This window comes from Schistocerca nitens, chromosome 3 (assembly GCF_023898315.1).
Source record: "Schistocerca nitens isolate TAMUIC-IGC-003100 chromosome 3, iqSchNite1.1, whole genome shotgun sequence".
Classification (NCBI taxonomy): Eukaryota; Metazoa; Arthropoda; class Insecta; order Orthoptera; family Acrididae; genus Schistocerca; species Schistocerca nitens.
This window is the reverse complement of record NC_064616.1, coordinates 988,176,565-989,329,997: the sequence shown is the minus strand read 5'-3', so window position 1 is coordinate 989,329,997 and position 1,153,433 is coordinate 988,176,565.

The window sequence follows — 1,153,433 nt, the reverse complement described above, 5'->3', positions numbered from 1 at the left end:
CTAACACATATTATTAAATATGTAAACAACTCAAATAAACACATATCAAAGGAATAAAACAAAAGTAGGCCACTAGCCTAATGTGCTTTCTAAAACACAGTAAATATTTGACCAATTTCATGAAAAGTATATATCGGATATAAATAAATAAGTATATTTATAAGCATGCTGCGACGGTTTTGTCGTGTTACTGCGGTGTACTTATAGCCTGACGTGATCAGTAGAAATTGGCAACTTTGACCTCCAATAACTCATGTACTATTCAAGTGACATGCCTGTAATTCATACCAATTTAGGTTTACACTAATAGCTTTCTAAAGACACGTCGATCGACAAAATGGAATAAACCGTTTAGAAATTGGAAATTCGTTGCTGGGTGTTACTTCTATAATTTACAGTCAGATACTAAACTTTAGACTAATAAAGATATTGAAAGTCTGATTACACCATCAGGATCGTCGTGCAAATAATGGTAATGTACAAGTTTCTTTTTAACGTATCACGATTCCTCTGGCTATTATTAATTTCTATATGAAGAGTGAATTGTCTGCCATTATGGTTTCACAAAGTCTGCCATCTTTGGCACTCCCAGCATACAAATCTCCTTCACCGACACAAAGCTCATTCCTTGACACGGCGTCAACATGAAATTCTCAGCCACACGGTCGGCCTGGATCACGCGCTGGGGCTGCCCTCTTGCTCCGGCTATCGTTAGAATATTTTCAGGGCGCCACAACTCGCCCGTCACCTCACAAATGCTTCTTTGATGGGGCGATCAAATGTTAGTCCGAGGTATTTTAGTGTGTAGTAAGCTCGATAGCCTGCTACCCCGTGCGACACCCCTTAGCTATCGATGAAAAAGCACCATGTCATCAGGCTACCATTTTCCGAGATTGATTTGATATATGTTCTGGACAATAATTTGGCCATTCTGATCGCCCGATGTGAATCCTATCGAACATTTAAGTGTCATCATCGAGAGGTCAGTTCGTGCACTAACTCGTGCTCCGGCAAACAATTCGCAGTCGTGGACCGCTCTAAAGGCAGCACGGCTCAATATTTCAGCAGAGGACTTCTAGCGACTTGTTGCCACAGCGAGTTGCTGCACTAAGCCTAACAAAAAGAAAACGGACACGATATTAGGAGGCATCCCATGACTTTTGTCACCTCAGTGTATATGGTATGCTAGTGCGTTCTTAACATATGTGTTTCTCATTATCAAAGTACTGTGAAAAGTTGTAGCAAACAAATTATAACTTTCTCATTATCAATGTACTGTAAAAAATTGTAGGAAACAAATTCTAACTTGGAAATAAAGAATTTCTGGGCCCATCTTCAATGTTTTGTCATACCTCTCTGTTACACACCGTATACAAATACTTTGAAATTGCTCTTGCAACATACACTCACGGGAAAAAGTTGCGACACCAAGAAGGAGTGGAGCGACAGAAACAAAAGATGATGTCTGCTCCAATTTTGCGCTAGTCACGTATGAATGGCTCTGGTAGGAGGCACATCACGTTTGCTTTAAATACAAGCTGTAACGCTCGTGAGCGTTACTTACCTTAGCGATTGGAATTGGTGAGTTGATATTAGCCAAGAATGCCTTTAAGGCGATGGAGACGCCATTGTCAGCACCTCATTGAGTTTGAACGAGGTCGTTAAATATGGCTACGAGAAGCCTAATAATTCTTCTCCTGGTAGGAATTTCGAGGTGCGTCCGAGCCAGACGACCTGTAGCGACCCAAACTATCCCCTTTAGCGAGTTCTGTGGTGTGAAGCGGCAGCTCGTTCGAGGGTGTGGTGGAGCTCTTGTTGTGTTTTCCATTGAATCTGGTTCTGCCTCGGTGCCAGTGATGGCCGCGTGTTCGTTGGAAGGAGGACCAACTGCGGGCCTGCAACCAACCTGTCTGCGTCCTCGACGCACTGGACCTTGTAACATCATAGCTCTAATGCTCTACTGATTGATTTTGCTTTTGTTTTGGTTTAATGGTATAACATTGAGTATCTGTGAAGGTTGTTGGGTTGAATCGATATCGTGAGAGAGTTATTCTTTCCTGTGTAAAATACTTTGATGTCATGGTTTGATTCTATGCAGTGTAGTGTATCTGTCATTTAAATTCTTTGTCTTACTTGGAGGGAGACAAAACTTACTGTATATATTTGGAATTTGTTTAAATAATTTTCTGTAGAACTACCAATATGTGCAAACGTTCTGTTTTACTTAAAATGTTTGTTTGCTGTTATGTAAACTGCTGACCTTCACTTAGGATTCTTAGTTAGGTGGTATGTAAGGGGTAGTGTGATTCCCCTCGGGAACGGAACTTGGTAGCTCGCTCAAACTGTGGTTGGCTAGGTAGAAAAGGTAGAACCAAGAGTCAGTCGAGGACGAGCTACCAAACTGTGCACTGCCATGTAAAAGTTGTATATTGTGCTGGTCCCGAGAGAGGCTTTTTCTGCCACTTTCCAATGCCTCGGATGGATGCATAAATAGCTGGAACGATTCTGGAATCGCCACCAAGAAGGGCCAGAGTCCAGCAATTCTGCCTGCAGATCCACCTACCAACATACAGTTGCCACCACACTGCGCAATCACTGTAAAGGACTACTATAATAATGTACAGTGAAGGATCAGCTTATTGAGTGTTTTAGTGTGCACAATTATAACGTAACTTATAACTGAATTTATGTACCTACCTTGATTTTTTCCCTATCACAACACCTCTCAGGTTCCTCTCCACTTGAACTATGATTACCGAGTGTCTTATTTTGTGGAAAAAATGAAAGCCTCAAAGTGAGACAGTTAATTACATAATGTTGCTTGATCTTTGATGAGAAGGGAATATTCAGGTTTACTATGGATTTAGTGAAATTGTGGGAAGCAGTAAATGTAGTTTTGTGAAGTTTCAAAGTCACCTATTTAATCATTTACTTGAAAGTAGAAGACTGTGGTAATAAAGATAATATGCAATTTCTTTTAAAAATTAAAATTCTTAAAACTGAGGCTTATAGAGTTTTGCTTAGTTAATGATCATAGTGCTGCCTGTTGTAAATTTTAAAAGGTGAGTCAGTTTCTTGTAAATTGGTCAACATTGTGTCTCACTTCAGCAAAAGTCGTGAATTGCAGTTGTGGAAAGTTATATTTGCTTGCTAAGCACTAGTTTCTTTCGGGGATTGAAAGTACATATTAATAGTGTAATAATATCCACAGGTTATCCTTTACCATTATTTATGAAAACAATAATTTCTTTATTGAAAAGACAGTGGTAAGTAACCTGTTAGTGAATTCCAATTAACTTTCGTTTTAAATAGCAAAGTATTTAACTGAGATGGACTTAACCTGTTACCAGCTCATAATTTTGCAGTGAACAACATTTATAATTCTATGTTAATTAGGAAAGTATTTGAAAAATAATACTCAACCTATATCCAATTTATGATTCTGCAGTGAATATTAATGTTGTTGTTGCTGTCTTCAGTCCTGAGACTGATTTGATGCAGCTCTCCATGCTACTCAATCCTGTGCAAGCTTCTTCATCTCCCAGTACTTTCTACAACCTACATCCTTCTGAATCTGCTAAGTGTATTCATCTCTTGGTCTCCCTCTACGATTTTTAACCTCCATGCTGCCCTCCAATGATAAATTTGTGATCCCTTGATGCCTCAGAACATGTCCCACCCTTCTTCTTGTCAAGTTGTGCCACAAACTCCTCTTCTCCCCAATTCTATTCAATATCTCCTCATTAGTTATGTGATCTACCCATCTAACCTTCAACATTCTTCTGTAGCACCACATTTCGAAAGCTTCTATTCTCTTCTTGTCCAAACTATTTATCATCCATGTTTCACTTCCATACATGGCTACACTCCATACAAATACTTTCAGAAATGACTTCCTGACACTCGATGTTAACAAATTTCTCTTCTTCAGGAACGCTTTCCTTGCCATAGCCAGTCTAAATTTTATATCCTCTCTACTTCGACCATTATCAGTTATTTGGCTCCCCAAATAGGAAAACTCCTTTACTACTTTAAGTGTCTCATTTCCTAATCTAATTTCCGCTGCATCACCCAACTTAATTCGACTACATTCCATTAACCTCGTTTTGCTTTCGTTGATGTTCATCTTATATCCTTCTTTCAAGACACTGTCCATTCCGTTCAACTGCTCTTCCAAGGCCTTTGCTGTCTCTGACAGAATTACAATGTCATCGGCGAACCTCAACGTTTTTATTTCTTCTCCATGGACTAATACCTACTCCGAATTTTTCTTTTGTTTCCTTTACTGCTTGCTTACTATACAGATTGAATAACATCGGGGACAGGCTACAACCCTGTCTCACTCCCTTCCCAACCGCTGCTTCCCTTTCATGCCCCTCGACTCTTATAACTGCCATCTGGTTTCTGTAAAAATTGTAAATAGCCTTTCGCTCCCTGTATTTTACCTCTGCCACCTTTAGAATTTGAAAGAGAGTATTCCAGTCAACATTGTCAAAAGCTTTCTCTGAGTTTACGAATGCTAGAAATGTAGGTTTGCCTTTCCTTAATCTATTTTCTAAGATAAGTCGTAGGGTCAGTATTGCCTCACGTGTTCCAACATTTCTGCGGAATCCAAACTGATCTTCCCCGATGTCGGCTTCTACCAGTTTTTCCATTCGTCTGTAAAGAATTCGCGTCAGTATTTTGCAACTGTAACTTATTAAACTGATAGTTCGGTAATTTTCACATATGTCAACACCGGCTTTCTGTGGGATTGGAATTTATTATATTCTTCTTGAAGTCTGAGGGAATTTCGCCTGTCTCATACATCTTGCTCACCAGATGGTAGAGTTTTGGCTCACACATGGCTCTGAGCACTATGCGACTTAACTTCTGAGGTCATCAGTCGCCTAGTTCTTAGAAGTAATTAAACCTAACTAACCTAGGGACATCACAAACATCCATGCCCGAGGCAGGATTCGAACCTGAAACCGTAGCGGTCGCTCGGCTCCAGAGTGCAGCGCCTAGAACCGCGCGCCACACCGGCCGGCGGTAGAGTTTCGTCAGGACTGGCTCTCCCAAGGCCATCAGTAGTTCCAATGGAATGTTGTCTACTCCCGGGGCCTTGTTTCGACTCAAGTCTTTCAGTGCTGTGTCAAACTCTTCACACAGTATCGTATCTCCCATTTCATCTTCATCTACCATATTAATAGTAATACCATATTAATACCATATTAATAGTAATGTTATAAAGACCATTTAGTTTGAATAAGCCCTGAAAGTAATAGTGTGTTTCGTGATCTGTTATATTTACGCAAATAATTTGTTCTGCTCTGTTAGCTTCCAATCTTAACTGTGAACATATGCAGGTGTCAGAGTTCATTGTACTCGTGTGTGGTAAAAAATTAGGTTGTTTTTGTCCTTTAAAGTTACTAATAACTGTTTTCTTAAACTAGAATGTTAATCATTCTCTTGCCTAATTAAGTTGGCGACCGTTTCCTTTATTCTTCAAACAGTGTAGCTAGGTAAAATATTATTTGTTACTGTTTGAATATTTAAGTAATTCTGACATTCTCTTCCGATAAGCCACTTTCGTCAGGTACAACGCGGTCAATATAACAAAATTCCTCTCAGAGGGTAACACCGCTCTGTTGAGTTATGCCATAATTGCTTTAACAAGATAGTTTTATTTCACAACCTGCCTCCAGATTTGGGGTTATGGTACAGCAGTAGCAGACGGTAGTGTTATAATCTATACGTGGAGTTATTGTCTGAGGTGCGATTTCTTATGACAGCAGGAGCACTCTCGTGGTTATCCCGCACATTATGATGTCAAATTGTACGTCTCTGCTGTGCTGCCATTTGTGAACAACCATCCAGGGGGTGTTTCGCATCAGGATAACGCTCCGACACATACCGATGTAGCCCAGCATGCTCTACAGAGTCTCGACATGTTACCTTAGCCTGCTAGATCACCATATCTGTCTCCAGCCGAGCGTATGTGGTGCATCATCGGACGGCATCTCCACTGTCATCCGCAAATAGCATTAATCTTCCGTGTATTGATCGACCAAGTCTAACAGGCATGGAACTACATCCCACACCCTGACATCCGGCACCTGTAGAACAGAATGCGTGTACATTTGCGTGCTTGCGTACAACACTCTGGTGGCTATACCGCTCACTAATGTACCAGCATTTCACATTTGCAATGGCTTATCTCGCGGTTACATTAGTCTATGGTCTTGCAATGTTAAGCACTTAAATGTGTTACCTAGACGAACATGTTACTTCTTGATTTTGCGATTTTTCCCGTCAGCGTATTTATTGAAATATTGATGCAGCCATTCAGCAATATAATCTCTAAGATATTAATTATAGTTTCCTCCTCAGTTGGAATCACCTGTGTCTAAAAGTCCCATTTTTTTGGATCCAGGCCGTAGTAAGAGCTCTTGCTCACTGTCTCTATCCGACGGGAGGATTGTGTGTCACTGTGAAACGTCAGATGTTGTAATCGGTACTCTTACAAAAGTTAATACACTATGTGATCAAAAGTGTCCATACACCTGTATGTAATGCGGAATTGTCTACTAGTTGTCACGATTCACTAGAGCCGGACCCACCAGTATAAAATCGGCTGGGGAGTATGGTGTTGTCAGGAGAGAAGGAGCAACAGTAGAATGGTTCTGTCAGGAGCGCTCAGTAACTTCGAACATGAACCAGTCATTGAATTTCACCTGAGTAGCAAATGCAGCAGGGACATTTCAGTCCTTACAAAGCTGTCTAAGTCGAGTGTTGGTGATGTGATTCTGAAGTGGAGACGCGAAGAAAAAACCACAGATAAATCTACACCAGGCAGACCACACTTACAGATGGACAGGAACAGTCGAGCATTGTGGAGAATGGTTGAAAAAATTCCATGACGTCAGTGGAAATAAACATTTGTGAGGTATATAGTCCAGCTAGCATGTCGACTGTGCTCAGCGAGTCATAAAGAATGGGGTAAAACGGTCGAGCAGCTCTTCAATGGCACACATTTCTATAGTCAATGCCAAGGGACGCTTCAGATGATGTAACGAGCGATGCCACTGGACCGTGGAGGCTTGGAAACGATCGATTTGTATGAATGAATCATGCTAGATCTGTGACAATCTCATGAATGTGTTTGGGTTTGGCGAATGCTTGGAAAACATCAACTGCAGCGCCATCAGTGAAGTATGGAGATAGTGGTGTTACAGTATGGGTGTGTCTTTCTTGATTATTGCGTGCTCCCCTTACTGCACTTAAGATAACACTTAATGCTAAACACGTTTTACAGAATTGCGTACTGCATCCAATAGAGGAACAGTTCGGACATGATGATTGCTTATATCAGAATGACAATGCATCCTGTGATAAAGCAGCATTTGTGAGGCAATGTTCTGTGGACAATAACATTTCTGAAATGGGTTGAACTGCCCAGAGTCCCGACCTGAACCCAGTGCAATCCATTGCAGATACGTTAGGTCGTCGACTTAGCTCAAGGCCCCAGCGTCCAACGTCACTATCCTCTCTGGTTTCGGCTTTTTCGGAAGAATGGGCTGCCATTCCAACACAGGCATTCAGTCATCCTACTGTAAGTGTCTTCAGCAGAGTTAAGACCGTCAGAAGACCGAAGGGTGGACACACCCCACATTAATATCCAGTATTACGATTACAGAGATCAACATAGACATAATTTCCGCCCTTTTTATTGCACATGAAAACCAGACATTACGTGTTGTACCACCATACAGCGAGACCGTCAGAGGTGGCGGTCCAGATTGCTGTATACACCGGTACCTCTAATACCCAGTAGCACGTCCTCTTGCATTGATGTACGCCTGTATTCATCGCGGCATACTATCCACAAGTTCATCAAGGCACTGTTGGTCCAGATTGTCCCACTCCCAAACGGTGATTCGGTGTAGATCCCTCAGAGTGGTTGGTAAGTCACGTCGTCCATAAACTCTAGTCGAGCGATGTCGTTATTATGAAGGAAGTCATTCACAAGATGTGCACAGTGAGGGTGCGAATTGTCGTCCATGAAGACGAATGCCTCGTTAGTGTGCTGCCGATATGGTTGCACCATCGGTCGGACGATGGCATTCACGTATCGTACAACCATTACGGCACCTTCTATGACCACCAGCGGCGTGCGTCGGCCCCACATAATGCTACCCCAAAAAAGCAGGGAACCTCCACCTTGCTGCACTCGCTGGACTTTGTGTCTAAGGCGTTCAGCCTGACCGGATTGCCTCCAAACACGTCTCCGACGATTGTCTGGTTGAAGGCCTATACAACACTCATCGATGAAGAGAACGTGGCGCCAATCCTGAGTGGTCTGTTCGGCGTGTTGTTGGCCCCATCTGTACCACGCTGCATGTTGCCGTGGTTGCAAAGAAGGACCTCGCCATGGTCGTCGGGAGTGAAGTTGCGCAACGTGCATCCTATTGCCCACAAGTTCGAGTCGTAACACGACGTCCTGTGGCTGCACGAAACGCATTATTTAACATGGTGGCGTTGCTCTCAGAGCCATAATCCGTAGGTAGCGGTCATCCACTGCCGTAGTAACCCTTGGACGCCCTGAGCGAGATATGTGATCGACAGTTCTTGCCTCTCTGTGTCTCCTTCACGTCCGAACATGATCGTTTTGTTTCACTCCGAGGCCCCTGGACACTTGACTTGTTGAGAGCCCTTCCTGGCACAAAGTAACAAGGCGGACGCAATCGAATAGCGATATTGACCGTCTATGCATGTTTGAACTACAGACAACACGAGCCGTGTACCTTCTTCCTGGTGGAATGACTGGAACTGATCGGCTGTCGGACCCCCTCAGTCTAATAGGCGCTGCTCAAGCGTGGTTGTTTACGTCTTTGGGTGGGTTTGTGACATCTCTGAACAGTTAAAGGGACTGTGTCTGTGATACAATATCCAAGTCAGAGTCTATCTTCAGAAGCTCTGGGGATCGGGGTGATGCAAAACCTTTTTTTGATGTGTGTACTAAATATAGCCGTAATGAAACGCTCCGCCCTTCTTTACGTTTTCTCCACCTGTTCCACAAATCCTACTTCATAAGGGTTCTCCACCGACGAACAACAGTCAGAAATAGCTTGAACGAGTTTTTTTTCAGCACCATCTTTTGTGGATAATATTACCTTATAAATTTCCAACTGATCTTAGCCTTGCAACTACACTGCGCACGACTAGTTTCATGTGCTTTTCCCACTGCGGTAGCTGCAGGTGGCTACTCTCATATTCGACCGTCTTTAGCGTCTGTTCTGTCATTAAACAGTAGTGGATGGAGCTTTCCGCCCCTTATACACAATACTTGACGTTTACAGTGCCTGCACCAGCGTTGTTAATCTGTAAATCTCCCGGCATTATCAAGCAAGAGTTTTCTAGCGCTGCAACTCTGCTTCGTACAACATCTTCAACAGCGAACTGTTTCACTGAGTTTTCTATATTATCTACCAGATACTTTATATGCACATATGAATATGAAATACGGGAATAACGTTCAGGAGGAGATTTATAACTAGAAAATGAACGAAAAGATTGGTATCAACGTCTTTCCAGAAATGGACTGTGAGTACGCAACAATACAATTAGTACTTGTAAATTGTATTACATTACATGATAATAATTCATTATTCAACTTACACAGTCATTATCTCTGGACTATACAAAATTCTCAGATAATGGCTGAATCGTCGCCTAAGCAACAACTCAGCGGCTATGTTTGGCTGGGAGTTATTGGTGTCTACCTACTTGCGCGATTTGTGTCAACACCTTAATGGGCACACATAGGTGGAACTTGGAACTCCTACATAACACTCCGCCTCTTTTGCTGGAAAATGTCCGTTTAATAACAAGATGCTGATGCATGATCGTGCATCGTCCTACTTCCGTATCATTATTCGCAACTCCTCAGCATGAAGTTCCTCAGGAGATGGATAGGATTTAGAGGCTTTTGTACCTGCCAACTCGATCACCAGACTTAAGCCCCCTTGGTCTGTACTTCCGCCAGCATATGAAAAGTGTTGTATAAGTTGAAGCATTTGTTGATGTGCATACTCTTGAACAGCGTGTCCTTGTAACATATGAAGCTATTCTGCTCATCCCTGGAAAATTGGAAGGAGTGAGGCAGTACATTATTGCATTGAATCCTACGGCGACTACTTCAAACATCTTTTGTAAAATGAAAGAAATTATTACTTTTTAGGGTGTAATTAATGTACCAGTAGTAACTGCATTATTGCTGACTCACCCTCCGTCTCCGGACACACGTTGATATGGACTGTTATTTCACCTCTCGTATCACTAATCATTTCCTGAAGTGCAGCCAGTAATGGTCGTATAACACTTCCCGGTGTTCACAGTACCGGAAATGATGAAAGCATACAGGAGTGAATTATTACGACAATATCAGAGCATGCCTATCCTAGAAACCGTGCACTGTCGTTGAGACTGAACGTGAGAACTTAAAAATAAACATAGTTTGTAACATTTCGAAACAACATGTGTTTGATGCATTTTTCCACTTCGAGAACTCAGTCGTGGGATAGATATTCCTGGACATGTTGGTACCTTGTCAAGACTAAAACCCAAGGTGAAGGAGTTGCACAAATACATGTAGTTTTTCAGTCAGACGGATGTCACCGTAAAAATGGCCAGGAGTATATTGTCTACACATGCTAATTTGCTGATCGCGGGTCGGTAAAAGTCTGCACAAAGTCAGCCAGCATCCTTTCAGATGATGATGTTCAGATATGTGTGAAATCTTATGGGACTTAACTGCTAAGATCATCAGTCCCGAAGCTTACACACTACTAAACCTAAATTATCCTAAAGACAAACACACACACACCCATGCCCGAGGGAAGACTCGAACCTCTGCCGGGACCAGCCGCACAGTCAAGGACTGCAGTGCCTCAGACCGCTCGGCTAATCCCTCGCGGCCCAGCATCCTTTCAATATAACTTATTAAGTCTATAACTTTGCTGCAGCCGTTTTGCAACAGACGGCAGTAGCAGAAAGTGGGGTTCAGGTGGTTGGTCATAAGTGTAATACAATAAGGTTAGGCATCTGTTAACATAATGCCACAAAAATATCAGTCGATTTGTTCGATTTGTGATTGCATCATAAGGTTATTCTCGATTAAGTACGTCAACTTACGTACCCATTTCTCGCCATTTGGGGGAAGTTTTAATTTTCTGCTTCAACATGAGGAAATCTGCGGCTGTGGTTCTTAAAATGCTGGATAAGACCAATGGTGATGCAAATATTAGTAGAAGAACGTGCAGAGAATGTTTCCAACGCCTTGAAAACGATGATTTTGATGTCGAAGACCAGCATGGCGGGGTAAGACAGAACGTTTTCGTAGCTACTGAAACAGACGAAGACAGTCACAGGACATCAATATCGAAAGCAATTGATGCGTTCGAGCCCAGTACTGAAACAGAAACGGCCACAATACAGTTATAGACTCGTAAAGGTAATTTTGCAGCAGGTCAGTGCTCGACCCCATGTCGCAAAACCCGTCAAAATAAGCATGGAAACGTTGGAATGAGAAATCTTATCGCTCCCGCGGTATTCTCCATACGTTGCCCTCTCTGACTGCCACCTTTTTCGATCAGTGGCATACAGTCTGGCTGATCATCACTTTCGATCATATGAACGAGTGAAAAATTGAATCGATTCATGGATCCCCACAAAAGACGCCCAGTTCTCCTGCCACGGGATTCGTATGCCGTCCGACATATGGGAGAATGTAGTGGCCAGCGATGGGCAATGCTATGAATCATAATTTTTTTGTACGTTTTTCACAATAAAGCCCCGAACTTCGAGAAAAGAACGGCGGAAGCAAAGTTATAGACCTCGTACTTCTTATTGTGGAATTTCGTCGACGGTAAGGTTTGTATTTATCCAGGTACGCTGGGAACTAAGATGACACATTTCAACATCCATAGAGGAAACTACACCAAACGTGTTGGAACGTGATTGCTGGGGCTCAGTCTGTGACTGGAACGGGAGGAAACCATTATAACAGGACAGTCCATACACTATCAACAAAGTTCAAGAATATGATCAGGGTGTTCGCTCACAGTCTTGATAGCAGAAGCGTTAGGTACCTGATAGGCCGTTTTTGAGTAATTTGTTGGATTTGTCAACTCAGTACGTGTGAGACAGTATTCATTTGAAACACTTTTCAAAAATGTTCAAATGTGTGTGAAATCTTATGGGACTTAACCGCTAAGGTCATCAGTTTCTAAGCTTACACACTACTTAACCTAAATTATCCTAAGGACAAACACACACACCAGTGCCCGAGGGAGGACTCGAACCTCCATCGGTACCAGCCGCACAGTCCATGACTGCAGCGCCCCAGACCGCTCGGCTAATCCCGCACGGCGAACACTTTTCGTAATCATACATTTCTGTATTTGTGATATACTATACGGCTGCTGCTTATAACACACGTTGGAAAAAACGATGTCTGTCTCGTTGATTCTGACTTGAGGTCATACGTGGTTCCTTCCGACGACCAGCAGAACAAGAAAGACATTCAAGTCTTGCTCGTCGTGTTTCCTTGAGGTCAAAATTCGTAGCATTGCTCCTGTAAATGAATTTAGACCTCTGGTTTTGAGCTGAATTTTGCTGTCCTGTGAAAGCCTAGATTGTGGCTTCCAGAACGTGCGCCACGGGGTTCAGAGTTTCAAGAAACACGTAAAGGGGTTAGAGTAGCATTTCTAGCTACAGCTAACAGTGTAGCGTGTTGTATGTGGATTGCATGTTAGGGTCTTCAAGTAAAATTGATTCCTTGTCCGTTCGGCAAAATTTTTGCTCTGAAATTGCCGCAGCTAGTTCAGAATATCAAGATAAACTGTAAAATAGTGATACAATTTGTAGTCTATTTAAAATCTGTGGGTCGAAGCAATGCTCAGCACCGAGGGTTTCCAGAACCAGAAATTTTTAGCAGTGAGGTCTTTGGGAATAACGTTGTTTACAGAAATAACCGATAATAAAGTAAAGTAGAAATTTGTCAGGCTCTGTGTAACAAAGCAGTTTCCCTCTCATTCTATTGCTCAAGAATGTGGACACCAGTTACCTTTCATCTGCCATTTCTGAACATAATGTCATTTTCAATACTGTCCTATGTACGCAGTGCTGGTTCAAACAACGATTACTGAAGGGGTATTACTGTGACACCCGTTACAAAATGTTGTTTTAATTCATATTGGAAACAAAATCTTGCATAAATTGTGGAGGGATGCAAAGTTTTGCCCGATCTGAAATTGCATGCTAAAAAAAGTCATTACTTTAAACAACAACCAAAATGGTATTTCACGTTAACAGGCTGCGACGTCAGGCACGCGCTGAGTAGCCTTTGCTTCTTTTCCGAATTTTTGTTGATAGTTCCGACCTTAGTGCATCTTCCTAATTGGGACTACGTAAATATTATGGTTCTACGAGGTTCAGAGAAGGTGGAAGAGCTTTCACATTCATTCCTACCGAAATTTAACAAAGTCATCAGAAATCTGAATACTGGAGTTTCAGTTAATACAACTGTAGTAACAGTGATCTTAAAATTAAACAGTAAATTGAAACAACTGCGTTTATTAGTTCATCAACACAAAAGCGTAAGGTGACTCTCACGTAGCGTCAATGATCACTGGCCAATGTACTAAAGCTCCATTAGCTGCTATATTTCCGCTTCACATGAAATTGAGTCCGAACTTTGTCTGAAATATTTTAAAGTTCAGAGATGCCTACAAAAAATGAAAGTCTTCAAGATGTCGCGTACCTCTAAATCGGACGAATGTGAAAAATAATTCACAGTCTGGTGAAAGCCGAAAATATTTCAAGTCTAGCAACAGTCGAAATATCTCTAAGTCCCACTGACAGAAGCTCTCCACTGTCGAAAATATTGCGAACGCCCACCCATAACTTAACAAACCAACACATTTTTTCTATCAAGGGAAACTCCCTATCGCACCTCTCCCAGATTTATTGATAACAGGGCCCAGTGGACAGCCCGTCAAAAACTGAACACAGATCAAGCATGAAAATAGGAAGAAGGTGTAGTGAACTGTGAAAAAAAAAAATAAAGCAAAATTGAAACCCCCATGCGGGTCTGGGGTTAGAATAGGCCCGAGGTATTCCTGCCTGTCGTAAGAGGCGACTAAAACGAGTCTCACACGTTTCGGCCTTTATGTGATAGCCCCCTGTAGGGTTTGACCTCCATTTTTGAAAATTTTCCCGAAGAGCGAGCCAATTGGGGAAAAGCACCTTACATGGTGCATAGTGGCCATCATGCACTGAGACCTCTCGTATCCTTCGTTGACGTGGATATACACTTCCGCTCATTCTAAAACTGTTGGGCGAGATCGCCCCTCTGGGTGCGATTTCCTCCATCCTCTTTGCAGTAACGCTTTCTGCGTTGTCTACGATAATGGACGTCCTAGCTAGTTTCAGCCTGATATTCAGCGTAGTAGCCAGTCCGTTGTGGTGGGACCGCCATGTACCTTGTTGGATGTAGCTTCCTGACAACACAGGGATCGCTCTGCTGAGGCCTGCGCCGATAACTTCCCACATATGCCAAGGAGTAGATGCCCGTCACTCTGGGGTATCGAGACTGTCCTGCCAGGTGGCCTTTGCTGCAGCTGGGTGGCGCCCGTGGAGAGGGCCCCTGATCGGAGTGGGTGGCATCAGGGCGAATGACACGCCATGAAGTGTAGTACATCATCTCTTGCTGGTGGTCAAACACCGGCAGTCCCTAAACGATCAAGGTCTAACATCAATGCTAAGAAATACGACCCCAAATCGTTCCACCTCCCCCCCCCCATCTCCCCCCCTTGGCCACACCATGGGAGGAACACCATGCTAAGGATGGCAGTGAAGCTTATTCACCCTGGTACCTCGTATGTACGAGAGTTGATGGGGAATCTTTCTTGTCAATGAAACCTCATTCTTTTGTGGAGGATTTGGAGGACAAGTTTTGGGAGGTAGAGGGCTTGTCCAAATGCTGTCAGGGTCCATCTAGAGCAAAACATCATCCTCTGCTCAATCACAGGCACTACTCACCTGTGACAAACTGGGGGATGTTTCTGTTTCCATCACATCCCATAAGAGCTTAAATATGGTCCAGGGTATCGTATTTCACAGGAACCTTCTTTTGCAGTCTGACGATGAGCTGCGCGCCAACTTAGAGCAGCGAGGTGTCTATTCCGTCCTGCGCATCCACCGGGGTACGAGGGATAATCAGGTTGCCACCAGTGACTTCAACGTGTTCTTAGAGGGTGACACGCTACCCGAGAAGGTCAAGGTGATGGTCAACTGCTGTGATGTAAAGCCGTATATACCTCCTCCAATGCGATGCTTTAAGTACTGTCGGGATTGTGCCCCACCTCCCATCTGAGTCAACTGTGGAGAGCATCATTCCCCTTGCCCGCCAGACTGAAGGATTCCCCAGCAAGAAAGAAAAATATTGAAATACAAGACCCTGGAGCGACTGACCTACAATGAGGTTAAGAAAAAAATATGACAGGATACATCCTCTGTATATGACGTCAACCTACGCCACTACTACGACAACGGTTTTACAGTCTTATGTTCCACTGCATATAGTTGGCTCTCAGAGCTGTCAGACTCCACCTGCCCCCTTGATGGTGGTGGAGCACTTCCTTCCCTGTTGCTTCTGCACAACCTACTTCAGGAGCAACACTCCTCCAACCATTAGGCACGTCAGTCCCCACTTCTCAGCTGGAGAAGCGTAAGTCTTCTTCAGCTCCTCTCGCCAGAAATGGATCCCTTCAGTCTCTCCTTTCCCAGGTTCCTGCCAGTGGCAAAGTTGACACTTGCCAGTGGCTGAAGCAACCACAAGTAGCTGGTCATAGGGCTTCGTGGTCCTCCTTAGTCCCTGAGACTGAATCAGTGATGCCCTCCCACCTGGGCAAACCGAAGTAGCAGTGAGAGAAACCTAAAAAGAAAAAGACCCCCAAGAACCAAGGCACTGTGGGGGAACCCTCACCACGACTATCTACAAGCTCTGTGTCTGAGGATGAAATGGAGATTCTGGTGTCAACTGAGGACCTATATGTCGCTGGGCCCTTGGACATAATGGACGCCGATCGCACAGGTACTCATCTGGTGGCAGCAGGTGACCCTGAGGCGTAGAGCACCTGATTGAGTGTTTTGTGTCTTCCCAGTTTCACGATCACGTAATCCTCCAGTGGAATTGCGGTGGTTTTTCCCACCACCTGGCTGAGCTACGGCAACTGTTAAGCTTTACACCTGCTTTCTGCATTGCCCTCCAGGAAACCTGGTTCCCAGCAATTGAGACCCCTGCTCTCTGAAGCTAGTAGGGATATTACAGTAACCGTAGCAACTAAAATTGTGTGTCAGGTGGAGTTGGTGTCTATGTCGTCAACTCAGTATGTAGTGAACCTGTACCCTTCAAACCCCTCTTGAAGCTGTGGCTATCAGGATAAGGACGAAGCAGGAAGTAATGGTCAGCAATTAATATCTTCCTCCAGTTGGTGCAGTAGCCCTGAACATATTGGCTGCACTGATTGATCAATTCCCTAAACCTTTCCGACTTTTGTGATATTTTAACGTGCATAACGCCTTTTGGGTTGATGCCATGCTTACTGGCCGAGGTAGTGAGGTTGAAAATTTGCTGTCTCAACTCGACCTCTGCCTCTTAAATACAGGTGCCCCCACACCTTTCAGTCCGTCACATGGCACATATTGGGACAGTGATCTCTTGGTTTGCAGCCCTGGTCTTCTCCTATCTATCCACTGGAGAGCACACAACGACCTGTGTGGTAGTGACCACTTCCCCATCTTCCTGTAACTCCCCCTACGTCATGCCCACATACGCCTACCCAGATGGGCTTCAAACAAGGCAGACTGGAAAGCCTTCACCTCTGCTGTCACCGTTGAATATGGTGCCATCGATGTTGTCGTTGAGAAGGTCACTACACCGATCGTATCTGCGGCGCTAAACGCTATCCCTAGTTCTTCAGGGTGTCTCCAGCGGAAGATAGTCCCTTGGAGGTCGCCGGAAGTTGCTGAGGCAACTAAAGATCATCGGCGAGCTCTACACCCTTCCCTGGAGCACCTAATAGCCTTTAAGCGGCTCCGTGCCTACATTCGTCAGTTCATAAATCAATGGAAACTGGAGTGTTGGGAGAGGTACGTGTCGACCATTGGGTACCATACGTAACCTTCCCAAGTCTGGACAGAGATCAGACGTCTTTTTGGTACCAGACCCCAACAGATGTCCCTGGCATTAACATCAATGGCGTGTTATCTACCGACGCAAACACGATTGCCGTGTACTTTGCTGAACACTATGCTCGAGCCTCTGCATCGGAGAACTACCCCCTAGTCTTTCACACCCTCAAACGGCGAATGGAAAGGAAAGTCCTCTGGTTCACTACGCGCCCCAGTGAACCCTATAACGCCCCATTTACCGAGTGGGAGCTCCTCAGCGCCCTTTAACATTGCCCAGACAAAGCTCCTGGGCTGAATCGGATCCACAGTCAGATGATTAAACATCTCTCGCCTGACTACAAGCGACATCTCCTCGTCATGTTCAACTTGGTATGGTGAGATGGCGTTTTTCCATCGTAATGGTGGGAGAGAACCATCATTCCAGTGCTCAACCCGGTAAAAAATCGCGTTATGTGGATAGATACTGGCCCATCAACCTCGACAACTTTCTTTATAAGCTGCTGGAATATATTGTGTGTCGGAGATTGGGTGGGTCCTGGAGTCACGTGGCCTACTGGCTCCATGTCAGGGGGGCTTCTGCCAAGGTCGCTATACCACTGATAATCTTGTGTCCCTCGAGTCTGCCATTCTAACAGCCTTTTCCAGACGCCAACATCTGGTTGCCATCTTTTTTGACTGACGTAAAGCATAAGACATGAGCTGGCGACATCATATCCTTGCCACATTGTATGAGTGAGGTCCCTGTGGTGAACTCCCGATTTTTATACAAATCTTATTGTCACTATACACTTTTCGGTGCCTCCCATAGTTCGCCCATATTCAGGTATTCAGGAGAATGGCATTCCGCAGGGTTCCGTATTGAGTGTCTCTCTGTTCTTAGTGGCTATTAACGGTCTAGCAGCAGCTGGGGGCGGTGGTCTCACCATCTCTGTATGTGGATGACTTCTGCGTTTCGTACTGCTCCTCAAGTACTGGTGTTGCAAAATGACGCCTACAGGGAACGGTTCACAATGCGCAGTCATGGGCTCTAGACCACGGCTTCCAGTTTTCACTCATGAAGTCGTGGGTCATACACTTCTGTCGGCATCGTACCGTTCATCCAGAACCAGAACTTTACCTTAATGACGATTCACCCACTTTATCGGAGACATATCGATTCTTAGAACTGGTTGTAGATGCCAGATTGACTTGGCTATCTCACCTTCGTCAGCTTCAGCGGAAGTGACCCCCGCTGCCTGATCAACACCAGCTGTGGTGCAGATCACTCTACGCTGCTGCAGCTCTACAGAGCCCCTGTTCAATCCCGCCTTGACTATGGGAGTATGACTTACTGTTCGACCGCGCCCTCAGCATTGCGTTTACTCGACCCAGTGCACCACTGTGATGTCTGGTGGAGGCTGGAGTCCCTCCATTGAAGGTTAGGCGTGCACAACTGCTCGCCAGTTACATTTTACACGTTCGTAGTTCGCCTCCACATCCGAAATATCGTCTCCTTTTCCCAACCACGTCGGTTCATCTTCCGCATCGGCGGCCCAGGTCAGGGCTTACGGTTGCGGGTCAAGTCTAGTCCCTTCTGTCTGAACTGGAGTCCTTCCCGTTACCACCTCTCCTCGAGGTCGATTCACGTACACCTCCATGGTGTACACCTAGGCTGCAAATTCTTCTGGACGTTTTGCGTGGCCCTAAGGACTCCGTTAACCGATTCTCGACATGTACCGGGGCCATGAAGTGGTTTACACCGACGGATCGATATCTGATGGTCACGTAGGTTTTGCGTATGTTCATGGAGGACATATTGAACAGCACTCCTTGAAAGATGGCTGCAGTGCTTCCACAGCAGAGCTGGCGGCCATACCTCGTGCTCTTGAGCACATCCGCTCATGCCCTGGCGAGTCATTTCTCTTGTGTACTGACACCTTGAGCAGCGTCCAAGATATCGAACATCCTTTCGTAGCGTCCATCCAGGAGTTCACCTATGCGCTGGAACGTTCCCGTCGTTCAGTGGTGTTTGTTTGGACTCCAGGACAAGTTGGAATCCCATGCAACGAACTTGCCGATAGGCTGGCCAAACAGGCTATACGAAAATCGCTTCTGGAGATGGGCATATCCGAAAATGAACTCGTTCTGCCTTACGCCGCAGCGTTTTTCGGCTTTATGAGACGGAATGGCATGACAGTATGCACAACAAACTTCGTGTCATTAAGGATACTACGAATGTGTGTAAGTCTTCCATGTGGTCCTCTCGCAGGGAATGAGTTGTCCACTGCTGGCTCCGCATTGGCCATACGTGGCTAACACATGGCTCCCTCCTCCGTCGAGAAGACCCACCTCGGTGTCGCCGTGGCTCACCAATGACGGTCGTCCATCTCTTGCTGGACTGTCTACTCTTAGCCTCTCTGCGGCGGACGTTTAACTTTCCCACCACCCTACCTTCGGTGTTGGGCTACAGTGCCTCAACAGCAGCTTGAGTTTTACTTTTTATTCCTGAGCGTGGGTTTTATCATTTGATCTAAGATTTAGCGCATGTCCTTTGTCCCTCTGTGTCCTCTACCCTAGTGATTTTAGGGTGGAGGTTTCAGTGTGTTGCAGAGTGGCTGGCTTCTCCTTTTTATTCTCATAGTCAGCCAACCATCGTAATCTGCTCTCTTGTTTTGATCTCTTCTACATGTTTCTTGGGTCTCTCTGTGATTTTCTTTTCCGATTTTGCCCATTTTAGTGTTTGCTGCCCTCCTGTCTCCTTGCTGTTTTCTCATTTCTTCCAGCTGTGTTTTGCATGTCTCGATTATTTTACTCCCACCCCTGTGGAATTATTTTAATTGTAACGAGGGACCGATGACCTAGCAGTTTAGTTCCCCCTCCCCCCCTTTTTTAAACCAACCAACCAAAATTGAAACAGTGAACGGTCCAAGAACAACAAGTGCAATATAGAGCAGCCTGAAACAGCAACGACGTTGTGGTTAAGTGATCACGGTGTTGAACTGCTAAGCGGGTGAACCGTTTTCAAACCTTCCTTATACCAAGTACTTTCTGTTTCTTTTCGTTGTTTGCTGTACTCAAATTTGAGTCTTTGTCGTGGTCTAACGTCCGTTTACAACACCGAGATGTAAAATATGGATCTATAATGACAGTTGATTCTGTAAAACTACTTTACTAGCAGCTGAAAGGAAGCGGCTTTCGAATGGGAACCGCCAACGTTTGGTGACAAGCCAACCGAATCCTCCACCGGAAACACGTCTGGTGTGTCATACACGGAATTAGTGATAGCACGTATGTCATTCGAGAGGAATCACTTATCGACGCTCCTAGTTCGTACGCCACCTTGCTCGGATTAAGGGTTCGTATGAATGTCAGTATGATCACTCCCAAGGAAATGATGAAAACATAATAGTTCGTCACATAAGCTGCAACAAATGAACGCAACAGTTTCACGACCACACAGTTTCTCTTTGCTCTTTTTTAAAACATATGTTTTTAACGTTTTTGAAGTTGAGTTCCCTTTGGGAAGTTTTGACTCTTCAGTTCCTTTGTTGTAACATAGTTCACACCCATTTATTTGTTTCTTTTTTTTTCATTTCTGTGGGACGTCTATGAGGCATCTCGCCTGCTCTCACTATTCGTCACATGTACTTGTGATGATAACGTATTCTTATCACGTGACCCGTGGGAAAAGTGGACAGGGGTCGCAACCCGATGCCTGAGCACCATGTCCCGTTCCAACCCTCCAGGAACCAAGGAAAGCGTAGGGAATGTGCTGTAAGGTACAATGAACATCAATGGTTCATTTATTTATTTTTTAAATTTACTTTAATACCACCGAGAATAGCAGGAAACCGGCGTCGTGAGGGGGAGGGTGCAGCAAGACCAGGAAACGTATGGGTTTCGGTTCTAACTGTGGTGGAAGCGGGGATCATCTCTGCGTGAAAGAAACACCCCAGCTCTGGGTAGGAATAAGGAAGACACTGCAGAGGATATTGGAGAAAATGCCTGTATTTTTGATTGCGGACAACTAACAGTGGCGTTAATTAAGAAACTGCCAAAAAACAAGGATAGTTTTCTCGCCATCAGCAAACAGGTAGTGAGCCACGTGTCGAAAAATCCACTTCACAGAGCTAGCCTTCGTTTTCGAGAAGTATCCCACGTCAGGAAAGAGGAGCAGTTGAGCAGGTCGTACAGGTAATTAGGGAGAACGTCTGTCGCACCAATAACCAGACACCTCTTGCCGATCTACACACCAGGCGATGGTCGTCTGGGTCCAGAACATCATAAGCGACAAACAACGTGGTGTCTGCGAGGTGTATCTCGTGAAGGCGTGACTGGCATGCTTGCTTCCCATTGACAGTGAGGTACCATGCAGACTGGACGTGAGTGTCAAGATGAGGAGCCCACACCAATCGCCTAATGGCACGCCAGTAGACGTGGGGATACTTCCCCTCAACCGCAATCTGTGACTTGTGCTGATGAAGAAAGCCATCGATCGCCTTCGTGGATGTCAAGTGCATTGGCATTATCGCAATACACACGTAGCTCAGGTCGAGGGAAAAGTCGCGGAAGTAAAAGAAGATCGGCCGGACGTCCGAAAGCGGGATAGTTGCATAGGGTGAGTGTAGTGCAAAGACCTCCAACAACAGGCTTGTAAGGCACGTAGGACCACGGCTCCACAACGCCATGTGAGCCAATGAAAAGGGGTATCACTCTCATGCACATTGATTCAGACCTAAGCCGCCCCTGCACCGCGGCAGGGTGAGGGTCTCCTTCCTTATCTTGAACAGCTAGCTGTGGCAAACAAATGAATCCAAACCACGACGGCGTTGCTGTTGTGGGTTGCTCTATACTGCAGTTCTTGCTCTTGGAACGTTCACTGTTTCTATTTTGCTTTTATTTTCATAGTTCAGTACACATGTTCCCTGTTTTCGTGCTTGATCTGAGTTCAGTTTTTCGCGGGCTATCTACTGGGCCATCTCACCACTAAATCTGACGGGGTTGTGAGGGCGAGTTACCTCTGTAAGCACAGACGCGACTGATTCACCGCTTATCTCGCGACACTCACTAGCGTGATTGCCCGCAGCCATTCACAGAGAAAGACTGCGCTTCTCTGCCCTTTTATAGTCTAAATTAATTTCTTAGTGTCGTTCTGATTATGTGATGCTTCGCCATATAAATTTCTTTCAGATCACTTGTATCTTATCCATATCAATTCCCGAGTCTTTCCATAATGCATATCGTGATGTGTTTATAAATTTACTATGATACTCGTATTTTTAGTACAGTGCGTACAGTACTGAATTTATCTAGTGCAGTTTAAAGGTTCAAACAAAATCAGGTCACCCGATATTAAAGTTATTATTGTATCCCGTGTTTCGCAAGCGAAATTAGCAGCATTTACATGGCAGTCGCGTTTTCTGATGCCTGTTAATAGCAATTTTCTCGAATCAGATTGACCCCTATCAACTTGTATGTATCTCTTCTTTTCTTTGCGGCATCGGTTTTCTGGAAAACGCTAATAATTCAAAGATAAATTTATGCTTCTCTAACTGCTATAACTCCTAAAATATTTGTGAGGTTGGGCGGAGGCTTATCTGCTTCGTCTCGTCTAGGCCTGTAATTTGATAGACTTGACTTTTTCGTAGCTGTCGTGCTTCATGTACTTTCTACTGCAAATCTGAAATATCCTTTAGGTGGCCGAAAGCTTTCGTCATGGACACTAATAACCGCGCACCACACCCCGTGCTTCCAGCGAAACTCTGCCACTTTCAGCCTCGACAAATACGTCTGTCAGCAAAACGACCTGGACACCTGCGTGACGAATACTGTCGTCAGAAAGCCGAGCAGTGAGCAACCTACTCGCTTCTGATTTCTGACGCCTGGACTCTGCTGAGGAATACGTCTCAGCTAGGCGACCACGCCCCTTAGCAGTCATAGCCCGCGAGAGCTTTTGCATACATGATATTGCTAGGTCCCAAAAAGACGTACCGTAACATAGTCTGTCTGACCTCTAGATATCTTTCTCCTCTTCGTGGATCTTAAAATTATGATTACAGTAGGTACTAAGACACACATACATTTAGCCGGCCGGAGTGACCGAGCGGTTCTAGGCACTACAGTCTGGAACCGCGCGACCGCTACGGTTGCAGGTTCGAATCCTGCCTCCGGCATGGTTGTGTGTGATGTCCTTAGGTTAGTTAGGTTTAGGTAGTTCTAAGGTCTAGGGGACTGATGACCAAAGAAGTTAAGTGCCATAGTGCGCAGAGCCATTTGAACCACACATGCATTTATCCTTCACTCCATCCAGCTCTGTACACTGAATTAACACCAAAAGTATCCTCTGCGAGTCAATTTACAGAGAGTCGTAGCTATTATTTAATTACCTTTATATTCTTATTTTGTGTCCCGCCTGGCGTTTCAGTTTCAACCTAAATTTCCAACCTCTACATCTACATCTACATTTTTTTAGGATAGGTAGGACAGAACCAATTCAAGTTCTGAGAGAAGTAAAGATTGAAAAAAACCTTCAGTTTGAGAAAGAAATCAAACAGTATAATCCTGGCACATTGCATCTGCGAACACAGCTGTTGGTTAAAAATTTACAGCAATCAGCAGAAATTTTATTTGCACCAGATTTAATCTCTGTAAATATGAAATACCGACTATCTTAGGTGAATCAAAATATTCGAGGGCTTAGAAGTAAAATTAATGAACTACTTATGTGCATTGATGATTTAGAGTCATCGAACCCAGTTGATACAATCGGCCTCTCTGAACATCATGTGACCACTGATATACATATGTTCAACCTTACAGAATTTAAGTTAGTCTCTTACTTATGTAGACAAAATATGGAGAAAGGAGGAGTTGCAACATTTGTTAAAAAAATTTAAAAGTTAAGGATATTGACATTAATAAATTTTACTTAGAGCAGCACTTAGAAGCTTGTGCAACAGAGAAAGAATTTCATAATAGGTCCTTTATAATGGTAGCCATATACAGAGCACCTTCAGGAAATTTCAACCTGTTTATAAACGGTCTTAAAGATTTATTATCTCATCTAAAATTTTAAAAAAATAACTAGTGGTTGCTGCTGATTTTAATATAGATGTCCTGAAAAACAATGTCAGTGAATAGTTACTGAAATCAGTGACATTGTCATTTAATTTAATTTCTACTGTAAATTTCCCAACTGGGGTATACAAATGTTCTAAGACTGCCATTGATAATAGCTTTATAGACAATTCGAGGCAACTAATCCACATTACGAAACCAATAGTAAATGGGCTATCTGGCCATGACATGCAACACCTAACATTAAATTTTGAAAATTGTCAGGGTAAAACATCTGTCAGAACTGAGTATAGAAGCTCAGTAAAACACTCAAAAACTGAGAAATTTAGGAGATTGCTCAAAGAAATTAATTGAATGGATGTTTACAACATCCAAGACACAAATGGAAAATACAAAACATTCATTAATAAAGTTAGCACCTTATTTCAAAATTGTTTTCCCCTGAAGGTAACTTAAAATTAAGCAGAAGTTTAATAAGAATCCATGGATCATACAAGGAATAAAGATATCATGCGAGATAAAAAGGAAACTCTATCTGATATGCAGGGACACCTTTGATACTAGCATTGTAGCTCATTACAAAAATCAGTGCAAAATACCGAAGAAGGTTCTCCAGAAATCTGAACACCTGCATTATGAGAAGAAGATAAACACATCCAGCAATAAAATAAAACAGTATGGGACATAGTTAAGTTAGAAACAGGTAGGACAAGAAATGAGGAGGAACAAATAGCTCTAAAAATAAATGAAACCCTGGTAACAAATGTATGTTGTGTTGCAAACCATTTAAACAAGTATTTGGTCTGTGTTAATAATAGCATGGGTTTGTCACGTTCAGTAAATAATGCAATGGAATAACTGAGACCGGTGCACACAAGTAATCTCAGTAAAATGGAATTGACACTTACTTCACCCAAAGAAATAGAAACCATCATAAAGTCCTTGAAATCAAAGCATTCTAATAGTTATGATAACACATCAACAAAGTTAATAAAAGAGTGTTCATGTCAGCTTAGTCATATCTTAAGTTATTTGTGTAATTAATCACTTATCACAGGAACATTCCCAGACTGTCTTAAATATGCTGAAGTTATACTTCTCCACAAGAAAGGGGACAAAGAAATGCCATCAAATTACCGACCGATCTAACTTTTGACACCTTTTCAAAAGCATCTACTTAAGCACCTTAGTGAAAATAAAATACTGTCAAAATCACAGTTTTGGTTCCTTAAGGGCTCTGATATTTAGAAGGCTATTTACACTCACAGTAAAAATGTCCTTAATTCATTAGACAACAAATTAGAAGCAACTGGCATATTCTGTGACCTGTCAAAGGCTTTTGACTGTGTAAATCACAGCGATCTGTCAAGTAAATTAAAATATTATGGCATCACTGGTAGTGCTGCAAAGTGGTTTCTGTCATATCTTACTAATAGAAAACAAAGTGTGTCATTATGTAACACTTCAACAGTAGGCAATTAGACATCATCTGACAGGGAAGAAATTACATGTGGTGTTCCCCATGGTTACATACCAGATCCACTACTTTTTCTTGAGTATATTAATGACATGTCATCTGTTACATTACCAGATGCCAAGTTTGTCATATTTGCAGGTAGTACAAACGCTGCAATAAACGGTAAATCAAATATAAATTTTGGAAGGGCAGCTAATCATATTTTTTCTGACATTAGTAAGTGGTTCATAGCTAATTCACTGTCATTAAACTTTGAAAAGACCTACTATATGCAGTTCAGAACTTCCAAGAGATTTCCCTCTAGTGTGGGTGTAAAGTATGATGACATGGAAATAGGAGAAGCTGAGAGTGTTAAATTCTTAGAATTACAAATTGATAATAAATTCAGTTATGAGGGACATACTAACTAACAGCTAAAGCGCCTAAATAATTCTGTGTTTGCAATGCGAATGATGTCAGACATAGGAGATATAAATATTAAAAAACTGGCATATTTTGCTTATTTTCACTGCATTATGTCATATGGTTTCATATTTTGGGGTAGCTCATCAAACCGAGAAAAATTTTAGGAGTACAGAAGCGTGTAATAAGAGTAATTTTGTTTAAATCCAAGAACATCATGTCGAAACCTATTCAAAGAATTGAGCATACTAACCACAGCTTCTCAGTATATTTTTCCTTAATGCAGTTTATTGTAAATAATACAACTCTTTTTCCAACTAACTGCTTAGTGCACAGTATCAATCCTAGGATTAAAAACAATATACATAAAGATTTAAAATCACTAACTCCTGGCCAGAAAGGGGTCCAGTATTCAGCAACGTCTATTTTCAGTAAGTTACCTGCAACCTCTAAGAGTTTAATTTCAGACAAGGCATAATTTAAACATAATTTAAAAGAATTTTCGGTGGCCAACTCCTATTCCATCCATGAATTTCTCAACAAGTGCACTAGACCATTTTAATGTAAAATTATTATACTTTAATTTTTGACAATACTTGGTTGTAACAGCCAAGTAACTAGTTACTGTGTGAATGATGGATGTATGGAAAGCAGATGTAAGTATTAAACCTGTAAATATAAGAAGTTTAATTTTATTGATTGGCGACTCTATAGTGTCCTGTGCACTACGACCAGATAATGGGTATACTTGGAAGGATAGACAGCATTGGTCGTATATTTTTGTTTCTTATCGCAAAATCGATAAACCGTAATCTTATTGACACCAGTGCTTACTAATTTAAGTTATATATTACAGCACTGAAGATGGTCACTAAGTGACCGAAAATCGATTTTGCGATAATAAACAAAAATATACGACCAATGCTGTCTATCCTTCCAAGTTTAATTTCAATTCATGTACATAATATTACTGTTTATTGACTGAGGATCATTAAAGTTAATGAAACTGAAGTTTTTCTAATTACATTTTTGTAATCTGTTTATCTGACATGTTCTACACCTAGGAAGATCCCCTCTTCTGTGGGTCTATGGAATGAATAATTAACCCAATCTAATCTCATAGATACACTGCAAGCCACTGTACGGCGCATGGTGGGGGGTTCCTGTACCACTACTATAATTTCCTTTCCTGTTGCACTCTGAAATAGATCGACTGTCTATAGGGCGTCGTATTAGCTGTGATTTTTCGTACCTTATTTTCTAGGTCCGTAGGCGTTCCTCGAAAAGAACGTCGCCTCCTCTTTAGGGATTCCAGACGCATCTCCGTGACATACATACATACATCACTCCTTGTTTCATAGCTCATGAATACGACATTTCGTAATGATGTGGAACGTGTCACTTTAACATAAGTTTTCTTTATACAAAATGTAAGAGGTCCATGATTAAGGAATTTGTTGCTAGCGCACTCGAGCAGATGTAATTTCGATGGATTGCTCACGCGCTACCTGCGATATGTAAGCTATAAGAGAATCTGAGACCAAAGAGCGGTGTTCACTGCAGTAGGAACTGTGTGGCAGTAGGAGTAAGTAGTTGCTAGCGGGCAGTCGTGTGTATCGTGTTGGCTGGGCCGGTTGTGGTGGAGTGATGGCGGAGCCTGAGCGTTGTAGTATAAGGTAAAAGCAGCCTCGCGCATATGTAGTATTGTTACATATAGTCCCATGTAAATGTTTCTAAAAAACTCTCTTAATAATAATCTTTCTTATAAAAAGTAACTTTTGACAATCACTCATCTCAATTTTAAGAATTTACTAATTTCCCCAATCCATGGTCATCCCGATTACTGCTAAGAAAAATCAGTTGTTCTTTTTATACATGACAAATCTATCAGCCAGCATTGCACTGGGCTGTGCCACAAAAATTTATTGTAAGAGAAGATATATATGCGTTATCCGGCGACTTCATTGAGGTAAGAATTTTCAATTTATTCAGAATGATCTTTCAGGGCCATGACGCAGCACTGCTGACGTCCAAAATTTGCCAGTTTAAATTCACAGTCAGTTATTGAAAGGTTATAAGTGAGTCACATTTTTATTATTCCTAGGTTACGGAATAATAAACTATTGGAAGGTTACGCTGAATGTGAATGAAATAAATAAAATATATTGTTTTTACTGTTGAGAGGTTACGGAATTTATTTTGTGGGGAGGTTACACTTGGCGAACCTGCCAGGATTGTATTTTCTTTGTGAATTTCTGAGAAGTAGTCATATATCTGCTCTTATTTACTTAATGTTAAATGGAGTTTGCATCTGGTGCAATGCATTTACTAACTTGTCACTCTTTCTTTCACAGATCATCGGAAATTTATTGCTCTTTGTTGTAATTGTATATGTTCCATTTTTGCTTTCTCTTTGTTTGAGTTTGTGCTTAGCTTTGATTTGTGAAAATGCCACGAAAAACTGCTAACAGCACATCGCGATGTGCAATGAGTGAGAAAGCTGACTCGAATAATTTGACTGATAATACTAGCGACACTCAGTGTCATAATGAAAATCCTCTAATTACAGATAATCAGTGCGTACCGACCACTAGTAATGATTTTAATCCTAATGATGAGCAAACAAATTCAATTGCGTCCACTGTAAATTTAACGACAATTGATGATGCTGCACGTTCCGTTATAATGAACGCTGCCCATTTTGAAACACCTGATTTGCAAAATTTACACAGTGAACAGACAAATGTTTCTAATGAAGGTGAACAATATATACAAAACACGTCAGATTTATTTGATTCCGATGTAGTGACCAACAGAGCACATCCGATTAGCAAACCTTTTTGTGAATCAGACAATGACCAAATGGTTATACAAAACGTGACACATGCAGATACACCATCACACAGCACAGAGAATACAGCAGCTAATTTTGGCTTGGATCGAGTTATGGTATTATTGCTATAACTTAATGAAAATCTCAAACAACAAATTAATGAAAATAATGAAAATCTGAAACAACAACTTAATGAAAATCTCAAACAACTACTCAATGAATCGAACAAACAACATAATGAAAATCTCAAACAGTCGAATGATAAAGAAGACAACAATTTCAAACAACTTAGTGAACAGATTACAGCCGTTGCCGTGCAATGTCATGATACTAAAGAACAATTACGTGAGGAAATTGTGCTAGGAACAGTAGTGAAGAAATTAGATCTGTGGCACAAGAATTACGTAATACACATGCAGCCACAACTAAATTACTTAGAGATGAAATTAGTGCAGTCGCTAAACAATGTTCTGAAAACGCAACACAGTTACGCGAAGAGTTTAAATTAATGTCATCAGAACTTTCACGCACACAGGATGCGAAAATAGACACGAAATTTGACCAACAGAACAGCCAAATTGACGAACGTTTTAATCACCACCTACAAAACAGTGAAACGCGTTACCGTAAATTTATACAGGAACAGAATAAAGTAAAGAAACAAGTCATGGAAACAATTACGGCACAGAGACAGGAAGACAAGAGTAAGTTATTTACGAAAGCAAAAACATACGTAGACACCAACATTGCGACAGTATCAGACGAAATTAATACTATCAAACAGTTGAACACTGAATTGCATGATGAAATCTCCACTCTTAAAACAAAAGCAGACACTCACACAGTAGACTTTCAGACAATGACCAACAGACTTGAACAGTTGGAATTAATACAGGATACCGATGCTATTAAAGCAGACGTTAATAAATTAAACAAAACCACATGTAAAATCCAAAAACAAATTAATGCTTGTGACACTAAAAATGATGATCAGGTTAAAGCATTGACTGAAAAATTTGATGAATTGGCCAATCGTATTGAGGTTATCGAAAACAACAATGACACTAAATCCGACGATACGTATTTCGTTCAATCAAACACCCAAATTCCAAAATTTATAGCAGACAATCAGTGAGATGAGTTCATCCAATAATATATTGCGTAGAAAAGTGTCGTCTTTACAGCAAGAAGTGACAGAGATGAAAAATGTTTCAGCCTCTAACGCGGCACAGCATACGCCACATTCCGAATATATCTCACACTCGCACAGCCAGTATAATTTAGGTAATTTACAGAGTGTACGTGACTTAGATTCCGAACAGTCACAGACAAACAGATTATCATACAATCCTGAACCTGTTCAGACATACAGAGACGATAATTTTGATTATAAGCATTTTCTATCCGTGAGAAAATTGAAGTTATTTAAGAATGACAGAACACAGATTCATCCCTTGGATTGGATACAACAGTTTAGTTTTGCTTTTCCACCAATTTGGCCCGTAACACACAAACTTGAATTTATTTGCAGTTTTTTGGAAGGCGAATCGGCAAGTCGTATGAGACCGATCGCGAGACAATTCTACTCGGTAGAAGAATTTCAGAATGCTTTTCTGTCAGCGTATTGGTCGAAAACGACACAGCGCGGAATCAAGGATCAATTAATTAGCTTACCGAATTATGAGAAATTTTCCCACTGTCACGCAATTTTTTGAACACATGGCACAACAAAACCAATACTTAAGTGAGCCATACATTGAATCAGCACTTATCCAGTTATGTATTTCTAAATTACTACGATCGTTAAGAGTATCACTTTTAACAGGACAACAAAAAGAAAATATTTCGGCATTTAGAGATCTGCTACAGCTTTTGGAAGTTCAGCAGTCAGACTATTCTTTCATAAACAAAAATTTTTCACATCATAACCAACGCCAACAAGCATACAGCAATTACGACCAGCCACACTATATTAATAGCAAAGATGATAGACGCTCCAGGAATGACAACCACCAAAACTTAAATAACAGACAAAATTTTAATTATCAGCATCGTCAAAATTATCAGCAACAGGAAACACATTTTGGTAACAATAGAGGTTTTTCCCTTCAACAACAACAAAACCAGCCGGTTAGCATGCCTAACCAACAATGTAGTCTGCAAGGTCAACCAAGCTTTAATGTTTCGCCGCCTACACGTATAGCGTCGGCTCCACCAAATAGTAACGCACAGCAACAAGGAAATCACTACGTACAGAAAACACACCATTTCAACTCATATCGCAATGCGCCGTATAGCAACGATTATTATGACAGACGTAAAAGTAAAGAGCACAGTTTTCAGCGTACGTTTAATAACAGTCGGTCTTACCAGAAGCATAATCATCCGCAACAACAAATTATCATGAACGAACCAGACAGTCGATATCATCCCGAACCTAATACGTCAGGAAGAAATAACAGAACAGTACAAACAGTTGAAATGCCACAGCATCCTCCCGCAAATAACAGTACGTCAGAAAGAATTTCACTAGATACAGTACAGGTTGCATCTTCCAGCAACGCAAGCAATACTTTTGACACAGAGATTCTCTTTCACGAAAATGTTAATACTTTTGACGACATCCGAGACACTCTTTTTCAGAAAAAACCAGTTATTCAAAAAACCATTTCCCACCCTGTCATTGGAGTAAAGATTGTATCATCTAAATTTTCAGCAGTAATCGATTCTGGATCACCTGTCAGTCATAAATGAAGAAACCTTCAATGAATGTAACAAAGAGAATATTTATCCTACGTTACCATTAGGCAGAACTAAAGTAAAAGGAGCAGTATCTAGTAAAGGAGTAGATGTAAAGTTACAGACACACTTATCATTTTGTATTGCAGGTCATACGTTTCACTCAAATTTTTGGATTGTTCCCTTATTGACAACAGACGTTATTTTAAGTACGAATTTTCTGGTACAACACGACGCAGTTATTGACTTTCGAAATTCCTATTTAATGTTAAAGGATGAAAATTTACAACTGGCATTAGAATTTCAGCACTCTTTATCTGCAGAAGAACAAATAATTAATCGGACCGAGGTCATTTCTGCATCACGTAACATAAACTGTCATTCCACATTGTTCACAGATACGTATGTTCACAACTACAATACACCAGACGAAGCCGACTATGACGTTATGCAAATGATTTCTGATAAAGTTAAACAGAGCAGTGCAAATACAGACGACGAACGTACAGAGCTACGCAAAATTCTTTTACAGCAAGCTCCAGTTTTTGACAACTTCCCTGGTACTATGTCCGGTTTTATGTATGAATTTCACGTTAAACAGCACGACACGTTTAAATCCAAACATTATCCCATTCCATATATTCACAGAGAACAAGTTAAGAAAGAATTGCAAGCTATGCTTGACCAAGGAATTATTGAACCGGCAGTTAGTCCGTACATAAACCGGCTCCATATTGTTAAGAAAAAGGATGGCTCACTTCGGCTCGTACTTGAATCGCGTCACTTCAATGACATTATTATTAATGAAACAGATCGCCCTCAAACACTAGAAGAACTTCTACAGAAATTTCATGCTACTGCTGTTTATTCCACATTAGATTTGAAATAGGGATTTTGGCAAATTCAGCTCCATCCGAACTGCAGAAAGTACACAGCATTTCTCTGTTTTGGTGACTGTTATCAATTTCGTAAATTACCGTTCGGTTTAACAATTTCTTCAGCAGCGTTTATTCGCGGTTTGAATACCATACTTCCGACAGAATTAAAAGGCAGAATCACAACGTATGTAGACGACATTCTTATTGCAGAAGCTAACTGGTCTGAACACAATCTGATTCTTGAACAACTGTTGCAAACTTTTCGTGGACAAGGATTCACAGTTAATCTTAAGAAGTCGCACTTTGGCAAAACTTACATAAAATTTCTTGGACATGTAATTTCAGCAGAAGGTATTGCGCCTGACCCGGAAAAACTTCAAGCTTTACGTGACATTACTGTTCCAACGACGAAGAAAGAACTACGCAGCTTTTTGGGATTAATTAACTTTTTCCGTAAATTTATTCATTACTCTGCTTTAGACACCCCTAGATTATGCCAATTGACGGGTAAAAACGCTATTTAGTCCTGGGATAGCCAAGCATAGTCTGAATTTGTCAATCTGAAACGAGCTTTGTTGAACGCACCACTTTTGTCACACCCACCGACAGTTGTAACACAGCTTTAGGCGTACACATTTTTCAGGAAATTGAAGAAAACGGTACTACAGTAATTAAAAACATCGCCTTTGCAAGTCGCATTCTGTCACCTGCTGAACGCGATTATTCTGTCACAGAACTTGAAATATTATGTGTTGTATGGGCATTTACGAGATTTAGGCATTTTCTTTATGGAAGACATAGGACCGTTTACACAGATCTTAGAGCTATACAGTTTCTACTTTCCGCAAAATTTACACACGACAGGTTAAGCAGATGGAAATTTTATTTACAGGAATTTAATTTTACAATTGTTCACATTCCCGGTACACAAAATATTGTAGCAGACGCACTATCCCGTTCTTTCAGCAACAATCAGCAAGACATCGCAACCAACTTCTGCCAAGCAAATTATAGCGTCATGTATATTCAACAAGTCGCATTTGAAAATTTCATTTCATCGTCATTACGAGACATAGCACAAGAGCAGAGCAAAGACAACGTGTGGAAAGAAATTAAACGCCTTTGGCAAGATAAGAATAATGTTACCATTAGAAACCATTATACTGTACGCAATAACATTCTGTTTCGCCGCTCTCGCCCTGACAGCAACAACTGGTTATTATGTATTCCTGACGAGCTTGTTAACAAATTAATTTGGTATACTCATTTAAGTTACGCACATTATGGATCCAGAAAATGTTTTCTTATACTGAGACAGAACTGTTATTTTGCGAACATGGAGAAACGTATTCGACGAGTTTTAGCGTCATGTAAAATCTGGCAGAAAGCTAAATCAGACACGACTTCACATATTCCTCCGTTACATCCCACTGCACCCATTAAATTGAGACACATGGCCGCTGTAGACAGTTTTGGTCCGATTCCCAGATCTAATAGAGGTTTTTGTTACATTTTTGTCGCTGTTGAACTCACTTCGAAATTTGTTACCTTCACTCCGTTACGCAATGCTACTGCTAAATCTGTTTCGAATGCATTTGAAAATATTTTCTATTTCATGTAGGGCATGTACTGAAATTAATTTCCGACAATGGACCACAATTTCGATCTGCGATATGGACCCGTATGTTACGAGCTAGAAACATTTGTCCGATCTATATAGCCAAGTATCACGCTTCTTCGAACCCTTGGGAACGACTGATCAGAGAAATTGGTAAGCTATGTGGAATATACTGCCATAAAAAACATACTGATTGGGACACACACATACCCTCATTCCAGGATGTAATTATCTCCATACCAAATGAATCTACTATGCTATCTCCGACTGTTATATTGAAAAATGTTGAACCACCTAACAAAATTAAAGAATTAGTATCTTTTCCTACATCTCGTCGACATTGCGCTCAACAACATCAAACGTGCCGCAGAGCGCCGGAGACGACAGCAGAAACAGGTTTGTACACGCCGTGACTTTCACATTGGACAGAAGATATTAGTACGCACGCATTATTTATCCAACAGAGGAAAGAGTAGATGCAGTAAATTTGAGCTTCTATACACAGGTCCATATAGAATACGAAGCATTCCTCACCCTAATGTAGTGCACGTCTCCAATATTAAACCCTTTATTGAACGAACATACTTTATGATTTATCACACTGTAATGCCATTTCCAGATATTTATATGACCACTTACTGATGATGTTTATATTTTTTCTTGGCAAGTGCCCGGCAAGGTAAGGTTAGCAGGTCGGCTTTTCTTGTCGTTAGACATCAGACCGTGCACATTTTCGATTTTTGTGTATATATGATTGTGTTTCTATCGAAAGTAGAATTTTTGTCTGTATGCACTATGAAATGTTTAAGATGTAACAATCACCAGTTGACATTGACATTTTGCCTTATGATATCTCAACATCTTGACTATTCTACATTTTTTGCTACTACATTGTGATACTGTGCACTATGCACTTAAAAACTACTGATGGTCTTGGGAGAGCCAGTCATGACAAAACTCTACCATCTGGTGAGCAAGATGTATGAGACAGGTGAAATACCCACAGACTTCAAGAAGAATATAATAATTCCAATCCCAAAGAAAGCAGGTGTTGACAGATGTGAAAATTACCGAACTATCAGTTTAATAAGTTACAGTTGCAAAATACTGACGCGAATTCTTTACAGACGAATGGAAAAACTGGTAGAAGCCGACATCGGGGAAGATCAGTTTGGATTCCGCAGAAATGTTGGAACACGTGAGGCAATACTGACCCTACGACTTATCTTAGAAAATAGATTAAGGAAAGGCAAACCTACATTTCTAGCATTCGTAAACTCAGAGAAAGCTTTTGACAATGTTGACTGGAATACTCTCTTTCAAATTCTGAAGGTGGCAGGGGTAAAATACAAGGAGCGAAAGGCTATTTACAATTTGTACAGAAACCAGATGGCAGTTATAAAGAGTCGAGGGGCATGAAAGGGATGCAGTGGTTGGGAAAGGAGTGAGACAGGGTTGTAGCCTCTCCCCGATGTTATTCAATCTGTATATTGAGCAAGCAGTAAAGGAAACAAAAGAAAAATTCGGAGTAGGTATTAAAATTCATGGAGAAGAAGTAAAAACTTTGAGGTTCGCCGATGACATTGTAATTCTGTCAGAGACAGCAAAGGACTTGGAAGAGCATTTGAACGGAATGGACAGTGTCTTGAAAGGAGGATATAAGATGAACATCAACAAAAGCAAAACGAGGATAATGGAATGTAGTCAAATTAAATCGGGTGATGCTGAGGGGATTAGATTAGGAAATGAGACACTTAAAGTAGTAAAGGAGTTTTGCTATTTAGGGAGTAAATAACTGATGATGGTCGAAGTAGAGAGGATATAAAATGTAGACTGGCAATGGCAAGGAAATCGTTTCTGAAGAAGAGAAATTTGTTAACATCGAGTATAGATTTAAGTGTCAGGAAGTCGTTTCTGAAAGTATTTGTATGGAGTGTAGCCATGTATGGAAGTGAAACATGGACGATAAACAGTTTGGACAAGAAGAGAATAGAAGCTTTCGAAATGTGGTGCTACAGAAGAATGCTGAAGATAAGGTGGTTAGATCACGTAACTAATGAGGAGGTATTGAATAGGATTGGGGAGAAGAGAAGTTTGTGGCACAACTTGACTAGAAGAAGGGATCGGTTGGTAGGATTTCATATGAAATTGTTTGAGCAACAGAACGAAGAGAACCTAGTAAAGAATAATTTGAATTAGAAGACCAACCAGCAATTATAACAGTATAAACACCTAATCTAGTACAACATAAAAAAACAAAAATCCATAAGAAAAAGAACATATATAAGTTAAGTAAGGGAAAATCACTCAAACAGCCAAGGAAATTATTAAATTAAAAACAGGAGAAAAATAATAAAGTAAATAATTAGATATAATAGGAATTGGTTGCTCCTTACAAATTAACTTAATAGCATCACTAAATGGTTGAGGAATTCCAGCAAACCCTACTTTATTTGGACCTTTTCGAATTTGAATATAACCTAAAACCTTACGCTCTAATAAAGTTAAAAAAGCAACACTAATTAAAACACAAATAACTAATAAAAGAAAATTCAAAATAAACATAAATAAACCATAAAGTATCAATACTATTTGTAGAAAAAATCTACATAAATGAATTCTAAATTCAACACATTAATCTGTCAAAATAGTAATCTAATTAATATTAATCAATAAAATAAAAAATATTTCAACCATATGGTCCTTTCGTACTAATATGAATTAATAATCTTAGGATAGAAACCGACCTGGCACACGCCGGTCTGAACTCAGATCATGTAAGAATTTAAAGGTCGAACAGACCTAATTACTGGGCTACTGCACCCAAAATTTTTCTTAATCCAACATCGAGGTCGCAATCTGCTTTGTCGATATGAGCTCTCAAAAACAATTACGCTGTTATCCCTAAGGTAACTTAATCTTATGATCATAAATTATGGATCAAAACAACAAACATAAATAAATGATATAATAATGAAGAGTTTATTTATTCTTCATGTCACCCCAACAAAACATCATCATTAAATATAGAAAGACAAACAAAAAACTATATAAAAGTAAAATGTTAAGCTCTATAGGGTCTTCTCGTCCTAAAGAAAAATTTAAGCCTTTTGACTCAAAAGTTAAATTCAAAAATTTATTAAGAGACAGTTGATTTCTCGTCAAGCCATTCATTCCAGCCACTAATTAAGAGACTAATGATTATGCTACCTTTGCATGGTCAAAATACCGCGGCTCTTTAAAAATCCGCTCAGTGAGCAGGCCAGACCTCAAAGTATTTTCAAGAGGACATGTTTTTGATAAACAGGCGGAAATCAATTTTGCCTAGTTCCTTATAATAAATTCACAAGGTAAAAATTATATACAAATAAACATACTAATTCTATTATTATTACAAAAATTTTAAAATTAAATAAATAATCTTAATAAAAAACCTAAAATAACTATAAAATCAAAATAAAAAATAATGAACTAAAACGTAATCTTAAAGATAGCTGGTTTAAAGCTTACTATTATATTTTATAAAACAAATTATAGGTTATTAACTTCAAAGCTTATCCCTTAAAGAATAAATAAGTCAATATTTATACTTAAAAAATTAAATAAAAACAATTAACTTTAAAAAATTAAATTTTTTCTTAAGAAACTAGATATCTTGGGAAACGATTAACATCTCATTTCTATAAATAATTTAATAATAATTATGATACATTAACTATAAATTATTTATAAATCTACCCAAATCGAGAAAAGTAAAGTAAATACTAAAATTTTGATAAACCCCCACCTTGAACGATGGAGATGTTATTATGGTCCTACTGTTTGGTGTATTACCAAAATGATAAAATTGAATATTAATACAACATTTCAGTGTCTTGGCTACACTGATAAATACTTCAGGGAAGAGAACTTCAGATTGTCTCACTTGGTGTTGTGCTTCTGTAGAAAGATATGGACTTTAAGTGCAGCTGTGTGCAACCTACTGTGTTACAACCATGATGCAATCCTTCCCATTCCTTTCCTAGTTCTTATAAAATGGTAAATACTTACACAGTGCGTTTAAATTCTTGCCAAATGTGCATGTGCACTTCATTTCATTTGTTAATAAGGTCAGTTGTCCTAAATATGCTAAAGACTTTTACAGTGCGTGTGCACTTTATTTCATTTCTTAATGTTTTCAGTTCATGTAAAAAAATGCTAAAGACTTATACAGTGCGTGTGCACTTTATGTCATTTGTTAATATGTTTTGTACTCATTGCGCATACAGTATTTCATTTCTTAATATGTTCTGTACCCATTGCGTATACATTTTGTCATTTCTTGATATGTTCTGTACTCAGCGCGTATGCACTCTATTTCATATCTTAATATGTTCTGCGCTTGTCAATAATGTATATACTCTACGACTGTAGCCTTAGTAACTAAATAGATTATAGAAAAATTTGTTGCTCATGGCAAGTCCAATTGACTCACCATCGCTGCCAAATTTTTGCCCCCCCCCCCCCCCAGTGGAGGGTTATGTAAGAGGTCCATGATTAAGGAATTTGTTGCTAGCGCACTCGATCAGATGTAATTTCGATGGATTGCTCACGCGCTACCTGCGATATGTAAGCTATAAGAGAATCTGAGACCAAAGAGCAGTGTTGACTGCAGTAGAAACTGTGTAGCAGAAGGAGTAAGTAGTTGCTAGCGAGCAGTCGTGTGTATCGTGTTGGCTGAGCCGGTCGTGGTGGAGCGATGGCGGAGCGTGAGCGTTGTAGTATAAGGTAAAAGCAGCCTCGCGCATATGTAGTATTGTTACATCAAGTCCCATGTAAATGTTTCAAAAAAAATCTCTTAACAATAATCTTTCTTATAAAAAGTAACTTTTGACAATCACTCATCTCAATTTAAAGAATTTACTAATTTCCCCAATCCATGGTCATCCCGATTATTGCTAAGAAAAATCAGTTGTTCTTTTTATACATGAAAAATCTATCGGCCAGCATTGCACTGGGCTGTGCCACAAAAATTTATTGTAAGAGCAGATATATATGCGTTATCCGGCGACTTTATTGAGGTAAGAATTTTCAATTTATTTAGAATGATCTTTCAGGGCCATGACGCAGCACTGTTGACGTCCAAAATTTGCCAGTTTAAATTCACAGTCAATTATTGAAAGGTTATAAGTGAGTCACATTTTTATTATTCCTAGGTTACGGAATAATAAACTATTGGAAGGCTACGCTGAATGTGAATGAAATAAATAAAATATATTGTTTTTACTGTTGGGAGGTTACGGAATTTATTTTGTGGGGGTTACAAAAATAATTAATTAATTAATTTTCATTTTTATTTTTTTTTACAGTTAATACTTCATGTCTAAGAATTGATCTATTGGGTAGAAGGAGTTGTCAGTTAGAAATTCTTTTAATTCGCTTTTAAATGTTGGTTGCCTATCTGTCAGACTTTTACATGTTGTTCGAAGCTACTGGTAACAAATCTAGCAGGCCTCCTCTGAAGTGTTTCCATGTCCTCCTCTAATAAAATCTTAATACGGATTCCAAACAATAGAGCAGTAAATAATAGATGGTACCAGCGTCAAATCTGCTGTCTCCTCTACAGATTAACCTAACCTAATGTAGTCACAACAGATACAAAGTATTTGCTGCCTATAGTTAATTTTATAGCACGAATCTACGTCCTCTCACCTGATCACATACCAATGCAATGAAGTTACCAGTAACGTGTCAATAGGCAGCAGCCATATAAAGACACATAATCATCAAAACAATGAATGAAAATCCAATGTAATTAGTTGTGAAGCACGAGTTCAAAACACAGTTCTCGTTAAGCAACACGTTTTAATTTATGTAACTCCACTCCCGTGTCACTCCTAAAGCACCCGCGAATATGTAGAACTTAATACACCGTAAGGCAGTTTCTGTAGCATAATGCACTGGTACTTTCACTGCTTACCTGTGTGATTTTTATTTGGATTCTTTTTTTCTGAGAATTTCAGCTCCAAGACTTATAACTCGATGGTGTTATGCATTAATTAACCAAGTGCCATTTTGTAGTTTTTTACTTGTTTGCACCAGGTCGTATGTGGAGGTGTAAACTTTCCATAAAAAATTGACACCAATATTGGTCGATTTTTCGACAGGAAATTAATTTGAATCAAGCGCCAAACTTTCTACCTCAGCTCTATAACTACCATGTTGGCAACCAGAAAGTGATTAGCAAAAACGTGATGCCTCTAATTAGAGATAACTGTGCCCACTCTGATGAAGAATATCTGTTATTGATTATTGAACTTCATTACTCTGAGGATTTAGGATAATATCTGGGATTCATAGAAAATGCGGTTTGCTATAACAATTTTCACTATATTTTGAAAACGATAGACCGTAAAATTCCAGACAAATGATTACCCATATAAGCTATTGTACTATGAGAGCTGTTCAGAGTCTATTGTGTGGATCCTATTATCCCTAGACAACGAAACTGTTCAATAATCGTTATCAATGTAAATGTTCAAAGTGAATGCTCGCCAAAATTTTATGTTAATACTCATCAAATGGTAGAAAGTCTGTCCTGCGGCAACACGTGAAAATACGACATATGCAAACTGAGATTAAATCACTGAAGTCGTTCCGCTATTAACTTTTTATCCCAATATGAACTCATTGTTACGTGCATACCGAGTTACATAATACGGCATCCAAGGCTGTTCCGAGCAACTGCACAAACTCGACGCGGCTTCCGACACGGAGTGCACTCTGATACGAATCTAGAAGAGAACTGGGGCCTTACTCTATCTAGCTCACACGCTCTTATCTATATAGCCGCAGTGCGGAGCGCCGAAGGAGCAGCCGACAACATTTGCCTTACTGACTAGCCGCTGGGCAAGCAAAACACCACTTCAATTTACTAAATAATTAATTGTTTCATTCGATGAAGGCCAATGAAACTCTCGATTTAATTGTGCAATCAGCACATAGGTAAGTATCTACAATAAAATTGTAATGTGGCTAGGTTAAATACTATTGGCGAGAGAATTATTTTAGTTGTACTGCTTGCAATAGATGAGTTCTGAACTCGCCCTTTGGAGAAACGCTACAGCTGTAGTTTTATATCTACCTTTTTGAAACTTCTCACATCTTTGTTATTATAGCGTATCTCCATTCTACCTAAATCTAAACATTCTAGCTTTATTTAACCACTTACTTAGTCTATCTTGCCTGCAAACTTTTAGGACACAAAAACAGAAAATCATGAATTTCAACCAAAATACTACTTTGTGTGATCCAACATGCTGTTTCCATTAAATTAAAAGGAAAAAGGCATCCGAATATAAATTTTGAAGTTTCTAGCTCCTTCCCGTTGCGCCGATTATTTTTACGTAAAACGTTCAAATTTCGAAAACTGTTGAAGTCACTAAACTGAAACTTTAAAAAAAATGTGTGTGGAATGTTATGGGACTTAACTGCTAAGGTCATCAGTCCCTAAGCTTACACACTACTTAACCTAAATTATCCTAAGGACAAACACACACAGCCCTGCCGGAGGGAGGACTCGAAACTCCGCCCGGACCAGCAGCACAGTCCATGACTTCAGCGCCTGAGACCGCTCGGCTAATCCCACGCGGCTAAACTGAAACGTAACACATTATAATTTTAGCATCATTCCTGACATGCTATCAACTTTTCAGATTATTTACTTTATTTTTAAGGTATTGCGCAACATTCGTGACGTCATAGCTAGTTAAAGTGGACTAGGCTGGCACACAATGGAAAGCATATGAATTTTATATGGCGTGAGTAGGCTGCTGCCGTACCTCACGCTCTATTTAATTTTTTTTAATGTAAATGAAAAACAAATTACAAAAAGGGAAGCAAGAGTACTGCTTACCTCCCTACGAAAATGAAAAGATTGAATTTTAAATATTTAGAAATATTAAAATAAAACTTATAATCTACTTCAATTATTTAGATTAAAATTGCAAAACTGATAAGAACATCTATAAAATATGTAAATTGCAAGTCTGCAAAGTTCATGGCACTAATACCTTGCATATTAAATTATTCATAAAACAAGTATTTAACAGACGTCATGATATGGCCTAGAGAATCACTCAAATGTTAAGTAGTTTCGAAAATCAATGCAACTATTTGGCATACATATTGCCTCAAATACATAAACACTTAAACATTTAAAATTATGAAAATGTCTGTCTCAATGCAATTTTGTCATATGATGACATGTTGGAGACCGTGGCTGTTTTTGAAGACAAATGTTGATGGTCTTAGGACAGCAACCAGCCACAAATTTACTTTGAGTTCCTTTATTCAAAGGAAATCGTTACCGGTTTCGAATCGTTGTGATTCATCATCAGACGGTTTACACGCTTTCTTTCTGACATTTGGTGTGTTTTTATAGATTAATTGTCGTGAAACGTCGGTTTCGAGTGATTGTTTTCATAACGTTCATCCAATCGATGTAAATGCATTCCCACTGCATCCTCGTTATTGCACACGTAATAGTTCTCACTGTACACTTTAGATTTGTCGCTGAGATCATTCCAACCACGCACCGCATGTTTTGATACATACAAAGAGCTTACAAACATAAAAACACACCAAATGTAAGAAAGAAAGCGTGTAAACCGTCTGATGATGAATCGCAACTATTCGAAACCGGTAACGGTTTCCTTTGAGTAAAGGAACTCAAAGTAAATTTGTGGCTGGTTGCTGTCCTAACACCATCAACATTTGTCTGTCTCAAGTTTCACTTCATTAGGTCAAACTCTTAAACCTATTAAATTGCCTCTAGATATTTTTACATACATAAGTACAAAGAAATTAACATGATTATTCTCGTGTACATACATAAATAATGAAATGTTGGCAGTCTTTTTCTATACCTGAAAGATAATTTCACAAAACATAACATTTCCATTTTTACATACGTTGTTGTAGTCGCTTTGGCTGGCGTTCTAGATTTTGATTCACAAGAGTAGAGGAAGTTGCTATGGTGTGCGTCCTTCACGTCCATTCTATACTACCATTGGGAAAGGGAGGGGTCACTGTGAGTTGTGTCCAAGCCACTCCACACTTTCAAGCAGCTACCAGGCTGCCATTATCTGGTTTGTCCTGTAGAAGAAACAAAAAGAGTGCCTCAGACTCCACTCACTTAATAACTAAGGGAGGGTACAATGAAATGGGGATATATATATTTCATCTCTCAACTCGTTACTGAAACAAAGTTAACAGAAGGGTTGTATATTTCATTCTCATGGTTACTTTACCGTAATTAAAGGTAAACAAATGGCTCAATACACCGTTAAACACGTACTAAAGAAAAGTTTACGCCCAAGGCATACAATCATGAAACTTTTAAATCTCAAATTATTATTTGTGGGCCGGAACACTGAACCATCTGTATTTATTTACAGGATGACTAATCGTCAACTATCACATTCATAGCAACGTTATGAGTATACTTAATTATTACTTGTCATTCTTAGCTTATCTGTACATCTGAGTAACTTGTGGTAATAGGAGTACAGTTCTTGAGTGTTCCAAACATACTATGGTTAAGCTATTATTAAATTAATTTATTGGTCCATCGCTGCTGTGTCAGTTCCACAATTCATTGAAGTTGAATTATGCTGAGCTATTAATAATACCACGTCTGTAGCTATGTTATACAATTACGTTGCTAGTGTATGTACTTATGTAATACTCACTCTATTAATAATATAAAGTACAGGATGTCACATAGATTTCATTTCTATGGTGTATTTCAGCTGATCAGTTTGCTCACGTGGCAATCCATTTCCACTCGATCGGACGCTGAAACCACCAGTAGTCTCTCTCGACTACCACTAAAGTGCATTAAGTAATCATGGATATGCGTTATGCTAAATTTCTTAAACCTATAGGACACCATGAGCTGCTTTGTCTCATCTAGCATTAGGGTACCTACGGTCGCATTCACGCCTCCGACTCATAACCTTAATACGTGTAGGCGTGTCCTAGCACACACTACACCAAAATAATGGCCAGCTCCTACCTCATAAATACTTCAAGGTCGTGTCCTTCACGTCTCAACATCAAACACTGTTCAATTTCATTATTATTGCCATTCCTTGCTATACAAGGTTAGTTCATCATTACAACTTATCTTCACATATTCCATAACACTAAGCAATCTCTTCTACTATTTACTAGTTAGCTCTAATGCAGACAATAGGTCTCATTGTCACTTCAGCTTCTGCTTGCAAAGGAATTTGCATATCTTTTTAATATTACTGTGGAACCATTTCCAATATAACAACACTTTGTACTTATAGTATTACCAAGGTTCTTCCTAAAACGTTTATATACATACTTCTTACTCAGATACATTTACGTCTTCATTACTTCATACCTCTCTATTATTTACTTGTCACTGTTAGGTTTGTCACATCCAGTAGCTTCTTCACTAATCGGCGGATAAGAAGAAATCGAAATCTTTGGTAGATAGGAAGGATGAAAAAAGAGTGAGACCTCAAATGAGGAAAGAAGATCTCACACAGCTGGGACTGCACAGCAGCCACATTGCGTAGAGGTTACAGAACAACCTCCTCTCCACAGAATTCATTCACTACCTATGAACTTCTTTAGGTCGATCACGTTTCTGAGACCTAATACTTTTTTACTTTTCGGGTACTCAAGCCTATACACATTTGCATGTGGTTTTCCTTTAATCCTGAAAGGTCCTTGGTATAAAAACATGAATTTCCTTGTTTCTGCTTCTGCTGTGTTCAACCTACCTTTAGAAAGATCAACATCTTCGTCCCAATACCTTCTATTTTCCAGAACTCGTATAGGCAGCTCCCAAGTCTCATCATTAGTTAATATGTGTTTGCCAATAAATGGTACCGTAATTACTCCGGTTATTGGCAAGACCATTTTTAACTTTCTTCGTTATCGATATAAATGTTCAAAGTGACTGCTCGCCAAAATTTGATGTTAATACTCATGAAACGGCACGCTAGTAATGGTAGAAAAATGAAAATACGACATAAGCAAACTGAGATTAAATCACTGGAGTCCGCTGTTAACTCTTTACCCCAATGCGAAGTCATTGTTACGTGCATACCGAGTTACATAATACGGAATCCAAGGCTGTTCCTAGCAACTGCAGAAACATGACGGGCTTCCGACAAGGAGTGCTCGCTCATGAAAATTTAGAAGAGAACTGGGGCCTTAATCTAGCTCACACGCTCTTATTTATATAGCCGCGGTGCGGACCGCCGAAGGAGCAGCCGACAACATTTGCGTCACTGAGTAGCCACTCGGCTAGCAAAACACCACTTCAATTTAGTAAGTAATTAATTGTTTCATTCGATTAAGGACAATGAAGCTCTCGATTTAATTGTGCAATCATCACACAGGTAAGTATCTATAATAAAATTCTAATGTGGCTAGGTTAAATACTTTTGGCGAGAGAATTATTTCAGTTTTACTGCATGCAGTAGATGAGCTCTGAACTCGCCCTTTGGAGAGACGCTACAGCTATAGTTTTATAGCTACCTTTTTGAAACTTCTCACCTCTTTGTTATGATAGAATATCTTCATTCTACCTACATCTAAACATCCTAGGTTTATTTAATCACTTACTTAATCTATGTGCTTCCGAACAGAAAATCGTGAATTTCAACCAAAATATTACTTTGTGAGATCCAGGATGCTGTTTCCATTAAATTACAATGAAAACGAAATCCGAATATAAATTTTGAAGTTCTAGCTTCTTCCTGTTGTGTCGATGATTTTTACGTGAAAAGCCCAAATTTCGAAAACTGTTGGAGTTACTAAACTGAAACGTAACACAATATCATTTTGGCATCATTACTGACATGCTATCAACTTTTCAGATTATTTACTTTATTTTTAAGGTATTGCTCAACATTTGTGACGTCATAGGTACAGTGGACTAGGGTGGCACACAATGGAAAGCATATGAATTTTATATGGCGTGAGTAGGCTGCTGCCCTACAACCTCTGAGTCCAGTAGTCTGATTTAAGCCCCATAACTATTTTACAGTCATATTACTAAGAAAATGATCTTCGAAATTTGGGTGCTGTGGGCCCAACTAAAACTCCTGAAGACTGGGAATAAATGCTAGATTGTGAAATGTTGAATTATGAAGAAATGGGAGAGTCTTCAAATGGGAGACCACGGAAAGGGCGAACAAAAAATATCCCTCACAAACCTGCCACAGAAGGACGACAAAGTGCGTTAGAAATGAGACATACATGACTCAAAGAGGCTATGTAAAAGAAAAGAAAAACTTTAGAGAATGTCTCTGCCCTTGTAAATATTTTTCTAAGTTAGGAGGGGATTGTATTGTATTGTATGTTAACCAGGAGCCTAGAAACGATGGAGAGGCTCCATCCCCACAGCAGCTGCTGTGGTCCAGAACCCCAGGACGACTACCGCAGTCCTCTTCACCCCTACGCCACCCCACTCCAAACTACTCTTTCAGGGTTATTGTGCAGTTCGGCCCCCGGTGGACCCCTCCAGGGAACGTCTCGCACCAGACGAGTGCAGCCCCTCTGTTTGTGTGGTAGAGTAATGGTGGTGTATGCGTACTTGGAGAACTTGTTTGCACAGCAAACGCCGACATAGCGTGAGGCGGAATAAGGGGAAGCAGTCTGCATTCGCTGAGGCAGATGAAAACCATCCACAGAGTGGCCGGTTCACCGGACCTCGACACAAGTCTGCCGGGCGGATTCGTGCCGGGGACCAAGCGCTCCTTCCCAATCCGGAAAGCCGTGCGTTAGACCGCATGGCTAACTGGGCGGGCTAGGAGGGGATACATAAAGTGGTTCGATGGGTTTGCAAAATTCTACGATACTGAATCACATGATGCTCAAACAGCCCTTATTTTCAGTACGGTATCGGAAAATCAATTAAGGGGAAGAGGGTGATGAATTCACAGGAAAGGACGAAATAAGGGTGTACAGAATATGAAGGATATCTGTTTTTTACAGTTCCTTTCTCAAGACGGAAGGGTACATTTGGCTCTAAAGAAAATTAAATCACCAAGGGATATTAGAGACCTTCGAGGAGTAGGCGGAGAAAAGAAAAGGCTTCTTGAAGAAAAATGCAGAGAAGTAACAGATCACATTGGAAAATTTCCTAAATACAAATATCACTATGGAAGAGGCGAAACAAATCAAGAATTCCTCATCCAAAAATTACCCTTAACTTCATGTACAGTTTGTAAAAACTAGAATTCACAAAGAAACATGCTGAAAAAGAGATACATGTAATGTTTGTGATACACTTGAGGGTCTGATAAAAACTGTGACGATTCAGTAGCAGAACACCATAAGATTAACAAAAACACTCATCTTAATGTAGCTAAGGCTGCCCAGGATCTGAAATATTCCGATAGGTTAAGAGCAAAGAAGATGAGGATGTAGAAGTTCTTTGTTTTGATATTGAAAAAGTATTGCCTCTTCCAAGAATTCCTACGAACATTGTGTTCTATAAGCAACAATTGTGGCTCTATAACCTAGCATTAACAAAATGCACTCTGTTAGATGATGAGGATGGACGTGGTGTACAGGAGGTAAATTCCGTTTCTTAAAACATTTAATGGAACAGGTACTGACAACCAAAGAAGTAATTTTGACGTCTGATTCATGCGGTGGACAGAATATAAACATCAAGAGGGTTCTAATGCTAAAAAAGTTTCATGCCCTCTTAACACCTCTATGGCCAAATGGGAAGCCTATTTCTGAAGCCAAGTTAAAAGACATTCAATCTCTAACGCACCTCATTCCAAATGACGACAAAGATGTTTATCGCAAACTGTTCAGCCATTCTGATTTCGAGGATAACATTATTGGCTTCGAGTGCTCGCGATTCGATTTTATTGTTGACAGTGAAATATCAAAATAAGAAATTTCTGTTGTTTACTTATGCAAGTGTAAAGCTTCAATTTCTAAAATCTTTGTAATATGTGATAGGTTTTATTGTAATTTCATTTCTGAAAAACTTATAGTGGAAACTTCTTAAGAAATAGCTTGCTTTTATTGAAATGAAATGCTTTTGTAATGCTGTATTAGGTAAAAAGTACTGATATATTGAAGTAAGGGTTATAAATACTTATAATCAATATTTACTATTAAAACAGTATTGATCACGATTTATTTATCAAGGTGACCGTTTTCGACCACTACTGTGGTCATCTTCAGACCTACAAGTTGTATACAAAGCTCTAATTAGAGGGGTACAAACATTAAAGAAAATACATAAAGTTATAAAGCTATAAAACGTTGAATTACCATTGAGTAGGAACCTCTTTCCACTGGAGAATCACTACTGGAGAAACCAGTGCACGTCTTACTATATATAATGGAGGCTCCACCCACTTCTGACTGCTTGATGTCATTACTAACCAATGAGTTATAAGTCGAATTACAATTTAAAATTTCTTAGTTAAAAGAACATTGTCAAGAATTAAAAATAAATACACACTAAACTTAGCTTATTAAACAGCTATTGTCAATTAAGAAGCCCTAAAAATATTTAAATATGTAGGAAAATGAACTTAGGTTTGGCAGTACATGGGTTGCCGTCTCAAGGCCTGTCAGTGAACCATTTGGAACCACTGGTTGCCATGGTGAAGTTGGACGCCGTTGCAAAGATGAGGCAGCAGGCTTTTTTCACTGAAGTTGTTGTAAAGTCGATAGTCGAACTAGTGGTTGCCATGGTGAGGACAAACGCCAGTGCAAAGATGTGGCAGCAGGCTTCTTTCCAACGAAGTTGTTGCGAAGTGGAATGGCGAAGACTGTCGCGTCAGACGATGTATTATTGAGCAGCAACATGTCTTTATTGAAACGATTTTTAAAGAGTAAGCTACAATAATCTGTAGCTGACATGTATACTACATGCTGCACAAATACGATACGAAGTATTGTCCATATATATGAAATATTACCTATGAAGTTGATATGTAGATTACATGTGCCAATTTTTTAAAGGCATTGCTATTCTTATAAACAAATAAAAATGAAAGAATTTAAAATTATTAAATTATGAGCCATAGAGTCAAAAATAAAAGGATGTGAATTAGCAATATGCAGTCTAAAAGCATATAAGCAAAAATTCTAAAACAGATAGTCAATCCCTGCACTATAATGCACACCCAACAACCGAGTGCCGCGAGGCCCCCACCTGCCCGCATTGTAGGCAAGCGCACTTCCTCCGGCAGTGCCCTAACCTTCAATCCCTTCCCTCCTGCAATACCTGCAATCTCCCCCATCCCACCTACTCCCAAAAGTGCAAAGCCCGGCCCCCTCCGACCACTCCTGAACTCACCGTCCCTGTCCGTCCCCACCCCTCCCGGCAATTCCCTTCGCCCACCCCCTACCGCTGAGGACATCGTCAGATTCCTTACCATCGTCCTTCAGTATGTTCATCCTTTTCAGCGCCCCCACACTCTCCAACAGATCTCCCTCGCCGCCCGTTACATTTTCCAACTCAAAATGTACGCCACCTACTCCAACAACCAGGCCCATTTCACCTTCTCCCATCTTGACACCCTTGTCTAAATCACTGACATGGCGCGACAGCACCATATCCTTTTCAACAATATCCGCTCCCTTCCCGCCAACAAGAGCCTCTTCCTACACACCCTTGCCACCCACCGCGTGGATGCCTTCGTCCTCAGTGAAACCTTCCTCCAACCCCACCACACCGTCCACACTTCGCCCTATCTCCTCCACCGCTCCGATCATCCCCTCCCGATTGCGTGTGGCGGAGTTGCCATTGGTCACCACCGCCAGATCCCCGTTCGGCTCCAACCTCTCCTTCCCTACCCCACCAAACACCTGATCCTTAGTCTCTTCTTCCCCAGTCTTACCGTTACTTGCTTCACCATTTATGTCCGCCCTAACGCCCCTATTCCCTTCGACTTCCTCTCCCTCATTGACCGTACCTTCTCCTCCTACGTGATCGCCGCCGACCTCAACATCCATAGTCGTTCCGCCGCCCAGTTACGGCCGTGGCATAGGTTCCTCTCCTCCCTTCAAGGCGACCTCCTCCCCATTCCCCAGCACACCCGTCCCGAATCCAACTCCACTCCTGATGTTATCCTTTCCTCCCCCAACCTCCTCGGTCGCATAACGGTGGATGTCCTGGAGCCTATTGGTAGCGACCATCTCCCTGTCCTCCTCACCATTTCAAAAAAATGGTTCAAATGGCTCTGAGCACTATGGGACTCAACTGCTGAGGTCATTAGTCCCCTAGAACTTAGAACTAGTTAAACCTAACTAACCTAAGGACATCACAAACATCCATGCCCGAGGCAGGATTCGAACCTGCGACCGTAGCGGTCTTGCGGTTCCAGACTGCAGCGCCTTTAACCGCACGGCCACTTCGGCCGGCTCTCACCATTTCAGACGGTCGTCGCCCCCACCCCGACCCTCGTCATGACCCTTCTCCTAAGTACGTCCATGACTATTCCCGTGCTAACTGGAATGCCTACCGGGATACCCTCTCCAGCCAGGTCGACAGCCACCCCCTCACCTACCGCCACCCTGACGATGAACCCATGCCGCCTCCTTTCTCCAGCAGACCTTGTCTGGGGCCGTGGAGGCCCACGTCCCTACTGTCGCCATCCACCCCTTTGTCCTACCTTACCTCCACAGGCCGTCCCCCTCCTCCGTGAATCCCGCCGTCTCTACCGTGCCTTCCTCGCACGCGTGACCCGGACACACTACGACGCCACCGGCAACTCCAGCGACACATTCGTAATTTGCTCGCGGCTAAGAAACGCCGGGACTGGTGGCAGACATGCACCCGTTTAAATGGCACCTTACCTATCAACTCGTCCAAGTTCTGGTCAGCCTTCCGTCGCCTTACTGGAACTAAACCATCCCCCTACTATCCTCTTCTCCATGATGATCACCCCTTCCCTGACACCCTTAGTAAGGCCAATCACTTTGCCTCCTACCTCTCTGATGTGTTTTCCATCCCCGATGATCCCCAGTTCGATTACTCCCTCTTCCCGGATGTCCGTGATCGAACTGACACCTCTTTCCCTCCCCTCGCTCCTGGTTTCCAGTACTTGGACAACATTGCACACACGGAACTCAATGCCCCTATCACTACACAGGATCTCATTGCTACACTCCGCACGAAACGCAACACCGCTCGTGGTCACAATCGTGTCATCTATCGTCACCTTCGTGAAGCTCCTGTCGCTTTCCTCTCCACTCTGGCCAGGCTCTACAATGTAGTCCTGTCCACCGGTTACTACCCCGACCTGTGGAAAACCTCCCGTATCCTGATGTTCCTTAAACCTCGCAAACCGCCGTCCGCTGTGTCCTCCTACCGTCCCATCAGCCTTACCTCGGTCTTCAGCAAGGTCCTGGAATCTATCCTCACCTGACGCATCCACCAGCATCTCTGCCAGCACCGCCTCCTTCCCGTTACCCAGTGTGGCTTTCGGCCATCCTTCTCTACCGACGACCTTCTCCTTCACCTCACTCATCTCCTTTCCAAACAGCTCAATTCCCGTCGCTCCGCAATCTTCCTCTCCCTGGACCTCGAACGTGCTTATGACCGCATATGGCATTCCGGTCTCCTCTTCAAGCTCCAAACCTTCGCCCTTCCCATTAACTACGTCCGTCTGATCGGTTCCTTTCTCTCCCACCGTCCTTCCTACGTCACCATCCATAAGACGGATTCCTACACCTTTTTCCCCTCTGCTGGCGTGCCCCAAGGCTCCGTCCTCTCCCCCCTTCTGTACCTTTTGTACACGGCGGACATGCCGCCGCCGTCACCCCCCCCATCCACCTCCTCCAGTTTGCCGATGACACCGCCTTCCTTGCCCTTGCCCCCACCCTGCAGCGCTCCCAACACCTTCTCCGCCAAAACCCAGGCGATCATTGTAGGCAAAACCACCCCTTCCTTCCGCCTCCTTGATTTCTATCTCACCTTCTATGGCCGTCCTATCGCCCTCACTCCCACCCTTAAGTACCTTGGCGTCACCCTCGACCGTCGCCTCTCCTGGACTCCCCATCTCCAGACAATCCAAGCCAAGGCACGCTCCCAACTCCTTTCTCCTCAAGCTCCTTTCTGGCCGTACATGGGGTCTGGACCCCTCCACCATCCTCCACACCTACACTCCTGGAAATGGAAAAAAGAACACATTGACACCGGTGTGTAAGACCCACCATACTTGCTCCGGACACTGCGAGAGGGCTGTACAAGCAATGATCACACGCACGGCACAGCGGACACACCAGGAACCGCGGTGTTGGCCGTCGAATGGCGCTAGCTGCGCAGCATTTGTGCACCGCCGCCGTCAGTGTCAGCCAGTTTGCCGTGGCATACGGAGCTCCATCGCAGTCTTTAACACTGGTAGCATGCCGCGACAGCGTGGACGTGAACTGTATGTGCAGTTGACGGACTTTGAAAGAGGGCGTATAGTGGGCATGCGGGAGGCCGGGTGGACGTACCGCCGAATTGCTCAACACGTGGGGCGTGAGGTCTCCACAGTACATCGATGTTGTCGCCAGTGGTCGGCGGAAGGTGCACGTGCCCGTCGACCTGGGACCGGACCGCAGCGACGCACGGATGCACGCCAAGACCGTAGGATCATACGCAGTGCCGTAGGGGACCGCACTGCCACTTCCCAGCAAATTAGGGACACTGTTGCTCCTGGGGTATCGGCGAGGACCATTCGCAACCGTCAAGCTGGGCTACGGTCCCGCACACCGTTAGGCCGTCTTCCGCTCACGCCCCAACATCGTGCAGCCCGCCTCCAGTGGTGTCGCGACAGGCGTGAATGGAGGGACGAATGGAGACGTGTCGTCTTCAGCGATGAGAGTCGCTTCTGCCTTGGTGCCAATGATGGTCGTATGCGTGTTTGGCGCCGTGCAGGTGAGCGCCACAATCAGGACTGCATACGACCGAGGCACACAGGGCCAACACCCGGCATCATGGTGTGGGGAGCGATCTCCTACACTGGCCGTACACCACTGGTGATCGTCGAGGGGACACTGAATAGTGCACGGTACATCCAAACCGTCATCGAACCCATCGTTCTACCATTCCTAGACCGGCAAGGGAACTTGCTGTTCCAACAGGACAATGCATGTCCGCATGTATCCCGTGCCACCCAACGTGCTCTAGAAGGTGTAAGTCAACTACCCTGGCCAGCAAGATCTCCGGATCTGTCCCCCATTGAGCATGTTTGGGACTGGATGAAGCGTCGTCTCACGCGGTCTGCACGTCCAGCACGAACGCTGGTCCATCTGAGGCGCCAGGTGGAAATGGCATGGCAAGCCGTTCCACAGGACTACATCCAGCATCTCTACGATCGTCTCCATGGGAGAATAGCAGCCTGCATTGCTGCGAAAGGTGGATATACACTGTACTAGTGCCGACATTGTGCATGCTCTGTTGCCTGTGTCTATGTGCCTGTGGTTCTGTCAGTGTGATCATGTGATGTATCTGACCCCAGGAATGTGTCAATAAAGTTTCCCCTTCCTGGGACAATGAATTCACGGTTTTCTTATTTCAATTTCCAGGAGTGTATAAATCCCTCATCCGCCCTATCCTTTGTTACGCCCATCTGGCCTGGATCTCCGCCCCCCCCTACCTTTTATAAATCCCTACAAATCCTTGAACGCCGTGCTCTCCACCTCGCCTATCGCATCCGTCTCCCCTCCCCCACGCGGATCCTGTACGATCTCATTCCGTTCCCCCACCTCCTCCTTTTCCTTGAAAGGATACGGATCCGGTACACCTCCCGCAAACTCGATCCTCCTCATCCACTTGTCTCACCCGTCCTCTCCCACCCCCACCCGCTCCCGCGCCTGTATTCCCACGTCCCATCCGGTCACCATCTCTCCACCCTCCTTACTCTCTCCCAACGTGGCTTCCGCCAGCTCCCCCTCCCTGATGATGTCCTCCTCCCCTGCATCTACCCCTCCTACCAACTTTGATCCTCCCTCCCTCTTCCTGTGTCTGTTCATTTGGGCACCCTCCGTCCCTCCTCCCCTTCTACCCACTCCTCCCCCGGGCCCCCCCTCCCCTGTCCCTCTGCCCGCATCTCGTGGTCGTGCGGTAGCGTTCTCGCTTCCCACGCCCGGGTTCCCGGGTTCGATTCCCGGCGGGGTCAGGGATTTTCTCTGCCTCGTGATGGCTGGGTGTTGTGTGCTGTCCTTAGGTTAGTTAGGTTTAAGTAGTTCTAAGTTCTAGGGGACTTATGACCACAGCAGTTGAGTCCCATAGTGCTCAGAGCCATTTGAACCATTTCAGCCCTGTCCCTCTACTCCTCCTCCCATCTCCTCAGCCATTGGCATCTTTGTTCTCCCCTCTCCACCCTCTCCACTCCCCCTCACCCTTCTTCCCCTCTTGGCAGGTCTCTGGACTCGCACACGCTACGTGGACTTTCGCGCGCCGGAGATCATCGCCATCAGTGTCTCGTGTGTGTGACGTCGTTTGTGTTTTTAGTGTCCGCCGTCACGCTTCTACGCTCACTTGTGCCGTCGGATTCATCAGTGTTCTGTGCGCCGTATCAACGTGTTTTCAGTGTCGTTATCGTCGAGTGTGAACGGCTCCGTGTTTTTTGTGTATCTGTGACCACTATTTTTTGCCCGTCACTATTTTAATTTTCGTTCTTCATTTTTGTAATGTTATTGTCAATACTATGGCTGAAGAGCGGCGTAGCATGCCGCTGCCAGCCTACCTGTTTGTTCAGGTGTTAAAATAACAATGAAGAAACAAAAAAAGCACTAGTTTCTCCAGTAGTGATTCTCCTACGGAAAAAGGTTCCTACTCAATGGTAATTCAACGTTTTATAGCTTTATAACTTTATGTATTTTCTTTAATGTATGTAGCTCTCCAATTAGAGCTTTGTATACAACTTGTAGGTCTGAAGATGACCACAGTAGTGGTCGAAACCGGTCACCTTGATAAATAAATCGTGATCAAGACTGTTTTCAATAGTAAATATTTGTAAGACATTGATCACTGCTGTTCCCGTAATGCATTCAAAAGTAACTTATAATGAATGTTATTTGCTATGTTGATATGGCCATAAAACACATTTACATCTTCAAATTCATTAAAATATATTATTTATTGCCATTATTTTTTATTTCTAGAAAATTTTTGTAGTTGGATTAGAAAGTATATATCATTTTCTTAATATATAAGGAGCAGTATTGTTCAAGTTATGTGCAAAGTTACAGGTATTACTTCAATAAATAAGCAAATAAAAGGCATGAACATTTAATACTAATACTACTATCTTCATGCATCAGCCAAATATCATTAAATATAGATTGAACTAATACAATCGTATCGTACTTCGTGAAATAAATAACAGTACATTCGTCTCAGATTTGCATCACTTGAATTAGAGACATGTTTTTGCTTGGAGTGAGTTAACGCAAAATGCAGAAATGAAAATCATCTGTAAAGGCATCACATGGCCAAGCGCCATTTCCATATAAACTCAGTCTCCCTAGATTTTATGTGATTTTAAGATACGAACGTGTAAATTTAATTCAGTTTCAGTATGTTAGTGATTAAACAACTAGACTTGGTATTGACGATGAATTTATGTTAAAACGTTCACATTTCGCTAATATCTCGAAATGAAGTTTTGCGCTTGGTCAGTTGATGCATAACACCGTCCAACTGAAGCAGGGACCAGTAATACTCACCCTTAGAAATTCCAGCAGTAAATCCGTTATATAATCGATTGCCAGTCCCATTAGGGCAACTAATTATTTTATGCTCCACGCAACAATTTATAATATTTCTGATTTAGTGAAGACCAAGATACTGATAACAAGCAGTAGCAAACCATATATGTATGTTAGTATCAGATATATTCCCTCACTTAGTACAAATTTTATGTGTTCTACAAATGATTTAATTAATTCAGAGTTTCTGAACAAATCGTTCGTGAAGTAGTAATACGCAGGATCATTCCTATTATTAAAGTATTCACGATACTACTACTGCAGTTTGTTACCCTAGTGGTTTAATCGTAACTACACGAGAACTAAAAATGCTTATTTTCAATTTCCATGTTAGAATTACGTAGGTCAAAGCATTACAATGACGCTGACACTTTAGTCATGATATCACAGTTATACTCCACAAAACCCGGATTTGTTAAACAGATCAATCAGAGTATTAGGAAAAGAAGTATTAAACTGCAGATTTAGTTCTCAGTGGTTAGACACAGAATGTAGTAGTAAATAAATGGATTGTTATTTTTAAATATGAAAAGCAGAAAGAAAGATAGCTGACATCGCTTTCGAAATCTAAATGGAGCGATGCATAATTTTGTCTCCTAAGCGTTTGAAAATGGTGTACAACTTCCAGTCATCAGATTTCAGCGTCCTTATAGTTCGTCCAAAGCAAACGACCCACCAGCTCAACAGGACTATTCAGTGTTTTCGAAGTGGTAGCACTCCCTCAGTACTAAATTTAGCCTTTCATTACAAAACAATGAAACAAACTTCATTCTGACCTGCTTGCCTAGATACCCCTCCATTCGAGACAATTTGATATTCGTAGGCGAGTTTTCACTGCTTCGTGCGACTGGAATTGTTTAAAGCTAACTGACGCCGATGGTGGCTCAACTGAGTCCACCGGTTCTCCACCCTCGCTCGCCCACACTCGACACGCCAAAAGTGTTTGCACTGTCTCGAGGTGCAATACCAATCCATAATATTATACATCTGTTTCTGCTTCAGAAAGTATCAGCTTGTACAGAATTTCAGTAACTACGTAGCTGAGAGGCAAATTCGTAACAGCTTTCAAAATATTTCTTTTATAGTACAGAAACAATACATTCAAATGGATTTGTAACAAATAACAACACGCATAATCTGTAAACATAGTCAAATTAAAAAAGTTTACAAATGAGATTGTGAGCGGAAACAGACAGAGCCATAATACACTGTGCTCACACTTTACAAGGTATGGTGGCGGAAAAGGGTGACTGAGTAACAATTTTTTTTTAAATTGGCAGTTAACCACTAAACTATATGGCCTACTAAGACAGTTATTAATTATGTGGTCCCTGAATCGTTCCCAGCCACTACTTTCGTTTCGCATAAAAATAATCAGCAGCGGCCGCTGAAGTCTACCGTTTTAAGGAGTGACAATCATTTTGCCAGTGACATTGTGAAATGAGATCAAGCAGCACCTCCTACTTTCGGGATCGGAAACTGCTCCACAAGGAGGAACGGCCAGCATCGATCAGTGGCATTAAAATAGAAATAACCACGTTAAAGACACAAAATATTTACATGGTAGGTGCATTCTTCTAAATTAATCTCGTGATGACCATTTGTCTGCAAAAAAGTCCATGAAAATAACGAGCGTGATGGACTTACAGCGGAAGGACGGCTGTTCAAATGCACGTCCTGACATTCAGATTTAGGTTTCTTGTGGTTTCGCTAAGTTGCTTAAGGCAAATGTGGGAATAAAAAACACGGACTAGGAAAATTTGCTTCTCGTCTCTTCCACTAATCCGAACTCGTACTGTCTCTAACGACACCATTGTCGATGGGACATCGAACTATAATATTTCTACCTTCGTATCATTTGATCAGGATTGACCATAAGGACGACGAAAAGAATTTATTAAAATTTAGTAGACTGATAAATTATGAACTAAAGAAGTACTTGAAAGAAGAGATGAGGGAAGAACTATATGGAAGAGACGAGAAGATGAGACAGGTTATTGTGGCGTTCAGGAACGGTTAAGTAGGTGCTCGAAGGAGCAGTGGACGAAACGTTAATAATAGCAGAGAAGGACAAAATATGCAAAACCTTACACAGGGTGAAGCGTACTGCACCGACAAAAATTTCGGAAATTGATTATTCACATTTTCTGAATACTTTGATATAAGCGACTTGTGGTTTCCTGTGGCTCGTCACAGAGTAGCTGATTTTCGTTTGACTTCTTATCCCCATTATATTCATATTTGTATTTTCATTGAAAATATCTGCACAACTTCCACATCTACATCTACATTTATACTCCGCAAGCCACCCAACGGTGTGTGTCGGAGGGCACTTTACGTGCCACTGTCATTACCTCCCTTTCCTGATCCAGTCGCGTGTGGTTCGCCGGAAGAACGACTGCCAGAAAGCCTCCGTACGCTCTCGAATCTCTCTAATTTTACTTTCTTGATTCCCTCGGGAGGTATAAGTAGGGGGAAGCAGTATATTCGATACCTCATCCAGAAACCCACCCTCTCGAAACCTGGACAGCAAGCTGCACCGCGATGCAGAGCGCCTCTCTTGCAGAGTCTGCCACTTGCGTTTGCTAAACATCTCCGTAACGCTATCACGCTTACCAAATAACCCTGTGACGAAATGTGCCGCTCTTCTTTGGATCTTCTCTATCTCCTCCGTCAACCCGACCTGGTACGGATCCCACACTGACGAGCAATACTCAAGTATAGGTCGAACGAGTGTTTTGTAAGCCACCTCCTTTGTTGATGGACTACTACAGTGCACATGTTGACAATATGCGATGTGCGCCTTGTTTGAAAACAAATATATTTCATTCACGCACGGTACTTGCTGTTGACAACAAAAATACTCGATTTACTCTTTTCCCTTGACCTTTCATTTAATACTGCTGGGCTCCGTCTCGAGTTTATTTCTCCGCAGTGTTCGTTGCACGTTAACAGTGATAAATCGCAGTACGGATTATTGATGAAGATTTAGCAGATGCGAACCTCGTGTATACATTGCCTGAGGGCTGTTTCGTTACTCTGTGTTTCCCTTTGAACATTTTGGTAATTATATATTACAGGCTTTTAGGCTGTAGCGGAGGTATTTTCCCAGAAACAAAAATAATTTGGCCAATTAACCGAATAAATCATAACTTCATTATAACTCTGTAACGATCCACCGGAGACCACGGGTCGCTCACAGAAACACGTCCTGGAAATGTATCTGAACACCCTCTGGAAATTTCTCGCTGGAGTTCAGGTGCACACTGTTGAGAATATTGGTTGTAGAAACTACGTAGAGAGGAAAACATTAAGACAAAATTTGAAATCCTGAAGGACAGCATAAAAAAATTTCGACATAAGACTTTAAAAATTACATAGGAAAACGACGATTCTTTATCTTGACAGATATGAATTTCGTACTGCGCTCTTTAATCTAAAGAAGATTATTTTGAATACAAAACATTTGTTTGTTAGTTAGATGTTCCACAGATCACATGGACGACTGTTTTATCTAAATGATGTGAAACGAGTCACAATGTGTACACTATGAATGTTAATAGTGGAGTACACATTACTTTTTGGTCCTACTCATCCAAATACACTTCAAACAATTTGTTTACACGCTACAAACTTTTAAATAGGGATTCCTCTATGGAATAGGAGGAGTTCTCAAAGAGAAAAGATTTTAGATTCGATTTCAAATTTGGTTCGCTACCTGTAACACATTATTGGGCAAATGATCAAACATTTTTGTTGCCGCATCTTGAGCTACTTTCTGAGTCACTGACAGAAGGTTATTTCCTCTCTCGTGTTGTAGTTTCTTCTGAAATTATGACGGATTATTTCTGACAAATTTCATTAGCGAATATATGTATCGTGACAGTACAGTTAAAATTCATAGCTCCTGGGAGAGGTCTCTACATGACGTCCGTGGATTAATACCACATATTATTATTATTATTGATCGCTTTCGTTCAATAAATACTTCCTTTCTACAGGGTGAGCTACTCCAGGAAATTACTGTACAAGACGTTATTGAATGGAAACGTGCAAAATGTGTCAGAAGGTTTACCCGTTTGTTTTCAAGACGAGCAGTTATATAAAGAACTTAAGTGGCTGAACTTAACTCTTTGAGAATCTCAGTCATATATTTCTTTCACTTCAAGTTTTCTTCAATATGTACAACAAAAATTTTTGATAAAATACCCTATTTACTGACTCCTGCTATTGTGCTAATCAGTTGTTGGTATGACTCCGAATTGTTGTATTTAACTGAATACAACATTTTTTCTTTGAAAATCAGATAAGAGTCCATTTCCTGAAGACTGCTTAACAATTTTTTGGCAGTCGTAGTTCACCATCCCTTCTGCTGTTTCTCTCTAATGGGATTTATTATAACGCTACTATCGTCTACGAAAAGTATCAATTTTGCTTGTTGAAAGTTAAATGGAAGGTCATTCACAAATGTAAGGAGTAGTAGTGGACAAAAAATTGAGTCCTGAGGGATCCCCTTTACGATTAGTTCCCAATCAGTAAAATCTTCTACTCTTCCGACATTGTTTCAGTTATGCAGCACAACTTTCTCCATTCTGTTTGTTAAGTATGATTCAAACCAGCTGTGAGTTAAGTCTTCATTTCCTTAAAGCTTCAGTTTTTCTTCTCGACTTCGCCATCAGGAAGTGCCTGTGTGCTAATCCTGCCAGATGTGAGTCCAAGCTTAGAGGTGCTGGCAGCTACAGCTTGAAATACACTTAGCCTCCAGCAGCGTTCTGAAAGCCCGGAGAGCGCCATTGTGGCCGCCTCGCATTTCTTGGCCGCAGTAACTCGGAGCCCTGCAGTGACAGCGAGCCGCCGCCCCTCGTGTGGACGCGTGTGTGACCGGCGTGGCCGATGACGCAGCAGCTGCAAACACGCGTCTACTCCATAAGTCACAGCTGACACCGAGAAAGTGTAAAGTGTTTCACGTCTGATGCTTTTGATTTATACGTACGTTCTGAACAATAATTTACTACCCTTTTGAATGAAACATATTGTCCGTACAAAATTGTTTTACTTAAATGTGTTTCGCTACTGTCCCCCTCAGTATGCCCCAATCGTTAGCAAACTTAGAGTCGCTTGAATGTATGTTTCAGTCCAGTTAAAATACATAATTAACGATCTATTTGCAGTTTAAGTAACATTTTGAATATCTCAAGCTGTCTGAGGACTAGTTTAGCAGTTATCATCGTCATCCAACATGATGTTATGTTTTGTTTTGAGGGAGAAACACAACTTCATGTTTTAATATTTTCTGGATAACTTCATATTGTATACTTTATAATGAACAGGTGTTTTATCACTAATAGCCTCTCTGATGTTCTTTGCTTTTGACATCTAATTAATATATCAATCCCGCGTCCGGCCATCCTGATTTAGGTTTTCCGTGATTTCCCTCAATCGCTCCAGGCAAATGCCGGGATGGTTCCTCTGAAAGGGCACGGCCGACTTCCTTCCCTAATCCGATGAGACCGATGACCTCGCTGTTTGGTCTCTTCCCCCAAAAACCAACAACCAATTAATATATACTTGCTGAAAATCACTTATTGCCCTTTACTAACGGACTTACTTTCCGGAAAAAAAAATGGTTTAAATATATGGTACCATATTTTTCTCATTCTGCCACAAAACTGACCAAATTAAAATCTATTTGTTCGTATGTTTTTGTGAGGTTATTTAACATATTTATCGATCTATACAACTTTATAATATGGGCATCGAAACCCGTTTTTCATTTACATTTCATTTATTCAACATGCTTGTAACACCATAGCTCTAATGCTATACTCATCTATTTTTATTTTTTTTTTCATTTAATATTACATCGTTAAGAACCTGTAAATGTTTTTGATTGAATAGATAACACGAAATTGTATACTCTTTTCTTTGTTAAAACTTTGATGTCGTAGTTTGTTTCAACGCAAAGTAGTGTATCTGTACTGTAAATACTTTGTCCCATTTGGAGGGAACAAAACTTACTGTATATAATTGTAATTTTGTGTGAATAATTTTTTGTAGAAGTGTCAATATGTGAAAATGCTCTGTTTTATGTAATGTGTTTGTTTGCTGTTATGTAAACTGCTGACCTTCACTTAGGGCTCTTAGTTATTCTGTAAGTAAAAGGTGTAGTGGTTCCCCTCGGGAACGGAACTGTGTAGCGCGCGCAAATTGTGGTTGGCCTAGGTGGAAAAGGTGGAACAAGAGTCAGTCGGGGACGAACCAGCAGTCAGAGATGAGCTACGAGTCCGTGCACTGCCGTGTAAAAGTTGCATAGTGCTGGTTTCGAGAGAGGCTTTTCTGTTATTTTCCAATGCCTCGGATGGATGGATAAATAGCTGGGCTATTCTGGAGTTTGTATCTATCATCGCCACCAAGAAATGACAGATTCCAGCAATTCTGCCTGCAATTCCACCTACCAACATGCAGTTGCCACCACATTGCGCAATCATTGCAACGTAACACGGTAATGATGTACAGTGAAGGATCAGCTTAATGGATGTGTTATTGTGCTGAAATATAAGGTAATTTATATCTGAATTTATGTACCAACCTTGATTTTCTCCTCATCATAACACCTCTCAGGTTCCTCTCCGTTTGAGCTGAAGTGATATCCGAGTGTCCTTACTAAAAGAAGTTAAAGCCTAGAGTTTTGCTAATTAATGCCTATTGGACAGAGTAAAGTTAAAATTAATGTGGCAAGAGAGTGAGTTAAAGTTAATGATGCTTGCTGAAATAATTTTCCTAGTAAAACTGCTTATTAATGTGTTGTTGCCAACTTCAAATTAAAATCTCTCAAAACTGAGGCTTATAGAGTTTTGCTTAGCAAATGATCACATAACTGCCTGTTGTAAATTGATCGTAGAAAGTGAGTCAGTATCTTACAGTAATATTAATTTTATGTCTCATGGTAGTAAAAGTGGAAAATTGCATAGTAGGAAATTATATACTCATGATTACTAAGTGTTTGTCTCTCTTGTGTGCATATTAACAGTATAAAGACCACTCAGTTTGTGTAAGCCCTGAAAGTGATAGTGTTTTTCTGTACGTGTTATAATTTTGCAAATAGTTTTTTGTGCTGCTCCAGTTGTTAGCTTCAACCTTAAAACATATGTGTGTCAGAGTTCATTGCACTCGCGTGTGGCCAAGTCCAGGTTGTGTTTGTCCGTTATAGTTATTTATACCTATTTTCTTAAACGAGAATGTTAATCATTCTCTTGCCTAGTTAGGCTGGCGACCGGTTTCGTTATCCGTTAAACAGTGCAGATAGGCAATATTTTGTTTGTCACTGTTTAAATATTTACGTAATTCTTTCATTTCCGATAAGCCACCTCCGTTAGGGACAACACGGTCAACATAACAAAATTCCTCTCAGAGGGTAACACTGCTCTGTTGCTTTGTGCCATAGTTACTTTTACGAAAGAGTTTTATGTCACAACCTGTTCTAGCGTTGTTGTTATGGTACAGTAGTAGCAGACAGGAGTGATATACGTGGCTTTTCCGTGACAGGACTAATGGTTCTGTTGTGGCATCGTATGTACTAAACCAAACTTGGTATTTCATTGAATAAGCTACGTAAATACGCTGTTGTAGTGTTATATGCTCCATTACAGTAACTGTAATACTATATGTTTAGATACCAAGATACATACAGAAGAAGTCTAACTATAAGAAGTTACAGTAGTAAGGATGATAAGTGTTTACAACAGAAAACTTCAGTATGATCGATATAAGGCTTTCAGGTAGAACATCATTTTTTAACTTCTAGTAACATAAATATTTATATGCTGGGAAACGTCATTAAACTGTAAAAATTTGTGAAGTACGTTCTTGTGTAGCTTCACTAAAACTGATTTAGCGACGGGCCAGCTGCCTTCCTTTCCTGTAATACTATTCCTTAGGGGTTCTCTCTATGTGTTGAGTTCGTGACACCCCCGTAACATGTGGTCTACTGTTTGATCACCCTCTCCGTGCGTACATGCAGCACTTGGGGATAGCCTGAACCGATGGTAGTGAGCCATTGATTTCCCATGCCCTGTTAACATTGTTGAAAGATTTGATGGCTGTGGTAGCTATATGGAAAGATAGTGTTGAATAGTCGGGATAAAATCTTTTGTGATCGGTCCTTCTGTTGCTTCAGCCCATTCTCTTTCCCATTATTCTTTCGTAATCCACCTTAACTGCCTTCTGATCACAGACGAAGGGATTCTGTTGCAACTTTCTGTTGTGATTTCTCGAGCTGCTTGTTTGGCAAGCTTGTCTCCCAGTTAATTCCCAGGAATTCCTATATGTGCCTCGCAGAGACCGTAACAACAACGACTCTGTACTATTGTACATGTAAGTAATTCTTTTCCTCTGATTTTACTATAAACTTGTGTAATTGATGTTCTGATTTCATTTCTTTTTGTTTCATGCCGTTATGTTAAGGAAACTGTAAGTAAGTTTCAATGTGAATATTAATGTTTACGTCAAATGCCAAGTAATGTAATAATAGAATTGAAATTCAACGAATTTTTTAACTGTTGTAAGATGTTTAAAATTGTAACTGTGCGTCTGGTCCAGATGTAGGCAATGTGTTAGGATATGTAGAATGCAAAACCTCGGGTGAATACCCAGTCTGTCAGGGAGCAGTAAAAGGTGGATGGCAGGCGAGCGTGGCAAAATGCGCGCGGGCACTGCACGGCACAACGGGCTCAGTAGGAGTTTGTCACTGGTTTGAGCAACACCTTCTGGGGCAACGAGGCTCTCCTGGAAGACATAGCTTCACTGAGCCTCGGGTATGCCGTTCCAACGCCCACGCAGCATGGCAAAATTCCATAGGCGCTAAATGGAAAAGTATTGCGACGGTAAGTAGAATTAAAGTGCCGATACGTCAGGAGCCATAGCTGTGGTTGTATGTGTGCTCTGTGCCTCGCCATCTTGCCGCCCACCAACCGCCGCATCGATACTAGCAGGTTGAAACTTTTAGTACTGTATTCGTATGGGTCAGAGAGTGAACTGTGTTTGTTTGGTGCAATAATAACCTAAATTTTACCACAACTTTTCCATCATTTAATTATCCTCACAGCTAACCTAGACAGAGTCCTTCCCAAACGTTGTGCAATCCGAGAGTCCCGAAACGACAATTAAAAATTGTGTTAACAATAATTATTTGCAGAACTAGCTATATTAGAATAGTGTTTAAAGAAATGTTCTGTTAATGAACCGGTAAATGAATAGCGAAGGTCTAACGAAGTCGAAAGATAACTTTAGTATTGATATAGCAATGAAGTTTATTATTTCGAGACAGATTTAAAGGCATATAAATGAGCAGTAAATAAGATGAAAATAGTAGTAAGTTATATACTGGAAATCTTGAATGAATAATAAATTCAGTAATCTTTTTTTTTTTTTAAATACAGCGATCATAACAGTTTCAGGGTCCCCCTTAATTCATTTGAATTCTGAAGTGTTCTAAATTGGTTTGACCAGCAAAAGTTAAAATCAATATAAAAGTCAAAATTTATCAGTGTTTTATCTTTATCAAAATTGACATTTTGTGTGTGGCATGAAAGTACAGTTTCTAGGGTAACCTATGCCCGATTTTAATCAGATTCATAGACAGTATAAAATTTTGTAGTAAACATTATAGTGTAGTGTTAAGTATTGATGATTATCCATATTAGTACAGAACGTGAAACTATCAGTTCAATAGATATTCTGGTTCTAAAATTCTACTGTATTATGCAATGTTACAACTTGTTGTTTTGCATGAATATATACCAACTTGTACAGGGAAGAAACTAGGTTAATGCCTTATTAGGCTGGCGACTGTATTATTGTCACATTGGTAGCATCTTCTGGTTTGCTTTTGATCCATCCTGAGGTGTGATTGCATTTCGAACCTACTTGACGGATCATTGTTATTACAGAGTGGGTGTAAGTCTGATTTTCCACCATTCAGGTACATGCGGTCGATATCTATGCGAAACTCCTTTCTCATAAGGTGAATCCCACTCACTTACCATAGCATAGGCTTTAAAGAGTACTGTGTCAGGGATTACAAGACAACTGTCATCTTACTGGTAAGTTCCACAGTGCAGCTCATAACGCATGGAACTTGAAGTACCAGTTACCTAGACACATACCCGTCTTTATCCATAATTTGAGCGGGTATGACGCTCATTTTCTCGTTGAGCTGGCACTCAGTTAATACTAGGCAGAAATCAAATCTGCATATGGAATGCACTTCCTTGACTCTTGTGCAGAAAGGAGTGCACTATTCTGCTGCATCCATTTTCAATAAGCTACCACAAGAACTAAAAAATCTTAGCAGTAGCCCAAACACTCTTAAGTCTAAACTGAAGAGTTTCCTCGTGGCTAACTCCTACTATTCTGTCGAGGAGCTCGTGGAAGAGCTGAAAAATTAAACAAATTCTAGTGTTAAATTGTTGATTTTCTTTATTTAAACTTGCGAATTGTCGCCTGAATGCGTTTCTTGTATTTCATTTTATCTGTTTCTTCTATCGTGTTATAATTTCATGTATTGACTCGTTCCATGACCATGGAAACTTCTCCTTAATTTGGTCCCACGGAACAATAAATAAATAAATAAAATAAAAAAACTAATCTACGAACATGGGCATAATTGGAGCGCTATTGAAACTTCCACGACTGAATCGTCTCAACAAGCACGGGCTGCACCAGCAGAACAGTAATCTTTTGTGTCTACCGATCGCGTGATTTCACCAGAAAAAGCTGTCATCATCGACAATGTTCCCAATACCGTAACAGATGACTACGTATGTAAGTGACACTATATCTGGCATCAATATTAGGCATGGCTCCCACATATCTGAAGGCAACATTTGTATCTTTACAGAAACTATTGAAAATACAGATCGATTAGTGCAAGAGGGTAATTTGTGTGTTAAAGAGATAATGACGACAGTAAGGCATTTTAACAGTGGCAGTAAAAGAGTTGTCATTTCTAACGTATTTCCATATATCACTAATGCCGTAATAGTGAACAAAATGTCTAAATGGGGTCGTATTCTAGGACACGTCAGAGATATCCTAACCGGCTCAAGGCTTCAGAGATGCTTTCATATCAAATCATATCGTCGCACTGCTCCATACATATTCGAGGATTTAAGCAATGTACCACCCACGATACAAATCCCCCATCAAGAAAGTTATTTTAATGTGTGTGTCTTACCATACATGACGTTGTATGTCATCATTGCAAAGGTGTTGGTCATATCAAGAAAGATTGCTCGCAGTTAATGACTACTTCAAATGATGAAAGCGAATTTCCTGCTCTCGTACGCAATGCTGGTACATAGAAGTCTGTACTGTCGGTACAAGGAGCAGCTTCCATACAACCTGGAAAAGAGCAACATACATCTGACTCTTCTCCTACAGTGTTACAAGTATTATCATCTGTAGAAGAAGTAGTTCCTAAAATTCCTCTTCCTCCCACTCCATCTGGAAAGAAACAACATGCATCTGACTCCGGTGCTGCTATTCTTGAAATATCAACCACACGTGCTAAAAGACGTCGATCTGATTTCGATTTTAATAAGGATATCCGTCGGAAGTTTAATCGTCACTAACATCAACGTTTCTTCCAGTGAACACCACATTAAAAATCTGTCAAATGAAACTGTCAATGTCCTTCCTATGGAAACTAACGACTTATATGAATTTAACGAGACTGAAGAATCTAATACTAAAGCTCACATAGTGTGAGGCGCAGCAGTTACTACAGGCACACTATCTGCATCTGGTGCTACACAACAAAACGAAGACATGATAGTTACGGAATCCGAATGTAGTTCGTCGGTATCATGTTCCTCAAGGAGAGACGAGTCACTGGCGTAAGATCTCCATTAAGATTGCCAATGCCTTCAAAAGAATTCAAAGACTTTTTCAAAGCGACAAGAAATCAGACAATAATTCTTTCGATTGCAAAAAGATACAATAAAGTTGTCTGCCTTGTATTTGGTTTTGCCATTAGTGGTAATCAGCGTTCTCTTTGCGTTGTGTATACCATTTATCTCGGACGTATCGTCGCTACTATATTGTTCTTGTTCGAACACAGCTCAGGAGACAAACTCGTATCTCATTTAGCGGCCGTTTCTTTTATAATCACACTTAACAATCGCAGTAGGTGGCGACGTTCTTCGATTCATTTGATTTTTGTACGTTTTTTACCAATTAATTGTAGCAAAGTTACAAAATCTTTATTGTATCTTTTTGCAATCGAAAGAATTATTTTCTGATTTCTTGTCGCTTTGAAAAAGTCTTTGCATGTTGTTTCTTTCCAGATGGAGTGGGAGGAAGAGGAATTTTAGGAACTACTTCTTCTACAGATGATAATACTTGTAACACTGTAGGATAAGAGTCAGATGTATGTTGCTCTTTTCCAGGTTGTATGGAAGCTGCTCCTTGTACCGACAGTACAGACTTCTATGTACCAGCATTGCGTACGAGAGCAGGAAATTCGCTTTCATCATTTGAAGTAGTCATGAACTGCGAGCAATCTTTCTTGATATGATCAACACCTTTGCAATGATGACATACAACGTCATGTATGGTAAGACACACACATTAAAATAACTTTCTTGATGGGGGATTTGTATCGTGGGTGGTACATTGCTTAAATCCTCGAATATGTATGGAGCAGTGCGACGATATGATTTGATATGAAAGCATCTCTGAAGCCTTGAGCCGGTTAGAATATCTCTGACGTGTCCTAGAATACGACCCCATTTAGACATTTTGTTCACTATTACGGCATTAGTGATATATGGAAATACGTTAGAAATGACAACTCTTTTACTGCCACTGTTAAAATGCCTTACTGTCGTCATTATCTCTTTAACACACAAATTACCCTCTTGCACTAATCGATCTGTATTTTCAATAGTTTCTGTAAAGATACAAATGTTGCCTTCAGATATGTGGGAGCCATGCCTAATATTGATGCCAGATATAGTGTCACTTACATACGTAGTCATCTGTTACGGTATTGGGAACATTGTCGATGATGACAGCTTTTTCTGGTGAAATCACGCGATCGGTAGACACAAAAGATTACTGTTCTGCTGGTGCAGCCCGTGCTTGTTGAGACGATTCAGTCGTGGAAGTTTCAATAGCGCTCCAATTATGCCCATGTTCGTAGATTAGTTTTTTTATTTTATTTATTTATTTATTGTTCCGTGGGACCAAATTAAGGAGAAGTTTCCATGGTCATGGAACGAGTCAATACATGAAATTATAACACGATAGAAGAAACAGATAAAATGAAATACAAGAAACGCATTCAGGCGACAATTCGCAAGTTTAAATAAAGAAAATCAACAATTTAACACTAGAATTTGTTTAATTTTTCAGCTCTTCCACGAGCTCCTCGACAGAATAGTAGGAGTTAGCCACGAGGAAACTCTTCAGTTTAGACTTAAGAGTGTTTGGGCTACTGCTAAGATTTTTTAGTTCTTGTGGTAGCTTATTGAAAATGGATGCAGCAGAATAGTGCACTCCTTTCTGCACAAGAGTCAAGGAAGTGCATTCCATATGCAGATTTGATTTCTGCCTAGTATTAACTGAGTGCCAGCTCAACGAGAAAATGAGCGTCATACCCGCTCAAATTATGGATAAAGACGGGTATGTGTCTAGGTAACTGGTACTTCAAGTTCCATGCGTTATGAGCTGCACTGTGGAACTTACCAGTAAGATGACAGTTGTCTTGTAATCCCTGACACAGTACTCTTTAAAGCCTATGCTATGGTAAGTGAGTGGGATTCACCTTATGAGAAAGGAGTTTCGCATAGATATCGACCGCATGTACCTGAATGGTGGAAAATCAGACTTACACCCACTCTGTAATAACAATGATCCGTCAAGTAGGTTCGAAATGCAATCACACCTCAGGATGGATCAAAAGCAAACCAGAAGATGCTACCAATGTGACAATAATACAGTCGCCAGCCTAATAAGGCATTAACCTAGTTTCTTCCCTGTACAAGTTGGTATATATTCATGCAAAACAACAAGTTGTAACATTGCATAATACAGTAGAATTTTAGAACCAGAATATCTATTGAACTGATAGTTTCACGTTCTGTACTAATATGGATAATCATCAATACTTAACACTACACTATAATGTTTACTACAAAATTTTATACTGTCTATTAATCTGATTAAAATCGGGCGTAGGTTACCCTAGAAACTGTACTTTCATGCCACACACAAAATGTCAATTTTGATAAAGATAAAACACTGATAAATTTTGACTTTTATATTGATTTTAACTTTTGCTGGTCAAACCAATTTAGAACACTTCAGAATTCAAATGAATTAAGGGGGACCCTGAAACTGTTATGATCGCTGTATTTAAAAAAAAAAAAAGATTACTGAATTTATTATTCATTCAAGATTTCCAGTATATAACTTACTACTATTTTCATCTTATTTACTGCTCATTTAAATGCCTTTAAATCTGTCTCGAAATAATAAACTTCATTGTTATATCAATACTAAAGTTATCTTTCGACTTCGTTAGACCTTCGCTATTCATTTACCGGTTCATTAACAGAACATTTCTTTAAACACTATTCTAATATAGCTAGTTCTGCAAATAATTATTGTTAACACAATTTTTAATTGTCGTTTCGGGACTCTCGGATTGCACAACGTTTGGGAAGGACTCTGTCTAGGTTAGCTGTGAGGATAATTAAATGATGGAAAAGTTGTGGTAAAATTTAGGTTATTATTGCACCAAACAAACACAGTTCACTCTCTGACCCATACGAATACAGTACTAAAAGTTTCAACCTGCTAGTATCGATGCGGCGGTTGGTGGGCGGCAAGATGGCGAGGCACAGAGCACACATACAACCACAGCTATGGCTCCTGACGTATCGGCACTTTAATTCTACTTACCGTCGCAATACTTTTCCATTTAGCGCCTATGGAATTTTGCCATGCTGCGTGGGCGTTGGAACGGCATACCCGAGGCTCAGTGAAGCTATGTCTTCCAGGAGAGCCTCGTTGCCCCAGAAGGTGTTGCTCAAACCAGTGACAAACTCCTACTGAGCCCGTTGTGCCGTGCAGTGCCCGCGCGCATTTTGCCACGCTCGCCTGCCATCCACCTTTTACTGCTCCCTGACAGACTGGGTATTCACCCGAGGTTTTGCATTCTACATATCCTAACACATTACCTACATCTGGACCAGACGCACAGTTACAATTTTAAACATCTTACAACAGTTAAAAAATTCGTAGAATTTCAATTCTATTATTACATTACTTGGCATTTGACGTAAACATTAATATTCACATTGAAACTTACTTACAGTTTTCTTAACATAACGGCATGAAACAAAAAGAAATGAAATCAGAACATCAATTACACAAGTTTATAGTAAAATCAGAGGAAAAGAATTACTTACATGTACATACAATAGTACAGAATCGTTGTTGTTACAGTCTCTACGAGGAGTTTCCGCTTTTGTATCTAAGGCCAGCTCACAAGTATGAGAATTAACCGCCTTTTCATACATTTCATCATCTTCCTTTGATTTGGTCATGGGAATGATGGTGCTGTAGAGCATGTCAACTTCCCATGAAAGTATTTGAAGCTCAGTGAGAAGCCAAACCGCTGGATGGTTCCCGACAAAAGACTGATAGCGGTTAAGTTTATAATCGTATCCACATACAACTTGGATCGCAGCCGCATATGGTACGTGTTTTCGTATGAAATTTGTGTGTGAGGCTAGGGGGTTCCCTTCACAACAAGTAATAGGCGTACACAACAAAAGGACATCGCTGCTGGTGGTGAGCATTTTGAAATTTAATCAAATTATTTTCCTCAGTGGGCATAATCACACGTACCGGTACGTTGTAAGCTCAATCTAATAGATGTGTCGCTAATAACTCTTCAGAAGAAAAATAGTTAAAACACCTTACACAAATATGCTTTTCTTCTCCAGGCCATAAACGTGAACCGATATTCAGGTATTCTGAGCCTCAAACTTATGTATGTCCTGGATCTTTACAGGGAACTCTATTCCATCAAAGTTATACTGTCTCTTAATATCTTTGGCTTTGTAACTGCCGGGACGCTCGGCGATGATCTCTATAATGATACTTTCTCTCGCAAGCCAGGACTGAGCATGCAAAAGAAGCAATATCATATTTATTTTCAACATTAACACATGCTTCTTTGTTCTTAATATCCTCAGGGAGTTTAATATAACTGGACCTCCCATTCATTGTAGCATAGACTTGTATATGGATATAGATGTGTGGTATACTGCTGCGTGCTTTAGCGGACCCACGTAGTTCCATTTCGGAAAATGGGGCCATAATAGCGCTCAAGGTGGATTCTCGGTACCGCTCAGCAATCGATGTGCTCCGAGAAATAACGCCATTATCACCCCACATATAGTGCAGAGTCGTTGTCTCCGCCTCACATTGATCTTTAGGTGGGTGACTCAGTTCGCAGCATAACGCTGTGCTGCATTTAATGGCGGTAAATCCCGGATCTTGTAGGCCTTTGAGGAGCTCGGCCTGCGAGACAGTAACGCACGCTTGTAAAAACCCGACAGGGTCGAGATACCTTCCGCCCGGATTCTCAATTCCGGTGAATGAGATTCGCCCCTCAAAAGCCCTAGCTACTGCTGAGTATTGTAAGGGTGTCATCACGCCGTTATTCTGATCCAAATCATTATCGATAGAATGGGGTAGAGAACTACCGCTAGCCACATGATAATTACTATTACTACTACTACTACTACTACTATGGGTCCACCCGGTGGATGAAGGGGCAGGCGATGGTGTGTCGTCATCATTTGCAGGGAGGGGTATACGCGAAGGAACGCGTACCTTGCGCGGACGACGGCGAAGAGCTTGTCCGGGGGAGGAGGCGGTTACTGCCTACTTGACGGGCCGAGCTGCGGCGACGGCCCCGGGGTGCGTTGCTGCCGCACCTGCCCGTGGCGTGCGGGGCCGTTGTTGTTGTTCTCAACGCAGCCAACCCGTTGAGTTCCCCACGGACGCCTGGCGGGCTGCGGCGGTGCTGGGGGCGGAGCTTGCACGCCTTCAGCCGCTTCTCGCGCAGCCCTGGTCGGGGCTATACGAGGCGCCGTTAGTCTTTGCGGCTGTGCGCCCCGGATTCCCGCCCCCGCAACCGTCGCTCTAGGTACACGGACTACACCGTGTGATATAACTGTAAAAAAAAATACGAAAAAAATTAGTTTAATGATTTAGATTTAAAAGAGCGATAAATAATAATAACAGTAAATGGTTTACAGTAATGTTTTAATGTTCAAAACGATCCACCTTCTCCGCTGTGCCGGCCGCGGTGGTCTAGCGGTTCTAGGCGCTCAGTCCGGAACCGCGCGACTGCTACGGTCGCAGGTTCGAATCCTGCCTCGGGCATGGATGTGTGTGATGTCCTTAGGTTAGTTAGCTTTAAGTAGTTCTAAGTTCTAGGGGACTGATGACCACAGATGTTAAATCCCATAGTGCTCAGAGCCATTTGAACCATTTTCTCCGCTCTGGCTCCATGGTTTGAGCAGCTCATTGCCGCATTCAACAAGGCCCCCAAACCAGTAAGGCAGGTCGAGCTCCTCTTCCTCGTCGACTAAAAACTGGGTGCCCCCTGGAGCGGACGTCGTTTGACCGCCGTCGCGTTGTACGCTTGGGTCGGTACACCCCTCCCTGTGGGCTCGCATTCAAGCAGCCTGCCAGGGGCGGTGTTGCCCAACGAGTGCTTTGTCTCGTTAACTCAAACTTGAATTTACGCGCGCGACGATCTGATTGGCTAACTTCAATGCTAAATAACTCGGAAACGGTGCAACGTATCAAGTTGCTTTTTTAACATTAATATCTCAGTACAACCTGCCATGCGACATCCCTACAAGCGTTTCAGACATTTTCTGACCACACAGATGAAACTATTTGGATGTAAGAACTACGTTTTCATTAGAAATGTACTTACACTCGAGCTGCGCTTGCGCCCACTCCATCTCGAGCTGCTGGTCTAGAGCAGCCAACAATTGAGGGATGAAATCTTGACAGATGGGAAAGAGTGAATATAATATCGAGTATGGAAACGAAAATGCGCAGGACTTAAATGATACAGAAATCAGCGGACGAGGACATATAGGCAAAAAAAGAAAGAAATGAAACATTTATAGAGAGCACTAGAAAACAAATATAATACGTAAGACAAAATCTGTTAAATGACAAATCAATCTGCGTAGAAAGCTCTACAAAACAGATATAAGACAGAGACACACAAACATAGAATCTGTTAAATAACACGGCATTCGGTATAGAATGCGGTCCAAAACAGGTAAAACGCGTACCACAAACATAGAATCTGTTAAATGACACTGCATTCTGTATAGAATGCGGCCCATAACAGGTACAACACAGAACGTAGAGACACACTGACATAGAATCTGTTAAATGACTCAGCAATCTTTATTGAGAGCGGTCAATCACGGATATAACACACAACACAGAACACACAATCCGTTAAAATAGCCAGCAATCTTTATAGAGAGCGATCAAAAACGGATATAACGCATAACACAGAACACACAATCAGTTAAAATACCCAGCAATCTTTATAGAGAGCGGTCAAAAAAGGGATATAACGCATAACACAGAACACACACAATCCGTTAAAATACCCATCAATCTGTATAGAGAGCGGTGAAAAACGGATATAATATATAACACAGAACACACACAATCCGTTAAAATACCCAGCAATCCTTATAGAGAGCGGTCAAAAATGAATGTAAAACGTAGAATCTGTTAAACGACACTGCATTCTGTATAGATTGCGGTCCAAAACAGATATAACACACAGACATTGAACATATAGACGCACAAACATAGAATCCGTTAAAATACCGAGCAATCTTTAGAGTGAGCGGTCAAAAATAGATGTAGCACTCATACACAGAGTTAAAGGGTACAGATATTGGAACACTGTAAATGTACTTATCAGGTAATGGAACTTCCTCTAAGCGGGATCGTTTGCTGTTGCTGCTGCCACTGGCGCTACCTGATCGCTTCATAATGAATGAATGCAAAATCACGTCCGCACGCGTATCGAACAAAGTATAGGAGCAGTGCGAGGGCTAGTTGGGTTGTGGTCTGGTTTACATAGGTTCTATGACGTAGAGTCAAGTGACTAGTGCAGTAGCGAATGGGAGAGCAGCATTCTAGGAGTGGGGGGTGGTACGTCGTGTAGGACCACAGCACCCCTAGTGGGGAAATATGAAACTTGTCAGTTGTTCACTGAATATCAAAGTGGTACATTAAAACAGAAGTGGAATTAAGTACTTGGGTAATTCATAGGTTAGATGCAGGATGTGAGTGTTAGAGTATTTACGAAATACTATGTCCAGGGCGTGTATGGAAGGAGCGCTTGGCCGCTCGCGGGCCTGTGACATCAGGGGATGACTCAAGATCGTCAGCTTACTCTCGCGTCACGGTGGCGACCTCTGATGGCACGGATATGAACAAAGTCAGTTGGAATATGAACTTCCCGCCATTTCCTGGTGTGGGGGGGGGGGGTGGTTAGGTTAGTGGAGGTGGCCCAATTGACCTTCTTCCCGCCAAAATTCAAACTTCCCTCCAAAATCCGCCATCCTCGATGACGTCACAGTGGCGCTGTCTGGTGGCGACAATATCAACTAAGTCAGTTGCAGTCCAGACTCAGTGGCGAACAAACATGCATGAAACTGGTTAAACAGTAAAGCAAGTCCATTTTCCTAGGTGTGATGCATTATCCTGTTGGATTTTCAACTTCCCGCTATTTCCTGGGGGTGGGGTGTTAGGTTAGTGGAGGTAGCATAATTGACCTTCTTCCTGCCAAAATTCAAACTTCTCGCCAAAATCCGCCATCTTGAATGACGTCACAGCCGCCATCTTCGATGACGTCATCGCTGCCATCTTGGATGACGTCATCGCCGCCCCAACACTATCGGTCTCATCGGATTGGGGAAGAATGGGGAAGGAAGTCGGCCATGCCCTGTCAAAGAAAACGTCCCGGCATTTCATCAAGAGATTCAGGGAAATCACGGAAAACCTAAATCAAGATGGTAGGACGTGGAATGGAACCGTCGTCCTCCCAAATGCGAATCCAGTGTGCTAACCACTGTGCCACCTCGCCTCGGTAAATGGCCAAGAAAAGTGGTGTTTTCTTGTAGTTGTTAGTGCTCACTGACAAGCAACACTGCGTGAAATAACCGTAGAAACCCATGTGGGATGTATGACGAACGTATCCGTTAGGACAGTGTGGTGAAGTCTGGCGTGACTGATCTGCAGCAGAAGACAACGTACGCGGGTGCCGTTGCTAACAGCACGACCGCGCTGCAGCGCCTCTCCTGGGCTCGTCACCATACCGGTTGGACCCTTGATGACTGGTACACCGTGACCTGGTCAGATGAGTCCCGATCTCGGGTGCTAAGAGCCGAGCGCAGACCCCACGAAGCCAGGGGCTTAAGTTGTCAACAATGCACAGTGCAAGCTGGTGATGGCCCTTCTGGTCCTACGGAACCGATTATTGACTGAAAATGGTTATGTTCGGTTACTTAGAGATCATTTGCAGCCATTTATATACTTCGTATTCCCAAACAACCATGGACTTCTTATGAATGACGATGTTCCCTGTCACCGGGCCACAACTGTTCCTGACTGGTTTGAAGAACATTTTGAACACGTCGTGCGAATGATTTGGCCACCCAAATCGCCCGCCATGAGTCCCATCAAATATTTATGGAACACATTCGAGAATTCAGGTCATGAACAAAATCCTGCACCCGCAACACTTTGGCAATTATGAACAGCTATAAAGGCCCAACATCTCGAGCGAGGAGAGGGTGGCACTCAGGCAGCTACGGGAGGATGACGGCATTGTAGTTCTGCCAGCTGATAAGTGTAACTCCACGATTATCTTAAACAAGTTGGAGTATGATAGGAAGTGGTAGCCAACCTTTTCATGGAAAGGTACGAAGAGGAGGCACTTGCATCAGCCACTTACCAACCCAAGTGCTTTCTTAGGTATGTCGATGACACTTTTGTCATTTGGCCCCGTGGCAGGGAGAAGCTAGATGACTTTTTGGAACTTCTAAATTCACGCCACTTAAGTATAAAATTTACTATGGAGCTAGAGAAGAATGGACTGCTCCCATTCTTGGATGTCCTGGTCAAGAGGAAGGCAGATGGCACTCTGGGGCACAGTGTGTATCGTAAGCCCACCCACACTGGCTTATACCTTCAAGACAGTAGCTGCCACCACCCGGCACAGAAGAATAAAGTCTCGAAAACATTAGTTCACAGGGATCGGGCTTTGTCGGATACGAAAAGTCTGGCCACAGAGATAGAACGTCTATAGCAGAAATGGATACTCCTCCACAGACATCCTAAGGGCACTTCGTGCTACCAGATAATGACAGGGTACAGAAAAAGGAGCCAGAGGAGGCGAAGAAGGTGGCATACCTGGCATATGCTGGACCTATTTCTACAAAGATCAGCAGAATTCTTTCAAAATATGATATAAAGAGTATCTACTGTCCACCCTCCAAAATTGGGACAATGCTAGGGAGTGTGAAGGACTACCTGGGGCTACGTAAACCAGGCATTTACAACATCCCGAGCCAGTGTGGAAAGTCATACATTGGCCAGACAACCAGGACGGTGGACGTCAGGTGCAGAGAACACTAGAGGCACACCAGACTCGGACAGGCAACCAAATCTGCCGTAGTGTCAGTGTCAGTGTCGTCGCAGCTGCCGCGTGCTTCACGTCTGCTGTGCAGCGAGCTACCGTAATTTAAGTATTAAGTGTATTTTTCTTACTTGTCACTTCTTCTTCCGTGTGTTTTTGCTTTTAGGAAGCTTTAATTGTCGAGTGCTAGTAATAGTGTTCCATAGATTTCGTGTTTGTTTTGAATACAGTCAGAGAGAGTCCGTTTAGTCAACCATAGTACCAGTAGTGCTAGTGTTTGCTTTCAATACAGTCCAGAGACAGGTAGTGATATTTTCATTGTTTTCTACAAGAAGTGGCTAGCAACTACAGTTTAGTCAACTATCAGCCGCCTTTAGTGAATTAGCAGTCTAGTTAAAAGTTGATTAACTCTCTACAGTAAATTGATTTCGTAGGATGGATAGGATGTGTGACTGCTGTGTACGGACGCAGGAGGAGCTGGCCACTGTTCGCGAACAGCTGAACGTGTTGATGGCCGCAGTCAGCCGTTTTCAGGCTGCTGCCTCGGAGTGTAACGGCAGTGGGGAGTCTGGTGCGTCGCATTGTACACCCCAGGTGTTACATGCTTCACCCACTGTCCGTGCTGTCGAGACATCTTCGCGGGTACCGAGCGCGGTTGGGCCACCCTCTCCCCAAGGGGAGTGGCGAGTTCAGCGGCGTTCGCGGCGCACGAGGCGGAGGGTCAATGTGGAGGCTGGCTGTGTGCCATCGCCCGCTCTGCCTGTGAGTGGACATGTAGCCGCTCCTTCAGCAATGTCCGAGCAGGCACACGGAGGGAGGGGTTTACTGGTTATTGGGAGCTCCAACGTTAGGCGGGTGATGGAGCCCCTTAGGGAAATAGCGGAAAGGTCGGGGAAGAAGACCTGTGTTCACTCTGTCTGCTTGCCGGGGGGTCTTATCAGAGATGTGGAGGAGGCCCTACCGGCGGCGATAGAGAGCACTGGGTGCACCCGACTGCAAATTGTTGCTCATGTCGACACCAATGACTCCTGCCGTCTGGGTTCAGAGGTCATCCTCAGTTCGTACAGGCGGCTAGAGGAATTGGTGAAGGCGGAAAGCCTCGCTCGCGGGGTGGAATCAGAGCTAACTATTTGTAGTATCGTTCCCAGAACCGATCGCGGTCCTCTGGTTTGGAGCCGAGTGGAAGGCTTAAACCAGAGGCTCAGACGATTCTGCGCAGATCTGGGTGCAAATTTCTCGACCTCAGTTATAGGGTGGAGAAATGTAGGGTCCCCCTGAATAGGTCAGGCATGCACTACACGCCGGAAGCGGCTACAAGGGTAACGGAGTACGTGTGGAGTGCACATGTGGGTTTTTTAGGTTAGAGAATTCCCTCCCTAGGCGCGACAAGACGCCTCCTGAGACGCGGCAAGGTAGGAGTAGGCAAAATGCAACAGGGAATAACAATATTAATGTGCTAATAGCAAACTGCAGGAGCGTCTATAGAAAGGTCCCAGAACTGCTCTCATTAATAAACGGTCACAACGCCCATATCGTACTAGGGACAGAAAGTTGGCTGAAACCAGACGTAAACAGTAATGAAATCCTAAACTCAGATTGGAACGTATACCGCAGAGACAGGCTGGACAGTGAAGGGGGAGGCGTGTTTATAGCGATAAGAAGTGCAATAGTTTCGAAGGAAATTGACGGAGATCCGAAATGTGAAATAATTTGGGTGAAGGTCACGGTTAAAGCAGGCTCCTACATGGTAATTGGATGTCTCTATAGGCCCCCTGGCTCAGCAGCTGTTTTGGCTGAGCACCTGAAGGATAATTTGGAAAATATTTCGAGTAGATTTCCCAACCATGTTATAGTTCTGGGTGGAGATTTTAATTTGCCGGGTATAGACTGGGAGACTCAAACGTTCATAACGGGTGGCAGGGACAAAGAATCCAGTGAAATTTTTTTAAGTGCTTCATCTGAAAACTACCTTGAGCAGTTAAACAGAGAACCGACTCGTGGCGATAACATATTAGATCTTCTGGTGACAAACAGACCCGAACTATTTGAAACAGTTAACGCAGAACAGGGACTCAGCGATCATAAAGCGGTTACTGCATCGATTATTTCAGCCGTAAACAGAAATATTAAAAAGGGTAGGAAGATTTTTCTGTTTAGCAAAAGTGACAAAAAGCAGATTACAGAGTACGTGACGGCTCAACACAAAAATTTTGTCTAAAGTACAGATAGTGTTGAGGATCAGTGGACAAAGTTCAAAACCATCGTACAATATGCGTTAGATGAGTATGGACCAAGCAAGATCTTAAGAGATGGAAAAGAGCCAGCGTGGTACAACAACCGAGTTAGGAAACTGCTGCGGAAGCAAACGGAACTTCACAGCAAACATAAACATAGCCAAAGCCTTGCAGACAAACAAAAATTACGCGAAGCGAAATGTAGTGTGAGGAGGGCTATGCGAGAGCCGTTCAGTGAATTCGAAAGTGAAGTTCTATGTACTGACTTGGCAGAAAACCCTAAGAAATTTTGGTCTTATGTCAAAGTGGTAGGTGGATCAAAACAAAATGCCCAAGCACTCTGTGACCAAAATGGCACTGAAACAGAGGATGACAGACTAAAGGTCGAAATACTAAATGTCTTTTTACAAAGCTGTTTCACAGAGGAGGGCTGCACTGAAAGTTCCTTCGCTAGATTGTCTCACAGATGACAAAATGGTAGATATCGAAATAGACGACAGAGGGATAGAGAAACAATTAAAATCGCTCAAAAGAGGAAAGGCCGCTGGATCTGATGGGATACCAGTTCGATTTTACAAAGAGTACGCTAAGGAACTTGCCCCCCTTCTTGCAGCGGTGTACCATAGGTCTCTAGAAGAGCGTTAGCGTTCCAAAGGATTGGAAAAGGGCACGGGTCATCCCCGTTTTCAAGAAGGGACGTCGAACAGATGTGCAGAACTATAGACCTATATCTCTAACGTCGATCAGTCGTAGAATTTTGGAACACGTATTACGTTCGAGTATAATGACTTTTCTGGAGAATAGAAATCTACTCTGTAGGAATCAGCATGTGTCTCGAAAAAAGACAGTCGTGTGAAACCCAGCTCACGCTATTCGTCCACGAGACTCAGAGGGCCATAGACACGGGTTGACAGGTAGATGTCGTGTTTCTTGACTTCCGCAAGGCGTTCGATACAGTTCCCCACAGTCGTTTAATGAACAAAGTAAGAGAAAATGGACTATCACACAATTGTGTGATAGGATTGAAGAGTTCCATGATAACAGAACGCAGCATGTCATTCTCAATGGAGAGAAGTCTTTTGAAGTAAGAGTGATTTCAGGTGTGCCGCAGGGGAGTGTCATAGGACCGTTGCTATTCACAGTGTACATAAATGACCTTGTGGATGACATCGGAAGTTCACTGAGGCTTTTTGCAGATGATGCTGTAGTGTATCAAGAGGTTGTAACAATGGAAAATTGTACTGAAATGCAGGAGGATCTGCAGCGAATTGACTCATGGTGCAGGGAATGGCAATTGAATCTCAATGTAGACAAGTGTAATGTGCTGCGAATACATAGAAAAATAGTTCCCTTATCATTTAGTACAAAATAGCAGGTCAGCAACTGGAAGCAGTTAATTCCATAAATTATCTGGGAGTACGCATTAGGAGTGATTTAAAATGGAATGATCATATAAAGTTGATCGTCGGTAAAGCAGATGCCAGACTGAGATTCATTGGAAGAATCCTAAGGAAATGCAATCCGAAAACAAAGGAAGTAGGTTACAGTACGCTTGTTCGCCCACTGCTTGAATACTGCTCAGCAGTGTGGGATCCCTACCAGATAGGTTTGATAGAAGAGATAGAGAAGATCCATCAGAGAGCAGCGCGCTTCGTTACAGCATCATTTAGTAATCGCGAAAGCGTTACAGAGATGATAAACTCCAGTGGAAGACTGCAGGAGAGACGCTCAGTAGCTCGGTACGGGCTTTTGTCAAAGTTTCGAGAACATACCTTCACCGAAGAGTCGAGCAGTATATTGCTCCCTCCTACGTATATCTCGTGAAGAGACCATGAGGATAAAATCAGAGAGATTAGAGCCCACACAGAAACATACCCACAATCCTCCTTTCCACGAACAATACGAGACTGGAATAGAAGGGAAAACCGATAGAGTTACTCAGGGTACCCTCCGCCACAGACCGGCAGGTGGCTTGCGGAGTATGGATATAGATAGATATAGATGTAGATAGCGGAGCACTGTCTGGAGCTCGGTCACTGAATGGCCATCTACAACACCAAAATTGTGACACAGGCGCCAAGATTGTGGGACAGTGTCATAAAGGAGGCCGTCGAGATCAAAGTCACAGAAAACCTAATAAACCGAGACAGCGGTTACCAGCTCAGCTCGGCATGGAGTCCGGCTCTGGAGATTAACACGGCCCAACGAAATGAACCAAGAAACTCCTCAAGAAGTAGTAACACCACAGGAGCAGCGCCAGGCGGGCGCGGATCACGAGCGCAACTCCCGACGCGAGACGGGCTTCTGACAGCCGCCATGAGCAGCGCCATACGGGCGCGGACGGCCGTGGGAGCACCAGGGAAGAGCCAGCACATCACGAACAGCGCCATACGGGCGCGGACGACCGTGGGAGCACCAGGGAAGAGCCAGCACGTCACGAGCAGCGCCAGACGGGCGCGGACGACCGTCAGAGCACCAGGGAAGAGCCAGTACGTCACGAGCAGCGCCAGACGGGCGCGGACGACCGTGGGAGCACCAGGGAAGAGCCAGCACATCATGAGCAGCGCCTTACGGGCGCGGACGACCGTGGGAGCACCAGGGAAGAGCCAGCACATCACGAGCAGCGCCATACGGGCGCGGACGACCGTGGGAGCACCAGGGAAGAGCCAGCACGTCACGACCAGCGCCAGACGGGCGCGGACGACCGTCAGAGCACCAGGGAAGAGCCAGCGCGTCACGAGCAGCGCCAGACGGGCGCGGACGACCGTCAGAGCACCAGGGAAGAGCCAGCGCGTGACGAGCAGCGCCAGACGGGCGCGGACGACCGTCAGAGCACCAGGGAAGAGCCAGCGCGTCACGAGCAGCGCCAGACGGGCGCGGACCGCGAGCGGAGACCAAGTCGGGCGCGGACGTCTGAGGGAGCATCCGGGAAGAGACAGCACCTTACAAGCAGCGCCAGGCGGGCGCGTACGGCAAAAAGAGCACCCAGCGCCCTCTGGCCATAAATACTGGACAAGATCCTCCAATATCGCAGTCTCAGGTAGCACCTGAAGAAGGCAACGAAGTATGTGGCCGAAATATTGTGCCAGAGCGACACAAACATCCGGTAGTACACCCGATTATTCCACACGTCAATACTTGTTTTCTTTGTGGATAGTTGCCTGACAAAATTATGCCATAAGATATTATTATTGTAAATATGCAGAATATGTCAAGAGTTTCCTTTGTTTGTTTGTAAAATTAAGAAAAATACGAAGAGCAGAGGTGACTGAACCTAATTACTTGTGAAGCTGGTAATAAGCTTCTTCCAATGCACGCTTTCATCAGCACATTCACCCAAAATTTGGGAGCAGTCCAAATTATTTTCTTACTCCTGCTCATGTGCTACACTGGCTGTATAGAACTGAGTGTACTGTGTTTCCTCAGTATTAAGGGAGGGTATATATTCCGAAAATCACTTATTAACTCTTTGAAAAACATCATTAACGTTCCCCTCTTTTGCTTTATCTCTAGTGGGATTTATAGTGCAACTAGTATCATCTGCAGAAAGTACACGTTCTGCTTGTAGAATGTTACGTGGAAAGTCGTTCACATATATATGGAATATGAGTGGACCAAAATTGAGCTCTATGGGGCACCCTTTATAATTGGTGCCCAGTCACTAAAATTTTCCACCTTTCAAACTTTGCATTATTCACCACAATGTTTAGCATTCTATTTGTTAGTTATGATTGAAACCGGCTGTGTGTAAAGCTATCAGTTCCATGAAACTTCAGTTTTTCTGGGAGTGTAACATCATATATACAGTCAAACGCCTTGGATAGATCACATAAACTTACTGAAGACATTTTATTATTGAAGGCTTATACAAGGGCGACTGAAAAGTAACGCCTCCGAATTTATAGCGGTGTTAACATTCTACACCTTTATTCTTCGTGTCATCATATTTATTTCTCAACATAATCAGGCGACGAACATATTACTTCTTACGAAATACCAGGTTCTTGATAATGTCACTGTAGAATATTGGACTTCGTTGACGGAGCTACCACCTCACCTTTGCTTGCACCACTCCATTACTATGAAAGTGAAGGCGTAGGAGTTCTGCAAGTTTTGGAAACACATCAAAATCAGATTTGACCAAGTCGGGACTGTATGGAGGATGATCAATGACAGCGAAGCCAGCGGATTATTGCAGATGTCGTAGCGCTCGTGTGTGTTGTGGCGTTGTCATGCCAATGGAGGTGCTGCTCCATGTGTGAACGAACTCTTCGAATTCGAAACTCGATTACAGCACGCTCTTTCTCATGGACCCACGCAGTTATGTCACATACCGTCATGCTGCATGCTACAATTCGGAGTCCTCTAGCGGCAGAGAGCTGCAAATGTGTAGACATTGAGAATAAGGACTTAGAATATTAATAACGTGTGTTTTATTTATAATTCTTTACATTATGATAATTAGAAACACGTTTGTAAGCATCTCAAAAATGGATGGAAGCAAACGAAAGAATTGCCCTTATATTCTACGTAAATGGTTTAGGGGCAACGTCGAAATATTCAACATAAATTTAACGAGCAACCCAATAGATACGCGGAGCTCTCCTTTATTAAGTGAAATGTGCAATTTTGAATTCTGTTCTCATTTCCACATACATGCTTTTCAGAGCATAGCGGTAGCGTCACGTACACAAGGTATTAAAGGACAGTGCGTTGACAGAAGTGGCTTTCTTCTCAGGTGACAAGGTTTCCGCCGTGATTATGGCTGCCCGAAGCGAATTAACAGACAATGAACGCGGAATAGTACATGGAGCTAGACGCGTAGGACATTCTATTTCGGAAATCGTTAGGGAATTCAATATTCCGAAGTCTACAGTGTCAAGAGTGTGCCGGGAATACTAACAATCAGGAATTAGCAACGTAGTGGATAACGGCGTTCACTTAACGACCGAGAACAGTGGCGCTTGGGTGTAGTTGTTACAAGCAACACTGCGTGAAATAACAGTAGAAATCGATATTAGACGTATCCGTTAGGACAGTGACGCGGAATTTGGCGTGAATGGGCTGTGGCAGCAGACGACCGACGTGAATGCCTTTGCTAACAGCACGAAATTCTCTACAGCGCCTCTCCTGGGCTCGTGAGCCTACCGGACTGTAAGGAAAATTATTATTTAAGGCCAATAGTGAACGAAATCAACTAGCCCACATAAAGTTTGGCAAAATTTCTAGCCTGTAAAATAAGACCTGTAGTTGGTAAAAGGGACTCGTATCCGAAGAAATCGGCACTTCGTAGAACATATAAATGAAGAAACAGTTTTACCCACGGTAATCATAGTCTACTTCGATGTAAAGTCATTATTCAGAAACGTGCAGGCAGATGAAACTTCGTATAGTACAAGAGTATGTCGCGCCAGATATATGCGACCTCGTTAAGCTTTGCTTGTCCTCAACATACTTCGAATGTCAAGGAAAATACTACGAGCAGACAGACGGCGTAGCAGTGGGGACTCCATTATCCCTGTTAGCACGAGATATAGTCATGGATACCTTTGAAGCAACGGCATCCTTTTCCACTCGTTTACTACCACGATACCGGTACAAACACTTGTACGATACTTTCTCTATATGGGCTCATGGCGAAACGGAGCCACACAGGTTTCACGATTAGTTAAATAAAATGCAAAGGAAGATACAGTTCACGCTCAAGTACACAAGAATAGCGCAGTTCCATTCCTGGTCGTTGATGTACTGTACATAGGACAACGAAAGGTACACCAGGACAAAGACTATAAGGGGCGTGTAAAAAGAAACGAGACAGCGTCTGGAATGCGCAAACCGGTGACAGGAGGGTAATATAGTGACGTGTGTAACGAGGTGTGGTTGCGATCAAAGAGTGGAATTCCACACCCCGTCGTTAGAGGGAGCGCGTGCACGTCACTTTACTACACAGAGCTAGCAGCAGCATGCATCAATCGCCCAACGCTGCCAGTCGCATTGCCAACAGTGACCTGGAAGCTTCAACAGAAGAGCAAAGAGGTGTTGCTCATTTTCTGACAGCGGGAGGAGTAGGAGGAACGGACATTCATCGACGAATGTCACAAGTGTACGGCAAACACTGCATGTTCCTTGCAAGGGTCAAGGCGTGGCACAAGCACTTCAGGGAAGCACGGGTGTCGTTAGCCGACGATGCACGGTCTGGAGCAGCACACTGCATTACCGATGACATCGTCCAGCTGGTGGATGCACTCATTACCCAGGACCGCGGAGTGACAGTGAAAGCCATAGCCGCCACGGTCGGATTGAGCGTCGGAAGTGTTCACACCATCAAGAAGGAACGACTGCACATGCCCAAACTGTGTGCCCAATGGGTCCCCACAGTCATCAACCTCACCAGGAAGCATGTCGAACGGTCCACTGTCTTGCTCATCTGCAGCGCTATGGTCGAGAAGGGAATGTGTTCCTGGCACAGGTGGTGCCTGGAGATGAGTCATGGTGTCATCACTTCGAACCAGAATGAAAACGACAGAGTCTGCAATGGAAGCATTCAGGGTCACCACCACCAAAAACGCCAAGGCCTACCACATAGGTGCAGGAAAGGTTATGCTGACGTTCTTCTTTGACCAAGTTGGTCACTTCCTGCAGCAGGGGACAACAGTGAATGCCCAGGATTACTCGCAAACCTTGACCACTCTTCGCCAAGCGATCAAATGAAAACAACCAGGCAATCTCACCTGTGGGGTCATTCTGTTCCACGACAGTGCAAAGCCTCATACATCTACATCAATACTCCGCAAGCCACCTGACGGTGTGTGGCGGATGTTACCTTGAGTACCTCTATCGGTTCTCCCTTCTATTCTACTCTCGTATTGTTTGTGGATAGAAAGATTGTCGGTATGCCTCTGTGTAGGCTCTACTCTCTCTGATTTTATCCTCATGGTCTCTTCGCGAGATATACGGCCAACACAGTCGCGGCACTACTGCAAAAATTCAAATGGGAGGTTCTCGGCCACCCTTCATACAGTCTGGGCCTCTCTCCCTGTGATTACACCATTTTGGGTCTCCTTAAAAAGGCTCTGAGGGGCAAACGGTTCACCTCGTGCGACGATGTCCAGTTTTAAGTGCGGAACTGGTTAATATCGTAGCCTTGGGAATTTTATGAGAACCATTCACCACCTCGCTTCACAGTGGGACAAGTGTCTCAACAGCTGAGGTCAGTACTTCTAACATACAGGTACTGGTTTCTGTAATTATGCCTCGTTTATTTTTGAACGCCCTTTACATATCGGAAGCGTACATACACCAATCCAATCCAATCCAACCACCGCTGGGGCGCAGAACAGCTCAGTCCTGCCTCCTTTCGCCATCCTTGCACAGCGCCCAATCAGTGCTCAATACACAATGCAGGAGCTCAAAAGGCTGCATACAACGTTCGTTCATGGCCAGTGATTTTAAGAATAAATCGATTCAGACAGTCATAGCAATAGACAAAAGGAAGCTAGGTGGGCAAGAAATGGACTGACCGGATCGGTAAACTCCTTTGGCAGGTCGGTGTTCAGCCTTTTTACCACGACAGCCACCAGATCCAGGATGTGCTGGACTCCAAGGAGGAGAAGATAGATGATTTACGCACTGCAGGTGTGTACAAAGTGAAATGCCGACAGCAACGCGCATACGAGCGCTACGATCATCTGGGCAGCACAGCATGCTTGCCATTGCCGAACAGACTGCGGCAAGGAAGTCAAATTTAATGAACACTGTCTACTAGCCAGTCAGCAGGCTCACAATGGCTCTAAGCACTATGACTTAACATCTGAGGTCATCAGTCCCGTAGACTTAGAACTACTTAAACCTAACTAACCTAAGGACATCACACACATCCATACCCTAGGCAGGATTCGAACCTGCGACCGTAGCAGCAGCGCAGTTCCAGACTAAAGCGCCTAAAACCGCTCGGCCACAGCGGTCGTCCAGTCAGCAGGGTTTTGACGAAATGCAAGATCACGGAAGCCAAGGAAATAATAAAACAGCCTAACAGCACGAACGGAGAGGGCCTCATGCTGGCTGGCAGCTCTCAGAGTACAACAGGCCGCACCAGTAACACCAGACGGCCGCGTGGAGTGCCCGGGTGGTTTGCGGCGCCATACCATGGATTGCCAGGTTCGAGGCATGGGTGTGTGTGTTGTTCTTAGCGTAAGTTAGTTTGAGTAGTGGGTAAGATTAGGGACTGATGACCACAGCAGTTTGGTCCCTTAGGGATTCACATACGTTTAACACTAGACGCGAGGGTTAGGTGCGAGTAACTGCCGCCGTGTGGTCTGCGTCCCGCATGAGGAAAATTTCATACCAGACCTCATTCGCCGATACGCATTAGTCATAACAAACAATGCAAAAAGCAGTAGACAACAACAGATCTCCATTCCCTCCATTATACCATCCTGTGTTAATAAAGTTCCCAGTCATTTAGCCTCAAGCTACCCGCAATAACAACGGCCTTTTTAATATTGTGAGGTAACGTAATGTTCAGCGAGCAGTAGTGACAAAATGTAAGTGACTTCGCACAGCCAAAGCAAACCAGCAGACTCAGAAGAACGTTAGTGTAACACTGGCCGAGCTGTTGGTTTGTCTTGCATAGGTTTTCTTTTCATTTTGACGCGGTACTATAAACTGAAAAGTATTAAGTCATTTGTATGACATTTTCTTCTCTAATAACGTGCTGTTTTATTAGCACCATGTATGTTTATTTCTAGCCTCCTGAAATAATGTAACGTATCAAGAAACCTCAACACCAAAAATTCAGATACCCCTACATCATTCATTGCGGAAGGGGATCGGTTAGATAATTGCCTCTTAATAACATAAAATGTGTGCATTAAACGTTTATTATTATTTATTATTATTGTTGTTACAGCGAATAGGCCATCTGAGGACCACGTTCCAATTTCAGTTATTCATTCTTTGTTTTATCTTTTCTTCCAGTATGCTTCCATCTGTACACTATGTTTCTTCTCTCCGTCTTCAGACAATTTTGAAATAGTCTTTATAGCTACCCTGGCTTGGAATCCTTCCATTTTCATTACTTTTTCCTCAAAGGCTTCTCTGTTGTTTACATCTTCCGTTTTTATGTTGTTTCTTTCAAAATCCTATTTTACTTCGTTGACCCAGCTTTGACTCGTCTTTCCTTCTTACATTTGAGATACTTTCCATATTTTGATGTATTTCAGCATTACTTCGTAGTTTCCAACCTTCTGCTGTGTTTTGTGCTGCTTCATATTTTCCTTATACTTCGCCTTTCTAGTATTCCTAATTTATCTGTATTGTATTCCAATGCCAGGCATTCGCTTGCTTCTAGGAATTCTGGCTTCACTACTGTGTTGTTATGCCTAATTTTTGCATTTTTGGATAGGCAGTTTTTATTATAGAGGTCTCTGGCGAAAGCATATGCTCTTCCCATTTCATGCAACCTTTCTACTATTGCATATTTTTCCAAAGCATTTCTTGGATTATAGCTTCTAGCTACTTACATTTTTTTGCCCTCTGTATTTGGACAATATCTGTTCACAGGAACTTTGGAGCGTCCTTAATGTTCGTTAAAAAGTTTGTTTTTTGGAGACATTTTTGTGCCAGCTATGCTGGCTATTTCTTCCAGGAGATTTATTTGTGATATTTTCATTTTGAAAGACTGTGAAATTTCTCCCATTTACTTTACAGACTGTGTCTGTAAGTGTTCCACGGTTTAGGTTTGCCAGTTTAGATTTTACGCCAAGTTATCGAATTATTTTATCTGTAGTTCCTCTGTCAACAGAATCAAATCCACAAACATAACTATAGCGTCCCTTGAATTAACCAATCTGTGGCGAATTACTAACTTGAGTTTAAATATTTGTCTTGAGTATGACCTTCCATTTCTAAAACCACCTTGATATTCACGTAAAGGACTGTCAAGTGTTTCTATTCTGCGTATTAAAATCTTGGAAAATACTTTATGCGCTAGTGGCAGTAAAGAGTTTCCTCTGTAATTGTTTACATCCTGTTTATTACCTTTTCTATGGAGTGGATGTATCAAGCCAAATAACAATTCCTCTGGATTTTTTTCTGATTTCTTTAAAGAGTACATTCACCTAATTTGCTGTATTTGGCAAGAACCACTTGAAAAGTTCCGGCGTTATAGAATTTCCTCCACCAGCTTTGTGGTTTCTGAAGGTTTTAATCAATTCTTCAATTTCTTCTACAGTTGGTGGTAAATCCTCTTCGAGATTTTCATTAATATCTGTGAATTCCAATTTATGACCTGGTTCAGAACAATTGAATAGCTGATGAGAGTATGTTCCTAGTATTTCACAAATTTCAGTATTGCGTAAACCAATTCTGCAGTTTCCATGTTTGAAACGTACATTGGAAGTTTGGTACCCTTCAATTTGTTCTTACATTTTTGATAAAAGTCACGGGTATTACTTTGTCAAAGTTTTTTTTTCTATTTCCAAAAGTTTCTCCTTTTGAAAGGCTAGTTTGGTATTTCTGATTAACCTGGCTGTATCATTTCTTTGCTGTTTAAATCGATCACAATCTTCCATTTTCTTTGAGCATATCCATTTTTCCCAATTTTTTAGCCCTCTCTGCTATGGCTTCGTTGCATATTTCATTCCACCATATTTTCCTTTTATTTTTTATTGACCCAAATGTTTTCTGTGTTATTAATTTCTGAGGATATTTCTTGCCAGTTGCTATGTTTAGTCACTTTAATTTCATCTTGATGGTTTTTAACTGATTCATTTGTTATAGTAAGTCTGTCTGTATTATATTTTATTAATTTTTGTGAATTTCATCGTTCTTTATTAGGTAGGAGCTTGACTTTAATTTTAGAGAGGTAATGATCAGAAACAAATTCACCATTCCACACTACTTTCACATTCGTAATTTCCGTTTATTATTATTATTATTATTATTATTATTCGTAGTAGTAGCAGTAGTAGTAGTAGTAGTAGCAGTAGTATCATATCGGGAAATCCGCACCAGCCAGCGTAATTGGCGCCTTTGCTCAGACGCTGTACCAGCAGTGGTTACTGCGCTCTGTATATTTGCAGCAACACGCCCACAAGGCTCTCCTGTGCGGGCAGTCTAGCTACACAGAATTAATTAATTAAGGCCACGAGCAGTCTGCGCTCATGGAAGACGCGCCCGTGGGTTGCGGTCGACACCTCCACTGTTCCCCACTAAATACTTTTACCCTTCTGTTACGACGGCGCCTTTTACCGTTCCGTTTAATCACTTCCGTTGATAAGTTATTTCTTACAGATGAAGTAAACCTAATTGTGCAGTTTTTAACCAAAAACTGTACGGTTTTTCTTCAACTTTGCTTAAAGTAAATAGAACGAATATCATAAATAAGAAAGACGTAATGATGTCACATTTCTCAATTATCATAAAAGTCAGGGCTGTATATTAGTGAACACCACAGGCAGACACTTCAATGACTTAAAAACAACATCATTTAATAACAGAATGAACCTCTCACGGACGTCACAGATTTTATATTCATGGTCCATGTACATAGCACGGGTCGTCATTTAACGTATGGGGTTTTTTTTTTGTTTTTTTTAACGTAGGAGGGGTTTATCGTCATTTGAATTGGAGTTTCCTACTTCTTCTACTAAAACAGTAAGCACGGTTACTCAAATATCTGAATACAGTTGACTGCCTTCTGTTTCATTCGGAAGTTTGTGGTACAGTAGCACAAAAGTCATATTTATTAGTGCTTAAGAAGGTGTAAAATTCAGAGTAAAAGAAGATTTTTTTTTAAAGAACTGCTTATACCTTTCTCTGGAATGGGAACAGAACATCTAAATTTGTAACTGTGGATTTAATATGAAACTATTTGCAGGACATGAACGAATTTTGTTTGAGAGTATGGAACTCATAAAAAGATTTGGAATGGTCATTGATCATGACTGAATTGAAACTAGTAGAAATCTACATTTACAATTACGCTTTCTGAATGCCTGGGAGTTTTGTGGAAGAAGGCACTATATTTTGTACCATATATTAAGGTTTCTTCCCTTTTCATTTCTTGATGGAGTGCGGGTAGAAAAAGTGTACAGATGTGAACTGTTACTTGGTTAATTTTATCCACACGATATCTCCGAGACAAGCACATAGGGGCGTGAAGAATATTCGTCATTTGTGCCCTGGAGGACGGTTTTTAACGTTTTCCAATCGCACGTTAGCGATACATGCGAAATTCTTCTTCGTGAGTCCGCCAGTTAAGATTGTTTAACGTGTCTCTTACACTCTATCGACAGTCAAATAAGCCTGCAACTGTTCGCATCAAATTTCTTTGTACAATCTGTAAGTTTCCTGTTAATCTGGTCTGATAATGTGTCCCATGCATTTGAGCAGTAGACGAGTGTTGACTACGTAAATGTATACAAATTGTTTTGCAGATAAACAGCAGTTCCTCAGTATCCTACGAATGAATCTCATCTTGCCACTTGGTTTACCTACAATGTAAGTCATCGTTTCATTTCATTTCTCGAAATATTGTTTTTCCGAAATATTTGTCTAACACGGCTGACCAGATGGTATTCACTAATTTTGTACACAGCGATAAACAGACTTTCATAGAATTAATGAGTGTGAACCTGCGTAGGTTATTGTAATGTTGGTTTTGATATGCGAATAAAATCAAACACGTTAGGAGCAACGAAATACAATATTTTGTCTGAAACAAGAAAGTAAAGTAGAGACCCCGATCAGTTGTATTAACAATCGATTTTACTATCACTGAAACTGAAGTAAATATAGGGCTCCACATCCAGACACCTACAATTGTCAGGAATGATCTGAGTAGGATGCGGTGAGGAGAATCTGTTTACGCTTCAAAGCGTCAAAAAAACATTATTTACAAAAAAACATTTATTAATCAGAAGTACGAGAATGTCTTCCGCAGGCGCTGATAGTTCCGTTTGGCCAGCGGAAACGGACCCTGTCAGCAGAAGCGAGAGCGTATCACTGGCAATTCTGATACATCGTGGAAGGCTCGTGTGGCTGCCGTGACGTCAGGGCTTGGACGGCCCCACCAGGAGCCGGCAGGCACGACCATCACTGGACTGTGGTGGACAGCAGCCTCTGCGGCCGGTCTTCGAAAAGCTCTCGTTGAGAACGTCCATCCAGGAGGCCTCTAACACAGCTCGTAGTACTCGTTGTATAGAGTCAGACCCAAAGTCTCCACTTAGGAGATGGAAGCCGGCAGCATCTGTGACGGCTACAAGGACAGGGTGAACAGCACCAATGACTTCCCGTCACGATGGCGGATGGTGTACAGCTTCCTGGACCTGCTGGTCAAGCTTCCAGTAAGCGACCAGACCGATGGCAGTCTCTGCACCCCATCAGTGATGAATCGAAACCTGACACTGCATCTTACAGTGGCAGAGTCTCTCAAGCGAGACTTCTGCCCCATAGATGATTGTAGGCGATTAGGCACCCAAGGGGCGTCTGACACAGCCGCCCCTGTACCACGGGATTGCGGAAACTGAGAATGAGATTAAGAAAGGCGTAGTATTAGCACTGAGATGACAAAAGTCATTTGACAGCACCTAAAATCGTGTCGGATCTCCTTTTGCCCTTCGTAGTGCAGCAGCTCGCCATGTCATGGACTCAACAAGTCGTCAGAAGTCTCTTGCAGGAATACTGACCTACGCTTTCTCTGTCGCCGTCCATAAATGAGAAAGAGTTACTCGTGCAGGATTTTGTGCTTGATCTGAACTCCCGAATATGCCACATAAATGTTCGATGGGATTTCATGTGCGCGATCTGGGAGTCCAAATCATTCTTTCGAATTGTCCAGAATGTTCTTCAAACCAGTCGCGAACAACTGTGGCCTGGTGACATGATGCATTGTCATCTATAAAAGTTCCATCGTTGTTTGGCAACATGCAGTCCACGAATGGCTGCAAATCGTCTCCAGGTAGCCGATTATAGCCATTTACAGTCAATGATCGGTTCAGTTTGACGAGAGGAAACGGTCCACTCCATGTAAACACAGCCACACCATCATGCAGCCACCACCAGCTTGCACAGTGCCTTGTTGACAACTTGGATCTGCGCCACAATAGAACCCTACCATCAGCTCTTACCAACTGAAATCGGGACTGATCTGACATGCCCACGGTTTTTCAGTCGTCTGGGGTCCAACCGATATGGTGACGAGGCCAGATGAGGAGCTGCGGGCGATGTCGTGCTGTTAGCAAAGCTATCGCGTCGGTCGTCTGCTGCCATAGCCAGTTCACCGCACTGTCCTAACCGATACGTGCATCGTACGTTCCACATTGATTTATGCGTTTATTTCGAGCAGTATTGATTGTCAGTTAACTGACAACTCCATGCAAACATCGCCGCTCTCAGTCGTTAAGCGAAGGCCGCCGGCCACTGCGGTGAAATATAATGCTTGAAAGTTGGTATTCTCGGCACACTCTTAACATTGTGGATCTTGGAATACTAAATTCCCTAATGATTTCCGAAATGGAATGTCCCATGTGTGTTCAAAGTCTGTTAATTCCTGTCGTCTCGCCATAATCAGTCGAAAATCGAATCATCTGAACACAAATGACAGCTCTGTCTCCTTTTCTGCCCTGCGAAAGAGATACCGCCATCTTTGTATGTGCATATCGCTATCCCACGACTTTTGGCGGATCAGTGAACAGTGGCGCGTTACGTGTGCTCTATTGTGGTGGGGGTAGCACAGACGTTGTGTCTACACGATTTTCTGTGAAGTCGCCTATCTTAATGGCTTGGACTTCCGTAACTTCGTCTTTCAGACGCTCTTTTCAGTGCTGAACAGTTACTGCTGCCTTACGAATGGGTTTTCTTGTACCATTCTGTTGTAACCAAATGATGACGACGCCGGCCTGTTGCCATGATGGCATTATGCTTCAGTTACGGGCAGGGACGCTCGGCCTGTCCCTTGTGTCGGAATCGCTTCCACGTTCGCCTCGGCCTGCTCAGCATTTCCTCCTAGCTGGCTGACTGCCACTCACTGACACAGGCGGCTTCATTTCTGATGTCACGAGTGAACAATTTTAACAAAATTTTAATATTTGCCTGGTATAGGTTTCTGTGATGCAACGTAAGTAATAAATAAGTCATTTAGTATCATAAAAATTTCCTTCCTCTTCTTTACAAAAAGTATCAAATAGAACAAAAATTGTAGTGGGACACCTGTCAAGTGCCATTCTGGCTTTTCATAATATACACGTATATTATACCTCAGTTCTGATCTGAAGACATCATATAGTTCCTGTTATTATGGCTATAGCACTGACCCACATTTATCCCAACTTCAGGGCGTGACCTACGCCAAATGAAGAACCAGCACTCCTTGACTTTCTATGGTTCAGCTAGAGCTGTAGTTGTGTGCCGATGTAGGCACCTAATAATGAGAGTACGTGACGCTCCAACATAATGTCGCCGCTGAGCGCTTCAGTCTCATTGCCTGACGCACCCTCTGCACTTGCACTCACTGTAGGATTCTACTCCTTATTTTGCACCCTCAACACCCCGGGGAAACTGCGGCGGCCATTTGCGAGTATTCAGTTAGCTGACAAATTTAGTTCGCTAGATTGTTCATTATGCAAAACTTTTTGGAGCCTCTTGCAATCGCCTATATATGGAATGTATACAGAATATTCTGGGTAGACGTGATAAATAACCCACAGTGAAAGACAACGTGTTCAGAACTTTCTCAGTCTCCGCATTCGCAGACGCCTTTCTCCCTGAGATTGAGTCATTCGATATGAGGGGGGGGGAGGGGGGGGAGGGGGCGGAGAGGGCTGCAAAGCTGGCCCAGTCGAGTATCTGCACATGGGCGCAAGTGGTCAAGTGTGGGCAAACAACTAACCTGTGGGCAGTCCGCTCGTCGCCTACGCGACCCTAATCGTAAATGGCCGCGCACAAACAGGCACGGGGAACAGCCTTCTCTAGATCTTCCGAACCTGTGAAACAGTTACAGAACCGCATAAAAGCGAAAATAGTATTATAATATAGGCAACCAGCCTTGGCGTGTACATTCTACGTATATTACAAAGCCACAAACGCAGCGACTGCGATATGCACATAACACGTATTTCTTCCTGTTTTTTTATTCTACCTTTCTCCTATTATCTCTTTAGTAAGACGTCTTAAACTTGATACTTGGTTTATATAACCTAAATTAAGTAGTAATCAGCTGCACATATCATTAATAGAACTCTTATCCTCTATAAATATTTGTAAAAATTGTGTTTCAGTGGCACAATTGTAAATGATTTCATTATTGTTAGTTGTGTCATTAAGGGAACGTATGATCCGTCATAGTGTCTAGACGGTGGACCATTATATTACTTGCAGTAAATAACAATAATAATAATAGACCCGATGTGAACAACCATACAGGAATTTCTCTCTTGCCAATTGCACACAAAATCTTATCAAAAGCTAAGACGAAACAACAACTCGACTCTCAAATTGTTGAATATCAGTGTGGTTTTAAAAAGAATAGGTGATGTTCTGAGCAGACTTCCCACTTAAAATCAGCAATAATGTATCCGCAAAGAAGTCTAAAAATTTTGTAATGGTTTTTGTTGACTTCAGGGAAGCCTGTGCCTGAGTTAATAGAAAATCACTGTTTGAAGTACTCAACGACCTGGGCTTAGATAGCACACTAAATGGATAAAAGATATGGGATAGTAATATGCACATGTGCAGTACATATGTCGGTAGTATCGCGTACACACAACGTATAAAAGGGCAGTGCATTGGTAGAGCCGGCCGAAGTGGCCGTGCGGTTAAAGGCGCTGCAGTCTGGAACCGCAAGACCGCTACGGTCGCAGGTTCGAATCCTGCCTCGGGCATGGATGTTTGTGATGTCCTTAGGTTAGTTAGGTTTAACTAGTTCTAAGTTCTAGGGGACTAATGACCGCAGCAGTTGAGTCCCATAGTGCTCAGAGCCATTTGAACCATTTTTTTGCATTGGTAGAGATGTCATTTATACACAGGTGATTTACGTGAAAAGGTGTCCGACGTGATTACGGCCGTACGACGGGAAATAACAGACTTTGAAACAGGAATGGTAGTTGGGGCTAGACGCATGGGAAATTCATTTTCGGAAATCGTTAGGTAATTCATTATTCCGAGATGCACAGTGTCAAGAGTGTGCTGAGAACACCAGATTTCAGGCATTACCTCTAACCACGAAGAACGCAAAGGCCGACGGCCCTCACTTAACGACCTAGAGCAGTGGCGTCTGAGTGAAACTGTCAGTGCTAACAGAAAAGCAGTACTGAGTGAAAAAAAAAATGTCAGACGTACGACGAAGTATCCGTTAGGACAGTGCGGTGAAATTTGGTGTAAATGGGCTATTGCAGCAGACGACGGACGTGAGAGCCCACGACATCGCCTGCAACGCCTCTCGTGCGCCCGTGACCATATCTGTTGGACCCTAGACGAATGGAAAACCGTGGCCTAGATTTCAGTTGGTAAGGGCTGATGGGATGATTTGAGTGCGGTGCAGATCCCACGAAGCCGTGCACCAAAATTGCCAACAAGGCATTGTATAAACTGGTGGTGGCACCAAAGCGGTGTGGGCTGTGTTTACGTGGGATGGACTGCGTACTCTGGTTATGTTCGGCTACTTGGAGACCATATGCAGCCATTCGTGGACTTCATGCTCTCATACAACGACGCTCCATGACACCAGGCCACAAATGTTCGCGATTGGTTTGAATAACGTTCTCGACATTTCGAGCGAATAATTTGTCCGCACAGATAGCCTGACTTGAATCCCATCGAACATTTATGGGACATAATAGAGACTTCAGTTCGTGCATATTGAACCGTGCCATGAACTAGCAACACTTCGCAGTTACGGGTTTCTATGGAGGCAGCATTGTTCAATATTTTTACAGGGGAGTTCCAACTACTTATTGAGTTCACACTGCGTCGAAGTGCTGCACTACGGCCGGTAAAAGGAGGTCCGACACGATATTAGAAGGAATCCCAAGACTCTGGTCACCTCGATGTAAAACAACAGCTCTGATCAAACAAAGACAAATTCTAAAATGTAATATACTGGTGAAATTTGTAGACGTTTCGAGATCACCGATACTTTTTAATTGTGTTCCAGAAAAAGTCATAAGGGAATGGAGAATGTCATTAGGACAATGCCAAATCAATGGAGGAGTTAGATTAGATTACAAAAGGAACAAACTGCAACAATGCAAAGTGTTTGAGGATGACCTACCTATTTCTTCAGATTCAATGGAAATAGCCAACAGACAAACAGAATTGCTGAAATAACAAACTGCAAAAGCGAACTTACAAATCTCGTTTCAAAATTTATGACTACCATTAAGTCATCCCCAAACACAATGGAAAATAACCATAGGAAAATTGAGAGAACTAACAAGTTCAGTTATCTAGGAGAAGTAATTAAAGAAGTTAAGAGGATGAAGTCATTAAAACAAGAGTTAAGAATATGAAAACAGGATGCCATGTCACCAAGGTCGTATGTAATAACATATCAATATCCAACCATGCTAAACTTACACATTGTTCTACAGTAGGTTGCCCAGTACCATGCTGTGCAGCAGAATTTTTAACGCTGAACCAAAAGGCAGCGATGGCAGCACTGGAAATTACAGGAAGAAAAATACTACGTAAGATTCTGGGACCTTTTAAAGGGGAAACACAATAAAACAGACGTTATAATTGTGAACCTTACACACATTTAAAAAAAGATTACAGACATGATTATAAAGGGAGAATGATCTTCAACGGCCACATTCGTAACTGGAATGCGAACAGACTGATAATAAGATTATTCACTTACTTTGCCAAATTAAAAGTGCAAAGAAGTTGGAAGGGACACGGATGAATTCCTAATTATTTTGTAAGATTTTGGAGAATGACTCCCACTGACAAAGAAATTACAGGAATCCAAAGGTTTCCACTGAAAACCCAAGAAGAGTATTGGAGCCACTTGGACAGAAAAAGAAGAGAAAACATTAAGAAATAGTGACAGGAACGTGGAAGAAAAGGAAGGAGAAATAGTTCAAACAACCATACTCCATAGTGGATTATACGTTAAATAACGATAAGAATAATTATATTCGCAAATACAGTGATAACGTTTGAGATGTAAGCAGTTAAAAAAGGAGGAACTCCGTCGTGGAAAATATAGAAAATGAATATTATGTATTGAGGAGAAGAACGAGCGAAGCACGACATACAACAATTTTTGGTGGCTTATGTTATTGTTAAAGAATAACAAAGAGAACAAACCAACATTTTGCCTCGAGCTAAGTGACTGCCACTAATATTTAATTCGATTTAAAATGTTTTGATTACTTGCATTAACTAACCGTATACATTGTTTTAACTGGTGATTTAGTCAATCTGCAATTGTTTCACTTTGTTTCTCAAAAAAAAAAAAAAAAAAAAAAAATGGTTCAAATGGCTCTGAGGTCATCAGTTCCCTAGAACTGAAAACTACTTAAACCTAACTAACCTAAGGATATCACACACATCCATACCCGAGGCAGGATTCGAACCTGCGACCGTAGCGGTCGCGCGGTTCTAGACTGCAGTGCGTAGAGCCGCTCGGCCACACCGATGTTTTCAGTTCAGATTCCTTCAGTCGACCCTTGTCTTCTCAGTTCGAAACAAAATCTTATTTGAAGAAGCAAAGGTATTTCTGGAGTTTCTCAGTACCATAACTCCTGCGTATGTTAGCAGATTTTCGCACACCGAAACCGTTTTCACAGCCACCACTTTTAAGAAATCTTGGCCAATCCTTTACCACGTGCGCTTTTCTCCGCCTCCTGTTTACAGGAATAGTTCAGACGTGTCGGGTGCCTAGTTTGACAGTGCAGGGTTGTACCAGGGTACCGCGGCAACAGTCGGTGGAATGCAGTGCCTGAGCGCCGGAGCAGAAATATTGGCAGAGGCGCAGCGAACCCTGCCCAGCCGGACACCGGAGAAGACCCCGAGCTACACTGCGTGGGGTGAACTTCGGGCGCGACAGCTGATGAGACCACAGCCATGTAACTGACACCTTCTGTTATGAAAACAGTGGAAGACTACCTCCAGATGTTGGAGCTGTCGCACGGAAGAAAAGCCGCCAGCGCTACCTCCCGCGACCTGGCACCAATTTCCTTAGCAGCTGCGCGGGCCGGAAACAAGGTTAGAGCCAGCTTCCTGTCACCGCTTCGCTGTTCCCGCCCACGACGCACGCTCCATCACTCGTTATCGCAACAAGCATCCGGTATTTCCAAAGTTTAAATGCGTGTATAACTAATGGGAACACAACTGAAGTAAAGTTAGCGCAAAACCAAACAAAAAAAATATTCTTAAATCGCGACTCACATTAAAGGAAAAAACTTCAGTACGTTTGAAGAGCAGAAACGGAAAACGTTCTATTTGCTTTTCTTTTTTCTTCGAAACCATGTTTTCAATACTACTGTATTATCGGTACTCTGTTGAATGTCCTTAGAAGTGTCCCAAGGGTCAAATCGTGGGTAGAGTGGGTCAATCGTTCAATATTAGAAGGTGTACGGTCTCTTTGCCAAGCAATGCTTCCTTCCGGAGTTGCAAATGTCATTTCAGTGCATAGACTGACTTCTTTGATTATGCTGCTGAGACATTATAATCGATTCGGACGTGTAAGATGTCCAGATGCAGTACTATCAATGTGTCTCATACTGACCCATCTCAGACAGCTATTACAAATTCTCTGAGTCAGAAGAGCAGAAAAATTTCAATGTATTCAAAAGAGGAAATACCATGGAAGATGTATACCATCCCGTTCTTCATCTGCAAATACCAGCCATGTTTACCAGTTGTGAAACGGAAAATACCGTTGACGATGTTGCTGTTTCTTCCACAACAGCGTAAGGGGTTTTAGAATAAACTTAGCAGTATCTGATCGCGAGAATGGAGATTTGTAAGAAACAGTAGTCCACACTGAGAAGTATTTTTCATGAATTTAATTTTGTTACTCTCCCGTAAAAAAGCAAAATAAATTAGAAAATTTCTGTGTTGACTACAATTCTACTACTTGAAATATTTCTACTGAATTTCTGTACTTGCATTGTCACAAATACATTGTAATACAAAACCAGGAAAAGAAAGAAAAAAATGTGACGCACCACGAAGGAATTGTCCGAATGGGACGAAAGTCCCTAGATTTAATACACACGAACAGACAACCAAATCATTAAAACGTCACAAAAATTCGATGATATATTCAAGAGAAAGAGTTTCACAAATTGAGCAAGTCGATAACGCATTGGAACACCTCTGTCCCTTATGCAAGCAGTAATTCGGCTTGGCATTGATTGACAGAGTTACTGCATGTCCTTCTTAGGGATATCGTGCCAAATTTTATCCAGATAGAGCGTTATATCGCCAAAATTCCAAGCTGGTCACCGTGGCTCAGTTCGAAGCGGGACTCATCACGGAAGGCAGTTGTACTCCAGTCAATGAGACTCCAGGCCGAAGACGTGTCTGGAGACGCTCCGGGAAACTGTGGGGTACAAAGCTTACTGCCCGACAACCAAGACTCGATGGTCTGAGGTGTCCTTTCTATTCATAGCACGATCCCTTTAGTTGTTATCCGCAGCACCCTTACACAACATCGGTACGTCGCCGATATTCTACTCCCCGTTTTGTTGCCCTTCATGGCAAGCCATTCTGGGCTGACGTTTCACCAAGGTAATACTTACCGGCAGTCGGAGAGAGTTTCTGCTGTTGGTCTTGGTGCTTCCTAAGCCCTCTCTTAGCCAGCAAGGTCGCTGGATCTCTACCCAGTTGAGAAGGTTTCGAGCATTATGGGCAGACTCTCTAACCATCTCGGAATTCTGACAATCTAACGCACCAGTTGGACATAATTTGGCACGATCTGCCTCAGGAGGACACCCAACAACAATATAAATCGATGCCGCATAATATTGTTGTATCAGAATACCTTCTAACTTTTTTGGATGCAAATAAGTTCAAAAGGGTACCGGTTTTTTTTATTCATATCAAAAATGTTAGAGCCGGCCGAAGTGGCCATGCGGTTCTAGGCGCTGCAGTCTGGAACCGCGAGACCGCTACGGTCGCAGGTTCGAATCCTGCCTCGGGCATGGATGTGTTTGATGTCCTTAGGTTAGTTAGGTTTAACTAGTTCTAAGTTCTAGGGGACTAATGACCTCAGAAGTTGAGTCCCATAGTGCTCATAGCCAGCCAGCCAAAAATGTTAGATTTAACACTTAGAATGATTTCAACCTCCCCTCTTCATTTGTAGAATTAGAATATCGTATGACGTTCTTACCTTGGAAGTCTCATTCGCTTTGACATTCAGCTGCCCAAATCGAGGCTGTTTTCTTAATTCATAGTGATTCAGCGAGTTCTTCTTGTGAACAAAGGAAAAGAAACCCATAGTCTCCGATTACACGATTGCTCATTTATATTTGCATTGCCTCCGTTTATTTAAATATTTCAGTGTAATGCTAAATCCTATAGTAGAGAAGGCCAACGGAAGACTTACACTTGTTGGAAGGATCTTGGAATGTGAAGATCATCTGTAAAATGAATTACATACAAGACGGGTTTGTGGCCGATTCTACTGCGTTGCTCCAACATTTGGTGTCCTTATCAAGCAGGCAAGGCAAGAGATGTCGAACGAATTCAGACCCGGCACTAGGATTGTAACATGTCGGAATAGCCCATAGGAAAGTGTAACAGAAATGTTCTAGGAAATTATACGGTTGGGTAGCCTTGATGTGGTTTTTAGACGGTTTCTCACGTCCCAATAGGTGTATACCGGGCTGATTCCCATGTTTCACTTCAGGTACACGCTATCCAAACATTTAGAACACTTTTTCACACTTGAACACAATATTTAGTCTATATGCTGGCGGATTGGGTACACAGCATCTAGGTGGATGATAAATAGGAGTCTCATGATCTTCACTTTTTGGTCTTCTTAAACACTCTATCGGCAGCAGCAACAATTCTGCTACCACCATCGTGTCGATCGCGAAGTGGTCATGAAAGTGAGATTAGGACACTTACAGAGGTCGACATACTGTTATTATTCCCGCGCTTAATCTACGAACTGGATAGAAGAGGGAATAGCTATTATTTGCACTAAGTAATGTCCGCTATATACACCGTACAGTAGGTTGCGGAGTATTTTTGTAGCTGTACACGTCTGCAACAGCAGCTCATGTTCAAGAATGTGATGTTTCTTTTCTGTTTTTCTTGTCAGAAGCATCAGTACAAACAGTAAAAATAAATTGCAGAGTACGTAAAACAAGTCATCTTGTCCGGATATGAGTACATGGAATATTGGACCATGGATGAAAAAACCGACTAGCTCAAGAGGATTTGGAGCTGCTTGAAACAGATCTTCCTCGAAGCAGAACGTGTGGCTGTTGCTGTGTTCATGAAGCTGTTCCTGGACCACAGTCCCTAGAAGATGGGTATATAATCGACAAAGGGATTCTGGTAGTGAACGCCGAGGGTAGCTTATGAGTCAGACTCATTACTTTCCAGCCTACAGTTAAACCAATAGTGACTGTAAACTCATGGAAGCAAGGACAGGAGTTAAGAGTTTAACATATCGCTGACACTGAGGTAATAAGAGATATAACATGTACTCAGTTGTAGGTGGGAATGGAACGGAAGCAGGTTTGACCTAGGCGGAAAGCCATCTGAGCTCTCATGACATTTATTTATTTTGTCTAAATTAGGACATTCAGCCCTTGTATTTGTGTACAATAAAAATCCCATGTTACAGTTATTTCTAATTGCTGCATGCTAACACTGCAAAAAAAGAGAACTACAAAATAAACAGAAAACTAATCAAAAAGCTGCTACTAGAAAAATACTATCGACTCCTTAATCTCTGACTGCAAGTTTTGTTGTTTGCGCTTCTATGATTACTAACGCTATTTTTTTCTAGGACGTCTTTATTGGCACCCAATCTCCGAAATAGCTTGCTCCAGTGAGGTGGGCAATCTTGAACACGGTTTCCTTTGGTGATCGCCGACTTCAGTTACCTTCCCTCAACATACGGTATGTTCACTGTTGGTTCCTCCGTGGCCCTCCTGGGCACTTCCGTTGCAGTGTCATAGAAGTTGCACCACGTCGACTCGTTCCTCAGTGCTGCTTTGGGATCCAGAGTCTTATAAGCCTGCCGACCACAATCCGCTGCACCTTCGAACATCGTACAGTCCCACAGCCTGTGCTCTCACAGTGTCTCGGGCTCATCTACACTGAAACGCCAAAGAAACCATAACAGGCGTGCGTATTCAAATACAGAGATATGTAAACAGGCAGAATACGGCGCTGTGGCCCGTAGCGCCTTCGTAAGACGAGAAGTGTTCGGGGCAGTTGTTAGATAGGTTACTGCTGCTACAATGGCAGGTTATCAAGATTTAAGTGTGTTTGAAAGTGGTGTTACAGTCGGGGCACGAGCAGTAGGACAGAGTGTCTCCGATGTAGCGAAGAAGTGGAGATTTTCCCGTACGACTATTTCACTAGTGTACCGTGAATATCGGGAATACGATAAAACATCAAATCTCCTACATCGCTCCGACCGGAAGACGGTCCTGCTCTTCGGGACCAACGACGAATCATTCGACGTCACAGGGGTGCAGCCCCTCTGTAAATTGCTGCAGATTTCAGTGCTGGGCTATCAACAAGTGTCAGCGTGCGAACCTTTAGACGAAACATCATCGATATGGGATTTCGGAGCCGAAGGACCTCTGGTGTACCCTTGATGGCTGCATGACACAAAGCTTTACGCCCCGCCGGGGGCCGTCAAGATGACAGGAAACATGTTGCCTGGTCGGATGAGTCTCGATTCAAATTGTATCAAAATGGTTCAAATGGCTCTGAGCACTATGGGACTAAACATCTATGGTCATCAGTCCCCTAGAATTACTTAAACCTAACTAACCTAAGGACATCACACAACACCCAGCCATCACGAGGCAGAGAAAATCCCTGACCCCGCTGGGAATCGAACCCGGGAACCCGAGCGTGGGAAGCGAGAACGCTACCGCACGACCACGAGATGCGGGCTCAAATTGTATCGAGCGGATGGACGTGTACAACCCCTTGAATCCATTTACCCTGCATTTCAGCAGAGAACTGTTCAGAGTGGTGGAGGCTCTGTAATGGTGTGGGGCGTGTGCAGTTGGAGTGATATAAGACCCCTGATAGGTGTAGATACGACTCTGACAGGTGAGACGTACTTAAGTATCCTGTCTGATGACCTACACCCGTTCATGTCCTTTGTGTATTGGGCAATTCCAGCATGACAATCCGACACTTCTCGCGTCCAGAGTGGATCCAGGAATACTCTTCTGAGTTTAAACACTTCCGCTGGAAGCTAATCTCCACAGAAATGAACATTATGGAGCATATCTGGGATGCCGTGCAACGTGCTGTTCAGAAGAGATCTTCACCCACTCGTACTCTTACGGATCTGTGGACAGCCCTGCAGCATTCATAATGACAGTTCCCTCCAGCACTACTTCAGACATTAGCCGAGTCCATGCCAGGTCGCGATGCGACACTTCTGCGTGCCCGCAGGGGCCCTACACGATATTAGACAGGTGTACCAGTTGCTTTGGTCCTTCAGTGTATAAATCATTTGTCTTTTGATTTTCTTAACCAGTACAGGACTCGATTAATCATGATTTCCAAGTTCAAAGGGCATTTTTCCAACATTATCAGAAAATCATCCTCGGGGTCACACAGTTACCACCTGCTAATTTCAGCAGCACACCCTCCTGCATTCTTCTGGATACTAAAGGTACCTACCGTAGGTTTCATCTATGGGTCCATATGGCCACAGCATCAAACTCCACAACCATCTAGGTTTTGTGGTGTGCTCAGTTTGTTTTTAATGGAGTTAGGAATAATCTATTTTTGATATTTACGGATTTATGTTTCACCTTTTTACCCACTTCATTCATTTTTTTTCTTTGTGTAGAGCGGGTAGTGATCTAATCCAGCTTGTAGAGGGACAAACAGAATCCGAACTGGCAAGGAACCACATCTACATCTACATCCATACTCCACAAGCCACCTGACGGTGTGTGGCGGAGGGTACCTTGAGTACCTCTATCGGTTCTCCCTTCTATTACATGGCCGGCCGCGGTGGTCTCGCGGTTCTAGGCGCGCAGTCCGGAACCGTGGGACTGCTACGGTCGCAGGTTCGAATCCTGCCTCGGGCATGGATGTGTGTGATGTCCTTAGGTTAGTTAGGTTTAAGTAGTTCCAAGTTCTAGGGGACTGATAACCACAGCAGTTGAGTCCCATAGTACTCAGAGCCATTTGAACCAGTTTTTGAACCTTCTATTACAGTCTCGTATTGTTCGTGGAAAGACAGATTGTCGGTATGCTTCTGTGTGCGCTCTAATCTCTCTGATTTTATCCTCATGGTCTCTTCGCGAGATATACGTAGGAGGGAGCAATATACTGCTTGACTCTTCGGTGAAGGTATGTTCTCGATACTTCAACAAAAGCCCGTACCGAGCTACTTAGTGTCTCTCCTGCAGAGTCTTCCACTGGAGTTTATCTATCACATCCGTAACGCTTTCGCGATTACTAAATGATCCTGTAACGAAGCGCGCTGCTCTCCGTTGGATTTTCTCTATCTCTTCTATCAACCATATCTGGTACGGATCCCACACTGCTGAGCAGTATTCAAGCAGCGAGCGAACAAGCGTACTGTAACCTACTTCCTTTGTTTTCGGATTGCATTTCCTTAGGATTCTTTCAATGAATTTCAGTCTGGCATCTGCTTTACCGACGATCAACTTTATATGATCATTCCATTTTAAATCACTCCTAATGCGTACTCCCGGATAATTTATGGAACTAACTGCTTCCAGTTGCTGACCTGCTATATTGTAGCTAAATGATAAGGGAACTATCTTTCTATGAATTCGCAGCACATTACACTTGTCTACATTGAGATTCAATTGCCATTCCCTGCACCATGCGTCAATTTGCTGCAGATCATCCTGCATTTCAGTACAATTTTCCATTGTTACAAACTCTCGATATACCACAGCATCATCCGCAAAAAGCCTCAGTGAACTTCCGATGTCATCCACAAGGTCATTTATGTATATTGTGAATAGAAACGGTCCTACGACACTCCCCTGTGGCACACCTGAAATCACTCTTACTTCGGAAGACTTATCTTCATTGAGAATGACATGCTGCGTTCTGTTATCTAGGAACTCTTCAATCCTATCACACAATTGGTCTGATAATCCATTTGCTCTTACTTTGTTCATTAAACGACTGTGGGGAACTGTATCGAACGCCTTGCGGAAGTCAAGAAACACGGCATCTACCTGTGAACCCGTGTCTATGGCCCTCTGAGTCTCGAGGACGAATAGCGTGAGCTGGGTTTCACACGACCGTCTTTTTCGAAACCCATGCTGATTCGTACAGAGTAGATTTCTAGTCTCCAGAAAAGTCATTATACTCGAACATAATACGTGTTCCAAAATTCTAAAACTGATCGACGTTAGAGATATAGGTCTATAGTTCTGCACATCTGTTCGACGTCCCTTCTTGAAAACGGGGATGACCTGTGACCTTTTCCAATCCTTTGGAACACTAACGCCCTTCTAGAGACCTACGGTACACCGCTGCAAGAAGGGGGGCAAGTTCCTTCGCGTACTCTTTGTAAAATCGAACTGGTATCCCATCAGATCCAGCGGCCTTTCCTCTTTTGAGCGATTTTAATTGTTTCTCTATCCCTCTGTCGTCTATTTCGATATCTACCATTTTGTCATCTGTGAGACAATCTATAGAAGGAACTACAGTGCAGTCTTCCTCTGTGAAACAGCTTTGGAAAAAGACATTTAGTATTTCGGCCTTTAGTCTGTCATCCTCTGTTTCAGTACCATTTTGGTCACAGAGTGCCTGGACATTTTGTTTTGATCCACCTACCGCTTTGACATAAGACCAAAATTTCTTAGGATTTTCTGCCAAGTCAGTACATAGAACTTCACTTTCGAATTCATTGAACGCCTCTCGCATAGCCCTCCTCACACTACATTTCGCTTCGCGTAAATCTTGTTTGTCTGCAAGGCTTTGGCTATGTTTATGTTTGCTGTAAAGTTCCCTTTGCTTCCGCAGCAGTTTCCTAACTCGGTTGTTGTACCACGCTGGCTCTTTTTCATCTCTTAAGATCTTGCTTGGTCCATACTCATCTAACGCATATTGTACGATGGTTATGAACTTTGTCCACTGATCCTCAACACTATCTGTACTTTAGACAAAACTTTTGTGTTGAGCCGTCACGTACTCTGTAATCTGCTTTTTGTCACTTTTGCTAAACAGAAAAATCTTCCTACCTTTTTTAAAATTTCTGTTTACGGCTGAAATCATCGATGAAGTAACCACTTTATGATCGCTGAGTCCCTGTTCTGCGTTAACTGTTTCAAATAGTTCGGGTCTGTTTGTCACCAGAAAGTCTAATATGTTATCGCCACGAGTCGGTTCTCTGTTTAGCTGCTCATGCTAGTTTTCAGATAAAGCACTTAAAAAAAATTCACTGGATTCTTTGTCCCTGCCACCCGTTATGAACGTTTGAGTCTCCCAGTCTGTATCCGGCAAATTAAAATCTCCACCCAGATCTATAACATGGTTGGGAAATCTACTCGAAATATTTTCCAAATTATCCTTCAGGTGCTCAGCCAAAACAGCTGCTGAGCCAGTGGGCCTATAGAGACATCCAATTACCATGTAGGAGCCTGCTTTAACCGTGACCTTCACCCAAATTATTTCACATTTCGGATCTCCGTCAATTTCCTTTGATGCTATTGCACTTCATATCGCTATAAACACGCCTCCCCCTTCACTGCCCAGCCTGTCTCTGCGGTATACGTTCCAATCTGAGTTTAGGATTTCATTACTGTTTACGTCTGGTTTCAGCCAACTTTCTGTCCCTAGTACTATATGGGCGTTGTGACCGTTTATTAATGAGAGCAGTTCTGGGACCTTTCTATAGACGCTCCTGCAGTTTACTATTAGCACATTAATATTGTTATTCCCTGTTGCATTTTGCCTACTCCTACCTTGCCGCGTCTCAGGAGGCGTCCTGTCGGGCCTAGGGAGGGAATTCTCTAACCTATAAAACCCCCATGTGCACTCCACACGTACTACGCTACCTTTGTGGCCGCTTCCGGCGTGTAGTGCACGCCTGACCTATTCAGGGGGACCCCACTTTTCTCCACCCGATAGCGGAGGTTGAGAAATTTGCACCCCAGATCTCCGCAGAATCGTCTGAGCCTCTGGTTTAAGCCTTCTACTCGGCTTCAAACCAGAGGACCGCGATCGGTTCTGGGAACGATACTACAAATAGTTAGCTCTGATTCCACCCCGCGAGCGGGGCTTTCCACCTTCACCAATTCCTCTAGCCGCCTGTACGAACTGAGGATGACCTCTGAACCCAGACGGCAGGAGTCATTGGTGCCGACATGAGCAACAATTTGCAGTCGGGTGCACCCAGTGCTCTCTATCGCCGCCGGCAGGGCCTCCTCCACATCTCTGACGAGACCCCCCGGCAAGCAGACAGAGCTAACACTCGCCTTCTTCCCCGACCTTTCCACTATTTCCCTAAGGGGCTCCATCACCCGTCTAACGTTGGAGCTCCCAATAACTAATAAACCCCTCCCCCCGTGTGCCTGCTCGGACCTAGCTGAAGGAGCGGCCACATGTCCACTCACAGGCAGAGCGGGCGATGCCACACGGCCAGCTTCCACATTGACTCTCCGCCTCGTGCGCCGCGAACGCCGCTGAACCCGCCACTCCCCTTGGGGAGAGGGTGGCCCAACCGCGCTCGGTACCCGCGAAGATGTCTCGACAGCACGGACAGTGGGTGAAGCATGTAACACCTGGGGTGTACCATGCGACGCACCAGACTCCCCACTGCCGCTACACTCCGCGGCAGCAGCCTGAAGACGGCTGACTGCGGCCATCAACACGTTCAGCTGTTCGCGAACAGTGGCCAGCTCCTCCTGCGTCCGTACACAGCAGTCACACATCCTATCCATCCTAAGAAATCAATTTACTGTAGAGAGTTAATCAACTTTTACCTAGACTTGTAATTCACTAAAGGCGGCTGATAGTTGACTAAACTGTAGTTGCTAGCCACTTCTTGTAGAAAACAATGAAAATATCACTACCTGTCTCTATGGCTGACTAAAGGGACTCTCTCTTACTGTATTAGCTGGCCGTGTTGGCTGAGCGGTTCCAGGCGCTACAGTCTGGAACTGCGCGACCCCTACGGTCGCAGGTTCGAATCCTGCCTCGGGCATGGATGTGTGTGAAGTCCTTAGGTTAGTTAGGTTTAAGTAGTTCTAAGTTCTATGGGACTGATGACCTTAGAAGTTGAGTCCAATAGTGCTCAGAGCCATTTGAACCATCAACACGAAATCTATGGAACACTATTACTACCACTCGACAATTAAAGCTTCCTAAAAGCAAAAACACACGGAAGAAGAAGTGACAAGTAAGAAAAATACAGTTAATACTTAAATTAACGTAGCTCGCTGTACAGCAGACGTGACACAGACGGCAGTTCCGGTATTTGCCTTACAACTAAGGGAAACGTGCTGAGATCGTTGGTCAGAAGCGGAAAATGGGAATTATGGAACAGTTGCTGTAGTTTTTGTCTTCAATCCAGAGACTGGTTGATGCAGCTCTCCATGCTACTCTGTCCTGTGCAAGCTTCTTCATCTCCCAGTACCTACTGCAACCTACATCCTAATGAATCTTCTTATTTTATTTATCTTTTGGTCTCCCTCTACGGTTTTTACTGTCTACGCTGCCCTCCAGTACTAAATTGGTGATCCCTTGATGCCTCAGAACATGTCCTAGCAACCGATCCCTTTTTCTAGTCAAATTGTGCCACAAATTTCTCTTCTCCCCAATTCTATTCGATACTTCCTCATTAGTTATGTGATCTACCCATCTAATCTTCAGCATTCTTCTGTAGCAGCACATTTCGAAAGCTTCTATTCTCTTCTTGTCCAAACTATTTATCGTCCATGTTTCACTTCCATACATGGCTACAGTCCATACAAATACGATTTCCTTGCCATTGCCAGTCTACATTTTATATCCTCTCTACTTCGACCATCATCAGTTATTTTACTCCCTAAATAGCAAAACTCCTTTACTACTGTAAGTGTCTCATTTCCTAATCTAATCCCCTCAGCATCACCCGATTTAATTTGACTACATTCCATTATCCTCGTTTTGCTTTTGTTGATGTTCATCTTATATCCTCTTTTCAAGACACTGTCCATTCCGTTCAACTGCTCTTCCAAGTCCTTTGCTGTCTCTGACAGAATTACAATGTCATCGGCGAACCTCAAAGTTTTTACTTCTTCTCCATGAATTTTAATACCTACTCCGAATTTTTCTTTTGTTTCCTTTACTGCTTGCTCAATATACAGATTGAATAACATCGGGGAGAGGCTACAACCCTGTCTCACTCCTTTCCCAACCACTGCTTCCCTTTCATACCCCTCGACTCTTATAACTGTCATCTGGTTTCTGTACAAATTGTAAATAGCTTTTCGCTCCCTGTATTTTACCCCTGCCACCTTCAGAATTTGAAAGAGAGTATTCGAGTTAACGTTGTCAAACGCTTTCTCTAAGTCTACAAATGCTAGAAACGTAGGTTTGCCTTTTCTTAATCTTTCTTCTAAGATAAGTCGTAAGGTTAGTATTGCCTCACGTGTTCCAACATTTCTACGGAATCCAAACTAATCTTCCCCGAGGTCCGCTTCTACCAGTTTTTCCATTCGTCTGTAAAGAATTATTATTAGTACTTTGCAGCTGTTACTTATTAAACTGATAGTTCGGTAATTTCCACATCTGTCAACACCTGCTTTCTTTGGGATTGGAATTACTATATTCTTCTTGAAGTCTGAGGGTATTTCGCCTGTCTCATACATCTTGCTTACCAGATGTTAGAGGTTTATCAGCGCTGGCTCTCCCAAGGCTGTCGGTTGTTCTAAGGTCTTTCAGTGGTCTGACAAATTCTTCAGGCGGTATCATATATCCCATTTCATCTTCATCTACATCCATTTTCATAATATTGTCCTCAAGTGCATCGCTCTTGTACAGACCCTCCATATACTCCTTCCACCTTTTTTTCTTTCCCTTCTTTGCTTAGAACTGGATTTCCATGTGAGCTCCTGTTATTCATACAAGTGGTTCTCTTTTCCCCAAAGGTATATTTAATTTTCCTGTACGCAGTATCTATATTACCCCTTGTGAGATATGCATCTACGTCCTGACATTTGTCCTCTTGCCATCCCTGCTTAGCCATTTTGCACTTCCTGTCTATCTCATTTTTGGGACGTTTGTACTCCTTTTTGCTTGCTTCATTTACTGCATGTTTATTTTTTTTCCTTTCATCAATTAAATTCAATATGTCTTCTGTTACCCAATGATTTTCACTAGCCCTCATCTTTTTACATACTTGATCCTCTGCTGCCTTCACTATTTCATCACTCAAAGCTACCCATTCTTCTTCTACTGTATTTCTTTCCCCCATTCCTGTTAATCGTCCCCTAATGCTCTCCCTGAAACTCTCTACAACCTCTGGTTTTGTCAGTTTATCCAGGTCCCATCTCCTTAAATTCCCACGTTTTTGCAGTTTCTTCAGTTTTAATCTACAGTTCATAACCAATAGATCGTGGTCAGTGTCGACATCTGCCCCGGAAATGTCTTACAATTCAAAACCAGCTTCTTAAATCTCTGTCTTACCATTGTATAATCTATCTGAAACCTTTCAGTACCTCCAGGCCTCTTCCATGTATACAACCTACTTTCATGATTCTTGAACCAAGTGTTAGCTATGATTAAGTTATGCTCTGTAAAAAATTCTACCAGGGCTTCCTCTTTCATTTCTTAACCCCATTCCATATTAACCTACTACGTTTCCTTCTCTTCCTTTTCCTACTATCGAATTCCATTCACCCGTGACTACTAAATTTTCGTCTCCCTTCATTATCTGAATAATTTCTTACAGTATATTCCAAATAAAAGTTCGAAAGCCTAGGATGTGAAAGTGCATTTGTTATGCATACAGGGTGTTACAAAAAGGTACGTCCAAACTTTCAGGAAACATTCTTCAAACACAAATAAAGAAAATAATTTATGTGGACATGTGTCCGGAAACGCTTAATTTCCATGTTAGAGCTCATTTTAGTTTCGTCAGTATGTGCTGTACTTCCTCGATTCAGCGCCAGTTGGCCCAATTGAAGGAAGGTAATGTTGACTTCGGTGCTTGTGTTGACATGCTACTCATTGCTCTACAGTACTAGCATCACATCAGTACGTAGCATCAACAGGTTAGTGTTCATCACGAACGTGGTTTTGCAGTCAGTGCAATGTTTACGAATGCGGAGTTGGCAGATGCCCATTTGATGTATGGATTAGCACGGGACAATAGCCGTGGCGCGGTACCTTTGTATCGAGACAGATTTCCAGAACGAAGGTGTCCCGACAGGAAGACGTTCGAAGCAATTGATCGGCGTCTTAGGGAGCACGGAACATTCCAGCCTATGACTCGCGACTGGGGAAGACCTAGAACGACGAGGACACCTGCAATGGACGAGGCAATTCTTCGTGCAGTTGACGATAACCCTAATGTTAGCGTCAGAGAAGTTGCTGCTGTACAAGGTAACGTTGACCACGTCACTGTATGGAGAGTGCTACGGGAGAACCAGTTGTTTCCGTACCATGTACAGCGTGGGCAGGCACTATCAGCAGCTGATTGCCCTCCACGGCTACACTTCTGCGAATGGTTCATCCAACAATGTGTCAATCCTCATTTCAGTGCAAATGTTTTCTTTACGGATGAGGCTTCATTCCAACGTGATCAAATTGTAAATTTTCACAATCAACATGTGTGGGCTGACGAGAATCCGCACGCAATTGTGCAATCACGTCATCAACACAGATTTTCTGTGAACGTTTCGGCAGGCATTGTTGGTGATGTCTTGATTGGGCCCCATGTTCTTCCACCTACGCTCAATGGAGCACGTTATCATGATTTCATACGGGATACTCTACCTGTGCTGCTAGAACATGTGCCTTTACAAGTACGACACAACATGTGGTTCACGCACGATGGAGCTCCTGCACATTTCAGTCGAAGCGTTCGTACACTTCTCAACAACAGATTCGGTGACCGATGGATTGGTAGAGGCGGCCCAATTCCATGGCCTCCACGCTCTCCTGACCTCAACGCTCTTGACTTTAATTTATGGGGGCATTTGAAAGCTCTGGTCTACGCAGCCCCGGTACCAAATTTAGAGACCCTTCGTGCTCGTATTGTGGACGGCTGTGATACAAGACGCCATTCTTCAGGGCTGCATCAGCGCATCAGGGATTCCATGCGACGGAGGGTGGATGCATGTATCCCCGCTAACGGAGGATATTTTGAACATTTCCTGTAACAAAGTGTTTGAAGTCACGCTGGTACGTTCTGTTGCTGTGTGTTTCCATTGCATGATTAATGTGATTTGAAGAGAAGTAATAATATGAGTTCTAACATGGAAAGTAAGCGTTTCCGGACACATGTCCACATAACATTTTCTTTCTTTGTGTGTGAGGAATGTTTCCTGAAAGTTTGGCAGTACCTTTTTGTAACACCCTGTATATCGAGTAAAGTCGGTGGCTTGTTCTACACTTTTGGTATACATACATCGTTACCGATCGTAGGTGCTCGTTGTGATGGGTTTCTACCTTTTCTGCCTGCATTGTGTACCTAATGTACGAAACACCGGCATTCATCTAAAAACTCACCTATATATCGTCACTACGATTCTTCTAATCGGTACATTCATTTTAATTGGTTTAGAGAATTATTAAATGTTGACTACCTGAAACGGACTTTCAAACGTCGTTACTTCTACATCTAAACTTATATATAAGCTCCGAAAGCCACATTATGGTGCATGGGGAACGATACCTCGTATCACCACTAGTCACTTCCTTTCCTGTTCGACTCGCAAATAGAGCGAGGTAAAAACGACTGCCTATGCACCACCGTACGAACACTAATTTCTCTTATTTTCGTATCCTTGTGGTACTTCCTGAAATGTGCCTTGGCAGCAGTAAAATAGCGCTGAAGTGAGCTTCGAATGCCGGTTCACTGAATTTTCTCAATAGTGTTCCGCGAAAAGAGCGTCGCCATGAGTTCACGAAGCATCTCCGTATTACATGTAAGTTGATCGAACCCACCGGTAACAAATGTAGCAGCCCAATTTGAATTTAATAACGCTTTGCAACGTTACGCCCATATATTTAAACGTTGTAACTGTACCAAGTAGTACTCTATTAACGCTACCTTCAACGTTAAGGGATTGATTTTCGTACTAATCTGCATTAACTCACGTTGTTCTAAATTAGGGCAAGATGCTATTCATCATACCAACTAGAAATTTTGTCTAAATAATTTTACAGGCTTATTCTAAATGATGGACCCATTTTCAAAATTTCGTATTTATTCAACTACAAATTCAAAATGAACATGCTTTATTCGATAGAAAAGAGGAAGTTTCAAAGTTTTTTTCATAATGATTGATATGCATTTAATAAATTTAATTATTATTTGATAATTAGAAATGTGATAAATGTTATAAATGTTAAATGTGGCGAACGTTGGCTGCATGGAAAACATCGAGGCGGTAGCCAAACTCGTCCCACACACGAGATAGCGTCTCTGCTGTTACTGGGTGCACGGCAGTAGTGATCCGGTTCCGCAGATCGTTCAGAGTGGTTGGTAGAGGCGGGACGTAAACAGCTTCCTTCACATAACCCCATAAGGAATAGTCGCAGGATGTGAGATCAGGAGATCTCGGTGGCCAGAAGTGCAGAGCCAGGTCCTCAAATCCCCTGCGACGGATCCAGCGCTGACGCAGGGAGTCATTCAAAAAGCCTTGTACATCACGGTGTCAATGGGCCGGAGTTCCATCCTGTCGTAAAATGAAGTCCTGGAAATCTCCCATAACATGACGGAACAACTATTGTTCCAACATGTCCAGGTACGTGATTCCCATTACAGTTCAAATGGTTCAAATGGCTTTGAGCACTATAGGACTTAACTGCTAAGGTCATCAATCCCCTAGAACAGAACTACTTAAACCTAACTAACCTAAGGACATCACGCACATCCATTCCCGAAGCAGGATTCGAACCTGCGACCGTAGCGGTCACGGGGTTCCAGACTGTAGCCCCTAGAACCGCTCAGCCACCCCGGCCGGCTCGTTACAGTTCTTCCTGCAAAGGAAAATGTTCCATAAACCTTTGTACTGGATACACTTTGATCTTCGGTGAGTATCTTTCGTGTTGAAATGGTGATTGTGGATTTTCCAAACCCCATATGCGAAAATTGTCTGTTGACTTTTCCACTAAGGTGAAACTCGCTTCATCGCTAAAAATTACACGCTGTAGAAATGCGTCATGCTCCATCTTTGCTAGCACATAACCACAAAATACGAACGCTTCTCTTTGTCATTTGGGTTGAGAGCCTGCACAAGTTGTAATCGGTAGGGCTCGTACAGCAAACGCCGTCTCAGAACTTTCCATACAGTTGATTGGAGTATTCTGACTCTATTGGTGGACTCACCGGTACTGCTCACAAAACTTCCCTGAATCCGTCGAACATCAGCCTCTGACACACGCGATCTGCCTGTACTTTTCCCAGTCTGTTTAAATTGCTTAAACCAAAGACTAATGCTTTACGAGTTGATGGTTGAATACCGAATTTCGTACGAAATGCCCGCTGCACTGCAATTTGCGACTTCCTTTTCGAGAACTCAGGAACGCAGGAAACCTTGTGCTTCACAGTCGCCTTCTCATTCATAACTGACAATGAAACGGAATGACGGCCCTATTGCCGCGCGAACTCTTACCGGCCACTTCTGAAACCATCACTTCCCGCCCGCCGCCGCCCGCCAGAAACTTTGAAACTTCCTTTTTTCATGGGTATAAAGCTTGTTCATTTTGGGTTTGTACTTAAATACATAAGAATTTTAGAAAACGAGTCCATCATTTAGAATAACCCTGTATATCGTCTTACAGTCACTCAACGACAACTTCCCGTACCCCACACAGAATTTGATACCACGTCCTACGAGGATTATAGCAGTGATCGACAGAGCGTGACACATATTAACACGTTGATCCTGGAGCTGATTTTACTGTGCTTTCCGTGGAAGCGGCAGTCCCACGTGCCGGCGACCGCTTCACGTAGGTTAAGTTAGCGCATACGAGGACGGGAAATTGTGCGTCTGACGGAGTGCCTACCAACCCATCCGATGGCCGCGCAGTATTTGACACCTAGCACACAGGCGTTACCCTGGGAAAATTCGCTTGGCAGTTCCCGCCGGGGTGAGGAAGCAAACAAAATGTAAGTACACCACCTGACGAGTGTGGAGTTGGTGTACAAAATGCCGTGGGGGCTAAGAGGACAACCTCCAACGGACCACCAACTAAAGAAAACCCACGTTATACATGGAGAATACAGTGATTTATCGAATGCATTATTTGTACCACGCGTAATGCAACTGCTATCATACGACAGTGGTAATTCGTGTTATCGTTCAATAAGTGATCACAGTACGTGTTTCGATCCTACGGGTACCAGGCGTACATTGTGCATTTTACGAGTGCCCATGGTGCCAGGTTAAATGATAAAAATATGCATAAGTGTATAAAAGTCGAAGATTTATACAGGCTTTTTGTCACAGATTAAATATTTCAACATATCAGTGGACAAACAAATATTTGTCCTATACAAATGACGACGCTTTTGAAAATTTTGAATCAATGGTTGCCAAGAACGAGGATGAAATAAAGACGTTGCTTGGATCAGTTTTGTGGATGGGACTGGTGAAACCTTCCGAACACACATTTATATTGGTTCAAAATGGTTCAAATGGCTCTGAGCACTATGGGACTCAACTGCCGTGGTTATCAGTCCCCTAGAACTTAGAACTACTTAAACCTAACTAACCTAAGGACATCACACACATCCATGCCCGAGGCAGGATTCGAACCTGCGACCGTAGCAGTCCCACGGTTCCGGACTGCGCGCCTAGAACCGCGAGACCACCGCGGCCGGCATTTATATTGGTCACAGGATCCATTCCTTATTCAAACTTTTCCCCAAAAGTAGTGAGCGGAGACCGTTTCGAAATTCTGTTGACAATGCTGCATTTCGCACACAATACGACAATCGATGCGTTAGTTTGTCTCTCAAAAATTCAGTTCATCATCGATAAACTGAACAAAAATTCTAAAAAAAATATTATAGTTCTGCCGAAATGCTACCTACTGACGAATATCTAATACCATTCCTAGGACGAATTATACTCAGGCAACATTTGTAACAAAAGAGACACAAGTCTGGCATTACAATGTTTAAATTAATTATGCTGTGGTAATAGATACTGCCACAGTTTTCGAATTTACACCGGAAAGTACTAGATAAAGAAAGTACCACACATTTGGTTGATACACTACGACTAAATCGCGAGGGCATTCCCAAAGAAATTGCAATGATCAACGCCGAGCTGACGGCAAAAGAAAATCGACAAGGACTTACGATCCAGAACTGGAAAGACGAAAGAGACGGTTCGGTTCTTTCCATCAAACATTCGACTGAAATGGAAAATTGGACTATTAGAAGAGCAGTTTATCGAAAACCAAAACTGTTACTGAATATAATAAGGGAGAAACAGCTATTGACATTTCTGATCAGATGACTGCATGTAGCAGTTCACTGAGAAAGATAGTGAACTGTTATTTAAAGTTAAAATTCAACCTTTTTTTTTGTACGCCGCTATTGTAAATGAGTTACATGCATTCTAAGATGGGACGGGATGAAAAACATTAATCACAATATTTTGGAAACAGTTGGCATGTGTTCTCACGCGGCAATCACGTGAAGGAAGTCCAGCCAGTGTCGGTACACAAGAAGAATCAAAAACCAGTTCGAAAGAAAGCTAGGAAAGGCGCTTACGGTGGGTAGATATTGTTCTGAATGCTACAGGACAAACACAGAAACAGTCACTTGTAGCGCTGCTAGAACATTAACTCAACAGGTTATTTCGTTTTGTAATACGTGCAAGTCTGAACCTCATCATAGTAATGAATATTTTCATACACTTCAGTAAAACTAACGAATTTGTTTTTTTAACATTTATACTGCTGTCGTCATGTGCTTTTGTCCTCCAAACGAAAAGCATACTCAGGTCCAGTGGACGGATGGATGGACGCCGCCACAGCGAACAGTTCTCTGGCAGTGCCACGGGACTGACGGTGCGCTTAACGTGTTAATCGTCAAAGCGAACCTTAGCCTTTGCTGTAGCGGGAACTAACTTGGTTGCGTGACTAGGTGCAGCCAGGTTAAGGATAACTTTGTAGTGAAAGCACGGACAATGATAGCGGAAAATGCCTTTACGGCAAGCCGCGACGGCACCATGTTACATGGCTGTAATTGATACACTGTTCTTTGTAAACATTTTGGTCACTTCCGTTGATTCATCAGAAATCAGGCAACCTCATCCACGACCTGGTCATGGGCACGACCAAACACTATATCTCATTTCTGCCATTCTGTCACGTCTCCAACTCTGGTGCTCTGATTTCATACAACCGGTTGCCACATACACAGAACTTAACAGCCAAAACCTAAGTCACCTATGGAGGATCACATGATGTCCTGGCACCAGTTCCAAATCATGAACAGCGCTCCAAAGCCGCCACTGTGTTTTTGTAGGGGCATGTAATACTTTAACCGCTTAACAACCTGAGTGAAAGAGGAGAGAGCTGTAGTTATGAAATTGGATTCGTTTTGAGGAAACTTTTGAGTAAAGTTTATGGCTTTAAGCACTATGGGGCTTAACATCTGAGGTCATCAGTCCCCTAGACTTAGAATTACTTAAACCTAACTAACCTAAGGACATCACACACATTCATGCTCGAGGCAGGATTCAAACCTGCAAACGTAGCAGCAGCGCGGTTCTGGACTGAAGCGCCTAGAACCGCTCGGCCACAACGGCCGGCCCTAAAGTTTATGTCCAAATCTTCTGATGTACATGCCACGAAATTACCGTAATTACAAGATCCCTTGGCCTGCCTTTGCCGAAGCGGAATTACACCTACGCCTGTAATAAATGGTACACTAAACAAGAAATAGCCAAGGAAAGCGTGTTTATCAAACAGATGAGAAGCAGAAGCTTGTATCAGTGCTTGTTACTTCACTCTCAATAATAATGCAATTGAGTTTTGGAGCATAAGGTTGGATTGGGTTGTTTTGGGGGGAGGAGACCAAACAGCGAGGTCATCGGTCTCATCGTACTAGGGAAGGAAGTCGGCCGTGCCCTTTCAGAGGAACCATCGAGGCATTTGCCTGTAGCGATTTAGGGAAATCACGGAAAACCTAAATCAGAATGGCCGGACGCAGGATTGAACTGTCGTCCTCCCGAATGCGAGTCCAGTGTGCCAACCACTGCGCCACCTTGCACGTTGGAGCATAAGGATTTTTGATTTGTTGCCTGATAGTTACGTAACATCGTCTACATCACAAAACTTTTTATGCGAAAATGGTGATGATGGGAGTCCCGGGCTGTAACAACATATTTGGTCCTGCACAGAAGGGTGGTATTCGGCTCATTGTTATGTAGCCTAGAGTGCACATTCACAATCGAGGTCGTGCGTACAGATGCAGGATGCTAAAGTTATTGACCATTATGTGTCCTTTCACACAACAGGCGCAGAACGTCGTCTTCGGCTCGCTGGAAAAGCGGTGTAGCTAGCTGGTCAAACGAATTGCAACTACTCGCCTCCCGCAGAGTCAAATGGGAGTCATTAGACTGGAGGTACTGAGACGTTTCTCGCCAGTCGTGTGCGACACAGTTCTGCACAAAAGGCTCAGTTTCGGTGATATACACCGATCAACCAGAACATTATGACCACCTACCTAACAGTCGGTTTGTTCACCTTTGGCACGGATAACAACGGCGACGCGTCGCGACATGGAAGCAAAGGGACCTTTGTAGGTCGCTGGAGAGGGTTAGCACCACATCTGCGAACACGAGTCACCTAATTCCCGTAAACACCGGGAAGGCTGCGATGAGATCTGAGGCTCCGTTCCGGTCACTTCACAGCTGTGTTCGATCGGGTTCAGGTGTGGCAAACTGGGGATCCAGCACATCATTTGGAACTCAGCACTGTGCTCCTCGAATCACTCTACCACACTCCTGTCCTTGTGACATAACACATTAACTTGTTGAAAAATGCCACTGCCGTCGGAAAGCATGATAGTCATGAAGATGTGTACGTGGTCTGAAAGCAGTGTACGATACTCCTTGGCCGTCATGGTGCTTTGTACGAGCTCCACTGGAGCCATGGATGTCCATGTGAACGTTCCTCGGAGCCTAACGGATCCGCTGTCGATTTGTCCCCCTCCCGCAATACAGGCGCCAAGGAGGTGTTCCCCAGGAAGATGACGGATTCGCGCCCTCCCATCGGCATGAAGAAGAACGTATTGGGATTCATCAGACTATGCCACGTTCTGACACTGTGCCAACTTCTAGTACCGATGGTCACGTGCCCATTTCCGTCGTGGGTGTGGAGGCCCATCGTTAGGAGTGTTCGTTGCACTTCTGCCTACAACCCGTTGTACGTTATAGCATAGGTTTTCTGTACGTGTCTGACGATGGAGAGAACAGTGAATATATTCGATGTTGACAATTTCATTGTGGAAGTGCTAAGAAGTATACTGTGCACTGTGGGACTATGAGGACAAAGCAGAAAAAGGCTGAAGCTTGAAATGATAAATATGGATTACATAATAGGAATTTTGTTTCCTTGCAACCACAGGGGAAGGAAATAGGAGGTAAGCAACTGAAATATTTGTTTTATAATCTTTTGCCAAATATTTACCTCACAATGTACAAACGTGTATAACTGGTGACTTCTACTAGATATCTTTCCGTGCAAAGTAACAACAACAGTTTAAAAAATTCCTACCTTGATCTGTGAAATTTTTCAGACATAATTTAGAGCATACTGCAGTTCTCATTCTCCAGCAATTTTGACGAACTTGCCTCCTAAATCATTTGTAATAGTTTTCGCTGTATTTGATCTGCTGTTTGTAACCGAGGCAGATTCCGTATTATTAAAACCATTACATTACAACCTGTCTCCAAATTGCATTCCATCTCGAGAGCGAACAATTGTTAAGCACAACGCAACATTTTACGAAATCCTTCCAAATTCGAGGGAGACATTGAAAGTTTAGAAAGAAATATTCCACATTGGCTGTCGAATATTCTTCTATAAAAAATGTCAGGACCGGTTTCGCGCCATTTGAAGACGCATTCTAAGACGATAAAGATTCTTTTTAATAGGCCATCACCGAAAGGTGGCCTTAGAGCCACTCCCCATCCTTCAAGTCATGTTGTAAGTACTCCCCTGCCTGCTGGCTCTCAATCACGTTTCTGCTTCTGGCGCAGTTGTGCTGCCCCTTTCGTTTTAAATAAAGAGTACCGCTATTAGGGTGCTATTTGTGACGCGGATGATGAGGAGTGGCTCTAAGGCAGCTGCATATCGGCGGAGACCTATTAAAAAATCTTTATCATATGGGGATGCGTCTTCTTGGGGTGCGAAACCGGTCGTGACTTAATAAAGAACTATTATACAGCCAATGTGGAGAACTTCTTTCAAAATGTGGTGATTTGGCTGTGGTTGACCGCACTTTAAAATAACATGCTCAAGACGTTGATAGATCAGTGAAAAATTCACCAGTTATTGGGCAGTGAGGCAAAGCTGTACTGGCAAAAACACAAACCTCATTTGCAGACAAACTGAATGTCTAATCTGCAACAGACACAAGTGCCGTAAGTAGGTTTGAGGTCCTCTGCAATGGACGTCGGCTAGGTACATCAAATATTTTTTCTAGAATGTTTCTCCTGAAGGAAGAATTCTTAAGAAAGGACATAACGATTTATTTCTATACTCTTCATTTCTTCATAACGAGATCAAATGCGAAACGTTTTGAAACATAGCTCTACAACAACAGGCCGACATTCGTCGGTTCAGCTACCATGCGCGGGGCGTGGGCTGTGATCGGCTACAGGAAACGGCTCTCTGCATCCAAATGCACCGCCTCTCGAGTGAAAAGGACCTAAAGCTGCAATCACAGGGACCCGCCATTGTTCACTAGATCCCATCGTCATTAAGTCGATCGAAAAGTTCGGCTGACTGCTTCGCCGCAGTGGGTCCGATTTCGTAGTCAATTGCCTGCAGAATATATGTCGAACAAGTCCTATATTCAGGATTTGGTTTGTTAAAAGACTACGAAACCATTCAAACCACATCAAAAATTCTCAACACATGGCGAATGTAAAAAGCTCTTCCCTCACTTATTCAAAGACTTGGAAAAAATTTACAAATAAAAGAGAATGACAGGAGCAATATTCACTGCATATTTTAAATTCACGCTGTGTTAACGCTTCATCATCAGATTCATTTACTCATGAACGCAAACAGAAATCACTGTTTTTTGAAATTCAAAACCCCTCATTTTCCTACAATGTCTAAGACTTATGCAGGGTAGACAGAGAGAGTCTGAAAAGCTTGAAAGAGTGTCGCTGGTTAGGCTGCGCTGGGAAATAATTGTTAACAAAAAAATTCGATACGTTGCTCCGTTTCCGAGTTAATTAGCACTAAAATTAGCCAGTGTGGCCGTCGCTTACGCAAATTGAAGAGACTCACCAGAGACGGGATCGTCAAACATCTCCTTCGTTTGTTTTCCTAAAACCGAACAAGAGAACAATACAAACATTGGACATGGGACAGCAGTAAGGATCGAAGCCGAACCAAAGGCTGAGCAGTCTCGTGCGCTGTCATCTACGCTATGAGAACAACTGACAGTAATTTAATCTGGCGAGTCGCTTGTATTTACACATGCAACGGTGTGATTGCCTAACGCCAATGTATATTAACTCGGGCACGGAACAAAACCCACCCTGCAACACATTTACAAGATTTTCAAACTGTTCCTGAACACACTGTACATCGCCAGTTTCTCAAAGCAGCATTGGCCGGTCAGATGTGCGTGTTTGACTAATGGCGATATGTCACAAGGAGATTAATAAGTAATGCCAAGAGTATGCGTCAGACAACGGGATTCAATTCTCATTCGGTCACAGGATTATTGTACTGTCACCTGTCCCTCCTTTCATCTCTGTAAATACTATTTTATCTGTCTTGACATGAACTTATAATTTTGGTTACTGGTTTTGATCGCAAGTGACATACCATGTGTATACAGGGTGAATCACCTAAAACTGCACTGAAAATATGCTGCTGATATTCGGTTCTCACAGAATGGATTGGTACTCAACGGCTCTTACAGTTAGTCAATCAAAAAATTGTAACAATACTTAGAAAATATACTTTATGTACAAATGCACGCTTTTCTTCATGGAACAATGCCTATTTTCTTCATGGAACAATGCCTATTGATATTAACAGACTAAAAGTATGGTGAATTATAATATCAGTGGTGTTTGTTGCTGGATTCTAGTGCGAGTAGTTTACGAGGTATTGTATTTTGAACGTTCCGGCACCGACACTTGTACAGTACCTGTGGCAGCATACACTAAAGAACAACACGTGTGCATACACTACTTGTGTGGCTTCTGACTAGTAATGAGGCCATTGAATATGACAGATTGTGTTCTAAATGACCACCAGCAGCGGCAATACACGCTCTCAGTCTGGTGTGGAACAATTGCTACACAAAATTCTTCTGGTGGAACATACATTAAAAGGACCCTGGTCCCACGGTGAGGAAGAACTGTCACCCTTTTTGCAGCATCTAAATTAAATTCTATCCACGAGAATATCACATTTATGATGGGTGTGGGGAAGGGAGGCTTTCTGCCATTTCTGTACGTCTTGGTCAGATGGAAAGTCAGTGGATCAATTGGAGCATTCCATTTACAGTAAGCACACACATAAAAACTATATTTTCAGGCGTCTAGTTGCCTACCCATCACACACTATGAGCGTCCTTCGAACTTTCGTGCACCGGCCATATCTTGTGACTGATGGAGACAGCCTTGCAAAAGAGCTGCAACACCTACAGTCAATGGTCAAAGAAAATGGATATTATCCACATCAGATCACCACAGCTTTAAGGAAGAAGATAAAGAGAAGGAGCAGTTCAAGTACAGGGCATTCCTCCTGTACCTTAGCAATATTTTGCCGAAATTAGGCAGAATCTTAAGAAAAAAACAAGTCAAAGTAATCACCCACCCACCTACAGAAACTTGTGTTCTTCTCGGTTCGGCAAAGGACTATCTCGGACTACAGAACGCTGAAATCTACAGAATACCTTTCCAATGTGTCAAAGCGTACATTGGTCAGATAATGCACACGTTACGTGAAAGATGCGTTGAACATGATCGCCACACTCGTCCTTCGCAGACCTGTAAGTCAGCCATAGCCGAGCACTTATCTCCACAGGACATTACACTGCACGGACACCTTGGTCTCGACGAGATCCTTCTGGGATTCAATTGTTGAGGAATCGGTGGAAATACGGTTTGCGCTAGATCTTATCGATCGTGATGGTGGCTTTCAACTGGATAAGGCATGGGTCCTGGTGATTTCTTTAATTTCTTCAGGAAGAAGGCATTGTATGACCAAAGACACATCTAGCGACACTTTATTTAATTATTTTTGAGATATGAATTTTAGCTCTGTGTGTGCACATTCCGACAGAGAGCGGGCATGTAGTATCGCAGTACGCCTGCGCATGCGCGCCATAGATGGAGCAGTATTCGAAGAGGGCACGTAACTCGACAGAGGTCGCTCATGCAACGGCTGCCTGTGAGCATACGTCGTCGCGCCAATTTTTGGCAGAAAGGTAGCAATGTGAACTAACAATGTCACGTGTAAAACACTCAGCTGAAGATGACTCAGTACTTATCATCCGAAATATCGTGGTAAGAAGACGATGTCATCCGGCTGCACTCTCGAAATTTAATGGAATACTCCTTACGTTGGGAAAATTTCAAGTATCAGTCCCTTAACTATTTCCCATTTACAATTGCTGTCTAAAATTAATAAAAAGTCCTCCTTCTGGAAGACACAAAGGCCATCATCCACCTAATAAAAATTCTCCCTTCCCCAAACATATTTCACTCCTAATCTTGCCGGACGGTGTGGCCGTGCGGTTCTAGGCGCTTCAGTCTGGAACCGCGAGACCGCTTCGGTCGCAGGTTCGAATCCTGTCTCGGGCATGGATGTGTGTGATGTCCTTAGGTTAGTTAGGTTTAATTAGTTCTAAGTTCTAGGAGACTGATGACCTCAGAAGTTAAGTGGCATAGTGCTCAGAGCCATTTGAACCATTTTTGAACCACTCCTAATCTTAATGGGTAAAATCCTGAAACGCTTAATCCTCCCCTCCATACAGAATTTTCTCTGTAACAAGAACATTACCATTCCTAATCACTGTGGTTTTCAGGCCACACATGATATCATATCCCTGGCCATCCAGTTGATCAGCAAATCTGCAAGGCTAGGTTGATGGGAAAAGCATGAGAGCGGTCCTCTCGGATATGGGGTAGGCCTTATTTACAAGCTTTACTAAAATGGGCCACCATTCCACATAATTAAGATCCTGACTTAGTTAATAGGTAATAACAAATTTTATGTTAATGTCGATAGAAGTAATGTAATATACTGATGATGCTATCCTGTGCCCAATTTGCACCAGTGAGGAAAACCAAGATGATAGTTCAGTCTATGGTAGACAACACAACCTTAACTGACTCGTCATGGACTTGCAGAATTACTCAATAGCGCTGTTTTGGAAAATTAAAATTAGTAAATTATGTTCACTATCAGGAGGAAACCTCGCGAAAGTTTGTTCTATCGATGGGTCGTACCTCCATTCATGTCAATCGCTTAAATGTTTGGAATTTTATTTTAATCTTCCTTGGAAATGTCACACAACAAGCGCAGATAACAGAGATTCCGTAATGGATTTTCACTCTGCAGCGGAATATTCGCTGATATGAAACTTAATGGCAGATTAAAATTGTGTGTCGTAACGTGCGTATTTCGCAGGAGAATTAACGTCAAGTTTGGTAGGTAGGAGACGAGGAACTGGCGGAAGTAAAGCTGTGAGGACGGTCGTGGGTCGAACTCGGGTGGCTCAGGTTGTAAAGCAGTTGCCGCGTAAGGCAAAGGTCCGACTTGGAGCAAATTTAATATCGGCGCATACTCTGCTGCAAGGTGAAAAGTCTTTATGGAAACAATCCCCCAGGCCGTGGCTGGCGAGGAGCCCACACGCCACTCTGAGTTATACACTTTTTTATATTTACGATACATGAAGTTGAAACTCGAATATCAGGTGCCTGAGACAATTTGATGAAACTCTACAAAATTCTCGATAAAATCAACTTTGAAGTTTTCCGACAGTATATAATAGTTGAATGTAAGGTCGCACTATTTGGACAAGTGGTGTACCTCTGTAGGAGACTGCTCGCATGCCACGGGGCAGCCTCATTTTGATTCTCAGTGGATTACAGTTTTTAAACGGAGTGGCATGTTCTACGATCATTTTTGTGAAGCGTGAAATTCATAAAATGGAAAATTTTATTTTATTTTTTTAAAATTAACCAATCATGATAAAAACCTTTTATAAAAGATCAGTAATAAAGAATTTATATTTGCAATGAAAACCGGATTTTTGTGTGCTGTATGAAAATATAAATAAGGAGACGTGCATTTTTCATAAAAACGACAGTTACATATGTGTTAATTAACATATATTTTATGAATTTTATATTTCAGTGACATAAGTATTCGAACTGAACGAAAAAAAAATGCTTGAAATGGCTCTGAGCACTATGGGACTTAACATCTTAGGTCATCAGTCCCCTAGAACTTAGAACTACTGAAACCTAACTAACCTATGGACATCACACACATCCATGCCCGAGGCAGTATTCGAACCTGCGACCGTAGCAGTCCCGCGGTTCCGGACTGAAGCGCCTAGAACCGCACGGCCACCGCTCCAGGCTGAACGAAAAATAAAACGAAAAGAATAATTACCGGAAGACGACTAAGTCCAGCGATCACGTCTGGAGGGCTCCCAATTTTTTCGCCGTCTTCTGTTGGCACCCACCTACATAGGGCGAAATGATCATCACAATAATATAAGAGAAATCAGGGCTCGCACGGAAAAATTTTAGTGCTCGTTTTCCCCGCGTGCCGTTCGAGAGTGGAACGGTAGAGAGACAGCATGAAGGTGGTTCATCGAACCCTCTGCCAGGCACTTTATTGTGAATAGCAGAGCAATCACGTAGATGTAGATATAGATGTCTTTATGTATTTTTCGCTTCCTTGAAATGCTTTTAGAACCACCTTTGTTTAAAAATTCCAAGCTTCCAGCACTTGATCTTCGGCTGCTCACATAGCAAGCAGACCCTATACTATAAAGCCACACTACCTGTCGAAAAACTAACTTTACTTTAGCGTGTTAGAAATGCCCGGAAAACTTCAAAGTCGACTTTCTCGAGTATTTTTGAGAGTTGCATGGAACTGCTATGGGACACTGATGTTTGAGTTCCGAAATCCACGTACCACAAATAGCAAAAATTACAAAAATCGGGTTACCCTGTAGTTTCATTGTAAGCCATGTCCCCGCAGTATATCTTCTTCCAGGAATGCTAGTCCTGCAGGTCTAACAGGATAACTTCAGTACAGTTTGGAAGGTAGGAGATGAGATGCTGCCAGAAGTAAAGCTGTGAGAACGGTTAGTGAGCCGGCCGGGGTGACCGAGCTGTTCTCGGCGCTACAGTCTGGAACCGCGCGACTGCTACGGTCGCAGGTTCGGATTCTGCCTCGGGCATGGATGTGTGTGATGTCCTTAGGTTAGTTAGGTTGAAATAGTTCTAAGTTCTAGGGGACTGATGACCTCAGAAGTTATGTGCCACAGTGCTCAGAGCCATTTGAACCATTTGAACGTGTAGTGAGTCGTGCTCGGGTAGTTCATTGGGTGGAGCAGCTGACCGCGAAAGGTAAATATTCGGGGTTCGATTCCTGGTCCGACACACAGCTCTAATCTGCCAGGAAGTTTAATAGAGTTTCCATTACATTATTCCAATTGTAAGCACTGCTCGAGGGCAATGGCTAGACCGCCAGACGCAAATTTGTAAATATGAAAGGTTTTCGCTCTTCCTTCTGTAATATATTACTGCGATGTCTTTGGCATCACTGAAAAGTTTCGTTCATATAAAACTAGCTGAGTACCTGGCGCTCCCCGGACATGCATTTACTTAAGTCCTCTACTAGTACATCTCCCCCTCTTTCTATCTGTCTGCGCCTCCTCCCTCCCTGTCCATCTCCTTCTCCCTCCTCTGCCCACCAATCATCTATGTCTGTCTCCTCCTCCGTTTTCACTCAGTTGCTCTCCTCATCTTGCCTTCTCTGTTTGTGTCATTCTCCTTCCTTTTCGCTCCATGTTATCACCCCCAACCTAATAGTATGCTGCTGCTTCTTACCCCTACGCAATTTCTTTCCGGGTAACCAATGATTGGAGCACCAAGTATGGTTGAAATTGATCTAGTGGTTTAGGATAAGATGTGGAACATAGATCTACTTTTATAATACTTATGGATTCATAAGCTGCAGAATAAACTTCTAATAATCGTAACAGACGCTACCTGGGTCATTTTCAACACACTCATACATCAGGTTACAAATATGCCGTGAATCACTTCCATCATTCAGACACGAACACAGCTATTCTGTAACACGTTAGAAAATTAAGACCCCATTTCATTGCTAGGTTCCTGACCGTTTTTAAGTAAACTGCAGACAAACCCAGAACACGATCGCTCTCCGTTTCAGACGATATATATCCTGACAGAAGCGATGAATATACTAGAAATAAATGATTACAAAAGTGAGTCATGTTTACAAAGAACTTGTCCGTACGTGCCTACTTATCAGTACGACGCTGCAACCAATCTGGCCTGGAAGCATGGGCTGAATCGGTTGGGGAAGATGTCGCAAGGCCGTTGGATCCTCTTCTGAGGCAACGTGACCCACAACTGTTGTAACTAATCCTTCATTGTCTAGATACTGGTACAGGCACGGAGTTGACGTCCGAGTTTGTTCCACGCGTGTTTCAAGAGTTGTGTCAGCGGCTTTCAAATTTTTTGCCACTAACACAGTACTTAAGAAACAGACCTCAAGTTCAGTGGGATTTTCGATTGTAACGCTATATTTGAAAGGCGAACGAGGAGCAGACTAGTTTTCTCGCTATCGCAGCTGTAAGCGCACTGACGTACTGGTGAGTTAATGTAGTGGCTGCTCGAGTCCATCCAACACCTTACTTCCCATGATACATGAAAACGATCAATAACACCCTCTTCCATCTCCCTGATATTACTTTACTGTCACTGCACCTGGTTTCGTGTTTTGTGTTCTGTCTGTCAAGAAATTTTCAACCCCTTCTCAAACATGCTTATACACTCCTGGAAATGGAAAAAAGAACACATTGACACCGGTGTGTCAGACCCACCATACTTGCTCCGGACACTGCGAGAGGGCTGTACAAGCAATGATCACACGCACGGCACAGCGGACACACCAGGAACCGCGGTGTTGGCCGTCGAATGGCGCTAGCTGCGCAGCATTTGTGCACCGCCGCCGTCAGTGTCAGCCAGTTTGCCGTGGCATACGGAGCTCCATCGCAGTCTTTAACACTGGTAGCATGCCGCGACAGCGTGGACGTGAACCGTATGTGCAGTTGACGGACTTTGAGCGAGGGCGTATAGTGGGCATGCGGGAGGCCGGGTGGACGTACCGCCGAATTGCTCAACACGTGGGGCGTGAGGTCTCCACAGTACATCGATGTTGTCGCCAGTGGTCGGCGGAAGGTGCACGTGCCCGTCGACCTGGGACCGGACCGCAGCGACGCACGGATGCACGCCAAGACCGTAGGATCCTACGCAGTGCCGTAGGGGACCGCACCGCCACTTCCCAGCAAATTAGGGACACTGTTGCTCCTGGGGTATCGGCGAGGACCATTCGCAACCGTCTCCATGAAGCTGGGCTACGGTCCAGCACACCGTTAAGCCGTCTTCCGCTCACGCCCCAACATCGTGCAGCCCGCCTCCAGTGGTGTCGCGACAGGCGTGAATGGAGGGACGAATGGAGACGTGTCGTCTTCAGCGATGAGAGTCGCTTCTGCCTTGGTGCCAATGATGGTCGTATGCGTGTTTGGCGCCGTGCAGGTGAGCGCCACAATCAGGACTGCATACGACCGAGGCACACAGGGCCAACACCCGGCATCATGGTGTGGGGAGCGATCTCCTACACTGGCCGTACACCACTGGTGATCGTCGAGGGGACACTGAATAGTGCACGGTACATCCAAACCGTCATCGAACCCATCGTTCTACCATTCCTAGACCGGCAAGGGAACTTGCTGTTCCAACAGGACAATGCACGTCCGCATGTATCCCGTGCCACCCAACGTGCTCTAGAAGGTGTAAGTCAACTACCCTGGCCAGCAAGATCTCCGGATCTTTCCCCCATTGAGCATGTTTGGGACTGGATGAAGCGTCGTCTCACGCGGTCTGCACGTCCGGCACGAACGCTGGTCCAACTGAGGCGCCAGGTGGAAATGGCATGGCAAGCCGTTCCACAGGACTACATCCAGCATCTCTACGATCGTCTCCATGGGAGAATAGCAGCCTGCATTGCTGCGAAAGGTGGATATACACTGTACTAGTGCCGACATTGTGCATGCTCTGTTGCCTGTGTCTATGTGCCTGTGGTTCTGTCAGTGTGATCATGTGATGTATCTGACCCAAGGAATGTGTCAATAAAGTTTCCCCTTCCTGGGACAATGAATTCACGGTGTTCTTATTTCAATTTCCAGGAGTGTATATTCCAAACATAAGAATTTTCTATGGTGGAAATGGGCATAGTAATAAATCAGAAGCTTTTAGAGACACCAGTTCCCTCTAACTACATCTACCCACGTCAAATGATTCGTAAGGTGTCAAGAGAGGGAACTGGCTTATGCATGATCTATGTCTTCGGAAATCATACTGATTTCCCCAGAGAAAGCAACTTTTGCAGGTCCGTCATTATGTTTGTATTTAGATGATGTTCTGTACTCTGCTACAAATTAATGTGATTGATGTAGAACTGTAATTCTGTGGACCAGTTTCTCCGTGTTTCTTTCAGGTGAATATGGCTTTGTTTGAAACGCTGGGAACAGTTCTCTGCTTGAGATATCATCCCTGAACCACTGAGTTTGGAAACTATGTATACACCTAAAAATAGTTTAAGGTACTATTATTGACTGCTATTTCTATCATCGTTGCAGTTCCACGATTTTCCTTTTTGAATGCTTTCGTTTTGCAGCTGCGATTTCGGTCTACGAGTATATCTCACCAACAAATGTCTAAATAGCCTTCACATGCGATTAAAATATCGTCAGGTTTTGAAGACGTCGTCCGATAATACAGTATATTGTTAGGGTGAATACTGGTAGCCAAAGGTGTTTCTGTCACTTCTGCCTCCCTGCGGAATTATGCGTTCTTTTGTACTTACTGAGCAGTAGGCGCCGTCTCTTGAATCTTCACGATGTTTGTGTGCCCACGGCAGACTGTGCTGCCTTTAAGTATTGTCCTCGGTATACATGTTTCTAGAGTTTTATCGATACTCGTTTAACGTTGAATCACGGTCTTACGATGCCCATTTAAAGTGGTCATAGCTGCTGGTTGAAAAATTTAATCTCTTTCTTATAATTTACCGCAGATACAGCCTATTTGATTTATTTTTGTACTCTTGATACTGTTTTTTCCACATACGCATCTTCTGGGTCTGCTGCCAACAAACTTAATTCACAGGTAGGTGTCACATCGATCCTTGATATGTAATTTTGAGGTAAAACTTCAGTAACAGTTTCCAAGAGTGTTGTTCAGTTTGAGGTTGCGCCACGGTGGAAAGCGGATCCAATCACATTCGTACAAGCAGATTTAGGTCTTCTGTGGTTTCCATAAATCACTTAAGACAAGTACGGCCATTTTCATTACCCATTCCTCTCCAAACCGACCTTGTGTTTCGTCTCTGATAACCTCGTCGTCGAAGGGGTGTTAAATCCTAATCTTTCCTGTCTCATTACCGGGTTGTTTTGCTCTTCCGCTACTTCTAGATCAGTAATTTTCCAACTGTATCGCTTGGTGGTTAAAAATCTCTTGCAGCTATTGTAGACTGATTTGGAACCTAGATAATAGCCCATTAAACATTTATTCGAATTTAGCAGTTGTTTCTGTCTTGTGCGACCTCAGTGGAAATCCGAAGAAATTTATCCAAGAGGCAGAAAAATTCATAAGTTGGTAATTTTATTATAACTGAGTGCGTGTGTAGGATAACATGTTCTGGCTCAATAATAAATCTGACAAGAAGTGCAAAAGTTTCATTACTTCAAACAACTGATATTTTTCCATTTAGTATTTTAAGCCAGACAGCTGAGATTGATTAACGGTAAGCGCATTTCAGTAGAATATTCAAAGTACATCTTTTTAAAACACCAATATGAATATGGATGCCATATTTTGATTCCAACTATCTGAAATAACATCTTCGGGGCATCCAACGAATTACTAAACATAGATCTACAGAACATTCAAAAAATTACAAAAATTCCCATATTGTAAGAGGAAACGGAAAATTATAAGCTCCAAAATAAAAAGGCAGAATGATTTAGCAAATCGTATTGTGCATAAACAAAAACAGCCAACAAAAATGGCAGATAATACTCTTTGTAGTGGAGAAACAGGCAACAAACTTCATAAACGACTTATTGAACTTTGATGGCATTTACAACACATTATTTGCATACTGACTTTACATCTCATCACGTCAGTTGATTTATTCCACTAGTTTCATGCTTTTCATTTTTTGATGTTGAACTAAATGTGTTTTGAAATCTGCATGTTTGTGTTGCTTGGATCAAGTGTAGCCTAGGTCCAGTATACGAGCAGAAGAATGTGGGAAATCTCTCAAAATCACCTTCAAAGTGGCCATATGAATATTGACCTTCAACAACTGAACCAAATCAATCCTCGTTTGAAATTTGGCACATTATTCAGCAGCCCTGCCAAGTGGACTGCAGAATTCACCAGCCTGCGTGTACCGCCGGGTTGCACGCAATGGAGTTTGAGACGGTGTTAATTTTTGGTAAAAAGAGAGAGGTTCTGTACTCTGCTGGTGAGTAGAGTAGCAAACAATCATTGCTACAAATTTACGAAAATTCTGTAAATATTGGAAAGTCCGTATCCAGATTCCAAGAGGCGGCAAGTGCTCGCTCTTGTGGACGCCCGTGGCGACACCAAATTAATTGGATACCGTAGAATCAAATTTCATCCTGCGCAAGCATGGCTGTAGTGAGGCATGATAATCAATACATAGAGAGGACCCCGAAAACGAATGTGTGAGTATTTTTCTCGTGTCACCTGTACCTACGCCGCCGTAACACGAGCCGCATATTCCCTGGGGTGCACTGACGTCAATTCATACGCCGACAGCTGCGCCAGAGCGAGGCTGGTCGATGGGTGGAAAGCGTCGATGTCAGAGCAGTTGTAAACTTGACAGACAGACAACTGTTCCCTCCGAGGGACTTCATTTCGTAGCCGATCCCACTGCACTCGCTCTTGCTCACGCTGCGTGCAACCACCTCACGAAGCGGTACCAAAGGATTCTCATCAATCACAATCTATGATTCAAACACTGTGAAAAAATTGTTTGATAAAAAGAAAAATTCAGATTAATACATCCTCCGATTAAAAGTCAAAGATAAGTCTGCATTGTTTTACCAGTTGCTTACACTGTCCCTCCTTACTTAGTTTTACCGTTGTGCAGTCTGCAGGTATTCTCCACATGCTAATGTAGTTGATGAGACAGAACGCATAGTCACAGGCTGCCTTACACAATCTCCAGTCAATAAGAACTTCCCACTCGTGGGGATAGCATCTCCGGATATAAGAAGACAAGTAGCATCACATATTGTAAGCAGGAGCAGGAAACTGGTCCAAGGTATGCACTGTTAGGGGCTCACGTATATCGATCACGATTCAAATCCATTGAAAGGTTCCTCATTACAACAGTAACAATTACAATTTTAGCAGAAGCACACCAAACTGAGCTGGGGAGGGCCAAGTCCCCTGGAGGATTAAGGACAGCAAAAGAGAAGCTACGATCAAACGGGACTTGGAAGGTGCTTAAGATATTGAGAACAGGGGTGACAATGTGGACCATTGATTTGGGGGATAAGTCGGATATTAGTAATGATGAACTTTGTGAGTGTGAGGCAAGGCATGACTCTCAATACTTGTTGGTTTCCAGTAATTTGTGCGAAACCGGTGACACGAAAGACTTGCTTCCGTCGAATGGCGGTGCCGTTATGACTGCTGAACATTAAACTCACGAAGTGTGGAATATCCCTCAATCATTAATATTAGAATAAAGGTTTTGGATTACGAGAGCTATTTGGAAAGTAAGGAACGATAGGTCACGAAATGGAAACCACAGTGAAAATGAAACCTGTTTTATTTGCGACGGTTAGCTACACCTTCCAGCTACTTCCCTACACAGTCACCGCTCAGACTTGGACATCTGTCGTAGCGTTGTACCAACTTCTCAATTCCCTCGTTATAGAAGACAGCTGTCAGTGCTTTTTAGCAATTTCCCACTCTGGACTGCAGCTCGTTGTCTGTGTCAAAACATTGTCTTCGTAGCCAGCGGTTCATCTGAGCAGGGGTAGCCATTTACGTGCTGTATTGTGGGTGATCAAACACTTCCCATCGAAAACGCTGCAGGAGCATCTTCGTTGCCCCTGCAGAGTGCGGCTGAGAATCGTCGTGTAGAAGGAACCACATGACAGTTATGTTATGTGGATTACATAATTTTAGGCCAAATCCTTCACCAGGCCCTCATACTTGGTGGGAGACGCTAATTTCTAGCCATCTTTACTTTCTCACTATGAGCTCAGAACTGAAAAGAGAAACATGATACGATCGACGGGCGTACTAGACACAGTGGCCAACGCATCTGTGCAAAACTTCACCAGATTTTCACTGTATTTTCCATTTCGTGACCGATCGTTCCTTACTTTCCGAATAACCCTCGTATATTGTGGTTTAGTGATTTTTTGGACTAGGATAAGTAAATAAATTTATTTTTACGATTTGTGGTGGAAAAACTGACTTATTTTTCCTTTACGAGTATGAGCATGAGTTTATGTAAATACTACTTAGCTATTTAGACCAAGAAAGTACGTCATACGTACTGGATCAGCATTATGTATCAAATATTAGCGTTTGGTTGTGAAGAGAACTAAAAACAGTACTGAGGCCAAATTACTGGAAAGAGCCACTCTTAATCTCAGCAAAATCATTCACGTTGCATCCATTCATGACCTACTCTGCTTTTCCTTACTTCACAGAAAATCAAGTAGCTATTAATTATTTACATTTCGCACAGATTGCTTTAAAATACCCTGCGTAACATCAAGGGGTATTAATAAAATTTTCTCGGGCTTCCAGACGCGTCAAATCATTCTTACGACTTGACAATGACTGAGGAGAGCTCTCGGTCGAAAGCTCGTGGGATTTTAACCACCTGACGCGGCTGGAAGCCCGAGAAAATTTTATTAATTCATATCGCTGCGAAACCATGCGTTCATATGTAACGGGGTATCATTTGAAGCTTACTGTAGAAGCAGCAACTCTCAGCACCTAAAGACATGAAGCCGCCTAACACCAGTAAGGCAACCAAATGAGAGTACCGCAGATTAAAGCATGAAATAAGCCAGTAGGAACAGCGCTAAACTCTTATCTTAAACTGCGTTATAAACGAAGATCATCAACTGACATAAGGATGGGGTGGGCCTGTCGCATTGTAGATAATCTCTCATCGCAGTACTGGACAACAACCATATCATCTCCTGGCCTTGGAGAGTACCATCGCTAACCGAACGCTACAACGAAACGGCGTTCAAGACTGTACTGCGGCAGACGATAAAATACTGCTGCAGTGTTTGAGTCCATATAAAAACGACACGACGAGAGTCGACGAAGGAACTCAGTAAAGGCGTAATATGTTAGCGTAGTCAATACCAAAGGGCAGTGGCGACGCTGAGGGAACTTAAATAATGATCATTAGACGAAGACCGACTCGGAGTTCAAGGTAGACCGTGCAAATTCCTGCTACCGTCATTGCACAATCTCCGTAAGGGTCACGAGAGAGGACCAATGAGAAACCAATCTAAGGTATGGGAAAGTCATCGTTTCTCGCATTTCACATGCGAATTAACCGGGCCGGGATGGATCTAATACTACTACGAAATGATGTCCCCCTTAACTGTAAAGTTGCTTGCGGAGTGTATATGCAGGCACATGGTGTATATATAAGTAAGAGGGAGCCTCATAATGTGGAAAAAGCTCTTCTGGGGGGGGGGGGGGGGGTTATAAAATGTATGCGCTGATGTAATTGTGGTAAAGATAATGATTACACGTAATGGCATATGATGATGATTGGTTTGTGGGGTGCTCAACTGCGCGGTTATCAACGCCCATACAAATTCCCAACCTTTGCTCAGCCCAATCTCGCCACTTTCAAAAATGATGATGAAATGAGGAGGACAACATAAACACCCAGTCATCTCGAGGCTGGTGAAAATCCCTGATTCCGCGCTCGGGAAGCGAGAACGCGACCGCGAGACCACGAGCTGCAGACATAATGACATAGGACACAACAGAGAGTTTGCATGGGCATGTCGCAAGTGTATGGCACGGTGAGAAAATACTGACATACAGGCAGGGTTCGAACAACTGTATAGACATATGGAAACACCGCGACAAATGCATGCTTGAACACGAATATAGATATTAGCCGAGCTTACACGTTGCGGCGTTGTATTTGACCTCGAACGGCTACTGTGAAGTGTCCTCAATATGTTGCAAGTGCCAGAACAGTGTCTTGTGTAGTCGTAAGCGCATTACGTCGGAGCTAAGCGAACTCTAAATTGGGGAAATAATTAGTGCTCGTGTGGTGGGTGCTTCCATAACCAAATTTGCAAAAATTTTTGATATTTAAGAGACACCCTAAAAAGATTTTTACCGCACACAGGGAATGCGGGTAATAATCATCCGCTAAGTCACACGCGAACAAAGTGTATATTGAGCCGTCGTGACAGCCGCTCATTGAAGCGGATTGTGACGAAAAATAATAGAACGACAGCTGCAAAAGTCACTGTAGAATAGAAAGTCACGCTCGCAGACACTATTGGCACCTTAACAGCACGAAATGAGCTCAATGATCAGGGAATTACAGGGTGATCTGAAATTCTAAAGCCACGTATCAGTTACGGAAATACTCGCCCGGATAGTCGTAAGGGCTAAAGCGCCGCTTCCGCGAGGTAGAGTTGTTCGAGCGCCGGATCGAATCCGCCTGCCGGGTTAACGACAACGGTTGGCGACCCGGATGTGCATTTGAGACGATTTAACACCTCCCAATGGGTGAATACCTGGTTGACACACAAGTTCCGCCTCAGTTAGATTCACAAATACTTAAATACGTTTGGCTGCTTTCACGTGAATAACGTTACACATAGACAGTTTGGATATATGTATGCCGTCCTGGATGGAGGGGGTGGGGTGGGGGGCGGGTAACAGGGTGTCAACCGGAAGGGCATCGAGCCACCCCTTAAATCACCCTTGCCAAATCCCCCAACATCCATGCCGACACTGCGGGTCAACAACCGTGCGGGACAAGCGGGACAAGGACACATGGAAAAGAAAGACTCATCGGTGATGCAAATGCCCTTAACAGGAAAACGTGGTACCGAAGCCAAAAATGCTGACCTTCGAGGCAATGGAAGAGTCTTTTCGTCGGATGTGTCTTGTTTGAAACTGTTTCCTTCTCGCCGATATTTCGTCCCAAGAGTGAAACATAGTGGGTGTTCAGGCAGCCATATTGGGGGATTCTGTTGTCCCCATGGTTACTCTGTAAAGGTCACATTACTGCCATTTTGGCTGGTCAGGTCCATTCCATGGTACAGTGTATGTTCCCGGTAGTGACGACAGAGCCCCTGTTTACACATCTCGCATCGTCCACGACAATGTATTGTCGCTTCTGCCCTGGCCACCACAATCACCAGATCCCAATGTTATTGAACCTTTATGGTCTACTTGATCACTTTCCAGCTACATCATCGTCACGTCAACTTGCCAATATTTTCCAAAAAGAATGGAACGAGTTCCCTTGAAAACCACACTGGGACTGTATTTTTCTATTCCGAGACGATTGGCAGTTCTTTGAACGAAAACGGTTTTTCTGCACCGTATTAGGCATGGTAATGGGTTGTGCCTTTGGTTTTTCCATATTTTTGTCCATCCCCTGTATGTGTGTTATGTTCCACAAAATTAAAATCGCTCAAAGACATGTAATTAAAACAATTGCACATTACTGTTCGAATAATAAAAGTTTTGGTATTATTTCATTTATATATTTCGATATTTTGTCTCACTTTATCTAGGAGAGTGCTGATATTTAGAAGGTACAACTTTGAAGCAAACGAGAGGCGAAATTATGTACAGGTAAATGGGGAAACAAATTATACAAAAATACTCTAAGTTTCCCATAATGAAAAATGAGGAAGGGAAATAAAACTTACGTTAAGTAAAATAATTCTGTAGGAATAAGTATTTACTCCGATAAGCTATCTTATTTTTATTAAGATCCACACGAAGGAAGACCACATACTTAAAACATACAGAGGGTCATTAATGTACGAGAAAATCTATTTCAGCGAGCACGTGCCCTCCGCCACAAATCAAACGGAATATTCCTGAGTTCAGATAGTGAAGTGTTAAACGCTATTACAGGATGCTGTAAACTGCGAGAAATGTAATACTCCTATTCGTCCTCAACGACATCCCAAAAAGCAGACTTGTAGATAGTCACCATGTGAAATCAATGCACAATTTCACTGCAACACACAGTATCGCTTTTTAATCAATAAAATCACAGGAAATATTGTATTCTGTCAAGCGTGATGACGTATGAAGTTTATTTTTCCGGTATGTGCCACACAAGTATGACCACACAAACTATTTCACATTTTGTTTTTAAGTTTCAGTCATCAGCTTGAGCCTATCATGAAAAAAGCACGTCGACAGAAAAACATTAACTTATGAGGAAACCATTCTTTCGTGTAAGAGTATTGCCATATATCTCGAAATCAATACTTAAAAATATGACGTAAAAGACACCAGTAATAAGTCTATATTTTTCTAATAATTATTGTAGGTCTATATACTGCGGATGAAACGAAAGAGTATCTAAAGTGCAAATCAAATGTTCGTACAAGCTCCATTTTCTTGGAATATGCAAAAGGACATGGATGTAGTGTCGCCAACAACGCCGTCACCAAGACCTCGTCAATCAGACGTGCTTACGCCGGGAAAAGTGAGATGGAAGGTGCATCACAGATTTAATTATAAGTTCATTGTTTGCATGGAGGGTGGAAATGAATAATTCTTCATACAAATGACTACTGCCTGGGACTGCTAAATAGAAGATGTAAATTGAAATAAAGGCACCTTCTACAGTGACTAAACCTCTGTTAGCCCTACATTTAATTTCCATCTGAACTAACATCTCTGTTCACAGTGATTTACCATAGAATCCCTCCAGCAGAAAATTGCTCGCTGGAGGACAGTGTGCGTCACAGCTGTTAGTCAGAGAAAGCCAGAGAAGGGAAGCGGTTCCAAACACTGTAATTTCACGGTCCGCATCTCTCATGCATAACACCTGTAGAGCAGAAGAATGAATTCTACCGGGTATAAAGACCTTCGATGAGCAGAATACATCTCTCTTTCATAATTTTTGCCAGGGATTCCGGGAACAGCAATCGTTTATCACCACCTCTTTAAGCACGATATTTTGTAAAAGATTTGTGTGACCCATACTTCACTATTGCTCAGATATTTAAGATGCATATCAGATCTGACAAACTGGAGCCATCTAGCACTCACAAAGAACTTGGCTGCTTAGGGAGTTTAAAAGGGAAAAGGGACGTTGATAAAACTTAACTGGCCAATACTACAACAACATCTCTCGAGAACCGCCTTCCAAAACTTGAAGAACCCCATTTCTTCACAACAACTGTGAATATTCTTCTGCTCCCTAAGTATTAATACCGAGCGAGGTGACACATTGGTTAGTACACTCGACTCTCATTCGGGAGGATGACGGTTCATATCCGCGTCCGTACATTCCGACTTAAGTTTTCTGTGATTTCCTTAAGTCGTTCCAGGAAACTGCGAAGATGATTCCTTTGAAAAGGGCACGGCCGATTTCCCTCCCTAGCCTTTCGTAATCCTACCTCGTGCTTCGTGTATAATGACCTCACAATCTACGTGGCGCTAAACTCTAATCTTCACTTTTCACTAACGAGGAGAATAAAGTAAGTGACAAATGATTTCCCAGAAACATCACTCAGCGGGAGTTAAAATAAGATAACACGTGTCTCGACTTATCCATAGATATTCTACCGTTTACGAGAAAACGACTGCAAAAGTTTCCGATGTAACATGGATTCCTTTTAGAGTGCGCCGGTCTCAGATGAAGTGTTGGCGCAGAGGGTAGCGTCGCGGACTGTCGCCGTGTTCGAAAATCGATTATTATTTTTATTAATTTTATATTATTTTTAGTTTCTCATTTATGTAGCCATGTCTGTAGAACGTTACTACATGAATGTTTGTATCAAGTTATGGGATACAAAGCACTCCGTCTTCAGGACACAAGTGGCCCATCGGGACCATCCGACCGCCGTGTCATCCTCAGATGAGGACGCCGATAGGAGGCGCGTGTGGTCAGCACACCGCTCTCCCGGTCGTTATGATGGTTTTCTTTGACCGGAGCCGCTACTGTTCGGTCGAGTAGCTCCTCAATTGGCATCACGAGGCTGAGAGCACCCAGAAAAATGGCAAGAGCACATGGCGGCCCGGATGGTCACCCATCCAAGCGCCGGCCACGCCCGACAGCGCTTAACTTCGGTGATCTGACGGGAACCGGTGTATCCACTGCGGCCAGGGCGTTGCCTTATGGGATACAAGTGAGTTATATAAACTGTAAAATTACAACTGGGGTTCACAGTGCCATACATTTATTATGTAGTGTATGTGCATGTATGGTATTTTCGGGGTCACTATCTTTTCACATTGGCATATTCTTATATTTCATTCTGATCTCAAATCTTATATTTTATTCTTATGTTTATTCTTCAGGAATATTTGGTGTATTCATATGGTTGATACCGGTCGTAGAAACATTCGAAACATAGATATTCCGAACATCAGGAGTCTCACGAGAAGACAGACTTGCCAGAGTGACATTTCTTCTTGCGAATTTCACTCGTTCGGCCATGGTGGCCGAGCGGTTCTAGGCGCTACAGTCTGGAGTCGCGCGACCGCTACGGTCGCAGTTTCGAATCCTGCCTCGGGCATGGATGTGTGGGATGTCCTTAGTTTAGTTATGTTTAAGTAGTTCTAAGTTCTAGGGGACTGATGACCTCACAAGTTAAGTCCCATAGTGCTCAGAACGAATTTCACTCGGGAAAGAAACGCTATCAATACTTCATGCGCTGGCGGTAATTTCGCGGGAAACCACGCATTATGGGTCACTTTTCCGAACACTGGCGCTTGCAACTGAATATGAGTCAAGGTACACCAAGGAACTTCACCTAAAACAATTTCAAATAATTGTCTTGTTTATTTATTGCTTTTTATAAATCATTCACCAGACATATAATTAGTAGAGGAATAAGGTCAACGTTATTTTAGTATAAATTGGAAAAACATTAGTGTAATAATTTTGTCCGGATATGGGTAGAAAAAAGAAAAACAAACAAAAATAAATCATCGGGTTTCGAACACGGGGAGCAAAATTGTGAAGACGCGATGCCTGTCACTATGCCACCGCTTAGGATGAAATGTTTACTCGCCAACAGGCACATAAAGAACATCGAAACCTTTGACCGTCGTTTCTCAGAAACGGTCGAATATCTATATATAATCCGAGACAGTTGTCCTCTTATAATTACCGCTCATCTAGTGGGTGAAATTTCCGGGAAGTCGCGTTATAGCAGTTGTGTTCTCCTCATATTTATCCCGCAGAGATCGTCCAGTTGTTAAAACTCTGACCTAATATCCAGGAGGATGGAGTTACCTGTGTTCGGGCGCTCTGATTTAGGTTTTAGGTGTTTTTTAAAGTACTGTCTGGAAAATTCTGGGATGAGCAACGCCTCAGCCGACCACATGCCCTGTTCTCGCAAAAGGTATATACTGTATGTATGTATAATGGAGCTATACATTTTCATTGTACTATGATAAGTCCTGTATCACTGTGAAGTAATCCCTTTTTAAAAAAATATGTAAGTAAGAAATGAGGAGTCCCACCGCTTCTGTTCAGGGACGAAGAGTAGGAAAAACGACACCTCGTACGTCCCGGTGCGAGCTGTTATTTGTCTAAATATATCCGAACAATGTGTATAGGATGTATGGGTACGGGGCTGATCAATATTCGTAGTTAATCCCTTGAGAGACCGTTTTTGACGTTCTGAGCAGGTTCTCGCAAGAGGCGTAAGGTCTTTCTCCGAGAGTTTGCCAGTTAAGATGTGTCACCGTCTATATGACACACCCTCGCCACCGAGCGAGGAGACGCAACGGTTAATTCAATGGAATCGCATTCGGGGGACGCAGTTCAAATCCTCGTCCGGCTACGTAGATTTATATTTTCCGTGCTTCCCCTAAACCGCTTAAGGCAAGGCGAAGGTTCCTTCAGGACGATTCGTCAGGTTTCCTTTACGTGTCCTTGGTAATTCAATGTTGTTCAAAAATGGTTCAAATGGCTCTGAGCACTATGCGACTTAACTTCTGAGGTCATCAGTCGCCTAGAACTTAGAACTAATTAAACCTAACTAACCTAAGGACATCACACACATCCATGCCCGAGGCAGGATTCGAACCTGCGACCGTAGCGGTCGCTCGGTTCCAGACTGCAGCGCCTGGAACCGCACGGCCACTCCGACCGGGTTTCAATGTTGTGCTTCGTCTCCAATGACATCATCGTCGACGGGACGTAAAACCCTAATCTTGTCTGTTTCCCTACACTCTCTCGTCAGCCAAACAAGCCTTTGATCAATCGCAGCGCTTGTCGTATAAGCGCGATATTTTGTGTCAGTGCGAGAGAATGTGGGTCCAAAACATTATTCCAGTATGAGCCGCACAAGCACTCCGTATTGAAACTCTTCTGCAGAAAATCTGCGTTTTCCCAATACCCTACCAACGAATAATTGACTGTCTTTTGGCTTACCTCCAGTTGAGCTATGTGATAGTTGTACTTCATATTTTCACTCCTAAATAATGGAATCGTATGATTTACGTAGTTATGACTCGTTATCGCAGTAGTCAAACGATACCCTGCTTTTAAGGGCAGTGCCTGCACAACATAGTAGTTTTCTACATTAAGAGCTAGTTTCTCGTCTATGCACCAGGCTGGCATTTGGTCGAGATCCAATTGATGTTACTTAAATTATTACTGGATAGATTTTACTCATAGATTTTATTTATGTATTTGCTATTTTCCTATAGCCTGTTATCTAGATACAAGAACAGACAATGTTTTGGACATGAATTGGTATGTACATAATATTTTAACATAATTTCTTCAAAATATGTTGGTACAAAGTATGTTAGTATAACTAAGCGTTATGGTATTCATGGGGAGGGGGGAGCGAGGGAATATATATCAAATATCTACACTGAAAGAAATGAAATCGAAAGAAAGTGAAAAACTTCTAAATACTAGCGTACTTTATAAGTTCATCCGTTCATTCGGAATCCAGAAGGCAGATGCATACTGCTGTACTGTACTGTGTTACTGGTTCACAAATTTTGTAATTTATAATCGTAGCCAACACTACAGAGCACAGTAGTATATTACACTACGTTACTGTACTTGGTATCAGGATCATGGCAGATTTCTCATTTGTCTTGGTAGTTAGCCTCCAGCGGGCTGACGCACAACTCGAAATTCACGGAGGCTGCGCTGCTGTGAGGCCCAAGGTGTATGGCTATTTGTTACAGGTAGATGTTCTGCCGTGGGTTGTCATCGCCTCTCCTTGCTTGTCTCTCAGCCATATAGGCTTGCAGTTCATAATCTGATATTCTAGCTGTCCGCGGGTTCAGCTTATGGCACAGTTTCTCTTTCTGTATAATGGCTTAATTGTTGTATTACCAAACACGTTCCCGCCCTGGTCCTTGTATCATTTGCGAAAAGCCTGAGATAGGCTAGTATTCTACAGTAGGCGCATTTTATTTCTAGAAACATATTTACACATTACTGCCGATGTAGCGCAGCGGTAAGACGATAGACTCGTATTCGAGATTACGGCAGTTCGAATCCCATCTCGCCACTAAGATTTAAGTTTTCAGTGATATCCCTAAATCATCTGAATGCCGGAACGATTCAGCGACACAGCGGATTTCCTACCTATGCACCAGACTCCCGAGTTCGTCCTCCACTCCTAACGATATCGTCGTCGTCAGGACATTGAACCCTAACATCTATTTAGTTTGAAGTAAACAGTAATGGCTCTACGATTAAAAATGGAATATTATAATTATTACTAACACAAATGCTAACACAACCACTGTCAACGTCCCTACTACCATGTCGACGTCCACTACTACTGCTCTGATGGTCAGTGAAATTAGTGTTCCGTGCAACAGACGTCGAATTCTATATCCATAGGATAAGCATTTCAGCGAAATGACACGAAGTAGGTACAAGTAACGCCATATAGACAGGCCAGTCACATTAAAGTGACCACCGACTTTGTTCGACGTGCCGCGGCGGGGTAGCCGCGCGGTCTCGGGCGCGTTGCCACGGTCCGTGCGGCTGCCCCCGTCGGAGGTTCGAGTCCTCCCTCGGGCATTGGTGTGTGTTGTACATAGGTAGATTAATTAGTGTGTAGGCTTAGGGACCCATGACCTCGGCAGTTTGGTCCCATAAGACCTTTCCACAAATTTCCAAATTTTGTTCGATGTCAACGTGCCATAACAACTCACAGAAATCAGGCGGCAGTGCTAGCAGTGGAGTGTGTGAAACGTGTGTCGTAGGGACACGAAAATAGTGCCGTCGTTATTGTAATATGGAAACGGAGCGTTTCATCTGACGTCCAAAATGGTATCATCGTTCGCTTTTGGGCCAAGGATGGAACCATTTATTTATTTATTTATTTATTTATTATTTATTGCCAAATTATAGACCTGTTACCTGATGTTTAAAACAGGTCGTACAACTTACAATTTTCGTTTTTCACCTTTTTACAGTTTTCTTTTCTTTTGTTTTATTACACATTTACAAAGAACGATAATTTTCAAAATAACACTAATTTTAGGCTGAAATATAAATAAAATTTTGTTGTTTTTTAAGAAAAATATAAAAAGAAAATAGGATAGAGGACAGATTTGTTAGTACCATCACCGAATGTGACTGACGGTGAATACCTCGGAATGGTTTCTTCGAGCCGTTGACCGCCAGTCACTCCCACACACACACACACACACACACACACACACACACAAGTGGTTATTAGTAGAGAAATAACCTGCTTATCCTATTTATTACTAATCCTATGTATTAACTACTTTTGGTGCCCATCCATGTACAGCATTTGGTGTTTCCTTGGCCAAATCGCCAGCACTTTTGCTTATTTACTGTCACATCTCAGCTTCCTCCTCCTGTTCCTCCTCATTGTCACTATTTTTGCTGTCACTGTGGGTATCGCTGTCCATCCTCTGGAAATTGTTGTTACGCTGCACATAGGTATGTCTGTAATTTCGTGTCCGCATGTATTCTTCATATGTTGTTTTTTAAATACTGTTTGTCAGTGCGTTCAATTGTGCCCATTGTTCTTCGTCTCTTATTGTTGTGTATATATCTATGTCTGTATCTGTGTAGTCTAAGTGTAGTGTATGTCTATTGTTCGCGTACTGCCCGCAGAAAAAGACCTTCTTCCCCGCATGTGCATATAGGTGTCTGCCTCAGACTCACGCGGTTTAAGTGCGTGGGATAAGGTCCGTGTCCGGTTAATAAATGTACCATACCGCGACTGAGATCGATATGTCTCATTCTCAACCGCTCCCTTATGTCAGGGAGGAAGTCGTGCAGTCTACATCCCTTATCACTTACATCCCACTCACCTTGCCATGTATCCAAACGCCAACTTCTAAGGTGGCGTATCGTCTCTATGAGCACACCGGTTATTGTGTGTACCTTATCTAGTCTCCCCACCTTTAACCAGTACCTTGCAGCTCTGTATTTGATCGTGATATCAATGGGGCATATTCCGAGCACCACACACAGTGCATCCGCTGAGGTGGTACCGAAGGCTCCAGATAGCCTAAGTAGGACACTTCTCTGCCATTATCTGACCGATTCTTTGTTGGTGACCACGGTCAGTCTATATGCCCACGTGGTAGCTGCGAAGCTGAATACTGATTCGAAGAGCGCACTGTGGTATGTACGTATGACTGGTAGAGGTAGTCTGTACTGTTTTGAATTTAGTCTCACCAGTTAGTGTAGTATTTTTTCTACTTTGTCTGTTGTTAGCTTTATGTGTTCGTGGAAATTCAATTTTTCATCTATGTGTACCCCAAGATAGCGCGTAATGTGTGCTTGTTTGATGTTTGTGTCCCCAATTTTAACCGAAGGATTCCTTTGGAGTGATTCATTCAGTAAAGTGTATGTTGTTTTGTTCGGCTATCCTGAGTTTGTTGTTGTGACACCACTGAGTAATTGTTTGTAGTATTCCACTGGCTTTCTCTTCTAACTGGGCTCTGTTGCTTGCAGTGACTACATCTAATAGGTCATCTGCGTAGGCGACAATTCCGTCTGACCTGTCATCCACATCCAGAAGTTGTAGGAGGGGTTCGATTGTTATGTCCCAGAAGATGGGGCCGCAGATCGACCCTTGAGGACAGCCTTTGGTAATTCTTTTAATTACTTTCAGGCTGTCCATCTGCCATTCGACTACTCGGTCTTTACAGCAGTCTAGAAAACTGTTGTACAGTGACTGCGGTACCTCCAGATGTCTTAGCCTCTGAAACAGTGTGGGCCACCAGAGATTATCAAATGCTCCAGCAATGTCAATCATTATAGGCACGGCGTATTTCTGTTTTGTGGTGTTAACTATGTGCAGGGCCTGGTTGATGGCATCATCTATTGATCTGCCAGTTATGAAGCCGAACTGGTGTTGACTCATACCCCCGGGAGCTCTGTGTGTTTGCAGGCGCTTACACAGTATCTTCTCCTGAACCTCTGCTAGGGCGTTTATTAGGCATATTGGCCTGTAAGTCTTTGGATCTGAAGGATCCCTGTTCGCTGATTTCTTAATAATGAGTGCTTTGGAGGTTTTCCATACTAGGTACCCTGCCCAGCCGTAAGGCATCGTTCAGTAACGTTGTTAGGAACGGGGTGATCTGCGGTGCTAGTTTTTTCAGTGTTTCCGAGTGGATACCATCTGGTCCAGGTGCTTTCTTGTTTCTGAGCTCTGAGATTGCTAGCGCAACCTCTTCTTGCGCAAAAGGAAAGGTGACAGTTGCAGTGTTGTATGGTGTGTGTAGGTTTTCTCTTAGTGTTGCATGATATTGTGTGTCTGTATCGATAACGTCGTCAGGGAGCAGTTTATGCAGCAGAAACTCCCCTCGTCATCGTGCCGTCATCCTGCCGTAGCGTTTCCAGAACTAGTGGGGTTTTTATCTTCTTTGTCAGTATTTTGTTTGGTTCCCCCCATATATTTTGCTCTGTTTGTGTTGTTACAAATAGCTCACATTGTTGTCCGCGCGTGTTGTATAGGGTCTGTCTATGTAAGTCTTGTGCATGTCTATATGCTTCAAGTATTATTCGTCTGTCCCTATCTGCTATCGCCGTTTGGTATAACTTTCGTTTGCGTTTGCGTCTTGCGTCTTGTTTGAGTGTCGTGAGTTCGTTGGTCCATGGTACTGGTGAGCATTTTGTGTTCTTTGCGGTCGGTATTGAAGTGTTTTGTGCATGTTGTATTACCTGTGTTCACTTGTGTGCTCTATAATCGACACTTCCATTGATGTTTTCTAGATCGTGTCGTTGGATAATTTCCGTTAATTTGTTCCAGTCTGCTTTGTGCAACAGCAAGTGTCTGGTGTGATTTGGTCATTATGTGAGTGTATATGTTATGACATTATGATCACTACTGGTTAAGTTGTCGTGGACAGTCCAGTTTGTTACGTATGCCATTGCTGCATTATTTGCTAGCGTGAAGTCGATATTACTGCTCTTACCATCGAACCCTGCATATGGTGGTATAGGTCCTTCCGCATTCATTACATGTAATTGTGTTTCTTGTATTAGATCGGTGATGATGCGTCCTCTGTCATCTGTTCTGTCTGAGTTCCAGAGGGTCGATCTGGAATTAATGTCAGCACTTATCACTAATTTTTTGCGTCTGGCATACATTACTAGGTCTCTGATGTAGTCTGCGTGTGGCTGTATTTGATGGCTGTGTTGGGCGCACATGGATGCAATAACCCATGTGACGTTCCCGTTAGTTATCTCTATGGTAACCGAGTGTTGATTGCATAAATGTGTTACCTTAACTATGTTATAAGTTCTATTTAGAATTACTATTGCAGCCTTAAAGTCATTGCTGCCTGTTATTGTGGTAGCATGTTTTGGTAGACATATCAGTTGCCCATTGCTATTATAAGGTTCTTGTAAGCACATGATGTCTGCCTGCAAGTCATGTGCTATTTTAGGGATTTCCGCGCTGACTGTCGTACTGTTTTTTGTATTATGTTGTAAGATATTCATTTTTTGTCTATGTGTTCTGGGTGTTTTACGTGTACAAAGCATTTACTGCCAGTCTGTGAGTAATCGAAATATGTTCGTCCGTGTGCTCTTACATGATCTGTATATATTTTGTCCAAGTCGAATGATTCTGACCTGCGCAGCAGACCTGGAGCATGAGGTCGAGCAGCGGCTCTACTTACGTAGGAATATTTTCTGTCCTTAGGACGATTCTGTCTGTTTGCTCAGTTACTGGAAAACAGAGAGAATCTCCCTTTGGATGGCATAATCTAAGTAGCATCCGCTGCACTGTCTGCAGTATCCCTTTTTTCTCTAGCCTACGTAAAAATAAGTTAAATTCTAGATTATCATAATTAGGTGTAGCTGGCTTGCTGTGGTGCTGGTTTCTGTTGCGGTCTCTGAGGTGTTACAGGACGGATTGTGGCTTGGTGTTGGCCGCTGATTGGGAGACATTTTAAGACCTCTTTGGGATGTCACACGGTTACTTTTCGTTTTGTCACACGCTTCTTCAATGCTTTTTGCCTTCACACGTTTTTCACTGCTGTTGGTGGTGCTTGCTGGCGTGGCGTCGGCGATGGTGGTGATTTGTGTGGGACTTGAAACGTCCTCTTAGAAAAATTATACAGGACTGTGCTTATCCTGACACACAATATTTTTAGCGCAACGCAATCTGACTTTCAATAATCCCTACAAAAGAATGGCCCAGTCTAATATTAACCTATACGTTTCACAAATCACTTACCTCACAAAAATCTTGGTTACTCGAGCTACTGCAATAAAGCTAGCGCCACCACTGCCAGCAAAATAAAAGATTCAAACTACTGAAGGCACTAACTACTGATAGGCATAGTTAGCAAATGACAGATTTTAATAGAGAACAAACAATGTATTTACCTTAATAGTCATAATATACTATATAGCAGTACATGACAAATTTCAAAACTCCGCCATTTCTCTCCCCACATCCACCACTGCTGGCGGCTCACCTCCAACTGCGCAACGCTACGCGCTGTTCACAGCCAGCTGCTTAACACTACAATGGCGAGTATTACAACAATGCAAAGCAGCCACAGACTGCACACAGCACAGCCAGTGATTTTCATACAGAGGTGGCTTTGCCAATAAAAAAAACCTAAACAGCCTACTTACATAGCCCCATGCTCCCCACAAAAAAATTTTACAAATTGTTTTGGACAGTGGCCAATAATGATTTGATAAAATTTTTTATAATTACAATAACAAAGATATCAATTGCACAAACTTATAGATACAATGGTGGTCAAAAGCTAAACTTTCTCACAGTCCATAAAGACAGTCCTAATCGTTCATCTCAGTAAAATAGCAGTGTTTTTCTCAAAGTCTGAGCAGTAAAAGAAAATGCACACGGAAGTAGTGGATTTCCATGCAGTCTTGAAGAAGTAGCGTTGTCCTTCCAACGGAAAGACAGTGCTGACTCTCGACATGCAGACAGGTCATGGGCCACAACAGAGCAAACCCACAGCGGAGTCAGTCGAAGTTTTGAAGAGTGTTGTTGGGTAGGTCATCACAGAGCAGACCCACTGTAGTCCTGGTAGAGAGTATGGTATTGGTGTGCCACCAGAGGTGCAGACCCACTGTATTCCTGGTAGAGATTGTGGTATTGGTGGGCCACCAGAGGTGCAGACCCACTGCAGTCCTTGTAGAAATAATGGTATTGATGGGTCATCAAAGATGCAGACCCACTGTAGTCCTTGTAGAGATGGCCAGCAGCCATCTGTTGTGACTATGCAGGTGCACAATCACCATTGAAGAGTCTTGCAGATAATATAGCAAGTCCATAACCACCACTTGTGCACTCACAAAGTTTTTGGAATTGTCCTTAGAACCAGCAATGCTGTTATCCAGTCCCTTGCTGAATTATTAACACACGTGCAAACGCTATCAGTCCCTACTTCTCACATATTGTCCATATACTGTGACCAACAGAAACGTGTGCAGTGAAATGTAACTTACAAGTTACTTAATTTGATGAACTGGTGTCAATTACAATTTTATAACATAAGAATACAATTACAAAGGTACAAAATACACCAGTAAAACATAATAATACAGATAACATTTGTAGTAATACAGGCTTTACAAAAGAATCGAAATAACATATACATCAGTGTTACAGGAATTATGAGATAAGTAAATACATAAAAGATCAGAATAACTTTTGAAACATCAACTTTACACATAAGCATTAAAACAAAACAGAATAAATAATGTCTAAGCATATTTACAAGGTAAATAACATATTATTAATGCCAATTATATTTGAGGATAACAGTATTCCTCATCATAGTGAATGTAGCTTAGTATTAGAAGAAGAAAAAATTCTATGAAACTACACAGAGACAGGAAGAAAACAAATACACAAGGGTACACAAACACATAGTGGGATAACACAAAAGGAAAGGACAGGGTTTGTTTTACTGCAGTATTTTGCAAACAAAACTGTCTTTACTTCTTGGAGATCTCCCTTCAGTCATAATTATTCCCAAAAAGTCCTATCTATACCTGCTGTCTGTATTCTATTCATATTTCTTTCAAAATAATGATTTATTAGTGGACAATACTCAATTTTGCCAAATCTGTTTCTTATAGCTTCTCAATGCATTTCTTCCAATTCATCATAGTTAGTTTCTTATATAGTCTACCCCCTCTTAAGCTAACTTAAATCTACTGAGCTCAGATATATATACCAAGGGACGAGGCAATGCAGCAGCACATAAAACAATTAGTACAAACATCAATGACCAAAAAAAAAAATACAAATTGGCAAAGTAAGCAACAATATTACAACTAATATAAGGCAAGGAACAGCAAACGAGAAAAATAAATCAGTAGTAAACTGGCTTAGCAGAGTAACACAAAGTCAAATTCAGTAACACTATGCCTGGCAAACAGCAGCTTATATCTAAACATGACAAAGCTCAAGCAGAAAAAAATATTACACTAAAGATGGCCATGTCTAATACCTATGTCACATCTTAACACTAGAGTGATGCATCACGAGAACTTACACTAGCAGATAAGTTACCAAATCGTAAAGAAATTATTTATGCAATTCCTGTGAAGGGAAATGTCTATTTATGTGCCCTCATTTTCTTGGAAGTAGATCATAAATTTCTTATTGACTGGATCTGTAGGCATAAAATAACTATATTAGTACATATTATTAAATTTTATTTTAACCAATGCTGCAGTGCAGCTAGAAACTAGATATTAAAGAAAATGAGCAAATATGTACAAAGGACGGCATGAAACATCATTCATTAGCCATATGGCATTTCATAAGGCAGTAAAAATTCTCTCAATTCTCGAGAAAGACGCTTATCATAATCAGGTGTGCAGATGTAAGTATCTTTCCAAGTAATGAGCGTGTCGTATTTGCGGTGCTTTCTACAAAGGAATGTCAATAGCGAGGATAATGGCCTCCCTTTTTTTTTCTTTTCTACCTGTGCCTCTGAAAAGGCACGCCCTAATGGCTTTTTCTCCAGGCGTCTGACACAGCTGTGTGCCCACGATGCATTACGTGCAGGTGGTCACTTAACTTTCTTACGGAAATATTTACGACAGCAGTTTCCGTTACAGTGGCAGTCTCATATAAAAAATTTCAGAGGTCGAGAATTTGTGTTGCAAATGTGTAGATACAAAATCTTATGAATATAACAGTGTCCAAAAAATTTTCGCTGGCATTGTGATACATTCACGCATTTACACACGTTTCATAACTCTTAAAGTACAATTCTTGGTTTCCAACATCCTTTTTCACAAGTCAGAGTCCCTAACCACTACTCATTATTCCTTACCATATTATACATATACATATTCGTCGAATCTTCTTCAATACTTCATCATAAGAAATACATAGCATAATCAAATTCCTCATATACGGTAGCATCATGTTATTGATCATAAACATATCTCAACAGCATAATACACATCGTCGTCGTAATAATATCATAACATCTCAGTCAATTCTCAATATCGTCGTAGCTTCCTCCAATAATTTCAAAACCTAAAAAAAATCTCTGCTCATCTCAATAGTGTCATCTACCTCAAACATACTTTAAAAATTATGATCCCATACCAAATACATCATTCAAAGCTCTCATAGTATCACAATGGTTCTGAAAAAATATGAACAGTTCACAAAGTACAAACAACATACAATTTTGTAAGTGTGAAGTTATCCAACGGTGTAATTACGTAAACGTCTGTCACTGATGTAGTAAAATAAATGTTTGTCTCTCTCAGGTAAATAATCAAATAGCTGTGTAATTCTGTGTGAGAGAAATATGGTACCGATGTGTAAAGTTGTATAAGCAAATACCATATTAGCTAGGGCTCCTTGTGCTTGCCAAACACATGGTACACAATGTAGGCGTGTACCCCCCTGAGGATTAATGTAATTATACCCTCAGGTGTTACAGATTACAGAAATTGAATGAAATGTATTACGGTAAACCCTTGTATCATTGCACTTCAAATATCTTAAAAAATAAATGTTTTAAGTGCGAAATTAATCACTCAAATGCGTGTCCTGTAGCACTAAATGTGCGTCTTGCTGTAAGATAATTCTGTGGAAGTGTCGTAATTATCGTCCTCTGTAAGCTAAGTTCTGCAGAAGTCAATGTACTTACCTCATCATAAACAAAGGTGAAATGCTTTGCGTATAGATATCTTAGTTATTACGCTTATTGGCATGATGAAGAAAGTACTGTACAGTAACGTATTGTTGTGCCACGAAAAAGGCTGTCTCATTGCTGCTATACCACAAAAGTTACTACTAAAACATGTTTTACTTTCCAGAATAAAACAGAAAACTGTGCAGATATAAAACAGAAACACTGCAAAAGCAACATTGTAAATAGTCACTCATTAGTAGCCTCGTGATAAAATCGTGTAGCTGTCACAGAAACCAAGTACTAAGTCATCTTTAATCTCACACAAGCTACTTCAAATAAGTAATGTGTTTTCAAGTAAACCAAAATGTTGCATTAAAATCTCATTAGCAGTATATGTTCTAAGTATGTAAGCCTGATAGTCGTTACGTAATCGTGCAACTAACAAGCAAGAATGTGCAAATAACAACATTGTGTCGTCTGTTCACTATAACAATGCATTCATAATTTCTGTTGAAATAAGTTCTCTTGGTTCTTGATTGGATATTTAACTTCAATCACTGTTGCATGTTAACAGTTTCTAAGTCTAATAATGCATACTAGAAATGTGAAGTGAAGAGTTTTATGGCAAAGACAAAGTTAAAAAGCAGATTATCTTTCGATAAACGGTTTTACATGTGAAATGTGGTGTAAACCTTTACTCTTCCTAGTACGCAGAGTTTCAAGTTTAACGCAATTATCATGTGGTATACGTCGGTAAAGAATACTGGAATTTTTCTCAAGGTTAGCGTGTATGCTATTTTTCCCTGAGCCAGCCGGCGCATGTGGATGCCTGCGGTGCGAGTCATTGTCTGTTTCTTTGTTGGCGTGCGTCGTTATTGGGATTTGGAGACCTAACTTCTACAAATTCACCTTGTCGAGAGGACCCTGCTCTGTTTGAATCCCGCCAGTTCTGATGCAATTCAGGTCTGTCGTTACGATCATATCGTCTGTCGTCATGTCGGTAGATTCCATAGTTTCTTTCTTGTCGGTCACATGGTGGAGAATTTCTCCCTGAATCGTACCTGCGCGCTGGACCGTTGCGTCTAAAGTTATTCTGTCTCCCTTGATAATAATTGTTTTGGTTCCCATATTGTCTGTTTCTAAGGAAATCTCTGTCATATTCATTACTACGGAAATGCGATCTTTCTCTGTAACTATTGTTACTCTGCCAGTGGTTGTCATATGGGTGGTGTCTGTTTTGTTCACGATTTGCGTTGTGAGAATAGCCTTGTCGTGTCCAGTTATTATTTCTTTCATCGCGGAATTGTGACAGATGTGACCTGTAATTGTTGTACTCCTGTTTTCGCGTTCCGCGAATGTCAGTGTCGATTTCCAGGTCTTGTAACAGTCCCTGAAAAGCTTCAATGTCGTCTTTGCAACGTCCTGCTAAAATAATATGTCGTAAATGTTCAGGCAATTTGATTAAGCAAATTCGGATGAGTTCTGAGGGGCTGTATGGGTTTGAAAGATACTGATTCTTATGCAACATGTCTTCAAAATATTTGACAAGACTGGAAAATTCAGATTGTTCAAAGTGTTTCATCATCATGATGATATGTTTTACTCGGTCTTGTGTAGCTTGAGACCAATATGCTGAGAGGAAGGCGTGGTAAAATTCTCCTTCACTGTGACAATCGTGAATGACCGATCGCATTCTTACAGCTGGTTCATTCTCTAAATATCCACACATAAATTCTAATCTATATTCTAACGACCAGTTGGGAGGAAAACAATGAGAGAATTGATGGAGCCATGCTTGTGGATGAATGTCGTTCCCATAATTCTTAAATGTTTTGAATTTACGTGTAGTAATGAACAGCTTATAGTCAAAGTCATCATGTCGGCGAGTCGCATATCGGTCATTGTTACGTCGTTTCGTCGGTTCCATTTCAAAATTCGGTGCACCTTGCCAATTTCTTTCATAATTTCCAAAATGCGCTGTGTTATTATTTTGTGGCTGTTCCGTATTTCTATGTCCCTCTTCCCGTATTGGGGCGCGAGTGTCCTCTGAAATACGTAATTCTTGTATTACCTGTGTCAGCTGATCTTGTACTTCGCGGATTTCTCTTTGGTGTTGCGTATTAATTTGATTCTGATTTTGTTTGAATTTCCCAATTTGTTCGCACTACCGGTTTTGTGTCATTCAGATTATCATCTACCTTCGTAGATAAATTATTTAGCTGATCCGAAAGTTCAACTACTTTCTCTGATAATGAACTAATTTCCTCCATGTGTCTTTCTGAACCCATTTTCAGAGTATCTACTGTGTCCTTTAAGTTTTCCTGGGTTTTTGCAAGTTGCGTAACCGAATCGGTAGATGCAACTGAGTCAATTTTAGCTTGCAGGGTCTCATGATTTTCATGAACAATAGTTTGCAGTTCTTTTATGGCTGCTTCGTGATTCTGTAATGCATTTTCATGACGCGAAAAAATAGGTTGGAAATGCTCACAAATTTGTGTTTTTACGTCATTACAGACTTTTTGACATTTCGATTCTATTTTATGTAACTCAGTAGTTAAATCTTCACGTGTTTGTTCAAGCGTGGTGTGAAGATTTTGTTCCATTGTGTCTAACTTTTTAAGATTTTGTTCCACTGTGTCTAACTTTTTAAGATTTTGTTCCACTGTGTCTAACTTTTTTAAGATTTTGTTCCACTGTGTCTAACTTTTTAAGATTTTGTTCCACTGTGTCTAACTGTTGCTGTGTTTGTCTCTGGTGTTGTTCCATTGTGTCTAACTTTTGAAGCCTTTGTCCCATTTGTCTCTGATTTTGTTCCATTTGTTGCATTAATTGCAATAATAATGTATTAGTGTCTGGAATCTGTTTCTCTATGCTTTTTGGCGGTGCATTTTCACCGGCAACATTCACATTTTGACAAGCAGAAAATGTGTCTTGACTCATTTGAGAAAACGGTGAGGACCCAAAACCTGAATCTACAGTATTTGCGAGATTGTTTCCTGTCATTTCGGATTCCTGAGGCGAGCTGTTGCCGATCGATCGATCGATAATGCTTCCCTGTTCACTAATTGTTTCACTGTGTACACCATTATTTGGAACCCGCTCCATTTCACTATGCGCAATTACCAAATTACTACTTTGCACATTAGTTAATTCATTACTCTGCGGCGCTAAACACTGCTTTCGTCTTCACTGTCATTTCTCAGTTTACTTTGGAGCCTAGTATTACGTTTTTCACACGCCATAATTGTCACAATATTTCACACGATAAGACAGAAAAGCACAATTTGAAGAGCAAAATAAAATAACATAGCAATGGAAATAATGTCTACTTAATTGCAAGCGCAGCTGCGAAATACTTGGTGCAAATCTACATGCATGCCACAACTGTTTTACTGTACAACAATTAAAAACTACAACTACAATGGAAATTCTCTCTATAATTACGCGCTAGCAATAAACAAAAGCTACACTAATTACACAAACTACAAGAAAAAAATCTGAAGATTCCAGTGAGGTATCCTCGGCTAAGGGTCGGCATATGAAACGTCCTCTTAGAAAAATTATACAGGACTGTGCTTATCCTGACACACAATATTTTTAGCGCAACGCAATCTGACTTTCAATAATCCCTACAAAAGAATGGCCCTGTCTAATATTAACCTATACGTTTCACAAATCACTTACCTCACAAAAATCTTCGTTACTCGAGCTACTGCAATAAAGCTAGCGCCACTACTGCCAGCTAAATAAAAGATTCAAACTACTGAAGGCACTAACTACTGATAGGCATAGTTAGCAAATGACAGATTTTAATAGAGAACAAACAATGTATTACCTTAATAGTCATAATATATATAGCAGTACATGACAAATTTCAAAACTCCGCCATTTCTCTCCCCACATCCACCACTGCTGGCGGCTCACCTCCAACTGCGCAACGCTACGCGCTGTTCACAGCCAGCTGCCTAACACTACAATGGCGAGTATTACAACAATGCAAAGCAGCCACAGACTGCACACAGCACAGCCAGTGATTTTCATACAGAGGTGGCGTTACCAATAAAAAAAACCTAAACAGCCTACTTACAGACTGACTGTATGCGTTATGGTGTCTGTTAATGTTTGGAGTGGAGGTTGTTGCTAGACGCACGTTGACATCGTTGCAAATGTCACATGTCTCTCCCTCAGATTTGTCCTCATCTAATTGGTGTACTTTTATAAGTCTGGGTCCTGTAGTTTTGAGTTTTGTATTGATCTGTGGCCTGACTGTTTCGATGTATTTTGATTCAGGGACTGCGTGCCTGTCTGTTGCTTGTTCCTTTTCCGCGGGGTGAAGAGTGCCTCCCGATACAAATTTGACTGGTTTGATGTACTCTTCACATTTACTTGTGTCGTAGGGTTTTCCATGTGATGATGAGGTTAGGTTAGGTTAGTGTTGTTTAACGTCCCGTCGACAACGAGGTCATTAGAGACGGAGCGCAAGCTCGGGTTAGGGAAGGATAGGGAAGGAAATCGGCCGTGCCCTTTCAAAGGAACCATCCCGGCATTTGCCTGAAATGATTTAGGGAAATCACGGAAAACCTAAATCAGGATGGCTGGAGACGGGATTGAACCGTCGTCCTCCCGAATGCGAGTCCAGTGTGCTAACCAGTGCGCCACCTCGCTCGGTCATGTGATGATGATTCTGGTTTGTGTTCATCCTGTGTATGTGTGGTGTGATGTACATCAGCTGGGAGAAATTGTGAAGGAGTATATCGGTTTTGTTTGTACATTTTCTTGCGCACAATATATGTAAGCTCATCTTCCAACTCATCTGTCCTCTGCGTTAATGTTATTTGGAAGTTTATCCAGTGGTGTAATTGTCTTTTAATTTGCTTTGCCACCTCGTAGTTGATGGAGCCACATATTGTCATGTCATCTATACATTCTACCGTATTAATGCAGCTATCCTGTAACATCGTTGGGTGTCAAACTGCCTATTGGCTTCTGTCTCGGGTTCTTCGACCGACGTTCATCTAATGATTTTTCTGACGTTTCGCCAGCACGAGTGGCTGGCATTGTCAAAGCTTCACCCTCCATTGCCGGTGGTGAACTGGAGGCTAGCTCGCAGCCGCAGACTATATGTACCTGGCGCGCCAACGTCCGAGGGCTTCTCCGCGGTCATTTCCGGTGCGGTTCTCCTCTTGCTACCTGCGACGGTCGTTCGCTGCAGTACGGGAAGCCAGGATCCGTTTACCTTAAGGCTTTCCTCTTTCTTGTTGAAACTGTTCGCGTGTTTTTGGGTTTCTACAGCTTCTCTGAACAAGCGCGTGTGATAGTGCTTCTCTACAGCCAGAACTTCCGTGTCGGCGAATTTTATTACGTGGTCGGTCTCATTCAGTGCGTGCTCTGTCACGGCCGATTTCTCCACCTGCCCCAACCTGCAATGTCGCTTATGCTCTTTGATCCTGGTGTTAATTGATCGTCCAGTCATTCCGACATAAACTTTTCCGTATGTGCATGGTATACGGTATATTCCCGACATTGCAAGTGGGTCTCTTTCCTCCTTCGCCGATCTAAGACACTCTTTGATCTTCCTTGTCGGTTTGAAAATCGTCTTTACGCCGTGTTTGCGCAATATACGGCCGATTCTGTCCGTCACTCTGGGAATGTATGGCAGAAAGGCCATACCCGACATTTCTTTTTCTGGTTCCTTACTTCGTCGAGTGTTTGGCTCTGTTACACTTCTAATGTAATTTGTGGAGTACCCATTGCTTCTCAGAACAGTTTCCAGGTGTTGCATTTCTCGTTTGAGGTGTTAAGCCTCACATATTCGTCCTGCTCTCGTTACGAGCGTACTGATCATGCCTCTTTTCTGGCTCGGGTGGTGGTTTGACAGTTTGTGCAGGTATCGGTCCGTGTGTGTCGGTTTTCGATACACGCTGTGTCCCAGGTTTTCGCCGTCCCTTGTGACCAGCACATCTAGAAATGACAGTTTCTTGTCCTTTTCTACTTCCATGGTAAATGTTATGTTGGCATGGAGGCTGTTCAAGTGTCTCAGGAATTCACCGAGCTGTTCTTCACCATGGCTCCACACCACGAAAGTATCATCGACGTGCCTGTACCACACCTGGGGCAGGTGGAGAAATCGGCCGTGGCAGAGCACGCACTGAATGAGACCGACCACGTAATAAAATTCGCCGACACGGAAGTTCTGGCTGTAGAGAAGCACTATCACACGCGCTTGTTCAGAGAAGCTGTGGAAATCCAAAAACACGCGAACAGTTTCAACAAGAAAGAGGAAAGCCTTAAGGTAAACGGATCCTGGCTTCCCGTACTGCAGCGAACGACCGTCGCAGGTAGCAAGAGGAGAACCGCACCGGAAATGACCGCGGAGAAGCCCTCGGACGTTGGCGCGCCAGGTACATATAGTCTGCGGCCGCGAGCTCGCCTCCAGTTCACCACCGGCAATGGAGGGTGAAGCTTTGACAATGCCAGCCACTCGTGCTGGCGAAACGTCAGAAAAATCATTAGATGAACGTCGGCCGATGAACCCGAGACAGAAGCCAATAGGCAGTTTGTCAGCAAGTGGCCACGAAAGCCTTGACAGTTTTGTATCGTTGAGTGTGTTTGGGGCGGGATGGCTTCATTATCGACGTAATTCTCCGGCAGAAGATTCATTTGTCTTCTCCAGGAAATTTCTCTTTGGGAGCTTCTCTGTAATGTTGACGGTGCTTTGTATTTATGTGTTTTGGGTGATTGGCTTTGGGCTTTGGTGTTTCTTGTGTGTGTGTTGTTTTTAGCTGCCATAGTCTATACTGTCCCGGAGCCGGTCATGCAACAGTTTATAGGTCTGACAATCACCTCCTTTTGTTTTATTGCCGACGCGCCCTCTGTATTGGCAGGGGATACAGACGCAAACCGCGGACCTGCACTCATTGCGCTTGTGTCCTCGGTTGCCGCATTTGGCACACGTGACGTCGGCTTTTCTGCAGGTTTTAGTCGTATGTCCTATGTCGCAACACTTAAAACACTGGTCTACTACTGTATAGTCTTTCACAGAAAGTGATTCGAAGTCTATGTTGACCCTCTGTCTTCTTGTAAGGACTCTGTGCAGCTGTGGGCTGACCTCCAGTATGTGGTGACTGAAACCCCTTCCCTTAGGCCCTGTTTTGAATCTTCTTTTAACCTCTCTATCGAAGCCTTCTTTCGTGGTGTCAGCGCTTAGATTCTGCTCGTAAAGGCTTTCTTCGTCGGTAAGTGTATCTGGCACGTGACATACTGCCACGAGTGGCTTGCATTTTCGCGGTCCTTCACAGATAATGGTGTGCAGGTCTTTAGTCTTTTCTATTATTTTTCGACAATCCTCCTGTGTTTCCGTTTCTACTATGACTGCAGTCTGGGTGGTTCTGATTGATTTTATATGTATATTCTCTTTCCTGGGAATTATATTCTTGGTGATTGTCTGTCGAACAGCTTTGGGGTCTTGATTTGCTGTCGATTTGATATATAGGGTTGTGGCCTGTTTTGTTATAGCCTGTTGTATTCTTCGAGCCTGTTTGGTTTTGGGCTCTGCAGTTAAGGCGGCAGCATATGTCAGTGTCTGCAAGTCTTGGTTAGCTACGCTCAGTTCCCTATTTTCGTCCTCTGATTCCTCAGTCTTCTCTTGCAAAGTATGTATTTGTAAGTCTTTGACTGGATTCGAGGCTCTCTGTAGTTCTAGTCTTAGTCGCCTATTTTCATCGTTTAGGCAAGACAGTTTAGCTTCGAGGCTAGTTATTTCGAAAGCCAAGGGAAACACTTTGTCTCTAATGACAGTTAACAGAGAAGATGAAACACGCTTAGCTTTTAACTCTGCTCCTATTTCGCTCAATATTTTGCCTATGGCTGCTATCTTTTGACTGGGGGACATAGGCACAGGTTCTTCCTCCGTGTGTTCCATAGCGGGTGTGACGTCGGTGGCTCGAGCAAGTATCTTACCCCACGCTTTCCTTCTTCTTCCGTCGGCCTCTGGTGTGGTGGTGTCGCTGCTTCGTCGGCTGGAATCCAGGGAGGACGTCGACGGCGGGGCGCGGGGCAGCCGGTGGCCGCTGCCAACGCGTCGGATTCCGTTGCGGCTGGTGAGGAGTCGGAGTGGTGACACGCGAGAACCGACGAGGCTGACGGGCGAAACAGACACGCGCTCGGCCAGCGGGAGGGCGACGGCCTCTCCGCTGACGCGTTGCACACGTCGAACGCACTAGAAGTACTTTTATCACTCTCTCTGTTTTATTTACAGTATTCAGTGAGTAAACGAGAACGGACTATGTAAGATAACACTCCCGGTACACGATAATTAAAAATCAGTATCCAGACTCAAATTTTTACCGAGAAAATCTGCATCTGAATGCGGAACCACATCACACTGCTACCGACTCGGCGGGCATCTCGAATACTGGAACCATTTCCGAAACGGAAAGTTCGTAAAATTTCGCGTGCAGCAGTGGTTAAAGTATACTGTGCATGACAAAATGGCCCGGAGCGAGGTAACTGTGGTGCACCACGGACCGGAGGGGACGATGGCTACGGAGATGTGTACAGGCGAATACACGTGCAACTGACAGCACAGATGAACCTTAGGGCTACCGACAGTGTCTCCTCGAGGACCAGTCCGAGAAAGTTGGTTGGTGCGGGCCTTCTCAGCAGGCGCCTGGTTCGTGCTGCCACGATTACTGGTATTCATCGGTGAGGAAGGCTGGAATTTGCACGCCATTACCGCAACTGGACGTCTACTGAATGGCGGCAGGTGGTCTTTTCAAATGAGTCGCATTTTATGCTACGTCGGGCAGATGCTGTTGGCGTGTGCGGCGTGAAAGTCTGGAAACAAACGACCTGCAAAAATCTTCGGAAAGGTCCGAGCTGGAGGAGGGAGCGTGAAGGTCTGGAAAATGTTTTCATTGGATGTCCTGAGGGATCTCATCATTCTTGAGGGCATAATGGATCAACTCGGGTACGTATCTATGCTTGGGGACCGTGTCCATCCCCACGTGTGTGGTTCCATGAGCACTAGGATGAGTTAAACGTACTCCCCTGACCACCAAATTTCACGGATATAAACCCAATAGAGCATCTGTGCTGCCATCTCTATCGGGCTGCTCGCGCCGTGGATTCTCAGCCGAGAAACATAGCGATCGTGGCCACGGCACTGGAGGCGGCAGCCCTGTCAGAGCCTCACTGGCACTCTTTCACCACTTCCGCGCTTCAATTCAGGCTTCTAACAGATGGTCACATTATTGTGGCTGGATCTTTCGTGTACGTGCACCGTGTAAGCAAAAATTACCCAGCGAGTTTCTCATTCAGAAAGATCATACGCATGTTGTTTGTTTCTTAGAAGAATGTATTATACTTCATGTAATAAGGAGAAGCGTCTACAAGCATGTGACCGAATTTGACGGCGAAAAATTGTGGACTTCGAGACTGCGGTTTATTGTTACATGACATTACTGCTCGCGTTGGTCTGGATCACACGACTGTCATACGAACATGGAATCGAGGGATTCAGGAGGACCGTCCTCAAAGCCATGCAGGATCTCAATAGCGCACCGTAAACATCGTCTGTTAGGACAATTACGTTGTTCACACAGCCGTCCAAGATCGCATAGTCACGTCACATACCTTGAATCGAGGAATGGACTTGTTGTCAGCAAACCAAATATCCACACGGATAATGCGACGAGTGTGACCGCGGCGCTCGGGTTGCAGCTTCCCTCGACGCGGCAGCAGAGGGAGGCACTCTGACAGTTGTGGGCCCAACAACACAGGATGCAGGGGGTAGCACCACGTAGCTTTTTTAGACGAGTCTCCAGTCTTTGCGGAGAACGACAGGAGAATGAAAGTTGCCTGATTCCATTCGTCAGTATCACACAGGCCCAACACTTGGTGTGATGGTGTGGGATTCGTATACAACATGCTGATCTCTGGTTCGCATAGCCGGTAATTTCTACAGCAGCCGTTACACAGATGACGTGTTCAAGCAAAAATAGTTTCCTTTGTACACTTCTGGCCGGCCGAAGTGGCCGTGCGGTTCTAGGCGCTACAGTCTGGAGCCGAGCGACCGCTACGATCGCAGGTTCGAATCCTGCCTCGGGCATGGGTGTGTGTGATGTCCTTAGGTTAGTTAGGTTTAATTAGTTCTAAGTTCTAGGCGACTGATGACCTCAGAAGTTAAGTCGCATAGTGGTCAGAGCCATTTTGTGCACTTCTGTGCAGCTAGCAATCTCTCCATATCTTTTTTCCTATGATTATGGTTGCAAGTAATTTGCCCCTTGTCCTGGAGTGAGTTATCGTATCCGTTTGGACCGCCGCCCCATGACGATTCAGGTTTCTCTGATTCCTTGTATACGCAGCGGCTCTGCATTTGCAGTGATGTGCGGGGAGTTGTTCGATTCAAATGATGTTCATGATTTTGGATACTGTGGCAGCCATGTTTTATAGGATTTGACAGATAGACTAGCGACTACATTATCTCTTGGACATCTGGTGTTTCATTCTAAATCAGTTGCTGCCCAAGAGTAAGTACGTTCGTATAAGGAACGTGTTTCCAGACAGTGTCCTCTATAGTAGCCTCTTCACCACAGGACCATTCGTTTGTTCCTTCCTTCTGATTTAGTGCAAATTTGTAGCGTACAGGACTAGGCACGTCAGAGGTTCAGCCCTCATGAGATGTTCTTGTTCTTACACAGAATCTTTGTTTTTGCTTGGGTTAAAGTTATAAGTTCGTGTTCCATTTTCGGTTTCGTACCAGCGTTTCCGCTACAAAATGAGGGTACAGTTTATTATTTGTTTCTAATTTGTGGCCTGGACTACCACGAGATATGGATAAACTACTTAGGTTAAAGAGCCATGCCTCCTCTTCCGGAAAAACGCACAGAGTAACTTCCATATACAGCAGATGGACCATCAACAGCTCCACGACTCCTCACATACAGAACTACTAGAGACAGGTTTGGAGTTGGGCTCACGACATTGGTGCACTTTCTAGTGATTAGTAACTTCCCTCCATTACGTCTCACTGCCCCTTCTCTCGCCAAATGCTGGTGATGAAAGTTTCTTCCACACCATAATTTCACCCAGCTACTTCCGGATCAGGTGCCACCCTACGATCCCCTTTTATCGACCTCGGTTATGGTGGTATCATGCAGGGAACGTTAACTCTGACGGTGACGACAGACTCCGGCCATAGGTTACACCTCTCGAGAGCTCCAATACCGTGAAAAGACGATCGTCTGCGGGCCCTCATTTTTCGCACGTTATCGTTATGATCCTTCCGTACGTTTAAGGGAAACGAAGTTTGCTCAGAGCCCTCAATGAAATGTCAAGCTGCTTAGGAGATGTTGTCCGCATTTCAGAGAAAGTGGTGGCTTACCTAGTTTCCTAGGTAAGCCTTCTCGGCTTCCTACGACAAAATCTCCTCGTAAATATTGGAATGTCGTCGCTGCATCGCACGGACTCTCACCTGCATGTCTACTCTGCAAATCGCATCTCGACCCGCTCAGAGATCGAGTACGAGAACTATGACTGTTTATACGACGGTGTGTGAGGTGCTATTTGATAGTTTTTACATGTTGATCTCTATGGGAGTGATACGCGGGGTTGAGGGAGAGGGCTATTTCTGCGTCGTTACACCCTCACTACGTGATCTGTGTTGATAAGAACTTTATTTAATGAGTAATTAATATATCCACGTCACTCAGTTCCTAATGAAATGGAATAGACGATGAGTATAAAAATGCCGTGCAAACTTGGCTCTAAATAAAGTATTGTACAAAGTTGAAACAGAGTCCTGTGACATTTATTTCGTAAAGTGTATTAACTTTTAGTAAACTTTAGTTTCTTAACGGAACTTAGATTGTATTGTCATGCAGTAACGTGTAGTAAACGGTTTGATAAGCTATGAAATGGTAAAGTGCGAGATGTTTCATCTTCACTCATGTAACATGCTCATATTACAGATAGGCAATACGCTTTTTTACACTATGTGTGTTGATTTCCTATTGTGAAGGATCTAGAGCGGTGGTGGTTCACGCTGTTCTACATGTGCACCGTGAAAATATTCAAGTGTCGGTCAGTTTATGCGTCAGTAACTCACACTCAGAGGAGGCATGAAAGTCAGATGACTTACGTTCCCAATTCTTTATAAAGTACGTGTCAAGCAGTTCCGATAGTGGGACAATCAACATGGAACAGAACATGAGGATACCTGCATCCAGTTTCATTCATATTTGAGAAGTTTTGTGGTCAACAACAAGTTTATTAAGCACAAATCTGTTCAAGAAATTATTTTTGAATAACAGATATCAGTATTCATAATCGTTGTATTGGTTCCTGATAACCTGTGCAGTACACTGGGAGCGAGGTACCCGGCAGTTATTCGGCCGATTCGTTCCAGCGTGCTTCCATTCTCATACCATAACCATCTTCCTCACACACGGTCCATAAGAGTAGGGGTGATTTGATCACCCTTGTAATTATTTTACGAAGTGTTCGACAGACACTTAATATCAGTTGTTCATTGCCATACCGCTTCCACTGTTTCAATTTAGGATCAGTTTATTTCTTTCTTGTACACATTTTAAATTTCTCTATGGGCTAGGAAGCGCCTGGAATGTTTTTCCTCCCCTAACGAATTCCGGTTTGCTTTCCACCCGTTAGAAACCTCGTGTATGGATAAACTGTGCTAACTTGCAGTCGGATTGGAAGCATTTCCAGTGAGTGATATGGATACACAGTATCTTTTTTTCCACATTTTCCCAGTTTTCTAATCGACCCTGTTATACATCAGTATTTGTCTAACAATTATTGTCTTATTTACCAATATTGTTCAAGGCCAGTTTCTGATGAAACCAGCACAATATTCTTTTGTCGCAAAAGTATAAGATAATGTGAATTCTTAGAATGACATTGGTTGTGAGGTTCTTGTCTTACATGACTGAACGATTCAGCCTATAATTAGTATAGACTCTTTAATTGACACTGTTAATCTCCAGCAACACTGATTTCCTATAGTCATTGTAGGAGCACTAAGAGTCTTAATACATTTTATCTGTCAATGTTGATACTAGTCATCCATTGGCTACATATCGTGAAACGGAGCAAATATAAACAGTTTTCAACTATGAAACAAAAAACTGAAAATTTTAGTAATTATGAAAATAAAAATCATGTTGAAATGAAACTATATGATTCCAGAGATCTCTTCAAATCTCAGACATCTATGATATGTATAAGAGTCATAGTTCCCATTCACGCCCAGGTTCGAAGTCGGGGCTTGGTGCCAATTTTAGTTTGTCGCTTCAATCTGCATGTATACAGCATGGCTGTTTCAGGCTTATTGAGGTCTCTGGAATCATAGAGTTTTATTTGCTTAAAGCACTTATGCCAAGATTTCAGGCGGGATTCCCCGTTTTCTTCGACGGTGAAATGCTATTCCTATACTGCTGGAGAGCTTCTGCACTGCAGTTCGAGTTTAGGGGAAATATCAAGTGGGCTGAGGCGTGAACGGGAGTTTGGTCTGAGGAGGGAGGAGAGCTAGATCACTCCGTGCAGTAGTGGAAAGCCATTGCGTGCAGGATGGGGTAGCGTTAGCTCATCTCCCTTGTAAACAGGGGACCTAAGTTCGAATCAAGGCCTTGATACCAGTTCTCATTCCTCGCCTCACTCTGAATGTATAAATCATAAAAATTTATCAGATTACAGGTCTTGTGCCTAACTTCAAGTTTAGAATTAAATTACGAATCTAGCTCATGCTCCCATAGCATAAAAAAATAAAAACTTGATGTTTCCACTCACCAAGCAGAGAGGGGTGAATAGGAACAATAGCGTTAATCTTATTTTTTCTTTTTATTGGTATCTGGGGAGAATAGGAACATTTCAAAATCTGTTTTTGTTCTACGAAAATAAGAAACAAAATTTACGTGGTTCGAAAAAGTTTTATTAAGTGCAAAAAGTAAAAATATAGCAAGAATTATAGTTTTCCCTCCTGTCTTTGAAATAACGATTGTTATATTTGTAATTCCGTTGTTGTAAAGTTAAACTGAGGTACTAAGTCACCGACATCGTCTTTAAAAATGATATCTTTGAATCTACAAATCGTGCTCCCCAAAATGTAACGAAGAGGTTCCTAGCATCACCTTGAATAAAAAATGACTCATCTCTTAAAACAAAAGTGCTTAATTGGCCTCGCCTTTTTTTTCAAAAAATCAACGTAGCTTTTGCCTTGTAAGTAACAATTGTTTATAATCATAGAATCTAAATAAATGTCTAATTTCTGCATGTACTTGAATTACGCTATTACTCTTGGTTGAGTACAGTGCCAGATGATTCCTCATTTTCGTCAGATTATTGGTCTTCTTCCGAATAAACACTGACGATTACTGTTTCTACTAACCTCATAACTTCAGAAAACACAACCCTACATTCTCAATTACACGAATCACAGGCCACACTGCAGTATAGTTTCAAAATGACCTATTGGTTTATGAAGAGGGACTGCAGAATTATTCTCATATACTTAAATCAAATCAGTATAGGTTAGATTGGTACTTACAAATGAAGTCTGAAGTAAGCAAATTCAGCACCACTCCCGATGTTTAAAAGTAGAGTGAACAAAACATCAACTGATAGTGTCGATGACTTCAAAAATTCGTAATTCCCCGGTTCACTACGATGTAGACAAACAAATCTTTGAATGAGATTCCCATTTGTCTTTGGAAGCGATAACATAGAACCTTTCTTGGAGTTTCGCTCCTATTCATCCCATTGTTTCTATTCACACAACTTTACGGCACAGATGGCAGCGCCTAACTTCGAAGCACGGTATTTTTGTCACAAGACAGTACATAATTTTATGGCACGTTATGGTAGAAATGATACCAGCTGGACAACGCTTTAAAAAAATTACCGTGCATATTAGAAGATAGTCACACAAGCTTGTTTAGTTCACTTCTATAAAGTATGTAGAGGTAGATTTGCACTGATTTTACCTAAAAATAATGTTTCCCGGATAGATTCAATTGCTTACGAGCAACGTCATATTTGTTTTAATAAATAAAAATGAGGCTATATAAATACTTCATTACACGCTCATACACAGACTAAAATTATTTTTTCCTCAAATTTTGAAGCAACGACAAGTACAGGCTTAATGGTGTGATTCCTCTTCGTTGTTCTCGGATTCTGTGCGGAGTAATGGTGTATGAAAGATTTATTTGATTCGGAAGAATACTGTGTTTACTTTGCTCTTTCCGGAACAAGCCGAATTCTTTTTTGCGGTTTCCGACAAAGTTGTTTGTATAGGTTTCATGTCTAGAGAGCAATTTTTAGTTTTCTTTTACGCTCGTGACAGGGGTTGTTTGATCAGCTTGATGCCTTCGCCTTTTAGCAGACTGGAGCTTCACCCTTGTGTTGTCTCACTCTCAGGAAGTTGTAACACGAAAAAAACTCTGCGGGATGAGATGGCAACTACCCCCTCCGCCCATCACAAGTTACATCATTCGCGCAAGGTTAGTATAACCTTTCATCACTAACCTCCGCTTGTCCGTTCGGTTAAGAACTATCCCATACCAAAATGTATCCAAATATTGTATGAAAACACTTAGTCTGCGGCAGTATGAAATCTGGCGTTGCAAACTTTAGACTTCGCAGCACCAAGGCACGCGGTGAAAGTGGCAGGAGGTACTTTATGACCACCTTTTGAAAATATTGTAATCTAGTCAAGATTCATATTTTATAATTGTGAAAAAAAAATATTCTTTTTAATGAAGTATATTGCGAAATTCTATGAATGTTTAAATTTTTCAGTTAAACTTGATCCAAACATTTAAAGGCTTTTAGTAGGTGTGGCTTTTCACAATACATTTCATATTCTATATACCTACACCAAGACAAGCCATTGTTTAACGTTGTTACCAGAAGTCCCGAAGAGTACTTCACGGATTTACTTCAACTTTTTACACGACACTTTAATAAACTTTTGGACAGACATAGGCTATATAAATTTTAAACAACACCGTACAGGTTAGCTACTAACACTGACTGCGAGAAAGTGTAAACTTCGCTATTCTGTGCTCTGAACAGGGCCACTGAGAGCCAGCACTGTGCCCTGGGCACGATGTGCGATTTGGCCCCATCTCCAATAGAGAAATCCTATTTTATTGTTATTTTTGAAAAGATTTAAAGTGATTTAAACATAACATAACTAGGGAGGCACTGAAACTATACAAAAATACACATTAGGATGAAATACGGAATAAATATGATTTCTTATTAAACGGTAAAGATGTGTTTACAAACGCAACTCATACTAAGCTACTATACATTGTACGACATAATGCTGGCGGAATTCGATCCAACAAATAGTTTTTTTGGTGTAGTTAACTGCATCAGAGCATGCAGTAGTATACACGCGTGTATCGTCGAGACACCAGTAAAAGTTCTGTTTCATGTATGACAGAGCCTGTAAACATTCCAGCAAATTATACAGTGTCACATATCATTGTATTATATCTAGAAAGCAGACGCCCCCTAAAAAAATATCGCCAAGCGTTCCGACGCAGAGGAGAAAGTTTCTAATTTTCTGATGACGCAGAGGTCGTTAACATAAATATTTCTTATCCGTAGTTCAATGTCTGCAAATGCTTCTATCTCTATATAAAAGCCGTTGTTCATCAATCAGTGTTTAGATGGTTTTGTTTTGGAAACAATAAACTACTGAAGTTAGTTTGTCATTAAAAGTCACAGAATATATTCTGTGCAATTTGTTTATTTAATTATGGCTCTTAAAATTCACAAAATTGTTTTTCTACGACAGTGTGGAAAGATAGACTTCGCAGTTACACAACTGGAGCTGAAAATTAAATTTCCTTCCGACAATATGTATTTTTTTCGGATCACATATCCTGCAATCACGTTTCCGATTTCCACACACATTTTCTCTCAGAATTAAAACAGACTTTGGGAGCTATAAATTTGAACGACATTTTTAACATATTAGCAGCTTTCATCATATTTAATTATATCAATTCTGTACAAAGAAAACAGCTCATAGCACACTTGCATGAGGTGCCATCGTGAAGCTCGTACTCTAAGTTTCACACTCGTCTCACAATGAAGTCCTTCCAGCAGTTTTATTTCAATGAACAGTTTCCTTGGTCCCAGTATAAGTTCAAAACATTGCCTTACCAAGAAAAATTTTTGATTTCACGCCCTGTATTATTTCCGAAAACTAGGACTAGTTATTAGGATACACTTTGCACAATGTTATATTACAATCTAAAGCATTTGGAATGTAGTAAAGCAAAACAATGATCACAGACGAGCTCTGAGCATGCGCATAAGCCCGCTGGCAACTGCTTAAACAAACCCCGTCTCGTTCACTTTTGCCCACTGCAGTTTTGGAAGAACTAACATACCATTCGGGTAAATCATAAATGAATGTACAAAGGTTAAATACACTGAGAAAAACCACCAGCACTATTACGCTTTCAGGGAATAGGAAACGGAAAAAATAGCAATAGTGATTTGGAAAGTAGCTATGACGACAGTTCTCAGAAACCCAAGACGACCACAGCTAGGAACTGGATGATGCTCGACATACACCTACACTGTGAGATAGGAAAACTGATATTACTGATGAAATTACATATTCGACTTCAAATGCTACTCAATACTGGATTTTTAAAAATGCATGTACGCTCCATTTAATTTTGTTTTTTATATTTGTTTAATTTAATTTCACTTAACGTTAAAACCTAGAGCTAATTATTATCCTGATTTGTACTCTGACGATTGTCTGATGTCGGTAACGCTGCCGTATGGAGTGTTCGCCACTCACGTGCCCTGACGTGTCCACACCTTTCAGCAAACAAACAACAGCGCGCCCGTATGTAGACGACAGTAAGTCGTGCAACAAGTGATGTTTACTTGTAAGACTCTCAGTGGCGCTTTACGAGCCTTTTGGCCAGCAAAGGCTTGAATCACATTGTCGAAGTCTAGTTGTCTTGCCAAATTACATACAATTGCCAACGTCCCCAAATGTGTGAGACGTTGTTGATGCATAGCTGATACAGACAGTTCTTAACACAAACCAGAATGCTGAATGATCTCTCTAGATCAGCTACAGTCACTGCGAAAGTGCAAAAGAAGCGTAAAACTATACACACATTCTGAAACAAGATTGAAATTTTGCAATTATGTATCTTATTCAAGAAGTCTAATGGTTCCAAAGTAATGTTCTCCGAAGTTTGGAGAGTGAATTGCTTTAAGATTTGTAATTTCTTCTTGTAAATCTGTTGTGGCATTATTATGGTATTCGTTTAGAAGTAACTTGAATGTTTTAGTAACCTAATGATCAGTCATCATTGAGTATCTCCATGGAGACCCAAATGCGTCATCTAAAATCTTCATTGGCTCATAATGGGTTGTCAAGTTAGACACTAAATTGGCAATAATTACATAAAAATATTATCTTGAATACACCTTCTGAATTCACACGTCTGATTTCGTTCCTGTTTTCATCACTAAATGACTCCTTTTCTTAGTCTGCGCATCTGGAAATTAAAGATCGATATTCATTACAATGGCAACAACATTGGATTCAAAGGGAATGGTGTCCCAATTTCTTACCTGAGCAACAATGATAGATGGAGTGTAGCATCTTTGGTTAACAAATGGTGTACATTCAGAGCTCCCGTAAAGATAAGTGATTAATTGAATAATTACAATTAATTAAGGCAATATTACTTCATAAATAAGTAAATTAATACTGGTTGTAAGCTATCAATAGAAGGTTTCACATTTTTTGTGTATTTTCCGGAAAAAGAAAACATTTCATAGGGGTCAATTTTGGACTAGGATTTATTTACAACATCGTATACTGTAAGTTACGTGACTATTCCGGTGAAGTACAGTTCGTGTTGTTAGTGTATTCTTACACGCTATCCACTTGATTCTTCAGTAAGTAGCTGAAGTTAAAGGTTTCGAAATAGGTGAAAAGTTTATATAGTGTAGGCTGTGTTCTTTGTTTACCTGTGGTTTCGTCACGTAAACAGTATAGGTTCAAATGGTTCTAATGGCTCTGAGCAGTATGGGACTTAACTTCTGAGGTCATCAGTCCCCCAGAACGTAGAACTACTTAAACCTAAATAACCTAAGGACATCACACACATCCATGCCCGAGGCAGGATTCGAACCTGCGACCGTAGCGGTCGCGCGGCTCCAGACTGTAGCGCCTAAAACCGCTCGGCCACTTCGGCCGGCTAGTATAGATTCAATCATTTTTGTTTTTACGGAAGTTTTGAATTACTATCAGAAATTTAAGCCTGAACTTTCAAAGAAATGTAATATATTAATTGAGTAGTGCAAGAAGAAATTCTTGTTTAACTTAGACTAAAGCTAAAATTAATCTGCTGTGAGTGAGAAATGTATGACTTGCCATAGGATTGTTAGTTCCACGGAGTTGTGTGAGGGTTGTTGGAGTTTCTTTCATGTGTGTGACTGTGGCGGCGTGGGAATTGGGGAAATGAACAAGGCTCATTAGTTGTGTGTGATTTGCTGTAGAGATAGCAAGATAGTGGAACAGGAGGAGGAGATTGCTGCCCTTCAGGCAGAACTAGATCAAGCAAAACAAGACTTGGAAAGGTTAAGGGGGAGATCGGAAAAGAGAGGTGGGAGGTTGTAACCTCCCCCTCACTTATCGAGCTTAATGACAGTGAAAAAATAAACCGCGTGTACCTAATGGAAATTTGGGAAAAGCAATCGTCACCGAAGTTAATCTGTCGGTAAAGAGGGAGGAAAGGGTTACATCTAAATGAAAGGGAAAATGCAAATGAAACTGGTGGAAATCAATTTTGAAGAGGGGTAAAGTTAATAAAGAAAGTAAATGTGCGGCCGTTACGTTAACAATTGACACGAGTAGTGTGAAAACTGAAAGTTTGTCAGAAGTAATAAATTTCGCTACACTCTGACTTAATTTAGCAAAAGAATTAATAAAACCGGAAAATCGAAAGTTAATTTAGTGACTGAAGTTAATAGTGAGCTTTCTTTCTGAAGCACATCGAAATTCAGTAAAATACGGTTAGTCTTGGACTACCTCAAGAATCATTTCAAAAGCAACTTGACTCTACGCAATTTAGAAATAAGAGATTTAACTTTGTACTTGAATTAAATGATTCTGAACAATTAACAATAGTAAAATTTTGTACGTACCAAGCTGAGCTGCAGTCACCGGTAAGCTAAAATACGGTAACAAAACTCGCACTCTTAATTTGTGCTTGTGTAATCTAAATATTGTAGCCAGCTATGAATACTTTAACTGAACTTTGAAATTAAAGCAGTGAAATCGAATTATAATGCTTTAATGCTGGCGTCTGAATTTCAACGACACTCGGGTTCATTTCGGAAAAGGAAGGGACCCTGCTTGGCAATGCAATTGGGACAATGAGCAACAAAGGTTCATGCTACGTTGCTGTAATTTTGTGATTTGAACAGTTTGAAAAGCTGAGGTCTGCCATACAGTTCTGAAACTTTACGTGCTTTTAGTCTTCCTTGTTGGTTGATTGAAGGTTTGAAGTCGTCGATCGAGGAGGTGGCGACAGTCACTCATTGTCGGCCGTCGCTGTTGCAGAAGCTGGATGCTGTCGCGCCTTCTTCTCGACACGGTCACCAGGCGAAACGGGCTCTTGATGTGTGCCAGCTAATGCTTCCCGTCCGCGACACCGTGCTGGAAACTATTATAGCCAGTCGAGCGCAATTACATGCTGGCCAACCCCGAACGCGCGGCAACTCGCGGGAGCGTCACAGAACACACCTGCTCCACTGCACTACTCCAGCCAGACCCTCTCTCAGCCCGCGCTCCACGCGGCAGAGTTAACACTCCCAAAGATCGTACACACTTTCGTTCTTCACACGACCTATCGATGTATTCGTTCGATAGCATAGTTTTCCCTAGGCAAGACCCAGCGTAAAATACAAATAATATTTACAAAACAAACCAATTATACATCGACATATATATATATATATATATATATATATATATATATATATATATATATATATATATATATATATGTACAAATATTAAAACAATTACAATATATAAAGACACAGAAATGTTATATCTTCAGGTAACAAAATAAGGAAAAAATTATGGTACAATAGATGGAAATAGGAGGATATGCATTTCCGGCGTTACAAGGTGACAAAAGACTATAGAAGAAATGGGAATAGGACTTCCTCAGACAGTGTTGTTGTGAATATGGAAATCTGGTTTGATCTGTTGTCGCCGTTGGAAACTGATGAGCCACAAGGAAATGTAGCAGTAGACAGGACACAACAAACAAGTCAGAAAAAGTTGTGAAGAAGATTAAAGTTTTGTTGTTAGGTAGTTCACATGGCAGAGATGTTGGCCAACTGTTCCAGGATGAACTTGCGTCAGGTTACCAGGTCAGAAGTTTTTTTTTTTTAAACCTAATGCAAGTCCGGATCAGGTGATAGAGGATCTAGGTTCACTTGGCAAAGACTTAACAAAGACACCATGGTAATAGTGGGTGGAGGAGGCAACAGCCCAGATAGGAACCCTAATTACTCAACTGAGAGTTACCTGCTAAAGATAGCTTCAGCAACAAGGTATACTGATGTTGAGCTTGTATCTGTCCCGAGGCACCATGACTGGCCGCATTTAGACTCTTCTGTTAGGAAAGTTAATTTAAAGGTGGAACAGTGGCTTGGATCAAGAATGGGGTCTCATATCGATATGGTTCCGATTGACTCTATCAGTAGGTGCGACTAATAGGCATGACCTTCTCCTTGACAGGAAAGGGAAGGGAAAACTGTCTGGGCTAGTAGATAACTTAGGGGGTGGGGTCTCTATCATAAATGATGAAGTACCGTCGGTTACAAATGACAGAACAGCAATTTTTTTACGGTAGGGAGGGCAGAAACAAAAGATATTCAGAGAGGCTTAAAATGACATTCATGGTGATAAAACAGGAGACCAGAAAGCAAATTTTAATGTACACGATTCATGCAGGCAGCCTCTGATTGAAACTAGATATACTCAAAAATAGACAGAAAAATTAGGTTCATCTAGTTGGAATTCACCCAGTGCACAAAATCCGTTATCCTTGTTGCATGAGAATATCTTAGGACTAAGGGGTAGACTTAATGGGTTGTTTATTTGTGTTGAAGAATTAGTGTTGAGCAAACCACTTGATATAATGTGGCTCTCTGAACACCACGTGACCACTGGTATAAATACACTCCTGGAAATGGAAAAAAGAACACATTGACACCGGTGTGTCAGAACCACCATACGTGCTCCGGACACTGCGAGAGGGCTGTACAAGCAATGATCACACGCACAGCACAGCGGACACACCAGGAACCGCGGTGTTGGCCGTCGAATGGCGCTAGCTGCGCAGCATTTGTGCACCGCCGCCGTCAGTGTCAGCCAGTTTGCCGTGGCATACGGAGCTCCATCGCAGTCTTTAACACTGGTAGCATGCCGCGACAGCGTGGACGTGAACCGTATGTGCAGTTGACGGACTTTGAGCGAGGGCGTATAGTGGGCATGCGGGAGGCCGGGTGGACGTACCGCCGAATTGCTCAACACGTGGGGCGTGAGGTCTCCACAGTACATCGATGTTGTCGCCAGTGGTCGGCGGAAGGTGCACGTGCCCGTCGACCTGGGACCGGACCGCAGCGACGCACGGATGCACGCCAAGACCGTAGGATCCTACGCAGTGCCGTAGGGGACCGCACCGCCACTTCCCAGCAAATTAGGGACACTGTTGCTCCTGGGGTATCGGCGAGGACCATTCGCAACCGTCTCCATGAAGCTGGGCTACGGTCCCGCACACCGTTAGGCCGTCTTCCGCTCACGCCCCAACATCGTGCAGCCCGCCTCCAGTGGTGTCGCGACAGGCGTGAATGGAGGGACGAATGGAGACGTGTCGTCTTCAGCGATGAGAGTCGCTTCTGCCTTGGTGCCAATGATGGTCGTATGCGTGTTTGGCGCCGTGCAGGTGAGCGCCACAATCAGGACTGCATACGACCGAGGCACACAGGGCCAACACCCGGCATCATGGTGTGGGGAGCGATCTCCTACACTGGCCGTACACCACTGGTGATCGTCGAGGGGACACTGAATAGTGCACGGTACATCCAAACCGTCATCGAACCCATCGTTCTACCATTCCTAGACCGGCAAGGGAACTTGCTGTTCCAACAGGACAATGCACGTCCGCATGTATCCCGTGCCACCCAACGTGCTCTAGAAGGTGTAAGTCAACTACCCTGGCCAGCAAGATCTCCGGATCTGTCCCCCATTGAGCATGTTTGGGACTGGATGAAGCGTCGTCTCACGCGGTCTGCACGTCCAGCACGAACGCCGGTCCAACTGAGGCGCCAGGTGGAAATGGCATGGCAAGCCGTTCCACAGGACTACATCCAGCATCTCTACGATCGTCTCCATGGGAGAATAGCAGCCTGCATTGCTGCGAAAGGTGGATATACACTGTACTAGTGCCGACATTGTGCATGCTCTGTTGCCTGTGTCTATGTGCCTGTGGTTCTGTCAGTGTGATCATGTGATGTATCTGACCCCAGGAATGTGTCAATAAAGTTTCCCCTTCCTGGGACAATGAATTCACGGTGTTCTTATTTCAATTTCCAGGAGTGTATGTTAAATGCTACAGGATTCAAGTTAGCTTCTTACTTCTGTAGAGAAAATATGGAGAAAGGAGGAGTTGTCTCATTTGTCAGAAACTTTTTTGACTTTAAAAATACTGATATTAATAAATTTCGCTCCGAGCAGCACTTAGTACCTTGTATAAGAGAAGTAGCATTTCATGATAAGCCCTTTATAATAAGTATAAAGGAAAACACCTTCAGGAATCTTTAATCTCTTTATATAAAATCTGGAAGCTCTGTTGTCCTATCTCACAGTAAAAAGCAAGGAAATAGCGGTCATTTTAATGTGGATTTTTTGAAAAGCTCTGTCAGTGGACAATTATTGCAATCAGTAACACTGTCATTCATTTTAGTTCCTACTGTGAACTTTGCAACTAGGATAGGTAAGTGCTCTGAGACTGTTACTAAAATAAATGTAAATGTCGTGTGACTAGGGGCTCCCATCGGGTAGACTGTCCGCCTAGTGCAGGTCTTTTGATTTGACGCCATTGCTTCATAATGGGTTGTTAAGACAACACTAGATTTTCAATAATTACATAAAAAGATTACGTTCAATACACCTACTGAATTCACACCTGTGATTTCGTTCCTGGTTTCATCACGAAATGATTCCTTTTCTTAACCTGCGCATCTAAAAATTGTTGTTGTTGTTGTGGTCTTCAGTCCTGAGACTGGTTTGATGCAGCTCTCCATGCTACTCTATCCTGTGCAAGCTTCTTCATCTCCCAGTACCTACTGCAACCTACATCCTTCTGAATCTGCTTAGTGTATTCATCTCTTGGTCTCCCTCTACGATTTTTACCCTCCACGCTGCCCTCCAATGCTAAATTTGTGATGCCTTGATGCCTCAAAACATGTCCTACCAACCGATCCCTTCTTCTAGTCAAGTTGTGCCACAAACTTCTCTTCTCCCCAATCCTATTCAATACCTCCTCATTAGTTACGTGATCTACCCACCTTATCTTCATCATTCTTCTGTAGCACCACATTTCGAAAGCTTCTATTCTCTTCTTGTCCAAACTAGTTATCGTCCATGTCTCACTTCCATACATGGCTACACTCCATACAAATACTTTCAGAAACGACTTCCTGACACCTAAATCTATACTCGATGTTAACAAATTTCTCTTCTTCAGAAACGCTTTCCTTGCCATTGCCAGTCTACATTTTATATCCTCTCTACTTCGACCATCATCGGTTATTTTACTCCCTAAATAGCAAAACTCCTTTACTACTTTAAGTGTCTCATTTCCTAATCTAATTCCCTCAGCATCACCCGACTTAATTCGACCACATTCCATTATCCTTGTTTTGCTTTTGTTGATGTTCATCTTATATCCTCCTTTCAAGACACTGTCCATTCCGTTCAACTGCTCTTCCAAGTCCTTTGCTGTCTCTGACAGAATTACAATGTCATCGGCGAACCTCAAAGTTTTTACTTCTTCTCCATGAATTTTAATACCTACTCCGAATTTTTCTTTTGTTTCCTTTACTGCTTGCTCAATATACAGATTGAATAACATCGGGGAGAGGCTACAACCCAGTCTCACTCCTTTCCCAACCACTGCTTCCCTTTCATGCCCCTCGACTCTTATAACTGCCATCTGGTTTCTGTACAAATTGTAAATAGCCTTTCGCTCCCTGTATTTTACCCCTGCCACCTTCAGAATTTGACAGAGAGTATTCCAGTCGACATTGTCAAAAGCTTTCTCTAAGTCTACAAATGCTAGAAACGTAGGTTTGCCTTTTCTTAATCTTTCTTCCAAGATAAGTCGTAAGGTCAGTATTGCCTCACGTGTTCCAACATTTCTACGGAATCCAAACTGATCTTCCCCGAGGTCGGCTTCTACCAGTTTTTCCATTCGTCTGTAAATAATTTGCGTTAGTATTTTGCAGCTGTGACTTATTAAACTGATAGTTCGGTAATTTTCACATCTGTCAACACCTGCTTTCTTTGGGATTGGAATTATTATATTCTTCTTGAAGTCTGAGGGTATTTCGCCTGTCTCATACATCTTGCTCACCAGATGGTAGAGTTTTGTCATGACTGGCTCTCCCAAGGCCATCAGTAGTTCTAATGGAATGTTGTCTACTCCCGGGGCCTTGTTTCGACTCAGGTCTTTCAGTGCTCTGTCAAACTCTTCACGCAGTATCTTATCTCCCATTTCGTCTTCATCTACATCCTCTTCCATTTCCATAATATTGTCCTCAAGTACATCGCCCTTGTATAAACCCTCTATATACTCCTTCCACCTTTCTGCCTTCCCTTCTTTGCTTAGAACTGGGTTGCCATCTGAGCTCTTGATATTCATACAAGTGGTTCTCTTCTCTCCAAATGTCTCTTTAATTTTCCTGTAGGCAGTATCTATCTTACCCCTAGTGAGACAAGCCTCTACATCCTTACATTTGTCCTCTAGCCATCCCTGCTTAGCCATTTTGCACTTCCTGTCGATTTCATTTTTGAGACGTTTGTATTCCTTTTTGCCTGCTTCATTTACTGCATTTTTATATTTTCTCTTTTCATCAATTAAATTCAATATTTCTTCTGTTACCCAAGGATTTCTATTAGCCCTCGTCTTTTTACCTACTTGATCGTCTGCTGCCTTCACCACTTCATCCCTCAGAGCTACCCATTCTTCTTCTACTGTATTTCTTTCCCCCATTCCTGTCAATTGTTCCCTTATGCACTCCCTGAAACTCTCTACAACCTCTGGTTCTTTCAGTTTATCCAGGTCCCATCTCCTTAAATTCCCACCTTTTTGCAGTTTCTTCAGTTTCAATCTGCAGTTCATAACCAATAGATTGTGGTCAGAATCCACATCTGCCCCAGGAAATGTCTTACAATTTAAAACCTGGTTCCTAAATCTCTGTCTTACCATTATATAATCTATCTGAAACCTGTCAGTATCTCCAGGCTTCTTCCATGTAAACAGCCTCCTTTCATGATTCTTGAACCAAGTGTTAGCTATGATTAAGCTATGCTCTGTGCAAAATTCTACAAGGCGGCTTCCTCTTTCATTCCTTCCCCCCAATCCATATTCACCTACTATGTTTCCTTCTCTCCCTTTTCCTACTGATGAATTCCAGTCACCCATGACTATTAAATTTTCGTCTCCCTTCACTACCTCAATAATTTCTTTTATCTCGTCATACATTTCATCTATTTCTTCATCATCTGCAGAGCTAGTTGGCATATAAACTTGTACTACTGTAGTAGGTATGGGCTTTGTGTCTATCTTGGCCACAATAATGCGTTCACTATGCTGTTTGTAGTAGCTAACCCGCACTCCTATTTTTTTATTCATTATTAAACCTACTCCTGCATTACCCCTATTTGATTTTGTATTTATAACCCTGTAATCACCTGACCAAAAGTCTTGTTCCTCCTGCCACCGAACTTCACTAATTCCCACTATATCTAACTTTAACCTATCCATTTCCCTTTTCAAATTTTCTAACCTACCTGCCCGATTAAGTGATCTGACATTCCACGCTCCGATCCACAGAACGCCAGTTTTCTTTCTCCTGATAACGACGTCCTCTTGAGTAGTCCCCGCCCGGAGATCCGAATGGGGGACTATTTTACCTCCGGAATATTTTACCCAAGAGGACGCCATCATCATTTAATCATACAGTAGAGCTGCATGTCCTCGGGAAAAATTACGGCTGTAGTTTCCCCTTGCTTTCAGCCGTTCGCAGTACCAGCACAGCAAGGCCGCTTTAGTTAATGTTACAAGGCCAGATCAGTCAATCATCCAGACTGTTGCCCCTGCAACTACTGAAAAGGCTGCTGCCCCTCTTCAGGAACCACATGTTTGTCTGGCCTCTCAACAGATACCCCTCCGTTGTGGTTGCACCTACGGTACGGCCATCTGTATCGCTGAGGCACGCAAGCCTCCCCACCAACGGCAAGGTCCATGGTTCATGGGGGGATACTGGCAACAACATTGGCTTCAGAGAGAATGGTGTCCCAGTTTTCACGAAGATATTTTAAGTCATTTAAAAAGCTCTCATTGTTTCTTACCTGAGCAACAATGATAGACAGAGTGTAGCATCTTTGGTTAACAAGTGGTGTACATTCAGAGCTTTCGTAAAGATAAGTGTTTAACTGAGTAATTACAATTAATTAAGGCCATATTACATCATAAATAAGTTCATTAATACCTATTATAAGCTATCAATTGAATTCTTCTCATTTTTTGTGTATTTTCCGGAAAATGAAGACATTACATAGGGGCCAATTTTGGACTAGGATTTGTTTGCAATATCAGGGACTAGGTTTTTTGTTGTCCTAATAATCATCATTTCATCCCCAACGGCTCTGAGAGTGCTATTGATAATATCTTTGTAGAAAAATCTAGGAAATAATATCGTCACGTAGAAGAAAGTATAAGGAGATGACTGACGAACACTAGCTTCACGTAACGAAGGTTTATTCAGCACTTGCACTTGTACTCGAACCGAATATAGAAATTAAAATTCTGCAGTGCAGGTAAGCTTTGAACTCATGACGTTCCATACAGCAGTTTAGTACCATCACCACTACACCACGGTCCTACTCTGCTTCTTTTGCCACATTGCTCCATTCTTAAGTTAACAGCGTCTCGATGTTACGTCCTAGTCTGGGAACGAGTCATCGTTCCTTCATACTCCGAATCCCGATGACTGATTCTCGCCCTGGTGGTGATCTTCTTATAACTTGGTTTGTCGCTACGCTCTTCGTCAACTTTCCGCTTATTGACTGTAGCTGGAGCCTCAAATTTACGCCGGCGTTTCAGGATCCTTATAGGGCTTCATTCGAAAGACGTGGACCGGATCCCTGCTATTTCGGCCTCTTGTGTCGGGGTCGAAATCTTCTACATCTACATCCATACCCCGCAAGCCAACTGACGGGTTCTCCCTTCTATTCCAGTCTCGTATTGTTCGTGGAAAGAAGGATTGTCGGTATGCCTCTGTGTGGGCTGTAATTTCTCTGATTTTATCCTAATGGTCTCTCCGCGAGATATAAGTAGGAGGGAGCAATATACTGCTTGACTCCTCGGTGAAGGTATGTTCTCGAAACTTCAACAAAAGCCCTCACCGAGCTACTGAGCGTCTCTCCTGCAGAGTCTTCCACTGGAGCTTATCTATCATCTCCGTAACGCTTTCGCGATTACTAAATGATCCTGTAACGAAGCGCGCTGCTCTCCGTTGGATATTCTCTGTCTCTTCAATCAACCCTATCTGGTACGGATCCCACACTGCTGAGCAGTATTCAAGCAGTGGGCGAACAAGCGTACTGTAACCTACATCCTTTGTTTTCGGGTTGCATCTTCAACTTCATAAGGAACACCAGAGAACTGTCTTACAACCTTATAAAGTCCAAAATAGCGTCTGAGGGGCTTCTCAGAGACACCAACCTTCCGAACAGGAGTGAAAATCCAGACAAGGTCACCAGGCTGGTAGACAAAAGGGTGGTGGCTCGCGTCATACCTTCGGCGATCGTTTCCTTGAGCCTACAGCGTGCGCAGTCGAGCTAACTGAAGCGCTTCCTCAGCTCTGGTTAACATCTGACCGATGTAGTCGTCTCCACGTCATCAGGATAAACCGGAAACATAGCGGCTATCTGATTTGGTGAATGCTGCCGGTCTTGCTTACGAGATGAAGGCGGAGCTCACCATCTGCAGCATCGGTGACAGAACCGACTGCGGACCTTTGGTGCAGAGCCGGGTGGAGGGTCTGAATCAGAGGCTCAGATGGTTTTGCGACCGTGTTGGCTGCAGATTCCTTGACTTGCGCCATAGGGTGGTGGGGTTTCGGGTTCCGCTGAATAGGTCAGGAGTTCACTACACTCAGCTGGCGGCTACACGGGTAGCGGACGCTGTGTGCCGTGGACTGGGCGGTTTTTTAGGTTAGATGGCCTCGGTAAAGTACGGGGTGGGCTGTAATCTCAAAGGGTGCATGGCAAATACAGGACGTGCTTGGATCAAGGAACAGTCGGAATTGTAGTTGTAAATTGTTGTAGTTGTGCTGGGAAAGTCCCTGAGCTTCAAGCGCTAATAGAAAGCACAGAAGCTGAAATCGTTATAGGTACAGAAAGCTGGCTAAAGCCTGAAATAAGTTCTGCAGAAATTTTTACGAACTTTCAGACGGTGTTCAGGAAAGATAGATTAGGCAGAATTGGTGGTGGAGTGTTTGTGTCTGTCAGTAGTGGTTTATCTTGTAGTGAAGTCGAAGTAGATACTCCGTGCGAATTGGTATGGGTGGAGGTTATACTTAACAGCCGAACTAAGTTAATAATTGGCTACTTCTACCGACCCCTAGACTCCGATGATATAGTTGCGGAATAGTTCAGAGAAAATTTGAGTGTCGTAACAAATAAATACCCCACTCATACCGCTATAGTTGGTGGGGACTTCAACCTTCCCTCGATATGTTGGCAAAAATACGTGTTCAAAACCGTGGTAGGCAGAAAACATCTTCCGAGATTGTCCTAAATGGTTTCTCCGAAAATTATTTCGAGCAGTTAGTCCACGAACCCACGCGAATTGTAAATGGTTGCGAAAACACGCTTGACCTCTTAGCCACAAACAATCCAGAGCTGATAGGGAGCATCATGACTGATACAGGGATTAGTGATCACAAGGTCGTTGTAGCTAGGCTCAATACCGTTTCTTCCAAATCCAGCAGAAACAAACGCAAAATAATTTTATTTAAAAAAGCGGATAAAGTGTCACTAGAAGCCTTCCTAAGAGACAATCTCCATTCCTTCAGAACTGACTATGCAAATGTAGACGTGATGTGGCTCAAATTCAAAGATATAGTAGCAACAGCAATTGAGAGATTCATACCTCATAAATTGGTAAGAGATGGAACTGATCCTCCGTGGTACACAAAACAGGTCCGAACTCTGTTGCAGAGGCAACGGAAGAAGCATGCGAAGTTCAGAAGAACGCGAAATCCCGAAGATTGGCTAAAATTTACAGACGCGCGAAATTTGGCACGGACTTCAATGCGAGATGCCTTTAATAGGTTCCACAACGAAACATTGTCTCGAAATTTGGTAGAAAATCCGAAGAAATTCTGGTCGTATGTAAAGTACACAAGCGGCAAGACGCAGTCAATACCTTCGCTGCGCAGTGCCGATGGTACTGTTACCGACGACTGTGCCGCTAAAGCGGAGTTATTGAACGTAGTTTTCCGAAATTCCTTCACCAGAGAAGATGAATGGAATATTCCAGAATTTGAAACACGAACAGCTGCTAGCATGAGTTTCTTAGAAGTAGATACCTTAGGGGTTGCGAAGCAACTCAAATCGCTTGATACGGGCAAGTCTTTGGGTCCAGATTGTATACCGATTAGGTTCCTTTCAGATTACGCTGATACAATAGCTCCCTACTTAGCACTCATATACAACCGCTCGCTCACCGATAGATCTGTACCTACAGATTGGAAAATTGCGCAGGTCGCACCAGTGTTTAAGAAGGGTATTAGGAGTAATCCATCTAACTACAGACCTATATCATTGACGTCGGTTTGCAGTAGGGTTTTGGAGCATATACTGTATTGAAACATTATGAATCACCTCGAAGGAAACGATCTATTGATAGGTAATCAGCATGGTTTTAGAAAACATCGTTCTTGTGCAACGCAGCTAGCTCTTTATTCGCACGAAGTAATGGCCGCTATCGACAGGGGATCTCAAGCTGATTCCGTATTTCTAGATTTCCGGAAAGCTTTTGACACCGTTCCTCACAAGCGACTTCTAATCAAGCTGTGGGCCTATGGGGTATCGTCTCAGTTGTGCGACTGGATTCGTGATTTCCTGTCAGGAAGGTCGCAGTTCGTAGTGATAGACGGCAAATCATAGAGTAAAACTGAAGTGATATCAGGTGTTCCCCAGGGAAGCGTCCTGGGACCTCTGCCGTTCCTGATCTATATAAATGATCTGGGTGACAATCTGAGCAGTTCTCTTAGGTTGTTCGCAGATGATGCTGTAATTTACCGTCTAGTAAGGTCATCCGAAGGCCAGTATCAGTTGCAAAGCGATTTAGAAAATATTGCTGTATGGTGTGGCAGGTGGCAGTTGACGCTAAATAAGAAAAGTGTGAGGTGATCCACATGAGTTCTAAAAGAAATCCGCTGGAATTCGATTACTCGATAAATAGTACAATTCTCAAGGCTGTCAATTCAACTAAGTACCTGGGTGTTAAAATTACGAACAACTTCAGTTGGAAAGAACACATAGATAATATTGTGGGGAAGGCGAGCCAAAGGTTGCGTTTCATTGGCAGGACACTTAGAAAATGCAACAAGTCCACTAAAGAGACAGCTTACACTACACGTGTTCGTCCTCTGTTAGAATATTGCTGCGCGGTGTGGGATCCTTACCAGGTGGGATTGACGTAGGACATCGAAAGCGTGCAAAAAATGGCAGCTCGTTTTGTATTATCACGTAGTAGGGGAGAGAGTGTGGCAGATATGATACGCAAATTGGGATGGAAGTCATTACAGCAAAGACGTTTTTCGTCGCGGCGAGATCTATTTACGATATTTCAGTCACCAACTTTCTCTTCCGAATGCGAAAATATTTTGTTGAGCCCAACCTACATAGGTAGGAATGATCATCAAAATAAAATAAGAGAAATCAGGGCTCGAACAAAAAGCTTTAGGTGTTCGTTTTTCCCGCGCGCTGTTCGGGAGTGGAATGGTAGAGAGATAGTATGATTGTGGTTCGACGAACCCTCTGCCAAGCACTTAAATGTGAATTGCAGAGTAGTCATGTAGATGTAGATGTAGATGTCCGTCGTCGTAGTCGCCTGACGCCCATGCACCAGGAAAAATGGCGTAAATCCTGTGGTGTTTTGTTTGGCGGTGTTGTAGGCAAATGTCACTAAATGTAGCACCTCATCCCAGTTGCTCTGCTCAACACTGACGAACATTGACAGCATGTCGGAAAAGGTTTTATTACGGCGTTCAGTAAGCCCGTTAGTTTGCGGATGGTAGGCGGTCGTCACGTGATCAGTAATGTTGCACCGACGGTTTATCTCTGTCAAAAGATTCGATTGAAAAACTTTCCCTCGATCCGTAATTAACGACCTAGGGGCACAGTGTTTTAATACAATGTCTTCCACGATGAATATGGCTGCCTAATACGCTTCGGCTGTTTTCACGGTTTTTGCAATGGCATAGCGTGTCAGATAATCAGTGCAAACAATAATCCATCTATTGCCACTAGCAGACGTTGGAAATCGTCCGAGGAGGTCAATCCCAGCACACTGGAAAGGCGTTTCGGCTGGTGGAATTGGTATGAGTCGTCCAGGGGGTTTCTGAGAAACTGCCTTTCTTCTCTGTCACTCTCGGCAGTGCGACACATAATGACGGACACTCCTAAATAAACTTGGCCAGAAAAATCTCTTGCGGATTCTATTGCATGTCTTCATAAATCCTAAATGTCCGGCCTCAGATGTGTCATAGAATTGCTTCAGAATATCTAAGCGCATGTGTTGAGGAATCACTGGTAGCCACCTCTTTGCAACTGGATCAAAGTTTTTCCTGCAAGGTAATCAATTAACTACCTTAAACTGTCCTTTCACATCCTCTGACCGATCTAAGGCAAGCATAATTTGAGATATCTTGGCGTCCTTCTTCTTCTCAGCACAGAGATCCTGCTGTGCAGCGAGACAGTCACTATCTTCATCATAGTCTCGATGGTCTTGCACAAGGTTTCTTGAGAGACAGTCGGCATCTTGGTGTTTTACTTCCACTTTTGTTCAAAAATGTTCAAATCTTATGGGACTTAACTGGTAAGGTCATCATCAACTAAGTTTGCACACTAGTTAACCTAAATTATCCTAAGGACAAACACACACACCCATGCCCGAGGGAGGACTCGAACCTCCGCCGGAACCAGCCGTCCACTTTTGTATTCTACGGTAATGTCATACTAGTGAAGACGTAGTGCCCACCTGGCGATTCCTCCCATTTGATCCTTAAGACCTGTCAAACAACAAAGTAGATGATGGTCTGTAACAACTGTGAATGGCCTTCCGTAGATACTGTCTAAATTTACCCATGGCCCAGATCACAGCAAGACATTCTCTTTCTGTAGCTGAGCAGTTTCTCTCGGCAGTGTCCTACAAGAACAGGCTATAACCTTCTTTTTCCATCCGAAATTTGCACCAGAACACCACCGTTCCAATATCCACTGGCATCTGTGTGTAGTTCTGTAGGTGCTCTCTCATCACACGGACCAAGTACAGGGTCAGTCGTCAGAACCTTTCGCAGCCCATTGAAAGAATCTTGTTGAGTACCACAACAGACAAATTTAACATCGGCTTTTAACAACTCTTAGAGTGGCCTGGCTTTGATACAAAAGTCTTTGATAAAATGACGGTAATAAGAACATAATCCGAGGAAACTTCTCACATATCTAATACCATTAGGAATAGGAAATTCCGTTATAGATCTCACCTTTCCTGGGTCTGGCCGCACACCTTCGTTTGCCATAAGGTGTCCAAGTATTTTGATTTCTTTTGCTCCAAAGAGACACTTTCTTGGATTACGTTTCAGACCGCCTTGTTGGAGACACTTAACAAGGGCCCAGTATTTTTATATGCCCATCAAATGTCTCCGAGAACACTATAATGTCATCTAAATAACAAAGACACATAGTTCACTTCAGGTGCGTTAGAAGATTATTCATCATTCGTTCAAAAGTTGCCGGTGCATTACACAAACCAAACGGCATTACCATTAATCTCATACAGGCCCTCAGGGGAGATGAATGCAGTTTTCTCACAGTCAGCCACATCTACTTCGATTGGCCAGTATCCCGAGTACATATCCATGGTTGAGAAAAACTTAGCCCCTTTCAGACAATCTTGTGTATCGTCAGTTCGTGGAAGAGGGTAAGCGTCCGTTTTAGTTATCTTACTAAGCCTCCTGTAATCAACACAAAAGCGCCAACTGCCATCCTTCTTCCTGACGAGGACCACTGATCACGACCATGGGCTTTGCGAAGGAAGAATGATGTCATTCTTCTTCATTTCCTCTACCTCGTCGCGAATTACTCGACGTTCCGTTGCTGGCACACGGTATGCTCTCTGGCTTATTGGTTGATGGTCTCCAGTGCTAATCCGGTGCTTTACCGTCGACTTGTCTGATTTGCTCTTCACCTGTGGATTGAAGCATTCAGAGGACTCTTGAAGAATGGCAAGTAGCTCCTCCTGTTGTTCCTTAGTGAGATCTGGTGATAGTCGAGCTAGAGGATCTTGTCTCGTAGTGGTAGCGCCAATTTCGCCCACAGACTAGGCATCGGAGGTTTCTATGACGCTCAGCTCTTCTGCAGGTAACGGTCAGCGTTTGCTACGCACATGAGTCTTGGAATGATCTGCGGTTCTCGGCGACAGTTAACTATCCACAATTCACCGAATCCGTTCTTAAACGAGACGACAGAGGCTGGGATGACCAAGTTATTCTTCAGTGGTATGCTTCTCTTAGATTCCAGTACAAGATCCATGGGTTGATGCATGGCGTGACACGTGACAGTTACTTTCTATTGCTCACTGAAGGAATGATCACTTCATCCAGCACACATAGTCTCTCACACACTCATCCTCCTATCCACAGATTCTCATCTCGTCTAGCATTATCTTCGAGCGACCACAATTTGTAACTGCCTGACAAGCTTTCAAAAAGTCCCATCCGAGAATGACGACATGGCTACTCTCTTGTAAGACGATGGATTCTATGGGCTGTGTATGGCCACTAACGCCCACACGAATGGTACATCTTCCTGTAGGTTTTACATATTTCCCATTAGCTACCTTCAGCAGAGATGTGTTTCTGTCGACGAATACGGTTTTATGCAACTGGCGACGATACTGCTCCGAAATGACTAAATATGATGGTCCAGAGTCCACAAGATTTCGGGTTGGTCAGCCATCAATGAGGATAACGACGTAGTTTCCTATTGTTTTTGTAGTGATTGACGGGAGAGGAGTTTTTTCTTCGGCGGCCTCACCTCCAAGGATGGTCGCAACCTTTAGTTTACCAGATTGCGGCGGCTAGGTGATCGGCTGGAGCTTCTAAACGGCGATGGAGACATTGATCGGCGTGTTGGGGAGCGTCCTCTCCAGCGGCTAGCTTGCGGCGATGGTGACCTACGTCGTCCTGCACCCACATCTTCTTGTTCATCTTCGTCGTCCCGGAGTTGACGTTGGCTAAGATCGGTCTCTTGTCTTCTGGCGCTGGCGTCATCAAATGTCCGCCGCCTTTCTCGACAGTAGCGCACCACAAGTCCCGGACGTCTGCAGTGGAAACGTACTGGTTGGTTATCCTGGGTCCCCCGGACGTCAGTCTTCCTTGGTGCCCAAACAGGTTCCTCATGTGGGATTGTAGAAACGTAACTCCGTCTGGGTCTCGACTTTTTCACCATTTTAAAGGGAAATGAAGAACGAGAGATAGGGTTCAGTCTCTGTTCCACTTCCTCCCTTATGACCTCTTGAAGCGTCTCGTATTTGTGGTATACACCACTTCCAACAAACGCCGAACGCCGCCGCCAAATACATCGCTGGCCGCACTTCTCTGGGCGGCCCGCTGCTTCCATCGCTGGCCGCCTTTACACGCACGCGTCCTTACGTGGCCGAGAAATACATCGCTGGCCGCACTTCTCCGGGCGGCTCGCGGCTACCATCGCTGGCCGCCTTCGCGCGCGCGCGTTTGTCAGCACACAGCAATTGGCTACGCCAGGAAACATTGCGATTGGTTTTCCCTGGAAAACAGCGACCCCAGCCGACGGCTCCATTAACTAGCAAGCCTTATATAAACCCGGCCGCCGCCGCAAACGACAGTCCTCATCGGGAAGTGCAGTACGCCGTGTTCCAGCTGCTTGTGGATGACTCGCCGCACCACTCGAGGTTACCTGGCTGCTCGGCGGAAAATCTTGAGACTTCACTTGGAGAGACTGAACTTCACTGGACTTGGGAATAATTACGGGACGTGCACCCCACCATGCACATTCGGACATTGGTATAACCAAACTTTAATTCTGCATTACTTCTGAGTGTGAGCCTGGGTAGACGCTTGGCTAACATAATTGTTAAAAAGTTATTTGTGATTTAGTAAACCAGACTGAAGAGGTTATTGTGTTATTCCTGGTTATAACAGTATTTTTTGCTGGCCGTGCAATCCAAGTGCCTTCTGAACTTCCTCTCTCACTATCTGACGAAGAACACTTGTGAAATCAGTTGCTTTATCCATCAGAGACATCGATACGACGTTTGGAAACCGTTCAAATTTTTTGCTTGTAATTAATTTTTGATGAATGGTCTCGATATACTGGCACCATTTTATGAAGTCGTCTGCTGTCGAAACCTCTTTCAGGAGTAGAGCTTGATACATGTCTTCACCAACACTCTTCATGAGATGTGCAACCTTATCTTCCTCCTTCATTCTAGGTTCCACTGTTTTACACAGCTCTAAGACGTCTTGAATGTAGGATGCTGTAGTTTCTCCTGGACGCTGTGCCCTGCTCTTTAATTTATCTTCAGCCTTGCACTTCTGTCATTGTGTGTCGCCAAAATACTTGTGCAGTTCCGCCTGGAATACTTCCCAGCTTGCGAACTTCTCCTCGTTGTTCTCATACCATTGCTTGGCAGTGCCCTCCAAGTAGAAAAATACGTTAGCCAAACACACGGTGTCATCCCATTTGTTAAATTTGGCAATACGCTCATATACCTTCATCCACTTGTTTGGACCTTGGCCATCGTCACCAGAGAACCCGGAAGGAGGTCTCATGTGGTGGCACACATTCGCTGTCATTGTAACGTCCTCTTCTTGTGTCTTAGATAGCTTGCGACCTGTTGAACATGGCACGAACGCGGTTTTATCGCCACGTAAACGGCAGCTCTGTCGTGGCCTGGTGGGAGCCACTGTGTCGTCGATAATGGGCGCTATCACAAAGTCCAATACCCAGCGTCTCCGCCAGAATAATGTCACGTAGAAGAAAGTGTAAGGAGGGGAATGACGAACACTACCTTCACTTAAAGAAAGGTTTATTCGGCACTTGCACATACAAGAGCGCGGAGCGAACTGCCTTCGGCCGGCACACATACAGTATATATACAGCTACAGGACCATCCAGTACAATGATTCTTCACATTTGTGGATACCTATAGATTTTACTCGAACCGAATATAGAAATTAAAACTGTACAGTCCAGGTGAGTTTTGTACTCACGACCCTCCATGGAACAGTTCAGTATCATCACCACTACACTACGGTACTACTCAGATTCTGCTGCGACAGTATCATATCACAAAATCAGTAATTATTGTGCTATATTATCGTGACATGCAGCATCTTGTGTTGTATGTTGAAACTTGTCAGGATAAAAATCTATTAAATCTGAGTATGTTAGGGTAATAAATCAGTCAAGAATTGAGAATTTCAGGAGATTGCTCAAAAACATGAGCTGGATAGATGTTTACAATATTTCTGACTCAAATGGAAAATATGAAGCATTCATTGATAAGGTTGTTTTCGATTTTGAAAATTGTTTTCCTCTAAAAGTAACTCAAATCAAACAGAAGTCAAAAAATGAAATATGGATTGCACAAGGGATAAAGATATCATTTAGGACTAAAAGAAGACTGTATCTACTATCGAGGAACAGCTCTGATGTTAGCATTGTAATGTATTATAATGAATACTGCAAAACACTGAAGAGAGTAATATAGAAATCGAAGCCGCTTTATTATAATACAAAGACAATTACATCAGGCAACAAAATGAAAACTGCGTGGGATATAGTGAAGACAGAGACGGATGGGGCCAATAAAGGCAGATGAAGAGAGAGAGCTCTAAAAATAAATGAGACATTAGTAACAAATGCAGGTAGTGTTCAAACCTTTCAAAGAAGTTCTTTATTTCTGTTAGTGATGGCTTGGGGTTATCAGGATTGGAAAACAGTGCAATGGAGTTTCTGAGACAAGTCTTTAAAAATAACTTCTTTGAAATGGAAAGGACACTCAAGTCTCCCGAGAAAGTAGCATCTATCATAAAATTCTTAAAATCTAGCTTTTGTAGTGGTTATTATAACATATCAACGAAGTTAATCACAGAGAGTTCATGCAAGTTGAGTTCTTTCTTAAGTTATTTGTGTAATCAGTCTCTTCTCAGCAGAACATTTCCAGACTGGCTAAAACATGCTGAAGTTAAGACTCTTTACAAGAAGGGGAATAAAGAGATACCATCAAACTATCGACCAGTTTCACTTTTGCCGACTTTTTCAAAAATATTTGAAAAAGCTGTGTTCAACCGTCTCCTTAAGCATCTGACTGCCAATAATATATTGTCTGAGTCACAGTTTGGGGTTTCTTAAGGGTTCTGATATAGAGAAACCCATTTACACTTAAAGTGTGGATGTACATAGTTCATTAGATAATAAATTAGAGGATACTGGCATTATTTGTGACCTGTCAAAAGCCTTTGACTGTGTGAACCACAGTATTCTCTTAAGTAAATTAGAATATTATGCTTTCAACAGCAATCCTGCACATGGTTTGTATCGTATTTAACTAACAGGACAAAGGGTACCGTTGAAAAATAACTGTTCAATAAGCAGTCAGTCTTCATCTGATTGAGAATTAATTAATGTGGTGTTCCTGAAGGTTCCGTCTTCGGCCCGTTGCTTTTTCTTGTGTTTATTAATGACCTCTCGTCTGTTACATTGCCATATGCTAAGTTTGTTTTGTTTGCAGATGATACAAACATTACAATAAGTAGCAACTGAAGTCAAAATTTAGAAATAGCTGCTAATCAAATTTCCACTGACGTTGATAAATGGTTTAAAGCTAATTCACTGTCATTAAACTTCGAAAGACCCACTGTATGCAGTTCAGAACCTCTAAGAGATACCCCTCCAGCATGTGTATAACATAGAAGGACAGGCAGATCTAAGAGGTTGACAGCATTTAAATTCAGGGATTACAACTCGGTAATAAATTCAGTTGGGAACAGCATACCACAGAATTTCTTAAGCTCCTAAAAAGCCTATTTGCAGTGAGAATGATGTCAGATGGAGGACATATAAATATAAAAAAAACTTGCATACTTTGGTTACTTAATTCTATTATGACATACGGGATCATATTCTGGGATAATTCCACAACCCGAGCAAAATTTTTAGGGTGTAAAAGCATGTAATAAGAATCATTTGTGATGTAAATTCAAGAACCTGTTCAACGAACTTTGTGTCCGCAGCTCGTGGTCGAGCGGTGGCGTTCTCGCTTCCCGCACCCGGGTTCCCGGGTTCGATTCCCGGCGGGGTCAGGGATTTTCTCTGCCTCGTGATGACTGGGTGTTGTGTGATGTCCTTAGGTTAGTTAGGTTTAAGTAGTTCTAAGTTCTAGGGGACTGATGACCATAGATGTTAAGTCCCATAGTGCTCAGAGCCATTTGAACGAACTTTGTATTCTAACTATTGCTTACCAGCACATTTATTCCTTAACGGAATTTGTTGCAAGTAGCGTATCTCTATTCCAACCAATAGCTCAATACATTGTACAGTACTAGAAATAAGAACAATCTACATAAAGACCTAAAATCACTTACCTTGGTCAAAAGAGGAGTCCAATATGCAGGAACACACATTTTCAATGAGTTTCCAGCAACCATTAAAAACTTGGTGCCTGATAAAGTATGGATTAAACAGAATTTGGAAGACTTTTTGATAGGCAACTACTTCTACTCTATATATGAATATTTCAACAGGGACCGTTCGACCAGCTTAAGTAAAAATGTCTGTTAGCTTTCAGTTTTGCAACACTTGGTCACAAGAGTCAAGATAAGGTATTTTGTGTATGATAAATTTATTAAAGGGCATATCAGTGTTTCATTCATTAATTGTGTAGACATCAGCAGTTCCCGTTTACTGTAAGGTATTCACCCATTTGGACAATCTTCTGAAAATGATAAGGTTGGTAAGTATTATATTCAAATGTTCTATGCTTTTTATGTTATGCTTTCTGACATGTTCCACATCCACGAGAATAATCTCATTTTTGGGTCTATGGAACTAAAATTCAATCTAATCTAGTATTTCGAACTTGGAGTAATTTGCTTCTGTAATCACTTGGTACTGACAAGTTTAGCCAGACTGAAGCCATGATTAAACACTTGAAAGGCCTCACATAATTCAGAACGCCCCATCCACAGAATGTGTTTTAGATGACAAATTTAACATACTGAGAGTTTCAAATGCAATGGCAATTTTGTCCATGTGAGCTGCAACCCGAGCACTTCAGTGGGGTGTCGGTCATAGAATGTAAAGAATTTCCGACACACTGTCTCAGAATTTACCATCATTGGGGATTGCAACTGTACAGTTTTCGAATGGCTCCCGAAAAAATATCAGCCCCGTGACTCTCGGCTACTACGTATTGCACACAATTTAGAGCTACGACAAGGGCACGTAGAAAATTTTGCAAGACGGTTTCACTAAAGAAAATGTGTCGGAGTTCGTTTACAGGCCACACTCATACTACTTCCCGTGTCGTAACCTTGTCCGCGGCACTCACTGATGGGAATAGAATGTTTCACAAGTTTTGATCGAATTAAATGTGCAGTAGTAACTCCTGTTTTCTGATTACAATCTGCGAATTTCAAAAACCGTTCATTTATTTCACATTACAATTTTCTTATTGAAGTAACTGTAACGCAGGATGAATTGGGTTTCCAACTTGATTTTAATCAGGAGCTGCATCAACAATAACTGAATAATACTACGAATTTTCTATCTGTTACAAGATGACACTCCCGACAAGATGAGCACAACCAGAAATAAATTCATTCCGAATACCACTAGACAGATAATGTACTTGTAAACGCTTTCAAGCTTCATGTCTGTCTCCGACTTTGCTAGTGTGTTTTGCAAGAACTAGATCGTAGTGATTCAAGAGCTCTAATATTACGAAGAAATTTTCATTACTTGGTTTTCCAGTTTTCTGAAATGAATCTGAAGACCAAGCTTCTTTCGTCAAGAAATAGTGCAATGTCAAGGAATCGTCTTAGTGCTTCTTTCCAAACGTAGGCTTCATTTTCAATCCGTTTCACGATTCTTTGGAATATAGTATCTCAGAGTTTTAACTCAATCCCAGAGCTTCGCCAGTTCAGGAAAAATTCTTTATGAAAGATGCTAGACTGATGTTCTGGGGGTCTTATCATATAATTTTTCCCACCGTAATTAATATGAGTATCCATATTCTGAAGAGAAGTAAGAAGGTACTGTCTGACCCTAGATAGAAAGAAGAAAGCAAGGAAAACAAAATAATGCTTGTTGAGTTCCACTCCAGACCATCCAGTCTTGGGGCACACATTCACTGTTCGGAAGTTTACAGTGGAGCAGAGATGTAATAAATGCACGGAAATTAACATTTGCTGGGAAATGTTTTGGATGGTTAAGTGAGCCACATTTTCCTACCTCTTCCATTCCCTTATTTATAGAATTTGAAGTGCTTAAAGTTTCAACTATAAAACCTTTGAGAACATTTAAAGCTAGAGCCCCAGTTTTGGTGTTCTAAAAGAGTTTAAAAATATACTTAAAACACGAGAAACCTCAATCGTAAGAAAATGTGTTATAAGATGAAAATAATTATCTCATATTAAAAGGTTTGAAAATTTCATAAGAAATTAATACCTTAAGCATAAACTAAAAATGGAAACCATAAGGGCCTTCTACAGTATAAATAACGTTTTAAATTCGGCTTAGTCTGAGTTGAATTGCAATGTCATACTCAAGTTGTTGAATGTGAAAAATCGTCGGTTATTAGCCAACAAAATTTTATACGTCGTATAGCTTTATTCACCTTGCGCTGACGAGATCAGAGTGCACTTGAAGTGGAGAAGGTCTACTGCCTCTTAAAACCTACTCATTCCTAGCCATGGGTAGTTTTTACCTCACAGGATTGGATCTGACACAGAATATTGTTCCCTTGTATATATGTCCAGCAATGGATGCTGTATTTTCTGAAAACTTTTTTTCAGTTCAACTGCAATAACTGTCGCATTTTCACCACAGCCGTCAGTCAGTATTATCTAACACTGTGTGGCACTGCAGTAACCACTACGCTGTGGCTTTAATTTCATTTCATATTCACTGCTACAACCAAGTGTAACAAGTCGGCATGAACGTCACTGTAACGCGCGTTCGCGAAACCTTGTCACTTCCGTCCGTCGTTTCCATCACAGCAAGATATCGAAAAGTAGCACGAGCTGGAAATGTTGCCAGCACAGCTTGAGATCTCCCCCGCAACATTCCACTCCCGTCGGCGGAAATGCTGCTTACTCGTTTGTTCCATACACAAATTTATTAATATCAGTATTTTTAAAGTCAAAAAAGTTTCTGACAAATGAGACAACTCCTCCATATTTTCTCTACAGAAGTAAGAAGCTAACTTGAATCCTGTAGCATTTAACATACACTCCCGGAAATTGAAATAAGAACACCGTGAATTCATTGTCCCAGGAAGGGGAAACTTTATTGACACATTCCTGGGGTCAGATACATCACATGATCACACTGACAGAACCACAGGCACATAGACACAGGCAACAGAGCATGCACAATGTCGGCACTAGTACAGTGTATATCCACCTTTCGCAGCAATGCAGGCTGCTATTCTCCCATGGAGACGATCGTAGAGATGCTGGATGTAGTCCTGTGGAACGGCTTGCCATGCCATTTCCACCTGGCGCCTCAGTTGGACCAGCGTTCGTGCTGGACGTGCAGACCGCGTGAGACGACGCTTCATCCAGTCCCAAACATGCTCAATGGGGGACAGATCCGGAGATCTTGCTGGCCAGGGTAGTTGACGTACACCTTCTAGAGCACGTTGGGTGGCACGGGATACATGCGGACGTGCATTGTCCTGTTGGAACAGCAAGTTCCCTTGCCGGTCTAGGAATGGTAGAACGATGGGTTCGATGACGGTTTGGATGTACCGTGCACTATTCAGTGTCCCCTCGACGATCACCAGTGGTGTAAGGCCAGTGTAGGAGATCGCTCCCCACACCATGATGCCGGGTGTTGGCCCTGTGTGCCTCGGTCGTATACAGTCCTGATTGTGGCGCTCACCCGCACGGCGCCAAACACGCATACGACCATCATTGGCACCAAGGCAGAAGCGACTCTCATCGCTGAAGACGACACGTCTCCATTCGTCCCTCCATTCACGCCTGTCGCGACACCACTGGAGGCGGGCTGCACGATGTTGGGGCGTGAGCGGAAGACGGCCTAACGGTGTGCGGGACCGTAGCCCAGCTTCATGGAGACGGTTGCGAATGGTCCTCGCCGATACCCCAGAAGCAACAGTGTCCCTAATTTGCTGGGAAATGGCGGTGCGGTCCCCTACGGCACTGCGTAGGATCCTACGGTCTTGGCGTGCATCCGTGCGTCGCTGCGGTCCGGTCCCAGGTCGACGGGCACGTGCACCTTCCGCCGACCACTGGCGACAACATCGATGTACTGTGGAGACCTCACGCCCCACGTGTTGAGCAATTCGGCGGTACGTCCACCCGGCCTCCCGCATGCCCACTATACGCCCTCGCTCAAAGTCCGTCAACTGCACATACGGTTCACGTCCACGCTGTCGCGGCATGCTACCAGTGTTAAAGACTGCGATGGAGCTCCGTATGCCACGGCAAACTGGCTGACACTGACGGCGGCGGTGCACAAATGCTGCGCAGCTAGCGCCATTCGACGGCCAACACCGCGGTTCCTGGTGTGTCCGCTGTGCCGTGCGTGTGATCATTGCTTGTACAGCCCTCTCGCAGTGTCCGGAGCAAGTATGGTGGGTCTGACACACCGGTGTCAATGTGTTCTTTTTTCCATTTCCAGGAGTGTATAAACAATTACAATGTACTGGGCATTATTACAGTTTATTTGTAGTATAGCTATCGTAAAATAGAAAATGGAAGGAAGGATAGAGTTTTCGTGCAGAATTCGCCCGTACCACGCTCGGATTACTGTTATGAAGTATTACCGCTGCGCCAACCGCTGCCTGGAAACGACCCTAATGTCCCAAACTGCGTCTCTTGCTTTTCCTGCGCTCAGGTCACCGCGTGCCAGTGTGCGTCTGGCCCAAGACTTCGATTCTTTGCTGAGCAAAGAATTCTGAGAAGGCTGCAGAGTGAACGTCGGGCCGTCACCCGAAAAGGTAAATCTCGGCAAACTCTACATTACAACGACTTGGACCAATGCACTGTTAATTGTCTTAGCTCACGTGGTGTATTTCCAAAACACAAGAATCTGGAAGAGGTGTCGGCAGAGATGATCCACGAAGAGCATTGGTAAGCTGCAACTAGGCGTACATTTGGACATTATGACGATCTCGGCCAGTTCCGACATGTTTTTATGTCTAAATAGTACTGTGAAGCGCCACAGTTTCAGTAATGTGCATCTGCATATTAATGAAACTGGTTTCATTGTGGTCGACAGCGTTTATCAGTGGCGAATGTACTCCCTGGTTATAGACTTGGTATACTGAATGTCATTAATGTAAAGAAACAGTGCCAGTTCCATGCACTTTTTTTCGCAATAACAAAATCATACTTGCAGAGCAAGCCCGCATAACTAAATGATTTCCAGTCTAAAATAATTACGGAAATCATCTACAGACGGCGAGAGCCGACACACGTCTAGTTCGTACGAGAGATCAGCAACAACTCTAAATTCTGCCTGAAGCAATAATGTGTAAAGATACCAGTTTCTAAGTGATCATATATGAGTCAGAAGCCGTTTTGGCTGGCAAATTTAGCTGCTAACCAATTTAACAGAAATAAATAGAGGTGACTGGCATCAAAAGCTGGATGGTTGCCTATAATTATTTTAATTCTCTGCGATTCCAAGAAGTCCAAATGGTGACATTAAAAAAGGAAAATAACACATTTTTCTTTAAAATGTGAAACTGAAAAACAAGCTTACATACCGTCTTTGGCGATTGTAATAAAAGTCTTATTTAGGCCAAACTTATTTCGGTTAACAAGTATCTAAAAGCAGCTTCAGTGGTCAGATTTTTTGCTTCCAACCTCATTCCTGACGTTCTTCCACAGACAGGTGCTCTATTTTTAGAATATTGCCCTGTACTGACACTGGACAATTTTACGTTTTCATGTTGTGTGGCTGCACTTACGGCGCGTGTAGTTTGTTTGATACTTTCAGTGCCAGTGAACTGTAAAAAAGCACCTATGTAGAGAGGAAAATTAGGAATGAAGTAGGAAGCAAAAAATCTGACCACTGAAGATGCGCTGAAGTACAGAGAAACGCGTATGGTCTAAACAAGACTTTTATTACAGTCACAAAAGAAGATATAAAACCTGAATGACATTAAAAAACACGAAAAAAGAATATGCTCATGCCCGACGTTCAGGGCAATTAATGATTTAATACGGCAACATTAATTAATCAATCATTAATAAATTTATATCTTTGTACCTCCATTCGATCTCAAGTACCGACGTAATCTGACAGATCGCGTTGCGCGCAGTGACACAAGCTCTTTAATATGTGACGACATGTCAGGTGTATCGGGTCAGTGACATTAAGCAGTCCCGTACAAAACCTAAACTTACATTATAAAACAAGTCTGCAGGAGTCAGTCAATTGTCAGCTTTGTACATGCAGTCAATATCGTAAATGTGAAATATGCAGATTACTGGAACAGTATCACATTACATGAATGTCTCTATCGGGTAGGACCACGCAGGAAAAACCTTGAGTATGGCAGGTTATTTTGACGTGCATACCGCACACGAGCGTGCCACCCGTTAGCTGCCGGCCAGCTGGACACGTTATCGTGCAAGCTCTTTCCACGGGCAGTTCCCCAGTGGTCTGCATACACTAAAACTACACTTACAGCACGGATATATGGTGGTATGATCATCCGTGGATGTCATCCACAGCACTAAGAAGCAATAGGAGTCCTGCGAATAGTGGCTGACTGTGCAGCAAAGTGAAACCGATACGCGGAATAACCGGCATATGATGACAAGACTTCTTGCTACCTTTATTTTTTCTATATAAATACTCTTCACTAAAAAAATTTTGTGCGTATTGTTTCAGCGTAACTGACGCTGTAACTGGAAACTCTCTAAGTGTGTGCCATCCTTCGCAGTTACTTTCGAAACGGACTACTTCTTGGTGGTCAAACAAGAGAATAGAAACAGCTAGAAGCCTCGACACGGAATCTGCGTTTGCTACGTTTGCGTTTGATGCGTCACAGGCTTGGGCTCTGTGAACACAGCCATTCGTGGCCAGCGCTCCGGCAAACCACACCCAGGAGTAACCTATAGAGCTGCTGTATGACTGAATCGTCCAAATGGCTATATACCGCCGTATGCAGGAAATAGTAGAACATGTATTCGCGACACAGTGGGTCTGTGACGAAATATACCGCTCAGATTTTTAACCAGTATTTATGGAATTCCAACATTGCGTTGGGAAAAGGATCAGCTACTGCTACACCCTACTATTTCCTTATTTTTCTGTCTCACAAGGGAACATTGCCAACAGTCGATAAACGATCTTCATGAAACTTGACTGGTGTGCAGAGAGGGGAAAATGCTGCAATATGTATTTCTTTATTTGTGCCTAATTTCAGTTTTAAGGGATAAAACAAACCCCAATACGTCATCTGGTATTTTAAGTTTGGAGGGAATATCTTCCATATGAAGATATTTAATTTTTTTCCATATAAAAGTTGTTACGTAATTAATGTCCTTGAAAACTGTATAATTAATTTTTGTACGTAATACTTCCAAATTTTGCAATGTACCTCTCCACCATTAATTAATTTTGAAAAATGAAACGCCGGCCGAAGTGGCCGTGCGGTTAAAGGCGCTGCAGTCTGGAACCGCAAGATCGCTACGGTCGCAGGTTCGAATCCTGCCTCGGGCATGGATGTTTGTGATGTCCTTAGGTTAGTTAGGTTTAACTAGTTCTAAGTTCTAGGGGACTAATGACCTCAGCAGTTGAGTCCCATAGTGCTCAGAGCCATTTGAACCGTTTTTCTTGAAAAATGAAACATTTGTTACAACGTGAATTAAAGAAGCTTCAAGGCCACATACATCCATTGGTAATAAAGCTGGGTCCTAAAATATCATATTTGGAAAATTAGCTGTACACATTGTGCTGTTGGAGTATTTTCAACATGCCTCCTTAAACTATCTAAACAATCACTACTATTCTAATAATTATATTTGTTTTATGTTTTAAATTATATTACACTTTATAGTTAGGGTTCATTTTTGGTATTTTTTAGTTTATCGTTTAACACAAGAGTATTTAGTTAATTGAAAATAGTAAGTAATTGATTATTTTGACAGGAAATAATTACAATAACGATAATCTGTAAAGAAATACTTAAAACAACGTTTTTTAAACCATGCGTATCAAATGAATGAAAATTCTTGACGTAATATACAAGACGGGAAATACAGTATAAAACAAATTGGCACGGGTGATCCTCTAAGTATCTTGATTTGTATCAGACATAATTCAGTAGATTGATAAACCATGCCAAAGACAACTGATTATGTACTAGTGACTGCAGCCTGATTATATTGTGTCTCAAGTGGAGATCGACATCACAATCATTCAACAGATCTCTAGATCTGTTCTTCCAATGTCCCACAACTGTACCTATGCCATCGTGCGTTTTCGGATCACGAGATGAACAAGTTCTTTGTTTTCAACTACGATGCTGCAAACAAGTCTTTCACACTGAATACCCCTAGAATCAAACAATAATACAGTTATTTCTCTCTAACCGCAATGGCATTTCTGGATGCTAAAAGAATTCTCGAATTCTCGGTTTGCTTTTAAAACTATGAAAAAGCGTGAAAAAAACCATTTTGTGCGTCTTACCTGAAGACAAGAAACATTTGTTGATCCCAAAGGGCTTGTACAGATACAGCTATGGAACATACACTGCTTGCCATGACGGAAGAACGTTGAGCGAAAATTGTAACATTTAGCTCTGTTGAATGATTATTATGTCAGACTCCACTTGATACACAGTATAATCAAATTCGAGTAATTAGTAGATAGTCAGTTCTCTTCGCCAAGGCTTATAAATGTATTGCAATATACATCACACAAATCAGGATAATCAGAGGATCACTCGTGACAATGTGAAATCCTGCAGAGTTGGTTTAACAGTGTCTTCTTTGACGTATATATTGTGTGAAGAAATGTCGTTCATTCTACATACATGGTGTACAAAAATGTTATGTCCCGACTATTTCTTTATGGATTATCATTATTGTAATTATTTTCTACCATAACAGTGAGTTGTTTTTTATTTCCACTTAACAAAATACATGTATATGAAACGGTAAACTGAAACACAAAAATCAATTACAGTAAAATGTAAAAAAATTAAAACATAGAACAAATATAAGAATAACAAATAATTAAAACAGTAATGAACGTTTTGATATTTTAATTACGTATGGTGAAAATACTCAGACAGCACATTGTGTACAGCTTATCTTCCAAAAATGATATTTCTGTATCCAAATTTATTATAAAGGGATGCATGTGGTTTAAAAGCTTCTTTAATTTTTGGTGTAACAAACGTTTTCATTTTTCAAAATTAATTAATTGTGGTGAGGTGTTTTGCAACGTTTCAAATTATTACAAAAGTTGATAGACAGTTTTCAAGAGCATTAATTACATGTCAACTTTTATATGAAAAATATTTTTTATATGTCACCGTTCAAAGATCTGCCCTCTAAATTAAAAATACCAAAATTTTTTCGGGGTGTGTTTAACTCTTAAAAGTGATATTGGACACAACATATATTGGACTATTTTCCGCCCTCTACACACTCCCCAAGATTCATGAAGATCGTTTATTGACTCTTGGGAATGTTCCTTTGTCAGTTGCATTATCAGTTTGGGTTCATAGTGACCACTGCAGAACGTTCCCAATAATCATCGAACCATTACGTGAGTGGTTCTGAAATGATTAATGAAATAACATTTCTATACTTCGAGCTATTCACAACTGTACTACTTTGAATATTCTGTGCCTTAATTTCTAGTACTTAGTAGACATTTTCTTTAAGTACACATAATTTTCTGAATTGAGCTGTTGTGAACAGTTCAAAATGAACAAGCATTATTTCCTTAATTATATCAGAACCACTCAGGTAACGGTTCTATGGTTAATGAACACACTCTAAACTAGTCGTCGGTAATCCAAATCGATTACTCTGAAATTCACAATTAAGTGCCTGTAAGAGGATTCACAGAACCACCCTCATACTGTCTCTGTACTTTTCCACTCTCGAACAGCGCCTGGGAATAACGCACACTTAAATCTTTCAGTGCAAGCTCTGATTTCTCTTATTCCCATCTATGTAGGTTGGCGCCAACAAAATATTTTCACACTCTGAGGAGAAAGTTGGGGACCGAAATTTCATGAAAAGATCCTGCCGCAGCGTAAAACGCCTTTCTTTTAATGACTGCCATCCCATTTCACGTATCATTTCCGTGGGACTATCCCCTGTTTTGCCATAGTACAAAACGAGTTGCTCTTCGTTGAACTTTTTCGATGTCCTCCATCGACCATATCTGATGCGGATCCAACACCACATAGCTGTACTCCAGAAGAGTGCGGAGTGGCTAGTTTAGGCAGTCTCTTTAATAGAGCAGTTGCATTTCCTAAGTGTTCTGCATATAAATCGCCGTCTGTTGTTGGCTTCACCCAAAATATTATTTATGTGACCGTTCCAACTTAAGTTAACCGTAATTGTAATGGTTAAGTAGTTAGCTGAATTTAGAGCTTTTAGATTTGTGAAATTTTTCGTGTAGCCAGAATTTAGCTACTTTCTTTTAGTACTCATGTGGATGACTTCACACTTTTCGGTATTTAGAGTAAATTGCCACTTTTCGCAACGTAAAGATGTATTGTCTAAGTCGTTTTCAAATTTGTTTTCATCATGTGATGACTTCATAACACGGTAACTGACAGCATCATTTGCAGCCATTTAAGAGGGTTACTCAGGCTCTCTCCTAAATCGTTTATGCAGATCGGGAACAGCAGAGGGCCTGTAACACTTCTTTGGGTAACACCAAATAATACTATTGTTTCACTCGATGAGTTTCCAGCGATTAATATGAACTCTGATCTTTCTGACAGGAAATCAGTCATCCAGTCCCAGAGCTGAGACGATACTCCACAGGCATACAGGCACACAATTTGATCAGAAGCCGGCTGTGATGAACGGTGTCAAAAGCCTTCTGAAAGCTAAAGTTATGGAATCAATTTGACAGTCCCTTTCAATAGCCCTCATTACTTCGTGAGAACAAAGATATAGTTGTGTTTCACAACAACGATACTTTCTGAATCCATGGTGGCAGTTTGTCCATAAACAGTTTTCTGCGAGATAACTTATGATGTTCGACCTCAGTATACGTTCCAAAATCCTACTGCAAATAGACATTAGCGATATTTGTCTTTAATTCAGCACATTACTCCTGTTTCCTTTCTTGGGTATTTTTGTGACTTGTCAATCTGACAGGTATATAATCTGGACCAGAGGCCTCGCCTTTATTAAGTCATTCAAGCTGCTTTGCTACACCAAGGATATCTACTTGTAAGTTACTCATGTTCGTAGATGTTCTTGATTCGAATTGTGCAATATTTATTTCGTCTTATTTGGGAAGAAATTTCCGAAAACCGTGCTAAGTAACTCTGCTTTATTGGCACTGTCATCAGTTACATCACCACTGCTATTGTGCAATGAAGCTATTGACTGTGCCTTTCCGTTCGACCAGAATCTCTTTGGATTTTCTATGAAATTTCGAGACTGAGTTCTGTTGTGGAAACCAATAAAAGCATCTCGCGTAGAAGTTAGCACTAAATTTCTAGCTTCTGTAAAATTTTCCCAATTTTTGGGGTTTTGCGTTCTTCTAAATATGGCATGCTGTTTTCGTTGCTTTTCTAACAGTGATCTGTCCTGTTTTCTGTAACATGGGGGATCAGTAACATCTCTTATTAATTTACTTGGTACATGTCTCTCAATTACCATTGATACTATTTTTTTAAATTCAAACTATATCTTGTTTACACTTACAAAATCAGATTGATAATGAAACTGAAACGGTCGCGCGGGATTAGCCGAGCGGTCTTAGGTGCTGCAGTCATGGACTGTGCGGCTGGTCCCGGCGGAGGTTAGAGTCCTCCCTCGGGCATGGGTGTGTGTGTGTTTCTCCTTAGGATAATTTAGGTTAAGTAGTGTGTACGCTTAGGGACTGATGAGCTTAGCAGCTAAGTCCCATAAGATTTCACACATATTTGAATATTTTTGAAACTGAAACAGAAGAGTAAAGAAATAGTACATTAATCAGGACTAATTTTCAACCCCTCATTCTTCTGCCAATGTAATAAATTTCTCCTCATTCAGTAAGATCATTAGATTATGAAACATGATAAGCACAATTAGACATCATATTTATGAAACAAAACATTAAATGGGGGGATTCAGTACTGCATATGATGTTCATAAATTTGTGTGTGTTTTGACAGAACAGTGTATGAGATGTATGGTACAAAATTTTATGGTACAGTAAACACATGGACTTGTGCTGGATGAACGCTGTTCAACTAGAATGTGGATGGGAGATGGTAACTTTCATACTGAAATACAAGCCAGGCAAGTCTGCTTCGCAACGGACTAACCCAAATTCCAGGCGCTGTAATGACTTTTTTCCAACATATAATATCAGAAAAGTGGTGAAGCTACATAGTTCAACGCATAAATTATTTTAATTTTTCTTGTTATTTTCGTGTCATATAATGTGCTTTATATACTACCATACTATTATGTGTTGAAATAATACTCGTTACAACACCAGGAACTCTGGTTACATGACACACAAATGATATGAAAAATTGAAGCAATATTTCACTGAACACCTCTGTTATTTTGACAATTGCACATGACTGAATCCCCAGGTGTAGTAAGTTTCAGGTCTACCTAGAAATGGATTACAAAAGTACGTTAAAATATTTTTCCAGAATATTCTAGAAAGTAATGAACTCAAGAGCAATCCCACATTTAAGTAGAAAAAAATTAGTTAGTACATTGCAGTTTGGATTCAAGGAGGATTGCTCGACCGGGAGTACTATTTATTCATTCACTCTGAAAATGTTACAAGCTGCAAATAATAAAATGTCACTAGTTGGTATATTTTATGATCTTTCCAAGGCACTTGATTGTGTAGATCATATTAATCTCTTAGAAAAAATTAAATTTTATGGAAGTGATGGTTTTACACATAACTGCTTTGAATAATACTTACAAGACAGAATGCAAAAGTTGTCCTGAATAATTCTAACAACGACTTTATTCATAGCTGTTATTTTCTCAGTAACTGTAGTACATATTTCTGAATAAAATTCAGCTTTTAATGGCACAGTTATTTTTATTTTATTTTACTTGTTTCAATAGTTCTATAATCTTTAGAAGCCTACAAAATTTGGATAATATTAATCTAGAAGAATAAATATATGTGAAGTATGAGAAGCGTATTACAAAAGTTAATGTTGATTTAACAGATGCCAATATCTTCTTCGCAGAAGCATAATGCCATGACATGTCCAAAAATGTACATATTGGATGTGATAATTATGAACACTGGCTGACAGATTGATGATTCACAATACATGAAGCACATTTATGTACATATTCAGTTTTGCTAGCAGCAAGGAGCATGTATGAAAACACATAAAAAGTATAACTGAAATATATAAAGGAAGTTTCATACAAAACATTTCAAAAACATGGCACATAGTTCCATGTAAGTTATTGCTGACATTCCTGTCTATAAATAATGGACCACTTTTCATTAATTTATAAAAGATGTTATACAGTCAAAATAGTGTGCATTTTTCAATGCAAGCCGTTCATTCATCAACTCCTTTTAATAAGGGATGTTGATGCATTTCAAACTCTTCTAAAATGTTCACATTGTAACCCTTGTCAAGTATATGCAAAATATCCTTGTTAAACAATGTGTTTATAATTATCACATACAATACATATATTTTTGGACATGTCATGCTATTTTTCTTCTGTGAGGAAGATATTAACATCTACTTAACTGTTATTAAATAATTTTTGTAATTCACTTCTGAAACTTCACATAAATTCATTGCCAAAGTGTACATGATTTACAATATCCCAAGTTTTTAAGGCTTCTGAAAATGATAAATTAATTAGTTAACACCAGTAAAGTGAAATAAAAATAATTGTGCATCTAATGACTGAACTTTATTCTGAAATCCAAACAATGTTCGAATGAAAGAATATTTTAGTGACTGGGGAGTTCCAGAAGGTTCAATATTTAGTCCTCTCCTATTCCTTACACATGTGAATGAACTTAGAATAGACTGTTAATCATGCTTCCAATAGAATTAGTATGTGTTTTTCTGACAATGGGCTCTCTCTCAATTTTGAGAAAACAAGCTATATTCATTAATGTACAACAAATATTCATACCAGTAATTGATGAAGCACATGAACAGGGTAGATTGCTCAAGATTTTTGCATGTAGATACCTGTTAAAGGAGTTAGGTATTTTAACAACCCATGACAGTACATATGTTTGCTAATGAAATTTGTGATAAACTACCCATCATAGTTTTAGCAGAAGTGATATCTATGCCTACAAATATATGGGGAAAAGGATATTTATTAGTCTTACTGAAACTGTCAGCTGCTCAGAAAATAGTACAGTATGCTACAACACAAATTTCTGACCACTTGTCCTATACCATAAAGTGCCTAACAAATAGTAAACACAGTCTTACATTCTATCTACAATCATTTCTTCTGGACATCTGGCATTCCATAGAAACTTTTTTATCAAATAATTGGTGGTTTATAAAAAGACTTGTTTCTTAGTGTAGTTGCCTGAGCAGGGCTGGAAAATGTTACATTCATTAGTGGTAAAACTAATCATGTATACATTTCCTGTAAACTGATTGTTCCACATCATTTCGATAAAAGAATCTTTTGCATGAACTATGGAACATGTAACTAACTTGTCATAATCGTTGTCAGTGAACTACGCTACTACACTCACAGTGCAGATTCTAGAGTGTTTCGAACACTTTGACAAAAGCTTTGACTGGAATGTTATTCAGAATTAGCATTGCCTTCACATTCCATTTAATCGAATCAGCAGCCCCAAAATTCTCACCTTGGTGGCTGACTTGAGTTTTGGAAAGAGTCTGAAAGCTTGAAGCCTTTTGTAGCAAAATCAGGGGAATATGGGTCAGGATGGTCAGTAGGACTGTTATCCGTTTTTGTAACAGAATGACACAAAACTGCTCTATATTGGATCACATATGATGACAAAAGATAAATATGCATTATCGAAGACCTCATATAATCGAAATGTGTATATTGTTGCTCGATGCCATAAAAAAGTACTGTTAATACTGGGAATTTTCATAAGGGTAGTTCCATATTTGTTTGATTAATAGCATTTCTTGTTACTTGTGTAACAATTTAGTCCCAGAACATTTTTATTCAGCTGTGTAGTATACTTAATACAGAATATAAACCTTACTTATTGCAACCAAATTGATGGGCATGTGACAAGGCTGGGAGCCCAGGCTGACATACCAGATATGCTACTCTAGTGATGTCTGCCTGAAGCCTTCCTTTTCATCCATATACCTCTTTCCCACTACCCTCCATTCTCGGGAAATTAGGCAAGAGTATAGCCAGGGTGCACCTACTAATGTAAAGTTGTTTGGCCAGACCTCTTTTATACTTCATATGGTGATTGTATGTACTGAAAAGCATAGCCTAATGTATTGGCAGTTTTGCTATGTAATAACAATATGGCCTTGAATAATGCCAATAATAGGTTACCTTGTATGATCATTAGGAAATCACTACCGTGTAAATATGAATAAATTTCGAAACTATGCATGAAATTGTGAAAGGTTCTTTCCCAGCCTGCAAAACTGAACTGTTAGGAATTAAGTAATTCAGAGACATAAGCTATCGAGTGCTTAGACCTGTCCTGACTTAGGTGTGTTAAGACTGCTCGTATTCCATAATGACATTTATCTGGTGGTTTGACTACTGGTTGGCCCATCGAATATGAGACCAAATGAAGCTTAACAAAGTAACTGTTTTAAGGTGCTAAATCTTTTACCAAATTCTGGTATACAATAAAATTTAGGCCCTTCCATGTATAAGTAATTTAGGGAACGATGCATTTAGTCCAAATTGGACAGATTAATTAATGTCCCCTACAAATACAAAATTTCTTTTGCGCTACTAAATTAATTGAAATTTTAAGTAGGAAGGGGAGGAATTTTAGCAGCAGTTAGAAGGTCACACACCATATGCAGTTTTTGCCACATAATATGCAAAAAACTGGTCATTTCTCAAACTGGGGAACAATCAAGAATGGGGTGCTGCAAGGTTCGGTCTTGGGTCCGCTGCTGTTCTTAATATATACTAATGACTTGCCATTCTATATTCACGAAGATGCAAAGCTGGTACTTTTTGCCAATGATACAAGTACAGCTATCACACCCAACAGACAAGAATTAACTGGTGAAATTGTAAACAATGTTTTTCAGAAAATCATTAAGTGGTTCTCTGCAAATGGGCTCTCATTAAACATTGGCAAAACACAGTATATACATTTCCACACAGTAAATGGAATGACACCATTAATAAATATAGACTTCTATCAAGGTAGAATATTCAAAATCTCTAGGTGTATGCATTGATGAAGGATTGAACTGGAAAAAAAACACACTGAGGATCTGCTGAAACGTTTGAGTTCAGCTACTTATGCCATTAGGGTCATTGCAAATTTTGACGATTTACACCTCAGTAAATTAGCTTACCACGCCTATTTTCATTCTCCGCTTTAGTATGGCATCATATTCTGGGCTAATTCATAATTGAGTAAAAGAGCGTTCATTGCACAAAAGCGTGTAATCAGAATAATTGCTGGAGCTCATCCAATATCGTCCTGCAGACACTTATTTAAAGAGCTAGGGATCTTCACTGTAGCCTCACGATACATATATTCACTTATGAATTTTGTTATTAACAATCCGAACGAATTCAAAAGTAATAGCAGTGTACATGGCAACAACACTAGGAAAAAGGATGCTCTTCACTACTCAATGTTAAATCTAACTTTGGCTCAGAAGGGGGTAAATTATGCTGCCACAAAAGTCTTTGGTCGCTTACCTAATAGCATCAAAAGTCTGACAGATAGCCATATAGCGTTTAAAAGGAAATTAAAGGAAGCTCTTAATGGCAAATCCTTCTACATGAATTTTTAGAAATAGTAAGTGGGTAATTTACCCAACCCCCACAAAAAATAAAAAATTAAAAATTAAAAATATGAAGCGTCATGTAATATTTTGTGTAATGTAATATCTTGTACAGACACCTTTCGTTAACCTGACACCTTCCACATCATTATGAAGTGTCGTATTCATGATCTATGGAACAGGTACTAATCTAATCTAATCTGCTAATAAGTATTCCACTGGCCATTGAATGAACTGAACAGTGCTTGTTATATTTATGTCCTGAAGGTCAAATAGTGGAACTCCATATTTGTTAATTCCTTTTTATTAGTTCCCATAACAAGGATAGTATGGAAAAGGAATAAAAACTTTGAAGTTTGCCGATGACATTGTAATTCTGTCAGAGACAGCAAAGAACCGGTAAGAGCAGTTGAACGGAATGGACAGTGTCTTGAAAGGAGGATATAAAATGAACATCAACATCTAGGATAATGGAATATAGTCGAATTAAATCAGATGATACTGAGGGTATTACATTAGGAAATGAGACACATGAAGTAGTAGATGAATTTTGCTATTTGGGGATCCAAATAACTGATGATGGTCGAAGTAGAGAGGATATAAAATGTAGACTGGCTATGGCAAGGAAAGCGTTCCTGAAGAAGAGAACTCTGTAAACTTCAAGTATAGATTTAAGTGTCAGAAAGTCTTTTCTGAAAGCATTTTATGGATTGTGGCCCTGCATGGAAGAGGAACATGGATGATAAATAGTTTAGACAAGAAGAGAATAGAAGCCTTCGAAATGTGGTGCTACAGAAGAATGCTGAATATTAGATGGTTAGATCGCGTAACTAGTGAGGAGGTACTGAATAGAATTAGGGAGAAGAGTAAATTGTGGCACAACTTGACTATAAGAAGGGATCGGTGGTAGGACACGTTCTGAGGCATCAAGGGATCAACCAATTTAGTACTGCAGGGAAGCGTGGAAATTAAATATCGTAGAGGGAGGCCAGGAGATGAATACGCTAATCAGATTCGTAAGTAAGTAGGTTGGAGTAGTTATTCAGAGATGAATAGGCTTGCACATGATAGAGTAGCATGGAGAGCTGCATCAACCCAGTCTCTGGGCTGAAGATCACATCAACAACAACAAAAAGGATAGCCTAGATATAACTACAGCATAATGGAAAATTACAGATTTGGTATTTCAGGTACCAGTGGAATATTGGTTGTCCACTTGAGACGCTGAAAGCCAACATCTGATAGTGGTACAATCCGAGTGATAAGCAGTAGGAAAACAGTATGATGTAGAATCCAAAACAAGCTGAAGACAAGCACCTGACGAATCAGTTACAGTGTAAGTTTCACCTCTGTTTAATTAGAGATCAAAGCGTCTGTACACATAATCAGATTTGTCACAGCAACTTTTCGCATAAACAAAGGGAATTATTAGACATTTCAGTTACGATTTTGAAGAGCTTGGCGCAGTGAAGTTCTGTTCTGGTTCAAATATGTGTGATTTTCGAAGGGACCAAACCGCTGTGGTCATCGGTCACTAGACTTACACACTATTTGAACTAATTTAAATTAACTTATGCAAAGAACCACACACACACACACACACACACACACACACACACACACATGCCCGACGGAGGACTTAAACCTCTGGCGGGAGGGACCGCGCAATCCGTGACATGGCGCCTCACACCTCGCGGCCATTCCTCGAGGTTCTGCTCTAGTGAACACTCGTATTCCTTCATAGGGATTTAGGTTAGAGGGACAGTGTGTGAGCGAACAAAATGACCTTTCCACACCCTAATTCCTGAGTGAAGATATCCAAAAAGAAAAAAAAAACTATGAACAACTCGTCTACTGTTTGGAATAATGTTGCTGTACAGGCCGAATGTAGCATTTAATGGAATGAAATGTTCACCTCAGTACTAAGCAGTGGAGATATGAGCGCACCAGTTCTTCGAATGTCTGATTTATGCAATTTAAAAACACAACAGGTTCCGTGAAGACGTGATTCTATTATCAAAATCTTAAAACCTTATGCCATTAGACAGTCAGAAATGTATAAGCAACGAAAAATTGTATTTTTGATTCTGCCTAATGGCACAGAATTTAAGAATTTCATAACGGAATCATTTCTTCGCGAAAAATGTGTTTCAAATTAATCGTACTTTGGACAGCTGGTACATCATAATGCTGGTACTGATTTGTGACACAAATGCACTGTTTCACAACATAGTAAGCTAAACAGTAGGTTTTTAAATGTTTCCGTGGCTTTTTTACTTAAAAAATATGAGTAGTGTAGATTTTATGATATTAGAAGTCATAATTTTCAATATGAACTACATGATAACTCTACTGATTTAGTGGGATGCACAGGTGGCAGTAGAGGTGTTCGCACGGAACTTGATAAATACTCTTATTTACTCACACACTGAAATTCCGTGTGGAATACTTCAGTCATCTAAAACTCGCAAAACAACCACAATGGCGTTATAAGAGTCGAAAGATACGAATTTCAGGTAATAGTGTGGAATGAGTGATGCAGAGTTTTAACTTGTCCCCCATTTAATTCAGTCTGTACATCGACCAAGCGCTTAACCAGACTGTGGAGAAATTTGAGAAAGGAAGTAACATCCAGGAAGGGTTCGCTGATAACACTGTAATTCTATTAGAAGCATCTAGAAGATTAGTTGAACGGAATGGATAGTCTTGAAAAGATGTTATAACAACGACATTAATGAAAGTGAAGCAGAGGTGAACGGAGCGCTGTCACAATGAGTCAGACAATTCTGAGGGAATTGGATTGAAAGATGGGACACTAAAATTAGCAGTAAAGTATTTAAGTTAAAAGCTAATTGACAATGAACTTGATGAATACGATATTAAATGCAGACTGGCAGTAACAAGAGAAGCAAACGAGAACTATGTTACCACTGAATGTAAATTTAAACGTTAGAAAGTCTTCTTTATGCGTATTTGTCGCGAGTGTGACCTTCGATGCCATTTAAAAGTGGAATTACTGGCACGAAGGTAGTAAAAGCTTTTAAAAATTTGTCTAGTGGAAAGTAACGGAAGAATATATGTGTAGATAGGATAATCAAACAAGAGAAACTGAAGCGAACTGTAAGAAAGTATGCTTATGGCAAAAATCGACTAAAAGGATGAACAAGAGAATGTGGCACAGCCTGAGGCACCTAGGTATAGTTAATTTTGAAATGGAAGTGTGGAACTGGGAGTAACAATTGTAAACACAAACCGAGGTTTGCATATAGCAAGCAGATTCAAATGAATGTAGGTTGCAGCAGCTATGCAGAGATAAAGAGACCTACACAGAACAGAATGACTGGAGAGCTGTATCACACTAGTCTTCAGACTAAACACTACAGTAACAGCTGTACATTGCTCGAATTAATGAAACAACTTTTACGATGTAAGGGTACCGTACTGTGTTCCATATAAATAATTTTACGTAACAAAGTAACGAAATTAGTAATGAAGCAATTGACAGTCGCCATAAGAATTAAGTTATTTTTTGAATGTGTGGCAGAGTTGGTGATATAATCAACAAATACGTTATTCCCAGTAATTGATGACGCTGATGTACGGTTACGTATTTGGAGCTGAATTATTCTCATTTAAACTTTTAGGTTAATCAACACCTTAATGAGCTGTCAGGTTCCATGTTCCACTGAGCCTTGATTCCTAGAATTACGTACACAACTAAAACGATCCTATTTTAAAAAGTGAAAAGAATTGGCTTTACTGTCTTTTGAGCGATGGAGCCCGAGATGTCTAGTAAAACAGCCGGAACATCCTGGTAGAAGTTAAAAAGAAACACTCTGTGGCTGACTAGTCAGAGGAACAAAAAACTGATTCCGAAAAATGCTGTCATCCTGAATGTTTTTGCTTTCCACCGCGTGCGTATCTCAGGCGGCAGCGTGCGCCTCTAACATTGAAAACTGATGGTGCTGACCGTGCCTCAGTCTTCTCCGTGTTTTACTGTGCGTGCCACGTTGAATTTACGGGATGTGCTTGCCTGTGGTATTGTGTTGCCCGTGTGACTTCGAAATTTGGTGCAGTTTTTTATACCTCGTGACATATCAGATACGGAAGTTTTGGTGACAGATTGCGCTTCTTTAACTGATGCGCAAAAGTTTACACCATTTCTAATTAAAGAGGCCACATACGACTGTGGACAATGCGACCTTACTATTCCACCTCATTGGGACTTTATAAATAAATATATGGCACTGTCATGGATGTCTACGGGGCTCGGAGAGGAGGGCTGCACTCACTTGCCCACCGAAATCTAGCAAAACCATCAGTTGGTGGAACACCGATGATTTCTGAACTAAACTATAGTGACAGGGATCTTTAAATGATACAGCTAATTAAAACCACTGCATTATAGGTTCCTCAGCGTAGTAACACAAGGCTAATGAAATATTCAACCATCAAAACGTTGTCCGAAATATTTTAAGGTTCACATATGCCTGAAAAAAAACGAAGTCTACACTATTTGGCTGGAATACGAGGGTTGCCCAGAAAGTAATGTAACGCATTTTTTTTTCGACAATTCATCACTGAACATAATGAGAATTACATACACGAAAGAACGGTGTTTTATTTACAAAATATTTTCCACGTAATCTCCATTCTGTTCTATGACCTTCCTCCAACGCTAAACAAGGACGATTATGGCCTATCGGTACCCATCCTCGTCATGGTGGCGGAGCCCGTGCTTCACTTTGTGAATTATCTCCTCATCGTCATCAAAATGTCTTCCAGCCTTGGATGGTCTCCCCGACTGCTGCAAATCGTGGGCTCACCGAATCGTCTTCTGATGACCTCACCCTGCGTGCCAGCGACTAACTATACTTCTGTCGACAGCAGATGCTCCATAGACTTTAAGAAAGCTTTTGTGAATATTCTGCCCTGTTTCTTTCTCTGCAGTGAGAAACTGAATGACAGTACATTGCTTCTAACGTACATCACGTACAGATGCCACTTTGAAACTGTCCTGCAGCTACGCAATCTGTTGGAAGTGACGGAAACTTGGTTCGCTCGCTCAGAAGACTTCAGATAGTATACACATAATGTTCTGCATTCGTAGCATTGTTTTCAGTTGAGAAAAAACTGCGGTGCATTACTTTCTGGGCAACCCTCGTACTTCTAAGTCCCACAACATAGCCAACTAGCAGAATTTTTCTATATCCAACAAGATATAGTTTCAAGAAACTCGTTGGCATGACAGTGCGCAACTGTACCCAGCAACACACTGCCCATATATGTGGTTCTTTCCCCTATTTACAGCTGAAGTGACTGTTTCTCAGTGCCTTTCAGTTTACATGTTGCTTCGGCTTTTAAAATTCTTTCAGTTTGCATTTAGGTTATACATATAAACTTACGCACTTTTCCATTGTCCCTCTCGTGATGTGTTTGTGGGGCGGCGGGTGGAAAATTTTAATTTCTCTAGTACAGTTGCCGTTCTCTACACAGGCTCCCTAACTACAATTTTGGCATTCAGAAAGTGATTAGCAAAAACATGATGCCTGTAATTAAAGTTCACGGTGCCTACTCTAATGGAGAAATAAAGTTATTGATCATTGAAGTTCATTACGCTGAGGATACAGGATGATGTCTGGGATTCATAGAAAATGCAGTTTACTATAACAATTTTCACCATAGTCTGAAAACAAGAAAACGTAAAATTTCAAATAAATATTTAACCAACCCATGCTACTATCAGATATTGTACTATCAGAGCTGTTCAGAGTCTACTGCGCGGATCCTAATATCCCTAGATAACGAAACTGTTCAATAATCGTTATCAATGCAAATGTTCAAAGTGAATGCTCGCCAAAATTTGATGTTAATACTCATCAAACGCCACGCTAGTAATGATAGAAGGTCTGTCCTGCAGCGACATGTGAAAATACGACATACGGACGCTCAGAATAAATCACTGAAGTCATTCCGCAATTAACACTTTACCTAAATGCGAACTCATTGTTACGTGCATACCGAGTTACATAATACGGCATCCGAGGCTGTTCCTTGCAACTGCACAGACGCGACGCGGCTTCCGACAAGGAGTGCGCGCTGATACGAATCTAGAAGAGAACTGGGGTCTGACTCCAGCTCTCAGCGCTCTTATTTATATAGCCGCGGTGCGGACCACCGAAGGCGCAGCCGACAAAATTTGCCTTCCTGACTAGGCGCTGGGGATAGTAGAGCAACACTTCAAGCTACTAAATAATTACTTGCTTCATTGACTGAAGGCCAATGAAGCTCTCAGTTTAATTGTGCTATCTGCACACAGATAAGTAGCTGTAATAAAATTCTGATGTGGCCAAGCTAAATACTTTTGGCGACAGAATTTTTTAGTTGCACTGCACGCAATAGATGAGCTCTGAACTTGCCTTTTGGGGAGATGCTACAGCTATAGCTTTACAACTACTTTTTGGAAACTTCTCACATCTTTGTTATTATAGCGTATCTCCATTCTACCTAAATCTAAACATCCTAGCTTTATATAATCACTTACTTAATCTATCTTGCTTCCATACTCTTAGGACACAAAAACAGAAAATCATGAATTTCAACCAAAATACTACTTTGTGAGATCCAGCATGCTGTTTCCATTAAATTACAATGAAAAGGGAATCCGAATATAAATTTTGAAGTTTCTAGCTTCTTCCTATTGCGCCGATGATTTTTACATAAAATGTCCAAATTTCGAAAACTGTTAAAGTTACTAAACTGAAACTTAACACATTATCATTTTAGCATCACTCCTAACATGCTATTAACTTTTCAGATTATTTACTTCACTTTTAAGGTATTACACAACATTCATGACGTCATTGCTAGTTACAGCAGACTAGGCTGCCACACAATCGAAAGCAAATTAATTCTACGAGTATATGGCGTGAGTAGGCTGCTTCCCTACATGTTCATAAAACTTCTATAATCAATATTTTTAGTGTAACAGGTACAGTTTTGAAATAATGTTCTGTTGTGTAAAAGTACACACAAGGGCTTGTAAATTAAATATAACAAGTAGGAAGAATATTATCACATACTGTGGAAGGGAAAATCACCTGCATGTACGTGGCCGGTGTTATTGGAAATGAGTAGTTTTCTGATGCGATTTAATACCAGTGTTGTCAAACAGGACGGAATACACCGTAAGTTGCTGCATTGGTTTTATAATATCTAATTAATGTCAACAATATTTTTGCTAAAATTATATTCAATGAATGGGAAAACTTTAATAACTTAAAAATAAATATTAATTTGTAATATTTAGTATGAAGTCATGATTCCAAGTTGTATTAGGCTTCTTTTGAGCCCTAAGTCCATAACTACTAGATAACAAAAGTCTTTAATTTTCTTAAATTACAATAATACGTATTATCTTTTTGGTTCTGTAACTTCTAAACTAATAGTGCTACAAGAGCTAACGTAGGTATATCTTACTTCAGTTTGGTGTACTTAGCTTCTTCTTATTGTGCTTATGCATTTCGTATTTTGACTGTAGTTTCGAAATCTTCACTTGGCAACATCATGCTCTCACAGCAGACACAAGGGTCTCTGCACTGCACCGCGTGTTTCCGGTCCAACTCGGCCAGCTGCTCCCCTTAAATCTCGACAAACACGCCTGTCAGTAAAACGACTTGAACAGGCAGGTGGCGAGCACTGTCGTCAGTGGGCCATGCAGTGAGGTTTATCTTCGCTTCTGATACGTAGGTCCTGCTCAGAGCGCCGGAAGGTCACGTCCCCTCAGCTGCCAGAACTCGTGAATGCACTCCAGTACGGGATACTGTTCAGTGGCGCCACAACGTCAGGGATTCCCCGCCAATATAAGCACTTTGAAATGGTATTTTAGGCACTGTAGATGCAGTTACCACCTGTCAAAGCAATCCACATACGTAAATGATGGTTGGCGATACATGATGACTTTAAATAATTGTTTTTATTTACTGACTCACACAGCTTATATTCGTTAACTATTGGCGCTGTGAGAGGAAGTGAGACCACGACTACATACGCGGTAGGGATGAGCGAAGGAAAATGCGCTAAATCGATACCAAACACCCGCATTCCAAAATAAGCAAAATCAGTAAAGTCTCTCCGCCACAAACAGATCTAGTTCAATGAACTTCAGTGAAAACCCGTTCGAGTTCTCTTTGAATTCCACACCCGCGAATTGTTTTAAATAATTCTATCCCCCGTGATAAATAAGAAAATTATAATATTCCGTTGTTGGTAACGCTAAAATTCAAACCTCATAACGGTTTCACAGGCTGAAATGAACAGCCTTCCTCGTACCTGCGGAATTCTTATAAGTACCTGCACTACTGTAAAATGAAAAAGTAAAAAGTCTGAAAACAGTTATGAGCCCGCTATTTTACAAGTTCCACGGCCTTTGTGCTGCCCTGAATACTAAGTCTGAAAACAATCAGGCAGATACACTCTTCTAAACCATTACATGTTCCGCGCTGGTTAGCATACACATTTTTATTGTTTTACATGCTCGCCTGCTTGGTTTTATGTAGGTTGGACCCGCTCCTGTGTTGCAGGACACAGCCTGTGAATAACTAAATTTTAATGTAAAATGGCTTACAGCTATAGTTATTGGGGTTTATTGCTCAAACGTACCACATAACGTGCAGTCATTAAAATCGAGCTTGAATCTTAACTTTACGACTAATATAGCTGTTTAAATTAATTTTACTTTGTCATACGAATGATACTACGGAATCTTTCTAATTCCAATACGTAACGCGCATAAATCCCTTCTAAGGGGGGAAGAACCTACATGACATCAATGGCATAGGATGCGGAAGGTAAGGGGAAAGCACTGCATTAAAGATCCTTGTGGTACCCTTAGTTCCACTGACGGAACCCTTTATGGAATAGCTGTTACTGTGAAGAAATCTTCCAGGGTAATATACCCATCATCGGGGTGGGCACTATCCAGGAAAAACAGTGTGCTGAGAGATGAAACAAGAAGAAGACTGAAACTTCTGGACTTTACCTATTGGATATGTCCTGGAAATGACTATACTACGAGCTCTTTTCGTGTGCGCAAACGTAATCTGACCGTTATGCCGAAAAATACTTACAGGGAATATTAATTGCTATAGTGCCGCTTTAATAACGCAGACACGAGAAAATAAATTAAACGACCACTCGAAAGTATAGGAGCGTGGAGAGGAGGGAATGGGGGGACGGAGAGAACATACAGAAGTTATCCCATTTATGTGCAGGATAAATTTCTTCAAGCACTGCGCAGTACGTGGTATGAACAGCCACGTGACACCCAATATTATTCATATAACGCCTACGTTAAAATAAAGGAATTATTGCACCACATTTCGATAGACGTAGTCCATCTCCAATATTATTCTCAAAAATGAACTTGGGAGATTAAAAGAAAATTAAATTGTGCTTTACTCACATTTAGCTGGTTTCAATCCGACTGACCCGCTAAAGGGACACTGAACAACCAGATGCGTATCTGAAATCCTGTTCTGCCCAAAGACCTTCCGTGTCACAGAGCAAAGATATGCCTGGGTCTTTGGTGTCAGGAATTACAATGAACACTTTCCTCAACGCTGGAAAGGTGATCCAAACACTGTACAAAAACAAAAATAGCGGCAAGTACGCCGACATGGACAACTTTTATTTTCTTCTTTATGAGTTATCTCTTTACCTACTCTTAAAATAAAAAAGTAAATAAAATACTTTCATCCATTTTTTTGCACATAACAGTATGTGCTCATGTCTACACTTATTTGGAACGGAGACATCATTCATGTAGAAGGCAAACAGTAAAACAGTAAAATACTTTCATCCAATTTTTTGCACATAACAGTATGTGCTCATGACTACCTTTATTTTGAACGGAGACATCATTCATGTAGAAGGCAAACAGTAAAAGTAATTAAGGCAGACGAATAGGAACGTGAAAAATAATATTTACATTTATGCCTAGGAAATTTTCGTTTATTCATTTGGATCAATTTGTTTATGTATACATTAATTTACGGTCAATTTATAAATTCCTTACAGCAAAGACTGCAACACCTTTATTTGGTCCACGGGCTGCTGTGAACATATTACTTGTCTCCTTTCAAGCTTGGTGCAAACAAGAGCATAGCGATACGTAGTTTTAGCATTATTGTGGATATGCACATACTTAGTTAGCATTTACGGATTTTTATTCTGTTTTTGTACGCATTGTTACAGAATTTTATCTTGATATTACGTATGTGTGGGTTTTCTGACAGTTATTCTGAACTCATTTCGTGATGATGAGTAAAAACGATGTAACGTACCATATGAGGTTGCCTTATTGACTATATTTTAAAAAGGCAAATAATAATTCCCAGAAAATAAATAATCCTCTTGATACCTTTCCCTGTCAACATTCCAGTCAGATGACGTCGATGTGATTTGTTTCATTATGCACGGTCTCATTTGCAGGGTGTTCAAGAAATCGGCTCCCAACAACAAGCTAACGCTCTACTTGAGCAGTCGCGATCTGATCATCACCGACAGTACCATAGAAAAGCTTTATGGAGTACTCGTCGTCGATCCCGACTACGTCCAGCAGCGGAAGGTATGTACACCCTATAGAGATTTATTACACTCATAATGCATGTTGCTCAGCCGGCCGGTGTGGCCGTGCGGTTCTAGGCGCTCCAGTCTGGAACCGCGTGACCGCTACAGTCTCAGGTTCGAATCCTGCCTCTGGCATGGATGTGTGTGATGTCCTTAGGTTAGTTAGGTTTAAGTAGTTATGAGTTCTAGGGGACTGATGACCACAGATGTTAAGTCCCATAGTGCTCAGAGCCATTTGAACCATTTTGCATGTTGCTCGCCGGTCTGAGGAGCAAAGAATGAATCTCTAGAAATTCAGTATTATTTTCCATATCAAATTCATAATGATTCTTTTCTTTTCTTTCTTTTCCTTGCATAGAAGTAAACTTGCTGTCACTCCAAAACTGCAGAAATCAATGTACTTACCTCTTCATAAACAAAAGTGAAATGCTTTGCATACAGATATCGTAGTTACTACGCTTATTGCCGTGATGAAGAAAGTACTCTAGTGTAACGTATTGTTGTGCTACGGAAGAGGCTGTCTCATTGTAGCTATACCACAAAAGTTACTACTAAAACATGTTTTAGTTTCCAGAAGAATTCATAAAAACTGTGTAGATATGAAACAGATAGAGCGCAAAAGCAATAATATAAATTTTGTCAGTCATTAGTAGCATTGCGATATAATAGTGTAGCTGTCAAATGAACTAACCATTGTGTCATATGGTATCTTTCAGAAAGTACTTTAAATCGAGAAGGTATTTTCAAGTAAACTAAAATGTTGCATTAAAATCTCATTAGCAGTACCGGTATATGTTCTAAGCATGTAAGCCTTATAGTCGTTATGTAATCGTGCAACTAACAAGCAAGAATGTAGACACACAATAACACTGTGTCCTCTGTTCACTATGACAAAGCATTCGTAAATACTGTCTAAATGTGTTCCCTAGGTTCTAGACTGGATAGTTAACTTCAAAACATTGTTGCATGTTAACAGTTTCTAAGTGTGACAAAGCGTACTAGTAACGTGAAGTGAAAAATTTTATAGCAAAGACTAAGTTAAAAAGTAGATTATCTCTCAATAAACGGTTTTACATGTGAAATGTGGTACAGTCCTTTACTCTTCCAAGTATGCAGAGTTTCATCTTCAACGCAATTATCATGTGGTATACGTCGGTAAGGAATGCTAAAATTTTTCTCAAGGTCTGCGTCTATGTTATTTTTCTCTGATGCAGCCGGCGCACATGGCTGCCTGCGGTGCGAGTTATTGTCGGTCTCTTTGTTGTTGCTGGGACTTGGAGATCTAACTTCTACAAATTCACCTTGTCGAGAGGCCCCTGCCCTGTTTGAACCACACCAATTTTGGTTAAATTCTGGTCTGTTGTTAACATTATATCGTCTGTCGTCGTGTCGGTAGTTTCTGTAATTTTTTTCTTGTGGATCACGTGGTGGAGAATTTCTCCATGAGTCATAACTGCGCGGTGGACTGTTGCGTCTTAAGTTATTCTGTCTTCCTTGATAATAATTATCTTGGTTCCCATATTGTCTGTTTCTCTGATTGTCTCTGTCATATTCATTACTATGGAAATGCGATCTTTCTCTGTAACCGTGCCCAGTTATTATTTCTTTCATTGCGGAATTGTGACGGATGTGACCTGTAATTGTTGTGTTCCTGTTTTCGCGTCCCGCGATTGTCAGTGTCAATTCCCAATTATTGTAACAGTCCCTGAAAAGCTTCAATGTCGTCTTTACAACGTCCTGCCAAAATAATATGTCGTAGATGTTCAGGCAATTTGATTAAGAAAATGCGGATCAGTTCTGAGGGGCTGTATGGGTTTGACAGGTACTGATTCTTGTGCAACATGTCTTCAAAATATTTCACAAGACTGGAAAATTCAGACTGTTCGAAATGTTTCATCATTATGATGCTATGTTTTACTCGGTCTCATGTAGCTTGAGACCAATATGCTGAGAGGAAGGCATGATATAATTCTCCTTCACTGTGATAATCGTGAATGACTGATCGCGTTCTTACAGCTGGTTCATTCTCTAAATAGCCACACACAAATTTTAATCTGTGCTCTAATGACCAGTTGGGAGGAAAACAATGAGAGAATTGATGAAGCCACGCTTGTGGATGAATGTCGTTGCCAGAATTCTTAAATGTTTTGAATTTACGTGTAGTAATGAACACCTTATAGTCAAAATCATCGTGTCGGCGAGTCGCATATCGGTCATTGTTACGTCGTGTCGGCGGTTCCATCTGAGACTTCGGTGCACCTTGCCAATTTCTTTCATAATTTCCGAAATGCCATGTGTTATTATTTTGTGGCTTTTCCGTATTTCTAAGTCCCTCTTTCCTTGTTGGAGCGCGAGTGTCCTCTGAAATACGTAATTCTTGTATTACTTGTGCCAACTGATCTTGTACTTCCCGGATTTCTCTTTTGTGTTGCGTATTAATTTTATTCTGATTTTATTTGAATTTCCTAATTTGTTCGTACTCTTCTGTGTCATTAAAGACTGCCGGTCTTGTGTCAATCAGATTATCATCTACCTTCGTAGATAAATTATTTAGCTGATCCGAAAGTTCGACTACTTTCTCTGATAATGAACTAATTTCCTCCATGTGACTTTCTGAACCAATTTTCAGAGTATCTACTGTGTCCTTTAAGTTTTCCCGGGTTTTTGCAAGTTGCGTAACCGAATCGGTAGATGCAACTGAGTCAATTTTAGCTTGCAGGGTCTCATGATTTTCATGAACAATAGTTTGCAGTTCTTTTATGGCTGCTTCGTGATTCTGTAATGCATTTTCATGCCGCGAAAAAATAGGTTGAAAATGCTCACAAATTTTTGTTTTTACGTCATTACAGACTTTTTGACATTCCGATTCGATGTTATGTAACTCAGTAGTTAAATCTTCACGTGTATGTTGAAGTGTTTCTTTAATTTGTTTCTGATTTTGTTCCATTTGTTGCTGTGACTGTTTTTGATTTTGTTCCATTGCGTCTAACTGTTCCTGTGTTTTTCTCTGGTGTTGTTCCATTGTTTCTAACTTTTGAAGCTTTTGTCCCATTTGTTTCTGATTTTGTTCAAGTGTTTTGTCAAACTTTTTTAGCCTTTGTCCCATTTGTTGCATTAACTGTAATAACAATGCGCTTGTGTCTGAAACATGTTCCTCAGTGCTATTCGGCAGTGCATTTCAACCGGCAATATTCGCATTTTGAAAAGCAGAAAATGTGTCTTGACTTATTTGAGAAAACCGTGAGGACGCAAAACCTGAATCTACGGTATTTGCAAGATTGTGTCCTGTCATTTCGGATTTCTCAGGCGAGCTGTTGCCGACCGATCAATCGATAATCCTTCCCTGTTCACTTGTTGTTTCACTGTTTACACCATTATTTGCCGCCCGCTCCATTTCCCTACGCACAATTACCAAATTACTACTTTGTATGTTTGTTAATTCATTACACGGTGGTGCTGATAAGCTACGCTCGTCATCACTATCATTTCTCAGTTTACTTTGGAGCATAGTGTTACGTTTTTCACATGCCATAATTATCACGTATTTCACATGATAACAAGAAAAGCACAATTTAAAGAGCAAAAATAAGAAAACACATTAACGTAGCACTCAAAATAATACCTAGTTAATTGCAAGCGCAGCTGTGAAATACTTGGTCCAAATCTACATGCATGCCACAACTGTTTTACTATACAACAATGAAAAACTACAACTACAAAGGAAATCCTCTCTACAATTACACACTAGCAATAAACAATAGCTACACTAATTACACACTCGACAAGAAAAAAATCAGAAGATTCCAGTCAGTGCCATACGAAACGTCCCTTAGAAAAATTTATATTTTACTGTGCTGATGAACCCCTTACGTTATTTGATTTTCAAACAGCTGAGCAGAACTGAACGTACTCAGACATTTCTCTCTTTACTTATCCTGATCAACACTAAACTGACACACAATATTTTTAGCGAAACGCAATCTGACTTTCAATAATCCCTACATAAGAATGGCCCTGACTAACATTAACCTATACCTTTCATGAATCACTTACCTCACAAAAATCTTCGTTACTCAATCTACTGCAATACAGCGAGGGCCAATACTGGCAGCTAAATAAAAGATTCTAACTACTGACGGCACTAACTACTGATAGGCATAGTTAGCAAATGAAAGATTTTGATAGAGAACAAACAATGTATTTATCTTAACACTTTAAGGTCGGGGACCAGTACGACATTCTAGCACACGAGACTTTTATTTTTTGTCGTTTTTAAAAAAATCGTAATTCAGGAACGGTTAGTGATAAATCATTACAGTTTTTTTTCATTTTTACCACTGTAACTTAATCTTTACAATGAAGTAACACATTATAGTTACCAAATTCACTTAAATTTACACTGTTATCACAAGCTGATAGCTGAGCCCGCATCTCGTGGTCGTACGGTAGCGTTCTCGCTTCCCACGCCCGGGTTCCCGGGTTCGATTCCCGGCGGGGTCAGGGATTTTCTTTGCCTCGTGATGGCTGGGTGTTGTGTGCTGTCCTTAGGTTAGTTAGGTTTAAGTAGTTCTAAGTTCTAGGGGACTTATGACCACAGCAGTTGAGTCCCATAGTGCTCAGAGCCATTTTCTGATAGCTGAAACAAGGAAAATACAAAATTCTTATAGTAGGATTTGTTGTTGGTAGAAAGAATATGGCACTGGATTGTGTTTCATAAAAACAAAATGAGAGGTATTTATTTTAAAAAGTTACAATGCACAACTACATTACATTACATTTTGTATGAATCATTTCTATACGTAATTGGCTTTCGTATGAAATAGTTCAAAGCATTCTGGCATCCACAGCGCAACATCACACATTGCACAATAATAAGTTGTATCTTTCCTTTTCCACTTTCCAGTTTCTTTCTTAGCCCTGTCACCACACACTTTGCACGATCTGCATGGCCTCGCTTGGTTGTCAGTTGGAGGAATTTTTCTTCGAAAATGATGCCCAGTTAGTGTGTCGCCTACAGTCGAAGGGTTCACTCCCACTTGTTCCTCCCCTGCCATCATGGCCAGTTTTTCTCCAATCACAGACATGAATCTATGCAGAGAACATGCTTGTCTGTGTGACATTCTATACATTATGTAACTATTTACTGTTCCCTGAATGAAAAGATGGAAGAAACGCTTCTTCCACCATTTCATACTTTTCTTTTTGAAGGGATAGTAAGCAACAAGTTGATCACTTCGATCAACACCTGTCTTGTTTATATTATAACCAAGGACTGCATCAGGCTTGAATTTTTTTATATGGCCCCCTTTAGCCCTGACAGTTACGTCAGATACTGTTGCCCTATGTTTTTAAGACAACACTGCTACATCCCTGGTGTCCTTCCACTCTTGACGATTAATGTAATTCTACTAATCAAGGCGTCTGTCTCCATTGCTTCCCAGGGTGGATGGAGTCCGCCCCCGGTAGCTGAGTGTTCAGCGCGACAGACTGCCCTTCCTAAGGGCCCGGGTTCGAGTTCATCCCCATCGACGCGCAAGTCGCCGAAGTGGCGTCAAATCGAAAGACTTGCACCAGGCGAGCGGTCTACCCGACGGGAGGCCCTCGTCACACGACATTTTTATTTTTTAACGTGAATGGAAATCGTAAAAATTTTCTGTGGCGCAACATTTAATAATATTCAAAATCGATGAGAGGTAGCAGGCGCTTTCGATACAGAACGGGGGAGTGCATCGTCGCTGCTGTCGCCACGGCCAGCAAATGGATCCCGGAGCTTTGCCGCATACGGCGTCCAGAGGAGGACAGTCTCCAAGAAATCTGCCGCAAAATGGTTACTGGATAAAATTTTATCGGCGTGTCAGAAAGTGATATAGATTGAATCTGCGCTACCATTACATTTACGTCTTCAGCTTTCAGACAGAAGAGGCTATAAAAAATTTTTGCGCCACCTTGTCTCGATCCTCATACATTGTGGACAGAAATAATGCACGCTACCGCTTTTTTTTCTTTTTTTGTTCGGTATACTTCGTTGCATTTGGTCTGGGCGGACGTCACAAGACATCCGTTCAAGTTGATCGGTGATTTCTTGACTCCGTTTTTCTGTTACAGAGAACACGCTGGCCTCTGACCGAACACGCTGAGCTGCCGTGCCAGCGGCTTTAGAGAATTAGCGAATTCGTCAGTTTATGTGTCCCATTTCGCAATCGGCGCGGACTTATCCTCGGCAGTGGCCCGCCGCCGGTCGAGTTTTATGTCAAAGATTGTACATCAAAAGGTTACAACCCGCTTCACGTTTCATTTCTGTTTTAGTCTTAGTCTATAATATGGTTGTAGTCATTCTGATGACCTCTAGCACTGATAACTGCTGTCTTTCTTTCTTGCGTTATCTCGCTTGTGTCAAGAGTTGTGCCCACGTAATGTATAACTTCTGATGGTTTGGCATATACAGTCCTTTCTGGCGATTGACCAATATGCGATACTGCACTGAACCGTTTGCTGCTTTGGCCATTCTTATTTTCACATTTAATGTGTTGTTAGACGATGGTATAATATTACAAGTGCGCCCTTTTACTTCCGGCATAGTTTCGTGAAACAGTTGCCAGTGCCCATAGGATTGACATTTCCAACATTGCATGTTTCCCTTCAACGTAAGAACCTGGATATGTTATTCTGTATAGTTGATTTTTCCTGTCCTTACTCAGATTAGGGTTCTGCATAATCGTTCCCTGTTCGACGCTGCTGCCTGTGGATTTGTCTGAGTTACGTTTGATTAATTTTCGCGTAGAATGTCTTGCATTTCCTGTCATACAACGTCGTCACTTAAGGCTATTCGTTTATTGTCTCCAAATTTTCCATGCAGCCTGCTGAAAGTTTCCTACCACCATTCAGATCCGAGTAGCTATGGTCTAACAAAGGAATGCTACAGTCCAACATGTCGAAACGTGCCAAGAATTTTTCCATAAAGGAAGAATGTATTGAAAAAACGCTCTCTCAAAATTTTAGCTGCTAAGACACGTCGCGAGTATATATATATATATATATATATATATATATATATATATATATATATATATATAGTTTACGGCAGGGGTGTACATGTCTCCATATATACTGAAAATAGCCACCAGCCTGCTGGAGACATGTACGCCCCTGCCGCAAACTGTAACATACTGCACATGTGAAACACGAAGAGCTTATATCCTTGACTGGTGGCACAACTATAGAAACCAATCTTGATGATCGTAATTTATGAAATGAATATCAGTTTCCGTTGATAGTTTATCTGACTCAGTTTTTTCATTGTTACTATAAGCTAACATCTGCTATTCATTTAATATCAATAGTCATTACCATTTGCTTTTGTGGTATTAGTAAGTTTTTACCACAGAGATAAAACTGAATTAAAATTGATTGTACTTATTTCATTTACGCCTGGTTATATAATCTATCTTTATGCAGATTCCAGAGTTTCACATTAATGTTGAATCCAGCTAACGTTCTCAGTCTTGCAAAGTGTGGTGTCACCGCCAGACACTACACTTGCTAGGTGGTAGCCTTTAAATCGGCCGCGGTCCGTTAGTATACGTCGGACCCGCGTGTCGCCACTATCAGTGATTGCAGACCGAGCGCCGCCACACGGCAGGTTTAGAGAGACTTCCTAGTACTCGCCCCAGTTGTACAGCCGACTTTGCTAGCGATAGTTCACTGACAAATTACGCTCTCATTTTCCGAGACGACAGTTAGCATAGCCTTCAGCTACGTCATTTACTACGACCTAGCAAGGCGCCATTGGCAGTTACTATTGATGCTGTAAAACATGTACCGTCAAGAGCGATGTCCACCAATTATGGATTAAAGTTAAGTATTCCAGAAGATACGTACGTTTTTTGCTAGTCTCAATTCCTTGTCCTGTTCCAGACCTCACGCCAGCCTGCGTGAGTTTAAACGCGTGCCTTTCGGCTTCCTTCTAGTGGGTTGGCTGTCTTTCCAATCCACAACACAAAGAACATAGTATGCAGTCGAAATCACTTACTTCTTCTGAACACTTACATAGGTGCTACGTGCTATTTAACTTCACGTCGTTAGGAGCTGTGGAAATATTAGAAGAAATAGGAAGTAATAATGAAGATTGCGTGAGTTGTGATTCAAAGGACGGTAGTTGCGCAAATAAGAATCTTGCACAAGAGTACCTTCCTGTCTCAAAGAAAACATGTATTGTAATAGCTTTCAGGAACAAGGAAGCGGATGTGAATTTCTGTTTAAACGAAAGAGTGAGTAAACGTTGAAGGTTCGGAAGAGAGCTAAGCTGGTTTCATTTCGTAAAATCTCAAAGGTAAAATCTGTGACACTCAACCAATCGATGGGCTTGTGGTCTGATTGCAGCGTTTCCGTTTGCCATGGCACTGGGAGGGCGAGCCCATCGCCCTGGCGGCCTTTCCACTCGCAGAAAAGATCCTCAGCACTCAATTTCACAACAGGCTGGGTGAACCTGGGAGCGCTCTAGAGAGAATGGAACGCAGAGAAACTCCCGCTTCTGGCCAGCATTGAACCTGGGAGCAATACGGCTGGAGACTAACGCTCTACCTACTACACTACCACGGAAGGTTTATTAAAACCCCATTGCCATGGTTTCAACGTTTATAAAAACGTATTCCTCAGAAGGAAATACAGACAACTAGATTACATGTTTTAGCAGACCAACTGTAACACCCCACCCGTTGATTGTCCGATTTTTCGTGTGTTCGCCACTGACAAACAACTTACAGAAAAATAGGGAGTGGAACTGTACGCAAAAATGGATAACGCTAGATTTAAATGTGGGCCCTGTCACCCCTAATTGTTACTGATATGGATAAGGTAAATGTAAGTGGATATAAGCTCTCTGCACATGTAATGAGAGAAAATATGGAGAAAGGAGGAGTTGCCATATATGTCAAAAGTTATCATTGTGCAAAAAGTATAGAAACAAAAAAGTTTTGTGTAGAGAAACATATAGAAGCATGTGCCTGTGAGCTTAAATTAAATAAAGGCACATTTATAATTGTAACTGTATATAGGTCCCCATCAGGAAATTTTCATCTATTTCTGAAAAATTTGGACTCCTTGTTGTGCTATCTGTCAGACAGGGGGAAGCAAATTATTATTTGTGGGGACTTCAATGTAGATTCTCTGAAAGAGGGTAATAGGAAAAATGACCTTGAAGTATTACTCGGTTCTTTCAATTTGACACCTGTTATTGATTTTCCTACTCGGGTGGTAAAGGATAGCAGCTCACTGATAGATAACTTCTTTATAGACCAAGATAAGTTTAACCAGATAAATGCTCAGCCTGTTGAGAATGGTCTTTCTGATCATGATGCACAGCTAGTTACGATATATGACATAGCTCCATTCAGCAATACTAAACAGTCCTCCAAAGTAGTACGTCCAGTCAACGATTTAACAATTGCAAATTTCAGGGAAAGCCTACAGCAGTTAGACTGGGATGAGGTGTACCGTGAACCTGATGCCAATTTAAAATATAATTTATTTCATGACATTTTTGTAAATGCATTTGAAAACTGCTTCCCCAAGAAAATAGTTAAATATACTCGTAAGAAACCTTGTAACAAACCATGGCTTACTAAGGGTATAAAAATATCTTGTAACCGGAAAAGGGAAATGTATCTGACGGCAAGAAAGAGTAGTGACCCAGAAACTATCAAAAATTATAAAAACTACTGTGTTATATTAAGAAAAGTTATTAAAAAATCCAGGAGTATGTGTATCATGTCTGAAATCAGCAACTCTGATAATAAAATTAAAACAATTTGGAATATTATTAAAAGAGAAACAGGTCAACCAAGAGCAGAGGAAGGCAGTATTACCATCAAATTGAATGAAAACTTTACGAACAAAAAGTCAGAAGTTGAAAATATTTTTAATAATCATTTTCTAAATGTTGTGGATATAGTAGGATCCAGGTGTTCATTAGAAGATGCTAGGCTGTTAATGGAAGAGGCCATACCTATGCAATTTGATACAATTGAAATCTCACCCACTTCTCCCTCTGAAATTAGGAAAATAATAAACTTGCTTAAAAGCAAAAACTCACATGGAATTGATGGCATTTCCAGCAAAATACTAAAAGCTTGTTCTCAACAGATAAGTAAGATTCTCAGCCACCTGTGTAATAGCTCTCTGGAACAGGGCATTTTCCCTGATAGACTGAAATATGCTATTGTTATACCTTTGCATAAAAAGGGGGATAGATCTGATGTCAACAATTACCGTCCAATCTCCCTTCTAACAGCGTTATCCAAAATTTTTGAGAAAGTAATGTATTCAAGAGTAGCTTCACATATCTGTAAAAATGAAGTACTAACAAAATGTCAGTTTGGTTTCCAGAAAGGTTTTTCAACAGAAAATGCCATATATGCTTTCACCAGTCAAATTTTGAATGATCTGAATAACCGAACACCACCCATTGGGATTTTTTGTGATCTCTCAAAGGCTTTTGATTGTGTAAGTCATGAAATTCTGCTAGACAAGCTCAAGTATTGTGGCATGAGTGGGACAGTGCACAAATGGTTTAATTCGTACCTAACTGGAAGAGTGCAGAAAGTTGAAATAAGTAGTTCTCGTAACATGCAAAGATCAGCACATTCCTCAATCTGGGGAACTATCAAGAATGGGGTTCCACAAGGGTCAGTCTTGGGTCCTCTGTTGTTCTTATTATATATTAATGACTTGCCATTCTATATTCATGAAGAGGCAAAGTTAGTTCTCTTTGCTGATGATACAAGTATAGTAATCACACCTGACAAACAAGAATTAACTGATGAAATTGTCAATACTGTCTTTCAGAAAATTACTAAGTAGTTCCTTGTAAACAGACTCTCACTGAATTTTGATAAGACACAGTACATACAGTTCCGTACAGTGAATGGTATGACGCCATTAATAAATATAGACCTTAATCAGAAGCATATAGCTAAGGTAGAATATTGCAAATTTTTAGGTGTGTCCATTGATGAGAGATTAAATTGGAAGAAACACGTTGATGACCTGCTGAAACGTTTGAGTTCAGCTACTTATGCAATAAGGGTCATTGCAAATTTTGGTGATAAACATCTTAGTAAATTAGCTTACTACGCCTATTTTCACTCATTGCTTTCATATGGCATCATATTTTGGGGTAATTCATCACTGAGGAATAAAGTATTTATTGCACAAAAGCGTGTAATCAGAATAATAGCTGGAGTCCACCCAAGATCATCCTGCAGACATTTATTTAAGGATCTAGGGATATTCACAGTAGCTTCTCAGTATATATACTCTCTTATGAAATTTGTTATTAACAACCAAACCCAATTCAAAAGTAATAGCAGTGTGCATAACTACAATACTAGGAGAAAGGATGATCTTCACTATTCAAGATTAAATCTAACTTTGGCACAGAAAGGGGTGAATTATACTGGCACTAAAGTCTTTGGTCACTTACCAAATAGTATCAAAAGTCTGACAGATAACCAACAAGTATTTAAGAAGAAATTAAAAGAATTTCTGAATGACAACTCCTTCTACTCCATAGAGGAATTTTTTAGATATAAATTAAGAAAAAAAACAAAAAAATATTTAAAAAAATAAAATTAAATTAAAAAAATAAAAATAAAAAATAAAGAAAAACAAAAAAACACAATAAAATAAAGTTGTTATATTAACTTAAGTATGTTGTTAAATTAACCTAATTATGTCATGTATTGGAAAATTCGACTCGTTCCACATCATTACGAAATATCGTATTCATGATCCATGGAACTAGTATTAATCTAATCTAATCTAATCTGTGGTGGTAGTGTTGATGATAAATCACACCTATTTTTACTTCCAAACATGAACGATCACGAACACTTAGGGTGTTAAATGACATCAAACATACACAAAAATAAAATAAAGCAAAAGGGTGAATTCAGGATCAACTACTGAAAGCAGAGGCTCTACTGAATCACAATAATTTTATTATAATCTTCAGATCAATGCTGAACAAAACACAATGAACAATTTACAAATTATCCTCCTAACTGACATTGGCAGTAACTGTGTTAAAATCGGTCCAAAACGCGATCTCTTACAACATACACTCCTGGAAATTGAAATAAGAACACCGTGAATTCATTGTCCCAGGAAGGGGAAACTTTATTGGCACATTCCTGGGGTCAGATACATCACATGATCACACTGACAGAACCACAGGCACATAGACACAGGCAACAGAGCATGCACAATGTCGGCACTAGTACAGTGTATATCCACCTTTCGCAGCAATGCAGGCTGCTATTCTCCCATGGAGACGATCGTAGAGATGCTGGATGTAGTCCTGTGGAACGGCTTGCCATGCCATTTCCACCTGGCCTGGCGCCTCAGTTGGACCAGCGTTCGTGCCGGACGTGCAGACCGCGTGAGACGACGCTTCATCCAGTCCCAAACATGCTCAATGGGGGACAGATCCGGAGATCTTGCTGGCCAGGGTAGTTGACTTACACCTTCTAGAGCACGTTGGGTGGCACGGGATACATGCGGACGTGCATTGTCCTGTTGGAACAGCAAGTTCCCTTGCCGGTCTAGGAATGGTAGAACGATGGGTTCGATGACGGTTTGGATGTACCGTGCACTATTCAGTGTCCCCTCGACGATCACCAGTGGTGTACGGCCAGTGTAGGAGATCGCTCCCCACACCATGATGCCGGGTGTTGGCCCTGTGTGCCTCGGTCGTATGCAGTCCTGATTGTGGCGCTCACCTGCACGGCGCCAAACACGCATACGACCATCATTGGCACCAAGGCAGAAGCGACTCTCATCGCTGAAGACGACACGTCTCCATTCGTCCCTCCATTCACGCCTGTCGCGACACCACTGGAGGCGGGCTGCACGATGTTGGGGCGTGAGCGGAAGACGGCCTAACGGTGTGCGGTACCGTAGCCAAGCTTCATGGAGATGGTTGCGAATGGTCCTCGCCGATACCCCAGGAGCAACAGTGTCCCTAATTTGCTGGGAAGTGGCGGTGCGGTCCCCTACGGCACTGCGTAGGATCCTACGGTCTTGGCGTGCATCCGTGCGTCGCTGCGGTCCGGTCCCAGGTCGACGGGCACGTGCACCTTCCGCCGACCACTGGCGACAACATCGATGTACTGTGGAGACCTCACGCCCCACGTGTTGAGCAATTCGGCGGTACGTCCACCCGGCCTCCCGCATGCCCACTATACGCCCTCGCTCAAAGTCCGTCAACTGCACATACGGTTCACGTCCACGCTGTCGCGGCATGCTACCAGTGTTAAAGACTGCGATGGAGCTCCGTATGCCACGGCAAACTGGCTGACACTGACGGCGGCGGTGCACAAATGCTGCGCAGCTAGCGCCATTTGACGGCCAACACCGCGGTTCCTGGTGTGTCCGCTGTGCCGTGCGTGTGATCATTGCTTGTACAGCCCTCTCGCAGTGTCCGGAGCAAGTATGGTGGGTCTGACACACCGGTGTCAATGTGTTCTTTTTTCCATTTCCAGGAGTGTATATACGAAGAACCACTACACTCCAAAGTACTCTGAAACCTCTGTGGAAACAGCAATTGCAATTGATCCAACTATTTAACGTTATTCCTAACAGAAGCCGAAGCGGGAGCGATCAGCAATGAGCTGGCCTGGCTAACGTCCTCTCAGAACGAACGACCAAGAGGGGAGACGACTTGGCTAACGTCCTCTCAGTACGAGGGCCCAGAACGGAAGACCTCGACCGAGAGTCCAGCAAGATCGCTCTTCACCTTTGTTTTCTCACCTCAACGTTTACCGAGCGAATCACATCACTAGAAGCTCTCAAAATACCCAGTTTGCCAGTGCCGACCAATGTATGACCTGGGAATAGAACTCTTTTCCACAATTCTTTTATTTTTACAAATTTTCACAAGCAAACTCCGCCCTTGCCAGCTGGGAAGAACCACAGCTGTGAGCAATAGCACGTTTACTGAAAGTTTTCTGCCAAGAGACCACTCGAGATTTTCCCGGCAAGATTCCCCGTCGTAGCGAACACAGATTCTTGCATTGAAAGTCTGTTATTCGGAACTCCTGGCCTGCCCCACTTGAGTTACTCGAAGCCATAAAATTAGTGGGACATAGGCGATCGCACGCACAGGAGAGCCCGTCCACTTATCCACTGCTCTGTTTTGGTAAACACTTGAACACCTGCAGCCGCACGTCCTTCAGAGGTTGGCGACGGCTGTGGCCTCTCTTAAACCATCATCATCACCATCATCATCATTTAAGACTGATTATGCCTTTGAGCGTTCAGTCTGGAGCATAGCCCCCTTATAAAATTCCTCCATGATCCCCTATTCAGTGCTAACATTGGTGCCTCTTTTGATGTTAAACCTATTACTTCAAAATCATTCTTAACCGAATCCAGGTACCTTCTCCTTGGTCTGGCCCGACTCCTCCTACCCTCTACTGCTGAACCCATGAGTCTCTTGGGTAACCTTGCTTCTCCCATGCGTGTAACATGACCACACCATCTAAGCCTGTTCGTCCTGACTGCTACATCTATAGAGTTCATTCCCAGTTTTTCTTTGATTTCCTCATTGTGGACACCCTCCTGCCATTGTTCCCATCTGCTTTCGCTCCCATACAACAAAGTTGGTCGAAAGATTGAACGGTGCACAGATAACTTAGTCTTGGTACTGACTTCCTTCTTGCAGAAGAGAGTAGATCGTAGCTGAGGCTCACTGCATTAGCTTTGCTACACCTCGCTTCCAGTTCTTTCACTATGTTGCCATCCTGTGAGAATATGCAACCTAAGTACTTGTAACCGTCCAGCTGCTCTAACTTTGTTCCTCCTATTTGGCATTCAATCCGTTTATATTTCTTTCCCACTGACATTACTTTCGTTTTGGAGATGCTAATCTTCATACCATAGTCCTCACATTTCTGATCTAGCTCTGAAATATTACTTTGCAAACTTTCAATCGAATCTGCCATCACAACTAAGTCATCCGCATATGCAGGACTGCTTATTTTGTGTTCACATATCTTGATCTCACCCAGCCAGTCTATTGTTTTCAACATATGATCCATAAATAATATGAACAACAGTGGAGACAGGTTGCAGCCTTGTCTTACCCCTGAAACTACTCTGAACCATGAACTCAATTTACCGTCAACTCTAACTGCTGCCTGACTATCCATGTAAAGACCTTTAATTGCTTGCAAAAGTTTGCCTCCCATTCCATAATCTCGTAGAACAGACAATAACTTCCTCCTAGGAACCCGGTCATATGCCTTTTCTAGATCTATAATGCATAGATACAATTCCCTGTTCCACTCATAACACTTCTCCATTATTTGCCGTAAGCTAAAGATCTGGTCCTGACAACCTCTAAGAGGCCTAAACCCACACTGATTTTCATCCAATTGGTCCTCAACTAATACTCGCACTTTCCTTTCAACAATACCTGAGAAGATTTTACCCACAACGCTGATTAAAGAGATACCTCTGTAGTTGTTACAATCTTTTCTGTTTCCATGTTTAAAGATTGGTGTGATTAGTGCTTTTGTCCAGTCTGATGGAACCTGTCCCGACTCCCAGGCCATTTCAGTTATCCTGTGTAGCCATTTAAGACTTGACATTCCACTGTATTTGATGAGTTCCGACTTAATTTCATCCACCCCAGCCGCTTTATTGCACTGCAGTCTATTGACCATTTTCTCCACTTCCTCAAATGTGATCCTATTTCCATCATCATTCCTATCCCATTCCACCTCGAAATCTGAAACATTGCTGATCGTATTTTCACCTACATTTAGCAACTCTTCAAAAGATTCCCTCCATCTGCCCAAGGCATCCACAGGATTCACCAGCAGTTTTCCTGACCTGTCCAAAATACTTGTCATTTCCTTCTTACCTCCCTTTCGAAGACTGCTAATTACACTCCAGAATGGTTTTCCAGCAGCTTGACCCATAATCTCCAACCTGTTTCCAAAGTCTTCCCATGATTTCTTCTTGGATGCTGCAATTATCTGTTTGGCTTTGTTTCTTTCTTCAACATAACTTCCTCTGTCTACCTGAGTTCTAGTATGTAGCCGTTTTTGATACGCCTTCTTTTTCCTTTTACAGGCTGCCTTGACTGTGTCATTCCACCAGGCTGTTTGCTTCATCCTACTTGCTGGCAACAATCAGAGCCTCTCTAAACGGATTACAGAAATCCCCCAGTTCACCATTCATACCGTTAGCCTGTGGCCTTCGGTGGCTAGGCGGGGACGTAGCCGAGCTCTGTCTCGCGTACTGCCTTTCCGCAAAATCTTGTAATTACAAAATCGCGGAATTCTCATGTGCCGATGCGTTTCCACATAGATTTCCTACACCGTAATTTAGAGTATTACTCCAACAAAACCTAAAGTGTCACGTTAAATGGACTCATGTAAAGTGCAAGGCCGTTCTCACGTTACACAACCTTGAAATATAGCCGAATGGCGTCAGTCAAATATAAAATTTCAGCTCCGTAACAAATTAAAACATTCACAACATGGTTGTTGACATACGATATTTCGCCACCAATGTACAGCTAGTGCCCTCACATTGCATATTGGCGAGGAAATACCATATGACAACGACCATGTTGTGCCTGTTTTAATTTAAGATGGACGTGAAATTTTATATTTGACTGACGCCTTTCGGCTGTATTTTAACGTACCTCTGCCACAATATGTAATCCAGTTGTCCATATTTCCTTCTGAAGAGGACGTTTTTATTAACTTTGCAGCCATGGTAAAGGGGTTTTAATAAACCTTATAATTGGCAACTGCTTGGCTGTTTACTATTTGTACAAGAAGATTTCATTCTACGGTTGCTGCTCCAGCCATGTACAAAATATTGAAACTCGGAGACTTGTGAAAGAAAAATTATTCGAGAGACCTAGAAGTTCTCGGGAGAGACAATCCGACATTACTGATGGAGATCTAGAAGACTGGACCCTCCAAAACGCAGTTCTAATGAACATGCTGATTCAAGTCTTTTTCGACCTGCTTAGTCAGATTCAAGAAACTGTCCAAATAGGAAGTGGCACAATTATGAAATTTACTTCAAGTATACGTGTAGGGGAGATAGCTTCCATAGGCAGTACTATAGGGTAATTCGTAGTTGACAGGCAGACGAAGACTGCTGATATCCCCGAAACTAATGTGTGCAATACTGATGAGTCAGGTTTCGCGTGAACACAGCAGTTTATCACTTCGAGGCTAGGCAGCTATTGAATCAGTGACGAGGTCAGCTATGACGCAATTCGTACACAATGATGCCATTGATGGGAATGAGCGAATTACCGTTTCCTTAACTTTATGCACTCCTCGATACAAAAAGTGAAGTACCTAGAAGGCGGAGGGACGAAATAAAATTTGATGGGTTGAGAGGGTATGTGATGTTATTTCAGTGATTACAAAATCGGCTCACATTTAGAACTTGCCAGTATGAGCCATTTTTCAGTATGATGCACCTCCTCCGACCTGTATGCGAAAAGTCTCTACTTTGGGTGGAGCATTATATCGTGGCAGTAGTCGTCACATGGAAGATGGTTGTATATGTAAGGGGCAGTCAAATGAAAACGAGACAGATGGAAACAAGTTAGAGAACTGTTTATTATTTCAAAAGTAATCGCCGTAACTGTTAACGCATTATCTCACTGCGAAAGAAGATGGTCAAGACTGTACCTTCATTCAAAAATGTTTACGGTTGCCTGCGGAATCACGATCGTACCCAGATCTGCGTATCTTTGTGTGAAACGAACGTCTTTCTTCTGGGATGCAAAAATTTGGAAATCCTATGGGAAGGGATCGCGACTGTATAAAGGATGTGTGATTGTTTCCCAGCGAAACTTCTGCAGTGTACTTCAAAAAACCTTGGCAGTATGTGGACGCACCCAAAATCGTGGTTCTGTAGAGAACCACAAACATTTTTCCATGAAGACATTGACCTTTTTGTCTCACAGTGGGATAAGTGTATTAACAGTTATGACGATTACTTTTGAAATAATTAACAGATTTATTTTTTCCCATCTGTCTCGTTTTCATTTGACTGCGCCTTATATTTTGCTTTAGGCTATAAATGTTAATAGTAGCCTGAGGTCAGACGCTGACCAAAGAGGTTTGATTTTTTGCAAATATTGTTGACGAGGTGTGCTCACGGATACGTCATATTCGTTGATTAGCATGCTCGTTTCATAGACTGACTGACGACTCGACGAATGTATCGCAAAGAATAAATCAGATTAGGATTTGGCACAACGGATGATGCGAGTTTAAAAGAGCCTATCACGGAAAGTAACGTATCATAAGTCGCACTGGATTTCATCGTACTGGCCATTTCTAATTTTATTCTTTTCTTCCTTCAAGTACATCTTGCCACTGTATGCACATTGATATCCTGGGGTTAATTAAAGTGAGTGGAACGGGTAACGGTACGGATTATAGTAAAATCATTTATGTAACGATTAAGATTCTTCACGAATGGTGACATTTTATTTATACTAACGCAGAGGATTGCCATAAACAGTTTTTTGGAATGCATTCAGTACACAATATGCATAATGCAGACAGAAGCACTTGGCCATAGTTAATCATCGAACAGGGCAAGATATTACGGTAATGAAATTGTTTGGATAGACGGTTCATTCGTAGTGGATGCATCTTCGTGTTCACTATTGAAGAGTAAAACTATGCAACTTACGCACACACTCATACAATTAAAATAGTGCGGAACGGTTTATCGTAGCCTCTACTGTTAACGAGGCAAGCAGACAATGAACGCAGTGAGCGGTAGTAACGCCACATCAAAGACACACGCTCGACAACATTTAAAACAAAAAAATGTGAAAATGCCTACCGGTCAATAAATCGGAATACATGTCGGTGTTTATTCGGCACAGGTTTTTAAGTACACAATGTACAAGATACCAGAGTTTAGTGTTAAACCTCACATAAAATCTTCCACTCGCTGTTCGATTTAATGCTGTCCATGATTTTAACGGAAGATGACGTTGACTGCCACACGCCTAGTGATGCGTGTTTCGCTGGCTGGCCACACGGCACTAGGAACGGAGCGCTGCAGCAGCCGCCGGCGGGCGCACGGCGTCCAGCGTGCGGTTCTGCTGTGGCCGCCAGCGGCCACACCACAATCATCGAATTGAGTAAATGAATCGTGTCGTAACGGAACGATTGCTCAATTTAGAACCGAGCAGTGGCCATGCGACTAGTCTCTTTCTCAAAATCTAATAAAATAAATAAAATGATTTCCTCGATTCATTTCCCTAACAAAAAAGAACCTTTCTGTAACCAAACTACTGCATTAAAATACTTATTTCCCCTACCGAACTAGACAGTGCAGCAGAGCGTATCGGTCCACTTACAAGATGCAGCCAAAATGAGGAGCATGCCGCTCTCCGAAAAACGGCTCCACTATCAAACTGGTGGGGGGCCAAAGAGCTCCAGCTAGGCCTGACCAACTGCAGCGCGACGAAGTTCTGTTGTAAAGTATATCTTTGTCTCATCTCTCAAACTTCGTCCTTTGCTAAACGTGCTTACAAAGTTAGGTTGGCGAGGGATCTACACTATCAGTGACATCTGCTTGCCAGCGTAAACATCCACACTGAAAATACGAACATTTCAACGCTCTCATTATCACTTAAAGAAAACACGGGGACAGGAAAAAAGGTATATCACTAAATAAAAGAACACGCCCACCCATCCCTCCTCCACAGGTTACTGATCTGCTGAATAGATCAATGTACAACGAGAAAACTGCATTACAAGTGCGAAAAGATGTATCTAAATGCAAAAATAAGGAATCTTCTCTGATCGACCCGTTTCTGATGCACGCACTGATTCAGTGTGGAATGGTGCTATAAAGCCGTTAAATCCTCTTCTGAGGCAAGCGGGTCCGCAACTGACGTAAATGGTCGTTGATATCCTGGATACTGGCAATGGGACAGAGTTTACGTCACAGCTGGTCCCACACATGTTCTACGGTTAACAGAACTACGAATGTTGCTGACCCCTATCTCAACGTCACGCAGACAGCGGACAGAGAGACGTACCATTGCTGGTGGTTACTGTCCTGCTGGAAAATGGCACCATGATATTGTCGCATAAGATGTAACATACGAAAACGCAAGATATCCTTGACGTACCATTGTGCCGTCAGAGATCCCTCAATCACTTCTAGCCGGGACCTAAACTCATATCCAATGACACCTGGGGTGACATAACTGTTCCTCTCCAAAACACTAGAAGAACGAGACTTCTCCACAAGACGACGATGGTAACTAGGGGTAGCACAAAACCACGATTCAGCGCTGAGAGCAGTCCATTACCATCCATCAGCAGCTGGTGCTTCTCGGTCACAGCACCACTCCAAACGCACCTCTTTCGTTGTGGTAGATGGAGACGTGAGAAGGCAACTGAACCCAACCGTGAGAACATTGAAACAAATACTCAGTGTCACAGTATGAACAAATCAACGCCCTCAAACAACAAAAGACACATATTATAGAGAAAGGAACCCTGAAAAATTATCCTTCCATTAAGAGTGGGAAACAGACACATTGAAAGCACAACAGTAATAAAATATATGGACATACGCATTGACGAAATACATAACTTCAACAAACACATAAGACTGACAATAGATGAAACATAGAAAATACCACATAATCTTCGGCGAAAAAAAATCAGCCAATTACAGAGCACCAACCACATTGAGACAGACGTGCACTCTTCTAGTGAGTACTGAGCTTTGTTGCAAGTTTATGAGCACACCGTCTAATACTCGCCACAGGCAAAAGAGCTGTCAGGCGAGGGCAGAGAAAAGTGCTGTTACGGGTATCTGGAGCGTTAAGTACCACATCAGTGGAAGCACTGTATGTGATACTAAGAACATAGCCTGTCAACATGACTATCAGAATCGCGCACCATCATACTCACTGAAAAGGGGAGACCTAACCTCATAAAAAACATCAGTGGAGTACCAACACAAAACAAGCGCCAACGCAAACTCTGGCGAGTAGGGACCTGGTAAAGGGATTGGGAGGTTTCGGCCGTTCTACCTGTCACAGAGAATTGGAACTTTTATAGTTTAAAAACCCACCAATTGTGTGTGTACGAAGTAGCGTTGTCCTCTAACAATATCATCTGGGTGCTCCACTTTTTTTTCAGGCACTGTATCTGTCTTCAAAATCCGCCACGATAGGAGCTCGCATTAGCACGCCGCTTCCGTGATTCGGGGTGTGCGCTGGCCCCAGTACGTATCCACCCGGCGAATTAACGACGACGGCCGGAATGCCAGCAAGTCTGGGTGTGGTTTTTAGGTTGTGTGGGCCTAGGCTTGACCTGTCTCGGCTTTGCTCGGTTGTTCTCGGAGTTAGCTGGTACAGCGCGATATTTTATTTAGTACTGCAGTGTGGCATTTTTCTTCCTCCAACCCCACCACACCGTCGACACTTCGGCCTACCTTCTCCACCGCTCCGATAATCCCCTCCCGATTGCGCGTGGCGGAGTTGCCATTGGCCAGTACCGCCAGATCCCGGTTCGGCTCCAACCTCTCCTTCCCGACCCCACCGAACACCTGATCCTTAGTCTCTTCTTCCCCGGCCTTACTGTCACCTGCGCCACCATCTATGTCCGCCCTAACGCCCCTATTCCTTTCGACTTCCTCTCCCACATTGATCGTACCTTCTCCTCCTACGTGATCGCCGCCGACCTCAACATCCATAGTCGCTCCGCCACCCAGTTACGATGGTGGCATCGGTTCCTCTCCACCCTCCAAGGCGACCTCGTCCCCATTCCCCAGCACACCCGCCCCGAATCCACTCCCGATGTCATCCTCTCCTCCGCCAACCTCCTTGGCCGCATAGCGGTGGATGTCCTGGACCCCATTGGTAGCGACCATCTCCCTGTCCTCACCATTTCAGACGGTCGTCGCCCCCGCCCCGACCCTCGTAATGACCCTCCCCCGAAGTACGTCCATGATTATTCCCATGCCAACTGGAATGCCTACCGGGATACCCTCTCCACACAGGTCGAAGACCACCCCATCACCTACCACCACCCTGACGATGTTACCCATGCCGCCTCCTTTCTCCACCAGACCTTGTCTGAGGCCGTGGAGGCACCTTGTCCCTTCTGTCGCCATCCACCCCCACCGTCCTACCTTACCCCCACAGGCCGTCCTCCTCCTCCGTGAATCCCGCCGTCTCTACCGTGCCTTCCTCCACACGCATGGCCCAGACACACTACGACGCCACCGGAAACTCCAGCGACACATCCGAAACTTGCTCGCGGCATAGAAACGCTGGGACTGGTGACAGACGTGCACCCGTTTAAATGCTACCCTACCTATCAACTCGTCCAAGTTCTGGTCAGTCTTCCGTCGCCTTACCGGAACTAAACCCTCCCCCTACTATCCTCTTCTCCATGATGATCACTCCTTCCCTGACACCCTTAGTAAGGCCAATCACTTTGCTTCCTACCTTTCCGATGACTTTTCCATCCCCGACGATCACCAGTTCGATTACTCCCTCTTCCCGGATGTCCGCAATCGAACTGACACCTCTGTCCCTCCCCTCGCACCTGATTTCCAGTACTTGGACAAAATTGCACACATGGAACTCAATACCCCCATCACTACACAGGATCTCATTGCTACACTCCGCACAAATCGCAACACTGCTCCTGGTCACGATCGTGTCACCTACCGCCACCTTCGTGAAGCTCCTGTCTCTTTCCTCTCCACCCTGGCCAGGCTCTACAGTGTAGTCCTGTCCACCGGCTACTACCCCGACCTGTGGAAAACCTCCCATATCCTGATGTTCCTGAAACCCGGTAAAATGCCGTCCGCCATCTCCTCCTACCGTCCCATCAGCCTTACCTCGGTCTTCAGCAAGGTTCTGGAATCCATCCTCGCCTGACGCATCCACCAGCATCTCCGCCAGCACCGCCTCCTTCCCATTACCCAGTGTGACTTTCGACCGTCCTGCTCTTCCGATGACCTTCTCCTCTACCTCACTCGTCTCCTTTCCAAACAGCTAAATTCCCGTCGCTCTGCAATCTTCCTCTCCCTGGACCTCGAACGTGCCTACGACTGCGTATGGCATTCCGGTCTCCTCTTCAAGCTCCAAACCTTCGCCCTTCCCATTAACTACGTCCGTCTGATCGGCTCCTTTCTCCCCCACCGTCCTTCCTACGTCAGCATCCATAACACGGCTTCCTACACCTTTTTTCCCTCCGCTGGTGTGCCCCAAGGCTCTGTCCTCTCCCCCCCTTCTGTACCTTTTGTATACATCGGACATGCCGCCGCCGTCACCCCCCGTCCACCTTCTCCAGTTTGCCGATGACACCATCTTCCTTGCCCTCGCCCCCACCCTGCAGCGTTCCCAACACCTTCTCCAATCCCATCTTGACCGGTTCACCACTTGGTGCAACCAGTGATTGCTCAAGGTCAATCCCTCCAAAACCCAGGCCATCATTGTAGGCCTTGCCTCCGCCTCCTTGATTTCTATCTCACCATCTATGGCGTCCTATCGCCCTCACTCCCACCCTTAAGTACCTTGGCGTCACCCTCGACCGTCGCCTCTCCTGGACCCCCCCCCCCTCTCCGGATAATCCAAGCCGAGGCATGCTCCCGACTCCGTCTCCTCAAGCTCCTTTCCGGCCATACGTGAGGTCTGGACCCCTCCACCATCCTCCACACCTATAAATCCCTCATCCGCCCTATCCTCTGCTACGCCCATCCTGCCTGGATCTCCGCCCCCCCCCCTACCTTTTACAAATCCATTCAGATCCTTGAACGCCATGCTCTCCACCTCGCCTATCGAATCCGTCTCCCCTCCCCCATGCGGATCCTGTACGACCTCATTCCGTTCCCCGACCTCCTCCTTTTCCTTGAACGGATATGGATCCTGTGCACCTCCCAAAAACTCGATCCTCCTCACCCAATTGTCTCCCCCATCCCCTCCCACCCCTTCCCGCTGCCGCGCCTGCACTCCCACATCCCAACCGGTCTCCATCTCTTCACCCTCCTTACCCTCTCCCAATGTGGCTTCCGCCAGCTCCCCCTCCCAGATGATGCCCTCCTCCCCTCCATATACCCCTCCTACCAACTTTGATCCCCCTCCCTCTTCCTGTGTTTGTTCCTTGGACACCCTCCCTCCCTCCTCCATTTCTCCCCACTCCTCCCCTGGGCTTCCCCACCCTTGTCCCTCTACTCCTCCTCCCATCTCCTCAGCCATTGGCATCTTTGTTCTCCCCTCCCCACACCCCCTCACCCTTCTTCCCCTCTTGGCAGGTCCCCGGACTCGCACACGCTACATGGACTTTCGCGCGCCGGATATCATCGTCATCAGTGTCTCGTGTGTGCTGTCGTGTTTAGTGTTCAGTGTTCACCGTCGCACTCCATCGTTCACCTGTGCCATCGCCATCTTCAGTGTTTGTGCGTCTTGTCAACAGTTTGCAGTGTTGATTGTCGTCGAGTGTGAACGGCTCCGTGTTTGTCTTTATGTGTCTACTGTTTTATTGCCCACCGTTCTGTAACTTATGTGTATTCTTTCTGGTTTTTTTTCATTGTGTATTCTATGGCTGAAGAGCAGCGTAGAATGCTGCTGACAGCCTGCCTGTTGTACAGGTTTTAAAATAACAATAAAGAAAAAAAAGTGGCATTTTTCGGTAGGCACAACTTCCTCCAGTTCGGCAGAATCGTGGTGTCATCTCTGTTCACCCTTTGCTATATGTTCGTGGTATAAAAGAAGTTCACAGGCCCAGTGCTTGTTTGCGCAAAAAATGGCAATCTGACGATATATCGTCAGAAGCCTTTAAAACTGAATGGAAAGGACAGAAGAGAGAAATGAGAATTCTCAATATCCATTATGCCTTCACTTGCTTGGCAGATACTGCAGACTTGCTGTGAAATGACATTACAGTATCATACAGAGAGAACATTAAGATTTAGTTGACTGTGAAACAGCAAAAAATTACAATGATCGACAGACGGGATACATTGTTCTGTACGTCGAGATACACCTTGTGCTAAATTTGCAGAGGTCCAGCACGTGAATAAATTGGTGGTATGAGTGGTAAAATTTCTTAAGTCACACGCAACAGTTTTTGATGGATTGAATGACGAGTATGGATACTTTATTTAATACTGAAAAGTACGTTGGTGAAGTCGAGGGGCATTCCTGGAAAGATTTTCCTATTTAAAATCCACCATTGTTGAATTTTTGAAGGAAAAAGAGCGCAGGAACGAAAATTAGAACATCCGAAATAGATTGCAGACCTTTCATTTTATGTGGACTTGAGTCCACACTGCCCACAGTAAGACATTACAAGCTGGTGTACAACTTGTTTCTGATTTGCGTGGGGTGCGTTTAAACAGAAAATAGCGTTCTGGAAGGGACACATTCTGACAAACACAGTCCAGTTTCCTAAGCCCACAGGCATTAAAGGAAAGAGAAATTGCAAGAATATTTTTCTAAACGCTTTGAGAACATTGGCAATCTCACATGCGTTTTCTAGCACCTTTTCGAGAGCATTTGCCGTTTCAATTGAAAGCACCCCCGTGCACGTGCAGATGTAACCAACTGATCTGCAACGTACTTCCTGTTCTAAAGACGAATATTTTTATGTTAAAAGTATCCAGGTGGAGTTTCCACGTCTCCATAATGAGGTTGCAAAAATACTACAATATTTTGATCAAGAAATGTGAGTGAAAGGTCTTTTTTTGATTATGAAACTAAATAAGTTACGATTAAGTAGCAACCTAAGTGAGAAATCTGTGAAATTGTTTCCGTCTGTCCGTAGCTAATAGTTTGTACCATATAAAAATTGTATTGCCTCTTCAACGTGTCAAAATAATTAGATAATACAGAAAATTTGTTTCGTTGGAGATCTATGTCGTATAGAAAAGTGAAATAAACGCAGGTAGTGTGTGTGACCGATGACCAAGTGGTTTGGTCCCTTTTCCACCTTTTAAACGAAGCAAGCAGGTTGTACGCTGTGTGTGACAGGATTGCCATTTAAATGCAGTGCATTCGCCGTTTCCCACACCCCGCTCTCCTCACTGTCTATGTCAGACAGCGTGCTGTGCCTCTGGGGGAAATGTGCAGCCAGGCTGAACACTATGGAACTAGTGCCAGGGCATGGCCTACGAGCTAGTTTCTTGGTCGTCCCTGATCCACAGGAGCGTCAGCGCAAGTTAGGATCAAAACTAAACAAATGGACTGTTTAATTAGAAAAATTCTGTAACTGATGCATCAGAATCTGAAAAACTCGAAAGAATAATTTTCAACATTTCATTCGAAATATTTTCCAATCAGTTACATAAAATTTTTCATTGCCGCTTTGGAATCCTGGCCTGAACATAACACCACCTTCGTCTTTGGGGACGACTATCAAAAGACAGTTGATTTAATGTGAAATCCACCCACAACAACTTATGGGAGTCAGCCTCTCGGTAACGAATTTTTTCTACAGAGGAAAGCATTTTTCAAGAAATTGTTGGACAATATAATTTCATATATCTCTTTCTAATTTAAAGTTTATCAGCTAAACAGTAATCTTAAATTTCAGTTACCTGTGCCTTATAGTTTGTCTGTTCACACTTTATGAATTTGATCAAGTATGCTTGGTACACAGAACAATATGCGAAACAATGGCCAGGACCATTTCTTACTTCATTTCAGATCTGCTTAAATAAAACTAGTAATTACTGCGAAATGCCATAATCCATAATATTTCGACTTTTTCGGTATGTCTGGTGTGTGTAGTGTAGAGAAAAGGTATGTTTTCTTAATTCAGTAAACACCTTCAATTTTTTTTACTACTATAGTGAATTAATAAGGAACTGTTTATTGTTAGTAAAAGTACAATAATCAAAATTTGTGTTATAACTGTGCTTCATGAATAGTTATAAAATGATGTATGTGTAAGAAACATTTCAGTTCAACAAATGAAAGTCGCATTTGATGGAAATCCAGTGTAATATGACATCGGACACTGCCATTATTTTTGCAATCTGATAGTCACCTCTGTAAAAATGATACTTCCAACAGTTTAGTTATCAATATGGAATTTAATGAAAAGTTACTCAAAAATTTAAAGATATATAAACATGTTTGGCATGGTCTAGGTGTTTAAAATTCGCACATATGCACTCAGGATTTTTGAGGCAGAGTCTCTTCTAATGGCTGCTTCTGGCCATTCACGATCTGGGCTACAAGGGCTGAACAAACCACTGTTACAACTCGTTCTTTGTGTGGCAAAAATGAATAGCTTACATATAGGGTGATTCAGCTGTTCCTGTCTGTGGATTTTATGCAACCTGCCGTGCCTTCAAGAACCACACACGAAGTTTTCGCAGTCTCTCACTCACTGATTACAAACAATTAGTCCTACAGAAAAAGATGTACAGGACATTTCCGCAGGAAATTTAATGTAGCCAATTTTTCTATGGGGTACGTTTCCCCTGGAGGCCACGGCTTTCCAGTTAATCAAGAAAAACACGTTTCAAGGTCACTCTTGTACTTCGTTTTTTAATAGCTGGCAAATTGCGGTCCCCAGTAAAAATATATTTCAGGACAAAATTTAACTAAATTTCCTACAAAAACGGTCGTATTCATTTTTTCTGTAGGACCAATAGTTCGAATGTAGCAAGCGGGAGAACATGAAAATCTTGCACGTGGCATTTGAAGGCGTTGCAAGTTACATATAACCAATAGGTAGCCGCAGCCGAATCAGCCTGTAAATAGGATATTCCTTATATAACAAGAAGAAAACTGTCTTCTAAACATGTGCTCCAAGAGCGCTTACCTTAAGAGCTATGAACACGTCTTCATCTTCGATGCTGTGAAACAAAACTCCCTTACTCCAAGCTCTTTGCTTTCCGTATTTTGGGAAGAAGTAGCCGGCCGCTGTGGTCGTGCGGTTATAGGCGCTTCAGCGCGGAACCACGCGGCTGCTACGGTCGCAGTTTCGAATCCTGCCTCGGGCATGAATGTGTGTGATGTCCTTAGGTTAGTTAGGTCTAGGGGACTGATGAGCTCAAATTTTAGGTCCCATAGTGCTTAGAGCCATTTTAGGAGGAAGTAGGATGGACTAAACCAAGGAAAAAATGTCCATTAATCATGGGCCCTAAACTGTATTCCTCAAGAGCTATGAGCACTTGTTGAGCTTCACTTCTGTGAAACTCAACTCTTGTATTGAACAAGTAGGTATAGTTTTAAGGTATGCCTTTTAGCCTCCATTTTTACTGGACCTTTTTTATTCTTGCTGTATGAGGAATCCATTCCTGAAGTTTTGCCGTCGAGTTTTAAAATGCTCTCTGTAGCGAATATTCGCAGTGCGTCTTATCAGATCTGACAGTGCGTTCCTATCGGTACATTATTCCTGTGATAAAAAAATTCTGTATAGCTTTCGACATGTCGGAATGGACCGTTCCCTTGTAAGTTCATGTCTAAGCTCACTTGCGGATCTGATAACTTGTTGTTGAAAGTACTTAACAGCTTGTACCACCGCTACGGATACTGTTGATAACGTGAGCGTGTCGTTGGCGGAGGCCTGCAGGCCTGGTGGATTGCCGCCTCTGTACGTATTTGACAGCAGGCTGAGTGGACCAGGCTCGTCCTGGTGCGAGGAAAAGTGTGAGCACTCTGGATTTCTGAGCTACGCTCTCAAATGATGGCTTCTTCTGCTGATTCACCGATTCGCGCGGTAGGCAAGAAGGGCTGTACGAACAGCTGTTATAACCGGTTCTTCGTGTGGCGTCCGCATCGAACCGGGAACATTCGCGGCCAGAGTCAAAAGATCAAGTTACGAGACTACCACGGCTTCACTTTATTTAGTGCACTGTTCAAAACTATTTCTTAGTTATGTGTTGTCAAATTTTTGTGTTGGAGCGTTTTACGTTCCATTTCACTGACAGTAATGTTCATGTACTCTTCAGAAATTGCTTCTGTTTACATAAGTCACTCTATTGTTTTACTTACTGGCAGTATTAGCTGTTGAACTGATCAAGTTTATAAGCATCTTAAAGCTAACTACTGCTCGTCATGGACTTTATTTCTAGTACAGTGCAATGCAAGTGTATACGAAAGCTAAAATGCAGATGTCCATTCCATATACTGATTATAATGGTGTTATGACAATGCCCTCTCAGCGATTGTATCTGGAGAGATTTCCACAGCAAAGATGTCCCAACTGGAGGATATCTGAACCAGCTGATTGTATACGTACTTGACGCCCTCCGTAGTGACAGCACATTAGAAGTAACGTTGCCCAAATGTTACGTGAGACCCTACTGTATCCTGCCGGCCGGTGTGGCCAAGCGGTTAAAGGCGCTACAGTCTGGAACCGCGTGACCGCTACGGTCGCAGGTTCGAATCCTGCCTCGGGCATGGATGTGTGTGATGTCCTTAGGTTAGTTAGGTTTAAGTAGTTCTAAGTTCTAGGGGACTGATGACCTTAGAAGTTAAGTCCCATAGTGCTCAGAGCCATTTGAACCTACTGTATCCACAACATTCACAACGTGTTCAGGCACAGTCAGTAGATGATCTTCCTGTGTGGGTATTGCGACGGAGCGGTAAATAAAGAAGTGCGGTTGAAGCAGAGTTCACATGGATGTGCATTTACAAATGTTGCTAAAAAAATGTTATTGCAAATTTTGGCTCTCACGTAAATCTCAGAGGATGATTTCCACGCTTGGTGCGTTAGTACACTGTTCCACACCCGCGCATTTGTTTTAGTTTTTGAATTAATTATTCACTCAGACATCAGTACAGTTTATGCTAGGAAACAAAAATCAGGCGATTATCATAGCAAAATCAGTTTTTCACCATTCAGTTCAATTACTATTTATTGGCGTTTTCCTTTCCTTTCACACAGTGAAATTAGCACTGGTGAGACGGTTTACAGTTTTACTTTTATAACAATTTGACTCCGAGCCCCCAATAGCAGTAATGTAGACTGCTATAAACGAAAATTACGCAATCAATTCGAACAGAACCACAAGTCCCACTGTCCTCTTTGTTCTAACAGTTTTGGCGCTAAATCACAGTTCGCCACATGTTCACTTACAACGATGTGTACCTCGTAAATTGTACTCAAACAAATAATCGTAGCACTTGCAGTTCACCAAATATATGCTTGCACACTGGCACTATTAAACAATACTCTTTGTCGAAATAAATCGGCTCGAAAAATAGTGCTCAAATGACCACATGGGCCACCCTCAAGTGGGGCTTGCTCACCACCCACCCTCCAAAACGACTGACCAACGACTCACCCCTGGCCAAGATGGCCGCTCGTTTGTATAGGTTCAGATGTCCACCCCCTGGTTATGCAAGTATCAATCTCACCAGTTAAGGTTACAAATTTTGATACATACATCCCTGGACAGAAATAAGTACACCATAGGAACCGCACTAAAAAGTACATCTTTTTTACTATGTTACATTAATTTCTAGGATTATTTTATCGCCCGTAAATCAAGTTTTAGTTTCTGCAAAATTTCTCCACTTACCGCAAATTTGTTTGTTTAAATCCATGCTGCGAAGTTTTAACATAGAACGGCATATAGCACCGTTTTTAGACGTAATCTATAGCGATCTACACATTGCACTGCTCAAAATCTTCATATCTATAATAATTAATTAATTATGGGCGATAAATGTTAATAATAATTTGCAAACAATCAAAACTATTGCAAGTTAAGTGTATAGTATAGCTTAACTAGGTTAAAAATACGTGTGATGCCACCAAAAATATTATATAGTGCCGTTCTTTACGCCATGAATTTTCTATTGGATTTTATAAACAATTTTCCCTCAAACTTTGTTTATTGCTCTTTACGGGCTTAATTATTTATGAATCTTAACATATGACTTCGGCACTCGATCCACTATGACGAAACATTTTTAATGAGTGCTAGCTCATCCCTGTAAGTTGTTATTTACTATTTTTATTAATCTTTCAGTATTCGTGATATTAACCGATTTTGAGGTTACTATAACTTTTGCGTCTCGTGACTTGAAATAAAGATCGATCCTTCAGAAGGTGCATATTGCTGACCACAATCCACTGCCGCATCGCTCTTCACCGTAAGCCACATAGTTTCCGCGTACCAAACAATGGCCCAAGCTGCGGCCCACGTGGCAGCGGAGACCATCCCACCGACTGTTGCAAATCTCGCGCGGGCGCGCCACGCGCTTCCGCGATTCGCGCACTATCTAGCGCGCTCGCTCTCCACAAAGCAATCCTTGCATACTAGAAATGTTCATCTAGTAACGGGGGTTTGTACCGTCACACTATACACCTGCAAATGGTTTATTTGAGAATGGGTTAATCCTTATTTCAGTGTAGCTATACTGGTCACTAATGAGACGACGCTTTAACAATATCAAAGTGCTAATTTCGTCAACTAAATCCTCACCCAACTGTTAGAACATGTCGCTAATAAACAATGTACGTGCTTGCAGTTTTGGTGACTGTTTGTACTCGTAGGGTGTAATGTTCTTCCACACAGGTGAAAAAGAGCTGTCCTTTGTTAGGGAATAATCTTTATTACCTGCTCGAAGATGTGCCTTTATCAGTGTGATGAAACACATTCTCCACGCTCGATTGAGCTTTTCTTTAATTCAGTGTTAATATCAGTTAGTGTTTAACACATTCTATGACTGATGGATGCGAAGAGGAACAGCAATTTCCTCGGTCTAGATCCTTCACTCCTACATTCACAAAGCCTTTATTTGAGGGGTTTCTTGGAAGCTTCTACGTATTTAACTTCGGCACAAGGGACACTACGAAACCCTATGCACTACTCCAGCAATGCATCAACAGATACATAATTTGTTGCGATGATGCCTGTATCGCTGCTAACGGAATGTATTTTGAACATTTCATCTCAGAAAGAGTATCTTCATAATTATGAGGGGCATTCAAGAAGTAATGCAACACTTTTTTTTCTCAATGCAGGTTTGCGCGATCTTGTTGCGATGACGACAGACTCCTCGCCTAACGACTCACCGTGCTTTTCTTCACTGCCACTCTGCAACGCCTGTGAATATCTGTGGTGCTCTGGTTTTCCGCCAAATGAAACACAGGACTGCTCTCTGCTTGAGACCCACTTCGTTATAGACGCCATTTTGAATGCTACGTATAGTGCTGCCACATATCGTAACTTCATGGAACTATAGGGGCCGAAGCGAAAATTTTCCTCCATGTCCAACAACAATATCCGTATTATTTCAAACAATACTGGCCGAGAAAAAAATTGTTGAGGTACTTGTTCAACGCCCATCGTAATTGTATGACGAGTTGTAGAAAATGAGCTCCAACATACAAATAAAACGTTTCAGTACCCATGTCCATCTGACATTTTTTCCTCTGTGTGTGAACCGTCCCTGTTTGTTCATTCTTCATCATATCGGTAGAATTAAAAACTTGCACAGATATTTGATGTAGTGTTGCAGAAAACTGAAACGTCCTCAATGTGTAGGTGTACGGGCAAGTAATCCTGACCTTCCGCTACGGACGAGAGGATGAAGAAGTGATGGGCCTCAAGTTCTGCAACGAAGCCATTATGTGCCTGGCGCAGCTGTACCCTCCAAGTATCTCCACTCCCGAGATCACGACTCCTCTTCAGGTAAGAAGTCCGTCGTGCAGCGCATTACTATATACATGTAGTGAATACAGTTATTAATTATTTAAGATCTGCAGAAGTGAAAATAGACACAGAAATCTTTATTTGCAAGAACTGCATGTATACCACAGATTCTTCCAGAGCTTCTGGTTCACTGCCATGAGCACTATCAATTTTGTTTGGTTTGTTAAACAATATGAATTATGGGTGATCTAATTCGGACGATGTTCCTTACAGATGTAACAAAGAAAAGTTTGTAGAATCTCGGTCTGAAGACGATAGGAAGTAGAGAGTATTTTAACAGGGAGGTAAGAAATTCGAAATTTTGTATAATTTTTCTGACTCAAAGCCGATTCTGATATTACTTTTTAGAGATTTACATGAAGCTATTAAATAACAGACTAGTTCAATTAGACATTCGTACGAACACTGCTCCAGTTGTTCTTAAATGGCTGTTTTCAGTGATGAAAATATGTTTATCGTGTATTTAGGTTTGAAGAATAGAACTGTGCGGATACCGTTTAGTAGAGTTTTTGTACTGAGTAAGGCAGCTGTCTTTCCTGTTAACATACTGTACATTAAATAAATACGGTCATTCAGTACCTCACAACAAAACTTCCATGTGGCTGCAGGGGATATGTGTTCATCTTCAGTGATGCGCATCAAACATAAATTTTAAAAAAATAATGAAGAAACAGAGTTGCTTTCAAGAAGTTACGTACCGAACCTCGATTGGATGAAAACAACGGGTCATGTAAAACAAAACATAATCTTCAGTGATGTCAACTTTCTACTTAAGTGGAAAAGTGAATACTGTGCAATTTGCGATAGTGAAAATCAGTGGCAGACTTAAAAACACTTCATGCCAGTCCGCAACTTCATACTTTTTGTTTTTAGTAAGCGCCAATTCTACAGTCTTTTCTTTTATTGAGGGGCCGAAGATTTCATAGGGGAGAATGTACTCTTTATTCGGAATGGGGCACGTTGGACATCGGCAGAAATGAGATTGTGTCTCGATCCGACTAACACCTGAAATCAATGTAGTATCACACAGACTAACACCAGTACTCAGAAGTTATAGTTCAAAAGTACTATGGGCAGTGGAAACACTGTACGGCGGAAATCGTAGCCGGAGTTCAAAACTTCTACAGTGTTGGGTGTAGATTAACCGCAGTATGGAAATTTTTCAGATTATGTTTGGAAGACTTGGCAGAGGTAGTACTACTAGAAATATTACAATCAGATTGTCCTGTTAATATTCTAGATATACTCAAAGAAGTCAGAAAAGTATCTCTTCAAATGGAATATGAGTTCATTATCTACAGATAAATGTCACAGAAAGTGAATGGGTGAGCTGCAGTCTATACAGATGAATGCTCGACATTCAAATTTTCCTTGGACATTTTATGAGACCATATTCCACAGAGGTTTAGGTTTCTTTTTTATTTCTTTTTATTCTTTTTTCTATGAGTTACTCATGGCTAGACATTTTTGTGTTTAAAGATACTTTCACAGTTGTCTACACTATGCAACATGAAAAATATATCTCAATTACGAACATGTACCATTAATTTCCCACAGCTATAAATTAACAGCTGTCACTTCCAAACGTAAGTGAGATAAAAAATGGTTCAAATGTCTCTAAGCACTATGGGACCTAACATCTGAGGTCATCAGTCCCCTAGACTTAGCACTACTTAAGGCTAACTTACCTAAGGACATCACACACATCCATTTCCGACGCAGGATTCGATCCTGGGTGGTGACTTAGAAACCCAGTGTCAGCAACATGTTGTGAGATGGTTCGAACTTCTGTAATCTGTAGACCCAATAAATGTTCATGACGTGAGTACTCTTCCTCGTTTCCATTTTGATTTTTGCTGAAGGTAATAAGAACAATATCGATAATTACGCATTCAAGAAGACATTGCAGTTGACATAATAATCTCTAGGCACTTTGATAAAATTATTTAATTTGTTCCAGTTTACGGAAAAGATTTTGTTGTAATCATACGAGTCGCACGATAGAACAACACAGTTAATAATGATAATATCGAATTAGGTTGGTCGCAGATACGAGACACTGCACTTTATACACACTATCATGGTATCAATGGCGGCTAAAACACGCAGTTCGCAACATAAACGTAGGAAGGGGCTGTAAACGAGGCGTGGAGATTAGACGTTTTTGGGGTTGAAAAGTTGAGTGTACTTGTTCAGTTCCACCTATTATGTGAGAATTATTTTAGATATTTCATAGAAGTTCGTATTATTTTAAATCTTAATTGATTTTTAACAGCACTCCTTTCATTCCTATTCACTGATGTACTTCATTGGCAGATACTGAAGAACGAAAGCACTGGGTTATCTACATCGGCAGCTGATTTTATCTCCAGATCAATAACAGAAAACCTAACCAGAAAATACGTAACGGGATGCCAGTAATGGATACATAAATCTGAAATAATTTCTCTCTATTTATCATTGTGGGTAAAGTTTAGATCGCATACAGTTTACATCGCAGTTTACATCGAATGTGTAATACATGTTCTGTCACTGCTATTAAGCAGCCTTGAATGGGAGGCCTCGTCCAGCCTAGGTCGCTGGGGCACTGCATTAGCTGAAAACTTAAGTCCATAGTTAATGTTACAAGGCTCTGATGCCTTTCTAAGTTCTTGAGACTGAAGATGGATCCGAAGACTTCTCCGATTTATGATATTCAGAAACTAACTGCTGCGATCTTTATTGTGAGAATAGATTCCACTGTCTTTGACAATGAAGCACTAAAGGTTGTTCACTTTCACTCTGCTATATCCTATGCTATCATATTTTGGGCCAACTATGTACATTCATAAAGAATATCATTAGTCCAGAAAAGAGCTGTCAGAACGACCTGTGATGATAACTCGCGGAATTAGTGCAAATCTTCGTATAATTTTCTTGGAATTCTAACTCTGTTATCCCTAAACATCCGAGTTTCTGCCGCAGGAAATTTGTTCTTAATAATACAGACTCATTAAAAGTAATTGCCACATTGGCCAAGTAAACACTAATATAGAAACTATTTGCAGCTCTATAACACTACAGTAAAAATTGTTGAAAGTGGTGTACACCACACCGCAGTTTTTCATTTTTAAAGGGCTTTCAGCAGAGATGAAGAAATTCATTGAAAAACCCCATATAGTTAAGCATAAGAGGAAAGACTTCCTTGGAGCTTACTCCTTTTATTAAGTGCAGTAGTTTCTCGGAGCGTATTAGAACATCGAGTCGCAATGTATTTATGGTTAAAAATACTACCGTAATTTTATTTAAATTTTATTCTTTTCTTTACTGGTTTCTGCTTTTCCTTATCAGCTTTCTGTTTATTCTGTAGTGAGACGTTCTATGAGAAAGATTTTACTCACATGGTCCCACGGAAAATGATGTAAAAGTAAATAAATACAGCAACAAAGAATTAGAGAATTATTGAGCAGGCCTTCCTCATAAACTCTGATAGAATTCAAAGGGACCATCAGTGACTCATATTTACATTTTACTCGACTTTTAGGAACCTAGCAATACAAGAAAAAGTTACAGAGTAATGAACAGACTGATCAGTACAATTTCTTCTTGGGAGATCTGAGCGAAAGAGACGAATGAAATCATAGACACATACACTTGCTCCGACTCGTGTCTTTGATTCGGAAATTAATAGATACAATTAGATTTTTAAGAATACGCAGATTTCTAGCGTACTGTGCTGTAGTTTATTCATTTATTTTGTTACATACCTACTGTCATCAGTCTACTTCCAATTTTCGCGGCAGTCACAAGTCCGTACATGTCTGAATGTCAAAACCACGTAATCACTTTCCTTCCTTTTAACTTTTAGACAAGCTTAATCAGAAGTGGTTCCTTTTTTTTCTTTTTTTACATAATGATTTGCCGCAAGCTAATTATGATAAGTGCGTTATTCTGTCTGAATTCTAATGAAAATTCTGTTGCTTACGAAGATCATATTCCTTACGAGACTCACCTTCTTTATGATAATTTGTGACAATGCTAATTTTGTCATCCCTTTATCGAAATTTTCTGGAAATGGCGGAGCTGACACTAAATTGTCTCCCCTTTACACATTCTGAAGAATGAAAACATTCAGTGAGGAATATACAGGGTTGTACCGTGGTGATGTTAAAGACTGTCAGGGACGATGGAGAATGGTAAATGTATCAGTCTGAGGTAAGGGATCCTAGAACGGAACGACCAAGTCGAAAGTTATAAACGAAAATCTAGTCAAGATCCGCCTTAGCTTACCGCAGCGCTCAAACTAAGGAGTCCAGCATCGGAACCCTGATCGGGACGCACAGAAATCCCGCTGACTACTCCCCAGTACCCTCAGACAATTCCTTTGTTGATGGACTAGTAACGACGCACGTAACGTGATGTCAGAGACACCGAAAATCCTTAGTCTACGGTAGAGTAATAATGCATTCCACTTACCCGCGCAAGTTGCTCAAACTGCTACAATCGCAACAGTTGTTCAAAATAGCGTCTCCAAGTGTCAGTGCAGGCATGGAATCGTCGCACAAAGCTCTGTAGTATTCGGTCTAATATCCCCGGTGTCGTTTGAACAGTGTCGCAGACAGTGAGAATTCTCACCAGGTGATCTCCTTCATTCTCGGTCGGAGTCTCGTACTCAAGACATTTCAAATGGTCCCCCAAGAAGAAATCAAATGGTGTGAGATCAGGTGAACGTGTTGGACACGAAACAGGACCTCCTCTGCCGACCAACTTTTCAGAGAATGTCTGTTCCAGGTGTTTGAATCCTCAGTCCGAAGTGAGTTGGGGTTCCATCGCCGACGAATATGGTATATGTTCCAGGATCATGAGCTGTATGTCTCTGATTAACACTTCGTACACTTGTGCATATAACCGTCGTCTCTGTCGTTTCCGGACCAGGATCCATTACCTCAAATTGATACATTTACTCTTTTCCATCATCCATGAAAGTCTGTAACATCATCACGGAATCATCCTGTATAGCTGAATACCTCTTATACCACTTTCGGTCAGCTTAAGGTCTTCGTAAATCCGTTGTTGAGTCTTATCTAATGATTATCAACGGTTCTGTGTAACTTCCTCTGCGTGGTAGTCACAGAGATTCCCATGGATTTTTGCGTGGAAAGTTACGCAACCGAATCGATGAACAGGCGCTGTGGGACTTGATGTGATTTGTCTCTCTAGAGGAGCTCGCGGCGATGCTATACTAAATCTGGCACTATGCCTGCGTTCGCTGCTCCTAGAAAGGTGTGTGCGAGATCTGAATAAACAAGTCTTCAGAGGACGCCGCGAAAATGTTTTTAGGGTCAACTACAATCGCTAACGAGGCAAAAGACAAAGAGAAATATAATTGCGGTTGCATTAGACACACAGCTATAACACAGACACCAAATGAAGTATAAAACATTTCTGAACGAGTGGCTTCCAACACTGCAAGCAGTTTAGGATTAGAGAACTGGCACATACAGCATCGCCATACAGAACGTCCTCTATAAACTACAGTAGCATCGTGTGTTGCCATGTGGCAGATTTAGAATTATGACATATTCTTATTGTGATCGATTCGAGCGTGCAGCGACGGCCAGTGGACTGTCAGGTTTCTTGCCAAAGTCTCTACCCTTACTCTGTACATAAAAGAAAGTAAGGTGATGCTGTCACAACATTGTGCAAAGCACAGTAGAGATATAAAATACTAGCTGAGTACCCGGCGTAGTCCGGGTATGTGTTTATTCCAACTCTATTAGAATATCTCCTCCCTCCCTCCCTCTCTGTCCATCTGCACTGCCCTCCTTTCTGTCCATCTCTTATCTCTGCCCACCTCCTTCACCCCCATACTGTATCTCCTCCTGTCTCTGTCCATCTGCTGCTCACCTTCTCTCCTTACCTTTCATTCTCCATCTTCTCCACCCCATCTCTCTGCCCATCTCGTACTCTCCCTTTCTCTGTCCATTTCCTACTCCCCTCACTCTCGGCCTGTCCCCTCATCCCTTTCTTTGTTTATTTACTCCACCTCATATCTCTGTCCATCTCCTCCTCCACACTCTCTCTGTCCATCCCCTCCTCTTTCCTTTCTCTGTCCATTTCCTCCACCCTCTCGTTCTATCCGTCTCCTCCTCATCCCTTTCTATGTCTACTACCTCCACCCCGTCATTGTGTTCATCTCCTCTTCCTTCATACCTATATCCATGACCTCCTTCCCCTTTTCTGTCTGCCTCTCTCTTCTTTCCCCTTCTCTCGCCACGTTATCACGCCCACCCCAATAGGAGGTTTCTGGTTACATCTCTCACAGTATTTCATCGCAAACAGTTATAAACTTGTGAAACAATTTTGTTGAAATCGACCCAGGGGCTTAGGAGGAGCTTTTTATCCGCAGATTTGCCAGAATACGCACGTGTCACATACCTATTTGACCTATTTAAAGTGCTTCACACATATTTGTTCACGTAGTTCGTCTGTTTCTGTAACTAATTACGTCCTGCAGTTTCATTTTCGAGCAGCTCAATTCCTATGACGTCATAACTCCTGAATTGTGTGTTGTAAAATGATAAAACTTTGCTGGTACGTTGAGAGATATATGTGAAAAAAGTCTAAAAATGTGCCTTGAATACAATTAGTAGTAAATAATTAATAAATTAAAACGTCGTGTCTGATGCGGAAGTATTTCTACATGAACATAGAAAATGTAGTAAGCGATAAACTGTTTTCCTTTCATCATTTTTTGGGGTTTCTCAACGTGAAAAAGTTTGGATATTGGTTGAAATTATGTTTGAAGTTTGTTTCAAGTCACTAAGTGCTCTCATTCTCCAATATTGGATGAATATGGTGTGGCTATTTGTGCGTCGAGAGGTACACTACTTTTTCACCCCCACCCTCACCCATCTGATAGGCGATTCTTACTATGACAGGCGTTGTTTCCAGGTAGTGAATTACACTACTGGCCATTAAAATTGCTACACCAAGAAGAAATGCAGATAATAAATGAGTATTCATTGGACAAATATATTATACTAGAACTGATATGTGATCACATTTTCACGCAATTTGGGTACATAGATCCTGAGAAATCAGTACCCAGAACAACCACCTCTGGCGGTAATAACGGCCTTGATACGCCTGGGCATTGAGTCAAACAGAGCTTGGGTGGCGTGTACATGTACAGCTGCCCATGCAGCTTCAACACGATACCACATTTCATCAAGAGTAGTGACTGGCGTATTGTGACGAGTCATTTACTCGGCCACCATTGAGCAGACGTTTTCAATTGGTGAGAGATCTGGAGAATGTGCTGGCCAGAGCAGCAGTGGAATATTTTCTGTATCCAGAAAGGCCCTTACAGGACCTGCAACATGCGATCGTGCATTATCCTGCTGAAATGTAGGGTTTCGCAGGGATCGAATGAAGGGTAGAGCCACGGGTCGTAACTCATCTGAAATGTAACGTCCACGGTTCAAAGTGCCGTCAATGCGAACAAGAGGTGACCGAGACGTGTAACCAATGGCACCCCATACCATCATGCCGGGTGATACGCCAGTACGGCGATGACGAATACACGCTTCCAATGTGCGTTCACCGCGATGTCGCCAAACACAAATGCGACCATCATGATGCTGTCAACAGAACTTGGATTCATCTGAAAAAATGACGTTTTGCCATTCGTGCACCCAGGTGCGTCGCTGACTACACCGTCGCATGCGCTTCTGTCTGTGATGCAGCGTCAAGGGTAACCGCAACCATGGTCTCCGAGCTGATAGTTCATGCTGCTGCAAACGCCGTCGAATTGTTCGTGCAGATGGTTGCTGTTGACTCAGGGATCGAGACGTGGCTGCACAATCCGTTACAGCCATGCGGATAAGATGCCTGTCATCTCGACTGCTAGTGATACGAGGCCGTTTGGATCCAGCACGGCGTTGCGTATTACCCTCCTGACCCCACCGATTCCATATTCTGCTATCAGTCATTGTATCTCGACCAAAGCGAGCAGCAATGTCGCGATACGATAAACCGCAATCGCGATACGCTACAATCCGACCTTTATCAAAGTCGGAAACGTGATGGTACGCATTTCTCCTTACACGAGGCATCACAACAACATTTCACGAGGCAACGCCGGTCAACTGCTGTTTGTGTATGAGAAATCGGTTGGAAACTTTCCTCATCTCAGCACGTTGTAGGTGTCGCCACCGGTGCCAACCTTGTGTGAATGCTCTGAAAAGCTAATCATTTGCATATCACAGCATCTTTTTCCTGTCGGTTAAATTTCGCGTCTGTAGCACGGCATAGTCGTGGTGTAGCAATTTTAATGGTCAGTAGTGAATGTTTCCTATACTGTCTGGTCATCATTAAAATTTCGTTACTTGAGGCAGTATAGACGGAAAATTATTTACCATTCGGGTACACAACTTGATAGGAATGATGTTTAAACTGTTCACTTTAGGATTTGCATTGTTAATCGTGTTAGTGTCATGACTTGCTGCTGGGCTCCAGTACTAGTACGTTGACGTAGGGCTGAAATACAAGCATCACTGTACATCACAGACACTGTCAGTCACATGTGTCTTGACAAGGTGAGAAGGGCTTTACTCGTAAAGCTGTTGTATGAAAACTCTTTCCACACCGGTCATGAAGAACATGATCCAGAAGTTCGGATTAACTAGCGATTTGGGAAGTGCTTCTGGGAAACGCCGACAGCAAGTTGCACCACATATTGTTGAAGAAGTTACTTTTGCCTGCCATTGATCCGGATTCCATTGCAGCTGTCTCCTTGTACACCTTTTTTCGCTTATAAGGGTACTGAGGGATTGGTACTGTAATGAACGGTCAAATGGTTCAAATGGCTCTGAGCACTATGGGACATAACATCTATGGTCATCAGTTCCCTAGAACTTAGAACTACTTAAACCTAACTAACCTAAGGACATCACACAACACCCAGTCATCACGAGGCAGAGAAAATCGCTGACCCCGCCGGGAATCGAACCCGGGAACCCGGGCGTGGGAAGCGAGTGTAATGAACGCTAAGAGACCAAATGGATTGTGCTGAGATGTTTGCGTACTGTCTGGATCGACACAGCGCTCTAAGTTGGCTCCAAACAGGCAGCGGTCAGGTGTTGCATCTGCTCGGGATACCTACAAGCCCTATTTATACGTAAAGGCCTCAACTAGTATCGTGGACCGCAGGACGCCATTACGAGACTGATTTTCAGTGTCTCGTGTCTCACTAAAGTGGCGAAATGTTCGTGCTTACAAAATCTCTCGCCATGGAGTGACACCGCACGTGGTCAAAGCATGAAGTGACTCTTCGATTCGTGTTGAGAGAATGAACAGTGTACGGAAGGCACAATGTCCTGTTCATGAATATAGTCACAGCATGCTTTACTGGTAGCAGTATGTAGCTGTTTCATGCGGTCCACGGAGTACTAAAAAAAGAGATTCCCGTAAAGAGTAAAACACCAGAAGAAAATAAGGCTAGTCATGAAACACTTTTTTTCTGAATAATTTATTTTGGAGTTAACTTGAAAGTAGTGCGCTTCTTATTCTCGAGGGCTGACGCCATGTTCCCATACATCGCACCGTCCGCAGTGACGGCCGATGCTATGTCGGGCCTGTGTGCTACACACCGCTACGCGCTGCTATTGTTAAGCCTCGGTACGATGCAGCGTTGCTGACTTGCCTCCTGCGGCCCAGCGTCGTCATTATCTAGCTAGCTGTCGGGGACTCTAAAGGCTCCTTCATCATGAGATATCCAGGAATATTGCCATCATTCCGCTGATGAGGTGTGTCAAATTGTAATTAGCGCTAGTGATGCTGAAATTCAGTACAAATCGCTAAAACTCTGTACGCCCGACGCCAGATGGAGTTCCAGTCAATATCTGGTCGTAATCTGATAACGAATTAGCTCCACTGTTGACCATTACTTTTGCAGATCATTTAAGCAGAGGTACGTTCCACGTGATTTGATAAAAACACGTATTACACCCACTTTCAGAGAGGGAAGCAGCACTGATCCACAGAACTACTGCCTTTTATTTAACCTTTTAAATCCACTTGTAGTAAAATAGGATGTGTTCTATATCCGAAGATAATGATGTACTTCGAAGAAAAAAAAAAAAAAAACACCATTCTTTGCGTAGATCAGTACGTGTAACGAAAGCATCGCGTATGCGAAACTCATGTTGCGACTTGCGTATGTTATAGATGTCTTCAGTATCATGGGCGGAGACAGAGGAAACCAAAATAGTTCGGATGTTTCTGTACTTGCAAAAAGCTTTTGATTCAACAACAAAACTTTGTCTCGAAACTTGGCAGAAAATCCAAAGAGATTCCGGTCGTATGTAAAGTAGACTAGCGGCAAGACACAATGCCTTCTCTGAGCGATAGTAACGGAAGTACTATCGATGACAGTGCTGCTAAAGCAGAGATATTAAACACAGCCTTCCGAAATTCCTTCAAAAAAGGAGACAAAGTAAATATTACTGAATTCGAACTAAGGATAGCTACTAACATGAGTAACGTAGAAATAGATATCCTCGGAGTAGTGAAGCAACTTAAATCACTTAATAAAAACAAGTCTTTTGGTCCAGACTGCATACCAATCAAATCCTTTTCAGAGTATGCAATAGTTCCGTACTTAACAATCATGTACAGCCAATCAGTGAACGAAAGATCCGTAGCCAAACACTGGAAATTTGCACAGGCCACACCAATATCCTAGAAAGGCAACCAACGTAATCCACTAAATTACTAGCCCATACAATTAACGTCAATATGCAGCAGGATTTTTGGAACATATGTAGTGTTCGAATATTATGCATTACCTCGAAGAGAACGGCCCATTGACCCACAGTCGACACGGATTTAGAAAACATCGTTCTTGTGGAAGACAACTAGCTCTTTACTCACAATAAGTGTTGGATGCTATCGACAACGGACTTCAGATTGATTCCGTATTTCTAGGCCAGCAGAAGGCATTTGACACAGTACCTCACAAGCTGTCTGTAATAAAATTGTGTGCGTATGGAATATCATCTCTGTTATGTGACTGGATTTGTGATTTCCTGTCAGAGAGGTCACACTTCGTAGTAACTGACGAAAAGTCAGCGAGTAAAACAGAAGTGATTTCTGACGTTTCCAGAGGTAGTGTTGTAGGACATCTGCTGTTCCTTATCTACTTAAATGATTTAGGAGACAATCTGAGCAGCCGTCTTAGGGTGTTTTCAGATGACTCTGTCGTTTATCGGCTAGTCAACTCGTTAGAAAATCAAAAATATCTTAAAATAATTTAGAAAAGATATCTACATAACGCGAAAATTGGGAATTGACCTTCAATTATGAAAAGAGGAGGGGGGGGGGGCGTCATCCAACTGAGTGCTAAAACGAATCCGTTAAATTTCGGTTATACGATGCGTCAGTCAAATATAAAAGCCGTAAATTCAACTAAATACATAGGAATTACAACATAAATTGGAAATAACACATAGAAAATGTTGTGGGGAAGGCGAACAAAAGACTGTGTTATATTTGCAGGACACGACTGCCTACACTCCACTTGTCTGTCATCTTTTGGAGTACTGCTGCGCGGTGTAGGATCCTCACCAGACAGGATTAATTGAGCACTTCGCGAAAGTTCAAAGAAGGGCAGTACGCTTTGTAGTTTGGAGAAGTAGGGCAGAGAGTATCACGCACATGACACAGGATTTGGGATAGGCGTTTCTCATTGCGACGGGATCTTCTCACGAAATTTCGATCACCAACATTTTTCTCCGTATGAGAAAATATTTTCTTGACGCCGACCTAAATAGTGAGAAACGATAACCATATTAAAATAAGGGCAATAAGAGCTCGCGTGGAAAGATATAGGTGTTCGTTATTTCTGCGCCCTGTTCGATCGTGAAATAATAGAGAATTATTGCGGAGGTGGTTGGATGAACCCTCTAGCAAGAACTTAACTGTGATTTGCAGCGTATTCATGTAAATGTAGATGTAGACCACACAAACGCATTCTGGGGACATAGTTATTATGGGATGTATTAGTACGTAGCACTCTTATTAAATTCTAAGAGTGAGCACACAGGTGGCGCCGTGGTATGGTACCTTGTCAGTGTCTCGTCCCAGCTAGAGACAGTTGAATGTATGTACTGTAAGCAAAAATAAGGTTCTTATTGTGATGGAGATTTGATTGTGCGCGACGGAACAAGTATGGCAGATGTTACAACAGACAAACATCAAGTTCTGCCAAAAAAGCCAAAAAATGGGCTAGCCGTTACCGATAGGTTTCAGATGATACAGCAAGTTTACGGTGACGACGCATTGAATCGCAGTGTTGTGTTTCGATCGCACAAAAGTTTCTTTTGCACGAAAGACAAGTTTGGAGAAGACTGTGCGTTCTGGTTGGCCACAAATAGTTCGAATTGGACTGAATATTGAAGAGGATGCAATGTTAGTGCGCTCCAACAGCTCCCGAATGGTAGACGATCTCGCAGCAGCGGTAGGAGTCAGTCATGGTAAGTGCTAAAAAAAAAATCCTGACTGGTGACTTGAACATGCCCCCCCCCCCCCCCTTACGCAGCACCGTATGTCACGTATCCTGACGCAAGACCAGCGTGATGATCGCATGACGACTTGTGGGGACCTGGTCAGTGGTGCTGAACATGATCCGACGTTTCTGAACTGGATCATAAGTGGAGACGAAACATGATGTTTCCCGCATCATCCGCAGCTGAAGCTACAATGTGCCACCTGGTAAACGCTAGTATCGCCATTAGAGAAAAGTCGCGACGAGACAGATCAAAAGTCAACGTGATGTTTGAACTGTTTTATGATTCAGGTGATATTGTTTTCGAGGAATACATTCCAGGTGGTGGTAGGTAAACAAAACCCGCTGAAAGGAGGTTCTTGGCCGTTTACACGATTCAGTTCGTCGAAAGTGTCCTGATCTTTGGCGTGGAAGGAATTGGCTGTTTCTTCACGACAATGCCACTGTGTATTGTCTTTGTCATTGTCCATGAGGAACTTAACAGGATAGCAGGTCACCGTTTTGAAACAACCTCCGTACTCACGTGATCTAGTATCATGCCATTTTTTTCTCTTGCCCCACATGAAAGCACTCCTACGTCGGCATAGATTTCATTCGGCCAAAAAGGTTATGACTGTAGCAAGAGAAGCCGTAGGGGGCCATGTATCAGCGGTGCTTCCTGCAGTCATACGAACGTTGACAGACGTCCAGGCTACTATTTCGAGGGAGCATATGGATCAGTTTAAGAGTACACTGTGGCCATATGGCCTTCACGCCAGAATACAACAACAAAATAAAGTGTACGCCGTGTTACGCGGCATCTTGTGAGACATTCCACGTTCTTGTGGGTGCCTGCTGCCAAGGCAACAATCTAGAAACTTAATGACTGTACTAATGTAGCCAGATTTGTAAGAGGAACGTTGAGTAAGTAATGGAACACTTTTTTTCTTTGCAAATTTCGGTTAAAAAATGAGTAATTTGTTGTGGGACATCGTAGAATATACGCGCTTTAGCCCTTATAATTAATAATCAGCGGCGCTATACGAGCCTTCAAAATTGCGTCTTTAACGGAGGTGCGCTCTAAACAGAGAGCTGACATTGAGTTTCTTTTGGCGGAAAACCAGAGAATCTCACATATTCATAGGCGCTTGCAGAATGGAGACTTGACAGTGAGCAAAAGTACTGAGAGTCGTTGGGCGAGGCGTCTGTCATCATCGCAAACCCGTTCGATCTCCCGTGTGCCGACTGTACGCACACTTCTGTAACTCCTGCAAGGTTGGAACGTGCGGACACTCTCATTCCAGGTAATCGGCCGATCACTGCCACACATAGACCGTCTGTGCGTAATTTCTTGCGTGTTACGAGGCTAATCGTGACAATTTTTTGTCGAACATCGTCACAGGCGATGAAACATGGGTCATCACTTCTAAACGGAAACAAATCGGCAATCCATAGAACTGCGCCACACCACCTCTCCACCCAAGAAAAAGTTCAAAGAAGCAACTTCGGCAGGTAAAGTCATGGCGACCGTCTTCCGCGACTCTGAAGGGGTTATTCGGTTTGATGTCCTCCCTCATGGTTCAACGATCAATTCTGAAGTATATTGTGTACCCTCAGGAAATTGGAGAAACGACTTCAGCGTGTTCGTCGCCACTAAAATGCATACCAACTTCTCCTTTTCAATGCCAATGCAGCTATTCTCAGATGCCTGCACCCGAGAGAAGCTCACGAAACTTTATTGGACTGTTCTTTGTCATCCATCCTACAGCACGGATCTCGCACCTTCCGACTTCCGTCTGTTTGGCTCAAAGAAGGCTGGACTCCACGGGAAGCAGTATGTGGATAACGGGGAGGTTCCGACGTCGACCAGTAGAGGTACAATACGGACCTTCCCAATACGGTAGTGTAAGACCGTCGCTCTGGACTTAGATTATGTTGAAAAAAAAAGGGTTTCCACCAAAAAGAGTGGGGAAAAATATGGTGTATTGGAGTCCTAAATAAAACTATTGTGTCTTTAGAAAAAATGTCTTGCGTTACTTATCGAACGCCTCTCGTAACGCAATAGAACTTTTTTGACAGAATGCAGCACATTATCTTGGATGTAGAGTCATCTAAAGACTTTGATGTAATATCTGGTGTGCCCCAATGGAATGTAACAAGATCGTAGCTATTTGTGTTATACTTCACTGACTAATCAAAGACTATTAGCTGCAATCGTAGCTTTTTCACAGATGATGCAGATATCAATGAAATTCGATCTGATTATAATTACAGCAATAATTATTTTTCGACAAAATATCAGCGTGGTGCAAATACTGGCAAGTAATGCGTAGTTGTGAAAAAACGAAACGTGAAAATGTGGTGTTCTTTGACTACAGGATTAATGAGTAGTTCCGAGTCATGTCATACAAATATTTGGGAGTAACAATGTCTAGATACATGGATTGGAACGACCATATAGGATCAATTGTTTGCAAGGGAAGTAGTATGCGTCCATTCATTGGTAGCATGTGAGAAACTGAATTTTTTTTACATAGAGACTGCATACAGAACAGTACTACGTTCATACTTACATATTGCCGAATGTTGTGGGTTCATATCAAGTTTGACTGACAGGAGAAAAAGTGCTTATGAGAGGAGAGTGGAACGAATAGACGTAGGATTGTTGGACTGGAGACAAACAGAGTAACAGAAATGTTTACATATTTCCCGAGGAACAGGAATGTTAGTCTGCAGCGGCAGGACATGTGATGCTGCGATACAAGAAACGTACCCGAGACCTGGCGGATTTCTGCGCCTCTGTCAGATTTGTGTGGTCTCCCATCAGATGATTTCGCTCATACTTTCCAACCCGATGGCGGATAATACCTCCAGCAATAAAGTGAGGTCTCTCTTCAGAGAAGGAATAGATTTTTGCACATTCTGCATGGCTTTCAGACCTTCACTCTCCAGTCTTCTGCTCTTTCTAACTCCAGAATTGCTTACTATTGTGCATCTACACCTCTGCTCGGGAAGCCACCTTAAACTGTTTGGAGGAGATTACGTATCATCCTCTCCCATCTTTCCTGCTCCTATCGTGCGTAGTGCGTAGGTAGGACGACTGTTGCCAACTTAAAGCATCTCCCTTTTTCCCATGTGTTGTTGTCGCTAGGCGTATGTCGGTAAGAGTTAAATGTTGCTTGAACGTCCTCCGAACTTATACTTCGGGATTTTTGCAGCGAATCACAGCTCCATAACGAAAAATGCCACTTTTTTTCCCTTCCCTCACTATAAGTTGATGAGTATGCGTGTAACACGCTCGCGCTTACTTAACGAACCCGTGACAAAAATATATGGTATTTTTTCGATATCCACTGTCACCTCCATTGATCACACCTGGGCAGTATCCCACACTGACAAAAAATACTTAACAGCCCGTTCAGCGAGTGTTTTTTAAGCCATTTCTTTTGTGGGTAAGTTATATAAGGGGAAGTCACATGAAAGTGAAACGGATGCTAAAGGAAGTTTGTAAATTATCAAAATATCCACGGGTGTGCTGCCGGTCTATAGTGTCCAACGGGCACAATATTTCGGCGATCATACATGTCGCCATCATCAGGTGAACTGACGGACTGAGCTCCTGTGAACGTGCCGGCACGGAGATCCGTACGCTAAGGCTGCTCAGAGGGAACTGGGTTCGGTCGCGGCGGCGGCCGATTTAAATACCCTCCGCCCGCGGCGCGCTCCCTCCGCCGTCCGCGCCCCGCGCCACGGTCGCGCGGTGGAACAGATTGCGACGGCGTCTGAGATGACGTCGGTGTGATGGCTCCGTCCGCCGTGGTCGTCACAACTATACGATTGCTCGATTTACTCTTGATTAACCCAATCGCTGGTTCCCAAGCCTTGCTAAGATTATAGCCACAGTCACGGTTTATGAGGTCGTCATTGGTGCGAATTTCGATGGCCTCTCTAACAACGCTGTCCCAGTATCTCGACGTCTGTACCAGAATCCTCGTGCGGTTATACTCCATGGCGTGATTTTCCGACAAACAATGTTCAGCGACCGCCGACTTGCTCGGATACATCAGTCGAGTGTGCCTCTGGTGTTCACGGCATCGATCCTCGACGGAACGCATCGTCTGACCAATATACGACTTGCCACATTGACACGGAATCTGGTACACGCCGGCCTTCCTCAAACCGAGGTCATCTTTGGCGCTCCCCAACAGTGCACGAGTTTTATTTGGAGGACAAAACATAGTTCCGACCCGGTGTTTCTTCAGAATGCGGGCGATTTTCCCCGAGAGTGTGCCTGTGTATGGAATAAATGCAGTGCCTACCTGCTCCCTCGTGATTTCATCCATCTCAAAAGGTTGTGCTGCAGTGGTTGAGCGGAGAGCACATTGAATCTGCCACTCTGAGTACCCATTTTTTCGAAATACAGTTCTCAGATGTTCCAATTCCTGGGGTAGACTCTCTGCGTCAGAGATAGCGCGCGCCCTATGTACTAGAGTTTTAAGTGCCCCATTCCTCTGTGAAGGGTGGTGGCAGCTGTCTGCGTGCAAATACAGATCAGTGTGCGTGCCGTCAGCCCTTCTCTTGACCAGGACGTCAAGGAAAGGTAATTTACCCTCCGTTTCAGTCTCCATAGTGAATTTGATGTTGGGGTGTATGGAGTTTAGATGTGTAAGGAAGTCAAGGAGTTTATCCATACCATGTGGCCAGATGACGAAAGTGTCGTCCACGTAACGGAAAAAGCAAGTAGGTTTCCATACGGATGACGACAGGGCTTCCTCCTCGAAGTTCTCCATGTACAAATTCGCTACCACCGGTGAGAGTGGGCTACCCATGGCGACTCCCTCCGTTTGTTCGTAGTATTCTCCATTAAAAAGAAAATACGTGGAAGTCAAGACATGCCTAAAAAGTTCAGTGGTCTTCTCGTCAAACTTCTGACTAATCAATTCTAGTGCCTCTCGCAGGGGTACCCTCGTAAACAAGGAAACGACGTCAAAACTCACCATGATATCTGACTCATCCAACCTGAAGCTATCAAGGCGTTTAACAAAATCCACGGAATTACGGATGTGATGAGGGCATTTACCCACATAAGAACTTAGTATTCCCGTCAAGTATTTGGCCAACAAATATGTAGGTGCCCTGATGTTGCTGACAATGGGGCGTAATGGTACCCCCTCTTTGTGAACCTTCGGGAGTCCATATAGTCTAGGCGGTACCGGCCCTTGGGGTAACAATTTCTTAGCGTCACCCTCCGGTAAATCTGCGTATTTATCAAATACGCCGGGAGAAACTCAAGAATCACATCATACACCTTTACGGGGAGGAGATGTATTGCAGCATGAAGAAATTTGGAAAGTTGCGCCACCGTAGATGTCGTTTGCTAAGTACTCTTGCCTTTCTAAAGAGATGTCGTTCCGAGAATGTTGTTCCAAATTTTGCTAAGGTTATGCATCACATCGATTCCGCAGCAGCTAAGAGAATCAAGAAACGAGCCAGCCTCGCATTGGTACGTGAGAGAGTGCAATTCACCCGCCGGAGCCTTGAGTTTATCTCACAGGAATTACTCAAACTACATTTGCAACTGGCTAGTAAGTTCACTTCTTGTTCCTGGGATTGGATTGATGGTGTCACCTGGGTGTCAGCTGATTCCGCCCATAAGAAGGCTACGGGACGTCAAACAGCTAAGTTCTCACGTCTCCTTGACAAACCATCTCTGCAGGTTCCGTGCAAGACTGTCATCAATTTGAGTGGCATGGTGTTGAGTGATGATGCGGTCTCGGTTTTGCAGAAAGGTCTCAACTTCGCTCCCACCCCCAAGTTCACTCCGGTCGCAGAAATTGTTAGTGCCGTTGAACAGGTTGCAGCTCGACTTCCGCCAGAATCAGCCGAGGAAATACGTCGTGAAACTTGTCGTGCGTTGACGAAATCCAAGCCGATGAAGTCAAATATCAGCAGTAAAGAGAGGGCGGCCATTCGTGATCTGAGGGAGCGCTCTGAAATTGTTGTCTTACCGGATGACAAAGGCAATGCTACAGTTGTTGTCTCCCATAAGGACTACACTGATAAGATGCAGAGCCTGCTAAATGACGATTCCTACCGGAAGATCAGCGTTGACCCTACAAAGAAGGTGGAGAACAAGACGAGGGCGCTTCTCAAGGACGCAGATTTACCGGATGGTGACGCTAAGAAATTGTTACCCCAAGGGCCGGTACCGCCTAGACTATATGGACTCCCGAAGGTTCACAAAGAGGGTGTACCATTACGCCCCATTGTCAGCAACATCAGGGCACCTACATATTTGTTGGCCAAATACTTGACGGGAATATTAAGTCCTTATGTGGGTAAATGCCCTCATCACATCCGTAATTCCGTGGATTTTGTTAAACGCCTTGATAGCTTCAGGTTGGATGAGTCAGATATCATGGTGAGTTTTGACGTCGTTTCCTTGTTTACGAGGGTACCCCTGCGAGAGGCACTAGAATTGATTAGTCAGAAGTTTGACGAGAAGACCACTGAACTTTTTAGGCATGTCTTGACTTCCACGTATTTTCTTTTTAATGGAGAATACTACGAACAAACGGAGGGAGTCGCCATGGGTAGCCCACTCTCACCGGTGGTAGCGAATTTGTACATGGAGAACTTCGAGGAGGAAGCCCTGTCGTCATCCGTATGGAAACCTACTTGCTTTTTCCGTTACGTGGACGACACTTTCGTCATCTGGCCACATGGTATGGATAAACTCCTTGACTTCCTTACACATCTAAACTCCATACACCCCAACATCAAATTCACTATGGAGACTGAAACGGAGGGTAAATTACCTTTCCTTGACGTCCTGGTCAAGAGAAGGGCTGACGGCACCCTAGGTCATGGGGTGTATCGGAAGACAACGCACACTGATCTGTATTTGCACGCAGACAGCTGCCACCACCCTTCACAGAGGAATGGGGTACTTAAAACTCTAGTACATAGGGCGCGCGCTATCTCTGACGCAGAGAGTCTACCCCAGGAATTGGAACATCTGAGAACTGTATTTCGAAAAAATGGGTACTCAGAGTGGCAGATTCAATGTGCTCTCCGCTCAACCACTGCAGCACAACCTGTTGAGATGGATGAAATCACGAGGGAGCAGGTAGGCACTGCATTTATTCCATACACAGGCACACTCTCGGGGAAAATCGCCCGCATTCTGAAGAAACACCGGGTCGGAACTGTGTTTTGTGCTCCAAATAAAACTCGTGCACTGTTGGGGAGCGCCAAAGATGACCTCGGTTTGAGGAAGGCCGGCGTGTACCAGATTCCGTGTCAATGTGGCAAGTCGTATATTGGTCAGACGATGCGTACCATCGAGGATCGATGCCGTGAACACCAGAGGCACACTCGACTGATGTATCCGAGCAAGTCGGCGGTCGCTGAACATTGTTTGTCGGAAAATCACGCCATGGAGTATAACCGCACGAGGATTCTGGTACAGACGTCGAGATACTGGGACAGCGTTGTTAGAGAGGCCATCGAAATTCGCACCAATGACGACCTCATAAACCGTGACTGTGGCTATAATCTTAGCAAGGCTTGGGAACCAGCGATTGGGTTAATCAAGAGTAAATCGAGCAATCGTATAGTTGTGACGACCACGGCGGACGGAGCCATCACACCGACGTCATCTCAGACGCCGTCGCAATCTGTTCCACCGCGCGACCGTGGCGCGGGGCGCGGACGGCGGAGGGAGCGCGCCGCGGACGGAGGGTATTTAAATCGGCCGCCGCCGCGACCGAACCCAGTTCCCTCTGAGCAGCCTTAGCGTACGGATCTCCGTGCCGGCACGTTCACAGGAGCTCAGTCCGTCAGTTCACCTGATGATGGCGACATGTATGATCGCCGAAATATTGTGCCCGTTGGACACTATAGACCGGCAGCACACCCTTGGATATTTTGATTATGAAATACGCCGGGAGAAACTCGAGAATCACAAGTTTGTAAATTGGTAACTATTTCAAAACCAAACGCCATAACTGTTAATACATTTATCTCACTGCGAATCAAGACGGTCAGTGCCTTCACCGAAAAATGTGTGCGTTAGCCTACGGACCCATGATTGCATCTCTTCATAAGAAGCAAATCGGCAGCCACGAATGTTTTTCTTTAGGGCGCCAATAATATCGAATTCAAATGGGAAGAGATTGGGATTTTATTAAGGATGTGTAAAGGCCTTCCAGCGAAACGTCTGCAACGTACTCGAAAGAACCTCTCGACATGTGGACGGGCATTTTGTTGACAAGGTTTGGGTGCAATCCTGGTACAATCCTGCATGCCTTCCCATGAAGGCAGTGCCCACCTTATCGTACAGTAGAATAAATGTATTAACAGTTAGGGTGATTACTTTTGAAATAATAAACAGCTCACTTACTTACTTTCCTTTTATCACGTTTCCATTTGATTGCCCCTTATACTTCTTTAGGAGTAATACAATGAATCTCAGCTTGTTGCATTCCATTCCTATAAATATTTTTGTGCATTCATACTACTTTAGGTGTCTCCAGACGTACACACAACGGCCCGACGCCGCTGTGGTGGGCTTCTTAATTCGTCTTCCAACGCATAAGTAAATCTGAGAAACTTCTGGAACATTCCGGAGGCTGCTGCTGCTCGTATATTATTCATAATGGCTCTGAGCACTATGGGACGTAACATCTGAGGTCATCAGTCCTCTAGAACTTGGAACTACTTAAACCTAACTAACCTAAGGACATCACACACATCCATGCCCGAGTCAGTATTCGAACCTACCACCGTAGCGGTCCAGCGGTTTCAGACGGGAGCGCCTAGAACCGCTCGACCACATCGGCAGGCTTTCTGGTATATGAGACAGACACCATAACCAGCCCAGCAGTCACAAGTTTTAACTTCCGAGAGTAACGACGCTGACAGTTGTCGAAATTACGAGAGTTTTATGAAGAACATGCTTGCCAGTTTTACCACAGCGAAGTCTCACGAGGCACAAATAACATCAAAGATAGATGCGACCATTACAGACTAAAATGACCCACTGATTTAAGAGTAGGATTAAACTTGCAAGATAACAAAAATTTCGTATGTTTCAACGGCCTAGCGCAAGTTCTTCAATTGGCCGCTCTTTCCGCGACTTACGTGCCTATAACCTACCCCCAAATCCTACTGGTGAAAGGGACCTACAGTTTAACGTGGAATCCGATCCACGTCTCGTGCCTAGCAACTCCTCACATCGTTGAGATTTGGAGGCTGCGTTAAAGGCAGACTGAAAAATGTCCGTCATTCGACCGGCATCCGATCCCGCTTCCCCTGACTTTCCAGTGACGCGCCTTACCATTAGATCCCAGCCGCAATATTTAGCTCGAGTTACTTGTATGTAGAGTTCTGTTAATTAAAAGTAAGGTATACTGTTGTTCATATTTCTGGTATTTCAAACTAATGACGGTTTCTTTCAGTCATCTTTCCCTATTTTGTGCTAATATTTTCGTTTTCGGAAGGGAGGAAGGGAGATTAATAAGATAGGTTTAACGGCCCGGCGAGATCGAGATCAATGGAGACGGAACACGAGCTCGGAATTTTCCAAGGATAGGAAAGAAAACTGGCCGTGCCCTTTCAAAGGAACCATCCATGCATTTCCTTGGAACGATTAAGGGAAATCACGCAGAACCTGAATCTGGATGACCGGACGTGATTTGAGCCGGCGTCCTCCCGCTTACAATTCCATTGTGCTAACCACTGCGCAACCTTACTCTGTTTTTCGTTTTAGTGCTTCTTAATTTCGTAGTTTTTATGTCCAACTATCTTCTAAAATTTTTAATACCACCACATTTCAAATGCACACGGTTTCCTCTTTTCCAGATTTCTGATGATCCATGAGTCACTTCTGATATCTTCATTGCTTTGTCCATTCTGTGTAATCTTACTCTTAAGAGAATACTTTTATCTGCGCTAAAGTTCTTTCCTAATTTTAAATTCAGACAAGTCGGTATTCTCTTTTCCTCCATTCTTCATAATCTTCGTCTTTAATTTATTTATCCTTAAGCCTTATACTGTTCGAAGCATGGTTTCCACTTCTTTCAACAGGTCTTATAAGTCTTCCTTAGATCCAGCCACAAAAGCTATGTCGTATGCAACCATAGTATTATACCTGCTCTCCTTGCACTACCACTCTTTCAGAATTCTTTCACTTCTCTCATTGTTTCTCTTACGTAGAAGCTGACCTACAGTAGCGGGAAGCTGCAACCTTGCCTTACACCCTCCTCAAAATTAAATAGTATGTCTTGCCTTTCTCCTTTTATGACTTCCACTAGGATTTTTGAGACGATGTAGATTATTGTCCTACCCACACTTCATCCCCAATCTGCCAAATTACCTACTCACACTAGACAGTAAAAAAGTGAAGGTCGCATGATTATAAAATCGTGTAAAATATGCCGTTAAAACTCTTGAGATATGAAGTAATAAACGCAAATGACGAAGTTACTTTCGAGCTGTTTTCTACTATGGCCAACGAGAAACCTTCGTGTCTTGTTACGGGAGAACGCTAGAAGAGACGCGAGTGCAGAATTTGAAATTCCTCGAGGAACTCGAGTCTGGTGGAGCCCATCGCCTTTCGCTGCTGGAGTGCCTCAGTTTGCTGCAAGACGAGGCACTGCTGAGCAGAGCAGAGCATGAAACAGTGCGGTGCATGCAGCTTCCCATTTGCATCATCGATCGAGGAAGGCGAAACACAGCTTAGGCGGCTGCCGTGTGGGGAGCAGGTCGGTCGCTCCGTGCCACTACCCCAGTCGGGCGCGCACACGAGCCGATGCCGTCAAAACTTCTCCCTCGGCGGCAGCGCTACCCTCAACGAAACACGATCATCGCAGCTCGTATTCCACCCTTTCCCCGCTAAGTAGCTATACTGTGGAACGTCACGGTGTTCGCTTTACGTATAGAGCCAGTATCCAATATGAGTGCGTCACACTCTATTGAACTTGCGGTTGAAAGACTGTCGTATCTCCCGCATCCCAACGGATCGGCTTTTGTGAATACCACGGTGTAAAGCAGGACACGTCCTGCACCTAACAGTCACACTTGATGACGTTCTGGTCAACGAATCCACACGAAATAAAAAAATGGATGTACGTATATACTCTGACAGGTAAAAAAGTCGCAACACCAAGAGGGAGATGTGCGACATAAACGAAAGTTGGTGGCCGTGCATCTTCATCTGAAAGATGGTGTCTGTTCAGATTCTGCGCCAGTAACCTAAAAATAGCGCTAGTAGTGCCACTATGAGAATGAGTATGAGGATTGCTTCAAATACACGTGAGATTGGACGTGATCAGTTGATGTTAGCTAAGAGTGCGTTTAAGGCGACCAAGACACTATTATCAGAATCTCATTGATTTGGAACGAGGTCATGTAACAGAGCCACAAGAAGCTAGGCATTCCTTCTGCGAAACTGCAGAGATTTGTCAGGAACGTAGCAACTGTACGCGGTTGCCGGCAGTGGTGGTTACGAGAATGTTGGCACTACTGAGAGGGAAGAACATCGTACTGCATCTGCAGCAGCAATCTGAGCAGTAGAAAGCAACGAACTGTTACAAATCGGTTACTTCAAGTGCAGCTTCGAGCAAGACGCCTTGTAGCGTGCATCCCACTTACGCAAGACCACCGCCATTTGAGACTTCAGTGGTGTCGAGCGAGAGCTCATTGGAGGGAAGGCTGGAGGTATGTTGAGTTTTCTGATAAAAGTTGGTTCTGCAGTGGTGCCAGTGATGGCCTTGTCTTGGCCTGTTGAGGGCATGCAACCGACCTGTCTGCGTGCTGGACGCACTGGACCAACTCCTGGAGCTACGGTGTGGGGAGTAATTTCGTATGACAGCAGCAGCAGTCTGGTGCTCATTCCGCGTATCCTGACTGCAAATTTGTACGTCACTCTGTTGATTCGACCTGTTTTGCTGCTATTCATGAACAGCATTTCAGGGGATATTTTCCTACAGGATAACGCTCGTCCATATACCGCTGTTGTAACCCAACACGCTGTACAGTGTGTCGACATGTTGCCTTGCCCTGCTCGATCACCAGATCTATCTCCAATCGAACATATATCGGATATCATCGGACGACAACTTTAACGTCATCCACAAACAGCATTAACCATCCCTGTATTGACCGACCAAGTGCAGCAGGGATGGAACTCAATCCCACAAATTGGTATGAGGCACCTGTGCAACACAATTTATGCGCGTTTGCAATCATGCATTCAACATTCTGGCGGTAACACCGGTTATTAATGTACCAGCATTTTACATTTTCAGTGGCTTATCTTGCGTTTACAGTAACCTGTGATCTTGCACTGTTAATCGCTTAAATACGTTACCCGGACGTAGCCTTCATTATATCTTTTTTGTGAGAGCACTTAGTGTCTTACAACAAACTTTACACATAATGTGAAAGAATTTTTCTTACTACTACTACTACTACTGCTACTAACAACCCCCACAAAATATTTAAAGAAAATAAGTTTATCGCTTACTAAATTTTCGTTGTTCCTTCAGTAAAACTGCCGCATGACACTTTAATTTATTACTTCTTGACTGTCTCAACGACACAGTTTGCAGACGGTATTAAAATTTACCACTTATTGTACGTGCAAAAGTATATGCTTGTATGATATATAATTCTGGAGATATGGCGTAATAAACATCGAGCAGCGTGGAAACGAAACTGCACGAAAAGCAGGAAAAGTTCAGTAGAGATACAAGTGATTTATGTGTGAAATATGTTAAATATATGCGAAGTATTTATGACATATGCGTATGCAGGCAAAGCTGTGGATAAAGAACTCCTGAAAAACCTGTGGATGGATTTCAATGAAATTTAGTATACATGTTACCTACTATCTGGGTAGAAATACTGTGGTGGTAAGAACCAGCAATCCTGAATTGTGGGTGTGGTTGATGACGTGGGTATAAAATACTGGAGGAAGAGACGGATAGACAGAGAGGAGTAATGACGACATGGACACAGGTAAGAGAGAGGAAGAGGTGAGCAGGATGAGAGGGAGGGGGAAATGGACAGAGAAGGTGAATTGGAAGATATGGACAGAGTGATCGGGTGGAGGGAAGAAAGTGGACAAAATAGACACATTATTGAGGGAGAGAAAGAGAGAGAGAGAGAGAGAGAGAGAGGCAGAGACAGAGAGAAATGGAAGGATAATGTGGGCAGAGAGAAGGGAAGGAGGAGATGAGAGATAGACAGACGGATTGAGGGCAGGAAGAGATAAAGGGAGTGAGGAGAAGACAGAGAAGAAGGAGGAGATGGAGTCAGAACACAGAGGAAGAGATCGACAGAGAAGGAAAATTTGGAAATTTGTGGCAAGTTCTGTGGGACCAAACTCCTGAGGTCATCGGTCCCTAGGTTTACACACTACGTAATCTAACTTAAACTAACTACGCTAAGGACAACACACACACGAAATGCCCAAGGGAGGACTCGAACCTCTGACGGGGGCAGCCGCGCGAACCGTGGCAAGGCGCCACAGACCGGTCGTCTACTCAGCGTGTCTGACAGGGAAGTGTGAGGTAACGGCGAGTTGTGGCGCCCTGAAGTTCGGCGTTGGCGTGGCCGAGAGGAGGCCTGTGGGCGGGCCGCCAACCACGTGGTGCCGAACGTTAGTTGAGCACGAGGGGGAGCCCCAGCCGTGTGGCTGGGAATGCCTTGGAGACGCTGTGTCGACGAAGGAGAGTGCCAAAGATGGCGAACTTTCTGAAACCTTAGTGGCACACATTTCACAGTTCGTATAAAAATTAATAGCATCCAGATGAATCATACCTCAAAAAGAAACACATACATTACCATTATTTGCAAGACGATTCTGATGGTGTAATCAGATTTTCAATATCTTTATTAGTTTAAAGTTTAGTATCTAACTGTAAATTATACAAGTTACACCCAGCAACGAATTACCAAAATCTAAACTGTTCGTTCGATTGCGCCGATCGACGTGTCTTTAGAAAACTATTAGTGTAAACAAATTGGTATAAATTACAGGTATGTAACTTGAATAGTACATGAGTTATTGGAAGTCAAAGTGGCCAATTACTGTCGATCACGTCAGGACATAGGTACTCCACAGTTACACGAAAAAACGGTAGCAGCATGCTTATAAATATATTTATTCATCTATGTCTTTGTTAATCCGATATATACTATTTATGAAGAAATTGGTCAAATATTTACTGTGTTTTAGAAAACACAGAGACAGTAGGTTACTGACCTACTTTTGCTTGCTCTTCCTTTGATATATGTTTATTTAATTTGTTTATTTATTTAATAATGTATGTTATAGTGTGTTTATGGTCCAGCCATAGGAATATTTATTTAATTTCAAGTTATTTAACCGTAAATCCAGTTTTTCGGATGTGTTTCATTATGTTTGTGAATGTGCTTTGGCTTGAAGATATAGTGGGAGCGCTCTAGCCAATCACCTCTTGAATGGGGGACTGGATGGAAGTGGGAGAAGAGTACGGGACAGCACATGGAGAGTGCGGAACAGTACGGCGCTAGGGGCGCACGGTCGCCAGAGAGACTTGGAGTGAGGAGCAGTTTGTGCGTGGTCACAGGAGATAGAAATACTTGTGAACTTAGCAGGTTTCTATAGTGAAGAAGTGAATATATCGCGAGCTATGTTGTTCGTAACTAATTACGTGCAGTAGGAATCTGTTTTTCCCCTGTTATTTAACTAAAAAGCACTCCGTCTTCAGACCACGAGTGGCCTACCGGGACCATCCGACCGCCGTATCATCCTCAGTGGAGGATGCGGATAGGAGGGGCGCGGGGTCAGCACAGCGCTCTCCCGGTCGTTATGATGGTATTCCTGAACGAAGCCGCTATATTCGGTCGAGTAGCTCCTCAATTGGCATCACGAGGCTGAGTGCACCCCGAAAAATGGCAACAGCGCATGGCAGCCTGGATGGTCACCCATCCAAGTGCCGACCACACCCGACAGCGCTTAACTTCGGTGATCTCACGGGAACCGGTGTATCCATTGTGGGAAGACCTTAGCCCGTTATTTAACTTATATTTTATTTAATTGCTGGACCATCGACACCAATAAGTCTTTTCCAGTATTATACCACATTCTCAAAAGTACTTCTACTATCTTAGTCATCATTTAAAGTCGTTAAGATAGTACCTGCAGAATTTATTTATTGCAATCTTTTATTTAAAATTTCTACGTTACATTCGCGATTGCCGAGTGATAGGAACCTTCGACCATTCGATTGCTGTGTATATTCATAATTGTATACTGTAGACTTTGGCTTGTAATGCAGCAACTACGTATCCCAGCCACTAGACAACGAAACCAGCCAAAAATTTTAGTATTTCAACTTTAGGCACTGAGGGCACGTAGTTGAGGGCCACCGTCACGTCCTTTCATCATTTTATTTGAAAGCCCGCGGAAGAAAGGGAGCAGATCGACAGAGGAGGCTGGAGCATATGAACAGAGAGAGGAGCAGCTGGAGATAAACATATAGGAAGGCCGAGAAGATGTACAGAGAGAGAGAGAGAGAGAGGGAAGGAGGAGAAAGACTAATGGAACTGGGAGAAATATATACCAGGGCAATGACAGTTCTCATCTAGTATTAATTTATATACCCTGTTAACCATTAAAATTGCAACACTAAGAGGGATAGCAAATTACGAAATTTTACCTATTGTGAGGATACATTTTAGTGGGGTCAGTGCATGACTACATTTGTAAGTGATTCGGGAGTATACGTGGTGCAAAATGTAGTACACAGACCTGCTATCTCTCGCAGCAGCAATGGCTCTACCCTGTCAGAATACTAAGTCGAAATGAGCTTGGATGAAAGGTACTTCTGTGTCACTCCGTACTACTTCAGTTGTATGCTAAAGCTCATCAGTGGTAGTGGCTGGCGAGTGGTGGCGTGCCAGTCTGTCGGCAACCCGGGATCAAATGTTTTCAGTAGTGACAGATCTGGAGAATGTGCTCCACAAGGCAACAGTCCAATATTCTGTACCAAAGCAGCTTAGACCATCACGGGCAACATGCAGTTCTACATCTACATGGATACTCTGCAAATCACATTTAAGTGCCTGGCAGAGGGTTCATGGAACCACCTTCACAATTCTCTATTATTCCAATCTCGTATAGCGTGCGGAAAGAATGAACACCTATATCTTTCCGTACGAGCTCTGATTTCCCCTATTTTATGGTGGTGTTCGTTCCGCCCTATGTAGGTCGCTGTCAACAAAATATTTTCGCATTCGGAGGTGAAAGTTAGTGATTGCAATTTCGTGAGAAGATTCCGTCGCAACGAAAAACGCCTTTCTTTTAATGATTTCCAGCCCAAATCCTGTATCATTTCTGTGACACTCTCTCCCATATTTTGCGATAATACAAAACGTGCTGCCTTTCTTTGAACTTTTTCGATGTACTCCGTCAGTCCTACCTGGTAAGGATCCCACACGGCGCAGCAGTATTCTAAAAGAGGACCGACAAGCGTAGTGTAGGCAGTCTCCTTAGTAGGTCTATTATATTTTCTAAGTGTCCTGCCAATTAAACGCAGCCTTTGGTTCGCCTTCCCCACAACATTTTCTATGTGTTCTTTCCAATTGAAGTTGTTCATACTTGTAATACCTAGGTATTTAGTTGAATTACGTTATCTTATTGAAAGTTAATGTCACAGCCTCCTCAAAGATAGCGCACAACCATCAGAATGTGTTGCTCTTCGGGAGAAAACTTGGTTATCCTATCAGAAATTTCTTGCAAATATATTAACAGCAACGAAATTAAATGGCCTTGAAATCAACAAAACACTGCAATACACGAGCCCGCGCTAAAAAGTAACGCCTCCTAACTTTTTATGTGAAAACTCTTAAAATCTTTGAATAAAACAAGCGTTATTAACATTCCTCACCTTTATTCTTCATGTCTACAAATTTGTTTCTAAAAATATTCATCCTGTCGTCGAACACATTTCTCGCAACTGGAGACCAATTTGTTAATACAGTCACTGTAGAATGTCTTTGTTGACGAGGTCAGAGCCTCACCTCTCCTTGCATCGCTTCATCACTATCAAAGTGAAGTTGTATGAGGTGTTCTTCAAGTTTTGGAAACAGATGAAAATCGCATGCAGCCAATTCGGTCCTTAATGGAGGATGAAAGATGAGAGTGAATCCAAGGCATCAGATTGTTGTGGATGTCGCAGCACTGGCATTGTCATGTTGAAGGGGAGAGTAATCCGTGTGTGGACCAACTCTTCCAATACGAAATTAGATTAGAGCGCGCTTATTCTGACATACTGACATAGTTACGTTACACACCGCCTTGTTACACGCTATAATTCGGAGCACTCCCGCGGCAGAGGGCTGCAAATATGAATACGTGAAGAATAAAGATGTAGAATGTTAATAACGTTTGTTTGATTTATTTATTTCCACAAAAAATTCCGAGACGTTACTTTCCATCACACCCTCGCACTGGGTAATCGTCAGCGAAAAGATAGAGATGCGTGGCGCAGCCGTAAGACGTCGGACTTCGCATGCCAGTTCAACTCTCTGTGCAGACATTCAGATTTAGGTTCCGTACCGTTCCTTACGCTGGTTAAGGCGAAAGCCGAGATGATTGTGCTCCGCTTCTAATGACCTCGTTGTCGACTGGAGGTTAAACACTTTTCTTCCAACCTTTTTTCGTTGCCGTACGCATTTCAAGCTTAGTTTTTAAAATTCTATTTTTACCGAAAGTACTGCGGGCTACCAATTCTTTCTGTTTATTTCCGTCTCTGCGTAAGCAATGATTGTCACCAACAATCGTAAACACTCAGGCTGTAAGATCCGGGCAATCGCAGAGGGTGGGATTATTGGTAGTTGGGAGCTCCAACGTTGGGCGCGTTATGGGGCCCCTTAGGGACTTGGCTGACAAGAAGGGTAAGAAATCCAATGTGCACTTCGTGTGCATACCGGGTGGACTTATTCCAGAGGTGGAAAGGGTCCTCCCGGATGCCATGAAGAGCACAGGGTGCAGCCAACTGCAGGTGGTTGTTCACGTCGGTACAAATGATGTGTGTCACTTTGGATCAGACGAGATTCTCTATGGTTTCGAGCGACTAACAGAAGTGGTAAAGGCTGCCAGTCTTGCTTGAAAGATGAAAGCAGAGCTGACCATTTGCAGCATAGTCGACAGGACCGTTTGCGGACCTCTGGTACAGAGCCGAGTGGAGGTCTGAATCAGAGGCTCAGATTCCTCGACTTGCGCCAAAGGGTGGTTGGGTTTCGGGTTCTGCTGAATAGGTCAGGTGTCCACTATACGCAGGAGGCGGCTACACGGGTAGCAGGGCTTATGTGGCGTGGACTGGGCGGTTTTTTAGGTTAGAGAGTCTCGGGAAAATACAAGAAGGGCTTCAGTCACAAAGGGTGCAGGATGGACACAGGAAAAATTTAGATACAGGAACCATTGGTATAACAGTTGTACATTGTCGTAGCTGTTGGGAAAGTACCAGAGCTCCAAGCACTAATAGAAAGCACTGATGCTCAAATCGTTATAGGCACTGAACGCTGGCTAAAGCCGGATATAAGCTCAGCCGAAATTTTTGTGAAGAACCTAATGGCGTTCCGAAAGGATAGGCTAAACGCGGTTGGCGGAGGCGTGTTTGTTGCTGTCAGATTTAGTTCAACTTGTCGTGAAGTTGAAGTATATACTTCCTGTGAGTTAGTATGGGCAGAGGTCATTGTTGGCAAGCGGAATAAAATAATAGTTCGATCCTTTTACCGACCTCCCAAATCAGATGATACAGTTGCTGAAAGGTTCAAAGAAAACTTGAGTTTGATTTCAAACACTTACCCGAATCATACGATGATAGTTGGTGGTGACTTTAATTTACCCTAGATATGTTGGCGAAAATACCTGTTTAATTCCGGAGGTACGCATAAAGTATCATCCGAAATTGCGCTCTACGCATTCTCTGAAAATTATCTCGAGCAATTAGTTCATTAGCCCACGCGAATAGTAAACGGTTGCGAAAACACACTTGACCTCTTAGCAACAAATAATCCTGAGTTAATAACGAGCATCAAAATCGATTCAGGGATTAGTGAACACAGGGCTGTCGTAGCAAGATTGAATATTTTAATCCCCAAATCCTCGAAAAATAAGAGAAAAATATACCTATTCAAAAAAGCAGATAAAAATTCACTTGACGCCTTCCTAAGAGACAATCTCCAAATTAATAATATAAGTGTTGATCAGATTTGGCTTAAATTCAAAGAAATAGTATCGGCAGCAATTGAGAGATTTATACCAAATAAATTAACAAACAACGGAGCTGATCCTCCTTGGTACACAAAACGGGTTCGAACACTGTTGCAGAAACAAAGAAACAAACGTGCCAAATTTAAACAGACGCAAAATCCCCAAGGTGGGCGATCTTCTAGAGAAGCTCGGAATTTAGCGCAGACTTCAATGCGAGATGCTTATGACAGTTTCCACAACGAAACTTTGTCTCGAAACCTGGGAGAAAATCCAAAGCGATTCTAGTCGTATGTGACGTATGTTAGCGGCAAGAAAAAATCAATGCCTTCTCTGGACGACAGCAATGGGGATACCATCGAAGACAGCGCCGCCAAAGCAGTTACTAAACACAGCCTTCCGAAATGCCTTCACAAAAGAAAACGAAGTAAATATTCCAGAATTCGAATCGAGAACAGCTGCCAACACGAGTAACGTAGAAGTAAATATGCTCGGAGCAGTGAAGCAACTTAAATCACTTAATAAAAGCAAGTCTTATGGTCCAGACTGTATACCAATTAGGTTCCTTTCGGAGTATGCTGATGCATTAGCTCCATACGTAACAATCATATACAACCGTTCGCTCGGCGAAAGATCCGTTCCCAAAGACTGGAAAGTTGCACAGGTCACACCAATATTCAAGAAAGGTTGCAGGAGTGGTCCACTAAATTACAGGCCCATATCGTTAACGTCGATATGCAGCAGGTAAAATTCCAAGGGGAGGCCATCAGGACCCGGAGACTTGTTGACAGCTCCTTTTCTAATGGCGTCGATCACATCTGTAATTTCTTCCATCAAGGGCGCTCCATTGCCGGGGTGACGGTGCCGTAAATCGTCTGAGAGACGTCCTCCAGTGCTGTCGGATCAGGGGTCTGAGCGGAATAGAGTTGGGAATAATGATTGTAGAACGCTGTGTCTATGTCTTGTTGCGTGGTGAGGCGATGACCGTCCTCCGTGTCGATGAAGCGTATCAGCGCTCGTTCGCGTCGTTTACGTTCACGAAGGACGTGGAACATTGACGGGCGTTCGCTAGGTATCCGATCCTGCGTCCTCGAGCGGAAGACTACCCCCTCCAGGTGGCGTCGCATATGAGCGAGGATCTGAGCCTTAGCACGGTGGACCGCAGTTTGTCGTTCCGGAGACGGCGCCATAGCATCGCATTCGCGCAGGACCCGGAAGTAAAAGTCGAGTGTATGTCTTCGCCAAGTAGCGTGGTCACGACCGTAGATTATCAACGTTCGCCTCAGTGCCGGTTTGGCGCAGTCCAACCACCAGCGGATCGTTGTGGGATATGCACGGAGGCGATTTTCACACGAATGCCACGTATCCTCAACGGCTTGGCGGCAATCCGGGTACGATAGGTGAGCGATGTTTAATTTCCACGGGCTGCGGCTTCTCCACACTTGTTGCCGCCGCAGGGTGACGGCACAAATGTAAGCTGAGTGGTCCGAGAATGCTGCAGGCCACAGTTCCGCATCCTATGTCCCAGCGGCGAGAGAGCGTGAGACATAAATCAGATCGATACGACTGGAAGAGTGACTTGTGAAGTGCGTGAATCCCAGTCGGTGGCCGTGAAGATGTTCCTAAGTGTCCACCATCTGCAGGTCTCGAACTAGCGTCTCGAGTTCCGGGCACGGATTATGTCGTGGGAGTTGGTCTCTGGGCGCCAGTACGCAATTGTAGTCACCTCCAAACACCAGATGGTCGTGGCGGCCTTGGAAGAGCGGGGCGACGTCTTCCGCAAAGAATCGTGAACGTTCGCGACGTTTGTCCGTCCCGGAAGGTGCGTAGATATTGGTAAGGCGGACACCCAGTACTGTGAGTGCCATTCCTCTTGCCCCAGGCAGAAACAGGATATCGTCCGCCACTATCCCTTCCCGAAGAAGTACAAAGTACAGCGACACCGCTGCCTGTTGGGGAAGCTTGAGAGACGCAAGCATCGTAACCGTACATGCCTGGGAAGTCGTCGACGTACACTTCATGGAGAAGGGCTATGTCGATGGAAGCAGAGTTCGACATATCCTGAAGCAAGGATAACTTAGCGCGCGTCCGTATAGTGTTGATGTTTATAGTTGCAACGCGATAAGTTTGAGGTCTATCCACAGCATCCGTGTTGGCCATCAATACCCTTGTAAGGCTGTCTCGTCACTGTAACTGAAGGCGGGAAAGGATCAACACTGGTGGGGTAAATTTCCCCCCGTGTCGTCCGACACGATGGGCAAGGAGTGTTCCTCACAGTCGTCCGCCCAGTCGCCATGAAATACCATCGGCTGTTGGTGGCTGTTAGTGGCTGCTGCGGCACTCGGCGCTGACTCCATCGGCTCTGCTGGCTGGGAATCGGCAGCGGCTGTCTGCTTGTGATCCTGCTGTTCTGTGGGGTCGGAGGGGCTGAAGCCGTCACCACGGCGATCTGTGGAGTTTGAAGTTACAGCGGCCTCTGTACCGCCGGTACCGTCGTCGGAATTTCCACAGTCCATGTCAGACGATCGCTGCAAACACTCTTCCGATGGAGCACGCCGCCGTCTCTTGTGTTTTCGCGGGGAACGCTGTTTACGGGCGTGTGTTTCAGTATGTGAATGTGGGTGGATTTCTTCAGCTGCTCCGGTGTCTGGAAGAAAAGCCGCTGTCGGCACAACCCGTGGGTCAATGTCCATCCTGGCATCCACGCCTTCTTGCAAGGTCGGTCGGTGATTATCTTCAGGTGGGGGCGCCGTTGTAGAGGCCGGATCCTGTACTGCAGAAGCCATTTTGGTCTCGCCATCGGGGGCGGCTATCGGACTAATGTCGTCAGCATCGGAAAAGGTTGCTGCCCGTGTAACTTCGGCGTAATTGAGAGGAAGGGTCGTCACCGTAGAAGGAGTCATAGATTCACCTGTCGGGATTTGAGGAAGCCGTCGCCGGAGACAATCCGACCGGACGTGCCCTACTTGGCCACAACCAGAGCAAGTGCGTGGCTGACCGTCATACATAATGATCGCCCTACATCCGCCGATGACAAGATATGACGGAACATGTTTGGTCAGTTCAATTTTAATCTGTCGTACCCTGTTAAGAACGGGGTACGTTGTAAAGGTGGTCCATTTTTCGGCAATATGGCTGATCATTCTGCCGTAGGGCCGGACAGCCGCGGTGATTACATCCGGTGGTACTTCGAAAGGGAGTTCGAAGACGCGTATCGTACGGAGGCCAAGCCCCGCGTGATCGATAGAGACCGCCCCAATATGGCCATCAGAATGTTTGAATTTAAGATCATTCGCATGTGCGCTCACGATTCTGTTGCACACCTCGTCACTTACTAGCTTGACGTAGACAACACTGCTCGTGATAGAGAGATGGATACCAATTATGTCTCGCGGGTCAATTTTAACGTCGTCACGTAGAAAACGTTCCACTTCAAAAGCTCGCGGTCGTGCATGATCGGGTTGAAATCTGATCTTGATGGTGGTTTGTCTGTATGAATGTGCCATGTGGCGTCGGTAGTGATGGACTCTAAACTAGCGACAACGCAGTAGTAAACGACTACGGTCACTCGCGACCGCGCGGACGGGACGTAAACAAGACGTCCTCGCCGCAGCCCTGCGGAAAGCAGACAGACCATCGGAGCTACCGAAAGCACGACTCATGCCCGGTGCTCACAGCTTTACTTCTGCCAGTATCTCGTCTCCTACCTTCCAAACCTTACAGAAGCTCTCCTGCGAACCTTGCAGAACTAGGGGATGTTTCCAGAATGGCAGAAGTAAAGCTGTGAGTACCGGACGTGAGTCGTGCTTCGGTAGCTCAGATGGTAGAGCACTTGCCCGCGAAAAGCAAAGGTCCCGAGTTCGAGTCTCGGTCGGGCACACAGTTTTAAACTGCCAGGAAGTTTCACAAGTATCTCTTTATTCACATGAAGTGCTGAGTGCTATTCACAAGGGGTTTAAGATCAATTCCGTATTTCTGGATTTCCAGAAGGCTTTTGACACTGTACCACACAAGCGACTCGTAGTGAGATTGCGTGCTTATGGAATATCGTCTCAGTTATGTGACTGGATCTGTGATTTCCTGTCAGAGAGGTCGCAGTTCGTTGTAATTGACGGAAAGTCATCGAGTAAAACAGAAGTGATTTCTGGCGTTCCCAAAGGTAGTGTTATGGGCCCTTTGCTGTTCCTTATCTATGTAAACGATTTCGGAGACAATCTGAGCAGCCGTCTTCGGTTGTTTTTCAAATGACGCTGTCGTTTACCGACTAATAAAGTCATCAGAAGATCAAAACAAACAGCAAAACGATTTAGAAGAAATATCGGAATGGTGGAAAAAGGAACGCGTTAAACTTCGGTTACACGAAAAACCAGTCTAATCTAAAAGCCGTAAATTCAACTAAATACCTAGGTAGTATAATTACGAACAATTTAAATTGGAAGGAACACACAGAAAATGTTGTGGGGACGGCTAACCAACGACTGCGTTTTATTAGCAGGACACTTAGAAAATGTAACAGACCTACTAAAGAGACTGCCTGCACTACGCTTGTCCGTCCACTTTTAGAATACTGTTGTGCCGTGTGGGATCCTTACCAGGTAGGACTGACTGAGTACGTCGAAAAAGTTCAAAGAAAGGCAGCACGTTTTGTATTATCGCGAAATGTGGGAGAGAGTGTCACAAAAATGAAACAGGATTTGGGATGGAAATCGTTAAAAGAAAGGCGTTTTTCGTTGAAGGCATCTCTCACGAAATTCCAATCACCAACTTTCTCATCCGAATGCGAAAATATTTTGTTGGCACCGACTTACATAGGGAGGAACGATTACCAAGATAAAATACGGGAAATCAGAGCTCGTACAGAAAGATATAGGGGTCCATTCTTCCCGCGCGCTATACGAGATTGGAATAATAGAGAATTGTGAAGGTGGTTCGAAGAACCCTCTGCCAGGCACTTAAATGTGATTTGCAGAGTATCCATGTAGATGTATATGTAGACACAGATATAACGGTTACGTGACTTCATTATTAATTTGTATTATTTTCTCTTCGATATGTTGGATACACATTTATTTATCATAATTTTAACTGATTTTTCAGGTCTGCTTTCAAAAGTGTTCTCTTACACTCATACATTTCTTTGTGGAAGTTTAGCTACACTAAACACAAACAGTACAACGTCATCTGCAAATTGAGTGTGTTTCAAAATGTTCTGTTAACACTTACTATCTCTTCACTTTCTCAGCTAAAGTAAAACTTCCTTTACTGACCGATTAACGTACTCGGTAGTGAAGCCACTTTATAAAAAGGGACACAGGGATAGTGTTGACAATTATAGACCTATTTCTATGCCATCGGTGTTTGCTAAAGTTATCGAGAAGGTTGTATATACAAGGTTACTGGAGCATTTAAATTCACATAATTTGCTGTCAAATGTACAGTTTGGTTTTAGAAATGGTTTAACATCTGAAAATGCTATATTCTCTTTTCTTTGTGAGGTTTTGCACGGATTAAATAAAAGGTAGCGAACGCTAGGTGTTTTCTTTGATTTAACGAAGGCTTTTGACTGTGTTGATTCTGTTTGCTGACGACACCAGTTTGGTAGTGAAGGATCTTGTGTGTAATATTGAAACAGTATCAAATAATGTAGTTCATGAAATAAGTTCGTGGCTTGTGGAAAATAATTTGATGTTAAATCACACAAAGACTCAGTTTTTAGTATCTAACTCACAATTCAACAACAACCCATATTTTGATCAGACAGAATGGGCATATTATAAGCGAGACGGAACAGTTCAAGTTCCTAGGCGTTCTATTCTGTCAAGGAGCTCCTGGAAGAGCTGAAAAATTAAGCAAATTCCATTGTTATATTGTTGATTTTCTTTATTTAAACTTACGAATTGTCGTCTGAATATGTTTCTCATATTTCATTTTATCTGTTTCTACTATCGTGTTATAATATCATGTATTGACTCGTTCCACGACCATGGAGACTTCTCCTTAATTTGATCCCACGGAACAATAAATAAATAAAATAAATAAACGAAATTTAGAGAGGTGAAGAACCTACTTACACCTACGTTTTTCGGTTCTGTTGTTATCATCCCACTGTGATCGTAATACTGGGTGATTTAAAGTTATTTTTGCTATCCAGGTGGTAGGTATGTGCATGGTCATGAAATGTGTATTTAAGTGAATGTAAATGAAAAGTGCAATAATTTGTAGTTTACGTAGTGGTCTTAACTTGCTCGCCATCTTGTGTAACGCATAGAAACTATGTTACGCTAAATCTGAATATTTAGTTGCTTTTTTGGCAGACAATATACATCCCATTTGAGTGGTAACATAATTTTGAAAATATAGTGGAGACATAGTTTACGGCCATCCATAAAATTGTACGAGTACATGACCTGTTTGTTCACCTATATCTAGCCTGGTATCCTACATCATTATTTTTTACTTGCATGCTTTAGTCGATACTGAAATAATTTTTTCCGATTAACGGCGGAAGTGGACACGCTTTGCGTCTTGACTCTAACACTATGAGTTCAAATAGTGGGTCATTTTAGCTTAAGAAAAAGATAGTACTCCTCCAAAAATAAGATCCGTAACCGAGATTATTTTCGATCTGGAACACAAAAAGCATCCAGTAAAGGAGCACAACTTTAATGGCGGGAATATTCAGTAGAACTAAAGGTACATTTCTTATGTACCTCCATATACCTATGTACTCCAAAAGCCCCCTTACGTCGTGTTCGGGAGGTCGTATGATAGCACTCTTTGTCTCTCCCTTTCACGAATAGTGCGTGGGAAGGACGACGGTTGGTAAGCCTTCGCATGAGCTCCTAAAGTCTCTCATTTTCGAGGAGGTTTTCTCTATCACTCCCGCCTTTACTAAAAAAACCAGCGATGAAACTACTCCATACACGTTTGAATGAGTGTTTCGAGTGCTTCTTATGAAATGGATGAGCTACAGCCATGTCCTTCGGATTCTATTCTTCGAATGAATCTCAGTCGGACGTCTTTCTTTTCTACAAATAGTTATATGTGGCCCTTCGATTTTAGATCACTAAGTATGATTACCTCTAGATATTTTACTCTTATGATTGTGTACAACGCCTTATCGGAGACTGTGTGGGAGATATTTCCATCTGTTTTCGCTCAATACGTTAAACTTACGACTTAAATTAATGTATATTCTGAAGTGTCACAAGAAAATTGTAGTATACCATTTCCAGGGTTGCCATGGACGTGTGGGCACGTTCCGAAAGCTAGAAAGCCAATAAATTTCTAAAAAAGGCTTCTGACGCTATCCCCCATATCGTTCACATGTATCATGAACATTAACGGCACAATAACGTTCCCACAGAGTACCGCCGAAAGACAAGAACGCATTAGTCTTAAAACTGTATACTGTAGTACTTAAGGCGTTAACCCTTTATGAATGCATGAAATATAGGTGATTTTCATAATTTTTCAAGTAAAATAAAAATTAATGCTAAATATGATAATATAGTTTTATTCCTTGAGATTTTAAATTTTGGGTTACATTTTTTGTAATTAAGCTAAACTTACCTTGAGTCAGCAGCCCCGTGACCTTACAGCCATCCTTCCAGATCCTAAAGGAGGTCCTCCTCCTCTTTGTTCGTAGCCACGGTGGTTCTGGGGTCCTCTGTGGCAGCTTCTGCTCTGCTCGCTCGATACACTTTTCATTTGCATTTGTGCAGAAGTTGTAACAGGCTGGTCCGATCTCAAATTAGAGCACATTCGTAATTTCCATAACGCCTGTTAGGCCGTCATTTAAATTACAGGATGCCGCACTGGCTGCAAGGTCGGTTACTTTCTTACCGCTGTGAATGGTTTTTGGAGACATTTTTTCACAAGTTGCCGTGTAACTTGACAACGGAATTTTTGGAGAACGTGGGGTGTGCACTACAATAGACATCCGAGTGAACATTTTAAGCAAAAATATTGATTTTCTGAAATATTCAAAGAGGACTGCCCTCTTAAGCAACCTCGCATTTATGCAACGGACATTGAAACGGTTGCAGAATTGTTAACACAACGTCACAGCTATTTGATCATTTATGTATGAAGTGGATCACCTCATCTTGCCACTGAGCCCTGATTTTGCTGTGCTCGTGTGCAATACAAATGACTTTGCTGCTATTATCAGACAACTCACTTCGTCTTAATCGTTTCTTGCGTGCGGAAACGTACAACAGTGAGGAGAAATTAAATATGCCATATGTATTTGGAGAATGTCAAAGAAATGTTGTCACAACAGCTCCAGGGTATAGGGATATCTGTTCTGAGTGCCGGTGTCGGACGTGCCAGACATCTTCACGCATTAGCAGGACCCTAGCACAAGGCGCAGATGGAACTTTAAACAGAGGTGTAGTATATACATAGCTGACACAGAGCGCACGACGAATCTGTACCGGGTAGGACTCTCATCACTACGCATTATAGTACAATACATATCTTTGATGAATGTAGGAAAACCCAGAAGAGTGTCATTCCCAACTTCCATCGATATAAATTCCACCCCTTCCGTCTGTCATCACATGCGGCGTCCGATGATTGTGATTTCTAACGTCGCATAGGGTTTTGTCGGCTTGCTCTGCAACGCCTGGGCGGCGATACCACATTCTTGAAGCTTGTGCTTTTTAAAGGTGAAGCAGCTTTTATCGACTACGGTAACGTAAATTGAAGCGATATGCACTATTGGGAAGCAGAGAATACCCGCTGGCCTCACCAGGTGCAGTAGCAGCGGCTGTGAAGCGTAAATGTATTCTACTGAACCGTAGGAAATTTCATTACGGGACCTGACTTTATCCCAGTCATGTTACGTAGGACGGTCGTTTCAAAAGTTCTGCACACTGTAAGACAGAAATGAAGAAAATAATTCATTTCATAAAGTATCTTTATAGTCCTTTATTATAGTTTCCATTCTTGCATATGACAACTTCCAAATGTTTTGGCAGCTTCCGTATTCCGGATAAGGCTCCTGCACTGTTGAGCCGTCTCATTATTCATTACATCTCACTGGAAGCTTCAGCAGCTATATCAAAACGTTTTTCGCGGAGTTATTCCTTCAATTTGGAAAACGAATCAAAAACTGGAGGGCTCATATCAGGACTGTATGATCGGTGGGGTAGTATTGTCCATCCACATTTTTTGAGCGTCTCTCTCAATGGTGAGGCAATATGCGGTCTTTAATTATCGTGCAAAATGATGACACCAGCTGTAAGCTTATCAGGCCTTCTTTGACAAACATTTTGCAGAAACAGCTTGTAGTACACGCCTGTTGCAGATGTCCCCCGGGCATTCTATTCGCAGTTATGACTCCATCCACGTCAAACATAAAGGTAATCATCAGCTTCACCTTTAATTACTCGTAGCGGAATTTTTTTTTTTTGGACGTGGAGAATCTGAACTTTTCCATTGGACGACTGAGACTTCAGTTATGGTTCGAAATCTCGTATGCATATTTCATCAAGAGCAACAGTCTTTTTCAGAAACTTTTCTCTTTCTGTTTGATAATGTTGAAGCAATTCTTCTGCGATTCTTTTACGACCTGTTTTCCTCTTGACTCAGATCATGCGAAACCCATCTGACAGCAAGTTTCTCGTCTTTAACGTTTCAGTTATGATTCTGTAAACAGAAGTGACAGACATTCTGGTCTCATATGCAGTTTCTTCAGATGTTTTTCGTCGATCCTCTCTCAAAATGTCATTAACAATAACATGAGAGGTTTAGTTTGCGGCAGTTGATGGTTTTCTAATTCTCTGGTTGTCTTCTGTGCCTACCCGACCTTTACGGGAACGAACAGACCACCGTGATATTGTGCTCCAATTCATTACATTCTTCTCACAAACCTCTCTCCGAGGGTTGTAAATTTCCGTTGGGTGCTTTCCAAGCAGGGATTCTCGATTTTGATTTAGGAAAGCTGGCGCCTACGTGTAATCCGACCTGCCTCGGTTTCAGCTTCCGTTTTAAAACTGAATTACTCACGACATAGCCACGCGAATCAGCAGACACGTGTACTCGCACGACCGCCACGCCTAACGTCTCGCTCACAACTGACGCGAATTTCAGCATGACCACGTCACCGTAACAGTCGCGCATACGCAGCGTGTAGGACATTTGAAATAACCCTCGTAGAAACAGGTGCGCTAACTTTCCATCAAACTTCCTACCCGCTGTTCCTGAAGCGTTACCACTGGACAAGCGACAGTGTACGTGCTTCCAACATGATGGCTGTCCTTGATCTCTCTTGCCATGTAGCAATGAATTTCTCAAATGGAAAATTCTGACTGCTTCTTGGGACGGAAGGCGGCATTAAAACGGTCTGTCAGTTTCCTGGTTTGCCTTCCCTCGACTTCTTTCTGAGAGGAGCACACAACGATACAGTGAGCCATGAAGCCCTAACCAACCACGCCACACGATAATATGCCACGTACAGCTCCAACGCCTAGTGCTATACCATCTACTGACATCATCTAGTCTCTTCATCCACCACTCGAATGGCGATTGCAGACGTGTATTGTAACCGACAGGAAATAGTTCGAATACATGCTAAAATGAAGTATTAAATTATGGTTCCTGAAGATGAATATTCATTTTTTCGGCGGTGAATAGTCAACAAAACATTGTGAGTAAACTGTTTGGTTCGTTGACTTTTGTCCTTACAAGTAGATAGAATTTCGAGTGGTACCTGTAACCACGTTGCCCGAAAAAATGTGTTTCACGGAACCTCTCCAAATCCTTTATAGAGTATCCAAGTCAAGTGAGGTTTACAATCTCTTCGCTAACGCGGGATCGAATACGGGTGTTTATTTTCTCCGCAAACATGACGCTTTTGTTTTCTTGTGCAGCAAGGATAGACGGCTTATCTATTTCAGAGTTGACAAGTAAGTAGCCAAAAACCGGGGTGGACCCTGAAATATAAAACTGTAAAACTAAATGTCGTAAGAAAGCCATTTCCATGAAAAGTGCTTGTTTGAAAACGAAGACAGACTTCCATTTGATATAGTTTCGTTAAGATCAAATGTTTCAAATGGCTATGAGCACTATGGGACTTAGCATCTGACTGACGTCATCAGTCCCCTAGAACTTAGAACTACTTAAACCTAACTAACCTAAGGACATCACAAACATCCATGCCCGCGGCAGGATTCGAACCTGCGACCGTAGCGGTCGCGCGGTTCCAGACTCAAGAACCGCTAGGCCACAACGACCGGCTTTCGTTAAGCCCTTTATAATTTGTCAGAATTAAGCATACAGGTAGATTTAAGATAAATATGGTTGACCCTACAACTATGTCTAATGTGGTAGGGCACAGAAATAATAGTTCTTTCTTATTAAACGCGGCCTATCGTCTTCTTGCACGTAATAATGAATGCTTGCCCAACAGCCCCACTTCTGAACCTACATCTAAATCGTAACCCTGAAGGAATGTAACGGCATGTGGCGGAGGGTATTACTGGTGATCCTCCCTACCCTGTTCCACTGGAGAATGGCGCGTGGGAAGAATGAAAGCCGCTGTATTAGCTCTAATTTCTCCAATTTTCTCGTAATGGTCGTTTCGCGGGATGTATGTGGGAGGAAGTAATGTGTTGTCCGACTTTTCCCTGAAAGTACTCTCTCGAAATTTCAATAGTACACCTCTCCGTGATGCAGAACGCCTCTCTTGTAACGTTTGCCACTGATTTTTATTGAGCATTTGTGTAACAATCTCGCGTCTACTAAAGGATCCCGTGATGAAACGGGCCGCTCTTCCTTGGATCTTCTCTATCTCTTCTATTAGTCCGACGTGCTAAAATTCCCAGACTGATGAACCATACTCAAGAATCGATCGAACACGCGCCTTGTAAGCCACTTCCTTCGTGTATGAGTTACATTCTTCCTATGAATCTCAGCCTGGTATCTGCTTTTCCTACTGTTCGTTTTATGTGGTCCTTCGGTATAGTGACTGCTGGATATTTTACCGTAGATGCTGTTTTCAGCAGCTTTTCATCAGTAGTGTAGTCGTACAGTAGTGGATTTCTTTTCCTATGTATGCGCAATATGTTACATTTATTTTCGTTCAGGATCAACTGAAAAAGTCTGTACCTTTCATCAATCACAATTTGGTCATTTTGCTGATCGATACTGGCTTCTGGCGTTGCTGCTTTCTTATAGACAGTCGCTGTAGCTACGAACAGTCTTACGGGTCTTCCGACCCTTTTTGATATGTCACTTATATGCATTGTAAACAGTACCGCCCCTAACACACTTTCTTCGTGTACTCCTGATATTACCTTTACAAAAAAATGGTTCAAATGACTCTGAGCACAATGGGACTTAACTTCTGAGGTCATCAGTCCTCTAGAACTTAGAACTACTTAAACCTAACTAACCTAAGGATATCACACACATCAATGCCCGAGGCAGGATTCGAACCTGCGACCGTAGCGGTAGCGCGGTGCCAGACTGTAGCGCCTAGAACCGCCCGGCCACTACTGCCGGCTATTACCTTTACATCTGTCGATTTTCTTCCTTTAAGAGCGCCTTACTGCCATTTGTCTGAAAGACAAAGGAACACAGCATCAACCTGGGGGCCGTTGTCTACGGCTTGGCGTTGTTTACATCACAGGAGCGGATCTGGCCTATTTGATTATCAGTTTCAACACATTTCTCGGAAATGTTTGAGAATTATTTTACTGCCAACATTAAAATGCATTACATCACTGTTCTCTTATTTTAAAGAATTTATGTACTATGTTAAAAAATGCACTATGCCTTTATGGAAACAGCATACTTGCGTTAATATCCCGGCTGATAAAACTCTTAATAGCATACGACAAAATTTCTTGCCTCTCAGCGTTTAATCGTTTGCTGTAAACCGCATTTCGCTAAGATGTCTTTTGCGACTCACTTTATTTATACAGTCACCTCAGAGCCACAAATTGTGTAAAGGTTATACAGCACGTAAATCTTATTTGCTCTTGCTCTGTGGAACTTCCAGGTCTTCGCAGTCATCCCCTGCAATAATAAATAATACAAATGAAGTTCATATATAGAACAACTACTTGTATTAGTTACGGCGCAGTCTGGTAATGCACGCCGTATCACTTGCTATTGACCCCAAGACTGACATTTGAATATTGAAAATAAACTATTTTAGCAGTCAATAGCGAATATGATTCCTTCTAAAAAAATAACAAAGAGTGGATTAGATAACTGACCCTGCGCTTGAAGGCACAATTCTGGTATTTGTCGGAAGTGACTTACGGAAACTGCATACAGCGTAAATCAAAATAGCCAGATAGGAATTCCAACTCAGCTTCTTCCGGTAGAGTAGGCAGTGTGTTAATTATTCTCACAATAAATGAATGTAATAACGAATCTTTAGTTTGTAGATATTTTTAAGAAAACGTAAAACGTTTAGGGTGATTTAAAAACATTCATCTGATGTCACAAGACTATATCTTCTGCATTAATGAAAACAGAACATAGAGGTAAATTTAAACAACGTATAGGGCTATAAAATATTTATTTTCGGAAGAATCATCCGATCTTGCAGCCGTATATCTATTACATGCATGTACTACAACATTTGGCAATTGTTACAGTTATGTTTAAGATCAAATTTATATTTACCTTTCACAAATGATACAAGTGTGTTCCACCGAACACACGGAAACATATTGATTATTGCCAAGCTCGTCCCATAAGTTTGAGAGCTTGTATGGATCACAGCAATACGGCGTGACAGTCCACCGAAGTTGTAGGGGAGGCAAATTGATGTAACCATAAGTGATCACATACCGTGTTATCAGGCGATCTTGTAGGACAGTGGTGGAATGTGAGATCAGTACGACCCGTACAGTTGGAGAAACATTGCCGTACTCTCGACGAAAATCACGCTACAGTTGTAAATGAGTTGCATCTGTTCAAACTGAGGACACAAAACGCCTTTTGCTACTGTGTTATCACCATCTCTACTTGAACATTGGTACTGAATGACCGAACTAGCGGCACTAGGCAGAACAGTACCGAAAATCACATGATCCAACAACTTAAAAGTGCCTCACATACCAAATTTTTAATTTCAATGCGTAAGTGAAAACCCAATACGAGTTTCTGTCTTCATTTATGTACGACCTCATGAAATCGGCTGAATATTATTGAAACATGCTTTGTTGATGAAGCATTGTAAAATGGCCTCTTCGGTATACTTCTGAACGGGTACTGAGATAAACAAATAATAATGAGATATCTGTGACTAGATCAATACCTGCACCCATTTAGTTACGCAGTTCAGTTACAGACTGCTGAGTAGTTAAATTTGCAGCCCACAAGTAAAATAAATTTTGGCGTAATACAGGTGACAGTAACCAACAATTTTAAGCTTTAGTACAATTACGCAACGTTTACTGGCAATTATCCGAGCCTCAGTGAATTTAGCATTTTAACATTTTGCTTTTCCGCCATTCCACGTAACTTATTTTTTCTATGAAGTCCATTATCTAACTGTGGTTGCCTTTGCTGAGTGTACCGGTGGGCTAAAAATAGTGAACAGACACGCACAGCCATCGTAGGTATGTGCGTGAACGATACTGCTTGAGACGTGTTACAAGTTGTAACAAAGTTTGATGGTATAGTTACTCTTAATTCTTTTGCTTTGTGTGTACACTAGGTAATCAAAAGTATGCGGACGCCTGTTAGTGGACATTAATATGATGGGTGTCCACCCTTCGCCTTTATAACGGCCTCAAGCTCGTTGTTACGTCTAGTGGTCAGTTCCGCATTACATCGGGTGTGCGGATCAGACAGTGCGTTTATGATCGTCTCCCTACTGTCACCGAGCGAGGTGCAGCAGTGGTTAGCACGCTAGACTCGCATTCGGGAGTACGGCGCTTCAACTCCGCGTCCGGCCATCCAGATTCAGCTTTTCCGTGATTTCCCTAAATCGCTCCAAGCAAGTGTCTGGATGCTTCCTTCGTAAGGGCACGATCGATTTCCTTCCCCTTCCTCAAACAGTGGAGCTTGTGCTCCGTCTCTAATGACCGTGATGTGGACGGAACGTTAAACCGTAATCTTCCTTCCTTTCTTTACTGCCATTTTGAGATCTAAAGATTGCTAATCGAAAACTGTCATCAGAACTACATCTAGCAACATATTTATCAAGTATCTGTATACAATATAACATGGGGACCATGCCGATAAACTCAAATTAATTATAAGTGAGAAGCCAAAATTGTGTAACTTCTGTTAACCGGTTTATGGCTTACAAGATACCATCAGACTTGAACATTTAAAGTCTGATGATGGTCTGGTAAACCGAAAACCGGTTAACAAGATAAGTAATACGGTAGAACGTAAGCAGTGTAGTCCTTTTTAATTTAGAATTATGAAGCTGTTCTACCAAGAAGTGACGGAAGAATCTGTAAACACGAACTTAGTATGTTGAAGATCCCGTAAAGCGTCTTTTCTACGAATCTTGGCGTCGGTTTCATCCTCTGATTTGGAGGTGGAAGATACATCTCAACATGACAGGTTGAACCCGCAGAGCATAAACATTAGTAAACCATGATTGTAACCGCTGTAAGTAATAGTAGTACATGCATGCTTGAACGCGGAACGCGCCACAGCTGCTCTACGCTGGGTCAGACGGCTGCTAAATGATTTATTAACCGCCGCATCCTGTGTTATGTATGAGACACTGTACTTCCATTTCCTACGGGCCGCATTAGGGTGTAGCGCCGGGCGATTCAGATACGTCTGCAGAAAACGACTTGATATTCTCGCGGAAGGCCAAAGAAGTACATTGTCATTTGGTAGAAGAAACATGCATACAGTGTTATAATATACAATATGTAATGGACTCGTCGCTTTAATGAGTTTTTGTCATGTATGATAATAGTGAATAGCCTGTTACAAATTTACTAATGCACGCGACTAATGGACCAATCAGAAACGGTCGCCAAGTCGAAACGAGAAGTTAATTACGAAATAATAAGCGGAATTACTCAAAACTCAAGGAGCGAAGATGGAAGACGCAATAGTTTGGCTCTTTGCATCACTAATAAACTTCACAAAAAACTTATATTTTTTCAAAGTTTCACAGGATACATGCCAATAAAACTTTCAAGCGGTTCCCTTGTATCTTTAACAGGAACGCTGGGCCAGTGAGAACTTCTCTGAAATGGAACCACAAAAGAAATGTATTAGGTGGTTTAGTCTTGTTCGTGTGACTCAGTTTGTATGAGAGTCGTCTAAGAAAGGCCGAGATTAGAGTTAGAATTCCACCTAGGCACTTACTTTTTATCTACCAGTTATGAAGATACACTGAAAAACCGAGTTATGTTTCTTGTGTACGGAACCTCCTTCCGCGCTTGCTATGTGTTTGTTTCATCTTTTTATTTACGATAGTTAAAAATAATTTTCAGTCAGCTGACTGTGTTAGTAAGCGGTTGAGGCCAACATAATGTAGTATCAACCATTGATTCTGTATTCACAGTATTCTTTTATGTCCTAGACGACATACTGGTACGTCACTCGCAGATGTAAGGCTACTGTACGTCCGAAAAACTGAAATCCATGCCAGTGAAAACAGAAGCGTCAGTTCGTAGTTGGTTGTCCCAGTCTGACATTATGGTATGTCGAAAGGAATAAACGTCTCTCTGAAATATCAGTATTATTAATCCAGTTACATAGAGTTTTGTTTGCGATCATCTAAGAATTCCCAAGAAATCGGCGTTCCCGTAACTATCACAATTTTATTATAAGTACGTAGCTGATGATTCGGACGCTTCACTACGCAAGTAACTCGTCTAGTCACACAATATTCAGAAAGCATTATAAAGTAAAAGGCCCCGACGCGAACGGTAGCAAGTTCCTCAAGTATTATGCATCCTCATCAGTTTCGGATGAAGTGTCTCGAATTACTCAAAAACTGAGAAAGATTTGAATTGAAAGGGAGTTTTCATTCACCAGCAAAGGCTATGATCTCTTGAAGGATGATCGAGATCATTTGAGAAGTTATGAGCTATAGACTACTTTGTCGGTGTCGCAGTGTATATCACCCATACCCCTCCCATAATACGTTGCATATGGTATCAGCGTTATACGCAGTTTCTGCCAGTAAACATTGCAGTTCCCTTAATGATTCTTGAATTATATCAACTCAGAAACCTTTATCCTTACATCAAAGTTTTTAAATTAAGATATAAAGAATCGTAAATGGCAGATACACGGTAGAGAGCTGACAAATCATTGTCGCCTTAGTATCAACACACTTGGCCTACTCAGAATCATAGCCCATGAGCAGACGAGCAAATTGCATATACAGTACTCACACAGAACGACGCATAGGGCAGTACTAGCCTCCTACTGAGGGTGTATAGAAGAAATGTCTTATGATCTTATGGGAGATAGTACTGACCAAAACTAGAAAATAATCCCACAAACATATATCCGGAAACAAACATTTTTGGGATGTAGGCCATTTTACTTTTCTCGTGAAGGGTTAGTGCTCAGTGTAACAACTTTCTTCCTGCTGATGTTGACTGTTCATCTCTTCTTGGTTGGCCGGCTGGAGTGGTCGAGCGGTTCTAGGCGCTACAGTCCGGAACCGCGCGACCGCTACGGTCGCAGGTTCGAATCCTGCCTCGGGCATGGATGTGTGTGATGTCCTTAGGTTAGTTAGGTTTAAGTAGTTCTAAGTTCTAGGGGACTAATGACCACAGCAGTTAAGTCCCATAGTGCTCAGAGCCATTTGAATTTCAATCTTCTTGGTTGTGTTTCTCCCCTCACTTAGTCCTCTTACTGAGCAGCTGCTGTTGTCAGACGTACTTCAGTCCCCTACATCAGACATTACGTACATAGCGTTCTGAAATTGTGCTGGCATGAGAACAACATATTTTATAACGTGAAATGTGAGCAACGTAAACACTGAAATGGAGTCCTATGACTCCACGCATGGCTTTTTATTCGACTATTAGTGTAAGTACTCCCCTTTAACATCGAAAATTTAAAAAAAAAATCATTTTTTATCATAGTTATCAACATATTGCTTTAAAGTCACAAAAGAATATTTCCTCATTATTAGCAAAAAAAGGAAGAGTTCGTTAATGTCTAAATACAACTACATAGAAAATGTTTACTAAGAGGTTTTAAAGTCACTACTCTTTTAGATAAAAACAATTTTATAATTAACCAGTAAAAGTCGTGATTTCATCTTCTCTGTAGCCCTGTGATCAGATTTTAAGATTACTGACTACAATAACTCTTATCATACATTTAAAAATTGGTTTATCATTCTTTATTAAGAAGGTCAGCAATGCATTTACCCTAAGCTTTCGCAATATCTCTGAAGAACTTGTTGTCTATGTTGCTGGAGCTTGGAAGAATCGAAAATTGAAAAATAAAATACTATCTCGAACGTCATAATTATTGCAATGACAAATGTCCAACTTTCTTAGTTATAAGCGCTACAAATTAGTACGGAAGCTGCCGCGTATCACATCTGAATGACAGTAGGGGCAACTGTGCCAAGATAACAGAGGTATGTGAGGTTGAACACTTCCATAATAGTATCCTTCTTTTATCTTTGATTTTCCCTACTGAGACCTACGTTACATTTTTACCTGATGTAAGAGGTGGTAAATGGTAGCTCCATATGAAGGCAAGCTCGAGATATAACACCTTTCTTGGACAAACGCTCTGCTGTTTCGCCCTGTGGTGCACAGACCCACTGCAGTGGACAGCTGTTAATGGTCGTTTCTTTGTTGTTTTAAATAAGTTCCGAGGCTGCAAATCCACGCAAGAAACAGCACGAGCAGGGAGTGTCCACTGGAGTGGACTAAGCGCATTTGCAAAAAATGGTAAAAATGGCTCTGAGCACTATGGGACTTACCTTCTGAGGTCATCAGTTCCCTAGAACTTAGAACTACTTAAACCTAACTAACCTAAGGACATCACACACACCCATGCCCGGGGTAGGATGAGAACCTGCGACCGTAGTGGTCGCGCGGTTCCAGACTGTAGCGCCTAGAACCGCTCGGCCACTCCGGCCGGCGAAGCGCATTTGCAGCATCAGGGCAGTTTGTAAACGTCGAAGAAGCGATATTAACGGTTTTACACTGCAGTGGACATGTGCACCACAAGGAGATTTACAGGCCATGTTATAGTTCTGGGTGCAGATCTTAATTTGCCGGATACAGACTGCGAGACTCAAACGTTTATAACGGGTGGCCGGGACAAAGAATCCAGTGAAATATTTTTAAGTGCATTATCTGAAAACTACCTTGAGCCGTTAAACAGAGAACCGACTCGTGGCGATAATATATTAGACCTTCTGGTGACAAACAGACCCGAACTATTTGAAACAGTTAACGCAGAACAGGGAATCAGCGATCATAAAGCGGTTACTGCATCAATGATTTCAGCAGTAAATAGAGATATTAAAAAAGGTAAGAAGATTTTTCTGTTTAGCGAAAGTGACAAAAAGCAGATTACAGAGTACTTGACGGCTCAACACAAAAGCTTTGTCTCAAGTACAGATAGTGTTGAGGATCAGTGGACAAAGTTCAAAACCATCGTACAATATACGTTAGATAAGTATGTAAGAGATGATAAAGAGCCACCGTGTTACAAGAACCGAGTTATAAAACTGCTGCGGAAGCAGAGAGAACTGCACAGCAAACATAAACATAGCCAAAGCCTTGCAGACAAACAAAAATTACGCGACGAAATGCAGTGTGAGGAGGGCTATGTGAGAGGCGTTCCGTGAATTTGAAAGTAAAGTTCTATGTACTGACTTGGCAGAAAATCCTAAGAAATTTTGGTCTTATGACAAAGCGGTAGGTGGATCAAAACAAAAGTCCAGACACTCTGTGACCAAAATGGTACTGAAACAGAGGATGACAGACTAAAGGCCGAAATACTAAATGTCTTTTTCCAAAGCTGTTTCACAGAGGAAGAGTGCACTGTAGTTCCTTCTCTAGATTGTCGCACAGATGACAAAATGGTAGATATCGAAATAGACGACAGAGGGACAGAGAAACAATTAAAATCGCTCAAAAGAGGAAAGACCGCTAGACCTGATGGGATACCAGTTCGATTTTACACAGTGTACCGTAGGTCTCTAGAAGAGCGTAGGGTTCCAAAGGATTGGAAAAGGGCACAGGTCATCCCCGTTTCCAAGAAGGGACGTCGAACAGATGTGCAGAACTATGTTCGAGTATAATGACTTTTCTGGAGACTAGAACTCTACTCTGTAGGAATCAGCATGGATTTCGAAAAAGACGATCGTATGAAACCCAGCTGGCGCTATTCGTCCACGAGACTCAGAGGGCCATAGACAGGGGTTTCCAGATAGATGCCGTGTTTCTTGACTTCCGCAAGGCGTTCGATACAGTTCCCCACAGTCGTTTAATGAACAAAGTAAGAGCACATGGACTATCAGACGAATTGTGTGATTGTACTGAAGAGTTCCTAGATAACAGAACGTAGCATGTCATTCTCAATGGAGAGAAGTCTTCCGAAGTAAGAGTGATTTCAGGTGTGCCGCAGGGGAGTGTCGTAGGACCTTTGCTTTTCACAGTGTACATAAATGACCTTGTTGATGACATCGGAAGTTCACTGAGGCTTTTTACGGATGGTGCTGTGGTATATTGAGAGGTTATAACAATGGAAAATTGTACTGAAATGCAGGAGGATCTACAACGAATTGACGCGGAGTGGATTTATATTTTTTGGTTGCATTTGTCATGTAGGGACCAACCAAGGTACCTGTCGTTTTACCCTGCTAAAATTCGTGCTACTGTTAAATAGCTTTTATACAAAAATGCATGCAGGATTGAAATGTGCGGAGTTAATCTTTGAAATAATTTTCTCCACTCGCTTTGGTTTCCATTTTCAATAAATAATATTTATTTAATTACGGTTAGTGGTTGAATAATCACAACGATAAAACTGATGGCTCTTGAATCTGCTGACCAAAGCAGCGAACGACGTTAAATATCAAGTAGTTCCAGTAAACTACCAAAAGTTTCCCTAGTCCACGTGTGTCAAACTAACATAAATTATCATGAGTACGAACACTCGATACTGCTATCTGTGGATGAACGGCAACAGACAGATGCACTTTTTATAGATTTCCGGATGGAGTTTCACACGGTGCCACATTGCAGGCTGTTAATGAAGATACAAGCATATGGTATAAGTTTATAGATATGTGAGTGGTCTTCATCGACGGCGGGTGTTCGTCAAAGACAAGGGTATCGTCAGGAGTACACGAGGGAAGTGTGATAGGACCGCTATTGTTCTCCATATACATAAACGAGTAGGCGAACAGAGTGGGTAGCAGTCTGCAGTTGTTTGCAGGTGAAGTTGTGGTGAACGGTAAGGCGTCGAACCTGAGTGACTGTAGGAAGATACAGAATTTCTAGTTGGTGTGATGAAAGGCAGCTAGCCCTCAGTGTAGGAAAATGTAAGTTAAAGAGGATGAGTAGGAATAACAAATCTGTAATTGTTCAGATACAGTATTACTAGTGTCCTACTTGATACAGTCAATTCGTTTAAATATCTGGGCGTAACGTTGCAAAGCGATATGAAATGGAACGAGCATATGAATATCGTGGTAGGGATGGCGAACAATCGGCCCTCGGTTTATTGTGAGAATTTTAGGAATGACTGGTTCACTTGTAAAGGAGATCGCATATAGGACGCTGGTGCGACCAATTCTTGAGTACTACTCGAGTGTTTGGGACCCGTCCCAGGTCGGACTGAAGAAAGAGATCGAAGCAATTGAGAGGCGGGCTGCTAGATTTGTTACCGGTCGGTTCGAACAACACGTAAGTGTTACGGAGATGTTTTGGCAACTCAAATGGGAATCCCTGGAGGGAAGGTGACCTTCTTTTCGAGAAAAACTACTGAGAAAATTTAGAAAGCCGGAGTTTGAAGCTGACTGCCGAACGGTTCTACTGCCGCCAACACACACTGCGCCAGCGACCACGAAGATAAGATACGAAAAATTATTGCTCAGAGGGAGGCTTATAGACAGTCGTTTCACCGTCGTTCTATTTTCGAGTATAACAGGAAAGGAAATGACCAGTATTGGTGTAGGGTACCTTCCGCCACGCACCGTACGGTGCCTTGCGGTGTAGATGTAGATGTACACTTGGTAACCCACGGAAGTTCCACTGCGGATAACTTCTTTGAAGTTATTGGAAGTTTTCCCCTCAGACACGCGTGAATTTTATGTCCCCGGCTTCGAACTTAGGAGACCTTAAACGCTTTAAATTCGAGACATAGAAGATTCATCGATACGTCTGCTCTCTGTTTGGTGATTCAAGAGGCAAGGTATCCTCCGTATTCCCAGTCTGTGAGTAACACAATTTATTGTTTCGTATGTACTTATAAGTTTATGTTATTTTTGTGACAATGAAAAACTGGATCCAAGCATGTTACATGAGCTTCGTTAACATTTAGTTTAATACTGTGTTGATATCGTAATGGTACGTTGCAAACTAACTGCCGTAATATTCTTTGTAATCTAATACATTATGTCTCTATTCAGTAGTGTGTGCCGTTATAAAGTGCTTGAGGGCGAGTGGTACGGTCCACGAGGTCCTCCGACGGTAAATGGAAATGAATGTACGGCATCGCTGGCCGGGAGGCCCCGTGGCCGAAGTTCGGCCGCGAAGTGCAAGTCTTATTTCATTCGACGCCACATTGGGCGACTTGCGCGCCGCTGATGAGAATGAGTTGATGATGAGGACAGCACAACACCCAGTCCCCGAGCGGAGAAAATCTCCAACCTAGTCGGGAATCGAACCCGGGCCCCCTTGCATGAGAGACGAGCGCGTTACCACCCAGCTAAGCAGGCGTACCTTTTGACGGTGGTCTTTTGTTTGTGATTTTCGTGAGTGGTCGACTGTGCGACCAACCAGCCAAGTGAGTGTAAGGACTCAACATTTCATTGGATCTGGAATAACTTTGTGAGTGTGTGTTTCACACTAATATCTCAAGGGACTTCGATTATTTTTCTTTGTTTTTCGGCGAGTGATTCTGCATGACTTTACGATCTCTAACATTGTCTACGGGGTCTGAGGCAGCTGTGAACTGCAGTTACTTTCTGCAGTTAATACTTTTATCCTTGTGTCAGAGGCTTTTATATTTTTTGCAATGCTTGTTGTTGTTGTTGAGTAGGAATCTGTTGCGGCTGGGGGTTAGGGAACTGAGGTCCCTGGTGGAGTCGCAGTGGGAACAGAGAAGAAGGGGATCGGGTCCCCATGACGAACTGATATATTCAGACTGCCATCAGTGTCCAACATTCGGGGAGATGAGGAGGTTCGCAAACTGCCTACATTCAAAGACTTAATCGTGTTTGCAAAATTTCCGCCGGCCGGGGTGGCCGAGCGGTTCTAGGCGCTACAGTCTGGAACCGCGCGACCGCTACCCTCGCAGGTTCGAGTCCTGCCTCGGGCATGGGTGTGTGTGATATCCTTAGGTTAGTTAGGTTTAAGTAGTTCTGGTGACCTCAGAAGTTAAGTCCCATAGTGCTCAGAGCCATTTGAACCTTTTTTTTTTTTTGCAAAATTTCCTGTCATTTTAACTGCATATAAATGTTCATATTTTTTTCTCTGCTTCAAAATACTGATTGCGGACAGAAGTTTTGTCCTCGGGTGTTGTTCTTTCCTTTTTTTGTAAATGGAGCCATTCCAAGACCGAGGAGCCTGTTGCTGTCCACAGTTGATACATACTGGCCGTTAGTTGTACTGAATGTTCTAGTTCAGCAGCGATCCGCAGTCTCCACAGATGAGGTCACACATGTAGAAGAGATACGCTAGCTTTACGTCGCAGCAGGAAACCATTACTTTCAACTCTCCAGGTAATGTATCTCCTTTGACGGTCGAGATAAAAGCATTACTACCTATCTTTCGGCCTATGACATAAACTCCTCACTCTTACAGGTTTTCGTTCAGTTCTTCATCTCTCTACAGTTACAACCTGTACCATGTTGAGGGTCTTGTGAGGAGTCGTGATGATGGAAACGTCACCAAGCTTCCCAGTGTAGACGAATACGTGTGACTAAACAATGGTCGCCGTTTTAATAAAGATGGAATATCTTCTCATTTTATTAACTAAGCTTACTTCTCTGAATTTTGTCTCACTAAGTTCAACAGAAAACAAGAGTGTTGTGCTAAAGAAGAATTCAATTATTTACGGAGGCTAGTATTCCTTTCCATTTCTACTGAATTTGCTTTCCTCCTGGTGTTGGGTAGGGTACAGAAAGTGTTGGGGTTATCTCTTTATACACTGAAACGATCTGTCCTCCCCAGTGGGACTGCTATGGCCTTGTGGCCACGAGTTTAAGAAATTTTGATCCTCTTCATTTTAGATCTTCCGCCGTTATGCGACCCTCTCCGACTGAGTGGCATTTCCATGGGCGTCATACATCGTAGCAATTGTTACGTGGTGTGGTAACAGTTACCCAAGGTTTCCTGACTGAGCTGCTCCTCATGCGAGGGGAGTTCGCCCTCTGGTACCAACACTACGGCTGCTCTCCGCCCCTCCTCAACGAAACGGACAGTCTACCGCGTTAGATTTTGGGCGCCTGATCCTATCCATCCACACAAGAGGTGTTCAAGATGGGACTGAATAGTGCGCGGCGCCCTTCCCCACACATCCCGCACTAGTATTGTAAATGACACAGAAGTGTCAAACTGCAGAAGAAAGCAGATTTAAATGAAAGACTATGTTGTGGTAGGGTTGGTACACCACACAATACACACGATACATACATTGACGGAAAAAATCACAGCACCAAAAAATAATTAATGAAGAATTGCGATATTTCGGGAATACATTTGTCTAGGTAATATACAGACATCAAAAAAAGTTTTACATCACCTCGGCTCCGAAAGTTCCGGAACCTGTACAGAAAATTGGGACAGAGATCAACATAAACATCATTTCCGCCCTTCTTATTGCTCATGAAAACCGCACATTTCATGTTGTACCACCATACAGCGAGACTGCTGTACACACCAGTACCTCTAATACCCAGTAGCGCGTCCTCTTGCATTGACCCATGCCTGTATCCGTCAAGGCATACTATCCACAAGTTCATCAAGGCACTCTTGGTCCAGATTGTCCCACTCCTCATCGGCGATTCGGCGTAGATCCCTCAGAGTGGTTGGTGGGTCAAGTCGTCCATAAACGGCCCTTTTCAATCGATCGCAGGCTTTTATGATAGGGTTCATGTGTGGAGAACATGCTGGCTACTCTAGTCGAGTGATGTCGTTATCCTGAAGGAAGTCATTCACAAGATGTGCACGATGGGGGCGTGAATTGTCGTCCATGAAGACGAAAGCCTCGCCAATATACTGCCGAAGTTGTTGCACTATCGGTCGGAGGATGATATTCACATATCGTATGGCCGTTACGGCGTCTTCCGTGACCATCAGCGGCGTACGTCGGCCCCACATAACGCCACCCCAAAACAGTAGGGGACCCCCACATTACTGCACTCGCTGGACAGTGTGTCTAAAGCGTTGCTTTATTTAGAACGTGAAAGTGGTCAAGCTTTGATTATTTAAATATGTTAAAATGTAAAGTAATGTAGAATAAGATGAAGCCAGTCAGATGGAAGACTTTAGGAAAGGGAACTGCACTAGTCAGCTGAGCGAAGATGTTCGGCACGCGGGAAAACGCGGCCGGAGACGGGCAGAGAGGGACAGTTGTGGTCGAGACACCAAAGGGGACAGTTCGGATGGAGACGCAAAAGCGGACAGTTCGGCTGGAGACACCAAAGGATACAGCTCGGATTGAGGCTGCTACGAAGTTAAACGACTTAGAAATATCCATTACATAATAAACGTTAAATTCTTTTACATGAAACCAATCCAATTTCCTTCTTAACTTTGAATGTCACGGCCAGTAGCCTTGCACCAGTGTGCTTTCTGATAAACAAATAAAGAACAAAAGTAAGTATTATGCACTAAACTTTACAACAAATATTCTATTACCTAATGATTCAGTAAGGTGTTATTCTGTCATTGTTCAATGTGTTTTGTGTGGAGGAAATGATAATCCGATGCTTAACTGAAAATACTGATAATTTAAATTTAGTATACCTTTTAAACAAATAGAGTCACAGAGTTGATATTTACAACGTTTGTCATTTTAATGATGCTCTTCCTGAAATATCGTTCGTTAATGTCGACCAAAGCATTCAGATTTTTGCATTCAGGTCTTTGTTACAAGACTTGTTTTTTTCACTTTAATAGTAAATCCTAAAATATTATAGATAAGATCAATATTCAAGTTTCATTGGAATCACGATGAAAATTTATGAAGGATAGTAGATTAAATTAACTGAGGCTTAATGCTCTGCATTACTACAGAATTAAATAGTTTCCATAAATGTTTCCCTTTATAGCCGATCTTAGGTCCGCCATATTTAACACTGCTACGTCTCCTCAGCCACAAAGGGCTTCTACTGGATTCCTACAATGAACGTCCTTGTCTGTCTCACTTAAACACTACAGCGCTTTGGCCTCATTCAGCACAATAGACGGATTCCCCATCTCGTGGCGAAGATGTTCGTTTGACATTTCCTTTCGGCCATATACTTAAATGGGAGCGAATTGCTCGTTCACTCACAACTCCTGAACTGTGTATTGGAGCAACTGTGGACTTGAGAATCTGAATGAGATTTTTCTGCAAGTTAATGTTCGTGGAAAAGACAACTTTTAATCCACAAGTTTTAATCAGAAGACGACGAATTTTATACTAAATAAGCCCTAAAAATGTGACCGAGGAGACATTTTTGTACTCGTTATTGTTAGGAATAGTACTGCTGCCTAAAGTGGTTACTTCATCGTCAGTTTTAACTTCGAAGATCTTGTCAACTAACTTAGGATCGTAGCTGTTATTAAGTGCAATAATTTCAATTATGTTCATGACTTCATTAAGCTTGTCAGGTGACAAAGGTACAGAGACTGCTCGATGAATGTCTCAACGGAACAATGCTTTCTTATGAGAATGAGGATGCACTGAACTAGCGGGCTCAGTTTGATCTGTATTAGAGGCTTTTCGAAAAGTACTGAAAGAAAGTCTGTCGTTGTCAGTAGCGATACTGACACCTAAGTAATTAAGCTGACGGTCGTTATTTTCTAACTCACAAGTGAAGCTGATTTTTCAGGAAGACTATTGAAAAATTCAAACACATGCTGAATTCTTTCCGGGACCACTGTATATGATCAAAATGTCATCTACGTACCGAGCATAAAATACCAAGATCAGCAGCTGAAAAATTATTAAAGAATTTCTCTTCCAGCGAATTAATGAAAATATCGGCCAAGATGCCTGCCAGTGGATTACTCATTGCCAGGCCGATGGAATGATTTGCTATTGAAAACAAAATAGCTGCATTTTACTGTTATTCTTAACAAGCATGTTAGGTATGCGATTTCCTAATTAGAAATATGTTTATAAAAGTAAGTAAGTTTTTTCAACGATGTCAATGATTTTTTGAACAGGTAACCAAGATGGCCCCTGGTATTTTCTTCGTCCGCTAAAAGAACTTATTTAAGAGGAAATAGTGTCAAATTTAAATTTTCTTTGTTTTGTGTACTTGCTGTAGAGTCCGTTCTTATCACACAACTGAATATTAGCGTCCCAGCTGAGCTTGTTCTTGAAAAAACTTCGTGATATCTGAAGTCCGATAATCGCGATATAATACGAAAGTTAGCGTGACATAAGCACAAAATATTCTATTCAAGTTTTCTTGATAGTGCAAAATCCGTTTAAAAGACAAAGCTACTGGTTTCATCAGTGTCTATTGTCGCAATTAAAGTTTAATTAAACGTTTCTAAATCGTGTTTAACTAACACATTTCGTATTGTTTACTATTTAGATAGACGCAATCTAGGCCTAAATATTCCGATTTATAAACGTTTATAAACCTGGCCAAACACCCTTGATAACGTAAATTCTCTAAAAGCAAAGTAATTACTAATTCATTTTTCTGTAATTGTATCTCTAAATCAGTACAAAAACAACCGCACATAAGACGTTGGTGTCGTTTTTTGTTTACACACAGCCAATTTCGCGTCCATGACAAATTAAAAACATCCTTTAAACTTAATTACTCTTTCGAAAGTGACCATGAGTGAGAAATGTGGAAGCTGTTATAGGAAAGTGAGTAGAGGGATTTGTTGCCAATCTTGTAGGAAATACTTTCATTGGGGGGGGGGGGGAGGGGTGCAGTGGGGAGAATGTTGCGAGAACAGAAGAGGTTCTCTCCTGGAACTGCAGAGTATGCAGTAGCAACATTTTGATTGCGGAACAGAAAAGGAAAATCTGTGCCCTTCAGGCACAGTTAGAGGAAGCAAGGACAGAACTGATAAGGATCAAGGGAGATAGGGGGGGGGGGGGAGGGAGGGTGGTTGGGAACTGGCAGCAGGTAGGATAGGAAGAAAGACAACGCGATCTGACAGTTTTATCGTCAACACCAAAAACAGGTATCTATCACTACCAGAGTTAAATGGAGAAGAGCCTCAGGTAGAACGAGGAGCAGGAAATGTGCAGCACACTTCAACCGAGGCCAAGAAGCCTAGGAATGTACAAAGTGTTAGGAAGAAGAAAGTGCTGCTACTAGGTGGTAGCCATGGGTGAGCTGTAGGCCTGCAGTTACAGGAAAGTTTTGGGGCAGCGCACCAGGTCACCAGTATCTTCAAGCCAAATGCATGGCTAAGTCATGTGATGGAGGACTTAGGGTCTTTATATAAGGACTTTACAAAAGAGGACCATGTAGTGTTAGTGGGTGGTTTGGGAAATAGTTTGGACAGGGATGCGGCATATGACATAGGTGGTGACCTGGACAAGACAGCTTCTCTGACTCATGGCACCAACGTACACTTTGTTGAGCTGTTCCGGCGTCATGATCGACCACACCCTGATGGAGCTGTGAGGCGAATCAATGTGTGGTTAGGGATGGCTCTGAGGACAGCCTACTTTGCTTATGTTTCTCTGGTGCCAATGTCCAAATGTATGTGAAATCTTATGGGACCTAACTGCTAAGGTCACCAGTCCCTAAGCTTACACACTACTTAACCTAAATTATCCTAAGGATGCAGAGGGAATTAGATTAGGAAATGAGACACTTAAAGTAGTAAAGGAGTTTTGCTATTTGGGGAGCAAAATAACTGATGATGTTCGAAGTACAGAGGATATCAAATGTAGACTGGCAATGGCAAGGAAAGCGTTTCTGAAGAAGAGAAATTTGTTAACATCGAGTATAGATTTAAGTGTCAGGAAGTCGTTACTGAAAGTATTTGTATGGAAGTGAAACATGGACGATAACTAGTTTGGACAAGAAGGGAATAGAAGCTTTCGAAATGTGGTGCTACAGAAGAATGCTGAAGATTAGATGGGTAGATCATATAACCAATGAGGAGGTATTGAGTAGGATTGGGGAGAAGAGAAGTTTGTGGCACAACTTGACTAGAAGAAGGGATCGGTTGGTAGGACATGTTTTGAGGCATCAAGGGATCACCAATTTAGTATTGGAGGGCAGCGTGGAGGGTAAAAATCGTAGAGGGAGACCAAGAGATGAAAACACTAAACAGATTCAGAAGGATGTAGGTTGCAGTAGGTACTGGGAGATGAAGAAGCTTGCACAGGATAGAGTAGCATGGAGAGCTGCATCAACCCAATCTCAGGACTGAAGACCACAAGAATAACAACAATCCTTCATCAAAACATGCAGTGAATAAAAAATAAAATACAACTATTAGAAGTTGAGCTCCAGTCTTTGAACTGCATAATAGTTTGTGTTATTGAGCACTGGTGTAGAGACACAGAAATCCCACATGTAGTGTTATCACTGTATGAAAGGCAAATTATTACTGCAGAAATGTTTCAAGGGGTGGAGGATCATGCATTTATATCAGAAATGGGACACTTTTCAAATCAAGACATGACCTCAGCACATTAAGTGAAGACAAACACTTTGAAATATCAGCTCTTGCATTAACAGGGCTTGATATCACCAGGATATTAATCATTTTGTATGTTTACAGATCTCCCAGTGGTAGTGTAGACTCTTTTCTTCAATAAATTAACAGAAGTTCTAGATAATGTCTCAAGTACAAAGATCAACACAATTCAGTGTGGGAACATTAACATCAACACTAATATCATAAATGAATCCAGCAGCACCTTCATAAATATGCTTCAAAGTTTTGACATGTTCCTATTGGTCAATAGTGCAACTAGGGTTACTACAATAACTGCATCAGTAATTGACCATGTGACTACAAATATGGACAGGTATAACACTTTTCTCGTTATACCTCACTTTTCTTTAACAACCTAACTCAAGTCCTGCCACAGGAAAAGCCATGTATAGCACTCACCTGTCGTGACACAAACTAGTGTTACCCTCTGGGAGGGTTTTAAGTTTTGACCGTGTGTGTATCTAATGGATGAGGGTATCGGACAGTAATTTTGAATATATTGTATTTTAACAGAAAACTAAACAGGCTTTAACTTTGATGATTCATTATAGTAGAAAAGTTCATAAGAAAGAAACAATAAACGGTCGCCAGCCCAATTAGGCATATGTATTTGAAATATTATCTTTAAGAGAATTCAATATGAGTTGTTGAAGTGAGTTTCATTAAGATTCCCGTTGAATAGCACACTGAATACACAGGAGTACAGCTAAATCTTAGTTGTGGGTATCAGTAGTTACCATTAATGCACAAACTAGTAATCATAGAAAGCAAAATTATACAGAACTCATAATATATATGACGGTAGAACTCATAATAATCACACTTACAATCAAGATCATTACTTGACTCAGTATTGAGATGTTGCTGTAGGAAACACCGAACTCAAGTTGGAGGGGCTTCTGACGTAACTGAAATGAAATGTCGTGTGGCTAGGGCCTCCCGTCGGGTAGACCGTTCGCCTGGTGCAGGTATTTCGCGTTGACGCCACTTCGGCGACCTGCGCGTCGATGGGGATGAAATGATGATGATTAGGACAACACAACACCCAGTCGCTGAGTGGAGAAAATCTCCGACCCAGCCGGGAATCTAACCCGATCCCTTAGGATTGACAGTCTGTCATGCTGACCACTCAGCTACCGGGGTCGGACTCTGACGTAACTGACATATGTATACCACAAATAAATTTTAAATAATACCACAGTTACACTATTTATTCTCCCATTTATAGAATTTTATCAGATTTCTTTAGTAGCAATAATATTCGAATTATCTTTCTAATATGATAAAATTATGATGGAGCCCCATAAACTGATACTCAGTAGCAAAATTCAGTTCTACTAAATTTAATTCTTAGTCTCACTAGGAATAGTTTATATTTTTAATTTTTAAAGAAAATTATTGAACATTGAGCTCGATTAACTTCAAAAAACTCGTTTATGGTAGTAATCAAGGCTAAATTATGTTTCAACTAAGTTTAACTTACGTGCCTTTTTCATCACCTGTGAAGCAGGTATTTTATACAGTAACATTTACGGAATCTGGCAATGAATTTTTGCACATTTAATACACAAGGGTACATCACTAGTTCGTTTGAAACTGTATACTCAGTTTTCTGAACACTTACGAGGGGATCCTGCATAAGTTCATGATTAGGATAAAGGTTATGGTTCTAAACAAAGGTTTATAGCATTTGGATTATTGTTGAAAAGACTCACGCAAATTAACTGGCACATGCTCTAATACTTATCTGTATGCCTGAAGTTGGTGGAGCAGTGGCGAAGTAGTGGTGGCAAGTGATGTGGCGGCTAACTGTACTCGCGGCTATTGATGTTACAATTTCTTCTTGGCGACTGATTTTTAACGTGTTAGAGCCATTCCTTACTGCCGAGAGTACCATGCAACAGCCAAATCTACATCCGAGGCTAAATTCCTTGCAAACGGCTTTCAATTGCCTCCCTTGGCACACTCCGTGTTTACCCTGCAATGGCTAAGCACTGACTGCGTACTGTTCACACCAAGGAGCCGCCCAGTTCGACCACGAAAAACACGTTTTACAACGCGCCAAGCCACTTCCATTGCATAGGGACTTCCCTACATCTTTTACGTTATACAATACAAGTGTCCTAAGCATGAACCAGCTTCCAATATACAATGTTTTCTTTATAAACATACATATATTACAAAATTCCATTGTTTTTAACATTATTTAGTTTTTTTTCCATACATACATTACAAACTTCAAATTTCGTGTCACAAATCTATGACCTTAAGTAACAAAGAACAAACGCTTCATAATCACAGATACACCAGGCGGCAGACTACAGTCCATGAGAAATAGAATCTGAATATGAGGACACTTTAGAACAAGAAAGCGAGAAACCACTGAGCATGAACGATTTGTTAAAAATGTTGTTTGCACAAATCGCAGCACACAGTATCAATATTAACAACCAAATTAAAATACAAGTTGCAACACAGAGTAGCAATATTAACAACCAGATTAAAACACTTGAGAGAGCACTAGGTTATCAAATTGAAATGCAAGCTGTTAAAATCAGCAAACAGATCGAAGAAGTAGATTCAGAAGTAGGTGTTGTGAGTAGTGCAATCAAGGACTTACAAATTGAGATAAATACTGTCAGTGACAATGTTGCCACTGTGCAATGCCAGATTAATGATATCAACGATATGTTTGCTACAGAAATAATGAAAATTCGAGATACTGTAGAACCTTTGGTGATAACAAAAGCTGATGAGAAAGATTTCAGCCTCAAAACCGAATTAATAAAAAAATGTAACACTGAAATTTCTCAATTGAGACAAACGGTAAATGATTCAGAAAAAGAACTGAGTAAGCAGGTAACAACTAGCGAAAAAAAGTGTGAACAGAACGTTTCACAGGTTTAATGTAAAGTGAGCGATTTTGAACGTAAAATAAGAGGAAAACCGAATTATGCCACTGATAGAATAATTTGTATCAAACTGCTGGAGGTCGAAGAACGATTCGATCGAGCAAAAAGACATAAAGGATAGCACCCCTTAGATTTTCTGAAAAATTGTGAAAGGAATTTTCCTGACTATGTAATGGATCTGAAAAAGATCAATGTAGTCATTAGCGTCTTAGCTGGCGATGCAAAAAGATGGGGACTAAATCTGAATACAGAACAAATGTCATTTGACGAATTGAAACAAAAATTTGTTGAGGAATACTGGCCAGAACAAAAACAGGACTACCTATGGCGAGAATTTATCGTGGCAAAGTTGTATGACAACCGAGGCAAAATCGCAATGAAAGAGTTTTGCAACATGTGTTACTGAAAATTAACACATTTGAGAAACAGACCAACGGAATCCGAAATAGTGTTGGAACAATGGAAAAAGCTCCCAGAGGATTCAAAACATTATGTAGTAAGCTTCTCGTCGTTTTTGGAAAGAGTAGAAGACGAAGATCACTGAAGTGGGAATGGTGATTATCATCAAAACAGTAACAACCGGACGAGCGAAAGTCACGAGCATAATGAACAAACTTAGGATGAACGTAAACGTGTAACTTTAGTGCAAAGACGTAGAGGCAGAGGTCGGGGTAACATGTCATTTCGCGGTAGGGGGTTTGAACCGAGAAACTTTCAAAACCGAAATATTACAGGAAACTAAGGACCGCTTGTTTTACGGGCCAGTTTTGTGCGGACAAGTATTACGGGCCCAAACTAAAGAAACCGTACTGGATAAAACGAAGTGAATGTAAGACTCTAGCTAATGACAACTTCAGGCATACAGATATGTATTAGAGGATGTACCAGTTAATTTGTGTGTTTTCAATAATACTCCAAGTGCTATAAACCTGTGTTTAGAACCATTACTTTTATCCTATGCAGGATCACCTCCTACGTGTTCAGAAAATCGAATATCCTGTTTCAAACGAACTAGTGATGTACCCTTGTGTATTAAATGTGCAAAAATTCAGTGCCAGACTGTCTAAAATACCTTCTCCACAGGTGATGAAAAAGGCACATAAATTAAACTTATTTTAATCCTAATTTAGCTCTGATTACTACCATTGAGCTCAGAGTTGAATAATTTGCTTGAAAAATTAAAAACGTAGACTATTCCAAGTGAGACTAAGAATTAAATGTAGTAGAATTGAATTTTGCTATTGGAATAATAGAGTTTGATTAGTGAGACAGTATAAGTTTACGGGTCCCCACCATAATTTTCTCATATTAGAAAGATAAATGGAATATTATTGCTACTAAGGGAATATGATACATTTCTATAAATAGGAGTATAAACAGTGTAATTGTGTTAGTATTTAATTTTTATTTATGGTGTCTACATATCAGTTACGTCAGTAGCCCCTCCATGTCGAACTTGAGTTCGGTGTTTCCTACAGTAGCATCTCAATACTGAGTCAAGTAATGATCGCGATTGTAACTGTGATTATTATGAGTTCGGTAAAATTTTGCTTTCTATGAGTACTGGTTTGTGCATTAATGATAACTACTACTACCCACAACTTAGACTTCCCTGTATTTGAGTCTCCCCATTGTGCTATTCAACGGGAGTCTTAATGAAAGACACTTCAACAACAAATATTCAGTTTTCTTAAAGATAATATTTCCAATTCATGTGCCTAATTGGGCTGTTTATTGTCTCATTAGTATGAACTTTTCTACTTTTATGAAACCTCAATGTTAAAGCCTGCTTAGTTTTCTGTTAAAATACAATATATTCAAATTTACTGTCCGATACCCTCATCCATTAGACACAAACACGGTCAAAACTCAAACCCCTCCCAAAGGATAACACTAGTTTGTGTCACGACAGGTGAGTATTATGATGCTAGTCTATAATCCATGACATTTAACTTCTCTACCCCTGTGGTTACGTAGTGTTCAAAGAGGCACAGAACCTCTCAATCCATAATTTTCCACGTCTTCTAGGCGCACAATAAGCTCAAATGTTCTGATGATACAAAATAATTGTATTTTTCAGGACACTACTGTATGTAATGGTCCTGTTCCGCTGTAATATCTTTCAGTACTATTTGTCTGTAACTTAACTCTAACGTAAAACATGTGTCCCTTTGACTGCAGTGAGACAGGGATTTTGTCTTGTGTGAGTGTGGCCCCCTTAACACACTGCAAGATGCTCGGCTAATTTTTTCTTTCCCCCTTCTGTTCACGTGCAGTCCAAGATTGCCGTATTAGTGTATTTCCATCTCTCAATCGCAGCAAGAGGTACGGCAGAGATTTGGGTCTTTGCTTCAGTCAAAAGTAATTCGCTCAGATCTTTGTTCACATGGGTAACAGCCATGTTAACCCAGGGTTGGTCATGTTGCTGCAAAACCTCCACAAACCTCAAATAAGTGCTGTTGCATCACCTATTTACCCCAGGTCACCTTTAATGTTCTATTCTAACAAGCGAAACTCTCCATCGCAGCCTCTCAGAAATGTAAAGACCGTCATGAACGAAACACAAATTAAGCATGAAAACAGGAGAAAGATAAACTGAACTGTGAACAGAGAAGCAAAATAGAAACAGTGAAGTTCCAAGCTCGAGATGAGCAACAGCGAGCGAAATAGAAGAGCCACGACGTCGTGGTTATGTGGTCACGGTGTTGGACTGGAAAGCCGGAGATCCGTGTTCAAATTTCTTTCGTACTTTCCCCCTTTTTTTTCTTTTCCTTTAGGTCATTGACGTGTCTGTCCGCTGTACTCAAATCTGTGTATGTGCGTGTGTCGTGGTGTAACGTGGCTCCCGAATGTCAACCGAAAACGTTTGATGACATGGTGACAAGTCAACTGAATCCTCCAATGGAAATCACTTCTACTGTGTCACATACAACATTAGTGACAGTGTGTGTGTCATATGATAGGAATCTCTTATCGACGCTCCTAACCTGTACGCCTGGTGAGTGAGTGATATGTGCCTGCTTGCCTGATTTAGGTGTTAAAATGAATGTGAATGTGATCACTCCCAAAGAAATAATGAAAACATAACAGTCTCTCATATCCGAATGAACGCAACAGATTCATAATGACTCAGTTTTCCCTGTGCTCTGTCAAAACAATTGTTTTTATGGTTTTTGAAGTTTTCCACATATATATCAGCAAATGTAGCATATGTCCAACCAAATCTGAACGTGTCCTGGAATTTCGAATTTTGATTATGTTAGAGAGTTTGAACTTTGATGGTAGAAACATCATCACGTTAACAGTAATGCTCTGTCTATCTGTACGGTTCTGCAAAATCGTCGAGTCTTTTCACAAAACATTTCACTCCTCTAAAGCCAAATCCATCCAACAGTTGCACAACAGGTGTGCATCCTGGAGGAATGGTAATCATGTCTACTCACACACCAAAACATTACAATGCCTGATCCTTCTGTCCTGTGTAGCTCACAATAAGTAAAGCAAACTCTTTGATCGAGTATGGAGGAATCACACGTTCATTAAAATCTTTCGCTAGTCTTTTCTCCGCTTTGCCTGACGCACTACAATTCAAAATGACGCTGGGGGTTTGGCCAAGTACTCTGTTGCTGAACTTGCGGTCCAAAGACAGCATTTTTCTTGAAAACATAGGTAAAACATTGGTAGAAGAAATCCTGCTTTGTTAAGAGCATACTGTATGGTGCAACTGTGGGAAGTGGCGTGCAGTTGGTCCACACTACACTTAGTTTTGTCTTCTTCGACTAACGATAATTTGCGGTTCCATTTCATTTCATAGTTAAAACCTAACTGATCGGTGTTGATGATATATGTATGCGTCTTCATACTGTTGGAATTTGACGTTAGTAGCTTTAACAAACGTCTAAGAACAGTCTTCAAGTTCTTCCAGTTTATTGGCATAGTTTTTCCTTACATATTTTGTAATCTTTGGGCTCGTAATTTTCTATTTCCTTTGTTGTTGTTGTGGTCTTCAATACAGAGATTGGTAGGATGCAGTTCTCCATGCTACTCTATCCTGTGCAAGCTTCTTCATCTCCCAGTACCTACTGCAACCTACATCGTTCTGAATCTGTTTAGTGTATTCATCTCTTGGTCTCCCTCTATGATTTTTACCCTTCACGTTGACATCCGATACTAAATTGGTGATCCCTTGATCTATTTCCTTTAGAATGTGAATAGCCAATAAAGTGAAGCCTTAAAGTCAGCCGGCCGAAGTGGCCGTGCGGTTAAAGGCGCTGCAGTCTGGAACCGCAAGACCGCTACGGTCGCAGGTTCGAATCCTGCCTCGGGCATGGATGTTTGTGATGTCCTTAGGTTAGTTAGGTTTAACTAGTTCTAAGTTCTAGGGGACTAATGACCTCAGAAGTTGAGTCCCATAGTGCTCAGAGCCATTTGAACCTTAAAGTCAGACTGTTTCGTTTAGCATAATGCAACCCCCTAAATTTGTAAGTCTGTATCGTGCACTGCACTTGATTCATTTCTGGTTTGAATAAATTGTTGGCATACATGGTCTACTAATTAGCTGGACATTTGTCTTCGGGTTCCAACTCGTTCCACGACTTCTTTACAGTATTAAATTGTGTTTTTTCTCTCCATCCCTTTAAGCTTCCTTAATTTATTTGTAACACCAGTCCACAATCCATGCTTGCGTCTTTTAATTGCTTTGGACAACACCCTACATCGCAGCATTTCCTTCATGTAACCCAACGACATGCCGTCAGAATGACTTCGCAGCATCTCGTCTTCGTTATCTTTGTACGGATCATAAACATCGTCATCATCTGGTACATACAGCCCTGCAGCAATCAGCAATGTATCTCATCATCGTTCTTACAGTTTATCAACAAATGTAGGAAATAATCATTGTAATATTGCACAATCATCCGATCTCTTAAGGAACTTGTAGATTCCTTAAAGATCATGGGTCTTGCTATGCACGTCGTGGGTTCATATTTCCAACTGGATATCACTCGTTTTGGACGTGGGGTACAAACAACACACTGCCAGCCATGCAGCTTCGTCAACAGGAGTCCTGTTGTGTTCGCAGAAGAGCCAACGGTACATGATTCACAATATTATCAGTTCAGAATACATTCTTGAAGAATATGGCGCCTTGCTAGTTCGTAGCAAATGACGTAACTGAAGGCTATGCTACACCGTCGTCTCTGCAAATGAGAGCGTATGATGTCAGTGTACCATCGCTAGTAAAGTCGGCTGTACAACTGGGGCGAGTGCTAGGGAGTCTCCCTAGACTAGGCCTGCCGTGTGGCGGCGCTCGGTCTGCAATCACTGATAGTGGCGACACACGGGTCCGACGTATACTAACGGACCGCGGCCGATTTAAAGGTTTCAACCTAGCAAGTGTGGTGTCTGGCGGTGACACCACATTCCTCCCCCGCAAATCGGCGGACAGTTGTGGTATAAGGCCTCCGCCCGCCGTGGGGAGGACCCCATGTTGACGTATGCGACGAGGTGGGGAGCCTAACAACAGGCGAGGCTGTGCCACCCGCACCCTGCCATTCGGACCGCGGGGAGCTAGGGAACGCCTGAAAACCTGCTCCGGGGTGCACGCAAACATGCGGTGTATGCGCCCGTAGAGAGGCAGGAGGGGCCGAAGGGTCGACCTCCATCGGGCCGGGGCACCCGACGGGCGAAGACGACAAATGGTCCGGAGCAGGAAAGAGTTCCATGTCGGAGGACAACTGGTCCCGGGGAGCGATCGGCGGCGCGTGACTCAGAGAGGCGCCCGGCGGCTGCTGCGACGTGTCCACAGCGCGCGTCGCCGGCGGGAGAACAGGCGGCGGCGGCGGCGCGTCGCCATGGGGCAAAGTGCAAGGCAGCGTCGGGAAAACCTGGGACTGAGGCGAGCCAGTAGATGGGTCCCCGGGACGACGACCCGACGGCACCGTCGCTGAAAGCAGACGGGGAGCGGCAGATCCCGTGCAACGACAGAGGCGCAGCTGAATGAGATGCCGACACACCTCACCAGAGGCCCCCAAAACCAGATACATAGCGCGTCCGAGGCAGCGAAGAATGCGCCCTTTGAGCCAACGCCGTGAACCTCGATTGTGGCGGCAGTAGACATCGTCGCCTGGGGCAAAAGCAGGTGTCTGCCGCTGCACAGGGACCTGATGCGGCGGATGTAGCAAAGACAGCAAGGTTCGATGATGGCGACCGTGGAGCAACTCAGCCGGCGAGCGACCATCTCGGGGCTGAGAGCGGTACGAGGACAAAAAGGGCAATAGCGCGTCCTCCCGAGAATGCGACTCTTTCAATTTCAACATCTGTGACTTGAAAGTCCTGGCCAATCGTTCAGCGGCACCGTTTGACTGTGGCGAAAACGGCGCGGACTTCAGATGTTGAATACCATTGGCCTTGCAGAATGACTGAAATTCTGCGGACATGAATTGTGGACCATTGTCGGAAACAATTGTCTGTGGAAGACCTTCAATGCAAAAGATAGGAGATAATGCTTGGATGGTGGCAGATGATGTCGTGGAAGAAATCCGGACAACAAAAGGAAAATTACTGAATGAATCTATCACAACCAACCATCGAGCATTCCAGAATGGGCCAGCAAAGTCGATGTGTGAGCGTTGCCAAGGGAAAGTGGCTTTTGGCCATGCAAAGAATTTCCGCGGTGGTGCTGATTGTTGTTCGGCACACACCATGCAAGACGAGCACATAGTCGTAATCGCGGCATCGATTCCGAACCAAGTACAGTGCTGACGAGCAAGTTGTTTCGTTCTCACTATACCCCAATGTCCTTGGTAGACAAGCTTTAAGACAGAGGACTGTAACGAACGTGGGACCACGACCCTGGACTGATCATTATCAGAACGCAAAAGCAAAACACCACGTCGAACAAAAAGTCTCTGCTTGTGATTAAAAAATCGGTGAACCAACGAGTCCCCGATCCGTGACTTGACAAGGGCCATTGCGTAGCAACAAAACGCAGAACGGTAGCAAGGACTGGGTCGGCAGTTGTGGCTGTAGCTCCACGACGAAAATCAATCGGAAACGATTCGACCACGTCATCGGTTTCCGAATCAATGAACATGCAATGAAGTTCGGAGGAATCGAATGCCCTATCCTCAGCAACAGGCAAACGGGACAACGCATCGGCGTTTCCGTGCTTAGCAGTGGACCGATACAATATATCGTAGCGGTACTGCGAGTGGAAAATAGACCAGCGAATGAATTTCTGCGCTGTACGTGGAGGTACAGGCTTGTTCGGATGAAGAAGCTATGTCAAAGGTTTGTGGTCTGTGATTATGGTAAAGTGACGACCATACAAAAAGTCATGAAACTTTGTAACACCAAATAGGAGAGCCAATGCTTCATTCTCGATCTGTGAATAATGTCTTTGCGCAGACGAGAGCAATTTGGACGCAAAGGCAATAGGGCGATCGTGCGAGCCATCTTTGTGCGCAAGCACAGCACCGATCCCGAAATCCGATGCAGCCACCATCAACAAAAGGGGCTTCCGGGGATCGAATGGCGTAAGGCAAGTATTGGAAAGCAACGCCGATTTCAACCGGCGAAAGGCGCGTTCGCATTCCGTCGTCCAGACGAAAGGAACACCTTCACGGCGTAAGCGATGAAGCGGAGCTGAATTCGAAGAGGCATGCGGCACATATCTGTGATAATAGTTGATTTGTCCCAGCACACTCTGTAGCTGCTTCAAATTATGCTGCGAATGCAAGTCTTGTATGGCACGGAGGTGGGACTGGGATGTATGCCTTGCGCATTGAGTACATGGCCCAGGTATGGCAAGTCACGAGCAAAAAACCCCCCTTTCCTTCTTCCGTAAGCGAAGAACATTTTGTCGCAAGACCTGAAATAATGTTCTGAGATTGGCTAAATGTTCTTCTTCCGTCTTTCCGGAGATCACAATATCGTCCAGATAGTTTGCTGCAGTAGAGACCGACGCACAAACAGTTTGTAGATATTGCTGAAACAACGCAGGGGCGAATGCACACCCGAATGGCAGTCGTTTGAATTGATACAAACCAAGATGCGTGTTAACCACCAAAACGCGCTGGGATTCTTCGTCCACCGGTATTTGCAAGTACGCATCTGATAAGGCCAACTTCGAAAAATATTTACCCGGGCAAGATCCTCCGTGCGGGGTAAAGATAAAGTTGCAATCACACATCTGGTGGCTGTGGCGAAGCCATTACACAATTAAATCAGGGCAGGATCAACGATATATGGCAGTATAGATAAGAACACCGTTTTTACACTCGTCGCCAATGTTGTGTTGGCAGAAGAGTCAACACCGTATTGCTAGTGGAGGCCGAAATGCACGCGTTTTAGCTCACGCAGGCTGGCGTGAGGAGGGAAGAACTATACTGACGTGAGGTCTGGAACATAACAAGGAATGAGAATTCAGAAAGCGGACGTAATTAGTTTGATACTTAACTTTGATCCATTAATGATGAACGTCGCTCTTGACGGTACATGATTCACAATATTGTCTCAAGAAGGCTGCTTACAAGGAAAGACTATGTTCCTGTTAGAAAATCATGCATCCATATTAAGCAAAAACGATTATAACCATATCATTGAGTGCTCTAAATTCGTAATAATAATAAAAATAATAATAATAATCAATATAATATCGTACCTAAGTCTTTATTAGTCACGTGCTCCCTTATACGCGGAAAGTGTTCAGAGTCCGAAAGTGGCAGGTGTGGACTGTTGAGGGAATGGGCAAACGACTCCCAGTGGAATTCATCACGCGAGGTACCTGGGTGGGAGTAAATGGGCCTTGGCGTCGATCACAGCACTTGCCAGAGCATTTCGCTGATCATGCAGCGCCGCTGGTGAGTCTTCCAGTGCGGCAGTGATTGAGCATCGCCCTAATTAATCTTCCTGTTGGACATCATCTCGATCGTTCTTGAACTCTGAACACCTCTTCTCGAGACTAGCTGTATTAGTTAGTGACCTCGCCATACTGGGTAATAATCCTGTGGAGAATATAGTGGAAATGATGAAAATATGATTCTATTTTAGCTTCAGCTGATTCCATCAAAGCGTACGGCCTTTCCATGCGTTTGGTCAGATGCGGTTTGATGTTACGCATGACCAGAAGACTACGTGTCTGTGTCGTATTGCAAAGGTAAGCCTCACCGCAGGCATAATTGTACAACCCTCCTTCGAATATTAGCACTTCACTCATCTCCTGTGTCTATCTAAGTTTTCACAGGTTACGCTATACTTCGCTTGTTGTTTTTGTTGTCTTCAGTTCGAAGGCTGGTTTCATGCAGCCCTCCATGTTACAGTATGCTGTAAGAGCTTCTTTATCTTCGAATAACCACTGCAAACTGCATATTTTTGAATATGTTTCCAATATTTACCTTTTCGTAGCCTCTAAAATGTTTACCTCCAACATTTCACATCATTACTTAATTGGTGATCCCTTGACGTCTCAGAACGTGTCCCAGTCTCTGACTCTATCTTTTAGAGAAGTTGTGCCACGACGTTATTTTCTCCCCAATTCTGTCCAAACCTCATCAATTACATAATCCGCCCATCAAATGTTCAACGTTCTTCTGCAGTACCGCATTTCAGAAACTTCTATTCTCTCCTTGTCTGAAGTGTTTGTCGTCCACGTTTCACTTCCTTACAAGGCTAAACGTCATACAAATACCTTGGGAAAAGACTTCCCAACGCAAAAATATATATTCGACCTTGCCCAATTTTTCTTTTTCAGAAACTCTTCCTCACCAAGGCCAGTCTACATGTCGTACCCTCTCTTCTTCGGCTATCATCAGTTACCATACTGCCAAACACCAAAATTTATCTAACGCTTACAGTGTTTGGTTTCCAAACGTTAATTGCATCAGCGTCACCTGATTTAATTCGTCTACGTTCTATTAATCTTGTTCGGCTTCTGTTGATGTTCATCTTATAACCATATGTTGCTAAGATTGTTTCGACTACGCTACAGATGTTTCGTTGGTAAGCCCTTACACATCCTTCATACAGCCCCTATCTCTCCCTGCCGGCCGCTGTGGCCGAGCGGTTCTAGGCGCTTCGGTCTAGAACCGGGCGACCGCTACGGTCGCAGGTTCGAATCCTGCCTCGGGCATGGATGTGTGTCATGTCCTTAGGTTAGTTAGGTTTAAGTAGTTCTAAGTTCTAGGGGACTGATGACCTCAGATGTTAAGTCCCATAGTGCTTAGAGCCATTTGAACACATAACGAAATAGTGCGTGACACAGCAGACATAACTCCATTACGAGCAAAACTAGGAAAATTAATGGCGAACTTTGGCATAAACATTCGTACACACAAAGACCGTACACTACACTCAGCAATAGTAGTCAGATACATGGCAAAGACGAAATTCAGATATAATTACCCAATACGGATCATAGGACAAAACACAGCAACTGGCCACGCATAACTAATAGGTGGTCATGTACATAAAGATAAAATGCTAAGGATGCCAAATGTGACTCCCACACCTCCACACACACTGCCTTTAACCTTTGAAGACGACAATTCAGAATATTTAAAATGTATTCACAGTTGCGTATATGGACAACCATCAGCTATATAATCGAATGACGACAGTGAAAATTTATGCCAGACACGGCCTCGCACCCGGATTTCCGGCTTATCACAATCTGTCGCCTTACCGTTAAGCTATCTGAGCATGCTTCAAGGCCATGCCCGTACTTCCGTATGTCATTAACCATGTGTCTACTATCTGCACTCCACTCTCGTATAGGGGAGACGTTTTAATTGAAAGTCGCTTGTCCGGTGTGGAGGGATAAATACGATATTTCAGTGCCTCTGTTGTTAAAAAGTATGATGCAATGTACTGTGCAATGGATCTGGCAGGGAATCGTGCTCGGACAGCCTAATGGTAAGAAGACCGCTAGCGATAAGTGGGAAATCCGGGTTCGAGTCCCGGCCCGGCACAAATTTTCGTTGTCGTCATTTCATTCTACAGCTGATTGTAATCCATATTCGCAATAGCGAATTCACTTGATGAGTTTTCATTGTCGTCATTCCATTATACAGCTGATGATTGTCCAAGTATTCAAATACGAACATATTCCATATATTTCGTAACGGTTGTAGCCACTGCAGTGCCTGTTCCTTCGGGCATGCATACATTGAAGTTTTGAACAACACAGGCAATACAATACCGTACAATCCAGAACAGTTCAGGAAAACCACCATAATATCCTTACGAAAATATATATATAGGAAGAGATGTAAATACAGAAGAATAAACCACCAAAATGAATACCAGATAAATAAATACGTAAAAGTAATAGAAATATAAATTACAGGGAAACGTCACCAACTTCGCCTTATATTTTAAAGTGAAGAAAGTACACTTGCAAGACTTCGGCCCCAGAAATGGATCCCACGCGAAACTCTGGACCGTGTTTCTGATAGTACTCAGTTATGACCTTATGAAAGTATAGCTTTTAAATTTCGGGTGTACCGTTTGTTACCCCCTCTGCCTCACTGCAGACGACTAATAAGGCCCTAGAGCCAAGTGCATTACATCAGACTTGTAGTCCTCTTTTTTGTGGTGTTGATGGCGACGCAAGAGGAGAGACGGCAGGGTAGAAACATCTACCCAGCCTGTTACGAAATCTTGTTAGAGAATCATGCCAAACACGTTGATGAATGGCGCACCTCTTAAAAACATACTTCACTTTAACACTGTCAGCAGTCAAATTTAAAGAACATAACGCTCAACAGTGGTGTTAATAGTGAAATAGCGCTCGGCTACTTCTTTGATTATACACTGATTCGTTTCATTCATTTACACTGCATTTCTAAATTCCAAGGTAAAAATTTTGAAAGCAAAGAGACCTCTGGCACAAGCTACAGATTAGAACCCGTACACTTTTACGTAGAGCGTGTTATCAATGTTACAGCAATTTTTCACAAACCTCTTACTCACTCCGCTGTACAGAACTTGGCGCTCTTGCCAGCCGGTGTGGCCCAGCGGTTCTAGGCGCTTCAGTCTGGAACCGGGCGACCGCTACGGTCGCAGATTCGAATCCTGCCTCGGGCATAGATGTGTGTGATGTCCTTACGTTAGTTAGGTTTGAGTAGTTTTAAGTTCTAGGGGACTGAGGACCTCAGAGGTTAAGTCCCATAGTGCTCAGAGCCATTTGAACTTCGCGCTCGAGCATTGAGCGGCTGCAGTTGGAGGGAGCGAGTGACAAACAAACGGTGCGCACGAAATCTGAAAGCTGTGTATTTAAAAGGTATAGTTACGTACTGAATTATGGCTCAACTTCTCGCGCGCGATTGATTTCTGGTGGTGATATCTTACAAGTGTGCTTTTTTTCTCCTTGAAATATGAAGTCAGATTGGTGATGTTTCCTTGTGAGATTAAATCAAACAAAAATACAACAAATATGCAACATCACTAAGCTAAACACAAAAAAATAAAATAAAAAATAAACTAAAGGAATATGCATACTAAATGTCAGACGAATTGATATGAGTTAAAGGTATTGAAAATTTTGTAAAAACTATTATGATAAAAATAGAAAAAATTTTAATTAAATTTAGTTGGAAGTAAGCTAGATATAAGTCAGGATAAGAAAGAATGTCTAAATAAATAAAACCATCAACAACTGGCACTGAAGATTGAAAATGAAAAAAGAAAAAAAAATGGCTCTGAGCACTATGGGACTCAACTGCTAAGGTCATTAGTCCCCTAGAACTTAGAACTAGTTAAACCTAACTAACCTAAGGACATCACAAACATCCATGCCCGAGGCAGGATTCGAACCTGCGACCGTAGCGGTCTTGCGGTTCCAGACTGCAGCGCCTTTAACCGCACGGCCACTTCGGCCGGCGAAAAAAGAAACAGTCAGTCATCATGACCGCTTAAATCTGCCAACAAGTCAGCTTTCCCACATATTGCACAATTTGAACTTCATCAACCGGCTGAATACCTGGGAACAACAAACCACCCGTTAAAGACAAATTAAGTTGGCTCTTAACTGTTGGTGAGAACTTAATTCACCACTCGGTATGATGAGACTAGTCTTGCGTATTGCTATAGAAAGATAACGAATGAACAGCTACCACGCAATATCTTCTCATGATCTATGCAAAATTTCGTTACTGTTCCATCTGCATGTCTGCCCACGGTGCCGACTAATAATTTGTGTACTTTCCTCTATAAGTATCTCAGTGAAAAAAGCTCCTAAAAGTGATAGCACTTCTAGCGTCTTTATGCCGCTCTAGACATAATTTCAGAAACCATATGAACTGTTCAAAATGTAGGGGTTACTATCTACAATGAGTGCAGAATCTTTACATTTCAAGTGCGTTATACTATTCGGCTTAAAAATTCAAAAATTCCTCTGCCAAGTCCGGCCTAAACTACGTTAAATGTTAAATTATTTTTCTCGTTCAGCATTGTCTTCGCACTTCACATCATATCAGCAACCAGTTTTACTTCAAACCCACGACCTACCAGTCTGAAAACTATTGCTGCAAACATTCCAGAACTAGATGTAAATTCATTCTATATTCAGTCACAGTTCTTACTCACACTGTATTCCACTGTCCCTGTTCCGCTGAGGGTTTTTGATTCGTGAGTACGTTAAATACAATACACCACGAGGAATTTTTGTTACACGCGGAAAAACAAACGATTGGTCACCTTTTTTACAGAAACCGAAAGAAGTAAGTGTCAATCCATAGTTCTATCAATAGTTGACTTTCTATATACGATTTTCTATACAGAATACTATTCCGGGATATATTGCTCTATTTTACAGAGCACTAGGTGGCACACCTTTTATGCTCGACTCCAGTCAGAAACTTCGCCTACCCAAGGTATTCAAATTTCTACGAAGTGACTTCAAAAAGTAAATTACACACTATTGTGCTAGGCTAAAAACGTTTCATTGAATGTTGCGCTGCACTCCAAAGTGACACACATAAATGACCTTATTTTTCACAAAGTCTCTGTACACAACTGTCGGCACCATCTACACTCCTACAAGGTGGACAACAGAGTTCCAGTGTACAAAGAAACACAGCAGAGGAAAGAAAATGTAGTACTAACCTGACTATGCCAGATGTTGAGAGCGACCACCATTCATCTCTTGGCACTTTTGAGCCCTCATCAGGAAGCTGCTGAAGGCGGATAGAAGTTGAACTTGTAGAACTGCTGCAGTCTCATCCGAAATTTTTGGCTCCAGTTCTTGTAGACTATGAGGGTTGTTGCGATACATCTTAGACTAGAGAACTGCCCACACAAAGTGACCCCACACGCACTGACAGACCAGGTGGCCTGAGAGGTCAGCTAGGGCAGCGACCACACTGACCCCTGCTAACAACTCTGTCAAGCGTGAAGACTGTGTAAATGTGCCTGTGAACACTATGGGACTTAACATCTGAGGTCATCAGTTCCCTAGAACTCAGAACTGCTTAAACCTAACTAACCTAAGGACATCACAAACTCCATGCCCGAGGCAGGATTCGAACCTGCGACCGTACCGGTCGCGCGTTTCCAGACTGAAGCGCCTAGAACCGCTCGGCCACACTGGCCGGCTGTGTAAATGTGCTCCAAGCTTCGGCCGGCTGTATGGGCAGTTGATCCATCCTGTTGGAAGTAAATGTAGGTCTTTTCCTCCTACGTTAAAGCTTCCACAAATGGCTTCAAAATGTTAGCAATGTAACGCGCCGAAGTCAGCGTCTTATGAAAGAAGACGGGGCCAATAACGCGGCGTGCAGACGCTGCACAACAAACCCCAACCTCCTGATCATGCAATGCTATTTCGTGGAATTTATTCGGATTCTTCGCTGTCCAGAACCTCTGATTATGTGAGCTGACATAACCATTCAGGTGAAACCAGGCTTCATCAGACATAAAGAACAGAACCATGTATAAGCTATTCACTGTTATCTCAGTGAACAGCCACTCACAAAACTGGAGGCGCTCAGAAGCATTTGCTGATTTTAATGCACGAACAACAGACACTCGGCAGGGGTGCATGTGCAGGTCCAGGTGGAGAATTCTTCCGTATGATCGACGCGATATGCTGGTCTCTTGATACAGCTGTCAGGCTGACTTGGCAGGAATCTGAAGCATTTTGTGGTGAACTGCAGCCACATTTTCTGATGAGCGGGCAGGTTTCGAAATGTTTTTTGACTTGTTCAAAACACATGCTGCCTGACTCCATTTTCGGACTAAGTTTCGCGTGGCACTGTTTGCTTGCACTTTGACAGCATTAAACGTCTCCGCAAACAACTTACCACACCGCTTCCACGACTTTGTTGTCACGTAACTTTCCACTACGGATACCCGCTGCTCCACTGAGAGTACCATCGTCCCATTTGCACTACTCCACTCACACTGACACAGTTCGCAATACTCGCTGAACCGGTGTGGATCACTTGGCGGGCGTACACGTAACGTGCGCGTCACAGAGTGTAGTTATGTGCGTACATTCACGTCCAATGGTTTCCAGTCGTCCGGGCCACTTTTGTTTGCCCCACCGTGTATCTATAGTTCAGTTCCTCGACGATGTAAATCCGCTGCTTGGGTCTGGAGCCATTCAAGAACGCTGTGTGTACCACCTCGTGGCTCATGGTTGGAAAATGTCTTCTCTTCCCCCCAACACCCCTCTCCCACCCCCGATGTTCCTTCAGGCTACGGAAAACATGTAAATCGCTTAGGCAGTTCTATGAGTGATGTAGGTGAAGCCATGCAGTCTCTTTTACTATTCTCACGTAGGTTCTGTTCTATTACAAAAGTTTTTAAAGAATGAACCTGAAGACCTCCAAGAAAATTTCAGAGTTTGTTCAGGAATATTTCCTGATTGTTTTGGCATCAGGGACCTGTAGTCTACGATGGCTCATTACAGGATAACTGCATTACATCCCAGTATGTCTTTGTATCTGCACAATATTGCAAATGTAAACGGAATGCGCTGTGTATTTTGTTTGGAAACAAAGTTTTTCCATTCACTCACGGTATTGCCATTGGACAACACTGATGTACCGTTTGCTCTCGGCTCTCGAGCTTACATTCAGTACTGTTCGGTACTGTCTAGGGTTTGTTCTCCCAGTTGTTTTAGCTGCCCGTCAACAGTGATACACGCAATAAGGACGGCCGATATCGAGCCCGCGTATGAGTTCACCAAATGCAATGGAAGAGCGACACAAAGACCCTATGTTGAGCCGTTCCCGTAGCGACGGTGACAGTACATTCACATCTGCGACTCCCAGTGCTCGGTTTTAACGAAAAGTTATTCTAAACCGTACAGGAACCGGACTTCAACGCTAAGTGTCGAAGGAGATAAAAAAGAGGCAGTAGTTGAGACCGCGAATGTAGCCTACACTTCGTGTTATTCAGTCTGCACATTGAGTAAGCAGTAAAGTGAGCTGTGGAGAACTTTGGAAAGGCACTTAATGTTCAGGAATAAGGAATAAAACCTGTAACGTTTACTAATGACATAATTTTGGGCATAGACAGAGAAGGACTCGGAATATCAGTTGAACAGCACAGATAGTGTTTAGAAAACAGTTAAAAGATGAACATAAAGAACAGTAAAACTAGGCTCATAAATTTTAGTCTAATTTAAGCACGTGATGCTGAGGGAATCTGGTTACGGTATGACACTTAAAGGTAGTAGATAAGGTTTGCTATTTGGGAAATGAAATAACTAACAATGGCGGAACTAGAGATGATACAAAATATAGACTTTAGCAATAACGCTGTCCAAGAAGAGAGATTGTTTAATGTACAACAAAAATTTCAGTCTCAGGAAGTTCTTTCTGAAAGTATTTGAAGTGAAGCTTTACATGATAGTGATATGTGGACTATAAACAGCACAGACAAGAAGAAAACAAAGCTTTAAAAATAGTGTGTTGCAAACGAATGCTGAGGGTTAAACTGGTAGATGGAGTAACCGATGAAGAGGTGTCGAACCGAATGGTTTCGACAGAACACTTCTAAGAGGCATCAGGGAATAGTGAATTTCCCTATTTTCCTCACAAGTGGAACTAAAGTAAACTCCACCCGAACAGGCTATCAAGGCCCAACGGAACCGATCTGCCACCTTGTCATCCTCAACCCACAGGCGTCACTGGATGCGTATATGGAGGGGCATTTCGTCAGCACACCGCTCTCCCGACCGTATGTCAGTTTACGAGATCGGAGCCGCTACTTCTCAATCAAGTAGCTCCTCAATTTTGCCTCACAAGGGCTGAGTGCATCCCGCTTGCCAACAGAAATGGAGCAAAAGTAGAATGACTGTCTATCTACCTGCGTAGGAGCCCTAATCTCATTTATCTTGTCTTCGCAGTCGTTACGTGGTAGAATCGTTCTGCACTATGCTGCAAATAGCGGTTTTCTAATCTTTCTCATTAGTGTTTCGTGAGAAGACCGCCGCGTTCTCTCCAGGGATTCGCATTTGGGTCCAGCGAGCATATCCGTAATCATCGCGTGTTGACCTAGCAGCAGGCCTCTGAAATGCTTCGATGTCGTTTTTAAATCCGACCTGGTGGGGGTCCCAAACACTCGAGCCGTAATCAAGAACGAGTGGCACTAGTGTTCTATACGCAGTCTCCTTTGCAGATGGGTTGCACTTTCCTAGAATTCTCCCAGTAAACCGAATTTGACCATTCACCATACGTACAACAGTCCTTTCTGGTTCGTTCCATTTCATACCGCTTTGCAACATTACTCATAGGTATTTAACAGACGTGATTGTATCAAGCAAGACGTTTACATGTACGTGTACATCAGTACTCCACCAGCCATCTCATGGTATTTGACGGAGAGTATTTGTGGTACTACTGCCTTGTCATTCCTTTCCTGCTCCGTTCGTGAATGACGCGAGGGAACGAACAATGATTGTCGATGAACCTCTGTCTTAGCTGTAATATTGTATTTCAGTATTACAGTATTGGTTTTCCTACTTATCTGCAATATCTTATGTTTTTCTACACGTAAATCAAGCTTCATTCATTAGAGAAAGTAGAAACCTTGTGCAGATAATTCTGTATCTTCTACATTCAGTAAGTGACTACACCAGAGATCCAGAGGTGTCCCATCACATTTCCTGAAGCACTCTTGACGGTAAAGTAGTCAGTGATTTACTTGTTGTTGTTGTGGTCTTCAGTCCTGAGACTGTTTTGATGCAGCTCTCCATGCTACCCTACCCTGTGCAAGCTTCTTCATCTCCCAGTATCTACTGCACCCTACATCCTTCTGAATCTGCTTAGTGTATTCATCTCTTGGTCTCCCTCTACGATTTTTACCCTCCACGCTGCCCTCCAATACTAAATTGGTTATCCCTCGATGTCTCACAACATGTTCTACCAACCGATCCCTTCTTCTAGTCAAGTTGTGTCACAAGCTCCTCTTCTCCCCAATTCTATTCAATACCTCCTCATTAGTTATGTGATCTACCCATCTAATCTTCATCAATTTCTTCGTCATCTGCAGAGCTAGTTGGCATATAAACTTGTACTACTGTGGTAGGCATGGTCTTCGTGTCTATCTTGACCACAGTAATGCGTTCACTATGCTGTTTGTAGTAGCTTACCAGCGCTCCTATTTTTTATTCATTATTATTTTTTATTCATTACTCCTACATTACCCCTATTTGATTTTGTATTTATAACCATGTATTCACCTGACGAGAAGTCGTGTTCCTCCTGCCACCGAACTTCACTAATTCCCACTATATCTAACTTTAATCTATCCATTCCCCTTTTTAAATTCTCTAACCTACCTGGCCGATTAAGGGATCTGACGTTCCACGCTCCGATCCGTAGAACGCCAGTATTCTTTCTCCTGATAACGACGTCCTCTTGAGTAGTCCCCGCCCGGAGATCCGAATGGGGGACTATTTTACCTCCGGAATATTTTACCCAAGAGGACGCCATCATCATTTAAACATACAGTAAAGCTGCATGCCGTCGGGAAAAATTACGGCCGTAGTTTCCCCTTGCTTTCAGCCGTTCGCAGTACCAGAACAGCAAGGCTATTTTGGTTACTGTTACAAGGCCAAATCAGTCAATCATCCAGACTGTTGCCCCTGCAACTACTGAAAAGGCTGCTGCTCCTCTTCAGAAACCACACGTTTGTCTGGCCTGTCAGATACCCCTCCGTTGTGGTTGCACCTACGGTACGGCCATCTGTATCGTTGAGGCACGCAAGCCTCCCCACCAGCGGCAAGGTCCATGGTTCATGGAGGGGTGATTTACTAATAGCCTGAATAAGGTTTCTAGGGTGTGACTGAAGTAAACGAGTCAAATGTATGTAGGCTGTAGCAGTTTTGCAAATATGAAAAGATTTCCACAAACTGATAAGTACTTCCGGTAAAATGCAATTTTCCCAAACACTCTGCGCGTTGTTCCCTGAATCTCGCGATCCGTCCGCTTGCTATAGCGTCTTCTTACAGCTACATGTCATGTTTACGGTGGCCATATGAGAGCACTGAACAGCATAAAACTTTTCATAAAAGTTTTGAGCACCTGGAAACGGAGATGCTGAAACGTGGTGGCTGATATGAGACAATATTATTATCCCAACGTTACTCTGGTTAAAGTACGCATAATTACTGACAATCCATTACAGCTGATAGAGAGCACCAATAGACAACAAATGCCTACTGCCTACGCAGTGAATTAGATAATAATTAAAACTGATCACAATGTTTGACAGAAAACAAATTTCGCAATTAATCATTAATCGTTTAGTGTGAATAATCAACAGATATTTAATGTAAATGTCGTGTGATTCGGGCCTCCCGTTGGGTAGACCGTCCGCCGGGTGCAAGTCTTTCAATTTGACGTCACTTCGGCGACTTGCGCCTCGGTGGGGATGAAATGATGATGATTAGGACAACACAACACCCAGTCCCTGAGCGAAGAAAATCTCCGACGCAGCCGGCAGTCGAACCCGGGATCTTACGATTGACATTCTGTCGGCCTGACCACTCAGCTACCGAGGCGGACAGATATTTAACAGTTCAGAGTAACGTGAAAATTATTAAAAGAATACAAAGTTTTTTGAAATTAGCTCAGGTGCTCGTAATGCTGGCTATCGAGTGAAGTCACATTGGAATAATCACTTTACCTACTGATGTCTGCCTCTGCTGCTCTCACAATAGGGTTTGACTATGCGGCAGTTTATTTGTCTTCAGCCGTTGTGGTTTGAACTTACACCTAGCGTTTAGAGCAATTCGTCCTTCATAAAGTACAGTGTGGGAGCGCGCTGTTCACAAGATAATACAGGTATATGCAGGTCCCCCGGGTCTTTTAATGTAGCGGAATCCCATTTCAAGTACTCTGTGCCGGATTGACAGGCGTCTGATCATAAGCAGCCAGCAAACAGACAACTATCGACTCGTGTAATGTATTATTACGGACAATAGGTTTCTAGGGATGGCAGTGGAGGTAGAATACAAGCTGCTCAGACGAGCGTGTGGCAACAGTCTGCAAAATAAACAACACTGCAGCCATACAATAACTGAGGGTTTAGAAATGAATGGATAGACCATGTTACAAGAACTAAAGCAAATAGAAAACCCAAAAAAAGAATGATCAATCGATAAAATCGGAAAACATAACTACCTGCACCTACAAAGTGGTGGAGAGACCTGAAAAGCAATTAACAACGTGCAATTACAGGCATGTAACAAGAGAACGCAACATGCGAGAGCCTAACGCCTGAGATGGGCAGAAAACAATATTATTCAATATGAAATTGTTCTACCAAATAGTGATGGATGAAGCCATTAACACAAAAAAAAATCATGATTCATCCGTATTGCCTGCCTAGACAGCTTAAATCGTTAGGAAATAGATGCGAACGCTTAGCATTGTAACGCGCCAGAAGACACAGGGTCGCAAGAAGCACTTGTTGGATTTGGAAACTAACTAGAGCTCTTAATTTCCACTGTTGACAACTGTAATTCTAGGTGTATAATCAGTATACTAGGATTTACAATTAAGAGGTAGGAGCCGCTGCCTGCCACACTGCTAGCAACGCACTGCCAGAAGTCCACACACTGCATACAACTGACTTGCTGAACTGTCAGCGGAATTAATCCCCTAACATTTCTGTAGTCAGAACAAAGTCCTGCACTGCAGACAATTTATTAACGAGACGACGAATTCATATACCCGAATTTTATGTTCCACATGTTCTTACCTGAGTTCGAAACAATATGATTAATTTCAGGAAACCGTGTTAATGAAGAAGGAAACGTTCTATTACATGGGCTATTTGGGACATGTATGATGATGGCTCTTTTACATTAGTTCCATTTACTCATTAATGCAACAAAGATATCATTGAAATTTCAAATTTTAAGCCTTTTATGCAGTTTAGACTAAATTCCGTGCGAATTAATGAACGTTTTAAAGCTTAACGAATGTAAAGCAGCAAGTGAATAATATTTTCAATAGTGCACTAGTAAGTCAAGTGCCTGAGCTTGAGTAACGGTGATATTTCAAATAAGCAATGATATGTACGAGTGCTACTCATTTATTAAGGTCCGACAGGTAGCGAAATGGAAATCACATTGAAAACCCGATAAAGCTTTGCACAGATGTATTAATCAGTGTTTTTAGTATACCCTTCTATCCCGTAACGTCTCCCTTTTCATTTCTGAGCTAACGATGAGCACGCAGAGATATCTCTCACCAAGTATAAAAGAGATATCACATGATTTCACGGCACCACATAATGTAACTGGCATTCATTTCCTTCTTCATGATAATTCTCGGCCGCACACAGCAGGATCAATGAAGACGCTCCTGCAGCGTTTTAGATGGGATGTGTTTGATCACCCACCATAAAACTCGGGCTTGGCTCCCTCTGAGTTTCATCTCTGCTCACATGCGCCGCTGACTACGAAGACAACATTTTGGCACAGAGAACGATGTGCAGATCAGCCTGGCGGAAGGTGCAGGCGGCTGCCTTTTATGACAAGGATATTGAAAAGTTGGTGCAACGGTACGACAAATGTCAAACTCGCAGCGGTTACTATGTACAGGAGTAGCTGAAAAGTGTAGTTAAACATCGCAAATAAAACACTTTTGATTTTCGCTGTGATTCCCATTTTGCGGTCGATCGGACTTTAATAAACGAACGTATTTATTCACGCAACCATTATAGTGATGCCCTGTCACATGTATAACCATTTTTCTCAAGTAAACACTGTCATTTATTTAGGCTAAGGAACTTTGTGATAAGTAAACAAAAAGGAAAAGAAAAGTTTCCTTTTTCTCATATGCAAACTAAAGAATTTCTGAAGGAAACTAAATCCAGAATTACGGGTAGCGTATTCCTGTTTGCCAAATAAATGTTTTACAGCAACGTGTTTCTAGCAATCCATCTGCTGCCGCAAGGGAACTTCGACCGAATCGGTTGAAGAAAACAGAGATTTAAATCTCTTGCCACCGCCCAATATCACAAACGTCGGTTACACTCGTTCTTACGACATTACTGTATAGGTTTGAAAGGATAGGCCACCTTCGCTCGATGTCTGTCGTTTGGCAAACCGTCCGACCACATGGTTGATCATAATGCGGCAACGGCCTTGCCGCAATGGTAACACCGGTTCCCGTCAGCACACCGAAGTTAAGCGCTGTTGGCCTTGGCTTGCGCTTGGATGGGTGACCGTCCTGGTGTGCCGATGGCTGTTAGCAAGCGGGGTGCACTCAGCCCTTGTGAGGCCAATCAAGCAGCTACTTCATTAAGAAGTACCGGCTCCGGTCACGAAAACTGACAACGGCCGGGAAATCGGTGTGCTGATCACGTGCCCGCATCCAGTGACGCCTGTCGGTTGAGGATGACATGTCGGTGGGTCGGTAACGTTGGACTTTGCAAGGCTTGTTCGGGCGGAGTTAAGATTTGATGACAATCCCCTTGGTAACATTACTGACATGAAAAGCAGATATCCACTTCCTTTTACAGCTACTAGATCATCTACAAAGCAAACACACAATGAAGTACAATGTGATCGTAAATTCCTTTATGGAATTTGTTACATTTATCAATAAACTTTTAAACTTATAGCTCGGTTTATAAAATCAGCGTAACAGGAATGTGTTTGGCACCGTGATATGTTCAAACACGAACTGAGGGCGTTACCCCTGATCGTGAGTCGGTCTTCGAACGCAAGTCGGTAAGGTTGGGAACAGCCGTGACGTTTATGGATGCAGTGACTTACAGCTCATCAGCATGCAAATTACTGGTCGTTGCACCGCCTCCTATACATAGTGATCCCCGCGGTTTAACGACTGGTCTGCCACTGTGGTTACGTTTGCCGATGTGAACAACGTTCTGGTCCTAAGTTCTTCAGTCTCTCCATGTATTACAACGTGTAGTAAACTTTTATCTTTGTCTGTGAGGTTGCAGAGGCAAACTTTATTCAGATTTCACTCTCTAATAAGATATAGGTCTCCTATCATAGTGCAGATGTTTGTTTGGTCAGGTCAGTGCGAGAGAAGCCAACGCGTTTCTCAGTTTTGAATAAAAATAAAAACCTTTGAAGGCATATTGCCTAGAAGACTTTAACACACACACACACACACACACACACACACACACGTATATGTGTATATCTTTTAAGCTGGAATCCCCTTCTCCTGTCTTCCGTCTTCTATAAAGGCTTAGCCCTGCAGTCCGTTCCTTCAGGCGTCTCTTGGTCGAAACCTGGTACCTTTTCTTCTCGTCTGCCATATCTGGTGTCGATATGAAACGAACAAGGTACATTACTATGTCGTAAGTTACACGCTATTCCTCCAGTTTGTTACGGCGGAAGTGAAGCGCCGACACGAAGCTGTTATAGAACCCGCTAATCTACGGTAGAGAAAAGATGGCTGTGAGAAGACGTCAACCAATCGCACGCTGACAGACGACAACGCGACAGCAGCGGACCCTATGTGAAGAGGACATAAGAGATCCAACCGATTGGTGACACGCGAGTTGAATAGCAGCTTCCAGATTAACGAGTTCTATAGCAGCATCGACACTAGTCGTTTCGCTTGTATACGCTATGTAGCACAGACAGGATTCTCTATACTGAAGAAGATTGCTTATTTGCATGTCGCCATTTGCTTGCAACACTTCTCTGTAATTGACAGAGTTGAGTACTGTAATCTTTTGTTTTTGTAATAAAACCCATTAATACGATTTGCTTGAAACTTCCTGGCAGATTAAAACTGTGAGTTTCGAACTCGGGACCTTTGCCTTCCGCGGCAAGTGCTCTACCATCAGAGCTACCCAAGAACAACTCCTACCTTCCAAACTTCACAGAAACTCTTCTGCGAACCTGGCAGAATTGAAGCTGCGAGGACGGATCGTGAGTAGCGCTTGGGTAGCTCAGATGGTAGAGCACTTGCCCGCGAAAGGCAAAGGTCCCGAATTCGAGTCTCGGTCCGCCACACAGTTTTAATCTGCCAGGAAGTTTCATATCAGCGGACACTCCGCTGAGAATGAAAATCTCATTCTGGATTCACGATTTGTTTGAATGTTTTTTTATAGCGAACCGAGCACGCAGGATTCCTAGGTACCACATATTTGACGACAGAGCATGGAGAAATTATACAGTTCATGTTGCTTGGCGACTTGTTGGCATTTTGGCGCTGCACCTTGGTGCCCAGGTTGCGGATACGTCGGTCTTGTGACGTTCTACAATTCTCGTAGAAATCACCTTAATCTCTACAAGGGTTAAGGTATTCTGGCTACCTAATTTAGTTCCACCCTCGGAGTAACTCGAGGAACGAGTACTGAGAGTTTGAGAACTCGATTTTGCATCCTTTGTAGGTGAACGATTTGTGTATCGACGGCGATTTTCCATACAACAGGTGAGTACTCCAAAACTCGGCGTAGCCACGCCTTCTGCAAAACGACTCCAAGATCCTGTGGAATACGAGGGCATGTCTGTCTGCCTCGATACGACGAATGCTGGGCTCTCCCCTGCAGAGAAGGCCTATCTCAAGCCAGAGTGATTTCTAACATTTGTTCCACACGTGTTACCGGCCAGGTTACAAATCTCTGTCTCAGAAGATAGACACACAAACCGGTAACAAATATGGTAACTCACCAGAGTAAGCACCGAGCGAGGTGGCGCAGTGGTTAGCACACTGGACTCGCATTCAGGAGGACGACGGTTCAATCCCGCGTCCGACCATCCTGATTTAGGTTTTCCGTGATTTCCCTAAATCGCTTCAGGCAAATGCCGGGATGGTTCCTTTGACAGGGCACGGCCGATTTCCTTCCCTAATGCGATGAGACCGATGAACTCACTGTTTGGTCTCTTCCCCCCAAATCAACCCAAGAGTAAGCTGCCACGATCCAAAGGCACATGACGCACACGACTTCCCTCACTCTGGTTAACTGAAGACTATGACGACAGCTAAGGAATCTGGCCACGTAGCTGAAATAAAATATATTTGCCGAATGATGACCCCGTATGACGGGATAAATATCATAAAAGAGAAAGGATTACGAGAGACCTACAGTAAAACAAGACGCAAATCTTTTGCAGCACTTAACTTATGTTGGAAAAGTCCTCTTAGGAGAATAAAATTTAAACTTTCTTTTGTTCATGTGCGTAGCTTCTAAAGACTCTGACAGACGTCAGAGCCGTAGAGAACCACCAAAACGGCGTTTACGCAAGACACTAGTTACAAGCAGCATGCTGTACTTGAATTGTTCATGGGAAGAAGAATCAGTAGTGAACTACCATAAACGTTTGTGTGCAGTGTATGGCTATGATGCAGTTGATATGAGTAGCCTTGGTCGATGGGTAAAGAGAGAGACACCGTCAGGAATTGCAGAAACTAAGCATCATACACTGAGGTGAGGAATGTCATGGAATATCTCCTAATGTCGTGTTGGACCTCCTTTTGCCCGGTGTTATGCAGAACCTCGACGTGGCATGGACTCAAATAGTTGCTGGAAGCCCCCTGCAGACATATTGACCCACGGTGCCCCTACAGCCGTCCATAATTGTGAAAGCGTTACCGGTCCAGGATTTTGTGCACGGACAAACCTCTCGATTGTGTCCTATAAATGTACGGTAGGATTGACGCCGGTCGATCTGGGTTCCCAAAGACTTCACTCTAACTGTCCAGAATGTTCTTCAAACCAATCGCGAACAATTGTGACCCAGTGACATGGTGTATTGTCGTTCATAAAAATTCCGTCGTTGTTTGGGAACATGACGTCCATGAATTGCAGAAAATGGTCTCCAAGTAACCGACGAAAATGATTTCCAGTTAACAGTGAGTTGAGTTGGAGCAGAGGACAGCCCACACCATTATGTAGCCACCACTAGCTTGCAGAATGCCTTGTTGACAACTTGCGTCCATGGCTTCGTGAGGTCTGTGCCATACTCCAACCCTCTTACCAGCATAAATCGGGACTCATCTGACTAGAAGACGATTTACCAGTCGTGCAGGATCCAACCAATATGGTCACGAGCCCAGGAGAGGCGCTGCACACGATCTAACGGTCTTAGCAAAGAGACTTGCGTCGGTCGTCTGCTGCCATAGTCCATTAACGCCAAATTTCGCCGCAGTGTCCGAACGGATACGTTCGTCGTACGTCACACATTGATTTCTGCACTTTATTCACCAGTGTTGCTCGTCTGTTAGCGCTGACAACTCTACACAAACGCCGTTGCTCTCGGTCGTTAAGTGAAGGCCGTCGGCCACTGCGTTAACGGTGGTGAGACATTTGGTGTTCTCGGCGCACTATTCACACAGTGGATCTCAGAATATTGAATTCCCTAATAATTTCCAAAATGGAATGTCTCATGCGTCTGGCTCCAACTAGCAATCCGCGTTCAAAGTCTGTGAATTCCAGTCGTGCGGACATAATGACGTCGAAAACATTTTCACAATTCACCTACGTACAAATGACAGCTCTGTGTACGTGTGCATTTCGCTGTCTCATAACTTTTGTCAAGTGACTATAGCTGGCTGCTTTCGGAAAGTCCTCTCAGAGCCACCGATCACTCTTGTGGCTGCAGGCCAGCGCATCACAGCTCCACGGTTGGCTCTATAGCTGTCCGCTAGGACAGGACAGTTGTTTATACCAAAGTAGCAACGTCAGAAGATAGTAGGAATGTGCAGAACGACCTGCAGAGAATTTATGAATGGTGCAGACTTTGGCAGTTGACCCTGATCGCAAGTAAATGTAACATATTGCACATACATAGGAAAAGAAATCCACTACTGTGCAGCTACACTAATGATGACAAACAGCTGGAGACAGTGTCTGCCGTAAAATATCTAGGCGTAACTATCCAGAGCGACTTTAAGTGGAATGACCATATAAAACAGACAGTGGGAAAGCAAACAGAAGACTCAGATTCCTCGAAAGAATCTTAAGGAAATGTAACTCATTTACGAAAGAAGTGGCTTTAAGGCTATTATTCGCCCGATTCTTGAGTATTTTTCATCTGTCTGGGTTCCCTATCAGGTAGGGCTGATAGAGGAGATAGAGATGATCCAACGAAGAGCGGTGCGTTTCGCCACGGGATCGTTTAGCTGGCGAGAGAGCGTTACGGAGATGCTGAACAGACTCTATTGGCAGACGTTACAAGAGAGACGATGAGCATCACGGAGAGATTTACTATTGAAATTTCGGGACAGCACCTTTCAGGAGGAGTCAAACAACATATTGACCACGAGGAGAAAATTCGAAAAATTAGAGCGAATACAGTGGTTTACCGACAATCATTCTTCCCACGCAGCATTCGCGAGTGGAACAGGGCTGGAGGGATCACATAGTGGTACCGAAAGTACCCTTCGCCACACACCATTAGGTGGCTTGCTGAGTATGATGTAGATGTAGATGTGCATGTGCGATGATTGAGGCACATGGATATTCAAAGGTGTGCTCAACATGGGTTCCACGAACGCTCACAGCAGACCACAAAATTCAAAGAAAGGCAATTTCATGGTAACTGTTGGAACATTTCGAGGCCAGATCGTTACAGGTGACGAAACCTGGGTGCGTGACTTTGGGACTGAAACAAAAAGGCCGTCACTGCCGCCGCACCACCCGCAGTTACCGAAAAAGAAGAAATCCCCGGGAGCTCCCTCTGCCGCCAAACTCATGATGACAGCCCTTTGCGATTGCGATGGTGTGATTCTCGGTAACACACAAGTCTCGAAACAGGAGAACGACGCCAATTTGGTTTGTACATCATTAACTCTTCCAGCCAACAGCCCAGATCTGGTAGCCTCGGAATTCCATCTGTTTCGCTCACTTAACGATTTGTATGTGGGACACACCTTGGAGATGATGAGGATGTAGTTCATGCAGTGAAAACATCGCTACGAGCACAGGACAAGAGCTTTGACCAACAGGCTCGTATTGGACTGCATAAGATCTGTGCCAATAATTTTTCAAACTACCTTGACCAAACTGCTGCACTGGAGCTATTACACTACCGTAAAACGTTCCATCATAGTTGTTTGGGAGTGGATGCCGAACAGTTAATCGTCCGTACAGCAGCATTTAACTTAATATTGGTGCCGAGTGCATTGCTTGTAAAGAAAGAACAATGGAAACAGTTGTGTGTGAAACCGTGGACAGCGAGAAGTTCAAAGTGTTCACCAGAATTAGGTCCATGAGCTATAGAACGAGGATATGAACCACGAAAATCACTCTAGAATGAGCGAATAAACATTTCAGTTTATCCTTATGAAAGTAGCCCCTCATATTTGAAAACGAGATACTCGTTTAAGAAATGTCACACCATAATTTCATTCACCGTAATCGATATTTTTGGACGGCCCGCAGCTAAGTCGTTCATGATTTAAATGATGAGCCACTGCACTAGTTATATACCGTTTCACATATTTACATAGATATTTTATGTGATGTCCATATGTGTGTTGTTTTGCCTCTCATGCCCTGCAGGTGTCTTTTTATGGCTTGCTGCAGTCGGACAGATTTATTTTGTCCGATTAACCGAAATATCACGTAAGATACCTCTGTACAGATTTTCTTTTTATAATGAGAATAGATTCTTGAAAGGCGTTGTGTTACACTTGAAAAAACATGTAACTGTAACCTAATTTCCCTTTTTGAATAACGGAAGCCATTTCTGCTGTAGATCGATTCATCGTTATGTTAAGATTTTTAACAAGAGACGAAGGCTATTCCTGTTTTCCATATAGAACTCGAATCCGACATTTTACTATTTCAGGTATTGTTCCAGAAACATATCAACCGAAATACAAGGAGGAATTCGTGAAGGTTAAGTTAGGTTACTCAGAGTACAAATAAATTCATTTATTTTACTTGTGGAGCCTAAGACGTCATTGGCATACATGACTTTCCACACCTCTATAGACTCCTTGGTCCTCAATTCCTTCCTTACGTCGTTCACAGTGCAGCCACTTTGAGCGCAGCTAACTGCTCCAGCCATTTCTTTGCAACATTCTAACCGTCTATTGTGGTTTTTGTTGTCAGTGTGCTTTGCGCTATGAAGAATTTCGCATTTATTCATACTTTGCACCGATCGCTGTGGTGGCAGCCACGCACCAAATATACTTCAACGTCGTTTTAAAGGTTAAATTTACTAAAGTGAATGAAGCGACAAGTAAAAATGGCGAACTTTGATCAAAGAAGGACCCAAACTTTACCTTTTGTCAACGATCTTTGATAATAGATGTCTTTTATAAAAGCTTCGTTAGTACACTGTCAAAGACTTGGCCAAGGGCTTTGATAAAGGATCTTTAACAACTATGTCTATACTGTGCCTCGTGGAACATTGGACATTCTCCAACACTTCAGCCATCCTCTGTAGTCGAGCGGTTCTAGGCGCTCCAGTCCGGAACCACGAGGCTGCTACGATCGCAGGTTCGAACCGTGCCTCGGGCATGGATGTGTGTGATGTCCTTAGGTAAGTTACATTTAAGTAGTTCTAAGTCTAGGGGACGTATTGAATAGGATTTGGGACAAGAGAAGTTTGTTGCACAACTTGACCAGAAGAAGGGATCGGTTGGTAGGACATGTTCTGAGGCAACAAGGGATCACCAATTTAGTATTGGAGGGCAGCGTGGAGGGTAAAAATCGTAGAGGGAGACCAAGAGAATGAATACACTAAGCAGATTCAGAAGGATGTAGGTTGCAGTAGGTACTGGGAGATGAAGAAGCTTGCACAGGATAGAGTAGCATGGAGAGCTGCATCAAACCAGTCTCAGGACTGAAGACCACAACAACAAAAACATGTCTAGGGGACTTATGACCTCAGATGTTAAGTCCCATAGTGCTTGGAGCCATTTGAACCATTTGAACCAACACTTCATACCGATTTCACCATACAAATAAAAATCAAATTAATTTGACGTTGGCTACAAACTGCTGCCGATGATAAAAGCCACCCTAATTGGCAGGAAAAGCAAACAGAATTTATTGTGAATAAATCCGTCTAAGTTGCTTAACAAATTTCTTTGTTACGGCCTTTCGGCTATTGTCACTAAATGAACAAAGAGCAACAGCTTCTTACAGAACATCAACTGCAAAAGATAAAAATTCTGGTGTTACATATTTTTATTAAGTTAACACACGAAAATGATTATAAATTGCAAAATAAGATAGAGTGTCAGTAGTACAATACTGTGTCGAATCGGGGCGGTATCTAACAACTTGTCTATACAGAGACGTAAGTTCCAGACTACAGGTGGCAGTAGTGTTAGGGACGTTGACTTGAAATTTTATTTTATTTCTCTTCATGCTCATAAAAGGACAGACAGTCTTTAAATTAGAAACACTGAAGTGTGAACGTCGCCTGTCTTTTTATAAGTAAGAAGGCAAAGGAAATAAATTAGGCCTACGTGGTGCTCTTGGCGTCAGGTGGTTGGGGACTTTGTCCAGGCTGGAGCAGATGAGATTATTTTCTCATGGTTGGGGCCTATTAGGCTTTCCAGCACTTGTTTGAAGTAAACTCGCGAAATGTCCTGGCAAGAAACAGAACTTTCCAGGGACCTGCAGTTAGTGGTGGGAGCAAATAATCGATGCAAATGTCTGCATTCTGTTCCTGAGGATGACTGGCTGAGAGGTCTGAACTTTAAAACGATGTAGTGAAGATGCTTGGGTATGACGTAATCGCTGAGTCAAACGGCAGCTCTCCCGTGTGTAGGAGGTGGAAGTTACTTTTTCCAAGACAGAAAAAGCTGAAATCACCAAACACACCTGGTGTCGAACATAAACAGGTAGCACGAGGAGAGCCCCTTACTACCACAATTAGTTGCTGTTATGCTGTGGCTTGCTTGCATGCATCAACCATTTGGCCTCGTCACAGGCTAGACAATAGGTATAGACAACAGATACAAATATATGGCAACAATAATTAGGAATAATTTTCAATAATTTGTTGATATAAACTCTACATTACTTAATTTTAATACGAAGATGATGCGTGGCGATGTAGTTAAATATTCACCTGTACTGATCAATCTTTGAACACTGGTATAGTTCTGAAACCACTGAACGACAATTAATATTGCTTACAGAATACCCAGTTGGGATCTTCTGAGTGACGACTGTAGATTAATCCTGACGCTTTCTTGAGGCACGTTGTTGATCCTATCGAACCAACTGACTGGGTGGAGACGTACGTTTGCTTATATCCATTTCTGACTGATGAGTGTACACCTAAGAACTATTTGGGTGACGCAAGGCGGAAGCATTACTAGTCCGTTTTGTTTGCGCCCTCTTTGGCGACTGACCGTAACTGTATTGCGCTTACGTGGAGGCAGACCTTGCCGTATGGCACCCTTTCTATGTGTGACTGGTCTCGTATCTCTCAAAGGAAAGGCAGAAAGCCTACAATAATTCGAAAGTGCGTTCCCGTAATCGAGTGTGCAGCTCTGCTCAGTCATTTTCCAGCTTCATAAGCGACTGTTGAAGTTCAATGAGTGTGCACGGGCTCGCTACGAAAGAGCCTCTATCAACGTCTGGAGCCATCAGCTAACTGTAGGTGATGTTTAACAAGACAGATAGACTTGGCAATGTCAATTTGAAGCCAATAAATTACATTTGTTTCTATGGGACCTTAATGCGTAGTGTTTTTGGTTACTTTTTAACTACAGATTTTATAGCGTTTTTACTTTCGGCTGTGTAGCAATTAAAAGCTTGCCGGGAACCGACTGGATATAATATGTTAACTGATTTTACATCGAAAAGACAAAAGCCATGGGACAGCGAAATGCACATATACAGATGGCGGTAGCGTCGCGTGTACAAGATATAAAAGGACAGTGCATTGGCGGGGCTGTCATTTGTACTCAGGTGAATGCTATGACAAGGTTTCCGACGTGATTATGGCAGCCTGACGGGAGTTCGAACGAGGAATGGTAATTGGAGCTAGACGCTTGGAACACATTTCATAAATCGTTACGGAATTTCAGTATTCAAATGGTTCAAATGGCTCTGAGCACTATGGGACTTAACATCTGAGGTCATCAGTCCCCTAGAACTTAGAACTACTTAAACCTAACTAACCTAAGGACAACACACACATCCATGTCCGAGGCAGGATTCGAACCTGGGACCGTAGAGGTCGCACGGTTCCAGACTGAAGCGCCTAGAACCGCTCGGCCACACAGGCCGGCAATTTCAGTATTGCGAGATTCACTGTGCCAAGAGTATACCTAGAGTATCACCTTTCTGGCATTACCTCTCACCACGGACAACGCAGTAGCCGACGGCACTCACTTAACGACCGAGAGCAGTGGTGTTATCAGTGTCAACAGACAAGAAACAAGTAAATTAACGTCAGAAACCAATGTGGGACTTAGCACGAACGTATCGGTGAGGACAGTGCAGTGAATTAGGCGTTAATGCAGATGACTGACGAGAGCGCTTTTGCTAAAAGCTCGACATCGCCTGCAGCGCCTCTCCTGGGCCCGTCACCATATCGATTTTACCCTAGACGGCTGTAAAACCGTGGCCTGGTCAGCTGAGTCCCGATCTCAGCTGATGGCAGGGTTCCAGAGTGGTACAGACCCAACGAAGCCACGGACCCGAGTTCTCAAGCGCTGTGCGTGGCTCCATGATGGTGTGAGTTGAAATGGATGGGTCTTGCGGTCTAAATGAACCGATCATTCACTATAAACTGTTATGTTTGGCTATTTTCGGCCATTAATGGACCTCATCTCCCCAAACAACGATGGAATTTTAATGAATGACAATACGCCATGTCACCGGGCCACAATTGTTCGCGATTGGTTTGAAGAACGTTCTTGGCAGTTCAAGCGAATGATTTGGCCACCAATCGAACATTTATAGTACGTAATCGAGAAGTTAATTCGTGCACAAAATCCTGCGCCGGTAATACTTTCGCGATTATGGACGGCTATAGAGGCAGCATGGCTCAGTATATCTGCAGGGGACTTACAACGAATTGTTGAATCCACGTCACACCTTGCAAAAGAGGGTCAGGAGGTATCTCAGGACTTTTGTCACCTAATTTTGTAAGGACAACAGTGTAGATAACATCTGTGTCCATCAGTAAACGTTTCCCACTTAATTTTCTGAGCTGAACTTGAGTAATTTTCTCGCGCGATAAAAGAGAGCTTGAATTCATGCTGAGACCGTGTGCGGGACTAAGCTCGACTTCATTACCTTTCTGGGAACGATACGATGGAGCGTATCAGGTTGAATTCGGTGAAACTGAAAAGTTCGTTGCGAGAAACTTTCTAGCGCAAGCCGATCACTTTTGGTCAGTACGTTCAGGTGAAAATCGACTAGTTGTGGTGATCGCGCCGTGTAATTTAGCCACCAGCCATGTCACTAATGGGTCAGTGACGTTAATGATCATTTGATTGTGCCGAGTCCAGAGTTCTGAATCAAAAGTAAGCTGTGAACTCTGAGCATACTTCCAAACATAACATGATGGAGTTATCTGTTGATATCACAAGTCTCGCCATAGTCACCAAGTAATAATAATAAATTCTGTGTCGTCTTAGTCTTTATTATAGTGCTTTCTTCGTATTCATGACAGATTTCGAAGGATTCATGAGGATTTCATATTTTTCCTATGATTGTTCTCCCACATCGGAGACAAAATATTTGAAAGCAAGAAGAATGTTGAGATTTTACAACAGCTAGACAAAGATAAGTCTGCACTATGCGTAAATAAGAACGAAGTTAGATAAAAGCTTTTATTGAAAACTGTTTTAACAATGAAAACTTCTTGTCTGTTAAAGGACAAAAATAGTATCTTATAGCCTTTGGCTCTTAGAAAGAAAATAAAACAGAACCGAAGTGTAAAGGTGCCATGTACTGCCCCCTACATATAGTTTAAAGTGTTTTTATGAATTTAGTTTGTGGAGCCATTTGACGATGTTATGTAATGTTTGAACGACACTTTTACTATTTCAGTTTTGAGCGGTGTGGATTATTTACCATGCATCTTTGTCTACAACATTCCCTATGAATTTGGCTTCGTTATTAGAGATCTCTAGTATCATTGTTACATCCTTTATGATATTACTACTTCATGACGTTCTCCAGGACATTCACAGGAGGCAACACTCAGAACTCAGGCTGTATTGGCGCCAACGTCTAAACAAAAACGACTACTCGTGTCAAGGGATATCACATTTAGTTACTATGATGAATTGACGGTACTACTCTGTCATTCACATTCACCTCGCACCAAATAATGCTTTTGTAAAACACAGTATCAGCTTCTTGTAGGATTGTGTAAAACTCACAGAATTCCATACAACCATCTGGACCATCTTTATTTAGGCTGTGAAGTAATGTACACCTACATAGTTTCAATTTTATCTTTCTTCTGAATCGTTCCCAGGCTTGGTATTGCTATTCGACACTCCTTGGACGTCTTTCTTCGAGATTTGGTTGGTGACTGCACAAAACATTGTACGATAACATTAAGCTTTTCTTCCGTAGTAACAGATATCGGACTATATGAACGCGGAAGCTCCACTACCGACACAGTCTTTCAGTCTTAAATTTAATTTGTGAAAACGTTATCTCGATGCTGACTGCATGTCTGGAAAGCATTCCATAAATAGACCATAAACATCACTGTAATTATGACTACGTTTCCATCATATTTACATAACACCCTGTTCTGTCATTAACTTTCTATTCAATGTGTCTCAGATAACAACCAACAACATAACCTCAAACTGCTGTTTTCAACTGACATCCGGCTACTACACACTATTCAAGTTCAGAACTGACTACCGCTACACTAGGCAGAAGAACGTCTAAGTACTGCTAGTGACAACTGACTTATAGCCCATCCTGTATAGTGGCATATATTTATTAAAGTAGCAACCTCGATGTCTTTCTAATGCAAAACGTCACTTTTGAGCGAGAATTACGTCACACTCAGCCAACTGTATAGTATAATCAAAGTAAAAAGCAAGGTAACGCCAGCCAGCTGTTAACGTTACCAATTTAAGCCATGCATATTTTTCTTCTTCTATAGGACAATTAAGTTACAATAGTAGTGATACACATACGTTTCATAGTCGAAATATTTTGTATATAATTGTGTAAGTCTGTTTGACACGTTAGTTCATTTTCGAAAGACTTGTGGAATAACACTGTTTGTAGGAGGCAACCCGGTAATATCTATACCGGGAGGTATTGTGACATTGTTGTGGATTGCAAAAAATATGTTTCCTTGCTTTAATATAACACTTCCATATCTGTTTTTGGTGTCTATATAGAAATTGTCATTTAGTTTACAGCCAAATAATTAGAACTGAAAGCAAACACACACACACACACACACACACACATACAAGCTCTTTTGTAAGCTATTACATAATGTATAATTTACACCACGTGGAAGTGGTTGTCACAGAGTACAGTGGAGCATATTTTAAAAATACTGTTCACCAGCACATAATGCATTTATATAGTCCGTCACGAGGTTAACCACACACAATTTATTCCATAATTATAAGTCTTAGCTTAAAATCATGCTCTCTAGCCAAGAAAGATGTAAAAGTTTCTACTAACTGCATATCACGGCACCTTACAAAATTGATAATATGGTTGCCAACAACTTCAGTCATTCCTCGGCTTGTGATTTGACGAATAAACTTGTTATATATCTTTACCCTAAAATTCAGTATAATATTACTAAACAATATTGACACGATGGTGTAGGCAACAAATTATAACTGTTACGTAACAGAGTCTGATATTCCCCTTTATAAACAAACCACTGCAGCATCAGGTCAATACTAGGTTAGTGGAATGTACAAGTTCCCTCTGGAATGCTATTTTAACATCGCAAATCACCTTGTCTAAAAGATTTTTTTACTTCGTTAAGGGTCATCTGAAGCTGTTAAAACGGCAGCATCACTGGGGCAGAATCTAAGATGCCTACATCAGTTGTCTCATACGTCTTTTATACATAAGGGGAAAGAAGTAAGTAAACTACTCATTATTTCAAAAGTAATCGCCATAACTATTAATACATTCATCCAACTGTGGAACAGAACGGTCAGTGCCATAATAGAAATTTTTTTGTGGTTGCTAAAGATTTCCAGATTTTTAAACTTGAAGAAAGACATTCGTGGCTGTCGATTTGTTTCGAAAGAAGTGGTGAACGCCTGGATACAATTAAAATTCCGTTGGCCACCTCAAACATTTTTGAATGAAGACATTGACAGTCTTGTCACACAGTGGGATAAATGTATTATAAGCTAAATTTTGAAATAATAAATAGTTTACTTATTTTTTCATGGGTTTTGTTTCCATTTCACTGTCTCTTACACAAAATAGAGCGCACTGAAGACTCACGGAACACTCAAAATACAGTAGCACACAACCGCCACAGCATTACATACTGAATACTTTAACAAATGACCAACTGTGCACAATAAATCATACAGCACTAGACAGATTCCACAGGGCAGACGAGTGCAATGATCGACGAGAGAGTAAGACGCACTTCATACGTTGAAGCTCCAAACAAACTGGTATGGGCATGCGTATTCAAATGCAGAGATATGTAAACAGGCAGAATACGGCGCTGCGGTCCGCAACGCCTATATACGACAACAAGTGTCTGGCGCAGTTGGTAGATCGTTTACTGCTGCTACAGTGGCAGGTTATCAAGATTTAAGTGAGTTTGAAAGTGGTGTTATAGTCGGTGCACGAGCAGTGGGACACAGCATCACCGAGGCAGCGATGAGGTGGGGACTTTTGCAGACGACCATTTTACGAGTGTACCATGAATATCAAGAATAAGGTAAAACATCGAATCTCCGACATCGCTGCGGCCTGAAGAAGATATTGCAAGAACGGGACCAATGAAGACCGAAGAGAATCGTTCAACGTAACAGACGTGGAACCCTTCAACAAATTACTGGAGATTTCAATGCTGGGCCATCAACAAGTGTGACTAACCATTCAATGAAACATCATCGATATGGGCTTTCGGAGCCGAAGGAGCATTCGTGTACCCTTGATGACTGCACGACACAAAGCTTTACGCCTGGCCTGGGTCCGTCAACACCGACATTGGATTGCTGATGACTGGAAACATGTTACCTGGTTGGACGAGTCACGTTTCAAATTGTATCGAGCGTATGGACGTGTACAACCTCGTGAATCCATGGACCCTGCATGTCACAAGGGGACTGTTAAAGTTGGTGGAGGCTCTGTATTGGTGAGAGGCGTGTGCACTTGGATAGATATGGATCCCCTGACACGTCTAGATACGACTCTGCCAAGTGACACGTACGTAAGCACCCTGTCTAATCACTTGCACCCATTCGCATCTATTTTGCATTCTGACGGATCTGGGCAGTTCTAGCAGGCCAATGCGACACCACACACGTCCAGAATTGCTACAGAGTGGCTCCAGGAACACTCTTCTGAGTTTAAACACTTCCGCAGACCACCAAACTTCCCAGACATGAACATTATTGAGCATATCTTGGATGCCTTGCAACTTTATGTTCACAAGAGATCTCCAGCCCCTCGTGCTCTTACGGATTTATGGACAGCCGTGCAGGATGTATGGTGTTAGTTCTCTCCAGCACTATTTCAGACATTAGTCGAGTCTATGCCACGTCGTGTTGCTGCACGTGTGCGTGCTCGCCGGGGCCCTACTCTCGTCCAGTTTCTTTGCCTCTTTAGCGTATTAGGCATTTACTGATCGCCAAACAGCTACTAGGTAAACAGACATAAACCATGTATGAAGAGTGACCGATTATTTTATCCAGTTGCCACTATAAATCTCTAAACAGATGGGTATACTAGTTGAAGAAAGTTATAGGTTATTGTAGAAGTGTCACTGTAGACCTGTACTTAGATGTATATATTAGATGTAGATACTGAAAACTCTAAACGTAGTTCACTTAACGTTGTACGTATTACAAACACAATGACATAGGTATTTCATTTGACTCCCTCCACATATCGGTACATTAAAAACAGCAGTGTGTCTGTAAAGTTCTCTTGGGAAACCGTTTCATTAGATGACTTCCCATTAGTTACTACGAACTCCGACCCTTTTGACAGGAAATCGCAAATATAAAACGACACTCAATAGTTAACCTCTGTCAAGCTGTGTCAAATACCCTCTGGAATTATAGAAATATGGCGTCAAATTGAGATCACCAGTCGATATTACTGTTCACTCCGTGTGAATAAAGAGGCAGTTGTGTTTCACCAGAATGATATTTTCTGTATTGATGCTGTTTATGAGTCTATGGGTCTAAAATCCTATAAATCTATACTAATGATATTCAGGGGATGTGTCCTGTGTTACGTACTGATGTGACATATACAGCTTTCCAGGCTTTAGGTATGGGTCTTTCGTCAAGAGAAGCAAACAGTTGCATATGATTGTTAAAAACTAAGTTGTTTCACCATAGTACCCTGAAAGGAACGTAACTGGTACACAATATTTACCACAAGACTTTTCGTTATTGAGTGGTTTTAGCAGCTTAGTTATGCCGATGGTCTCTACTTCTAAGTTTCTGATGTCGTTAACTGTTCTTGATTCGATTTAAGAAGTATTTAGAGTATCGTCTTTGGTAGAAGAATTTCGGAAACCGTGTTTACTATCTCTTCTTCAATCCTGCTGTCATTGGTAACTACATCATTGCTGTCGCACATGTCTTGCCGCTGGTATACTTTACAACCATCCAGATCTGTTTGGATTTACTGTCATATTTGGAGACAGGGTTTCGCTGTGGAAACTATTAAAATCATCTCGTGTTGAAGTCTGCACTAAGTTTCAAACATAATTATGTAAACCGTCACCAATCTTGAAGATTTTGCGGTATTTTTTATCTGACATGCTTTTCCGTCGCTTCTGCGACACTCTCATGACCAAGTTCGTGTACCGTTGGGGATCAAGTTCCTCAATGAGATCGTCTCACATTCTTTTTATTTCTATTTTCAGTTTTTCAGCATTACTATTTATTTTATTAGATAATTAGATTATTTGTCTTTCATTCATTTCTGTCTGGTCAGACAATTCGGTTTCAGTATTATCCATTTGATGCAATATTTCGCCTAATTTCAGACTTGAAGATTCCATTCTGCTTTATAAGAATAATACCCTACTTGCACAAGAATGATACTGTTGTAATTACTACCCTCCTTAAAAATTCATCGTCACAAGGCTGTCTGTTCAACACTCCGGTAGCGTTACTATTAACCTCTGGGCGGCAGCTGTGGCCGAGCGGTGCGAGGCGCCTCAGTCTGAAACTGCGCGACCGCTACGGTCGCAGGTTCGAATCCTACCTCGGGCGTGGATGTGTGTGATGTCCTTAGGTTAGTTAGGTTTAAGTAGTTCTAAGTTCTAGTGGACTGATGATCTCAGATGTTAAGTCCCATAGTGCTCAGAGCCATTTAAACCATTAACCTCTGTTTTCCTAAATCAATCTTTCACTTCCGCAGCACTGAAGTCTTAGTCACTGAATCTGACTAACCAGATTTGTTATATTAACTACCAAGTGGCCGTTGCTATTGGTGTATTGTGTCTTTATACTTCTTTGCCAGTGCTGCTACTTCGTGCCAACCGTTCTGACCGTCCTTCTAATGCGAAGCCGAGGTACCGCCAGCGTCGTCTGTGGCTGTGGAGCCGGTGAACTGCTAGCGCCGAGTGCAGTTGTGGTGTGACGCTGCTGGACTGCAAGCTGTGACTGCGTGTCCAAGGAACGCAGTTTGAACGAGGCCCTCCTGCTCTTCGCCCAACTCGTACTGTAGCACCCCCTGGACACAGTAGGCCGGCCGTTGTGGCCGAGCGGTTCTAGGCGCTTCAGTCTGGGACCACGCTGCTGCTACGGTCGTAGGTTCGAATCATGCCTCGGTCATGGATGTGTGTGATGTACTTAGGTTAGTTAAGTGTGAGTAGTTCTAAGTCTAGGGGACTGATGACCTCAGATGTTAAGCCCCATAGTGCTTAGAGCCACTTGATTTTGAAAATTGCGACTTAAACGATCGTCTGCGAAAACACGAATTACTATTGGAAAAAAAATTATGGAGTAAAGCAGGAGGGGGGAGGAAAGTGTCAGCATTGTATTCACTTGATTCGTTTGTAGGTCGACACCCCATGAGGAATGCCCATGCGAATTCCTTTTCCCTTCATTTGAGAGGAAAATTAAACAATATATGGCATATTTTTGGAAAAACCTGTATTCTGTAGCAGTTATTGCAGTTCTGTTGTTTAATTTCTCTAATTTACACCCGAAAACAAATCAAAAAATTTCTTGTCGCATCAAAATCTAAATGTACTGCAAGTATAAGCTAAAATCATTTTGTTGTTAAAAAATTATGTTCTTGTGAATATAAAGTGCACCCTTAAGTTGTCACTTTTAAATTAATTAATCCCTTGCATCTACATCTAGATCACTACATGGCTGCACAACCTAAATAATTCAGTAAAACATTATAGTTAATTTATTACAACACAATAAAGGAATGTTATTTAAGAGATCCTCAATAGGTGACTGCCAGAGTACAAATCTAAGGGTCTGTGCGTAACTCCTCAGTCTGTCTTAGGTTTTGTCCAGCACTTACCACTTACTTCACCTCTCAAACTACACTTTGGTTTGTAGTCTACTTTGAACTGTATTTTGCAGTAGAACTTAATAAATAGGATAGTTCAAAGTCAAGTGCGTACCACCTTCAATAGGGCCATACCTAACCAAGCACTGTAACTGTCAAACCTACTTTGTGACTGAAGACAGCTTATATTTAGTTTGGAAAATTTGTGGTAAGGTCTTATGGTACCAAACTGCTGAGGTCATCGGTCGCTAAGTTTACACACTATTTAATTTAACATAAACTAAATTACGCCCACACACCCATGCCCGAGGGAGGACTGGAACCGCCGATGGGGGGAGCCACACGGACCGTGACAAGACGCCTGAGACCGGCCGACTACCCAGCGCGGCTATATTTAGTTACTTTAGATTTACACACACATCCCTGATGATGTAAGGCACATTGTATGATTACATCTAATCCATAATTAAAACAATAAGTGTCACAGTAATGATAATGCAACAAAGAGGCAGATGACTACTTTCTGTCTGAATAGCGACCCTAAAAAACATTCTTTGATCCTAAACGACACATAAAATGTGTATCTTTCGCAGTGGTTAATAATTTACTACTACACGTGCTTGGAAACTAAATAATAATAGTTTTCATTAAATCAAAAGTTTTATAAAACTGACGTCTCCTAGTTCTCAGAATCTTGCAGACACACTGATGAACAGGTTACACGAGTTCTTTTCTCATTACATTCAGTTCCTAGAATGTCCAAATAAAATCTTATGTGCGTGGATAAACAAAAGTTGTGCCCATTCTGGTTGATATCAAAACGACTTGTGAAGCTCACAAGCCAATCGGAAACTTCCCTGTCAGCCTCACAGATTACTTACGGTTTACAATTCTTGTAGTATGTTCCTTACTTCAGGTACATAGGATAACAGAAAAGCAATGCAAATGTATATAGCTAGCATTAGCCACAGATTTTTTTTATTTTTATTTGGTGCGACTATTCAATTGATAGCAAGTATCAAAATTATTAGAAACGATGTCAGAACATTCGGCAGTAAATGTAGCAATTTGGGGAAATATTTTATCCAGACAGTTAAGCAACCTCGTGTTTAATGATATTTTGTTTTCCCTCAAGATTTTACCTTTGCACTTGTAAAAGGAAGAAGAGTGACAAATCTATTTTGTTGAGAGATTATCCATGGTGCCAGCATGAAACAATATGAGAGATCCAGGGAGAGTTGGAAAACAAGAATGACGACTTGGACCTAGAATGTCCCTACTATACGTGAAATCTTTTAATCAGTGTGCGACCTATATCGATCTATTATCAAGAGCTGTTTGTCGATTATTTAAATTGTGACGCCGTGATGCCCGGTCGGTTCGACGTAAGGAAGCTATATTTCATGAAACTGCATAAATGTTCTTGATTATTACCACCATGTCAGTCACCGTCAGTGTGCTCTTTAAGTAATTTCATTTACTCGTCTGCCTGTATCTTTAAATGCCCGCCCCTCAATCACTAGTCGAATTCTTGTCCAGTTGGAGCTTACACTCCATCTCTAATAATCTCGATGCAAACAGAAGGGCAAAGACTAATTTTGCTGATGCAGTGTTTTCCACATATGTCTCTATTTTGCCATAGTACCCTATGTGTTGATGATAATTCGTAACTTGATTCCTACGATTGTTGGCACGAAGTTTTCATGTTACCTTTTCTTAAAAAATTAAAACATTTCAAAGTGAATATGGAAATGTTTCAGGAAAACTAAAATTCCTAAATCTGGATACATGGAATACATGGACTGAGTTTTGAACTCTCGTTTTGTCATATTAATTCACTATTGTACGCTTCTGAATTCACACCAGAATGCATGTTTTTCCTGCTTGAGTTTTTGGCGCGTTATTGTTCTCATTCTACTGATTTTTGAGGTTTCGATTTCCATTGGCCACACTAGCCCTGACAGTTTCACAGACTAGTCCTTCAGTTTGCCAAGTAGTGGCTGGCGACAACAGGCGTCAATGTTACCGTGCCAGTAACCGAAAGAGAAGCCAGAAGCGCTAACTGATGCAGGTAGATAAACTGCAAAAACGCTGGTGCTCTCCCCTGTTGATCTCACAATATAAATTTATATCACTGGAACTGGAACATCTGGCCATTGGAATGGCGCCCCTGAAGGCAGCTGCCAACTTAAAAGAGAAGCCTATGTTAGTCACGTCGATGGTTTTGGTGACATAGTTGTTTCAGCCTGCCCTGAGCGCGTGAATGCTAGTTTCCTCTCGTGTGAATCGATATCCGAGCAGTCTTTTAGTCTTGGGAACACCGAAGAAATGCACAAGTGTGGGATCACAGTCCCTCCAAGCGATATTACAACTGCCAGTCCCTCCCCTACCTAGCCCCGTCCGGGTGGGAATTGTTTATATTATTTCCGCCATAAAAGGGAAAGGTATCCTCACTCGCCGAGATACCCGAAGGAGGCAAGCACACTTCGTATCATTTCGTGACGCACTCAGATATGCTTGAAATGGAAGAGACCGCATTTCCTCACCTCATGGTTTATTCATTTGCTTAATTTCTTTTTAATAAAACGACGTTTCCGGCGATAGGATAATTGCGCCGAATCTGTGACTGTAGCCAAGACTAACGGCAGTTTCAGCGTCACCTCCTTTCACGTCTCATCTCTCCTCAGTCAGGCGCTATTCAACTCCGCAGGAGTTGAAATTTGTGCAGCCCTCTACACCGCCTACACACATCTTGTGTAGCTATTTTTAATGAGTGATAGTAAAGTTAGCTTTCCCAAATCTTCGCTATGAGATGAGTCCAATATAGGTGTCCCTACTATAGAGCGCATTGTCACCTCAACTTTCAGTGCAGACGGATGTTGAGTGCTTGAAACTCCTGAAGGGGGCATACCCACTTTATGTTCAGAACAGCCATTTTACGATTACAGTTCCTCACAAATCTATTTCATGTTAGAAACTTCACACAGCACACTGACACTGCGCTATGCCGTTGATCCTGATAGAAATGGTTTCTCTCTGGTACTAGCTGAGCACCTCGTGTTGTCCGGCTATGTAGTTGTTGCAGTCTCCTATCAGTCCACCCCTGCCTTTGTATATCTCCTCCTCCCATACCCTCCTCCCTCCTCTCTCTGTCCACCTCCTGCTCTCCCCTTCCTCTGTCCTCCTCCTCCTCTCACCTTACCCCCCCTCCTTACCTCCCCCCCCTCCTCTGTTCATCTCCGCCTGCCACATCTGTGTTCATCATCTCCTTCGCAGTCTCTGTCTCTTCATCTCCTCCTCCCCCCACTCTTCTCTGCCCATTATTCCCAGCCAAACAGAACATAAGTGCTTCTTACCTCAACAGTATTTCTTTCCAGATAGTAAGTAACAAGATAGTAAGTAAATTTGGTTTAAATCGATCCAGTAATTTAGGAGGATATGTGGATCATACGTACATACATATATACACATATTTATATAATATGTCTGAATTTGTTGCAAGTGAGCACGTTTTACTAAATGCAGCGTCAGTACTGTCTCCCAGAGCAATTTCTTAATTGGCCACCGACTCTGGTTTAAAAAAATTGTCCGAGTCCAGATAGTTTTACATTTGGTCGTTACTCAGACTCGACCTAAAGGAGAATGTAAAGGGCGACATAAATTTTCTTCTTGTAAAAGTAGTTGTCAGGCTAAGATTCATTTCAGGAAGCCTAAGGAAATGCAACACGTACAAGAAAGACGTGTCCTACAAAATAATCGTTAGATTGGTTCTTGAGTACCGTTCGTCTGTCTGGAAAACCTACGTCGTAGGCTCTGTTATATTTGTGAGAGCGTACGTTTCAATTAGAGTTAGATAGTTCATTTTCTCGTCCGTACAATACGTTCCGCCAAATGACCACGACGGGTGTTTCATACGGAGGCCTACCTACAGTCGTTCTTCACACTCTCCGTTCGAAACAGGAAGCTGCAATAGGAACAATGACAGTTATGTTACAACTACATTGTGCACAAATCGTAACGTGGCTTGAGGATTACAGATGTAGATGTACAAAGCCTTTTCCTAGTGATATGTGCTTACACTGGCTCAAAAGAAAAGTTAAGTACCTGGAAGACTTGTCCGAAAGTCCGTGCAACCACATCCACACCATAGGCTGGTATGTAGATCACCAGAGTTGTACTTCTATGTAACAGGTAGAACGGCTGCAAAACTTTACTAGTGTCTAAATTCACAAGACTGCCAAGCAGTTCATACTTACATGCCTGGCAGAGGGTTGTTTGAACCACCTTTGGAATATTTCTCTACGTTTCCACTCTGTAAAAGGGCGTGGATAAAATGAACACTTAAATCTTTCCGTACTAGCTTTGATTTCTATTACTTTATTACGATGATAATTTCTCCCTGTGTAGGTTGGCGATTGTAAAATATTTTCTCATTCATAAGAGGAGATTGGTGATTGAAATATCGTGGAAAGAGCTCGCCGCAACGAAAAATGCCCTTGTTTTAAGTATTGACACATCATCTAAGCCGGCTGTGGTGGCCGAGCGGTTCTAGGCGCTTCAGTCCGGAACCACGCGACTGCTGCTGTCGCAGGTTCGAATCCTGCCTCGGGCATGGATGTTTGTGATGTCCTTATGTTAGTTAGATTTAAGTAGTTCTAAGTTCTAGGGGACTGATGACCTCCGATGTTAAGTCACATAGTGCTCAGAGCTATTTGAACATCATCTCGCTCATCGTATCCGTGACACTCTGTCCCCTATTAAGCGATAACGCAAAACGAGTGCTCTTCTTTGGACTTTTTCGATGTTCTCCGTCAATCCTATCTGGTAGAAATCCCATACCTCATACCAGTATTCTAGCAGAGGACGGACAGGGATATGGTCGGCAGTCTCTTTAGAAGACTTGTTGCATCTTCTAAGTATTCTGTCAATAAGCCGCGCGGTTCTTGGTTTGCCTTCCCCGTAATATTATCTATGTGATAATTCCAATTTAAGTGGTTTGTAATTGTAATTCCCAGGTATTTAGTCGAATTGACGGTTTTTAGATTTATTGCATTTCTCGTCTAAGCAAAATTTAACGGATTTATTTTAGTTCAAAAATGGTTCAAATGGCTCTGAGCACTATGGGACTTAACATCTATGGTCATCAGTCCCCTAGAACTACTTAAACCTAACTAACCTAAGGACATCACACAACACCCAGCCATCACGAGGCAGAGAAAATCCCTGGCCCCGCCGGGAATCGAACCCGGGAACCCGGGCGTGGGAAGCGAGAACGCTACCGCACGACCACGAGATGCGGGCGGATTTGTTTTAGTACTCCTGTGGATAACTTCATACTTCCCATTATTTAGAGTACATTTCCACTTCTCGCACCATACAGATATCGTGTCTAAGAAATTTTGGAACTGGTTTACTAGACGGTAAACGACAGCATCATCTGTAAACAATCTAAGAGGGCTGCTCGGGTGGTCTTTTAAATCGTTTTTATAGATTGGGAAAAGCATAGGACTCATGAAACACTTCCCTGGGGAATGCCGGATATCATGTCTGGCTTACTCGATGATTTTCCATCTGTGACATTTCTGCCAGGAAACCCCGAATCCACTTGTGCAACTGTAGCGATACTCCATAGGCCCGCAATTTGATTAGAATTCTCTTGTGTGGAACGGTGTCAAAATACATCTGGAAATCTAGAAATAGGAAATCAATTTGAAATTCCCTGTCCACAGCACCCATTACATTATGCGAATAAAGTGCTGGTTGTGTTTCACAAGTTTGATGTTTTCTGAATCCGTGCATATTGTGTATCAGTAGATGTTTTTATTTGAGGTAATTCTCAATGTTCGAACACTATATATTTTCCAGAGTCCTGCTGTAAATCAGTGTCCGCGATGTGGGTCTGTAATTCATTGGATTACTCCTATTCCCTTTCTTGAGTACTGGTGTGACCTGTGCAGCTTTGCAGTCATTTGGTACGGAACTCTCTTCGAGAGCTGTATATGAGTGCTAAGTATGGAGCAATTCCATCAGCTTACTCTGAAAAGAACATAAATGGTATACGCTCTGGACCTAAAGACTTGCTTTTGTTACGTTATTTGAACTGCTTCGCTGCACCGAGGAGATCTACTTCTAAGTTACTCATGTTGTCTCCAGTTCTTGATTCGAATTCTGGAACATTTACTTCGTCTTCTTTTGTGAAGGAATTTCGGAAAACTGTGTATAATAACTCTGCTTTAGTGGCAATGTCGTCGGTAATCGCAGTGAAGGTTTTGACTCTGACTTGCCGCTGGCGTACTTTGCATACGCTTCAGTTTTTCTGTCAGATTTCGGGACAAAGTTTAGTCGTGGAAACTATGAAAAGCATCTCGCTTTATAGTCCACGGTAAGTTTTGAGCTTCAGTAAAACATCGCCACCGGCCAGGTTGGCCGAGCGGTTCTAGGCGCTATATCCTGGAACCACGCGACCGCTACGGTCGCAGGTTCGAATCCTACCTCGGGCATGGATGTGTGTGATGTCCTTAGGTTAGTTAGGTATAAGTAGTTCTAAGTTCTAGGGGACTGATAACCTCAGAAGTTATGTCCCATAGTGCTCAGAACCATTTGGACCATTTGAAAACATCGCCAATCTTGGAGATTCTGTGCTCTTCTAAATTTGGCATGCTGTTTTCATTGCTTCTGCAACAGGGTTCTCACCTATTTTGTGTATCACGTGGGATTAGTACCATCTTTTATAAACTTATTCGGAATTAATTGCCGCAGATACTATTTCTCTGAATTTAAACCATGCCTGGTCTGCACTTAGTTACTTGCGTCTCTTGGGAAGTAGTCAAGCGAATTTTTATCTGCTTTTTAAGCAGATATATGTCCACTTCTGGTGAGTTTGGATGTTGTGGTCAGTCTCGCTACCACGACCTTATGGTCACTAATCCCATTATCCGCTATGATGCTCCCTATTTGCTCGTATTGTTTGTTGCCTAGGGGTCAAGAATGTCTCCGCAACGGTTTACACTTTGAGTGGTCTCCTGAAGTAATTCCTCAACATAATTTTCGGAGAAAGCATTTACTACAATTTCTGGCCATGTTTCATACCGACCACCATCTCTGAACATGTATTTTCGCCAACATATAACGGGTAAATTAAAGTCTCCACCAATTACGATTCTATGACAGGGGTACGTATTTGATGATACCCAAATTTTCTTTGAACTGTGCGTCAACTGAATCATTTGAGTCGTAGTGTCGATAAAAGGGACCAATTATTAATTCATTCTTGTGCTCAAGTAAAACCTCAACCCATACTAAGAACTACGTACATCGCTTTCACTAGACTTGGCAACAAACACGCCGCCCCTTTCTAAAAATCTAACCTGAACTTATCTCCGGTTTTAAACAATTTTCGGTACCTATAACGATTTGAGTTTGTGTTTTCTATTAGCGTTTGAAGGTCAGGTTCTTTCCCAACATATGTGCGACAATTTACCACTACAATACTTATTGTTCCTGTGTCTACCCTCTTCCTGTGTTTGTGACTGAAGATCATTCTGTAATTTCCCGAGACACTATAACCTTAAAAACCGCTCAGTCCACCCCACACAGCCCTACCACCCATGTTACCACCTCATGTGTATAGTGGGCCCCTTATGTATTAAGCGGAACCCCACTATCCTCTACTGCTAGTAAAGAAATCAGCAACCTATACTGTCGCAGAGTTGTCTGAGTCTTCGATTCGGGTCCTACCTTACCTCTGTACCAGAAGTTCATTATCGGTCCTGTCTTCGATGCTATAGATGGTAAGCTCTGCCTCCAGCAGGCAAGCAAGACTGCCACTATTTACCATTTCATCTAAACGCACGAAACCAGAGAGAATCTCTCTCAGTCCACATCGAAACACGTTGTTAGTATCGACCTGCAGTTGGTTGAAAATTGTTCTCTTCATGTCATCCGGAAACAATAATTCGACATGTGGAATGACTCCTCCCGGTATGGACACAGAACACACACTGATTTCTTCCCCTCCTTGGCAGCTATATCCCCAAAGGGCCCTATTAAAAGCCTAATGATGAAGCTTCCATCTACCAGTAATTCCACCCTTTTAAATGCCCAGATCTTGCGAGCCATGAGGCCTCATCTGGAACAGAACAAGCGTGTGCATCTGGCTGAGGATCTTTGTCAGCCGCAGATAAACCACTTGTCAGCCGAAACGGGGGGGCCTTTCGATCGGTCTGCCACACCTTGAAATGACCTGCCACTGGACTGCAGGTGAGGTCGTCCTCAATACGAGCAGTAAGCAGGACAGAGGCACGCGCTGGACGTAGCACGACTGGCTCCCCACAGCGGAATGGGAGCTGCTGCCCAACTAATATCTCGACAACGATGGCTGTTCAAACGAAGAATAATGCCTGTTACGAGGCAAACGGCGGAGATATACACTACACACTTATTAAAACGTGGAATGTGGCTACTAAATGCAGAAAAACGCAAGAAATTTACGAATTTAGAATAAATGCACTCAGCAAATAAAAATAAGTCGCTTCTAGTTTTTAGAAGCTGGTGTTAATCGTGTTTAGTGTTGTCATAGACCTTGTAGTGTATATAAGGGGCGTGAATAGCGTCAGATGTTTACTGATCACTGTGAAGAGCAGAGAGATGAATCTCGGTTCCGCAATACTCCAGATGATCACCATTGGCGCGTAGGACGGCGAGTTGTGGAGAGATCCTGTTCTTCCAACGTTTCGGAGAGGCACTGTGGGGTCACTGCTGGCATAATCACATGGGAAGCCGTTGGGTGTGACTTCAGGTCACGGTTGGTAATCATTAAGGTAACTCTGTCAGCACAACGGTACGTCACAGACATTCTGTGTCTTCATGATTCGCCTCTCACGTGACACGATCGTGGTGTCATTTTTCAGCAGAACTATGCTTATCCACAAACGGCACGTGTCTCTGTGAACTGACTGAGTGATGTTGAACTACTCCTGTGGCCAGCAAGATCCCCAGATCTGCCCCTGCTAGAACGTACGTGGGAACAACTCGGCCGGGAGCTCTGTCAAAGTGCCAGTATCCCGGATATAAGGGACCAGCTGCAGCAGATGTGTCCAGCCTGTCTCAAGTGAGGATACAATGGCATTTTGTCCCGCTTCCTAAACCAGTCAGTACACGTATCCAGATCACAGAGGATGCAACGTCGTACTGATGAGTGTGCTTATACTTCTATATTCTTCGTAAACGTGTCTAGATTTTGTGATCACTGAAATAACATCACGTACCGTTTCAATCCGTGAAGTTTCATTTAGTTACCTCGTCCCCGTCTGGGTGCTTCTATTGTTTTGTCAGGCTGTGTAACATACAGGGCACATCAACAAGATTCATTCGATTTCACAAGCCTCTCTCTCCTACACGAATGAAGATAGAAAATTGACGTAAATTTTAACGTACACATCGAAACTAGATGTTTACATTGCCGCATTTGAAAGTTGCCGGTCATTGTAATTTCCGGTAGGGATCTTGGCTCTGAGCACTATGGGACTTAACATCTATGGTCATCAGTCCCCTAGAACTTAGAACTACTTAAACCTAACTAACCTAAGGACATCACACAACACCCAGCCATCACGAGGCAGAGAAAATCCCTGACCCCGCCGGGAATCGAACCCGGGAACCCGGGCGTGGGAAGCGAGAGCGCTACCGCACGACCACGAGATGCGGGCGGTAGGGATCTTCCTTACTCAGTTACAGGAATAACATACTTCGATATATTCCAGATCTGGCACTTCCGCAACTGCGAGAACCTGCCGAAAGTTTCATTTGTGAATGCGATAGCGCACCAACACACTGGAGTCAGCATATAAGAGCATTTCTTAACAACAAAGTGCCGCAACGATGGATCGGCCGTACGGGTCTTTTAGTACACCATTGGCCGCCATTGTCACCTGATCTCACTCCATGTGATATTCTTTGTGTCAGTTGATGAAACATTCCTTATATGCGTCTCCCCTTGCAACAGTTTTGCGTAAACTGCGACGCTGCATACCAACTGCAGTGAATACAGTAAATCCAGGTACGGCCGTAAAACTGTGGGAAGAAACTATTTCTCCATTGGATGTTTCTCATACATCCGGTGGAGGGCACTTTGACTCTTAGTAAGAGATAAATGTAAACGTCGATGCTAAGCGTAACTATTAAAAGTACACCAATGTTGAATGTGTGTACATGCAAAAGGCATAACCTTGTAAAATCCGATGGTTCTCTTGAAAATAAAAACTAGATACTCCTATGTATAAGTTAAAATCGATTCCCATGTTTCTATCTTCATTCATGTAGAAGACAATCTCTTGAATTCAGCTCAATCAGTCTGAAATTCGCTGTATATTAACCTCAGCAGTACGCATGAGAGTGAAAGAAATCAGATCAACAAAATAACCTCTTTTACCTCACGAGTGGTGCAGACGAATGGAGCAACGTCAGGCTCTGCTGTCCGCGTGTAGCAGTTATCAAGTTTTTTCTCAGACATAAACTTTAACACATAAAAAGAAGATGATAACCATCAAGAGATATTTTCTTTTCTTTAGAAGAGGTTTAGAAGTTATATTAAGCTAGCGCAGAAAAGAGGTTATCTTGCGTTCACAGACACTTAACCGTTAGGCACGCAGGTTAGCTTCCAGGGATGGGAAGCAGTCCATTCTACCTCAGAATGCCCTTATCACCGCGTAGCGCAGCCACTAAGCGCCCCTAGCGTATTATCATAATCAACTTTTGCAGGCGGCAGAAGTGAAACTTTCTCTTTGATACTTCAGGACATTCACATTTTTACGACGGATAGAATGAAGACATTCCCAAATTTACATGAAGCCTTTATGTTTCTAAAAGACACAAATATTTTTGTCAGAAATAGACTCTTTTAATTTACTAAGATGTAGCTATAAAGTGTTAACAATATAAACCCTAGCATTAGTTCATTTAATTTCCATTTTTTTCGTTGAGCTCAGCAATTGTGTTAATGAAAGCGTTCTACTGATACATTCGAAAACATTACGCCAGTTTCTAGTGTGCATTCGCAGAGAAATTCTCTGGAACTAAACCGCGGTCTTGACAGCTAATATGAGACTCATTAACATAGCTTGTAAAAACCAACTAAACAGAGGTAACTGCAGAAGTATTTCCGCGAAACACTTAAAGTACTGGACACTCACTGTTTTGCTCAGGTATTTTTCTGCAAAGTTATCACTTCTTAATATTAAATAAAATGTTTGTAACGGTTTCTTTTCTTTTTAATTAGAGATTTTTTATTTTCAGTTAACGATAAGAAGTATCACACACCCAACAGTTCACGTCGATAGGCATTATACTGGGATTTTGAAACGTGAATATCTGTACACAACTGACGAGGAGTAAATTTTGCTCGAAGTGGATTCGATAAAACCAAATGTATGTACGATGGAGACGAAAATAATGAATTTGCATCTGATCAGAAATGCTGAACCTGCGATGTAATGAGCATGTAATTTACATATCGAGCTGGGAGCATTGGATATATTAGTAAATATGGTAGTTCCCAAAGGGAATCACATTAATGTAGAAACTGTAGTGAGCGGTACTGACATAGCCCTATATAAAACGAAAATATGCACATAGGCATAATACAGCCACTAGTCCAAACACCAAGAGAGTTCGAGAGCTGCCTAGGCCATAGAATACACAAATGAGCACAAAACCAGATAAAAATGACAAAAACAGTACATTTTCTCACGTTCGTGTAAACCTGCTTAACGGTTCGTCAACTAATGTGGCAGATGAACACTATGGAGATAACTTCAAAGTAATTTCAGATCACCCAGAGTTTCTAGAATTCGATACAGAATTCAAGCTTATTTTGTGAACCGCCGTACGTACTGATATGCGATATCCTTCCAGCTGCTAATATAACAGTAATAACAGAAATTAAATTCGCAATAAATAAAAATAAAATCTTTTTCGCAGCCGCAAACGAAAACGACTATACTGATAAAGGAAATAAATTTCCTGTGTGAGGGCCCCAACAATGTGAATATTTTGGGAATATAACCGTCTTGATCGCCAAATATATGTTTTAATTTAGAAGGTCGCTTCGGTTACGGTAATCACCAGGTCAAACCTTAAACAAATCTTATGGGACTTAACTGCTAAGGTCATCAGTCCCTAAGCTTACACACTACTTAACATAATTATCCTAAGGACAAACACACACACCCATGCCCGAGGGAGGACTCGAACCTCCACCGGGAAATGTTTTAAGAGTTTTAAGTTTTTATCTGATGGCAGTAGCCAAACAATGAAAGACATATAAACAAAGACATATATTGAGCGGTCTTGTCAAAAAAAAAAAATGTTCAAATGTGTGTGAAATCTTATGGGACTTAACTGCTAAGGTCATCAGTCCCTAAGCTTACACACTACTTAACATAATTATCCTAAGGACAAACACACACACCCATGCCCGAGGGAGGACTCGAACCTCCGCCGGGACCAGCCGCACAGTCCATGACTGCAGCGCCGTACACCGCTCGGCTAATCCCGCGCGGCGTTTCTTGTCAAAAAGAAAATAACCATACTAGATAAGAATTTGTGCTGGTAACATTTCACGTCAATGAAACTAATTCTATGACCACTATCTTTTCGGAAGTGGACTTTTGAGAACTATGTCTGCAGTACACTTATGAGGTTTGTAATTTAAAACAACAACCGCCACAAGAATGCTTTCAAAAATTAAATCAAACAATTACCGATATCGGATTTATTTAAAATTCATCTTCAAATGGCTCCTACAGCTTGTTGTCTTTGCTGCTGGGGCCTCGTTTTGTGTTCCGAAAATAGTCAAGTATTATACACTGGTGGCAAAGCGTATTACGTTCTAACAGCTTTCTAAATTATTGATAGGGAAATTTTTCGATATACGTACATCAAGCGCCTTAATTGCGTTTTCACTCATTTGAATAACAACATTCATTAGTCCCGTAAATCGATGCTGAAAATCATAATGTCAATTATAGTTGGTGCGTGCAGTACGAATCCGGCTGACTGGCCTGCATTTGTAATTTTATTTCATTTTGGCATTGTGCGTGCATTGCCTCTAAAAGAATATTTTATACAATGGAGACTAGGTTTCAAATTCCTTTTCAAATATCAATGAACATTTCAGGTTTGTGAGCTGATTTGCTGAGTGTGTTTGACTGTGAGGGGTAAAAGTTTAATAAATCACTGCTCTAGCACCCCATTCATTGGCTTCTTATTAATGATCACTGTGTAGGCCAGCTGCCCATTAAATTTGAAATTTTCTCTACTTGACCGTTTTTCCCATTTATATCTATATTTCGTTGTCGCAGTAAGAGGAACTGAGGCCTGAAAATCATAAAGTTGATTGAAAGCTTCCGTAATCTATGCCGAGGCTATGTATCTCCAAGGAAAAGCGTTCAATTAAGTCACTACAGACCAGTATCGTCGAGTTACCTGTTTTCAGGTGGACGAACGCAGGATGAATAACACTGAACACATTTGTTTTTACTAAGTTTTATAGTGTTAGAAATTTGAAAACGTAAAGAAATTTGGTTAATTTAAAAGTCCACGAGTATATTTCAAATTATTATTATTATTATTATGCAAATTAAGATATAGGGGGGGGGGGGATGGAGTGGTAACATCAACACGTCATGAATTTATGCGACAACAACGGTGACACGTAAAAATGTAAAAATGTGCGCTGGACCGGGACTCGAAGCCATCGATTTCCGGCTTATTACACAGTTGCGTTAGCCACAGCGCCATCCTGTCACAGCGTTTATCGTAAACGGGCGGACTATCTCGGTATCCTCCCCGACCGAGTCACATCTCTTCCAGCGCCACCTATCCAAATTTTCTTCCTCGTCCTCCGTGTTCGCTAGTTTCAGATCCCCGCAGGAGGTCGGACGTAAATGTGTATCCGCACTGAAGGTCGTGGATTCATAGCCCATCGAGGCGAATCCGTTATATGAATGCGTGGTGTTTGTTCTTTAGTACTTGATGGGAATGTCAGTCGGCTAGGGAGTTAATCGAGGTAGTCCACGCATGTGCGATAATCACTGTGTCCGGAGGGCGCAGTGGTTAACGCAACTGCTTCCAAAGGCGGAGACCTTGGGTTCGAGTCTCGGTCCGCCACACATTTTCACTTGTCACGGCTTATACCGCATAACTTTCCGATGCAGCTAATATCACCAGTTCCTTCCCTTTTCTTTTCTTTCTTTTCTCTCCCATCCATCTTTAGTTTACATATTATGAGTCAAAGTTGCGGATTCCGCGTTGAGTTTGTACTTTTGGTGATGTCCGCTTTGGAAAGTACCCGTTGCCTTCAAAACTCTCTTTAAGCTCTCTTTAAGCTCGTCCCATAGACTGTTCTTGTCGTGAGTGACGTATGAGTGCTGTGAACCAAAGCTGTGAAACCACACATCTTCTGGGAAGAATGGTATGATCCTTCCTTTTCAATATCCATTGTAAACTGGATTGTCCGTGGTTGGAACGCAGATGGTTTTCTAAATTCTTCGAATTTGCCTTCACCATGGGGCCACGTTACAAACGGGTCATCAACATATCTCCAAAATACTGTGGGCGTTAATCTAGCAGATGCCTTCCATTTTGGATGTTTTGATTCCGGGCAAAGCTGATGATACTCTGGGACATGTAGTATATCGGGAACGGACGCGTACAGGTTTATATTTAAGTGCATACAGCTGCCACCAGACAGGCCCTTCTGTGGCCTGTAAGAGCGCTTCCTCCGAGGCAGAGGTCGGGATCAGGTACGAGGAACAGCTCCGCGGATAGGGCATTTCATTAGGAACGTACACCCTGCACTCTGTTTATACCACATCTAAAGAAAAGGACCGTGACAAACCGATCAGCAAAGAAGACAGATCAAGAGTTGACCAAAGAGCACGAGACAGGGCCGAGCTCGACGCAGAGAGCACATTATGAGTGGACAACGCACAAGAATCGGCCTCAGAATCTGATTCGGACTTGAACCGGCAGCCAGAACCCGGAAAAGGAGACGACTTTCCACTCTTCCGCCGCAAACAGGCCGGAAGGAAAAGAAAGAACTCTCAAGAACTTACCGATGCCACCGAGAGACAATTGCCAACCCTGACCTGGAACCAGTTCACCCACTCCACTCGGACAGTGAATAAATGGATGTCACACCAGCACGCTGAACTGAAGAACCACATCTTGCCACGGCACCAAACGCTTTGCAGGACCTTAAAACACCACCGGCCAAAATACCACCTATTACTGTGCAATATGCGGGAAAATACCGATTCTTGAACGCTGAGCTGAAGAAACAAGTGCCCGCCCCGCCTAAAACCATATACAGTTATATTTATGTGACCACCGCCTATGTCCGACGTCAAAGTGCAATAAACAGACGGCAGGTTGCAGCATTAACAGTGGAGGCTATAGAAAGCGTGCCGGTGGGACACAAAACAGTGCAGTCGTTGTCATGGGAAAATGGAACAATTCATCTGACGTCCAAAAGGGCATAAATATTGGCGTTCCGGCCAGGGCTGGAAGCAATTACGAAACAGTTTGCATGCCACCGTGGTTAAAGTACACAGTACAAAACTGGGGCCGGACGCAACTGTGGTGCACCACAGGCCAAACATGAGAGCGGAGAACGACGACTGCGAAGATCTGTATGGCCGAATAGATATGCAACTTTTGAGCAATGGGACCGCCCAATCAACCAAGGGCTTAGCAATATCTTCTTCTCAAGCACCGTTCAGCAAACGTCGCTGCTTATGGGTCTCCGCAGCAGGTGCCTTGCTCGTGCAGCCCTGCTGACTGCTGTTCATCTGCGATTAAATGAAATGTCGTATGGCTAGGGCGTCCCGTCGGGTAGAGGAGTCGCCTGGTGCTAGTCTTTTTAGTTGACGCTACGAGGCGACTTGAGTGTTAATGAGGATGATATAATGATGGACACAAAACAACAGCCGGTCACACGCAGTGAGGAATCGAACCCAGGCCCCTCGAGCGACATTCTGTCACGCCGACCACTTGGCTGAAGCTGAGGAGATGGACTTCAACTGCGATGAAGACTGAAATCTGGAAGCCAGTATCGCAATTGGACGTCCACTGAGTGGCAACAGGTGACTTTTTGAGATGAGTCACGTTGTGTGCTCCATCGGACAGCTGGCCGTTGGCGCACACGGCATCAAACGTTTGAAAACAAACGCCCTACATGCGATATGATCTGGGGAATGTTTTAGTGGCATTTCCTGTGTAATTTCGTCATTTTGTAAGGCACAATCGATCGACACAAGTATGTACCTACAGTAGGATAATATAACATGCCACATAGCTTACAGTGTACGTGCACGGTTCGAAGAGCACCAGGATGAGTTTCCTGTACTCCATTGACCACCAAACTCCCCGGGTTTAACCCAATACAATGTCTGTGGGGCCACATAGATCGGCTGTTTGCTCCATGAATCCTCAACCGGGAAACTTAGCGCAGCTGGCCACAGCATTGCGATCGGTAAGCATCCACGTCCCGCTCGATGCCTTCCACAATCTAAATGACTCTTTTCCTGCACGTCTCGCAGCTTTCCACGCTACGAAAGGTGTTATTCAGGGTACTGACGTCACATTACTGTGACGGGACCGTGTGTAAGGGTAAAACTATAAGATACCATTTTGAAACACTGTCTGATCAACGAATAGGACTTCGCTTCTTCTGCACACACCAACTACCTACGGAGAAGACGTTTTAAGTCGTAGTCACATTCTTACCAGCTGGGGAACTGGAAAATGAACTCCACGCCATTGGATTTCAAACAGCATCAGTGCATCAATTCAAATCATGTGACGAAAAAAACGCCAAACTAATTCCGCAGCAACTTTATTGTGTCACGCTGCCGGCTGAGCTAACCATTGTTAAGGCGAACATCCCACCACATGGAAAGGATGCCCCATTTTCCAACAAGTACTACGGATATACTCGACGCAAGGACAGTCAACAGAACTCGTAATTCAACAACCAGGCACTACCGCTGCTCAACCACAGATCAACAACGCCAGGGAATTCCCCACAATGCTGACGAGGACGACATTCACTGCACGCCCAAGAGCTGCAACGCGCATCCAACGACCGACTGGCGTCCCAACATCTACTCAGTCCACCTTCGACTTCTAAGACTTCAAGGAGATAATCTCATGTATCACGGGATTCCGACAGAAGAACTTCCTCGCCATCATTCAAGAAACGTTTCAACACCTCAGAGCTGCGCCAGACATTATTTCCAAGCTGCTAACCTTCTTCAACGGCGCCATGAAATATTTTGCCCTCGCAAGTGGCCCATAGGCTATCATGGAGAGATACCCTCACATTTTTCATCCACAACGCCAGTGGAGTGCTACATAGGAAGAAGGAACAGGAGGGCTTTGTCAGGAGATTCAAGGGCGGTATGTTTTCCGACAGAAACGCGCATCCAGCTTATCCAGCAATTCAAATTGAAGAACATGACTGGATATCGGACGGACAGTGCTAATGGTTGTGGGAGTGACACAGCTATCTGTCGCCAACGTTCGATCAAACATACACCTATAGTTCTACGTCAGGCAATTATTCAAAATGGAAGTTACAATCGCATTATTTATTTTACCGCCAACCGGTTTCAACCCGCGATGGGGTCATCTTCAGGGCAATTTACACCATTTGGTCGTCACCCTGCCTGTGCATGGTTGGTAACTATTCTACATCAAGAACTGTCACTGGAGGAGACAGCGGTGACAGTATCTGCTAATCACGACAAAATCACACTGGTTGTCGCCTACCGTATCTTAATCCCTAGCGAACACTCGAAGATAAGGACCTACTTACCGTTTTAGCTCTCCATGACAAGATCGTATTATGCGGAGATCCAAGCGTGAAGCATTTCGTGTGGAACTCCCACAGAAACAAACCGAGAGACAACAGACTACATGCACTGCAGGAACGCCTGGATGCCATAACATTCGGTCCAGACGACACTCCAAGTATTATCTCTAATTCCCACCAGCGGCCCGACGACGTAGATATTATTATGCTCAGATATCTTCGATTCGACCACCAGCTGACGACAATAAACGATTTGACTCTGACCACCAAACAGTGACATACAAGCTAATAAAAGCATTGGATCATGTACGACCAACAACAAGAACGACGAACAACTACAATGTTTTTCTCCGCAACAATGTCTGCCCTACTTCAGATGTATCTATCGGACGTATTAGAGACCACTGCCACGCTCGTTGGGAAGATAAAGTGGGACTTTCGTTGAGGATCCACAACCACCGAAATTCACGCTTCACGATGAATTCTCTCGCCTTTACTCCATGACTTGAAGGCTCTTCAAAAAGAATTCACAGACGGTGGCGACGTTTCCAAAATCTGGAGAGCCGACGAGAACTGAAATGCCTCTCAAAAGCTCTACACTATCGCACATTGTGACACAGATTAGATGTCTGGGAGGACAAAATGCCTACGCCGACACTTTAGTCTAGGGCTGACTAGAAATTAGTACGAGCGCTCCGCAGCCCACGACCAACCAACCTACCCATTAAGCCGTAACAGGTGGCATCTGCGACCACCTAGGACAGCCAAAGCTGATCGACTCTACTTACGTGGCACAAAACGCACTAGACATCTTGAAGTATGGCGAAGAAACTAACAGAGTTACCGAAAAGACAGACATAATTCGACAAGCTGCACGAAGGGATGACGTTCTTCTAACAACACTAGCGGAAGTCAGGGCTATTATTCACAACCTCGGATCGCAATCGGCCCCAGGACCTGATGGGATGACGAACGAACAACTCAAACAGTTACCGAGGTAACCATTGGACACCATCAGGAAGCTCTTTAATAGTAGTCTCCAAATAAGCTACTTCCCGGCAGCTTGGAAAATAGCTCACCTTGTACCGACTCCCAAGCCAGGAAATAACTCGAGCCTTTCGACAAACCATTTGCCCATCAGTATATTACCTGCTCTGTCAAAGATCCTCGAAAGGATAATCTTAAAACTACTTCGGTAAATCATCGCCATGCGGGACGTAATTAGAGCAGACCAGTTCACCTATGAACCAATGCTATCGGCGTTATTTCAACTGATGCACTATACGAGATTGTAGCGTACAATATGAATCGCTCAAACTGCACTGCGGCTGCCTTCTTGGACGTTGGAAAAACCTACTACTCTGCGGGAACGAAAAACTGATCTATAGACTTCACCCTCTAGGATCAATACCGGAATACAGTTTGAAGATGAGTGACAGTTTCCTGCAAGGGCGACGTATATAAATGGTTCAAATGGCTCTGAGCACTATGGGACTTAACTTCTGAGGTCATCAGTCTCCCAGAACTTTGAACTACTTAAACGTAACTAACCTAAGGACATTACACACATCCATGCCCGAGGCAGGATTCGAACCAGCGACCGTAGCGGTCGCGCGGTTCCAGACCGTAACGCCTAGAACCTCTCGGCCACCCCGGCCGGCGGCGACGTATCTACGTCACGATAAGTGGACAATGCTCCAGCACGCTGCAAATGCAAAAAGGCTTACCACAGGAGTCCAACCTCTCTGCAACGATTTTTATGAAATACGTGAATGACATGTCACTGCTTCCGCAGGATGTCCTCGGGCAATTCGTGAACGACACAGCGTTATTCAAAAGCATCGACGCATCAATGCGGCAATACGGCGCCAACAGCGGCAGCTGAACATCACCGAACAATGGGCAATGACACATCGCTTAACTTTTAACACAGAGAAGGCGAGGGCAATTCCCTTTGCCAAACGATCACGTGATAGTCATGAATGGCTGGATATAAACAACGTTCTAGTCCGTTGGACCAAACATACCCGGTACTTGGGAGTCAAATGATAAAAAATTACTCTTCAAGGAGCATATCAACGCAAATAACGCTAAAGTGCTGCAACTGATACACTACTTGTACCCTCTCCTCCTCAGCTCTCACACGTGTGTTCGCACAAAACTTAAGCTAACCGAGCAACGGTCCTACCCGACATGTTATATGGCTGCTGCTCCTGGTGCAGAACAAGCAAACAAACATTGAACAACTACAGTCGCTGCCTTCGGCTCATTCTCAAAGTCCGCAGTGGATCCAGACGAGGGACCCTCATCGAGAACTTGACATTGACCCCATCCAGGACACCATTATGAACACAACGCGAACATTCTTTGACACCGTCGAAGACTTCCGCCCGAGCGTCCCACATCTGGACGAGGTCAGCTGTGTTGCCCCACAACGTTGGCACAGCGTCCGGGTGCCACGGACGCTCCTCAGCAAACTGCAAAGAAGTCTGCAAACCGCTACCACAGAAGGGCTCATGCTTCCACAGGCCACAGTCCTTCTTACGAGTAAATAAAGAGGGCAATACCCATTTACTTTTTCATCCACACATACACACAGACATACACACACACACACACACACACACACACACACACAGACACACACAAGAGCTAGAAGGAGCGTCAGCCTTTCGGCTCACTCTGAAGTCGAAATCTTAGAAGAAGAAGCGGAATTTATACGGCTGCACAACCGTAATTTAATGGAGCACTCATTGTGCAGCGAAAACATGAAGATGAAATATTTATTGTTTATTTTAGTGGACAAAACCAATAACAGCTACTATGCAAGGCAATTCACTCGTTACGCTAAAATGAAATGAAATCTGAAATGCAAGCCAGTCAGCCGGATCGTTGTTACACGCACGAACTGTATTTGATATTATGATTTTCCGCGTCGATTTACAGTACTAATGAATGTAGTTATTCAAATGACTGGAAACGCAAATAACGCGCTTGATGTATGCGCTCCGAGAATAGCTTTCCGTATAAATAATTTAGAAAGCATTAAGAATGTAATTTGCTTTGCCTTCAATACATAGTGCATGACTATTTTCGAAACTCAGCAACGTGCATAATGGTATGGCGTCAAGTGGATTTATATGTTTTGTTCACATACACTTACAATTACATTTCAGTACTGAAATTTCCTCGAAGTTCAAATCTGTCTACCAAATCGGAACTCGAATCCCAACCTCGTTTTCCGCAGACAGTCAGACTGAGGTATCTACATACAGCTCACTACCTGTTCTCACGACTTCAGTTCTACCATTTCAGTGTTTGTATTTGCTTCACTAATACGCAACACTGTTAATCTGCTGTAAAGAAAGTTATATTTACGAACTGCTAAAGGTTACATCTACATCTACATCTATATGGTTACTCTGCAATTCACACTTAAGTACTTGGCAGAGAGTTCATTGAACCATTTTCATACTACTTCTCTACCATTCCACTCTCGAATGGCGCGTGGGAAAAGGGAACAACTAAATCTTTCCGTTCGAGCTCTGATTTATCTTATTTTATTATGATGACCATTTCTCCCTCCGTAGGTGTATGTCAACAAAATATTTTCGCATTCTGAAGAGAAATCTGGTAATTGAAATTTCGTATATAGATCTCGTCGCAAAGAAAGCTACCTTTGTTTCAGTGACTGCCACGCCAACTCGCGTTATCATATCAGTGACACTCTCACCCCTATTTGGCGATCACACGATACGAGCTGCCCTTCTTTGCACTTTTTCAGTGTCCTCCGTCAATCCTATCTGGTAAGGATCCCACTCCGCGCAGGAATATTCCAGTAGAGGACGGACAAGTGTAATGTAGGCTGTCTCTTTAGTGGGTTTGTCGCATCTTCTAAGTGTTCTGCCAACAAAGCGCAGTCTTTGTTTCGCCTTCCCCACAATATTATCAGTGTGATCTTTCTATTTTAAGTTGCTCGTAAATGTAATTCCTAGGTATTTAGTACAATTGACAGCCCTTAGATTTGTGTGATTTATCGTATACCCAAAATTTATCGGATTTCATTTACTACCCATGTGGATGACGTCGCACTTTTCTTTGTTTAGTGCCAATTGCCAACATACTGAAATTCTCTCTAGATCATTTTGTAATTGCAATTGACCGTCTGCTGATTTTACTAGACGGTAAATTACAGCGTCATCTGCAAACAATCAAACAATCTAAGGGGGCTGCCCAGATTATCGCCTAGATCATTAATATAAATCAGGAACAGCAGAGGGCCTATGATACTACCTCGCTGAACGCCAGATATCACTTCTGTTCTATTCGATGATTTACCGTCTATCACTACGAACCGTGACCTCTCTGAGAGGAAATTACGAATCCAGTCACACAACTGAGACGATACTCCAAATGCACGCAATTTGATTAATAGTCGCTTGTGAGAAACGGTATCAAAAGCCTTCTGGACATCTAGGAATATGGAATCCATCTGAGATCCCTTGTCGACAGCACTCATAACTTCATGGGAATAAAGAGCTATCTCTGTTGCACAAGAACGATATTTTCTGAATCTGTGTTGGTTATGTATCAATAAGTCATTTTCTTCGAGGTGATTCATAATGTTCGTGTACAGTATATGCTCCAAAATCCTACTGCAAATTGAGGTCAGTGATACAGCTCTATTATTCAATGGGCTACTCCTATTTCCTTTCTTGAATATTGGTGTGACCTGTGCTACTTTCTAGTCTTTAGGAACAGACCTTTCGTCAAGTGAGCGGTTGTATATGATTGCTAAGAAAGACGGTATTGTGTCTGCATACTCTGAAAGGAGCCTGACTGGTATACCATCTGGACCGAAAGACTTGCCTTTCTTAGGTGATTTCAGTGGTTTCTCAACACCTAAGATATCTACTTTTGTGTCACTCATGCTAACAGCTGTTCTGGTTTAGAATTCTGGAATATTTACTTCATATTTTTTCGTGAAGGAATTACGGAAAACCGTTTTTAGTAACTCCGCTTTAGTGGCACCATCATCGGTAACGTTTCCATTGCTATCGCGCAGTGACGGATTAACTGTTTTTGCCGCTGGTGTACTTTACATACGACCAGAATCTCTTTGGGTTTTACACCATATTTTGAGACAATGATTCCTTGTGGAAACTATTAAAAGCATCTCGCATTGACGTCCGCACTAAATTTCGAGCTTCCGTGAAAATTAGCCGGTCTTGGGGATTTTGCGTTCTGAATTTGGCATGCTTTTTTCGTTGCTCCTGCAACAGTGTTCTGACGTGTTTTGTGTACCATAGGGGATCAGTCCCGTCTCTTAAACTTATGCAATATGAATCTATCTATTGCTGTCGATACTGTATCTTTGAATTTGAGCTATATCTGGTCTGTACATACATAATTAGCTTGGAAGGAATGGAGACTCTCTCTTAGGAAGGCATCAAGCGGATTTTTATCTGCTATTTTAAATAGATATATTTTGCGTATATTTTTAGTGGTATTGGTTGATATGGTTTTGAGCCTCGCTAGAATGCCCTGGTGTTCACTAATCTCTGTATCCGTCATGATGCTCTCTATTAGATCAGGATTATTTGTGGCTAAGAGGTCAAGTGTGTTTTCGCAACCATGTACAGTTCGTGTGGGCTCATAAACTAATTGTTCAAAGTAATACTCAGATAAAACATTAATACAATTTCGGAAGATGTTTTCTGTCTACCACCGGCTTTGAACATGTATTTTCGCTAACAAATCGAGGGTAGATTGAAGTCTCCACCAATTATAATTGAATGAGTGGGGTACTTATTTGTAATGAGATTCAAGTTTTCTTTGAACTGTTTAGCTATTATATCATCTGAGTCGGGGGTCGGTAGAAGGAGCCTATTATTATTTTGGTACGGCTGTTGAGTATAACCTCTACCGTTAGTAATTCGCAAGAACTATCTATTTCAACTTCGCCACCAGATAAACTACTACCAACAGACACAAACACACTACCACCTACTTTATTTAATCTATTATCCTTTCTAAACACGGTTTGCACCTCTGTAAAAATTTCGGCAGAATTTATCTCCGGCTTTAGCCAGTTTTCTGATCCTATAACGATTTCAGCTTTAGTGATTTCTATCAGCGCTTGCAGCTCTGGTACTTTTCCAAAACTGCTATGACAATTTACAGCTACAATACCGACTGTCGCTTGGTCGATTCTCGTCGTTTCTTAGTCCTGTACCCTTTGAGACTGGAACCCTTTTTGATATTTCCCGAGACTGTCTAACCTAAAAGACCACCCAGTCCACGCCACGCTACCCGTGTAACCGCCTCCTGTGTGTAGTGGACACCTGACCTATTTAGCGGAACCCGAAAACCCACCACCTTATGGCACAAGTCGAGGAATCTGCAGCCTACACGGTCGCAGAACCGTCTGAGCCTCTGATTCACACCCTCCACTCGGCTCTGTACCAAAGGTCCGCAATCGGTCCCGTCGACGATGCTGCAGATGGTGAGCTCTCCTTCATCTCGCTAGCAAAACTGGCAGTCTTCACTATCTCAGATAGCCACCGGAAACCAGAGAGAATCTCTTCCGATCCATAGCGGCACACGTCATTAGTGCCGACATGAGCCACCACCTGCAGTTGGCTGCACCCTGTACCCTCCATGGCATCGGAAGGACCCTTTCCACATCTGGGATGACTCCCCGCGGTATGCACACGGAGTGCACATTGGCTTTCTTCTCGTCCTTATCTGTCATAGCCCTAAGGGGCTCCAACACCCGCCTAACATTGGATCTCCCAATGACAAGCAATCCCACCCTCTACTCTTGTCCGGACCTCTCAGGAAGACCGGCCACTATTGCAACAGGCGAGGCCGCTCTTGCTGGCTCAGAAGCACTTTCAGCAGTGGGCAGTACCTCAAAGCTGTTACGGAGGCGTAAGGGTACAGCCTCGCGGCCAGCACCAACTTTCGCCTTCTGCCCAGGGATTCGCGACCACGCCAAGGTTCGAGAATCACCGTCAGACAAATGTCGACCAGCAGATCCGTTCGAATCCGAGGGCGCAGTGGCATCAGAGATACGAGGCGATGCTGCAGGTTCCAGAGGCGCCGAAGCGCTCGCCTCGGGGTGTCCCAGTGTCACCGCGGCCCAGTGCAACAGCCTGGAGCCTGTCGACCAAGGCCAACACAGCTTCCAGCTGTTTACGAACGGTGGCCAATTCCCCCTGAATCCGTACACAACAGGCGCAGTCCCTATCCATCATTAACAACATTTTTTTCCTCTCTTTTATTTCACAAGCAGTTCGAAACAAACAGATGACTGACGACCAGGCGTATTTACACTAAACGGGTACTAAAACGCGATGCTGCAACTCTCAAACACTATAATATGCCCGAAATTGGTGTATTTAACTATGCAAGTAACCAAAAACACGCAAATAAATAAAGAGTTAAACTATAAGACAAATAAGTGTATCGTACTGGTTTCTGTTAGTAAGGTTACTGGGCTATTAGAAAACCACTTTAACATGATGAAAATAGGCCTAATTTATACACAGCGGAAGAATTTAACATCATATACGGGCACATGATAACAAAAACCAGAAATATTTTCCAGTACTTGTCTTGTGGTGATACAAAACTGACGTTACTTCGTGCAGGCCAACACAATTATCAAGAACAAGTATGCGCTCGATGAACAGCTCGACAAGTTCAGAGTTCCGAGGACATGTCGTAGCTTAAACAGATTTTCCAGTTGTAGCGTTTCCTTTTATTCCGACCGGTAAATCATTTGACCGTTTGATTGTCTATCCTATGGATTCTAAAATAAGGTATCGTTCCTGAAGAAAATAGGAACATATTGGCGAGCACACAAAACTCATGTTAAAAATGACAGTTATCCCTCTCTAGACTTTATAAAGCTTCGTAAAATAATTGTTTAAGTTAGTTATTAGTGCAGATCAATACGAAACTGATAATAATTTCAAATAATCACAAAAACAGTTTATAAAAGAATTAAATAATTTAGTAATGTGGTCACTAGTCCATATGGATAGACTTTACCACTTCAACCAACTGGTTATTATAAGAGTAAATAGCGTAATCTGAAGATGCACATGTATTACTATGAAAGCAGTACGCACACATGAGAATGAAATCTCGTCAAAACACATTGTTACATATCTTCACAGATTTACCCTCCCTAACATGACTAAAACTGATTTAAATACACTTATTATACCAATACTTATGTAAAAAAATACACAAAAGATGAGACAACGTCGGACTATAATATGTCAAACAACGCAGACAATCACCACAAAACATAATAATAATCAAATTATTTTTCTTCGGTGTGTCAGAAGGAATTAACTAATAGTTCAACTTCGTTGAAACAGTCTTTAAACATTATAATAGTTCTTAGACAGAATGTATGATGTTACTTCCGAACGAAATATTTCAATGAAATGTGCTGTACAAAATTTACCAAAAATGCAATTAATATATGGATGACGCATCAGTTTTTTTCAATACAGCATTTCAATAATTATCGGAATACAACGTTATTCAGTAAAAAATGCGCTACGAAAATACACGGTTACCACAAACTACATTAAATAAATTTACCTGTATCAAAAGAAAAGTGTATGAGTGGGATTGCAATACAGTTCTACTGTCTGTGTCGTTCTCTTCACTCAGACACGGCTGACAACGATGCGGATGATTTTTACGGTGGTTAAGGATATTTGGAGACGACAATGCTCCACTACAGCCTCCTGCTTTCTTAACATTCTCTAGCTTGGCGCAGATAGGTACGATAGCTTGTTATAAGTTTTCTGATAGCGTCATATGGCTGATTGCAGCTCGTGGAGTGTGTAAATAGCGAATATACAGGAATACGCCAAATTACGGTATTAGACTCTGAGAAGCTCATCTGCAGAAACCAGCAACGTTTTAGGAAACAACGGTCATGCGAGACACAGCTGGCCATCTTTGTGCATGCCGGCTCCCAGGTTGACGCCATATTTCTCGAATTTCTAAACCCGTTCGACTCAGTTCCGCACTGTCGCTTGCTCCAAAAAGTGCGCCCTTACGGTCTATCCAATGACATATGCGGTTGCATAGAAAGTTTTCTAACAGACAGGGAGCAGTATGTCGTCCCGAACGGGGTGACTTCAACAGAGACAAGCGTAACTTCAGGTGTGCCCCGGGCAGCGTAATAGGTCCGCTGGTTTTTACGATTTACATAAACGATCTGGTTGGTGGTATTGACAGCGGCATTAGACTATTTGCCGATGATGCTGTAGTCTACAGGAAAGTAGAATCACAAGAAAGTTGTGAACAAATCAAAGATGATTTGCAGAAAATAAATGCCTGGTGTAATGACTGGCAGTTACCTCTCAATATTAGTAAGTGTAACCCACTACGTATAAAAAGACGAAAATCCCCATTAATGTACGAGTACAAAATAAATGCCCAGTCTTTGAAAGCGGTAACATCCGTTAAGTATCTGGGTGTGACTATTCGAAACGATCTCAAATCGAATGATCAGATTTCACAGGTAACGGGTAAGGCTAACTCCAGATTGCGCTTTATTGGTAGAATCCTGAAGCGATGCAGTCCTTCAACAAAGGAAATAGCTTACAATACGATAGATCGTCCAGTCTTACAGTATTGTTCGTCTGTATGAGACCGTTACAAGTTGGGTCTAATTCAAGGTCCAAGGGAGAGTGGCAAGATTCGTGACGGGTACATTTAGCCATCCCGAGAGCGCTACAAATCTTGTAGAAAGTTTGATGTGGGACAGAGTTGCAGATAGACGGCGCGCTAAACGGAAGGGGCTGCTCACTAAATTCCGAAATCCGATCTTCACCGAGGATGTAGAGCATATATTATTACCACCAACTTTCAAATCGCGCAATGATCACCATTCAAAGATAAGGGAAATTAGAGCTTTTACTGAGGCGTTCAGACAGTCGTTTTTCCCTCCCGCGATCCGCGAGTGGAACTAAGGGGGGGGGGGGGGGGGGGAAATATGACTTTGGAGCGAATTGTACCCTCCGCCACACGCCGCTTAGTGGATAGCGGAGTATATATGTAGATGTAGGTAGATGTAGGCCATTGCTTCATTATCAGCCTACATCAGAGAGGCGCACGACCAGTCCGCACACTCGCCTTTTATTAATCTTGCCAAACAGTTTGGAAGAACTCCTACTTCTGACACGTTACTCTTGCACTTCCAAGGGATACAAATTATAAATAGAAATTTGTGTATCGTTCTGAAAATGCTGAAACTTAGCAAATATAATATTTAAAACATACCATAGAAAAGTGTCCCTTAAGAATAGAGCTTTTGAAATGTCCGCCATTTCTCTTCTCTTAGGATGGCAGCACTGAATGACGAATGATTTTCATCTGTTCTCTTTGTGCTTAGTAATGGAGAGCTTTACGACGAAACATCGTGTAGTCATAGTGCAAACTTATTACAGATGTGATGAATGCAGTGCAATCCGCCTCCGTCTCTGTGGTCAGCATGACTGGCTCTTAGGTGGATGACCCGAGTTCGATTCCTGATATTGACACCTCTCTTTATACCAACTGAGGGTCTACTTGAGTGAGAAGTTGCGCCTCCAAGGTCAAGAAATCCGACGACGGCCGGAAGACCGGTGTGGTGGCCCAACGGCCTTCCATATCGCATCCAATGACGCCATTACCACAGGATGATACGACAGTCGGTCGGTCCCGATTCTCCCATCATGGTCAACTTAATACACTGAATAAGTCGTCTTGTTGAGGGGACTGATTGTTTAATTTGAGACAACCGGTTCGGTTGTGGGCATGAAACTGTCGTGTCATCCTTTCACAACAATTGTCCATTCACATAGCCAGCATACAACCAATTCTGAAAATAGATGTAAGAAGATATGTACCTTTGTGCCTATGAAACCCAACTGACACCACTAACTTTAAACAATGACGAAACGCGCCGAGAATTTACCCACTGAATGACTATCAAACCAAGAGAAGACAGAAGTTTCATTGAAAAGTATACTGAGGTGGCAAAAGTAATGAGATAGCGATATGCACATATACAGATGGCAGTAGAATCGCGACATACTGTGTAAAAGGCCGGTGCTGTCATTTGTAGTTAGGTGATCCATGTGAAAAGCTTTCCGAAGGGAGTTAACCGACTTTGAAAGCGCAGCGGTAGTTGCAGCTAGACGTATGGGACATACCACTTCGAAAATCGTTAGGGAATTTAGTATTCCCAGTTCCTCAGTGTCAATAGTAGACCGAGAATACCAAATTTAAGGCATTACCTCTCACCATGGACAACGAAGTGGCCGACGGCCTTCACTTAACGACTGAGAGCAGCGGCATTTGCGTAGTGTTGTCAGTGCTAACAGACAAGTAACACTCCACGAAGCAACTGCAGAAATCAATGTGGGAAATACGTATCCCTTAGGAGAGAAGGGCTATGGCAGCAGACGACCTACGCGAGTGCTTTTGCTGAAAGCACGACATCGCGTAGAGCGCCTCTCGTGGACTGGTGACGATATCGGTTGGGCCCTAGACGACTGGAAAAGGATGGCATCTTCAGATTAGCCCCAATTTCATTTGGTAAGAGCTGATAGTAACTTTGGAGTGTGGGGAAAACCCGATGAGGCCATGGTCCCAGGTTGTCAACAGCGCACTGTGCAAGCCGGTGGTGGCTCCATAATGGTGTGAGCTGTGTTTTCATGGGGACTGGGACCTCTGGTCGAAATGAACCAATCATGACTGGAAATGGTTGTTTTTGGAAACATGGAGACCATTCGCTGCCATTCGTGGACTTAATGTTCCCAAACAGAGACGAAATTATAATGAATGACACTACACCATGTCACTGGGCCGCAATTGTTCGCATTTTCTTTGAAGAACATTCCTGCCAGTTCGAGCGAATGATTTGGTTGGACACTGAACATTTATGGGACACAATATGTCAGTTTGTGTACAAAATCCGGCACCGGTAACACTTCCGCATTTATGAACGGGTATAGAGGCAACATGGCTCTATATTCTGCAGAGGACTTCTCAACGACATGGTGATACAATGCAACGTTGAGAAGCTGCACCATGCAAGGCAAAATGGGGTCCGACACGATATAAGGAGGTATCCCATGAGTTTAGTTGCCTCGCTGTAATTTTCACTGATGAGACGCACTTTCTGTTTACTCGCTTCGTGAACAAGAAACATTGCAGGATATGGGGAACAGATAACCTTCTAGTCATCACAAGCACGATGAGTGACCGTGGTGTGGCATTTGGGCTGAGGGGATACTTGGGCCATACATCTTCGAAGATGGCACCGGAGCCACATTAACAGGGGACGGCGAACGCTACCGCAATATGTTACCAATTTTTATGCTCTGAATTGGATAGTGTGAATGCTGAAAAGGTTTGGTTGCAATAAGATGGTGCAGCAAGATGGCGTGGATTGTAACAATGGACTTGTAGCGATATAGGTTTCCTGGCCAGGTAGTATCCGGCAACGGTGACATGAATGGGCTACCACAGGTCTTATGATTTCGTACCATATTGTTTCTTTCTGTGGGAGTATTTGAAATCTCGTGTGTACGCTGACAACACATGATCACGTCCAGAGCTCAAGACCGAAACTCAGAGTGTAACTTAAAACTAGACATTAAAGTGTGCCGGAAGCGTCTGGGAAATTCCACCGAATGAACGAAAGTGCGCCAGCAGACTGACAGCATTTGAGTAATATATTTCATACATAATCACAGGTAACATACACTGCGGTATACGTAAGTTACTTAATTTCATCAGTAATTTTTTTATTATTATGCACTCAAAAGCTGCATTCTCTATGGGTCACTGCGGGAAATACGGAAACCAATGTGCAAGTTATGGAGAAAAGAGAATAAATACATATACACTTCAAGCGATAAGATGAATCAGTTAACTGAAAGAGTAACAAATTAATTGCTTTTCACCAGAGCGATTATGTTACCCTGTTGCATGCCTCCCACATCACACACGTACATCTGTTCTCTTGGTAACAGCACCTTCCTTAAGTTGTAAGATGACAGTTATCACGAAATTCCTACTTGTGGCAGCAGTACTGAGCGACGTGGTTCAGTAGTTAGCACAGTGGACTCGAATTTTCGGTATGATGGTGGTTTAAGTCCCCGTCCGATCATTTATTCTTTGGTCTCTGGTGGTTTCACTAAATCGTTTAAGGCAACCGCCAGGATGGTTCGTTTGAAAAGACTTCAGTACTCCTTCCCTCATCTTGTGCTCCACCCCTAATTAACTAGTCGTCGACGGGAAGTCAAAGAATAATCTTGCTTCCTTTTGACGGTAGGTACACCTACAAACGTATCTTGACAAGTTAATCATTTTTCAAAGATAATCATTCAGATGATGAATAGTGGGAAAGATCAATCGCTTTACTCTCGAATATCAGATTAATACGGAATCTCCCTCCTCCAACAGTCTCATTAGGTAGGCGCCTGTAGACTGATCGTATTGGAGTTTGCCTGATAAGATTCATTGGCGTGTAGGCGTCAGGCTGGGGCCGATTGCTGGTCGGAAACTTCTGCCGCCTATCTGAGAAAGGTAATTCCGTCTAACGCAGCGGCGAATCACCTGTCAATATTTTAATGCGACTGGGTTGGATGGGTTACAGTGGACTTGCATTAAAGAGAAGCCGATTTCAAATCCCCTTCTATATTTTGATTTTCTGTCGTTGTACTAAGTCGTTCAGGATAGACTCTACGATGTGGAAACGAAATTTCTCGCGATGACATTGTTGTATATAGCATTTTCGGTTTTGATGCTGCGTGAAATAAGCATAAAAACTCTAGACACGGACGAAAACGCCCATCATCTTTATGAAGAACAACTAATCGTCAAATTTGGCTCGCGACCTCGTGATGTTAAAGGTCTGCGACAGTAGTAACGTCCGACGGAATATGAACAATTCATCTGTAACCGCTCAAAGTGAAGATCCCACATCTATGCATAGTCGCTTTCTGGTTAGGGCTGTTCTTGCATATTCTGATCTCTACGCTATCTCTAATAACTAAGTCTCACTAGTTTGATGCATAGTAGGAGATTTTAGTAGTATGTTCTCTCGTGAGGCTGAGCTCAGCAGCAGCTGGTTCTTCTAAATCGCGATGGTCAACGAGCTACAGTGTTCCGCACTAAGTCAGAAAACCTTACTCTTTGAATGAGCGGTGGAGTTGCTTCCACACTATGAAGAGGCATAGTAAATTCCAGATTCCGCACTTACTCGGTGCCTCATCTCTTTCATCTTAACTCTTGTTTAGCAGTAATAAAGTCTTTTTTAGGATTATTATTTTCTTATCATAGGGGCAACTGCAAATGATTTTGACAAGGTATCTATCTGTATGCCGCGAAAAGAGACAGTAGACTGAACAATGAAAAAGTGTGGTCATACATATGAATACCAAACGGAATCCGTTAGATTTCGATTACACAATAAATCACATCAATCTAAAGCCTGCCAATTCAACTAAATACCCAGGCATTACCATCACTAACAAATTGAACTGGAACGATCCCAGAGAAAATGTTACAGGGAAAACGATCCGAGGATTCCATTTCATTGGTAGAACACTTAGAACATAGAACAAATCTACTAAAGTCTGCCCTCTTCTGAAACGTTGCTACGCGGTTTGGGATCCTTAAAATACAGAATTGACAGGGAACATCCTAAAAGTTCAAAGAAGGGTAGCTCGTTTTGTATTATAGCGAAACAGGGTAGAGAGTGTCACGGATATGTTACGCAAGATGGTGTGGCAATTACTAAAACAAAGGTGTTTTTCGTTGCGGTGACATCTTTTCACGAAATTTCAATGACCAACTTTCTCCTCCGAATGGGACAATATTTGGTTGAGGTCTGCTTACACAAGGAGAAATGATCATCGTAATTAAACAAGGGAAATCAGAGGCCGCACGGAAATACTGAGGAGTTCGCTTTTGCCGGGCGCTAGTCAAGAGTGGAATGGTAGAGAAATAGTATGCATGTGCTTCGATAAACCCTCTGCTAAGCCTTTAAATGGGTATTGCGAGTAGTCATGTAGATGTAGAAGTATTTTTGAAATTAGCATAAGTAGAAGTGTTTTTAGAAAACAGTGTTTTATAGTAATTTTATTGCTTGTGGTTGAGCAGTGAAACCAGGGATTGTGCATTTTTTCTGGTGCTCTGAAAGACACTTATTATTATTTTTCATGCAGAATCCAATACCACATCTCTTGTACGATATGGCTATGTCACTGTGCTACTCACTTCATTTTCTCTTTGCAGGTATATCTACAGCTTAATTCGCCGTTTAATTCGTCGGACGTATGATTGGCTGGCTCTTGTTGTTGACGAACACATTGATGCTCCCAAAGGTTCCTTCGATGATAGCCTCGTTCAGACTTTTTCTATCTGCCTTGATATTATGCTGGTACTGACTTCCGACAAATCAAGAAAATGTCAAATTATGCAGTGCCACCATTTCACTTTCATTGTCACAGTGGGAAGTTGCTGACTTCCGACCACTTGGTAATTCATGCAGTAGGTGATATATCACGCCACTGGTGCGGTCAGCAGCACGCAGATCCGATGATTCGATTGCTGAGAAAAGGAGACGACTCAATCCTCACACATCAGTGGTTACAGACTGCAACAGCACATGAGTATCTTGTTTAGTAAATGGTTCAAATGGTTCAAATGGTTCTGAGCACTATGGGACTTAACATCTGTGGTCATCAGTCCCATAGAACTTAGAACTACTTAAATCTAACTAACCTAAGGACATCACACACATCCATGGCCGAGGCAGGATTCGAACCTGCGACCGTAGCAGTCGCGCGGTTCCGGACTGCGCGCCTAGAACCGCTAGACCACCGCGGCCGGCAGTAAATGGTTCAAATGGTTCTAAGCACTACGGGACTTAACATCTGAGGTCATCAGTCCTCCAGACTTGGAACTACTTAAACCTAACTAACCTAAGGACATCACACACATGCATGCCCGAGGCAGGATTCGAACCTGCGACCGTGGCAGCAGCGCGGTTCCGGACTGAAGCCCCTAGAACCGCTCGGCTACACCGGCCGGCTCTTGTTTAGTAGGAATCATACTCACGGTAATAACTGGCGGCACACACAACAGAACTTTGAAAAAAAAAATCAACGCTTTCTATCAACAGGAACTGATCTTTTCCTAACTTATAGACAGCGGAGAACAAGAAGAATGTACTACGGCGGTAATCCAGAAGACTGGAGAAGCAGGAAATGTGTGTTATCCAAATCCAAGAAATGTAAGTGGCAGTAGGATGTCAGTAGTTGCCGGTGAACGTCATCGTTCTCTTATCACACGACTAATAAACTATGTAGTCGACCTAAGTAGGATTGTTTCGCACTGTACCCAAAGAACTTATCGGGAAATTTGCCGAGTTGATTAAATAAGTCGACTGGTGAATGTGCCACTTCAACTCGCACCCTGTACCAAGTCATCCAATTCCCACACCTTATTCTCTTCTTGGAGCACCTTCCGACACAGTATCCCAGCATACCTGAAGCGCCCCAACAAATCCACATGCCACCTCTTCCATCCTCTCCCGCTGCAGTGTCAACAAACTCTCTCCTCGCACTCCCCAGTCGTGCACACCGGCACAGGCCCTTCTCTCCAGCCAGAGCTTATAATGGTCCTTCCATCTTTTCCTTAGTGCTCAGTAAGAAGATCATTTGGTTTCCGTTACTTTGTAGGAGTTACAGCCGATACCTTTTATAATTTGATCTCTGTGCTTCAGCTGTGGCCTTTCACTAGGTCATTTTACATTGAAATAACAGTCTATAATTGTTTTTAGATGCCTTTCCTGCCTCTACAGAAGACTAATTATTTGAACTATTCTTCAAACAATAGAATTCCACGTACTCCTCTTTTCCCCTATTTTATTAAGGAGTTAGTGAGTAGTGATATTACTCCATTTGATTTTTGGAATGTGACTGTAGCACCACATATCAAAAGAAATTAGTCTTTTTATTTCCCCCGTCTCCAGTGTACAGATCTCGGGACCATACCAATGTACCCGCTATGGGATGGCGTAAGATGAAAGCAAGAATGTGTTCAGGTAGCAACGAACGAGAGAGCTTTATTTCTACAAGAAGAAAAAAAGAGTTCTTGACCTTTCTCAGTGAACTAACGTAAAGAATCAACCTGATCTACAAGGAGAATGTCACTGACACGTTACAATTGTGGAAGGTGCAAGCTTAGCATTAAGTAATAGAGAGACACTATCGCAGGTACGGTCGTGGTCGGCTACACTGGCGTTGTCTTTGTATAGCGCTCAAGTTGAATACTCGTTGTCGTGTCGTAGTTGAGGCCGGATTTTCATTCCAATTCCCAGTAGCATTCGCACTAGCGGAAAGCTGCGGGCGGCGGTCCTACAGAGGCCGCCTGGCGTACGAATACCAGGAAGCTGGACTGAGCCACGCATCTCGCGGAGACAGGCTAGTGCCTGCTGTGTCCAGCGATCGTGCCGCCCTCATTAATGCAGCGCATTTCGCGGTGAAGTTGATCTGCAACTGCTGCGCGTGTCTAACAGGGCGCCAGCGCGCAAGTCTATATCGTGTGGCTGCAAGCAAGAGCCATACGCTGCACCTATAATGCCCCAAAAATTTACTCTCAGGAGCCCTTGCCTGTTTTATATGCTATTACTTTTGGGGTTTAACAAACTCTTGTTTATTGAAGGCACTAATTAATTGCTCAGCTCTGCTTCTTAGTTCTTCTTCGTTTCCTCTATCTCCAGGGACCTCGCTTCTTAAATAAGTACATGAGTAAACTTGCTTTCATGTACATATAATTGGTATTCGGCTTGTCGTCGTTTGTCAGAAACCATTAGCCTATCTTTCTTCTAGGCTCGTTTATGTTATATTCTTTTCCCATAACTTACCCATTTTACTGAACGTGGCTTTCCGATCCTCTTCAATTTCATCTAAACCAGCTGCGTCATCAGCATATTTTAGGATATTTATTCTTCTGCTGTGTATTACTGAACTGTTCTGAGTTTTTAAAATGCTTCATCTATGTACTGATTAAAATAACTGGTGATAATGCACAAGTCTGTTGGGCTCCTATCCAAATATGTCCCTCTTCATCTGTTGATCCTCTGCACGTTACTCGAATCTAAATGATGGCTCACCAGCACGAACAGTTCGACCAGATGAAGTCCCGATGGTAATAGACTTGAGCATACCTTCCCCTGCACTGTCTACCGAAACAACATGGGAAGTTTTACCGGATACTTCTGTTTCGGATCACCTGCCAATTCAAATCGTAATAAATGCACAACGTACAGAGACTTTAAGACGTGCAGTCAACCGGAAATGGAACACATAGAAAGCTAATTGGAACCTATACGAAACACTACTGGAAGAACAATCATCGAAACCATGGATCCCAAACGAGACTATGGGGTCTTGATATCTCTCATCAGTGGAGCAGAACTCTCCATGCCTCAAAAAGGACAAAAGCAGACTCTTCATAGGCATCACCGAATTGGTGAGATTCAGAATGTGACAGTCCTCAAGGAAGAAAGGAAGCACTAAGGACTTACAAAATTCTGTCTTCTGACACAAACTTTATGGCTCTAAAGAAAGCACAAGCTGCGGCGAGCAAAATTTTCAAGTACAAAAAAAGAAAACTGCGGCGAAATTTCTGCTTGATGTCTCCAAGGAAACAGAATAAACCAGGATCTGAAATGTAATAAAGAACATAAAAAAACAGCCGGACAGTGGACATGCACACACCTCCACCCCCGACGAATGTTTAGAATCGTTGTTGTGCATGACAGCCACACCTGACATAATGGACAAGCAAGACGAGGTGGAATATTGTTGCAGAAGAAGCTGAGTAACACAGTCACCGTGGTGTAGTGGTTATGACACTTGACTATTGCATGGAGGGTCGAAAGTTCAAAAGTCAGCTGTACTGTAAAATCATAATTTCTCTATTCGGTTCGAGTACACTCTAGAAGTATCCATAAATGTCAATAATAATTGTACTGGAATGTCTGCACCTGTGTATATACCGCATGTGTTCTGGCTGGAGGCAGTTCGCTCCGCGCTCTTGTATGTGCAAGAGCTGAATAAACCTTCTTTAAGTGAAGTTAGTGTTCGTCATTCATCCGATTACACCTTCTTCTACGTGACAGTATTCTGGTGGGGACGCTGGTTACTGGAACTTGTGATAGCGCACATTATCGACGACAGAGCTGCCGTTTACGTGGTGAGAAAACCGCGTTCGAGCCATATTCAACAGATAGAAATCTATCGGAGACAGAAGAAAATGACGTTACAATGACAGCAACTGTGTGCCACTACATGAGACATCCCTCTGGGTTCTTTGGTGACGATGGCCAAGATCCAAACCAGTGGCTGAAGGTATATGAGCATATAGCCAAATTCAGCAAATGGGATGACACCGTGTATTTGGTTAACGTATTTTTCTACTCGGATGGCACTGCCAAGCAATGGTATGAGAACAACGAGGAGAAGTTCATGAGCTGGGAAGTATTCCAGGCGGAACTGCGCAAGTATTTCGGCGCCACACAACGACAGAAGTGTAAGGTTGAAGAAAATTAAAGTGCAGGGCACAGCGCCCAGGAGAAACTACGGCATCCTACATTCAAGACGTCTTGCAGCTGTGTAAAATAGTGGATCCTAGAATGAAGGAGAAAGATAAGGTTGCACATCTTATGAAGGATATTGCAGAGGAAGTGTATGATGCCCTACTCCTAGAACAGGTTTCGACAGCAGACGGCATCATAAAATGGTGCCAATATATAGAGACAATGCACCAAAAAAGAATTACACGCAAGAGGTTTTAACGGCTTCCAAGTGTCGTATCGATGTCTGTGATGGAGAAAGGAACTGATTTCACAAGTGTTCTTCGTCAGATAGTGAGAGAGGAAGTTCACAAGGCAGTTGGATTGCACGGCGAGCAAAAAAACGAGACGTTTCAAGAGATCATAAGGGAGGAAGTAGGAAGTGGAACAGACGTTGAACCCAATCTCTAGTCCCTCATTTCCCTTTAGAACGGTGAAAAAGTCGAGACCCGGGCGAAGTTACGTTCCTACAATGCCACATGAGGAATCTGTTTCGGCACCAAGGAAGACTGACGTCTGGAGGACCCAGGATAACCAACCAGTATGTTTCCACTGATGACGACCCGGACATGTGGTGTGCTATTGTCGGCGCATATTTGATGAGGTCCGCGTCGGAAGAAAGCAGACCGATCTTAGCCGACGCGAACTCCGGGACGACGAAGATGAACAAGAAGATGTGGGTGCAGGACGACGCAGGTAACCATCGCCGCAAGCCAGCCGCTGGAGAGGACGCTCCCCAACAGGCCGATCAAGGTCTCCATCGCTGTTTTGAAGCTCCAGCCTATCACCTAGCCGCCGCAACCTGGAAAACTGAAGGGTGCGACCCTCCTTGTAGGTGAGGGCGCCGAAGAGAAAAATCCTCCTCCGTAGATCACTACAAAAATGATAGGAAACTACGTCGACATCCTCATGGATGGCCAACCAACCCAAGCTCTTGTGGACTCAGGAGCATCATGTTCAGTCATTTCGGAGAAGCACCGTCGCCAGTTTGCTGAAAACCGTATTCGTCGACAGCAAAACATCTCTGCTGAAGGTGGCTAATGGGAAATATGTAAAACCTACACGAAGATGTGTCATTCGTGTGGGTATAAGTGGCCATACACAGCCCTTAGAATTAATCGTCTTACAAGAATGTAGTCACGATGTCATTCTCGGATGGGACTTTTTGAAAGCTTCTCAGGCAATTATGGATTGTGCTAGTAGGTGTATTATGCTAGTAGAGTTGAGATACTGTGGACAGCAAGATGCGCATCCAAATTTGTGGAGAATATGTGTGCTTTATGTCAAAGCGGTAGGTGGATCAAAACAAAATGTCCAGACACTCTGTGACCAAGATGGTACTGAAACAGAGGATGACAGACTAAAGGCCGAAATACTAAATGTCTTTTTCCAAAGCTGTTTCACAAAGGAAGACTGCACTGTAGTTCCTTCTCTAGATTGTCGCACAGATGACAAAATGGTAGATATCGAAATACACGACAGAGGGATACACAAACAATTAAAATCGCTCAAAAGAGGAAAGGCCGCTGGACCAGATGGTATACCAGTTCGATTTTACACAGAGTAAGCGAAGAACTTGCCCCCCTTCTTGCAGCGGTGTACCGCAGGTCACTAGAAGAGCGTAGCGTTCCAAAGGATTGGAAAAGGGCACAGGTCATCCCCGTTTTCAAGAAGGGACGTCGAACAGATGTGCAGAACTATAGACCTATATCTCTAACGTCGATCAGTTTTAGAATTTTGGAACACGTATTATGTTAGAGTATAATGACTTTTGTGGAGACTAGAAATCTACTCTGTAGGAATCAGCATGGGTTTCGAAAAAGACGGTCGTGTGAAACCCAGCTCGCGCTATTCGTCCACGAGCCTCAGAGGGCCATAGACACGGGTTCCCAGGTAGATGCCGTGTTTCTTGACTTCCGCAAGGCGTTCGATACAGTTCCCCACAGTCGTTTAATGAACAAAGTAAGAGCATATGGACTATCAGACCAGTTGTGTGATTGGATTGAAGAGTTCCTAGATAACAGAACGCAGCATGTCATTCTCAATGGAGAGAAGTCTTCCGAAGTAAGAGTGATTTCAGGTGTGCCGCAGGGGAGTGTCGTAGGGCCGTTGCTATTCAAAATATACATAAATGACCTTGTTAATGACATCGGAAGTTCACTGAGGCTTTTTGCGGATGATGCTGTGGTATATCGGGAGGTTGTAACAATGGAAAATTGTACTGAAATGTAGGAGGATCTGCAACGAATAGACGCATGGTGCAGGGAATGGCAATTGAATCTCAATGTAGACAAGTGTAATGTGCTGCGAATACATAGAAAGGTGGATCCCTTGTCATTTAGCTACAAAATAGCAGGTGAGCAACTGGAAGCAGTTAATTCCATAAATTATCTGGGAGTACGAATTGGGAATGATTTAAAATGGAATGATCATATAAAGTTAATCGTTGGTAAAGCAGATGCCATACTGAGATTCATTGGAAGAATCCTAAGGAAATGCAATCCGAAAACAAAGGAAGTAGGTTACAGTACGCTTGTTCGCACACTGCTTGAATACTGCTCAGCAGTGTGGGATCCGAACCAGATAGGGTTGATAGAAGAGGTAGAGAAGATCCAACGGAGAGCAGCGCGCTTCGTTACAGGATCATTTAGTAATCGCGAAAGCGTTACGGAGATGATAGATAAACTCCAGTGGAGGACTCTGCAGGAGAGACGCTCAGTAGCTCGGTACGGGCTTTTGTTGAAGTTTCGAGAACATACCTTCACCGAGGAGTCATGCAGTATATTGCTCCCTCCTAGGTATATCTCGCGATGAGACCATGAGGATAAAATCAGAGTGATTAGAGCCCACACAGAAGCATACCGACAATCCTTCTGACTGGAATAGAAGGGAGAAGCGATAAAGGTACTCAAGGTAACCTCCGACACACCGTCAGGTGGCTTGCGGAGTGAGGATGTTGATGTAGATGTAGATATGCATAAAGTATGAAGAAGAGAAGATAGAAGAGGTTGACAGTCTTAAGTTCCTGGGGTTAAAACTTGATAATAAATTCAGTTGGGAGGAGCACACCACAGAACTGCAGAAACGCCTTAACAAATCTGTATTTGCAATTGGAGTGTTAGCAGACATAGGTGACATAAAAATGAAAAATCTTGCATAATTTGACTACTGTCATTCCATAATGCCATATGGTATAATATTTTGGGGTAACTCTTCAAGTCAAACAAAAGTTTTCAGAGTCCAAAAGCGTGTAATACGTATTATTCGTGGAGTAAATTCACGGACGTCCTGTAGATACCTCTTCAAAGAACTGGGTATACTAACTACTGTCTCTCAGTATATTTACTCCTTAATGAAATTTGTCCTAAATAATATATCTCTTTTTCCAGCAAACAGCTCAGTTCATACATACAATACCAGGAACCAAAATGGTCTGCACAAGGACGTAAAAGCATTAACTTTAGTTCAAAAAGGGGTCCACTACTCAGGAACACTGATCTTCAATAATTTGCCAGCAAATATAAAAAATTTAGTTACAAATGAAGATCAGTTTAAAAGGAGCCTGAAAGACTTACTAGTGGCCAACTCCTACTCCATTGACGAATTTTTTAATAGAAACAAAAGATGCATTGTATATATTCATACTATTAGTATTGTTATTTCGGCTTAAAAAAGAAATTGATATGTTCCACATCCACGAGGATCTCCTCAGCACGGATCTATGGAACAAATAACTAATGTGATCTAATCTAATCTAGCGCAGTGGTTTAAGGATGGCACTACAACCGTACAACAGTCAACACTTGACAATCGCCGAAGACGTTGTGGAAAGCTCTAGACCATTTGATCAGTATGTTTATCCGTGAAACTGCGTACTCTTACACCCTACACTTTATACCATTATTAAGGATTAACCAATTTCATCCCCCTGGAAATTTTCAGCTACATCACTCCAAATATTACATTGCTCTCAGATATTACGTTTATTGTGATCACCACAGCGGAATGGGGACAAACATCTGATGACGGTCCTAAAAATAGTGTAGGAACCGTATTAAGTACTGGCACATTTATCACAGATGTTCTTATGTAAAACGAACATTGTGCAGTCCACATTCACGTTTTGTCACCATACAAGCATTCATAACACATTAAATAGGTCATAGCAGCTCTTGAATCGAAAACAAATATGGTGTTGTCGACATCTTAAAATCAATAATTATACACCTGGCAATCTCAAAACGTGCAATCTCTCACTTCAATGACATTTTCTGCACTAGGAAGTTTCCACATCGTGCTTTTATGTGGCACAAATGTGGCTCAAATTAAAGTCCGGATGTACCGACTTTGGTTTCCTAAATTATTGCAGCGGTTTTCATGACAACTTTGTAAGTAATATCTTTGCCGTTTTCCATTCGCGGTCTCACCCAGTACAGGATAATGCCCCTCTCTGAAGACCAAAACGTCGATAGGGTCTTTTTCTTAAGCCTACCTTCCTTTTTACTGCTGGAGGGTATTTTCTCTATATTAAAGGGGTACATTTTGTAGTGCTATAGCCGTGTAGTTAATATACTTCTAACCAAGATATTATGAACCACTTCCCACGCCGAGGTTGGATGCCGCCTGACATTGCGGGCACGTGACACGCTATAAACACTATGTAAAGCGCAACAGAGACTGATGGGGATCACCTTAGTGAAGATATGGGCTGTAAATGGGGAAATCCACTGAGATAAGCGACTTCGTCAATGACAGGTTATTGTTATGCATAGCATGTGAACCATTATCTCGGAAATGGCGAAGCTGGTCGGATGTTCAAGTGCTATTGTCCTGAGTATCTACAGAAAGAGGTAGAAGGAAAGTGAAACTACCAGTAGCGCTAAATTGTTGGACGTCCACGACTCTTCACAGAACGTAATGTTCGGAGACTTGTCTGCTCTGTAAAGTAGGACAGGTGGCGAAGTGTGACATTAATGCTAAAAGAGCACAGTGGCGGTGTTTCGGGGCAGACCGTTCGTCATACATTGTTGAACACGCAGCTCCACAGGAGGTCACGTCCACGTGTTCACAAGCTGATCCAGCGACATCGTCAGCTACAATTGCAGTGGGCACGGGGCCACCAGGATTCGACCGTAGACCAATGAAAACGTGTCGGCTCTCCAGAAACGCCGTCATCGAGGTGAATGGCGGCTCCAAATGTGCAGCGCGTCTTGGACGCAAGCTTGTGGAGACACTATTATGCTGTGGGTAAGATTCCCCTACGCTTGCACGGGGACTGTGGTAGTGACACACTGACACCTGCGAACCACCTGCATCCCTTCATGCTTGATGTCTTCCTCGACGGCGATGTCATCGTAATTGTCCGTCCCGGAGCCACAACTGTCCTACACTTGTTTGAGCAGCATTATAGTGAAAACACGTTGATGCCTCGGCGACCAAATTCGCCTGACGTAAATCCTACGGAACCCGTCTGGGTCGCTACTTGGCACCATTACCGCGTACGTAAATCAGCGGCCGTCATTTACGCGACTTACATACCTGTGCGAAGACATCTACCTCCATAAACCTACCAACAAATTGTCGAATACGTGTTATACAGAATCAGTGATGTATTTCGCTTTAAAGACGGACAAACAACGTATTGAGCAGGTGGTCACAACGTTTGGGCTCATCAGGGTACTATATCAATCTGTCCGTATCATATAATTGTTTGGCATCGAATGGCTCTGAGCACTATGGGACTTAACATCTGAGTTCATCAGTCCCCTAGAACTTACAACTACTTAAACCTAACTAACCTAAGGACATCACACACATCTATGCCCGAGGCAAGATGCGAACCTGCGACCGTAGTGGTCGCGCGGTTTCAGACTGAAGCGCATAGAACCGCTCGCCCACACCGGCCGGCATATAATAGTTTATTGAGGATTTTAAACACCTAGTAGCCCTGTAAAATGACCCATCAAATACTATGCAGGGGAATGATAGCCACACAACAAGACGGAATTGTGGACACCTAGAGGGGAATAGTGAACACCCAAAGGGAAATTGTGCGCACATAGGGGAAATGGTGGACACTTAGGGGCGGGGGATGAGGTGGTTGACACCGGATAAAAGGATCATCATTGGGAAATAGTGACCAAGCCGGAAACGAATTCGATGTGCACGCAGTGTTTCTGCTGTGGGTTCTCATCCGAAACGTGTAGATGGCAGTGTGTAGTTGCCTGCAAGTTGTGCCTCACATCAGCAGTAATGACATCTGTCACTTGTGTTCTGAGGCCTTCCTCACTTCATACGGGTGGTCGCAAGATGTGGTGAAGACTGCTGGCCCCACGTGTGTGGTGCAAGCAGAGCTCAGTTATTCGCAGCATCGGTCTCAGGAGTGATTGCGGTCCTTTGGTGTGGATCCGAATCGAGGGTCTCCACCAAAGGACCCATCGATTATGTGACTCCACTGAATGAATATTTCTGACCCTGCGTTATGGCTTGGAGAATTTTAGGACTCCCCTTGATAGGTCATGAGTGCACTACACTAAGGAAGAGGGTACTCGGGTAGCAGAGTACTTGGGAGTTTTACAGGGTAGGCGGTAGTTCGAGGTCCTCTGATGAACACCTACTTATCAGTACCCAGAGGGCGAAATCAGACCTCATCCACAGTAAAGACACTTCGATTTTCGAAATTCTAACAGTAAAGTGTCTAATTATTCATAACAAAGTAAATGAACTTACTAACCGCCAGGAAATTTGTTACACATAAATTATTCTCAGAATCGAGTAGAAAGCTCTGAAACATTTATGTAGGCATGGAACGTTTATCGAAAATACACATTAGAAATCATAGAGGAGGGAGTGTTCATATCAGTCGACAAAAATGTTTTGTCTATCGAGGTCGAAATTGAGTCCGACCGTAAACTTATCTGGACGCATGTAAGACGTCTAGGTGAACTCGAGTTAATTATCGGATGTTTTACCGCCACCAAATTCAGCAGTCGCAGTTTAAGAATCGTTGAAAGAGAGTTTACGCTCAGTAGCGCGGAAATACCAAGCTCTTGCAATATTAGTTCTAGGTGTCTTTAACCAACGGAGTATAGACTAGGCCTTGAAGCTTCAGACATGCTTGATCTTATCGACCGTGTTTGTTAGCGACACGGAGTAGTGGTAATGGTAATATTATAGCGACGATGGTTACTAAAGTTAATAAATACATTCAGAAGGCTAGGAGAGTGCTTTTGCTTGAAAATGCAGTTACGCAGGGGTTATTAGCATACAACTTAGAAAGTAAATGAACATCTTTTAGTTCCAGTTTGATGGACGTACAGCATTTACGAACAAAGTTTGAAAGGACTTTAAATAGCTCTCTGGAGAAGTGTGAGAGATACCCCGTGTTTTAATAACATAATTGTGAAATTACTGAGGAAGCGGGACCTGTAGCATGCTCAATTAAAAAAAAAAAAAAAAAGCCGCAGACGGCGACAGACTGAAGTGCGTAAGATGGTCGAAGCATACCACTACTACCACCGTAATACCTTAGCAAAACATCTTGCCGAAAATATTGTGTTCCTACGTAAAATCGCCAAGCGGACTGAAGGCCTCTATCCATTCACTCGTCCTGTCGGGTGCGGGAATAGAAGAAAGCAAAAGCAAAGAGAATCTTTAAATATCGGAGTTTAAGAAATCACTCACGCTGGATGATCATAAAAACGCACCGTCGTCTGACCGTCCTACTGGTAATAGGCATGCCTGGCATAGAGAAGCAGCTGACACAGTTGAAAACAAACAAGTCGTCAGTTACGGATGGAATACCAATTCGGCTTGATAGAGAGTAACTACAGCAATCTCCCCTTACTTAGCTTGCAATTATCACTGACCTCTCACCCGTCGCCAAGTCCAAAAGAGACTGGAAAAAAGCGCGGGTGTCTCCTATGTACGTATAAGAAGGATAAAAGAACGAACCTGGACAATTACAGACCAACAACCTTAATAACGGTTTATTGCTGAGTTCTCGAACATATTGTAGGAGCGCGCCAGATGCCGCCTCCTACATTGGTGAAGGATAGTGGAGCAGAGGCGCAGAGGTGTATCTTGTGGTGCACAAAAGACGCTAATGACATATCATTCGCTTAGCACTAATTTATTTCCGGGAGTTTTAAAACCACTTTTTCTTCTTCCCAGTGCGTGGTGTGCCCGCGTTGCACAGAGCCGCAGTGTAGCGCGCCAGTGCCCCGAGAGATATCTAGTGGCGCAGCGTTTGGCGTAGTCTGAGGTCAGTGCCCCGGCCCTGTCGCACGAGGGTGCACTGGCCGGCGCAGAACGGCGCCGCTGTGTAGCTGCGTTTAGGCTCATTCCGCGATATCTGACGGAACACAAAACAGCAACACCGACGACAGCCCGAGAGGCCGTCCCAACATACAGCTCCTAAGGCAGAGAGGGTTAGGGACGCCTGGTTCAGTACCTTTAAAACAATACAGAGCAGGCACAACATTATTCTGTCAACGGGACTCTCGTAAATAACTACACCTAGGGGCGATGCAAGCACGCCTTTCAGGCTGCAAATTTTGCTATACGTTAGGCCAGCCCGGAACACTGACAGGCTCAGCAAAGGGAGACACATTCAGTCACCAATACATCATCGTGTCATCGACTGCTATGAAATCGTCGCCTTCCTTCCACTCATTCTCAGAGTCTGCAGCACTGGTATCTGGCTCTGCCAGTTGCAGGAGGACCTAGTGAATACGACGAATTGTTACCAGCCGACGTCAGCTCGGAGTCTACTGCTATAAGTCCACAGCCATGTAGTTGCAGAGGGAACTTCAACTCTCCGATCTGCGATCCTGCCGGTCACAACTGTAACTGCACTAAGTTGAGGGCCACGCCGATCTTTCGGGAATGAAGAACAAATCTGCCTTTCTGCAAGCTGTTCAACTTGGAAGCAAGGCGCCTGTGCCACCACTCCTGGGCACTACTGTAGTGTGGTGGTGGCATTAGCTTGCTGAAATGTAAAACCAGGGTGCCTTGCCACGAAGGGCAACAAAACGGGTAGTGTAACATAGTCGATATACCGCTGTGTGTAAGGGTGCCGCGGGTGACAACCGAAGGCGTCCTGCAACGAAGAAAAAGGCACCCTAGACCAGCACTTGGTCCCTATGGCGGGCAGCAGCGAGGTTGGTATCCCACCGCCGTCTCAGGCCGCTAAAGACCCGCCTTCGGCCTGGAATCCCACTGACTGACGTAGAATTGATGAATGCCGCTTCGAAGTGAGCCCCGAGGACTTATGAAGAAGTGTCTGGAGATACCCCAGACAGCGGTGAGATACCAACTAGACTTACGCCTGCCATACATCCCGACAACCTGAAGAGATGATCGGTGGTGCCACTTCATTTCGTAGCAGGAAACATTTGCTTGTCATCCACGGCACGCAAGCAACTCAGCCGTACGCCGACGATATTCTACTCCCCGTATTATTGCCTTTCGTGGCAAGCACATTTTTTTGGCACATTTCGGTAGCGGGGTTGAGGTGTTTTGGGGACAGGAGACCAGACAGTGAGGTCATCGGTCTCATCATATTTGGGAAGGATGGGGAAGGAAGTCGGCCGCGCCCTTTGAAAGGAACCACCCCGGCATTTGCCTGGAGCGATTTAGGGAAATCACGGAAAACCCAAATCAGGATGTCCGGACGCGGGACATGGCAAGCCATCCTGGGCTTACATTTCAGCAAGATAATGCCGCCCGTACATGGCGAGAGTTTCTACTGTTTGTCTTCGTGCTTGCCAATTCGTACTTTTGACCAGCAAGGTCGCCGTATCTCTCTCCAATTGAGAACGCTTGGACCATTATGGGCAGCACATTCCATCCAGCTCTGGATTTTGACGACCTAAAGCGCCAGTTTGACACAATTTGGCACGGTATCCCCCGGGAGGACATTCATTAACTCTGTCAACCAGTGCAAATCACAATACTTGGCTGCATAAGGGCCGGAGGAGGACCAACGGATGATTCGCTTGCTCAGTTGGTGAAGCTCTTCCTCTTCAGTAAAACATCCCACTTTTCTGAAGTTGCAATCATTTGTTTGTCTGTACATGTTGATTTTCGTTCCATTCGAATAATTCCTTCGTTATGCGTCTTTTTTGCTTCAGAGAGTATTTTATTGATTTGATTGATTGACTGATTTTATTGATCAATCGATATTATTGATTGCCAAGGTAAAGCGTTATTTATCCCTGTCTTCGAACGTAGACAACTCAAAGTCCAAAGGTCAAATATGTCCTTGTGTCCCCATTATTCCTACTTACACCACCTGACAAAAAAGGTGAAGCACCCAGAAGACATGGCCAGATGTCAATGTAACTTGACGCACGTACTCAACATCAGCGAGTAAGTAAATGATACAGGTTACCATTCGCTGTGATACATAGAGCGGTCGCCACAGTCCATTAGTGTTGTTCAAGTTTAGTGTTGATATCAATCCTGGTAGGGTATGTAAGGGGCGCGAACAGCGACAGATGCGTAGTAGTCACTCTGGAGCACTCACGGGTGGCACACTTATCGTCACCGGACAGACTTTGCTAGGATCCTAATCGTGGATCTCTATTTGGCTGGCTAGTCGAGTCGTGCAATATCCACATTTGTGGGGCATTCGGATGTGACAGTGGCCCAATATTGCACTGTATGGAAACGTGAGGACAAGCTTTCTGGTCATAAAGTTTCCGGTCGACTAATTCTGATCACCAGAAGGGAAGATGGCCGTATTGTGCTGAAGCCCATCGTAGCCCCTTCACAGCTGCGCACCTAATTCATGAGCACTTGTCAGAGACTTGCTGCAGGTGGGCTGGTGTATTACTGTTCCAAGTGTAGGCTGCTGTTAACATCACAATACAAACACATGCGTTTGGAGTGGTGCCATGCCTGGGATGCCTGGACTGCTGATGAATGGCGGCACAGTGTGTACAGTGATGAATAACGGTTCTGCACTAACATGGATGATCATCGTCGGTGAGAAGAGCGGCGAACTGGGTAGAGGTCTCATTCTTTCAATGTTTTGTAGATGCACACTGTTGTTACTCCTGACATCATGGTGGGGAGCCATCAGGTATGACTTAAGGTTATGGCTGATATGACCTACCATTGTGTCATCATAGTTTGCCGGCCGTGCTGGCCGAGCGGTTCTAGGCGCTCCAGTCTGGAAACGCGCGACCGCTACGGTCGCAGGTTTGAATCCTGCCTCGGGCATGGATGTGTGTGATGTCCTTAGGTTAGTTAGGTTTAAGTAGTTCTGAGTTCTAGGGGACTGATGACCTCAGATGTTAAGTCCCATAGTGCTCAGTGCCATTTGTCATCATAGTTTTCTCAAGCAAACTCTGATGGCACACATTCTGCGTGTTCATGTATTACCTCTCCTGGTACTATTTTGCAACATTACAGTGCTTGTGCACACATAGCATTGATCCCTGTGAACGGTTTGCATTATGTTTATGTACTCCCAAGGCCAGTAAGATCCCCAGTTCTGTCCCTGAAAGAACTATGTTTGCGACCAAGTCAGACGTGAACTTCGTCCCAGTCCCAGTATCTGTAATAGACAAGTTGTAAAGACAAGTTGCAAAATGACACACTTTCCAGTCGAATCAGTGCATACATTCTAACCAGATTTGGTGCAACATGTTACTGATAAGTGGGCTCATACTACCAAGTTCTATGTAAATTTGACTCGATTTTGTAATTATTGTTATGACATAACATACCCTCTCACCCCGAGAAGTTTCATTTCGTTGCTTCCTCCTCTTGTGGATACTTCTTTTGTTAGATAATGTGTTTAAAGACTTGCGTTTTTGACTGTGACTTTGCCCATGTATGCATGTTGCACATAAATTGCACACACCTTCTCCTCCCCAGTCTCTGTGTTATTTTCTCCTCCTGTTTCTTTCTTTCCACCTCCTCCTTCCTTCACTCAGTTCACATGCTCCTCGCCTTGCCTGTTTCCATCTCTTCTTCTCCATCTCTCTGTCCATTTTCCCCCTCTCTGCCCATGTGCTCTTCCCTCGTCTCCTCCTCCCGCTCTGTTTGCCTGTCTCCTCGTAATCCTCTCTCTGTGTGTCTCCTCTTTTCTTTTCCTCCTTTTGGAACTGCCTCTCCACCTTCGGCCTGTCTCCAGCACCTCCCCTTTCTCTCTGTCCATCTTTTCTTCCCCCTCTCTTTGTTCACACCTTCTCTCTCCACCCTCTCTTTCTCCCCCTTTTGCTGTCCATCTCCTTCTCCCAAGTCTCCCCTCTCTCTGATCACGTGTACCCATTCGTATGTGTACTCCCTGGAATGTGTTCCGATACTAAATGCGCAAAATGCCAGACATGCATGGTAGCGTGCATATCAGGAGCTACCAACTATTTTTCAACGTTCCCCCCAACCCTATGGGAACTACGTGGTACTTACCCCACAGTATTTCTTTCCATACGGTTCTTAGTATGTGTACCAAATTTGGTTGTAATCGATTCATGTGTAAAACAAACATACATCAATCGGTATATACATAGATTTTGATAGTATAGTATCCAATTCCTCGGATACTACTAAATAATATGGCTTTTTTGGATGGAAACATTATGTATGAGTAAAGCATAAGTAAAATAAATCAGAATTAATTTTCTGACGTGCCTATCTAAGATTGGATCTCACTAGTTTTGGAATAATTCAGGACAACTGTCGCTGACTCTTTTGACACTAGTTTTGAAGCAGTTCATTTCGTTCAGGTAGCTGCATTTCAACATCCAGTTCCTGTAGGGATCACTCACCTCTACACAAAGTTTCTTTTAATTTACGATGTGTCTTGTGCATATCACTTTAGAGGTGATTAAGAGATGATGAATGCCTTCTGTATTTTGTGCAAACTTCTCCAAAAAATGTTACAGGAGATCACTAATTTGCTTCCGATAAATGCTACGTATCTGTTCCTTTTGTTCAGCACAGCTGGTAGCCAGCAGATAATAATGGAATAGACATCGCATGTACACTTTTTGGTGAGACTTACATTAAGAATATCTACTAGCAACGTTAGAAAATACGTCGTATTACATGGAAGTTCCATTGTACAGCGAGCACAGCGCCAAGCAGTACCTCTAATGGACGGTCTCTTAAGGACGTCTACGACGCCATTATGTGAGCTATTTCTGCTTGTTCGCAGACAGCGTGTAAACACTCTGCTGCTAGACGATGATGAATATCGTGTCATTCACAGTGAGCGGATGGTATCAGGCACATGCTGTCATCTTGCCTGCAAGGGAACAGTGTATCAGCATAATTCTTGACTGCCACCGTGAAAGACTTAGTTCTCATGTAACGCTTGACTCCTAATTGCAGTCAGGTGGTCTCGAATCGTTACGTGGGCATATCTATTTAGGTTCTTCACGAACCTCCTAACTCAATATGTGGAAAATTCTCCTTGTATGTTCACTAAACGAGCAACTGTGCGTTGGATCGAGGATCTTCTTCAGAGGGTAGTTCTCCCCCTGGTCTCGATGGAGTTCGAACTCCTTGAAGTTTAAAGGTAACAAAATATACCTTCTCTTATGGAGTTATCGCCTGTTTTTCCGCTTTTCAGATTTTTCTCCTTCTGCCAGTCTGTCAGCAGTGAGATGTGGCGGGTTACATAATGTACCTACAGAATTTGGCCCTTTTCTATCAATGTCGCTGATAGTACACAGGAAGAAAGCTTGTCGATAGCCGTCCACAGGAGCTCAGATTTCTCTAATATTGGCGTTGCGATCAATGTGGAAGATATGCAAGACATTTTCAATAAATAATGTCCAAAGTTTTTCACTGTTATTAATACTGGGGAAACGTCATTTAGGTGCTTTAAATTTAATCTTCCTCCCCTCACTTGTGTCAAGCTTCGAACAATTACGACAGACGACAGAGCCGTAGTGAACCATCTAAGTGACATCTGCGCAAGACTTCGATACAACCAACATGCTGTAACTGAGTTCTTTGTTGTGGAAATAGAAACCGTGGTGAACATACATAAGCGTTTGTGTGTAGTGTATGGTAATGATACTGTTGGTAGGAATACCGTTGGGCTATCGTTAAGGCGTCCGAAAGTGGAGAAACAGAGTTCCATGATCTGCCACATTCGGTAGACCCGTCACAACCACTTCTTCCGCTAACGTGAATCGCAAGAATGCCATTATTCTTATACAACGGCGCATCACCACTCGACGGTTGGCTATACAGCTATCGGTGAGCACTGGAAGAGCGTGTGCAATGATTTAAATTTTTAAATATTCCAATCTTTGCTCAAGATGAGTTCCACGAATGGTAAACAGACCACAATATTCATAGAAAATTCTTTTCATCGCAACTGTTGGTGCAGTTTGGGACCAGTTGAGAAGCATGCCTGTCACGGACCATTACTGATGACGAAAGGTGGTTGCATCACTTGTATCGAAAACAAAAAAGCAGTCACTGTAAAAGTAACACATGCAGTCATTAAGAAAGAAGGCAGCTCCATCTGCTGGCAGAGTCAAGACGACAGACTTTTAAGATAGTGATAGTGTGACTCTCGTGAATATGTTTCCAAAAGATCAACCATTAATTCAGAGCCATCTGTAAAAAATGTGAGCAAATTCAGGAACCCATACCGACGTGTTTACTATGACAATAGTCCAAAAGAAATCTTGATCCAATACGACGATGTTTGTTCACATACAAATCTCAGAACTGAGAAACACATTAACAAATTAGGTCGAACATAATTATCTCTTCCCCTTATCGCCCATACATGCTGATCTTAGACTTCCATAGGTTTGTGTCACTAAAGGATTCTCCACGTGGTACACGCTTTGAAGATGATAACAGCGTAATTTATGCCGTGAAATCGTAGCTACGAGTATGCGACTAGAGCTTGTAGCAACGACAAAATTCTTGCTCTTTCGCAACATTGGCACAAGATCACAAAATGGCTCTCAGCAAAAATGGTTCAAATGGCTCTGAGCACTATGGGACTTAACTTCTGAGGTCATCAGTCCCCTAGAACTCAGAACTACTTAAACCTAACTCACCTAAGGACATCACACACATCCATGCCCGAGGTAGGATTCGAACCTGCGACCGTAGCGGTCGCGCGGTTCCAGACTGTAGCGCCTAGAGCCGCTCGGCCACCCCTGCCGACCACAAGATCACAGATCGCTATGGAGACCACTCACAAAAATAGCACATGTAAAAGAAAAGTTGACTGACATTTTCACAAATTCCTTACTCTATCGAAAAAATATGTTCCGAGAAACGTTTTGGCGACCTTCTTATATTGCATTAAGTGGCAGGTGGCAGGTGGTATCTTGGAATTTTGTGTGTAACGTTCTCTGCAATGCAAAACGTCTCTATTGTAATGTCTCAGACTGCAGCTTATTCAGAATCTCTGTGATCCTCTCACGCTGGCTAAACAAATCCGTGACGAATCGTTCAGGCCTTCTTGGAATGTTTTCTAAGTCATCCGGCAGAGGGCCGGCGCAAGGCACGTGCTAAACGTGGGGCGGCACTCTCCGAGGGGCGGCAAATCTGCCACACCCCACTTTTTTTTTTAAACTCAACATTCATGCCCAAGAGGGGATTCGAAACCAAACCTCGGAGGGAGCGGCTTCGGGAACTGTGGCATGGCGCCTCGACTACCTGCCGGCCGCCCCTGTTGAACAAGGGGAGGGAGGAGGACTAATTTGTTCCTCGCCACTGTGGCAGCACCGTCGTGTTTACGCCGGAGGAACAGTGAGGGGGAAGCAGTCTGGCGTACACGCCAGTGTTATGAGTAGGGTGCTGCCGGCCTGTTACGCGCCGTGCGTTTACTCACAACTAATTTTGCAGAAGACGAAATCTAATTTGGAAATGCGAATAAATGTTCGATATGTTCGAATGTTCGATACTGCGGTTACACGTTAAGCCTGAAGCAATTTTGCTAAGCCCTTCAATGGCAGTTTCCGAGAGTTTTATTCTTCCCGCATTATGGAAAAAAATGGTTGAACATTAGTACAGTCAAACATGTCCAACACCTACAATGGCTAGAAGCATTCCGAATACGCTACGAGTAATTACAAGGGATAAAGACATTGCTAATAAGCCTGGCATAAGTTGGGTTTGACGTATTTTTGAAAATTTTTTCTATCCGTTTCTGAGTGATAGTCGGACGTTTTGGTTTTTGAGCCATGAAACACCTGTCTCCGCCTGCATGAACAACAATTAAACTCTGGCCGGCACTTTTGTTTGACAATACTACTCGCACACTATCACTTTGCCAACATTTATTTACTGTATAATGCGTGTGAATCCATGTTTCATCTTAGTAAACTACTTGTCGCTTTGATTCTGATGAAAACCTGAGAATGTATGGTCTTTTTAGCAACAATGCCCTCTCGTCCCCACAAGACAAAATGTCAATTTTGACACCTTCTAAAACGAAAATCCATAGACAGAACATTGCTTCTAGGAGCTTCTTTGCTAACTTTGAAGCTCATTTGTGTTTGACAAAAGTTGTGCAGTTTTCGCAAAGTTCGTATTTCTTTCTATTGTTCGTAATACCATAGAAATTGCTGCCTGATAATACATTTATCCATATCATCGGTCACATAGTTATTGTCAGCTTCTTGCTCCTTCTTCGTGGGCGCTAGTTTAACCGTAGCCTCGCTATAGCTCGTCACGTGACCTAGTTCCTTTCACAGCCGCGTCACCATTTCTTCGTCTTTCCAGGCAATAGATATTGTTGCGTTCTCTACAACGAAAACTACAGAATTCGTTTTGGTAGTTGGGCGAGGGAGTCAAGATTGGTCAGAAGCACTTTCATTGCGTTTCGTAAGAATGGAAGAATTGGTGCGTCCGAATTTCTTGCAACTTGGGATGTAATAGTCTTTTCATATAACGTACAATTAGTATTGCGCATGCACGTTATTCATAAGCTAGAATTTTTATCCTTCCAGATTGCAGAATAGGAAAATTTATTTTTCTTATGATCTGTTACTTAAAAAATTGGCAAGTCAGCAAATAAGCACGCGTCGTCCCAATAGCTAGAATGAAAATAAAGCGAAGAAAAGTGAAGTGATACGGCGATGACTAATTTGTTACCCCTTGTTCCATAATCAGACACGTAAGAAGTGACACATGGAAATTACGAAAGATGTCGAGTGTCAGTTCCTTGAAATGAACAACCGCAGTGCAGTGAGTTAATATATTTCGACTAGCATTTGTACCCGTCGATCCCCGGGGTGTATTTATTGCATTATTATGTTACTCCATCTCCTCATTCTTCCTCTCTCCATTGTCTTCCGCCCCAGTCTTCGACCGTTTCGCCTGCGTCTGTAGTGAAATTCCGCCTGAAATTCAATTTTACGAGGCTCAATTCTTATCACTTCATCTCCTGAACAGTGTATCCTACAGTAATATAATTTTCCGTTTACGTGCAGTGGCATATCAGGAAATTGTCTGCGAAGTGTGTTGCAAATAAAGTTAGTACACTGACATCAACAGTTAGTTTCACGTAATCGTTCTTTACATGCTGGATCGAAACATGTCCGACGGTAGAAAAAGACTGTCTGGCAGATGACGATAAGAAGCAAAAGGATGCACTACAACGATATTTCAAGCCAGAGAGAGAACGACCTAGCAGCGGCGAGGGTGGAAAAAGAGATCCTGAAAGTACAGAAACAAGTTGAGCTACTGCAGCTACATCTTCGTCTTCAGGACATGACCAGAAAGTTGACGAACACAATACTGCGACCACCACATACAGTAGCAATGCTGACGGTGGGCCATCCACGACATGTTCAACAGACCTCGTCTGGACTCAAGACCTGCTTGTGACGAAAGCTCCGAGACTGAAACATCAGGAAGAACTGAAATTAGGCGACCCTATTATGAAAATACTGGAGGAACATCAGCCGAGGTACTCACCACCGGAGAAGGGATTGAAGGGGAGCCTAAACTGGAAGACACAATTGACTCAGATCCCGGAAGATGGCCGTAAATTATTACCGACTGCATTCAAACGACTTTGGTCATGCGAGGTCCCCACGAGCGCATTAAGGAAGCTGAAGAATGTCCTAAAAACGCGGAGAACCGGCGTTTCAGCCCTGTGCACAACAGCTATTCTTTGAAGAATTTAGAAGGAGCAGATGGACATTGGTTGGTGTACTCAAAGAGCAAGGAGGCTGTGCTCTACTTTTGTTGCAAACTTTTTTCGCCATCTACAGTAAAAATTGCAAAGCAAGGTATAAGAGACTGGCGGCACCTTGCTTCGTATCTCGAAAGTCACGGGAAGTCTACCAAGCATTTGAATTCACATAAAAAGTGGATCGTGTTTTCCGAGGGACTGAAAAAGTCATGAACTGTCGACGCCCATCATCAAAGGCTTCTAAATACTAAAAGCGAACATTGCAAAAATGTTCTTGGGCGCTTAATAGCAATAATTCATTTCCTGAGTCGGCAATGTCTGCCTTTGAGAGAAGTACAAATACACTCTCTCAGCCTGACAACCGAAACTTCTTGAAACTCGTCGAATTATTCGGAAAGTTCGACAGTGTGCTGATGGAGCACATGAACAGAATAAAGCACGGTGAGAACAAGGGTCATCATTATCTTGGAAAAGAAACACAGAATGAAATAATTCATGTTATTGGATCATCTATAACCAACAACATTCTATTAATTATGAAATCTGCAAAGTATTACAGTATAATTCTGGACTGCACACCAGATATTTCAAAAGTTGAGTAGATGAAGGTCGTGGTACGCTTCGTCCAGAAGAGAAGACTCGACGGGGTATACGATGTCCGAATTCGGGAGCATTTCCTGGGATTTCTTCCAGTGCCCGATTCTTCAAGCTCCACTTTGACGCAGGTCATATTCAAGTTCTTGGAAGATAAAAAAATCCTATTGTGTAATATGAGAGGGCAAGGATACGACAATGGAGCAAACATGAAAGGAAAGAAGTCTGGTCTCCAGAAAAGAATTTCAGATATGAACAAGAGAGCATTTTACGTACCATGTAGCAGTCACTCATTGAATCTTGTTGTAAACTATGCCGCTATGTCTTCTATTTTTTATTTATTTATTTATTGTTCCGTGGGACCAAATTAAGGAGAAGTCTCCATGGTCATGGAACGAGTCAATACATGAAATTATAACACGATATTAGAAACAGATAAAATGAAATATAAAAAAACATATTCAGGTGACAAGTCGTAAGTTTAAATGAAGAAAATCAACAATGTAACACTGGAATTTGCTTACTTTCTTAGCTCTTCCAGGAGCTCCTCGACAGAATAGAAGGTGTGAGATTTTTGAGTTCTTGTGGTAGCTTATTGAAAATGGATGCAACAGAATACTGCACTCCTTTCTGCACAAGAGTCAAGGAAGTGCATTCTACATGCAGATTTGATTTCTGCCTAGTATTAACTGAGTGAAAGCTGCTAACTCTTGGGAATAGGCTAATATTACTAACAACAAACGACATTATGATACGAACGCCTAGGAACTTGAACTGTTCCGTCTCGCTTATAATATGCCTATTCTGTCTGATCAAAATATCGGTTCTTGTTGAATTGTGAGTTAGAAACTGTAAAAACTGAGTCTTACTGTGATTTAGCATCAAATTATTTTACACAAGCCACGAACTTATTTCATGAACTACATTATTTGTTACTGTTTCAATATTACACACAAGATCCTTCACTATCAAGCTGGTGTCATCAGCAAACAGAAATATTTTTGAATCACCTGTAACACTAGAAGGCATATCATTTATATAAATAAGAAACAGCAGTGGCCCCAGCACCGACCCTTGGGGTACGCCCCACGTAACAGTGCCCCATTGGGACTGAAAATCACTACCACTCTCAATATTGCGGAGAATTACCCTCTGCTTCCTGTTCTTAAAGTAAGAGGCGAGCCAATTGTAAGCTACTCCCCTTACTCCATAATGGTCCAACTTCCGCAGTAATATTTTGTGGTCAACACAGTCAAAAGCCTTCGTTAAATCAAAGAAAACACCTAGCGTTCGCAACCTTTTATTTAATCCGTCAAAAACCTCACAGAGGAAAGAGAATATAGCATTTTCAGTTGTTAAACCATTTCTAAAACCAAACTGAACATTTGACAGCAAATTATGTGAATTTAAATGCTCCAGTAACCTTGTATATACAACCTTCTCGATAACTTTAGCAAACACCGATGGCATAGAAATAGGTCTAAAATTGTCAACACTATCAATGTCTCCCTTTTTATAAAGTGGCTTCACTACCGAGTACTTTAATCGGTCAGGAAACCGACCACTCCTAAAGGAAAAGTTATAGATATGGCTGAGAACTGGGCTAACATACATAGAACAATACTTCAGTATTCTGTTAGATACCCCGTCATATCCACGAGAGTTCTTGGTCTTTAGTGATTTAATTATTAAATCAATCTCCCTCTTGTCAGTATCATGGAGGAGCATTTCAGGTAACAAAAGGTTCAAATGGCTCTGAGCCCTATGGGTCTCAACATCTTAGGTCATAAGTCCCCTAGAACTTAGAACTACTTAAACCTAACTAACCTAAGGACATCACACACACCCATGCCCGAGGCAGGATTTGAACCTGCGACCGTAGCGGTCCCGCGGTTCCGGACTGCAGCGCCAGAACCGCACGGCCACCGCGGCCGGCTTCAGGTAACAGTCTCGGAACACTTTTTTCTAAGAGCGCTATATGATTCCCTGTTGGGACTAGGTTTCTATTTAGTTCACCTGCTATATTCAGAAAGTGATTATTAAATACTGTACATATATGCGACTTATCAGTAACAGGGACATTCCCAGTACGCACTGATTCTATATCCTCGACCTGTCTCTGCAGACCAGCAACTTCCTTTACTACTGACCATATGGTTTTAATTTTATCCTGAGACTTAGCTATTCTATCTGCATACCACATACTTTTTGCCTTCCTAATAACATTTTTAAGCACCTTACAATACTGTTTGCAATGGGCTGCTGCATTTAGATTTTGACTGTTTCTAACGTTTTGATATAATTGCCACTTTGTTCTACAAGATATTCTTATCCCTCTAGTCAGCCACCCAGGCTGCCTGTTTGTGCTAGTACCCTGTTTTAAACGTTCTAACGGAAAGCAACTTTCAAAGAGCATGAGAAAGTCTTGAGAAAAGCATTATATTTGTCGTCTACTGTATCAGCGCTATAAACATCTTGCCACTCTTGTTCATTTATAAGGTTTACAAAGGTCTCTACAGCAACTGGATCAGCTTTCCTGAAGAGCTGATGACTATATTTAACACGTGTTGCAGCACAAAAATCTTTTAAAGTTAAAATTTGTGCATCATGATCTGAAAGGCCATTCACCTTTTTGCTAACAGAATGCCCTTCTAGTAATGAGGAATGAACAAAAATGTTGTCTATGGTTGTTCTACTGTTCCCTTGCACTCTCGTTGGAAAGAATACGGTTTGCATAAGATTATATGAATTAAGGAGGTCTACCAGCATCGTCTTCCTTGCACAATCACTTATACAATTAATATTGAAGTCACCACATATAACTAACTTTTTGTATTTCCTATAAAGTGAACCAAGAACCTCCTCTAGCTTTAACAAATCGGAGTCTGGGGATCTATAAATAACAACAGTTAGAAGTTTAGCTCCGTTAAATTTAACCACACCTGCACAACATTCAAACACCTTTTCAGTGCAGTACTTTGAAACATCAATTGACTCAAATGGGATGCCGTTTTTCACATACATGGCTACTCCCCCACACCGCAAAGAGCTCCTAGAAAAGCTGCCAGCCAACCTGTATCCTGGTAAAGGAAGCCTCTGAATTATCTCCTTATTTAAGAAGTGTTCAGATATACCAATAATTTCAGAGTCAACATCTATAAGCAGTTCACTAACTTTATCTCTAATACCTTGTATATTTTGATGAAATATACTAATTCCCTCATTACTCGGATACCTAAGCTTTGTCAAAAGTGATTCCCTTGTTAGAGAGACTTCCCTTAAGCAGGAATACCTAACAGCTGACTTCAATCTAAAAAAGGTGCAGCTCTAACACCCACTACAGCAGGAATTTTCCCATGAGTGATCCCACCTATGCTGTCACCTATAAGCTTTGCCAACCTCCCCTTCCCATACCTGTTGAGGTGCAGGCCATGTCTAGTGAAACCCGTCCTGCTGATAGACTCCACCGACACCACTGAAATGTGACTCATGCCTTCTGTCATCAGCGCACCCATAAGTCTCATGTTATTACGCCTGACGGCTGTATTAAGATGAGTTCGATCGTGACGCTGAAACAGTTCCACGAAATGCACATTCGTGTTGCCAGTCTGAGTGGCTATCTTTTCCAGGTCACCATCTATGTTATACTCCCCATCCCTATCAATACTATTACCAGCCCCACCCACAATCACTACCTGATCCTCTTTAGTAAAAACCCTACATAACACCCCTATGTTAACAGTCACCTGAGCCAACCCTGCATTAGGCTTCACAATGCTGGTGACCTGGTACTCACTCCCCGGCACTTCCTGCAACTGCTGGCCTACACCTATGCCATGAGAACTACCTAACAGCAGAACCTTCTTCTTCCTCTTCGACTTTGCAACTGTTCTAGGCACAGTAACTACTGAGGTCTGCTGCATACTTCCTACATCTACAGCTACTAGAGATTCCTCTCCACTAGACTCTGACAGTTGGTCATATGTATTGTAAACACCAATAGTAAAACTATCTGAAAATCTTCTTCTCCTAGCAGATCTCTTGCCAACAGCCAGCTCCCATTCCCCAACCCCCTTCTCCTTCCTCATCCTATCTAGCTCCTCCTCTGCGTTTTTCAACTGCACCTGAAGGGCACAGATCTTACGCTCCTGCTCCTCTATCAACTTACTCTTGCTACATAACCTGCAGTTCCAGGAGAGGATCTCACCAGAATGCCCACTGGCTTCCCCACTGCATTCCCCCCAGTGAAAATACTTCGAACAAGTCTCACACCGCAATCCACTACTCACGAATCTACGGCAAAGCCCACACTTCTCACTCATGGTAAAATTTTACTTTTGCTAAGTTCCGCTACTACAATAAGAAGATGTTAAAAACCTGACTACAATAATCACAAACTTACTCTACAAGGGAAGTAACTACTATTATTAACAGTATTAATAAACAACAAATGTGAATATAACAAAAGACTAATACAGAAAGAGAATCAAACGTCTAATGACACAGTAACGAAGCTGAAAACAGTTCCCAAAAGGTTCTTCTGAAATTATTTCACCAGAAAACACCAATAACACCGGTTGAAGACTACTAAAGTTCCTAAATAAACCACTATACACAAACAATTAATTAGTACTTAGTTTTTGATGCGCCGCTACAGCTGCAACTGGTCAGCACGGAATGTAAACACAGGCAAGAGGTTAAGTTGCTCGATACGAAACACTCACAAATATCAGGTCACAACACAAGAAAGGCAGAGGTGAATGAAGAAACCACTAATACGTCACTTATATAGTAAATATTATCACAAAAACCGTTAAAATATGTATCTGAAACCTAAAAATATATGAAACCTTAGAGAGCGATCTCACACGCAGTCACTCGCTTATCAATATGCCTTCTAAATATGCTTCTAAATATGCCTTTTCCATGTTTTCGGCAGTGAAAAGGTTTTATGACTTCCTCTCGTCCTCCGTTCTATGTTGGGATGTCTTGAAGAAGTATCTGTCTAACCTTTCGCTGAGGCCACTGAGCGATACTGGGTGGGAAAGTCGCATCGATGCACTTACTTCCCTGAGGTTTCAAATTGGAGGCGTTTATGATGCACTGGTTCAGCTATCAGAAGAATTAGATGGCATGACCGCTCACGAAAGCATATTTTGAGATCTGCAGAACAGAAGAAAAGTTTGTGTCTTTCTTGATGGATTCCAAAGAATTGGCTACAGAATTAGAGCTAGAAGATCTAACTTTACCACGAATAAGTGTTTCCCGGCGAAGAGGTAAGAAGCCAATACACTTTACCTAGGAAGGAAGGGATGAGACAATAGATGACCCAACAAAAAGTTACAAGATTGAATTCTACTATTGTCTTTTAGATATAGTAACCACATCTTTGATTGAGAGATTCAATCAACTGAAATCTCATTGTGATTATTTTGATTTTCTCTACGACATCGGAGAGCTGAAGACTGCACCTCCTGACAGTCTGGACACAAAGTGTAGAAACCTCGCAGCGATTTTGCAAGATCATGAGTCAAGCGACATTGGTGCACTGGAGTTGAGGGAAGAACTAAATGTGCTTTCAACATTGTTGAAACCTGGAATAGGTCCAAAAGAGACTCTGAAGTTTATAGGACGATATAATTTTTGCCCTAATGTTAACATTGCTCTGGGAATTCTCCTAACACTCCCAGTGACAGTCGCGAGTGGAAAGAGGAGTTTCTAAATACTGAAATTGATAAAGACATACCTCCGATCAACGATGAGCCAAACTCATTTGAATGATCTTGCAACAATATCGATTGAACACGAGCTTGCAGAGGACTTAAATTACACAGATCGTGTGAAAGAGTTTGCACAAGCAAAAGCCAGGAAGGTTCGATTTGTCTAGTATTTTTTTAAATTTTTATATTATGATCAGTGTCTTGGTTATTTACTGTGTTGTTCCTTATTTTGTTCAACATTAAATAGTTGTAGTAAATATTATTGCTCAAACCAAATCATCGTTAAATTGTAAATATATTTTGTTTTCCGTTGAATACATTATCTGTTTACAACCACTGAAAATGTTTATTTACGTAAACTGTAAGTTCATGCCGCGCGGGATTAGCCGAACGGTCTTAGGCGCTGCAGTCATGGACTGTGCGCTTGGTCCCGGCGGAGGTTCGAGTCCTCCCTCGGCCATGGGTGTATGTGTTTGTCCTTGGATAATTTAGGTTACGTAATGTGTAAGGTTAGGGACTGATGACCTTAGCAGGTAAGTCCCATAAGATCTCACACACATTTGAATATTCTTGTAAATTCACAAGGCTTATTTAAATTAGCTAGATTTCTTCAATCTGGTTTGACTCCATTTTTGAGCTGGTGCCCAGCGTCTGTTTTGTACAAATCTGTAGAGAATGTCACCAATCAGTCGCAATTTTTGTTTTTATTTTCCAGATCTACATAGATTTCGGGCACAGTGTGGCTATTCTCAATGCTTTGAGTTATGTTTGCATCTATACCGTCATGCTGAACGTAACTGCCAACATGACGGTTTAGATGTAAGCACATATTAAAAGCTTTGAGACTGGCCACTCAGTGGCCGAAACCTAGGTAGACCTGAAAAGTAAAAACAAAAATTGCGATTGATTTCTGACATTTCCTACGGATTTGTTTAAATAAAATTCCACAAACGTTTTGGAAAAAAAACGAGGAGGGGGGGGGGGGGCGGCAATCTAGCAGCTCGCACGGGGCGGCACTAGGGCTTGCGCCGGCCCTGATCCGGCAATATAACTTGGTAAGACGGGCGGTACTCAAAAATTGTTTGAAGTCGAGTTTTGTAAGTGATTCCTCACAGTTATGAATATTTCAATTCTTACATTATCGTTGACGATGAAAATAAAACTGGGCTCCATCCATAATGAGGTTCATATTGGCGGAACATTAAAACCGGAAAAGCAAAACAAGATTTCTAATGTGTGCCATGTGTACGATCGTGAATAGAACAAGCGATTTATCGACTTTGAATGGAGAAGAACTCTTAACAGTACTCCGAGAAACTGTTGCGCTGTTACGTCACAACAGGAAGACGGATCCGTTGACTTGGAAGGCAGGAAGCACAGCTGTGAGTCTTGCAAGAACCGGCGTTAACAGGTGAAGATTTAATGGGGCAATTAAATTTCAATGTAACACAGCCCTATTCAGGTGAAAAATATGGTGACAGGCAATTAATAGCACTCATTAAACTGTAAACTTGGGGATCATTTACAATTCTGGTCTCAGAAGGGAAGAAGTGACTCGGCTGGGGTGGTACGTGTAATTGCGTAATATTTCTTTGTAGCTTCGTATCTTGTCGGGAGCTAAATTGTAAAGGATGTAAACGCACAGTTTAGGAGCTCCTTGCATGTTTAATGTCCTCCATTAACTGCTCGAAGCGTCATTTCTCACTTCAGCTATATAGCAGCTGCCTTTGAGACATTGTACAATGAACTCCTTTATTTAGTGTAACATAAAAAATAAGAATTAATTAGGACTGTGATAAAATAATTTCTTATTTTCCAACTGTATGTCTTCTGGGACAGAAATGCTTCTGGAAGTTAAAAACTTCGTAGCGAAGCGGACTGTCCTCAGATCTATGCTATCGCAGACACCTAATCCGAGGTCGCCACAATGATACAAAGTTTCAGCTTGCCACTTCCCTTTTCTGACATATAAAAACAGCATTCGTATATAAGTGTAACGTTACGCCATTGAGAAATGGATACACATCTTGGAAAACATTTTAACATATTTTCTGTTCCGAGTGAATCCATCAAATATATTACGAACGATAGACAGTTATGAAGACAGTTATAATTGCAAGATATAACAAGTCTCTCCACTTCCTACCTGTAAACATGGATATAAAAATGAAAATTTTCTGGAAGAGATAAAAGAGTAATGAAGGAATGTAACTATAATGTTACTGTTTGTGACACAGATGTCCCAACAACAAGCAAGAGGAAGAGGTTGTGAGTTAACGACCATTTCGCTCTCATTTAAGAATATGGCCGAAAGAGTCAGCCTTCAGAAACTGTGAAACGAATCCTGTCGTCCAGAACCGGATGCCACAAAGGACGCATATTCACCACGAGATGGGGAAACTCACAACCGTCTATTGTCCATAGAGGCCTAAGCGCTGTAGTGTGCGAGTGAGACAGACGAGAATCAACGTCATAGGGAAACCCATTAGGCTTTTGTGGCCAAGGAGACGTAGCAGTGTGAAATACGGTGGACCTAAGATCGGCCATAAAGGGCAACATTTACGGAAACTATTTAATTCTGTAGTAATTCAGGGAATTAAGCCACAGTTATTTTAATCCCACATCCTTCATAAAATTTCATGGTGATCCCAACAAAACTTGAATATTGGTCATGTCTATAATAGTTTAGGATTTACTGTTAAAGTGAAATTAACAAATTTTGTAACAAAAACATGAATGCTAAATTCTGAACACTTTGGTCGATCTTAACGATCGACATTTCATATAGAAGCGCATCATTAAAATGTCAACGTTGTAAATATCAACTCTGTAAGATTATTTGTTTAATAGATATGGTGCATTTAAATTATCAAATGGCTCTGAGCAGTATGGGACTAAACAGCTGAGATCATCAGTCCCCTAGAGCTTGGAACTACTTAAACCTAAGTAACCTTAGGACATCACACACATCCATGCCCGAGGCAGGATTCGAACCTGCGACCGTAGCGGTCGCGCGGTTCCAGACTGTAGCGCCTATAACCGCTCGGCCACCTTGGCCGGCTATTGGATATTATTGTTACTTCATTTAGAACGTGAAAGTGGTCAAGCTTTGATTATTTAAATACGTTAAAATGTAAAGTAAATTAGAGTAAGCTGTAGGCAATGGGATGGACGGCTTCAGGAAAGGGAACTGCACTAGTAAGTTGAGCGAAAACGTTCAGCCCGCGGGAAACACGGTCGGAGACGGACAGAGGGCAGTTCACCAAAGACACCAAAGGGTACAGTTCGGATGCAGACGCAAAAGCGGACAGTCGGTCTTTAGGCAGTTAGGAAGTGAAACGACTTAGAAAATTTCGCGTTGTGCGGTGTTGCGGGAGTTAGTCTCCGAGCGGTGAGCAGCCGCGCACCTGGTGTGAACTCCAACTTTTCGCATAGTTAACGAGGTGGAGTAGTGGACTTAATTCGTGATGAGATCGTGAATGATCGAACTCTGTCAAACGGATATGCGCTCGAGTGTAACAGTAACTCTAAATACGACCACTTTCGCTATTAGTTTTCTTTCTGAATAAACATTATTCTAACCAAATCGGAACTATGTGGCCTGTATCATTTATGGGTCGTTAATTTAGTTCCCGATATTATTACGGTTATTATATGTTACATTAACTGTGTATTTCGCAAACTTGCTATCAGCTAGACAATTTAAGCAAAGGGCGACAAGTGTCTAATTTAGGGCGTGTAATGCAGCACGTGCGGTTCAACCCCTAGACGAGTTTCAGCTCAGACATTTCGACGAAGATAAACCGCATATGAGCCCAAACATCTATGGGATGTTAGCTCGCAAGGTGCAGTTACACAGTTACAGAAAAGACCTGTGCCCAGATAGCGGATAGAGGTAACGTCATAGCACTTTGTCTCACATAATCAAGACACTTACAGTGGTAATGGCGGATGTAAAGGCCAGTAATAACTTCTGGTGCATCTGTAAGAGGGGCCCAAAGCTGCTTGGAGAAATGGACATAAAGAAGGAGAAGCTCGCTGGACAGTGAAATTCTAGAAGGGCACCAAGCATCATTAAATGCCGGGAAGTGACAAGGTGTTTTCAGCCTGCAGGTTCGGTGATATTTGCACATCGAAGGCGTCAGTAGAAAGTACGACGGTTTATGAGACTTCCACAGAAGTGCCTTTAGAGTGGAACGTTCTCGGCGATTGTATGTTTCTTTTAAAATGGAAAAGAGGACGCAACAGCAAAAAAAGAAAATAAAATAAAATTGCTTATAAGTTGGCCAGTCAAATATATGGACACGCCAAGAACAAATATTGCGGAACACTGTAAGAGATACACGTAGAGTAGGATCCTTGTGATGCTAGGACTGGACTTAAGATACATCGGTCAGTACCTCCGTTCTGACAGTCAGAATGGAAGTAAGGAGAGCCTGTCGGCAGCTGCAGATTGACACGCAGTGCCTGTTACCCACTACTACTGCCGTCCGTGGCAAGGTTGTTCACGTTGTTAGTCCACGGCATATCATCGATGTTAATGAAATGCACTACGACATCTTGGAAACCGACTTTCAGATTTTCATTATGAGAGTGCAACTACTATTGTTTTCTTTTTGTTATTAGTGTGTGACAGAAAGAAATATGAAGTGTTTCAGAATAAGTTTTGTAACAGATAACTGCAGTCAATCTATCTGTGGTCCAAAACAACTACAGTTTACAAAAGCAACTCACTGAAGTGCATTCTTATTACATTTCTGCAGCTGGCGCACCTAATCCTTTTATTCGTGTGCAGATTTTACAGTTAATAATGTAATTAATGCTTGAGACATGGTAATCATTCAGTGACATCAGTAGTGGACATTAATTCAGTGCAAAGGTCACGTATCAATCGTAGATGACTGTCAAGCGTATCTGAGAAGGCTACTATTGATGGACGTAATAGTGTACCACACCAATTGGTACTATTCAACTTCCAATACACTTCTATAATTTGTAATGACAACGTTTCTTAATGCTCACTTTGCAAATTAATTTAATGTTGTCGAAGTATTACATTATCCAGCCTCAGATGCACTTATCTCAAAATCTATCATTTTGGCGTTAGTGTGATGACTGGGTGGAAGCCCATCCGTTGTAAAACAGTTTTCGAAGACCGAATTCAGTATTTCATTACTGTCTGTCAACTTTCGTTTCGATGTCAGTGAAGTCATTGAGCATCTGAATAGATGATTTCCAGCCGTTTGAGAGGTGGCAGTGGTATGTCATCTCACTGTACACTATCATTTCAGAGTTACACGAAGTTTGATGATTACTGTAATGATTAAGACAAGGAAATAGGTGGAAACCTGCATGGATCGATGTGAATTTCTGTTAAAGTGAGACTGGTGAAAACTGTATCGCGATACCAGCTTAGAATCAGGAGTATTTGAATTCTGATTGTGCCTAACAATAAGAACTGTCGGTAGTCAGCCGGCGTATGAGAAGACATCGTCGCGCAGTAGGGAAAACGCGAGCACAAAAAACGGGAGTCATTATGGCAGGAGTTCCGAATGGAGCACCGGGATATTTTAGGGGATGGTGTAATAATACCAGCAGGAGCAGGGATGGACTCGCTTTCAGCTATTACTAGATGGAACAATCCAAGACAGTGCATCACAGGATCAAAAAGTACTCCATCATATAATTACATATTGTCACAATTACGGCATAAAGGAAATTTTTTAACTTAGTTTTCTGAGATTATCTCTACTTGTACAGTCGAGTTAGGGCGTTACACTATCAGAAGAATTGATTTTCATAAAGTCATTGTCTGATTTCTCTGCAGCCAAGAAAAGTTAGAGGTTGGGTGACGAGACGTTTTTTCAGAAAGAACGCGCTGGGTGTTGGAAGAGGTCATACTATGGCAGCTTCACATCAATGGCATAATAAGCTATGATTTTGCTCATGTTAAGATGACAACGTCTGACCAAACTGAGTCGTGTAGGCTTTGATTTCTTGTGATGTTGGTAAAGTGTCAGTTTTAGACGTTGGTATGTACTGGGCGAAGCTTCAGCCATGCAAGATGCGATCACTCCAGGAAATGTAGGCAAGTGGGACGATTTGGAGTGTATAATTGTTTACTGCCTCAGCGTTGCTGATGACCTCTTTGTCGCCATGGTGGGTTTAGATCATTTTGTGTCTAGCAGAATATCGTATTATTTATCTCCAGCAGACGCAAAAGTATCCTGCCATTGTGATCTTACGTCCCATGTGGACTAGAGCATAAATCATTTGCCGCACAGTGTAGCAGTGCTGTGGCACCTTAGAATTGTAAATTAATAAGCGAGTAAGAGTTTCGTTCGTGGCAGTAGTGCAGCGTTGATCGGAAGTAGCTGCAGTCACGTGAGCTTCACGAATTCTGATAAAGGAATTCGTAAATGGGCATTTTCCTTTATTGTTTGCTTTTCATTTGCTTGTGTGGAAACCTCACCCACAGTGTTGTCGTGTTAGAGTAGTTCGTCATCGGGATTCATATGTCGGAGCGCTGCGTACTACAGCTAAGCTCAAGTGACGTCAACAAGCCGAGTATGTGTGGGTGGACATCGGGGACGCAGAACCAACAGGAAGGTTTGTGCTGCAACTCAATCCAGCAACCTTGTTAGCCTCCTACTTACTCGTACAGACAGTTGGTTCCATAGTATGTTGTTGGTTAGGATTTGCCATTTATTTTCTCTCGATATAATGCTAGGCGTTTCATTGTTCTGATTAGCACAAAAAGGGGCTATACCCAATTAATTCATAAAATGAGAGGATTTAACATATTGCACGCATACTGATTTTACATCACACCAAAACTACTTAGGGTTTTTAATGAGACTACTTGGCAAAGTTATATTTTCAAGTTGACCGAATGCAGCTCTGACTGTTCGGCTTAAGCTGGTTTTCTCTTCGTCCAGCTTTTGGTTGTCACCCAGGATTTTACTTACTGTAGCTCACTAGGTACCACTCCATATTGCCAAACATAATTGTACTGAGAAGGAAACACAAATGCACTATCGGATTTACCTGAATTGATTTTGGCTCATCAGCTGTAGTCTGAAGAGCGATGGCACACCACCGTAAAACAGATGTTATTTAAAAAATTATAGTTTTAAGGGTTGTTCATTAAATCGTAACTGTGCTTAAGTGGCAAGCTATTTATCTCAGCAACTGTAGCAGGCAGCCAAATTCATAAGAGGCAGACTCGAAGTGTCCCTCCAAATTCACGAGTAAACAGTTAATCCACATTGTGTATCAACAGCCTTCTTTGAAAAAAATCCAGTGCTCCTCTATGGTGTATCTCGTAGAGAAACTGTAAGTCGCGAGTGAACTGGAGTCGCGAGATAATGAGTGTCCCAGTACTTGCACACTTCCCACCCAGAAATGAAGTCACGCAAACTAAAGTCCTCAGCTCTCCACACTCCTATCAGCACGGCTGCCGCTCCCCTATTCCCTCCCACTGACCTGCATTACATTCTAATTTAATAAAACTTTTGTACCATACGGCCAACATTAATAAAAAAAAGTTTCGCAATAAATTGTGCTCAAATACGGATCGGAACTACATTAAACACTATATACGCTGATCAGCCAGAGGATTGCGACGACCGACCTACTATCGATATAAACCCGCCCAGGCGATAGCGACGTCACGTGGCAAGAACTGGCTGCTAGTTAGACACCCTCACTGTACATGTAGGGGAGAAATGACCGCCAGTCAGACACGCGCACAATACATATAGTATCAGTGAGCGTGCTGTCCGTGTGTAAAACGGTGAAGGCGCGCGGTCTATCTGAGTTTGACCGAGAGGAGATTGTGATAGCCTGGAGACTCGGAAGCTGCACGAGTTGTAGGGTGTTCGAGAAGTGCTGTGGTGAGTGTCTTCAACAGGTGGCGAAACCAAAGTGATATCACATCTAGATGTCGTGGGGTTTGGTGGCCACCCCTCATTACAGATGTCAGGCGTCGTAGGCTGGGCAGACTGGTAAAACCGGACAGGTGGCTCACTGTGGCGGAACAAACATTAGACTTTAATGGTGAGCAGAGTACAAGTTTGTCCGCAACACAGTGCATCGAACACTCCTAACGCAGCCCACGACCTATGCACGTGTCAACGTTAACACCACGACTTCGACAACTATGGCTGAAATGGGTACGTGACCGTCGGCACTGGACGTTGGCGCAGTGGTAGAGCGTTGCACGGTCCGATGACTCCCGATACCTTCATCGTGCCGATGGGAGGGCGCGAACCCGTCGTCTTCCAGGGGAACAGCTCCTTGACACCTTTACTCCGGGACCGAGAGCAGCTGGCAGCGGCTCCATTATGCTCTGGGGAATGTTCACGTGGGCAGCTATGGCTTCAGTGCAGGTCGTGCAAGAGACCGTGAGGGCCAAGCAGTATCGTACCCTGGTTGCAGAACACGTACATCCCTTCATGACAATCATGTTTCCCGTCGGTAGTAACACTTTTCAACAAGACAATGCGGCATGTGACAAGGTCAGGAGTGTGGTGGAGTGGTTCGAGGAACATATTGGCGATCTCCAATTGATGTGTTGTCCCCCCCCTTCCAACTCGCAGATCTGAACCCGATAGAACACATCTGGTACGTGACTGAACATGGCATCAGGCCTCATCGTCCCCTCCCCGGAATTTACGATAATTAGGTGACCTACATGAGCAGATGTGGTGCCAACTGTCTCCAGCGACCTACCAAGGCCGCACTGCTTCCATACCACGAAGCGTCGCCACTGTTATCGGTGAAAAAGGTGGACATACCGGCTACTACGTGGGTTTCGTAATGTTCTCGCTGATCAGTGTATTTGAAGTTAATACCCCCTAATACAATATTACGTTAACATGAATATCCTGCAGGTAACCTAAGAAACAAATAATCTGCGTATTTTTAATAGTAAGTAAGGCTGTGGTAATTTAGATACAATGTGCTCTAGTTTTGTGTGATGGGCGTTTGCCTCAACTGTTTGTAAGTATACGAGAGCATGCTGGAAAGCAATGCCCCCGACTTTCTATGTGAAAACTTGTGAGGATTTTTAAATAAGACAAACGTTATTAACATTCTGCAGTTTTACTCTTCATGTCTACATATTTACAGTCCCCTGTCGCTAGAGGGCTCCAAATTGTAGCGTGTAACTCGGCGGTGTGTAACCTAACTACGACGGTGTGTGGCAAACAGCGTGCTGTAATCGAGTTTCGAATTAGAAGAGTACAGCCACATGTGGAGTAATCTCTCCTTCTGCATAATGCCAGACCACACACGAGCGCAGCGATATCTGCAACAATCCGACGCCTTGGGCTCACTGTCATCGATCATCCTTGACATTGTTCCGACATTGCCACATCCGATTGTCTTAAAGTTAAGGAACACGTTCGAGGACTTCACATTTATAGAGCTGAAGCAGTACAAGTAGAGGTGAGCTTCTAGCTCCGTCAGCAAAGTCAAACGGTCTACAATGAGGGTATAAACAAACTGGTCTTTCCTTTGGAAAAATGTGTTCGTTTGCAGGGAGACTATTTTGAGAAATAAATATGTAAACATGAAGAATAACCGAGTAGAATGTTAAAAACGTCTGTTTTATTTAAAAAGCTTTAAAAGTTTTCACATAAAAAATTCCTAGGTCATTACTTCTCATCAGGCCCTCGTAATTTGGTAGAATTTCCTCCTCAGTTGCTCGTGGTGAAAGTTCTATCTGTACACCGAGTCGGTCGAGCACTACTTCTAAAGTAACTGCCAGAAAACTTTTCTAAGCCAGGCTGGGAGCACACGGCATGAATTTCGTTCACTTAACTGCTCTGTATTCAGCGTTCCTCGCTGGAATTCTGTAACACATTGAAACCTTCGCTCAGGAGTTTCCCGATGACCATTTTCGTGGCTTGGAACGTCTGCTCAAGATACACAGAACCTTCTTCTCCATCCTGTAGTTACAGGCCTGCTAAAATAAAAACGTACGTATTCATACTGTAATCTTGCAAGATATCTTACCTTCCGTAATTACTTCCTAACTCAGCTGTCAGACCGTCTCTTCAAACGCTGCTTCCCTGAGGCACATTGAACAGTGCTTCTGGATTTTAGCTATATGTGCTCCTTGTGCTCCATATCTTCGTCCTCATAAATGAATTTTTTATTGTCACACTCAGCAGTTTATATCCTGTCACTCTATTTAGATAAATATACACTGAAGAGCCAAAGAAACCGGTATGGGCATGCGTATTGGAATACAGAGATATTTAAACAGGCAGGTGTTTAAATCTTCTTTACAGTGTGAAGTTTAATTTTATGTTTTAAATAATTACTTTCACAACTGTTTCTCTGCTAGGCGTCTATGTGGCAACAGCCACACACAAACTGAGAAATTTTCTGCTAGCTAGCCGTTTCAAATTTGTCGTTATTCGTGTGAAATATAAAGTTGAAGACGGATATTTTTTGTGTTCCTAGGCTGGTATCGCTCGAATTCATGGGATTCTTTAGTTTTTTTCTTTCTGTATATTTGTGTTTGTATACGTGATTTTTCACAGTAATGCCGGCCGTTGTGGCCGAGCGGTTCTAGGCGCTTCAGTTTGGAACCACGAGACCGCTACGGTCGCAGGTTCGAATCCTGCCTCGGGCTTGGATGTGTGTGATGTCCTTAGGTTAGCTAGATTTAAGTAGTTCTAAGTTCTAGGGGACCGATGACCTCAGATGTTAAGTCCCATAGTGCTCAGAGCCGTTTAGAGCCATTTGAACCATTTTTCTCACAATAATAATATTAAAGTGTTACTATTAGTAGTGTGAGAAAGTGATTAGTTTTGATAATAGAAGTAGAATAATACTTACAAAATGCCTAGGCACAGAAATAAAATATTCAAACGCCGTGTTGATCGGAGAAAAAAGTTTAAAACTAATGAAGAAACGAGATAATTAGCCGTTATGTCACCTGTGCCCTATATCGTCAGTGAGCCTACTGCTACAACCGAAGAAAGTTCTTCCCTAAAGAAACTGAACATCGTAAAGAATAAATATAACACTATAAATAAGGGCAGTGAATAATCTGAAATAATTGATATTTGTGTTTTATCCAGAGTTTTGAAGAACCAGGTATTGTGCAAACAATGTAAGAGCAAAGACATGAAATTAGAAAAAAACAAACGTATAGGAATAGCTGCAGAGCTACAGTTAATTTGTAACTGTAGTGTTAGTTTTTTCCACATGTCACATTGCAAATGACAATATCAACCAATTGTCCACTTTCTTAGATTACCCTTCCGTATATCCAATTAAACAAATCTTTGTTATGACACTACTGATAATGTTTTTGCCTCTCTTCATCAGAACAGACTGACATGTAACTGTATTGTTAAATAAATCCGGAAACAGCAATGCAAAATACCAGATCAATACTTATTGTTCAGTAAGTAGAAAAACTGTTTAAAACGCAACCAATTTTTGTCGTAATATTTGCTGCTCCAGTCGTCGTCTTGGTAACATCTAGGGTAAATTTCAGATCCTGAATTTTGAATGTTAGTGAAGATGCGAGATAATGGTTTTTCAGTCACCGTGGTTTATTTCCACTCCACACATGACAATCAACCAACTTCATGTTCCAGCATTATGTACCTTACTAAAAGTGTATGACGAACATTTAATTCACAGTACCCAGACAAAACATACTTAACAGCTTAAACCATACACTGGTCTGTCTCATGTCAACATAAAGACTTGCTTAGTCCAGTTCCAAATCAACACTGCCTATTTATTGGGTGAATGTTATCCATAATGGATGCAGCTGAATTCTGTGACTGTTCCTTTATAGGGCGTGGAGTAATAAGCACCACTTGTCACAACAGAAAGTGATTTTATGTAATGCACGACCATTTTCGGTCTTGTGCTCCTCTTCAAGAGATTCTACATTCGGTTACATGTTTGAATGCTCGTTGTTGGAGATCAATGCAGCTGGGGTATCCATCTCTCTTCCACATTACGTTCATCACATTTTTTACAAAAATATCTCGACGTTTTGCACATTAACTACACATTATACATCATGTTAAGTATTGATATTTCAATGTTATGGCTTTGGTACAGTAGATGTTAGTAACTTCAGAAGTACATATACTCACAACATTTAACGTGCTTCAGCAGGAAAGTGCTGTTGATGCCACGCATTGGTGGCTCGCTGAGCGACCGTCTGCAAGAAGTATGAGGTGTAACGTTACTGGTCGCTCGGAACTTCGCAGAAAAATGGCACCAGACTCTGCACTTGCCGAAACAGTCAAGCATTATTTAAATCCCGCATGAAGTAAAGGTAACTGGTGGGCCATCTTGAGGATCTGAGAAAGGACAAATGTGTACTAGTAACTGCTCTGTATGACTTGTGGTTCAGGATTTACAACTGCAGGAAGGAGTTAAATAATAGAGGGTCTTAAAATTAGCCTTATTCCCGAATGCATCAAGCAGTCTTTATAAAAAGAGTTTCATTCGATGGTGCAGGAGTACCGCTATCTTCTTATGTGCTGCGACACAATCGATAAATGTGATCTCACATGAGACCAACATATGCGACACTTCGGAAAAATGTTTATGTTGCTCAAATTGCTTTCCAGTTTGTTGAAACCATACAATAATTGTTCTGTAAACATTTAGCACTTGGGCCCCGATGTGCCCATGCACGAATTATCAATAGAATTGCTATAGTCTAGGGGCCAATCAAATGCACTTGTGATATTAACCTTAAAAATTTATCACGAAGTTAACATAAATGAGGGCAGAAATTTTCGGTGAAAAATAAAATTCACATCTCAGTGTTTTTTAAGATTTAACAAAAATTAGTGTATTCAATTCACTGTGACACTTATCACAAGTTAATAATTATTTATCATTGAATTAATGAATGTCTCAGCAAGAACTAAAAGTTCTGGAGAAATCAAGGAAAATGAAAGAACGTTAATTTTCCACCGATTTAAAATTCCACAACTGCGAACTAGCTAAATTCTAAGCTCAGATCACTCGTAAATAATATTGGAAAAAAGGTGTAGAGTTCAGACTAGTTTGCTTAACACAAAATATTCAAAGTGCACAAATTGAAAACATTTCAGAGTATTAGCTAGCAACACAATGGAATATTACAGTTAGAACACCTTCGACACAGTCGATATGCGACGTACATTCGCCCATACCTACTGCCTCTCATAGATCTCAAAGCCGACTGCTCCACAGATCTGAACAAAATACCAAAAGCTGAAAGAAAGTACCCCATTGGAAGTGAGTCAAGTGCAAATACTTCCGACTTCCGCAACATACTTAAGAACTATAAATTTAATCTTATACATCATGCTTCAGTTTGTATGTAAATTCCCTCAACTTTCTCTTACCGTTCTTGCGGTGTGCTAACCACACGGCCCTCCTATCCGCATCCTCACTGAGGATGACACGGCGGTCGGATGGTTCTGATGGGTCACTTGTGGCCTGAAGGCGGAGTGCTTTTTTTTCTCTTACCGTTCTTGGGTATTCTCTAAGTTGAATAGTTTGTTAAAAAAATAACGATTTTATTAAACACTACTTATATAGTATGGTTGCTAATAAATATTAACAGTTAAAACTAAGTATATTTATAATCCCTGTCTATGTTCCCACAGTAATGCTGCCGCTCCTTCCAATGTTTCATTTACTGTTTAGGTATAAATTCATGTTTTTTCCTCGCGGAATGCACATTCTGGCGTGTAATATAAAATTTGCAATGCTTATAAAAAGTAAACTCTGATATTTTGATAGTTCTCAATGAGACCTATTTGTAGTCACTTTATGAAATTCGCTTAAGGCTGTGTCGAGACTTTATTTTTCAAATTCCATTTTATACACAATATATTTAATATTAAATAACTTAAGAACTACTACTCCGATTGAGGGCGCTTTTTTTACCCACGCTCTCGCCAGATTTTTATCTTTATACTATTTTACTGGCTCCTCTGTAACTATTCGGACTCAGCTTTTGTTGAATTTGGTGTTATTTAATATGTATGTTGGTCACACAGTTCAGCCGCGGCAGTTACCCTCTCCACGTTTCTTGTCAACGCCCAGACGCCTAGGTTTTACTGACCACGCGGCCAGAGCATGCGTTTACCTCCTATCCGTTCTGCAGAGCTGGTCTGTCAATCACTCAGGCTCAACGGGTGCTGCCATCTATTGATGACACCGTGAGATTTACGCTGCCCTTCTGGCCACATATTTTGACCATGTTTGACGAGGACGTTCTATGTTGAAAATAAAGAGACCCCTTTTTCTAGACACTCCCTAGTTTTTTTGAAAAAACTGAGGTAAAAGCTGATGACAGAAAGTCGTATTTTTGGGGTTTAAAGTTGATAATGTTCGAGTTTCTAACGTGTTTGCGTTTTCATGATAGAGCTTGTGTACCCATCATTCTACGTGTTTAGCACAGAGACGTCGGCAGTAGCTCGGTCAAGGCATTACCGTAACAAATTTCTGGTCCGTGTTCGATTTTTGGTCGCGGCTATATTTCATTCGACATTTTTTTCGGTGTATCTGATAACATCCTGATAATGGGAATACGTTTCTTCCCTTTTTTTGAAATACAGCATAGGGAGGTGTGATTAATAATCAAATAAGTGTATGCAATGTATTGATAGTTATTATCATCGTGATCCATAACGCACAAGATTATGACGTCTGTACGTTATGGTGATGATGCCCAACTGATCTGCACGTGAAAATGAGACCAACGAAATGTACCTATTTTCGTCAACCGTATGATGTTTGCTTTTTCCGACTGGTAAAGAATTTCTTCGCATGACTTCAAAATCAATCACAACAGAACAGAGAATTACAGTATAGGGCGGATGCCATCAGAATTCAGCTATGACCCATAACCAGTTTTCCACACTTGTCTTTCATGATATGTTTTTCTGGGGTTGGTACGTATCCAAATTAATATCTGACAGATCTGTTTTAGCAACGTGAATCAGATCTTTCTTCCACGGACAGTGAACCGGAAAGCATATCAATGCAGCGGGAAGAATCGAATGATAAAAAAGCCACGATCTACAATCGAACACCACCCACCACTTTGGTAGCCTAATGCCTTGACTGAACGACCGCCGATTTCCCTCTGCAAGACACACCGAATGAAGGGTACTTAAGCTACTGTATGAAAATACAACAACATTTCTAATTCGAGCGTTTTCTTCATTGGATCACATGCTATATTAATTAAAAATGTTTGTTTTTAGACAGTCGTGCCCTGAGGAAGGCCGTTGCAATTCGGCCGAAACGTCGGTTTTAGTTTATTATTATTGTTAGTTTTTAGCAATGACGCGGCATAATACCCAGAAGAATTTTAATCACTATGACACCGGCCGCGGAAGCCTCCGTTCTTATATCATATGTTTAATCTCCGTCAATCAAAGGTTGACTGCTACGATGGGTGTTGGGTGGGTTGTCCTGGCACGCCGTCCACGCGCAGGGCTGCTGAGCGGTGGAGGCAGACTCCTCCTGTGTTGGTAGTGATGGATAAATGGCGAGGTCGCTGACGTTAGGCGTGCTGGAGGGACGGTCAGTTGTGGTGGTCGGGCACGTGCTGCTTCTCCTTGTGCTGTGCACAGGCGTAGAGATGCCGAGAAAGTTGAACACGCCCTCCAGGTGGCAGGGTCTTCATCTTTGCAGTTGACGCACATTGCTTTGTGGGCCAGAGGTTTCTGACAGACCTGCGTGGTTGCAGGTACATCTGATGCACAGCGGGGACAAGGAACAATAACTTACCATGTGGAAGTAGCGTTGGAAATGCTTGCATTTAGGTGGGCCGTCTTTCGAGCGGTAACTTTAGATTTGGACTTTCGTATCCAACAGATATCCTACATCGTAGATCGACTCCCTGGCTGCTCCAAGCGGTAGAGTGACACAATACACCGATTGAGGAAGGAGCTTGTTCGTCTTTTCGTCTCTGGTCTTGAAGTGATGGACTGTGGCCTGCGGAAATCCCATGGCTTCTTTCTCCACTTCTTTGTCCGTCAGCTCTGCTGGAAGGTACTTCACTGCCACTTTCAGCATCCTGTTTGTTGGAAGTTTGTGGCTGAAAAACGAGATTTTCGCTGCTTGGAAAAAGCGCAATTTCAGTCGCTAGTCTTCTAGTGTTATTTCATTGCGCCTTGGTTATAGATCACTTTGACTGGCCCTTTGACGTGTTTCTTGAGTTCAGCATTGACAGCTAGCTAGCGTCCTGTGTATTGTATTGTTATGGCAGATCCTTCGCCGGTGACGTCTTGGCCGTCTGCGTTTGTATTGGTGCGATGTCGGAACTTGTTCTTACTCATCCGATTGTGGTGTCACATCCATTTGTTCGCTCTCAGGTCGTAGAGGGGCGAATTTATTAGCAAACAGTACGGGAATCTGTCTCTTTGTTGCTTCGACCACCTCCTTTGGGCTCTTACGCTTCCTCCTTGCACAATTCGGCCCACTAATTGGAAACCATCTATGGTACCTTTATTGGTTGGTCACTCTCCCCTTTGTTGTGAGCCACTAGAGTCCGATGCATAGCCCTGTGGATGTTTGCCATCTGTGTCGCTCTCTTTATGGTCTGATGCTAACACTGGGCGTCAGGCGACGCAAGCTGATCCCTCTGACGTGTATCCTCGTCGGTTATGGGTCTTCCTAGATCGTTTCTCGGCGTTGCGATGTTGGTACGAGGCGGAGAGAGTAACTTGACAAACTAATGATACTTCCTGCGCCATTGATCTGGATCATGATCTTGACGCGCGTGGGCTTACCTCCCGGTCCCATCGTCGCCCTCTTCCGCGGCGATGCCTGAATATGCCAAGTCCGAAGCCTGGATCCACCTCGGCGATCAGAAGCAAATCGACGGCCATGGGTGTCTTCTTTCGTGGCTCCAAGAATACGGAAATTACATGGGGGATCGTGACTGTATGGATATGTAAGGGTTTCCGAGCGAAACTTCTACAGCGTAGTCGAAACCACCTCTGCAATGTGAGCCGACCCGCATTGAAGCATACAACTTCGCACATTGTGAACAGTTTTCAGCTCAAGTGCGCACACAAAGTGGACGGTGAATTGTCGAGTAGTACTTCGACAGCAATCAGCCATAGTTAGAGAATAATCTTTCTTTTAAATGCAATATCTATTATAATTAAACATACCTGAGCGATATACATGTCGAAAATCCTGTTGTTCTTTCCTGTCTTCACTTTATCAGCAACTATGAACACTATGAGTTGGCTGTCAGAGGCTTTTTATTTGCCAGCTTGGAATAAATTTCATAAGGTGTCGGGGGAAAAACGCGCCTTTGGTTTATGAGAATGCAGGATTTCTTGGCGAATCTCGATGATGAAGTTTTCTCGGGTTATCAGTCGAGTCAAGGAGTCGTTCTGCGGCTACGTATCGCAAGTTTACTACTCGTCACCTTCACCTGAAGATGACGCGTAGGAAACTTGTCAAAACGTTGCCGCATAGTGACCTCTTGATTCGGCTTATAACCGGAGAAAACTTCATCAACGTCTTTGTTTAAAGTGGTTACACGTAGAGGGTTACGTATTACGCTTAAGGATTTAGCGTATTACATAAATTGTACTTTTTTTTATAATTAAACATGACTCGCGTTACCCACGGTTAAGATTGTTATCTGACCTTTTTCTTAAACGCTATTCCAGGTGAATGCCACTTAGTTTAATGAGAGCGTAATGTATATCTTCCGCAGTAGTACCTTTGCACCAAACTTTGTTCGAGGAAGGTCTGAAGGAAGAATTGCGGAACGAGCCACGAAACTGTTTAAGGACTAACGGATATTGTAACAGGCGTTTCGTAGTCGAAGAGGACTTAGACCCCGCTGAGTGGCTTGTTTGCCGGTCTCGGTTTAGTCAGAGGCAACTTTGCGCTATTTGAATCTCAAAGAAGACTCAGTAAATAGCACTTGAAAAAAGGAGCTGTCAAGTTGTGAAGGATTGCAGGAAGCCTAACACATCCCTCGTATGTGGTCAAATGCCACTGGCTTTACTGCCCGGTACTTGATGTGCTTCCAGGTATTTTACATTTTTATTTTAGTTTGAATGCGTTTTCTAGCGGTCCGAGATCACAGCTCACTGCATATTACCAAATCTCTTATTAAGCAGTTGCTCCAGAACAATGAAATGTAATAGCTAACGAAAACTATGCATTCGATAAAAAATCGATTTACACAGGGCCGAAAACAGTTTGTTGTTTACAGAATTTTAATCGTAGGTGTAGTTTACACAGCTCTGACCAGAATAATGGTAAAATCTCTTTCAGTAATGCGCGATTGATAAAATTCAACAAAAAAAGAAAATGAGTAAACTTAAACCACTTCTGTACCCTGGCCAGCAAGAACTAGTCAGAAGTGACAGTAACTGGTCCATTACCCATTTTCTTGTAAAGAAAAAAAAAGCCAAAATCTCGCACTTACAGTCAGCTTTACAGTAATTGTAGAATATCTAAGCTATCACTAAAAATTGAAGATAAAATCGAATGTACGAGTCAAATTACAGTGTGTATCATCACATGCAAGCACTGTGGAAAACTGTACGTTCGTCAGTCATGCAGAGTTGTCGCAATTTCTAGGCAAGCTCGAATCTGGCGAAGATAGATACCTTGAACATTTCCGGAAAATGTTTTATTAGAAAAAAATCTAAATCTAGTACACATTGACGTTTTACGTAGTGTTAAGGAAAGCAAAAAGACGACTTTACTAGACATATCAATAAACATATGATACAGAACTCTTTGCTTAATTTGAGATGAATGAACACACTACCTTTTATCGCGTCTGTTAAATGAAACTTCTGGTATGCGCATGACAGAACCAGATTATAATACTACAATCAGCTCTATCCCTTGATTCAAAATACAATAATTTCTTTTGATTCTTTTCAAAACTGTAATACTCTCGTTTGTAACAACTGTGTATTACCTATATCTCAGTGACGCGTCAGTTTGTCTCTTATCGCTACGTTTAGTTGTCCCCTGAGGACGGCCGAAGAAGCCTAAAACCAGTTTTTGAGTAAACAAATAATAGTTCTAGAACAACACGAAAGTTTATGCTTCTTGTTATAATTATGGTGTTCTGTCTAAAAGGACAATTTAGTTAATGTTAACTTACTTCTTCACACAACGCAGTGAAAAATAATCTCGTCTCCAAATGCGACCTTAATATTCCTCAAATATTCTGAAGAGTGGCAGGGTTTGAAGATATGCTTAATTATTTTAATTAAGAAATGATTTTTAATCTATATTGGCGCTAATATCTAATTGTACTGCTTCCGAAAAACTGACAAAAGAATCAATAGTACCATTAACTATTGTGAATTTTATCGTCAGTGAAATTTCGTGAATGTCGCACAGAAACGGTACAAAAAGTGTTTCATTAAATTGTTTGTATGTAGTCACCAGTGAACTGAACAAAACAATCACCCGCAAACTGATAACGAAAACTGACGCTACCACTGGATGCGAACTTGGTTACCAGTATGGCTACTGCCACAGACATTAGTAAATATCTCTTTTGTGTGCAATGTCATTTGCTGTTTATACAGAACAGCGTCAGAGATATTAATCCACTAACGCGCTCCCATTTCCACTCATTTTTGTTTACCGTTTATTATGGCCGTAATTTTCCTGTTATTTTAACGTCGTATGTTCGTTTTACAACTTTCATTTGTTTCCGTTGCGTTTAATAAATCACTGATTATATTAGCCACGAAATGCTTTCCTGTTTAAGTGTATTACACATTAGTATAGCTGTCACTCTGATTTCTTATCAATTCAGTTTAATTTCTGCTACATCTTATATAGACATCGCTTAGTGCGCGAACTGAGTTGAGTTCTTTAATTAACCTTTCATGGCATTAATGTTGCATTTGCATTAACTTGTTACCAGTTTAATGCGTGCTGAATTGTGCACACCAGCATTCTTTCACGATGTCGTCGCTTTAATGACGTATTTTATATTTTACAATCCAGTTACCGTGTACTCACATCACGTGAATCTTACATTCAGGGCGGGCGCCGTTCATGCGTGGCACGGCCTCGCACCTAGCACTTCTTATCTGATACGACGTGATGTAGAATTGATACAAAAGATGTGGGTTGACACAGCTTAAATTAATATTTTAGATGTATGAATGTAAAATTTATGGTGGACCATTCAGAGGCGAGGGTATACTCTGCGTGCCGCGTGTAATGTTGCGAACGAGCCGTATTAATTAGACGCTACTTTTTTGCATTTTTTAATTATATATACGGAGAAACAATTATTGAGTGCTAAACAGAAAAGACGGAGATTTTAGCAAGGGCCACAACCTGATTTATTAAATGCATTTCAAGGTGGAGAAGCGAACAAGTTCTTCCATATTCATTACCAGAAATTGAGTGATGATACACTGTATTTATGGCCTCCTAACCTACAGAGCAACATCGGAGGCAAGAGTTTCCCGTTATTGTTGATAAATGCGAATGCTGACTATGAATAACACAAACATGTTCTCGTATAAGCTCGATGAAGTACTGAAGTGATGTTTGATATGTCTTTCATTTTCTCTTTTTAAATTTATTCTTTGTTTTTAGGAAATTTCGTTTCTAGCGTTGTATGATAATCTGTATTATTTGTTTATTTTTACTAGAACATCCCTCTGCTTGCCGTTACAGACCAACAATTTTAGAATAAAACTTGAATTAAACATTGCCAATTTCGGTTTTGCTATAAATAGTGTTTATTTTTGTGTAACAGTCAGGATAGCTACATAGAACAAAAATGTTCTGTAGGTTTAGTGGCCATTTATACAGTGTATCCTCATTCAGTTTCTAGATGGCCCACTGCTTCCACTTTCTAGGGGAATATAGTAAGACACTGATGGCATACGTAAACAAAGTTATCGATATTAGGTAAAGCCCGATAGGTATGGAACACACTTAATGTACAGGTAACGTGGGTACGATCTTAGCTGACCAAGGTTACTAGGAAAACTACCGTAGTCTACACTTATAACTGATAGGCTACCGAAGTTTTACAACTATATTCCTAACTAACACTTAAACTCGTGCGACTCACTGGCCACGCAAACCTTAGCAACAACCTTACCCAAGCAGGTATGAACATCAAAAGACCTTGACCGGGTTCCACTCGTCTATTTAAAATCTGTCATATGAGCAACCACTAAAGGAAAGTGAACGTCTTGGAACTAGATCACCATTCTAATGGGTACATGTTTCACAATCTATACTTATTTCAGACATACACCATATAAACATTTAGATAATTACCGGAGCGGTATTAGACTGTTGTTGTTGTTGGTGGTGGTGTTATTGTTGTTCTCTTCAGTCCTAAGTCTGGTTTGATGCACCTCCCCATGCTACTCTGCCCTGTGCAAGCCTCTTCATCTCCGAAAAGCTACTGCAACCTACACCCTTGTGAATCTGCTCACTGAATTTATCTTTAGGTCTCCCTCTGCAACTTTTATCTCCAACATTTTCCACCAGATATTAAACTGGTGATCCCTTGATGTCTCAGAAAGAGTCCTACCCACAAATCCTTTCATTTAGTTAATTTGTGCCACAAATTTGTTCTCCCTCTCTTCTGTTTAGCACCTCACCATCAGTTACATAATCTACCTATATAAGTTTCCACACTCTTCTGTTGCATCACATTTCAAATGTTTCTATTCTCTTCTTGTCTGAACTGCCTATCGTCCACGTTTCACTTCCACATAAGATTACACTGTACGTAATGCTGTTTTCAGAGATGAGTGACTTTCACCAGCTATTCGGTGGTGTCTAAAATCCGTTGCTAAAGAAACTTATGAAACTTTAGGTAGGCTGCAGAACCTTACAGAGAGTACTAAGATCTTTAGCAGAAAACGACCAATCGAATTTTCTAAATTTTTCTCTGGAGACTGACTGGCCGAGAATCCTTAGTGTTAAAAAGACTCCTGGAGCGGTTTTGGAGCTCGCGGGAACGAGTAGCCAGCCAGCAGCCTGGCAGCCCAGGCCTCGCAAAGCACATCAGGAGTTGTGGGTCGGAGCTGCCGTTTTAAAAGTTTTGCAGTCAGAAGTGAGTCATCAGTGTTTCTCTTCTGCTACGGGAAAACTGAAAAAGTTGCCAAGTGCGTTTCCTGTGCTTGGGTGTGAGGGGCGCAGCTGTTTTCCGGATTTGTTGAGAACCGATGCAATTCAATGAGCGAATACTTGCCAGGTGGACAGTCTCGTATCAGCACTGGAGACAGCAGATAGCTGGAGGTAGTGTTTTATAACAGTGAAGCGGACTAGGCGAGGTCTTACTGAAGGCGATAAATTCTATTTGTTCAAGTGGAATCTTGTGGCGTTTTTGTATCCTTCTCCTTTTTAACTTTCGTCTGTTACCCCATTTTGTTTATGGAGGTCGTGCTAAAAACCAATTTCTGTGCACGCATTTTTTGATGGATAATGGGATAGCAGCTGTTTTAATTTATGTACAGCAACAATAACACCATGGCCTGTGTGTATTAGTTTAGTTTAATTGCAACCTTTTTTTTATTACAATACAACATCTTCACGCCCCTCTGCAACACAGAGTTATCACGATTTCTATAGACATCATCATCATATCTGTAATGAAAGGAGCTGAAACCACTAGCGTCCGAGGAACTTAACCGTCTGCTTGGAACATATCAACAGTCGATCTGTTGCAACCAGACGCACCGTAAACTACACGTTTCGATGACTCCGGTGATTTCTGCTCAGTTTATTACAGATATGGTGATGATACCTGTAATAAGAGTGATCGCTGCATCTCGCAGAAGGGCCTGAAGGTGGTAGATTGTAACACGGGAACCAGCTGCAATTAAATAAAACTAATCCACACACCTGATGGTGAGCTACACATATGTCACAACCTGCTTGAAAATGTAGTGACTATTCGCGGTGCTTGTTTTCCAGTCTAGTGGTCGGATCTGAGAGTCTTTTGAAAGCAGTTCGATTCCAACAGGGAATTGGATAGTTGTACAGGATAGTAAGAATTTTAACCCTGCCTCACGGGTCATAGCGAGGGTGACAACCACTGTTTATACTGATTGTATATTTGCAGTAGTGCAGAGATTAAACTGGTTTCACCAATAAAAGTCTGCGGAGAAGAACTTCCCGTACTTTGTCTCGCACACTGCTTATTGCAAAGTGTGTGAGAGTTGTGGCTGCACGGTGAGTAAGTCTTCGTGCCGATGACGGACGAGAAGGAATGTTTCAAAATGTGTGCATTTTCGCTGGTAATACTAGGCTGTGGGAGAACATTTCAGAGGTGGAATCAAAACCATTTAATAAAAATCTTATTAATGACTAGGCCATTTTGCAACAAAAATCGAATGAGTTGACAGCATCTCTGAACAACACGTGTGTCATAGTGAATGAATGAATGAATGATTAAGAAAAGGGTCACACTGCACAATAGGAAATCGAGCTGTTCGTGTATACGGATCCGCGCATATTGAGTGAAGACCATGACATAAAAATCTGAACAAAATAAAGGGTTATTTCTGATACCATTTAATCCCCTGTCGAGAGTAGAATAGAAAAAAAACTGTTACGCGAAAGATATTGGCAGTACTTTCTCACTTGTAAATAGCTGTGTTCAGTTTGCGTTTTGAACTTGTATAACTAGTATGACATTTATAAATTTTATTTTTAATAGAAGACTGAAAATGGTACTCTTATAACTGGACGAAGTCATCTAGGGATGCAGTGAAGTTCATGTTCTTGCCTTTAGAAGGAAAATCTGCAACGAAATCAGCATGACTTACAAACTATGATCAGAAATATTCAGCAGTGAAATTTGTAACAGTTTAACATTCGTTGTCCACGGAAACGAGTAAGAAGTTTAAGCATTCTGCAGGGCCCATGTTCAGCATCAGGGAAAGGTCTCATAGTTACTGTGGCTGTCTGAAAACCACATAGAATCCAATTTTACTTCTTGAAAACAAAAATAACTCAAAATTATGTCTCAGATTATCTTTACATTGGTACGCACTTAACGCGGCTCTGTTATTCTTAGCCCCTTTCCAATAAAATAACGTTTTTCTGTTCCTTTTTCACATCTAAAATTTCAGTCGTAAAATCATATTACAAGAGTTTTTACTTCCTTTTACCGAATGTATCCATGAATTTCCACTTTTACACCAGATCACATTGGCAACATTCAGTAAGTACGACATAAACTTGATAATCAAAATTGATTATTCCAGGATCCTGCTGAGATTTTTTAGGAGAGGTAGTCTTCTTTACCTTAAATGAGCTTGACGAGTGCTAAGTACATGAAATGACCCACGTACCAGTTTGCTACAACATTTGCGCTACTAAAAGTGACTCTGTTAAAATCTCGGAGGAGATCTTTCAATTATGTCTTAACAATGAAAGAAAGGACCGACCAGGATGAATTCCAATGTGCAGTCCCAATGTTCGAGCCATGTTTATGGTATTACCTCTAACTAATCATCATGATCTGTCGATATAATGACGGGGAAAGGCTATGGATGGGCTGCTCACCAAGTTGTACTACACACAGACTGATAAATATCCAGTGAATAGACTTTTGAATGTGTCCGCTAGTCGATGCTTTAAAGTCTTCGCATAAGCAAATGGTATCATTCTGTTGTACGAGGGCAGTTCAATAAGTAATGCAACACATTTTTTTTCTCGGCCAATTTTGGTTGAAAAAACCGGAAATTTCTTGTGGAATATTTTCAAACATTCCCGCTTCGTCTCGTATTGTTTCATTGACTTCCGACAGGTGGCAGCGCTGTACGGAGCTGTTAAAATGGCGTCTGTAACGGATGTGCGTTGCAAACAACGGGCAGTGATCGAGTTTCTTTTGGCGGAAAACCAGGGCATTTCAGATATTCATAGGCGCTTGCAGAATGTCTACGGTGATCTGGCAGTGGAAAAAGGCACGGTGAGTCGTTGGGCAAAGCGTGTGTCATCATCGCCGCAAGGTCAAGCAAGACTGTCTGATCTCCCGCGTGCGGGCCGGCCGTGCACAGTTGTGACTCCTGCAATGGCGGAGCGTGCGAACACACTCGTTCGAGATGATCGACGGATCACCATCAAACAACTCAGTGCTCAACTTGACATCTCTGTTGGTAGTGCTGTCACAATTGTTCACCAGTTGGGATACTCAAAGGTTTGTTCCCGCTGGGTCCCTCGTTGTCTAACCGAACACCATAAAGAGCAAAGGAGAGCCATTGTGCGGAATTGCTTGCTCATCGTGTGGCTGAGGGTGACAATTTCTTGTCAAAGATTGTTACAGGCGATGAAACATGGGTTCATCACTTCGAACCTGAAACAAAACGGCAATCAATGGAGTGGCGCCACACCCACTCCCCTACCAAGGAAAAGTTTAAAGCCATACCCTCAGCCGGTAAAGTCATGGTTACAGTCTTTTGGGACGCTGAAGGGGTTATTCTGTTCGATGTCCTTCCCCATGGTCAAACGATCAACTCTGAAGTGTATTGTGCTACTCTTCAGAAATTGAAGAAACGACTTCAGCGTGTTCGTAGGCACAAAAAACTGAACGAACTTCTCCTTCTTCATGACAACGCAAGACCTCACACAAGTCTTCGCACCCGAGAGGAGCTCACAAAACTTCAGTGGACTGTTCTTCCTCATGCACCCTACAGCCCCGATCTCGCACCGTCGGATTTCCATATGTTTGGCCCAATGAAGGACGCAATCCGTGGGAGGCACTACGCGGATGATGAAGAAGTTATTGATGCAGTACGACGTTGGCTCCGACATCGACCAGTGGAATGGTACCGTGCAGGCATACAGGCCCTCATTTCAAGGTGGCGTAAGGCCGTAGCATTGAATGGAGATTACGTTGAAAAATAGTGTTGTGTAGCTAAAAGATTGGGGAATAACCTGGTGTATTTCAATGCTGAATAAAACAACCCCTGTTTCAGAAAAAAAAAATGTGTTGCATTACTTATTGAACTGCCCTCGTATGATTACAACCAAAGTCCTGTAGATAAGTCGAAAAGAATTTGTAAAATGAACCTGGGTTTAATAATGGTACAATAACTCTCCTTATTCTTCTCCTCCTCTTACCTCTTCTTTTGTTTTCGCTGACCTATGTCCCATACATGAAGTTGGCACGGTAACGAGAATTTAGCAATGTTAGTGGTATCTCACTGGACCCGAAACACTGAATTTCATGTGTTGGCGTCTAGTGTTGTCTCATATGACAGTGTAAATGAGACGGGACGTGGGGAACAGCCCTATACTCAACTAGTCGGATGTGGAAAACCGCCTAAAAACAGCACCCAGGCTGACAAATACACCAGCCCTACTAGTTAATCTGCCGATTGGATTCGGTCCTCAACCGTCCAGTCTTCCTGAACCTCGGAAGTGGTGTGTTGACACTCGGGGTTACCTGAGCAGAACCCGCCCTGTAGCCGCGCGTATTAATATGACCGATTCCTATATCGCATCGACCCGACGATCGTTGTTCCGACCAGCCTAGGTGTGATTTACATGCAGTCCCACGTCCTGCTTGGAGAATACCGGGCTGTTTCCCATGTTCCACCACGGATACACGCTACGCAAACATTTCGAACACTTTCTCACACTTACACACAGAATTTACTCTGCGTACATACCGACTGAGTACGCCGATCCTGTTCTAGGGGATGAATAGGCGACCGATGACCTTACCTGTTTGGTTTCCTTAAAAACTTATTCAGCATCATCATCTGAACAGAACAATGGAACAACATGTCTCATTCTGTTGATATTATAAAACTGCGACGTTTCGACGAGTGACATAGTCATCATCTTCTGTCAATCGTCGAAACGTCACGGTTTTATAATACTGCCACCCGGTCGGGAACCTGAGAGCTTTTCATTCACTGTAAACGCCAGAAAGTCTACATTTACATATATGCCTCATGCATGTGATAATTAGTTGCACGAGACCGGTACATTTTGCTTGGAGTCGCAAGCATTCGATTTCTCGACAGAAGGTAGTGGATGAGGAGGGCTCGGTAGTCATGAATGGTGGGCAGAAGGAAGCGAGCACCTCGTGGGTAGCAGCCAGTTTTCGGGAAATGGTCCTGTTCCTCGAAACGCTTGTTGTGTGTACAGTTTATGGAACTAATTCGCCTGGCACAGACATTGTGCCACCAGTCACCACAGCTTCTCCCTAATAGTACTTGAGAGTGAAATTTTTCTTGCTGACTACTTATCTAAGAAGGGCTGCCTACTGACGCTTCCCTGCCGTAAGAAAATTAATAGCTTCCCTCCAAAAGTACTGACTGTCCAATATAAAGTACGCCCCCGCCACCAGACGTGGTGTGGATAATGCCGACCAATGGAAAGACACTGTTCAAAATCTATACCAACCTTATGAATTGTAATTATGCTTTCTGGAAGGTTTGAGTGGGAAATTTCTGCTCATTTCTCGTTTTTAAAGAGGAAAGGAACGATATTCGTCCATTAGACTGGCAGCAACAAGATTAACTTAGGAACTGTGAGAGTTCAGGAGAGAACTTAGATTGCGGAGGATTTCACTCATTTCTGTGAGAATTCTAGATGCTTAGTCATATATCTTACGTGTTTGTCTCATTTACCTTGCTTTTCCTATCGGCTCTAATGTGGGACTCTTACTGATTTTTCTTTCCAATTAAACGCAAGTTCCACAGAGTTTATAGTTATTTACAAAATTGTTGAGGCTTTCGTGGCCACTTGTTGACAAACTGCCTATTGGCTTCTGTCTCGGGTTCTTCGGCCGACGTTCATCTAATGATTTTTCTGACGTTTCGCCAGCACGAGTGGCTGGCATTGTCAAAGCTTCACCCTCCATTGCCGGTGGTGAACTGGAGCCGAGCTCGCGGGCGCAGACTATATGTACCTGGCGCGCCAACGTCCGAGGGCTTCTCCGCGGTCATTTCCGGTGCGGTTCTCCTCTTGCTACCTGCGACGGTCGTTCGCTGCAGTACGGGAAGCCAGGATCCGTTGACCTTAAGGCTTTCCTCTTTCTTGTTCAAACTGTTCGCGTGTTTTTGTATTTCTACAGCTTCTCTGAACAAGCGCGTGTGATAGTGGTTCTCTACAGCCAGAACTTCCGTGTCGGCGAATTTTATTACGTGGTCGGTCTCATTCAGTGCGTGTTCTGCCACGGCCGATTTCTCCACCTGCCCCAACCTGCAATGTCGCTTATGCTCCTTGATCCTGGTGTTAATGGATCGGGATGACTGGACGATCCATTAACACCAGGATCAAGGAGCATAAGCGACATTGCAGGTTGGGGCAGGTGGAGAAATCGGCCGTGGCAGAACACGCACTGAATGAGACCGACCACGTAATAAAATTCGCCGACACGGAAGTTCTGGCTGTAGAGAAGCACTATCACACGCGCTTGTTCAGAGAAGCTGTAGAAATACAAAAACACGCGAACAGTTTGAACAAGAAAGAGGAAAGCCTTAAGGTCAACGGATCCTGGCTTCCCGTACTGCAGCGAACGACCGTCGCAGGTAGCAAGAGGAGAACCGCACCGGAAATGACCGCGGAGAAGCCCTCGGACGTTGGCGCGCCAGGTACATATAGTCTGCGCCCGCGAGCTCGGCTCCAGTTCACCACCGGCAATGGAGGGTGAAGCTTTGACAATGCCAGCCACTCGTGCTGGCGAAACGTCAGAAAAATCATTAGATGAACGTCGGCCGAAGAACCCGAGACAGAAGCCAATAGGCAGTTTATAGTTATTTATTTTAGTTTGCTATAATTTTCAGAACCTTAGTCCATATTATTCTCTGTTAACTGTTCACTTGATAAGATTAAACAAAAGTTTTGTATTCTTGATCTGACTTACATTTAAAGATTCCTAATGTCTATCGGGCGGCGGGAAGGTGTGAATAAAATTGGAGGTAATTGGAGATTGTTGTAAATATTGGGAATATTATTGTTCGCCGTCTTTTACGAGAGCCTGGCAACTATTTTTGTGGTCAGCCAGAAAGCAATGGAGAACATACCGACCATAGTTTCCAGTGTGCACTTCCACATTCTTGTCCAGCACACTGAAAGAAATATTTCTATTGTCTATTTGCTTAGCGGGGATCAGGACTGTGATTATAAATGAAGATTTAGCGTTCTAATTGATACATATATTTCGTAAAGTTTCACACGCACAACAGGTAATAATCATTATGTTCATACTGACATAAATCTCTCTATCCTAAACAGCACTATGAGCAGTTCAGAGGCGACCTCTACGGTAAGTTCTTACTAAATTGTCTTTCGCCCAGACTACTGATAACCAAAATAAATTCTCGCCCCCAAAATGGAAAAAAATTGTCACCACTTGCCACGCGGATTTGTAAATATCACGGGCGGCACACGAACAGTTACTTTTGTGAAATCTGAGCGATCCAGAACGGTGTACAGTCATCGCTAGTTTACTGTCTATTATTACTGAAAATAAGCGTTTCGTCACAGCCTGTCACTGACGTCATCCGAGGCAGCGCCCAGTCCGGCGTTTTTACTGACGCGGATCTTACAGCGGCTGAGTGCGAAGTGAAGCCTAGTCTTGCTTCACGGGCTGTATTTATATTGTATGTGGCGCAGCGGACGGCCAAGTGAACACCGCCCTATGCAAACGGCAGCGGTATCTAAACGGCCGCTTTCTAGTACACACTATATTTACTAACAAAGTTATCAATTAATTTAGAATCTTCATAATTTTTTCGTGCATGTAGTTAAGTTGGTTTAACTCACAGAAAAAGTTTTAGCTCGCTTGCATTAAAAATTTGCCTTCTTGAATTTTTAGAACGGAACTGACAGTATATCATTACCTCTGAACTACAACTTTAAGAGACATTGTATTGGTTTTTATTAACATCATTGTTCTAAAACTTCTTACAGCTCTATTATTTAATAAGTTTTGTCATGTGCTGCAACCAAAACTTTATAGCATTAATATAACAGATACTTAATCTACACTCCTGGAAATGGAAAAAAGAACACATTGACACCGGTGTGTCAGACCCACCATACTTGCTCCGGACACTGCGAGAGGGCTGTACAAGCAATGATCACACGCACGGAACAGCGGACACACCAGGAACCGCGGTGTTGGCCGTCGAATGGCGCTAGCTGCGCAGCATTTGTGCACCGCCGCCGTCAGTGTGAGCCAGTTTGCCGTGGCATACGGAGCTCCATCGCAGTCTTTAACACTGGTAGCATGCCGCGACAGCGTGGACGTGAACCATATGTGCAGTTGACGGACTTTGAGCTAGGGCGTATAGTGGGCATGCGGGAGGCCGGGTGGACGTACCGCCGAATTGCTCAACACGTGGGGCGTGAGGTCTCCACAGTACATCGATGTTGTCGCCAGTGGTCGGCGGAAGGTGCACGTGCCCGTCGACCTGGGACCGGACCGCAGCGACGCACGGATGCACGCCAAGACCGTAGGATCCTACGCAGTGCCGTAGGGGACCGCACCGCCACTTCCCAGCAAATTAGGGACACTGTTGCTCCTGGGGTATCGGCGAGGACCATTCGCAACCGTCTCCATGAAGCTGGGCTACGGTCCCGCACACCGTTAGGCCGTCTTCCGCTCACGCCCCAACATCGTGCAGCCCGCCTCCAGTGGTGTCGCGACAGGCGTGAATGGAGGGACGAATGGAGACGTGTCGTCTTCAGCGATGAGAGTCGCTTCTGCCTTGGTGCCAATGATGGTCGTATGCGTGTTTGGCGCCGTGCAGGTGAGCGCCACAATCAGGACTGCATACGACCGAGGCACACAGGGCCAACACCCGGCATCATGGTGTGGGGAGCGATCTCCTACACTGGCCGTACACCACTGGTGATCGTCGAGGGGACACTGAATAGTGCACGGTACATCCAAACCGTCATCGAACCTATCGTTCTACCATTCCTAGACCGGCAAGGGAACTTGCTGTTCCAACAGGACAATGCACGTCCGCATGTTTCCCGTGCCACCCAACGTGCTCTAGAAGGTGTAAGTCAACTACCCTGGCCAGCAAGATCTCCGGATCTGTCCCCCATTGAGCATGTTTGGGACTGGATGAAGCGTCGTCTCACGCGGTCTGCATGTCCAGCACGAACGCTGGTCCAACTGAGGCGCCAGGTGGAAATGGCATGGCAAGCCGTTCCACAGGACTACATCCAGCATCTCTACGATCGTCTCCATGGAAGAATAGCAGCCTGCATTGCTGCGAAAGGTGGATATACACTGTACTAGTGCCGACATTGTGCATGCTCTGTTGCCTGTGTCTATGTGCCTGTGGTTCTGTCAGTGTGATCATGTGATGTATCTGACCCCAGGAATGTGTCAATAAAGTTTCCCCTTCCTGGGACAATGAATTCACGGTGTTCTTATTTCAATTTCCAGGAGTGTACTACAAACAAGTTCCAAATTTAGTTTTCATTAAATTACTCGAAAACTATTAATCTTAATGGGATCACGTAGTTATTATTTTTTGGTTGAACTGAAGCATCATACAAATTTTCATATTTATAAGTCTAGTATTTAGCGCCTTCAATTTTTCTTAAAAACGTGGATTCTGACCAAAATTTTTGTTTAATCACATTGAGACATGTTACAGTTAATGTTGACATACATCTGCACATTATGACCAATTTTCGGATTTCTATCTTTATTATTTAGCGCCACTTACTTATTTCTTAATTCGATGTATTTAGGTGAAGTATTGACCTAATCAATCTGAGACTTGACATTTAAAACATTATTACATAAAAGTATATGTTGAGAAAGTTTGAAAAATCAACTTTAACATTTAATTTTATTCTTCATTATGGTGCAGTAGTTATGCGCTACGCACAGACGCGTTATGGTGACGTGGCGCCACCAGCAGTGAACTGGGTAAGTCCGAGCACAGTCGGTCGCGTCTGTATCTCACAAACGATACAGCGCTTGTTTCGCTACTTGCCCTACAACTTCCCTACGGTTAGGCGACACTTAAATAATTTATATAACCAGCTGCATTTCTATGATCCTCGCCTCATTGTGACGAATTTCCGTTGTGTGCAGTGACCAAGCACTATTTTTATAGATATAAGAGGTACAGAGGTAGAAACAAGTGGCAAACGCTCACATGTGTTTGTACTTCTTTAAAACACGATGCACGTGATAATCAACATAATTAATAAAAGAACAGGTTAAAGACGACCATAAAATAGCCCTTTTTTGCAACTGAACACTCACTGTTTGTAGTGTCAGTGATCGTCGTACTGACTTTCTTATTTATCACTGTAAATCATCGCTTCACAGTTTCGCAATATTACCAGTTTCTACTTACTTCAGTTATCATTAGACCTGTACCATTAAAGACAGTAAAGAGAAAATACACACACACACATCAAAAAAAGTTTTGCATCACCTCGGTTCCAAGAACTGGGGAACCTGTACAGAAAACTGCAGTAGAGATAAACATCATTTCCGCCCTTATTATTGCTCATGAAAACCACACATTGCATGTTGTACCACCACACGGCGAGACCTTCAGAGGTGGTGGTCCAGATGTCTGGTGAACATGGTGGCCACTCTAGTCGAGAGATATCGTTATCCTGAAGGAAGTCATTCACAAGATGTGCACGATGAGGGTGCGAATTGTCGTCCATGAAGACGAATGCCTCGTCAATATGCCGCCGATATGGTTGCACTATCGATCGGAGGATGGCATTCACGTGTCGTACAGTCGTTACGGCGCCTTTCACGACCACCAGCGGCGTACGTCGGCCCCACATAATGCCATCCCAAAACAGCAGGGAACCTCCTCCTTGCTGCACTCGCTAGACAATGTGTCTAAGGCGTTCAGCCTGACCGGGTTGCCTCCAAAGACGTCTCCAACGATTGTTTGGTTGAAGTCATATCCGACATTCATCGGTGAAGAGAACGTGATGCCAAACTGAGCGGTCCATCCGGCATGTTGCTGGGCCCATCTGTACCGCGCTGCATGGTATCGTGGTTGCAAAGATGGATCTCGCCATGGGCGTCGGGAGTGAAGTTGCGCATCATGCTGCCTTTTGCGCATAGTTTGAGTCGTAGCACGACGTCCTGTGGCTGCACGAAAAGCATTATTCAACATAGTGGCGTTGCTGTCAGGGTACCTCCGAGCCATAATCCGTAGGTAGCGGACATCCACTGCAGTAGTAGCCCTTGGACGGCCTGAGCGAGATATGTGATCGACAGTTCCTGCCTCTCTGTATCTCCTTCATGTCCGGGTAACATCGTTTTGGTTCACTCCGAGACCCCAGGACACTTCCCTTGTTGAGAGCCCTTCCTGGCACCAAATAACAATGCGGACGCGGTCGAATCGCAACATTAAACGTCTGGGCATGGCTGAACTACGGACAACACGAGCTATGTACCAATTTCCTGGTAGAATGGCTGGAACTGATCGGCTGTCGGACCCCCTCCGTCTAATAGGCGCTGCTCGTGCATGGTTTTTTACATCTGTGGACGGGTTTAGTGTCATCTCTGAACAGTCAGAGGGACTGTGTCTGTGATACAATATTCACAGTCAACGTCTATCTTCAGGAGTTCTGGGAACCGGGGCGGTGCAAATTTTTTTGATGTGTGTGTAAAAAAGAAATTCGTAATTATACAAGAAGGCGTTTTATATCACAACATTAGAATAATTTGAAATATTGTGGTACAACTAAAACTATTTACACAAGGTAGCGTTGTAAACATTAGAGGTTGTAAGACAGCAGTAGTAAGTGAGATATTGTTTTTTAGTATAGGAGTTGGCACCAGAAGAATATTGCATTCTCTTCATTTATTTAATGCAGTAGATAGCTGGAAATCATTTACTGCTCTCACCTCCAGTCCGTTTCGTGTGAATCGCTCGTCAATGCGTTCACCGATAATCGTAGCCGACGGCCGCATCATAGTGGCCCTTTCGATCTAACGATCTGGCTACATAATTCCCACAGTACGACCACATACAAACGCCTTAAATTACTGGTAATGAGCTAGAGCACCACTCACTGGTATCCGAATAACCAGCCAGTTTCGATTTCCGCCGTTCTCTCATTTGCCGCCAGTAAAGAGCGCCCTGTAACATTCCTTTAATCGTTCAAATTTCATTAGCTTGGAATTTCCATTCCCATCACTGCACGCGAAAAGCAACGGCAAGCCGTCCTTTCAGGAAAATGTCGTTTTAAGCTGTTTCATGTAAACTGAACTACGCTCTCGTCTTGTGGTCAACGTATTTTCAAACAAATATCTTTTTTTTACGAAATTTGAGTGCCAAAACCTCTTTCATAGTGCAGCACACATTGCTTTTACTCTTAAACTGCAACTTGGGCAAATGTGCCGTCGATTGTGCATTGGTAGATTATGGTGAGTCTGTAAACTCGTCAAGCAATGTCCTACAGTAATTAGCAGTACTGTATCTCATTCGTTAAAGAAAGTCTACTCGAGATAACTGCCTGAATTGGTTAACAATCTGCAAAAGGGTGATACCGTAGTAGTACCTTAACCGATACTTTCTTCAGGATAGTAAACACGATTCAGAAACATAGCTCTCGCGGTATGCTTGTCCTTGCATCAATCACTCCGTCATTTCAAATCCCCCTTCCAGTTTAAGCTAAACCTTTAGGGTAAAGTGCTGTGTCGTCCGAACAAGACACAGCCAGGGCAAAAGCACCACAGGTGTAAAGATACTAGCTGGTGCCAGTGGCCGGCCCCTGTAGCCGAGCGTTTCTAGGCGCTTCAGTCCGGAACCGCGCTGCTGCTTCGGTCGCAGGTTCGAATCCTGCCCCCGGGCACGGATGTTCTAAGTCTAGGGGGCTGATGACCTTAGATGTTAAGTCCCACAGTGCTCAGAGCCATTTGAACCATTTGGTGCCAGCGCCATAGAGACTCGCCACTTGAACGAGTTCCACCAGAGCCACAGGCGGCCCTGAGGATGAAGACATCGCCGTCACCTCGGCCAGTTGCCGGCCGAGCACAATCCGCCAATGACCGGACAACGGACAGAAGCCTACTCGGAAGACAGAAGAGCAGCTCTCGCCCACTTGCCTGTAGATCATCGTCCAGGGCTGACTCAGACAGGCAGGGAATGTCGTTTAGTGAAATCTTAGAAGGGAACAGACAGCTGTTGTTAGTTGTGTTTGCTGTGTTCTGTGAAGTTTACCTACGAGTATTTTCACTTAGCCATTGTGGACCTTCCTTGTGTTATATTACAAGTAGGGTTGCAGACTTCTTTATTCAACCAGGCACAATGATAAGTAAACCTTTTTAACTCATTTATATGACTTCATTACTAATTTGTTGAAGTGTTGTAGGACCTTCGTTCTCCAACCCTGTTATCTGACCCTTGGGCATAGCTGTTTAATATTGGCGGGGAGAAATTGTCTCACCGGTGTACTGCACCGGAAACCGTATCACAAACTCACAATCTCAGTCTACCGTAGCGGTAGTGGCAACTCGGCCTCCACAGCAGTAGCGACGAGGCCTTTACAAAACTGGTGACGAAGGTTTACAAAATAAACTACTATAGGAGTCTCGTCAGGAAAGAGAGAGGCGGCATGTATTAGTGAGACCCTAGTTACACTAGAGAGCTCCAAGAAAACATCATTGACAATAACACGTTTCTTAGGCAATAATAAAGGGTTGTCTTCAAAGGGCTGCGCCTCAGATAGGCCGGTAGGGCTGCACCTCGTCAGCAGCAGAAAAGTGGCGTGTGCTCAAATTGTGGTACAGCCAGCGCAGCGAAGTCTCGCATGATAACTGCTACGTCACGGGGCAGCCGTCGTCCCGCCAAAGTCACTGGCCTCCAGCTCTCCAAAGTTCTCTCCTTGACATCTACATCTACGTGATTACTCTGCTATTCACAATAAAGTGTCTGGCAGAGGGTTCAATGAACCACCTTCGAGCTGTCTCTCTACCGTTCCACTCTCGAGCGGCGCGCGGGAAAAACGAGCACGTAAATTTTCCTGTGCGAGCCCTGATTTCTCTTATTTTCTCGTGATGATCATTTCTCCCTATGTAGGTGGGTTCCGACGGCATGTTTTCACAATCGCAGGAGAATACTGGTGATTGAAATTACAAGAGAAGATCCCATCGCAACGAAAAACGCTTTTGTTTTGATTATTGCCACTCCAATTCACGTATCATTTCTGCGGCACTATCCCCACTACTTCGCGATAATACAAAACGAGCTGCCCTTCTTTGTACTTTTTCGATGTCATCCGTCAGTCCCATGTTATGCGAATCCCAAACCGCACAGCAATACTCCAGAATAGGGCGGACAAGCGTGGTATAAGCAGTCTCTTTAGTAGACCTGTTGAACCTTCTAAGCGTTCTGTCAGTGAATCGTAGTCTTTGGTTGCCTCTACCCACAACAGTGAACGTTCCAATTTAGGGTATTTGTAATTAAAATCCCTAAATATTTAGTTGAATTTAACAGCCTTCACATTTGTGTGAGTTATCGCTTAGTCGAAATTTAGTACTCATGTGAATAATTTCACACTTTTCTTTATTCAGGGTCAACTGCCACTTTTCGCATCATACAGATATCTTATCTATATCATTTTGCAATTCGTTTTGGTCATCTGATGGCTTTTAAGGATGGCAAATGATAGCGTCATCTGCAAACAACCTAAGACGGCCACTCAGATTGTCTCCTAAGTCGTTAAAATTGATCAAGAACAATAGAGGGCCTATAACACTTCCTTGTGGAACGCAGGATATTATTTATATTTTACTCGATGACTTTCCATCTATTACTACGAACTGTGAACTTTCTGACAGGAAATCCTGAATCCAGTCGCACAACTGAGGCGATATTCCACAGGCACGCAGTTCGGTTAGAAGACGCTTTTGAGGAACGGTGTCGAAAGCCTTCTGGAAATCTAAAATTATGGACTCAGTTTGACATCCCCTGTCGATAGCACTCATTACTTCATGAGTACAAAGAGTGTTTCGCAACAACAATATTTTCTGAATCCGTGCTGACTGCGTGTCAGTAAATAGTTTTCTTCGAGGTACTTCATATTGTTCGAATACAGTATATATTTCCAAAACCCTGCTGCAAATCGACGTTAGTGATACAGGTCTGTAATTCAACGGATTACTCCTACTTCCGTTTTTGGGTATTGGTGTGACCTGAGCAGTTTTCCAGTCTTTAGGTACGGATCTTTCCCTGAGCGAGCGGCGGATGTATATAATTGCTAAATATGGAGATATTGTATCAGCATAATCTGAGAGGAACCTGACTGGTATACAATCTGGACCGGAGGCCTTGTCTTTATTAAGCGATTTAAGCTGCTTTGTTACACCGAGGATATCTACTTCTACGTTTCTCATCTTGGCAGTTGTTCTTCATTGGAATTCAGAAATATTTACTTCGTCTTTTTTGCTGAAGGTGTTTCGGGAAACCGCGTATAATAATTCTGCGTTAGTGGCACTGTCATCAGTGACTTCACCGTTCTTATCGAGCAGTGAAGGTATTGACTGCGTCTTGCCACTGGTGTGCTTTATGTATGAACAGATTCTCTTTGGGTTTTCTGCCAGATTTCGAGAAAGAATTTCGTTGTGGAAATTATTAAATACATCTCGCATTGAAGTACGCGCTATATTTAGAACTTCTTCAAAACTTTGCCAATCTTGGGGATTTAGCGTTCTTTTAAATTTGGCTTGCTTTTTTCGTTGTTTATGCAATAACGATCTGACCCGTTTTGTGTACCGTGGGGGATCAGTACCATCACTTACTAATTTATGTGGTATATATCTCTCAACTGCTGTCGATACTATCTACTTGAAAATATTCCACAACTTTTCTACACTTACATGATCAGATCGGAAAGAGTGAAGACTGTCTCTTAAAAAGGCGTTAAGAGCATTTTTATCAGCTTTCTTAAACAGATATACTTTGCGTTTCTTTTTGGTGGTTGTAGGTGTTACGGTATTCAGCCTAGCAGCAACTGCTTTGTGGTCGCAAATCCCTGTATTCGTCACAATACTGGCTCAAATATGCTTTCGCAAACATTTACGCTTCGAGTGGGCTCATGAACTAATTGTTCAAAATAATTTTCTGAGAAAGCATTCAGTACAATTTATGATGCCGTTTTATGCCTGCCGACGGCTTTAAACGTATAATTTTTCCAGAATATCGGGGGTAGATTGAAGTCACCACCGACTATAATTGTATAAGCGAGGTACTTTTTTGAAATGAGACTCAAGTTTTCTTTGAACTGTTCAGCAACCATATCTTCTGTGTTGGGGGGTCGGTAAGACGACCCAGTTATTATTTTAGCCCGATTGTCAAGTATAACCTCTACCCATACTATTTCGCAGGAACTATCTACTTCAATTTCATTACAAGACAAACTACTTCTGACAGCAATAAATACTCCACCACCAATTCTATTTAATCTATCCTTTCTGAACACAGTTGGATCCTTAGAAAAAATTTCTGCTGAACTTATATCCGGCTTTAGTCAGCTTTCTGTACCTGTAACTATTTGAGCTTCAGTGCTTTCTATTAGGGCTTGGAGCTCTTGTTCTTTCCCAACACAGCTCCGATAATTTACAACTACAATACCGATCGCTTCTACAACTAACTTACTGTGTTTTACCTGCCCCCTTTATGATGGACGCCTTTTCTGTGGTTCCCTGAGGCCTTATAACCTAAAAAACCGCCCATTCCCCTCCACACAGCCCCGGCTGTCCGTGTAGGCGCTTCCTGTGTGTAGTGGACTCCTGACCTATTAAGCAGAACCCGGAAACCCACCACCTGATGGCAAGTCAAGAAATCTGCAGCCTACACGGACGCAGAACCGCCTGAGCATCTGACTCAGACCCTCGGCTCTGCACCAAAGGACCACAGTCGGTTCTATCGACGATACTGCATTTGCTGAGCTCAACCTTAATCTTGCAAGCAAGACTGGCAATCTTTACCATTTCCGCTAGCTGCCCAAAACCATAGAGAATCTCCTCTCATCCAAAGCGACATACGTCATTCGTACCAACATGAGCCACCACCTGCAGTTGGCTGAACCCTGTGCTCTTCATGGCATCTGGAAACAGCCATTCCACATCCAGAATGACTCCCCCTGGTATGCACACGAAGTGCACACTGGGTTCCTTCCCCTCCTTGGCAGCCATGTTCCTAAGGGGCCCCATTACGCGCCTAACGTTGGAGCTCCCAACTACCAACAAACCCACCCTCTGTGAACGACCAGACGTTGTGGGCCGAGAAGCTTCTTCTGGAAGAGGGTGGACGACTGCATCCGGCTCAGAGACATCATCAGCCACAAATAAAGCCCGAAACCTGTTCGTCAAACGAACTGGGGAACCCCTACAATCGGCTCCTCGGAACGTCTTTCTGCCTGCCAGACTTCAGAATGATCTCCAACTCGACCACGTGTGAGGGGTCAACGTCAGTGCAGGCAGTAACCGGGGTGGCCACAGCAGGGATCGATCGGGGGGCACGTGGGACGTCCTCTATGTCTCTCGCGTACCTGCGTCCGAGCCCCCACAATGAAGCCCCTTGGCAGCAGCCTCAAGCTCTGTGACGGAAGCCAACGCAGCCTGGAGCTGTGAGCGAAGGGTCGGCAACTGAGCTCGGATCTGTACACAGCAATCGCAGTTCCTATCCATTACTGCAGTCGCTCCCTTTGAAGCTCGTGAAAATATACAAAAAACGAACAGTGTACTCGGCTTATTAGCAGCAGGAATTCGAAGTGCTCTCTTACTAATGGTCTAAAAGACACTGAGCTACACTAACCAAAACAAAGAAAAGCCTGTACGATCTGAGGGTCGATAGCAATGGTGGCACGGTACGCTACACTGTTATTAAAATAAAAGCTTGTGCCTAGTAAGCATTCGAACACGCAAGTAATTACAGGTATATGTAAATAAATAAGTGGCTTCTGCTGGAAGCTCGTAAAAATATACAACAAACGAACGTTGTACTCGCCTTCCAAATCGACGATTTGGACTCAGGAGTTAGGTCCCAGGTCCACCTGAAGTACTCGCCGGCATACCGGGGTCGTCTCTGACAGAGATGATGTCTGCTGATCGCATGTAGACTAACATGACGGTATCTCTCGGCATCAATAACGTCAATATGCTTCGCTTACAGACCTGACTGCTCAATCGTTCCACCATGCTGCCGCAGCTTCTGTGTTTACTGGAACTCGCACAGCATATCCCCCTAACTAGCCGTTTACTGGTCACTGACTCAGGTAGTGTGGATGCCGGGAGTTGCCAAGGTAGGGACGAATTGTTAGTGTCCACCAGGGATACTATCCTGTGGCGTAACACTGCTAAGGCTGATGGATGTAACGATACCACGCCCATGATACACAGTATTTGTGTCGCTCTTCGACGTCAGACGCATCATCCGGCAAGACATAGCGTCGCCAGGGACACCTCTGTAAAGGTCCACTACAGCTCTGAACGAAACGTCAGGGACCGAAAAGTTTCTTGGACTGTGGATTGTCGGGAAACCGGAGCAGAAGAGAACTGAAGCATTTGAGATGTGGTGCTACCGACTAACGTTGAAAATTAAGTGGACTGATAAAATGAGGAATGAGTAGGTTCTATGCAGAATTGGCGAGGAAAGGGATATACTGAAAACACTGATAAGAAGAAGAGACAGGATGTGGTATTAGATGGAGCTATAGAAGGTAAAAGCTAAGAGGAAGGCAGATATTGGAATACATCCAGTAAATAATTGTAACCCTGAGATGAAAACGTTGGCACAGGAGAGGAATTCGTTATGGGCTGGATCAAGCGAGTCAGAAGATTAATGATTCGAGGAAAAACTTATGATTATTTAGCTGAATACCGGATGACAGTACTTTATCACCACAAAGATCAAACGATTTGTCGGTACCTAATGAAGTCTGCCACACAGATATTACGTTAGTTATAATCTTGTCACCTATCCTTTCTTACTAAATTCACATTATCTTTTTTATTTTGACTTGCTTGATTTTTGTAGGATAGACTCTAGATACCTATCATATTAGCTGCAATCATCAGCTATTGGACTTAAGGTCGACGGACCCTCTGCTCCAAATACACTGTCAAGTTGCATTCATCTACAACTACATCTACATCTACATGGATACTCTACAAATCACATTTAAGTGTCTGGCAGGGTGTTCATCGAACCACCTTCACAGTTCTCTATTATTCCAATCATGTACAGCGCGCGGAAAGAACGAACACCTATATCTTTCGTTACGAGCACTGATTTCCCTTATGTTATCATAGTGATCGTTTCTCCCTATGTAGGCCGGCGTCAACAAAATATTTTTTCATTCGGAGGAGAAAGATGGTGCTTGTAATTTGGTGAGAAGATTGCCCTGCAACGAAAAACACCTTTGTTTTAATGATGTTCATCCCAAATGCTGTATCATTTCAGAGATACTCTTTCCCCTATTTGGCGATAATGCAAAACGTGCTGCCTTACTCTGAACTTTCTCGATGTACTCCGTCAATCCTATCTCATAAGAATCCCACACCGCGCAGCAGTATTCTAAATAGAACGGACAAGCGCAGTGTAGGCAGTGTCCTTAGCAGATCTGTTACATTTTCTAAGTGTCCTACCAATAAAACGCAGTCTTTGGTTAGCCATCCCCACAATATTTTCTATGTGTTCCTTCAAATTTAAGTTGTTCTTAATTGTAATTCCTAGGTATTTAGTTGAATTTACGGCCTTTAGATTTGACTGATTTATCTTGTAACCGAAGTTTAACGGATTCCTTTTAGCACTCATATGGATAACCTCACACTTTTCGTTATTTAGGGTCAACTGCCATTTTTCGCACCATACAGATATTTTTTCTAAATCGTTTTGCAATTTGTTTTGGTCTTCTGATGACTTTACTTGTTGATAAACGACAGCGTCATCTGCAGACAACCGAAGACAGCTTCTCAGGTTGTTTCCCAGATCGCTTATATAGATAAGAAACAGCAAAGGGCCTACAATACTACACTGGGGAACGCCAGAAATCACTTCTGTCTTACTCGAAGACTTTCCATCAATTACTACGAACTGTGACCTCTCTGACAGTAAATCAAAAATCCACTAACCTACCTGAGACCATAAGCATGCAATTTCACTAGAAGCCCCCTGTGTGGTACAGTGTCAAAAGCTTTCCAGAAATCCAGAAATACGGAATCAATTTGAAATCCCTTGCCAATAGCACTTAACACTTCATAAGAGTAAAGAGCTAGTTGTGTTTCACAAGAATTCTGTTTTCTAAGTCCCTGCTGACTGTGTGTCAATAGACCGTTTTCTTCGAGGTAATTCATAATGTTTGAACACAATCTATGTAACAAAATTCTGCTGCATATCGACGTTAATGGTAAGGGCCTGTAATTTAGTGAATTACTCCTACTACCTTTCCAGTCTTTGGGTACGGATCTTTCGTCGAGCGAACGGTCATATATGATTGTAAAGTATGGAGCTATTGCATCAGCATACCCCGGACGGAACCTAACTGCCATACAGTCTGGACCACAAGACTTCCTTTTATTGCGTGATTTAAGTTGTTTCACTACTCCGGGCATATCTACTTCTACTTTACTCATGCTGGCAGCTGTTCTTGATTCGAATTCTGGAGTATTCACTTCGTCTTCTTTTGTGAAGGCGTTTCGGAATGATGTGTTTAGTAACTGCCTTCGATAGTATCTCCATTGATATCGGGGAGAAAAGGCATTGAGTGTGTCTTGCCGCTAGCATACTTCAAATACGACCAGAATCTCTTTAGACTTTCTGCCAGGTTTCGAGCAAAGTTTCGTTGTGGAAACTACACTCCTGGTAATGGAAAAAAGAACACATTGACACCGGTGTGTCAGACCCACCATACTTGCTCCGGACACTGCGAGAGGGCTGTACGAGCAATGATCACACGCACAGCACAGCGGACACACCAGGAACCGCGGTGTTGGCCGTCGAATGGCGCTAGCTGCGCAGCATTTGTGCACCGCCGCCGTCAGTGTAGCCAGTTTGCCGTGGCATACGGAGCTCCATCGCAGTCTTTAACACTGGTAGCATGCCGCGACAGCGTGGACGTGAACCGTATGTGCAGTTGACGGACTTTGAGCGAGGGCGTATAGTGGGCATGCGGGAGGCCGGGTGGACGTACCGCCGAATTGCTCAACACGTGGGGCGTGAGGTCTCCACAGTACATCGATGTTGTCGCCAGTGGTCGGCGGAAGGTGCACGTGCCCGTCGACCTGGGACCGGACCGCAGCGACGCACGGATGCACGCCAAGACCGTAGGATCCTACGCAGTGCCGTAGGGGACCGCACCGCCACTTCCCAGCAAATTAGGGACACTGTTGCTCCTGGGGTATCGGCGAGGACCATTCGCAACCGTCTCCATGAAGCTGGGCTACGGTCCCGCACACCGTTAGGCCGTCTTCCGCTCACGCCCCAACATCGTGCAGCCCGCCTCCAGTGGTGTCGCGACAGGCGTGAATGGAGGGACGAATGGAGACGTGTCGTCTTCAGCGATGAGAGTCGCTTCTGCCTTGGTGCCAATGATGGTCGTATGCGTGTTTGGCGCCGTGCAGGTGAGCGCCACAATCAGGACTGCATACGACCGAGGCACACAGGGCCAACACCCGGCGTCATGGTGTGGGGAGCGATCTCCTACACTGGCCGTACACCACTGGTGATCGTCGAGGGGACACTGAATAGTGCACGGTACATCCAAACCGTCATCGAACCCATCGTTCTACCATTCCTAGACCGGCAAGGGAACTTGCTGTTCCAACAGGACAATGCACGTCCGCATGTATCCCGTGCCACCCAACGTGCTCTAGAAGGTGTAAGTCAACTACCCTGGCCAGCAAGATCTCCGGATCTGTCCCCCATTGAGCATGTTTGGGACTGGATGAAGCGTCGTCTCACGCGGTCTGCACGTCCAGCACGAACGCTGGTCCAACTGAGGCGCCAGGTGGAAATGGCATGGCAAGCCGTTCCACAGGACTACATCCAACATCTCTACGATCGTCTCCATGGGAGAATAGCAGCCTGCATTGCTGCGAAAGGTGGATATACACTGTACTAGTGCCGACATTGTGCATGCTCTGTTGCCTGTGTCTATGTGCCTGTGGTTCTGTCAGTGTGATCATGTGATGTATCTGACCCCAGGAATGTGTCAATAAAGTTTCCCCTTCCTGGGACAATGAATTCACGGTGTTCTTATTTCAGTTTCCAGGAGTGTATGTACACAACAAGAAACTACAGTGGCGTAGTTAAGTGAGCCCAGCTCTCATATATTAATTTTAAAGGGTGTTTATCTGAAATAAAACGGGCTTTTCGTACAAGGTGTTTTTTTGGTGTGGTTCTGGTATGTACCTTTCTTACTGAGTTTCCTCTAGCACCTAATCCTCAGTGCGCTTCTTGTATCCGATTGTGATATTTTGTGCTACAAGTCAAGAGGTCATTTAGAACTGCTGGTCGCTCCTGTCCATTAGAACTACGGAAATGTTTATCTGCCCACTTCCTCATCATTGTGCGATTCAAACCCACAACCGTGAATGAGTACTTCCCATTAAATATTCGAAAACCGCAGGGAAGCTGTCCATGCAGTACAAAAAAAGCTAGATGACCCTGACATTTAATAAAATCTCTATTCAATCGTGCCAGTTATTAGTTCACAACGTTAGTTCATCTGAATCAATACATGCATACAAAACAATTATATCGAAACTTGAGCGCTCTTCCAACAATTCTGAGTCGATACCAACAGATATAGTTTTCAATCGAACTACTGTAGAGGAATGTAGGAGACGATGACTATTGAAATATTTCACTCATTCACTGTCGAGAAAACGGAGAATATATTCAGACATTTTGTATAGCTGGTGTATAGAGACAATCAAGGAGCAGCAACAAACATGAAGATTGCTAACAACACATATTCGGTGGTTCTTTTCATATCCTAGTGAGCAGAATCGAAATTGAAGAGAACTAATAATTGGATAATTATCAGCAAAGGCATGTGACCATTTTTATGCGACGCACATTGACGTCCAGCAAAATATTTATCACAAGTTTTCTATTCCTTGGATTGACAGGTTTCTATCATTACCGTATCTAGGCTTTCTATTCTAAAGAAAGGTCATGATAAAAACAATATGGTAAATGACTGAAATATTCGAAAATCCAGTATATTTTGCAAATTGAAACTGTTCATGCGTAACAGATTTATATCTCAGTCCCAGAAGAGGTTTCCCAAATTGAGATACGTATTTTGCATTCTCAGAAGTAATGGTGAAATATAAATTGAAACACTGCAACGATTGTAATCAGTAACTCTGATTGTGGCAAGACACTGTAGCCGTATCCGCCTATCGATTCCCAGTGGATGTGACAGTTTCTGTTGGCAACTTCAGTCGGAGACCAGTATCTGTCTACACAACCGGCTAAATATCAGAAATCTTAATTTCTGCAGTTTCTGTTCACCGCAGTGGATGCAAAGAGAGCATGTTCTCCAGAGAAAAATAAATACCAGCCGAGAAGTGTGGGGCACCTACATGAGGCTACGATACTGATTTGTATGTCATTTCACAACCTAGCCTACGCTTCGTACTACACTACAGATCAGTCTGTTAACACAACCTACATTCCAAAAAATAGCACCGACGAAAAATAAATATTCTCTGTTTCCATTTCTCTTTCTGTGTATGTTTGTCACACCCTACATTTTCATTTCGTTACAGGACGACGCCTACATCTCGTATCGTTGGGCTCAGTTAACCCCCGGCATAATGCTTGGAGGCAGCGCGTTCCTCAATGTATGTTTTGTGGCAGACAGCTTGCCAAATGATTTAATTTCATGGTTTTGGTAATACGCTCGGACACCTCACGAAGTTTAACATCCTCGTTGTTAATGTGGCTATCTCTTGAGCTCAGGATATCGATCCAGTCTAATGTAGCTGGAATGATGGACGTAGAACGATTTGTGAGGGCCCTCATGCAATGTTTCAGCTTCACCTATGAGCCACTGTACAGCTCTGACTTTCTCTGCTTATTTTGTAAATATTTCTTCTGAGAGGAACGTCCTTTGAAGGGTATAATCTGTTTATCGTTAGGCAGTTGTACCTGAATGTCAGACTTCTTCAATTTTTTTTTCGCCTCAGTGATGAAAGGACGAATTGTGTCTTGATTATTTACCTAGATTATCTCTGGGCAACATATTACATTATTTAGAAAGTGAATATGTGAATATAGGATCGCAAGCTGTGAAACCTATTTTTTGATATAATCTCTTTTGCGGGCATTCAAAAGTATAATGAAATGAGGTGGTGTGGTGGCCCTCAGCTACTTACCCTCAGACCCAGATTTGAAATATTAAAAGTTTAAGCTGGTTCCGTTGTCTAGGGGCTGGGATACGTGCTCGCCTCATTACAAGCCAAATACTGTTGAGACTACAGTATACGATATGAATACCCACATGAATCGAATGGTCGAAGGTTTCTATCACACGCAGTTGCGAATGTAACGTAGAAATTTGTAAATGAAAGATTGCAATAAAATAAAATCTGCAGGTATAATCTTAACGACTTTAAATGCTGAGTACAATAGTAGAAGTACTTTTGAGAATGTGGTATATTTCTGCAAAACACTTATTGGTGTCGATGGTCCAGCAATTAAATAAAATATAAGTTGAATGACAGGGAAGCGATAGATTCCTACTGCTCGTAATTAGTTATGGTTCAAATGGCTCTGAGCACTATGGGACTTAACATCTTAGGTCATCAGTCCCCTAGAACTTAGAACTACTTAAACCTAACTAACCTAAGGACATCACACACATCCATGCCCGAGGCAGGATTCGAACCTGCGACCGTAGCAGTCCTACGGTTCCGGACTGCAGCGCCCAGAACCGCACGGCCACCGCGGCCGGCCAATTAGTTATGCATGACAACATAGTTCGCTACATATTCACTTCCAAATGCATACTACGTCTTCACTGTAGAAACCTCAGAAATGTCACAGGTTCACAGGTCCGCACTCTGAAGTATTTCTGTCTCTCGCGAATACGTGCAAACCACTCCCCACTCCAAGTCTCTCGCGCGACTCTGCATCCGTCGCGCCGTCATGTCCCACACCCCATGTCCTGTGCGACTGTCTGTTTTCCCACTTCTAAAACTGGTTCAGATGGCTCTGAGCACTATGGGACTTAACATCTGAGGTCATCAGTCCCCTAGAACTTAGAACTGCTTGAACCTAACTAACCTAAGGACATCATACACATCCATGCCCGAGGCAGGATTCGAACCTGCGACCGTAGCAGTCGCGCGGCTTCGGACTGAAACGCCTAGAACCTCTCGGCCACCGCTGGCGGCCCACTTCTATCGAGTATCCCCATTCACGAGCGCTTTGATTGGCTAGAGCGCTCCCACCATGTCTTCAAGCTAATGCACACTCACAAACATAAAACAATTTCGAAATACTGGATTTACCTTTAAATAACTTGAAATTAAAAAAATATTCCTAAGGCTGGACCATAAACACACTCTAACACACATTGTTAAATGTTACTTAAAATCCGTCTTGATTGCAAATTTATTTATTTATTTTATTTATTTTATTTTTTTATTCATATGACCGGTTTCGGTTCATTCAGGACCATCTTCAGATCTGATATTTCAGTTACAGGAGTAACCCGTCCAAATCCAGCAACTTTCACATGCTACGTCACATGTGACGTGTTACTCCTGTAACTGAAATATCAGACCTGAAGGTGGTCCTGAATGAACCGAAACCGGTCATATGAATAAAAAAAAAAAAATTTGCAATCAAGACGGATTTTAAGTAACATTATAAAATCACTGATTGCTGTTATCCCATAAGACATTATGTCGTTTTTTGAAAACATTATTAAATATATAAATAAACTAATAGACATATATCAAAGGAATAGCAAGCCAGTAGCCTAATATTTCTGTGCTTTCTAAAACACAGTCAATAATTGACCAATTTCTTCATGAACAGCATATATCGGATATAAACAAAGACACAGATGAGTAAATATATTTATAAGCATGCTGCTACCGTTTTATCGTGTAACTGTGGAGTACTTATGGCCTGACGCGATCGATAGTAATCGTCCACTTTGCCTTCCAATAGCTCATGTACTATTGAAGTTACATGCCTGTAATTCATACCAATTTAGGGTTACATTAATAGCTTTCTAAAGACATGTTGATCGACGAAATCGGATGAAGCGTTTAGATTTTGGAAATTCGTTGCTGGGTGTTATTTTTTTGTATAGTTTACCATCAGATACTAAACTTTAAACTAATAAACATATTGAAAGTCTCATTATACCATCAGAATCGTCGTGCAGATAATGGTAATGTATATGTTTCTTTTAGAGGTATCATCATTTATCTGCCTACTATTAATTTCTATATGGACTGTGAAATGTTTGCCATTAAGGTTTCACAAAGTCTGCCATCTTTGGCAATCCCGGTGTGTATCCTTCATCGACACAGCGTCACCATGGAATTTCCAGTCACGTGGCCGCTGGACCCCAGCTAACATTCGGCACCACGTGGCCGCCGACGAGATGCGGCCCGCCGAGAGACCCGAACGCTGCCACACCAACTCCGAGCATAGAATATTTCCAGGGCGCCACAACTCGCCCGTTACCTCACACTCCGCAGTTTCCTTCATTTGACTACATTCAGTCCAATAGAAGCGATAGCAAGGGACATTTATTACTCTGTTCATGATACGTATTTCAAAAAAATTGTTCAATACTACTTCCCATTTTCTGAGTGGTATACATATTTATTTTATCAGCTAAGTTTCTAATCTTATCACCAAAAAAGTTTGAAATGTAGTATGGGTGTCGTGTTCAGAAGGTTCAGAGAAAACCATAGGACACGTTGTGTCAAGTTTGTATAAAACTGTATCATGGTTTTCTCATAAAACTTCTATTTTTACTTTTTATTTTGCAGTTTAACTTATTTTTGAGCCAATGGAACATCATGTAAGTCATCGATAAGACCAGAACAAAGGACTCATGCTGGTCTAATGGTAACTACTATTGAATTATCATCAGAATCAAAAGACTGAGAAATGGGATCAACTGGTTAACCAGTACGCTCTTTCCTTACTGCATCTAAGTCTTCAATTATTCCATGTGTTCTTTTTACAATATTTTCAGTCAGTTCATCATCCGAGTCTTCCTGCAGTTCTTTGCTGCCAGACGTATCACCATTCATCAGAATCTCTCCTGCTTACAGTTTGGACATCAGCAAATGGATACAAAATTGGTTTATCCACACAGTAACGTTTTATTACGTAACCTCACTTGTAGACCAACCCCTACATACTAAAAGTTTGATTAGGCCCATGTTGGTCGGTTGCTTATAACCTTGTAATACCGAAAGTAATGCACGTATTTCTCTGTAAAAATACAATTCTTAGAAAGCCTTAGATCTACACTAATTGAATTTTTTTAAATAAAAAAACAAAACTTACCTCAAAAATAATTCAATCTTCATTAGGAGGAACCCTGATGTAACATCTCGATGCATTCACATGTTCACAAGATGGAATCAGTGTCCTGTATATTCATTATCCTGTTGTTGGTGCTATCTAGTGATGTAATTTACACAATGGAGCGCAACTGTTCCATGTGAAACAAATGGGTTTTCGTGGATATTGCAGAAATATCTAAAAACTGAATGGGTCCAAACGGACCCAAGGGGCTGGAACAGGTTAAGTAGTACAGTGAGGTTGCCAGCGAAGTTAAAAAGGATATTGTGTCGCTCCATCGTCTTGGCTATTAACCAAAGGTCAACTGCATCATACGAATCCTCAATATCTGCATAAACTTCTATTAGTAACGTGTTGTTGCTGAGACATAGCTGGATCCAGAATGAAATTTTCCTTCTGCAGCAAAGTGTGAGCTGATATGAAACTTCCTGGCAGATTAATACTGTGTGCCGAACCGAGACTCGGACTCAGGACCTTTGCCTTACGCGGGCAAGTACTCTACCGACTGAGCTACCCAGGCACGACTCAGACCAACCTCACAGCAAAGGTCCCGAATTCGAGTCTCGGCAAGGCACACAGTTATAATCTGCCAGGAAGTTTTACGAAGGTAGATATTTGTAATACGTTGTGCTATTGTTTCATAGGTTCCACTGCCTCTGCGTAAGTCCATCTTCATTGTCCGTTTCGTAACAAACTGTGATGTTCGCACAATTTTAATCTGCCAAGAAGTTTCATATCAGCGCACACTCCACTGTAGGGTGAAAATTTCATTCTGGAAACATCCCCCAGGCTGTGGAAGAGCCATGTCACCTCTATATCCTTCCTTCCAGGAGTGCTAGTTCTGCAAGGTTCGCAGGAGAGCTTCTGTGAGGTTTGGAAGCTAAGAGACGATGTATTGGGGAAGTAAAGCTGTGTTTTATTATAGTTTCTTTCTTTCGGAATTGCGAATACAATTCTTCTGTTTCACACAGGTTTAGATTGTAGCAGTGTGTGTTCCTTCAGAAGACATGTCTGAAAGACACTGCATATTACACCGTCAAACACAGACACTGCGAAATAGTGCCTTCAAGGAACATGACTGTAGTGCTGTAGGCTTGGCTCTGAGCGCTATGGGACATAACATCTGAGGCCATCAGTCCCTAGAACTTAGAACTACTTAAACCTAACTAACCTAAGGACATCACACACATCCATGCCCGAGGCAGGATTCGAACCTGCGACCGTAGCGGTCGCGCGGTTCCAGACTGAAGCGCCTAGAACCGCGCTGCCACACCGGCTGGCAGTGCTGTAGTTCTAAGTGATAATTTATCCAGAAGCTTTCCAGGCTTCAAAATGGAAACCACTCGTGTTGTCTTCATCTCAGGAGCATAATTCCTACTGGATCAGGAATTGCTTAAAATATTGCACAAGTGAGTTTTTCCTTGTATAGAATATCGCCAAATTGTACAGCATGGGATGAATGGTGTTGTCAGGACCTGGTCCCGTGTGTATATGTGTATATTAAATCTGGGACCCAGAAACGACAGAGAGGCTTTGTCCCGCAGTAGCCCTCAGTGGTTCACAACCCGCCCCACACAGAACCCAGGGTTATTGTGCGGTTTGGCCTCCGGTGTACCCGCCGGGAACGTCTCATACCATATGAGTGTGACCCAAAATGTTTGCGTTGTAGAGTAATTATGGTGTACACGTGTGTGGAGACAACGTTTGCGCATAGTGTAACTGAGGTGGAATAAGGGCAACTAGCCTACATTCACCGTGGTGAATGGAAAACAGCCTTAAAAACCATCTACAGGCTGGCCGGCACACCGGACCTCGACGCTAACCCGCCGGATGGATTCATGCCGGGGACCGGCACTCCTTCGCGCTCGGGGAGCAGCGCGTTAGACCGCGCAGCTTGCCGGGCGGTCACCTAGTGCAGTATTAACACTGGATTTAGTTTGCTTCCTATTAAGGGTTTATCCAAGAAATGTTGTACACCTGCAGCAATTAAATTATCAGCGAGGTCCACTGTGTCGGTTGTTGTAGAAGCAATTTCGTCTGCTTAACCGGAACGTTATGAGGCTGGGTTTCTGTATCTGAAACTTTCTGTTACGTTTAATTTTTTCCCTCACAGACGAAATGGATGTCCTTACATTTAAGCTCCCGCAGAATTTCTTCCAGTTAGTTCTTCTCTTTTCCTTTATGAGCCTTTTTTTTTATCCTGCACTCTATTAAAATTAATGCAATTTTCTACTGTCGCTTAACGTTTGTATAGACTGTTAGACAGAAAAAACTACCCAAAACGAAGAAATTATTGGAATAGGAGGGAAATCAGTAGATCTGATGTACATGTAAGACAAACAAATGGTTACAATTTCGGAAAAAATGGGACATTTATTCAAGAAAACGAGTTTCACAATCTGAGCAAGGCAATAACGCTTTGATCCACCTCGGGCCTTTATCCGAGCAGTTATTCGGCTCAGCACTGATTGACAGAATTATTGGATGTCCTCCTGAGGGGTATCGTGCCAAATTCTGTCCAACTGGCGATAGATCGTCAAATGCCGAGTTGGTCTTGCCAATAATGCTCCAAACTTTCACAACTGGGGACAGATCCGGACACCCTGTTGACGAACTAAGTGTTTGGCAAACATGCTGTGTACGGGTAGGTATTACCTTGCTGAAAAATAAGCCCAGGATGACCTGCCATGAAGGGCAAATGACTGGTCGAACAATGTCGCCATACAGCGCTGTGCTGTAAAGGTGCCACGGATGACAACCGAAGGTGTCCTAATGGCACCCCAGACCATCACTCCTGGCTGTCAGGCCGCATGGGTTGATATCCCACCGCTGTTCAGAGCGTCTCCATCCAGTCTTCGCTGGTCATCGGGACTCACTTCGAAGAGGGACTCCTGACTAAAGACTGTTCTACTCCACTTAATGAGATTCTGTGCCGAATAAAGTAGCGGAAATCCAGACACGAATCTCATAAGACTACCATACATACAATTAACGGCTTACCCCCACACACTGAATAGCTGGACGTGGCCCTGACGGTTTCACGCAATCGTGATTCCCATTTCCTCATCAGCTCTATTGCTTTATATCTGAATTCGAGCTGCGCAGTCTATCGCCCGACGAATTTGTAGCAGTTCTGAAGTGAATGCCGTGAAGTGTTTCCTTCAGTTTAGAAATCGAGTTGAATTCACGAGGGCTTAAGTCAGGGGAGTGCAGTAGCACAATGCTCAAGCACGTATAGTGCAAGCTATTACTGATTTGTTTTACTAATGGGGCTGCTAAGTGCTATGCCACCTACTGCACTCCCTGACTTAAGCCCTCGTGAGTTCAACTCGATTTCTGAACTGAAGGAAACACTTCACCGCATTTGCTTCAGAACTGCTACAAATTCGTCGGGTAATAGACCGCGCCGCTCGAACTGTCAGCACAATTGGCACTGCTAAGAGTATCCTACGACTTCCACATCCCTGGCACCGGGTTTTACACAATGCTGGTGACTAATTTGAAGGTCAGTAAAACTTTGAAACACGTATCTATTTTGTACGAACTGTAAATAAATAGGTGCCACTATCAAAGTTCCAGCCCTCGTGTTTAAGTGGCACATAAATGCGAAATCTAGCAGCGCCTCTTCAGCAGTAAAGTCTTATAGTTAATATACTAAATTACAGTTCAATGTTTTGTAGCACTATTTGACAACCCACTCGCGAAATGTTCAAGTACTGAAACCATGACAGAGCCTGTCGTCAAAAGCAGCGCAGTTCTTTGGTTGGTTGGTTTGTGGGATTTAAGGGACCAGACTGCTACGGTCATCGGTCTCTTTTCCCGAAACGTCAAACATCCACACAAAGTAAAATTGAACAATAGATATGACAACAGACGACACAGGACAAGAATGACGCAGACAGAGACCAGACAAAAGGAGTTAAAATCACACAGAGTGTGACAGTGGTTGCCCGACCATAGAGACAAAAAAGGAAAAGCCAACCACCTAGGAACACACTAAAAAATAACCCAGTCTAAAATCGTAGGCCAAAGGCCAGACTCGTAACAATAAAATAACAAACAGATTAAGTGACGAAAAACCCCTGCCCGAATAAAACACAAAACTAAGCCTGCCATGGTAATGTCTGCCTGAGCACAGCTAAAAGCGGAGAGGCCAACAAAATGTGGACCACCGTCAAAGCCATCCCGCAGCGACAGAGACGCGGGTCCTCACGGCGCAGTAAATATCTGTGCGTAAGCCGGGTGTGGCCAAAGCGGAGCCGACAAAGGACGACTGAGTCCCTGCGAATGGCTTGCCTGGAGGACCGCCACACAGTCGTCGTCTCCTTCACAGCACGGAGTTTATTAGGTGTGGTCATATCGTGCCATTCAGCGTCCCAAAGCGCGAAAACTTTGCGGAGTAAGACTGTTCACAAATCAGTCTCCTGTAGGCCAATGTCGAGAGTTGGTTCACTGGTGGCCTGTTTGGCCCTAGCGGTCAACATGTTTATTGCCCGGTATCCCAACATGGCCTGGGGTCCACACAAAGACCACAGAGCGTCTGCAAAGGGCAAGAGTGTGGACGGACTCCTGGACAACCATCACCAGACGAGAGCGAGGGAAATACTGGTCAACAGCTCGTAAACTGCTCAGGGAGTCGTTACAGATAACGAAGGACTCACCTGAGCAGGAGCGGATATACTCTAGGGCACAAAAGATGGCGACCAGCTCAGCAGTGAAAACACTGCAGCCAGCCAGCAATGAGAGTTGTTCGTTATGGCCCCCTACAGTGAGAGCATAATCGACACGACCAGCAACCATCTAACCGTAGTGTAAACAACGCCAGAGCCCTGATATGTGGCAAGGATGGAAAGAAAGCGGTGGCGGAAGGCCTCAGGAGGGACTGAGTCCTTCAGGCCCTGTGCCAATTCGAGCCAAAGGCATGGGCGGGGCACACACCACAGGGGTGTATGCAAAGGGGCCCGGAAAGGAGGTGGAAGAGGGAAAACCCCAAGCCAAGAGAGAAGCTCTCTGATGCGGACCGCGATCGTACAACCCGACCGGGGCCGACGTTCTAGGAGATGGAGACCGACTGAGGGAACAGGAGACGATAATTAGGATGCCCGGGCAAGCTACAAACATGTGTAGCATAAGCGGCCAGTAAACGTAGGCGCCGTAACCGCAGTGGAGGGACACCTGCCTCCACAAGTATGCTGTTGACAGGGCTGGTCCGGAAAGCTCCAGTGGCAAGTCGGATCCCGCTGTGAAGGATGGGGTCCAGGACCTGCAACGCAGAAGGGAATGCTGAACCGTAAGCCAGGCTCCCATAATCCAGGTGGGACTATTAACGCCTGGTAGAGCTGTTAGAGGGTAGATCGGTCGGCGCCCCAGCTGGTGTGGCTCAAGCATCGCAGAGCATTAAGATGCCGCCAACACATCTGTTTAAGCTGCCGAATATGAGAGAGCCAAGTCAACCGGGCATCAAAAGCCACAGCCAAAAACCGATGTGTCTCCACCACAGTAAGAAGTTCACCAGCAAGCTAAAGCCGTGGCTCAGGGTGAACCGTGCTTCGCCGGCAGAAATGCATAACACAGGTCTTGGCAGCCGAAAACTGGAAGCCATGCGCTACAGCCCAAGCCTGCGCCTTAAGGATAGCGCCCTGCAGCTGACGTTCAGCAGCTGCAATGCCAATGGAGCTATAGTAGAGGCAGAAGTCGTCAGCATACAAGAAAGCTGAGACAGACGTTCCCACCGCCGCAGCGAGCCCATTAATTGCAATTAAAAACAGGCAGACACTTAAGACAGATCCCTGTGGTACCCCATTCTCCTGAACTCGTGGGGAGCTATGGGAGGCTGCAACTTCCACGCAGAAGGTACGATGCGACAGAAAATTCCGTATGAAAATCGGCAGTGGACCCCGAAGACCACAACCATGAAGCGTAGAGAGGATGTGATGTCGCCATGTCGTATCGTATGCCTTCCGCATGTCAAAAAATACAGCGACGAGGTGCTGACGGCAGGCAAAGGCCATACGGATTGCTGACTCCAGGCTCACCAGATTGTCGGTGGCAGAGGGCCTTTACGGAACCCACCCTGAAACGGAGCAAGAAGGCCCCGAAACTCGAGTCCCAACTCAACCGCCAGCTCACCATGTGTTCGAGCAACTTGCAAAGAACGTTGGTGAGGCTAATGGGGCGGTAGCTGTCCACCTCCAGTGGGTTCTTGCCAGATTTCAAAACGGTGATAACGATACTTGCTCGCCATTGCGACGGAAACTCACCCTCGACCCACATACGGTTGTAAAGGTCGAGGAGGCGTCGCTAGCAGTCCACTGAGAGGTGTTTCAGCATCTGACAGTGGATGCGGTCTGGCCCAGGAGCTGTATCAGGGCAAGCGGCCAGGGCACTTTGCAATTCCCACTCACTGAATGGAACATTGTAGGATTCAGGATGGCGTGTGTGAAATGAAACGCTCCGACGTTCCGACCGCTCTTTCAGGGAGCAGAATGCCAGTGGGTAATTCGCAGAAGCGGAACTCTGAGCAAAATGCTCTGCTAAGCGGTCGGAAATTGTGTCGGGGTCAGTACAAACTGCTCCATTCAGTGAGAGCGCAGGGATGCTAACAGGGGTCCGATAGCCATAGAGGCGCCTAATCTTGGCCCAAACCTTTGATGGAGACATACGGAGGCCAATGGTGGAGTCATACCGTTCCCAGCACTCCTGCTTGTGTTGGCGAATGATGCGCCGGGCCTGCGCATGGAGCCGTTTAAAGGCGATGAGGTTTTCTAATGAGGGATGCCGCTTGTGACGCTGGAGCGCCCGCCTGCGATCTTTAATCGCCTCGGCGATCGCAGCTGACCACCAAGGCGCAGTCCTCCGGCGAGGGGACCCAGAAGAACAGGGAATCGCAGATTCTGCGGCAGTAACGATGCCGGTGGTGACTGAGTGGACCACCACACCAATGGCTTCATTGGAAAGAAGCTCAATAGCGGCAATGGAGGAGAACAAGTCCCAGTCAGCCTTATTCATAGCCCACCTGCAAAGGCGCCCAGAAGAGAGACGCTGTGGCAGCGACAGAAAGATCGGAAAGTGGTCACTGTCACACAGGTCGTCATGCACAATCCATCGGACAGACAGTAAGGGGCTAGGGCTGCAGATCGTAAGGTCGATCGATGGCTGAGTGCGTGCCATGCACCACAATAAAATGGAAAGGTCGAGCTGTTCCAATACATGCTCAATGTTGCTGCCTCTGCCTGTTGCCACTGATCCACCCCACAGATGGTTATTGGCGCTGAAGTCACCCAGTAACAGGAAAGGTGGCGGCAATTGGGCTATCAGCGCAGTCAGGACATGCTGCAGGACATCACCATACCGATACATACTGCAGACAGTAACAGCCTGTGGTGTCCACACCCGAACATAGACAGCCTCTAAAGGTGTCTGTAGAGGGACAGACTCGCTGTGAAGAGAGTGAAGGACATAGATGCAGACGCCACCAGATACCCTTTCATAAGCTGCCCGGTTCTTATAATAACCCCGATACTCACGGAGGGCGGGGGTTCGCATTGCTGGAAACCAAGTTCCTTGAAGAGCAATGCAGAAGAAAGGATGAAGTCCGAGAAGTTGTCGGAGCTCAGCAAGATGGTGCAAAAAAGCGCCGCAGTTCCACTGAAGGATGACATTGTCCATGGCTGAGAAAGGCGTGAAGGGACTGGGGAGGCAGATTACGCCACTGGGTCACTTGCTGCCACTGATTCAGTATCCGCACGAGTGACATGCATTGCGTCCGAGGGTCCGGCGAGATCCAGGTCCTCAGCAGACGCCAGAATCTCGACCTCATCCTCAGACGCTGAACTTGTAGGAAGCGGTGGAGTTGGTGCCACCGCAGGTGCCTTGGTCTTAGGGGTCTTCAATTTCGCTTTCTCGCGCAGTTCCTTTGGGCACCCTTGCTAGGAGAGCTTTTTTGAGTCAGTCTCTGGGACCAAAGAGGATCGCGAAGCTCGACGACCAGCGACCTGTGGCTTGTTCAGCCACTGGTGGGTGTCTGCTGTGCCGCTGGTAGGAACCTGGGAAGGAAGTGACCCAAGGGATCCCTTCGAAGCGAGAGAAGCCGAAGAAGACTGACGCTTCTCCGGCTTAGAAGTGGGGACTGGCATTCCCGGTGCTGCTCCCGAGGTAGGTGGTGCGGGAGCAACAGAGAGAGGTGATCCCCACCATCAATGGGGCAGGTATGTTCCAACCAGAGATCAGTCATTCAGTTTCTCTTGGCGAAAAACCAGAGAATCGCAGATATTCATAGACGAAAGACGTAACTTCAACGAACACAACTGACAGCAGATAAAGCAGAGAAAATGCTACCTAAACTAGCACGAGTGAACTCAGATATTATGCAGCATCATATTAACTGACGGGATAGGGAACAGCGCTGGAGCCCCAATACACAATATGGGCGAACTTCAGCTATGGCTAGTGGAAACCCGGAAACATGAATGGGATGGGCGCCGTGTTTACGACATATTTACAAATACTAGGAGTTTTTTTCTGAGAGTAGGTTATTTTTATTCAGGTTTCCAGTACACCTTATTATTCCCCCTCTTTTGGCTACAAAACATTACTTATCAACATAAACTCCGTTGAATGAGACGGCGTTGAGTCACTTTGCTGGGAAGTTCTTTATGCCCGCATCGTACCTCTCTGTTGGTCGACGTCGGAGCCAACGTCTTTCTGAAGCAATAAACCCATAACCCCCCCCCCCCCCCCCATCATCCTCGTACTGCTTCATTGGGCCATTGGGCCAAACACAGGGAAGTCGGAAGGTACGAGATCTACGGCACATGAGGAAGAACAGTCCAACGAAGTTTTGTGAGATCCTCTCGGATGTGCAAACTTGTTTGAGGGCTTGCGTTCTCATGGAGAGGGAGAAGTTCGTTTGCATTTTTGTGGCGGCGATCACGCTGAAATCGTTGAACAAATAGCTCTGAGCACTATGGGACTTAACATCTGAGGTCATCAGTCCCCTAGAACCTAGAACTACTTAGATCTAACTAACCTAAGGACATCACACACATCCATGCCCGAGGCAGGATTAGGACCTGCGACCGAAGCGGCCGCGCGGTTCCAGACTGAAGCGCCTAGAACCGCTCGGCCTGAAATCGTTACTTCAGTTTCCTTAGCCTGTGTGTGGCCGGCCGGCACGCTTCAGATAGGACAGGTTTGCGCGATCTTGTTGCAGCGATGACAGTTCACCGTACTTTTGTTCACTGCCAGTTCTGCACAGATATTTTGCAGGCGTCTATGAATATCTGCGATGCTCTGGTTTTTCACCAAGAGAAACTGAATGTCAGATCTCTGGTTGGAACACACCTCCGTTAGAAACGCCACTTTCAAGGCTATGCATAGTGCTGCCACCTATCGCAACTTCATATAACCGTAGGGGCTGAAGTGGGATTATTCCACGATTCCCACAAGAAATTCCGCATTTTTGCAACCGAAACTGGCCGAGAAAAAAAGTGTTGCATTACTTGTTGAACACCTCTCATGTATTCATTAGTTGGTGAACTAGCGGAGTATGCTGAAAAGAATAATTGTTGCACTTTTTTCCACCAGGTAGTAAGGCAGAATGTGAAATGTTTCCTGTTTCGCGCCAATAAGCTGTTTGTCGTTTACCAGTGCACATTTATTTCTTTTGTAAAGTGACTAAAAATTTAAGCTTTCCATAGGAAACGCAATTTATTGAGAAGAAAGACCACACATTGCTGGTAAAGTCGTTTTATCAGAACGGCAGCAATATCAGAGCTGTGTTGCGGGAATTTCGCCAACAGAAATAGCTGCGAATAGGTCCCATGTCAATAAGTGACAATAAATGTCAGTTCTTGATGAATTTGAAGCAGCTATAGCCGACCGTACAGATGCCTCAGATTCTGCAACCAGCGCTTGAGCTGTGTTGCGGGAATTGGCTCTCTCCTGGTCGACAGTTCAAAAGGTTTCGTTTCGCATTTTAGACTGATATCCCTGTAAGATTCATAACGTACATCAAATGAAGTCCCAAGATAGGCTATAACGCCGTGACTTCTGAATCGTGTCTGTCAGGGATGCATCCGGACTCTTCCTCATCTGAAGGATACCATACCACGACATATTACTCTCATTAAACCGGATAAGCCACAATCAGTTGTCGACCATGCCGTGTTACAGATACAACATGTTGTTCAGTTCGGAGAGTATACTGAACACATTTTGTAACTTGTGACCACATTCTAAGACACGTCTCAGAACTATTATTATCATGTGTTTGATCATGCATACTGTGCGATAGCACGAACTAGATTTCAGCGTCCTGTGATGTATACAGCCCGTACTGCAGAACTCAGAACACTGTCAGTTTTATTATAATCACCCAGCCTATAGGAGTTGTTAATAATGAACTACGTATATCCCAGTGATGGGATGTTTCACTTTCTAATTGTACACGGCCCTTAACCCATTCACATTGCATGACACAGAGAAATGACGCAAGCTGTAGATACAGGGAAATTAGAACCCCAGGAAACATCGTCCTAAGTTGATGGCAGATAAAAAACCTATGGAAAAGAGAACAAAGCATCACAAGATATGTACAGCGTAGGCTCACCAGACAAAGAATTAGTCACCTTCAGGGAAATCATTGTTGTTGTTGTTGTGGTCTTCAGTCCAGAGACTGGTTTGATGCAGCTCTCCATGCTACTTTTTCCTGTGCAAGCTTCTTCATCTCCCAGTACCTACTGCAACCTACATCCTTCAGAATCTGTTTAGTGTATTCATCTCTTGGTTTCCCTCAACGATTTTAACCCTCCATGCTGCTCTCCAATACTAAATTGGTGATCCCTTGATGCCTCAGAATATGCCCTACCAATCGATCCCTTCTTCTAGTCAAATTGTGCCACAAATTTCTCTTCTCTCCAATTCTATTAAATACCTCCTCAAGGGAAATAATTATAAGCATGAAATTTGCAGTCTGCATCAGAGATTGTACTAATATAAAACTTCCTGGTAGATTAACAGTAAGTTGTGAACCGAGACTCGAACTCAGGAGAACTTCAGTGAAGCTTGGGAAATAAGAGATGAGTTCCTAGTGGAAGTAAAGCTATGAGGACAGGTAGACTTCGAGTCTCGATCTGGCACACACTTTAAATCTCCCAGGAAGTTTCATTACTAGGATCATTCAGTACCATGTAATTCCACCGCTGGACTTGATAACCGCGTGGAAGTGAAGCCACAAGATTGTGAAAGTGTGTCGCATCCAGGTTAAGCCACCCGCTGAGCATTTGATTGCGAAGTTCCAACAAATTGCGGAGATGCTGATCTCGGCGTTTTACCCACTATTTCACGTTGTCCCACAGATTTTTTATGGAGTTCAAGTCAGGTGATTTTTCTGGCCAATCGAAATGTAGTTATTTATTTATTTATTTCATTAACAGTACAGAGTAACCCGCCCCTTTGAAATGTAAGGTGGGTCGGATGCTTCTGAATCTAATGGCAAAAACTTCTAATTGTTACAGTCTTATTGGTATACAGTTGTTAATGCTTTTTGTATATATATAATATAATGAATATGTGATATAGTATCGTAGGGGAACCGAGTGAGGTGGCGCAGTGGTTAGCACGCTGGACTCGCCTTAGGGAGGACGACGGTTCAAACCCGCTTCCGGCCATGCTGATCTAGGTTTTCCGTAATTTTCCTAAACCGCTTCAGGCAAATGCCGGGATGATTCCTTTGAAAGGGTACGGCCAGCTTCCTTCCCCATCCTTCCCCAATCCAATGCGGCCGATGACCTCGCTGTTTCGTCCTCGTCCCCGAGTCAACCAGCCAACTTATGTCGATGGCGTGTTCAGAAAATCAGTCACATATTCTTCCAGCCCGATGAATTCTGCTGTTGTCTTGAAAAATAACGATATCAATAGCATACTTATCACGCAGATGTTGACTGAAACGTAACTCGAGATTATTCAGAATGTGTAAGTATACATGCTGCTCCATGTTAATAACCACCTCAATGAGCAAGCCCAACTCATGATAAGTAAAACACCCCCAAAATATTATCACAGAGCCATCTCCAGCTTGAATCTGAGCTTGCAAACATTCAGGATGAAATACTTCATTTAGCGTTTGGTGCACTTGTTGATGTACGTCATTTGAATATAGGCAAATGTGATTCATCAGATCTCATTACGTTTTCCCAGTCAGCTACTGGCGGCATTCAATGATTTCTAGCCAACTGAAGAAACGCAGCTTTATGTGCCAGTGAGACCAATAGTGTCTTGTGAGAAGACCAACTCCAAATGTTCATTGCACGCAGTTCGCGTCACAGTGTTCTCTAGCTAACAGGTTGGGATGGACCTCTATTTACTGCTTGCGGCAACTCCTGCTTTGTTTGGAAGCGGTTTTGATTCTCAAGCCATGAAATGCGTCTCCGGTCCCTCTCAGTCAGGATCTTTTTTTGACCACAATTCTGACGTCGTGTTTCGTGGCCACGTGCGTTACACCACTGCTTGCAGACACTTTGAGTAGTCCGCCGAGATACAACAAATCGAGCAACTTCACACACTGCCAGACGCATTTGCCCCGTTTTACCACTCTGTTACGCCCTTACACTTACCTAGTTTTAAGTGCAACGTTCGATTGAAACATAAATTTCTCACTGCCTTATGTTCAAGTAGTAGGAGTGCGCACGCGGTTGAGCGCGTGATTCGATCGTTGCGCCATCTGTAAAAACTTAAATATTCGTCTGAGCGTGCGCAATGGGGTGACTAATTTTTGATCCGGTTAGGTTACCGTGCAATGAAGACACGTGGAATACACATTATCCATTAGCCGGCGCCATCTTTGCACCGGTACACAATAAATATTTGAACTGAAGACAGTACCGTGTGCAACAAAACATGCAGTACTATGAAATATGCGACAGAGCGGGTGAGCACAAAGATCCACGAGTGAGTTAGAGTCGAAGACGTACCTAAAACTAAATATTTATTGATTAGTAAACAACTACTAGGTAAACAGACATAAGCTAAGTGTGGAGAGTGAGCAGTTATTGTAGCCGACAGCTACTATAGACCTATAAATATATGTGTATGTGACCTGTTATTGCACCAGACTTTCACTGTAGACCTGCACGTTGATGTGTATATTAGATTTAGATATTCATAATTATAAGCATAGTTCACGTAACATTGTAAATATTGAAAATAAACACACCAACACAGCCAGGCTACAACACTCAGTATAAACAAAGTGACATATGGAAATTAAAGGCGACCGGGCGTCAATGGCTGGGCGAAACATGCAGAGGCTTTCACTTCCGCACGCCAGAGTGGAGGAACTAACGTCTATTCTGCACTCTATCCCACCCTCTGTTTTTCTATGCTTAAGAAAAGCAAAAATAACTGTCGTAACTTCTTATTCCCCAAATCGTATATATCTTCGTTAATCAAAGCACGAATGCTGCACGAAGAACAGAGAAAAAGAAAAGACCCGCCTCCAATTAGCAGGGGACGGGCAACGGAGTAGGTGGTAGTTCGGAACGTGGAATTACCTGTTGGCAGCCACAAAACCTCAGTGTCAAGCGCAGCATCTGTGAGACCTAAACGACCAGCAAAAAGAAATCAGGCAATCGGCCATAAAAATACAGCATCAATTAAAAAGCCTCTACAACCAGATCACACGGAATGTTACAGGTAGCCCATTACTTCTTCTCGCATGGGAAACGCAAATGGGGAAGGATGAGAGTGCGCAATACGGCGATCCTCCCTTGTGATGGGCAGATGTGGTCGACCGCAACCGTAACGACGAGTACGACTCGCCTCACGTTCCAACACCGGCCCACAGTCACATCCCAAATATTGATATTGCACGAGTCTACAAGTTGAACAAATGGAGACCCACAATGAGGCAATTTCTTTTAAGTCTTTCAGGTATTGAGAACGTTGTCTCATACAAGTACGTGCCATCTCCGTGTCCGCAGAGATCACTCAATATCTGACGTTGTTCACGTCTCTTGCGTACTGTGACTCAGCTGTCCTTACCGATGTCGTTTTATGCAACCCGCAATGTTGTATCTGGCCTTCATAAACCACATACGAGATTTTCATATTCTCTCGCTCGTTACGCGCAAACTATTTGTCCTAAAAAAAAAATGATGAACAGGACCGGACCTTGTCTCAGGAAGCTATAGACTCTTGCTGGAGGGCACGGTTTTCCAGTTATTCAAGACAAATCTTCAAAAGTAACCTTTAAACGCACCCCCAGACTCATCTCTGACCACTTAGGATTTCTAGCATTTGTTCGTGGCACTCCCTCCAAACCACCGTACAAAAATTTTCGACTATACGAAATATTACCGATATCTGAGATTTTTTTGTCTATATCGACTGGGCTATAACGTCACCAGCGTTGTCGGATAATTCGTTAATCTTATTAGTGTAAATGTTTCCATTAGGATAATGAAAGAGAAACGACTGTTGGAAACGTTACGCTTAAACTAATTACGTTGACAATTTGATCCAAACGTAACCCTTACAAACACATGTAGTTTCGTAGTCAAAAGGCCTGATGAATACCACGATCTAATTAATTGTTTAATACTGTTAAAATTCACACAATTATTGGGTAAAATTTATACAAACGGCAGTTTTACAATTTGTAAGTACTCGACTAAGCCAGTGGTGTAAAAAGTCCAGTCAATGAAAATCAAAAATGGTCGAATGTAGGGAAATAATTAGTGCAATCGCAAATTTTTGTACAGAGGCTGGAGGGAGTGCCATCAACAACATAGTAGGAATCCTAACCAGTGGCGGCTGAGTATGCGTGCTGGGCGCGTCTTTGAAGATCTTTTCTTTGTACGTTTTTCTCGAATAACTCGAAAACTACGGCCTCTGGCGAAATCGTATCCCAGTACAAAATTTAATTGCATTACATTTCCTACAAAAAGGTTCTGTTAATTTTTTCCTGTGTGAGTAACAATTTGCTCGTAGCGAGCGAGAGAATGTGAAAATCTCGCTCGTGGTCTATGAATGGCAGAAACAAAATTGTGGGTTGCATAAAACGACATTGTCAGGGGCAGCTGAATCTGCATGTATACCCTGCCAAGCTTGGTAACAATACTACTGCACTCTGGTGGCTATCTACATGTCACAGAGAATTACAACTCTAATCATTTACATACCTGCCCATTACGTGTACGTGTATTAAGTTACATTGACATACGACCAGATATTCTGTCCGCTTCACATTTTGTCAGGCAGTGTATGCACTTTATTATGTTTAAATATATGTTCCTTGAAGGCAATGGCAAATCACCTCCACTAGGGCCTTGCCTAGTACGGCGGTGCGGGTCTCCCGCCTCGTTCCCCTATGCTCTGTCAAGGAGTATGGGACTTCATCATCATCATTTTCCTTATGTACGTCATGATTATTCATCCATGCTTTCAGGAAAGTTTCAAACAAATTCATGTTTACTAAACATAAATTTGTGAAAGTAATTACCATACCTCAAGGTAATCAACCCTCTACCCCAGGTCAAATAGGTTGCCTCCAGTTCGACCTTTTTCTCTGAACGCTGTCGTACATTTTGTCTAACATTACAGGGAAACAGTGTTGAAAAATTCTGAATCGATTTTCCGAACGATCGTGATATATGGTCAGTTATTTAATTATGTCGAATATGCCATATCTATTCCCTCTTTCAACGATGCTAGATGCACCCACCGTGTTAGCCTTTGTTGAACGTTCAGACATTGTTAATGAACCGGCGAATCACTCTACTGGTCTGATGACGACGATCTACTCCGTAACTGTTCGCAGTATGACCGCCTCGCGTGTCCTGGCAGCGGTACTTCAGAGAGGTTATGCCCAAGTCCTGTCCGCACCACGACGTTGCACTGCCCCCGCCAAATCCTCGTTTCATGCTATGCCTTGGAAACACAGACGCTGCAGTCGGAAATGTTACAAGGTGTGTTTGATAATTCCATAGATTAGTATGGATACTTTATATAAAACTAAGTGTTGCCATAAGTGGAAGTGTATGCAACATGAAACACAATCAAGCATCTGAAGAAAAAAAAAGGATGTGTGCTTAATCAATGCCAGTGTATAATGACTTATATGAGACGTATTATAATAAATGTTGGTGAAACTTTCAAAAAACATCGAGGAACACTAGTGAAGCTGACAAGGAGTTCGGCAATGCGTGCTGCATGATCTCGTAACGAAGTGCATGCTTTGACTGTGGAACGGCTTCATTAAGGAGTCCATCAAAAACAGGTTCTCTGGAACACGGCTGGAAGTTTCTATTCAAGTTATACTAACAATAGGATACCCGTTAGTGGGCGTGGGTAGACCAACGTTCGCAACATTTCCGAAATGGTAAAGATTAGTGTAAACAGACATCACGTATTGGCCTCCACAATAGTGAAACTGAAATTGACTGTTGCCTTCTCTCCACTGCTGTTGTGTTATGTGGCGTAATGGATACGAATTAACTCCTTCCAACGTAGTGTAGCACTTAACAAACCAGGTCAAAAAGGTGGCATGAACGTCCATTACAGAAGGTGTTCGAAGTGATGACCATTGGTATCAATGCAGAGCTGCAAACTTATTATCATGGATAGAGTGGTGTTCCTTATCACTTCGGCACTTATCGAAGCATATGCTCTGACAATTCTCTCTCGTATATCGTGCAAATAGTAAATATTCGCCGAATGCAGCGTATCCATCTAACGTGCCATTAACAGGTAAACACCATTCGACGGTTTCGCAATATAAGACTTATACGAACGGTAATACTAGTATCGTCGAATCAAGCGAATATGAATGACGTATTTCTTCGAAGAACAAGTCGATATGCTTCTCATTTACGGAGACTGCCAACGAAATTCAGTGAGAGCTAGAGACTTATACGCTGAAAGATATCCTAAACGTACTCACCCTACACGTCGTACATTTAAATATGTGTATGATAAATTAAGAACAACTGGATCTTTAACGCATTGGAAACATATAGGAAATTTCCAGAATGAGATTTTCACTCTGCAGCGGAGTGTGCGCTGATATGAAACTTCCTGGCAGATTAAAACTGTGTGCCCGACCGAGACTCGGTCGGGCACACAGTTTTAATCTGCCAGGAAGTTTCATATAGGTTCAAAATGGCTCTGAGCACTATGGGACTTAACATCTATGGTCATCAGTCCCCTAGAACTTAGAACTACTTAAACCTAACTAACCTAAGGACAGCACACAACACCCAGCCATCACGAGGCAGAGAAAATCCCTGACCCCGCCGGGAATCGAACCCGGGAACCCGGGCGTGGGAAGCGAGAACGCTACCGCACGACCACGAGATGCGGGCTTTCATATAGGAAATTGTTACTCTTGCCACTATGGTTCGAGATCCTTGTGTTAGTTCGCGTCAAATCGCAAGGGAATCTGGCATGAACCAGAGTAGTCACGCATGAAACTGTCATCTTCTTCCTCTGCATTCGATCTTGCTCCATAGGCCCACCCTTTGCACTTGTAGCACTGAGTCCAGCTTTCCTTGGGTGCTGAATGACCATAGATCACGTTGCAGAGAATGCAGGCTTCGTCAAAGTCTTCTTCCGCGGAGGAAGAATATGCAGTTTTATCTTTCTTAGGTGTCGAATTCTTCTTTCTTTTGTTTTTTTATTGCCCTATTTTTTGTTTTATGCTCTTTGTTTATTTTTAATCACCATTTTCCCAATATTATTATTCTTTTTGCTGATGTACGACAACTTTCTTTTCGCTCCTTTTGTTCTCTTTCCCCACTTTTTATTTTCTTCTTCTTCTAGAACTAATTTATATGGAGAGGTGGTTAATATCGCAGTTTTTCCTCTTCTGCGGTTCATTTGCATTTCACCTCTTTTAAATGAGTGCGGAGCAGGTATCAGTAAATTCGGAGAAACTGGGTAAAGAAGATTTTTTTGGAAGTTGACCCCTGTGGTTGCATTGTTGGCTCTATTGATGGTTCAGGAGTTGCAGAGTTTTCGCCTCACAAATGTTTCCGACACGTCATGACCTCTTGGCTCATTATGAGATGGCTTGTCGATTTCACTCAGTGCAACTTTAGGAGATGGCATAGGCTTATCAGTGATATCGGATGGGGCATAAAGGTGAGCATCTCTGGAGAGCTCCCCGGCTTGGTAAATTGTAACATTGCGCCCAGGAAGTGCTGTCAATCACTGTCTCACATTTTGCCTATAAAATTTGCTTAGAAGATACGTCCAGAGGCTGAAGGCGATGGGTCATGTGCAGGGGAAAGAACAGCAGAATAACATTACATTCCCAATCCAAGTTGATAAGGTTTAAACATCTGGCATGGGAGCTATGTCCATCTAAAATAAACAATACTGGCTTGGTTTCCAAGGATTTAGAAAACTCAATAAACTTCTGGAACCAATAAACGAAACTGTCATTGTTGATCCACCAACTTTCATGATAGTAAGCAAAAGAGCCAAGAATTGATTCATCCATTAGGAATTGGTTTTGTCTTTTCCGCGGAAAAACATACAAAGGAGGCATAAACTGATCTGATGCGCTCATGCATATCTCTACAGCTGCAAGAACTCCTCCTTCCGCTGACGCTAAATACCCTGCTTGTTTCTTGCCTCGAAGAGACACGGTCTTGGATGGTTTGTTTGGAACTGTCATAATTTCTGGATCGTTAACGTTGTATACATTTCTTGGTTAAATGTTATGCTCTTTGTAGACTGGTTCCAACAGATCAGAAGACTTTCCCACCGTGATACGATTGTAACCTCTAGCACGTGCCAGTGACGTTTCCCTGGGTTTCTGAGCGATAGTTGTGGATATCTTTTCAGAAACCCATACATTCAGTCCTTTACCACCCTTTCTCTATCCTTATTAAAATCATGTTTAATGCCGTTCTTTTCAGCCAGTTCCTACGCTAGTCTGCGGAGGGCAAACGAGGTTGTGCCAAGCAAACTTTGCTCCAAAAATAATATTGCTTCACAACTTCCATTTCTTGCTCATTAGAGAACGTGTGCTGTACTTTTCAGATGTTAAAGCAGACTGCTGCTGACGGGCTTTCTGGACTCAATCTTCCAAGTTGACCGAGGAACATCAAAAACTTGAGCATCACTCTTGTATCCCATTTTCCTTTCGACAACGTGTTGTATCACATCTGCCATATTGTCGGCCGGAGTGGCCGTGCGGTTCTAGGCGCTACAGTCTGAAACCGAGCGACCACTACGGTCGTAGGTTCGAATCCTGCCTCGGGCATGGATGTGTGTGATGTCCTTAGGTTAGTTAGGTTTAATTAGTTCTAAGTTCTAGGCGACTGATGACCTCAGAAGTTAAGTCGCATAGTGCTCAGAGCCATCTGCAATATTCTTTTGAGTCCTGCTCTGTCGCGTCGTTTTCCGCTGGTAGTTTCTCGGCATATCTACAAGAAAAAAATCTATATGTAGTGAGAAATTATGTATTTACAGCTTCTAAAAAAATCCATATCCAGCCAGAAATCACGTGTAGATAGTTTACATCATAAAACAAGTGCCGCTTGCGCACGTTTTAACTTAATAGGCACATACATTATTGTCCAGAAAGATTTTAAATTGTGGGGTGAAACCAGGTGTTACCCGAATTCACCCGTCTTCCCAATACCTCGTTCTCCCCTCGGCGCCAGAAAAAGGAACAATGGTATTTGTAAACGAAGTACACAAAATGGGAGATTCGCTTTAACATTAAAATGCGTGTCAAATAACACTAAATAAGCATGAATACTTACCGTTGTATAAACTGAACTGTAACAGGATTATTTTCATGACGCACTTGAGCATATAATCAAATAAATTCCGAACGAAATCTTCGAAACACTATCACAACGAAACTACACCGGCTACTCTCGCGAAACTCAATTCATGCACCACTAGATGACACACTCTAACCGTTTTGATTTTATTCGCGAGATAGCAGTAGCGGTCGCAGAAATAAGCGCGTACCCGCTTTGTTTGGACAGCTCTCCTCTACATAAATTTCCATAGACTGTGCTGGTTACCATGCGTTCGTACACACGTTGGTCGTCGTTGAACCCAGGCATCAAACCAGTTTGAATACATTCGGGATTTTGCTTCTTGATACTAAAGGTGTTCAAACCCTATCAATGAAGAAAGTGTACACCATCAATGTGCGGCTTTGGGTGAAGACGGTTTGGTAACGGATAAACGGACATTGCTGATAAACCACGCAGCGGCCGGCCAACATCTATCACAAAAGTCAGTCGACGACGTGGTGATGAACTGTTAGAGCTCACAATCGACACCGAAACCTGGCTTTTTAAATGGGTCAAGAAGGAAAACACTGATTTTTTCCAAGCTGGTTTTGATGCCTGGATTCAGCGATGGCGCAAATGTGTACAAATGGATTTTCACTATGTTGAACGGTAGTGTTGCGTAGAAGACAGTTCAGCCTCTGATCTCAACTACTTCTAATGGCATATGTTCATTATTAAATTTTTATAATGCAGGAGGCATTACTTTTTAATTCACCACGGTATTATCTAAGTGCTACTATTATTTCATCAGGTATTCACTGAACGAATATGACAGTTCATTTTGAAGGAATCGATATTAGTAAGCAAGAATTTCACCAGGAGTATGTTCGAGAAGTTTGAACTACAACCTGCAAGAAGAGCACGAACATAGAATAATAACACGCATTTAAGTAGGAGATTGACAAACCATAGCTCATGTAACAGTTCTCGTACCTCTGTCGCATAATCGGCATAGAGATTATGCTAATAAGAGATGAGAGCTCTTACGCAGGCATTATACCCTCAATCTAACGTGAATTAAATAGTACTGGCTAACAGTAATGCAAAATACCCTTCTCGACACAGTACGCAGTGGCCAGTAACATGGGAAGTACACATTCTTATACAGGGATTTCGGAAATTCCCGTTACAAACTCTAGGACTTGTAGAGAGGAGTGAGTATATAATATTTTGAATAGGAGCCCATGTCCGGAAACGTGTCGTTTCCATCCCACGACGGTTTCAAAAAAATGGTTCGAATGGCTCTGAGCACTATGGGACTTAACATCTATGGTCATCAGTCCCCTAGAACTTAGAACTACTTAAACCTAACTAACCTAAGGACATCACACAACACCCAGTCATCACGACGGTTTCAATTCGGACTGTAACGTGTTCACGTCTGCTGAGGGAAAGAGAAAAGTCTCAGAGTTACTTGACCTGCTATGCGGTAGGGTAGACAGGATGACGTGTCACTGAATGTCCGTCAGAAAATGTTGTTTCAGCACGTGCGGTTCGGAGACATACGGTATGGTGAAAGCTGGAGAACCCGAGACGGTCCAACCACGGGCGGCCGCGATCATCGGGTTTAATTTCTACAGACTACTTAATTTTCGGCGGTATACAAAGTTTAATTTACGAGACTGTTGTAGACACAGAGGAAGATGCAGTGGCACGAGTTCTGGCCGCTTCACTAGAGACTCCAGGTGGGTTGTAATGCGTCTTTCAAAAGATGCTTTGTAGGTACAATGTCTGTATCTAAGTTGGTGGTTGCCACGTCGAGCTGCTGTTGTAATGCATCAGTACTGTTCTGTACGTACAGTATGCTGGGCTATTTTTTGTTTTAGAGTAATGAAAATTCGTAATGTTTAAGTGTTCATATAAACAAACGTGCTTAAGTAATAAATGCATATTTAGTTATGTTTCCTTTAGAATTGTTATGTAATAACTGCACTGCATCTCGCCTAATCAGTTCCTCAGGCAGAAATGGATGAGTTAAACATACGAACTGAAATCGCCGTAAAACGGAAACGGTAAGTTTCCGGACATGGGTTCTTATTCAAAATGGTATGTACTCACTCCTCTCTACAAGGCCTACAAGTTTGTAACGGGAATTTCCGAACACCCTGTAGGTAAAGAAAAACGTGTTTGTTTGCGCTGATATTTTCCACTATGTTCTTCAGTTTCTTCGTACATTCCACTACATCTCATTACATTTATTATGTGTGTTAAAAATAATGCATATCTGCTGTCGGAATGCAACACAGGGCATTACAAGGATACCGATAAAAATGCCAGCAATGGCCATATGAGATACGAACTCGTATCCTTTCGCTTCCTGTTTACGAGACATTCAACAGTGTACTAATGAGGCTTAAATAAATATTTTTGTACATATTTATACTTCAGATCAAGGGCGTCATGCAACTACAAATTAATCATAATGATGGACCTCATAGTAAATGTTGTTACGCATGAGTGCAGAACATATTAGCAATAAAAGCACTTGTGGTAGCATGACATGTAAGCGTGTTATGTTTACTTAGTTAATAAACTGTGACTAAAACAGGCAGCTGTAGACGTTTCATCCCAAGGGAAAGCTCGATGACCCGTGCGCAACTAACATTGAGATGTGTTCATTTGACTAACGCTCTGACAGTAGAACGGCGTTTATCCTGCGGAAGTATGGGACCTGTAAAAACTTCGCTTTAAAGCCCACTTTACTCTTTTCATGGCAGTTGACGTCGTAATTCATTTTAATTTAATTGTAATTCGTCTACAGTAGCCACAACTAGTTTTCATAGGTTGTTATGTATTGTACTGCGTACTCATTGCCTTACAATTCATCCTCCAGCAAGTGAAAAACATCAAGGCACTACGAACAGATAGCTAGAAAATTGCATCTGTCACGTGCGCTTAAGGGATTATATTACCTTTATTGCCGGCCGAGGTGGCCGAGCGGTTCTCGGCGCTTCAGTCTGGAACCGCGCGACCGCTACGGTCGCAGGTTCGAATCCTGCCGCGAGTATGGATGTGAGTGCTGTCCTTAGGTTAGTTAGGTTTAAGTAGTTCTAAGTTCTAGGGGACTGATGACCTCAGCAGTTAGCCGGCCACGGTGGTCTAGCGGTTCTAGGCGCTCAGTCGGGAACCGCGCGACTGCTACGGTCGCAGGTTCGAATCCTGCCTCGGGCATGGATGTGTGTGATGTCCTTAGGTTAGTTAGGTTTAAGTCGTTCTAAGTTCTAGGGGACTGATGACCACGGATGTTAAGTCCCATAGTGCTCAGAGCCATTTTTGAACCTCAGCAGTTAAGTCCCACAGTGCTCAGAGCCATTTGAATCATTACGTTTATTTCGTTGATATCTTAAAAACTAGTATAAATATTTTTCATTGGTTCCACAATTAACAATAGTCATTACTGTTTTAATTAACTGTAAAGGGAAATAAGAGCTTTTGGTCCTATAAATCATCATTGTTTGCAGCCCTGCACTATAACGAGCTATTGTACATACTCATTAACTATTTGCACAGCTACTCCAATGATACCATTTCGTAACCAAGAAACAAATGAAAATATGACGGCTATTTACTTCGCGTATTAACTTGAACTTCGAATAATATTTTGTAACTGCATTATACGCTTTAAAATCCTGCGTGTTGTTCCTAATTGAAATGCGTGTAAGGCGAATACGTAGGTAATAACGTGGAAAACATTTCAATAAATCACAGCTTTTCAAAGGGAACGTATAACAGAAAATAAAAATTTAAAACAGTCAGAATTTATAAAATAACATAACGACTTCATGTATAACTAACGTATGGCAGTTTACACTACTTACACCTGTAACAGGAAGGGAGTTCCGAAGCCTTTAAAATGATAGGAAATAGATATAGGTAAAATGATATTGTAAACGCTGACGTTTGAATGAGATGTAGCATGAGGATCTGGTCCCTTTTCTGTCGCACGCTTGGTAGTGTAATCGTAAATACTTTACACATGATATTCACATTGGGTAGGGAGCTTTGCGAAGGTCAGCACAATTAAGAGTTGCCCAACTCAAAAGCTGCCTGTGATGAATTTGTATTTGCTGCTGTCATTATGATAGGAATTTGTTACAGTTGTAGTACTGTAAACATAGTTTCAAGATTTTAAACATGGCTGCAGCAGCAACTGTTAAAATTCTTCACAATAAAAGGATGACAGCCAAAACAGTTGCAGGATCAAATTTTTTATTAAAATTCTTGACCAAAGTTTCGGTACATATAAATATACCTTCATCAGAAGTAAAACTTCCTGAACAGAAAGACACATTCGTTAGAAAAGCCATATCAACGAATGTGAGAAACAGAGGCTTAAGTAACGGTGAAATTACCAAAGTAATACAGGCACAAAATCTTTAGTACTTACTAAAATTACATCATGCAACGGAGAATAATAAAACAATTATGCCAAAGGCGTCGTCAGTAATTAAGACATCATCTCCATTTGTACAACATGTAAACATAGATTATTGCTTCATTCTGGCAGTTAATTGGTGAAATAACCGTTTTGGTATTCCCTATAATGGAATTATTTGACCCTCCGTTTGCTGCTAGGTTTAAAAATTGCTTATGAAAAACACTTTAAAGCTATCATTATCAGTCACTCTATAGTCATTCAGTTACTGCTACCTTGAGAACTTTCTGGTTCTCTTGTCTTTCATTTCGCAATATTTTGTTGGATGATTTTAAATGTATTGCCAGCATTTTAAGTTTTGTCATGATAGGTATATTCCTATATATTTTAATATCTTTTCTTAACATACTGCACAACGCAAATTATACAGAATCTTTACTCGTTCTAGACATTATAAAAATTTTCCTTTCCCTTTTACAAGATATTACAAACTTTTTCTTTATCCATAGTTTTTTTAATATAATTTCTAAACAAGTATTTGGAAGAGCTACTCACAAGTATGGACACAAATTTATTAGGACATGAATTGACGTTCGCATTATTATTTCTTTCCATACATATCTCATTTCATTCCACCTCTGTTCAAATATTCTTAAATCATTTTGTCCTTGAGTTATTAACAGGCTTCACTATTTTATGAGGCTATGTCTCAGAACTAGAATGAATCTACATTGCTCGTTCTCAGTATTTGTGCCTCATCGTGAGACAGCGCACTAACACTGGATCGAATGATTTTTCTAAGGTTGTACGTTATACGTTGTACACGTACCCCCCCCCCCCCTTGAACCATAGACCTTGCCGTTGGTGGGGAGGCTTGCGTGCCTCAGCGATACAGATAGCCGTACCGTAGGTGCAACCACAACGGAGGGGTATCTGTTGAGAGGCCAGACAAACGGGTGGTTCCTGAAGAGGGGCAGCAGCCTTTTCAGTAGTTGAAGGGGCAACAGTCTGGTGGATTGACTGATCTGGCCTTGTAACACTAACCAAAAAGGCCTTTCTGTGCTGGTACTGCGAACTGCTGAAAGCAAGGGGAAACTAAAGCCGTAATTTTTCCGGAGGGCGTGCAGCTTTACTGTATGGTTAAATGATGATGGCGTCCGCTTGGGTAAAATATTCCGGAGGTAAAATAGTCCCCCATGCGGATCTCCGGGCGGAGACTACTCAGGAGGACATCGTTATCAGGAGAAAGAAAACTGGCGTTCTACGGATCGGAGTGTAGAATGTCAGATCCCTTAAACGAGCAGGTAGGTTAGAAAATTGAAAAAGGGAAATGGATAGGTTAAAATTAGTTACAGTGCGAATGAGTGAAGTTCGGTGGCAGGAGGAACAAGACTTCTCGTCAGGTGAATACAGGGTTATAAATACAAAATCAAATAGGGGTAATGCAGGAGTACGTATAATAATGAATAAAAAATAGGAGCGCGGGTAAACTACTACAAACAGCATAGTGAACGCATTATTGTGGCCAAGATAGACACGAAGCCCATGCTTACCACAGTAGTACAAGTTTATATGTCAACTAGCTCCACAGGCGATGAAGAGATTGATGAAATGTATGATGAGATAAAAGAAATTATTCAGGTAGTGAAGGGAGACGAAAATTTAATAGTCATGGTGACTGGAATTCGGTAGTAGGAAAAGGAGGAGAAGGAAACGTAGTACGTGAATATGGAATGGTGGTAAGAAACGAAAGAGAAAGCTGCCTGATAGAATTTTGCACAGAGCATAACTTAATCATAGCTAACACTTGGTTCAAGAATCATAAAAGAAGGTTGTATACATGGAAGAAGCATGGAGATACTCGAAGGTTTCAGACAGGTTATATAATAGTAAGACAGAGATTTAGGAACCAGGTTTTAAATTGTAAGATATTTCCAGGGACAGATGTGGACTCTGACCACTATCTATTGGTTATGAACTGTAGATTAAAACTGAAGAACTGAAGAAACTGCAAAAAGGTGGGAATTTAAGGAAATGGGATCTGGATAAACTGACTGAACCAGAGGTTGTAGAGAGTTTCAGGAAGTGCATTAGGGAACGATTGAGAGGAATGTGGGAAAGGAATGCAGTTGAAGAAGAATGGGTAGCTTTGAGGGATGAAATAGTGATGGCAGCAGAGGATCGAGTAGGTAAAAATATGAGGCTAGTAGAAATCCTTGGGTACCACAAGGGATATTGAATTTAACTGATGAAAGGAGAAAATATAAAAATGCAGTAAATAAAGCAGGCAAAAAGGAATGCAAATAACTCAAAAATGAGATCGACAGGAAGTGCAAACTGGCTGAACAGTGATGGCTAGAGGACAAATGTAAGGATATAGAGGCATATCTTACTAGAGGTGAGATAGATACTGCCTACAGGAAAATTAAGGGGATTTTCGGAGAAAAGAGAACCACTTGCATGAATATCAAGAGCTAAGATGGAAATCCAGTTCTTAGCAAAGAAGAGCAGAAAGGTGGAAGGAGTATATAGAGGGTCTGTACAAGGGTGATGTACTTGAGGACAATATTATGGAAGTGGAAGAGGATGTAGATGAAGATGAAATGGGAGATACGATACTGCGTGAAGAGTTTGACAGAGCACTGAAAGACCTAAGCCGAAACAAGGCCCCGGGAATAGACCACATTCGATTAGAACTACTGATAGCCTTGGGAGAGCCAGCCCTGACAAAACTCTACCATCTGGCGAGCAGCATATATGAGACAGGTGAAATACTCTCCGACTTCAAGAAGAACATAATAATTCCAATCCCAAAGAAAGCAGGTATTGACAGATGTGAAAATTACCGAACTATTAGCCACGGCTGAAAAATACTAACACGAATTCTTCACAGACGAATCGACAAACTGGTAGAAGCCGACCTCGGGGATGATCAGTTTGGATTCCGTAGAAATGTTGGAACACGTGAGGCAGTACTGACCCTACGACTTAGAAAATAGATTAAGGAAAGGCAAACCTACGTTTCTAGCATTTGTTGACTTAGAGAAAGCTTTTGACGATGCTGACTGGAATATTCTTTCAATTTCTGAAGGTGGCAGGGGTAAAATACAGGGAGCGAAAGGCTATTTACAATTTGTGCAGAAACCAGATGGCAGTTATAAGAGTCGAGGGACATGAAAGGGAAAAAGTGGTTGGGAAGGGAGTGAAACAGGGTTTTAGCCTCTCCCCGATGTTATTCAATCTGTATATTGAGCAAGCAGTAAAGGAAACAAAAGAAAAATTCGGAGGAGGAATTAAAATCCATGGAGAAGAAATAACAATTTTGCGTTTCGCCGATAACATTGTAATTCTGCCAGAGACAGCAAAGGACCTGGAAGAGCAGCTGAACGGAATGGACAGTGTCTTGAAAGGAGGATGTAAGATGAACATCAACAAAAGGAAAACGAGGATAATGGAATATAGTCGAATTAAATAGGGTGATGCTGCGGGTATTAGATTAGGAAATGAGACTATTAAAGTAGTAAATGTGTTTTGCTATTTGGGGGGCAAAATAACTGATGGTGGTCAAAGTAGAGAGGATATAAAATGTAGACTGGCAATAGCAAGCAAAGCGTTTCTGAAGAAGAGAAATTTGTTAACATCGAGTATAGATTTAAGTGTCAGGAAGTCGTTTCTGAAAGTATTTGTATGGAGTGTGGCCATGTATGGAAGTGAAATGTGGACGATAAATAGTTTGGACAAGAAAAGAATAGAAGCTTTCGAAATGTGGTGCTACAGAAGAATGCTGAATATTGGATGGGTAGATCACAGAACTAATGAGGAGGTATTGAATAGAACTAGGGAGAAGAGAAATTTGTGGCACACCTTGACAAGAAGAAGGGATCGGTTGGTAGGACATCTTCTGAGGCATCAAGAGATCACCAATTTAGTACTGGAGGGCAGCGTGGAGGGTAAAAATCGTAGAGGGAGACCAAGAGATGAATACACTAAACAGGTTCAGAAGGATGTATGCTGCAGTAGGTACTGGGAGATGAAGAAGCTTGCACGGAATAGAGTAGTATGGGGAGCTGCATCAAACAAGTCTCTGGACTGAAGACCACAACAACAACAACAACAACAACAACGCTTTACACGAATTGGAAAACGCAATACTGAAATCATATTGCAAAAGAAAAATAGTAATTCCATCTTATGCCTGACGTCAGAATAATTTAAGAAATCTATAATGATATTTCCACAAATTACGAACTGTTTCCTCTTGGGTGGCAGGTATCTGAGTGACCAGTCTATATTTCAAATAAATTTCCAAATGTTCCTCATGGGATCTGTCGAATTCTACAAACATAGGGGAAGTATTCCGCAGTAACGACTCACAAACCAATGCGCATCGACTATGATTTAGATAAAACCTATTTGTCTCAAAATCATAGTTTTTTGTTCAAATAATACGTGTACAGAAAGTTATACTTTCGACATATTGACTCTAGATAAGAGTGACGCTACTCTCCACATACATTTAACTTCTCTATCCCTAGTGTAACATTGCACCCAGATATGTAAGGAACATCTATCTGTTCCTTAAATCATTCAAACATACCAGAAGCTGACATTGTTTTTCAGCCTGCTAATGCTCTAATAGATAACTGTCTTAGTTATTTGGATACTGTTAAATATATAGTGGTCTCTTCTGATTTCTTTAAGGACTGCCAGAGTGAACCTGATTCTCTGCCAAAAATTTGTTCTCTGACTACAGTAATGGTGGGAGTTTTCCGTCGGGTGCTTGTGGCTTATCTTGTAAGAAGCTCAGCTGGTCGGTACTTCCCCTCCTATTCAGGTGCAGACGATGGTTAGTATATCCACACATCTTTCGACTGCAGCAACAGGCACAGCAGAGATGTGGCACTGTGATGCAGTCAACAACAACCTGCTATTTGCTTTCACTGTTGACAGCTTTGTGAACCAGGACCCGTCATGGCACTTCAAAAACAAAAACTTGTGTGCACTGTTGCTACTCCAATTCCATCCAGGTCAATTCTTTAATGTAACACAGTATTCAGGCGGTTTCCTGCTCTGCCTACTATGAGTATCTGATCTGTTTAGTCAGGATCTTTGCACGAGACACCTTTGTTCTCTTTAACTTTGATAAGTCTGGTAATATATTTCACGATGCTTGTGGAATGGTGTTCTAAACATAGCACGTGGTTTACACCTCTCCCATGATGCTACCTCTTAGAAAGGCTCTCATCTTTCTGCTTATTCCTGTTTCTGACCTATCCTGAATGTCAGTCCTTTGTCTGCTGCAACCCACTTTTTTTCTAAGGCTGACTGAGGGCCATGCCAATATAAGTAACAAGTCAAACAGATTGGTAACCGGAATTTCAGATGCGATTTCCATACTGTCAGTTCATACTTTTTACGTTTTCACAGTTACCGTCATCTCTTTCCCTTTTCAATCTACGACACATTCAAGATACCAGCATTTATAAATCTCCCCAAATGACACAAATCTCTCTCCCTGTTCCACAATTCTCTCACCTCGTCTGCATAATCTACATTTCCATGGCGGGAACTCATCAGACTCTCTTTCAGCCAGCGGTGCAGTCGCTAGAGTGAGAAGCCAAACCACAAATCTCACGCGTTTCTCCCAAAACGACTAGCCTCCGGCAACATACTCATTTGTCACACGTGACTGTTGCTTTATACCCAACTAGCTGGTGCACTGGTACGACCCTGGACTATCATTCAAGTTCACATCCCCTTGTGGCCAACCATATTTTGATTTTCAGTCGTTTCCCTGAAAAGCTTACGACAAATTTCGTGTTGGTTCCTTTGAAAAGTACACGACCTTCTCTCCGCACTCGGAGCTTGTATTCTATGTCTAATGACTTTTCCATATTATGTGGATGAGATGCTAGCGCAAGGCGTGATCCACTCCGGGTCCGTAGAAATGTAAAAAATCGTAGAGGTTCCAAATAGAGTCTCTTCAGAATGAGATTTTCACTCTGCAGCGGAGTGTGCGCTGATATGAAACTTCCTGGCAGATTAAAACTGTGTGCCCGACCGAGACTCGAACTCGGGACCTTTGCCTTTTGCGGGCAAGTGCTCTACCAACTGGGGCTACCGAAGCACGACTCACGTCCGGTACTCACAGCAGGTTCGCAGGAGAGCTTCTGTAAAGTTTGGAAGGTAGGAGACGAGGTACTGGCAGAAGTAAAGCTGTGAGTACCGGGCGTGAGTCGTGCTTCGGTAGCTCAGTTGGTAGAGCACTTGCCCGCGAAAGGCAAAGGTCCCGAGTTCGAGTCTCGGTCGGGCACACAGTTTTAATCTGCCAGCAAGTTTCAGAGTCTCTTCAGTTTCTAGTGTAGCGTTCAGAACTCGTGCCACCGGATCTTCCTATATATCTACAAGAGTCTCGTAAATTAAACTTTGCATACGACCCCATACGATATCGTGGTTGGACCACCTCAGCCTCTCCAACTTTCAACATACCGTCTGTTGGAATCTGAGAGGGAACTCCTGAGTAACGAATGTACGAATGAAAGGAGGCTGAGAAAGGACGTAAAGAAAACGCTGTACACAGGAACGAACAGAATCCGCCTCTGTCATTGTCTAGCGACTACCGAAGAAAGCATTAAGATAACATCAAGAGCAGATCATACATCAAGCCAATTATATTTTTATCAGCAACGGTCATTTGTGGTGAGTACAGAAACGATGCTACTTTCTCTGCCGCGCTCCGGGCTTCCAACGTTGTCTCTAGAACTATTAACGGTACAATCATATTAGAGTCAGGTCGAGGTTACCATCCCTAAGTTCTTTCCCTCCAGTGCCCTCTGTTTTTTATTGCAAACGAAATAACTCCAGAGCGACGATATTCGCGACAAAGATGGTCGAAACACTCGAAGTGTTTTTCTCTCCGTAGTTAGTTAGTTTGCGTGTTCCATTGATCAATCAAACGCTACGGTAGCCGTTATGATGTGAAACGTGTCAAGTGCACAAGAATCCCACATATGAAACGAAATTTTTTAATATATATATATATATATATATATATATATATATATATATATATATATATATATATACACGAGGGCTATTCCGAAAGTAAGGTCCGATAGGTTGCGAAATGGAAACCACGGTAAAAATCAAAAATGTTTTATTTGCAACAGTTAGATACACCTTGCAGCTACTTATCTCCATAGTCGCCGACCCGACTTAGACGTGTATCGTAGCGTTGTACCAACTTTCCCATACCCTCGCTATAGAAGGCAGCCGCCAGTGCTCTCCGCCAATTCTCTACGCTGGCCTACGGCTCGTTGTCTTGTGCCGAAATGTTGTCTTCATAACCAGCGGTTCATGTGACCTGAGCTGAAACTCAGAGGGAGACAATTACGGGCTGTATTGTGGGTAATCTCACATTTCCATTTGAAAACGATGCAGGAGCATCTTCATTGCCCCTGCAGAATGCGGCTGAGAATTGTCTTGAAGACGAAACAGCACGACAGTTATGTAATGTTAGCTGCATAGCTTCAGGGGAATTTTCTCACCAGGCCCCCGTACTTGGCGGCAGACACTATTTTCTAGACATCTTTACGCATTCACTGCGAGCTCAGAAATGAGAAGAGCGACGTGATGCTAACTGGGGTTATACTAGAGACACTACCCAACACATCTGTGCAAAGCTTTATCGGATTTTCATAGTCGTTTCCATTTCGTGACCGATCGGACCTTACTTTCGGAATAGCCCTCGTATATATATATATATATATATATATATATATATATATATATATATATATATATATATATATTGCAATACAGAATTAAAGATTAATATTTCTATTATTTACCCAATTCCATTAAATGGCACAAAATGCATATACTATATTTATAGATTCATTTATTTCTATTCAAGAATTCATCTATGGTATAGAAGGAGTTGTCAAGGAGATATGATTTCAATTTATTTTTGAAGCTATTACTGCTGTCTGTCAGACACCTTATAGTGCCTCAACAGGAGCCCTTAAACGCGCGGTGCTGGGTGAAGACAACATCCACGGTGCTTCCCCAACAGTGTGTCTTACGAGCTCCAGTTCCGCCCACAATAGTACTTCCGTTAAGGGGCTTGCTGCGGGAAACGGCTCAAGCTAGCGGAGGCAACTAAAAAGCAGATAACTGAAACGACATTAATTACAGAAATATAGAGATGAATACGAGATTATGTAGGCTAGGGTCTAAATACGAGGGCTGTTCAGAAAGTAAGTTACGATCGGTCGCGAAATGGAAACGACTATGAAAATCCGATAAAGCTTTGGAAAGATGTGTTGGGCAGTGTCTCTAGTATGACTCTAGGTAGAATTATGTCGCTCTTTTCATTCCTGAGCTCTTAGTGAGCGCGTAAAGATGTTGTAGAAAATAGTGTCTCCCGCCAAGTACGAGGGCCTGGTGAGAATTTTCCCCTGAAGCTATGCAACCAACATTACATAACTGTCGTGCGGTTTCTTCTTCAAGACAATTCTCAGCCTCATTCTGCAGGGGCAATGAAGATGTTCCTGCATCGTTTCAATTGGAAATGTTTGGTTACCCACAATACAACCCGTAATTGTCTCCCACTGAGTTTCATCTCTGCTCAAACGAACCGCTGGCTATGAAGACGACATTTTGGCACAGACAACGAGCTTTAGGCCAGCGTAGAGAATTGGCGGAATGCACTGGCGGCTGCCTTCTATGATGAGGGTATTGGAAAGTTGGTACAACGCTACGACGAATGTCTGTCAGAACGGCGACTACGTAGAGAAGTAGGTGAAAGATGTACCTAACTGTTACAAATGAAACATTTCTGATTTTCACAGTGATTTTCATTTCGCGATCAATCGTAACTTACTTTCTGGACAGCCCTCGTAAATATTTCAGACCGCGCAGCTACTCTTAATGGAGCTAACACGTCACAAATGGAACGTTGTTCGCTATCTACAACAGAGCAAATTGGCAGAATGATATTACGACTCGAAAACGTACCGACAAAACCGCATAAGTTTTACGAACTCGTGGTAACGCTTGCCCAAGTCTCACGGAATGACTCAGAACAGACAAAATATACAGGGACCTTGTGAGGGCACAACGACGTATGTACATCGACCTCTCGAAGTCTGGAGAGCACATCTACGTGCACACTAAGCACCCGTAGTTAGCACTCTACGATTAAATGATGTAAGGAGTATCTTGGTGAATGTGGAGCTCACCACTAATAGATCCAGAGTCAGCTGGAGATAGACAGGTCAAGCTCGAGCCGTTTAGGCAGGCTAAAGAAATATATCGGAAGCGCTGTTTCGAACTGTAAAGAGACACTGAGAGTACTAGGGAGACTGAAAATTGAAAGACAGTCACTAGAGTCAACCATCAAAACCCTTGATGGAAAGAACAAAAAAATGAACAGTATTACCAGTATTACGTGAGGGCAGTAGTTAAATGACGAAGGCACACGACGGGATTTCTTCTGTATAAACACCTCTCTGACGACAGTCTACAGACTGAGGAAACTGAACACACACAAATACGAGCACAGCTGGAAACACAATACACAATGGACACCATTGTCTACCCATTCGCAAAAGATGAACTCGTTTTAGCCTATAAGGGGAAGAAAGAGGAAGTAAACTCCGGGCCTTGATGGCATTCGCTCACAAGGGCTACACCAGGCCTCATCGCAAATCACCCCACACCAGCCGAAACTTCTTAACAACGCCCTTCGGCTGGGACAACTTCCGGTCGCCTAGTGGACATAATTCTGTCGGAAACCAAATCTTAGCAACTGAATTTAGAGGGCAAATCAGTTAATATGGTCCAGGAGCGATTCCATTGTGATTAGGTGAGGCTGACAGGGAGCTGAGTGGGCGTTAGCCCACACCTACTCAGATTTGCACCTGGACAATCGACAGAAGACGTCGTTACTCAGGCTACTCTTACAGTAAACAGAACAGAAATTAAATACACAAAGCATTACTAATAGATATAGCAGGAGCTCTTGACAATTTGAGATGGTCTGCGATGTTTGCATGCCTTCGAGACCTGCAGCTCACAGCAGCTTGGTACAATAGTCTTCTTCAATATCTGAGAAACAAAGTCGCCTAGTGACATGCGGGAAATCGCACGGCGATCAAAAATCTCACCAAGGGACGTCCGCAGAGGACGATATGCGGGCCCGTCCGCCTAACGTTAATGGAAAGGTACATCGTAGAGAAGGAGTAATGGTATAAGCTGACGACCTCCATCTTGTGACAACGGCTAACTCGAGAGAGCTATCTGAAGTGAAAACATTAGCAGTACTTGAAACCGTGAGCAGTTGGCGTGCTACGAACAGACTCACCATTGCTGCTGTGAGGTAACAGGCGAGTTGTGGCGCCCTGGAAATACACTCCTGGAAATTGAAATAAGAACACCGTGAATTCATTGTCCCAGGAAGGGGAAACTTTATTGACACATTCCTGGGGTCAGATACATCACATGATCACACTGACAGAACCACAGGCACATAGACACAGGCAACAGAGCATGCACAATGTCGGTACTAGTACAGTGTATATCCACCTTTCGCAGCAATGCAGGCTGCTATTCTCCCATGGAAACGATCGTAGAGATGCTGGATGTAGTCCTGTGGAACGGCTTGCCATGCCATTTCCACCTGGCGCCTCAGCTGGACCAGCGTTCGTGCTGGACGTGCAGACCGCGTGAGACGACGCTTTATCCAGTCCCAAACATGCTCAATGGGGGACAGATCCGGAGATCTTGCTGGCTAGGGTAGTTGACTTACACCTTCTAGAGCACGTTGGGTGGCACGGGATACATGCGGACGTGCATTGTCCTGTTGGAACAGCAAGTTCCCTTGCCGGTCTAGGAATGGTAGAACGATGGGTTCGATGACGGTTTGGATGTACCGTGCACTATTCAGTGTCCCCTCGACGATCACCAGTGGTGTACGGCCAGTGTAGGAGATCGCTCCCCACACCATGACGCCGGGTGTTGGCCCTGTGTGCCTCGGTCGTATGCAGTCCTGATTGTGGCGCTCACCTGCACGGCGCCAAACACGCATACGACCATCATTGGCACCAAGGCAGAAGCGGATCTCATCGCTGAAGACGACACGTCTCCATTCGTCCCTCCATTCACGCCTGTCGCGACACCACTGGAGGCGGGCTGCACGATGTTGGGGCGTGAGCGGAAGACGGCCTAACGGTGTGCGGGACCGTAGCCCAGCTTCATGGAGACGGTTGCGAATGGTCCTCGCCGATACCCCAGGAGCAACAGTGTCCCTAATTTGCTGGGAAGTGGCGGTGCGGTCCCCTACGGCACTGCGTAGGATCCTACGGTCTTGGCGTGCATCCGTGCGTCGCTGCGGTCCGGTCCCAGGTCGACGGGCACGTGCACCTTCCGCCGACCACTGGCGACAACATCGATGTACTGTGGAGACCTCACGCCCCACGTGTTAAGCAATTCGGCGGTACGTCCACCCGGCCTCCCGCATGCCCACTATACGCCCTCGCTCAAAGTCCGTCAGCTGCACATACGGTTCACGTCCACGCTGTCGCGGCATGCTACCAGTGTTAAAGACTGCGATGGAGCTCCGTATGCCACGGCAAACTGGCTGACACTGACGGCGGCGGTGCACAAATGCTGCGCAGCTAGCGCCATTCGACGGCCAACACCGCGGTTCCTGGTGTGTCCGCTGTGCCGTGCGTGTGATCATTGCTTGTACAGCCCTCTCGCAGTGTCCGGAGCAAGTATGGTGGGTCTGACACACCGGTGTCAATGTGTTCTTATTTCCATTTCCAGGAGTGTATTCTAAGTTCGGAGTTGGAATGGCCGCGCTGGGGCCTGTCGGCGGGCCGCGGATGTCAGCAGCCATGTGGTGCGGAACGTAGGCCAGGGTCTAGGGAGCGCGTGGCTGGCAATTCCGTGGTGACGCTGGGTCGATGAAAGAGACTTGTATGCCGAGAATGCCAAAGATGGCGGACTTTGTGATACATTTCACACTTCGTATAGAAATTTATAGTAGCAAGATGAATCATGATACCTCAAAAAGAAACATGTACATTACCATTGTTTGCACGACGATTCTGATGGTGTAATCAGGTTTTCAATATCTTTATTTGTTTAACGTTTAGTATCTGACTGTAAATTATGCAAGTAACACCCAGCAACGAATTTCCAAAATCTAAACGGTTCATCGGATTGCGTCGATCAATGTGTCTTTAGAAAGCTATTCGTGTAAACCTAAATTGGTATGAATTATAGGCATGTAACTTGAATAGTACATGAGTTATTGGAGGTCAAAGTGGCCGATTACTATCGATCGCGTCAGGTCGTAAGTACTCCACAGTTACACGAAGAAACGGTAGCAGCATGCTTATAAATATATTTATTCACCTATGTCTTCGTTTATATCCGATATATACTAATCGTGAAGAAAATGGTCAAATATTTACTGTGCTTTAAAAAGCACAGAGACATTAGGCTACTGGCCTACTTTTGGTTGCTATGCCTTTGATATTATGTTCATTTAATTTGTTTATATATTTAATAATGTATGTTAGAGCGCGTTTATGGTCCAGCCATAGGAATATTTATTTAATTTCAAGTTATTTAAATGTAAATCCAGTATTTCGAATTTCTTTCATTAAGTTTGTGAATGTGCATTGTCTTGAAGACATGGTGGGAGCGCTCTAGCCAATCACAGCACTTGTGAATGGGGAGACTGGATGGAAGTGGGAGAAGAGTACGGGAGAGGACACGGGGGACGCACGGTGGTGAGAGAGACTCGGACTGTGGGGCGGTTTGCGCGAGAGATACAAATACTTTGGAGTGCGGACTTGGGAACTTGTGAGATTTCCGAGGTTTCTACAGTGAAGACGTACTGTGCGCTTAGAAGTGAATATCTCGTGAGCTATGTTGTCATTCATAACTAATTAAGTGCAGTAGGAATATATTGTTAACCCTGGTATTCAACTTATATTTTATTTAATTGCTGGACCATCGACACCAATAAGTGCATTGCAGAAATATACCACACTCTCAAAAGTACTTCTACTATCGTACTCATCATTTAAAGTCTTTAAGAAAGTACCTGCAGATCTTATTTATTGCAATCTTTTATTTATAAATTTCTACGTTACATTCGCGATTGCCGAATGATAGGAACCTTCGACCATTCGATTCATGTGTATATTCATATTCTATATTGTAGACTCAGCAGTATTTGGCTTATAATGCGGCAACTACGTATCCCAGCCCCTAGACAACGAAACCAGTCAAAACTTTGAATATTTCAACTTTGAGTCTGAGGGTACGTAGTTGTGGGCCACCACCCCAGTTCACATTTATTGAGAAAGCCCGCGCTGCAAATAACACTCTCTACATTATGAAGAAAGGGAACTTGAAAAGTAATCCTACATGTAAACTAGATGGAAATAGCAAAAAAGAAACATGGCTGCAAGATACTTGGGCATATACCTGGATCAAGAATTAAACTTAAATCAGCATACCAAAGCAGCTACAGAAACGGCATCCAACGTACTTCATAGGCTTGCCAGTATCAACACAGTGACCTATAAGAAGAAAACGCCATTACACTCTCTTCGAGACAAAGATACGTCGTGGTGCCACACCGAGTCTGCACCGCATCTAATACCGTGGTGGTAATATGCAGACAGGACAGACCTCCTTCGACTATTATGGGTTTCGGCACCGCATCAGTAAGGCATCGTGCGTGGTACTCGGGATCTTCCCGATAGCCATAACTGCTGATTATCACGCGGCCGAATACAGGCGGATCAGAAAAATGTAGATATTCTTTGACAGTTAATATCTTTGAAGCAAACTGACATATCATTGCAATTTGACGCGGTAGCGTAGTCCATTGTTTCCTCATCAGATACCGGCTCGCATTCTGCAGCAGATGATAGTACAGCAATGAATGGAGTAAGATTGTAGTTTGAGCAAGCCAAGGCCGTACTGAAGTGGTACTGGAGGTTCGTAAACATGATCGTGATACAAGGGTAATGGCGTTATGTATTCAGTACTCGGCCACCAGCTCGTAAAACAGTTTATTGTATTCGGGATAAATCTGAAGCCGACGGTACTGTTCAGGATGTGCATAAGGAAAGGTCTGGCGACCAAAAACATCAACAAGTCCAGCTTACAGCGCTGCAATAATGCAACATTTTACTACGACTCCTCAAAAATCAGTGAAGCAGGATGCACATGAAAGCGTGGTAAGCCAATCGAGCGTACGACAAACTCTGAAGGCTGCAGCGTGGGAAGTGTACAGTCCAAGATCGCTGCACGCTATGAACTAGGACGACCGGAATCGAAGGACAGAGTACTTCGAGTGGTTTGGAGGGATGTTCCGCGAGGTTGAACGGTTTGGAGGGATGGTTATCTGGTCTGACGAGGCGCAATTAAAACTGAATGGTACTTTAAACCGCCCCAACTCTGTATAATGGGCTCCTGAAAATCCTCACGTTCACGTAGACAAACATCTTAATCTATAGAGTGTTAATGTGTGGTGCGGTCTGTCGTCGCGCGGTTTGTTTGGGCTATCTTCTTTTGAAGGTACCGTAACTGGTACGGTGTATCTTCATATGCCGCAAACATCGATTTTACCTGCCATCAGAGAGGTGTTTGTAAATAAAAGATTTTACGCACAACAAATGGCGCTCCGCCTCGCAACCACAGAGATGTCAGAGCCTACTTGAATGAAAATCTACCTGGACGACGGATAGGTCGAAGAAGAGCTGTTGAGTACCCACCACGTTCTCCAGACCTTATACCTCTTAACTTCTAACTATGGATAACCTTGAAAAACGAAGTTTATCAACAGAAGCCAGCTACACTGAACGAGCTACAAGAAAACATCGAGGCGTCCTGTGTGGCTGTCACACCACCAATACTGACAGCCGTAGCTCGGTCAACTGTTCACCGGCGTTGACGTTGTTTCGCTGCTAATGAGGCTCACTTTGAACACACACAATAACCTTTCCCCCGCGCAAGAATTGTAACGGTGTGTCATTTGGTTCCATTAATATTGACAATCAAAGGGTGTCTACATTTTTCTGGACCCCTCTGTATTCGCTGAAAATGGGCAGACCAGGCACAGTGAGATACCTCTTAGAGGATAAGAAACACGAAATGAGAGAGCTGAAAACGCGGAGAGTGAATTTATGGCGAAGGGAGTGGGACTCCTGCGGAAAGGCCCGTAGGGTGTACGCGTTCTTTCGTAACTTCAGAAACCGAGAGAGGATGAAGCATGTCAATCCCAGGAAGGTGCATATGCTGCGTGTAAACCTCGGTCAGCAGACTGACTGTGTCTGGGTAGAGTCATGAAGTCTAGAACACATACATTCTTGACACAATCATTCAGTGGCCAGACCTTGCGGATCCATCTCAACGACTGCGCAGGCAGAACATTTAGAGGTGCAACATAAAAAGTACTTGCAGTGATGAGAGTACAGGTGGCCATGAGCACAGGCGACGAACGACTCCATAGCGAAACAGGGGACAACAGTAGTGGTAGCAGAAAAAAGACAACAGGAGCACGGGTAACTGGAAGGGGAGACGAAAAGGGAAGGAGCGAAGTGAAAGAAGAAGAGAAGGGAGTTGTAATATTAGCCAAAAGATATCTCTGCTTAACAGTCGAAGTGCATAAACTCATCCTTCGGAACTGCAGGTACTTCCATTAAGTCTAAAACTGCACTCGCCGACTGCAGTACAGCTGCTACAAGTTCAAATCAAATGCATCAGACCAACCTTTCCACAAACGCTTCAACTTCGGACGTTACTTCCTTCTTTATTCCTGCTCTCAGTCACAAGTACCCGTACATTAAGAATTATAAACAAAGCAATTATTAACAGTCAGTTAAATAAACAAAAGGAAAAACATATCAATGTCCGGCTTTTCCAGCCACCCAACTGCTTTAGCGTTAGCTTGATGTAGTTCTTCCAAGAGTCTGGCGGCAGTCCTGAACGAGATGAGGCACCTTTTGCACTACCTCGCCGTGGAGAGTCTGGCCATCCGCAGCTGCAGAAAACAGCAGCTGTTCTCCGTGTCCTACATTTCATTCGATTCAGTCTGCGCCAGGTGACACGAGGAAAACTCAAGCCCAGGAGTTTGACAGTTGGGTTTTCACCTCGCCAGAGTCCTTTCGGGAGTGAAGATTACCACACCGATTTCCAGGCAGATACAGGATTGAAAGCGATGGAAAACAGGGCAGCTTGGTTGAGAAGATTTTCATCGGATTCCCGAACACTTCTGAATCAAAGAGTATATAGGAGAAGACTATTCTACAGTGTTCTTGTTCACTGAAGAGGCGTAGGTAAAACCGTCCCAGTTACAATGTGCATGGCCTATCTGGGATGAAAAATCTGCAGATGGTACGGGGATATGTTGAGAGCAGTACTCAGGTGATGGATAAACTAAAGCCAGTACTGTTGTTCTAAAAGTGTTTGCGTTGATTGCCAATAAGTTCCACTTAGCTTTTGCAGTAAGTCGTTGCGGCTGTTTTCCTAACATGACGACGGTAAGTAAGTTATTGAAAGTGACGCGCTGATACTTGGGATTGCTGATGCTTTTTAATACATAACCTCTGAATATTATCTAAGGACACTAGTTGACATACCAGATGCTCAGGCAGAATGCTGTAACTTCTGACTTCAGTGGGTATCGTTTAGCTCCCATTACCTGAAATATTCACCTAATACACCAGGTCTTCTTTCATAGTTTCTTCTTAAAGGACTGACCCATTTCGTCACTAAACTGATGATGTCATTGGTGTATGTTAATTTGCCTGACACGCTATCTAACAGCTCGTGAATACACAGGGTGGTCCATTGATCGTGACCGCACCAAATATCTCACGAAATAAGCGTCAAACGAAAAAACTACAAAGAACGAAACTTGTCTAGCTTGAAGGGGCAAAAGCCGGCCGCGGTGGCCGTGCGGTTCTAGGCACTGCAGTCCGGAACCGCGGGACTGCTACGGTCGCAGGTTCGAATCCTGCCTCGGGCATGGATGTGTGTGATGTCCTTGGGTTAGTTAGGTTTAATTAGTTCTAAGTTCTAGGGGACTGATGACCACAGATGTTAAGTCCCATAGTGCTCAGAGCCATTTGAACCATTTTTTTTAAGGGGGAAACCAGACAGCGCTATGGTTGGCCCGCTAGATGGCGCTGCCACAGGTCAAACGGATATCAACTGCGTTTTTTAAAGTAGTAACTCCCATTTTTTATTACATATTCGTGTAGTACGTAAAGAAATATGAATGTTTTAGTTGGACCACTTTTTTCACTTTGTGATAGATGGCGCTGTAATAGTCACAAACATATGGCTCACAATTTTAGACGAACAGTTGGTAAGCGGTAGGTTTTTTAATTAAAATAGAGAACGTAGGTACGCTAGAACATTTTATTTCGGTTGTTCGAATATTATACATGTATCTTTGTGAACTTATCATTTCTGAGAACGCATGCTGTTATAGCGTGATTACCTGTAAATACCACATTAATGCAATAAATGCTCAAAATGATGTCAACCACAATGCATTTGGCAATACGTGTAATGACATTCCTCTCAACAGCGAGTAGTTCGCCTTCCGTAATGTTCGCACATGCATTGACAATGTGCTGACGCATGTTGTCAGGCGTTGTCGGTGGATCACGATAGCAAATATCCTTCAACTTTTCCCACAGAAAAAAATCCAGGGACGTCAGATATGGTGAACGTGCGGGCCATGGTATGGTGCTTCGACGACCAATCCACCTGTCATGAAATTTGCTATTCAATACCGCTTCAACCGCAAGCGAGATATGTGCCGGTCATCCATCATGTTGGAAGTACATCGCCATTCTGTCATGCAGTGAAACATCTTGTAGTAACATCGGTAGAACATTACGTAGGAAATCAGCTTACATTGCACCGGTTAGATTGTCATCGATAAAATGGGGGCCAATTATCCTTCCTCCCATAATGCCGCACCATACATTAAGCGGCCAAGGCCGCTGATGTTCCACTTGTCACAGCCATCGTGGATTTTCCGTTGTCCAATAGTGCAAATTATGGCGGTTTACGTTACCGTTGTCGGTGAATGACGCTTCGTCGCTAAACAGAACGCGTGCAAAAAATCTGTTATCGTCCCTTAATTTCTCCTGTACCAAGTGGCAGAACTGTACACGACGTTCAAAGTCGGCGCCATAGAAATATGGTACAGGTGCAATCGATGTTGATGTAGCATTCTCAACACCGACGTTTTTGAGATTCCCGATTCTCGCGCAATTTTTCTGCTACTGATGTGCGGATTAGCGGCGACAACAGCTAAAACGCCTACTTGGGCATCATCATTTCTTGCAGGTCGTGGTTGACGTTTCACGTGTGGCTGAACACTTCCTGTTTCCTTAAATAATGTAACTATCCGGCGAACGGTCCGGACACTTGGAAGACGTCGTCCAGGATACCGAGCAGCATACATAGCATAAGCCCGTTGGGCATTTTGATCACATTCGCAATACATCAACACGATACAGAACTTTTCAGAAATTGGTGAACGGTCCATTTGAACACGGGTTATGTATCACGAAGCAAATACCGTCCGCACTAGCGGAATGTTACGTGATACCACGTACGTATACGTTTGTGACTATTACAGCGCCATGCATCACAAAGCGAAAAAAGTGGTCCAACTAAAACATTCATATTTCTTTACGTACTACACGAATATGTAATAAAAAATTGGGGTTCCTATTTCAAAAAATGCAGCTGATATCCGTTTGACCTATGGCAGCGCCATCTAGCGGGCCAACCATAGCGCCATCTGGTTTCCCCCTTAAAGCTAAACGAGTTTCGTTCTTTGTAGCTTTTTTCCAAAAAATGGCTCTGAGCACATGGGACTTAACATCTGAGGTCATCAGTCCCCTAGAACTTAGAACTACTTAAACCTAACTAACCTAAGGACATCACACATATCCATGCCCGAGGCAGGATTCGAACCTGCGACCGTAGCGGTCGCGTGGTTCCAGACTGAAGCGCCTAGAACCACTCGGCCACACCGGCCGGCGTTATTTTTTCGTTTCATGCTTATTTCGTGAGATATTTGCCCCGGTCACTATCAATGGACCACCCTGTATAGGTCGGGGAGAGGACTGACCCTTGAGACAGACCATTTTTCAGTATCGTAATTTACTCTTCAATATACGTTCATTCAGTACAAGTGATTGATTTTTATGTAGGAATTTGCCTAAATCTCTTTCATCAGAAGTCTCTCCCTCCAAACTGTACCTCTGCTGCTGACAGATCTAGTAAGACAGCAACACGTTCTTCTTCCTTCTCAGGTTCGGTTTCCAAACAGGTGGTTAGCGAGGAGACCCGATTACAGCAATCATTACTGGGACGGGATTCAGCTTGTTCTGCTGGTTTTAGCGCTGCAGTTGACAATGCTGTACGGTTTAGTATAAGCCTTTCGAGTAATCTGCATGTGACAGAGAACAGTGAAAATGGTCCGTAGCTTTATGGAAGGTTTTCATATTTCCCCGATTTCCTGTGCGAAATAAATGAATTCTTCTTGAATATTGGTCTTTGACTGTTTGATACTGATAAAGGACATATGCCAGCGCCTAGAGCAGGTTCACGGTATTTGAGTAGTTCCACCAGCATTTCCCCTTCAGATGCGTTTTAAGCCATCTGGCACTTCTAAACATGTAAATGGATGAGAATACAAAATACGTCATTATGCTGCTCGTTTCACCATACGCAGCTAATATTTAACTCTTTCACTGACTTTCGTAACGGGTATTGGCTGGCTCTGAGCACTATGGGACTTAACGTCTGAGGTCATCAATCGCCTAGAACTTAGAACTAATTAAACCTAACTAACTTAAGGACATCACACACATCCATGCCCGAGGCAGGATTCGAACCTGCGACCGTAGCGGTCTTTCGGCTCCAGACTGTAGCGCCTAGAACCGCACGGCCACTCCGGCCGGCCCGTAACGAGTATTAACATAGCAGTTGAAATAAGGTGGTTCGGTATGGATTCTAGATTAACTTGTACACGCTCGCACATTGGTGTTGACGAGGAGTCGAATTTATGAGAGACCAGGCATTCCTGCTACAACTGGATAGTTTTCATCCATTTATCTTCGTAGCGTGTTTCAACCATTTCAAGAGCTTCGTAACTGTCTGTCGAAAGTCTGCTTATCTTTTCATTCCACCTTGACATAAAATCAGTTTACACTGTCCGTGGAGCGTCACTAAAAGTACTGATTCAAAACAGCACGTCTGCATTGCAAACAAAACGAGGTAGAAACATGCTGCAGTGTCATGAGCAAAAAAGCAGCGAAATTTCGAGAAACATGACACATTTTTAAAAATTATGCATTTGTTACACCGTAATTTTTAAACGATTACTCATTTTAACGCACAGATATGTGTCTCCCATGTTGACGTTGTGGTGATGGCGCTTCAGAACTCAACTGTAAACTTGAAAATGGAGCTGAACTGCGAAATACACGTGGTAGACTAAAAAAATTAACTATTATAAAGTCAGTGGATGGATTTGATCATTAATTTCTGCTATTCCCTACACTTAGAATTTTTTAATTTTTTCATCATACCAGTGAAGTGGTGTGACTCCACAGCTTTAGTATCGCGTACCACAGGAAAACTTTCTTTAAAATAGCTACGTTTATTCTCTGACTCATGACAGCAGAACCGATTTAATAAAATATAGATATACTGGAAGTTACTGTCTACAACTTGAACCTGCTATCTTCCAACAATGAATGACATAATAAAAGTTGCTCTTTCGAAAATAATTTTCCTAAATACCGTAAAATGAGGGTTTTTATGCAGAGATAAATGTGACTCAATTAACGCTGTCATTTTTAAGTCAAAAATATTCTTCACAGGAACCTCTGTGTGTTAAATTATTTTTAGCCTGTTTTGGGACAAACCACCAGTGCAAGAGAATGCATTCCCCACACTGGCTGTAATAGTCACGAATTATAGCATGTTTTCTCTCCTGGATAGGGGGCAGCTTCCCGGCAAGATGGTATTCACTTACAGCTAGTATACGAGTGTCCGGTAGAGTTCAATTGTATCTGGCGAGACTAATGCGGCGTCTGCAGCCAGGCGCTGTTTAACGAAGGCATCGATACCGCACGCTCATTGCGCTGGCGTCGAGAGAGGGAAAGCCGAGGACAGTTGTAGCGAAAGCCGAGCATCATAACAAAGCAACTCCTGCAAGCTGCGAAAAAGGCTGAATCACTTCATATAGCGTAGTGTTTTGTATTTGAAATCGCATCAACGCCTTGCAATACCTTAACTTCGCGGGGTCAAGTTTAAAATTGAGAGGTGGAATGAGTGTGTTGAGACAAAGCAACCAAATATTAGTCTTGCTGTCTTGGTTTATGTTTTCTAAATATTTAGATAATTAGAGGACCTAGAAAAAATCTGGCAAAGATGTGTCACTATTGATATTACCCTTACTATCTCTCATACTAAAAAAACGGTGGTATTCTGTAGAAACCTCGATAACAACACTAAGTCTGTATTGCAGGCTAAAAATACATTGTAAGTGAGCTTCGTTTGCAGATTAAAATTGTGTACCCAACCGGTATTTTAGTACTGAACCTTGTTTCTGACGGGGAATACTCCTACGTACGTTTTAAATAAATTTTTACATGTAATCCCGTGTTGGACACAACATAACATGAAAAAAGCACAGTTTAGATCAGATTGACTGGTAATAAGACCTATAATTTCCATAATGATGATAAATTAATCTTCTTTAAAAAAAAGTTCTATCAAATTATAAAATTAAACACAAAACAAAAATTAAAAACAAGAAGGTGCTCCCTTATATGTACTGCTACTATTCATGACATAGTAATCTCACAGGGAGTATTATTAACTGCTAAAACTGATACGATATCGAAAGAAAAACGTTCGAGCAATTAAGGGTCTGCAAACGAGCTGTTTGCGAAATAATTGGAAACATGTATTTACGCACAGTCCCCGATCTCACTATGAAATATTTCTCCAGGTTGTTACGAAATGGCCGGCCGGTGTGGCCGAGCGGTTCTAGGCGCTTCAGTCTGGAACCGCGCGACCGCTACGGTTCGAATCCTGCCTCGGGCATGGATGTGTGTGATGTCCTTAGGTTAGTTAGGTTTAAATAGTTCTAAGTTCTAGGGGACTGATGACCTCAGTTAAGTCCCATAGTGCTCAGAGCCATTTGAACCATTTGTTACGAAATGTTTACTTCACAATTATGTCACCATCTGACTGGGATCAAATTTCGGCAGTGGCTCATGTTTGCGGCACATTTTGTTGCTGATGTTAGACAACATATAATGGACAGTTCGAGCAGACCTTCTTCCGCCGACTGCAACAAAATCTGAGCTCAATGCTCTGGATTTTTCTGACTGGGATAATCTCAGAGACAAATCGTACAGCAATCTCGTTGATACAGTTCAGGAAATGGAGCAGCGAGTTGTACAGTTTTTTCAGTATTTGTGGAAGGATCCGAGAGTGATGGAAAGAATTCGTAACTCATTATGGAGAGGAGTGAAGTACAGCTTCAATCGCCAGAACTACACGTGGAGCACCTGCTTTAACAGGTCTGAGAGTATAGTAAATTGTAACATTTAATGTACTGACATAGTACTCTATTTCTTGTCAAAATGGCCCATGGGTGAAATTTGGTATTAATTAGACGGGGACTTAATTTACATTTTAAAATACAGTAGTATCACTGATATACTGTGCTGCCTACTTACAAAGCACAATAGCAGCTAGTCCAGCTCTCTCACAGGAGGAGAGTGCTCGAATAAAATTTAATTAGTACTTTTAATTACAGATGCATATTTGTCTTCAGATTATCGGTAGAATGATATAAGTGGCAGGCTAATCGGCCCAGTAGTTTAAAAGTCGATTTAATTAAATGCCAATTAAATCGTATCAAATGAATTTTCCCCAGGATTTATGGACCTTTGTAGGCTTGTCTAGCCACAGAACTACCGGCTCGTGAAGTGATTATAATATTCTGAAGTTTTGTGTGATTAATAAAGAATTTGTATTCCTGAAGGCCAAGATGGCGGTTAGTTTGAATCTCAATCCATTTTTATCAGCGGCGAAGGAATCCACTCTTCTAGGTCTCCCCACCTGTGGGCCGCCGGCACTGCCTTCACGGGCCGGAACGGATTCGCAAGAGATGCATCTGTCAACGTTGGAGCCGGCCGCTGTGACCTAGCGGTGCTAGGCGCTTCAGTCCGGAACCACGCGGCTGCTACGGTCGCAGGTTCGAATCCTGCCTGGGGCATGGATGTGTGTGATGTCCTTAGGTTAGTTAGGTTTAAGTAGTTCTAAGTCTAGGGGACTGATGACCACAGAAGTTAAGTCCCATAGTGCTTAGAGCCATTTGAACCATTTTTTTGTTAACGTTGGTGACGGGGCTCCTCTTCATGCCGGCGGAGGTATACATTTTCGTTTGGTATTCGTATGATGCGAGACGCCATCTATGCCCCAGCTGACGTTAATTCTTAGTTGGAGCAGATTTGTGACCATTACCAGCGAGTGAGCTCCCACCATTGTACACAGGTCTGCTTGCTTGTTACATCGATAGCAGCTATTGATCGCGCAACTCGCTACAGTACGGGCGGTAATCAGTTTCCGCGTGTTAATGGGTAATAATTCCGACGCGATGGAATAGCGCAGGCACCGAGCGGTAGAACAGTATGCGCGGTGATCTGGAATAGCAATCTACACCGCCCCTGCCTGGGTCGGTCTCCTCAATTTTCATGACTATTAAAATTTCAAGTACGTCTCGGCGCATTCTCTCTTAATTCCGAGGATGGACCATTTATCACTATATTCGTAATTTGTTTCCTGTTTAATTGTTATTGTGTCTTGACCTACAGCAAGACTAGCTATCACCAACTTTTTAGCTTAATTTCTACACAGTAACCACTATTCACTTGCAAGAGGCAGCCTCTCTTTTAATGTGTTCTTTTGGGACAATATATGCAACACTTTTCCATATCTGTTTTTTCATCGCCTGTGGTTGCCCTTGTCATCTGTTTTTATTTTCAATTGAATACCGAAACCCCAGCTAGATGCGAAGGACCCTGATGCCGACCGCGCTCGGGACAACAGAAGAACCGCTGCTGAGGTTCAACATCGCCATTTCATTAAGGGCACAAGGTAAACTCACATCCAGTTTAATCCTTGCTACCATAATTTCATTAATCACAACATCTCACGCCATCTCAAGAAGTAACAACCACACGTTTCAACTAACTAGGACAATATTTGATACTGAAGTCAGAGATGTTTCATAAAAACACATTCGCAGTTATCTCGCAAACAACTCGTTTACGGATTCATGTTTACGAGAACGTCTTTTTACCCGTTATCACATAATTTCGCCCTGTAATTTTTCGTTATTAATTACTATACCATGTAAATTATTAAATGTTATAAAAAGTGTAGGTCTATTTAGTATCACTTTACGAAAACCTTCGCATACACACCATAACCATATATATATATATATATATATATATATATATATATATATATATATATATATATATATATGGCTTGGTTGTTTGGTTGTTCAAACAATTCACGTAGCAGACAATATCATAAATTTCAAGTGTTAATGTCTTGTGAAAATTTCTTACTACTTCACAGCGTCTACAGAAGGATGTAAATCAGATGGAGTACACATCGTGCTCCACTGCTGCGGCAGCAAGTCCCTCCGACCCGTTGGCGAATTTGAATGAAGCATAGCCTAAAACTTTCTTTCTAACTTTCCGGCAATCACTGATGCAAAGGCTCGGTTTGCCGTCCACGAGTTAACTTCTGGAAGCGGAGCATCGAAGTACTTTATTTTCTCAGGAACTTTATCGTCCTGTACACACTCGCCCTCTTTTTCTGACTTTCGCATATTACCTACGGCCTATTCGCTGCATCTGGCGTCAGTGCCTCTGATACTACCCACATCACAAGTACTCATGTTTTCAGCCCATCTTTGTTTGCAGGAGTAACGTTACATCAATCTTCGTTTCTACCAGTGGGTAGTGACCTGTCATAGGTGTCTGCTCTTTAACCAACTTCCGGAAACAGTAGCTATTCGCAGCTGGCTCTCCCTAGTGTTGCGTTCTTCCGTCACTTAATCTGAAGCCGCACTTGTACAGTACCGGGCATTAAAACTGCAACATCTGGAAGACGGCATGCGACAAACATCAGATTCGTCCACGAGCCTCAGAGGGCCATAGACTCGGGTTCCCAGGTAGATGCTGCGTTTTTTGACTTCTGCAAGGCGTTTCATACAGTTCCCCACAGTCGTTTAATGAACCAAGTAAGAGCATATGGACTATCAGACCAATTGTGTGATTGGATTGAAGAGTTCCTAGATAATAGGACGCAGCATGTCATTCTGAATGGAGAGAAGTCTTCCGAAGTAAGTGATTTCAGGCGTGCCGCAGGGGAGTGTCGTAGGACCGTTGCTATTCACAGTATATGTAAATGACCTTGTGGATAACATCGGCAGTTCACTGAGGCTTTTTGCAGATGATGCTGTAGTATATCGAGAGGTTGTAACAATGAAAAATTGTACTGGAATGCAGGAGGATCTGCAACGAATTGACGCATGGTGCAGGGAATGGCAATTGAATGTCAATGTAGACAAGTGTAATGTGCTGCGAATACATAGAAAGTGCGGTGTGACCGCCAGACACCACACTTGCTAGGTGGTAGCATTCAAATCGACCGCGGTCCTTTAGTATACGTCGGACCCGCGTGTCGCCACTATCAGTGATTGCAGACCGAGCGCCATCACAGGGCAGGTCTAGTCTAGACAGAATCCCTAGCACTCGCCCCAGTTGTACAGCCGACTTTGCTAGCGATGGTTCACTGTCTACATACGCTCTCATTTGCAGAGACGACAGTTTAGCATAGCCTTCAGCTACGTCTTTTGCTACGACCTAGCAAGGCGCCATATTCAGTTACTACACTCCTGGAAATTGAAATAAGAACACCGTGAACTCATTGTCCCAGGAAGGGGAAACTTTATTGACACATTCCTGGGGTCAGATACATCACATGATCACACTGACAGAACCACAGGCACATAGACACAGGCAACAGAGCATGCACAATGTCGGCACTAGTACAGTGTATATCCACCTTTCGCAGCAATGCAGGCTGCTATTCTCCCATGGAGACGATCGTAGAGATGCTGGATGTAGTCCTGTGGAACGGCTTGCCATGCCATTTCCACCTGGCGCCTCAGTTGGACCAGCGTTCGTGCTGGACGTGCAGACCGCGTGAGACGACGCTTCATCCAGTCCCAAACATGCTCAATGGGGGACAGATCCGGAGATCTTGCTGGCCAGGGTAGTTGACTTACACCTTCTAGAGCACGTTGGGTGGCACGGGATACATGCGGACGTGCATTGTCCTGTTGGAACAGCAAGTTCCCTTGCCGGTCTAGGAATGGTAGAACGATGGGTTCGATGACGGTTTGGATGTACCGTGCACTATTCAGTGTCCCCTCGACGATCACCAGTGGTGTACGGCCAGTGTAGGAGATCGCTCCCCACACCATGATGCCGGGTGTTGGCCCTGTGTGCCTCGGTCGTATGCAGTCCTGATTGTGGCGCTCACCTGCACGGCGCCCAACACGCATACGACCATCATTGGCACCAAGGCAGAAGCGACTCTCATCGCTGAAGACGACACGTCTCCATTCGTCCCTCCATTCACGCCTGTCGCGACACCACTGGAGGCGGGCTGCACGATGTTGGGGCGTGAGCGGAAGACGGCCTAACGGTGTGCGGGACCGTAGCCCAGCTTCATGGAGACGGTTGCGAATGGTCCTCGCCGATACCCCAGGAGCAACAGTGTCCCTAATTTGCTGGGAAGTGGCGGTGCGGTCCCCTACGGCACTGCGTAGGATCCTACCGTCTTGGCGTGCATCCGTGCGTCGCTGCGGTCCGGTCCCAGGTCGACGGGCACGTGCACCTTCCGCCGACCACTGGCGACAACATCGATGTACTGTGGAGACCTCACGCCCCACGTGTTGAGCAATTCGGCGGTACGTCCACCCGGCCTCCCGCATGCCCACTATACGCCCTCGCTCAAAGTCCGTCAACTGCACATACGGTTCACGTCCACACTGTCGCGGCATGCTACCAGTGTTAAAGACTGGGATGGAGCTCCGTATGCCACGGCAAACTGGCTGACACTGACGGCGGCGGTGCACAAATGCTGCGCAGCTAGCGCCATTCGACGGCCAACACCGCGGTTCCTGGTGTGTCCGCTGTGCCGTGCGTGTGATCATTGCTTGTACAGCCCTCTCGCAGTGTCCGGAGCAAGTATGGTGGGTCTGACACACCGGTGTCAATGTGTTCTTTTTTCCATTTCCAGGAGTATATAATTACTATCTTCAAGAATGTATTATGAACAGATAATATTGTGAATAATGTACCGTCAAGAGCGACGTTCATCGTTAATGGATTAAAGTTAAGTATCAAACTAAGTACGTCCGCTTTCTGAATTCTCATTCCTTGTCATGTTCCAGACCTCACGTCAGTATAGTTCTTCCTTCCTCACGCCAGCCTGCGTGAGCTAAAACGCGTGCATTTCGGCCTCCCCTCGTAACACGCTGTTGGCTCTTCTGCTAACACAAGAGGAAGAAAGATCCCTTATGATTTAGCTACAGTATAGCAGGTCAGCAACTGGAAGAAGTTAATTCCATAAATTACCTGGGAGTAGGCATTAGGAATGATTTAAAATGGAATGACCATATAAAATTAATCGTCGGTAAAGCAGATGCCAGACTGAGATTCATTGGAAGAATCCTAAGGAAATACAGTCCGAAAACAAAGGAATAGGTTACAGTACACTTGTTCGCCAACTGCTTGAATACTGCTCACCGGTGTGGGATCCGCACCAGATAGGGTTGATAGAAGAGACAGAGAAGATCCAACGGAGAGCAGTGCGCTTCGTTACAGGATCATTTATTAATCGTGAAAGCATTACGGGGATGATAGATAAACTCCAGTGGAAGACTCTGCAAGAGAGACGCTCAGTGGCTCAGTACGGGCTTTTGTTGAAGTTTCTAGATCATTCCTTCACCGAGGAGTCAAGCAGTATATTGCTCCCTCCTACGTATATCTCGCGAAGAGACCATGAGGATAAAATCAGAGAGATCAGAGCCCACACAGAGGCATACCGTCAATCTTTCTTTCCACTAACAATACGAGATTGGAATAGAAGGGAGAACCGATAGAGGTACTCAAGGTACTCTCGGCCACACACCGTCAGGTGGCTTGCGGAGTATAGATGTAGATGTAGACTGGAGTGACGTGTACTACGTACTTAGATATCTAAATGATTAGCATTTCACTACATAACCGCCCTACTACGATGGTATTATAGACAAAATCGGCAAAATTTGTAAGATGCAACTGTAATGACTCATCGCAGTCTTGCACTATAAAATAGTCTACTGAGTAGCAATTCAAGGCGCCAAGGTCAGAAGTTGTCAAGGTCAGCCTCTACTCATCTTTTAGATACGTAAAGTAATGTGGGGGCTGTAATTATCTATCCATTACTCTTCAATGAAGAGGTCCGTGTTTCCTTCATGATATGACTGAAAACGACTTAGTTCCTATTGTATATTCCACAATTTTAAAAAAATATTAGTTGCATGGCTGGATGAGCAGACATTGTGGAGGATAGATGGTCGTCCTAAATAATTTCGAAATAAATTCGCTGAATGCGAATAACTTGATTGCTGCTGTGTTAGGTATTTATGTACTATCTACTGGCGCCATGTGAAAATTTGTGTCGGACCGGGACTGGATCCCGTTTTTCTTACTAACTTACCGCTTACCGCTTGAGGGATTTTACCAGCAGATAGAACATCTATACCTAACACAGCTGATGCCAAGTCATTCGCATCACCTAATTCATTTCGAAATTAATAAAACATTCCGGGGTATTATGCCACGGTCGGATAGATTTTCCGTTAAAACCAAAGTTTTCATCCCCATCTACGGAGGACATTTCCAACGCAGGTCGTAGCTTCACAACCTACTGACTGCAGCAAAATTCCGTTAACGTGTGCTCCCGCTCAGTGGTGTGACACAACATGCTTTACATACGCGGGCACAAATGGCCGTTTTCGGGTGCCGTCGTCCACTGTTGTTATCGACCCACGTTGGAAGACTCGTAGACAGCTTCTTCCGCACCAGGATCCAGATGTCATTGATTTCCACGCGCTCCCCCTTCCTACTGATATTCCTGAGGTGTTTAACAATCTCTGTGGCCTCTCTGTATAGCCTTTCACGGGATATCCGCTTGTGGCTTCCAGTGCTTGAGTCCTATAAAAACTAATGTGGCCGTCTCCTGGCTGCAAAGCTTCTTCTGCAACAGCTGATCTGTCTATCTCTTTCCTCCTACGGCTGCCCTTATACTTTACTAGTCCTCCGAAGATGAGGACGAAAGCGTTCGGTTTTAATCCAAAATCCATCCGACCATGGCATAATAGCCAAGAATATTTCATTAATTGTGACATTTTCGGCCGAGAAAGTTTACAGTTAACCATTCTATATTTATTACAACGTAATTTTAACAGTTGCAACATGCAATGCACCTACGCCATGACTTCATAGAACCGACACGTAACGAAGAGCCGGCCGGAGTGGCCGTGCGGTTCTAGGCGCTACATTCTGGAGCCGGGCGGCCGCTGCGGTCGCAGGTTCGAATCCTGCCTCGGGCATGGATGTGTGTGATGTCCTTAGGTTAGTTAGGTTTAAGTAGTTCTAAGTACTAGGCGACTGATGACCTCAGAAGTTAAGTCGCGTAGTGCTCAGAGCCATTTGAACCATAACGAAGACTACTCGCCTCGCATGGTACCAACACCCTCAAAAGACCGTCTTTCACTAAAGATACATGTTTTCACTGTTTAGACGGAATTGAAATGTTCTCTGTGATCTTACGATGTTTTTTAATTTAAATTTATATTCATATAATAATTAGTTTCATTAGATTATTTTCACTTCAGTACATTGGTCACTTTATTCATTTTTATTTGAACTGACCGCAACAAACACCAGTACCAGTATCGCAATAAATACCAGTAGTTTGGTACAAACTGTAATATAATTCTACCTCTCCCGTACTACACACCTACAAATTGAATTCAGTGATTGAGTTTGCGTATTGCAATTTTTTTCTCCTGATACCTTACATCCTGAAACAAAACACATGAATGGTTTCTGGCGTTCTCGTTCTCTGCTTGACTGAGGTTACCTCCACACTCCTCTCAGCTTAAGTTCTATCAGTACGCGTCTTTAAGTCACGGTGCGACACACAAGTTTCAGTCTGTCAGGGACTAATGAAGACTGCGCACACTCCACTGCAAAATGATAGAGTAATTCTGGAATACTGTAACTTGATATCTACCTCATTTTAATATTTAGGTCGTATTTGATCATAGATTATACTGAAGGCTGAAAAATAATGAAATGCTTTGCGTAATATTTTTTCAATCATTCAACGTCAAATAAAACGTATTGCACCTCTTCACTGTCAATGTTGCACCAAAACTTTCCAGAACTGCTCATTTTAATCTGACGCAGTTCTTTCATTTTAATAATCTGTCGCGTCCTTTTTATGTCGACAACCAAGGCATACATCAGAATTAAGAACAAAATTTCATGTGTGCAGTTACAGAAAATTCGGCGAATAAAAGTATAATTTGAAGAGAATCACTGATTTCCAGTTCTGTACACGTACGGATCATGTTTACAATATACGGACTGAACTGGATTCATATAGAGGTGGATGGACTGTTTTTGACGTTGTTGAGGTCTTGTGGTTTGATGCGGGTCACCACGCTACTCTACCCGGTGTAAGCCTCTCCAGGTCCAAATAACTACCGCAACGTACATCTTTTTAAACATGCTTACTATGGTTAAGCTTTTGTCTCCCTCTACAACTGTTAATCTCCACACTTCTCTTCGTTGCAAAACTGATAACTCCTTCATGTCTCAAGATATTTCCTGTCAACTAATCCCTTGTTTTAGTCAAGTTTTACCATAAATTTATTTCCAATTCAATTCCTTATCTTTTCCTTTGTTATCTAGTTTACCAATATAACTTTGAATATTCTTCTGTAGGACCAGATTTCAAAGCTTCTACTCTCTTCTTCTTGCGTATTACCTTGGTTATTCTCTTATTGTTTGAACTATTTACTCTCCACATTTTTTTTACATTCCACTATAGACAATTACCTCCAGAAAAAGTATTCCATTAAGTAAATTTGTATTATATTTTAACAACTATCTCTTAAAAAGCTTTTCTTGCTAAAAGATGTCTGATTTTATATCCTGTCTACTCTGACCATCGTCGGTTTTTTTCAGCGCACGTAGCAAAACTCATCAACTACTTTTTAAAACTGTAATTTTCATTACTAAATTCTATATTTCAATTATTATTTGATATATTAGTATTATACAAAATAATTTTTGTGTTTCAAATGACTATTATTATCATTGCGATATATTGACAAAATCTTACGTGCGAACATTTCATCAAACAGATTACACAAGTGAGGTCTTTAAAAGTAATTACGAATTACTGTACAGATGCTAATGGGAGTCACCGTGTATTGCAGGTTTCCAGTTCTAGTTTATTTTTCCTTCATAATTTAGCTTTAGGTCTCTGAGATGTTAACTGGAAAAAAACGTCGCAGATACGCCGTATTGCATGACAGATTTCATTTTACTGTTTTCTATTTGTATATAATATTTATTCACTCAGTCATTCGTGGAATTTTAAAGACATCAGAAACAGCTCCGAGTAGAGCTAGAAGGATGGGCAGTCGATCTCTGACTGCACTAATGCGGCGTCGTATGTCGGCTTGGACCACAGGCAGACGCAGAGGCGTTACCATCTGTTGTAGCCGATAACCACGCGACAGCGGGAATTGGTTAATAGTAGTTCTGTTGTTAACACTGTACATGAATTTGTGATTATATGGTAGTATAGTTGATTAGCGTCGGTGAACATTCCCGAAGACATCGTCCATCTCCGTAACTTGGGTAAACAACAACTTGCACTTAACTGTCTCTTGCGGTCCATCACCTGAAGAAACTTAAGTTTATAATGTTATGAGTGTTCTTTACAGTTAATAATGATAAATATAAATATTTTCATGTAATCATATTATAGAAGACAAGGCGTCGATCCCACGACGAATCGGCGCCTATGGCGTTGTAATTCAAGGCATGTGGATCTGTTTACATGTAAATCACGTTTACAATATATTAATTGAACTGAAAAGATGAAGAGACAGAAGGACAAAAACATACAAAAACAAAAAACGCAACAAGAATATTAAAACAAAATCATGGTTGATATAGCCCTCAAAAGATTGTGTCTGATTTATTTATTGATCTGGACTCGGATTTTTTCAAGACAAAGAATTTCTTAAATTAAAGTTTATTTATATTGATGTTTTAATTAATTAATATTTTAGTCCAAACAAATGACTTGGTGCTCTGGCCTCGTACATTGACTGTGGTACCTCAATTCCTTCAGAACGCTTTTCTAAGAAAGTGTCGAAAAGTAAGATTAGAGTGCTCTGATCTGGGTCTGTGGGATTAGTTTATAGAAACTCTGACCCAAAAATCTTATTACGTCACTGCAGATTACACGGGATTTGACTTTCAGTAAATGTTGATAATCTGTTGACACTTTGTGAAAGAGAAACTAAATTCGCAAATGCGAGTCGCACGAAAAAAGTTGATAAAATAAATATGAGTAAAACGGTTGATTTGCAATGAGACTGAGAATTTCAAGTAGTTTTATTTTGTACTCGAAAATATCTGTTTAGCTACATAGCAAACCAGTTTTATTACGTAAAAATTTAGGTTACGGTGAACGGGGGATTAAGTATCTTTCGAGTGATTTTAATTTCTGGATCCTTAATTCATAAAAAGAGCTAGCCATTCAATAAAATTATGTCAGCAAATTTTGTGTGCTTACCAGTATACGAGCGCTCTTGTGTGCCCGTCCGACAAAGGGACGTGGTCTGATATAATGCTGTCCAAGGTGTACTCATCGCGTCACCACAGTACGCTGCTGAAGCTCCTCACCGATCTGATTGCCCGCCGCCAGCCATTGGTTGCGGCGCACAAGCCCCCACTTCACTGCACAGCTCTGCATAATGCAGAACTACCTATTGACTGAAGTATGCCAGTTCTTCTATCCTGATGGTTGTTGTTAGTAGTTTCGATTTCAGAAATACGACTGAGATGTCCAAGATGTGAATAACTAAAGAATGTACGAACTTTTTCTTGTGGCTTTGTGCCGCGTCGGCGCAGGGTCGGCATGTTTGTGAACGGATTTTGCATGGTTCATATTTAAAAGGTAGCCCGATGCACTTCTTGTCGCCACACAGTTATCCCCTCCCCCGATATCCCCCTTCCCCCTCTGGGACGGAATATTTTTTTTATTTGTTACTGGTCTTTGGCAGCAATCATACAGCCAGAGAAGTATATACAGCACTGGCATTAGAAATTATATTAATTCCATGTAAACTACACAGTACACTCTGTCCATTCACACACTCAACACAGTACATATATCACAACTTCTTACGCTAGAACCTTTGTGACTTATAACTGGATATCCGCTTGTTGTAGAAAAAAATTGAAAATTTGTGGTAAGTTCCTATGGGACTGCTGAGGTCATCGGTCCCTAGGCTTACACACTACTTAATCTAACTTAAACCAACTTACGCTAAGGACAACACACGCATCCATGCCCGAAGGAGGTCTCGAACCTCCGACGGGGAGAGCCGCGCGAACTGTGGCAAGGCGCCCAGACGGCGCGGTGTATCCGCTAAACCGCGCGGCTCCTTGTAGAAACGGGGCAACGCTGACGTAGTCCATTGCGGTCAGCTGTCGCGACAGCTCAGTCACAGATGTTGTTTGGGGAATTGCTGCTCTTACCAAGGCCTTAAGAAACTTGCGGCGTTGCCTGTCATAGTGTGAACACCTTAACATGGTTGAGGTGTGCAATGTCACTTGGGTGGACTTCGCAGTATGAAGATAGCTGAACTTTCATCCTATAAAGGTGTGAAGGGTAACAGCTGATTTGGGAGAACAAGGTTAACCAGGTTTTCCGCGGCATAATGTCTTCCTCTGGACTTTTTTGAGATCTCCCACATCTGTGACCATTCTTGATGGACCTTTCTCTTTACGCCAGCAACAAAATCTGCATGTGGAAGGCAAGTATAGTAAGGTTGGTCATTAATCACACTTCGTTTCGCCATGTGGTCCGCCATCTCGTTACGTGAGATACCAGACTCTCCCCTGAACACGTTTATGCCGACTTTCAAATTGATAGATTCACTTCATTACATCGAGCACATGACGGTTAGTGTTGTAGCCCCGTTGCTGCTTTTACAGGTTTTCATGTGCACTCCTCGAATCAGTGACAATAAGGATGTCGTCGACCTTATTTGCCACATATTGGAGGGCTTCTTTAGTTGCAAGAACTTCGGCAGTGAAGGGGCTGCCTTCTGTCGGTAGCTTAAACATAGCCCAAGATAGTGGATCTCCGCAGAAGTAAGCAAAGCCATTGTCCTCTCTTGTTTTGGAGCCGTCAGTGAACATTTAGATCGATGTGGGCCACGATGATTCAGTCAGATGGGAAAGGCCAGCAGTAGTAGTGAAAGTTCGCTTTCACCCTCTGGGCTGATAAAAGACTAAGGGCTGGTAGTTTAGTACGTCGTATTCCAAGCTAAATGAAGGAGGCAGAGTGTCTTTCAGGCCGAGGGGTATCATATATCTTTGCTTCCTGGAGCTTTGAACTACGAGAGGTATCCTCCTCCTTCGAATCCTATGGAGGTATCTGTTGTCCTCAATAAAGCAGTTAAGATTTTGGAGAAGAGAATGAACTGTTTGCGCTGCTCTACGAAGGATGAACTTTTCAGCCAAGATAGTCCTCCGGAATTGAAGGGGCATCTCCCTTGCGTTCACCAAAAGGGCCTTTGTGGTATTGCCCTATAACGAGCACCCATAAGCCAATACAGACCGAGTCACGCCAAGATAAAGAGTGAGTATGACTGAAACATCAGCTCCCCACCACATGCGAGATACCGATCGTAGGATATTAAGTAAGTAACCGACCTTGGAAATCAAACATTCCACATGGCTTGCCCATGTCAGTCTGCTCTCGAAAAAGGGTCAAAGCTATTTGGCTGAGTTCCTTACCCAAATAGTAAAAGGTCCTAATCGTATCTCAGGGGTTGTTATCGTCCATCTCTGCTGTGTAAAGGCAACCATCGAAGATTTTGTGTCTGCCAGATTCAGTCCAGTTCTGTACGTCCACAAAAACAGTACGTACGCCAATCGGTCCAACCACCTTAGCGTCATCCTCAAGCTGAGAGAAAGCGTATACATGCAGATGTCATCGACGTACCTTAGGAATTTTTATTGAAGGACCAAAAATTGTGCCAAGCTCTGACGAGAACACTGTATAAAGAATAGGACTGAAGATGGATACTTGCGGCATTCCTCTGTAGACCACACGCGGTCCATGCAAAGTACTGTCCTGTTGATAAAACGGTGCCCTAGGAGAGAGTAATGAGGCCTGGGACACCCATTGACTGGAACTTCAGTATCAGGATGTTCACGTCTGCTCTGTCATATGCAACGGAAACATCAAGAAACAGTGCCGTCAGGTAACCATTAAAAGCATAAATACGTTCTACGTCGATAGTTAAGAGACTTAGGCTGTCTATGGGGCCTTCTCCTATTCGAAACCCGTTTTGAGAGCGGGACAGAAGGGAGATGCTCTTAAATCACCATTCCAAACTGCCCGTCATTATCCTTTCTAAGTTTTAAAATCGCAAGAAGAAAAACTATGGGACGGTAAGAACAGTCTAAATCAGTCATGAGTATGGAAACAAAATTCGTAAGTACGCCAGTCGTCCGGGAAATTGCCTACTTCCCATAAACGATTGTAGATGTCAAGCAACATGTGTAAGGCTTCGTCCGGCAAATTGGCCAGCATTTTCTGGTGGATGTCATCATATCCTGGAGTTGCATTGCTGGTACCTTTTAAGACGTTCCGCAGTTCCGAGAACTGAAATGGAGTCAGTAAGGATTATGTCGATCCGAGGGGTGAAGGAAAAAGCAGCAGTGCTAAGTCAGCCAGCCCGCCACGTAAATCTTTATTCAACGGGGACCAGTTTCGGAATTTGCGTATGGTGGACCAGGCCGATGACAATCGAATTTTTTTGGTGAGCTTCTCGCAAAACTGTTTCCAAGAGTGTTTCTTTCACTGATTCAAAAACAGTTTGGTAGGAGCGGCCACCTGTTTGTGTTTGAGAGAATTCTCCCACGTGCATTCTCTTTTGTAGATGCTGTAAGTTAGTTTTCGTTTAGCAACTTGTCTCGAACAGTCCTGATTGGACCACGGAACTGAAAGACCTTTGGGGCTCTGGATCGGTTTGACATGGCATTTGGAAAATACGGCCGCCTCATTTATTAGGGAAGTGAACAGATTGTAACGTTCATCTGCGGGCCCTTGCAATAAACTTGCATGAAGGTGTTCCTTGATATATGTTTTATGCGCCTCCCAGTCTGCTTTGCGCATGTTCCATTTTGATGACGGCATCTATATACCTGGAGCACTCTCACTTTTCTCGGTTATTCGAACAGCAAAATGATCAGATCCCAGCGGGTAGGGGCAGACCTCCCACTTAAATTCTTGGGAGATATTCGAAGAATACAAGGTGATGTCTATTGCAGACGAGCGTCTTCCTGGCGCCGGGATGATGGTTGGCAACCGTTGTTCAGAATAAATAAACTGAATTCACCCATAATGTCCCAAACAGCTGTTCCATACCTGTCGCTCATCTCGCATTCCCATGTCGTATGGTGCGAATTAAAGTCTCCAGAAATCAGGGAAAGGGGGCGGGGAGTCGAACTCACCATGTATACCACTCATGAGTTTCGATTTTGTTTTTTGGAGAGCAGTATAGTGCCACTATGGAGAGGTCTAGTCTTGAAGCGAGTGCTCGCCGGTACAGCCTGAAAGCCTGTTACGTGTCTCTGGTCGACGTATCTAGCAGAAGCAGGAACTGAGGATCTAACGAACTGTGCAACTCTGCCTTTTCCAACGTGTCTGGATTCTCAAAAAATGTGGAAGCCTTGGAGTGAGAACAATGAATGTGGTTTAAACCAAGTTTCTGAGGTAGCTGCAATGTGTATGTCTTGTGAAAGTAATTCTCTTTGCAGGGTTTCTGTGCTGTACATGACCGACCTGGTATTCAATTGTAGAATTTTAATCACCATTTTGCTGAATCATAGTCCCAAGTAACATAGCTTTGGAATCGTCTGGTCTTTCTGGTGCCATTTGGACTTCGTGTGTGACCTACATGATAAGATTAAAAAGTTTGTCTTGCAATGTGAGTAACCCCGGAATGGACCATCTCCCAGTTTCCATTCACGGAGTGGAACTTCCGTTACAGGAGCTGTTCACCGACATGGTGGTGGGTACGGGTTGCTGCAGATCGGTCCCATTGGCAGAGTGTTCCAGTGCAGAGGTGGTGGTGGCGTCCATCGGGGTGTAGGCGGCCTGCCATCATTGCTTTGTGACTGTCTTCCTGTGCGGCTGAGACGGCAGAGCTGGGAAGGCTCGTTCACCACGCGTGGGTGGAAGAGACTGCACTGCTTCGATACACGGCCTATGTGAGATACCCTTCTCAGCTTCACGAGAGTGACGCCTTGCCTAGTAGCGACTTCGTTAACGTACGTCTCATGCGCGTTCTCGGGGCACTTCCGGTTTATCACCTCGCACGCCTGGTTGCAAAGTGCACACTGCAGCTGCGTGGATTGGCAGTCGACACGCACATGATTTCCACATTTGGCTCATCTTATAACAAGCACTGGCTCCTTACACGATTAAATCTGAGACACTTAAAACATTACCTCACCAATGGGACACACATACCCACTGGGCAACGCATCCCGTAAATTGAAACAAAAAAAATTGAAATTTGTAGTAAGATCTTATGGGACTAAACTGCTGACGCCATCGGCCCTTAAGTTTACACACTACTTATCCCAACTTAAACTAACTTACGCTAAGCACAACACACACACCCTTGCCCGAGGGAGGACTCGAACCCGCGACCGGGAGAGCCGCGCGAACCCTGACAAGACACCGAAGACAGCACGGCAACCCCTCCCGGCTAAATTGAAACAAAGTCTCGAAGTACTTTCGAAGCAAATTGAACCGCACACGTGCTAAATCGTGTGGTAGTGGTAATTCCTTCCTTCATCGCCTTTTTTGACATGCGCCTAACATGCAAGACGGTATGGTTTATAGGCCTCCAGTTGGTGAGCTGAAAACACCGCAGATTTTACTAATAATTTATCTGCTCTGGGAGAGTTAAGTTCAGTTTTGATTCTGTTCCGTCTTATTGATATGATATTTGCAATATTTTGCCTGCATTGTGAATTAGTTGTGTACACAGGTTTTCCAATTGTCCTCGGATGCAGCCTACCAACGTTTCCTGCAAGTCCCTTCACATATATACTGTAAGGGCCAATGTCACTCTCTCGATAACGATTATTTTTATTCATTGCATAAGCTGACCGACCGGAGGGAACAGTATTGTTGGCATCACTAGAAGAGCATGGAAAGTACAATTCACGGATGGGTCTTGCGACGGGTCGGTAAATATTGAAGAAGAAGAAGAAGATGTGCGGTTGCAGCATTTTCACGCGAATGTGCATAAACAAATGTTGGTTAAAAAATCTTATTACAAATTTTGGCTCTCACGTGAGACTCTGGGGATGATTTCCACACTTGGTGCATTAGTACATTTCCACACCGGCGCATTTGTTGTAGTTTTGAATTAATTATTCACTCAGACATGAGTACAGTTTATGCTAGGGAACAAGAATTAGGCGATTATATTAAAATCAGTTTTTCACAACACAGTTCAATCACTATTTATTGGCGTTGTCCTTTTCTTTCACACAATGAAATTATCACTGGTGTCACGGTTTACAGTTTTACTTTAATAATAATTTGACTCCGAGCCCCCAATAGCAATAATGTAAGCTGCTATAATCGAAAGTTATTCAATCAATTCGAACAGAACCACAAGTCCCAATGTCCTCTTTGTTCTAACAGTTTTAGCGCGAAATCGCAGTTCGTCACATGTTCACTTACGACGATGTATACCTCGTAAATCGCACTCACACAAATAATCGTAGCACTTCCAGTTCACCAAATATATGCTTGCACACTTGCACTATTAAACAACACTCTTTGTCGAAATAAATCGGCGCGAAAAAGAATTCTCAAACGACCACATGGGCCACCCTCAAGTGGGCCTTGCTCGCCACCCACCCTCCAAAACGACTGACCAACGACTCACCCCTGGCCAAGATGGCCACTCACTTATATAGGGTTGGACATCAACCCCATCGTTATGCAAGTACCAGTCCCACCAGTTAAGGTTACAAATTTTGATGCATACATCCCTCGACAGAAATAGGTACACCATCGGAACCGCGCTAAAGAGTACATCTCATTTACTATTTTACATTAATTTCTAGTATTATTCTATTGCCCGTAAATGAAGTATTAGTTTTTGCAAAATTTCGCCACTTACCGCAAATTTGTATGTTGACATCTGTGCTGCAAAGTTTTAACATACAACTGCATATAGCACCGTTTTTAGACATAATCTATAGCGATCTACACATTGCGCTGCTCAAAATCTTCATATCTATAATAATTAATTAATTATGGGCGATCAATGTTAATAATGATTTGCAAACAATCAAAACTATTGCAAGTTAAGTGTATAGTATAACTTAACAAGTTTAAAATAAGTGTGATGCCACCCAAAATATTATATAGTGCCGCTCTTCGCGTCACGAATTTTCTATTAAATTTTATAAACAATTTTCCCTCAAACTTAGTTTATTGCTCTTTACGGGATTAATTATTTATGAATCTTAACATATGACTACGGCACTGGATCCGCTATGACGAAACGGTTTCAATGAGTGCTCGCTCATCCCTGTAAGTTGTTATCTACTACTTTTATTAATCTTTCAGTGTCCGTGATATTAACCGATTTTAAGGTTACTATAACTTTTGCATCTCGTGACTTGAAATAAAGATCGATCTTTCAGAAGGGGCATATTGCTGACCACAATCCACTGCCGCATCGCTCTTCACCGTAAGTTACATAGTTTTTGCGTAATGCGCGAAAAACCAAACAATGCCCCAAGCTGCAGGCCGCGTGGTCACCCGGTCGCGGAGACCGACCGTTGCAAATCTCGCGCGGGCCTGGCGCGCGCTTCCGCGAACCGCGCGCCGTGTAGCGCGCCCGCTCTCCACAAAGCAATGCCGGCACGGTAGCTCAGCGTGTTCGGTCAGAGGGTTAGCAGTCCTCTGTAATAAAAAAACTGAGTTAACCGATCAAAGACGAACTTAAACGGATGTCTCATGACGTCCGCCCCGAGCACGTACAACGAACGAAAACGAACAAAATGAGAATTAAAAAGAAAAAAAAGCAATCCTTGCATAGTAGAAACATCCATCTAGTATCAGGGGTTCGTACCGTCACAGTCTACAACTGCGATACTCCCCAGTGGCAAAGTCTTATCTGTGTCCTGCTGTGATTAGCTGACTACATCCCTTGTTTGGTTGTCGTGCTCCTTCACAGCGAGCGTTGCTCGTTTGCCGCTCTTTTGATCTGCCTCATGTTCGAATGTCCGCTTCTGCACGGCACCAGAAACACCCTGTCGGACGAGGTGGTGGTTTCATAGCTCGGAGACTCACTGACAACTTCCTTCCATGGCCTGCTCAACCACTGAGTGTAGTGGCTATTAGTCTGCCGTCAAATGACGCACGGCTGCCTGTAAAGGGGTTGTATAGCCTCCTTCCCCGTAGGACCCACTGTCCATGCTTAGAATAACTTTCCGTGGTTCCTGTGATAACTATTGCACGCTACTAGTGTGTCGCAACAAGATAAATTTACGTCTTCCTCACACACATAGCAGGAACACAACTGACAACTGACTGACACTAGATACGCAAATCGTAGTAAACAACGCTCCGCGACTACAAGGAGTTTAACGCGTCGGAGTCTCGGCGCAGAGTGGAACGAAATGCATGTACCCCGACTGTCTGCGTGTGGTCTAAGTGAGCGAAAGTTTTCTAAATGTTGTAACTGTGGCAGGACATCGGACCTGTGTTAATACGTTCATAAATATTGATATGCTTTTCAAGATTGTTAGGTTTGTCTTCATCAAACACACTTGGTATCAATGATACAGCGGTCGCAGGAAGAAAACCCCTTACCAGTTAAAGTACTAGGTGGTCATAATTAAGCAGACGATGTCCCGAGTGCTGCAGTGCGAGCTGTATACATTGCAGGACGCTGTAACATCGTAACTATGTTCACTAGTTGGTACGCTCGCGGAGTATGCTGGAAAAATAATGGTTCCACTTTCTGTTACCAGATGAAAATATAATGTCGTAAGCAGTCAGAATGTGATGTGGTTGCAGGGAAAGGGGGTGGACGATCAAATACGTGATAACGTTGGTTCGTTTATCAGGATATGGTAGCAAGTTCAAAAATGTTCAGATGTGTGTGAAATCTTATGGGACTTAACTGCTAAGGTCATCAGTCCCTAAGCTTACACACTACTTAACTTAAATTATCCTAAGGACAAACACACACACCCATGCCCGAGGTAGGACTCGAACCTCCACCGGGACCAGGTCGTAAGTAGCAACATGTTTTCAGTATGGGCTCCCGACTCAGCAACATGCTGCATCCGTTAGCATGGCGTGGTCGACAGTTGCTCGCAGCATACCCCGTGTTATCAAGGCGCTGTCCTTCAGACCAGGAAGAGACCGGATACATACCCGATAGACACGATCTTTCAGATATCCCCACAAGTAGAGGTCACATGGATATAGGTGGGGAAATCTGGAAGGCCACTCATCCTGAAATTACCTAGAGATTGTGTGGTCGTTACAGAAGGTTTCTCGAAGAAAATATTTCATCTGGCATTCGACATACGGTGTCGCCACATATTGCATGAAAATAGTGGCGCGGTCACAGCTGCATTCTTGCAACGCTGTAATCACGTGTTGCACAAGGAGGTCCTTATAACGCGCCGATGCTACTGTACACCTACCAGGCCCGCGAAGTGTCACGTCTTCTCGATGCAAACCGCTTTTCATGAAGCGCCTCCCACTACTGTTCGTTGGTACCTCTGTCACATTTTCACCCAGAGTAAATAGGCCCGTAACGAATCGTGCTGCTCTCTTTGAACATCAATCTTGGATCTTTTCTGTTTCTTCTGTTAATCCTGCCCGATGGACAGTGTTAGAGAATCGGTTAAACAAGAGAATTAAACTTCCTCGGAAATCTTCCCATCCAAACAAGGAGGCGTCACCAGTCAACAATTCTTTGTAATACTGGATGTGACAGCATACATCTTGTGGACAGTACTGAAAGCATTTGAAGTAAATGACCATACGCCACAGACTAGTAACGTGTAACGAAAATGAACAGGACCCACAGAAAATGTATTGTATTTCACAAATGGTTAACACGTGAGGACAATTCAAAAGATTTCATTCTGACTTCTGAAACAGTTTCAACGGTCTGTAGAATCTGGTAATACGCAGAAGAGTACACGGAGTTAATGAGTTGAATCAATCAGCAGCTGGCCATACTTCCTTTCCACGAGTGAGAACGCGATAATTGTAAAGGGAGGCTAAGGCTTGACAGTAGTAAGCAGGTTCAGATGGATATAGATTCAAGCAGAGTGAAGAGATGAAGAGGCTCTCGCAGTGTAGTCTAGCATGCAGAGCAGCACAAAACCAGTCTTCGGACTGAGGACCAAAGCAGCAACAACAATGGTATGGCAGGCTCTTAAAACAAAAACGGAAGCTTTAACAGTCTATCGACATTGGACTAAGAAATAAAACTACACTGTTCAAAAAACGTTTTGTTTTGAACCATCAGCATATACACAAACGTGAGTTAGCTTACAATGTAGAGGCACAGGGAATGAAAAAAAAATGAGTCGTATGAAACAAACAAGTTACTGCGTAATAAAGACAAACCGATAACCAAACTAGAGGTAGTCTTTCGAAACTGAACAGCTGTGTAATAAAAATGTACTACTGTCAAACAATGAGTGGCGCGTTGCTCCACGGCGTGCCATGTTTGGATCCGCTTCCACGTGGTGCTCAACACATTAGTGATTAAGTCTCTCTATAGGAATTCCAGCGTTAACGAGAGTCCCTGAAACGATTTGGTGCAAGTTTCAACATGTGTGTGCTATAGCGTTCATGTCAGGGATACCGTGGGGTCATTCGCCCTCCCACCCCCACCCCCTCTCCTCCCCCTCCCCCGTCCTCCCCGAAGGAAAGTGTTCACGAGGTGGTGTACTCGTGCTTGGTCTTCCCGAAAGGCGAAACCATCGACGAAATGTTGACTGTTGGACTGGACAATAGACTGTAGGATACTGTCCCGACGCTCCACGAGATGATATTTGATGACTCCATAAATAAATATCTTCCTCTAGTATTTGGGATTTTTACTGATTTGGTTGTGCACTGTTTTGGGACTGTCAGGGAGCAGCGATGGATGAGAAATGTGATCTGTGGATCTTAAGATTAATTGAGTAATAGGTAATGAGGGAATTTGCAGGAGAGTATTTTGGAAAGGATGTGGACTGGAAAAGATGGGGTTAATGACCCCAAAGTTAGGTGTTGGCAAGGGAGGAAAATGTGTGAAGCGAAGAGCAGCTCAGAGGTGGAAAGAAAAGGTGCGCCCTGTGAAATCTTGAAGGATGGGTGGATCTGTTCATCTGGAGACGTCACACCATTTATGAACTTCTCACTAAATTGCTAGATTAGCTTCTGTGACACACATTCTTCAACATACTGGACGTTCATGCTGCAATGAATTTCACTAGGCTTAACGCATCACAAAGAAATCTAATAATAGACGTTTCCTGTGTCAATCAATTTGCTAGTGTTGCGGCATCTTTACGCTATTCCTGTGCTGGATTTTTGGCACGATGCTGCCACCCAAGAATCATGCAGAACGCTGTGAATATGCTGACCGTCACACTTGTTGATGGAGCTACTTCTTTTTGTTAGACATCGACGATTTTAATTTGACTCACACTCGTACATTCCCACCTTACAGACACAAGTAAAACGTGAATGAGGGAATCAGTTCTTTAGTGCGCTATTCAGTTTAGGACTATGTGTATCTACGTGATTAATTTTAACTCTAAGAGTGTTGATGATAGAGAAATAGTTTTGCAAGTTAAGTTACACGGAGCCACGGCATATACAAAGGGTTTCCACTTACTTGCCATTGATAAACACTGCGCTGCGACATTCCTGCGCCCCGCACCACTGTGGAAGGGCAGCTGCGCATGCAAGGGAGAAACCTTGACAGCGCGTGCCTGCGGTCGAAGCCCCATTCCGCCGCCTTAATGTCAACTGGGCTGGTCAATATTACGGAATTGCCGCCATCTAAAGTTCAATAGATGATAAGCCATGATTTCAAGCCGTACATACTCCGCATACTGAATTCATCCAAACTGCTGTAGTGTATGTTAAAGTTTCTTGCAGTTCCATTCACGAGGTAATCGTAGGACGAAGAACGCTTAAAAGCCACTGTGCGACTACCCTAGGTTAATTTTATCTTAAGAATCTGTTGTTCGATAAGTGCAGTATGTTCACACACTGTGCCTTAAAATGGTGTGTCAAAATATTCAAATCGAAATTTGAGATATAGCCTACTTGCTCCTTTTCTCAAATGTCTATCAATACAGATTTTTAGTTGCAACTGATGCACTCTGCTGTCACTCATGCAGGAATTTGACAGTTAACACTACCCTTTTTCATATATACACTCTAAGTTCCCTTGTGATGTATCCTCGTTATGCGCGTATTTTTCTCAAATTGGACTAATCCGTCTCTCAAATTATTTTTGCAACTTCGCAAGTGAGTAACATTAGGTTGTTTGATGACGTTAATCGTTCTTAAGCTGTTGGGATGGATGCAACCACAAAGGGTGCGTGATATTGAAGCCTTTCCACTTAATCTAGGGAAGCCTGTGTTAACGCGATATTGAACTGTGGCGGTTCTGTTCAGAGACAGGTTGTAATTATTACGTTCAAGTTGGCAGGCTCGAAATGGCTGGTTCTTCACGCACAGTCGTTTCTGAGGAAGATATTTTAGAGGAATGTCTAATTGAAAACGAGAGTGAGAATGATTTTCATTAAAATGATTCTGATGATGTCGCTGATTCATTTGTAACAATTCGAGTGACATTACGATGGAAACAATTCACCCTGAAGAGAATCGAAAAATACTACGCAATAAAAAGTTCTGTATTTTTAAGCTTATGTAAATGTATTGCAGTGAACGCGCAATTTTTTTCTTGTAATGTACACGATAACTGTTGGTCAGTTTCCCCAAAGAGACACGCATGTGTGGCGCACTTGCCGCTCGCGAAGGCGGCGGCGGTTTCAATGAGAGTCCACAGGGTTAAGCGCTCTATTTTCTTCAGTTATTTCTTAATCACGGTGAGCAATACACCTCGAATATCAAATACCTGTCGTCATCATTCTGTAACTGCAATATCAAATCGGATATGTTCAGAACCTCGTCTGTATTATGCATGACACTATAACTGCTTCCATCACCTTCTCCATTTCCGCCATACAATGTGGAACAAAATACCCAGTTAAATGAATCGTACTCAGATCCACTCCGAACTCAAGAACATATAAAGTTTTATCTGTTGTAATCGGCGTAGCCTCAATCTCAGCGTATCTCGGTTGTTCAGCATTACGGCCACATTGTGGATAGTATCTATATTTTCCTCATCCCTATCTACTTTCTTTCTTCCATCTCATCTGTTACCCTGACTGTATTCTTTCTCGCTCTCCCCGGCAACAGTTAAGTCTTCTGCAGATTTTATTCCATCTGTAACGCCGCCATACACATCTGTCACAATAGCTGTGCCGCATCGACCTTGTTAATGGACTGTAGTAATTTGCTATCAGAGAATCAAAGTTAGCAGTGATAGGAGATCACCCTGGACAAATTTCCCGTTACCGTGCGCGAAGCAGTCGCAGCCCACTACTTCACCTGGTACTAATGGACCGTATAGCGGGGCTGGCTAGGGCGCATATATAAAGGGACCGACCCCGTGTTTAAAATAGTTTTCTCCTTCCATCACTGGTCGATACCAAGGGCACTCTACACAGTTGAGTAACGTTAATGTGACCACCGCCTACGACCGACGTCACCGTATAATAACCATTCACAGACGGCGGGTGGCAGCACTACGGGGTGACAGTTATTGAACTATATGAAATAAAATCGTCACTACTTCTAAATGGTTTGCGTCAGAACGTTCAAACTGCACGGTTGGCTGCGCAGCATGATGGGAATTAATGTGCGCAGTATGGTTTGGTTTAGCGAAGACGCTCACTTTCATTTGCATGGGTTCGTCAATAAGCAAAATTGGTGCATTTTGGGATTGAGAATCCGCATTTCGCGATCGAGAAGTCTCTCCCCCTTCAACGGGTGACTGTGTGGTGTGCAGTGCCCTATAACGTAACAATCGGTGCGATATTCCTTGACGGCACGGTGACTACCTACCGGTACGTGAAGGATTTGGAACACGATTTCGTTCCCAATTTCCAAAGTGACTCTGATTTAGACAAGAGGTGGTTCATGCAAGACACTCTACTCTATCAAAGAAGGACAATGTTTTGTGTCCTGTAGGAGCACTTTTGGGACCGCATTATGGTTCTGGGGTACCCAGAGGCCACTGGCATGAGCTTCGATTGGCCGCCATATTTTCCGGATCAGGACACTTGCTACTCCTTTTTTTGGGGATATACACTCCTGGAAATGGAAAAAAGAACACATTGACACCGGTGTGTCAGACCCACCATACTTGCTCCGGACACTGCGAGAGGGCTGTACAAGCAATGATCACACGCACGGCACAGCGGACACACCAGGAACCGCGGTGTTGGCCGTGGAATGGCGCTAGCTGCGGAGCATTTGTGCACCGCCGCCGTCAGTGTCAACCAGTTTGCCGTGGCATACGGAGCTCCATCGCAGTCTTTAACACTGGTAGCATGCCGCGACAGCGTGGACGTGAACCGTATGTGCAGTTGACGGACTTTGAGCGAGGGCGTATTGTGGGCATGCGGGAGGCCGGGTGGACGTACCGCCGAATTGCTCAACACGTGGGGCGTGAGGTCTCCACAGTACATCGATGTTGTCGCCAGTGGTCGGCGGAAGGTGCACGTGCCCGTCGACCTGGGACCGGACCGCAGCGACGCACGGATGCACGCCAAGACCGTAGGATCCTACGCAGTGCCGTAGGGGACCGCACCGCCACTTCCCAGCAAATTAGGGACACTGTTGCTCCTGGGGTATCGGCGAAGACCATTCGCAACCGTCTCCATGAAGCTGGGCTACGGTCCCGCACACCATTAGGCCGTCTTCCGCTCACGCCCCAACATCGTGCAGCCCGCCTCCAGTGGTGTCGCGACAGGCGTGAATGGAGGGACGAATGGAGACGTGTCGTCTTCAGCGATGAGAGTCGCTTCTGCCTTGGTGCCAATGATGGTCGTATTTGTGTTTGGCGCCGTGTAGGTGAGCGCCACAATCAGGACTGCATACGACCGAGGCACACAGGGCCAACACCCGGCATCATGGTGTGGGGAGCGATCTCCTACACTGGCCGTACACCACTGGTGATCGTCGAGGGGACACTGAATAGTGCACGGTACATCCAAACCGTCATCGAACCCATCGTTCTACCATTCCTAGACCGGCAAGGGAACTTGCTGTTCCAACAGGACAATGCACGTCCGCATGTATCCCGTGCCACCCAACGTGCTCTAGAAGGTGTAAGTCAACTACCCTGGCCAGCAAGATCTCCGGATCTGTCCCCCATTGAGCATGTTTGGGACTGGATGAAGCGTCGTCTCACGCGGTCTGCACGTCCAGCACGAACGCTGGTGCAACTGAGGCGCCAGGTGGAAATGGCATGGCAAGCCGTTCCACAGGACTACATCCAGCATCTCTACGATCGTCTCCATGGGAGAATAGCAGCCTGCATTGCTGCGAAAGGTGGATATACACTGTACTAGTGCCGACATTGTGCATGCTCTGTTGCCTGTGTCTATGTGCCTGTGGTTCTGTCAGTGTGATCATGTGATGTATCTGACCCCAGGAATGTGTCAATAAAGTTTCCCCTTCCTGGGACAATGAATTCACGGTGTTCTTATTTCAATTTCCAGGAGTGTATTAAAGAAAAGGTGAACGGAAATAACCCCAAAATCATCGCTCAGCTGAAAGCAGCCATTCAGAGGGTCATCGACAGCATCGATGTTTCGACACTTCAACGGGTCATGCAGAATTTCGCTATTCGTCTGCGCCATATCATCAACAATGATAGCAGGCATATCGAACATGTCATAACCTAAATCCGAATATCTGTAGTGACGTTCACATGTTTGAAAAAATGTGTGCACGCCGTTGTTTGTAACTAAATTACGTTTTCTTTCATACAGTTAAATAATTGTCGACCTGTATATATAGCGTGTCGGTGAGACGCGAACAACAGTGTCATCGTTGTCGTAATGTGGAAACGGAGCGATTTATCTGAGTCCAAAAAAGGGCACGATCATTAGCTTTCGGTCGAATAGTGGAAGCATTTCCGAAACGGCTAAGATGGTAAAATGTTCTCGTTCCGCCGTGGGTGAAGTATGAAGTGCATGGCAAAACGGTGTTATCCAAAACCGGCGCCGAGGCAGCTGCGATGTGTCGTGGGCCCTAAATGACAGGGGTGAGCGACAGGGCGAATGGACGTGTAACTGTCGAGCAACCAACTGCGCAGATGAACCGAGGGGCTCCCAGCAGCGGCTCCTCAGCGAACGTTGGTGCGTATGGGCCACGGCAGCAGGCGCCTGGTTCGTACACCCATACCGACTGCTGTTCATCGGCGACGAAGGCTGCAATCAAATGGCTCTGAGCACTATGAGACTTAACTTCTCAGGTCAGCAGTCCGCTAGAACTTAGAACTAATTAAACCTAACCAACCTAAGGACATCACACACATCCATGCCCGAGGCAGGATTCGAACCTGCGACCGTAGCGGTCGCGCGGGGCTGCAATCTGCACACCAATACCGCAACTGGAAGTCCACTGACTGGCGACAAGTGGCGTTTTCAGGTGAATCGCGTTTTGCGCTCCGTCGGACAGATGGCCGTTGGCGTGTACTGCGTGACACGTCTGAAAGCAAATATGGAGGGAGTGTTATGGTCTGGCGAGCGTTTTCCTGGCATAATTCAGGTGATCTCGTCATTCTGGAAGGCACGATGGATCGACACAAGTATGCATCTGCACTCGGGGACCATGCCACTGCTACATGCAATTTGGCTTCTCCTCGACACGATAGCATATACCAGCATCGCAATGCAACGTCTCACACAGCTCGAAATGTACGTGCGTGGTTCGAAGAGCACCAGAATGAGTTTGCCGTACTGCCATGGCTACTTAACACTCTGGATTAAAGTCCAATCGCGAATCTAGGGAACACCTCCATCGGACTGTTTGTGCCACGGATCCTCAAGCGAAAAACCTAGCGCAGCTAGCCGTGCCACTGAAGTCAGCACGATTCCTCATCCCCGTCCGTACCTTCATGTATGTCACCGACTCTTTTCCTGCATATCTCGAAGCGGTCCGTACGTCAAAAGGTGGTTATTCATTCTTTTGACAAGTGCTCATGTTAACATGTCTGGACAATGTAATACTAGCTACCGAGAAGGAAAACTGCCCGAACGTCTTCCCACCCGCGCCCTGCCCCCGCACCTTCGAGATACTGCAGAGATCATACTCTACAATGTATTCTAATGCATCCCAGACGCACCGCTATGGTATCTCACCCCATCTAGACACTCGGCCCGAGCATGCAACGCTTGCGTGCAAATACAGGCAACCCCCTTCCGACGATTTTTCCCGAAGACACCGACAGATCACTCACGAAAGTGTGTTCATACGGAATTCACTCAGAGATTTCAGGGAGCGATGCGGTTGTTTGTAGTATACGCGCTCTCGAATTTCCTTTTCGTATCACAAATGTCTGTTAGCACACCAGGCACTGCCATCCATGCAGATGCGGCCATTTTTGCAACTGGCGGCACTCCCCGCCCTAACATGAAAGTAATGGTCCGCAGTTCACCTCATCTACGATCCAGCTGTTCTGCCAGTGCAACGCCATTGAACATCTGACAACAGTCCCCTTTCAATCATCATCCAGTTCAGAGGCAGAGCGGTTGGTCAGACTTTTGTGCCGTTCCTCTTATTTCAGACACAAATCATTTGTTATTTTTAACATCACAAGTGAAAACTGCAGTTAAGGAGAATAAGTAGTTATTTTAAACAGTAATATAGATTGCTTCAGTGACGAGTAAGAAGGTGGTTCCCAAACTTGGAGCCGGCCGTTGTGGCCGAGCGGTTCTAGGCGCTTCATTCCGGCACCGCGCTGCTGCTATGGTCGCAGGTTCGAATCCTACCTCTGGCATGGATGTGTGTGAAGTCCTTAGGTTAATTAGGTTTAATTAGTTCTAAGTCTAGGGGACTTATGACCTCAGATATTAAGTCCCATAGTGCTCAGAGCCATTTGAACCATTTGATTTAAACCCAAACTTGGAACGCAGGCAGAGAGACTGGCAACGCCGTATGGTGCCGAAAGGACTCCTGTGGAATGCACAGCCCGAGGCCCCGAGAAAGTCGTGAGAATGGATCAAACCCAGATATTTTAAACGACGGGTAACTACCAACATACAGGCACGAAATTAATAGTTTTTCTATACCAGATATTAATTGTTAGAGACTGCTCTAGCCATAATAAATGTCAGGCGCAGCCTAACTGTCATTAAACCTTTGTTATCATTATTAATGGTTCAAATGGCTCTGAGCACTATGGGACTTAACATGTATGGTCATCAGTCCCCTAGAACTTAGAACTACTTAAACCTAACTAACCTAAGGACAGTACACAACACCCAGTCATCACGAGGCAGAGAAAATCCCTGACCCCGCCGGGAATCGAACCCGGGAACCCGGGCGTGGGAAGCGAGAACGCTACCGCACGACCACGAGCTGCGGAGTTATCATTTTTACTCTATGCTGTAAATTATTTGCCTAAAGAAACAAATGACGATTAATAATATTGTAAGGACGTACAAATTGGTATGACGTTTGAGCCGCGAGGAGGCGGTCCAGCAAATATCCCCACCTGCCACTCCACGGCACGCCACGTCCCAGGGCATTATCGGCCATGCACGCCGATTAAACACGGTGGCGAATTAATATCGCAGTATATCGACCGCTACAACGAATCAGAGGCCAGCCTGCTGTCGAAGCGGTGTAGTATTGTGCCGGCGTGGAAACAGAGCCGCAAGCGTGTGCTGCGGCCGAAATACTCTCGAACGCGATATAAATCTGACGGCAACAAGTCAGCTTATGGAGCTGTTCGTCTCGCTTTATGTCTGTGAGTTATAATAGTTCTGCTTGCCCACGCGTCTCTCTCAAATGGTGCTTCAGACTGCCGTTGTTCAAACAGTTTTCGCTTCACACTTCGTGAATCATATCGCTCGAGAACACAATCCTACGTGTCACAGCGGGTGGGCTGCATTGAGTACATTAACAGACTTCAGAACATTGGAACCAGATCACGATACCAACATGTTCAAGTAAGGAATGTATATTCAGCACTTTCATATCTACTACATGTTATTTATGTCCACTGACATTCAGTAAGCACATGATATATGGTAAGTTGTGAATTAATGTGAGTATGGCATATAAAATAGTACGGTATTTTTGGAGATTGTGCGTACTCTTTCTTATGTTATTATGAAGTAATATTCCCAAGCCTGATTTTATTCCACTAGGGCAGGGGATTTTCTGTATCAAGTGCGTATTATGTGCAACGGGTACTCGGGTGCGGCTGGTCCCGGCGGAGGTTCGAGTCCTCCCTCGGGCATGGGTGTGGGTTTGTCCTTAGGATAATTTAGGTTAAGTAGTGTGTAAGCTTAGGGTCTGATGACCTTAGCAGTTAAGTTCCATAAGATGTCACACTCATTTGAACATTTGAACATCTTAAATTCTTTTATGTGTACTTTGCACGTGATACTGGAGATAGAACTTTCTAGCAGTCATCACACCTGAATTCATAATAGTATCTTGTAATCCAACAAACACAGATGTTTAATATTAAATGCAGGTTTTTTGTACTCCATGCGTGAAATGTCATGTTTTTCTTTTGGGGTCGATGCTTTGCTTGTAGAAATATGATTTTGATAGCCAAAATCACTTTTTTTCTCGACTCTCTTCAGGATTGAATGACCACGATATCTGATGTGAAATTTGTGACCACAAACATTTAAAAACTCCAGTGAGATTTAATTTTTGACAATCTGTGCTCAAACCACTAAAGGAGCGGTGACCATCAACTTAGAGCTGGACAGTGGAGGAGGGAGCCAAACAAAGCAAACTCATGTAAGGCTGCTTCTGTTTCCAAGCCAGAAGGTTAGTAATTCGATTTAGGATACGTAATGAAAGTATTGTTCTCTGGGGTTGGTTGGCTGCTCAGATGACATTCTGCTAGTATTTCAGAGAGTTGTGTTGCGCTTCGAGCGAAACTACAGTATGTGACAATAGATACACAATATAATCTTGTACTACTGGCAGCTTACAGGCTACTATCAGCAAACATTTTAGGCGTCATAAAGCAACTAGAGACAATTCCAATTAAGATCTGCACACTTAACTTGAGATATACTGTTTGTGAAAACTTTAATTTTTTTCTGTCGGACAGTAGCGATCAAAGGCACCTAGAGTTGTTTATGTCCAGTGTTAAATTACTTGCCACAGTAAAATTTCCGACCACTGACACTTCGCTTTTAGAGGCAGCATCTTACGAGATTTAAATGTAAAATCAGTAGTCAATGGTTAATAAGATGAAAAATTATGGTTTACGGTTTCACCTGCACTCAAATCAATTGGTGGGAAGTAATTTGCACACAATATAGATGACCGTCCTTTCAACGTCAAAGTGTACGACATTGCCTCCGAACGTCAACTGATGAATGAATGTTTAAACATCCTGCTTATATACGTTAGTTCTTGTTCTTATTCTTCTTTGTGAACGTCAAGAGAAAGGTGATGCAAAGATGTCCGCAGAGGTATATATTAAAGTCCTGATACCATTGATAATTGTATAGTACGTATATTCTGTGAGTGAAGTACTGTTGTAATTCTTCGGGTGGCTGCAGGTCATCAAAGGAGTCGAAATAGTACAGTGCCCCAGCGTCTTTGATAACGTACACCACCCATTGGGTGCCGGGACCTCCGGCAACATCTAAATTCACAATATCGCAGTCACCAGTCTTCCACATAGTCTTAGGTAATGTATCCCTCATAAACACATCACGGAATCTTGGTATCTTGAATTTATGCCTAACAAACTTAAGAAGTCTCTCTATGTGAGTGGTCGATCTGGTAGGAAGGCTAATGGGCTTTTTTTAATTTATGAATAGACCAAGATCCTTCCTGTATGGCTTCAAGTATAGGCCTTTTCCAATGGCTGCGGCTTCCATCATGCGGTTATGTCTTCTCGACTCTTCTAACTGGGATTGCGAGTTTTGCGCATTCTTGACCGTTCGAGCGATAGCTGCAACCCCACCGGCGAGCGAACCTACCGCTGAGAGCGCGGAGAGGGCCGGGATGAGAGAAGGAATAAAACCGCCGGATGTCTTGGGTATTGGTAGAACACGAGGTGCTTGAACCGATCTTCTTCTTCTTCTCGTTGGTGATTCTTTGTCCTTCATTGCGTTTTTAGCCGCATACATCGCTGTCAGGATACAGTTCTTCGAACAACCCTCTTGTTTAGTGCGCGACGTGCGGCGTTCATAACTCTCTTGAAATTCATCACTCCAAATCCTAACTCGATTTTTCCGCGCATGGTTTTATCAACTGCGAATGTCGCGATGCGTTGACCTATACCAATATCTTTTCTTTTCCATATCGCCTTAGCCTTATCAGCTAAAATCCTATCTGCAGTGTGACGACTTGATAGATCTATATTTGCTGCGTATGCAATGTCGTGTTCCATGCAAGCTTCATCAAGCAGATCCACTCTCTTATCGCCTCGCGCCAAGCGTTTCTGAAGCTTTGTCCCAGGTCCACAGCAGTTATACCCCGGGATGTGTAATTCCACAGGTAGTTTGTCCAGAACACCACCACCTCCTCTAATGTGTCTTCGATCGCGCATGTCAGGCTCCGGTGGTGGTTGTGGGCGATGAATGCTCATTATATAGCAAATCGCTGGCATCAATACAACTGTTTTGTGTAACAGGAAAACCAAGCCATTTGACTAGGGCATTATTTCCAAGTCGTATTATGACTCTCTACACGAGAAAAAGATCTGGTTCTGAGCTTTTCTGCATCTCCTCAGTGTAGAAGGAGCCTTTAATTTCTTCACCTTTACTGTCTTTCAAAACATAAGTTCCAGGACTCGTTCGCTGCACATTTGAAACTGTAAATATCTCAGTTGACCAGTTCGGTAGATATGATTTCTCAAATGCGGTCTTGTGTTTTGAGATACGCACCAAATCACCTACATTAAATTTCTGTTTGCGTGAATCGAGTATCTCAATGCGAAAGTATACGGTATCCATGAGTGTGTTATCACGAACATAGATTGGCCGCATTTTTATTGTGCTATGCATGGTTCTATTATATAGGCAATTATTTCTGGGAGGATATCTGTCCATTTGTATGAGCCGCGAAGGTTAAACCGCATCCACATTCGGCCTTTTATTGTTCTGTTCAAGCGCTCCACGATACTCGCCTTAAGGTGAGTGAATGTCGAGTAGTGATGTATTCCATACCGCTGCATCACTGTCTTGAAGTACCTATTGTAGAACTCCCCACCATGATCGGTTTGGAGATTGGCTAGGCATCGATTGGTTCCTGTCTGTAGCAAGCGATCAGCAGCATCAGCGACATTTGGACCGGTTTCTGTCTTGACTGGTAATGCCCACGCAAATTTGGAGTATGTATCAATAATCATTAAAATGTATTTGAAGCCATTATTCTCATGTGAATATTGCCACATATCTACAAGATCAGCTCGTCACAAGTCATCCGACCCTTTAATCATTACATGCCTGCGCGGGTATGTTTTGCGTGCTGGTTTGTGTAGTTCTCGAACTACAGTCTCCGTACTTATTCGATGATACCTCTCCCTCGAAGCTCAGAGATTATGGAGACAACTTCATTAGAATGAGCTGTATTACCTGCAGCAGATGATGCCATGAGCAGACGTAGTCGATCTATTAGTTCGTTGGGGTCGTCATAATATATATACTGAGGGATTCGATTGTTCACTGCTTTAAGACCAATGTCAATACGACCACCGCTGCTGGTACCGTTGTTGGTGTTTCGGTCTTCAAGTATTGGTTTTATATTTCCTGCTGCTTAGGCTTTTGGTGATGTTGTGTACACCAGCCATGGGTAGTGTTTCACGGTACATGTCCTTATCATTAACTGAATAATTTATGGGTTTTTTGGTAGATCTTAGGAAAATAAGGTTCAAGGTTTATTAAGCTTGGTCTTCGGTTAAACCGTCTATCACCTATTTGTATTTTGTCTTGTGTTACAGTTATGGGATGCGCGCCCAACATGTACGGTCTTCCCGGGCTAACGCCGAATGTTCTATATATCTCTGACCTGAAGCATGACTAATAATGAATTCATCAATGGCAAGACTGTCGTAATAGTGCGTTTTAGTTTTTGGTGAGAGCTGTCGGAGAGATTCAGTAACGGGCTTAAAGGTCTCTCTTAGTGTCTGCTGACGGTCAATATGCCCCTAACCTCAGCAGACATAATTTCTCGCGGACTGCTTTACGCGCTTCAATGATTTTCTGCTTGGTCGTCGACATCTCAGCGTATACTAATCAGACAACTCTGCGACGTGGAGCTTTATATATGCATTCATTTTCTTCCGCTTCCTAGTATGATCGTGATCGCCCTTATCAACAACAAGAAGTCCGACATCTATTTTTCCCTGAATAGCATCGACCTTTTCAGTTAAGTCGGTTACTTTCTTACTGACTTGATTAACTAGCTCATTTAACGCATTCACCATTCTCGGAAGGGTCTGGTAATACGTCTCTAGTTCCCCGCGCATACCTGAAACTTAATGCGCCATAGCCTGAATTTTCGCGTCCAAGTACAAGCGAATGTTCTGTCTGTGTACACCGATCCTTTCGGGTTAAGAGGTGGACATACGCGCGAATTTGTCCATGATGTGGCGTAGACTGATGAGCTAACCTCTCTTACCTTGCTATATTTGCAAAAACTCTTGAAAGTTTCGTCAGTACCTACCATCATTCAGTTTTCTTGTTTTATCAATAACGAGAAACCCACACTGTGAATGGTTCTAGCAGTCTGCACATATCTTTACAAAATCATTGAACGCCGGCCGAAGTGGCCGTGCGGTTAAAGGCGCTGCAGTCTGGAACCGCAAGACCGCTACGGTCGCAGGTTCGAATCCTGCCTCGGGCATGGATGTTTGTGATGTCCTTAGGTTAGTTAGGTTTAACTAGTTCTAAGTTCTAGGGGACTGATGACCTCAGCAGTTGAGTCCCATAGTGCTCAGAACCATTTGAACCAACCAAAATCATTGAACGACGTATCAGTTCCCGCATGTGCTTGGTAATGTTGTTGTTGTGGTCTTCAGTCCTGAGACTGGTTTGATGCAGCTCTCCATGCTACTTTATCTTGTGCAAGCTTCTTCATCTCCCAGTACCTACTGCAACCTACATCCTTCTGAATCTGCTTAGTGTATTGATCTCTTGGTCTCCCTCTACGATTTTTACCCTCCACGCTGCCCTCCAATGCTAAATTTGTGATCCCTTGATGCCTCAAAACATGTCCTACCAACCGATCCCTTCTTCTAGTCAAGTTGTGCCACAAACTTCTCTTCTCCCCAATCCTATTCAATACCTCCTCATTAGTTACGTGATCTACCCACCTTATTTTCAGCATTCTTCTGTAGCACCACATTTCGAAAGCTTCTATTCTCTTCTTGTCCAAACTGGTTATCGTCCATGTTTCACTTCCATACATGGCTACACTCCATACAAATACTTTCAGAAACGACTTCCTGACACTTAAATCTATACTCGATGTTAACAAATTTCTCTTCTTCAGAAACGATTTCCTTGCCATTGCAAGTCTACATTTTATATCCTCTCTATTTCGACCATCATCAGTCATTTTACTCCCTAAATAGCAAAACTCCTTTACTACTTTAAGTGTCTCATTTCCTAATCTAATCACCTCAGCATCACCCGATTTAATTTGACTACATTCCATTATCCTCGTTTTGCTTTTGTTGATGTTCATCTTATATCCTCCTTTCAAGACACTGTCCATTCCGTTCAACTGCTCTTCCAAGTCCTTTGTTGTCTCTGACAGAATTACAATGTCATCGGCGAACCTCAAAGTTTTTACTTCTTCTCCATGAATTTTAATACCTACTCCGAATTTTTCTTTTGTTTCCTTTACTGCTTGCTCAATATACAGATTGAATAACATCGGGGAGAGGCTACAACCCTGTCTCACTCCTTTCCCAACCACTGCTTCCCTTTCGTGCCCCTCGACTCTTATAACTGCCATCTGGTTTCTGTATAAATTGTAAATAGCCTTTCGCTCCCTGTATTTTAACCCTGCCACCTTCAGAATTTGAAAGAGAGTATTCCAGTTAACGTTGTCAAAAGCTTTCTCTAAGTCTACAAATGCTAGAAACGTAGGTTTGCCTTTTCTTAATCTTTCTTCTAAGATAAGTCGTAATGTTAGTATTGCCTCACGTGTTCCAACATTTCTACGGAATCCAAACTGATCTTCCCCGAGGTCCGCTTCTACCAGTTTTTCCATTCGTCTGTAAAGAATTCGCGTTAGTATTTTGCAGCTGTGACTTATTAAACTGATAGTTCTGTAATTTTCACATCTGTCAACACCTGCTTTCTTTGGGATTGGAATTATTATATTCTTCTTGAAGTCTGTGGGTATTTCGCCTGTCTCATACATCTTGCTCACCAGATGGTAGAGTTTTGTCATGACTGGCTCTCCCAAGGCCGTCAGTAGTTCTAATGGAATGTTGTCTACTCCCGGGGCCTTGTTTCGACTCAGATCTTTCAGTGCTCTGTCAAACTCTTCACGTAGTATCTTATCTCCCATTTCATCCTCATCTACATCCTCTTCCATTTCCATAATATTGTCCTCAAGTACATCGCCCTTGTATAAACCCTCTATATACTCCTTCCACCTTTCTGCCTTCCCTTCTTTGCTTAGAACTGGGTTGCCATCTGAGCTCTTGATATTCATACAAGTGGTTCTCTTCTCTCCAAAGGTCTCTTTAATTTTCCTGTAGGCAGTATCTATCTTACTCCTAGTGAGACAAGCCTCTACATCCCTACATTTGTCCTCTAGCCATCCCTGCTTAGCCATTTTGCACTTTCTGTCGATCTCATTTTTGAGACGTTTGTATTCCCTTTTGCCTGCTTCATTTACTGCATTTTTATATTTTCTCCTTTCATCAATTAAATTCAATATTTTTTCTGTTACCCAAGGATTTCTATTAGCCCTCGTCTTTTTACCTACTTGATCCTCTGCTGCCTTCACTACTTCATCCCTCAGAGCTATTTCTTTCCCCCATTCCTGTCAATTGTTCCCTTATGCTCTCCCTGAAACTCTCTACAACCTCTGGTTCTTTCAGTTTATCCAGGTCCCATCTCCTTAAATTCCCACCTTTTTGCAGTTTCTTCAGTTTCAATCTGCAGTTCATAACCAATAGATTGTGGTCAGAATCCACATCTGCCCCTGGAAATGTCTTACAATTTAAAACCTGGTTCCTGAATCTCTGTCTTACCATTATATAATCTATCTGATACCTAAATGTGTTTTAAATTAAAATTGTCTTGCTTGAAGGCTGTAATGAGGTTTGCGTTATCCCTAATAAGTTGTTTGGGGTTTCTGGAATATGGTTAACTTAGATAAAATACGTCAGCACCCATATGACGACCGAAAGAGAAATATTTTCGAATTTGGTCTTGGTTTTCGACGGCAACATCGTCAAATATGAATACTGTGTTTGGTTTTGCTTTTTCAGGTGGGGGATATCACAGCTTTCACTGAATGTCGTGTATGTAACACCATCTACACCTCGCAATATCTCGTGCAATAGCTGATACTTGAGAATACACAGAGCTGTTCAAATCGGACACCGTCTACATGCGTTAGTAGAGTAGTGAGGGCAAGCATCTTGACGCAATTGGATGGGCCCACAATAATTGCTCTTATATTATAGGGAAGGAAAATTCCGTTTTTCTTGTTCTTCTTCTTCTTCTGCTCTTCACTTGAATCTTCACATGACTAATCACCGACAACAAAGTCCTTGTGGCGAGGGTGCTTCACCCAGCCAGCCATGACAGTAAATGAGCCATGTACAAATAAGTACTTGACATATATATAGAAAATATAACTGGTGGGATAATAATAATATTTGTGTGTAGCCAGTATAGTTCGATCACTTACCAGATTGAGCTATACTGTCTACACGAAGAAAACAATTATGAAGAGTAAGATGATCATAATTTGAGTAGAATTTTTTAAAAAATTATTGGAATAATTTGATTATAATGGGAATGGTGGTATGAAATAAAAGACAAACACGAGTTCAACCACCAGTGGTTGAAGTCGTTGTGTGGTGAGCAGATCGCGCGTCTTCATCACACAAGTTGCTGAGTGGGACGGAGAACAGCAACTCCTTCTCCTGCTCCAACATGTGAGCTAGGTGGGCTGCAGGATCCCACGTGGTCGCTGCTGGATCAGGAGAGCCGGCTGCCGCTGGTGTAGGTCCGAATGAGATGGTTGACGAGGCTGACGATGATGCGGGTCCGGACGCGTCTGCGGAGCTAGGCATGGTGGAGCTCGACTCTGTTGATAAAAGACGACGGAGCATTATATATTAGCGAATACGTGACAACTTCGAAGAATAATTATAAGGATAATGAACGAGATAGAATAATGTGAACTATGATACTTACTTTTCCGTACTACCCTGTTCTGTGTGACTGCGCTGGAGGTCGACTGCTGCTGCTGCTGTTGGCGCTTCATGATTGTTCTTCTTAGTCTCCCGCTGACTGACTGACCGAGACTGAGGCCTCGGATCTGCTGAGCTTAACCTATATCTCCTACAATGACGTCATAGGATAATTGATTCCTATTGGTAGAAGTCGAACACGTGACTCAATTAAGGGATCGTATTGGTTGCAGCCATTTCCCCCACCCCACAACGTCATCAGCTGACGTGATGACAGAGCCCTCTGGTGGCGGCGATAGGAACTAGAAACGCACCACAGTTGCTAGGTCCCCTTGTTAACTGTTGAAATGATGTTGCATTATTCACTATACTTAAAGTTGTTACTAACTGTATTTGGCATTTTCTTAATCTTGTTTATGGTTCTTGGAACCGTATCAGTTTAAGTAACCCCACTAGCTACATAAATTATGTGATAATTGAAAGTAAAGACTCTTTCTCAGCAAGTGCAGCGACCAGTAAAATCTTTTCTTCTGCACCAGAACTTTTCCTATAAATAATAACAATACTGCCTGATTATATAGAGTGACTTCACGTGCAACTTTCTTAAGCTCACAGTACTCTTTACTGTTTCAAAACACGATATTTTCGTGACAGTTACCTAAAATAATAGTAGTTCATGCTATTTCCAGTCAGACTTTGTTAGTAGATTCCTATTTCCTTCTGTATTTGTTCATTATACCGCATTTGTTCATCATACGCCAATGGCAAGTATTGCTGTGAGACAGTGTGTATTGCTGCATTTGTTGGTCATTCTATGTTCTGCAAAGGGTTAGCTGTTGTGTTGTTTGCTAGGGCAAGTTACTGTATGACATTGACAGTAACTGTCTTAGACGAGATTAGTTAGGGCATCAAGTGAGGCTAGTTTTCCTAGTTCAAGCTTAATTCCGCTTTGCCATAAAGCTTGATACCGCATTACCTAGTTAGGCTGACGATCGCACGTATATGTAATTACAGTTTACTTTCGTATCAGTAGAACATCAGTTCAAAACCTCTTTACGTTGCTGTTGTTACTCTTTCACTAACTTCGTGATAACGAAAGTATAGTCTGATTATTTGTCGTTAGGTACAGTCGTGGTCAGGTTAAACCATTCGCAGAAGGTTAACATTATCGGCGATTGACAGTTTCGTAAGGGCTGGTAGTGCTACAGGCAGAAAGGGTCAAACAAGTGAGAAAGGCACAGTGCTGATTTTATTATTAATTGCTGCTTACACAATTTGTTCAGTGTGAGTACCGGAGAAGTCGACGACATGCTGGATCCGAAAACCGCTTGATTTGCACCTGGAGGTCAAAATTGGAACTAATTTTTTCCAGCGTAAGTCGGTTTCATATTTAAGCATTAGCTTATTTATCATTAGCTAATCTACCATACCGTAGAAAACGTGGAAAATCGACAGCTGGAAAAAGATTCTACTTGTAAATGCAGTCGAACGCTTGCCGGACCCAGTATTGCCGCTACGTTATGACTAATCTGCATAGCGCCCAATGTTCGTGTTGCCACAGGACCACTTGCCTATTGCCGCGCAGTGAGCGAGTGCACGCCTGCGTGATGGCGGGGGAGGGGACTGCCAGCCACGTGTTTCCGCACCGCGAGCAACGTGAGTGATGAGGTACGAACGCCGCTCACACGTATTCGTCACGCGGACGCGCTGCACTAGTTCTGTAGTGGACTCCCTCCTTTCAGCAGGCGAAGAAGGTGCTCATTTGACCAGCGTGCAGACGCCAGCCTCCGCCTAATGCAACGGCCATTTCCTGTTCTCTCCTGGGAGGCTATGAGGAAACGAAGAAGGTGCACATTCGCATACATCCATAAGGAACGAATCAACTTCAACAGTGTGTATCATAAGATACGAATGCTATTTTATTCCCATAGCGGTCGCTGCATACCTTACGCCTCAGCAATGTGGGGAAGGCGTTAAACTGCAGTAGTGCTGCCTCTTCGCTGGTCCTCGAAATATGCGCCAGGTGACGATTAGGTAGCAACTGCAGCCTGATCGTATTCCTAATACGTCAAATTCCACGTGTATATCGTTCGTAAATAGACTAGTGTCCTAAATTAACCCAACAAAACGCTTTTCCCCCGTCCTGTCTCTAATTCACGTTGTAATCATACAAACCGTCAAAAGATGTTCTTACGATCGTGTTCTCCCGGAAGATGGCATTTCGGTCAACGGAAAACAAGGCCGACGACGACATCAGAGCACCTATCAAATGAAATAGTGTTTGCTGGGTAGTCCAACATCCACAATCGCTGCGTACATAGTCACAGTCGGTGCAGTATGGCACAGAGAAGACTCCTACCAGACTCTCTGCGGTGGAGGGCCATATGGAGAGTGGAGGGACGACAGTCGCAAACTCGTGTGGCCCGATGGCATAACGTGAATCGTTCTGTTTTTCCTCGGATGTGGGGACAGTTTACAGAGACCGAAACTGAATCCCGGAGACCGTGGTAGGGCCCACCACATGTGACATCAGAAAGAGAGGACCGTTATTTGCCTGTTAAGGACACGATTGTACCGCCTCGGTACTGCATGGCAACTGGCATCTGGCCTCGCAGCATTCACTGGACGTGATGTATCAAGGCAGACGGTGTACAGAAGCCTTCGGCTGAGTGATCTCTATTTTCGAAGATCTGCTGTATTTGTTCCTCTGACGCGTCTTCACACAAGGTGGAGTCACCAACATGCCACTTGGACGGTCGGGCAATGGGCCGATGTTCTTTTCACAGACGAGTCCGTATTTGGTCTGGAGAGTGATTCTCGGCGGATTCGCATCTAAAGGGAATGTGGGGAACGATTTCGAGACCCGAACATTGTGGAAAGAGACCGATATCGAGGAGGAGCACTAATAGTGTGGGCAGCGATTATGTTGACCACTCGAACACCTCTTCATGAAATTGTGCGGGTGAATAGAAAAGGTTTAACTGCTGTCAGGTACAGTGACCATGTCTTGGGAGCTCCTGTACAGTTGTTGCGAGGTGCTGTGCTGACGGACGAGTGGTTGATGTTCTCTTGAAAACGGAAGATTCTGCACGCATGCCATGGCCTGCTCGCTCTCCCGATTTGAATCGCATAGATGTCTGGGATGCACAGGGGAGACGGGTTGCATCACGTCAACATCCACTAACCACTCTCCAAGACTAGCGAGCGGCTCCGCGGGAAGAATGGCCGTTATTGCCTCAACATGACAATGATAACGTTATCCACAGCATGCTCCGCTGTTGTCAGGCCTGTATCACTGCCAGAAGTGTTCACGCCCCATAGTGAGCACATTAATCAGTTGTTTCAATGTGTGTGCAAAACTGTTAAGCTGGAAAAAACAAAGAAAATTTCCTTCTACTGTCATGCATGTTGCAACTGTTTACGTTCCGTATTCCTTATATTGTTTCTACTCTGCTATCACCTGTTTATTCAGTTTTGTGGCAAAAGTTACGCAACCTTGCAAAATTTTCGTTTGCTGCTTTAATTTTGGACACCGGTGTACAATGGACACTTGGGAATCTTTCTAGAAATTGTAATGAATGATATTCGAATTAAATTACCATAAAATTCAGTTAAAGAATTTGACGAGGGATCTGGTGGAAAGCGTACGCTGGTCGAGGAAGCTAGTAGCAAATCCCTGTCTAAAGCACAGGACATACCATCTGCGTGAGGTATGTCTTATGAAAGAGCGTATTGTAGAGATTTAACTGGATAAAAAAGTACTGAAAGCAATGTTTGCATCTAGTAATCCTTCAACCCCGTTCACATCGCTGTAGGAGGAATCCAGTTAACAGCTGAAGCTGTCATTTGTTACACTGTCGGGGAACCAGTCTACAAAAATATATTCTCACAAGTATAAAGCACACCCTGCTAAGCCGCTTTTCAATCGTTTTCCGGGGGTGCGTTTTAGTGCGGAACTCGATGTAACGTCAAGTATTTTTACAGCGCATACAAACGACAAGGCCACATGGGATCAATTGACAGGACAGAGGAATTTAGCACAGTGGTTAGCAAAAGCACTGAAGACTTTCAAAGCTATAGTGTGCCTCACTGAATCATTCACGCAGGAGAAACAACAAAATACATAACACGTAAGTATAACTTACTTCGTGTAGATGTGTACTGCGCCCGCATCTCGTGGTCGTGCGGTAGCGTTCTCGCTTCCCACGCCCGGGTTCCCAGGTTCGATTCCCGGCGGGGTCAGGGATTTTCTCTGCCTCGTGATGGCTGGGTGTTGTGTGCTGTCCTTAGGTTAGTTAGGTTTAAGTAGTTCTAAGTTCTAGGGGACTTATGACCACAGCAGTTGAGTCCCATAGTGCTCAGAGCCATTTGAACCATTTTTGTGTACTGCGACCGATGACCATTTTCTTAGCGGCACTTTCTTTACCCTAGGGTTTAACTTGAGACGAGCAGAGTATAGTCGAGGGGCGGCGCTGATGGGGAATGCGTTGCGTTTTTTGTTCATGAACATACACTATATGATCAAAAGTATCCGGACACCCCCCCCAAAAAACATACGTTTTTCATACTAGCTGCATTGTGCTGCCACCTACTGCCAGGTACTCCGTATCAGAAACCTCAGTAGTCATTAGACATCGTGAGAGAGCAGAATGGGGCGCTCCGCGGAACTCACGGACGTCGAACGTGGTCAGGTGATTGGGTATCACTTGTCTCTGCACGCTACATTTCCACACTCCAAACATCCCTAGGTCCTCTGTTTCCGATGCGATAGTGAAATGTAAACGTGAAGCATAAAACGTGACTCATCTGAAAAGGCCACCTGTCGGCAATCAGTGGATGTCTACTTGCGGTATTGCCGTGCAAACTTCCGGCCTTCGTCGCCAATGAATAGCAGCCAGCATGGGTGCACGAACAAGGCGCGTGCTCTGGAGGCCTATATGCAACAACATTCGCTGAACGGTCGTTGAGGAGACACTGTTGGTAGCCCCTTGGTTCATCTGGGAGGTCAGCTGCTCGACATTGGCGCTTCTATTCGCCAGTACTCATCTCCACAGTCGTCGTTCATCCTTATCGTCCGTCTCCCACGGAACACCACAATTGCCTCGGCGCCGGTTTTGGATAGCGCCGTTTTGCCATGCACTGTATACTTTAACCACAGCGGCAAGCCGTCTCGGACATGCTTCTACCCTGGCCCGAAAGCCAATGATCACGTCCTTCTGGACGTCAGATAAGTCGTTCTATTTCCGAATCACGACAACGAATTCACTGTTTTCCGCGTCCCCCGAAAAATTGTTCAAATGGCTCTGAGCACTATGGGACTTAACTTCTGAGGTCATCAGTCCCCTAGAACTTAGAACTAATTAAACCTAACCAACCTAAGGACATTACACACATCCATGCCCGAGGCAGGATTCGAACCTGCGACCGTAGCGGTCGCTCGGTTCAAGACTGTAGCGCTTAGAACCGCTCGGCCACTCCGGCCGGCCGCGTCCCCCGAATACGCTTTACATACCCTCCACTGTCAGTGCTGCCACCTGCCTTCTGTGAGTGATTATTGGACTTTTGACGTCGAACATAGGCGATAGTCACATTAATTTGACTGAACCGGGTAACTTTACTGCTAAATGCATAGAAACTGTGTCTTCTGCTCTGAAATTTTACCAACGATGTACCAAAATACCGGAACATTATTAATAATGACGTAACTAAGGTCAAGAATCTGTCTGGCTCTAATGCCTCAAGAAAAAGCACTTCGCTAGTTATGTGAGCAGTTACATTCCCTTTTCTGTGTTAGGTCCAAGACTTTTCGGATCCTTAGCAGACGACAGCCTATTCTGCGACAAGTATTTGATTGTCGCTGAATAGGTGCGCGCGAGGTGCTGGAGACATCGATGCACTCTTACGGTTGAAGCTCACAACTCGCTTTCGATTTACGGCTCGCGAAAGCCCTTGTTTTACGACCTGCCCTGGAAACAGCGCGCGCCCTATTCCTAGCGGCAAACCGGCCCATTCACGCCGGCTCTAAGCCTGGGCTCAATAGTGCGCGCAGCTTGCGCTTTTCACAAGAGATTTGCTGTTCGCCGGATCTGCGAAGCTCGTCAAGCGCTGCGTCCGCCTGCTTCATTCCAAGCGCCGGCCGTTCCGACACAGAGCGCTGCGTCTCTTTCCAGTTTGCTCAAACTAAAGCACCAGTCGGAGTCTACGTATTGCCACGCAACCGACACTGGAGAATTACTTACATGTTTCAACGTGACAGCTGCTGGATCGTTCGGTCGCTGTTATGATACTTGCTGTACGTGAAAAAAAAAATAATAAGTCTGAGGCGCTGCAGTCATGGACTGTGCGGCTGGTTCCGGCGGAGGTTCGAGTCCTCCCTCGGGCATGGGTGTGTGTGTTTTTCCTTAGGATAATTTAGGTTAAGTAGTGTGTAAGCTTAGGGACTGATGACCTTAGTAGTTAAGTCCCATAAGATTTCACACACACACACACACAAAAGAAAAAATAAGTAAGTGATTTTCACTTCATAATCTAAGTGGACGAATTGACTCGCACGTATAATATCACACAACGATTTAAACTTCCTGCCAGATTGATACTGTGTGCCGGACGGGGACTCGAAACTGGGTCCTTTGCCTTTTGTGGGCAAGTGCTCCACCCACTGAGCTATCCGTGCACGACTCGTGACCTTTTCTCATAGCTTTACTTCCACCAGTACCTCATCTCCTACCTTCCAAACTTCACAGAGGTTCTCCGGCACACCTTGCGGAATTTGCACTCCGCGGCTTAGCCATACCCTGGGGGATTGTTTCCAGAAAGAATTTCACTCTGCAGCGGAGTGTGCTCTGATATGAAACTTCCTGGCACGCAGTTTCAATTCGCCTGGAAGTTTCAAATCAATGCACACTTCGCTGCAGAGTAAAAAGTCATTCTACAAAAAATGATTATTTATGTAACAGTACTTCCCAGCAAATACTCCCCAAAGAGAAAGGGATATGATTTCTGTAAACACTCTGTGGTTATATTTCATCCATTAATTTCCTGTATCTTTGCTAATAGAAGTGCTACTTCTGAGTGTTAAGGACACTGTACATATTCGGGTAGAAGTGGCAGATTTGCCTGCGTGGGCGCTCCAGTGTAGTCATATCGTACCATATACAGGTGTGTTTACTTGTGCAGCCAAACGGTGAGAATACATGAAAGCGTAGGATATACCTGCGTAGATCTTGGAGCTGCAAACAAACCGGTGCGTGTGTATGATGTGGGGTGGAAGGTCCAGCAGAAGCGCAGTCTGTACGTAGGTAAAAAACGAAATGGTCATACAATGGCAAAAAGAATGCACCGTGGTGTTCATTGAAATCTATCACAATGAGTCTTCACTGTGGAAAGTTAATCGCAAATACCGCGAGTAGAAGCAAGTCACGTATTCAAAATTAGTATCAGATCTACAACTTTGCGTTGCGCCGGTTTGCAATAGACGGCAGTAGCGGCATGTGGGATTCAGGTGGTTGGTCATACGTGTAATACAATAAGATTACGCATCTGTAAAATTAATTCCATAAAAATATTAGTCGATTTGTGATTGCATCATAAGGTTACTTTCGATTAAGTACGTCAACTTACGTACCCATTTCTCGCCATTTGCGACAAGTTTTAACATTCTCCTTTAACATGAAGAAATCTGCGGCTGTGGCTCTTAATATGCTGGGTAAGACCAATGGCGAGGGAACTATTATTGGAAGAACGTGCACAGAATGATTTCAACGCCTTGAGAACGGTGATTTTGATGTCGAAGACCGGCATGGCGCCGGCCGAAGTGGCCGAGCGGTTCTAGGCGCTTCTGTCTGGAACCGCGCAACCGCTACGGTCGCAGGTTCGAATTCTGCCTCGGGCATGGATGTGTGTGATGTCCTTAGGTTAGTTAGGTTTAAGTAGTTCTAAGTTCTAGGGCACTGATGACCTCAGATGTTAAGTCCCATAGTGCTCAGAGCCATTTGAACCATTTGAACTGGCATGGCGGGGGAAGACAGAACGTTTTACTCCCTAAATAGCAAAACTCCTTTACTACTTTAAGTGTCTCATTTCCTAATCTAATTCCCTCGGCATCACCCGATTTAATTTGACTACATTCCATTATCCTCGTTTTGCTTTTGTTGATGTTCATCTTATATCCTCTTTTCAAGACACTGTCCATTCCGTTCAACTGCTCTTCCAAGTCCTTTGCTGTCTCTGACAGAATTACAATGTCATCGGCGAACCTCAAAGTTTTTACTTCTTCTCCATGAATTTTAATACCTACTCCGAATTTTTCTTTTGCTTCCTTTACTGCTTGCTCAATATACAGATTGAATAACATCGGGGAGAGGCTACAACCCTGTCTCACTCCTTTCCCAACCACTGCTTCCCTTTCATGCCCCTCGACTCTTATAACTGCCATCTGGTTTCTGTACAAATTGTAAATAGCCTTTTGCTCCCTGTATTTTACCCCTACCACCTTCAGAATTTGAAAGAGAGTATTCCAGTTAACATTGTCAAAAGCTTTCTCTAAGTCTACAAATGCTAGAAACGTAGGTTTGCCTTTTCTTAATCTTTCTTCTAAGATAAGTCGTAATGTTAGTATTGCCTCACGTGTTCCAACATTTCTACGGAATCCAAACTGATCTTCCCCGAGGTCCGCTTCTACCAGTTTTTCCATTCGTCTGTAAAGAATTCGCGTTAGTATTTTGCAGCTGTGACTTATTAAACTGATAGTTCTGTAATTTTCACATCTGTCAACACCTGCTTTCTTTGGTATTGGAATTATTACATTCTTCTTGAAGTCTGAGGGTATTTCGCCTGTCTCATACATCTTGCTCACCAGATGGTAGAGTTTTGTCATGACTGGCTCTCCCAAGGCCGTCAGTAGTTCTAATGGAATGTTGTCTACTCCCGGGGCCTTGTTTCGACTCAGGTCTTTCAGTGCTCTGTCAAACTCGTCACGCAGTATCTTATCTCCCATTTTGTCTTCATCTCCATCCTCTTCCATTTCCATAATATTGTCCTCAAGCACATCGCCCTTGTATAAACCCTCTATATACTCCTTCCACCTTTCTGCCTTCCCTTCTTTGCTTAGAACTGGGTTGCCATCTGAGCTCTTGATATTCATACAAGTGGTTCTCTTCTCTCCAAAGGTCTCTTTAATTTTCCTGTAGGCAGTATCTATCTTACTCCTAGTGAGACAAGCCTCTACATCCTTACATTTGTCCTCTAGCCATCCCTGCTTAGCCATTTTGCACTTCCTGTCGATCTCATTTTTGAGACGTTTGTATTCCTTTTTGCCTGCTTCATTTACTGCATTTTTATATTTTCTCCTTTCATCAGTTAAATTCAATATTTCTTCTGTTACCCAAGGATTTCTATTAGCCCTCGTCTTTTTACCTACTTGATCCTCTGCTGCCTTCACTACTTCATCCCTCAAAGCTACCCATTCTTCTTCTACTGTATTTCTTTCCCCCATTCCTGTCAATTGTTCCCTTATGCTCTCCCTGAAACTCTCTACAACCTCTGGTTCTTTCAGTTTATCCAGGTCCCAACTCCGCGTGAAAATGACTCAGGCTTGCGCTGGGCTGCTTGGCAGAGTAAAGAAGGAGGGCACTCTATTTATTTTGGAACATTTTAATTAGGGATGGAGTATATTTATCACACTGACACAAAACACTCGCCCTGATATACTTTGGGCACAATGCACAGTCTGCAGACATGCAAACAACTCCTAATTTTCCGAAATAATTTCAGTACAGACCTGTAAACTGCTCCTAAATAATGCAGGACAGTGATGTGCAGACACCCTCAGTAATCGTAAACTGTCCAAATAGCGCATGGCACAGCCTAGAGGCCCGCTCGCAAAATAATGCAATCAACGAGCGCACGCACCGCCCACCCCCCCCCCCCCCCTTCCCCACACACCCTGTCCACTAGAGCGTGATATGACGCGGTCATCAGCTGTCAAACCAAGCACAGATGCCCACATGCATGAGGCGGGGACATCCCTTTCATACATGTCAACAGAGAAATTCCTATCCAAATACGTAATCACCTCGGGGACGTTGATGACGCGATCGGACGGGAGCGAAGACTTATTTACCGAGCGGAGATGCTCCAAGCTGAGCCGTCTGCATGGGTTCGTCACTACCCTCGCTCTAACTGCGGTCTGGTGAAGATGCTGCAGAAATCAATTCCAGAATAGTACAAGCTGCTTTTTCCTTAGCTATTCTAATGGATCATGTGTGACATGTGGATGACGCATTGCCGCGTGTACCTACTTACCATCACAAGCACATCTAGCAAACATTCTCAATGGTATACTGAAGCCACATTGCTATCTAAAATAAGAAGCAAGTCGAACTCTAGTGAACTGATTTTTCAGTCTGTCGGGCAATGCCTCAAAAGCTCCTATCTCTAACTTAGTTATGCCGCTGAAGTCGCGACTTTACACCCAAGATGCGGTAAGGGGGGTTGGAATACATTACGTAAATCAATGTTCATTTAGAGCAATGTGTCAAGTTTCATTACACATGAGATGGAAGTCCTCTGATGGCCGACAGGTTTACTGTTAGCGATCGCAAGTAGACAGTGCTTTAAACCGCATACAGAACACGTGGATGTATACAAGTAGAATGCAGCCTATGTCACGCGACTGATGCATCCGGACAGAACACTGGAAAAAATTGACCTGCAACAACTTCTCCTTCTCTAGAGTCTATCAGTCAACCATTAAATCGTACTTTGTTTCAGCTCTATCTCAATCGATCACCCCGTCCACACTCTGTTATCCTTTAACATAGATGCAAGTAAGTTTAGAGGTGAATGATTCTCTGGCCTCCGGAAAAGCATCACATACAGTAGTCAACTCGCATGTATCACTGGTACCTCAACATACATACAGTATAATACTGTCTCACAGAAAAAAGTTGACTACCTCCCTGAACCCTTCGTTTCGATGTCGGCATTTTCCCGGTTTCCTCCCATTGCGGCATACTTGTTCCCACGTACAAATTGTTCGGCGCAAACCAAAAGACAAGCAAGTACTTCCTCAATTTCGCAGCATTTCTGTGTATATTGCGTCAATTTATAACTATTCTCTCGTCATTTTTTTTCATTCTATCGATTTTATGTCAGATCTATCCATGCAATCACGACATAACATTTCGTTCTGTGTTCTAAAATTGCCTGTCAATGTAGCACAGCTGCTAACACCTAGCCCAAATGCACTGATCGGGAGGCATAATATAGCACTGTACTCGACTGTATCCACATTCTGTGAGCTTTTGCCCTGTATTCTGTATGTCTGTGTTTGTATATGCACGCCTCTTGGAAGGCGAAAGTATGTGTTTCTGGAATGAAAATGACTATGTCCAGTCGTAAGGAGGGTATCGATTTGGCTTGGAGTACTCTGATAGCAAAGGAAAGAGAATGTCAAGTCATAAGAAAGGTAGTGATATTTCTATTTCCAGACCCACTGCCGACAGCAGGATGTATTTCCGATACTTCGCTCATTGTCGAATGCCATTCAGTTGAGACTGTGATCGTAACATTTAATTGTAAGTATAATGTAAAACATATATGTGACCGGTTTTCTGGAATAATTCCGTGTTTGTATGGCCTGTGGTGGCAATGATTCACGTTTACCGTTAATGGCAGCAGCTGTCTGAATACAAAGGTCTGCTGGAGTGTAGGAATGTATCTGAGTTAACTTTGCCATTCTCTAGATGACGACTTCACGGTCATTGCCTCTTCTGTCACGTTGAAAAGCTTCTCGAAGAATCTTCTTAACGTCGGTCATTGGCTCTTGGAAGGTGGGCGAGGGCCTTTGATCACATGTGACAATTGAGAAACAAGTGAGCCGGTTGGACGATGCTCTGATGGCTCAATCGACAGTTTCCGCTTATGTGGGGAGGGCGATGGCTTCTCCTGAACGTGCTATGGTGACTTGCAAGCGCCGGTCGTTGCCACTGCTGCTCTGCCTGCTGTTTGCCAGTGTGTAACTCTTCTAAACTAAACTAAGTTTTTCATTTATTTTCTAATTTCTACTTTACTTCACATTGATTTCACTAATTTATTTATCTATTTTATGTACCACTCAAGAATATGTATGGTCATTTCTATGATTTAATTGTCAGTGCAATATGGCGACCAGTTTTAAATAACGGCTGAACGTCTCGTCTGCAGAAGGAAAAAAGACGGACAGTGATTTGATATCAGCGGCATCAGTAATTCAGCAGGTAAATTCGATAAGAGCCACTCATAATGCTCGATTCATTCACATCCTTTGCGCTGGGATATAGGAGCCTCTACATAGAACTGGGAACGTTTGTGTGTGTTGAGAGCAGGAAGGGTAACACGTGATGGACTGGGGTATCAAGTTAGGAAGGCTGGGAAGAGTGCATTTGATGTTATTCTGCGCTATTTTCGTAAACAGGTTATGTTAGGGCAAGAATTTCCATGCATACAATCTGAGACACCACGAAAACTCCTACAAAACCCACGTAAAGTATTTCTGGGACACTATGCAGTTTAATACAGTTCGACTTTCTTATTATTTTAGATAGCAATGTGGCTTTAGTATAACGTTGAGAACATTGCTAGTTGCGCTTCCGATGGTAAGTAGCTACGCGCAGTAATTCGTCAGCGACACGTCATGCATGGTCCATTACAATCGCTGAGGAGAAAGCAGCTTGTGCTATTCTGGAATGGATTTCTGCAGCGTCTTCACCAGACTGCAATTAGAGGGAGGGTAGCGAGAAACCCATGCGCACAGCCCAGCTTGACTGTCTGCGCTCTATAAATAAGCCTTTGTTCTCATCTGACTGCATCATCAATGACGCCTAGGTGATTATGTATTTGGATATGAATTTCTCTGGTGTCAGGTATGAAAGGGATGTCTCCACCTTATGCATGTGGGCATCTGTGCGTGGTTTGACAGCTAACGACTGCGACACTTGGCACTCTAGTGGACAGGGTGTGAGGAGGGGAGGGCAGTACATGCATGTGTTGATTGCATTATTTTGCGATCAGGCCTGTAGGCTATGCCATGCGTTATTTGGACAGTTTACGAGTACTGAGCGTGTCTAAACATGACTGTGCTGCATTATTTAGGAGCAGTTTACAGGTCTGTACTGAAATTATTTCGGAAAATTAGGAGTTTTTTGCATGTCTGCAGACTGTGTATTGTGTCCCCAAGCACATCAGGGTGAGTGTTTTGTGTCAGTGTGATAAATATACTCCATCCCTAATTAAAATGTTCCAAAATAAATAGAGTGCCCTCCTTCTTTACTCTGCCAAGCAGCCCAGCACAGCCTGAGTCATTTTCACGCCATTTACCACCTACAGACTACCATCTGGGATTAAGTCACAGGACGGATGACAGCACCCTCTGGTGGCAGTAATGTGTACTAGGTCAGTTGGAGTCTAGATCTCATGGTGGAGGCATTGCTTGCAAAGTAAAAACTTATGTCTGTCATAAGCAGAGGCATTTTCCCACTATTTCGCCCCACCATCTTGGATGCCATCATGCACTGTGCACGTTTGTACACTGTAGTACACGTTAGTGCACGTTAGCCTGACAACATGGGTTGGTAAGGGGACGTGTCGGTTGGGTGAGGATGGTGGTGCCAAAGTCCACACTAGGGCACTCTGGTGGTGTCATATGTACTAGGCCTCATGGTGAACACATTGAATGACTCCATCTTGGATAACGGTCGTTGTGTCATCACCTGACATCACGATAGCGCCCTCTGGTGCCATGTACTAAGTCAGTGTGAGTCCAGACGTCATGGCGAACACACTGTTTGCCTCCATCTGCCATTATGTCACATATGAGATCGCCCTCTGGTGGTGGCGATGTGTACTAAGTCATTTGGAGTCCGGAACTCGTGGTGAACACACTGGATGGTCGTACTGCATGAAAATGATTAAATAAAGACTTATGTCGAAGTCCTTTTCCCACGAATTCTTAGGATGAGGTGGCACTCAGGTGACTGAGGTTAGTACAAGTGTCCTTTCTTTAGCGGCATTTTCATAGCTTAGTAGAGATATGCGAATTGACATACATTTACCGCCTAAATTCAAACTTGGTGTCAGTTCATAGGAAGAAGTGGCGGTTGAGTGACTTAGTTTAGTGGAGGTAGGCCAAGTGAGCTATCTTCCTGCGATTTTCTTAGCTTAGTAGAGGTAACTTCAGTGTGATGCATTATCCCATGGGAATTTGAACTTCCTGCCAATTTTCTGGGGGAGGTGGCGGTCGGGCGACTGAGATAAGTGGAGGTAGGCCAAGTGCCTTATCTTCCCACGTCTTTCTTAGCGTAGTAGCGAAACCCCAAGTGACCTTTGTTTTCCACCAAAATTCAAACCTGGTGCCAGTTCATAGGAAAAGGTGGTGGTCAGGTGTCTTAGATTAGTGCAGGTAGGCCAAGTGACGTATCTTCACACTATTTTCTTAGGTTGATAGTGAAACCCCAAGTGATCTTAGTTTACCACCAAAATTCAAACTAGGCACGAGTCCATAGGATGAAGTGATAGTCGGGTGACTTAGGTTAGTGGAGGTAGGCCAAGTGACCTATCTTCCAGCGACTTTCATTGCATAGTAGAGGTAAACGTGGTGTGATGCATGATCCTGTTGGAATTTGAACTTCCCACCAATTTTCTTTCGGAGGGAGGGAGGCACTTTCCCACCAAAATTCAAACTTCCCTAGAAAATCCGCCATCTTGAATGACGTCATGGCCGCCATATTGGATGATGTCATGGACTGTTGCCAAGTCTATGCAGCGCCATCTTGGATGATGTCATCGCCGCCATCTTGGATACATCTGGCAACAATGGAAACTGGTGTGAGGCCCATCTTGCCCCAATACTAACACACAATACTCTTGCGTATCGATGTCGGCGACTGGCCCACGGTACAATAAGCAAAGCGTCGGAGTTCGCAATGTGACGATAACGTATTTATTAATTACAATTGTTTGGAAATAGCTCGCACCAGTGCGGACACTACACTGTTTTGTCTGGGAGCTTGTTCTGGGGACTGAACAACGAGATCAGTGGCTTATGATTTGATGCGATATTGTGCACTATGGGAATACACTAACCTTTTTTATGCTATAAATAATTTACGATACCTCCTTTTCGGCGGCCAATGTGGCGGTTCTAGGCGCTACAGTCTGGAACAGCGTGGCCGTTTCGGTCACATGTTCGTATCCTGCCTCGGGCATGGATTTTTGTGATGTCCTTAGGTTAGTTAGGTTTAAGTAGTTCTAAGTTCTAGGGGACTGATGACCTCAAAAATTGAGTCCCATAGTTCTCAGAGCCATTTGAACCATTTTTGAAACTCCTTTTCGACCTAAAAACAGTTTGCTGTGCCACTGTCAGTGCTTTAGATGTGAACTCCATCAGATGTCCCGTGTCGTCAGAAATCGTGTGGTGCAGAGTGGTGTTAATACCACATCGATGCAGATTAGTAGCTGAAGTTAAGAGCATGCCTGGAGTGATGGTTGTCGAGCAGGGAGCCTTGCTGGTAGGTGTCAGTTTATTCAAATTCTGCACCCTTTTGTGGAGTCTATAAAGGCTACGGAATTTGAGACTCTTTAGGTGCAAATTTTCCGTAACAGTTCTTTACCCAAAAAAGATAGAAGTTTATTTAGATTTATAGGCACAGATTATCTAATTATAGATATTACACGGACACCATATGAATAAGGTTGCTGGTGATGACCTAGGTAATTAATGCTTGCACAGAAAAACACCACTTGTCGATATGGCAGTCCAAACGTTTTTGGGTATACAGCAGGCATAGTGAACCTGGTTTCTGTTATTCACTAGTGGTCGATCCGGCATTCATGGTGGGTGCTAGAGGCTAACGAATTTAAAAACATTTACATTAGGTTTTCATAAAATTTTGATGTAAAGAATCTGGTAAGTAATTGTTATTACGTGCTGTAGGTTGTTGTAACTCTACTTTATAAATGTTATGAGTTAAAGTTACTTCCTTACTTTATAAACCACCATTACCGTTGATCTGGTTGGAGGTAAGAGAATTTTACTACTAAGTGAGATACAAGAGTGAGCGTTAGGTAAAAAACGTCGACTATCTCCGATATACACTATTAAAAGGTTTTGTATGTGGTGTTCCCGTGTATTCCCCATTATAATAATTTTGTCCTGGTAGTTTATACACAAAGGAATATCTTGTATAAAATTCTGCAAGTAACGTTGGAGTATGGCTGGCGCACTAGCTGTGCCAAAAGGTAATCAATAATAATGGTACATGCCAAAAGGCGTAGAAGCTACCAAGATCCTTCGCGTTTCCTCATCTGAAAGCAGCTGTAAGTAAGCATCAAGAGATCAGTTTTAGAAAAATACTGGCCGCCATTTAGTTTAGCTAGTAATTCTTCCCAGGGCATAACAGGATACAGGTCAATTTGAAATTGCATTAATAATTATCTCAAAATTATCACAGATTTTGACTTTATTGTGCGATTTTTTGACTACAACCATGAGCACAGCCTACTGAATTGCTGCCACGGCCACAATGACACCTAAATCATACAACTATGTAGCTCTTCTTGAACTCAATCTCACAAAATGATTGGAACCGTCTGAGCGCGACAGAAGCGAGTCTGAGGCAGACTGTTTTAACGATATATGACACTGAACATTTGTGGCTCAGCAGGGTTACTGTTCAAATAACTGCTCGTTTTGTGTATTCCGACCAGTTTACAGCTAAAATCGTTAATCTATGCCCAACGTTTAAGCACCTTGCTTGTGTACAGAGTGGGCCCATATTTGAGTTTTAAGGCCTCCATAATCTGTCTCTTCTTTCTGTGGCCGCTGAAGTGCCGTTGAGCCGGTGTAACGTGTCCAGGTTTATCAGGGACACGGTGACTCCAGTGTCAGTAGGTAACTGCACTTGCTGATTAATGCGATCACCGTCTTCTTTGGAGTTCCAGCGGCTGCGGGCACCGGTGTGATAGTGTGCAGAAGGAGCGCACGCCATGATGTTGGCTCTTTTTTTACGAAGACACGCGGAAGATAGATGTCCATACTTGTTGCAAGAATAACACATGGCACAATGGCGCGGGAAGTGACGTCGCACGGCAAAGGCGTTACCTTTACGAGCAAGCACTTGTGCTGGAGGCAGATCCTCGCTCTCAAAGTCAGCTTTGGAAACATTGTCAGATGAAGTGAAGGGAGTATCCAAAACGAAACTATGTCTTCACTTACCACGCGTCGCCAGAATACTATTGCGACGGTGGACTCTGAGAAAAGGAAGGTGTAGTTTTTTCACCTGCTGATTGTTGATTACAGTGTCGTCTATTGGAAACGACAGCTACCGCAACATTGTTCTCAAAAACTGGCTGCTGGAGGAAGAAAGTAAAGTACTATGATGGGTTCGATGTGTGATACTGTGGTATCGTCCAAAGACCACGGTGCCATACCAAAGTCGGCAATGCGGATCGGTACCGTGGACATTAGTATGTCTCGCTCAATCCACAACAATGAATGGAAGGCGCTCCATACGACACGTCCTGTCTGTCAGCACCAGCATCATCTCGTGGGGGTCGACACAGAGCCGAGTATGGACTCGCTCATCGCACTTCGTGGCCTCTAATGAAGCAGTCAACACCCTCAAGTTAGAACAACAGTGCTATTCAAGTCTCAAATAGAAATTTACTTTTGTAAATGTTCAATTGTAACTGCAAGAGAAAGCGTCTAATGACGCTTTACTGTTCAAAGACAGTTGTAATTATTCGACACGTTCGCACGGCAATGGACTGTATAAAAATAAGTAAATCTTTTTATAACTCTTGCAATAAAGTGAACTAATGTTTCATATGTTGTAGCCGTCTCCAGAGCGATCGACGAACCACAGTTATGAGAGGACTATTGTAGTTACGTCAGGTCATTACAGATACAACCTGAAAGTGTAGCAGGAAACGTCGCAGATAATTTGGCCATTACTCGTCAGATTCCTCTAAACTAAGGAATGATGGGAGCTGCGACATTGTGGCGGTCGGCGTCTGTTGTTGCTGCTGGAGTAATTACTTCAACTGATTCCGCTGTGTTTTTTGCTGTTGTTGGAAACAGATCAGCTGATTACCGCGTGTCTTCAGCTGTTTCTAAAGTTCCACGAAATCTCGATCCTTTACTAGTGAACAGTCAATACGCTGAAGAGTAAGTTACTCGTTGCTTATGTTCGTATCGTACTCTAGTACCAAAATACGGAAGTCTGGTAACGTGGCCGATGCAATTAAGCTGAGATGACGTACAGTAGGGTTCACGAAGAGAACACCTCTTTGAAGCAAAGCAGTTGAATTGCCGTCGTGAGCCATAAGCACACAAGTCCGATACATTTTTCCAGAGAAATCTGTGAGCTATCAGAATCGTTATATTGGTAGTCGTATGGCGCGAGACGTATAGCTTCATTCGACAACAGCAATTGGCTCGCGGTCGCAGGATTTATAGCGTGCTGGTCAGCCGCTATCACGGCCGCGTCACATGCGTGCGGTGGTGTTCCCGTACCGTCGACTGTGGCATTTATTCGTCACCTCGTAGGTCTCTGGCCCCTGTCGAGGTCGATATGCTATGATAGTACAGCACCAAATGCTACTTTCACACCTAACAATTTCTCCAGTTGTCAGTGTCATTCTACTGTTTATTTTCCAGGGCTTCTTCAATTTATTGAAGTAACTGAGAGAGTATTTCATAAGAACTTACTTCGTTCACTAGCCGGCAGTGAAATACTGTTAGAAACACCTTTCAAAAGTCAAGGAACACGTTTCCACACTGAGCATCACTTTTGAGTTACATACGATCGCTGCTTGCAGAATCCGTGTTGCTTGCCGCAGAGAAGATCTTCGGTGGTCAATAACTTCATTATACGCCATTCTTAAAACATCGTCGCATTTAAGAAAAATGGATTGTGTGTGTGTGTGTGTGTGTGTGTGTGTGTGTGTGTGTGTGTGTGTTCCACGTCTCCTCCTAAGCCGCTGGAGCGATTTGAGCCAAACTTGGTTCTATCCTGTACTATTAGACAATTGCTGTGAGGGAAACAACCACCTACGTAACATAGTTCAGGGTTCAAATGGTTCAAATGGCTCTGAGTACTATGGGACTCAACTGCTGTGGTCATCAGTCCCCTAGAACTTAGAACTACTTAAACCTAACTAACCTAAGGACATCACACACATCCATGCCCGAGGCAGGATTCGAACCTGCGACCGCAGCAGTCGCACGGTTCCGGACTGCGCGCCTAGAACCGCGAGACCACCGCGGCCGGCCGACATAGTTCAGGAGCGTCGTAAACAATGAGCTGTGGGCAAAACTGCAGCATCAAGCATGATGTTTAAATGTTTTACTGCTATGCTACTAACTGCAACCGCAATATATTTCGCAGACAATATCCACATACGCCGCTATAGATACCTATACAAATACATCATTGTACGCCACATATTTCAAGAGACATTGTTTTATAAACACTGAGATGCGTGAAAAATTGCTGCATCATGCATCGAGTTTTAATATATTTAATCTTTACTGCTATATACATTCGCACATTATAGTCAAATTAGACGGCCGATGTGGCCGTGCGGTTCTAGGCGCTTCAGTCTGGAACCGCGTGACCGCTACGGTCGCAGGTTCGAATCCTGCCTCGGGCATGGATGTGTGTGATGTCCTTAGGTTAGTTAGGTTTAAGTAGTTCTAAGTTCTAGGGGACTGATGACCACAGATGTTAAGTCCCATAGTGCTCAGAGCAATTTGAACCATTTTTATAGTCAAATTAAGTTAATCACTGACAACTGGCAGCTCTTTTCGCAGCTTTCAACTGCGAAGCGCAAATGACTGTAGGCGAAAACAGTTGCTGCGTACGGAGCTACGAACAGGCGTTGCCATGGAGGAGTTTACAAAATCGCGTTGTGGCACGCGAAGCAGCTGCACCCAACGTACGGAAACTGCCGAGGATCATGTTTCTTAATTTGCACACTGCTCTTATACATTTGTAAGTTATGCATAATTCTTTCTACGACTGTTTCATAATGTCAAAGGTGTTCCCACGGAATGTATGGAAATGGAATTCTTTTCGATACTTCACTACAAACGTTTATCCTTTGTTTTCGTGTACGATAGAAAACTGACAAGATATATACCCGGTCAGTGCTGTGTTTGTCAGCTACTATTAGGTGAGTATACAACAAATAACAATGCGCATCTGACTATCAACCGCCAGGATAGCCGCAAGTGTTAGCTCTGCACTTCCGGAATTCGGGCAGGCGCTCCGTTCACGGATCGAACACAGCCCGTGGGCCAGTGTGGCGGGCAGGCTGGATGTGGTGTTTAGGTGGCTCACCACAGTCCCCTAGGGCACTACTGTCCCACCTCAGTTACACGCTCTGTAAATATTCAGAAAACACTCGCAAACTTTCACACGGATAACACTACACGCACACAGCTTGAGTAGACAAATTCTGTCCCGGGGGTGAAAGGGGTGGAGACAGGAATGGCATCCAGCCATCTACTAAGATTAACAGTACCAAATCCGATGTAACCGTACCGACCCTGTGTAGGTAGGGGAAAAAGGAGAAGTACTGCCTGACGATCCATCATGTGAAAATGTGAAATGACACAGGTTGCCACCTTGTAGCTTTGCATACGAGCGTACGGCTGCATGCTAAAAGTTTAAAAAGAGAAGCGGCTGTACGCACGCATGCTTTTGTGGCGGCAAAACGCATACAAGAGCACGCGTGTATTTGACAGCAGAGGGGGCCAGGCTCGCCCCTGCAGCGAGTGTAGCGTTCGCCAGGAAGTGGCGGCCAGACTCAGCAGACGTCTTAGTATTCAGACTCAGTGGACGCCGAGAGTGAGAGAAATCCCACGGCTGCAGAAGAGCTTTGGCTCAGCAGCTGGAAAAATCCAATGTGCGTAACCGTTGGCGAAAAGCATGGAACGAGTGGTCCGCCACTGTGGAAATGAATACGAACAATGACCACTAAAGAGATATAAATTCAATAAAAACTGATCCTAGACGGTCACAGAAAAACCCAAGTAGTATTTAAGACATAAACTTTAAAAATGAAGTCTCAAAATTATTATGCCCCAGACGCCTCGTGCGATTTTTAACGTAAGTGTCCACAGAAAGAGCTTTTGGAGCTTTGTCGGATCATACCAGTAGATTTTTTGGCTTGGTTCAAATGGCTCTGAGCACTATGGGACTTAACAGCTATGGTCATCAGTCCCCTAGAACTTAGAACTACTTAAACCTAACTAACCTAAAGACATCACACAACACCCAGCCATCACGAGGCAGAGAAAATACCTGACCCCGCCGGGAATCGAACCCGGGAACCCGGGCGTGGGAAGCGAGAACGCTACCGCATGACCACGAGATGCGGGCAGTATATTTTTTGTAAATATTATATTTTCTAAACTACGTGTCATAATATGCATCCCGAGCACAAAAAGGCAAATTTTACTCCAAATGATTAATAATGAAATGAAAGTAGCGGCAGCATGTCAATTTAGACTTAAGTTTTTCTGTATAAGTTTAGTTAGTTCTATTTGTTTCTTATTTATTAATGACAAAATTGCCTAAAGTAGGATACATTGATTTTGAGCAAACTAGTGAACTCAGAATGAATAAGGAAAGTAGCGGAAACCTGAGGAAATTTCTATATTATTCCATATATCATACATACGTTCAGTGTAAGATTAATAGTTTTAAGTGTGTGTGTAAATGCTTGTATGAGAATTTTAGCTAGCGCAGTACGTTGGAATAAAAGAGCGGCTACCATCTTCTCCGGGGTCATTCGTTTGCCAGGGCGGAAGGAGTAAACGTACGTACGAGCGGCGATTGGGTTGCTTTTCTGTAGTGTTCAGAAATGTTAGAAGTACGACTCATGGACTTGTAATACTCGCGCTTGCCGGCACGAATATCTAGAAAAATTTATGATCGTATTGTCGTGTAGACTTAGGAAGATTTCGCCAAATTTGCGAAAATGCGGACTTAGAATAATTGAGTCGAGATGAAAAGGATTGACTTCTGAAACACTGTCGCGGGTTTGTAAGCGTTAATGGACTTGTGATCTCTACTGTCTGGTGCTCATTAATTAGCGTGCTATACTGTCCTGATTTTTTAATGTAAAAGCTTTAGTGCTATCGTTACGACGGTTCTACTTAAAAACAGGACAGTAAAATTCGACTTATTTAACGCAAACCTTTTTTGAGTTGTGATCGTCGTTCATTTTTCACAGCACAGTAAAATCTTGACACATATTTTCTTTATAATTGAACTACATCTACATCTACATTTATACTCCGCAAGCCACCCAACGGTGTGTGGCGGAGGGCACTTTACGTGCCACTGTCATTACCTCCCTTTCCTGTTCCAGTCGCGTATGGTTCGCGGGAAGAACGACTGTCTGAAAGCCTCCGTGCGCGCTCTAATCTCTCTAATTTTACATTCGTGATCTCCACGGGAGGTATAAGTAGGGGGAAGCAATATATTCGATACCTCATCCAGAAACGCACCCTCTCGAAACCTGGCGAGCAAGCTACACCGCGATGCAGAGCGCCTCTCTTGCAGAGTCTGCCACTTGAGTGTATTAAACATCTCCGTAACGCTATCACGGTTACCAAATAACCCTGTGACGAAACGCGCCGCTCTTCTTTGGATCTTCTCTATCTCCTCCGTCAACCCGATCTGGTACGGATCCCACACTGATGAGCAATACTCAAGTATAGGTCGAACGAGTGTTTTGTAAGCCACCTCCTTTGTTGATGGACTACATTTTCTAAGCACTCTCCCAATGAATCTCAACCTGGTACCCGCGTTTCCAACAATTAATTTTATATGATCATTCCACTTCAAATCGTTCCGCACGCATACTCCCAGATATTTTACAGAAGTAACTGCTACCAGTGTTTGTTCCGCTATCATATAATCATACAATAAAGGATCCTTCTTTCTATGTATTCGCAATACATTACATTTGTCTATGTTAAGGGACAGTTGCCACTCCCTGCACCAAGTGCCTATCCGCTGCAGATCTTCCTGCATTTCGCTACAATTTTCTAACGCTGCAACTTCTCTGTATACTACAGCATCATCCGCGAAAAGCCGCATGGAACTTCCGACACTATCTACTAGGTCATTTATATATATTGTGAAAAGCAATGGTCCCATAACACTCCCCTGTGGCACGCCAGAAGTTACTTTAACGTCTGTAGACGTCTCTCCATTGCTAACAACATGCTGTGTTCTGTTTGCTAAAAACTCTTCAATCCAGCCACACAGCTGGTCTGATATTCCGTAGGCTCTTACTTTGTTTATCAGGCGACAGTGCGGAACTGTATCGAACGCCTTCCGGAAGTCAAGAAAAATAGCATCTACCTGGGAGCCGGTATCTAATATTTTCTGGGTCTCGTGAACAAATAAAGCGAGTTGGGTCTCACACGATCGCTCTTTACGGAATCCATGTTGATTCCTACAGAGTAGATTCTGGGTTTCCAAAAACAACATGATACTCGAGCAAAAAACATGTTCTAAAATTCTACAACAGATCGACGTCAGAGATCTAGGTCTATAGTTTTGCGCATCTGCTCGACGACCCTTCTTGAAGACTGGGACTACCTGTGCTCTTTTCCAATCATTTGGAACCCTCCGTTCCTCTAGAGACTTGCGGTACACGGCTGTTAGAAGGGGGGCAAGTTCCTTCGCGTACTCTGTGTAGAGTCGAATTGGTATCCCGTCAGGTCCCGTGGACTTTCCTCTGTTGAGTGATTCCAGTTGCTTTTCTATTCCTTGGACACTTATTTCGATGTCAGCCATTTTTTCGTTTGTGCGAGGATTTAGAGAAGGAACTGCAGTGCGGTTTTCCTCTGTGCAGCAGCTTTGGAAAAAGGTGTTTAGTATTTCAGCTTTACGCGTGTCATCCTCTGTTTCAATGCCATCGTCATCCCGGAGTGTCTGGATATGCTGTTTCGAGCCACTTACTGATTTAACGTAAGACCAGAACTTCGTAGGATTTTCTGTCAAGTCGGTACATAGAATTTTACTTTCGAATTCACTGAACGCTTCACGCATAGCCCTCCTTACGCTAACTTTGACATCGTTTAGCTTCTGTTTGTCTGAGAGGTTTTGGCTGCGTTTAAACTTGGAGTGAAGCTCTCTTTGCTTTCGCAGTAGTTTCCTAACTTTGTTGTTGTACCACGGTGGGTTTTTCCCGTCCCTCACAGTTTTACTCGGCACGTACCTGTCTAAAACGCATTTTACGATTGCCTTGAACTTTTTCCATAAACACTCAACATTGTCAGTGTCGGAACAGAAATTTTCGTTTTGATCTGTTAGGTAGTCTGAAATCTACCTTCTATTACTCTTGCTAAACAGATAAACCTTCCTCCCTTTTTTTGTATTCCTATTAACTTCCATATTCAGGGATGCTGCAACGGCCTTATGATCACTGATTCCCTGTTCTGCACATACAGAGTCGAAAAGTTCGGGTCTGTTTGTTATCAGTAGGTCCAAGATGTTATCTCCACGAGTCGGTTCTCTGTTTAATTGCTCGAGGTAATTTTCGGATAGTGCACTCAGTATAATGTCACTCGATGCTCATTCCCTACCACCCGTCCTAAACATCTGAGTGTCCCAGTCTATATCTGGTAAAGTGAAATCTCCACCTAAGACTATAACATGCTGAGAAAATTTATGTGAAATGTATTCCAAATTTTCTCTCAGTTGTTCTGCCACTAATGCTGCTGAGTCGGGAGGTCGGTAAAAGGAGCCAATTATGAACCTAGCTCGGTTGTTGAGTGTAACCTCTACCCATAATAGTCCGCATCTCGTGGTCGTGCGGTAGCGTTCTCGCTTCCCACGCCCGGGTTCCCGGGTTCGATTGCCGGCGGGGTCAGGGATTTTCCCTGCCTCGTGATGATTGGGTGTTGTGTGCTGTCCTTAGGTTAATTAGGTTTAAGTAGTTCTAAGTTCTAGGGGACTGATGACCATAGATGTTAAGTCCCATAGTGCTCAGAGCCATTTGATCCATTTTGAACCACCCATAATAATTCACAGGAACTATCCACTTCTACTTCACTACAGGATAAACTACTACTAACAGCGACGAACACTCCACCACCGGTTGCATGCAATCTATCCTTTCTAAACACCGTCTGTACCTTTGTAAAAATTTCGGCAGAATTTATCTCTGGCTTCAGCCAGCTTTCTGTACCTATAACGATTTCAGCTTCGGTGCTTTCTATCAGCGCTTGAAGTTCCGGTACTTTACCAACGCAGCTTCGACAGTTGACAATTACGGTACCGATTACCGCTTGGTCCCCGCATGTCCTGACTTTGCCCCGCACCCGTTGAGGCTGTTGCCCTTTCTGTACTTGCCCAAGGACATCTAACCTAAAAAACCGCCCAGCCCACGCCACACAACCCCTGCTACCCGTGTAGCCGCTTGTTGCGTGTAGTGGACTCGTGACCTATCCAGCGGAACCCGAAACCCCACCACCCTATGGCGCAAGTCGAGGAATCTATTGTTTAATCATCAGGGTATTGCGACTAATGCGTTGGTTGGCCCCTAGGCGTCAAACATAATTAAACAATTAAAACCAACCACGCATTCTGAAAGCCAACAACCATTTAAATCGGTAAATCTTCATCTTCATTTATATTTCTCGTTCTACGCAGATGGTTGGTCTTCTCTGATATAAACAATTTGTAGCGAAGAAATTTACAGTGCCATCGCAATTGTATCTTGCAATGTATTCGTAATTAGTTTTCTTTGTTTAATTACCGTTGTGTTAGTATCAGGTGAAGAAAAGATCAATCCAAGTTTTCTGTGTGATTTAAATTTTAATATCTGAGTAGAGACCAGTCTTTTACTTCGAATATCTACTTTTTCGCTCCGTGCATGGAGCATTTGTGACTATAATTTTATGTAGTCTCAGTTTTGTTAATAAATGTCGAAGTCGATTGGTATCTCGTTCCTGAAATAAGTAACTACGGAATTGAAAATCTTGTAATTTCACTAAACATTTAGCGAGAATAGTTGTTTTCGAAGGTGTTTTACTGTACAGCTACTGCAGCATGGAATACAGTGTTAATTTCATTATGCAGTTGATCCTGTGCTACAATCAGGCATAGAGAGTTCAGTCTGCTCCCTCAGAGACAAAAACTAAATCTAGATGTAGCATACGTGCTATACAAGGATTGTGTAGGTTACTGAACTGTACTGAATTCCAAATCAACTTTTACTTTCATTAGAAAGATGGTTGCATGTAGCAACATGCTGTGGTTAAAAGGCTATTTGGAAAGAGATTCGCAATCAAAGAAACACAAACGGTGCAGTTACGAGGGTAGTGCAAACGTTTCTTCGAACGGTTTCTATAGAACCTTGGCAGTAAGCCCTCACGTTCTGCAGCTTGTATGTGTGCATTTACCTCTACGGATATTTACCAGCATTATGCAGGACGACGGTTGAGATCTCCGTCCAGCCACCCAGATTTATTCCCCTAAATCGCTTACGACAAATGCCGAGGTGGTTCATTTGGAATGACACGGCCTACTTCCTCGCGCATTCGTGTTCCTCCGAGATGATGCCTCATAGTCGACAGGTTGTTAAACCGTAATATTCGTTCCTTCTATTTCTACGTCTACATTATTTTCGACAAAGCACTTTCGGTGTATGGTGGTGGGTAAATTCGGAAACCAGTAAGTTTTGTCCTTTCCTCTCTCAATGACGGTGCGACCCTCCATACAAGGTGTAATATCTCTGTTTCCCTCGTCGCGGTCATATCTCGAAATTTGTTTGACTAGTATATGCTGTCCGACTTTCCTCGGAACTGGCAATTTTATTTATTTATTAGTTGCACATTGATTTACCTTAATAAATGTTTCAACGTCCGTCCGATGATCGGACATTGAGATGGCAGTAGTATCATTAACTACGTGGTACCAGGTGAAGTGGCTGTGCGTGTTGCAGGACGCGCTGCTGCGCCGGCTGGGCCACAACGCGTTCCCGTTCACCATGGAAATGACGGCGATGGCGCCACCCAGCGTGCAGCTGGTGCCCGCCAAGGAGTACACGGGCGCGCCCATCGGCACCAGCTACGATGTCCGCATCTACGTCGGTAAGTCTCACATCTGCCACTAGTGTCGATGTTATAAGCGTACCTCTCCGATGATCGGTATTATTGCGCAATATTTTCGGATGTACGATAATAATTAACATGTAGCGGTTGGGCTTTGACGTTGCAGAATAACACTGAGCACACTGAAAACTACTGTAGTATATTGCGCTGCCTGGAGACACTGTTCCGTCTGTGGGAAGTGTTCACTATATCCTTGCCAGTCTCCTAGGCGCTACAGTTTCTGTGCATACTAGTGCTTTGTGTTCCACGTTGTTGGTGTGTAGAAAATGAGTTCCAATAAAAAAGGATTGTTCTTCCTAAAAAGTACAGAAAAGTATATATCGTTGTAGGCATTGTGGGATGTCAGGACAGAAGAGTAAAAACATAGACATATTAAGAATGAATAATACGAGTGGGTGCTCGTAAAATACGTGGAACTGTACCCTATAGCCACAAAGGAAGGTAATTTAAAAAAAGAATTAATGCAAAGTTATGTATGAAAGTATATTATATATTTATGTGTGTACATATATTTTTATCCGATTGTAATTCTTTGGTGCACTTATTTTAGCACTACACGTTTCTACAACTATGTCACATGAAGTGATATTGAACTTGTAAATTTCAAGTATTCGAAAGAATAGCTAGTACCACGTTATCATAATGTAACAGATAAGCGCTGACTTAGTGGAAATGAGTCACTGATTATACAGTTTTGTTTACTGGCCATGTTGTTTTTGTGGTCTTCAGTCCGCAGATTAGCTTGATACATCCCTTCGCCAACTCCGTCACGTGCAAGCCTCTTCAACGCTGAACAACTGCAACATATATCCTTTTGAACACGCTTACTGTATTCATCTCTTAGACTCCCTCTACAACTTTAACCACCCACACTTAAATCCAGTGTTAAACTGGCAATCCCTTGATACTCTCAGATGCGTCCTATCAACTGATCCCTTTTTTAGTAATGTTATACTATACATTTCATTTGTGTTCAACACTGTTCACTACCTCCTTATTGGTTACATGATCTACCCACGTAATCTTCAACGTTCTTCTGTAGCATCACATACCAAAAGCTTCTATCCGCTTCTTGTCTGAACTGTTTATCGTCTATGATTCACCTCCAGACAAGGATAAACTCTAGATAAATAACTTCAGAAAAACACTTAAAAACACTTGCATCTGTTTTCAGTTTTAAAACTTTCTCTTCTTCAAAAACGCTTTTCCAGCCATTGCCAATCTACATTTTATGTCCTCTCCACTCCGGCCATCATCAATCATTTTATTGCCCACATAGCAAAACTCATTTACTGCTGAGGGCGATTCACTTCCAAATGCAATTCCCTCAGCATAGCCTATCTTAATTCGGCTACATTCCATTGTCCTTGTCTTGCTTTTTTGGTGTTCATGTTACACTCTCCTTTTAAGACACTGTCCATTCTGTTCAGCTGCTCTTCCAAGTCCTTTGCTATCTCCGATAGAATTACAGTGTCTTCAGCACACCTCAACGTTCTTATTTCTTCTCTCTGAACTTTCACCTACATCTCCATGACTACTCTGCACTTCATACGGAAGTGCCTGGCAGAGTGTTTATCATACTGCTTTGACACTAATTGTCTATCGACCACAATCTAACAGAGAGCGCCGGCCTGAGTGGCCGAGGGGTTCTAGGCGCTACAGTCTGGAACCGCGCGACCGCTACGGCGGGAAAACTTCAAGAGTCACACAATGTTCATTTCTACCTGTGCATGTGGGTGTCAACAAAATATTTTTGTATTCGGAGGGGAGCTTTGGAGATTGAAATTTCGTGAAAAGATCTCACCCCAACGAAAAACGTGTTTAATCACAACCCAGAGATAACATTTCAAAAAGAAAGCAACACTAGCTCGAAACTCGGCTAGATTAACCACAATGATTCTAGAATCAATGTGAAGCAAATTACTTAATTTTCCTTCATAGAGTATAGCTTGACTTTCCTATATTTGCAGTAAGAGATCCTCCCTTATACCGTAGGTCCAGAATGTTTGCTACTGCGTTGATTGTTTCGCCTGTCAACGTTTTCCTACATTTCACGGTAGCTTTTACAATTGCTTGGTCTAATGCAGAAAGTATTTTACCCTCCTTCAGCACGGCCACTATGTTAGCTGCAATCACAGTAAAAACCTAAGACATCCTACGTTGTCTGCATTTGCTCGCATTATTGCATCATGTATGGGTTTAAGCAATCTCAAAGACCCAGTCTCTCGTCCTATACCACGGCGATATTCACGGCCTTGCCGAAGTCACATTGGGACAAACAGTTGTTACCAATACAGCTTCCTTCTTTTTAACAAGCTATCAAATCGTATTGTTGTAGCACCCCATCGCTTTCGAGGTAGCAGTTTGAGCGTGACGAATGATGTACCGTATTTTGCTTTCTTCTTAGTCTCCAGTATTTCACCGATTCAGGTGATGCAGTAATTATCACATTTAATTCGCATTCGGAAGGACGACGGTTCAAAGCTCCGTCCGACAATCCAGTTCTAGGTTTTTCGTGTTTTCCTAACAAATTAAGGCAAATGCCGATATGATTCCCTTCAAAGATCACGGCTCATTTTATTCCCAATTCTTAAATAAATCTGAGCTATGCTCCGTCTCTAATGACCTCGTTATCGACGGGACGTTACACCCTAATCTTCCATCCATCCTTCTAATATCGCATGTCTGTACTTTAGGGATGTGATTATCTTTTAAGGTACAAGATTAACACGTTTCAGACAGCCCCCACTCACCCTGAATGGCCGGCTGGACTGTTGTTTCAAACACATTTTTCGAAAATCATACAATTGTAACTGTGAATGCAATAAATTTGTGTGGTATTTCATTTGAAACAACGAGACATGCTTTACCTATTCTTAAAAATCTTATTAAGAAATGTTAAAATTAACAGATACACAAAAATGTTTCAGTGATCTATGTTTTTATTCCGAAAAAAACTTTTATACACATAACTTACCTGAACGTGGTATGTTTCGAAACGCTCAGGCATACAAATCACTACATTAGAATTAGTACATTTCCACGACGTTTCTTTATGGCAAATTTTTCCCTGCTGGCTTCTCCTGACATCGGAACACGCTTTGTCAACACGTGTTGGATGCGATTTGTTCTCAACAGGTGGAATCTTTTTGGTAAAATGTCGCCCACTAAGTATGCTCGACGAAATGGATAAATAGTGTGGCACCGTCCGCCTGCCTCGCTGCTGCTGCTGCCTGAGCCTTACTCGGGGTCCGTCCACAATGTGTTGAGTTCATCAAGTACTTCTAGAGTCATAACTTTCCTTCTCTACGAAATGGATTCGGAAACTACGAATGCGGTTTGACGTCAACTGTACAATTTATTACTGGCGTATGAAAATGTGTACCGGGCACGGTTCGCAACCGAATTTCCCGCTTATCGCAAGCGGACGCTTTAACCACTTGAGCTATCCGTCCACGCCTTTCGGGCCGACCCAAACTTCCGTATGTCATACACTGTCTGTATCCTCTGTGGTCGCACTAATGAATGACACACAGGGAGAGAAAATCTTATATTATTGTCACTTTAGCCCATCGAATCACGTACGGGGTGTCGCTCCGAAAGTCGTCAGGCGCATTTTCTCTGGTGCTTCAGCAGTTTTTGCAATTTCGTTTTTGTGTTGTGTAGCTGGAGTCAGCCCAGACGAATAATGCTCATCGCGTCAGTAAAGTTAGAAAGCATCGCTTTGTTTCCCGTTGCAAAGTCCAAGATTAGTCTAGTGCGATATTTATTTTCTCGATATGTATTAACAGGGACAGTAAAACTCACTGAGTAACCAGTGCTCCAGCAGTGACAGCAGCGCCCTGGCTCGCGCTTGTTGCTACCGCCAAACCTCTAGCGTCACTGAGTCGCTGCTCGATTGCTGTTTATTCTTCGTGTTTCTCTGTGCCTGTTAATACATATCGATAAAACGAATATCGGGCAAGACTAATTTTAGAGCGCTCTATCGAATGAGCACGTAAAACACCGATTTAAAAATAAATTGATTTATAATGGGGAACAAACCAACGCTTTCTGTTGACACTGGGCGTCGCACGAAAGACGTGACGAGCAGTAATTTTTCGGTCGACTCCAGCTACGCAATGCACAAACGAAATTGGAGAATCTGCCGAAACACTAGAGAAAATGCGCCTGATAAACTTTAGGTGGCACACCCAGTATACACCAATGATTTTCACAATGTCTGTGTTTATACACTCTCTATATGTTGCATTACAATGTCCTTCATGTTAAATCAAACCTAGTCATAAAATATCGGGTGTCTAGAAATCCTTCTTTCTCGGATCGCTAGACAACATTCAAACAAATCGTATTAATGAGTTTTATTACAAAATGAGGTATGCAATACATAACATTGTGTTACACAGATGTGTCGCAAACAAAGGTCGACAGACACAATAAGAAATCTCTTCCGTATTACAACACCCCAAGCTGTGTCAAATAGACAGTACAAGCAAGTGATCAGAGTTGACACTTCTATCCAAGTTGCTAGTCTTGAAGCTACTCTTCAGTCGGGCCTGAATATAAAGCACCACCAGCACATTTGAATTTGCATTTCCTCGTCATACCCTGCAAAGCTGTTACCCACTCGTGATAAGTTTGTTCTGATCTTTTCTTGCAACGAATGAATTGGTACCTAGCTGCCACCATATTCACTTGTTGGTCATAATAGTTAGTTAGCGAATCTACGAGGGTTGGAACTTAAATTGTTGTTGTTGTTGTGGTCTTCAGTCATGCTACTGGTTTGATGCAGCTCTCCATGCTGCTCTATCCTGTCCAAGCTTCTTCATCTCCCAGTACCTACTGCAACCTACATCCTTCAGAATCTGCTTAATATATTCATCTCTTGGTCTCCCTCTACGATTTTTACCCTCCACGCTGCCCTCTAATACTTAATTGGTGATCCCTTGATGCCTCAGAATATGTCCTACCAACCGATCCCTTCTTCTTGTCAAGTTGTGCCACAAACTCCTCTTCTCCCCAATTCTGTTCAATACCTCCTCATTAGTTATGTGATCTACCCATCTAATCTTCATCATTCATCTGTAGCACCACATTTCGAAAGCCTGTATTCTCTTCTTGTCGAAACTATTTTTCGTCCACGTTTCACTTCCATACACGGCTACACTCCATACAAATACTTTCAGAAAAGACTTCCTGACACTTAAATCTACATTCGATGTTAACAAATTTCTCTTCTTCAGAAACGCTTTCCTTGCCATTACCAGTCGACATTTTATATCCTCTCTATTTCGACCGTCATCAGTTATTTTGATCCCCAAATAGCAAAACTTTTTTACTCCTTTAAGCGTCTCATTTCCTAATCTAGTTTCCTCAGCATCATCCGATTTAATTCGACTACATTCCATTATCCTCATCTTGCTTTTGTTGATGCTCATCTTATTTCCTCCTTTCAAGACACTGTCCATTCCGTTCAGCTGTTATTCCAGGTCCTGTGCTGTCTCTGACAGAATTACAATGTCATCGGCGAACCTCAAAGTTTTTATTTCTTCTCCATGGATTTTAATTCTTACTCCGAATTTTTCTTTTGTTTCCTTTACTTCTTGCTCAATATACAGATTGAATAACATTGGGAATAGCCTACAACACTGTCTCACTCCCTTCGCAACCACTGCTTCCCTTTCATGCCCCTCGACTCTTATGACTGCCATCTGTTTTCTGTACAAATTCTAAATAGCCTTTCACTTCCTGTATTTTACCCCTGAGACCTTCGGAATTTGAAAAAATGGCTCTGAGCACTATGGGACTTAACATCTATGGTCATCAGTCCCCTAGAACTTAGAACTACTTAAACCTAACTAACCTAAGGACATCACACAACACCCAGTCATCACGAGGGGAATTTGAAAGAGAGTATTCCAGTCAACATTGTCAAAAGCTTTCTCTAAGTTTACAAATGCTAGAAACGTAGGTTTGCATTTCCTTAATTTATTTTCTAAGATAAGTAGTAAGGTCAGTATTGACTCACGTGTTCCAACATTTCTACGGAATCCAAACTGATCATCCCCTAGGTCGTCTGTAAAGAATTCGTGTTAGTATTTTGCAGCCGTCGATTATTAAACTGATAGTTCGGTAATTCTCACATCTGTCAACACCTGCTTTCTTTGGGTTTGGAATTATTATATTCTTGTTGAAGTCTGAGGGTATTTCGCCTGTCTCAGACATGTTGCTCACCAGATGGTAGAGTTTTGTCAGGGCAGGCTCTCCCAAGGCTATCAGTAGTTCTAATGGAATGTTGTCTACTCCCGGGGCCTTGTTTCGACTTAGGTCTTTCAGTACTCTGTCAAACTCTTCACGCAGTATCATATCTCCTATTTCATCTTCATCAACGTCTACATCCTCTTCCATTTCCATAATATTGCCCTCAAGAAATCGCCCTTGTATAGACCCTGTATATACTCCTTCCTCCTACGCCCTGGTTCCCGGGTTCGATTCCCGGCGGGGTCAGGGATTTTCTCTGTCTCGTGATGACTGGGTGTTGTGTGCTGTCCTTAGGTTAGTTAGGTTTAAGTAGTTCTAAGTTCTAGGGGACTAATGACCATAGATGTTAAGTCCCATAGTGCTCAGAGCCATTTGAACCATTTTATACTCCTTCCACCTTTCCGCTTTCCCTTCTTCGCTTAGAACTGGGATTCCATCTGAGCCTTTCTCAAAAGGTCTCTTTAATTTTCCTGTAGGCAGTATCTATCTTACTCCTAGTGATATACGCCTTTACATCCTTAAATAGTGGCAACTATTTATTCACAACCGATACAAAAGAGTTAGATGTTTGCACCTGTTACTGACCTTCAAAGTAGTCACCAGCGTTATGTAGAACCCGTTGCCAGCGATGTGGAAGGCGTAGTATACCGTTAGCAGAGCGTGTTATGTTGGTGGTGTGAATGGAGCGGTCTACTGCTTGTCGAATCTCTGGAACAGTTCTGAAGCGAATGCCACGAAGCAAAAACTGAAAGGCCAGTCCTACGAATGGCGTCATTATGGGTCGCCGCGAAAGTCGAAAGTGCATCAGAGCCCCAGTACGGTGAAAGTTATGGTGATTCTCTGTGATGGTGTTATCCTAACGCATTACGTTCCTCCACGGCAGACCGTCATTGCACAGTATTACTGTTCGTTTTCGGAGCATCACTTGCGACAGCTTTGCGAAAGAAGCTGCGACACTTTTTGCGCAACCCACACATCATTTTGCACGACAATGCGAGGGTGCATACAGCGCAAGCTGTGGCTGCTCTGTTAGGACGCAAGTACTGTACCATCCACCATACTCCCCGGACGCATTCGCTTCAGAACTGTTCCAGAGATTCGACAGGCATTAGACCGAACCATTCGCACCATCAACAGAGCAGGCTCTGTTAATGGTATACTACGCCTTCCACATCGCTGGCAACAGGTTCTACACAACGCTGGTGACTACTCTGAAGGACCGTAACAGTTGCAAACATGTAACTCTTTTGTATCGGTTGTAAATAAATAGTTGCCACTATTTAAGTTCCAACCCTCGTATAACCTGATCATTGGAAAGTTCACTGGAAGTGACGTTAGGGAACAATTTCTGAATGAGGTCAAGAACTGCACTTCCTGCCATTGACAAAAAGTAATGTAGTTTCACAGTACCTGATACACTGTGAGCAACTACATGGACTTCATACTGTTGCAACCACTCGAGCCGCTCCTCGTCTTTTTCGTTAAACTGCCGAAAAGTCAGTATGGCATTCGGAGCTACAGTTGTTGCCTGTTGTTCTGTTGGGAATGCAGTGTTCAGCAGTAACTGCTGTACCATGTTTAATAGAGTGGAGATTTGCTTGTGTTTGAAACTGAAATATCTGTATTAGCCGTGTTGCATCTATCGCTTGGAGCTGTGGCGCCTTATCAGGAGCTGGGAGAGATGGGTTGTTCATTTTGGAATAGACAAATACAATAAACGGACAAGGCAAGCAATAAAAATAAGCACACAATCAAAGAAAATTTCTGCAACGCCAACCTGGAAACTCTGATTAGTAAAAACACTGTAAGACACGGTTAAGACACGTAAACACACCCCTGCAAAAAAAGACAAGGTAGAATTGAGGCGCCAGCAAAACAAAAAAGCCCAAGACCAAAAACAGAGACTCTGTGGTGGCTGGTTAACAGGTTGCCGCTATTGGTTCTTCTTAAAACTCGTCGCCAAATGTTAAATCCAGCCTAGTCATAAAATATCGCGTGTCTAGGAAACCTGCTTTCTCGGATCGCTAGACAACATTCAGACAAATCGTATTAATGAGTTTTATTACAAAATTAATAATACAATACTTAACTTTGTGTTCCACAGATGTGTCGCAAGCAAAGGTCGACAGACAAAATAAGAAATCTCGTCAGTATAACAATTCCCACGTCTGTGTCACACAAGCAGTGCAAGCAAGTGATTAGAGTTGATGCTTCTCTCCCAGTTGCGGTCTTGAAGCTACTCTTCAACTGGGCCACTACCGGTTATGTCCTCTTCACATAGGGGCCACTACTGTCCTGGAGAGGGGGCGGTCAGCGTGCGATAAGCTGACGTCTTCTCACAGACATCTCTTCTCTCTCGTTCAAGAAGGGTCGTCGAGCAGATGCGCAAAACTATAGACCTATATCTCTGACGTCGATCTGTTGTACAATTTTAGAACACGTTTCTTGCTCGCGTATCATGTCGTTTTTGGAAACCCAGAATCTACTCTGTAGGAATCAACATGGATTCCGGAAACAGCGATCGTGTGAGAGCCAACTCGCTTTATTTGTTCATGAGACCCAGAAAATATTAGATACAGGCTCCCAGGTAGATGCTATTTTCCTTGACTTCCGGAAGGCGTTCGATACAGTTCCGCACTGTCGCCTTATAAACAAAGTAAGAGCCTACGGAATATCAGACCAGCTGTGTGGCTGGATTGAAGGGTTTTTAGCAAACAGAACACAGCATGTTGTTATCAATGGAGACACGTCTACAGACGTTAAAGTAACCTCTGGCGTGCCACAGGGGAGTGTTATGAGACCATTACTTTTCACAATATATATAAATGACCTAGTAGATAGTGTCGGAAGTTCCATGCGGCTTTTCGCGGATGATGCTGTAGTATACAGAGAAGTTGCAGCATTAGAACATTGTAGCGAAATGCAGGAAGATCTGCAGCGGATAGGCACTTGGTGCAGGGAGTGGCAACTGACCCTTAACATAGACAAATGTAATGTACTGCGAATACATAGAAAGAAGGATCCTTTATTGTATTAGTATATGATAGCGGAACAAACACTGTTAGCAGTTACTTCTGTAAAATATCTGGGAGTATGCGTGCGGAGCGATTTGAAGTGGAATGATCATATAAAATTAATTGTTGGAAACGCGGGTACCAGGTTGAGATTCATTGGGAGAGTCCTTAGAAAATGTAGTCCATCAACAAAGGAGGTGGCTTACAAAACACTCGTTCGACCTATACTTGAGTATTGCTCATCAGTGTGGGATCCGTACCAGATCGGGTTGACGGAGGAGATAGAGAAGATCAAAAGAAGAGCGGCGCGTTTCGTCACAGGGTTATTTGGTAACCGTGATAGCGTTACGGAGATGTTTAATAAACTCAAGTGGCAGACTCTGCAAGAGAGGCGCTCTGCATCGCGGTGTAGCTTGCTCGCCAGGTTTCGAGAGGATGCGTTTCTGGATGAGGTATCGAGTATATTGCTTCCCCCTACTTATACCTCCCGAGGAGATCACGAATGTAAAATTAGAGAGATTAGAGCGCGCACGGAGGCTTTCAGACAGTCGTTCTTCCCGCGAACCATACGCGACTGGAACAGGAAAGGGAGGTAATGACAGTGGCACGTAAAGGGCCCTCCGCCACACACCGTTGGGTGGCTTGCGGAGCATAAATGTAGATGTAGATGTAGATGTTCCCGACTGGCGTGCCGGCGCTTGACTTCACGCCGTAACACATCAGACATGCGCGCATGAAACATACAGACACTGTATAAACACAGACATTGTGTAAATCAATGATAATGCTTTTATCAGTAGAATGATGATGTGCTCTGCACAGCCTATGGTGGCTGTATGTTGATATCGTTGGTGTAAAATTTATCCTGGAGCCAGAATATCTCGAAGACTGTCTGTCATAACAGCAACGAACATTTCACTGTCTGTCTCATCGATTACGTTGGCGATAGTATCCGCTCGATATTTTGCAGTTCCCTTCTGCTCTCCAGACAAATGCTCTTGTCCAATATTTAATCCTCAGTGTTTAATATGAAAGTGACTACACTTTGGCCCGTAACAACCCTCCAGCCGTCTACAATTAATGCGAGCGAATTTGACTCCTGGATGTTCTGCATAATAGATGCCTGCACATGGTAATATTCAGAGCCTAGAAGGCCTCCTCCTCATGTGTGACCCGTAGGGGCTCTTAGGTCGTATCTACTTGAAGGCATCTCGCTAGTATATGGATTATAACACCGAAAGCGATAAGCCTGTTGCACAAAGGGCTCTAGCAATACTTTCGTCGGTTTCTTCGTCTGCGAAAGTTACTGGAGGGATGGCAGGCGATAGAATTAGCAACAGTACATCAGTCAGTTTAGATGTCTCTGCAGACCACTGCGTGGTCGCTGATATCGAAGGGGTAGACTCAACACTAATCCTTTCAGCTTCTGTTTGCGACTGTCTCTGTTTCTTTTTTAACGTAGGTTGTGGCGAAAGCATGCGTTTAATAGATTGTGGAGAACGTGAAACACATTGAGGTGAGATACTGGAGCAGTTGCGACGATAGTGTATAAGGACAGAGTGTTACTATCAGACGAAACTACGATAGTCCGCCCGTAACTGTGAGTTCTTGGATTGCTTTGAGTGATGGCTCACTGAAACTACAACTTATGGAATAATAATTCAGTTTATTACATGGATGAAAAAGCATTTACTTAACTTGATATAATCCTTTCCCACAGGAGTGTGTGACAATTTACAACTGTACACACACAAATTAACAAACTTGTCTGTTGAAATAGAATGTTCAACATTTACAAAAGTACATTTTGATCAGAGATTTGACTAACTCTTTAATACTGCTCGATGGTGTTAACTGCTTCAGTTGAGGTCACGAAGCTCAACAGAGCTCTTCCATGTTAGGCTCTATATTGACCTCTGTTTGAGAATGCTACTGTACTGAGAGAGATGGCATGTCATCTTTAACTTCTCCCATTCGTCGTTGCGGACTGCAGCGAAACATCACTAATGTCTGCAATATCGATGCGCGTTTCCGACTGTAGTTTGGCACCACCATCTTTTGACGATACCACAATAGAGACTGTTGCAATATTTACATCTTTCTTCTGTTTCTCGATCCATAGTTCATGTTTTATATTCATTCCATATAGTGAAGAGGTTGCATCGCTGTAAAAGGTTTCATTAGTACGCTGGCAGCAAAGACTTCCGTAGATTTATATAGCTGCACAACAACTAAATAAATGCACTGCTGGATCCAGTGTTCTACCTTCAGCACATTCTAGGTCTTGTGCAATTCCTGCACTTCCTGTAACTCAGGGCTTCCGAGACAGCAGGCGGTGAGTGCAGGCCACATGTTGGGGAGCCGCTTCAAGACTTGTGTAAAAGAGGAGATCGATCCTGAGGGAAAGGCTTGGATTTTATTGTAAAGGGCGGAACCTCTCCACGCCCACACTGACGTGGTGACCGACTCAAAAGATCTATTGTCACTTCCTTATTTGTTAGTTACTAACCGAGGACTTCACGGGATGTGGGGTCATGATATTATCTGTATGCCTGGGTAAGATTACCCACTCATACTTTCGCATCGAGGATACAGATAGTGGGCGAAAAGTAGTCGATTGGTCACGAGTCGATCGCATTGTGTAAAGGTTTTGGCTGGATTTCTCTGCGTTTGCTGTGCAATACGGGTTCTCTGTGTTGCCGGTCGGTCGGCTGCTTTACGGTTGGCAATGCCAGTTAGCTTTGCTGTGCTGCAGGGGTTCATCAGTATTTAACATGCCCGTGTGTTGGTGCTACCCATAAGTGGTTAACTAGCAGTGCTTTTTAGACGGTTGTGTTTCCAACTACGGTTGTGCAAGGAAATGCTTGAAGGAGTCTAGAATATCTTTTATATTCCTTATCGCATTGCAAATCAGTTACTTAAACATGCAGAGCAACTCTAATTTGGTACGGGAAGCTTGTTCATTTTCCCATTGAGTTGCGCTACAAATCGTGGCTTATTTTCTGGCATGCCTGTCGCTACCACTGTAGACACACAAATTAATAAATTCCATGACAAGCCTAATTTTCTACACTTCCTTCATCACTGTTAGGAATGTCACACCTAGCTGTGTGCCTGTAAAATCCACACTTTCAGCAGGCCACTGTTGTCGAGCGGTTCTAGGCGCTTCCGTCCGGAACCGCACGACTGCTACGGTCGCAGGTTCGAATCCTGCCTCGGGCATGGATGTGTGTGATGTCCTTAGGCTAGTTAGGTTGAAGTGTTCTAAGTCTAGGGGACTGATGACCTCAGATGTTAAGTCTCATAGTGCTTAGAGCGATTTGAACCATTTAGCCGCCGGCCGGTGTGGCCAAGCAGTTCTGGCCGCTTCAGTCTCCAACCGCACGACCGCTACGGTAGCAGGTTCGAATCCTGCCTCGGGCATAGATGTGTGTGATGTCCTTAGGTTAGTTAGGTTTAAGTAGTTCTAAGTTCTAGGGGACTAATGACCTCAGATGTTATGTCCCATAGTGCTCAGAACCATTTGAACCATTTAGCCATCCACACTTTCATGAAGGGCAAGAGAATAAGTAACAATCTCGTTACAAATATTTTGCAACTTGGCCCTGAATGTCGTCTCCCTAACGTGTGCGGGGCGCCTGATTGTGATGTTTGATAACGACGCCACACGAAATAGTTCTATCTGGAGTGGACATAGATTTTGAGGTGCAACTACCAAGTGTGCCTTTATTGAATCATCATCCGTGAACGTGTATAAGGACATTGCTAAAAGTGATACAGTTTTGTAGCTCATTCGAATGGTACACTACTTGATTTTTCTTCCTCTTCTTCGTCCTGTACAGATAGATTACTTTTAAGTTTTAAAACTTTTTGTGCACGCTAAGGGCCTTTATATTTTCCGTTTCCGTATTCTTTGCCGTGGTAACACACGTAGTGCCACCGCAAATTGAACTTACTGAAGGCATTCAGCGTCTTATGATACACTAAACATTGTGCGTACCTATCTTCTTCTATGAAGAGACATGATTCCTCGCACTGCGGGTTATTGCTGCCCTTAGATGACACCGCTGTCAAAACAAGACTCTCCCCTCATTCGAAGATCCTGCGGCTCCAGTGTTGACGCGACCACATGGTTCTCGCACAGTTCCCTCACCCATCACCACTCCGCAACTGATCTGCTTGCGTGTAGGAGGGCGAGCAGGCGTAAGTGCTAACACTCACAATCAACGAGTTGTTAAGGCCTACTATAAATAAAGAGCCTACGCCTGTTACGACCTTCTCCGTGTTTGTGTGTGAGGGTTCGCCAGCCCTAGGACACACCGATCTTGCGGATTGGAGGAATTTAGGCAGCCGAATACACGTCACGTCAGACGATTGTTGCACGGCCGTACACGCCAACGGCCATTTGTCCGATGGAGCATAAAACGTGTTTCATTTGAAAACCGCACCTGTTGGCACTTAGTGGGTGTTCAGTGCAGTATTCACGTGCAAATTCCAGCCTTCATCACCGATGAACAGCAGTCAGCAGGGATTCATTAACCAAGCGTTTGCTGCGGATGCCCATACACAACAACGTCCGCTGAACAGTCGTTGACGAGACATTGCTAATAGCCTCTTGGTTCATCTGACAGTCAGTTGCTCGGTAGTTGCACATCTATTCGCCTGCACACATCTTCTCAGACGTTGTCCACCCCTGTAATCTATGGCCCGTGGTGTACCACAGTTGCCTCGGCACTGGTTTTGCCATGCACAGTATACTTTAACTGCAGTAGTGCGGGAATAGTTTACAACCTTTGCCGTTTCAGAAATGCTTCACCCCTGGCCCGAAACCCAATAATTATGCCCTTTTGAACGTCAAATAAATCGCTCAGTTTCCGTTTTACGACAACGAATGCACTGTATTCCGCGTCCCTCCGACAGGTTTTATACACCTTCCAGTGCTAGTGCTGCCATCTGCCGTCTGCAAGTGGTTATTGCAAGTAGGGTTGGGTTGGGTTGTGTTGGGGGAAGAGACCAAACAGCGAGGTCATCGGTCTCATCGGATTAGGGAAGGACGGGGAAGGACGTCGGCCGTGCCCTTTCAAAGGAACCATCCCGGCATTTGCCTGAAGCGATTTAGGGAAATAACGGAAAACCTAAATCAGGATGGCCCGACGCGGGATTGAACCGTCGTCCTCCCGAATGCGAGTCCATTGTGCTAACCACTGCGCCACCTCGCTCGGTGCAAGTAGGAGGACAAGGTACGTTCTGCCCACATTCCATTGTTGCCAAATTTATTCAAGATGGTGGCCATGATGTCATCCAAGATGGAGGCATGTAGACCTGGCAACAGTGCATGATGTCATCGAAGATGGTGGATTTTTGGTGGGAAAATAGACCAATGGGACTACATCCACTAACCTAAGCCTCCAGAAAAAATAGGCGCGAAATTCAAATTCCAACAGGATAATACATGCAAAACCTTACTTTTCTTTATTATTCATTATTGTTCATTATCATTCATTGACTTTGATTATCATTCGTTATCATTTATTATCATTAATTGTCATTTATTATCATTATTTATTATTATTGACCTGCCTCCACAAGAAAATTCCCTCCAAATTCAAATTTCAGCACGATAATGACTGCAAAACCGTTCTTGCCTTTATTATTATTGATTATTATTCATTATCATTCATCATTTATTATTATTATTATTATTATTATTGGCCTACCTCCACTAGAAAATTGCGCCAAATTCAAACTCCAACACGATAATATCTCGAAAACTGTACTTCTATTTACTATTATCATTTATTATTTAGTCAAGATGTCCGATTTTCTCGGCGAGAAAGCTTTTTTCCTTACATCCATAACAAAAATGTACCACAAGTGCAAATCCCAACACCATAATCGATCACACTTACGAACTTTCGCCGTCAGTTATCTTTTATCACTGGTAACCTACCAGAATCGCGTCAAATAATAAATTGCACTTATAGTAACCTAACTCACGTCCTTTGATTTGGTAGGGGAAAGGGACTGAAGTCTTTATTTCAAGCATTGCAGTCGCCACGACGTCCACGGTACAACTGAATAAGTTGAAATCGTCGGCACACCTGCCCCCGTCTCCCAGGCGCCACGGTCGCCGAGTGAGCGGCCGCATAGCCCCGCGCGCCATGGGCAAGGCGGCTGTGGCGCGTGTGCTGCTGATGCCTACGGCGGTGCGCGGGGGGCGGCCCGCGCTTGCCGCTGGACCAGCGATCGCTCCCACGTCCTAAACATGTTTTTCACTGGACACGCTGGAACTTGCCGAGTTTGACGTCACAGTGGTCCCTTGTCCGTTCACCACGTGTATTCGTCACATCCACACGTTTCCCGCCTAACTTGTCTGCCTCGCAGCTGAATCACACAACGGTCGGCCATTCCACAAAGAATGCCCTGCCACACTTTTGGCGCGAAAGTTGTTCAAACCTGTCGATGCCGACCGTTCACCGTCCACCACGTGTCTTCGTGCGACCGAGAACGCCGTGCTACACTTTTGGCGCCAAAGTTTGATCGACAGTGGAATCCGCCATGACTGTAACACAGCTCGTATGGTCGCCACGAGAACGCTCGGTAATTGACCCTCTCTCGCACGCGCATTATAACTGGATACTCGCTGCGCTGCCGCCTCGCATACGTCACACACCCTCCATACACACGATAGACATAGGCTTCCGTAAATATGCTAACTCCCACATCGCTCATCTAACCTACCAATTACCTAAGCACTTAATTCCATTTCAATTTTCATCATATTAAATAATTCAATTTACAATTCCATATATGTATGCAAACGTGTTCAACTTCCTAATTTCAACTACTTTTCGAGGACCGGACCACCACCTGTTCCTCGGAACGAGCGCCGAGTTTGAATTCTGGCAGTAAAGAAAGGTCACTTCCGCTTTTTCTACCAACCTAAGAAAATTGTTGGAAAGAAAGGGCACTTGTAATAACCTCAGCCACCCGACCGCCACTTCCCCCTACGAACCAGTGCCAAGTTTGAATTCTGCCAGTAAACAATGCTCACTTGCGCTTCTGCCACCAACCTAAGAAAATTGTGGCAAACGAAGCTCATCACCACTAAACTAAGCCACCAGGACTCAACCATTTCCAATGTGTTTCAGGTAAAAGGACTCGCCCTGCACTAGGCCCATGGATGGAGGAACGAATTTACTTTATTTAGGAATGGAGTATATGTTTCACACCGACATGTCCCACGCCATACAGACCTGCAAAACACTCCAATATAACTCATACTAAGTACGAGTCGTTCACTTAAGGTGGCCAATAAAACTGACTGCCCCTCGCAATATGCACAATCTGGCAACACTGTAAGATGCGGAAGTGTCAGGAGGAAGTGTTGTCTTCTTCCTAGATATTGTCTGATTGTGTGAGCCCGTGGTCTAGTGGTAATCGTCGTGCATTTTAAACTTATAGTCGCCTGCTCGCCTACGACTGTAAATTTTTTTCTTCTTTTTTTTACCACTTTTCGGCCCTCGTCTAAAGTTATGAGACTGACTGAACATGGGAGATAATTCGCTTCACATTCTACCCACAAGCAATAACAAGTACTTCCAGCAACAATTCCGCAGGACAGCTCGTGGCTGCGTAGCGATCAGAACAGCTTACGCTTGAGCGTTTCGTCGCGCTGCAGCGGCTACCGGCCACCGGCCAGACGCCACCCGCCGCCTGAAATGCGGCGCCGCCCAGGTGAACGCGGCGCGACGCTGTCAGTGTGTGTATCAACTGACATTTTCGAATTTGAAGTTCTAGTTATCATCTTACAGTTAAGCATTGGATTTTGCGTACCTGAAAATCATGAACTACCGTTAAGCATTGTAAAATTGAGTGGCAAGTGGAAAAAGGTGTAACATCTACAACACAACATTTACTTTTCGTATTACAGAGGGGTGAATGCAGAGGAGGCAGCTAGAAAGATTTGAAGCGTGTGTGGAGAGAGTGCTTTGTAGAAAAATATACCAGAAAAAGATATTCTTGTTTCAACAATGATCGTTCAGGCATGAATGATTTTCCACATTAAGGAAGTCTCGACTACTGATATATGTTATGGATTACCATTTAACCGTCATGCGACATTTTCCTTCAACAGGCAAAGTTCAGAAGTCTGGTGTAGAAGTACTGCATGCTCTAATTCTAAACAACAAAAATCAACGGAGTGACTATTATTGGACGTCATCAGGTCGCTCATTGAGCATTCCTATGCAGTACTGTTACTGGTGACGAGTTATGATTCCTTTATTGATAACTTCCTAAGAAGAAATGAAAGGCTGAGCCCCACCAAAAGACGTAAACTCGAGCAAAGGGTAGTGTGAATATAATATTTTACGTCTGATAGCCCCAAAAATGTGTTTTGGACTACGAATTCTGCCGTAAGGGGTGGGTGCATCACAGCTGGAATTTGTTGCACACTGCTGAGACAAAAAAAATGGTTCAAATGGCTCTGAGCACTATGGGACTTAACTTCTGAGGTCATCAGTCCCCTAGAACTTAGAACTACTTAAACCTAACTAACCTAAGGACATCACACACATCCGTGCCCGAGGCAGGATTCGAACCTGCGACCGTAGCGGTCGCGCGGTTCCAGACTGAAGTGCCTAGAACCTCTCGTTTAATTTTTACTATTAACATTTCAACCAACTTGCATTTCTTCGTCAAATACATGTCAACACTAACTGTACTGGACAATACAATACGTGTGTTTTCGCATGTTGACGTTATGTATAGTGTATATGATCAAAAGTCTCAGAGCCGGCCGCGGTGGTCTAGCGGTTCTAGGCGCTCAGTCCGGAGCCGCGCGACTGCTACGGTCGCAGGTTCGAATCCTGCCTCGGGCATGGATGTGTGTGATGTCCTTAGGTTAGTTAGGTTTAAGTAGTTCTAAGTTCTAGGGGACTTATGACCTCAGCAGTTGAGTCCCATAGTGCTCAGAGCCAAAAGTCTCAGAACCCCTATTAGTGGACGTTAATACGGGGTGCGTCCACCCTTTGTCTTTCTGACAGGTTTAGGTCTGCTGAGAACACCTTCAGTGAGGTGTGTGAGAGCCTGTGGAGGAGTGGCAACCCTTTCTTCCTCAAGAGCTCCGATGTTAGACGCTGCGATCGGGAACGAAGTCGGCGTTTGACTCAACCCAAAGGAGAGATCGGGGCCCCAAGCAAGCCAGTCAATTTTAGGAATGTGACTGTCCACATATCATCGCCTCTCAAATTCTGTATTATGACGGTTTTATGATAGCATTTTCATGGTGATACAAACAATCATCGTTTCCGAACTCTTCCTCTAACGTACGCAGTGCATAATGCAGCAAAACTTGTTCGTATCCGTCCAGATTTAGCGTTTTATTAAGCGCAATAGGGCAACTACACCCTAAACACGAAAATCACGCCCATACCGTAACACAAACTCCTGCATATTTCACTGTTGGCACTATGTGTAAATGGAAGGTAACGTTGTCCTGGCGTTCGCTAAACCCAAAAACATCCATTGGATTCTCAAAACGTATAGCGTGAATTATCATTACAAATCACATTTTTGCACTGCCAGTGCACTGCCACTTTTTTGCACTGTCCAGTGGCGTCGTATTTTATACCACCTCAAGCGTCGCTTAACAGTAGGCCCTAACTACAGAAATGTGTGGCTTATGAGGGGCTGCTCGGCAATTGAACCCCATTCCTTTTAATTCCCTACACACAGTCATAGTACTAGCTGGACAGCTGGTGGCACTTTGGAACTAACGAATGATTCCTTCCATTGATTTCATGGGATTTTCTACAACCACTGTCAACAGTGCTCGACGGTCCCTGTCCCTCAGTACTGAGGTATAGCTGGCCTCGGTTCAGCTATTGTTGTTTGTTTCCTTTCCCACTTCACAATCAAATTAGCAACAATCGACTTGTGCAGCTTTAGAAGGTTTGAAATGTCCCTGCTGGATTTGTTACTCAGGTGACGTCTGATGACTTCCCACATTGTAGGTCACTGAGCACTTCTGACCGACCGATTCTGATGTTACTCCTTCTATACTGACATTACAATACTCCCCACCTCCTTTTAAACTTGCGGTTCCCCCATTCGTGACATCTGATGGTCAGTTCCACATTAAATAGGAATGTCTACATCTACATCTATATCTACATTTACGTGATTACTCTGCTATTTATAAATAAGTGCCTGGCAGATACTTTTGGTCAGATAGCGTAAATTGCGTCTTGGACATATTTGAATACTTGATATATGTAATTATTAATGTGAATTAGAGCTACCAGCTGTATCGACATGAAATTTTGATAAGTCATTTTTGTGTCCGCTACCTTTCAACTGAGACGTGGTATATCCGTGTAACTATTGAGGTTCGTGAATAACTGTGGTCTTATTTACTGTGGAAAATTGAAACTCTTAATTTGCGCTGTATCTCCGTTAGTAATTGTCCCACAGTATGTCTCACACTTTCGCTTAGTTTACCTCACTCGTAAGAATAAACTGATGTATTTGAATCCTGTATCTCCATTATATCATGTGGATATTAATATCACGGTTCCACGCCAAGCTCTTCGGTTAATTCCACTGTTATGAACATAGTTTGCTGACACACACTATTCTAAGTGCCTCCTTACCCAGTGCTCACTAAACTCTGCGTTAGACCTAGAGATATGTTCCGCTTCCTGGATCGTCATACCTATAGCCTGACGAGATTCAGCTGACAGCTGCTATCAAGAATCTTACAACAGCAAAACGAAGAAATGAATCAAAGAACAGAATGGAGTGCAAAAATTCCTTGCGGCTTCACTTAGGTGAAGAAAACGTGGACATCTGCGATGAAAGAATCCTGAAAAATGAACAGTCTAAATAAATAAGTAAAAATCGAAAGGAATGCGAGATCTTGAAAAACCGAGGAACGTGTGGGAACCATAACAAGCATTAAATATCCAAAAACGGCGAGAGGAGGTGGAGGAGGAGGAGAAGGAGGAGGAGGAGGACGAGGAGGAAGAGGGAAAATGATGATAATGATGATGATGATGATGATGATGATGATGATGATAGCGATGAAATGTAGGTGGACGGTACATACAACCACGTGAATGGGTGGCAGATGGACGTAGGAAGTTTTTGCTGGATACCAAGAGATAGGTAAAGACCTAGGAGGTACCCTGTTACAAGTGGGTAGATGATATGACACAATATGCGGGAAGAACAACGAACTGTATACCTTCAGATTACAATTCGTGGAAAGGCTGTAGGAGGCCATTATCCGGCGATGGAAGTCATGATCACAAACTGATTTTGCGAAACATTCCTTTCTTTTATAGCTCAATAGTTAAACACGTCGACTTATTATCAGTTTCAACTGTCCTGCTGACTTACACATTTTGCACGGTCATTTTTTGCGTAGCATATGCATTGCGTGGGGTATCTGCATTGTGACCGCTCAACGCCGTAGAGAACTGGAGATAATACATCCCCAGGTTGTCGAGTCCCTATAGGCCCCTTTAAGGCCTTTTCCGTGTTTAGCACACAGTTGACGCAAGTTGCTAGAGATCGCCTTACTGAGTGTCTCAAGCTTGTAGCGGCTGTTTTTCTTTTTTCTCCTTCCCCAGTTTTCCCTTGTTCCCCTGAGGAAAGCGGCTTAAGCGCAGCAGTAAAGGAGGAGGCCAGGTGCAGAGCCGCTGCGAAGAACTCGCCGCTGTGTGGCGCGTGGAGCAAGCGGTAGCCTCTCACCCTACCTGCGGCACAAAATTTAAGTGCTCCGTACGTACGTTTTCGCTCCGACCAAGGAGACATCTCGTCAGGTCTCTCTGATGGGGCCGAGCTTACAACCAGGTGTATCAGTCTCATCTGTAGCTCTACTACTGCGTATCACATGTGTATAAATACAATGCTACCACGTCAAGCTCCTCGGTTAAATCCATTGTCACCAGTTTAATTTGCTGACTCACCCTATTATAACTAATTCTTTGAACAGGGAGAACCAAGCAGGCAAGTGGGAATGTGCTGTCCGCTTTAGAGTTTTAGCTCCACACTCAAGAGGGCAGTAACATTGTCCATGACGAAGGCGCGCTCAAGCATCGGTACTATGCATCATCCGCTATCGATGTGTGAGTGTGTCGCCGATATACCGGGTGATCAAAAAGTCAGTATAAATTTGAAAACTTAATAAACCACGGAATAATGTAGATAGAGAGGTATAAATTGACACACATGCTTGGAATGACATGGGGTTTTATTAGAACAAAAAAAAAAAAAGTAATGGTAGACGCGTGAAAGATCTCTTGCGCGCGTCGTTTGGTGATGATCGTGTGCTCAGCCGCCACTTTCGTCATGCTTGGCCTCCCAGGTCCTCAGACCTCAGTCCGTGCGATTATCGGCTTTCGGGTTACCTGAAGCCGCAAGTGTATCGTGATCGACCGACATCTCTAGGGATGCTGAAAGACAACATCCGACGCCAATGCCTAACCATAACTCCGGACATGCTTTACAGTGCTGTTCACAACATTATTCCTCGACTACAGCTACTGTTGAGGAATGATGGTGGACATATTGACCATTTCCTGTAAAGAACGTCATCTTTGCTTTGTCTTACTTTGTTATGCTAATTATTGCTATTTTGATCGGATGAAGCGCCATCTGTCGGACATTTTTTGAACGTTTGTATTTTTTTGGTTCTAATAAAACCCCATGTCATTCCAAGCATGTGTGTCAATTTGTACCTCTCTATCTACATTATTCCGTGATTTATTCAGTTTTCAAATTTATACTGACTTTTTGATCACCCGGTACAACGTCACTGACCTCTTGAAAGTTGAGCAGAAACACTATTACAGACGGAACATTACCTCTTACCTGGAGTGTACGCATGTGTGCTTTCCACATCAATAGCATTCTCCGCAATTTACCCAGGGATGTGTGGTGGAGGCTACTTCTAGTACCACTAACTTATCCTCCTTACCTGTTCCACTCGCAAATTGTTAGTAGCAAGAATTACTGTCGGTAGGCCACTGTATTAGCTCTAATTTCTCTAATTTTCTCGTCGTGGTCATTTCGCGATGTGTACGAGTTGGTTGGTTGGTTGATTCGAGGGAGGGGACCAAGCAGCGAGGTCATCGGTCCCACCGGTTTAGAGAAGGATGGGGAAGGAAATCGGTCGTGTCCTTTAAAAGGAACCATCCCAGCATTTGCCTGAAGTGATTTAGGGAAATCACGGAAAACTTAAATCAGTATAGCAGGACCCGGCTTAGAACCTTCGTCCTCCCGAATGCGAGTCAGTGTGCTAACCGCTGCGTCACCTCGCTCGGTAGCTGTACAAGTGTGTGGGGGGAATTAATCTGTTGTTCGACTCTTGCCGGGAAGTGCTCTCTCGAAATTTCAGCAGGCCGCTGTGGCCGAGCGGTTCTAGGCGCTTCAGTCCGGAACCGCGCGACTGCTACGGTCACAGGTTCGAATCCTGCCTTGGGCTTGGATGTGTATGGTGTCCTTAGGTTAGTTAGGTTTAAGTAGTTCTAAGTCTAGGGGACTGATGACCTTAGGTGTTAAGTCCCATAGTGCTTAGAGCCATTTGAACCATTCGAAATTTCAGAAGTAAACCTCTCCGCGATACACAACGCCTCTCTTGTAGCGTCTGCCACTGGAATTTGTTGAGCATCTTTCCAACGCTCCCACGCCAACCAAACGATTCCTCGACGGACGCGCCGCTTTTCATTGGCTCTTCGGATCTTCTCTCTCTCTCTCTCTTCTGTCACTACTGTCAGGTAAGGATCCCAGATTTATGAACATTACACAAGAATCAGTCTAACAAGAACCTTGTAAGCCACTTCCTTCGTGGAAGAGTTATACTTCCTTAAGATTCTTCCGACGAATTTGTCCGGAATCTGCTTTTTCTACTATTTGTCTTATGTGGTCATTCCACTTAAAGTCACTCTGGATAGTTGCTCCTAGATATTTTACAGCAGATACTGTTTCCAGCAATTTGTCATCAGTAGTGGAAGCCTACAATCTCAGAGATCTTTATCTCCACCTTCACTTGAGTGTGCCACCTCTTGAACGCATTTCCGACCACGTGTCCATACGACATATTTTTATCTCAGAGATAGTTTCTTGCAGTTTGTCCTCATTTAGCAAAATCATCCTGTATAAACTTCACATTCCATAAGACAGCATGATGTAGCTATAGTAAGTCCGTGTTTGCATTCGTCTATAATGTAACGATTCACATAAGTTAGTGTTACAGTAATCGTTGCAGAGTATCAAACAAATGTTCACGTTATTGATTTCCCATTTATCCACGATGTCGACAGTTATCCTAACAGTATTAAGATAGCACATGACGTCCTTGAACATCGTCATGTTTTCGCGGAGTAATGGCTGCTCCATTAAATTCCACTCATTCTTCTAAAATTACGGCTGTATGTCGTTTGGCCGTCTTCAGAGAGAGCCGAAGTGTTGAACATCCGTCCTTTTAAACTCGCAAACCGCTCCACTGAGCACGCTGCCGCACATACACAAGCGCCATGGACGTTGATCGGGGCAAAGAAGTGCAATATTCATGAATAGGGTCTGTGGCTGGCGCGATCGATCAACGCTCGGACGGCGATCTGCGTTGTGACGACGTCTTTCTAACTTTACTACAGAAAGCGCCGGATTCCATGACCTGTCCAAGCTGAATCCTTTATCTCTATTAATTAAATTCCTCACCAGCGAGATTTAATGCTCTTCACTAACGAGTCCCAAAAAAAGAATTAGACGCTAAAATTCCGACGTTTTCATACGACATAGGGCGACCGGTATCAATGCAGTGCTCTCTGCCACAGCCGATTTATTGGGATGCAAAGGCCAGGTGTACCACGGTGTTCCTTTCACACTTCATGAACCTCCGAAAGCGCATAAAGTACACTCCTGGAAATTGAAATAAGAACACCGTGAATTCATTGTCCCAGGAAGGGGAAACTTTATTGACACATTCCTGGGGTCAGATACATCACATGATCACACTGACAGAACCACAGGCACATAGACACAGGCAACAGAGCATGCACAATGTCGGCACTAGTACAGTGTACATCCACCTTTCGCAGCAATGCAGGCTGCTATTCTCCCATGGAGACGATTGTAGAGATGCTGGATGTAGTCCTGTGGAACGGCTTGCCATGCCATTTCCACCTGGCGCCTCAGTTGGACCAGCGTTCGTGCTGGACGTGCAGACCGCGTGAGACGACGCTTCATCCAGTCCCAAACATGCTCAATGGGGGACAGATCCGGAGATCTTGCTGGCCAGGGTAGTTGACGTACACCTTCTAGAGCACGTTGGGTGGCACGGGATACATGCGGACGTGCGTTGTCCTGTTGGAACAGCAAGTTCCCTTGCCGGTCTAGGAATGGTAGAACGATGGGTTCGATGACGGTTTGGATGTACCGTGCACTATTCAGTGTCCCCTCGACGATCACCAGTGGTGTACGGCCAGTGTAGGAGATCGCTCCCCACACCATGATGCCGGGTGTTGGCCCTGTGTGCCTCGGTCGTATGCAGTCCTGACTGTGGCGCTCACCTGCACGGCGCCAAACACGCATACGACCATCATTGGCACCAAGGCAGAAGCGACTCTCATCGCTGAAGACGACACGTCTCCATTCGTCCCTCCATTCACGCCTGTCGCGACACCACTGGAGGCGGGCTGCACGATGTTGGGGCGTGAGCGGAAGACGGCCTAACGGTGTGCGGGACCGTAGCCCAGCTTCATGGAGACGGTTGCGAATGGTCCTCGCCGATACCCCAGGAGCAACAGTGTCCCTAATTTGCTGGGAAGTGGCGGTGCGGTCCCCTACGGCACTGCGTAGGATCCTACGGTCTTGGCGTGCGTCCGTGCGTCGCTGCGGTCCGGTCCCAGGTCGACGGGCACGTGCACCTTCCGCCGACCACTGGCGACAACATCGATGTACTGTGGAGACCTCACGCCCCACGTGTTGAGCAATTCGGCGGTACGTCCACCCGGCCTCCCGCATGCCCACTATACGCCCTCGCTCAAAGTCCGTCAACTGCACATACGGTTCACGTCCACGCTGTCGCGGCATGCTACCAGTGTTAAAGACTGCGATGGAGCTCCGTATGCCACGGCAAACTGGCTGACACTGACGGCGGCGGTGCACAAATGCTGCGCAGCTAGCGCCATTCGACGGCCAACACCGCGGTTCCTGGTGTGTCCGCTGTGCCGTGCGTGTGATCATTGCTTGTACAGCCCTCTCGCAGTGTCCGGAGCAAGTATGGTGGGTCTGACACACCGGTGTCAATGTGTTCTTTTTTCCATTTCCAGGAGTGTACTTTTAAAAAGAGAAGTCGTACTAGAGGTGACATACATAAGAGTAGTACTTCACGCTACTGCGATACTTGTACAAGGACGAAGAGATTATAACCGCAAATATACAAGGGATTATGAGTACGTAAGCCAATTAATTGCGCTCGCCAAATAATCCTTGGAGCGTATCCAAGTTAGCGCACGTAATACAGGGCGAGTCAGGAGAAAGGTTTACGAGATAGAACACATTTAATACCACTTTTCTACGTTTCTCTTCAATAACTCGAAAACCGCCCCCCCCCCCAGCAAAAACACGTCTCAGTACAAAATTAAACTACATTAAATTTTCTACGAAAAGGTCCTATTCAATAGTTTGAGTAACGAGAGCTCGAGAACATTGAAAATCTCGCGCGACAGGTATGCGCTGTAGTTTAGGTGGCTTTTGCAGGCTAATTCTCGACTTGATAAACCACAACTGTTCTGCATCAAACTGTTCTCCTCAGTTTCCTCTACACTCCTGTGGTATGCGGTAAACAATGACACTGAATAATACAGATAATAAATAACAATGTACACTAAACATGTTCAATCTCGGAAGCAATTCTGAATAGAGCATACGTCCATACCAAGTTTTTTGTTTAGAACCACTCATACTATCACCCATTATAACACTACCGTCTGTTACTCCTGTACCATAACCTTAAAGCTGGAAGTAGGTTGTGAAATAAAACTATTTTATTAAAGCAATTATGGTACAACGCAACAGAGCAGTGTTACCCTCTGAGAGGAATTTTGTTATGTTGACCGTGTTGTACCTAATGGAGGTGGCTTATCGGAAAATGAAAGTCAGAATTACGTAAATATTTGAACAGTAACAAACAAAATTTTGCCTATCTGCACTGTTCAACGGATAAGGAAAACGGTCGCCAGCCTAACTAGGCAAGAGAATGATTAAACTTTCTCGTTCAAGAAAATTGTTATTACTAACTTTAAAGGATAAACACAACCTATACTTTGTAACACGCGAGTGTAGTGAACTCTGACACATACATATGTTAACGGTAAGATTGAAACTAACAGTTAAAGCAGCGCAAACTATTTGCAAAATTATAACAGATACCGAAATACACTATTACTTTCAGGGCTTACACAAACTGAATGGTCTTTATGATGTTATTGTTACTATTCACTACAAAATCATTAATTGGATATAGGTTAAGTTAATTGGATATAGGTTAAGTCTCTCTCAGTTAAATACTTTACTATTTAAAATGAAAGTTAATTGGAATACACTAACAGGTTGCTTCTCACTATCATTTGAATAAAGAAATTATGGTTTTCATAATTAATGGTCTTTCCGTTACTTGTTACCGAGAATTAACACAATAGACAAACTGTGGATCCTGTTATACTATTAATATGAACTTCTAATACACAAGAGAGACAAACACTTAGCAAACATGAGTATATAACGTTTCACAACTGCAGTTTTCCACTTTTACTACAGTGAGAGACAAAATTAACATATATGTAAGATACTGACTAACCTTCTGCGATTTACAACAGGCAGTTATGTGATCATTTACTAAGCAAAACTTTATAAGCCTCAGTCTTAAGAACTTTTAATTTGAAGTTGGCAACAACACATTAATAAGCAGTTTTACTAGGTAAATTATTTTCAGCAAGCATCATTAACTTTAACTGACTCTCTTGTCACATTAACTTTAACTTTTATTTTACTATGTTCAAGAGGCATCAATTAGCAAAACACTGGGCTTTAATGTTCTTTCGGTAAGGACACTCGGAAATCACTTTAGTTCAAACGGAGAGCAACCTGAGAGGTGTTATGATAAGGAGAAAAATCAAGGTAGGTACATAAATTCAGTTATAAATTACCTTATATTTGAGCACACTAAAACATCCAGTAAGCTGATCCTTCACTGTACATCATTATAGTATTCCGTTACAGTGATTGCGCAATGTGGTGGCAATTGCATGTTGGTAGGTGGATTCGCAGGCAGAATTGCTGGACTCTGGCCCTTCTTGGTGGCGATTTTGCATACCACTTCCAGAATCGTTCCAGCTATTTATTCATCCATCCGAGGCATTGGAAAATTAGCAGAAAAAGCCTCTCTCGGAACCAGCACAATATGCAACATTTACATGGCAGTGCACAGTTTGGTAGCTCGTCCCCGACTGACTGTTGTTTCCACCTTTCCTACCTACGCCAACCACAATTTGCGCGCTCTACATAGTTCTGTTCCCGAGGGGAACCACAACACCTTTTTCATACAGAATAACTAAAAACCCTAAGTGAGGATCAGCAATTTACATAACAGCAAGCAAACACATTAAATAAAACAGAACATTTGCACGTATCGACATTTCTACAAAAAATTATTCACACAGAAATTACAATTATATAGAGTAACTTTTGTTCCCTCCAAATGGGACAAAGAATTTAAATGACAGATACACTACATTGCATAGAATCAAACCAAGACATCAAAGTTCTTACAAAGAAAGGAGTATACAGTTTTGTGTTATTGATTCAATCTAACAACATTTACAGAAGCTCAACGATGTAACATTAAATGAAACAAAAGCAAAATAAATCAGTACCGCATTAGATCCATGGTGTTACACATGCCCCATGTTTCGTTGAAGTTTCCCGTAAGGGATACTTCAAGGAAACATCCATAACACCTAAGTGGTGTTGGCTTAAAAACAAATTTATTCCATCTAACTTCAGTTGGGAGAAAAAAAAACTAAAAATGCATATTACAAACATAAAGTATACACTAAGAAATTTCATACATTTCTCCCCAAAACATTTTCAAAAACAAGACATTTACAGTAATTTTCATGCCCACACTGGTTTAAGGAGCCTAATTTTCATCATTACACAGGATATCTTTAAGCATGTTTATTTCATATACACACAGTTCAAATAATAGACAAACAGCACACAAAATAAGCTGCATATTAGTAGAATACGTATAGGCTTAAAAAAATATAATAATAACAAACACATATACAATAGCACAGAACATTTTAACTTAACAAAACACAAATTTGACTTTCAATATTTTCAAAGAAAGTAAATATTCACAGACACACAAGCATACTAATAATCATAGTTCATTCAGCAATTAATGAAATGTTGAAAAATTCAGTTTGCCTCCACATAGGTACAAATATTTATACAAAGCAGCTATGAGAACCTTTTCCAACTGACTCCTTAAATACAAAAGTTACTTTTCAAGGTTTTTTCAAAATAATTAACTTTAAAGCTGCTCTTCGTTAATAGCAGTCCAAAATGTTTGTTGCACATAAACACACTAACCTATTCAGAACCTATCTTTAATCATCACTGCTGTGTTTTGAAACAAGGCAGTCCAAAACTTTAAGTTATTCCAAAAAACCTCATCTCGAAACATCTACAACTATTTGAATAAGATATCTTACACATTTTATAATAACTTTTCAGCCCGCATCTCGTGGTCGTGCGGTAGCGTTCTCGCTTCCCACGCCCGGGTTCCCGGGTTCGATTCCCGGCGGGGTCAGGGATTTTCTCTGCCTCGTGATGGCTGGGTGTTGTGTGCTGTCCTTAGGTTAGTTAGGTTTAAGTAGTTCTAAGTTCTAGGGGACTGATGACCATAGATGTTAAGTCCCATAGTGCTCAGAGCCATTTGAACCATAGCCAATAACTTTTCACTGACTCCAATAATAAAAGTCAGTCTATAACCCATTGATCAAAATACTTATCTTACTTCACTGCTTGCCTCAGCACTAGCAGTCCATGTTATTCATATTGCCCATTATTGGTTTGACAGTCTTTGTATGTAAACATTTATACACAAAAACACAATTTAGATTAAGAACACTAAAAGACACATTTTTAAATTAATACACTGCCCCATCCTCTAGGTTAGGCAGTTCGTAATCACTTACCAGCTCCTTGCCCCCACAATGGCAAGTCCTTTGGCTACTGCTCACATAGCATATTTGGTGGTCCTCAACTTCAGGACCACAGCATTCTTATTCTTTAGTCTTGTTTTGCTGCCCAACAACATATTTGTGAGCAATTTATTGTCATCATCTCTAGGGTTTTTCATCTTTATGTCACATCTTTGGTAAAATTTGCTTTAATGGTATAAAACATAAAACCTGCAACTTTGAAACAGTAATTAGACACTGATAATATTAAATTTTTCTTTACACCATGACAAAATCAGGTAATATACACATCATTAATCAAGTAAACTTTAAATGACATTTTTGGTATAATGACAATGTTCAGGAGATATTTGAGAGTCCCCAGATTTGTGGTTTCTCTCTCCACTTTCTTATTCAGTAATATTTCTTTTAAAGTCAATGTTCAGTTCAATTACACATCTAGGTTATCAAATATGTCAAGATCAGAAGAATAATTTTATATCTTATTGCAAATGGTTTCTGCCCACTTTTGGTGGCACTAGACACATACCTCTAACATCTACTTCACATACTTTAGTCAGGTTTATCTACTCAGTTTTAAACACACATACAGTTTTTCAACACCATATTTGTCCCTATTTTCAAAAAAAAAAATTTACATTCAGTCACACTATTCATTTACCTTGTTTTCGATGTTCTTACCTTTTCTCACCCATATTTTTCTTTCCAGTTACTTTTCCATTACATTTTCCTTTACAAAATGGTTCAAATGGCTCTGAGCACTATGGGACTTAACTACTGAGGTCATCAGTCCCCTAGAACTTAGAAGTACTTAAACCTAACTAACCTAAGGACATCACACACATCCATGCCCGAGGCAGGATTCGAACCTGCGACCGTAGCGGACACGCGGTTCCAAACTGACGCGCTTAGAACCGCACGGCCACACCGGCCGGCATTTTTCCTTTACAATACCCACTATACTTTCATTATTATTTGTCATTTTCTAGTGTACCCATATTATTTATCCATTACTGTTCTCAAAAACATTTACCTTTAGTCATATTACACAAGGAAAATTTAGCATTATTAAAATTTTTATCATCATTCAAATTCACTAAAAAAATTAATAAATAACTAAATATGGTTTGGGAACCCCACTTTAAAATAACTTTCAATATTAAAAAAAAGGAAGAAAGAAAGAAGATAGTCAAAGTTCCGAATGAAGAAGGGGAAGGTTGCCAACACGAAACGAAACGGAAGTAGTGCTGGCAACGACTCGGGTCCCTGGTGCTCGTCGGGCATCTGACAATGCAAAGAGTGCATGTCCCCTGAGGGTTTGACAACCCTCATCTGAGGACATGTACCTTTAAATACACAACATTGTGCAAACATACGCCCTTTCTGGTCTTTAAGTATATTAGAAATTAATTATTATCTTATGGAGTTCTTTGCACTTTCGTAAAGATACCATAAGCGTCATTATTCATGAAGTTCTCAGGTTTCTCATACTGCATGGCACTCTCTGCACAATTAGACTGGCAACAATAAGTATTCAATTGAAAATAAACAGTTTCTAAGCAAAGTTAAACAGTACACTACAATAAATAAACAACAACCTGCCACAGGCCTCAAGATCAACAAAACAATAATTCACTATCAGGTAACACTCAGATACAATAATAATAAAGTCATGCATTATATCAATAGTGTATATACATACAGCAGCCTGCCCCCAGTCTCTTTATTATCAAGGCAGTCTTTTATGGTTCATAAAACAGTCACTTAAATCTGGTGGCTTTTTAGGCCTTCTATTTTCTACATCTTTCACTAACCTATTCAGATCTTGCCAACGTTTTGTTTCATCAGGTGGCTTTTTAAGTTTTGGAATTTCAAAGTCTTTAACAAGGTATAACATCTCCTGTTCTACTATTAATTTATCGGGTGGTTCTTTTTGTTCCTGTAATTCACACTCCTTCAAAACATTTGTTAAGGCTTGCCCCAGTATAGTATCATCTGGAGGTTCCTGCAAATCATACCCCTGTGTTAAATTACTGAACAATTCCTTCGGTTTTGGCCCAGTTTCACTTTCTGTATCTTGCTTTGGAAAAACGTCATTAATTTTTTCGTACCCTCTTTCAGTAAAAGTATATTCACTTTCGTTTACACCTGAAAATTCATCTTCACCAGAGCCATCACTACTCTCTTCCTCACCATCAGATTCACGTAAGTACTCGACTTTTGAACAATAGGGAAAGTTAGTATATTTATTCTTATCTGTATTCATATACCCTTCATCATCTGAACTATCACTGATTTCATTTTCGTCATCAAATTCGAGCAAGAAAGCAACTTTTAGACAGTGGAGCAGATTATCACTATATGTTTCAGCCACTTCGTTTTTCGACTCATTTTCTACACACTGCACATCGTTTGGAGACTCAGGCACTTCAGCTGTATCACGATTTCAGCCTTAACTTCATACTTAGTATAATCGTCATATACTTCGATAACCTTCATTTCACTGTTTCCTTTACTGTCAATTTCAGATAATCGTGCGAAATTCCTACTAGACCCTTCTGCATTAGGATCACAGAACACCTGTCTATCAACAATTATTTCATCTGCACTGCTTATAATGTCACGCTTACTAACGTCCTTCTTTACATCACTTTCACCTATTATTAATTGTGCACACGTCTTTTGCGTGGCATATTCTACCTTCCTTTCCTCTTTATTCATTATAACCTCCCCCACATCTACGTCTTTTATCTCACATCCATCAGTAACAGTACAAATATTTTCCTTTTCACTCGCCTTTTCTGGCTCCCTTTTATTCTTTAATAATATCTTTTCGCACGATTCCGATATTGAATTATCTTTATTATATGACATATTAACTTTATTTCCATTTTTACATTCATCTATTACTGAAACCGGCCAACGGAAGTGTCCGATCCCGCCTCTTCTGTTTCTCTCTACGGCAGCCATCTTGTTCTGACGTCTGCCATCTCTGTGTGTTGCCAAGTGCAATGTACGGTGCTCCAGCAAGCGCTGCCCGGAGCACAATCGGTCACGTGACTTCGCACTTGGAACGCCACTATGTATCACTCCGCGCCCGTCTTCTAGAGGCGCGTCCTTAACCTTCCTGCCCTGTGGTTTACATCTATCCTTCTCGAATTTATTATTTGACATCTTTTCATTGGGCCCAAAACCAGTTTCCGCGTGAATCCGGCCCGTAACACACGCGGGTTTCAGTTTTCCATTTCGTCTCTAGTTTGAAAATACCGTGCAATGTATCCTCTGCCGCGCGTCATATAATTTCCTCTTCCTCTCGCGCGACCTCTCTGAATCGTGTTTACACGAAATCTATCATTTTCATGTCGTTCAGTTTGGTCATTACTTTCTCGCGAATAATTGTTGTTATTATGCGGACGGGACTCGCGATTTCTTCGCCAGTGATCTTCATCCTCTACCCTTTCCAGAAACGCAGAAAAACTTCTATGGGTACTCCCAACACATCGTTTAGAATCCTCAGGCAGTTTCTGCCAAAGAACCCAAACGATCTCGGCTTCAGTCCTCCTAGCCTTCAGATGTATCAGCTTTCTGTACCATGATTCACAAAACTCTTTCATGGTTTGCCTACCTCTGATATCATACAACCTGGACATTAGAAACTCACGCCACAACTGGTCTTGTTTTCGTTCTGACCAGTACTCGCCAATAAATTTTTGTTTAAAGTTTTCAAAAGACATCTGCTTTGTATCCAGATTCAACCCCCACCTTTTTGCTTCTCCCGTTAATGCACTGATTAGCCGGCCGCGGTGGCCGTTCGGTTCTAGGCGCTCCAGTCCGGAGCCGCGCTGTTGCTACGGTCGCACGTTCGAATCCTGCCTCGGGCATGGGTGTCTGTGATGTCCTTAGGTTAGTTAGGTTTAAGTAGTTCTAAGTTGTAGGGGACTGATGGCCACAGCAGTTGAGTCCCATAGTGCTCAGAGCCATATATATATATGCACTGATTACAACATTAATTTTTTCCTGATCAGATAAATATTCAGGAAAATGTCTTTCGCAATTATTTACAAAATCTACGGGATGCCATTCGTTATGCCTCTTTGCAGGGTCGAATTTTTCTTCGCCCTCTAATATCTTACTAAAAGGCATCCTTTCAGTAAAATGTGGAAGTCCTGTTTGTAGTTTTCTTTCCAAGTCATATATTTTGCCTTGGATTTGTAAAGTGTTATGGTCACACTTCTTTTCGCAAGTAGCAATTTGTTTGGTTAGTACTCTACTTGTTTCTCTTACAGATTCTTTCATTTGTGCAAATTCCGCATTACATTCTGTTTGTATTTCGGATTTGATACCGAATACCTTTTCGTCCACTTTAGTACTGACTAGAGTTTCTATTTGATCTTCAATTTTATTTATTTCAGTGTCATATCTTTCATTAATGTCATCAATCTGTCCTTGTACATTGGCAATATTGCCATTGATGACAGTAATTTCGCTTTTAATACTTTTGATTTCATTACTCACTATTCCTACTCTTGAGTTGACTTCTTCAATTTGTTTGCTAAGCTTCTTGCCTTGCTCTTGCATTTGTTTACTAATATCATTACCCTGTGTTGCAATTACCTGCCTTTATGCTGCATTTTGTTGCCCCAGTGCTGCGATTTGTGCATTAATATTGTCATTTTGCGCAGACAGTATTCTAAGCAAGTCAGTCAGGTCTAGTGTTTTTTCGCTTTAGATTCTACTGCCTTTTCGTGTTAAAATCCTACACCCCTTTCTGTTTTTGGTGATTCAAACATATCCCTCGATTCGTTAGCATAGCCACTGTCTTCGACAACAATAGCTTCTATCTGTTTATTGACATTGGCGTGGTATCGTACGTAATTTAACTCGCGCATAGAGCCATCAGTTGATGTGCTGCCTGAACTACTCTCGATTGAATTCTGCTCTCGCGTATCTAGATTCATTTCTAGTTTCCTGTCTATTTTAGTTGCTATTAAGTGTTGATATCTTTAATTTTCAATTTAAGTTGAACTTTCACTATCCGTTCTGTCAAATAATGTACAGGTTCGTGCCGCTGGACGTTTTATGTTCACTCGAAGTTTGTAAAATGCTAAATACTTATAATTTTTTCCGTCTGTGGGTACGAACTGAACAACGTCCTGTCACGCGGCGCCACGTATAACACTCCCGTCCGCTACTGCTGTACCATAACCTTAAAGCTGGAAGCAGGTTGTGAAATAAAACTATTTTATTAAAGCAATTATGGTACAACGCAACAGAGTAGTGTTACCCTCTGAGAGGAATTTTGTTACGTTGACCGTGTTGTACCCAATGGAGGTGGCTTATCGGAAAATGAAAGTCAGAATTACGTAAATATTTGAACAGTAACAAACAAAATTTTGCCTATCTGCACTGTTCAACGGATAAAGAAAACGGTCGCCAGCCTAACTAGGCAAGAGAATGATTAACATTCTCGTTCAAGAAAGTAGTTATTAGTAACATTAATGGATAAACACAACCTATACTTTGTAACACGCGAGTGTAGTGAACTCTGACACATACATATGTTTACGGTAAGATTGAAACTAACAGTTAAAGCAGCACAAACTATTTGCAAAATTATAACAGATACCGAAATACACTATTACTTTCAGGGCTTACACAAACTGAATGGTCTTTATGATGTTATTGTTACTATTCACTACAGAATCATTAATTGGATATAGGTTAAGTTAATTGGATATAGGTTAAGTCTCTCTCAGTTAAATACTTTACTATTTAAAATGAAAGTTAATTGGAATCCACTAACAGGTTGCTTCTCACTATCATTTGAATAAAGAAATTATGGTTTTCATAATTAATGGTCTTTCCGTTACTTGTTACCGAGAATTAACACAATAGACAAACTGTGGATCCTGTTATACTATTAATATGCACTTCTAATACACAAGAGAGACAAACACTTAGCAAACATGAGTATATAACGTTTCACAACTGCAGTTTTCCACTTTTACTACAGTGAGAGACAAAATTAACATATATGTAAGATACTGACTCACCTTCTGCGATTTACAACAGGCAGTGATGTGATCATTTACTAAGCAAAACTTTATAGGCCTCAGTCTTTAGAACTTTTAATTTGAAGTTGGCCACAACACATTAATAAGCAGTTTTACTAGGTAAATTATTTTCAGCAAGCATCATTAACTTTAACTGACTCTCTTGTCACATTAACTTTAACTTTTATTTTACTATGTTCAAGAGGCATCAATTAGCAAAACACTGGGCTTTAATGTTCTTTCGGTAAGGACACTCGGAAATCACTTTAGTTCAAACGGAGAGCAACCTGAGAGGTGTTATGATAAGGAGAAAAATCAAGGTAGGTACATAAATTCAGTTATAAATTACCTTATATTTGAGCACACTAAAACATCCAGTAAGCTGATCCTTCACTGTACATCATTATAGTATTCCGTTACAGTGATTGCGCAATGTGGTGGCAATTGCATGTTGGTAGGTGGATTCGCAGGCAGAATTGCTGGACTCTGGCCCTTCTTGGTGGCGATTTTGCATACCACTTCCAGAATCGTTCCAGCTATTTATTCATCCATCCGAGGCATTGGAAAATTAGCAGAAAAAGCCTCTCTCGGAACCAGCACAATATGCAACATTTACATGGCAGTGCACAGTTTGGTAGCTCGTCCCCGACTGACTGTTGTTTACACCTTTCCTACCTACGCCAACCACAATTTGCGCGCTCTACATAGTTCCGTTCCCGAGGGGAACCACAACACCTTTTTCATACAGAATAACTAAAAACCCTAAGTGAGGATCAGCAATTTACATAACAGCAAGCAAACACATTAAATAAAACAGAACATTTGCACGTATCGACATTTCTACAAAAAAATTTTCACACAGAAATTACAATTATATAGAGTAACTTTTGTTCCCTCCAAATGGGACAAAGAATTTAAATGACAGATACACTACATTGCATAGAATCAAACCAAGACATCAAAGTTCTTACAAAGAAAGGAGTATACAGTTTTGTGTTATTGATTCAATCTAACAACATTTACAGAAGCTCAACGATGTAACATTAAATGAAACAAAAGCAAAATAAATCAGTACAGCATTAGATCCATGGTGTTACACCCTCAAAGCATGTAGCTTTCTTGCTGACTCATCCTATACAAGTAATATTTCTACCGAACCGACCTCAATATTTCACATTATTTGCGAAACTAAAAGAGCTAAGCAACAGGTAGTTACCGAACTTGTGGACACACAGAATGAAACATTCAGTACCCAGGACCCTATCAAGAATTGTATTGTAAACCATTTTAATATGCTTTTCGCAGAACCGGAAACAAGTGACAATGCACAACGTAATATTTTGGAAAACATAAAACCAACTGTTACCCCGATAGACAATGTGAGATTAAAGTACGTATAACGTCCGCGGAAATAGAAAAAAAAATAATTGCCGATGCCCTCAAACAAAAAGCCGCTGGCTTTCATTGGTTTCCAATTCACATTTATGCTCATTACTGGCACACAATTGGCGCAGAACTTAGAAGGAAGTTCAACGAATCACTCTCCAACCAGTTTTTTCCTCCACAGTTCACAGAAGCCTTAGCACTGCTTACACCAGAAAAACCTCGTTCAACCATATTGCTGAAGTTTCGAATGAATTCAGATTGTACATTATTCACGCACACAATGAATAAAACGCATACTCCCAAAAGTGACTGGACATTTTCGGACCAGTGCTGTAACCGGACTCTCAATGATAGATACACTAACAGAGCACAAAGACAATACGTACCTCACGTGGAACTGAAAGACAAAAGCAGTCCTAACATTTCTTGATTTCCATAAGGCGTTCCATCGGTTGCGCTACGATCTCTCGCTAAAAATGTTGAAACGTTTGGATTTTAACGACGCCTTTCAGCAAATAATAAAGAAAAGTGTATACGGTACACACACAGAATGCAAAGTTAATGGTCAATTAACGCGGCCTATTAATACAAACGTGGCGATAAGACAGGGATGTCCGCTCTCTACGACCCTATATGCAATTTTCGTACAGGAATTTTTTTAAAACTTCTAGCAATAATGGACAGGTTTGCGTATTTTCGACAACAAAAGTGTCTTCTCGCCGCTGTAGACGGCACCTTTATAGTAGTCACCAAAAACCAAGACGCACAGAAGGCACGCGATTACATCACTGCCACTGGAGCCCAGTTAAATAAAAATAAATCTCAGTTCGTATTATTAGTGATGCGCCATTACATTTAAACCAGATGTCTGCAACATACAGAAACAAGAAAATAATTGGGCATGACTGTCGCGGCAAACCGTAAGTTGATGCTTAGGCGCAGTTGTGAAGAGATCACCATAGTACGCACCGCATCCAAGGAACATGTTGGTAGGAATTTAGATCGCATAAGGGAAATACAACTGATGAATAGTTACATACATAATAAAATGTATCAAATCGCAACAACCCTGCTGATACCTAATGAAGTTGCTTAACGTGTTCTAGCTCGTGCGAGCTGGTACATTTGGAGGGAAAGATTTTTAAATTACCCTTCATAAAACGGTGTTATTATGCAACGAAGCAGGATTAGGACTCAAGGACATACATTCACGAAAAATCTACTGAGAATTGAGCTACGTTCAAGCAATACATTTTCAGTAACGTCAAACTTTACAGAGCGCCTATTATGGCTCAGGGTCGGAACCGTATAGGACAGGGCCGGCCAAACGCTGCACAGTGTGCAGACGTGCGGAAGTGCTGCACATGTGCGCACGTGTGCGACAGCGAGCGACAGCGACATCTGTTATTAGACATGTGTCCTAAATGAACGGCGGCGGCTCCACTTCCCTTTTTATGTGGTACAAGCAAGAGGAAAAATGGTCATTAAACCGATTGTTTCAATGTATACTTACATCTATGTTTTTTTTAATGTGTGAAGGGCTACGCTCAGCTGAAGTCGATAAAACATATCATTCATCTAACTGTCGGTTATTATGCAGATTTCAGACGTAACTGATGAAAGATATAGCAATAATGGTATTGAAATAACAGGTGATCATCGCGAGGTCTGTGGTTATCATTCTGTTCAAAGGTCAGTGAGAGAGAAATTATGTGGGTGTAACTGAGGGCACCGAGAATTAGTTATAGGAAACCTTGCACTAGTTTAATGTTATTTGAAATCATGAATAAGATTCGTTGGAAGTCGCTAAGTGCTCTCTTTCATAAATACTAGCCCAAAAACGTTACGCGTATTTACCTGCCGTCAGTCAAGCTTCCTTAATAAAAACCCACGGTTGTTAACTGTATTAAATGTCTTACTGGGTTAAACTGTTAACATAAAAGTAGACATCTCAATGAGTAGACTGTGACAGTATTTTAAATGTTTAATACGCGAAATACCTTCCCATGGTTGGCTTGCAAGCTGTGGAAAGAGCACTAGAATGTGCCGGTACAGGGTATCTCAGCAAGAGGATAAAGCGACATCTGTGCGTAGAAAGATGCACTACATGGACGCTGACGGCTGCGGCGTGCACGCTGTGACCCGGAAGTTGCACGTGTGCAGGAGCACCGCACGCGTGCAGAATTTCTGGCCGGCCCTGGTATAGGACGTAAATAGCCATGCAATGACAGGACAAAAATGTGGAAAAATATCCTCAATCCGACGCTGGAAAGTAGAACAAGTGCATTATGTTATGAAATCGTCAATGAAACGATCCCTGTGAGAGAAAACGTACATAAAATAAAGGTAACAATACACTCCGTACTGCATGCAACGTCACTTTGTAGACACCGTTGCTCATACGCTGATCTCCAGAAAGCAAAGCGAAGTTTGGAGCTGGAAGAGGAGAAAGCTTGCAGTACTAAACAGGGAAACATCAACAATGACAGAAAAAATGCATCTGACGAACTCGGACCATCATTGATACCCCGAAGCAAAAAACAACAATTACATTTGGCTCCTCGGTGATCTCCGAAACATCAGTTTCCCTGCAGGACTATTTATTGTCACTCACGGCCCAGCATCAAATTATAAGGACACACAGGCATTACAGAACTTTCTAATAGCTATTATTCCTTCGAAGTAAGCATCTCAAACACTCACTTAACTATCAATACGTAATACTGAGCGGTGCGCCGAGTCCTTTGACACTCTGAACGTTATAGGTAGTACTGTATGTGCTCATGAAATTTATCGTTGCTGGAACTAAAACACTGAGGCACCATACTGATTAATTGTCACAGGCCTGTTGCACCAACAGACGGATTTGCCTGCTTTTTAAATTATCTTAATTTCTTTAACTTTAAATTTTCAGTTTTACCCTGATGGGCTAGGCTGAGCAGCCTTGAGGCGATGGAACGACGAAGACACTTGCGTACGTGCATCATTTTCCTTAGTTTTTACCTTTAGCTTCAGAGGTCGAAAGATACCCACGTCATCAGGCGTCAAATGGTCGACGTTGGACGAGTAACTAAGTACTGTTACCTAACTAAGCTTTCACAACGCGGAAAACACATCCTGTTTTACCAGAGGTGGATTTAATTCACAAATACAGAAAAAGAGCCGGCCGCTGTGACCGAGCTGTTCCTCGTGCTTCAGTCCGGAACCGCGCTGCTGCTACGGTCGCAGGTTCGAATCCTGCCTCGGGCATGGATGTGTGTGATGTCCTTAGGTTTGTCAGATTTAAGTAGTTCTAAATCTAGGGGACTGGTGACCTCAGATGTTAAGTCCCATAGTGCTTAGAGCCATTTTTGAACAGAAAAAGAACTTTGTCCGTCTGCAGTTATTTTATATCATTATCTTCAACCACAGGAAAGACATTATTTTAGTTCTGGGAATATGCTTCTTTATGAAAAATTTTTAACTTCGGTTATTTAGAAGACATGATGTACTTTTTCAACAAGTGTTACGGTAGGAAATAAGAAGACAGTCGTCTGTGTAGAAGACATTCTTACTTACATAATGAAAATTTTTTAATCCTATAGTGCAAATTATAAGGCAGGAGAAATACTTTCACATTCATTAATATAGCATACGAAGCTAGCCGAAGAAGGCAATTAAGGAGACCTATTGGCACGGGCTAGACGGGGAGGTCTGCAGGAAATAAATTGCAGTGTGTACAGTTTACTTTGGAATACTCGAGTTCGACAGTACGGTTTCAGGTGTATGTATATTTTGTTCTAATTTTGGTCTGCCCAATAATGCTGTAGAATACTGTTTCTTAAACGACGCGCTTTCAACGTGAGAATTATTGGCCAAACACTTCACAAATATTCACGGTCAGTTAGAAATATGAGGACTGTTCAAAAAATTCCGTAACATTCGTATTTTAGTGTCAATGGTGTGTTGGAGCGAAATGCGGTTGGTAACTCCCTCACACACCTGTGTTTAATGTGTAACTTCCGGAAGTTTCATTGTTGAATGTCTCTTAGTTATTCTTCAGTGCTTTAGTGAGTAGCACGTTGTGTCGCGAATTTCGAGATGGCAGAGTTAGAGAAGCAACGTCTCTACATTAAATTTTACGTGAAACTTAAGAAAACCTTTACAGAGGCACACCAAATAATGTAGAAAGCGTACGGTGATAAGTGTTTCAGTCGTACTCGGTGTTAAGAATGGTTCACACGATTTAAAAATGGATTGACGGAAGCTAAAGATTACCCTCGTTCGGGACGCCCTTCGACGTCTACCGACGATGCTTATATTAGGAACGTAAATGGAAATGTGCGTGCCAATCGAAGACCGACTGTCCGAGAGACTGCAGAAGAATGTAACGTGTCAAATCATGAAATCCTGAAAATCCTGACACAGCATCTTAAAATGCATCGTGCTGCCGCTACGTTCGTCCCTCGGCTCGTGAGTCAAGGTCACAAAGACCTTCGCTTCGCAGTCTGTGAAGAGCTTTAATATCGCGCAAATGGGAACTAGATGCTCCTTAAGAGAATCGTAATTGGTGATGAGACGTGGGTCTATGTTTACGATGATGAGACAAAGGTTTAATCTCCACAATAGGGCGGGAAATGATCTCTAAGACAAAGCTCGTCAGGTCAGGTCGAATGTGAAAGCCATACTGATAGTTTTCTTTGACTCTGAAGGATTAGTTCATCACGAATTCGTACCACAGGGACAAACTGTGAAACGATGGTACTATCGGGATGTGAGAAGGAAACGGCCTGAAACGTGGCGCAACAATTCGTGGCTAGCATCACGGTAACGCATTCGCAAATTCATCCCTGTTGGTGCACGACTATCGAACAAAAAACCAAATCACTGTGCTGCCTTATCCTTCGTACTCTCCAGACCGACCCCTACGAACTTTTTTCTTTCATTTCCAAAGTTGAAAATCCCGCTGAAAGGACGCAGAATTGCAACGGTCGACGAGATAAAAGAACGTTTGCAGACGGCGCTTTGCGCGAGCCAGCAACAGGAAGTCTAAATGTCGTTGGGAGCGGTGTATCAATTGTGGCGATACAACACTTACCAGTGGACATGTTAACCATACATACTACACTGACGAAAGAAAATCTCAGTACCAAGAAGGACTTGTGCGACATAAACGAAAGTTGGTAGGCGTTCTACGTCTGAAAGACGATGTGTATTCAAATTTTGTGCCAGTCACATAAGGATGGCGCTAAGAGGGCCACTATGAGGATGCAAATCTGGTTTGCTTTAAATACACCCTGTAACCGTCGTGAGCATTAGTTACCTTTGAAATTGGACGTAGCGTGTCGATGTTAGACAAGAGTGTCGTTAATGCGACAAAGACGCCATTAGCAACACCTCACTGAGTTTAGATGTGACCCCAAACCACCGGCACTTGCGACTTCAGTGGTGTCATGCAAGAGCTTATTGGAGGGCAGGGTGGAGGTGTGTTGTTTCTTCTGGTTCTGGTTCTGGCCGCGTGTCGGTTATAAGGAGGCCAGCTGAGGGCCTGTCTGAGTGCTGCACGCACTGGCCCTACAGCACGCGCACTCTCCTAGTTATCTATCCCACGCACCGTCACTGCAGCCTGGTCATTCGACCTGTTTAGCTGCCATTCGTGGACAGCATTCCAGAGCGTGCTTTTCAACAGGATAACACTCTCCCTCATACCGCTGTTTTACAGAGTGCCGACATGTTGCTTTGGCCTGCTCGATCACCATTTCTGTCTCCAATAGCGCACACAGGGACATCATCGGACGACAACACCAGCGTCTTGCACAAACGGTACGTTTGCATCCGTGCATTCGGCGTGCTATTGATTACAGCGGTATACCAGCATTTCATATTTGCAAGGCGTATCTCGCGCTTACGTTAATCTGTAATCTTGGAAAAATGTTACCTTTACAAGTGTACTCCCGAAATTTTGTCACTTTACGTTAATTATTTTTTGGTGTTACGACTTTTTCCGTCAGTGGATAATTAGTAAGAGCGACCAAGTCTTCAAAAGTGGAATAATAAATATTATTATACTGTCATTTCTGCGTTAATATTAAAGAAGTGCTCGTGCTATGTTTAAGCCTGCTGTGATTTTTGTGGAACGATGAACGATTAAAAAGCCAGATACCATATGAAGCAGTTAACATCAGAAAAACTACTACACCTAGACCCGCAAATCGGACTATCGAACACGTGTATTCTAACACAAAACTTTACCCCACGTTACTAACTGGGCAACACAGCTATTGCGTACAGAATGAAGATACTTGTCGCACACACGATTAAAATGTTGATGACTTCCTTCCAGGTCCATCTTCTACCGAAGAGAGACGAAATCACAGAAGGGGCGTAGTATCCATCCCACTCTAGGAGGTTAAAATCTAGCATATTCCATACACGAAATGAATTCTAACGGAGCTTACCGTAACCTCCGTGACTCCGCCGAGCTAAGAACGCATCAGAAGAATTCCTTTCATGCACAAAGTGTACCAAATTTGCAAAGAGAAGGATCATAGCCCTTTACCGATGCTTAATGACACAGTAATTCACCTCCATCACACTTCATATATTGCAATAAACTAATGACTGATTTTAAAAGCAATTATCTCCTGTAATTATAAACATAGAAAGCTTGGACGCTTTTCAACATGAAAATTTGTACAGGACAGGGACTCGAACCCTGATTTCTCGCTTGTCGCGAACAGTTGCGTTAACCACTTGGGCCGTCCGAACACGGTTCCAGGACTCAACCAAGTCTCCATATGTCCCAATGCTTTCTTCCCGTAGTGCTCGCACTATTGCGTGATTCTCGCACAGGGGGGGGGGGGCTTATTTATTTATGTTTTTAGGTTGCGTGGCTTTGGCATGAAATACTTTAGTGCTGTGTCTGTATTTGACAGTGTCTCCATCAATAAAAGTTTTGAGTGATAGACCTATCTGTTCAGCAGACAGATTTTGGAAAATTTTATGGATGCTTCTGTTATACTTTCTAAAGGTTCATATACTGTGCTAAGTAAAGCAATAGATCGGTAGCATTGCGGTTTGTCATTTGATTTATCTAGTTTTAAGATGACAATGATCTCCGCTCTTTTCAAATCATGGAGTATTTACCAGTTTGGAGACTATCAGTAAACAACGTTGCTAGCCAATTTTTACTGTGGATTAGTAATTTTGAATAGATGCCATCAAAACCAGGTGCCTTCACTGCTCTCATTTCTTTGATATCTGTCGTTATTTCCTCACTTCTGGATGGTCAATAATAGTCTGACTCAGATTTTCAGTCTAGTTGCAGAGTCTTCAATTTCTCTTTGACCTGAACTGTATGTGATCGAATCTGAGAAATTCTAGAGGTGGTCACAATGGTATTTACTACTTTGTTAGGAGTAATAGCCTTTCCTGCTGGTAAGTTGCTCAAAAAAGCAACATTTTGCTCGTGTGGTAGTCTTTAAAGAGATTCTCTTTGCTGCTCCTTTCCCTGTGGCAGCCCCCGATTTATATTCTATTAGCAGACATTCGTAGTATTGCTCGACGAAGCGTGTGGTGGAGAAATTACAAGGCTCTGGTGGACTCTAGTTTTTAACATATTGAACCTGCAAAGATAAAACTCTGAACATTCTTCGTGTGGTCTATAGAAGAAATGCGACAGCCATCATCCAAACTGATAGGTTTTATAGCAGCTAAACAAATTCATCAGGTTAGTTCTATCGCTGTTAATAATAGTATATTTTATATTGGCGTCCACTGCGCAAGCTGTAGAAAAATTCGCACAATTGCACATCACCGTGTGATTCGTCGCAGACAAAGCAGTACAAATATCTATGTAACAAAATTTCGTTGTATGAATATTTTCAGTACACACTTGGTGTCGAAGAGTAGCTGCTTGGCAACAGTGTAACTCACAGCTCTTTTCATTCGAGACGTATGGGAATCTAGGTTCGAATACAATGATCTGCCTACGAGGAGTCTGAATTCAATATCTGAAGACAAAACAAGTAGGCATGGATGGAGTAAATGCTGTTTTACTTTAATTAAATTTAATAAATTTAATCAATTTAATTAAATTTAATAAACTGAAGGAAGAGGGAATACTGACGAAGGCGGAAGAAATCCAGACAATACGCCAGAAAACGTGGATGAATTTACTGCTTGGTAAGAGAACTGAATGAACCCTTAAAATAAGTCGTCGTAATACAATGGGGTGCAAATCTTACGGACGAGAGTAACATTCGCATAATGTCTCAGGGCCAACTAACGTAGCTCGATGAAACTTGGAAGTTGTATAGAAAGAACTGTTATAGGATAGTACAGAAGGTTACTGAAAGAAATACGCACACGAATAGAAATGACATTTTTACTCAAAGAAAATAATTAGGCTGACGTCACGGCTATTCATAATAGTTCAAAAACGTTCAAATGAGTATGAATTCCTAAGGGACCAAACTGCTGTGGTCATCGGTCCCTAGACTTACACACTACTTAAACTAACTTATGCTAAGAACAACACACACACACACCCATGCCCGACGGAGGACCCGAACCTCCGGCGGGAGGGTCCGCGCAATCCGTGACTTGGCGCCTCAAATCGCGCTGTCTCTCCGCTCGGCCATAGTGGTCCCCTGAACGTTACTAAAGGGGAGAGACGGTGGTTAACAGGGTGTACGACGGCAATGCATGCTCCTACGCTGGCTACGAGGCTGTATGTCAGGACGTTCCATTCCTCCACCAGTGCGGCTGACACCTGCCGGATCATCCAGCAGTACGCCTCCCAAATACATTCCACACTTGCTCGATGGGACTGAAGTCAGAGGAAGGGGCACACCAGTCCGTCTCGTTCCAAGAACTCCTCCACATGTGCAGCTCTATGCGATCGCGCATTGTGATCCATAAAACAAGTCACGACCAAATTCACCCGTGAAAAGACGCACGTGGGGAAGGAGTACAGTATCACAATAACGTTCGCCTTTTGGTGCACAGTGGTCAAAGTTTTGGTGGTCAGTACACCCGTGCAACATTATTCTTCCCCACACTGTTACGTCTGGATCATCAGAACGATCGTGTTCGTCAATGCTGAATGCACCCTCGTGTGGGAGACGTGGTAACACCTAATGCAACCTGGAAAATTAACGAATATGATAGTTCTGGTGGTGGAGGGGTTATGGTGAGAGGAGGCATAACGTTGCACGGGTGTATTGACCTCCAGATCTTTGACAGCGGTACACTCACCAGTCAAAGTTCTTGTCACTGTACTACTTCACCGTGTGCGTTATTTCAGGGATGAAATCGGCCTCGATTTCATTTTTATGGATGACAATGCGCGCTCGCATAGAACAGCGCATAATGGCGGCCGATAGTCTCCAAATAGACGAACATAACCATTTCTGGTATATGATCGGTTCAGTTGGACCAAAGAACCCAGTCCATTTCATGTAAACACAGCCCACAACATTACTGAGCCTCCATCGGCTTGCACAGTGCGTTGTTGACAACTTGGGTCCACGATTTCGTACCGAGCGTGGTGGCGCAGTGGTTAGCACACTGGACTCGCATTCGGGAGGACGACGGTTCAATCCCGTGTCCGGCCATCCTGATTTAGGTTTTCCGTGATTTCCCTAAATCGCTTCAGGCAAATGCCGGGATGGTTCCTTTGAAAGGGCACGGCCGATTTCCTTCCCCATCCTTCCCTCACCCGAGCTTGCGCTCCGTCTCTAATGACCTCGTTGTCGACGGGACGTTAGACACTAATATCCTCCTCCTCCTCCACGATTTCGTGGGGTCTGCGCCGCACTTGAACACTACCGTCAGCTTTTATCTACTGAAATCTGGCCTCATACGACCGGGCCACGGTTTTCCAGTCGTCTAGAGTGCAATCGATATGGGCACGAACAAAGGAGAGACGGTGTTGGCGATGTCGTGCCGTTAGCAAAGGCAGTCGCCTCGGTCGTCTGTTCCTGTAGCCTATTAACGCCAAATTTCGTCTCACTGTCCAAACGGATACGTTCGTCGTACGCGAGACATTGATTTCTGTGTGGTTATTTCACAACGTGTTGCTTGCTGTTAGCACTGAAAACTCTACGCAAACGCCGCACCTCTCGGTCGTTAAAGTGAAGGCTGTCGGCCACAGCGTTGTCTGTGATGAGAAGTAATACCTGAAATTTTGTATTCTCGTCCCACTCTTGACACTGTGAGTCTGGGAATATTGAATTCCCTAACGATATCAGAAATGCAATGTCCCTTATGTCTAGTTGTAACTACACTTCCGCGTTCAAAGTCTATAAATTCGTGTCGTGCGGCCATAACAACGTCGGCACCATTCCGCATGAATCACCTAAGTACAAATGACAGTTCGCTTTTGTACGCGATACTAGCGCCACTTGTATATGTGCATATCGCTATCCCATGACTTTTCTCACCTCCACCTCAACTGCCCGCTCTGCCGATTCAGTCAACGGGTGACGCTGTTATATCGTGTTGAATGAAGGTTGCCGTTGTTTGACGTCAATTTTTGGCCGAAAATGTGCATAGAACGAAATTTTGCTGCAGACATTTTTCTATTGCTTGTGGGTAGTTTTGCTAAGAAAGTGAGTAGTTTAGTTCGAGAGTGTAAACTTTCCTGACACTATACGGGGTTTCCCATTTCAATCTATACCGTCCGACATCTCTGGAGCGACACAATTCTGCAAAAAAAGAGTCTAGTAAAAGTTGTAAGGATTGAAGGGGGTCGTGGAGTGGTTACCTCGAAATGACCTTGAATCCTGTTTCCAAGCTAAAAACAATGGGGAAGTTCATTTTGGCAAATGGTAACCACTGTTTTTTATTCCATATTCTTACTCTACGTGAAAAAATAGGCACTGTTTGCAGGGAACATTTTTTTCGAGAAACCAGTGGTTTGTCGTCAGGTGCCACATCATTGTAACTCTCCCAGGTTACCACTATCTCCAGAACGAAACACTCTTTCAGAAAATTACTTAGGTGTCTAACGGATGCGTGTCTTCCGAGAGGGCACCTTCACATATCTCGATATTGACGTAAATGATAAAATAATGAAATACCCCATGGTAATCCGTCCTTTTCAAATTAGGAGAGAAGGAAGAAATGAAAGACGGGCCCGAGAAAGCCGATTGGGAGACAAGGTGATTCAGATACATTTTTCTCTTATGGGCTCCAAAAATTTGAGAAAAGTTTTGCTTCTCCAGATTTGGAAAAATTTTACTTCGGAGGAACGCTTTAGAGTCTCGCGAGATGAGATTGTTCTGAGTCCCACGAGGCGAAAGTCATCAGAGTTCGACGAGGTGGAATTTTTCCAAATCCCTTAACACACATTTTTTATAAGTCCATAAGAGAAAAATTCATGAGAGTCGCGCCAGTCAAGAATCATTCTAAGTGAGCACAGACGAGAAATTTTCAGAGTCTCTAAAGGTAAAATTTCTCTGGACCCCCAGTAATTATTTCAGATTCCTCGACAACGACGCTTATTAGTTAGCCTCAAAGTTCCACCCTTCTCTTCTCCAATTGTGCTGGTACAATGACAGTGCTAGTCTCTGATTCAGCAGCGTCCAAGTGGTGCACGTTGGGTTTCGCTAACGCCAGTGGTATTTGCTTTGAAGAACCTCAAAGCCGATTCAAGTTCACGAAAATTTCACCAGTGGACAGAGTTCAGAACCCATACAAAATTTTCATTCAAAATTTTTCTCGATCTTGCTTCGTTCTCGAGATACTGGTAACCTGGGAAAGTTAGAATGAAGTGCCCCCGGCGACAAACCATTGGTATTTCGAAAAAAATGTTCCCTACAAACAATGCGTTTCTTTCACATAGAATACGAGTATGGAATAAAAAATAGGAGTTACCATTTTAAAAATGAACTTGACCTTGGTTTGACCTTGAATACATGGTTCAGGGACATTTCGGGGTAACCATTGCACGACCCCCTTCAAACCTTACAACTTTTACTTGAGGCTTTTTTTGATGAATTGTGCCGCTCCAGAGATGTCGGCCGGTATAGAATAAAATGGGGCACTCACCCTATATACGGCAAATGAAACAGAGTCACCGAAGGGAAGAAGTAAAGGTCAGACCTTAGGGTCCCGTCGACGACGAAGTCATTAGCTATAAAGCTATGGATTCAGAAAAACCTTTAACAGTCAAGGTCAGAAATTTAATTTCAGTTCTGGCTTATGTACAGATATCTGAAGATGGCTTTTAGACCAGCCGAAACTAGTAATCAATAAAATGACATTTGCGATCTTGACTATTAAGGGTTTTTCTGAATCGACAGCTACAGCACAACACATCGCTTACTCCAAATTTGACAGTGTCAGATTATAAGACATTAGTGATAAAGCTCAAGCTTCGATAAGAGAAGTGTGGGAAAGGAACTCAGTCGTGTCGTCTTCTAATGAACCATGCCGGAATTTGCCTTACGCTGCAGAAAAACCACAGGAAACCTAAACATGGATACCCGGACGGGTATTTGAACAACTGCCCTCTAGAAAGTGAGTCCAGTGTCTTAAGCACTGTGTCACCTCGGTCATACATATAGAGGTACTGTTTCATACAAATTTCACAACGTTTACATGGAAACAATTCCAGTGGAAATATGTAAAATACACTGATGAGCTAAAACATTATGACCATCTGCTTAATTTCTTGGTTTTCCGCCTTGGGAACGAAATAAATCACTGATTCTGCGTATTATGGATCCGACAGTTCCTTGGTAGGTTTGTGGAGGTACGATGTCTACGCACAGGTCATGTAATTCGCGTAAATAACGGGCCACTGAGTTGCGTACGCGGTGACGGCACCCGGTAGTGGCTTCCATAGGATTTACACCAGGCAAACCTGGTCGCCGAGATGTCAACGCGAGTTCACTATAATGCTCCTCAAACCTCTGTAGCACGGTTCTGGATCCAGGCACGGACAATTATAGATGACATCGCCGTTGGGGAAGACATCAGCCACGAAAGGATGCATGTGGTTCGCAGCTGTCAACAAGTCTTCGATTACCGCCACAGCTCCCATGCAAGCACAGACGAATCTCTCCCATAGCATAACACTGCTCCCATCAGGCTGGGTTCACGGCGCTCTGCAGCTTTCCAGTCGCCGTTCACCTCGATGACGGCGTTTGTGGAGATGATCATCGACCTGTTGCAGCAAAAATGTGATTCACCCGAAGAGACGACACGTTTCCATTGATCGATGTTCGAATCCCGATAGTCCCGTGCCCACTTCAGTTGCAATTGACGACGTCGTTATATAACACTTCAACAGCGTATTTACGTAGCTTATTCAATGAAATACCAAGTTTGGTTTAGTACATACGATGCCACAACAGAACAAATAGTCCTGTCACGGAAAAGCCACGTATACACTCCCGTCTGCTATTACTTATACCATAACCTTAAAGTAGGAAGCAGGTCGTGAAACAACACTGTCTTGTTAAAGCAACTATGGTATAAAGTGACAGAGCAGTGTTACCCTCTGAGAGGAATTTTGTTATGTTGACCGTGTTGTACCTAACAGAGATGGCTTATCGGAAATGAAAGTCAGAATTACGTAAATGTTTGAACAGTAACAAACAAAATTTTGCCTATCTGCACTGTTTAACTGATAATGGAAAACGGTCGCCAGCCTAACTAGGCAATAGAATGATTAACATTCTCGTTGAAGAAAATAGTAATTAGTAATTTTAACGGATAAACTCAATCTATACTTGACCACAAGCGAGTGCAATGAACTCTGACACACTCATATGTTTACGGTAAGAGTGAAATTAACAGTTGGAGCAGCACAAACTATTTGCAACATTATAACAGATACAGAAAAACACTATCATTTTCAGGGCTTACACAAACTGAGTGGTCTTTATACTGTCAATATGCACACAAGAGAGACAAACACTTAGTAATCATGAACATATAATTTCCTACTATGCAGTTTTCCACTTTTACTACCGTGAGACATAAAATTAACATTTATGTGAGATACTGACTCACTTTCTGCGATTTACAACAGGCAGTAATGTGATCATTTACTAAGCAAAACTTTATAAGCCTGAGTCTTAAGAACTTTTAATTTGAAGTTGGCAACAACACATTAATAAGCATTTTTACTAAGAAAATTATTTTCAGCAAGCATCATTAACTCTAACTCACTCTCTTGCCACATTAACTTTAACTTTACTATGTTCAAGAGGCATTAATTAGAAAACTGGGTTTTAACGTACTTTCAGTAAGGACACTCGGTAATCACTTTAGTTCAAACAGAGAGGACCCTGAGAGGTGTTATGATGAGGAGAAAAGTCAAGGTACGTACATAAATTCAGATATAAATTACCTTATATTTGAGCACAATAACACATCCATTAAGCTGATCCTTCACTGTACATAATTATAGTGTTACGTTGCAATGATTGCGCAATGTGGTGGCAATTGCATGTTGGTAGGTGGAATTGCAGGCAGAATTGCTGGACTCTGTCATTTCTTGGTGGCGATGATAGATACAAATTCCAGAATAGTTCCAGCTATTTATCCATACATCCGAGGCCTTGGAAAGTAGCAGGAAAAGCCTCTCTCGGAACCAGCACCATATGCGTCTTTTACATGGCAGTGCACGGACTCGTAGCTCATCTCCGACTGCTGGCTCGTCCCCGACTGACTATCAGTTCCACCTTTTCTACGTAGGCCAACCACAATTTGCGCGCGCTACACAGTTCCGTTCCCGAGGGGAACCACTACACCATTTACATACAAACTAACTAAGAACCCTAAGTGAGGATCAGCAATTTACATAACAGCAACCAAATGCATTAAATAAAACAAAACATTTACACCTGTTGACATCTCTACAAAAAAATTACTCACACAAAATTACAATTAAATACAGTAAGTTTTGTTCCCTCCAAATGGGACAAAGCATTTAAACGAGAGATATGCTACACAGCATACAATCAAATCATGACATCAAAGTTTTAACAAAGAAAGGAGTATACAGTTTTGTGTTATCTATTCAAACAAACACATTTACAGAAGCACAGCAATGTAACATTAAATGAAACAAAAGCAAAATAAATCAGCACAGCATTAGAGCTATGGTGTTACAGTTGGATCAATATGTGAACAAACAGAGGTGGTCTGCTGCGGAGCTCCATGTTCAACAATGTACGGTGAACGCTGTTCTAAGAAGCACTTGTTCGTGAACGAGCAATGCGCTCTTTCGGGAGAGATTTCATAGATAACCATCTATCCTGCTCTATAGAGCAGAAAAGTCTCCGAGCCCCAAAGTTCTGTGAATAGTCGTGTACGTCCAACCATTTATCGCCTACTGATAGTTTTACTGCCTTTCTACTTCTTTCCGTAGATGTCCACGAGAGCAGCACGCGAACATTCGACCAACTTCGCCGTTTTCGAGATATTCGTTCACAGGCCCTGCATAATAACAATCTGCCCTTTGTCGGAGTCGCTTATCTCAATGGATTTCTCCATTTGCAGCCCATATGTTTGCTAGGGTGGTTCCCGTCCACGTCTGCTCCGCTTACATACTTCTGTTACCGCACCACGTGCCGGCACGACATCCAACGTCGCAGTGGGCAGTGGTCGTAACGTTTCCACTCATCGGACTACAATGTTTCTTACGCATTATGCATTCTGGATTTGGTCTTTAATTTGTATGCCACATCTCCAAAATGAACTAAAGAAATATTTTATAACTGCTATGTAGATAGTTTTCATTGTTTGAAAATTCTCTCTTGTGCAATAATGTTCTTTAGCAATGTTACTGATGTCGTTTGAGTAATTTACTGTCGACAAATTTAATCTTTTTTTTTAAGCTGAAATAACAATACTAATAGTATGAATATATACAATACATCATTTGCTTCTATTAAAAATTTCGTCAATGGAGTAGAAGGAGTTGGCCACTAGTAAGTCTTTCAGGCTCCTTTTAAACTGATCTTTATTTGTAACTAAATTTTTTTATGTTTGCTGGTAAATTATTGAAGATGAGTGTTACTGAGTAGTGGGCCCCGTTTTGAACTAAAGTAAGTGTTTTTAAGTCCTTGTGCAGATCACTTTTCTTCCTGGTATTGTATGTATGGACTGAGCTGTTTGTTGGAAAAAGAGATATATTATTTAGGACAATCTTAACAGAATCTTCCGTCGGTACTTGGTAGAACAACATTATAATAATAAATGAAAAGCACCAGTTTGCTTTTGTTCTACAATATTATTTTCATTGCTAACCGGTTTTCGACTTACAAGGCCATCTTCAGACTTTTACTGAGTATTATCACCAAAGACGTTAAACGTTAGCAGACAACATTGGAAGTTCGTCAAAGTATGTGTTACTTCTCTTCCAATGTTGTCTGCTAACATTTAACTTCTTTGGTGATAATAGTCAGTAAATGTCTGAAGATGGCCTTGTAAGCCGAAAACCGGTTAGCAATGAAAATAATATTGTAGAACAAAAGCAAACCGGTGCTTTTCATTTATTATTATTTAGGACAAATTTCATTAAAGAGTAAATATACTGAGAGGCAGTAGTTAGTATACCCAGTTATTTGAAGAGGTTTCTACAGGACGTCCGTGAATTTACTCCACAAATAATACGTATTACACGCTTTTGGACTCCGAAAACTTTCGTTTGACTTGAAGAGTTACCCCAAAATATTATACCATACGACATGGAATGAAAGTAGGCCAAGAATGCAAGCTTTTTCATTTTTATGTCGCCTATGTCTGCTAACACTCCAATTGCAAATGCAGATTTGTTAAGGCGTTTCTGCAGTTCTGTGGTGTACTCCTCCCAACTGAATTTATTATCAAGTTGTAATCCCAGGAATTTAAGACTGTCAACCTTTTCTATCTGCTCTTCTTCATACTTTATGCATATGCTGGGTGGAAACCTCTTACGGGTTCTGAATTGCATATAGTGAGTCTTTTCGAAGTTTAGTGTCAGTGAGTTGGCTTTAAACCAATTATTAATATCCATGAAAATATCATTAGCAAATCTTTCTAGAACTACACTCGACATACTATTTATTGCAATACTTGTGTCGTTTGCAAACAAAACGAACTCTGCTTCTGGCAGTGTAACTGATGAGAGATCATTAATGTACACAAGAAAAAGCAATGGCCCTAAGATGGATCTTTGTGGGACACCACATGTAATTTCTTCCCATTCTGATGATGACTGATGACTTAATTCACTAGTCCCTTGCACTGACACCCTTTGTTTCCTGTTAGCAAGGTATGACTTGAACCATTTTGCAGCATTGCCTGTGACACCAAAGAATTCTAATTTATTTGAAAGGGTGTTGCGGTTCACACAATCGAATGCCTTTGACAAATCACAGAAAATACCTGCTGCTTGTAACATGTTATTTAATTAATTAAGTACATTTTCACTGTAGGTGTAAATAGCCTTTTCGATATCAGAACCCTTCAGAAATCCAAACTGTGTTCTTGATAATATGTTATTTGTGGTTAGATGATTGAGAAGCTGCCTGTACATTACTTTTTCTAAAATTTTTGAGAATGCTGGCAAAAGCGAAATCGGTCTGTAATTTGATGGTATCTCTTTATCCCCTTTCTTGAACAGAGGCTTAACATCTGCATATTTTAGCCAGTCAGGAAATGTCCCAGTTATAATTGACTGGGTACACAAGTAACTTAGAATTGTACTAAACTCACAAGAACATACCTTAATTAACTTTGTTGATATTTCATCGTAACCACTAGAATGCTTTGTTTCTCTTGGCCGGCCGAAGTGGCCGTGCGGTTAAAGGCGCTGCAGTCTGGAACCGCAAGACCGCTACGGTCGCAGGTTCGAATCCTGCCTCGGGCATGGATGTTTGTGATGTCCTTAGGTTAGTTAGGTTTAACTAGTTCTAAGTCCTAGGGGACTAATGACCTCAGAAGTTGAGTCCCATAGTGCTCAGAGCCATTTGAACCATTTTTTTGCTTTGTTTTTAAAGATTTTATTATGGAAGTTATTTCTTTTGGTGAAGTGAGTGATATATTCATGTACCTGAAGCTATTTGTAAAGGCTAGTTTCAGATATTCAAGGGCATTATTTACTGATCCTGACAATCCCATCCTATCAGTAACGGATATAAAGTACTTGTTAAATAGATTTGCCACACTATGCCCATCGGTTACTAATGTGTCATCTACCCTTAGTGCTATTTGTTCCTGTTCCTTTCTGGTTCTACCAGTCTCCTCTTTCACTATATCCCATATTGTTTTTATTTTGTTCCCTGACAATGCTATCTTCTTCTCGTAGTGCATTTGTTGAGATGTCAGAATTACTTTTTTAAATATTTTACAGCATTCCTTGTATTTAGCTAAATCATCAGCATTGGGGCTATTCTTGGTCGACAGATACATTTTCCTTTTTGTCTTACAGGAAATCTTTATTCCTTGTGTGATCCATGGTTTTATTATAGACTTCTGTTTAATTTGAGTAAGTTTTAGAGGAAAACAGTTTTCAAATATGGTACTGACATTGTTCATGAATGTGTTATATTTTTCATTCATGCCATGAGCATTATAAACAGCTTTCCAGTTCATATCTTTGAGCAGTTTTCTAAAACACTAAATGTTTGGTTGATTGACTACTCTCCTGTACTCAGATTTAGCAGTCTTGATAATCTGCTTAGAATTTACATCTGAAACAAGGATCTGCATGTCATGATATTATAGTCCATTTATTACAGGTTTTATGATATGATTTTGTTCCTTTGATTTGTCTATAAAAATGTTAACAATGGCAGTCCTTAAGGATTTAGTGATCCTAGTTGGAAAGTTTACAGTGTGAGTTAGATTGAAAGACAACATTACTAACTGCAGTAAATATTTATTGGAAGACTGCATTAGAAAATCTGTATTTAATTCACCAGAAATCAAAGTTTCTTTGTTTCTTCCTGTTAAATAACCCAAAAGAGCTTCTAGATGATTTATGAATAGATTATAATTTCCTGCAGGTGCTCGATAAATAGTTACTATTATATAGGATCTGTTATGGAACTCTACTTCTGTTGCACATGCTTCTAGATGCTGCTCTAAGCAGAATTTATTAGTGTCAATGTTCTTGAATCTATGGCACTTTTTAATAAATGTGGCAACTTCTCCTCCATCCATATCTACTCTGCAGAAGTAGGAAGCTAGCTTAAATCCTGAAATGTGTAACATATCTATACCAGTGGTCACTTGATGTTCAGAGAGGCAGATTTTGTCAATTTAGTTAAATGAATTCATTTCATCGATACAAATGAGTAGTTCATCAACTTTATTTCTGAGTCCCAGAATGTTCTGGTGTAATAAAGATAACTGATACTGCATACTAATGGGATTATAACTGCTTTGGCGAAGATGAACTGGCAGTTTCTGATTACTTTCTGTTAACCATTGTTTAAGTGGAGGCTGTATGCTAAAATCTGACTCCTGTTCATCTGTTTTCTCAAACAGAGTGTGTCTGCCAATCTCTCTTAAAACTCGTTTTCTTTCCCCCTTGCCGGCCGCGGTGGTCTCGCGGCTCTAGGCGCGCAGTCCGGAACCGTGAGGCTGCTACGGTCGCAGGTTCGAATCCTGCCTTGGGCATGGATGTGTGTGATGTCCTTAGGTTAGTTAGGTTTAAGTAGTTCTAAGTTCTAGGGGACTAATGACCTGCGAAGTTGAGTCCCATAGTGCTCAGAGCCATTTTTTTTTCTTTCCCCCTTCCCTATCTTATATATCCGCTACAATAGCCCAATTTTATCCATAATCTTTGAAAATCCATTGGTCGCAATCTGTGGTATTATTAATCCTGGGGAATTGATGCACGTAAGTACTATCTTCAGAAGTCCACTGAGGTGAGAATAGAAAACCAGAGAGATGAAGTAGCGTGCCTGTGTACGCAGACACGAGGCACTCGCGCTGTGATTTATTTACCGATAATGTTCACAGTTCTATAACATGCACAATACGTTTGTCGTAAAGATTCTGCGAGAATCACCAAGTTACAATCACATTTCAGATCAACTGCCCGATTTGTATGCTATAAAATGTTGCGTAAAAACCATGGATATTTAGATAGAGGTAAGAAAGTGTGCTTTAAGTTTGGTTGTGGAGATTGGTGTTAACATTTGGTTGGAGAAACCATCTTTCCGAACATCAATGCCATAAAGATGTGGATCGTAAAGCAGTAATTACAAATGAAAACTGCGCGGTGGTATCGAAATATGCCGCTCACCTGAAAAATATGGCTGAACAAAATAAACACTGGTAAGTGAATATACAATTCATGCCAATAAAGGATGGCGGTAGGGGCGTGGGGCTAGAGCGAAATGTACTTCAGCCTGAAGTACCGCTTCAGTGCAACGAAGCTCATACAACACTTCGTATCGATGGTGGTGATGATGATGGTAGTCGTTATGATGATCATCTTAAGCTGACTGTAGCCTTAAACAAGGTGTAATGACGTGTGGAGAAAGTTCTCCATTTCTTTCGCTTCCGTGCTAGAGTAATGTCCTGTCTTTTCTTCAGTCACATTTTGCTTTACTGTTGTTTCCATCGATGCTACAATATCCATACAACCTCTAATTTATTTCCTGTTTTCTCATTCAAGGAATGCGATGCTCATTCAGTTAAAAACACTTCCTTTTTCTCTTCTTGGAGTAATGTTTCTCCAGCACACAGTCGGCAAGCTCTTCAAAGGGACGAGCACACTGTTCCGATACAAATTTGAAGTGATGTTACATTCCTGTGTGAGCTATAATGAAGCGAACAGAAAACGGGAGGAGAGCCAGTGAAAGTTTGCGTCCATAATTACAGCTAACGAGCTCCCTGCCTGGTCCAGGTTGTCTTGTAATTTCGTTCGTTTGTGCGCCGCGACGACCTCAAATTACGTGTCACTGCTGATGCCTCTCTCATAACTTTTTTTTTGCCAGTAAAACAGAATGGAATGCTTTGACTAATACTATGTGAAGAAATTCGTGTTTGGATTGAGCCTTTTGATATGTGAGTGTGTTTAGATATAAACTGCTCATTGAAGGTTTTGAACCACCTGCATATCTACGAACATGTGTGGGCGTATATCAAAGGGGAGCAGATAATGAAAAAATAAGCTCCAAGCAACTAAAAAAAATACCTCCCTGAAAGAAAAGACAAAAAGAGATTATAATAAAAGCAGCCTATTTGAAAATACAGATATCTGCACATCTTTGAAAACAAAATCTGCTGCTCAATACGGTCGATGTGTTACTGCGGCAACCTCTCCTCCTCTCCTCTTGAAAAGACGCTTGTTACGGCCTAACAGTTCACATCGGGGTTGCAGTTGGTCGTGTATAGTTCAGAAACAAGTCGTAGAAGTTGTGCACATTCACCTAGTGTCCTGTAATAGAGGTGATCCTTACAGAGACGCTCTCGCACTGTCGTAGGCCAGTCGATTACACGTATTCTGGTCAGATCGAGGATTCTTTAAACCTGCTGAATTATATAGTATTTTTTATCGATACCAGACATATTTATTGCCATTGTGCAATGTGAGCCACTGCAGTTCATCACAATCACAGTGCGAAGATTATAATGAATTGATAACGCACTGTAGCACTGTGTACATGTCAGAGCACTCTGTGCCGAGACTGAACTGACCAGTTCAACTCCCAAAGCTGAAGTGATGCCACCAACCCAGTTTCCAGCCAGCTATTCTGGCGTATCTGTTCTCCACGCAGACAATCAGTGGCCAGAGAGGGCAACTCTTTCTTTTAAGGCAACGATAGTCAGCTTGTAGATCAAGATCGACCGGTCGATCATCATGACTTTATGAGTCCCTTAAAATTCAAGGGATAACCAATAGGGGACGAGGGAACGTATGTCTCTGTTCTTTCATATGATGACTTGTGCACTTTTTCTACCATTTCACGTGACACTCACGCAGCATGATTACGACGGTTCATGACGTAATATGCGTTTCCCATTTGGGTTTAATACATATTGCATCACAGTACGTCAATCGTAAACATTTCACTGCCCCTTACGTTGATTGCGGCTCTACTGAGGTCATCCAGTGTGTGACGAGTGTTCCTGCAGCGAGACACTGCAAATTTCATCTGGTTCAAAATATTCTCAGTCGAATTCCAATTGACAGACACCGCATTCCATTTGATCCGTTTAATCTGGTTAACTCCTGCAACACTGAATAAAGTGTTAATCAGGCGGACGCGGGAATTATGTCTTTAAAAACGAATCTTTCACCAAAATGTTGATTGTAGGGCTGGAGCATCGTGTACTGATATCACGGCCCTCAATCAACCCTCGATAGCGATATGAAGTGTCCGATAACCACACATGGTACCTGCGTAAAACATGACTCTCCTCGATGCTGAACACGTGGGCTGCATGCCTGAGACCTGCATTGACACCCAGCCGCCCCACGTACTTCTACGACAACCATCAGGCTTCGGACAAACCTTGCAATTCTACATGAAGAGAACCTGGTGTTATTGGTACAAGTTCCAGACTAGACCGCCACTGCTTATGGTGAAGTAATATTTTTTCTTTAATTTCGTAAGGCTTAATCTTTCTTTCCCCATTCTCCATGTAGCCAGCCAACACGTGATATCAGACGTACAGGTGGTGCAAACATTCTGAATGAACATTGTAGGGAGTTAAACTTCTTTCGAGGGAGATAACACTTCTGCCACGTGGTCAGGTGATTACAGTAATCAAAGTGATGTAATACGATCAAAATACTGACAAATATTCGTATGGGAATAATCCGTACTACCTATTGCTCGCTGAAACTGTACAAACTAAATGTTAGTAGAAGCTCCCATAAAAACTGATTGCAATTCATTTTCACTATTCAGACCAAACAGGATCAATATGGTTGTTGTTGGAGCCTGACACAAAGTAAGCTCGTCATTGTCGCGAAGTACATACCGTATGCATACCGAGATCGACGCTAAGCCAATGGCTGCAAAAACAGCAGACGACAGTCGTTAAAAGTAATGTGGGCCCAAAGCAGTACCGATGAACAAGTGCAAATTGTTTTAACAAGAATACATGATCTCATAGAGTTCCAAATAAAACGTCAGGTCCAAAAATATGCCGCGCGGTACTAGCCGAGCGGTCTAGGGCGCTGCAGTCATGGACTGTGCGGCTGATCCCGGCGGAGGTTCGAGTACTCCCTGGGGCACTGGGGCATGGGTGTGTGTGTTTGTCCTTAGGATAATTTAGGTTAAGTAGTGTGTAAGCTTAGGGACTGATGACCTTAGCAGTTAAGTCCCATAAGATTTCAAAATAGAAAAAAAAGAAAAAATAACTGCCGATATAGCCCCCGAGCCGGCTATTTAATCCCTGAATCTGGAAATTGGCTCAGAAGTCGCAGTAGTTGTTAGCTGAACTATGATATATATGAATAAAAATTTCTGGAGTTTCCAGTCGCGTCGTGGTTAAAATTCCACGAGCTTACGACCAAGCATCCCTTGGCCATTTCCAATTGCCATGATTGACACTGGCTGCTGCTGCTGCATGGCAGGGACAGACGGGCCCCTGTTGTTCGATGGAGTCCAAGCGGGACAGCTATTCCTCCAATCTGGCGAGCGTGTGGGTGTTAAGATGGCTTCATAATGATGTCCCTTCAGTCGGCTGGGATGGTGTCGTCCTGACGTACTTGAGACTTATTGGTCGCAAAGCAGGTGGTGCTATCTGGTTGCATTAAGACGTTGCTCCCTGTGGCCCAGTGTTCGGAGAAGAGGATTTGTGGACTGGGCTGTCTTCTCATAAAAGAGTCCTGCAGCCTGGCGGAACCTATCACGGACAGAAATTACGTTTGAGACCTGGCCGAGGCCGGCCGACAGGAAGTCCCGAGGCAGGTGTAGTGCCAGCCGTAGGATTCGGTTCTGTAGGCGTTTTAGGCGGTCCACGTTAGTCGCTGCGACGTTGCCCAAACCACAGCGACGTAGGTGACGAGTGGGCGGATAAGTGTCATGTACAGCGCCACACCTAATTCAGGTGGGAGAGTAGCCGACGGATTTAGTAAGGGGTACAGTTGTGTCATTCGACCTCTGACCTTTCTGACGACGTCGTCGACATGCTGTCGCCATGTTAGCCCTCTGTACAGCGTCACATCCAGGTACTTAGCTGTAGTGCCTCAAGGTACAGCGGTTCCCGTGATGGTGATCTGCGGGAGGCCAGCTGGGATGTGCTTCGTGATGAGGAGGCCTTGCGTCTTAGCCCCACTGAAGCTAAGGCGCCACCTCCTCGCCCACTGACTAAGTGCGTCAGCTACTGCTTGCATGCATCGATGGAGCAGAGCTGTATTCATGCTTTTGGTATATAGCGCCGTATGATCAGAGTAGAGGGCAAGGTGAACCCTGTCCACCCGTGGCATGTCTGCAGTGTAGAGTATGTATGGTATGGGGCTGAGGACGGAGGCTCGGGGAACTCTGGCCCTGACCTGATGGCGCGTCGACAGGTCGTCCGTGCATTCGTAGAAGCTTCTGTTGGTGAGATACAATTGCAAGAGATGAACATGCAGCAGGGCCACGCCGAGATCCAGGAGCGTGTAGAGAAGCACCTCATGCCATACAGAGTCAAACGCCCGTGAGACATCCAGGAAGATAGCCCCAAAATACTCCCGACGTTCAGTGGGGACCATTCCTGATGGTGGTGGTCGGCAACTGCAACCTTTACCTCCCTCATCATCTGGTTGAGAGCCCTATTCGTTGCTGCGTTTTGCATCAGCTGCCATTCACGAAATAAGCTGTTTTTGGCCGTTATCGCTTCCGAGAGATGAGGTGGTAGTTGCCGGGATCGGTCAGGCAGTTCAGACCGTGGCCACGATGTGGCCTGGTGCACCGCCTGCAGAGCACAGTCCTGAAGGAATCGGGCACAGCCATCAACGCCAACATCTTCAGCTACTTGTGCATCACACAGACTCTCTTCTAACAGCTCCTAATAGCGGCTCCAGCTGGTGTTCCTGGTCTGGATGTCTCTTCGCTTCACTGGATGGGCATCGACATCAATGTCAAAAATAACCAGAACGTGGTCTGAAGACAACGTATTGCGAGTGCTGGCGGAGATAACATAGGGCACCCCCTCGATCACTGCAATGTCAAGCACGTCCGGAGGCCCACCATTGTTGGGAAAGTGGTTGGGGTCGTGGGGGCCGAGGATGAGATCGTTCCACCATTGGGCTGCTCGGAAAAGTTTTCTCCCATGGTTGTTGGTAACACAGGAATTCCACTCAGTATGCTTGGCGTTAAAGTCGCCACCAGCAGGCCAGTAGCGCCTCAACGTCCTGTAGGAGTAACAGTCGGTGGGGTGGATGGTAGACTGCCACAAATGTGATGCGCCGAAACAAAGTTCCAACAGCTATAGCAGTGTCCTCCAGCGCTTCTAGTGGTGGGTACAGAACTTGATAGTACACTAGTGAAGTCCGGACATAGACCGCTGTACCGCAGCCACGAGTGGGTCTGACAGTCCGATAACACGCATAGTAGCATCTCTAACATGAACACCAGGCTTGAGGACAGTCTCGAATACCAGGCAAACATCGACGGCTTCATCCCGTAGCAACTGCCGGAATTCACCATCTTGGGTGCGGATGCCCTGGGCATTCCACACGCATACTGTGACTCCTCTTTGACTACAGGCCACGACTGGGGGTCAGTGGTCCAGTGAATAATGCCTGAACGGCTGCAGTGACAGCGGCGACGAGTTGCCACGGGATATCCTTAAGAAGCTCCCAAAGTTCCTGCAGGAGGAGCTTTATTTCATCCATACTGGAATCGGTCGCCTGGGAGGGTGCGGATGCAGCACGTGAGTGTTGAGCCCGGGTAGCCACGACGTCGGCCTGGCGTCGCTGATGGGTGAGGTCGTGGTGTCCCTGGTCTTCACCCTGCTGCTGATCGGAGGCGCGTCGTGCTGGTAATGGCGCTGGATCCCGTGGACGGCGGTCCTTCTTGGTATAGATAGCTGTAGCAGCGGCGACTGGCGCTGGCGCATGTATGGGGGCCTGTGGAGGGGAGCCAGAGGCATCAGCATCATCAAAACTGACTCCAGGTCTGACTGGTGCAGGTCGCTTGACAGAGCCATCTCTGTGGCACAACCTGTTGGAAGCTGCAACAGCCGCGGTAAGAAGCCATTTGTTCCCCACCACAGCCAGCGCATTTGGGTGATCCATCTGTCGTCTTCCAGGTGCAGTCGCGACTGGCGTGTTCCGCTGCACACTTGACACAGCGTGGGGGTAGCGCGCAGAACCGTGCTATATGCCCAACAATTTGGCAGTTGTAGCGGAGTTTTTCCGTGGTGACAGGTGTCACCGCGACCTTCGTGACCGCCGGCCGGTGTGGCCGAGCGGTTCTAGACGCTACAGTATGGAACCCCGTGACCGCTACGGTCGCAGGTCCGAATCCTGCCTCGGGCATGGATATGTGTGATGTCCTTAGGTTAGTTAGGTTTAAGTAGTTCTAAGTTCTAGGGGACTGATGACCTCAGAAGTTAAGTCCCATAGTGCTCAGAGCCATTTGAACCATTCTGAACCTGCCTCATTGGCTGTGCCACCTACGCTAAGTCTTAAGGAACAACGGCTACAACCGATGCTGATAATGTTAGACAAGTTGTCACATGTGCGACATTTTCAGCAACAACATGTTTCGGGAGTACTTTATCATATTATTAAATGCTATGAAACAAAAGCGTATCAACTGGAAGTCGTAGCACTTGACATTGGCCAACGAGTGCTTGATCTAAAACTCGTGGAATCTTAACCACTTGACATGGCTGGAAAGTTGAGAACGGTTTACGCAATGTTAACAGCAGCGAGATTCTGCATTCTTATGCCACATATTTGATTTTAGGTTTCCTTGGAGTATGGTTATGAGGACCGGCTGATGTTGGCAAGGAGTCATGTTGTTAAATATCACGTCATTTGGATAATGCCACCGTGCTGAGTATCTGAGAACATTTCAAATCTTCCATAGATCCACATATCACTATCAGTCACTGAACTGTCTCTATACCGCTGGAGCGGTGGCATATTACAGTTATGGATATCGATAAGAGCTCCCATAAGCAAGAACAGCTGGTATGCTTTGCTGGCCTCAGACTGGCGCCAGTTATGTAGTGATCCTTCTGTACAACATGCCATTTTTAATGATGACGAGGAGGCAGACAGCTGAAGGTAAACCGAAGGGAGATGTGTGGGACCGGCACTGCGCGTGATCCTTTCCATCTGGAAGGCAGCCATTAAGGCTTCCAGTCATAAATAATTCTGGTCATAAATCCATCCAGTTGGAGCTATAAAATCGCTGGCCTCCAACAGGATCAACATTACTCCACACGGCTTGCTCGAGGGGGAGAACAGTCTGCTGCTTCATTGTTGTCTTAAAAGTACTTTTTATGTGAGGAGATACCATGAACGTGTGAGTATTGACGAATAGCCTTGAGGTGCTGAGACGACACTAGACTTAAATTATTTTCCGTCGAAGATAAATGATATCTAGCAAAAAATAACTTATAAAAATATACCGTGTTTTAATTCTAGATGTCAAAGTAAAATCTAACTGATTCTGAGGAAGAGAATCGGCGGTAAACTGGAAGAAATTAAGAAGTTTGATCGACCAGTAAAAGCCTAAACCATGGAGGGGATAACATGTGGTTTGTGAAAAATGACACAGAATATATTGAAGCTGGTTTGTCTCTGACAAGGGGAGGCCGCCAATTGTGAAATTCAGATTCGATTCATACTGCGCATAATAAAAGGTCAGGGCCAGAGGTGTAATGTGGCAAAGCGCCAAGATGCACTTCTCAGCCGTTGTCGAGAAAATCGACAGTTAAAAGAAACAGTTGCGGTGAAATACTCTCTACGATTACTGATTTTTCTACAGCGTCGTGGCGCAGCGGTAAGCGCTCGGGTTCGTAATCCGAAAGTCGCCGGGTCGAATCTCGCGCCATGCCACCTTTTTTTTTAGTATTTGTTTTTTGTAATTCAAATATATATATATATATATATATATATATATATATATATATATATATATATATATATATATATATTCCCGGCAATCAGTTGCAACAATTATGCATGTAATAAGTTGTTGAAAGTCGTTTGTCGTGGAAAAACTGGCGACTTCGAACATCATTATGTTTTCCACAAACAAAGTTGTATTTCACAAATGTTATTAATTGTCTTCATAATGTGAACCACGTATTGTTAGCGGAAGACGTAGAAACGATATTCCGAAACGAATACGTATAGCGTAAGTCAAACGTTCAAATTAGAATAGAGACCCCACGAACACAAATTTGCTGTGGCAGGTATGAAATATAAACTCCGTTACTCGCTCGTTACACTTGAAGGACAGATGTTGAATGGGCCGAAACGAGCCGCCGCATAACAGCGTAGTTGCCTGCTAACTTCGAAAGAAGGTAGATGCGGTCCCTAGCGCAACTTATAACATCGTCGAAAATCAGTGCGGACGGGAGAGCTTGGTACACCCTGTTAAAAAAACGGAAAAATGGAGGCGGTACATTTGGAGAGCGATCCGCCTTCACCAACATGCATAAGCAGTTCATTAATAGTTTAAAACATCTAACGAGTCTCCTTAGATAATTAACGTTACAGTATGTATAGCATATAACTAGTATAACATAACAGTTATAGTACGAAGAAGTAGAAGGACAAGTCACAAATGGATGAATATCAATATGGCTTCTGGAAAGCAGGACATGACCACAACATAAGGTATTCTAAATTTAAATCAGTGATGATGTATTTCAAAAACATATATAAAATCTTTGTAACTATTTCTGTTGATTTAAAAACTTCCTGCGACACAGCAGGTAGGGCATCATTGTTTAAAAAACTTAATAATTCGGGTCAGTTAAGAGAACGTAACAGACAGCTATTCTAAAGCTTAATTCAGTGAAATTTAAAATGAAAATAACAGTCAAACGTGCAGATGATATTTCACCATTGCATTTTAAATGTGTTCTTAAAATATTCATAATAGAATTATAACACTATCGGCGCTGGGTGCTATGCTTAGCTTAGTAACGATATTTTCTAACCTGTAACAAGGGAGCCACGTACAACACTCTAGCAGTGTATTTGCCAAATATGACATAAGCTAGCAAATAGTGTTACCCCCTGGAAAGATTTTGGCATTTGACCATGTGTTAGGTAACAGAATGAGGGTACTGGACATGAATTTCGTCTTGATAGCAATTGGTAGGAGGCAGAAAGACTAATTTTTCTTAGAAGTTATAGTAACAGAATTCTTGTAAATGAAGTAGTAAAACAATCGCCAGCCTAATTAGGAATTATAATGTGGAAACATTATTTTGAATGTATATATCTTTACTTGTGCAAAAGAAACTTTTATTACTTCCTTCTCAATGAAGTGCAATGAACCTCTTCAATAACCAGACGAACTACACAATGAACAGCAGTAGTTATGTGTAGCATGTATAAGCAATCACAGAAATGAACAGAAACTTTATCCCTGTTAACCACAATCTCCACTCCTACCTTTTAATAATGTAACACACAAATTGTTCTCAAAGGCATACACAGGACTAAATAACACCTGACAAAAGTTCAAGTTTCACTAACACACAAAAACACATCTCAAATGCAACAAGGTAGCACTATACACATACCTTTTATATATATTCTTTTAAATAGACACTTCCGGTTTCTTTAATTAGAGAACAACTATTCAGTTTGGTTTCTTCCTAACGTAAAAGAAGAATGGAATGGGGGGGGGCGACAAACTATCCCCTCTTTATAAAAGCAAACTATGCACTTTTTTTAGAAAATAGTTTATTATACCAGCTTAGTTAATTCCCCACTTAATATCAGTTACCTTGCAAAACTTTAAAACAATTTGCATTGGCAATACTCTCTACATCTTTAGAAATGGCTTCAAGTAAAAGTTACAATTTGAATAGCATCAAAACCAAGTTCTTTATAACACCACTTGTGAAGCAAGTGATTTTCACTGACAGCTTTTTATGCAGCTAAACTTTAAAAACACTGGCACTTGTAAAATAGAAGCAAACCAGAACACATTAGAGCTTTTCATAGATTCAATTATTGGTGCCTCCCTTAACACCAATGAAATTAATAATCTAACTACTCACTTCTATATATTTTTCCATTCAGGACTATATAACCAGGGTACACAGGGTAGTCGGATATTGGCCATTATGAGGAGAGGACCCTGATAGGTACCATGAAAGGAAACAATTCATGGTTCGAACACAAAGTTTAGTGTTATCTGCATTATTATTGTAAATTAATTCACACAAATACACTGGTTCATACTGATATACAGTTCTAACCTCTGGAATCTGATGAAGTGGTGGCGCAATAGAGGTGGCGAGTACTTGGCGGCTACCTGGTCTCTTCCTTGACAGTAATATGCTCTATTAAATTCTTCTTGTCGACGTGAATACCATATTTAGAGCCATTTCCAATGCGAGAGCACCATTTCACGACTGAAATTACACCCGACGGCATTCCATCTCCAATTAGGTACTGGATGACTCGCTCGGCACCTGCGCTGTTCACTCGTCGGCTGCTGGTTACTGACTCCTTACTGTGCTCTCTCGCTTGCCACCCAGACTGAGCGCCAATCCCACCTTTTGGCGCGCGCCAACTCACTTGTTGCGAAGGGGAAGTACTATGTCTTTTTCATTATACAATGCAAGTTACTAAGTATGAACCAGTTTTTTACATTATTATTTCCTTTACATAAGCAAACCTATTTTAGAAAGTCTCATTATTTAAATACACAGTTACAATTCTACAAAACATATTTCGTAAAACTCTATTTCCTTACAGTAAATCAATGACCTTAAGCATTAAAGAGAAAATACTTCACAATTCACATCATTAATTACTCTGAACAACTACTCCCTATCGATCATGGTGTTACAGAATGGAAGGTATCATTACAGAAAATTCACATCAACGAAAGAATTTAACTGGCGTCTCAAAGACACATCCCATTAATACATTGTGTACGCGTTATAGTCGATCTACCATTTGTTGCGGATTCACTTGAAATAGCCACCAAAAAACTGAAATACTGAAAGAACAGCCTGAAAGAAACATATTTACATATCTCATTCAGAAAACTAAATTTGAGTAATGCTGAGACAGTCCCCAAGAAATGATAACTAAATAGGAATTCACACCAATAAATTCAAGGGTTTAAGAGAAGTAATTGAACAAACAGTGCCAGAAAAAAAATTTATTCTCTCAGGAGCTGCAGAACGAAAGTAGCGTTATGCTTAAACGAGTCTATCTATGTCAAAAATCATTATTCTCAAACACTAAGCTAGACACTATGCAACAGTAATTCGCCAAAATTGCAGAATGCCTTTTACTGAATAAGAGACTGCCAATTCCTTCATGATCAATCACCGAAACAAAGACATAAAAAGAAAAAGAACTTTGCGCAATTAAAGGTGGAGAAGAATACAGACGACGTCATAATAATGAACATTGTTTACATATTTTTAAAAAATACTAATATAATCAGGAAGGGAAGGGCTTTTTAGTTCATATGCAAAGAACAGACCCTATGAGACCCACAAGAAAATTATGTAATAATTTTGCGAAGTTGGAAACGGCTAATTCTGGGTTCAATGAAACCGGGAGTGGCATGGAAGAGGTCACATTTAATCATGAGGATACCCATACTTCACTTAGAGAAAAGTTACACACTGTGCAGGCATCTAGGAAAGCTCAGAAGCAGACTGGTGCGCCTTGGACTGAAGAACGAAAAGAACAATATCGTGAAATAACGAAGAAAGTGAGTAGGAAAAAGAAAGGAACAAGAAATTTAAATGCAAATAGCCCCTAGCAACTCACACAAACAACAAATGTTAAAGATAACAGTTATAGTAATGAATATATCGTATTTCAGAGTCCTTAGTCTTATTGAAAATGTGTTACGTAATTTCCTCATTACGTTCTTGTTGAATGTGGCTGTTTACGTACTGGAAGAAATCTATTGAAATACTACAGAAGGAATAAGATCGGGAGAAGAAGTTGACTGGTGTGGGGAAGTGTGATAAATAATACGAGCAGGATTATGTTAGCAGATGAAATGGAAGAAACAAAATAGAAATGGATAGGCGTGAGGAAAGCGTGGATAAAATTCAGAATGTTACAGAAGCATTCTTTCGCTGTTGGACAGAAGACAGCTGGGATATGCCGAGTGGGAAGCGACGTCGATAATAATGGGCAAAGCTTCAATCTCCTCTTGCGTGCAGAGTTATTTTGTCTCCCTGTTTCATTAAAAAATAGACTAATAATGTGTGTGTTTGGTTCATTATATGTGGTTCCCATTACCTGTGTTTTCTTCCCGTTAGCTGCTTCTAACTCTCATATTGTTGGTTAATACTCTGTGATCTCGCAGTCAGCAATTATCAAAAACGGCTGAAAGGTCAGGGAGCACGATACAATAAAACGGAAACTTAGGGCTAAACGTTCCGTGGACGGCGGGATCACTAGAGACGTAACACAGACTGGGTCAACGAAGGAAATCGGCCGTTACTCTCTTCTTAGGAACTAAGATGTCACTTGCCTGAAGGGATATCACAGAATATGGATATCTTGAACAGGAGTCCAGTGTCTTACCACTGCGTCGCCTCGTTTGCTCAGGTCACTACTACGGCTTGGAGGTGGAGACGTTATAGGTGTCACTCAGGGTAACTGATGGTAAAAAAATTTGTAGAGATACGTAGTGGAAGATGGGACACTAAATATTGTCGAAGAATGGGACTTACCGCATAAACACATTTGTATTTAAAATAATAGAGCGAGAAGGAAAGCGATGTGCCAAAAATCTCCAAAGGAAAGTTACGTATTGTTGAGAAGTAGTTGTAGAGAACACGTGCTAAACAGAGCGATAAATGAAATCCACTGACATTACAGATAATAACAATTGGTGTAAGTAGGATGAGAGCAAAGACTCTTGTTAGAAAGTTTTCAGACTTCCAATAACGTCTTGTAGCAGGTAAATGCACCTCATGGGTACAATGTACTTAGTACGTCGCTTACAAATCTCTATTTTGTCACAGAAACACCTGAAAGATTAAATACTCCCTTCAAATAGTCACTGACACACCGAGCGCTTACTCGTGTCGACGGCCGTGCGTGTTAAAGCGCCGCTTCTTGGAGATGGAGGTGCGTCGTTGCGGCTTTGTTCCACCCGCAGTGTGCTGGCCAGCATGGATGTGGGTCTTCCACATCCCACTAGGCGGATATGGGGCTGCTACCACAGTCTCTCTTCATTTACATGACCCACAAATCTTTAGACAACTTTCCCACGAGTAACACAACATATCGCCACCTGGGCTATACATATTTCGTCCAGGGAGAAACGAGGTGGCGACAAGAAAGCCATCCGGCCACCTCTTAAATTATCCATAACAAATCCGTTAATTACCACGCCGAAACACCATTGCGGAAATGTACATAGTGAAGTATCCTTTTCTAATGGGAGTTGTTGTGCCGGAAGTAAGTTGAAATTGTTGAGTAGGAATTAGATACAAGAACTCTGGGCGGTTCTAGATAGACGTTGTGGAATAGGTTTTAACTCTAGTTACCGCAATTTAAAGTAGTGGCCACAGATTTTTTGCTGACGACATTGTAAATTCTAAAACTCTAACACAGTGAATGGAGTTCACAATCATACGGGTAAATTACACACACGAAATCGAGAATGAGATTCCAAAATGAACCTAATTTGTGAATTAATGAAAATTCAACAAATAGTTATTGCTGTGTAGGGTTCCATGTTCGGGGTTAAATTTCTCTGTACTTCAGTGTGCCGTAGTTGGGTCCGGCTCTTCGAAAAGCGCGCCAGGCGGAGTGCTTTCACTTCGCGTCTGGTGTTTGCGGTGGCGCTTTTGGTTTGGCGCGCTGTTTGGATCGCTACCGCCCTCTGGCGGGAGGTGGAGCAAGTGTACAGTCGTGTGACGATCGAAGAGTACGTACTGGGCGGTGACCGGCAGAGATGGTGGCGCGAGCGGGGCCCTGCTGTTGGGGGTCGTAAACTGCTCGCCACCTCTTGGCTGTCAGGGGCTAAGTCTGCCTTAACCGCATGAACGTGGCTTATGAAGCTTAGAGGGCGTGGTGCAGGAGATCAGCGCGTGGGACCGTATGTCTTCTTATCGGCCGTTGGGTCCTCCCACCACAGTTCTCGTTTGCGTGTACGCGGGAAGTGGTAATTGCTTCTTGGTCTGGCTGGTTTCATTGACACCTCGATTTGGTGATTCAGGGGCGGTGTCGCGAGTGTCTGTGGTTCGGAGTCTGTGCAGGCACCGCCCTTGCTACATCTTCTGGTTTTGAGTAACTCGGGGAGGTGGTGGCTTGTAATGGAAGTTTTGGGGCAGATCTGCTATGGCCCTGTAGACAACCAGTAACTATTCCGCCTGTTGTGATTTGGGCCCCTTTACACATGTCACTCCCTCACCGAGCTAAGGAATTTTTTTTTTGGGAGGGGGCGGGGCGAAGGGGGGGGGGGACTGCCTTTAATGTGAAGTTTTGTGTGCTGGCTTATTCACATTTATCTTGTAACGAATATACGTTATGTAACTGACGAGAGACAACTATTTTTGCTTAGTACAAGCTAGCTACTTAAAGTTTTTTTTTGGAATTGTTCACTTGTTGATATAACAAGTTTAAAATGTTCTTATTGTTAACGTGAAACCTTGCAATATCCTTTATATAGAGCTATACTTAAGTTGTTGTTTGTGAATCGCCCTAATTGACGGTTCATTTAGGTATGTGTGTCCTATGATTCACACAATCCGACTACGTAGCCGCACACCTGTGGACCCACTCACACTTTCGAATTGTGTGGTGGAAAAAATTTTCGTCGCTGGTATTTGGACGACATAGACAGAAGTGGTGGTGTTATATAGTTCTTGATCCCCAGACTTTGAGCCAATCTTCTGTGTTAAATCCCAGACATTTCCGCAGTGCCTCATGGAATGAGGACGTTTGACACTGTTGTTGGTGATCCGTCGGTCTGGTGGTAACGTTACGCTGTGAAGTCTACTTACTATTTGAGAGGAGCTGGTTGTGTGCCTGCGCCTTCTCTCTTCCCTGCAGCCCTCATAGCGCAGACACTTTACAACCACTCATCCCAGTCTTCCACAAGGCACAGATACACTCTTGACCCTTCGTAACAGGCTCGAGGAAGTCAAAGGCAAACCACGCCCATCGCGACGATGTTCATAACGGCAATGTGAAATTCCCCCACCTTCCGTCCAACGCTCGATGTATGAGTAGGTGACTGATTTAAATTAGTTTTCATAGGAGTGTAAGAAATTATAGATCTTTTACAGTAGAGGAAAATAAGACCACACTCATGATACTTTCCTCACGAGAGATATTTGGTTTTCAGCGTTATTACTGTTAGCCGATAACCGACGTTATATTAACTATTTCTGTAGATTTAAGACCCTGGATCTTACATCAGCGTCAATAAAAGAGAATCCCCAACAAAATATTCCTTTTGTCAAGGATCTACTTCAGTCGTATTAAGCACGCACTGCTTCATTTGTGGACGTTTAAATGTTGCGTAATTTTCGGAAACGGTCTTTGTGGTTCATAGCGACACCAGTTTCCCTGAAATGTAAAACAGTTCCTGTTGTCACTGCTTGATCTGGCATGTTAACTCACGCTGAAACCTTAAGTGTGTATTTCTTTGATGTTTCGTTAAATAACTGTGGCTTTGTGAACTTGCCATTTATTACGTTCTGTACAGTTATTGTGACATTAAATTACAGTGCTGTGCACTCCCTTTTGACCAGCAAAGCGGATGTCACAGTAAGACTTCCGCAGATTAGCTCGGTCTGACGTGCTCTAATTAAATGGTTTCCTTTCTCTAGTTCAATTTAACTTCCACCGATTACCGCTGTTTGTCAGTTGTTGTTGTTGTGGTCTTCAGTCCTGAGACTGGTTTGATGCAGCTCTCCATGCTACTCTATCCTGTGCAAGCTTCTTCATCTCCCAGTACCTACTGCAACCTACATCCTTCTGAATCTGCTTAGTGTATTGATCTCTTGGTCTCCCCCTACGATTTTTACCCTCCACGCTGCCCTCCAATGCTAAATTTGTGATCCCTTGATGCCTCAAAACATGTCCTACCAACCGATCCCTTCTTCTAGTCAAGATGTGCCACAAACTTCTCTTCTCCCCAATCCTATTCAATATCTCCTCATTAGTTACGTGATCTACCCACCTTATCTTCAGCATTCTTCTGTAGCACCACATTTCGAAAGCTTCTATTCTCTTCTTGTCCAAATTGGTTATCGTCCATGTTTCACTTCCATACATGGCTACAATCCATACAAATACTTTCAGAAACGACTTCCTGACACTTAAATCTATACTCGATGTTAACAAATTTCTCTTCTTCAGAAACGATTTCCTTGCCATTGCCAGTCTACATTTTATATCCTCTGTACTTCGACCACCATCAGTTATTTTGCTCCCTAAATAGCAAAACTCCTTTACTACTTTAAGTGTCTCATTTCCTAATCTAATCCCCTCAGCATCACCCGATTTAATTTGACTACATTCCATTATCCTCGTTTTGCTTTTGTTGATGTTCATCTTATATCCTCCTTTCAAGACAATGTCCATTCCGTTCAACTACTCTTCCAAGTCCTTTGCTGTCTCTGACAGAATTACAATGTCATCGGCGAACCTCAAAGTTTTTACTTCTTCTCCATGAATTTTAATACCTACTGCGAATTTTTCTTTTGTTTCCTTTACTGCTTCCTCAATATACAGATTTAATAACATCGGGGAGAGGCTACAACCCTGTCTGACTCCTTTCCCAACCACTGCTTCCCTTTCATGCCCCTCGACTCTTATAACTGCCATCTGGTTTCTGTACAAATTGTAAATAGCCTTTCGCTCCCTGTATTTTACCCCTGCCACCTTCAGAATTTGAAAGAGAGTATTCCAGTTAACGTTGTCAAAAGCTTTCTCTAAGTCTACAAATGCTAGAAACGTAGGTTTGCCTTTTCTTAATCTTTCTTCTAAGATAAGTCGTAATGTTAGTATTGCCTCACGTGTTCCAACATTTCTACGGAATCCAAACTGATCTTCCCCGAGGTCCGCTTCTACCAGTTTTTCCATTCGTCTGTAAAGAATTCGCGTTATTATTTTGCAGCTGTGACTTATGAAACTGATAGTTCGGTAATTTTCACATCTGTCAACACCTGGTTTCTTTGGGATTGGAATTTTTATATTCTTCTTGAAGTCTGTGGGTATTTCGCCTGTCTCATACATCTTGCTCACCAGATGGTAGAGTTTTGTCATGACTGGCTCTCCCAAGGCCATCAGTAGTTCTAATGGAATGTTGTCTACTCCCGGGGCCTTGTTTCGACTCAGGTCCTTCAGTGCTCTGTCAAACTCTTCACGCAGTATCTTATCTCCCATTTCATCTTCATCTACATTCTCTTCCATTTCCATAATATTGTCCTCAAGTACATCGCCCTTGTATAAACCCTCTATATACTCCTTCCACCTCTCTGCCTTCCCTTCTTTGCTTAGAACTGGGTTGCCATCTGAGCTCTTGATATTCATACAAGTGGTTCTCTTCTCTCCAAAGGTCTCTTTAATTTTCCTGTAGGCAGTATCTATCTTACCCCTAGTGAGACAAGCCTCTACATCCTTACATTTGTCCTCTAGCCATCCCTGCTTAGACATTTTGCACTTCCTGTCCATCTCATTTTTGAGACGTTTGTATTCCTTTTTGCCTGCTTCATTTACTGCATTTTTATATTTTCTCCTTTCATCAATTAAATTCAATATTTCTTCTATTAGCCCTCGTCTTTGTACCTACTTGATCCTCTGCTGCCTTCACTACTTCATCCCTCAGAGCTACCCATTCTTCTTCTATTGTATTTCTTTCCCCCATTCCTGTCAATTGTTCCCTTATGCTCTCCCTGAAACTCTCTACAACCTCTGGTTCTTTCAGTTTATCCAGGTCCCATCTCCTTAAATTCCCACCTTTTTGCAGTTTCTTCAGTTTCAATCTGCAGTTCATAACCAATAGATTGTGGTCAGAATCCACATCTGCCCCTGGAAATGTCTTACAATTTAAAACCTGGTTCCTAAATCTCTGTCTTACCATTATATAATCTATCTGATACCTTTTAGTATCTTCAGGATTCTTCCAGGTATACAACCTTCTTTTATGATTCTTGAACTAAGTGTTAGCTATGATTAAGTTATGCTCTGTGCAAAATTCTACAAGGCGGCTTCCTCTTTCATTTCTTCCCCCCAATCCATATTCACCTACTATGTTCCTTCTCTCCCTTTTCCTACTGACGAATTCCAGTCACCCATGACTATTAAATTTTCGTCTCCCTTCACTACCTGAATAATTTCTTTTATCTCGTCATACATTTCATCAATTTCTTCATCATCTGCAGAGCTAGTTGGCATATAAACTTGTACTACTGTAGTAGGCATGGGCTTCGTGTCTGTCTTGGCCACAATAATGCGTTCACTATGCTGTTTGTAGTAGCTAAACCGCACTCCTATTATTTTATTCATTATTAAACCTACTCCTGCATTACCCCTATTTGATTTTGAATTTATAACCCTGTAATCACCTGACCAAAAGTCTTGTTCCTCCTGCCACCGAACTTCACTAATTCCCACTATATCTAACTTTAACCTATCCATTTCCCTTTTTAAATTTTCTAACCTTCCTGCCCGATTAAGGGATCTGACATTCCACGCTCCGATCCGTAGAATGCCAGTTTTCTTTCTCCTGATAACGACGTCCTCTTGAGTAGTCCCCGCCCGGAGATCCGAATGGGGGACTATTTTACCTCCGGAATATTTTACCCAAGAGGACGCCATCATCATTTAATCATACAGTAAAGCTGCATGTCCTCGGGAAAAATTACGGCTGTAGTTTCCCCTTGCTTTCAGCCGTTCGCAGTACCAGCACAGCAAGGCCGTTTTGGTTAATGCTACAAGGCCAGATCAGTCAATCATCCAGACTGTTTCCCCTGCAACTACTGAAAAGGCTGCTGCCCCTCTTCAGGAACCACATGTTTGTCTGGCCTCTCAACAGATACCCCTCCGTTGTGGTTGCACCTACGGTACGGCCATCTGTATCGCTGAGGCACGCAAGCCTCCCCACCAACGGCAAGGTCCATGGTCCATGGTTCAGCGCTATTGTGATATCCATCGTACTGCTACTAGAGGCAATTCCGATCTTCTCATCCAGGGATGCCAGCTTTTGTGGAACATTTCTAACAACTAGGCTTCTTCTTCTTCTTCTTCTTCTAGTTCTTATTATAACAATACTGATAACGAATGTAATAATAATTATTATAATTATAATAATTATTACTATTTTTGTGATTGTTATAATAATTAGTACCTTGTTATTGTGACCATTATTATTATTATTATTCTTAATAACATTTTCATTGTTGTTGTATATACTTTTGGCCCTTTAAACAACACCTAAACTATCAGTTAATCTTGTAGTTCTACATGTGCACCTACTCCCGCCAAGTCACCTTACGGTATCTGGCGTAGGTACTGTGCATGAAGGAAACGTTTGATACTATAGTTCTAAGAGCACGTGTTCCAAGAAAAGTGAGGCAACACACTACTTACAAGGAGGTGTTCAATCAATCAATCAATCTTCCCACGCACTCATCGCGAGTGGTAAAGGGAGGAAGGAACAGAAGCCGTTTCAGAACAACCCATCGCTACATACCACTGGAGGCTTGTCGAGTACAGGTATAGATGTAGACGTACCCCGGGCACCCTCCCCCCTCCACCTTCATCCCTTACGTCTAACTTTTAGAAACTATTACTTTGTATCGGCAAAGATAAAATTAAGTACCACCTTACTCTACTTCTATCGACGTTTTTTTATTCTGTCTATACGGTGTGGTAAATGATAGAGACCTTCTTATGAAAATACTTCCTGATGTTCTGTACGGCTCCCCTGGTGTCTTAAACCTCCAGCAGACTTGTTTATGTGCAACTAGAATAATGGCCAATGGGTTTTCATACAATTTCTGGCAAAGAAAGCATTGAGGGTATCCGAGAGAGATGGCGCAGTAGTTAACATACAGCATTTGCACGCAGCTCAAACATCCGTCCCTTTACCGAGCTTTCCCAAAAGCCGGTAATAAGAATTGTGAGATAGGGTTTTGAAAAGGATACGGCTGTTTTCCTTCCACATTCTTGCGTAGTGTTCAGTCTCTAATCTCGTAGTTGATAATTCAAAGTTTACTTTCCTCTCTCGGTAACGGTTAATATTTTCCTGTATAACCTATCATCTCTCGATAATACAAAACGATATTACGACAAAAAATGGTTCAAATGGCTCTGAGCACTATGGGACTTAACATCTATGGTCATCAGTCCCCTAGAACTTAGAACCACTTAAACCTAACTAACCTAAGGACATCACACAACACCCAGCCATCACGAGGCAGAGAAAATCCCTGACCCCGCCGGGAATCGAACCCGGGCGTGGGAAGCGAGAACGGTACCGCACGACCACGAGCTGCGAGCGATATTAAGACAAAGAAGCGACACGACACACTATGAAGGAGTTATCCGAATGGGGTGGAAATCAGTAGATGTGATGTACATGTACAGAAAAATAAATGATTACAGTTTCTCAAAAACTGGATGTTTCATTCAAGAGAAAGAGCTTCACAGATTGAGATAGTCAGTAACTCGTTGTTCCAACTCTGCCCCTTATGTAAGCATTTATTCAGCTTGACATTGACTGATAGCGTTATTGGATGTCCTGAAGGATACCGTGCCAAATACTGTCCAACTGAAGCGTTAGATGGACAAAATCCGGAGCTGGTTGGTTGACCCTGCCCATAATACTCCAAATGTCCACAGTTGGGGAGAGATACGGCGAACTTGTTGGCCGAGGTAGGGTTTGGCAAGGACGAAGATAACGAGAATAAACTTTCGCCGTGTGTGGGTGGGCATTATCTTGCTGAAATATAAGCCCAGGATGGCTTGCCATGAAGAGCCACAAAACGGGGTGTACGATACCTTCACCTGTAAGGGTGCCGTGGGTGATAACCAAAGAGGTCCTGCTATGATGACTGGGTGTTGTGTGATGTCCTTAGGTTAGTTAGGTTTAAGTAGTTCTAAGTTCTAGGGGACTGATGACCATAGATGTTAAGTCGCAAAGTGCTCAGAGCCTGCTATGAAAAGAATGGCGCCCCAGACCATCAACTCTGGTTATCGAGCCGTACGAAAAGCGACATCCCACCACTGTCCGGGGCGTCTCCAGACACGCCTTCTGATTGGAATTTCATTGACTGGAGTAGAATTGTCTTCAGTGATGAGTCCTTCTTCGGAATGGACCACGATGACCAGCGAAGACGTGTCTGTAGACATCCTGGACAGCGGTACAATTCCAAACTGACTGCGGCCTGACAACTAGGAGTGATGGTCTGGCGTGGCATTTCTTTTCATAGCAGGACTCGTTTGGTTGTCATCCGCTTCACCGTTACAGCGCAGCGGTTCGTCAGCGATATTCTGTTCAAAGTTTTGTGGCCCTTCATGGCAAGCCATCCTGGGCTTACATTTCAGGAAGATAGTGCCTACCAGCACAGGGCGAGAGTTTCTATTACTTGTCATCGAGCTTCCCAAACGCTACCTTGGCTAGAAAGGTTGCCGGATCTCTCCCCAGTCGAGAATGTTTGTAGCATTATGGGCAGGGCCCTCCAATCGTATCGGGGTTTTGAGGATGTAACGCGCCACTTGGACACGGTTTGGCACGATATCCCTCACGAGAACAAACAACAATTCTTTCATTCAACACAAGCCGAATAACTGCTTGAATACGGACTATATAGTTGGACGAACACGATATTGACATGCTCTGTTATGAAGCACATTCTTATGAATAAATCATACAATTTTTCGAAAAATGTGATATTTTGTTTCTCTGTACATGTACTTCACATCTACTGATTTCTATTCCACTCAGATAATTCCTTTGTTATGCGTCTTTTTTTTCTTTTTCTTCTTTTCTTACAGTGTATTTGAAGCGGATGACCCCTGGAGTCCAGCTTAAACATTCTCCTGGACTTAACAACACGTTTTAGGCGTTTACAGCTGTTCGAGACTAATTAACTGCTGGGAACAACACTCGAGTCATTCAGTGGATAAAAAGTGAGCTTGCTCCAGCACGAAGGTTTATATGAACACCTTTATAATTTACTAGGCGCGGTCCATGGTCTTTCTGCAGGTGGTGTGCTACAGCTTAACGTGAACTCTCAGCTCAACTACGGTATATTGATAATTTTCACTTATGGACCGTCTGACAGCAACTGAATAAAACACAATTTTTGAACTGTACTTACAGGTTGCGTAGACAGTTTCTTACACATTACGCTCCTGTTGCATTTTTGGTGTTGTTCTTCTTCCTATGAGCGCCAATTTGCTGTTTTTTCCGCATTCCACAGCACTATGCACTGAGCGCTTGTTTTAATGCAATGTTTTGGTTTCTGTTGCCGACTGTCAAATGTTTTTGCCAAAGATCGAATATTACTGCCAAACTTATGAGTGTAACTATTGAAGTATCTGTGGTCTGTTCGTGTATGCATTTGTGTGTGTGTGTGTGTGTGTGTGTGTGTGTGTGTGTGAGTGAGTGAGTGTTTGAGTGTTTTTTGGTGTCGTATTAATTTGATTTAATTTAATTTTATTGTATTTATTTATTTATTTTTGTTTTTGTCCTGTGTATGTGTGTGTGTGTGTTTTGGTGTAATATATATTTTTTTGTGCTGTGTGTGTGTGTCTGTCTGTATTTTGGCGTTATGTAATTTTTTTATTTTTTATTTATTTATTTTTATTTTTTTTGAGGGGACTGTGTAAATGTGAGTGTGTGTGTGTGTGTGTGTGTGTGTGTGTGTGTGTAATTTTTTTTTATTTTATCATTTCCTTTATTAAGTGTAGTAGGGAGCCTGTGTTGATGTGTGTTTGTTCATTTATCACATGTTTGTTTTCTGCTATGGATTTCTGGATGTGGAAGTTTTCTTGCATTTGTATAAGATGTTTGTCATGGTTGCTTATTCTCATTATTTTCATTTCTTGTTCCATGTTGGTAGGATGATGGTTGTAGTGTTTTAAATGCTCTGCAAATGTGGAATGGTTTGTTTCATACTTCCAACATCTGATATGTTCTTTGTATCTTGTTTCAAAATTCCTGCATGTCATGCCTATGTATACTGCATCACAACTTTGACATTCAAGTTTATATATTCCTGATTGTTGGAATTTGTCCCTCTTGGTAGCTGGCTGCCTTAGGTGTGATTGAAGGGTTTGCCCAGGCTTATATGCTATTTTGAAGACCTGTCTCTTTAGGATGTTTGCAACTCTGTGTGTTAGTTTATGTGTGTAGGTCATGGTGTACCATCTGGTTCTTTTCTGTGTGGTGTTGTCATTGTGTGTGTTTGTTGAGTGTGTTTGTAAGTTTTCAGCTTGTGAGTTCTTTTGTATTGTGGAAATGTTGTGTTTGTTTTTTATTTGTGTTTTTATTTTTTGATTGAGCCTGTGTACCACATGTGTGTCATACCCGTTGTTCCTAGCTATTTGTATGATCGTGTTCATTTCTTGTTCATAGTTTCTCTTGCTGAGTGGGATTCTGTTTAATCTATGTAACATGTGTCTTAGTGCTGCAAGTTTCTGGCTTTGGGGGTGGTTGGATGTGGAATGTATTATTGTGTCCGTGGCTGTTGGTTTTCTAAAGATGTTAAATGTATGTTTTCCATTTTCTTTTTTAATTGTAATGTCAAGAAAATTTATTTGATTTTCTTTTTCTTTTTCAAGTGTGAATTTTATGTTCTTATGAGCTTTGTTTATTTCTGAATGGAGTTCATCTATTTTTTCACTTGGCTCATCTACCAGACAAATAATGTCATCCACGTATCTGTACCAATATATGATTTTGAAACTTTCATTTGTGGTTATCTTATCAAATATCTGATTTTCAAGGTGACTGATGAAAATGTTTGCTAGTGTTCCTGATATTGGGGATCCCATGGGCAGTCCATCAGTTTGTAGATAATATTCTTCCTCAAACTGAAAGTAGTTTTGTTCAGTTGTCAGTCTGAGCATATCTGTTATTTCTTTTATTGCGTCTGTGGTGAGGTTGCTGTGGGATGAGAGATTTTGTTCTATGATTTCTATTGTTTCTGTGATAGGGATGGAGGTATACATATTTTCTATATCGAATGAAATCAGTGATGCTGTGTGTGGTACCTGTATGTTCTGTATGTTTTCTATTAGGTTTCCTGTGTTTATCACTGTTCTGTTGTTTTCTACTTTATAGTGTTTTGTAACTAACTTTTGTAGGTGTTTGGCTATGCGGTATGTTGGGGCTCTCTTGAAGTTGATAACAGGTCTCATTGGCATTCCGTCTTTATGTACTTTCGGTTGACTGCGAAGTGTTGGTGCTTGTGGGTTTTTCTGTGTTAAGTAGTATTTCTGTTTGTCTGTGAGTGTGTGTTCAATGTTTTTCAGTGTTCGTTTCACATTTGCCTGGAATCGTGTAGTTGGATCTGACTTCAGTTTTTGTATTGCGTTGGTGTTTATGTATTCCTTGGTTTTTGTGATGTATTGCTCTTTATCCATGAGTACTGTTACATTTCCCTTGTCTGCTCTTGTTATTAATACGTTGTTGTTTGTTAACTTTTGTTTTAACCTTTTCATAGTAGCTGCTTCTGTTTGGTTGTTCTTATTGTGTGTCTGCTGTGTTTGTTTTATTATGCCTTTTATTTCTTCTTTTACTAGTTCTCTTGTCAGTCCTATGTTTATTTTTATTATGTCACAGAAACCAAAACATTGCATTAAAACAAGCGCTCAGTGCATAGTGCTGTGGAATGCGGAAAAAACAGCAAATTGGCGCTCATAGGAAGAAGAACAACACCAAAAATGCAACAGGAGCGTAATATGTAAGAAACTGTCTACGCAACCTGTAAGTACAGTTCAAAAATTGTGTTTTATTCAGTTGCTGTCAGACGGTCCATAAGTGAAAATTATCAATATACCGTAGTATTACGCGCAACTGAGGATGACAGGACCACAAAAGTTGAAGATCTCAGCTCAACATTTTTCTTCTTCTTGTGCCTTTGCCCCACAGCAGCGCTAGGCCGGCACTGTCATTTACGGATTTGGCATGGTTAATTTGAGGGGTCGTCGGATGCCCTTTCTGTCGCCAACTCATTCCACCCCCCCCCCTCCCCCCATGATGGGATATGTGTACCCCAGATGCGGTACCCAGATGTTAATTACGTGGAACTGAACGAAAGTTTTCTAAATGTCTGCAAATCGTGTAACTATGAGGCGAAATGGATACCATGCCGGTATTCACCTATTGGTTATGCGGGAAACCATTAAAAACCTTGCCCAGGATGGCCAGCACTCCGGTCTCCCCGTTAATCCGCCGAGAAGGTTTCAAACCACGCCGGCGCACCTCCTCGCTTCGGAAGCAGCGCCTTAACACGCACCGCTATCCGGGCTGATATGTTTATCGTACCTCAATTCTGTGTCAGAAGTGAAGGTAGCGGTACGCGACAGGGAAACCAAATGTGAATTGAAAGGCAAACCTGTAGATTCGTAGTCTGACACTGCTGAGCCATCGAGCCACAAATTGTCACAGACGTCGTAGCATTTACCTTTACTTTCCGTGTGACAAGAGGCTCCACTGAAAACCGCGACACGCCAGGGCAAACCTTCACAGAAGCATTATGTAATTGAAAGGGGATGGAGGAGAAAGGAAAGGAAAAGAACGAATTGATGATATCAGCAGCTTGACGGCTTTGTGCGGAATCAGCGGCGGCAAGTGAAAATGTGTGCCGGACCAGGACTGGAACCCGGGAACTCCTGCTTATTAGGCCATCCGGACGCAATGTTTATCGCAAATGTGCAGACTATCTGAGGGCGCTCCCCGGTCGATTCATATTCCCACCAACACCTATCCGCAGTCCACGACCACGTCCTCCATGTTCGCTAATTTTAGAGGGAACTGTGGATCGGGACTGAAGGTTGTGATTTCATTGCTCATCGAGGCGAATCAGTTATATGAATGGGTGGTGGCTGTTCTTTCGGACATGTCGCTGCCCGTCATATCCTTCATACGTAAATACATCTCGTATAGCGAAAAGTTTGGAAGTAGACGTTGTGCTTCTCACACCAATAAGCCCCACCTTTGTGTTCGTGTGTTTTAACGTAGGTTCGTAAAAATTAGTCTGCCATGAATTTTTTTCGGATTACACTGTTTTCTGAAAATGTGTTCTCTAGGTGCAAACTTAGTTCTACAGTAGTATTTAAAGCTTACCTTTGGTCGTATTTGGTTCCATCTTCCTTTTTAGTTTTTGAGCAGGGTTACTTGCACATTAACACTATGCACCCCGCGTGTGGCTCACTGAATTCAGTGGAAGTGCCACATCAGTGCTCACTGACAGCAACCGCATAACGGTAACACGTGTGCAAGTTTCGTCTAAGGATTGTTGCATTACTCCTTATTTTGTGTTGCATGTTTCTGTGATTGCATGTTACGTGCTTGTTCACAGCTAGGAAGCTATTTTCACAGAAACTACGGAACTGGGGTAACAAACCGAAGGAATCATAATTACGTTATTAGTCTGTCACGAGCCACCGGAGACCACTTTACCCTTACATTATACCAAAGGACTCGGTAAATATCTCTGAACAACGTCCGAAGTTTTGTTGGTGAATTTCGGGTTCTGCCCATATATCAAGAATTTATTATTTCCGCCTTTGTTGTGCAGAACAGACCAACGTATCCCATGAACTCTGTATGCTGCGTGACACACACGACACGCTGAATGTTAATTAGACGCAGCGGAGACGCAGTTAGCTCGTGGGTGCAGAAAGAATTGTAATATTCAAATTTCCGCTCCAGTTCCATACAAAGATTTTATTAGTCATACACAACTTCTTTCAGTTATACCCGTTAATCATCATCAGGTTTCGTGACAAGAAACATAACATGTTAAAAATGTGACTCAATTAACGACATTTCGATTTGACATGCTTAAGGCATATTCACTTGCGTGTGTTTTGGTTCTTTTCATGGCACGCAATAACGATTACCATAAAATATTTTTACGCAATCGTGGACGTAATCTGAATATCACAGTAGTTAACAGTTGCGGAACTGCTCTGTGCTTTAAAGAAAAATGACAGCAACAAAATCAGATGTAGTGAAAAAGTTCTCCCGAGTTTCGAGTAGCGTCAAAGCGATCATTGCCGTGAAACCGTGCATTCGAACAAAAAACTGATGTATTTCGTCACAGTAACACGATGATTCCCGTTCCATGGATAGATATTTATTAATAATTTGTAGGTCATGCAGTGCAAAAGGATTACATGATTTCATATCTTTTATACAGTAGACATTTGTATCACAGTAAAAAGATTTAGTTTACTAATAGAAGTAAATATCATACAAAATCTATAGTTAAAGTTATAGGGGATATATCAGACCCATTTTCAATTGATACAGGAGTTAGACAAAGCTGTGGACCGCCTCCAGTCTTTTTTAGTTTTTAATATTTTTAAAAAAATTATACGAGAGTGCAGGAAGAAATTTGGAGGATCTGACATCAAAAATTGAATGCAAACTGGATGGAAAAGGGATGATCTCGAAAGTAACTGTTAAGCATTTCGAAAAGATTTAGCAGTTACGGCGCACAGTATGCAGACAGTACAGAAACAAACATAATTATCAAACAAGCAGCTAAGAAAACAGGACTGCAAACATCCTTTGAAAAAACAGATTTCATGATAAAAAATATAACTGCTCCATTAAAATTAAGATAGCAACTATGAGAATAGCAGAAAAAACGCAATTTGTAGTATGTAGGAGAAATCATCCAGTTTTATGGAGAAGAAAATGAAGCTATCAGAACTAGATTAGAAAATATTGATATTGCAGTCCATTTAACAGAAGATGTTTGTAAGAAAATATTACACTTTAGAGGCAGAAAAATTTATGATTAAAAGCTACCAGTTCGACCAGAACTCATAATGGTACTCTTCGTGTCACGCACTTGCACTGAGAGCTGTATGACATGTTTCATTGTCCTAATGGTACATGCCATAGTGTCGAGGAAAAACAAACTGCGTATAGCGGATTGAAATGGTCCCCAAGGATATATGCGTACTGGTGTTGATCCACAGTGCCTTCCAGAATGACGAGTTGACTCAGTAAATGCCACAAAGACCTTCCCTCTGGCCTCGGGGTGCAAATTTCGGTCGCGGATGAACAGCATCATCATGCCTGCACGAACGAGGCGCATGCTGCGGAGACATACGCAGCAGCGCTCGCTGAACGGTCTTTGAGTAGACACTGTTGTAGCCCCTCGTTTCATCTGGCCAGTCAGTTGTTCGACAGTTGCACTTCTATTTACCCGTCCACATATCCGCAGCCGTCGTTCACTCCTGTCATCTACGACCCGAGGTGCACCACAGTTGGCTCAGCACTGGTTTCGGACAGCGCCATTTCGTCATACGTAGTATACTTTAAACGTGGCGGCATGCGAACAGTTTACAGACTTAGCCGTTTAGGAAGTGCTTCCACCCGAAGCCCGAAAGCCAATGAACTTGCACTTTTGGACGTCAGATAAAGTGCTCCGTTTCCGCATTACTACAACGACTGCACTGTGTTCCGCGTCCCCCTCCCCCCGCTGTATGTACCTCCACTGCTACTGCTGCCACCTGCCGTCTTTGAGTGGTTATTACACGTTGACGTAGAAGATGGGCGGTGGGTATATAATGTGGCTAGACCGTGTAAAAACATGTAGGAAAAAAATTAAAGGTGAAATTAGAAGACTAATATTCTATTGCCATCAAAATGCAAATCCAATTCGTCTACAAAATTTCATGAAAATCTCGAAGAAATATGCACAAATTAGCAAAAAGCTGAAGATAATAAAAAACACAGGAGCACAATTAAGAATTAGGGAGGTTTACCAGTCAAAACAGTTCCAGGCAGTAAGGAAAGAAAATGGAGCACAGAAGAGAGAAGAGAAAAATGTACTGATGGAGTACTGGAGAGAGGGCAAGCAGTTTTAACGTGGTTGTCAAGTGGCCAGTAATGGAGTATTAATTCTGTGAATTGAGTTTAACACCCTGTTACACGAATGGATCAGCGCCATAGCTACAGGGAAACTTCAGAATGTAAATTAAACATTATAATGGCAACCAAAGTAAGTTTCATTCAATGCTGCACTTCACTTTAGTTTGAGATATGTGCATGACATTGTGTTTCAACAAAGTCGTCAGGTCTCTGTAAACAACGGTCTACCAATCGTTCAGTTGTCGAACATTCGACAAGTGCTATTTGAACGTCCTCATCGTCGGAAAATCTGCAGTTGCTGCGAATCAGTTCCTCGATTGTCCGGACATTGCCATCCCCAGTCGATATCGACGGCTATGTCTCGGCAGCCTCGGCCACGCCGTAGCACCTTTGCAGTACGTTGCGTGTTGTCCATCTACCGCCGGAATTTCACCGCGAATCTGTGTGCGATGAAGACGATACGGCTACAGAAATCGTAGAGAGTCGCATATTTCAACTTTGGAATACGTTTCCATTTGCGGTGCCATTTCACACCCGTACTGTGCTGCTCCTGTTGCTCGTACGTGAATTTATGTCCGAGGGAACATTGAAATGAACTTTTTAATAACACGGGCACTCCAGTAACGTATTTATTTGCCGATAGCAAGCAACAACGTTCCATTAATACGCCCTCCCCTACGAGTACAGGTTGTAGCGCAGGAACGACGACATATACAAGTTTGGGTCTGGCCGCGATTCCAGGTCCGACACTATTGTTAACTGTCGTCATTTCCTTATACAGCTGACGGTTGTTCGCGTTCGCAACTGCGAATACATTTCATGTATTCCATAGTGGCTGTAGCCATCACAGACCCTGGTTTCATTGCATCGTTCTTCTTAACAACACAGACACTGCAATATCATATTTGTAAGATGTTTCATTTAAAACTGATGTTGACGAACTTGCACATGCTGCGAAGAAAAACCTATACCCCGATATATAAGCTGTACATGTCTACTGTATGCTCGGGTCAGTCGTATTTTGAATTAGCGACCCGGCTCAGCTTAGCAAATGTAGCAGTAAATATCCACGGCCGGACGACTCGTCCGGCGTAGAGTAAGTTTGTGTATGGGCCGCTCGTAGAGTTACGACTAAAGTTCTGAGAACTATGCTGGGTGACTCAATATTATCATCTTTCGTATAAGTTAAGCAGTGCACGCTAGGAAAGTTCTCGAGGGGCACGACTGTTATCGCTACCATCTCTAACTGCGGTTTGCAGTGACACCTCGTGGCAATGGCGGGATACCGAGCTGCCCAGTCGGCCTGACTTTCAGCCGAGCTACAGCCACTTATAGGATGCCTGAATGATGCATCCGACTACAACGGGGTTCTGCGCGAGGTAATGCCACTTGCTGACCTCCTCACTCCAATGGTAGTCTAGGGCGAGCTAAATTTTCTGTCAGATCATTTCCCGTATTTCCGAACGTAACACAGCCACAAAGCACTCTCTGACATGCAACATTGGTACGAAGCACCCTGTGCCACGGAATATCATACGGAGCATCCTCCGCTATGCAGCAGTGGAACGGTGCGGTGTCTGCCACGCGACAAAGCACAGTCTGCAGCACGACAATGGTATGAAGGCCAGGGCACCTTCCGCTATGCCACTATTATGCGAAACACCCTCTGCCACGCAACATCGATACAGAGCACTCTCAGCCTCGAAACATTGTAACATCTGTACGGATCAGTCTCTTACACACGAGACTGGTACAAAGCACTCTCTATTAGGCAACATCAGTATGAAGCAACCTCTGCTACACAACAACCATAGAAAGTACCCTTTTCTATGCTACATTAGTACAGAGGACCATCTGCCACACAACATCGGTGTCATACTTCTCTGCCACACCATATCATATATAGAGCACCCTCTACCCCACAACACTGATACCCTCTACCACCCAAAATTTGTATTCAGCACTTTCGGCCTCAAAACATGCGACGGTATGTAACGGTTATTGCTAGAGTAGTTGCTCTTCCAAACAGCATCCCATATGAGCAAACCAGTTGCGTCTTTATTACTAGTACCTTAGGTACCCGCCCTACACACGGCTCTGTTTAGAAAGAATAGCTCGATATAATGATAGGGTGGAGCCGCACACATCTGTTTTCACGCCCCACAGCTAATTCGCACAAATAATAACCTGCAGCTGTGATCCTGCAGTCAAATAGTCGACGCATTGGCTAGAATTGCAAGTTAATAAAATGCACAGAAATACAAAATAAAAGTTAAATGAATAATATAAAAACAACGCTTCTATTCTAACGTCTGCAACTTAAGTAGACGACAGAGAATTATGTTGAATAATGTTTATACCAAGTGCTGTAAAGTTACCTTTGGAGTGCTACGATAATGATAGCAAAACGCCCAAAGTAAACAGTCATCGAAGATACGTGAAACTAAGTCCATTTCGTAATCATAATACATGAACATTCACCAGTTAAAAAAGTTCAGAGTTCAACATGATGATTGACAAACTAACACACGCAATGCAAAGAATAGTCGCTCATACTGTGTCTATTCTCAGTTCCGTAAATCAAGTGGCAAAAGTTAGTCCTGTTCTGGAGCACATTCAGATAACTCGAAATATTAAGACTCTTCAAAAGTTGGAGTATTGTAGCGACCGTTCACCGCCCAGATTCAATCATCAAAATGGCTCTGAGCACTATGGGACTTAACATCTGTGGTCACCAGTCCCCTAGAACTTACAACTACTTAAACCTAACTAACCAAAGGACATCACACACATCCATGCCCGAGGCAGGATTCGAACCTGCGACCGTAGCGGTCACGCTGTTCCAGACTGAGGCGCCTAGAACCGCGAGACCACCGCGGCCGGCTCAATCATCTATATGACCGAATCATGCACGTTACCATAAGCAGATCTGCGTTCTTTCAACACCTGAAACAAAGTGTCCAGAATCGCTCTTTTGAGCTCTTCACTAGAAAAGTCTCAGTCTCCACTTGACTCCTGTAGTGTTCCGCCACTGTCTGCTTTTCCATTGGCTGAAGGCCATCCCTACCAAAAAATACTTCGTCCTTAGGTGCTATAGACTTCATATGACTCATCTTGACCACTTTCCCACTCTAAACAAATATTTTACAACAATATTTGAATAAAAGAAATATTATTAACTTCCACTGACACTCATATCAAGTACACTGATTACAAATCAAGGTTTGTTCATAAATAAATGAACTAGTATTCTTACACCAGTGGGCTCATAATAAATGATAACGAATTGCTGTTAAATTTTGTTTAAACAGTTATTTGTGCCTTCTTTACAGACGTACAGTTTGGTTCTTTTTTCAATTGCGGTGTCTGTTAGCGCATGCGATTGACCACCGTTAAATTAGCACATTTTTTAATAGCACTTGAAATCAACATTTAAATAAAGTTACTGGCAAAACACTAAATTGTTCATTAAATAACTACACAAATGTGTAAATATGTGAGGAGGTATTCATGCTGTAGACATTAGCTGTGTAAATGCGGAGAATACGATGTAAATATTTGCGTAACAAAATGCTATAAACGATGTCCCAAGTCAACGTATAAAATAGATACAGATGAGTGGCTTTCGGGGATGATAGCTATCGTGCAAGATATCAGAGACATCGCATGTTGAAATCACATGACGTGTTTAAAAGTTGTTAACTCAGAGGTTCATTGTGAAAATATTTATTTGCTGTGAAATATTAACTTCTGTAGTTTTAAAAATATTGAAATAATGTTTTGTCATTGCATGTGCCTCATTTTTCTAAGCACGCAGATGTATTAAGGTTCGCTTTAATATGAAATTGTGATTTATTGTCGAAGTTCAGAGAGCTGTCACTTAGCTATCTTTGAGATTGTCTGACATTCCATTTCTTGGAGCATTCTCTGTCGTCCTAAGCGACTGTCCATCGCCAAAATGCCTGTATCGGGATTTACCCACACCTGGTTCTCTAAAGATGCAGCAGGCTCGCTTGGAGTGGCCACTGCCGCAAAGCGCTCTTCGCCCTGGGGCTGCGCAGCTTCACAAATGAATTCACCTCACCTCGTACCAATTCTAGGCGGCCGATTAGCTCGCCTGGATTACAAACATTAGCGCTGAGCACTCTCTATCTTGCAACTTGGTACGAAGCGCCTTTTGATATGCAAAATCGGTATCTACATCTACATCTACATCCATACTCCGCAAGCCACCTGACGGTGTGAGGCGGCGGGTACCCTGAGTACCTCTATCGGTTCTCCCTTCTATTCCAGTCTCGTATTGTTCGTGGAAAGAAGGATTGTCGGTATGCTTCTGTGTGGGCTCTAATCTCTCTGATTTTATCCTCATGGTCTCTTCGCGAGATATACGTAGGAGGGAGCAATATACTGCTTGACTCTTCGATGAAGGTACGTTCTCGAAACTTTAACAAAAGCCCGTACCGAGCTACTGAGCGTCTCTCCTGCAGAGTCTTCCACTGGAGTTTATCTGTCATCTCCGTAACGCTTTCGCGATTACTAAATGATCCTGTAACGAAGCGCGCTGCTCTCCGTTGGATCTTCTCTATCTCTTCTATCAAACCTATCTGGTACGGATACCACACTGCTGAGCAGTATTCGAGCAGTGGGCGAACAAGCGTACTGTAACCTATTCCTTTGTTTTCGGATTGCATTTCCTTAGGATTCTTCCAATGAATCTCAGTCTGGCGACGATGCAACGCAACAACGGTTCAAAGCACCCTCTGCTCTGCTACAATTATGCGAAACACCCTGTGTCACGCAAAATCGGTATGAAGTACTCTGGGTCTCGAAACATTGGTAATGACACTTATACCAGGCAACATATGCATGGATCACCTTCTGCCAAGCAACATTCTAGGCACAAGCATCCTCTGATACACAACATTGGTACGAAACACCCCTTGTTTACAAGAGCGGTATGAAGCACCCTCTGCCATCCAACATTGTTCAAAACACCTTCTGCCACGAAAGATCGTTGGGAAGCACCCTCTGCCACCTAACTTTAGTATGAAACATGCTCCACCACATGATATTTGCACAAATCACTCTCTGTAATGAACTACCCTGAGCCACACACAATCCGTATAGAGCTCTCTCCACCAGTCACATTAGACAAAGCACTCTCTGGCACACAACACTTGTTTATAGCACCCTATGTTACATAAGATCACCACAAAGCATATTTTGCCACAAAAAATTGTTACAAAGCACCCTCTGCACATAAAATTGGTAAGAGGCGCACTCCGCAACGTACCATTGGTAAAAAGCATCCTCAGCAATATAACAGTGCTATGAAACTCCCTCTGCGACGAAAAATCTGTATGGAGTACCAGCCACCACACAGTTTCATATGATGCACCATCTGCTCATAACATCGGTATGAAGCACCCTCTACCATGTAACATTGGTACACAGCACCGTCTGCCATGAAATATGTACGAAACCCCCTCTGCCACATATAATTGTTAAGAAACACCCTGCGCCATACAGCATTGGTACAAAGCACGTACTGCAACGTAACATCGTTACCAAGGACCCACCACCAGGCAAAACTTGTACAAGCCGTCCTCTGCCATGCAACATTTGTTGAATGCTCCCGCTGCCGTGCAACAATGGAATGAAGTACTCTCTGCCAGGGAACATTGCTACGAAGTACACTCTGTCACGCGCCATTGGTAAGACGGAGCCGACTGTGGCAGGGCAACCACCCGCGTGTGTTAATGCAACTCTTCCAGGGCAGGGCGGTACGCTGGGGCGGATTAACGACGTGTGCCAGTCAGCCTGGATGTGGTTTCCAGGCGGTTTACCGTATCGAGTTACAGGTACACCGTGTTCCGCCTCTGACACGCGCTACGCAAACATTTAGAACACTTCACAGACATACAGGTGCTACGCATACTGAAACATGTAGTCATTTTTGCCCACACACATTGACGATGTGCTGCACTGACAGAGTCGAGGCATGCAGCCTGTGATGTTTCTCAAATAAGTTTGCAGGAACTATTTCGTAAAAATATTTGATATTTATGTTACTTGTAGCTTTATATGTCAGCTTCATGGTGAAGTGCCCATCAGTTCGCTAATGGTCATACCTAGTGCGATATTCACATTTACGTAAGTGTGGTGTGCGTACTGTAAGACCTTCGGTACACACACCGTCAGATTATTTGACTTGTCGCTCTAATGAAGTAGGCGAGTGTCAGCAATATGTCTCGTGGTCTTATCGTGGCGTGTTTATCTTCTGCCGTTAGGTCAGACGATAGAAATGCCACTTGCACCCTTAGAGTAGCAGATTGACGGTGACCAACTTTAAACAGAACTTGATTAATTTTCACACACATTTATTAAAATAATAAAAAGCATAGACATTACGTAACTTGATTCTGGATGCTGTTTACAATTGACAATCTGAAGTTCTTCGGTCTTGGTACGTTAATCTTATTCTCACATATCTCTGATACTTGACAAAGTGTCTACACATTTATTTCATGGCTATGTACAGGAATATGAACATCTTCTTAGGTGCAGACTGAAACTTGACTATAAACTGGTACAGACTGCTGCAGACAAATGCAGACTGACTAATCGGAGGTCTGTACACTCGTTATAATACCTCGCGCATTCAGGTATCACTTCGCGAGTGTGATCCGCGAGGACAAAAGGTTCTACATTAGCAGCAATCTCATTGGCTACGTTACATATTAATACGCAGATCGGCGGAAGCGGAATTTGGTCCGTCTCTAAGGCAGCGCCATCTCGTAGTGCGGAGACGGACGAGCGCTGCGCCTGCGCTGTTGTGCTTAGCGCGGCGCGCTCCAGTGGGAAAGTTGTGTACGCGCTGACTACGCGGAAAGCTGACTTTTACTTTAGACTTGGGAGGAGGTCTGCATCTGTCTCTGATCTCGAGTAAATGGATCGTATGTAGAGCGTTCATTCCTGATCGCACGCATGCGAGAATGAAATATTCATAACATCCCTCATATCTCCTAAACTAGTCGAGATATCGGAACGAGATAACACACAAAAAGAGTATTTTGCCAGATATTTAACACATGGAATTTTGTTATCTACAGTGAAACAGCAGAAGCTACAACTTTTTTTTTCAATCCATTATGGCAATTTTTTAGAGTCATCGACAGCTAGTGAAAAGAGAATTTCCTAGTATGAAAATAAACATGAAATTTCTTCTCTTATGTTACTGCAAACCAAAACTATGAGGTGTTCTGTAACCTATTGACCTCTCTGGTCCCCAATTGGTTGTTTAGTGAGACACTCTGTTTCAGCATTTTGTCGCCATAACTGCTGCAAGGTGAGTTTGTGAAAATTATACTGTGTCCTGGCGAAAGGAACACAATTAAACCCATTAACAAGAGAGATGTAGGTCAGGTTAACTTCCATTCAGAAAGCGGTAGCACTCAGCGACTGTTAGATTGACTTGTAAATTGTAGATTTCAGCGATCAGTCGTTCTTTCTAAATTTTATTTTGCAGATCTAGATTGACCGCCCCGATAACTGATGGCCAGCATAGCTGTCTGTCTCGCCAAGGGGCCCTGGTTCGATTCCCGACTGGATCGGACATTTTCTCCGCTCAGTGACCGGGTGTTGTGTCGTCCTCATTACGATTTCACCATCATGAGTGGAAGGCAACGGGAAACCACCACTGGAATCACTTCCCTAGACGCTCGTGCGGTGAACCTCTCTGACGAGGCTTCCCCCATGAAAAGACCTGCCGTAAGGCAGAACACAAAGTTTATATCTAGATTTCGGCTAGAAGCTAACCATTCTCAGTGCTAAGAATACAAGAAGTGCATAGTTAGATGAAGTCATAAAAAGATACAAGTAATGGCTTAACTCACATGGTTTTTATATTACATACCACTATTATTTTCGCTCAATGCATGTAATGCCTGTTGGTCGGGCTTCATCCACAGTTCATTGAATACTACTGTTTGCGGAAGGCAGGCTGTATGGAGAACACATTGGTTGGTTACATGAACAGTCTACGTGAACTACCTATATAAACTTCAAGCGAAGTAAACTACTTGACATTTGCATGAGAATTATATAAAATGAAACCAATATATTGATTGCTTGGCATTTACAAGGAAAATCCGTTGTAAGGGATAAAGAAGTTAGCACCCTCTATATCTATATCGGAATGGCCAAATTGCACCAGCCATGCATCTGACTGACATTTGGCGCCACCTATGAACTATTTAGTAAATATGATGAACAATATACTTATTATGTTTTAATAAAGGGAGATATAATGTAAAGAACAACATATTTAAGCCATATCAACTAATAGGTGTATACAGCACGTGTCTTCTTGTGTTTTATAAATTTAAAAAAATTTAAAATGTTTTACACACCTGAAGTAATTTAAATATTTTAATAATAATAATGGACTCACAAGGAGTGAACATGGGAATTATATTATTTGCTGGCAAATATGAAATAAGTCAGACGACAAAGTAATAACTTTACTTATGTTTCATTTTATGTAATTCTCATGCAAATTTGAGGTGGTTTACTTCCCTTGAAGTTCACGTAAATGGCGGCATGTAACCAATCGATGTGTTCTCCATACAGCCTGTCTTCCGCAAACAGTAGTATTCAGTTAACTATGGATGAAGCCCGACCAACAGGCATTACATGCATTGAGCGAAAATAATAGTGGTATGTAATATACAGGGTGGTCCATTGATCGTGACCGGGCCAAATATCTCACGAAATAATAGTCAAACGAAAAAACTACAAAGAACGAAATTTGTCTAGCTTGAAGGGGGAAACCAGATGACGCTATGGTTGGCCCGGTAGATGGCGCTGCCATAGGTCAAACGGATATCAACTGCGTTTTTTAAAATACGTACCCCATTTTTATTACATATTCGTGTAGTGCGTAAATAAATATGAATGTTTTAGTTGGACCACTTTTTCGCTTTGTGATAGATGGCGCTGTAATGCTCACAAACATATGGCTCACAATTTTAGACGAACAGTTGGTAACAGGTAGGTTTTTTAAATTAAAATACAGAACGTAGGTCCGTTTGAACATTTTATTTCGGTTGTTCCAATGTGATACATGTACCTTTGTGAACTTATCATTTCTGAGAACGCATGCTGTTACAGCGTGATTACCTGTAAATACCACATTAATGTAATAAATGCTCAAAATGATGTCCGTCAGCCTCAATGCATATGACAATACGTGTAACGACATTCCTCTCAACAGCGAGTAGTTCGCCTTCCGTAATGTTCGCACATGGAATGACAATGCTCTGACGTATGTTGTCAGGCGTTGTCGGTGGGTCACGATAGCAAATAACCTTCAGCTTTCCCCACAGAAAGAAATCTGGGGACGTCAGATCCGGCGAACGTGCGGGCTTCGACGACCAATCCACCTGTCATGAAATATGCAATTCAATACCGCTTCAACCGCACGCGATCTATGTGTCGGACATCCATCATGTTGGAAGTACATAGCCATTCTGTCATGCAGTGAAACATATTGTAGTAACATCGGTAGAACATTACGTAGGAAATCAGCATACATTGCACCACTTAGACTGTCGTCGATAAAATGGGGCCCAATTATCCTTCCTCCCATAATGCCGCAACATACATTAAACCGCCAAGGTCGCTGATGTTCCACTTGTCGAAACCATCGTGGATATTCCGTTGCCCAATAGTGCATATTATGCAGGTTTACGTTACCGCTGTTGGTGAATGACGCTTCGTCGCTGAACAGAACGCGTGCAAAATATCTGTCGTCGTCCCGTAATTTCTTTTGTGCCCAGTGGCAGAACTGTACACGACTTTCAAAGTTGTGGCCATGCAATTCCTGGTGCATAGAAATATGGTACGGGCGCAATCGATGTTGATGTAGCATTCTCAACACCGACGTTTTTGAGATTCCCGATTCTCGCGCAATTTGTCTGCTACTGACGCGACAACAGCTAAAACACCTACTTGGGCATCATCATTTGTTGCAGGTCGTGGTTAACGTTTTACATGTTGCTGAACACTTCCTGTTTCCTTAAATAACGTAACTATCCGGTGAACGGTCCGAACACTTGGATGATGTAGCCCAGGATACCGAGCAGCATACATAGCACACGCTCGTTGGGCATTTTGATCACAATATCCATACATCAACACGATATCGACCATTTCCGCAATTGGTAAACGGTTCATTTTAACACGTTTGTGACTATTACAGCGCCATCTATCACAAAGCTAAAAAAGTGGTCCAACTAAAACATCCATATTTATTTACGTACTACATGAATATGTAATAAAAATGGGGGTTCCTGTTTAAAAAAACGCATTTGATATCCGTTTGACCTATGGCAGCGTCATCTAGCGGGCCAACCGTTGCACCATCTGGTTCCCCCCTTCAAGCTACACAAGTTTTGTTCTTTGTAGTTTTTTCGTTTGATGCTTATTTCGTGAGATATTTGGCCCGGTCACGATCAATAAACAACCCTGTATAAACCATTTGAGTTAATCCATTACTTGTAACTTTTTATGACATCATCTAACTATGTACTTCTTGTATTCTTAGCATTGAGAATGGCTAGCTTCTAGCCGAAATCTAGATCTGCACAATAAAATTTAAAAAGGACGACTGATCACTGCAATCTATAATATACAAGAAATGCAGGTGTTACTCATAAATGATGACGCTTCTTTGAATGAACAAAGGTTAACAATTTACACAAAAATAAAACGCCAATTCTGTTGCAATTTGGGAACAAAGCCGACAACTCATAGTATTTTTAATAGTGAAGGACTGGAATGGAAACTTACCAAATGACTTTCTTCCTATTGTTCATCTGAGCGTGATGATGATGAGCGTGCGTTTCATGACGAGTGACACGTACATGCCAGATGCCGGATACTCACCTGCGGCTTGCCAAACTGACAGTGTGGGATTCGCAAACAAAACAGTTATTACTGAGATGAGTAAACAACGAATCCACTGCAAAATACACTGGTCAATTTACTGTCAGCAGCTGAAAATAATGTGCACCACAGAAATGCGGAAACTAGCCATGTGTGTCTTCTGAGGGAAGAGTTCACATCGTTCGAAAAACTTTGTCATGAATGTAGGCCTGCCTTTATCAGCATTACACTCCAGCAGATTAATTGTATCAAATCATCACATCCTTTCAGGATACCCGTAGTTTCAGAATAATACTGAGCATATTCTTCATTTGTGTAGCCTGTTGTGTAGTTAGTTTATTGATGCTGATACCAAGTTTGCGACCACTGGAAGTCTTTTTTTCGTCACCACGCGCCCGTTAAAACATTCTCATTCAGAGGATTTTCCGAATGTTTGTAGCTTAAAGTGAAAATGTGATGCTAACATGCATGTAGCATGTCTGCTGTTACATCCATCGCAGTAAAACTTATGTACTTCAGATCTCGGTCGCTTTTTAACAGGAGCGCAAAGGGGATACATGTGTGGAAATACGCACTTTTGGAATTTTTGTAACAAATCGTACGTCAGCATAACAGGCAGCACGTAGACAACCTCGTTTCACTATGGAAATGAAGTCCCATGTTTCGTGACAGAGCGTAGGGGAACGTCACGGGTGCCGGCCGAAGTGGCCGCGCGGTTCTGGCGCTGCAGTCTGGAGCCGCGAGACCGCTACGGTCGCAGGTTCGAATCCTGCCTCGGGCATGGCTGTGTGTGATGTCCTTAGGTTAGTTAGGTTTAACTAGTTCTAAGTTCTAGGGGACTAATGACCTCAGCAGTTGAGTCCCATAGTGCTCAGAGCCATTTGAACCATTTTTGAACGTCACGGGAGACCTGTACCGCCGTACTACGCAAGGTCCTACTGGAGGTGGTTTGCCGTTGCCTTCCTCCGACCATAATGGGGACGAATGATGATAATGAAGACGACACAAACACACCCAGTCATCTCTAGCCAGGTGAAAATCCCCGACCCCGCCGGGAATCGAACCCGAGACCCCGTGCTCGGGAAATGGGACCACGAGCTGCGGATCTCTTTTCATTACATAATATTTAAAATTTTGTGCCTTGCTTCTCGATCACATGATTCTTTCCTCTTTGACTACCCTCACAACGACGCTGCCACTTCATGCAACCTGAAGACATTGTGGAGGCAGAAGATATAATCCCAGTGGCTAATGGTTCACCAATCATTGAACTGGACATTATTCTTTAGAGAATAAAAACAATAGCAAAACAATACAGCAAAACTACACCGATGTAAATGATTAATAAATATATTGGACTAAAGAAAAAAGAGCGAGAGCTTAAATGGTGAAAAACTAAACACTACTCAGTGACAATAAAGTTCAGCAGTAAGACAATATTCTTCGGATGGGCAACACTGCCACTGACCATCAGGGTGCGATTTGTGGGGGGGATGTCTTAGGGGGTTAGTAGAATTATACATGTTACTAGCTTGGACCGCGGCGTTACGCATGGTTAAACAGCTATTTATAAATAGATGTTAATGCCGAAACTCACTATTCACGCGTATGCACTATCAAAAAGCCATCCCTTGTTATATCTTTAAAAGTACATTATAGGTAAAACTTATTTACAAAATCATCTACATACAAGTAAACGAGGGGAATTCAAAAAGTAGAGGCACATTTGTGAAAAGCTGTACTTATTCTGATGATAGAAAAATGAAACATATTAATAGTATTAATAGTAAGACCTATTAAAAGCTTTCAGTGTTCGGCTCCACAAATTTAAATTATATGTAAAGTTTTACTCCAGTGCGTGGGAAATAAACATTCCAGGTTGGAATGCATAAACTAAAACCAGAGGAGGGGATGGTCTGATGCAGAGGGGGGGGGGGGATCCCCCCTATCCCCCCCTGCAAATCGCACACTGCTGACCATACGCGCTGTGCTGAAAGGAGCAGAAGGGAGGACTGCTTTCCCGCTGCCCGCCTCACCTGTCCCGAGCCACAGCCTCAACGCCACGTCACCTGCCGCACTCGCATGTCGAGTCGCACGCGGTCGCCCTTAAGCCTGTTAAGTTACAAAAATACGCACTTCCCCGCACCACACCACACGCGCTAGGCGCGTCTCATTTTGCCCCTAGCCTAACAAGGAACCCCTCGAATGCGAGGCCGCAAAAGGCCAATGATGTTTGGGGCATTCGACGCCCCACGTATTGTCTATCGTGCAACCATAATATTGGCTGCTAATGACAACAGGGGGCGGGAATAGTGAGCACAACATGAGACTATGGAGCGTAGTTGAACTACTTAATCGACCAGTAACTCACAACTGTGCTTCAGTGCTATTGACTTTGATACAAAGCAGAGCAATTGCAACGATAAACAAAGGAAACATTGCATTACTTCTTCAAAAAAATGTTCAGATGTGTGTGAAATCTTATGGGACGTAACTGCTAAGGTCATCAGTCCCTAAGCTTACACACTACTTAACCTAAATTATTCTAAGAACAAACACACACACCCATGCCCGAGAGAGGACTCGAACCTCCGCCGGGATCAGCTGCACAGTCCATGTTTGCAGCGCCTTAGGCATTACATCTACAACAGTTGCCGCAGTTCTCTTTTCGTTAGAAAGGAACGCAAGGGAATTTGCAGATTGAGAAAGAAGAGGCAAATGAAATATTAGCTATTCTGCCAGATAAGTCAGAGGAATGTGCAACGTCGTATACGCTCGACTGTGTAGACAATGATAATGAGGAGTATCATGATGACGACATATGCCTAGCAAGTGAAGGAGGAGGAGATAAGTGTTTAACGTCGCGTCGACAACGAGGTCATTAGAGACGGAGCACAAGCTCGGAATATGGAAGGATGGGGAAGGAAATCGGCCGTGCTCTTTCACAGGAACCACCCCGGCATTTGCCTGAAGCGATTTAGGGAAATCACGGAAAACCTAAATCATGATGGCCAGACGCGGGTTTGAACCGTCGTCCTCCCGTATGCGAGTCTAGTATGCTAACCACTGCGCCACCTCGCTCGGTCCTACAACGTGAAAGCGATATTGAAACAGGTAACGAGCCATATGGTACATCATCAGGGAGCCGCAAATCCCATCTCCCGTGCAACGTAGTAAAGGACAATCTTTATCCAAGAAACGCTTGCTAAACGTAATTACCTACATGGAAGACCATCCGCAGCACAGTAAAAAAACAATTACGAACAAATTTCGAGCAAGTCTGCAGCAATATGACCGTGTAATGCAGAAGAAAAACTGTAGATATTTAAGGGAGGACAAATAGCACTTACAACAACTGATGTTTGTGCGTATCTAGGATGCTCGATACAGTTTACAGTTTGTGCATCATAGTGACCTACTGCGGTGTGCACATCAAAGTGTATGCGACATGGGAAGCAGGGGACGGTTGCATAACTTCAAATGGTGCTACGGAATTGGAAGACTGAAGATAACTAAATTTCAAACAAAGCGTCAACTGCGGAACCGGCCCGAAAATTTGTAGATGAGATAACAAACTTATCCCATAGTTCAATAAGGACATTGTTTTCAACTCCGACCCTGGAATTTAGAAGTACCAGGAGAGTCGTGACAAAATCTACTAACATCAGTGCCTTAACACCTCCGTATACAATTATGCCGAATGTTAAGCTGGATGGTAAATTAGCTGGAAAATTACACAGGAAAATGATGGAAAAACTTTTTTGCTGAAAATATCTTATTATTATGATTTTTAGGGTGGGAAATCCAAATATGATACTTAAAAAACTGTATCACCCAGAATTTCTTCACATTTTACAGTTAAATTTATTAAATTAAGTGATTTTTACAGAATTTAACAGCTTTTATATAGACAAAATAATTTATAAAGGAGATGTAATGAATGTAGATGACGTTGGTAGCACTGTTGAAAAAAATTAGCTGGCAGAAAAAGTCGATTCTATTTTTGTGTTAACAGATGGTGTTTTGTTTACTGTCAACCTAACCTCGCCTTCCCATTTCCTGTACATGTGCTCAGTACAATGTCCAATCGCCGTTGTAAAAACTCTGCTGACAATTTTTGTTATTTGTGGTGAATTTGTAACTAAAAGCACCAAAGAAACATTACGAACTTTGTGAAAAATCTTTATCTACCATACTTTGGATCTGAACTTGGTGATCAAGATAAATCTTGGGCGCCACATAAGGTATGTTATGTGTGTGTTGAAGATCTGAGAAAATGATCCAAAAAGGAGAGGAAAGCCTTTAGATTTTCTTTTCCTATGATATGGAGGGAGCCAAGAAATCATTCTGATGATTGTTACTTTTGCAGTGTTGATATTACTGGTCATAATTCGAAAAACAATAAGGTAATAAGCTACCCTAACCTTCCGTCCGCCATCCGACCATTAGGGCATGGTGTATATTTGCCGGTTCCTGAACCACCAGATGATTTAAATTCTATTCCAACAGAAGTATTTTCTGATGTACAATGTGATTTAGATGAACCACATGATGATGAATTCCATTGTAATACAAAAAGCCTGGAGCGCAAATTGTTTACTCAGTCCGAACTTGTCGATTTGGTTAGGTATCTGGACTTAACGAAATAAAAAGCTGAATTGCTTGGCTCTAGATTATAAGTAAAGAACTTATTGGCAATTGCAACCAGCATATACGTATACAGAAGGTGAGAGCAGCAGTTTTCCTATGTTTTTCAACAAGAAGGTGACTTAGTGTACTGCTCAGACATTCCCGGTCTGATGAATGAGTTTGGTATTGAATACCAAAAGAAAGACTGGAGGCTGTTTACTGATTGATCCGAAACTAGTTTAAACGCTGTTTTATTACACAATGGTAACATTTATGCATCTATACCTGTTGGACATTTTGTACATATGAAAGAAAGCTATGGAAACCTACAAATAGTGCTAAATCATATAGCCAATTTTGCTCATGGTTGGATGATATGTAGCGATCTAAAAGTAACATGAATGCTCCTTGGTCAGCAAGGTGGCTTTACCAAATATCCATGTTTCTTGTGTGAATGGGACAGTAGGGCTAGGTATCAACACTGGTGCAGAAAGAACTGGCCTGTCAGGGAGTCCTTAAAACTTGGTGAGAAGAACATTCTACGCAGAAACCTTGTAAATCAAAGAATCTGGCCGAGCGGTTCTAGGCGCTACAGTCTGGAACCGCGCGACCGTTACGGTCGCGGGTTCGAATCCTGCCTCGGGCATGGATGTGTGTGTGATGTCCTTGGGTTAGTTAGGTTTATGTAGTTCTAAGTTCTAGGGGACTGATGACCTCAGAAGTTAAGTCCCATAGTGCTCAGAGCCATTTGAACCATTTTTGATCAAAGAAGCGTACTCCTACCACCTCAGCATATAAAGTTAGGCCTAATGAAACAGTTTGTAAATGCTTTGCCTGAAGATGGACTATGTTTTAAGTATCTGTGCCAAACGTTTCCACACCTTTCTGACGCTAAACTAAAAAAAGGCGTCTTCGTCGACTTGATATTAGAAAACTGATGTTTGGTGTTAACTTTGAATCCATAATTACCTTAATTGAGAAAAAAAGCATGGGTATCATTGAAGCAAGTCGTTAAAAAGTTCTAAGGACATGAAAAAGACCCAGAATATGTTTCTATTATAGCTACAGTGTTAAAGAAGTAGAAAACTTTAGGATGTTTAATGAGTCTTAAAATTCACGTTTTGAACAGTCACATCGATTACTTTCCGGACAATATGGGAGATGTTAATGAGGAGCTAGGAGAGCGTTTTCACCAGTACATTAAAGTGATCGAAAAACACTACCAAGGCCGCTGGAACACCAACATGATGGGGGACTACTGTTGGTCACTTCACAGAGAAGTTCAGCCAGCGGCTCATCGTAGAAAAAGCTACACAAGAAGCTTCAAAGAAGAAAGAGAAATAAATACAAACCAATTGCAGCTGACAATTGAAATCTCTATTAACACATATTGTTATTTTAAGTAGCTTACTGTAAATACAAACCATGCTAATCTTGTAACAATGCGTTTTATTAATTTTCACGTTTACCTTATAGCATAGGATTTTTATACTATATCATAAAAAGCATATTGCTCGAAAATTATTGATTTTACAAAAAAATTAAGGCTAGATTTGGATTCAGCTCATAAAAATCTATAAAGATCAGCTATCAAAGTACAAACAGTTGCTCAAAAAATTTTTTTTTCTTTGGCCTATGTTATTTATTGTGCTATGAGAAGTTGGAGGTGGTCTGCTCCTTATTATTCTTTCTTGCGCTCGCGCTCTTGCAAGGGCAGTAAGGAATATTTCCGTGATAGTAAGAAAGAGTGGAAAAATGGGCGTAAAAGAATTATAGCTATGGTGTGAGCTCTGCTTTTGGCCGATAGCTGGTCAAAATAATTTGTTTTAGCTTGATTCCTGGTCTGTGTACAAAAATCGAGGAGTTTGCCTTCGATGTTGATGGTACGAACCACTGTCATCACTGTGGGCGCCATTTTTCATTCGGTGTTCATGGTGCAAGTTGGTGGTTTGTTTCGAACGTTTCTTGAATTTCGACGATGTCCATTTTGTGAAGTGTAAATCCCATAGAAGATTGATCTCTGCACCTTTTCTGCCGCCCTCTTTGTGCCTATGGTGAGTCATTATCCGTTAATACTTTTCCTATCATAAGTTGTCATTGTCATGCAACACCTTCAAATGAGCTCTACTAAAGATTAAACTTGCGATCTCGCACTCAAAGGGTTCCTTATATATGATCTTGTAACCTCCTGTAGACACTTTACGATGACACTTCCCGTACGCCACAGCACCATCAACAATCAGTCGCACATCACTGCTCACCCTGTCCGTCAGAGAGCTAGAGCGGTCCTGTCACACTTACGTGGGGCATTGCGATACTCGCCACCATTCGCTATCGAGGACAATGGAATGGATTCGATTACTTAAACAGTCTTCGAGCCACTCACAATATCTGGGAATCCATTCCGTATACACGTACCTTCTTAACCATTTGCTGTGGGACACGGTGTCGAAAACTTTCTGAAAATCTAGGAATATGGAGTCTGTGACACAGCTGATTACTGCCTAAAGGGTTACATGTGTAAAACATTACAGAGAGTGAAGAAAAAGGATTTGTATGAGACCTCACTATCGTTGGGACTATAAATTTCTAAATATATGTTTGGTGCTTGTTATAGCGTACATGTCCGAAAGAACAGACACCTTATGTGATCCAGTGGCCATACAAATGCTGTAATAAGATTATAATAATAAAAGCTGTAAATGTTCGTTCTTTTCAGTGCTAGAAAGCGTTTTTCTTTTAAAAAGGGGGAAACATTATTTAGGTATTTATCATTCGGTTTGACTTTAGTTTGTTTGCTTATTTTAGGTTTCTCTTGTTGGCTGGCTCTGAGCACTATGGGACTTAGCTTCTGAGGTCATCAGTCCCCTAGAACTTAGAACTACTTAAACCTAACTAACCTAAGGACATCACACACATCCGTGCCCGAGGCAGGATTCGAACCTGCGACCGTAGCGGTCGCGCGGTTCCAGACTGTGGCGCCTAGAACCGTTCGTCCATACAGGCCGACTTCTCTTGTTGAATAACAGTTCAGAACGTAATGTGATTTAACTGAACAAAAAGACAAAATTTTGACATAGATTTATCTGCTTATTGTACCCTCACCTGTAGAAATATTCTGAACTTCTACCGTTCTCATATGGAGAAATAACAGGCGGAGTTTACTGGACACAGTACGTCTGGAAACTATTCTGCCGGATTTCTAAATTTAGGGGCTTACTTTCATCATTTTACTCTAAGTATCCTACCGAAAAAATGCTTTCTTATCGCTTTACACAAGGCTTTTAGTGAATTGGTTACTTTTTCGTGTTGCTTATTTATAACGAGTCTTGCAGAGAAACATTCACTGCTGCATAATATTTTATGTACGTTCTTGCAAGTTACGGTAATGGATCTACATCAATGGATGATCAACAGTACTTCTACATGTTAGCTGCAATTCATTAACAATTATTAATTGGTATTAATAATGATAAATTGTTATTTAAATATACTGAAATTGCTCGATTACTCCAGTACTCGGGAAGGAGAAACATTTGAATCCGTCACAGGCGTTAAACAAGGGTATGTAGTTGTTCATACCTCATTCTCAGTATTTACTGGCGCCGTCAGTCAGCTCTCCAAAGCATAATTCTCTCCACGCGTAGAAATGGCGTAAAGGATTGACAGGGGATTATTAAACCCCAAAAGATTAAGGGCTAGAAGAAAGCTATCTTCAGGTGGCGTTTTAACCAAGCTTTAAACTAAACTTATAAAAATATTAGCTCTGATCTCGAAAATATTCATACTCTGATAAAAGATTCAGAAGTCGACCTAAACTGACGTGTACCATTTTTTTTTTATTACTAACATACTTATGACTGTGCCACTTACACCATTACAGAAGGCTCCTAATTTTCCACCGGGCATAGAATGTTTTCTCCACTTAAGATGTCATCAGCTCTATCTGACGAAAATGTATCTTTCATAAAATAATAACACAGTCTGACCAACAGAACAGTCTGCATTTCTTCTAGCATCGAAACGTCAGCAATGAAACATAATCTTCAGTGGACTGTTCAAGTGGTTCGTATGCCACACTCTGGTCGATCTAAGAAGGATCACACATTGACGCTAACCTACTATCAAAAACACGTCGTAATACCGCCACAGACTCATTGTCGGTGTGGTAGTTTGCATATTTGTGAATGAAATAACCGTTGATACTTTCAGTAGTTGTCCGTTCTCTGCAAAAAGTTTGCAGTGTTTTGTTACATACACGATGGCTCAGTGATGACCGTTACTGACTTCCACGCCGAAGAATTTTTTCCTTGGGAGGAGGAATTTAATGGCCCGCGATGAGCCGAAAATGTTAATTGGGGAGCTACGTGAGTGTGACGTTGTGGCTCCAAGGTCTGGGAGAGCGGTGTTCTGACCACATGTGACTCTGTCTTACTCTCGCATTCGAGAGAACAACGGTTCAAATGCCCGTCAGGCCGTAAATCGTTCCAGGTAAATGTCTGGACGGTTCCTTTGAAAAGGGCACGGCCGATTTCCCATCCTTTCGTAACACAAGCTTGTCGCTTGTCTTTAATGACCGTGCTGTCGACGGGACGTTAAACTCTAATTACCTTCTTCCCTCTATGGTACTAATTGCTTGAAAATTTCGGAACTTGTAGTGATCGAAATTTTAAATGTGGCATTTGCATATTAGATAAAAATGAACTACAATATCTTAAACTGCACCTGAGCGCGGCTTTTGAATATGAAATAAAACTGATTAGGAGTGCCAGCAAGAAAAATTCGAGAACATTAGTCAGAAATACACTGACAGAAAAAAACTGCAACACGAAGGAGGAGTTGTGCGACATAAACGGAAGCTGTTAGGCGTGTTCCGGCACCTGGAGGCTGGTGTCCATCCAAGTTTCGCACCAGTCGCGTAAGAGTGGCGCTAGTAGGGCCATTATGAGGATCCAAACCAGGTTTGCTTTAAATACACGCTACAACGATCGTGAGCGATAGTTACCTGTAAGATTGGATGTGGTGAGTTGATGATAGTCAAAAATAATTTTAAGGCGACAAAGACGCCATTAGCAACACCTCACTGAGCTCCCAGCCATTTTCGACTTCACTGGTGTCAAGCGAGAGCTCATTGGAGATGATGGTGGGTGTTTGTTGTGTTTGGTGACAAAAGCTGGTTCTGCCTCAGTGCAAGTTGTGAGGTAATGGGCGAGTTGTGACGCCCTGAAAATATTCTAAGTTTGGAGTTGGCGTGGCCGCACGGGCCACTACAGCGAGCACATGGTGCCTAACGTTAGCCGCACGAGAGGGGTAGCCCCAGTGCACGGTCCAGCCACGTGGCTGGGAATTCCATTGTGATGCTGTGTCGATGAAGGAGACACGCTGGGAGTGCCAAAGATGGCGGACTTTGTGAAACCTTAATGGCAGACATTTCACAGTTCGTATAGAAATTAATAGTGGCCAGATGAATAGTGATACCTCAAAAAGAAAATGTCTACATTACCATTATATGCACGACGATTCTGACGGTGTAATCAGATTTTCAATATATTTATTAGTTTAAAGTTTAGTATCTGATGATAAATCATACAAGTAACACTCAGCAACGAATTTCCAAAATCTAAACAGTTCTTCCGATTTCGTCGATCTACATGTCTTTAGAAAGCTATTAGTGTAAACCTAAATTGGTATGAATTACAGGCATGTAACTTAAATAGTACATGAGTTTTTGGAGGTCAAAGTGGCCGCTTACTATCGATCGCGTCACGCCATAAGTCACACGGAAAAAAGGTAGCAGCATGCTTATAAATATATTTATTCATCTATGTCTTTGTTTATATCCGATATATACTATTTATGAAGAAATTTGTTAAATATTTACTGTCTTTTAGAAAGCACAGAGACATTAGGCTACAGACATACATTGTTTCTATTTCTTTGATATATGTTTATTTAATTAGTTTATATATTTAATACTGTGTGTTAGAGCGTGTTTATCGTCCAGCCGGAGGAATATTTATTTAATTTGAAGTTATTTATATGTCAATCCAGTATTTTGTGTGTGTTTCAATATGTTTGTGAGTGCACGTTGACTTGGAGACACGGAGGGAGCCCCCTAGTCAATCGCAACGCTCGTTACTAAGAGAGACGTATGGAGGTTGGGGAGGAGCATCGTTTCTGGAGAGGACACGAGGGAGTTGTGAGCGGTGCGGCAGTACTGGACGGACGGCACAGGACACGAGAAGTGCTGGAAGCGACGGCGCGAAGGATGCGGAGTCGGCAGAAAGACTAGGACAGTGGAGCAGTTTGCGCATGGTCACAGAGAATACGAATATTTCAGAGTGCCGAACTGTGCTCTTGCGTGATTTCCGTTGCTTCTGCAGTGAAGACGTAGTATGCGTTCAGAAGTGAATACCTCGTGAGCTATGTTGTTGTTCGTAACTAATTATGTGAAGTATTAATCTATTGTTTCCCTGTTATTCAACTTATATTTTATTTAATTGCTGGACCATCGACAGTATGAAGTGTTTTGCAGAAATATACCGCATTCTCAAAAGTACTTCTGCTATCGTACTCATCATTTAAAGTCGTTAAGATAGTACCTGCAAATTTTATTTAATTGCAACCTTTCATTTATAAATTTATATGTTACATTTATAATTCGCAATTGCCGAGTGATAGAAACCTTTGACCATTATATTCACGTGTGGATTCTTATCCTATACTGTAGACTCAGCATTATTTGGGCTGTAATGTGGCAACTACTTATCCCAGCCCCTAGACAACGAAACCAACCAGAACTTTTAATATTGCAACTCTGATTCGGAGGCTATGTAGGTGAGGGCCACACACCACATCCCACCATTTTCATTTGAATGCCATCACAGTGGCAGCCTGTGTTGGTTAACAGGAGGTCGGTTTAGGGCCTACAACCAACCTGTCTGCGTGCTTCACACATGGACCTACACCTGGAGTTATGGTCTGGCGTGCGATTTCGTACAACAGCAGTAGCACTTTCGTGGTTATTCCACACACCGTCACTACAAATTTGTACGTCAGTCTGGCGATTTGACCTGAGGTGCTGACATTCGTGAACATCATTCCAGGAGGTCATTTCCAACTGAATAAGGCTCGTTCACATACCGCTCTTGTGGCCCAATATGCTCTTCTGATTGTCGAGAGGTCACCTCGGCCTGCATGATCACCAGATCTGTCTCCGATCGAGTACGTATTGAACATCATTGGACGACAACTCCAGCGTCATCCACAAACAGCATTAATCGTCTCTGTATTGATCGACCAACTGCAACTGTCATCGAACTCCATCCCACAAACTGACGTATGGTACATGTACAACACAATTCACGCATGTTTGCATGCTTGCATTCAACATTCTGGTGGTTGCACCGGATATTAAAGTACCAGCATTTCACATTTGCAATGGCTAATCTCGCGCTTACATTAACCTGTGATCTTGCAGTGTTAATCACTTACATATCAAGAGCTTATTTCAATAGTGGTACAAGTCAATTTTTGTTCATATTGGGATACAGAGTCCTAAAGCTAAATAAGCGCTGAAAAATCTGCAGTTGAGATGCCAGAAATATTTAAGCATATGGCTTCTTGCTAAAGATGAACCTTTCTTTCTGTTTGTTTGGCTCATTAATTTCAGAAGCATTATAGACAGAAAAGTGGAGGTACTGGACTTGTACCACTATTGAAATAAGCCCTTCATATGTAATGTATTCCTGGAAATTCATTACTCTACATTAGTTATTTTTTGGTGTTGTGATTTTTTCCCGTCAGAGTATTTATTTTTAGAAGGAAAATGCATTTGGACCATGATTGTTCACATAAATTTATAACTTACTTTATTCGTAGGAAAAGGAAATGATAATTTGGCCATTGTCAGTTACAAAATTCTAAAGGTAGTTAACAATGAGACAAACGGAATTAGCGAGAGGACTGAGATGAGAGCTTCAGTGCAGTTTACCGGCTGCTATCAGGCGTGCTGCAGACGGCTGGCGGGCTGTAATCGGAGGGCGAGGCGAGTATGGCCGCGATCGCAGCTGCGTGTCCCACAGCCAGGTGCCGTATGTCGCATGTCGGCAGCAGGTCTCATCTTTTCCGTGTCATCCTTCCTGGCTCGATCATAACTTCGCATCCGAGGCCACCTCCTTCCGCCCTCCAGAGCTATGGCCCTGGGCGTGGCCTTACACTCAATTGACTGTCTCATATGCTTCTTCTGGTCAATCACATTATAGTTCAGTATCACTGTTAAACACTTTTGTACCTCCCACCATGTCAGAATTCTCACGGTAAGATGGGAAGACCACACACAGACCTTATTGTGGGTAGAATGCTTTCACTGAGCAAGCTCCACGTCGCCATTTAAGAGAACACGGTGAGCTAGGAGGAAAGGAAACGCTTTAAGGAGTGATAGTCTTAGCGATTCTGAACAATAATCTTCATATGAACATATGTCCTGTTCTTAACAGTTTCTGAGGAAAGTAACAAAAACAATGGAGAACAGATCAAATGCAGGTGATAGTAAATGAACTGTTGTGATCTAATGTTTTGTTTATTTGTGTATATTTCTTTACACAATATGTTCAAATAGTCCACCGCAGACTTCACTGTTAAGCCAAACCCACCAATAGCTAATGGAGTAAGATCGGTTGAACTCTGTGGCCAAGAAATGACTCCACGCTGACCGATCAAACGCCCATCTGTTTCAGTGAGGTACTGTGTCACTCCGTCGTATTGAAAGTGCATACAATTTGGTGTTGCCAAAGGAATATCCTCCAAGTATTATGGTTACACATTTTGAAGGAAATCGTGATAGCATACACCATTAAGATGGTCATCTAACACAAGGGAACTTCGTCAGTAATACCGCACTGAAATGGTCAGTAAAGACAACACTAAATAGCCTGTAAGGTTTTGAGGACAGAACAATAACTGTGTAAGCTGTAACAATTTTGATTTGATGTTGGAATCTTATAACAGAAATACGAGCATTTACACCGTTTACAATGTGACAGTGTTACGACAGTTGTCAGACGAACGTATCTCGTCCTCACAAAGTGAAATAATCCTAAACACAACAATAGTAAATTTTAACTAGAAGTTTCTTTACAAAATTATTCTTACGACTATGTCATGATGTTGGGCAGTACTACGATAAATCGTATCAATCCAATTCAAAGTTCAATATTATTTAGGATGACAATCACGTCTGTGGAGGATCGTTAGTTTTGTGACAAGTTGAGCAAAAGATTACCCAAGGTCGCTCGAGTTTACAGTGGATGCAAGCTGGTGAACCAACAAGTTTATGCCTCTGCTTGCAGTATTTACCTTAGCTGCGATGAGCTGTTGTCTGCATGGCTGCCCTCGTCCTCTGAAATTCCTATAAAAACTAATTATGCCTTCGCTCATTTTTACAGCAGAAACTCTCCCTATGTTTCTCGTTATGTGAGAAAACATGTACTCACCTTGGTCTTGTAATATGGCGATATGCACGCTCATGGCTGGAGCAGCATGCATATTAAAATGACCTCTCAGTTTTCGCAAGAACAATTAACTAACCTGCTGGTTCCTTTCTCCACAGTTGGGGTTCAACGATGCTACAACTATTATCTAGCTGAATTTCAGCTGCAGTGAACGCGTGTGTTCACACAAATTTTTCCTCTGCATTGTACAGAGCATTATGCGCCACATTCTGCACTTGACACCAGTTCAGAGAAGAGTCCCCGAACATTTCGCTGTTGTCTTTCTCGTAGTTGAACTGTCTCCCCACCTGGGTTCTTTTATTCTTCTATTTTCGACCAATGAGATCATTTCTTTTATTTTGTGGAAACTGTCTCTGCAGCTCTATCATTATACTGCGTCGAAATCTTGGCACTTTACTCCTTCCTAGTTCGTTTCCGCCAATCGGACGTTTTGTGCCCGCTCCAGACGCCTAAAAGTTACAGGCGTACATCACATGTGTACCACTCGCTGTTCACGTGATCAGTTGCATCACTGGTTTTTTTCGTATCCATTTGGAATTCCGAAATGCAGTTTTCTAAAGCTTCTTTCTGTCCTACTTCTGGTGGCCCATTACTTGTTCTCCAGTAGGTGTCACCTGTCCAGTCACCGACTCAGGCCGCAACGTCCCCTAAGAGGTTTAAATGGTTTCTCCCATGGTGTGGCCTCTGCTTCCGCCCGTGCCTGCTTCCACACAAGACGTTTCCTCTCGCTGCTTGTTTCACCTCCTGCTCAATGACATGCATTATACAGGAGTGGTGTATTAATACCGTCGATTAAGTGTGACCCTTTTGCATTACATACTTATAGGCAGATCCTCTCCTTACCGCATAAGTAAGTTACCTGTCATATTCACCTTCCTGCTACGATGTATAAAACTATTATCTAAGGTGCGAAATTGACCTTAATTTATTCTGTCACCTTACATATCCTCCTCCTTCGGTGTTCAATGCTGCGCTGGGTAAACCAATGGTTGAGGAATTGATTTAAGTCAGTGAAAAATTGTTTGCAACTGCTGACTGTAGGAATTGACATATTTACTGACCAATGTCCTATTTCAATATTTTGTTTACCTTAAACAGTGGTTAGATCTAGTGTCCTTATCAAACTTCCTGGCAGATTGAAACTGTGTGGCGGGCCGAGACTCGAACTCGGAACCTTTGCCTTTCGCGGGCAAGTGCTCTACCTGCTGAGCTACCCAAGCACGACTCATGACCCGTCCTCACAGCCTTACTTCCGCCAGTACCTCGTCTCCTACTTTCCAAACCTCACAGAAGCTCTCCTGCGAACCTACCACAACTAGAACTTCCGGAAGAAATTTCCTGTCCTATATGTCATCTGCTTTAGGTATCACTATTGGTGTTATCACTGATGCTTTATCCTCTTGGCATACTATCTCTCTCGCCGTTTCTTATAAATGAGCTACACCTTTTACAATTTGGTCATCATCAGTTTTTGTACTACTGTCTATATTCACCGTTAATAACTTCTGTTCCTCATCATCGGTCGATTCCCAGAAAGTTAAATCCAAGCATGCTGATGCTGGTGTTTGTATCCGATGACCCCCCCCCCCCCCCCCAAACCTACTTCAGACTTTTGCTGATCAGAAGTAAGTCTATTTACATGTTTAATTATATAATTAACGACATTTTACGATTGAATCACTTGTGACTGGTCTTCGAACCGTTCATCTCGTCAATTCTGTCGTTTACCTGGGTTTGGTGGCCTCAACTCGATTTCCTGTACCGGATCATTTTGCGTGTTTTGTCCTGCTAAAGCTTGATTTTCCCAACCTTTCTACGTTCTGTCCATTCCATTTCCACCTGAGTAACTTGGATTTTGTAGCTGAAAACATCTGAACCTTTCTGCCTCGTTTGCACGGTGATTATATCTCGGGTCATAGTTACCACCGTAGTTTCTAGGACCAAATCCACTATTTTGAAATTTCGCGGTCCACCAAAACCATAATTATTATTCGACCTCTGTAAATTTCCAAAACCATAGTTATTGTTGTCATCCCATGGGCGATTACCATTCTTTCCAAAACGATTACCTCTTCCTACATTATTATTGCCATTGTAACTGTTATTAAAGCCTAATTGGTTTCTGTTATCCCCCCTACCATTTTTTCTCTCACTGTATGTCGTTTCTTCGCGTCATCTTCACTGAAGATGAATTCAAACTCTCTTAGCGTCCCTTTACATGCTTGTATATTATCTCCTGCCCTACCAACCAATGACTGCTGATAATGTAACGGTAACTACCTATCAGTTCCCCATCACTGTATGGATTATCTAAACAGTGATTCTTTTTTGTCATTCTTCGAAAAATCTAACTGGTTTATTTTCTCTTGAATTTTCGAATAACTCTTTCTGTAACAATTCATACTTTATTCTATTTTGGGTTTCCATGGGCCACCATAGCTCCCAGAATGCGAATTTAAATTGCTCATACGATTGACAGTTTGCAGCTACTCTTTGAATTGTTTCCGCTATTGCGCCGTCCATATGCCCACAAATGAAGTCAAGTTTATTTCTAAGTATCCAATGCTCTGGTAAACCGATTTTGTCTGTTGTGACCGCACACTACCTACTTCTCTCACCTGTGTTACCTGTTCTCTTCCAATTTGCTTCTGTTTCGTTTCGGTAATTATTGACGCAACCTCTTGTGGATATACTACTGGAATCTCATGACTTTTTTGTGTTTCTGCTACTGCTACGGAAGACTGCACAACTGACTTGTTTACTTCTGGATTGCTGTCCATCACTATGTAGAATGATACTACCGATCCCGTTGCCTCACTACTGCTTTCTGTACGGTTCTCGATACACTGTTTCAGTTCTGTATGAAGCTGTTTAATGCGGCTCGTGTCACACGTTTTCTGACATTCAGCTCTTCCACGATTTGTTGCGCCTTCCCAGACGTCTTACATGCTAAATGATCAGCTCCTTGATTAACATTAGACACTGCATCGTGCACTTAGTCAACATCAGATCGCGTCTTTTTCTGGTAATCCATTAACAATAAATTGTATAAGCTCGCGCAAATATCATGCCTCTCTCCAGATTTTAGTAAACTGTTCATTAACATCCGTTCTTAGTTTTTGCTGATCTTAGCGGACATTTTCGAATCCAGCATACGTTTCAAATTTTAGACTAATTAAGCCAGCATTTGTCTCTGTTTTTAACTATGCTAACCTTGCACCTTACATTTCTTTGTTTTTAAGTCTGCTAACCCCACATTTGTTTCAAGTTTTAAGTCTGCTAACCCTGCATTTGTCTGCTTTACGACCATAGTGAGTTGCTTCAATATTGCGAACACACTATCTCACTCTTCGCCATCGTCACCTGTCACTATCTGATGAAAATTTTGTCGTTCGCGTGTATCACGTGGCGTCTCACCGACTTCCATACATAGGGCAGACGCACTTACCCACATACTTTCTGTTAGAAACTGTCCTGTATGATTTAGAATTACTATATTTGGTTCAACTTACTGAAGTTGCTCGTCCCCTGCTTCTACTTCTGACCCACTAGATCGGTAATTTGTTTGTTTTTGTGAATTCTCAGACTGTGATACCAATCGCGAAACTACCACCATTCCCTCTGCACTATCACTACATTCCGTTCCGTGACTCATACTCGATACTTTTTGTTGTACATCAGTCTCTATCCTGTCAAGACCTTCAGTTTGCCCTATCTGCGATAATCTCCATTCTTCCGCCATCTCCGATCATCTAACCAACCTGTCTTTCTCAAATTCCGCGAGCCTGAGCTCTCGTCAACATCAATTTCTATGATCTTACACATTTCCAAAATATCATAGAAAGTTTCTTAGACTATGTACACATCAATAGCAACGCCGTTCACTGTTTGTAGAATTGCAAACCAACTCAACAACGCTGTGAATAACTTCATGCGCGCCAACAAGTTCATGCACAAGCTACTTTCAAAAAAATGGTTCAAATGGCTCTGAGCACTATGGGACTCAACTGCCGAGGTCATTAGTCCCCTAGAACTTAGAACTAACTAACCTAAGGACATCACACACATCCATGCCCGAGGCAGGATTCGAACCTGCGACCGTAGCGGTCTCGCGGTTCCAGACTGCAGCGCCAGAACCGCGCGGCCACTTCGGCCGGCTAAGCTACTTTCACACCAACATAAACATTATCTTATTTATTAATGCAATTTTTCTACACTTTGGATCACACATTTACTGTATTCTGACAACTATACATACACATACATTTGGTAACCTCGTCAGAAAAACAACAAAACAAAAAAGAAAATAATTTTTTTTAATTCAAAAATTTTAATTTCCTTTCTGATTTGACTAATTGTCATCCAGGAAAACCATTTGCAATCCTGGCAGGGTCGCCATTCTGTAGGGTTTTTAGGACAGAACAACAGCTGTGTAAGCTGTAACTATTATCGTTTAATGTTGCAATCTTATCACAGAAATACATACATTTACACCGTTTGCAATGTGACAATGTTACGACAGTTGTCAAACGAATGCATCTCGTGCTCAGAAATTGAAATAATCCTAAACACAACAACAGTAAATTTTAATTTCAATAATCAACAGCCTCAGTTGCACCATTTACCTAGAATTTACCTAGGTTTCAGCCAGGATAACCCAACCTTCTTCAGAATAACAGTAACTACCGATTGTCCATAGTGGACATTATCAAACTAAAACTACAAATCTATAAATTATCGTCAGACTCTAAAAACTTATCAGAAATTGTCTCGGCCCCACTTCTCGACCACGATGCGGCAGCCACAAGTGGGTTATCCCGAATGAAATCTAGGTAAATTCCAGGTAAATGGTGCAACTGAGGCTGTTCATTATTAAAATTAATATTTATACAGTTGCTGACAGGGCCGCGAAATGTTGAGAAGATATTTAAATAGTAAATTTTATCTAGAGGTTTCCTTAGAAAATTATCCTTATGACTACATCATGATGTTGGCCAGTATTACTATAAATCATCCGATTCTGGATGAATGTTTGGTATTACTTAGGATGAAAATCAGGTCTGTGGAATATGGTTAGTTTTGTGATAAGTTGAGCAAAAGATTACCCAAGTCGATCGAGTTTACAGTGGGTGCAAGCAGGTGAACCAACAAGTTTACGCCTTAGCTGCGGTGAGCTGTTGTCTGCTCTTATCGTCTGAAATTCCTATAAAATCAAATTAAGCCTTTCCTGATTTTTTTCAGCAGAAACTCTCTCTATGTTTCTCGTTATGTGAGAGAACATGTACTCATCCCTAGTCTTACAATATGGCGATATGCACGCACATGGCTGGAGCAGTGTGCATACTAAAATCCCCTCTCAGTCTTCGCAACAGCAATTAATTAACTGGCTGTTTCGTTTCTCTACAGGTGGAGCTCAATGCCACAGTGCTCGCAGTGTTCACACAAATTCCTCCTCTGTGTTGTACGGAACAGTATGCGCCCCGTTCTGCACTTGACAACAGTTCAGAGAAGAGTCCCCAAAAATTTCGCTCTTGTCTTTCTTGTAACGAACTGTCTCCCCACCTGGGTTATTTCATTCTCCACTTCACAGCTTTTTTCGACCAATAGGAGCATTCCTCCTTATTTTATGGAAACTCTCTCTGCCAATCGCATGGGCCATACCATTAAACTGCGTCGAAATCTTGATACTTTTCTCCTTCCTAGTTCATTTCCGCCAGTTGGAAGTTTTGTGCCCATTCCAGACACCTAAAAGTTACATGTGTACATCACATATGTACCACTCGCTGTTCACGAGATCAACTGCGTCACTGGTTTTGTTCGTATCCACTTGGAATTCTGAATGCAGTTTTCGATAGCTATTTTCTGTGCTACTTCTGGTGTCCCGTTACTTGCTCTCCAGTACGTGTCACCTGCCCGGTGGCTGACTCCCGTCACAGGACGCCCCCTAAGAGCTTTTTGTGTTGCCTTCTGGAGTGCGGCCTATGCTTATGCCTACACCTGTTTACACGCAAAATGTTTCCTCTCGGTGCCTGTTTCACCTTCTGCTCATTGACATGCGTTATATGGGAGCGGTGTATTAATACCGTCGATTGAGTGTCATCTCTTTTGCATTACATACTTATAGGCAAGTCTGCTCATTACTGCCGAAGTAAGTTAGCTGTCATATTCACCTTCCCGTTGCGAAGTATAAAACTCTTATGTAAGGTGCGAAATTGACCTTAATTTATTCGGCCACCTTACAAGCCTAATGTTGCTTTGATTGTATTTGCATGTAAGTGCTGGTGAAGGACATGCAACTGATGCCCGGAATTTTCAAACAGTCTTATGTCAGATACGATAAAGAAAAGGGCATATGTTAATTTACTTTTTTTTCAGGACCACCAATACTAACGCCCCTCAAAGCATGTATCTTCTCTCTTAGATATCCTGTGTCCCGTCCATTTTTCCCCTTCGGTTCCTCCCCTGTTAAAATCGCCTTCCACTTCAGTGTAGTTTTCCCCACACTTCTCTAAGCAAGAGGGCACATGCAGATGCTAAAAAGCTTTCCCAGCAAGAATCCATTTCTTTAGAAGACTGCATATCGTCATCTCACATTAGCGATCCACCTCCTGCTGAAGAAACCAATTGTCCCCTCGTCCAGCGCACTGCAAGCGCCTTAAAAGGTGCTTGCGCCCCTCTCACTCTTCAAAAGAGCACAGAAAAACAATGTAGTGGAAGATAGCTTGGATGTCCCAGAAGAGGGGGGGGGGGGGGGGAGGTTCCTTTTCGATACGTTGGGGCCTGCCTGCTGCCTGCCTCAGGGTTTGAGGATGAGTGCGGTCAGGTTCCCATCCACAAACTCCAGTATCCTTCGTTCCTCAAGTTCATGGCCACTGACAAATGTAGCCATGCTTCACCAGAAAAAAAGAGTATTTCCGGTCACAGACTACAATAACCAGTTGGAGTACTGCAGTCGATCAATAGTGACTTTGTTGGTCATTCGATGCGCTAACATTTCCTTGTAAGGTTTGAGTCTGGGCTTTTGTGTGGTCCGCCTGGGTAGCTGACTTATCAGCGCGTCTGACTGACGCGGATTCAAACTGCGGTGCAGTTAGGGATTTTTACAGCGTGGAAGGACTAGAACATGGTCCACTCAGCCAGTTTGAATGAGAAGATCTGGAGAATTTCAGTGGACAGGAGAGCGGTGTGCTGAACCTCATGCCGCTCCTCGCTTCATCCGAATGACGTCGTATAGTGGACATTAGCATGGCGCCCATCCAATCATCTGGACTCGACAGCACTTTTTAAAATTTTCTTGCATCTCTATGAGCTGATGATACTGACATACATATATGAAGCGCTAAATGGCGTAACGATTTTCTAGGACTTCTTGCCAAGGCCGTCCCTAACTCGTGTAGTTTGTCTAAAATTGGCACCCGCTCTGCGAACGGGCAACTGGAGCTGCCTCCCCTCGCAATGCCGAATTCAGCGCAACGTTTGTGAAGCCCTGTGTTTAATTTTTCGATCTGTAAGTAATAATCTAGCCTTAAAAATGTAAATGTCGTATGACTAGCGGCCTCCTGTCGGGTAGACCGCTCGCCTGGTGCAAGTCTTTCGATTTGACACCACTTCGGCGACTTGCGCGTCGATGGGGATGAAATGATGACGATTAGGACAACACAACACCCAGTCCCTGAGCGGAGAAAATCTCCGACCCAGCAGGGAATCAAACCCGGGCCCTTAGGATTGACATTCTCTCGCGCTGACCACTCAGCTACCGGGGGCGGAGAAGCTAGGCTTGTTAGTAGAATATGTACGGACCTCGTAACGCGTCAGAGAATTTCTTTCCGCCCGGACAATGGATTGTCCCACGCAGTTACCGCATTAGAAACTGGAAGCCTGCTAAACTTTGGTTTGTCGTCTTGACGTCAGATAGTGATCGAGAGTTTATATTTTCTGTCAATCTGTGTGCAGCTATAACATTTTCATACTCTTATATTTTATATTGTCTACGGCATTACTGTCAGCTAAAACTTAGATATTTCTGTTTCAGTTTCTCATATATTCGTGCCGTAATGTTTTGACAAAGCAATTCTTGATGTCATTTGCTTTTTACGCCCTTTATTTCGGAACTCTATCTTAATTTTTATATTCACCGACGGAAAACAGTACTTTGTATAACACCAAGTAGAAGTAAGCATTCCACTCAGCTTCCTGCACAATATGTACTCCTCGTGATCGTAAGCTGTATGAAATTTATGGATTTTCTATTTCAAAAGCTGCAGTATAATTTAACTTTTCTTTTGTCCTAATGATTGTTTTGCTAACTGATTTAGATCATCTTTATTGCCTTGACAATGATAATACATATTTTCAGTTAGAGCTAATCGATGCTCCTGCTGTGTGCCCATCGGTATAAGAATTTTTTGCTTCGTGATTTTATCATACTAAATGTATTTTAATCTTGTTGCCAAAATATACAGACGTTCGAAATATTAATTTTAGATCAGAAGATAGGCATTTGGTACGCTTGAGACCACGTTCTGCCGGCCGCGGTGGTCTAGCGGTTCTAGGCGCGCAGTCCGGAACCGCGCGACTGCTACGGCCGCAGGTTCGAATCCTGCCTCGGGCATGGGTGTGTGTGATGTCCTTAGGTTAGTTAGGTTTAAGTAGTTCTAAGTTGTAGGGGACTGATGACCACAGATGTTAAGTCCCATAGTGCTCAGAACCATTTGAACCATTTGAACCACGTTCTGAAAATAAACTGATGGAAAAAATTCGCAACACCAAGGAGGAGTGGTGCTACATAAACGAAAGTTGTTAGGCGTGTTTCTCTATCTGAAAGATGACGTCTGTTCCAATTTCGCTCCAGTCGCGTAAGATTGTCTCTAGTAGTGGCACACGGAGGATGGAAATCAGGTCTGCTTTAAATACACGCTATAACGGTCGTGAGTGTTACTTAGCTTTGAAGTTGGACGTGAGCTGATATTAGTCAAGAATTCCCTAAAGGTGACAAAGACGCCGTCAGCAATACCTCACTGAGTTTGAACGGGGTCGTTTAACAGGGTTAAGAGAAGATGGATATTCCTTCTGCAGACCTTCTGAAAGACTTGGCAGAAACGTAGCAACTGTAAACGATTATTGCCAGCGGTGGTTACGGGAACGTGCGGTCGCAAGAAGAGCGTGCTCTTCACGGCCACGTAACACTGCCGAGACAGAAGATCATCGCGGTCTGTGTAGGACTCTGGTGCAGCTGCAGCAGCAATATGAACAGCAGTGACACAATTAACTGTTACAAATCGGTTATTCTGAAGACAGCTCCGAGTCAAACATACGGTAGCGTGCATTCCACCAACCCCAAACCACCGTCATTTTCGACTTGAGTGGTGTCAAGCGTGAGCTCACGGTCGCCTGTTGTGTTTCCAAATGAAACTAGTTCTACTTCGGTGCCAGTAATGACAGTGTGTCGGTTAGAAGGGAGCCAGTTGAGGGCTTGCAAGCAACCAGTGTGCGTGCTAGGCAGCCTGGGGTGCGGTTTGTGCACTCTCGTGGCTATCCACGCACTCTGACTGCAAAACTGTACGTCAGTCTGGTGATTAGACCGCTCTACTGAGTGTCAAGCACATAAGGGACATCATCGGACAACAACTCCAGCGTCACCCACAAACAACATTAACCATCTCTGTATTGACCGACCATGTGCAAGTCTTGGAACTCCATCCCACAGACTGACACCCGGCACCAGTACGTTCAACATTCTGACCTTTACACCGTTTATTAATACGGCAGGAATGGCTTATCTCGTGCTTACATTAACCTGTAATCTTGGAATGTTAATCACTTAAATATATTGCTTAGAAAAAAGTATTCGCAAGATTTCGTTACTCTAAATTAATTTTTTGGCGTTGCAGTTTATTTCCGTCAGTTTATAAATGTTATAGTGTCAGGAAACAGAAATTATTTTGGGAAATACAGCAAACGTCCTAATCTTCACTATAAACATGCAGAACTTCATAGAAAATTATGTTTGTAGATGATTCCAGATTTTGCTTTGGTATTAAGTTTTGGTGATTGTGAGTTGTCCACCGGGGGGCGGACAAACAGGAGAAACGTCGGGATTTATGGGATGAATGCGAGTAATGTAGGATCGTTCCGAACACGATTCACCCAAGTGCGTTGCCTTTTCTGTAATACCAGATAGATACCCACTGTGTGTATTCATTCTCCCGTGTTCACTAACGCGTTCACCAAGAAGTTCGTTACTTCCCGTGGTCGGCACATTTACCAGATCTGTTCCCATCGATCAGTTGCCATGTCTAATCAACGCCTACTGACTATGTGCGACAACAAGTAGCAACAGCGTTTAACATCTCAAAAGATTACCCCCGACTCCTCTTCATTCATCTCTCAACAATATTTCTGGACTTCTGCATATCAGCAGTCAGCAGATGTTTCTCTGTTAACCATTCTATTGACACTGATTCTCTCAAACAACAAATGCAGTCCATTATACGAACACTTGGAAAGGAATAAGGAAGGCAGATTAGAGTGGGAGAGAGCAACTTAGAGGAGCACGCAAGACCGAAATATGATCCCCCGTCCACTCGAATGCGAATGTCTTGCCTCTGCGCAACCGTCTCGGTCGAGCGCTAGGAGTCCTTGTAAGTTTTAAGTGGCATTGTTGCTCTCTAACACTTATTGGCTATGCACAATGGGCAGTGCCTATTTTTGCAGTGCAGAAATTTATCATCAGATGGTAGATGAGTTGCACAAGAACTGTGAGCTGGCGGACGGCATATGATTGCTTTTTTCTCCTTTTTCTCCTTTTTTTTAAGTCGCGAATGCTGGAATATTTTCACACAGGCTTTGTCAGTTTACTTTAGTGAAACATATTTAGATATGTTCAGACTGATTAAATAAAAACGAAGTAATACTTTAGGCACTTAATTTATTAGAACAAGTCCTGTTTTTCAGTAAAATGGATAAATGTGAATTTATAAAAATAGTTAATTACATTCAGAAAACTCCATCTGCTCAAAAATAAGCCTATAAAAATTTTTAGTTTTAATCTAATGGAATGTGGTTAAGCATTTTTGCAGCCGATTTTCGCTTCCACATTTGCAGACGACATATCTTTGTCGAAACACTGAGTGACTGGCAGGGCCCCACACACCGGATATTAAGATTCCGTTGGCATCTAACTCTCTCTCTCTCTCTCTCTCTCTCTCTCTCTCTCGCTCTTTCTCTCTCCCTCTCTCCCGTAACTACTCTCTTCCGAACGGAGTATCTCTGCAGTCGGAGATTTGAATACACTGCTATTGACGCATCAGAAGGTCAGAATGGGAATGTAAATGTCCTTAGAAAGGGCTTGCAGATTTGTGAAAAAGTCCTCGACGTGTAGCAATATCGCTTATTAGTACTGTACAATGAATAAAAGTTAATACGAAATAACATCTTTTTAATGATGAACGTGTTCTTGTTTGGTATTTTTCTCAAAAAGACGTCTCTCGTTACAAAAATTCAAGTACTAAAGTACTGGTGAGACAAAGTGCTAAACAAACGTTTTGCAGCGGGGCGGGGTCGGTCTTCTGCATTCTCTCTGTCACTTATCGGAAGTCCACCTACCTCGATATCGTTGTTTCCGACGTCCCTTCACTCTGTAGTAGCAGACAAGTGCTAGGCAGTGTAAAGCAGCGTCGATGAAACCACTACCTTATACCTGCCACACAGAGGCCGCGTAACTGCAGTTGGAAGTCACTTCCTGAAAGTTCATATTTAAATAATCTTGCGTTCGGAGGATGCAGTCTTCTTGCAGAAAACATTTAAAATTAGATTGAATCTACATTTTATTCATATGGAAACACATGAAATGGCTATCAAGTCCGCATTTACTATGGTAATAGTCTATCATTCAAAGTTCACTGTCTGTACATCATAGTTTCACTCGAAAAGCAGCCAGAATTTTTGCAAGTGCGACCCGACTAATTTTCACGTTCTAACAGTCACAGACCCACAACTATTCGCCAGTTAAACATTCGGTCGTTTCAGTGGTCTCATTAGTAAGAAGTGCCCGCCAAAGTGTTCCGTACAGAGCACGAAACATACCAGAAAGTTCACGCGCTCATTACTCTCAAACTGTTTAATTTAGAAACACCAAACTTTCACTAAAATGTTCGTAACTCCAGACGCTTCACTCACGAGGTATTCGAACCGCAATTAACTCACCATTTCTTCATTTTTCAGAGTATTTTTATTGAGCTCTCTAACCTGCTGTTATCGGTAGGCCGGTTGGCCTTAAGCGACTCTCTCGAGCTGCTCTACTCACTGCCCACTCCACTATAATCCCACGTAACAGTTTAATTCTGATTGGCTGTTGATCCAAACGACCAATCAGAATGCTCCTTCCAGATCATTCTCGCGGCAAAACTTGCCTTATCCAATCAATAATGTGATAGTAATTAACCCTATATTGTTTAATCAAAATAAACGAAGTATGAATTATTCTTCAAATTGATAAATAAACTTAATCCGCCTCTAACTTTCATTCTCTCTGCTTCAATGCAGAAGCAAGCTCACACCGACATACGTCATCTGAATTATGATTGCACTATAACTTCCCCACGGTCTATTTGTAGTCGGTTTTATGAAAAATGACATATTAATTTTTAAAGTATGTCCCACGTACACTCTCTCAATCATTCTCACGCACTCACACAACAGAATATAATTAAATAATAATTTTGACCGATTTTTGTATTACGTAATGCACAGTGACTAACGTGTTAGAAAAGAAAATTCTAATTAATTGATTTTTATGCACTGGTAACTTGTTAATGGCTTCAAATGATAATGCTCATCAATATGTATTTGTTCTTAATATGGTTTTAAAAAACGAGCATTGGTTTTTGGGCTTTTAGGCACTATAATAAATAAAAATCTGAAATTTTGACAGCATCATTCCATTAATAACAACAGGCCCTGTACCAAATTTGAACAAAATCTGCTAATAACTAATATGCATTATTTAGATTCGTAGAGGCTACGAATCTTCGTTTTATATGACTGTTACGCTATGCAGTTCTCACGGCAGGCCGCGTCAGCTGCGCTGTGAGTAAAGCGACAAAGAAGACATAGCCATCCTGCAGCCACCGTACGAAACGGCTGAGTGCCTTACTGCGACGAATGTCATCTCGTAATAACTTGCTACGTTGCAGTTTTTATACTTTATTCACCGTTTACCTCAAGAGTTATAGAATGATAATTGTCGTATCGGCCGCCGCACAGCAGCCGCCAACTCGGCGCGGCACACAGCGAGTACCGCTGGCGCCGCACGCGATGTCAACAACTGGCGCCAGTGAACGCGTCGTCGCGGGGTTAGCGGCAGCGTGCAGACCACTATCGATACGGATTACCCTGGGGGCGCTGCCATTGCCACCAGAGTGAGCAACCGTATAAAGGCGCCATCTACCGACACTCCGATTGGCCGGACCTGCGGTTTTAAGCGAGCTCCCTGAGCCCGTTTAACCAGTTCAATCTTCGCCGATGACTGTGTTATTACCCGGCTGCTGGATTCGCGACGACCGAACCGTACTGTGGCGTCCCTGGCTGGAAACTTGCGACACGTCGGTATCGACTGGTTGGCAGTGGCTTGGACTTCTATTCTCTAGTAGTGACTCTGATTTCTCCTTGGCGCTACAGCCAGCGAAGTGTTGTGTAGTCGAACTTAAGTTTGGTTTTGAGTGACAGAGGTCAAATAAATTTGGTTATCGCGGAATATTTGTTGTGTTACAGTGCGGACATAACAATAATATTTCGGTTTACAAATTTCCACACGAAAAGACTGCCGTTGACAACCGAAACCATTAGAAAGGAATGTAACTTCTGCGACCGAGACTGTGATAGAATTATTTGCAGTATTACTGAAGCCAACAGTTCTGATTGATTTGTGTTTAGCTACATAGCCAAGTCCGAAATATTTAATCAACTCTGCTAAATTTATAATTTATCCAGTTTACGGTTCCATTGCGGCTGAAGAATATATAAGAGCCTTGTTCAGTGTTAGTTACGTGCCACATTACTCTTGCTCTTCTCTCCACCTCTGTTTCTCTATAATTATTCCCCAGTCGACCGATCATAATTACCTTATGTATTCAGTTCGGTAATTTAGTCTAATAATAATTTACAGCTTTCTCAAGAAGCGCATTATGATACGGACAATTATTTATTTATTGGTGCAATGTCTCTCTCCATTAAATAAAAGCAGCACTTCAGTTCAGAAAAATCCCGTGTGCCGCAACATATTATGAATTATGGTGACTACCTGGCATTGTCAGTTGTATTGGAGGCGATCTCAGAATCTAAACACGACTGTTCTTCTTACTGTAGAAGTTTATTCACCCAGACTGCATTAAAAGACACAATGATAACTAGTTTCAGCGAAATTAGATTACCATCTTCATACAATTTTCTATACAAATTATCTGAAGATGACGATTAATTTCGCTGAAACTAGTATTTTCATGCGATCTGGGGGACTAAGCTTCTGTAATAAGAACAACCATGTTTATATTATGAATTGCATCGACATCTTCAGATATGCTGTAAAACGACGTGAATGATCATACTGGACATAATCTCAAGGGAAATTTTTTCCCGCTGTATTGCAACACACTACTCAACAGATCTGTATCTCATTACCGCTGGGGACTAACTATGTCTGATTCAAATATTGATACAGTTTAAACAGCTGTTGCTGAATGATTATCGCTACTTCACGCCTCGATATGCAGCCGAACGGAACAATACACTTCAGAAAAGTTTCCAAAATATTAAGTAACTGCAGCATTTGTGGATAGGGTAGCCACAGAAACAGAACGTGGAAAACAAGAAACGTTAATGGGTCCTACTTATTTTGGAAACTTGATATGAATACAGTATTTTTTTCCCTACGTGTGGCTTGTAAAGTATCGTAGTCCGTTGAAGAGCGCTTGTATGTAAGACATGAGACTGTGTGTTCATTTTCTGCATTAGACACACACGATTATTCATAATTCATATAATTTACGATTCCTACAAAATCATTTTACACTCGTCTGATCTTTGTTTAAGCCCTTAAGAACCCCTTAAAATTACTTCTAGATGAGTAAGATTCTTTTCATACAAGCGTCGTAAAAGTTGTAGAGGCTACCGGAACCAGTCCACGCTAAAGTTAGGTTGGTTCGTGATGAATGACAACAACAAGTTTATTTATCCGGCTATATCGAGATTAGGGTACTTTCCAGTATGTAATGAACTCGAGGACATAGCTCTTTATATCATTAAAAAATAACAACATCCATAGAAGCCCAGCTCCAATCCAACCAAGAAATTCTTTTCCTAATTTTATGTACAGGATGGCGGGTATGGGCAGGCGGTGGGCGTTGTGGAATAATAGGGTAATTTTTGAGAAAGGCCATTTATTGGCTAAAGCATATTGATAGGGGCTACATAGGCCTAGGGAGGTGAGGGTGAGCCATAGCTTACAATTTGGCGAACATTGTTCGCGAAGCTACCGAAAGTGGTTGTCTGCCAAAACTAAGTCCACAGTGCCGCAGCACCGGGAGAAGCGGGAGATGTTCAATGCTACAGGGCGCGCATCCGACTCGCGGGTGAGCAAGAATACAAGAGAGGGGGCCCGGCGACGGGCGGCCGGGTATATTCGACGCACCACGCGGCTTCCTCCGCCCTGATTGGTCAGGACCGAGCAAACCGTGCGGGCGGCATGGAACTTTCCAGAGCGTTGCCTGCTAAGCGACGCCTGGGGCGGCGTTACCTCGTAAGCACATGAGAGAGGCGCGTGATCAAGGTGCCCTTCCTCGGTGCTGACCTCCTGTTAATAGACCGTGGGACGAAAGAATTTACAGGCAGCTAACACTGCCGGCCGTGGCTTGGCCGCAATGGAAAAATGAAGTTACCGGTTGGAGGCTCATATAATAAAGTAAAATCCCTTATTGTCTGGCTCATCCTTTACATTTATTTACTGGTCTCTGTTTCTCCATATATGAGTTCGATAACGCACTGTAACATGTTAATACTAGAACTGTAGTTCTTTAAGCGAATGATGTTCGTGAAGGACAATATAAACACTACCTGTCGGTTTGTAACTGGAGGAGAGCTGGTGATGTACAGTTTCTGATCACCACTCTACATTGAGACACCACTCATGGTGAACCGTCCATGTTGTGAAGATGTCAAGTTCGGCAGTCTCCTCGGCAGAGTTGAGAGGAGTGTGCTATGTGTCCCATCAGGTAACGTCAGCCCTTTTCGTTTCCAAATGAATCGAGACTGGGATCCTAACCATTTGGGACAGATTGAGAACGCCGCTGTTTTCAGCGGCGCGTTTGTTTAGTAAGCTCAAGAACCTCAAGGCGATGCTGAACTCCTGTGGCAGACGCTACAAGAGAGGTGCTTGGCGTCACGGAGAGGTGTGCTGAAAAAAATTCCGAGAACATGCGTTTCAAGAAGGCTTGTTACCAAATACAGCTCGAGAAATGACCACTACGAGAAAATCGGAGAAAGTAGAGCTAATCTGCAGGCTTACCAACAGTATCGGTCACATGTGGCACGGTTGTACAGAGCTACAACAAGGGATCAGAATATACACTGAAGAAACTGGTATAGGCATGCGTTTCAAATGCAGAGATATGTAAACAGGCAGAGTACGGCGCTGCGGTCGGCAACGCCTATACAAGACGACAAGTGTCTGGCGCAGTTGTTACATCGGTTACTGCTGCTACGATGGCAGGTTATCAAAATTTAAGTGCGATTGACTGTCGTAAGGTCAGCGCATGAGCGATGGGACACAGCACCTTCGAGGTAGCAATGAAGTGGAGATTTTCCCGTACGACCATTTCACGAGTGTACCATGAATATCAGGAATCCCGTAAAACGTCAAATCTCCGACATCGCTGCGGCCGGAAAAAGGTCCTGAAAGAACGGGACCAACGACGACTGAAGAGAATCGTGCAACATGGCAGAAGTGCAACACTTCCGCAAATTGCTGGGCGACCAACAAGTGTCAGCGTGCGAAACATCAACGAAACATCATCGATATGGGCTTTCGGAGCCGAAGGCCCGCTCGTGTAACCTTGATGACTGCACGATGCAAATCTTTACGCCTGGCCTGGGCCCGTCAACACCGACATTGCACTGGAAAGATGTTGCCTGGTCGGAGGAGGAGTCTCGGTTTAAATTGTATCGAGCGGATGGACGTGTATGGAGACAATCTCATGAATCCATGGGACTGTTGAAGCTGTCTGAAGTCTGTGATGGTGTGGGGCGTCTGCAGTTGGAGTAATATGGGATCCATGATACGTCTAGACACCACTGTGACAGGTGACACGGACGTAAGCATCATGTCTGATCTCCTAAATCCATTCATGTCCATTTTGCATTCCGACGGACTTGGGATATTCCAGCAGAACAATGCGACACCTCACACGTCCAGAATTGCTACGTTGTGGCTCCAGGAACACTCTTCTGAGTTTAAACACTTCCGCTGGCCTCAAACTCCCAGAAATGAACATTATTGAGCACATTCGGGATGCTTTGCAACCATCGGTTCAGAAGAGAACTCCAACCCCTCGACTTTTACGGATTTATGGACAGCCCTGCTGGATTCATGCTGTCAGATCCCTCTAGCACGACTTGAGGCATTAGTAGAGTCCATGCCATATCGTGTTGCAGCACTTCTGCGAGCTCGGGAGGAGGGAGGGGGAAAGGGGGGGCTACAAGATATTACACAGATGTACCAGTTTGGCGCTTCAGTGTAATATGTCTGTTCCGCAGTTTCACTTGTACATGACAAATTACGATCGAATGGTCTCAGACGGCAAGCATTAGTGTCTGAGGATGTGACTCAGTGGCTCAGTGGTAAAATGACGAAAGAAGGTATTAAAATTCCGCAAGGAAAAATGTTTGACAATGGTCGCAGCATATCTTGTTTAGCAGCAAAGGCACGCATCGTTAATGTGTAAGTTGAAACCAGTCTGCTATAAACGCCTTTTATGATACCGATTCATACGCGCTTCATTAAGCATTTGCATGTATCAAAATGGCTCAAATGGCTCTGAGCACTATGGGACTTAACTTCTGAGGTCATCAGTCCCCTAGAACTTAGAACTACTTAAACCTAACTAACCTAAGGACATTACACACATCCGTGCCCGAGGCAGGATTCGAACGTGCGACCGTAGCAGTCGCGCGGTTCCAGACTGTAGCGCCTAGAACCGCTCGGCCACCCCGGCCGGCTGCATGTATCAGAGAACGTATAGTCTCTTTTCCGTTTTCTAGGATAGCATCTTTGGTTGCGAAGTGCAAAGGCGTTTCTCAAGCAAGTTAATTAAATTCTGAGATTATTCAGCCATCAGTATTGGTTCGCGTGGAGAATCGGTCAGCAGGGTCCCAAATGGCTTTCGGATAAAGATGATATTTTTCGCTTTTGTCTGCTTGTGAACACGCTCTACTTTCCTGCCTGGACGTGCTGAACTGTTTAGCATAGACGCTTCGTCTTTAGGTGTCGAAATTGGCACACTGAAGCGACATCGTCCAGGATTATGGTGAGATGGTTGCATTCTTGCGAGGTCTTTGCTTAATTATACGTTACCTGGTCTTTCATATAAATTCATGCAAGATACTTCGCATTTGTATTCTTTGTGAGCAATCTTGGTTTCTTTGTTCTGTTTCACAGATTGGTTAAACATGTGGGAACCAACATTTATTTCGTGTTCATTCATCCGGGTCTGTAAGTTGTTTATTACATTGCTTTTCCACTATTAAATAATATTATGTGCGTTGATATGAGTACAGTATTATTTTTCTGCCTATGTGTTGGATGTAAGGTACCGTGGTCTGTTGAAGGGCGCTTGTCCGTAGGACATGAGACTATGTGGTCATTTTCTGCATTAGACACACACGCTTGTTCAATATTGATATACCTTACGATTCTTCCGAACTCAACTTATACTCTTCTGATCTTTGTTTAAACCCTTGGAACACCGTTCACGACAGAATTACTTCCAGTTTCATCACATTTCAAGACGGAAGATAATTATGTCTTCAGCATAGAGAGTAATTTTTTTTTTAATTTTCAGATGACAAAGTAAGTGTGTTCCACAGTGGAACTCTAAGGCACGTGTTTGCGGCGACGATGACGTCGGGCCGGCCGAAGTGGCCGTGCGGTTAGAGGCGCTGCAGTCTGGAGCCGCAAGACCGCTACGGTCGCAGGTTCGAATCCTGCCTCGGGCATGGATGTTTGTGCTGTCCTTAGGTTAGTTAGGTTTAACTAGTTCTAAGTTCTAGGGGACTAATGACCTCAGCAGTTGAGTCCCATAGTGCTCAGAGCCATTTGAATTTGATGACGTCGGTATTTAGGTTCGATGAGAGCTCATTTTAATTTATAAGGCGTTGTAGGATACTGTGTGCATTGTACGAATTTATCCTGTAAAGAGTGAATCATTAACACAGGTAGTGGGTAGCTACATGAGAGTTGTTGCAAAGGTTATGTTTTCAAGTTATTTTGGTTTAGATTATGTTAAATTTCCCTGTCTTTTTCCGTTGCGCTATGAGAATGATTCTAGTCACTTCAGTTCATCGTAGTGACCAGCTTTCAGCGTAAAATCAGAACGGAGAAACTCGGTAACATTTTAATAAAACTGAAATAATCAGCTTACTGGAATCATTATAGCAGGAGATTTTTAACTATGACGAAATTGGAATTATATATTAATACCTTAAGCTGCTGACGGGTGTTGATATATATCAATGGGGACAGGTGAAAATATGTGCCCCGACCGGAACTCGAACCCGTGATCTCCTACTTATACGGGAGACACTCTACCCATCTGAGCCACCGAGTGCACAGAGGATAGGACGACTGCAGGGACTATCTCGCGCACGCGTCCTGCGAGACCCACATTCTCACCTTACATGTCCACACACTACATATAGGTATTTTTTTAACTGTGTTCTTTCGTCGAACGACCAGACGCTCAACTGTAACCGTACCAAATAACTTGGCTACATCAGTGACAGTCATGTGTAGAGCATTCCTAACAAACCAATAAGTAAGAAAATTCGATCCCATTTACGTATTCCACAAAAAACTCTGTGAGCTGATTAATAGACATCTAACTACTACGTTTCTCGCATCACAGTACTGACATTAAGCTTTTTGACAAATGATGGTGGCTGTAGCCGAAACGTCGTAATAAATAAAGAAAATTTAATAAGCGATCTAGACGTTTTTGTTCAGAGAAAATAGTGGCACAACTCGATTCAAAGAAGAGATCGAGTGATTGAACATATCCTGACGCATCAAGACATTGACTCTTTGGTAACTGAAGGAAGTGTGAGGAGCAGGAGGGGTAAAACTAGTTATACAGGGGGAGAGCACACAGGTGTAAATGGATATAGGTTGCAGTAGTTATAGAGAGATAAAAAGGCTGGCACTGGATAGACTAGCACGTAGACCTGCATCAAACTGGTCTTCGAACTGAAGATCACAACAGCAACATATATTTTTGTTGTCTATAGATCCTCAGTTGACTGTGGTATTATTATATGCTCCGTACCTATAATTTCGGGAATATCTTTGTCAATATAAAGTTGAGTATGGGAAATGCAAACTTGTTTCTGCTCAAACAAAGGGGGGAAATTTAAAGAGTTAATAAACTTATAGGAACTTGGTTAAAGCCCTTTCTTCTTAAAATCATTCTTGTTTGTATCTATCTTCCACTATGAGCCTTAACTAATTTTTTCTGTGAAGTTGTGACGAGTGACTTTAGAAGAGTTATTGAAAGTTAGTTATTTCTGAATCGTTAGAGATAGGTTTAAGAATTTAAAAAATTATATTTTGTTTGACTGATTAACTTTCTTTTAGCTTGTTTCACAGTAATGAAGAACTATTTGAAGGACCATGATTTCATCTCTTACTGTCAGTTTACTATCAGTAACCACAACTTCAATTTCCACCTTAAGGACGCCGTCAACTGGACAATTCCATGCCTACGCACATACACAGGGTGTTTAAGAGACATTCCATCAAATGTCTAGGGGTGATAGATGGCGTCATGCGAAACAACTTTCATTACAAACAAAACGTCAGTTGACGCTTTCCTGTCACTCTAGGTGTCTTTTATTATTTGTTATGTCGCTGAGAGCCTGCAGGGCGTGAGCAGTCTGCGGCGTGCCTATGCAGCGCTTTTTGCCTACAAATCAGTCATCTGCTTCGAGTGCAGGATAACGTAAAAATAAGTTCCTGATTGGCTTCTAAAATTTCTTACTTCCCTTAGAAATACTCATTCTTAACGTTTTCTTGTTGAAACTCGCCCCATCAATTTATTTGGGTAGTTATTAAGCAGATGCAACAAACCTTGTCATTATATCCTGCTGGTTAGGTGAAATCTCGTCTTCCCCGGCCAGGCAAATTCAATAAAAAGACGGCTAGTGTCCCTCAGATGCATCAGCTAACATTTAGTCTCCAACAAAAGTTGGTCCCCTTGAAGTGATCAATCACCTGTAGAAGATTGATATAAAGACTTCGAATAGCTTGCATAAAAATTTAAACATCTTCTGAAATACATAAAGATAGATTTCATATCATAGTGACCTAATGCCTGTATATGATGTGGAATCAAATGTTAATGTACGCCAGCTGATGTTTATATTAGCGTGGGCATAGGCGCCAAATATCGTGGTGGCTGAAATTGAACGAACAGCCAAAGGCGAAACATTTGTACTTAAAAAAATTATGTAGGCATGTTTCTGAAGTCTACGGTTTACACGGCAAGTGCTACAAGTACAAAGTGTCGGAAATTAAACTGCTTTAGATGCAAACTAGTTGGGGAAAAACTGCTAAAGATATGAGGGAACTGGAGCAAAGCAATGTGTAGCTTATTGGCAGAGGGCGCGAAACAACAGGGAGGCGTGACGGCGCTACCGGGCCCTTGGCGTTTGCTGTAATTTGTCACCAGATTGGCAATTAGTCTTCTATCTCTCCAATTCGGTTCTGAAAGTTCTGCCATCCAATTATTTCCACCGATGCCGCCCGCTTTTGTCACGTGTCTGTCCCGCTCGCGTGATAGAAACCTTGAATATCGCTGCTTCGGTATTTATCTGCGTTAAACAGAATAAACTGTTTGTCGAGGCTCCTTAATACTATTCCTCACAATGTTGTTCTGTCCACATTTATCTGTGCTAAACAAAATAAACTACCTGTGTACATTCCTTAATACTATTCCTCACTCTGTTGTCGGTACGTGTCCTTCTTTATTAACTCTTTGCAGCGCAGGTTTTACATTTGTTCGCTGTGGTACGTGAAGCGTTCCTGTTTGCAACTCAGTAAATACAAAAATTAAGTTATCATACCACTGACGGATTAGTAATGACTCAATTAGTAGTAGGAGTAATTTACAATTGATCGCGCACTGAACTATATCATATTGTTAATACGTGCAGCCATTCTTCCACAGCAGATAGTGTAAGTAAGCTGTTTAAGTTTTCTTATTGGTAACGCCACGTAGCGCTCTGTATGAAAATCACTGGCTGTGCTGTGTGCAGTCTGTGGCTAGTTTGCATTGTTGTCTGCCATTGTAGTGTTGGGCAGCTGGATGTTAACAGCGCGTAGCGTTGCGCAGTTGGAGGTGAGCCGCCAGCAGTGGTGGATGTGGGAAGTGAGATGGCGCATTTTTGAGAGCGGATGATCTGGACGTGTGCCCATCAGAGACAGTACATTTGTAAGACTGGATGTCATGAACTGATATATATAATATGACTTTTGAACAATATTAAGGTAAATACATTGTTTTTTTTTCTATCAAAATCTTTCATTTGCTAACTATGCCTATCAGTAGTTAGTGCCTTCAGTAGTGTGAATCTTTTATTTAGGTGGCAGTAGTGGCGCTCGCTGTATTGCAGTAGTTTGAGTAACGAAGATTTTTGTGAGGTAAGTGATTTGTGAAACTTACAGGTTAATGTTAGTCAGGGCCATTCTTTTGTAGGGATTATTGAAAGTCAGATTGCGTTGCGCTAAAAATATGGTATGTCAGTTTAAGCACAGTCATGTATAATTTTTCTAAGGGGACGTTTCATAGACTTTCAAAAATCAGTTCATGACATCCAGTCTTACAAATGTACTGTCTCTGATGGGCACACGTCCAGATCATCCGCTCTCAAAAATGCGCCGTCTCACTTCCCAAATCCACCACTGCTGGAGGCTCACCTCCAACTGCGCAACGCTACGTGCTATGAACATCCAGCTGCCCAACACTACAGTGACAGAGAACAATGCAAACTAGCCACAGACTTCACACAGCACAGCCAGTGATTTTCATACAGAGCGCTACGTGGCGTTACCAATAAGAAAACCTAAACAGCCTACTTACATAGCCCCCATGCTCCCCACAAAACATTTTACAAATTGTTTTGGGCAGTGGCCAATACAGATTTGAAAAAAAATTTCATAATTACAATAACAAAGAAATCAAATGAACACACTTATTGATACAATGTTGGTAAAAAGCTAAAATTTTCTCACAGTCCATAAAGACAGTCCTGATCGTTCATCACAGTAAAATAGCAGTGTTTTTCTCAAAGTCTGAGCAGTAATAGAAAATGCACATGGAAGTAGTGGATTTCCATGCAGTCTTGAAGAAGTGGTGTTGTCCTTCCAACGGAAAGACAGTGCTGACTCTTGACATGCAGACAGGTAATGGGCCACAACAGAGCAAACCCACAGCAGAGTCAGTCGAAGTTGAAGAATATTGGTAGGCAGGTCATCAAAGAGCAGACCCACTGTAGTCCTTGTAGAGACGGCCAGCAGCCAACTGTTGCGACTGTGCAGGTGCACAATCACTATCGAAGAGTCTTGCAGAGAATATAGCAAGTCCATAAACCACCACTTGTGCACTCACAAAGTTTTTGGAATTGTCCTTAGAACCAGCAATGCTGTTAACCAGTCCCTTGCTGAATTATTAACACACGTGCAAACACTAACAGTCCCTACTTCTCACATATTGTCCATATACTTTGACCAACAGAAACGTGTACAGTGAAATGTAACTTACAAGTTACTTAATGTGATGAACTGGTGTCAATTACAATTTTATAACATAAGAATACATTAACAACGCCACAAAATACATCATTAAAGAACATAACAGTATAGATAACATTTGTAGTTACACAGGCTTTACAAAAGAATAGAAATAAACATATACATCAGTGTTACAGGAATTATGACATAAGTAAATATATAAAATAATGAGAATAGTTTCCGAAACATTAATTTCCCATATGAGCATTGAAACAAAACAGAATAAATAATGTCTAAACATCTTTACGAAGTAAATAACATATTATTAATGCAAATTATATTTGAGGATAACAGTATTCCTCATCATAGTGAATGTAGCTTAGTATTAGAAGAGAGAAAATTCTATGAAGCAGTACACAGAGACAGGAAGAAAACAAATACACAAGGGTACACAAACACAAAGTGGGATAACACAAAAGGAAAGGACATGGTTTGTTTTCAGTGTAACATTTGGTACTGCAGTCCAACCCAAAACTTCAATCCATAGATTGTCCCTCTTATTTCAACATTTGCTCCTGCCAAAAAAAATCCTATCCAAGCATGTTTTCTGTATTCTGTTCACATCCTCTTTCAAAAATAGTTTTTTTTCACTGTACACTATTTTTTTGGCCAAACTATTTTCTTATAGCTTCTCGATGCATTTCCTCCAATTCATCATAGTTCGTTTCTTATATAGTCTACCCCCTCTTAAGCTAACTTAAATCTACTGAGCTCAGATGCTAAACTAAGGGACGAGGCAATGCAGCAGCACAAAACAATTAATACAAACAGCAATGAAAAAAAATGGAAATTGTCAAAGCAAGCAGCAAAAAAATATAAATTAGCAAAGCAATTGCAATATTACAACTAATATAAGGCAATGTGCAGCAAACAAGAAAAATAAATCAGTAGTAAAACTGGCTTAACAGAGTAATACAAAGTGAAATTCAGTAGCACTATGCCTGGCAAACAGCAGCAGCAAATGCAATAACTTACACCTAAATATGACAAAGCTGAAGCAGAAAGAATATTACAGTAAAGATGGCCATGTCTAATACCTATGTCACATCTTAACACTAGAGTGATGCTTCACCTTGACTTACTCTAGCAGATAAGTTACCAAACTGTTAACAAATTATTTTTGCAATTCCTGTGAAGGGAAATGTCTATTTGTGCACTCTTTTCTACGAAAGTACATCATAAAATTATCTTTACTGGGTCTGTACACAGAAAATAGTGATATTAGTACATGCATTAAATTTTATTTTAACCAATGCTGCTGCAGCTAGAAACTTGATATTAAACAAAATGAGCAAATATATATATAAAGCAACATATGAAACGTCATTCACTAGGCAAGTGGCGTCTCCAAAGGCAAAAAAATTCTCTCAACTAGAAAGACAATAGATGTAAAATGTTTATCATTTCATTAGGCATTTTAGTAAATATAAATTAAGAGCTCCACAATATAATCATGTTTTCAAGTTTGAGCGTGTTGTATTTGCGATGCTTTCCACAAAGAAATGTCAATAGCGAGGATAATGGCCTCTTTTTTTTCCCACCCGTGCATCTGAAAGGCACAGACTAATGACTTTTTTGCAGGCGACTGTCACGCAGCTGGGTGCCCATGACACATTACGTGAAGGTCACTTAACTTTCTTACCGAAATATTTTCGACACCAGTTTGCACTACAGTGACAGTCTCGTGTAAAATTTCACAGGTCGAGAATTTGCGTTACAAATGTGTAGAAACAAAATCCTTTGAATATAATAGTGTCCAAAAAATTTTCATCGGCATTGTGATACACTCACGCATTTACACACATTTCATAACTCTTTAAAGTACGATTCTTGGTTTACAACATCCTTTTTCACGTATCAGAGACCCTAACCACTATTCAATACTTCTTACTTTATTACACATATACATATTCGACGACACTTCAATCTTGCATCGACACTTCAACATTTCATCATAATAAATATGTAGCACAATCAGATTTATCATAAATCATCAGCTTATTGATCACAAACATACCTCAACAGCATAATACACATTGTCATCGTGATAATAACATTAGACTGATATCTCAAAATCGTCGTAGCTTCCTCCAATAATTTCAAAACCTAAAAAAAAATTCTCTGCTCATTTCAGTAGTGTCATCTATCTCAAACGTACTTTAAAAATCATGTTCTCATACCAAATACATCATTCAAAGCTCTCATAGTATCACAATGGTTCCGAAAAAATATGAGCAGTTCACAAAGTACAGACAAAATACAATTTCGTAAGTGTGAAGTTATCCAACTGTGTAATTACGTAAACATCTGTCACTGATGTAGTAAAATAAATGTTTCTCTCCCTCAGTTAAATGATCAGATAGCTGTGTAATTTATGTGTTAGAGAAATATGGTACCGATGTGTAAAGTTGTATAAGGAAATACCATATTAGCTAGGGCTCCTTGTGCTTGCCAAACACATGGTACACAAAGTAAACGTGTACCCCCCTAAGGACTAATGTAATTATACCCTCAGGTGTTACAGATTACAGCAATGGAATGAAATGTATCAGGGAAAACCTTTGTATCATTGTAATTCAAAAATCTTTAAAAATAAATGTTTTAAGTACAAAATTAATCACTCAAATACGTGTCATTTAGCGCTAAATGTGCGTCTTGCTATAAGATAATTCTGTGGAAGTGTCGTAGTTATCGTCGTCCGAAAACTAAGTTCTGCAGAAGTCAATGTATGTACCTCATGATAAACAGAAGTGAAATGCTTTGCGTATAGATATCTTAGTTATTACGCTTATTGCCGTGACGAAGAAAGTACTGTGCTGTAACGTATTGTTGTGCTAAGGAAAAGGCTGTCTCATTGTAGCTATAATGGGCGCTAATGGCCATAGAAGTTTTGCGCCCTAAAACCAAAAAAAAAAAAAAAAAAAAATTGTAACTATACCACAAAAGTTACTACTAAACATGTTTTACTTTCCAGAATAATTCAGAAAAACTGTGCAGATATAAAACAGAAACACCGCAAAAGCAACATTGTAAATTGTCACTCATTAGTAGCGTCGTGATAAAATCGTGTAGCTGTCACATAAACTAACCACTGTGTCATCTGGTATCTCACAGAAAGTACTTTAAATCCAGAATGTATTTTCAAGTAAACCAAAATGTTGCATTAAAATCTCATTAGCAGTACTGGTAAATGTCCCAAGTATGTGAGCCTTATCGTCGTTACGTAATCGTGCAACTAACAAGCAGGAATGTACAAATAACAACACTATGTCGTCTGTTCACAATAACAATGCATTCGTAATTTCTGTTTAAATAAGTTCTCTTGGTTCTTGACTGGATATTTAACTTCAAACATTGTTGCATGTTAAAAGATTCTAAGTCTGACAAAGCATACTAGTAATGTAAAGTGAAAAGTTATATGGCAAAGACAAAGTTAAAAAGCAGAATATCTTTCAATAGACAGTTTTACATGTGAAATGTGGTGTAAACCTTTACTCTTCCTAGTACACAGAGTTTCAACTTCAACGCAATTATCATGTGGTATACGTCGGATTCTGTAAGGTCCATTGTAAAGTAGAAAGAATTTGTGACTCAAGTGTTTCTTATTATGTGACAATGAATGAGCTTTAATGAGAACTTTCTGACCAATATATAATTTCTTTGCATTTGCTTTACCATTTAGTTTTCTCCTTTTGTCTGCTGCAGATTTTATATTTGTAATAGCCAAATCAATTATGTCTTTGTGTCGAAGTTTACGTGTATTCGGGAAAGGTACAAGCTCTCTGATTCTGTTCGGTGGTTCTTAATTTTTCAGTACAAGAGTAGGTGGTAAAGCAGTGGAGTTATGAGGCATTTCATTCAGCACGTTTTGAAATAAGTGTAAATATCTGTCCCAATGCTGATGCTTTCTGTGACAATAAAGTCTGCAAAGCTTATTGATTTCTTTCATAATCCGTTCGGAGGGGTTACAATGTGGTGAGTACAATGAAATAAAAACAGGTTTGATTTTATGATTCCGAAGCATGCGTGACCAAACAGCAGATCTGAATTGCGGTCCGTTATCTGAAATGACTTTACTAACGTGTCCAACTTCACGTAAGAAATTTTTAACAAAGGCGTTGGATACAGACCGTCCTGTGGCTTTACGTAACGGTGTGAAAGAAACAAATTTTGAAGTAAGTTCAACAGCGACTAGAACGTATGAAAATCCATTAGATGTTCTGACAAGCGGTCCCAAGAGATCAACAGCAGCAAATTCTTTTAATTTAGAAGGAATGATTTCAAACAGCGGAGCACGATGGGAGATAGTAGATGGTTTCGCCTTTTGACAAAGTTTACAAATAGACAAGACTCTTCGAATTCTCTTTTCCATATTGTTAAAATAGCAAGTCGTTCGAAGAATATGATAACATTTTTGTGGGCCAAAATGTACATAGCTGAAATGAATGTACCAAATGAGCTTATTAACAAAATCGTCAGGAATGCAAAGTACCCATAGCTTGTCATCAACAGTGCAGCGTTTGAACAGTATGTTGTTTCTAACCAGATAATAATGCCGAATCTGTGTGTGTCTCTTTTCATGCCATTTACTTTTGATATCTTTCCAAATCGGATCTTTATCTTGTTCATGAGCAATGTCCTTTAAAGATGTGGTGAAAAGTTTTCAAAGGCGACTTTATGAATGTAAAGAATACTGAAATTTTTCTCGAGGTTGCCTTCTGTGTTACTTTTCTCAAGCCCAGCCGGTGCGCGTGACAGTGGGTCCGCAACAATGTTCTCCTTGCCGGGAATGTAGACTATTGTGAAGTGGAATTCTTGCAGAAACAATGCCCAACGTTTTAACCTGTCATGATTTAATTTTGAAGACATAAGAAATTGTAATGCACGTGCTTACCAGAAAGAAAGAAACGGAATTTGTTAAATGCCCAAACGATAGCTAAAGCTTCTAATTCAGTAACGGAATAATTTTTTCAGATTTTGTTAGCACTCGGCTAGCAAAAGCATTGGTTTTCTGACCGGTAGTGTCATTTTCTATGGCTTCCTGAAATAAATGGGCACCAGGACCGACTTTAGAAGAATCCGTGCTAAGGCAGAAATCTTCTGACAGTTCTGGATGAGTTAGCATTGGTGCGTTAAGTAGCGATTCTTTCAAAGAATTGAATTCCAACTGTGATTGTTCGTCCCAATTCCAAATAGTATTTTTTCCAGTGAGAGAACAAAATTTTGGTGTAACAAGAATTTGCATATTCAGAAAACGACGGTAAAAATTTACGAGACCTAGAACTCTGCGGACTTGTTTTTTTGTGGATGGAACTGGAATGGCTCTGATTGATTCTAACTTTTCAGGATCCGGCTGAATGCCTTCAGAAGAAATAATGTCCCAAAAACCTCACCTCTGACCTACCGAATTCAGACTTTTCCAAGTTAACTGTAATTCCAGATTCTGGAAAAATACGTAACAAACTGTTGAGGATGCGATTATGTTGTTCCCATGAAGCTTCTGCTATTAGAATATCGTCCACATATAAGGTGATGTGACGTTTTAAGAACTCAGGTAATATGGAATTTAGCCCGCGAATGAATGCTGCCGAAGGAATGTTCAAATCAAAAGGAAGTTTCCGAAACTGATAAAAAACGCCGAAACAAAGGAAAGCTGTGTATGTCCTACATTCTGGATGAAGTTCTATCTGATAAAAGCTGGATCTGAGATCAATGCAAGACAACACTTTGACACTATTAAAATTTTGAAGAAGTTCTTCCAACGTTTGTGGCCTGTCTGTTTCAGGAATAATTATAGTATTGATTTGTCTCGAATCTAAGACAAGCCTGATCGATTCATTTTTCTTCTCAACAACATGTAATGGATTGTTGTATGAGCTTACTGCAGGCTCAATAATGCCTTCGTCAAGCATAGATTGTATTTCTGTTCTAACACGGTCCCTATAATGTGCTGGAATTACGTATGGTCTAACACAAAATTTAGTATGCTCACGAACACGAAATTGGTATTGAAATCCCTTGATTGTTCCTGTTTTGTGAGTAAAAACTGTAGAATGTGCTTGTAAAATCTCAAAAAGGTCCTGCCTATCAGTGTCATTACAATTCTCAATTGTTTGAATTTTATTCTGAAATAACTCATTAGTTTCAAATATGCCGTCGATATCATCCCTGTCAGTACTTGCAGAGTGATTGTTAGTGTCTAGTTCCGTAGAAAATTCCGAACTGTTGTCTAACAGAAGGAAAAGCCGATTAATTTCCTCGTCATGGTTTGAGAGCCAATCTTCAAATTTCAAAGCTATTGACTTACCTTCTTTCTCTAAACTTATTTCAGCATCTTGAAAGTTTAAGATTGCTTTGTATTCATTAAAAAAGTCTACTCCCAATATAATTTCCGTCGACAATAATGGAACAATAAGAAAGTTCATAGAGAAGCTGTGGCTTTGACAAAAGAATTCAAAGTTGGTTTGTTGGCGTACATCTACACTTTTTCCAACGATTGCACTTTGTAATTTAATCTTACGTAACGGAAGTGTGGGGCAATCGTTCGATTTGTTGCATTTGCTAAAAGCTGTTTAACTAATTACTGAAATAGGACTGCCAGAGTCAAGTACTGCCGTAAATTTTATGTCATTTACAGTAATGTGAATCACAGGATATGCAATGTTGCTATGTTTTACGTCGTGTTCCTGGAGTAAGATGTCCCTAATGTCTTCCATTTTTACGTAATTACTAGCTACAGCAGCTTTATCGTCAGTTTCATAAGTACGTTTTGTGGCTGCCAGCGGTATGAGTCATTGCCTATTGTGTCTTTGTTGGCGCGCGTCGTTATTGGGATTTGGAGACCTACAAATTCACCTTGTCGAGAGGGCCCTGCTCTGTTTGAATCCCGCCAGTTCTGATGCAATTCAGGTCTGTCGTTACGATCATATCGTCTGTCGTCATGTCGGTAGATTTCATAGTTTCTTTCTTGTCGGTCACGTGGTGGAGAATTTCTCCCTGAATCGTAACTGCGCGCTGGACCGTTGCATCTAAAGTTATTCTGTCTCCCTTGATAATAATTATTTTGGTTCCCATATTGTCTGTTTCTCTGATTGTCTCTGTGATAGTCATTACCGCGGAGAGGTGATCTTTCCCTGTAATTATTACTACTCTGCCAACGGTTGTCATACGGGTGGTGTCTGTTTTGGTCACGATTTACGTTGTAAGACTAGCCTTGTCGTGTATTATTTCTGTCATCGCGTAATTGTGACAGATGTGACCTGTAATTGTTGTGCTCCTGTTTTCGCGTTCCGCGATTGTCAGTGTCAATTTCCAGTTCTTGTAACAGTCCCTGAAAAGCTCCAATGTCGTCTTTGCCACGTCCTGCCAAAATAATGTGTCGTAAATGTTCAGGCAGTTTGATTAAGCAAATGCGGATGAGTTCTGAGAGGCTGTATGGGTTTGAAAGATACTGATTCTTATGCAACATGTCTTCAAAATATTTGATAAGACTGGAAAATTCAAATTGTTCGAAACGTTTCATCATTATGATGCTATGTTTTACTCGGTCTTGTGTAGCTTGAGACCAATACGCTGAGAGGAAGGCATGATAAAATTCTCCTTCACTGTGACAATCGTGAATGACCGATCGCATTCTTACAGCTGGTTCATTCTCCAAGTAGCCACACATAAATTCTAATCCGTGCTCCAATGACCAGTTGGGAGGAAAACAATGATAGAATTGATGAAGCCATGCTTGTGGATGAATGTCGTCAGAATTCTTAAATGTTTTGAATTTACGTGTAGTAATGAACAGCTTATAGTCAAAATCATCGTGTCGGTGAGTCGCACATCGCTCATTGTTACTTCGTTTCGGCGGTTCCATCTCAAAATCCAATGCGCCTTGCCAATTTCTTTCATAATTTCCGAAGTGTCCTGTGTTATTATTTTATGGTTGTTCCGTATTTCTATGTCCCTCTTCCCGTCCTGGAGCGCGAGTGTCCTCTGAATTATGTAATTCTTGTATTACTTGTGCCAACTGATCTTGTACTTCCCGGATTTCTCTTTTGTACTGTGTATTAATTTGATTTTGATTTTGTTTGAATTTTCTAATTTGTTCATACTCTTCAGTGTCCGTGAAGGCTACAGGTCTTGTGCCATTCAGATCATCATCTACCTTTGTAGATAAGTTAGTGAACTGATCTGAAAGTTCGGCTACTTTATCCGATAGTGAAATTATTTCCTCTGTGTGTTTTTCTGAACCAAGTTTCAGAGTGTCCATTTGTGTTGAAATCGTATCTACTGTGTCCTTTAAGTTTTCCTGAGTTTTTGCAAGTAGCGTAACCGAATCGGTAGATGCAACTGAGTCAGTTTTAGCTTGCAAGGTGTCGTGATTTTCATGAACAACAGTTTGCAGTGCTTTTATGGCTGCTTCGTGATGCTGTAATGCATTTTCATGACGCGAAAAAATAGGTTGGAAATGCTCACAAATTTGAGTTTTTACGTCATTACAGACTTTTTGACATTTCGATTCAATGTTATGTAACTCAGTAGTTAAATCTTCACGTGTTTGTTCAAGAGTTTGTTCCAATGAGTCTAACTTTTGAAGCTGTTGCTGTGTTTGTCTCTGATTTTGTTCCATCGTGTCTAACTTTTGAAGCTTTTGCTGTGTTTGTCTCTGATTTTGTTTGTGTCTAACTGTTGCTGTGTTTGTCTCTGTTTTTTGTTTCATTTGCTGCATTAATTGCAATAGTAATGTATTAGTGTCTGGAATCTGTTCCTCTATGCTTTTCGGCGGTGCATTTGCACCGGCAACATGTACATTTTGACGATCAGAAAATGTGTCTTGACTTATTTGAGAAAACGGTGAGGACCCAAAACCTGAGTCTACAGTAGTTGCAATATTGTGTTCTGTCATTTCGGATTCCTGAGGCGAGCTTTTGCCGACCGATCGATCGATAATGCTTCCCTGTTCACTACCTGTTTCACTGTCTACACCATTATTTGACGCCCGCTCCATTTCCCTATGCACAATTACCAAATTACTATGTTGAACATTAGTTAATTCACTACACGGTGGCGCTAACACACTGCTTTCGTCTTCACTGTCATTTCTCAATTTACTTTGGAGCCTAGTATTACGTTTTTCACACGCCGTAACTGTCACAATATTTCACATGATAACACAGAAAAGCACAATTTGAAGAGCAAAAATAAGAAAACACATTAACATAGCACTGAAAATAATATCTAGTTAGCCGCAAGCGCAGCTGCGAAATACTTGGTGCAAATTTACATGCGTGCCACACCTGTTTTACTATACAACAATGAAAGACTACAATTACAAAGGAAATTCTCTCTGATTACGCGCTAGCAATAAACAAAGGATACACTAATTACACCAACTACAAGAAAAAAAATCAGAAGATTCCAGTGAGGTATCCTCGGCTAAGGGTCGACATATGAAACGTCCCCTTGGAAAAATTATACATGACTGTGCTTAAACTGACACACCATATTTTTAACGCAACGCAATCTGACTTTCAAAAATCCCTACAAAAGAATGGCCCTGACTAACATTAACCTATAAGTTTCACAAATCACTTACCTCACAAAAATCTTCGTTACTCAAACTACTGCAATACAGCGAGCGCCACTACTGTCACCTAAATAAAAGATTCACACTACTGAAGGCACTAACTACTGATAGGCATAGTTAGCAAATGAAAGATTTTGATAGAAAAAAAAAACAATGTATTTACCTTAATATTGTTCAAAAGTCATATTATATATATCAGTTCATGACATCCAGTCTTACAAATGTACTGTCTCTGATGGGCACACGTCCAGATCATCCGCTCTCAAAAATGCGCCATCTCACTTCCCACATCCACCACTGCTGGCGGCTCACCTCCAACTGCGCAACGCTACGCGCTGTTAACATCCAGCTGCCCAACACTACAATGGCAGACAACAATGCAAACTAGCCACAGACTGCACACAGCACAGCCGGTGATTTTCATACAGAGCGCTACGTGGCGTTACCAGTAAGAAAACCTAAACAGTCTACTTACAATAGTTCAATGATGTTTTCCTTGTACATAAAAATTACTATTACTTTTTTGTTGTATAAGTTTTTAGTTTTTATCAAATGTATCTCACCTAATTGTCAAAGATGTCTTGTGTGCTCTACAACAAAAATAATTGCGACAGCTACATTTAATAGATTGATATAAACATGTCGCATTAAAAGGCAGCATTTTTGTGTAACTCGATATTAACATTGGTATGTAGTGCTACATAAGTAGCATTTTTACTCTAACTTCATTTTCACATTATACTAAGTTAAGCTAAACATCTATTTCAAATTCTACGTTTATGAATACAAACAAATCAAAACTATACATATAAACTAAAACAATTGCAGTAGTAATTGTGTTTTAAACCACTGACTGTGTCTAAAGCAATTAGGGGAAATACGCAAACTGGGGTGGACAGTGGGATGATGGACCGGACTCCTTGAAGGCAATCTGTCTAGGTGTGACAAACCCGAATAATAAGCCCTTCAAACTGGCTAGTATCTCGGACAGTGGTGCGTCACTTTCCCACAAAGTATAATCTTCAACTGAGCGTGGAGGGAAATTTCGCTGAATGTACTACCCCAGGTGGTAACCAATCCAGCGTCACCCAAGGTGACGTTAGCGGACCTTCGGATTCTAAGGAGTCCGCACCAACATGCTTTGAGGATGAGTCGGATCATCCTGAAATCACCGGACGTAAACTCAGACCAAGACCTCAAAGCTTGTTCTCAACATTTAATGCTAATTCACCGCTCAACGTGGGTAAACTGAAACATCTAACCGATTCAATAACACAATCAAAACATAGTACTGACAGCAGTACAGGAAACCAGACTTACAGATGATCGTGTCTTTGAGTCCCAAGCATACAGAATCCTCAAAGGAAAATTGGGTCAGCGGGCGATGAAGAACGTACGCCACTTAGATACAGGATTTATAATCAGGCAGAAGATACTGCATTCAGTGACTGACTTCACCTCCCCAAGCAGTCGTGTATCCCTCCTCTCCCTCAAATGTGCTAACAAGAGCTACAGTGTAGTCAATGTACATGCCTCAACCAACCACAACAACAGATGCAATCCAGACAGAACTGACAAATTCTGGGAAGACTCAGAAGATATTCTCCCTAAAGTTCCAGAGACACACACCATCATACTGCTTGGTGACTTCAGTTCTCAACTAGGAAGAGAGAAGAAGCACAGAAATACAGTGGGCAACTATCCAGCATATATGAGAACCAACAGCAATGGGGAACGATTGGTGGATATGTGTAGGACTTTTGGGTTAGTCACGAAGTCTATAGCCTTCAAACACCTGCCAAGGAAACAGAGGACTTGGATTTCACCTAACGCCAACTTGGGTGAATTTCAGATAGATCATTTGGCCATTTCCAGAAAATCTCAAAAGGAAATACAAAACGTGAAGGTATTAAGAAGTGCCAATCTGGACTCAGACCACTTGTAACGTGCGCGTGGGGCACACAATACTCATTAAAGCCTGTACTATGGTAAGTGAGCGGGGTTCACATTACGAGACAGGATTTTCGTATAGATATTGACAGCGTGTACCTGAATGGTGGCAAATCAGACTTACACCCACTCTGTAATAACAATGATCCGTCAAGTGAGTTCAAAATGCAATTACACGTCAGTATGTACTAAAAACAACACTGAAGATGCTACCAATTTGGTAATAATACGGTCGCCAGCCTAATTAGGCATTAACTGAGTTTCTTCCCTGTACAAGTTGATGTACGTTCATGCAAAATAACAAGTAGTAACACTGCATAATATAGTAGAATTTTAGAACCAGAAAATCTATTGAACTGATAGTTTCACGTTCTGTACTGATATGGAAAGAATCATGAATACATAACACTGCACTATAATGTATACTACAAGACTTTATACTGTCTATTGATCTGATTAAAATCGTGCATAGGTTACCCTAGAAATAACACTTTCGAGCCATACACAAAATGTCAATTTTGATAAAGATAAAACACTGATAAATTTTGACATATATTGACTTTAACGTTTGCTGGTCAAATCAATTTAGAACACTTCCGAATTCAAATGAATAAAAAAAGGGGGGGGCCTGAAACTGTTATGATCACTGTATAAAAAAAATTGGTTACTGAAATTATTATGCGCTTAAGATTTCCAGTATATGAGTTACTACTCTTTTTATCTTATTTCCTGCTTATTTAAATACCTTTATATCTGTCTCGAAATAATTAAACTTCATTACTGTATCAATATTAAAGTTATCTTTCAACTTCGTTAGAACTTCGTTATTCATTTACTGGTTCATTAACAAAACAGTTCTTTAAAGACCATTCTAACATAGTTAGGTCTGCAAGTAATTATTATTAGCACAAAATTCAATTTTTCATTTCAGGACACTCGGGTTGCACAACATTTGGAAAGGACCCTGTCTAGGTTAGTTGTGAGGATAATTAAATGAGGGGAAAGTTCTGGTAAAATTTAGGTTATTATTAAACAGTTTTTTCCCCCCATGAACCATGGACCTTGCCGTTGGTGGGGAGGCTTGCGTGCCTCAGTGATACAGATAGCCGTACCGTAGGTACAACCACAACGGAGGGGTATCTGTTGAGAGGCCAGACAAACGTGTGGTTCCTGAAGAGGGGCAGCAGCCTTTTCAGTAGTTGCAAGGGCAACAGTCTGGATGATTGACTGATCTGGCCTTGTAACAATAACCAAAACGGCCTTGCTGTGCTGGTACTGCGAACGGCTGAAAGCAAGGGGAAACTACGGCCGTAATTTTTCCCGAGGGCATGCAGCTTTACTGTATGATTAAATGATGATGGCATCCTCTTGGGTAAAATATTCCGGAGGTAAAATAGTCCCCCATTCGGATCTCCGGGCGGGGACTACTCAAGAGGATGTCGTTATCAGGAGAAAGAAAACTGGCGTTCTACGGATCGGAGCGTGGAATGTCAGGTCCCTTAATCGGGCAGGTAGGTTAGAAAATTTGAAAAGGGAAATGGATAGGTTAAAGTTAGATATAGTGGGAATTAGTGAAGTTCGGTGGCAGGAGGAACAAGACTTTTGGTCAGGTGAATACAGGGTTATAAATACAAAATCAAATAGGGGTAATGCAGGAGTAGGTTTAATAATGAATAGGAAAATAGGAACGCGGGTAAGCTACTACAAACAGCTTAGTGAACGCATTATTGTGGCCAAGATAGACACGAAGCCCACACCTACTACAGTAGTACAAGTTTATATGCCAACTAGCTCTGCAGATGACGAAGAATTTGAAGAAATGTATGATGAAATAAAAGAAATTATTCAGATAGTGAAGGGAGACGAAAATTTAATAGTCATGGGTGACTGGAATTCGAGTGTAGGAAAAGGGAGAGTAGGAAACGTAGTAGGTGAATATGGATTGGGGCTAAGAAATGAAAGAGGAAGCCGCCTGGTAGAATTTTGCACAGAGCACAACTTAATCATAGCTAACACTTGGTTTAAGAATCATGATAGAAGGTTGTATACATGGAAGAATCCTGGAGATACTAAAAGGTATCAGATAGATTATGTAATGGTAAGACAGAGATTTAGGAACCAGGTTTTAAATTGTAAGACATTTCCAGGGGCAGATGTGGACTCTGACCACAATCTATTGGTTATGACCTGTAGATTAAAACTGAAGAAACTGCAAAAAGGTGGGAATTTAAGGAGATGGGACCTGGATAAACTGAAAGAACCAGAGGTTGTACAGAGTTTCAGGGAGAGCATAAGGGAACAATTGACAGGAATGGGGGAAAGAAATACAGTAGAAGAAGAATGGGTAGCTTTGAGGGATGAAGTAGTGAAGGCAGCAGAGGATCAAGTAGGTAAAAAGACGAGGGCTAGTAGAAATCCTTGGGTAACAGAAGAAATATTGAATTTAATTGATGAAAGGAGAAAATATAAAAATGCAGTAAATGAAGCAGGCAAAAAGGAATACAAACGTCTCAAAAATGAGATCGACAGGAAGTGCAAAATGGCTAAGCACGGATGGCTAGAGGACAAATGTAAGGATGTAGAGGCTTGTCTCACTAGGGGTAAGATAGATACTGCCTACAGGAAAATTAAAGAGACCTTTGGAGATAAGAGAACCACTTGTATGAACATCAAGAGCTCAGATGGAAACCCAGTTCTAAGCAAAGAAGGGAAAGCAGAAAGGTGGAAGGAGTATATAGAGGGTCTATACAAGGGCGATGTACTTGAGGACAATATTATGGAAATGGAAGAGGATGTAGATGAAGATGAAATGGGAGATACGATACTGCGTGAAGAGTTTGACAGAGCACTGAAAGACCTGAGTCGAAACAAGGCCCCCGGAGTAGACAACATTCCATTGGAACTACTGACGGCCTTGGGAGAGCCAGTCCTGACAAAACTCTACCATCTGGTGAGCAAGATGTATGAAACAGGCGAAGTACCCTCAGACTTCAAGAAGAATATAATAATTCCAATCCCAAAGAAAGCAGGTGTTGACAGATGTGAGAATTACCGAACAATCAGTTTAATAAGCCACAGTTGCAAAATACTAACACGAATTCTTTACAGACGAATGGAAAAACTAGTAGAAGCCAACCTCGGGGAAGATCAGTTTGGATTCCGTAGAAATACTGGAACACGTGAGGCAATACTGACCTTACGACTTATCTTAGAAGAAAGATTAAGGAAAGGCAAACCTACGTTTCTAGCATTTGTAGACTTAGAGAAAGCTTTTGACAATGTTTACTGGAATACTCTCTTTCAAATTCTAAAGGTGGCAGGGGTAAAATACAGGGAGCGAAAGGCTATTTACAATTTGTACAGAAACCAGATGGCAGTTATAAGAGTCGAGGGACATGAAAGGGAAGCAGTGGTTGGGAAGGGAGTAAGACAGGGTTGTAGCCTCTCCCCGATGTTATTCAATCTGTATATTGAGCAAGCAGTAAAGGAAACAAAAGAAAAATTCGGAGTAGGTATTAAAATCCATGGAGAAGAAATAAAAACTTTGAGGTTCGCCGATGACATTGTAATTCTGTCAGAGACAGCAAAGGACTTGGAAGAGCAGTTGAACGGAATGGATGCTGTCTTGAAGGGAGGATATAAGATGAACATCAACAAAAGCAAAACGAGGATAATGGAATGTAGTCGAATTAAGTCGGGTGATGTTGAGGGTATTAGATTAGGAAATGAGACACTTAAAGTAGTAAAGGAGTTTTGCTATTTGGGGAGCAAAATAACTGATGATGGTCAAAGTAGAGAGGATATAAAATGTAGACTGGCAATGGCAAGGAAATCGTTTCTGAAGAAGAGAAATTTGTTAACATCGAGTATAGATTTAAGTGTCAGGAAGTCTTTTCTGAAAGTATTTGTATGGAGTGTAGCCATGTATGGAAGTGAAACATGGACGATAAATAGTTTGGACAAGAAGAGAATAGAAGCTTTCGAAATGTGGTGCTACAGAAGAATGCTGAAGATTAGATGGGTAGATCACATAACTAATGAGGAGGTACTGAATAGGATTGGGGAGAAGAGGAGTTTGTGGCACAACTTGACCAGAAGAAGGGATCGGTTGGTAGGACATATTTTGAGGCATCAAGGGATCACCAATTTAGTATTGGAGGGCAGTGTGGAGGGTAAAAATCGTAGGGGGAGACCAAGAGATGCATACACTAAGCAGATTCAGAAGGATGTAGGTTGCAGTAGGTACTGGGAGATGAAGAAGCTTGCACAGGATAGAGTAGCATGGAGAGCTGCATCAAACCAGTCTCAGGACTGAAGACCACAACAACAACATTAAACAGTTCATTCCATAGTCCATACGAATACAGTACTAAAAGTTTCAACCTGCTTGTATCGATGCGGCGGTCAGCGGGCGGCAAGATGGCGAGGCACAGAGCACACACACACAACCACAGCTATGGCTCTTGATGTATCGGCACTTTAATTCTTCTTAGCGTCGCAATACTTTTCCATTTAGTGCCTATGGAATTTTGCCATGCTGTGTGGGCGTTGGAACAGCATACCCGAGGCTCAGTGAAACTACGTCTTCCAGGAGAGCCTCGTCGCTCCAGAAGGTGTTGCTCAGACCAATGCCAAACTCCAACTACTACTGCTGAGCCCGTTGTGCCGTGCAGCGCCCGTGCGCATTTTCCCGCGCTCGCCTGGCATCCACCTTTTACCGCTCCCTTACAGACAGGGTATTCACACGAGGTTTTGCATTCTACATATCCTAACACATTGCCTACTATGGACCAGATGCACAGTTACAATTTTAAACATCTTACAACGGTTTCAACATTTGTTACATTTCAATTCTATTACAATATTACTTGACATTTGACATAAACATTAATATACACCAGAATGAGATTATCACTCTGCAGCGGAGTGTGCGCTGATATGAAACTTCCTGGCAGATTAAAACTGTGTGCCCGACCGAGACCCGAACTCGGGACCTTTGCCTTTCGCGGGCAAGTGCTCTACCAACCGAGCTACCGAAGCACGACTAACGCCCGGTACTCACAGCTTTACTTCTGCCAGTACCTCGTCTCCTACCTTCCAAACTTTACAGAAGCTCTCCTGCGAACCTTGCAGAACTAGCACTCCTGAAAGAAAGGATATTGCAGGAGAGCTTCTGTAAAGTTTGGAAGGTAGGAGACGAGGTACTGGCAGAAGTAAAGCTGTGAGTACCGGGCGTTAGTCGTGCTTCGGTAGCTCAGTTGGTAGAGCACTTGCCCGCGAAAGGCAAAGGTCCCGAGTTCGAGTCTCGGTCGGGCACACAGTTTTAATCTGCCAGGAAGTTTCATTAATATTCACATTGAAACTTATTTACAGTTTTCTTAACACAATGGCATGAAACAAAAAAGAAATGAAATCAGAACATCAATTACACAAATTTATCGAAAAATTACTTATTTGTACAATAGTACAGCGTCGTTGTTGTTACACACTACCTCTCAAAGATCAAAATGAGACTGCAGCCTACAAACACTAGAGTACACAGAACTTCCAAGGTGGTAAGATTGACGTAGAGCGACTTAAGAACAGACAGAAAGTAACCCAGAGACTGAACAGTACAGATTTCAACAACTGGGAGCTACTGAAGGACACTCTTGTGAAGACGGCCAATGAACTCGCCCCTCCCCCCCATTTCACTAGAAGGAAGCATCCGTGGTGGAATGAAGACTCTAACAGTGCAATAGCCCAAAGACAGACACTCTGAGGAAAGTGGAATTGTATGAAAACAAAGAAAAATTGGGATAACCTTTTAGAACAAAGAAGGCTTACAGCTAAGACAATTCGAGGAACCAAATAGCCCTTCACACAGAACCAACTAACCCAAATCGAACAGAGCTTCGCTAAGAATAATTCCAGAGATTTCTACAGAACCTTCAAGCAGACACTCGGAAAATACAATACGCCAAGCCTCCACTTCAGAGACTCACAGGGCAAACTGATTTTTAACGACAAGGACAACTGCCACCTATTAGCTCAGTACTCAAAAACCTACTCAGCTGTGATCCACCCAGTGATGACTTCGACTACAAACAAACCACACCAAACTTGGATTCACTGCCTCCTTCATTGGAAGAAGTTGGACAAATCATTCAACTTATAAAGAACAACAAGGAAGCTGGAGAGGACTCTATCGTTGCTGAGCTCTCGAAATGTTCTGGAAGCAATGCCATGGGCAAGCTCACAGAGATCATCCATGATATCAGTTAAACAGAGAAATTATCACCTGATTGGAACACTGCTTTGATCCGGGCGCAGCCTTGTATCCTCCCGCGGTCAGAAAAATGGTACCGAAAAACGATGGGACCGAATCCTCCCGTTTGAAGCAGGTAGCAGTTCTAAACGTTATGAATACTCCAAGCACGCAAAGTATAGCATATGAAGCTACAGTAGATGTAAAATTTTTTCTCGTGTATTGTATGTTTAAAAGTTTTATCTATTATCTTATTGAGATAAAGTCCAGCCAGCACAGCGCCAGCGACTAAGTTCCGCTCAAGGTCACGAGCAAAGGGTGAATCAATATTTTTTGTTTAAAACATGGGAGGGGTAGGGGAAGGAGATAAGGAACATGGCAGAGATAATTATATTGTTGTCTGTATTACAACCTCCAGTGTGTCAGTTTGGGAGGATTCGGCCCTGTTACCTGCTTACCTACATGGTTTCAGGAGGACTTGGGGCTGCGCCCTCTGATCCATCAGCTTCTCAAAAAGAGAGATTTTACTGAGCTGAACAACAGCCATGGAATATCTCTTGTCCTGGTAACATAAAAGATTTTCTCCAAGGCGTTAGTAACAAGGGCAGAAGATCAAATGGATAGTCAACTGGGAGAATATCAGGGAGGCTTCAGGAAGAACCGATCCTGTGCTGAACAGATCAACCATGAAACTGTACAGGCATACTCAAAGATGAGAAACCGCAAGGCGGACGTCACTTTTGTTGATTTCACGAAGGCCTGCTCCCCGGTTGATAGAGAAACGCTTAACATGCCCCAGGAACTGGGACTAGACAACAAAACCCGCAGACTCATTCTAGAAACCTTGTTCAACACCCATTCCAAGCTCAAATTTAGAGGTGAGAACTCGGAAAGCTTCGAGATAAACTGTAGTGAGACAAGGGGATGGACTCTCCCCACCTCTCATCAACAGTGTCCTTGAAAAGGTTTTGAGAGAATGGCGCAAGGAACTGACCAATTTGACTGTTCAGAGAGGTTTCTACCTGGGCCATAAGAACGAAGCACTGATTGTAGATTGCCTAGCCTTTACAGATGACATGATATTGATTGTTGGTTCTCTTGAAATGGCAAAAATGCAGGTAAACTACCTCAGAAATAGTGATACATAGAAACGTGTTTCATACAAAAATTTAAATGTAATTAACGTTCTTGAAAAGTGTACGATCAACATTTGTAATAACCTGAAATTTTGCAAAATACCTCACCACAATTAATTAATTTTGGAAAAAGGAACCTATTTTTACTACATAATTTAAATACGCTTTCATGCCACATACATCCATGTCTTATAAATATGGTATCTTAAGTATCATTTTTGGAAAATGAGCCGTACACAATGTGATGTCAGAGTATTTTGAACATATCGATTTAAAATATCGAAACGTTCATTATTATTCTAATTATTTATTTTACTTATGTTTGTTTTACATTTTAAATTGTTATTGTACTCTTTACGTTCATGTTTCCTTTTTCTTTTTGTTTGCGCTTTCATAAATGTGTGTATTGTTAATGAAACATAGCAATTAACTCATTATTATGATACAAAATCATTACAATAATGATACTCTGTAATTAAATGCTTGAAACATAGCTTTTGTACACCATTCACATAGAATTAACGAACTTTCGTTACATAATATACATAACAGACAACGCAAAATGAACAATTCTGTGGGCTTCTCAGATTCTAGCAGGTTGTTCTCTAAATATCCTGATTTTGTATCAGGCATTCTCCAGTATAGTTGAAAACCTTGGTGAAGGCAACTGATTATGTACAACTGACTGCAGCTTGATTGTATTGACTCCAAGGCGGAGAGTGACATCAGAAATATTCTATTGAACGAGATGTGAAAAGCTTCTCACAAAGTTCTTTCAACATCGAAAGCAGTACACGTCCCATGGCTGTACCTGTGGCATCGAGCCTTTTAGTATAACAACTTGAACAAGTTCCTGGTCCAAATATATGACACTCAAAACGGTTTTTTTACACGGGCTACTCCATTTATAACACTCCTGTCCGCTGTTACTACTGCACCCTAACCTCAATGCCAGAAACAGGTTGTAACATAAAACTATTTTGTAAAAGCAATTATGGTACAAAGCAGCAGAGCAGTGTTACCCTCTGGGAGGAATTTTGTTAAATTGACCGAGTTGTACCTAACGGAAGTGGCTTATCGGAAATGAAAGTCAGAATTACGTATATATTTGAACAGTACCCAACAAAATTTTGCCTATATGCACTGTTCAACGGATAAAGAAAACGGCCGCCAGCCTAACTAGGCAAGAGAAAGATTAACATTCTCGATTAAGAAAGTAGGTATAAGTAACAGTAACGGACAAACAAAACCTAGATATGGCCACACGCGAGTGCAATGAACCCTGACACACATATGTTTTAAGATTGAAGCTAACAACTGGAGCAGCACAAACTACCTGCTAAATTATAAGATATACCGAAACACCCTATTACTTTCAGGCTTACATCAAGTGAATGGTCTTTATAATATTACTATTAACTTGCACTTCTAATATACAAGATACACAAACACATAGCAACTGCAGCTTTCTCACTTTTACTACAGCGAAACACAATAATGACCAAATTGCAAGAAACTGACTCACATTTTTAGGATTTATTACAGACACTAATGTGATTATTTGCCTTATAAGCCTCAGTCTTAAGAACTTTTAATATTGAAGTTAGCAACAGCACTTTAAATAGCAGTTTTAATAGGAAAGTTATTTTTATCAAATAATATTTGCTTTAACTGCACTATATTGCCACATTAACTTTAACTTTACTTTGTCCAATAGGCATTAAATAGCAAACTGAGTTTTAACGTACTTTCAGTAAGGATACTCGGTAATCACTTTAGTTCAAATGGAAAGGACCCTGATAGGTGTTATGATGAGGAGAAAAGTCAAGGTAGATACATAAGTTCAGATACACATTACCTTATATTTCAGCACAATAACACATCCATTAAGCTGATCCTTCACTGTACATCCTTACAATATAACGTTGCAATGATTGCGCAATGTGGTGGCAACTGCATGTTGGTAGGTGGAATAGCAGACAGAATTGCTGGACTCTGTCATTTCTTGGTGGCGAAGATAGGTACAAATTCCAGAATAGCCCAGCTGTTTATCCATCCATCCGAGGCATTGAAGAATAACAGAAAAGCCTCTCTCGAAACCAGCACTATGCAACTTTTACACGGCAGTGCACGGACTCGTAGCTCATCTCTGACTGCTGGCTCGTCCCCGACTCGTAGCTCGCCTCTGACTGACTATCAGTTCCACCTTTTCCACCTATGCCAACCACATTTTGCGCGCGTTGCGCTGTTCCGTTCCCGAGGGGAACCCCTACACCTTTTACATACAGAATAACTAAGAGACCTAAGTGAGGATCAGCAGTTTACATAACAGCAAACAATTACATTAAATAAGACAGAACCTTTGCACATATTAACATGTCTACAAAAATTATTCACACAAAATTACAATCATATACAGTAAGTTTTGTTCCCTCCAATTGGGACAAAGAATATAAATTGTAGATACACTACTTTGCATTGAACCAAAACATGACGTCAAAGTTTGTACAAAGAAATGAGTATACAATTTTGTGTTATCTAATCAATCAAACACATTTACAGGTTCTTAACGATGTAATGAGAAAAAAAATGAAGCAAAAAAATTAAATAAATAAATCCATACAACGTAAGAGCTGTGGTGTTACACATGCCCCATGTTTCATTGAAGTTTCCTGTAAGGGATACTTCAAGGAAACATTCATAACACCTAAGTGGTGTTGGCAAAAAAAAAATTGTACCATCCAACTTCAGTTGGGAGAAAAAAATACACATATTACAAATATACAGTATATACACTAAGAAATGCATATATTTCTTTCAAAAACATCCTCAAAGTAAAGCATTTATAGTAATTTTCACCCACAGACAGGTTTAAGGAAATTAATTTTGCATCTTTACACAAGATACCTTTAAGCATGTTCATTTCACACACATACAGTTCAAATAATAGACAAACAATACACAAAATAAATCTGCATATTAGGAGAAAAGTATAGCCTTCAAATAAAATAAAAAATAAACACATATATAATAGTACAGAAAATTTTAACTTAACAAAACAGAAATTTGTCTTCCAATATTTTTAAGGAATGTAAATATTCAGACACACAAGCATGTTAATAATCATAGGACTTTTCACAGGGTTCAGTAGTTAATGTAATGTTCAAAATTTCAGTTTGCATCCATCAATGCACAAATATTTAGACAAACAGCTATGAGAACTTTTTCCAACAGACTCTTTAAATACAAAAGTAATTTTTCAAGGTTTTCTCAATTACAATTAACTTTAAAGCTGCTCTTCATTAATAGCAGTCCAAAATGTTTGTTGCACAAAAACACATTAACCTATTCAGAACCTATCTTTAATCATCACTGCTGTGTTTTAAAAACAGACAGTCCAAAACTTTAAGTTATTCCAAGAACCCTAGCATCAAAACATCTACATCCATTTGAATAAGAATCCATATATACTCTATAATAAATTTTCACTGACTTCGGAAAATAGTCAGTTCATAACACATTGACCAATAAACCTAACTACGTTCACTGCCTGCCTCAGCACTAGCAGTTATGTTATACAATCTGCCCATTATTGTTTTGGCAGTCTTTATAAACATTTAGGCACAAAAACACACTTTAGATTAAGAAAACACTAAAGAAAACATTTTTCAATTCATACACTGTCTCATCCTCTAGGTTTCGCAGTTCGTAACCACTTATCAACTTTTTGCCCCACAATGGCAAGTCCTTTGGCTACTGCTCACACTGCATATTTGGGTAGCCCTCAGCTTTAGGACCACTGCAATTTTTATTGTTTTGTCTTGTTTAGCTGCCCAACAACATACTTTTGAGCAGTTTATTGTCATCATCTTTGTGTTTTTCATCATTACGTCACATCTTTGGTAACATTTGCATTAATGGTACAAAATATAAAACCTGCAACTTTGAAACAGTAATTAGACACTGGCAACAAAACCATTTCTTTTCAAATGTCAACACCAGGTAACATATACATTAATCAAGTAAATTTTAAATGACATGTTTGGTATAAGGACAATAATCAGGGCTTATTTGAGAGTCCCTGATTTGTGTTTTTTCTCCCCACTTTCTTACTCAGTAATATTTCTTTTAAAGTCAGTATCAAGTTGAACTACACATTCAGGCCATTAGATATGTCAAGCTCAGAACAATAATTTTACATCCTACTGTGAGTTCTGCCCACTTTTGGTGGCATTAGACACATACCTCTCTAATCTATATCATGTACACTAGTCAGGTTTATCCCCTCAGTCTTAAACACACAACATTTTTCATCACCGTTCTTACCCATTTCTGTACAACCATCTTTAGACATTAATCATATTAGAGTATTCACTTTAAACATTACCTTTATTCACACTGGTATTTTTCTGCATAGAAACATTTATTCATTTATTTTAACTGCATGTTCCTATTTCCTTTTTCTGTATCCACTATACTTTCATTATTCCTGGCCATTTTCTAGTGTACCCATATTATTTATTCAATTACTTTTCTCAAAAACATTTATCTTTAGTCACATTGCACAAGGAAAAATTCAGCATTATTAAAATTTTTATCATCATTCAAATTCACTAAAAAAATTAAATAAATGTATATGTGGTTTGGGAACCATACTTTAAAATAACTTTCAATTAATGTTAAATTTTAAGTTTGGAGCAATTGGTTACAATCGTGGCTTGAATACTGGGATTCAGTTATTTTAAAGTTGAATTCACATTTTGTATAACACGATTCAATATAAAAAAAAAGGGAAGAAAGAAAGAAGATAGTCAAAGTTCCGAATGAAGGAGGGGAAGGTTGCCAACACGAAAAGAAACGGAAGTAGTGCTGGCAACAACTCGGGTCCCTGGTGCTCGTCAGGCACCTGACAATGCAAAGAGTGCATTGCCCCCTGAGGGTTGTACATTTCATTCATCATTAGTTTCTGTGGACATACAATTTCAAGTCAACTATATTTCTAACTCCTAAAGGCTTCCTTGACCTAGGGTACACAAGAAAATAAGCATTTGCATGTGGAGTTCCTTGCACTTCAAAAGGCCCATTGTAAATGTATTTGAATTTAGAAATTTCATTATTAATTTCACTTGATTTTTCATGGGTCTTCACTAAGACATAATCTCCTAGCTTAAATTTAGTTGTTTTAAGGTTATTATCATGCCTTTTGGATCTAGCGGCTGCTTTCTCTTTCATTCTTTTCTTAACTAACTCTTTCTTTTCATGCAGGTTAATTCCTACAATAGGGGGGAATTGCAAGATCTCTTCAATAATACTTTTACTTTTACGGTCTAACAGAATTTCTTCAGGGGTAAAACTGGTGGTTTCATGGTACAAGGTGTTCATGGTCTTTTCAAAGTCATTTACAAACCTGCCCCAAGCCTTATGGTTATGGTGACAGTAGGTTCTACCTAATCTTCCTAATTCATGCATATATCTTTCGACAGGGTTACTAGCCGGGTGGTAAGCTGAAATATATTTAACTTGAACACCATGTTGCTTCATGCCTTCCTTCCAGACTTTTGAGATAAACTGTGGTCCATTATCAGACAAAACTGCTTTGGGTTTACCAATGGTGTTAAAATACTCAGTCATCTTGCTAAAGACTACTTTAGCAGTGGCTTTCCTGATTGGATATAATTTAATAAATTTGGAGAACACTTCCAACACTACAACAATATAAGACCAATTACCTGAGGTTTTTGGTAACGGACCATACAAATCCACTGACAGTAATTCTAATGTATCCTCTGGTATCGTATTCTGCATGAAACCCTGATTTACTCTATTTGTTACTTTTGCCCTTTGACATACATCACAAGATCTTATTCTCTCAGTAATTTTCTTAGTAGCACCTACGTTAATCGCAACCACATCAGTTAACTTTTCAATACACTTCTTGGGACCACAATGCCCTAAGGCAAGATGAAAATAATCAATCACTTCAGTCTCAAATTGCTTAGGCCAACACACCTTCCATTCTTCAGTGCTGGTGTTCTTTCTCCTGTACAAAACTCCATTGAATATTTTGTAAAATCTACTGATTTGGGGGAAATTAGGGTTACTAAAATTAATTTTCACTGACTTCCAAACTTCATCCTCATTCTGGTGGAACCTCATACTTTTACAAATTTGCTCAATTCTTTTCCTACCTGGAACCTCCTTAATATATCTCATATGAAATTTGCCATCTTCATTCGATTCCCTTGGTAAGTTGTTCATACCTTCAGGCAACCGTGATAAAGCGTCAGCTACATAATTGTCACTACCTTTAATATACAATATCTCATAATCAAACTGTTGTAAATACAGGGCCCATCGACTCAACCTGCCGGTAAACAGTCGACAGTTTTTCAAAAAGGTTAATGCCTTGTGGTCTGTATGAATAATAGTTTTGTGTCCCCATAAATAAATCCTAAATTTCTTTAATCCCCAAATGATTGCTAAGGCCTCTTTCTCTGAAACAGTATAGTTCTTCTCATATTTAGTTAAAGTCCTACTAGCAAAAGCAATGGTATTATGTTCTGTTTCCTCAGATTCTGTGTTTTCCTGAAATATTTCAACACCAATACCATAAGCACTACTGTCTGTAATCATGTGGAATGGCTCACTTAAAACTGGGTGATGTAAAATGTTTTCCTTTACTAGCTCAGTTTTCAAATTTTCAAAATCTTTCTGACATTCAGATGTCCAAATATATACACTATTTTTCTTTAACAAGCTATTCAAATGTGGGCTGTTAAAAGCTTGCCCTTTCACAAATTTGCGGTAAAACCCACAAAGACCTAAAAACGCTTTCAACTGTTTCCGGTTCTTTGGAGGAGGGCACTTTTCAATAGCATTAAGCTTTTCTGGGTCCTTGCCAATCCCAGATGTGGTTATTATGTGTCCTAAAAACTTAATTTCTTGTCTCACAAATTCACACTTTTTTAACTTTAGAGTCATGCCCCCTGCTTGAAGAGCAATAAGGGTTTTGTTTAACAGATCACAATGCTCCTCCCAGTTATCAGTAGCAATCAATAGGTCATCTACATATACAGTCAATCTGGCACAAAGTTCTTTTCCTAATACAGAATCCAAAGCCCTAATGAAAACAGAAACAGAAGTATTCAAACCAAATGGTACAACTTTGTATTGGTAACATTTTCCTGCAAACAAAAAGGCTGTATATTTCCTAGAATCTTTGTGTAATGGGATCTGCCAATATCCAGCAGTAAGGTCTAAACTAGTTAGATACTTTACATTATGGAACTTTTGTAATAAATCATCTAAATTTTCAGGCCTGTCTACTTCTTTCCTGACAATTTTATTCAATGTCCGTGCATCAATGACTACTCTTACACCTCCATCCTTTTTATTGACTATAATAAGTGGACTATTGTATTCACTATTGCTTCTTTCTATTACCCCCCATTCCAACATTTTCTCACTCTCAGCTTGTACTGCTTCTTTCTTAGCTATAGGTATAGGATATGGTTTGACAAAGAATGGTTCATGTTCCAGGATATCCATACGGTATTCAAAGTTATTTACGACACCTGGTTTATCAGAGAACACTTTCTTATTATTATTCAAGATATCAAATAAATCACCTTTCTGTTCACATGATATTTCTTGGATAACATCAACAATTTCCCTAAAACTGTCAGTTTTTTGGTCATCCTGCAATAAACTTCTCACATGGTATATTTCATATATTTGGGATAAACCATCATTTTCAGATTCTATTTTTAACAAAATGGGTTCTACATTCACAGCTTGGACCTGGTTGTCACCTTCAAATTTAATTTCTATTGTTTCTGTTTCCCTATTAATCTTAACAGTTCCATTACCACAATCTATAATTACTTTTTCCTTGTCTAGCCAATCAATACCTAGAATCATTTCAGCACTTAGTTCAGGGACCACTAAAAAATCATGTTCAAATTTTTGGCTTCCTATTTCAAAGTCCATTAATACTTGTTTTTGAATGGGCTTGCTGGACCTACCAGTAGCTCCTATAATTTTTACTCCACTAACAGACATTATTACTAACTCTGGTTTACATGAAATATGATCAAAGAGTGATTCTGATATGGCACTAATTTGGGAACCTGTGTCTAAAAGTACTTGCAGTTCAGTGTTACAAACATTTACAGGTATTATAGTTTGTTTAATAATTCTCTGTTCCTTTTCCTCCTGTTCTTCCCATAATAAATCCTGCTCAACCATAATGTCTTTCCAGGAAATATTACCGACTGATTTTAGTTGTATATCAGGTGGCTTTTTGGGTTTGGGGCCCTCTACATCTTTACAGATCTTTAACAATTCACGTTCTACTATACTTATATCTGGGGGTTCTTTAAGTTTCAGTAAATCTATTTCTGTCATTACATTAAGTAAAGCCTGCCCTAATATAGTGTCATCCGGCGGCTCTTTCGGTTTTGTTTCAGTTACACATTCCGGATTTTGTTTCGAAAAGATGTCGTTAATTTTTTCGTAACCTCTTTCTGTAAAGGTATAAGTCGATTTGTCTACCTCCGAAAACTCATCTGTATCTGAATCTGTCGTCTCTCCTTCGTCTGAACTATAACTGATTTCATTTTCGTCATCCGATTCGAGCAGGAATGCAACTTTTAAACAGTGAGGCAGATCACCACTAGATGTTTCAGCCACTTGGTTTTTTGACTCATTTTCTACACCATATACATCGTTTGGACAGTCAGACACTTCTGTTATATCACTTTGAACGATTTCGGCCTTAACTTCGTATTTAGTATAATCGTCATGTACTTCGATAACTTTCATTTCATTTTCTTGTATGCTATCAGTTTCAGGCAATCGTGCGAAATTACCACACCCTTCTACCTCAGAACCACTAAACACATTTCCAGCAACAACAATTTTGTTTGCACTGTTTATAATGCAATGTTCACTGACGTCCTCCTTTACATCAATTTTATCTATTATTAATTGAGCACACGTCTTTTGCGTGGCATATTCTATCTCCCTTTCCTCTTTATTCATCATAACTCCTCCCACATCTACGTCCTTTACCTCATACACATCATTAACAGTGCCAATATTTCCCTTTTCACTCGCCTTTTCTGTCTCCCTTTCATTCTTTAATAAAGTCTTTTCGCACGAATCCGATACTGAGTTATCTTCGTCATATGACTTATTAACTTTATTTTCATCTCCACATTCACCTACTACTGAAACCGGCCATCGGAAGTGTCCGATCCCGCCTCTTCTGTCTCTCTCTACCGCAGCCATCTTGTTCTGACGCCTGCCATTTGTGTCTGCTGCCAAATGCACTGTACGCTGCTCCGGCAACCGCTGGCCCGAGCACGAACTGTCACGTGACTTTGCACTGGAACCGCCACTATGTATCACTCCGCGCCCGTCTGCTATAGGCACGCCCTTAACCTTCCTGCCTCGTGGTTTACATCTTTCCTTTTCGAATCTAATATTGGACATCTTTTCTTTGGGCCCAAAACCAGTTTCCGCGTGAATCCGGCCCGTAACACACGCGGTTTTCAGTTTTCCATTTCTTCTCTATTTTGGAAATTCCGCGCCATGTATCCTCTGCCGCGCGTCGTAAAATTTCCCCTGCCTCTCGCACGACCTCTTTGAATCGTGTTTACGCGAAATCTATCATTCTCCTGTCGTTCGTTTTGGTCATTATTTTCGCGCGAATAATTGTTGTTATGATGGGGACGGGACTCGCGATTTCTTCGCCAGTGATCTTCATCCTCTACCCTTTCCAAAAACGCGGAAAAACTACTGTGGGTACTCCCAACATACCGTTTAGAATCCTCAGGCAGTTTCTGCCAAAGAACCCAAACGATCTCGGCTTCAGTTCTTCTTCCTTTTAGGTGTATTAGTTTTCTGTACCATGATTCGCAAAATTCTTTCATGGTTTGCCTGCCTCTGATATCGTACAGTCTGGCCATTAGAAATTCACGCCACAACTGGTCTTGTTTTTGTTCTGACCAGTACTCGTCAATAAATTTTTGTTTAAAATTTTCAAAAGACATCTGGTTTGTATCCAGATTCAACCCCCACCTTTTAGCTTCTCCCGTTAATGCACTAATGACAACATTGATTTTTTCCTGGTCAGATAAATATTCAGGAAAGTTCCTTTCGCAATTCTTTACAAAGTCTAGGGGATGCCATCCGTTATGTCTCTTTGCAGGGTCGATTTTTTCTTCGCCCTCTAATATTTTACTGAAAGGGATCCTTTCTGTAAATTGTGGAGGTCCTGTTCGTATTTTTCTTTCCAAGTCATACATTTATTCTTGGATTTGTGAAGTGTTATGGTCACACTTCTTTTCGCAATTAACAATCTGTTTAGTTAGAGCTCTGCTTGTTTCTGTTACAGACTGTTTGATCTGTGCGAATTCCTCGTTACATTCGGTTTGTATTTCGGATTTAATACCGAATACCTTTTCATCTACTTTAGTACAGACTAAGGGTTCTATTTGATCTTGAATTTTAATTACTTCTGTGTCAAATCTTTCGTTAATGTCATCGATTTGTCCCTGTATGTTGGCAATATTGCCATTGATGACAGTAATTTCGCTTTTGAGGTTTTTAATTTCATTACTCACAATGTCTACCTTTACATCAACCTTCTCAATCTGTTTACTAAGATTTTTGCCCTGCTCTTGCATTTGTTTACTAATATCACTACCCTGTGTTGTAATTAGCTGCCCCTGTGCTGTAATTAGCTGTCTTTGCTCTACATTTTGTTGCCCCAGTGCTGTGATTAGTTGCCTTTGTTCTACATTCTGTTGCCCCAGTACTGTAATTTGTGCAGACAACATTTTTAACAAATCAGTCACATCTGGTGTCTTTTCACTTTTGGGTTCAACTGAATTTTCGTGTTCAAATCCTACAGCCCTTTCTGTTTTTGGGGATTCAAATATATCCCGCGATTCATTAATATAGCCACTGTCTTCCACAACATCGCTCATATTGTCTTCCTTAGTACGAGCGATATTCATAGCTTCTATCTGTTTATTGACATCGGCATGGTAGCGTACGTAATTTAACTCGCGCACACTGCCATCTGTTGGTGTGTCGCCTGAACTACTCTCGATTGCATTCTGCTCTCGCGTATTTAGATTCATTTCTAGTTCCCTGTCCATTTTAGCTATTATTAAGTACTGATACCTTTAGTTTCCAATATAAACTGAACTTTCACTATTCGTTCTGTCAATTAAGGTACAGGTTCGTGCCGCTGGACGTTTTATGTTCACTCGATGTTTGTAAAATGCTAACTACTTATAATTTTTTCCCGCATGTAGATGCAAATTGAACAACGTCCTGTCACGGTCGCCACGTATAACACTCCTGTCCGCTGTTACTACTGCACCCTAACCTCAATGCCAGAAACAGGTTGTAACATAAAACTATTTTGTAAAAGCAATTATGGTACAAAGCAGCAGAGCAGTGTTACCCTCTGGGAGGAATTTTGTTAAATTGACCGAGTTGTACCTAACGGAAGTGGCTTATCGGAAATGAAAGTCAGAATTACGTATATATTTGAACAGTACCCAACAAAATTTTGCCTATATGCACTGTTCAACGGATAAAGAAAACGGCCGCCAGCCTAACTAGGCAAGAGAAAGATTAACATTCTCGATTAAGAAAGTAGGTATAAGTAACAGTAACGGACAAACACAACCTAGATATGGCCACACGCGAGTGCAATGAACCCTGACACACATATGTTTTAAGATTGAAGCTAACAACTGGAGCAGCACAAACTACCTGCTAAATTATAAGATATACCGAAACACCCTATTACTTTCAGGCTTACATCAAGTGAATGGTCTTTATAATATTACTATTAACTTGCACTTCTAATATACAAGATACACAAACACATAGCAACTGCAGCTTTCTCACTTTTACTACAGCGAAACACAATAATGACCAAATTGCAAGAAACTGACTCACATTTTTAGGATTTATTACAGACACTAATGTGATTATTTGCCTTATAAGCCTCAGTCTTAAGAACTTTTAATATTGAAGTTAGCAACAGCACTTTAAATAGCAGTTTTAATAGGAAAGTTATTTTTATCAAATAATATTTACTTTAACTGCACTATATTGCCACATTAACTTTAACTTTACTTTGTCCAATAGGCACTAAATAGCAAACTGAGTTTTAACGTACTTTCAGTAAGGATACTCGGTAATCACTTTAGTTCAAATGGAAAGGACCCTGATAGGTGTTATGATGAGGAGAAAAGTCAAGGTAGATACATAAGTTCAGATACACATTACCTTATATTTCAGCACAATAACACATCCATTAAGCTGATCCTTCACTGTACATCCTTACAATATAACGTTGCAATGATTGCGCAATGTGGTGGCAACTGCATGTTGGTAGGTGGAATAGCAGACAGAATTGCTGGACTCTGTCATTTCTTGGTGGCGAAGATAGGTACAAATTCCAGAATAGCCCAGCTGTTTATCCATCCATCCGAGGCATTGAAGAATAACAGAAAAGCCTCTCTCGAAACCAGCACTATGCAACTTTTACACGGCAGTGCACGGACTCGTAGCTCATCTCTGACTGCTGGCTCGTCCCCGACTCGTAGCTCGCCTCCGACTGACCATCAGTTCCACCTTTTCCACCTATGCCAACCACATTTTGCGCGCGTTGCGCTGTTCCGTTCCCGAGGGGAACCCCTACACCTTTTACATACAGAATAACTAAGAGCCCTAAGTGAGGATCAGCAGTTTACATAACAGCAAACAATTACATTAAATAAGACAGAACCTTTACACATATTAACATGTCTACAAAAATTATTCACACAAAATTACAATCATATACAGTAAGTTTTGTTCCCTCCAATTGGGACAAAGAATATAAATTGTAGATACACTACTTTGCATTGAACCAAAACATGACGTCAAAGTTTGTACAAAGAAATGAGTATACAATTTTGTGTTATCTAATCAATCAAACACATTTACAGGTTCTTAACGATGTAATGAGAAAAAAAATGAAGCAAAAAAAATTAAATAAATAAATCCATACAACATAAGAGCTGTGGTGTTACACATTGTCACAGTTTTAAAAGAAAATAATGGGTAGTTTGGACCGAGAATTCAAGAATCTTTCTTTGAAGCCCCAACTGTTACGTGTGACCAGGCTATACAGAGTTTTCATTCACAGGGCGGGTGAAAACTCTACATTATTGGAGATTCTTGGGGTGATCAGTGTGAAGAGACCGTTTTGGGCATCGTGCCCCAGGACAAGCAGCTTGCTCATCTGGTAACCTCAAAAGGCTGGATGGGACAGGTACATCCATTGGCAATGTATGACATTCTGTGTAGGAAGTACTTTGTGCGAATATTTGCAGATCTAGTTATGTTGAATGATTATGATGTCAGTTATTTGACAAACAATATAATCTAGCCGCAGACAGTAGTACGTAATCAGTTCTCTTCCACAAGGTTTTCCACTGTACTGAAATATGCCTGACACAAATCAAATTATTTAGAGGGTCACCAGCTAAAATTTGAGAACCGTGCCGCATTTTGTTTTTGTTGCGTTGTGCGTCGTGTGCATTATGCGAAAAAGTTACGTTTTAATCATTTTTTAAAGATTATTATTACTGTAAGGATTTTGAGTCGTAAGAAAGAGTTGCTTATTTTTATCAATTAACACAGTACTCATATGTGAAATGGCCAACTAAAAAACGAAAAGAAACTATGAATGTAAAACGTGGACTAACAATTTAAAATATAAGAGAAAAGTAAGTAAAACAAATAATTACACTAATAATGAACGCTTAGTTATTTCGAGATAGGTATGTTGAAAATAGTCTGAAAAACGTTGTGTACAGCTTTTTTATGGTATTTCAGAAAACAGATTTGCTACACATGGATGTATGTGAAGAGAAAGCGTCTTTATGTTGTAAACAGTTTTCATTTTTGGAAATTAATTAATGGTGTTGAGTTATTTTGCGAAATTTCAAATTATTACCGAAGTTGATTATACTTGTTCCAATAACGTTAATTTCCTCCGAGATATATGAAACACGTATTTTATATATCACGACTTCGAGGATATTCCGTTTAAACCAAATATGCCGTATTACGTTTTGGGGTGGGTTTTATCTCTTAAAAGTGAAATTGTGCGGAAACTAAATAATTCGTATTGCATTATTTTGACCACTATACATATCCACCCAATTTTATCATGCTCATTTATTTACACTTGGAAATGTTCTCTTTCGAGTAAAATACTGGACCGCCATAGGGTGGAGACTGGTTTCAAACCATCTTCGGCTAGTGATATTTAAGTTTACTATGACGTATCTAAACCAGTGGATGCGAGTGCCCGGTTGTTTAACTACCGGTTCCATCCAGTAGGAGTTAACGCTCCTTCCGTCATGACCTGAAAGTCGACGGGGAGCTACACTCGAGCTGTCTTTCTTTCCTTGCCTTTCTTTGATATGTTTAATCGATGTCAAACACGTTGAAAATGGACAAACAGATGACTGAAGCCGGCCGAGTGGCCGAGCGGTTCTAGGCACTTCAGTCTGGATCCGCGTGACCACGGTCGCAGGTTCGAATCCTGCCTATGGCATGGATGTGTGTGATGTTCTTAGGTTAGTTAGGTTTAAGTAGTTCTACGTTCTAGTGGACTGATGATCTCAGATGTTAAGTCCCATAGTGCTCAGAGCCATAAGAGCCAAGACGACTGAAATTTCATTGGCCCAGGTGATACTGCAGTGTCAGAGCCCCTCTCTGGCCTGACAGTGAAGACCTGAACGTTATTGACGGTGGTTTTCGGTAGGAAGAAATAGCATAAGAAATATTAAGATCTATTCAGCTTCTCATCGGGTCAAATTGTAGTGCGATTTGTTTCCGTTCACCAGAGGCGTGTGCTGAACATGACTTCTGGAACTACTCCTCCAGTCTAAAGCACTGCGTTTTTTAACTGTGTCGTGTACATTTTAGTAATTACAAGCTTACCCCACGCGGTAACAAACCCTTCACCGTCAGAAGTACCACTAGTCTATCTGATTCATGGAGGACTAGGCTAAGCGTTATATCCCAAGTCAGAGAAAATGAGTCTTCAGGTCAACAGAAGCCCGAACTCATAATATCTTAAGCGCATTCAACATTAACACATGAAAACTCCACAGATTAGGAGAATCCCTAAACTAACAAAGAATAAATATTTTGGCTTTGCTACAGGTGAGACTGCAAGATGAGACAACATGGATTTTACTAACTCTAGACAGTTTGAAAACAAGAGACAAAAGAAGCCGCAAAAACCCACACTACCTGTGTGCTGCATTTGAAATTTCAAATGAAGTTTTTTGTTTCATGATCGAGGTAAAGCATGTGGTAACAGGTCAAAGACAATTTTATATAATACGGAAATAAGTCGTATAGTGTAACTAACTAATATGTGCTGATCAACCAATAAAATTAAACGAATATATAAAATGTAAGTAAGTCATCGTGAGTGCTAGAAAATATGTTGTTGCGTTCTCAAATCCGATGACTTGTTTGAAGAAGCTCACCACGCTAGTCTACCCTGCACAAGGCTCTTCATTTCTGCATAACTAGTGCAACATACATTTGTCTGAATCTGTTTACTGTTAGTCATGCCTTGGTTTTCCTCCACATTTTTTACTATCGCACTTCCTTCCAGTGCCAAACTAAAAACTACTTAATACTCTGCAACAAATTTCTTTTCCTCCAATTCCAGTCAGTACCTCTCCATTTCTTATTCGATCTAACAATCTAATCTTCAGTATTCTTCTCTAGCATTCCGAAATTCAAAAGCTTCTATTTCCTTTCACTCTGAACTATTACTTGTCCCCGTTTCGCTTCGGTATAAACCTACGCTTGTTGCCAATACCATCAGAAAATACTTACTAACATCTCAAATTTTAATCGATGATAACAAATATCTCTTTTTCAGAAATACATTTCATGTCATCATTAGTTACTGTATTGCACAAACAGCGAACTTATAAACTACTATCAAAGTATCAGTACTTAACGTAATTTCCTCAGAATCGCTTGATGTAATCCGTCTTCATTCCATTACCCTTGTCTTACCTTGATATTCGTCTTATAACCTCTTTTGGAGACACTAGACCTCTCCGTTCAATAACTCTCAATTCTCTTTCCCAATTCCTCCTTGGTTTCCTTTAATACTTACTCGATGGACAAACCAAATAACATCGAGGAAAGCCTTCAACCCTGTCACTCCTTTCTCAGCTACTGTTTCCCTTTTATGTCTCTCGGCTATTTTAAGTGTAGCGAATTTTCTGACTAGAGTTACTAGTTTGCTTTCACTTGGTACAGAAGGACAGACGTCTTCTTCTGACGGCTTGACAGTGGTTTGTGGCGCTAGCATGATATTGTTATTTGATCAAGTGGTACACAAGTTACATGTCATTGAAGTCATATTCAAAAACTCTTTCCACTGAAAAAGAAAAATCGCCTTTAACTCCCTAAGAAAATAAAAGACGGTGTGATAATTTGGCAGCTATAAATGTCAAACTACTTGTGGCATGACAAAATGCGCCATAACGTCGCTATCACTTAGCGAAAACTTCACCTTGATACATTACTTACTCTGAATATATTTGGTGGTGGCCTTTCAAAGCTCTTTAACCTCCACTGGGGATTAGATATGCTTATATGGACATAAGTAAACCTTGGAGACAAAATATAACTAAGGGGTACATTAAATGTTCCTAAAAGAACTCTTATACTGTGTATACTTAAATGGTGTTAAAGACACTGTGAGCAGCATTCTGCAGCTATTTGTTGATGATGCTGTGGTTTGAGAGAATGTGTCGTTGAGTGACTATAGGATGCTAGATAACTTACATAAAATTTCTAGCTAGGCAGTGATGAGTGTCACCTTGCTCCAAATGTAGATAAATGTAAGTTAATGCAAATGAGTAGGAAAATCGATTCCATAATGTCCGAATACTGCATTAGTATTGTACTGCTTGACACAGTCACGTCTAGGCGTGAAGCTGCAAAAAGATATGAAATGGAACGAGCACGCAAGGATTGTAACAGAGAAGGCGGATAGTCGCCTTCGGGTTATTGGGAGAATGTTAGGAAAGTGTGGTTCATCTGGAAAGGAAACGGTGTATGGAACACTAGTTCAACCCATTCTTGACTACAGCTCGAGTGTTTGGGGTCCTTCCCATGTCTGGTTTATGGAAGACATCGAAGCAAGTCAGAGGCGTTCTACCGAGTGAGGTGGCGCAGTGGTTAGCACACTGGACTCGCATTCGGGAGGATGACGGTTCAAACCCGCGTCCAGCCATCCTCATTTAGGTTTTCCGTGATTTCCCTAAATCCCTTCGGGCAAATGCTGGGATGGTTCGTTTGAAATGGCACGGCCGATTTCCTTCCCCGTCCTTCCTAATACCATAGGACCGATGACCTCGCTGTTTGGTCCCCTCTCCCAAATCGACCAACCAACCAGAAGCGTTCTACTAGATTTGTTACTGGTTTGTTCAGTCAACACACGATTATTACGGAGATTCTTCTTGAATTGAAATGGGAATACCTGGAGTGAAGATGACTTACTTTTCTCGAAACACCATTGGGAATGTTTAGAGAACCTGAGTGTCACTGATATATACACGAGTTGTGGTGGCAGTCACTGAAACAAAGGCGGTTTTCTTTGCGGCGAGATGTATTTACGAAATTTCAATCACTAACTTTCTCCTCCGAATGTGAAAATATTTTGTTGACACTTACCTTCGTAGGGAGAAATGATCACTATAATAAAATAAGAGAAATCAGAGCTCGAACGGAAAGATTTAGGTGCTCCTTTTTCCCACGCGCCATTCGAGAGTGGAATGGTAGAGAAGTAGTATGAAAATGGTTCGATGAACCCTCTGCCAGGCACTTAAGTGTGAATCGCACAGTAATCATGTAGATGTAGATGTAGATCAGAAGTCGACTGCAGTACGATTGCCAATGCACATTTCGTGTAAGGAGTGCAAAGACAAGGTAAGGGAAATTAGGGCTGGTAGGGTGGCGTTTAGGCAGTCCGTTATTCCCTCGCTCTGTTTGCGAGTCGAACAGGAAAAGGAATGGGTAGTAGTGGTACGGGCTACCATGCACCATGCGGAGTATCTGCGTAGCCGCAAATTATACATTACTCTAAACCCGAACGACTCTAATGCTTTTGTAGTTAAAGTACAGATATTAAAACCATAATTTTCCTGTGTAGTCAATTAAATACGCTTAAAAGAATATGGTGAAACATACCCGGTTAAAATTCAACTGAAAGACGAGCAATGTTTATTCCTGTCTTCATGAGGAACCACACTAAACTAGCTACTGAGGCAGACTCGCTGTATATACCAGGAAAACTTAAAAAGTTTACATTATGACACGAGAATGATAGTCGCAGTTTGTCTAAATCAGCCTTCTGTGACCAAAGCGACTGTTGCAATTCACTCGAATGCTGTAACTGCGTGGGGTTGACATAAATCGCGCTGCCACTTCATACGCTCACATACCAGCTTCTGGAACTCCTGAGCCACGAAGCGCGATCCCTGCTCAGTGACGGGACCGCTGTCAGCTACGAAATTGACATCTGCCACGGCAGTTGAGCAAGGCAAGTGCGCCCCACGAAATCGTGGCAGACTCATTACTGCGCTCTAGAAATTCTTGGGGAGGGAATGGCCGTTGGAATTCTGCTCCGCTGCATATTTCACAATTTTCTTCCCTACCGGCGCTTATGTTCTTTCTTCTGGGTAATAACACATATGTAGGTTACCAAAAGACCATAGTCGCCTACAGTATGACTAACAGCCCATACATTACATAGTGTTAAAAATAATGTTACATATTCACACAGGAGGTAATGAACACAGGGTTGTCGTAGCGAGATTGAATATTGCAATCCCCAAATCCTCGAAAAATAAGCGAAAAATATACCTATTCAAAAAAGCAGATAAAAATTCACTTGACGCCTTCCTGAGAGACGATCTCCACTCATTCCAAATTAATAATATAAGTGTAGACCAGATGAGGCTTAGATTCAGAGAAATAGTATCGGCAGCAATAAAGAGATTTACACCAAATAAATTAACAAACGACGGAGCTGATCCTCCTTGGTACACAAAACGGGTTAGGACACTGTTGCAGAAACAGCGAAACAAACAGACCAAATTTAAACAGACGCAAAATCCCCAAGATTGGCGATCTTTTACAGACGCCCGGGATTTTGCGCGGACTTCAATGTCAGATACAGTTTCCACAACGAAGCTTCGTCTCGAAACCTGGCAGAACATCAAAAGAGATTCTGGTCGTATGTAAAGTATGTGAGCGGCAAGAAACAATCAATGCCTTCTCCGCGCGATAGCAATGGAGATACTATCGAAGACAGTGCTGTCAAAGCAGAGTTACTACACACAGCCTTCCGAAATGCCTTCACGAAAGAAGGCGAAGTAAATATTCCAGAATTCGAATCGAGAACAGCTGCCAACATGAGTAACGTAGAAGAAAATATCCTCGGAGTAGTGAAGCAATTTAAATCCCTTAATAAAAGCAAGTCTTCTCGTCCAGACTGTGTACCAATTTAAGTTCCTTTCGCAATATGCTGATGCAATAGCTCCATACTTAACAATCATATACAACCGTTCGCTCGATGAAAGATCCGTACCCAAAGACTGGAAAGTTGCACAGGTTACACCAATATTCAAGAAATTTAGTAGGAGTAATCCACTAAATTACAGGCTAATATCGTTAACGTCGATCTGTAGCAGGATTTTGGAACATATATTGTGTTCGAACATCATGAATTACCTTGAAGAAAATGTTCTATTGACACACAGTCAACATGGGTTTAGAAAACATCGTTCCTGTGAAACACAACTAGTTCTTTATTCACGTGAAGTGTTGAGGGCTATTGACAAGGGATTTCAGATAGATTCCGTATTTCTGGATATCCGGAAGGCTTTTGACACTGTACCACACAAGCGGCTCGTAGTGAAACTACGTGCTTATGAAATATCGTCTCAGTTATGTGACTTGATTTGTGATTTCCTGAGCGGTTCTAGGCGCTTCAGACTGGAACCGCGCGACCGCTACGGTCGCAGATTCGAATCCTGCCTCGGGCATGGATGTTGTGTGATGTCCTTAGGTTAGTTATGTTTAAGTAGTTCTAAGTTCTAGGGGACTGATGACCTCAGATGTTAAGTCCCATGGTGCTCAGAGCCATTTGAACCAATTTTTGTGATTTCCTGCCAGAGAGGTCACAGTTCGTAGTAATTGACGGAAAGTCATCGAGTAAAACAGAAGTGATTTCTGGACTTCCCCAAGGTTCCTTATCTATATAAACGATTTGGGAGACAATCTGAGCAGCCGTCTTCGGTTGTTTGCAGATGACACTGTCGTTTATCGACTAATAAAGTCATCAGAAGACCAAAACTAACTGCAACACGATTTAGAAAAGATATGTGAATGGTGCGAAAAGTGGCAGTTGATCCTAAATAACGAAAAGTGTGAGGTCATCCACATGAGTGCTAAAAGGAACTCGTTAAACGTCGGTTACACGGTAAATCAGTGTAATCTAAAAGCCGTAAATTCAACTAAATACCTAGGTATTACAATTACGAACAACTTAAATTGGAAACAACACAAAGAAAATGTTGTGGGGAATGCTAACCAAAGACTGCGTTTTATTGGCAGGACACTTAGAAAATGTAGCAGACCTACTAAGGAGACTGCCTACAATACGCTTGTCCGTCCTCTTTTAGGATACTGCTGCACGGTGTGGGATCCTTACGACATAGGACTGACGGAGTACATCGAAAAAGTTCAAAGAAAGGCAGCACGTTTTTTATATCGTGAAATATGGGAGGGAGTGTCACAGAAATGATACAAGATTTGGGCTGGACATCATTAAAAGAAAGGCGTTTTTCGTTGCGGCGGAATCTTCTCACGAAATTCCAATGACCAGCTTTCTCTTCCAAATACGAAAATATTTTGTTGACACCGACCTACATAGGGATGAACGATCACCACGATAAAACAAGGGAAGTCCGAGCTCATACGGAAAGGTATAGGTGTTCATTCTATCCGCGCGCTATACGAGATTTGAATAATAGAGTATTGTGAAGGTGTTTCGATGAACCCTCTGCCAGTCACTTAAATGTGATTTGCAGAGTATCCATGTAGATGTAGATGAATACTGGTGAAAACTATAAAAATATTCTACAGACATGTGACTGGGAGCAAATCGTTGTTGAGATATGACCCATTTTACTAGTGTGCAGAACAGTCAGTAATCAGTATTGTATACAACACTAATTACTCTTGACGTTTATTGTTTATTTCCCATTGCTTCTATTGATTTATCTATGTACTCAGTCTTCTGACTGTGGAGACGTTGTCAGATAATGCATTTGTGACTATCTCTTGTAACTACACCAGCCGTTTCGCAAGTTTCGTTTGGAGATTGTGGTATCATCAGAATAAGAGAATTGATTCCGTGGAGTCTGAATAACCTAAATAGTGAAAAGGATTCCTGTTATTCCACGTAAGTAATGGCGAACGTGGTATTCTTCTAAGTTTTAGCCAATGGTGATTATCTGAAGGCACTTGCCATGAACGCCAAACGATATCCTCAACGCCGCTTTCCTTATGAAAATTTCCGCTGTCTTTTCCAGCGACTTGGTTCAATTGGCTCTGAGCACTATGGGAGTTAACTTCTAAGGTCATCAGTCCCCTACAACTTAGAACTACTTAAACCTAACTAACCTAAGGACATAAGGACATCACACACATCCATGCCCGAGACAGGATTCAACCGTAGCGGTCGCGCGGTTCCAGACTGTAGCGCCTAGAACCGCTTGGCCACCCCGGCCGGCCCAGCGACTTGCAGACACTCTAATATTCCCAAAAGGGGACAAGGGATCGTGGTATAAGTCGCACAGTTCGAACGCGACACGTGAATGTGTATGTTACGACGAGTACAAGACAATACTTAAATCTGCAAAGAATTTTAGCCGCTCAAGACATAAGCCACTCTGTTCCTCGACAGCTCTACAAGAGGAGTTACTACACAGGTATCGTTAACAACATTTGAGAGCATCTGGCCAGTGGACCACCTTGCCACGTTACAGTTCGTTATGGTTACATTCGGCTTTTTAGGCCTAATTTTTGAACGTGTATATTTAGCCTTATACCACAAATTTAAGTGCATTTGCTAATAGTTTACTTACATATTAGTTTCCAAAACGTACTTAGTGTCCTTTTACATCACTGTATTTAATATATTGTCGTTATCACTTACTAAATCTCTTAACTAATTTCCAAACTACCATGGATACTAAGTGAGCTGCAGTAGGAAAGCTAGTTCAGGGGTTTTGTGCAGATGTTGTAATAGGTGGTTTCATTGGGGAAGTTGTAGCGGTGTGGGAATTGGGAAGCAAACGAGACTCTTACATTCATTTGCTAGGGTTTGCTCAAAAGATAGGACTATAGCTGAACAGGAGGAGAAAGTTAGAGCCCTTCAGGCTGATTTGGACAGAGCGAGGGAGGAACAGAAGAGGTTACGGGGGGAGTGGTAGCTGGGAACAGGGGCCACAGAAAGAGGACAGTGTCTGACAGTTTCCCAATTGGCACAACCAATAGATTTGCCTTGCTACCACAGTTAAGTAAGGAAGAGGCTCCAGTAGAAGTAGATGTAGTTAAGATGCAACAGAATTTCACTAGCAAAACAAATGTTTTAAAAAAAGTAGAAAGTATGAGGAAAGTTCTGTTGCTAGGTAGCAGCCATGGAAGAGGTCTGGGCCAGATTTTTCAGGAAAAATTAGGTGACAGATACCAGGTCACGAACTTTTTCAAGCCGAGTGCATGTCTTAGCCAGGTGGTAGAGGATATAGGTCCCTTGTGTGAGGGTTTCTCAAAGCAGGATCATGTGATGATAGTGGGTGGAGTGGGAAACAGAATTGATAGGGATCAGGGTTACAGTATTGAGTGTCAATTGGTGAAAATAGCCTCTGCAACGACCCATACCAATGTTGGGCTGGTGCCTGCTTTCGTGCGGCATGATAAGCCCCAGGTTAACCGCTCTGTCAGGAAGGTAAATATGGAGTTATATCAGATGCGTAGGGCGGCCACTCTGTCAGACATTGGATTGGTTCCTGTCGAGGCTATTGATATGGGGGATTTCACAAGGCTTGGAATACACCTCAACAGTAAAAGGAAAGGTAAACTGGCAGGGTTGTTAGCTAAATCCATAAGGGGGACCCTAGTACTCATGGATGTACTTCTTTTTTAGCCTAATATCAGTGTTCAATGAGAAGTTCAGGCAGGCAGGTGCTAAAGAGGTCCAAAACTCACAAGATTCTCACAACAGTATAGTAAATAATAATGTTACCATATTTAACCAAAATATTGGTGGATTAAAGAAAAAAAGTAGACTTTCACAAAACTAAAGTAAACAATAATGTTACCATTTTTCACAAAAATATTCCGGGACTGAAGAATAAAGTGAATGAGCTCCTGGTTTGTTTAGTTGACATTGAATATGATAATGTAATATACTATGCCTGTCTGAGCATCACATTGTGTCTTATATGGAAAAGGTAAATATCAGTGGTTCTAAACTAGCTGCACACTAGAGTAGAGAGAATAAGGTGAGAGGAGGATTTGACATATATGTCAAAAGTTATCACTGTGTAAAAAGCTTAGACATAAAAAAGTTTTGTCTAGAACAACATATAGAAGTATGTGCCTGCCAACTTAAACTGAAGGAGGACTCTTTTATAATTGTAAGAGTATATATTTCCCCTTCAGGAAACTTTCATTTATTCTCGGAAAACTTGGATGCCTTGTTGTGCTATCTGTCAGATAGGGGAAAGCAAATTATTATTTGTGGGGACTTCAATGTTGATTCACTGAAAGAGTGTAATAGGAAGAATGACCTGGAAGTCTTGCTCGGTTCTTTCAATTTGACACCTGTCATCGATTTTCCTACTCAGGTAGTAAAGGACAGCAACACATTGATAAATAACACTTTTATAGACCAAGATAAGTGTAAAAACATAAATTCTTGTCCTGTTGAGAATGGCCTTTCTTATCATGGTGTTCAGCTAGTTACAGTATATGACCTAGCTCCATTCAGTAATTCAAAACTACGCTCCTAAGTTGTGCGTTCAATTAATGATTCAACAATTAGAAATTTCAGGGAAAATCTTCAGCAGTTAGACTGGGATGAGGTGTACAAGGAACCCGATGTTAATTTAAAATATAACTTATTTCATGATACACATCTAAGAGAATTTGAAAAGTGTTCCCCAAGAAAGTAGTTAAATCTAATTATAAGAAACCATGCAAAAAACCTTGGCTTACTAAAGGAATAAAAATATCTTTTGCCCACAAAAGGGAACTGTATCTAACAAGAAGAAAGGGTAGTGACCCAGAAACAGACAAATATTATAAAAACTACTGTGCTACATTAAGAGAGGTTATTAAAAAGTCTAGAAGCATGTGCACCATTGTAACTAACCTGTTACTACGGGTTATTAGGTTAAGAGTGGGAATGGAAATGCTTATTGATTGTGAAACTAACGTGAGAAGATTAGGGTCGCCACCGACTCTAACCGTACAACTAATCAAAGGTTTGGCCGAGTCGGAAAATAAATTAATTTGATCACAGACCAAAAACTCATAAAAATTCGTACGTCGTGATATCGCTCATAGGAGATGCGATGTAATTGATAGTATTTCCCGTGCAATGTCCACGAGAATCAACCATTTAAAGTAAAATAGTACATGCATGAACACTGTGCAGAAGATCAGCTCCCAGCAACACACCTGAAAATAAGACTTAATCTAAAGCATTTGTTTTAAAATAAAACGGGAAACTAATCACTGGACCTGTGCGTAAGGAAACGCGTTGGATGTGCTAACAGGAAAGCTACGAGGTGAGTGGCTTAGGTGCAAAAACGTAACCTCGGAATGTAAGAGAAGATAGTGTATAAAATCATTTATTCCTAAGATATGGATGTGAGGCATGTACACAATTCCTGATAACATTAATTCCTAAAACATTAAAGAAAAGCATCGATACATAGACCGTTATAATCTACACCTAAAATCATTGGTTTGAGTCATTCATACAACTGCTGTTGCCTGATAACTGATCGCGATAACTCGTGAAACGGTACACGTTTCGCAGTACACCCGCGTGCCCACGTGGATTGTGGAGACGCAATTTCTAGGTATCGTGGCCAAATTGCAACAATACCACATCACACAATCACGAACAGTTAACATTCTTTAAAACAAACATGAGACCAGACAGTTAGTGATGACGGTAGCCCAACAAACTGTAATGTTCAACCACGTGGTCGGTTCCCCACGGACGAAAGATACATAAATCAAGGAAAATTTACGAGAAGGCAAAGCTATTAATACTTAGAAAAATGAAAGCTTACACAGGCACAGCTGAAGGCAAACAGACATTCATACAGAAGCGAGTGCAAAATCTGACAAGGTTTTGCATTCCTTGCTGCGATAAGGCAAAGCAATCTTCCAGAGTTGAAAAGCGGGACCAAAAGCTAACAGCTGTCCTCTCGCCAAGTAACAACGCGCCACACAGTCAGTCTAACTCACCCTTCTTCGACTGGAGCACAGCTGTGGACGCTTCCCGTACCGGCGTCAGACTGCCTCCCTTTTTCATCTGCAGCCTCTTCCACGCTCCGCGTGGCCCGGAAAACCCAAAGATGCCATTTCCGCCACCAACCTAACGCAGGTGGATTTCTCACAAGTAGTGCAAACCTCTTTGCCTACTTGACCACTACGAGAGTTGGCTATTCTGTACAACTGCTGCTGAATCTGTATGACTATCGCAAACTTTCTGCAGCAGACTACGCCACTGTCTAGCAACGTGACACACAACTACATTCATTCAATCACACCACTATGAGAGATATGAGAAAATAGAAACAAGGAAAAGAAAGGGAAATGCTAGTGAAATTGGGCTACCGGACTAATGAAAGGTGGCTACAGGATCCTTTCACCATGTCTGAGATTAATACCTCTGATAACAAAATCAAAACAATTTGGAATATTATTACAAGGGAGGCAGGGCAACCAAGAGTACAGGATGACGGCATTACTACCAAAGCGAATGGAAACTTGACAGACAAGCCGGTGGCCGAGCGTTTCTAGGCGCTACAGTCTGGAACCGCGCGACCGATACGGTCGCAGGTTCGAATCCTGCCTCGGGCATGGATGTGTGTGATGTCCTTAGGTTAGTTAGGGGTAAGTAGTTCTAAGTTCTAGGGACTGAGGACCTCAGAAGTTAAGTCCCATAGTGCTCAGAGCCATTTGAACCAACAAGCCGAAGTCGAAAACATTTTGAATAATCATTTTTTAGATGTTGTAAAGAAAATAGGATCTGAATGTTCATTAGAAAAAGCAAGGCAGTTAATGGAAGAGGCCTTACCCACACTATTTGATACAATTGAAATTCCACCCACCTCTCCTTCTGAAATTAGGAAAATAATAAACTCTCTCAAGAATAACAGGTCACGTGGAATTGATGGCATTTCCAGCAGGATAATGAAAGCTTGTTCCCAGGAGATAGGTGGGATTCTTAGCCACATATATAATAGCTCTCTGAAGCAGGGTATTTTCCTAGATAGACTGAAACATGCCATTGTTAAGCCACTGCATAAAAAAGGGTATGCGTCTGATGTTAACAACTACCGCCCGGTCTCTCTTCTGACTGCCTTATCTAAAATTCCTGAAAAAGTAATGTATTGTACAGTTGCTTCACACCTTTGTAAAAATAAAGTTTTAACAAAATGCCAGTTTGGTTTCCAGAAAGTTTTTTCAACGGAAAATGCTGTATATACTTTCACTAATAAAGTATTAAATGCTCTGAGTAACCGGAAGTCACCCGTTGGAATTTTCTGTGATCTGTCAAAGGATTTTGATTGTGTGAATCATGGAATACTTCTAGATAAGCTCAAGTACAGTGGTATGAATGGGACAGCGCTCAAATGGTTTAAATCATACCTAACTGGAATAGTGCAGAAAGTTGAAATAAGCAGTTCACATAATATGCAAAAAACTGGTAATTTCTCAAACTGGGGAACAATCAAGAGTGGGGTGCCGAAAGGTTCGGTCTTGGGTCCTCTGCTGTTCTTAATATTTATTAATGACTTGCCATTCTGTGTTCACGAAGATGCAAAACTGGTACTTTTTGCCGATGGTACAAGTATAGCTATCACACCCAACAGACAAGAATTAACTGATGTAATTGTAAACGATGTTTCTCGGAAAATCATTAAGTGGTTCTCTGCAAATGGGCTCTCATTAAACTTTGACAAAACAAAGTATACACAGTTCACACAGTAAATGGAATGACACCATTCATAAAGATAGACTTGATCAGAAATCGGTAGCTAAGGTTGAATATTCAAAATTTCTAGGTGTATGCATTGATGAAGGGTTGAACTGGAAAAAACACACTGAAGATCTGCTGAAACGTTGGAGTTCAGCCTCTTATGCTATTAGGGTCATTGCAAATTTTGGCGATATACATCTCAGTAAATTAGCTTACCACGCCTATTTTCATTCTCTGCTTTCGTATGGCATCATATTCTGGGGTAACTCATCGAGTAAAAGAGTGTTCATTGCACAAAAGGGTGTAACCAGAATAATTGCTGGAGCGCATCCAAGATCATCCTGCAGACACTTATTTAAACAGCTAGGGATCTTCACTGTAGCCTCACAATAAATAAATAAATAAATAAATAAATATATATATATATATATATATATATATATATATATATATATATATTCACTTATGAAATTTGTTATTAACAATACGAACTAATTCAAAAGTAATAGCAGTGTACATGGCTACAACACTGGGAGAAAGGATTATCTTCACTACTCAAGGTTAAATGTAACTTTGGCTCAGAAGGGGGTAAATTATGCTGCCACAAAAGTCTTTGGTCACTTACCTAATAGCATCAAAAGTCTGACAGATAGCGATATAGCATTTAAAAGGAAATTTTATTTATTTATTTATTTATTTATTTATTGTTCCGTGGGACCAAATTAAGGAGAAATCTCCATGGTCATGGAACGAGTCAATACATGAAATTATAACACGATATTAGAAACAGATAAAATGAAATATAGAAAAAAAAACATATTCAGGTGCAAGTCATAAGTTTAAATGAAGACAATCAACAATGTAACACTGGAATTTGCTTAATTTTTTAGCTCTTCCAGGAGCTCCTCGACAGAATAGAAGGAGTGAGCCATGAGGAAACTCTTCAGTTTAGACTTAAAAGAGTTTGGGCTACTGCTAAGATTTTTGAGTTCTTGTGGTAGCTTATTGAAAATGGATGCAGCAGAATACTGCACTCCTTTCTGCACAAGAGTCAAGGAACTGCATTCTACATGCAGATTTGATTTCTGCCTAGTATTAACTGAGTGAAAGCTGCTAACTCTTGGGAATAGGCTAATATTGCTAACAACAAACGACATTAAAGAAAATATATACTGTGAGGGCAATGTCAGAATTCCCAGATTTTTGAATAGGGGTCGACAAGAGGTTCTCGAACTTACACCACATATAGCTCGAACAGCCCGTTTTTGAGCCAAAAATACCCTTTTTGAATCAGAAGAATTACCCCAAAAAATAATACCATACGACATAAGCGTATGAAAATATGCGAAGTAGACTACTTTTCGTGTTGAAGTGTCACTTATTTCAGATACTGTTCTAATGGTAAATAAAGCAGCATTTAGTTTCTGAACAAGATCCTGAACATGGGCTTTCCACAACAGCTTACTATCTATCCGTACGCCTAGGAACTTGAACTGTTCCATCTCGCATATAACATGCCCATTCTGTCTGATTAAAATGTCAGTTCTTGTTGAATTGTGAGTTAGAAACTGTAAAAACTGAGTCTTACTGTGATTTAGCATCAAATTATTTTCCACAAGCCACGAACTTATTTCATGAACTAAATTATTTGTTACTGTTTCAATATTACACACAAGATCCTTCACTATCAAGCTGGTGTCATCAGCAAACAGAAATATTTTTGAATCACCTGTAATACTAGAAGGCATATCATTTATATAAATAAGAAACAGCAGTGGCCCCAGCACCGACCCTTGGGGAACGCCCCACTTAACAGTGCCCCATTGGGACTGAACATCACTACCACTCTCAATATTGCGGAGAATTACCCTCTGCTTTCTGTTCTTAAAGTAAGAGGCGAACCAATTGTAAGCTACTCCCCCTACTCCATAATGGTCCAACTTCTGCAGTAATATTTTGTGGTCAACACAGTCAAAAGCCTTCGTTAAATCAAACAAAACACCTAGCGTTCGCAACCTTTTATTTAATCCGTCCAAAACCTCACAGAGAAAAGAGAATATAGCATTTTCAGTTGTTAAACCATTTCTAAAACCAAACTGAACATTTGACAGCAAATTATGTGAATTTAAATGCTCCAGTAACCTTGTATATACAACCTTCTCGATAACTTTAGCAAACACCGATGGCATAGAAATAGGTCTAAAATTGTCAACATTATCAATGTCTCCCTTTTTATAAAGTGGCTTCACTACCGAGTATTTTAATCGATCAGGAAACCGACCACTCCTAAAGGAAAAGTTACAGATATGGCTAAGTACTGGGCTAACATACATAGAACAATACTTCAGTATTCTGCTAGATACCCCGTCATATCCATGAGAGTTCTTGGTCTTTAGTGATTTAATTACTAACTCAATCTCCCTCTTGTCAGTATCATGGAGGAGCATTTCAGGTAACAGTCTCGGAACACTTTTTTCTAAGAGCGCTATATGATTCCCTGTTGGAATTTAGGTTTCTATTTAGTTCACCTGCTATATTCAGAAAGTGATTATTAAATACTGTACATATATGCGACTTATCAGTAACACGGACATTCCCACTACGCACTGATTCTATATCCTCGACCTGTCTCTGCAGACCAGCAACTTCCTTTACGACTGACCATATGGTTTTAATTTTATCCTGAGACTTAGCTATTCTATCTGCATACCACATACTTTTTGCCTTCCTAATAACATTTTTAAGCACCTTACAATACTGTTTGTAATGGGCTGCTGCATTTAGATTTTGACTGTTTCTAACGTTTTGATATAATTGCCACTTTGTTCTACAAGATATTCTTATCCCTCTAGTCAGCCACCCAGGCTGCCTGTTTGTGCTAGTACCCTGTTTTAAACGTTGTAACGGAAAGCAACTTTCAAAGAGCATGAGAAAGGTCTTTAGAAAAGCATTATATTTATCGTTTACTGTCTCAGCGCTATAAACATCTTGCCACTCTTGTTCCTTTATAAGGTTTACAAAGGTCTCTACAGCAACCGGATCAGCTTTCCTGAACAGCTGATGACTATATTTAACACGAGTTGCAGCATAAAAATCTTTTAAAGTTAAAATTTGCGCATCATGATCTGAAAGGCCATTCACCTTTTTTCTAACAGAATGCCCTTCTAGTAATGAGGAATGAACAAAAATGTTGTCTATGGTTGTTCTACTGTTCCCTTGCACTCTCGTTGGAAAGAATACGGTTTGCATAAGATTATATGAATTAAAGAGGTCTACCAGCATCCTCTTCCTTGCACAATCACTTATACAATTAATATTGAAGTCACCACATATAACTAACTTTTTGTATTTCCTATAAAGTGAACCAAGAACCTCCTCTAGCTTTAGCAAAAATGCTGTGAAATCGGAGTCTGGGGATCTATAAATAACAACAGTTACAAGTTTAACTCCGTTAAATTTAACCACACCTGCACAACATTCAAACACCTTTTCAGTGCAGTACTTTGAAACATCAATTGACTCAAATGCGATGCCGTTTTTCACATACATGGCTACTCCCCCACACCGCAAAGAGCTCCTCGAAAAGCAGCCAGCCAACCTGTATCCTGGTAAAGGAAGCCTCTGAATTATCTCCTTATTTAAGAAGTGTTCAGATATACCAATAATTTCAGAGTCAACATCTATAAGCAGTTCACTAACTTTATCCCTAATACCTTGTATATTTTGATGAAATATACTAATTCCCTCATTACTCGGATACCTAAGCTTTGTCAAAAGTGATTCCCTTGTTAGAGAGACTTCCCTTAAGCAGGAATACCTATCAGCTGACTTCAATCTAAAAAAGGTGCAGCTCTAACACACACTACTGCAGGAATTTTCCCATGAGTGATCCCACCAACCCCACCTATGCTGTCACCTATAAGCTTTGCCAACCTCCCCTTCCCATACCTGTTGAGGTGCAGGCCGTGTCTAGTGAAACCCGTCCTGCTGATAGACTCCACCGACACCACTGAAATGTGACCCATGCTTTCTGTCATCAGCGCACCCCCAAGTCTCATGTTATTACGCCTGACGGCTGTATTAAGATGAGGCCGATCGTGACGCTGAAACAGTTCCATGAAATGCACATTCGTGTTGCCAGTCTGAGTGGCTATCTTTTCCAGGTCACCATCTATGTTATACTCCCCATCCCTACCAATACTATTACCAGCCCCACCCACAATCACTACCTGATCCTCTTTAGTAAAATCCCTACATAACCCCCCTATGTTAACAGTCACCTGAGCCAACCCTGCATTAGGCTTCACAATGCTGGTGACCTGGTACTCACTTCCCAGCACTTCCTGCAACTGCTGGCCTACACCTCTGCCATGTGAACTACCTAACAGCAGAACCTTCTTCTTCCTCTTCGACTTTGCAACTGTTCTAGGCACAGTAACTACTGAGGTCTGCTGCATACTTCCTACATCTACAGCTACTAGAGATTCCTCTCCACTATACTCTGACAGTTGGTCATATCTATTGTAAACACCAATAGTAAAACTATCTGAAAATCTTCTTCTCCTAGCAGATCTCTTGCCAACAGCCAGCTCCCATTCCCCAACCCCCTTCTCCCTCCTCATCCTATCTAACTCCTGTGCGTTTTTCAACTGCACCTGAAGGGCACAGATCTTACGCTCCTGCTCCTCTATCAGTTTACTCTTGCTACATAACCTGCAGTTCCAGGAGAGGATCTCACCAGAATGCCCACTGGCTTCCCCACTGCATTCCCCCCAGTGAAAATACTTCGAACAAGTGTCACACCGCAATCCACTACTCACGAACCTACGGCAAAGCCCACACTTCTCACTCATGGTAAAATTTTACTTTTTCTAAGTTCCGCTACTACAATAAGAAGATGCTAAAAACCTGACTACAATAATCACAAACTTACTCTACAAGGGAAGTAACTACTATTATAAATAGAATATCTGAATGGCAACTCCTTCTACTCATTAGATGAATTTTTGGATATAGTAAGTGGGTAATTTCCCCACCCACAACAACAAAAAATTAAAAATATTAAGTGTCATGTAATATTTTGTGTAATGTAATATCTTCTATAGACACCTTTTATTAACCTGACACGTTCCACATCATCACGGAGTGTCGTATTCATGATCTATGGAACAAGTACTAATCTAATCTAACAGTTGTGCAAATCATTGCTAAGACGGAGCGCTGGAGATCCGAACTTCGCAGGTTACTTTTATTTACGGATGAGATGAGTTTTACATAGAACAGTATAATAAATTTCCACATTAACTATATAATAACAAAAGCAATTCCTTGAGGGACCATAGAGGCAAGGCATCACGTTGTCTCGAATATAAACATGATGGCGGGAATCGTGGATAACACTCGCAGGGGCTCTTTACCGGACATAGTATGCCTGACGGCAAATACATGAAGCGAGGAGCAAGGGAGAGGGGTGGGGAACGCATGTTTCTAATGTAAGGGAACTATGCTGAGATGTCTACATGTGCTTAGTTAGCAAGCTCTCAAGCGACTTAAGACTTGTTTTAAATTTAAGAGACGTAGTCGGAAGTGATGTAATGCTTATGTAAGGGCGGGACTGTGCTAGGAGTTGTATGTATGCTTAATCAGCAAGGTCGCAGAGAAATCGAGACTTGCTGACGATTTGAAACTTGCATTTGTCTTAGTTTTCGTATTGCAGAGATGCATGCTGCACGTGTATCAGGTCTCTGTCAGGCGGACGTAGCTGAGATCCAGAGTATAACACCCACTGCCACGTTATGATACACATTCACTGTCAGCTTCTGGTTTTAGAATACTGTTTCAAATCCAGCAGCTGACACCCACTGTCACGTTATGGTAAATACATTATCAATCTTTGGCATTACTATACCATTCGAGGTCCAGTAGCTGACACCCACAGTCCCTTGTGCCTTGCATCAGTCGTGGTACAAAGATCGAACTTGGCTCATTGGTTCGTGCAGATTAATCTCTAAGTTAGATCATTAGTGCCACGTCTATTTTTACAAATAATACAGACAGTATACAGAGTAATTTTTTCCACCGTATACAAACTTTAAGGATTGATCGATGAGAGGATACGGAACAAAAAATACCAAATGAATATACGTCAGGAAATGCATTCTTTCATACTAGAGATCATTAATTCAGACATAGATTGCTGCAGAGACTGCCGTCTAATACGCGCTGTATCATGCAGCCACAGTTACAGTAAGTGCTGAAAATAGTTTCCGTGTGCCTCAACGCATGCGTGTAGGCGCCGTAGCATGTTCTGTTTCACTCGTTCACATCGGCCGGGCTGCATCCGAACAATTCCAAAGACAGCACGAATACTCTGCTCCAGTGTCTCCACGTCCGCATGCACGATACTTTTGAGATGGCCCCATAATTAGAAATGGCACGGGTTAAGATCCGGTGAACGAGCAGGCCATGCAACTGGACCCCTCGCGCGATCCGTCGACGAGGGAAGACACGGAGGTTAACGGCGAAGTGGGTTGAAGCACCATCATGTAGCAGCAGGGGAGGCAAAGTCACCCGCAAGAAACAACGACAGTTCCGGACTGTTACGCGACATGGAGGGAAGACTTGTGGCAAAATACGGTAGCCATTTATCCCGGCTCACGCATTCCCGTTGCACCCGATGCTGATGATTTTCTGTCATCAGACAATGGGGGTTCTGCATACTATCCCACAGATGACTGTTACGAAATTTGAAGATACCACTCCGCGTAAAGGCGGCCTCATCTGTGAACAGGATGAATGACACAAGTCCCAGAATCGTGGTTGCCTGGTAAAAAGACCAGTGACAAAACTGCTTCCGATCTGGAAAGTCTGTCGCCAGTAAGTCCTGCACACACTGAAAGTGGTAAGGGTAGTAACAATTGTCACATAGAATATTCCAAACAGTCGTCTGACTTACATGTATTGGCAAGCCAACTGCCTGGTACTTCAAAAAAATGTTCAAATGTGTGTGAAATCTTATGGGACTTAACTGCTAAGGTCATCAGTCCCTAAGCTTACACACTACTTAACCTAAATCATCCTAAGGACAAACACACACACCCATGCCCGAGGTAGGACTCGAACCTCCGCCCGGAAGCCTGGCACTGACACAGCTGTTACCTTCCACAGTGTTAATCACATTTTCCTCCAAGTCTGGTGACCGAAGATTTCGGCTACGTTATTCGTGCTTTCCTGCTTCCTGAAGCGACCTTGTCTCAGACAAACGTCGGGACACTGTTGCAAACGCTGAATGCTGTGGTTGTTATCGGGGGGGGGGGGGGGGGGGGATAGGTCTTCTGATACAACCTTGCTGCTTGCCTCCCGTGGCCATTTACCTTTCCGTAAGTCAACATCATGTCAGCAAGCTCTCGATTCGAACACGGAAGCATTGTGTACCTCAGTAGTTTGGTCCCGTAAGACCTTATAAAAAGAAGATGAAGAAGAAGGGCGCTAGGGCATGAAGTGTAAGAAACAGTACCAGCCTCTAGGAGGAAACAATGCATATTGTAACTGTGGCTGCATGGTACAGGAGGTGTTAGACTGAAGTCTCAGTAACATTGTATGATCGAATAAATGGTCTGTAGTATGGAAACCATACATTTCCGGACATAAGTTCGTTAGACCTTTTGTGTTCCGTATCCTCTCATCGATCAATCCCCAGAGTTTGGACACGGTGGAAAAGATCACACTGTATATACATGTGGAAATGCATAACTTGAGCGCCCTCCATGCATTGCATCAATTGTGATATAAATATCGAACTTGACGTGTTACAGAGTGGGAGGTGTGTGTGTGTGTGTGTGTGACAGAAAGAGGGATGGAATTTACTGCATGAGGTTGCGTCTAACAAACCATCTTGGCGCTCCTCTGCCCCTGCATACAGTCAACGTTCGAGTGTGACGTACTAAGCACGGTACCAAGCACGGTGCGATACGGGTACTATCATGCTCAAAAGTATCCGAACGACCGGAGCTGCATTCCACTTGATTTGCATGCAGCTTACGTAAAATAAATATCTTGCAGATCCTCTAAACACATTTCGATACAGTCGTTTGACTATACAAAATGGTTACCACAAGTGCCCACTACAGAATATTGTTCTGTACTGCAATAATTCCAAATGCAAACAAATATCACGGTACTACATATACCAGGAAATCTCTTGTTAGAGAAGAGGCAATCCTTAACGCTTGGAAAATAAAATTTATTAAAATAAGTCATATTTTAAAAATTCACCAATCCCTTTAGTATCTGAGATAACTAATACCCGTAACTCAACCAAATAAATCATTCCGTAATCATTTCGCATCTATTAAACATCACTTCGATAAATTAGTTAATGATCTAACCAGTTAGAAACCGGTGACTAGAAGCGTCAAGTGCTCTATGGAAACCTCACTCTCTAGAACATATCACCAGTAATTCCACTGTATTCCTGACAGCACGTGGACCTATGTGTAGTTCCCAAGTCACTTATCACACTTGTCATCCAAAACCAAGTGACATTACAAATCATGAGCAGCTTGTTGTGCATATGATTGAACTTCAAGAGACTTGACTAACTGTTATGTCTGGATATGGACTGACACATCATCTGTACGCAGTACAAACTAAACAAAACTTTCGTGCGTGACCAACAGACGATTGCAGGACTGATCTTCATTGCTGACTAGGCATAGCTAGTATCAGATACTAAATCTGAACTTGAAATTTTCTAACGAAAATCTTTGCATTGGACCGTGACTCCTATCCAGCTACTATTTTCTCTATTATATAACCATGAAAGATGTTAAATATGGTTTCTTTAACAAGTAAAGAACTTTAAATGACGTGATGTAAAGATTTTTATTGGCCGAGGATACTAACCACCGCCTAATCGAACTGTTAACTAAACAAAATCAAATGTTAGATATAAAATTTTTTCAGAAATAATGAGATTTTTCTACCCGGAATCGAACCCGCCACCTATCGTCATTGCCCTGAAGCGAAAATGGATGTTAAATACATGTTTCTTTCTGTCAGTACCAAGATGTGCGGATGTTCGAACTAGAAATAATGTGACTAAGAGCTCGATGCTGACTGGGAATCGAACCCCATACGTATCGTCATTGACTACACACGAAGAGACATTAACTTTGAATTCTTTTTCGTCAGTAGCTAGCAGTGGCGTGTAAGACCATGGGGCACTGCGAATAACACGATATGGCTGCCCAAATCATCACCGAAACCCGGCTATCTTTTCCAATTCCTGCGACGAAAACTCGGCGAGGCGTAATCAGTATGGAAGAAGACTGACTTTCTTTGATTGCCTCATGATCTGCGTTTTATCATGTTTTCCTGCATCACTGATGAGTGGTTTTGCAATTCCAGATCACTCTGCAATTGCCTGCTTATGAGGGTGGCTTCATACTGTTTGGTGCTCACACGGTTCGTGAGTAGAACCGTGCGGTATAAATATTCTATATGTGCCTCTCGGAACAAGAAACATTCGGCTACCTTGCTTACGGAAGCACACTCCATACTAGCACGAACGATTTGCCCACTTTCGAATTCACTTTAATGCACTCATAACTACACAGAAAACTGTTGTGACCACGACTGACACTTCCAACGTACTGAAGACATTTAACAGGTGTCGTTCGTGGTAAAATATAACAGCAAAATCTGAGGGCTTGGCTAGCATCTGCATATACACTATGTGATCAAAAGTATCCGGACACCTGGCTGAAAATGACTTACAAGTTCGTAGCGCCCTCCATCGATAATGATGGATTCAATATGGTGTTGGCCCGCCCTTAGCCTTGATGACAGCTCCCACTCTCGCAGGCATACGTTCAGTCGGGTGCTGGAAGGGATCTTGGGTAATGCCAGTCCATTCTTCACGGATTGCTGCACTGAGGAGAGGTATCGGCGTCGGTCGGTGAGGCCTGGCACGAACTTGGCGTGGCAAAACATCCCAGAGGTGTTCTATAGGAATCAGGTCAGGACTCTGTGTAGGCCTATCCATTGTATGGAGGTTATTGTCGTGTAACCACTCCGCCACAGGCCGTGCACTATGAACAGGTGCTCGATCGTGTTGAAATAAGCAAACGCCGTCCCCGAATTGCTCTTCAACAGTGGGAAGCAAGACGATTTTTAAAACATCAATGTAGGCGTTTGCTGTGATAGTGCCACACAAAACAACAAGGGGTGCAAGCCTCCTCCATGAAAAACACGACCACACCATAACACCACCGCCTCCGAATTTTACTGTGGGCACTAAACACGCTGGCAGATGACGTTCACCGAGCATTCGCCATACCCACACCCTGCCATCGGAACGCCACATTGTGTACCGCGATTCGTCACTCCACACAACGTTTTTCCATTGTTCAATAGTCAAATGTTCACGCTCCTTACAACAAGTGAGGCGTCGTTTGGCATTTACCGGCGTGACGTGTGGCTTATGAGCAGCCGCTCGACAGTGAAATCCTAGCTTCCTCACCTCCCGCGTAACTATCATAGTACTTACAGTGGATCCTGATGCAGTTTGGAATTCCTGTGTGATGGTCTGGATAGATGTCTGCCTATTACACATTACGAACCTCTTCAATTGTCGACGGTCTCTGTCAGTCAACCGAGGAGGTCAGCCACAAAGCTTTTGTGCTGTACGTGCCTCTTTACTATCACATCGGAAACAGTGAACCTAGGGATGTTTATGCGTGTGGAAATCTTGCGTAAAGACGTATGACCAAAGTGACCCAGTCACCTGACGACGTTTGAAGTCCGTGAGTTCCGTAGAGCGCCCCATCCTGCTCTCTCACGATGTCTAATGACTACTGAGATCGCTGATATGGAGGACCTGGCAGTAGGTGGCAGCACAATGCACCTAATACGGAAAAGTATGTTTTTGGGGGTGTCCGGATACTTTTGATCACATAGTGTATGTTCAAGGATGCATTTCTCGCGGTCTTTCCATATTTTTGTCCAACCCCTGTAGTAGTTAAGTGGAGATGATGACATAAACATAAGATAGTAGAACACGGAATCAGTATCGAGCCGGTCGAAAGGCAGATGAATGATAAAGAAACGTACTTTTGAGCATCAACTGCAAGCCGGGGCATTTCGTAACAACTTGGGTACAAACGCGGGAAAAGACAGAAATGATGTTGTCTGTATACATTTTCTTTTTACAGACTAAATTCTACACTGCGGTGGCAAGATTAACGTGGTGCCGGCCACGCTTTGAGCTTTGCGCCTTTGTAGTCGGTGCCGTCTGCAGCGCTGAAATTCGCATGGCCGAGCAAGCAGACACATCAGGAACCAGCCAACAACAGCGTCGTCTCTTACGGCTACAGAGTTCTTTCACATCTGCTGCGCTAACACAGTGAAAATCTTTCTTGTGCGCACTTGAAGCGACAAGTATATTGCAACCCGAAATAAGAGGCAGACACTTTTTAAGCTATTGTTACGTATTGAAACTGTCTTGCGTTCTATCTCAACAAAAAGAACCAAATACACCCACAGCCACAGTTCAGTGTGTGACGGAGGTTACTTCCTGCTAATGTCATCAAATTTCTGTCGCGTATTGAGCGATAAGTCCGCCTCCGTAGCTGGGTGGTCAGCACGGCTGATTGCCATGCGGGGATCCTCGGGTTCGACTCCAGGTACGACTAGGGATTTTTTCTTTCTGGGATGACTGGTAAGGGATGCACTGAGCGTAGTCAGGCCAACGGACGACCTACTAGACTTACTAGTAGCGGTTCGGAGGTCACGAATTCCGACAACGATCGCGAGTGCGGTACGCTAACTACATGCCATTCCACACCGTATACATACCATTGGCAGTGGACGGAAGAGCCCTATTGGCCGCGTAGGATCATACCGCTAACTTTACCTTTTATCTATTCAGCGAACGAAAAATGACTGTCTGTGTGCCTCTGTACGCAGCCTAATCTAACTTGTATTTTCTCGTGCTCCTTACATGAGGGATGCAATAATAGTAGCGCAGTTGTGCCCAGTCTTCCTTGAATACCGGTTCTCGAAAATTAACCAGCGTAGTTTCTTTAGGATGACGTCTCCTTTCTTCCAGAGATTTCTATTTTCAGTTTTCCGATCATCTCTCGTACAGTTTCGTATGAGTTTTACCGGCCGGTTACAATTCTAGCGACGCGTCTTCGAATTCTTCGAGTTCTAGTATCGTGTCTACTCGATAAAGACTGCGCCGCTGGGGCAGTACTGGTTGAGTTGTCACCAAGGCTTCCAGTATGCCATTACGCTCCGCCATGCACGTGTTAACCGTGCCGCAGCACAACTGTCTGCTGAAACCCCAGAAATTGTACTCTCTTTTGGCAATATACTACTCTTGTTACGCATTGGTCTTAGTGTCGCATGACAAGTGTAGCCTACTTTTCAAAGTCCCTGCAAGTTAGCGCCATACATTTATACGATGTGACATGCCCTAGATGTCTAGCAGTTCGTAACTGATCTTTAAACGGGTACTTAAGAGTCATTTCTCTTCTTTGTTGATACTCTCTTGCTTTTATACACGTTCAAACGTAGCTACCGTCCATTGGACCAAGTGGAAATTTTTGTTTGTGTATTTCCCTACAGACGTCCAGAGTCGATAATTTCCTGAAGACAATAGCTTCGCTAGCGAATAGCCTGACAGTGCTGATCTGTTCAAAACATTAGAGTTCCTGATGCCCGTCTTTCGAGAACACATGATGTTGCTTTCGTTTCTGTAACGTTCGCCGTGCAGTGCAGTGCAGTGCAGCGTATTAGTCAAACCTTTGTCGAACCGACCATATATTTGTGAAGATACTCCGCTCGTTCGTATCTCGGTCATTAATCGGTAGTATGGTATAGTAACTAACTCGTTTCTGAAATGTAAGAAGACCGAATCTAGCTATTGACCATATGCCACTATACAAATGAATGATAAAATATTTGGATGATGTTATACAGTGCGTTTATTATATGAGTATACCTGACAACTCCCGCTGCAGCCGATGCAAGTTGCCGAATCTTCCCCGAGCCTTTTCAGTGACGTTCGTGTAGTTTATTGCGGTGCTCCGTTGGCTGTGAAGCGTTTCAGTTTACCGTGGTGTTGCTTTAAGTGCAGTATGTTGCTACTAAAGAAATGAAATACTCCCTTCAAGAGACAATTTATTGAATGATTTCGCTCTGCAGTGGAATGTGCGCTGATATGAAACTACCTGCCGTATCAAAACTACGGACTTTCGCCTTTCGCGGGAAAGTGCTCTACCAACTGAGCTACACAACCATCACTCGCGACCCGTCCTCTAAGCTTTACTTCCGCCAGTACCTGGTTTCCTACCTACCGTCCGCAGCTCGTGGTCTTGCGGTAGCGTTCTCGCTTCCCACGCACGGGGTCCCGTGTTCGATTCCCGGCGGGGCCAGGGATTTTCTCTGCCTCGTGATGACTGGGTGTTGTGTGTCTTTCATCATCATTTCATCCCCATCGACACGCGAGTCCCAGGAACGGGCAGGAATCGGACACCGCCTCGATGCTATTACCCGCACATCGCAGGGCATAACGCTTATGTCGTACATGAAACGCCCAGTACATTCACGGAAGTGTGCACCAAGCGGCAAACCGGGTAACCACCTACAGGCAGAAAAGTAAGCCAGCAGGTAATAGTGGTAATAGATTGCACACCCGTACTCAACAGCGGACATGAAGTGTTTGCCAATGTATAAAAATATACCGTCACTGTGGACCAGATGAGGACATTTTGTCTGAAGATGCAGAGTTCAAACTCGTCCTGCATATCCAAAAAGGCCTTATACCCCTCTGTTAACTGCCGTGTGCTCCGGAACTCAGCTGGGAGAAAAACGGAGATGAGAGAAACATCAGTGAACCTTCAAACCTCCTGGCTGATTACAGCTGTGTGCCTGAACGGAAGTCGAACCTGGAACTCTCGTCCTTCACCGGCAGATGCTCTGTTGATTCAGCTTTTCAAGTACGACCCACTGCTCATCTCAAAAGTGTACTTCCACCAGTACTTCTTCTCCTACATGCGGACATGAAGTGTTTGCCAATGTATAAAAATATACCGTCACTGTGGACCAGATGAGGACATTTTGTCTGAAGATGCAGAGTTCAAACTCGTCCTGCATATCCAAAAAGGCCTTATACCCCTCTGTTAACTGCCGTGTGCTCCGGAACTCAGCTGGGAGAAAAACGGAGATGAGAGAAACATCAGTGAACCTTCAAACCTCCTGGCTGATTACAGCTGTGTGCCTGAACGGAAGTCGAACCTGGAACTCTCGTCCTTCACCGGCAGATGCTCTGTTGATTCAGCTTTTCAAGTACGACCCACTGCTCATCTCAAAAGTGTACTTCCACCAGTACTTCTTCTCCTACATGCACAGAAATTTGTAAGGTAGGACTTAGATGGACTGACGAAAGTAACACGCTGTCAGGGCGACTCATGAGTCGTGCTTGGATAGCTCCGTCAACAGAGCACTTGCCTGCGTAAGACAAGTGCTCCAGGTTCCAGACCTAGTTCGGCACACAATTTTAATCCGCAAGGAATTTCGAAACCAGCGCACACTTCACTGCTGAGCAAAGTTCCCTTCTAGAATGTATAACATTTTTCACATGCGACACTGTGTCACAAATGAGTACAGCATATAGAGTGGTCCATTGATAGTGACCGGGCCAAATACACTCCTGGAAATTGAAATAAGAACACCGTGAATTCATTGTCCCAGGAAGGGGAAACTTTATTGACACATTCCTGGGGTCAGATACATCACATGATCACACTGACAGAACCACAGGCACATAGACACAGGCAACAGAGCATGCACAATGTCGGCACTAGTACAGTGTATATCCACCTTTCGCAGCAATGCAGGCTGCTATTCTCCCATGGAGACGATCGTAGAGATGCTGGATGTAGTCCTGTGGAACGGCTTGCCATGCCATTTCCACCTGGCGCCTCAGTTGGACCAGCGTTCGTGCTGGACGTGCAGACTGCGTGAGACGACGCTTCATCCAGTCCCAAACATGCTCAATGGGGGACAGATCCGGAGATCTTGCTGGCCAGGGTAGTTGACTTACACCTTCTAGAGCACGTTGGGTGGCACGGGATACATGCGGACGTGCATTGTCCTGTTGGAACAGCAAGTTCCCTTGCCGGTCTAGGAATGGTAGAACGATGGGTTCGATGACGGTTTGGATGTACCGTGCACTATTCAGTGTCCCCTCGACGATCACCAGTGGTGTACGGCCAGTGTAGGAGATCGCTCCCCACACCATGATGCCGGGTGTTGGTCCTGTGTGCCTCGGTCGTATGCAGTCCTGATTGTGGCGCTCACCTGCACGGCGCCAAACACGCATACGACCATCATTGGCACCAAGGCAGAAGCGACTCTCATCGCTGAAGACGACACGTCTCCATTCGTCCCTCCATTCACGCCTGTCGCGACACCACTGGAGGCGGGCTGCACGATGTTGGGGCGTGAGCGGAAGACGGCCTAACGGTGTGCGGGACCGTAGCCCAGCTTCATGGAGACGGTTGCGAATGGTCCTCGCCGATACCCCAGGAGCAACAGTGTCCCTAATTTGCTGGGAAGTGGCGGTGCGGTCCCCTACGGCACTGCGTAGGATCCTACGGTCTTGGCGTGCATCCGTGCGTCGCTGCGGTCCGGTCCCAGGTCGACGGGCACGTGCACCTTCCGCCGACCACTGGCGACAACATCGATGTACTGTGGAGACCTCACGCTCCACGTGTTGAGCAATTCGGCGGTACGTCCACCCGGCCTCCCGCATGCCCACTATACGCCCTCGCTCAAAGTCCGTCAACTGCACATACGGTTCACGTCCACGCTGTAGCGGCATGCTACCAGTGTTAAAGACTGCGATGGAGCTCCGTATGCCACGGCAAACTGGCTGACACTGACGGCGGCGGTGCACAAATGCTGTGCAGCTAGCGCCATTCGACGGCCAACACCGCGGTTCCTGGTGTGTCCGCTGTGCCGTGCGTGTGATCATTGCTTGTACAGCCCTCTCGCAGTGTCCGGAGCAAGTATGGTGGGTCTGACACACCGGTGTCAATGTGTTCTTTTTTCCATTTCCAGAAGTGTATCTCACGAAAGAAGCATCAAACGAAAAAACTGCAAAGAACGAAACTCGTCTATCTTGAAGGGGGAAACCAGATGGCGTTATGGTTGCCCCGCTAGATGGCGCTGCCATAGGTCAAACGGATATGAACTGCGTTTTTTTTAAATAATAGGAACCCCCATTTTTTATTACATATTCGTGTAGTACGTAAAGAAATATGAATGTTTTAATTGGACCACTTTTTTCGCTTTGTGATACATGGCGCTGTAATAGTCACAAAAGTATAAGTACGTGGTATCACGTAACATTCTGCCAGTGCGGACGGTATTTGCTTCGTGATACATTACCCGTGTGAAAATGGACCGTTTACAAATTGCGGAAAAATGGTTCAAATGGCTCTGAGCACTATGGGACTTAACATCTGTGGTCATTAGTCCCCTAGAACTTAGAACTACTTAAACCTAACTAACCTAAGGACATCACACACATCCATGCCCGAGGCAGGATTCGAACCTGCGACCGTAACGGTCGCGCGGCTCCGGACTGAGCGCCTAGAACCGCTCGACCACCGCGGCCGGCTTGCGGAAAAGGTCGATATAGTGTTAATGTATGGCTATTATGATCAAAATGCCCAACGGGCGTGTGCTATGTATGCGGCTCGGTATCCTGGACGACATCATCCAAGTGTCCGGACCGTTCGACGGATAGTTACGTCATTTAAGGAAACAGAAAGTGTTCAGCCACATGTGAAACGTCAACCACGACCTACAACAAATGATGATGCCCAAGTAAGTGTTTTAGCTGCTGTCGCGGCTAATCCGCACATCACTAGCAGACAAATTGCGCGAGAATCGGGAGTCTCAGAAACGTCGGTGTTGTGAATGCTACATCAACATCGATTGCACCCGTACCATATTTCTATGCATCAGGAATTGCAGGGCGACGACTTTGAACATTGTGTACAGTTCTGCCACTGTGCCCAAGATAAATTACGGGACGATGACAGATTTTTTGCACGCGTTCTATTTAGTGGCGAAGCGTCATTCACCAACAGCGGTAACGTAAACCGGCATAATATGCACTACTGGGCAACGGAAAATCCACGATGGCTGCGACAAGTGGAACATCAGTGACCTTGGCGGGTTAATGTATGGTGCGGCATTATGGGAGGAAGGATAATTGGCCCCCATTTTATCGATGACAATCTAATTGGTGCAGTGTATGCTGATTTCCTACGTAATGTTCTGCCGATGTTACTACAATATGTTTCACTGCATGTCAGAATGGCGAAGTACTTCCAACACGATGGATGTCCGGCACATAGCTCGCGTGCGGTTGAAGCGATATGGAATAGCAGATTTCATGACAGGTGGATTCGCCGTCGAAGCACCATACCATGGCCCCCACGTTCACCGGATCTGACGTCCCCGGATTTCTTTCTGTGGGGAAAGCTGAAGGATATTTGCTATCGTGACACACCGGCAACGCCTGACAACATGCGTCAGCGCATTGTCAATGCATGTGTGAACATTACGGAAGGCGAACTACTCGCTGTTGAGAGGAATGTCGTTACACGTATTGCCAAATGCATTGACGTTGACTGACATCATTTTGAGCATTTATTGCATTAATGTGGTATTTACAGGTAATCATGCTGTAACAGCATGCGTTCTCAGATATGATAAGTTAACAAAGGTAGATGTATCACATTGGAACAACCGAAATAAAATGTTCAACCGTACCTACGTTCTGTATTTTAATTTAAGAAACCTACCTGTTACCAACTGTTCGTCTAAAATTGTGAGCCATATTTTTGTGACTATTACAGTGCTATCTATCACAAAGCGAAAAAAGTGGTCCAACTAAAACATTCATCTTTCCTTACGTTACACAAATATGTAATACAAAATCGGGGTTCCTATTTTAAAAAACCGCAGTTGATATCCGCTTGACCTATGGCAGCGCCATTTAGCGGGCCAACCATAGCGTCATCTGGTTTACCCCTTCAAGCTAGACAAGTTCCGTTCCTTGTAGTTTTTTCGTCTGACGCTTATTTCGTGAGATACTGGGCCCTGTCACGATCAATGGACCACCCTGTACGTGTGGAAAAACTGAAAACTTGTAGCGCAGGAAAATCTCTGGGCCTGTGTTGTAGGCAATACATTTTAAACTTACTAACATTACTGTTTCGAAAAACAATATGACAGATAACACAAAAGGAAGGATGGATGTTTTTCTAAATAACATAAACGGTTTCTTTGCAGTTGATCTCCTACAGACCTCCAAATAGCAGATATTGAAATGTACTGTATGTCCCTAAATGGATGGCAGTGTGTTTCCTTTACTGCCTCTACTAGAGACATCAGACTACGAGTCTACCTCTTAATCAAAACTCCACTGACTATTTTTCTTACTTGTGCACTTTAACGCACACAGTATGCTATGGGACTCGTGTCCTCCTTGCGTCGGGGTCGAGCTGTAGAGGGCCCTATGACGTCTCACAAGTTGTATATGAACAACACAAACTATAAGGTCCTACTCTATAGCCCCAAAAAATTCTTCTCACTGGGAAGCTATTTATGATATTTATTTCAGTGGCCACTTACCAGCATAGCAGTCTTCAAAAGAATGCCATCAACACAGAGTACCAAGAGATCAATCTGGCTATTCTACAGCTTACTGGCTGTTCTTGAACATCGATAAAGCATCCAGGACTGGATGGACCAAACGACGAATGCGGTTCACCGGTCCACTGATTTATCCGTTCCAGAGGTCGCTGGGCACTTTAGGAGGCCTCCTGTTTGTTAGTGGAATGACGAGCCCCTGTTTATAATTCGGGGAAGGCCCACTGAAGAAAATCTCACAGCCATTTTGCTTGCAAGGCCCAATGCTCGAGGAACAATCAAAGGGGTGAAAAGAAGTCTTGGGGAGTATTCTTGATTCCATCAACTGTTATCCTTGCTCTACAGAACTATGGGTAGCCATCAGATGGATTTCTGGTAAACGCGCCCGGTTACCCATAGTTCCAATATCTACACAGGGGTGTCACCAAAGAACGCCTGGGTACATCCACCAGTCAATGGCGGAGCACTTGGCTATAATTAGCGCTACTACGAGAATCCAGCATACCGACACTGCTGAGCAACATTGGAGAGAGTTATGTTAGACATCAGATGTAAAAAGTCTTAGTCGTTCGCTTCTGCGTGTGAGAACTAGATTCAGCATTCTCTGAGGCTTGATATATTGCGCTGAACTACGACCAAACACAGTACAGCATGCTTTGGCACCTGCAAGATGTTTCGAAGGACATCCTGTATTAATTCAGTGTAGCAGAAAAGAAAATTTCACAATCCGCGGGAGGTGACAAAACCAGCCGATAACCAAATATATTCCAGCAATTATTGATGCGTTTCCTTAACCAAATTTGTGTTAAGGACTTTGGATCAGAAGTCCAACCATCGCCTGATCTTGATACCTGAGAACAGACCAGAACAGATTCATGAAGTACTGATCCATTATCGACTACCATACACCGCTGGAGATCTATTAACAATCAGCAAATTACGGGACGTCCTTCATGTAGGCATTATGAATATGCATGAAACATTCCTACATACCTCTGTCCTATACGGGAATAAGGATATCAACAAAAATTACTTGTACGCTTTTTCGCGTCCTTCGCAGAACTGTGAAATACATCTTAGCTTGGAATCCTATTAGGCTTAGCTTGCGACATGTCATTGAGTTTTGGGCACTTAGGAAGCCAGTAAAATAAATTAGAATCTGAGACAAAAAATCAAGCAGTGGTAGAAGAAAGAAGAGGGAAGATACTTTCCAGGCGAAGGGAATAATGAATGGGCATTATGGTATAACATCATGTCGACGATGGGGTTGTTAGAGACGGAGCACAAACTTGGACAGGACAAGGATGAGAAAGAATACTTGCCGCGTTGTCGTCACTAGAACCATTCCGTATTTCGCCTTAAGAGATTCAGCTAAGCCTCGATTATTCTGAACCTGGATGGATGGACGACGGTTTGAATCCCTCTCCTCCCGAATGCAAACCCAATGCTGAACCGCGTTCTGAGAGGCTCGAAGCAATTCTCTTAAATGAAACGAGAATATTCACGCGAAACCAGATGCACGATGTTCCGCATTGTGCTTATTGAGCTAATATTTTCAAAAAATTCCTATTTTTGTTACAAAAAAAGGTAGCAAAGATCCTGTGTAGGAACGTTCTACACAAAGCTCGCTTAGCTGAAAACCAATAAAAAATTATTTAGTTGTCACAGATGGGAGGCGCATTTATTCATGGCAGTCGTAAAATGTTTTCCTGTCGTATTCATTTGGAAATGTTTTAAATTAACAGGCGAAAATAAAATTGAGTTGAGTACGCCCTTTCGTTTACAGCAACACTCGTCCTTTTTGTGTCCGCTGCATTATAAATCGAAAAACGTGCGTCAAATTGAAATAAAAAGACCAGCATGGTCCATCGGCATACTCTACTTTACGATCCAGTGATTATAGAGCGTCCCGACGTTTTCAAAGCTTTGACTGACAAAGTTTTCTTTCATCGAGTTTAGCGGAGCGTGTTTATTGTGCAGCATTCCGGGAACTGAGTCAGGCGTGTCGGGTTTGGCTTCCAACACTAGCTCATAGAATTGTGGAATCCGAATTTCTGGCCAGGCGGAGTGCAGTTTGTACAGTGGTCTAAACCTTGGTGCTACGTTTTTACTTTCGTTCTTGTTAACTTGCTTACTAGCTTCAAATATTGTATATTTCGGTATGGTCAACGATTCGCTAACAAAATGAACCGATGCTCATGACCTTTCATAAGTGATGTCATCATCATCAAACCATAATTGTATCGCTGTCGATGAAAAAATATCACAGTAGACTCCACTGATTTTCATATTGCTCATACCGAACAAGACCATCTGTCCTCATCCGACTGGTCCAGTAAGACTTAGCCCAAGTGTTTATTTCGTGATAGTGGCACATTAAAGATAAGCTGATGAACATAGAAATAACTTTAAACCATCAGATATATTCCATCATTTTTCGGGATTGCATCCGGGATATTATTAATTCCTGTACCGATATTTCGGACGAGAACCTTTCAGCCAGTCTCAAGGTGAGCCGCTTACAAGATCCGACGGGTGCTTTAAAGGTGGAGTAAACGGCCGTGCTTCATAGATGGTACTGTTAGTAAAAAGGACGTCAGTCACTGATTAAATTTTACGCTTCTAAGAGTAAAACAAAGCATGCGCAGAGTCAAAGTAAATATTGTTCTAGGTCGTCACTGCCCGGAGTTACAACATGTGCCAACCATAACAATCAACCAAGTACTTCTTAAGCTCTGTAGATTCCCTGACTCTGCGTTTGCTTTGTTTTACTCTTAGACGCGTAAAGTATAATCTATGACTGACGCTCTTGTTACCAGCTGTACTATGTTAGACGCACGCTCTTGTACTTCGCGGCGATAAGTACATAAAAAATCTTACCAGGTGCCTCACATTGAGAATGACTGAAAGGCTGGCCGGCCTTTGCGGCCGAGCGGTTCTAGGCGCTTCAGTCTGGAACCGCGCGACCGCTACGGTCGCAGGTTCGAATCCTGCCTCGGGCATGGATGTGTGTGATGTCCTTAGGTTAGGTAGGTTTAAGTAGTTCTAAGTTCTAGGGGACTGATGACCTCAGATGTTAAGTCCCATAGTGCTCAGAGCCATTTGAACCATTTTTGAACTGAAAGGTTGTCAGGCGAAATATGGGTAAATGAGTTAATAAAATCACAAATGCACCCCGAAAAATGATTGAATATTCGATCCACTGAGAAAACTTCAAGAAACACAAGGGATTTATATTTTTCAGTATACAGGTTGCCCCATGAGGAGTGGTTATTATTCAGGGATATGACAGGAGCTATCATTCGAAGCAAAAAGACTAGCACGTGTGGGTTCGAAAATACATACCTTAAAAGCTATGAGCACTTGGTCGTCTTCGATACTGTGGAACAATTCTTTTTTACTGAAAGCTCTTTGCTTTCTATATTTCGAGAGGAGGTAGTATTTACTAAACGAAGAAAAAATTATCTAGTAAACATGGGCTCTAAAGGGCATACCTTATGAAATATGAGCACTGGTTCATCAGATGTGTTTCACAGTAGTGAAGATGAATAAGTTCTCATGGATCTTAAGGTATGCACTTTAGAGCCTGAGTATATTGGATTTTTTTTCCTTGTTTTGGTTCATAGTACCACATCACAAACCGATTTCCCTACATGGCAGTTGATAGATTGTTACAATCCTTAGAAGAGAAGTTAAATAAAGTATTATAGTAGTACCAACTATTGGTCTCAATAGAATTCGTACAGAGCCGATTTTTGGCTGCGCAGCTAATATGCTTCTTCGATCCTCATCAGTTATACTACGTTTCACGACTACTCATCACGGGGTAATACGAAACTAGTAATTTTAGGTATAGGTGCTAGGGAGCTACAGCTCCTGATTATTAATATTATAACTTTAAACAGTCTAATTGGCATTTTATTTATACTTTGTGGCCAGTTCCCGCCAAACTTGAAAGTAAAATGTCCTTGACTTGACTGCCACGTTGCCAGCATTGATGAAATAATAACTCATACTAGATTCCAAATCAACTTTCTAAGTAAATAAAGAAAATTTTAGTTTCCGACGGAGCCCACAGCCGCAAAAAATTCTGTATGTTAATTATTTGCCGCACAGGACTATCATTATTGAATTAAAATATTCTTTCTTTTGTTTTCTTCACTACCGCACTGTTTCCGTTTTTCCGTGTAGTATAAATCATCAAACAGGTATTTGGCTTACAGTCAAAACCTACGTTGGTCATTAGTTGTTCAACTATAGTGTAAATTTATTTCCGACCAGTGTTCTTATACAACGTGCTCCGTTACGTCTGGAACCGCCGTTCTAAAACCAAAGCAGGGGTACAGGGTGAAAAGTATTTAAAGCGACAAACTCTGGGAGGTTGTAGGGGACATCAAAGCAAATATTTTTCCCTTATGTCATTTTTTCCTATGAGGGTTATTTAAACAGGTGGAGGCCGTATTACGCTCTTCAGTTGTTAGAGGGTGTATTACGCTCTCCAGTTGTAGGCAATTGCTATCCACCAGTGTAGCAGTGCATTGTCTCTGTTTACTAATGGAGCGATACACCTGGAGTGAGTACACTGATATGGTTGGTGCGTACTACGTATCGCACCACAACATCAACAACAATATCCTAATCGCCGTATCCCGCATCATACGACCTTTGCTGCTGTGTACCAACGTCTGCGTGAGAGCGGGAAATTTAGCAGATTACCTGGACAGGAACGCCGTCGCACGGTAAGAATGCTGCGATTTGAGGAAGTTGTCTTGCAGCATATGGAGCGGGATCCTTCAATCAGCACTCGTCCAGTTCACGTACCGTGGGGACGAATCAGACGAATGTAAGATCAGTCCTTCAAGAGCAATTGTTACGTCCATTTCACTTACAGCTTGTCCACAACCTGGAACCAGTTCATTATCCAACCAGAGCACAGTTTTCGCAGTGGTACCTGGAACAGTGTGAAATGCATCCTAAATTTCCATCCTCTGTGTTGTTTACAGATGAAGTCATGTTTGGTAGTGATGGAGTCATCAACACGCACAATTCGCATGTTTGGAGTGACGATAACCCACATGCCACAGTTACTAGCGCTCATCAAGTGCGGTTCTAAGTTAATGTGTGGGTCGGTGTTGTTGGGGACTGTTTAATTGGGCCGTATCTGCTACCTAGGCCATTAAATGGCAGCCACTATTACAATTTTCTCGCCAGAGCATTGCCAGAATTTCTGGAAGACGTCCCGCTCCCTACAAGGCAACGCATGTGGTTTCAACATGACGGGGCACCAGCACATTTCAGTCGTCGTGTGCGTCGATTCCTGGACCGACGGCTCCCAGAAACGTGGATTGGCAGAGGTGGTCCTGTACCATGGCCTGCTCTATCCCCAGATATGCCACCTCTGGAAATTTTTGTGTGTGTGTGGGGGGGGGGGGGGGGGGGAGGGGATGCGCAACCTTGTTTACACAACTCCAATTGCATCAGAAGAGGATCTGGTTGCCCAGATAGTAGCAGCAGCAGGAACAATTCAGGATACTCCTGGGATTTTTGCCCGTGTCAGACAGAACATGATCCGACGGTGTAACCTTTGTTTACGTGTCAATGGAGGTATTTTTGAAAATCTACTGTAATTGAAACTGGGTTGTGTTAATGTGTTGTCTCTTGGTCATAAAAAAATCGAAAAGTGTTTGTTGGTTTAATTAATTTGCCGCCAGAGAAATCTTCCTCTACCGGTTTAAATACTCCTCATAGGAGAAAATGACATTAGGAAAAAATATTTGTTTTCATGTCCCCTACAACCTCCCAGAGATTGTCGGTTTAAATATTTTTCACCCTGTATAAACAGAAATATGAAGTCAAGTAGGATGAGGATGGGCGAGGGGGGAAAACTTCTGTGATTAGATTACCAACATGGCGGCCATTTTGGAAGCCGTCAACTCGGATGCAACTCATAATTTTCAAATGTAAAGGTGTAAAAAATGGCGTGTTTCTTCCGAGCATAGCTTCATTCATCATCGGGGGCTAAGCGTGCTATTTTTTGTAGGCTAGGCTGAGAATTACCAACTTCTGAATAAGAAAAAAATGTTAAAACCAAAACTTGTATAATAGAAAGACTGTAAAAGTATCTTAGTTACATGTTTTTACTAAGACTGCGTCAATCTACCACACGAAGTATTATAAATAAATACATAAAAATATTAAACAACTATACATTAACAAAAATATAACACATAAACTCACAGTTACATCTTTCTGTAAATTAGTTCTATTCTCCTGTCTTTTCTGAGCGTAGTCATCGATAGCACGACATATGAATTCCTGTCGTTTGGTTGAAGATTTCCAGTTCCATTCTCTATAGCCAAAATTGCCCAGTCTGATTGTCATTTGTCATTGTGTTGCGAAGGTAGGTTTTAATATATTTTAAATGCTCATGAAGTGGTTGTAGCTGGAATTGCAAGAACCAATGACAGTAATTTCACCCATACAGGAAACACATTTTTGAATCCCTTGAATCCCTTGCTTACAATGGATATCTGTTCCTTGATATACCATGAATCTAGTTTCGATGTTTGCTATTACTGTGTCCTGATGAAGTTGATACCATCAGCCCTTCACTTTCCTTTCCTTTCTCCCAATCCACCTTCAGTTCGCGTAATATGTATCACGGCTGCGGATTCCAGGTGGTGTCTGTTCTTTCTGTCATGTCCGAAAGAACAGGCACCACTCATTCACATAAGAGTTCATTGTTTCTCAGACTGCCCGGCTGGTGCCTACGTGATGCGAAGTAGCGTTATCTGTGAGAAAAATGCTGAATGACTTGCCATTCCACTCAGGCAAGTATCGACCTGTTGGACAGCAATGGAAACAAATCAAATGTTAGATTTTAAAAATCGTGTCCGCTTTGTAGAAACCCAGCCTACAATGTGAAGAAATTGGTTTACTGCGCATGCTCCTAACAAGCACGGAATTCCGAGCAGCTAGAGGAGCGATGAATTATATTGGCTGGCGCATATTCAAAGCTCAAACGTAAAATATGTGAAATCATTTACAAGCGTACATAATCGGATCAGATTAATATTGTAAGCTTATTTGTCCGTCGCTGACAGAGAAGACTGCAAACCTTCTTTCCTTCCCGTCTGGGCAAACCGTGCAGTGACTAGCGTACATATAAAGCTTACTGGGACTGGGTAAATGCTAGCTATAATGAAGTCGATAATTCGATTGTAATATTGGCATTTTCATTTTATATCCACGACAACTGACAAAATTTACAAAAATTTTGAATCTCTTCGTCCACTCACACACTCCTGACAATTAACAATTTGCAGTTACGCGCCCCTATTACTGGCAGTTGCGTTGATAAATACTCGGCACCTTGCAAGGATAACTACCAGATCAAGAATATTAGGTAAGTTGTTGGAAGTGGTTAAGCGTTGGTGAAAATCTCACTTCTGAGCACACGAAGAGCTCTAACCGCAGAACTCTGCACGGAACACGCGTTGGTGCAGTGCTGCGATACAGACCGTATATCTCCCTTCGAAGACGATGGCCAAGACGCTGTCTCCAAGTCCGTAGCGCTCGATGGCTGAAGGCGAAGTCCACAATCCTCCCGTCTCCCACGCGTACGAAAACTCGGCGCAAGAATACTCAGTTTCGGCCAATGTGGAACGCTCTATCATCGCCGAAATCCCTCCAACGGCATTTCTGAGATCTACCCAATGATCGAGGAGGTCATAACGCCCCTAGGCAAACGAACTTCCCGTCTTGGCCACGTGTTGCCCAGCACAGGTGGCTCCGGATGCCGGGCTATCCCCAAAAGCTCCGTATTGTCCCGCGTTTCCGGTGACCGCTACCTGCTGCCCACGGCGGCCCGGCGAGTTACGGCCAGCTGCAGGCATTATATTCCACAATTCTCAACTTCCGACACTTTTCACCAACGCTTTAAGTTAGTGACTTAATCATGCAGACATGCAGGGAACACTGCTCGAGAGTGCCTCATATTTATCATAATTCATTAGAGTCATGATCTGTTGCCCTTGCCAGTCCCTTTATTATTAATATTAATGTGGGTAAGCTAACGTGTAAGTGCCCATGTCCTGGCACCTTCCACAGCCCTACCTCCGTAATAAAATTTTTGTTAGTATCAGTATAACCAGTGGTTATGGTTCCAGAATGAGATTTTCACTCTGCAGCGGAGTGTGCGCTGATATGAAACTTCCTGGCAGATTAAAACTGTGTGCCCGACCGAGACTCGAACTCGGGACCTTTGCCTTTCGCGGGCAAGTGCTCTACCATCTGTGCTACCGAAGCACGACTCACGCCCGGTACTCACAGCTTTACTTCTGCCAGTATCTCGTCTCCTACCTTCCAAACTCCGCTGCAGAGTGAAAATCTCATTCTGGAAACATCCCCCAGGCTGTGGCTAAGCCATGTCTCCGCTATATCCTTTCTTACAGGAGTGCTAGTTCTGCAAGGTTCGCAGGAGAGCTTCTGTAAGGTTTGGAAGGTAGGAGACGAGATACTGGCAGAAGTAAAGCTGTGAGTACCGGGCGTGAGTTGTGCTTCGGTAGCTCAGACCAGTCTGCCGCCGGCAGTGCTGCGAGGAGGTCACGCGCCAGAGCGCTGCGGGCGAGGCGCGCACGGTGTGTTTGTGTTTACTTCGGCCGCTGTAAGTGCCGTTTTCCTTCTAGACCATCATGGCGCACAACTATCGGAAGAAGACATTACGTTTCAACTTTTGTTCCGACTTCGCCCGACCCAAGGCCCTGGAGGTAGAACGATTTATACGCGATGAAGTTAAAATACCACCAACGGATCTAATTGGTATCCACTTGTCCATAGTTAGCAGTACCGTCTACGTCAAAATGATCAACGATGCGGCGTGCGACAAGGTGCTTCAAGAGGCAAAACGTGGACTGCGCTTCTGTCATTCCGACGGCAACGTCGGACCCGTTACCGTCGATCACGCAGGTCTCGGCACACGGACGATAAGGATCTTCGAACTGCCGTTCGAACTACCTGCAACGTTCTGGAACATGTTGCCGAACGATGGGTCCAATTTCAGACCTATCCAGTTTTAAACGGTGTTAGACAGGTCCGCATCGAGTTGCAGAAACACGTGCCTTCCTATCTACGTATCGGAGGCTGCCGTGCCATTATAATGTACGACGGCCAACCTCGGACCTGTTCCGGTTGCGGGAAAGAAGGTCACCTACGGTCTGAATGCATTCAACGACGTGTTGCGCAGCTCCCGTTGTCGGAAGCGTCCGTCACACCCACGATGACCGCCCTACCGGTCACTTACGCAGCGGCTCTTGCCACGTCTACAGTTTCGTCCAGTCCGTCGCCCGGTCCTTCCGATCGGCACGTCCCACCGTCCCAGTCACCAACGGACGGTGCAGACGTCCCACCTGACAACCTTGCCGCCGAACAGGCTCCCGCACCGGACGCTGAGGAGACCAGTACATCTTCACAACACCTGTTTGACAATTTCATTGTACCCACCGACGCCTTCGAACCAGGTCGACGCTCCTCCTTGCCGTCGTTCGACACTGAGGAACACGTGCGCAAACAACGCTCGCCACGTAGGCGCAAACGCCGTCGCCGTTCACCCACGGGCTCTCAGAGCGTTGCCACCCGCGACTACGAAGACGACACCCAAGCAGCCGACATTTCCACGCAGAGGTCGGCGGACAACTTTCACGATGAACAAGACGTTTCGCAGGACGGGACCACTATGGAGGTCGCCACGCACAATGTAACGATCGGTGCGCCGGTTGAGACGCCTGTCTCTCCGCCGACAACTCCAGATCTCTCTCACCACGACGCAATTCCCATGGACATTGGACAGACCCACGGCACAGGAGCATGGGCCGACGACTTGAGGAAGGTACGCCCCCTCCTTCGGATGAGTTGCCTCCGCCGGACGAGGCTGCCTGTTAACATCAAAAGCGAGGCATCGCAGCTGATGGGACGGGACTTCCTGTCGGTGCCCTCCCCTTGGTGATGGTAGATGCGCGTCCACCACCACTGAAACAAACGTACCGGTTTGCCACACTGAACATCAACATGATCGGCACTGCACCCAAGCTGCAACTCCTATGTGACATGCTTCGGGCCTCTGACGTCGACGTCGCCCTTCTTCAGGAAGTACGCGTTGCCACACTACCTCCAGTCTACGGCTACGACTCATACACGTCCACATGTGATCCATCAGGGCGTGGAGTGGCTTTCTACATACGCGAAGGAATCCCACTCACGGACACGACAATCCTTCCCTGTGGAAGAGGCATGGCTGTTACCATCTTCGACACGCGCGTCATCAATATCTACGCTCCGTCTGGCTCCACGAACCGTCGGCAGCGGTCCACTTTCTTCGGACATGACGTGGCGCCCCTGTTTTCTGGACGCTATGATCGCCTTATCATGGGAGGCGATTTCAACTGTGTCCTCCATCCGCAGGACCAAGTGCCTGGTTATTCGCCATGCCCGGCGCTGCTCACCTTAATCAAAGATTTTCATCTAGTGGACGTTTGGGAGAAAATTCATGGCAATACCCCCGGTTTTACCCATTATACAGCACATTCTGCGAGCAGACTGGACCGGTTTTATGTCTCTGCTCACCTCGGCAATGAAGTCGCCCAAGCTGAACGATGGCCCCTTGCATTTTCGGACCATTGCGCCGTCATTTGCTCCCTGGCTCTGCCACCTCAGTCAGTGTGGCGCAGCAGAGGTTACTGGAAGCTTAATACCTCCCTCCTTAATGATCCACACTGCCGACAATGTATTGCCACTACATGGGCGTCTTGCGAAAGACGCCTTCCGCAGTACACATCCACGTTCCATTGGTGGCTCAAATGTGCCAAACCTGCGATCAGAAAGGCCTTCATACAATGTGGCAAGGAAGCAGCAGCATGGCATCGAGACACCACAAATTTTCACTACGCCGTCCTCCGTGAGCTCGATGCGCTCCCTCCATCACCAGACACCCACAGGGAACGACAACGTACTAAAGCTCGTCTCCTCTCTCTTCAACGTGCACGACTGCATGGTGTCGTGGTGCGTTCCCGACGACAAGACCTCCTCCACGACGAAACCCCATCCACAATCCATGCCGCATCCGACCATAGTCGTCGACGTCGGCTTTTCGTCCCCAACATCACGACCTCCGATGGTGTTCACCACACAACACAGGCGGCAGTCGTGTCTGCCATTGCTGAACATTATCGCCAATTTTATGATGATGAACCGATGGCAACGCCCATTCCTGATGATCTCCGTCCTTCCCCTGATCGGACCCTCACCGTAGCGGAGTCAACGTCCATGATGTCTGCAATCACCGCAGAAGAGGTGGTAGATGCGATCAACAAAGGGGCCAAGAACAAATCACCCGGACCAGATGGTCTCTCAGTGGAGTTTTACCGGGCGTTCACCACGTTAATGCTTCCTCGCTGGACGGAAATGATTCAGGAACTCTTTACTCCGTCCTTCCCAATTCCACCTGAATTCGTCACTGGCATTCTTCTACCTGTGCCTAAACCGAAGGGAGGGTCTCATGTCTCTGCATATCGCCCCCTTACACTCTTGAATGCAGACTATAAAATCTATGCACGCCTCTTAGCAGCGCGCATACGCACGGTCTTACCTACGGTCCTTTCACCTGAGCAGACTGCACGTGGTTGTGGGGCCACCTTACAAACAGCCCTAGGAGAATGCCGTGACCTCATTGCACTGGCGTCGGTTTGTCGCCTTCGTGCAGCACTGGTATCCGTCGATTTCACGAGTGCCTTTGATCGCGTTCGACACCCATTCCTCCTCACGGTGGCGACACGTATGGGGTTCCCATTGCTTTTTGTCGATGCCATTCGCCGGTTACTACTTCCCGCGGTCTCGATGGTACAAGTCAATGGGAGGCTTGTAGGACCGATTCCTATACGCCGCTCTGTGCGTCAAGGATGCCCTATGTCTACTTTACTATATGCCATTGCACTTGAGCCCCTCATCACTGGACTTACCTCTAGACTGCAGAGCCTCACTTTGCGTGACCACACCTTTCACTGTAGGGCTTATGCGGACGATCTCCTCTTTCTCACCTGCTCCTCCACGGAACTCAATGACGCCATCCAATGGATCCACCAGTATGGACGTCTTTCTGGTAGCATTCTTAATGTCCGTAAATCGACTATGATGCCCACTGGGCGCGGCCTCCCGGCTATGGTGCCGACCCCACTCCCAGTCAGTGCCACCCTTCGTTACTTGGGTATCGAATTTACGAGCTCCACACACCGCACAGTGGCCCTGGCTTACCGGCGGCTTTTGCAGTCGATTCGGCACCATGTCCGCGGTCAAGTGCACCGTAACTTAAACCAACTCCAACGTGTGTCCTATGTCAACATCTATGTCGCCCCTAAACTGGTACACGTCGCCCAGATCCTCCCAATGCCGTTACTCCTTGGCCGCCGCATCCAATCAGCCTTTGGATATTTCGTGTCAGCAGGGGCACTTTTCAAAGTCCGCTACAACACTCTAACACTGCCTCCTGCAAAAGGTGGCCTCGGACTCATCAACGTGCGGGCACGCTCTTCTGCACTCTTTGTCCACACTCTGTTGCGGCACTGGCAGGGGCCGGTCCCGTCCTTAACACGCAGTCTCTTAGATATCCTCCGACCAGCTTCTCTCGATCCACCGATCAATGTGGCACCTATTTCTCCATTATTGTCCTACGTCGCCAATTGTTTCATAGAACTCAGCTACGTTCGGGCCGATCTTCCAGTCACCCGTCCTCCCCGTACAAAAGATTATTATCGTTTGTTTATGCTGTCCAACCCTTGCGACCCCATGGTGCTACAGCATCCTGACATTAACTGGCGCACGGTTTGGGGGTGTGAGCATGCACCCTTTTTACCGTCGTCTGTGTCTGCACTCTGGTACGTTTTAGTCTATGGAAAATTCCCGACTAATAGTCGACTTTATCGCATAGGACTGGCCACTTCCCCACTCTGCCCTGACTGTCAGCTCGAAGACACCGACGAGCACCGTCTTACGTGCCCCCTGAAACAAAACGTATGGCTCCTCATCCAACGAATCGTGGGCTTTTACCTCCGTGCCCCGCCAACGACGGTAACCCCGGATTTCCTACTGTTGCCCCAGACATTTCACTACCCTCTTGCTAAGCACCGTACCCTAATCTGGTTTCGAGGACAAGCTTTAGAATATCTCTTTCAGAGTGGTCCACATACAGTCCTTGACTTCTGGTACAAAGTTGTGACCGCGCATAGCACCCTCACCCGAAAACCATCTTACCGACAAACTTTTGCCGGTTATCTCCGCAGCGTCTTCCTTGACCCCCCTCAAAGTTGGGGTGTGCCATGCCTACCTGTCACATGATGCAACACCCTTATCCACGTTCTCATGCATCAACCAAAAACAAACACATTTTTTTTTTAAAAAAAGGGACAGAATATGTTATATTTTGTTGTATTTAATGTTTTTCTTTTTTAATATATTTTTTTTGTTTAACTAACGGTCATTTGTATATTTTTAAATGGTACCTTGAAGAACTCTTGCATAGTGAATATATATGTACTTTTAGTTTGTTCAATACAAATTTTTAAACAAAAAAATAAAAAAAATGGTAGAGCACTTGCCCGTGAAGGCAAAGGTCCCGAGTTCGAGTCTCGGTCGGGCACACAGTTTTAATCTGCCAGGAAGTTTCAGTGGTTATGTTGATCGAACGGAAAATTTTTTTTCAGGTGACCCGAGACTAAATATTACCCATGTGCCATCCTCCTTATTCACACACTGATACAATCTTTGTGAGACATGAATTACTTGGAAATCTCTGAAAAGCAGAACTGAATGTCACTAGTTTTACCGACACTGATTGAAGGGAGCTTGTTCCCGTGCCGTCTTACAAATTCACTAATGCTTAGCATATACGGAACTACAGCAGTACAGTTGTCAGCGTGATCTTTATGCTAGCAACATGTCTCACCTACCCTTGGGATACGGTGATGTATCCCCTGAGAGAATCCCTGCAAAACATTACGAAATCATATTAATTATAAAATGGGTGTTAGCAAGTTGCCATACTTTTTATTAATGATTTTACTTTTAAACATACGGCTCTAGGCCCAATATTGAAGTTACAAATACAAAATAAAATAAAATAAATAATGTGAAACTGATATGAAATTAATATTTTTAACCAGATTGGCACTACCACTCAAACTGGAAGTGAATTCCCTGCCTTGACAAACTATCTTGTTGTCTGATATTAATATCAAAAAGAAACTAAACAAATGTGACCTTATTCTTCATTAGTATAATTATTTAGTTATTAAAAACTTTATCAATGGTCACTGTCCCTATACCGTTGGCTTACACAAGACAACTTACGGTTATTGTGGTCACTGCATTTACTGTACTTCTCGTTAATTTGCAAGCAATAGTATGGCAACAATGTATAAGGTTGTGCCTTAACCTAGTTGTACAAAAATCACGAACATATATCATCAACACAAAACATTAAATATCAACACACGAATATATAATACACAAAACAAAATCAGACATATTAATATGCACCAGAACTGTATACTAGAACAAGGATTAATGTAAAAAAAAATCTAAATGAACAGACATGACGTTACTTCAACCGCCAAGATTCAATAGTGAATGATTAAGCAAATTTAAGATCATTTAAAATTCAATGCAAGCCCTTTATGATTGTTCTGAACTTTGGATCACAATTTTTGTTTAAACACAAAAAAAAAAACAGATTGTCTCTGTTAAGAGAGTTCTTCAGGGGAGTGACACTGACTGTTCTTGGGGTTTTGCACAGGAGAAGCAATGGCACTAGTTCTTTTATGGAAAGTGAGTGGCAATGATTTGTTTATGGCACGCAGCAGTTTGATGATGTGGAAGTCGCTCTATCTAGCAGAGAGCTACTGCCTTTACAGGCGTTGGCGAGGTTCTGGAGCGTTATCCGAGTCGTGTAATGCACATAAGTGGCAGCCACCTCCGCTGTGAACGTTCGGCGGCGTGTCGCGCTCGTCGGCGCGGCGTACTGTACTTGTCGGTCGTGGCGTTCGTTTATCGGCTGACTTGTGCGCTCTGGCTAGCTGGGACACACGGCAGGGGTCATAGGCGGAAAGGTACGGTTATCGTATCTCTGTTGGCGCCCTCGTACGTCTTGCATCCTCGTCTTACGGTAACGATTAATTTCTCGTCGTCTCCTTGACTGACTCTATAGCGGCACTTCGCCTTCTTTATTCCGTATCTCTAACTATTCTGGAAGCTTCGGCTCCTGCAGAGATCTCTTCTTCTTAAGTCCCGTCTGCACGGTACCGCTATAATTACGGAGTCAGCCTGATCCGATAATAGTTGGAGACGAGAGGTGGATCTATGCAACTGTTCCCACCAAGTGTAACCGTGTAACTTTCCCTGCAGTTGGCTCCACCTCGCGTGATCCGCGCGTGTCCTTCTAACCAGATTACAAGTTGTTCACCGTTTGTTAGCCGATATCGGACGCCGCTGCCACAGCCGAACAATAGGAACCTGTCGGCCCCATCTCCACGGAGCGCCCACCGCTAGCGTATACCTGTATGGCCAGTGTCGTTCGGCAGAACCGGTCTCGGTGCCACACAGCTGCTGACTGCGGTCTGGCACTGCCCTTGCTCTGTTTGCCGTTCAGCTTTCCATTAGGTCAAAGGCCGCGTGTGCTCACAGCTGTCTCACCACTAGTGCTTCTCTGCATACCGTGCCCCCTTTGGTAGTCACACATCTGCAATCGGTACATCCAACATAGATTTATTTTACCTCGTCTTAACCTAAATGGCACCCTTTTGACTTCACAATATGGGTGAACTAAGTCTACAGGAAGGGCCCAAAGCTATACTTAAGTGATTCTTCTAACTTAACAGACATCATAATTAATCAATTTACAGATGTAATTGAATGCACAAGCATTTTCTTACAAAATTTTATATAAAAAACCTTTTTTTTTCGTCATGTGTCTCATGTCTGTAGTATGTTGTCAGTATGTCGTTTGTATGTTGCTCAGCACCTGAACAGTTAAAAATACATTTCATATATACATGTTTTTAAAAAAACATGCAAAGTTATGATTATTATGCAGGAAGAATAATGAGGGTATATAGCATCTTCGTGCACATGAAGATATGTCGCCAAGGTTCTCCTGTGAACAAGAAAATCAAACACAGACACCAGCTATCGCTTGTGTGTGATTCCTTGATTAGTATTTTGGTTATTATGATTTCTTGCCGGTCGTGATTGTTACCCTTTCTTCCTTGCTCTTACTTCAAAAACTTTTTTTTTGTGATTTAGTTCTCCTTCCAAATTTCAACTGGAAGCCAGTGTGGTTTCACATAAATTTGTTTTTGTAATTGTGCCTGGTTGGACCTGATGAACATAAAGAGCGATTAACCGTACAATATTGACTTTTTTAGACTACTTTTGTCTGCTGACATACATTGTTTATTTCCGAAAGCCCAAATGTTCGGAACTTTCTTTCTATGCAACACCACGTCATGTCATGGGTTCCTTGCGATTTTTACATAAGACTATTCTACCTTGCTTAGCATCCGGTACCCTTCTTTATGGTTGATCTCCGCTCTCGCAACCGAGCAGAGCCTTATCCCATCAACCACAAATAAAACACCAATCTCGCAGCTGCGCAGAGCCCTCAAAACACATACTTACCCGTTCACGTCACCCTGACGATGAACTTCTTCACATAATTTTGCAGGTCACCCTGACTCTGCTGGTAGGTACCAAATGCATAAAAAATTCGCTATAGCTTCACGAAAAATCTGTTCGGTAACCCCTTGAACCAACGCTCGTTGCGTTTTTCTCGTCTGTTTCAACGAGTTCGCTCGTCAAGATGTTCGCCACAGACTCAGCCACCTAGTCATTTTTCTGCTTTACTGTAACCGCTAAATCGCAGGTTCGAATCCTACTTCGGGCATGGATGTGTGTGATGTCCTTAGGTTAGTTAGGTTTAAGTAGTTGTAAGTTGTAGGGGACTGATGACCTAAGATGTTATGTCCCATAGTGCTCAGAGCCATTTGAACCATTTTGTAACCGCTAATTTCTCCATTGTTTGCCCTACGTTCTGCACATTTACTGACGACTATAAAGTCGCTTGAACCACAAATTACTGACTTCTTATGGACAGAACTGTAAGCCATGTTCGCCCAAATGTGCCCCTTAGCTACTAAACAACAACATACACACAAGAACATATCATAGCAATTATATTTCTAACATCTAACTAACATTAACATTATTTACGAAAACAGAACAACATGGTCTCATCCTATCCCACATAGGGCTTCACATGTGTTATATGGTGCACTCCCAAGGGCTTTTCGGTTTTTAGGCTCTCTAGTTCCCCGGCATTGGGAGGAGGAATTCGCCGCACCCGCACGGGGCCATGATACAGAGTGAAGAACTTTTTGCACACTTTCTCCTGTTTCTTAGCCAAGCGGTGAGATTTCTCCAACACTTTGTCATTGTCTGAAAATGTCCTCACTACTGCCGACTTGTCCGATCTCACCTTACGCGAATGTGCAGCCACCTGAATGTTTTGCAACGCCTGGCGTAGTCTCCCTGTGTCTTAATCTTGGGCGTGGGGGAAAATCTACAAGCTCCCGAATTCTGTCCGGCGGATAGGTGTTCTTAAGCACTGTCACCGGGGGAAGAAGTGTGGTGCTATGGAGGATTTCACTGATGGCCTCCTCAAAGTCTGTAAGAAACACGTCCCATGTATCATGTCCTCTCGGACAGTACATGCGGCACATCGCTCCCATCTCCTTCATCGTTCGTTCGGCGGGGTTACAACTTGGTTTGTACCTAGAGATGTAAATAGTCTTAATATTGTATTCCCGAAGGTTTGCCTGCCACTGTTCTGACCTGTACTGAAGACCGTTGTCAGATATAATCCGGTCGATTCGCCCAACTTGCTTTACGAAATCTCGCCGCAAAGCTTGACAGACACTGACACCCGTAGCCCTTTTCAAAGGTGTCAGCGTTACATACTTCGACGTCAGCTCAATTACTACCAGTATGTAGCAGTAGCCTCTCGTTGTCCTATTTAGGGGGCCCATTAAGTCAGACGCAGCAGTCTCTCGTAGCTTTGTAGGGACAATTGGATACATTGGTGCCTGCATGGTGACCGTGCTAGTTTTCTCTTTTTAGTAAACCTTACAGTAACGCAGCACCGCCCGCATTCTCCTCTTCATGTTACGGAAGTGGCATACGCTCCGCAACTTCAAGAAACACTTCCGAGCGCCGAAGTGGGCATAGCTAAAATGCGTGTACCAGATAACCTTGTTGATCAGCTCTTCCGGCACACATACTACCCATAGGGAGCTGTCGACGTTCCTCCGATAGAAAATCACACTCTTGCGCATCAAGTAGTGGTGCCTAAGCCCTACTTGTGTCTTATCTCGGTATTTTTGTTTGATTGTCAACAGGTGCGAATCCTTATCCTGTTCTTTCTGCATATCTTTCATCGAAACAGCCACGTAGTTCTCAAACGCACCCTTCTTCATGTAGTAGAGAGAAAACGGTTCGTCATCTCTCTCCCGTAGCTGGGTGTCATTTCCACCCATTGGCTATCGTGACAACATGTCAGCGATGACGTTTGATGACCCCGGTACATAAATGGTTGTAAAGTTAAATTCTTGTAACACTAAAATCCACCGGGCCAGTCGACCATGCGTGAGCTTTGATGTTTGGAGGAATTCGAGGGCTCGATGGGCCGTAACACACGCGGGTTCTACAGCCAAACAAGAAGTACCGAAATTTTTACAATCCCCAAACTATCGCCAAAGCTTCCAGTTCCGTTACAGAATAGTTCTGCTCGCTCTTGCTGAGCACACGACTTCCGAAAGCTGTGGTTTTCTGTATCCTCTGACCATCCTGCAAATAGTCTTGAAAGATCATGACTCCAAGACCCGTCTTCACGGAGTGAGTGGCCATGCAGAAGTAATGTTCAAGTTTGGGATGGGCGAGAATAGTCTGTCAGTGCACAGAGCCGGAGTGTGGCTAAATTCTCTACGTGTATGAATCGTTTAAAAACGCTAATTACTCCGAGGAGCCTACGTTAACTCTTCCGAGAGTTTGGAGCAGCCAATTGGGCTATTAATTCCAATTTCTCAGGATTTGGGGTGATCCGTTGTGCCGAAATACGTGCCCTAGGAAGTCCACATTCTTGGTTCCGACACACTATTTCTCGATGTTTGCCATGACGCCATGCTCTCGCAGTTTGTCCAGCAACATCCCTAACGCCTCGTTGTGCCGTCCCCAGGAACTTTCCCCTAACAAAATGTCATCTACATAGTACGTGACGCGCTCCTTCAACGTGTCATTCAGTATCGTTCCCAGACCGCGAATAAATGCAGCGGAAGATACAATTAGCCCGAAAGGTAAACGTCGGAACTGGTAACATCGGCCGAATGCTAGAAAGGCTGTATATTTGCGACACTCTGGCGCCAACTCTATTTGACAAAAACTAATTCGAAAGTTGATCGAAGAAAAGATCGATACGCCCTCAAACTTCTGCAACAGCTCTCCTAGCGTCTCTGGTCTATCCGTTTCTGGAATGATTATGGTATTAATTTGACGGAAGTCTAGGACCAGGCGGATTTTTCCATTCTTTTTCTCTACAACACGCAAGGGGCTGTTGTACGTGGACGTAGCCTCTTCTATTACTCCGTCTCTTAGCATTTCCTGAAGTTCGAGCGCCACATGTTTCCGGTATACCAGCGGAATAGGATAGATAGGTACACGGAAAGGAACATGCGTCCTTACTCTAAACCTATACTGAAACCCTTTCATGGCTCCCGGTTTCGAAGAAATACCTCCGCATTTCTTCTGAGCACTGTCTCTAATTCTATTCTCTCTGCAGCGGCTATGTCTTCCAGTACCGCCACTTTTCCTTCTATTGCCTCATGGATTTCTGTCAGCATTTCGTCTCTATCCTGACAGCTCGTTTGTTATTGGTACTGTACAGAGTGCGGTCGCACACTCTGACTCTGGTCTCCGGTAATCAGATTCAGACAATCCACTGGTAGTTCATCTTTCGTCATTTGTTATGCGAACCTAATGCACGTTTCGCCCTTTTCTCCTAACGTCAGTGTGCCTAGTCCGATATTGATTATCATGGGTCATAAAAACAGTCCCAATGATCATTTGAGCCGCGAGGTGTCGAACGATGAAAAAATTTCCATGTAGTACATACCCCTGACAACTAAAGTCCAGTCTTGTCTGATGCTTAATCTCAGTGGGTTTCCCTCTGACGGCACCTCGGATTTTAATCTTCTGGGCCTTTAGTGTCGGAGGTTTCAACATGTTGCATCTATCAAACAGGGCTCCCGCTATCTAGTATAGCCTTAGCTGTTATGTCACCTACTTTAATCTTAACGACCGGGTGCAGATCTCGCGTAACACCTTCCTCCCTCTCTTCAAAGAGCGATTCCCTAATATCCTCATACATGAGCATGTAGCTGTGGCGGTTTCCGATACGTGGTGCGGGTTTTTGTGCCACCGTCCCCGCAACGCTGGCTAGTCATGGCTGTTCGGGCACCTCTTCTATCTGTGCACGCCCAGGATTTGTTTGGCCCCCTAATATCTATTGTCTGCGGATTGTTTTCTCGTCTTTTATGAGATGCGAAGTTCAGTTGTGGGTGTCCTTGCGACCACGGCTGCTTGTTGCCCCACTTTTCTTTCTTCCATTTATTACCAATATTCGTTGACCGTTGACCGTTATGCGTTTGCCAGCTGTTACTATTATGCCATTGGTTCAGCCGTTTTTGATCTGCTTGTGCTTTGAAATTTTGTGACACGACTTTCTTTTCTCTATCTCTCTTACGGTTACGCGCCAGCTCCTCGTTCAGCACGAATTCGAATTCTTTCAGTATATTGCTGAAGCCCTCCACATCGTCTCCGCATTTACCTATCAGGTTTTGTTGTTAACGTTTCAGCAGCTTCATGTAGCAAATGCGGATAATCTCGGTATTCGTATACGGGTTGTCTAGGAATTCATTTTTCTTGACCATCTGGTCAAGGAATTTCACTTCGCTTTTGAAGCCTGCCGTTTCCATGTCTTTAGCCATCATCATTTCGTGTTTTATTCTGGTCTGAGTACTTTGTGACCAGTATCTATTGAGAAATATTGACCGCAATTCTTCTAACGACTCGCAAGACTTCCCACATTTAAGCATCGTTTCTGCCACCAACACTTCTAAATGTGCACATTCAGCCGGCCGAAGTGGCCGTGCGGTTAAAGGCGCTGCAGCCTGGAACCGCGAGACCGCTACGGTCGCAGGTTCGAATCCTGCCTCGGGCATGGATGTTTGTGATGTCTTTAGGTTAGTTAGGTTTAACTAGTTCTAAGTTCTAGGGGACTAATGACCTCAGCAGTTGAGTCCCATAGTGCTCAGAGCCATTTGAACCATTTTGTGCACATTCAAAGTCGATTTGTTTCCGCGCTAGCCAATGCGGTGGCAGTGCTTCTGTGAATTGGAAGATAAAAGTCCGTGGGTGCAGAACATTATTGTCTCTCGATAGTGTTGGAATCTTCGTAGGCTTAAATACTTTTCATAGACGAACTACTCCTCGTATCTTGGAGTACGTTCATTTCCATGACCCTGCTGTATATTGCAGTGTGTCGTCGGTGTACTGTCTCCTTCGTTCGTAGTGATTTGTGTTTCCGTGCTACCGGAATCTCCACTCTGCGAGTTGCACCGTTGCAGAGGTAAGCAGTTCTCATGGCTGCTTCGTACCGACCTGGGCTCTGCAACCATGAGAGCCACCGTATCTTTCCCCATCACGACCTGTCTAGCTGCTTGAATGGGACTTGGTTCGCAAGCGGGAGGTGGAGGACCTGACGGCTTCTGCCCGTGCTGCTTGCGCAGCCTCCGCTGTGCCTGGTTAGCGGTGTTACATTTCCCGCGCTCTTGTGATTGCACCGCTTCCCCAGTTATCTGCGTGCAAAGATTTTCGCGTTCTTGCTGCACGATCTGCGGGACCCTTTCGTCGATGGACTTTTCCATCTGCGCCACTCTCTCTTCAACTACTTCCTCGACATTAATCTGTAATGACTTTCCCGCAACTTTCGCCGGTTTGTCCAGGCGATGTTTCGGTTTACTCAGTTCCTTTTTTCCGACGGAGGTCGCCGTCTTAGTTTCCTCGCGAGCCTTTCGGGCAATCCGTTCCGCACCGCGTGCCACTCGTCTCGCCAGAACTGCGTCCTTTTTAACTTCACCTAACTCTTTCTTCATTTATTGCGCGAAGGAAAGCATTTTTGTTTCAAACCTGTACGCATCCTGTCTAATTTCTCATCGGTCTTTCTGCTTTGTGCGTCTAAATTTTCTTTGATATCATTCTTGTTTTCATCCATCTTCCTTATCAATGGCGCGAGCGACCACTCATCTATCGTCACAGTTCCTCCAGGACTTCGCGGTCTCCGCGAGTGCCTAGCTTTCTCTACCCGGTGATCGTTGTGGTTAGATTCGTGTCTGGTTGGTCTTACAGTGCTAGCCCGACTTGCCCCAAACGCCGGAAGCCCACTGTAGCAACGTCTGCTTGGTATCAGACTATAATTCTCCTGCCGGTTCAAATTAATTTTACTACCTCGGTACTCGAGTTCAACTTCAGATGCCGAGTTGTCTCCTTCCCCACTAGTATAACCATAACCTCTGCGACCCAAGTTACCAGTGTTGGATCGTTCTGCCTGCATTTGCTCATGCTCAAACGGAACCTCGTGAACTTCTGCGGCTACCAACATTCTATTTTCCTCACTATGGCCTTCGATATTTATCTCACGATCCTGCGTTCGCTCTTCCGCCTTGGCCTGGCTACGCGTCCTCATGTACTAACGATTATTACCACCAAAATAAAAATTAACTACACAAAATGCAGCACATAAAACACAAATCAAATCACAAAAGGAATTCAAATACAACATACAGCAAAAGACAAGAAGAAGAGAAAAATTTTTTCGATGATTTAGCGAAAACTACATGCACGATATTCGAAGCCCATGACATGCGCGATTTCTGTCACTGTCACACCAATATTTCAACACAGTTGTAGGTTACTCTCTCGCGTCAATACACATACAAGAAGATACAAACTACATAATATATCAAATAGCCTGAAAAACAAAAAATAAAAAAATCACAACGATTCAGCAACACCAGAAGAAATCATTGATCTTATCTCGCACAATTGCTGCGCCAAACCTTCTGCCTTATTCAGTAGCGAGAGTTTCCAACACCACAACCAACAGCTGAAATTAGGGTCGCCTTTAACAAATATTAAGGAAATCCGAGTACGTCACAAAAAATGCCTATTTATGAACAATCCTGGCAGCGGTCGCCATGTATAAGCTTATTTGTCCGTCGCTGACAGAGAAGACTGCAAACCTTCTATCCTTCCCGTCTGGGCAATCTGTGCAGTGACTAGAGTACATGTAAAGCTTACTGGGACTGGGTAAATGCTAGCTATAATGAAGTCGATAATTCGATTGTAATATTGGCATTTTAATTTTATATTCCCCACAACTGACAAAATTTACAAAAAAAATTTGAATCTCTTCGTCCACTCACACACTCCTGACAATTAACAATTTGCAATTACGCGCCCCTATTACTGGCAGTTGCGTTGATAAATACTCGGCACCTCGCAAGGATAACTACCAGATCAAGAATATTAGGTAAGTTGTTGGAAGTGGTTAAGCGTTGGTGAAAATCTCACTTCTGAGCACACGAAGAGCTCTAACCGCAGAACTCTGCACGGAACACGCGTTGGTGCAGTGCTGCGATACAGACCGTATATCTCCCTTCGAAGACGATGGCCAAGACGCTGTCTCCAAGTCCGTAGCGCTCGATGGCTGAAGGCGAAGTCCACAATTCTCCCGTCTCCCACGCGTGCGAAAACTCGGCGCAAGAATACTCAGTTTCGGCCAATGTGGAACGCTCTATCATCGCCGAAATCCCTCCAACGGCATTTCTGAGATCTACCCAATGATCGAGGAGGAAATAACGCCCCTAGGCAAACGAAATTCCCGTCTTGGCCACGTGTTGCCCAGCACAGGTGGCTCCGGATGCCGGGCTATCCCCAAAAGCTCCGTATTGTCCCGTGTTTCCGGTGACCGCTACCTGCCGCCCACGGCGGCCCGGCGAGTTACGGCCAGCTGCAGACTTTATATTCCACAATTTTCAACTTCCGACACTTTTCACCAACGCTTTATGTTGGTGGCTCAGTCATTCAGACATGCAGGGAGTACTGCTCGAGAGTGCCTCATATTTATCATAATTCAATACAGCCATGATCTGATGCCCTTGCCAATCCCTTTATTATTAATAATAATGTTGGAAAGCTAACGTGTCAGTGCCCATGTCCTGGCACCTTACAATATCATTTTGGGAGAATTATTTTGACAGTTTTTTGGTAGGCCCAGCCCTAGAGTCTGAATGGACCCTTCGCCACTGTTAATGATCGAGTTACGTCTGATGTTTCATCCTTACAGATGACGTGAAAGCTGATGGTGTTAACACAGGCCAAAGGCATTCATATCGTCCCGATATCAGGAGGAATTTCCTGATGAAAGTGACAAAGCAGCCGGTATCTTCGCCGATTTCAACTGACCGCGCCACTCCTTCGTGTATGCAATATTGGGGAAGACGTCACTATAAATTTGTCGGTTGTCCTCTTCCAGTCAGAGAATCAAACAACTTACTAAAACATTAAGTGTCAAGATAGTATTAGCTTCGAATGATGTGTCTCATTGTGACACTTATATATATTACTTTGTAGTTGATCAAATACAAATAAAGTGGGGTTATGTGTTCTTCTAATAGGTCTTTTTGGATAGAGTTTTCTTCGCCTCCCTGAATAGAATACTCGATTGTATCTTAGAGTTTCAGATATTTATACATATGGTGTAAGAGAGTTTTCCTTAGAAATGCCGTTAACTGTTTGGTAAAAGTCTCAAGCTGACTGCGTCATATTGCAGTAGCCGTATGATGTACAGCACTGAATTACATCGAAGCCCATACGGTAGGACAATATTTTTATTTATCGAAAGTGGCAGGAAATAAATCGTAATGTAGCTGAGCTATCAGTATCAAATATTCAGTTCGGCGAGTACAAATGCATAAAATTCAAAAACACTGTTCAGGGCACCTTAGACATGTAAGTACCAAGTAAATGTGTAAGATATGGGAAATATCCGCCGTCGTTCAACAGCTAATGTAGAAAGCTGATACGAAAAGAAAGAGAGCTTCATCACAGGAATAAGCAATGTCGAAGCCTTTTCGACAGACTAAATCTGAACGAACTCAAAATGAGCTTAACGGGAGCTGTAGTATGAGGAACGTTGAGTGAAGTTGACAGTGAAATTTTGTTAATCGATCCGACCAGAAATCCTAAGAAGTCTTGGTCTTACATAAAGTTAATAAGTGGATCAAAGTCATCTATTCAGTCATTGCCACCGAAACAGACGATGACAAAGAGAATGATGAAATAATATATTCGGTCTTAAGAAATGGTTTCGCTGCAAAAGATAGTAATACGACTACTCTTTTGAGTCATCGCACCAATGTCGAAATAAAAGATAATGATATAAGTGATTGCTGAATAGAAAATGAACGAAAATCGCTTGATAGTGTAAAGGCATATGGACCGGACGAGGCACTTGTGATAAATGTCGTCCGACTAGGGCCTCCCGTCAGGTAGACCGGGTGCAGGTCTTTCGATTTGACGTCACTTCGACGATGGGGATGAAATGACGACGATTATGACAACACAACACCCAGTCCCTGAGCGTAGAAAATCTCCGACCCAGCCGGGAATCGAACCCGGGCCCATAGGATTGACATGCTGACCACTAAGTTACCGGGGACGGACGTTACAGTACTATACAGCTGACATAAATCTGTGTAGAGCTATAGAATGTTTTTATGCACAGGCCTTATGATATTTATGGATAAATGAAATCTCCTCCATAACAATCAACAGCGATTCTGCTAACACAGATGATGTGGAACACAGCTCACTGTGTTCCCCGTAAGATTCAGAGCGCCGCAGACAACGGCTCTCATGTTGATGCTGACATTCGGAAGGCATTCGAAACAGATTCGCACTATCGCTTAATGAACTAAATACAAACTTACCGAACATCGGACCACATTTGCGACTGGTTTCCGGACTTCCTAGCAGGTAGAATCTATTATATCATTCTTAACAGAACGAATTCTTGAGATGTGAAACTAACTTCGTGAGTACCCTAAGGGAATGTTATGGGACCGCTTCTGTTTACAGTAAATATGTGGTATCCTCTTTCGTGAATATTCTGGAGGCAGAGTAGAACCCTATTCGAAACTCCAGGAAGGGGCTTCTCAGGATGATGTTATCAGGAAAAATGGAACAGGTATTCGACGGGTTGGGGCGTGGAATGTCAGATCCCCTAATTGGGTAGATAGATTAGGCAATTTAAAAGGTGAAATGTATAGGTCGAAGTTAGGGTGATTCATAAAGAACTTTACAACTTTGGAATGATATAGAAATTTCAAACTCTTAAACATGGCTGCGAAACACCAACTTTATAAATCTGAAGAGGCTCAAAAATCTGCCAACCAGTTGCAGAACAAAGATTTATTAGTCCTTGACCTAGGCCACTCGGCTTCATCTAATATAATGTACCATCATGTGATGTAACAAGACCACTTCTTCTGAGGCAGATATTTTTAAAAATATCGAAACCTAGGTCAAGGGCTAATAAACCTTTCTTTTGCAACTGGTTGGCCGATTTTTCGACATCTTTATAAAGAAGTTTATTGAGGTAACTTACAGAATGGGTAGACCTGTCATTTTGTAGCAACACAACCACAGTTTCACATACAGTGTCAAGTGTAGTTTTGGTTCGACGCGACTACCATTTGATGCGGCAAACATCCCACAGGTAATCAATTTCTACCCACACACGTTGCAGCAAATCGCGCGTACCTTGTGCAATGACGCCGTAGATTCGATTTTTCACGTCGGCTAAAATATTTGATAGGCGAGGAACATACACACAATCATGAATGAAACCGCAGAGAAAGATATCCAGTGGTGTCAAGTTTAAGGAGTGAGATGGGCATGCGATTGGCCCTTCATGGCCAATCCACCTACCTGGAAAACGATTATCGAGGAAACCACGAACTTCCGTGAGGAAATGAGGTGATGTACCGTCTTGCTAGTAGTAAACCATGCCATCTCGGTCATCTTGACCGATCTGTGGAATTAAAAACTTTTCATATGTATCCAGATCACAATATCAGTGACAGTCTTCTCCAGACATTTACGTCGGCCAGTTGCATAGTTCACGTCATGAAACCAAAACACTCAGCGACAACATTCCGCACCAGTGAAAGCAGCCATTTTAACTGTGCACAACGCTCGCGCTCCTGGTGGTGGAATGGGATAGTGATGCACTACGTGAGTCAAACTTGAGATTCTTTGCGGCAGAATGACACGTCTACCGGAAAAAAAAATTATATATCATTCCAAAGTTATAAATCCCTTTTTGACTCAACTCGTATATACTGGAAATTAGTGAATTACGATGGCAGTAGGAAGAATGAGATGTCTGGGCAGATGAGTACACGGTTATCAATATAAAATGAAATATGTGTAATGTAGGAGCAGGTCTAATATTGAATAAGAAAGTATGAATGCAGGCAACCTACTATGAACAACTTAGTAAACACATTAACCAGACTATAGAAAGAAGTCCAGTCCCAACACTGCAATACAAGTACATATGCCTACTAGCTACGCAGGTGATAAAGGGAGTGAAACAGTGCATGAAAAAAGAAAAGTAACTATTCAAATAAGCAAGAGAAACGAAAACGTAATTATGATGAGGGGTTGTAATTCAACACTAGGAAAAGGAAATGAAGAAAATGTAGTGGGTGAACATGGACTGGGAGAAAGGAATGAAATGGGAAATCGTCCGGTAGAATTTTGCACAGAATATAACTTAAACATCGCCAATACTTGGTATAAGAACTATGAAAGAAGACTGCATACGTGGAAGAGATGTGGACATCCTGGACGTTTTCAGACTCGTTATATTATGACAAAACAGAGTTTTCGAAATCCGCTTTCAAATTGCAAAACGTTTCCTGGGGTAGATGCGGACTCTGGCTATGGTTCATTGGTTATAAACTGCAGATCGAAGCTGAAGAAATAGCAGAAGGTAGGAAATTAAGGAGATGGAACCTATGTAAATTGAAAGAACAAGAGGTTGTTGAGAGTTTCAAATGGAGCATTAGGCAACGACTGACTGAAACGGGGATACAAATAAAACAGAAGGCGAATGGGTAGCTTTGAAAGATAAAATGGTGAAGGGAGCTTATGATGAAATATAGACAAAAAGACAAAGATCAATATAAATCCTTCGATACCACACGAGATACCAAATTCCGTTGAAGATAGCAGAAAATATAAAAATGCACCAAACAAGGAATGCAAAAGGGAATGCGTACGTCTAAAAATGAAATTGACAGAAGTGATAAAAGGCTAAGCAAGAATATTCAGTGGGCAAACTCGAGGCCGTAGAATCGTGAATGCCGCTTATAGAAAAAATAAAGAAATCTTCGGAAAAACAGAAGCGGCTGTATGAATGTCAAGAGATCAGATGGCGAGCCAGTACCAAGCGAAAACAAAAATGTGGAAGGAAAATACAAAACGACTGTACAAATGTTCAAATGTGTGTGAAATCTTATGAGACTTAACTGCTAAGGTCATCAGTCCCTAAGCTTACACACTACTTAACCTAAATTATCCTAAGGACAAACACACACACCCATGCCCGAGGGAGGACTCGAACCTCCGCCGGGATCAGCCGCACAGTCCATGACTGCAGCGCCCCTAGACCGCTCGGCTAATCCCGCGCTGCTCGACTGTGCAAGGGAACTGAACTTGATTAGAGTACTTTAGAAAGAGAAGTCAGAGTAAATGAAGATGAGATGGGGGATAATTTAATGCGAGTTCTACTTTGCCAAGATTGACGTGATGAACCGGAGGTGTTCGAAATAGTCGCAACTTATTGCAGATGGGAAGGCAATACTGCAACAAAATGCGAGGACAGTTAGTGGAACACCTCCCGTAACAGGTACGGGTACATATAATCGAAAATACTGACGTAATATTGTATTTCTTTATGAAGTATGTTATAGGTGAAATTTGAGTCCAATCAGATGGGAAATTAATCGAAAAGTTTTTATTTCAAATGTATCTGTACTAACTAGTACAATATTCCATACTGAAGTCAGTGACAACTCATAATTACACATCCGCAATTATATCGAAAACAGCTCGTTCGCGCATCTATGTTTCTTGCAATTTTTTGTTCCTATTATCGTATGCTTTCACCTGTATCAGTTGTCGCTATTAATTATGATACACCCTGGATAAAGTGTGCTTGCGAGCGTCTATGTGTGTGGTAAAACTGGAATATAAATTTTTAGTTTTCGTTGTGTTGAGATTTTTTTTTTGTAGTTGTAGCTTACAAAAAGATGTGTTATATCACACTTTATACACTGATGAGCCAAAACATTACGATCACCTGCTTAATATCTTGTTTGTCCGGCTTTGGAGCGAAATACATCACTGATTCTGTGTATCGCGGATCCGACAGTTTGTTGGAATGTTTGTGGCATTAGATATCTACACACAGGTCAGGTAATTCGCGTAAATAACGGGCCTCTGATCTGCGTACGCGGTGGCGGTGACCTGTAGCGACGCAGATGGGTTCCATTGGATTTACGTCTGGCGAATTTGTTCTCCGTGAGTTCAGTATAATGCTCCTCAAGTCACTGCAGCACGGTTCTGGCTCCGAGACACGGGCAATTGTACTGCTGAAAGGTGACATCGCCGCCGGGAAGACATCAAGCACGAAGGGATACAGGTGGTGCGCAGCTGTCACGTGTCTTCAAGTCCCATACGAGCGAAGGAGAATGTGTGCCATAGCACAATACTGATCCCACCAGCCTGCGTTCGTGGCGCGCCTCGCGTTTCGATCCGCCATTCACCTCGATGACGACGTTTGTGGGGACGATCATCGACCTACTGTAGAAAAAAATGTGATTCACCCAAAGAGCCAATAGGTTTCCATTGATCGACGGGGTGGGGAGTGGTCATAATGCTTTGGTTTATCAGTGTACATATGCCATCTGTGACCCATAACAGAACCGCATTCTTAGTTTGAAGCCCTGTGAAACTAGGGAATGGTGCTAGATTTTTCTCCTGCCTCGCTCGAGGCGCATTGCTCTCTGGCGACACGGTAGCCTTGTCTGTTTTCGTGTATTGACCACGCAGCGCTCTTGCTGCGTGGGAGCTATGATATTAGATGCCTGCCTGGATTGAGAGCCTCTTACGTGACGGTCAATATCAAAAGTGGAGTGCCCTGTTCCGGTGTTTTCCCCGCGTTCCTTGTATAAGAATGTATTACGAGGGCACCAAACTTCTCATATTCCATATATAACATGGAGACAAACGAGAATTGAAACTTTTGGAAACGAGAATTGCCGCGTCTTACGTTAATTACACGGATGAAAGGATTGCTAATTGTTCATTCACAATGAATAAAAGCTTTAGCGCTGCTACGTTCAAGTTTCACACGACAAAGGAATTTTTACGAAAATCTGTGCAATAATTTTCACACAGTTTACTGGTTGATCAGGGAACCGCGAAATACATGAAGATGCCCCTACAATGGATCGTGACTGTTAAGATCACACAGAATAGGGACTTAGATTGAAATGTAACAACCTAAGTAATTATTAATAAGACGCATATGTCATTTCACAACGCTTTTTCGCGCTGTAGTGTTTCATAATTATTTTTTATTTTCTAGAAAAACTTATACCAAAGCCTTGAAACATTTTCCGCTTTATCACCTCACTTTTATAATGTCTTTATAGTAAGTGCAGCGATTGTTGTTGAGAATGAATGAACAATATAGCACAAGCTTTATACAATACTAAATAAATTCCTTGAAAGAATGTATTAATAAAACAGTTTTGTATATTGTCATCATTACAGACTAGCGTTGTTTACCTCAGGCAAATACGGGGATGGATCTTACTATATGGCCACCGCCGACTACCTGTTTCGTTCGTATCAGACTAAATCTGTAAGTATGTAAATGCCTTCATAGATGAGTTACATTTTTTTTAGTTCTGCAGTATAATACCGCGAGACGTACAATATCGTTATAAAGTGATCCATGGATGTATAAAACTACTGCTACTACCACCGCCACCACCACCACTGCCTGACGGCTTAGCTCTTAGAAAAGTGAATGCTGCTACAGTTGTTACATTCATCCAGTCATCTCCTAAAACTGAACGCAAGTCGCCTAATAAATCGACAGTTCTTGATCATGTTGCTGTTTGTAATTACTTATCATTTGATGCACATCTTTTGTACTTTCGCACTCGCAAAGTTGGTTATGGCTATCTTCGTAGTAAAAAACGCCGGTCCTGGTAATAAATAAAAGGCATTCTGTTTGTCTGCGTTTCACTTCTTTTATTTTAAAACACCGTCGGCGACGAACTTCGATTCTTTCTTCAGATCTATACGACGATGTAACTCAATATACGAGGAGACTTCAAAAAATAAGTCACTTATGCCACCCCACTCTAAGATCATTGCGCAGCAAAAGTAGCGCAGTGTCTGACGAGAGTACTTATTCTGGGTGTCTTGTAGACATCGTTTCGCAGCGTAAGGATAACACGTGTGAGAGTCAAATGGCTCAGAAACTGGAAACGTCTAAAATGTACGCGGGTTCGCCTCGAATTGCTGGTGGTATGTGGACCAAGCGAAGTGTCGTCCCCAGCCGCAGAAAAGGACCTTTCTGGCACATGTAAGATCTGTTCCTCAGGAATCAGTTAAAATTGTACATAAAACAACCTGCATACTTCTAGTGAAATCTTAAAACCGATGATAACATTTCCCCGATCTGGGCACCAAAATGTAGTGATTTCAAGATGAAAACCCACGGAAAAATTTACATTTATTTAAATACAAAACCAAAACAAAAAATCTGTGACGGTTTGACTGGGCACAGACGCACCTCGGTGATTCACCTTGTAGGGGGAGATCAACCATTTTACCTTACCACACGACGGAATTGGCGTTGCGCGCAAGCATGGGTGGCTGGATTGATGTTGCCGTGACGTGTCGATCTTCCGCTGAATCTTTTACGGAGTTGCAAGGCCACTTGTTGCCCTCCAGCAGCATAGCTTTGGAGGTGACAATGAGAACAGCTTAACCCCTCGCTCTCCAGGTAAAACGCAGTCCAGCGGCCGACGTGCCGCCACTGCCCACGACGAGCGGCCGATAGCTGGATGCCTGCGTGCTCACGGCGTCCATTGTCTGCATTAATTAGGCGGGAGATGCGGTAACGATGTTATATTTCGAAGCTGAGGTCAGATGAGTGGAATACAGTAAGATGCTAAAAAATTCAAACATCAGAGAGCGATAAAGACCATCCATCACGGAATGGAAAATGAGCATATACCAAAGACATCAGAAATCAAAATAAATGGAGGGATCCGATTCAGATCTTATAAAATGAGTATAAAATACGCTGAGATGCCTCCAGAAGGTGAATTCACAATACTGTATGCGAAAAATATGCAAATCACTTAGCCTGATGCAAGAGAATCTCTCAGTTGTGTTGTTGATTTTACCTTACTATCTTCTTCAGAGGGCTGAAGTTGTTGTCGTCTTCTCGTCATTGATGGGCTAAGTTTTCAGTCATCCGATGAACGATCTAACGTGCAGCCTGCTCTACCAGTCACCCTACAGGGTGACAAACTTTTCGAACTAGCTTAGAAAAGCTCCTGAGTGGTTGCTAAAATGAAATACGGGAGCCCTTGCGGTCTGGTTTTCTCCTTCGGTTCGTGCCTATGCAGTCAACTGAAAATTGGAAAGACGATACGACATTGTGTTTGAGGCTACTTTCGTGTCAGTAATGACGATACGAATATAAGACAACACAATACCGAGTCCCTGAGCGCCGAAAATCTCCGAAACAGTCGGGAATTGATCCTGGGCCATCTCCGACCCAGTCGGGAATCGACCCCGGGCCCCTCCTGTTAATAATGTGCCGCGCTGACCGCGCAGCTGCGGAGGCGGACACCTGGCGGTCGCTGTAACGCCCACTCCAATTACTGCAGTCGCCACTGTTTCTCGATATTCCTGCCTCGCTGAGGAGGATGCAGCCTGACGACGAACACGTTTGTTCCTAATGGAACGCGTGCTTTGAGCTCGGCGGCATCCCTCAAGAGTCACACTTTAAACAGGATTTTTCTTTCAGGGCGAAGTACAACACTTTAATTCAACCACATCTGTTCGTCTTACGTGATTTTTCGATAAAATATCATGTTATCCAGGCACTCCTAAACTGGATCCTTTTGTCCTCAGCTTCCGGCTGTGAAGTATTACAGACCACAATTTACTGCTGCGTGCAGTCATATCACGAAGCTATGTTCAACGCTATTTTGATGTTTCCTGCCACTGTTCGGACGCACTGTCTTCGACTGGATCCCTACACAACAGTAATGTGAAGAATACAGTGGGCTATACTAATGAGGCACACTGGTGGCTTTCGTACTACACCTGTTGACGGCTACTGGCAGCACTCGAGATTGTCCGTTGAACGTCGTGGAAAGTTACAGAGCAGCGTCGATTTTTGGGGGCATCAGTATTATGATAGAGTACAAAAGGTTACAGAGGCTCGTATACCTACCAAAAGACATCTGAGAGTCTAGAGGTTAGACGACTGGCAGTATTATTGGGACAGTAGAAGCACAGCACTGTGGGCATACAGCATACTCCCAAACATTAGGAATAGATTCAACACTCGCGACATTGTTCCTTCATGAAGTATGATGCATCTATTAAATGGTTATGGCCCAGATTCCATGTATCTACACCGAGTAGTATGTAGTAACACATCACTATGTGAATATGGAGAAGAAGGTTCCGCTATTCACGTTGCTTTCATTTGCCCTTTTTCCAGGTAGAGAAGGAATATGGAGTGTTGCCTTATCATTTGCAAGCAATTGCAAAAAATCAAAAATTGTGGACTACATTTAATTTAATTGGAATTACATATCAAAAAAGCAACTTCTCAGCTTTCAGTCGTTAAGATTCGGAGGACGCTCTGAGTGTCAAACTAAATTCAACAGATCCGAAGACTAAAGTACACTGAAGAGCCAAAGAAACTGGTAGACTTGCCTAATATCGTGTAGGACCCTAGCGAGCAGGCATGACGTGCCATGGACTCGGCTAATGCCTGAAGTAGTGCTGGAGGGCACTGACACCAAGAATCCTGCAGGACTGTCCATACATCCGTAAGAGTACGAGGGGGTGGAGATCTCTTCTGAACAGCACGCTGCACGGCATCCCAGATATGCTGAATAATGTTCATTTCGGGGAAGTCTGGTGGCCAGCGGAAGTGTTTAAACTCAGAAGCGTGTTCCTGGAGCCACTCTGCACCTACATCTACATACATACTCCTCAGTTCACCATACGGTGCGTGGCGGAGGGTACCTCGTACCACAACTAGCATCTTCTCTCCCTGTTCCACTCCCAAACATAACGAGGGAAAAATGACTGCCTATGTGCCTCTGTACGAGCCCTAATTTCTCTTATCTTTGTGGTCTTTCCGCGAAATGTAATTTGGCGGCAGTAAAATTGTACTGCAGTCAGCCTCAAATGCTGGTTCTCTAAATTTCCACAGTAGCGATTCACGAAAAGAATGCCTCCTTTCCTCCAGAGACTCACATCCGAGTTCCTGAAGCATTTCCTTAACACTCGCGTGATGATCAAACCTACCAGTAACAAATCTAGCAGCCCGCCTCTGAATTGCTTCTATGTCCTCCCTCAGTCCGACCCGATAGAGATCCCAGACGCTCGAGCAGTACTCAAGAATACGTCGTATTAGTGTTTTATAAGTGGTCTCCTTTACAGATGATCCACATCTTCCCAAAATTCTACCAATGAAGCGAAGACGACTATCCGCCTTCCCCACAACTGCCATTACATGCTTGTCCCACTTCATATCGCTCTGCAAATGTACACCCAAATATTTAATTGACGTGACTGTGTCAAGCGCTACACTAGTAATGGAGTATTCAAACATTACGGGCTTCGTTTTCCTATTCATCTGCATTAATTTACATTTATCTATATTAGAGTTAGCTGCCATTCCTTACACCAATCACAAATCCTGTTCAAGTCATCTTGTATCCTCCTACAGTCACTCAACGACGACACCTTCCCGTACACCACAGCATCATCAGCAAGCAACCGCACATTGCTATCCACCCTATCCAAAAGATCATTTATGTAGATAGAAAACAACAGCGGACCTACCACACTTCCCTGGGGCACTCCAGACAATACCCTCACCTCCGATGAACACTCACCATCGAGGACAACGTACTGGGTTCTATTACTTAAGAAGTCGTCGAGCCACTTACATATTTTGGAACCAATTCCATATGCTCGTACATTAGGGGTAGGAGTCTGCAGTGGGGCACCGAGTCAAACACTTTCCGGAAGTCAAGGAATATGGCATCCATCTGATACCCTTCATCCATGGTTCGCAAGATATCATGTGAAAAAAGGGCGAGTTGCGTTTCGCAGGAGCGATGCTTTCTAAAGCCCTGTTGATGCATGGACAGCAACTTCTCTGTATCAAGGAAATTCATTATATTCGAACTGAGAATATGTTCGAGAATCCTGCAACAAACCGATGTTGAGGACATTGGTCTGTAATTTTGAGGATCCGTCCTTCTACCATTCTTATATACAGGCGTCGCCTCCGCTTTTTCCAGTCACTCGGGTCTTTACGTTGGGCAAGAGATTCGCGATAAATGCAAGCTAAGTAAGGAGCCAATGCATTAGAATACTCTCTGTAAAACTGAATTGGAATCCCATCAGGACCTGGCGATTTATTTTTTTTTCAACCCATTCAGCTGCTTCACAACCCCATGGATGGCTATCACTATGTCCTCCATACGGGAATCTTTACGAGACTCAAACGGCGGTATGTTTGTACGATCCTCCTGCGTGAAAGGTTTCTCAAATGCTAAATTTAAAATTTCAGCTTTCGTTTTGCTGTCTTCCGTTGCCAGGCCAGACTGATCAGTGAGTGACTGGATGGAAGCCTTCGACCCGCTTACCGATTTTACGTAAGACCAGAATTTCCTTCGGTTTTCAGCAAGATCTTTTGCTAACGTATGATGGTGGTCGTGGTTGTATGCTTCACGCATCGCTCTTTTTACCGCAGCACGAATCTCTACTAAATTTTGCCTGTCCTCATTCTCCCGATCTTTCTTGTACCGCGAGTGCAACTGCCTTCGCTTCCTGAGCATTCTCCGAATTTCGCTGTTAAACCACGAAGGGTCTGTTCCGTCCGTAACCCACTTTTTCGGCACATACTTCTCTAATGCGTGATTTACAGTGTGTTTAAAATTTGCCCATAATTCTTCCACGTCCATCGTACCGGAAGTAAATGAAGTCGATTCATTTACTAAGTGGGAAGTGTCGCATTGTCCTGCTGGAATTGCCCAACTCCGTCGGAAGACACATGGACATGAATGAATGTAGATGATCAGACAGGATGCTTACATACGTGTCACCTGCCAGAGTCGTGTCTAGACGTATCAGGGTTCTCATATCACCCCAACTGCACACGCTCCACACCATTACAGAGCCTCCACCAGCTTGAACAGTCCCCTGCTGACATGCAGCGTCCATGGATTCATGAGGTTGTCTCCATCCCCGTACACGTCCATCCACTCGATACACTTTGAAACGAATCTCGTCCGATCAGGCAACATGTTGCCAGTCATCAGCAGTCCAATGACGGTGTTGACGGGCCCACGTGTGGAGTAAAACTTTGTGTCGTGCAGTCATCAATGTTACACGAGTGAGCAGCCATCTGCAGAAGGTTTGCACTTCTATCACGTTGAACGATTATCTTCAGTCGTCGTTGGTCCTGTTCTTGCAAGATCCTTTTCAAGCCGCAGAGATGTCGGAGACTGATGTTTTACCGGATTCCTGATATTCACGGTACACACGTGAAATGGTCGTACGGGAAAATCCCTCTTCATCGCTACCTCGGAGATGCCGTGTCCCATTGCTTGTGCACCGACTATAACACCACGTTCAAATTAACTTAAATCTTGATAACCTGCTATTGTAGCAGCAGTAACCGATTTAATAATTGCGCCTGACACTCGTTGTCTTCTATTGACGTTGTCGACCGCAGCGCCGTATTCTCCCTGTTTACATATCACTGTATTTGAATACGGATGCCTATACTCGTTTCTTTCGCCCTTTAGTGTAGAACTACAAGAAGTGTTAACTCCATACAAGAAAATAATGTTTACAATGAAAATTTAATGAAAAGAAGGTACAAAATATAATGACCACCCACTTGGACACGCAGAGACTCGCAGATTCCTGAAGCAGAATACTGCAGTAATAATAGGCACAGACGTAGATATAGCCGTACAGAAGCCGTCAAGTGCGTTCGTGTACAGAAAAAGATTGTTCATCATGAAAACAGGAATGAAAACAAGAAAGTGAACTGAAAGAAAATTATACAAAATAGGGGTGTTGTAAGTGTCATTCTGTGAACATGTTGTCTGTTGCCAGCGAGTAACGTGCTAGTTGTGCAGTGGGCCTTCATGTGTGATGTGCAGCAACCTTTTTAAATGCAGGAAATAGCAGTTTTCCGGATAAGAGTGGCCTCAGGTCCATATGACCATGATAATCTGCAGTTTGAAACTTTATTTTGTTTCTGCATAAAATATTGTGAGATCACCGAAGTTGATCGGGCGTGGTCGGCACTTGGATGGGTGACCATCCAGGCCGCCATGCGCTGTTGCCATTTTTCGGGTGCGCTCAGCCTCGTGATGCCAATTGAGGAGCTACTCGACCGATTAGTAGCGTCTTCGGTCAAGAATACCATCACAACGACCGGGAGAGCGGTGTGCTGACCCCACGCCCCTCCTATCCGCATCCTCTATGAGGATGACACGGCGATCGGATGGTCCCGGTAGGCCACTCGTGGCCTGAAGACAGAGTGCATAAAATATTGACAATACTTCTTGTTAACATATAGAATCTTATCAGTACATATGTGAAGTACGTCATTGTTTGTCATCATGCTTATTGAATATGTTCGATTTGTGTTAGATTTTCCAGATAAAAGTTAAAAGAAATGTGCCAATGCTTTGAACTGAACTGAAAGTTAGAATTTCCCGTATTCTAAACTGTTCGCCCTGGAGTCGTCACATACAAGACTACAACTTGTAGAAAATTATAGAACTATTCGTTACCCTTGTGTTCCTAAACTGAACAGTACGAAGGCCATAATATAAAAAAAAAACTGTGCCGGGTCTTTCGACTAATATGCGCTCTCCGCGTATAGGTATCAATCATCTCAATAATATTCATTCGCTGTGTCTCAGGATAATACCCTATTGTACTGAATTCGCTCTCGTCCACACACTGGCGGGACATGATAACCATCAGAGTCAGTAGTTTGTTACCACTGCTGGATACAGTAGCGTCCAGGCTTCTTCATACATTATATTTTTCAGATTATGGTATCCTGGATTTTCCTGCTTGTTTCTTTACATCGCAATCTCTTTTCCATTAGGTAAATATCTGCGTCTTTTCTTGTGATGAGGAACCCAACACATAAACTCCTACTTCCATCTCCCATCAGTTCGTCGGTTTATATATATATATATATATATATATATATATATATATATATATATATATATATATATATATCCTTTCTACATCTACATACACACTATTCCTTCCACTGTAAAGTGCATTAGAGAGTAATTAGCATTTTACTACATGGTAGTTTCCTCCCATTCCAATGGCGTACGGAAAGCGGGGAAAATAACTGCTTCGATGCCTCCGTGCGCTCTGGTATTAGAATAATCGAGTCTTCGTGGGAGGTGGTTAAGTATATTCATAGATTCGTAATATTATTTGTTATACTGTAATCTCGCGACAACGCAGTATATGATCGATCTACTTCAGAAATTTGAGTAGTTCTCCTGTTTCGTATTTGGATCAAGAACTTTGTCTTGAAATATGTTAACTTGAACTTTTACGAAAACAAAGGAATCCGCTTAAATTACTGTCAAATACTGTAAAAAAATAACCGCGATATTCGTTATTAGCTCCATGTCATGTTAAGTTACTCAAGAAGCGTATCAGCCCTGTGACAATGAATCTTGTGTAAAACCGCGCAATTTTTCTGAAAAATTAGAGGTAATGTGCTGGCGCAGCCGGGCTGTAGCGAGCGCTTGCGGGCGCCTCCCACGAGAGCCTCATATTCTCCTGACATCGGCCACCAGCACCCGGCAGGGAACACCTGCCTCCACGCCACACCCATTCATCATCTCTTAAACCCAGCATGTTGCCTAGCACGCCCGCAACAGCTGCTGATGTTCGCTTCACACCGACAAAACTCAAGCCACAGCGTCACTCTGGAGTTACGCCGTCATCCAAACTTCACCTCTAAAATCCTTTCAAACACTCTCTAGGATCCGTGACTCTTAGCCAATAGAAATGACGCTACATTCAGAGGCTTATGTCCGCGCTATAAACTTCTACTTCATGCACTGAATATATTTCGGACCGACGTCCATTTTAAACTAGTCTTATCGAAGAGGCAAGAACATACAATGTCATAATAAGTGTGATACAGGCATTAATTAAGCAAAATTTGTAGTGGCTACAGCGCATGCATCCGACAAAGAAAGAGATGTATTCAGAAGTGGAGAAGAAAACAAAATGAAACTTTACAGGTTGAGAGATATGTGACGTTACTGCAGTGAATATAAAATTTTGTGAACTTCACAAAAAAAGGCAGTATGAACCCCCTTATCAGTACGATTTTGAACCCCCACCCCGACCCCGCTGGCATGGATGCATGCTCTCATTCGGTTGGAGAAGGATGTCATAAGGCCGTTGTATCCCCTCCTGAGGTAAGCTGGTTCGCAGCAGATGTAACCCGCCATTGATATTCTGGACAAAGACACTGAAATTGTGTTAACGTCCGAGCTGATCGCACACATGTTCCGTCGGGGGCATATCTGGGGATCTTGCTCGCCACTTAGAATACTTCATAGATGCACATACTGTGTGAATGAGTATTGCCCTGTTGAAAAATGGCACCACGATACTGTCGCTTGGGAGGTAAGGCACGAGGATGCAGGATGACTGTGATGTACCGTTGTTCCGTGAGTCACGGCTCCTCCACCATGACGCCATCAGTAACACCGCCGTGCTTCTCCAAAACGTAGGAAGAGTGTCGTACTTCCCCAGCTCGCCGCTATATTTGCCAATGCTGGTCATCCAGAGTAGAGAAATACAGCTATTCATCGCTGAACTCTATTCGGTACCATTCTTCAGCAGTCTGTGGTTCCCGGTCAGAGCACCACTCCCAACAAAGCCGTTTGTTTCGAGGTGTTAATGGCACTTTACGCATGGAACTGAAATGCTGTGGTGCAGCTAGTGCTAGTCTCCGACCAGAGACGCCGAATGGCACAGATCACTGCACGACGTTGGGGCCGATCCTTCCTTGTGGTCGTCAGGCGTGATCGACCGGAGCCTCGACAGCGAGTGTGCCTGCCCCATGCAGTCCACTGTCGGCCCACTGTCCTCTTTGTCCTTTCTATCTGTCACAAAAGATTGCAACTCCAATCATTTACATACCCGTCGATGGTGTGTACGTGCAGGAGAAGACTGGACCGAATATCAATGTAAATTCGCACGATTTTTTTTTTTCAGGCAGTATATTACCGAAAGAGACGATACATGTCCAGGAATGACGGAGGGTACTTAAACTGCTCAAAAACTTTTTGCACTATCTGAATATACACTCCTGGAAATTGAAATAAGAACACCGTGAATTCATTGTCCCAGGAAGGGGAAACTTTATTGACACATTCCTGGGGTCAGATACATCACATGATCACACTGACAGAACCACAGGCACATAGACACAGGCAACAGAGCATGCACAATGTCGGCACTAGTACAGTGTATATCCACCTTTCGCAGCAATGCAGGCTGCTATTCCCCCATGGAGACGATCGTAGAGATGCTGGATGTAGTCCTGTGGAACGGCTTGCCATGCCATTTCCACCTGGCGCCTCAGTTGGACCAGCGTTCGTGCTGGACGTGCAGACCGCGTGAGACGACGCTTCATCCAGTCCCAAACATGCTCAATGGGGGACAGATGCGGAGATCTTGCTGGCCAGGGTAGTTGACTTACACCTTCTAGAGCACGTTGGGTGGCACGGGATACATGCGGACGTGCATTGTACTGTTGGAACAGCAAGTCCCCTTGCCGGTCTAGGAATGGTAGAACGATGGGTTCGATGACGGTTTGGATGTACCGTGCACTATTCAGTGTCCCCTCGACGATCACCAGTGGTGTACGGCCAGTGTAGGAGATCGCTCCCCACACCATGATGCCGGGTGTTGGCCCTGTGTGCCTCGGTCGTATGCAGTCCTGATTGTGGCGCTCACCTGCATGGCGCCAAACACGCATACGACCATCATTGGCACCAAGGCAGAAGCGACTCTCATCGCTGAAGACGACACGTCTCCATTCGTCCCTCCATTCACGCCTGTCGCGACACCACTGGAGGCGGGCTGCACGATGTTGGGGCGTGAGCGGAAGACGGCCTAGCTGTGTGCGGGACCGTAGCCCAGCTTCATGGAGACGGTTGCGAATGGTCCTCGCCGATACCCCAGGAGCAACAGTGTCCCTAATTTGCTGGAAAGTGGCGGTGCGGTCCCCTACGGCACTGCGTAGGATCCTACGGTCTTGGCGTGCATCCGTGCGTCGCTGCGGTCCGGTCCCAGGTCGACGGGCACGTGCACCTTCCGCCGACCACTGGCGACAACATCGATGTACTGTGGAGACCTCACGCCCCACGTGTTGAGCAATTCGGCGGTACGTCCACCCGGCCTCCCGCATGCCGACTATACGCCCTCGCTCAAAGTCCGTCAACTGCACATACGGTTCACGTCCACGCTGTCGCGGCATGCTACCAGTGTTAAAGACTGCGATGGAGCTCCGTATGCCACGGCAAACTGGCTGACACTGACGGCGGCGGTGCACAAATGCTGCGCAGCTAGCGCCATTCGACGGCCAACACCGCGGTTCCTGGTGTGTCCGCTGTGTCGTGCGTGTGATCATTGGTTGTACAGCCCTCTCGCAGTGTCCGGAGCAAGTATGGTGGGTCTGACACACCGGTGTCAATGTGTTCTTTTTTCCATTTCCAGGAGTGTATATGAATGTGTGGGTAGGTAAATTCATGGCGAGCAATGTATAAAAGGATAAGCCCGGGGTAACTCAAAAATAATACGATGTATGCAGTGTATGTTTTGTCACAGTGATAAAATCACACCTTCTAGCCCTCGTTCTCGTATTATGGAAGGCTGTGAAAACATCTTCAGTGCTCCAGGAAAGCATCAGTGCATCCAGGATTCGTTGACGAATGTACCAATATTAATGGAGGGCGGTTTGCCTATTTCATCTAAGAAAGAGTTTCGCGGTTTGTGCTGGAGTGTACAGTTCCCGTGTGTTTTCCATAATTATGGTACTGTGAGACGTTGAGTTCGTACCTCTACGGCCTACACTGTTGCTGAAGCAGGCATGGGCGCATTACGTGGCGATACTTTTGGTCTTGAGGTCATAAGAATAAAACATCACCAGTTCATTAAGATTACGGTGACTGTAAACACTAGACTAGGAGGCAGAAATCAAACGTGTGGAACAGCCTCCTGCATCTGCTGAGTGAACCCGTTTGAGCATTCTTGGGACCATTCGAAACTCACAGTTCGTTGTCGTAAGAAGTCTGGTCACACACTGGTCGAGAGCCGCTGCTGAACAATGATACCTTACGTACAGCGGGATCCCGACACACTGCAATGCTCCAGGTAGAGCCACACGCTGCTGAATAGTACCTGATAGTAGATTTGGTTTCACAATTGTATAGAGATGTGCACTTTCGAACGGACTGCCTTTCGTTATTGTTTTGTTTTTACTTGATAGTAAAGTAACGTTCCCTGCGACCGAACACCTTAAATGCAGTTAAGACTGTTGCCCAGTGCTCTGCTTCAGCTGTTCAAAACTGACATTTTCGGTACGTTGTCGCACTGACGGAAAAAGTCAGATCTCCATCGTCATAAGTGAGGTGGCGAGCGTGAACCAGGGAGTACACAGGGGTACTTCTAGTTTCCACACATAAGTTAAAATTTACCTTAAGTGTCCATATTTTTTCATGTGGAAGATATATCCTTGTAAACGTCGAGAGAGAGAGAGAGAGAGAGAGATGTGCGGCATGACCTCCGGCTGACAGCTGCTTTTGTGCCATTGGCATCACACAGATATGCATTATCACGTTCCAGCAGTGCATGATGAAGCTCTTTAACTTCACTTTTCCAATAGCCCACCTTCATGGCTATAATTAAGTTCATCTACATCTACATTTATACTCCGCAAGCCACCCAACGCTGTGTGTCGGAAGGCACTTTACGTGCCACTGTCATCACCTCCCTTTCCTGTTCCAGTCGCGTATGGTTTGCGGGATGAACGACTGCCGGAAAGCCTCCGTGCGCGCTCGAATATCTCTAATTTTACATTCGTGATCTCCTCGGGAGGTATAAGTAGGGGGAAGCAATATATGCGATACCTCATCCACAAACGCACCCTCTCGAAACCTGAACAGGAAGCCACACCGCGATGCAGAGCGTCTCTCTTGCAGAGTCTGCCACTTGAGCTTGCTAAACATCCCCGTAACGCTATCACGCTTACCAAATAACCCTGTGACGAAACACGCCGCTCTTCTCTGGATCTTCTCTATCTCCTCCGTCAACCCGACCTGATAGGGATCCCACACTGATGAGCAATACTCAAGTATAGGTCGAACGAGTGTTTTGTAAGCCACCTCCTTTGTTGATGGACTATATTTTCTAAGGACTCTCCCAATGAATCTCAACAATTAATTTTATACGATCATTCCACTTCAAATCGTTCCGTACGCATACTCCTAGATATTTTACGGAAGTAACTGCTACCAGTGTTTGTTCCGCTGTCATATAATCATACAATAAAGGATCATTCTTTCTATTTATTATTTCTACGTTATTTAAGACGTGCAACGTTTATTATTACTTTCCTTTTATTCTGCTACATAGTAGTGTAACATAAAAAAATGGCTCTGAGCACTAGGGGACAACATCTATGATCATCAGTCCCCTAGAACTTAGAACTACTTAAGCCTAACTAACCTAAGGACATCACACAACACCCAGTCATCACGAGGCAGAGAAAATCCCTGACCCCGCCGAGAATCGAACCCGCGAACCCGGGCGCGGGAAACGAGAACGCTAACGCGCGACCACGTGCTGCGGACGTAGTGTAACATAATGCTGTCAGTTTGTAGACGTGAAAATACGCAATAAACATGTGTCCGTGATCTGCTGTCTGCACAGTAGGGCAGCATGGGTGCAGTAGAGTGACACATGCAGTGTTTGGCAAGGCGGTCACCTTCTGTCACAGACTGCAGACTGTGATGCCCGGCCATCCTGATTCCAGAGGAGCTTGCCTGCAAATTACCTGCCAGCAGCAGAAGCTGGCATGTCAGCACACCACTGTTCCAGAGCTTGCAGCGGTGATTACATGGGGAGGCAATCCCCTTAATAGATCGCTTGTACTGCGTGCTCTCTATAGCGCCCACTGCAGGTTGCTGTTCGAAGGAACAGCATGTGAGGCGCAGCATGGACTCCTGTGGAGAAAGCAACTGAACTCAACACACATCAATTATCGAAATGTAATAAGTTTTGTTTTATCTGTCATCATCAGATAAGTTGCATCACGATTTAAAAATACTTCCTGCAGTAATTTTTAGCTCCATTTCTAGAAATGATACCAACTAGGTTAGTTAATTAACCGCTAACATAAAAAAGATACTGACATACAATTTATTTGTGCTTTCAGTGGACACAAGCACGAACATACACACAAATTCACTAGCCTTCATATGTAACATGCACTGCACACATTACACAAACGAACTGTAGGCTAACATCATGACCATAATGATACTTCCAGTATTGTATCACGTTTTCCCATCTGCTTATCAGATGACCTGCGCCAGCATTCCTTTCCGAATGAATGAGATGTTGAGTTCTGGAAAACAGAAGAAAGTTGGCACATGCACATCATTTCACTGTTTATTTTACCTGGATAGCTATCTTTCTATTGTTTTTACCTTCACACGTGCATGTTATGGCCTAACTTGATTTGCGAGATATTTATAATTAAATGCTTAACTTTGATGCTTGTTGTTATCTGTAATCATATCTTCTGGTTCGAGAGGACATGTGAGGTTACGGGCAGTGGAAATATTCTATGTTCGGAGTTGGGGCGGCCGCACAAGTCAAGCCGGGGCTCATTAGCAACCGTGTGAATAGCTGGACCACGTGGTTGCTGGCCGACCGCATGGCTGGCAATTCCTTGGTGACGCTGTGTCGATGAAAGAGACTTGTACGCCGGAAGTGTCAAAGATGGCGGACTTTGTGAAATCTTAATGGCTGACTTTTCACAGTTCATATAGATATTAATAATAGCTAGAAAAATCATGATACCTTAAAAAGAAACATGTATGTTACCATTATTTACACGACAATTCTGATGGTGTAATCAGATTTTCAATATCTTTATTAGTTTAATGTTTAGTATCTGACAAATTATACAAGTTACACCCAGGTACGAATTTCCAAAATCTAAAAGGTTCATCCTATTTTGTCTATCGATGTGTCTTTAGAAAGATATTAGTGTAAACCTAAATTGGTATAAATTACAGGCATGTAACTTGAATAATACATGAGTTATTGGAAGTGAAAGTGACCGATTACTATCGATCACGTCAGGCTATGGGTACTCCACAGTTACACGAAACAACGGTAGCAGCATGCTTATAAATATATTTGTTCATCTATGTCTTTGTTTATATCTGATATATACTATTCATGAAGAAATTGGTCAAATATTTACTGTGTTTAGAAAGAACAAAGACTTTAGTCTACAGACCTACTTTGCTTCTATTTCTTTGATGTATGTTTATTTAATTAGTTTATATATTTAATACTGTGTGTTAGAGCGTGTTTATGGTCCAGCCGTAGGAATATTCATTTAATTTCAAGATTTTTAAACGTAAATCCAGTATATAGAATGCCTTTCATTATATTTGTGAGTGTACGTTGGCTTGGAGACAGGGCGGGACAGCTCTAGCCAATCACAGCGATCGTTCCAAAAAGGGCACCTGGAGAGACTGTATGGAGTGCAGGACAGTACGGAAGAGGGCACGGGATGTGCTGGACACGAGATAGTTCTGGACAGTACGGCGCGATGTACGCACAGTCGCGGGAAACACTTGGAGAGTGGATCAGTTTGTGCGTGGCCGCGAGAGATAGAAATATATCGTAGTGCCAACATGTGCACTTGTGAGATTTCCATGTCTTCTGCAGTGAAGACGTAGTATGCGTTCAGAAGTGAACATCCCGCGAGCTATGTTGTTGTTCATAACTAATTACGTTAAGTAGGGATCTATTGTTTCTCTGTTATTCAACTTATATTTAATTTAATTTATGGACCATTGACACCAATAAGTGTTTTACAGTAGTAAAGGGCGTTCTTAAAGGTACTTCTGCTATCGTACTCATCATTTTAAGTCGTTAAAATAGTACTTGCAGAATTTATTTGATTGCAATCTTTCATTTAGAAATGTCTATATAACATTCAAAATTCGCGATTGCCGAGTATAGGAACCTTCGACCATTCGATTCATGTGTATATTCATATTGTATACTGTAGACACAGCAGTATTTGGCTTGCAATGTGGCAACTATTTATCCCCGCCCCTAGACAACGAAACCAGCCAAAACGTTTAATATTTGAACTCTGAGTCGGAGGGTACGTAGAAGAGGGCCAGCACACCATCCTAACCTCATTTCATTTAATTGGAAAGCCCGCAAACATCACTTTTTATCCTTTCAGGCACCATTAAGAATGTCTTGTACATTTTTTACTTTGCAGCTTGAAGAAATCGCATGTACATCATATTAATAATTGCGAATTTGACATAAGTTACTTTTTGGTGATAATTTATTTTATAGGACTGGTTTCAGTTACCGTATACTGATAATCAAGTTCATAGTTTTGTGTAAATGTAAATTAAATTTTGGGTAAGTCGGTATGCTGGACTGCTCATATTGTTAACTGTTGGTCTGATAAGTGGGTTTGCTAAATGATTTTTTTTTTCAGATAGTAATTTAGGTGCAGGCAGGTTCGTCATGGCGCAGTAAGAGTTTTCTTCTTTCTAAAGTAAAAAGCAGTTTTATCTAGGGTTGTTTAATTCAGGCTTGGAATCGGTTGATTAGGTCGTTTTGTACGAAAGTAATATTTTTGTTGAAAAATTCTAAGGTTTTATTTTAATGTCGAAACTGTATTGGCTAATCTTTTTGGAGAGTACTCCAGTAATTGTTTTTTTCTGCTATAGAAAATTTATCTGTATCAACTACTATTTTTTATTGGCAATACTGTTTGTCATACTGGTACGACTTGTTTTATTTGACCCTAGGCCTTTCTGTAATATTTTTTTTGTTATGATTAAATTCTAGTTATGTTGATTTTTTTATCATCAAAAGACACCTTATGTCAAATACGTAATAACTAATATGACATATTTGAAATTTCTCCAAGATGCAGAGCACCAAATGTACAAGACATTATTTATTCTCAGACAAGATAAATTGTGCTGTTCTCTCATACTAGAAGACATGATCGTAAATGACAAGAAACACTGAAGATATGTGTTTAAAAAAAAGTCTCTCAAAGCTAGTTACGCCCAACTATACGCGTGTGAATATTAAAACTATGATATTAGTATATTACTGACCACGGATCTTGAGCAATGGATTTGACAGTAAGACGCAGTATATTTAAATTCCCTACTGCAGAACGACAGGGACGTTTCTTATTAATTTATGTCAATTTCTAACCAATCCCTAGTCAGTGTTTTCTAAAACATTCTTGACTGAGTAGTATGTAACATTTGAGGTATGCTTCAACACACTTCATAAGTACTCGTATTTCGATTTTAGTTGTTCCTTTAACCCCCTGGGAACGTATTGTACGATTCTATGACGTGTTATATTTTTGTTTCCTTTTATCAGTAAATGTAAGTTCCTTCTTGCTGTTGTTCTAGTATTATGAATGCTGTTGTTAAAGTAATAATTACCAAGATGCCTCTCAATTTGCATAACAGATTGCTAGATATATATGAATATTGAAACATATATTTAAAGTGAGCCTGGAAATACTTTTGGCTATTATTCTTCGGGACGATTTATGTAGACAGAAAATTGTACCCCAACAATGATTTTATAACTTAACATTTATTACTTATATTAATATTAATAATAATAATTTCGTGCGGTTGAATGGCTGGGTGCAAGTATTTCAATCGCACGCAACTTGGACCACTCGAGTGTCCCTAATTTAACGTAGATCTACAGTCATGGAAAAGGGACCTACAGCTAACGGTGGATTTCTAACCACATGTCGTTCCTGGTGGATCCTCACATCTTTAAGGGGTGAAAGATTAAAGCCAGACTGAAATATTCTGATGTCCGCTAGGGGCTCGATCACGCGACCTCTCCGTTTGAAGGCACGCGCTTTAACACTGGACCACAAGGCTAGACTCGTACAGTAATAGGAAGATATGTATTCTCTCTGAAGTAATTTTGCAAACCATGTCACTTTTTCAGTTTCCAGTAAATGAATTAATATTGACTCATTGGTAATTTAATTCAGCTGCCGAGACATGTTTTAGAAATGGCACACCTCCTACGTTTTGCAAACTCAGAAGAAAAGCGATACCGGCATTGCCAAGGATAACTGAGGGACTGCTGACGGCTGCATGTTTGCCTCCTGTCGGCATTCACTGGCTGACGGCTTGCGTGAGCCGTTACCGCCGCGATGGCCTTGCAGCGGTCACCGACATGGATTTTCCATGTCCTTTTCACAAGCTCTAAACGGCGCAGCCAATTGAAAATATTCGTGAAATTTAAACCCTAGTATCTGAGTAGAGCATTTTTGGTTTTACGAACGTAGCAGTTTCCACCGATTTCAGATCACATGTGTGTATGTGTCTGCCTCTAATTCTTGGGAACGATTAGAGCAGAATGCGTCAAGTAGCTTTCTTATTTCCTCGTAGTAACTTTGATAAGTCCTTCCGAAGCTACACACATCAAAAAATGTTTTGCATCACCCGGTTCCCAGAACTCCTGAAGATAGGCGTTGACTGTGGATATTGTATCACAGACACAGTCCCTTTAGCTGTTCAGAGATGTCACTAAACCCGCCCAAAGGTGATAATAACGATGCATGAGCAGCGCCTATTAGAAGGACGGGGGCCGACAGCCGATCAGTTCCAGTCGTGCCACCAGGAAGGAGGTACGCGGCTTCAATTGTTTGTAGTTCAACCATGCCTAGACGATCAATACCGCGGTGTGATCGCGTCCGCATTGTTACTTTGTGCCAGGAAGGGCTTTCAAAAAGGGAAGTGTCCAGGCGTCTCGGGGTGAACCAAAGCGATGTTGTTGGCACATGGAGGCGATACAGAGAGAAGGCATCTGTCGATGACATGACTCGCTGAACCCGCCCAACGGCTACTACTGCAGTAGATGACCACTACCTGAGGATTATGGCTCGAAGGAACCCTGACAGCAACGCCACCATGTTGAGTAATGCTTTCAGTGAAGCCACAGGACGTCGTGTTACGACTCAAACTGTGCGCAATAGGCTGCATGATGCGCAACTTCACACCCGACGTCCATGGCGAGGTCCATCTTTGCAAACACGACACCATACAGCGCGGTACACTTGAGCCCAACAACATGCCGAACGGAATGCTCCGGATTGGCTTCACGTTCTCTTCACCGATGCGTGTCGAAAATGCCTTCAACCAGACAGTCGTCGGAGACGTATTTGGAGGCAACCCGGTCAGGCTGATCGCTTTAGACACACTGTACAGCGAGTGGAGCAAGGTGGAGTTTCCCTGCTATTTTGGGGTGGCATTATGTGGGGCCGACGTACCCCGCTGGTGCTCATGGAAGGCGCCATAATGGCTGTACGATACGTGAATGCCATCCACCGACCGATAGCGCAACCATATCGGGAGCATATTGGCGAGGCATTCGTCTTCATGTACGACAATTCGCGCCCCCAAAGTGCACATCTTGTGAATGACTTCCTTCAGGATAACGAAATCGCTCGACTAGAGTGGCCAGCATGTTCTCCAGACATGAACCCTATCGGACATGCCTGTAATAGATTAAAAAGGATTGTTTATGGTCGACGTGACTTACCAACCACTCTGACGGATCTAGGCCTAATCGCCGTTGAGGAGCCGGCCGGAGTGGCCGTGCGGTTCTAGGCGCTACAGTCTGGAACCGAGCGACCGCTACGGTCGCAGGTTCGAATCCTGCCTCGGGCATGGATGTGTGTGATGTCCTTAGGTTAGTTAGGTTTAATTAGTTCTAAGTTCTAGGCGGCTGATGACCTCAGAAGTTGGGTCGCATAGTGCTCAGAGCCATTTCGAACCTTCTTTTTTTTTTTTTTTTTTTTTTTTAATACATTGAATACAGGCATGGTTCAATGCAAGAAGACGTGCTACTGGGTATTAGAGGTACCGGTGTGTACAGCAATATGGATCACCACCTCTGAAGGTTTCGCTGTATGATGGTACAACATATAATGTGTGATTTTCACGTGCAAAAAAAAAAAAAAAGGCGAAAATGATGTTTAAGTCTATCTCTATTCCAGTTTTCTATACAGGTTCCGGAACTCCAGGAACCGAGGTGTGCAAGACATCTTTCATGTGTGTATATTACCGGTTTGATCTCATTATATTTTTAAAATATTCTGTTCTATTAGATTTTTCGTAAATTTCTTTGAACTGAAAGTCCTGTACATTTAAGAAACACAAGATTTGCACTACCTGATCAAAAGTATCTGGATACCGATTAGTGCCCATTAACATGGGGTATGTTTACCTTTAATCTTTATGACCGCTTGAACTCTGCTGGGCAGACTTTCAATGAGGTGTCCTAAATTTCTGTTTTAGAATGGCAGTCCATTTTTCTTCAAAGACTGTAACCACATAAGCTAGTAATGTTGGACTCTGGAATCTGGAGTGAAGTCTACGTCGTGAATCATCCCAAAGATATTCCACTACTTTCAGGTCGGTACTCCGGACACTCCAGTCCATTTCAGGAATGTTTTTGTCCAAAAAACATCTCCAACAGTTGACTTACGTAGCTTTAGAATGGTTGAAACGTTCCTGATGGATAATTTGCTCAGTTGAACTCCAACGACTAATCCACGTCCATCCACGACTCATTCCGCTGTTACTGCTTCCGCACTGACAACACAATATTCTTAGCCTCCTCTTATACCGGCAGTCCTTTCTCGCGTGATATCCAGTGGTCAGTTCTGCATTACATATGTGTGTCCAGAAACTTTTGATGAGGTAGTGTAAGTGTACACTGTTCACCCAAAGTCTCCAGATACCCTGATGGGTGCGAGCGTTACGACGTCCTGCGGGGTTTCACATGTAACTGCGATACAATGAGAAGTGTTTAGCTGACGCAAGTAATACCTCATCCTAGAGACCATGTTGTGTCTCAGTGGAGGCCAAGGTTCCTAACAGGTGTTCAGTTTTTTCCCGACAGTTCGAGAACCGTGCTGGAGTTTTCCCTTCTGGATGACGCCGTGGTCATGCGCGAAACAACTTTGCCACGTCCTGTGCGAGGTGCCGGGGCTAGCAGTGTATTTAACACTAAATTCTTCGAGAATCTTCATATATTCATGGTCTAAGCCCCCCCCCCCCTATTCTAACTCCGACTTTTGCTGTTGCACATGGATTAAAAAGAAACGCGAACTGACTGTAATCGACCCTGCAAGTGGAGTAGAAAAGAGTTTGGCACCTGCAATAATTTAGTTTGATAGACATTAATTAAATAAAGGAAAGTTTCAGTAACGTAGTGAGAAATGAAAGGGTTGCTCTACCGATTAACAGAATGAAAGTTCTGTCCAAAATAACAATATGATTTATTATGACTAAACTCAAAATAATAAACAAAACACATGAAACATTTACAATACATCAAATTGGCTCAAATTGGGTACTCAAATAAATGCTGTGAAGGTGAAGTTGTCCCTAAACCAGATTGTGGCATTTATGACGAAGTGGTATGTGGAGCCAATTCCTTGCAACTCAAATCTTAAGAGAAAACCCACAGCCAACCCAACATTAATTGCTGCTACCCAAGACAGAACAAAGTTAGAAAAAGACGAACAGGCGGGCTCTGCTGAGCTCTGATTATCACCTAGGAAAATCCCTATCTGCCGGTGCTGCGGACATACATTACCAAACTGTCTTCTTAACTGCCAGACACGATCTGGCGTACCGGAGGCGATGGCTGGACGCTTCGACGTCCCGTCGTGGTGATGATAATGTCGCGAGTATAGCCCGAAACAAATTATCCTGGTTTGGTTGTTCCAGACTAAAGACGTCCTAGCAATACAAATGCGCCTCTGAGGGAGACGAAGAAGGCTCGCCACACAATCACTGACGGTACAGTGATTGATTGTAACAAGCGAAGTCACACTGTAACTCCGATACAGTCAACTTTAGCCAAAACTGCTCAAGACAGACAACGTAGGCTGCTTGTACGCAGAATGCTCAATTGCCAACTGTACTCGGAAAGTTACGTTGAAGTCGAAACTTCAGCAACTTCTTCAAACAGTTACAATTAAAATAAAAGTATATTAGACAGCCAATGGAAGGCAAGCTGTCCAGAGCAGCGAGAGCTCAGTCTTGTAACCTACTCCGACCGAAAGGCGAGAGCCGACTACCACAAGAGCACCCATACAAACCGAACACAGAACATTCCCGCCCCCACGACAGTGGCCGTGGTTAAATGTTCCAATCAGCAACTCGAAAACCGGCGGAAAACGCGGGAATTTGCGCGCCAAGGCTGCTTGGGAACACACGTCATTCCCACGCCTCGCTGGTAGCCCGCCAGAAAGTGTTTTCGCTAAGTTTCTGCGAAGTAACGGAACCTCTAGCCCAGCCGCTACTTCAGGCCCCTGAGAGCGTGTCTCCGCCGCTATTCCACAATGTCGACGTCTGAAAAGCATTCACTCGACTCCCTCACACCCGTCGGCTTATCCATTCAAGATCAGCAGAGCCCGCTTGTCACCGGACCACCCGGTTGACGAGAGACACTGCGTGGGAAGTCCGCGTGTGAAGGAATAGCAACTTTTCACCGCATGCAATTAGAGAGGAAAAACGTAAGATAGAAATATGAGAGGGGTCTCATGCCACCTCTCACCTGCACGTAACGCATACCTTAAACTCTCAAACTATTCACTGTACATAGTTGCAACGGGAATCAGTGTTCTGCAATAAATGCGCTATATTTTCATTTTTGTTTCAATTGTGGCACCAAGTGTTTAAGATAATATATGAAGAGCTTACGAAAATGCACGTATTGATGACGTTACCAAATGTTTGATATGCTGGAAACTTTTTCGTTCTTGAGTTGAGGTGCACATACAGAGGAAGTGAAATCGTAAGAACGAATTATACCCATTACATTAATGTGACCACCGCCTATGTTCGACGTCAGCATTTAACAGCCATGTGGCAGCACTAGCAGTGGAGAGTATACAAGCATGTCAAGAGCACGCGAAAAATAGTGCAGTCGTTGTCATAAGGCGGCAACGGAGTGATTTATTTGATGTCTAAAAGTGCAAGATTATTGGCTTTCGGACCAAAGTTGGCAGCATTTCCGAAACAAGCTGCTTGTGTACGGCCGTGGGTAGATTATGGCGTGCGTGGCAAAATGACGCTATTCAAAACCGGCGCAGAGCCAACTATGGTGCAATAGGTGACAGGGGTGAACGACGGCTGTGGAAACGTGTACAGGCGAAAATACGTGTAACTGTTGAGCAGCTGTCCACCCAGATGAAACTAGGAACTATCAACAGGGTCTCGTCAACGACCGTTCGGCAAAAGTTCATATGTACAGGCCACCGCATAAGCCGCGTGGTTCAAGTACCCGTGCTGACAGCTGTTCAGCGGTGACGAAGGCTGGAATTTGAGCGCCAGTACCGCTGAGTGGCGAAAGGTGGCCTTTCCTGATAAATCACGTTTTTCGCTCCATCGGAAACATAACTGTTTCCAGTACGGCGTGGAATGTCTGCAGCCAAACACCCTGCAACAATCGTCGGAATGGTACAGGCCTGAGGAGGGAGCGTTATTGTCTGGGGAACGTTTTTGTGGCATTCCGTGGGTGGTTCGTCATTCCGAAAGGCACAGTGGATCAACACAATTATGCATCTATCCTTGTCCACCCCTAGATACAGTTTGTGTTTCCTTGGCTCAATGGCATCTACCAACACGACGATGCAAGGGGTCACACAGCTCCCAGTGTATATACATGGTTCGAAGAGCACTAGGATAAGTTTACTGTACTCCTCTGGCCACCAAACACCCCTGACGTAAATCGAATGTAGATTCTGTAGAGCCACCTTGCTCTGGCTGTTCGCAACATCAGCCCTCAACCGAAATACCTAGCGCAGCCGACCACGACACTGGAGTCTGCGTCGATCTAATCTCTTCCGGCAAGTTCCAGAATCTCCTTGTCTCTCTTCCTGCACGTTCGCACTGCAAAAAGGATGGGTGGTCACATTAACGTGAGTGGACCGTGTATTTGAAGCTGCTCTATACTGGAATTCTTTCAGGGATGTCTGTCTCGTTTTGTATCGTTTATGCCGTCGTACAGGGACCGTAGTTTTCATGACTTGGTGAATTTATTTTAACTATGCGTCCGGATACCTTTCCTGTATCCACAGTCGTCAATTATCATAAGGGAAGTAAGTTGTGTCCACGATCTGTCTGAGAACAGTGTGAACTTTGTTCTGTGTGTGTTCTTTTTTTAACTATTTTCTGAAGCTGAGATCGGAGATTAGCCCAGCATTTGCCTCACTGAGAGTCGAAAACTGCCTAAACACCACTGCAAGGCTGACCGGTGTACCAGACCGACGTTGATCCACCGAGTGGACTCGATCCGGGTTTTCCTAGAAGCAAGAATTTTGCGCCGCGCGAAGAAAGGGAGTTTTGCGTCGGAAGGGACGCGAAACTTAAATACGTTGCGCATTAACTATTCAGTCCACGCGTGCTGTATGTGAAGAGTATTCAAACAGTGTTGTTACTTCAACCAAAGCGCTAAATACCGCAAGTACTGATTGATTGCGTGGGAAAAAAGAAAAGGAAACACGTGGGTTTGCCGCCAAACATACATCGGACGATGAAGTAGAGGATTATTTGCTCCAGAGTTATGCGAAGCGTGGAAAATCACTCAGCAGTATATTTTGACGCTGCGTCAATGAACAGTTCATCTACTTCGGCATTGAAACGCTCTTGTGGTTTTAGCACACTTGGCAGACATTTCGTACACGAACGTTACCTATCTCGCAGCAATTGCTTCACTAGAACACAGCGTATAACGCATTAGACTCGTCCAAAACCAGTCGGCCTGTCACGCCTGACGTAAAGCGCTGGCGTACTAAGCATAGCACTGTGTCGAAAAACACCTTCACTATTTTGTTACTGTCGAGGGGACGACGCACTACACCGGGCTCACTAGGTACTACGCAGTGCAGAGTTTCTGCTCCTAGGAAAACCCAGGAGAGGCTCAGCTCCCAATCGAGCAAGCTAGCAATCTGTGCGTTGAACTATACGAGCAGTTGGCTGTTAGATATCCCTAATACTAGACAGTTTGAGATGAATGTTACGTATGATGCTCCACTCGCGCTTTGAGAGCTAAGAGGTCGTATGTTGAATTGATTACGAGACACTTTATAATTAATCTGTTATCAGCTATCCTGATCAGCCTACGTATTTCTAACAACACGAAAAATTAAAAATTATGTCCATTAATCGAGGAGAAAAATTTATTGTAACAAACATACCTTCATTGGGAGAAAGAAGAATGGCTATTCAAAACACCATAACTCAGTATTGCAGCAATTATATTGCAAGCAGTGATAGAGTTTACTGAATTCCTGAGAGGAATTTCGTTTTGGACCAGGTGCTCACAATGGCTTTCTTATTTAAATGAAAACGTACGAAAATGTGGTTTTTATATACTTACCATCGTAAACCGCGAATTCCAAAGTCTCATCTCAATCCACAGATGAGTAATTTCTGTGCTGTCATGGGAAAAGACCCCGCTGACGTGTCTTTCGTCACTATCGTGGTAGTGTCATTACTACTGCTTAATGTTATAACAGTTTTCTCCACTGAATATTCCAAAATATCAGTATTCTTCCAGGCATTTTCCATGATTAGTTGCTTATGATTTATGGATTTTTTTTCAGTCTTTGATTTTCCCAAAAGCTTCTTCGGGTATCACTTCAATTGAAGGAGTGGCATATTATTATTATTATTATTACTATTCGTGGCTATGTAGCCTTTAATTTGGCCTAATTCCAATTCTCTTGAGTTGAAATGGCAGAGATCAAATAGCAGCTCATTGATTTCGTATTTTTGGAATCCATATCTATGTCGAGAGAGAGTATTCTCTACGCCCTCGCTATTTTAGATTATCACTGACTTCAAAGATAGGACGCTGAAGACAATTAATTATTTCCTCTTTTCACTTTACCATAGTTGGTGCCACGCCAACAACAGACTGTTAAGGAGCAACAAGCACAATTATTGACAGTTTCCCTATTTTCGGCATTATCGGCTGTGTAAACCACTTAGCAGCTGTATGAGGATTCTTTTCTTCATGATAATCTCCTGTCTTCTTCGGCCTAATAAGCAGGAGACAGTTTAGAAGAAGACAGTAGGGGGACAAGGTTCATTCGGGCGCATTTTGTCAGTGAAGGTTGCCTACATCAGGGTTAGGTATGTACTCAGGGGCAAACCTATTGTTCTCCTTTGATTGACAGGTCCTTAAATTGATCAATTAGTTAACCTCTCTGGAGGGAAAGTGCCACGCCCCCTGCCACACCCTCCCCCCCCCCCTGGTGGGAAGTTCAAATTCCATCAGGACAATGCAACCACTACTAACCTAAGAAAATGGCGGGGGATAGAAAGGGACCTCCACTAACCTAAGTCATCTGACCGCCACGTCTTCCTAGGAATTGGTGGAAAAAACATTAATCTGATCGATCATTTGGAGGGTATTCGATTGTAGTGTATGGAATATTGTTTGAACAATTTAGACACTGTGTGGAATATTATTTATTTAAACAATTTAGGGTATCCAAGGCATTCTATGGAATATATGGAAATTGGTGAAGAGGAAGGATTTCATAACAGGAAATTCAAGGGTATATTGTTTATTTAAAAAAAAATTTGTTTGTGGGTGTTGGATTTCTCTTGCTCATCATTCCCTGCTGTCTCGAAACACGTAGGTCTCGTAAGAAATAGTTACATGGAGCAAACATGATGCATAACCTAATGTTCGGCACTGTACTGTGGGTGTCTTAACCTAATGATTGGGTCTTTGTTGGCACTCCCATTTCCTTAAAATCCATTCATACCAAATTAAGTAATTAGTTATGTCCTCCCACCATTTTCTGATACACTTTTCGTATTTCACATGCTTTTGAACGCCATTTCTGGCACATTCTTCATTGCCACACACACCCCAATGATTTGTACTGCATTTTACATAAAATTTTTGCAAATTAACCTAGTGTTACGCACTTAACCTGCTCCATGTCACTCACTCACGCACAGCCTCCCATTAACTACATCGATATAAAAAATTTATGCAAATTAATTAAATCGGTATTCTTCACTTGCATGGTGTTGCTTTTCTGAATTCGCAGCATCCCATTGGTTGGTGAAATCGATGGAACATAGTTTAAATAAAAGCTTGCTAATAAAAGAACACATCCCGCCACTGGACGGCCGACGCCGCCGCCACCCCCGCCGCCGCAGCCGTCGCCACCGCCGCGAGCCTCTGCCAGACGCACGCCATCGCCCTCACACAGCTGCACGTGAAAGATGGGTCTATTTTCGAGTGTACAGTTAGAATTCTTCGGTAGTTATACTGACGTCACAGAACTCCAAAGCGCGCTTACGCTGGTTCCATACGCGATTATGTGATATGGCCCAACGCCGAGAGAGATGTTTCAATGCTTCCCAGAGTAGCACAGGGCGTATTGTTCCTAGCGCGACATGAGACATGCCTCTAACCCCATTTAACTGCCCAGCATGACTGATGCAACGCCTTGAAGTGCATGCGCATTGCGACAAACCTTCGCAAGTGCATCTAACAAGGTTCTCAATCTTAAACTGACATCACGTGACTATTTAAAAAATAAGAACTGAGTCAACAACGAAGAAATTGTATAGTGTCCCAGAAATGGTTAACACTCGCTTTCTTGATGTCTCAGCTTGTATGCACGAAAATTCTTCCCCTAACAGAACCTGTTTACGAAAATAACGCAGAATAACGTCGAATGCAGTCTTCCTCGCAGACCTAACGTGGTACCCAGTTCATCAAGTGTTACCCTTCCTGCTTTCAACACACACAAACGTTTCCTCTGCTATGTAGAGGTCCTATATCCCAGCACAAAGGATGTGAATGAATCGAGTATTATGATTGGCTCTTATCGAATTTACCCGCCGAATTACTGGTGCCACCGGTATCAAAGCAACGTCTGCCTTTTTTCCTTCTGCAGACGAGACTTTCACGGGTTATTTTACACAGATCTCTATATTGCACTGGCAGTTAAATCTTACAAACTACCATCAAATACGGAAAGACTCTTACTCATTTACACTTCTCTCCTACTGAGGACAGAAGCTTGAATATTAGAACGTGAAACCTACCTGCGACCCATCAATACATCACCGCGTACGTACATAATGTCAAATACAGAGAGACTCATATTCATTTACACTGCTCTCCCACTGAGGACAGGAGCCTGAATATTAGTGCGTGAAACCTATCTCCAACCTAGCAATATATCAGAGTGTACTGTGTCGATGTTGTAAACATACAATTCGTATAATGCGCTAAACAAAATCATCCCTTTTGCATCATTAGTACAAATACCGCAAAGACGGACAGTACTCTAGATACTCCTCACAGCACTAGATATTTTCCCACAGCCAATGACCGCAAGTCATCCACACACAACGTGCGACCAGACCACTCTCCATGGACCAAAGTCGCTCTCAGAACTACTCTACAAATTCGTGCTCGTTTCCCCTCGGCACAAGAACGTTAATTTTTCTCCTCCGAACCTACCTCTTTGTTTGCTCGCTTTTCTAAACACATCTCAACACTCGGGGATTACAAGAACACACTATTTTTGCATTTTTCGCCCTAATTGTATACCATTTTCGCGGTACTTTTCGATATGAAGCATCATGTCGATCGCTAACGCAACATAATTCCGAAGATACAGACTGGGAATTATTTCTATACAAACCAGATACTTTTAGGTAGGTGGAGCATGCTCTAGACCGCTGAGTAACTGGTAACAAACAGACGAAAACTGATATTCTCACCCGCAAATACCTATCTCGGTGATGTAACAGATTCGAAATCATCTCTATAATTTACAAGGTCAACTAAGGTGTTTCTCATGTCTAGAGAACCGGAAAACGTGTCTTCCACATGTTAGATGCACACCCCACAGCCGATCTCCTCTCAACTAAAGAAAGGTGCTAGATGTGCAGAAGCAGTCAACAGAACAATTTACATGGGATGGAATAAAGGTCCAGTGCAGACGCACCTCCATACAGAACCTTCTCAAATTTCCACTTGATCACGAAAGCCGCCCAGCTCAACTATTAGTTCCCTGCTCGGTCGTCTAAAGGACGACAAAGTTAATTGTGATACATTCCTACACTCCAACAGGCTTATGTATTCGGACGGCTGCTGCCGTTAACGGGAAACGTAAATCACTGCCACACAGGTTACCGGCGCTGCAGGCCGAGCACGCACAGGTAGAATCAGTCACACTAAGAAATCCGTCACATTTATATTTTATCATTATACTTACAATTAAATGTTATGATCGTATTCTCAATTGAATGGCAATTGACAATAGGCAGAAGTTTCGGAAATATACGCTGCTGAAGGCTATGGCTCAGGAAAAGAAAATATCTGAAACCTTCCTTATGACTGCACATAGTCATTTCCGTTACACATGTCAGAACACAAACACATACATTATAAGCCAGATGCTGAAATACGAACATATCACATATCTCCCACTACTACTAAGTTACATACTTGACCAATAAATGATTACATACGATGCAAAATAATACTGACCGGAAGTCAATGATGGGTGGGCATGTCTCTTAGGTTATTCTTGAGACTGCTACCTATGTGTCTTAGAAAGAGAGATGTAATCGGCCAGATGTTAAAAAAAAACCAGATCACAACAACTCCTGTATGTTACTTTCACGAGCGGTCTTTGTTCTATAGGTGCACACAAGTATCCATGTCAAAAGCTATACCCACTTTACAATTTGAGGTACGACATTACCTCTGAGTGAGGTGGATTTTTCTGGGCAAATACCGTGACAGTGATCGTAGGAATGTTTGTTATCATACCAACACATAGCCCATGATGCAACCTCGTGATAAAATTACCGCATATTGAAACTGATTCGAATAAGTAACGTAGTATGTAAGCGGTATCTGCAACTACCTCACGCCGCCCCAGCTAGATAATTCGATAGTATTTGTAGCGCATTCTGTGTTGATACCATATCAAGGTTCTGCGATATATCCATAGAGTTATAGGCGATGATTGATTGAGAAGGAAGACAAACAGCAGTAGCTGACTGAGGTCGTAAGCAAATGTACACTAGCTTGTGAGATGCCTAGTGTTATGCAAACAGCTGGAAATGATGTCTGGGATTTGGAAGCAGGTTTTTCCATTCAAGCACATACCTGCGTTGGACCCTATTGTCAATTCCTTTAATACAACCACAACTCAGTCATATTTCAGGCACTCTCATATCTCGAAACTAGACACCTTTCCCGAGCCTAGCTGCTACAGTAAAATTCTAACATGGTATTAGTCAGCCCCTACTCATCTTACCACTGATCCCATTTCTACAGCTTTACGCATGTCATCGTTCCAGTTTAAGTTGGAGAAAGATATATCCACCACTTCTGCAACCTGTGCAGAAACACAACAATCTGAGTTAGTGCAACAGGACCCTGTTTCGACCATTCAGCGGAAATGCGTGAAATGAGGTATGTATCCAAACTAGATACAGATACTACAGTTCGAAGCAGATCAGCGTCCATTAAATCAATCAGCCCAATATGCTATCATTGTTATTCTCTAAACCCCAACAGAGAAAAATAACGAACTATAAAAGGTCGATAACTTCATCCGATGCAGAAGTCACCTGGGCAGCAATGCTGGCTCAAGGACAGAAAGGTGCAGTGCGGTCCAGCTTGTAGCAAGAGATTTCGCAGTGCTTCCCAGAATATCGCAGTGTGCAGCCCTCCATAGATTCCTAACGGTATACCCCGTCCCTTAACGAATTTACATATCAAACTGCTGCTGCTACTGCTGCCTTTGTGGCACGATCCTATTAAATATACAAGCAATGCAGACGGGGCTTTAAAGGTTGTTCACCTATAATCTAGACGAATATACTAAGTCGAAAAAGACGCTCCGTCTCGACCATTTTAGTTGTTCGAAACACTGTTTTCTAACACGCTTTTGTACAATGCCAACCATTTCGTTTTTTTTGCCCCGACTTCAAGGCCTGTGCCAGGTTCTAAACTGACATTAAGAAGTTCAAAATGGTTCAAATGGCTCTGACCTTAACTTGTAAGGTCATCAGTCCCTTAGAACTACTTAAACCTAACTAACCTAAGGACATCACAGACATCCATGCCCCAGGCGGGATTCGAACCTGCGACCGTAGCGGTCGCGCGGTTCCAGACTGTAGCGCCTAGAACCGCTCGGCCACCCCGGCCGGCACATTAAGAAGTTCTGATCCATGGCCTTTCACAGGAAACTAGACGTTGCACACTGTAAATCATGTTCTTACGGCAGATAGAATAACACACCACACATCAGCTGTTTTTAAGTAATAGACATTTACAACGTAAGCAAATTGGAAGAGTTTTACAGCGGTGGTATAGGTCTCCAAACTACAGTCCGAAGGTGATTCACGAGCTCTACATTTAGACTCGTCTCTCACACTAATGGAATAGCTGATGGATCTGCGTTCCCTTTGCCGGTTGGGGTGGCCGAGCGGTTCTAGGCGCTACAGTCTGGAACAGCGGGGCCGCTACGGTCGCAGGTTCAAATCCCGCCTCGGGCATGGATGTCTGTGATGTCCTTAGGTTAGTTAGGTTTAAGTAGTTCTAAGTTCTAGGGGACTGATGACCTTAGAAGTTAAGTCCGTGAGTGCTCAGAGCCATTTGAACCATTTGCGTTCCCTTTCGGATAATTCCTCATATTGCACTCATGATCTCGATCAGTGTTTCAGTGCTATCCACCCCACAAGGTGCTGTCCATCCACTAAAACTCATTCCCCAACTCAAACAAGCGATATTAGTCAATCATTACAGAACAGAGGAAAAACTGAACTGTAGCAACTTCTCCTTCTCTAGAATGCATCAGTCAAACGTTTAATCTTGCCTCATTCCAGCTGCATCTCAGGCGATCACCCTGTCCACTATCTGTTATCCTTTAACGCAGATGCGAGTAAGTTTAGAGGTGAATGGTTCTATGTTTTCCGGAAAGCATCAAATACAGTAGTCAACTCGTGTGTATCACTGGTACCTCAATAGACATACAGTGTAATGCTGCCTTGAAGGAAAAAAAATTGACTGCCTCCTTGATTCCCTTCGTTTCGACGTCGACGTTTCCTCGGATTCCTCTTGTTGCCGCATACTTATTCCCATGTACAAAATCTTCTGCACGAACCAGAAGATACGCAAGTACTTTCTCAATTTCCCCGCATTTGGGTGTATATTCGGTCAATTTACACTTATTCCCTCGTCATTTTTCGCAATTCTATCGATTTTATGTCAGATCTATCCATGCGACCACGACATAACCTTTCGTTCTGTGTTCTCAAATTGCCTGTAAATGTAGCACAGCTGCCAACACCTAGCCCAAATGCACTGATCGGGAGGCGTGATATAGCACTGTACTTAACTGTATCCAATCACCTCCACATTTGGAGAGCGTTTGCTCTGTTTTCATTATGTCCGTGTATATGCTTGCCTCACAGACGGCTCCCAGGACCCAGACCCCTCCACTGGTGGACCAAACTTCGAGCATAGTATAAGTGTCCGGAAGTAAGGGGTGGTTGGTCCACCCACAAACCCTATCGCATATGTGACTTGTGGGTCGATCAACCTCCGAACATAGATCCAGATATATAGTCTGCATCCGAACACCGCTTTGTACACTGCACGTGGGCGAAATACCATCAAACCCTATTCCATGCATGGCATATTGAGGAACCCCATCTCAACATCGCTCCTGATATAACGTGAGGTGGATCCACATTCGAACACCAACTCATGTCTACTGCGGGTCCTGGGAGCTGTTCGTGAAGCAAGCATAGATACAGACATACAGAAAAGAAAGCAAACGCTTTCCAACTGTGGAGGTGACTGGATACAGTCGAGTACAGTGCTATTCCCAATCAGTGCATTTTGGTTAGGTGTTGGCAGCTGTGCTATATTTACAGGCAATTTTAGAATACAGAACGAAAGGTTATGTCATGATCGCATGGATAGATCTGACATAAAATCGATAGAATTGCGAAAAATGACTAGGGAATAGGTATAAATTGACCGAATATACACCCAAATGCGGGGAAATTGAGAAAGTACTTGCGTATCTTCTGGTTCATGCAGAACAATTTGTACATGGGAACAAGTATTCGGCAACAAGAGGAATCCGAGAAAACATCGACGTCGAAACGAAGGGAATCAGGGAGGCAGTCAATTGTTTTCCTTCAAGGCAGCATTATACTGTATGTCTATTGAGGTACCAGTGGTACACGCGAGTTGACGACTGTATCTGATACTTTTCGGAAGACGCAGAACCACTCACCTCTAAAATTACTTGCATCTGCGTTAAAGGACAACACGGAGTGGATGGAGTGATCGATAGAGATGGAGCTGTAATGAGACACGATTTAATGGTTGACTGATTAGTTCTAGAGAAGGAATAGTTTCTGCAGTTCAATTTTTCCACTGTTCAATCCCGATGCATCAGTCGAGTGACAAAGCTTGAGTTCTACTCGTATACAGCAATGTGTTCTGTATGTGGTTTCAAGCACTGGCTACTTGCTATCGTTAACAGTAAACCTGTCCGTGAGCTGAGGACTTCCATCTCATTCGTGATGAAACTTGACACATTCCTCTAAAGGAATATTGATTTGTGCAATGTACTCCAACCCCCTGTCGCATCTTCGGTGTAAAATCGAACCTTCAACTTCATAACTAAGTTAGCAATAGGTGCTTGCGAGGCGCTACAATCCCCGTGTTCACATTTGCCTGACAAATTTGCTGTTTACAGAGTTACAGACGGAATGACTTGTAATTTTCACATGTCAGACGCTACTGATATGCGTTTATATGTTTCCTTGTAGGATGTATCCCCCGCTACTAGCGTTGATTTTGTATAGGCCTGATGCAAGCAATGAATAATTTCTGAACCGTGATTGAATGCGCGCGGTGGAAAGCTATTTTATGCTCGTATCACGCAGAGCAAATGTTTTATGGAAGTAGTTGTTTCGTTTTACAGTTCGAAAACATAGTTTATCGTAGAGAAACCGGGAAGAAGGATGTATCTCTTGCAATTGAAATATACAGGGTGAGTCACCTAACGTTACCGCTGGATGTATTTCGTAAACCACATCAAATACTGACGAACCGATTCCACAGACCGAACGTGAGGAGAAGGGCTAGTGTAATTTTTAATACAAACCATTCAAAAATGCACGGAAGTATTTTTTTTAACACAAACCTACGTTTTTTTAAATGGAACCACGTTAGTTTTGTTGGCACATCTGAACATATAAACAAATACGTAATCAGTGCCGTTTGTTGCATTGTAAAATGTTAATTACATCCGGGGATATTGTAACCTAAAGTTGACGCTTGAAACCTCCGACGTTCAGTTGCGTGTTGTAACAAACACGGGCCACGGTCGGCGAGCAGCATCTGCAGGGACATGTTTACGATGACGACCGTGTTTACGAGTGTGGCTGTAGTGCACTGTTGTGATTTGGTCTAGCTGTCGCAGTGTCCGCATGTAGCGCTTGCTGCTACTGTTATTCTGCATTCGTCTCCGCACGCAGACCAACTGTAGTACACCGTGTTACCAGACGTCTGTGATAGTTTAGTGTTGTAGGAACTCTGACCATGGTGTATTCGAACTCTGAAAAGGCGGAGATGATACTCATCTACGGTGAGTGTCGACGAAATGCAGCTGAAGCCTGCAGGGTGTATGCAGAACGGCACCCGAACAGAGAGCATCCAACGTGCCGCACGTTGCAAAACATCTACCGCCAACTGTATGCAACAGGTATGATCGTAGCACGCAAACGGGTCCGTAACAGGCCCGTCACAGGAGAAGCGGGTGCAGTTGGTGTGTTAGCTGCTGTTGCCATGAACCCACACATGAGTACACAGGACATTGCGAGAGCCGGTGGATTGAGTCAAAGTAGTGTCATGCGCATACTGCATCGTCACCGCTTTCACCCGTTTCATGTGTCGCTACATCAGCAATTACTTGGTGATAACTTTAATCATCGAGTGCAATTCTGTCAATGGGTATTAACAGAGAATGCGTTGCAGTTCTACCTGTTTACCGATGAAGCGGGTTTCTCAAACCACGGGGCAGTGAATCTACGGAACATGCATTACTGGTCCGTGGACAATCCTCGCTGGCTCAGACAGGAAGAGCGACAGCGACCGTGGACTGTAAATGTATGGTGCAGAATCATTGGCGACCACCTCATTGGTCCTCACTTCATTGCAGGGGCCCAAACAGCTGCAACATACATCGCGTTTCTACAGAATGATCTACCAACGTTGCTCGAAAATGTCCCACTGGAAACGCGTCGACGTATGTGGTATCAGCAAGATGGTGCACCTGCACATTCCGCAATTAACACTAGGCTGACCCTTGACAGGATGTTCGACGGGCGTTTCATAGGACGTGGGGGACGCATAAATTGGTCAGCCCGTTCTCCTGATTTTACACCTCTGGACTTCTTTCTGTGGGGTACGTTAAAGGAGAATGTGTACCGTGATGTGCCTACAACCCCAGAGGATATGAAACAACGTATTGTGGCAGCCTGCGGCGGCATTACACCACACGTACTGCGGCGTGTACGACATTCATTACGCCAGAGACTGCAATTGTGCGCAGCAAATGATGGCCACCACATTGAACATCTATTGGCCTGACAAGTCGGGAAACACTCTATTCCACTCCGTAATTGAAAACGGAAACCACGTGTGTACGTGTACCTCACCCCTCATGGTAATGTACATGTGCGTCAGTGAAAAAGACCAATAAAAAGGTGTTAGCATGTGGACGTAATGTGCTGTTCCAGTCTCTTCTGTACCTAAGGTCCATCACCGTTCCCTTTGGATCCCTACGTAATTCTGTGCTCTCCGATACACACGATCGAACAGCGGAGGCGTGGTACTCAAGCGTCAAATTTAGGTTACAATATCTCCGGATGTAATTAACATTTTACAATGCAACAAACGGCACCGATTACGTATTTGTTTATATGTTCAGATGTACTAACAAAACTAACGGGGTTCCATTAAAAAAAATCTAACATTATAGTGCGTTTTAAGGGCAAAACGTTGTAGGCTTAGGAGTGAATGTGTTTATGTTCTGTCTTACCAATACCTTCCATGTACCGATCCTGGATTCTAGAACAATACTTTAGAGCTGATAGCTTGTTTGATTTATGTACAAATGCGTCGAACTCCATCCTTCTGGAGCGCCATCGCGCATAAAAATCATTCGTTTCTTGTTCTTGTTAGCCGTGTGCTATTACATCACGACACTTTGAAATCTGTGACGATACATCATTAAGGAGTGCTAAGCTCCTCGACAAGGCTGCATCTCGAGGAATCTCGTGCACTTCGACGGATTAGGACTCAGAAAGATCCATTCATTCACGAGACATGGAATGCAGCGGTCTTCTTCTGGTCAGTTGCAGATTAATTCACTAACAGTGCTGCAGGATGGGTTGGTAAACGACAGTGTGAGGAAGTTCTTTCACTCTCTAATTATAACCTAAGACAGTGAGAATGCTCTGTGACTCCCATACATGGATAGATAGATCATAAATTAAACACTATGCTCGAGGTGATAGAAAAGAGCGCCGTCTGGTGTACTTTGATGATTTATGTATTCGAGAATTAACACAGAATGGACGTACGACACAATCATTTATCCATGTTCGCAATGATACTCGCAAAGTGGATAAGGGGTGGTTTTGCTATGATACTGAATTTCGGGAAACATGCTCTCACATCATTGGTCGGTGTTGAAGTTACTGTAAACTTGCTAAAATTATTCGCACTATCAACTGTGATGCTTATTATTAGAGTACATCGATGGTGTCTTTTGCATCCCATCCGTGCACTGGTATGCAGTCGGCTACTTCAAAATGATTGACTAATATCACTCGTTTGAGTTGGGGAATGAGTTTTGCTGGATGGACAGCACCTTCTGGGGTGGATAGCACCGAAACACTGATCGAGATCATGAGTGCAATATGAGGAATTAGCCGAAAGTGAACACAGATCCATCAGCTGTTCCATCAGTGTGAGAGACGAGTCTAAATGTAGAGCTCGTGAACACCATCGGACTGTAGTTTGAAGACCTATGCTACCGCTGTAAATCTCCTCCAGTTGCGTATGTTGTAACTGCCTTTTCCCTGAAAACAGCTAATGTGTGGTGTGTTATTCTATCTGCCGTAATAACATGATATACACTGTGCAACATCTAGTTTCCTGTGAAAGGCCGTGGATCAGAACTTCTTAATGTCAGTTTAGAACCTGGCACATGCCTTGAAGTCGGGGCAGAAAAACGAAATGTTTGGTATTGTACAAAAGCGTGTTAGAAAACTATTTCGAACAACTAAACGGGACCAGAGGGAGTGTCTTTTTGACTTAGTATAGTCTGTGGGATACTATCAATCGCCCAGAGTATAGGTGATCAAACTTATAAGTGCCCTCTGCAGTGATGTGCAAATTCGGTGAGGAACGGGGTATACCATTAGGAATGCTTGGAGGGCTGCACACTGCGCTGTTCTGGGAAGCATTGTTCAATCTCTTGCTCCGCGATGGACCGCACCTCAGCTTTGCGTCATTGTGCCAGCATCGGTGCCTACGTGATTCCTATATTGGATGAAGTTAATGAACCTTTTATAGTTCGCAATTTTTCTCTGTTAGTTGGTAGAGAAGAACGATGATAGCATGTTGGGCTGATTGATTTAATGGACGCTGATCTGCTTCGGACTGTAGTATCTGTATCTAGTTTGGATACATACCACTTGCGTGCATTTCCGCCGAATGTTCAAAACACGCTCCTGTTCCACTAACTCAGGTCGTTGTGTTTCTACACGGGTTGCAGAAGGGGCTGGATATGTCTTTCTCTGACTTCTGCTCAGTTACGATTTAAATTGGAACTATCACATGTGGAAAGCTGAAGAAATGGGATCAGTTGCAAATGCGTAAGGGCTGTCTAAAACGAAGTTGGAATTTTACTGTAGCAGCTAAGCTCGGGAAAGGTGTTTCGTTTCGAGATATGAGAGTGCCTGAAATATGATTGAGTTGTGGTTGTATTAAAGGAATTGTCAGTAGGGTCCAACACAGGTATGTGATTGAATGGAAAAACCTGCTTCCAAATCCCAGACATCATTTCTAGCGGTTTGCATAACACTAGACATCTCACAAGCTAGTGTACATTTGCTTACGACCTCAGTCAGCACATCATCTACTACTACTGCTGTTTGTCTTCCTTCTCAATCAGTCATCGCCTATAACTCTATGGATATATCGCAGAAACTTGATATGGTATCAACACAGAATGCGCTACAAATACTATCGAATTATCTAGCTGGGGCGGTGTGAGGTAGTTGCAGATACCGCTTACATACTACGTTACTTATCCGAATCACTTTCAAAATGCGGTAATTTTATCACGAGGTTGCATCATGGGCTATGTGTTGGTCTGATAATAAACATTCCTACGATCACTGTCACGATATTTGCCCAGAAAAATCCACCTCACTCAGAGGTAATGTCGTACCTCAAATTGTAAAGTGGGTATAGCTTTTAACATGGATACTTGTGTGCACCTATAGAACAAAGACCGCTCGTGAAAGTAACATACAGGAGTTGTTGTGATCTGGTTTTTTTTAACATCTGGCCGATTACATCTCTCTTTCTAAGACACATAGGTAGCAGTCGCAAGAATAACCTAAGAGACATGCCCACCCATCATTGACTTCCGGTCAGTATTATTTTGCATCGTATGTAATCATTTATTGGTCAAGTATGTAACTTAGTAGTAGTGGGAGATATGTGATATGTTCGTATTTCAGCATCTGGCTTATAATGTATGTGTTTGTGTTCTGACATGTGTAACGGAAATGACTATGTGCAGTCATAAGGAAGGTTTCAGATATTTTCTTTTCCTGAGCCATAGCCTTCAGCAGCGTATATTTCCGAAACTTCTGCCTATTGTCAATTGCCATTCAATTGAGAATACGATCATAACATTTAATTGTAAGTATAATGATAAAATATAAATGTGACGGATTTCTTAGTGTGACTGATTCTACCTGTGCGTGCTCGGCCTGCAGCGCCGGTAACCTGTGTGGCAGTGATTTACGTTTCCCGTTAACGGCAGCAGCCGTCTGAATACATAAGCCTGTTGGAGTGTAGGAATGTATCACAATTAACTTTGCCGTTCTCTAGATGACCGAATAGGGAACTAATACTTGTGTTGGGTGGATTTTGTGATGAAGTGGAAATTTGAGAAAATTCTGTATGGAGGTCATTCTGCACTGGACCGTTATTCCCGCCCATGTAAATTGTTCAGTTGACTGCTTCTGTACATTTCGCTCCTTTATTTAGCTGAGAAAAGATCGATTGTGGGGTGTGCATCTGACATATGGAAGACACATTTGCCGTTTCTCTAGACATGAGAATCACCTTAGTTGACCTCGTAAATTATAGGGATGATTTCGAATCTGTTACGTCACAGAGATCTTTATTTGTGGGTGAGAATATCATTTTTCGTCTGTTTGTTACTAGTTACTCAGCGGTCTGGAGTACAATCAACCTAGCTAAAGTTTATTATTTGTATAGAAATAATTCCCTCTCTATATCTTTGGAATTATGTTGCGTGAGCGTTCGGCAGCATGCTGCCTACAGCTAGATATCGAGAAGTACTGCGAAAATGGTGTAATATTATGGTGAACCATGTGAAAATACGTGTGTTCTTGTAATCTTGTAATCGCCAAGTCTGGAGATGGGTGTAGAAAAGCGAGCAAGCAAAGTTGCAGGTTCATACCAGAAACAGTAACATGTTTGTACCCTGGCGGAAACGAGCCCGAATTTGTAGAACAGGTCTTAGAGTGACTTCGCTCCGTGGAGAGTGCTCTGGTCGCGCGTTGGGTGTGGATGACTTGCAATCGTTGGCTGTGGAAAAGTATCTAGTGCTGTGAGGAGTATATACAATACTGTCCGTCTTTGCGGTATATGTACTAATGATGTAAAAGGGATGATTTGTTTAGCGCATGATACGAATTGTATGTGTACTACATCGACACAGTACACGGTGATATATTGCAGGTTGGAGATCGGTATCGCACACTAATATTCAGGTTCCTGTCCTCGGTGGGAGAGTAGTGTAAATGAGTAGGAGTCTCTCTGTATTTGATGCTATATAGGGTACATGGCGATGTATTATTGGGTTGCAGGTATGTTTCACGTTCTAATATTCAAGCTGCTGTCCTTCATGATAGAGCAGTGTAAATGACTTAGAGGCTTTCCGTATTTGACGATATGTATGTGAGATGTAATTGCCAATGCAATATGGCGATCTGTGTAAAATAACCCCTGAACGTCTCGTCTGCAGACACAAAAAATTCGGACGGCGCTTCGATGCCGGTGGTACCAGTAATTCGGTGGGTAAGTTCGATAAGAGCCAATCATAATCCTCGATTCATTCACATCCTTTGTGCTGGGATATAGGAGCCTCTACATAGCTGAGGGAACGTTTATGTGTGTTGAAAGCCGGAAGGGTAACACGTCATGGACTGGGTACCATGTTAGGTCCACGAGAAAGACTGCATTCGACGTTATTCTACGCTATTTTCGTGAACAGGTCCTGTTAGGGGTAGAATTTTTGTGCGTACAAGCCGAGGCATCAACCCCCCGGGGTTTCATCAGACATGCTGGGCAGTTAAGTAGGGTTATAGGCATGTCACATGTCGCGCTAGGAACAATATGCCCTGTGCTACTCTGGGAAGCATTGGAACATCTCTCTCGGTGATGGACCATACCACAGCTATGCGTCATCGTGTATGGGACCAGCTTGAGCGCACCTTGGAGCTCTGTGAAGTCAGTATAACAGTCAAAGAATTCTAACTGTATACACGAAAATAGACCCAACTTTCACCTGCCGCTGTGTGATCTTATGTTCCCACCATTTTCTTAGGTTAGTAGAGATTGCATTATCCTGATGGAATTTGAACTTTCCGCCATAGCGATGTGGCAGGGGGGTATGGCACTTTCCTACCAGAGAGGTTAACTAATTGATGAATTAAATTAAGTAGTCAATCAAATTGATAAGAGTGAGAGGGGGCCTATTCCAGTCACTCAGACCTGAAAATGTATCTGTAGCAGTGAGTGGTAGGGGTTGGTGGAGGGGGAGGGGTGAGGGGGGGACAGTAGGTTAAGTGCATGTCAATCAAAAGGAATTGGGGATGACATGGAAAAATACTTAACAGAACAATAGGTTAAGTATCTGCCAATCAAAAGTAAATAGGGGTGACATGGGAAAGCACTTAATAGAACAATAGGCTAAGGACCTGTCAATCAAAGGAGAACAATAGTTTTGCCCCTGAGTGCATACCTGCCACTGATGTAGGCAACCCGCACTAACAAAATGCGCCAGAACGAACCTCGTCCCCCTACTGAAGACACCGCAAGTGCCTGCAAGCAGAATAGTAAGTTTCTGTTGGCCTTACACCATCGTTTAGCTGAATCATCTGGCCAGCCCTGCTTGAGAAAGTGTCCAGAATCGGCCCCTGTCTCAAAAACCCACTTCATCATATTTGCCACACGAGCTGCCTTAAAAGCCAGCATCGTCACGGAGCAGAAACGTTTTTCTCCATCAACAACTGATGGGTACAGAAATGTCCATAACGAAACCGCAGGTTGTGTGCAACTGTAAAAAAACACTGTGTGACTGCCTTGAAAAAGAACTGCTTCCTTAAGGATGGAATTATTTGCTGAGTGTCAGATGTTCCCTTCCTCAACAATTATCATAAACATTAAGACTTACCACATTCTCGGCAAATTAAATCTCTGTACGTCGTCCACTTCAATACAATGTATTCCCCCCAAAGTTACCAGCTTTGATGATTTTCCAGCCTCCTCATTTTTCTTGAACATTTCCTTGTCAGTCTTGACGATCATGTTTTTGTTTGCATTCAGATGATCAACTGCTATTCTGATAATCTTGTTCATGGACAGAAGGAGGTCACCATTAAATTTGTCTTTCAAAAGGTAAGGATGTAAAGAGCAAAACATTTCTTATGAGTGGTCTTTGCTGCAATCCTTTAGCCAAGGTAGTGACATCCAACTTTTTCCATTTGACAATATGTGGCGAATTTGAATCTAATATTGTAGGGTGTTATATAACACGCAATGAACAACACTCCCAACAAATAAAATATTAACTCCCATAACCGCAAGAAATGGAAAAACTCACAGCGCTGAATTAACAATCAGTCAAGCAGGGGGCCTCGGACTGAAACATTGGGTAAGTGGCAAGTGGTTCTAGGATTCGGGTGACGGTTCGGCAACCATGGGTGGCTTCTGTGGCTACAGGTGTTTTGAGATTGGCTGAATACGTGCCGTGTATCCCACCTGGCCCCCACTCCATTACTTGCTAGTAGCTGTCAATCCTAAAGTAATTTTCAACAAAGGATAGAGTATTCAGTTGCTGCCACTTTTCCTCTTCACGTATTGTAACATACCATCTCATAGAGATTATGTCCACTCTCGTTCTAAATTAAGCACATCTGTGAGTTCACAGTTGCACGTCACCTCCCTATTGTTCTTTATTCTACATAAATACCGCCATGATCAGTCCAGTGGACTCAAGTTCGTTGGAAGTGATACTGCAGCGTGCCTGAAACTGATAAGATCGAAGAAGAGAAGCATTAAATAGAATTAGCTATCCTATCTGCTACCAAGTCTCTGTTGGCAACTAAAAGACTTTTTACTTAAAGATCTTCTGTCCCCTGACCATGGCAGCATTGGAGGTAGACCCTACAGCAGGTGTTTCCCCCAGAAGTAATTGTACAATAAGAGGCAGGGGAAAGGTCACACACACGTAACAACAAAAAATAAATCAGTGGAATAATTATAAGAACATGAGGACCATTTGAAAACAAGTTTGAATACGAGGTAGATGACATCAGTCCAAAATTACTCGTCGGATAGATAAAATGGCTCTGAGCACTATGGGACTTAATTGCTGAGGTCATCAGTCCCCTATAACTTAGAACTACTTAAACCTAACCATCCTAAGGACATCACACCACACATCAATGCCTGAGGCAGAATTCGAACCTGCGACCGTAGCGGTCGCGCGGTTCCTGACTGTAGCGCCTAGAACCTCTCGGCCACCCCGGCCGCCTCGGATAGATAGTTACCTATAAGAATCAAAATTAACAAGATAAAAACCAACGAACAAAAAATAAATATTCGTCCAGCCCCTGTGGAGTCGTAACGAGTGAAACGTGGGAACCGATCTTAGGAAACGTACAGGAGGTATTGTTGTTGACCATCAGAGACGAGAGATTCGAATACAAAGGGTAGTAAGCGTGGAACCTTACCCCATCAGCATTAGTGAGTTGTGTTCAGGCTGCACACGAAGCAAGCTACGATGGCACGTAATTACAGCGATCGAGGTAGGCGCGTATGTACTCTCAAGACGCGAGCGGATTTCTATGGACGTAATTTTATTCACAACCGCTTCCAAACTAATGGAAACGAATTCACGATATTTGTCTGAGAGTGGTGTGATGATTCGGGCTTCATGTTTGAGTCTTCAACTATTAACACAGGGTTATGGCAGAACGGACGTACATGTTTATGAAAAGACTTGAAACAGCACTACTATGGCTGCAGATGGAATCCGAAATGTTTTGTGTCCACTTTACAGTGCTTGTATCCACAAAGTGTAGTCAGAAGAAGCGTATTTCCAAGAAAGCAAGAGGACTAGCTGGGTAGGTCTACTGAAAGACCCCGTCTGAATTGCGTGGAAATCCTTTGAATGGTATGGAGCTGTTTCCTCTGTCAGAGGACTGGTAATGGGTGCACTCAGCCTCGTGACTTGGACGAGTTGTAGTGGCTCTACGTTCTGTGAAGTCTGCAAAACGGCCGGGAGACCAGTGTGCTGACCATATACCCCTCCAGATCGCATCCACATAACGTCACAAGGCTCTTTAGTCTAGCTTTAGCGGCAGCCAGAAGAGGATGTGCCGTACTTCCGCCTGCTTGTGTTTGTTTACATTGCGATTTAGCCAGCGTGCGGGCTTCGCATGGGAAGTAAGTTCACGAAATCGACATTAGGTTTCAGCTTTGTTAAACGTGGAAAGTTTCCTCCGTGATGAAGCGAAGAGCCCGTTATTGAAACTTCTGGCTATCCACCTCTCGATTCTCAGGAACACCGTTTGCGTTATAATCAATGACGCTGCGTGCGGCCGCGTTTTAAACGCGACCAAACGGGGACTCTATTTCCGTCACGCTGTAGGTAACCTCGGCATCGTCGAAGTCGAGCATGCGGGATGAGGCATGAGAACTTGGCGTGTTCGTACTGCCATTCGAGGTACGTGCAGAGGACGTCATAGCGTATTTCCGGCCATAGGCGCTGTTCGTGGGCCCACCTACGCACGTATTCTGTTCTTAACAGCACGCGTCATCGTCAGATCTGCGCTGCCGTGTTCCGTCTTATCTGACCATCGGCGGATGTCAGCCCGTAATCGTGGACGACTGACAACCACGTTGTTGTTCTGGGCCGCGTTAGATATGAATGTCTGCAACTGCTAACTGGAGGAGTAGTACCTCGCTCGTCGTCAAAGACACTTCCGGTCACATATGCGACGGCCGCCCGGCGGCTCTCGGAATCACGTGAACAGCTGATGGATAGTGTTCCGCTCCTTCCTGGACCGCTTGTGGACGAGGTGACTGACGATGTGATCTCAGCCATGTCCTCAGTTTGTGACATTATTGTTCATATTTTAAAAAAAATTGTACTTATTTTAATGATACTGTTAAAGCAGAAGTAGAGACATCTTGTTTGAAGCGAAATCGATACTTAAACTCTTTGATAAGATTAAAGTGAATGTACATATTAAGAAAAATGGTGTAATATTTACATTTAAATATTGTAAAAATATCTATTTGTTATAATTATTAAATGTAAAAAGGTGCTATAATGTAATTATGTATGTAATAGTTACTGGCACTCACTTAGGGCTGTATGAGATAGTTGTCATACAAAAGCTGGAGTAGTTCCGTCAGGAACGGAAAGCTGTGTAAGCGTAGGAAAAGGGTGGGAGCGGAAACGTTTGGCGCGCTTTGGCGGGCGCGAACAAAGTCAGTCGGTGGCCAGTGATCTTTCAGGCAGCACGTACAGCGCCAGCATAGTGTGGAGTGCGCCATATTGTTGCATCTTGCCTCGGTTGGAAACTGCAGTTTATCACGGCCTGGTACGGGGAGAAAAACGGGCTATTGATTATAAGATGGATCATAAGGAAATAAGTCCGACATGGATAACTGGTCTTGGCCGTTCTGATATTAATGCAGTTGTTGCCACCAACACCACCGTCGCTGATCACAGTACGACATTTTAGCTATGTATAATAGTGTGTGCCAGGAAGTTGAAATGTGCTTTAAGAATAATAACCATCATCCAAATTAACAATTGTGTCCACCTGGTAATTAATCCCGCTCGTAAACCGAGCAGGATCCTAACCTGATAAATGAAAATTCCGAGTGACCTGTATTCAACCAAGACTGTGAAATCTTGTTGGCAAATCAGTGATTAATCAGTGAAATAATTGATGGAAAGAATAACTGAGAATTTCATAATTAACATTGCTATTATTTTCTGTGTTAAAATGATTGCGTAAGGTTATGCCAGATTCAGAGACCACATTAGATAAATTGTTCGCTGCTTTCACATTACGTATTAATGAAAAAAATACTAAGTTGATGATTAATGGTGATAAACAGTAACGTTAAACAGTTTATAGTGAATCACTGAAATGTTGAGTACCAAATATGTTGATGTAGAAACCCCCCTGTCCAACTTTACTTTTGTTTTCATGAAATCAGTCTGTTTGATTAATCAATTGGGTGCTGTAGTTTTGTTTCGAGCGGCTAAACTTTTCTTGTATTGCTGAACCATCTTTTATCTAAATCTAAAGTGAAGTCTGTTAGGTAAGTAGGGAGTTGCAATCTTTTCTGCTGTCCTACTCAGCTTCATTACGTGTGCCTATTTTGACTTTCGAATACTAGTGTACCACCAACCACATATATTGTTATCGATGCAGAATAGTAGTTAGTCTAACTACTGTTATTTGTCATACCTCCGAACTAATGACTTATCTGAAGAAACGGGTTAAAGTCTGATGCTTATTCCTTAGGTCAACACACACAGTTATTACACTTGTTTTTTGGTTTTTCTGTCCAGATAGGTATCTGTATTTCTGTTTGTTACATTGCTTATTATTAACAGTATAGTATAAGAATATTACAGCTGAAATTTCTTGGCAGATTAAAACTGTGTGCCGGACCGAGACTCGAACTCGGGACATTTGCCTTTTACGGGCAAGTGCTCTACCAACTAAGCTACCCAAACACAACTCACGCCCCGTCCTCACAGCCTTACTTCTGCCAGTACCTCGTCTCCTACCTTCCAAACTTTACAGAAGCACATAAATATAAAAATAAATCTAAAATAATAAATATAAAAAATATAAAAAATAGATATAAAAATAAATATTACAGTTGGCTTTGCATGACAGTATGTTTTGTGAACCAATTCAGAGAATACAAAATACAAGCAAGTATTACATCTGGTTTTACATATCAGAATAGTAAATAACGCACACAAGTCAAAAGGAGGAATATTACACTTGGCGCCGCGTACCAGGACTTTTGAGAGAGGTACAGAAAGTTAAGGGGCGCGCATCAATTACAGTCATTAGGAACAATACATGTGGTTTAAGAATTTGTTAAAATTGATAACGATAAGGCAATGCAATACAGGGAAGTGAAGCAGGAGGATGATAGTGAAACAAGCTCTGTACACAGTGATAGTGAACAAAACATAAATGAATCTCACTGGTAGAAAAACAAGTGCAGCAGGTAGATCTAGAAGACGAGGCTTTTATGTTGTTAAGTCCATCCCAGATTAAGAAAGAAAGGTTAGATTCTGAAGAGGAAGACAGGGATCAGGGAAATGACACAGAACAAAAAGCACAATCACAAGTAGATTGTTATGCTTTGTTGAACAGCATTAATCTGAACATACAGACACAGACCAAAACTTTGAGTGAACAAATCAAATCCCAAAGTGAACGGCTTAAAATTCAAACAAAACAACAGCTTCAAAGGCAAACTGAGCGAATTAAGTCTCAGAATGAACAGCTTAAAGAACACACAAAACAACAATTTAAAGAACACACAAAACATGTAGATGCACAGCTTAAAAAACAAACTGAACAGATAGAAAAGGTAAACAATAAAATAGGATTTCTTACTGAGGAATTAATAAATATGAAAAGTGACATTAAGGATCTGAAGGAAGATGTCAGTAACATTCAAACAGAAATCGTTGAAATCAATGCTAGGTTTGAAACATAAGTAGAGAAAATACAAGAGCAGGTCGAACCTATGGTTAAAGCTGAAGTGAAAAAAGGAGGTTTCACAAGCGAAGGAAACCATAGTTGAGACGAATAAGGAACAGATATCTCAACTGAGAAATACTGTACAAGAAACTGAAAAAGGGCTAAAGAAACAAGTAGAATTTTACCAGGCAAAATGCTGTAATAACACGATTGCATACAGGAGAAGGTTAGCAATCTCGAAAATCAAATTAAGAACAACATCTCTTACATAGTAATGGGAGTAAGTCATAGCAAAGTATTGGAGGGCGAAGGAAAATTCGACCCTTACAAAAAACACAGCGGATTATCCCCTGTGGATGTAATAAAAAAATTGTGAGAGGCTTTTTCCTGAAAATAGCACCGATCAGGAAAAGATCAACATCGTAATTAGTGGATTAGCAGGATATGCTAAAACGTGGGGCATAAGCCTGAGTACTGAAGAAAAGTCCATCAGTACATTTAGGCAACAATTTTTGGACGAATAGTGGTCCGAAAACATACAAAATAGCCTATGGCGTGATTTTGTAATGGTCAAAATGTTCGAAAGGAACAACCGAATGACCATGAAAGAATTTTGTGAGTCCTGGTATAGGAAGTTAGCTCGTTTAAGGAATCGTAGATCATATTCCGAAATTATTTGGGAACTCTGGCAGAAGATACCAGAAGATTGTAAGAGATATGTGGGTAGCAACCACAAATCAAAAATGGTTCAAATGGCTCTGAGCACTATGGGACTCAACTGCTGAGGTCATTAGTCCCCTAGAACTTAGAACTAGTTAAACCTAACTAACCTAAGGACATGACAAACATCCATGCCCGAGGCAGGATTCGAACCTGCGACCGTAGCGGTCTTGCGGTTCCAGACTGCAGCGCCTTTAACCGCACGGCCACTTCGGCCGGCAACCACAAATCGTTCTCAGCGTTTCTGGAAAAGGTCAGTGATGAGGACCATTGGCGCGAAAACAATAATTACCGCCAGAATAGAAATAACGGGAATAGGAACCAAAGATTGCACGATGATGACAAAAGAGATAACGAACGTTATCAAATCAATATGATGCGAAGGGGAAGAGGTAATTTTAATAGACGTGGTAGAGGAAATGGACCGCGCAATTATTCCCGCAAAACTGTTCGGAAAACTAGAGTCCGCGAATGTTAAGGGTCGGACGGACGCGATAAAGAAACACAGTAAATGGCCCAGACGCAAGAAATGTTTTCAACATCATGAGCGAGCGCAGTGGAGAAGTACCGCAGCACTGTGCTAAAGCGAGCTGGAGCCGTCGCCACGCAGCGACACAGGGCGCGGAGAGTGTGCCGCAATTTGACATGCCAGAGCGCACTCACGGCGCTACGGCGCGTTTACAAGTAGCCATGGCAGAATCAGTTTTCTCAGGCATTTCGGACGGCAGATGACGCGATAGAGTCGGTCAGTAACCCGGCGAGGCAATCAGCTGATGTAGTAGACGAGCAGGTGAAAGGAGTTTCGCTCGCAGTAGGAATGTCTCAGGCAGGTGATAGACAATGGGAGGCAAAAGAAACGGAGAATTGGTCCGAAGGAGTAGGTAGATGGCGTATACAAATGAGCAATTTGTATGATGGCCTGAAGCAGTGTAAAGATAAACAAAGTAGCGCTAAAACGGCGAACTCAGCACGAAGGAAGAAGAGTTTCTGTAGTGGAGCCGCGCAGAGTCCGCGAGCTGCCAATTTAAACGAAACATAAAGCACCGTGCAAAGAACACGAGTGGCTGAAAAGGAGGAAGCTGTACTTAGTCGCACAATGAAAGATGGAATCTTACACATTGCTGATGAGTCATTCAGCGGCCATGAATCATCTACATTTACACTCCGCAAGCCACCCAACGGTGTGTGGCAGAGGGTACTTTACGTGCCACTATCATTACCTCCCTTTCCTGTTCCAGTCGCGTATAGTTCGCGGGAAGAACGACTGCCGGAAAGCCTCCGTGCGCGCTCGAATCTCTCTAATTTTACATTCGTGATCTCCTCGGGAGGTATAAGTAGGGGGAAGCAATATATTCGATACCTCATCCAGAAACGCATCCTCTCGGAACCTGGACAGCAAGCTACACCGCGATGCAGAGCGCCTCTCTTGCAGAGTCTGCCACTTGAGTTCGCTAAACATCTCCGCAACGCTATGACGCCTACCAAACAACCCTGTGACGAAACGCGCCGATCTTCTTTGGATCTTCTCTATCTCCTCCGTCAACCCACCCGGGTACGGATCCCATACTGATGAGCAATACTCAAGTATAGGTCGAACGAGTGTTTTGTAAGCCACCTCCTTTGTTAATGGACTACATTTTCCAAGGACTCTCCCAATGAAACTCAACCTGGTACCCGCCTAACCAACAATTAAAGCCGGCCGGTGTGGCCGTGCGGTTCTAAGCGCTTCAGTCTGGAACCGCGTGACCGCTACGGTCGCAGGTTCGAATCCTGCTTCGGGCATGGATGTGTGTGATGTCCTTAGGTTAGTTAGGTTTAAGTAGTTCTAACTTCTACGGGACTGATGACTACAGATGTTAAGTCCCATAGTGCTCAGAGCCATATGAGCCACCAACAATTAATTTTATATGGTCATTCCACTTCAAATCGTACCGCACGCATACTCCCAGATATTTTACAGAAATAACTGCTACCAGTGTTTGTTCCGCTATCATATAATCATACAATAAAGGATCCTTCTTTCTATGTATTCGCGATGCATTACGTTTGTCTATATTAAGGGTCAGTTGCCACTCCCTGCACCAAGTGCCTATCTGCTGCAGATCTTCCTGCATTTCGCTGCAATTTTCTAATGCTGCAACTTCTTTGTATACTACAGCATCATCCGCGAAAAGCCGCATGGAACTTCCGACACTATCTACTAGGTCATTTATATATATTGTGAAAAGCAATGGTCCCATAACACTCCCCTGTGGCACGCCAGAGGTTACTTTAACGTCTGTAGACGTCTCTCCATTGATAACAACATGCTGTGTTCTGTTTGCTAAAAGCTCTTCAATCCAGCCACACAGCTGGTCTGATACTCCGTAGGCTCTTACTTTGTTTGTGGAACTGTATCGAACGCCTTCCGGAAGTCAAGGAAAATGGCATCTACCTGGGAGCCTGTATCTAATATTTTCTGTGTCTCATGAACAAATAAAGCGAGTTGGGTCTCACACGATCGCTGTTTCCGGAATCCATGTTGATTTCTACAGAGTAGATTCTGGGTTTCCAGAAACGACATGATACGCGAGCAAAAAACATGTTCTAAAATTCTACAACAGATCGACGTCAGAGATATAGGTCTGTATAGTTTTGCGCATCTGCTCGACAACCCTTCTTGAAGACTGGGACTACCTGTGCTCTTTTCCAATCATTTGGAACCTTCCGTTCCTCTAGAGACTTGCCGTACACGGCTGTCAGAAGGGGGGCAAGTTCTTTCGCGTACTCTGTGTAGAATCGAATTGGTATCCCGTCAGGTCCAGTGGACTTTCCTCTGTTGAGAGATTTCAGTTGCTTTTCTATTCCTTGGACACTTATTTCGATGTCAGCCATTTTTTCGTTTGTGCGAGGATTTAGAGAAGGAACTGCAGTGCGGTCTTCCTCTGTGAAACAGATTTGGAAAAAGGTGTTTAGTATTTCAGCTTTACGCGTGTCATCCCCCGTTTGAATGCCATCATCATCCCAGAGTGTCTGGGTATGCTGTTTCGAGCCACTTACTGATTTAACGTAAGACCAGAACTTCCTAGGGTTTTTTGTCAAGTCGGTACATAGAATTTTACTTTCGAATTCACTGAACGCTTCACGCTTAGTCCTCCTTACGCTAACTTTGACATCGTTTAGCTTCTGCTTGTCTGAGAGGTTTTGGCTGCGTTTAAACTTGGAGTGAAGCTCTCTTTGCTTTCGCAGTAGTTTCCTAATTTTGTTGTTGAACCACGGTCTGTTTTTCCCGTCCCTCACAGTTTTACTCGGCACGTACCTGTCTAAAACGCATTTTACGATTGCTTTGAACTTTTTCCATAAACACTCAGCATTGTCAGTGTCGGAACAGAAATTTTCATTTTGATCTGTTAGGTAGTCTGAAATCTGCCTTCTATTAGAGGCAAAGGTGGAAAAATGGGCCCCTGCTGGTATTATGGGCCCCCTACATATTTGGAAGTACAGGAAACGAATTCTAGCGGAAAGCACATGAACTACTAGAACTAGTTGCCAAACTTCACTGTAGTGTGTGCAGACGTAATAGCTGTCATGGTTTGTGAGTAGTTGTGCTGTGAATTTTTTCGCTGTCATCAAAAGTTTGAAAGGTTAGTGTTTATTTGAATAAAACTCAAATTTCTAACATGTTATTACTAAAACTAAGGTAAGGTATGTATTTGGCTTGTTGTAGGGATGCCGTTTGACATTAATTAACGTCGGTTGCGAATCAAACTAACCGTAGGCAAAATCGTTTTTCCCAAGACGGTGAGGGTGGATATATGGGCCCCTTTTGCTGCTGGTATTATGGGCCCCGTAAAATCAATGAGATTTTATGGGACCATTTACAAATATTGCTACTCTTTATGTTTCAGATGCCTCGAAGACAACTTGTACCACCAAAAAAATCGAAACGGCAATCGTGGGACAAAGCAAATATGTCAAATGCTATTGTAGCTATTAAAGAGAAAAAAATGGGGTTGAAAAAAGCGGTTAAAGTGTACTCTGTCCCTCGTTCTACACTCTAAAGGCTTTCACGAAACGATAAACCAGTCGAAGAAATAGTTAATATTAAACTGGGCCGTCCACCGGTTTTACCACAGGGACTTGAGGACGAACTGGTTAAATATCTTCTCATTATGGTATCCAAATTCTACAGCCTTACCAGAAATGACGTCAGGCGCATGGCCTACCCGCTTTGTATAAGAAATAAAATCCCTCATCCATTTGTAAAGGGCGATGTTTCTGGTCGAACTTGGTTTGACTATTTTATGTCACGGCACAAAAATATTCTGTCTATTTTGAAGCCATACGCAACTTCGATTTCATGTGCTAATGGGTTTAATAGACAAGCTGTCGACAATTTCTTCAGTTTACCTGAAGCTGCGTTCAGTAACTACAAATATCCTGCCGCCAGAGTTTTTAATGTAGACGAGTCAAAAAATGGCTCTGAGCACTATGGGACTTAACTGCCGAGGTCATCAGTCCCCTAGAACTTAGAACTACTTAAACCTAACTAACCTAAGGACATCACACACATCCATGCCCGAGGCAGGTTTCGAACCTGCGACCGTAGCGGTCGCGCGGTTCCAGACTGTAGCGCCTAGAACCGCTCGACCACCCCGGCTGGCAGACGATTCAGGTCTTAGTGTCGTTCAAAGAAAAATTTCTCGTGTCATCGGCCTGAGGGGAAAAAGGCAAGTTGGTGCATTATCTGCAACTGAAAGGGGATCACTTGTAACGTGTAAAAAGATGCTTATGTGTGTGACTATTGTGAATAGACTAGGCATAGGCTGTGAAAATCATCCCACCAGTAGACTAATTAACAATGTTCAGAGTGAATCTTTCTTTCATTATACACAAAAATTAAATAAAGTTATTTTTTCAAATTTTTGTTTATTTTTATTTCAAACTACCTTGGGGCCCATATTACCAGCACAAATTCTTGACGCAAGAAAATGCAGACTATCAGGAAAAATAAAATTTTGTTTTAAATATTAAAAAGTTGAACCAAAACATGTCGTAACTATTTGCAGGACATACTAGAGAAATGTTTTATGTTAATTTCAGGTGATTATACTAAAAATAAAAGGTGTTATATAAAAAAAAAACAAAGTGGGGGCCCATTTATCCACCTTTACCTCTACTCTTGCTAAACAGATAAACCTTCCTCCCTTTTTTTATATTCCTGTTTAGTGCCATATTCAGAGTTGCTGCAACGGCCTTATGATCACTGATTCCCTGTTCTGCTCTTACAGAGTCGAAAAGTTCGCGTCTGTTTGTTATCAGTAGGTCCAAGATGTTATCTCCACGAGTCGATTCTCTGTTTAATTGCTCGAGCTAATTTTCGGATAGTGCACTCAGTATAATGTCACCCGTTGCTGTCAGTCATAAGACTGAATTAAAAGAAAATGAATGCGTGCGATTAATTGAACTCCACAAGGATTACAGTGTATTTGAAGTGCGAGTTGATGTCATTGCCGAAGATGTAGGAAGTAGTTCGGATGAAAACGAACTGTGTCAGTAAAGACCTGAGAACTGCAAAGGAAAATAAGGAGGAAGATCTTACTACTCTCGAAAGAATCCAACAATGCATGGGTTACGAGACTAGTAATGACTTGGAATTTACCAAGAAGTTACGACAAGCATTCTTGCTAGAGCCTGGAAGCGATATAGAAAGTGCTCCCTCGGAAGAAGGCGAAGAAAGTAATTATTCGAGTGACTCTGAAACCGAAGTAAGAGAACTATCAGAAAAACTTTGTTGTATAAAGGCAGTAGAAACGGAAAACGAAAACCTTTCATGCGGAAAATTGCTGAAAACTGAAGCTACCGTAGGACAGAAAGAATTTACAGATGAAGGAACCGAAAACGACACGAGAGAACTGAATGACGGAATATGTCAAGCATTGCAGGAGGAAATCGTGAAGGAATTTGCGATCAAAAGGAAGAAAGAGCCTCCAGACGTACAATCAAAGGAAACGAACGCCATTTCGTGGGAAGATGTAATGGTGGATGAGAACTTGTTATGGGAAGGACAAGGCGATACGGAAAGAGAAATATAAGAAGCTGACTATTATACCGATTGAGATACATGGTTATAAGTTAAGAGCATTATTAGACACAGGATCGCAGGTCAGCGCGCTAAGTCGTTTTATGAATACATAGAGAACGAGCCTGGAATAGTAGTTATGACTGTCCAAGGAATACGTATTATATGTGCTACTGGGAAAAGGAGCAAACCGGTAAAGTACAAAATCTTCATCGACTTTAAGATAAAAGGACAAACGTTTTCACATGACTTCCTAGTAATTGAAGAACTTAGTACTGAAGTAATCCTAGGTGTGGATTGGCTGCACAAACAAAAGGTGATTATCAACTGTGCTAACGAGATAGTTAGCATAACAAAAGAGGACGTAAATTTGGATATCGGTTTTGAGGAAACGAACGAGAAGTTAGAAGTGGACTTTGCATCTGTGATGACTGAGGTAGAAACAGATGACAAAGGGTTATCTGAACTGTTTGAAGCTTACCATATGAGAAGCATGAAGAATACAGAACAGATGTTGGGAGAAATTAAGAACCTAGTAAACAGTATACCTGAGTTAAATCAAAGCCAAAAGGAGGAACTGTTACACATTTTGGAATAAAATTGTACAGTATTTTCGGACAAACTAGATAGAATAAAAGGTTCTGAATACAGAATGGAAATTCTATCACACAAACCGTTTTTTCTTCATCCTTATCCAGTGCCTGCAGCAAAGAAACAGGCAGTTCAAGCAGAAATCGACAAAATGTTAGAGTGGGGAATTATTGAGCGTAGTAATAGAGGATACAGTAACCCGCTTTTTATTATGGCCAAACGGGATGGTGGAGTGAGGATAGTCATTGACGCAAGGACACTGAATAAAATAGTGAAAAAGGAAATTGATCGTCCTGAATCTCTCGACGATTTGCTACAGAAATTCCGTAATGTAAGGCATTTATCTAGCCTTGACACGACTGCTAGCTACTGGCAGCTGCAGCTCAGTGTCGAATCGAGAAAGTATACCGCTTTTATCTTCGCCGGAAGGTGTTTCCCCTATAAAGTGTCGCCATTCGGACTGAACACGTCAGTGTCAGTATTCATTCGTGCTTTGGATTGGGTACTTGTGAGAACTTTGAGTACCAGGCTTACAATGTATGTAGACGATCTGTTAATAGCTGCCCAAGAGTGGCAGGAACACTGTGAATTGTTGGAACAAGTGTTGATGGCTTTACAGAAGGGAGGAATGACTCTGAAATTTAAAAAAATGTGAACTTGTAAGAAAAGAACTAAAATTTTTAGGCCATATTATTACGACAACTGGTATTGTAAAGGACCCTTAAAAACTTAAAGCCATTGAAAGGTGTCCTCCTCCCAAGAATAAGAAACAATTAAAGGCATACTTAGGGTTATGCGAATTTTCCAGAAGTTTGTAAAAGGACATGCATTTAACAGTAAAGCATTGAACAATTTGTTACGTAAAAACAGTGCGTTTATTTGGACGGAGGAATGTCAGAAGTATTTTGAAGAAATTAAGACTGAATTACTAAAGAACAACCTGTTACACCATCCAGATTTGTCACTAGATTTCACATGAGTACTGACAGTAGTAACTATGGGGGAGGAGTAGAAATATTTCAAGAGGCAGAACAAGAAGGCAGCATTGTGCACAAAACAAGCAGAACACTCACTAAGTATGAACGGAATTACACAATTTCAGAAAAGTAAGCATTAGCTATAACTGGGGGTCTCAAAAAATTTCGTAATTATTTATGGGGACATAAATTAATTATACACACAGATCAAAAAGCACTTACATTTTTAAAGAACTGTAGGTTGTTAAACCAAAGATTGCCTCGTTGGGCTCCTTATCTGCAACAATCTGATTACGAAATTCTGCATGTAAAGGGAACAGAAAACAATGTAGCAGACGCTTTGTCTAGACTACCAGATGGTAAAGGATTAAATGTGCAAGATAATTATGACAAAGGGACATTCAAAATATTGTATTTAAAGGATGTAGTGGGCAGCAAGAAGATAGTTTCTATTTACAAAAATCTGAGGGGATTGCAAAATGACGATGCAGTATGGAAATCAGTACAGGTCAAATTTGACAGTACAGATTGCCCACAGACGCCTAAGTTGTATAAAATATTTAAAGGAATATTGTACGTGAGGAAAAGTAAGGACAGTGAGGAATGGCAAATTTGCTGGCCGTCACTATTCGAAACCGAATTCATAGACTATTTTCATTTGGCTTATGGACACTGTTGTGCAAAGAAGTGCTATGAGAAGTTAGCGAGCGTAGCCAAAATTGGTATGAACGCTTTGAAGAAAGTACCTAGTCAATTGAAATCCTGTGATGTATGTCAGAGGGCAAAGGTTACTAACAATACAAGTAGAGGGGCAATGCAAAGTATAAAAGCGAACGATAGTTTAAAATTACTATTAGTGGATTTATTTGAATCTCTGCCGAGAACGTGTGGTAATTTCACATATATATTAGTAGTTTTGGACGTCTTTTCAAAATTCATAAAACTTTATCCTCTTAGGAAAGCTACAGCACAAACTGTGTTCATCAAAATGCTAGAATACTTTAAGACGGTAGGAACACCTAAAAGAGTCTTGTCAGATAATGATCCGCAATTTATTGCAAAACTATGGGGAGAAGGTATGGAACAGAGGAACATACAAGTAACACATGTATCAGCATACCATCCTCAGAGCAATCCCGTAGACGATACATGCGTGAATTAGGTAGACTGTGCAGAACATACTGTCACCAAAACCACTGTGGGGAAAATTTATTCCAAAATTTGAGAAAATTATGAATTCATTACAACATGACACAACTGGTTTTACCCCTGAAGAGATCATGTTGGGTTACAAAAGTAAGACTTTAATTGAAGAAACAATAGAGTTTCCTCCAAACCAAGGCTTAAGTTTAGAGAAAAAGAAGGCAAGAGAAGGGTTGAGAAGCGACTGAGACCGTAGACGATGGTGTCGCCAGTGCGGCTGTGGAACGGCGGCCCTCAGTGGCTCCCGCATTGACGGAACGGAATGTTTCTGCCTCTGAAGTCCCAACCGAAGAAGAAACGACACCAGCCGATATGGCTGTCACCGCTGCCGTGGGGCGAAGATTTTGAAAAAAAAAAAAAAAAAGCAGGAAAGAACAGATCCCGTACAGGAGTGTCCGCCGTTAGGGGAGGCGACCTGATAATGTCAACTCGTCGCCTGCCGCCGTATCTGCAGTCCCCCACCTCGGTAGGGCGCAGCTACACGCATACCGCATCGCGACACTGAATGCCGACGGCGTTTGCGCGCCCGTCAAGATCCGTCTCCTGCAAGAAATGATATGGACTTCGGAACTAGACATTGCACTGTTACAGGAGGTGCGCTACCATGGAGAGCAGGCTATGACTTCTATTCCTCCCAACTCCGTGGAGTGGCGCGAAGGCCATGTATCTCCCGACTGTCAGGGGTATAGCGTTTACGATTCACTCCACGCGTGTCATAGACGTCTCTGCGCCTTCTGGTACTGGGCGTCGGTGTGGAAGGGCACGATTTTATGCGGAGGAGATAGCCCCACTGTTGTTAGGTAGACACGAACATCTTCTCTTCGGAGGGGACTTTAACTACGAACTCGGGCGGAAATATCAAAACACGAAGTTTCCAACGTGCCAGCAGCTACATCTCGTTGTTAGCCATCGAGACTTACGGGATACCTGGTAAGTAAGACGGCAGACGACGCGGGATTCCCTTTCCACGCGAGCCATTCGGCAAGTCGGTTAGACCGCATTTATGTCTCCCGTGGGCTGGTTGATGCGGTTCCCATTGTAGAGCGCGCCACTGCGCGTACGTCTACACACTGCTCGTTCCCCGCCAGGAGGTTTGGAGGAGTCGAGCACCGTGGAAACTCAACACCCAGCATTCGCAGGATTCTGACTGTCGCCAACGTAAGGACAAGGTGCGTACGGCGTCTCCGATTCTACTCGTCAGTCGTGGACTGGTGCCTGGAATGTGGCAAACCGACGCTCCCTTGCACGTTCGTCACTTACAGCAGGGTCGTGGCACACTACAGACTTCTACTTCAGCGCCCTCCGCGACCTTCATGGCCAGCCACCTTTACCGGAAGTGCGAAGTTAACGCAGCGCGATTTAGGCAAAGCCACTAGCGATTACTCGCCGGAAACTACAGAGGGCTCGTGGAGTGTACTCGCAGACCAGATGTGTTGTGGCGGGAGAATCCCTCCATTCATCATGTTGTGCACAATCGCAGACACTGCAGACAAAACGTAAGTCACCGAACTCGTAGCGGGTCACCTACCGAGCGGACATAGTCGATAGCTTTGTCGAACATTATCGCCGAGTCTTCCGTGCCTACGATGGAGCCGTCCTGGTCTTCGATCCTATCGCCACGGACGTTCCACGCGCCCTCACGCCCGAAGAGGGTGATACGTTAATGGAACCGTTCAACTTCGGGGACGTCACTACCGCTATCTTAGGGAATGCGCTGTCCAAGTCACCAGGCATCGACGGACTCCCTACTGAATTTCGTCGTACGTTTCGTGGTCCCACGTCTACACGATTGATGGAGATGTATAATGAACTGATCACGTCTGGACCTGCGATCCGCAAGCCTTTGTCGAGGGCATTATTCTTCCCTTTAGTAAACCGTCACCTGGAATTCCGAAGGCCCACCACCTTATTAAATACTGTTTACAAGATTTTTGCGCAGTTATTGGCGGCGCGCTGCAGATACCTCTTACCACGTGTCCTCTCCACTGAGCAAAACTACGCCAGGTGGCACAGTTGACGTCCAAACAGTCACTGCAGACTGTCGTGACGCGATTGTCCTGGCAGAGGCGTGCAGACTTCGTGCGACGATCGCAGCCTTAGATTTTTACAATGCGTTTGACAGGGTGCACCGTGTATTTATATATTCTGGTCTTCCCTGTCCGGTTCGTCATTATCCTACGGCAGCTCTTCAGCAGCGCACGTCCTTTGGTGCAAATCAATGAGCGTGTGGCGGGTCCGATACCGACTCAACGGGCAGTGGGTTCGCCAAGGTTGCCCCTGGCTATCCATACATCTTGATGGAATGACGCTGGCGCCGCTGACGACGAAGTTGCCTGGACTCTCCTAACACGGTTACGCCTTCCAATGGCTTGCATACGTATATGACCTCCTGCTGCTGCTTCGTTCTCGGGAGGAGGTCGCACAGATCCTCGACACCATCACGGCTCGTGGGAGAGTGGCTGAAAGTGTGACGAATATGCGCAAATCCACGGCGTTGCCTATTGGTCGCGGGCTACCTTCGAAAGCTCTGACGCCCCTGCCCCGTGTTCAACGTCTCCGCTAACTTTGGATCACCTTTACATCGTCAACGCACCGCACTGCGGCGGTCAACTTCCGTCAGGTTTTGAGAATTGTCTGTATGACGACCAGTCACTACCACTTACGCCACCTCGATCCTTTGCAGCGTGTCGCCTACCAGAATGCCTATGTGGCATCCAAAATGCTTCATGTTACGCAGGGTCTACCGAAAATTTTCCTGCAGCAAAGTTTCGGGAGGTAAAGGGCTGGACCTTGGCATATCTATATGGAGATGTTCATCACTCGGGCCTTGATTTTTGGCAGTACTTGCAGACTGCACATGCGGCTGTTTCTTCCTGTTCCCGTTATCGCGCGTATTTTTCAGTTACCTTAACAGCGTTTTTACCAAGTCCCTCCTAAGTTGACGGGCTCCCGGCGTGGCAGGCGCCCGCTCGATTCGTAACGAAACCCGACACGCTTACGCCTTGGACTCGGCCCGTCTGCTATCCTTTGTCATCTTACGGGATTTCTAGGATTCCGGAGAGGTGGAGTAATTTTAATTTGTTTTTTCCACTGTACATATGAGTAAAAATTAATAAATAAATAAGTAAAATCAAAATGAGCAGGGTGAGGGTGCAGCACAGCGATGGGAGGGGGAGGCATCGTGGCCAGACCTCGGGATTCGACCCCTGCCCACGTCGCCTCCTCTAGCCTGTAGCTGGCTATGATCCTAAGTTTAAAAAAAGATAAAACCAATTACATAAAAAAATTAAAAAATTAATAATTGATTAAAAAGACAGATGTTTTCCTTGTTTAAAAACTGATTAAGTGCGTAGTAAAACAAAAAAGTGGTCAGCGACAATGACTCCCATGTGGAGGAACCGGGTTCGATTACTGTTAGTGCTAAGAATTTTTCCTCGGTGAGACAACAGGTACTGGGTGCACCCAGCCTCTTGGCGGCAACTGAGGAGCTGCTTGACCGAGTAGTAGCGGTTCTGCGATCTGGAGAGTCTGCAGCGAGAGCAACGTGCTGACCACGTGTCCCTCCGTACCGCCGAGAGGCATAGGACGACACGGCGACCGGTCGACGTCCCTTGGGCCTTCACGACCTGGACGAGGAGCACGTCGAAATATCCTTTAGGTGAATGCACGTAGAACCTCCACAGAAAGTACAACACACATCCAGACTATGGTGAAACTCGCCATTTGCTTTTGCGAGTACATCTGGAGTTCGTGAATTCGCTGCTGTTGCTATGCGTCGTCGTAGTTCACCCGTAACTGTTGGAAGGGGAGGCACGTAGATGGCGCCGTACCATTGAAGCCCAATGGTACAATGCGAGGTGCATAACCACCTTAATTATTTGTTTACTGAGTTATTTAAACTGACAAAATTAGGGCCATCAGCCCCTGTCTTACATCTAACCAGCCATTCTACATATTTTATATTCTACTCGTAACGACACATATGTTAGAAAAACACTAAAATTTATATAGCATAAAACACTCGTAAATAAGTACATATAACATAATTAGTGGAAACCAGTAGTAGCTGTAGTAAGAAAACAGGACAGTTTGTATTAGTTCATAAAATGTAAACCTTAGGCTGTAGGAAAGGCAGTGTCGTACACTCGACGAAAATCGCTCTTCACAATTGTAAGTGAACAGCTATTGTTGAAACGGAAAACGTAAGACGCCTTTTGTTGTTGTGCTACTGCCATCTCGATTCGAAGCATTTCGGATATTGAACTAACGAGCGAGAAAGCAAGATGTCAAGGGGCACTACTTGCGGCATACACATCAACCGGCAACTTGGAGTTGGGGCCAAAGTAAACTTTTATCATAAGCTGCGACATAGTTGAGCATTAAAACAGTGATACAGGAAGTGTAGAACAAATTTCTTTTATTTTTGTCAATGACAAAAGACTTTTTGGTCCTTAGACTACCGGTTTCGGTCAGCGCCGACCATCTGCTCGCCTATGCTGCATTCCAACAAAGGCGCTGATTACTTACTTCGGTTTTTATTTCACCCATTTGGTTACTTTCCCTAGTTAGTTTATCAATCATATTATATTTGTAACTTCGCCAACTTGTTCTTGGCAGCATTGTTGTATTTTTTTATCTAAAATCACCTCAAAAGTGTCCCAAATTCACAATTTCTCACTTTTCCTTTTTAACAATTTTGAAGTCAAATGTTATTGGTGTATTTATTTGTTACATTTCGTGACTGTAGTAACTTATACACCTTACGAGCGCACTATATATGTTACGTATTGTATTTTTGCACAGTTGTAAAATTAACGAATATGAATGAGCTTGAAGTGTCATCTAACGTGCCTACGACACAAACATGTTTAGTGGTTACCGTAGCTCACTTTATTTGCACAGTCGTGCTGTTAACAGGATGACTATAGTGGAACTATGGCCTATATTACGTCGTGTTTCAAGTACGTGCGACGAAACTAAGCTGATTTTGTGTGTTTCTTGACGACACTATTATGGCTTCATTATATTAGGACATTTTGTAAAAACATATTGTATACCTTGTCTTATTCTAAGCGCATGTTTTCACTTCTATGAAAGCAATACTTTTCATTATAGCACATACTATTATTTTAAAATGTAAACTGTGCACTAATTGTATTTCTTTTGCCAAGTTTTACTGAAAATCTGATGGTTGTCGTTGACCGAAACCAGTTGTCAGAGGACCGTGATCACCCACGGAATTAAAACAAATTTATTGTAGTCTTTCATTTTCTATACGTGAGCTAATATTCTTCCAAAATTTCTGTTTTCATCCATGTAGAAGATAGTCTTGTGAAATCAGCTGAATCTTTATAAAATACGTTGGATGTTGTTATGTAATACCACTATGTCACTTTCCATGAGAGAATACTAATTTTTGTCTGGGAATGAATTATAAGAAGATTTCGAGTTCGAGCAAAGGACTAAAAAGATTGACAGTGGTTATGTGAACACGTAAATTAATTTCGTCCTTGTCCACATAGTGCCAGACGCACGGCGGAGCTGCAAACCTGGATGTCTGTTTAGTTATTCGCTGAAGGCATCTGGCCTACGAATGGCAGACTAATTGTGCGTTACGTATGTCCTCGTTTATCCACATATACAGCTATTTGCCACCCAGCTACCACCTACCTTCAGCCACAATCATGCGGGACATGAATATTAATGTGGACGTGAAAATGGACTAGTTTTGTGACGCCACGACGTGGACGTATTCATGCACGGGAAGAACGCATCTGTTCGCTTCAGATTTCGGGAACGTGATGCAGTGTATGAACCAGTATGATTAAAGACCTTCTTTGCGTCACAGGTTGAACAGAGCAGAAGCAATGTTTCAATACAGCTTACGAAAGTTAAATTCTCCTATTGGTGGATTTTGTTTTAGAAGCTGAGAGCTATGACTGTGTCCTGCTTAGAGGTACCGTCAAATTAAAAATTAAAAATTAAAAATATATGTTTTATCACATTTTTTTCCTCCCGAATCTGGCCAACTATGGATAGAGTAGAACTTAAGGCGTCTCGGCCTTTGCTTCTGATTTCTTCTGTGTTGGGATCAAGTCTATTGCAGTATCAGTTTCTTGTGCTTCTGTTTTGACCTTTCCACCCACGTGGAGGTGGACTCCAACGATCTGTGTATCTGAGGATTTGTTTTCTCAGTTGGTTCTCGTCCATTCTCACTAACCGTCCGTAAAATTTCAGCCATCGTTTCCACACTGTGTCCGTGACTCTTATAGAGCAGCTCATCTTTCTTACTCTTCCAAGTCCCATCAGTAGTCTCCTAGGGCCCCAGAATTTTTATGAGGATTTTCCATCCTTCTTTTCAAGTTCTACTTTTCTTAAAATTTAAAATTAGCTGAGTAATTGGCGCTGCCCAGGTATGTATTAATTCCAGTTCTATTAGTCCATCTCTTCCTTCCCTCACTCTGTACATCTCCTCCTCCTGCTTCTCCTCCTCCTCCATTGAAGTGCGTTTCGCCCTGTCCCTCTGTCTCCTCCACATCACCTCTATCTCCTCCTCTCTGTTTCTCCCTCCATCTGCTCCTCACACCTCTCCCAGTCCATCATCTCCTTCTTCACCTAAAAACATTTCTCCCAATCCCCTCTATCTCCTTCCCCCAACTCTATATCCTCCTCCTCATATCTCACTCAGTCCATTTAGCCCTGCCCCCTCTACCTCCGCCCCACCACCTCTACCTCCTCCTCCCCATCTCTCTGTCCACCACCTCCTCGCACTTCTCTTAGTCCATTTCTTCCTTTACCCTTTAAGCCCATCTCTTCCTGTCCCCTCTACCTCCTCTTCACCCGTCTGTCTCCTTCTGCTCCTCTCTATGTCCGTCTCCTCCTCTCCCTCTCTGTCCACCTGCTCCTCCCCCCCCCCCCCCCATCTCTCAGTCTATCTAATCCTACCCCATCTCTCTGTTCATTTTCTGCTCTTTCCTTCCCCTGTCAATCTCCTCCTCCTCCTCCCCCCTCCTCTCTCGGCTCATCCCCTCTTCTTCCCTTTCTCTATTTCCTCCTCCCCCATATTTGCGCCCATCTCTTCCTTCCTGCCCTCTGTCTGTCGATCTCTACTTCTTCCCATACTCTCTCCACGTTATTACCCCACCCCAGTAAAAAGTTGCAGGTTCTTACCCCCACAGTATTTCTTTCCAGATAGGAAGTAATATGTGTACCAAGGTTGGCTGAAATCGATCGACGAGTGAGCAGAATTTTTTTATCCGCAGCTCTGCCCACATACATACATGTCACATACACACCGATGACCCAAAACATTATCACGACTCCCTACTGCGAATTTAAATGCCTCCTGGTGCCGTTGCCGCCTCGTGGCGCTGTAGGGAAAGTATATAAGCGGAGCAGAGAAGAATAAGAAATCATTCTAGCGATCATACAGGTCACAAGTGTCGAAATCCACGGACACAAGTGCCTTGACAAAGGGCAGATTGTTATGGATTGGCGCCTGGGAACGAGCATCGCGGAAACTGTGAAAGTCGCTGGTTGTTAGCATCTACTGTCGCAAGCATCAGTGGAATGTGGTTGAAGGGTTGTGAAGCCACGACTAGGAAACAAGGTGTCGGCCGTCCACGGCTCATTAATGAGCACGAATATCAGGAGCTTGCCCGTTTTGTAAATCAGGATGGATAGCGATCTGTAGCAGATCTAACGACACAGTACAATGGTGATGCACGCACAAGTGTTTCGAAGCACAATGTTCACCGCACGTTGTTGAACATGAGTCTCCTCGGCAGATGATTCCTATATGTTCCACGTCGACCAAAAGTCATCGTCAGTTTAGTTTGGTATGGGCACGAGGCAATAAAGTTTGGACAGTGATCAATGGAAAAGTGTCGCCTGGTGAGGTGAATCATGTTTCTTGTTAGACCAGTTCGGTGGCGGTGTCTGGATACGTCGCCATGTAGGAGAACAGCTTTTCGAAAAAAGCACCGCGCCGTGGATACAGGCGGTTGGGGGCAGTATTATGTTATAGCGAAGATTCCCCTGGGTTTCCATGGGGCCTGACAGCTGAGGACAATGTGAAAATTGCTGCGGACCGTCTCCATTCCTTCATGTTTTGATGTTATCCCCAGTGGCAATGACATCCTGCAGAAGAGTAACTGTCCCTGTCACAAGGCCAGAACAGTCCTACTGTGGTGTGAGAAGCCTCATGTTGAACTCAATGATGTCTTGGCCACCAAACTCACCTAATCTGAGCCCGATGGAACACAGCTGGGACACTGTTGGGCACGATCCTCGCATGCACAAACCGCCTGTCTTTAATTTACATGTACGTGTTACATTTGGTGCCACATACCTCCGGAAACCTACCACGGGCTTGTCGAATTCATGCCACGTTGAACAGTTGCTATACTGCGTTCCAAAGTGGAGTATAACGCTGTTAAGCAGGTGGTGATAATGTTTTGACCCTTCAGTGTATTTAACATATATTTAACATATCTCACTCGCATTTGTACACATATTTCGCCTGTATCTCTAGCGAATTTCACCCTGGAGTTTCATTTTCACGCAGCTCAATGCTTATCCGACGTCACATCTTCTGAATATGATTCGTAAAATGATATAATTTTACAGGTACATTCAGTGCTATATGTGAACACTGTCTGCAAAGTGTGTTGCGAATACAGTTGCTAGTAAAGAAGTAATAAATTAGAACGTCATGCCTGATGCAGCAGTTTTACTGCATGAATTGTGAAAATGTAGTGAGTGATAAACTTTTTTTTCCTTTCATCATTCTGTGATGGTTGTCAGAGAGTAAACGTGTCTTAAAGATTTGAAATTGTGTATAAAGTTTGTCGCAAGTAAAAAAGTGTTATCACTCTCAAATACTACATTAATAAAGTCTGGGAATTTGCGTGTCGTGGGCTAGACATCTTTTTCACCTGCACCGTCACCCCCTTTGATAGGAAGCTGGTTCTTATCCCACAGCGATTCTTTTCAGACAGTAAGTGATATATGTGTACCAGATTTTGTTGTGGTTTAGACGGAGACGCGAATGTTACATACATACGAATATACATACATATGTACATACATACAAACGTACATTCAAGTTTATAATATGTATAGATAACACACTCCAATGCATAATAGTCCTTCCGGTGTTATAACAGAATTATAGTGCCCGATTTTGGTGTCATGGATTACCGCTCTATTGTTGTACCTGTTCTGAGTCAGTTAGTGAGCGAGGTCTAATTTTCTGGCTCTTCCTTTGCCTGCCTCTTTGTCCAGTCCATTTGGTTGGTTCCATTCACCTCAGCATTTGAATTTATCTGTCCTAATCTTCTCATATTTTACCTGCAAGTATTTCTCTCCTTGGTATCTATGTTCCACATATTCCGTCGGTATACGAGGCTTCGAGACCCGTTTTTCCAGAGATTTCTTGTAGGATCCCCAAATAAAGTATCTGGATGTTACGTGTAAGTGTAAAGGTATAGAAGAGAATTATAAACGTCTGCACACAGGCATTAGTTCAACTACGTCAATAAAGGTAAGCTACAGTTCAGTGACTCAAAGCGGGATATGTCTGGCTGCATCCATTACGGAAAGGCCCTAAGAAGGCAGATAGTTGGGCGATGTGGCCATGCGACACGTGAAGCATCAGTCCTGCCGCATCTGTCAGTAACATGCTCTTCCGGATGTGAGTTAGAAATTTAGCGTCGGTTTTCTTTTTGGTGGCCACTTGGTAAAATCTATTCTGCTATGTGAGGCTTGTTATGGGTGGTATGGAAGAAATGACAATAAATATGGGATAAATAAGCTAGAGATATAAGGATTACTGTTGTGCCGGCGTATCGACAAGCGCCGGCACGAAGACGAAGATCGCTAAGCAAAGAAGGCGTCAACAATAGCCCGCTGACAAGGATCGCACCACGGCAGGAGCGCCCTCTAGCCGAACACAATATAAGCGCCGCTCCTGCCTGCCTCGGTCGGATAGTGCTAGGAAAGCACTACGATAGCAGAGACGTGTGATCCACATCAGTTGCTCACATAGACCTTGTATACACCAAAGGACTTTGACCGTTTGCATGTCGCCCATCTCTTGCGACATCTTTGGAAATTGAAAGTTAAGTATTGTCAATCTGCTTTATTGCTTGAATTGTTGAATAGCTATCCGAGAACGGAGCATTCCTTACGCACCTTATAAGCGACGAGTGGGCAGGATCCCACAACTGTATATAACCTTTTCGAGTGAGAAACAAAAACAGAATGTGTTTCCACTTGTAGCATCATGCCTCAGTGTTTACAGTGTGGCCAGGAGAAAAGAACAGCTGGGGTGCGTTATGTGGGGCCGCATGCACACTGGTCGCGCCACGAAATGTTTCTCTCTCTCTCTCTCTCTCTCTCTCTCTCTCTCTCTCTCTCCTCCCCCCCTCTCTCCCTCTCTCTCTCTCTCTCTGTGTGTGTGGTGGTGGTGGTGGTGGTGGTGGTTAGTGTTTAACGTCCCGTCGACAACGAGGTCATTAGAGACGGAGCGCAAGCTCGGGTTAGGGAAGGAGTGGGAAGGAAATCGGCCGTGCCCTTTCAAAGGAACCATCCCGGCATTTGCCTGAAACGATTTAGGGAAATCACGGAAAACCTAAATCAGGATAGCCGGAGACGGGATTGAACCGTCGTCCTCCCGAATGCGAGTCCAGTGTGCTAACCACTGCGCCACCTCGCTCCGTCTGTGTGTGTGTGTGTGTGAGTGTGTGTGTGTGTGTGCCCGCACGCGCACCCACCTTGTTCGTGCACAGAATTGAAACAAAAGTTCGTGTGACCTTTGCGTAAATTAGTCTTGCTGCAAAAGCGAAGATTCAACTTGGAAAGGCTTATGGATTTTGTATGGTCACTATCAGACTTGGCATTGGCATAAGAAACGAGAAACAGTGCTGAGCCATGTTCAGGGAGGAAGTGACATCGGTCGTAAATGGAAAATGCAACAAAATATCGGCGACAGTTACAAGGGACCTTAGAAACCAGGATACTGCGGAAGAGAACAGCAATGCGAAGAAAAAAAAAAGGAGGGGACTAGTACGTTTTGGATGGTTCTGTTGTCAAGCGACAATTTTACACTGCTAAAGCACATATGGGAGAACAGACATTCTCGCTCATTTATTTCTATAGCTGCCACCTGACTGGAAAACAATATGCCACGTACTGCTACGGAGAGTCAAGCGTTATATTCTGGTAGAGCACTTTTTCTGTTGAACGAGGAAGCTGAAGTCAGTGCGTATCCCTGGTCTAATACTGCTGCACACGACGAATTTTACATGACGACCGTCTTGCTGTAACAGACTGCCAGATGCCCAGCTAGCCCAGCTGTGCGATTTGGTAAACATTTATTTCTCTTTTGCTTCACATAAATGAAAAGAAAATGTAATATCACCTCATGTTTATACACTCCTCCGACAAAGGCAAATCTTTAGAGAGAGATTTTTCAACTAAAGTTCCAAACTTTTCATGATTTTGTCCATAAAAAGAATCGTTTTTCACGACCCTTGAAAAAGTCGTTTGTTTTGTTGTTGTTTTGCTCTTCACTTCGAAGACTAACCAAGCTAGTCTATCCTGCGTAAGCCTCTTCATCTCTGCATTACTGATGCAACCCAGATGCATTTGAAACCGACTACTTTGGCCAAGCATTGATTTACCTCTACAGTTTTTAACCCATTCCATTCAATTAATCATTCGCGTCCTCTGCCATCTCTGACAGATTTACAATGTCATCAACAAACCTCAAAGTTTTTATTTCTTTTTCATAGACTATATAATTCCTCTTCCAAATAGCTTCTCGGTTTTCTTTACTCCTTGCTCAGTGTAGACATTGAATAATACAGAGGGTGGGCTACAACCGTGTCTCACTCCCTTCACAACAACTGCGTCCGTTTCCTGTCCTTCGACATTTAACACTACTTTATTTGGATTTACAGATAACCACGTCCTCCCTCTACTTTACCCCGCAACCTTCAGAATTTCAAAGAGAGTATTCCAGTTAATATTGCCAAAACTCTGCTCTGACTCTATAAGTACTACGATACGTCGTAGGGCCAGTATTTGCTCGAATAATCCTACATTTCTGTGGAACCCAAATCGATCTCCCTGACGTCCACTTCCACCGGTCTTTCCAATTTTCTGTAAATAATTCGTGTCGGTAGGTTCAAATGGCTCTAAGCACTATGTGACTTAACATCTGAGGTCATCAGTCTCCTAAACCTAGAACTACTTAAACCTAACTAACCTAAGGACATCACATACATCCATGCCCGAGGCAGGATTCGAACCTACGACCGCAGCAGCAGCGCGGTTCCGGACTGAAGCGCCTAGAACCACTCGGCCACAGCGGCCGGCAATTCGTGTCGGTATTTGTTTATAAAAGAGTGTCCGTGGATATTGTTACCGTGTATTATTACGGAAAATGAACACTTATTTTTTATAATTTTGATAACTGATTATCTGGCGCTACCAGGATACCTATTAAAATTAATCTTCTATTACACAATATCTAGAAGGTCTACGAATGTCCCAGTGTTATTCCGTTTTTTCCCTGATAGTGAACCACATGTGTATTAAATTTGCCTGAAACTGCTACAAGCTTTCCAGAGTTACGCTTAACATCTCAGTTCTCCGTAATGCAATCCCCACTTCCAGAGATTTAATCGGGACAGTCATGACCAGCCCACCCACAAACACTAGGCTTTCCATACCAATACAGATGTTTCTGGTTGTTTTTACAATGTCACTCCCTCCACAATCCCACCTCACCCCTAAGGCTGGTGCCGCACGAAAGGGCTATTTCCGCAATGGAAGACGTGTTGCGGCGAAACGTTCTCATGTGGCCACGCGGCCAGCTGTGAAACGGATTGCGGAGACCCTAAACTCGAGTCATCTCCTGAGCCTTTAGAAAGTTGTTTTATGTAAATGACGCGAAACTACATCCGTCTCTGTAGTTGGTGTTATATTAAGAGGAGTAAAGGCAACCTGATAACAGTTTACTTTGCGACTAAGTAACAACAGAAATATAAGAAAAGTGAGACTGTTAAATTGTACCTACTTGGAGGTGGTGAAGCATTAATACGCTGAGAGAACCTACTACGGCCATATGTCAATAAAACGTTGTCGTATGACAAAAGCTCAATTTTATCCATATTTCGTAGCTTTGAACATGACCGTATTCAGTACATAGGAAGTACGAATAAAACCGCCTTCAAATGGCTCTGAGCACTATGCGACTTAACTTCTAAGGTCATCAGTCGCCTAGAACTTAGAACTAATTAAACCTAACTAACCTAAGGACATCACACACATCCATGCCCGAGGCAGGATTCGAACCTGCGACCGCAGCGGTCGCGCGGTTCCAGACTGTAGCGCCTTTAACCGCTTGGCCACCACGGCCGGCAAAACCGCCTTCGCCAACAGTTTTTTCGTGTTTTCCTAAATTGCACGATGTGTTTCGGACCCAGGTGCAAACGGTCCAGTAGATAATTTACATTTGTTCTTGAGTGAGGTGAAGTGCGTGTTTCTGTTATGAGAAGGTTAGATCTTAGGTTTCGCATTTCATTGAATCACGCGCAGAACGTATGTGATAAACAGTGGAAAACATATCGAACAAAAATCGAGAACATTTCCATCTTTTCATGGTCAACGTACGTTGGTTTACTCATAGTGTCATTACACATCAGGTTACTCAAGGTGCGCATTCGCTTACACATTTTAAAAACACGTCACAGATGTAGTTTAGCATGATGATCGTAGATGAAGTTTATCACGTAGTGTCTGAGATGTGAGAATTAGCAATAAATAAATTTGAAATAAATCTTAAAAATTACTATAATAAATACTGCTAGCGAAATATGTCTGTCCATTTTACATAGATTTATGCTTTCTGATTTTATGGACCTATATTTCCAGTTGTTCTAACAAATTAGCGTTTTACCATTGGCTTCAGCGTTGACATTTAGTTTGGTTTCTAGCATATGCTGTGGAATAACAGATATGAGTCTAAAACCATTTATGTTTTCTTGGAAACGGGTTTTTAATTTTCTGCCTCTTTTCCCCATATAGTAGGCAGGACAATTGGGGTACGATACTTTATACGCCACTGCTGTTAAATTTTTTGTTATCTGTTTTTATGCTGTGGAATAGTTAGTGTACTAACGTATTATTAGTGGAGAATGCAATTCTTACATTGTTTTTTTGCCGGCCGCTGTGGACGAGCGATTCTAGGCGCTTCAGTCCGGAACCGCGCTGCTGCTGCTGCGGTCGCAGGTTAGAATCCTGCCTGGGGCATGGATGTGTGTGATGTCCTTAGGTTAGTTAGGTTGAAGTAGTTCTAATTCTAGGGGACTGATGACCTCAGATGTTAAGTCCCGAAGTACTTAGCCATTTGGACTATTTGAACATTGTTTTTTTAACAGGTTAGCATTTTTTATGGGATGCTGTAAATATTTTCTCTTCTTTCATAGTGTGGCAATTCGTTGTATTATTTTTGTGTATTTGTGCATCTAAATCATGAATTGGATTGGCTGTGTAGCTATTGTTTATGGCAATACTTTTCATAGTGTCCAATTTTGCACTGAGGCTGTTTTATCCTAAGTCTAATTTTGCTAACAATAGTTACTTTAGTAATTTGGAAGACGTATTTTAAATTTATTCGTAGCATATGTCCACTTTTTAGTACTCAAACTTCTGACAATACGTGATAAACTTCATCTATGATCATATCGTGTTAATCTACATCTTTGAAGTGTTTTTAAATGTGTGAACAAATGTGCGCCTTGAGTGACGTGATGTGCGATGACATAATGAATAAACCAATGAAAGGTCAGCTAAAAAGGTTAACAATTATCTTTCTTGTTTGTTCGATAAATTTTTCGCCATTTCGTTCACTGTTTCTCACATATTTTCCGCTTTGATTCACGAAATACAAGCCCTAACATCTACCCAAAGCATAACAGGAACATGCATTTCACCTCACAAACAAATTTAAATTATCTATTAGGCGGTTTTCACGTAACGATGGACCCACAGGATCCTAAATGCAGCTTGTAAGTTACTAAGCCACGCAAAAATTTTGAGTTAAGGCGTTCTTATTCATACTTCCGGTATATGAGGAAATCGTTTCCGACTAGGGTTTTTCACGGCTTCGTAGGTACGTTGATTGTTCCTTTGGCATATTGTTGAACAAATGTCATGTGTTTTAGGGAGCAATGAGCGCGAAATTGAAATCTGCTGTTGAATTAATTAAAGCGTGCTGTGTTCTGGATAATGATGTACACGAGAGAGATGGCCAACAACTTGCAGACATATTTACTGTGTAAAGATTTGAGTCTGACACGAAATTTGATGAAAAAAAGAGAAACTTATTAACAGTAAGAAATAGTGGCGCAATGGCTCATTCTTTTGTTAGTGAGTGCGGTAAATTGCTTTTGCAGAACATTAAAATGTGAAGTGGTAAATAAGGCAGAATATGAGCTGTCATGAAAATGTCCCTTTTTAAAAACCGTTTTGCTTGATTGATCTATATTTATTGTTATTTTCTGTGGTTGTACCTGTAAACTTGTCGGAAATATAACTAACCAGACTAATTTGCTACTTTTGACTTTTTCATTCTACCCAGAAATCTATTTCAGAGTAATATTGGATGTAAGTATCACTCTCTCCAGTTGTCCAAGACGGCCATGAGGCTTAATTCGTGTGATAAAAAACAATCACGGCCATTACTGCCAGCCCGCCGCTTGTGGCCGAGCGGTTCTAGGCGCTTCACTCAGGAACCGCGCGACCGCTACGGTCGCAGGTTCGAATCCTGCCTCGGGCATGGATGTGTGTGATGTCCTTGGGTTAGTTAGGTTTAAGTAGTTCTAAGTTCTAGGGGACTGATGACCTGAGATGTTAAGTCCCATAGTGCTCAGAGCCATTACTGCCAACTTCATCACGAAATCAGAGTGGAAACAACATCATATGTCGCACCTCGTGAGAAATTATAATCCATACTGCAAGCCGATGCTTCGTTGTTATCGGTCATTTAATTTCATTTGTTGACCACAGCTACAATATAATTAAGAAATTACATATTTATCTTCATATCAAAAATGACTGTAGTCGACTTATTTCCCGATACCCAACCACCGGTCAGTCACGCTTCCTAATACTTCAGAAATGACATTGCTTTGAATTTTCGTAAATATTTGATCGGTAGTGTTCCGAGTTGCATACTGATAGCCGCGCCAAGTGGGCGCGCGGTTCGAGGCGCCATGCACGAACTGCGCGGCCCCTCCCGCCGGCGGTTCGACTCCTCCCTCGCGCATAGCTGTATGTGTTGTCCTTAGCGTAAGTTAGTATAAGTAGCGTGCAAGTCTAGGGACTGATGAACTCAGCAGTTTTCTCCCTTAGAAATTCAGACACATTTGAAATTTTTTGCATATTAAGCAATACCCGTATTCACATTCCAACATAACTGCAATTAAACAAGTCTGTTTGCTATACTGTGTCAGAAGAACCACGATATAGCGTTTCAACAATACGATTATGTAGGAATTTCTCAGAACTTGTCACTGTTTACGATTTTCTGAACAAAAATGCATAACGCAAAAAATGGTTCAAATGGCTCTGAGCACTATGCGACTTAACTTCTGAGGTCATCAGTCGCCTACAACTTAGAACTAATTAAACCTAACTAACCTAAGAACATCACACACATCCATGCCCGAGGCAGGATTCGAACCTGCGACCGTAGCGGTCACGCGGTTCCAGACTGAAGCGCCTTTAACCGCACGGCCACACCGGCCGGCTGCATAACGCATTTGGGGAAACTAAAAGGCTGATTCTGTTGCAATTCCAACGCATCGAGATCTCAGGAAGATTATTGTGATAATGAAGAGCTGGCAAAAAATACACTCCTGGAAATTGAAATAAGAACACCGTGAATTCATTGTCCCAGGAAGGGGAAACTTTATTGACACATTCCTAGGGTCAGATACATCACATGATCACACTGACAGAACCACAGGCACATAGACACAGGCAACAGAGCATGCACAATGTCGGCACTAGTACAGTGTATATCCACCTTTCGCAGCAATGCAGGCTGCTATTCTCCCATGGAGACGATCGTAGAGATGCTGGATGTAGTCCTGTGGAACGGCTTGCCATGCCATTTCCACCTGGCGCCTCAGTTGGACCAGCGTTCGTGCCGGACGTGCAGACCGCGTGAGACGACGCTTCATCCAGTCCCAAACATGCTCAATGGGGGACAGATCCGGAGATCTTGCTGGCCAGGGTAGTTGACTTACACCTTCTAGAGCACGTTGGGTGGCACGGGATACATGCGGACGTGCATTGTCCTGTTGGAACAGCAAGTTCCCTTGCCGGTCTAGGAATGGTAGAACGATGGGTTCGATGACGGTTTGGATGTACCGTGCACTATTCAGTGTCCCCTCGACGATCACCAGTGGTGTACGGCCAGTGTAGGAGATCGCTCCCCACACCATGATGCCGGGTGTTGGCCCTGTGTGCCTCGGTCGTATGCAGTCCTGATTGTGGCGCTCACCTAAACGGCGCCAAACACGCATACGACCATCATTGGCACCAAGGCAGAAGCGACTCTCATCGCTGAAGACGACACGTCTCCATTCGTCCCTCCATTCACGCCTGTCGCGACACCACTGGAGTCGGGCTGCACGATGTTGTGGCGTGAGCGGAAGACGGCCTAACGGTGTGCGGGACCGTAGCCCAGCTTCATGGAGACGGTTGCGAATGGTCCTCGCCGATAGCCCAGGAGCAACAGTGTCCCTAATTTGCTGGGAAGTGGCGGTGCGGTCCCCTACGGCACTGCGTAGGATCCTACGGTCTTGGCGTGCATCCGTGCGTCGCTCCGGTCCGGTCCCAGGTCGACGGGCACGTGCACCTTCCGCCGACCACTGGCGACAACATCGATGTACTGTGGAGACCTCACGCCCCACGTGTTGAGCAATTCGGCGGTACGTCCACCCAGCCTCCCGCATGCCCACTATACGCCCTCGCTCAAAGTCCGTCAACTGCACATACGGTTCACGTCCACGCTGTCGCGGCATGCTACCAGTGTTAAAGACTGCGATGGAGCTCCGTATGCCACGGCAAACTGGCTGACACTGACGGCGGCGGTGCACAAATGCTGCGCAGCTAGCGCCATTCGACGGCCAACACCGCGGTTCCTGGTGTGTCCGCTGTGCCGTGCGTGTGATCATTGCTTGTACAGCCCTCTCGCAGTGTCAGGAGCAAGTATGGTGGGTCTGACACACCGGTGTCAATGTGTTCTTTTTTCCATTTCCAGGAGTGTACTTACAGATTTTCTTTCTTTACCGGAATGCTCCGTGATATTTAGAAATAATTCACAGCAAATATCGTGCTATGCCGCAACTTTGCTTTTTCTAGCCTTGCATTCAACGGTCCTTATGTCCCAAATACAAGGCCTTTTCTTTCCTTCCATTATTAAAATTTCTTTGTCGCTTTTCCATGTACGTATCTACAGGACCCATTGTGATAAACGCTTGTAAACTGCAACATGGAATGGAGAACGCAACATTTACTGCTGTGAAGTGCCCATTCCGCTCCCAGCACACTGATTGCCGATAGTTGGCTTCTCTCGGCACACCTGCTGCACCGCCATTGTGATCTGCGCAGATGATTCCTGACACATAGCACTGCGGCTACCGCCGCTACTGGCAGTGCGCTGCCGAGGGGCAAAATTCCGTAGCCGCAGATATCCTGCCCCGTGGGGACTGCTGCATCTGCCCCGTGCGGCTAAGCAGGCGTCCATCTATCGTGCAACTACCGTTCCGCAGACATCCGAACCCAGACTAAGAGTGCTAGGACTGTCTCACCCAAACATCATAGTTTTACAGGTTGTAAGTCACATACAAGGGATACAGGGGTAGTTAAGGTTTTAATTATTACCTCGAAAAATTTAATAATAAAAATTAAAAACTCGATAGTGGTGTTAGACAAGAAAAAAGCGACGCACCACGAAGGAATTATCCGAGTGAGACGGAAATCGGTAGATGTGATTTACACGTACAGGCAAATGGTTACAATTTCAGAAACATTGGATGATTCATTCGAGAGGAACAATTTGACAAGTTGACACTTTAGTTCACCACTGGCCCTTATGGAAGCAGTTCTTCTGCTTGATAGTGTTATCGGTTGTCCTTCTGAGGGATATCGTGCCAAATTCTGTCCAATCGGCGCGTTAAATCACCAAAATACCGAGGTGGATGGAGGGCCCTGCAAAGAACCGTGAGCAATCCGGTGACCTTGCTGGCCAAGGTAGGGTTTGGCAAGCACGAAGACAAGCACTAGAATCTTCGCCGTGTGCTGACGGGCATTCTTTTGTTGAAATATAAGCCCAGGATGACTTGCCATGAAGGGCAACAAAACGGGACGTAGAATACCATCTGTGCTGTTAGAGTGCCGCGGATGGCAACCAAAGGTGTCCTACTATGAAAAAAATGACATCCCTGACCATGACTCCTCGTTGTAGGTCCGTATGGATGGCGACAGTCAGGTTAGTATCTCGCCGCTGTCCAGGGCGTCTCAAGACACGTCAGCATGCCTCACAAGGTCACTTCAGTCTTCGTGACGCCATTGTTACTTTACGGCAACAACAGTTACCAGTACTGAAATTTGACTGCAGAATTGGGGTACACCACAGCGAAGTCTATCAAATATTCAGCCGCTAAAGTGAGACATAAAACGCTGACAATCAGACTCGCAGTGGTAGCCTGACGGTACCAACATCAGCTGATAACCGCTACCTCAATTTATGACTCGCAGGTACCTCGAGAAAAATGCAACGGAAGTGCACTCTGCTTTTCTGACCATATTAAGGGGAGTGAGGCGGGGGGGAGGAAAGGGGGGCGTGGCAGCTTTGTCTGCGCACGCAGTACCAACTATCTCCAGCACTCCTCACTCCTTTGCGCGAAATAGGGTAACAAGTGAACATCAGGAATGCCACAGTGGTTCAATAACAAAATGCAGAAAATACTACACCCTCGGTTAAAATAAGAACGAGGAAATGTCGAAAGACGAAAATTAGTACAAATTCGTACGTCTATAAAAAGACTCATGTACAAAATATATAAAAGCTTCCGCTGTCATCCTCAGCAAAAATTCTTGGTCCTAGGTAAAATCATTAAGCAGGTCGAAGGCTTCTATCCAGTCACTCGTCAACCAGTCTGGCTTGGCAAAAGGAGTACCAAAAGTAAAGATGAAACTTTATAACTGACGTTTAAAATAACGATAAAACTGGAGTATCGCAGAGAAATACCATTGTCTGACTCTCGCACTGACTCCGGTACGGAGGGCGTAGAGAAAAACTGTACCAGTTGAAAATGAATAAGTCGCCTGGTCCGAATAGAGTCCGATTTCGATTTTACAGAGACTAATCTTCGGCACTCATCCTTACTTAACTTGCAAATAACGCAAATCTCTCTTCCAGGGTGAAATTCCAAGCGACTGGAAGAAAGCGCGGTTGAATCCTGTATATAAGAAGAGCAAAAGAATGGACCCTCGAAATTACAGATCAATGTGCTTAACATTGGCTTGCTACGGAATTCTGGACCATATTCTAAGTTCGAATAGAACAGATTTCCTAGAGACAGAAAAGCATCTACACTACTGGCCATTAAAATTGCTACACCACCAAGATGACGTGCTACAGACGCGAAATTTAACCGACAGGAAGAAGATTCTATGATATGCAAATAATTATCTTTTCAGAGCATTCACCCAAGGTTGGCGCCGGTGGCGACACCTACAACGTGCTGACATGAGGAAAGTTTCCAACCGATTTCTCACACACAAACAGCAGTTTACCAGCGTTGCCTGGTGAAACGTTGTTGTGATGCCTCGTGTAAGGAGGAGAAATGCGTACCATCACGTTTCCGACTTTGATAAAGGTCGGATTGTAACCTATCGCAATTGCGGTAAATCGTATCGCGACATTGCTGCTCGCGTTGGTCGAGATCCCATGACTGTTAGCAGAATATGGAATCGGTGGGTTCAGGATGGTAATACGGAACATCGTCCTGGATCCCAACGTCCTCGTATCACTAGCAGTCGAGATGACAGGCATCTTACCCGCATGGCTGTAAAGGATCGTGCAGCCACGTCTCGATCCCTGAGTCAACAGATGGGGACGTTTGCAAGACAACAACCATCTGCACGAACAGTTCGACGACGTTTGCAGCAGCATGGACTATCAGCTGGGAGATCATGGCTGCGGTTACCCTTGACGCTGCATCACAGACAGGAGCACCTGCGATGGTGTACTCAACGACAAACCTGCGTGCACGAATGGTAAAACGTCATTTTTTCGCATGAATCCAGGTTCTGTTTACTGCATCATGATGATCGCATCCGTGTTTGACGACATCGCTGTGAACCCACATTGGAAGCGTGTATTCGTCATCGCCATACTGGCGTATCACCCGGCGTGATGGTATGGGGTGCCATTGGTTACACGTGTCGGTCACCTCTTGTTTTCATTGTCGGTACTTTGAACAGTGGACGTTACATTTCAGATGTGTTACGACCCGTGGCTCTACCCTTCTTTCGATCCCTGCGAAACCCTACATTTCAGCAGGATAATGCACGACCGCATGTTGCAGGTACTGTACGGGGCTTTCTGGATACAGAAAATGTTCAATGTGCTGCCTTGGCCAGCACATTGTCCAGATCTCTCAGCAATTGAAAACGTCTGGTCAATGGTGGCCTAGCAACTGGCTCGTCTTAATACGCCAGTCACTACTCTTGATGAAATGTGGTATCGTGTTGAAGCTGCATGGGCAGCTGTACCGGTACACGCCATCCAAGCTCTGTTTGAGTCAATCCCCAGGCCTATCAAGGCCGTTATTACGGCCAGAGGTGGTTGTTCTGGGTACTGATTTCTCAGGATCTATGCACCCAAATTGCGTGAAAATGTAATCAAATGTCAGTTGTAGTATAATATATTTGTCAAATGAATACCCGTTAACATCTGCATTTCTTCTTGGTGTAGCAATTTTAATGGCCAGTAGTGTATCCACATATCAGCACGGATCTAGAAAATATCGGGTTTGTCCTCTTATCGAATGATATCCTGCGGACTATGGATGAAGGCCAACAGGCGCATTCCGCATTCCTAGATATCCGGAAAGCTTTTGTCACAGTGTCCCACGGCAAACTGTTAGGGAAGTTCCGAGCTTAGGGCACTGGTTACCGGAAAATGTAAGGCCCAGAATAGATCCTAGGTTATAATACCGAATACGTTGACCTGGAAGATAAGTGACCATTTGCGACAAGGCTGCCGCCGGCAGTACCTCAGAGAAGAATGATAGGACCGCAGTTGTTCTCTACAGACATAAGATAGGGATAGCAGCACTCTGCTATTATTCATTGGGAGAATTCCAGGTACGTGTAGCTCAGCGATGAAGGAGACGGCGGATGGAACACTAACTTATTTTATTCTTTTTTTTCATTAACAGTACAGAGTAATCCACCGCCTTGAAATGTAAGGTGGGTCGGATGCTTCTGAATCTAATAGCAAAGACTTCTCATTGTTACAATCTTATTGGTATACAGTTGTTAATGCTTTTTTAAATAATATAAAGAACATAACATATAAAGATTTCTCTGAGGCTACAGCGAATTGAATGCTTAACAATTGTTAAAATGGTTCCATATAATTTGTTACTACTTAGTTGATGAGAATATAATTTATATAATGCAAATGTCAAGGAAAAATAAAAAAAGAAAATGTAACACAATGCGCGTGGTGAAAATAATTTGTAGTATGTAGAGGGAAGTGATATGCTGTATTTGGATGTGTAATACAGTCTAATTAGCATGTTGGTTAATAAAGGCCTATTTCTGCCTATTTCAGATGAGAAGGTCTCGGTACAACGTCGAGGTATTCTCATCTGAAATTGTTTGTGCTAATGTATGTTTACACAAATTATACAGATAAAATGCTGATTGAGTACTTCATACATGGAATATATGAATTTTAGCTTTACATGAGAAATACACTTATGTTTGTAACTTCGTATTAAAATAGAACATAGTTCATTGCTACTTGAATGCATTATTCCTTAAATAACTTAATACATTTGTGATATCTAAAATTTATTGATTGTAGCTTTGAATAGAGAAGAGAATATTCTTCTGTCTGCACACAATAAGACGAACAATACACTACTGCTTGCATGCAGTATACTTTAAACACTATGTAGGATGTCATTGGTGAGGAGGAGCCTCGGTATAAAAGTTCTTCGAACCTTCTCTTCCAAAACGAAATTACCTTATTACTACAGCCTTAGTATGTGGAGCCGGTGTTTATTTGTTTTATGATAGTTGTGTTGTTTGTCACTGTGTTGTGGCATGCAGTGACAAGCAATGTTGGTTTTGCTCCCTTACATGTTAATCCCTTCTGAGTCATGTTCACTTAGTGTTCCTTCCTCGGTTTCGGAATCTGTGGTCGTGTTTGTGTCCTCCCATCTGATTTGTTGTGTTGTTTGTGCTTGTCTACGCCTCCTTCCATATGGGTTTTGGCGCATGTATTCTTCGTGAAAAGTGTTCGATACAATATCGGCTATTATTGTGTTCCAGTCATCGGGATTACGTATTATTCTGGCGATGTCATTGTCGTTCTGGCTCAAATGGCTCTAAGCACTAAGGGACTTAACATCTGAGGTCATCAGTCCCCTATACTTAGAACTAACTAAACCTAACTAACCTAAAGACATCACACACATCCATGCCCGAGGCAGGATTCGAATATCCGACCGTAGCGGTCGCGTGGGTCCAGACTGAAGTGCCTAGAACCGCTCGGCCATCTAGCGGTTCTAGGCGCGCAGTCCGGAACCGCGCGACTGCTACGGTCGCAGGTTCGAATCCTGCCTCGGGCATGGATGTGTGTGATGTCCTTAGGTTAGTTAGGTTTAAGTAGTTCTAAGTTCTAGGGGACTGATGACCACAGATGTTAAGTCCCATAGTGCTCAGAACCATTTGAACCATTTTGAACCGCTCGGCCACTACGGCCGACAGTGCAGCTCTATAACGTATTGTTATGTCTATAGGACAGGTCCCCATGACAACGCAAAGTTAAATATCTTCTACATTTCGCCACCCTGTCAGCAACTATAAACAACGCAGAGTGCCTCTAGTGAGGTTGTGTTGAAAGCTCCGCTCATTCTCAGGAGTACACTACGTTGACCTCGTCTTGCAATTGTCTTGTTAGTCTGTATGCTCAGTCTGTGAGTCCAAGCACTTGCGGCGAAGCATACGATTGATTCAAATATTGCGATGTGGTAGGTCCTTATCGTCTTAATAGGAAATTTGTACTGAGTTGTGTTTACTGTTGCTAGTTTGTGCATAATTTTGGAGGCTTTGTCAATTGTCAATTTCATATGGTGGTTAAAAGTCTGTTTTTCGTCTAGATGCAGTCCGAGATAACGTGTGGCTTGCTTCCTCTGTATGCTTGTACTGTCTAATTTTAGAATTGGATTCCTCTGTATGGTCCCTCTGAGCAGTAAATATACAGTTTTGTTGGGACTCTTTTTAATTTATTTTCTTTGCACCAATTGTTAATTTTCTGAGGCAGTTGCGTGCCTTTTGTCTCTAGTGCTGCTCTCTAGTCGGCTGACACCACTACGAGCAACTCATCTGCGTACGCCACACTTCTTATCCTGTCGTCACTGTCCAGGGTGTTCAGCAAGGGCTCTGTTATTCTCTTGACAACCTTCCGTGTACCAGCCCTCTACTCCGCCACTCTGCCTCTGCAGTAATCGAGGAGGCTATTGTAGAGGGAAGCTGATAGCCTCATTTTCCTTAACCTGGCGAAGAGGGACGGCCACCACAAATTGTCAAAATACCCGGCTATGTCGATTAGAATGGCGGAAGCGTATTTGTTGCTGACGCTATTTGTAACTGTCAGTGCTTGGTTGACGGCGTCTTCTACTGATCTACCTTTCCTGAAGCCGAACTGATGGGGCGTTAGGCCGAGGAGGCGCCTGTCCTATTGTAGACGGTCACACAGGAGCCTTTCCTGTACATTGCCGACAGTGTTTAAGAGATAGATCGGTCGGTAGAACGTTTTGGCGTCTGTTGGCTCTTTGTCTTGTGATTTCCTGATTATTACTACATTAGCAGTTTTCCAGAGGTTTGGAATTCTGCCTGTTAGTAGTGCCTCGTTGAAGGTGTGATTTGTTTTAATGTTTCTGAAAGTATTTTGTCTAGGTCGGGCGGTTTCCGGTTTTTAAGCCTGCTGATTTCCGTCGCGAATTCTTATTGCGCGAATGGCATGGTTACACTGTCACTGATGTATAGTTGTCTCTCTTAGGTCAGCGTGGTGTCGCTCGTCTTGTATGGGGTCGTCATTCGGGAGGAGCCTGTTCAGAAGATATTCTGCTGCGCGTCTCCATTGTGCCGTCAACATGTTTTAGTGTTGAAAGAACTGTCGGTGTCTTAACTGTTTCTATCTTGAATTATTGTCCCCAGATGTCATTCTGTAGCTCGGTTCTTACAAAATTGGTCAAGTAGTCTTGCCTTGTTGACTTTAGTTGTTTTTGGTATTTCTGTTTAACGTCACGATACAGTTCACGTCTTATCTGTCTTTCAGGAGCTGTCTTTGCTTGTTGGTAGTACTTTTTGTCCCGTGAATCCTTCCTTATTGTTTCCAGTTCTGTCGACCACGGTTGTTTCTGTCTCCACCCAGTTTTTGCGCGTGGTGTAGTTGCTTCCTGTGTTCTTTGTAGGACCTCTGTCAGTACATGCGTTTTGTAATCTATACTCTGCTTGAACAGAGTGCAGTGACGACGCCTCAACAATATCTCGAACATTTTGCAAGTCGGCTCTTCCTGTAAGTAAATGCTGCTGTTCGTGGTCCTTGTTATGTGTTTTGATATGCCTGTGGTTATGACGATTGCGTTGTGGTCGCTGTGTGTGGCTCTATGTAATACCCTCCATGTACTGACTACTGGAAGAGATTTTCCGTTCCCTAGAGAAAGGTCTATGTTACTTACACCACCGGCGTCTCCGAAGTAGGTAAATGGCTGACCCTCCCTATTGAGTATGGCATTCATTTACCACGTCAAGCATTAGTTGCCCTCTGTCGTCAGCTTTACTTGAGTTCTACAAGGGGAATTTTGCGTTGATATCAGTTAGAATGAGCAGCCTTTCTCTTTTTGAGTGTCGTGCAATGTCTTTTATTTTGTCTAAGAAAGGTTCTATATCATACGAGTACTGAGCGTAAATAGACGACATGAGCCATACATCCTGTCCATCTGTTATTTCTGCTGTCGCAATGTGTTCAGAGTAAAACTGGGTGATTTGTGTTACTATGAGGTTTTTATTAACTACTATTATCGCGGCTTTCGCGTTTGGAGTTCCTGCTATTGTGATGTAATGTGAGGGGAGCCCTGAAATTTTCCCGCCTCGCAGAAGAGGTTCCTAAACGCAGGCGATGTCTGCTTTTGTTTCTTCTAAGAGCCTACCTAGTTCCATGTTTACTAGGGTACTGCCCTGGCAGTTTAGTTGTATTACCTTCAGAAGGGATATCTAGTGAAGGAAAAACACTTGGGTGTGGTTTCCTCAAAATCCAGAAACACACGTCCATGTGCTCTCACGAAGTCCTTGTATACTTTCTCTAGATTTAGGCCCTCTCCCCTTCGCGCACATGCCTCCGCTAGAAGCTTACATAGCTCTTTGGAGTTCGTTGGCAGGTTTTCATCTCTTAGGATCATCCTGTCAGTTTGTTCTGTAGTTGGAAAGAAGATGTAACACATTCTCGAGCACTGCTCGAGTGTTTCGGATCCCCACAGGATCGGATTAAAGAAAGACATCCAAGCATTTTAGAGGCACCCTGCTAGATTTTTTTAATTGTAGGTTCGATCAGCACTCCAGTATTACGGAGATGCTTCGTGAACTCAAATGGGAATCCCTGGAGGGAAGAAGACGTTCTTTTTCGTGAATCGCTGTTAGGAAAACTCAGAAAAGCGGCATTAGAGACTAGATGAAGAACGATTCTACCGATTCCAAGGTACATTTCTCTTAAGGACCACGAAGACAAGATAAGAGAAACTGGGGCTCGTGTGGAGATGTATAGACAGCCGCTTTGCTTTCGCTCCATTAGCGAGTGGAACAGGAAAGGGAATGGCTAGTAATGCTACAAGATAGCGACCGCAACGCGCCGTGTCTGCCTCGCGGAGTATGTAGCTACATATGTAGACACTGGAGCAGTAGTCTCGGGGCCCCTCCACCGACGACTGCATGAATTGACTGACACCTGGTAATCGTCAAAAAAGAATGTGGAGGTGACTGGTACCAATGAATAGCAGAGACCTGCTGTCTCCCAGGTTCAGCAGTGAAATGGACCAGATATGTTTGGGGCCCGAATGGTACATGAATGTCGCATGCCTGTCATGGCTATCGAGGGTAATTTATGGCTGTCGTGTATCGGGACAGTATCCCCTTCCCTACTGTAGTGCCCTAAGTCTAACATTTCGGCGCCGATCTGTCTTCCAAAACGATATCGCATGTCTGTACTGCACCCAGCACGTGAAAACATTCGTCCAGGAAGCAGGGATCTAGTGATATGGGGAATTAATCCTTGATCTTCAAGTACTTCACGTTGGACAATTATAGCTATATGGCACAGGAAGGGCTTACAAAGGAGGCTGGTAAACCCTTTTTAGGCTATCTGACTATAATTTTCCGAAGTCCTATTAGTGAAGACTGAACATTAATCGTCCTTATCTTGTAGCCTTTAATGAAGGAAAGTCTGCTAGAGGCGAATTTGCTGGTTGAAAACCATTAAATCTGCTATTATTAGATTCTCCCTTAAGGTCATATTTGATTCTGATGGATATTTTCCAGTTTTACGTTGTACCTAACTCTTCAGTATAAGTATCGTTGTGAAAATATTCTATTTCGTCAGAACAAAAGCGTTACGTATTATTCATGAGAATATCATATTCTAATTTGTTACTTGCGGGAAGATAAATATACAAAGTACCCAACAATTTTAGAGAACTCCCAGACTTTCTCAAGTATAGAAGGCAGTTAATGACCGAGCTCCTATAGCAAAAAATAATCTTCCTGTAAATTTCTTCAGAGTTTACGCCTCACCGTTTCTGATTTGCCTTCCTTCTCATCGCTACTACTAGAACTCCACACTGAAAGTCTCTTTCCTCTTTGTCAACACTGATTATCACAGGCGTCTGGACTATTATTGCTTTGTGATCTTTCTTTGTGTTTATATGTTGTTGCTGTTGTTGTGGTCTTAAGTCCAATAAGTGGTTTGATGCAGCTCTCCATGCTACTCTTTCTTGTGCAAGCCTCTTCATCTCCGAGCAACTACTGCAACCCATATCCCTCTTAATCTGCTTACTGTATTCATCTCTTGATCTCCCTCTACGATTTTTACCCCCCACGCCTCCCTCCAGTACTAAATTAGTAATCCTTTGATGCCTCAAAATGTATCCTACCAACCGATCCCTTCTTCTAATCACGCTGTACCACAAACTTCTCTTCTCCCCAATTCTATTCAGAATCCTCTTCATTAATTACGTGGTCTACCCACCTAATCTTCAGCATTCTTCTGTACCACCATATATCAGAAGCTTCTATTTTCTTCTTGTCTAAACTGTTTATCGTCCATTTTTCACTTCCATACTTTCAGAAAGTACTCCCTGACACTTATATCTATACTCGATGTTAACAAATTTTTCTTCTACAGAAACCCTTTTCTTGCTGTTGCCAGTCTACATTTTATATCCTCCCTACTTCTACCACCATCAGTTATTTTGCTTCCCAAATAGCAAAACTCATTTACTAATTTAAGTGTCTTATTTCCCAATCTAATTCCCTCAACATCACCTGATTTAATTCGACTACATTCCATTATACTCGTTTTGCTTTTGTTGATGTTCATCTCGTATCCTCCTTTTAAGACACTGTTCATTCCGTTCAACTGATCTTCCAGGTCCTTCGATCTCTCAGACAGAATTACAATGTCGTCGGCAAACCTCAAAGTTTTTATTTCTTCTCCCTGGATTTTAATTCTTACCCCAATTTATTATTTTTCTTTTCCTTGACTGCTTGCTCAATATGCAGATCGAATAACATCGGGGATAGACTGTAACTCTGTCTCACTCCCATCTCAACCACTCTCGTGCCCCTCGACTCTTATAAATGCCATCTGATTTCTGCACAAATTGTAAACAGCCTTTTGCTCCCTGAATTTTACACCTGCCACCTTTAGAATTTGAAAGAGTGTACCAGTCAACATTGTCAGAATCTTTCTCTAAGTCTACAAAGGCTATAAACGTAAGTTTGCCTTTCCTTAATCTATCTTCTATAATAAGTCGTAGGGTCAGTATCGCCTCGCGTGTTCCTACACTTCCTCCGGAATCCAAACTGATCTTCCCCGAGGTCAGCTTTTACCGGTTTTTCCATTCTTCTATACCCTATTGGTGTTAATATGTTGCAGCCGTGACTTATTGAACTGATAGTTCGGTAAATTTAACACAAGTCAGGACCTATTTTTTTTGGAATCGGGATTATTATATTCTTTTATAAGTCTGAGGGTTCACCTGTCTCATACAATTTGCTCAACAGTTGGAAGAGTTTTGTCGTGACTGGCTCTCCCAAGGCTATCAGTAGCTCTAACGGGATGTTGACTACTCCCAGGGCCTTGTTTCGATTTAACTCTTTCAGTGCTTTGTCAAATTCTTCACGCAGTATCATATCTCCCTTCTCATCTTCCTCTACGTCCTCTTCCATTTTCATACATCCATCAATATATTCCTTCCACTTTTCTGCTTTCCCTTCTTTGTTTAGGACTGGTTTTTCATCTCAGCTCCTAATATTCATACAGGTGGTTCTCTTTTCTTCAAAGGTCTTTAATTTTCCTGTAGGCAGTATCTATCTCACCCCTAGTGATATATGCTTCTACATTCTTACATTTGTCCTCTATCCATTCCCGCTTGGCCATTTTTCACTTCCTTTCGATCTCATTTTTAGATGTTTATATTCCCTTTCACCCGTTTCATTTATGGCGGTTATATATTTTCTCCTTTCATCGATTAAATTTAGCACCTCTTGAGTTACGCTCTCATCTTTTTACCTACTTGACCCTCTGCTGCCTTCACTGTTTGATTTTTCAGAGCAACCTGAGAGCTCAGATTTTATATACAGGATGTCCCATTTATCTTGACCACCCTAAATAACTGTTTGTCCAGATGCAAATTACAAAATGTTTCAAGCAAATGTTCTTTAGCCGCCAGGGGGAGATCAGTGAGTTCATTGTAGCTTTGTCTCTTACTAAATGGTTCAAATGGCTCTGAGCACCGTAGCGGTCACGCGGTTGCAGACTGCAGCACCTAGAACCGCACAGCCACTCCGGCCGGCTTTCTTACTAAGATATGAACAGCACTATGACTTTTTGAAATAGCACCCTGTATTTTTTTTATTCGGTAATTTATTTCCTCTCCAAAAGACCTATTCAAAATTGTATCATAGTGTACTTTTTTTTTTACTTTCATTCCAATTGATCCGTAGTGAGGAGGTCCTCCAGGATGTGGAACATGTCAGAAAAACAACAATACATGACAAATATTTACAACTAAAACAAATAAGCTAATGTACCATTCCACAGGTCCCAAGTGGAATGATCGTCATTTTTTAATGAACACTAAGAGTCATTTTACAAATGCTAATGCACTGAATTTAAAATAAAAAAGGTTTTTATTTATTTATAAGGTAATACAACTACTGTAATACTTATTTACAATGAACACATTACTGCACTCAAATGGTGCAGAAGTTAGATTATACTAACACACACACACACACACACACAGACACACAGACACACAAATTTTCAATTAACACATTACTGCACTGAAATTGAGCAGAAGTTATGTTGTACTTATATACAAATCAGTTGGTTTTACTAAGAAATTCATCAATGGAGTAGAAGTAGTTGGCCACCAATAAATCCTTTAGGCTTCTCTTAAACTGAATGTCATTGGTTGTTAAGCTTTTTAAGACTGCTGGCAAGTTATTGAAAATGTGTGTTACTGAATAATGCACACCTTCTTGTACAAGACTAAGTGACTTTAAATCCTTGTGAAGATTATTCTTACTTCTAGTACTGATTCCATGAATTGAGCTGTTTGTTTGAAAAAGTGATATACACTCCTGGAAATTGAAATAAGAACACCGTGAATTCATTGTCCCAGGAAGGGGAAACTTTATTGACACATTCCTGGGGTCAGATACATCACATGATCACACTGACAGAACCACAGGCACATAGACACAGGCAACAGAGCATGCACAATGTCGGCACTAGTACAGTGTATATCCACCTTTCGCAGCAATGCAGGCTGCTATTCTCCCATGGAGACGATCGTAGAGATGCTGGATATAGTCCTGTGGAACGGCTTGCCATGCCATTTCCACCTGGCGCCTCAGTTGGACCAGCGTTCGTGCTGGACGTGCAGACCGCGTGAGACGACGCTTCATCCAGTCCCAAACATGCTCAATGGGGGACAGATCCGGAGGTCTTGCTGGTCAGGGTAGTTGACTTACACCTTCTAGAGCACGTTGGGTGGCACGGGATACATGCGGACGTGCATTGTCCTGTTGGAACAGCAAGTTCCCTTGCCGGTCTAGGAATGGTAGAACGATGGGTTCGATGACGGTTTGGATGTACCGTGCACTATTCAGTGTCCCCTCGACGATCACCAGTGGTGTACGGCCAGTGTAGGAGATCGCTCCCCACACCATGATGCCGGGTGTTGGCCCTGTGTGCCTCGGTCGTATGCAGTCCTGATTGTGGCGCTCACCTAAACGGCGCCAAACACGCATACGACCGTCATTGGCACCAAGGCAGAAGCGACTCTCATCGCTGAAGACGACACGTCTCCATTCGTCCCTCCATTCACGCCTGTCGCGACACCACTGGAGGCGGGCTGCACGATGTTGGAGCGTTAGCGGAAGACGGCCTAACGGTGTGCGGGACCGTAGCCCAGCTTCATGGAGACGGTTGCGAATGGCCCTCGCCGATACCCCAGGAGCAACAGTGTCCCTAATTTGCTGGGAAGTGGCGGTGCGGTCCCCTACGGCACTGCGTAGGATCCTACGGTCTTGGCGTGCATCCGTGCGTCGTTGCGGTCCGGTCCCAGGTCGACGGGCACGTGCACCTTCCGCCGACCACTGGCGACAACATCGATGTACTGTGGAGACCTCACGCCCCACGTGTTGAGCAATTCGGCGGTACGTCCACCCAGCCTCCCGCATGCCCACTATACGCCCTCGCTCAAAGTCCGTCAACTGCACATACGGCTCACGTCCACGCTGTCGCGGCATGCTACCAGTGTTAAAGACTGCGATGGAGCTCCGTATGCCACGGCAAACTGGCTGACACTGACGGCGGCGGTGCACAAATGCTGCGCAGCTAGCGCCATTCGACGGCCAACACCGCGGTTCCTGGTGTGTCCGCTGTGCCGTGCGTGTGATCATTGCTTGTACAGCCCTCTCGCAGTGTCCGGAGCAAGTATGGTGGGTCTGACACACCGGTGTCAATGTGTTCTTTTTTCCATTTCCAGGAGTGTATTTTTAATGACAAATTTCATTAAGGAATAAATATATTGGGAAGCAGTAGTTAGTATCCCTAGTTCCGTAAACAGGCTTCTGCAGGATGTTCTTGAGATCACACCACATATAACTCTCACTGCACGTTTTTGTGCCCGGAAAACTTTAGCTTGGCTTGATGAATTACCCCAAAACATAATCCCATATGACATTATGGAATGAAAGTAAGCATAGTATGTCAGCTTTTTCATTTTTATATCCCCTATGTCTGACAAAATTCGCATTGCAAACAGAGATTTGTTAAGACGCTTCAGCAGTTCTGTGGTGTGCTCCTCCCAGTTGTATTTATTATCAAGCTGTAATCCCAAGAATTTAACACTGTCCACTTCTTCGATCTTCTTGTCATCGTATCTTAGACATATACTCTTGGGACACCCCTTACAAGTTCTGAACTGCATGTAGTGTGTTTTTTCAAAGTTTAGTGACAAAGAATTGGCTAGGAACCAGTGATTAATGTCCACAAATATTTTATTGGCTGATCTTTCTAAGACTACACTTGATTTGCTATTTATTGCAATGTTTGTATCATCGGCAAACAAAACAAACTTGGCATCTGGTAATGTTACTGATGAAAGGTCATTGATATACACAAGAAAAAGTAAGGGGCCCAAAATGGAACCTTGTGGGACCCCACATGTAATTAGTTCCCAGTTTCACTGAAACACAACGTTATTAATTACATAACACAACACTGACGTTTCCAGAATGAGATTTTCACTCTTCAGCGGAGTGTGCGCTGATATGAAACTTCCTGGCAGATTAAAACTATGTGCCCGACCGAGACTCGAACTCGGGACCTTTACCTTTCGCGGGCAAGTGCTCTACCATCTGAGCTACCGAAGCACGACTCACGCCCGGTACCCACAGCTCTACTTCTGCCAGTATCTCGTCTCCTGCCTTCCAAACTTTACAGAAGCTCTCCTGCGAACCTTGCAGAACTAGCACTCCTGAAAGAAAGGATACTGCGGAGACATGGCTTAGCCACAGCCTGGGGGAGGTTTCCAGAATGAGATTTTCACTCTGCAGCGGAGTGTGCGCTGATATGAAACTTCCTGGCAGATTAAAACTGTGTGCCCGACCGAGACTCGAACTCGGGACCTTTACCCTTCGCGGGCAAGTGCTCTACCATCTGAGCTACCGAAGCACGACTCACGCCCGGTACCCACAGCTCTACTTCTGCCAGTATCTCGTCTCCTGCCTTCCAAACTTTACAGAAGCTCTCCTGCGAACCTTGCAGAACTAGCACTCCTGAAAGAAAGGATAATGCGGAGACGGCTTTGCCACAGCCTGCGAAGCGCAGGAGAGCTTCTGTAAAGTTTGGAAGGCAGGAGACGAGATACTGGCAGAAGTAGAGCTGTGTGTACCGGGCGTGAGTCGTGCTTCGGTAGCTCAGATGGTAGAGCACTTGCCCGCGAAAGGCAAAGGTCCCGAGTTCGAGTCTCGGTCGGGCACACAGTTTTAATCTGGCAGGAAGTTTCAAAACTGACGTTGACACTCCCAGCGCGTAGTGCAGGTGCTCAGAGTAATGGAACACATCCACGTGCTGACATTGACAGAGGAATGGTGTAAACATAAGCAGAGGGCACACACGGTATTCCGTCAACCGTCGTCATTTGAAGAGTTGTGGGAGTAGAATGTCCACCAACGAAGAGAAGGTAGAAATGCTACTCATCTATGGGAAATTTAAGTTACCAGAACAGCAATCGCAACACTGTTTTCCTATGTACGGGTACATTTAGTGCAGTAGCCCTTTTAAATACTGTTGTGTAGAGCAGGCATACAGTAAAGGCGGTCCTTCCTACAAATTGCATCAACATAACATTTCTTCTATTGTTGTTGGTGAAGGTAGGCTAAATGCTACGCAGGCAGCGAAACTGTACAGATAACGATATCCTGAAAAGAAGCCACATTCCCGACCGATGTTTTTTCGTCTTGGTTCGACGCTTCAGGAAAAGGGAAGTTTCAACCCACGACAACGCAATCGTCAAAGCACTCGCGCAGACGAAGCTGCCGAAGTTACTGTTCCCGCTTCCGTAGCTCTGAATCCACATGTGAGCCACGCCAGTTTGAACACGAGATTGGCATTCCTAAAACCAGTGTGCATCGTATTCATACACGTCACCGGTTCCATCCCTCCCATGTACACCTACATCAAGAATTGTATGGGAATGATTTCCAGAATCGTGTAGAGTTCTGTCAGTGGGCACAGCAGCAATTCTCGCAAATCTGAACGTCATCTTCAATTGTTGGATATGAGGTCCGCCAGTTATGCAAAACACTGTTTTTTTCTCAGTACCCAAACATGTTTCGGAACCACTGTGCCATCATCAGTGGGTTTTGGTTTTTATTTATTATGCAATATGAACATTTTTGTTAAATGATTATAAAATTATTGCATCTTCAGTTCAAATAACAGATCGTTTATTTTTGTAAATACCTTTACGTTTGGTGTTCATGAATTATCTGGATAACTTGTGTGTCAGTTACTACAGGTAGCTTGGCATCTGCAAGTAAATGATGTTGATGAGAAGGTTTTTTGTTGGGAGTTAACCTATCCTCTACGGTGTAATTTAGTTTGTCGCGATGTTTTCGCGCCTATATTCGTTTTCACTTACGTTTTCGTATGGCAAGCACTTCCATTCTCCGCATTATGCTGAGGTGTTTTGATGCACACGTAACTATAACAAGTATTTTCCCAAATAACGTAGTAAAACACTTTTCACTTCACCAATACACAGTGTGATTGTGGTTTGTTGTGTGTCCCAGCCCAGTCAGTGTTCGTTTGTTAACCAGAGAGCTCGGCTCCAAATTTGAATTTTGTTTGCATTTATCTTTGTGTGTGGGTGTGTGTGTGATTTAAGTGTATCTATTTTTCGTGTGTTTGTGTGTGTATAGACTTCATTTGTTTGTGCTGCTTTTATTTGTTAAGTTCCTTCAATGTGTTAAATAGTGTGCCCTTGCATAGTGTAGTGTATTCGTTTAAGATCTGTTTTCCTTCTGCTATAGCCTTCTGTATATGGAAGTTTTTATCAAAGGTCAGTTTTCTGTATAGTATTTAGTATTCTTAAGTCTGTTTCAGTTGTGGTTGGGTGGTGATTGTTGGCGGCAAGGTGGTCAGCAAATGCGCTATGGGAGATGGTGGTTTTTAAAGCTCTGAGATGTTCTGAATATCTGGTTTTGGAGTTTCTGCATGTCTGTCCGATGTACACTGACTGGCAAGTGTTGCATGTGAATTCGTATATTCGTGATTTGTTAAATTTATCCACGGATGCTTCTTTGATCTTATCTTTTTCTGTTTTGTGTTCTCTGTCCTGTATCCTGTTTGTAGTCCCTGTTTCTTTAATATGTTGACTATACTGTGAACAATCTTGTTATTGTAGGTGAGTATGTGCCATTTGGTTTTGTGCACTGTTGCTCTGTTGTGTGTTCTGTGCTGGGTGAGGATTTGTGTTTGTGGTATGTTCATTTTTGTACTGTTTGCATATTTTTTTATTTAACTTGTCTACCATATGGGTAGTATAACCATTTTCTACTGCTTTTAGTTTTATTGTGTTTAGTTCTTCTGTGTAGTTCTGTTTGTTCATGGGTGTTCTGTTTAATCTGTCGAACATGAATCTGAAGCTTGCATGCTTATGTGTGAATGAGTGGTGGGATAGGTTGTGAACGGTGTGCTTGTGGTTGTCGGTTTCCTGAATATTGTGAAGTTGTGTGTGTTGTTTGTTTTATGTATGGTGAGACCTAGAGAGTGTAGTGTGTTGTTAGTTTCTGTTTCTAATCTGAAGTTCATTTTTTGTTGAAACTTGTTAATTTCGTGGTGTAGCTGTTCTATGTGTCGACGTGGTTCATCAATCAGGCATATTATGTCATCGATATAACGGTACCAGTGTAAACCTTGGTAGTTGTTTGGTTTTGTAATGTGTCTGAAGATCATGTTCTCCAGGTTGCTCATGAGTATGTTAGCTAGGAGGCCACTGATTGGTGATCCCATTGGCAGTCCTTCATGTTGAAAATAAATTCTTTGTTGAATACAAAATAATTTTGTGATTTTATGGTCTTCAGTACGGTGGTCATTTCATGGATGTGTGTGTTTGGTGTGTTTCCTTGTTGTTTTAATCTTTGTGTGATGATTTTGATTGTTTCATTTATTGGAATGCAAGTGTACATTGATGTTACATCGAATGATGTGAGTGTTGCTGTGTCCGGTATGTGTATGTTCTTGAATCTGTCGATTAAGTCCTATGAGTTTTCCAGATTCCCGTTGTTATCAATTATGTACAGTTTTTTCTGTAATGTGTGTGTTTATTGGGCTAGGTGGTAGGATGAAGGATTTTGGAAGCTAATGACGGGTCTTAATGGGATATTATCTTTGTGAACCTTTGGTAGGGAATTTGGAGTGGGTACTATTGGATTTTTCTGTGTCATCCTCTTTACCTGGCCTTTTGACGTTAGTGTGTCATGGCGGCTGCAGTGTAACACGTGTTAAGTTCGGCTCGCGAAATTTAGTTGAATTCGAAGGTGTTCTCGCAGGTGGTGTTGTCTAGTACATGTGGAATTCGTGTAAATAACAGTGTTCTGTGCAGCAGTGCTATTTTTTTTCTGTGCTCCGCCAATATCTTCGAGAAAATGGTAAACAGAAGAGTGAACAGCAGCGCGTCCAGCAGCGGGGGAGCAGCAGGTGCGGCGGGCCCGCTCTTGGCGGAAGGTGCGGCCGCGGCTCCCGGTATAGCGGAGCTGGTCCGCTCTGAGGTAAACGCTGCGCTTCGCGATAAAAACAATCTCGATCTGATAGCAGGCACTATATCAGATACTGTAACGGCAGCAGTATTGGCCAAAATGCGTGAAACTGTTGAGGCCAATACTGCCGAAATTACAGCACTAAAAAAGTCTATGTCTGAATACGAGAAAAAGGAACGAGAGTTGGAAATGAAACTATCTGCCGCAACAGACGAACTAGAACAGTACCAAAGGCGAAATAGTCTACGACTGTTTGGAGTAGTAGAAAATAAAGAAGAAGACACGGACAACCTGCTTATACAGGTTGCGCGTGAAAAATTAGGCGTTGAAGTGACCAAGGCAGACATTGACAGGAGCCATCGGGTGGGACGAAAACTACCAGGTGCCACCAAACCTCGTCCAATAATAATTAAATTTATCTCGTACCGGAAAAGGGCAGAGATCTTTACCCAGAAGAAGAAGTTAGCAAGGACAGGGCTTACAATAAGGGAAGATCTGACACACGAACGGCTAAAGATTTTAAACAGTGCCATATCCCATTTCGGTCTTCAGAATGTGTGGACTCAGGATGGCAGAGTAATCATTAAGACAGCAGCTGGAAAGAAGACAGTCACAAACATGACAGAACTGAATAGTATTAAGTGAAGCTACTCGAGCCAAAAGTGCAAACTTAACACCATTTGCAAATTGTAACAGCCCTATACTCAGATATAGTCTTGTAATTTTATTAATTTTTTAATAATACCCATATTTGTACCTTCAACTAATTGTTTTTGTAACTGTATTAACTTTTCACTATATTTTTTGTGTCTGTAGCTCTAACCATTACTTAATTTTAGTTACTGCTAACACTTTTTTCATTTTCTCAGTTTATTCTCTTCCGTTCTGAATTAGTTCTATTGCAATTATTAGTCTCTCCTTTAGTTCATTAATCACCCATCTCTTCGGTTTAAATTGTTCATAACAAAAATCACTATCAGTATCACTTTAGCAAATCTCAATCTAATTGTAGCTTCCTACGATAATCACTACCAGTATCACTTTAGTAAATTTCAATTTAATTCTAGCTTCCTACGATAATCTATTAATTATTAAGCTTACTTCTCTCTGCTGGCAGCATCGGCCTCTTAAATCACTCCCTTTTCCCTTATTTCCACCCTAAGCTGTTTCAAATACGCTAATTACATTTCTCCTCTTGCGACAGAGGATACACAGTGACACACAGCCGTCACTATTTTGGGTATTCTCCTAGCACCGAATACCACTAATCCATTTTCTATACTCCCGCAACCTCAGGAAATCTCTAGCAGTCGCCTTTCTTTCGGCACTCGCGGTGTCACACACAGGGCGCGCAAAATCTCGGACACCCCTGTGTTATGTCACTTGGCGGAAGCAGCGGCCAGTGCCCCTCGCGGCAGGTAGTGCCTAACAAAGGGACAAACCAGTCTGCCACCCTACTCCAGGCTGCTCAGCGGAACGCATCAGAGCTTTTAGCAGCTCACTGCAACATCCAGTCTTTACCTGCACATTATGAAGAACTTAGCCTCCTCTTCAACCAACTAAACTACCACGTAATCCTCTTATCTGAAACGTGGTTGAAACCACACATATCCTCTGCATCTATTCATCTCCCAGGGTACACATTTCTTAGGGCAGACAGATCAAAAAAGCGAGGTGGCGGGGTCGGCGCATATATACGAGCAGATCTCAAAGCGAAAGTCTTATGTACGTCAAATCCTGTTGAGGAAAAAGAGGCTGAATTCATGTTCATTGAAATAAATATACACAGTGGGAAATTCTTGACTGGCGTCGTGTACAAGCCGCCAAAAATAAGCTCAATGAGTTCCTTCCAGTCGGAATTACATTCACTTCAGTGTCAATACGAACATGTAATCGTAATGGGTGACTTGAACATAGACCTGCTAAGAGACACTCCCTCCGCAATAAACCTAAGAAGACTGTTTAGTTGCAATAGCATGAACATTCTTCCATTACAACCTACACACCATACGGCGCACAGTCATACTCTTATAGACGTAATCGCAACGAAACAGACTGACAAAGTAAGAGATGTTGGTCAAACATCGGCCCCTGGCCTCTCAGCACATGATGTAATATTCCTGGCCTACTCTGTGCAGCCCCCAAGGATCAAATCGCGTTACATAACTTGTAGGAACATGAAACGTATTGACCTTGACGCTCTAACAGCCGATTGCTCAGAAATCTCATGGCATCAAATAATCAGAAAACCCACAATCGACGGCAAACTTAATGAACTTGGTGATAAACTCACTGCCCTCTATGACAAACATGCACCTGTGCGCACAATCCGTGTAAGAAAATCTCCTGCTCCATGGCTGACAGCTGAATTACGTCAAATGATGACTAATAGGGATGCTGCCCACAGGCGTTTCAAGGCAGATCCGAAACCCGAGCGTTTCGAAGAATATAGAAAGCTACGGAACAGAGTGAAACAATACATTCGCAATGCTAAAATCAGGCACGCTCGCTCCCTTGTATGCAGCGATCTGACGCCCACGACTCTATGGAAGAATCTCCGTAGCTTGGGGGTCGGAAAGGCAAAATCGGAAACTACTTTTCATGTGTCAGCTAACGAATTAAATGAATTCTTCTCTGCACCTCTGAATACCAGCACGGCTGATAATTACCGTCCACAAGAATCCCCAAACAGGATAACTAACAACGATACCTTCCATCTAAAACACGTAACAACAAATACGGCAAGAAAAGCAATAATGAGAATCTCTTCTGATGCAATAGGCAACGACAGTATCGGTATAACCATGATTAAGAATGTTGCCGATATCTTAGTGCCTGTCTTAACTGACATATTTAATTTTTCCCTCGTAAACGGAATATATCCCACTGCATGGAAAAGAAGCCTAATTCGACCCATCCCTAAGATCGAAAACCCGCAACTGCCTAGTGATTACCGACCAATTAGCATACTGCCTGCTGTTTCCAAAGCACTTGAATATATTGTTCATGGCCAAATCACTGAACACTTGCATGAATTCAGCCTATATGACAAATTTCAATCCGGTTTCCGTAAACATCACAGCACAAACACTGCTCTAATTAAAGTAACTGATGACCTGAAATATGCCATCGACAATCGAAAGGCAACAATATTGACGCTACTGGACTTCAGCAAAGCTTTTGACACTGTTAACTTTGACATATTGCTCAGAAAAATGCAACAGCTTAATTTCTCTGATAGTGCAATGAGATGGTTTGAAAGCTACTTAAAAGACAGACAGCAATGTGTTGTCTGCGTAAATGAAAAATCTTCCTGGAAACATGTTTCCTCGGGAGTGCCACAAGGATCAGTCTTAGGACCACTTTTGTTTTCTTTATATGTCAACGATATTTCGTCGGTTCTGTCCTCCTGTAAATATCATTTCTATGCCGACGACCTCCAGCTCTACCTAAGCGTCAGACCTGAAGATGTAAACACTGCAATCGCTCAGATGAATGATGACCTGTCTTCAGTAGTGACATGGGCGAAAAACCTGGGGCTTAAATTAAATGCAAAAAAGACGCAAGTAATCTTAATAGCCCATCAGAAATTAATAAGTTCAGATTTCCGCGAACGGCTACCTCCTATTCTGCTCGACGGTACTCCAATACCATATCAGAAAACAGTGAAGAATTTGGGTGTCACTTTGGATGAGCATCTCAACTGGGCGGAGAATACAGTCGCAGTGTGCCGAAAGACGTCTGCTTGTCTCTATGCTCTCAAAAAGTTTCGGAACATATTTCCACAGGACTTGAAACGCCAGCTCGTGCAAGCACTCGTTCTACCGAACCTCCACTATTGTGATGTGATTCAACAAGGCATGAGTAGTGAAAACAAAAGACGGCTAGAGCTAACCATGAATGCCTGTGTGCGTTACACCTGCAACATTCGCCGATACGATCATGTTAGTGCTTCATACTCCGAGCTAGGGTGGCTGCGGCCGGACAAATTGCGTGACTACCACACTCTATGTCTACTCCACCGACTCCTCGTCGCGCAAGCACCCCAGTACCTTGCTTCAGAGATTAAAAACCTGTCATGTCATCATAATCGAAACACGAGGTCACTCTTATTTGGTATCCTAACTGTGCCCACTCACAAAACAAAAACTTTTGCAAACTCCTTCTCAGTTGCCGCTGTCCGCCTCTGGAACAAACTGCCCCTTACCTTGCGCAAAATTCAATCTCCTGCTGCTTTTAAGAAGAAGTTGAAGCATTTCCTACTATCATCCTCATAAAGTTCTCCACAAAATTAATGTACAAGGGCAATCCCTTCATCTGTCAAATAGCAAAGCTAGCGTCTCCTATCTTGCTCCTGAGATGCCTTCCTTTTCATCTATATCTATTAGCCACGCAATATTCTTTTCCTTTATATTTCCTTAATTATGTTTCATCATGTCTCTTTATTCTTCTCCTCCCTTCACCATGAGTCTCCCTCATACTCCCTGCTGCCAGCACTCCTACCTCAAATCTGTCTGTTCAATAATGTCTAATTATAACAGTACTTGTGATCTAAGAATATAAACTCTATATGTATGTATTTTTCCAGGTGTACCCTTCAAATTGTTTATTTCACTTTTTGTACTAGATGTAGTTTAACATGCCTACTAAAACATATGAATGTAAAATAAGTAGAATGCCTGGTTAGATGTAAGAGAGGGCCTGATGGCCCTAATCTTGCCAGGTTAAATAAATCAATAAATAAATAAATAAATAAATAAATAAAGTTTGAGAATGTATTATAGATGGTTTTCAGTGTTTGTTGAATATTTTCCTAGTATCATGCTGTTGGGTCACAGATCAGTTTTGTGATGTTGTTGTCTTTGAGGAAATCTAGTGTTTTCATCCGTAATTACGGTAATACTCCCTTTGTCTGGCCTAGTTATTACGCCATTGTTCTGTTTCAATTTTTGTTTTAGTTTGCTAGCTGTGATTTCCTCTGATGTTTTATGATTAGAAATAATTGTGGATTTGTGTGTTCTGACTATCTGTGTTATTTCTGCAGCTACTAATTCTCTTGTCAAGTTTGCATTAAAATTTGGCGCGCTCATTCTTTCTTGTTCCTGTATAATATGTTCTGATTCCGTTATGAGGTTTTCTATTGTTTTGTGTGGTATGTTTGTGTTATTCTTGTGTTTTGCTCCTTTTTCTAGTAGGCTCTTTTCTTGTTTGGTAAGATTTATGTCAGTTAGGTTAACGACTCTGTGATGGAACTTATATTGTTGGTTGAGATTGTGTTTAGTGGGTGTGTTTGTGCTGTTGAATATTCTGTTGAGTTTTCTGTTATATTTCTCTCGTTTTCCTTGCATTACTTTCTGAATATATGCCTTTTCTCTCTTTGTTATTTCCTCAAAGTGAGCTGGTATCGTAAATTTGTTGGCCAAATCTAAATGTGTTTAGTAAAGATCAATGTTGAGCGACTGCTTTTTAGCATATAATTCCCTAATTTCGTGCTTTAGCCACAAAATCTCCCCTTTCTTCTTCACTCTCTTTGGTGTAGATGACATGCGATTCACAGAGATTTTTATATAAACTGGAATTACATTATTAGCTAGGCAATTTTTAATAAACTGTATATTCAGAGTAGTCTTCTGAAGGTTCATGAAGGTGTTCCTGTGTTTGTTGTAGAGCTTGCTGGGTAATGCCTGACTGGGCGACGAAGAATTCATCATTTTGGTTTGCAGCTCCTTGTGTTGTCCGTGTTTGCAGTTTAAATTGTAGGATGTGAGGTCCGCCAGTTATGCAAAACACTGTTATTTCTCCTGTAGTAACTGACACACAAGTGATACAGAAAATTCATGCACACCAAATGTAAAGGTATTTACAAAAATAAACGATCTGTTGTTTGAACTAAAGATGAACGTCATTTTATAATCATTTAACAAAAATATTGACATTGCAGAAAAAATAAAAACGAAAACCCACTGATGATGGTACAGTGGTGCCGAAACATGTTTGGGTACTCAGAAAAAACTGTTTTGCACAACTGGCGGACCTCACATCCAACGATTTTTACTGCAGACACGGCGAACACAAGGAGCTGCAGATCAAAATGATGAATACTTCGTCGCCCAGGCAGGCATTCCCCAGCAAGTTCTACAACAAATGCAGGAACATCTTCATGAACCTTCAGAAGACTACTCTAATAATACAGTTTAATAAAAATTGCCTAGCTAATAATGTAGCTCCATATTATATCAAATACTTTGTGCATGGCATGTCATCCGCACCAAAGATATTGAATAAGAAAGTGAAGATTTTGTGGCTAATGCAGGAAATTAGGGAATTATATGCTAAAAGCAGTCGCTCAATACTGAAATTTACCAAACACATTTAAATTTGGCCAACAAATTGGCAATACTAGCTCACTTTGAGGAAATAACAGAGAGAGAAAAGGTATATAGTCAGAAAGTAATGCAAGAAAAACGAGAGAAATATAACAGAAAACTCAACAGAATATTCAACAGCACAAACACACCCACTAAACACATCTCAACCAACAATATAAGTTCCATCACAGAGTCGTTAGCCTAACTGACATAAATCTTACCAAAAAAGAAAAGAGCCTACTAGAAAAAGGAGCAAAATACAAGAATAACACAAACATATCACACAAAACAATAGAAAACCTCATAACGGAATCAGAACACATTATACAGGATCAAGAAAGATTGAGCGCGCCAAATTTTAATTCAAACTTGACAAGAGGATTAGTAGCTGCAGAAATAAAACAGATAGTCAGAACACACAAATCCACAGTTATTTCTAATCATAAAACATCAGAGGAAATCACAGCCAGCAAACTGAAACCAACATTAATACGGAACAATGCCATAGTTACTAGAGCATACAAAGGGAGTATTACCGTAATTATGGATGAAAAAGCATACATAGAGAATAAACTAGATCTTCTCAAAGACAACAACATCACAAAACTGATAAGTGACCCAACAGCAAGATACCAGAAATACGTTGAACAGACACTGAAAACCATCAATAATACATTCTCAGAAGGCCAGGTAAGGCGGATGACACAGAAAAATCCAAAAGCATCCACCCAAAATTCCCTACCAAAGGTTCACAAGGATAACATCCAATTAAGACCCGTCATTAACTTCCAAAATCCTCCATCCTACCACCTAGTCCAACAAACACACACTACGGAAAAAAAAAACTGTACATATTTGATAACAACAGGAATCTGGAAAACTCATATGACTTAATCGAGAGAATCAAGAACATACGCATACCGGACACAGCAACACTCATATCATTCGATGTAACATCAATGTACACTTGCATTCCAATAAATGAAACAATCAAAATCATTACACAAAGATTAAAACAACAAGGAAACACACCAGACACACACATCCATGAAATGACCACCGTACTGAAGACCATAAAATCACAAAATAGTTTTGTATTCAACAAAGAATTTTATTTTCAACATGAAGGATTGCCAATGGGATCACTCCGCCAGCCTCCGAGCTAACATACTCATGAACAACCTGGAGAACATGATCTTCAGACACATAACAAAACCAAACAACTACCAAGGTTTACACTGGTACCGTTATATCGATGACATTGAAACGTCCCCTTAGAAAAATTTTACATGACTGTGTTTAAACTGACACACAATATTTTTAGCGCAACGTAATCTGACTTTCAATAATCTCTACTAAAGAATGGCCCTGACTAACATTAACCTATACCTTTCACAAATTTCTTACCTCACAAAAATCTTCGTTACTCGAACTACTGCAATACAGCGAGCGCCACTACTGCCAGCTAAATAAAAGATTCAAACTACGGAAGGCACTAACTACTGATAGGCATAGTTAGCAAATGAAAGATTTTAATAGAGAACAAACAATGTATTTACCTCAATAGTGTTCAAAAGTCATAACGTATACAGCAGTTCATGACATCCAGTTTTACAAATTTCAAAACTCCGCCATCTCTCTCCCCACATCCACCACTGCTGGCGGCTCACCTCCAACTGCGCAACGCTACGCGCTGTTCACATCCAGCTGCCGCTGCCCAACACTACAATGGCAGACAACAATGCAAACTAGCCACATACTGCACACAGCACAGCCAGTGATTTTCATACAGAGCGCTACGTAACGTTGCCAATAAGAAAACATAAACAGCCTACTTACATAGCCCCCATGCTCCCCACAAAAAATTTTACAAATTGTTTTGGGCAGTGGCCAATAATGATTTGATAAAATTTTCCATAATTACAGTAAGAAAGATATCAAATGCACACACTTATTAATACAATGTTGGTCAAAAGCTAAAATTTTCTCTCAGTCCATAAAGACTTCCTGATCATTCATCACAGTAAAACTGCCGTTTCTTTTCTCAAAGTCTGAGCAGTAAAAGACAATGCACAAGGAAGTATAGTCTGTCTGTAAACTCAAGAGCGAGCAGCGCTTTTGGTGGGGGAAGCGGCGTTTCCCGGAAGAACGCTGCCACCGGCCTACAGGGGCACCCAAAATGTATTGCCCGTTATCGGTCTAGCGGTGTAGATCGGCGTGCAGTAATAAACGTCGTTTCTGTTCGTGGGATCTTAGTTGCCAGTGTCGGTCAGTTAACTCTGTATACTTAATGATATACTTCGATATCCGGAAGTGATGGATAATCGTCTAGCATTGCAAGAAAATGTGCGGAATACGAGGAAGAGGAGGTATTTGCGGAATAACGAGCGTTCGGTCGTCTCTAATGTTATTACAGCGCGTATTAAAGAGGCGATCCAAAAAGAACTGTTGGCTAATATTACCAGTCCCAACCAAAGGGCTGCAATTTATGCACACGTCAGCCTCATCCAATAGGACGCATAAGGAACGCACGCGAAAATAAGCCGCATAGTTTAATGGAATCGCCATGAAGGAAAACTAATAATCTTGGGTGGAAACCGATCGTTATAGACCGTTTCAAAATCACGTAACACCTTTGATGCTTATGGGACACTAAATCTCTATCTCGGTCACTATTCACCTGCTTCTGAGACATATTGCTTGAAATACGTGCTCAATAGCTTTTCTAAACACTGTTGAAATTTTCTTCAAAACATGTACATCGATTCTGGACTTCTAAGCAAAAAGCTTGACATACGAGGTGCGTTCACAGATTAATTTTTATTTTTTTGGTAAGAACTTTATTTGTTAATCTACAGCAATGTTATCATCTTCAAAATATTCCCCATTACATACTATACACTTGCGCCAGTGCTTTTTCCAGTTCCCGAAATTATTTAGGTTCAAATGGCTCTGAGCACTATGGGACTTAACAGCTATGGTCATCAGTCCCCTAGAACTTAGAACTACTTAAACCTAACTAAGGACATCACACACATCCATGCCCGAGGCAGGATTCGAGCCTGCGACCGTAGCAGTCGCGCGGTTCCGGACTGAGCGCCTAGAATTATTTAGGAACTGTTTCTTCGGGTTAGTTTATAAGTCTCTTAACTGTGCATTTTTAATCTCATCCATGCTTGTAAAATTGCTGTCCTTTAAGGCCTACTTTGAAATGTTTATACCACTTGTGTGCCCTTGGTTCACTCATATACAGACTCATCAAAAGCAATATTTAACATTTCTAAAAATTTCATACACTTCATTCCATTCCTATAACAAATAATCCTTGATGCTACAAAAACACATGTAACCTTTTTGACAGCTGACAACAGAGTAAATACCCAATATGCATAACATTGTGTACATACTTTTGAGACATGTTTACGAAGACAGTGACAAGAAAGTAGTGCAAATAAGACTAATACAATACTCAAAATTATAAATTTCTGCTTACCTTTTAAACACTCTTCGTGTTGCAAGTCCTTCAATAAAAACTTCTACCTTTTAGTAGAAACACAAAGTAAGAACAAGCCTTAAATTCTACAGATTGATTGCATTATATGGGGTTCGTTTTACGAATAACAATAGAGGAACATACAATATATTCACATAAACATGAATTCGGTTCTATGTTTGTAGTATAATCCTGACTTCCATTCTTATCTTAATATTATTTACTCTATAATGTTGTGTTTCGGAAGAAGCTATCGTTTTTTGTATTCCTTATGGTCTTAATGCATTTGTCTAAAAATGAACGCAGCCGAGACGTATCTGTACAAGGCGTCGCCACAGATTTAAAGCACGCGCCGCGGCAGGGCCGGTACTACGTTGTGAAACAGCCTGTAGAAGCGCCTTGTGACGTAGCTGGGTTGGCAGAGTGGGGACTCGCTCGCTCGCTCTTCAGTTTACCGACAGACTATAGTGGATTTCCATGCAGTCTTGAAGAAGTAGTGTTGTCCTTCCAATGGAAAGACAGTGCTGACTCTTGACATGCTGACAGGTAATGGGCCACAACAGAGCAAACCCACAGCAGAGTCATTCGACGTTTTGATGAATATTGGTAGGTAGGTCATCACAGAGCAGACCCACTTTAGTCCTGGTAGAGAGTATGGTATTGGTGGGCCACCAGAGGTGCAGACCCACTGCAGTCCTTGTAGAAATAATGGTATTGGTGGGTCATGAAAGGTGCAGACCCACTGCAGTCCTTGTAGAAATAATGGTACTGGTGGGTCATCAAAGGTGCAGACCCACTGTAGTCCTTGTAGAGATGGCCAGCAGCCATCTGTTGTGACTGTGCGGGTGCACAATCACCATTGGAGAGATAATATAGCAAGTCTATAACCACCCCTTTTGCACTCACAAAGTTTTTGGAATTGTCCTTAGAACCAGCAATGCTGTTATCCAGTCCCTTGGTGAATGATAAATACACGTGCAAACACTAACAGTCCCTACTTCTCACATATTGTCCATATACTATGACCAACAGAAATGTCTGCAGTGAAATGGAACTTACAAGATAATAATACGATGAACTGGTGTCAATTACAATTTTATAACATAAGAATACAATTACAAAGGTACAAAATACATCATTAAAGAACATAACAATACACATAACATTTGTAGTACAGGCTTTACAAAAGAATCAAAATAACATATACATCAGTGTTACAGGAATTATGACATAAGTGAATATATAAAATAATGAGAATAGTTTTCGAAACATTAATTTCACACATGAGCATTAAAACAGAACAGAATAAATAATGTCTAACATCTTTACAAAGTAAATAACATATTATTAATGCAAATTATATTTGAGGATAACAGTAGTCCTCATCATAGTTTATGCAGCTGAGTATTAGAAAAATTCCACAACATAAGTCTTATCAGATAAACATATAAAGACAGGAAGAACATAAATACACAAGGGTACACATAGTGGGATAACACAAGGAAAGGACAGGGTTTGTTTTACTGCAGTATTTTGCAAACAAAACTTTCTTTACTCCTCGGAGATCTCCCTTCGTTCTTCATTATTTCCAAAAGTCCTATCTATACCTGCTTTCTGTACTTTTCTCGTATAGCCTCTCAGTGCATTTCTTCAAATTCATCGCAACTCATTCTCTTAAAGGCTACCCCCTCTTAAGCTAACTTAAATCTACTGAGCTCAGATGCTAAACTAAGGGACGAGGCAATGCAGCAGTACAAAACAATTAACACAAACAGCAATGACAAAATATTCAAATTGGCCTAGCAAGCAGCAATATTACAACTAATATTACGCAATGAGCAGCAAACAAGAAAAATAAATCAGTAGTAAAACTGGCTTAACAGAGGAATGTAAAGTGAAATTTAGTAGTACTATGCCTGGCAAACAGCAGAAGCAAATGCAATAAATTATATCTAAACATGACAAAGCTCAAGCAGAAAAATATTACAGTAAAGACAACAATGCAAATAAGGGAAATGTCTATTCACATCTTAATATCTATGTAATTAAAGTGGTGCACCACAACTAATTCTACAAAAGAAATTACCAAGTACTTGAAAAGAAAATTATATATGCAGTTACTGTTATTAGTCCCTTCTAATTGTTCTTTCCATTCCAAGAGCTCCTTTTTCGAAGAATGTGGATCAGAAATTAATTATTTAATAGATCTGTTGACAGAAAGTGTTCACATTAGCAAATGCATTTAATTTTATTTTATGAAACCAATGCTGCAAGACAGCTGGAAACCAGATATCAAATGAAATAAGCAACTACGCAAACCAAGCATAAAAACATCATTTAATAGCTATGTGGCATTTCGTAAGTCAGTAGCTCGCAACTCTCGTAGAAAGACACTTGTCATAATCAGGTTTGCAGATGTAAGAATATTTCCCATCAATTCATAAGCATTTCAGTAAGTAGCTAAAGTATGATATGTTTCCAAATAATGAGTGTGTCGTATTTGCGATGCTTTCTACAATGGAATGTCAATAGCGAGGGTAATGGCCTCCTTTTTTTTTCTACCTGTGCCTCTGAAAAGGCACACACTAATGGCTTTTTCTCCAGGTGTCTGACACAGCTGGGTGCCCACAACGCATTACGTGCAGGTGGTCACTTAACTTTCTTACGGAAATATTTACGACAGCAGTTTCCGCTACAGTGACAGTCTCATATAAAAATATTTCACAGGTCAAGAATTTGCGTTACAAATCTGTAGAAACAAAATCCTATTGACATAAAAGAGTCCAAAAAATTTTTGTCGGCATTGTAATACATTCACGCATTTACATACATTTCATAACTCTTAAAGTACGATTCTTGGTTTCCAACAACCTTTTTCACAAACCGGAGTCCCTAACCACTACTCATTATTCCTTACCTTATTCGTCGACACTTCTTCAATATTTCATCGTAACAGATATGTAGCATACTCAAATAACTCATATAGCATCAGCTTATTGATCATAAACATACCTCAACAGCATAATACACATCGTCGTCGAAAAATAACATCATAACACCTCAGACAAATCTCAAAAACGTCGTAGCTTTCTGCAATAATGTCAAAACCTAAAAAAAGTTCTCTGCTCATTTCAAGAGTGTCATCTACCTCAAACGTACTTTAAAATCATGCTCCCTTACCAAATACATCATTCAAAGCTCTCATAGTATCACAATGGTTCCAAAAAAATATGAACAGTTCGCAAAGTACGGACAAAATACAGTTTCATAAGTGCGAAGTTATCCAGCTGTGTAATTGCGTAAAAATCTGTCACTGACATAGTAAAAAAAAATTTTTTGTCTCTCTCAGTTAAATGATCAGATAGCTGTGCATTTTATGTGTTAGAGAAATATGGTACCGATGTGTAAAGTTGTATAACTAAATACCATATTAGCTAGGGCTCCTTGTGCTTGCCAAACACATGGTACACAAAGTAAGCGTGTACCCCCCTGAGGACTAATGTAATTACACCCTCAGGTGTTACAGATTACAGCAATGGAATGAAATGTATCACGGAAAACCTTTGTATCATTGTACTTCAAATATCTTTGAAAATAAATGTTTTAATTACAAAATTAATCACTCTAACACGTGTACTGTAGCGCTAAACTGTGCGTCTTGTTGTAAGATAATCTCTGTGGAAGTGTCGTAGTTATCGTCCTCCAAAAGCTAAGTTCTGCAGAAGTCAATGTACTTACCTCATGATACACAAAAGTGAAATGCTTTGCGTATAGATATCTTAGTTATTACGCTTATTACCGTGATGAAGAAAATACTGTGCTGTAACGTATTGTTGTCCTACGGAAAAGGCTGTCTCCTTGTAGCTATACCACAAAAGTTACTACTAAAACATGTTTTACTTTACAGAAGAATTCAGAAAAACTGTGCAGATGTAAAACGGATACACCGCAAAAGCAACATTGTAAATTGTCACTCATTAGTAGCGTCGTGTTAAACTCGTGTAGCTGTCACATAAACTAACCACTGTGTCATCTGGTATCTCACAGAAAGTACTTTAAGTCTAGAATGTATTTCAAGTAAACCAAAATGTTGCATTAAAATCTCATTAGCAGTACTGGTATATGTTCTAAGTATGTAAGCCAAATAGTCATTACGTAATAGTGCAACTAACAAGCAAGAATGTACAAATAACAACATTGTGTCGTCTGTTCACTATAACAATGCATTCGTAATTTCTGTTGAAATAAGTTCTCTTGGTTCTTGACTGGATATTTAACGTCAAACATTGTTGCATGTTAACAGATTCTAAGTCTGACAAAGCATACTAGTAATGTAAACTGAAATGTTATATGGCAAACACAAAGTTAAAAAGCAGATTATCTTTCAATAAACGGTTTTACATGTGAAATGTGGTTCAAGCCTTTACTCTTACTACTATGCAGAGCTCCAGCTTCAACGGAATCATCGTGTGGTAGATGTCGGTAAAGAATACTGGAATTTTTCTCAAGGTTAGCATCTATGTTATTTTTCTCTGAGCCAGCTGGCGCACGCGGCTGCCTGCTGTGCGAGTAATTGTCTGTCTCTTTGTTGGCGCGCATCGTTATTAGGATTAGGAGACCTAACTTCTACAAATTCACCTAGTCGAGAGTGCCCTGCTCTGTTTGAATCCCGCCAGTTCTGATAAAATTCAGGTCTGTCGTTATGATTATATCGTCTGTCGTCATGTCGGTAGATGCCACAGTTTCTTTCTTGTCGGTCACGTGGTGCAGAATTTCTCCCTGAATCGTAACTGCGCGCTGAACTGTTGCGTCTGAAATTATTCTGTCTCCCTTGATAATAATAGTTCTGGTTACCATATTGTCTGTTTCTATGATTGTCTCTGTGATATTCGTTACTACGGAAATGCGAACTTTCTCTGTAACTATTACTCTGCCAGTGGTTGTCATACGGGTGGTGTCTGTTTTGGTCACGATTTGTGTTGTGAGAATAGCCTCGTCGTGTCCAGTTATTTCTTTCATCGCGGAATTGCGACGGATGTGACCTGTAATTGTTGTGCTCCTGTTTCCGCGTTCCGCGATTGTCAGTGTCAATTTCCAATTCTTGTAACAGTCCCTGAAAAGCTTCAATGTCATCTTTGCAACGTCCAGCCAAAATAATATGTCGTAAACGTTCAGGTAATTTGATTAAGCAAATGCGGATGAGTTCTGAGGGGCTGTATGGGTTTGACAGGTACTGATTCTTGTGCGACATGTCTTCAAAATATTTCACAAGACTGGAGAATTCAGATTGTTCGAAATGTTTCATCATTATGATGCTATGTTTTACTCGTTCTTGTGTAGCTTGAGACCAATATGCTGAGAGGAAGGCATGATAAAATTCTCCTTCACTGTGACAATCGTGAATGACCGATCGCATTCTTACAGCTGGTTCATTCTCTAAGTAGCCACACATAAATTCTTATCTGTGTTCTAATGACCAGTTGGGAGGAAAACAATGAGAGAATTGATGGAGCCATGCTTGTGGATGAATGTCGTTGTCAGAATTCTTAAATGTTTTAAATTTGCGTGTAGTAATGAACAGCTTATAGTCAAAATCATCGTGTCGGCGAGTCGCATGTCGGTCATTGTTGCGTCGTTTCGGCGCTTCCATTTCAAAATTCGGTGCACCTTGCCAATTTCTTTCATAATTTCCGAAATGCCCTGTGTTATTATTTTGCGGCTTTTCCGTATTTCTAAGTCCCTCTTCCCGTGTTGGGGCGCGAGTGTCCTCTGAAATACGTAATTCTTGTATTACCTGTGTCAGCTGATCTTGTACTTCCCGGATTTCTCTTTGGTGTTGTGTATTAATTTGATTCTGATTTTGTTTGAATTTCCTAATTTGTTCGTACTCTTCTGTGTCATTAAAGACTACCGGTCTTGCGTCATTCAGATTATCATCTACCTTCATAGATAAATTATTTAGCTGATCCGAAAGTTCGACTACTTTCTCTGATAGTGAACTAATTTCCTCCATGTGTCTTTCTGAACCAATTTTCAGAATATCTACTGTGTCCTTTAAGTTTTCCTGAGTTTTTGCAAGTTGCGTAACCGAATCGGTAGATGCAACTGAGTCAATTTTAGCTTGCAAGGTCTCATGATTTTCATGAACAATAGTTTGCAGGTCTTTTATGGCTGCTTCGTGATTCTGTAACGCATTTTCATGCCGCGAAAAAATAGGTTGAAAATGCTCACAAATTTGAGTTTTTACGTCATTACAGACTTTTTGACATTTCGATTCAATGTTATGTAACTCAGTAGTTAAATCTTCACGTGTTTGTTCAAGAGTTTGTTCCAATGAGTCTAACTTTTGAAGCTGTTGCTGTGTTTGTCTCTGATTTTGTTCCATCGTGTCTAACTTTTGAAGCTTTTGCTGTGTTTGTCTCTGATTTTGTTCCATTGTGTCTAACTGTTGCTGTGTTTGTCTCTGATTTTGTTTCATTTGCTGCATTAATTGCAATAGTAATATATTAGTGTATGGAATCTGTTCCTCTATGCTTTTCAGCAGTGCATTTGCACCGGCAACATTTACATTTTGACGATCAGAAAATGTGTCTTGACGTATTTGAGAAAACGGTGAGGACCCAAAACCTGAGTCTACAGTAGTTGCAATATTGTGTTCTGTCATTTCGGATTCCTGAGGCGAGCTGTTGCCGACCGATCGATCGATAATGCTTCCCTGTTCACTACCTGTTTCACTGTCTACACCATTATTTGACGCCCGCTCCATTTCCCTATGCACAATTACCAAATTACTACTTTGAATGTCTGTTAATTCATTACACAGCGGTGCTGGTAAGCTACGCTCGTCGTCACTGTCATTTCTCAGTTTACTTTGGAGCCTAGTGTTACGTTTTTCACACGCCATTATTGTCACAATATTTCTCACGATAACACAGAAAAGCACAAATTGAAGAGCAAAAATAAGAGAACACATTAACATAACACTGAAAATAGTATCCAGTTAATTGCAGCTGCGAAATACTTGGTGCAAATCTACATGCATACCACAACTGTTTTACTGTACAACAATGAAAGACTGCAACTACAAAGGAGATTTTCTCTACAATTACGCGCTAGCAATAAACAAAAGCTACACTAATTACACAAACTACAAGAAAAAAATCAGAAGATTCCAGTGAGGTATCCTCGGCTAAGGGTCGACATATGAAACGTCCCCTTAGAAAAATTTTACATGACTGTGTTTAAACTGACACACAATATTTTTAGCGCAACGTAATCTGACTTTCAATAATCTCTACTAAAGAATGGCCCTGACTAACATTAACCTATACCTTTCACAAATTTCTTACCTCACAAAAATCTTCGTTACTCGAACTACTGTAATACAGCGAGCGCCACTACTGCCAGCTAAATAAAAGATTCAAACTACGGAAGGCACTAACTACTGATAGGCATAGTTAGCAAATGAAAGACTTTAATAGAGAACAAACAATGTATTTACCTCAATAGTGTTCAAAAGTCATAATGTATACAGCAGTTCATGACATCCAGTTTTACAAATTTCAAAACTCCGCCATCTCTCTCCCCACATCCACCACTGCTGGCGGCTCACCTCCAACTGCGCAACGCTACGCGCTGTTCACATCCAGCTGCCGCTGCCCAACACTACAATGGCAGACAACAATGCAAACTAGCCACATACTGCACACAGCACAGCCAGTGATTTTCATACAGAGCGCTACGTAACGTTGCCAATAAGAAAACATAAACAGCCTACTTACAACATAATATGCCTGATTGATGAACCACGTCCACACATAGAACAGCTACACCACGAAATAAACAACTTTCACCAAAAAATGAACTTCAGATTAGAAACAGAAACTAACAACACATTACACTTTCTAGGTCTCACCATACATAAAACAAACAACACACACAACTTCACAATATTCAGGAAACCGACAACCACAAGCACCACGATACACAAGCTATCAAGCCACCCACTGACACAGAAGCATGCAAACTTCAGTTTCATGCTTCACAGATTAAACAGAACACCCATGAACAAACAGAAAAACCCACAAGAAATAAACACAATAAAACTAAAAGCAGTAGAAAATGGTTATACTACCCATATGGTAGACAAGTTAAATCATAAATGTGCAAACAGTACAAAAATGAACATACCACAAACACAAATCCTCACCCAGCACAGAACAACACAAAAGATAGACAGTGATCACACACAAGACACGTCTCAGCACAGAAAACCAAATGGCACATACTCACCTACAATAACAAGATTGTTCACAGAATATGATACATATTAAAGAAACAGGGACTACAAACTGAATACACGACGGAGAACACAACACAGATAAGATCAAAGAAACACCCATGGATAAATTTAACAGATCAGGAATACATGAACTCACATGCAACATTTGCCAGTCAGTGTACATAGGACGAACAGGAAGAAACATTAAAACCAGATATTCAGAACATCTCAGAGCTTTAAAAAGCAACAGCTCCCATAGTACATTTGCTGACCACCTTGCCGCCAACAATCACCACCCAACCACAACTGAAACAGACTTAAGAATACTAAATCCCAGCCACAGCATATACAGCTAACTGACCTTTGATGAAAACTTCCATTTACAGAAGCCTATAGCAGAAGGAAAACAGGTCTTAAACGAATACACTACACTCTGCATAGGCACACTATTTAACACATTCAAGGAACTTTACAAATAAAACCAGCACAAGCAAATAAAGTCACACACACGAAAAATAGATATAATAAAATCACTCACACACGCACACATGAAGAACAATGCAAACAAAATTGAAAATTGGAGCCGAGCTCTCTGGTATACAAATGAGAACTCAGTGGGCTGTGGGCTGGGACACACAACAAATCACAATCACACTGTGTTTTTATGAAGTGAAAAGTGTTTTACTGCGTTATTTGGGAAAATACTTGTTATAGTTACGTGTGCATCACAACACCTCGGTATGATACGGAGAATGGAGGCGCTTGCGACACGAAAACATAAGTAAAACGAATATAGGCGAGAAAACATCGCGGCAAACTAAATTACATCCTAGAAGACCGGTTAACTCCCAGCAAAAAACCTTCTCGTCAATATCATTTGGTTGCAGATGACATATACCTGTAGTAACTGAGACACAAGTTATCCAGAAAATTCATGCATACCAAATGTAAAGGTATTTACAAAAAGAAACGATCTGTTGTCTGAACTAAAGATGCACATAATTTTATAATCATTTTAACAAAAATGTTCGTATTTCAGAATAAATAAAAACGAAAACCCACGGATGATGGGACCATGGTGCCGAAACATGTTTGGGTACTGAGAGAAAACAGTGTTTTGCATAACTGGCGGACCTCACATCCAACAATTTGAACTGCAAACGCGGCCTACACAAGGAGCTGCAAGCTAAAATGATGAATATTTCATCTCCAATGTTCAATTTACCGATGAATCTTCGTTCTCAAACAAAGGACAGGTAAATAGAAGGAACATGCATTATTCGTTCAGCGACAACCCAGTATGGCTTACACAGGTGGAACATCAGTGTCAATGGAGAGTTAACGTGTGGTGTTAGATGCTTGGTACTATAATAATTGGCCCTTATTTCATCAATGGTAGTCTAAATGGCACAGCGCATGCCAACTTCCTCAGACGAATTCTTCCTCCTCTTCTGGATGAAATGCCGCTAAGAACCAGAATGCTTATGTGGTATCAACACGACGAATGCCAGCACATAATGCCTTGCGTGCACGTCGTGTTCTGAACGAAAGGTATCCTGCCAGATCGATTGGTGATGGAGGAACAGTTACTTGGCCTGCTAGGTTATAACACTACTGGCATTGCGTGCTACGTGTTTCCTCATAAACGAACTTCTAGTCAGTCACAGGGAAACCAAGTATAACGAAACCGCGAAATGTAAAATGCTAAGTATAACTTTGACCTGCACTAAGCGTTAGCCTCGGGAGAAAAGTTTGACCGTACATTAACCTAACGGATAGAGGGCATCAAACATGAACTTCGTATTGTGGTAGTTAGAAAGCAGTAAGACTATAAAAAGTCTCTTCGGGTTTGCTAAAATCAACTTGACTCGATATTCCGGCGATCAAACTGGTCGCCATCTTCAGGAAATGCTGCTTTCGCTGATGAGTCCCGCTGAGAACTGTTCTTTAGTGCTGAAACTTAGGCACATTTAAATTTTAAAAAAATTAATAGTTCTTCACAAACAGGATACTCGGTCTTTAGCACTTTTAGGATAGGACCCTACTTGGTATCACGAAGTGGATAATTTCAATGGTCAAACACATATATTCCAACACTTCAATTATTATTGCAAAAACACATACAAGCACACTGGTTCATACTGGTAAACATATCTGTTTTCCAAAGCAGTTGAAGCAGTGGCGCTATAGTGGTGGCAAGCACGTGGCAGCTATCTGGTCTCTTCTCTGGCAGTTTAATGCTCTATTTCATTCCTTCTTGGTGGCGAGTTAATAATTTTTTTAGAGCAATTTCAAATACGAGAGCAACATTTTACAGCCAGAACCACATCCGAGGCCGTTCCATCATAGGTTTGGTTTGAGAACGCCTCACTTGGCACCTGCGGTGTTGGCTGGCCACTGACTGCCTACCGTGCTCTCTCTCTTGCCGCCCAGTCATACCGCCACTCCCACCTTTTCTTGCGCGCCAAGCCCCTTCGGTAATGGAGGGGGTTCCCTACGCCTTTTAAGTTACATCATATAATTTCCCTAATTATGAACCAGTTATTTACATATAATTTAGTTTTAACAAACGGTCATATTTAATAAAGTTTCATTATTTAAGCACACTGTTAAATTAAACAAAAATACACATCTCACATTTCCATTTCCCCCCAACTTTTTAAAGAACTTAACTCGTAGAGAAAAAACACTTCATAGTTACATACAATTAATTACACTGTATCAATCATTCACAATCGATAATTGTATTACAAGGTCTCGTGATTTAAATCCTCTGTACTTTTTACTTTGGGGATGCATTAAAGATGTTGTCTATCACGATATTACAACAACTCCAGAGGACATGCAGGAACGTATCGTGCTTGTTTGTAATTTTCTTCAGCAGGCAACACTGGAAGCAGTAAACGATTCTTTCATTCAACGAGTGCACCAGTGGATCGGTGTCAAGGGTCACCACTTTGAGCACCTTTGAATGTTTTACGCCTGGGAAATGGTCCAGCAGAGTCAAAGTCAATTTTGCGTTATGTATTGACTCGGCTTTCATTTGTTTTCTGACAACTCCAGCAAGTGGGCCAATTTGTGATCCCGGGTTCAAAGTCATTGTTTTGTTATGTAATTAATAACTTTTTGTTTCAGTGAATGGTACACTGTGATACATTTTTGAATAGGTCTTTAGGAGAGGAAATGAACCAACGAATAAAAAATACAGGGTGCCATTTAAAATGGCCATACCAATGTTCACATCTTTGTAAAAAACATGCTGAGAGATGTCCCCATGAGAGAACATTTGCTTGAAACATTTGTAATTTACATCTGGACGAACAGTTATTTAAGGTGGTCAAGATAAATGGGAGACCCTGTATAATATCACTTTTCTCCAACATTCATGGGCTGTGGCGTATGCTGCTGACAACATTGTTCTTAACATTACCACAGCTAATACTGAATATTTATTTCATTTATATATGCAAAATCGCACATCCCGTTCTCTGCATCTAATCAGTAGTTGTTATCAATAACTATGTTTATCTGCACCACAATTGATGAGGTACTTACAGCTGAAACGTAAAGGTCCTCGCCGATCAAATAATGAATCCTAAAGAGTAACTCATATATTTGGTTATAGATGTATTACATACGCAAATTATCAGCGTTACTGTCAGAAAAATTATATGATTTTCTGAATCGCCATTTCCTGTACATTGTCTTCCATCTATACTGCAACGGCAAGTGTATACGAATTAGCGTAGAAAGTTTGCGTTTTATTGTTTTCAGATAAATTATTCGTTTACTAATGAAAGTAGTATTTTAACGGTAGGAATATTTTTAAGAAAAAACGCAGTAGAATGCTGCAAACCGCTCTTTCAATATTAAAGAAACTCAGTTGTATGTTGTATTGTGAGTTACTTATTCCAGAAATTTTCGTGAAATCGGTACCAGGATTTTTCGATTAGTAATGCAACACACTTTTTTCTCGACAAATGTCTGCTGAAAAAAGTGGAAGTTGTTGTGGGACATCGTGGAATATTCCCGCTTCAGCCCCTACAGTCTCATGAAGTTCCTGTTGATGTCAGTGCTATACATAACCTTCAGAATGGCGTCTGTACGAATGTGTGTTCCAAGCAGACAGCTGCCATTGAGTTTCTTTTGGCGGAAAAACAAAGCATCGCAAAAATTCATAGCCGCTTGCGTAATGTCTGCGGAGACCTAGTATCGAACAAAAGCACGATGAGTCGTTTGGCGAGGCGTCTCTCATCATCGCAACACGGTCGCATAAAACCTGTCCTATCTCCCAAGTGCAGGCCGGCCGCACAAGCTGTGACGCCTGCAATATTGGAACGTGCGCACACTCTCACTCGAGGTGATCGACGGATTACAAACACCTCGCTGCGCAACTGGTCGTCTCTGTTTATAGTGCTGACACACTCGTCTACCAGTTGGGGTGCTCAAAGGTCCGTACCCGCTGGATTGCTCGCCAACTAGCAGAAGACCATAAAGAAAGCCGAAAGACCGTCTGTGCGGAATTACTTGCACGCTAAGAGGCAGATCGTGACATATGTTTGTCGAACACCCTCACGCAGTGAAGTACGGGTTCATCACTTCGAACCGGAAACAAAACGGCAATCCATAGAGTGTCGCCACACCACCTCTCCCCCGAAGAATAATTTCAAAGCCAGACGCCTTACGCTGTGGCAGAGCGGTTCTAGGCGCTTTAGTCCGGAACCGCGTTGCTGCTACGGACGCAGGTCCGAATCCTGCCTCGGGCATGGATGTGTGTGATGTCCTTAGGTTAATTAGATGTAAGTAGTTCTAAGTCTAGGGGACTGATGACCTCATATGTTAAGTCCCATAGTGCTTAGAGCCATTTGAACCATCAAACCCAGACATCAGTCGGTAAACTTATGGCGACGGTCTTCTGGGACTTTAAACAGCTTATTCTGTCTGATGTCCTCCTTCATGGTGCAACGATCAACTCTCAAGTGTACCGTGCTACCGTCTAGAAATTGAAGAAACGACTTGAGCGTGTTCTTGTCGCCACAAAAATGCAAACGAACTTCTCCTTCTCATTGACACTCAAGGTCTCACGCAAGTCTGCGCGTCGTAGAGGAGTTCATAAAACTTCATTGGGTTGCTCTTCCTCATACATCGTACAGCCTGAATCTCGCACCTTCCTGACCCAATGAAGGAAGCATTCCGCTGGAAGCAGTACGTGGATGATATGCAGCAAGACGCTGGCTCAGACGTCGACCAGTAGGGTGGTACCATGTGGGCATATGGGCTCTCTCAGTAAAGTGGTGTAAGGCCGTCTTTTTGAACGGATATGATGTTGAAAAATAGAGTTTTGTTGCGAAAAGAGTGGGAAATAGTATGGTTTATTTGAGTTCTGAATAAAACCGAGCTGCTCTCAGGAAAAAATGATGTGATTCACTACTTATTGACCGCCTCTTATAGATGTAAGTCGGGATGGTAAGCTAACAAAACAAGCGCTCTGCGTTTTGCAAAGAGGCTGTTTAAATCAGACGGAAATGTCGCCTCAATATCTGGGATAAATATGCTAATAAAATCACATAAACATGCAACATACTAACGTCAGGCCCGTAATGGGCGCAACGCTCCTGTTCACCGCCAGCTGCTGCTGTGAAAGCGGCCGCTGCCCTCCATATGTATTTCATGCGCTTTTCCTACACTTTTACTACCTCACCTCGTTTACTTCGTTCATTTTAATCACATTTGGGTCTGCGTTGTTAATTCAATGTAAGCTTCTTACGGTGACCATTAAATTCAGAGCTTAGTTTTCATATTTTCACTGCTTTGTCTGTAACGTTTCTGCCGATATGTCTTCCCAGATTTCTGGAGGAAGTGACTCACGTTGCCGCAGCGACAACGATCCATCGTTTCCATAATGCCTTGAATCTCTTCTGCCGTTTTCAGCAGTCCATCCTAATTTTGTCATTCCTGTATTTATCGGAGCTTTTACTTTGTCTCAAAAAAATTTTCTCTCTTTCATGCACATACTCCTCCTAGGTCAATTTTTGCCTTGTTCGAAATATACAAGGTGACCCACCTAAGATGTAACGCCCCTTCTATATCGTTAATGATTCAAGAAATCTAAACTAAGTTTTCGAAAATGATAGTACACGTAATTTTGTTACGTTTACATGATTACTCTGAAATTCACAATTAGGTGGCTGGCAGAGGGTTCGCCCAACCACTTCAAGCTATTTCTCTACTGTTCCACCATCGAACGGCGCGCACGAGAAGTGAACACTTAAATCTCTCCGCGTGAGCTCTGATTTCTCTTATTTTATTATGATGATCATTTCTCTACACTTAGGTGGGCGACAGCAAAATATTTCCACATTCTAGGAGAAAGAGGGTGGGCGAAATTTCATTAGAAGACCCTACCGCGACGAAAACCGCCTTTGTTTTAATGATTGCCACCCCAATTCTTGTATCACATTCGTGGCACTCTCGCCCCTATTTCGCAAAAATACAAAACGAGCTGCCCTTATTCGAACTTTTTCCATGTCCTCCGTCATTCCTACCTGATGTGGATCCCACACCGCACATCAGTACTCAAAAGAGGACGAACAAGTGTAGTCTCTGTTAGTGATATGCCAAAATGTTGCAGTATTTGGTATGCTTTCCCCACTAGTTTTTGTATATGATCGTTCCAGTTTACGTCTTTTGTAATTGTAATCCCTATGTATTTAGTTGAATTTACAGCTTTTGGATTTGTGTGATTTATCGTGCTGCTGAAATTTAGCGGATTCCTTTTGGTAGTCATGTGGATGACTTCACATTTTCATTTTTTAGAGTCAATTGCCATTTTTGGCTAGTGTTATTAATTGTGTAGCAACCGCAGAAGGAAGATTACGGTTTAACGTTCCATTGACGATAGGATAATTAGAGACGAATCACAAGCTCGGATTCGGGAAGTATGGTGAAGGAAATTAGCCGTTTCCTCAAAGGATCAATCCTAGCTTTCGCCTTGATCACCTTAGGGAAACTACGGGAACCAGAAATCAGGGTCACTTGACGGGGATTTGAAACTCCGTCCTTCCGACTGCGACTCCGGAGTCTTACTATTGCGCCACCTCGCTCTATGTGTTTCAGCCACGATATTGCTGCAAGATTGATCTATTTAATGGAACTTCACACATTTTAAGTGTACTCAAATGCTCTTTAGAAGGGGAATAATTCTTGTTGATGTTGGAATTGAACTTTACGGAGAAAACTCTCTGAGAATTCAGAGGCAAGGCTCCGGAATCCACCGCTGTGGTGTAAACAGCGCCAAAGAGATGTCGTTATATGCCATACACATGGGGGTAGAAACATACTTCAGATAATTAATATTTTCCCTAATCCCTTTCTGGTGCACTCAGTAATAACGTACACTTCTATTTTTTTAAAAAAATCGTAATGTACCTGAATCTCTGTTGTAAAAATTTGGAACAACAGGAAATATGTTTTATATAAGAGATGCCCTTGTTGGTGTAGACGCCGTGTTGGATGCCTCTTCCAAACGTTTCGACACTAAATTAACTATCGTTGTATCAGTGTAACCGTCTTTTCAAGCGTTTAAGAATACCACTAAAATATATTCTATTCCTTCAAAGTAACATGATGCTATTATATCTTAGCTGATACAAGAGGTCAACATGTAACAGTCATGCGCTGTTCTGCGTTGGATTATTTGTCGGAAAACTCGTATCGGTATCTGGAAGCATTTAGAAAGTAATGGGCGGTACGCGACTCAAGGTTCAAATTTCTAAATCCTTCTGGTTTCTGGGTTGGTAAATCAAATTTCTAGCTAGATATTTTTATGGTTCCACGTTCCTTTTTAAGGTCTTCCGAGATTGGATTCACAAGTGATATTTAACAGAGGTAACTGCTTATGTGACATTGTGTTTGCTGCTACGAGTCTAATTTTACTATCACTATTGTAATGGAGTCTTATGCGGAATACAGGCAAACATTCGTCCCTCAAAATATTGGCCCTTCGCGCGTATTTTCACATGTATTCGCTGTCCGTCACAGTTAAATATGATATGGAACCTACATAGTTGAGCAGTATTTGCCGTACAAGTGCTTTATGGCCAAGGTAATTTCTTAACAAAAAACCAACTTCCCTTATTTCCTGCCAGATCGAAATCTGCCATTAGCTTTACACACGACTATTTTTATGTGGTCATGAGCTCATAGTCTCGCGGCTGGCGGTACTGCCTCTAGATCGTAAGGCATCGGCTTCGATTCCCTGCCGACTTGGAGAGTTTCTCCGCTCGGGACTGGGTATGTGTGTTGTCGTCACGTCTCACTTCGTCTATATAAGACGCCTAGTCTTCGAAGTGAGGTGCAAGAGAAGGATTTCCATCTGTCAATAAAATAACCCAGATGGTGTCTCCCGGCGAATAAAGCCGTACGACCATCCTATTCAGTTCTGTGTGAGGGCTCCCCAGCGAACTTCCACTCATAAGTTTGCATGACACGGCTACCTTTCGTTGGCCCGACGACATCGTATTTAATACCCTACTGGTTGCTGTGAAATCAAATTTAATACATATCAGCGAGTATGATTGTTTTACATATCAGATATTGATAATGTCTTACATATCAGCTAGTATGATTGCTGTGTGTGGTAGACCTCAAAACAGTATTCTGAATGTAGGTCAATACACCAATTTTTGCCTGCCACGCACTTTCACTTCGTTTTCCTTTTCAGTAGCACGCAGTTCACCTCTTTGTGAAATTTTTCTTCTTCTCACTCGGGGTATGTGCACCGGGAAATGAGCTCACGGTTTTTCATGAAATATCATAGGAGTGGTACTCGATGATAGTCGCCTGTGAACAGAATATTGAGGGAGAAGTGCAGTCTCTAGCAGTTGCTGTGCAGAGTTGGTCCTGCAGTCGATGTAGCAGTTTTGCTTCCACTGACCTTCTGATACACAATGAAGGAGTTGAAAATACAAATGTCAATAAAATAATCATAAAAATATCTTTCTATACAGCTTCGCTGTGCCTTTATGATTCGAAAGTGAGTTATCGTCTGGTCCTGAAGGTCAAGGCCATCCACTCCGTTCTGAGATTCAACGGCAGTTTGAACTACAGCTTGCGGTTCTTCTGAATCTGACGCACAGAAAAACGAGTCACTGTCTTCATCATCCCTATTGACCACTCTAGTAATAAGGTTCTGCACTCCCTCATCATCACCTCCACGTATCACTCTCTCCGCCATGTTGGTTGTTTACTAACAAGGAAACAACCCGGCAATGGGTTTCTTGTTATTTTATGTATTTATGGTACTTAAACTTCAGAAGTCACATACCAGTTTCCCAAAGCATTTCGATGTAATCTCAAAAGTATGCGAGAAAATCAAATATGAAGATTTCCGACAGCCTTTAACTCGCTGAAGATAAGACCTTTTTCAAGGTGGGCAGTTTGGCTCACTCGGTAGTGTTGAATAATGGTAAGTGCATACCCAATGAATCGCTGCCTCGAATCTCGTTGTGGTCTTTCCCTTTTTCACTTCTGTCGTTAAATTCGTCAAATATATGCTAGTTACACCTGTCTAATTATCATTTATTATTAAAATGCACGTTTTCCTGTTTCTAATAATAAGTATATATCACTTGCATTCCTCAAAGAGAGATACAAAAACGGTTCAAATAAGAAGCTTAACATGTTAATTAATGGGTTCAAATGGCTCTGAGCATATGGGACTTAACATCTGAGGTCATCAGTCCCATAGAACTTAGAACTACTTAAACCTAACTAACCTAAGGACATCACACACATCCATGCTCGAGGCAGGATACGAACCTGCGACCGTAGTGGTCGCGCGGTTCCAGACTGAAGCGCCTAGAACCGCTCGGCCACAGCGGCCGGCGCTGTTAATTAATACTATTTTATTAAATGTCAATAATTAAGAGTTTATATTTGCAATGAAATCTGGAATTTTCCATGCGATATGTAATTAGAAGTCAGAAGATGTGGATTACTCATAGAAAACCATGTATTACCTAGTATATATTTCATGAATTTTATATTTAAACGATGTAGGTATTTGAATATAACAAAAAAAACAGAAACAAAAATAAAGACCATAGTGAGATTCGGACCAGCGATCAATTGAGTACCCAATTACAATGCCCTAACGCTACCGAATTTCTTTTTTTCCGTCTTTACACTTTCCAAATTATACCTTCATCGGCTAGCAGCCAGCAGCTGTATTAAATTTTCCATAACTAAATTCTTCTTCTTTAAATATAACAAAAAACTTCAATTTTCCCTTGAAACCAAAATTTTCTTCTTCTTAAGGGTGTGTTACTATTCAATTCGCAACGTTTTAGAAGAACTAAAATTATGCTCTAACTGTATTTGAAACAAGGGAACTAAACTGTACTTCTGCATCAATTCAAAACTTCCTCTGAAAAGTAACTGTTTGGTGTTATCGTCTACATCTACACTACTGGCCATTAAAATAGCTACGCCCAGAAGAAATGCAGATGATAAACGGATATTAATTGGACAAATATATTATAGTAGAACTGACATCTGATTACATTTTCACGCAATTTACGTGCATACATCCTGAGAAATCAGTACCCAGAACAACCACCTCTGGCCGTAATAACGGCCTTGATACGCCTGGGCATTGACTCAAACGAGAGCTTGGATGGCGTGTACAGGTACAGCTGCCCATGCAGCTTCAACACGATATCACAATTCATCAAGAGTAGTGACTGGCGTATTGTGACGAGCCAGTTGCTCGGCCACCATTGACCAGACGTTTTCAATTGGTGAGAGATCTGGAGAATGTGCTAGCCAGGACAGCAGTCGAACATTTTCTGTATCCAGAAAGGCCCGTACACGACCTGCAACATGCGGTCGTGCATTATCCTGCTGAAATGTAGGGTTTCGCAGGGATCGAATGAAGGGTAGAGCCACGGATCGTAACACATCTGAAATGTAACGTCCACTGTTCAAAGTGCCGTCAATGAGAACAAGAGGTGACCGAGACGTGTAACCAATGGCACCCCTTACCATCACGCTTGGTGATACGCCAGTATGGCGATGACGAATACACGCTTCCAACGTGCGTTTACTGCGCTGTCGTCAGACACGGATGCGACCATCATGATGCAGTAAACAGAACCTGCATTCATCCGAAAAAATGACGTTTTGCCATTCGTGCACTCAGGTTTGTCGTTGAGTACACCATCGCAGGTGCTCCTGTCTGTGATGCAGCGTCAAGGGTAACCGCAGCCATGATCTCCGAGCTGATTGTCCATGCTGTTGCAAACGTCGTCGAACTGTTCGTGCAGATGGTTGTTGTCTTGCAAACGTCCCCATCTGTTGACTCAGGGATCGAGACGTGGCTGCACGATGCGTTACAGCCATGCGGATAAGATGCCTGTCATCTCGACTGCTAGTGATACGAGGCCGTTGGGATCCAGCATCGCGTCCCGTATTACCATCCTGAACCCACCGATTCCATATTCTGCTAACAGTCATGGGATCTCGACCAACGCGAGCAGCAATGTCGCGATACGATTTACCGCAATCGCGATAAGTTACAATCCGACCTTTATCAGAGTCGGAAACGTGATAGTACGCATTTCTCCTCCCTACACGAGGCATCACAACCACGTTTCACCAGGCAACGCCGGTTAACTGCTGTTTGTGTATCAGAAATCAGTTGGAAACTTTCCTCATGTCAGCACGTTGTAGGTGTCGCCACCGGCGCCAACCTTGTGTGAATGCTCTGAAAAGCTAATCATATGCATATCACAGCATCTTCTTCCTGTCGGTTAAATTTCGCGTCTGTAGCACGTCATCTTGGTGGTGTAGCAATTTGAAAGGCCAGTAGTGTATATCTACATGGCTATTCTCCAAATCACACTTAAGTGCCTGCAGAGAGGTCATCGAAACCACGTTCACATTAATTCTCTTTGTTTCCCACTCGAACAGCGAGCGGGAAAGACGAACACCTGTATCTTTTCGTGCGAGCTCTGATTACTCTTATTTTAGTACGATGATTGTTTCTCCCTATGTAGGTCGGCGCAAACAAAATATTTTCGCATTCGAAAGAGAAAGTTGGTGATTCAAATTTCGTGAGAAGGTCCAACCGCAACGAGAAAGGCCTTTTTCTATGTGTCCACCCGAAATCATGTGTCTGACCCTCTCTCCCACATTTCTCGATTATACGAATCGTGTTGCCCTTGTTTGAACGTCATCGATGTACACCGTTAATCATATCTGGTAAAAAGATCCCACACGGCACGGCAATAATCCAAAAGAGGAGGTATAAGCGTAGTGTAGGCAGTCTCTTTAGTTGAGCCGTTGCAGCTTCTAAGTGATCCGCCCATAAAACACCGTCTTTGTTTCGCCTTCCCCACAACATCTTCTGTGTGTTCTCTCCAATTTATGTTGTTCGTAATTGACATACCTAGCTATTTCGTAGAATTCACGTCCTTTAGATTTGATTTATTTATCGTGCAACCGAAGTTCATTGGATTCCTTTTAGCACTTTTGTGGATGACGTCAAACTTCTCATTATTTAGGGTCAGCTGACAATTTTCGCACCATATAGATATCTTATATAAATCGTTTTGCAATTGGTTTTCACCTTCTGATGATTTTATTAGGTGATAAACGAAAGCATCATCTACAAACAACCTGAGACGGCTGCTCAAACTGTCCCCTAAAGGAAGGTAAGGAAGAAGATACTACCTTGGGGAACGACAAAAATCACTTCTGTTTTACTCGATGACTTTCCGTCAGTTACTACGAATTGTGACCTCTCTGGCAGGCAGGAAATCACGAATACAGTCGCATAACTGAAACAATATTCCATAAGCATGCAACTTGATTACAAGCTGCTTGTGAGGTACGGTGTCAATAACCATATGTAAATCTAGAAATACGGAATTAATTCGAAATCCTTTGTCGATAGCATTCAACACTTCGTGTGATAATTAGTTGTGTTCCACAAGGACGATGTTTCCTAAATCCGTGTTGACTATATGTCAGTAGACCGTTCTCTTCGAGGTAATTCATCTTCGAACACAATATATGTTCCAAAATCCTGCTGCATATCGACGTTAACGATATGGGCCTGTAATTTAGTGGATTACTGCTATTGCCTTTCTTGAATACTGGTGTGACCTGAGCAACTTTCCAACCTTTGTGTAAGGCTCTTTCATCGAGCGAGTGGTTGTACGTGATAGTCAAGTGTGGAGCTATTGCATCGGCATACTCTGAAAGGAACGAACTGATATACGCTCTGGACCGGAAGACTTACTTTTATTAAGTGATTTAAGTTGCTTCACTGCTGAGAGGATACCTACATCTAAGTTATTAATGTTAGCAGCTGTTGTCTGGAATACTTACTTCGTCTTCTTTGCTGAGCGAATTTGGGAAGGGTGTGTTTAGTAAAGCTGCTTTAGCAGCCTGTCATCGATAGTGTTTACATTGCTGTCGCGCAGAGAAGGCACTGATTGTGTCTTGCCGCTAGTACTCTGTCCATACAACTAGAGTCTCTTTGGATTTTGTGCCAGGTTTCGAGATAAAGTTTGAAACATGTTTGCTTTTATGAAAAGTGTATTAATAGGCCGTATTTTTCCTTTGTCAGTTGCTGCTGATAGTTTTGTCCCTTTCTTGGTGCCACTACGGTTTGAATTCAGTCACATATTCGCCTACGTTGTTGACGACGTAGTTTAATAGGAATATATAATCGACGTCATTGTTCTTGTCTTTGACACAGGGAAAGTTTTGAAATCCGTGTACATTATCTCCTTGGTGTTAATTTCAGCCGTTGTTGTCGCCAATAGCATTGCAAATTTCAATGTAATTCACTTCGATAAGCCTAGGATTCCTGAACAGCTTATTGCTCGGTGCAGCGTTGTGTCGGTGAAGCCGCAATGTTCACAGTAAGCGTTGCCAGAGTCTCAAGTTGTGTCCCCACGATGTTGTCGGAAACAGATTGTTTAAGAACTTGGAAGAGCCGGAGAGAAGCGTAGTCGCATCCAAAAAGTTAGAACACAATACCTTCCAGTTAATATCTTAATGATTAAATTGCCTTACTGAGGTGTGGGTTGTTTTCTTCTGTAGTTCTCCCATATTCTTTTTCATAGTGAAGTTCTTTTCATTGAGAATTTTTCTAGAATCACCTTTGTGATTTTAACAGTGCGAGTAATATACGTGGGTGTCCATCGTTGAGTTATACTGCTTGTGGTAATTCTTCATTCAGCCTCAATAAGTCCTATTGACTTGGTGGTTGTTTCAAGAATTTAAAAGATTTTTCGACTATGGGGGCTGCGCATTTTTTCTCACAATCTATTGAGTCTAATCCAGCTTCATTTGACGGTTTCGTCAACTGCTCTATGACTAGGTGGAGTAGCATTCCTTTGCGAATAAACCATCCTATACACTTTATTTGAGCGATATGTTTTCGCCCTATAGGTATTATTTGAGACAACGTTTTGGAAGAAGCCAGCATATTGTATCCTTTGAATGAGATTTAAGTTCCTGGTGCTATTCGCTACGCCTCTTAGTGGCTCCACCGCTGATTTGAAATTATCCTCAACGAATTCGGAACGTTCTCATTCAGTATAACGCAGAGCACTTCCATTTCCTCGCAGGGAAGTGGCGAGCGTTTTGATGTTTTTTTTCAAACACGGGTTTTGTTGTTGTTTGTTGTTGCTCCTGCTACTTCCTGATAAGAATCCATTATTTGTAATATCTTTGCAATGTCTTGATGCTGCGTGATTGCAGTTGTTACATCGTCGGCATGAGTGTTAACAGCGGACATTCGTGCACCGACATGTTTTCCAGAGGTTTGGTTGGTGATTGAGCAGATCACTGGTTTCAAGTAAATTATAGGTAATACCATACATGAAGGGCTTATTTCAGTAGTCGTACAAGTCCATTTTTGTTCATATTGAGAAATAGAGTCCTAAAGTTAAATGAGCGCTGAAAAATCTGCAGTTGAGATACCAGAAATATTCAAGCATATGGGTTCTTGCTATAGATGAACCTTTCTTTCTGTTTGTTTGACTCATTAATTTCAGAATCATTACAGACAGAAATGTGGAGGTAATGGACTTGTACCACGATTTAAATAAGCCCTTCATATAACGGACATCCCTGTCGGACTGAGAGCTGAACTGAAAATTCTCCCGTGAAGTGGCTGTTTATTTGTGTTTTGGAGGTCATTGGATTCCAGTCTCGTATTTCTAGATCTATTGTGACCTGTGGGAAGTTACAGTATTGCAACACATTCCTCAGACATTGGCGACTGACTTTGTCACAGGCATTTTCTAAGTCAATGTTCAACTATTGGTCAATTTTCGTGTCCCTTCATATTCCCCTACTTAGTTGTCTTGTGCGGATTCGTTTCCAGTAGTTTCACTTTCCATCTCTCCTAGGTCGTCGACCTGGTATCACACTTCCGCATCTTTCTTATGTTTCCGACCTGCTGCATTTAGATTTGGTTTCGCTTTCATTCCCGCTCCCTTCTCAGCACCTTGAGATTTTATAGCCATGCGGCTGATAATACTTCCCTCTGCTGCCTTAACTATATGCTTGGCAGATCGTGTGGTGGTGCTAAAAGGCGTTTGTGGGCAGTCTTCTGCTTCACTTCTCTGCTTGCATGTTCCAGTCAGCTTCTCCTGTGTTGCTGCCTGGTGTGTTGTTTCCCGCATTGGGTGGCATCTACGGCTCAAGGGGCTCGCTACGAATGGTTGTCGGGATTCGAGAACATCTGTGTTCGCGTGAGTTTCCATCCCAATCTCGGGCATTGGTGTGTGTGTGTGTGTGTGTTGTCCTTAGCGCAAGTTAGTTTAAGTTAAATTAAGTAGTGTGTCAGTTTAGGGACCGATGATCTCAGCAGTTTGGTCCCATAGTAACTTACCCCAAATTCCCAATACCCCAATCTCGGGTCCAACGTGTTGGTGTAACGTTAGCGGACATTTCCTTGGTACCTGCGCCGATCTTTCTTCAGGGTCTTCTTCGGCGCTCGTACTGTCCTTTTCTAATGACAGTTTCTTATTGTTTTGGCGTGGATGAGAACAAGAAGGACTTTCATTTTCCATGTCTGTTTCGTTTTCTTGCTGTGGAACTGAAATCTCATGGACTCTGTAGCTGTTTTTCTGAACAGTAGTTGCAGAATGGTCTTTATCAGTTTCATCCTTTTGAGCGCTGTCTGATTTCTTGGGTACTTCATTTGTTGCTGGTATCACATTCAAGAGTAGAATTTCCTCTTGAGTAAAACAAGGAGATTGATCAGTGGATTGCTATGCTCAGTTTGCCCGTTGAAGTACTGGAACGAATCAGTTCTTGGGCCTCCAGTCTTGTCCGCCGCTGCAGATTATGTCGAAGGATAAACAGGTGCCGCGGGCACTTTTCTCCGAGACGTATTGTTTCACTGCACATATGACATGTTGGAGTTTGCCAAGCATGTATCATGTGTGCCTTGCAACTGCCTACAAGAATGCAGAACGGGATATCGGACGTAACAAACAGGGGGAAGATATAGCACCCTAACAGTTTTCAGTTCGCTTTTTGCGTTACTTATATCAACGGCACTGACAAAATTATCACGATGAAGGAACCAAATGTGCATTGGGCTCTCAGTAATATTCAGCAAAAGCAGAGTATTTCTCAAAAAAATGTTCAAATATGTGTGAAATCTTATGGGACTTAACTGCTAAGATCATCAGTCCCTAAGCTTACACACTACTTAACCAAAATTATCCTAAGGACAAACACACACACCCATGCCCAAGGGAGGACTCGAACCTCCGCCGGGATCAGCCGCACAGTCCATGACTGCAGCGCTCCTAGACCGCTCGGCTAATCCCGCGTGGCAGAGTATTTCTCATCATCCATTTGTATGAACTCAGCATTATCATGCAGCCAGTCATGCATTTCCAAAGCTGAAGGTTGCAAATGTGTTGTATTCTTGTCAAAGGCGAACCTCAAACTATTTTTTCTGATCGAATCCATGGACAGTATTTACAGGTACGTAGCGGAACTCCCGCTTCGCGAACAATACACAAAGACGATGAAGAAGAAATATTACTTCCTCCAATTTCGGTGGCTGCCAAGGAACGCAATACACGCGTACCGTTTAACACTTGTTTTCGTAAAGCAGTTAGCTATAACACGGAGCGCTGCAGCGCACGTCCACACAGGCAGCGCACTAGGCCATTACTGTGAGCCACGCGGCTAGGCGCCTCACTTCTAGTGGATTAAAAGTTTTTTAGCGTTTCATCTAACGCCTGGAATGACTGATTCTGAATCGTGAACTTAAAGCACCACGAATATAAAAAATTATGGAAATCCAGTTGCTATGTGATCATCTGCCACATGACGCACATGGCCTGCGCTTCGCTTTTGAATAGAGTAATACGCCGGACTTACACAACAGGTGGGACAGAGTCATAACCGCGTACGTTGAATTCGCTTTTGTCAGGGTCCAATTAAACATATAAGTAATACAAATTATGCGTAAAATGTTCTCCGTTCACTTACCGCGTCAAATTCGGGTCTATTATTTGAAAATACCACATACTGAATCCTCAAACGGGATCCAACATCGGCACTTCGCAGGTAGAAGAGGAGCTACTAAAGAATTTTGGCTTCTCTGACGAACTTGTGAAGAATTTAAGGCCAAGAACACCGAGGCCACCCAAGCTCCATGATCTGCCCAGGATACACTAAGATGGATTCCCATTAACACCAATTATTAGAGCTATCGGCTCACCTATATACAGGCTTACGAAGTATTTCACTAAACTATTGGCAGCTATAGTCGGTCTATCTATACATCATATTAAAAACTCACAAATGGTTCATGATATCATAAAGCAGGTGAGTATAGGCCCGAATGAAGCCATGGTCAGCTTCGACGTGGTCTCCTTGTTTACGCAGGTAACGTTAGAAGACACACTAAAAGTGCTGGCCGCCCATTTCTCAGCGGAGGTATGAAATTATTTCGGCACACTTTGACGACCTCTCACTTCTTGTATGGTGGAAATTATTGTGAAATGACTGATGGCACAGCCGTGGGTTCGCCACTGTCACCACCCGTAGCTAAAGTTTTCATGGAAGGTTATGAAGAACGAGCGCTGAACAGTGCTCCTTTCCGGCCATCTTGCTTCTTCAGATACATTGACGATACATTTTTAATGTGGTCGCATGGAAATGAGACGCTGTAGCAAGTTTTCATTTGAATGGTATACATCCCAACATACGATATACAATGAAGGTTAAGAAGGACCAAAAGTTTCCCTTCTTAGATCTGTTCGTCGAACGAAACTCAGATGGACTACTCAGCCGTTCCGTGTACAGAAAACCAACGCGTACAGACCTGTATCTCTACGGGCATAGCTTTCACTATCAGCTCAGAAGAGAGCTATGCTGAACACCTTAGTACAAAGAGCCAGACCTACACTGAAGCGTCAAATAAATTGGTATAGGCAAGCATATTCAAATAGAGAGATAAGTAAACAGGCAAAATACGGCGCTGCGGTCGGAAACGCCTATATAAGACAACAAGTGCCTGGCGCAGTTGTTAGATCGGTTACTGCTGCTACAAGGTTATCAAGATTTTAATCGCTACGGTCGCAGGTTCGAATCCTGCCTCGGGCATGGATGTTTGTGATGTCCTTAGGTTAGTTAGGTTTAACTAGTTCTAAGTTCTAGGGGACTAATAACCTCAGCAGTTGAGTCCCATAGTGCTCAGAGCCGTTTGAACCATTTGAACCATACTGTCTGATCATCTGCATCCCACGGACGTTGTCAATTCCAGCACGACAGTGCGACAGTCCAAAAGTCCACAATTGCTACGAATATCTCCAGGAACACTCTTCTGAGTTTAAACACTTCCGCTGGCCACCAAACTCCCAAGACATGAACATTATTGAGCATATCTGGGATGCTTTGGAACATGCTGTTCAGAAGAGCTCTCCTCCCCCTCGTACTCTTACGGATTGATGGGCAGCCCTGCAGGTTTCATGGTGTCAATTCCCTCCAGCACTGCTTCAGACATTAGTCTAGGCAATGCCACATCGTGTTGCCGCATTTCTGTTCCCTTGCGGGGGCTCTATGCGATATTAGCCAGGTATTTCAGTTTCTTTGACTCTTAAATATATTTCGGACATGGACCATCTCGATTGCGAGATTAAGCAACTGAAGACAGTGCTCAGAAGGAACGTAATTTAGTCCGTGACAATAGAGCAGTGTTCTTGAGAAAGCCAAGACGCGATGCTGTTCAAAGAAACCAACAGTGCCAACACAAAGTGCGGCTTCCATTCTACCCTTTAACAACTAGGAAGATACGTAGGGTCCTAAACAGGGGAGGAATCAGACCAGTCTTTCGGCCACCCAGAAAAATTAAAGAAATGCTGCGACCGGTTAAAGATAATCTAAGCCTGAGAGAGCCTGGAGCTCATACGAGGCTTTACGTGGGCTAGACTATACGGGGCAGTAAGCCAGAGCCTGTAGCTTATCCCTGATGTTTTTCAATCTATATATTTAGCAAACAGTAAAGGATCAAAAGAAAAGTTTGCACTAGGAATTAAAATCCAGGGAGAAGAAATTAACACCTCGAGGTTTGTCGATGACACTGTAATTCTGTCAGAGACAGAAAAAGTCTTGGAAGAACTTGGAAGATTGGAAGAACTTGGAAGAACAGTTGAACGGAATGGACAGTGGCCTGAAAGGAGGATATAAGATTAACACCAACAAAGCAAAACGAAGATAGTGGAACGTAGTCGAATTAAATCAGATGCTGCTTAGGGAATTAAAATAGGAAACTAGACACTTAAAGTAGTAGATGAATTTTGCTATTTGGGAACCAAAATAACTGATGATGGTCAGACAGAATATAAAATGTAGACTGGCGTTTCTGAAGAAGAAAAATTTTTTAACATCGAGCTTAGATTTAAGTGTCAGGAATTCTTTTCTGAAAGTATTTTTATGGAGTGTAGCCATATACAGAAGTGAAACATAGAAGATAAACGGTTTGGACTAGAAGAGAATAGAAGCTTTTGAAATGTGGTGCTACACAAGAATGCTGAAGATTGGATCGGTAGATCACCTAACTAATGAGGAGGTGCTACACAGAATTGTGGAGAAGAGGAATTTGTGGCACATCTTAGGTAGCACTAATTTAGTGTTGGAGGGAAGTGTGGAGGGTAAAAATCGTAGAGGGAGGCCAAGAGATGAATACACTAAGCAGATTCAGAAGAATGTAGGTTTAAGTGGTTACTCGGAGATGAAGAGACTTCCACAGGCTACAGCAGCATGGAGAGCTTCTAACAACCCTACCACAACAAAGGTCAAAAATTAATTATGATTGTGGTGTTGCTCGCGCTGCTAAATACTGCATTTTCGGGCAACAACATAGTTATATTATGTGGCAGGTGTCATTAGAGCACAGTTAATAAAGTCATTTCATAAAATAATGGATAAACTAGGCACTCATCTTTTCGTGTTTCCCACGCTGGTCTCGTTGTGAACTCATGGCTCAATCGTCGAAAATCTAGGTGGTGATGATTCCAAGCTCGGATGCAAAGAGGCCTAGCTGTTATTCTGCTATATCCAAAAGTTTTATAGATGTGTTTCACAAACCATTCTTGAAGATTAAACTTTTGAAAACATCTTTCTCACAGTTAAAGTTCACATTTTATAAACCGACTACAATTTGCGTCTTTTCAACATGATGAGCAAGACTTGACTCTCCAATAACCGCTTACGCGCCCAAAAATCAGTTACAAGTACGACAAAGATCATAGTGACAAAAGAAGGAATACACATAAGAATAATGTCATTGGAATATAAACATATCGATGTATCAAAGTACCTCTACATTAATGAAATCAAATCTGAATGTTGTCACAGAAACATGTTAACTACTTTACAGAAACACTGTAGAATATTGCTGGTATCGAGAGGTTGAGGTGAGGTGCCGTAATGGTTACGTAATTCAAGTACCATTACAAGCTGCATCAAATCAGACTTTGGGCAGAAAACCGCAACAACAACAAAAACAACAACAGTCTATATGGACGGCTGCTAATCGTTGCGTCGAGTATCAGGTTCATCTTAAATACAGGCTGTTTGATAAATCAGCGTTGGCTTTTCTTCTTGATTGTTTTTTGATCCCGCTTATGGATGGGAGTGGGCTCTCAGCGGTACGATATTCAGCTCTTCAGCTAAGAGTATTTAGAAAGAGATAACAAAGAACATTGAAAAATAAAAATATTTGAACTATTTACGTTTTAAGTAAAAAGAGTAATGATGGACAGCTAAAAGGATGAAAATCATATACAATTAAAAACACAATTGTGATGAGATGATATTCTTCTGAGAAAAACACTGAAGCACTGCTCATTTACTTAACATATGAAGGACCTGCACTGCGTGGCAAAGTATTCTGGAAAGACAGGTTATGTTTCATAGAGGTTGGGGTTGTTGGTAAAGGGAGAAGTAGATAATCAAAATCTGAAACAAACCTGTGGTGGTAGTAAGTTGTTATTTACTGAACAATCACATGTATCTGGTGGCTTCTTTGATCTTCTACTTTCTACATCTTTCAGTATCCTATTCAATTCTTGCCATCGTATCGCATCGTCAGATGGCTCCTTTGGTTTTGAAAGTTCAAAATCTTTCACTAATGTAATCAAATCTTGCCTCTGCATTGTATTATCTGGAGGCTCTTTCTTTTTCGGTTCGGTCTCTACTGCCGCGATTTGCTTTGAAAAAACTTCATTTATTCTTTCATATTCATTATTGGTAAAGTATTGTTCCTTCTCCTCTACTTCTATGTATTCTTCCACGGAACTATCACTGAGTTCTTCTTCACTATCTGACTCAAGCATGACTGCAACCCTAAGACAACGAGCTAATTCATAAGTTGGTGCTTCATTATTTTCGGTTTTTTGATCATCTCCTAAATGCTGTACTTGATCTACTGTTACAAGCACTTCTTCAACATTACTTTGGATGACGTCGACTTTCACTTCGTACTTAGTGTAATCATCACGCACTTCAGTGGTTCGCATGTTATAGTCGGACTCAACCTCCTCCTCACCATTGCTGACAATTGTTTGTGTGAGATTTTCGTCAGTCAGGACCTCATCTATACTGTTGAAGATTTCATTCTCCGCCCAATTCCTACTTATACTGCCCATTTTACCATTTTCTGCATTACTTTCGCTAATAACAGCAACTCGTGTACTTAGTGCGGCACCTCCATTTCTATCAGTAACCTCTTCTACAGCTACTGCACCCGCACCTTGCGCGGCGCTTTCTATTTCCACCTCTTTTCTACCTACGGATAACGTATCTACTCCAACATCTCCTCTCTTTATTACATCATTGGCCGTATATATTTTCCGAAATTTTCCTTGTTCATTTGACTTTACACTATTAATTACATCATCCTGCTCTTTTTAGATCCTCGACAGCTCCCTTCTGCACAACCTGTCCCCTTTTTCACTTCTTCTAGTTAATATGTCGGAACTTTTATTTGTTTCGGAGACATTTACTACCGAAACTTGTTCACTGAAGTCTTCGACTACGTGATCTCTTTTTACCGCAGCTACTTCGGTCTCACAGCGGCCAGTTGATCGCTTCGCAATGTTCGTTGCACCGACTCATACACGCCAGCACCTGTCGGCCCGCGTGCGCCGACTTGTGACGTGTTCCTACCGTTAGCTCGTTGCTTGCATTCATATTTATTACTTCTGTATGATTTCTCCAGTTTGGGCCCAAAGTCATTGTCCGCGCCAATCTGGGGCCCATAATACACACTGGCCCTAGTTTTCCGCATCGTCTCTATTTTGAAAATCTCACTGTGCAAATCCCCTTTCACGAAATAATACATTACCGCGTCCTCTACCTCTGCCTCTCTGTATCATGTTTATCCGATGTCTTCCATTCTCCGTTTGTTCGCTCTGTTCATGATTTTCCCTTATTCGGTTGTTATTGTTCAGACGACAGTCACGGTTTCCTCTCCAGTGATCTTCGTCCTCTACTCTCTCCATAAACGATGAGAAGCTTTTATGGTTGCTTCCCACGTATCGTTTTGAATCCTCAGGGAGTTTTTTCCACAGCTCCCACACTATCTCGGATTCAGTTCACCTAGTTCTTAAATGGGTCAATTTCCGGTACCAATTTCAAAGAATTTCTTCATAAAGTTTCTAACTCTATTATCGTATGATCTAGCCATAATGAATTCTCGCCATAAATAATCCTGCTTTTGTTCAGACCAGTACTCCTTAATAAATTTTTGCTTGAAGTCCTCAAACGACATTCGATCTGTTTCTACATTCAGTCCCCATCTTTTAGCATCACCTGATAAAGCACTGAGCATCACGTTAATTTTCTCTTGATCAGTTAAATAATTGGGAAATTTCTCTCGCAGTTTCTCACAAAGTCTAACGGAAGCCATCCGTTATGCCTTTTTGACGGGTCGAAACGTTCTTCGCCCTCCAGTAATTTACTGCAAATGACTCTTTCAGTAGTATAATTAGGTTTTTCTCTCATTTTTAGTTCATGGTCGCACATTTTGCCTTGAATTTGAGAAGTGTTTTGTTCACACTTCTGTTCGCAGGTTGCTACATGTTTACTCAACTCTCTTTGGGCCTCAGTCACCGAGTGTCTCAACTGAGCAATTTCGCTTTTGCATTTAGTTATTACTTCGGTTTTGAGACCGAAAACCTTTTCGACAACTTTTGTTATTACTAAAGGTTCTACTTTGTCTTGGATTTTTATTATTATTGTGTCAAATCTTCCGTTAATTTTTATCTATTTGCCCCTGAACACTGGCAACATTGTTATTAATAATGTTTATTTTAACTTTTAAATCCATAATTTCATTACTTACTACATCTGCTTTTGAATTTACTTCATCAGTTTGTTTACTGATCTCTATCCCTTGCATTTCAATCTGCTTACTTTGCGTTTTTCAAGTGTTTTTATTTGCTTATTAATGTCATTATTCTGTGCTATAATTTGCTGACCTTGTGCTTCAGTTTGTTTAATATTATTATTCTGAGCTGTAATTTGTTGACCCTGCGCTGCAATCTGTGCAGACAACATTTTTAATAAATCATTCATGCTCAGCGGTTTTTCGCTCTCCGGTTCTAATGTATCTTCGTGTTCGGATTCTGTTACTCGTGTTTCACTAGTTTAACTGTCGACTTTCGGTGCATTAAACATGTCCACCGAGTCGTTAATATAACCACTATCTTTAGTTATATCGTCTTTCCTATCTTGTTTCATTTCCTTCTGAACATTGACGTGTGTATGATACTCCACGTAAGCCTGCTGCCGTCTCGTAGCGTCATCTATCAAACTACTGCCACCTCATTCTGTACTTTCCCCCCTCGCCCACCCTGGTCTACTTTCGTTTTTGTGTCCATCTTTACTTTGTTACTATTTTATATCTTCATCTTTCTGGTTTGAGAAACTTTCTACTAATTATTTTTCCTGGACGTTCACTACTTGTTCTACGGTTGTTTTTCACCCAATATTTACGTTCTAAACTGTCTCTAAAAGTAAAACTAAAAAAACGTTCTGTCACGCGGCGCCAAGTATAACACCTATACTGTACGTCAGCACTTAAATATGACAGTAATACACAATAAATGTTCCCCTCAGGGAGGAATCTTGTATTTGACATTTTGTTTACCTAATGGATAGAGGGTATTGAACATGAATTTCGTTACTATTGCAATTAATAGAAAGCTGAAAGACTTTGAAGATAAAGAACGTAGTAAACGCGTACAAATGAAATAACAAACGGTCGCCAGCCTATTTAGGTATAATCATTTGGAACATTAATCTCAAAGAATTTAAATATAATTTAGAAAAAGGGAGTTTCATTCTTCCTTTCTTTGTAAAGTGCAATGAACACGCACAAATACCAGACGAACTGACCAGTGGTAAGCCGTAGTTATCATTTGCATAGATTGGCAACCACAGAAAAATAATTAGCACTTTACTCCTGTTGATAAATAATTATTATCTCAAACATTAACCGATTCTGTGCCAAATGTTATTGAAGGCATCAGAGGACCTAATTTGAGCGTGAACACAGTCCTGATTTAACTAACACCCAAACATCACAAATGCAATTAAATGAAACTGTACATACACTTTTTATATTCACTCTAGTGTGGATATTTTCATATTTCATTAGCAAAACTACTATTTAGATTAACTTTCTCATACTAGAAAAGATTAAAGTGGGGACCCATAAAATGTCCCTTTCTTTATAAGCGAACTATGCACAACAATATGCATCACACTAATACTGATTTCCAACCCAACTTGAGATTATTTATCTTTCAATGCTTTACAGCAATTTACACTAACAATATTCTTAATTAACTTCAGAAATAAGTTCAAGGTGAAGTTAAGTTTCAAGAAGGTTCAAAATTGTGTGCCTTTTTCATTGCTTGTGAAGCAAGGGATTTTAACTAACCACATTTATGGCCTTTAGCACTAAAACTTTGGCACATTCAAAATGGAAACAATTCAAAGCAAAATAAAGTTTTTTTATTATTTTATTCATTTTCTTAAGTTCCAAATTATGTGCCTCTCTCTTTACCTGTGATATAAGTAATTTAACTAGCAACATTTATATACTTTAACATTGAATCTTAGGCACATTCAAATAGAAACAAGTTAGTGGTTCTTCATAAACAGGATACTCGGTCTTCAACACGTTTAGAATAGGACCATGCTTGGTTTCATAAACAGGACAGTTTTAAAGTTCAAACACGAATATTTATCATTGAAATTATTATTGAAAAACACTCACACACAAGCATAGTGGTCCATACTGGTATACATATCTGATTTCCAAAGTTGGTAAAGTAGTGGCGCAATAGTGGTGGCAAGCACGTGGCGGCTATCTGGTCCTCTCTCTGGCGGTTTAATGCTCTATTCAAATATTCTTGGCGACGTATTAATCATTTTAGAGCCATTCCAAAGTGCGAGAACGCCATTTTACAGCCAAAACCACATCCGAGGCCATTCAATCGTAAATAGGTTTCTGAATGCCTCACTTGGCACCCGCGGTGTTGACTGTACAACTGCTGGCCACTGTCTGCGGAATGTGCTCTCTCTCTTGCCACCCAGATTGACCGCCAACACCGCCTTTTCCCTCGCGCCACACCACTTATGTAGCGGACGGGGTCCCTACACCTTTTCCGTCCTTAAAATACAGCTTCCCTAAGTATGAACCAGTTTTCTACATATAATTTCTCTTCTTTAAACTGCATATTTTATAAAGTTTCATTATTTAAACACACTGTTAAGTTTTTTTCAAAATATCCCTCACAAACTTCCATTTCCCTCTGGTAATTCAAAGGCATTGATCAGTAAAGACCAAACATTTCATAGTTACGTACATAAAGTTACACAGTATAAATTATTTATAATCGATCTTGTTCTTACAAACATACATGATTACGTCGTGAAACAAATCAAAGTTACACGCAACAAGAGGGTCCGGTTGCAGGGTCGATTGTAGTCTTCATTAGGAATTGAAGAAGCAGGTTAGATGATAGTTGATAGGATGAGTAGATGCTAGGATTTAGTGCATTATCTGGGAGAGGAAGGCAGTTTAAATGTCCCAGAGAAAGGACACAGAGTGACTCGAAGTGTAACAGAGTCTCCTATCATACTGACTTCCATCCGTAAATTACACGTTCTGTTTCCGGTTTTCAGTTCAGTTCGTAGCAGTACCAGGCCGACAGTAGACTGGACCTTACGTACTTACACAGTTTGGTGTGCGTTCACATATTGCATGTTGTAATACGTTAAAATTTGTAATTTTCTAATCAAATACAGTGAAACCATAAGTGTCTTCCAATACAAATGACTTTCTGCATGCACGAAAATACATTACATCCAATATATATACAGAGGCTGTCTCCCCTAACACACGTCAGTGGCATTTTCTCTGGTGGTTCGGCACATATTATCACTTACACTTTTGCTGTGTGTTGCTGAGTCAGCCCGGACAAATACTGCTGATCACGTCTTTCAAGCGACGCCCAAAGTCGACAGAAGGCGTCAGTTTGTTTCCTCCAGCAAACAATTTTTTTAAAGCAGAATTTGAAGTTTCCATTCGATAGAGCGATCCCAAATTAGCCTAGTGAGACATTTGTTTTATCAATATGCATTAAGAGGAACTGGAAGACTGCTCCCGTAATGTCTGAACAGCTCTTTTGCATAGCGGTAGCGGTCTGTGCGGGCTAGGACGGCGCTGTACCGGTTATTCTTCGTGTTTTACTGTCTCTGTTAATATACATCAATAAAACGATTATCGCACTAGATTAATTTGGGCCCGCTCTATCGAATGGGCACGTAAAAGTTGACTTTAACAGTCATTTTGTTAGCAGTAGAAATGAAACCGACGCTTTCCATCGACACAAGAAGGACTTGATGTATAGTATTTGTTTGGCCTGACTCCAGCTACACAATGCGGAAACGAAATTGCAAGTATTTGCGGAAACACCGAAGAAACTGTGCATTACTACTCCAATGAGAGACACGCGGTATCTATATGGAGTGTAACAAGTAGGTATGACCAAACTTCCATAACACACACGTAGAGGAATTAAATGTGTTATATGACTATGGGTCTGGGAACGCTTTATTTCCATGTTAGATATAATTTTCTACTTCTCTTCGTCATTACATTAATCATGAGAAACAGGACTTTCAGCGTGAAATGAAAGGTTTTCTTAGATGAAACGCTCAAAATACCCTCTAGGATACGTTGGTTAGAATGGATAGTTGTAATTCTTTGGTTCACCGCCAGTGTTTGTTGTTATTATTAAACGAACATAATTTCAACATGTGACTCACTTTGTTGCTTGTGCTGACATGCGACTAACTTCATTGCTCTACTAGCATGTAGAACAGTTTCGTGTTCATCACGGACACAGTACATATTAGCACAGGGTGGGGGAAATAAAAGTGGCTTAAACGAGTGGATACGACTGGACGTGAATGTATGAATACAATCACACTATCCTACTTCCAAAAAGATAGAGCAACTGATCATACAACCGGCCGAAAGCTTGTAGCACATTTACACAATCTTCACGGCTGACACGGTTGTTGAGAGAGTTCAGTCTGGTCGTGGTTCTAGCCGGCCACCAGGTCACCTGATCTGTCAGTGTGCCATTATTTTGTGTGAGGAGCTGTGAAATCTAAGGCGTATCGCAACAACGACCATAGTCTTAAAGAACTTCAGCAGAACATTTCGGATGAGATTGCACCAATTCCAGCAGTCCAGCTTCGATTCGCTTTCAACAACTTGCTGACCATGGCCCAAAAGTGTCAAGAGATGAATGGTGGTCACTTTGAGGATATGTTGTAGTCAGGTTGGTACTCTTTTTCCTTTCCTCTGCTGTGTTTCTTTATACCCTGGAAATCCGTTCTTTCTCTGGGCACTTCTTTGCTCCACCCTGTAGGTGATAATGACGGATGCGCGTAACGTATGTGTCGGGAGAGATTTCCAGAACGACAGTGCCCCGACAGGAGAACACGTTTGATGCGAGTGAGCAACATCTTAGGGAGAATGGGGCGTTTCAGCCTTCTACTCACGACTGAGAGAGACTAGAAGGACAAGGAAACCTCAACTGGATGAAAAATTTCTTCGTGCAGTTGACGACAACCCTAGAGTCAGCTGCAACAAGTATTGTTGACCACATGACTGTATGGAGAGTACTACGTGAGAACTTGCTGTAACCGTGGAAAGCACAGCGGGTGCAGGCGCTATCAGGAGTTGATATTCCTGGTTCATTCAACCTTGTGCCACCCCCCCCCCCCCCCCCCCACGTCAGTGCAAATGTGCTGTTCACGGACGGATGAAGCTTCGTTTCAATGTAGATCACAAATGTGTTGATGAGTTATAGAAACTGAGCTCTAACATGAAAATAAATCGTTTGCAAGTGCATTTCCATATAATATCTGTTTTACACCCTCTATAATGATGAGTCACTTGCTTAATAACGTGTTGGTCCAAGTAACGCAAATACGCTTGGTATGGATTTAGCAAGCCGTTGGTTGGTTTCTGGACGCAGAGCTGGGGGCGAAAGCGTCTCAAATGTGTTCCATCGGATACAGATCAGGCGAATTTGGTGGCCAAGACATCAACGTGAGTTTATTATCGAGCTCCTGAAACCCCTCTAACACGATTGTGGCATTGTGACAAGAACAGTTATCCTGATGGAAGATGTCATCGCCGTCCGGGCAGAGTCAGGTGGTCCGCAATAATGTTCACGTAGCCCTTAGCTGTGATGGTGCCTTCGACTGCTTCCATGGCATTCCGTGGCTGATCTCGTCATTCTGGAAGGCACTATGGATCAAAAAAAGATATGCATCTATTTTTGGGCAATATGCATTTTGTGTTTCCTCGGCACGATGGTATCCAATACCTACTAGCAGGACAAAGCCACATGTCACACAGCTCGCTGGATACATGCATGGTTCAAAGAGCACCAGGATTAGTTTACCGTGCACCCGTCGCCACCAAGCTCCTCGGATACAAGCACAATCGAGAATCTGTGGGACCACCTCAACCGGGCTGTTTGCGCCATGGATCCTCGACCGAGAAACCTAGCGAGAAGCCTTGCGCAGCTGGCCACGGCACTGAAGTTATCATGGTTCCACGTCCCTGTCCATACTTTCCAGACCCTCATTCACTCTCTTCCTGCACGTCTTGCAGCGGTGCGCGCTGCAAAAGTTTGGTTTTCAGGCTTTTGACGGGGGTCACTTTAATATGACTCTAAATTGTAATATGATGGTCATTTCTAAACGCCCCCTATTTTTTCTTGACTTTCAGTGTTCATGTCAGATTGTGTTAGTGTAATACCAAATTTCGAATCTTCCTGCTAATGTACCTCTGGTTTCGTCGTCCTGCGATAGACAGTAGCAGCAGAGGAGCGTTCCAAAATGTCTTGTGGCAGTGAGGTGAGCGTTAATCAGACATTAATCACTGAATTCTTCACTGCTGAACAAATTGCGTCAATTGAAATCCAATAACGGTTGATAAAGGAGTATGGAGACTACATAATAGACGTAAGTAATGTGTGGTGCTGGGTACTAAGTTCCAGTGGCGGTGGGTAGTAAGTTTCAGTGGAGGAAAAGGATTGCACAACCAGCCATTAGCCCGTCGGACTTGCTCAACTAGCATTCCTCATAATAACGAGCGTCTCGATCAGCTGATCGGTGATGATCAGTAGACTGCGACCGAGGGCATGTGTTCTGAATGTTATCTGTAATGCCTTGGACAAGATGTTGTGCAATCTTGGTTCTCTCAATGTTTTGCCATACAGAACCTGCGCATGTGTACACAAGAGCAGAACTATCATTGACTGGAAAATTTTCTGGACATGCTGGACCAATACGAGGTTGAAGGTGACAATGTGCTGATCACCATCACCAGAGATGAGACGCTGTAAAGATCACTGATACCGCTTCGGAATATTTAAGAATGAAGAATGGTGTAAAGACAGGCATTTTTGTTCAAGTCCACTGAAGACTATAAAACTATTACAATATTACCAGCGTCTAAGCGATCGGAAACTTTCAACTATTGTAACATTAACAGTTGTGAACGGCAGAACTTTAATAAAAGTGCAAAAAATACTATTTTGTTTTTCACTTATACACGTTAATTATTCTACATCTTAAAATAAACAGAAAATTCTATAAGTCTCGTTTAATGAGAAAGTGCTGATGTGCCCTCTAGCTCGAGTGTTTTCTTTTGTTCAGAACGTCCCTGTTTCATTCTGTATATAAACATTGAGGTTATATCTATTAATATAAAAGAATCAGCACGTTAACTAAATTATCTCCTCCGGGTTAGCACCATTTATATCTCTACGAATAAAATCTGTTCTGCTGGCGCTGTAGTTAATTACTGAAGCGAGTATTCAGATGAGAGCTCCATAATTCTGCTGACGTGAATGGAACTCTTTCACAGTAGTATGTATATATTTGGCTGATTTAGTTACATAGGAGGATTAGCAAGCAGATGCATGCACAAGTAATCTACTTATCTATTGCTTCGTCAGATTTCCTATTCCGACCACATATTGTAGCGATATTCAGAACGATAATCGGATTGATTAAAGAGTATCCGGGCTTTCACCTGCGCCATCGTGTTTAATATCTGATGGTAGTTTCAATTTCAGTGTTCTGTGCTTTACCCAAACGTTCGTTTTCTCGTTATCCACTGAATGGCTGCCGTTTTCTGAAATAGCAACGTTTTAAAGAGCCGTATCGTAATTATTTTCTTTTTGTTTTACTTTATTTAATTATTCATTTATTTCATCTGGCAGTAAGGCTTTATTTTAAATATAAACAAAAATCCTTTCTGATTTAACAGCACAGTATATTGAGTATTACAATAATAATAATAATAATGATAATAATAATGGATCTGACAGAGTGTGTGACGTTTCAGAAATGTTAGTCCAATTAACACTTTGTTACGCAGTTTTCTTTTTTCGGTCCATTAGGAATGAAATGTGACGAAGAAGATAAATGGTCAGGACAAGTGCGAAACGTAATAACGTAAGATTAGCAGACGAAATGGAAGAAAACAAGAGATGATAAAAGAATGGGTATTGCTGACGATGTGATCGACATACTGGTTCAGGGTTAGCTGCAAAAGCAGCTGGGAATGCCGAGAGGAAAACTACGCCGATGACACCTGAATTTTCTTTTGAATACAAAGTGCTCTGGTTAACGCCATGAATTATGGTTACCAGTTCAACTAGTAATAATTAGCTTTAAATTACCGTCACTCAGTTATTCCTTTTTTTGCCGTGTGATTGTTAACCATATCAGTCGACAAATGATGACTGCAGTGCACGTTAATCAAGTAGCTAAGTAGTTGTGTGGCGTTGCAAAATGTTCAAATGTTCATATGTGTGTGAATTCCTAAGAGACCAAACTGCTAAGGTCATCGGTACCTAAGCTTACACACTACTTAAACTAACTTAAAGTAATTTATGCTAAGAATAACACACACACCCATGCCAGAGGGAGGACTCGAACCTCCGGCTGGAGGGGACGTTGCAAACTAGGGTCTCATCGAATCGATCTTAAGTGCCCATTCGGAAGAGGCCGGAACTTTCGAAAGGGTGCGGCAATCCATAATGCGACGTGTGAATGCGTGGATTGCTTCCCAGGGAGGCCACTTTCAACATCTGTTGCGATGCAGCTCTGTAGTGAGTTGTTGTTGCACGCACAGTGTCCATTTCCGGACACATTTTCGTAGGACCTTTTTTCTCCACTTCCAACCAGGAATCCGCCCTTGCAATTCATAGGTTTACCCTATACAATAGGGCATTTTGCGTCAGTTGCAAGTAGTAGGATTTCCCGTGTAACAAATACTTCCAAAATCCCAAGTACTAGGTAAGAGTGGCCCATCTTCTTCCTATGTGCGATATCGACGTAATCCTCGTCACCGCACCGCTCCACTCAGAGCTACGCGGGAGACGGTACTTCCGCCATCACTGAGTAGCTCGCTCTTCATCGCTTGCTGTCCCCGACTGGGGCGCGCATACACGCCACCACCGAACGCGTAATTCACGTGCCCTTACCGCCTCCGGCTGTGAATGGCCAGCGCGTCCGCATTCAGAGCTTCCGCCCCGCACACTCAGTGAATCTATAAACTAATAACAAGTTTAGTACGGAAGATTTCTGTGAGGAAATTACATCGTTTTAGCACGATGCTACAAAGAAGGGAACTTGGCCTGCTCGTCATCACTGACGTCGTCCAGGTTGCAGAGCCTGGCCAGAAATGAAAGTGACAACTTGGACTTCCAGATGGATAAGAATTTAGACAAAACTGCATTTTTGCCGCTGGTTTGGCGAGACGAGAGTCATTTATATTGTCGTAGTGTCCAATTACCGTTTGGCGCAGCGGAAAGAGTACGGTTTATTCGCCGTGTAAGTAACATCGTACTGGCTTCCCAAGTAAACGTGTGAAATACTAGATGACTGCGTGCCAGGGGATGCCCTGAAGATTGTACTGTATACTGAAACCGGTAGCTAGTCCGCAAAATAAATAAATTACGAAATAGACCTAAACATATACTTTTTCACTGTTGCATTCGTCGCTGTTCTACTGACTACATCTCACGAATACCTCACCTGACTGCATCAGCATTCAACACTGTTGCTATCAAGAACGTTACTCTCACTGAATACAACTCAGTACCACAGAAGAACCTAGAACACTTCAGTGGTATGTATATCGCAATTTATCAAGAGTACATTTTTGAAACAAACCTATTAATGTGTTACAGTTTTGTAGATATCTGACTACCTTTATTCCCCACCTTAAGTACTGACCCGTGAAATGGATTTTACACTTTGAAGAAAATACGTACTCCTGAATTTATCCTTTGCCTGATACAGAAGTTAAAGTGAGCATAGTGACATTTGCGCTGTTATTCTTTAACATTCCTTTTGTTTTTCTTTCTTTCCGATTCGCTGGAGTTACGACGTACACACAGAAAAGTTCTGCCGAATGAAGTTTCCGGTCACGCTGAGTGGGACTCTTGAGGCCACAATCTCCTCGCGGAGCGCGCTCTGCCTACCAAGTTTATCAACTTCTCAAAACTGCCGACGCACGACATAATGTGAAGGCAGCAGTCGTTGCCGTGCCTGTGTTAGCAAAAACTAATGGCCGAGGGAGGATCTGCGGTCGTAAGACAATGGAGCACGGAGTTCAAATGCCTGTCCGGATATAATAAGCTTTATCGCGGTTTCCTTAAATCTCTTACCGCGAATAACAATTTGATTCCTCTGAAAATGCACAGCCGATTTCATTTGCTCTACTTATAAAATTGCTGTCATCGACGGAATCTTAAAGTATATTTTCCTTTCCCTTTACTTTCCCCCTTCATACTTTGTTCCCTTCTTTCTTTCTTTCTTTACAGAAGTAAACTTCTGTTTTTCTTCAGAACGCATGTATGTGACAAGTAAGGATAAATCCATCTGAAACTCCTGAAATATTAAAACCGCATGCTGGCATTCAAAGCGGATCACTACCTTCCGCGAGGGACGCTAAACTGAGCACTCGTGAGTTTCAAGCAGAGGCTGAACCAAGAACTAATGACACTATCTCGTAGTTATGCAAAACTCTTTCTGTAAATTAATAATCAGACTTTCTCTTACTTCATAACATTTTCGCTTACCTGCACGACTCGCGGACGATCATTCAATGGTTTCAGTTTTTCTGGGTGTAAACTCGTTGCTTTTAATTGGCGTTAGGAACAGCTGGCTCCATTCAGTAGCATATCCAGAATGGGTGAGACTTGTCGGTCTCAGTGACATGATAGCTCAGGAGTTTCCCCATGAAACTGTCTTGGTAATATCGACGACATAGACTGCAATCACAGCTCTAGAATTCTTCTCGTTCTGCCTTAAACTAGTGTATAATATCAGTCCACGGGAGTCCCTGAGTCACAAAATACTATAAAATCTGAATTTCTCCGGGCGTATAAAACGTGCAAACAACCGACGGAAACTCTGTCTTGTAATGTCGTTAACGAATGTCTATATTTTGACAGGTGAACACCCTGTCGTTTACAAGTCACAAACGCAGCGAGAGAGCTCTGTACAAGGAAATTTAAAATCTCGGTATGCGGTGCATATGTTGAAATACTACATACACAAAAACTCAAGCTGTAATCATTAGTACCACCACACAGCCATAGATGACCAATATCAGAAAGCAATGGGTGAGGCAGCATTAACTTTGTCCCTCTTTTGTTTGACCATGAAGAGAAGAGGATTCCAAGTAGAGTTTAAGAAAAACACCCTGTCTACGATTAGAGCCTTTTTAGGGTCTGTAGAGGATGATCTTGGTTCACGTGAGGCAGGTGTCTACCGTACCCTTTCATTTGTGGCTTTTCATACATTGGTCAAACCACCAAGACCGTGGTGGACTGATGTACTGAGCATAAGGATCACACACGCTCACAACAGCACATCAACTATGATATAACAGAACATTGCCTCAGCACCGACCATCTCACAGAATATAACAACACGGACATTCTGACATCTACTACCAGTTACTGGAGCAGTGTTATTGAGGAAGCAGTTGTGATTAGATTAGCAAGTGGCCTTATAAATGGAGATACAAGTTTTTGCTCAAATTTTGCCTGGAAAGCTCCTCTCTCTTTAGTCAAACAGCAGAGGGAAAGAGCTAATGCTATTGGAAGATCAAGGCCAGTTCGCGAAGAAGGGCAAGGGGGATAGGCAACCCGCAGTAGTATTTTAACAGGATCCATTCTGACCCGTTTTCAGTGTCACTGATGACGTCATTTCCGATGCTAGTGGGCGAGTCACTGACGAGGTCACTTCTGATGTGAGCATACTAGCCCCTCCCTCCCCCCACTCTCGGGAGACTGCCAGTGTGTGCAGATTCATGCTCACATCAGACGTCATGTTACACTTGGCTTTGAGAGGGGGCTTAGTAATACATGAGGCATCTGAGGGTACTCGATGGCCGTGACCGTGAGTATCAGGTCACACATCCTGTCCACACACTCCTACCTTTCCCCACGAACCTACCCGTACACCAGAGCCACTGCCAGTGTCAGGTTACACTTGACCTTGAGAAGGGGTTCAGGTTGCACATGAGGCAGCTGCGCTGGGCATATTCTACATAACCTCTCACTTACTGCCTCAAACTGATTCAGTCTACTGATAAGGACTTAGGGAACCCTCACATGCTTTCTGGGTGGGAAAACGATAGTCTCCTCTGGACGAAAGGGAATGGAGATAAACCCCCCGCTTTCCTCTTCTCTTGCTTTTGTAATCAGAACATTAGAGTTGGTGGCTTCCTTCTAGTACTGGATACTGTAAGGAGATAACCATCAGGTTTGTTAGAAACAGTAATTTTTTCGCTGAATGGCTCTGAGCACTATGGGACTCAACATCTCAGGTCATAAGTCTTTTCGCTGAAGACAAGTGGTTAAATGATGATGATGATGATGATGATGATGAGACAAATAAATGGTTAAGAAATAATAACAATGTGGTAGCAATTTAAGTTGTGGTTTATTAGCAGTATATGTCATATAGTTTATTAAGATTAATTTTAACAGATTTTTTCATTCTGTAGTATATACGATATTTACGCTTTAATCATTTCTTTCTGATCATTTTCTGTATTTACAGTGGCAGCAGGTGAAGATAAAATCACACACACAAATATACTGACTGTCTCTCATGTGGGATGTCGGGCCAATTTTCTCTGTTGCTTCAGCAGATATTTGCAATTCCGTTTTTGCAAGGCGTAGCTGCCGTCAGCCCAAACAAGTACAACTCGTCACATCTCACATACGACGTCCAGCATGGAAAGAAAGCGTCGGTTTGTTTCCCATTGCAAACAAAATGATTTTTAAATTGTAATTTTATGTGCCCATTCGACAGAGCGGAACGAAATTAGCCTAGTGCGTTATTTGTTTTATCGATTCGTACTCACAGAAAGAGTAAAAAAGGAAGAACAATCAGTACTCCAGCAGTGCTTCTGCATAGCGGAAGCGACCTCCGCCAGCCAGGGCGGTGCTGTCGTTGCTGCAGTGCTGTTTATTCTTTGTGTTTTACTGTCCCTGCTAAGACCTACCGATAAAACGAACATCGCACTACACTAATTTCACACCGCTCTGTCGTATGGGCCTGTAAACCTCCACTTTGAAAATCATGTTGCTTACGATCAGAAACAAACTGATGCTTTGCATCCACGACGGGGGCGTCACATGAAAAGACATGATGAGCAATATTTGTTTGGGCTGACTTCAGCTACATATTGCAAACCGAAATAGCAAATATCTGCCAAAACAACACAAGAAAACGCGCCTGAAAACTACCGTATATACGATATTTACACGCACGCACGCTCGCGCACACACAAACACACACACACACACATCAAGCGGTTCACCCAACTATTCCGCACACACGTCCACAATAAATGGAAATGATCGGGTGGCTTTGTTGGCTGGGAGGTCCCATCCGGCGAAGTTCGGCCGCCGAGTGCAAGTCTTTTGTCAGTCGACGCCACATTGGACGACTTTCGTACCGGTAAAGAGGATAAAATGATGATGAGGACAACACAACACCCAGTCCACGAGTGGAGGAAATCCCCAACACGGCTGGGAATCGAACCAGGTCCAGCTGCATGGGATACAAGCACGTTGCCACTTTTTCTAATCTAATTTTGTTCTATATTGTTCGTTGAATTTGTTCGGTAGCACGTCCGCTGACACCCGTTCAGGTTCTGCTTTGACCCGTTCACTCAGTTTTTTATTACAGAGGGTTTAACCCTCTGACCGAACACGCTGAGCTACCGCCCCGGCGTTACCACTCAGCTAAGTAGGCGGACGCCTCATGTTATAATGATTACTTGTTGCACTACATGCGGAGTGGCGCCAACGAACAGCTCTGGTAATCCTCTATCGAGATAGCCTTTGAGGCCGCACCACGCAGACCCTTAGCCCACCTCTAGGTGGCACCTCAATCAATGCAGTATGCATACATCTTTGACCTCAGCCGCAAAAACTGTACATATTGTGACCCATTCGCCCCATCTGTCATCGGGCCTATAGACTTCTTGTTTTACAGTGCTCTTCTGTAAGGCTTATCGGCCGCATATCCAGGCATTCAAAAGTTTCGGGAATGAACCTAATTACTTCGTATGGATTGCAGCTTGACCTGAGCCCCAAAACCTGCACAAACTGCGACCCACTCGTCTCATTTTTCATCAGACCTATAGGCTTCTTGTTTTACAGTGCTCTTCCATCGACCGCATATCTAGACAAGTCAAAAGTTTCGGGATTGTACCTAATTACTTCATATGGATTGCAGCTTTTCACCCAGTAGATGAAACTGTCTGTATCCATATAGAGTAACTCTGGATCTGCGAAGTTTGGCTTTGCAAACTCATAGTGAAAGCTGTACATGTAGAGTTGTAGGGGTTAATAATATACATACTAATACTGACAGGCTTCGTGAACTGCACTGAAATATTAACCATCTCCACAGCGACTAATCCTTTACTGAATATGGTGGCCTACTTGAAATTTGGCCAGGCGATATAATCTCTTGCACCGTAAGGTCTGTCCCAAAGGTGAACTAAGTAAATTTCACGGTATTCCCAAACATTTTCCATTGTTTTCCCAACAATTAAATTGTTAATGAATTTGTAATTTTTTTTTTAAATCACTCGTAGCAGACGCCCTATTTTCGGTATTTAAATCAATGTACTCTCTCAATGACGGTGACTGGTTGAATGAGATGCCACAGGTGATTCTAACAAGTTTCGTCCCCAATCTGAGACATTAATGGAGATTTCTGCAGTGTGGTTATATAACGTTGTCATCAGATTGGGGACAGAACCTGTGAAAGCGATTAGGTATTCCGTACACAGCGGCACCAAAATTCTCAACCACGTACGAGATCTTTTTCTTCGGTCTGCTGATTTTTCCTGTGGACGTTTGTCAGAACCCTCCAGTTGGCAGAGACAGCTGTACGGCTTGTCTGTAGAGGTTGTTTACATTCAAGTAAACGCAGTAGTGATACATGTGCGTTGCGTCCGTTGTCTGAAACAACAGACACCATTCTTGATCATGTAGCTATACATATGTATTATGAATTGAAATAGAAATTCTGCCACCGGCCGCAACCGCGCATTGAAATTAATTCTTTGGCGATAAGTGAAAATTTTTGCTGGACCAGGACTCGGACAGCGATGTCCCATTTTAAGCGAACAGTCGCCTTAACCGTTCGGCTATCCGAACACGCCTCCTATCCAACCCAAATTCTCAACTGGTCGCACACTTACTTACGCAGCGCCCCCTGTCCACCACAATCATCGCTCGCAGCTGCTCGCTGATTCCCGCAAGAGTTCGGGAGAGAAAGTGGATCTACACGGAAATGATCTCTAATGGCCGTCAAGGCGTATACAGTGACAGATATGTGTGGTGTCTTTTTTTCGGACAAATCTGCTCATGGAGCTATTAGCTAGCTGGTAGAGGTGATTAAAGAAAGAGGCGAACTTTACAGACCTGTGGCCGGATCTCGGAATACTTTTGAACGCGTTTAGGCAGCTATAGAGTGTGCAACATTGGTTCTGGTACACTGACAAGTTTAATCCTGTCTTGTAGGTTACACTGACGCTGACAACCTTTATAAAGTCTATTTTGTACGTGCATCAGTGCAGAAAATTGATCCAGGTCAGCTAATAAACGTTTTCACAATTAATCTTCGGAGCAAAACATCGCGTAAATTAACTCGCGCACCAGGAACGCGTTGTTCCGGTGTCTGGTGGAAGAAAGATTGGATGCCATCCCACCAGCTCCCTGAGGACCAAAGGAAGGAGCGTTTACAGCATGTGTCTTGCACCCTTCTGTAGTGCCCAAAAGCTAAGTAACATAAAGTAAGGAAACAATATTTCCTGGCACAACATGTAAGGACTTCAGAACAAGGTAAGGTTTAACCACAAAATGTTTAGCATCGGAAACAAGTAAACAGTACAGTCCTGAAAGCTAAGATTCTCATTACAAATAATATCCGGAAGGTCTCTCAGATAACAGAAAAACAGTTAATACGAGATAGGAAATATTTCTAGCACACGTGCACCAGTGCTCCATTTTCTGTCAACATACTTCACAGGGATTTTACTTGTTCCAGGTTTTCCCTTCCAATGATGTGTTGACGAAATCTGCATGTTTGTCGACTCTCACCACTTTGATCTTTCATTTATCCTCGATCTATAGTCTTCCCTCGTTCTTATAGCTCCCTCCCATATAAATTGCAGTTCTTTCTGTGATTCTCTCGTTCTATTATGTGCCTTGCTTCTCCAAACAATAAATACTGAAAAAGTGTTAGTGGCAAACAACTTTTTTCTGTAACACCTTTGCCACGACTCTTCCTGTCTGTTTCATCACCGCCGATCATTTATACCATCTTTAGTCTTCTGTACAGTTCCTTTATCAGTCCTCTGTTCTTCCAGTCCACACCAGCATTTTTCAAGATCTTCAAGGGTTACTACGGGTCAACTCGTAAAAAGTTGTTTTTCACAATAAAGTAAACAAATGGGTATATGCCTGTTAATTTGTAGCACGCTCTTTCCTATCATCTTCAAACATCGAATGGCACCTCATGTTCATTATAATTTCCTGAAACCAAATGGATTATCCACAACAACTTTTTTCATGCGAATCTTCGAGTACAATCCTACACCCGGCATGCGTGGTGAGGTAGATGAAACTACACTTCTAGAAAGAATGAAAGGGTCACTTTCATGCAACACTGTCATTTTTCCCCATTGCGACACTGAAGTTCGACACTCGGCTCAAAGGTGCCTACAACATTCCTCTGTAATGGTGAAGAAACGTGGCGCCCTACGACGTCACTCTCGAGATCCGCGCCGCATCAAACAGCAAGATGTCGACCTAGGCAAAGAAAAGACCAGAGCTCAGGAGTTCATGTGAAGTGTAATGTCGGTTAATGACGTCAAATTGACGCCAGATTTCTCCAAAATTCTACTCACTATCACCGTTGACGTGTCGCACGTTGGTCAGATCGTCATATCATCCCTTAACCACGTCACACCCTCCTCTTGACGCCTCTGTCATGGAATTAAGAACCACAACCCAAAAAACTGAAATCACCCGGTTTTCTTATAGGTGGTTGAGGAAAACATTTTAGACACAACGCCGCTCAGGATTCTTAAGAAAAGTCCTCAGAAGGTGTCGTAAATGGCGTGAATGATATCATCCCTTACCTTGGGGCGTTCATTTACACACATTTTCCGGACTAAAACGACAGTTTGCACTGTGATGTGCAACAGAACGACTTTCTTGACAACCTTTGACACTGCTGAAACTCCTCGATGAGTCAACAGTTCTCTAAGACATCATAGGACTACAACTGCACTGAATGCAATCTGATCTGTTTGGGCAGTAGCGCGACCGCAAGTTTTACTCTGGTGCACAGGGTGGAAGCCCTTGGGACCGTTCTGTCGACGAAATTCGGATGAGACACAAAGGAGCAAAGGGTGTTTATCCTTGTCTATCCGTCCTGTTGCGTGACAGTGGAGGTGAGGGGAAGACATTGGTAAGTGTATAAATAAAATGGCAAAGGATCCTTCTGAATCTCCTGAGTTAAGGAATACCCTCAGTGCCACCCATGCACCATTGTTAAGCGCATTAGAAATGTACCTGTGTAGATACAACCTTTAACAGTTTCCTAGGGGCCTGCAGGCAGGCAACCCTATCAACACCTCTCAGATTCCTCATGCCTGCAAACAGGCCCTAGAGCAGCACTGCAGCACCACTAAGTTGTAGGGCGTTGAAAGGGTTGCCTACCCTCAGGCACTTATGAATCGATCACGAGTTGTCCCTGTACAGGTACACTTGACAGCAAAAAAACTGGGTCACTGCCGAATACAACCAACATAACGTAGCTGTGTTGCAGCTACCCCGTGGGATACAGTCGTTAGACTACACACAATGGGTACCGCAAGAGACTACTAGAGACCAAAGGTCTTTATGGCAGTCAGTCTAAGCGTCAACTAATATCGTCATACAAAACATATTAGAAGTTCTTAGCGATGAGACATCCCATTACACTCATAAACTAACCTTAATTACAAAAAGTGACATTCCGAAAGTTCTGAGAAAACGGTTTATTTTAAATATATCGTACAGTAATCCTTAGTCAAAATGAAATACTTAAGACAGTATATGGAGTTACAAAGCTGTACGGCAATTGGAAAAAAGTTTTTCACTCTCGAAAAGGTTTTCCATCCACGTGCTGAACGTCGCTCAACGGCGAGTGGCTCTTGATACTGGATATTGGACGAACCAGTAAACAAACTCTACGGAAATCTCAACATTAACAGCGAATAACCAGTAATATCATTGTTCTCGTAACACATCAACAGCTACGTGTACACAAATTTGAACTTTAAATGACATGACCAACGTCGTCGTTCTGGACCTGTATTCAAACCCAGCACCTATAGCCATTGCTAACTAAGCTAAGCTTTGTTTGTGCCTTATTGAGACCCGATCATTAGGCATAAAGAGACGTGAAGTATAGACGTTTGTACCAGTATCAGTTATCAATTCAGTTCCTGAAAATAAATGACGAAAATGTTTGTACTGAACTGAGAATCCTGTCATAGCAGTTACCTTCCTGGGAACTACCAAAACGACGTTTAATATGGTGTCATTCACAAGGAACAAGGTATGCTCATGTTTAAAATTGAAATGCCATCATGTAAAGCTTGTGACAGGGATTCGAACCCAGCATCTAATCGGATTGTTAACGAAGTATGTAAAATCAGAAGTTAAATATCATATGTTTTCACCGATAGCGAGATGTTGGAACCTTTAATGACGATAGAACTTTTTTTGTCTGACTAGGATTCGAATCCAGCATCTAGCGCCGTCGTTTTCTAGCCAGGAACAGACGATAAATAGCTATTGTTGGTTCACCAGTAGCGAGATTGCGCATGTTTAGCTAGACATCGGACGACGAAAAGTTCTGTGCTGAATGGAATTCAAACCCCGCACACGTGGTCATGACGACACTTTAACTATCAAATTCTTTTCCAATAATAGCTAGGAGTGGCATCTTTGTACTTTCAGTGATGTGATGGAAAATACTCTGCTGGCTAGAAGTTGAATCCACAAAATATCATCGTTGGTGATCACAACGAACACAACGTCAAACCCAAATCCGTTTGCGACAGTAGGATGGAGAGGAAAGTTTGAACAGGAAAAGATGTAAGGAAACGTTTGATCTTGTAATGTTGTGATAAGAAGCTCATCATGAGGCTGTGAGCTGAAACGAACACGTTACAGCTGACAACGCACGAAGAGACGTTGAAAATGCAACTTTTTTTACTAGTAGTAAGGAGTGCATATGCTAGGGCTTGAAATGAAGTAATGAATATTTTATGCTGATCAGGATTCTAAACCAGGTAGGTGCCTTTCGAGGAGGCCTAGAAGAGTTTGCAATCTTGGGGAACACAGTGAAATCGAATTCGAATCCCAGTCCAGCACCATAGTTTGCAACGTCTCAGCTTTAAATAAAGTAAGAGCCTTGTGAACTTACATGGCCATTGGTTCATTAAATGAAATCCGTTTTCTAGTTAACGACGGCTTGCTGGTGACAGAGTCTCTGCCTTCCGGGGTTTCTCTATCTGTAACAGCTCAAACGAATGCCGCTCTGCCCCAGTCAGCAGCGAAGGGATGTTATCTTTACTGCGTATATGGAACCACGGACCTTACTGGCGTTCTGCACTTGGCGGTACTAGGGGTGAATGAGAGTTACTTGTGTGTGTTAAAAATCTACGCCTGACGTGAGATGTGAACCTACACGTTTTACACATCAATACAAGATTAATGCACCAGACCGCAGAACCCCCTGCCAAGCACATAATTATGAATTGCAGAGTATTCATTTAGATGTAGATGTAGATGTCAAGGGACGGGTAACAGAAAGGAGGGCGGGATCTGGGAATGGATAGAAGTGCAGAAGTGCAAAATATAAGCGTGAAATGCTTGCAAAATATTGCTTACTTAGATGTGTGCCACAGTTCGTTTTATCTTAGGACCGAGAGATAAGGAAGGACTGTTTTCAGAATGAAGAATGGACTATAGGGAAGGGGAGATCAAAAAATACGGTTTCATAGGTGTTGAGAGGAATGATAGAGAGTAAAGACAGCAGCAATCAAAAGAGAAAATGTAGCGTCAATGGAAACCGCTAGATTTGTTTATAAACTTTTAGGGGAATGGAATAGAAGGGCACTTGAAGCGATAGTGTCAGAGAGGGAGAGAGAGTGAGAGAGAATAGAGGAGATATTAACAACGGGTAAACATAATATGTAATCGTTTGCGTATTGTGTGGAGGACGGAGGGTGTATTCATGGATGGAGGGAAAGAGAGAGATGTATTTGAAATAACAAAAACTGTTGTGACAGAGTCCATCTACGCTGATTACCTTGTATCTAGACAGGGTATAAATGCAATCAAAATAGAATATTTAACAAACTGTATATTCAAAAGAAACCCACTTGAATTAAAAAGGCAACTCAAAGGAAAACTAACCTATATTGTACCTTTTCTGTTGCCACGCGTTCTTCCACTAGCTCCCAATGAGGAAAAATTACGAAAAAGAAGACATAACAAAACCTTTAAAGGATTCTAGTATTTTATCCAGAATCCTTCATTATTTTGTACTTCTATCATGCGTCTTGGCATACAATGTATAAGCCGTCGGACGTAACAGCCTGAAGAAGCAACTTCCACCCAGGCTTCCAGGACGCAGTCCCAAAGAGCGTCCGCAGTAGTTGGTTGGTTTCGTGGCCAGTTCCCTGTTAATGTTCTGGTGACCTCAGCCCACATGTTTTCAAAAATGGTTCAAATGGCTCTGAGCACTATGGGACTTAACATATATGGTGATCAGTCCCCTAGAACTTAGAACTACGTAAACCTAACTAACCTAAGGACAGAACACAACACCCAGCCATCACGAGGCAGAGAAAATCCCTTACCCCGCCGGGAATCGAACCCGGGAGCCCGTGCGTGGGAAGCGAGAACGCTACCGCACGACCACGAGATGCGGGCCCATATGTTTTCCGTGGGGTTCATATCAGCAGCCCGTGGCGGCCAGTCCATGACGTTGACGCCAATAGTGGAGAGCCGCTGCTGAACAAATGCAGATTTGTGAATGGGAGAATGGTCTTCTTGCAATGTGACGTACGCTGTCTAGAGTTCCTTCTAACCTGTGAAGAATTACCGCCCCTCTCGCAGAAATCCAACCCCAGCAGGTAACAGATAGCCGGCCACTTCTTCTCGTCGTGGTTACATATTCGCGTCGATGGCGAGTCCCTTGCGGCCTGTAAACGATTCGTGGACCGTCGTTACTGGCGGAAAACACCTTCTCATCAGTGAAAATGACGTTGTCCCACGACGCCTTGAGATGGACCTCCGCAAATGATAGCCGGTATAAAACGTTGTCTTCGCTGAGATCTTGTTTCACTGCGGATCTTCGTGCATGCAGTCCAGCGTCCCTCAGCCTTCGGCGAATCGTGTCACTGGAGCCGGGGAAGTTGGTCTCCCGCCGCAATTGCTTCGCGTTCAGAAAGGGATTTTCTCTGCTCCTAGACACTAGGTCCCTGTCTTCCTGCTGTGAGCTCACTCTCTTCCTGCCTGAGCCAGGAGCCCTGTTGGTGGCGCCTCTTTGAAGGCAGATCCTCCACCATCTCTTTGCAGTGGTATGTGGTACGCCATACCGTCTGCCAGCTTCTCTGATGGAACATCCTCCTTCTTCAATGAGAGCGACGACCCTATCTCGAATAGACCTCTCCCAGTGAGCCATTACGGCAGACACCCTGACGTGTATTTCTGCGTGCCGCTCTTATACTGATGCCAGGAGAGGATGTAAACATATTTACGTCAAACGGAGCGGCAGAGGCAGAGGCATGCGGCGCAGCCGTGCTGGCTTGTCCCGGGCTGTTGGCCCACCAACGCCACCGCCAGCTCGCTCACTTCCGTGTCGCCTCGGCCAGCCTGGCTGGCTCGTAGCTCGCGAGCCGCGGCTAGTACAGACCCGGGCCGCAAGGCCACGATCACCCCCTGAAGGATCAAAAGTTACACCTAATCCTACCCAAGTCTGTAGTATAAACTAACGCAGCTACAGCTGTTAGGCTATAACATGTGGAGGCACACCTACAGTCGACGATTCATTCAAATATTTGATAAGCAATACGTTGAGAAATACATTCATTTTAAACACAGCTACCACAAAATATTTCACCTTGTTAGCAGTAGCATGACGCAGGAAACTATTTTTTCTTGTAAGCGCTCTGCATTAGATGTAGCCTTAAGGAAACGTGTATTCAACCACGACAACTAAGTAGAATGTAAAAGTAAACATGTTTGGCGGCATCTTCTCCAAATAATATACGTAGTATGTAATACACGTTTTGTGCACTTATAACATGTACTCAGTGTCTCTGAAACAATACGTGCTGCACGACGGAAATTACTTTCTGCTGAGGCAGTTCATTTACATCTCAATGATACACGACTACTAGAGAACATTGCTCTTTACGGCAGTCAATCCACTTGTAAATTAACACCATGATATCGCAGATATTAGGCAACACGTTACTAGGGATGAGAAAGGCCTTAAGGTTTGCAACTAAACATGCTACTCTTAGCTACTACTGAATAAGAATCTGATTATTAACGTGTGTCCATAACCATGTGGGAAGCGTTCGACTCTGTCAGCATAGACGTTTTCGTCGCCTTATTTCTAGTTAAACGTGCGCACATCTCGCTAATGGTGGACCAACTTTGGAAATTTCTCGTCTGTTCCTGGTTAGACGACGACGGCGGTAGGCGCCGGTCAGGCAGTACAACTTCAGTTGTCATTTAAGGTTCCAACCTCACTACTGGTGAAAAACTGTGATATCTACATTCTGATTTTACGTACTTATTCAACAATCCGATTAGGTGCTGGGTTCGCATCCTTGCCATCAGCATTACATGATGGCATTTCAGTTTTAATTATGCGCATCCTTTGTTCCTTGACAATGCAACAATATACAACGTCTTTCGAGGTTAATTACCAAGAAGGTAATTGTCATATTAGGATTCCTGGTTTAGTACAAACATTATCGTCATTTACGTTCAAGTTGAGAATTGATAACTGATACTGGTGCAAACGTCAATATTTGACGTCTCTTTCTGCCTAGTGATCGAGTCTCGATAGGGCACAAAGCTTTGCTTGGTTAAGAATGGCTTTACATTCTGGGTTTGCATCCGGATCCAGAACGAAGACGTTGGTCATCTCATTTAAAGTACAACTTTGTGTATAAGTAACTGTTGATGAGTAATGTGAACAATGATATTACTTGTGATTCGCTGTTAATGTTGGGATTTCCTTAGAGCTCTTGCCGCCGTTAATCACGTTTTCCTTTAACTGCTTAGTATTACATTAAGTTGATGCGAAACCACTCCCCGTTGAACGTTGAACGACGTTCAGCATGTGTTGGGTAAACCTGTTAGATACCAAAGAACTTGTTTCCAATTGCCATACAACTTTATAAATCCATATACTGTCTCAAATATTTAATTCTGCCTAAGGATTACTGAACGATGTATGTGACAAAATTAGTTGTCCCATAACGTTTGAAATGTCACTTATTGTAATTAAGTTTAGTTTACAAACGTTAAGGACTGTCTGATCTTTTCCATACTATCGTGGTGTTGCGCAACATCTGGACGGACTGTCATAAAGACCGGTGTTCTCTAGTAGTCTCTAGCGCAGGGGCGGGCAGGAATCCTGCACATGTGCGGTGCACTTGCACGCGTGCAGTTAACAGGTGTTCCGCGTGCACACAGGGGCAAGCTGGCCACCCGCTTATCTCCCATCCCCACCATACCTTCTGTCCGCTCCTTCCTCTGTAATGCGTTTTGTTTTCTAGCTTGCTTTATTGAGTGAATCAATAAGGTTAGTAAGAGTGCTTGAAAGAAATCATGGTTTGAAAGAGTACCTATTACCTACGATACGTTTTATTTAATTATCACAGGTGGAGTTTACAATACGTTTAATACCTGGAACAAAATTTCTACATACAGACAAACACAAACAGTTACGTAAATTTTCATCACGGATGTTTGCTCTTAACCGAGACTTATTAATTCAGCAAATGGTTTTCCAGCTCTCGCTATATTAAGCACAGTCTTATAACTTGCACATACCGCTGGGCTATTATTGTTGTCGTCCTGAAAACTTGAAAACAGTGCTCCATAAAATTTTCAATCAGTTAGATGAGAGACACGACGAGAGAAAGTCGCAGATCTCTCGTGACAACAGCAACTACGACAAATTCAAATGGCTCTGAGCACTATGGGACTTAACTGTTGTGGTCATCAGTCCCCTAGAACTTAGAACTACCTAAACCTAACTAACCTAAGGACATCACACACATCCATGCCCGAGGCAGGATTCGAACCTGCGACCATAGCGGTCGCGCGGTTCCAGACTGTAGTGCCTAGAACCGCTCGGACACTCCGGCCGGCCAACTACGACAGATTCATCTGGTATCGTCAGATCACTCTTCTTAAGTTCAGTCAATTCCCCATCCGCTCAGAATCCGACAATAAATTGTACTCGTCCTTGTGAAATTTATTATAATGGCCTTCAATACTAAACTTCCGTTGACCAGCGAGAATGCTGCCACATATTAAACATTTCGAATTTTCACGCTTTTGCACAAAGAAAAAATGATTCTCCAATTACTTTTTAAAAGATAGCAAATCTCCACTTCTCCGTTTCTTGAAATACAACGTTCACTACATAGTGCTCGCTTCGCATCAACGTCTGCAGCTTAGCCTGGCACTACACTGCCGCAACCTGCCGGCTGTCGCCACAGCCGCGGTCGACGCCTGCTCGCGAGCAGCACACGTGCAGCGCTGTGCGCTCATGAGCCGCGTGCAACGTTTGCCCGCCCCTGCTCTAGCGGTACCCATTGTGTATCTTACAATGACTGTACTCTGGAGGGTTGCGACGATGTGCAACACAAATATGCTATGTTGGTTGCATACATTCAGGTGCAGCCTACACGTTGGAATTCAGGCGTTACCGACTTTTTTTGCTGTCGAGTGTACATCTGTAAAGCGCTCAACAAACGTATGCAGGTGACACCACTGGTGTTGCTGAACTGCGGGGACTTAGAATGACTATTTGTCACTTTATTCACGCATGTGTCAATGTCGCACCCACTCGCAATCACGCCACAGGCGGGCATGAAGCAGCAGACCTGAAAAAGCATAAACAACCTTCGCTACTTCGGATTTCAGATTTCGTCGTATGGTTTTGAGTGGCGCTTAGAGGTTACACCCTGTATACCACAATAAAAACTGCAGTTGCACTACACTACAAAGTGGTCAGATCACGTTCAGTGGGGTCGCAGCCCCACGATGTCTTTAGAGTTGAAACATATGGGGGGGGGGGGGGACTCCAGTGTCAAAGATTGTCAAAAACGTCATTCCGTTCCACAATGCTCTGCAACCTACTGTTTTCCATCGCAAAATGTTTGTACATGAATGCAACAAGGGAAGGAGTGGTTTCATTGGATCCCTTTTATGCCACCTTCTGAGGCCTTTCCGTGACGATTCTAAGCGATTGCAGGTCTAAAATGTTTTCCTCAGTCACCCATAAGAAAACTGGGTGATTTCAGTGTTTTTCGTCACGGTTCTGAATTCTATCACAGAATCGTCAAGAGGAGGATGAGACATGTGACGGTCTACGCATCGTGTGACATTTCCACGGTGGCGCTGGGCAGAATTTTTGTGAAATTTGAAGCAAGTTTGACAGCGTTAACCAATCTTATATTTCACATTACCTTCTGGTCTCTGGCCTATTTGCCGCATATGTCAACGCCTTGCTGTCTGGGGTGTCGCCGATTCCGAGAGTGCCACACTTTTTCACCATTACAGAGGAAGGATGGAGGCGCCTTTGAGCAAAATTTCACACTTCTGAGTCGCAGTTAGGGAAAATGAAGGGGTTTCAAAAAGAAGCGGCCCTTCAATTCTTTTGTCCAATGTACTTGTTCATAATCTTTACTTTCGTTGGATTTGTGATCCTCAAGCGAAGGACTTTCTGTTCGTGCTCCAAAATGATTCGTGTATGAAATCCTTGTGCTTCATGTATTTCGTCGAGACATTCCTTCGATAAATGAGCTACATTCTGGGCAATGCATGGTTTGGATATCTTCAATGGACAGCTCGATACGGGTGGGCAATATTAATTATTAAGCTTACTTCTCTCTGCTGGCAGCATCGGCCTCTTAAATCACTCCCTTTTCCCTTATTTCCACCCTAAGCTGTTTCAAATACGCTAATTACATTTCTCCTCGTACGACAGAGGATACACAGTGACACACAGCCGTCACTGTTTTGGTCATATTCTCCTTGCACCGAATACCACTAATCCATTTTCTATACTCCCGCAACCTCAGGAAATCTCTAGCAGTCGCCTTTCTTTCGGCACTCGCGGTGTCACACACAGGGCGCGCAAAATCTCGGACACCCCTGTGTTATGTCACTTGGCGGAAGCAGCGGCCAGTGCCCCTCGCGGCAGGTAGTGCCTAACAAAGGGACAAACCAGTCTGCCACCCTACTTCAGGCTGCTCAGCGGAACGCGTCCGAGCTTTTAGCAGCTCACTGCAACATCCAGTCTTTACCTGCACATTACGAAGAACTTAGCCTCCTCTTCAACCAACTAAACTACCACGTAATCCTCTTATCCGAAACGTGGTTGAAACCACACATATCCTCTGCATCTATTCATCTCCCAGGGTACACATTTCTTAGGGCAGACAGATCAAAAAAGCGAGGTGGCGGCGTCGGCGCGTATATACGAACAGATCTCAAAGCGAAAGTCTTATGTACGTCAAATCCTGCTGAAGAAAAAGAGGCTGAATTCATGTTCATTGAAATAAATATACAAAGTCGGAAATTCTTGACTGGCGTCGTGTACAAGCCGCCAAAAATAAGCTCAATGAGTTCCTTCCAGTCGGAATTACATTCACTTCAGTGTCAATACGAACATGTCATCGTAATGGGTGACTTGAACATAGACCTGCTAAGAGACACTCCCTCCGCAATAAACCTAAGAAGACTGTTTAGTTGCAATAGCATGAACATTCTTCCATTACAACCTACACACCATACGGCGCACAGTCATACTCTTATAGACGTAATCGCAACGAAACAGACTGACAAAGTAAGTGATGTTGGTCAAACATCGGCCCCTGGCCTCTCAGCACATGATGTAATATTCCTGGCCTACTCTGTGCAGCCCCCAAGGATCAAATCGCGTTACATAACTTGCAGGAACATGAAACGTATTGACCTTGACGCTCTAACAGCCGATTGCTCAGAAATCTCATGGCATCAAATAACCAGAAAACCCACAATCGACGGCAAAATTAATGAACTTGGTGATAAACTCACTGCCCTCTATGACAAACATGCACCTGTGCGCACAATCCGTGTAAGAAAATCTCCTGCTCCATGGCTGACAGCTGAATTACGTCAAATGATGACTAATAGGGATGCTGCCCACAGGCGTTTCAAGGCAGATCCGAAACCCGAGCGTTTCGAAGAATATAGAAAGCTACGGAACAGAGTGAAACAATGCATTCGCAATGCTAAAATCAGGCACGCTCGCTCCCTTGTATGCAGCGATCTGACGCCCACGACTCTATGGAAGAATCTCCGTAGCTTGGGGGTCGGAAAGGCAAAATCGGAAACCACTTTTCATGTGTCAGCTAACGAATTAAATGAATTCTTCTCTGCACCTCTGAATACCAGTACAGCTGATAATTACCGTCCACAAGAATCCCTAAACAGGATAACTAACAACGATACCTTCCATCTAAAACATGTAACAACAAATACGGCAAGAAAAGCAATAATGAGAATCTCTTCTGATGCAATAGGCAACGACAGTATCGGTATAACCATGATTAAGAATGTTGCCGATATCTTAGTGCCTGTCTTAACTGACATATTTAATTTTTCCCTCGTGAACGGAATATATCCCACTGCATGGAAAAGAAGCCTAATTCGACCCATCCCTAAGATCGAGAACCCGCAACTGCCTAGTGATTACCGACCAATTAGCATACTGCCTGCTGTTTCCAAAGCACTTGAATATATTGTTCATGACCAAATCACTGAACACTTGCATGAATTCAGCCTATATGACAAATTTCAATCCGGTTTCCGTAAACATCACAGCACAAACACTGCTCTAATTAAAGTAACTGATGACCTGAAATATGCCATCGACAATCGAAAGGCAACAATATTGACGCTACTGGACTTCAGCAAAGCTTTTGACACTGTTAACTTTGACATAATGCTCAGAAAAATGCAACAGCTTAATTTCTCTGAAAGTGCAATGAGATGGTTTGAAAGCTACTTAAAAGACAGACAGCAATGTGTTGTCTGCGTAAATGAAAAATCTTCATGGAAACATGTTTCCTCGGGAGTGCCACAAGGATCAGTCTTAGGACCACTTTTGTTTTCTTTATATGTCAACGATATTTCATCGGTTCTGTCCTCCTGTAAATATCATTTCTATGCCGACGACCTCCAGCTCTACCTAAGCGTCAGACCTGAAGATGTAAACACTGCAATCGCTCAGATGAACGACGATCTGTCTTCAGTAGTGACATGGGCGAAAAACCTGGGGCTTAAACTAAATGCAAAAAAGACGCAAGTAATCTTAATAGCCCATCAGAAATTAATAAGTTCAGATTTCCGCGAACGGCTACCTCCTATTCTGCTCGACGGTACTCCAATACCATATCAGAAAACAGTGAAGAACTTGGGTGTAACTTTGGATGAGCATCTCAACTGGGCGGAGAATACAGTCGCAGTGTGCCGAAAGACGTCTGCTTGTCTCTATGCTCTCAAAAAGTTTCGGAACATATTTCCACAGGACTTGAAACGCCAGCTCGTGCAAGCACTCGTTCTACCGAACCTCCACTATTGTGATGTGATTCAACAAGGCATGAGCAGTGAAAACAAAAGACGGCTAGAGCTAACCATGAATGCCTGTGTGCGTTACACCTGCAACATTCGCCGATACGATCATGTTAGTGCTTCATACTCCCAGCTAGGGTGGCTGCGGCCGGACAAATTGCGCGACTACCACACTCTATGTCTACTCCACCGACTCCTCGAGGCGCAAACACCCCAGTACCTTGCTTCAGAGATTAAAAACCTGTCATGTCATCACAATCGAAACACGAGGTCACTCTTATTTGGTATCCTAACTGTGCCCACTCACAAAACAAAAACTTTTGCAAACTCCTTCTCAGTTGCCGCTGTCCGCCTCTGGAACAAACTGCCCCTTACCTTGCGCAAAATTCAATCTCCTGCTGCTTTTAAGAAGAAGTTGAAGCATTTCCTACTATCATCCTCATAAAGTTCTCCACAAAATTACTGTACAAGGACAATCCCCTCATATGTCAAATAGCAAAGCTAGCGTCTCCTATGTTGCTCCTGAGATGCCTTCCTCTTCATCTATCTCTATTAGCCACGCAATATTCTTTTCCTTTATATTTCCTTAATTATGTTTCATCATGTCTCTCTATTCTTCTCCTCCCTTCACCATGAGTCTCCCTCATACTCCCTGCTGCCAGCACTCCTATCTCAAATCTGTCTGTTCAATAATGTCTAATTATAACAGTACTTGTGATCTAAGAATATAAACTCTATATGTATGTATTTTTCCAGGTGTACCTTTCAAATTGTTTATTTCACTTTTTGTACTAGATGTAGTTTAACATGCCTACTAAAACATATGAATGTAAAATAAGTAGAATGCCTGGTTAGATGTAAGAGAGGGCCTGATGGCCCTAATCTTGCCAGGTTAAATAAATAAATAAATAAATAAATAAATAAATAAATAAATAAATAAATATTATTTACCGAGAGGAAATCTGGGATAACTGCATAATTATTTGATAAGCCATGCGTTTCAGTGCCGTATCTCACATGTGTACTTGGCAGTGTTAACAGTACTCTATCGACGAGTAGCGCAGATGTGATGCCCATCACGGCTATCCAGCATAATGGTTTCACGTGTCACCTCGAACACATCTCTCTCCGCAATGGCCTTATTAATCTGCCTCTACAGCTCTACACGCATGGCATGAGCGATGGCAATCGTCCTACGAACGGTAGCAAGATTCACTTGTGGAAAGCAGACCCAACAATTGACGTGCCAGACATTGCACTGAGGTGAACGGAAACCACAATGCCGGATGTTTATCACGCAGGCTGACAATTCTAAGACTCCGGTGAACAGATTGTTGAGAATCTATAACTTCTGTAGCGCCTGCATCTTCTGTGAAGTTTGATGCTAGCGAACTTACGCTGGCAATCAGTATTTGGATTTCAAGTGAAAGCAATAAAGCTGTGGTCAGTACGCAATCAAAATGGAAGCTACCACGTTAACGCTAACTATAACGCCCCCCCCCCCCCTCCCATGCCGCCACTCCATGTACGCAGCGTCACACCTCTGAAATAAAGATGTTATTTCCTAGTGCCCAAACTGTAAAATCACCCCTGAAGAGACTCGAATACTACACTGCCTGACAAAAAGAATTGAAGCACCCACAAAGGGAGAACGAAACGAAATGAAACTTCTTAAGTTAAGAGGACATGTGATGCTATATCAGTACTTAGAAAATCGTGTCACATTTACGAACAACTTGTCAGTAAGAGCCCACTCAGCAGTATGATATTGCACCACTTCTGTCTTGAATTCATGCATTGATTCGGTTGGGAAGGGTGTGGTAAAGCCGTTAGATCCTCTCTTGAGGGAATCTAGTCCACAACTATTGTAACTGGTTCTTTATATCCTTGATACTAGGACTGGGACGAAGTTGACGGCTGAGCTGATCTCACACAAGTTCTATAGAAGATGATCTGGCGATCCTGCTGATGATGATAGTTCCTCAGCATCGAACACACAGTTCATAGAGACACGTTCCGTGCGTAGGAGAGCGTTGTCCTGTTGAATAATGGCAACAGGATACTACCGCATGAGAGGTAACACATCAGGAGGCAGGATGTCCACGACATGCCACAGTGCCGTCAGAGTTCCTTCAATCACTGCCAGCCGTTACCTGGGGTCCCACTTGATGTCTTCCATCTCCATGACGCCAGTACTCCACTGTGCTTCCCTATAACATCGGGAGAGCGGGATTCCTTCCCCGACCGTCGCCATACTCACGAACAGTGGCCATCGGAGTAGTGCAGAACCGCAGTTCATCGCAAAACACAGTGCTACGCCATTCATCAACAGTCCTTGCTTCCACGCAGCAGTTTGTGTTGTGGTATAAACGGCCTATGCATTTGGCAGTAATTCCCTAGTTTGCATGCCGCTAATCTCCAACCAATTATGAGGGATGGCACAGAATGCTGCCCACTCCCCCCCCCCGCCCCCCTCCCCAGCCCCCAGGGACCAACTGCTCTTTGGTGGGTTCGTGATTGGCTACGACAGGGCCCCAGCCTTTGCAGCATCTTTTCCCTTCCATGCTGCATGTCTATCCTCTTGCTATTATATTTCCCCTACCTTTGGGAACATGTCTGGGGTGCTTTTGGGAATGTTCCGCTCTGTCTGTAGTCGACATACGAACAGTCTCACCACTGTTTTTCGTTTCTTTTTTCCCTTCTTCGTTCACCTTCTCCTATCCTTCCTCCGCTTCGGCGTTTGAGGCTACTCTTCTTTCTTCCTCCTCCCTGTGCGCTCCTGAAGGCCAGCCCACGAGTCTGACGCATAACAGGTGACTGGTTAACGCGTAATTCCCAGCCCCAGGTCGACAGGCAGGGATCGCGCGTACTCCCTGGTTCAGGTCAGGCCCAGGGAGGGGTGATTGCATGAGCTGCTACCTCTCTAAATTACCAATTGGCTCCTCTGTCAGGTGTGACCTGAGGTGTGAAAAATTAATTAAGGCAAGTGCGTCCCCTTGTGAAGCGAGTCCCCAGTTGAAAGGAGCGCGCCAAAGGAGATGATGGCAATCATAGGGGATTTCTTCGCAATGAGCCAATCATCATCTTTGCAGTCCACGTCTACCAAACGTAAACAGAATTAAGCTCCCAGTTCAAAGACCCTTCCAGCTGCACCACAGTTCCTCGTGGTTTCACGTACTGAAGACGGTCAGTCCTTCGTAACGGTAAATCCGTTTACTATTCAGAAAGGTGTTCATGCAGTTGCCGGCCCCATGAAATCCTGCTCTCGTTTCTGGAATGTCACTTTGCTTTTGGAGACTACTTCAGATTCTCAAGCACAACAACTGCTTGCCGCTTCGCTTCTCCATGGCTATCCTGTTCGTGTCGAAGCCCATAGAACTCTGAATTCTTCCCATGGTGTTATTTACACTAGGCTGCTCGACGGTCTGACCGAGTCCAAAATACAAACATACCTCTCTGATGAGGATGTCATTGCTGTCTATCAGGTGACGAATGAGATAGATGCCTCCTTAGTGCCAACACACACACTTTTTCTCACCTATGATAGAGTGGCGCTTCCACCCAAGATCAATTCAGGCTATGAAGTTATCCCAATCTGACTGTACATCCACCATCCGATGTGCTGCAGCCAGTCTTATCATTTCAGCCACACTCGAATGTCTTGTCGACACCAGGCCAAACGTGTAACTTGTGGTAGGGATGTACATGAGGGCTATTGTCTGCCTCCTTCTCCCTGCTGTATCAACTGCAATGGTGACCATGTCGCCTCCTCTCGAGATTGTCCCATGTATCTCAATAAGCAGGCTGTCCACGAGATCCGGGTGAACGAAATAGTCCCTTACCCTGTCGCTCGCAACTTATTGGCTAGTCGCATACCCTGCATTCCTCCATCTGGCACTTACAGTACTGTTCTTGCTACATCTCGCTCCATGAAGTTCATGGCCATGCAGACATGCGACCTCAAATTCAGCTCTGAGGATGTGAAATCGCCCAGTCTCATGGTAGCATCGCCTTCCGCTCGTCCAGCTGTGTAACAAACCATCAAACTCTCGTCTCACGGAGCGAAGTCACGAGCTACATAACCGGCAGGCTGGAAAGGACAGAAGGAATGCTCCCGTGAAGTCCTATGTCCCTCCAGCCAACCAGCACCTGAGTCTTCCTCTGATAACCAGAAAGTCTATAAGAAGTCCAACAAAGGCCAACAGTCTTCTCGAAGATCATCTTCGACGATGTCGCCATTTGATACCCTCATCCAGCCGGCCTCCGTGTTACCAGTGTGCAACACCAACTGGTTTTCTGCGTTGGACTGCGCAGGCCGACAGCAGGAGAAAGCTGACGCTTCTGTGGACCCCACGGAGCAGGATCCTCCTGCCTTCGTGCCCTGTAGCAGCGCGTCCTCTCAGGCTGGCACTCGGCAGTCGCCGAGGTGACATCCATTCATTTTTTTCTCACCCTGACTCTCCTCCAATGGAACGTTCGCTGCCTTTGATCGAACAAAGAGAGTTTACACCTGTTTTTAGAATCGCAGCGTCCACTTGTTCTCCGCCTTCAGGAAACCAAATTGCGTCCTCACGACCACTTTGAGCTTTCATATATCTTCCCGGCCCATTTTGACCTCCCCTCGAGTTCAGCAATCCATCTCATGGGGGAGTCATGCTGCTCATATGGGATGACATTTACAGTCAATCCACCTCCCTGACTATCCATCTTCAAGCGGTTGCAGTTCGCCTTTTCTTTACTCACTTGACCTTTTCCATTTGTACCATTTACATCCCTCCACCATTCGATGTCACCAGGGCCGACTTCCTCCAGTTTATTGGGCTGCTACCTCACCCATTTCTGCTGCTCAGTGACTTTAATGCACACCATCCCCTTTGGGGCTCTCTCACAACCTGTCGGAGAGGTGCCCTCTTGGCTGACCTTCTTAATCAACTTAATTTCATCTGCCTCAGCACAGGAGCACCCACGTTCCTTTCAGACTCCTCACACACCGATTCCCATTTGGACCTATCCTTCTGCACTGCCCAGCTTGCCCATGGTCTTGAGTGGTCTGTTCTTCGTGACACATACTCTAGCGACCATTTCCTGTGTGATATCCGTTTGCTGACTCCTACTCCACCTGCGTGCACACCCAAATGGCAGCTTACTAAGGCTGACTGTAGACTTTATTCCTCCTTCGCGACCTTCGACGAACGGGATTTCCCCAGTTATGATGACTAGCTATAATATCTTACAAACGTTATCTTTACCGCTACAGAACGTTCCATTCCTCGCATTTCCTCTTTACCATGCCGTGTCCCGTTCGCTTGGTGGACTGAGGCGTGCCGCGACGCAAATCGCGCGTAGACGTGCTCTTTGCGTATATTAGCGTCATCTTACGATGGCAAACAGCATTCAATATAAACAGATGCACGGACAATGTCATCGCGTTCTTCGGGATAGTTAAAAAGCTGGCTGGATTTCATTAACTAGTTCTTTTAACATTTCCACTCCCTCTTACGTCGTGTGGGCCAAACTCCGGCGGCTCTCCGGGACCAATATCCATTCCCCAGTTTCCGGACTGACGGTATCAGACGATGTCATCGTGGACTCTATTGCTATCTCCAACACTTTGGGCCGCCATTTTTCGGAAATTTCGAGCTCCTCCCACTATCACCGTGTCTTCCTCATCGGAAACGAGCAGAGGTGGCTCGGGCAATACCCTTCTCTTCTCAGAATCGTGAGTGTTACAATGCCACCTTTACCACGAGGGAGCTAGATCGTGCTCTCACTCCATCCCGGACCTCCGCCACAGGGCTAGACACTGTTCACATTAAGATGTTGCAGCACCTTTCTCTTGCGGGCAAGCACTTTCTGTTTAATACGTACAACTGCATCTGGGCGGAGGACACGTTTCCCAGACGCTGGCGTGAAGCCACTGTCATACCCATACCTATGCCCGGTAAAGACAAATAGCTTTCTTCTAGCTACCGTCCCATCTCTGTCACCAACTGTGTTTGCAAGGTCATGGAATGTACGATTCATGCCCGACTGGTGTAGTGACTTTAGTCTCGCAATTTACTAACCACTGTACAGTGTGGATTTCGAGAGCATTTCTCTGCAGTTGACCATCTCGTCACTTTGTCCACCCATATCACGAATGGTTTTCTGTGGAAATCCCAGACTGTGACCGTGTTTTTCGATTTGGAGAAAGCCTACGACACATGCTGGAGGACTGGTCTCCTCCGTACTCTCTACACGTGGGGCTTCCGTGGCCTCCTGCCCCGTTTCCTCGAGGAATTTTTAAAAGACCGAGTTTTCGAGGTACGTGTGGTTCCTGCCGTTTTGGACACCTTTATCCAGGATAACGATGTGCTTCAGGGTTCCGTCTGGAGCGTCGTATATGCCATTAATCCTATAATGGCCTGTATCCCGCCGGCTCCCTTTTAACAGACGGTTTTGCCACCTGTTGCAGTTCTGCACGGTCTTGTCTCCTCGATCGGCGTCTTCAGTGGAGTCTCGATCGTCTTTACTTATGGAGCATTGACAATGGCTTTCGTTTTTGCACCGACAAACCGTGGGTATGAATTTCTGGTGGCGCAGCTGGCCACTATTTTCACATCTTGGGCCTGTTGTTCTTCCGTTCGTTGAAACTAATAAATTCCTGCGGCTCCTGCTCGATAGGAAACAATCTTGGTCCTCCCGTGTGTCTTAGCAGGCAGCCTACTGTACGCGCTCCCTCAGTGTCCTACGTATCCCCAGTGGTACTTCCTTGAGTGCAGATCGAACCAACCTCCTCCGTTTGTACTGGTCCCTTGTCCGTTCGAAATTAGCCTATAGGTGCTTTGTTTATCTGCACGTCCGTCCCTCTTATGCTCTCTGAACACTATCCACCATCGTGGCATCCGTTTGGCCACTGGCGCCTTTTACACTAGTTCAGCTGAGAGTCTGTATGTAGAAGCTGCCGAACTACCGCTATCTTACCGCCGTGCACTTCCCCTCAGCAGATATGCATCCCGTGACCACACGTATCATGCCTCCTTCTTCGATAACTCTTTCGATACCCAGTATGGGGTGCGTCTCTCTTCTCTGTTACCTCCTGAAGTTCGCTTTCGGATTTTGCTCTGGCAAATTAACTTCATGCTCCCTGCAACTTTCCCGGTGGGTGTGAACCCTTCACCACCTTGGCTTCGTTCGGTGGCCCATATTTTCCTTGGCCTTCATTCACTTCCTAAGGGCACTATTCGAGCCTCGCTCTATCGCAGGTGTGTGCTGTAGAAGGCTATGCTGGATCTATACCTATATTGTAGGAGGGGACTTTTAATAACATGTCGTAGGTATTATACATAAGCTGGGCAAACATTTTTCTCGATCTAGTTCAACACTACTAATGCAAGTTCGCGTCAAGTATAACGCTCTATTGCAATCTAGCGTTGCCCTCTGGGAGGATTTTGGAGTTAGACCGTATGTTAACCTAATGGACAGAGGGTATCAAACAGTATTTTCGTTTCTATGGCAAGTAACAGAAAGACTAACAGACAGAGATTTGGAGATAATGAAAGTAATAAAATGCATACAAATGAAATAATCGACGGTCGCCAGCCTAATTAGGCATAATACTTTGGAACATTAAGTTTAACGAAAAATGAAGGTGAATGCTCTTTTTAAATAGTGGAATGGATACACACAACTAACGAACGAAATACGTAGTGGTTAGCAGTAGACATTTTTTTACACAAACCAGCTAACATAGAGAACTAAATAATACTTCACTCACAGTAATAAAAGTTACTATTGCAATCATTAACTGATTCAGTACTAATTCGACGTTAAGGTGTTACTAAATACACACTGGACTGAAATTGGGCATGGAAAGAGTTCTGATTTCAGCTAACACATACATACCACAAATGAAATTTAATAATCATACACCTATACTTATTATGCCTTCATAATTAGCAATGTCACAGACTTCTTCTAATAACAACGAAAAACCCTACTATCTTTCAATTTGAGAATAGATTACTGTAGGGACCCATAAACTGTTACTTTCTCTACATGCAATCTCTCTAATTATTTCAGACACCAATTGAATTTAATAACACTAAATTTGTAGCCCCACTTGAAAAAGTTTATGTTTTAATGCTTTAACACAAGTTAGTCAAATATGAAGCTCAACCAATGTCAGAAAACAGTTCATAATACTAATCAATGCAAGTTACTTTCCACCATAGTCCAATATACGTGCCTTTCCCACCACCTGTGAACCAGGTAGCTTTGATAACAGCATTCAGATATTTTAACACTGAACTTTAGCACCTTTAGTGCAACAACATACCATTATATTTTCAGAAACAGGATGCTTGGTTATCTGTACGTTAAGGACAGGACCCTGCATTGGTTTGTGATTAGTACAAATTTTAAGGTGCAAACACAGTTTTATGTCACTGGAATTATTATTGAAACAAACACACATCAGTATACTGGTCCTTACTGTGATACATATTCCTGCAGTTGGTGGAGCCATGGCGCAATAGTGGTGGCAAGCACGTGCGGCTAAGTGGTCCCATGCTCTTGGAGTAGAATGCTCTTTATAAATTCTTCTTGGCGACGTATTTCCTTAGTTTCAGAGCCATTCCATGGTAACAAGAGCACCATATGCCAGCCAGAGTCACATCCGACGCAATTTCAACATAAATTGGCTTGCAAATGCCTCACTTGGCACCCATGTTGTTAACAGTACAACGTCTAACCACTGAATGGGTAATGTGCTCTCTCTCTCTCTTGCCACCCAGATTCACCGCCAGATCCACCTTTTCCTACGTGCCAAGCCCCTTCCATAGCGGAGGGGGTTTCCTACGTCTTTTAAGTTAACATCATACAATTCCTCTAAGTATGAACTATTATTCAAATTACAAATTCTCTTTTATGAGCATACATATTTTATAAATATACAATATGAATATACAATGAGCTAAGTGTCGGAAATACACTCTCTTGACCGCGTTACTCTGGAAGTATCTCTACCGTCCTTACGACTTCCTCTCTACTCATCACATAACATAAACAATAGTAACTTTACAATGCAATATTTACAAACGCTACACAATGTAAACCACATTAACTTTACAATACAGTATATACACATTTGACACAAAACACTGCACTTATCCAGTATATCTCTACAGCATGCGTAAAAAATATCCTATTCCTACAGCGTCTATATACCGCAATGCTCTCCAATCCTAGGAAAGCACCGTCAACATGCTCTTTCTCTCTACACACCCGACACTCAGAGCTAATCTTCCCTCTTACATCAGCGGACCTATGTCACCCTCAGAACTCTTTTTACAAATCCGGTATCGTCTCCCCTCAGTACAAACGCCTTGCTGTCTCTCCTTCCTTGTCTGTTCAGCCGGCCGCGGTGGTCTCGCGGTTCTAGGCGCGCAGTCCGGAACCGTGCGACGGCTACGGTCGCAGGTTCGAATCCTGCCTCGGGCATGGATGTGTGTGATGTCCTTAGGTTAGTTAGGTTTAAGTAGTTCTAAGTTCTAGGGGACTTATGACCACAGCAGTTGAGTCCCATAGTGCTCAGAGCCATTTGAACCATTTTGTCTGTTCTCTTTTCTACATACATCCTCAGACTCATAGATTGCAAGAACACATGTACTTTCTCCATAATATTACTCCATTTTAGCTGTATTACACCATTTTAGCATATCATGCACTAGGCTACACCCTACCGATTACTAGTTCATCAGAATTCCCAAGATATAGACTTCAAATTAATTCTCTACAAATGCCGAACTTGATCTATGTGCAGCATGCTGTAAACCACTGACTAACTAGAAACAAACATACAAAAAATTATATTTCCACTCTCGAATACAGTTCTCAGTCATGCAACATATCCGAGATATTCGCTATAATTTACACATCAGCTGAGGTCTGTCCCAGGTCTAGAGAACAGACAAGCGTGTATCCAACACACCGCACAGTCTGTCACCAATGTCCGTCCCCTATACTGTCGTGTCTGCTTGGCTACCAGGTATTCTTTGTGGTTTTAACGTTCCTGTTAACTTTTGTCAAACAAACGAATATCACACTAAACTAAATTGGGGCTGCTGTATTGAATGAACACGTAAAATTCCGCTTTAAAATCATTTTGTTGATAGAGTAAAACAGTGCAGCGCTTTCCTTCGCAATAAAGACCCAGCGAGCAGTATTGACTTATGCTGATGACTGGTACAAATGGTTCAAATGGCTCTGAGGACTATGGGACTTACCGTCTGAGGTCATCAGTCCCCTAGGCTTAGAAGTAGTTAAACCTAACTAACCTAAGGACATCACACACATCCATGCCCGAGGCAGGATTCGAACCTGCGACCGCAGCAGCTGTGCGGTTCCTGCCTAGAACCACTCGGCCACATCAACCGGCGGAAGACTGGTGATGGGGGTCACACCAATGGAGTATTTCCCACCATCACCCAATTGAATTAGATGAGTGGGATGGGTGACATGTTCCAAGGTGACAGGTGTTGCCCCGATTGTCGGCCTTTGTGGCCGAGCGGTTCTAGGCGCTACAGTCTGGAACCGCGCGACCGCTACGGTCGCAGGTTCGAATCCTGTCTCGGGAATGGATGTGTGTGATGTCCTTAGATTAGTTAGGTTTAAGTACTTCTAAGTCTAGGGGACTGATGACCTCAGAAATTAAGTCCCATAGTGGTCAGATCCATTTGAACCATGTTTTATTGCCCTGATTTACCCAGCCTATACAACAATGCCGCCGGCCGAAGTGGCCGTGCGGTTAAAGGCGCTGCAGTCTGGAACCGCAAGACCGCTACGGTCGCAGGTTCGAATCCTGCCTCGGGCATGGATGTTTGTGATGTCCTTAGGTTAGTTAGGTTTAACTAGTTCTAAGTTCTAGGGGACTAATGACCTCAGCAGTTGAGTCCCATAGTGCTCAGAGCCATTTGAACCATTTTTGAACAACAATGCCTCACCGATGTGTGTATTTTTCCCGTTATTTTTAACGACAAACATGGCCTAGAGATGTGGGGGATAGGAAGGGGAAAGAGGGAAGTTTGGTCTTGAAATGTGTCATGATGGGTGACATTATTTTTATGACACGCATTTTGTTGTTCCAGGTTATATGGTGACTTTGGAAGTGACAGATTATAAGATAAGATGGGTCATAAATCGATAAATCAGTGGGGCTGAACTATCTCTCTCTCTCTCTCTCTCTCTCTCTGTCTCTCTCTCTCTCCCCCTCCCTCCCTGCCCCCCACCTATTGTCTGTAAATCATCACATAATATGGAGATTGGAGGCTCGTACGCTCTGTAAATCAGGATAGGCGGCGATCTGTGGCAGACAGGACGACAGAGTACAACGCTGCTGCAGGCACAAGGTTTCGTAGCAGACCATTCAGCGCACGCAGTTGAACGTGGGGTTCTGCTGCAGACAGCCCCAAAGTTAACTCACGTTGACCCAATGACTTTGTCAATTACGATTGCAATAGGCACAGGATCATCTATGTTGGACCATGGATCAATGGAAACGGGTCGCCTGGTCGGATGAAGGACGTTTCTTGTCACACCTTGTCTATGGCCGCGTCCAGATATGCCCTCATCCAGGCTAACAACTGCTCGAAATATTTACGGCGGTGCTGACACGGGCTGGTGGGGCAGTATTATCCTATGGGAGACATTTACCTTGGCTTCCATGAGACTCGTAACAGTAATCGAAGGCACCATGACACCTGTGGACTGAGTGAACATTACTGCTGAATCTCTTCGTGCTTGATGTTTTCCCCGATGGCGATGACATCTACATGCGGGATAACTTACCGTCAGTTACATCGCTGTCCGTGTCAAAGATAAGAATCGTGCTATGCTGTGGTGAATTGAGGAGCGTGACTGTGAACTCATGTTGATGTTTGGTCCACGACATTCGTCTGATCTGGTCCCGGTGGAAAGCATCAGTGACACTCTCGAGTGCCAGCTCCGGACCTACAAACGACCGGCCGCGATGGGCCACATACATCCGGAAACCTAACAAGACCTTGACGAAAACATGTCGTGCAGCACTGCTGCTCTATTGTGTTCGAAAGGTCGATCCGTACGCTATAAAACAGATGTCACGAAGTTTTGGTGCATCAGTGTGTATGGCAACTGTACATAGTTTGTAGTTGTCTTTGTGATTTCCCCTAAATGTGTGATAAGCAGCGTAGAAGTGACTGAAAGAAAAATATTACTTGTGAACATAACAAGGTAGTTTATGGGTCTTAAAATAAGTCACCATTTTATATACCTCTTAATAGGTCTCCCTACAGTGGTGTATATGGGAGAACAAATATGGAGTAAAGTGAGTGAAGCTAATCATAGCGTGTAGGCTTTCACGGCCGGCGTCTTCAGTGATTAAAACTTCCGGGCTAAGAGGCCGTGGTCCAATAATAGAAATACTTCTCCCTGACGTTTCGTTTCCAGCTGCGGGAAACATCATCCGAGGTGAGTCTACGACTGGCTGCTAGGCCGTGGAGGTCCTGTTTATATAGAGCGCGTAGAGGGCGCCACCACTCGTCACGTGTTGTCAACAGTAAAACTATCTCTGGCTGGCGTCATTACTCTCGATCGAAGGTAATCGATTGTCACATCTATGGTACAGAGTCGATCGCCATATCTTATCTAGCTTCAAGCCTTCTTCTTTCCTGTTAAAATTATTGTGGTGTTTAAAAATCTCTACAGCCTCTCTATACATACGTGCATAATAATGCGATGTCTTAGCTAGCACGCTCGTCTCACTAAATTTTATTTCATGGTCACCCGTTTCAAAAACATGTTCCGCTACAGCCGATTTGTCCGTGTGTCCCAGTCGACAGTTCCTTTTATGTTCAGTTAGGCGAGTATTGATACTTCTTTTTGTGGTTCCAATATAAACCTTCCCACAACTACACGGAATCTTATAGACACCAGGAGTAGCTAGAGGGTGTCGTGCATCTTTCGCCGATCTTAAGCAATCACTAATCTTCTTGGTGGGTCTGAAGATTGTTTCAACTCTGAACTTGGCCAGCACTTTCCCGATACGGTCCGTAACATTGTGGATGAATGGAAGAAAAACTTTCCCCACCGATGGTTGTTGTTGTTGTACGTTTTCGGACATTTTTCTTCTGGGATGGAGTGCTCTATCTATCTCCTTGCCAGCGTACCCATTTTTCTGGAAAGCGGTTCGCAAGTGGTTTAGTTCCTCTTGCAAATAAGTTGGCTCACAGATTTTATTAGCCCTGTCCACCAATGTCTTGATAATACCTCTCTTCTGCCTGGGATGATGGTTTGAATGCTTATGTAGATAACGATCGGTATGCGTATCTTTTCTGTAGACTTTGTGACCCAGAGTCCCATCTGCTCGTTTAATTACTGAGACGTCCAAAAAATTTATCTGTCCATTACTTTCTGTCTCCATAGTGAATTGTATTTTTGAATTAATGCCATTCAAATGCTTCAAAAAACGATTCAGTTCTTCTTCACCGTGATTCCATATGACAAAAGTGTCGTCCACATACCGATACCACTTCAAAGGCCTTTTTCTGGCTGACTGCAGTGCTTGCTGTTCAAAAAATTCCATAAAAATATTAGCAACGGCTGGACTTAGAGGGCTACCCATTGCCACTCCATTAATTTGTTCATAGAACTCATTATTATACTGAAAATAAGTCGTGGAAAGGCAATGTCTAAACAAAGCTACTATATCAGGTGGAAATATGTCAGATATGCAAGCAAGAGCTTCGTTGACAGGAACCATGGTGAACAGAGACACCACATCAAAGCTGACAAGAATATCACTGGGGCTGACGGTAATCTCCTTCAATTTTTCGATGAAGTGCATAGAGTTTTTAATATGATGATCAGTTTTTCCAACAAACGGTTGTAGCAAGGTGGCAAGATGTCTAGCCAGCTCTTGAGTAGGGGATCCAATAGCACTTACTATCGGTCTAAGTGGTATATTAGGTTTATGCACCTTAGGTAGCCCATATAATCTAGGAGGATAAGCTTCCGTTTTACAAAGGTCTTTTTTATCCTCTGAAGGAATAGAAGACTTTTTTATTAATTGATTGGTAACTGTCAACACTTTCGTTGTAGGATCCTTTTTCAACTTTTTATAAGTGGTAAGATCCAAAAGGTCATTGATCTTCTTATGGTAGTCTTCACTCTTCATCACCACGGTAGCATTTCCCTTGTCAGCAGAAAGTACAATAATACTCTTGTCCGCATTAATCTCCCATAATGCTTTCTTTTCTCCTAAAGACAGATTACTGCTAGGTGGCTTAGCTTTACGCAGTATCCTGGCTGTTTCCATCCTAACTTCATCAGCTGGCAAGGAGATAGATAGAGCACTCCATCCCAGAAGAAAAATGTCCGAAAACGTACAACAACAACAACCATCGGTGGGGAAAGTTTTTCTTCCATTCATCCACAATGTTACGGACCGTATCGGGAAAGTGCTGGCCAAGTTCAGAGTTGAAACAATCTTCAGACCCACCAAGAAGATTAGTGATTGCTTAAGATCGGCGAAAGATGCACGACACCCTCTAGCTACTCCTGGTGTCTATAAGATTCCGTGTAGTTGTGGGAAGGTTTATATTGGAACCACAAAAAGAAGTATCAATACTCGCCTAACTGAACATAAAAGGAACTGTCGACTGGGACACACGGACAAATCGGCTGTAGCGGAACATGTTTTTGAAACGGGTGACCATGAAATAAAATTTAGTGAGACGAGCGTGCTAGCTAAGACATCGCATTATTATGCACGTATGTATAGAGAGGCTGTAGAGATTTTTAAACACCACAATAATTTTAACAGGAAAGAAGAAGGCTTGAAGCTAGATAAGATATGGCGATCGACTCTGTACCATAGATGTGACAATCGATTACCTTCGATCGAGAGTAATGACGCCAGCCAGAGATAGTTTTACTGTTGACAACACGTGACGAGTGGTGGCGCCCTCTACGCGCTCTATATAAACAGGACCTCCACGGCCTAGCAGCCAGTCGTAGACTCACCTCAGATGATGTTTCCCGCAGCTGGAAACGAAACGTCAGGGAGAAGTATTTCTATTGTTGGACCACGGCCTCTTAGCCCGGAAGTTTTAATCACTGAAGACGCCGGTCGTGAAAGCCTACACGCTATGATTAGACGCCTCTACGGGGAGGATATGTCGGTTATGGTACGACGATTGGAGAGCCTACGCAAGAAGAAGGCCCAGCAGCTTTGTTCGCTCACTTTCTTGCTACGTTGTCGTGACACCGGTACAGTTCCGAAGTTTTTGAAGGTGAGAAGATTGTTTCATTCAGCGCAAGCTAGCCGTATTTATTCACGTATGGAACTGGCAATGCTACGAGAGCGGATCCATCATACACGTCGAGGACTGGCGGTAACATGCAGTCAACTATTAAATTTCCATCTATTTATTAGCAATACAATGCAGGTTTGCGATTGGAATAAGGTGGATGGGCTAACATTTAGATCCATGGAACATAGTGCAGAAGTGTCTTCTAATAGACAGAAGAAGAAGTTTGACTATCTACATAAGAGCAGACAGGAAACACCGGTTATAGACGATTCTCGAACGGTTATAAATTTGTCCGGAAAAGAGTTATCCAGGGAAGAAACTTCTGTTCTCTCGAAAGGAGGTAATTTTGCAATTACTCCACTGAAGATTCCAACGGAGGATATTGTAGCTAATATAGAGGCGGGGATTCGGCTGTTACCATCACACACTGCTGATGAAGTTAGGATGGAAACAGCCAGGATACTGCGTAAAGCTAAGCCACCTAGCAGTAATCTGTCTTTAGGAGAAAAGAAAGCATTACGGGAGATTAATGCGGACAAGAGTATTATTGTACTTTCTGCTGACAAGGGAAATGCTACCGTGGTGATGAAGAGTGAAGACTACCATAAGAAGATCAATGACCTTTTGGATCTTACCACTTATAAAAAGTTGAAAAAGGATCCTACAACGAAAGTGTTGACAGTTACCAATCAATTAATAAAAAAGTCTTCTATTCCTTCAGAGGATAAAAAAGACCTTTGTAAAACGGAAGCTTATCCTCCTAGATTATATGGGCTACCTAAGGTGCATAAACCTAATATACCACTTAGACCGATAGTAAGTGCTATTGGATCCCCTACTCAAGAGCTGGCTAGACATCTTGCCACCTTGCTACAACCGTTTGTTGGAAAAACTGATCATCATATTAAAAACTCTATGCACTTCATCGAAAAATTGAAGGAGATTACCGTCAGCCCCAGTGATATTCTTGTCAGCTTTGATGTGGTGTCTCTGTTCACCATGGTTCCTGTCAACGAAGCTCTTGCTTGCATATCTGACATATTTCCACCTGATATAGTAGCTTTGTTTAGACATTGCCTTTCCACGACTTATTTTCAGTATAATAATGAGTTCTATGAACAAATTAATGGAGTGGCAATGGGTAGCCCTCTAAGTCCAGCCGTTGCTAATATTTTTATGGAATTTTTTGAACAGCAAGCACTGCAGTCAGCCAGAAAAAGGCCTTTGAAGTGGTATCGGTATGTGGACGACACTTTTGTCATATGGAATCACGGTGAAGAAGAACTGAATCGTTTTTTGAAGCATTTGAATGGCATTAATTCAAAAATACAATTCACTATGGAGACAGAAAGTAATGGACAGATAAATTTTTTGGACGTCTCAGTAATTAAACGAGCAGATGGGACTCTGGGTCACAAAGTCTACAGAAAAGATACGCATACCGATCGTTATCTACATAAGCATTCAAACCATCATCCCAGGCAGAAGAGAGGTATTATCAAGACATTGGTGGACAGGGCTAATAAAATCTGTGAGCCAACTTATTTGCAAGAGGAACTAAACCACTTGCGAACCGCTTTCCAGAAAAATGGGTACGCTGGCAAGGAGATAGATAGAGCACTCCATCCCAGAAGAAAAATGTCCGAAAACGTACAACAACAACAACCATCGGTGGGGAAAGTTTTTCTTCCATTCATCCACAATGTTACGGACCGTATCGGGAAAGTGCTGGCCAAGTTCAGAGTTGAAACAATCTTCAGACCCACCAAGAAGATTAGTGATTGCTTAAGATCGGCGAAAGATGCACGACACCCTCTAGCTACTCCTGGTGTCTATAAGATTCCGTGTAGTTGTGGGAAGGTTTATATTGGAACCACAAAAAGAAGTATCAATACTCGCCTAACTGAACATAAAAGGAACTGTCGACTGGGACACACGGACAAATCGGCTGTAGCGGAACATGTTTTTGAAACGGGTGACCATGAAATAAAATTTAGTGAGACGAGCGTGCTAGCTAAGACATCGCATTATTATGCACGTATGTATAGAGAGGCTGTAGAGATTTTTAAACACCACAATAATTTTAACAGGAAAGAAGAAGGCTTGAAGCTAGATAAGATATGGCGATCGACTCTGTACCATAGATGTGACAATCGATTACCTTCGATCGAGAGTAATGACGCCAGCCAGAGATAGTTTTACTGTTGACAACACGTGACGAGTGGTGGCGCCCTCTACGCGCTCTATATAAACAGGACCTCCACGGCCTAGCAGCCAGTCGTAGACTCACCTCAGATGATGTTTCCCGCAGCTGGAAACGAAACGTCAGGGAGAAGTATTTCTATTATTGGACCACGGCCTCTTAGCCCGGAAGTTTTAATCACTGAGTGAAGCTACTTTGCAGCCATGCCTCAGCTGTTTCGGGTACAGCTGTCCATAGTACGTCTCATATATCTTGAATATTACACCGGACGCCTATTGGGATGTAACAGTGATCTCTGACTCTGGCCACTCTAATTTGGTTTTCCCATGGTTTCAATTTATCGGTGACGAACTCCGTGTTGGTTTCTCTGAAAAGGCTAAGGCTGATTTGTGTCCTTCTCCAAGCTCAGTCCCAGTTTCTTCTCCGTCTACTGGTGCCTTCGATGCTAAACTCTAACCTTCCTTCCCGTGTACTTCGAAGAATGAAAATTAGAGGGATTGAAACACAAACGTAAACACTGAATCTTTAGGCAAACGATGTGTAACGAAACTGACCTATTCCCTTGTGCTCTGAAAACGTACATTTCAGGATGTTACTACCTCGAGGTAAATCACAGTAAATATACTGGAACGAACACATTTGCTTGCAACTGCAAAGAGCCTCCAACTGAACCCACTCCTTTCGGTACAAGATACAATGAGAAACAGACAAGTGATAGCTTCACGAGAGGACTATCCCTTAAGCAATCGTTTACAGTAGCTTTGTATTGCGAATAATGAGAAAAAGCGTTTCTCAAAAATCCAGCACGAATTTAAGAAGCCTAACACGTGAAATGCAACTAGTGCTCCTCAAACATGACATCTTCGTGACTGCACGGTGACAGGCAACATCATTTTTTATAGATTTCCGAAAGGTGTTTGCCACAATGCCATGTTTTTGGGTGGTTTCCTAAAATAAAGGCACACATTGTCTTCGTATTTATGTGTCTGACTCAGAATGACTTTGACTGACAAATATATACTAAGGAATCGATAGCCAAGTAGCTGAGGAAGAGTTATTTACTATTCACCTAGAAAGCACTACGTACATAAAAATATCCGTTAAAATTAAGTAAAACATGCATCTTGCTTTTATTTGGGTCAGGATCATCTACCCATAACTGAATCGATTATGTTTACCCTTTACAGTTTTTATTAAATTTTTGTAATTTTTAAACAAATTTAATGTCTTTCTATCTCAAACTACGATTTACAAACACGCCTACACTATTCACAATAATCTCAGGTTCAATCTGATGGGTTCAGTTATACAGATCTTTTCCTGATGAACTTGTGGTCGGCCCGCATTTCGTGGTCGTGCGGTAGCGTTCTCGCTTCCCACGCCCGGGTTCCCGGGTTCGATTCCCGGCGGGGTCAGGGATTTTCTCTGCCTCGTGATGGCTGGGTGTTGTGTGCTGTCCTTAGGTTAGTTAGGTTTAAGTAGTTCTAAGTTCTAGGGGACTTATGACCACAGCAGTTGAGTCCCATAGTGCTCAGAGCCATTTGAACAATTTTTGAACTTGTGGTCGGGTGCACTATTGCATCTGATTTCTAGGCAGCAATCGTCGTGCTGCCAGCGCTGGGTGACATACGGCTTTAACACTTCTTGCAGGTGTTACTGACAGCTTACACCCACAGCCAATTTCTTGAGTGACCTCCAGCAGCAGTCGTCTACCAGACACCTCTAACCACTACCTCCGTCAGATGACGACTAATGTGTACCGCAGCAAGGGCAGAAGCGAAGCTTAGCTTCTCAGCTCTGTCTGTCGAAACATTTGTTAGCAATATTTGTTGGACTTCGGTAACATTCTCCATACCCACACCTCATACACACCTGCAAAAATGTTGCCTCTGAAAGCATTCGAGACTAACGTAGACACATCCTCTCTAAATCGTTTCTCTCAGAAAACTCCATGTCTTATAAAGTCACAAACCTTTATGATCGTTGGCCAATCTTTTGTGCGCTTCCCATCACTCATTCACTGAAAACATATGATCAGTAATTGTCTCCGAAACACGGAAGCTCATAAGCATTTTCAGTGCTTAGGACACCTACTGTCTGGCGAAATGTGTCCTGAGTCTTCAGAGCCTGTTTATTTTCTGATAAGAAAATTGTTGTGAATTTAACTTGGGAGTTGTCCTCCGTTCTTTCAGATGGTAAGACAGGTACTGAGCAACTTTAAAATCTTTTATGTTCTCGAAATTTTCCAGTCAGCTTTCAAGGTTGATATTGCAATATGCAGCAGAGTGGTCACTGTATTTACTTTTAGTCTAGTGATCAGTCGTATATCTGACACGGTGTCATTTACCCGCTAATAACTGTCCCCGCCTTCATTTAAACATTTTGGATTATGACTTACCCATGGTCCGTTGATAGTGACCGGGCCAAATATCTCACGAAATAAGCATCAAACGAAAAAAATACAAAGAACGAAACTCGTCTAGATTGAAGGGGGAAACCAGATGGCGCTATGGTTGGCCCGCTAGATGGCGCTGCCATAGGTCAAACGGATATCGACTGCGTTTTTTTTTAAATAGGAACCCGCATTTTTATTACATATTCGTGTAGTACGTAAAGAAATAATAATGTTTTAGTTGGACCACTTTTTCCGCTTTGCGATACATGGCGCTGTAATAGTCACAAACGTGTAAGTACGTGGTATCACGTAAAATTCCGCCAGTACAGACGGTATTTCCTTCGTCATACATTACCCGTGTTAAAATCGACCGTTTACCAATTGCGGAAAAGGTCGATATCGTGTTGATGTATAGCTATTGTGATCAAAATGCCCAACGGGCGTGTGCTATGTATGCTGCTCGGTATCCTGAAAGACATTATCCAAGTGTCCGGATCGTTCGCCGGATAATTATTTAAGGAAACAGGAAGTGTTCAGCCACATGTGAAACATCAACCACGACCTGCAACAAATGATGATGCCCAAGTAGGTGTTTTAGCTGCAGTCGCTGCTAATCTGCACATCAGTAGCAGACAAATTGCACGAGAATCGGGAATCTCAAAAACGTCGGTGCTGAGAATGCTACATCATCATCGATTGCACCCGTACCATATTTCTACGCACCAGGAATTGAACGTCGTGTACAGTTTTGCCACTGGGGACAAGAGAAATTACGGGACGATGACAGATTTTTTGCACGCGTTCTACACTCCTGGAAATTGAAGTAAGAACACCGTGAATTCATTGTCCCAGGAAGGGGAAACTTTATTGACACATTCCTGGGGTCAGATACATCACATGATCACACTGACAGAACCACAGGCACATAGACACAGGCAACAGAGCATGCACAATGTCGGCACTAGTACAGTGTATATCCACGTTTCGCAGCAATGCAGGCTGCTATTCTCCCATGGAGACGATCGTAGAGATGCTGGATGTAGTCCAGTGGAACGGCTTGCCATGCAATTTCCACCTGGCGCCTCAGTTGGACCAGCGTTCGTGCTGGACGTGCAGACCGCGTGAGACGACGCTTCATCCAGTCCCAAACATGCTCAATGGGGGACAGATCCGGAGATCTTGCTGGCCAGGGTAGTTGACTTACACCTTCTAGAGCACGTTGGGTGGCACGGGATACATGCGGACGTGCATTGTCCTGTTGGAACAGCAAGTTCCCTTGCCGGTCTAGGAATGGTAGAACGATGGGTTCGATGACGGTTTGGATGTACCGTGCACTATTCAGTGTCCCCTCGACGATCACCAGTGGTGTACGGCCAGTGTAGGAGATCGCTCCCCACACCATGATGCCGGGTGTTGGCCCTGTGTGCCTCGGTCGTATGCAGTCCTGATTGTGGCGCTCACCTGCACGGCGCCAAACACGCATACGACCATCATTGGCACCAAGGCAGAAGCGATTCTCATCGCTGAAGACGACACGTCTCCATTCGTCCCTCCATTCACGCCTGTCGCGACACCACTGGAGGCGGGCTGCACGATGATGGGGCGTGAGCGGAAGACGGCCTAACGGTGTGTGGGACCGTAGCCCAGCTTCATGGAGACGGTTGCGAATGGTCCTCGCCGATACCCCAGGAGCAACAGTGTCCCTAATTTGCTGGGAAGTGGCGGTGCGGTCCCCTACGGCACTGCGTAGGATCCTACGGTCTTGGCGTGCATCCGTGCGTCGCTGCGGTCCGGTCCCAGGTCGACGGGCACGTGCACCTTCCGCCGACCACTGGCGACAACATCGATGTACTGTGGAGACCTCACGCCCCACGTGTGGAGCAATTCGGCGGTACGTCCACCCGGCCTCCCGCATGCCCACTATACGCCCTCGCTCAAAGTCCGTCAACTGCACATACGGTTCACGTCCACGCTGTCGCGGCATGCTACCAGTGTTAAAGACTGCGATGGAGCTCCGTATGCCACGGCAAACTGGCTGACACTGACGGCGGCGGTGCACAAATGCTGCGCAGCTAGCGCCATTCGACGGCCAACACCGCGGTTCCTGGTGTGTCCGCTGTGCCGTGCGTGTGATCATTGCTTGTACAGCCCTCTCGCAGTGTGCGGAGCAAGTATGGTGGGTCTGACACACCGGTGTCAATGTGTTCTTTTTTCCATTTCCAGGAGTGTATTTATCGACGAAGCGTCATTCACCAACAGCGGCAACGTAAACCGGCATAATATGGAGTATTGGGCAACGGAAAATCCCAGATGGCTGCGACAAGTGGAACATCAGCGACCTTGGCGGGTTAATGTATGGTGCGGCATTATGGGAGGAAGGATAAAAAATGGTTCAAATGGCTCTGAGCACTATGGGACTCAACTGCTGAGGTCATTAGTCCCCTAGAACTTAGAACTAGTTAAACCTAACTAACCTAAGGACATCACAAACATCCATGCCCGAGGCAGGATTCGAACCTGCGACCGTAGCGGTCTTGCGGTTCCAGACTGCAGCGCCTTTAACCGCACGGCCACTTCGGCCGGCGAGGAAGGATAATTGACCCCCATTTTATCGATGACAATCTAAATTGTGCAATGTATGCTGATCTCCTACGTAATGTTCTACCGATGTTACTACAAGATGTTTAACTGCATGACACATTGGCGATGTACTTCCAACATCATGGATGTCCGGCACATAGATCGCTTGCGGTTGAAGCTGTATTGAATAACATATTTAATGAGAGGTGGATTGGCCGTCGAAGCACCATACCATGGCCCGCACGTTCACCGGATCTGACGTCCCCGGATTTTTTTCTGTGGGGATTGTTGAAGGATATTTGCCATCGTGATCCGCCGACAACGCCAGACAACATACGATAGAGCATTGTCAATGTATGTGCGAACATTACGGAAGGTGAACTACTCGCTGTTGAGAGGAATGTCGTTACACGTGTTGCCAAAGGCATTGAGGTTGACGGACATCATTTTGAGCATTTATTGCATTAATGTGGTATTTACAGGTAATCACGTTGTAACAGCACGCGTTCTCAGAAATGATAAGTTCACAAAGGTACATGTATCACATTGGAACAACCGAAATAAAATGTGCAAACGTACATACGTTTTTTATTTTAATTTAAAAAAACCCACCTGTTACCAACTGTTCGTCTAAAATTGTAAGGCTCTGAGCACTATGAGACTTAACATCTATCGTCATCAGTCCCCTAGAACTTAGAACTACTTAAACCTAACTAACCTAAGGACATCACACAACACCCAGTCATCACGAGGCAGAGAAAATCCCTAACCCCGCCGGGAATCGAACCCGGGAACCCGGGGGTGGGAAGCGACAACGCTACCGCACGACCACGAGCTGCGCACTGTCTAAAATTGTGAGCCATATGTTTGTGACTATTACAGCGCCATCTATCACAAAGCGAAAAAAGTGATCCAACTAAAACATTCATGTGATCTGAGGCTTTCCCGGCGAATGTGCTGTATCCAAGGTTCTCGGGTGACCAGTAACAGATAACCTCATCAACAGGGACACCGGGTTTCAACTTAGCAAGGCCTGGAAACCATTACTAAACACCATCGAGGAGCTACGGCGCGAGCGGACGCGAGATCGTTCCGCCACGGCGGACGGAGATGAACTGCGCCTACCACCGGGCGTGGCACCGCGTGGTGCCCCCCCCCCCCCCCCCCACCCACCACGCGGTGCCACGCCGGCCGTCCGCACCGGGGTACGACTCGGGACCCCGCGGACATAAATACCACGGACACAGCGCAGACAGATCATTCCATCAGCACCACCTGATGATGGCGGAACGGTTATTCTCCGAAATATCGTGGAACTTCGACGATCGGATCCGGCTGGACACCCAAGAACCTTGGATAAAACATTCATATTTCTTTGCGTACTACACGAATAACAGCCGTGTACCGCAAGTCTCTAGAGGAACGTAAGGTTCCAAATGATTGGAAAAGAGCCCAGGTAGTCCTAGTTTTTAGGAAGGGTCGTCGAGCAGATGCCCAAAACTGTAGACCTATATATCTGACATCGATCTGTTGTAGAATTTTAGAACATGTTTTTTCTCGCGTATCATGTCATTTCTGGAAACCCAGAATCTACTCTGTAGGGATCAACATGGATTCCGGAAACAGCGATCGTGTGAGACCCAACTCGATTTATTTGTTCATGAGACCCAGAAAATATTAGATACGGGCTCCCAGGTAGATGCCATTTTCGTTGACTTCCGGAAGGCGTTCGATACAGTTCCGCACTGTCGCCTGATAAACAAAGTAAGAGCCTACGGAATATCAGACCAGCTGTGTGGCTGGATTGAAGAGGTTTTAGCACACAGAACACAGCAGGTTGTTCTCAATGGTGAGACGTCTACAGACGTTAAAGTAACCTCTGTCGTGCCACAGGGGAGTGTTATGGGACCATTGCTTTTCACAATATATATAAATGACCTAGTAGATAGTGTCGGAAGTTCCATGCGGCTTTTCGCGGATGATGCTGTAGTAAACAGAGAAGTTGAACCATAGAAAATTGCAGCGAAATGCAGGAAGATCTGCAGCGGATAGGCACGTGGAGCAGGGAGTGGCAACTGACCCTTAACATAGACTAATGTAATGTATTGAGAAATAAATAGAAACAAGGATCCTTTATTGTATGATTATATGATAACGGAACAAACACTGGTAGCAGTTACTTCTGCAAAATATCTGGGAGTATGCGTGCGGAACGATTTGAAGTGGAATGATCATATAAAATTAATTGTTGGTAAGGCGGGTGCCAGGCTGAGATTCATTGGGAGAGTCCTTAGAAAATGTAGTCCATCAACAAAGAAGGTGGCTTACAAAACATTCGTTCGACCTATACTTGAGTATTGCTCATCAGTGTGGGATCCGTACCAAGTCGGGTTGACAGAGGAGATAGAGAAGATCCAAAGAAGAGCGGCGCGTTTCGTCACAGGGTTATTTGGTAAGCGTTACGGAGATGTTTAGCAAACTCAAGTGGCAGACTGTGCCAGAGAGGCGCTCTGCATCGTGCTGTAGGTTGCTGTCCAGGTTCCGAGAGGGTGCGTTTCTGGATTTGGTATCAAATATACTGCTTCCCACTACTTATACCTCCCGAGGAGATCACAAATGTAAAATAAGAAAGATTCTAGCGCGCACGGAGGCTTTCCGGTAATCGTTCTTCCCGCGAACCATACGCGACTGGAACAGGAAATGGAGGTAATGACAGTGACACGTAAAAGTGCCCTCCGCCACACACCGTTGGGTGCCTTGCGGAGTATAAATGTAGATGTAGATATGTAATAAAAAATTTGGGTTCCTATTAAAAAAAAAAAAACGCAGTTGATATCCGTTTGACCTATGGCAGCACCATCTAGCGGGCCAACCATAGCGCAGTCTGGTTTCCCCCTTCAGGCTAGACAAGTTTCGTTCTTTGTAGTTTTTTCGTTTGACGCTTATTTCCTGAGATATTTGGCCCGGTCACGATCAATGGACCACCCTGTGTATATATATATTTCGATATAGAGTTTTAAGTTTACCACTTTTGCAAACGAATTACCATGGACAGCTTACATATAAAATATCAGAGTTGGGCTAGGTGTTATGTAGAGTGTACGACTGGAAATCATGAGATGGGAGTCCGCTCATGGTAGCTGAGTGGTCAGCGCGACGGAATGTCATACCTAACAGCCCGGGTTCGATTCCCGGCTGGGTCAGAGATTTTCTATGCTCAGGGACTGGGTGTTGCGTTGTCCTTATCATCATCATTTCATTCCCATCGACGAAGTGAGGTCAACGCGAAAGACTTGCACCAGGCGAACGGTCAAGCCGACGGGAGGCCCTAGCCACAGGGCATTTTCATTTATGGGATGGGAAGTGCCACCATCTTGGATCTTTAGACTATAAGGGTAGGCTTGACAGCCGCAACTGATCAGTCTTCATGGTAGTTGAAGTTGTCGAAATGGATTCCTCGAAAGTGCTAACACCCCTCAGCTATTAGGGAGGAAGGTAAGACCAACAGACGGACTCTGCAGTTCCTCGTTAGTACAGCAAAACCTGGATCATCTGGCTACTGACATTGGCAACGTAAGTTACACCGAAAATGGTAACTACTACGCAAGAAGAATGCACGTGTGCCTACACCTAATACAGAACCTTTTTGCGATGACATTATGGCGATTAAAATCTATGTTCAAGTGGACTGGAAATTATTTCGAGGAAATATAAAAATCATGTGGTTACAACATATGAAGTGGAATTAGCTGACATTAAAATGGATGTTCTAATGGACGAGCTTCCTGGAATACTGCAACAGCTATGTGTAGACGACTACTACCTTTTGGATTTAGACATAACGCAAGACTTTGCCGGAATTTTTAATAAACTGGGGATGTGCGACTAATTAATATCAACCCACGACTTCTGCACGGAAGGAGATAGTCAGGAAAACAGCAATGTGATTGTGGACAACGATAAGACAGTTGGAATAGACTGTCTAACGTGGTTAAGCTCCAATTATAGAGTAATGATATGGCCTACACCTCAACAGGTATGGGAAGGGGAGGTTGGCAAAACTTAAAGGTGACAGCATAGGTGGGGGTGGTGGGATCACTCATGGGAAAATTCCGGTAGTTGTGGGTGTTAGAGCTGTACCTTTTTTAGATTGAAGTCAGCTGATAGGTATTCCTGCTAAGGGAAGTCTCTCTAACAAAGAAACCACTTTCTACAAAGCTTGGGTATCCGATTAATGAGGGAATTAGTATATTTCATCAAAATATACAAGGTATTAGAGATAAAGTTAGTGAACTGCTTATAGATGTTGACTCTGAAATTATTGGTATATCTGAACACTTCTTAAATAAGGAGATAATTCAGAGGCTTCCTTTACCAGGATACAGGTTGGCTGGCAGCTTTTCTAGGAGCTCTTTGCGGTGTGGGGGAGTAGCCATGTATGCGAAAAACGGTATCCCATTTGAGTCAATTGATGTTTCAAAGTACTGCACTGAAAAGGTGTTTGAATGTTGTGCAGGTGTGGTTAAATTTAGTGGAGCTAAACTTCTTACTGTTGTTATTTATAGATCCCCAGACTCCGATTTCACAACATTTTTGCTAAAGCTAGAGGAGGTTCTTGGTTCACTTTATAGGAAATACAAAAAGTTAGTTATATGTGGTGACTTCAATATTAATTGTATAAGTGATTGTGCAAGGAAAAGGATGCTGGTGGACCTCCTTAATTCATATAATCTTATGCAAACCGTATTCTTTCCAACGAGAGTGCAAGGGAACAGTAGAACAACCATAGACAATATTTTTGTTCATTCGTCATTATTAGAAGGGCATTCTGTTAGCAAAAAGGTGAATGGCCTTTCAGATCATGATGCACAAATTTTAAGTCTAAAAGATTTTTGTGCTGCAACACATGCTAAATATAGTTACCAACGTTTTAGGAAAGCTGATCCTGTTGCTGTACAGACTTTTTTAAACCTTATCAAGGAACAAGAGTGGCAAGATGTTTATAGTGCTGATACAGTAGACGATAAATATAATGCTTTCCTCAAGACTTTTCTCGTGCTCTTTGAAAGTTGCTTTCCGTTAGAACGTTCAAAACAGGGTACTAGCACAAACAGGCAGCCTGGGTGGCTGACTAAAGGGATAAGAATATCTTGTAGAACAAAGTGGCAATTATATCAAAACGTTAGAAACAGTCACAATCTAAATGCAGCAGCCCATTACAAACAGTATTGTAAGGTGCTTAAAAATGTTATTAGGAAGGCAAAAAGGATGTGGTATGCAGATAGAATAGCTAAGTCTCAGGATAAAATTAAAACCATATGGTCAGTCGTAAAGGAAGTGGCTGGTCTGCAGAGACAGGTCGAGAATATAGAATCAGTGCGTAGTGGGGATGTCCGTGTTACTGATAAGTCGCATATATGTACAGTACTTAATAATCACTTTCTGAATATAGCAGGTGAACTAAATAGAAACCTAGCCCCAACAGGGAATCATATAGCACTCTTAGAAAAAAGTGTTCCGAGACTGTTACCTGAAATGCTCCTCCATGATACTGACAAGAGGGAGATTGAGTTAATAATTAAATCACTAAAGACCAAGAACTCTCATGGATATGACGGGGTATCTAGCAGAATACTGAAGTATTGTTCCACGTATGTTAGCTCAGTACTTAGCCATATCTGTAACTTTTCCTTTAGGAGTGGTCGGTTTCCTGACCGATTAAAGTACTCGGTAGTGAAGCCACTTTATAAAAAGGGAGACAGGGATAATGTTGACAATTATAGACCTATTTCTATGCCATCGGTGTTTGCTAAAGTTATCGAGAAGGTTGTATATACAAGGTTACTGCAGCATTTAAATTCAAATAATTTGCTGTCAAATGTACAGTTTGGTTTTAGAAATGGCTTAACAACTGAAAATGCTATAGTCTCTTTTCTCTGTGAGGTTTTGGAAGGATTAAATAAAAGGTTGCGAACGTTAGGTGTTTTCTTTCATTTAACGAAGGCTTTTGACTGTGTTGACCACAAAATATTACTGCAGAAGTTGGAACATTATGGAGTAAGGGGAGTAGCTTACAATTGGTTCGCCTCCTACTTTAAGAACAGAAAGCAGAAGGTAATCCTCCGCAATATTGAGAGTGGTAATGATGTTCAGTCCCAATGGGGCACTGTTAAATGGGGCGTTCCCCAAGGGTCGGTGCTGGGGCCACTGCTGTTTCTTATTTATATAAATGATATGCCTTCTAGTATTACAGGTGATTCAAAAATATTTCTGTTTGCTGATGACACCACCTTGGTAGTGAAGGATCTTGTGTGTAATATTGAAACATTATCAAATAATGTAGTTCATGATATAAGTTCGTGGCTTGTGGAAAATAATTTGATGCTAAATCACAGTAAGACTCAGTTTTTACAGTTTCTAACTCACAATTCAACAAGAACTGACATTTTAATCAGACAGAATGGGCATGTTATAAGCGAGACGGAACAGTTCAAGTTCCTAGGCGTATGGATAGATAGTAAGCTGTTGTGGAAAGCCCATGTTCAGGATCTTGTTCAGAAACTAAATGCCGCTTTATTTACCATTAGAACAGTATCTGAAATAAGTGACATTTCAACACGAAAAGTAGTCTACTTCGCATATTTTCATACGCTAATGTCATATGGTATTATTTTTTGGGGTAATTCTTCTGATTCAAAAAGGGTATTTTTGGCTCAAAAACGGGCTGTTCGAGCTATGTGTGGTGTAAGTTCGAAAACCTCTTGTCGACTCCTATTCAATAGTCTGGGAATTTTGACATTGCCCTCACAGTATGTATTTTCTTTAATGTCGTTTGTTGTTAGCAATATTACCTTATTCCCAAGAGTTAGCAGCTTTCACTCAGTTAATACTAGGCAGAAATCAAATCTGCATGTGGAATGCACTTCCTTGACTCTTGTGCAGAAAGGAGTGCAGTATTCTGCTGCATCCATTTTCAATAAGCTACCACAAGAACTCAAAAACCTTAGCAGTAGCCCTAACACTTTTAAGTCTAAACTGAAGAGTTTCCTCATGGCTCACTCCTTCTATTCTGTCGAGGAGCTCCTGGAAGAGCTAAAAAATTAAGTAAATTCCAGTGTTACATTCTTGATTTTCTTTATTTAAACTAACGACTTGTCGCCTGAATATGTTTCTTATATTTCATTTCATTCTGTTTCTACAATCGTGTTATAATTTCATGTATTGACTCGTTCCATGACCATGGAGACTTCTCCTAAATGTGGTCCCACGGAACAATAAATAAATAAATAAAATAAATAAATAAATAAACAAATTTAAAAGTCAAATCTCAAGTCCTGGAATGAACAAAGATTTCGGTAATCACATTATAGTGTCCTGACATGCGACTATGAAAACCTTTTAGGTCTTCCTTGGCTAGACAGCATGGCATTACCAGGCTGGAGGTTACAATATTCAAGTACAGAATGGATCGTGTATTCAATCCTGTACAAGAGTCTTTACGTGTAATAGACACCAATAAACAGTATTTACAATGTGCTTCACTTTACTCTGTGCCCACTGCGTCCATGTGACGTCAATTAACAGATAAGATACAGAAAAGCTGTTGAGTTGTTTACTGGGGAAGAAGAATACCCAAATTTGACAGGTAAGTCTTCCAGATACTCAGGACCGGGAAAACACATCAGCTGTGTTCTATCTGCATCCAGTTTTAATTATCTGCATATAAACTACTTGGAGATTCTTAATTCTGATTCAAAAATGACAATATAAGTATTATACAGAAGTGTTATGTTAAAGCGGGAGAAACTTATTTTCTCAGTCTAGAACATTGTTCTCCACAAAACCATCCGATACAGGTATTTCCGAATTAGGATTGGTTGATACAGACAATGTTATACCACAGGTCCTTAGAAAAAGAACCAATGTATCTAACAGACTTAAAACACTCTCCCAGTAAAGAAAATACACCTTTAAGCACAGTTAATGTGTTATGCACACGGAGAAGGAAACTGGACATGGAGTGCATCAAAGTAAAGAAAACTATTATCATAAAAGAAGAATATAAGCTTCCTGGCACATTAAAACTGTGTGCCCGACCGAAACTCGAACTCGGGACCTTTGCCTTTCGCGGGCAAGTGCTCTAACATCTGAGCTACCGAAGCACGACTCAGGCCCGGTACTCACAGCTTTACTTCTGCCAGTATCTCGTCTCCTACCTTCCAAACTTTACAGAAGCTCTCCTGCGAACCTTGCAGAACTAGCACTTATGAAAGAAAGGATACTGCGGAGACATGGCTTAGCCACAGCCTGGGAATGTTTCCAGAATGAGATTTTCACTCTGCAGCGGAGTGTGCGCTGATATGAAACTTCCTGGCAGATTAAAACTGTGTGCCCGACCGAGACTCGAACTCGGGACCTTTGCCTTTCGCGGGCAAGTGCTCTACCATCTGAGCTACCGAAGCACGACTCACGCCCGGTACTCACAGCTTTGGAAGGTAGGAGACGAGATACTGGCAGAGGTGAAGCTGTGTCTACCGAGCGTGAGTCGTGCTTCGGTAGCTCAGATGGTAGAGCACTTGCCCGCGAAAGGCAAAGGTCCCGAGTTCGAGTCTCGGTCGGGCACACAGTTTTAATCTGCCAGGAAGTTTCATATCAGCGCACACTCCGCTGCAGAGTGAAAATCTCATTCTGGAGAATATAAGCTGCAAGTGGAAAAGGAAGAAGCTACTGCGGATGTGCAGGCTAGATTTACATATGGCTTTAAACACACTGTATGGAGAAATCTGACTACGACTGGGGAATACAAGGTGATAGCATTCACTGCAAAGAGTAGTGGTAAGTGGTCGTATGTGAAGTACGTTTACAGTGTTGAAGGACGCACGAAAAATCTGTTAATCGAACTCCGTTCCTCCTTGGATCTGCTTAAGAAGGACGGTTGCATTATATCGAAATGAGATTGGTTGATGTTATACGTTTAGCAACAGGAGAACCGTTTGCAGAGCTTAAAAACAGCAGAATAACAGGTCTGGCTGGCTCTGAGCACTATGGGACTTAACATCTATGGTCATCAGTCCCCTAGAACTTAGAACTACTTAAACCTAACTAACCTAAGGACATCACACAACACCCAGCCATCACGAGGCAGAGAAAATCCCTGACCCCGCCGGGAATCGAACACGGGAACCCGGGCGTGGGAAGCGAGAACGCTACCGCACGACCACGAGATGCGGGCGCAGAATAACAGCCTTCAATGGCAATTCGTTTGCAAAAGTTGTAAACTTAAAACTCTATACCGAAATTCCACAAGAATATGCAGCAGAAGAACTGGCAGCCTACACCCAGGAAGATGTGGCATGTTATAACGACACTGTTATGCGGGAAATAAGAGGAAATATTAAAATCCACAAATGCTCTCGTCTAGAAGAACTGCCAGAAGGAACAGAACTAATTGTTAAAACCGTAAAAGAGGTAGTTTACAAGAAAGAAATACATACATACTAGTATTCGAGAACACACCTTCTTTGTATTTGTCAAACTGTGGCTGGAGAAAGAAACTGATGATTCAGATGTGGACTGTTAAAAATTGAATTTGACATTGCTAAAACTACACCTAACAAAAACAAGGAAAGAGTAGTTTTCTGTATGTAAATGAATATCCAAAAGTTAATAAAGATTTTGTACTAAAATATTTGCTTGTCTTATTCGCTAACCTACGAAAAATCCTATGATATTTCCTATATACAATGATTCAAGTGCATGTATTTCGGAGGAAGAAATTGGTAGTTGGTGAACTCGAAAAGTAGTCAAAATAAGGTAGCTGAAAGTGTAGTAACCCCGTTTTCTTGCCTATACGAATTGACAATTGAATTTTACAGCGAAAATTTGAAATTCCCACCAAAATTCGAAATTCTCACCCATAGGATAAATGGGGAAGTGACAGTGGGAGGAGGAGGGAGAGGGTAAGGGACAGACGTGCCGGCTGGGGTGGTACTGGGTAAGGGGGGACGAGATCGTCATACAAACAACAGCCACATGCGATTTCTGAATTATAAACCCGCTGTATAATTTTTCTTTATACACAGAACATACGTTGTACTAACTACTTTTGCAATTGCACTCAGCAGCTAATCATCTGCATATATATGCGTGTAGTAAACTTCAATGTAAATTTGACGTTTGTTGTATGCCGCCTTGATGATGCAGTTTTAATGGCTAGCCGTGTAGAACCGTGAGGAATAAACGATTTCGATTAGTTTACTACAGTAACATTGTCTCGAGGAGACTTACATTTTCTATACATGTCCTGCCTGCAACTTACTTTTCTCTTTTGTAAACACAAGGCAGTACATCACGCAATGCGTGAGATGTGTGATTGCTCCCTAGGCAGGCGCGGAACCGTCAAATACGAAACTCATTCGAGCACTTTTATTTGGCCCTGCTTTGGAGTGTGGAGATGGAAGATGTTACCACTGCCACGCTGTTGCAAGAAAATTTTAAGAAAACTTTCTGTTGAGGCTTTGCTGCATTCAGCTCCTGCCTGACACAAGTGTGTCCGTGAGGTTTTGTTCATAGCTTGGCTTTAATTTGCTCAATTTGGAGAGGTTAACAGTTTATTTACGACTGGCCAAGTTATTTGTGAGGCATCCAAAAGATATTTCAATGTCTCAATGATCTTTCTTGAAGTTCTGAATGCTACCACACTGTTGTCATGGAATAGGTTTACTATACTTTGTAGAGTCCACCTCACCCTGATGACTATTTCATTTTGCGGTTTTGTTTCGGGGTCACATATGTTAGTTAACGAATAAAGGATATGGGGGCTGTTACAGTGGAGAACAGGATTTGCCATCTCTCTGGCACTTGAAGCGCAAAACGCGAAATCAGTTGTAAAAAGCTATCACAAAATATTTACCTGAAAAATCATGTTTGCTAGGTTTTGGAAGTAAGTAGCTTATATTATTACACAAGACTCACAAAAATTCTGCTTCACATCACGTGATACGAGGGTCACTCAGCTCAAAGCAGATTTTCAATTATATTTCCCAGGAAAAGAGAAGGAAAATAGACTTACTTCACCAGCTACAAGAGGGTATCAGCGTTCGCTGTTATGTAGATTACACCACTGTCTTCCTGCGGAAGTACAATATAACAGTGATATTCTGTACTCCAGTGGTGTCACTGATATCGATCCGGTGCAGCTCCTATGCACAAGCTCGTCAGAATAATTTAAGTTATAAGCGTCTTAAGGAGCAGCAAGCAGTTACTTATACACACACACACACACACACCACTCCTCACTCTGTTGGGAAATGTTTGTTCACACTGCACTAGATTGCAGCGAACGAGATGCTCTTGGAATCGCTGACAACAGGTGACGATGATGTGTTTGGAGTTTCCCGCGACCCACTCGAATAGATGTGATTCAGTCCACTGTAACTGATGAAGGTGCTGTCTAAACCTTCCGCGACTGACCTTGGAGCAGAAGTTTGTCACGTGAAACTTCCTACGATGTACACTTAAATCACACCACGGTTTATGTAAAGTTTTTTTTTTTTTAAATTACCGCTACCAGTCACAAACTTTGTCAACTATAGTATTACTTAATTATTTAGTGACATGTTTCGACGTAAACAACATCTTCAGTCTAAATGGCATTACAAAAACAACTTGGTAGCGGTCATTTAAAAAAAGCCTTAACATATTTCTTGAGACAGTCACGGTCGAAAAATAGTCAAAATGGCTTCAAATTCTTTCACACGTCGGTTATTATGGAATGTTCGGGACTATTTTCACTTACTGCTGAGACGCAAACTTGTATGGAACAAGCTGTTCACTGTTCCAACTGATTCACGCTGTAGCAGGTCTGCATGTCAACCTGTTTGTATTTATTTGTTCTATTGAACACTGTCTCCTTCACAAGACTGCCGGTAAGTTAATGTCCTCTTACACTTCAGGTAATCATCATAGTGGTCTTTTTACCACGACAAAATGACTCTGACACTTTTAAAGTAGAGACGAGGCACAGCCTCAGGCCCAACGAGCAGGATGGAGAGAATGGGCGCGGAAGTTTCGACGCAACCCACGTTCACCTAAAGTAGTTTTCAGAAACCGTAAAAACTAATTCCGGATTGTCGGATGGAGGTTTGAACCCATCTGCACCTCAATATGATTCCAGTGTTTGAACCAATACGTCATTTTGCTCAAGGGGAAATTCGATAATGAGTTACGTATGATAAATATTGAGTGATAGCAGTCTTGTAAAAATGGTTCAAATGGCTCTGAGCACTATGGGACTCAACTGCTGAGGTCATAAGTCCCCTAGAACTTAGAACTACTTAAACCTAACTAACCTAAGGACAACACACACATCCATGCCCGAGGCAGGATTCGAACCTGCGACCGTAGCGGTCGCGCGGTTCCAGACTGTAGCGCCAGAACCGCGCGGCCACCAGCGGCCGGCAGCACTCTTGTAACTAAGGGATGATTCCTACTGCTCACTTTAATCCCTTACTTTGTTTTACGGATTATGAATAACTGTAGTTTAGTGCACTGGGATGCATGCAGTAACAAGTAAAAGGACTAGCTTTTAGGCTCGCCTTTGGTGCCTTACCTCCAAGAAAAGGAGGTCATTGCAATGTTAACTGCATCTTAGCTGCATTTAATACACCCTCTTCTCACCGATACGAAGAACTCGTGAGAATAATTTCACAGATACGTGAGTGGCTTGAAGACCTCTTAAGCAATAGAAGCCAGAATGTTGTCCACAACGGCGAGTGCTCATCAGATACAAGGGTATCGTAAGGAGTGTCCGAGGGTATGACCGCTGTTGTTATCTATATACATTAACGATTTGGCGGACAGGACGGGCAGCAATCTTCGGTTGTTTGGTGATTGTCCCGTGGTGTACGGTAAGGTGACGAAGTTGAGTGACGGTAGGAAGATACAGGACGACGTAGACAAAATTTTCAGTTGGTGAGATTGTAGGGAAGCAGTCTACTCACGCCGTATAGAATTCATATTCTTTCCATTGTTTGCCAGCCTAGTCTGCTGAAACCAGCTATGACGTCACGAATGTTGCACAATACCTTAAATATAAAGTAAATAATCTGAAAAGTTAATAGCATGTCAGGAGTGATGCTAAAATAATAATGTGATAACTTTAACAGTTTTCGAAATTTGGACGTTTTATGTAAAAATCATCGGCGCAATAGGAAGGAGCTAGAAACTTCAAAATTTATATTTGCATTCCTTTTTCATTGTAATTCAATGGAAACAGCATGCTGGATCTCATAAAGTAATATTTTGGTTGAAATTCATGATTTTCTGTTTTTGTGTTCTAAAAGTACGGAAGCAAGATAGATTAAGTAAGTGATTAGATGTAGCTAGGATGTTTACATTTAGGTAGAAGGGAGATACGCTACAATATCAAAGATGTGAGAAGTTTCCAAAAGGTAGCTATAAAACTATAGCTGTAGCGTCTCTCCACAGGCAAGTTCAGAGCTCATCTATTGCGTGCAGTGCAACTAAAATAATTCACTCGCGAAAAGTATTTAGCTTAGCCACATCAGATTTTTATTACAGATACTTACCTGTGTGCTGATAGCACAATTAAATTGAGAGCTTCATTGGCCTTCAGCGAATGAAGTAATTAGTTATTTAGTAACTTAAAGTGGTGCTTTACTAGCCCGAGCGGCTAGTTAGGAAGGCAAATTTTGTCGGCTGCGCCTTCGCCGGTCCGCACCACGGCTATATAAATAAGAGCGCTGCGAGCTAGATTAATGCCCCAATTCCCTTCTAGATTCGTATCGGAGTGCACTCCGTACGGAAGCCGCATCGTGTTTATGCAGTTGCAAGGAACAGCCTTGGATGCCATATTACGTAACTCGGTATGCACGTACCAATGAGTTCACGTTGGGATAAAGTGTTAATTGCGGAACGACTCCAGCGATTATTTTCAGTTTGCTATGTCGTATTTTCACGTGTCGCCGCAGGACAGACCTTCTGTCATTACTAGCGTGGCGTTTGATGAGTATTAACATCAAATTCTGGCGAGCATTCACTTTGAACATTTACATCGATTACGATTATTGAACATTTTCGTTATCTAGGGATAATAGGATCTGCGCAATAGACTCTGAACAACAGCTGATATGGGTAATCATTTGTATGGAATTTTACACTTCATCGTTTCCAGAATATAGTGGAAATTGTTATAGTAAACTGCATTTTCTATGAATCCCAGACATCATCCTAAACCCTCAGCGTAATGAACTTCAATGATCAATAACTTTATTTCTCCATCAGAGTGGGCACAATGAACTCTAATGACAGGCATCACGTTTTTGCTAATCACTTTCTGGTTGCCAACATTGTAGTTAGAGAGCCTGTGTTGAGAACGGCAACATACAATGGAAAATATAATACTTTATTTTCCACCCACCGCCCCACACTAGGAATTAGTTTTCGCCCTGAACAGTTACCAAGTAAATACTGAATTGAACAAGATTAGTCTACTTCGCGTTTTGTATTTTTGCAATATCTATTGGCGCCTAGCATTTGTAGCAGTAATGTGGCCAGGTTTCTAGCATTTGAAACATGCGGCTATATTTTGAGAGAGATAAAGGTGATTGTGATATACTGATGTAGCACTGTTCCCTATTTTAATACAATGGCTGCACTTCTCTCCTGCATTTCTTTAACTCACTTAACATTCATAATCTCGATTAATTAAATTGTATACATAATTTTCAGTTATAATAAAGGACATCATCCAAACACAAACAGACACTATTTTCTTACACTTAATTTAGCATACACTCATTACAATCTATTTTTCATATACTTTTTTGACCAACAAAACAGCAGCGATAACAGGTTACAGAAACTTACAAGGAGTACATTGAGCATATGTACTGCAGTTTCAAGTGATAAATACGAAAGTGAGAAAATAGTGTGTGGTTACGGTCATCTTCATCATCGTAAATTAGAATTCAGGTACAGACTTGACTTGTAAAAAGAGTTTCTAAGAAGTACTTCCGTAATACCGCGAGGTGCTTTTGGATGACAGAGAATATACGAGAGCGCGCTGAAAAGTAATACCCACAAAAATTTATAAGTGAAAGCTCTCTAAGCTTTATAAATAAGACAAACGTTATTAACATTCTACACCTTTTTTCTTCATGTGATCATATTTGCAGCCCTATGCCGCTAAGAGGGAGGCAAACTGTAGCGTGTAAAATGGCGGTGTGTACCGAAACTATGTCAGCGCTTGAGGAACAGTTTGCTGTAATCGAGTTTCGAATACAGAGAATTCGTTCACACATGGATCACTCGTTCCTTCAGCATGACAATGCCAGATTGCTGCGACATCTACGATAATCCGTCGCTCTCGGTTTGCTGACATCGATCATCCTCCATGCCGTCCCGACTAGGCCCCACCTGTTGTCATAATTTAAAGAAAGACCCAGAGGACATCGGCTTCATAGTGATTAAGCGGTGCCACCAAGTCAGGTTGCTGCTCCGTCAAAAAAGTCAGATATTCTGCAGTAATGGTATTAACAAACTGGTCTCTCATTGGGAGAAATGTATTCGTCGCCAGGATGACTACTTTGAGAAATAAGTATGAAGCATGAAGAATAAAGATTTTGAATGTTAGTAACGTTTGTTTCGTTTAAAACCCTTTAAGAGTTTTCACATACAAGATAAGTAGCCGTTACGCAGCATGCCCTCAAATAACTTAGTGGTGGCAGTTATATATAGATCCACATGCCGTGGGGTTGTGGTTCAAGTGGTTCCAATGGCTCTGAGCACTATGGGACTTAACATCGGAGGACATCAGTCCCCTAGAACTTAGAACTACTTAAACCCAACTAACCTAAGGACATCACACACATCCATGCTCGAGGCAGGATTCGAACATGCGACCGTAGCGGTCGTGCGGTTCGAGACTGAAGCGCCTAGAACCGCTCGGCCACTGAGGCCGGCGGGGTTGTGGTGCCCGAAATAAATAATCAGTGTTGGTAAGGAGGCTGCCATTACCAATTAACTTCACGACACACACACACACACACACATATATATATATATATATATATATATATATATATATATATATATATGTGTGTGTGTGTGTGTGTGTGTGTGTGTGTGTGTGTGTGTGTGTGTGTGTGTGTGTGTGTGCAGTAGAAGAACTAGCAGCCTACACCCATGAAGATGTGGAGTGTTATAGCAACAGTGTTAAGCAGTAAATGATAGGAAAAATTAAAATCCCCGAATCCTCTCGTCTAGAAGAACTGCCAGAAGGAACATAACTAGTTGTTAAAACCATAAAAGAGGTAGTTTACAGGAAAAAAATTGGATACGAACTGGAATTCGAGAACATTCCTTCTCTGTATTTTTCAAATTGTGGCTGGAGAAAGAAATAGACGATTCAGATGTGGAATTAAGGTATAATTTAAAAATTGAATTGTACATTGTTAAAACTATACCCAAAAAATAAGGGAAAAGATGTTTTCTGTATGTAAATACATATGCAAAAGTTAATGAAGATTTTATACTAGATTATTTGCCTGTCTTTTTCGCTAACGTACCAAAAATTCTAAGATATTCCCTAAATACGTACAATGATCCATGTGGTTGTATTTCAGAGGGAGAAAGTGAATAGCCGGGCGACCTTGAAAATTAGTTGAAAGTATAGTAACACTCTTTTCTTACCTATACAAGAGCCATTTGATCGAAACGTACTAATGTCAGCTTAGCACCTGACAGACCTAGAAGTCACAGTAGAAAAAGAAAGTGTATGGATGTGTACAAAGCTGTAGTCATGCATTGATTGGATGTGATACAGCTGAAAAACAGCGTATTAATTTGCTTATGACTGAACAACACAGGACTCCTCTCTTGTGACTGATACTCTGTTGCATATTGTCTTTCTCCAATACAGACGAAAAAACTTTACACAAGTCTGTGCAAGCAAACCTTGACCACCAGCCACATGCTCCAGTGGAACAATACATGTATATGTATAATGCTCGATATCAACACAGCGACGGTATTTGTTTTTCTATAAGTCGGAAGAGAAAGACACAGTAAAATCATATAGGAGGTTCTATTACACAGAGTGGTATGACTGGTTAAAGTTCGGATGCAAATAGATTGTAGTTTTTTACCAATTCTCGATATTGGAAAGTAACGATGAGAGGTGCCCTTGAATGTACTAAAAGACTTTATAGATGCTGATCTGTATCGGTTTTTCGTAGGTCCGAAACTAATGTAATGCCCCCATGCATGACAATTTGTAATTTTAACATGAGGAATGCTTCTCGAAACTACAGCGATTTTACTCTTAAAATTAATAGAAATCGACTGAATCTATTCTCATGGCATCATGATTGTTTTTATTATTATGATCATGAGTGTGTGTTTTATAAATAGGTGTTACTGCAAGACCTATATTATTTCATATTTCGTAACCTCTAATTAAAAAGGAGACACCTCTTGAATTATAGCTCGTTGAGGAACCTGGAAATGTTAGTGTTTTTTTTCCGACATGTGAGAAAATTACGAGAAAGTCTGTATTCTATAATATTATTCCACATGTCTGAAATGTTTGTAACACACACATGCATGACATTTTACTTACAGAAATTGATGTGAACGTGAGGGATGCTCTTAAGCCATGTAATTTGCCCATCAGGCTCAAAGAAATTGCTTAACATAGATGGTCTTCCTTTGGAATTTAGCCGTCCGCTGTGACCGAGCGGTCCTAGGCGCTTAAGTCCGGAGCCGCGCTGCTGCTACGGTCGCAGGTTCGAACCCTGCCTCGGGCCTGGATGTGTGTGATGTCCTTAGGTTTGCTAGGTTTAAGTAGTTCTCTAAGTCTAGGTGACTCATGACCTCAGACGGAAGTCCCATAGTGCTTAAAGCCATTTGAACCATCTTTGGAATTAATATTCTCGCTTTTTTTTTCTTTTACTCTGACGACGGTTTCGAAGTAATGGGGACATTCTACAGTGAAAAATAGCGGGATTTTTTACGCATGGTAGAGATGTATAGGAGATGTGTAGCCTGACCTGTCCGGTTTTGTTCATCTGTATTCGGCTGCGGTGGAGGGAGGGAGAGGAAGGGATGAGGGGAAGTAAGAGTAGTTCTAATTTTGTGGTCCTAACCGCATATCAAGGAGAACGCGTGTTTAACTGCCACCCTTCTGTCCTGGTGCAATATTTTGGGACAACAATTTTCCCCAGTACATGTGCTGCATTATGACCCACTGATGTAATTAGAACAGAGAAGCACTTTCCATCTGTTGTGGTAGAGTGTATTGGCTTGGTTTACCTGTGCTGCAGGGTGACTGGCGAGCAATGCAGGGAGAGGAGTCTGTAGCGAACTCTGACCTCTAACAGTGATGTATATAGTCCTGAGATATATGCTTACAGGTAAGAAACTTATTAAACTCCTCTCTACCCAACACCAGCCTCTCGTTACTTGAACATATTTCCCGCCAAAAAATAAAGATAGTACATTCCACTCCAGCCTTTTTCCTGCCAGCTTGTAGGTGAGGAGTAGAGTTTGGGCACGTCGGCCACTAGTTTTGAGTGGTATTGTGAAACTTGTTCCAGCGGCATAGCACCAGTTGTATGACAGAGTCAATTTTTGAGCTTTATTGCGATTTTAGGTACTCTTTGTGTAGCGCTATGCATATACGAGCGTGAGTCAAATGAAAACCTCAAATTTGTAATAACAAATCGAAATTTCGCGCCGTTATCGTGTAAGTTGGTAAGTGTGCTACAAACAGCTTGCAGAATGGCCTGTAGGTGGCAGCATAGTGCAGATGCACACGTACCGTCGCAGTATCAGTATAAAGAAGGCCGCCCCACTTGCGACTTGCACGAGGGAACAACAGCTTTCTGTTATTCGGTTTTTGCGTAGTGAAGGTGTGAAACCTAATAAAATTCATCGACGAATGAAGGTTCAGTTCGGTGATGCATGTTTGTCACAGCAGAAAGTTTATGAATGGAGTAGGAAATTCGCAAATGGTGTGACTCCAGTGAAAGGTGCTCCTCGTCCAGATCAGGCACAACGAGTTGTGACTCCACAGAACATTGCAGCAGTTGAAGCCATAGTGAAGGAAAACCGCCGAATGACACTGAATGACATTGCAGCATGTTTACAGATTAGTCATGGGTCAGCATACTACATTGTCTGTTCTCTGCCTCGTGATGACTGGGTGTTGTGTGCTGTCCTTAGGTTAGTTCGGTTTAAGTAGTTCTAAGTTCTAGGGGACTGATGACCATAGATGTTAACTCCCATAGTGCTCAGAGCCTACATTGTCCATGATGTGCTCCAGTGTCTACAAGATGGGTGCCACGGCAGCTGACTCCTGAAATCAGAGAACGACGTGTTGATGCTTGTGAAGAACTTCTTCGGTGCTTTGAACGAAAAGGTGATGGCTTCCTTGCAAGAATCGTTACTGGGGACGAAACCTGGGTTCGCTTCCACCAACCGAAAACCATTCTCACCAGACCTTGCCGCAAGTGATTTCCATATGTTTGGACCACTCAAAGACGCAGTGGGAGGTAAGAAGTTCCGTTCCGATGAAGGGGTACGCCATGCGGTGCATGAGTGGTTGCGCGGACTACCAAAAGAATTTTTTTCTAAAGGAATTTATGCACCTTGTAAGCGCTGGAGGACTTGCATTGAGCGTGGGGGAGATTATGTTGAAAAGTGATACAGCTTTGTACCACTTCTGCACAACAAATAATATTTAAAAAAATATTTAAGGTTTTCATTTGACTCACCCTCGTAGTTGCGTAATTAGGATCGACTTTTATGTTTAATTACGTAATTGAGACTGATGTTTACTTCAGTTTCCCAACCAAAATAAATAAAGTACACTAACCTAACCTTCCTCTCCTGCATCTGAACAGGTTCTATTTGTTGGGGGGTGCACTTGGGCTTTCTGTCCAGAAGAACCAGGGTTTGAGTCCTGAAAAGAACACTGCCATTTTAAATTTTTTGCCAGTTCTCGGGTGGGGGGGGGGGGGGGGGGTGGAACGTCAGTACAGCCCCAGGTCAAAGAAATTCCTTGCTATGAAACTTCCTGGCAGATTAAAACTGTGTGCCCGACCGAGACTCGAACTCGGGACCTTTGCCTTTCGCGGGCAAGTGCTCTACCAACAGAGCTACCGAAGCACGACTCACGCCCGGCCCTCACAGCTTTACTTCTGCCAGTATCTCGTCTCCTACCTTCCAAACTTTACAGAAGCTCTCCTGCGAACCTTGCAGAACTAGCACTCCTGAAAGAAAGGATATTGCGGAGACATGGCTTAGCCACAGCCTGGGGGATGTTTCCAGAATGAGATTTTCACTCTGCAGCGGAGTGTGCGCTGATATGAAACTTCCTGGCAGATTAAAACTGTGTGCCCGACCGAGACTCGAACTCGGGACCTTTGCCTTTCGCGGGCAAGTGCTCTAAATTCCTTGCTAAATTCCAAACTACCGCCAAAGTTCGAAATTCCCGCCAAGAGGGTAGGTGGGGGAGGAGTGTGGCAGAGTGCGGGGACCCACTTGCAGGCTGAGGAAAACACATGATGTCATCGAGAGGGTAATTAATTGATCAATTTAATTAACTTGCATATCAGTTTGTTATCAATATTGGACTCTGAGGCCACACTATCCTCTACTGTAGCACGTGTGGGAATTCGACAGTGGCAGGATTATGGACTATCTAGAGTGTGGTTTACCATTCTGTGATATTGTTGCTCGGGTTGTCGACATCATCATGCGACTAACGCCCGAAAGGACAAACGTAATTCGTTGGGACACACAGGATCGTACAATTACACCACTTTCCTTCAGTCAGATAATGGGCTTATTTGAAGTAAGACAGATATGTAATAACGACTTGATTATTAGAGTAGATGCACCAAATAGTTGCTTATAGTAAGTAATTCTAATTTACGACAGACTGTTTCCGCTTTATCGCCATCTTCAAGTACCTGCGATTAAAATTTTGGTGAAAACATGCATGAATGTGAATTTCACTTATAAAAGTAGGTTTATTATACTTACGTCTAGATTCATGTGACGTCCATATTACGTCGTTAGTGGACTGTCTTGTAAGTGTCGCTGTTTTAATAAGATGGTAAATGATGTCAATATCTTCAAAATGAAATGTTAATAACGATGTGACAGTAGTGCGACAGTTCCACTCTTACGACGCTATATGTTTACAAAGATTGTGCAGACGAGCAGCGATGTTACTTTACTAACTAAATTTTTTTTTACGATTATCTTTGGTTGTTGCATATTTCACTTCCGATTTATCCATTTTCGTGTCCTAAAAGTTCAACGAGTCAGTCCAGTAACGACGTAATAATGACGTCACATCTATCTAGACCTCAGTATAAGGCACCTATTTTAACATAAATGACATTCACATTCGTACATGTTCTTGCCTAAATTGTAATCGCATGTACTTGAATATGATGATAAAGCCAAAACAGTCTGTCGTAAATAAGATTAATTATTATAAGCAGCTATTTGGTGCATCTACTCTAATACTCATGTCATTATCAGACACATATTGTGCTGCTGGCCCTAAAGAAGAAAAATTTAAGACAAATATCCACAAAACATTGCTACGTCCACTGAAGCTAAACGGACTGTCAGTATGGCGATCATTGTTGAGGCTTCTCGTCATGCAGCAACACATGCACGTCGACAGTGGTGTGCCCAACGACAACAATGGGCATCATGGTGGCACATGTCATCCTTCCAGGCAAGTCTCGATTCTGAGCGCAGCGTCGTGATGGATGTATTCGTGTGTGGAGGCTCCGAGGGGAAAAAATGTAGACAGATAGTATTGATCATCATACAGGGTGAGACCTTGAGTAACGTTATGTGATTCTTGATATACAAAAATCGATCACCTCTGAGAGCAGACGTTCGTTTCTGACACGGCTCTGTCTGGCTTCGAAGTTTCTGTGGCGTTGACCCAAGACCGAGTGTTTCCAGAGCTGTTCTGGCTCACCTCAATGACTGCCTGACCAGCACTTTCTCCAGACCTATAACCCACGGAAAACATCTAGCTCATGAATGAGATTTTCTCTTCCTCCTTCCAGGTGTTGCAGTTTTAAGGTCCACAACTGTACGATTTGACATCGTAGCGTAGGAGACGAGGTACTGGCAGAAGTAAAGCTGTGAGGACGGGGCGTGAGTCGTGCTTGGGTAGCTCAGTCGGTGGAGCACTTGCCCGCGAAAGGCAAAGGTCCCGAGTTCGAGCCTCGGCCCGGCACACAGTTTTAATCTGCCAGGAAGTTTCATCTAGCTCATGGTTTGCAGAGACTGGCACGCCACCACCCGCCAGCCACGACAGTTGATGAAGTCAGACCTAGATTTGAAACAGCGGGGATTGACGTAGCCGTATCTGTTACCCACGCTCAGTTCCATACGATGTGCAGCCGGATTAGAGCCATTTTTAGTGTCAGAGGGGTGGTAGCTCTGTGCACAAAATTTCACAGCCCGTGTCACACCAAATGACGTCCAAATTTAACCATGTATTCTTCCTACTGCATTTTATATGGGCACTAAGTAAAATTTCGTCATTTTCTCTCCCTCCTTCCAGGTGTTGCAGTTTTAATGTCCACAACTGTATGATTTGACATCTTAGTGTCATGGCACACTGCTAGCTTGTTCAAAAGTCAAATTCAAGTTGCGTAAAGTAAAACAGATTGAAGTTCTGACCACTCATTGTTCGTTACGAAATAATCACAAATTCGTTCAAGTCTTCAATGATTCAGATTCGGAGTCCAATGAACTGTGAACAACACTCAGAGCCCATGACCATTTGCGGCAGTTTTAAAAGCCGTTAACGCTTGTAATGCTCAACGAAGTTTTGACAGGTCGCAAGCAACACACTACAGTTTAGTATAAGAGTCCGCAAGATCTACGCCATGCTTATTATTCCCTAACTTGACACCCCAGAAAGTTTTTAAACACTGTCAGGAGGGAACTAAAGACAAGCGCTCACACATACACACACACACACACACACACACACACACACACACACACACACACACACACACACACCAGACTGGCCCGACCAATAAGGCGGCACACCTTATACAAGACGTAACAAAATTCACCGATTAATTTCGAAGGGTTGTTGAGAACTTCTTAAAGAATAAATTGAGGATATGAACCCATATCCGGAATCGTCATGAAACAACGTTTCAGAGTATCGATGTTACATGGGAAATGGCCTGTTGATAGACCGCCCCCGCGACAGAACACGTGAGTAGTAAAGCTGACACCTGTGCCCTCTCTGTGCTTATCGGACCTACAATATCGTTGTGGGACGGGACACGTTTGCCACCATCCAACACTGTTATGTCTATTGCGACGAGCTCGGCACATGGCCCATCAATATTACAACTCACGTATGTGACCAAGCTAAAGGTGTTTTGTCCTGTTACTTCTATTTCCTGTAGCGTTCTTGTATGATATTTCCTCATATGAAATGAAGCAGGCAAAAAGGAATACAAACGTCTCAAAAATGAGATCGACAGGAAGTGCAAAATGGCTAAGCAGGGATGGCTAGAGGACAAATGTAAGGATGTAGAGGCTTATCTCACTAGGGGTAAGATAGATACTGCTTACAGGACAATTAAAGAGACCTTTGGAGATAAGAGAACCACTTGTATGAACATCAAGAGCTCAGATGGAAACCCAGTTCTAAGCAAAGAAGGGAAAGCAGAAAGGTGGAAGGAGTATACAGAGGGGCTATACAAGGGCGATGTACTTGAGGACAATATTATGGAAATGGAAGAGGATGTAGATGAAGATGAAATGGGAGATACGATACTGCGTGAAGAGATTGACAGAGCATTGAAAGACCTGAGTCGAAACAAGGCCCCCGGAGTAGACAACATTCCATTGGAACTACTGACGGCCTTGGGAGAGCCAGTCCTGACAAAACTCTACTATCTGGTGAGCAATATGTATGAGACAGGCGAAATACCCTCAGACTTCAAGAAGAATATAGTAATTCCAATCCCAAAGAAAGCAGGTGTTGACAGATGTGAGAATTACCGAACAATCAGTTTAATAAGCCACAGCTGCAAAATACTAACACGAATTCTTTACAGACGAATGGAAAAACTAGTAGAAGCCGACCTCGGGGAAGATCAGTTTGGATTCCGTAGAAATACTGGAACACGTGAGGCAATACTGACCTTACGACTTATCTTAGAAGAAAGATTAAGGAAAGGCAAACGTACGTTTCTAGCATTTGTAGACTTAGAGAAAGCTTTTGACATTGTTGACTGGAATACTCTCTTTCAAATTCTAAATGTGTCAGGGGTAAAATACAGGGAGCGAAAGGCTATTTACAATTTGTACAGAAACCAGATGGCAGTTATAAGAGTCGATGGACATGAAAGGGAGGCAGTGGTTGGGAAGGGAGTAAGACAGGGTTGTAGCCTCTCCCCGATGTTATTCAATCTGTATATTGAGCAAGCAGTAAAGGAAACAAAAGAAAAATTCGGAATAGGTATTAAAATCCATGGAGAAGAAATAAAAACTTTGAGGTTCGCCGATGACATTGTAATTCTGTCAGAGACAGCAAAGGACTTGGAAGAGCAGTTGAACGGAATGGATGGTGTCTTGAAGGGAGGATATAAGATGAACATCAACAAAAGCAAAACGAGGATAAAGGAATGTAGTCGAATTAAGTCGGGTGATGTTGAGGGTATTAGATTAGGAAATGAGACACTTAAAGTAGTAAAGGAGTAACATCGAATATAGATTTAAGTGTCAGGAAGTCATTTCTGAAAGTATTTGTATGGAGTGTAGCCATGTATGGAAGTGAAACATGGACGGTAAATAGTTTGGACAAGAAGAGAATAGAAGCTTTCGAAATGTGGTGCTACAGAAGAATGCTGAAGATTAGATGGGTAGATCACATAACTAATGAGGAGGTACTGAATAGGGTTGGGGAGAAGAGGAGTTTGTGGCACAACTTGACCAGAAGAAGGGATCGGTTGGTAGGACATGTTCTGAGGCATCAAGGGATCATCAATTTAGTATTGGAGGGCAGCGTGGAGGGTAAAAATCGTAGGGGGAGACCAAGAGATGAATACACTAAGCAGATTCAGAAGGATGTAGGTTGCAGTAGGTACTGGGAGATGAAGAAGCTTGCACAGGATAGAGTAGCATGGAGAGCTGCATCAAACCAGTCTCAGGACTGAAGACCACAACAACAACAACATGAGTTCTTATACTCAATTTGTTCCTCAGGTCACCCTCTACAATCCCTCGAAGTTTGCCATTATATTTTTTTACACCCTATCGTCGGCAAAATTACGTGTGCTTATTTTTCCAAAATACATATCTAACTAACTCTGCCCAGCGGTGTTATCCGCAATTTAACAGTTACTTATAAAAAAAGTGTTATGGCATGTATTTATTTCAGTTTTCTGTTAGTCTACTGCGGGTAGAACCGCACAATAAACTGGTTCAAATGGCTCTGAGCACTATCGGACTTAACATCTTAGGTCGTCAGTCCCTTAGAACTTAGAACTAGTTAAACCTAACTAACCTAAGGACATCACACACATCCGTGCCCGAGGCAGGATTCGAACCTGCGACCGTAGCAGTCGCGCGGTTCCGGACTGCGCGCCTAGAACTGCGAGACCACCGCTGCCGGCGAACCGCACAATAATCTTGGGCTTGGTGTGGGGCAGCGGTGGGGTAAGTGGGCTGCTGTAGCCTGTTGTGGAGTTGTGAACCACTGACGGCTACGGCGGGGACGAAGCCTCTCCGTCATTTCTAGGTCCACATTTCCATACAGTATAATGCACAATGTTGTAAAATGTGTTCATATCGTTCAGAATTTAGAGTTTCTCTGACCCAATAACGGGACCATAAAATAAGCACGAAAATTAACCACTTATGGTAACACCACCACCTACACTTGATGGCAGGAAACGCTCCATCGGGCTGCTATAGGATATAGCGTGATTCATCACTCCAAATCACTCATTTCCAGTCATCCACCAGCGAGTGGCGTCACTCTTTACACTACCTCAATCGTCATTTAGCGTTGACTACAGATATGTTTAGCTTAGACCAGAACACCCAATTCTTTTTAACTGTCGACATATAACTAGCTGGACAGCTGGTAGCACTTCGGAAGTTACGAGTGATTCCTTCCGTTGATTTTGTGCAGCTTACGAGGGCTCGGCTGAAAGGTAATGCTTTTAGTCTTTTCTGACTATCGGTTGACGTGTTACATGTCGTGCATATCACTCGGTCGACTTCCCCGCTTCGCTGTCGCAAGTTACAACACTATGCCGCTAGTGGGCTCCGAATTTTAACGTGAAACATGGTGGCGTGTAACGTAACTCTGTAAGACACAGCGTGTTGTAATCTAAATTCTAACCGCAGAGAACGTGTTTCCAACTCAAGTCGATGGAAGAATAACAGCTGTGTATGGTGATGATTGTATCGAATCAAGATGTGTGAAGTCTGCAACAATTCGACGCCTCGGTTAACTGTCATCGAACATCCTCCATTCAATCACGACTTGGGCTCATCTGATTTTCGTCTGTCTACAAGATTTAAAGAACAGCTTCGAGGACTTTACTTTGATAGTGATGAAGCGATGCAAGCAGAGGAGAGGTTGTCGCTCCGTCGTCGAATTCAAACATTCTGCAGTGACGGTATCAACAAACTGGTCTCTCGTTGGCACAGATATGTGCGTCACCAGGGTGACTATGTAGTGGGAAACAAATATGCACACATGAAGAATAGAGATGTATAAAGTTTATGAAGTTCGTTTTATTTAATAAAGCTACAAGAAATTTGACATAAAAAACACGGCATTAATTTTCAGCACGACATCATAGTACGACCACCGTTATCAATGCTCGACGGTCCCTGTCCATCATTAGATGAGGTTTGGTCTTAGTTTAGCTGTGATTGTGTCTTTGTATTTCCGCTTGACTGTGACATCGCAGACAGTCGACGTGGACAGCCTTAGAAGTGCTAGATTGCTTGGGCAAGTGGCATCCAATGATTCGTCCATGTTCGGATCGCAAAGCTCTCCTGACCGACCCTGCTTCTGTACTGACAACATAATATTCCCCGTCTTCTTTTATCCGGGCGAATCCACCTCTCGTGACACGTAACAGTGAATTCCGTATTGCAAAGAGTGTCCGGATACTGTTGCTACAGTGAGGTCGGAACATTCCACCAATGGCAGTGACACTAAAAAAGATCTGCTAAGATGTCTCCGATACGCCACCTCCTCTGGAAATTGCATCCCTTTATACTGACTCGTTTGGCACCGCGTGATCTGTCAAATTTACGTGCATGTCATCCGCAGCTGCCACTTCCCAATGTAATCACGTATTTGGGAGCCATGAACAGGATGTCGACAACGGGTAACAGTAAAAACGTCCTAATAAATATACCAAGAACTGTAGCCCAGTCGAGGATAAGCAAGGTCTAAGTTACTATTTTCGATGAATAGCAAGGTACTCACTTTCTTCAGCAACTGGAAAATACGTAAAGGCATCAGCACACTTGTACTCCAACAAAACCGAAGACTGCAATTGTCTCATCTGCATCTAAAAATTAAAAATATTATTGAGGTGGAACACACGAACAAATTCAAGTTAAAATTCAAAATGCCATGTTGCTACCCACCCTATAAAGAAATTCAGGTAGCGCTTAGTAACAAAAATTGGGCAATTACAATTTCGTTAAGTATTATGACGTCTGTCAATCCTTGGTAGTTCTAAGTAGTGATTTCACACAAACATTCTCTAACATTTCGAAGGAAAAATATATTCAACATATCCACTGACATGTAGTGCAGAGTGTATTCATGAAGTATTACTCTTTTTTTATGACTGACCGGTAGTACAGGCAGCCATACAATGTCTTTCCATGAAATTTTTCCCTCCTTCCTTCCTTCCTTCCTTTATTTATTTATTTCTGCTCTATTAGAGAAGGATTACTATAGCAACAATATGGATGTTATTGCCATCACCTTTTAAATACTACTTTGATAAGCACTTAGATTTCTTAGTTCAATCCTTCCTGACACTTTCACTGTCAAGTAGGAGGTATGATATTTGATCACTTTTCTCTTTAGGACAGCATCTTTGAGGAGGACGTCTTAATTATCGGATTCCAATTAAGAGTATCTTTGTCAAGACTTCCCGGCCACCACCGCAGCTTTTTCCTGTGACACGTCAGCTGTAATAAATTGGCTCTTAAGGGGTTTAAATGGGCAAAGAAAACTTTTCGCAAACAGTTTAATCGTTTCCGAAGGAAAAAGTCTTCGCCTGGTACAAAGTGTTTAGTTTCAATCACCATGACTGCAATTTTGATTTTACTGTCACTTGCAGGTGTAAAACGTGGTGCCAATTCTGATGCCGAAATTATCTTTTGGCATACTTAAACTGTCAGTCGCTGGTGCACAGCAGTATGATGATTCGTGTAAATTGTGACAACAGTGAGGAAATCTTGTTGAATTCCATTGCTTTAATAGTGTATGGCAGCGGCATAAAATTTTTATTGATGCCTGAGAATATCATTTTCTTTTTTACTTTTGTATAGACAGGAAATCTTATACTGGAAAATCAGATAGACAATCAAAGGCAAAAATTTTGTCCATCAAAATGTTCCGTATCACTGTGAACCTTGCTCGATAAAAGTTCATTGATTTAATCATTTCCCGAATTTTGACCATCTCACCTGATCTGAAGTTTAAGGGCTACTCGGAGATAGAATATACAGTGAGTGAGTAAAAATATGGAAGCACCAAAAGCACAACACATCCCCATACCTAAAACCGGGACCGATCACGGCGTACCAAAACTACACTCGTGCGAGGTGTGCGGACCATGTGCGGGACAAGGCCTGACCTCATTCAACTTTGCTCGGAAGAACCCAGAACAGCGCGACATTTCACTGAGTTCCGTGGTGAAACATTTTTCGGTCGGTACAACTCTCTTCATTTCGGCTGAATTCTTGGTGTTAGTGCTCTTTAATTTTCGCTATTTGGACAGTCACACGTCCATTGGCTGTTTGGGTAACAAGAGGCAGTCTAGCAATCTATAGCCACAAACCGTTAAAAATGAGAGGGAATGACAGCAGCGAGCAATGAGAATTCTGAATATACATTATGCTGTGGCATAAGCTAAGGTTGGTGCAAATTTGCTATGAAACGATGTTACAGTACCATGCAGAAAGAATTTAAAGATTGAGTTGACAACGGAAGAGCAAAAAATTACAACAATCGACAGATACAATTCATTGTTCTGTACATGAATAAGCACTTTACGCAATATTTTCGGGCATGGAGCATGCGAAGAAATTGGTGGTACGAATAGTATAACTTCTGAAGTCGTACGCATTATTCCGCTACCTGTTGCAACTATTTTCTGTGGAACTGAAAGAAGAGTACGTAAAGTTTATATACTACTGCGAAGTAAGTTGGCTAAGTCCAGTGGCATGCTGGAACGATTTTTCAGTTTCAAACTTGCTATTGTTGAATTAGTGAAAGAAAAAGAGATTGTGCGAACGAGAATTAGAGCATCCGAAATGGATTGTAGACCAGGCATCTCATGTGGATTTGACTGCATACAGCCCACAGTAAGAAAGTGTAAGGTAAGAAACAACTTTTTGCTGATTTGATGGAGACGCATTTAGAGAGAAAAACCCGTTGTAGTAGGGACACATTCTGACAAACGCAGTCCTGTTCCCTAAGCTCTCTGGCGAAAAAGAAAACGCGAGGTTTGGAGACTTCATTGTGGCCTCGAAAGGATTACAAGGATATTTATTTCATTTATTTCATTAACCGTACAGAGTAACCCACCGCCTTGAAATGTAAGGTGGGTCGGATGCTTCTGAATCAAATAGCAAAGACTTCTCATTGTTACAGTCTTATTGGTATACAGTTGGTAATGCTTTTTTAAATAATGTAAAGAACATAATATATAAAGATTTCTCTGAGGTTACAGCGAATTTAATGCTTAACAACTGTTAAAATTGTTCCATATAATTTGTTACTACTTAGTTGATGAATATATAATTTTACAACGTAAATGTCAAAGAAAAATTAAAAAAAGAAAATGTAAAACAATGAGCGTGGTTAAGAATAATTTGTTATATATATATATATATATATATATATATATATATATATATATATATATATATATATATATATATATGTGTGTGTGTGTGTGTGTGTGTGTGTGTGTGTGTGTGTGTGTGTAGGGAAGTAATATGCTTTATTTGAATGAGTAATACAATCTAAGTAGCATTTTGGTTAGTAATGGCCTATTTCTATGTATTTCAGATGAGAAGGTCTCGGTACAATCTCGAGGTATTCTCATCTGAAATGGATTGTGCTAATGTATGTTTACACAGATTATACAGATTAAATGTTGATTGAGCACTTGATACATGGAATACATGAATTTTAGCTTAACATGAGAAACACACTTATGTTTGTAATTTGTTAGTTGAAATAGAATATAGTTCATTGCTACTTGAATTCACTATTCCTTAAATAACTTAATATATTTATGATACATGAAATGCATTGATTATAGCTTGAGAAGAGAATATACCTCTGTCTGCACACAATAAGACGAGCAATACATTACTGCTTGTGTGCAGTATACTTTAAAAACTATGCAGGATGCCATTGGTCTGTGTCATGTTCACTTAGTGTTCCTTCCTAGGTTTCGAAATCTGTGGTCGTGTTTGTGTACTCCCATGTGGTTTGTTGTGTTGTTTGTGCTTGTCTACGCCTCCTTCCATATGGGTTTTGCCGCTTGTATTCTTCGTGCAGAGTGTTCGATACAATATCGGCAACGCTATTTATTGTGTTCCAGTCATCGTGATTACGTATTATTCTGGCGATGTCATTGTCGTTCTCTATAGGTCTCACTTGTGCTAGCGTGTTGCACAGCAGTGTGACATGTTCTGGTGTCCCAGTTTCTCCGCATACGCATACTTCATCGTCAGTTAGTCCCAAACGGTTTTAATATACCGGATACGGCCCGTGGCCTGTCAGGAAATGGACCATCCCCCGGCTTGGGTCGACATGTTTCAGTTGTAGTCTTTCGTGTACATCAGGAAAGAAAGAGTGTACTCGGCGACCCTTATCGAATGCATCCCACTCGCTCTGCCATGTTTGAATCCGCCATTGTTTCATTTGTGTTTTGTTCATAATGTTGGTTCCCGTAAGTTCGGTGACTTTAGCGAACCTGTCCCTCTTACGCCGGTAAAGTGCAGCTCCACAACGTATTGTTATGTCTATAGGGCAGGTCCCCATCACAACGCAGAGTGCCTCTAGTGAGGTGGTATTGAAGGGTCCCGCTCATTCTCAGGAGTACACTACGTTGACCTCGTCTTGCAATTGTCTTGTTAGTCTGTATGTTCAGTCTGTGAGACCAAGCACTTGCGGCGAAGCATACGATGGATTCAAATATTGCTATGTGGTAGGTCCTTATCGTCTTAATAGGTAATTTGTACTGAGTTGTGTTTAGTCTTGCTAGTTTGTGCATAATTTTGGAGGCTTTGTCAATTGTCAATTTCATACGGTGGTTAAAAGTCTGTTTTTCGTCTAGATGCAGTCCGAGATAACGTGTGGCTTGCTTCCTCTGTATGCTTGTACTGTCTAATTTTAGAATTGGATTCCTGTGTAGGGTCCCTCTGAGCAGTAAAATACAGTTTTGTTGGGACTCTTTTTAATTTATTTTCTTTGCACCAATTGTTAATTTTCTGAGGCAGTTGCGTGCCTTTTGTCTCTAGTGCTGCTCTCTAGTCGGCTGACACCACTACGAGCAGGTCATCTGCGTAAGCCACACACCTCTTATCCTGTCGTCACTGTCCAGGGTGTTCAGCAAGGGCTCTGTTATTCTCTTGGCAACCTTCCGTGTACCAGCCCTCTACTCCGCCACTCTGCCTCTGCAGTAATCGAGGAGGCTATTGTAGAGGGAAGCTGATAGCCTCATTTCCCTTAACCTGGCGAAGAGGGACGGCCCCCACAAGTTATCAAAAGCCCCGGCTATGTCGATTAGAATGGCGGAAGCGTATATGTTGCTGACGCTATTTGTAACTGTCAGTGCTTGGTTGACGGCGTCTTCTACTGATCTACCTTCCCTGAAGCCGAACTGATGGGGCGTTAGGCCGAGGAGGCGCCTGTGCTATTGTAAACGGTCACACAAGAGCCTTTCCTGTACATTGCCGAGAGTGTTTAAGAGACAGATCGGTCGGTACGTTTTGGGGTCTGTTGGCTCTTTGTCTTGTGATTTCCTGATTATTATTACATTAGCAGTTTTCCAGAGGTTTGGAATTCTGTCTGTCGGTACTGCCTCGTTGAGCATGTTAGTAAGAAAAGGTGTGATTTGTGTTACTGTTTGTTTTAATGTTTCTGAAAGTATTTTGTCTGGGCTTGGTGCTTTTCGGTTTTTAAGCCTGCTGATTTCCGTCGCGACTTCTTGCGCGAATGGCACGGTTACACTGTCACTGATGTATGGTTGCTGTTGCTCTCTCTTAGGTGAGCGTGGTGTCGCTCGTCTTGTGTGGGGGAGGAGCCTGTTCAGAAGATATTCTGCTGCGCTTCTCCATTGTGCCGTCTACTTGTTTTAGTGTTGACAGAACTGTCGGTGTCTTAACTCGTTCTATTTCCATCTTGAATGGTTGTCCCCAGATGTGGTTCTGTAGCTGGTTTTTTTTACAAATTTGGTCCAGTACTGTTGCCTTGTTGTCTTTAGTTGTTTTTGGTATTTCTGTTTAGCGTCACGATGCAGATCACGTCTTATCTGTCTTTCAGGAGCTGTCTTTGCTTGTTGGTAGTACTTTCTTTTGTCCCGTGAATCCTTCCTTAGTCTGGCCAGCTCTGTCGACCACGGTTGTTTCTGTCCCCACCCAGCTTTTGAGCGTGGTATAGCTGCTTCCTGTGTTCTTTGTAGGACCTCAGTCAGTAGATGCGTTTTGTAATCTATACTCTCCTTGAACAGAGTGTAGTGACGACGCCTCAACAATATCTCGAACATTTTGCAAGTCGGCTCTTCCTGTAAGTAAATGCTGCTGTTCGTGGTCCTTGTTATGTGTTTTGATATGCCTGTGGTTATGACGATTGCGTTGTGGTCGCTGTGTGTGGCTCTATCTAATACCCTCCATGTACTGACTACTGGAAGAGATTTTCCGTTCCCTAGAGAAAGGTCTATGTTACTTACACCACCGGCGTCTGCGCGGTAGGTAGGTGGCTGACTCTCTCTATTCAGTATTAAGAGGTTGCATTCATTTACCACGTCAAGCACTAGTTGCCCTCTGTCGTCAGTTGTATCTGAGTTCCAGAAGGGGAATTTTGCGTTGATATCAGCTAGAATGAGCAGCCTTTTTCTTTCTGAATGTCTTGCAATGTCTTTTATTTTGTCTAAGAAAGGTTCTATATCATAATAATACTGAGCGTAAATAGACGACTCCAGGCGCTCAGTCCGGAGCCGCGCGACTGCTACGGTCGCAGGTTCGAATCCTGCCTCGGGCATGGATGTGTGTGATGTCCTTAGGTTAGTTAGGTTTAAGTAGTTCTAAGTTCTAGGGGACTGATGACCATAGATGTTAAGTCCCATAGTACTCAGAGCCATTTGAACCATTTGAAATAGACGACATGAGCCATACATCCTGTCCGTCTGTTATTTCTACTGTGGCAATGTGTTCAGAGTAAAACCGGGTGATCTGTGTTACTATGAGGTTTTTATTAACTACTATTATCGCGGCTTTCGCGTTTGGAGTTCCTGCTATTGTGATGTAATGCGAGGGGAGCCCTGAAATTTTCCCGCCTCGCAGAAGAGGTTCCTAAACGCAGGCGATGTCTGCTTTTGTTTCTTCTAAGAGCCTACCTAGTTCCATGTTTACTAGGGTACTGCCCTGGCAGTTTAGTTGTATTACCTTCAGAAGGGATATCTAGTGAAGGAAAAACACTTGGGTGTGGTTTCCTCAAAATCCAGAAACACACGTCCATGTGCTCTCACGAAGTCGTTGTATACTTTCTGTAGGTTTAGGCGCTCTTCCCTTCGCGCACATGCCTCCCCTAGAAGCTTACATAGCTCTTTGGGCGTCGTTGGCAGATTTTCAACTCTTAGGATCATCCTTTTAGTTTGTTCTGTAGTTGGAAGGAAGATTTTATCCCCGTTTTCATGCTTAGTTCGTATCACATAGCGAAGAGCTGTTTGAAATATAACCTTGTTTTCAAGTCTGCTAAGTCGTAGGTTAGCTTCTAAGTTTTCGTAGCTCACGTAATTAACGGTATTCAGGTTGGGGTCTTTGGTTGTATCTGGTTGATGTTCTTGACTGTTTGTTTGTTGCTCCGATTTCGAGTAATTTTGTAGTGCAGCATGTATTGCCTGCTTTATGGTTTCGGGTAGTATGGAGTTCGAAGTGTTTTCGCTGAACATTTCCCCTGATAGTGACTTGTTGTTTATGATCTGTACCAGGGACTTGTTCGTAAAATGTGACTGTTGTATGTCCGTTTCTGGGGTGTTTGTGTCTGGTGTTGTGCCGGTGCAGGATGTATCTCTCTGTTCAGCTACATTACTGTAGCTACCCCCGTAGATATAACGAACTGGTGTAATATAGGATCTAGATTTGGTTGTATCATATTCTACTTGTTGCGGGGACCACAGTAAAACTGACAAGACATTTATTGCCTTCCTTTCAGTACTTTAAGACTTTCTACGATTCGGTTAAAATCAATACATGTCATTTAAATCAAGGAAATACACTCCTAAAACTTTAAGAAAATGGCTTCATGCAAATGAATTTTATTATTATCAAAGCGACTCATCAAAATTGCGTAATATTACGACTCTTTCAGTCCACGAAAACCCTGCAGCTACGACTGCTGCTGTTACAGTCATCATCATTACATTTGTACGTAGTGTTCAAGAGAAACTGAAATGATTTCTTCACATCAAACACTATCACTCCATTGATATAAATGAAAATATATTTAAAAAAACTATTTTTGTTCACAGAAAGAATTGAATTTACGCACAATGAAATAGCTGTAGCTTGTCCTGTGTGAGCAGAGCAGTCGACGATGTGATCCCGACAACACTTCTGCTAATTCTTCAAGTCTCTAATTAAAGCAATATGACAATGGTATCGCAAAAGCCGACCACATTCAGCAAACTTGAAGCCAAATTGTGCATCCGCAAGAACTATAAATTATACGTTGTAGTGTTGGAAGTCAGATCTGGAAGCTGGAAAGATCTGTAGAGATTCAATAAGAGTCCATAACCGTTCTTTCCACCAACCTGTCGTCTCCTAAAGCTGTGTCCCCAGGGTAGAAGAAAGCTCGTCGGTCGTGGGATCTTTTTCGGCGGAGGCTGCTATGCTATCATCTCGAACTTCAACCTGTGTTTGTGCTTTTGTTTGTAGGATGCCACTTGCCCAGGTTAGTCTCTGTATCTACAGAGGCCAAGAGTAGTAGTAGTGACAATGATGGCAGGCGACACCTCTCATTAATGTATCCTGTTTGTTTATATTTTAAAATACCACTTTTTACACGATTTTCTACAACACTCGACATAGCTTTCTCAATAGTACAGTAACTTTTCTGACAACTTCCGATATAGAGAACATGTCCATTCGTAACAGTGAAACACATTCTGATCTCAAAAACAGTATTGGGACAACGTATGTATCAGTCCAAAGTGTCGTCATCCAAGACTGCGGCCATGACGTCAATAAAGATGGCGGATTTTGGGGGAGAGATAGGACACTTGGCCTACCTCCACTAACCTAATCCCCTCCCCCCCCAAAAATGGCGCGAAGTTCAAATTTAACAGGATAATATGTCACACTCCGGTTATCTCTACTAAGCAAGGAAAATGGCAGGTAAAAAGGACTGGTCTTAATTATTTAACCAATTTCAAACAGGTGTGTTCGCCACCGGGTGTGGACTCAGAACGGCATAGTTCATATCGGTGCCACCAGGGGACACTTTCCTGACGTATGATCATGACGCAAGCACCGTTATTCAAGATGGCGGCACCCAGTGTGTTCACCACGAGCTCCAGAGCCCAACTGACTTAGTTCATATCGACACCACCAGAGAGCACTGACGTCAGGTGATGACGCAAGATCGTCTGCTCTCTCTCTAACGCCGCGTCGGCGGCCTGCGAGCGAGCGCTCGCTGATGCCACAGCCTCCAGCCTAGACCTTTATACTCACGCCGGACGTAGTCTTCTGTAAATATTTTAAATAAAGTAACACCCACATCGCCCATCAAACCTATTAATTAGCTAAGTACTTAATTCCATTTCAATTTTAATCATATTCAATAAGTCAATTTACAGTTTCAATATTCAGTGATCAAATGAGAAGTTCCACCTATGAGCGCAGTGTTCATTCTTTACCTAGCATCCCCAACCCCGAGAATGGTGCACTCCTATTGGCTACTAGCCCGCATCTCGTGGTCGTGCGGTAGCGTTCTCGCTTCCCACGCCCGGGTTCCCGGGTTCGATTCCCGGCGGGGTCAGGGATATTCTCTGCCTCGTGATGGCTGGGTGTTGTGTGCTGTCCTTAGGTTAGTTAGGTTTAAGTAGTTCTAAGTTCTAGGGGACTGATGACCATAGATGTTAAGTCCCATAGTGCTCAGAGCCACTGCATTAGTCACGTGATTCGACTTCATAGAATCTAGGACTTGGAATCAATTTTCACGAATGCCACACCCACCTGGACTTGGAACCAAATAGTTAAAGTCTCCACCACGATCCTCAACCGACCGCCACATCCCCCTACCACTACATGTTGTTAGGTTAACGTGCGCTAACGTGTACTAACATGGATAGTGCATGACGTAATCCAAGATGGTGGGGCGAAATGGCGGGAAAACAGATTTAAACACAAGTCTTTATTTTGCATCCAGTTTCTCCACCACGAGATCTAGACTCCAACTGACCTAGTACACATTACTGCCACCACAGGGTACTATCATCTATCCTGTGACGTAATCTCAGATGGTGGTCTGTAGGAAGAAAATGGCACGAAAATTACTGAGACTGCATTGCGCTCCTTGCGAGAGTAAGGAAGGAGTGCACTCTATTTAGTTTGGAACGTTTTATTTAGAGATCGAATATATTGATCACACTGACGCAAAACACTCGCCATGTTATGCTTGGGGTCACAATACACAGTCTGCAGACACGCAAACAACTCGTAATTTACACAAATAATTTAAGTACAGATATTCAAACTCCTCCTAAATGATTCAGTAAAGTTACGTCTATACACACTCAGTACTTGTAATCTGTCCAAATACTCATAGCACAGCCTACAGACGTGCTCGCAAATTAATTCAGTCAACATGCGCAAGCACCGTCCTCCAATCCCTCTCCAGTAGAGCGCACAGACTACCCCAACGACGTGGCACGGCCATCAGCTGTCAAACCACGCACAGACCCCCACCCGGGTCCTGCAAGCATGAGGCGGCGACATCTCATTCATACTTCATTTCTGAGAAATTCCTATCCAAATACGTCTTCAGCAACGCACACGTGCTGACGTGATCGGGCGGGAGCGCAGCCACGAGCTGCTGCCGAACGCAGGCGAAAGTTGTATGTAGGCACCATTGATGACGTGATCGGACAGAGGCGAAGGCTTATTTACAGAGCGCACGCTCTAAGCAGGGCCATTAGGAATGTTTGGATGGCTGCACACTATGATATTCTTTGGAAGTATTGTGAAATGTCTTTCTCCGCACTGGAGGACCATCGTAGCCATATGTCATTGCACGCTCATTGGTCCATAGGTGACTTGTAAATAGGATGAGCTTTTATAGTTCGTAATTTTTCTATGTTGGGGGGGGGGGGGTAGAGAATAATAAAGATATGGTGTTCTGCTGATTGATTTGAATGGGCGCGGATCTGTAGGGCAGGCACGGAAGCAGAGACAGTAATGCGTTTGTGTCAAGGTGAAATGATCACGAATTTGTAGAGCTGTTCTGAGAGCGACTTCGGCCCGCTGATGTAAAAGGGGTGATTTTGTGTGGTGGGGGATATGTTTACTAAATCGACACAGTACTGGCTCTGGTTCAAATGGCTCTGAGCACTATGGGACTCAACTGCTGTGGTCATAAGTCCCCTAGAACGACACAGTACTCATTGATATATTGCTGGGATGGTGATCGGTTGCACACTCCAATATTCTTGCGAGTCTGGTATGTAATTGATGATCTGTAGACAATTTTACGAGGTTTAGTTGCCAGTGCGGAATGGTGATCAGTCTAAAGTAGTTTATTACCGCTGAATGTCGCGTCTGTAGAAAGAAACAAAAGGCTGATGGTGCTTCCTTAGGGCTGGGGAACATCGTAACATATAGTCAGTGTGAGTGTAGGCGTACAGTAATTTTTTCGGGTGCTGTACAGATATAAAAGATAACTCCACTGTTTGTTTAAAATGTGTATATATTGTATTGTAAAGTTAGTGTGGCTTACATTGTGTAAAACGTGTATACATTACATAGTAAAGATAGTATGGTTTATGGTATGGCTTGACTAGAGAAGACGACTGTGTGTCCTATAACGAGGAACGTATAGATTGAGTGGATTGATAACGACTAGGTTATGAGATAGAGTTGTTAAGTGGAAAATTATATGCACTATAGATACTGAAGCAGAGTCGTCAAGAGGGGAGATTACCTGTACAGTCGTGGACAAAACGAGCGAGACCCCTCGCCTTTTCGTTATGCTGATCCGCACAGTTTTAAAGTCTGCTACACAGCATAACAGTCAAGGTGACGAAGTGCTACCAACATACTATGCAAGTTCGCTCAGTTGATGTGCTGAGATAGCTAGCACTGGAGAAACTCGCGCTTCGAAGACGCCACAGCATCGTCTGCCACCACTTCGTGAAAAACGAAATACCTCGAGTATAAGCCAATGTGTTGTATTCGCATATCTGTGACTATGACTTCGATCTAAAGTGTGGTTATGGATAGTACGTATGCTCAGATTGCGAATCTAACATCATGAATAAATACAAGGGGAAATGAATTAGGCGTCCTTCCGTAACATCAAATATATTTTAGTTATTCTTTCTTAAATGAGCTGCGCAGAAAATCATTCACCAGAAGTGAATAACTTTTTAGTAACATCAGATGATATTAACAGCTTGCCGGCGCGGGTTAGCCGTGCGCTTAACGATGTCATATCGCGGACCGCGCGGCTCCTTGCGCCGTCAGTTGGAATCCTACCTCGGGCATGGATGTGTGTTAGGTTCGTTAGGTTGAAGTACTTCTAGGTCTAGGGGACTGGTGACCTAAGCAGTTTTGTGGCATAGTTCTTAGCGTCCTTTTTTGGACCTTTCGCGTAATTTTTTTTTACATAAACGGCCGTATATTTAGATTGCGTTGACATAGCTCACTTTTTTACACCACCAAGGGACCGTATACCGCAGGAAGTGCGATACATTTCTGCTTAGTATGTCCACCCGTAGTCGAGGTAAACGGGTTTTAATGATTGGGTAGACAGATAGACGGTCAAGAAAGTGAGACTAGTAGGGTTCCATTTTTACCGATTTACGTGACGAAATCCTAACAACGAAAATAGCTACCACAGTTACTGAAGATGAGGGCCGCATAATAATTTCCCCTACTCTTTATTCGAAATGTTCCAGTTGCAGTCGATACATCAGCATATTAATCGTAGCTACGCTTTCGATCCAAATCACGTTTACAGGAATGCAAATAAAATCCATTTGCCTATACACGTGGTAATTCAGATCCCACTATTAATGCCACCGCGTTTTAGATGTGCGAGCAGTCCCATTGCTAGCTACCTTAAATAACACTTCGGCTAATGAACGTTTTCTCGCTGTGGCACGTCTAATGGAGAATTCCGAAACATTGTAGAATAAGTTTGGCAGCTGCGTCGCCGTTTATTTCCTGGGGTGCTGCGGAATTTTCCTACTAAATTACTCGCTAATAACAGTTTTTTTGTTATTTCGATAAACATCCCGAATGATTGTCACATAAGCGGTGACATAAAGGTAGACAATTCATGTTTTTGAGTCCAGAAAGCTCTGTGCAACAGAAACTGCAGATAATTTTGCCATTTTCATTGCGAAATTGTCGGTTTATTCATGTCTGGTGTAATAATAGAGGGCTGTTTGCCTGGGTTGTCTGCTAGCGTAGTGAAAGATGTTTGCTACTGCAAGGGAGGTCTGGTTTGTTTTCGGTTCTAATTTCGATGGAGGTAGATAGATTGTCAGTAAAGGAATTTTAAGAAATTCTCGGACCCCCCAATACGTTTTCTTGCTGCCTTTATTCTGTACCGGCGCCCCGTGGATGTCGATATGAAACTTTTGTAGAATTTCATACTTGTTACTGCCTACTTTTTCCGCTTCTTTCATTAAGTGTGTCACTGAATGATTTTTAACTGAATTTCATTATGAATCTTCACGCAGTGCTAAATTTTCACACTTTCATGTTAAGTCAGCAACGGTAATCCCGTATGACTGGTCTGAACGTTGACACAGACCATTTCGCGGCCGAATGTGCATTACATTTTGCTAATTCGTAACGATCTGGGATACATTGTCTTTCTAAAACAGTTATGTTATCTCGATAAGCTGAAATTCATATTTTATTAGTACAGTTCATACTAATTAGCGTTTCTTCTTTCATTTATATCTTATATTTAGGTGTTGTGGTTAAGACACTAATCAGCATTGATATAGTCTTACACATGATTGAAAACAGGCCGAAAAATTTCGGATGGTTTTTCAATTTCGCCCCTGTGCATAGTATGTTGGTAGCACTTCGTCGCCTTGCTTGTTATGCTGTGTAGCAGACTTTAAAGCTGTGCGGATCAGCATAACGAAAAGGCGAGGGGTCACGCTCATTTTGTCCACGACTGTACATTGATTGGTGTCAGACTGTAGCAGCAATCGTAATATTTAATTGTAGTTGCAGTGGTAAATATCTTCTTGGCTTGCAATATTCTTGTGAGTCTGGTATGTATTTGATAATGTGGAGAAGATATTGTGCGTTTAACTGTCAATGGAAATTAGCGATCTGTGTAAAATAACCGCTGAAAGCCCAAGAAAGAATAGGTGGATGGTGCTTCGATACCAATGGCATCAGTAATTCGGCGAGTAAATTCGATAAGAGCAAAGGATAACGTTGGATTCATTCATATGCCTTGCGCTGTGATATGGGAGCCTCTACATAGCAGTGCGAACATTTGCGTATGTTGAGAGCCGGATGGGTATCACGTGATGGAGTGGGTATCACGTTAGGTCCGCGATGGTGACTGCCTTGGACGTTATTGTGCGTTATCTTCGTGAAGAGGTTCTGCTAGGTAGAAAATTTCCGTGGATACGAGCTGAGAGAAGACGAAAACTAGTACAGGAGCACACATGAAGTACTTCCAGGGGCTATGGAATTTAATAGAGTTGGACTTGGTTACTATTTTAGATAGCAATGTGGCTTGAGTATAAGATTGATAACGTTGCTATATGCGCTGCGATTGTAAGTAGCTACGCGCAGCAAAGCGTCAGTCAAATGTCACATACGGTCCATTAGAATTGCTAAGGAGAAAGCAGGTTCTGCTATTCTGGAATTGATTTCTGCAGCGTCTTCGCCGGACCACAGTTAGAGTGAGGGTAGTGAGGAACGCCCCATGCCCGTGGCCCTGCTTAGAGTGTGCACTCTGTAAATAAGCCTTCACCCCTGACTGATCGCATCATCAACGGCGCCTACATACAACTTTCGCCTGCGTTCGGCAGCAGCTCGTGGCTGCGCTGCCGCCCAATCACGTCAGCACACTTATTTGGATAGGAATATCTCAGAAATGAAGTATGAATAAGATGTCGCCACCCCACTCTTGTGGGACCCGGGCGGGGGCCTGTGTGTGGTTGACAGCTGACGGCCACGCCACGTCGTTGGGGTTGCCTGTGCACTCTACTGCAGAGGCGTTAGCGGAGGGTGCTTGCGCACGTTGATTGAATTATTTTGCCAGCACGTCTGTAGGCTGTGCTATGAGTATTTGGACAGTTTACGAGTTTTGAGCGTGTCTAGACATAATTGTTTAGGAGGAGTGTGAATGACTGTACTTAAATTATTGGCGTAAATTACGAGTTGATTGCGCGTCTGCAGACTGTGTATTGTGGCCCCAAGTATAACATGGCGAGTTTTTTGCGTCAGTGTGATCAATATATTCGAACTCTAAATAAAATGTTCCAAACTAAATAGAATGCACTCCTAGCTTACTCTCCCAAGCAGCACATTGCAGCCTGAGTAATTTTCGCACCATTTTCCTACAGACCACCATGTGGGATTAGGTCACAGGAGAGATGACAGTACCCTGTGGTGGCAGTAATGTGTACTAGGTCAGTTGGAGTCTAGATTTCGTGCTGGAGAAACTGGATGCAAAATAAAGACTTGTGTTTAGATCTGTTTCCCCGCCATTTCGCCCCACCATCTTGGATTACGTCATGCACTATGCATGTTGGTACAGGTTAGTGCACGTTAACCTAACAACATGTAGTGGTAGGGGGATGTGGCGGTCGGTTGAGGATCGTGGTGGAGACTTTAACTATTTGGTTCCAAGTCCAGGTGGCATTCGTGAAAATTGATTCCAAGTCCTAGGTTCTATGAAGTCGAATCACGTGACTAATGCAGTAGCCAATAGGAGTGCACCATTCTCGGGGTGGGGGATGCTAGGTAAAGAATGAACACTGCGTTCATAGGTGGAACTTCTCATTTGATCACTGAATATTGAAACTGTAAATTGACTTATTGAATATGATTAAAATTGAAATGGAATTAAGTACTTAGCTAATTAATAGGTTTGATGGGCGATGTGGGTGTTACTTTTTTTAAAATATTTACAGAAGACTATGTCCGGCGTGAGTATAAAGGTCTAGGCTGGAGGCTGTGGTGTCAGCGACCATTCGCTCGGCGTTCTGCTGATGCAGCATGAGAGAGATAGCAGATAATCTCGAGTCGCGACGTCATGGTAGCGTTCTCTGGTGGTGTCAATATGAACTAAGTCACTTGGGCTCTGGAGCTCGTGATGAACACACTGGGTGCCGCCATCTCGAATAACAGTGCTTGCGACATGATCTGACATCAGGAGAGCTCCCTCTGGTGGCACCGATATGAACTAAGCTAGTTGGAGTCCAGACCCAGTGGCGAACACACCTGTTTGAAATTGGTTAAATATTAAATACAAGTCCTTTTTTCCCTCCATTTTCCTTGCTTAGTAGAGGTAACTGGGGTGAGATGCATTATCCTGTTGGAATATGAACTTCGCGCCATTTTTTTGGGGGAGGGTGTTTGGTTAGTGGAGGTAGACCATGTGTCTTATCTTCCCCCCCAAAATCCGCCATCTTGATTGACGTCATGGCCGCAATCTTGGATGACGTCATCGCCGTCATCTTGGATAACAGTACTTTGGACTGATAAATACGTTTTCCCAGTACTATGATCACCCGAAACAGAGTGAGTAGCGCAGCCAAAGTACTTCGTCTCCCAAAGTCCCTACAATATATCTTTCCGCCATTTTGCCGATCGGTTCGGTACGCGATCGTACCGACCGGTCTTGTTTTCGAAACAGAGCTGCATCATTATTCAGTGCGCATTCCGAAAGAGATGGAGAACGGTCCTAGCGAACCGAAACGCTATTGTCAGTTCTCTTTACGCCAACCAATGCAAAGCAATCTACCTCAGACCTGTGCATGCGCACTACAGCACCACAGTGGCGCGAATTCAAAGAGGCTAGCAGCCGACACAGGCTTCTTCACAGTACCGAAAAGTGTGCTTAGAGTACGTAATACCGTTCAAATTTCGCTGACCATCGGCTTCCATGAATGCATGATAACGACAGAATATTGACTGTGTTCTGGAAACTGTCGTAAATGTCACATTACGTCATTTTATTGTCATTCACATCGATGTCTTGTTTCGAATTTTACGTTTCGGAATATGAGTTAGGAATGGAGTGTAGTACCATGTTGTACAAATACATCTGTAGAAACACCCGAAAAGTTCGTCATTTTGTCCATTTTCCGTCGTCATTAGTTGCTTTGAGATCCGGCAGTTTGTTTATTGCCATACGCGTTTCGCTTCCTTTATCCATGTTGGTGCTTCACAAATAAAAGAAGCGGAACGCGTAAGGGAATAAAATTCCTCCAATTAGTTGCATAGACGGAACACATCTCCAAGAGCCTGAAAAAATTTTTAAGAGAGTTTCAAAGAATAAGAAGATGCTTAGAATAAGGTTGTAGCTCGCTCCTAAACATCGCTGGCCGCTGTTGCCGAGAGGTTCTAGGCGCTTCAGTCCGAAACCGCGCTTCTGCTACGGTCGCAAGCATCCTGCCTCGGGCATGGATGTGTATGCTGTCCTTAGGTTAGTTAGGTTCAAGTAGTTCTAAGTCTAGGGGACTGATGATCTCACATGTTAAGTCCCATAGTGCTTAGAGCCATTTGAACCATTTTCCAACAGATCCAGATGATGAAGTAACTTACTTCCCTATATGATAAATCAACGATTTGGATCATTAAAACAAAATTCAAAATATCGCCTTTTCGAGAGCATGTGGAGAGTGCAGCTATAGAAGTTCCATGTGATGAATCAAAATGTTTCATATGTGGTGGTACTTTATTATATTGTACTGTATGTTGGGGCCCTAGAAACGACGGCGACGCTCCGTCCCCACCGCAGGCGCAGTGGTCCACAACCCCACGACGACTACTGCAGTGCACTTCACCCCTCCGCCGCCCCACACCGAACCACTCTTTCAGTGTTATTGTGTGGTTCGGCCCCCGGGGGACCCCTGGGACCCCCCAGGGAACGTCCCACACCAGTCGAGTGTAACCCGTATGTTTGCGTTGTAGAGTAGTGGTGGTATACGCGTACGTGGAGAACTTGTTTGCGCATCAATCGTTGACATAGTGTAGCTGAGGCGGAATAAGGGGAACCAGCCCGCATTCACTGTGGCAGATGGAAAACCGCCTAAAAACCATCCACAGACTGGCCGGCTCACCGGACCTCGACACAAGTCCGCCAGTCGGATTAGTGCCGGGGACCAGACGCTCCTTCCCAATCCGGAAAGCCGTGCGTTAGACCGAACAGCTAACCGGGTGGGCACATACGATGGTATAGTCTGAAAATATTGTGGCGGGAACCTTTCATCTCTTTCTACTGTTGTTAACGATAAATACTTGTGACAAGCTAAAGTGTAAAGACGACTGCTGGTAGTCTCCCTCGCAGTAATTTATGTTGTGCTCTTAGATTCTTGTCTGACGACACTCGCGGAAGTCGCTACATACTCCGAAAAAAATGGTGAATTATTTGTGACACGAAGAAGTATAAATGTCACTGTCAGTTGTTTCACGTACAGTAATTTCATCTTCCATTTCTTGAACATATGGAAGTCACGAAATTGGAGATACTCGTTACTGAGAAAGCGCGCTCTTACGTGTAAATTACAACGAATATTTCAGAAAAATGCTTAACTTTGATGATTAACGAAGTCTCATAATGCGTTGCAAACACGAAGAGGAAAAAGAAATTTTCGCGTCCTGCAGTATACGAACCTACGACCTTTGTCGCGGCAGTTCGTCGTCTTACAAACTTTTTTCGTTTTCTTTTTATTTACCCCTTTTTCCCTTTTTTTAAAGAAAAAGAGTAGAGTGGTCAGTTACGAGGAGGTGGAGACAAGGCGGGCAGGGGTCGAAACCCGAGGCCTGGCCGCTATGCCTCCCCCCTCCCATCCCTGAATCACTCCCTCAAAGTAACTTTTTTATTTATCTGTTTTTTTTTTACCAGGAACAGGGTGAACGAACAAAATATCTTTACTGGTACAAGCTTCAATACAACAGAAATGCGCCGGCCGCGGTGGTCTCACGGTTCTAGGCGCGCAGTCCGGAACCGTGTGACTGCTACGGTCGCAGGTTCGAATCCTGCCTCGGGCATGGATGTGTGTGGTGTCCTTAGGTTAGTTAGGTTTAAGAAGTTCTAAGTTCTATGGGACTGATGACCACAGCAGTTGAGTCCCATAGTGCTCAGAGCCATTTGAACAATAGAAATGCCATCCTTCCAGCGGAAATAACACGACACATTACAGTGGAACAAGGCGACCAATTTTTTTATTAACAAGGAGTAGGAAAAAAAATAATACTGATGTACGCTAAGAGATGTGAAGCAATAGACAGTAGAATGAGCGGAATAACCAGCGTGTTCTGGTATAGTGCATAAAAGAAAGGAGGCGCGTGTACATGCGCCTACTCCACTGTTGGTTACGGTATAGAAATTAGCGGGGAGAGTCACAGATGTCAGCAGGGGGGGGGGGGGGAGCGTTGGCATGTGGCACCGTCCAACTGAGCGGGGGTGACATAAAGATCGCGTGCAGGTAACTAGCGAATAAGGCGCAGTAGCGCTGTTGGTGCTCAACTTCACTATGAGCAGTTTGTAAGTACTGCCAGAAATCAAGGAGTGATTTGTCGCCATCATTATACAGGTAGGTGATCGTCTATCCCTTGGCCCATACAACCACGTGATTTTTGGTGGCGGGGAAATATGTATCCTCAGGATGGATAAAAGTCCACGGGTCAATCGAGTCCGGCGGGCCGCGGAGGTAACAGGCAGCCAACTGTCGGCCAAGTTTCCAGACGTCACAGGTGGGTCAGTTTGTGGACATCGTCATCCATGAGCTGGCAAATGGAACCAAGTGGCGAGTCCATTAGTCCGATGGCGTGAAGACGTTGATTTGTGGCGAATTTTCCACTTGCCACGTGGTACCCTGTTGTCCGGACGTTGGAGGGAAGACAAGGCTGGTGGATATGACGCCAAACCGTGGGCCACCTCTTGGACGGATGTTGTTGCTGGATATGCAACGAATCAGTGGGGTGTAAAAATCTTTAGGTTAAGGAGAACGCGTGGTCGGTAAGTGTGTGTGAGTATAACTGAAGTCGACGATGAAATCAGAAATGTGCGTCAGATGGTGTTTGATGTGTCCGACTGGTACTGGTGGTGTTACGGTCGCTGGCACAAGAATTTCCAGCAAGCTGCGCGTAAGGGAGGTGCCCCTGTGCCACTGCTTGTGCACGGTGGACATGTACAAGGACGCCGCACGGAGTCGCACATTGACAAGGCCGAAGCCTCCCGCTCGCGGGGGAAGGGCGAACGTTTCGTAGCGGACCTTGAAGAGCGGACCGGCCGTAAGAAAGTATCGGAAAGCAGGCAGCGTGCAAGAGTTGATGGCAGTAGGAGGACCTGTGCGATGTGGACCATTCTGGACGCCACATGTCGATTGAGCTATTGGACAAGTTGTAAAGAATCGAGTCGGTGGAAGAGATTTTGTCGCACCACCGTGCGGATAATTTGGAGCGCACGCCGAAAATTGATGGCAGCGGAGCGGCGCACGGTGGAGGTGAAAATGATACCAAGGTATCGTAGTCTTTGTACACACGTGAGAGGTGCTAAGTCGTCGTGTGAGAGGCCGCGTCCAGTGGACATCACTGTGGATTTAGCCACATTCATGTTACTGCCCGCTGAGGTTCCGTACATTGATATCAAATCAAGCACCGTTTGTGTTTCATGCCGTGAGCGGACCAAGAGGAAGAGGTCGTCCGCATACGCACGACATCGAAAACTGTGCTGTCGCAAAGTGAGACCAGAAAGGTGGCTCGTCAGACTCCCGACGAGTGGCTCCAGGCTTATGGCATAGAGTAGGGTCGAAAGTGGGAAACCTTGCCTTACGGAACGTCGGGTCGTCACTGGTACCGCCACACGGCCACTAACCTGAATCTGCGATTCGGCGGTGCCGAACAGGCGCCGTATGACATCGATAAAGGCTGGTGGAGCCGGCCGAAGTGGCCGCGCGGTTCTGGCGCTGCACTCTGGAACCGCGACACCGCTACGGTCGCAGGTTCGAATCCTGCCTCGGGCATGGATGTGTGTGATGTCCTTAGGTTAGTTAGGTTTAACTAGTTCTAAGTTCTAGGGGACTAATGACCCGCTACGGTCGCAGGTTCGAATCCTGCCTCGGGCATGGATGTGTGTGATGTCCTTAGGTTAGTTAGGTTTAAGTAGTTCTAAGTTCTAGGGGACTGATGACCTCAGTAGTTAAGTCCCATAGTGCTCAGAGCCATTTTTGGACTAATGACCTCAGCAGTTGAGTCCCATAGTGCTCAGAGCCATTTGAACCATTTGAACCAAAGGCTGGTGGAAAACCCATTCGGCTCGTCACTGAGAACAGAAAACGATGCCCCACCTTGTCAAATGCGCTATCAAAATCAAGTCTGCACGCCGCTGCCAGTGCAATTATATCACAACGTTCTCCTGCGACCATTTGTATATTAACTGAGCCACCCGGAGTCTGTTGCGGGGATAGAATGCTAGGGAGGACCCTGCGGCATCGCGTCGCCAGTAGGCGTGTAAAAATTTTATAGTCTGCGTTAAGCAGAGTCAGGGGACGGTAATGTGCTGTCGTCACACCCGGTGTCGGTTTGTGGATGGGTATTATAATTCCCGTGACAAAGGTGGGCGGTACGGTGTTCCCCATCGTCATTAGTTCGTGAAACATCGTCGTCCACCGTGACGCCATTAGTGGGAGGAAAGCGCGATAAAATTCTATCGGCAATCCGTCGACACCAGATGACTTATTCAGAGCACCTTTGTTGATTGCATCGAGGACTCCGTCACGGGTAATTGGCTCCATCAGCTCGTCCACTTCGCCGCTGGAGAGGGTACGAGTTACGTATGGTAACACAGACTCCTCAGCGTGGTTGTCGGTAGTCTCCTCCTGATACATTGTGCGGTAGTGGTCTACAAAGGCAGTGATGATTTCGTCCTGGCAAGTGACTTGCTGGGCGCGACAGCTGTAGGTCTCGGTGATGAGTCGTTGTCGTCGATGTTTCCAATCGGAGGTAGTATGATGCCTGGTGGGATGTTCTTGATCCGCCGAATATTGACATTGGGTTCGCACCATCGCCCCCTGCAGTCTACGGCGTGTGAACGTTTCAATTTGTGCCTCTATCCTGCTGCATTCCCCCTGGGTGTCAGGGGTGGGCGGCTGGGCGCCCAGATCACAGAGAACGGCGTAGAAATAGTCGGTAGTGTGTCGGCGCCACGTAGCTACTTCCTTGCCATACTGAATCAAGGTACGTCGAATGGCAGGTTTGGCGCATTCCAGCCACCAGGTCAAGGTCGTGCAGTACTTAGGTAAGCGACGTTCAGAGGTGGCCCATGTCTCGGTAGCACGCTCAAGACATTCGGGATCATGAAAATGGGAGGTGTTTATCTAGCACGGTGCACTACTATGCCACACCACTCGCTGGGGAAGGAGAATGTTGCAGATGTAGGCACAGTGGCCCGAAAAGGTCAAGGGCAAAATTTCTGCACCTTCGACTGCAGGTGTAAGTTCCCGAGAGACATAAATCCTATCGAGGCGGCTTTCGGAGTGACTCGTCTGGTAAGTATATCCAGGCGCGTCACAGTGCCAAATTTCCCAAGTGTCGCAGAGCAACAGATCTCGGAAGACAAGGCGCAGTACTTGACTGGTGTTGTAGTGGAGCACTTGATCCTTATGGTGCAGTGCCATCGGAGCGGAAAGCCGTGACAACGGCTTCCGCCGGGAGCTCGAAAGGGAGTTCGAAAACTCGTATGGTGCGCATTCCCAAGCCTGCACGGTCGACAGTGACCGCACCGACATTTCCGTCTGCGTGGCAAAAGCGTAATCCTTGTTTGGTGTCACGAAGTATTCTTTCACACATCGCGTCATTGACGACTTTGACGTACACCGTACTGCTTAATATGGACAAATGGATGACCAAGATGTCGGAAGCTGGGACCTTAGCAACGTCGCGTAGGAAGCGTTCCACTTCCGAGGCCTTTGGCCGTGCGTAGTCGTTGCAGAAGCTGAATCGTAGTGTTCATTTTTTAAAGCGGTTGGCCATGGTTCTAGTACACGTAAGCGACACGTAAGTGACGGCCTCTGAACTGACAACAACAGCGAGCGAGGGCGTTCCGCTGGTAGAAACAACAACACATCCGCACTGCACGGGGGCGAAACCCGGACTGTACTTCGCTACCACAGCTTCCGTACTACCGCCCCTTTATTTTATGTAATGCCCAACGAGAGAGACGCCGGCTGACTTCGTTGCCGTATGATGCGGGCGTAAGCCGTAAATGCATGAAATTTTGGAAGGTTTCCTCTATCAGGTTTCACGAAATTCCTTTGCGTTGTTGCTTAAAAGTTTTAAAGGCGTTTAGATAGTTGAAAAGTAAACCATTTGCCGAAAAGAGAGTACGCGAAGTCACTAGTAATTTCAGCTAACACTCATGTAATATACGTAAGCATGGCCGATGTCTTGATATTTAAAAAAAAATGGTTCAAATGGCTCTGAGCACTATGGGACTTCACAAAATGGCTCTGAGCACTATGGGACTTAACTTCTGAGGTCATCTGTCCCCTAGAACATAGAACTACTTAAACCTAACTAACCTAAGGACATCACACACATCCATGCCCGAGGCAGGATTCGAACCTGCGACCGTAGCGGTAGCGCGGCTCCAGAGTGTAGCGCCTAGAACCGCTCGGCCACTCCGGCCGGTCTGGGACTTAAACAGCTGAGGTCATCAGTCCCCTAGAACTTCGAACTAGTTAAACCTAGCTAACTTAAGGACATTACACACATCCATGCCCGAGGCAGGATTCGAATCTGCGATCGTAGCGGTCGATCTGTTCCAGACTGAAGCGCCTAGATCCGCTTGGCCACACCGACCGGCTCTTGATATTTAATGATCATTAAACTATTAATTGCATAAAATAAAAGGTGTTTTGATAGAATATTGACCGAAAACTTTTTTTTATGTTGTATATCATTCACAGTAACAATCTAACCTAACCATAGTTCTAACAAACGAAAATAGTCTGCTATGAACTCACATTCCAACCGCATGCTTCCTGTGGTGATTCTTTAGTAATACAATCACAAAATCCAAAGCTAAAACCGCTCAATATGTTTAAAATAACAAATTATTGGTGTAAATAAACAACAGGTAACTGAACGACAGAGCCATACCGAAATCCAAAACCTCTCAGTACAGTTGTCGAAAAATTGGCAGTGTAAGAAGCATACTGAATAGGAAATTCGGATAAAGAACCGAAAATGACGTCGCTACCGAGACTAACCTACTGCACCGATCGGTATGAATGATATACACTCCTGGTAATTGAAATAAGAACACCGTGAATTCATTGTCCCAGGAAGGGGAAACTTTATTGACACATTCCTGGGGTCAGATACATCACATGATCACACTGACAGAACCACAGGCACATAGACACAGGCAACAGAGCATGCACAATGTCGGCACTAGTACAGTGTATATCCACCTTTCGCAGCAATGCAGGCTGCTATTCTCCCATGGAGACGATCGTAGAGATGCTGGATGTAGTCCTGTGGAACGGCTTGCCATGCAATTTCCACCTGGCGCCTCAGTTGGACCAGCGTTCGTGCTGGACGTGCAGACCGCGTGAGACGACCCTTCATCCAGTCCCAAACATGCTCAATGGGGGACAGATCCGGAGATCTTGCTGGCCAGGGTAGTTGACTTACACCTTCTAGAGCACGTTGGGTGGCACGGGATACATGCGGACGTGCATTGTCCTGTTGGAACAGCAAGTTCCCTTGCCGGTCTAGGAATGGTAGAACGGTTTGGATGTACCGTGCACTATTCAGTGTCCCCTCGACGATCACCAGTGGTGTACGGCCAGTGTAGGAGATCGCTCCCCACACCATGATGCCGGGTGTTGGCCCTGTGTGCCTCGGTCGTATGCAGTCCTGATTGTGGCGCTCACCTGCACGGCGCCAAACACGCATACGACCATCATTGGCACCAAGGCAGCAGCGACTCTCATCGCTGAAGACGACACGTCTCCATTCGTCCCTCCATTCACGCCTGTCGCGACACCACTGGAGGCGGGCTGCACAATGTTGGGGCGTGAGCGGAAGACGGCCTAACGGTGTGCGGGACCGTAGCCCAGCTTCATGGAGACGGTTGCGAATGGTCCTCGCCGATACCCCAGGAGCAACAGTGTCCCTAATTTGCTGGGAAGTGGCGGTGCGGTCCCCTACGGCACTGCGTAGGATCCTACGATCTTGGCGTGCATCCGTGCGTCGCTGCGGTCCGGTCCCAGGTCGACGGGCACGTGCACCTTCCGCCGACCACTGGCGACAACATCGATGTACTGTGGAGACCTCACGCCGCACGTGTTGAGCAATTCGGCGGTACGTCCACCCGGCCTCCCGCATGCCCACTATACGCCCTCGCTCAAAGTCCGTCAACTGCACATACGGTTCACGTCCACGCTGTCGCGGCATGCTACCAGTGTTAAAGACTGCGATGGAGCTCCGTATGCCACGGCAAACTGGCTGACACTGACGGCGGCGGTGCACAAATGCTGCGCAGCTAGCGCCATTCGACGGCCAACACCGCGGTTCCTGGTGTGTCCGCTGTGCCGTGCGTGTGATCATTGCTTGTACAGCCCTCTCGCAGTGTCCGGAGCAAGTATGGTGGGTCTGACACACCGGTGTCAATGTGTTCTTTTTTCCATTTCCAGGAGTGTAGAATAGGGCCCTAGGCGCGTGAAGGGACCCAAAGGTATCCAAAGAACTTCGGTTATAATATCACTACTCACACTATAATATCACTACACTCACTGTTTCGCAAAACTAGTGAAATTTGGCTCTGAGCACTATGGGACTTAACATCTATGGCCATCAGTCCCCTAGAACTTAGAACTACTTAAACGTAACTAACCTAAGGACATCACACAACACCCAGTCATCACAAGGCAGAGAAAATCCCTGACCCCGCCGGGAATCGAACCCGGGAACCCGGGCACTGGTGAGATTTAATAAACAAAAACGGTAGTCTCGTAGGGTAACCATGAGAGATTGTCGTACTGAAAACTTGATTAAATACAATGAAAAGTATGTAAATAAGTAATAAGAGAAGTCAGGCGTTTTGGCGCCTAACACCCGAGTGTGCCGATCAATCAGAAGCAAGTTCAGTGCAATTGACGGTCTCTACCACGGGAATAGTACATACTGTACAATCTGCTGCTTGTACCTCACTTCACTTTTGTACGATATGCTGCTTCATGTGTATCAAGCTGCATCAAGGCGAGCTTCCAGCAAAATAAAATACTGGCGGCCACAGCCAGGAATATCACAAAGCCCGTAACTGAGCCTGGTAATTGTTGCAATCATGGCTAATAATTGCCACAAATGAGTTGTTTAATACAGAAGTATTAATAAACGTCCTCCTCTAATTTCTGTGCCGATCTTAGCACAGATACTAATAAATTGTGGAGCCCATCACTAAACACGTACTTCCACAGTCATTGCTATCTAGCTACCATTGTCCTGCTCAGTTAACCTACGGTAGAGATTTCTCCATGTAAAAGACGATCCCTAAACGGACCGGGACAAGGCCACCTATTACCCGTACCTCAACACAGTCCTCCGGATCTGCCTACATCCCCAACGGAGACGACAAGGGCAAAACCTGGGCCTCTTCCCAGCCTAACAGCTTTCTTGTTTCTTATGCTTATTTTGCTACTTTATTAAGTTAAGGATGAGCTCAAATCGTATATAAATGATCTGTTTTATCTTCATAAATCTAGGATAATAACTGGATTGCGCATTTCTCTTTCTACTTAAAACTTTACTAAATAACCACGTCAGGTCTCAACAACGCGCTACGTGCATAAACAATAAACTGTTCCCTTGTAATAACCATTGCGAGACAAACATTGTATCACTGAATGGACCTGATCAGTCAGAATGGTCACGTAATCCTTGGGAGTAATGCGACCTTCCAGAGTAACTGTGTTATCCATGGAATACCATGATATGGCTGCCCAAATCATCACCGAACCCCCGCCAAGTTCCACTCTTTGGACGTAAAATCGGCCAGATGTTGGTAACATCGTGGAACTGTATTCATCCGACGAAATGGCTTTCTTCCATTGCCTCATAGCCCTCGTTTTATGGCTTGGGCACCACGTTTTCCTATTACGGCGATTTGCATTGCTGATGAATGGTTTTGGAATTCCGGCTTTCCCTGCTATTCTCCGCTTATGAAGCGCCCTTCGTGTGTGTGTGTGTGTGTGTGTGTGTGTGTGTGTGTGTGTGTGTGTGTGTGCGCGCCTGGGTACGTGCGTGCGAGCGTGAGCGTGAGCGCGAGCGCGTACGAGCTCGCGCGCGCGTATGTGTATGTATGTGTTTGTGTGTGGGTGTGTGTGTGGGTGGGTGTGTGTGTGTGTTGACAAGGTTCCCGAGTGCGACGTTCAGTTCTGGAGTGACTTTTGCAGCTCTCGTCCTGGAATTATTCGTCACAATCCTCTTAAGTGACCGCCTGTCACGATCACTCAACACATACACACACTTCCGTACATGTTGTGGGTTAGCAGATTATGTTTTACCACTTTCCTTGTATGCGGCATACGTACTCAATAAACAGAATCTTGGAAACTCCAAAAATTTCGGCTCCCTTGGTTTCGGATGCATCCACCATGTGAGTACCAATCATTTATCGACGTTCGAATTCACTTAGATCCGACATAATGCACTCATAACTACACAGAATATTGTTCTCACAACGACTGAAACATTGCACAGTTCCTGTCCGTGGCCACATGCAACAGCACAATCTGCAGGTTTGGCTAGCATCTGCTTTTGTGTCGAAGCATGCATTTCTTGCGGCGTTTCCGCATTTTTGTCCAACTCCTGTACGTAACGTTTCAATGAAAAAGGGCGTTCGTAGTCAGATTTTTCTTTTCTATGATGCAGATAGATAATAAATGCCGTTTCACCATCTTAGTGCCACCACTGGAGATTCGTATTTGATTGGAGCATTAGCCCTATGGCTAATTTATGTGCAGTGGCTCTACTTTACAAGTAGTAACATCCTCTGATCTAGTGACCTGCCAGTAACTTGCAGTCTGTTACACAGTACACTATAAACTTAAAAGTGTTGTGTTTGAAACTAACAGCCTGTAATAAAATTAAAGTTAATACGCAAATCAGGCTGTGGCAAAACAAATTTATTGAAGGATTAAATAGTGGAAACATGTACGTTTATTATTATATTATCAATGTAAACATAAATCTCCGAACCGAGTTGAATGGGCGTAGACACAACTCAGAAACGTGTTAAGTAAGGGTAGAATAGACTATCTCATCTCTCCACTCGACAGAGTCAGCTTTGGATGACGATGAGTGTGGCAGATGCAAGGTCGGCGCGACACTTCGACCATCTCTCGTTTGTGTAGCTGTGGGTTGACAGTCGACACATTTCTTCTGTGTTCTCTGGCTTTGCGATGACATCTAGGGTGACTTATCTCCTTCCTTCTCCCGCTCTGGCTGACTTAATCCCTCAAGTATAGCGCTGACGTGTTCTTGTGCTTGCGCTCTCGACAACTATTGTCTGTGGTGATTATTTTGCAGAGAAGGCATTCCCAATATTTGCAGGCTGAGACCAGAGAAGGTAGTGCAGGTAGATCCTTGAAGTCTTGAGTATTAGACCGCAAGGGAAATCAGTTCAATATGGAACTGCTAACAAGTGGTTCAGAAATAGGGTAACAGAACGAAATACGAATTTGTCAGAAACGGAACGTAGCCATTGGAATGAATGCAGGGAACAGACTCAAGATCCGAAAACTTGAGTTAATCATTATGTTGGTAGGCATCCAGAAGGCAAACTCACTGCCTCTCTTCATCTGTCCAATCCCTTTCTCTCTGCGTTACTAACTCACTGGCTGTTCTCCTGCTTACTTACTGAATACTACTTGTCTGCTGCTGATCACTGACTGGTTCGTTACAGTCTTCTGTGTGACTGTCTCCTGATTGGCAGATTTGTTACAGGTCTCCCTCACTTTCTCCTGCATATCATCTTTGCCACTGGTGGGCTCTATTTGCAACACCACCCAATGAACGATCAATGATTCCCAACCACACCTGTCAGTCGTTGTGCGGAGTGAAAATTACCAATCTTGGGTGGCTGGCGTGTACCCCGGGTAGTAAGGTAGTGTCTCTGACAACAAAAACGAACTTTCTACAGTAACGGTATCAACAAACTGGTCTGTCGTTGGGAGAAAAGTGCTCGTCGCCAGGGTGGCCGTGTTGGGAAATAATTTTTTGGACATGAATAAAGCTGTAGAATGTTAATAATGTTTGTTTTATTTTCAAAGCTTTAAAAGTTTTCACATGAAAAATTTGGAGGCATTACTTTTTAGCACGGCCTCGTAGTATCATCCGTTTAACAATCATTCTGGGTTTGGCAAACGCACAGCTGTCTACCCAAGTGCAGTTCAGAGCTGTTTCTGGTACACAGCAATAGGAGCGAACGTAAATGCTGAGTTGTCAGACGTCCATTTGATGTATGGTTTAACATGCGGTAACGTCTGTGCCTCTCAATGCTTGCATCGGGTAAGATTTCCTAAACGAGGATGCATTACCAAGAGGACGTTTAAAGCAACAGATCGTAGTCTTAGGGAACATAATACGTTTCGGCATGCTGCTTGCAACTGGGGAAAGCCTGATCGTGGACATCGCAACTCTGGAAGCAATTCTTCATAAGTTGACAACGACCCTAGTGTCAGCGTAAGACAAATAATGTCGACCACATGTCATGATACCCTGCTGTATGCGTATCATTTACAGCGTAAGTGGCACCTTTAGCTGTTGCTTTTCCTACACGGTACAGTTCTGTGAATGGTTTCTTCTGCAATATCTTAGCTATTATTTTAGGGCAACTGTACTTCAGAATCATCGCCAGCGGACGTCACGATGAGGGCAGATGAGCTGGCGTGGGTAGCGCACGGAGTAGTGTGGAAACCTGCTGCCATGGAGGTCAATGAGAGAAATAGTGTGGTAGAACATCGCTTAATCTGCCAACATGGTTCTCATAGATCACAGTACATACTGAACTGCGGAACACAGATTTTTCTATCATACCCATGGGAAATTAACGTTAACAGATAAGGTGTACGTGTGGTCTGCTTTTGTCCCAACTACTTAAAATACCAAATAGTTTTCAAATAGCTGGCATGTTTCGTATAGGAACAGCAACGTCATTTGCCATCGATCGCTTTATAGCTTGTTCAAATGTTGTACGTCAGACGATAATATATTAAATTCATATCTTGGAGCCCTTTCGGTAATCAAAAGCAGTGGCTATCAGGCTTTGCTCTGGGCAGCTCCACTAAACACGTTGAAAGTGAAAAATACGAGCTCCACAAAACTGCTTTCATAGCACCTCCATAATAACTCCAGCAGCAGGCGCTAATGACATAGCTGTCGTCTGCCGCAGATCCATCCATCAACATCACCTGACACCATCTGGCAGGTATAACCTGGCTAAACACGAAAATTATGTTCCTCGAGAGTAAAAAGATCTAACATATTAAACTACAAAACAATTTGAACATGTTTCAGCGCTGTAATTACAGGACAGGGAATTGATGATGGCGTTGCAAGAGTTCAAAATTGTATCGTCCCCCACGCTCCGGAGGGAATTTATGTATCTGCTTCCCTCCAGAAGCGTTAACAATGTCTCCTGAATAGGAACAATTTTAACATTCGTTACAGAACACGAAAAAAAAGTGCTCGTTAAGCTTTGTATACCACCAAAACCAAAATCATTTTCTGCAGTATGTTACTGTTGTTGGTGATTAATTCATTGTCCACAGCGTCACTAAAACAAAGTAACATAGTACATCCGCCCGAAGACTTGTTGCTACCAACATTCGCCCACAATGAGACGGCCGATGTTTCCGGCTAGAGCGCCCCCTCCACAGTCAGTCATATTGCACAGCTTTTCCTGAAGCACAATAATATTGAATTCTAGGGCTGAGACTGAGAGATTGCCCGATAACAATGAAAACATTAGAAACGTTTGAAATATTATGTGCTGCCGGAAATATTGTGTCGTCTGTGGGCACTATTGACAATATTCTTGCCAGTCCCTCGCATGAGAGACTGTGGATGTCAGTGTGTTCACTGTCGTTTTGTTGTGGTGTTGAAAATGAGTTCAAAACAAGACGAAAGAGTATTATAATTGGAATGCATCGAAATGTATAAATGACTGTCGGCATTGTGGGATGTTAGTACAGATGAGTGGCAAAAAATAAAAAGAAACAGAAATACTTCGATTTAATTCTATGATTTATCGGTCAAATGTACGGTGAAATTCCACGAAGGACGACGTTTTTTTAAAAAAAATATTTAATGCATTATTATAAATAAAAGTACACATAGATACTTATGTGTATGTATACATTACCTAACCGAATATAATTGTTTAGTGAATGTATTTTTGCATGACACATTTTCATTACTGTGTCTCAAATACATTAAGATGAAACAACACTTTTAACTTTAAAATCTTCGAAATAATTGCCAGTGGCAAGGTACTTTATCGTAATAGGTAAACGCTTACTCTTTAATATTTTGATCATGCGGAATAGGCATCCGCAGAAATTTGTCAGGGGAGGGGGATGCAAGACTCTACCAATACCATTTTCGATGTAACTGTGTTGGTCAGTTTTGTTTATTATGCCACAAGAACTAAATTTTATAGGTGACACAAATAACAATATATCCCAGAGAACTGACGGTTATCCACTCACACGTACATTACTTCGATACTTAAAACAACAAACGATTATACAGTAATTGCCGAAGGCGTAATATTGTCTCACTGCGGTCAGCCACGTAGCGCTGCATTCGGTTAAACGACAGGTTTCGCGGGACCATAATAAATCTGTTCTAGAAGTGTTTAAGAATTTTGTAACTAATAAAAACACGGTACTCGAAATACAATGGAGGGGGAGGAGGGAGGGTACAGGTGCCTATGCATGCGGACGACAACAAGTAATGTAGGAGATATTGGACTGTCAACACATTAAAACTTATGGTAATCTTTTTCTTCTCTTTTTTCCGTTCAGTCTCAGTTCTATCAACAAGTTTTCATGAGTGATCTTTGATCTTATTTTTCATCCACCTTTTTTTCTGTAGCAACGAAGCTGAGCAATTATCACAGCAGCGGTGTCTTTATCGTCAACATTCCGAATCACAATAGTATTGCACAGTATTACTGGACCGTCTAGGGACCGCTTAAGACTTCGGTATTCGTGTTGCCCATGCACACAAGGCACTTTCCTCTAATCGTCCCCGTCTCATCTCTCTCGTGCAGCGACTGTTGTTGGAACTGCATGTCACACAGAAACATATATGAAGAACATAGTAAAAATATACCCAAATAAAAAATACGTCTAAATCTACGTCGACATCTATACACCGCAAGTTAGCGTATGTTGTGTGGTTGAGGGTACTTTGCATAACAGCCACTCCCCCTCCGCCACCCCCCCCCCTTTCCTGTTCCAGTCGCGAATAGTTCGCTGGAAGAAAAATTCTTGATAAGCCTCAATGTGGACTCGAATCTGGCTCTTTTCGCGAGGTACACGGATTAATGTTATTGCTATGCTGCCGCATATTCTTTCAGGACAGTGCGGCGAATCTGAAGTCTAATATTCTAAGAGTAATATTAGTATTTCCTCTGTCGCAAGCTACACTATATCGAGTCTTAGATACACGTGATGTGAGAGCTTAGACTAAAATTATTGTAATCATTATTATTATTATTTCTTTCTTTTCTCAGACGTTATGTCTGGTCAAAAATGGAAAGTGACGCGGACCTTGATCAAGCGTGACTTGCTTTTAACTGTACGGTATATGTTATTTTGCATTTAGGAACTTTCGGGTAATTGAACATTTATCAATAATTACAGATTTCTGTAGTTGTATATATAAGTTTGGATGTAGCTGTATTGCATTGATGTGCTGGTGGATATTGTGTGGTATGATTCCTGTAGTTGATAGTATAATTGGTATAATGTCAACTTTATCCTGATGCCACATGTCCTTGATTTCCTCAGCCAGCTGGATGAATTTTTCAATTTTTTCTCCTGTTTTCTTTTGTATATTCGTTGTATTGGGTATGAATATTTCGATTAGTTGTGTTAATTTCTTCTTTTTATTGGTGAGTATGATGTCAGGTTTGTTATGTGGTGTTGTTTTATCTGTTATAATGGTTCTGTTCCAGTATAATTTGTATTCATCATTCTCCAGTACATTTTGTGGTGCATACTTATATGTGGGAACGTGTTGTTTTATAAGTTTATGTTGTAAGGCAAGCTGTTGATGTATTATTTTTGCTACATTGTCATGTCTTCTGGGGTATTCTGTATTTGCTAGTATTGTACATCCGCTTGTGATGTGACCTACTGCTCTATTTGTTGTTTGCAAAGTCTGCATTTATCTGTTGTGGTATTGGGATCTTTAATAATATGCTTGCTGCAATATCTGGTGTTTATTGGTTGATCCTGTATTGCAATCATGAATCCTTCCATCTCACTGTATATATTGCCTTTTCTTAGTCAAGTGTTGGATGCGTCTTGATCGATGTGTGGCTGTGTTAGATGATATGGGTGCTTGCCATGTAGCGTTTTCTTTTTCCAATTTACTTTCTTCGTATCTGTTGATGTTATGTGATCTAAAGGATTTACAATCCTTTAGATCACATAACATCAACAGATATGAAATTGCAGTGGTGTAGCCGATGTATTTATATGAGTGATTGCTTTGTGTATTTCGCTAGTTTTCGCTCGTTCTAGAAAGAATTTTCTTAAATTCTCTACCTATCCATAATGTAGGTTTTTTATATCGATAAATCCCCTTCCTCCTTCCTTTCTGCTTAATGTGAATCTTTCTGTTGCTGAATGTATGTGATGTATTCTATATTTGTGGCATTGTGATCGTGTAAGTGTATTGAGTGCTTCTAGGTTTGTGTTACTCCATTTCACTACTCCAAATGAGTAGGTCAATGTTGGTATAGCATAAGTATTTATAGCTTTTGCCTTGTTTCTTGCTGTCAGTTCTGTTTTCAGTATTTTTGTTAGTCTTTGTCTATATTTTTCTTTTAGTTCTTCTTTAATATTTGTATTATCTATTCCCATTTTTCGTCTGTATCCTAGATATTTATAAGCATCTGTTTTTTCCATCGCTTCTATGCAGTCGCTGTGGTTATCCAATATGTAATCTTCCTGTTTAGTGTGTTTTCCCTTGACTATGCTATTTTTCTTACATTTGTCTGTTCCAAAAGCCATATTTATATCATTGCTGAATACTTCTGTCATCTTTAGTAATTGGTTGAGTTGTTGATTTGTTGCTGCCAGTAGTTTTAGATCATCCATGTATAGCAAATGTGTGATTTTGTGTGGGTATGTTCCAGTAATATTGTATCCATAATTTGTATTATTTAGCATGTTGGATAGTGGGTTCAGAGCAAGGCAGAACCAGAAAGGACTTAATGAATCTCCTTGGTATATTCCACGCTTAATCTGTATTGGCTGTGATGTGATATTATTTGAATTTGTTTGGATATTAAGTGTGGTTTTCCAATTTTTCATTACTATGTTTAGGAACTGTATCAATTTAGGATCTACTTTGTATATTTCCAATATTTGTAGTAACCATGAGTGGGGTACACTATCAAAAGCGTTTTGGTAATCAATGTATGCGTAGTGTAGCGACCTTTGTTTAGTTTTAGCTTGATATGTCACCTCTGCATCTATAATCAGTTGCTCTTTACATCCTCGTGCTCCTTTGCAACAGTCTTTTTGTTCTTCATTTATAATTTTGTTCTGTGTTGTATGTGTCATTAATTTCTGTGCAATGACTGACGTTAATATTTTGTATATTGTTGGTAGGCATGTTATGGGGCGATATTTAGCTGGGTTTGATGTGTCTGCTTGATCTTTAGGTTTCAGATAAGTTATTCCATGTGTAAGTGTATCAGGGAATGTGTATGGGTCTGCAATGTAACTGTTAAATAATTTAGTTAGATGTGAATGTGTTGAGGTGAACTTCTTTAGCCAGAAATTTGCTATTTTATCTTTTCCAGGGGCTTTCCAATTGTGAGTAGAATTAATTGCTTGGGTGACTTCATGTTTCAAAATTATCACTTCAGGCATTTGTGGTATCATCTTGTATGTGCCTGTTTCTGCTTGTATCCACCGTGCATGACTGTTATGTTGTACCGGGTTTGACCATATGTTGCTCCAGAAGTGTTCCATGTCTGTTATGTTAGGTGGATTGTCTATTTTAATGTGTGTGTTATCTATTGTCTGGTTAAATTTCTTTTGGTTTGTGTTGAATGTTTGGTTTTGTTTCCTTCTATTTTCACTTTTTTTTTCTTCTAAGTCGTTTGGCCAATGCTTGTAATTTCTGCTTCTTTTCATCTAATTGCTCTATCGCTTCTTGTTGTGAAATTTTACCTAACCTTTTTCTTTTTTTTTTCTGACATTTCATTTCTTATAAATTGTGTTAGCTGTCCGATGTCTTTTCTCAGTTTTTCTATTCTGATCTGTAGCCTGTGTTGCCATGCTGGTTTTGTGGGTTTCTTCTGTTTGGTGGTTGGTTCTGATCTCTGCCTAGTGTGTATATTTAGTGTAGTGAGTGCTCCTATATAAACCAGTAGTTGTAACTCTTCCATAGTTGTGTTTCCATTTATTTTGTTGTGTATGATTGTGTTGATAGTTTTTATTGTTGTTTCGACTTGTGGGTTATTTGGCGGTCTACGCAAGAATGGTCTAATGTCTGTATTTGTGTCTTTGTATTCTATATATGTCAGCTGAAATTTTTCTTCTATATCTAACATGTGTGTTACTTCGAGTTCTATTTGTGCTTGTTCTGGTGGCTGTCTTAAGATTTCGTTTTCCTCTGATTGTTTTATTGATGCGTGGTGTTCTTTGTTTGTTTGCTCTGTGATGTTTGAGTCCATTACTGTAGTTTCTTCATCTTCTGATTGCACATTATTTTGTTCCAGTATTTGTTGTACTTGTTGTTTGATGTTTTCTAATTCTGACTGGGGTATCCTGTTATTTTTGATTATTACACGGATCTGATCAGCTAGTCGTTGTTCTGTTAAAAATTTTAATTCTGGGTGTCTGATAATAAATGTTGTGTATACTTGTGATCTGTATCCAGTTGTGTTGGTTCCTAGGTTTGTTGCTTCGTAATAACAGAACATGAGGTGTCGATTAACTTCATCTGACCATCTCTTCCTTTGTCTTTGTTTTCCTTCTAGGGTGGTTGCAGGAAGAATATCCTGCAAAACACCTCTATTTGGATTTAAATCATTTTCCGGTTGGCTAGCAGTCTCGTTACCATTGTGGGCAGGCATAGGGTTCAAACGTCGTCCCCGACCATGACGGCGCTTGTCCGAGGCTTCTTTAGTTCTGTCCTGAACCAACTAATCACACTAAAGGGAGGGTTAGCCCTATTAGTGGTTTGTTCTTTTCGTCGCCTTTTACGACTGGCGGAACATACCGGAGGCCTATTCTTTTCCCGGGCCTCCACGGGTTTTATTATTATTTCTTTACTTTCTCAGACTTTTTAGAAGTCTGGTTAAGAATGGAGTGACGCGGACCTTTATCAAGCGTCACTTCCTTTTTGCTGTACGGTACATGTTATATTGCATTTAGGAACTTTCGGGTAATTGAACATGTATCAATAATTACGGATTTCTGTAGTTGTATATATATGTTTGGATGTAGCTGTATTGCATTGATGTACTGGTGGATATTGTGTGGTATGACTCCTGTAGTTGATAGTATAATTGGTATGATGTCAACTTTATCCTGATGCCACATGTCTTTGACTTCCTCAGCCAGTTGGATGTATTTTTCAATTTTTTCTCCTGTTTTCTTTTGTATATTTGTTGTATTGGGTATGGATATTTCGATTAGTTGTGTTAATTTCTTCTTTTTATTGGCGAGTATGATGTCAGGTTTGTTATGTGGCGTTGTTTTATCTGTTATAATGGTTCTGTTCCAGTATAATTTGTATTCATCATTCTCCAGTACATTTTGTGGTGCATACTTGTATGTAGGAACGTGTTGTTTTATAAGTTTATGTTGTAAGGCAAGCTGTTGATGTATTATTTTTGCGACATTGTCATGTCTTCTGGGGTATTCTGTATTTGCTAGTATTGTACATCCGCTTGTGATGTGATCTACTGTTTCTATTTGTTGTTTACAAAGTCTGCATTTATCTGTTGTGGTATTGGGATCTTTAATAATATGCTTGCTGTAATACCTGGTGTTTATTGTTTGATCCTGTATTGCAATCATGAATCCTTCTGTCTCACTGTATATATTGCCTTTTCTTAGCCATGTGTTGGATGCGTCTTGATCGATGTGTGGCTGTGTTAGATGATACGGGTGCTTGCCATGAAGTGTTTTCTTTTTCCAATTTACTTTCTTCGTATCTGTTGATGTTATGTGGTCTAACGGGTTGTAGAGGTGGTTATGAAATTGTAGTGGTGTAGCCGATGTATTTATATGAGTGATTGCTTTGTGTATTTTGCTAGTTTCTGCTCCTTCTATAAAGAATTTTCTTAAATTGTCTACCTGTCCATAATGTAGGTTTTTTATATCGATAAATCCCCTTCCTCCTTCCTTTCTGCTTAATGTGAATCTTTCTGTTGCTGAATGTATGTGATGTATTCTATATTTATGGCATTGTGATCGTGTAAGTGTATTGAGTGCTTCTAGGTCTGTGTTACTCCATTTCACTACTCCAAATGAGTAGGTCAATATTGGTATGGCATAAGTATTTATAGCTTTGGTCTTGTTTCTTGCTGTCAATTCTGTTTTCAGTATTTTTGTTAGTCTTTGTCTATATTTTTCTTTTAGTTCTTCTTTAATATTTGTATTATCTATTCCTATTTTTTGTCTGTATCCTAGATATTTATAGGCATCCGTTTTTTCCATCGCTTCTATGCAGTCGCTGTGGTTATCCAATATGTAATCTTCTTGTTTAGTGTGTTTTCCCTTGACTATGCTATTTTTCTTACATTTGTCTGTTCCAAACGCCATACTTATATCATTGCTGAATACTTCTGTTATCTTTAGTAATTGGTTGAGTTGTTGATTTGTTGCTGCCAGTAGTTTTAGATCATCCATGTATAGCAAATGTGTGATTTTGTGTGGGTATGTTCCAGTAATATTGTATCCATAATTTGTATTATTTAGCATGTTGGATAGTGGGTTCAGAGCAAGGCAGAACCAGAAAGGACTTAATGAGTCTCCTTGGTATATTCCACGCTTAATCTGTATTGGCTGTGATGTGATATTATCTGAATTTGTTTGGATATTAAGTGTGGTTTTCCAGTTTTTCATTACTATGTTTAGGAACTGTATCAATTTAGGATCTACTTTGTATATTTCCAATATTTGTAGTAACCATGAGTGGGGTACACTATCAAAAGCTTTTTGGTAATCAATGTATGCGTAGTGTAGAGACCTTTGTTTAGTTTTAGCTTGATATGTCACCTCTGCATCTATTATCAGTTGCTCTTTACATCCTCGCGCTCCTTTGCAGCAGCCTTTTTGTTCTTCATTTATAATTTTGTTCTGTGTTGTATGTGTCATTAATTTCTGTGTAATGACTGAAGTTAATATTTTGTAGATTGTTGGTAGGCATGTTATGGGGCGATATTTAGCTGGGTTCGCTGTGTCTGCTTGATCTTTAGGTTTCAGATAAGTTATTCCATGTGTAAGTGTATCAGGGAATGTGTATGGTTCTGCAATGTAACTGTTAAATAATTTAGTTAGATGTGAATGTGTTGAGGTGAACTTCTTTAGCCAGAAATTTGCTATTTTATCGTTTCCAGGGGCTTTCCAATTGTGCGTAGAATTAATTGCTCGGGTGACTTCATGTTGCAAAATTATCACTTCAGGCATTTGTGGTATCATCTTGTATGTATCTGTTTCTGCTTGTATCCACCGTGCATGCCTGTTATGTTGTACCGGGTTTGACCATATGCTGCTCCAGAAGTGTTCCATGTCTCTTATGTTTGGTGGATTGTCTATTTTTATGTGTGTGTTATCTATTGTTTGGTAAAATTTCTTTTGGTTTGTGTTGAATGTTTGGTTTTGTTTCCTTCTATTTTCACTTTTTTTGTATCTTCTAAGTCGTTTCGCCAAAGCTTGTAATTTTTGCTTCTTTTCATCTAATTGCTCTATTGCTTCTTGTTGTGAGATTTTACCTAACCTTTTTCGTTTTTTGTCTGATATTTCATTTCTTATAAATTGTGTTAACTGTCCGATGTCTTTTCTCAGTTTTTCTATTCTGATCTGTAGCCTGTGTTGCCATGCTGGTTTTGTGGGTTTCTTCTGTGTGTTGGTTGGTTCTGATATCTGCCTAGTGTGTATATTTAGTGTAGTGAGTGCTCCTACATAAACCAGTAGTTGTAACTCTTCCATAGTTGTGTATTCATTTATTTTGTTGTGTATGATTGTGTTGATAGTTTTTATTGTTGTTTCGACTTGTGGGCTATTTGGTGGTCTATGCAAGAATGGTCTAATGTCTGTATTTGTGTCTTTGTATTCTATATATGTCAACTGAAATTTTTCTTCTATATCTAATATGTGTGTCACTTCGTGTTCTATTTGTGCTTGTGCTGGTGGCTGTCTTAAAATTTCATTTTCGTCTGATTGTTTAATTGATGCGTGTTGTTCTTTGTTTGTTTGCTCTGGGATGTTTGAGTCCATTACTGTATTTTCTTCTTCTTCTAATTGCACATTATTTTGTTCCAGTATTTGTTGTACTTGTTGTTTGATGTTTTCTAATTCTGACTGGGGTATCCTGTTATTTTTTATTATTACACGAATCTGATCAGCTAGACGTTGTTCTGTTAAAAATTTTAATTCTGGGTATCTGGTAATAAAGGTTGTGTATACTTGTGATCTGTATCCAGTTGTGTTGGTTCCTAGGTTTGTTGCTTGGTAATAACAGAACATGAGGTGTCGATTAACTTCATCTGACCATCTCATCCTCTGTCTTTGTTTTCCTTCTAGGGTGGTTGCAGGAAGCATATCCTGCAAAACACCTCTATTTGGATTTAAATCATTTTCCAGTTGGCTAGCAGTGTCATTACCATTGTGGGCGGGCATAGGGTTCAAGCGCCGTCCCCGACCATGACGGCGCTTGTCCGAGGCTTCTTTAGTTCTGTCCTGAACCAAGTAATCACACTAAACGGGGGGTTAGCCCTATTAGTGGTTTGTTCTTTTCGTCGCCTTTTACGACTGGCAGAACATACCGGAGGCCTATTCTTTTCCCGGGCCTCCACGGGGTTTATTATTATTATTATTATTATTATTACTACTATTATTATTTCTTTCTTTTCTCAGACGTTATGTCTGGTCAAAAATGGAAAGTGACGCGGACCTTGATCAAGCGTGACTTCCTTTTAACTGTACGGTATACGTTATATTGCATTTAGGAACTTTCGGGTAATTGAACATGTATCAATAATTACGGATTTCTGTAGTTGTATATATAAGGTTGGATGTAGCTGTATTGCATTGATGTGCTGGTGGATATTGTGTGGTATGACTCCTGTAGTTGATAGTATAATTGGTATAATGTCAACTTTATCCTGATGCCACATGTCCTTGACTTCCTCAGCCAGTTGGATGTATTTTTCAATTTTTTCTCCTGTTTTCTTTTGTATATTTGTTGTATTGGGTATGGATATTTCGATTATTATTATTATTATTATTATTATTACTATTGTTATTATTATTATTATTATTTATTATAACAATAAATGTGAGATCATTCCAAACGTAATTTGAAAAAACTACAAGTGGTCAACCTGAAGCATGATAATGAGGTTAATTGTACATGTTTTAATGAGCGGTTTGGTGAAACCAAGTTATTGGTAAGAGGAAAATAGAAAAAATTTGCAAACACCAAGAACACTACACATTACCATGCCTAATGCGGTGTAGGAAATGCGGTGGCATTCAAAGCAGCTTCCAATCGTGTTGGAATGGATAAATACAGGTCCTGTATGTTTCCAGGACAACGTTATACCAATGTTCGACTCAAATAGTGGTAAGTTGAGGTAACAGTGATGGAAGTGGATAGCGTCCATGCAGCCTTCTCAATAATATTGAGACCTGGTGACTATGGTGGACAGAGGAGATGTGAAATTCATCCTGGGCTCACAATACCAGTCCTGCACGGTGTGAGCTGTGTCTACGGGGGATCCTTGCAGCCTTTGAACACAGTATCACCATTGGAGAACAAACGTTTTACCCTAGGAGGGACCTGGTCAGCCAGTATGGTCGCATAATCCTTGGCAGTTATGTGACCTTGCAGAGTAGTGATGGGGGCCATGGCATACCACGGTATGGGTGCCTAAAACATCACCGAATCTACTCCATGTTTCACTCTTGGAACGTAAACTCGACTGAAAGTTGAAAACAATGTGCAACAGTACTCATCCCACCAAATGACTTTCTTCCACTACCCATAGCCCAGGTTTTATGGGCTCCGCATCACGTTTTCCTGTTAGGGGATATGCTACATCGATGAGTAATTTTGGAATTCTAGTTCCCTCTGCAAATCTCTGCTTGTGGAACTCCCGTCGTCTTGTTCTGGTGTTGACAGGGTTCCTAAAAGCGACATTTAGTATGCAGTGACTTTTTCAGTTGTGGTCCTCTCATTTTTCGTCGCAGTCCTCTTCAATGACCATCTGTCATGGTCATGCAATGCTGTGACTTAGCGGACGATGTTTTCTCGCTTTCACTTTTCGCAATATAACCTCTTCAGATACCTGCTACGGAAGCACCCATCACACGAGCACCAACAATCTCACTCAGTTCCGACCCAACGCACTCACAACTACACACAACACTATTCTGTCCGCGACATGCAGTTGGAAAAGTCTAGTGGTCAAATACTAAAGCACAAACTGCAGGCTTGGCTAGCATCTGCAACAATGGATTTTTTGTGGTGTTTCCATATCTTTGTCCAACACCTGTAAATGTTGTACCTAAAGCACGGTTTCGAAGAAAATTTCAAACCTGCATTTGCGGCTATAACGGTCTGAAAACCACTGTAAATGGCGAAGATTACTTCCCAGTTATCCACTAATTGAGGTTCCTCTCGTTCCATTCACGTACTGGCAGTCTCATTTCATTTCGGACAGCAGGGAACCTTGCATTTTTTGTGAGGGTTCAGTTTTCTGTCATCTAAAGTAGGCGTATAGTTCATAAGTTGTGCAAACCCGCATCTGTGGCAAACAAGGGCTTCCGGAGTTTTTTAAGGGTCAAAGTTACCGTATTTTAATAAAATCACGCGATTCTGAGACCCACAACGCAGAAACTATTTGAAGTAAAATTCAAAAATAAAATTCAAAATGTAAGTAATATTGTGCAGTTTGAGGTGGTATTCGTGCGGTATTTTTAGAACAAAATAATGTTAATTTTCATTTTTCAGATTTCCTCTGAGAAACCCCATTTTAAATGGAATAAGAATTATCACACAATGTTCAGCATTTCATTTAAAAACTGTATTAGTAAGCTTTTATGATATTTTAAATGGAGAACTGTAGAAAAACTTAAAAATTAAATAGCAACAGCGGCAACACCCATGAATCGTGACAAGGTCGTTGTCGATCGCCTCCTGCTATGTTTCACGGCAGCCCAGCGCCGTCTATGTACTGTGTGAGCCTCTTTATTTATCATCTAATTTTTTCCCTCGTTTCAGACAAGAGGCTCCACAAATTCTAAAACTGAAATGAATGTGTAATGAAAAGATTTTCAAGCCTATGTAAGTTTCAATTTCATGAAAATTGTGTTTACGCTTAATACACGAATAAAAATACTAATTATTGTTATGATGTTGTTTCATACCTCCATCAAGAACAGATATTCAACTGCAAAATGAATTACAGTTCACTGTAGTATGATATAAGGTTCTTGAGTTACACAGCAGACAAATTGTCACGGTCGGAAAATTACGCAAAGTTTACCGAGTTTTAATTCTAAAACCAGCAAAAATTTTTAAGAGATAACTTTGTGAAAGTTGTTTTCATTTACAGTAATTGACACATGTGAAAATTATTAATGACTTCAAAAATACGAGGTCAATTTTCTCATTTTTCTTCCGATTTGAAACTAAACAGCTCGTATGGGCCACTGGAAGAATGACTGCTAAGACGCCTTTGTGCGCCTTGTAATTAGTCGAATGTTATTTTCATGGACCGTATGGAAACGATACGCAGGGGCTGCAGTGTGTTCCTAGATTGCTCAGTTAATACCGATTCTTCAAAATTTGTAAGCCGGCTTTTGCAGTGTGGTTGGCGACTATTTTGAAACGTTTGTCAGTCCAGGATTTTTATCTTTTCCGTGAAGCTCACTCCTTAGTCAAACAAACATGTGAAGCGTCGTGCTGCCATTACTTGTATAAATTCCACAGGCTTGTGCACTATTCTATTACTGATCAGACGCGGGTTCTGTAACTAATCTCCTTTGTAGACTAGCTGCATTTTACCGGTACGTAGCAGTGAACCAAAGTTCGTCACCTAATTTACTTAGTTATAACTGAGCTTGTGCAACTATACCACTGCCAGCCCTGAAGCGACGTGTAGTGTTTTTCAGCTGAGAAAAGCTGTAAATAATTAGCCGCACAGCGGGATGCACAGATATATTTAATTGTGTTATATTGCTGAAATGAGTCTGAATTACTCGGTCTGGCTGTAACTACTAAATGAAAAAGTTCTTCTATTAAAACATCTGTTCTGTATTGTCACTTTCTGAAAGTACGTTTGATATCAAGTCCTTCTTAGCATAGTTACGGAAGTGAATGAACGAAAATAAGCGCAGTTTGTGCTAATTCTTTCATACTTTGGGCGCACCCTCTCCCTATAGTAACCAGAGTAAGGTTTCAACTCAGACCTATTACTAAAATAACCGCGTTTTTCATCAGTTAACAGACAGTTTGTAAAAACGCACTATGTCTAACAGTATTATGTGCTCCTAATAACGGCACCATCTAAATCCACCCCACATTCCGTATACAGTGACCCAGTTGACTACTGAACATTAAAATAGTTCCACTACTCTTTTATGTAATACTGAAAGCCTGTTCTATATTTCTGTATAAGAGGCTGTGTTGCATTACTTACTCATCCAAAGTAAAATTAACACAATAGTACGAAAATAACGTATGATTTCAGCTACCTGCCTCTACAACCATCGTCCCTCCAGTACCACTCCTTCGTACATTCTCTGCTTCCAACCTCCTCAAAGTTCTCAAAGCTACACTGTTGTACTTTCCTATGGGCTATAGTGTTACGACCCTGAAGTCACACGGTTTCTGTTCTCATGCTTACTTGATAAAGACTGCAAACTGCTCTAAAACTAGTCGCACTAGCGGTTTGTATCCTTTAAAGATACACTGCGGTTTCCCTGAATCCTTCCAACGAATCTAAGTATGCCTTTCGCCTCCCCTACAACACACTTTTTTGTGTTCACCCCTTGTCGTATCACGTATTCCAAATATCCTCAAAAATTTAAATGCTGTGTCGTGATCCAGATATTACCTATAGTTTATTAATTACGTACGATCAGGTTGTTTCCCTTCGTTTTGTGCACTATATGATCAAAAGTATCCGGAAACCTATTAGTAGACATTAGTATGAAGTGCGTCCACCTTTCGCCTTTCTGATGGCTCGAACTCAGTTGGGGACGCATTCGATGTGGTTACTGAATGTCTGTGGGGGAATGCTTGTCCATCAAGAGCTAAAAACCTGATAGGTAGTGATGATGGACACTGGGGTCTGGACCGACGTCGACTGGGTTCAGGCCAGGACTCTGGGCAGGCCATTCAGTTTCAGGAATGTTACCGTCCACAACCCACTGCCGCACAGATGCTGCTTTCTGACATGGCGCATTGTCGTGCCAATACAAACAATCATCGTTTCCAAACTCTTCCTTTAAGTTACGCAGTATACAATGCTACAAAATATGTTCATATCCTTCCACGTTTAGCTTTATCTTAAGCGCTATAAGTAAACCAATTCTAACCACAAGAAACCCCTCTATTGCGTAAAACCTGCTCCTGCATACTTCACTGTTGGCACTATACATGATGGCATTCGTCAAACCCAATCCCTTCCATCTGGTTGCCACAAGGTATAGCGTACAAATCACTCGTTTCTAGTCATCCATTGTCCAATGGCCTCGGTCTTTACATCACATCAACGTAGCTTAGCATTGATTACTGAAACATGTGGCTTATGCACAACAGGTGGACCATTCTTCCTCACTCTTCTTAACTCCCTACGCACAGTCATGGCGCTAACTGGATTGTTGGTAGCACTTTGGAAGTCACGAGTGATTCCTTCTGCTGGCTCCATGTGATTTTTTTATGACTAGTATCCTCAATACTCGACGGCCCCTATCCATCAATACATGAGGAATGTCTGGTCTCGGTTTAGCAGTGGTTGCCCCTTCGCATTTCCACTTCACAATCACATCATCAACAGTCGACTTGGACATTCGTAGAAGGACTGAAATAACGCTAATGGATTACTTACTTAGATGGCATCCAATGAGTTCCGTATTACAAAGGAGTAAACCGATACTTTTGATCACATAGTGTACATTATCTTGTCTTTATCCAAGATATTCACGTCGTCTGTGTTTAGGAGGGAGGGGAGGGGGGTGGCCACACCTCTGTCACATCGCCAGATATTATTGTCGTGTTATTTCTTGAAAACTGATTTTACTGCAGGCAGGATATGGCTGCTGAAATAAAACTTTCTCAAGAGAATGTGGCTACACTTCACTAATAACTTGTTTATTACCCACTGCGTAAACTCCGTGAGTGCAATGAGAAAGGGATCAGTGAACACATCCAAGAATTCACTTACCATCGAGCACCATGCTGCCATTCAGACCTGAAGCCCGCAAAATCTACTATAAAAATCTTTTCTAAGCCCACAAAACATTGCAAAAATATTTTAAACAGTTTTAGAAGTCACTAATGTGCCACACATTTATACATATCTTGTCCCTACGAGCACATGCACCATAACTGCCCCCAATACGGCCGCCGGCCTTATGTAGCAGTCAATCTTCCAGTGTTAAACTCGCAAAATACATGTACTGTGTAAATCGTTGCTAAAACTATACCTCCGATTATGTCACACAACTAGCTCTTATCCGCTTTTTCCTCCGGCATGATGCAATATGCCAGTTTCATCGTGATTCACAATTAACTTTTGCCTAATGGCTCCCGTCCATCACGCCCAGACTTTTTTAAGAATAAAAACTATATTAAACTTATTGATACCACACGTGTTATATACACATCAAACAGAGTTTCATCAGCTTTGATACTGTCTCCTTGGTTTCTTATTGCAGACCTTGGTGTTTTTTATTTATTTGCATATTATTATGGAGAGTCACCCAAGCTTAAAGTTATTGTCAGTTAACCAAAGAATCCACACAGAGTTGTTCCGATTTCTAATTTTATACTCTAGGCAACTGTATTGAAATCAAATTATTTTTTTAATTAAATGAGTCTTTTACTCATCAGAATCAACGTTCCGAATAGATAGCTGCCATGCCTCGTTGAATACACCGATTCTTGTTAGATCACCAAAGTCAAGATCGTGGAGTGTAGCCAGAACTTGGACGGGTTACCACCAGGGTGAACTACGTCCTGTTGGCTGCTTTTCCTTTGCCTTTGCGATAAGAGAGAAGGAGGGGTAATTAGTTAAGGACCCTGATCACCAGTCTTGCCCGCCAAAGTGTCTCATGAAGTAACGGCATGCGACACTGTTGATGGTGATCCGTCCGTTAATCTCGGCGGCCGCCTTGGTGCTACTCGAGAGGAGCAGATAATGCGTCGTCAGGTTTCACCTCTCCTTTCTCTCATTGCCATCTAACACGAAGAAGACTCCACGCGATGCGCACACACTCATTAGAGAAGTCACATACACTAAACAGATACACTTAAACACACAAGGAAAGGTGCCGTTATGAGCGAAGGAAAGCAAAAAGTTTCCATTTAGGCGGCTGGACCTGCACTTCGGGGTCTCCCAACCGACAATGCATTATGACTTTACTTTTAACATTATAGATAATTAATCAAATTATACTAAACAAAAGAATCTGGTACTATCTTTTAATAGTGCTTGTCAAGCGTAATCATCAGACATTTGTGATCGGTTAAGGCGTTTTGAAAGATCGTAGGTATATCTATATCTTTGATCGACTCCAGATATTCTACTATTCCTTCTACATATTTGACCTTCAAACGTACTTCCGCGCTTCGTTTTTCTCTTTCATATGGAGGTATTGCCTGTTACGCAGCTTTATTAGCACTGGTTTTATTCTTCCGGCGCCCGTGGAATACTTCGCAAACTTCTCCTTTTTCGCCATATTTACACCTCACACCTTACAACACCTTGAAACGGCCAATCGCTGAGGAAATCCACATGAAAAACTTTTCAGTTTAAATACTGTCCTCCTCACTTCGAGATCCGCACGTTCCGCCAGTAGCAGAGGCTTGGGTGTCAGCTGCCTTAACTTTGAAAGATTCAGCAAGCTACCTACTCGCCTGTGTCCGGACTCGCAGCTAACAGCCGTTTGCCGCGTCTTACTGGGAAGAAATCACGTATGGCGTTCCCCAAGGTTCAATCTTAGGTCCACACGATCTTCCGTGTAATATACAACAAGCTGAATTAATTCTGTTTGTAGATTAGATTCATATTGTAATCATTCTAAGCATACGTATAGAAAGAGAAGAAATGGTAAACAAAGTTCTTAAAAGTATCGTTGACTGGTTTTTTGCAAATCGTCTCACCCTCAGTTTTAAAAAGACACAACATTTACAATTCTGCACATCTGATGGAAGTACACCAATGATAAGTGTACATGGTGAGGAGATAGTAAATAGACTGGGAACTTCGAAATTCGTAGGTGTTCATATTGACGAGAATTTAAATAAGGAAAGGCACATTTTGGAACTCCTAAAACAATTTTGTCCAGCCACATTTGCACTTAGAATCATTGCAAGTCTTGGGAACAGACAAATCAGTAAGTTGACATATTTTCATTCAATAATATCATATGAAATAATGTTCTGGGGCAACTCATATTTAAAAAAGAAAGTTTTCACTGCGGAAAAATGTAGTGTAAGAATAATACGTGGTGCTCACCCACGATCATATTGTAGACATTTGTTTAAGGAGTTGGGCATTCTGAATACTGCTTCACAGTATATTTATTTCCGCATTAAGTTTGCTGTAAACAATCCACTGCAGTTCAAAAGGAACAATGGTGTACATAACTACAATATCAGAAGGAAAAATGACTTTCATCACTCCACAATAATGTTGTCTTTAGCACAAACAGGGCTGCACAATGCTGCAACAAAAATTTTTGATTACTTACTCAGTGATATAAAATGACTGACAGGGAACATAGTAAAATTTGAAAACAAACTGAGACAGTTTCTCCTTCACAGTTCATTCCATTCTGTGGAAGAATTTCTATTACTGTAATGTGTAGAAGGTAGTGGATAGGAATTACTAGCTCGCATCAGCTTTTTTTCTTTTTGTAATTTATATAGACATGTTCAGAATGTAATCAGTATAATTTGCAATGTGAATGATTCGCTTCACGTCATTACGATCTATCGTGCAAAATGGTCCATGGAACGTGTAACTAACTAAATAACCAATCAGCTAACTAACCTCCAACGACAACATTTTCCTGTAGACAACAGAGTCGTCAACTTAACGTTGATATAATAATTGAAAACATTAGAGATATCATTACACTTCCTTGGGAAACATGTTACTTTCTTTTATGTTGAACATTCGCCGTCCAATATGAAGCACCTGATTGTATAAGTCAACAATTCATCGAACTAAATGAATGTCTAAGATGATACGGGTCTAGAAAGATGCAATCTATGAATAAAGCAAGATGTGGTCCACACGAGGGGTTTTCGCGGAGTCCGTTTTGATACTTGATTAGAAGCTAATTTTCCTCCAGTAATGCCATAGTGTTTGAGGTTAGCACATGCTCCAGGATCCCAAAATAAACATAAATTAATTGAGTGCAAGCGTTCTTTTATCCACTGTCGAAGCAGGAATGGTCTGCCTTTTCTTCCAGTCGCGTGGTACTGTCTGCTGCCCAAGAAGTTCTCCATAAACCAGGATACCGGAAGAAAGATTTGAACCCCTGTTCTCCTCCAGCAACTTGATTCAGCCATCTTTGGTTTGTTCCGCCATGAAGTATGTCTTCTCCGAGTGCGAAAATATTTTGTTGAGTCCTTTCTACATCGGGAGGAATGACCATCGTTATAAAATAAGAGAGATCAGAGCTCTTACGCAAAGGCTTACGTGCTCACTTTTCGTGCGAGCTATTCGAGGGCAGAACGATCTAAAAAAAGACTGAAGCGGTAACTGCAGAGTAGTCATGTAGATGTAAACATAGATCTAGTTTTGAATTGTCCGTATATTTATGGTTGATCGATCTCCCTCCTATTTGTTCATACTGGAGCATTGGCTTCAGTGTCCTGGTTTCTTGTATTCTTGTTCCATGCTCTTTCCATCTTTTCCTGTACTTCACTGTTTCGTCATTCAGATCAAATATGTTCAGTTTCTTTCTGCCTACTCACAGTGTACAGGTTCTTTCTCGCCTCTCAAATATTTCCTATGACGTTTGCACTCAGAAGCTTCTCATTATCTCACAATAACATACACATGACAACATCAAACATTTTTCTTCATAATCAGTATTGTGTAGCGAACTAACAGTATCAGAAATCTTACTTCTGCAATTTCTTTGTTATCCGTCATTCTGTCATTTAGTAAGCTTCAACGTTGACAGTCATACAGCAAACAACTATTGTATCTCTGCCATTTCATTATACAGTTTAAACAATGTATTACTTTTTCTGTTTTTAAAACTCCGTTTCATTGCACCGCGTAATTATTAGAATTTTTGTAGCTATCAGCTCATATCATTATATTTCTATGTAAGTAATATTATACCCAAGATAAAGGAATTTACAAACTTGTTCTTTGCCTTCGTTATTAATGACGACCCTGACCCTATTTGGTTCAAATTCCCTAAACTTATCGCTTTGACGAATAGGTACACTACACGTTTTATATCTTAGTCGTAAGTAAACCACCATAAATGTGAAATTAATGTTATCTTTGCATGACTAGCACCTATAATTACCCAGATCCTGGTGCGAAGGGGATTGTAGAAACTGTGTCAATCGAACGTCCAGGAATAAGTTAGCAGAATGCATAAGGAGAGACTGCCATGGTGGTGGACGAGTCATCAACTAGCAAAATGAACTGCGTGGAACGTGTAGTTGGATGAGATGGGAGACGAATTGTCATACAATGCACAATACAATGTAACACGTATACCAGGTCTGATACTTCATCACATCGGAGAAAGTAATGTTTGATGTTGTCATGTATATATTATTGTGAGATAATGAAAAATTTCTGAGTGCAAACGTCACAGGAAATATTAGAGAGGTGAGAAAGAAGCTGAACACTGTGAGTAAGCAGACGAAAAAGATTTAAAATTGAAGGTATACTAGACCAGTTAGACCAATCAGAGTAGTCCTTAGAAGCTGTTGTCAGAGACGACAATCTCAGTTACGTATTAACATCATTTTTGTCGAAACCCTGTTATGCATGTACATAACTTTCGAAATTTAGTGTGTAGCTTCATCCATTAAAGAAATGAACAATAAATTTGAATATATATAATCAGACCAAAGCAAGCATTCCGAACTGGTGAAGGAAAAAAGATACAGATTTGAATTCATACTCTAAAAGCCAGTAATAGGTGTATAAATATACAGAGTGTGTCGGAAGTGATCGTCAATAGTTAAGGATATGACACGAATAATCATTCGAAACAAAAAAGTCAAGTAAACAGGGGGTCTAAAACGCATACCTTAATAGTTATGAGCAATTATTGATCTTCGATACTGTCAAACAAATCTCTTCTACTACGAGCTCTTTGCTTTCCATGTTTTGGGAAGTGGTAGTATGGACTAAAAGAAGAAAAATAAGCCCAGTAAACATGTACCCTAAAACGCCTAACTTAAGAGCTATGAGCACTTGTTCATTTTCGCTATTTTGAAACACAACTCTTCTCATGAACAAGTGCTCATAACTCTTAAGGTATGCATTTTCGAGCACGTGTTCACTGGACTTTTTTTTTCTTGTTTTGGTCCATACTACTACTGCCCAAAATATGGAAAGCAAAGAGATTGTAGTAGAAGAGATTCGTTTCACAGTATCGAAGATCGAGAATTGTTCATAGCTCTTAAGATACGCGTTTTAGACCCCATGTATACTTGACTTTTTTGTTTTGAATGATCATTCCTGTTATATCCCTGAATATTGACGACCACTTCTGAAACACCCTGTATATGAAAGAGATTTCTTAACTTGCACGAAACAGCGTAAAAGGTAAAAGAAGTGGTCGAAAACTGCGAATAGAATAATAAGATTAGTGAAATAACAAGGGCACAAGTTGCACTAGAAATCAAAATTGTTAAACCCGAAGTCAGACTTGATGGAAAGTTGGTGGGTGTTGAAAATAAAATAAAGGAAATCTGAGAAGTCGACACAACCTTTGGCGAAATATTCAAAACTATAGGAAATCATCTAATTTACATAAAATCTGGGGAGTGTTTTCAAGAAACACTGCCTCAAAGTCTGTGATTATTCCAGAAATGGGGATCTCTAATCTTTTACCATTCGTCAGACAGCTTGAAGGCGTGTAACCAGATACATGGTACCTCTGACGATAAACAGGTGATGAGTAGGATACAAGGAGCACCTAATCGTGCGGCACGAGTGCTGATAACGACAAGCTAGAGTCACGAAGAAATTCATGACAGTATTTTGAAAGTAATATCGGTCAAACAGTTTACAGTCCAGAATTTTGAAAGCAATCTTGGTGTAACAGCTTACAGTCCAGAAAAGGCGACTGTACTTTATAAGCAAGACACCTTGGTCAAAGTGGACCCAGAAGCTACGCTGAATTCATTCGGCAATTTTGGAAGGGAAAGTATTATTTTCATTTTCCCGTTTAAAAAAGAGAATATGGAGGCTACAAGGTAAATTAATAATACAATCAAGAAGAGAATTGTACAATCTACTAATGGTACTTTAGCAATTAGATGCGCTGACGCATGATGTGCAGAGCCAAAAAAGATGACAACGAACAGTCCAGCGAATGGAATAAAATTCTCAGCGTCCTAATAAAAATGGTGTGGGAGCGAGATATAAAAGTGTCTGTTACTATCAAATTATTATCGAGGAAGATGGAATAAAGTCCTACGCAGGGTCGGTACTTCATATTTCCGGTAAATAAACGCAGAGGAAAGAAGAGAAAGAACATAGGAATGATGAAAATAGTTCACTAATATGTCGACACAATGGATAGTGGTCTCTAGGGTTAGATGATGCCGAATCACGAAATTACGCAGAATTACGAATAATACATCATAGAAACATTGAAGAAAAAAGGGATGCGTTCTTGGAAGAAGAGAAATAAACAGAGAGATTGTTAAGTTTGTTCTAGAAGTCAATCTGAATGGTAGGCACATTATACCATTAGCTGAATCCGGTAGCTAAGTCTTCACTTTATATGAAGCTTTCAAGAAGAAACAAGTGACTCCCAGGATCCCAAGTCAATGAATGTGGCTTAATGTACGGTACTATACAGTAATAAGGTGCTGAAGAAGCAAGTATTATTACATACGTGTAATTTTTTATACATAGCTAATACGAGTTCAGGAGCTTTGTGTTACGTCCTTTGTTGGTATAGACTGGCTGGCGAGTATGCCACAATAATTGATTTTCGGAAAGCCACAGTAACGTTCGCTTGGTGGAACAGTAAATTATTATGGAATATGAGACTGCAGTGGCTTTCTTTATGAAATAACCTGTATGTTACCTGTTACGATTTTCTTTTCATATATATTTTGCACGATGCGTTTCTGGAAATGATTCCACTTTTCAAGCGCTTTTCACATGTGCTATGCTATTTATTCGTTACGTTTTCGATGTGTGAAGCTCTGCAAGTTCTGTTTCCTTTACTGTAATATACAAAAACAAGCGCAGTTTTTAATTAATGATCAGTCTTTGTATAGAGGTGGTGGCGGAATGTGTAGAGAACTTCTGCTGACGGTTTTCTTGTGGTCCATCTATGCAGAATTACACTTTATGTTATGTATACGTTTTGGAATGTAGCGAACTCAATTTTTACTTTGTGTTTTTTGAAGACATTTACAGTTTTTTGTGATATGAAAACCTTGCCTGTAAACAATGATGAGGGGCAGTCGATGAGACAAAGTGTTTTGCATGAAAACATGTTACGTGATGTGCATTATTTATACAAGTTAATAGATCCACGATAAAACTGGAAATGGCAGTTCTATCTCTAAGTTCAGCTTCTCGATAATGGTACCTTTGTCCGGATGTGTCTATCTAGAAAGTAAAGTGCCAAAAACATGGCTGCCAATAATAGTAACGCGTGAGAATAAATGGCAGAGCATACGAAAAACGTACTTGAAAACCGGAACCATTTCCAGAAATGCGTCGTTCAAAATATAAGCAAAAAGAAAATGGTGACTGGTAGCAGGAAAGTTATTTCATAGACTAACCCTCCGGTTTTACAGCCTAGGCTTTCACCAACCATTTCCAATGATTCAAATCAAACAAGTAGACAACAGTTAATTAAGTATTAGTGAGTGGCTCACAGTTCAAAGCGCTGAAAAACAAACGAGCAATAAAAGGGATAAATGATTATTATCACTTGGAAAGCAAAAAGAAGAGACCCACTTCTGATTCGCACTGGTAGCACTGTTTACGACCGCACAACTTTTTTGACGTAGCTGTAATAAATTATACACACAAACGTTCCTTCTGAGTCAGTCTATGTAATAGTGGAAACCGTATCAAAATCTTTACAGTAGCTTCTGAGATGAGTCCCCACATACAGACAGACAGAAGAAACGTGATGGGGGACTTTATAATACGTACGAGTTAAGATATTCTCGAAATATGCCTTTCTCACATTGCCGGCCGTTGCGACCGAGCGGTTCTAGTCGCTTCAGTCTGGAACCGCGCGACCGCTACGGTCGCAGGATCGAATCCTACCTCGGGCATGGATGTGTGTGATGTCCTTAGGTTAGTTACGTTTAAGTAGTTCTAAGTTCTAGGGGACTGATGACCTCAGATGTTAAGTCCCGTAGTGCTCAGAGCCATTTGAACCATTTTCTCACGTTGCCGTAGTGGCAACTACATATACAAAATTACCATTGTTATGTTCATAGAATCATAAACTTAAGTCACCGAGCACATCGCGTGCTATGTAATGCTACATAGCTATTACTTCTAATAAAAATGAAATTATGTCTGAAAGAAGAGACATATTACCAGCAATCTTTCTTTTGTGCCGTCATAATAATCATATAGTCTTACACTTTTATCAGACGGCATGATACTAGGCGTCCATTAAATTGCACACCATCCACTAATACATAGTCATTCTAACAAATTGGCACATAAATGTTTGTACACACAGATTCGAAAAGACTTGGCACAGGGTTCTACAATGAATCACTGCACGGAAACCATTACTTGTTTGCTAATAAAAAAAAATACATACTTCCATTAATCTTGACTCCTGTGGACTGTCAAAAACAGGTCTGGAGAAAAATTTGTAGGCAAAAAATAACAAGCACGATTTCTGTTTACACAAAATTGCTTTTTACCTTTAACTTCATTAAGTTTTTTGTACCTCACAGGAATTGAATTCCCAACACGCACACTACAATTATTTACGGGCCTCTCGCCTCTCCAGATCACCACGTGGGTAGGAGGTTGACGTGGCTTAATGGTATAATGGTGGGTGTGCCACCACAGACGGAACTGGCGCTCCTCGATCATGGTGGCGGCTGCTGGCCGCAGCTATTTGCCTCGAGCTGGGGTGACGTGTATCTGGAGGTGTGGCTTTGCTTCCCTCGGGTGCGGAATGCCGTTTCTGTGGTCCGTCCACTGCTGCTCACGTCAGCGGCCGCTGCTCTCATGTAAAATCTTGCGTTCGCAAATCACGTAACAGGCAAGGAAAAAAAAAAAAAAACGCTAGTATAGTTACTTCGCATGTAGACGTATACAGCGCGATGCGTCGTTTCTGTTGAATGTCTTGTCTTACACTCCAAATATTTTTGGATGAAAAAAACTCACATTTATTGCTTTACAGTGTTGTGTCTAGCCCTGTTAATGAATATTAACCCATATTTCATAATTATAGAAAGCACTGTGCAAACAAGATGTTTTAATAATATTGCCAGTTTTACTACAATTGTCTGCTCCAACCTATCAGTTAACTAATTACTACTTCTTCACTGTAGGACTATTTCGTTTGATACTCGAAATATGATGCATAGCCGAATTGCATCTGCGCACTTCACTTTTTTGCGAGGCTTGTACCGTACAGATATCGATTGTGCTCTTGACGGATCTAGTCTGCCCTTACGCTTCTTTGCTACAGCGCTGACGGGGATGCCCCATTGTTCTAGAAGCGTCAGGTTCGCGCCTGCGCATTGGTTGGTGCGAAGGAATGAGTCAGTTGCGCCAGAGCTATTACTCGAGGAGGACGCGTAAGTATGTGAGAAAAGCGATCGTGGTTAAAGTAATAATTTAGAAGCACATGATTAATTTCGCATCATGGAAGTTGTTTCATAATTGAAAGCCCACGGTACTGTAAGGAATCGGCAATAGTAAACTCATATAAGCTCGTGATAAATGAGTGACTGTAATTGCAGTGCGAGTGCGATCAGAACAAGTATGGACGTAATACTTGAAATTAAAGTGAAATAAATTAATTGTGTCGTACAAAGTGTTTGCGTAACGCAACCTCTTTATTATTATTGGCATTTTTTTGAAGGGACTGACTTATAGAACCGGTTGTTCATATGCGTCGTAGGCACACTGTCAGAACTTCAGTTGTTGGCGCAAGTTCCTTATGAGTAAGCTTATGGGTGTCTGACGTCTAATTTTCGAATCAGCCAGAGTACAGTCTGTAATAAAATCAGTAAACATTACGGAGTGGCTCCGTGGTATCGTCCGTGATGGTCATAGATTATTCTTGGCCACGGAACATCTTACTGTTTTCAGTGCATTACAAGCCGTAGCATTTACCACATTTATATGCAAAAGTTCTAAGTTTATCGATCTTTCTCTCTGTGATACGAAACTGCGAATTCCTACTCTTGAATGACTCATGATCATGTTGCACCAGTCCTTTCTGGTCACACCATGCACTGCTGTCTGTTCTTTGTAAAGGATACCTTTTCAATGAATATGAAAACGTCGCCTGCAGAAGGTACAAGTAACGTTTAGATGAAAATTTCTGTTCCATTTATTGGTTTGTTTGGCCCTTCATTTAATAAATAATCAGTGTTAAAGTTTTTTGCACATACTAACGGCCATCTAAAACAGTCTGTTGTGGAACTCAGCATCAGCAGATGTCGAAACAAGAGATCATGTTGGTGACTTGCTGGTTTATATTGACAATACACATCAAAACCACTGACGGAAAGGGAAAGTGTTTCACGAGGAAGCAACAGTCCGATATTTATGGGAACTTCATGGAGATATTCGTCCAGAATGGATATTAAATGATTCTATTTTCATTCCATGCGGAATCTACGTGCAGCATCAACACAACAGGAGTTGGAGAGGTATGAGTTTCGAGAATCGGCTTCCTGTGTTCTTTCACCAGATCGTCTACAGACATGTTGGCGTCGATTTGACCACCTCAGATACAAACGAGGTTCATCCTCGAACACCACAGAACGGCACTCAGCCTCTCATTTAACTCTAGCTCTACACCGATCAAGTCCTGTTGGGTGCAGTGTGGTGTCAGCGGTAAACGACGCTTCCAGTATTCTGTTCCCGACGGTTCGTAGGATCACTCTGCATGTGGTCTCTGCCCGACCATACGTCGGAGCAACTTGAACAATGCTGCGCTCTTCTCGTGGTATAATCCTTCTAGAAGTACCTCTTCTTGCCATACTGTTGTCCTGAGTCCATCTCGCCACCACTCTGTACGCAATCATAGCGCTGCAGTCATTTGTGCGATGTGTCGGTATGATATTCCCGTGTCACTCATGCTTTCACAGCTTCTGAAGGATGGAGTTAAGGTGTACGTGCATTTGCTCCCTGCCTGCTGGTTTACGACCTCCGACACACTCAGTAGCCAACAGCCATCGTGTACTCATGCATTCTGCAGCTGTCGGAATGGCTTTTATTCTGTGCCGAAAATAAACTCGCATTGTAATCATTATACCCACAGGCATGGTAACGCTGTAATGTCAGTTTAGTAGCGTTCGGTGAAGGTATTCGTGGTGTAACACTTTCCATTACCGTCAGTATGTGTAAAAGGGCATTAACTAGGAGAAATTTGCCTATATTGCTCCCACCCAAGCCTGAAGGGAGTATGAAGTATCCACAGCTACCACTGTTTGGTTCATTACTGAAAATTAACACGCGTTTTGCCACAAACGTACTTCGTTTAGATGGAGCAGCTCCATGAAACCTTTGTTATGAGATCTTTTTCATAAGAATTTATTAGTTTTATGTTCACCCTACTTGTCGTTTATGAACTACAGGGAAATAGCAGTAGCTCCGAAAATATTTTGTCTTTTGTGAAAATTTGTGTGTAACTTTTCGACTTCTTTCAACGTTCTCTCCATATTGTTTGATTTCCCTTTACATCGAGATGTCGCCACGTATAGAGTGGTTTTCCAATATTCCTTAGTTTCAGTGTCTACGATCAAAATATTTCCGTTTGAGGGCGTTGCTGCTTTGTATATGCAACTTAGGACGATTCCGACTCGTGGAAGTAAGCACGAACGTGTAGGCAATGGATTAGTGTAGTATTCGTGTCTCGTGCAGTAAATGCGAAAATTTGAACTATGGCAATGTTATTACCAAATGCGTCCAAACAAGACCAATGTGCTGTAATTCTTTCCTTGGTTACTAAAGGACAAACACCGGTACACTTCCATCGGAGATTGAAGAATGTGTCATGTCTGTCGAAAAGCAGCGTTGTGACGTGGTGCGACACGTTCCGTGCTGGTCCCGATACGACGGTCGATCTGTCGTAAAGCAGAACTAAAGTGGGAGACACTCGAGAGCCCACTGTACTGTCCTGATCTCTCCCAATGCGGTTAATATGCTTTCGGTCCGTTAAAATATCCCTTGAAAGGATCGAAGATTCCTGTTAGACGAGTATGTGCAGCGGGCAGTTACGTTCTTCTTCGCGCAGCAGGATACGGCGTTTTACCAAGTAGGTATCATCTGTCTGGTGCGTCGGTGGGATGATTGCATCAGTGCTCACGGCGATTTTGCCTGATTGGCATACCGATTCTGGAATGTATGATCTTCGACGGGAATTTTTTGATCACCCCCTTCTATAACGGGAGAAACTACTCTTTGTATAAAAACAACTCATCTACACATATCTTCAGTTTCTATTAACATCTGTTCATTACGCCCAGCGTTGATGAAATCTTTAGTACGGCCTTGTAACACTTTATTCATACTTATTATATGAAGATACTTTATACATTTCGTTAATGTTTTCACGTTTTTGTCAACATTGTTAAAGATAAAAAGTCGTGTTCGTGCCGACATCAGATTTTTACGGTAAGCAAAAAATTAATGAGAAACCACTGTCATCTCTCCTTCCAACTACTGTAATGATGCTTTAACAAAATAAAAAATATGTATAACGAATAAAAAACATTTTAGCTCAGTTGCATTCACAGCACGAGACTTAAAAATCTATATATCCAGCAGCTACCGATCCCATCGCCACACAAATGACCCTTTGACCGATATCATACTGGAAGTTTCACTATGCTGAAAAGGTGTGATCATGTAATCATTGTACTTGATTGGCATTTAAAATAGTCAGTGACATAATATTGACCCAATTGCGTTATCGTTAACTATTCTCTTCTAGACCACGTTACAATACACAACCGATTGTCACCCATATTTCTGTTATCCATTTTCTTCTGAGCAGCGCAAAATGAATTACCTTGATGGTTTCAGGAACCTCATACCACAGAACTAAGGTAATATTTTTCAAGAAATAGTGTGCTCTGTAACATGAATTAGCATAAATAATTTAACACATTCATCCATGTGCACAAGGGTTTACCGTTTCTGCTATTCCATGCAAATAAAATAGCATGAACATGTTTTCATCATATCATTAAAAGATTATTTGCTAGAGGTTTAGGATGATATATACATTTTCTGGGTTTCGACGAACCTCTATGTTAAAACATTTGCATTTCCCTGTAATTTAGTTTAGAAGTGGGGCAGACATTATAATACTAATCGACTTCCAGGCATATAGTTTTTTTATTGCAAACGTCACATCAGTAAACCTGAATTACTATTTTTCAAGAGATCAGACAGTAAAGAAGTCGCAGATACCATTAGGTCCCTATAACACAGCTACTTAAATTAGTCATTTCAGCAAAGGCGTTGTAGTTTTCGTCAATGCTAATACAATTAAGTACGTATTTCATCAGAAGTGTTGTGGTCTGCGTCAACACTAATATGATCAATTGTCGAACACAAATAACTGTCCCCTCTGATTCTAAGTTGTTAATTCAATTGGTTGTCTGTTGGGGTTTTCTTCAAAACGAGAGTAAGCACCAGAAAGCGGTAAATCACAGAATCACATTTACCTGCTTAGGTTCTTGTCGTGAAAGCTGCACGAATAAATTGTACGAGGGTCTCTCTCTCTTTCTCTCTCTTTCTCTCTCTCTTTTCTTCTTCTTTCTCTTCTTATTTCGTCCTCTTCTTCTTCTCCTTCTTCTTTAACCTCCAATCGGTCGCAAAATGGACACCACAATGAAAGTTAAAACTGTTTTATTTGCAATACTTAGCTAAAACTCTCAGCTGCTTCTCTACATAGTCGCTGCTGCGGCTTAGACGTGTGTCGCAGCGTGCTACCGGATTTCCAATACCCTCGTCATAGAAAGCAAGAGCCCGTTTTCTCTCAGCCAATTCCTTACGTTGGTCTGCAGCCCGTTTTCTGTTCAAAATTCTGTTCAAATATGTTCAAATGTGTATGAATTCCTAAGGGACCAAACTGCTGAGGTCCGCCGGCCGGGGTGGCCGATCGGTTCTAGGCCTACAGTCTGGAACCGCGCAACCGCTACGGTCGCAGGTTCGAATCCTGCCTCGGGCATGGATGTGTGTGATGTCCTTAGGTTAATTAGGTTTAAGTAGTTCTAAGTTCTAGGAGACTGATGACCTCAGAGGTTAAGTCCCATAGTGCTCAAAGCCATTTGAACCATTTTACTGAGGTCATCGGTCCCTAGACTTACACGCTACTTAAACTAACTTACAGTAACTTATGCTAAGAACAACACACACGTCCATGCCCGAGGGAGGACTCGGCGCGGCCTCAAAATGTTGTCATAACCAGCGTTTCATGTGAGTCCTGGCTGTATGGTGGGTGATCAACCACTGCAGGAGCGTCATTCTTACCCCTGCTGTGTGCGGTCGAGCATTGTCATGAAGAAAGAAACGCATGACAGCTGCGTTACGTGGGCTGTGCTTCGCACATGGCGTGTCAATATTGCTCTAAGAATCTTGACGTGCTCACTGTGCGCTCACAACTGAAAAGCGACGTGACGCGATCGACGGGCAAACTGTGCACCACTTCAGTGCAAAGATACTTACCTCTCAGTTGCAGCAGCTTGTCTATGACCGCGTCTGGAATGATGATTATTGATATACAGTGCTTCATCAATGATACGATTACTTTCTTATTCAAAGAAATGGGGCAGGACATTACACATGATGGGGCAAATACAATTGTCGCGGACGAGTGGATGCGATAGGACGTGGTAGCATTAACGGAGGAGGAAAGGACCTACAGGACGGAGCAACTGCCCGTACAGCCGGCCGAACCTTGGAGCACACTTGCACACCTTCACGCCTCACAGAGTTGTTGGTAGAGATCAGTCTGGTGGCGGCCCTAACTGGCCACCCAGGCCATCTGATCTGTCAGTGTGCGATTACTTTGCGTGGGGATCCCTCAAGTCTAACGTGTCTCGCAACAATCCTCATAGTCTTCAACAACTGCAACAAAACATCTCCGATGAGACTGCAATAATTCCAGCAGTCCAGCTTCGATCCGCCTCCAGCAGCTTGCTGACGAGGCCCCAGGAGTGCCAAGAGAAGAATGGTGGTCACTTTCAACACCTACTATACCCAGGTTCGTACTGTACTTCCTTTCCTCTGCTGTGTTTTTTTGTACCCTGGAATTCTGTTCTCCAGACCAATTTTTAACTGCCCCACCTTGCACATCTGTTTAGTGTATAACGCTCCCATAGTCCTATAGGATACACCACTTGACCGTGTGGTCACCTACGTAAAGAGTTCGGAAGTTAAATTATCGCCGAATCGAGTAGGGAAATATATGTAACTCCTTATCGAGCATGGTAATTACAAATCTTTCAAGTACGGCAATATTTTTGATGTGGAAGTGCTCATGAATAAAAGGATGAAAGCTGTTACTGACCTTTCACGGAAATAAATATTTAAACTGGTTGAGTAATTTAGTTGCTTGAAATTAGCTACGATAATTTTGAAATACACTGGCCATTAAAATTGCTACACCACGAAGATTACGTGCCACACACGCGAAATTTAACCGACAGGAAGAAGATGCTGTGATATGCAAATGATTAGCTTTTCAGAGGTTTCACACAAAGTTGGCGCCGGTGGCTACACCTACAACGTGCTGCCACGAGGAAAGTTTCCAACTGATTTCTCATACACAAACAGCAATTCACTTGCGTTGCCTGTGAAACGTTGTTGTGATGCCTCGTGGAAGGAGGAGAAATGCGTACCATCACGTTTCCGACTTTGATAAAGGTCGGATTGTAGCCTATCGCGATTGCGGTTTATCGTATCGCGACGTTGCTGCTCGCGTTGGTCGAGGTCCAATGACTGTTAGCAGAATATAGAATCGGTGGGTTCAGGAGGGTAATACGGAACGCCGTGCTGAATCCCAACGGCCTCGTATCACTAGTAGTCGAGCTGACAGGCATCTTATCCGCATGGCTGTAACGGATCTTGCAGCCTCGTCTCGATCCCTGAGTCAACAGACGGGGAAGTTTGCAAGACAACAACCATCTGCACGAACAGTCCGACGACGTTTGCAGCAGCATGGACTATCAGCTCGGAGACCGTGGCTGCGGTTACCTTTGACGCTGCATCACAGACAGGAGCGCCTGCGATGGTATACTCAACGACGAACCTGGGTGCACGAATGGCAAAAAGTCATTTTTTCGGATGAATCCAGGTACTGTTTACAGCATCATGATGGTCGCATCCGTGTTTGGCGACATCGCGGTGAACACACATTGGAAGCGTGTATTCGTCATCGCCATACTGGCGTATCACGCGGCGTGCCATTGGTTACACGTCTCGGTCACCTCTTGTTCGCATTGACGGCGCTTTGAACAGTGGACGTTACATTTCAGATGTGTTGCGACCCGTGGCTCTACCCTTTATTCGATCCCTGCGAAACCCTACATTTGAGCAGGATAATGCACGACCGCATGTTGCAGGTCCTGTACGGGCCTTTCTGGATACAGAAAATGTTCGACTGCTGCCCTGGCCAGCATATTCTCCAGATCCCTCACTAAATGAAAACGTCTGGTCAGTGGTGGCCCAGCAACTGGCTCGTCACAATACGCCAATCACTATTCCTGATGAACTGTGATATCGTACACGCCATCCAAGCTCTGTTTGACTCAATTGCCAGGCGTATCAAGGCCGTTATTACGGCCAGAGGTGGTTTTTATGGGTACTGATTTATCAGGATCTATGCACCGAAACTGCGTGAAAATGTAATCAAATGTCAGTTCTAGTATAATATATTTGTCCAATAAATACCCGTTTTTCATCTGCCTTTCTTCTTGGTGTAGCAATTTTAATGGCCAGTAGTGTAATACGGTCACCAGTTCAGTTCGACAAGCTTCACTGTAAAATCAAAAGATTGCAACAGCGGCGGATGTTATCTACAGTTGTCGATAACGCAGCCCAGTATCATGCCTGCTGATACAAATATTCCCTGTGATTACTGAATTTAGAATCACTACGATCAATAATTTTAATACAACATTATTCACATGAAAAACATACTGTGATTAATGTCACAATGATGACAATACGAATTCGTTATGAGTAGGTAAAGTGACTCAGAAAAAAGGTGAGACGGTTGCTGCAACGATTTGCAACGGCACTAGAGGCTCGCTAGAGTATGATGTCTCCATGACATGGTAGTTGGGGAGAATGTAACGTGTAATGGAATTTCACAAAGCTATTGTCAGACGATGGAATGTGATTTGTTTCAGGCCCTGAAAAGTCCAAACAGTGCTTTTCACCAGGGCTTCTACAGTCCAAGTATGTAGAATAGAATCGTTTGGCATTGGAGTGGCAGCGCTGTGATCTTTCACAGTTTTTGATGTCATGTAGAGGGGCTGCGGTAGCGGCGAAGTTTAATTTTCTCGTTCTACACGCAAACGGCTCGTGTAATTTCTGCATACGTATCACGCTCGGCTTGCAGAGCAGTGAGAGCTTTTTATTATCATTTTGTTTATTTTTTTAATGAGGAAAACATAGCGACAGTGATTATTTTTTGTCTTTGTAGTTTTCTTTTTCTAGCGGGGTTCCGCTTCTTTTACGGAGCCGCCTCGCTATTTGTTATGGCTGATGTACTGTTAGTACACTGTTTGCCGGTTACCTTTCCTGACGCCACTATCTTCCCCTCCCTTCTTCCCATGGAAAACAGTTGCGTATTCCATCTGTCTGCGATCACTGTAATTCCTTATTATTGTGTGGTAGCATTTTAACCTCTTATGTTGTGTAACTGAAGCAAATGGTTCAAATGGCTCTGAGCACTATGGGACTTAACATCGGAGGTCATCCATGCCCGAGGCAGGATTCGAACCTGCGACCGTAGCGGTCGCGCGGGATCCAGACTGTAGCGCCTAGAACCTATCGGCCACCCCGGCCGGCTGCAACTGTGTCATTTCTGTCATTAGTACTATTCACTAATAAAGCGACCATTGGTAGATGTATCATAAGTCTACACGGTCATTATCTTTGGGACACAGAAAATGCTGTGGGAATGTTGGAATCGTCGGATCAGCGACGTTTTAGCCATTTTTTGGGGCAGGGATTATTGGCGACAACCTATTTCTTCTATCTTGAGCCTTTTCGTCTCACAACGCCTACATGAGGAATTCCTCTCCCCGCCCCTCTTTTTTTTTCTTGAAAATGTACTGCACATAACGCCGATTAGGATGTGGGTTGGCTGAAAGACGTGGTTGAGTCAAGGGCGGTAGAAAGTCAAATTATAATGAAAGTAACTTCTTCTTCCTTTTCCCGGCGTTCATCACGCATCTTCACGATGTCGGCATGTTAATTGTCGGATTTGGCGATGTTAGTGGTAAAGATTCGCCGGATGGCCTTCCTGTTGCCACCCTTCCAACTTCCCGTCCCACTCCGCTGCTAGTGTTATCTCATGTGAAAATGTACGAATATTTTCTAAAGTCTGCGAATCATATAACGGAGGAGAGACGTTGGTACCATCCCAGCATTAACTTATTCGAAGGTCTTTAACTGCCTAAAAACCACATCCAGGTTGGACAGCACACCAGCCCTCATCGTTAACCCGCCGGGCGAATTCGATCCTTCCCCTAACCTGGAAGCTGACTCTCTGGGCTATCCGCGTCGGTAAATATAGTGGAAATAACATCTGCGTGTTTTGCAGTTATACAGTTTGCAAGGCGATCACCCAGGAAGGACTGAGTTACACCATACGCCGTGTCACTTGCGACAGGGGTGGTGGCCAAAGTGAGAGCGATATATAAAGGTACATGCGAAATAATAGAGAGAGGCCGAAGCAGACGCTAATTACAAGGGATGCTGACTGAGATGCAAATTACAAGAGAGACAGAGGCAGACGGCCTCAAATCATCTGCTTGTGGAAGAGCGAAAGTAAAAGTGGCCGAGATTCACAAGTGCCTCTGTGCAGGCAGGCAGACACGTGGCCTCTCTCCCACGCCTCCTGATTGGCTGTTGAAAGAATTCTGGATTGTGATGTGGCTTCGTATGGGCTCTGTGCTTCTCCTGGACTTCGGTACACGGTTGTAGCACTCGCGCAGCAGCCCGTGTACTGGGTACTGACATTTTAAAGATGAACGGAAAGATAGAACATTATTAATTTGTATAGGTCCACATTGAGACTGAAAACCGACATTGTGCAACGCATTTATCAGTAGAATAGCCAATGTTAACGCATAATGGCGCACGAATCCACTTCCAATCACTGTTCGTGAAAACCGCAACATCGTTTTTCCCAGAAGATGAGTAGGACGATCAGTCTCTTGTGTCTGCCAACCGAGATCAGCGGCCTTAAACCCTACAATGTTAATTGTGGGTACATCTGAAAGTCTTGAAGAATAGTGCGTCCGTCTAGGCCGTGACGCTGTTCGGCTACAACCTGAAACGTTCGAAATAAGAAAGCCACTTTTACACGAGCGACATTCTTGTGAACCGCGGGACCGCTACGGTCGCAGGTTCGAATCCTGCCTCGGGCATGGATGTGTGTGATGTCCTTAGGTTAGTTAGGTTTAAGTAGTTCTACGTTCTAGGGGCCTGATGACCTCAGATGTTAAGTCCCATAGTGCTCAGAGCCATTAGAACCATTTGACTTTCTTGTCTCATTCAACTACTCGAGACAAGTGAGTCTACTGCAGCGGCCCCTAGCGTTTTATTCCTATACTGTGTCTCGGCTGGTCATTTCCATTTACACTTCAGTGCCAAAATTGTATGAGTTGTGGTGGTTGTCTGCTGTGACGATTGGCAAATTTCCTGTTGACTGTGTGGTTCCACGTTGCCCGGACGTCGGTAGGGAGGAAAGGCTGGTGGATGGTACGCCACACTATAGGCCAACGGACGGGCGGATATTTGGTCTCCAGTACGTTATGAAGGACTACGCTTTTTATGAAAAAATCGAGATACAGTGGAAAAATTGTAAGAAAATGCGATAATAGTAGAAGTAATGAATTTAGGAAACATATTCGCGAACAGGGTGTTACAGCGGCTGCACAAGGTACTAGTGACGTGAAAATCTGTGCCGGACCAGGATTCGAACCCAGATTTATCGCTTATCTCGAGTGGTCACCTTAACCACATTTTTTTATTCTACCCCTTTTTTGTTTTTTAAAGTTTAATGCCTTGATCGCTTCTTTCCGGAACCCCAGGGCTGGGGTCTATTCCTCTACCGATTTTTTAAATTTATTTATATTATGAAGAGGAATGGATCGGTGAGGGCTCGGGGGCGTAATGGACAGGGGCCGAATCCCAGGGGTCTAGCAACAGTGTCCCTCTCACCGCCACAGAGCCGATGTGGCACAGGAAATGGGAGACATGGGAATCAAATGAAGTTATACGTCACCTACGTAGAAAACAGAAGCCTTAGTGGAAAGAAAGGACAAAGGATTGAAAAGGGCAGGAGTCCCTGTACCCGAGATGTCCAGGGAGGCAACGTGGACGGTCATCTGTGTGTCAAGCCCAAATCTGGGAACAAAGAGAGAAAATAAATGGAGGGTTCAAGTTACCAACGTCTGTCAGTCTGTCGTGCGTAGGGGCCGGAAAGTGGTTAGTACTGGGCGATAGAAAAGGGGTAAAGCAAAACGACAAGCAAAAAACACGCATTTACTGCGCACTCTACCATCCACGGAGATCGGGGGTAGAATCCACCATAGGCGTGTAAAACTCAAACACCGCAGGAAGGAGGGTCCCTGTACTCCCCAACTAAGTGGGGCAAGATTTTGCTCCCTCAAGGCCAAGGTAACTGACCACCTACCACTTTACTAACGTAAGGGCAGGATATTTGGCGACGGAAAAATACCTCATCTCCGAGTATTCGCGGTTCGATCGCATCCAGTGGAACCTTGTTGTAGCAGGCCGTCATTTGCTATACTAATTGCCACATGTCTTGCGAAGAGGCGCAGGTCAGACGGTGGTGTTCAGTGACGAGTTTCCAGGAAAGGAGACAAAGAGCGGAATCTGACAAACCAATGTTGTATAGTCGCTGCCGTGTGGCAAATTTCCTATTGACTATGTGGTGCCACTTCGAGCAGACGTCGGTAGGGAGGAACGGCCGGTAGATGGTACGCCACACTATAGGCCACCGGACGGATGGATTTGATCGCCAGTACGTTCCGGGGAACGCGGTCCTCGGCGCACGCGTCTCTGAGAGGTCGGTATGTGCGTAACTGTAGTCACCGAACAAGGCCGAAATGTGAGATAGATGAGGTGCCATGTGGTCGACGGACGCCCGGTGTGGCCGAGCGGTACTAGGCGCTTCAGTCTGGAACCACGCGATCGCTACGGTCGCAGGTTCGATGTGTGTGTTGTACCTAGGTTAGTTAGGTTTAAGTTCAAAAATGTGTGTGAAATGTTATGGGACTTAACTGCTAAGGTCATCAGTCCCTAAGCTTACACACTACTTGACCTAAATCATCCTAACGACAAACACAAACACCAATGCCCGAGGGAGAACTCGAACCTCCGCCGGGACCAGGCGCACAGTCCATGACTGCGGCGCCCAGACCGCTCGGCTAATCCCGCGCGGCTAGGTTTAAGTAGTTCTAAGTTCTAAGGGACTGATGACCTCAGATGTTTAGTGCTCAGAGCCATTTGAACCATTTGAACACCACTGGTGAAGTAGACCCAGACAGGCGGACCTCAAGCAAGGTACGTGTTAGGGACGTGCCGCTTCCAGTCCATTGTTTTCTCATAGTACTCGTATACAGTGAAGTGCCAAAGAAACTGGTAATGTCATGCGCATTCAAATGGAGATGTGTAAACAGGCAGAGTACGGCGCTGCGGTCGGCAACGTCTAAATAAGACAACAAGTGTCTGACGCATTTGTTAGATCGGTTACTGCTGCTACAATGGCAGGTTATCAAGATTTAAGTGAATTCGAACGTGGTGTTATAGTCCGTGCACAAGCGATGGGACACAGCATCTGCGAGGTAGCGATAAAGTGGTGATTTTCCCGTACGACCATTTCACGAGTGTACCGTGAATATCAAGGATTCCGGTAAACCATCTAGTCTCTAACTTCGCTGCGGCCGGAAAAAGATCCTGCATGAACGGGAACAACGACGACTGAAGAGAATCGTTCAACGTGACAGAAGTGCAACCTTTCCGCAAACTGCTGCAGATTTCAGTGCTGGGCCGTCAACAAGTGTCAGCGTGCGAACCATTCAAAGAAACGTCGTCGATATGGGGTTTCGGATCCGAAGGCTCACTCTTGTACTCTCGATCACAGCACGACACAAAGCTTTAAGCCTCGCCTGGGCCAGTCAGCACCGACACTGGACTGTTGATGACTGGAAACATGTTGCCTGGTCGGACGAGTCTCGTTTCAAATTGTGTCGAGCGGATGGACGTGTACGGGTAAGGAGACAACCTCACGAATCCATGGGTCCTGCATGTCAGCAGAGGACATTTCCAACTGGTGGAGGCTCTGTAATGGTGTGGGGCGTGTGCAGTTGGAGTGATATGGGACCCCTGATACGTCTAGTTACGATCCTGACAGGTGATACTCCCGTAAGCATCCTGTCTGATCACCTGCATCCATTCATGTCCATTGTGCATTCCGACGGGCAATTCCAGCAGGGCAATGAGACACCCCACACGTCCATAATTGCTACAGAGTGGCTCCAGGAACACTCTTCTGAGTTTAAGCACTTCCGCTCACCACCAGACTCCCCAAACATGAACATTATTGAGCATATCTGGGATCCGTTGCAGCTGGCTGTTCAGAAGAGATTTCCACCCCCTCGTACTCTTACGGATTTATGGACAGCCCTGTAGGATTTATGGTGTCAGTTCCCTCCAGTACTATTTCAAACATTAGTCGAGTCATGCCGCGTCGTGTTGTGGCACTCCTGCGTGTTAGCGGGGGCCTTACACGATTTTAGGCAGGTTTACCAGTTTCTTTGTCTCTTCAGTGTGTAAGGCCGCGGCTCGTATCCGCACACTGACGACTCCGAGGCCACCGACACGTGGGAGGCGAGTAAGAGTGTCGTAACGGACTTTAAACATGGAAACAACCGGAAGCCAATAGACAAGGTCGCCTGAAGGTCGTGCCCAATCGCCAGAGGGAGCACTTGTGCGACGTGGACTAATTTAGACGTCACATAACGATTAACGAATGCTGCGCGTTAAAAGGTGTACTGGCGCTGCAGGATGTTCTGGCGGACGTCGTTTCGGATGACGTGTGACAAGCAGAAGCCCCATAATGCGTAATCGAGTCAAGTACCGCTCGAATCTAGGAGCCGGAGCGGACGAAGTGTAGGAGGTCGTCAGTGTAGGCCCGGCAACGAAAGGTGTGTTGGCGAAGGGTGAGTCCGGAGAATCCGGTCGACGGGCTCCCAATGAGGGGCTCTTGGGCAATAGCACGTAGGAGGATAGAGAGGCGATACACATACCAGTTTGAGCGGAGGATGGGTACCGGCCCTGCCAAACGTCGGTCGAATTGAACTCGGTAACTGGCACCGCTGTAAAGGCGCCGGATGAACAGAGGAGAGATGCTACTTCGGCTACTCGTGCACGACTCCCGGACTGACTCAAACTTCCGTATGTCGCAGTCTCTCCGTCTCATAGTGCTTGCGCTCAGTTCGTGTGATCCCCCACAGCTGACTACAATGCTTTTCTCGTCAGTTTGCCTTGCTTTGCCATGAAATACAGTTATTGCAGAGAATTTATTTTACATTGTCTGTATAGTCTGGTGCAAATGTCCTTGAGACACGCACGCATGACTGCTCGCGATATGTTGGAAATCCGGGTTCGAATCGCATTCTGGCACACATTTGCATGTGTCGCTAGTACCTTGTACAGCTGATGTAATTTGCGAATACGTTTCGTTAATGTAATACGGCGGTTCTCACAAGGGAACCTCCCCATCGCACCCCCCTCAGATTTAGTTATAAGTTGGCATAGTGGATAGGCCTTGAAAAACTGAACACAGATCAATAGAGAAAACAGGAAGAAGTTGTGTGGAACTATGAAAAAATAAGCAAAATATACAAACTGAGTGGTCCATGATCAACATAGGCAATATAGAGGATAGTGTAACCATAGGAGCGCCGTGGTCCCGTGGTTAGCGTGAACAGCTGCGGAACGAGAGATCCTTGGTTCATATCTTCCCTCGACTGAAAAATTTACTTCCTTTATTTTCGCAAAGTTATGATCTGTCCGTTCGTTCATGGACGTCTCTGTTCACTGTAATAAGTTTAGTGTCTGTGTTTTGCGACCGCACCGCAAAACCGTGCTATTAGTAGACGAAAGGACGTGCCTCTCCAATGGGAACCGAAAGCATTTGATCGCATGGTCATAGGTCAACCGATTCCTCCACAGGAAAACACGTCTGATGTATTCTATACGACACTGGTGACAGCATGTGCGTCACATGACAGGAATATGTTGTCGACCCACCTAACTTGTACACTTGGCTAATGGGTAAAAAGATTCTTCTACCTTGCCCGATTTAGGTTTTCTTGTGGATGTGATAATCATTCCCAAAAAAGTGAAGAAAACATAAGAGTTTGTCACATAAACTGAAAATAAAAAATTAAAATTTTCACTAGAGGGAAGACTTGAACCAAGGACCTCTCATTCCGCAGCTGCTTACGCTAACCACAGACCACGGCGCTCCTAAACGCATTATCCTTGATGTTGCATATCTTGAACATGGACTACTCAGTTTGTATATTTTGCTTATTTTTTCATAGTTCCACACAACTTCTTCCTGTTGTCTCGATTGATCTGTGTTCAGTTTTTTAAGGCCTATCCACTGTGCCAACTTATAACTAAATCCGAGGGGGGTGCGATGGGGAGGTTCCCTTGTCAGCAGTGTCTGTTCCTTCAGACATGCATCCGTGCATCGAACTATACGGACACTGTAAAATACTGTCACTGCAGTAACTGTATAATATAGTTTATTAATGACCAAAAGAAAATTCACAGTGGATGGTCTTGTCAGTGGTCGTGTGGCAAAATCTCAACACTCCCGAGAACTGGAAGAACAGGAAACGTGTCGTCCAAACATTTCAAAACATACATATTTATTTGGTCGAGAAAATATGTACTTGCAAAGACATCAAACAGGATCTAGAAGGCAGTAAATAACGCCTTTTTACTTTATGTTTAACATCGGGAACTGTTTTTCTGACCTTTCACCGTTGAAATAATAGACATTAAAACAGTTATATCTGTTTACGTTCTTACTTATGTATGGCGTAGATCTTTTCTCTGTAAAATTTAAACACCTTTTTGCTTTCATATATTTTGTCCCTCATGCTGGAGAACACTAGTAGCAAAAATACCAGTACCACCTGCAACCTTTACTGTCTGTCACGAAAAGAAAGCAAACCTCACGATAAAGATTATGTAGACACGAAAGCACAAAATTCGTTTCTATAATAGGAGTGAGCGCGGACAGGATAGGTTAACTTCAGGTGGTAGCAGACGCCGCCACAGTCTCACGTTTCTGCGCACGCGCACTGTGAAGCGTGCTCGATAATTTAGAACTCCGTACTCGACACAATCTATAGATCATTGACGTCATACACACACGCGTAACGTGGTTAGCTGCCGATTTACAAGCAGGCACGAAAATCGCAATCGCAATGAGTATTCAACTTTGACCAGAAAGTCGTACGTCTAAAATGAGCTTAAGAATTCGACGATTACGTAAAATCCGATGGTGGACACGTCGAACATTATTTGTAACAAAGACCACATTAAGACAGAGCAATGTGCCAGCGCTAATTGCTTTCTCGCGCACGCCGCTGAGGAGGTGTATCGTGTGGTGTGTGCGCAGCCGAGCGGCCGGACGAACAGCTGCACCGCCGCAACACGGTGCGCATGGGCATCCGCGTGGTGCAGCGCACGGCCGAGGCGTCGCTGGCCAGCGAGCCGCCGGCGGCCGACGCCTGCAAGCCGTTCTTCCTGCTGAGCGAGGGCCGCGTCGAGCTGCGCGCCGCGCTCGACCGCGCCGCCTACTGCCACGGCGACGAGGTGCGCGTCCACGTCGCCGTCACCAACCTCTCCAGCCGCACTGTGCGCCGCATCAAGGTCAGTGCTCTGCATCTACACGTACTGTACAAACGAGTGTACGTATACAGGGCGTCTCGAGCCGTTTCGGCTCAACTGAAACAGGTGATAGTGGGTCCACAACCGATTATATTGAGATAGGAAACCAATGGTCTGAAATTCGTATTTATTCTGTTACACGGAGTTCATTGTAATTTTTCGAAGTGGCGACCTCCAGTCTCATTGCACGCATTGCAACAGCGCTTGCAGTTCTGCCGCAGTCTCTCGAAGGTCCCAGGTGTCTGACGTACACCGAAAAGGAGTGGGTGATAAACAGCGAATACGCACGACCACCATTGAGACGTAGTACACAGAGTTCTGCTCGTAGCACACGGGTTATGTGACGACTGCGTGCATCGCCCCGGCGCATTAACCTGCCCTGGTGTAAGTTGTCCATTGCATCAGACAGCTTGTGATGTGTGCACGGTGAGGTGTGTTCTCGTGTACAGTGCAGATGATACCGGGGATGAGGCAGTGGGTGCGCCACAGGATAATGCCCCAGTGCGTTGCGTGTGGTCGTCACGTGACCTAGGTGCTACGACCTAGGATGTGTACAGTATGTCTGTTTGGTGGTTAGGGGTTGTGTTGGCTACTGTGGGAGTCAGCACCGACACGAACGAGGAAGGACAGAAGTCACGATGGCCGGAGGGCAGGAATCCAAAATGGTCTGTACGTTAAACTTTAACATTAATGCAAAGCTTTATTTCTATAAAGAAGAGAACCATTACATAACTTGTTGTACCTCATACGTGCAAGTACTTTGACAATCTATTACTACTCGCAGAACGCAGGCTAACAAAGGAAACTTCCCGTCGCCCCCCCCCCCCCCGCTACCCCTCATATTTAGTCGTAATATGGACCACTGGATAGCCGGTCAAAAACTGAACGCAGTTCAAGCACGGAAACAGTAAGAAGTGCACTAAACTGTGGAAAAAAAGAAGTAAAACAGACACAGTAAACGGTCCAACATCAACATGTACCGCATCGAGCGACTATAAGTGGCAGTGCCGTCGTGGTCATGTGGACGCGGTGTTGGAGTGAAAAGGGGAAGATCGGGGTTCAAATCTCCCTCACGCTCCATTTTTTCTTCTCACAAAATTATGAACAGTCCATGCGGTCATTGACACGTCTGTTCGCTGTAATCAAATTTGTGTCTGTGTCGTGTGTAAGGTCCGTTTGCAACAGCAACCTTTAACGAAGGGACCTCCAGGCGTACGTACCTCCTATATGTTCTACACAAACACCACATGTTACGCCTCCTGCGTTCCGTTTGGAAGTTTTCACTCTTGAATTTCTTTTTTGTAACATAGTTGACACTTCTTTATTTGTTCTTTTCATTTCTGCGAGGGTTCTATGCAGGATCTCGCCTGTTATCACTATTCATCACATTAACTTGCGGCGATAACATAGTTTTATCACACGACTCATATTCTGTAACCGTGGTATCGTATAGCAATTGCCAAGACTACAGAAGGAGAACAGAAGCGTTAATGGCCGGTCGGACAGTTCGTGAATTTGTGGAAAAAAATTGGAGCCTGAGAGAGGTTTGAACACGTATCTTTGGCTTTTCATTCCAACACCACGCCCGAACAGCTACTACGTCGTGGTTGTTGGAAGCCGCTTGATGTTACACTTGTTGAGCTTGGACCGTTCACTTTCTATTTTGCTTTATTTTTCACAGTGCAATACACGTTCTTCTTGTTTTCATGCTTGATATGTGTTCAGTTTTTGACGGACTATCCACTGCGCCATTTTGCCACTAAATCTGAGGGGGAGGGGGGAGGGGGGAGGGGGGAGGGGGGGGAGTTTCCCTTGTTAATATTGTCTTCGTAACACTCCGTACTGATGCTCTCGAACTCTGTGACCGAACTGGGCCGACCAGCGACGGGCGGCTACTTAAATCAGTGTTGACGTGGAAGGGGGGGAGGGCATTCCACTCTGCCCGCTCTCTCCATTGGTGTACGGGTCAGTGCCTTCTTGATACACCGGTCGGTGTGCAGTCGATCAGTCGATGCTTTAGGGCTGCTTAGTGGTGTACAGTGTTTATCACCTGCTGGCTGTTCCAGTGTGCAACATACACCTGAGACCTATGAGAGAGTGCACCAGAAAGGCATGCGTCATCCACTAGGACTTGCAGCCATCATTTGTATGTATGTACACATCAATATATGTACGTATGTTCCATATAACCTCCTAAAACACTGGACAGATTTCAACCAAACTCTGTGCACATATCATTTACTGTCTGGAAACCATCGATGTGAGGGTAAGAACCACGTACTTACCAACGGGGTGGGGGTGGGGGTGAGGGTGAATACGCAGTGTAGCCCACAGTGCGCGAGTATCCATACTTTAGTCATCCAGTATTTGAGAGTGAGAGCGCTTAGAGACCTGCAACAAACTTTACACATAATTTCAAACCCTTACGAAGCTTTTTCTCACTGACAGCCCCTACAAAATCATATATTTTCACTGTTCCTGCAGTAATACTGCCGCATGAAGCATGACGCCCTAATTTATTAATTCTTTACTACTAAATTTATTCGGCACACATTTGGCTGACAGCATTCACATACACTACTGAATATACCAGAAAAATAAGTTTACATTATTGCACAGCACGTAGTTAGGAAATATGGCGTCATAAAAAATTGAGATGCTCGAAAACGAAAGTGTAAGGCGAAATTCGCCGGAGATGCAGGTTGGTTGGTTGGTTGGTTTGGGGAAGGAGACCAGACAGCGTGGTCATCGGTCTCATCGGAGTAGGGAAGGATTGGGAAGGAAGTCGGCCGTGCCCTTTCAGAGGAACCATCCCGGCATTTGCCTGGAGTGATTTAGGGAAATCACGGAAAACCTAAATCAGGATGGCCGGACGCGGGATTGAACCGTCGTCCTCCCGAATGCGAGTCCAGTGTCTAACCACTGCACCACCCCGCTCGGTAGGAGATGCAGGTAAAATGTGTGTACAAATACGTGCGAAATATGTTAAATGTAAGGTAAGGTGGGATAAGTACATAGGTTAATTCATTAAGTTAGATTTCGAGAGGGAGTACAACCTTTGTTTATACAGTTACATCAATTTATTTTCCTCAATTGTGGTAATGAGGCTGTCCTTTCTGAAGATACACATATTCAATAGTTGTTGTTTGCTAAGCATTTACTGTGGATGATACAAAAATTCTTGAAAAATGTCTACTTACGCGCCTACCACGCCAAAGCGGGGTAAGTGCACAAGATAGCCTGTGAAAGTTTGTAACGCCGGAAATGCATATCCTCCTATTTCCATCTATTGCACTGCAAATTTTTTTCCTTATTTTGTAACCTGAAGATATAACATTTCTGTGTCCTTGTATATTGTAATTGTTTTACTATTTGTATATATATGCATTTATGTCGATGTATAATTGGTTTGTTTTGTGAATATTATTTGTATTTATACGCTGGGTCTGGCCTAGGGAAAACTATACTATCTAACGAATACATCGATAGGTCGTGTGGAGAACGAAAGTGTTCAGGATCTTTGGTAGTGTTAACTCTGCCGCGTGGAGCCGCGGGCTGTGCAGAAAGGGTCTGGCTGGATTAGTGCAGTGGAGCAGGTGTGTTGTGTGACGCTCCCGCGAGTTGCCGCGCGTTCGGCTCTGAGCACTATGGGACTTACCATACTTACTTCGGGGTTGGGCAGCATGTAATTGCGCTCGACTGGCTATAATAGTTTCTAGCACGGTGTTGCGGACGGGAAGCATTAGCTGGCACACATCAAGAGCCCGTTTCGCCTGGTGACCGTGTCGAGAAGAAGGTGCGCCAGCATCCAGCTTCTGCAACAGCGACGGCCGACAATGAGTGACTGTCGCCACCTCCTCGATCGACGACTTCAAACCTTCAATCAACCAACAAGGAAGACTAAAAGCACGTAAAGTTTCAGAACTGTATGGCAAACCTCAGCTTTTAAAATTGTTGCATCACAAAATTCCAGCAACTTAGCATGAACCTTTGTTGCTCATTGTCCCAATTGCATTGCCAAGTAGGGTCCCTTCCTTTTCCGAAATGAACCCGAGTGTCGTTGAAATTCAAACGCCAGCATCATTCGATTTCACTGCTTTAATTTCAAAGTTCACTTAAGGTATACATAGCTGGCTACAATATTTAGATTACACGAGCACAAATTAAGAGTGCGAGTTTTGTTAGCATATTTTAGCTTACCCGTGACTGCAGCTCAGCTTGGTACGTACTAAATTTTACTATTGTTAATTGTTCAGAATCATTTAATTCAAGTTCGAAGTTAAATCTCTTATTTCTAAATTGCGTAGATTCAAGTAGCTTTTGAAATGATTGTTGAGGTAGCCCAAGACTAACTGTATTTTACTGATTTTCGATATGCTTCAGAAACAAAGTTCACTATTAATTTCAGTCACTAAATTAACTTTCAATTTTCCGGTTTTATTAATTCTTTTGCTAAATTAAGTCAGAGTGTAGCGAAATTTATTACTTCTGACAAACTTTCAGTTTTCACACTACACGTGTCAACCTTCAGTTGCTACGCTTCTAGTGCTAATTATATGTGTAATAACCTTTCTTTTTCAGTTACTATAGTAATTGTCCTTAGGACTGGCGACCGTGATTTCCCCCAAATCTCAAATATCTAATTACCGCTAGTTAAATGTTGACGTAACGGCCGCACCTTTACTTTCTTTATTAACTTTACCCCTTTTCAAAATTAATTTCCACCAGTTTCATTTGCATTTTTCCTTTCATTTAGATGTAACCCTTTCCTCCCTCTTTACCGACAGCTTACCTTCGGTGACGATTGCTTTTCCCAAATTTCCATTAGGTACACGCGGTTTAATTTTTCACTATCATTAAGAGCGATAAGTGAGGGAGAGGTTACAAGTTCTCCTTTTACTTGGCAGTATTATTGTGGTAAATTCCGCATAGTACATATTCTGATATTTATTTTTATGGCTGAAGATACAAAGTTGAACTAAAACTTTTTGAGTTATCAACTTCTGTGCCCTCATGTGTCACAATCCTTGTGGAGCTCTAGATTATACGTAACGTTAAAACCAAGATTTATTGTGTCAAAGAGTATATTTTAATGAGGTATTACAGAAAACAGTCTTTCTTCATCAGGATAAAAGATTAACAAAGGGTAAAGATGCACATCTTTACACATAAATTGCTTACAATAAAGGGGAAAATTACAAGTGACAGCAAATCTCGTCATCCTCAGCACTACAATGATAGCCAAACTAGCAGTAGTTTTACTAAATAATAAATGACAACCAAATATACTGAAAGACACATACATACAATAAACAAAACAGAAATATCATCCCCTTCTGGAGAACTTTTTGTTCTTGAGGAAGGAAACTCCCTACCTTCCACAAATTTAGTTTTTGAAGGATCCCTAGCGAATCCTCTCTCGTATAAATTAAAAATCATATTTGGTGTATTTTCAACCCCACAGGCTTTTGTGGTAACTTCAAGGAGGTTGAAATAGGGATGGATGATAAATGGAGCCACAAAATTTTTTCTGCACATTTCAATGCTTTGAGATTTCTTAACAGATAAATCAGTTAGACCGTCAGCGAGAGCGCATCGCTAGCTCCTGCTACTACTAAGGCGAGTACACCGTTTGCTTCTTACATATTTTACAAACAGCAGCGACTTATTTTCAGTTATCTGTGTAATTACTAGTTTATTTTTGTAATTTCTTGCGTGTTCGAGTGCTTACTAGGTAGAACCTTTTATTTCAATAACAGTGTAGTGTACAGTACCGCCATTGCTATCGACCGTTGTATCGACTCTCGTATCGTGCAGGCTTGTATGTTTGGTTAGAGCAGCTCAGTCAGTGTCAGTTAGACCGTCAGCGAGAGCGCATCGCTAGCTCCTGCTACTACTAAGGCGAGTACACCGTTTGCTTCTTACATATTTTACAAACAGCAGCGACTTATTTTCAGTTATCTGTGTAATTACTAGTTTATTTTTGTAATTTCTTGCGTGTTCGAGTGCTTACTAGGTAGAACCTTTTATTTCAATAACAGTGTTTTTGTACTTATTTGCTGCGCTTAGCTTTTAAATAGTTTTTCTGGGAAAACCTAGCGTAGTTTTCGCGTCTCGTATTTCAGTGAGTGTTTCTTGATTATCAGAGTAGCTCATCAGAAGATTATCTTGGGAATTTGTCACCGTATAGAGTAGGGTAAACATAGTCATGTGTAGGGACTGTGGTTGTTGTGAGCGGACGCAAGGAGAATTGGCCACTCTTCGGGGACAGGTGGAGGCTTTGTCTGTTAGGCTCATCGAGCTCGAGGCGCAGGCGTCGGCTCGTAGTGGCGTTGGGGCAACTGTGGTGAGACCTATGCCTACTTCGGTGGCCTTGGAATCACATGGAACCCCTGATGTCGCTGCGTCTTCCGGCAGTGAGCATCTTACCGGTCAGCCATCACTCCAGGGTGAATGGCGGACAGTGGTGGGCTCGCGCGTGCCTGGCCGAAAGGCGAAGGTGGGATCTGGCCGCGTGGCGGCTGCCTTACCCCTTTCCAACAGGTACGGGGTGCTTCCTAGTGGTGATGACATCGTTTCCGAGCCACCACAGGATGCCTCGCCTGTTGGGCCAGTGGCCGATTCTCCGGCAAGGTCCCGACAGTCACAGAGGGCGGGCCTATTAGTTATAGGGAGCTCCAACGTTAGGCGGGTTATGGAGCCCCTCAGGAAAATAGCGGGTAGGTCGGGGAAGAATGCCAGTGTGCACTCGGTGTGCTTGCCGGGGGGTCTCGTCCGTAATGTGGAGGAGGCCCTTCCGGCAGCTATTGAACGCACTGGGTGTGACCGGCTGCAGATAGTAGCACATGTCGGAACGAATGACGCCTGCCGCTTGGGTTCTGAGGCCATCCTTGGTTCCTTCCGGCGGCTGGCTGATTTGGTGAAGACAACCAGCATCGCACGCGGAGTGCAAGCTGAGCTTAATATCTGCAGCATAGTGCCCAGAGTCGATCGCGGTCCTCTGGTTTGGAGCCGTGTGGAGGGTCTAAACCAGAGGCTCAGACGACTCTGCGACTATAATGGTTGCAAATTCATCGACCTCCGTTATTGGGTGGAGAACTGTAGGGCCCCCCTAGACAGGTCAGGCGTGCACTACACACCGGAAGCAGCTACTAGGGTAGCAGAGTACGTGTGGCGTGCACACGGGGGTTTTTTAGGTTAGAGGGACCCCCCCTTGGGCGAAACGATAAAATACCTGACGGCTTACCAGAGAGAACATTATCATCGTTGATAAAGAACGTCCGTCCTCAGAGACCAAAAACAGGAAAAGTTAACGTAATATTGGTAAACTGCAGGAGTATCCAGGGCAAGGTTCCTGAATTAGTATCTCTTATTGAAGGAAATAGTGCGCATATAGTATTAGGAACGGAAAGTTGGTTAAAACCGGAAGTGAACAGTAACGAAATCCTAGACACAGAATGGAATATATACCGCAAGGATAGGATAAACGCCAATGGTGGAGGAGTATTTATAGCAGTAAAGAATTCAATAATATCCAGTGAAGTTATTAGCGAATGCGAATGTGAAATAATCTGGGTTAAGTTAAGTATCAAAGGTGGGTCAGATATGATAGTCGGATGCTTCTATAGGCCACCTGCATCAGCAACCGTAGTAGTTGAGCGCCTCAGAGAGAACCTGCAGAACGTCGTGAAGAAGTTTCGTGATCATACTATTGTAATAGGGGGAGACTTCAATCTACCAGGTATAGAATGGGATAGTCACACAATCAGAACTGGAGCCAGGGACAGAGACTCTTGTGACATTATCCTGACTGCCTTGTCCGAGAATTACTTCGAGCAGATAGTTAGAGAACCAACTCGTGAAGCTAACGTTTTAGACCTCATAGCAACAAATAGACCGGAACTTTTCGACTCCGTGAATGTAGAAGAGGGTATCAGTGATCATAAGTCAGTGGTTGCATCAATGACTACAAGTGTAATAAGAAATGCCAAGAAAGGAAGGAAAATCTATTTGCTTAACAAGAGTGACAGGGCACAAATCGCAGAATATCTGAGTGACCACCATCAAACGTTCATTTCTGAGGAAGAGGATGTGGAACAAAAATGGAAAAAATTCAGAAACATCGTCCAGTATGCCTTAGATAAGTTCGTACCGACTAAGGTCCAAAGCGAGGGGAAAGATCCACCGTGGTATAACAATCATGTACGAAAGGTACTACGGAAACAAAGAAAGCTTCACCATAGGTTTAAGAGTAGTCGAATCATAGCTGATAAGGAAAAGCTGAACGAAGCGAAAAAGAGCGTAAAGAGAGCAATGAGAGAAGCATTCAACGAATTCGAACATAAAACATTGGCAAACAATCTAAACAAGAACCCTAAAAAGTTTTGGTCATATGTAAAATCGGTAAGCGGATCTAAATCCCCTATTCAGTCACTCGTTGACCACGATGGCACCGAAACAGAGGACGACCGAAGAAAGGCAGAAATACTGAATTCAGTGTTCCGAAACTGTTTCACTGCGGAAAATCGTAACACGGTCCCTGACTTCAGCCGTCGCACGGACGCCAAAATGGAAAATATTGAAATAAACGATATCGGAATTGAAAAACAACTGCTATCACTTAGTAGCGGAAAAGCATCCGGACCAGACGAGATACCCTTAAGATTCTACAGTGATTATGCTAAAGAACTTGCCCCCTTTCTATCAGCAATTTATCGTAGATCTCTGGAAGAACGTAAAGTACCTAGCGACTGGAAGAAAGCACAGGTCGTTCCCATTTTCAAGAAGGGTCATAAATCAGATGCGAATAATTATAGGCCTATTTCACTTACGTCAATCTGTTGTAGAATAATGGAACATGTTTTGTGTTCTCGTATTATGACGTTCTTAGATAATACAAATCTCCTTCATCATAACCAACATGGATTCCGCAAACAGAGATCATGTGAAACCCAGCTCGCCCTATTTGCCCAAGAAATTCACAGTGCCGTAGACACTGGCGAGCAGATTGATGCCGTATTCCTGGACTTCAGGAAGGCATTTGATACGGTTCCGCACTTACGTTTAGTGAAAAAAATACGTGCTTACGGAATATCGGACCAGGTTTGTGATTGGATTCAGGATTTCCTAGAAGAAAGAACACAACATGTCATTCTTAACGGTTCAAAATCTGCAGATGTAGAGGTAATTTCGGGAGTACCGCAAGGAAGCGTGATAGGACCTTTATTGTTTACAATATACATAAATGACTTAGTTGACAACATCGGTAGCTCCGTGAGGCTATTTGCAGATGACACGGTTGTCTACAAGAAAGTAGCAACATCAGAAGACTCGTACGTACTCCAGGAAGACCTGCAGAGGATTAATGAATGGTGCGACAGCTGGCAGCTTTCCCTAAATGTAGATAAATGTAATATAATGCGCATACATAGGGGCAGAAATCCATTCCAGTACGATTATGCCATAGGTGGTAAATCATTGGAAGCGGTAACGACCGTAAAATACTTAGGAGTTACTATCCGGAGCGATCTGAAGTGGAATGATCACATAAAACAAATAGTGGGAAAAGCAGGCGCCAGGTTGAGATTCATAGGAAGAATTCTAAGAAAATGTGACTCATCGACGAAAGAAGTAGCTTACAAAACGCTTGTTCGTCCGATTCTTGAGTATTGCTCATCAGTATGGGACCCTTACCAGGTTGGATTAATAGAAGAGATAGACATGATCCAGCGAAAAGCAGCGCGATTCGTCATGGGGACATTTAGTCAGCGCGAGAGCGTTACGGAGATGCTGAACAAGCTCCAGTGGCAGACACTTCAAGAAAGGCGTTACGCAATACGGAGAGGTTTATTATCGAAATTACGAGAGAGCACATTCCGGGAAGAGATGGGCAACATATTACTACCGCCCACATATATCTCGCGTAATGATCACAACGAAAAGATCCGAGAAATTAGAGCAAATACGGAGACTTACAAGCAGTCGTTCTTCCCACGCACAATTCGTGAATGGAACAGGGAAGGGGGGATCAGATAGTGGTACAATAAGTACCCTCCGCCACACACCGTAAGGTGGCTCGCGGAGTATAGATGTAGATGTAGATAGCGTTTCATGAACGTTTGTATCCAATCATAGCATTGTATGTCATTTGTGAATGACGTTTTCAGTTTATTACTTTTGCTCAAATGTGTGTGAATTCCTAAGGGAATAAACTGCTTAGGTCATCGGTCCCTAGACTTGCACACTACTTTAACTAACTTATGCTATGAACAACACACAGACCCATGCCCGAGGGAGGACTCAAACCTCCGGCGGGAGGGCCGCGTAGTCCGTGACATGACGCCTCAAACCACGCGGCCACTCCGCGCACCTTACTACTTTTAACAAATTCGCTTGCCAGTGACCAAAGCTCCTGTCTCGACAGTCGAAAACCGTAATTTTCCATCCTGCTGACACGCTCTTTTCGGCGTCAGGTGAAAACGTGGTTGAGCTACCATGATAAGATGATTTGGTCCCACTTCTCCCTTTGACATGATCCCTTGGTGTAAAATTTGGCATAATTTATATCTTAGAAACGCCATATGTATTCATTCTATTCAGTTATCTGAGAATCCTGTTCATTGGCTACTCATTCATTTTCTTGTTCAACAGTTTGGCCTTGCTGCGCACTTTCCCCGTGACAATTCAGAAATGGCGGCCGCGGTGGCCGAGCGGTTCAGGCGCTTCAGTCCGGAACCGCGCGACCGCTACGGTCGCACGTTCGAATCCTGCCTCGGACATGGATATGTGTGATGTCGTTAGGTTAGTTAGGTTCAAGTAGTTCTAAGTTCTAAGGGACTAATGACCTCAGATGTTAAGTCCCATAGTGTTGAGAGCCATTTGAACCATTTTTTGAATTCAGAAATGGGATATGTTCACACTAACGTGCACGTTTCTCACAAACTTCCATATGTCGTCAACCATGTGTCTACAATCTACACTCATACATCCATTATGTGTACAGGGGAGACATTTGACTGGAAATCCGCTTGCCCAGCGTCGGCGGATATGTACGATATTGCAGTGCCTGTGTTATTCCGAATTAATGTGGAAACTTCCTTCGGACATGCATGCATGTTCGAAGGAAGAGACACTGCGGCGACTAGAGCCATCACGAAATACAGGAAATGCGAATATAGACCACCATCAGGTGTGTAATGGAATGAAGGCAATGAAAATACGTCGCGGACCGGGACTCGAACCCGGATTTCCCACATACCGTGAGCTGTCGTCGTACCATTTGGCTATCCGAGCACGACTCACGACCAGAGCCCAAACTTCCGTATGTCGTCAACAACCTGTACTCGTATATCCATAATGTATATTACCGTACAGAGGAGACATCTTACTTCAAATTCGCTTGCTCGGCATCGGCAGGTTCGAGGCCCGGTCCGGTAGAAATTTTCATTATCTTCATTCCATTATACAGCTGATGTTAGTCCATATACACTGTGAATACATTTTCTGTATTTCATAACATGCGTGCAAGTAATTTTGCATCGTAATTTGGAATAACACAGGCGCTGCAATATCGTATCGAACACTGTTCTGATCATCACAACTGACGCTTGCAACGGATTGAGGACATTTTACAGGTGCTGTTTGTGGCTAAACACAACGGCACAACCTGTAGTCTCGACTAGTACCTGCAACGTCAGCCACGCATTTTCGCAGTGTTTCCGTATCTTTGTCCACAACCTGTGCGAGATGGTCGGTTGTTGGTAAGCTTCCGTGTGAGCGCTGATCTGTCTAATTGCGAGAGTACGAGGGAGGAAACACTATGTTGGTTGTCTCTGTTATTATGTGGAAACCCTGTCTTGCAGGGTCTGTCAGTGGAGTTGGCTGAAAATATCCGTGACGCCTTCACGCTTACTAAACAAACTTGGGACGAATACCTCTGTTTTTCTTCAAATCTTCTCTGTTGCCTCCTTCAGTCTTGTCTCGTACGGATCTCAGACTAGCGAGGAATATTGGAGTATTGGTCGAACGAGGTTTCTGTAAGCTATCTCTTGTGTGGGTTGATTACTCTTCCCGGGGATTGTTCTAATGAATCTCAGTCTGCCTTATCTACGATGGTGTGTTCATTTCACTTCAAATCGCTCCGTACGCATACGCTAAGACATTTTGTGGGTGTCACTGCTTCCAGTGATAGATCTCTCCTTGTGTAATCCTGCGATAGTGGTACTTTATGCCTGTTTGTACGCGATACGTTAAATCTGTTAGTAGTGAATGTCGACCGTCAGCCTTTGCACGACTCCTCGATCCTCTGCAGGACTTCCTGCATGTCGCTACAAAAAATGGTTCAAATGGCTCTGAGCACTATGGGACTTAACTTCTGAGGTCATCAGTTCCCTAGAACTTAGAACTACTTAAACCTAACTAACTTCAGGACATCACACACATCCATGCCCGAGGCAGAATTCGAACTTGCGACCGTAGCGGTCGCGCGGTTCCAGACTGAAGCGCCTAGAACCGCTCGGCCACCCCGGCCGGCATGTCGCTACAGTTTTGTAGCATTACGACATCTGATACTATAACTTCTCCGAAAAGCCGCATGGAACTCCTGACTCTACACATCCATACAGGGTGGTCAGAAACAGTTTGAAAAGCTTGCAGTGGTGTACCAGGGACGTTATGATGTGAAATAACTTAAACAAAAATTCCGTACGTTGCACCATTTCAGAGCTTAGCACTGAAGTTAGTCGGTCGCCGTCGTGCGCCAGATTCAAGCAGCTTTCCAGAGGTGGTGTTGACAAACGTGTTCATCGTTAGACTAGCGGAAACCGAACAAAACAAAACACGGGAAATCATTCGACGATATCGAGGATCGAACCCCCAGCCATTCAACCAGGTGGGTCCTCGTTAGCGAGTAATCAACAACAAGAAAAGTTGCAGGATTCCGCGTGATACCGTAGTACCTTAAAAATAATAATAATGCACAGAGTGCAGGCATAGCGTAACGGTAAAGGGACTTCCATAACGTGAAGAGGGTTGTGGGTTCGAATAATGTTAGGTGATTTGAAATTTTTACTTGCAATTAGATATCGAAATGGCTTTTATCATTATCTGTATGCAGTTAATTGCTTTGATTGTGAAACTTCCAGGCAGATTAAAACTGTGTGCCGGACCGAGACTCGAACTAGAACTCGAGTCTTGGTCCAGCACACAGTTTCAATCTGCCAGGACGTTTCATATCAGCGCACACTCCGCTGCAGAGTGAAAATTTCATTCTGCTTTGAATGTAATGTTTTTGCTTATTCTTTTGCGTAACGTCATATTAATCACTGTAGTAGCAACGTTTCATCTTCATTTCTTCTTCCTATCATTGTTTTATCTATTTAAATCTTTTTGCAAGTAACCTGCATTATTTTTATTCGTCTATCGTAATACTTAGACATTTGAAATCGGCGATTCATCAGCTAAAAACCAAAATACGAAATACCCCATTTATGCTGACAGTGCAGTGACATCAAAAATGTATTTTTCGGTACAAGATATGGATCTTGTGTATAGTAATCCTCACACAAACATTTATAAGATGAATTTCTGTTGTACTACGGAACAAGTAAAGCAGATGGTGATCGAAACGAAAAAACGGATTATATGTAAAACCGAAATTCAACCACAATGAGAAACAGAAATAATGAAAGTAGTGACGCGACGAAAACGTATGATGTTGAAACAGACAAAATGAAATCAACGGCAGTGCATAAAAATAATCAAAATCAGTAAAAAAGATTGCAAATGAAAAAAGAATGACAGAATTGACAGTGGGAACAAATGAGAAATTTCATACGATGGTTACAATGTGACAAAATGATAGAAATTAAAATTTACCTTTAAGCGAAGTAACTGAATAAACATGATGATCAAAGCAACTTCGATAAAGATTTAAAAATTTAAAAAATGCCAAAGGAATCGACGAGATTCGAGCCCACAACATTCTCCAAGTGAAAAATATGCCTTCACCACTTTTTTTAAGGAACTTTCGGGTACCCAAAGAGAGGGCTGGGGGCAAAGTGGGTCTCCCAAGGAAGGGAACGTGGATAAAGTCACAAATAACATCAGTGATTATTTATTTATCTTTCCTTATTTTTCTTTGTTTTTTAATAATTATTAATACCAACCAGAACAGCAGGAGCCCGACGTCGTGAGGACGGAGAGGAAAATTGCCAGACTCGATGAGACTGTCGCCGAATAGTTTTATGGAGAAGAAGATTCCGATGAGCAGAGAATAACCGGTTCTAAGAGTGGAAATGGCCTGGATCAACTCTTCATTGCAGTAACACCCCAACTCTGGGGTGGGTTTAGAAAGACACAACAAAGAAAATTAGAGAACAATTGCCTGTATTTGGGATTGCGGTCCACTACACAATGGCGCTCATGAAGAGGTGCCAAAAATTAAGGGCATATTTCTCCCCGTCAGCAAACAAGTAGTGAACTGTGTGTCCACAAATCCACTTCACAGAGTTCGTTTCCGTTTTTGCGTAATATTCCGAGTCCAGAAAGAGGATCAGGTGACGAGGTATCTGTAGTGTCGGCAGACTTGCCAACACTACGCACACTAATTGAAAGAGGCGGCCAAGATGCACGCGCTAACTCACGAAGGATGGAGTGAGGTCTGAAACAGGAGACTTAATGAATGTGATAAAGAAAATACGTATCTTTGGAATATACTTAACTTTTAATACATCCTTGTATACATCGTTCTTGATGAGAGATCTGGAGATTGTGGCGATACAAGTGACTCTTTATATACAAGCTATTTAAGGCTAATGGCGCCTTGCTAAGTCGTAGCCATTAACTTAGCTGAAGGCTATTCTAACTGTCTCTCGGCAAATGAGAGAAATGGCTTCGTCCGTATAGTCGCTAGCAACGTCGTCGTACAACTGGGGCGAGTTCTCGTACGTCTCACGAGACCTGCCGTGTGGTGGCGCTCGGTCTGCGATCACACAGTGGCGACACGCGGGTCCGACATGTACTAATGGACCGCGGCCGATTTAAGCTACCACCTAGCAAGTGTGGTGTCTGGCAGTGACACCACATTCCTCCCCCGCAAATCGGCGAACGGTCGTGTGATAAGGCTTCCGCCCGCCGTGGGGAGGACCCCATGTTGACGTATGCGATGAGGCGGGGAGCCTAACAACAGGCGAGGCTGTGCCACCCGCACCCGGCCATTCGGTCCGAGGGGAGCTAGGAAACGCCTGAAAACCTAGTCCAGGGTGCACGTCAACATGCGGTGTATGCGCCCGTAGAGAGACAGGAGGGGCCGAAGGGTCGACCTCCATGTGGCCGGGGCACCCGACGGGCGAAGACGGCATCCGGTCCGGAGCGGGCAAGAGTTCCATGGCGGAGAACAGCCGGTCACGGGAAGCGAGCGGCGGCGCGTGACCCAGGGAGGCGCCAGGCGGTTGCAGCGACGCGTCCACTGCGGGCGGCGCCGGCGGGAGAACAGGCGGCGGCGGCGGCGGCGGCGCGTCGCCATGAGGCAAAATGGAAGGCAGCGTCGGTAACACCTGGGGATGAGGCGAGCCAGTAGATGGGTCCCCAGGGCGCTGACCGGACGGCACCGTCGCTGAAAGCAGACGGGGAGCGGCAGAACCCAGGCGACGACAGAGGCGCAGCTGATTGAGATGCCGACGCACCTCACCAGAGGCCCCCGAAACCAAATACATCGCGCGGCCGAGGCAGCGAAGAATGCGCCCTGCGATCCAACGCCGTGAACCTCGATAGTTGCGATAATAGACAACGTCGCCAGGAGCAAAAGCAGTAGTCTGCCGCTGCACTGGAACGTGATGCGGCGGATGCAGCAAAGACATCAAGGTTCGATGAGGACGACCATGGAGCAACTCAGCCGGCGAGCGACCATCGCGGGGCTGAGAGCGATACGAAGACAAAAAGAGCAACAATGCGTCCTCCCTAGAATGCGACTCTTTCAACTTCAACATCTGTGACTTGAAAGTCCGGACCAACCGTTCAGCGGCACCGTTTCACTGAGGCGAAAACGGCGCGGATGTCAGATGTTGAATACCATTGGCCCTGCAGAATGACTGAAATTCTGCGGACATGAATTGTGGGCCATTGTCGGAAACAATAGTCTGGGGAAGACCTTCAATGCAAAAAATAGCGGACAACGCTTGGACGGTGGCAGATGACGTCGTGGAAGACATCCGGACAACAAAAGGAAAATTACTGAAGGAATCCACCACAACCAACCATCGAGCATTCCAGAATGGACCAGCAAAATCGATGTGCAAGCGTTGCCAAGGGGAAGTGGCTGTCGGCCATGCAAAGAATTTCCGCGGTGGGGCGGATTGTTGTTCGGCACACGCCATGCAAGAAGAGCACATATTCGTAATCGCAGCTTCGATTCCGAACCAAGTACAGTGCTGACGAGCAAGTTGTTTCGTGCGCACTATACCCCAATGTCCTTGGTGAAGAAGCCGTAAGACAGAGGACTGTAACGAACGTGGGACCACGACTCTGGATTGATCATTATCCGAACGCAACAACACAACACCACGTCGTACAAAAAGTCTCTCCTTGTAAGCAAAAAATCGGCGAACCAACGGATCCTCGATCCGTGACTTTGACAAGGGCCATTGCGTAGCAACAAAACGCAAAACAGTAGCAAGGACAGGGTCAGCAGCTGTGGCTGTAGCGACACGACGAAAATCAATCGGAAACGATTCGACCACGTCATCGGTTTCCGAATCAATGAACATGCAAGCAAGTTCGGAAGAATCGAATGCTTTATCCTCAGCAACAGGCAAACGGGACAACGCATCAGCGTTTCCGTGCTGAGCAGTGGACCGATACAAGATATCATAGCGGTACTGCGAGAGGAAAAGAGACCAGCGAATGAATTTCTGCGCTGTACGTGGAGGTACAGGCTTGTTCGGATGAAAAAGCGATGTCAAAGGTTTGTGGTCTGTGATGATGGTAAAGTGACGACCATACAAGAAATCATGGAACTTAGTAACACCAAACACGAGAGCTAAAGCTTCTTTCTCCATCTGGGAATAATTGCGTTGCGCAGACGAGAGCAATTTTGAAGCAAAGGCAATAGGACGATCATGCGATCCATCTTTGTGCGCAAGCACAGCACCGATCCCGAATTCCGATGCATCGACCATCAACAAAAGTGGTTTCTGGGGATCGAATGGCGTAAGGCAAGTATGAGAAAGCAACGCCGATTTCAACTGGCGAAAGGCGCGTTCGCATTCCGTCGTCCAGACGAACGGAACACCTTTACGGCGTAAGCGATGAAGCGGAGCTGAAATGGAAGAAGCGCGCGGCACAAACCTGGCATAGTAGTTAATTTTTCCCAACACACTCTGGAGCTGTTTCAAGTTCCGTGGCGAAGGTAACTCCTGTATGGCACGGAGGTGCTCTGGACTCGGATGTATGCCTTGTGCATTTATGACATGGCCCAGATATGGTAAGTCACGAGCAAAAAACACACATTTGTCCTTCCTCAAGCGAAGACCATTTTGTCGCAAGACCTGAAATAACGTTCGTAGGTTGGCTAAATGTTCGGCTTCTGTCTTTCCGGAGATCACAATATCGTCCAGATAGTTCGCAGCAGTAGGGACCGACGCACAAACAGTTTGTAAATATTGCTGAAACAATGCAGGGGCGGATGCACACCCGAATGGCAGTCTTTTGAATCGGTACAATCCAAGATGCGTGTTAACCACCAAGACGCGCCGGGATTCTGCGTCCACTGGTATTTGCATGTACGCATCTGCTAGGTCCGATTTCGAAAAGTATTTACCCGGGCACAGTTTATCAAAAAGATCTTCCGGGCGGGGCAAAGGAAAAGTTGCAGTCACAAGTTGTGGATTCACAGTTGCCTTGAAGTCCACGCAAAGTCTCAATTTTCCGGAAGGTTTTGGCAAAATTACTAAGGGTGAGGCCCAGAGAGAAGCCTGCACACGTTCAATTACACCTTGGGATTCTAAATCGTTTAATGTTCTTGCGACCTCATCACGCAATGCGTGTGGAACATTGCGCGCTCTGAAAAATTTCGGTTGTGCGTCCACTTTGAGTTCCAAATGCTTCATAGTTCTTAGCGCAACCAAGGCCCGGTGCAAAAATGTCTGCAAATTCTTCACAAAGACGAGAAACACTGGCGGAAGGCACAGTCTGATTCACTGATCGGACCTGATTTACTATAGACATGTTAAACAACTGAAATAAATCGAAACCAAACAAGTTCACTGCCGAAGAAGAACGAAGAACGTAAAATGACACAAGTTTTGTTTGTCCCTTGTATGTGGCAAGAAGGCTGCACTGTCCTAACACAGGTATCTGCTGTCCTAAATAACTATTGAGCTGAACGTCTGCGGCACGCAATGGAGGTTTGCCCAGTTGTTGGTACGTGTCGTGATTGAGCAATGAAACTGCAGCTCCGGTATCGAGCTGGAATCGTATCACTTTGCCTCCAAAGTCTAAGTCTACAAAAAGTTTATTGTCCTGCTGACGACAAGAGCGACTTTCACGTGCAATTTGAACTGATACAGGTACAGAAGCACTTGCGACTTTACGGGAGTTCCGGCGACGTCGACGCACACTTTGTGCGGGACGAACACAGTCACTGTGAGATAAAGTGGCACTGGACGGGGTGGAATTAACGACATGAATGTCCATGGGCTAAGGTCCACGAGCCTGATCGTCCCTGGTTCGATTCCGGCGCGAAGCAAAGGGCCGGGAATCGTTGTGATTGTCTGATCTTAGCTTTTTCTGGCAAACGCTTTGAACATGTCCTTTCTTATGACAGTAAAAGCAAATAGCTTGGCGTGATGGGCAATTGTCACGCGAATGTCTAGTTGCACACCGCGGGCATGATTTTAGAACTGCATTGGCATGCTTACGCGGCACACGTGTTTGCGAGCTAGGCTGCAGCTGCGCTGACGTGCGCGAGGGCCTTTTAGCGTCCCGTGCTGCGCGCCCGGCGGGCCGGTCAATGCGACACACTGCTGGCGAAGTTTCAAATGATTCCTGAGCAAAGTCAAGCGTGTCTTGCCTATCCAATATGTCTATCACTTGTTGAAGGGAGGGATTAACTAGTTTCAAAATCTGTTCCCGTATGCGAACATCAGAAACGTTCTGTGCTATTGCATCACGCACCATAGTATCTGAATACGGAAGTCCACATTCACATGCAAAATCACAATCCCTAGTAAGTCCTTGCAATGTTGCAACCCACTCACTATTAGTCTGACCGGCCGTACGTTTGGTACGAAAGAACGTATACTTTTTTGCAACGACATTGACTGTTTCCTTGAAATAAGCATCTAAAGCAGACAAAATTTCTTCGTAGGACAGAGTTGCTATGTCGTGTTGGGGAAACAATTTCACTATCACACGGTAGGTGGACACACCGACACAAGAAAGCAAAAACGGCTGCCGCTCATTACCTTGAATTCTGTAGGCGGCTAGATGGAATCCGAACTGGCGTGACCATTCTGGCCACGTTTCTTGCGTTGAGTCAAAATTACGGAAGGATGGTGCAACGGCGTGTTGTGGCTGCGGTAGCGAGGAAGCGGCGGCGGCCGCATCGTTTTGCAGCGCACGTTGACCCTGGACGAGCTGTCCAAGGGCATCCAATAAGGCCTGCATCTGCTGATTCTGCAAGCGATAAAATTCGGACAGTACATCTGGCGAAGCCATGACACAAGTAATGTAAGCAAAGCAAGAAGAACAAAGACCGTTTTTACGCTCGTCGCCAAAATTGTAGTGTCGGCAGACTTGCCAACACTACGCACACTAATTGAAAGAGGCGGCCAAGATGCACGCGCTAACTCACGACGGATGGAGTGAGGTCTGAAACAGGAGACTTAATGAATGTGATAAAGAAAATACGTATCTTTGGAATATACTTAACTTTTAGTACATCCTTGTATACATCGTTCTTGATGAGAGATCTGGAGATTGTGGCGATACAAGTGACTCTTTATATACAAGCTATTTAAGGCTAATGGCGCCTTGCTAAGTCGTAGCCATTAACTTAGCTGAAGGCTATTCTAACTGTCTCTCGGCAAATGAGAGAAATGGCTTCGTCCGTATAGTCGCTAGCAACGTCGTCGTACAACTGGGGCGAGTTCTCGTACGTCTCTCGAGACCTGCCGTGTGGTGGCGCTCGGTCTGCGATCACACAGTGGCGACACGCGGGTCCGACATGTACTAATGGACCGCGGCCGATTTAAGCTACCACCTAGCAAGTGTGGTGTCTGGCAGTGACACCACAGTATCCAATGAGGAATTGTAGGCGAATTAGAGACAGCATCTGCCGCACCAAGAACCAGACAAAATGTTCAAATGTGTGTGAAATCTTATGGGACTTAACTGCTAAGGTCATCAGTCCCTAAGCTTACACACTACCTAACCTAAATTATCCTAAGGACACACACACACACACACACATCCATGCCCGAAGTAGGACTCGAACCTCCACCGGGACCAGCCGCGCAGTCCATGCCTGCAGCGCCTTAGATCGCTCGGCTGATCCCTCACGGCAGAATCAGACACCGATCGCCTATCCGCACACCAGACGATGCTGGTCTGTGTCCAGAACGTCATAGGCGACATACAGCTGGGTGTCTGCAAGGTGAATCCCGCGAAGGAGTGACCGGCATACTTGCTTCCTATTTAGGGCAGGTTATCATGCAGGCTGCCCGTCAGTGGCAAGATAGAGGGCGCACATCTATCGACAGACGGCACACCAGTCGACATGAGGATGCTTCCCCTCAACCTCATTCTGTGACCTGTGGTGCTGCTAAAAGCCATAGATTATCTTCGTAGATGTCAAGCGCGTAGGCAATATTGTAGTACGGACATAGCTCAGTTCGAGGAAAAAATGGCGAAAGTGAGGGAACGTGTGCAGGACGTACAAAAGCAGGATAGAGGCAGAAGAGAGCATGGTGCAAAGGCCTGCAGCATGAGGCTGATAAGGCACATACGAAAGTGGCACCACAGCATCATTTGACAGCTGACGAAAAGGGCCATCGCTCTCCTAAGGACATGATACAGATCTAAACCGTCCCTGCACCGTGGGAGCGTGAGCTTCTAGCTCCTTATCTTGACCAGCAAGCCGTGGTAAACATATGACCCCAATGCCGCTATCATGGGGCGGACCGTGGACGGCGGAATAGGAAGTGTCTGTGGCATGTGGGGGATACGTGACGCCAAAGATACATTCACATATTGTGACCGTTGGGGGAGATCGAGGGCTCGTAAACGATGCTCTGGGAGCCCAGCTCGTAGTTGGGCCAGTAGGCGCCAGCAGCTGAGGACAATCGTGAACCGCGGATCAATAGCGAAATCGATTCCTAAGCATCGGCTACACGGAAAGGAGCAGCTCTGTCCGCAGGAAGCCCCGCACCTGTAGATTTGTGGACGTTGAGGCAGCTACCAGTTGCTTCGCAGTAGGTGGTAACCCATGCCAGTGACTCCCTGAACTCAACACCGCTACCAAGAACGATGACGAATTCGTCCGCATCATAAGTGCATCTGAATACATGGCTACCGAGAGACATCGCAGACAGGCGTTGGTGGAGGCCACAGAGCAACCATTCCATGGCGAACGCACACAACAGTGCAGAGTGGGCAACCTTGACGCACCGAACGATGGATCAAGATGGGAGGAGTGAGATGGCCATTGTAGAGTACACGGGACGCAGATCCACGAAGGAGACGCATTTCGACGTCGATGGTAGTATTAGGGTATCCCACTTCAGGGAACACCCTTTAAAGGAAGTCGTAACCGACCCGTTCGAATGCCCGGCTGAAGTGAAGAGCTGCCAAAAGTCCAGGCACACGACGAGCGTGAGCAAGAGCGATTAAATCTCGGTAGTGACAGAGGACAGAGCGGATGTTATTGGCACCTTCCAAAGAAGTTTGATCAGGGGAAATCACGTACAGGGCCGTCCGTTTAAGCTGTGCAGCCCAACGGCTAGGTAAAGATCTTCGTGTGGCTGTTAAGTAACGTCATGGGGCTGTAATCGCATATCCATAATATATCCTGAGGCTTGTGGATGGGAATAACGAGACCATCGAGGAAACCGTCTGGAATCTGCACAAGAGGTTAAATAAGATCCTGGCAAATTTCCGTCCACACTGGCGCCGTTAGGGGACGAAATGTCCGATAAAACTAATGGGAGCCATCAGGGGCAGGTGGCTTGATTGTAGAACCTGCCTGGATACGTCACTGATTTCCTCCTCCGTGACGTCAGCAAGCAGATCGATCGTTGCATCCCCAGGAACAGAGCCAAAGGAGAGTCGAGAGACCGCCGTAATGTTGGCAGGGTGGTGACGTTGTGCAGAGTACAGCATAACGTAATGGACATGGAGGACAGACCCTACATCGCGTTTCGTATCTAAGCCCCACCCATCATCTGTCGTAAGAACATTAATGAAAGCCTTCCGAAGGTGGCATCGTTCTAGTACCACATGGTACAGAGGCGGACGCTCCTGCGCTAACACGTCGTGCGTGCGCACCCTGACCACAAATCCTTTAAGATTACATCGAGAGAGGGATGTGAGTTGCGCCTTGGCCTCATAGTGCATTCCCGGAGAACAATGAAGTAGAAGTCCTGGGTTCGTCGCCGCCACACTGGACCACTCTTCCGTAACCAGTCAAGACCTCGAGGAGGTCATGCTTTGCGCAGAGGACTCTCCATAACAGAGCAGACTGATATGCATCACAGCGTTGATGACAAACTGTCTACGTGGTCTAGATAAGCTGCCAGCAATCGGGTGAAGTAAGATACATCGTACTCATTTTGCACGGTTCCCGCTCTCGCCACACCCCTTGGCGGCAGAGATTGATAGCACGGATATATGCGTAATGGTCAGAGAAGGCAACGGGCCAGATTTCAGCTGCCTGCACTACACCGACATAAACATAACTATAAATAACTAACAGTAATTAAGTCCATAAGCACTGTATGTCGTGAAATGTTGTACGTAGTTTTTAGATATTAGTGAGGTAGATTTCTTAGTAAATAGACTTAGTGATTACTCGTAGTTACGTGAATGGCGGTCGACGGCTTGAAACTAATTCCAAGACACTCACAGCCACACACATTTGGTTGAGGGACACTTTTCTTTCCATCATCTTTCCTATCTTCCTATTTTTCTCTTCTAAAATAACACATTTTGCAACATTTCAGTTTCCAAATATTGTTGATATAAAAGATATCTCCGTTAACTGCAGACACAAGAATACAAGAAAAATGAATAACAAAGAAACAAAAGTAAATAAGCAAAAAGGAACAAAAAGAAGGAAAACAATAGGTATGAGAAAACGGAAACCCGCCTCCACGGGGTGGGACATGGGGTAAAGTGTGATGGGAAGTGGGAGCCAGGGGGTTCAAAGAGACTCCTTCGGACCTCACACACCGTCACAGAGGCCAAGAGGCAAATAAACACCAATCTTAAGAAATTAGATGGTAGGTCAAAAAGAATAATAGCAACAAATGAAAAAAAAAACACCGATAATATCGCGGGAGATAGATGCACGATCGAGGCTGCTGGAAAAATGGCTAGCGAAATGCTTAAACCCCAAACTATCACCATGAACACGGTCCAAAGAGTCAACAAGATTGAGGTAATGGAGAATTGCTCCTAGCGCCACGCACAGAGTGTGCCACGGCAGTTGATCCTTGGGCGACTGGGTAGAGTTGAAGTCGCCTTCCACGATAAATGCATCATGCCGTCCCAGGAAGACTTACGTGACTGCCCCAGAGAAGGATGTCGAACGTTCGCGGCAGCGATCCGAACCAAATGGCGCATAGACGTCGATGACCCTGACGTCACTAAACGTGGGAGCCATATCTCTGGCATCAGGGAGATAGGCAACTGTAAGAGCGATGATACCGCCATGTAGGAGGATCACCACCCAGATGCTAGCAGGGGGAGACGTGGGCTGTAAAGCCACGCGGAGCACAAAAAGCTGCAACAAGGAGGGCAACGTCAGCGTCCGCAGCATGCAGCATTTCACGGAGTAAAGGCAGTTGTGGCGTGCACCGATGGTACTGAAACGGACTGCGGCTGTGCGATAAGTTTGAAAAGCTGCCATCGCCAGGAGCGCCGGCGATGCAGACACGGGGGAAGTACACGGAGCTTCCTGTTAGGCCCCCGCGGAAGGGCACATCAATGTAACTGGTAGGGGGCCGACCCTAACAACGGGGTTCCATCGATCTGTACATCTCCACGAGGTCCATCCTCAGCATCGACATCTTCCGGCCAGCAGACAGACATCTCGCAAGGCCAGTTCCGTGGAACACCGTCAGAGGTGTGCCCACAGGTAGCGTCAGACACAGAAAGGGAGGCAACTGCATCAGAAGCAGACGGGGGAAGGTCGATAACCTTAGGTGGATGCTGACTGGAGACGGAGGCGCGGAGAGACGTCACGTCGTTTGGTGGCAGAGCGTCGGAGGACAGCTTGTCTCTTCCGTCTTCTTTGCCGACATGTTCTTCCGTGTCGGATGGGGGGCGGCTGTCGTCCGACAGGCGGCCAGACGGCAGAAAAGCATATGTCGGTATACCTCCACGATCAACTACCGCGGAGTCGGGAAGGACAGCTTCCATCTGCTGAAGGCTATCGTCCGTTGGTACGGCAGTGTAGGAAAGACAGCGAAACGCCCATCGCCACGTCGAGAGGAGTCGACACTGCCGCCGACTGATTACGAGCGGACGCAGCAAGCACACGCGTAAGCCAGAGACAACGCAGTGGGTGCCGCAGGCAGAGCGACGTCTCCGATCGGCGGCTGTGCCAGTCTAGGTCGGAGAAGTTCAGAAAGGACACGGCATTCCTGGCCACAACGTGAACAAATGCTCGGCTGGCCATCGTCATGACGACAGCCGTGCAACTGGTAATAACCGAGAAGGAAGGCACGTCTTTTTATCTGACAGACACCACTGAGGACGCGGTAGGTTTCGAACGTCTTCCACCCCTTAGCGATGTGTCTGACGACGTTGCCGTAAGGTCTGAAGGCAGCTACCACCAAGTCCGACGGCACCTCAAACGGGAGTTCGAAAACCCTCAGCCTACGGAGGCCAAAACCAGCGTGATCAGTCACGATAGTCCCTATATGGCCGTCAGAATAGCAATTTGAGATCGTTATCGTGTCGCCGCAAAAAGTTGGCCCACAACTCTTCATTCGCCAGCTTTATGTACACAATAGCACCGAGGATCGGAAAATGAATTCCGAGAACACCTTGCGGCGGGAGACCCATTTCGTCCGGTATAAACTGTTCCACTTCATACTCCTTTGGTCCTTCATTATCCAAAGGAAAAGTTAATATAATTGTGGCCTTGCGGTAGGAAAACGCCATGACAATCGACGAAGTCGGGAGTAAACAAATGCGCACTCGCTCGCAAGCAGCGCAACAGGCGAGACGCAGACAAGAAGCACTCGCCTCGCCACTGACCAATACGCTACGCCACTAATCTATCCACTAATTGTATGCATAAGATACTAACGCAACACGCGAAATTGCGATGGTTTCAAGACGAGGATCCCATCTCCAGGGACCTCTCCTTGTTACTCAACAACGAGAAATGTAACAAAAAAAAAGGAAAATAATAATGAAGCAATAAATAAGACACTTTCTCAAGTCGTTCATGTAACTGCAAAATAGTCAAGGTCGAAAAGTAACACTAACTATTCACAACAGCTGCCCATAGTGTCCTCCTCCAACCCAGATGTTCTCATTGCAGTGCTGCGTCAAGGAGACCGCAATTTTTCCGAAATCATAGGTTTCTCAGATTTCATCAATCCTAAAATCATCCTCCCTTGATGCTCTTCGACGGTGTCTATTGGAGTCGCGTAGACTGAGGTGACGAAAGTCATGGGATAGCGATATGCATATATACAGATTGCGGTAGTATCGAAAACACAAGGCGTAAAAGGGCACTGCATTGTCGGAGCTGTCATTTGTACTCAGGCACTTCATATGAACAGGTTTCCTACGTGATTATGGCCGCACAACGAATATTAACACAAGACCGTATTTTGTAAATCCCACAGTATTTCATCGATGCATCTACTCAACATCTTCATGTGATGGTAGTTGCTGCTGTCACTACTGCAAGACGCGACAGCATCTGAAGACCACCGAGCGAGGTGGCGCAGTGGTTAGACACTGGACTCGGGAGGACGACGGTTCAATCGCGCGTCCGGCCATCCTGATTTAGGTTTTCCGTGATTTCCCTAAATCGCTCCAGGCAAATGCAGGGATGGTTCCTTTCAAAGGGCACGGCCGACTTCCTTTCCCGTTCTTCCCTAATCCGATGAGACCGATGACTTCGCTGTCTGGTCTCCTTCCCCAAACAACCCAACCGAACTCTGAAGACCTCTCCGAAACTCCCAGCTGTATCCCGGAATTGAGTAGATAGCGCCACATGGGCCCTAGCTGACTGGTCAAAACAAGGTTCGCCAAATGTCAAAGTATACTAGTCTCGAAGCCCAACGGCAAGAACGGAATGCACCACATCGACGAACCGTGTTTATTCGCAAGAATAGAATTCTGGACGATGCAGCCATTTCACTGCTCGAGAGAAGTCTGAACTGCGCACCAACACCATGGACAGCTCCAATCTGAGATGTCATCGCTGGTATAGCACATGCAATTCTTAATCTTCTCAGTGACGTTGCAGAAGAGATTAGAAAGGACACCTGCCGAATTTTAACACGAGCCCCACCAAGAAAGTTTAACCTCAGCTTAGCGGAAAGGAAGGCTCTGCGAGACTTATGAGCGGATAAAGACCTCGTCATTTTACCTGCTGACAAGAAGAACGTCGCGTCCTTCTCTCACGAGCTGAATACAGCAGCAAGATGGAGGCGCTACTCGACGATCCTGCTTATCGCAAGCTAAGAGAGGATCCGACTGGCAAGATCCAGAGGAAAACATTAGACCTACTCAAAGAGAGATCTATTCCTTCTACAGTCATTAAGAGCCTACGCCAACAGGCTGGAGTTCCCCAAAAATTGTACGGCGTACCGAAGATACATAAGGTTGAGTCTCCTCCGCTCCATAGTGAGCAACAATGGAGCTCCTACCTATTCTATGGCCAAACGTCTTACTACGCTGTTGGGATCTCTCATAGGCAAGTATGACCACCACATCCGACATTCAGAGGACTTCATAAGCCGCGTAAAGACACTTAAGCCACAACCGTCTGATTTTTTGGTCAGCTTTGACGTTTTATGTTTATTTACGAGAGTACCTCGGCAGGACTCGTTAGAGCTTATCCGTAGCCAGTTTGAGAAAGATATTGTGGCATTGTTTAAACATGTACTTACCTCAGCTTGTTCGTTATTCAATGACCAATATTTTGAACAAGTTGACTGTGTCGCCTTGGGAAGTGCTCTGTCTCCCATGGCGGGCAACAATTTTATGGAAAACTTTGAGGAAAAAGCACCGCAGTCAGCAACTCTCAAACCTTCCTGCTTCTGGCGGTATGTAGACGCTACATTTGTGTTTTGGTCCCACAGAGTAGAGCCATTACCTGTGTTTCTCCGGCATATGAACTCGCTCCACCGAATATACAGTTCACGATGGAAGCTGAAAAAGATTGCACGGTAAGTTCCTGGATGTCACGGTCACGGTCAGACGAAAAGCCGATGATATACTGGGGCATAGTGTCTACCGTAAACCAACTCACACGGAGCTCCGTATTTGCAGGCCACAAGTTGTGACCACTCTGGACAACGCGGTAGTGTATTACGCTCTTTGGTGCATAGAGCACATGTGGTCTCAGATGCCGATAGTCTACCTGGTGTGCACCTAAGAGCGGTATTCCAACAGAATGGCTATCCCACTAGACAGATACGTCGTGCATTCCTTTCTAAGCAAATTCAAAGCAGGGATGTAAATGAAGATGCGGAGGCATCCATTGCAACGGAGTTCTTGCCCCATTTGCGGCATTTCTTCACGAATAGAAAGAATCCTCAGAAGGCACGATATCAAGTGTGTTTTCCGGCCACCAGTAAAATTGAGGATTTTATTGTGCTCGGTCAAAGACGACCTTGGCCTTAGGAAACGTGACGTATATGAGAAGCCATGCCAATGTGGAAAATCTCACATTGGGCAGACATTCCGAACCGTGAAGTAAAAAAAAAATGGTTCAAATGGCTCTGAGCACTATGGGACTCAACTGCTGTGGTCATAAGTCCCCTAGAACTTAGAACTACTTAAACCTAACTAACCTAAGGACATCACACACATCCATGCCCGAGGCAGGATTCGAATCTGCGACCGTAGTGGTCGTGCGGTTCCAGACTGTAGCGCCTTTAACCGCTCGGCCACTCCGGCCGGCGAACCGTGAAGTAACGTAGCGTCGAACACCATCGTCATACACGCCTGGGGCAACCTGATAAATCAGCGCTGGCAGAGAATTGCCTGGACACGGAGCATCGTATCCCCAGCCTCATCTGTGTTGTTAAGAGGGCCATTCATATCAGTAGGGCGGACAGTCTCATAGGGATGTAGGTTTTCAGTTAAGCGCCACCTGGAATCCAGCGTTTGCTGACATTAAATCAAAAGAGGGAAAAATGGAACTTCCGATTCACGAGTCGATACAACGCACTGCTGAGATTTAATTCAGCTTTTAACCATAGCAGGGTCCGACAGCACAATCGTTTCCCACAGTGCGGTTCTGAGGCTTCTAGCAAGGGGCACTAGGGGCGCCGCTTTCCTCCAGCTGCGAGCGTCTTCCCGCGCATGCGTGTTGCCTGCTCCTCGTCTGATAAATTTCGTCACCGCTGAGCGATTATCGTCAGTGGCGTCTTGCAGCAGTGACAGCAGCAACTACCACCACTTGAAAATGTCGAGCAGTTTCGTCAATGAAATATTGTGGGAGTTGCAATGTACGATCTCGCGGCAAACCCTGGGAGTGTATTTCCAACAGATCCGTCGGGACAGTCTGAAATGTCGCGGAATAGTAGTTGGGGCTAGACGCGTGGGTCATTCCATTTCAGAAATTGTTAGGGAATTCAGTAATTCGAGATCTACAGTACCGAGAGTGTGCTGAGAATACCAGATTTCAGGCAGTACGTCTCACTACGGATAACGCAGTGGCCGACGGCCTACACCGATCGAGAGCAGCGCCAGTTGCGAAGAGTTACCGGTGCCAATAGACATGTAACACTGAGTGAAATAACTGCAGAAATGAATGACGGAAGTACGGCATTAGTACAGTGTGGCAAAATTTGGAATTAAAGGGCTATGGCAACAGACGACGGAAGCGAGTGCCTTTGCAAACAATACGACATCCTGGCCTCGTGACGATGTCGGTCGAAGCCTAGACGACTGGAAAACCGTGGCTTTGTCAGTTGAGACCCGATCATCTTAGCTCAATATTTCTGCAGAGGACTTCCAATGACTTTTTGAGCCCATCGCATGTCGAGTTATTACACCACGCCGGGCAATAAGAGGTCCGAGACGATATTTGGAGGTATCCCATTACTTTTGTTACCTCAGTGTAAATGTCAAGCTGTCGCCTGAGATACCTGGCCAAATGTTCACGGCAACCTTAGGCTGATATGACTTCACATACGTGTCATGCCTATTTTAGTCATTCTAAATATGACTGTTCTGAGAGCTGAGTGACCGTTCTCTGGTGAAACATGCCTCTTCTGTCCACAACACTCTCCCTTCGAAATTTGAAATTTAGGTGCATTTTGCATTAACATTACTTACTCTCGACGAATTCCCATTGGCCCTCGAGCTGGTAGTAGGATTTCCAACAACCATATCAAGAATGTTTTTTCGTATTAAACTGTCCGCACTAAGCGCTGCCGTCTAGTTCAATTTTGTCTACAGCAGAACTTCCGATCTCTCTTAATCGTCTATCAATCGCTAGAAACGTATTCGTAGATGTGACTGGGTTCGGAAATCTTGTGCCGTAAATACAGAGCATTTTGACCCGTAGACGTATGGTAAATGCATACAGCCATATTCGTCGAAGGAATACCGATTACGCGCCATGGTACTACTACATTAGCTGCTACGGAAGTGTGTCAAGCCCCCTCCGTCGTTGTCTTCCGTCAACGATTGACTGCATCAGTACTATTTCCGAAGATGATAGAATGACTTACAGATAAGTCTGCTACTCGTAGCCTACTGCTGGAAGAACAACAATGTTTACCCACAGCAACAGAGATACGAAGTTTAGGACTATATGTGATGTCAGACCCATGAAAGATGCAGACTATCAACTATCGATTGATGTTGAACAAAGTTAGGGCTAGCATACAGCTACATCCGAGAGAAGTCTCAGTATGATCCAGAAAGTGAAACTAGTGAATTTGTTCATATTAACAAACGTGTATTACATAGCCAGCACGAGTGGCGATAGCCCAAAATCTGCGATCAGCGATAGGATGTTTCGTATGCCATAGATACATTATCAAGATAAAATGCATTACAATAACGTCATCCTTTAAAGAAGATGGGATCAGATCAGTAGATATCGAAGCAAAAGGCAAAGCATTACTAGTGCACAATGTCTTTAAACGATCAAAATTGAGCCCTATCGGCCTGACAAGAATACTTCTAAAACCGGTTCAGCCAGAAAACCAAGTAGCACCAGTTAGTACAGGCAAAATATATTCAAATATCAGCTTTCTCAAAACCACCATAGTTGAATACAGCTACATAGCTCAGGAAGATAAAACGTGCAAAGGAATGGTACCACCATACTAAGAAACGTTCAGGTCCTACCCGAACAGGAACTAAATACACCCATTTCAGTGGCCCTGAGATGTGGAAGAATATTCACAACAACCAGCTTACGTCAGATGTTACGACAGAATGGTACAAGATAGTCAATGAAACGATTGCAGTCTGCACAAACTTATACTCTATCCATCTCGCGGATTCACCGAATTGTGATAAGTGTAATGAAGAGGATGCACATATACACTAGTTCACATGTCAACATGCACATGGAATCTGCGAATGGACTCAACAAAACTCGTGTCACTGTGGGGCGGCGGGTGGAATTTATTGTGGTATAAATGTTCCTATTATTTATGCTGTCATTTGCCGTTCTCAACACTGGCTCTCTAACTACAATATTGGCAACCAGAAAGTGATTAGCTAAACGTGAAGTCTGTAATTAGAATTCCTAGTGCCCACTTCATCTGAGAAATACACTTATAGCTACAGCTTATAGCTCTGAGGAATTAGGAAATTGTCTGCGATTCATAATCAAAAACGATTCTGTCTAAAATGTTCACTATATTCTGAAAGTCACAGACCAAAAAAAAAAAAAAAAAAAAAAAAAAAAAGGATCCACACAATCCAACTACCAGAGCAGTTCAGAGTCTAATGCGCTGATGCAACTATAACTGTTCAAATTAAATGTTTAAGTGAATGCTCGCCATAATTTCGTGATAATGTTCGTCAAACACCACGCTAAATAATGGTAGAATGTTTGTCCCACGGCGGCACGAGAAAATACGACATACGCAAACTGAAGATAGATCATTAAAGTCATCCCAGAATTAACACTTCACTCGAAAACGATTTCATGGTTACGCGTATCCCGAGTAACTTATTAAAGCAGCGGAGGCTGTTTATAGCAATGATACCGATGCGACGCGACTCCCGGCACAGATGGTGCGCTAATCAGCGTCTGGAGAGAACTGGGGCCTTAGTTCCTCGCGCAGCGTTCTTATATATAAAGCCGCGGTGCGGACGGCTAAGGGAACGCCTGATCAAATCGGCTCTCCCGACTAGCCGCTGGGCTAGTAATGCACCACTTTAAGTTATCGAACAAATCATTGGTTCCTTTACTGATGGCCGATGAAGCTCTCAATTTAAATGTGCAATCAGCACACAGGTAAGTAATCCTAATAAAAGTCTGACGTGGCTAAGTCAAATATTTTGGGCGAGAGAAATAATTTAATTACACTACACGCAGTAGACGAGCTCTGAACTTGCCCTTTGGAGATACGCTATCGCTATAGTTTTGTAGTTATTCAGTTCAAACTTCTCACATTTTTATGATTATAGCGGATCTCCCTTCTATTTAAATTTAAACATCCTAGCCTTGTTTATTCGCTTACTTAATCTAGCTTGCTTCCTTAATTTCTAAGACAAAAACCAGAAAATCATGAATTTCAACAAAATTTTTAATTTGTGAGATCCAGAATACTGTTTCTACTAAATTATTGAAGCTTTCAAAGTCTTCCACAGAAAAATAATTTTAAAATTTAGCTCATGCTTAGAGGCTGTCTGTGGCACCAATGTTAGTGTCCAGACACTCATAAATCAGGAGTCCAAATTGAGGATAGCAAGAGGAGAAAAAACAATATGCCGTAGATCCCTCTAACAGAAAACTGCGTCTAGTGGTTAGAAGTAAGCTCACATCACACTGGTCTGTAAGAGTGGTAGCAGAAGTGATCCACAAAACTACCGTGCAGTCTGTTTAACGTCCATGGGTTGTAGAGTCCTAAAATATATTTAAAGCTAAAGCATAAAGAAGTATCCTGAACAGGATGACATCCTCTGTGAGCACCAGCATGGATTCTGAAAACATTGGTCAATCGAAAACGAAGTCACGCATCACATAACGTCCTAAAAGCTTTGGATTAAGGCTATTAGATACGTGCCGTACTTCTTGGCTTCCTAACAGCATTTGACTGGGTCAACACCAGCGCTTATTAACAAAAGTACGATCGTATGGGATATTAAACAGAATTTGTGACTAACTGAGGTTTTTTTGGTAGAGAGGACGCAGTGTGTTGTCTTGGAAGTTATAACTTCCTGCTAAAAGCGTTTGACCAGTAACACCTAGGTAAACACCAGTGCAAGTGCACTACTTAGCCGCCATCTTGACTATAAATTATTGAAATTATAAGAACAGTTACGTACTATTAATTTTAATTATAATGACAGTTGTAATTCATTGCCGACTGGAGTGGCCGAGCGGTTCTAGGCGCTACAGTTTGGAACCGCGCGACCGCTACGGTCACAGGTTCCAATCCTGCCTCGGGCATGGTTGTGTGTGATGTCCTTAGGTTAGTTAGGTTTAAGTAGTTATAAGTTCTAGGGGACTGATGACCTCAGCAGTTAAGTCGCATAGTGCTCAGAGCCATTTGAACCATTTTTGTAATCCATTAATTGCTTCGTAAATAATCAAAACAAGGCCCAAATGAGCTGTTTGCTTAAATAAGGACTCTAGGGCAAGTGGCCGGTTTTTTACATAAGGAGAACAACGGACCCTTTGTATTAGACTGCACATATCTCCACCAATAAAGGCTACTGGAAGCCGTTAAAACCCAGAGCCATCCGGTTTTTTCATGTAAAGGAGAATAGCGGTAAATGGCGAAGTAAGTTTTAGATTTCGTTGTGTATGCTGATTATTAGAGAAGCTCCATTACATATTCTGGCATTTTCCAAACTGTCACTGAACTGATATTTCTGTCTGTGTAGAGGGGCAGGATGAGACTTCCGTTTCCGAATATCATAAATTCTTCTCCCTGGAGAGTGGAAAGGGGGCTGCCGCCCATAGAGGTGCTATCGTTATCTACATTCATGTGCAAGTGAGGAAGACAATCACTTATTTACATTCTTGTACCTTCCACAGAAGTTTGAATATTTCAGAGCCAATATATTTAGGTCTTTTGACGTACATTTTAGGCTGTCATAAGCTCTTGTTACAATGGTGTCGAGGACCTAAGATAACCCGCACGTAAGACCAAATGCTGAATTCGCAGTTCACTGCAGTTCTGTCGAAAAAAACTCGAAATTGTTACGCACCACTAACAAGCGACATGAGACACTGAGATCAGGAATCTCTCTCCTCCACGATAAGCCGTCTCTGCGAACTTGTGTGAGACCATTGCGAGGTTCCGGACGGAATCTTGGTGATTCACGTAACAGTGCAACGATTCCTTCTCATTCTTGGGTTTATTTCGGCACTTACTGTGACTAACCTCTTGAAAGTCTGAGTATTTATAAAAATCGTTGTTTCTCTGTTTTCTTTCAAAATGGTTCAAATGGCTCTAAGCACTATGGGACTCAACATCTTAGGTCATAAGTCCCCTAGAACTTAGAACTACTTAAACCTAACTAACCTAAGGACATCACACACACCCATGCCCGAGGCAGGATTCGAACCTGCGACCGTAGCAGTCCCGCGGTTCCGGACTGCAGCGCCAGAACCGCACGGCCTCTGTTTTCTTTCCACGTTAAACTAGCTGTAGATGTCCTCGCAAATGGCTGCTGGGAAATTTCTCATCCAGCTTCTGTAGGAAAGTATCGAGTAAATTCTTGAGGTGGAAAAACCACTCCATGAATCCAAGAGTACTGCGCGTTATTTTTTCAGTGATCGTTATGAGGTACTTTTCAATAACTGGCTTCTAATTAAATAATTTGCAGGTAAATGAGGCACTGAAATTCCAGAGAAAAGTTGGCTGAATACTGGCAGGTGGTGGAAATTTATGTTTAGGTTTATATGAAAAAGAAAACAACTTCAAGGTATGAGAATTGTTGGAAAAATCGTGTATGTAAAAACCTTCATACGTTTGGAGCTGCTAGTATATGTATGGTTTTCTTAGTCTACTAAGTAACGGACGAATAAACAGTGTGTATAGCTAATAGGTTGGTGATACTGAACTGAATCTCTCTGCGTACAGTGCTTTTGCGCTGCGTTATTAATTTTCTGGGCACTGTCTGGATGTAATCAGCTGTATGGAAATTCCATTATGGAGTAATCCACACGCTGGGATAAATCGTGCAGTCAAAGTGGAATTAGCGAATTCGGATCATACGTTTCACATCGCTGGTATCAATTATGAGAAATGATGTTTGTTTAGTGAAATATAATTCAGGACAATGCAATTAATAAAATTCTAATTAATACCCGCCCATAATAAAGTTTTGTTGAAGAATGGAATGGAACATCGAATGTACATTGGTGGCCCTTAATATTGCAATATCATGAAAGGAGCCTACAACAAAAATTTGGCACAAAGTGTACTAAATGCTTGGATATGAAAATGATTAAGATATCAGCACATCTGCAAAAGGTAGGTAGCAGTAATTCCATCTACATTCTGTATATAAAGAGAGATTAAGCAGCGTGTGCTCATTCAGAAATTTCATTTGAGTATTGGATGTTTGCGTGAAGATCGTGTTATGCCTTGTATGAAGGAAAAGCGTCTACCAACAAATTTTGGAATTCAACAACTGTGGTGACTGTTTTTATCGTTCTGCGATACTATGCTTGCATTGTTCGGGATGTCACCATTAAAATGCGCATCGGGAACGATGGATTCAGGAGGACAGTATTCGGCACCATTCAAGGTATCACAATGCCACATCAGAATAGGGCCCGAGGGGGCAGTTACATGGTTCTATCAGCAATGCAGGCTCATACAATTTAGTAAGGAAATGGGCTTGTATCCAGCAATACCATAATTCACACTAACAACATGACGACATCTGCAGCACTCAGTGACGACTGCTGGGGCTGCCCTTGGCGCGGCAGCAGATACAGGCACGCCGACGCAGATGCGCCCACCGCCAATACTGGATGCACGAGAGAAAGAACGTCGTCTATTCGTATGATTCTCATTTGTGCATTCAGTGGTGAACATATTTGTGTGTTTAGTTTCGGAGGAGAAAGAATGTTTCCAAACTGAACTCGTCCTCGTAATATGGGCCCAGCACCTGACATGATGGTATGGGGTGCCATTGTGTACATAACACGATCACCTGTGGTTCGGATAATCAGTAATATGGGCAGCATATATTATATTATAGTTCTGACGTGTTAAGGCCGGAGGCTCTGTTCTAGAATCGAGGTATCACCAGACTTGTCGCCAGTAGAAGATGTGTGGGATGTGGTGAAACGACGGGTGCACCACTGTGGCCCAATGCCAATCATTACAGATGAACTTTGGAACCAGGAGAATGTCGCATGGATGGCTGCACCACAGGACAGCTTAGGCGCCTTATACGCGTCGATGCCATCACGCATGGAACAAATTATCAGGGCCCATGGCTGACCCCATGCGTACTAGGCAACAGGACACATGCTGAACTGAGATGATTGAAGTGCTAATTATTTCTGCAGAACATATTAATTTACATGTCCTGTGAAAATGAACGTCCTCTCTCTCGTCATTCGAGGTGTTCTTTTTTTTCCGAACAAAAGTATAGATTATGTCCGACCGTTTCTCTGGACAGTATATACTCCAGATTGCTCACCCACTGAAAAAATTTGGTCTCGGATAGCCGAGCCAAGAGACAGGCACGTGATCACTCGCCAGCTACTAAGGTTGATGGACAACAGAAGTACGAGTAACATGAAGTGACGTACCCGTACCTCACATCCAAGCTCAGTTCAGCTCGATGCCCATCCAGTTTAAAGGCATAGACGGCAGCTCTCAAGCGCAGGACGAACCCTCCCTCCAGGCCATGACAGACCTCACGGCTTGGATTGTGACAGCGTGCTGGCTTCACACAGTGCTGTTAATCTCTCACAAGGCAAACTCCTCATCGCCCCCCCCCCCCCTCAGATATAGTGGTAAGATGGCTCATTGGATAGCCCGTCAAAAACTGAGCACAGGAAGAACGTGTACTGAACTGTGGAAAAAAGAAGCAAAATAGAAATAGTGACCGGTCGAAGCGACATTTCATCACCGTGGTGTCGTGGTCATGTGATCACGGTGTTCAACTGCGAAGCGGGCGATCCGGGTTCAATTTTCCCTCATGTCTAACTTTTCTTTTTTTTTCCAGAAAATTGTGAACTCTCCGTCCGGTTATCGACGTGTCTGTTCGCTGTATTCAAATCTGTGTCTGTGTCGTGTATAACATATGTTTACAACAGCGACGAGTAACGAAGGGACCTCCAGACGTACGTATCCGCTATTTGTTCTACACAACTACCACATGTACTGTCTCTTGCGTTCCGTTTTGAAAATATTGATTCTTGAATTCCTTCGTTGTAACTTAGTTCACGTCCGTTTATTTGCTTTATCATTTCTGTGAGAGGTCTATGAGGCATCTCACCTGCACTCACTATTCATCACATTTACTTGTGACGGTACTATATTCTTACCATATGACTCATATTCTATAATTAGTATGTAGTATGACGACTGCCAGGGCCGCCCGGTGTAGCCGCGAGGTCAGGGGCGCCTTGCCACGGTTTGCACAGCTCACCTCGTCGGAGGTCCGCCCCCGGTAGCTGAGTGGTCAGCGCGACAGAATGTCAATCTTAAGGGTCCGGGTTCGATTCCCGACTGGGTCGGAGATTTTCTCCGCTCAGGAAGTGGGTGGGTGTTGTGTTGTTCTAATCGTCATCATTTCGTGCCCATCGACGCGCAAGTCGCCGAAGTGGCGTCAAATAGAAAGACTTGCACCCGGCGAACGGTCTACCCGGCGGGAGGCCCTAGGCACACGACATTTCCATTACCCCGTCGGAGGTTCGAGTCCTCCCTCGAGAATGTGTGTGTGTGTGTGTGTGTGTGTGTGTGTGTGTGTGTGGTCCTTAGCGTAAGTTAGCATAACTTAGATTATGTAGCGTGTAAGCCTAGGGACCGATGACAGCTGTTTCCTACCGTAGGAACTTAACACAAGCAATCACCACGGCTGCCATGATTACAGAAGGAGAACATTTACGTCAATGACCAGACCGACAGGTCATAATTTTGTGAAAAAAATGAAAAACTGACACGAAGTAGTCTTGAAAACGGATCTCCCACTTCGCAGCCCAACACCGTGACTACACAGCCACTACGCCACGGTTCGTGCAAATTGCTTGATGTTGCACATCTTGAGCTGGGACCGTTCACTGTTTCTATGTGGCTTCTTTTTTCACGGTTCAGTACACCTTCTTCTTGCGTCGTGCTTGAACTGTTTGCAGTTTTTGAAGGTCTGTCCACTATGCCATTTCACCACTAAATCTGAGGGCTTACGATGGGGAGTTTCCCTTGTCAGAAACTGAAAGCTGGGAAACAAAAATCTTTGCTATGGGATGCGTAATTCACACGAGTATACTCGATAGCTGTGAGTCACAAGTCTCAGAGATTAGCTCTTTCACAAGATCTTTGCTGAAAGCTATACGATTAGTTAAAAGCGACCTGAATTGTTGAGACGAAGTACCCACTGATATTTTTCGGTTGGAAAGCATAAAAACCGATGGCTACGTTTACCATTATTAGAAATGTATGGCCAACTTCGGACACACCTTCTCCACCAGACATCATAAAGACCGTGCGACTGAGCATTGCTCAGATTTGTTCATCTGCAGCCACTCGGTGGAGATCCATACACTGAACAGTATACAATTCTCCATCGCTGCCACATTGTACTGGCAGTGTATTGAACATTCCTCGACCTTGTTCTATTTGTTTGGCTACTGGTGAGACCAAAGCTAATTCGTGCTCAGTGTTTCCTTCACGTTTGCCAGGCGTCGGGATTACGTTGCAAATAAGTGGGTAGGGCAAGGCGGGGTCATGTGGTCGACTGATGACGAATCGTAGGACTAATAAACAGAAGTGTGTTTATTCAGTACGTAGAGTACAGCAGCCGTAATGTTGTCTTGCGGCGATTAGCGCCCAGCGATGTACGCCGCTTCTGGTGTGTCGGTAGTGTGCCGAGTTCAACAGGCAGCCTTTGAAAACACGGCCAGCTGACAGTGTTGTGTCGGCGAGCAGGTGGCGGCGACGCAGAGTCACTCTGACAGCGCTCTAGCGAGTGAAGTAGAGATCAGGCCGCACGCAGAAGGCCAGCACTCAGGCCTCTTAGGAGGTCACACGGGCTAGTGCAGAGAGCAGGTAACCCCTATTACAGAAGGGAACCAGGCACCCCAGCGCAGGATGCAGCGACAGTTGCCCACAGAGGCTAGCCTGCAGCAGTCGTGTGTTCAACAGAATATAAAGAATCACGCCACAAAGACCGATTCGCGCTCAGTAGAGTTCATGACACAGACTGCTGCACCCTCGAGGGCGCTGAACTAACCAGACTAACAGGACGCAAGACGGAAAAGGAGACGTTGCCAGAGGACAAACACAGCCAGAGGCAGACAAATCACACAACAGAAATACACAACGGGAAAGACCTAGTCAAGGCAAACTAAAGGAGACAATAAGGGAGCACTGGGAGGAACACGTAGCAAAGCAATTACAAATTGACACCTAGGGTCAGCCACATAAAATAAAGGCCGAAAAAATTAAATATCCGTCAGTTCCGGTCACCTTAAGCGAGGACGATGAACCTATGGGCTAAGGATGGAGAAACTTGACACAATTTCCGCTTAATAATCTACTCCCAGACTATGATCCTATGACTGCCACAATACAACAAAGACTGAGACATGAACTATACAGGGAACACATAACTTAATGAATTACATACCCAGTTGCTAGGGAAGAGGTCTCATTGGCAATTGCCACTCTGAAGAAAAAGAAAGCTCCCGGCCCAGACAACATACATATAGAAACATTACAACACGCAGAATCACTAATAACGTCTTACCTGACAGACGTATTAAGTGACTCTCTGCGGATGGATAGGGTGCCTCAAACATGAAAAACAGCCAATACTGCCATCATCAAAAAGTCTGCAGACAAAGATCCATCAGAACCTTAGTCAAATGGTTCAAATGGCTCTGAGCACTATGGGACTTAACATCTGTGGTCATCAGTCCCCTAGAACTTAGAACTACTTAAACCTAACTAACCTAAGGACATCACACATATCCATGCCCGAGGCAGGATTCGAACCTGCCAACGTAGCGGTCACGCAGTTCCAGACTGAATCGCCTAGAACCGCACGGCCACACCGGCCGGCGAACCTTAGTCCCACAGACCTATAAGCCTCATAAACTCCCTAGCTAAGGTGCAAAAATGACTTCCACGTAACCACTTACAGGAACATAGAGAACTCTACGTCCTTAGCCCATCAGTACACATTCAGAGTAGGAAAATCAATGGACAATGCAGTAAATACAGTGTTTAACATCATAGGGAACACTCAACTTTAGTATGCTATTGCTATCTTAATCGGTATTGTAGGCGGCGTCGACAGTCTGCTGGTTTGCACTGTTTGCTCGATTCCGTAACCTTCAGCTACCCCCTTCCCCCTGCAACAGTTTTTTCGATTATTTTACGAACAGGATCTTAGAGTGGCAGGCTGGAAACCGTAACGTAGTCAAAAAGTTCGCAAAGGGATATCCGCAAGGCTCGATTCGTAAATCCACATTTTGAGACAACGCAATAGAGCCCCTCATGCATCTCATGGACGAGGACTGAAATACTGGCGGAGTCCTGGCATACGCCGATGACCTGTTAGTACTGGTTTCTGCAGACAATAGGTCGTCACTAAAGAGCAAAGCCAGTGGTATCATAAGCACTATGCCATATTATTGCAACATGAATAAACTAATAATTGTAGCACACCAGATAACATACACTCCTGGAAATTGAAATAAGAACACCGTGAATTCATTGTCCCAGGAAGGGGAAACTTTATTGACACATTCCTGGGGTCAGATACATCACATGATCACACCGACAGAACCACAGGCACATAGACACAGGCAACAGAGCATGCACAATGTCGGCACTAGTACAGTGTACATCCACCTTTCGCAGCAATGCAGGCTGCTATTCCCCCATGGAGACGATCGTAGAGATGCTGGATGTAGTCCTGTGGAACGGCTTGCCATGCCATTTCCACCTGGCACCTCAGTTGGACCAGCGTTCGTGCTGGACGTGCAGACCGCGTGAGACGACGCTTCATCCAGTCCCAAACATGCTCAATGGGGACAGATCCGGAGATCTTGCTGGCCAGGGTAGTTGACTTACACCTTCTAGAGCACGTTGGGTGGCACGGGATACATGCGGACGTGCATTGTCCTGTTGGAACAGCAAGTTCCCTTGCCGGTCTAGGAATGGTAGAATGATGGGTTCGATGACGGTTTGGATGTACCGTGCACTATTCAGTGTCCCCTCGACGATCACCAGTGGTGTACGGCCAGTGTAGGAGGTCGCTCCCCACACCATGATGCCGGGTGTTGGCCCTGTGTGCCTCGGTCGTATGCAGTCCTGATTGTGGCGCTCACCTACACGGCGCCAAACACGCATACGACCATCATTGGCACCAAGGCAGAAGCGACTCTCATCGCTGAAGACGACACGTCTCCATTCGTCCCTCCATTCACGCCTGTCGCGACACCACTGGAGGCTGGCTGCACGATGTTGGGGCGTGAGTGGAAGACGGCCTAACGGTGTGCGGGACCGTAGCCCAGCTTCATGGAGACGGTTGCGAATGGTCCTCGCCGATACCCCAGGAACAACAGTGTCCCTAATTTGCTGGGAAGTGGCGGTGCGGTCCCCTACGGCACTGCGTAGGATCCTACGGTCTTGGCGTGCATCCGTGCGTCGCTGCGGTCCGGTCCCAGGTCGACGGGCACGTGCACCTTCCGCCGACCACTGGCGACAACATCGATGTACTGTGGAGACCTCACGCCCCACGTGTTGAGCAATTCGGCGGTACGTCCACCCGGTCTCCCGCATGCCCACTATACGCCCTCGCTCAAAGTCCGTCAACTGCACATACGGTTCACGTCCACGCTGTCGCGGCATGCTACCAGTGTTAATGACTGCGATGGAGCTCCGTATGCCACGGCAAACTGGCTGACACTGACGGCGGCGGTGCACAAATGCTGCGCAGCTAGCGCCATTCGACGGCCAACACCGCGGTTCCTGGTGTGTCCACTGTGCCGTGCGTGTGATCATTGCTTGTACAGCCCTCTCGCAGTGTCCGGAGCAAGTATGGTGGGTCTGACACACCGGTGTCAATGTGTTCTTTTTTCCATTTCCAGGAGTGTACATATTAGTGAAAGGCGCATTAAAGTGATGCCTATCTATTAAAAAACACAACATAAACATTAAATGAGAAACGGCCACATAATACGAAAAACACCATTACATCCAACACATTCGCGTAACTACCAGCAAAGCAGAGAAAATAATCTACAAACGTTCACGTATAAACACTACAAAGTACTCGTACATACTAACAATCACACAAATCACAGCACACCACTGCGCTTTCTATGAATCAATCGGTGGTGAGCTTCGCAATAAATGTATCGACACACAAAATTGCTTTTGTTAGCAATAGGACAGCAGTGAGACGTGGACATGGGACTCCTGAGGTTGTCGGGGCATGACGCACTAAGATACCAGGCTGCATGCTATTGACTTAAGATAGACTACATGATAAGATCAAGGAGATAACAGGGGGAGATTCCAATCCTTCAAATGGCTCTGAGCACTATGGGACTTGACATCTGAGGTCATCAGTACCCTAGAACTTAGAACTACTTAAACCTAACTGACCTAAGGACATCACACACATCCATGCCCGAGGCAGGATTCGAACCTGCGACCGTAGCGGTCGCGCGGTTCCAGACTGAAGCGCCTAGAACCGCTCGGCCATACCTGTCGGCTAACAGGAGGAGACATCGAGCTCAAACATAAATGAATAATTGGCAGCTGGATGACCGGTAACGGAAGTGGTATCAAAGTGATACAGGTAGTAGGGTGCACACACTTTTCCGACTTTCAGTACCCTAGAACTTAGAACTACTTAAACCTAACTGACCTAAGGACATCACACACATCCATGCCCGAGGCAGGATTCGAACCTGCGACCGTAGCGGTCGCGCGGTTCCAGACTGAAGCGCCTAGAACCGCTCGGCCATACCGGTCGGCTAACAGGAGGAGACATCGAGCTCAAACATAAATGAATAATTGGCAGCTGGATGACCGGTAACGGAAGTGGTATCAAAGTGATAAAGGTAGTAGGGTGCACACACTTTTCCGACTTTCAGGGAACGGTTATGGGTGAGTCATGCCAATCACAGCCGTGGCATAGTCTATTTCCAGTCTGGTCATGATCCATATATCCATATCCAGCGCACCTACAACGCTTCTCCCTTTCTGTGGGTAGCAACTGCGAATGTGGTGCACACGGATCCTCTGAACACATCATCCTGTACTGTGAGGGATACTCACATACACGTCGAAAAATAACAGGAATCACAACACACACAGGGACTCAAACGAATGGAGACAAGTAAACGAACTAAGTTGTGCGCTCTTGAATTGTGCCCTTACGAAACCCTTTAAATAACATACGCCCAGCCTTATGAATAATTAATGATATACAAAACACAAATAAGTGACAGTTTTAAATAGAGGATATATAGTAATAGTTCCACAGGACAAAGATAAAACCAGTGGACAGTGTTAAGACGCACTCTCAGTCATTTATTTAACTCAAAGACAAATTACGTTGAATGGTGACCTTACACATGTTATTTTATGCACAATGAAAAAATATGAAATAAATGACCTAGATGAGCAAGCAGAGCGTTCGCAGGCAACGACGAATATAAGCCACAAGCATAGTGCAGTGCACCAGAATCAGAAACCTGTACCAATTCCTAATACTCTGTCAGTTCACTCGAGTCTGTATCCATTAACTAATTCACTAAACCATTGTTCAGAAACAAAATAATCTATACCAGCACTCATCGATCATACTCTCTCTAAGTGGCGAACTGTTGCACTGAAAAAAACTACCAAGGATACTGAATAGAAATTTAATTTCTGTAATTTTTTTGTTATATTTATGGTACATAAAGTTCAGAACTCAAATACCAATGTCCCAAAGCAGTTAGATGCAACTCTCAAAAATTCTCGAGAGAATCGACTTTGAAATTTTCCGAGCGTCGTTAATTCAGTAATTTACGGTCGATTTTGTCGCTGGGTCGCGTGGCTCTGTGGTAGGACGTTCTCCTACAACGTGGCTGGCCCAGCTTCCATTTCCGGTTAATGTAAGTTTTTTAACAACGGCGCATGTTCTACAAGCATTTCCGTGGGTGGACCAGTTCGATTTACATGTGATGTAAGTTTTTAACAATGTTACATGTTTTACAAACATTTCCGTGAAGCATAAAATACGTAAACGTGGGAAAAAAGGAAATTGGTAGCGCTTGATACTGGTAAGCGCTGGTTCGAGTCTCGTTTCGGTGTTTTTTTCTTTTTTTTGCATCTTCTCTTCATCTAATACCTACGTCATTTATATGTAACCTGAATCAAACATACGAAAATTAACACAAATATATTTGACACTTTTTTATGAGAAATGTACAATTTTTGAACACACATCACACACAAATATAAATTCGGAATTACCGATATTTTATAAAATATCGTAATAAAGATCGTTTGGATGAAAAACATTAGAAATAATTTCCTTCATTTTTATGTTCTTAACGATTCGCGGAAATGCTCGTAGGACATACACCATTATCTAAAAATTTGCATCATCCAGGTATTGCATACAGGCCACGCGAGCATTCTATCACAGAGCCATGTGGCTCATCCATAAATTAGGCCGGAAATTACATTATTCAAGACGCTCCGATAACTTCAACATCGATTTTTCTGGAGAATTGTTTAGAGTTCAGTGAACTGCTTTCGGCTATGGATGTTTGAGTTCTGAACTTGACGTACCAGAAACATAAAGCATTACAAAAATCCGATTGCTGTGCGGTGTGCTTGCGACGGAACTGCTTCTGTGAGTTTGCCTGTCACTGAAGCAAGCTGCAAATTGATATTCACCTACCTCAGATCGGCGTCTGCTCAGTGGCCCTTCACTCTGCAACGTAAATACTTACAAGGTGATGAAAAAGCAGAGTTGATGAAAACAGCACCTAATATCCACAATTACTGAGGCCGCGTAAATCTCGTTATGATTGTTCCTGTAAATATTCATAATAAATTTTCGGGGGGAAAATGGAGTCCTGATCTTCATTGGAAGTTCGGAAATCTGGTAAAAGTAGGATTTATTTTCGTTGCTTAAACATGTGTCATCAGCCCACATTTAGTATGCAGAACTGCTGTTATAAGTTCCCAGTTTATGTCACCTGTAAAGCAGCCAGAATTCTCCTAAGTCCATTCCGAGAATAATCACGCGAATATACAGTCACTTTCTACACATGTCGTTGATTTCTTAGTTAAGTCATTGAGTGGATTTCTTTCACAGAGATTGCTCGCCAAATTTATTCTGTAGTAGAACACAGAACATCGCCATGCGGAATTTCTAAGTCCAACAAGTCACAGGCGTATACCTACCGAACAAAATATCCCACGACTCTCAAACTTTTACAAATAGTTCGTAGCAACAAAAGCTACCATTACAAATCCATCTGAACGCGAAGCACCGAACATTTCTTCATCTTACGCATTTTACGGACGGACACATTTAACATGACCTTCGCGTCTCAAAAGCTATCCTACGACTCTCTCAACGCCGTCGCTCACAGCGCATTTACTACTTGATAGAGCGCGGGAAAAACGTCACTCTGATTGGTTGATCAAATCAACAGCCAATCAGATCAGTCTTTCAAGATCATATTCGCACCTAAACTGTTCTGAGCCAATCACTACATCAGATTCATTGGCGTCACTTCGACAAGCAGGTTATTACTATACTGTTTATTAATTGAAACTAAACAAAAATTAATCTTGAGATAACTTTAGGAAAACATTACTTTACAAATAACTATTCTGGCTGCCTTCTTACCAAAACAAGTACCCTTGGACATACGTCATCAGCAATGTGGGTACAAACATCTTTCCCACACTATGATTGTACTGTATAATGCATTACATGAAGTTAATCTTGAAGTTTAACGTATGTCCCACATACACCCTCTCACTCACTCTCATTTACTCCCACAACGACATAAGACACAAATAATAATATTGTCTGACTTGTATATTACGAAAATGAAAATTAAAGTTTTAATATGAAAATCTCAATTAATTAATTCTGCACGGTGAGAGTTCTGTTTTCAAATAATACCAAAACATAAACTATTATAGTTCCTAACCGAATCTAATTCCCTAAGTGTCGGTTTTTGGTATTTTAGGTAATTTTCTCTAATTTTGAAAATACCCCAGCCAGAAAGCTGAGATTTTGCAACCAGCTTATTTTTAATAACAAAAGGCTATATATTAAGCTTTATCAAAATTGCTTGAAATGACACAAGTAGCACCGTGCTAGCGACAGGTGCGAGTGAATCACGCTGAGATACAAGCGGTTGTCAGCGCAACCGGCTCCAACGCTACGAGACCGTACTGCATTAAAACACTATTGCGGATTGACTCGCGACGTTACATGCTTGTAACCTCAGAATGTTTTCACGCCACGCTATCACCTCAACATTCACGGTTCACAGGCCGTACAAATCCTATAAAGCTTACCCTACCAACCTCGAACATCGAAAGATCTTACTCATCTAACAGTAGCGACAAAAAGACGCTGACAAATTCTCTGCTCGCTTATTTATTAAAATTTGCCACGTGACCGACTACTCGGTGAAGTTAGCATCTGCAAGTTTGACCACCATTCTTCAAGACATAAGTTTTTACCCACTTCCAAGATGCTGGATGGCAATAGGCAGCAACTTACTATTATTCAGAAAATTATAAAATGCCGAAGTTTCGAAGAAGTCAGTTTTTATTTAAATGGCGACCAGTTTCAGACTTAAGTCCATTATGGAGCCATCCTGTAGAACAGAGAGTACCATGTTACAAAATCACATATATACAGTACATAAGTACAATCAAAGTACAAATACATTTGACAAGATGATTACGTACCACCTAAGTCCTATCATAACACCCTACTGTGTAGACGCTCGCCGCATTGCTCGTACGAGTGGCTAAGTGCCAGGAACAATCCGCATACGACAGGCTAGTGTTGCGTTCAGCAAAACAACGTTACGTGAGCACTCAACATCGTTAGGTAAACTCAGATAGGGGGCACTGAAAGGAGTGCGCCAAGAGGAGATTGTTTGTCTTAATTTACAAAATTACAGAATGGCGGTTACATAGGACCATAAATAATATCCATTTTAGTTTGATATCAAAACATAGTCACAACATAAAAGATGAATGTACAAAAGAAATCTTGCGAAATAACCAAGTCATAATATAACAGGTAGCAACTACCAAAAAGAATTTTACGAACGCTTCTACGTCATACTTCGTAGCACTACCAGTGGCCAATCAGAACAACATTAAATGAATGTAAAGTACATGATGATACATAGTCCAATGTATCTAATCACATAAGCTAAAGTGTCAAAAACCACTTAACCACGAGCATAACAATGCTCCATTACTTCTTATTGGCAATAAAACATATTGCAATATATCCCCTTTCATACGAACTACACGCATAACAGAACAAATTTATTGCATTATAGCAATAAAACGTACAACATCATGCTTAAAGTCCATACATACTGACCAGAACCATCCCACTAGTAGTACACTACTAATGATCTTACGATCATTGCGAAAAACAGAATAGACCCGACCAAGTATTAAAAACGTACAAAGAATATCCTGGGGTACTTTCACAGAGTACAGAACCCCTCTCACTGGTAAAACAACCTGATGTGCAACATAAACAATGACAGGGGTCAAACCATTTACCATCTTCTACATCTGCATCTACGAGGGCGGTTCAGAAAGTAACCTCCGATTGGTCACAGTGCGGGTTGTGGGGGGAGTAGCGACGCCATCTGTGCGTTCACGCACTCAACAGGTCAGTCGGCATCAAGCCGTGGTCGAGTGAACGTCGTACCTGCGCTAGTTTAGTTTTTGTGGCAGTTTGAAATGTGTGCTGCAATAGAAAACCCCGCCAAATGTGAAGTGCGTGCTGTCATAAGGTTTTTTACAGCCAAAGGATATTCTGCAGCAGCTATTCATCGTGAGCTTTGTGCCGTGTACGGACCAAGAGTTATGAGTGAAGGAGTTGTCCGTGAATGGGTACGTTTATTTAAAAGTGGACGATAAAACGTTCATGATGAAGAGAGGAGTGGTAGACCATCATTGGTGACTGACGAACTCGTTCAGACAGTTGATGCAAAAGTTCGTGAAAATCGACGTTTCTCAATGTCGGAGTTGTCTACTGGATTTCCACAGATTTCTAAGACTCTCTTGTACGAGATAGTGACAGCAAGATTGGGTTACCGTAAGTTCTGTGCACGATGGGTGCCCAAAATTCTTACAGACCACCACAAAACTCAAAGAATGGCCTCTGCATTAGACTTTCTGTCACGTTATGAGGACGAAGGAGAACCATTGTTAAACAGAATCGTGACCGGTGACGAAACCTGGATTAAGTACGTGAACCCTGAGACAAAAGAACAATCAAAGATGTGGGCACATTCAAATTCGCCTACCAAACCGAGAAAAGCCTCGCAAGATTTTTCTGCCAGAAAACTGATGGCAACGGTGTTTTGGGATGCCAAAGGGGTGTTGTTGGTTGAATTCATGGAACGTGGTACGACCATTAATCAAGACGTGTACTGTGAAACAATAAAAAAGTTACGACGGGCTATACAGAACAAACGCCGTGGTATGCTGACTTCCGGTATCCTTTTTTTGCACGATAACGCCCGTCCTCACTCTGCTCGCAGAACAACGGCCCTTCTTGAGTCCTTCAAGTGGGACGTTATCAACCATCCACCTTACAGCCCAGACCTGGCGCCAAGCGATTATCACCTCTTCATGCATTTGAAGAAATGGCTCGGGTCACAGCGGTTTGATGACGACGAAGAGCTCAAAGATGCGGTCACAGGCTGGCTCCAGGCACAAGCGGGTGATTTTTATGCAGAAGGAATTTCAAAGCTTATGAAGCGATACGATAAGTGCCTCAATCGCTATGGAGACTATGTAGAAAAATAGTGCAAAGATGTAGTTGTAAGATGTATATATTAAAATATTTTATTTAACTTGGTGTATTTTTTTAAATCAACCGGAGGTTACTTTCTGAACGGCCCTCGTACATCTAAATAGATACTCCGCAAGCAGAACGGAGCGCGGCTGAGGGAACCTTGTACTACTACTAGTCATTTCCTTTCCTGTTCCACTCTCAGACAGAGCGAGAGAAAAGCGACTCTCTATATTCCACCATATGAGCCCTAATTTGTCGTCTCTTATCTTCGTGATCCTTAATCGTAATGTATGGGATCTTGCCCACTCATCGCTTACAGGGTGCCTAAGGGATGCTATACGACAATTCACACATAACATTAGTAGTTTTATTTCTATAAAGCACGTTGAAATACTTAACTTTCGAGTTACATCGGTGTCGAAAATGACATGCGAACAGTAATAGTGGTGTGGCCGAGCGGTTCTAGGCGCCTCAGTCTGGAACCGCGCGACCGCTACGGTCGCAGGTTCGAATCCTGCCTCGGGCATGGATGTGTGTGATGTCCTTAGGTTAGTTAGGTTTAAGTAGTACTAAATTGTAGGGGACTGATAACCTCAGATTTTAAGTTCCATAGTGCTCAGAGCCATTTGAACCATTTTCAAGAGTAACAGTCTTTGCTGTAGTCAAATTCCAGACAAGTAACTGATAAGGATCACAAGTAATTCTTCTTTTAACCTTTGACTAACGTCAGTACTCTGAGCGGCCGATGCTACCAGGAGTGGCGCTAATGTGCACTTCTTCCAGGTGTCGCTCTTGGCGCGGCGCGGTCCAATTCCGCGCACCATTGGCCGACGTTTGCTCACCACCTTCTCTGGTCTTGAGTTCGTCCTCTTCTTTCCAGCGCTTGTGGTTACGCCAGAACACAGTACATTTTGGCTGCAGTATAATCTTTCGGTAGTCAACTTAAAACGCCGGTTCTCTAAATTTTCTCAGTGTTGTTTCCTGATAAGAAAGTCGCCTTTCCTCCGGGGATTCCCATCTGAATTACCGATGCATCTCCATAACACTTACATGTTGTTCCAACCTACACCTACTCAAAATGGTTCAAATGGCTCTGAGCACTATGGGACTCAACTGCTGAGGTCATTAGTCCCCTAGAACTTAGAACTAGTTAAACCTAACTAACCTAAGGACATCACACACATCCATGCCCGAGGCAGGATTCGAACCTGCGACCGTAGCGGTCTCGCGGTTCCAGACTGCAGCGCCAGAACCGCGCGGCCACTTCGGCCGGCACCTACACCTACTGGTAACAAATGTAGCAGCTCGTTTCTGAATTACTTCGATGTCTTCCTTTAAGGGGAGTTGGAACGCCATATCCCAACAATGTTAAATTTAGCGACTTGGCTTCCCTGTATTTCAGGAACCACTGTAGCCGTTGACACGAAACTTTTACAGGATATTAAACTGTATGTTACGAGTCTACTAAACTATAATAACTCCATTTCAGCTACTGCTTTCGGAAATACAATTTTTTAACTACACGGTTAAAATTTTGTGTACTTTTTTGTACGGTATCCTAAATAATTTTAATTATACATAGCATTATGTTCTTCTTTTAGTTCAGTATACTCAGGATATGTATGGTATTACTCCCTGAAAATTTGAATACTCTACTCGAAGTGGTTTCTAAGATTTAGAGATTAATACAATAGAAAATTTAAATTTTTAGGAACGGCTTCTAAAGTTTCAAAAGACTTACTTTTAGTCACTCAGAAGCACCCTGCACCATACTGTATATCTTGATCTTTCTCCAAGTCTTTTCTTCTTTTCTTCTTTCTGGATTCCTTAGCGGCCAACTGCCCTGCATACTCTGCTTTATCAATGCGAACCTTGTCCATCCGTTCAAGTTCTCTG